This window comes from Rhinoderma darwinii, chromosome 3, assembly GCF_050947455.1.
Source record: "Rhinoderma darwinii isolate aRhiDar2 chromosome 3, aRhiDar2.hap1, whole genome shotgun sequence".
Classification (NCBI taxonomy): Eukaryota; Metazoa; Chordata; class Amphibia; order Anura; family Rhinodermatidae; genus Rhinoderma; species Rhinoderma darwinii.
The window spans coordinates 362,218,235-363,283,195 of NC_134689.1; the positions used below are offsets into that span (position 1 = coordinate 362,218,235).

At 42.1% G+C, this 1,064,961-nt stretch overlaps 1 protein-coding gene and 725 non-coding genes across 730 annotated transcripts; all 726 read left to right on the top strand.

Annotated features, from left to right (window-relative positions):
• The first annotated feature begins 41,709 nt into the window (after window positions 1-41,709).
• Window positions 41,710-41,782, top strand: TRNAR-CCU (transfer RNA arginine (anticodon CCU)). The gene has a single exon. It is a non-coding gene; the product is annotated as a tRNA-Arg (tRNA).
• A 279-nt stretch (window positions 41,783-42,061) lies between these two features.
• Window positions 42,062-42,154, top strand: TRNAI-UAU (transfer RNA isoleucine (anticodon UAU)). Its single transcript is given in 2 exon segments — window positions 42,062-42,099; window positions 42,119-42,154. It is a non-coding gene; the product is annotated as a tRNA-Ile (tRNA).
• A 1,103-nt stretch (window positions 42,155-43,257) lies between these two features.
• Window positions 43,258-43,330, top strand: TRNAW-CCA (transfer RNA tryptophan (anticodon CCA)). The gene has a single exon. It is a non-coding gene; the product is annotated as a tRNA-Trp (tRNA).
• Window positions 43,331-48,790: 5,460 nt separating this feature from the next.
• On the top strand, window positions 48,791-48,864 carry TRNAR-CCU (transfer RNA arginine (anticodon CCU)). The gene has a single exon. It is a non-coding gene; the product is annotated as a tRNA-Arg (tRNA).
• A 279-nt stretch (window positions 48,865-49,143) lies between these two features.
• On the top strand, window positions 49,144-49,236 carry TRNAI-UAU (transfer RNA isoleucine (anticodon UAU)). The gene is given in 2 exon segments: window positions 49,144-49,181; window positions 49,201-49,236. It is a non-coding gene; the product is annotated as a tRNA-Ile (tRNA).
• A 1,102-nt stretch (window positions 49,237-50,338) lies between these two features.
• TRNAR-CCU (transfer RNA arginine (anticodon CCU)) lies at window positions 50,339-50,412 on the top strand. Its single transcript has one exon. It is a non-coding gene; the product is annotated as a tRNA-Arg (tRNA).
• A 4,664-nt stretch (window positions 50,413-55,076) lies between these two features.
• TRNAI-UAU (transfer RNA isoleucine (anticodon UAU)) lies at window positions 55,077-55,169 on the top strand. The gene is given in 2 exon segments: window positions 55,077-55,114; window positions 55,134-55,169. It is a non-coding gene; the product is annotated as a tRNA-Ile (tRNA).
• A 1,104-nt stretch (window positions 55,170-56,273) lies between these two features.
• On the top strand, window positions 56,274-56,346 carry TRNAR-CCU (transfer RNA arginine (anticodon CCU)). Its single transcript has one exon. It is a non-coding gene; the product is annotated as a tRNA-Arg (tRNA).
• Window positions 56,347-56,625: 279 nt separating this feature from the next.
• On the top strand, window positions 56,626-56,718 carry TRNAI-UAU (transfer RNA isoleucine (anticodon UAU)). The gene is given in 2 exon segments: window positions 56,626-56,663; window positions 56,683-56,718. It is a non-coding gene; the product is annotated as a tRNA-Ile (tRNA).
• Window positions 56,719-61,253: 4,535 nt separating this feature from the next.
• TRNAI-UAU (transfer RNA isoleucine (anticodon UAU)) lies at window positions 61,254-61,346 on the top strand. The gene is given in 2 exon segments: window positions 61,254-61,291; window positions 61,311-61,346. It is a non-coding gene; the product is annotated as a tRNA-Ile (tRNA).
• Window positions 61,347-62,800: 1,454 nt separating this feature from the next.
• TRNAI-UAU (transfer RNA isoleucine (anticodon UAU)) lies at window positions 62,801-62,893 on the top strand. Its single transcript is given in 2 exon segments — window positions 62,801-62,838; window positions 62,858-62,893. It is a non-coding gene; the product is annotated as a tRNA-Ile (tRNA).
• A 1,447-nt stretch (window positions 62,894-64,340) lies between these two features.
• TRNAI-UAU (transfer RNA isoleucine (anticodon UAU)) lies at window positions 64,341-64,433 on the top strand. The gene is given in 2 exon segments: window positions 64,341-64,378; window positions 64,398-64,433. It is a non-coding gene; the product is annotated as a tRNA-Ile (tRNA).
• A 1,448-nt stretch (window positions 64,434-65,881) lies between these two features.
• Window positions 65,882-65,974, top strand: TRNAI-UAU (transfer RNA isoleucine (anticodon UAU)). The gene is given in 2 exon segments: window positions 65,882-65,919; window positions 65,939-65,974. It is a non-coding gene; the product is annotated as a tRNA-Ile (tRNA).
• Window positions 65,975-72,827: 6,853 nt separating this feature from the next.
• Window positions 72,828-72,920, top strand: TRNAI-UAU (transfer RNA isoleucine (anticodon UAU)). The gene is given in 2 exon segments: window positions 72,828-72,865; window positions 72,885-72,920. It is a non-coding gene; the product is annotated as a tRNA-Ile (tRNA).
• A 1,091-nt stretch (window positions 72,921-74,011) lies between these two features.
• TRNAR-CCU (transfer RNA arginine (anticodon CCU)) lies at window positions 74,012-74,084 on the top strand. Its single transcript has one exon. It is a non-coding gene; the product is annotated as a tRNA-Arg (tRNA).
• A 5,145-nt stretch (window positions 74,085-79,229) lies between these two features.
• TRNAR-CCU (transfer RNA arginine (anticodon CCU)) lies at window positions 79,230-79,302 on the top strand. Its single transcript has one exon. It is a non-coding gene; the product is annotated as a tRNA-Arg (tRNA).
• A 279-nt stretch (window positions 79,303-79,581) lies between these two features.
• On the top strand, window positions 79,582-79,674 carry TRNAI-UAU (transfer RNA isoleucine (anticodon UAU)). Its single transcript is given in 2 exon segments — window positions 79,582-79,619; window positions 79,639-79,674. It is a non-coding gene; the product is annotated as a tRNA-Ile (tRNA).
• A 1,095-nt stretch (window positions 79,675-80,769) lies between these two features.
• TRNAR-CCU (transfer RNA arginine (anticodon CCU)) lies at window positions 80,770-80,842 on the top strand. The gene has a single exon. It is a non-coding gene; the product is annotated as a tRNA-Arg (tRNA).
• Window positions 80,843-81,121: 279 nt separating this feature from the next.
• Window positions 81,122-81,214, top strand: TRNAI-UAU (transfer RNA isoleucine (anticodon UAU)). The gene is given in 2 exon segments: window positions 81,122-81,159; window positions 81,179-81,214. It is a non-coding gene; the product is annotated as a tRNA-Ile (tRNA).
• Window positions 81,215-82,317: 1,103 nt separating this feature from the next.
• On the top strand, window positions 82,318-82,390 carry TRNAR-CCU (transfer RNA arginine (anticodon CCU)). Its single transcript has one exon. It is a non-coding gene; the product is annotated as a tRNA-Arg (tRNA).
• A 279-nt stretch (window positions 82,391-82,669) lies between these two features.
• On the top strand, window positions 82,670-82,762 carry TRNAI-UAU (transfer RNA isoleucine (anticodon UAU)). Its single transcript is given in 2 exon segments — window positions 82,670-82,707; window positions 82,727-82,762. It is a non-coding gene; the product is annotated as a tRNA-Ile (tRNA).
• Window positions 82,763-83,865: 1,103 nt separating this feature from the next.
• On the top strand, window positions 83,866-83,938 carry TRNAR-CCU (transfer RNA arginine (anticodon CCU)). The gene has a single exon. It is a non-coding gene; the product is annotated as a tRNA-Arg (tRNA).
• A 279-nt stretch (window positions 83,939-84,217) lies between these two features.
• TRNAI-UAU (transfer RNA isoleucine (anticodon UAU)) lies at window positions 84,218-84,310 on the top strand. The gene is given in 2 exon segments: window positions 84,218-84,255; window positions 84,275-84,310. It is a non-coding gene; the product is annotated as a tRNA-Ile (tRNA).
• Window positions 84,311-85,413: 1,103 nt separating this feature from the next.
• On the top strand, window positions 85,414-85,486 carry TRNAR-CCU (transfer RNA arginine (anticodon CCU)). The gene has a single exon. It is a non-coding gene; the product is annotated as a tRNA-Arg (tRNA).
• Window positions 85,487-85,765: 279 nt separating this feature from the next.
• Window positions 85,766-85,858, top strand: TRNAI-UAU (transfer RNA isoleucine (anticodon UAU)). Its single transcript is given in 2 exon segments — window positions 85,766-85,803; window positions 85,823-85,858. It is a non-coding gene; the product is annotated as a tRNA-Ile (tRNA).
• A 1,455-nt stretch (window positions 85,859-87,313) lies between these two features.
• Window positions 87,314-87,406, top strand: TRNAI-UAU (transfer RNA isoleucine (anticodon UAU)). Its single transcript is given in 2 exon segments — window positions 87,314-87,351; window positions 87,371-87,406. It is a non-coding gene; the product is annotated as a tRNA-Ile (tRNA).
• A 1,455-nt stretch (window positions 87,407-88,861) lies between these two features.
• Window positions 88,862-88,954, top strand: TRNAI-UAU (transfer RNA isoleucine (anticodon UAU)). Its single transcript is given in 2 exon segments — window positions 88,862-88,899; window positions 88,919-88,954. It is a non-coding gene; the product is annotated as a tRNA-Ile (tRNA).
• A 1,103-nt stretch (window positions 88,955-90,057) lies between these two features.
• Window positions 90,058-90,130, top strand: TRNAR-CCU (transfer RNA arginine (anticodon CCU)). Its single transcript has one exon. It is a non-coding gene; the product is annotated as a tRNA-Arg (tRNA).
• Window positions 90,131-90,409: 279 nt separating this feature from the next.
• Window positions 90,410-90,502, top strand: TRNAI-UAU (transfer RNA isoleucine (anticodon UAU)). The gene is given in 2 exon segments: window positions 90,410-90,447; window positions 90,467-90,502. It is a non-coding gene; the product is annotated as a tRNA-Ile (tRNA).
• A 1,103-nt stretch (window positions 90,503-91,605) lies between these two features.
• On the top strand, window positions 91,606-91,678 carry TRNAR-CCU (transfer RNA arginine (anticodon CCU)). Its single transcript has one exon. It is a non-coding gene; the product is annotated as a tRNA-Arg (tRNA).
• Window positions 91,679-91,957: 279 nt separating this feature from the next.
• On the top strand, window positions 91,958-92,050 carry TRNAI-UAU (transfer RNA isoleucine (anticodon UAU)). Its single transcript is given in 2 exon segments — window positions 91,958-91,995; window positions 92,015-92,050. It is a non-coding gene; the product is annotated as a tRNA-Ile (tRNA).
• A 1,103-nt stretch (window positions 92,051-93,153) lies between these two features.
• On the top strand, window positions 93,154-93,226 carry TRNAR-CCU (transfer RNA arginine (anticodon CCU)). The gene has a single exon. It is a non-coding gene; the product is annotated as a tRNA-Arg (tRNA).
• Window positions 93,227-93,505: 279 nt separating this feature from the next.
• On the top strand, window positions 93,506-93,598 carry TRNAI-UAU (transfer RNA isoleucine (anticodon UAU)). The gene is given in 2 exon segments: window positions 93,506-93,543; window positions 93,563-93,598. It is a non-coding gene; the product is annotated as a tRNA-Ile (tRNA).
• Window positions 93,599-94,701: 1,103 nt separating this feature from the next.
• Window positions 94,702-94,774, top strand: TRNAR-CCU (transfer RNA arginine (anticodon CCU)). The gene has a single exon. It is a non-coding gene; the product is annotated as a tRNA-Arg (tRNA).
• A 279-nt stretch (window positions 94,775-95,053) lies between these two features.
• On the top strand, window positions 95,054-95,146 carry TRNAI-UAU (transfer RNA isoleucine (anticodon UAU)). Its single transcript is given in 2 exon segments — window positions 95,054-95,091; window positions 95,111-95,146. It is a non-coding gene; the product is annotated as a tRNA-Ile (tRNA).
• A 1,103-nt stretch (window positions 95,147-96,249) lies between these two features.
• Window positions 96,250-96,322, top strand: TRNAR-CCU (transfer RNA arginine (anticodon CCU)). The gene has a single exon. It is a non-coding gene; the product is annotated as a tRNA-Arg (tRNA).
• A 279-nt stretch (window positions 96,323-96,601) lies between these two features.
• On the top strand, window positions 96,602-96,694 carry TRNAI-UAU (transfer RNA isoleucine (anticodon UAU)). Its single transcript is given in 2 exon segments — window positions 96,602-96,639; window positions 96,659-96,694. It is a non-coding gene; the product is annotated as a tRNA-Ile (tRNA).
• Window positions 96,695-97,797: 1,103 nt separating this feature from the next.
• On the top strand, window positions 97,798-97,870 carry TRNAR-CCU (transfer RNA arginine (anticodon CCU)). Its single transcript has one exon. It is a non-coding gene; the product is annotated as a tRNA-Arg (tRNA).
• A 279-nt stretch (window positions 97,871-98,149) lies between these two features.
• On the top strand, window positions 98,150-98,242 carry TRNAI-UAU (transfer RNA isoleucine (anticodon UAU)). Its single transcript is given in 2 exon segments — window positions 98,150-98,187; window positions 98,207-98,242. It is a non-coding gene; the product is annotated as a tRNA-Ile (tRNA).
• Window positions 98,243-99,345: 1,103 nt separating this feature from the next.
• TRNAR-CCU (transfer RNA arginine (anticodon CCU)) lies at window positions 99,346-99,418 on the top strand. The gene has a single exon. It is a non-coding gene; the product is annotated as a tRNA-Arg (tRNA).
• A 279-nt stretch (window positions 99,419-99,697) lies between these two features.
• On the top strand, window positions 99,698-99,790 carry TRNAI-UAU (transfer RNA isoleucine (anticodon UAU)). Its single transcript is given in 2 exon segments — window positions 99,698-99,735; window positions 99,755-99,790. It is a non-coding gene; the product is annotated as a tRNA-Ile (tRNA).
• Window positions 99,791-100,893: 1,103 nt separating this feature from the next.
• Window positions 100,894-100,966, top strand: TRNAR-CCU (transfer RNA arginine (anticodon CCU)). Its single transcript has one exon. It is a non-coding gene; the product is annotated as a tRNA-Arg (tRNA).
• Window positions 100,967-101,238: 272 nt separating this feature from the next.
• Window positions 101,239-101,331, top strand: TRNAI-UAU (transfer RNA isoleucine (anticodon UAU)). The gene is given in 2 exon segments: window positions 101,239-101,276; window positions 101,296-101,331. It is a non-coding gene; the product is annotated as a tRNA-Ile (tRNA).
• A 1,103-nt stretch (window positions 101,332-102,434) lies between these two features.
• On the top strand, window positions 102,435-102,507 carry TRNAR-CCU (transfer RNA arginine (anticodon CCU)). Its single transcript has one exon. It is a non-coding gene; the product is annotated as a tRNA-Arg (tRNA).
• Window positions 102,508-102,786: 279 nt separating this feature from the next.
• On the top strand, window positions 102,787-102,879 carry TRNAI-UAU (transfer RNA isoleucine (anticodon UAU)). The gene is given in 2 exon segments: window positions 102,787-102,824; window positions 102,844-102,879. It is a non-coding gene; the product is annotated as a tRNA-Ile (tRNA).
• Window positions 102,880-103,982: 1,103 nt separating this feature from the next.
• TRNAR-CCU (transfer RNA arginine (anticodon CCU)) lies at window positions 103,983-104,055 on the top strand. The gene has a single exon. It is a non-coding gene; the product is annotated as a tRNA-Arg (tRNA).
• A 279-nt stretch (window positions 104,056-104,334) lies between these two features.
• Window positions 104,335-104,427, top strand: TRNAI-UAU (transfer RNA isoleucine (anticodon UAU)). Its single transcript is given in 2 exon segments — window positions 104,335-104,372; window positions 104,392-104,427. It is a non-coding gene; the product is annotated as a tRNA-Ile (tRNA).
• Window positions 104,428-105,530: 1,103 nt separating this feature from the next.
• Window positions 105,531-105,603, top strand: TRNAR-CCU (transfer RNA arginine (anticodon CCU)). Its single transcript has one exon. It is a non-coding gene; the product is annotated as a tRNA-Arg (tRNA).
• A 279-nt stretch (window positions 105,604-105,882) lies between these two features.
• On the top strand, window positions 105,883-105,975 carry TRNAI-UAU (transfer RNA isoleucine (anticodon UAU)). The gene is given in 2 exon segments: window positions 105,883-105,920; window positions 105,940-105,975. It is a non-coding gene; the product is annotated as a tRNA-Ile (tRNA).
• A 1,103-nt stretch (window positions 105,976-107,078) lies between these two features.
• Window positions 107,079-107,151, top strand: TRNAR-CCU (transfer RNA arginine (anticodon CCU)). The gene has a single exon. It is a non-coding gene; the product is annotated as a tRNA-Arg (tRNA).
• Window positions 107,152-107,430: 279 nt separating this feature from the next.
• On the top strand, window positions 107,431-107,523 carry TRNAI-UAU (transfer RNA isoleucine (anticodon UAU)). The gene is given in 2 exon segments: window positions 107,431-107,468; window positions 107,488-107,523. It is a non-coding gene; the product is annotated as a tRNA-Ile (tRNA).
• A 1,455-nt stretch (window positions 107,524-108,978) lies between these two features.
• Window positions 108,979-109,071, top strand: TRNAI-UAU (transfer RNA isoleucine (anticodon UAU)). Its single transcript is given in 2 exon segments — window positions 108,979-109,016; window positions 109,036-109,071. It is a non-coding gene; the product is annotated as a tRNA-Ile (tRNA).
• A 1,103-nt stretch (window positions 109,072-110,174) lies between these two features.
• Window positions 110,175-110,247, top strand: TRNAR-CCU (transfer RNA arginine (anticodon CCU)). Its single transcript has one exon. It is a non-coding gene; the product is annotated as a tRNA-Arg (tRNA).
• A 279-nt stretch (window positions 110,248-110,526) lies between these two features.
• Window positions 110,527-110,619, top strand: TRNAI-UAU (transfer RNA isoleucine (anticodon UAU)). Its single transcript is given in 2 exon segments — window positions 110,527-110,564; window positions 110,584-110,619. It is a non-coding gene; the product is annotated as a tRNA-Ile (tRNA).
• A 6,801-nt stretch (window positions 110,620-117,420) lies between these two features.
• On the top strand, window positions 117,421-117,493 carry TRNAR-CCU (transfer RNA arginine (anticodon CCU)). The gene has a single exon. It is a non-coding gene; the product is annotated as a tRNA-Arg (tRNA).
• A 279-nt stretch (window positions 117,494-117,772) lies between these two features.
• Window positions 117,773-117,865, top strand: TRNAI-UAU (transfer RNA isoleucine (anticodon UAU)). Its single transcript is given in 2 exon segments — window positions 117,773-117,810; window positions 117,830-117,865. It is a non-coding gene; the product is annotated as a tRNA-Ile (tRNA).
• Window positions 117,866-118,968: 1,103 nt separating this feature from the next.
• On the top strand, window positions 118,969-119,041 carry TRNAR-CCU (transfer RNA arginine (anticodon CCU)). Its single transcript has one exon. It is a non-coding gene; the product is annotated as a tRNA-Arg (tRNA).
• Window positions 119,042-119,384: 343 nt separating this feature from the next.
• TRNAI-UAU (transfer RNA isoleucine (anticodon UAU)) lies at window positions 119,385-119,477 on the top strand. Its single transcript is given in 2 exon segments — window positions 119,385-119,422; window positions 119,442-119,477. It is a non-coding gene; the product is annotated as a tRNA-Ile (tRNA).
• A 465-nt stretch (window positions 119,478-119,942) lies between these two features.
• TRNAR-CCU (transfer RNA arginine (anticodon CCU)) lies at window positions 119,943-120,015 on the top strand. The gene has a single exon. It is a non-coding gene; the product is annotated as a tRNA-Arg (tRNA).
• A 279-nt stretch (window positions 120,016-120,294) lies between these two features.
• Window positions 120,295-120,387, top strand: TRNAI-UAU (transfer RNA isoleucine (anticodon UAU)). The gene is given in 2 exon segments: window positions 120,295-120,332; window positions 120,352-120,387. It is a non-coding gene; the product is annotated as a tRNA-Ile (tRNA).
• Window positions 120,388-121,490: 1,103 nt separating this feature from the next.
• TRNAR-CCU (transfer RNA arginine (anticodon CCU)) lies at window positions 121,491-121,563 on the top strand. Its single transcript has one exon. It is a non-coding gene; the product is annotated as a tRNA-Arg (tRNA).
• A 279-nt stretch (window positions 121,564-121,842) lies between these two features.
• On the top strand, window positions 121,843-121,935 carry TRNAI-UAU (transfer RNA isoleucine (anticodon UAU)). The gene is given in 2 exon segments: window positions 121,843-121,880; window positions 121,900-121,935. It is a non-coding gene; the product is annotated as a tRNA-Ile (tRNA).
• A 1,103-nt stretch (window positions 121,936-123,038) lies between these two features.
• Window positions 123,039-123,111, top strand: TRNAR-CCU (transfer RNA arginine (anticodon CCU)). The gene has a single exon. It is a non-coding gene; the product is annotated as a tRNA-Arg (tRNA).
• A 279-nt stretch (window positions 123,112-123,390) lies between these two features.
• On the top strand, window positions 123,391-123,483 carry TRNAI-UAU (transfer RNA isoleucine (anticodon UAU)). The gene is given in 2 exon segments: window positions 123,391-123,428; window positions 123,448-123,483. It is a non-coding gene; the product is annotated as a tRNA-Ile (tRNA).
• A 1,093-nt stretch (window positions 123,484-124,576) lies between these two features.
• Window positions 124,577-124,649, top strand: TRNAR-CCU (transfer RNA arginine (anticodon CCU)). Its single transcript has one exon. It is a non-coding gene; the product is annotated as a tRNA-Arg (tRNA).
• Window positions 124,650-124,928: 279 nt separating this feature from the next.
• Window positions 124,929-125,021, top strand: TRNAI-UAU (transfer RNA isoleucine (anticodon UAU)). Its single transcript is given in 2 exon segments — window positions 124,929-124,966; window positions 124,986-125,021. It is a non-coding gene; the product is annotated as a tRNA-Ile (tRNA).
• Window positions 125,022-126,125: 1,104 nt separating this feature from the next.
• On the top strand, window positions 126,126-126,198 carry TRNAR-CCU (transfer RNA arginine (anticodon CCU)). The gene has a single exon. It is a non-coding gene; the product is annotated as a tRNA-Arg (tRNA).
• Window positions 126,199-126,477: 279 nt separating this feature from the next.
• On the top strand, window positions 126,478-126,570 carry TRNAI-UAU (transfer RNA isoleucine (anticodon UAU)). The gene is given in 2 exon segments: window positions 126,478-126,515; window positions 126,535-126,570. It is a non-coding gene; the product is annotated as a tRNA-Ile (tRNA).
• Window positions 126,571-127,068: 498 nt separating this feature from the next.
• On the top strand, window positions 127,069-127,141 carry TRNAR-CCU (transfer RNA arginine (anticodon CCU)). Its single transcript has one exon. It is a non-coding gene; the product is annotated as a tRNA-Arg (tRNA).
• Window positions 127,142-127,420: 279 nt separating this feature from the next.
• On the top strand, window positions 127,421-127,513 carry TRNAI-UAU (transfer RNA isoleucine (anticodon UAU)). The gene is given in 2 exon segments: window positions 127,421-127,458; window positions 127,478-127,513. It is a non-coding gene; the product is annotated as a tRNA-Ile (tRNA).
• Window positions 127,514-128,608: 1,095 nt separating this feature from the next.
• Window positions 128,609-128,681, top strand: TRNAR-CCU (transfer RNA arginine (anticodon CCU)). Its single transcript has one exon. It is a non-coding gene; the product is annotated as a tRNA-Arg (tRNA).
• A 279-nt stretch (window positions 128,682-128,960) lies between these two features.
• On the top strand, window positions 128,961-129,053 carry TRNAI-UAU (transfer RNA isoleucine (anticodon UAU)). The gene is given in 2 exon segments: window positions 128,961-128,998; window positions 129,018-129,053. It is a non-coding gene; the product is annotated as a tRNA-Ile (tRNA).
• Window positions 129,054-130,157: 1,104 nt separating this feature from the next.
• TRNAR-CCU (transfer RNA arginine (anticodon CCU)) lies at window positions 130,158-130,230 on the top strand. Its single transcript has one exon. It is a non-coding gene; the product is annotated as a tRNA-Arg (tRNA).
• A 279-nt stretch (window positions 130,231-130,509) lies between these two features.
• TRNAI-UAU (transfer RNA isoleucine (anticodon UAU)) lies at window positions 130,510-130,602 on the top strand. Its single transcript is given in 2 exon segments — window positions 130,510-130,547; window positions 130,567-130,602. It is a non-coding gene; the product is annotated as a tRNA-Ile (tRNA).
• Window positions 130,603-131,705: 1,103 nt separating this feature from the next.
• Window positions 131,706-131,778, top strand: TRNAR-CCU (transfer RNA arginine (anticodon CCU)). Its single transcript has one exon. It is a non-coding gene; the product is annotated as a tRNA-Arg (tRNA).
• Window positions 131,779-132,057: 279 nt separating this feature from the next.
• TRNAI-UAU (transfer RNA isoleucine (anticodon UAU)) lies at window positions 132,058-132,150 on the top strand. Its single transcript is given in 2 exon segments — window positions 132,058-132,095; window positions 132,115-132,150. It is a non-coding gene; the product is annotated as a tRNA-Ile (tRNA).
• Window positions 132,151-133,254: 1,104 nt separating this feature from the next.
• Window positions 133,255-133,327, top strand: TRNAR-CCU (transfer RNA arginine (anticodon CCU)). The gene has a single exon. It is a non-coding gene; the product is annotated as a tRNA-Arg (tRNA).
• A 279-nt stretch (window positions 133,328-133,606) lies between these two features.
• TRNAI-UAU (transfer RNA isoleucine (anticodon UAU)) lies at window positions 133,607-133,699 on the top strand. The gene is given in 2 exon segments: window positions 133,607-133,644; window positions 133,664-133,699. It is a non-coding gene; the product is annotated as a tRNA-Ile (tRNA).
• Window positions 133,700-134,802: 1,103 nt separating this feature from the next.
• TRNAR-CCU (transfer RNA arginine (anticodon CCU)) lies at window positions 134,803-134,875 on the top strand. Its single transcript has one exon. It is a non-coding gene; the product is annotated as a tRNA-Arg (tRNA).
• A 277-nt stretch (window positions 134,876-135,152) lies between these two features.
• Window positions 135,153-135,245, top strand: TRNAI-UAU (transfer RNA isoleucine (anticodon UAU)). Its single transcript is given in 2 exon segments — window positions 135,153-135,190; window positions 135,210-135,245. It is a non-coding gene; the product is annotated as a tRNA-Ile (tRNA).
• A 1,454-nt stretch (window positions 135,246-136,699) lies between these two features.
• On the top strand, window positions 136,700-136,792 carry TRNAI-UAU (transfer RNA isoleucine (anticodon UAU)). The gene is given in 2 exon segments: window positions 136,700-136,737; window positions 136,757-136,792. It is a non-coding gene; the product is annotated as a tRNA-Ile (tRNA).
• A 1,455-nt stretch (window positions 136,793-138,247) lies between these two features.
• TRNAI-UAU (transfer RNA isoleucine (anticodon UAU)) lies at window positions 138,248-138,340 on the top strand. The gene is given in 2 exon segments: window positions 138,248-138,285; window positions 138,305-138,340. It is a non-coding gene; the product is annotated as a tRNA-Ile (tRNA).
• A 1,103-nt stretch (window positions 138,341-139,443) lies between these two features.
• Window positions 139,444-139,516, top strand: TRNAR-CCU (transfer RNA arginine (anticodon CCU)). The gene has a single exon. It is a non-coding gene; the product is annotated as a tRNA-Arg (tRNA).
• A 1,480-nt stretch (window positions 139,517-140,996) lies between these two features.
• On the top strand, window positions 140,997-141,069 carry TRNAR-CCU (transfer RNA arginine (anticodon CCU)). The gene has a single exon. It is a non-coding gene; the product is annotated as a tRNA-Arg (tRNA).
• A 1,480-nt stretch (window positions 141,070-142,549) lies between these two features.
• TRNAR-CCU (transfer RNA arginine (anticodon CCU)) lies at window positions 142,550-142,622 on the top strand. Its single transcript has one exon. It is a non-coding gene; the product is annotated as a tRNA-Arg (tRNA).
• A 1,480-nt stretch (window positions 142,623-144,102) lies between these two features.
• Window positions 144,103-144,175, top strand: TRNAR-CCU (transfer RNA arginine (anticodon CCU)). Its single transcript has one exon. It is a non-coding gene; the product is annotated as a tRNA-Arg (tRNA).
• Window positions 144,176-145,655: 1,480 nt separating this feature from the next.
• TRNAR-CCU (transfer RNA arginine (anticodon CCU)) lies at window positions 145,656-145,728 on the top strand. The gene has a single exon. It is a non-coding gene; the product is annotated as a tRNA-Arg (tRNA).
• Window positions 145,729-147,208: 1,480 nt separating this feature from the next.
• Window positions 147,209-147,281, top strand: TRNAR-CCU (transfer RNA arginine (anticodon CCU)). The gene has a single exon. It is a non-coding gene; the product is annotated as a tRNA-Arg (tRNA).
• Window positions 147,282-148,761: 1,480 nt separating this feature from the next.
• On the top strand, window positions 148,762-148,834 carry TRNAR-CCU (transfer RNA arginine (anticodon CCU)). The gene has a single exon. It is a non-coding gene; the product is annotated as a tRNA-Arg (tRNA).
• Window positions 148,835-150,314: 1,480 nt separating this feature from the next.
• TRNAR-CCU (transfer RNA arginine (anticodon CCU)) lies at window positions 150,315-150,387 on the top strand. The gene has a single exon. It is a non-coding gene; the product is annotated as a tRNA-Arg (tRNA).
• Window positions 150,388-151,867: 1,480 nt separating this feature from the next.
• TRNAR-CCU (transfer RNA arginine (anticodon CCU)) lies at window positions 151,868-151,940 on the top strand. The gene has a single exon. It is a non-coding gene; the product is annotated as a tRNA-Arg (tRNA).
• A 279-nt stretch (window positions 151,941-152,219) lies between these two features.
• On the top strand, window positions 152,220-152,310 carry TRNAI-UAU (transfer RNA isoleucine (anticodon UAU)). Its single transcript is given in 2 exon segments — window positions 152,220-152,257; window positions 152,277-152,310. It is a non-coding gene; the product is annotated as a tRNA-Ile (tRNA).
• Window positions 152,311-153,757: 1,447 nt separating this feature from the next.
• On the top strand, window positions 153,758-153,850 carry TRNAI-UAU (transfer RNA isoleucine (anticodon UAU)). Its single transcript is given in 2 exon segments — window positions 153,758-153,795; window positions 153,815-153,850. It is a non-coding gene; the product is annotated as a tRNA-Ile (tRNA).
• A 1,103-nt stretch (window positions 153,851-154,953) lies between these two features.
• TRNAR-CCU (transfer RNA arginine (anticodon CCU)) lies at window positions 154,954-155,026 on the top strand. Its single transcript has one exon. It is a non-coding gene; the product is annotated as a tRNA-Arg (tRNA).
• Window positions 155,027-155,305: 279 nt separating this feature from the next.
• Window positions 155,306-155,398, top strand: TRNAI-UAU (transfer RNA isoleucine (anticodon UAU)). The gene is given in 2 exon segments: window positions 155,306-155,343; window positions 155,363-155,398. It is a non-coding gene; the product is annotated as a tRNA-Ile (tRNA).
• A 1,103-nt stretch (window positions 155,399-156,501) lies between these two features.
• On the top strand, window positions 156,502-156,574 carry TRNAR-CCU (transfer RNA arginine (anticodon CCU)). The gene has a single exon. It is a non-coding gene; the product is annotated as a tRNA-Arg (tRNA).
• Window positions 156,575-156,853: 279 nt separating this feature from the next.
• TRNAI-UAU (transfer RNA isoleucine (anticodon UAU)) lies at window positions 156,854-156,946 on the top strand. The gene is given in 2 exon segments: window positions 156,854-156,891; window positions 156,911-156,946. It is a non-coding gene; the product is annotated as a tRNA-Ile (tRNA).
• Window positions 156,947-158,401: 1,455 nt separating this feature from the next.
• Window positions 158,402-158,494, top strand: TRNAI-UAU (transfer RNA isoleucine (anticodon UAU)). The gene is given in 2 exon segments: window positions 158,402-158,439; window positions 158,459-158,494. It is a non-coding gene; the product is annotated as a tRNA-Ile (tRNA).
• A 1,103-nt stretch (window positions 158,495-159,597) lies between these two features.
• TRNAR-CCU (transfer RNA arginine (anticodon CCU)) lies at window positions 159,598-159,670 on the top strand. Its single transcript has one exon. It is a non-coding gene; the product is annotated as a tRNA-Arg (tRNA).
• A 279-nt stretch (window positions 159,671-159,949) lies between these two features.
• On the top strand, window positions 159,950-160,042 carry TRNAI-UAU (transfer RNA isoleucine (anticodon UAU)). Its single transcript is given in 2 exon segments — window positions 159,950-159,987; window positions 160,007-160,042. It is a non-coding gene; the product is annotated as a tRNA-Ile (tRNA).
• Window positions 160,043-161,145: 1,103 nt separating this feature from the next.
• On the top strand, window positions 161,146-161,218 carry TRNAR-CCU (transfer RNA arginine (anticodon CCU)). Its single transcript has one exon. It is a non-coding gene; the product is annotated as a tRNA-Arg (tRNA).
• A 279-nt stretch (window positions 161,219-161,497) lies between these two features.
• TRNAI-UAU (transfer RNA isoleucine (anticodon UAU)) lies at window positions 161,498-161,590 on the top strand. Its single transcript is given in 2 exon segments — window positions 161,498-161,535; window positions 161,555-161,590. It is a non-coding gene; the product is annotated as a tRNA-Ile (tRNA).
• Window positions 161,591-162,693: 1,103 nt separating this feature from the next.
• On the top strand, window positions 162,694-162,766 carry TRNAR-CCU (transfer RNA arginine (anticodon CCU)). Its single transcript has one exon. It is a non-coding gene; the product is annotated as a tRNA-Arg (tRNA).
• A 279-nt stretch (window positions 162,767-163,045) lies between these two features.
• Window positions 163,046-163,138, top strand: TRNAI-UAU (transfer RNA isoleucine (anticodon UAU)). Its single transcript is given in 2 exon segments — window positions 163,046-163,083; window positions 163,103-163,138. It is a non-coding gene; the product is annotated as a tRNA-Ile (tRNA).
• Window positions 163,139-164,240: 1,102 nt separating this feature from the next.
• On the top strand, window positions 164,241-164,313 carry TRNAR-CCU (transfer RNA arginine (anticodon CCU)). The gene has a single exon. It is a non-coding gene; the product is annotated as a tRNA-Arg (tRNA).
• A 279-nt stretch (window positions 164,314-164,592) lies between these two features.
• Window positions 164,593-164,685, top strand: TRNAI-UAU (transfer RNA isoleucine (anticodon UAU)). Its single transcript is given in 2 exon segments — window positions 164,593-164,630; window positions 164,650-164,685. It is a non-coding gene; the product is annotated as a tRNA-Ile (tRNA).
• Window positions 164,686-165,788: 1,103 nt separating this feature from the next.
• Window positions 165,789-165,861, top strand: TRNAR-CCU (transfer RNA arginine (anticodon CCU)). The gene has a single exon. It is a non-coding gene; the product is annotated as a tRNA-Arg (tRNA).
• Window positions 165,862-166,140: 279 nt separating this feature from the next.
• Window positions 166,141-166,233, top strand: TRNAI-UAU (transfer RNA isoleucine (anticodon UAU)). The gene is given in 2 exon segments: window positions 166,141-166,178; window positions 166,198-166,233. It is a non-coding gene; the product is annotated as a tRNA-Ile (tRNA).
• A 1,103-nt stretch (window positions 166,234-167,336) lies between these two features.
• On the top strand, window positions 167,337-167,409 carry TRNAR-CCU (transfer RNA arginine (anticodon CCU)). Its single transcript has one exon. It is a non-coding gene; the product is annotated as a tRNA-Arg (tRNA).
• Window positions 167,410-167,688: 279 nt separating this feature from the next.
• On the top strand, window positions 167,689-167,781 carry TRNAI-UAU (transfer RNA isoleucine (anticodon UAU)). The gene is given in 2 exon segments: window positions 167,689-167,726; window positions 167,746-167,781. It is a non-coding gene; the product is annotated as a tRNA-Ile (tRNA).
• Window positions 167,782-168,884: 1,103 nt separating this feature from the next.
• Window positions 168,885-168,957, top strand: TRNAR-CCU (transfer RNA arginine (anticodon CCU)). Its single transcript has one exon. It is a non-coding gene; the product is annotated as a tRNA-Arg (tRNA).
• Window positions 168,958-169,236: 279 nt separating this feature from the next.
• TRNAI-UAU (transfer RNA isoleucine (anticodon UAU)) lies at window positions 169,237-169,329 on the top strand. The gene is given in 2 exon segments: window positions 169,237-169,274; window positions 169,294-169,329. It is a non-coding gene; the product is annotated as a tRNA-Ile (tRNA).
• Window positions 169,330-170,432: 1,103 nt separating this feature from the next.
• On the top strand, window positions 170,433-170,505 carry TRNAR-CCU (transfer RNA arginine (anticodon CCU)). Its single transcript has one exon. It is a non-coding gene; the product is annotated as a tRNA-Arg (tRNA).
• Window positions 170,506-172,332: 1,827 nt separating this feature from the next.
• TRNAI-UAU (transfer RNA isoleucine (anticodon UAU)) lies at window positions 172,333-172,425 on the top strand. The gene is given in 2 exon segments: window positions 172,333-172,370; window positions 172,390-172,425. It is a non-coding gene; the product is annotated as a tRNA-Ile (tRNA).
• Window positions 172,426-173,528: 1,103 nt separating this feature from the next.
• TRNAR-CCU (transfer RNA arginine (anticodon CCU)) lies at window positions 173,529-173,601 on the top strand. Its single transcript has one exon. It is a non-coding gene; the product is annotated as a tRNA-Arg (tRNA).
• A 279-nt stretch (window positions 173,602-173,880) lies between these two features.
• TRNAI-UAU (transfer RNA isoleucine (anticodon UAU)) lies at window positions 173,881-173,973 on the top strand. Its single transcript is given in 2 exon segments — window positions 173,881-173,918; window positions 173,938-173,973. It is a non-coding gene; the product is annotated as a tRNA-Ile (tRNA).
• Window positions 173,974-175,076: 1,103 nt separating this feature from the next.
• Window positions 175,077-175,149, top strand: TRNAR-CCU (transfer RNA arginine (anticodon CCU)). The gene has a single exon. It is a non-coding gene; the product is annotated as a tRNA-Arg (tRNA).
• A 279-nt stretch (window positions 175,150-175,428) lies between these two features.
• On the top strand, window positions 175,429-175,521 carry TRNAI-UAU (transfer RNA isoleucine (anticodon UAU)). The gene is given in 2 exon segments: window positions 175,429-175,466; window positions 175,486-175,521. It is a non-coding gene; the product is annotated as a tRNA-Ile (tRNA).
• A 1,103-nt stretch (window positions 175,522-176,624) lies between these two features.
• Window positions 176,625-176,697, top strand: TRNAR-CCU (transfer RNA arginine (anticodon CCU)). The gene has a single exon. It is a non-coding gene; the product is annotated as a tRNA-Arg (tRNA).
• A 279-nt stretch (window positions 176,698-176,976) lies between these two features.
• Window positions 176,977-177,069, top strand: TRNAI-UAU (transfer RNA isoleucine (anticodon UAU)). Its single transcript is given in 2 exon segments — window positions 176,977-177,014; window positions 177,034-177,069. It is a non-coding gene; the product is annotated as a tRNA-Ile (tRNA).
• Window positions 177,070-178,172: 1,103 nt separating this feature from the next.
• Window positions 178,173-178,245, top strand: TRNAR-CCU (transfer RNA arginine (anticodon CCU)). The gene has a single exon. It is a non-coding gene; the product is annotated as a tRNA-Arg (tRNA).
• Window positions 178,246-183,673: 5,428 nt separating this feature from the next.
• Window positions 183,674-183,766, top strand: TRNAI-UAU (transfer RNA isoleucine (anticodon UAU)). Its single transcript is given in 2 exon segments — window positions 183,674-183,711; window positions 183,731-183,766. It is a non-coding gene; the product is annotated as a tRNA-Ile (tRNA).
• A 1,102-nt stretch (window positions 183,767-184,868) lies between these two features.
• TRNAR-CCU (transfer RNA arginine (anticodon CCU)) lies at window positions 184,869-184,941 on the top strand. Its single transcript has one exon. It is a non-coding gene; the product is annotated as a tRNA-Arg (tRNA).
• Window positions 184,942-185,220: 279 nt separating this feature from the next.
• On the top strand, window positions 185,221-185,313 carry TRNAI-UAU (transfer RNA isoleucine (anticodon UAU)). The gene is given in 2 exon segments: window positions 185,221-185,258; window positions 185,278-185,313. It is a non-coding gene; the product is annotated as a tRNA-Ile (tRNA).
• A 1,454-nt stretch (window positions 185,314-186,767) lies between these two features.
• On the top strand, window positions 186,768-186,860 carry TRNAI-UAU (transfer RNA isoleucine (anticodon UAU)). Its single transcript is given in 2 exon segments — window positions 186,768-186,805; window positions 186,825-186,860. It is a non-coding gene; the product is annotated as a tRNA-Ile (tRNA).
• A 1,103-nt stretch (window positions 186,861-187,963) lies between these two features.
• On the top strand, window positions 187,964-188,036 carry TRNAR-CCU (transfer RNA arginine (anticodon CCU)). The gene has a single exon. It is a non-coding gene; the product is annotated as a tRNA-Arg (tRNA).
• A 279-nt stretch (window positions 188,037-188,315) lies between these two features.
• TRNAI-UAU (transfer RNA isoleucine (anticodon UAU)) lies at window positions 188,316-188,408 on the top strand. Its single transcript is given in 2 exon segments — window positions 188,316-188,353; window positions 188,373-188,408. It is a non-coding gene; the product is annotated as a tRNA-Ile (tRNA).
• A 1,454-nt stretch (window positions 188,409-189,862) lies between these two features.
• TRNAI-UAU (transfer RNA isoleucine (anticodon UAU)) lies at window positions 189,863-189,955 on the top strand. The gene is given in 2 exon segments: window positions 189,863-189,900; window positions 189,920-189,955. It is a non-coding gene; the product is annotated as a tRNA-Ile (tRNA).
• Window positions 189,956-191,058: 1,103 nt separating this feature from the next.
• TRNAR-CCU (transfer RNA arginine (anticodon CCU)) lies at window positions 191,059-191,131 on the top strand. The gene has a single exon. It is a non-coding gene; the product is annotated as a tRNA-Arg (tRNA).
• A 279-nt stretch (window positions 191,132-191,410) lies between these two features.
• TRNAI-UAU (transfer RNA isoleucine (anticodon UAU)) lies at window positions 191,411-191,503 on the top strand. The gene is given in 2 exon segments: window positions 191,411-191,448; window positions 191,468-191,503. It is a non-coding gene; the product is annotated as a tRNA-Ile (tRNA).
• Window positions 191,504-192,606: 1,103 nt separating this feature from the next.
• Window positions 192,607-192,679, top strand: TRNAR-CCU (transfer RNA arginine (anticodon CCU)). The gene has a single exon. It is a non-coding gene; the product is annotated as a tRNA-Arg (tRNA).
• Window positions 192,680-192,958: 279 nt separating this feature from the next.
• On the top strand, window positions 192,959-193,051 carry TRNAI-UAU (transfer RNA isoleucine (anticodon UAU)). The gene is given in 2 exon segments: window positions 192,959-192,996; window positions 193,016-193,051. It is a non-coding gene; the product is annotated as a tRNA-Ile (tRNA).
• Window positions 193,052-194,154: 1,103 nt separating this feature from the next.
• TRNAR-CCU (transfer RNA arginine (anticodon CCU)) lies at window positions 194,155-194,227 on the top strand. Its single transcript has one exon. It is a non-coding gene; the product is annotated as a tRNA-Arg (tRNA).
• Window positions 194,228-194,506: 279 nt separating this feature from the next.
• On the top strand, window positions 194,507-194,599 carry TRNAI-UAU (transfer RNA isoleucine (anticodon UAU)). Its single transcript is given in 2 exon segments — window positions 194,507-194,544; window positions 194,564-194,599. It is a non-coding gene; the product is annotated as a tRNA-Ile (tRNA).
• A 1,103-nt stretch (window positions 194,600-195,702) lies between these two features.
• Window positions 195,703-195,775, top strand: TRNAR-CCU (transfer RNA arginine (anticodon CCU)). Its single transcript has one exon. It is a non-coding gene; the product is annotated as a tRNA-Arg (tRNA).
• Window positions 195,776-196,054: 279 nt separating this feature from the next.
• On the top strand, window positions 196,055-196,147 carry TRNAI-UAU (transfer RNA isoleucine (anticodon UAU)). Its single transcript is given in 2 exon segments — window positions 196,055-196,092; window positions 196,112-196,147. It is a non-coding gene; the product is annotated as a tRNA-Ile (tRNA).
• Window positions 196,148-197,250: 1,103 nt separating this feature from the next.
• TRNAR-CCU (transfer RNA arginine (anticodon CCU)) lies at window positions 197,251-197,323 on the top strand. The gene has a single exon. It is a non-coding gene; the product is annotated as a tRNA-Arg (tRNA).
• A 279-nt stretch (window positions 197,324-197,602) lies between these two features.
• On the top strand, window positions 197,603-197,695 carry TRNAI-UAU (transfer RNA isoleucine (anticodon UAU)). The gene is given in 2 exon segments: window positions 197,603-197,640; window positions 197,660-197,695. It is a non-coding gene; the product is annotated as a tRNA-Ile (tRNA).
• Window positions 197,696-198,798: 1,103 nt separating this feature from the next.
• TRNAR-CCU (transfer RNA arginine (anticodon CCU)) lies at window positions 198,799-198,871 on the top strand. Its single transcript has one exon. It is a non-coding gene; the product is annotated as a tRNA-Arg (tRNA).
• A 279-nt stretch (window positions 198,872-199,150) lies between these two features.
• On the top strand, window positions 199,151-199,243 carry TRNAI-UAU (transfer RNA isoleucine (anticodon UAU)). Its single transcript is given in 2 exon segments — window positions 199,151-199,188; window positions 199,208-199,243. It is a non-coding gene; the product is annotated as a tRNA-Ile (tRNA).
• A 1,103-nt stretch (window positions 199,244-200,346) lies between these two features.
• TRNAR-CCU (transfer RNA arginine (anticodon CCU)) lies at window positions 200,347-200,419 on the top strand. Its single transcript has one exon. It is a non-coding gene; the product is annotated as a tRNA-Arg (tRNA).
• Window positions 200,420-200,698: 279 nt separating this feature from the next.
• On the top strand, window positions 200,699-200,791 carry TRNAI-UAU (transfer RNA isoleucine (anticodon UAU)). Its single transcript is given in 2 exon segments — window positions 200,699-200,736; window positions 200,756-200,791. It is a non-coding gene; the product is annotated as a tRNA-Ile (tRNA).
• Window positions 200,792-201,894: 1,103 nt separating this feature from the next.
• Window positions 201,895-201,967, top strand: TRNAR-CCU (transfer RNA arginine (anticodon CCU)). The gene has a single exon. It is a non-coding gene; the product is annotated as a tRNA-Arg (tRNA).
• A 279-nt stretch (window positions 201,968-202,246) lies between these two features.
• Window positions 202,247-202,339, top strand: TRNAI-UAU (transfer RNA isoleucine (anticodon UAU)). Its single transcript is given in 2 exon segments — window positions 202,247-202,284; window positions 202,304-202,339. It is a non-coding gene; the product is annotated as a tRNA-Ile (tRNA).
• Window positions 202,340-203,794: 1,455 nt separating this feature from the next.
• On the top strand, window positions 203,795-203,887 carry TRNAI-UAU (transfer RNA isoleucine (anticodon UAU)). Its single transcript is given in 2 exon segments — window positions 203,795-203,832; window positions 203,852-203,887. It is a non-coding gene; the product is annotated as a tRNA-Ile (tRNA).
• A 1,103-nt stretch (window positions 203,888-204,990) lies between these two features.
• Window positions 204,991-205,063, top strand: TRNAR-CCU (transfer RNA arginine (anticodon CCU)). The gene has a single exon. It is a non-coding gene; the product is annotated as a tRNA-Arg (tRNA).
• Window positions 205,064-205,342: 279 nt separating this feature from the next.
• TRNAI-UAU (transfer RNA isoleucine (anticodon UAU)) lies at window positions 205,343-205,435 on the top strand. Its single transcript is given in 2 exon segments — window positions 205,343-205,380; window positions 205,400-205,435. It is a non-coding gene; the product is annotated as a tRNA-Ile (tRNA).
• A 1,103-nt stretch (window positions 205,436-206,538) lies between these two features.
• On the top strand, window positions 206,539-206,611 carry TRNAR-CCU (transfer RNA arginine (anticodon CCU)). The gene has a single exon. It is a non-coding gene; the product is annotated as a tRNA-Arg (tRNA).
• A 279-nt stretch (window positions 206,612-206,890) lies between these two features.
• On the top strand, window positions 206,891-206,983 carry TRNAI-UAU (transfer RNA isoleucine (anticodon UAU)). The gene is given in 2 exon segments: window positions 206,891-206,928; window positions 206,948-206,983. It is a non-coding gene; the product is annotated as a tRNA-Ile (tRNA).
• A 1,103-nt stretch (window positions 206,984-208,086) lies between these two features.
• Window positions 208,087-208,159, top strand: TRNAR-CCU (transfer RNA arginine (anticodon CCU)). The gene has a single exon. It is a non-coding gene; the product is annotated as a tRNA-Arg (tRNA).
• Window positions 208,160-208,438: 279 nt separating this feature from the next.
• Window positions 208,439-208,531, top strand: TRNAI-UAU (transfer RNA isoleucine (anticodon UAU)). The gene is given in 2 exon segments: window positions 208,439-208,476; window positions 208,496-208,531. It is a non-coding gene; the product is annotated as a tRNA-Ile (tRNA).
• Window positions 208,532-209,635: 1,104 nt separating this feature from the next.
• On the top strand, window positions 209,636-209,708 carry TRNAR-CCU (transfer RNA arginine (anticodon CCU)). The gene has a single exon. It is a non-coding gene; the product is annotated as a tRNA-Arg (tRNA).
• A 258-nt stretch (window positions 209,709-209,966) lies between these two features.
• TRNAI-UAU (transfer RNA isoleucine (anticodon UAU)) lies at window positions 209,967-210,059 on the top strand. The gene is given in 2 exon segments: window positions 209,967-210,004; window positions 210,024-210,059. It is a non-coding gene; the product is annotated as a tRNA-Ile (tRNA).
• Window positions 210,060-211,161: 1,102 nt separating this feature from the next.
• Window positions 211,162-211,234, top strand: TRNAR-CCU (transfer RNA arginine (anticodon CCU)). The gene has a single exon. It is a non-coding gene; the product is annotated as a tRNA-Arg (tRNA).
• Window positions 211,235-211,513: 279 nt separating this feature from the next.
• Window positions 211,514-211,606, top strand: TRNAI-UAU (transfer RNA isoleucine (anticodon UAU)). The gene is given in 2 exon segments: window positions 211,514-211,551; window positions 211,571-211,606. It is a non-coding gene; the product is annotated as a tRNA-Ile (tRNA).
• Window positions 211,607-212,709: 1,103 nt separating this feature from the next.
• TRNAR-CCU (transfer RNA arginine (anticodon CCU)) lies at window positions 212,710-212,782 on the top strand. Its single transcript has one exon. It is a non-coding gene; the product is annotated as a tRNA-Arg (tRNA).
• Window positions 212,783-213,061: 279 nt separating this feature from the next.
• Window positions 213,062-213,154, top strand: TRNAI-UAU (transfer RNA isoleucine (anticodon UAU)). The gene is given in 2 exon segments: window positions 213,062-213,099; window positions 213,119-213,154. It is a non-coding gene; the product is annotated as a tRNA-Ile (tRNA).
• A 1,103-nt stretch (window positions 213,155-214,257) lies between these two features.
• TRNAR-UCU (transfer RNA arginine (anticodon UCU)) lies at window positions 214,258-214,330 on the top strand. Its single transcript has one exon. It is a non-coding gene; the product is annotated as a tRNA-Arg (tRNA).
• A 279-nt stretch (window positions 214,331-214,609) lies between these two features.
• Window positions 214,610-214,702, top strand: TRNAI-UAU (transfer RNA isoleucine (anticodon UAU)). The gene is given in 2 exon segments: window positions 214,610-214,647; window positions 214,667-214,702. It is a non-coding gene; the product is annotated as a tRNA-Ile (tRNA).
• Window positions 214,703-216,157: 1,455 nt separating this feature from the next.
• Window positions 216,158-216,250, top strand: TRNAI-UAU (transfer RNA isoleucine (anticodon UAU)). The gene is given in 2 exon segments: window positions 216,158-216,195; window positions 216,215-216,250. It is a non-coding gene; the product is annotated as a tRNA-Ile (tRNA).
• A 1,103-nt stretch (window positions 216,251-217,353) lies between these two features.
• Window positions 217,354-217,426, top strand: TRNAR-CCU (transfer RNA arginine (anticodon CCU)). Its single transcript has one exon. It is a non-coding gene; the product is annotated as a tRNA-Arg (tRNA).
• A 279-nt stretch (window positions 217,427-217,705) lies between these two features.
• On the top strand, window positions 217,706-217,798 carry TRNAI-UAU (transfer RNA isoleucine (anticodon UAU)). Its single transcript is given in 2 exon segments — window positions 217,706-217,743; window positions 217,763-217,798. It is a non-coding gene; the product is annotated as a tRNA-Ile (tRNA).
• Window positions 217,799-218,901: 1,103 nt separating this feature from the next.
• Window positions 218,902-218,974, top strand: TRNAR-CCU (transfer RNA arginine (anticodon CCU)). Its single transcript has one exon. It is a non-coding gene; the product is annotated as a tRNA-Arg (tRNA).
• Window positions 218,975-219,253: 279 nt separating this feature from the next.
• TRNAI-UAU (transfer RNA isoleucine (anticodon UAU)) lies at window positions 219,254-219,346 on the top strand. The gene is given in 2 exon segments: window positions 219,254-219,291; window positions 219,311-219,346. It is a non-coding gene; the product is annotated as a tRNA-Ile (tRNA).
• A 1,454-nt stretch (window positions 219,347-220,800) lies between these two features.
• Window positions 220,801-220,893, top strand: TRNAI-UAU (transfer RNA isoleucine (anticodon UAU)). Its single transcript is given in 2 exon segments — window positions 220,801-220,838; window positions 220,858-220,893. It is a non-coding gene; the product is annotated as a tRNA-Ile (tRNA).
• A 1,103-nt stretch (window positions 220,894-221,996) lies between these two features.
• Window positions 221,997-222,069, top strand: TRNAR-CCU (transfer RNA arginine (anticodon CCU)). Its single transcript has one exon. It is a non-coding gene; the product is annotated as a tRNA-Arg (tRNA).
• A 279-nt stretch (window positions 222,070-222,348) lies between these two features.
• Window positions 222,349-222,441, top strand: TRNAI-UAU (transfer RNA isoleucine (anticodon UAU)). Its single transcript is given in 2 exon segments — window positions 222,349-222,386; window positions 222,406-222,441. It is a non-coding gene; the product is annotated as a tRNA-Ile (tRNA).
• Window positions 222,442-223,895: 1,454 nt separating this feature from the next.
• TRNAI-UAU (transfer RNA isoleucine (anticodon UAU)) lies at window positions 223,896-223,988 on the top strand. The gene is given in 2 exon segments: window positions 223,896-223,933; window positions 223,953-223,988. It is a non-coding gene; the product is annotated as a tRNA-Ile (tRNA).
• Window positions 223,989-225,091: 1,103 nt separating this feature from the next.
• TRNAR-CCU (transfer RNA arginine (anticodon CCU)) lies at window positions 225,092-225,164 on the top strand. The gene has a single exon. It is a non-coding gene; the product is annotated as a tRNA-Arg (tRNA).
• Window positions 225,165-225,443: 279 nt separating this feature from the next.
• TRNAI-UAU (transfer RNA isoleucine (anticodon UAU)) lies at window positions 225,444-225,536 on the top strand. Its single transcript is given in 2 exon segments — window positions 225,444-225,481; window positions 225,501-225,536. It is a non-coding gene; the product is annotated as a tRNA-Ile (tRNA).
• A 1,454-nt stretch (window positions 225,537-226,990) lies between these two features.
• TRNAI-UAU (transfer RNA isoleucine (anticodon UAU)) lies at window positions 226,991-227,083 on the top strand. The gene is given in 2 exon segments: window positions 226,991-227,028; window positions 227,048-227,083. It is a non-coding gene; the product is annotated as a tRNA-Ile (tRNA).
• A 1,103-nt stretch (window positions 227,084-228,186) lies between these two features.
• On the top strand, window positions 228,187-228,259 carry TRNAR-CCU (transfer RNA arginine (anticodon CCU)). Its single transcript has one exon. It is a non-coding gene; the product is annotated as a tRNA-Arg (tRNA).
• Window positions 228,260-228,538: 279 nt separating this feature from the next.
• TRNAI-UAU (transfer RNA isoleucine (anticodon UAU)) lies at window positions 228,539-228,631 on the top strand. Its single transcript is given in 2 exon segments — window positions 228,539-228,576; window positions 228,596-228,631. It is a non-coding gene; the product is annotated as a tRNA-Ile (tRNA).
• A 1,103-nt stretch (window positions 228,632-229,734) lies between these two features.
• TRNAR-CCU (transfer RNA arginine (anticodon CCU)) lies at window positions 229,735-229,807 on the top strand. Its single transcript has one exon. It is a non-coding gene; the product is annotated as a tRNA-Arg (tRNA).
• A 279-nt stretch (window positions 229,808-230,086) lies between these two features.
• On the top strand, window positions 230,087-230,179 carry TRNAI-UAU (transfer RNA isoleucine (anticodon UAU)). Its single transcript is given in 2 exon segments — window positions 230,087-230,124; window positions 230,144-230,179. It is a non-coding gene; the product is annotated as a tRNA-Ile (tRNA).
• Window positions 230,180-231,282: 1,103 nt separating this feature from the next.
• TRNAR-CCU (transfer RNA arginine (anticodon CCU)) lies at window positions 231,283-231,355 on the top strand. The gene has a single exon. It is a non-coding gene; the product is annotated as a tRNA-Arg (tRNA).
• Window positions 231,356-231,634: 279 nt separating this feature from the next.
• TRNAI-UAU (transfer RNA isoleucine (anticodon UAU)) lies at window positions 231,635-231,727 on the top strand. Its single transcript is given in 2 exon segments — window positions 231,635-231,672; window positions 231,692-231,727. It is a non-coding gene; the product is annotated as a tRNA-Ile (tRNA).
• A 1,455-nt stretch (window positions 231,728-233,182) lies between these two features.
• TRNAI-UAU (transfer RNA isoleucine (anticodon UAU)) lies at window positions 233,183-233,275 on the top strand. Its single transcript is given in 2 exon segments — window positions 233,183-233,220; window positions 233,240-233,275. It is a non-coding gene; the product is annotated as a tRNA-Ile (tRNA).
• A 1,103-nt stretch (window positions 233,276-234,378) lies between these two features.
• TRNAR-CCU (transfer RNA arginine (anticodon CCU)) lies at window positions 234,379-234,451 on the top strand. The gene has a single exon. It is a non-coding gene; the product is annotated as a tRNA-Arg (tRNA).
• A 279-nt stretch (window positions 234,452-234,730) lies between these two features.
• Window positions 234,731-234,823, top strand: TRNAI-UAU (transfer RNA isoleucine (anticodon UAU)). The gene is given in 2 exon segments: window positions 234,731-234,768; window positions 234,788-234,823. It is a non-coding gene; the product is annotated as a tRNA-Ile (tRNA).
• Window positions 234,824-235,926: 1,103 nt separating this feature from the next.
• Window positions 235,927-235,999, top strand: TRNAR-CCU (transfer RNA arginine (anticodon CCU)). Its single transcript has one exon. It is a non-coding gene; the product is annotated as a tRNA-Arg (tRNA).
• Window positions 236,000-236,278: 279 nt separating this feature from the next.
• Window positions 236,279-236,371, top strand: TRNAI-UAU (transfer RNA isoleucine (anticodon UAU)). Its single transcript is given in 2 exon segments — window positions 236,279-236,316; window positions 236,336-236,371. It is a non-coding gene; the product is annotated as a tRNA-Ile (tRNA).
• A 1,103-nt stretch (window positions 236,372-237,474) lies between these two features.
• Window positions 237,475-237,547, top strand: TRNAR-CCU (transfer RNA arginine (anticodon CCU)). The gene has a single exon. It is a non-coding gene; the product is annotated as a tRNA-Arg (tRNA).
• Window positions 237,548-239,022: 1,475 nt separating this feature from the next.
• Window positions 239,023-239,095, top strand: TRNAR-CCU (transfer RNA arginine (anticodon CCU)). The gene has a single exon. It is a non-coding gene; the product is annotated as a tRNA-Arg (tRNA).
• Window positions 239,096-239,374: 279 nt separating this feature from the next.
• TRNAI-UAU (transfer RNA isoleucine (anticodon UAU)) lies at window positions 239,375-239,467 on the top strand. Its single transcript is given in 2 exon segments — window positions 239,375-239,412; window positions 239,432-239,467. It is a non-coding gene; the product is annotated as a tRNA-Ile (tRNA).
• A 1,103-nt stretch (window positions 239,468-240,570) lies between these two features.
• On the top strand, window positions 240,571-240,643 carry TRNAR-CCU (transfer RNA arginine (anticodon CCU)). Its single transcript has one exon. It is a non-coding gene; the product is annotated as a tRNA-Arg (tRNA).
• A 279-nt stretch (window positions 240,644-240,922) lies between these two features.
• TRNAI-UAU (transfer RNA isoleucine (anticodon UAU)) lies at window positions 240,923-241,015 on the top strand. The gene is given in 2 exon segments: window positions 240,923-240,960; window positions 240,980-241,015. It is a non-coding gene; the product is annotated as a tRNA-Ile (tRNA).
• A 1,103-nt stretch (window positions 241,016-242,118) lies between these two features.
• Window positions 242,119-242,191, top strand: TRNAR-CCU (transfer RNA arginine (anticodon CCU)). The gene has a single exon. It is a non-coding gene; the product is annotated as a tRNA-Arg (tRNA).
• A 279-nt stretch (window positions 242,192-242,470) lies between these two features.
• On the top strand, window positions 242,471-242,563 carry TRNAI-UAU (transfer RNA isoleucine (anticodon UAU)). Its single transcript is given in 2 exon segments — window positions 242,471-242,508; window positions 242,528-242,563. It is a non-coding gene; the product is annotated as a tRNA-Ile (tRNA).
• Window positions 242,564-243,666: 1,103 nt separating this feature from the next.
• On the top strand, window positions 243,667-243,739 carry TRNAR-CCU (transfer RNA arginine (anticodon CCU)). Its single transcript has one exon. It is a non-coding gene; the product is annotated as a tRNA-Arg (tRNA).
• Window positions 243,740-244,018: 279 nt separating this feature from the next.
• Window positions 244,019-244,111, top strand: TRNAI-UAU (transfer RNA isoleucine (anticodon UAU)). Its single transcript is given in 2 exon segments — window positions 244,019-244,056; window positions 244,076-244,111. It is a non-coding gene; the product is annotated as a tRNA-Ile (tRNA).
• A 1,103-nt stretch (window positions 244,112-245,214) lies between these two features.
• Window positions 245,215-245,287, top strand: TRNAR-CCU (transfer RNA arginine (anticodon CCU)). Its single transcript has one exon. It is a non-coding gene; the product is annotated as a tRNA-Arg (tRNA).
• Window positions 245,288-245,566: 279 nt separating this feature from the next.
• TRNAI-UAU (transfer RNA isoleucine (anticodon UAU)) lies at window positions 245,567-245,659 on the top strand. Its single transcript is given in 2 exon segments — window positions 245,567-245,604; window positions 245,624-245,659. It is a non-coding gene; the product is annotated as a tRNA-Ile (tRNA).
• Window positions 245,660-246,762: 1,103 nt separating this feature from the next.
• On the top strand, window positions 246,763-246,835 carry TRNAR-CCU (transfer RNA arginine (anticodon CCU)). The gene has a single exon. It is a non-coding gene; the product is annotated as a tRNA-Arg (tRNA).
• Window positions 246,836-247,114: 279 nt separating this feature from the next.
• TRNAI-UAU (transfer RNA isoleucine (anticodon UAU)) lies at window positions 247,115-247,207 on the top strand. The gene is given in 2 exon segments: window positions 247,115-247,152; window positions 247,172-247,207. It is a non-coding gene; the product is annotated as a tRNA-Ile (tRNA).
• A 1,103-nt stretch (window positions 247,208-248,310) lies between these two features.
• Window positions 248,311-248,383, top strand: TRNAR-CCU (transfer RNA arginine (anticodon CCU)). Its single transcript has one exon. It is a non-coding gene; the product is annotated as a tRNA-Arg (tRNA).
• A 279-nt stretch (window positions 248,384-248,662) lies between these two features.
• TRNAI-UAU (transfer RNA isoleucine (anticodon UAU)) lies at window positions 248,663-248,755 on the top strand. Its single transcript is given in 2 exon segments — window positions 248,663-248,700; window positions 248,720-248,755. It is a non-coding gene; the product is annotated as a tRNA-Ile (tRNA).
• Window positions 248,756-250,210: 1,455 nt separating this feature from the next.
• TRNAI-UAU (transfer RNA isoleucine (anticodon UAU)) lies at window positions 250,211-250,303 on the top strand. The gene is given in 2 exon segments: window positions 250,211-250,248; window positions 250,268-250,303. It is a non-coding gene; the product is annotated as a tRNA-Ile (tRNA).
• A 1,103-nt stretch (window positions 250,304-251,406) lies between these two features.
• TRNAR-CCU (transfer RNA arginine (anticodon CCU)) lies at window positions 251,407-251,479 on the top strand. The gene has a single exon. It is a non-coding gene; the product is annotated as a tRNA-Arg (tRNA).
• A 279-nt stretch (window positions 251,480-251,758) lies between these two features.
• Window positions 251,759-251,851, top strand: TRNAI-UAU (transfer RNA isoleucine (anticodon UAU)). Its single transcript is given in 2 exon segments — window positions 251,759-251,796; window positions 251,816-251,851. It is a non-coding gene; the product is annotated as a tRNA-Ile (tRNA).
• Window positions 251,852-252,955: 1,104 nt separating this feature from the next.
• On the top strand, window positions 252,956-253,028 carry TRNAR-CCU (transfer RNA arginine (anticodon CCU)). The gene has a single exon. It is a non-coding gene; the product is annotated as a tRNA-Arg (tRNA).
• A 279-nt stretch (window positions 253,029-253,307) lies between these two features.
• On the top strand, window positions 253,308-253,400 carry TRNAI-UAU (transfer RNA isoleucine (anticodon UAU)). Its single transcript is given in 2 exon segments — window positions 253,308-253,345; window positions 253,365-253,400. It is a non-coding gene; the product is annotated as a tRNA-Ile (tRNA).
• A 1,103-nt stretch (window positions 253,401-254,503) lies between these two features.
• On the top strand, window positions 254,504-254,576 carry TRNAR-CCU (transfer RNA arginine (anticodon CCU)). Its single transcript has one exon. It is a non-coding gene; the product is annotated as a tRNA-Arg (tRNA).
• A 279-nt stretch (window positions 254,577-254,855) lies between these two features.
• On the top strand, window positions 254,856-254,948 carry TRNAI-UAU (transfer RNA isoleucine (anticodon UAU)). The gene is given in 2 exon segments: window positions 254,856-254,893; window positions 254,913-254,948. It is a non-coding gene; the product is annotated as a tRNA-Ile (tRNA).
• A 1,104-nt stretch (window positions 254,949-256,052) lies between these two features.
• Window positions 256,053-256,125, top strand: TRNAR-CCU (transfer RNA arginine (anticodon CCU)). The gene has a single exon. It is a non-coding gene; the product is annotated as a tRNA-Arg (tRNA).
• Window positions 256,126-256,383: 258 nt separating this feature from the next.
• On the top strand, window positions 256,384-256,476 carry TRNAI-UAU (transfer RNA isoleucine (anticodon UAU)). The gene is given in 2 exon segments: window positions 256,384-256,421; window positions 256,441-256,476. It is a non-coding gene; the product is annotated as a tRNA-Ile (tRNA).
• Window positions 256,477-257,579: 1,103 nt separating this feature from the next.
• On the top strand, window positions 257,580-257,652 carry TRNAR-CCU (transfer RNA arginine (anticodon CCU)). The gene has a single exon. It is a non-coding gene; the product is annotated as a tRNA-Arg (tRNA).
• A 279-nt stretch (window positions 257,653-257,931) lies between these two features.
• TRNAI-UAU (transfer RNA isoleucine (anticodon UAU)) lies at window positions 257,932-258,024 on the top strand. Its single transcript is given in 2 exon segments — window positions 257,932-257,969; window positions 257,989-258,024. It is a non-coding gene; the product is annotated as a tRNA-Ile (tRNA).
• Window positions 258,025-259,127: 1,103 nt separating this feature from the next.
• On the top strand, window positions 259,128-259,200 carry TRNAR-UCU (transfer RNA arginine (anticodon UCU)). The gene has a single exon. It is a non-coding gene; the product is annotated as a tRNA-Arg (tRNA).
• A 279-nt stretch (window positions 259,201-259,479) lies between these two features.
• Window positions 259,480-259,572, top strand: TRNAI-UAU (transfer RNA isoleucine (anticodon UAU)). Its single transcript is given in 2 exon segments — window positions 259,480-259,517; window positions 259,537-259,572. It is a non-coding gene; the product is annotated as a tRNA-Ile (tRNA).
• A 1,103-nt stretch (window positions 259,573-260,675) lies between these two features.
• Window positions 260,676-260,748, top strand: TRNAR-CCU (transfer RNA arginine (anticodon CCU)). Its single transcript has one exon. It is a non-coding gene; the product is annotated as a tRNA-Arg (tRNA).
• A 279-nt stretch (window positions 260,749-261,027) lies between these two features.
• On the top strand, window positions 261,028-261,120 carry TRNAI-UAU (transfer RNA isoleucine (anticodon UAU)). Its single transcript is given in 2 exon segments — window positions 261,028-261,065; window positions 261,085-261,120. It is a non-coding gene; the product is annotated as a tRNA-Ile (tRNA).
• A 1,103-nt stretch (window positions 261,121-262,223) lies between these two features.
• TRNAR-UCU (transfer RNA arginine (anticodon UCU)) lies at window positions 262,224-262,296 on the top strand. The gene has a single exon. It is a non-coding gene; the product is annotated as a tRNA-Arg (tRNA).
• Window positions 262,297-262,575: 279 nt separating this feature from the next.
• Window positions 262,576-262,668, top strand: TRNAI-UAU (transfer RNA isoleucine (anticodon UAU)). Its single transcript is given in 2 exon segments — window positions 262,576-262,613; window positions 262,633-262,668. It is a non-coding gene; the product is annotated as a tRNA-Ile (tRNA).
• Window positions 262,669-263,771: 1,103 nt separating this feature from the next.
• Window positions 263,772-263,844, top strand: TRNAR-CCU (transfer RNA arginine (anticodon CCU)). The gene has a single exon. It is a non-coding gene; the product is annotated as a tRNA-Arg (tRNA).
• A 279-nt stretch (window positions 263,845-264,123) lies between these two features.
• Window positions 264,124-264,216, top strand: TRNAI-UAU (transfer RNA isoleucine (anticodon UAU)). The gene is given in 2 exon segments: window positions 264,124-264,161; window positions 264,181-264,216. It is a non-coding gene; the product is annotated as a tRNA-Ile (tRNA).
• Window positions 264,217-265,319: 1,103 nt separating this feature from the next.
• TRNAR-CCU (transfer RNA arginine (anticodon CCU)) lies at window positions 265,320-265,392 on the top strand. Its single transcript has one exon. It is a non-coding gene; the product is annotated as a tRNA-Arg (tRNA).
• Window positions 265,393-265,671: 279 nt separating this feature from the next.
• TRNAI-UAU (transfer RNA isoleucine (anticodon UAU)) lies at window positions 265,672-265,764 on the top strand. The gene is given in 2 exon segments: window positions 265,672-265,709; window positions 265,729-265,764. It is a non-coding gene; the product is annotated as a tRNA-Ile (tRNA).
• A 1,103-nt stretch (window positions 265,765-266,867) lies between these two features.
• On the top strand, window positions 266,868-266,940 carry TRNAR-UCU (transfer RNA arginine (anticodon UCU)). The gene has a single exon. It is a non-coding gene; the product is annotated as a tRNA-Arg (tRNA).
• Window positions 266,941-267,219: 279 nt separating this feature from the next.
• Window positions 267,220-267,312, top strand: TRNAI-UAU (transfer RNA isoleucine (anticodon UAU)). The gene is given in 2 exon segments: window positions 267,220-267,257; window positions 267,277-267,312. It is a non-coding gene; the product is annotated as a tRNA-Ile (tRNA).
• Window positions 267,313-268,415: 1,103 nt separating this feature from the next.
• TRNAR-CCU (transfer RNA arginine (anticodon CCU)) lies at window positions 268,416-268,488 on the top strand. Its single transcript has one exon. It is a non-coding gene; the product is annotated as a tRNA-Arg (tRNA).
• A 279-nt stretch (window positions 268,489-268,767) lies between these two features.
• TRNAI-UAU (transfer RNA isoleucine (anticodon UAU)) lies at window positions 268,768-268,860 on the top strand. Its single transcript is given in 2 exon segments — window positions 268,768-268,805; window positions 268,825-268,860. It is a non-coding gene; the product is annotated as a tRNA-Ile (tRNA).
• Window positions 268,861-269,963: 1,103 nt separating this feature from the next.
• Window positions 269,964-270,036, top strand: TRNAR-CCU (transfer RNA arginine (anticodon CCU)). The gene has a single exon. It is a non-coding gene; the product is annotated as a tRNA-Arg (tRNA).
• A 279-nt stretch (window positions 270,037-270,315) lies between these two features.
• On the top strand, window positions 270,316-270,408 carry TRNAI-UAU (transfer RNA isoleucine (anticodon UAU)). The gene is given in 2 exon segments: window positions 270,316-270,353; window positions 270,373-270,408. It is a non-coding gene; the product is annotated as a tRNA-Ile (tRNA).
• Window positions 270,409-271,511: 1,103 nt separating this feature from the next.
• TRNAR-UCU (transfer RNA arginine (anticodon UCU)) lies at window positions 271,512-271,584 on the top strand. Its single transcript has one exon. It is a non-coding gene; the product is annotated as a tRNA-Arg (tRNA).
• A 279-nt stretch (window positions 271,585-271,863) lies between these two features.
• Window positions 271,864-271,956, top strand: TRNAI-UAU (transfer RNA isoleucine (anticodon UAU)). The gene is given in 2 exon segments: window positions 271,864-271,901; window positions 271,921-271,956. It is a non-coding gene; the product is annotated as a tRNA-Ile (tRNA).
• A 1,103-nt stretch (window positions 271,957-273,059) lies between these two features.
• On the top strand, window positions 273,060-273,132 carry TRNAR-CCU (transfer RNA arginine (anticodon CCU)). Its single transcript has one exon. It is a non-coding gene; the product is annotated as a tRNA-Arg (tRNA).
• Window positions 273,133-273,411: 279 nt separating this feature from the next.
• On the top strand, window positions 273,412-273,504 carry TRNAI-UAU (transfer RNA isoleucine (anticodon UAU)). The gene is given in 2 exon segments: window positions 273,412-273,449; window positions 273,469-273,504. It is a non-coding gene; the product is annotated as a tRNA-Ile (tRNA).
• Window positions 273,505-274,607: 1,103 nt separating this feature from the next.
• Window positions 274,608-274,680, top strand: TRNAR-CCU (transfer RNA arginine (anticodon CCU)). The gene has a single exon. It is a non-coding gene; the product is annotated as a tRNA-Arg (tRNA).
• Window positions 274,681-274,959: 279 nt separating this feature from the next.
• On the top strand, window positions 274,960-275,052 carry TRNAI-UAU (transfer RNA isoleucine (anticodon UAU)). Its single transcript is given in 2 exon segments — window positions 274,960-274,997; window positions 275,017-275,052. It is a non-coding gene; the product is annotated as a tRNA-Ile (tRNA).
• A 1,103-nt stretch (window positions 275,053-276,155) lies between these two features.
• Window positions 276,156-276,228, top strand: TRNAR-CCU (transfer RNA arginine (anticodon CCU)). Its single transcript has one exon. It is a non-coding gene; the product is annotated as a tRNA-Arg (tRNA).
• A 279-nt stretch (window positions 276,229-276,507) lies between these two features.
• On the top strand, window positions 276,508-276,600 carry TRNAI-UAU (transfer RNA isoleucine (anticodon UAU)). Its single transcript is given in 2 exon segments — window positions 276,508-276,545; window positions 276,565-276,600. It is a non-coding gene; the product is annotated as a tRNA-Ile (tRNA).
• A 1,103-nt stretch (window positions 276,601-277,703) lies between these two features.
• Window positions 277,704-277,776, top strand: TRNAR-CCU (transfer RNA arginine (anticodon CCU)). The gene has a single exon. It is a non-coding gene; the product is annotated as a tRNA-Arg (tRNA).
• Window positions 277,777-278,055: 279 nt separating this feature from the next.
• On the top strand, window positions 278,056-278,148 carry TRNAI-UAU (transfer RNA isoleucine (anticodon UAU)). Its single transcript is given in 2 exon segments — window positions 278,056-278,093; window positions 278,113-278,148. It is a non-coding gene; the product is annotated as a tRNA-Ile (tRNA).
• Window positions 278,149-279,251: 1,103 nt separating this feature from the next.
• Window positions 279,252-279,324, top strand: TRNAR-CCU (transfer RNA arginine (anticodon CCU)). Its single transcript has one exon. It is a non-coding gene; the product is annotated as a tRNA-Arg (tRNA).
• A 279-nt stretch (window positions 279,325-279,603) lies between these two features.
• On the top strand, window positions 279,604-279,696 carry TRNAI-UAU (transfer RNA isoleucine (anticodon UAU)). Its single transcript is given in 2 exon segments — window positions 279,604-279,641; window positions 279,661-279,696. It is a non-coding gene; the product is annotated as a tRNA-Ile (tRNA).
• Window positions 279,697-280,799: 1,103 nt separating this feature from the next.
• Window positions 280,800-280,872, top strand: TRNAR-CCU (transfer RNA arginine (anticodon CCU)). Its single transcript has one exon. It is a non-coding gene; the product is annotated as a tRNA-Arg (tRNA).
• Window positions 280,873-281,151: 279 nt separating this feature from the next.
• Window positions 281,152-281,244, top strand: TRNAI-UAU (transfer RNA isoleucine (anticodon UAU)). Its single transcript is given in 2 exon segments — window positions 281,152-281,189; window positions 281,209-281,244. It is a non-coding gene; the product is annotated as a tRNA-Ile (tRNA).
• A 1,103-nt stretch (window positions 281,245-282,347) lies between these two features.
• On the top strand, window positions 282,348-282,420 carry TRNAR-CCU (transfer RNA arginine (anticodon CCU)). The gene has a single exon. It is a non-coding gene; the product is annotated as a tRNA-Arg (tRNA).
• Window positions 282,421-282,699: 279 nt separating this feature from the next.
• Window positions 282,700-282,792, top strand: TRNAI-UAU (transfer RNA isoleucine (anticodon UAU)). The gene is given in 2 exon segments: window positions 282,700-282,737; window positions 282,757-282,792. It is a non-coding gene; the product is annotated as a tRNA-Ile (tRNA).
• Window positions 282,793-283,895: 1,103 nt separating this feature from the next.
• On the top strand, window positions 283,896-283,968 carry TRNAR-CCU (transfer RNA arginine (anticodon CCU)). Its single transcript has one exon. It is a non-coding gene; the product is annotated as a tRNA-Arg (tRNA).
• A 279-nt stretch (window positions 283,969-284,247) lies between these two features.
• TRNAI-UAU (transfer RNA isoleucine (anticodon UAU)) lies at window positions 284,248-284,340 on the top strand. Its single transcript is given in 2 exon segments — window positions 284,248-284,285; window positions 284,305-284,340. It is a non-coding gene; the product is annotated as a tRNA-Ile (tRNA).
• Window positions 284,341-285,443: 1,103 nt separating this feature from the next.
• On the top strand, window positions 285,444-285,516 carry TRNAR-CCU (transfer RNA arginine (anticodon CCU)). Its single transcript has one exon. It is a non-coding gene; the product is annotated as a tRNA-Arg (tRNA).
• A 279-nt stretch (window positions 285,517-285,795) lies between these two features.
• TRNAI-UAU (transfer RNA isoleucine (anticodon UAU)) lies at window positions 285,796-285,888 on the top strand. Its single transcript is given in 2 exon segments — window positions 285,796-285,833; window positions 285,853-285,888. It is a non-coding gene; the product is annotated as a tRNA-Ile (tRNA).
• A 1,103-nt stretch (window positions 285,889-286,991) lies between these two features.
• Window positions 286,992-287,064, top strand: TRNAR-CCU (transfer RNA arginine (anticodon CCU)). Its single transcript has one exon. It is a non-coding gene; the product is annotated as a tRNA-Arg (tRNA).
• Window positions 287,065-287,343: 279 nt separating this feature from the next.
• TRNAI-UAU (transfer RNA isoleucine (anticodon UAU)) lies at window positions 287,344-287,436 on the top strand. The gene is given in 2 exon segments: window positions 287,344-287,381; window positions 287,401-287,436. It is a non-coding gene; the product is annotated as a tRNA-Ile (tRNA).
• Window positions 287,437-288,539: 1,103 nt separating this feature from the next.
• Window positions 288,540-288,612, top strand: TRNAR-CCU (transfer RNA arginine (anticodon CCU)). Its single transcript has one exon. It is a non-coding gene; the product is annotated as a tRNA-Arg (tRNA).
• A 279-nt stretch (window positions 288,613-288,891) lies between these two features.
• TRNAI-UAU (transfer RNA isoleucine (anticodon UAU)) lies at window positions 288,892-288,984 on the top strand. The gene is given in 2 exon segments: window positions 288,892-288,929; window positions 288,949-288,984. It is a non-coding gene; the product is annotated as a tRNA-Ile (tRNA).
• A 1,103-nt stretch (window positions 288,985-290,087) lies between these two features.
• On the top strand, window positions 290,088-290,160 carry TRNAR-CCU (transfer RNA arginine (anticodon CCU)). Its single transcript has one exon. It is a non-coding gene; the product is annotated as a tRNA-Arg (tRNA).
• Window positions 290,161-290,439: 279 nt separating this feature from the next.
• TRNAI-UAU (transfer RNA isoleucine (anticodon UAU)) lies at window positions 290,440-290,532 on the top strand. Its single transcript is given in 2 exon segments — window positions 290,440-290,477; window positions 290,497-290,532. It is a non-coding gene; the product is annotated as a tRNA-Ile (tRNA).
• A 1,103-nt stretch (window positions 290,533-291,635) lies between these two features.
• On the top strand, window positions 291,636-291,708 carry TRNAR-CCU (transfer RNA arginine (anticodon CCU)). Its single transcript has one exon. It is a non-coding gene; the product is annotated as a tRNA-Arg (tRNA).
• Window positions 291,709-291,987: 279 nt separating this feature from the next.
• On the top strand, window positions 291,988-292,080 carry TRNAI-UAU (transfer RNA isoleucine (anticodon UAU)). The gene is given in 2 exon segments: window positions 291,988-292,025; window positions 292,045-292,080. It is a non-coding gene; the product is annotated as a tRNA-Ile (tRNA).
• Window positions 292,081-293,183: 1,103 nt separating this feature from the next.
• On the top strand, window positions 293,184-293,256 carry TRNAR-CCU (transfer RNA arginine (anticodon CCU)). Its single transcript has one exon. It is a non-coding gene; the product is annotated as a tRNA-Arg (tRNA).
• Window positions 293,257-293,535: 279 nt separating this feature from the next.
• TRNAI-UAU (transfer RNA isoleucine (anticodon UAU)) lies at window positions 293,536-293,628 on the top strand. Its single transcript is given in 2 exon segments — window positions 293,536-293,573; window positions 293,593-293,628. It is a non-coding gene; the product is annotated as a tRNA-Ile (tRNA).
• Window positions 293,629-294,731: 1,103 nt separating this feature from the next.
• On the top strand, window positions 294,732-294,804 carry TRNAR-CCU (transfer RNA arginine (anticodon CCU)). Its single transcript has one exon. It is a non-coding gene; the product is annotated as a tRNA-Arg (tRNA).
• Window positions 294,805-295,083: 279 nt separating this feature from the next.
• Window positions 295,084-295,176, top strand: TRNAI-UAU (transfer RNA isoleucine (anticodon UAU)). The gene is given in 2 exon segments: window positions 295,084-295,121; window positions 295,141-295,176. It is a non-coding gene; the product is annotated as a tRNA-Ile (tRNA).
• Window positions 295,177-296,923: 1,747 nt separating this feature from the next.
• Window positions 296,924-297,016, top strand: TRNAI-UAU (transfer RNA isoleucine (anticodon UAU)). Its single transcript is given in 2 exon segments — window positions 296,924-296,961; window positions 296,981-297,016. It is a non-coding gene; the product is annotated as a tRNA-Ile (tRNA).
• A 1,103-nt stretch (window positions 297,017-298,119) lies between these two features.
• TRNAR-CCU (transfer RNA arginine (anticodon CCU)) lies at window positions 298,120-298,192 on the top strand. Its single transcript has one exon. It is a non-coding gene; the product is annotated as a tRNA-Arg (tRNA).
• Window positions 298,193-299,667: 1,475 nt separating this feature from the next.
• On the top strand, window positions 299,668-299,740 carry TRNAR-CCU (transfer RNA arginine (anticodon CCU)). The gene has a single exon. It is a non-coding gene; the product is annotated as a tRNA-Arg (tRNA).
• Window positions 299,741-300,019: 279 nt separating this feature from the next.
• On the top strand, window positions 300,020-300,112 carry TRNAI-UAU (transfer RNA isoleucine (anticodon UAU)). The gene is given in 2 exon segments: window positions 300,020-300,057; window positions 300,077-300,112. It is a non-coding gene; the product is annotated as a tRNA-Ile (tRNA).
• A 1,103-nt stretch (window positions 300,113-301,215) lies between these two features.
• TRNAR-CCU (transfer RNA arginine (anticodon CCU)) lies at window positions 301,216-301,288 on the top strand. Its single transcript has one exon. It is a non-coding gene; the product is annotated as a tRNA-Arg (tRNA).
• A 3,525-nt stretch (window positions 301,289-304,813) lies between these two features.
• On the top strand, window positions 304,814-304,906 carry TRNAI-UAU (transfer RNA isoleucine (anticodon UAU)). The gene is given in 2 exon segments: window positions 304,814-304,851; window positions 304,871-304,906. It is a non-coding gene; the product is annotated as a tRNA-Ile (tRNA).
• A 1,103-nt stretch (window positions 304,907-306,009) lies between these two features.
• Window positions 306,010-306,082, top strand: TRNAR-CCU (transfer RNA arginine (anticodon CCU)). The gene has a single exon. It is a non-coding gene; the product is annotated as a tRNA-Arg (tRNA).
• Window positions 306,083-307,557: 1,475 nt separating this feature from the next.
• TRNAR-CCU (transfer RNA arginine (anticodon CCU)) lies at window positions 307,558-307,630 on the top strand. Its single transcript has one exon. It is a non-coding gene; the product is annotated as a tRNA-Arg (tRNA).
• Window positions 307,631-307,909: 279 nt separating this feature from the next.
• TRNAI-UAU (transfer RNA isoleucine (anticodon UAU)) lies at window positions 307,910-308,002 on the top strand. The gene is given in 2 exon segments: window positions 307,910-307,947; window positions 307,967-308,002. It is a non-coding gene; the product is annotated as a tRNA-Ile (tRNA).
• A 1,103-nt stretch (window positions 308,003-309,105) lies between these two features.
• On the top strand, window positions 309,106-309,178 carry TRNAR-CCU (transfer RNA arginine (anticodon CCU)). The gene has a single exon. It is a non-coding gene; the product is annotated as a tRNA-Arg (tRNA).
• A 3,525-nt stretch (window positions 309,179-312,703) lies between these two features.
• TRNAI-UAU (transfer RNA isoleucine (anticodon UAU)) lies at window positions 312,704-312,796 on the top strand. The gene is given in 2 exon segments: window positions 312,704-312,741; window positions 312,761-312,796. It is a non-coding gene; the product is annotated as a tRNA-Ile (tRNA).
• Window positions 312,797-313,899: 1,103 nt separating this feature from the next.
• Window positions 313,900-313,972, top strand: TRNAR-CCU (transfer RNA arginine (anticodon CCU)). Its single transcript has one exon. It is a non-coding gene; the product is annotated as a tRNA-Arg (tRNA).
• A 3,525-nt stretch (window positions 313,973-317,497) lies between these two features.
• On the top strand, window positions 317,498-317,590 carry TRNAI-UAU (transfer RNA isoleucine (anticodon UAU)). Its single transcript is given in 2 exon segments — window positions 317,498-317,535; window positions 317,555-317,590. It is a non-coding gene; the product is annotated as a tRNA-Ile (tRNA).
• Window positions 317,591-318,693: 1,103 nt separating this feature from the next.
• On the top strand, window positions 318,694-318,766 carry TRNAR-CCU (transfer RNA arginine (anticodon CCU)). Its single transcript has one exon. It is a non-coding gene; the product is annotated as a tRNA-Arg (tRNA).
• A 279-nt stretch (window positions 318,767-319,045) lies between these two features.
• On the top strand, window positions 319,046-319,136 carry TRNAI-UAU (transfer RNA isoleucine (anticodon UAU)). The gene is given in 2 exon segments: window positions 319,046-319,083; window positions 319,103-319,136. It is a non-coding gene; the product is annotated as a tRNA-Ile (tRNA).
• Window positions 319,137-320,239: 1,103 nt separating this feature from the next.
• Window positions 320,240-320,312, top strand: TRNAR-CCU (transfer RNA arginine (anticodon CCU)). Its single transcript has one exon. It is a non-coding gene; the product is annotated as a tRNA-Arg (tRNA).
• A 1,482-nt stretch (window positions 320,313-321,794) lies between these two features.
• Window positions 321,795-321,867, top strand: TRNAR-CCU (transfer RNA arginine (anticodon CCU)). Its single transcript has one exon. It is a non-coding gene; the product is annotated as a tRNA-Arg (tRNA).
• Window positions 321,868-322,146: 279 nt separating this feature from the next.
• On the top strand, window positions 322,147-322,237 carry TRNAI-UAU (transfer RNA isoleucine (anticodon UAU)). The gene is given in 2 exon segments: window positions 322,147-322,184; window positions 322,204-322,237. It is a non-coding gene; the product is annotated as a tRNA-Ile (tRNA).
• A 1,095-nt stretch (window positions 322,238-323,332) lies between these two features.
• On the top strand, window positions 323,333-323,405 carry TRNAR-CCU (transfer RNA arginine (anticodon CCU)). The gene has a single exon. It is a non-coding gene; the product is annotated as a tRNA-Arg (tRNA).
• A 1,480-nt stretch (window positions 323,406-324,885) lies between these two features.
• Window positions 324,886-324,958, top strand: TRNAR-CCU (transfer RNA arginine (anticodon CCU)). The gene has a single exon. It is a non-coding gene; the product is annotated as a tRNA-Arg (tRNA).
• A 293-nt stretch (window positions 324,959-325,251) lies between these two features.
• TRNAI-UAU (transfer RNA isoleucine (anticodon UAU)) lies at window positions 325,252-325,344 on the top strand. The gene is given in 2 exon segments: window positions 325,252-325,289; window positions 325,309-325,344. It is a non-coding gene; the product is annotated as a tRNA-Ile (tRNA).
• A 1,103-nt stretch (window positions 325,345-326,447) lies between these two features.
• TRNAR-CCU (transfer RNA arginine (anticodon CCU)) lies at window positions 326,448-326,520 on the top strand. The gene has a single exon. It is a non-coding gene; the product is annotated as a tRNA-Arg (tRNA).
• Window positions 326,521-326,792: 272 nt separating this feature from the next.
• TRNAI-UAU (transfer RNA isoleucine (anticodon UAU)) lies at window positions 326,793-326,885 on the top strand. Its single transcript is given in 2 exon segments — window positions 326,793-326,830; window positions 326,850-326,885. It is a non-coding gene; the product is annotated as a tRNA-Ile (tRNA).
• Window positions 326,886-327,985: 1,100 nt separating this feature from the next.
• TRNAR-CCU (transfer RNA arginine (anticodon CCU)) lies at window positions 327,986-328,058 on the top strand. The gene has a single exon. It is a non-coding gene; the product is annotated as a tRNA-Arg (tRNA).
• A 279-nt stretch (window positions 328,059-328,337) lies between these two features.
• On the top strand, window positions 328,338-328,430 carry TRNAI-UAU (transfer RNA isoleucine (anticodon UAU)). Its single transcript is given in 2 exon segments — window positions 328,338-328,375; window positions 328,395-328,430. It is a non-coding gene; the product is annotated as a tRNA-Ile (tRNA).
• A 1,103-nt stretch (window positions 328,431-329,533) lies between these two features.
• Window positions 329,534-329,606, top strand: TRNAR-CCU (transfer RNA arginine (anticodon CCU)). The gene has a single exon. It is a non-coding gene; the product is annotated as a tRNA-Arg (tRNA).
• A 279-nt stretch (window positions 329,607-329,885) lies between these two features.
• On the top strand, window positions 329,886-329,978 carry TRNAI-UAU (transfer RNA isoleucine (anticodon UAU)). The gene is given in 2 exon segments: window positions 329,886-329,923; window positions 329,943-329,978. It is a non-coding gene; the product is annotated as a tRNA-Ile (tRNA).
• A 1,455-nt stretch (window positions 329,979-331,433) lies between these two features.
• TRNAI-UAU (transfer RNA isoleucine (anticodon UAU)) lies at window positions 331,434-331,526 on the top strand. The gene is given in 2 exon segments: window positions 331,434-331,471; window positions 331,491-331,526. It is a non-coding gene; the product is annotated as a tRNA-Ile (tRNA).
• Window positions 331,527-332,981: 1,455 nt separating this feature from the next.
• TRNAI-UAU (transfer RNA isoleucine (anticodon UAU)) lies at window positions 332,982-333,074 on the top strand. Its single transcript is given in 2 exon segments — window positions 332,982-333,019; window positions 333,039-333,074. It is a non-coding gene; the product is annotated as a tRNA-Ile (tRNA).
• Window positions 333,075-334,177: 1,103 nt separating this feature from the next.
• On the top strand, window positions 334,178-334,250 carry TRNAR-CCU (transfer RNA arginine (anticodon CCU)). Its single transcript has one exon. It is a non-coding gene; the product is annotated as a tRNA-Arg (tRNA).
• Window positions 334,251-334,529: 279 nt separating this feature from the next.
• On the top strand, window positions 334,530-334,622 carry TRNAI-UAU (transfer RNA isoleucine (anticodon UAU)). Its single transcript is given in 2 exon segments — window positions 334,530-334,567; window positions 334,587-334,622. It is a non-coding gene; the product is annotated as a tRNA-Ile (tRNA).
• Window positions 334,623-335,725: 1,103 nt separating this feature from the next.
• Window positions 335,726-335,798, top strand: TRNAR-CCU (transfer RNA arginine (anticodon CCU)). Its single transcript has one exon. It is a non-coding gene; the product is annotated as a tRNA-Arg (tRNA).
• Window positions 335,799-336,077: 279 nt separating this feature from the next.
• TRNAI-UAU (transfer RNA isoleucine (anticodon UAU)) lies at window positions 336,078-336,170 on the top strand. The gene is given in 2 exon segments: window positions 336,078-336,115; window positions 336,135-336,170. It is a non-coding gene; the product is annotated as a tRNA-Ile (tRNA).
• A 1,103-nt stretch (window positions 336,171-337,273) lies between these two features.
• On the top strand, window positions 337,274-337,346 carry TRNAR-CCU (transfer RNA arginine (anticodon CCU)). Its single transcript has one exon. It is a non-coding gene; the product is annotated as a tRNA-Arg (tRNA).
• A 279-nt stretch (window positions 337,347-337,625) lies between these two features.
• Window positions 337,626-337,718, top strand: TRNAI-UAU (transfer RNA isoleucine (anticodon UAU)). The gene is given in 2 exon segments: window positions 337,626-337,663; window positions 337,683-337,718. It is a non-coding gene; the product is annotated as a tRNA-Ile (tRNA).
• A 1,103-nt stretch (window positions 337,719-338,821) lies between these two features.
• Window positions 338,822-338,894, top strand: TRNAR-CCU (transfer RNA arginine (anticodon CCU)). The gene has a single exon. It is a non-coding gene; the product is annotated as a tRNA-Arg (tRNA).
• Window positions 338,895-339,173: 279 nt separating this feature from the next.
• Window positions 339,174-339,266, top strand: TRNAI-UAU (transfer RNA isoleucine (anticodon UAU)). Its single transcript is given in 2 exon segments — window positions 339,174-339,211; window positions 339,231-339,266. It is a non-coding gene; the product is annotated as a tRNA-Ile (tRNA).
• A 1,103-nt stretch (window positions 339,267-340,369) lies between these two features.
• TRNAR-CCU (transfer RNA arginine (anticodon CCU)) lies at window positions 340,370-340,442 on the top strand. Its single transcript has one exon. It is a non-coding gene; the product is annotated as a tRNA-Arg (tRNA).
• Window positions 340,443-340,721: 279 nt separating this feature from the next.
• TRNAI-UAU (transfer RNA isoleucine (anticodon UAU)) lies at window positions 340,722-340,814 on the top strand. Its single transcript is given in 2 exon segments — window positions 340,722-340,759; window positions 340,779-340,814. It is a non-coding gene; the product is annotated as a tRNA-Ile (tRNA).
• Window positions 340,815-341,917: 1,103 nt separating this feature from the next.
• TRNAR-CCU (transfer RNA arginine (anticodon CCU)) lies at window positions 341,918-341,990 on the top strand. Its single transcript has one exon. It is a non-coding gene; the product is annotated as a tRNA-Arg (tRNA).
• A 279-nt stretch (window positions 341,991-342,269) lies between these two features.
• TRNAI-UAU (transfer RNA isoleucine (anticodon UAU)) lies at window positions 342,270-342,362 on the top strand. Its single transcript is given in 2 exon segments — window positions 342,270-342,307; window positions 342,327-342,362. It is a non-coding gene; the product is annotated as a tRNA-Ile (tRNA).
• Window positions 342,363-343,817: 1,455 nt separating this feature from the next.
• On the top strand, window positions 343,818-343,910 carry TRNAI-UAU (transfer RNA isoleucine (anticodon UAU)). The gene is given in 2 exon segments: window positions 343,818-343,855; window positions 343,875-343,910. It is a non-coding gene; the product is annotated as a tRNA-Ile (tRNA).
• Window positions 343,911-345,013: 1,103 nt separating this feature from the next.
• Window positions 345,014-345,086, top strand: TRNAR-CCU (transfer RNA arginine (anticodon CCU)). Its single transcript has one exon. It is a non-coding gene; the product is annotated as a tRNA-Arg (tRNA).
• Window positions 345,087-345,365: 279 nt separating this feature from the next.
• On the top strand, window positions 345,366-345,458 carry TRNAI-UAU (transfer RNA isoleucine (anticodon UAU)). Its single transcript is given in 2 exon segments — window positions 345,366-345,403; window positions 345,423-345,458. It is a non-coding gene; the product is annotated as a tRNA-Ile (tRNA).
• A 1,103-nt stretch (window positions 345,459-346,561) lies between these two features.
• Window positions 346,562-346,634, top strand: TRNAR-CCU (transfer RNA arginine (anticodon CCU)). Its single transcript has one exon. It is a non-coding gene; the product is annotated as a tRNA-Arg (tRNA).
• A 279-nt stretch (window positions 346,635-346,913) lies between these two features.
• On the top strand, window positions 346,914-347,006 carry TRNAI-UAU (transfer RNA isoleucine (anticodon UAU)). Its single transcript is given in 2 exon segments — window positions 346,914-346,951; window positions 346,971-347,006. It is a non-coding gene; the product is annotated as a tRNA-Ile (tRNA).
• Window positions 347,007-348,109: 1,103 nt separating this feature from the next.
• On the top strand, window positions 348,110-348,182 carry TRNAR-CCU (transfer RNA arginine (anticodon CCU)). Its single transcript has one exon. It is a non-coding gene; the product is annotated as a tRNA-Arg (tRNA).
• Window positions 348,183-348,461: 279 nt separating this feature from the next.
• Window positions 348,462-348,554, top strand: TRNAI-UAU (transfer RNA isoleucine (anticodon UAU)). Its single transcript is given in 2 exon segments — window positions 348,462-348,499; window positions 348,519-348,554. It is a non-coding gene; the product is annotated as a tRNA-Ile (tRNA).
• A 1,103-nt stretch (window positions 348,555-349,657) lies between these two features.
• Window positions 349,658-349,730, top strand: TRNAR-CCU (transfer RNA arginine (anticodon CCU)). The gene has a single exon. It is a non-coding gene; the product is annotated as a tRNA-Arg (tRNA).
• Window positions 349,731-350,009: 279 nt separating this feature from the next.
• TRNAI-UAU (transfer RNA isoleucine (anticodon UAU)) lies at window positions 350,010-350,102 on the top strand. Its single transcript is given in 2 exon segments — window positions 350,010-350,047; window positions 350,067-350,102. It is a non-coding gene; the product is annotated as a tRNA-Ile (tRNA).
• A 1,103-nt stretch (window positions 350,103-351,205) lies between these two features.
• TRNAR-CCU (transfer RNA arginine (anticodon CCU)) lies at window positions 351,206-351,278 on the top strand. The gene has a single exon. It is a non-coding gene; the product is annotated as a tRNA-Arg (tRNA).
• A 5,061-nt stretch (window positions 351,279-356,339) lies between these two features.
• Window positions 356,340-356,432, top strand: TRNAI-UAU (transfer RNA isoleucine (anticodon UAU)). Its single transcript is given in 2 exon segments — window positions 356,340-356,377; window positions 356,397-356,432. It is a non-coding gene; the product is annotated as a tRNA-Ile (tRNA).
• A 1,103-nt stretch (window positions 356,433-357,535) lies between these two features.
• On the top strand, window positions 357,536-357,608 carry TRNAR-CCU (transfer RNA arginine (anticodon CCU)). The gene has a single exon. It is a non-coding gene; the product is annotated as a tRNA-Arg (tRNA).
• Window positions 357,609-357,880: 272 nt separating this feature from the next.
• On the top strand, window positions 357,881-357,973 carry TRNAI-UAU (transfer RNA isoleucine (anticodon UAU)). Its single transcript is given in 2 exon segments — window positions 357,881-357,918; window positions 357,938-357,973. It is a non-coding gene; the product is annotated as a tRNA-Ile (tRNA).
• A 1,103-nt stretch (window positions 357,974-359,076) lies between these two features.
• TRNAR-CCU (transfer RNA arginine (anticodon CCU)) lies at window positions 359,077-359,149 on the top strand. Its single transcript has one exon. It is a non-coding gene; the product is annotated as a tRNA-Arg (tRNA).
• Window positions 359,150-359,428: 279 nt separating this feature from the next.
• TRNAI-UAU (transfer RNA isoleucine (anticodon UAU)) lies at window positions 359,429-359,521 on the top strand. The gene is given in 2 exon segments: window positions 359,429-359,466; window positions 359,486-359,521. It is a non-coding gene; the product is annotated as a tRNA-Ile (tRNA).
• A 1,103-nt stretch (window positions 359,522-360,624) lies between these two features.
• Window positions 360,625-360,697, top strand: TRNAR-CCU (transfer RNA arginine (anticodon CCU)). Its single transcript has one exon. It is a non-coding gene; the product is annotated as a tRNA-Arg (tRNA).
• Window positions 360,698-360,976: 279 nt separating this feature from the next.
• Window positions 360,977-361,069, top strand: TRNAI-UAU (transfer RNA isoleucine (anticodon UAU)). The gene is given in 2 exon segments: window positions 360,977-361,014; window positions 361,034-361,069. It is a non-coding gene; the product is annotated as a tRNA-Ile (tRNA).
• Window positions 361,070-362,172: 1,103 nt separating this feature from the next.
• Window positions 362,173-362,245, top strand: TRNAR-CCU (transfer RNA arginine (anticodon CCU)). Its single transcript has one exon. It is a non-coding gene; the product is annotated as a tRNA-Arg (tRNA).
• A 279-nt stretch (window positions 362,246-362,524) lies between these two features.
• Window positions 362,525-362,617, top strand: TRNAI-UAU (transfer RNA isoleucine (anticodon UAU)). Its single transcript is given in 2 exon segments — window positions 362,525-362,562; window positions 362,582-362,617. It is a non-coding gene; the product is annotated as a tRNA-Ile (tRNA).
• A 1,103-nt stretch (window positions 362,618-363,720) lies between these two features.
• TRNAR-CCU (transfer RNA arginine (anticodon CCU)) lies at window positions 363,721-363,793 on the top strand. The gene has a single exon. It is a non-coding gene; the product is annotated as a tRNA-Arg (tRNA).
• A 279-nt stretch (window positions 363,794-364,072) lies between these two features.
• TRNAI-UAU (transfer RNA isoleucine (anticodon UAU)) lies at window positions 364,073-364,165 on the top strand. Its single transcript is given in 2 exon segments — window positions 364,073-364,110; window positions 364,130-364,165. It is a non-coding gene; the product is annotated as a tRNA-Ile (tRNA).
• Window positions 364,166-365,268: 1,103 nt separating this feature from the next.
• TRNAR-CCU (transfer RNA arginine (anticodon CCU)) lies at window positions 365,269-365,341 on the top strand. The gene has a single exon. It is a non-coding gene; the product is annotated as a tRNA-Arg (tRNA).
• A 279-nt stretch (window positions 365,342-365,620) lies between these two features.
• On the top strand, window positions 365,621-365,713 carry TRNAI-UAU (transfer RNA isoleucine (anticodon UAU)). The gene is given in 2 exon segments: window positions 365,621-365,658; window positions 365,678-365,713. It is a non-coding gene; the product is annotated as a tRNA-Ile (tRNA).
• A 1,103-nt stretch (window positions 365,714-366,816) lies between these two features.
• Window positions 366,817-366,889, top strand: TRNAR-CCU (transfer RNA arginine (anticodon CCU)). Its single transcript has one exon. It is a non-coding gene; the product is annotated as a tRNA-Arg (tRNA).
• A 279-nt stretch (window positions 366,890-367,168) lies between these two features.
• On the top strand, window positions 367,169-367,261 carry TRNAI-UAU (transfer RNA isoleucine (anticodon UAU)). The gene is given in 2 exon segments: window positions 367,169-367,206; window positions 367,226-367,261. It is a non-coding gene; the product is annotated as a tRNA-Ile (tRNA).
• Window positions 367,262-368,716: 1,455 nt separating this feature from the next.
• On the top strand, window positions 368,717-368,809 carry TRNAI-UAU (transfer RNA isoleucine (anticodon UAU)). The gene is given in 2 exon segments: window positions 368,717-368,754; window positions 368,774-368,809. It is a non-coding gene; the product is annotated as a tRNA-Ile (tRNA).
• A 1,455-nt stretch (window positions 368,810-370,264) lies between these two features.
• TRNAI-UAU (transfer RNA isoleucine (anticodon UAU)) lies at window positions 370,265-370,357 on the top strand. The gene is given in 2 exon segments: window positions 370,265-370,302; window positions 370,322-370,357. It is a non-coding gene; the product is annotated as a tRNA-Ile (tRNA).
• A 1,455-nt stretch (window positions 370,358-371,812) lies between these two features.
• Window positions 371,813-371,905, top strand: TRNAI-UAU (transfer RNA isoleucine (anticodon UAU)). The gene is given in 2 exon segments: window positions 371,813-371,850; window positions 371,870-371,905. It is a non-coding gene; the product is annotated as a tRNA-Ile (tRNA).
• A 20,133-nt stretch (window positions 371,906-392,038) lies between these two features.
• Window positions 392,039-392,111, top strand: TRNAR-CCU (transfer RNA arginine (anticodon CCU)). Its single transcript has one exon. It is a non-coding gene; the product is annotated as a tRNA-Arg (tRNA).
• Window positions 392,112-392,390: 279 nt separating this feature from the next.
• On the top strand, window positions 392,391-392,483 carry TRNAI-UAU (transfer RNA isoleucine (anticodon UAU)). Its single transcript is given in 2 exon segments — window positions 392,391-392,428; window positions 392,448-392,483. It is a non-coding gene; the product is annotated as a tRNA-Ile (tRNA).
• A 1,103-nt stretch (window positions 392,484-393,586) lies between these two features.
• Window positions 393,587-393,659, top strand: TRNAR-CCU (transfer RNA arginine (anticodon CCU)). The gene has a single exon. It is a non-coding gene; the product is annotated as a tRNA-Arg (tRNA).
• Window positions 393,660-395,134: 1,475 nt separating this feature from the next.
• TRNAR-CCU (transfer RNA arginine (anticodon CCU)) lies at window positions 395,135-395,207 on the top strand. Its single transcript has one exon. It is a non-coding gene; the product is annotated as a tRNA-Arg (tRNA).
• Window positions 395,208-395,486: 279 nt separating this feature from the next.
• Window positions 395,487-395,579, top strand: TRNAI-UAU (transfer RNA isoleucine (anticodon UAU)). Its single transcript is given in 2 exon segments — window positions 395,487-395,524; window positions 395,544-395,579. It is a non-coding gene; the product is annotated as a tRNA-Ile (tRNA).
• Window positions 395,580-396,682: 1,103 nt separating this feature from the next.
• TRNAR-CCU (transfer RNA arginine (anticodon CCU)) lies at window positions 396,683-396,755 on the top strand. The gene has a single exon. It is a non-coding gene; the product is annotated as a tRNA-Arg (tRNA).
• A 279-nt stretch (window positions 396,756-397,034) lies between these two features.
• TRNAI-UAU (transfer RNA isoleucine (anticodon UAU)) lies at window positions 397,035-397,127 on the top strand. Its single transcript is given in 2 exon segments — window positions 397,035-397,072; window positions 397,092-397,127. It is a non-coding gene; the product is annotated as a tRNA-Ile (tRNA).
• Window positions 397,128-398,230: 1,103 nt separating this feature from the next.
• On the top strand, window positions 398,231-398,303 carry TRNAR-CCU (transfer RNA arginine (anticodon CCU)). Its single transcript has one exon. It is a non-coding gene; the product is annotated as a tRNA-Arg (tRNA).
• A 279-nt stretch (window positions 398,304-398,582) lies between these two features.
• On the top strand, window positions 398,583-398,675 carry TRNAI-UAU (transfer RNA isoleucine (anticodon UAU)). The gene is given in 2 exon segments: window positions 398,583-398,620; window positions 398,640-398,675. It is a non-coding gene; the product is annotated as a tRNA-Ile (tRNA).
• Window positions 398,676-399,778: 1,103 nt separating this feature from the next.
• Window positions 399,779-399,851, top strand: TRNAR-CCU (transfer RNA arginine (anticodon CCU)). The gene has a single exon. It is a non-coding gene; the product is annotated as a tRNA-Arg (tRNA).
• Window positions 399,852-400,130: 279 nt separating this feature from the next.
• On the top strand, window positions 400,131-400,223 carry TRNAI-UAU (transfer RNA isoleucine (anticodon UAU)). The gene is given in 2 exon segments: window positions 400,131-400,168; window positions 400,188-400,223. It is a non-coding gene; the product is annotated as a tRNA-Ile (tRNA).
• A 1,104-nt stretch (window positions 400,224-401,327) lies between these two features.
• On the top strand, window positions 401,328-401,400 carry TRNAR-CCU (transfer RNA arginine (anticodon CCU)). Its single transcript has one exon. It is a non-coding gene; the product is annotated as a tRNA-Arg (tRNA).
• Window positions 401,401-401,679: 279 nt separating this feature from the next.
• On the top strand, window positions 401,680-401,772 carry TRNAI-UAU (transfer RNA isoleucine (anticodon UAU)). The gene is given in 2 exon segments: window positions 401,680-401,717; window positions 401,737-401,772. It is a non-coding gene; the product is annotated as a tRNA-Ile (tRNA).
• Window positions 401,773-402,875: 1,103 nt separating this feature from the next.
• On the top strand, window positions 402,876-402,948 carry TRNAR-CCU (transfer RNA arginine (anticodon CCU)). Its single transcript has one exon. It is a non-coding gene; the product is annotated as a tRNA-Arg (tRNA).
• Window positions 402,949-403,227: 279 nt separating this feature from the next.
• TRNAI-UAU (transfer RNA isoleucine (anticodon UAU)) lies at window positions 403,228-403,320 on the top strand. Its single transcript is given in 2 exon segments — window positions 403,228-403,265; window positions 403,285-403,320. It is a non-coding gene; the product is annotated as a tRNA-Ile (tRNA).
• Window positions 403,321-404,423: 1,103 nt separating this feature from the next.
• On the top strand, window positions 404,424-404,496 carry TRNAR-CCU (transfer RNA arginine (anticodon CCU)). Its single transcript has one exon. It is a non-coding gene; the product is annotated as a tRNA-Arg (tRNA).
• Window positions 404,497-404,775: 279 nt separating this feature from the next.
• On the top strand, window positions 404,776-404,868 carry TRNAI-UAU (transfer RNA isoleucine (anticodon UAU)). The gene is given in 2 exon segments: window positions 404,776-404,813; window positions 404,833-404,868. It is a non-coding gene; the product is annotated as a tRNA-Ile (tRNA).
• A 1,455-nt stretch (window positions 404,869-406,323) lies between these two features.
• On the top strand, window positions 406,324-406,416 carry TRNAI-UAU (transfer RNA isoleucine (anticodon UAU)). Its single transcript is given in 2 exon segments — window positions 406,324-406,361; window positions 406,381-406,416. It is a non-coding gene; the product is annotated as a tRNA-Ile (tRNA).
• A 1,102-nt stretch (window positions 406,417-407,518) lies between these two features.
• On the top strand, window positions 407,519-407,591 carry TRNAR-CCU (transfer RNA arginine (anticodon CCU)). The gene has a single exon. It is a non-coding gene; the product is annotated as a tRNA-Arg (tRNA).
• Window positions 407,592-407,870: 279 nt separating this feature from the next.
• Window positions 407,871-407,963, top strand: TRNAI-UAU (transfer RNA isoleucine (anticodon UAU)). Its single transcript is given in 2 exon segments — window positions 407,871-407,908; window positions 407,928-407,963. It is a non-coding gene; the product is annotated as a tRNA-Ile (tRNA).
• Window positions 407,964-409,058: 1,095 nt separating this feature from the next.
• Window positions 409,059-409,131, top strand: TRNAR-CCU (transfer RNA arginine (anticodon CCU)). The gene has a single exon. It is a non-coding gene; the product is annotated as a tRNA-Arg (tRNA).
• A 279-nt stretch (window positions 409,132-409,410) lies between these two features.
• Window positions 409,411-409,503, top strand: TRNAI-UAU (transfer RNA isoleucine (anticodon UAU)). The gene is given in 2 exon segments: window positions 409,411-409,448; window positions 409,468-409,503. It is a non-coding gene; the product is annotated as a tRNA-Ile (tRNA).
• A 1,454-nt stretch (window positions 409,504-410,957) lies between these two features.
• On the top strand, window positions 410,958-411,050 carry TRNAI-UAU (transfer RNA isoleucine (anticodon UAU)). The gene is given in 2 exon segments: window positions 410,958-410,995; window positions 411,015-411,050. It is a non-coding gene; the product is annotated as a tRNA-Ile (tRNA).
• Window positions 411,051-412,504: 1,454 nt separating this feature from the next.
• On the top strand, window positions 412,505-412,597 carry TRNAI-UAU (transfer RNA isoleucine (anticodon UAU)). Its single transcript is given in 2 exon segments — window positions 412,505-412,542; window positions 412,562-412,597. It is a non-coding gene; the product is annotated as a tRNA-Ile (tRNA).
• Window positions 412,598-413,700: 1,103 nt separating this feature from the next.
• On the top strand, window positions 413,701-413,773 carry TRNAR-CCU (transfer RNA arginine (anticodon CCU)). The gene has a single exon. It is a non-coding gene; the product is annotated as a tRNA-Arg (tRNA).
• Window positions 413,774-414,052: 279 nt separating this feature from the next.
• TRNAI-UAU (transfer RNA isoleucine (anticodon UAU)) lies at window positions 414,053-414,145 on the top strand. Its single transcript is given in 2 exon segments — window positions 414,053-414,090; window positions 414,110-414,145. It is a non-coding gene; the product is annotated as a tRNA-Ile (tRNA).
• A 1,454-nt stretch (window positions 414,146-415,599) lies between these two features.
• Window positions 415,600-415,692, top strand: TRNAI-UAU (transfer RNA isoleucine (anticodon UAU)). Its single transcript is given in 2 exon segments — window positions 415,600-415,637; window positions 415,657-415,692. It is a non-coding gene; the product is annotated as a tRNA-Ile (tRNA).
• Window positions 415,693-416,795: 1,103 nt separating this feature from the next.
• On the top strand, window positions 416,796-416,868 carry TRNAR-CCU (transfer RNA arginine (anticodon CCU)). Its single transcript has one exon. It is a non-coding gene; the product is annotated as a tRNA-Arg (tRNA).
• Window positions 416,869-417,147: 279 nt separating this feature from the next.
• Window positions 417,148-417,240, top strand: TRNAI-UAU (transfer RNA isoleucine (anticodon UAU)). Its single transcript is given in 2 exon segments — window positions 417,148-417,185; window positions 417,205-417,240. It is a non-coding gene; the product is annotated as a tRNA-Ile (tRNA).
• A 1,103-nt stretch (window positions 417,241-418,343) lies between these two features.
• On the top strand, window positions 418,344-418,416 carry TRNAR-CCU (transfer RNA arginine (anticodon CCU)). The gene has a single exon. It is a non-coding gene; the product is annotated as a tRNA-Arg (tRNA).
• Window positions 418,417-418,695: 279 nt separating this feature from the next.
• TRNAI-UAU (transfer RNA isoleucine (anticodon UAU)) lies at window positions 418,696-418,788 on the top strand. The gene is given in 2 exon segments: window positions 418,696-418,733; window positions 418,753-418,788. It is a non-coding gene; the product is annotated as a tRNA-Ile (tRNA).
• Window positions 418,789-419,891: 1,103 nt separating this feature from the next.
• TRNAR-CCU (transfer RNA arginine (anticodon CCU)) lies at window positions 419,892-419,964 on the top strand. Its single transcript has one exon. It is a non-coding gene; the product is annotated as a tRNA-Arg (tRNA).
• Window positions 419,965-420,243: 279 nt separating this feature from the next.
• TRNAI-UAU (transfer RNA isoleucine (anticodon UAU)) lies at window positions 420,244-420,336 on the top strand. Its single transcript is given in 2 exon segments — window positions 420,244-420,281; window positions 420,301-420,336. It is a non-coding gene; the product is annotated as a tRNA-Ile (tRNA).
• A 1,455-nt stretch (window positions 420,337-421,791) lies between these two features.
• On the top strand, window positions 421,792-421,884 carry TRNAI-UAU (transfer RNA isoleucine (anticodon UAU)). Its single transcript is given in 2 exon segments — window positions 421,792-421,829; window positions 421,849-421,884. It is a non-coding gene; the product is annotated as a tRNA-Ile (tRNA).
• Window positions 421,885-423,339: 1,455 nt separating this feature from the next.
• TRNAI-UAU (transfer RNA isoleucine (anticodon UAU)) lies at window positions 423,340-423,432 on the top strand. Its single transcript is given in 2 exon segments — window positions 423,340-423,377; window positions 423,397-423,432. It is a non-coding gene; the product is annotated as a tRNA-Ile (tRNA).
• A 1,103-nt stretch (window positions 423,433-424,535) lies between these two features.
• Window positions 424,536-424,608, top strand: TRNAR-CCU (transfer RNA arginine (anticodon CCU)). The gene has a single exon. It is a non-coding gene; the product is annotated as a tRNA-Arg (tRNA).
• Window positions 424,609-424,887: 279 nt separating this feature from the next.
• TRNAI-UAU (transfer RNA isoleucine (anticodon UAU)) lies at window positions 424,888-424,980 on the top strand. Its single transcript is given in 2 exon segments — window positions 424,888-424,925; window positions 424,945-424,980. It is a non-coding gene; the product is annotated as a tRNA-Ile (tRNA).
• A 1,103-nt stretch (window positions 424,981-426,083) lies between these two features.
• TRNAR-CCU (transfer RNA arginine (anticodon CCU)) lies at window positions 426,084-426,156 on the top strand. Its single transcript has one exon. It is a non-coding gene; the product is annotated as a tRNA-Arg (tRNA).
• Window positions 426,157-427,631: 1,475 nt separating this feature from the next.
• Window positions 427,632-427,704, top strand: TRNAR-CCU (transfer RNA arginine (anticodon CCU)). Its single transcript has one exon. It is a non-coding gene; the product is annotated as a tRNA-Arg (tRNA).
• Window positions 427,705-429,179: 1,475 nt separating this feature from the next.
• Window positions 429,180-429,252, top strand: TRNAR-CCU (transfer RNA arginine (anticodon CCU)). The gene has a single exon. It is a non-coding gene; the product is annotated as a tRNA-Arg (tRNA).
• Window positions 429,253-429,531: 279 nt separating this feature from the next.
• TRNAI-UAU (transfer RNA isoleucine (anticodon UAU)) lies at window positions 429,532-429,624 on the top strand. The gene is given in 2 exon segments: window positions 429,532-429,569; window positions 429,589-429,624. It is a non-coding gene; the product is annotated as a tRNA-Ile (tRNA).
• Window positions 429,625-430,727: 1,103 nt separating this feature from the next.
• Window positions 430,728-430,800, top strand: TRNAR-CCU (transfer RNA arginine (anticodon CCU)). The gene has a single exon. It is a non-coding gene; the product is annotated as a tRNA-Arg (tRNA).
• A 279-nt stretch (window positions 430,801-431,079) lies between these two features.
• On the top strand, window positions 431,080-431,172 carry TRNAI-UAU (transfer RNA isoleucine (anticodon UAU)). Its single transcript is given in 2 exon segments — window positions 431,080-431,117; window positions 431,137-431,172. It is a non-coding gene; the product is annotated as a tRNA-Ile (tRNA).
• A 1,103-nt stretch (window positions 431,173-432,275) lies between these two features.
• On the top strand, window positions 432,276-432,348 carry TRNAR-CCU (transfer RNA arginine (anticodon CCU)). The gene has a single exon. It is a non-coding gene; the product is annotated as a tRNA-Arg (tRNA).
• Window positions 432,349-432,627: 279 nt separating this feature from the next.
• TRNAI-UAU (transfer RNA isoleucine (anticodon UAU)) lies at window positions 432,628-432,720 on the top strand. The gene is given in 2 exon segments: window positions 432,628-432,665; window positions 432,685-432,720. It is a non-coding gene; the product is annotated as a tRNA-Ile (tRNA).
• A 1,103-nt stretch (window positions 432,721-433,823) lies between these two features.
• TRNAR-CCU (transfer RNA arginine (anticodon CCU)) lies at window positions 433,824-433,896 on the top strand. Its single transcript has one exon. It is a non-coding gene; the product is annotated as a tRNA-Arg (tRNA).
• A 279-nt stretch (window positions 433,897-434,175) lies between these two features.
• Window positions 434,176-434,268, top strand: TRNAI-UAU (transfer RNA isoleucine (anticodon UAU)). The gene is given in 2 exon segments: window positions 434,176-434,213; window positions 434,233-434,268. It is a non-coding gene; the product is annotated as a tRNA-Ile (tRNA).
• A 1,103-nt stretch (window positions 434,269-435,371) lies between these two features.
• Window positions 435,372-435,444, top strand: TRNAR-CCU (transfer RNA arginine (anticodon CCU)). The gene has a single exon. It is a non-coding gene; the product is annotated as a tRNA-Arg (tRNA).
• Window positions 435,445-435,723: 279 nt separating this feature from the next.
• Window positions 435,724-435,816, top strand: TRNAI-UAU (transfer RNA isoleucine (anticodon UAU)). The gene is given in 2 exon segments: window positions 435,724-435,761; window positions 435,781-435,816. It is a non-coding gene; the product is annotated as a tRNA-Ile (tRNA).
• Window positions 435,817-436,918: 1,102 nt separating this feature from the next.
• Window positions 436,919-436,991, top strand: TRNAR-CCU (transfer RNA arginine (anticodon CCU)). Its single transcript has one exon. It is a non-coding gene; the product is annotated as a tRNA-Arg (tRNA).
• Window positions 436,992-437,270: 279 nt separating this feature from the next.
• On the top strand, window positions 437,271-437,363 carry TRNAI-UAU (transfer RNA isoleucine (anticodon UAU)). The gene is given in 2 exon segments: window positions 437,271-437,308; window positions 437,328-437,363. It is a non-coding gene; the product is annotated as a tRNA-Ile (tRNA).
• A 1,103-nt stretch (window positions 437,364-438,466) lies between these two features.
• Window positions 438,467-438,539, top strand: TRNAR-CCU (transfer RNA arginine (anticodon CCU)). The gene has a single exon. It is a non-coding gene; the product is annotated as a tRNA-Arg (tRNA).
• Window positions 438,540-438,818: 279 nt separating this feature from the next.
• On the top strand, window positions 438,819-438,911 carry TRNAI-UAU (transfer RNA isoleucine (anticodon UAU)). Its single transcript is given in 2 exon segments — window positions 438,819-438,856; window positions 438,876-438,911. It is a non-coding gene; the product is annotated as a tRNA-Ile (tRNA).
• Window positions 438,912-440,366: 1,455 nt separating this feature from the next.
• On the top strand, window positions 440,367-440,459 carry TRNAI-UAU (transfer RNA isoleucine (anticodon UAU)). The gene is given in 2 exon segments: window positions 440,367-440,404; window positions 440,424-440,459. It is a non-coding gene; the product is annotated as a tRNA-Ile (tRNA).
• A 1,455-nt stretch (window positions 440,460-441,914) lies between these two features.
• On the top strand, window positions 441,915-442,007 carry TRNAI-UAU (transfer RNA isoleucine (anticodon UAU)). Its single transcript is given in 2 exon segments — window positions 441,915-441,952; window positions 441,972-442,007. It is a non-coding gene; the product is annotated as a tRNA-Ile (tRNA).
• Window positions 442,008-443,110: 1,103 nt separating this feature from the next.
• On the top strand, window positions 443,111-443,183 carry TRNAR-CCU (transfer RNA arginine (anticodon CCU)). Its single transcript has one exon. It is a non-coding gene; the product is annotated as a tRNA-Arg (tRNA).
• Window positions 443,184-443,462: 279 nt separating this feature from the next.
• TRNAI-UAU (transfer RNA isoleucine (anticodon UAU)) lies at window positions 443,463-443,555 on the top strand. The gene is given in 2 exon segments: window positions 443,463-443,500; window positions 443,520-443,555. It is a non-coding gene; the product is annotated as a tRNA-Ile (tRNA).
• A 1,103-nt stretch (window positions 443,556-444,658) lies between these two features.
• TRNAR-CCU (transfer RNA arginine (anticodon CCU)) lies at window positions 444,659-444,731 on the top strand. Its single transcript has one exon. It is a non-coding gene; the product is annotated as a tRNA-Arg (tRNA).
• Window positions 444,732-445,010: 279 nt separating this feature from the next.
• On the top strand, window positions 445,011-445,103 carry TRNAI-UAU (transfer RNA isoleucine (anticodon UAU)). The gene is given in 2 exon segments: window positions 445,011-445,048; window positions 445,068-445,103. It is a non-coding gene; the product is annotated as a tRNA-Ile (tRNA).
• Window positions 445,104-446,206: 1,103 nt separating this feature from the next.
• Window positions 446,207-446,279, top strand: TRNAR-CCU (transfer RNA arginine (anticodon CCU)). Its single transcript has one exon. It is a non-coding gene; the product is annotated as a tRNA-Arg (tRNA).
• Window positions 446,280-446,558: 279 nt separating this feature from the next.
• Window positions 446,559-446,651, top strand: TRNAI-UAU (transfer RNA isoleucine (anticodon UAU)). The gene is given in 2 exon segments: window positions 446,559-446,596; window positions 446,616-446,651. It is a non-coding gene; the product is annotated as a tRNA-Ile (tRNA).
• A 1,103-nt stretch (window positions 446,652-447,754) lies between these two features.
• TRNAR-CCU (transfer RNA arginine (anticodon CCU)) lies at window positions 447,755-447,827 on the top strand. Its single transcript has one exon. It is a non-coding gene; the product is annotated as a tRNA-Arg (tRNA).
• Window positions 447,828-448,106: 279 nt separating this feature from the next.
• Window positions 448,107-448,199, top strand: TRNAI-UAU (transfer RNA isoleucine (anticodon UAU)). The gene is given in 2 exon segments: window positions 448,107-448,144; window positions 448,164-448,199. It is a non-coding gene; the product is annotated as a tRNA-Ile (tRNA).
• A 1,455-nt stretch (window positions 448,200-449,654) lies between these two features.
• Window positions 449,655-449,747, top strand: TRNAI-UAU (transfer RNA isoleucine (anticodon UAU)). The gene is given in 2 exon segments: window positions 449,655-449,692; window positions 449,712-449,747. It is a non-coding gene; the product is annotated as a tRNA-Ile (tRNA).
• Window positions 449,748-450,850: 1,103 nt separating this feature from the next.
• Window positions 450,851-450,923, top strand: TRNAR-CCU (transfer RNA arginine (anticodon CCU)). The gene has a single exon. It is a non-coding gene; the product is annotated as a tRNA-Arg (tRNA).
• A 279-nt stretch (window positions 450,924-451,202) lies between these two features.
• On the top strand, window positions 451,203-451,295 carry TRNAI-UAU (transfer RNA isoleucine (anticodon UAU)). Its single transcript is given in 2 exon segments — window positions 451,203-451,240; window positions 451,260-451,295. It is a non-coding gene; the product is annotated as a tRNA-Ile (tRNA).
• Window positions 451,296-452,750: 1,455 nt separating this feature from the next.
• TRNAI-UAU (transfer RNA isoleucine (anticodon UAU)) lies at window positions 452,751-452,843 on the top strand. Its single transcript is given in 2 exon segments — window positions 452,751-452,788; window positions 452,808-452,843. It is a non-coding gene; the product is annotated as a tRNA-Ile (tRNA).
• A 1,103-nt stretch (window positions 452,844-453,946) lies between these two features.
• On the top strand, window positions 453,947-454,019 carry TRNAR-CCU (transfer RNA arginine (anticodon CCU)). Its single transcript has one exon. It is a non-coding gene; the product is annotated as a tRNA-Arg (tRNA).
• Window positions 454,020-454,298: 279 nt separating this feature from the next.
• Window positions 454,299-454,391, top strand: TRNAI-UAU (transfer RNA isoleucine (anticodon UAU)). Its single transcript is given in 2 exon segments — window positions 454,299-454,336; window positions 454,356-454,391. It is a non-coding gene; the product is annotated as a tRNA-Ile (tRNA).
• Window positions 454,392-455,494: 1,103 nt separating this feature from the next.
• On the top strand, window positions 455,495-455,567 carry TRNAR-CCU (transfer RNA arginine (anticodon CCU)). Its single transcript has one exon. It is a non-coding gene; the product is annotated as a tRNA-Arg (tRNA).
• Window positions 455,568-455,846: 279 nt separating this feature from the next.
• TRNAI-UAU (transfer RNA isoleucine (anticodon UAU)) lies at window positions 455,847-455,939 on the top strand. The gene is given in 2 exon segments: window positions 455,847-455,884; window positions 455,904-455,939. It is a non-coding gene; the product is annotated as a tRNA-Ile (tRNA).
• Window positions 455,940-457,042: 1,103 nt separating this feature from the next.
• On the top strand, window positions 457,043-457,115 carry TRNAR-UCU (transfer RNA arginine (anticodon UCU)). Its single transcript has one exon. It is a non-coding gene; the product is annotated as a tRNA-Arg (tRNA).
• A 279-nt stretch (window positions 457,116-457,394) lies between these two features.
• TRNAI-UAU (transfer RNA isoleucine (anticodon UAU)) lies at window positions 457,395-457,487 on the top strand. Its single transcript is given in 2 exon segments — window positions 457,395-457,432; window positions 457,452-457,487. It is a non-coding gene; the product is annotated as a tRNA-Ile (tRNA).
• Window positions 457,488-458,590: 1,103 nt separating this feature from the next.
• Window positions 458,591-458,663, top strand: TRNAR-CCU (transfer RNA arginine (anticodon CCU)). Its single transcript has one exon. It is a non-coding gene; the product is annotated as a tRNA-Arg (tRNA).
• A 279-nt stretch (window positions 458,664-458,942) lies between these two features.
• TRNAI-UAU (transfer RNA isoleucine (anticodon UAU)) lies at window positions 458,943-459,035 on the top strand. The gene is given in 2 exon segments: window positions 458,943-458,980; window positions 459,000-459,035. It is a non-coding gene; the product is annotated as a tRNA-Ile (tRNA).
• A 1,103-nt stretch (window positions 459,036-460,138) lies between these two features.
• TRNAR-CCU (transfer RNA arginine (anticodon CCU)) lies at window positions 460,139-460,211 on the top strand. Its single transcript has one exon. It is a non-coding gene; the product is annotated as a tRNA-Arg (tRNA).
• Window positions 460,212-460,490: 279 nt separating this feature from the next.
• Window positions 460,491-460,583, top strand: TRNAI-UAU (transfer RNA isoleucine (anticodon UAU)). Its single transcript is given in 2 exon segments — window positions 460,491-460,528; window positions 460,548-460,583. It is a non-coding gene; the product is annotated as a tRNA-Ile (tRNA).
• Window positions 460,584-461,686: 1,103 nt separating this feature from the next.
• TRNAR-CCU (transfer RNA arginine (anticodon CCU)) lies at window positions 461,687-461,759 on the top strand. The gene has a single exon. It is a non-coding gene; the product is annotated as a tRNA-Arg (tRNA).
• A 1,475-nt stretch (window positions 461,760-463,234) lies between these two features.
• TRNAR-CCU (transfer RNA arginine (anticodon CCU)) lies at window positions 463,235-463,307 on the top strand. The gene has a single exon. It is a non-coding gene; the product is annotated as a tRNA-Arg (tRNA).
• A 279-nt stretch (window positions 463,308-463,586) lies between these two features.
• Window positions 463,587-463,679, top strand: TRNAI-UAU (transfer RNA isoleucine (anticodon UAU)). Its single transcript is given in 2 exon segments — window positions 463,587-463,624; window positions 463,644-463,679. It is a non-coding gene; the product is annotated as a tRNA-Ile (tRNA).
• A 1,103-nt stretch (window positions 463,680-464,782) lies between these two features.
• On the top strand, window positions 464,783-464,855 carry TRNAR-CCU (transfer RNA arginine (anticodon CCU)). The gene has a single exon. It is a non-coding gene; the product is annotated as a tRNA-Arg (tRNA).
• Window positions 464,856-465,134: 279 nt separating this feature from the next.
• Window positions 465,135-465,227, top strand: TRNAI-UAU (transfer RNA isoleucine (anticodon UAU)). Its single transcript is given in 2 exon segments — window positions 465,135-465,172; window positions 465,192-465,227. It is a non-coding gene; the product is annotated as a tRNA-Ile (tRNA).
• A 1,103-nt stretch (window positions 465,228-466,330) lies between these two features.
• TRNAR-CCU (transfer RNA arginine (anticodon CCU)) lies at window positions 466,331-466,403 on the top strand. The gene has a single exon. It is a non-coding gene; the product is annotated as a tRNA-Arg (tRNA).
• A 279-nt stretch (window positions 466,404-466,682) lies between these two features.
• TRNAI-UAU (transfer RNA isoleucine (anticodon UAU)) lies at window positions 466,683-466,775 on the top strand. Its single transcript is given in 2 exon segments — window positions 466,683-466,720; window positions 466,740-466,775. It is a non-coding gene; the product is annotated as a tRNA-Ile (tRNA).
• Window positions 466,776-467,878: 1,103 nt separating this feature from the next.
• Window positions 467,879-467,951, top strand: TRNAR-CCU (transfer RNA arginine (anticodon CCU)). The gene has a single exon. It is a non-coding gene; the product is annotated as a tRNA-Arg (tRNA).
• A 279-nt stretch (window positions 467,952-468,230) lies between these two features.
• TRNAI-UAU (transfer RNA isoleucine (anticodon UAU)) lies at window positions 468,231-468,323 on the top strand. Its single transcript is given in 2 exon segments — window positions 468,231-468,268; window positions 468,288-468,323. It is a non-coding gene; the product is annotated as a tRNA-Ile (tRNA).
• A 1,103-nt stretch (window positions 468,324-469,426) lies between these two features.
• Window positions 469,427-469,499, top strand: TRNAR-CCU (transfer RNA arginine (anticodon CCU)). Its single transcript has one exon. It is a non-coding gene; the product is annotated as a tRNA-Arg (tRNA).
• A 279-nt stretch (window positions 469,500-469,778) lies between these two features.
• On the top strand, window positions 469,779-469,871 carry TRNAI-UAU (transfer RNA isoleucine (anticodon UAU)). Its single transcript is given in 2 exon segments — window positions 469,779-469,816; window positions 469,836-469,871. It is a non-coding gene; the product is annotated as a tRNA-Ile (tRNA).
• A 1,103-nt stretch (window positions 469,872-470,974) lies between these two features.
• On the top strand, window positions 470,975-471,047 carry TRNAR-CCU (transfer RNA arginine (anticodon CCU)). Its single transcript has one exon. It is a non-coding gene; the product is annotated as a tRNA-Arg (tRNA).
• Window positions 471,048-471,326: 279 nt separating this feature from the next.
• TRNAI-UAU (transfer RNA isoleucine (anticodon UAU)) lies at window positions 471,327-471,419 on the top strand. The gene is given in 2 exon segments: window positions 471,327-471,364; window positions 471,384-471,419. It is a non-coding gene; the product is annotated as a tRNA-Ile (tRNA).
• A 2,651-nt stretch (window positions 471,420-474,070) lies between these two features.
• Window positions 474,071-474,143, top strand: TRNAR-CCU (transfer RNA arginine (anticodon CCU)). Its single transcript has one exon. It is a non-coding gene; the product is annotated as a tRNA-Arg (tRNA).
• Window positions 474,144-474,422: 279 nt separating this feature from the next.
• Window positions 474,423-474,515, top strand: TRNAI-UAU (transfer RNA isoleucine (anticodon UAU)). The gene is given in 2 exon segments: window positions 474,423-474,460; window positions 474,480-474,515. It is a non-coding gene; the product is annotated as a tRNA-Ile (tRNA).
• Window positions 474,516-475,969: 1,454 nt separating this feature from the next.
• On the top strand, window positions 475,970-476,062 carry TRNAI-UAU (transfer RNA isoleucine (anticodon UAU)). The gene is given in 2 exon segments: window positions 475,970-476,007; window positions 476,027-476,062. It is a non-coding gene; the product is annotated as a tRNA-Ile (tRNA).
• Window positions 476,063-477,165: 1,103 nt separating this feature from the next.
• Window positions 477,166-477,238, top strand: TRNAR-CCU (transfer RNA arginine (anticodon CCU)). Its single transcript has one exon. It is a non-coding gene; the product is annotated as a tRNA-Arg (tRNA).
• Window positions 477,239-477,517: 279 nt separating this feature from the next.
• TRNAI-UAU (transfer RNA isoleucine (anticodon UAU)) lies at window positions 477,518-477,610 on the top strand. The gene is given in 2 exon segments: window positions 477,518-477,555; window positions 477,575-477,610. It is a non-coding gene; the product is annotated as a tRNA-Ile (tRNA).
• A 1,103-nt stretch (window positions 477,611-478,713) lies between these two features.
• TRNAR-CCU (transfer RNA arginine (anticodon CCU)) lies at window positions 478,714-478,786 on the top strand. The gene has a single exon. It is a non-coding gene; the product is annotated as a tRNA-Arg (tRNA).
• A 279-nt stretch (window positions 478,787-479,065) lies between these two features.
• TRNAI-UAU (transfer RNA isoleucine (anticodon UAU)) lies at window positions 479,066-479,158 on the top strand. The gene is given in 2 exon segments: window positions 479,066-479,103; window positions 479,123-479,158. It is a non-coding gene; the product is annotated as a tRNA-Ile (tRNA).
• Window positions 479,159-480,261: 1,103 nt separating this feature from the next.
• TRNAR-CCU (transfer RNA arginine (anticodon CCU)) lies at window positions 480,262-480,334 on the top strand. The gene has a single exon. It is a non-coding gene; the product is annotated as a tRNA-Arg (tRNA).
• A 279-nt stretch (window positions 480,335-480,613) lies between these two features.
• On the top strand, window positions 480,614-480,706 carry TRNAI-UAU (transfer RNA isoleucine (anticodon UAU)). The gene is given in 2 exon segments: window positions 480,614-480,651; window positions 480,671-480,706. It is a non-coding gene; the product is annotated as a tRNA-Ile (tRNA).
• Window positions 480,707-482,161: 1,455 nt separating this feature from the next.
• Window positions 482,162-482,254, top strand: TRNAI-UAU (transfer RNA isoleucine (anticodon UAU)). The gene is given in 2 exon segments: window positions 482,162-482,199; window positions 482,219-482,254. It is a non-coding gene; the product is annotated as a tRNA-Ile (tRNA).
• A 1,455-nt stretch (window positions 482,255-483,709) lies between these two features.
• On the top strand, window positions 483,710-483,802 carry TRNAI-UAU (transfer RNA isoleucine (anticodon UAU)). The gene is given in 2 exon segments: window positions 483,710-483,747; window positions 483,767-483,802. It is a non-coding gene; the product is annotated as a tRNA-Ile (tRNA).
• A 1,103-nt stretch (window positions 483,803-484,905) lies between these two features.
• On the top strand, window positions 484,906-484,978 carry TRNAR-CCU (transfer RNA arginine (anticodon CCU)). The gene has a single exon. It is a non-coding gene; the product is annotated as a tRNA-Arg (tRNA).
• A 279-nt stretch (window positions 484,979-485,257) lies between these two features.
• On the top strand, window positions 485,258-485,350 carry TRNAI-UAU (transfer RNA isoleucine (anticodon UAU)). Its single transcript is given in 2 exon segments — window positions 485,258-485,295; window positions 485,315-485,350. It is a non-coding gene; the product is annotated as a tRNA-Ile (tRNA).
• A 1,103-nt stretch (window positions 485,351-486,453) lies between these two features.
• Window positions 486,454-486,526, top strand: TRNAR-CCU (transfer RNA arginine (anticodon CCU)). Its single transcript has one exon. It is a non-coding gene; the product is annotated as a tRNA-Arg (tRNA).
• Window positions 486,527-488,001: 1,475 nt separating this feature from the next.
• Window positions 488,002-488,074, top strand: TRNAR-CCU (transfer RNA arginine (anticodon CCU)). The gene has a single exon. It is a non-coding gene; the product is annotated as a tRNA-Arg (tRNA).
• Window positions 488,075-489,549: 1,475 nt separating this feature from the next.
• On the top strand, window positions 489,550-489,622 carry TRNAR-CCU (transfer RNA arginine (anticodon CCU)). The gene has a single exon. It is a non-coding gene; the product is annotated as a tRNA-Arg (tRNA).
• A 279-nt stretch (window positions 489,623-489,901) lies between these two features.
• Window positions 489,902-489,994, top strand: TRNAI-UAU (transfer RNA isoleucine (anticodon UAU)). The gene is given in 2 exon segments: window positions 489,902-489,939; window positions 489,959-489,994. It is a non-coding gene; the product is annotated as a tRNA-Ile (tRNA).
• A 1,103-nt stretch (window positions 489,995-491,097) lies between these two features.
• On the top strand, window positions 491,098-491,170 carry TRNAR-CCU (transfer RNA arginine (anticodon CCU)). Its single transcript has one exon. It is a non-coding gene; the product is annotated as a tRNA-Arg (tRNA).
• A 279-nt stretch (window positions 491,171-491,449) lies between these two features.
• TRNAI-UAU (transfer RNA isoleucine (anticodon UAU)) lies at window positions 491,450-491,542 on the top strand. Its single transcript is given in 2 exon segments — window positions 491,450-491,487; window positions 491,507-491,542. It is a non-coding gene; the product is annotated as a tRNA-Ile (tRNA).
• A 1,103-nt stretch (window positions 491,543-492,645) lies between these two features.
• On the top strand, window positions 492,646-492,718 carry TRNAR-CCU (transfer RNA arginine (anticodon CCU)). Its single transcript has one exon. It is a non-coding gene; the product is annotated as a tRNA-Arg (tRNA).
• A 279-nt stretch (window positions 492,719-492,997) lies between these two features.
• TRNAI-UAU (transfer RNA isoleucine (anticodon UAU)) lies at window positions 492,998-493,090 on the top strand. The gene is given in 2 exon segments: window positions 492,998-493,035; window positions 493,055-493,090. It is a non-coding gene; the product is annotated as a tRNA-Ile (tRNA).
• A 1,103-nt stretch (window positions 493,091-494,193) lies between these two features.
• TRNAR-CCU (transfer RNA arginine (anticodon CCU)) lies at window positions 494,194-494,266 on the top strand. The gene has a single exon. It is a non-coding gene; the product is annotated as a tRNA-Arg (tRNA).
• Window positions 494,267-494,545: 279 nt separating this feature from the next.
• TRNAI-UAU (transfer RNA isoleucine (anticodon UAU)) lies at window positions 494,546-494,638 on the top strand. Its single transcript is given in 2 exon segments — window positions 494,546-494,583; window positions 494,603-494,638. It is a non-coding gene; the product is annotated as a tRNA-Ile (tRNA).
• A 1,103-nt stretch (window positions 494,639-495,741) lies between these two features.
• On the top strand, window positions 495,742-495,814 carry TRNAR-CCU (transfer RNA arginine (anticodon CCU)). Its single transcript has one exon. It is a non-coding gene; the product is annotated as a tRNA-Arg (tRNA).
• A 279-nt stretch (window positions 495,815-496,093) lies between these two features.
• TRNAI-UAU (transfer RNA isoleucine (anticodon UAU)) lies at window positions 496,094-496,186 on the top strand. Its single transcript is given in 2 exon segments — window positions 496,094-496,131; window positions 496,151-496,186. It is a non-coding gene; the product is annotated as a tRNA-Ile (tRNA).
• A 1,453-nt stretch (window positions 496,187-497,639) lies between these two features.
• TRNAI-UAU (transfer RNA isoleucine (anticodon UAU)) lies at window positions 497,640-497,732 on the top strand. Its single transcript is given in 2 exon segments — window positions 497,640-497,677; window positions 497,697-497,732. It is a non-coding gene; the product is annotated as a tRNA-Ile (tRNA).
• Window positions 497,733-498,835: 1,103 nt separating this feature from the next.
• TRNAR-CCU (transfer RNA arginine (anticodon CCU)) lies at window positions 498,836-498,908 on the top strand. The gene has a single exon. It is a non-coding gene; the product is annotated as a tRNA-Arg (tRNA).
• A 279-nt stretch (window positions 498,909-499,187) lies between these two features.
• On the top strand, window positions 499,188-499,280 carry TRNAI-UAU (transfer RNA isoleucine (anticodon UAU)). The gene is given in 2 exon segments: window positions 499,188-499,225; window positions 499,245-499,280. It is a non-coding gene; the product is annotated as a tRNA-Ile (tRNA).
• A 1,455-nt stretch (window positions 499,281-500,735) lies between these two features.
• TRNAI-UAU (transfer RNA isoleucine (anticodon UAU)) lies at window positions 500,736-500,828 on the top strand. The gene is given in 2 exon segments: window positions 500,736-500,773; window positions 500,793-500,828. It is a non-coding gene; the product is annotated as a tRNA-Ile (tRNA).
• Window positions 500,829-502,283: 1,455 nt separating this feature from the next.
• TRNAI-UAU (transfer RNA isoleucine (anticodon UAU)) lies at window positions 502,284-502,376 on the top strand. The gene is given in 2 exon segments: window positions 502,284-502,321; window positions 502,341-502,376. It is a non-coding gene; the product is annotated as a tRNA-Ile (tRNA).
• Window positions 502,377-503,479: 1,103 nt separating this feature from the next.
• TRNAR-CCU (transfer RNA arginine (anticodon CCU)) lies at window positions 503,480-503,552 on the top strand. Its single transcript has one exon. It is a non-coding gene; the product is annotated as a tRNA-Arg (tRNA).
• A 279-nt stretch (window positions 503,553-503,831) lies between these two features.
• On the top strand, window positions 503,832-503,924 carry TRNAI-UAU (transfer RNA isoleucine (anticodon UAU)). The gene is given in 2 exon segments: window positions 503,832-503,869; window positions 503,889-503,924. It is a non-coding gene; the product is annotated as a tRNA-Ile (tRNA).
• A 1,103-nt stretch (window positions 503,925-505,027) lies between these two features.
• Window positions 505,028-505,100, top strand: TRNAR-CCU (transfer RNA arginine (anticodon CCU)). The gene has a single exon. It is a non-coding gene; the product is annotated as a tRNA-Arg (tRNA).
• Window positions 505,101-505,379: 279 nt separating this feature from the next.
• On the top strand, window positions 505,380-505,472 carry TRNAI-UAU (transfer RNA isoleucine (anticodon UAU)). Its single transcript is given in 2 exon segments — window positions 505,380-505,417; window positions 505,437-505,472. It is a non-coding gene; the product is annotated as a tRNA-Ile (tRNA).
• A 1,103-nt stretch (window positions 505,473-506,575) lies between these two features.
• TRNAR-CCU (transfer RNA arginine (anticodon CCU)) lies at window positions 506,576-506,648 on the top strand. Its single transcript has one exon. It is a non-coding gene; the product is annotated as a tRNA-Arg (tRNA).
• Window positions 506,649-506,927: 279 nt separating this feature from the next.
• Window positions 506,928-507,020, top strand: TRNAI-UAU (transfer RNA isoleucine (anticodon UAU)). Its single transcript is given in 2 exon segments — window positions 506,928-506,965; window positions 506,985-507,020. It is a non-coding gene; the product is annotated as a tRNA-Ile (tRNA).
• A 1,103-nt stretch (window positions 507,021-508,123) lies between these two features.
• TRNAR-CCU (transfer RNA arginine (anticodon CCU)) lies at window positions 508,124-508,196 on the top strand. The gene has a single exon. It is a non-coding gene; the product is annotated as a tRNA-Arg (tRNA).
• Window positions 508,197-508,475: 279 nt separating this feature from the next.
• TRNAI-UAU (transfer RNA isoleucine (anticodon UAU)) lies at window positions 508,476-508,568 on the top strand. Its single transcript is given in 2 exon segments — window positions 508,476-508,513; window positions 508,533-508,568. It is a non-coding gene; the product is annotated as a tRNA-Ile (tRNA).
• A 1,455-nt stretch (window positions 508,569-510,023) lies between these two features.
• On the top strand, window positions 510,024-510,116 carry TRNAI-UAU (transfer RNA isoleucine (anticodon UAU)). The gene is given in 2 exon segments: window positions 510,024-510,061; window positions 510,081-510,116. It is a non-coding gene; the product is annotated as a tRNA-Ile (tRNA).
• Window positions 510,117-511,219: 1,103 nt separating this feature from the next.
• Window positions 511,220-511,292, top strand: TRNAR-CCU (transfer RNA arginine (anticodon CCU)). Its single transcript has one exon. It is a non-coding gene; the product is annotated as a tRNA-Arg (tRNA).
• Window positions 511,293-511,571: 279 nt separating this feature from the next.
• TRNAI-UAU (transfer RNA isoleucine (anticodon UAU)) lies at window positions 511,572-511,664 on the top strand. The gene is given in 2 exon segments: window positions 511,572-511,609; window positions 511,629-511,664. It is a non-coding gene; the product is annotated as a tRNA-Ile (tRNA).
• A 1,103-nt stretch (window positions 511,665-512,767) lies between these two features.
• On the top strand, window positions 512,768-512,840 carry TRNAR-CCU (transfer RNA arginine (anticodon CCU)). The gene has a single exon. It is a non-coding gene; the product is annotated as a tRNA-Arg (tRNA).
• A 279-nt stretch (window positions 512,841-513,119) lies between these two features.
• On the top strand, window positions 513,120-513,212 carry TRNAI-UAU (transfer RNA isoleucine (anticodon UAU)). Its single transcript is given in 2 exon segments — window positions 513,120-513,157; window positions 513,177-513,212. It is a non-coding gene; the product is annotated as a tRNA-Ile (tRNA).
• Window positions 513,213-514,315: 1,103 nt separating this feature from the next.
• TRNAR-CCU (transfer RNA arginine (anticodon CCU)) lies at window positions 514,316-514,388 on the top strand. The gene has a single exon. It is a non-coding gene; the product is annotated as a tRNA-Arg (tRNA).
• Window positions 514,389-514,667: 279 nt separating this feature from the next.
• On the top strand, window positions 514,668-514,760 carry TRNAI-UAU (transfer RNA isoleucine (anticodon UAU)). The gene is given in 2 exon segments: window positions 514,668-514,705; window positions 514,725-514,760. It is a non-coding gene; the product is annotated as a tRNA-Ile (tRNA).
• Window positions 514,761-515,863: 1,103 nt separating this feature from the next.
• TRNAR-CCU (transfer RNA arginine (anticodon CCU)) lies at window positions 515,864-515,936 on the top strand. Its single transcript has one exon. It is a non-coding gene; the product is annotated as a tRNA-Arg (tRNA).
• Window positions 515,937-516,215: 279 nt separating this feature from the next.
• Window positions 516,216-516,308, top strand: TRNAI-UAU (transfer RNA isoleucine (anticodon UAU)). Its single transcript is given in 2 exon segments — window positions 516,216-516,253; window positions 516,273-516,308. It is a non-coding gene; the product is annotated as a tRNA-Ile (tRNA).
• A 1,103-nt stretch (window positions 516,309-517,411) lies between these two features.
• TRNAR-CCU (transfer RNA arginine (anticodon CCU)) lies at window positions 517,412-517,484 on the top strand. The gene has a single exon. It is a non-coding gene; the product is annotated as a tRNA-Arg (tRNA).
• A 279-nt stretch (window positions 517,485-517,763) lies between these two features.
• On the top strand, window positions 517,764-517,856 carry TRNAI-UAU (transfer RNA isoleucine (anticodon UAU)). The gene is given in 2 exon segments: window positions 517,764-517,801; window positions 517,821-517,856. It is a non-coding gene; the product is annotated as a tRNA-Ile (tRNA).
• Window positions 517,857-518,958: 1,102 nt separating this feature from the next.
• On the top strand, window positions 518,959-519,031 carry TRNAR-CCU (transfer RNA arginine (anticodon CCU)). The gene has a single exon. It is a non-coding gene; the product is annotated as a tRNA-Arg (tRNA).
• Window positions 519,032-519,310: 279 nt separating this feature from the next.
• On the top strand, window positions 519,311-519,403 carry TRNAI-UAU (transfer RNA isoleucine (anticodon UAU)). Its single transcript is given in 2 exon segments — window positions 519,311-519,348; window positions 519,368-519,403. It is a non-coding gene; the product is annotated as a tRNA-Ile (tRNA).
• A 1,103-nt stretch (window positions 519,404-520,506) lies between these two features.
• On the top strand, window positions 520,507-520,579 carry TRNAR-CCU (transfer RNA arginine (anticodon CCU)). The gene has a single exon. It is a non-coding gene; the product is annotated as a tRNA-Arg (tRNA).
• A 279-nt stretch (window positions 520,580-520,858) lies between these two features.
• On the top strand, window positions 520,859-520,951 carry TRNAI-UAU (transfer RNA isoleucine (anticodon UAU)). Its single transcript is given in 2 exon segments — window positions 520,859-520,896; window positions 520,916-520,951. It is a non-coding gene; the product is annotated as a tRNA-Ile (tRNA).
• A 1,103-nt stretch (window positions 520,952-522,054) lies between these two features.
• On the top strand, window positions 522,055-522,127 carry TRNAR-CCU (transfer RNA arginine (anticodon CCU)). The gene has a single exon. It is a non-coding gene; the product is annotated as a tRNA-Arg (tRNA).
• Window positions 522,128-522,406: 279 nt separating this feature from the next.
• Window positions 522,407-522,499, top strand: TRNAI-UAU (transfer RNA isoleucine (anticodon UAU)). The gene is given in 2 exon segments: window positions 522,407-522,444; window positions 522,464-522,499. It is a non-coding gene; the product is annotated as a tRNA-Ile (tRNA).
• Window positions 522,500-523,601: 1,102 nt separating this feature from the next.
• On the top strand, window positions 523,602-523,674 carry TRNAR-CCU (transfer RNA arginine (anticodon CCU)). The gene has a single exon. It is a non-coding gene; the product is annotated as a tRNA-Arg (tRNA).
• Window positions 523,675-523,953: 279 nt separating this feature from the next.
• Window positions 523,954-524,046, top strand: TRNAI-UAU (transfer RNA isoleucine (anticodon UAU)). Its single transcript is given in 2 exon segments — window positions 523,954-523,991; window positions 524,011-524,046. It is a non-coding gene; the product is annotated as a tRNA-Ile (tRNA).
• A 1,103-nt stretch (window positions 524,047-525,149) lies between these two features.
• Window positions 525,150-525,222, top strand: TRNAR-CCU (transfer RNA arginine (anticodon CCU)). The gene has a single exon. It is a non-coding gene; the product is annotated as a tRNA-Arg (tRNA).
• A 279-nt stretch (window positions 525,223-525,501) lies between these two features.
• On the top strand, window positions 525,502-525,594 carry TRNAI-UAU (transfer RNA isoleucine (anticodon UAU)). The gene is given in 2 exon segments: window positions 525,502-525,539; window positions 525,559-525,594. It is a non-coding gene; the product is annotated as a tRNA-Ile (tRNA).
• A 1,103-nt stretch (window positions 525,595-526,697) lies between these two features.
• On the top strand, window positions 526,698-526,770 carry TRNAR-CCU (transfer RNA arginine (anticodon CCU)). Its single transcript has one exon. It is a non-coding gene; the product is annotated as a tRNA-Arg (tRNA).
• Window positions 526,771-527,049: 279 nt separating this feature from the next.
• TRNAI-UAU (transfer RNA isoleucine (anticodon UAU)) lies at window positions 527,050-527,142 on the top strand. The gene is given in 2 exon segments: window positions 527,050-527,087; window positions 527,107-527,142. It is a non-coding gene; the product is annotated as a tRNA-Ile (tRNA).
• A 1,103-nt stretch (window positions 527,143-528,245) lies between these two features.
• On the top strand, window positions 528,246-528,318 carry TRNAR-UCU (transfer RNA arginine (anticodon UCU)). Its single transcript has one exon. It is a non-coding gene; the product is annotated as a tRNA-Arg (tRNA).
• A 279-nt stretch (window positions 528,319-528,597) lies between these two features.
• On the top strand, window positions 528,598-528,690 carry TRNAI-UAU (transfer RNA isoleucine (anticodon UAU)). Its single transcript is given in 2 exon segments — window positions 528,598-528,635; window positions 528,655-528,690. It is a non-coding gene; the product is annotated as a tRNA-Ile (tRNA).
• A 1,101-nt stretch (window positions 528,691-529,791) lies between these two features.
• TRNAR-CCU (transfer RNA arginine (anticodon CCU)) lies at window positions 529,792-529,864 on the top strand. The gene has a single exon. It is a non-coding gene; the product is annotated as a tRNA-Arg (tRNA).
• A 279-nt stretch (window positions 529,865-530,143) lies between these two features.
• Window positions 530,144-530,236, top strand: TRNAI-UAU (transfer RNA isoleucine (anticodon UAU)). Its single transcript is given in 2 exon segments — window positions 530,144-530,181; window positions 530,201-530,236. It is a non-coding gene; the product is annotated as a tRNA-Ile (tRNA).
• Window positions 530,237-531,339: 1,103 nt separating this feature from the next.
• Window positions 531,340-531,412, top strand: TRNAR-CCU (transfer RNA arginine (anticodon CCU)). The gene has a single exon. It is a non-coding gene; the product is annotated as a tRNA-Arg (tRNA).
• Window positions 531,413-531,691: 279 nt separating this feature from the next.
• Window positions 531,692-531,784, top strand: TRNAI-UAU (transfer RNA isoleucine (anticodon UAU)). The gene is given in 2 exon segments: window positions 531,692-531,729; window positions 531,749-531,784. It is a non-coding gene; the product is annotated as a tRNA-Ile (tRNA).
• Window positions 531,785-532,887: 1,103 nt separating this feature from the next.
• Window positions 532,888-532,960, top strand: TRNAR-CCU (transfer RNA arginine (anticodon CCU)). The gene has a single exon. It is a non-coding gene; the product is annotated as a tRNA-Arg (tRNA).
• A 269-nt stretch (window positions 532,961-533,229) lies between these two features.
• Window positions 533,230-533,322, top strand: TRNAI-UAU (transfer RNA isoleucine (anticodon UAU)). The gene is given in 2 exon segments: window positions 533,230-533,267; window positions 533,287-533,322. It is a non-coding gene; the product is annotated as a tRNA-Ile (tRNA).
• Window positions 533,323-534,425: 1,103 nt separating this feature from the next.
• On the top strand, window positions 534,426-534,498 carry TRNAR-CCU (transfer RNA arginine (anticodon CCU)). The gene has a single exon. It is a non-coding gene; the product is annotated as a tRNA-Arg (tRNA).
• A 279-nt stretch (window positions 534,499-534,777) lies between these two features.
• TRNAI-UAU (transfer RNA isoleucine (anticodon UAU)) lies at window positions 534,778-534,870 on the top strand. The gene is given in 2 exon segments: window positions 534,778-534,815; window positions 534,835-534,870. It is a non-coding gene; the product is annotated as a tRNA-Ile (tRNA).
• A 1,103-nt stretch (window positions 534,871-535,973) lies between these two features.
• Window positions 535,974-536,046, top strand: TRNAR-UCU (transfer RNA arginine (anticodon UCU)). Its single transcript has one exon. It is a non-coding gene; the product is annotated as a tRNA-Arg (tRNA).
• Window positions 536,047-536,325: 279 nt separating this feature from the next.
• On the top strand, window positions 536,326-536,418 carry TRNAI-UAU (transfer RNA isoleucine (anticodon UAU)). The gene is given in 2 exon segments: window positions 536,326-536,363; window positions 536,383-536,418. It is a non-coding gene; the product is annotated as a tRNA-Ile (tRNA).
• A 1,102-nt stretch (window positions 536,419-537,520) lies between these two features.
• On the top strand, window positions 537,521-537,593 carry TRNAR-CCU (transfer RNA arginine (anticodon CCU)). The gene has a single exon. It is a non-coding gene; the product is annotated as a tRNA-Arg (tRNA).
• Window positions 537,594-537,872: 279 nt separating this feature from the next.
• On the top strand, window positions 537,873-537,965 carry TRNAI-UAU (transfer RNA isoleucine (anticodon UAU)). Its single transcript is given in 2 exon segments — window positions 537,873-537,910; window positions 537,930-537,965. It is a non-coding gene; the product is annotated as a tRNA-Ile (tRNA).
• A 1,455-nt stretch (window positions 537,966-539,420) lies between these two features.
• TRNAI-UAU (transfer RNA isoleucine (anticodon UAU)) lies at window positions 539,421-539,513 on the top strand. Its single transcript is given in 2 exon segments — window positions 539,421-539,458; window positions 539,478-539,513. It is a non-coding gene; the product is annotated as a tRNA-Ile (tRNA).
• A 1,455-nt stretch (window positions 539,514-540,968) lies between these two features.
• TRNAI-UAU (transfer RNA isoleucine (anticodon UAU)) lies at window positions 540,969-541,061 on the top strand. The gene is given in 2 exon segments: window positions 540,969-541,006; window positions 541,026-541,061. It is a non-coding gene; the product is annotated as a tRNA-Ile (tRNA).
• Window positions 541,062-542,164: 1,103 nt separating this feature from the next.
• Window positions 542,165-542,237, top strand: TRNAR-CCU (transfer RNA arginine (anticodon CCU)). The gene has a single exon. It is a non-coding gene; the product is annotated as a tRNA-Arg (tRNA).
• A 279-nt stretch (window positions 542,238-542,516) lies between these two features.
• Window positions 542,517-542,609, top strand: TRNAI-UAU (transfer RNA isoleucine (anticodon UAU)). Its single transcript is given in 2 exon segments — window positions 542,517-542,554; window positions 542,574-542,609. It is a non-coding gene; the product is annotated as a tRNA-Ile (tRNA).
• Window positions 542,610-544,063: 1,454 nt separating this feature from the next.
• Window positions 544,064-544,156, top strand: TRNAI-UAU (transfer RNA isoleucine (anticodon UAU)). The gene is given in 2 exon segments: window positions 544,064-544,101; window positions 544,121-544,156. It is a non-coding gene; the product is annotated as a tRNA-Ile (tRNA).
• A 1,103-nt stretch (window positions 544,157-545,259) lies between these two features.
• On the top strand, window positions 545,260-545,332 carry TRNAR-CCU (transfer RNA arginine (anticodon CCU)). The gene has a single exon. It is a non-coding gene; the product is annotated as a tRNA-Arg (tRNA).
• A 279-nt stretch (window positions 545,333-545,611) lies between these two features.
• TRNAI-UAU (transfer RNA isoleucine (anticodon UAU)) lies at window positions 545,612-545,704 on the top strand. The gene is given in 2 exon segments: window positions 545,612-545,649; window positions 545,669-545,704. It is a non-coding gene; the product is annotated as a tRNA-Ile (tRNA).
• Window positions 545,705-546,807: 1,103 nt separating this feature from the next.
• On the top strand, window positions 546,808-546,880 carry TRNAR-CCU (transfer RNA arginine (anticodon CCU)). Its single transcript has one exon. It is a non-coding gene; the product is annotated as a tRNA-Arg (tRNA).
• A 279-nt stretch (window positions 546,881-547,159) lies between these two features.
• On the top strand, window positions 547,160-547,252 carry TRNAI-UAU (transfer RNA isoleucine (anticodon UAU)). The gene is given in 2 exon segments: window positions 547,160-547,197; window positions 547,217-547,252. It is a non-coding gene; the product is annotated as a tRNA-Ile (tRNA).
• Window positions 547,253-548,355: 1,103 nt separating this feature from the next.
• Window positions 548,356-548,428, top strand: TRNAR-CCU (transfer RNA arginine (anticodon CCU)). Its single transcript has one exon. It is a non-coding gene; the product is annotated as a tRNA-Arg (tRNA).
• A 279-nt stretch (window positions 548,429-548,707) lies between these two features.
• TRNAI-UAU (transfer RNA isoleucine (anticodon UAU)) lies at window positions 548,708-548,800 on the top strand. The gene is given in 2 exon segments: window positions 548,708-548,745; window positions 548,765-548,800. It is a non-coding gene; the product is annotated as a tRNA-Ile (tRNA).
• A 1,103-nt stretch (window positions 548,801-549,903) lies between these two features.
• On the top strand, window positions 549,904-549,976 carry TRNAR-CCU (transfer RNA arginine (anticodon CCU)). The gene has a single exon. It is a non-coding gene; the product is annotated as a tRNA-Arg (tRNA).
• Window positions 549,977-550,255: 279 nt separating this feature from the next.
• TRNAI-UAU (transfer RNA isoleucine (anticodon UAU)) lies at window positions 550,256-550,348 on the top strand. The gene is given in 2 exon segments: window positions 550,256-550,293; window positions 550,313-550,348. It is a non-coding gene; the product is annotated as a tRNA-Ile (tRNA).
• Window positions 550,349-551,803: 1,455 nt separating this feature from the next.
• TRNAI-UAU (transfer RNA isoleucine (anticodon UAU)) lies at window positions 551,804-551,896 on the top strand. Its single transcript is given in 2 exon segments — window positions 551,804-551,841; window positions 551,861-551,896. It is a non-coding gene; the product is annotated as a tRNA-Ile (tRNA).
• Window positions 551,897-552,999: 1,103 nt separating this feature from the next.
• On the top strand, window positions 553,000-553,072 carry TRNAR-CCU (transfer RNA arginine (anticodon CCU)). Its single transcript has one exon. It is a non-coding gene; the product is annotated as a tRNA-Arg (tRNA).
• Window positions 553,073-553,351: 279 nt separating this feature from the next.
• Window positions 553,352-553,444, top strand: TRNAI-UAU (transfer RNA isoleucine (anticodon UAU)). The gene is given in 2 exon segments: window positions 553,352-553,389; window positions 553,409-553,444. It is a non-coding gene; the product is annotated as a tRNA-Ile (tRNA).
• A 1,455-nt stretch (window positions 553,445-554,899) lies between these two features.
• Window positions 554,900-554,992, top strand: TRNAI-UAU (transfer RNA isoleucine (anticodon UAU)). The gene is given in 2 exon segments: window positions 554,900-554,937; window positions 554,957-554,992. It is a non-coding gene; the product is annotated as a tRNA-Ile (tRNA).
• A 1,455-nt stretch (window positions 554,993-556,447) lies between these two features.
• TRNAI-UAU (transfer RNA isoleucine (anticodon UAU)) lies at window positions 556,448-556,540 on the top strand. Its single transcript is given in 2 exon segments — window positions 556,448-556,485; window positions 556,505-556,540. It is a non-coding gene; the product is annotated as a tRNA-Ile (tRNA).
• Window positions 556,541-557,643: 1,103 nt separating this feature from the next.
• TRNAR-CCU (transfer RNA arginine (anticodon CCU)) lies at window positions 557,644-557,716 on the top strand. Its single transcript has one exon. It is a non-coding gene; the product is annotated as a tRNA-Arg (tRNA).
• Window positions 557,717-557,995: 279 nt separating this feature from the next.
• On the top strand, window positions 557,996-558,088 carry TRNAI-UAU (transfer RNA isoleucine (anticodon UAU)). The gene is given in 2 exon segments: window positions 557,996-558,033; window positions 558,053-558,088. It is a non-coding gene; the product is annotated as a tRNA-Ile (tRNA).
• A 1,455-nt stretch (window positions 558,089-559,543) lies between these two features.
• On the top strand, window positions 559,544-559,636 carry TRNAI-UAU (transfer RNA isoleucine (anticodon UAU)). The gene is given in 2 exon segments: window positions 559,544-559,581; window positions 559,601-559,636. It is a non-coding gene; the product is annotated as a tRNA-Ile (tRNA).
• A 1,103-nt stretch (window positions 559,637-560,739) lies between these two features.
• On the top strand, window positions 560,740-560,812 carry TRNAR-CCU (transfer RNA arginine (anticodon CCU)). The gene has a single exon. It is a non-coding gene; the product is annotated as a tRNA-Arg (tRNA).
• A 279-nt stretch (window positions 560,813-561,091) lies between these two features.
• Window positions 561,092-561,184, top strand: TRNAI-UAU (transfer RNA isoleucine (anticodon UAU)). The gene is given in 2 exon segments: window positions 561,092-561,129; window positions 561,149-561,184. It is a non-coding gene; the product is annotated as a tRNA-Ile (tRNA).
• Window positions 561,185-562,287: 1,103 nt separating this feature from the next.
• On the top strand, window positions 562,288-562,360 carry TRNAR-CCU (transfer RNA arginine (anticodon CCU)). The gene has a single exon. It is a non-coding gene; the product is annotated as a tRNA-Arg (tRNA).
• Window positions 562,361-562,639: 279 nt separating this feature from the next.
• On the top strand, window positions 562,640-562,732 carry TRNAI-UAU (transfer RNA isoleucine (anticodon UAU)). The gene is given in 2 exon segments: window positions 562,640-562,677; window positions 562,697-562,732. It is a non-coding gene; the product is annotated as a tRNA-Ile (tRNA).
• A 1,103-nt stretch (window positions 562,733-563,835) lies between these two features.
• TRNAR-CCU (transfer RNA arginine (anticodon CCU)) lies at window positions 563,836-563,908 on the top strand. Its single transcript has one exon. It is a non-coding gene; the product is annotated as a tRNA-Arg (tRNA).
• A 279-nt stretch (window positions 563,909-564,187) lies between these two features.
• TRNAI-UAU (transfer RNA isoleucine (anticodon UAU)) lies at window positions 564,188-564,280 on the top strand. Its single transcript is given in 2 exon segments — window positions 564,188-564,225; window positions 564,245-564,280. It is a non-coding gene; the product is annotated as a tRNA-Ile (tRNA).
• Window positions 564,281-565,383: 1,103 nt separating this feature from the next.
• TRNAR-CCU (transfer RNA arginine (anticodon CCU)) lies at window positions 565,384-565,456 on the top strand. Its single transcript has one exon. It is a non-coding gene; the product is annotated as a tRNA-Arg (tRNA).
• Window positions 565,457-565,735: 279 nt separating this feature from the next.
• Window positions 565,736-565,828, top strand: TRNAI-UAU (transfer RNA isoleucine (anticodon UAU)). The gene is given in 2 exon segments: window positions 565,736-565,773; window positions 565,793-565,828. It is a non-coding gene; the product is annotated as a tRNA-Ile (tRNA).
• Window positions 565,829-566,931: 1,103 nt separating this feature from the next.
• On the top strand, window positions 566,932-567,004 carry TRNAR-CCU (transfer RNA arginine (anticodon CCU)). Its single transcript has one exon. It is a non-coding gene; the product is annotated as a tRNA-Arg (tRNA).
• A 279-nt stretch (window positions 567,005-567,283) lies between these two features.
• On the top strand, window positions 567,284-567,376 carry TRNAI-UAU (transfer RNA isoleucine (anticodon UAU)). Its single transcript is given in 2 exon segments — window positions 567,284-567,321; window positions 567,341-567,376. It is a non-coding gene; the product is annotated as a tRNA-Ile (tRNA).
• A 1,103-nt stretch (window positions 567,377-568,479) lies between these two features.
• Window positions 568,480-568,552, top strand: TRNAR-CCU (transfer RNA arginine (anticodon CCU)). The gene has a single exon. It is a non-coding gene; the product is annotated as a tRNA-Arg (tRNA).
• A 279-nt stretch (window positions 568,553-568,831) lies between these two features.
• TRNAI-UAU (transfer RNA isoleucine (anticodon UAU)) lies at window positions 568,832-568,924 on the top strand. The gene is given in 2 exon segments: window positions 568,832-568,869; window positions 568,889-568,924. It is a non-coding gene; the product is annotated as a tRNA-Ile (tRNA).
• A 1,103-nt stretch (window positions 568,925-570,027) lies between these two features.
• TRNAR-CCU (transfer RNA arginine (anticodon CCU)) lies at window positions 570,028-570,100 on the top strand. The gene has a single exon. It is a non-coding gene; the product is annotated as a tRNA-Arg (tRNA).
• A 279-nt stretch (window positions 570,101-570,379) lies between these two features.
• On the top strand, window positions 570,380-570,472 carry TRNAI-UAU (transfer RNA isoleucine (anticodon UAU)). Its single transcript is given in 2 exon segments — window positions 570,380-570,417; window positions 570,437-570,472. It is a non-coding gene; the product is annotated as a tRNA-Ile (tRNA).
• Window positions 570,473-571,575: 1,103 nt separating this feature from the next.
• TRNAR-UCU (transfer RNA arginine (anticodon UCU)) lies at window positions 571,576-571,648 on the top strand. Its single transcript has one exon. It is a non-coding gene; the product is annotated as a tRNA-Arg (tRNA).
• Window positions 571,649-571,927: 279 nt separating this feature from the next.
• TRNAI-UAU (transfer RNA isoleucine (anticodon UAU)) lies at window positions 571,928-572,020 on the top strand. Its single transcript is given in 2 exon segments — window positions 571,928-571,965; window positions 571,985-572,020. It is a non-coding gene; the product is annotated as a tRNA-Ile (tRNA).
• Window positions 572,021-573,123: 1,103 nt separating this feature from the next.
• TRNAR-CCU (transfer RNA arginine (anticodon CCU)) lies at window positions 573,124-573,196 on the top strand. The gene has a single exon. It is a non-coding gene; the product is annotated as a tRNA-Arg (tRNA).
• A 279-nt stretch (window positions 573,197-573,475) lies between these two features.
• Window positions 573,476-573,568, top strand: TRNAI-UAU (transfer RNA isoleucine (anticodon UAU)). The gene is given in 2 exon segments: window positions 573,476-573,513; window positions 573,533-573,568. It is a non-coding gene; the product is annotated as a tRNA-Ile (tRNA).
• Window positions 573,569-574,671: 1,103 nt separating this feature from the next.
• Window positions 574,672-574,744, top strand: TRNAR-CCU (transfer RNA arginine (anticodon CCU)). The gene has a single exon. It is a non-coding gene; the product is annotated as a tRNA-Arg (tRNA).
• A 279-nt stretch (window positions 574,745-575,023) lies between these two features.
• On the top strand, window positions 575,024-575,116 carry TRNAI-UAU (transfer RNA isoleucine (anticodon UAU)). Its single transcript is given in 2 exon segments — window positions 575,024-575,061; window positions 575,081-575,116. It is a non-coding gene; the product is annotated as a tRNA-Ile (tRNA).
• Window positions 575,117-576,219: 1,103 nt separating this feature from the next.
• On the top strand, window positions 576,220-576,292 carry TRNAR-CCU (transfer RNA arginine (anticodon CCU)). Its single transcript has one exon. It is a non-coding gene; the product is annotated as a tRNA-Arg (tRNA).
• Window positions 576,293-576,571: 279 nt separating this feature from the next.
• On the top strand, window positions 576,572-576,664 carry TRNAI-UAU (transfer RNA isoleucine (anticodon UAU)). Its single transcript is given in 2 exon segments — window positions 576,572-576,609; window positions 576,629-576,664. It is a non-coding gene; the product is annotated as a tRNA-Ile (tRNA).
• A 1,103-nt stretch (window positions 576,665-577,767) lies between these two features.
• On the top strand, window positions 577,768-577,840 carry TRNAR-CCU (transfer RNA arginine (anticodon CCU)). The gene has a single exon. It is a non-coding gene; the product is annotated as a tRNA-Arg (tRNA).
• Window positions 577,841-578,119: 279 nt separating this feature from the next.
• Window positions 578,120-578,212, top strand: TRNAI-UAU (transfer RNA isoleucine (anticodon UAU)). Its single transcript is given in 2 exon segments — window positions 578,120-578,157; window positions 578,177-578,212. It is a non-coding gene; the product is annotated as a tRNA-Ile (tRNA).
• Window positions 578,213-579,315: 1,103 nt separating this feature from the next.
• TRNAR-CCU (transfer RNA arginine (anticodon CCU)) lies at window positions 579,316-579,388 on the top strand. Its single transcript has one exon. It is a non-coding gene; the product is annotated as a tRNA-Arg (tRNA).
• A 279-nt stretch (window positions 579,389-579,667) lies between these two features.
• TRNAI-UAU (transfer RNA isoleucine (anticodon UAU)) lies at window positions 579,668-579,760 on the top strand. The gene is given in 2 exon segments: window positions 579,668-579,705; window positions 579,725-579,760. It is a non-coding gene; the product is annotated as a tRNA-Ile (tRNA).
• Window positions 579,761-580,863: 1,103 nt separating this feature from the next.
• TRNAR-CCU (transfer RNA arginine (anticodon CCU)) lies at window positions 580,864-580,936 on the top strand. Its single transcript has one exon. It is a non-coding gene; the product is annotated as a tRNA-Arg (tRNA).
• Window positions 580,937-581,215: 279 nt separating this feature from the next.
• Window positions 581,216-581,308, top strand: TRNAI-UAU (transfer RNA isoleucine (anticodon UAU)). Its single transcript is given in 2 exon segments — window positions 581,216-581,253; window positions 581,273-581,308. It is a non-coding gene; the product is annotated as a tRNA-Ile (tRNA).
• Window positions 581,309-582,411: 1,103 nt separating this feature from the next.
• On the top strand, window positions 582,412-582,484 carry TRNAR-CCU (transfer RNA arginine (anticodon CCU)). The gene has a single exon. It is a non-coding gene; the product is annotated as a tRNA-Arg (tRNA).
• A 279-nt stretch (window positions 582,485-582,763) lies between these two features.
• TRNAI-UAU (transfer RNA isoleucine (anticodon UAU)) lies at window positions 582,764-582,856 on the top strand. Its single transcript is given in 2 exon segments — window positions 582,764-582,801; window positions 582,821-582,856. It is a non-coding gene; the product is annotated as a tRNA-Ile (tRNA).
• Window positions 582,857-583,959: 1,103 nt separating this feature from the next.
• Window positions 583,960-584,032, top strand: TRNAR-CCU (transfer RNA arginine (anticodon CCU)). The gene has a single exon. It is a non-coding gene; the product is annotated as a tRNA-Arg (tRNA).
• A 279-nt stretch (window positions 584,033-584,311) lies between these two features.
• On the top strand, window positions 584,312-584,404 carry TRNAI-UAU (transfer RNA isoleucine (anticodon UAU)). The gene is given in 2 exon segments: window positions 584,312-584,349; window positions 584,369-584,404. It is a non-coding gene; the product is annotated as a tRNA-Ile (tRNA).
• Window positions 584,405-585,507: 1,103 nt separating this feature from the next.
• TRNAR-CCU (transfer RNA arginine (anticodon CCU)) lies at window positions 585,508-585,580 on the top strand. The gene has a single exon. It is a non-coding gene; the product is annotated as a tRNA-Arg (tRNA).
• Window positions 585,581-585,859: 279 nt separating this feature from the next.
• Window positions 585,860-585,952, top strand: TRNAI-UAU (transfer RNA isoleucine (anticodon UAU)). Its single transcript is given in 2 exon segments — window positions 585,860-585,897; window positions 585,917-585,952. It is a non-coding gene; the product is annotated as a tRNA-Ile (tRNA).
• Window positions 585,953-587,055: 1,103 nt separating this feature from the next.
• On the top strand, window positions 587,056-587,128 carry TRNAR-CCU (transfer RNA arginine (anticodon CCU)). Its single transcript has one exon. It is a non-coding gene; the product is annotated as a tRNA-Arg (tRNA).
• A 279-nt stretch (window positions 587,129-587,407) lies between these two features.
• On the top strand, window positions 587,408-587,500 carry TRNAI-UAU (transfer RNA isoleucine (anticodon UAU)). The gene is given in 2 exon segments: window positions 587,408-587,445; window positions 587,465-587,500. It is a non-coding gene; the product is annotated as a tRNA-Ile (tRNA).
• Window positions 587,501-588,955: 1,455 nt separating this feature from the next.
• TRNAI-UAU (transfer RNA isoleucine (anticodon UAU)) lies at window positions 588,956-589,048 on the top strand. Its single transcript is given in 2 exon segments — window positions 588,956-588,993; window positions 589,013-589,048. It is a non-coding gene; the product is annotated as a tRNA-Ile (tRNA).
• Window positions 589,049-590,151: 1,103 nt separating this feature from the next.
• TRNAR-CCU (transfer RNA arginine (anticodon CCU)) lies at window positions 590,152-590,224 on the top strand. The gene has a single exon. It is a non-coding gene; the product is annotated as a tRNA-Arg (tRNA).
• Window positions 590,225-590,503: 279 nt separating this feature from the next.
• TRNAI-UAU (transfer RNA isoleucine (anticodon UAU)) lies at window positions 590,504-590,596 on the top strand. Its single transcript is given in 2 exon segments — window positions 590,504-590,541; window positions 590,561-590,596. It is a non-coding gene; the product is annotated as a tRNA-Ile (tRNA).
• Window positions 590,597-591,699: 1,103 nt separating this feature from the next.
• On the top strand, window positions 591,700-591,772 carry TRNAR-CCU (transfer RNA arginine (anticodon CCU)). The gene has a single exon. It is a non-coding gene; the product is annotated as a tRNA-Arg (tRNA).
• Window positions 591,773-592,051: 279 nt separating this feature from the next.
• On the top strand, window positions 592,052-592,144 carry TRNAI-UAU (transfer RNA isoleucine (anticodon UAU)). The gene is given in 2 exon segments: window positions 592,052-592,089; window positions 592,109-592,144. It is a non-coding gene; the product is annotated as a tRNA-Ile (tRNA).
• A 1,103-nt stretch (window positions 592,145-593,247) lies between these two features.
• On the top strand, window positions 593,248-593,320 carry TRNAR-CCU (transfer RNA arginine (anticodon CCU)). The gene has a single exon. It is a non-coding gene; the product is annotated as a tRNA-Arg (tRNA).
• Window positions 593,321-593,599: 279 nt separating this feature from the next.
• Window positions 593,600-593,692, top strand: TRNAI-UAU (transfer RNA isoleucine (anticodon UAU)). The gene is given in 2 exon segments: window positions 593,600-593,637; window positions 593,657-593,692. It is a non-coding gene; the product is annotated as a tRNA-Ile (tRNA).
• Window positions 593,693-594,795: 1,103 nt separating this feature from the next.
• Window positions 594,796-594,868, top strand: TRNAR-UCU (transfer RNA arginine (anticodon UCU)). Its single transcript has one exon. It is a non-coding gene; the product is annotated as a tRNA-Arg (tRNA).
• A 279-nt stretch (window positions 594,869-595,147) lies between these two features.
• Window positions 595,148-595,240, top strand: TRNAI-UAU (transfer RNA isoleucine (anticodon UAU)). Its single transcript is given in 2 exon segments — window positions 595,148-595,185; window positions 595,205-595,240. It is a non-coding gene; the product is annotated as a tRNA-Ile (tRNA).
• A 1,103-nt stretch (window positions 595,241-596,343) lies between these two features.
• Window positions 596,344-596,416, top strand: TRNAR-UCU (transfer RNA arginine (anticodon UCU)). Its single transcript has one exon. It is a non-coding gene; the product is annotated as a tRNA-Arg (tRNA).
• Window positions 596,417-596,695: 279 nt separating this feature from the next.
• Window positions 596,696-596,788, top strand: TRNAI-UAU (transfer RNA isoleucine (anticodon UAU)). The gene is given in 2 exon segments: window positions 596,696-596,733; window positions 596,753-596,788. It is a non-coding gene; the product is annotated as a tRNA-Ile (tRNA).
• Window positions 596,789-597,891: 1,103 nt separating this feature from the next.
• On the top strand, window positions 597,892-597,964 carry TRNAR-CCU (transfer RNA arginine (anticodon CCU)). Its single transcript has one exon. It is a non-coding gene; the product is annotated as a tRNA-Arg (tRNA).
• Window positions 597,965-598,243: 279 nt separating this feature from the next.
• TRNAI-UAU (transfer RNA isoleucine (anticodon UAU)) lies at window positions 598,244-598,336 on the top strand. The gene is given in 2 exon segments: window positions 598,244-598,281; window positions 598,301-598,336. It is a non-coding gene; the product is annotated as a tRNA-Ile (tRNA).
• A 1,103-nt stretch (window positions 598,337-599,439) lies between these two features.
• Window positions 599,440-599,512, top strand: TRNAR-UCU (transfer RNA arginine (anticodon UCU)). The gene has a single exon. It is a non-coding gene; the product is annotated as a tRNA-Arg (tRNA).
• Window positions 599,513-599,791: 279 nt separating this feature from the next.
• On the top strand, window positions 599,792-599,884 carry TRNAI-UAU (transfer RNA isoleucine (anticodon UAU)). The gene is given in 2 exon segments: window positions 599,792-599,829; window positions 599,849-599,884. It is a non-coding gene; the product is annotated as a tRNA-Ile (tRNA).
• A 1,103-nt stretch (window positions 599,885-600,987) lies between these two features.
• Window positions 600,988-601,060, top strand: TRNAR-UCU (transfer RNA arginine (anticodon UCU)). Its single transcript has one exon. It is a non-coding gene; the product is annotated as a tRNA-Arg (tRNA).
• Window positions 601,061-601,339: 279 nt separating this feature from the next.
• Window positions 601,340-601,432, top strand: TRNAI-UAU (transfer RNA isoleucine (anticodon UAU)). The gene is given in 2 exon segments: window positions 601,340-601,377; window positions 601,397-601,432. It is a non-coding gene; the product is annotated as a tRNA-Ile (tRNA).
• Window positions 601,433-602,535: 1,103 nt separating this feature from the next.
• On the top strand, window positions 602,536-602,608 carry TRNAR-CCU (transfer RNA arginine (anticodon CCU)). Its single transcript has one exon. It is a non-coding gene; the product is annotated as a tRNA-Arg (tRNA).
• A 279-nt stretch (window positions 602,609-602,887) lies between these two features.
• On the top strand, window positions 602,888-602,980 carry TRNAI-UAU (transfer RNA isoleucine (anticodon UAU)). Its single transcript is given in 2 exon segments — window positions 602,888-602,925; window positions 602,945-602,980. It is a non-coding gene; the product is annotated as a tRNA-Ile (tRNA).
• Window positions 602,981-604,083: 1,103 nt separating this feature from the next.
• TRNAR-CCU (transfer RNA arginine (anticodon CCU)) lies at window positions 604,084-604,156 on the top strand. The gene has a single exon. It is a non-coding gene; the product is annotated as a tRNA-Arg (tRNA).
• Window positions 604,157-604,435: 279 nt separating this feature from the next.
• On the top strand, window positions 604,436-604,528 carry TRNAI-UAU (transfer RNA isoleucine (anticodon UAU)). Its single transcript is given in 2 exon segments — window positions 604,436-604,473; window positions 604,493-604,528. It is a non-coding gene; the product is annotated as a tRNA-Ile (tRNA).
• Window positions 604,529-605,631: 1,103 nt separating this feature from the next.
• TRNAR-CCU (transfer RNA arginine (anticodon CCU)) lies at window positions 605,632-605,704 on the top strand. The gene has a single exon. It is a non-coding gene; the product is annotated as a tRNA-Arg (tRNA).
• A 1,475-nt stretch (window positions 605,705-607,179) lies between these two features.
• TRNAR-CCU (transfer RNA arginine (anticodon CCU)) lies at window positions 607,180-607,252 on the top strand. The gene has a single exon. It is a non-coding gene; the product is annotated as a tRNA-Arg (tRNA).
• Window positions 607,253-607,531: 279 nt separating this feature from the next.
• TRNAI-UAU (transfer RNA isoleucine (anticodon UAU)) lies at window positions 607,532-607,624 on the top strand. Its single transcript is given in 2 exon segments — window positions 607,532-607,569; window positions 607,589-607,624. It is a non-coding gene; the product is annotated as a tRNA-Ile (tRNA).
• A 1,103-nt stretch (window positions 607,625-608,727) lies between these two features.
• TRNAR-CCU (transfer RNA arginine (anticodon CCU)) lies at window positions 608,728-608,800 on the top strand. Its single transcript has one exon. It is a non-coding gene; the product is annotated as a tRNA-Arg (tRNA).
• A 279-nt stretch (window positions 608,801-609,079) lies between these two features.
• TRNAI-UAU (transfer RNA isoleucine (anticodon UAU)) lies at window positions 609,080-609,172 on the top strand. The gene is given in 2 exon segments: window positions 609,080-609,117; window positions 609,137-609,172. It is a non-coding gene; the product is annotated as a tRNA-Ile (tRNA).
• A 1,103-nt stretch (window positions 609,173-610,275) lies between these two features.
• TRNAR-CCU (transfer RNA arginine (anticodon CCU)) lies at window positions 610,276-610,348 on the top strand. Its single transcript has one exon. It is a non-coding gene; the product is annotated as a tRNA-Arg (tRNA).
• Window positions 610,349-610,627: 279 nt separating this feature from the next.
• On the top strand, window positions 610,628-610,720 carry TRNAI-UAU (transfer RNA isoleucine (anticodon UAU)). Its single transcript is given in 2 exon segments — window positions 610,628-610,665; window positions 610,685-610,720. It is a non-coding gene; the product is annotated as a tRNA-Ile (tRNA).
• A 1,103-nt stretch (window positions 610,721-611,823) lies between these two features.
• Window positions 611,824-611,896, top strand: TRNAR-CCU (transfer RNA arginine (anticodon CCU)). Its single transcript has one exon. It is a non-coding gene; the product is annotated as a tRNA-Arg (tRNA).
• A 279-nt stretch (window positions 611,897-612,175) lies between these two features.
• TRNAI-UAU (transfer RNA isoleucine (anticodon UAU)) lies at window positions 612,176-612,268 on the top strand. Its single transcript is given in 2 exon segments — window positions 612,176-612,213; window positions 612,233-612,268. It is a non-coding gene; the product is annotated as a tRNA-Ile (tRNA).
• A 1,103-nt stretch (window positions 612,269-613,371) lies between these two features.
• Window positions 613,372-613,444, top strand: TRNAR-CCU (transfer RNA arginine (anticodon CCU)). Its single transcript has one exon. It is a non-coding gene; the product is annotated as a tRNA-Arg (tRNA).
• Window positions 613,445-613,723: 279 nt separating this feature from the next.
• Window positions 613,724-613,816, top strand: TRNAI-UAU (transfer RNA isoleucine (anticodon UAU)). Its single transcript is given in 2 exon segments — window positions 613,724-613,761; window positions 613,781-613,816. It is a non-coding gene; the product is annotated as a tRNA-Ile (tRNA).
• Window positions 613,817-614,919: 1,103 nt separating this feature from the next.
• TRNAR-CCU (transfer RNA arginine (anticodon CCU)) lies at window positions 614,920-614,992 on the top strand. The gene has a single exon. It is a non-coding gene; the product is annotated as a tRNA-Arg (tRNA).
• A 279-nt stretch (window positions 614,993-615,271) lies between these two features.
• TRNAI-UAU (transfer RNA isoleucine (anticodon UAU)) lies at window positions 615,272-615,364 on the top strand. The gene is given in 2 exon segments: window positions 615,272-615,309; window positions 615,329-615,364. It is a non-coding gene; the product is annotated as a tRNA-Ile (tRNA).
• Window positions 615,365-616,467: 1,103 nt separating this feature from the next.
• On the top strand, window positions 616,468-616,540 carry TRNAR-CCU (transfer RNA arginine (anticodon CCU)). Its single transcript has one exon. It is a non-coding gene; the product is annotated as a tRNA-Arg (tRNA).
• Window positions 616,541-616,819: 279 nt separating this feature from the next.
• TRNAI-UAU (transfer RNA isoleucine (anticodon UAU)) lies at window positions 616,820-616,912 on the top strand. Its single transcript is given in 2 exon segments — window positions 616,820-616,857; window positions 616,877-616,912. It is a non-coding gene; the product is annotated as a tRNA-Ile (tRNA).
• Window positions 616,913-618,015: 1,103 nt separating this feature from the next.
• Window positions 618,016-618,088, top strand: TRNAR-CCU (transfer RNA arginine (anticodon CCU)). Its single transcript has one exon. It is a non-coding gene; the product is annotated as a tRNA-Arg (tRNA).
• A 279-nt stretch (window positions 618,089-618,367) lies between these two features.
• On the top strand, window positions 618,368-618,460 carry TRNAI-UAU (transfer RNA isoleucine (anticodon UAU)). Its single transcript is given in 2 exon segments — window positions 618,368-618,405; window positions 618,425-618,460. It is a non-coding gene; the product is annotated as a tRNA-Ile (tRNA).
• A 1,103-nt stretch (window positions 618,461-619,563) lies between these two features.
• Window positions 619,564-619,636, top strand: TRNAR-CCU (transfer RNA arginine (anticodon CCU)). Its single transcript has one exon. It is a non-coding gene; the product is annotated as a tRNA-Arg (tRNA).
• Window positions 619,637-619,915: 279 nt separating this feature from the next.
• On the top strand, window positions 619,916-620,008 carry TRNAI-UAU (transfer RNA isoleucine (anticodon UAU)). The gene is given in 2 exon segments: window positions 619,916-619,953; window positions 619,973-620,008. It is a non-coding gene; the product is annotated as a tRNA-Ile (tRNA).
• A 1,103-nt stretch (window positions 620,009-621,111) lies between these two features.
• Window positions 621,112-621,184, top strand: TRNAR-CCU (transfer RNA arginine (anticodon CCU)). Its single transcript has one exon. It is a non-coding gene; the product is annotated as a tRNA-Arg (tRNA).
• A 279-nt stretch (window positions 621,185-621,463) lies between these two features.
• Window positions 621,464-621,556, top strand: TRNAI-UAU (transfer RNA isoleucine (anticodon UAU)). Its single transcript is given in 2 exon segments — window positions 621,464-621,501; window positions 621,521-621,556. It is a non-coding gene; the product is annotated as a tRNA-Ile (tRNA).
• A 1,103-nt stretch (window positions 621,557-622,659) lies between these two features.
• On the top strand, window positions 622,660-622,732 carry TRNAR-CCU (transfer RNA arginine (anticodon CCU)). The gene has a single exon. It is a non-coding gene; the product is annotated as a tRNA-Arg (tRNA).
• Window positions 622,733-623,011: 279 nt separating this feature from the next.
• On the top strand, window positions 623,012-623,104 carry TRNAI-UAU (transfer RNA isoleucine (anticodon UAU)). Its single transcript is given in 2 exon segments — window positions 623,012-623,049; window positions 623,069-623,104. It is a non-coding gene; the product is annotated as a tRNA-Ile (tRNA).
• Window positions 623,105-624,207: 1,103 nt separating this feature from the next.
• On the top strand, window positions 624,208-624,280 carry TRNAR-CCU (transfer RNA arginine (anticodon CCU)). Its single transcript has one exon. It is a non-coding gene; the product is annotated as a tRNA-Arg (tRNA).
• Window positions 624,281-624,559: 279 nt separating this feature from the next.
• TRNAI-UAU (transfer RNA isoleucine (anticodon UAU)) lies at window positions 624,560-624,652 on the top strand. The gene is given in 2 exon segments: window positions 624,560-624,597; window positions 624,617-624,652. It is a non-coding gene; the product is annotated as a tRNA-Ile (tRNA).
• A 1,103-nt stretch (window positions 624,653-625,755) lies between these two features.
• Window positions 625,756-625,828, top strand: TRNAR-CCU (transfer RNA arginine (anticodon CCU)). Its single transcript has one exon. It is a non-coding gene; the product is annotated as a tRNA-Arg (tRNA).
• A 279-nt stretch (window positions 625,829-626,107) lies between these two features.
• TRNAI-UAU (transfer RNA isoleucine (anticodon UAU)) lies at window positions 626,108-626,200 on the top strand. Its single transcript is given in 2 exon segments — window positions 626,108-626,145; window positions 626,165-626,200. It is a non-coding gene; the product is annotated as a tRNA-Ile (tRNA).
• Window positions 626,201-627,303: 1,103 nt separating this feature from the next.
• On the top strand, window positions 627,304-627,376 carry TRNAR-CCU (transfer RNA arginine (anticodon CCU)). Its single transcript has one exon. It is a non-coding gene; the product is annotated as a tRNA-Arg (tRNA).
• Window positions 627,377-627,655: 279 nt separating this feature from the next.
• On the top strand, window positions 627,656-627,748 carry TRNAI-UAU (transfer RNA isoleucine (anticodon UAU)). Its single transcript is given in 2 exon segments — window positions 627,656-627,693; window positions 627,713-627,748. It is a non-coding gene; the product is annotated as a tRNA-Ile (tRNA).
• A 1,455-nt stretch (window positions 627,749-629,203) lies between these two features.
• On the top strand, window positions 629,204-629,296 carry TRNAI-UAU (transfer RNA isoleucine (anticodon UAU)). Its single transcript is given in 2 exon segments — window positions 629,204-629,241; window positions 629,261-629,296. It is a non-coding gene; the product is annotated as a tRNA-Ile (tRNA).
• Window positions 629,297-630,399: 1,103 nt separating this feature from the next.
• On the top strand, window positions 630,400-630,472 carry TRNAR-CCU (transfer RNA arginine (anticodon CCU)). The gene has a single exon. It is a non-coding gene; the product is annotated as a tRNA-Arg (tRNA).
• Window positions 630,473-630,751: 279 nt separating this feature from the next.
• Window positions 630,752-630,844, top strand: TRNAI-UAU (transfer RNA isoleucine (anticodon UAU)). Its single transcript is given in 2 exon segments — window positions 630,752-630,789; window positions 630,809-630,844. It is a non-coding gene; the product is annotated as a tRNA-Ile (tRNA).
• A 1,455-nt stretch (window positions 630,845-632,299) lies between these two features.
• On the top strand, window positions 632,300-632,392 carry TRNAI-UAU (transfer RNA isoleucine (anticodon UAU)). The gene is given in 2 exon segments: window positions 632,300-632,337; window positions 632,357-632,392. It is a non-coding gene; the product is annotated as a tRNA-Ile (tRNA).
• A 1,103-nt stretch (window positions 632,393-633,495) lies between these two features.
• TRNAR-CCU (transfer RNA arginine (anticodon CCU)) lies at window positions 633,496-633,568 on the top strand. Its single transcript has one exon. It is a non-coding gene; the product is annotated as a tRNA-Arg (tRNA).
• Window positions 633,569-633,847: 279 nt separating this feature from the next.
• Window positions 633,848-633,940, top strand: TRNAI-UAU (transfer RNA isoleucine (anticodon UAU)). Its single transcript is given in 2 exon segments — window positions 633,848-633,885; window positions 633,905-633,940. It is a non-coding gene; the product is annotated as a tRNA-Ile (tRNA).
• Window positions 633,941-635,043: 1,103 nt separating this feature from the next.
• TRNAR-CCU (transfer RNA arginine (anticodon CCU)) lies at window positions 635,044-635,116 on the top strand. The gene has a single exon. It is a non-coding gene; the product is annotated as a tRNA-Arg (tRNA).
• A 279-nt stretch (window positions 635,117-635,395) lies between these two features.
• TRNAI-UAU (transfer RNA isoleucine (anticodon UAU)) lies at window positions 635,396-635,488 on the top strand. Its single transcript is given in 2 exon segments — window positions 635,396-635,433; window positions 635,453-635,488. It is a non-coding gene; the product is annotated as a tRNA-Ile (tRNA).
• A 1,103-nt stretch (window positions 635,489-636,591) lies between these two features.
• On the top strand, window positions 636,592-636,664 carry TRNAR-CCU (transfer RNA arginine (anticodon CCU)). The gene has a single exon. It is a non-coding gene; the product is annotated as a tRNA-Arg (tRNA).
• Window positions 636,665-636,944: 280 nt separating this feature from the next.
• Window positions 636,945-637,037, top strand: TRNAI-UAU (transfer RNA isoleucine (anticodon UAU)). Its single transcript is given in 2 exon segments — window positions 636,945-636,982; window positions 637,002-637,037. It is a non-coding gene; the product is annotated as a tRNA-Ile (tRNA).
• Window positions 637,038-638,140: 1,103 nt separating this feature from the next.
• On the top strand, window positions 638,141-638,213 carry TRNAR-CCU (transfer RNA arginine (anticodon CCU)). The gene has a single exon. It is a non-coding gene; the product is annotated as a tRNA-Arg (tRNA).
• Window positions 638,214-638,492: 279 nt separating this feature from the next.
• TRNAI-UAU (transfer RNA isoleucine (anticodon UAU)) lies at window positions 638,493-638,585 on the top strand. Its single transcript is given in 2 exon segments — window positions 638,493-638,530; window positions 638,550-638,585. It is a non-coding gene; the product is annotated as a tRNA-Ile (tRNA).
• A 1,103-nt stretch (window positions 638,586-639,688) lies between these two features.
• On the top strand, window positions 639,689-639,761 carry TRNAR-CCU (transfer RNA arginine (anticodon CCU)). The gene has a single exon. It is a non-coding gene; the product is annotated as a tRNA-Arg (tRNA).
• Window positions 639,762-640,041: 280 nt separating this feature from the next.
• Window positions 640,042-640,134, top strand: TRNAI-UAU (transfer RNA isoleucine (anticodon UAU)). Its single transcript is given in 2 exon segments — window positions 640,042-640,079; window positions 640,099-640,134. It is a non-coding gene; the product is annotated as a tRNA-Ile (tRNA).
• A 1,103-nt stretch (window positions 640,135-641,237) lies between these two features.
• Window positions 641,238-641,310, top strand: TRNAR-CCU (transfer RNA arginine (anticodon CCU)). Its single transcript has one exon. It is a non-coding gene; the product is annotated as a tRNA-Arg (tRNA).
• A 279-nt stretch (window positions 641,311-641,589) lies between these two features.
• On the top strand, window positions 641,590-641,682 carry TRNAI-UAU (transfer RNA isoleucine (anticodon UAU)). Its single transcript is given in 2 exon segments — window positions 641,590-641,627; window positions 641,647-641,682. It is a non-coding gene; the product is annotated as a tRNA-Ile (tRNA).
• A 1,103-nt stretch (window positions 641,683-642,785) lies between these two features.
• On the top strand, window positions 642,786-642,858 carry TRNAR-CCU (transfer RNA arginine (anticodon CCU)). The gene has a single exon. It is a non-coding gene; the product is annotated as a tRNA-Arg (tRNA).
• A 279-nt stretch (window positions 642,859-643,137) lies between these two features.
• Window positions 643,138-643,230, top strand: TRNAI-UAU (transfer RNA isoleucine (anticodon UAU)). The gene is given in 2 exon segments: window positions 643,138-643,175; window positions 643,195-643,230. It is a non-coding gene; the product is annotated as a tRNA-Ile (tRNA).
• A 1,455-nt stretch (window positions 643,231-644,685) lies between these two features.
• On the top strand, window positions 644,686-644,778 carry TRNAI-UAU (transfer RNA isoleucine (anticodon UAU)). Its single transcript is given in 2 exon segments — window positions 644,686-644,723; window positions 644,743-644,778. It is a non-coding gene; the product is annotated as a tRNA-Ile (tRNA).
• A 1,103-nt stretch (window positions 644,779-645,881) lies between these two features.
• On the top strand, window positions 645,882-645,954 carry TRNAR-CCU (transfer RNA arginine (anticodon CCU)). The gene has a single exon. It is a non-coding gene; the product is annotated as a tRNA-Arg (tRNA).
• A 279-nt stretch (window positions 645,955-646,233) lies between these two features.
• TRNAI-UAU (transfer RNA isoleucine (anticodon UAU)) lies at window positions 646,234-646,326 on the top strand. Its single transcript is given in 2 exon segments — window positions 646,234-646,271; window positions 646,291-646,326. It is a non-coding gene; the product is annotated as a tRNA-Ile (tRNA).
• A 1,103-nt stretch (window positions 646,327-647,429) lies between these two features.
• On the top strand, window positions 647,430-647,502 carry TRNAR-CCU (transfer RNA arginine (anticodon CCU)). Its single transcript has one exon. It is a non-coding gene; the product is annotated as a tRNA-Arg (tRNA).
• Window positions 647,503-647,781: 279 nt separating this feature from the next.
• Window positions 647,782-647,874, top strand: TRNAI-UAU (transfer RNA isoleucine (anticodon UAU)). Its single transcript is given in 2 exon segments — window positions 647,782-647,819; window positions 647,839-647,874. It is a non-coding gene; the product is annotated as a tRNA-Ile (tRNA).
• Window positions 647,875-648,977: 1,103 nt separating this feature from the next.
• TRNAR-CCU (transfer RNA arginine (anticodon CCU)) lies at window positions 648,978-649,050 on the top strand. The gene has a single exon. It is a non-coding gene; the product is annotated as a tRNA-Arg (tRNA).
• Window positions 649,051-649,330: 280 nt separating this feature from the next.
• On the top strand, window positions 649,331-649,423 carry TRNAI-UAU (transfer RNA isoleucine (anticodon UAU)). The gene is given in 2 exon segments: window positions 649,331-649,368; window positions 649,388-649,423. It is a non-coding gene; the product is annotated as a tRNA-Ile (tRNA).
• A 1,103-nt stretch (window positions 649,424-650,526) lies between these two features.
• On the top strand, window positions 650,527-650,599 carry TRNAR-CCU (transfer RNA arginine (anticodon CCU)). Its single transcript has one exon. It is a non-coding gene; the product is annotated as a tRNA-Arg (tRNA).
• Window positions 650,600-650,878: 279 nt separating this feature from the next.
• Window positions 650,879-650,971, top strand: TRNAI-UAU (transfer RNA isoleucine (anticodon UAU)). Its single transcript is given in 2 exon segments — window positions 650,879-650,916; window positions 650,936-650,971. It is a non-coding gene; the product is annotated as a tRNA-Ile (tRNA).
• Window positions 650,972-652,074: 1,103 nt separating this feature from the next.
• Window positions 652,075-652,147, top strand: TRNAR-CCU (transfer RNA arginine (anticodon CCU)). The gene has a single exon. It is a non-coding gene; the product is annotated as a tRNA-Arg (tRNA).
• A 279-nt stretch (window positions 652,148-652,426) lies between these two features.
• On the top strand, window positions 652,427-652,519 carry TRNAI-UAU (transfer RNA isoleucine (anticodon UAU)). Its single transcript is given in 2 exon segments — window positions 652,427-652,464; window positions 652,484-652,519. It is a non-coding gene; the product is annotated as a tRNA-Ile (tRNA).
• A 1,455-nt stretch (window positions 652,520-653,974) lies between these two features.
• On the top strand, window positions 653,975-654,067 carry TRNAI-UAU (transfer RNA isoleucine (anticodon UAU)). The gene is given in 2 exon segments: window positions 653,975-654,012; window positions 654,032-654,067. It is a non-coding gene; the product is annotated as a tRNA-Ile (tRNA).
• Window positions 654,068-655,170: 1,103 nt separating this feature from the next.
• TRNAR-CCU (transfer RNA arginine (anticodon CCU)) lies at window positions 655,171-655,243 on the top strand. Its single transcript has one exon. It is a non-coding gene; the product is annotated as a tRNA-Arg (tRNA).
• A 279-nt stretch (window positions 655,244-655,522) lies between these two features.
• Window positions 655,523-655,615, top strand: TRNAI-UAU (transfer RNA isoleucine (anticodon UAU)). Its single transcript is given in 2 exon segments — window positions 655,523-655,560; window positions 655,580-655,615. It is a non-coding gene; the product is annotated as a tRNA-Ile (tRNA).
• A 1,455-nt stretch (window positions 655,616-657,070) lies between these two features.
• Window positions 657,071-657,163, top strand: TRNAI-UAU (transfer RNA isoleucine (anticodon UAU)). The gene is given in 2 exon segments: window positions 657,071-657,108; window positions 657,128-657,163. It is a non-coding gene; the product is annotated as a tRNA-Ile (tRNA).
• A 1,103-nt stretch (window positions 657,164-658,266) lies between these two features.
• On the top strand, window positions 658,267-658,339 carry TRNAR-CCU (transfer RNA arginine (anticodon CCU)). The gene has a single exon. It is a non-coding gene; the product is annotated as a tRNA-Arg (tRNA).
• Window positions 658,340-658,618: 279 nt separating this feature from the next.
• TRNAI-UAU (transfer RNA isoleucine (anticodon UAU)) lies at window positions 658,619-658,711 on the top strand. The gene is given in 2 exon segments: window positions 658,619-658,656; window positions 658,676-658,711. It is a non-coding gene; the product is annotated as a tRNA-Ile (tRNA).
• A 1,103-nt stretch (window positions 658,712-659,814) lies between these two features.
• Window positions 659,815-659,887, top strand: TRNAR-CCU (transfer RNA arginine (anticodon CCU)). Its single transcript has one exon. It is a non-coding gene; the product is annotated as a tRNA-Arg (tRNA).
• Window positions 659,888-660,166: 279 nt separating this feature from the next.
• Window positions 660,167-660,259, top strand: TRNAI-UAU (transfer RNA isoleucine (anticodon UAU)). The gene is given in 2 exon segments: window positions 660,167-660,204; window positions 660,224-660,259. It is a non-coding gene; the product is annotated as a tRNA-Ile (tRNA).
• Window positions 660,260-661,714: 1,455 nt separating this feature from the next.
• TRNAI-UAU (transfer RNA isoleucine (anticodon UAU)) lies at window positions 661,715-661,807 on the top strand. Its single transcript is given in 2 exon segments — window positions 661,715-661,752; window positions 661,772-661,807. It is a non-coding gene; the product is annotated as a tRNA-Ile (tRNA).
• Window positions 661,808-662,910: 1,103 nt separating this feature from the next.
• TRNAR-CCU (transfer RNA arginine (anticodon CCU)) lies at window positions 662,911-662,983 on the top strand. The gene has a single exon. It is a non-coding gene; the product is annotated as a tRNA-Arg (tRNA).
• Window positions 662,984-663,262: 279 nt separating this feature from the next.
• TRNAI-UAU (transfer RNA isoleucine (anticodon UAU)) lies at window positions 663,263-663,355 on the top strand. Its single transcript is given in 2 exon segments — window positions 663,263-663,300; window positions 663,320-663,355. It is a non-coding gene; the product is annotated as a tRNA-Ile (tRNA).
• Window positions 663,356-664,458: 1,103 nt separating this feature from the next.
• On the top strand, window positions 664,459-664,531 carry TRNAR-CCU (transfer RNA arginine (anticodon CCU)). Its single transcript has one exon. It is a non-coding gene; the product is annotated as a tRNA-Arg (tRNA).
• Window positions 664,532-664,810: 279 nt separating this feature from the next.
• Window positions 664,811-664,903, top strand: TRNAI-UAU (transfer RNA isoleucine (anticodon UAU)). The gene is given in 2 exon segments: window positions 664,811-664,848; window positions 664,868-664,903. It is a non-coding gene; the product is annotated as a tRNA-Ile (tRNA).
• Window positions 664,904-666,006: 1,103 nt separating this feature from the next.
• Window positions 666,007-666,079, top strand: TRNAR-CCU (transfer RNA arginine (anticodon CCU)). Its single transcript has one exon. It is a non-coding gene; the product is annotated as a tRNA-Arg (tRNA).
• A 277-nt stretch (window positions 666,080-666,356) lies between these two features.
• Window positions 666,357-666,449, top strand: TRNAI-UAU (transfer RNA isoleucine (anticodon UAU)). Its single transcript is given in 2 exon segments — window positions 666,357-666,394; window positions 666,414-666,449. It is a non-coding gene; the product is annotated as a tRNA-Ile (tRNA).
• A 1,103-nt stretch (window positions 666,450-667,552) lies between these two features.
• TRNAR-CCU (transfer RNA arginine (anticodon CCU)) lies at window positions 667,553-667,625 on the top strand. The gene has a single exon. It is a non-coding gene; the product is annotated as a tRNA-Arg (tRNA).
• Window positions 667,626-667,904: 279 nt separating this feature from the next.
• On the top strand, window positions 667,905-667,997 carry TRNAI-UAU (transfer RNA isoleucine (anticodon UAU)). Its single transcript is given in 2 exon segments — window positions 667,905-667,942; window positions 667,962-667,997. It is a non-coding gene; the product is annotated as a tRNA-Ile (tRNA).
• Window positions 667,998-671,000: 3,003 nt separating this feature from the next.
• On the top strand, window positions 671,001-671,093 carry TRNAI-UAU (transfer RNA isoleucine (anticodon UAU)). Its single transcript is given in 2 exon segments — window positions 671,001-671,038; window positions 671,058-671,093. It is a non-coding gene; the product is annotated as a tRNA-Ile (tRNA).
• A 1,455-nt stretch (window positions 671,094-672,548) lies between these two features.
• Window positions 672,549-672,641, top strand: TRNAI-UAU (transfer RNA isoleucine (anticodon UAU)). Its single transcript is given in 2 exon segments — window positions 672,549-672,586; window positions 672,606-672,641. It is a non-coding gene; the product is annotated as a tRNA-Ile (tRNA).
• A 3,003-nt stretch (window positions 672,642-675,644) lies between these two features.
• On the top strand, window positions 675,645-675,737 carry TRNAI-UAU (transfer RNA isoleucine (anticodon UAU)). Its single transcript is given in 2 exon segments — window positions 675,645-675,682; window positions 675,702-675,737. It is a non-coding gene; the product is annotated as a tRNA-Ile (tRNA).
• A 1,103-nt stretch (window positions 675,738-676,840) lies between these two features.
• Window positions 676,841-676,913, top strand: TRNAR-CCU (transfer RNA arginine (anticodon CCU)). Its single transcript has one exon. It is a non-coding gene; the product is annotated as a tRNA-Arg (tRNA).
• Window positions 676,914-677,192: 279 nt separating this feature from the next.
• Window positions 677,193-677,285, top strand: TRNAI-UAU (transfer RNA isoleucine (anticodon UAU)). Its single transcript is given in 2 exon segments — window positions 677,193-677,230; window positions 677,250-677,285. It is a non-coding gene; the product is annotated as a tRNA-Ile (tRNA).
• Window positions 677,286-678,388: 1,103 nt separating this feature from the next.
• On the top strand, window positions 678,389-678,461 carry TRNAR-CCU (transfer RNA arginine (anticodon CCU)). The gene has a single exon. It is a non-coding gene; the product is annotated as a tRNA-Arg (tRNA).
• Window positions 678,462-678,740: 279 nt separating this feature from the next.
• Window positions 678,741-678,833, top strand: TRNAI-UAU (transfer RNA isoleucine (anticodon UAU)). The gene is given in 2 exon segments: window positions 678,741-678,778; window positions 678,798-678,833. It is a non-coding gene; the product is annotated as a tRNA-Ile (tRNA).
• Window positions 678,834-679,936: 1,103 nt separating this feature from the next.
• Window positions 679,937-680,009, top strand: TRNAR-CCU (transfer RNA arginine (anticodon CCU)). The gene has a single exon. It is a non-coding gene; the product is annotated as a tRNA-Arg (tRNA).
• Window positions 680,010-680,288: 279 nt separating this feature from the next.
• Window positions 680,289-680,381, top strand: TRNAI-UAU (transfer RNA isoleucine (anticodon UAU)). Its single transcript is given in 2 exon segments — window positions 680,289-680,326; window positions 680,346-680,381. It is a non-coding gene; the product is annotated as a tRNA-Ile (tRNA).
• Window positions 680,382-681,484: 1,103 nt separating this feature from the next.
• TRNAR-CCU (transfer RNA arginine (anticodon CCU)) lies at window positions 681,485-681,557 on the top strand. The gene has a single exon. It is a non-coding gene; the product is annotated as a tRNA-Arg (tRNA).
• A 3,108-nt stretch (window positions 681,558-684,665) lies between these two features.
• Window positions 684,666-684,758, top strand: TRNAI-UAU (transfer RNA isoleucine (anticodon UAU)). Its single transcript is given in 2 exon segments — window positions 684,666-684,703; window positions 684,723-684,758. It is a non-coding gene; the product is annotated as a tRNA-Ile (tRNA).
• A 1,103-nt stretch (window positions 684,759-685,861) lies between these two features.
• Window positions 685,862-685,934, top strand: TRNAR-CCU (transfer RNA arginine (anticodon CCU)). The gene has a single exon. It is a non-coding gene; the product is annotated as a tRNA-Arg (tRNA).
• A 279-nt stretch (window positions 685,935-686,213) lies between these two features.
• On the top strand, window positions 686,214-686,306 carry TRNAI-UAU (transfer RNA isoleucine (anticodon UAU)). The gene is given in 2 exon segments: window positions 686,214-686,251; window positions 686,271-686,306. It is a non-coding gene; the product is annotated as a tRNA-Ile (tRNA).
• A 6,233-nt stretch (window positions 686,307-692,539) lies between these two features.
• On the top strand, window positions 692,540-692,612 carry TRNAR-CCU (transfer RNA arginine (anticodon CCU)). Its single transcript has one exon. It is a non-coding gene; the product is annotated as a tRNA-Arg (tRNA).
• Window positions 692,613-692,891: 279 nt separating this feature from the next.
• TRNAI-UAU (transfer RNA isoleucine (anticodon UAU)) lies at window positions 692,892-692,984 on the top strand. Its single transcript is given in 2 exon segments — window positions 692,892-692,929; window positions 692,949-692,984. It is a non-coding gene; the product is annotated as a tRNA-Ile (tRNA).
• Window positions 692,985-694,439: 1,455 nt separating this feature from the next.
• On the top strand, window positions 694,440-694,532 carry TRNAI-UAU (transfer RNA isoleucine (anticodon UAU)). The gene is given in 2 exon segments: window positions 694,440-694,477; window positions 694,497-694,532. It is a non-coding gene; the product is annotated as a tRNA-Ile (tRNA).
• A 1,103-nt stretch (window positions 694,533-695,635) lies between these two features.
• Window positions 695,636-695,708, top strand: TRNAR-CCU (transfer RNA arginine (anticodon CCU)). The gene has a single exon. It is a non-coding gene; the product is annotated as a tRNA-Arg (tRNA).
• Window positions 695,709-695,987: 279 nt separating this feature from the next.
• On the top strand, window positions 695,988-696,080 carry TRNAI-UAU (transfer RNA isoleucine (anticodon UAU)). The gene is given in 2 exon segments: window positions 695,988-696,025; window positions 696,045-696,080. It is a non-coding gene; the product is annotated as a tRNA-Ile (tRNA).
• Window positions 696,081-697,183: 1,103 nt separating this feature from the next.
• TRNAR-CCU (transfer RNA arginine (anticodon CCU)) lies at window positions 697,184-697,256 on the top strand. Its single transcript has one exon. It is a non-coding gene; the product is annotated as a tRNA-Arg (tRNA).
• Window positions 697,257-697,535: 279 nt separating this feature from the next.
• TRNAI-UAU (transfer RNA isoleucine (anticodon UAU)) lies at window positions 697,536-697,628 on the top strand. Its single transcript is given in 2 exon segments — window positions 697,536-697,573; window positions 697,593-697,628. It is a non-coding gene; the product is annotated as a tRNA-Ile (tRNA).
• A 1,455-nt stretch (window positions 697,629-699,083) lies between these two features.
• On the top strand, window positions 699,084-699,176 carry TRNAI-UAU (transfer RNA isoleucine (anticodon UAU)). The gene is given in 2 exon segments: window positions 699,084-699,121; window positions 699,141-699,176. It is a non-coding gene; the product is annotated as a tRNA-Ile (tRNA).
• A 1,103-nt stretch (window positions 699,177-700,279) lies between these two features.
• TRNAR-CCU (transfer RNA arginine (anticodon CCU)) lies at window positions 700,280-700,352 on the top strand. The gene has a single exon. It is a non-coding gene; the product is annotated as a tRNA-Arg (tRNA).
• Window positions 700,353-700,631: 279 nt separating this feature from the next.
• On the top strand, window positions 700,632-700,724 carry TRNAI-UAU (transfer RNA isoleucine (anticodon UAU)). Its single transcript is given in 2 exon segments — window positions 700,632-700,669; window positions 700,689-700,724. It is a non-coding gene; the product is annotated as a tRNA-Ile (tRNA).
• A 2,651-nt stretch (window positions 700,725-703,375) lies between these two features.
• On the top strand, window positions 703,376-703,448 carry TRNAW-CCA (transfer RNA tryptophan (anticodon CCA)). The gene has a single exon. It is a non-coding gene; the product is annotated as a tRNA-Trp (tRNA).
• A 279-nt stretch (window positions 703,449-703,727) lies between these two features.
• Window positions 703,728-703,820, top strand: TRNAI-UAU (transfer RNA isoleucine (anticodon UAU)). The gene is given in 2 exon segments: window positions 703,728-703,765; window positions 703,785-703,820. It is a non-coding gene; the product is annotated as a tRNA-Ile (tRNA).
• Window positions 703,821-706,823: 3,003 nt separating this feature from the next.
• On the top strand, window positions 706,824-706,916 carry TRNAI-UAU (transfer RNA isoleucine (anticodon UAU)). The gene is given in 2 exon segments: window positions 706,824-706,861; window positions 706,881-706,916. It is a non-coding gene; the product is annotated as a tRNA-Ile (tRNA).
• Window positions 706,917-708,019: 1,103 nt separating this feature from the next.
• On the top strand, window positions 708,020-708,092 carry TRNAR-CCU (transfer RNA arginine (anticodon CCU)). The gene has a single exon. It is a non-coding gene; the product is annotated as a tRNA-Arg (tRNA).
• Window positions 708,093-708,371: 279 nt separating this feature from the next.
• Window positions 708,372-708,464, top strand: TRNAI-UAU (transfer RNA isoleucine (anticodon UAU)). The gene is given in 2 exon segments: window positions 708,372-708,409; window positions 708,429-708,464. It is a non-coding gene; the product is annotated as a tRNA-Ile (tRNA).
• Window positions 708,465-709,567: 1,103 nt separating this feature from the next.
• On the top strand, window positions 709,568-709,640 carry TRNAR-CCU (transfer RNA arginine (anticodon CCU)). The gene has a single exon. It is a non-coding gene; the product is annotated as a tRNA-Arg (tRNA).
• A 279-nt stretch (window positions 709,641-709,919) lies between these two features.
• TRNAI-UAU (transfer RNA isoleucine (anticodon UAU)) lies at window positions 709,920-710,012 on the top strand. Its single transcript is given in 2 exon segments — window positions 709,920-709,957; window positions 709,977-710,012. It is a non-coding gene; the product is annotated as a tRNA-Ile (tRNA).
• A 1,103-nt stretch (window positions 710,013-711,115) lies between these two features.
• TRNAR-CCU (transfer RNA arginine (anticodon CCU)) lies at window positions 711,116-711,188 on the top strand. Its single transcript has one exon. It is a non-coding gene; the product is annotated as a tRNA-Arg (tRNA).
• A 679-nt stretch (window positions 711,189-711,867) lies between these two features.
• On the top strand, window positions 711,868-711,960 carry TRNAI-UAU (transfer RNA isoleucine (anticodon UAU)). Its single transcript is given in 2 exon segments — window positions 711,868-711,905; window positions 711,925-711,960. It is a non-coding gene; the product is annotated as a tRNA-Ile (tRNA).
• A 1,103-nt stretch (window positions 711,961-713,063) lies between these two features.
• Window positions 713,064-713,136, top strand: TRNAR-CCU (transfer RNA arginine (anticodon CCU)). The gene has a single exon. It is a non-coding gene; the product is annotated as a tRNA-Arg (tRNA).
• A 279-nt stretch (window positions 713,137-713,415) lies between these two features.
• On the top strand, window positions 713,416-713,508 carry TRNAI-UAU (transfer RNA isoleucine (anticodon UAU)). The gene is given in 2 exon segments: window positions 713,416-713,453; window positions 713,473-713,508. It is a non-coding gene; the product is annotated as a tRNA-Ile (tRNA).
• Window positions 713,509-714,611: 1,103 nt separating this feature from the next.
• TRNAR-CCU (transfer RNA arginine (anticodon CCU)) lies at window positions 714,612-714,684 on the top strand. Its single transcript has one exon. It is a non-coding gene; the product is annotated as a tRNA-Arg (tRNA).
• A 679-nt stretch (window positions 714,685-715,363) lies between these two features.
• TRNAI-UAU (transfer RNA isoleucine (anticodon UAU)) lies at window positions 715,364-715,456 on the top strand. The gene is given in 2 exon segments: window positions 715,364-715,401; window positions 715,421-715,456. It is a non-coding gene; the product is annotated as a tRNA-Ile (tRNA).
• Window positions 715,457-716,559: 1,103 nt separating this feature from the next.
• On the top strand, window positions 716,560-716,632 carry TRNAR-CCU (transfer RNA arginine (anticodon CCU)). Its single transcript has one exon. It is a non-coding gene; the product is annotated as a tRNA-Arg (tRNA).
• A 3,108-nt stretch (window positions 716,633-719,740) lies between these two features.
• Window positions 719,741-719,833, top strand: TRNAI-UAU (transfer RNA isoleucine (anticodon UAU)). The gene is given in 2 exon segments: window positions 719,741-719,778; window positions 719,798-719,833. It is a non-coding gene; the product is annotated as a tRNA-Ile (tRNA).
• A 1,103-nt stretch (window positions 719,834-720,936) lies between these two features.
• TRNAR-CCU (transfer RNA arginine (anticodon CCU)) lies at window positions 720,937-721,009 on the top strand. Its single transcript has one exon. It is a non-coding gene; the product is annotated as a tRNA-Arg (tRNA).
• Window positions 721,010-721,288: 279 nt separating this feature from the next.
• On the top strand, window positions 721,289-721,381 carry TRNAI-UAU (transfer RNA isoleucine (anticodon UAU)). The gene is given in 2 exon segments: window positions 721,289-721,326; window positions 721,346-721,381. It is a non-coding gene; the product is annotated as a tRNA-Ile (tRNA).
• Window positions 721,382-722,484: 1,103 nt separating this feature from the next.
• Window positions 722,485-722,557, top strand: TRNAR-CCU (transfer RNA arginine (anticodon CCU)). The gene has a single exon. It is a non-coding gene; the product is annotated as a tRNA-Arg (tRNA).
• A 279-nt stretch (window positions 722,558-722,836) lies between these two features.
• TRNAI-UAU (transfer RNA isoleucine (anticodon UAU)) lies at window positions 722,837-722,929 on the top strand. The gene is given in 2 exon segments: window positions 722,837-722,874; window positions 722,894-722,929. It is a non-coding gene; the product is annotated as a tRNA-Ile (tRNA).
• A 1,103-nt stretch (window positions 722,930-724,032) lies between these two features.
• On the top strand, window positions 724,033-724,105 carry TRNAR-CCU (transfer RNA arginine (anticodon CCU)). Its single transcript has one exon. It is a non-coding gene; the product is annotated as a tRNA-Arg (tRNA).
• Window positions 724,106-724,384: 279 nt separating this feature from the next.
• On the top strand, window positions 724,385-724,477 carry TRNAI-UAU (transfer RNA isoleucine (anticodon UAU)). The gene is given in 2 exon segments: window positions 724,385-724,422; window positions 724,442-724,477. It is a non-coding gene; the product is annotated as a tRNA-Ile (tRNA).
• Window positions 724,478-725,580: 1,103 nt separating this feature from the next.
• Window positions 725,581-725,653, top strand: TRNAR-CCU (transfer RNA arginine (anticodon CCU)). Its single transcript has one exon. It is a non-coding gene; the product is annotated as a tRNA-Arg (tRNA).
• Window positions 725,654-725,932: 279 nt separating this feature from the next.
• TRNAI-UAU (transfer RNA isoleucine (anticodon UAU)) lies at window positions 725,933-726,025 on the top strand. The gene is given in 2 exon segments: window positions 725,933-725,970; window positions 725,990-726,025. It is a non-coding gene; the product is annotated as a tRNA-Ile (tRNA).
• A 1,103-nt stretch (window positions 726,026-727,128) lies between these two features.
• Window positions 727,129-727,201, top strand: TRNAR-CCU (transfer RNA arginine (anticodon CCU)). Its single transcript has one exon. It is a non-coding gene; the product is annotated as a tRNA-Arg (tRNA).
• A 279-nt stretch (window positions 727,202-727,480) lies between these two features.
• TRNAI-UAU (transfer RNA isoleucine (anticodon UAU)) lies at window positions 727,481-727,573 on the top strand. The gene is given in 2 exon segments: window positions 727,481-727,518; window positions 727,538-727,573. It is a non-coding gene; the product is annotated as a tRNA-Ile (tRNA).
• Window positions 727,574-728,676: 1,103 nt separating this feature from the next.
• On the top strand, window positions 728,677-728,749 carry TRNAR-CCU (transfer RNA arginine (anticodon CCU)). The gene has a single exon. It is a non-coding gene; the product is annotated as a tRNA-Arg (tRNA).
• Window positions 728,750-731,857: 3,108 nt separating this feature from the next.
• TRNAI-UAU (transfer RNA isoleucine (anticodon UAU)) lies at window positions 731,858-731,950 on the top strand. Its single transcript is given in 2 exon segments — window positions 731,858-731,895; window positions 731,915-731,950. It is a non-coding gene; the product is annotated as a tRNA-Ile (tRNA).
• Window positions 731,951-733,053: 1,103 nt separating this feature from the next.
• On the top strand, window positions 733,054-733,126 carry TRNAR-CCU (transfer RNA arginine (anticodon CCU)). The gene has a single exon. It is a non-coding gene; the product is annotated as a tRNA-Arg (tRNA).
• A 279-nt stretch (window positions 733,127-733,405) lies between these two features.
• On the top strand, window positions 733,406-733,498 carry TRNAI-UAU (transfer RNA isoleucine (anticodon UAU)). Its single transcript is given in 2 exon segments — window positions 733,406-733,443; window positions 733,463-733,498. It is a non-coding gene; the product is annotated as a tRNA-Ile (tRNA).
• Window positions 733,499-734,601: 1,103 nt separating this feature from the next.
• Window positions 734,602-734,674, top strand: TRNAR-CCU (transfer RNA arginine (anticodon CCU)). The gene has a single exon. It is a non-coding gene; the product is annotated as a tRNA-Arg (tRNA).
• Window positions 734,675-734,953: 279 nt separating this feature from the next.
• Window positions 734,954-735,046, top strand: TRNAI-UAU (transfer RNA isoleucine (anticodon UAU)). The gene is given in 2 exon segments: window positions 734,954-734,991; window positions 735,011-735,046. It is a non-coding gene; the product is annotated as a tRNA-Ile (tRNA).
• Window positions 735,047-736,149: 1,103 nt separating this feature from the next.
• TRNAR-CCU (transfer RNA arginine (anticodon CCU)) lies at window positions 736,150-736,222 on the top strand. Its single transcript has one exon. It is a non-coding gene; the product is annotated as a tRNA-Arg (tRNA).
• A 279-nt stretch (window positions 736,223-736,501) lies between these two features.
• TRNAI-UAU (transfer RNA isoleucine (anticodon UAU)) lies at window positions 736,502-736,594 on the top strand. The gene is given in 2 exon segments: window positions 736,502-736,539; window positions 736,559-736,594. It is a non-coding gene; the product is annotated as a tRNA-Ile (tRNA).
• A 1,103-nt stretch (window positions 736,595-737,697) lies between these two features.
• Window positions 737,698-737,770, top strand: TRNAR-CCU (transfer RNA arginine (anticodon CCU)). Its single transcript has one exon. It is a non-coding gene; the product is annotated as a tRNA-Arg (tRNA).
• Window positions 737,771-738,049: 279 nt separating this feature from the next.
• On the top strand, window positions 738,050-738,142 carry TRNAI-UAU (transfer RNA isoleucine (anticodon UAU)). The gene is given in 2 exon segments: window positions 738,050-738,087; window positions 738,107-738,142. It is a non-coding gene; the product is annotated as a tRNA-Ile (tRNA).
• A 1,103-nt stretch (window positions 738,143-739,245) lies between these two features.
• On the top strand, window positions 739,246-739,318 carry TRNAR-CCU (transfer RNA arginine (anticodon CCU)). The gene has a single exon. It is a non-coding gene; the product is annotated as a tRNA-Arg (tRNA).
• A 279-nt stretch (window positions 739,319-739,597) lies between these two features.
• On the top strand, window positions 739,598-739,690 carry TRNAI-UAU (transfer RNA isoleucine (anticodon UAU)). Its single transcript is given in 2 exon segments — window positions 739,598-739,635; window positions 739,655-739,690. It is a non-coding gene; the product is annotated as a tRNA-Ile (tRNA).
• Window positions 739,691-740,793: 1,103 nt separating this feature from the next.
• On the top strand, window positions 740,794-740,866 carry TRNAR-CCU (transfer RNA arginine (anticodon CCU)). Its single transcript has one exon. It is a non-coding gene; the product is annotated as a tRNA-Arg (tRNA).
• A 279-nt stretch (window positions 740,867-741,145) lies between these two features.
• On the top strand, window positions 741,146-741,238 carry TRNAI-UAU (transfer RNA isoleucine (anticodon UAU)). Its single transcript is given in 2 exon segments — window positions 741,146-741,183; window positions 741,203-741,238. It is a non-coding gene; the product is annotated as a tRNA-Ile (tRNA).
• A 1,103-nt stretch (window positions 741,239-742,341) lies between these two features.
• On the top strand, window positions 742,342-742,414 carry TRNAR-CCU (transfer RNA arginine (anticodon CCU)). Its single transcript has one exon. It is a non-coding gene; the product is annotated as a tRNA-Arg (tRNA).
• Window positions 742,415-742,693: 279 nt separating this feature from the next.
• On the top strand, window positions 742,694-742,786 carry TRNAI-UAU (transfer RNA isoleucine (anticodon UAU)). The gene is given in 2 exon segments: window positions 742,694-742,731; window positions 742,751-742,786. It is a non-coding gene; the product is annotated as a tRNA-Ile (tRNA).
• Window positions 742,787-743,889: 1,103 nt separating this feature from the next.
• Window positions 743,890-743,962, top strand: TRNAW-CCA (transfer RNA tryptophan (anticodon CCA)). The gene has a single exon. It is a non-coding gene; the product is annotated as a tRNA-Trp (tRNA).
• Window positions 743,963-744,241: 279 nt separating this feature from the next.
• Window positions 744,242-744,334, top strand: TRNAI-UAU (transfer RNA isoleucine (anticodon UAU)). The gene is given in 2 exon segments: window positions 744,242-744,279; window positions 744,299-744,334. It is a non-coding gene; the product is annotated as a tRNA-Ile (tRNA).
• A 1,103-nt stretch (window positions 744,335-745,437) lies between these two features.
• Window positions 745,438-745,510, top strand: TRNAR-CCU (transfer RNA arginine (anticodon CCU)). The gene has a single exon. It is a non-coding gene; the product is annotated as a tRNA-Arg (tRNA).
• Window positions 745,511-745,789: 279 nt separating this feature from the next.
• Window positions 745,790-745,882, top strand: TRNAI-UAU (transfer RNA isoleucine (anticodon UAU)). Its single transcript is given in 2 exon segments — window positions 745,790-745,827; window positions 745,847-745,882. It is a non-coding gene; the product is annotated as a tRNA-Ile (tRNA).
• Window positions 745,883-746,985: 1,103 nt separating this feature from the next.
• TRNAR-CCU (transfer RNA arginine (anticodon CCU)) lies at window positions 746,986-747,058 on the top strand. The gene has a single exon. It is a non-coding gene; the product is annotated as a tRNA-Arg (tRNA).
• A 286-nt stretch (window positions 747,059-747,344) lies between these two features.
• TRNAI-UAU (transfer RNA isoleucine (anticodon UAU)) lies at window positions 747,345-747,437 on the top strand. The gene is given in 2 exon segments: window positions 747,345-747,382; window positions 747,402-747,437. It is a non-coding gene; the product is annotated as a tRNA-Ile (tRNA).
• Window positions 747,438-748,540: 1,103 nt separating this feature from the next.
• Window positions 748,541-748,613, top strand: TRNAR-CCU (transfer RNA arginine (anticodon CCU)). The gene has a single exon. It is a non-coding gene; the product is annotated as a tRNA-Arg (tRNA).
• Window positions 748,614-748,892: 279 nt separating this feature from the next.
• On the top strand, window positions 748,893-748,985 carry TRNAI-UAU (transfer RNA isoleucine (anticodon UAU)). Its single transcript is given in 2 exon segments — window positions 748,893-748,930; window positions 748,950-748,985. It is a non-coding gene; the product is annotated as a tRNA-Ile (tRNA).
• A 1,103-nt stretch (window positions 748,986-750,088) lies between these two features.
• TRNAR-CCU (transfer RNA arginine (anticodon CCU)) lies at window positions 750,089-750,161 on the top strand. The gene has a single exon. It is a non-coding gene; the product is annotated as a tRNA-Arg (tRNA).
• A 279-nt stretch (window positions 750,162-750,440) lies between these two features.
• TRNAI-UAU (transfer RNA isoleucine (anticodon UAU)) lies at window positions 750,441-750,533 on the top strand. Its single transcript is given in 2 exon segments — window positions 750,441-750,478; window positions 750,498-750,533. It is a non-coding gene; the product is annotated as a tRNA-Ile (tRNA).
• Window positions 750,534-751,636: 1,103 nt separating this feature from the next.
• TRNAR-CCU (transfer RNA arginine (anticodon CCU)) lies at window positions 751,637-751,709 on the top strand. The gene has a single exon. It is a non-coding gene; the product is annotated as a tRNA-Arg (tRNA).
• Window positions 751,710-751,988: 279 nt separating this feature from the next.
• TRNAI-UAU (transfer RNA isoleucine (anticodon UAU)) lies at window positions 751,989-752,081 on the top strand. The gene is given in 2 exon segments: window positions 751,989-752,026; window positions 752,046-752,081. It is a non-coding gene; the product is annotated as a tRNA-Ile (tRNA).
• Window positions 752,082-753,184: 1,103 nt separating this feature from the next.
• TRNAR-CCU (transfer RNA arginine (anticodon CCU)) lies at window positions 753,185-753,257 on the top strand. The gene has a single exon. It is a non-coding gene; the product is annotated as a tRNA-Arg (tRNA).
• Window positions 753,258-753,543: 286 nt separating this feature from the next.
• On the top strand, window positions 753,544-753,636 carry TRNAI-UAU (transfer RNA isoleucine (anticodon UAU)). Its single transcript is given in 2 exon segments — window positions 753,544-753,581; window positions 753,601-753,636. It is a non-coding gene; the product is annotated as a tRNA-Ile (tRNA).
• A 1,103-nt stretch (window positions 753,637-754,739) lies between these two features.
• TRNAR-CCU (transfer RNA arginine (anticodon CCU)) lies at window positions 754,740-754,812 on the top strand. The gene has a single exon. It is a non-coding gene; the product is annotated as a tRNA-Arg (tRNA).
• Window positions 754,813-755,091: 279 nt separating this feature from the next.
• Window positions 755,092-755,184, top strand: TRNAI-UAU (transfer RNA isoleucine (anticodon UAU)). The gene is given in 2 exon segments: window positions 755,092-755,129; window positions 755,149-755,184. It is a non-coding gene; the product is annotated as a tRNA-Ile (tRNA).
• A 1,103-nt stretch (window positions 755,185-756,287) lies between these two features.
• On the top strand, window positions 756,288-756,360 carry TRNAR-CCU (transfer RNA arginine (anticodon CCU)). The gene has a single exon. It is a non-coding gene; the product is annotated as a tRNA-Arg (tRNA).
• A 279-nt stretch (window positions 756,361-756,639) lies between these two features.
• Window positions 756,640-756,732, top strand: TRNAI-UAU (transfer RNA isoleucine (anticodon UAU)). The gene is given in 2 exon segments: window positions 756,640-756,677; window positions 756,697-756,732. It is a non-coding gene; the product is annotated as a tRNA-Ile (tRNA).
• A 54,335-nt stretch (window positions 756,733-811,067) lies between these two features.
• On the top strand, window positions 811,068-903,973 carry KANSL3 (KAT8 regulatory NSL complex subunit 3). 5 transcript variants are annotated; one of them, XM_075858593.1, is made up of 24 exons: window positions 811,068-811,206; window positions 831,852-832,112; window positions 834,578-834,748; window positions 838,130-838,220; window positions 838,333-838,518; window positions 838,680-838,811; window positions 838,908-839,024; window positions 840,414-840,515; window positions 840,830-840,901; window positions 841,077-841,151; window positions 841,999-842,156; window positions 843,086-843,149; window positions 845,770-845,970; window positions 857,227-857,377; window positions 867,428-867,505; window positions 868,304-868,477; window positions 872,853-872,934; window positions 884,492-884,640; window positions 885,238-885,359; window positions 894,481-894,703; window positions 894,784-894,905; window positions 899,936-900,080; window positions 901,512-901,547; window positions 903,409-903,973. In XM_075858593.1, exons 2-24 carry the CDS (start codon window positions 831,901-831,903, stop codon window positions 903,876-903,878), a joined length of 3,333 nt encoding a protein of 1,110 aa, XP_075714708.1. In that variant the 5' UTR covers window positions 811,068-811,206; window positions 831,852-831,900; the 3' UTR covers window positions 903,879-903,973. The 5 variants fall into 5 exon arrangements, 3 of the variants coding, with proteins under 3 accessions (XP_075714708.1, XP_075714709.1, XP_075714710.1); XR_012882517.1 differs by lacking the exon at window positions 901,512-901,547 and having other exon boundaries at window positions 899,997-900,080; window positions 903,409-903,496; XR_012882518.1 differs by lacking the exon at window positions 903,409-903,973 and having other exon boundaries at window positions 899,997-900,080.
• The last annotated feature ends 160,988 nt before the right edge of the window (window positions 903,974-1,064,961 follow it).

Here is a 1,064,961-nt window from a genome sequence, read left to right on the forward strand (position 1 = left end):
TTGTTTATAAAAATTTTACAGGCACAAATTTGTGATTGGAGAATGATGTAAATATTAGATCTAATTGTAGTAATACTAGTGATACTTTTTATGTCTGTGCAGTTGACTGTACGGCCACTTGCTCCAAGATGCAGTGAAAAAACGTAAGTGAATGTATTTCTACCACTATGGTTTTGGGACAGTTTTTGACTGCGCTTTTTTTTTTTTTTTTTACAGATTAACATGTCTCAACTGTAAAAGTCATGCAGCCAAAAAACACAGTGCAACAATTTCCATTCATGGAGATGTTAAAGGCAAATAATGTATAAAGGAACAACTTTTGCTTCCTTTTTATATATAGAATCCCAGTACTTACTGAAAAAACTGCTTCAATACTACACTGTGTGAACTAGATCTAAGGGTCCTGAAATCAAATCCGACCTTGGCCAATCTGCATGTAGTTTGCAGGTTCTCACCAGGTTCATGATAAGCCAAGTGGTAGTAAGTAATAGTATTGTGACTGAGATTGTGTAAATAGATTATGAGACAGGCGTCTCTGTACAGCACTGTAGAATATGTTGGTGCTTTATAAATATAAGTTAATAATAAGGCTTCATTCACATTTGCGTTGGGGTCCCATTCTGATGCTCCGTCGGAGCTGTCCGTCAGAACGGGACCCTGAGCAGACACAAACGGAAACCAGAGTTTTCCGTTTCCATCACCATTGATTTCAATGGTGACGGATCTGGTGCCCATGGTTTCCGTTTGTCTCTGTTGTGCACCGGATCCGTCGTTTTGCTAAAAGCAATAGCGTAGTCGACTATGCTATTGCTTCCAGACATTGTCCTTGTCAGTGGTTTACATAGAAATTAAGGGGTCCCATAGCAAAGACAAAAATAGTCCCCTATTTGCCACCCAGGACAGAAGGGGCTTGTATTTGCTTGCTCTTCCACACCCTTTCCATGACCCTTACACCCTTTCAGCACAGGTTTTCATAATTTAGTAGCAAATGGGATTGAAGGGGACCAACCATGGCTGGCCCCCCTCTCTCCAGGAGCCCCAGAGCAGCCACATGGTCCGTGTCTACGGCATACCTCCCAACTTTCAAGTATCACAAAGAGGGACAATTTTTTTCTTTTAAGCCACGCCTCTAATCCCACCCAATCCCTGCCCATACACACCCGATTCAGCTCACATAATATCATGCTACCATAGTGCCTCCCACACAGTATCATGCTCCCATAGTGCCTCCCACACCGTATCATGCTCCCATAGTGCCGCCTACACAGTATCATGCTCCCATAGTGCCTCCCACACAGTATAATACTAAATAGCTGCCCCTACACAGTATAATGCCTTCTAGGTGCCACCATATGGTATAATGCCCCATAGATGCACCCATACAGTATAAAGCCAACACAGGTACCCCCATACAGTATAAAGCCAACACAGATGGCCCCATACAGTATAAAGCCAACACAGATGGCCCCATACAGTATAAAGCCAACACAGATGCACCCATACAGTATAAAGCCCACACATATTCTCCCATGCAGTATAATGCCCATACAGATGCCCCCATGCAGTATAATGCTCAAACAAATTTCCCCATACAGCATAACGCCCCCATAGCTTCCCCCATACAGCATAACGCCCCCATAGCTTCCCCCATACAGCATAATGCCCCCATATCTGCCCCATACAGTATAATGCCCACTTAGCTGCCCCTAGTTCCAATGCCCTTGTAGATAGTGACACAGTGCCCATGTAGGTAGTGCCACAGTATATTGCCCTCTTGCTGCCACCACACAGTATAGTGCCCCCATACAGCATAATGCCCACATAGATTCTCCCATGCTGTATAATGCCCAAACAAATTCCCCCATACAACATAATGCCCCATAGCTGCCCATGCAGCATAATGCTCCCATAGCTGCCCCATACAGTAAAATGCCCATACAGATGCCCCCATACAGTATAATGCCCCCATAGCTGCCCCATTCAGTATAATGCCCCATAACTGCCCCATACAGTATAAAGCCCCATAGCTGCCCCCATACATCTTAAAGCCCCCCTACAGCATAATGCCTCAATAGCCTCCCCATACACTATAATGACCCCATAGCTGCTCCATACAGTATAATACCCCCCTAGCTGCCCTTATACAGTATAATACCCCCAAAGCTGCCCCTAGTGCCAGTGTCCATATATAAAGTGCCAGTGCTCTCTCAATAGTGCCACAGTGCCCATGTAGATAGTGCCCCTATATAGTGCAACAGTTCCCATGTCGATAGTGCCACCCCCTGTAGATAGCGCCATTGAGACTCCCTCTAGAAGCGGAATCCCCAGCCAGAGCATAGGCCGGGGATTCCGCTCCCAGAGGTAAGCCCTGATGTTACTGTCCGTATATGGACAGTGACGTCAGTGGATACTCCTTGAGCGAATCCCCGTTGCCGACTCTAGCCGGGGATTCCGCTCCAGGAGGAGCCACTGACGTCAATGTCCAGATCATCGGCAACGGGGATTCCGCTCAAGGAGTAGCCACTAATTCTGAAGCAGGAAACTATCAGCTCCCTGCTTCAGAATTAGTTCAGAGCGGAGGGAGCTCCTCCGCTCGCCGAATACTCCCCGGCATCGTTGCCAACCTCCACTTCAGAAATTTCTGGACAACTGAGCTAAAAATCACGGACAGAACAAACGTTTTATGGACACATTACAAAATCAAGTGTAAGGCCCCATGCACACGACCATAGATTTTGTCCGTAATTACGGACCCATTCATTTCTATGGCCATAGAAACCTTCCGTAAAAAATATGTCCTATTTTTTTATTTTATGGGCCATGGTCCCATACTTTATAATGGGAGCACGGTCCGCAAATGCGGATGACTGTCCGTGGCCGGCTGTGCCCGTAATGACAGATTGTTATTACGGGCACAAAAGTGCAGTCTGCAGAACTTTTATTTCCGTTCAAAAGAACGGAAACCTAGCTAACGGAGACAAACGGAAAGCAACTCATACAAAAGAATCACCATTACATTCAATGGTAATTTTAATGAAACAGTTGCTTTTTGTGTAACGTATCGATCCTCTCTTCCTCTGACGGAATAGAGATAAACGTATATTAATGCTAGTGTGAACTTAGCCTAATACAACTAAGATATTAATAATATTTAATAAAATAAAAAATACCCTGCTGGGCTTTTAACCAGCGACCTTCTATGTATAAGGCAGAAAAGCTGACCACTAGCACTATTCAATTCCTGCGAAACAGTAGTAGTTGAGGGTCTAGTCAATAACGACAGGCACTATCTCAGTCTATCCTGCCGGCAACGTCTGTCTGTCTGCTGCGTGTGGGTGGTGACTGGTCAGAGACTCACAGTCAGACTGGCTGCCGCTGCTGCCGCATGCAGTGTGCACTGGGAGTGACTGTGAGACTTACCAGTCACAGCCCCTCTTGTAGCTTTCCCACGATAATTAAGCACAGGAAAGCAACAACCGCGGCTGTGACTAGTGAGTCGGACACTCAATCCACCCCCCCCTGCCTGGTCTCTGGACATGAGGTCAGGACCAGGTGACTCACGTTACTGGTCCCAGCACCGACCGACCCAATGGCGGTCTGTGTGTCTGTGACTGAGGTCACCCCAATCAGAGACAGTTGGCAACCCTGCTCCCCGGACACAACGCTACTTTAAGCGCTGTGCTCGGGGAAGCCATTGACAGCGCTGTCCATATATGAGCGGAATCCCCGTTGCCAACTCTGGCCAGGGATTCCGCTCATAAATGGACAGTACTGTCAAGGGCTTCCCCGAGCACAGCGCTTAAAGTAGCACTGTGCCCGGGGAGCCCTCGGCGAGCGGAGGAGCTCCCTCTGCTCCAAACTAATTCTGAAGCAGGCAGCTGATGGTTCCCTGCTTCAGAATTAGTTTGACAGCGGGACATACCCCGGGCCACCCAGGACAGTAGGAAACTGCCCGGAATCCGGGACTGTCCCGCTTAATCCGGGACGGTTGGGAGGTATGTCTATGGTATGTATGCTCTGATTCCTTGCATTCACTACCCCCCAGGGTTCTGACGATTGAGTCTTGGGCATCTACTCCAACCTTCTATTACCCTAATCCAATCCTGTTATAGCACTAAGATTGTAGGAAGAGGCAGGGACACTGCTAGACTTGGGCGCAGTGTGGCCTTCGCCCTCATTGTCCGTTAAACCGAATTGCAGTTACATAGGGTCCAAATGTCTACCATAACTTAGGGCTTATTCAGACGAACGTGATATACGTCCGTGCAACGCGCATGATTTTCACGAGCGTCGCACGTACCTATATTAGTCTATGGGGCCGTGCAGACTGTTCCGTGAATGAAAACAGCAGTGAAAAGTATGAATAAAAACAGAAAAGCACCACGTGCTTTTCTGTTTACAAACAGAGTGTCATAATGATGGCGGCTGCGCGAAAAGCACGCAGCCGCGCATCATATGGTGATGACACACGGAGCTGTCAAGTGCCTTTTGCACGCGCAAAGCGCCGCGTTTTTTGCGCGCGCAAAACGCACACGCTTGTGTGAATCTGGCCTTACTGATTCAAATGGAGCTTTAATGCAATGCTGAAGATCTAGCCCAAGGAGATAGGACGTAGCAACTTTTATTTACAGTCTGATCACTTTGATTGTATTGTTGGTGAATGAAGTCAATCTCACTGCAGATCTGGAGACTGGAAATAAAGGCCCTATTACACAAGCCGATAATCGGCCGATTCGTTGATCGGCGCATGTTTGCTCCTGTCACACGGAACTATGGATGGGGACGAGCGGTCGTTACTCCGATCGCTCATCCCCATACGTTATTATCATATCTGCACCGCATCTCCCTGCTTACACAGGGAGCTGTCCTGGCGACAACAATATTATTTGACTTTAAATTTTTTTTAAAACGATACGACCATCAGATGATCGAGCGTTTTCTCATTTATCTGCTGATCACTGCCCTGTTTATCTGCCTGATTATCGCCCAGTGTAAAACCCTCTTAAGTAAGAAGTAACTAGATCACCAGGATCACGATGCATAACCATTGGGGTCACCAGAGATTGAACATACAATTGTAGCAAACCCTCAGCTGTAAGAAGTGTGCTGGGTATAAGGTTTTCAGCTTCTGGATGTAAACAAAAATGTTTCTATTTATTGACAGTAAGCAGAAGTCTTAAAAATGGTCATGAATTTTAACGCAAAGTATATTGTAAAGTTGGGAAACTCTTTATTATACAATTAATAAGCTTTTCTGTATATATGGCTGAAGAGTTAAGGAGTATTCTACTACTATGTAATATACGCTTGTCCCTGTAGTTAGCTGTTTGACAGTTTTCTGCTCTGAAAATGTATATATTATGTATAATACAGTAAAAGATCACCTATTTGAGAAGACCATCCTATTATCTAGACCAGATTTATTGTGACAAATTTCAGCTCCATTATATACTATGTATATCTCTCCCCTTTTCCCATTCCTTGGTTGAACTTGATGGACTTATGTATTTTATCGACCGTACTAACTATGTAACTATGGTAGTCTCAAAGAGTATATTCACTGTATATTACATTTTATAACACTTTATCAGTGTCGGACTCGGGCACCTTGGGCCCACCCATTAGCTATATAGAAATAAGACCACTCTTAATTGCGCAGTAAAACAGCATAAAACCTTTTACCATTCACTGTGCTAGAATAAACCAGTAAATAAATAATCAAATGGCCAGCATGGGGACAGCTTGTTTTAGGGAAAACCATCACCGGGTTGCCAGGCAAGGCATTAGTTGAGGATATGTGGCGGAGACCATATGTTGTCCGTTTAATTTATTAGTTTCGTGAACTCATGATAGGCTTGGACATAGCTCCCAACCGTCCCGGATCCTGCATGAGAGTCCCGGTTTATTTTTTTTTAAAACGTAGATCATCGAAGTAGTCCAACGAATCTACAGTGTAGTCCAAACGGTCCAGCGGAACCTGCAAAACAAAAAAAAACATAATGTTAGTAATATGAAGAATAAAAAACTTCTCCTCACCTCCAGTGACTTCTGTCTTCCCTGCATTGCAATAGAAACTAGATGTCAATGAAAAATAATTCCCCTTATGTAACTCTGCTACCTGTCAGCTGAAAAGGCATCCACCACAGGGAAAAATGTTTCCCCATCATGTCTGATTCCCAGGTGTTTCTTTGTGGTACTCCGCCATGGGGAAAGATTTTTCCCTCTGGAGGATGATTTTTTCCATTGACCGGTAGCAGAGTTACACAACTGGAAAAAAAATTCCCCATCATGTAACTCTGCTACCTGTCAATTGAAAAGTCATCCACCACAGGGTCTCCCTCTTGACTTTTATTGTTCTCAGCCTTTTGGTTTGTCCTGCAGCTGGTGCTGCCGTGATGAGCAAATGTTATACCCAAGTTAGGAAAAGTAACAGAAAGACGATATAACCTGAAATATAACATCTGTGATATCCAGACAGTCCAGAGATCCGCAGTGAGGATGTGGGCGCGTTATTTGAAGAAGGATCTGGCCGTCATTTGATGTGTTTATGCGGGTTATTGGGCGTGGTTAGGGGCGTGGCTTAAAAATTTCCCTCTTTTCCGAATTCAAAAGTTGGGAGGTATATGGGCTTAGATCCAGGGCTCCAGCAGACACTATCACACGTCATAAGCTTAAATACAGTGCCCCAGCAGTCAGTATCCATATACTTAACCTCCAAGCTCGTGGAGCCTCTCTCTTGACTCCTCTGCATCGCGTATACAACGTTCTGACGCTCAACGGCGTCAGAACCCAGCACTGCACCCGGAGCATGGAGGGTTTGTGCATGGATGTAGAGGCGCAGGTAAGCGGCCCAGAGCATGGATCCCGCTTGCTCCGCCTAAAGGGCGGCCCTGTGGAAGTGAGATGTGGGTGCACTCCGCCAAAACAAGTTTTACTCACTTTTTTAACCCCTTCCCGACATTTGTCGTATGGATACGTCATGCAAAGCTAGTGCTTCCCGCATTTTGCCGTATCCATATGACAAATGGATGGCACCGGCTCAGAAGCTGAGTCGGTGCCATCATCGCCAGATGTCAGCGGTGTATTACAGCTGACATCCGGCTGTAATAGTGGGGACCGAAATTAGCTTCGATCCCCACCATTAACCCCTTAGGCTGGGTTCACACGTGGCGGAATTTCACTTAAATTCCGCTGCAGACACTCCGCAGCGTTAATCCGCAGCGGAGCCGTTTCTCCATTGCCTTCCACTTCTATTTAGAAGTGTTCGTTTAGACGAGGCGTAAAATTCCGCTGCGGAGCATAGGCTGCGGAGCGGAATTTGGTGTCCGCAGCATGCTCTGTCTGTTGCGGAGCAGTGGCGGACTCATGGCGGAATTTCTCCATTGACTTCAATGGAGATTCTAAATTCCGCAATGAAGTCCGCAGCTGTCATGCACATGTTATGTGTGCTGCGGATGCGTCTTGCTTTTTTGCCATGACATTTCTTCATTCTGGCTGGACCCATGTATTTCTAGGTCTACAGCCAGACTGAGGAAGTCAATGGGGCTCCCGTAATTACGGGAGCGTTGCTAGGAGACGTCAGTAAATAGTCACTGTCCAGGTTGCTGAAAGAGTTACGCGATCGGCAGTAACTGTTTCTGCACCCTGGACAGTGACTACGATCTCAATATACAGCAACCTGTAAAAAAAATTGAAGTTCATACTTACCGAGAACTCCCTGCTTCTGTCTCCAGTCCGGCCTCCCAGGATGACGTTTCAGTCTAAGTGACGGCTGCAGCCAATCACAGGCCAATAACAGGCTGCAGCGGTCACATGGACTGCCGCGTCATCCAGGGAGGTCGGGCTGGATGCCGAAGGAGGGACGCGTCACCAAGACAACGGCCGGTAAGTATGAATTTCTTTGACTTTCACAAGGGAAAGTGCTGTCCCTTCTCTCTATCCTGCACTGATAGGGAGAAGGGAAGTACTTTTCCCGCAGTCCGCAGCACCTAGTCCGCATCAATTTACTGCACATTTTGTGCAGATCCGCAGCAGAATCTGCAACGCAGATTCTGTGCGGCATTGATGCGGACAGTTGCGGAGGAAATCCGCCACGTGTGGCCATGCCCTTAAATGCAGCAGTCAAAAGCGATCACTACATTTAAGGAGTTTGCAGCTTATTGGCACCCCAGCAATGAAATTGCCGGGTTTCTGGTGGCTACAATGACAACCGGAGGCCTAGTACTGGCCTCCCGGTCTGCCTAGCAGACAAACAGTTGGACCTTCAAGTCTCTGGGTATTAAAGTGGGACTTAAAAAAGTGTAAAAAAAAGTATAAGAAAAGTTAAAAAAAAGTTTTAAAACATATAATAAAAGTTTAAAGTAATAAAATAAAACACAATCGCCCTTTTTCCCCTTATCAAGTCCTTCATTATTCATACATATTTGGTATCACCGCGACCATAACGGCCTGAACTATAAAAATATTATGTTATTTATTTCAGGGCGTACAAATATTGGAATAAAAAGTGATCAAAAAGTTGCATGTATCCAAAAAGGCTACCTTTAAAAACTATAGCTCATCTCGCAAAAAACAAGCCCTTATACATATCCGTCTACGAAAAAATTAAAACGTTATGGTTCTCATAACTTCTGGCGACAGAAAAAATACAATCATTTTTACAAAAGTAATTTTATTGTGCAAAAAGTTGTAAAACATAAAAAGTGCTATAAATTAGGTATCGCCGGAATCGGACTGTCCCGCAGAATAAAGTTAACATGTAGTTTATAACGCATGGTGAACGCTGTATAAAAAAAACCTAAAAAACGATGCCAGATTTGCAGTTTTTGGTAACCTTGCCTCCCAAAAAATAGGATAAAAAGTGATCAAAAAGTCGCATGTACCCCAAAATGGTACCAATAAAAACTACAGCTTGTCCTGCAAAAAAAATAGCCCTCATACCACTACGTCTATCAAAAAATAAAATTAGTTAAGGCTCCCATAAGCCAGGAAACAATAAATATGCAGTTGTGCAGGACCGAGGGGAACATTTCTTCAGTGTCAGGAGGCGAATTATCAAGGCCCTAAAATTAGGGAACCAGGAAGGGGAGAGCCCAAACATATCTGCTGGAAGCGAGTGTGCCCACATTATACCAGGACAACTCTTTTCCAGCAAAATTCCCTAAACTGCAAAGGTGCGGAGTGTGGACCAAAAGGGAGATAAGTAAGGACATTTATCAGAGCGACACTGGCCTGTGCATAAAGGATTCTTCACAGCGTAACACACATCTATGGATTAAATGTACTTTGTTTTTTTTACCCCATTATTATACCACCTGACTATGCTCCTGATGTACTCTGCCCGACTTACATATGCCCCCACATTATAAATTGAGATACCAGTAATACTCTAAACAGGACTACTACCAAGCAAAATCAACGCTCCAAAAGCCAAATGGCGATCCCTCTCCTCTGAACCCTACAGCGTGCCCAAACAGCAGTTTACTTCCGCATATATGGCATCGCCATACTCGGGAGAACCCTTATAACAATTTTTGGGGTGTGTGTCTCCAGTGGCACAAGCTGGGCAGGACATATTTGCCACTGAAATGTCATATCTAGGGAAAAATTGAAATTTTTTTTTTTTGCTCCATCCGCAGCACAATCATTTATGGAAAAGACCTGTGGGATGAAAATGCTCACTACAACCCTTAATAAATGCCTTGAGGGGTGCATTTTACAAAATGGGGTCACTTCTCAGGGGTTTCTTTTATTATTTTACATCAGAGCCTCTGCAATTGTGAACCAATACATTCTAAGTCACCAAATTAGGCCTCAATTTTACTTGGTACTCTTTCACTCCTGAGCCCTGTCAAATGTCCAGGCAATAGATTAGTGTCCCATGTAGGGTTATTCTAAAACCTGGAAACACAGCATAATAATTAGAGAGCTGTCTTGTTATGGTTGCACAAGCTGGGCACCACATATTGGCATATCTATGGAAAAAAAAAATCCCATTTTCACTCTGCAACATCGAGTGAACACTAATTTCTGCAAAACACCTGCAGGGTTAACATGCTCACTACAACCCTAGGTGAATACCTTGAGGGGTGTAGTTTCCAAAATGGGGTCACTTCTCGGGGGTTTCCACTGTCTTGGTCCTACAGGAGCTTTGCAAATGTGACATAGTGCCCAGAAACCAATCCAGCAGCACCTGCACTCCAAAAGCCAAATGTCGCTCCTTCCCTTCTGAGCCCTACTGTGTACCCAAAAAGCAGTTTATGACCACAAATGGGGTATTTCCATACTCGGGAGAAATGTTGGGTTTCTTTTTTTCCATTATTTTTTGAGAAAATGAAACATTTTCAGCTAAAGCTACATCTTATTGAAGAAAAAGGATTGTTTTTATTTTCACTGCCCAATTCTAATAAATTCTATGAAACACCTGTGGGGTCAAAATGCTCACTACTTCCCTAGATGAATTCCTCAAGGGGTGTAGTTTCCTAAATGGAGTCACTTTTTGGGCGTTTTCACTGTTTTGGTCCCTCAGAGGCTTTGCAAATGTGACATGGCCTCCGCAAACCATTCTTGCTAAATTTGAGCTCCAAAAGCCAAATGGCGCTCTTTTCCCTTCTAAGGCTTGCCGTGTGTCCAAACAGCCATTTATGACGTCGTGTTATTTGGGAGAAATTGCTTTACAAATTTTGCGGTGCTTTTTCTCCTTTAGCACTTGTGGAAATGAGAAAGAATTAGCTAAACCTACATCTTCTTTGAAAAAATATAGATTTTCATTTTCACGGCCTACTTCCAATAATTTCTGAAAAAAATCTGTGCGGTCAAAATGCTCAATATACATCTAGATAATTTCCCCAATGGGTGCAGTATCCAAAATGTGGTCACTTGAGCGGGATTTTCACTGATTTGTCCCCTCAGGAGCTTGCAAATGCGACATGGCCTCCGCAAACCATTCCTGCTAAATTTAAATACCAAAAGCCAAATGGCGCTCTTTCCCTTCCAAGCCATGTCATGTGTCCAAACAGCCGTTTATGACCAAATATTGGGTATGGTTTTATTTGGGAGAAATTGCTTTACAAATGTTGTGGTGCTTTTTCCCCTTTAGGCCTTGTGGAAATGAGAAAAAATTAACTAAACCTACATTTTCTTTGAAAAAAATGTAGATTTTCTTTTTCACGGCCTAATTCCAATAATTTCTGCAAAAAACCTGTGGGGTCAAAATGCTCACTATTCCACCAGATAATTTCCTTGTGGGGTGTAGTTACCCAAATGGGGACACTTTTGGGGGATTTCCACTGTTTTTGCACCGCATGAGCCATTCAAACCTGACATGGTGCCTAAAATATTTTCTATAAAAAAAAAGGAGGCCCCAAAATCCTCTAGGTGCTCCTTTTGCTTCTGAGGCCGGTGCTTCAGTCCATTAGCACGCTAGGGCCACATGTGGGATATTTCCTAAAACTGCAGAACTTGGGCAATAAATATTGAGTTGCATTGATTAAAAATGAATTACTGCAACAAAAAAAATGAAATTTGTAAATTTCACCTCTATATTGCTTTAATTCCTGTGAAACATCTAAAGGGTTAAGGAACTTTCAAAATGCTGTTTTGAATACTTTGAGGGGTGACATTTTGAAAATGGGGTGACTTATTGGGGGTTTCTAAAATATAAGGCCCTCAAAGCAACTTCACAACTGAACGGTCTGTCAGGAAGGTCAAAAGAGGCCAAAGCGGGAAGAGGTTAAGGTTTTTTTCTCTGCACTGAAGTCTGCCCTGGCGCGATCTTCACCCCCTTCAGGCTCTGCTCACTAGCTATCCATTTGATGTGACCTGCTGTTCCAAGTGGCCAATTTAGGCATAAAATCTAAGGGTTGGATAAAACACAAACAAAGACGAGGCTGGACAGCAGCGCGGAGCGCTTAAGGGGAAGCTTCCATGACTGCCATAGGAGGGAGAGGGAGCCAATAGGAAAGAAGATAGTTGGTGAGGGAAAGGAGGAGACTTATAGGGGAGGGGACAGGGGGGAGGTATCTGTTCCTCCCGCTGTTTTCGGCATTGAGCCGGAAGCAGCGGGAGGAACAACAGGTAGAAACTTAGCTGAGAGAGAACTTGCTGAGAGAGCTTGCCGTTCACTTACCTCCCACTGCCAGTAGTAGTATGTCTTCCCCGGCCGCATTGCTCGGGCAGCTGCAGGCTGCAGCGGTGTTCCATGATCCGGGCTGGTTGGAGGAAACAGTTGCAGCACTAGCCCAGATCCCTCAGGCAGGCCCGTCGCGCTCTGTGTCGGCAGCCGGCACAGAGGGGCCCCCTTCCCCCGCCCTCCTCACAGGCGTTAGCAATATAGCAGCAGGGGGACAGATGATCCTTGCGGCCCCTGCTCCAATAAAGCAGAGGGAGTCGTCGGGAGCGGTGGCTCAGGCCCGGTCACCCAGTCGCTCCCGTCCACCAGAGCGTCTGAGCCCAGATATGGCCCCGTGGGCCCGGCGTCGCAGGGGGAGCCCTTCTAAGGACGCTGCAGGCCAGGTTGCTGGGACGGTCCCCTCCTCCCAGGGCCTGCGTCCTGGCAGGAATCCCCAGCCGCGACAGGGCTCGGCGGTTAACAGGGAGTCGCAGGCCGGACTCCCTATCACACCCCCGCCTTCAGCCGCTGTATGCCGGGTGCAGTCCACGGCCGCCCCGAATGGTGATTTGCCGACCAGGGGGCAGGCTTCCTCGAGATCATCGGGGAGGACGACAAAAGCAACAACGACGTCGAGGCAACAGGTCCGGTTGGAGGTTTGGATCCCTACGGTCGGGCGGCAGGTGGCTGGCCCCTCGGTCAGCATATCGGGTTCCCCATGTCGGAGATGTCGGTGTGAGTACCAGTCGGCAGCGAGAGAGGAGCTAGAAGATGGAGAGCTGGATGAGGCGCAGCGCGGTCAGGATTTTCCGGCTGGCGGGAATACAGTGCCTGGGCAGCCCGGTGAGTGTGTAACTCCTACGTTACCGTATCCAGCAATTTTCATGTCCGGTTTTGAGGTTGGAGCAGCGAGAGCGGAAGCTGCGGCTGTCGATAGTGGCGTTGTCGGGCGCGACGCCTTGTCGTATTTGGTTGTTTGCGCGAGTTAGTCGGGTGTTTAGATAGGGCAGCGGCTCCGGTAGTTCCGGCGGTGTCCCCGGCGGTGGTATGGGAAAGTCCTCGTGATGTACTGCCGCGGTCCGTGGGTGGTATTGTTGCAGGGGTGTCAAAAGAAGCGGTAGCAGTGTCGGCTCAAACGGAGGTGCAGAAGGATGGGGATAGAATTAGGCTGGATGATCGTGCTCGGGGCGAGGTTTACGTCTGTTTTGAGGGTCCGTTAGGGGCTCACCTGAAACAGGAGGTTAGGGATCGGATTTGGAAAGACGAGTACGTGGAAATTTTTTCTCTTCTGCCGCTTGCGAAGTTCAACTTGGATAAAGGCAAGCGGCACGAGAGTAAAAAAGAGGAAAAAGAACGCCGGCGGTATAGGATTATCCCGCAGACGTTCGTTAATTGGTCGCAAGCTTTTGCTATTTTGGCGAGCGTGATCGGGGAAAAGGCGCCGGAAAATTGCTCGGCGTTGTTCTGTTATTTCGATGCCATCGGGGAGGCCTATAGGGCATACGGGGGGCAGGCGTGGTTGCGGTACGATGAGCAATTTCGCCAGCGAAAAGCGGTGAGGCCGGCGATTCGGTGGGATCAAAAAGATATTGCGCTGTGGTTGCGGGTTACGGCCCCGGTTAAGCAGTCCTTTCCCGGGAACGTTGGCCAAGGAGGTCAGTCAGGACAGGGTTCCGGTTCAAAACTTGGGTTCTGCTGGCAGTTCAATGATGGCCAGTGTAAGTTCGGGGCCTCATGCAAATTTAAACATGTCTGTTCGGAGTGTAACGGCTCCTCTCATGGGGCTGCAAAATGTATGCGGAAAGGGAAGCGGTCAGGTCCTCAGTCCTCCTCCGTTGGTCAAGGGGCGGTCGCTGGTGAGGGTGGAAAGAATGGAGCCGTATCTAATTGAATATCCGGATAGGGTTGCAGCCAAGTTAATTTTTGAGGGGTTTTCGTTTGGTTTTGTTATTCCCCCTCCTCCGTATGAGGTTCCTGTTACACGGAGTAACCTTAAGTCGGCTTATTTGCACTCGGAGGTTGTTTCGGAAAAACTTTTGAAAGAAGTTTTGTTGGGGCGCATGGCCGGTCCTTTTGTCGAGCCGCCTATTGTAGATTTAGTTGTATCCCCCTTGGGAATTATGCCGAAGCGGGAGCCCCATAAATTAAGTTTGATTCACCATTTGTCCTTTCCCAGGGGAGCGTCGGTAAATGATGGGATAGATCACAATTTATGCTCGGTGGTTTACACGTCATTTGATAAAGCAGTGGCGTTGGTGCGAGGGGCGGGACCCGGGGCGTTGTTGGCGAAGACAGACATTGAGGTGGCTTTTCGTTTGCTGCCGATACATCCGGAGAGCCAACAGCTGTTGGGTTGCTTCTGGAACGGGGGGTTTTATGTCGATAGGTGTCTTCCAATGGGGTGTTCTCTTTTGTGCGCATACTTTGAGGCTTTTAGTAGCTTCATGGAATGGGTGACGAAGGGTGTAGCTGGGGTGGACTCATTGATACATTATCTGGATGACTTTTTGTGTGTCGGCCCTAGCGGTTCCCCTGTTTGTGGTAACCTATTGTATTGCTTGCAGAAGGTTGTGTCGGATTTTGGAATTCCGTTGGCGCCAGGGAAAAACGGAGGGCCCAGTCTCCACCATCTGTTTTTTAGGGATCGCAATTGATTCGGTCGCTATGGAGTGCAGGCTGCTTGAGGATAAATTACTACCCTTGCGGCATGAAGTGAGGCGGGCCTGCCGACTGAAGAAGATCACTTTGCGTGAACTCCAGTCGCTGCTGGGGAAGTTGAATTTTGCCTGTAGGATTCTGCCAATGGGTAGAATTTTTAGTACGCGATTGGCGGCAGCGACGGCGGGTATCAGGGCTTCCCATCATTTTGTGAGGCTTGGGTTGGAACACAAGGCAGATCTGCAGGTATGGGATGAGTTCCTCGGGCAGTATAATGGTAAATCGTTGTGGATGTCCCCGGTGCAAGAAATTAGCGATGTGGAGTTGTTTACTGACGCGGCGGGGTCCGGTGGTTTTGGCGCATATGCGGGGGGTCAATGGTGTGCGGGGAACTGACCGGACAGCTGGGTGGTCAGTGGGCTTACGCAAAATCTGGTGTTAGCAATTAACAACTTATCAGCATCGTCTCCACCTGTGGTTCAGTTGTTGCGTCACCTAGTGTTATTGTGCTTGTCGCTAAACGCATGGGTAGTGGCGGTACATGTGCCAGGGGTGTCCAACTGTATTGCTGATGCTCTTTCTCGCTCGCAGTGGGATTGTTTTCGTCAATTGGCACCGGGACCGGATGCGTCCGGCTTGGCTTGCCCGGAGCATCTCTGGGAGCTGGTTTCGGTCCCGTGGAAGGGTTGATTGAACGGTCGCTGGCTAGGGCGACTTGGAACGCTTATTCAGCTTGTTGGCAGCAATGGGAGGATTGGGTAAGAGTATTGGGCAACGTCTGCATGGAACAAGACAGGTTGGTAGCATTGTTGTACTGGTTGGGTGATGCGTGGGAGGCAGGGTTTTCTCTGGCTAAGGTGAATTGTTTCGTTGCTGGTTTGGCGTTCGGTTTCAAATTACGGGGTTTCCAGGATGTATCCAAGCATTTTCTAGTAAGGCAAGCTTTGGAAAGTTTGCGTAGAGGCAGGGCCGAAGCAGATCAGATGCGACCCGTGTCTTTTGCCCTCCTTGGTTCACTGGGCGCATCGCTGTGGGCTGTTTGTAATTCACCTTATGAGGTAGATTTGTTTCGGTTGGATTTTTCCCTCGTGTTTTTTGGAGCACTCCGAATGGGGGGTTGATCTCCCCTAGTAAGGCTAAGGCTGGGGGGTTGCGACAGGCGGATGTGGGTCTTTACGGGGATAGACTCGAGTTGTTGGTGCGGCGGTCCAAGACTGATCAGTTGGGCCGTGGTAAGCGGATAGTGTTGTTTGCTCTCCCGGGGTCGACGATGTGTCCGGTCGCTTGCATAGTTGCGTTCAAGCCACTTGGCGAGGTGCCGGAGGCACCATTGCTCCGCCATGAGAATGGCGCGTTTTTGTCTAAGTATCAATTTGATGCAATATTCAGAAAATGCTTGGCGGTGGTTGGTGTGGGGGACGGGTGTTACTCGTCTCACTCGTTCAGAATTGGCGCGGCTACAGAAGCTGGGAGTTGGATGACGAGGGTGTGCGTCGCATTGGCCGCTGGGAGTCCAATAGGTTTAGGACTTACGTTCGCCCTCATTTGTTATGAGTTGTACGTTGTTTCTTATGGCTTTTCTTTGAGTTTGTTGTCCTTTTATTTCAGATCATCGCCCATGTTTAGTCTGGCTGTTAGGACATTCTTTTGTACACTGTGGGGCACTGCGGGCGGACGTGTTCGCATTCCGCGGCGTGATGCGGTTTTACATTGGTTGGTATTTCGAGGTATGTTTTGAAGCCGGGTACTGGCCGAGTTTCAAACATATGCTCGTCTGGATAGAGTCCCGGAGGTTTTGGTGTTGCATGTTGGGGGGAACGATCTTCGGGTACGCCCCTTTCGTGAGCTAGTGCGGGATATAAAGCACGATTTGTTGTGTCTGTGGGCGTCTCATCCGTCCTTAGTGATTATTTGGTCGGACATAGTTCCGAGGAAGTTTTTGCGCTTGGCAAGGTCGGTGGAGAGGGTCAATAAGGTGAATCAGGCGGTGTCACGATTCGTTGCCAAGAACGGGGGCATTTGTGTTCGACACAAGGATCTGGAGTCCGGGGTTGGAAATTATTGGCGCAGTGATGGGGTGCATTTGACCGAGGTTGGAATTGATCTGTGGAGCTTGGCCTTAGCAGAAGGAATTGAGAGGGCGGTTGTGGTAGGGAGGAACTCACAGGCTTAAGGTAGTCAAGGCCTGTTTCGCTGTGGCGGGGGGAGTCCTTGAGGTTGGTCAGTACAAAATGGTGGGGGGGTCGCATCGGAGCTATGCGTCCCCCAAAAAGTTATATCATTTGAAGACTTCATAGGGTGTTATCCCTTTGAAGTGGCCTTCTGGTGGTTGGAGCCATCTGCAGAGGTGAGCGGTGCATCCGAGCTGGTTTACGGCTGGAGGTAAAGAGTTGGTGGTGGTTTGCAGATGGCTAACTTAAAGGAAATCCGGTTTTAAAATGGCTTCAAGGACTTCCCCTGCTCTGTTAAAGTATTAAAAATGTTGATTGTTAATTCTGATTCTGACCCATGTTGGGTCATGTGAATTAGAGGAGGAATTCTCCGGTCGAATTCCAAAAGGAGTTATCCGAATGTTTCGGATTAAATTGCATTTAAAATAATGTAAATAAATAAACGGCTGCTGTGGTGATTTCATATCCGACCTCAGTTGTCACGTGTCGTTATTGGGTGGTGGGCCAGAAAAGGGGTGAATAAGAGTAAAAGGTTTTAAATAACACATGACTCTACTTAGGCCAGTCATGGTACCACACACACTATCAGCTACATATGTAGGAAATGTAGAATGACATCAAACACCAGACCTCAAAATGAATTACAATCTGGTGGTGTCCCTTTCATTATACACAAGTAGAAAGGAGCCTGCAGCACTCCAGTTTAAAATTGTAATCTACATTGCAGCGCCTATCTGCTGCAATAGCAGATAGGGTTTGCAAAATCTGGTGACAGAGCCTCTTTAAGATATGAGAGTCAGGGTATGTGCACACGAGGGCATTACGTCCGTAATTGACGGACGTATTTTGGCCGCAAGTGCCGGACCGAACACACTGCATGGAGCCGGGCTCCTAGCATCATAGTTAAGTACGATGCTAGGAGTCCCTGCCTCGCTGCAGGACAACTGTCCCATACTGTAATCATGTTTTCAGTACAGGACAGTAGTTCCACGGAGAGGCAGGGACTCCTAGCATCGTACATAACTATGATGCTAGGAGCCCGGCTCCCTGCACTGAGTTCGGTCCGGGACTTCCGGCCGAAATACGTCCGTCCATTACGGACGTTAATGTGGTCGTGTGAACCCAGCCTAAGTCTCATGGAGCCAAAATGAAGCATTACAGGATAATTAACCCCTTCCCTCTTCTTTTTGGATTTTTATTTCAGTTTTTTCCTTCCCACCTTCCAAAAGCCATAACTTTTTTATTTTTCTGTCAATACAGACGTTTGAGGGCTTGTTTTTTGCAGGACGAGTTGTCGATTTTTAAGGCACCATATTATTATTATTGTTCCATATAATGTACTGGGAAACTGGAAAAAAATTATTTGTGGGGTGGAATGGCAGAAAACAATAGCGATTCCTCCATTTTTGGGAGGTTTCGTTTTTACGACGTTCAACTTTACAACTTTATTCTACAGGTCAATACGATTACGGTGATACCAAATTTATATAGTATTTTTATGTTTACTACTTTTACAAGGAAAAAAATAATTGTTAGGCTACATTTACACGACAGTGAAAAAAAATGGTCATTAAAGACAGATCAACTGTCATGGCATTTTGCATCAGTGTGTCTCCAAAATTGCATCCATTTCCAGTGCGTCTGTCCATTTTAATGGCTGTTTGACATCTGTTTTGCATCCGTTTTTCATGGCCGTTAAAAAAACTGATGAATTTTATTTGTCAGGCTTTTTTTGTCCCCAACCCCCTGAAAACACCCAAAGAAAGGTCACATGTTCACTTAGACACTATTTACAGCCTTCCTGTAGATGCCACACAGCCTCCCTGTAGATAATGCCACACAGCCTCCCTGTAGATGATGCCACGCAGCCCCCTGTAGATAATGCCACACAGCCTCCCTGTAGATGATGCCACACAGTTCACCGTAGATCATGCCACACAGCCTCCCTGTAGATGATGCCACGCAGTCCTGATGTAAATTATGCCAAACAGCACCGATGTAGATAATGCCACACAGCCCTACACACTCACCCAGGGGCGTAGCTAAAGGCTCATGGGCCCCGATGCAAAAGTTCTTATTGGGCCCCCCCCCCCGCAAACGCCTCATGGCCGACGGTCCGCAGCTTTCAGCTGCATCGCTGGGTCTCCTAAGTGACCCAACAATGCAGCACTAGCAGCCGGGGGCGTCACTAAGGCTGGGTTCACACACCCTATTTATGGACGTAATTCGGGCGTTTTAGCATTGAATTACGTCCGAAAATGCGTCTCAAAAGCGTTGGCAAACATCTGCCCATTCATTTGAATGGGTCTTACGATGTTCTGTGCCGACGGTCATTTTTTTTACGCGCCGCTGTCAAAAGGCGGCGCGTAAAGAAGACGCCCGCGTCAAAGAAGTGCCTGTCACTTCTTCAGACGTAAATGGAGCTGTTTTCCATTGACTCCATGGAAAAACAGCTCCAATTACGTCCGTAATGGACGCAGCGAAAGACTCCTGCACATGCCTTTACGGCTGAAATTACGGTGCTGTTTTCTCCTGAAAACAGCACCGTAATTTCATCCGTAACGGACGCTGCCGTGTGAACATATCCTCAGGGCTTAAAATGTTAGGGGAAATAGCCCCAATACATATGTGTGGATAGGAGACAGCATAGCATATCTATAGCACTACGACCCCATAAACTATGGATAGGATTAGATACATTGGCTCAGCAGACAGTATCACACATGATAGGATTAGATACAGTGGCTGAGCAGACAGTATCACACATGATAGGATTAGATACAGTGGCTGAGCAGACAGTATCACACATCATAGGATTAGATGCAGTGGCCCAGCAGACAGTATCACACATGATAGGATTAGATACAATGACACAGCAGACAGTATCACACATGATAGGATTAGATACAGTGGCTTAGAAGGCAGTATCACACATGATAGGGTTAGATACAGTGGCTGAGCAGACAGTATCACACATGATCGGATTAGATATAGGGCCCAGCAGACAGTATCACACATGATAGGATTAGATACAGTGGCTCAGCAGACAGTATCACACATGATAGGATTTGATACAGTGGCTCAGAAGGCAGTATCACACATGATAGGATTAGATACAGTGGCTCAGCAGACAGTATCACACATGATTGGATTAGATATAGGGCCCAGCTCGCTGACATTGCGACCCACCGCCACCAGGGATGCCGGGAAGAGCCGGGTACGAACCAGTACCCGTCCATCTGTAGTGACGGGCAGGCACCGGGGTGGCCGCAGGCTGGTAGTATTAGGCTGGGGAAGGCCAAAAACAGTGGCCCTTCCCACCCTGGTAATGCTGCCTGCTGCTGCTGTGTTGTATCTGGCTGGTTATGAAAATTGGGGGGGGACCCCACATCGTTCTTTCCAATTATTTTTTTTAAATAACGTGGGGTCCCCCCAATTTTTCCTAACCAGCCAGATACAATAAAGCAGCAGCCTAGCATTACCAGGGTGGGAAGGGCCACTGTATCTGGCCTTTCCCCTCCTGATAATACCAGCCTGCGGCCACCCCAGTGCCCGACCATCCCTACAGATGGTCAGGTACTGGATCGTACCCGGCTCTTCCCAGCACCCCTGGTGGCGGTGGGTACTGGTGTAATAAAGGGGGTTAATAACGCTCGATGTATGCGATTTGTGGGCATAGTTCACATTAAGCCATCAGCGTTAGGAGGAGACAGACACAAATCTCTATTGCAAAGAGAGGCAGAAATAATTTCTCAGACAGGTGCGCTAGGACCGCTCGGTCTCAATGACCGGAACGATCTTAGTTCCTTCTTAACATGAACCTTGCTGTTTTTAGATAAAATAACAAAATTTAATATTAAAGTATTGTCATTCTAAGATGAATATGTATCAGATACATGTATCACAAAAGTATACTGTGCATTTTCCTGTCTTTTTTAACCTTTATTTGTTATGTAACAATGTGCACTAATTTGTAAATAAAAGGGCAGGTGAAGGAAGTGACGCCAGGGCCTTGAGAAAGCGTGTACGCACGTGAAACGGCCGTAGACAAATCCACATCCTGACCGAGATCTTTTTGTAATAAAGAAACTGTTTTGCCAGCTTCGGTGAGTGCCTCGATTATTCTTCTACAATATATTTAGCTGGTTGTGCTACACTTTCGATGAGCAACTCCGTGGCAATTTACCTGCATTTATCCAAATAGAAAGAGAGCCATTCTTCTACACTCCCATTCCGATTGTGCGGTTTTGGCAGTGCCAGCCTTTTTCCTTCTTCCCATTTCAATAAAGGGGGTTAGTGTTAGCCTCTGCACCGGCTAACACTAAGCCCCACCTTAGTAATGGATGCTGTCAATCAGCCGGTGGCCATTACTAAGGCGGTACTAATATAGTTTAAAAAAAAACCACAAAGACATAGAAAAAATATTTTATTGAAATAAAAAAAACCCACACAGCCCTCATTAACCATTTTATTGATAATAAAAAAAAAAGCCGTCATCGAAGTAGTCCTGGAATCCGCCGTAGTCCAACGACCGAATCTGTAAGAAAACACAAGAAAAACAATTAGTAACACATGTGTTAGGCTTAGATACAGGGCCCATGTGTGATACTGTCTGTGGGACCCTGTATCTAAGCCTACCACAACCTAGGCTTAGATACAGGGTCCAGCAGACAGTAACCTTATACAGTATAAGATTACTGTGTGCTGGGGCCCTGTGTCTAAACCTACCGTGTGGTAGGCTTATATACAGGGCCCAGCAGACAGGATCACGCATGGACCATGTATCTAAGCCTACCATGTGATTGACTTAGATACAGGGCCCAGCAGACAGGATCACACAATCTGTGATCCTGTCTCATGGGCTCCCTAAGCCTGCAACATCGTAGGCTTAGGGGTTGTGCAGTCCCTAAACATTGATGGCCTATCCACAGGATAGGCCATCAATAGCTGATGTGTCTCCCGGGACCCGCCAATCAGCTGTTTTGAAGGACTCGTACGAGAGCTGCTTCCCCTTCATTTCACTACTCGCTCACACTGTGAATCGCCGACACCGATTCACAGTGTGACCGGAATGAAGGGGAGCAGCTCTCGTACAAGTACTGCGGCCCCTTCAAAACAGCTGATTGGTGGGTACCGGGAGTCGGACCCCGCCAGTCAGGGCTAATCTTACCTTCCTCTTCAGCCGCGGTGGTAGTTCTGTCGTCTCGATGCGCCGCGACGTCATGCGCTGCGCACAGCGCTTGACGTCAGGACCTCCGCTGCGATCCGGAACCAGGAGGGTAAGTACAGTCTGTTACTATAGTAACAGGGGCCCGCGGCCCGAGATACTATAGTAACTCTTTATTGATGTGGTGCGGGGGGCCGTGGGCCCCCTGGCTTCGGGGCCCGGTCGCAATTGCGACCGCTGCGACCCCTATAGCTACGCCAGTGCACTCACCACTGCATAAGCCGTCTTCTTCAGGTGTGGTCTCTAGTCTTCGCGGGTTCTGCAAAGGTGATGCGCTGACACACTCACCGATGCAGCGCCGTATTTTTCAGGTGTGGTCTCTAGTCTTCACGGGTTCTGCGAATGTGTCGCAATGATATCATCGTGTCGCCTTCGCCGAACCCCTGAAGACTAGAGTCCAAACCTGAAGAAGAAGGCGCTGCATCGGTGAGTGTGTAGGGCATTCAGCGTCATCGCGCCGCCAATAGCCAGCAAGGGAACAAATAGTGCCCTTGCCTCTTGAATCCCCACATCACTGATCAGTTTTTAACGGTTGATACATGTATTGACAGCCATTAAAAACAGATCCATTGACTTCTATGGGGGCCTGTCTGGCTGTGAAAATGGACAAAAATAGGACATGTCATTAAAAAAACGGCCGTGTGAATACACCCAAAGAACATCATTGTTCAAAAAATGGACATAACGCGTCCGTTTTTGACGGTCGTGTGAATGTAGCCTTAGGCCCGCTGTACACATCTAAAGTGCCAGTGCCCACATAGTGCCCACAGTGCCCACTATTGATAGTGTCACAGTGCCCACATAGTAGCACAGTGCCCACATATAAAGGGACACAGTGCCCACATATAAAGTGTTGGTGCCTACATAGGGCCACAGTGCTGATTGTAGCTAGTGCCAGAGCCCACATAGTGCCACAGTGCCCATGTAGATAGCTCCACTGTGTCCCCTGTAGATAGTGCCACAGTGCCCATGTAGATAGCGCCACAGTGTCCCCTGTAGATAGTGCCACACCCCCCATATAGCACCCCCCATTGTAGATAGCACCCCCCCTTGTAGATACCACCCCCTCACTTGCAGATAGCGCCACTGTAGCTCACAGTAGGAGCGGAATCCCTCTGGCCGGGGATTCCACCCACATAGGAGCCACTGATATCTCTGTCCACATATAGACAGTGACGTTAGGAGAGTGGCATCCCCTGCCAAAGAGGGCCGGGGATTGCGCTCATAGACAGAGCCCCTGACGTCTCTATCGATATATGGATGGTAACGTCAGAAGAGCGGAATGACCTGCCAGAGCGCGCCGGTGATTCCGCTCAATGAGTAACCCCTTGACATCACTGTTCATATATGGATAGTGACGCCGGGGGCTTCTCCAGTAGCGGAATCCTTTGCCAGAGCAGGGTCTGGCCGCTCCTACAGGAGCTATCTACGGTATCTTTGGGGGATGGGGGGGTTGCTATCTTCAGGCAGTGTCAGTGTAGTACTAGGGTGTGAATGTGTGGTAAAAAAGAAATGTGTATGTATGGAAGTGTCCGAACTGTGTGATAATGTAATAAAAAGTAAATGTGTGATGACTAGGGGTCAGTGCTGTGAATAGTACATGGGGTGTCAGTACTATGTGTAATACGTGGAGGGATAATGTGCTGGTCGTCAGGCAAAGCATATCTTGCCGGATCACAGCCTATTTGTAACGCCGCTAATGTTAGCTAAGGCGGGCTGCTCTGCATGCCAAACCAAACGCCAGCACATCATGCCCTCCCAGCATATAAGACCTGGCTGCGTCCTGAAAAAAAAGTATATATAGTAAAAATATCCATGAAACATGGGGTATTAGTTGTTATTTTGGCCAAAATATGCAAAGCTCGCAACCCAACGTCAAGGGTCCCCAGTGCCTTGCGAGTCCCTAACTAGAACTTTTCGTTCCTAATTTAAAAACACCAGCAGAAAGAATCACACAGTTCGGACACTTCCATACATACACATTTCTTTTTTACCACACATTCACACCCTAGTACTACACTGACACACATTTATTGCACACTTGTGAGCACTTAGTTCGCCACTCCCCTCACTGCTAGTGGGAGTGGCTATCACTATTTAATGCACCCTCCTTCTGCAGCATTTTTTGACCTGTCTGCGTCCTGCTGGGAATGTTTTTTTTTTAGTAAGTATGGCCTTTTCTGTGGTTTTGAAGTTATCTATGTCCCATTCTTTCTGCTGGTGTTTAGAGAAAATATGCTGTAGAAGATGAATCGCCTACTGAAGAAATTGGAGACTGCACTGACCTGAGCAGTTGAGCCGGGGGGGGGGGGGGCGGAGCAAAAACAAGCATAGCACTGATTGGCTGAAGATCAGCCAACCAGTGCTATGCTTAAAAGCAGTGTTTACAGCCGCACATAGCGGTACACAGCAGGGAAGAAACACAGATGCTAGCATCTCCCGACCCGGCCTACTCCCGGTGCCGCGGAGATGCTGATTTGTCCACCACTAGTAGGGGGCAAGCATTTCATTGGTCGGAGCCCTGGCCCACCGGAGGATCCTCCGGTGGGCCAGTCCGACCCTGCACTGTATTATATTTTACCAGAAGAACTACCTGGCGCTGCCCGGGTATAACGTGTCGATCTGTCTGTGTGTTCATTGGATTTGTTCCAAGGGTGCCCAGGAGGCTAATCCATGCCCTCATATTTTCTTGGTTTACTGGGAAATCGCTAGTAGCCCCATATACCCCGGCAGTTGCACACTGTATATTTTAATTTTAACTTCCTAAATACCTAACAGCTAATCAGGTAGGAAATGGAGTCATAAGACTGTGACAGAGCCTGTTGATTAACAACATTGGCAGTTTTATTACTAGTTGGCCATAGACTGTGGTTGGATCATAATTGAAAACAGCATCATTCATGAAAGCCTCATTAGCACACTGAACATGATGCGCTCTATCAGCTTGCTGACTGGCCTGGGTTCGTGCAGGAGTCTCTGCGCTTCTGGGAGCCACCTGTCTGATCTGTTGCTGAGAAAGTCCGAGTTTGCTGAGGAGTTTCAGCAGCTCGAGCAGCAATATGATGCATTTAATCACTTGCAGTTGGGCAAGAAGCGTCTCTGTAGCTAGTTATTGTCACGGCGCGGGGTGTGGTCCCACTGGGCCGTACCGCGTAGCGGGATAGCAGCTGGCCAAACAAGTACAATGCAATGTCTATAGTTCAGAAAGGGTACCGGAGGCAATGTAGACAGTAGCGATGGATTCAGGCTAAGATGAGGCTCCGATAGTTGACAGACACCCGGCGGGGTGTGACACACTAGTTGCAGCGGAGGATACAACACGACTCCAACTCTTGATGGAACAGAGGCATGGTAGCACGGGATACAGGGTACAGGCAGCAGGAACGGGTAACACTGGGAACTGGAAAACACTAGGAGACCATTTGCAAAGACAAACTTTAGGTAACACAACAAGGCTCAGGCAATGATCAAGAGGGCAGAGCCCCTTTTATAGTCCAGCAGCATTCTGGGCTAATTGCAGATACTCTGCAACTGCGCGCACTGGCCCTTTAAGGCCATGCACGTGCAGGCACGCACGCCCTGTGGGAGACAGTCTCTGAACCAGGAAGTGAGTGCAGGCGTCTCTCATGGGGGGAGATGCCGCCGAGAACTCACACGTCCATGGCCGCGGCCGTCAGAAGGTAAGTCAGAACGACGGTCCTCGGCCATAGACGTCACAGTAATGCGGCTTTCCTCCGGGCCATCAGTAATCTGATTGGTTGCTATGGGTAACCACTCCCCTGTACCTTCCCATCTAGGATTATCTTGTAAAGCTCACTGCTTGCTACTGCCAGATAAAAACATCTTTACTATAAGAGCGAATGTCTGTATTTGCTTTTATAGTATTGGATCGTGATCATGTGATAATGGCTGATAACAGAGAACAACAGCAAGGTCAGGACCTTTACGAAAACCTTCCCGAACACCCGATGTACCTATGTGCCAAATTTGGGGTCAAATAGTTCATGTGTTGGGATGCCTATAGAGGACAACAAACAGACATTCGCTATAATGGCTGATAACAGGGAACAACAGCAAGGTTGGGATATTTACAAAAACCTTCCCGGACACGCGATGTAACTATGTGCCAAATTTGGGGTCAAATGGTTCTGGCGTTTGGATGCCTATAGAGGACAAACATACATTCCCTTTTATAATATAGAATAGCAGAGTTCCCCAGATTCACACTGGTCTACTTGTTTGTGGTTTATGTGTTTGTGTGTTTCAGCAGCTCAAGCAGCAGCCATGCGCTTTGCCACAGGAGTCTTTAGTCTAAACCTTCGAAAGTGCGTTATTTACTTATGCGCCAGATTTGGTGCAGATTGGTCCAGTTGTTTGGCCATGCATAAAGAACAGACAAGAGACAACAGAAATTCATATATATATATATATATATATATACACTACCGTTCAAAAGTTTGGGGTCACCCAGACAATTTTGTGTTTTCCATGAAAACTTACACTTATATTTATCAAATGAGTTGCAAAATGACTAGAAAATATAGTCAAGGCATTGACAAAGTTAGAAATAATGATTTTTATTTGAAATAATAATTTTCTCCTTCAAACTTTGCTTTCGTCAAAGAAATCTCCATTTGCAGCAATTACAGCATTGCAGACCTTTGGCATTCTAGCTTTTAATTTGCTCAGGTAATCGGGAGAAATTTCACCCCATGCTTCCAGACGGCCCTCCCACAAGTTGGATTGGCTTGATGGGCACTTCTTGCGTACCATACTGTCAAGCTGATCCCACAACAGCTCTATGAGGTTTTAGATCTGGTGACTGCGCTGGCCACTCCATTACAGATAGAATACCAGCTGTCTGCTTCTTCCCTAAATAGTTCTTGCATAATTTGGAGTTGTGCTTTGGGTCATTGTCCTGTTGTAGGATGAAATTGGCTCCAATCAAGCGCTGTCCACAGGGTATGGCATGGCGTTGCTAAATGGAGTGATAGCCTTCCTTATTCAAATTCTCTTTTACCTTGTACAAATCTCCCACTTTACCAGCACCAAAGCAACTCCAGACCATCACATTACCTCCACCATTCTTGACAGATGGCGTCAGGCACTCTTCCAGCATCTTTTCAGTTGTTCTGCGTCTCACAAATGTTCTTCTGTGTGATTCAAACACCTCAAACTTTGATTCGTCTGTCCATAACACTTTTTCCAATCTTTCTCTGTCCAATGTCTGTGTGCTTTTGCCCATATTAATCTTTTCCTTTTATTAGCCAGTCTCAGATATGGCTTTTTCTTTGCCACTCTGCCCTGAAGGCCAGCATCCCGGAGTCGCCTCTTCACTGTAGACGTTGACACTGGCGTTTTGCGGGTACTATTTAATGAAGCTGCCAGTTGAGGACCTGTGAGGCGTCTATTTCTCAAACTAGAGACTCTAATGTACTTGTCTTGTTGCTCAGTTGTGCAGCGGGGCCTCCCACTTCTCTTTCTACACTGGTTAGAGCCTGTTTGTGCTGTCCTCTGAAGGGAGTAGTACACACCGTTGTAGGAAATCTTCAGTTTCTTGTCAATTTCTCGCATGGAATAGCCTTCATTTCTAAGAACAAGAATAGACTGTCAAGTTTCACATGAAAGCTCTCTTTTTCTAGCCATTTTGAGAGTTTAATCGAACCCACAAATGTAATGCTCCAGATTCTCAACTAGCTCAAAGGAAGGTCAGTTTTATAGCTCCTCTAAACAGCAAAACTGTTTACAGCGGTGCTAACATAATTGCACAAGAGTTTTCAAGTGTTTTCTAATCATCCATTAGCCTTCTAACACAGTTAGCAAACACAATGTACCATTAGAACACTGGAGTGATGGTTGCTGGAAATGGGCTTCTATACACCTATGTAGATATTGCAATAAAAACCAGACGTTTGCAGCTAGAATAGTCATTTAGCACATTAACAATGTATAGAGTGTATTTCTGATTAATTTAATGTTATCTTCATTGAAAAAAACTGTGCTTTTCTTTCAAAAATAAGGAAATTTTAACCCTTGTACAACATCACATTTAGGGCATACATGAGATTTGCAGCAGATAAAAGGAAATGCATATTATTACACACTTGGAACTCACGATACCCAGCAAATACACAGGGATTACATAGAGAGAACTCCAAAGCCACCCGACAACTTACATACAGCAGCTGGGAGACGGTACCGGGACACTGAAGATGTATATATTATTTTGGTTTGTAGATGGTTGTATAGCTTTAAAATCGGAACAAAAATTATTTGAAAAAAAAAACAACTTTAAAAATACGCCTCAAAATACGTTTAAAAAAACGCTTGTGCATCATGCACTCCTCTCCATTCATTTACACAGCACATAGTGTTCTTACTAGAACGATGTGCAGCCACATACACAAGTGTCCTGATAATGAATACACATGACCTCCAGCCTGGACGTCATGTGTATTTAGAATTCTGACACTTCTGAATCTTTTCTGTGAGATTCCAGCAAGCCGCGCGTAATCTCGCGAGATTACGAGGTAAACGAGATTTCGTTTCCTTTGCTGGAAATCTCACAGAAAGGATTCAGAAGTGTCAGAATTCTGAATACACATGACGTCCAGGCTGGAGGTCATGTGTATTCATTATCAGGACACTTGTGTATGTGGCTGCACATCGTTCGAGTAAGAACACTATGTGCTGTGTAAATGAATGTGTCAGGGATCATTACCATGTATATTGTTTGCAAAAATATTATCCTCACACATATGTATATACATTTCAGTTCTTTGTGTAATATACTGATATATAACAAGTTCTTTGTTCATGTCGGACACGCCTATGGAAGACACCGCCCCCTGGAATGCAAGAGGAGTGTACAGAAGAACTTGCAGCTGAGAAGCCGGTGGGGCTTGGGCACTCCCACATCTCTAGGGAGGGGGCATGTGTCTTTTCCTGTGTTTCTTTGTTCTGAATAAAGTTCAGTTGGCTTCCTGTCTGATCTGGGGAAAGCTGTGTACCAACATCTCTGTGGCTGGTTTACTTCTTTCCAGGCATGCCTTCAGCTCTCAATTTACAGAGGTGGTTATTCGGTGTGAACTAACAGGGAGAAGGAAGCTACCCTGAAATACGGACCTGACAAATGGAGAGGAGAGCATGATGCTGATTGGTCACTGATTCGTCAACATCATACACTTCTCTCCACAACGCCCAGTTAGTAAAACAAGTAAACACGCCCAGTTAAAAACACAATACATGCCCAGTTGGACATACGAATAAAAACACGCCCAGTTGTCCATTTCAAAGCTCATTTGCATATATATAAAATTGCTCATAACTTGGCCAAAAATGAAAGTTTTAAAAAAAAAAACAACGTTACTGTTATCTACATTGCAGTGCCGATCACATGCAATAGGAGATAGGGATTTGAGAATCTGGTGACAGAGCCTCTTTAATTAAATGATAGATATGAACTCCTGTGGCTTTAATGGAGGGGTAGGCTATTGGGAGGGGCTTCATTGTATTGTCTTCGTTTTGGCTGTGTTTTTCTTTATTTATTTCAGATGTCACAGCTTTGGTGGTATTCCGTTAACTTGGAAGAATTTAAATCCAGTCCACAAGCCCGCTGTGGTGCAGTGGTATGGCATTTCGACCTCATTTGATTTCTATGATCAGCTCAGAAACAAACTTTTACGTTTTGGGGCATGGAAAGTGTTGCAAAGTTTGTTTTTGGAAATTTTAAATAAAGCTCTGGCCCCCACTTGACCCACATATAAGTCTAACGTGTGTTAAGTTAATTTAAAGGCTATGTACACCTTTGCAGTTTTTTTTTAAATTGCATAATAAATTGCAAAATAAAACACATTTCTAATTGGTCTTAATTAAAAATGGTCTACCGTTTCTGTACCTGCAGTGTATTTCAGTACATGGCTGCTGCTGTATTCAGTTCTCTCTCTGATCCGTCAGTCTGCTCCCTGACGGCAAACTCCGCAGCTCCTCCTCTGTAGGCTCATGTACGAGCATTTACTGTGACATCTGCGCATGTGCAAGGTCGTACTACTCACTGGTGTGTGCTGTGCAGATGAGAACAGTTTCCCTTTAGTTATTCAGCAACCACTTTCTCCTCTTCACTGAGGACTGCAAGTGCATGCCCAGTATCCTCTCCTAACCACAGATAGCTGGGCATGCACAGTGCAACATATCCCCTCTGAGGGGGAGGGGGGAGGATGGGAAACACAGACACTCTGTGTAAAGCGGGGTTCACACGACCCGGTCGCGCCCGAGCCCGAGTGCCGGCCGGTAAAATCGGCCATTCTGCCCGGCCGGTTTGCATAAAGTTTTGCATCCATGCCGGGCTGGGCAGATCTGGACAGTGACATCAGCGGCAACTCCTGAAGGGGAATCCCCATGTGTTCGGGGATTCCGCTTCAGGAGTTTCCCATGATGTCACTGCCCAGATATGGACAGAGAAATCAAGCGCTCTGTCCAGGAGCGGAATCCCCGAACACACGGGGATTCCACTCCTTCAAGGAGCTAAAGTGCGGCAAGCACATAGCAGAGCGGGGATATACCTCCCTGCTCTGCTATAGTGGTGTCGCTGCAGTAGGAGCAGCCGCAGCAGCAACAGCTGCTAGCGGCGCCATCAAAGGTGTCGCCGGGCCAGGGCGCTTTTAAAACAAGCAGGGGAAGGGAGCCAGCGCAGCGCTCCCTTCCACCTGCTGTACACCCCGGCCCTGCCACACCGTGTACAGCGATGCCATTCGTCAGAATGGCATCAACTCCTCCTCCTCACATGCACTCTGCGCTGTGAGGAGGAGGAGATAGAGCGCAAGCGCCGGAAAACCCGGCCATCACTCGGGACACATCCCGGTGATGGCCGTGTATTACCAGGCCCCATAGACTTCTATGGGAGCCGGGCGGCCGGGTACCCGGCTGAAGGTAGAGCATGTCCTATTTTTTGACGGCCGGTTTTCCCGGCCGTCAAAAAATCGGTCGTGTGAATAGACCCATTAGGGGTCTATTATTCCTAATGCAGCCGGGTGCCGGCCGATTTATCAACGGCCGGCACCCGGCCGGGAAACCCTGTCGTGGGAATGAGGCCTAACTGTGTGGTCGTGGTTATGCAAAACAGCCTCGGAAGCAGCTGAAGGGTAGGGGGAGAGCTGAGGAGAGAGCAGAGAGAAGGCTGTCCTGGTGCATGAGAAATCCACACAGCCAGAGAAGAGAACATGTGACCAGTGCTGGAGAACGCCCCTAGAGAAGAGAAAATGTGACCAGTATTGGGGAACGTCCCTAGAGAAGAGACCATGTCACCAGTGCTGGGGAACGCCCCTAGAGAAGAGAACATGTGACCAGTGCTGGGGAATGCCCCTAGAGAAGAGAACATGTGACCAGTGCTAGGGAACGCCCCTAGAGTACAGAACATGTGACCAGTGCTGGAGAACGACCCTAGAGAAGAGAACATGTGACCAGTGCTGGAGAACGCCCCTATAGAAGAGAACATGTGACCAGTGCTGGGGAATGCCCCTAGAGTAGAGAACATGTGACCAGTGCTGGAGAATGCCCCTAGAGAAGAGACCATGTGACCAGTGCTGGGTAATGCCCCTAGGGTAGAGAACATGTGACCAGTGCTGGAGAACGCCTCTAGAGAAGAGAACATGTGACCAGTGCTTGGGAACGCCCATATAGAAGAGAACATGTGACAAGTGCTGGGGTATGCACCTAGAGAAGAGAACAGGTGAAGTTTTGTTAAATAAAAAAAAAAATGAAAAAAAAAATACACAGAAATACACATTTTTTTTACAATAAATAAACTATTCAAAATATAGGTCCCAAAACATGAAATTATATACACATATTTGGTATCGCCATGTCCGTAACCACCCGTACAATAAATCTATAACATTATTGATGATGATTGGTGTATGGTGTAAAAAAAAAAAAAGAAAACGCCAGCGGAACTGCTTTTTTTTCTACATTTTTGCCATAATAAAAATGTATAGAAATTAAACGATAATGTAAATGTACCAAAAAAAGATACCTACATAAAGTACAACTCATCCCATGCAGTCTCATGCAACTACGTCGGACAAAAAATGAAACAGTTATGAGCGCCGTGATGCAAAGAGGGAAATATAAAAAAATTGTTCGGTCCTCAAGACCAAAATTGGCCGTGTCCTTAAGGGGTTAAACGGGTAGTCCAGTTTTAGCTAATAAAGCTTATTCATTAAAGGGGTTTTCCCACGAAGGACATTTATGATATATCCACAGGATATGTCATAAATGTCAGATAGATGCGGGTCCCACCTCTAGAACGGGGCCTCTAAACCCTGTTCCACCTCTGTGTGTGTCGGCTGATTTCCGACCATGAAGGTGAAAACAGCGTAGCTCGCTGAGCTACGCTGTTTTTATAAGCCCCATAGAACTGAATGGTAGTTATAGAAACAGCATAGCTCGCATGCTACGCTGCTTCCGTAACTGCTATTCACTACTATGGGAGTTACGAAAACAGCGTAGTTCAAAAAGTGAAACTCATATTGTATAGATTCATTACACACAGTGATCTATTTTTCTTTTAATGTTGAAGATTATGGCTAATAGTTAATGAAAACAGAAAATTTTGTGTCTCAGGAAATTAGAATATTGGGTAAAAGTTGAAGATTGTACTCATGGTGTCACACTCTAATCAGCGAATCAACACAAAACATCTTAGGTTTACTAAGACCTTATTGACACGACAGGGTTTCCCGGTCGTGTGACGGCTGTTCATAAAACGTCCATCGCACGGCTGCAGTAGGAACAATAGACCCCTAATAGGGCTATGCACACGACCGTTTTTTTGACGGCCCGGGAAACCCTGCGCTCAAAAAATGGGACATGCCCTGTATATAAGCCTACCACACTGTAGGTTTAGATACAGGGCCCCAGCACACAGTAATCTTATACTGTATAAGATTACTGTCTGCTGGACCCTGTATCTAAGCCTACGTTGTGGTAGGCTTAGATACAGGGTCCCACAGACAGTATCACACATGGGGCCTGTATCTAAGCCTAACACACGTGTTACTAATCATTTTTTGTGTGTTTTCTCACAGGTTCGGTCGTTGGACTACGTCGGATTCCAGGACTACTTCGATGACAGCTTTTTTTTTATTATCAATAAAATGGTTAATGAGGGTTGTGGGTTTTTTTTTATTTCAATAAAATATTTTTTCTATGTCTTTGTGTTTTTTTTTAAACTATATAACTACCGCCTTAGTAATGGCCGCCGGCTGATTGACAGCATCCATTGCTAAGGCGGGGCTTAGTGTTAGCCGATGCAGAGGCTAACACTAACCCCCATTATTACCCCGGTATCACCGCCACCAGGGGTGCTGGGAAGAGCCGGGTACGATCCAGTACCTGACCATCTGTAGTGATGGTCGGCCACTGGGGTGGCCGCAGGCTGGTATTATCAGGAGGGGAAAGGCCAAAAACAGTGGCCCTTCCCACCCTGGTAATGCTAGGCTGCTGCTGCTTTATTGTATCTGGCTGGTTATGAAAAATGGGGGGGACCCCACGTCATTTAAATTTTTTTTTAAAATAATTGGAAAGAACGATGTGGGGTCCCCCCCAATTTTCATAACCAGCCAGATACAACAGAGCAGCAGCAGGCAGTATTACCAGGGTGGGAAGGGCTACTGTTTTTGGCCTTCCCCAGCCTAATACTACCAGCCTGCGGCCACCCCGGTGCCTGCCCGTCACTACAGATGGTCGGGTACTGGTTCATACCCGGCTCTTCCCAGTACTCCTGGTGGCGGTGGGTATCGGGGTAATAATGGGGGTTAGTGTAGCCTCTGCACCGGCTAACATTAAGCCTCGCCTTAGTAATGGAGGTTGTCAATCAGCCAGCGGCCATTACTAAGGCGGTGATAATAAAGTTTAAAAAGATACAAGCACATAGAAAAAATATTTTATTGAAATAAAGAAACACAACCCTCATTAACCATTTTATTGAGAATAAAAAAAACGCCGTCATTGAAGTCCTCGAATCCGAAGTCCAACAACCGAACCTGTAAAAAAAACACAAACACACAAAAATAATCAGTAACACATAAAGAAGCAAAATTATTATTCTTACCTATCCTGGGTCCAGCGCAGGAGCCGCAATGTCAGCGAGCTGGGCCCTGTATCTAATCCAATCATGTGTGATACTGTCTGCTGAGTTGTGTATCTAATCCAATCATGTGTGATACTGTCTGCTGGGCCCTGTATCTAATCGTATCTTGTGTGATACTGTCTGCTGAGCTACTGTATTTAATCCTATCATGTGTAAGGCTGAGTTCACACGACCATGTTACGTCCGTAATGTACGGAACGTATTTCAGCCGGAAGACCCGGACCAAACACAGTGCAGGGAGCCGGGCTCCTAGCATCATAGTGATGTACGACGCTAGGAGTCCCTGCCTCTGCGTGGAACTACTGTCCCGTACTGTAATCATGATTACAGTACGGGACAGTTGTCCTGCAGCGAGGCAGGGACTCCTAGCGTCGTACATCACTATGATGCTAGGAGCCCGGTTCCCTGCACTGTGTTCGGTCCGGGTCTTCCGGCCGAAATACGTTCCGTACATTACGGACGTAACATGGTCGTGTGAACCCAGCCTAATACTGTCTGCTGAGCCAATGTATCTAATCCTATCATGTGTGATACTGTCTGCTGGGCCCTGTATCTAATCGTATCTTTTGTGATACTGTCTGCTGGGCCCTATATCTAATCCTATCATGTGTGATACTGTCTGCTGAGCCACTGTATCTAATCCTATCCATAGTTTATAGGGTCGTAGTGCTATAGATATGCTATGCTGTCTCCTATACACACACTTTTTTTTGTGCGGACACATATGTATTGGGGCTATTTCCCTGACATTTTAAGCCCTGAGGGTATGTTCACACGGCAGCGTCTGTTACGGCTGAAATTACGGTGCTGTTTTCAGGAGAAAACAGCTCCGTAATTTCAGCCATAATGGCATGTGCAGGAGTCTTTCGCTGCGTCCATTACGGACGTAATTGGAGCTGTTTTTCTATGGAGTCCATGGAAAACGGCTCCATTTACATCTGAAGAAGTGACAGGCACTTCTAGGACGCGGGCGTCTTTTTTACGCGCCGCCTTTTGACAGCGGCGCGTAAAAAAAAATGACCGTTGGCACAGAACATCGTAAGACCCATTCAAATGAATGGGCAGATGTTTGCCAACGCTTTTGAGCCGCATTTTCGGACGTAATTCAATGCTAAAACGCCCGAATTAAGTCTGTAAATAGGGTGTGTGAACCCAGCCTTAGTGACGCCCCGGCTGCTAGTGCTGCATTGTTGGGTCACTTAGGAGACCCAGCGATGCAGCTGAAAGCTGCGGACCGTCGGCCATGAGAAGTTTGCGGTGGGGGGGGAGCCCAGTGAGAATTTTTGCATCGGGGCCCATGAGCCTTTAGCTACGCCCCTGATGGACACAGTGACGTCAGGCACTTCAGAAGTGGAATCCACGACCCTGTGGCCGGTGTCTCCGCTCCAGGAGAAGTCCCTGACTTCACAGTGTCCATATATGGACATTGAATTCAGGGACTACTCCTGCAACAATGGCACTATCTACAGACAGGTAGGGGGGGGTGTGCCATCTATGGGGGGGTTGCTGTGTAGAACTACCTACAGGGGGCTGTGTGGTATTACCAATAGGGGGCTGTGTGGCATTACCTATGGGGGGCTGTGTGGCATTACCTATGGGGGGTTGTGTGACATTACCTACGGGGGGCTGTGTGGCATTACCTACAGGGGGCTGTGTGGTATTACCTACAGGGGGCTGTGTGCCACTACCTACAGGGGGCTGTGTGCCACTACCTACAGGGGGCTGTGTGGCATTACAGGGGGCTGTGGCATTACCTACAGGGGGCTGTGTGATACCACCTACAGGGGGCTGTGTGGCATTACAGGGAGCTGTGTGGCATTACAAGAGGCAGTGTGGCATTACCTACAGGGGGCTGTGTGGTACTACCTACAGGGTGCTGTGTGGCAGTACCTACAGGGTGCTGTGGCAGTATCTACAGAGGGCAGTGTGTGGCATTATCTACAGAGGGCAGTGTGTGGCAAAAAATTGACAAAATGAAATTCATCCGATTTTAAAACAGACAGGGAAAAACGGATGCAAAATGGGTCAAAATCGGCTGTTAAAAACAGCAACACGGCCCAAAACGGATGCAAAACGGCCCGGGAAAAACGGTCCAAAAGGGCCGTTTTTATCGGCCAACACTCGGACCCTGTCGTGTGAATAGAGCCTAAGCTTTTAAAAGGACGGGTCTGTTGCTCAGTGGTCCAAAGTCCTGTTTTCAGATAAAACTAAATTTTGCATTTCATTTGGAAATCCAGGTCCCAGAGTCTGGAGGAAGAGTGGAGAGGCATCAATCCAAGTTGCTTGTGGTCCAGTGTGAAGTTTCCACAGTCAGAGATGGTTTGGGGAGCCTGGTGTTGGTCCACTGTCTTATATCTGTGTTATAAGTCCACAGTCTAGCAGGACATTTTCAAGCACTTCATCCTTCTCTCTGCTGACAAGCTTTATGCTTTATGGAGATGCTGATTTCATTTTCCATCAGGACTTGGCAGCTGCCCACGCTGCCAAAAGTACCAATACCTGGTTTAATAACCACAATATCACTGAGCTTGATTGGCCAGCAAACTCACCTGACCTGAACTCCATAGAGAATCTATGGGGTATTGTCAAGAGGAGGATGAGACACCAGACCCAACAATGCAGACGAGCTGAGGGCCGCTATCAAAGCAACCTGGGTTGCCATAACACCTCAGCAGTGCCACAGGCTGATCGCTTCCATGCCACGCCGCATTGATGAAGTAATTAATGTAAAAGGAGGCCCGACCAAGTATTGCGTGCATATACTGTATATACCTTTCAGTAGGCCAACATTTCGGAGTTAAAAATCATTTTTGAAATTGGGCTTATATAATATTCTGAGACACTAAATTTGGGGTTTTCATTAACTGTTACCATAATCATCAATATTAAAAGAAAAAAATGCTGGAAATAGATCACTCTGTGTGTAATGAATCTATATAATATATGAGATTCACTTTTTGAATTGAATTGCTGAAATAAATTAACTTTTTGATGATATTCTAATTCATTGAAAAGAACTAGTATGTAGACATTTTTATATTTCACTATATAATTTCAACTTACATCTGGCCCCAGCGTTTTTGACCCCAAAAAAGAGAAAATCGCCACTGAGAACGTGTTAAAGCACTGTGTCTACAGCTGGCCTAAGTGAATGTTTGTCGATACAGGGACAGACATAACATGACATGGGCCTTTTAGACAAAAGGGCCCGCCAACACACTATAGATAATAGAAGTGCTTCTTGTAGGCACTAAAGTGAATAAGGAAAGTGCCAGGGACTGCAAGGGAATGGAGTAGAAAGGGTTAAAAAATTATATTATAAAATGCCATGGACCTGGATAGGTTCAGGGAGTTTAGAGGGGAGTGGTTTAATAAAAGGAAGGGTTCATGGACAGGTCACCCTCTTACTTTCTTCTGCAGCGAGAGGAACACTCTCCCTCCCCTGTGGTTGTGTACAATTGGTTTGGTTAGCGGTTATTCTGTTGATACGGCAGATTTTTCTAGATTTCCTCCTTAGGTCTGTGTTAATGGCACATATTTACTCATGGATTGTGCGCCACCAGCAAAATTGGCACACCAGGGAAGGATTTGCTAGGCAAGAGTGAGGAATTGTATGACAAGTTACCTGTTGGGCAGCAAAGGATTCACAAACTTTCCCTGAACAAGGTCCTTCTGGTCCATACCTCCCAACCGTCCTGGATCCGGCGGGACAGTCCCGATTTCTCACCGCTTTCCCGCAGTCCCGGGCGGTCTGTAAATATCTCGCTGGGCGCTGCATCAGAAACGCTGATCGCTGCTGACTGCAGCAGCGATCAGAAGAAGGCAGAAGTCTTGCGGCGGTGTTCTCACTGGGATCGATGCCGGCCTATGAGTGGACCAGTCCAGTCACCTGACCTCTCAACTGACCTGTCATCTGACTTCACCGGTCAGGTGACAGGACTGGTTCACTCCCGGGCCAGCATCGACACCAGTTAGAACGCCGCTGCAAGATTCCAGCCTTCTTCTGACGGTCAGTGATGGGGCTATTCACACGACCGATTTTTTGACGGCCCGGGAAACCTGGCCGTCAAAAAATGGGACATGCCCTATTTTCGGCTGTTTACCCGGCCGCCTGGCTCCCATAGAAGTCTATGGGGCTGGGTAATACACGGACATCAGCGGATGTGTCCCGAGTGACGGCCGTGTCTTCCGTTGCTCGCGCTCTCTCTCCTCCTCCTCCTCCTCCTCACAGTGCAGAGTTCACGTGAGGAGGAGGAGGGTCTTTTTTGCTCCCTGTAGGAGTCGGAATCCCCAATCCCCGGCCAGGGATTGCGATTCCGCTACAGGAGAAGTGAGTAACTACACTGCCTTATATGGACACAGCAAAGTCACTCACTTCTGAAGCGGAATCCCCGACCCTGTGGCTGGGGATTCCGCTACAGAAGAAGTGAGTGACCACACTATCCATATATGGACACAGTGACGTCACTCGCTTCTGGAGCGGAATACCCGACCCTGTGGTGGGGGGGTGATGGGTGAAACCTACAAGGGGCTGTGTGGTATTACATACAGGGGGCTGGGTGGCATTACCTACAGGGGGCTGTGTGGCATCACCTACCAGGGGGGCTATGGCATTATCTACAGAGGACTGTGTGTGGCAACAAATTTAAATGAAATTCACCCGATTTTAAAACGAACAGGGAAAAAAACGGATGTAAAACGGGTCAAAATAGGCTGTTAAAAATGGCAACACGGCCCGGAACAGAATCGGAACGGATGCAAAACGGCCTGGAAAAACGGCCAAAAAAGGCAGTTTTATTGGCCGACACTCGGACCCTGTCGTGTGAATAAAGCCAACCTCTACCGCTCTCCGCTCTGGCGGCAATGTGGCACCTACAGGGGGACTGTGTGTGGAGCTATCTACAGGGGTGCTGCGTGTGGCGCTATCTACAGGGGTGCTGTGTGTGGCGCTATCTACAGGGGTGCTGTGTGTGGCGCTATCTACAGGGGGCTGTGTGTGGAGCTATCTACAGGGGGCTGTGTGTGACACTATCTACAGGGGGCTGTATCTGACGCTATGTACAGAGGGGCTGTGTCTGGCACTATCTACAGGGGCCTGTGTCTGGCGCTATTTACAGGGGGCTGTATCTGATGCTATGTACAGGGGGGGCTGTGTGTGGAGCTATGTACAGGGTGGCTGTGTGTGGCGCTATCTACAGGGGGCTGTGTCTGACGCTATCTACAGGGGGCTGTGTATGGCGCTATGTACAGGGGGGCTGTGTGTGGAGCAATCTACAGGGGGCTGTGTCTGACGCTATCTACAGGGGGGGCTGTATCTGAAACTATCTACAGGGGGGCTGTATCTGACGCTGTCTACAGGGGGCTGTGTGTGGAGCTATCTACAGTGGGGCTGTGTCTGGCGCTATCTACAGGGGGGCTATGTCTGGCGCTATCTACAGGGGAGCTGTGTGTGTAGCTATCTAAAGGGGGGCTGTTTGTGGAGCTATCTACAGGGGGCTGTGTCTGGCGCAATGTACAGGGGGGCTGTGTGTGGAGCTATCTACAGGGGGGCTGTGTGTGGAGCAATCTACAGGGGGGCTCTGGTGGATGATTTTTCCATTGACCGGTAGCAGAGTTACACAACTGGAAAGAAAAAATCCCCATCATGTAACTCTGCTACCTGTCAATTTAAAAGTCATCCACCACAGGGTCTCCCCCTTGACTTTCATTGTTCTTAGCCGTTGGGTTTTTCCTGCAGCAGCTGCTGCCGTGATGAGCAAATGTTATACCCAAGATAGAAAAAGTAACACAAAGACGACATAACCTGAAATATAATATCTGTGATATCCAGACAGTCTAGAGATCCGCAGTGAGAATGTGCGCGCGTTATTTGCAGAAGGTTCCTAAGCCAGGGATTGTGGGTTCAAGTTCCATCTGGGGTGTTTACCTTTCATCTTTCTTAAAGTTCAGCTGTTGCTGTTTTAGTTCCTGATTAAAAGTGCTCAACTGGCTTCATCCACTGGACTGATGCTTATTTATATATTAATAAGAGAGAAGTAAATGACTTATTACTCACAGTATCTTGACTGACCGCTATCTTAAACGCTGTCGTGTTTTTGAAAATTGATGGAAAACAGACACGTTTGAGGAATCACTTCATCCCGCGGTGCAATCGGTCAGCACACGGTGGAAAACGGACACGCGTGCAGACATCAGTAAGAGCTCTAGTGGCACAATCGGTCAGCGTACGGTACTCATAAAGCAGTAACTGTTGAGCAATGCCAAGGTTGTGAGTTAGAGCCTCACCTGGAGCACTCCTTTCTTGCCTTCTTCTGCTTTATTTAGACCTCCAGTGGAATAGCAAACTTACTCATGGCCCATGATCTATAAACATAATTGAAGGGGATACATGGAAGAGGTATACCGTTTTTAAGGGTGAGTCCCATCTGTGGTGTTTGCCTTTTCTCTTTCTTAAATAATAGCCATTGGCATGTTTTAGTTCCAGATTAAAAGTGCTCAACTTGCTTCTTTACTGGATACTTGTCCCAATATATATTAAGAGGTATTTTTAAAGGTTTTGGCCCTCCAATAAGCTTTCCTTCATCTTTATTAGCAGAGTCCTGTAAGTGTGTGATCATAATGAAAAGACAAGGGAACCTCTTTCCCTTGTCTACAAAAAGCAAGCATGTGGTTACGATTTTGTCAGATCTAGAAAGCAAACGGTAGAACACAAACCATTCTCGATCACTCAGTCCCAAGTGAATGTTTGATTGCTTTGGAAAAACAACCACTTATAGAAAAAGTCAAGTCCCAGTTGCCTAATGGATAAGGCACTGGCCTCCTAAGCCAGGGATTGTGGCTTTAACACCCATCTGTGTTGTTTGCCTTTCCTCTGTCTCAAAGTAAAGCCATTGGCATGTTATGGTTCCAGATTATAAGTGCTCTTCTGGCTTCTTCACTGGGTACTTGTCCCAGCTTCTGAGCCGGCTCCATCACTGTTACGTACTGTTATGTGACGATGCGCTAATCCCTTGGCAGCAGCAACATAACTGTATGTGAGATGTCGCCAAGGGTTTAAAGTAAAGCCATTAGCATGTTTTAGTTCAAGATTAAAAGTGCTTGACTAGGTTCTTCACTGGATACTTGTCCCAATACATATTAAGAGGTATTCAGTTTTTAAAGGGTTTTGTCACTCCATTAAGATTACCTTCATCTGCATTAGAAATGTCCTGTTAGTGTGCAATTAGAACGACAATACAAGGGAACCTAGTCTTTTCTTAAAAAAACAAGGATGCGGTTAAGATTTTATCCGATTTGGAAAGCAAACGGTACAACACAAACCTTTCTCGCTCACTCGTCACATGTGAATGTTTGCTTGCTTTGGAAAGAAAAAACCACGGCGCAGAGCAAATTTACAGCCCCAGTGGCCTAATGGATAAGGCACTGGCCTCCTAAGCCAGGGATTGTGGGTTCAAGTCCCATCTGTGGTGTTTGCCTTTCATCTTTCTTAAAGTTAAGCTGTTGCTGTTTTAGTTAGTGATTAAAAGCGCTCAACTGACTTCATCCACTGGACTGATGCTTCTTTATATATTAATAAGAGAGAAGTAAATGACTTATTACAGACAGTATCTTGACTGACCGCTATCTTAAACGCTGTCGTGTTTTTGAAAATTGATGGAAAACAGACACGATTGAGGAATCACTTCATCCCGCGGTGCAATCGGTCAGCACACGGTGGAAAACGGACACGCGTGCAGACATCAGTAAGAGATCCAGTGGCGCAATCGGTCAGCGCACGGTACTTATAAAGCAGTAACTGTTGAGCAATGCCGAGGTTGTGAGTTCGAGCCTCACCTGGAGCACTCCTTGCTTGCCTTCTTGTGCTTTATTTAGACCTCCAGTGGAATAGCAAACTTACTCATGGCCCATGATCTATAAACATAATTGAAGGGGATACATGGAAGAGGTATACCGTTTTTAGGGGTGAGTCCCATCTGTGGTGTTTGCCTTTTCTCTTTCTTAAATAAAAGCCATTGGCATGTTTTAGTTCCAGATTAAAAGTGCTCAACTTGCTTCTTTACTGGATACTTGTCCCAATATATATTAAGAGGTATTTTTAAAGGTTTTGGCCCTCCAATAAGCTTTCCTTCATCTTTATTAGCAGAGTCCTGTAAGTGTGTGATCATAATGAAAAGACAAGGGAACCTCTTTCCCTTGTCTACAAAAAACAAGCACGTGGTTAAGATTTTGTCAGATCTAGAAAGCAAACGGTAGAACACAAACCATTCTAGATCACTCAGTCACAAGTGAATGTTTGATTGCTTTGGAAAAACAACCACGTATAGAAAAAGTCAAGTCTCAGTTGCCTAATGGATAAGGCACTGGCCTCCTAAGCCAGGGATTGTGGCTTTAACGCCCATCTGTGTTGTTTGTCTTTCCTCTGTCTCAAAGTAAAGCCATTGGCATGTTATGGTTCCAGATTATAAGTGCTCTTCTGGCTTCTTCACTGGGTACTTGTCCCAGCTTCTGAGCCGGCTCCATCACTGTTACGTACTGTTATGTGACGATGCGCTAATCCCTTGGCAGCAGCAACATAACTGTATGTGAGATGTCGCCAAGGGTTTAAAGTAAAGCCATTAGCATGTTTTAGTTCAAGATTAAAAGTGCTTGACTAGGTTCTTCACTGGATACTTGTCCCAATACATATTAAGAGTTATTCAGTTTTTAAAGGGTTTTGTCACTCCATTAAGATTACCTTCATCTGCATTAGAAATGTCCTGTTAGTGTGCAATTAGAACGACAATACAAGGGAACCTAGTCTTTTCTTAAAAAAACAAGCATGCGGTTAAGATTTTATCCGATTTGGAAAGCAAACGGTACAACACAAACCTTTCTCGCTCACTCGTCACGTGTGAATGTTTGCTTGCTTTGGAAAGAAAAAACCACGGCGCAGATCAAATTTACAGCCCCAGTGGCCTAATGGATAAGGCACTGGCCTCCAAAGCCAGGGATTGTGGGTTCAAGTCCCATCTGGGGTGTTTACCTTTCATCTTTCTTAAAGTTAAGCTGTTGCTGTTTTAGTTCCTGATTAAAAGTGCTCAACTGGCTTCATCCACTGGACTGATGCTTCTTTATATATTAATAAGAGAGAAGTAAATGACTTATTACTCACAGTATCTTGACTGACCGCTATCTTAAACGCTGTCGTGTTTTTGAAAATTGATGGAAAACAGACACGCTTGAGGAATCACTTCATCCCGCGGTGCAATCGGTCAGCACACGGTGGAAAACGGACACGCGTGCTGACATCAGTAAGAGCTCCAGTGGCGCAATCAGTCAGCACACGGTACTTATAAAGCAGTGACTGTTGAGCAATGCCGAGGTTGTGAGTTCGAGCCTCATTTGGAGCGCTCCTTTCTTGCCTTCTTCTGCTTTATTTAGACCTCCAGTGGAATAGCAAACTTACTCATGGCCCATGAACTATAAACATAATTGAAGGGGATACATGGAAGAGGTATACGTTTTTAAGGGTGAGTCCCATCTGTGGTGTTTGCCTTTTCCCTTTCTTAAATAAAAGCCATTGGCATGTTTTAGTTCCAGATTAAAAGTGCTCAACTTGCTTCTTTACTGGATACTTGTCCCAATATATATTAAGAGGTATTTTTAAAGGTTTTGGCCCTCCAATAAGCTTTCCTTCATCTTTATTAGCAGAGTCCTTTAAGTGTGTGATCATAATGAAAAGACAAGGGAACCTCTTTCCCTTGTCTACAAAAAGCAAGCACGTGGTTAAGATTTTGTCAGATCTAGAAAGCAAACGGTAGAACACAAACCATTCTCGATCACTCAGTCACAAGTGAATGTTTGATTGCTTTGGAAAAACAACCACGTATAGAAAAAGTCAAGTCCCAGTTGCCTAATGGATAAGGCACTGGCCTCCTAAGCCAGGGATTGTGGCTTTAACACCCATCTGTGTTGTTTGCCTTTCCTCTGTCTCAAAGTAAAGCCATTGGCATGTTATGGTTCCAGATTATAAGTGCTCTTCTGGCTTCTTCACTGGGTACTTGTCCCAGCTTCTGAGCCGGCTCCATCACTGTTACGTACTGTTATGTGACAATGCGCTAATCCCTTGGCAGCAGCAACATAACTGTATGTGAGATGTCGCCAAGGGTTTAAAGTAAAGCCATTAGCATGTTTTAGATCAAGATTAAAAGTGCTCGACTAGGTTCTTCACTGGATACTTGTCCCAATACATATTAAGAGGTATTCCGTTTTTAAAGGGTTTTGTCACTCCATTAAGATTACCTTCATCTGCATTAGAAATGTCCTGTTGGTGTGCAATTAGAACGACAATACAAGGGAACCTAGTCTTTTCTTAAAAAAACAAGCATGCGGTTAAGATTTTATCCGATTTGGAAAGCAAACGGTACACACAAACCTTTCTCGCTCACTCGTCACATGTGAATGTTTGCTTGCTTTGGAAAGAAAAAACCACGGCGCAGAGCAAATTTACAGCCCCAGTTGCCTAATGGATAAGGCACTGGCCTCCTAAGCCAGGGATTGTGGGTTCAAGTCCCATCTGTGGTGTTTACCTTTCATCTTTCTTAAAGTTAAGCTGTTGCTGTTTTAGTTCCTGATTAAAAGTGCTCAACTGGCTTCATCCACTGGACTGATGCTTCTTTATATATTAATAAGAGAGAAGTAAATGACTTATTACTCACATTATCTTGACTGACCGCTATCTTAAACGCTGTCGTGTTTTTGAAAATTGATGGAAAACAGACACGCTTGAGGAATCACTTCATCCCGCGGTGCAATCGGTCAGCACACGGTGGAAAACGGACACGCGTGCTGACATCAGTAAGAGCTCCAGTGGCGCAATCGGTCAGTGCACGGTACTTATAAAGCAGTAACTGTTGAGCAATGCCGAGGTTGTGAGATCGAGCCTCACCTGGAGTGCTCCTTTCTTGCCTTCTTCTGCTTTATTTAGACCTCCAGTGGAATAGCAAACTTACTCATGGCCCATGATCTATAAACATAATTGAAGGGGATACATGGAAGAGGTATACCGTTTTTAAGGGTGAGTCCCATCTGTGGTGTTTAATTCACAATATTCAATTGTGCTCCCACAACATAACAATTTTAATGGATTCACTGGTGTGATATATGAGTAAAATATAACATTTATTTATAACTCTCTAAAAACAGGGGTACAATCACCACTGTGAAAAATCCCCACCGTGTGTATAAAAAAGTATTAAATAATAAACACTGAGTTCTAATTCAATTGTGAACCTCCTATTGCTCAGTGTTCAACAAGAATATCAATATGGAATCAGCATTTGAAAAATGGGCATAACAATAGTCTTGACCCTAATTCACCCTAGAGTCCGTGACAACCGCACCGGAAGCTCCTAGTGTTAAGGTATACAAACAATGCTAGTGTTCCCAATGCTAAAAAATTCCTATTCACAACCGACCCTACGCGTTTCAATACTCATCATCAGGGGTCTGTAGCTTGGTCACTCTGGCCGGGATGCCAGCGATATTTAGTTCAGCAGCAGGTATTCTGCTGTACTCCACGGGAGCATGCTCGCATAGATGTCAGCGGCATGCTTCATTCTGGGACTCTGAGTTATTTAAAGCATCTGACTCCTCCCCCTGTCCTCGGCACCGCCAATCGAAACAGCCAATCACACTCACCAATCGAATTCGTGACACCTGTCCATGTGACTCCCGGCCATCAGCTGACAGCCAGGAACCAACATCGACCGCATCAAATGCCGAACGCGCAGGCGCAGTAGAGGCCACAATCGAGTCGCCCATGCTGCCAGGAACTCACCACTGTAAGGAAGGAGTATATCGATATTTAAAGTTTAGGTAAGTGTTGCGGATCAGCTCAAAACCCGCAGCTGGACTGCCATTGATAAACAACTACACTGATAATACATATTGTGTAGATAAATGAATGTCTACCCCACTATAAAGTGTCATTTGAACACCTACTGAAAAAGGAACCAAAGCCAGACTGCCCACATGATGATCATTGATAATTAAGAGACCACCTGTCATGACGACCATGTGGGTCTCTTGCTATCCTGAAGGGATAACTGGCCATGGAAATGCATGTTTAAATGAATGTTTAAATAAAACATGCATAGTTTGTCTGCTCATTTAAACCCCCTGGTTGTGTGCACGCCAATCTATAGATCCACTGGGCTTCCTTACGTAATATGAGGTTATCCCAGTCACCTCCCCGTTTGGGAGGCCTAATGAGTTCAATTGCTTGAAATTTAAGACATTCTGCACGACCCTGATGTATAGCGTGTACATGTTTGGATATAGGAGTGTCTCTAGAATTCGCAATGTCGCCAACATGTTCTCTGATCCGGTGCCGAAACTGCCGCACCGTTTTTCCCACATAATTCAGTGGACATGGACATGTTATCAGATATACCACCCCTGCTGTTTTACAATTGACAAAATCACAAATGTCATATTCCAATTGCGTAACGACACTCCTAAACGTGTCACCTTTTTGAATAAAATCACAAGCCTTGCACCTACCACATCTATGTGTGCCTGGTATTTGTCTGTCCAGCCATGTTCCTTTAGGTGCAATGGGATCAAAACAACTATGCATATCTCTGTTCCTTATGTTTTTCCCTCTCCGGAATGTGACTGAAGGCCATTGCGTAATCTGATCTATCAAATCTGCATCAGTACTAAGAATACGCCAATACCTCTTCAGGATCTGCATAATTTCGCATTGTTTAGAATCATAAGTGCCTATAAGTCTCGTAACTCTCTCTTCCCTTCGTTGTCTAGGAACAAGAAGACTCTGCCTGTCCGCATCTCTCGCTCGCACATAGGCCTTTCTGATTACTCCCTTAGGGAAAGCTCTATCCTTCAATCTGGTTGTAAGTTCCTGTGCCTGTCTCTCGAAATCGTCCATGGAGCTGCAATTCCGGCGTACTCTCATGAACTGACCCTTTGGAATACCGCGTTTAAGGGGATAAGGATGACAACGGTTCCATTGCAGGAAACTGTTGGTTGCTGTTTCTTTACGATGTACTTGAGTACGGATTGTGCCCTCTGATGTTTTTATAATTTTAAGGCCTAAGAAAGACAGTTCCTGATTGCTGATTTCACATGTGAACCTTAGCCCTAGATCGTTCTGGTTAAGGGCAGCCACAAAACTATTGAATTCTTCCACTGTTGAATTCCAGAACAGCAGCACGTCATCAATATATCTGATCCAGATCCCTATTGACGAAGTCCACTTGGAGAAACTCTCCCCAAAAACAATTGTCTCCTCCCACCAGCCAAGAAATAAATTTGCATAGGTGGGAGCAGTTGGACTCCCCATTGCAGTACCACATTGCTGGTGAAAAATCCTGTCTTCAAAGATAAATACATTTTTCTCCAGCACAAAATGTAATAACTGCAGAACTAGCTGGTTATGAGCCACAAATTGAGTACCTCTAGATCTCAAGAAGTACTCTACCGCCTCACAACCAAGTTTGTGTGGAATGGAGGAATACAATGCCTCTACATCCAGACTAGCCATTGGCATGTTTTAGTTCCAGATTAAAAGTGCTCAACTTGCTTCTTTACTGGATACTTGTCCCAATATATATTAAGAGGTATTTTTAAAGGTTTTGGCCCTCCAATAAGCTTTCCTTCATCTTTATTAGCAGAGTCCTGTAAGTGTGTGATCATAATGAAAAGACAAGGGAACCTCTTTCCCTTGTCTACAAAAAGCAAGCACGTGGTTAAGATTTTGTCAGATCTAGAAAGCAAACGGTAGAACACAAACCATTCTCGATCACTCAGTCACAAGTGAATGTTTGATTGCTTTGGAAAAACAACCACGTATAGAAAAAGTCAAGTCCCAGTTGCCTAATGGATAAGGCACTGGCCTCCTAAGACAGGGATTGTGGCTTTAACACCCATCTGTGTTGTTTGCCTTTCCTCTGTCTCAAAGTAAAGCCATTGGCATGTTATGGTTCCAGATTATAAGCGCTCTTCTGGCTTCTTCACTGGGTACTTGTCCCAGCTTCTGAGCCGGCTCCATCACTGTTACGTACTGTTATGTGACAATGCGCTAATCCCTTGGCAGCAGCAACATAACTGTATGTGAGATGTCGCCAAGGGTTTAAAGTAAAGCCATTAGCATGTTTTAGTTCAAGATTAAAAGTGCTCGACTAGGTTCTTCACTGGATAATTGTCCCAATACATATTAAGAGTTATTCAGTTTTTAAAGGGTTTTGTCACTCCATTAAGATTACCTTCATCTGCATTAGAAATGTCCTGTTAGTGTGCAATTAGAACGACAATACAAGGGAACCTAGTCTTTTCTTAAAAAAACAAGCATGCGGTTAAGATTTTATCCGATTTGGAAAGCAAACGGTACAACACAAACCTTTCTCGCTCACTTGTCACATGTGAATGTTTGCTTGCTTTGGAAAGAAAAAACCACGGCGCATAGCAAATTTACAGCCTCTGTGGCCTAATGGGTAAGGCCACTGGCCTCCTAAGCCAGGGATTGTGGGTTCAAGTCCCATCTGGGGTGTTTACCTTTCATCTTTCTTAAAGTTAAGCTGTTGCTGTTTTAGTTCCTGATTAAAAGTGCTCAACTGGCTTCATCCACTGGGCTGATGCTTCATTATATATTAATAAGAGAGAAGTAAATGACTTATTACTCACAGTATCTTGACTGACCGCTATCCTAAACGCTGTCGTGTTTTTGAAAATTGATGGAAAACAGACACGCTTGAGGAATCACTTCATCCCGCGGTGCAATCGGTCAGCACACGGTGGAAAACGGACACGCGTGCAGACATCAGTAAGAGCTCCAGTGGCGCAATCTGTCAGCGCACGGTACTTATAAAGCAGTAACTGTTGAGCAATGCCGAGGTTGTGAGTTCAAGCCTCACCTGGAGCACTCCTTTCTTGCCTTCTTCTGCTTTATTTAGACCTCCAGTGGAATAGCAAACTTACTCATTACCCATGATCTATAAACATAATTGAAGGGGATACATGGAAGAGGTATACCGTTTTTAAGGGTGAGTCCCATCTGTGGTGTTTGCCTTTTCTCTTTCTTAAATAAAAGCCATTGGCATGTTTTAGTTCCAGATTAAAAGTGCTCAACTTGCTTCTTTACTGGATACTTGTCCCAATATATATTAAGGGGTATTTTTAAAGGTTTTGGCCCTCCAATAAGCTTTCCTTCATCTTTATTAGCAGAGTCCTGTAAGTGTGTGATCATAATGAAAAGACAAGGGAACCTCTTTCCCTTGTCTACAAAAAGCAAGCACGTGGTTAAGATTTTGTCAGATCTAGAAAGCAAACGGTAGAACACAAACCATTCTCGATCACTCAGTCACAAGTGAATGTTTGATTGCTTTGGAAAAACAACCACGTATAGAAAAAGTCAAGTCCCAGTTGCCTAATGGATAAGGCACTGGCCTCCTAAGCTAGGGATTGTGGCTTTAACACCCATCTGTGTTGTTTGCCTTTCCTCTGTCTCAAAGTAAAGCCATTGACATGTTATAGTTCCAGATTATAAGTGCCCTTCTGGCTTCTTCACTGGGTACTTGTCCCAGCTTCTGAGCCGGCTCCATCACTGTTACGTACTGTTATGTGACGATGCGCTAATCCCTTGGCAGCAGCAACATAACTGTATGTGAGATGTCGCCAAGGGTTTAAAGTAAAGCCATTAGCATGTTTTAGTTCAAGATTAAAAGTGCTCGACTAGGTTCTTCACTGGATAATTGTCCCAATACATATTAAGAGGTATTCAGTTTTTAAAGGGTTTTGTCACTCCATTAAGATTTCCTTCATCTGCATTAGAAATGTCCTGTTAGTGTGCAATTAGAACGACAATACAAGGGAACCTAGTCTATTCTTAAAAAAACAAGCATGCGGTTAAGATTTTATCCGATTTGGAAAGCAAACGGTACAACACAAACCTTTCTCGCTCACTCGTCACATGTGAATGTTTGCTTGCTTTGGAAAGAAACAACCACGGCGCAGAGAAAAGTTACAGCCCCAGTGGCCTAATGGATAAGGCACTGGCCTCCTAAGCCAGGGATTGTGGGTTCAAGTCCCATCTGGGTTGTTTACCTTTCATCTTTCTTAACCCCTTAAGGACGCAGCCTAGTTTGGGCCTTAAGGCTCAGAGCCCATTTTTCAAATCTGACATATTTCACTTTATGTGGTAATAACGTCGGAATGCTTAAACCTATCCAAGCGATTCTGAGATTGTTTTCTCGTGACAATTTGGGCTACATGTTCGTGGTAAAATTTGGTCGATATATTCAGTCTTTATTTGTGAAAAATTGCAAAATTTAGAGAAAATTTACAAAAAATAGCATTTTTCAGAATTTAAATGCATCTGCTTGAAAAACAGACGGTTATACCACCCAAAATAGTTACTAGTTCACATTTCCCATATGTCTACTTTAGATTGGCATCGTTTTTTGAACATTATTTTCTTTTTCTTGGACGTTACAAGGCTTAGAACATAAACAGCAATTTCTCATATTCTTAAGAAAATTTCAAAAGCCTTTTTTTGAAGGTGCCAGTTCAGTTCTGAAGTGGATTTGAGGGGCCTATGTATTAGAAACCCCCATAAAACACCCCATTTTAAAAACTAGACCCCTCAAAGTATTCAAAACAGCATATAGAAAGTTTTTTAACCCTTCAGGCATTTCACAGGAATTAAAGCAAAGTGGAAATGAAATTTGCAAATTTCATTTTTTCTGCTGAATTTCAATTTTATTCAATTTTTTTTTAGTAACAGAGAAGGTTTTACCAGAGAAACACTACTAAATATGTATTGTCCAGATTCTGCAGTTTTTAGAAATGTCCCACATGTGTCTCTACTGTGCTCGTGGACTAAAACACAAGCCCTAGAAGCAAAGAAGCACCTAGTGCATTTTGAGGCCTCTTTTTTATTAGAATATATTTTAGGCAGCATGCCAGGTTTGAAGAGGCGTTGAGGTATCAAAACAATGGAAACCCACCAGAAGTGACCCCATTTTGGAAATTACACCCCTCAAGGAATTCATTTATGGTTTTTGTTATCATTTTGACCGCACAGTTTTTTCACAGCACCTATTTGAATTGGGCTGTGAAATGAAAAAAATGATATTTTTTCCAATAAAATGTCATTTTTGATCAAATTTTCTTATTTTCACAGGGAACAACATACCCCATTTTGTTGCCCAATTTGTCCTTAGTGCGGCAATACCACATTTGTGGTGATAAACTGCCGTTTGGGCCCATGGGAGGGCTCAGACGGAAAGGAGCGCTATGTGTTTGTTGGAGTCCAGATTTTGCTGGATTGGTTTTCGGGTGCCATGTTGCATTTGCAGAGCCCCAGAGGTATCAAAGCAATGGAAACCCACCAGAAGTGACCCCATTTTGGAAACTACACCCCTCAAGGAATTCATTTATGGTTTTTGTTATCATTTTGACCGCACAGTTTTTTCACAGCACCTATTTGAATTGGGCTGTGAAATGAAAAAAATTATATTTTTTCCAATAAGATGTCATTTTTGATCAAAATTTCTTATTTTCACAAGGAACAACATACCCCATTTTGTTGCCCAATTTGTCCTTAGTGCGGCAATACCCCACTTGTGGTGGTAAACTGCCCTTTGGGCCCATGGGAGGGCTCAGAAGGAGAGGACCACCATTTGGCCTACTGGAGCTTTTCTGGTGCTAAGTCATGTGTGCAGAAGCCCCTGAGGTACCAGTACAGTTGAAACCCCCGAGAAGTGACCCCATTTTAAAAACTACACCCCTTAAGACATTCATCTAGAGGTGTAGTGAGCATTTTGACCCCACAGGTACTGTGTAAAAGATAATGCGCAGCAGATGGTGCAGTGTGAGATTTGCAATTTTATATATGTATATGCCATTTCAGTGTCCAATATAGTGTGCCCAGCATGCGCCACCGGAGATATACACCCCTTAAATTGTAATGTGGGTTCTCCTGGGTACGACAATACCCTACATGTGGCTGTTATCAGCTGCCTGGGCATACAGCAGGGCTCAGAAGGGAAAGATGAGGGGGGTAAGCTGTGCGGAGTGCATCAGGGTAAATTAAAAATCAAGGGATGTATGATACATTTTAAAACAATCTTTTATACAGAGCCCTGGTTTTTCGGGACACGTGTCACATTGGTATATTGTGTTCTTCCTTATCCCCCTCTTATAGCAGACTCTGCACCTCTTTTGACTCTTTCCCTTTCCACCGGTTTGGGGACCTTCTCCTGGAAAGTGTTGCCCTGGTACGATGCGTGTGGCCTCGCTTCCAGAAGTACTGGGTGCCCCCCCTTCCTGGTCCCTAAAGATTAGATCTTGAAATTCCAGGAAAGTTCCCCTCTGGCCTGCACATCGACGTAGCACATACGCATTGTACAAAGCCATCTGTATGATGTGCCCGGCCAGCTTCTTATACCACACCGCATGGCGCTGTAGGGCTTCAGGACTTGATTTGACAAGTCCATCCCTCCCATGTACCTATTGTAGTCCAGGATGCAGTCTGGTTTGGGGGTGGCCTTTCCTTCATATATCCTAAACCTGTAGGTATACCCTGATGCACTCTCGCACAGCTTATACATCTTCACGCCATACCTTGCCCTCTTACCTGGCAGGTACTGGCGGAATTGAACCCTCCCTTTAAAATGTACCAGGGACTCATCAATAGAAAAACACTTCTCGGGGGTGTATGCTTGGGAAAACCGGGCACTGGAACGGTCTAATAGGGGTCTCCGTTTATACAAACGGTCAAAACTGGGGTCATCTCGGAGTGGGCACGGCTCATTATCAGTATAATGTAAGAAGCGAAGTATTGCCTCATTTATTTATTTTTTTAGGTTCCAGTTCATTTCTGATGTTGCTTTGAGGGGCCCATATATTAGAAACCCCTATCAAACACCCCATTTTAGAAACTAGACCCCTCAAAGTATTCACAACAGCATTTAGAAAGTTTATGAACCCTTTAGGTGTTTCACAGAAATTTAGAGCAAAGTAGAGGTGAAATTTACTCTTTTTATACCATTTTTTTTATAACACAAAAGGATTTATCAGAGAAACACAAATTAATACTTATTGCCCAGATTCTGCAGTTTAGAGAAATATCCCACATGTGGCCCTAGTGCGGTAATGGACTGAAGCACCGGCCTCCGAAGCAAAGGAGCACCTAGCGGATTTTGAGCCCTCTTTTTTATTAGACACCATGTCCGGTTTGAAGAGGTCTTGTGGTGCCAAAACATTGGAAACCCCCCAAAAGTGACCCCAATTTGGAAACTAGACCCCTTGAGGAATCCATTGTAGTTTTCTTGGGGTGCATGCGGCTTTTTGATCAGTTTTTATTCCATTTTAAGGTGGCGTGGTGACTAATAAACAGCAATTCTACTATTGTTTTTGTATACTTTTTTTTTTACAGCGTTCACCGTGCGCTATAAATGATATATTAACTTTATTCTGCGGGGCGATACGATTACGGCGATACCAGATGTTTATAGTTTTTTTTTCTGTCTTATGGCGTTTGCACAATAAAATACGTTTTGTAAACAATCATTCACTTTTTGTGTTACCTTATTCTAAGCGCCAGAACGTTTTTATTTTTCAATCAATAAAGCCGTGCGAGGACTTATTTTTTGCGTAACGAACTGTAGTTTCGATCAGTACCATTTTTAGGTACATGCGACTTTTTGATCTCTTTTTATTCCATTTTTTGGGAGGTGAAGTGACCAAACAATTGTGATTGTGGTACGGTTTATTAATATTTTTTTTTACGGCGTTCACCGTGCGGGATAAATAACAAAATAATTTTGTAGTTCAGGCCGTTACGGACGCGGCGATACCAATTATGTATAGTTTATTTGTTTGTTTATATATTTTTATTAATAATAAAGGAATGATAAGGGAAAAAGGGGGACTTTTACTTTTATTACTTTTAAAACTTTTATTTTCTTATTTTTACACATCTTTTTTTAACTTTTTTTTTACTTTATTACTTTGTCCCACTAGGGGACTTGAGGGCAGGAGGCCCTGATCGCTATTCTAATACACTGCACTACATGCGTAGTGCAGTGTATTAGAACTGTCAGCTACTCACTGACAGCAAGCATAGTGGGTCCTGACGTTGTCAGGACCCACTAGGCTTCCGTCTATGGCATAGCCGGACGCCATTGTTTGGGGTCCGGTTGCCATAGTCACCATCGCCGGCCGCTATCGCGTAGCAGGCCGGCGATGGCAGCTTAACCCCTAAAAAGCCGCGATCTCTATAGAACGCGGCTTTTAAGGGGTTAATCAGCGGGGACACAGCAATCGGTCCCCGCTGTAGGAGCTGTGACAGCTGCTGAACAAGACAGCAGCGTCACAGCTCCTGTATGTGTCGGGAGGACGGCCGAAACGGCCGTTACTCCCGTGACGTACTATTACGGCATGGAGCGCGAACGATACAGCTGCCATGACGTAATAGTACGTCAAGGAGCGGGAAGGGGTTAAAGTTAAGCTGTTGCTGTTTTAGTTCCTGATTAAAAGTGCTCAACTGGCTTCATCCACTGGACTGATGCTTCTTTATATATTAATAAGAGAGAAGTAAATGACTTATTACTCACAGTATCTTGACTGACCGCTATCTTAAACGCTGTCGTGTTTTTGAAAATTGATGGAAAACAGACACGCTTGAGGAATCACTTCATCCCGCGGTGCAATCGGTCAGCACACGGTGGAAAACGGACACGCGTGCAGACATCAGAAAGCGCTCCAGTGGCGCAATCGGTCAGCACACGGTACTTATAAAGCAGTAACTGTTGAGCAATGCCGAGGTTGTGAGTTCGAGCCTCACCTGGAGCACTCCTTTCTTGCCTTCTTGTGCTTTATTTAGACCTCCAGTGGAATAGCAAACTTACTCATGGCCCATGATCTATAAACATAATTGAAGGGGATACATGGAAGAGGTATACCGTTTTTAAGGGTGAGTCCCATCTGTGGTGTTTGCCTTTTCTCTTTCTTAAATAAAAGCCATTGGCATGTTTTAGTTCCAGATTAAAAGTGCTCAACTTGCTTCTTTACTGGATACTTGTCCCAATATATATTAAGAGGTATTTTTAAAGGTTTTGGCCCTCCAATAAGCTTTCCTTCATCTTTATTAGCATAGTCCTGTAAGTGTGTGATCATAATGAAAAGACAAGGGAACCTCTTTCCCTTGTCTACAAAAAGCAAGCACGTGGTTAAGATTTTGTCAGATCTAGAAAGCAAACGGTAGAACACAAACCATTCTCGATCACTCAGTCACAAGTGAATGTTTGATTGCTTTGGAAAAACAACTACTTATAGAAAAAGTCAAGTCCCAGTTTCCTAATGGATAAGGCACTGGCCTCCTAAGCCAGGGATTGTGGCTTTAACGCCCATCTGTGTTGTTTGCCTTTCCTCTGTCTCAAAGTAAAGCCATTGGCATGTTATGGTTCCAGATTATAAGTGCTCTTCTGGCTTCTTCACTGGGTACTTGTCCCAGCTTCTGGGCCGGCTCCATCACTGTTACGTGTTTTTATGTGACGATGCGCTAATCCCTTGGCAGCAGCAACATAACTGTATGTGAGATGTCGCCAAGGGTTTAAAGTAAAGCCATTAGCATGTTTTAGTTCAAGATTAAAAGTGCTCGACTAGGTTCTTCACTGGATACTTGTCCCAATACATATTAAGAGGTATTCAGTTTTTAAAGGGTTTTGTCACTCCATTAAGATTTCCTTCATCTGCATTAGAAATGTCCTGTTAGTGTGCAATTAGAACGACAATACAAGGGAACCTAGTCTTTTCTTAAAAAAACAAGCATGCGGTTAAGATTTTATCCGATTTGGAAAGCAAACGGTACAACACAAACCTTTCTCGCTCACTCGTCACATGTGAATGTTTGCTTGCTTTGGAAAGAAAAAAACCACAGCGCAGAGCAAATTTCAAGCCCCAGTGGCCTAATGGATAAGGCACTGGCCTCCTAAGCCAGGGATTGTGGGTTCAAGTCCCATCTGGGGTGTTTATCTTTCATCTTTCTTAAAGTTAAGCTGTTGCTGTTTTAGTTCCTGATTAAAAGTGCTCAACTGGCTTCATCCACTGGACTGATGCTTCTTTATATATTAATAAGAGAGAAGTAAATGACTTATTACTCACAGTATCTTGACTGACCGCTATCTTAAACGCTGTCGTGTTTTTGAAAATTGATGGAAAACAGACACGCTTGAGGAATCACTTCATCCCGCGGTGCAATCGGTCAGCACACGGTGGAAAACGGACATGCGTGCAGACATCAGTAAGAGCTCCAGTGGCGCAATCGGTCAGTGCACGGTACTTATAAAGCAGTAACTGTTGAGCAATGCCGAGGTTGTGAGTTCGAGCCTCACCTGGAGCACTCCTTTCTTGCCTTCTTGTGCTTTATTTAGACCTCCAGTGGAATAGCAAACTTACTCATGGCCCATGATCTATAAACATAATTGAAGGGGATACATGGAAGAGGTATACCGTTTTTAAGGGTGAGTCCCATCTGTGGTGTTTGCCTTTTCTCTTTCTTAAATAAAAGCCATTGGCATGTTTTAGTTCCAGATTAAAAGTGCTCATCTTGCTTCTTTACTGGATACTTGTCCCAATATATATTAAGAGGTATTTTTAAAGGTTTTGGCCCTCCAATAAGCTTTCCTTCATCTTTATTAGCAGAGTCCTGTAATTGTGTGATCATAATGAAAAGACAAGGGACCCTCTTTCCCTTGTCTACAAAAAGCAAGCACGTGGTTAAGATTTTGTCAGATCTAGAAAGCAAACGGTAGAACACAAACCATTCTCGATCACTCAGTCACAAGTGAATGTTTGATTGCTTTGGAAAAACAACCACTTATAGAATAAGTCAAGTCCCAGTTGCCTAATGGATAAGGCACTGGCCTCCTAAGCCAGGGATTGTGGCTTTAACGCCCATCTGTGTTGTTTGCCTTTCCTCTGTCTCAAAGTAAAGCCATTGGCATGTTATGGTTCCAGATTATAAGTGCTCTTCTGGCTTCTTCACTGGGTACTTGTCCCAGCTTCTGGGCCGGCTCCATCACTGTTACGTACTGTTATGTGACGATGCGCTAATCCCTTGGCAGCAGCAACATAACTGTATATGAGATGTCGCCAAGGGTTTAAAGTAAAGCCATTAGCATGTTTTAATTCAAGATTAAAAGTGCTCGACTAGGTTCTTCACTGGATACTTGTCCCAATACATATTAAGAGGTATTCAGTTTTTAAAGGTTTCTGTCACTCCATTAAGATTTCCTTCATCTGCATTAGAAATGCCCTGTTAGTGTGCAATTAGAACGACAATACAAGGGAACCTAGTCTTTTCTTAAAAAAACAAGCATGCGGTTAAGATCTTATCCGATTTGGAAAGCAAACGGTACAACACAAACCTTTCTCGCTCACTCATCACATGTGAATGTTTGCTTGCTTTGGAAAGAAAAAACCATGGCGCGGAGCAAATTTACAGTCCCAGTGGCCTAATGGATAAGGCACTGGCTTCCTAAGCCAGGGATTGTGGGTTCCAGTCCCATCTGGGGTGTTTATCTTTCATCTTTCTTAAAGTTAAGCTGTTGCTGTTTTAGTTCCTGATTAAAAGTGCTCAACTGGCTTCATCCACTGGACTGATGCTTCTTTATATATTAATAAGAGAGAAGTAAATGACTTATTACTCACAGTATCTTGACTGACCGCTATCTTAAACGCTGTCGTGTTTTTGAAAATTGATGGAAAACAGACACGCTTGAGGAATCACTTCATCCCGCGGTGCAATCGGTCAGCACACGGTGGAAAACGGACACGCGTGCAGACATCAGTAAGAGCTCCAGTGGCGCAATCGGTCAGCACACGGTACTTATAAAGCAGTAACTGTTGAGCAATGCCGAGGTTGTGAGCTCGACCCTCACCTGGAGCACTGCCTTCTTGTGCTTTATTTAGACCTCCAGTGGAATAGCAAACTTACTCATGGCCCATGATCTATAAACATAATTGAAGGGGATACATGGAAGAGGTATACCGTTTTTAAGGGTGAGTCCCATCTGTGGTGTTTGCCTTTTCTCTTTCTTAAATAAAAGCCATTGGCATGTTTTAGTTCCATATTAAAAGTGCTCAACTTGCTTCTTTACTGGATACTTGTCCCAATATATATTAAGAGGTATTTTTAAAGGTTTTGGCCCTCCAATAAGCTTTCCTTCATCTTTATTAGCAGAGTCCTGTAAGTGTGTGATCATAATGAAAAGACAAGGGACCCTCTTTCCCTTGTCTACAAAAAGCAAGCACGTGGTTAAGATTTTGTCAGATCTAGAAAGCAAACGGTAGAACACAAACCATTCTCGATCACTCAGTCACAAGTGAATGTTTGATTGCTTTGGAAAAACAACCACTTATAGAAAAAGTCAAGTCCCAGTTGCCTAATGGATAAGGCACTGGCCTCCTAAGCCAGGGATTGTGGCTTTAACACCCATCTGTGTTGTTTGCCTTTCCTCTGTCTCAAAGTAAAGCCATTGGCATGTTATGGTTCCAGATTATAAGTGCTCTTCTGGCTTCTTCACTGGGTACTTGTCCCAGCTTCTGAGCCGGCTCCATCACTGTTACGTACTGTTATGTGACGATGCGCTAATCCCTTGGCAGCAGCAACATAACTGTATATGAGATGTCGCCAAGGGTTTAAAGTAAAGCCATTAGCATGTTTTAATTCAAGATTAAAAGTGCTCGACTAGGTTCTTCACTGGATACTTGTCCCAATACATATTAAGAGGTATTCAGTTTTTAAAGGTTTCTGTCACTCCATTAAGATTTCCTTCATCTGCATTAGAAATGCCCTGTTAGTGTGCAATTAGAACGACAATACAAGGGAACCTAGTCTTTTCTTAAAAAAACAAGCATGCGGTTAAGATCTTATCCGATTTGGAAAGCAAACGGTACAACACAAACCTTTCTCGCTCACTCATCACATGTGAATGTTTGCTTGCTTTGGAAAGAAAAAACCACGGCGCAGAGCAAATTTACAATCCCAGTGGCCTAATGGATAAGGCACTGGCCTCCTAAGACAGGGAATGTGGGTTCAAGTCTCATCTGGGGTGTTTACCTTTCATCTTTCTTAAAGTTAAGCTGTTGCTGTTTTAGTTCCTGATTAAAAGTGCTCAACTGGCTTCATCAACTGGACTGATGCTTCTTTATATATTAATAAGAGAGAAGTAAATGACTTATTACTCACAGTATCTTGACTGACCGCTATCTTAAACGCTGTCGTGTTTTTGAAAATTGATGGAAAACAGACACGCTTGAGGAATCACTTCATCCCGCGGTGCAATCGGTCAGCACACGGTGGAAAACGGACACGCGTGCAGACATCAGTAAGAGCTCCAGTGGCGCAATCGGTCAGCACACGGTACTTATAAAGCAGTAACTGTTGAGCAATGCCGAGGTTGTGAGCTCGACCCTCACCTGGAGCACTGCCTTCTTGTGCTTTATTTAGACCTCCAGTGGAATAGCAAACTTACTCATGGCCCATGATCTATAAACATAATTGAAGGGGATACATGGAAGAGGTATACCGTTTTTAAGGGTGAGTCCCATCTGTGGTGTTTGCCTTTTCTCTTTCTTAAATAAAAGCCATTGGCATGTTTTAGTTCCATATTAAAAGTGCTCAACTTGCTTCTTTACTGGATACTTGTCCCAATATATATTAAGAGGTATTTTTAAAGGTTTTGGCCCTCCAATAAGCTTTCCTTCATCTTTATTAGCAGAGTCCTGTAAGTGTGTGATCATAATGAAAAGACAAGGGACCCTCTTTCCCTTGTCTACAAAAAGCAAGCACGTGGTTAAGATTTTGTCAGATCTAGAAAGCAAACGGTAGAACACAAACCATTCTCGATCACTCAGTCACAAGTGAATGTTTGATTGCTTTGGAAAAACAACCACTTATAGAAAAAGTCAAGTCCCAGTTGCCTAATGGATAAGGCACTGGCCTCCTAAGCCAGGGATTGTGGCTTTAACACCCATCTGTGTTGTTTGCCTTTCCTCTGTCTCAAAGTAAAGCCATTGGCATGTTATGGTTCCAGATTATAAGTGCTCTTCTGGCTTCTTCACTGGGTACTTGTCCCAGCTTCTGAGCCGGCTCCATCACTGTTACGTACTGTTATGTGACGATGCGCTAATCCCTTGGCAGCAGCAACATAACTGTATATGAGATGTCGCCAAGGGTTTAAAGTAAAGCCATTAGCATGTTTTAATTCAAGATTAAAAGTGCTCGACTAGGTTCTTCACTGGATACTTGTCCTTATACATATTAAGAGGTATTCAGTATTTAAAGGTTTCTGTCACTCCATTAAGATTTCCTTCATCTGCATTAGAAATGTCCTGTTAGTGTGCAATTAGAACGACAATACAAGGGAACCTAGTCTTTTCTTAAAAAAACAAGCATGCGGTTAAGATCTTATCCGATTTGGAAAGCAAACGGTACAACACAAACCTTTCTCGCTCACTCATCACATGTGAATGTTTGCTTGCTTTGGAAAGAAAAAACCACGGCGCAGAGCAAATTTACAATCCCAGTGGCCTAATGGATAAGGCACTGGCCTCCTAAGACAGGGATTGTGGGTTCAAGTCTCATCTGGGGTGTTTACCTTTCATCTTTCTTAAAGTTAAGCTGTTGCTGTTTTAGTTCCTGATTAAAAGTGCTCAACTGGCTTCATCAACTGGACTGATGCTTCTTTATATATTAATAAGAGAGAAGTAAATGACTTATTACTCACAGTATCTTGACTGACCGCTATCTTAAACGCTGTCGTGTTTTTGAAAATTGATGGAAAACAGACACGCTTGAGGAATCACTTCATCCCGCGGTGCAATCGGTCAGCACACGGTGGAAAACGGACACGCTTGCAGACATCAGTAAGAGCTCCACTGGCGCAATCGGTCAGTGCACGGTACTTATAAAGCAGTAACTGTTGAGCAATGCCGAGGTTGTGAGTTCGAGCCTCACCTGGAGCACTCCTTTCTTGCCTTCTTGTGCTTTATTTAGACCTCCAGTGGAATAGCAAACTTACTCATGGCCCATGATCTATAAACATAATTGAAAGGGATACATGGAAGAGGTATACCGTTTTTAAGGGTGAGTCCCATCTGTGGTGTTTGCCTTTTCTCTTTCTTAAATAAAAGCCATTGGCATGTTTTAGTTCCAGATTAAAAGTGCTCAACTTGCTTCTTTACTGGATACTTGTCCCAATATATATTAAGAGGTATTTTTAAAGGTTTTGGCCATCCAATAAGCTTTCCTTCATCTTTATTAGCAGAGTCCTGTAAGTGTGTGATCATAATGAAAAGACAAGGGACCCTCTTTCCCTTGTCTACAAAAAGCAAGCACGTGGTTAAGATTTTGTCAGATCTAGAAAGCAAACGGTAGAACACAAACCATTCTCGATCACTCAGTCACAAGTGAATGTTTGATTGCTTTGGAAAAACAACTACTTATAGAAAAAGTCAAGTCCCAGTTGCCTAATGGATAAGGCACTGGCCTCCTAAGCCAGGGATTGTGGCTTTAACGGCCATCTGTGTTGTTTGCCTTTCCTCTGTCTCAAAGTAAAGCCATTGACATGTTATGGTTCCTGATTATAACTGCTCTTCTGGCTTCTTCACTGGGTACTTGTCCCAGCTTCTGAGCCGCTCCATCACTGTTACGTACTGTTATGTGACGATGCGCTAATCCCTTGGCAGCAGCAACATAACTGTATATGAGATGTCGCCAAGGGTTTAAAGTAAAGCCATTAGCATGTTTTAATTCAAGATTAAAAGTGCTCGACTAGGTTCTTCACTGGATACTTGTCCCAAAACATATTAAGAGGTATTCAGTTTTTAAAGGGTTTTGTCACTCCATTAAGATTTCCTTCATCTGCATTAGAAATGTCCTGTTAGTGTGCAATTAGAACGACAATACAAGGGAACCTAGTCTTTTCTTAAAAAAACAAGCATGCGGTTAAGATTTTATCCGATTTGGAAAGCAAACGGTACAACACAAACCTTTCTCGCTCACTCATCACATGTGAATGTTTGCTTGCTTTGGAAAGAAAAAACCACGGCGCGGAGCAAATTTACAGTCCCAGTGGCCTAATGGATAAGGCACTGGCCTCCTAAGCCAGGGATTGTGGGTTCCAGTCCCATCTGGGGTGTTTATCTTTCATCTTTCTTAAAGTTAAGCTGTTGCTGTTTTAGTTCCTGATTAAAAGTGCTCAACTGGCTTCATCCACTGGACTGATGCTTCTTTATATATTAATAAGAGAGAAGTAAATGACTTATTACTCACAGTATCTTGACTGACCGCTATCTTAAACGCTGTCGTGTTTTTGAAAATTGATGGAAAACAGACACGCTTGAGGAATCACTTCATCCCGCGGTGCAATCGGTCAGCACACGGTGGAAAACGGACACACGTGCAGACATCAGTAAGAGCTCCACTGGCGCAATCGGTCAGCGCACGGTACTTATAAAGCAGTAACTGTTGAGCAATGCTGAGGTTGTGAGTTCGAGCCTCACCTGGAGCACTGCCTTCTTGTGCTTTATTTAGACCTCCAGTGGAATAGCAAACTTACTCATGGCCCATGATCTATAAACATAATTGAAGGGGATACATGGAAGAGGTATACCATTTTTAAGGGTGAGTCCCATCTGTGGTGTTTGCCTTTTCTCTTTCTTAAATAAAAGCCATTGGCATGTTTTAGTTCCAGATTAAAAGTGCTCAACTTGCTTCTTTACTGGATACTTGTCCCAATATATATTAAGAGGTATTTTTAAAGGTTTTGGCCCTCCAATAAGCTTTCCTTCATCTTTATTAGGAGAGCCCTGTAAGTGTGTGATCATAATGAAAAGACAAGGGACCCTCTTTCCCTTGTCTACAAAAAGCAAGAACGTGGTTAAGATTTTGTCAGATCTAGAAAGCAAACGGTAGAACACAAACCATTCTCGATCACTCAGTCACAAGTGAATGTTTGATTGCTTTGGAAAAACAACCACTTATAGAAAAAGTCAAGTCCCAGTTGCCTAATGGATAAGGCACTGGCCTCCTAAGCCAGGGATTGTGGCTTTAATGCCCATCTGTGTTGTTTGCCTTTCCTCTGTCTCAAAGTAAAGCCATTGGCATGTTATGGTTCCAGATTATAAGTGCTCTTCTGGCTTCTTCACTGGGTACTTGTCCCAGCTTCTGAGCCTGCTCCATCACTGTTACGTACTGTTATGTGACGATGCGCTAATCCCTTGGCAGCAGCAACATAACTGTATGTGAGATGTCACCAAGGGTTTAAAGTAAAGCCATTAGCACGTTTTAGTTCAATATTAAAAGTGCTCGACTAGGTTCTTCACTGGATACTTGTCCCAATACATATTAAGAGGTATTCAGTTTTTAAAGGGTTTTGTCACTCCATTAAGATTTCCTTCATCTGCATTAGAAATGTCCTGTTAGTGTGCAATTAGAACGACAATACAAGGGAACCTAGTCTTTTCTTAAAAAAACAAGCATGCGGTTAAGACTTTATCCGATTTGGAAAGCAAGCGGTACAACACAAACCTTTCTCGCTCACTCGTCACATGTGAATGTTTGCTTGCTTTGGAAAGAAACAACCACGGCGCAGAGCAATTTTACAGCCACAGTGGCCTAATGGATAAGGCACTGGCCTCCTAAGCCTGGGATTGTGGGTTCAAGTCCCATCTGGGGTGTTTATCTTTCATCTTTCTTAAAGTTAAGCTGTTGCTGTTTTAGTTCCTGATTAAAAGTGCTCAACTGGCTTCATCCACTGGACTGATGCTTCTTTATATATTAATAAGAGAGAAGTAAATGACTTATTACTCACAGTATCTTGACTGACCGCTATCTTAAACGCTGTCGTGTTTTTGAAAATTGATGGAAAACAGACACGCTTGAGGAATCACTTCATCCCGCGGTGCAATCGGTCAGCACACGGTGGAAAACGGACACGCGTGCAGACACCAGTAAGAGCTCCAGTGGCGCAATCGGTCAGCGCACGGTACTTATAAAGCAGTAACTGTTGAGCAATTCCGAGGATGTGAGTTTGAGCCTCACCTGGAGCACTCCTTTCTTGCCTTCTTGTGCTTTATTTAGACCTCCAGTGGAATAGCAAACTTACTCATGGCCCATGATCTATAAACATAATTGAAGGGGATACATGGAAGAGGTATACCATTTTTAAGGGTGAGTCCCATCTGTGGTGTTTGCCTTTTCTCTTTCTTAAATAAAAGCCATTGGCATGTTTTAGTTCCAGATTAAAAGTGCTCAACTTGCTTCTTTACTGGATACTTGTCCCAATATATATTAAGAGGTATTTTTAAAGGTTTTGGCCCTCCAATAAGCTTTCCTTCATCTTTATTAGCAGAGTCCTGTAAGTGTGTGATCATAATGAAAAGACAAGGGACCCTCTTTCCCTTGTCTACAAAAAGCAAGCACGTGGTTAAGATTTTGTCAGATCTAGAAAGCAAACGGTAGAACACAAACCATTCTCGATCACTCAGTCACAAGTGAATGTTTGATTGCTTTGGAAAAACAACCACTTATAGAAAAAGTCAAGTCCCAGTTGCCTAATGGATAAGGCACTGGCTTCCTAAGCCAGGGATTGTGGCTTTAACACCCATCTGTGTTGTTTGCCTTTCCTCTGTCTCAAAGTAAAGCCATTGGCATGTTATGGTTCCAGATAATAAGTGCTCTTCTGGCTTCTTCACTGGGTACTTGTCCCAGCTTCTGAGCCGGCTCCATCACTGTTACGTACTGTTAGGTGACGATGCGCTAATCCCTTGGCAGCAGCAACATAACTGTATATGAGATGTCGCCAAGGGTTTAAAGTAAAGCCATTAGCATGTTTTAATTCAAGATTAAAAGTGCTCGACTAGGTTCTTCACTGGATACTTGTCCCAATACATATTAAGAGGTATTCAGTTTTTAAAGGGTTTTGTCACTCCATTAAGATTTCCTTCATCTGCATTAGAAATGTCCTGTTAGTGTGCAATTAGAACGACAATACAAGGGAACCTAGTCTTTTCTTAAAAAAACAAGCATGCGGTTAAGATTTTATCCGATTTGGAAAGCAAACGGTACAACACAAACCTTTCTCGCTCACTCGTCACATGTGAATGTTTGCTTGTTTTGGAAAGAAACAACCACGGCGCAGAGCAATTTTACAGCCACAGTGGCCTAATGGATAAGGCACTGGCCTCCTAAGCCAGGGGTTTTGGGTTCAAGTCCCATCTGGGGTGTTTACCTTTCATCTTTCTTAAGCTGTTGCTGTTTTTTTCCTGATTAAAAGTGCTCAACTGGCTTCATCCACTGGACTGATGCTTCTTTATATATTAATAAGAGAGAAGTAAATGACTTATTACTCACAGTATCTTGACTGACCGCTATCTTAAACGCTGTCGTGTTTTTGAAAATTGATGGAAAACAGACACGCTTGAGGAATCACTTCATCCCGCGGTGCAATCGGTCAGCACACGGTGGAAAACGGACACGCGTGCAGACACCAGTAAGAGCTCCAGTGGCGCAATCGGTCAGCGCACGGTAATTATAAAGCAGTAACTGTTGAGCAATGCCGAGGTTGTGAGTTTGAGCCTCACCTGGAGCACTCCTTTCTTGCCTTCTTCTGCTTTATTTAGACCTCCAGTGGAATAGCAAACTTACTCATGGCCCATGATCTATAAACATAATTGAAGGGGATACATGGAAGAGGTATACCGTTTTTAAGGGTGAGTCCCATCTGTGGTGTTTGCCTTTTCTCTTTCTTAAATAAAAGCCATTGGCATGTTTTAGTTCCAGATTAAAAGTGCTCAACTTGCTTCTTTACTGGATACTTGTCCCAATATATATTAAGAGGTATTTTTAAAGGTTTTGGCCCTCCAATAAGCTTTCCTTCATCTTTATTAGCAGAGTCCTGTAAGTGTGTGATCATAATGAAAAGACAAGGGACCCTCTTTCCCTTGTCTACAAAAAGCAAGCACGTGGTTAAGATTTTGTCAGATCTAGAAAGCAAACGGTAGAACACAAACCATTCTCGATCACTCAGTCACAAGTGAATGTTTGATTGCTTTGGAAAAACAACCACTTATAGAAAAAGTCAAGTCCCAGTTGCCTAATGGATAAGGCACTGGCCTCCTAAGCCAGGGATTGTGGCTTTAACGGCCATCTGTGTTGTTTGCCTTTCCTCTGTCTCAAAGTAAAGCCATTGACATGTTATGGTTCCAGATTATAAGTGCTCTTCTGGCTTCTTCACTGGGTACTTGTCCCAGCTTCTGAGCCGCTCCATCACTGTTACGTACTGTTATGTGACGATGCGCTAATCCCTTGGCAGCAGCAACATAACTGTATGTGAGATGTCACCAAGGGTTTAAAGTAAAGCTATTAGCATGTTTTAGTTCAAGATTAAAAGTGCTCGACTAGGTTCTTCACTGGATACTTTTCCCAATACATATTAAGAGATATTCAGTTTTTAAAGGGTTTTGTCACTCCATTAAGATTTCCTTCATCTGCATTAGAAATGTCCTGTTAGTGTGCAATTAGAACGACAATACAAGGGAACCTAGTCTTTTCTTAAAAAAACAAGCATGCGGTTAAGATTTTATCCGATTTGGAAAGCAAACGGTACAACACAAACCTTTCTCGCTCACTCAGTCACAAGTGAATGTTTGATTGCTTTGGAAAAACAACCACTTATAGAAAAAGTCAAGTCCCAGTTGCCTAATGGATAAGGCACTGGCCTCCTAAGCCAGGGATTGTGGCTTTAACGCCCATCTGTGTTGTTTGCCTTTCCTCTGTCTCAAAGTAAAGCCATTGGCATGTTATGGTTCCAGATTATAAGTGCTCTTCTGGCTTCTTCACTGGGTACTTGTCCCAGCTTCTGAGCCGGCTCCATCACTGTTACGTACTGTTATGTGACGATGCACTAATCCCTTGGCAGCAGCAACATAACTGTATGTGAGATGTCACCAAGGGTTTAAAGTAAAGCCATTAGCATGTTTTAGTTCAATATTAAAAGTGCTCGACTAGGTTCTTCACTGGATACTTGTCCCAATACATATTAAGAGGTATTCAGTTTTTAAAGGGTTTTGTCACTCCATTAAGATTTCCTTCATCTGCATTAGAAATGTCCTGTTAGTGTGCAATTAGAACGACAATACAAGGGAACCTAGTCTTTTCTTAACCCCTTGAGTACCCAGCTCATTTTGGCCTTGAGGACCAGACCCATTTTTTCAAATCTGACATGTATCACTTTATGTGGTAATAACTCCGGAATGCTTTTACCTATCCAATTGATTCTGAGATTGTTTTCTCGTGACATATTGTACTTTAGTTTAGTGCAAAAATTTGGTCGATAAATTCATTGCTTATTTGTGAAAAACACCAACATTTAGCGAAAATGTGAAGAAATTATGATTTTTCCAATTTTAAATGCATCTGCTTGTAAAACAGATGGTAATACCACACAAAATAGTTACCAATTAACATCTCCCATATGTCTACTTTATGTTTGCATCGTTTTTTGAACATCCTTTTATTTTTCTATGACCTCACAAGGCTTAGAACTTTAGCAGCAATTTCTCATATTTTTAAGAAAATTTCAAAAAGCGATTTTTTCAGGGACCAGTTCAGTTCTGAAGTGGTTTTGAGTGCCCTATATATTAGAAACCCCCATAAAACACCCCATTTTGAAAACTGCACCCCTCAAAGTATCCAAAACAGCATTCAGAAAGTGTTTCAACCCTTTAGGCGTTTTACAGGAATTGAAGGAAAGTAGAGCTGAAATTTTCAAATTTCATTTTTTTTTACAAAATTCATATATAATACATTTTTTTCTGTACCACAGAAGGTTTTACCTGAGAAACGCAACTCAATATTTATTGCCCAGATTCTGGAGTTTTTAGAAATATCTCACATGTGGTCCTAGTCCGCTAATGGACTGAAACACAGGCCTCAGAAGCAAAGGAGCACCTCTTGGATTTTGGGGCCTCCTTTTTTCAGAATATATTTTAGGCACCATGTCAGGTTTGAAGAGGTCTTGTGGTGCCAAAACAGTGGAAACCCCCAAAAGTGACCCCCATTTTTTAAACTACACCCCTCAGGGAATTTATCTAGGGGTATAGTTAGCATTTTGACCCCACAGGTATTTTGCTATATTTTCTGGAGTTAGTCTGTGAAAATGAAAATCTACTTTTTTTCTAGAAAAACGTAAAAATTTCTAATTTTTGCAAGAAATAAAGGAGAGAAAGCACCCCAACATTTGTAAAGCAATTTCTCGCGATTACGGAAATACCCCATATGTGGTAATAAACTGCTGTTTGGACCCACAGCAGGGCTCAGAAGGGAATAACCCCCATTTGGATTTTGGAGCTCTGATTTTACTGGAATGGTTTTCAGTGCCGTGTCACGTTTGCAACGCCCTGGAGGGACCTAAACAGTGGAATCCCCCCAAAAGTGACCCCATTTTTGAAACTATACCCCTCAAGGAATTTTTCTAGTGGTATAGTTATCATTTTGACCCCACAGGTTTTTTGCTGAATTTATTGGAATTAGTCTGTGAAGATGAAAAGAGACTTTTTTTTTGGAAAAAACACAGAATTTTCTAATTTTTATAAGGAATAAAGGAGAAAAAGCACCTCAACATTTGTAAAGCAATTTCTCCTGATTACGGAAATACCCCATTATGTGTAATAAACTGCTGTTTGGACCCACGGCAGGGCTCAGAAGGGACGGAGCACCATTTGGATTTTGCTGCTCAGATTTTGCTGAATTGGTTTCTGGGGGCCATGTCGCATTTGCAGAGTCCCTGAAGTACCAGTATAGTAGAAATTCCCCAGATGTGATCCCAATTTGGAGACTATACCCCTGAAAGAATTAAATTAGAGGTGTAGTGAGCATTTTGAGCCCTCAGGTGTTTTATAAATTTTATTAGAATTGGTCCATGAAAATGAAAACATTTTTTTTCCAATAACCTGTAGCTTTAGCTCAGAATTTTTCATTTCCACAAGGAATACAGGAGAAAAGACACCCCAAAATGTGTTACACAATTTCTCCTGATTACGGAAATACCCCATATGTGGTTGTAAACGGCTATTTGGACATACGGCAAGGGTCTAAACGGAAAAAGTGCAATTTCGTTTTTGGAGTGGAGATTTTACAAAATTGGTTTTTGGTGCCATGTTGCATTGAGCTGAGGTACGAGTACAGTGAAAACTCCCGAGAAGTGACCCCATTTAGGAAACTACACCCCTCAAGGAATTCATCTAGAAGTGTAGTGAGCATTTTGACCCCCAAAGGTTTTGCAGAAATTAGTGCCCAGTGGATGTTGCAGATTAAAAATTGACATTTTCCACATATATGCTATTTCAGTGCCCAATGCGTTGGGCCCAGCTTGTACCACTGGAGACATACGCCCCATAAATTGTTAAGCGGTTCTCCAGAGTACAGTAATACCCCATATGTGGTCATAAACCGCTGTTTGGGCACACTGCCAGGCCCAGAAGGAGCGCCATTTGGCTTTTGGAGCGCAGATTTTGCTTGGTAGTAGTTTTGTTTAGTGTTTTACTGGTGTTTCAGTTTATAATGTGGGCGCATATGTAATCTGTGCGGAGTATATACATTTTTTGCGTGACACACTGTCGTTTTTATTGGTACCATGTTTGGCTACGCGCGACTTTTTGATCACTTTTTATTCAATTTTTTTGGAAACAACGTGACCAAAAAAGGAAATTCTGCCATTGTTTTTTATGGTATTTTTTTTACGGTGTTCACCGTGCGGGATAAATAATATGATATTTTTTTAGGTCAGGCCGATACGAACGCGGCGATACCTATTATGTCTAGTTTTTGTCTTTTTTTTCATTTTTTTTCTAATTATAAAGGGCTTGATCAGGGAAACAAGGCGATTATTGTTTTTATTATGTAAAACTTGTATTTATTTATTTATCTAAACCTTTTTTCTTACTTTTTTTTCACTTTTTATTTTACACATACTAGGGGACTGGAAGATCTGATCTTCTGATCCCCTGTACAATACACTGCACTACTTCTGTATGTACTGATGTAGTGCAGTGTATTGTAACTGTCACTTTACAACTGACAGTTGAGCCTATTACATCCTGCCTTGGGCAGGACCTAATAGGCTCCCGTACCTGGCAACCAGGAAGCCGTTGCTAGGCTTCCTGGTTGCCATCGCAACCATCAGAACCCCGAGATTTTTCGCGGGGGGGGGCAATGGGGTGCAGAGGGAGCCCCCTCCCTCTGTATCAATCACTTAAATGCCGCTGTCGCTATTGACAGCGTCATTTAAGGGGTTAAACTACAGCGATCGGAGAGGACAGTGATCGCTGTAGTTGCAGTGGGATGTCAGCTGTACATTACAGCCGACATCCGATGAAGATGGAGCGAGCACAGCTCCTGTGCCCGCTTCATCCTCAGGGCGTTACTATACGCCCATTTTCGGGAAGGGGTTAATAAAAATAGTGTTTTGTTTTTTTACACCGCTTTCTCTGATCTCCTCACGTATCTCACAGAAGTGAGGAGATCAGAGAAAGTGACAGGAGCTTTCTCCTGCAGACGACGTCACAGACGGCTGTCATTGGTCAGTCTTCAGAGACTGACCAATCACAGCAATCGCCGGCATTGGGGACTGCTAATTGGTCCCCAGGCCGGTAGCAGAGACGGTTAGCTGTCAATGACAGCTGCCGCCGCTGTTCTGTCACTATGTGATTTCACATAGTGACACTTTATTCCTGCGCCGTAATAGTACGTCGAAGGTACGCTGGAATAAGCGGCCAGCGACGTACTATTATGTCGAAGGTACGCAAGGGGTTAAAAAAACAAGCATGCGGTTAAGATTTTATCCGATTTGGAAAGCAAACGGTACAACACAAACCTTTCTCCCTCACTCGTCACATGTGAATGTTTGCTTGCTTTCGGTCAGCGCACGGTACTTATAAAGCAGTAACTGTTGAGCAATGCCGAGGTTGTGAGTTCGAGCCTCACCTGGAGCACTCCTTTCTTGCCTTCTGCTTTATTTAGACCTCCAGTGGAATAGCAAACTTACTCATGGCCCATGATCTATAAACATAATTGAAGGGGATACATGGAAGAGGTATACCGTTTTTAAGGGTGAGTCCCATCTGTGGTGTTTGTCTTTTCTCTTTCTTAAATAAAAGCCATTGGCATGTTTTAGTTCCAGATTAAAAGTGCTCAACTTGCTTCTTTACTGGATACTTGTCCCAATATATATTAAGAGGTATTTTTAGAAGTTTTGGCCCTCCAATAAGCTTTCCTTCATCTTTATTAGCAGAGTCCTGTAAGTGTGTGATCATAATGAAAAGACAAGGGACCCTCTTTCCCTTGTCTACAAAAAGCAAGCACGTGGTTAAGATTTTGTCAGATCTAGAAAGCAAACGGTAGAACACAAACCATTCTCGATCACTCAGTCACAAGTGAATGTTTGATTGCTTTGGAAAAACAACCACTTATAGAAAAAGTCAAGTCCCAGTTGCCTAATGGATAAGGCACTGGCCTCCTAAGCCAGGGATTGTGGCTTTAACGCCCATCTGTGTTGTTTGCCTTTCCTCTGTCTCAAAGTAAAGCCATTGGCATGTTATGGTTGCAGATTATAAGTGCTCTTCTGGCTTCTTCACTGGGTACTTGTCCCAGCTTCTGGTCCGGCTCCATCACTGTTACGTACTGTTATCTGACGATGCGCTAATCCCTTGGCAGCAGCAACATAACTGTATGTGAGATGTCACCAAGGGTTTAAAGTAAAGCTATTAGCATGTTTTAGTTCAAGATTAAAAGTGCTCGACTAGGTTCTTCACTGGATACTTGTCCCAATACATATTAAGAGGTATTCAGTTTTTAAAGGGTTTTGTCACTCCATTAAGATTTCCTTCATCTGCATTAGAAATGTCCTGTTAGTGTGCAATTAGAACGACAATACAAGGGAACCTAGTCTTTTCTTAAAAAAACAAGCATGCGGTTAAGATTTTATCCGATTTGGAAAGCAAACGGTACAACACAAACCTTTCTCGCTCACTCGTCACATGTGAATGTTTGCTTGCTTTGGAAAGAAACAACCACGGTGCAGAGCAAATTGACAGCACCAGTGGCCTAATTGAAAAGGCACTGGCCTCCTAAGCCAGGGATTGTGGGTTCAAGTCCCATCTGGGGTGTTTATCTTTCATCTTTCTTAAAGTTAAGCTGTTGCTGTTTTAGTTCCTGATTAAAAGTGCTCAACTGGCTTCATCCACTGGACTGATGCTTCTTTATATATTAATAAGAGAGAAGTAAATGACTTATTACTCACAGTATCTTGACTGACCGCTATCTTAAAAGCTGTCGTGTTTTTGAAAATTGATGGAAAACAGACACGCTTGAGGAATCACTTCATCCCGCGGTGCAATCGGTCAGCACACGGTGGAAAACGGACACGAGTGCAGACATCAGTAAGAGCTCCAGTGGCGCAATCGGTCAGCGCACGGTACTTATAAAGCAGTATCTGTTGAGCAATGCCAAGGTTGTGAGTTCGAGCCTCACCTGGAGCACTCCTTTCTTGCCTTCTTGTGCTTTATTTAGACCTCCAGTGGAATAGCAAACTTACTCATGGCCCATGATCTATAAACATAATTGAAGGGGATACATGGAAGAGGTATACCGTTTTTAAGGGTGAGTCCCATCTGTGGTGTTTGCCTTTTCTCTTTCTTAAATAAAAGCCGTTGGCATGTTTTAGTTCCAGATTAAAAGTGCTCAACTTGCTTCTTTACTGGATACTTGTCCCAATATATATTAAGAGGTATTTTTAAAGGTTTTGGCCCTCCAATAAGCTTTCCTTTATCTTTATTAGCAGAGTCCTGTAAGTGTGTGATCATAATAAAAAGACAAGGGACCCTCTTTCCCTTGTCTACAAAAAGCAAGCACGTGGTTAAGATTTTGTCAGATCTAGAAAGCAAACGGTAGAACACAAACCATTCTCGATCACTCAGTCACAAGTGAATGTTTGATTGCTTTGGAAAAACAACCACTTATAGAAAAAGTCAAGTCCCAGTTGCCTAATGGATAAGGCACTGGCCTCCTAAGCCAGGGATTGTGGCTTTAACGCCCATCTGTGTTGTTTGCCTTTCCTCTGTCTCAAAGTAAAGCCATTGGCATGTTATGGTTCCAGATTATAAGTGCTTTTCTGGCTTCTTCACTGGGTACTTGGGCCGGCTCCATCACTGTTACGTACTTTTCTGTGACGATGCGCTAATCCCTTGGCAGCAGAAACATAACTGTATGTGAGATGTCGCCAAGGGTTTAAAGTAAAGCCATTAGCATGTTTTAGTTCAAGATTAAAAGTGCTCGACTAGGTTCTTCACTGGATACTTGTCCCAATACATATTAAGAGGTATTCAGTTTTTAAAGGGTTTTGTCACTCCATTAAGATTTCCTTCATCTGCATTAGAAATGTCCTCTTAGTGTGCAATTAGAACGACAATACAAGGGAACCTAGTCTTTTCTTAAAAAAACAAGCATGCGGTTAAGATTTTATCCGATTTGGAAAGCAAACGGTACAACACAAACCTTTCTCGCTCACTCGTCACATGTGAATGTTTGCTTGCTTTGGAAAGAAAAAACCACAGCGCGGAGCAAAGTTCAAGCCCCAGTGGCCTAATGGATAAGGCACTGGCCTCCTAAGCCAGTGATTGTGGGTTCAAGTCCCATCTGGGGTGTTTATCTTTCATCTTTCTTAACCCCTTCCCTCTTTGGCCACTTTTGACCTTCCTGACAGAGCCTCATTTTTCAAATCTGACATGTTTCACTTTATGTGGTAGTAACTCCGGAATGCTTTTACCTACCCAAGCGATTCTGAGATTGTTTTCTCGTGACACATTGGACTTTATGTTACTGGCAAAATTTGCCCGATACATTCAGTATTTAATTGTGAAAAACACCAAAATTTAGCGAAAAATTGCAAAAATTAGCATTTTTCTCAATTTAAATGTATCTGCTTGTAAGACAGGCAGTTATAACACACAAAAATGTTGCTAACTAACATCCCCCATATGTCTACTTTAGATTGGCATCGTTTTTTGAACATCATTTTATTTTTCTAGGACGTTACAAGGCTTAGAACTTTAGCAGCAATTTCTCACATTTTCAAGAAAATTTAAAAATGCTATTTTTACAGGGGCCAGTTCAGTTGTGAAGTGGCTTTGAGGTCCTTAGATATTAGAAACCCCCAATAAGTCACCCCATTTTAAAAACTGCACCCCTCAAAGTATTCAAAACAGCATTTAGAAAGTTTCTTAACCCTTTAGACATTGCGCAGGAATTAAGGCAAAGTAGAGGTGAAATTTACAAAGTTCATTATTTTTTTCCAGAAATTCATTTTGAATCTATTTTTGTTGTACCACAGAAGGTTTTACCCAAGAAATGCCACTCAATATTTATTGCCCAGGTTCTGCAGTTTTAGGAAACATCCCACATATGGCCGTAGCGTGCTATTGGACTGAAGCACCGGCCTCAGAAGCAAAGGAGCACCTGGTGGATTTTGGGCCTCCTTTTTATTAGAATATATTTTAGGCACCATATCAGCTTTGAACAGGTCTTGTGGAACTAAAACAGTGGAAACCCCCCAAAAGTGATCCCATTTGGGAAACTACACCCCTCAAGGAATTTATTTAGGGGTGTAGCAAGAGTTTTGACTGGCCAGTTTTTTTGCAAAAATTTTTGGAACTAGGCCATGAAAATGAAAATCTACATTTTTTCAAATTACATGTAGGTTTAGCTAATTTTTTTTCATTTCCAAAAGAACTAAAGTAGAAAAAGCACCACAACATTTGTAGAGCAATTTCTCCCGAGTAAAACAATACCCCACATGTGGTCATAAACGGTTGTTTGGACACACGGCAGGGCTTAGAATGGAAAGAGCGCCATTTGGCTCTTGGAGCTCAAATTTAGCAGGAATGGTTTGCGGAGGCCATGTCACATTTACGAAGCCCCTGAGGGGACAAAACAGTGGAAACCCCCAACAAGTGACCCCATTATGTAAACTATACCCCTTGAGGAAATTATCTAGGGGTATAGTGAGCATTTTGACCCCACAGATTTCTTGCAGAAATTTTTGGAAGTAGGCTGTGAAAATGAAAATCTACATTTTTTCAAATAAAATTTAGGTTTAGCTAATTTTTTTTTCATTTCCACAAGGACTAAAGGAGAAAAAGCACCGTAAAATTTGTAAAGAAATTTCTCCCGAGTAAAACAGTACCCCACATGTGGTAATAAACGGTTGTTTGGACACACGGCGAGGCTGAGAAGGGAAAGAGCGCCATTTGGCTTTTGGAACTCAAATTTAGCAGGAATGGTTTGCGGAGGCCATGTCGCATTTGCAAAGCCCCTGAGGGGACAAAACAGTGGAAACCCCCAACAAGTGACCCCATTTTGGAAACTACACCCCATGAGGAAATTATCTAGGGGTACAGTGAGCAGTTTGACCCCACAGGTGTTTTACAGAACTTATTGGAAATAGGGCGTAAAAATGAAAATGTAAATTTTTTCAAAGAAAATGTAGGTTTAGGTATTTTTTTTTCATTTCCACAAGGACTAAAGGAGAAAAAGCACCATAAAATTTGTAAAGCAACTTCTCCCGAGTAAAACAATACCCCACATGTGGTCACAAACATCTGTTTGGACACACGGTAGGGCTCAGAATGGAACTAGCACCATTTGGATTTTGGAATGGTTTCTGGGCGCCATGTCACATTTGCTGAGCCCCTGTAGTACTAGTACAGTGGAAACACCCCAAACGTGACTCCATTTGGGAAACTGCACCCCCTGAGGAATCATCTAGGGGTATAGTGAAAATTTTGATCCCAAAGGTTTTTTGCTGAATTAATTAGAATTAAGCCATGAAAATGAAAAATAATTTTTTTTTCCAACAAGATGTAGTTTTAGATCAACATTTTTCATTTTTACAAGGAATAGAGAAGAAAAGGCACCCCAACATTTGTAAAGTAATTTCTCCCGAGTCCGGTAACACCCCATATGTGGTTATAATCAGCTGTTTACATATATGGGAGCATTCAGAAGAAAAGGAGCGGTATTTATCTTTTGGAGCGTAGATTTTGCTGGAATGGTTTGCGGACACCATGTTGCATTTGCAAAACCGCTGATGTACCAAACAAAAGTGACCCCATTTTAGAAACTACACCCCTAAAGGCATTTATCAAGGGGTCTAGTGAGAATTTAGAATCCACAGGTGTTTTTCAGAAATGAATACGCAGTGGATTGTGCAAAGTGAAAATAGCAATTTCTCCACTGATCTGCCCATTCACCGCACAAGATGTTGTGCCCCTAGAGAATCTTACCCCATAAATTGTTAAGCGGGTTCTCCCGGGTATGGTAATGCCTTACTTGTGGCCATAAATTGCTGTTTGGGCACACTGTAGGGCTAAGAAGGGAAAGACCGCCATTTTGAGCATGGATTTTGCTTGGTAATAGTTCTGTTTGGGGTTTTGCTGGTATTTCCGTTTATAATGTGGTGGCATATGTAATCTGTGCGGAGTATATCAGGGGTATATGTAATATGTGCGGAGTACATCAGGGCATAATAAGAGGGTATAATAATGGGGTAAATAATACAATTATCCATAGATGTGTGTTACGCTGTGAAGCGATCCGTTATGCACAGGCCGGTGTCACACTGATAAACGGTTTTCTTTCTTATCCCCCTTTTGTAACGCTCTGCACCTTTTGGGGACTTTTTCTCCTTCGTAGTTTGGGAAATATTACTGGTAAAGTTTTGCGCTGGTATAATACGGGCGCCCTCGCTTCCAGCAGATGTGCTATGTCCCTTCCCTTTCCTAGTTCCTAAATATTAGGGCCCTGAAACGGAAGGAATGTTCCCCTCCGGCCTGCGCATTGAGATGTTTTTCATCACCGCATTACTAGTGCCGTAACTTTTTTGTTTTTCAGTTGATTGAGCGGTGTGCGTGCTTGTTTTTTGCGAGACGGGCTGTAGATTTTATTGGTGCCATTTTAGAACACATACGACTTTTTGATCACTTTTTATTTCATTTTTTGGTAAAGGAAATTACCAAAAACAAGCAATTCAGGAATAGTTTTTTATTGGTTTTTTTATCGGCATCCACAGTGCGCCCTAAATTACTTGTTAGCTTTATTCTGCGGGTCGATAGGATTACGGCGATACCAAATTTATATAGTTTTTTTTATGTATTGCAGCTTTTGCACAATAAAATCACTTTTTTTATAAAATCATTTGTTTTCTGTGTCGCCATATTCTAAGACCCATAACTTTTTTATTTTTGCGTGCACGAAACGGTGTCAGGGATTATTTTTTGCGGGACGGATTGTCATTTTTATTAGTACTATTTTGCAGTAAATGTGACTTTTTGATCACTTTTTATAGAATTTTTTGGAAGGAGATGTGACCTAAAAACAAAGATTCTGTCGTTGTTTTTCATGTTTTTTTTTTACCGCGTTCACCGTGCGGGATAAATTACATAATAGTTTTGTAGTTTGGGTCGTTACGGACGTGGCGATACCAATTATGTATAGTTTTTTTGATTTTTACGGTTTTTCCAATAATAAAAAACTTACTATGGGAAAAAAGTCAGTTTAGCTTTATTTTTATTTGAAATGTGTGTGTTTTTATTGTTTTACCACATTTTTATTAACTTTTTTTTACTTTTTTTACTTGTCCCACTAGGGGACATGAGGGCCTGATGCCCCGATCGCTACTCTAATACACTGCACTACATACGTAGTGCAGTGTATTAGCGCTGTCAGTTATTCACTGACAGCAGGCCTATGAGGACACGCCGCAGGCGGGTCCTCATCGGCTCCCGTACAAGGCAGACTCGGACGCCATTTTCTGGCGTCCGATTGCCACAGCAACCCAGCGATTGCATCACTGGGTTGCCGATCGGGTGAAAACCTATCAGATGCTGCGCTCTATTGAGTGCAGCATCTGAGGGGTTAATCTGCCGGATCGGAGAATAGCTCCGGTCCTGGCAGTTACAGGAGGGTGCCAGCTGTATAATACAGCTGTCACCCCGCGGTGATAGTGCCGGCTCTGCTTCTGAGCCCGCACCATCACTGCGCCGTATATATACGGCGCTTTGCGGGAAGCACCTCCCGACAGCGCCGTATATATAAACGGTTGAACACAAACCATTCTCGATCACTCAGTCACAAGTGAATGTTTGATTGCTTTGAAAAAACAACCACTTATAGAAAAAGTCAAGTCCCAGTTGCCTAATGGATAAGGCACTGGCCTCCTAAGCCAGGGATTGTGGCTTTAACGCCCATCTGTATTGTTTGCCTTTCCTCTGTCTCAAAGTAAAGCCATTGGCATGTTATGGTTCCAGATTATAAGTGCTCTTCTGGCTTCTTCACTGGGTACTTGTCCCAGCTTCTGAGCCGGCTCCATCACTGTTACGTACTGTTATGTGACGATGCGCTAATCCCTTGGCAGCAGCAACATAATTGTATGTGAGATGTCACCAAGGGTTTAAAGTAAAGCCATTAGCATGTTTTAGTTCAAGATTAAAAGTGCTCGACTAGGTTCTTCACTGGATACTTGTCCCAATACATATTAAGAGGTATTCAGTTTTTAAAGGGTTTTGTCACTCCATTAAGATTTCCTTCATCTGCATTAGAAATGTCCTGTTAGTGTGCAATTAGAACGACAATACAAGGGAACCTAGTCTTTTCTTAAAAAAACAAGCATGCGGTTAAGATTTTATCCGATTTGGAAAGCAAACGGTACAACACAAACCTTTCTCGCTCACTCATCACATGTGAATGTTTGCTTCCTTTGGAAAGAAAAAACCACGGCGCAGAGCAAATTTACAGCCCCAGTGGCCTAATGGATAAGGCACTGGCCTCCTAAGCCAGGGATTGTGGGTTCAAGTCCCATCTGGGGTGTTTACCTTTCATCTTTCTTAAAGTTAAGCTGTTGCTGTTTTAGTTCCTGATTAAAAGTGCTCAACTGGCTTCATCCACTGGACTGATGCTTCTTTATATATTAATCAGAGAGAAGTAAATGACTTATTACTCACAGTATCTTGACTGACCGCTATCTTAAACGCTGTCGTGTTTTTGAAAATTGATGGAAAACAGACACGCTTGAGGAATCACTTCATCCCGCGGTGCAATCGGTCAGCACACGGTGGAAAACGGACACGCGTGCAAACATCAGTAAGAGCTCCAGTGGCGCAATCGGTCAGCGCACGGTACTTATAAAGCAGTAACTGTTGAGCAATGCCGAGGTTGTGAGTTCGAGCCTCACCTGGAGCACTCCCTTCTTGTGCTTTATTTAGACCTCCAGTGGAATAGCAAACTTACTCATGGCCCATGATCTATAAACATAATTGAAGGGGATACATGGAAGAGGTATACCGTTTTTAAGGGTGAGTCCCATCTGTGGTGTTTGCCTTTTCTCTTTCTTAAATAAAAGCCATTGGCATGTTTTAGTTCCAGATTAAAAGTGCTCAACTTGCTTCTTTACTGGATACTTGTCCCAATATATATTAAGAGGTATTTTTAAAGGTTTTGGCCCTCCAATAAGCTTTCCTTCATCTTTATTAGCAGAGTCCTGTAAGTGTGTGATCATAATGAAAAGACAAGGGACCCTCTTTCCCTTGTCTACAAAAAGCAAGCACGTGGTTAAGATTTTGTCAGATCTAGAAAGCAAACGGTAGAACACAAACCATTCTCGATCACTCAGTCACAAGTGAATGTTTGATTGCTTTGGAAAAACAACCACTTATAGAAAAAGTCAAGTCCCAGTTGCCTAATGGATAAGGCACTGGCCTCCTAAGCCAGGGATTGTGGCTTTAACGCCCATCTGTATTGTTTGCCTTTCCTCTGTCTCAAAGTAAAGCCATTGGCATGTTATGGTTCCAGATTATAAGTGCTCTTCTGGCTTCTTCACTGGGTACTTGTCCCAGCTTCTGAGCCGGCTCCATCACTGTTACGTACTGTTATGTGACGATGCGCTAATCCCTTGGCAGCAGCAACATAATTGTATGTGAGATGTCACCAAGGGTTTAAAGTAAAGCCATTAGCATGTTTTAGTTCAAGATTAAAAGTGCTCGACTAGGTTCTTCACTGGATACTTGTCCCAATACATATTAAGAGGTATTCAGTTTTTAAAGGGTTTTGTCACTCCATTAAGATTTCCTTCATCTGCATTAGAAATGTCCTGTTAGTGTGCAATTAGAACGACAATACAAGGGAACCTAGTCTTTTCTTAAAAAAACAAGCATGCGGTTAAGATTTTATCCGATTTGGAAAGCAAACGGTACAACACAAACCTTTCTCGCTCACTCATCACATGTGAATGTTTGCTTGCTTTGGAAAGAAAAATCCACGGCGCAGAGCAAATTTACAACCCCAGTGGCCTAATGGATAAGGCACTGGCCTCCTAAGCCAGGGATTGTGGGTTCAAGTCCCATCTGGGGTGTTTACCTTTCATCTTTCTTAAAGTTAAGCTGTTGCTGTTTTAGTTCCTGATTAAAAGTGCTCAACTGGCTTCATCCACTGGACTGATGCTTCTTTATATATTAATAAGAGAGAAGTAAATGACTTATTACTCACAGTATCTTGACTGACCGCTATCTTAAACGCTGTCGTGTTTTTGAAAATTGATGGAAAACAGACACGCTTGAGGAATCACTTCATCCCGCGGTGCAATCGGTCAGCACACGGTGGAAAACGGACACGCGTGCAGACATCAGTAAGAGCTCCAGTGGCGCAATCGGTCAGCGCACGGTACTTATAAAGCAGTAACTGTTGAGCAATGCCGAGGTTGTGAGTTCAAGCCTCACCTGGAGCACTCCTTTCTTGCCTTCTTGTGCTTTATTTAGACCTCCAGTGGAATAGCAAACTTACTCATGGCCCATGATCTATAAACATAATTGAAGGGGATACATGGAAGAGGTATACCGTTTTTAAGGGTGAGTCCCATCTGTGGTGTTTGCCTTTTCTCTTTCTTAAATAAAAGCCATTGGCATGTTTTAGTTCCAGATTAAAAGTGCTCAACTTGCTTCTTTACTGGATACTTGTCCCAATATATATTAAGAGGTATTTTTAAAGGTTTTGGCCCTCCAATAAGCTTTCCTTCATCTTTATTAGCAGAGTCCTGTAAGTGTGTGATCATAATGAAAAGACAAGGGACCCTCTTTCCCTTGTCTACAAAAAGCAAGCACGTGGTTAAGATTTTGTCAGATCTAGAAAGCAAACGGTAGAACACAAACCATTCTCGATCACTCAGTCACAAGTGAATGTTTGATTGCTTTGGAAAAACAACCACTTATAGAAAAAGTCAAGTCCCAGTTGCCTAATGGATAAGGCACTGGCCTCCTAAGCCAGGGATTGTGGCTTTAACGCCCATCTGTATTGTTTGCCTTTCCTCTGTCTCAAAGTAAAGCCATTGGCATGTTATGGTTCCAGATTATAAGTGCTCTTCTGGCTTCTTCACTGGGTACTTGTCCCAGCTTCTGAGCCGGCTCCATCACTGTTACGTACTGTTATGTGACGATGCGCTAATCCCTTGGCAGCAGCAACATAATTGTATGTGAGATGTCACCAAGGGTTTAAAGTAAAGCCATTAGCATGTTTTAGTTCAAGATTAAAACTGCTCTACTAGGTTCTTCACTGGATACTTGTCCCAATACATATTAAGAGGTATTCAGTTTTTAAAGGGTTTTGTCACTCCATTAAGATTTCCTTCATCTGCATTAGAAATGTCCTGTTAGTGTGCAATTAGAACGACAATACAAGGGAACCTAGTCTTTTCTTAAAAAAACAAGCATGCGGTTAAGATTTTATCCGATTTGGAAAGCAAACGGTACAACACAAACCTTTCTCGCTCACTCATCACATGTGAATGTTTGCTTGCTTTGGAAAGAAAAAACCACAGCGCAGAGTAAATTTACAGCCCCAGTGGCCTAATGGATAAGGCACTGGCCTCCTAAGCCAGGGATTGTGGGTTCAAGTCCCATCTGGGGTGTTTACCTTTCATCTTTCTTAAAGTTAAGCTGTTGCTGTTTTAGTTCCTGATTAAAAGTGCTCAACTGGCTTCATCCACTGGACTGATGCTTCTTTATATATTAATAAGAGAGAAGTAAATGACTTATTACTCACAGTATCTTGACTGACCGCTATCTTAAACGCTGTCGTGTTTTTGAAAATTGATGGAAAACAGACACGCTTGAGGAATCACTTCATCCCGCGGGGCAATCGGTCAGCACACGGTGGAAAACGGACACGCGTGCAGACATCAGTAAGAGCTCCAGTGGCGCAATCGGTCAGCGCACGGTACTTATAAAGCAGTAACTGTTGAGCAATGCCGAGGTTGTGAGTTCGAGCCTCACCTGGAGCACTCCTTTCTTGCCTTCTTGTGCTTTATTTAGACCTCCAGTGGAATAGCAAACTTACTCATGGCCCATGATCTATAAACATAATTGAAGGGGATACATGGAAGAGGTATACCGTTTTTAAGGGTGAGTCCCATCTGTGGTGTTTGCCTTTTCTCTTTCTTAAATAAAAGCCATTGGCATGTTTTAGTTCCAGATTAAAAGTGCTCAACTTGCTTCTTTACTGGATACTTGTCCCAATATATATTAAGAGGTATTTTTAAAGGTTTTGGCCCTCCAATAAGCTTTCCTTCATCTTTATTAGCAGAGTCCTGTAAGTGTGTGATCATAATGAAAAGACAAGGGACCCTCTTTCCCTTGTCTACAAAAAGCAAGCACGTGGTTAAGATTTTGTCAGATCTAGAAAGCAAACGGTAGAACACAAACCATTCTCGATCACTCAGTCACAAGTGAATGTTTGATTGCTTTGGAAAAACAACCACTTATAGAAAAAGTCAAGTCCCAGTTGCCTAATGGATAAGGCACTGGCCTCCTAAGCCAGGGATTGTGGCTTTAACGCCCATCTGTATTGTTTGCCTTTCCTCTGTCTCAAAGTAAAGCCATTGGCATGTTATGGTTCCAGATTATAAGTGCTCTTCTGGCTTCCTCACTGGGTACTTGTCCCAGCTTCTGAGCCGGCTCCATCACTGTTACGTACTGTTATGTGACGATGCGCTAATCCCTTGGCAGCAGCAACATAATTGTATGTGAGATGTCACCAAGGGTTTAAAGTAAAGCCATTAGCATGTTTTAGTTCAAGATTAAAACTGCTCTACTAGGTTCTTCACTGGATACTTGTCCCAATACATATTAAGAGGTATTCAGTTTTTAAAGGGTTTTGTCACTCCATTAAGATTTCCTTCATCTGCATTAGAAATGTCCTGTTAGTGTGCAATTAGAACGACAATACAAGGGAACCTAGTCTTTTCTTAAAAAAACAAGCATGCGGTTAAGATTTTATCCGATTTGGAAAGCAAACGGTACAACACAAACCTTTCTCGCTCACTCATCACATGTGAATGTTTGCTTGCTTTGGAAAGAAAAAACCACGGCGCAGAGTAAATTTACAGCCCCAGTGGCCTAATGGATAAGGCACTGGCCTCCTAAGCCAGGGATTGTGGGTTCAAGTCCCATCTGGGGTGTTTACCTTTCATCTTTCTTAAAGTTAAGCTGTTGCTGTTTTAGTTCCTGATTAAAAGTGCTCAACTGGCTTCATCCACTGGACTGATGCTTCTTTATATATTAATAAGAGAGAAGTAAATGACTTATTACTCACAGTATCTTGACTGACCGCTATCTTAAACGCTGTCGTGTTTTTGAAAATTGATGGAAAACAGACACGCTTGAGGAATCACTTCATCCCGCGGGGCAATCGGTCAGCACACGGTGGAAAACGGACACGCGTGCAGACATCAGTAAGAGCTCCAGTGGCGCAATCGGTCAGCGCACGGTACTTATAAAGCAGTAACTGTTGAGCAATGCCGAGGTTGTGAGTTCGAGCCTCACCTGGAGCACTCCTTTCTTGCCTTCTTGTGCTTTATTTAGACCTCCAGTGGAATAGCAAACTTACTCATGGCCCATGATCTATAAACATAATTGAAGGGGATACATGGAAGAGGTATACCGTTTTTAAGGGTGAGTCCCATCTGTGGTGTTTGCCTTTTCTCTTTCTTAAATAAAAGCCATTGGCATGTTTTAGTTCCAGATTAAAAGTGCTCAACTTGCTTCTTTACTGGATACTTGTCCCAATATATATTAAGAGGTATTTTTAAAGGTTTTGGCCCTCCAATAAGCTTTCCTTCATCTTTATTAGCAGAGTCCTGTAAGTGTGTGATCATAATGAAAAGACAAGGGACCCTCTTTCCCTTGTCTACAAAAAGCAAGCACGTGGTTAAGATTTTGTCAGATCTAGAAAGCAAACGGTAGAACACAAACCATTCTCGATCACTCAGTCACAAGTGAATGTTTGATTGCTTTGAAAAAACAACCATTTATAGAAAAAGTCAAGTCCCAGTTGCCTAATGGATAAGGCACTGGCCTCCTAAGCCAGGGATTGTGGCTTTAACGCCCATCTGTATTGTTTGCCTTTCCTCTGTCTCAAAGTAAAGCCATTGGCATGTTATGGTTCCAGATTATAAGTGCTCTTCTGGCTTCTTCACTGGGTACTTGTCCCAGCTTCTGAGCCGGCTCCATCACTGTTACGTACTGTTATGTGACGATGCGCTAATCCCTTGGCAGCAGCAACATAATTGTATGTGAGATGTCACCAAGGGTTTAAAGTAAAGCCATTAGCATGTTTTAGTTCAAGATTAAAAGTGCTCGACTAGGTTCTTCACTGGATACTTGTCCCAATACATATTAAGAGGTATTCAGTTTTTAAAGGGTTTTGTCACTCCATTAAGATTTCCTTCATCTGCATTAGAAATGTCCTGTTAGTGTGCAATTAGAACGACAATACAAGGGAACCTAGTCTTTTCTTAAAAAAACAAGCATGCGGTTAAGATTTTATCCGATTTGGAAAGCAAACGGTACAACACAAACCTTTCTCGCTCACTCATCACATGTGAATGTTTGCTTGCTTTGGAAAGAAAAAACCACGGCACAGAGCAACTTTACAGCCCCAGTGGCCTAATGGATAAGGCACTGGCCTCCTAAGCCAGGGATTGTGGGTTCAAGTCCCATCTGGGGTGTTTACCTTTCATCTTTCTTAAAGTTAAGCTGTTGCTGTTTTAGTTCCTGATTAAAAGTGCTCAACTGGCTTCATCCACTGGACTGATGCTTCTTTATATATTAATAAGAGAGAAGTAAATGACTTATTACTCACAGTATCTTGACTGACCGCTATCTTAAACGCTGTCGTGTTTTTGAAAATTGATGGAAAACAGACACGCTTGAGGAATCACTTCATCCCGCGGTGCAATCGGTCAGCACACGGTGGAAAACGGACACGCGTGCAGACATCAGTAAGAGCTCCAGTGGCGCAATCGGTCAGCGCACGGTACTTATAAAGCAGTAACTGTTGAGCAATGCCGAGGTTGTGAGTTCGAGCCTCACCTGGAGCACTCCTTTCTTGCCTTCTTGTGCTTTATTTAGACCTCCAGTGGAATAGCAAACTTACTCATGGCCCATGATCTATAAACATAATTGAAGGGGATACATGGAAGAGGTATACCGTTTTTAAGGGTGAGTCCCATCTGTGGTGTTTGCCTTTTCTCTTTCTTAAATAAAAGCCATTGGCATGTTTTAGTTCCAGATTAAAAGTGCTCAACTTGCTTCTTTACTGGATACTTGTCCCAATATATATTAAGAGGTATTTTTAAAGGTTTTGGCCCTCCAATAAGCTTTCCTTCATCTTTATTAGCAGAGTCCTGTAAGTGTGTGATCATAATGAAAAGACAAGGGACCCTCTTTCCCTTGTCTACAAAAAGCAAGCACGTGGTTAAGATTTTGTCAGATCTAGAAAGCAAACGGTAGAACACAAACCATTCTCGATCACTCAGTCACAAGTGAATGTTTGATTGCTTTGGAAAAACAACCACTTATAGAAAAAGTCAAGTCCCAGTTGCCTAATGGATAAGGCACTGGCCTCCTAAGCCAGGGATTGTGGCTTTAACGCCCATCTGTATTGTTTGCCTTTCCTCTGTCTCAAAGTAAAGCCATTGGCATGTTATGGTTCCAGATTATAAGTGCTCTTCTGGCTTCTTCACTGGGTACTTGTCCCAGCTTCTGGGCCGGCTCCATCACTGTTACGTACTGTTATGTGACGATGCGCTAATCCCTTGGCAGCAGCAACATAATTGTATGTGAGATGTCACCAAGGGTTTAAAGTAAAGCCATTAGCATGTTTTAGTTCAAGATTAAAAGTGCTCGACTAGGTTCTTCACTGGATACTTGTCCCAATACATATTAAGAGGTATTCAGTTTTTAAAGGGTTTTGTCACTCCATTAAGATTTCCTTCATCTGCATTAGAAATGTCCTGTTAGTGTGCAATTAGAACGACAATACAAGGGAACCTAGTCTTTTCTTAAAAAAACAAGCATGCGGTTAAGATTTTATCCGATTTGGAAAGCAAATGGTACAACACAAACCTTTCTCGCTCACTCATCACATGTGAATGTTTGCTTTCTTTGGAAAGAAAAAACCACGGCGCAGAGCAAGTTTACAGCCCCAGTGGCCTAATGGATAAGGCACTGGCCTCCTAAGCCAGGTATTGTGGGTTCAAGACCCATCTGGGGATTTTACCTTTCATCTTTCTTAAAGTTAAGCTGTTGCTGTTTTAGTTCCTGATTAAAAGTGCTCAACTGGCTTCATCCACTGGACTGATGCTTCTTTATATATTAATAAGAGAGAAGTAAATGACTTATTACTCACAGTATCTTGACTGACCGCTATCTTAAACGCTGTCGTGTTTTTGAAAATTGATGGAAAACAGACACGCTTGAGGAATCACTTCATCCCGCGGTGCAATCGGTCAGCACACGGTGGAAAACGGACACGCGTGCAGACATCAGTAAGAGCTCCAGTGGCGCAATCGGTCAGCGCACGGTACTTATAAAGCAGTAACTGTTGAGCAATGCCGAGGTTGTGAGTTCAAGCCTCACCTGGAGCACTCCTTTCTTGCCTTCTTGTGCTTTATTTAGACCTCCAGTGGAATAGCAAACTTACTCATGGCCCATGATCTATAAACATAATTGAAGGGGATACATGGAAGAGGTATACCGTTTTTAAGGGTGAGTCCCATCTGTGGTGTTTGCCTTTTCTCTTTCTTAAATAAAAGCCATTGGCATGTTTTAGTTCCAGATTAAAAGTGCTCAACTTGCTTCTTTACTGGATACTTGTCCCAATATATATTAAGAGGTATTTTTAAAGGTTTTGGCCCTCCAATAAGCTTTCCTTCATCTTTATTAGCAGAGTCCTGTAAGTGTGTGATCATAATGAAAAGACAAGGGACCCTCTTTCCCTTGTCTACAAAAAGCAAGCACGTGGTTAAGATTTTGTCAGATCTAGAAAGCAAACGGTAGAACACAAACCATTCTCGATCACTCAGTCACAAGTGAATGTTTGATTGCTTTGGAAAAACAACCACTTATAGAAAAAGTCAAGTCCCAGTTGCCTAATGGATAAGGCACTGGCCTCCTAAGCCAGGGATTGTGGCTTTAACGCCCATCTGTATTGTTTGCCTTTCCTCTGTCTCAAAGTAAAGCCATTGGCATGTTATGGTTCCAGATTATAAGTGCTCTTCTGGCTTCTTCACTGGGTACTTGTCCCAGCTTCTGAGCCGGCTCCATTACTGTTACGTACTGTTATGTGACGATGCGCTAATCCCTTGGCAGCAGCAACATAATTGTATGTGAGATGTCACCAAGGGTTTAAAGTAAAGCCATTAGCATGTTTTAGTTCAAGATTAAAAGTGCTCGACTAGGTTCTTCACTGGATACTTGTCCCAATACATATTAAGAGGTATTCAGTTTTTAAAGGGTTTTGTCACTCCATTAAGATTTCCTTCATCTGCATTAGAAATGTCCTGTTAGTGTGCAATTAGAACGACAATACAAGGGAACCTAGTCTTTTCTTAAAAAAACAAGCATGCGGTTAAGATTTTATCCGAAGTGGAAAGCAAACGGTACAACACAAACCTTTCTCGCTCACTCATCACATGTGAATGTTTGCTTGCTTTGGAAAGAAAAAACCACGGCACAGAGCAAATTTACAGCCCCAGCGGCCTAATGGATAAGGCACTGGCCTCCTAAGCCAGGGATTGTGGGTTCAAGTCACATCTGGGGTGTTTACCTTTCATCTTTCTTAAAGTTAAGCTGTTGCTGTTTTAGTTCCTGATTAAAAGTGCTCAACTGGCTTCATCCACTGGACTGATGCTTCTTTATATATTAATAAGAGAGAAGTAAATGACTTATTACTCACAGTATCTTGACTGACCGCTATCTTAAACGCTGTCGTGTTTTTGAAAATTGATGGAAAACAGACACGCTTGAGGAATCACTTCATCCCACGGTGCAATCGGTCAGCACACGGTGGAAAACGGACACGCGTGCAGACATCAGTAAGAGCTCCAGTGGCGCAATCGGTCAGCGCACGGTACTTATAAAGCAGTAACTGTTGAGCAATGCCGAGGTTGTGAGTTCGAGCCTCACCTGGAGCACTCCTTTCTTGCCTTCTTGTGCTTTATTTAGACCTCCAGTGGAATAGCAAACTTACTCATGGCCCATGATCTATAAACATAATTGAAGGGGATACATGGAAGAGGTATACCGTTTTTAAGGGTGAGTCCCATCTGTGGTGTTTGCCTTTTCTCTTTCTTAAATAAAAGCCATTGGCATGTTTTAGTTCCAGATTAAAAGTGCTCAACTTGCTTCTTTACTGGATACTTGTCCCAATATATATTAAGAGGTATTTTTAAAGGTTTTGGCCCTCCAATAAGCTTTCCTTCATCTTTATTAGCAGAGTCCTGTAAGTGTGTGATCATAATGAAAAGACAAGGGACCCTCTTTCCCTTGTCTACAAAAAGCAAGCACGTGGTTAAGATTTTGTCAGATCTAGAAAGCAAACGGTAGAACACAAACCATTCTCGATCACTCAGTCACAAGTGAATGTTTGATTGCTTTGGAAAAACAATCACTTATAGAAAAAGTCAAGTCCCAGTTGCCTAATGGATAAGGCACTGGCCTCCTAAGCCAGGGATTGTGGCTTTAACGCCCATCTGTATTGTTTGCCTTTCCTCTGTCTCAAAGTAAAGCCATTGGCATGTTATGGTTCCAGATTATAAGTGCTCTTCTGGCTTCTTCACTGGGTACTTGTCCCAGCTTCTGGGCCGGCTCCATCACTGTTACGTACTGTTATGTGACGATGCGCTAATCCCTTGGCAGCAGCAACATAATTGTATGTGAGATGTCACCAAGGGTTTAAAGTAAAGCCATTAGCATGTTTTAGTTCAAGATTAAAAGTGCTCGACTAGGTTCTTCACTGGATACTTGTCCCAATACATATTAAGAGGTATTCAGTTTTTAAAGGGTTTTGTCACTCCATTAAGATTTCCTTCATCTGCATTAGAAATGTCCTGTTAGTGTGCAATTAGAACGACAATACAAGGGAACCTAGTCTTTTCTTAAAAAAACAAGCATGCGGTTAAGATTTTATCCGATTTGGAAAGCAAACGGTACAACACAAACCTTTCTCGCTCACTCATCACATGTGAATGTTTGCTTGCTTTGGAAAGAAAAAACCACGGCACAGAGCAAATTTACAGCCCCAGTGGCCTAATGGATAAGGCACTGGCCTCCTAAGCCAGGGATTGTGGGTTCAAGTCACATCTGGGGTGTTTACCTTTCATCTTTCTTAAAGTTAAGCTGTTGCTGTTTTAGTTCCTGATTAAAAGTGCTCAACTGGCTTCATCCACTGGACTGATGCTTCTTTATATATTAATAAGAGAGAAGTAAATGACTTATTACTCACAGTATCTTGACTGACCGCTATCTTAAACGCTGTCGTGTTTTTGAAAATTGATGGAAAACAGACACGCTTGAGGAATCACTTCATCCCACGGTGCAATCGGTCAGCACACGGTGGAAAACGGACACGCGTGCAGACATCAGTAAGAGCTCCAGTGGCGCAATCGGTCAGCGCACGGTACTTATAAAGCAGTAACTGTTGAGCAATGCCGAGGTTGTGAGTTCGAGCCTCACCTGGAGCACTCCTTTCTTGCCTTCTTGTGCTTTATTTAGACCTCCAGTGGAATAGCAAACTTACTCATGGCCCATGATCTATAAACATAATTGAAGGGGATACATGGAAGAGGTATACCGTTTTTAAGGGTGAGTCCCATCTGTGGTGTTTGCCTTTTCTCTTTCTTAAATAAAAGCCATTGGCATGTTTTAGTTCCAGATTAAAAGTGCTCAACTTGCTTCTTTACAGGATACTTGTCCCAATATATATTAAGAGGTATTTTTAAAGGTTTTGGCCCTCCAATAAGCTTTCCTTCATCTTTATTAGCAGAGTCCTGTAAGTGTGTGATCATAATGAAAAGACAAGGGACCCTCTTTCCCTTGTCTACAAAAAGCAAGCACGTGGTTAAGATTTTGTCAGATCTAGAAAGCAAACGGTAGAACACAAACCATTCTCGATCACTCAGTCACAAGTGAATGTTTGATTGCTTTGGAAAAACAACCACTTATAGAAAAAGTCAAGTCCCAGTTGCCTAATGGATAAGGCACTGGCCTCCTAAGCCAGGGATTGTGGCTTTAACGCCCATCTGTATTGTTTGCCTTTCCTCTGTCTCAAAGTAAAGCCATTGGCATGTTATGGTTCCAGATTATAAGTGCTCTTCTGGCTTCTTCACTGGGTACTTGTCCCAGCTTCTGAGCCGGCTCCATCACTGTTACGTACTGTTATGTGACGATGCGCTAATCCCTTGGCAGCAGCAACATAATTGTATGTGAGATGTCACCAAGGGTTTAAAGTAAAGCCATTAGCATGTTTTAGTTCAAGATTTAAAGTGCTCGACTAGGTTCTTCACTGGATACTTGTCCCAATACATATTAAGAGGTATTCAGTTTTTAAAGGGTTTTGTCACTCCATTAAGATTTCCTTCATCTGCATTAGAAATGTCCTGTTAGTGTGCAATTAGAACGACAATACAAGGGAACCTAGTCTTTTCTTAAAAAAACAAGCATGCGGTTAAGATTTTATCCGATTTGGAAAGCAAACGGTACAACACAAACCTTTCTCGCTCACTCATCACATGTGAATGTTTGCTTGCTTTGGAAAGAAAAAAACACAGCACAGAGGAAATTTACAGCCCCAGTGGCCTAATGGATAAGGCACTGGCCTCCTAAGCCAGGGATTGTGGGTTCAAGTCCCATCTGGGGTGTTTACCTTTCATCTTTCTTAAAGTTAAGCTGTTGCTGTTTTAGTTCCTGATTAAAAGTGCTCAACTGGCTTCATCCACTGGACTGATGCTTCTTTATATATTAATAAGAGAGAAGTAAATGACTTATTACTCACAGTATCTTGACTGACCGCTATCTTAAACGCTGTCGTGTTTTTGAAAATTGATGGAAAACAGACAGGCTTGAGGAATCACTTCATCCCGCGGTGCAATCGGTCAGCACACGGTGGAAAACGGACACGCGTGCAGACATCAGTAAGAGCTCCAGTGGCGCAATCGGTCAGCACACGGTACTTATAAAGCAGTAACTGTTGAGCAATGCCGAGGTTGTGAGTTCGAGCCTCACCTGGAGCACTCCTTTCTTGCCTTCTTGTGCTTTATTTAGACCTCCAGTGGAATAGCAAACTTACTCATGGCCCATGATCTATAAACATAATTGAAGGGGATACATGGAAGAGGTATACCGTTTTTAAGGGTGAGTCCCATCTGTGGTGTTTGCCTTTTCTCTTTCTTAAATAAAAGCCATTGGCATGTTTTAGTTCCAGATTAAAAGTGCTCAACTTGCTTCTTTACTGGATACTTGTCCCAATATATATTAAGAGGTATTTTTAAAGGTTTTGGCCCTCCAATAAGCTTTCCTTCATCTTTATTAGCAGAGTCCTGTAAGTGTGTGATCATAATGAAAAGACAAGGGACCCTCTTTCCCTTGTCTACAAAAAGCAAGCACGTGGTTAAGATTTTGTCAGATCTAGAAAGCAAACGGTAGAACACAAACCATTCTCGATCACTCAGTCACAAGTGAATGTTTGATTGCTTTGGAAAAACAACCACTTATAGAAAAAGTCAAGTCCCAGTTGCCTAATGGATAAGGCACTGGCCTCCTAAGCCAGGGATTGTGGCTTTAACGCCCATCTGTATTGTTTGCCTTTCCTTTGTCTCAAAGTAAAGCCATTGGCATGTTATGGTTCCAGATTATAAGTGCTCTTCTGGCTTCTTCACTGGGTACTTGTCCCAGCTTCTGGGCCGGCTCCATCACTGTTACGTACTGTTATGTGACGATGCGCTAATCCCTTGGCAGCAGCAACATAATTGTATGTGAGATGTCACCAAGGGTTTAAAGTAAAGCCATTAGCATGTTTTAGTTCAAGATTAAAAGTGCTCGACTAGGTTCTTCACTGGATACTTGTCCCAATACATATTAAGAGGTATTCAGTTTTTAAAGGGTTTTGTCACTCCATTAAGATTTCCTTCATCTGCATTAGAAATGTCCTGTTAGTGTGCAATTAGAACGACAATACAAGGGAACCTAGTCTTTTCTTAAAAAAACAAGCATGCGGTTAAGATTTTATCCGATTTGGAAAGCAAACGGTACAACACAAACCTTTCTCGCTCACTCATCACATGTGAATGTTTGCTTGCTTTGGAAAGAAAAAACCACGGCGCAGAGCAAGTTTACAGCCCCAGTGGCCTAATGGATAAGGCACTGGCCTCCTAAGCCAGGGATTGTGGGTTCAAGTCCCATCTGGGGTGTTTACCTTTCATCTTTCTTAAAGTTAAGCTGTTGCTGTTTTAGTTCCTGATTAAAAGTGCTCAACTGGCTTCATCCACTGGACTGATGCTTCTTTATATATTAATAAGAGAGAAGTAAATGACGTATTACTCACAGTATCTTGACTGACCGCTATCTTAAACGCTGTCGTGTTTTTGAAAATTGATGGAAAACAGACACGCTTGAGGAATCTCTTCATCCCGCGGTGCAATCGGTCAGCACACGGTGGAAAACGGACACGCGTGCAGACATCAGTAAGAGCTCCAGTGGCGCAATCGGTCAGCACACGGTACTTATAAAGCAGTAACTGTTGAGCAATGCCGAGGTTGTGAGTTCGAGCCTCACCTGGAGCACTCCTTTCTTGCCTTCTTGTGCTTTATTTAGACCTCCAGTGGAATAGCAAACTTACTCATGGCCCATGATCTATAAACATAATTGAAGGGGATACATGGAAGAGGTATACCGTTTTTAAGGGTGAGTCCCATCTGTGGTGTTTGCCTTTTCTCTTTCTTAAATAAAAGCCATTGGCATGTTTTAGTTCCAGATTAAAAGTGCTCAACTTGCTTCTTTACTGGATACTTGTCCCAATATATATTAAGAGGTATTTTTAAAGGTTTTGGCCCTCCAATAAGCTTTCCTTCATCTTTATTAGCAGAGTCCTGTAAGTGTGTGATCATAATGAAAAGACAAGGGACCCTCTTTCCCTTGTCTACAAAAAGCAAGCACGTGGTTAAGATTTTGTCAGATCTAGAAAGCAAACGGTAGAACACAAACCATTCTCGATCACTCAGTCACAAGTGAATGTTTGATTGCTTTGGAAAAACAACCACTTATAGAAAAAGTTAAGTCCCAGTTGCCTAATGGATAAGGCACTGGCCTCCTAAGCCAGGGATTGTGGCTTTAACGCCCATCTGTATTGTTTGCCTTTCCTCTGTCTCAAAGTAAAGCCATTGGCATGTTATGGTTCCAGATTATAAGTGCTCTTCTGGCTTCTTCACTGGGTACTTGTCCCAGCTTCTGAGCCGGCTCCATCACTGCTACGTACTGTTATGTGACGATGCGCTAATCCCTTGGCAGCAGCAACATAATTGTATGTGAGATGTCACCAAGGGTTTAAAGTAAAGCCATTAGCATGTTTTAGTTCAAGATTAAAAGTGCTCGACTAGGTTCTTCACTGGATACTTGTCCCAATACATATTAAGAGGTATTCAGTTTTTAAAGGGTTTTGTCACTCCATTAAGATTTCCTTCATCTGCATTAGAAATGTCCTGTTAGTGTGCAATTAGAACGACAATACAAGGGAACCTAGTCTTTTCTTAAAAAATCAAGCATGCGGTTAAGATTTTATCCGATTTGGAAAGCAAACGGTACAACACAAACCTTTCTCGCTCACTCATCACATGTGAATGTTTGCTTGCTTTGGAAAGAAAAAACCACGGCACAGAGCAACTTTACAGCCCCAGTGGCCTAATGGATAAGGCACTGGCCTCCTAAGCCAGGGATTGTGGGTTCAAGTCCCATCTGGGGTGTTTACCTTTCATCTTTCTTAAAGTTAAGCTGTTGCTGTTTTAGTTCCTGATTAAAAGTGCTCAACTGGCTTCATCCACTGGACTGATGCTTCTTTATATATTAATAAGAGAGAAGTAAATGACTTATTACTCACAGTATCTTGACTGACCGCTATCTTAAACGCTGTCGTGTTTTTGAAAATTGATGGAAAACAGACACGCTTGAGGAATCACTTCATCCCGCGGTGCAATCGGTCAGCACACGGTGGAAAACGGACACGCGTGCAGACATCAGTAAGAGCTCCAGTGGCGCAATCGGTCAGCATACGGTACTTATAAAGCAGTAACTGTTGAGCAATGCCGAGGTTGTGAGTTCGAGCCTCACCTGGAGCACTCCTTTCTTGCCTTCTTGTGCTTTATTTAGACCTCCAGTGGAATAGCAAACTTACTCATGGCCCATGATCTATAAACATAATTGAAGGGGATACATGGAAGAGGTATACCGTTTTTAAGGGTGAGTCCCATCTGTGGTGTTTGCCTTTTCTCTTTCTTAAATAAAAGCCATTGGCATGTTTTAGTTCCAGATTAAAAGTGCTCAACTTGCTTCTTTACTGGATACTTGTCCCAATATATATTAAGAGGTATTTTTAAAGGTTTTGGCCCTCCAATAAGCTTTCCTTCATCTTTATTAGCAGAGTCCTGTAAGTGTGTGATCATAATGAAAAGACAAGGGACCCTCTTTCCCTTGTCTACAAAAAGCAAGCACGTGGTTAAGATTTTGTCAGATCTAGAAAGCAAACGGTAGAACACAAACCATTCTCGATCACTCAGTCACAAGTGAATGTTTGATTGCTTTGGAAAAACAACCACTTATAGAAAAAGTTAAGTCCCAGTTGCCTAATGGATAAGGCACTGGCCTCCTAAGCCAGGGATTGTGGCTTTAACGCCCATCTGTATTGTTTGCCTTTCCTCTGTCTCAAAGTAAAGCCATTGGCATGTTATGGTTCCAGATTATAAGTGCTCTTCTGGCTTCTTCACTGGGTACTTGTCCCAGCTTCTGAGCCGGCTCCATCACTGTTACGTACTGTTATGTGACGATGCGCTAATCCCTTGGCAGCAGCAACATAATTGTATGTGAGATGTCACCAAGGGTTTAAAGTAAAGCCATTAGCATGTTTTAGTTCAAGATTTAAAGTGCTCGACTAGGTTCTTCACTGGATACTTGTCCCAATACATATTAAGAGGTATTCAGTTTTTAAAGGGTTTTGTCACTCCATTAAGATTTCCTTCATCTGCATTAGAAATGTCCTGTTAGTGTGCAATTAGAACGACAATACAAGGGAACCTAGTCTTTTCTTAAAAAATCAAGCATGCGGTTAAGATTTTATCCGATTTGGAAAGCAAACGGTACAACACAAACCTTTCTCGCTCACTCATCACATGTGAATGTTTGCTTGCTTTGGAAAGAAAAAACCACGGCGCAGAGCAAGTTTACAGCCCCAGTGGCCTAATGGATAAGGCACTGGCCTCCTAGGCCAGGGATTGTGGGTTCAAGTCCCATCTGGGGTGTTTACATTTCATCTTTCTTAAAGTTAAGCTGTTGCTGTTTTAGTTCCTGATTAAAAGTGCTCAACTGGCTTCATCCACTGGAGTGATGCTTCTTTATATATTAATAAGAGAGAAGTAAATGACTTATTACTCACAGTATCTTGACTGACCGCTATCTTAAACGCTGTCGTGTTTTTGAAAATTGATGGAAAACAGACACGCTTGAGGAATCACTTCATCCCGCGGTGCAATCGGTCAGCACACGGTGGAAAACGGACACGCGTGCAGACATCAGTAAGAGCTCCAGTGGCGCAATCGGTCAGCGCACGGTACTTATAAAGCAGTAACTGTTGAGCAATGCCAAGGTTGTGAGTTCGAGCCTCACCTGGAGCACTCCTTTCTTGCCTTCTTGTGCTTTATTTAGACCTCCAGTGGAATAGCAAACTTACTCATGGCCCATGATCTATAAACATAATTGAAGGGGATACATGGAAGAGGTATACCGTTTTTAAGGGTGAGTCCCATCTGTGGTGTTTGCCTTTTCTCTTTCTTAAATAAAAGCCATTGGCATGTTTTAGTTCCAGATTAAAAGTGCTCAACTTGCTTCTTTACTGGATACTTGTCCCAATATATATTAAGAGGTATTTTTAAAGGTTTAGGCCCTCCAATAAGCTTTCCTTCATCTTTATTAGCAGAGTCCTGTAAGTGTGTGATCATAATGAAAAGACAAGGGACCCTCTTTCCCTTGTCTACAAAAAGCAAGCACGTGGTTAAGATTTTGTCAGATCTAGAAAGCAAACGGTAGAACACAAACCATTCTCGATCACTCAGTCACAAGTGAATGTTTGATTGCTTTGGAAAAACAACCACTTATAGAAAAAGTCAAGTCCCAGTTGCCTAATGGATAAGGCACTGGCCTCCTAAGCCAGGGATTGTGGCTTTAACGCCCATCTGTATTGTTTGCCTTTCCTCTGTCTCAAAGTAAAGCCATTGGCATGTTATGGTTCCAGATTATAAGTGCTCTTCTGGCTTCTTCACTGGGTACTTGTCCCAGCTTCTGAGCCGGCTCCATTACTGTTACGTACTGTTATGTGACGATGCGCTAATCCCTTGGCAGCAGCAACATAATTGTATGTGAGATGTCACCAAGGGTTTAAAGTAAAGCCATTAGCATGTTTTAGTTCAAGATTAAAAGTGCTCGACTAGGTTCTTCACTGGATACTTGTCCCAATACATATTAAGAGGTATTCAGTTTTTAAAGGGTTTTGTCACTCCATTAAGATTTCCTTCATCTGCATTAGAAATGTCCTGTTAGTGTGCAATTAGAACGACAATACAAGGGAACCTAGTCTTTTCTTAAAAAAACAAGCATGCGGTTAAGATTTTATCCGATTTGGAAAGCAAATGGTACAACACAAACCTTTCTCGCTCACTCATCACATGTGAATGTTTGCTTGCTTTGGAAAGAAAAAACCACGGGACAGAGCAAGTTTACAGCCCCAGTGGCCTAATGGATAAGGCACTGGCCTCCTAAGCCAGGGATTGTGGGTTCAAGTCCCATCTGGGGTGTTTACCTTTCTTCTTTCTTAAAGTTAAGCTGTTGCTGTTTTAGTTCCTGATTAAAAGTGCTCAACTGGCTTCATCCACTGGACTGATGCTTCTTTACATATTAATAAGAGAGAAGTAAATGACTTATTACTCACAGTATCTTGACTGACCGCTATCTTAAACGCTGTCGTGTTTTTGAAAATTGATGGAAAACAGACACGCTTGAGGAATCACTTCATCCCGCGGTGCAATCGGTCAGCACACGGTGGAAAACGGACACGCGTGCAGACGTCAGTAAGAGCTCCAGTGGCGCAATCGGTCAGTTCACGGTACTTATAAAGCAGTAACTGTTGAGCAATGCCGAGGTTGTGAGTTCGAGCCTCACCTGGAGCACTCCTTTCTTGCCTTCTTGTGCTTTATTTAGACCTCCAGTGGAATAGCAAACGTACTCATGGCCCATGATCTATAAACATAATTGAAGGGGATACATGGAAGGGGTATACCGTTTTTAAGGGTGAGTCCCATCTGTGGTGTTTGCCTTTTCTCTTTCTTAAATAAAAGCCATTGGCATGTTTTAGTTCCAGATTAAAAGTGCTCAACTTGTTTCTTTACTGGATACTTGTCCCAATATATATTAAGAGGTATTTTTAAAGGTTTTGGCCCTCCAATAAGCTTTCCTTCATCTTTATTAGCAGAGTCCTGTAAGTGTGTGATCATAATGAAAAGACAAGGGACCCTCTTTCCCTTGTCTACAAAAAGCAAGCACGTGGTTAAGATTTTGTCAGATCTAGAAAACAAACGGTAGAACACAAACCATTCTCGATCACTCAGTCACAAGTGAATGTTTGATTGCTTTGAAAAAACAACCACTTATAGAAAAAGTCAAGTCCCAGTTGCTTAATGGATAAGGCACTGGCCTCCTAAGACAGGGATTGTGGCTTTAACGCCCATCTGTATTGTTTGCCTTTCCTCTGTCTCAAAGTAAAGCCATTGGCATGTTATGGTTCCAGATTATAAGTGCTCTTCTGGCTTCTTCACTGGGTACTTGTCCCAGCTTCTGGGCCGGCTCCATCACTGTTACGTACTGTTATGTGACGATGCGCTAATCCCTTGGCAGCAGCAACATAACTGTATATGAGATGTCGCCAAGGGTTTAAAGTAAAGCCATTAGCATGTTTTAATTCAAGATTAAAAGTGCTCGACTAGGTTCTTCACTGGATACTTGTCCCAATACATATTAAGAGGTATTCAGTTTTTAAAGGGTTTTGTCACTCCATTAAGATTTCCTTCATCTGCATTAGAAATGTCCTGTTAGTGTGCAATTAGAACGACAATACAAGGGAACCTAGTCTTTTCTTAAAAAAACAAGCATGCGGTTAAGATTTTATCCGATTTGGAAAGCAAACGGTACAACACAAACCTTTCTCGCTCACTCATCACATGTGAATGTTTGCTTGCTTTGGAAAGAAAAAACCACGGCGCAGAGCAAATTTACAGCCCCAGTGGCCTAATGGATAAGGCACTGGCCTCCTAAGCCAGGGATTGTGGGTTAAAGTCCCATCTGGGGTGTTTACCTTTCATCTTTCTTAAAGTTAAGCTGTTGCTGTTTTAGTTCCTGATTAAAAGTGCTCAACTGGCTTCATCCACTGGACTGATGCTTCTTTATATATTAATAAGAGAGAAGTAAATGACTTATTACTCACAGTATCTTGACTGACCGCTATCTTAAACGCTGTCGTGTTTTTGAAAATTGATGGAAAACAGACACGCTTGAGGAATCACTTCATCCCGCGGTGCAATCGGTCAGCACACGGTGGAAAACGGACACGCGTGCAGACATCAGTAAGAGCTCCAGTGGCGCAATCGGTCAGCGCACGGTACTTATAAAGCAGTAACTGTTGAGCAATGCCGAGGTTGTGAGTTCGAGCCTCACCTGGAGCACTCCTTTCTTGCCTTCTTGTGCTTTATTTAGACCTCCAATGGAATAGCAAACGTACTCATGGCCCATGATCTATAAACATAATTGAAGGGGATACATGGAAGAGGTATACCGTTTTTAAGGGTGAGTCCCATCTGTGGTGTTTGCCTTTTCTATTTCTTAAATAAAAGCCATTGGCATGTTTTAGTTCCAGATTAAAAGTGCTCAACTTGCTTCTTTACTGGATACTTGTCCCAATATATATTAAGAGGTATTTTTAAAGGTTTTGGCCCTCCAATAAGCTTTCCTTCATCTTTATTAGCAGAGTCCTGTAAGAGTGTGATCATAATGAAAAGACAAGGGACCCTCTTTCCCTTGTCTACAAAAAGCAAGCACGTGGTTAAGATTTTGTCAGATCTAGAAAGCAAACGGTAGAACACAAACCATTCTCGATCACTCAGTCACAAGTGAATGTTTGATTGCTTTGGAAAAACAACCTCTTATAGAAAAAGTCAAGTCCCAGTTGCCTAATGGATAAGGCACTGGCCTCCTAAGCCAGGGATTGTGGCTTTAACGCCCATCTGTATTGTTTGCCTTTCCTCTGTCTCAAAGTAAAGCCATTGGCATGTTATGGTTCCAGATTATAAGTGCTCTTCCGGCTTCTTCACTGGGTACTTGTCCCAGCTTCTGAGCCGGCTCCATCACTGTTACGTACTGTTATGTGACGATGCGCTAATCCCTTGGCAGCAGCAACATAATTGTATGTGAGATGTCACCAAGGGTTTAAAGTAAAGCCATTAGCATGTTTTAGTTCAAGATTAAAAGTGCTCGACTAGGTTCTTCACTGGATACTTGTCCCAATACATATTAAGAGGTATTCAGTTTTTAAAGGGTTTTGTCACTCCATTAAGATTTCCTTCATCTGCATTAGAAATGTCCTGTTAGTGTGCAATTAGAACGACAATACAAGGGAACCTAGTCTTTTCTTAAAAAAACAAGCATGCGGTTAAGATTTTATCCGATTTGGAAAGCAAACGGTACAACACAAACCTTTCTCGCTCACTCATCACATGTGAATGTTTGCTTGCTTTGGAAAGAAAAAACCACGGCACATAGCAAGTTTACAGCCCCAGTGGCCTAATGGATAAGGCACTGGCCTCCTAAGCCAGGGATTGTGGGTTCAAGTCCCATCTGGGGTGTTTACCTTTCTTAAAGTTAAGCTGTTGCTGTTTTAGTTCCTGATTAAAAGTGCTCAACTGGCTTCATCCACTGGACTGATGCTTCTTTATATATTAATAAGAGAGAAGTAAATGACTTATTACTCACAGTATCTTGACTGACCGCTATCTTAAACGCTGTCGTGTTTTTGAAAATTGATGGAAAACAGACACGCTTGAGGAATCACTTCATCCCGCGGTGCAATCGGTCAGCACACGGTGGAAAACGGACACGCGTGCAGACATCAGTAAGAGCTCCAGTGGCGCAATCGGTCAGCGCACGGTACTTATAAAACAGTAACTGTTGAGCAATGCCGAGGTTGTGAGTTCGAGCCTCACCTGGAGCACTCCTTTCTTGCCTTCTTGTGCTTTATTTAGACCTCCAGTGGAATAGCAAACTTACTCATGGCCCATGATCTATAAACATAATTGAAGGGGATACATGGAAGAGGTATACTGTTTTTAAGGGTGAGTCCCATCTGTGGTGTTTGCCTTTTCTCTTTCTTAAATAAAAGCCATTGGCATGTTTTAGTTCCAGATTAAAAGTGCTCAACTTGCTTCTTTACTGGATACTTGTCCCAATATATATTAAGAGGTATTTTTAAAGGTTTTGGCCCTCCAATAAGCTTTCCTTCATCTTTATTAGCAGAGTCCTGTAAGAGTGTGATCATAATGAAAAGACAAGGGACCCTCTTTCCCTTGTCTACAAAAAGCAAGCACGTGGTTAAGATTTTGTCAGATCTAGAAAGCAAACGGTAGAACACAAACCATTCTCGATCACTCAGTCACAAGTGAATGTTTGATTGCTTTGGAAAAACAACCACTTATAGAAAAAGTCAAGTCCCAGTTGCCTAATGGATAAGGCACTGGCCTCCTAAGCCAGGGATTGTGGCTTTAACACCCATCTGTATTGTTTGCCTTTCCTCTGTCTCAAAGTAAAGCCATTGGCATGTTATGGTTCCAGATTATAAGTGCTCTTCTGGCTTCTTCACTGGGTACTTGTCCCAGCTTCTGAGCCGGCTCCATCACTGTTACGTACTGTTATGTGACGATGCGCTAATCCCTTGGCAGCAGCAACATAATTGTATGTGAGATGTCACCAAGGGTTTAAAGTAAAGCCATTAGCATGTTTTAGTTCAAGATTAAAAGTGCTCGACTAGGTTCTTCACTGGATACTTGTCCCAATACATATTAAGAGGTATTCAGTTTTTAAAGGGTTTTGTCACTCCATTAAGATTTCCTTCATCTGCATTAGAAATGTCCTGTTAGTGTGCAATTAGAACGACAATACAAGGGAACCTAGTCTTTTCTTAAAAAAACAAGCATGCGGTTAAGATTTTATCCGATTTGGAAAGCAAACGGTACAACACAAACCTTTCTCGCTCACTCATCACATGTGAATGTTTGCTTGCTTTGGAAAGAAAAAACCACGGCGCAGAGCAAATTTACAGCCCCAGTGGCCTAATGGATAAGGCACTGGCCTCCTAAGCCAGGGATTGTGGGTTAAAGTCCCATCTGGGGTGTTTACCTTTCATCTTTCTTAAAGTTAAGCTGTTGCTGTTTTAGTTCCTGATTAAAAGTGCTCAACTGGCTTCATCCACTGGACTGATGCTTCTTTATATATTAATAAGAGAGAAGTAAATGACTTATTACTCACAGTATCTTGACTGACCGCTATCTTAAACGCTGTCGTGTTTTTGAAAATTGATGGAAAACAGACACGCTTGAGGAATCACTTCATCCCGCGGTGCAATCGGTCAGCACACGGTGGAAAACGGACACGCGTGCAGACATCAGTAAGAGCTCCAGTGGCGCAATCGGTCAGCGCACGGTACTTATAAAACAGTAACTGTTGAGCAATGCCGAGGTTGTGAGTTCGAGCCTCACCTGGAGCACTCCTTTCTTGCCTTCTTGTGCTTTATTTAGACCTCCAGTGGAATAGCAAACTTACTCATGGCCCATGATCTATAAACATAATTGAAGGGGATACATGGAAGAGGTATACTGTTTTTAAGGGTGAGTCCCATCTGTGGTGTTTGCCTTTTCTCTTTCTTAAATAAAAGCCATTGGCATGTTTTAGTTCCAGATTAAAAGTGCTCAACTTGCTTCTTTACTGGATACTTGTCCCAATATATATTAAGAGGTATTTTTAAAGGTTTTGGCCCTCCAATAAGCTTTCCTTCATCTTTATTAGCAGAGTCCTGTAAGAGTGTGATCATAATGAAAAGACAAGGGACCCTCTTTCCCTTGTCTACAAAAAGCAAGCACGTGGTTAAGATTTTGTCAGATCTAGAAAGCAAACGGTAGAACACAAACCATTCTCGATCACTCAGTCACAAGTGAATGTTTGATTGCTTTGGAAAAACAACCACTTATAGAAAAAGTCAAGTCCCAGTTGCCTAATGGATAAGGCACTGGCCTCCTAAGCCAGGGATTGTGGCTTTAACACCCATCTGTATTGTTTGCCTTTCCTCTGTCTCAAAGTAAAGCCATTGGCATGTTATGGTTCCAGATTATAAGTGCTCTTCTGGCTTCTTCACTGGGTACTTGTCCCAGCTTCTGAGCCGGCTCCATCACTGTTACGTACTGTTATGTGACGATGCGCTAATCCCTTGGCAGCAGCAACATAATTGTATGTGAGATGTCACCAAGGGTTTAAAGTAAAGCCATTAGCATGTTTTAGTTCAAGATTAAAAGTGCTCGACTAGGTTCTTCACTGGATACTTGTCCCAATACATATTAAGAGGTATTCAGTTTTTAAAGGGTTTTGTCACTCCATTAAGATTTCCTTCATCTGCATTAGAAATGTCCTGTTAGTGTGCAATTAGAACGACAATACAAGGGAACCTAGTCTTTTCTTAAAAAAACAAGCATGCGGTTAAGATTTTATCCGATTTGGAAAGCAAACGGTACAACACAAACCTTTCTCGCTCACTCATCACATGTGAATGTTTGCTTGCTTTGGAAAGAAAAAACCACGGCGCAGAGCAAATTTACAGCCCCAGTGGCCTAATGGATAAGGCACTGGCCTCCTAAGCCAGGGATTGTGGGTTCAAGTCCCATCTGGGGTGTTTACCTTTCATCTTTCTTAAAGTTAAGCTGTTGCTGTTTTAGTTTCTGATTAAAAGTGCTCAACTGGCTTCATCCACTGGACTGATGCTTCTTTATATATTAATAAGAGAGAAGTAAATGACTTATTACTCACAGTATCTTGACTGACCGCTATCTTAAACGCTGTCGTGTTTTTGAAAATTGATGGAAAACAGACACGCTTGAGGAATCACTTCATCCCGCGGTGCAATCGGTCAGCACACGGTGGAAAACGGACACGCGTGCAGACGTCAAAAAGAGCTCCAGTGGCGCAATCGGTCAGTTCACGGTACTTATAAAGCAGTAACTGTTGAGCAATGCCGAGGTTGTGAGTTCGAGCCTCACCTGGAGCACTCCTTTCTTGCCTTCTTGTGCTTTATTTAGACCTGCAGTGGAATAGCAAACTTACTCATGGCCCATGATCTATAAACATAATTGAAGGGGATACATGGAAGAGGTATACCGTTTTTAAGGGTGAGTCCCATCTGTGGTGTTTGCCTTTTCTCTTTCTTAAATAAAAGCCATTGGCATGTTTTAGTTCCAGATTAAAAGTGCTCAACTTGCTTCTTTACTGGATACTTGTCCCAATATATATTAAGAGGTATTTTTAAAGGTTTTGGCCCTCCAATAAGCTTTCCTTCATCTTTATTAGCAGAGTCCTGTAAGTGTGTGATCATAATGAAAAGACAAGGGACCCTCTTTCCCTTGTCTACAAAAAGCAAGCACGTGGTTAAGATTTTGTCAGATCTAGAAAGCAAACGGTAGAACACAAACCATTCTCGATCACTCAGTCACAAGTGAATGTTTGATTGCTTTGGAAAAACAACCACTTATAGAAAAAGTCAAGTCCCAGTTGCCTAATGGATAAGGCACTGGCCTCCTAAGCCAGGGATTGTGGCTTTAACGCCCATCTGTATTGTTTGCCTTTCCTCTGTCTCAAAGTAAAGCCATTGGCATGTTATGGTTCCAGATTATAAGTGCTCTTCTGGCATCTTCACTGGGTACTTGTCCCAGCTTCTGGGCCGGCTCCATCACTGTTACGTACTGTTATGTGACGATGCGCTAATCCCTTGGCAGCAGCAACATAACTGTATATGAGATGTCGCCAAGGGTTTAAAGTAAAGCCATTAGCATGTTTTAATTCAAGATTAAAAGTGCTCGACTAGGTTCTTCACTGGATACTTGTCCCAATACATATTAAGAGGTATTCAGTTTTTAAAGGGTTTTGTCACTCCATTAAGATTTCCTTCATCTGCATTAGAAATGTCCTGTTAGTGTGCAATTAGAACGACAATACAAGGGAACCTAGTCTTTTCTTAAAAAATTAAGCATGCGGTTAAGATTTTATCCGATTTGGAAAGCAAACGGTACAACACAAACCTTTCTCGCTCACTCATCACATGTGAATGTTTGCTTGCTTTGGAAAGAAAAAACCACGGCGCAGAGCAAGTTTACAGCCCCAGTGGCCTAATGGATAAGGCACTGGCCTCCTAGGCCAGGGATTGTGGGTTCAAGTCCCATCTGGGGTGTTTACCTTTCATCTTTCTTAAAGTTAAGCTGTTGCTGTTTTAGTTCCTGATTAAAAGTGCTCAACTGGCTTCATCCACTGGACTGATGCTTCTTTATATATTAATAAGAGAGAAGTAAATGACTTATTACTCACAGTATCTTGACTGACCGCTATCTTAAACGCTGTCGTGTTTTTGAAAATTGATGGAAAACAGACACGCTTGAGGAATCACTTCATCCCGCGGTGCAATCGGTCAGCACACGGTGGAAAACTGACACGCGTGCAGACATCAGTAAGAGCTCCAGTGGCGCAATCGGTCAGCGCACGGTACTTATAAAGCAGTAACTCTTGAGTAATGACGAGGTTGTGAGTTCGAGCCTCACCTGGAGCAGTCCTTTCTTGCCTTCTTGTGCTTTATTTAGACCTCCAGTGGAATAGCAAACGTACTCATGGCCCATGATCTATAAACATAATTGAAGGGGATACATGGAAGAGGTATACCGTTTTTAAGGGTGAGTCCCATCTGTGGTGTTTGCCTTTTCTATTTCTTAAATAAAAGCCATTGGCATGTTTTAGTTCCAGATTAAAAGTGCTCAACTTGCTTCTTTACTGGATACTTGTCCCAATATATATTAAGAGGTATTTTTAAAGGTTTTGGCCCTCCAATAAGCTTTCCTTCATCTTTATTAGCAGAGTCCTGTAAGAGTGTGATCATAATGAAAAGACAAGGGACCCTCTTTCCCTTGTCTACAAAAAGCAAGCACGTGGTTAAGATTTTGTCAGATCTAGAAAGCAAACGGTAGAACACAAACCATTCTCGATCACTCAGTCACAAGTGAATGTTTGATTGCTTTGGAAAAACAACCACTTATAGAAAAAGTCAAGTCCCAGTTGCCTAATGGATAAGGCACTGGCCTCCTAAGCCAGGGATTGTGGCTTTAACACCCATCTGTATTGTTTGCCTTTCCTCTGTCTCAAAGTAAAGCCATTGGCATGTTATGGTTCCAGATTATAAGTGCTCTTCTGGCTTCTTCACTGGGTACTTGTCCCAGCTTCTGAGCCGGCTCCATCACTGTTACGTACTGTTATGTGACGATGCGCTAATCCCTTGGCAGCAGCAACATAATTGTATGTGAGATGTCACCAAGGGTTTAAAGTAAAGCCATTAGCATGTTTTAGTTCAAGATTAAAAGTGCTCGACTAGGTTCTTCACTGGATACTTGTCCCAATACATATTAAGAGGTATTCAGTTTTTAAAGGGTTTTGTCACTCCATTAAGATTTCCTTCATCTGCATTAGAAATGTCCTGTTAGTGTGCAATTAGAACGACAATACAAGGGAACCTAGTCTTTTCTTAAAAAAACAAGCATGCGGTTAAGATTTTATCCGATTTGGAAAGCAAACGGTACAACACAAACCTTTCTCGCTCACTCATCACATGTGAATGTTTGCTTGCTTTGGAAAGAAAAAACCACGGCACAGAGCAAGTTTACAGCCCCAGTGGCCTAATGGATAAGGCACTGGCCTCCTAAGCCAGGGATTGTGGGTTCAAGTCCCATCTGGGGTGTTTAACTTTCTTCTTTCTTAAAGTTAAGCTGTTGCTGTTTTAGTTCCTGATTAAAAGTGCTCAACTGGCTTCATCCACTGGACTGATGCTTCTTTATATATTAATAAGAGAGAAGTAAATGACTTATTACTCACAGTATCTTGACTGACCGCTATCTTAAACGCTGTCGTGTTTTTGAAAATTGATGGAAAACAGACACGCTTGAGGAATCACTTCATCCCGCGGTGCAATCGGTCAGCACACGGTGGAAAACGGACACGCGTGCAGACATCAGTAAGAGCTCCAGTGGCGCAATCGGTCAGCGCACGGTACTTATAAAACAGTAACTGTTGAGCAATGCCGAGGTTGTGAGTTCGAGCCTCACCTGGAGCACTCCTTTCTTGCCTTCTTGTGCTTTATTTAGACCTCCAGTGGAATAGCAAACTTACTCATGGCCCATGATCTATAAACATAATTGAAGGGGATACATGGAAGAGGTATACCGTTTTTAAGGGTGAGTCCCATCTGTGGTGTTTGCCTTTTCTCTTTCTTAAATAAAAGCCATTGGCATGTTTTAGTTCCAGATTAAAAGTGCTCAACTTGCTTCTTTACTGGATACTTGTCCCAATATATATTAAGAGGTATTTTTAAAGGTTTTGGCCCTCCAATAAGCTTTCCTTCATCTTTATTAGCAGAGTCCTGTAAGAGTGTGATCATAATGAAAAGACAAGGGACCCTCTTTCCCTTGTCTACAAAAAGCAAGCACGTGGTTAAGATTTTGTCAGATCTAGAAAGCAAACGGTAGAACACAAACCATTCTCGATCACTCAGTCACAAGTGAATGTTTGATTGCTTTGGAAAAACAACCACTTATAGAAAAAGTCAAGTCCCAGTTGCCTAATGGATAAGGCACTGGCCTCCTAAGCCAGGGATTGTGGCTTTAACGCCCATCTGTATTGTTTGCCTTTCCTCTGTCTCAAAGTAAAGCCATTGGCATGTTATGGTTCCAGATTATAAGTGCTCTTCTGGCTTCTTCACTGTGTACTTGTCCCAGCTTCTGAGCCGGCTCCATCACTGTTACGTACTGTTATGTGACGATGCGCTAATCCCTTGGCAGCAGCAACATAATTGTATGTGAGATGTCACCAAGGGTTTAAAGTAAAGCCATTAGCATGTTTTAGTTCAAGATTAAAAGTGCTCGACTAGGTTCTTCACTGGATACTTGTCCCAATACATATTAAGAGGTATTCAGTTTTTAAAGGGTTTTGTCACTCCATTAAGATTTCCTTCATCTGCATTAGAAATGTCCTGTTAGTGTGCAATTAGAACGACAATACAAGGGAACCTAGTCTTTTCTTAAAAAAACAAGCATGCGGTTAAGATTTTATCCGATTTGGAAAGCAAACGGTACAACACAAACCTTTCTCGCTCACTCATCACATGTGAATGTTTGCTTGCTTTGGAAAGAACAAAACACGGGACAGAGCAAGTTTACAGCCCCAGTGCCCTAATGGATAAGGCACTGGCCTCCTAAGCCAGGGATTGTGCGTTCAAGTCCCATCTGGGGTGTTTACCTTTCTTCTTTCTTAAAGTTAAGCTGTTGCTGTTTTAGTTCCTGATTAAAAGTGCTCAACTGGCTTCATCCACTGGACTGATGCTTCTTTATATATTAATAAGAGAGAAGTAAATGACTTATTACTCACAGTATCTTGACTGACCGCTATCTTAAACGCTGTCGTGTTTTTGAAAATTGATGGAAAACAGACACGCTTGAGGAATCACTTCATCCCGCGGTGCAATCGGTCAGCACACGGTGGAAAACTGACACGCGTGCAGACATCAGTAAGAGCTCCAGTGGCGCAATCGGTCAGTTCACGGTACTTATAAAGCAGTAACTGTTGAGCAATGCCGAGGTTGTGAGTTCGAGCCTCACCTGGAGCACTGCCTTCTTGTGCTTTATTTAGACCTCCAGTGGAATAGCAAACTTACTCATGGCCCATGATCTATAAACATAATTGAAGGGGATACATGGAAGAGGTATACCGTTTTTAAGGGTGAGTCCCATCTGTGGTGTTTGCCTTTTCTCTTTCTTAAATAAAAGCCATTGGCATGTTTTAGTTCCAGATTAAAAGTGCTCAACTTGCTTCTTTACTGGATACTTGTCCCAATATCCCAATATATATTAAGAGGTATTTTTAAAGGTTTTGGCCCTCCAATAAGCTTTCCTTCATCTTTATTAGCAGAGTCCTGTAAGTGTGTGATCATAATGAAAAGACAAGGGACCCTCTTTCCCTTGTCTACAAAAAGCAAGCACGTGGTTAAGATTTTGTCAGATCTAGAAAGCAAACGGTAGAACACAAACCATTCTCGATCACTCAGTCACAAGTGAATGTTTGATTGCTTTGGAAAAACAACCACTTATAGAAAAAGTAAAGTCCCAGTTGCCTAATGGATAAGGCACTGGCCTCCTAAGCCAGGGATTGTGGCTTTAACGCCCATCTGTATTGTTTGCCTTTCCTCTGTCTCAAAGTAAAGCCATTGGCATGTTATGGTTCCAGAATATAAGTGCTCTTCTGGCTTCTTCACTGGGTACTTGTCCGAGCTTCTGGGCCGGCTCCATCACTGTTACGTACTGTTATGTGACGATGCGCTAATCCCTTGGCAGCAGCAACATAATTGTATGTGAGATGTCACCAATGGTTTAAAGTAAAGCCATTAGCATGTTTTAGTTCAAGATTAAAAGTGCTCGACTAGCTTCTTCACTGGATACTTGTCCCAATACATATTAAGAGGTATTCAGTTTTTAAAGGGTTTTGTCACTCCATTAGGATTTCCTTCATCTGCATTAGAAATGTCCTGTTAGTGTGCAATTAGAACGACAATACAAGGGAACCTAGTCTTTTCTTAAAAAAACAAGCATGCGGTTAAGATTTTATCCGATTTGGAAAGCAAACGGTACAACACAAACCTTTCTCGCTCACTCATCACATGTGAATGTTTGCTTGCTTTGGAAAGAAAAAACCACGGCGCAGAGCAAGTTTACAGCCCCAGTGGCCTAATGGATAAGGCACTGGCCTCCTAGGCCAGGGATTGTGGGTTCAAGTCCCATCTGGGGTGTTTACCTTTCATCTTTCTTAAAGTTAAGCTGTTGCTGTTTTAGTTCCTGATTAAAAGTGCTCAACTGGCTTCATCCACTGGACTGATGCTTCTTTATATATTAATCAGAGAGAAGTAAATGACTTATTACTCACAGTATCTTGACTGACCGCTATCTTAAACGCTGTCGTGTTTTTGAAAATTGATGGAAAACAGACACGCTTGAGGAATCACTTCATCCCGCGGTGCAATCGGTCAGCACACGGTGGAAAACGGACACGCGTGCAGACATCAGTAAGAGCTCCAGTGGCACAATCGGTCAGCGCACGGTACTTATAAAGCAGTAACTGTTGAGCAATGCCGAGGTTGTGAGTTCGAGCCTCACCTGGAGCACTCCTTTCTTTCCTTCTTGTGCTTTATTTAGACCTCCAGTGGAATAGCAAACTTACTCATGGCTAGAGATGAGCGAACCGGGACAACCGAACCCGGTTTCGGTCCGAACTTCCGGTAAAGTTCGGTTCGCAGCGAATCCGAACTTCACCGGGTTCGGCCGAACCCGTTTTGACCGAACCCGGTCAAAAACATTATACAAATCGGCAGCCACTTATCTCTATCAATCACTGATAGAGAAAAGAGGCTGCTGATTAAAAATAAAATAAAAAGCATTTCATACGTACCCGGTCGTTGTCTTGTTAACGAGTCCCTCTTCTTCCTCCAGTCCGACCTTTTTTGACGCGGCAGCCTGTGATTGGCTGCAGAGGCCTCTGCAGCCTGTGATTGGCTGCAGAGGCCGCGGCAGCCTGTGATTGGCTGCAGCGCTCACAAGGCTGCATCGTCATCAAGGAATGTCGGGCCGGATGTCGAGAGGGACGCGTCACCAAGGCAACGGCCAGGAGACCGGACTGGAGGAAGCAGAAAGTTCTCGGTAAGTATGAACGTCTTTTTTTTTACAGGTACTGTGATCGGTAGTCACTGTCCAGGGTACTGAAACAGTTACTGCCGATCAGTTAACTCTTTCAGCACCCTGAACAGTGACTATTTAGTGTATGTGCACACACACTAATTACGTCCGTAAATGACGGACGTATTTCGGCCGCAAGTACCGGACCGAACACAGTGCAGGGAGCCGGGCTCCTAGCATCATACTTATGTACGATGCTAGGAGTCCCTGCCTCTCTGCAGGACAACTGTCCCGTACTGTAATCATGTTTTCAGTACGGGACAGTAGTTCCACGGAGAGGCAGGGACTCCTAGCATCGTACATAAATATGATGCTAGGAGCCCGGCTCCCTGCAGGGTGTTCGGTCCGGTACTTGCGGCCGAAATACGTCCGTCAATTACGGACGTAATTAGTGTGTGTGCACATACCCTTACTGACGTCACCTAGCAACGCTGCCGTAATGATGGGTGCACACATGTAGCCACCCGTCATTACGGGGCCTCATGCACACGACCATAAAAACACCCGTTATCACAGGTCGTAATTACGACCCGAAATAGCGGGCCCATAGACTTCTGTTAGCCACGGGTACCTTCCCGTTTTCTCACGGGAAGGTGCCCGTGCCGTTAAAAAGATAGAACATGTTCTATTTTTTTATTTTACGGGCCGTGCTCGTAATTACGACTCGTAACTACGAGCACGGCCGGCCGGCCACGGGCAGCCGGCCGCTTTTGCGAACCGTGCTGTCATTATAATTATAGCAGCACGGCCCGTAAAATAGAAAAATAGAACATGTTCTATTTTTTTAACGGCACGGGCACCTTCCCGTGAGAATACGGAAAGGTACCCGTGGGTAACAGAAGTCTATGAGCCCGTTATTGCGGGTCGTAATTACGACCCGCAATAACGGGTGTTTTTACGGTCGTGTGCATGATGGGAGCACGGCTCGGAAAAACGAACGGCTGCCCGTGCTCATCTCCTGAAATACTCTGTGCTGCCTTAAACTCTGTGGACAGGTCAGGATCCTGTTTCTTTTAAATGCTGCTAGGGAACCCGCTCGATCCACTATATAAGGCTACGCTACAGTGCAGCATTTAAAAGAAACAGGATCCTGACCTGTCCACAGAGTTTAAGGCAGCACAGAGTATTTCAGGAGATGAGCGTGCAGATTCAGTGCTGTTGTGAACTCTGCTCTTACCATTACGTAGCTCTCAGTCTGTTATCTCTCCTCCACTCCTGTCCTCAAGAACACCTTCACATGATTGCCAAGTCACCACGTAATGGTAAGAGCAGAGTTCACAGCAGCACAGAGTATTTCAGGAGATGAGCGTGCGGATCTTGTGCGTGGTGGTGACTTGCCAATCATGTGAACGTGTTATAGAGGACAGGAGTGGAGGAGATGTAACAGACTGAGCTACGTAATGGTAAGAACAGAGTTCACAGCAGCACAGAGTATTTCAGGAGAGGAGCGTGCAGATTCAGTGCTGCTGTGAACTCTGCTCTTACCATTACGTAGCTCAGTCTGTTACCTCTCCTCCACTCCTGTCCTCAATAACACCTTCACATGATTGGCAAGTCACCACCCCGCACAAGATCCGCACGCTCATCTCCTGAAATACTCTGTGCTGCTGTGAACTCTGCTCTTACCATTACGTGGTGACTTGCCAATCATGTGAAGGTGTTCTGGAGGACAGGAGTGGAGGAGAGGTAACAGACTGAGAGCTACGTAATGGTAAGAGCAGAGTTCGCAGCAGCACTGAATCTGCACGCTCATCTCCTGAAATACTCTGTGCTGCCTTAAACTCTATGGACAGGTCAGGATCCTGTTTCTTTTAAATGCTGCACTGTAGCGCAGCCTTATATAGTGGATCGAGCGGGTTCCCCAGCAGCATTTAAAAGAAACCGTGTTTGTGTATGTGTGTTTGTGTATATATGTGTGTTTGGGTATGTGACTTTGTCTGTTTTTGTTTTTATATGTGTGTGTGTATATATGGGTGTGTTTGTGTATATGTGTTTTGTGTATATGTTTGTGTATATATGGGTGTATTTGTGTATATGTTTGTGTGTAGATGTTTGTGTGTGTTTTTGTATATGTGTATATGTGTGTATATGGGTGTGTGTTTGTGTGTATATATGGGTGTGTTTGTGTATATGTGTTTGTGTATATGTGTGTTTGGGTATGTGTGTTTTTGTTTGTATATGTGTTTGTGTATATGTGTTCGTGTATGTGTGTATAACTGTGTGTGTGTGTGTGTGTGTGTGTGTTTGGATATGTGTGAGTTCGTGTATATGTGTTTGTCTGTTTATGTGTGTGTGTATATCTTGTTGTGTTTGTGTATATATGTGTGTCTGTGTATGGTTGTTTGTTTGTGTGTGCGTGTATATATGTGTGTAGGAGAGTAGAAGTATTGGTATTGTTCACATTGATAACTGTTTTTTTATGTTGTTGCAGATTTTGATGTACCGATTGGACTACATCTACGATTCGTTGGACTACTGCGTAGATCTGCGTTTTTTCAAATTTTAATAAAATGGTTAACGAGGGTTTTGTTGGGGATTTCTTATTTCAATAAAAAAGAATTGTCTTTGTGTTTTTTTTTCAAACTTTATTAGTGCCTAGATAATGGCAGTTGGCTGATTGACAGCGTCCATTATTAAGGCGGTACTTAGTGTTAGCCGGTGCAGAGGCTAGCACTAACCACCCATTATTACCCCGGTACCCACCACCACCAGGGGTGCCGGGAAGAGCTTGGTACGATCCAGTACCCGACCATCTGTTGTGATGGTCGGGTACTGGGGCGGCCGTAGGCTGGTATTATGAGGCTGGGAAGGGCCAAAATCAGTGGACCTTCCCACCCTTGTAATGCTAGGCTGCTGCTGCTGTGTTGTATCGGGCTGGTTATAAAAATGGGGGGGACCCCCACGTCGTTTTTTTTTTGGAATTTAACAAATTTAGCAATAGACGGGTCCCCCACATTTTTAATAACCAGCCATATACAAGGCCGCAGCAGTCTGGCATTACATGGGTGGGAAGGGCCACTGGTTTTGTCCATTCCCAGGCTAATAACACTGTGTTGTATGTGGCTGGTTATGATAAATTGGGTGGAACCCCATGTCTTTTTAAAAAAAATAAATGTAAATAAATAAATAATTTAAAAAAATGACGTGGGGTCCCCCCCACTTTTATAACCAGCCAGATACAACACAGCAGCAGCAGCCTAGCATTACAAGGGTGGGAAGGTCCACTGTTTTTGGCCCTTCCCAGCCTCATAATACCAGCCTGTGGCCGCCCCAGTAGCCCGACCATCACAACAGATGGTCGGGTACTGGATCGTACCTGGCTCTTCCCGGCACCCCTGGTGGTTTTGGGTACCGGGGTAATAATGGTGGTTAGTGTTAGCCTCTGCACCGGCTAACACTAAGCCTCGCATTAGTAATGGATGTTGTCACTCAGACAGCGGCCATTACTAAAGTGGTAATAATAAAATTTGAAAAGAAAAAGACAAAGATATAGATAAAATATTTTATTGAAATAAAGCACCCCCAACACAACCCTCATTAACCATTTTATTGTAGAAAAAAAACCGTCATCGAAGTAGTCCTCGAAACCGACGTAGTCCAAACACCAAACCTGTAAAAAAATAAAATAATGAAATAAAACATGTCGTAGGCTTAGATTCAGTTTAATGTGTGATACTGACTGTTATACCATGTATAGAAGCCTGCCGTGAAGTTGACTTAGATACAGGGCGCCAGCAGACAGTATCATACATGGCCATACATACATACATATATACAAATATACATACATATATACAAACATACATACATACATATATACAAGCATGCACATATATACATGCAAATATACATACATGCAAACATACACACATATATACATGCAAACTATCATACATACATGCATACACACACACACATGAAAACATACATACAAACAAACATGCAAAGATACATAATACATATATACAAGCATGCACAAATATACATGCAAACATAAATACATGCAAACATAATTACATACATGCACATATATATATATAAACATACATGCAAACATACATGCAAAAATAAAAACATGCAAACATACATACATGCACATATATACATACATACATGACAACATACATACAAACATACATGACAACATACATACATGCAAACATACATACATGCAAACATACATACACACATGCAAACATATATACATGCAAATATACATACAAACATGCACATGTATACATACATGCCAACATACATGCAAACATACATGCACATATATACATACATACATGACAACATACATACATGCAAATATACATACATACATACACACATGCACATACATGCCAACATACATGCACATATATACATACATACATACATGACAACATACATACATACATATATATATATACACACATGCAAATATACATACAAACATGCATACATACATGCAAACATACATTCATGCAAACATACATGCAAACATACATACATACAAATATACATACACACATGCACATATATACATACATGACAACATACATACATACATACATGACAACATACATGCAAAAATACATACATGCAAACATACATACATACATACACGCAAATATACATACAAACATGCACATATATACATACATGCCAACATACATGCAAACATACATGCACAGATATACATACATACATACATGCCAACATACATACATGCCAAAAAATAATAATAATACGTTCATACTTACTTTCCTCCTGTCCGGCCTCCAGCGATGACGTTTCATTCATGTCGCCGCTGCAGCCTGTGATTGGCTGCAGAGGCGGTCACGTGGGATGAAGCGTCATCCTGACGTACGTGACCGCCACTACAGCCTGTGATTGGCTGCAGCGGCGAAAGGGATGAAACGTCATCGCTGGAGGCCGGACAGGAGGAAAGTAAGTACGAACGTATAATTTTTATTTTTTTATTACATTTAAATGGTATTTTCCGCGCGCCGAGCATGTACTGTGAAGGTTGCTGAAAGAGTTAGTGCAGCCCATTAACTCTATCAGCACCCTGGACAGTAGCATGCTCGGCGCACGTAAGTGACAGGTTCGGTCAGAACTAGTTCGGTCCGAACCGAACTTTTTTGTGAAATTCGGCGAACTAGCCGAACCGAACTTTTGATAAGTTCGCTCATCTCTACTCATGGCCCATGATCTATAAACATAATTGAAGGGGATACATGGAAGAGGTATACCGTTTATAAGGGTGAGTCCCATCTGTGGTGTTTGCCTTTTCTCTTTCTTAAATAAAAGCCATTGGCATGTTTTAGTTCCAGATTAAAAGTGCTCAACTTGCTTCTTTACTGGATACTTGTCCCAATATATATTAAGAGGTATTTTTAAAGGTTTTGGCCCTCCAATAAGCTTTCCTTCATCTTTATTAGCAGAGTCCTGTAAGTGTGTGATCATAATGAAAAGACAAGGGACCCTCTTTCCCTTGTCTACAAAAAGCAAGCACGTGGTTAAGATTTTGTCAGATCTAGAAAGCAAACGGTAGAACACAAACCATTCTCGATCACTCAGTCACAAGTGAATGTTTGATTGCTTTGGAAAAACAACCACTTATAGAAAAAGTCAAGTCCCAGTTGCCTAATGGATAAGGCACTGGCCTCCTAAGCCAGGGATTGTGGCTTTAACGCCCATCTGTATTGTTTGCCTTTCCTCTGTCTCAAAGTAAAGCCATTGGCATGTTATGGTTCCAGATTATAAGTGCTCTTCTGGCTTCTTCACTGGGTACTTGTCCCAGCTTCTGAGCCGGCTCCATCACTGTTACGTACTGTTATGTGACGATGCGCTAATCCCTTGGCAGCAGCAACATAATTGTATGTGAGATGTCACCAAGGGTTTAAAGTAAAGCCATTAGCATGTTTTAGTTCAAGATTAGAAGTGCTCGACTAGGTTCTTCACTGGATACTTGTCCCAATACATATTAAGAGGTATTCAGTTTTTAAAGGGTTTTGTCACTCCATTAAGATTTCCTTCATCTGCATTAGAAATGTCCTGTTAGTGTGCAATTAGAACGACAATACAAGGGAACCTAGTCTTTTCTTAAAAAATCAAGCATGCGGTTAAGATTTTATCCGATTTGGAAAGCAAACGGTACAACACAAACCTTTCTCGCTCACTCATCACATGTGAATGTTTGCTTGCTTTGGAAAGAAAAAACCATGGCGCAGAGCAAGTTTACAGCCCCAGTGGCCTAATGGATAAGGCACTGGCCTCCTAGGCCAGGGATTGTGGGTTCAAGTCCCATCTGGGGTGTTTACCTTTCATCTTTCTTAAAGTTAAGCTGTTGCTGTTTTAGTTCCTGATTAAAAGTGCTCAACTGGCTTCATCCACTGGACTGATGCTTCTTTATATATTAATCAGAGAGAAGTAAATGACTTATTACTCACAGTATCTTGACTGACCGCTATCTTAAACGCTGTCGTGTTTTTGAAAATTGATGGAAAACAGACACGCTTGAGGAATCACTTCATCCCGCGGTGCAATCGGTCAGCACACGGTGGAAAACGGACACGCGTGCAGACATCTGTAAGAGCTCCAGTGGCGCAATCGGTCAGCGCACGGTACTTATAAAGCAGTAACTGTTGAGCAATGCCGAGGTTGTGAGTTCGAGCCTCACCTGGAGCACTCCTTTCTTGCCTTCTTGTGCTTTATTTAGACCTCCAGTGGAATAGCAAACTTACTCATGGCCCATGATCTATAAACATAATTGAAGGGGATACATGGAAGAGGTATACCGTTTATAAGGGTGAGTCCCATCTGTGGTGTTTGCCTTTTCTCTTTCTTAAATAAAAGCCATTGGCATGTTTTAGTTCCAGATTAAAAGTGCTCAACTTGCTTCTTTACTGGATACTTGTCCCAATATATATTAAGAGGTATTTTTAAAGGTTTTGGCCCTCCAATAAGCTTTCCTTCATCTTTATTAGCAGAGTCCTGTAAGTGTGTGATCATAATGAAAAGACAAGGGACCCTCTTTCCCTTGTCTACAAAAAGCAAGCACGTGGTTAAGATTTTGTCAGATCTAGAAAGCAAACGGTAGAACACAAACCATTCTCGATCACTCAGTCACAAGTGAATGTTTGATTGCTTTGGAAAAACAACCACTTATAGAAAAAGTCAAGTCCCAGTTGCCTAATGGATAAGGCACTGGCCTCCTAAGCCAGGGATTGTGGCTTTAACGCCCATCTGTATTGTTTGCCTTTCCTCTGTCTCAAAGTAAAGCCATTGGCATGTTATGGTTCCAGATTATAAGTGCTCTTCTGGCTTCTTCACTGGGTACTTGTCCCAGCTTCTGAGCCGGCTCCATCACTGTTACGTACTGTTATGTGACGATGCGCTAATCCCTTGGCAGCAGCAACATAATTGTATGTGAGATGTCACCAAGGGTTTAAAGTAAAGCCATTAGCATGTTTTAGTTCAAGATTAAAAGTGCTCGACTAGGTTCTTCACTGGATACTTGTCCCAATACATATTAAGAGGTATTCAGTTTTTAAAGGGTTTTGTCACTCCATTAAGATTTCCTTCATCTGCATTAGAAATGTCCTGTTAGTGTGCAATTAGAACGACAATACAAGGGAACCTAGTCTTTTCTTAAAAAAACAAGCATGCGGTTAAGATTTTATCCGATTTGGAAAGCAAACGGTACAACACAAACCTTTCTCGCTCACTCATCACATGTGAATGTTTGCTTGCTTTGGAAAGAAAAAACCACGGCGCAGAGCAAGTTTACAGCCCCAGTGGCCTAATGGATAAGGCACTGGCCTCCTAAGCCAGGGATTGTGGGTTCAAGTCCCATCTGGGGTGTTTACCTCTCTTCTTTCTTAAAGTTAAGCTGTTGCTGTTTTAGTTCCTGATTAAAAGTGCTCAACTGGCTTCATCCACTGGACTGATGCTTCTTTATATATTAATCAGAGAGAAGTAAATGACTTATTACTCACAGTATCTTGACTGACCGCTATCTTAAACGCTGTCGTGTTTTTGAAAATTGATGGAAAACAGACACGCTTGAGGAATCACTTCATCCCGCGGTGCAATCGGTCAGCACACGGTGGAAAACGGACACGCGTGCAGACATCAGTAAGAGCTCCAGTGGCGCAATCGGTCAGCACACGGTGGAAAACGGACACGCGTGCAGACATCAGTAAGAGCTCCAGTGGCGCAATCGGTCAGCACACGGTACTTATAAAGCAGTAACTGTTGAGCAATGCCGAGGTTGTGAGTTCGAGCCTCACCTGGAGCACTCCTTTCTTGCCTTCTTGTGCTTTATTTAGACCTCCAGTGGAATAGCAAACTTACTCATGGCCCATGATCTATAAACATAATTGAAGGGGATACATGGAAGAGGTATACCGTTTTTAAGGGTGAGTCCCATCTGTGGTGTTTGCCTTTTCTCTTTCTTAAATAAAAGCCATTGGCATGTTTTAGTTCCAGATTAAAAGTGCTCAACTTGCTTCTTTACTGGATACTTGTCCCAATATATATTAAGAGGTATTTTTAAAGGTTTTGGCCCTCCAATAAGCTTTCCTTCATCTTTATTAGCAGAGTCCTGTAAGTGTGTGATCATAATGAAAAGACAAGCATGCGGTTAAGATTTTATCCGATTTGGAAAGCAAACGGTACAACACAAACCTTTCTCGCTCACTCATCACATGTGAATGTTTGCTTGCTTTGGAAAGAAAAAACCACGGCGCAGAGCAAGTTTACAGCCCCAGTGGCCTAATGGATAAGGCACTGGCCTCCTAAGCCAGGGATTGTGGGTTCAAGTCCCATCTGGGGTGTTTACCTTTCTTCTTTCTTAAAGTTAAGCTGTTGCTGTTTTAGTTCCTGATTAAAAGAGCTCAACTGGCTTCATCCACTGGACTGATGCTTCTTTATATATTAATAAGAGAGAAGTAAATGACTTATTACTCACAGTATCTTGACTGACCGCTATCTTAAACGCTGTCGTGTTTTTGAAAATTGATGGAAAACAGACACGCTTGAGGAATCACTTCATCCCGCGGTGCAATCGGTCAGCACACGGTGGAAAACGGACACGCGTGCAGACATCAGTAAGAGCTCCAGTGGCGCAATCGGTCAGCGCACGGTACTTATAAAGCAGTAACTGTTGAGCAATGCAGAGGTTGTGAGTTCGATCCTCACCTGGAGCACTCCTTTCTTGCCTTCTTGTGCTTTATTTAGACCTCCAGTGGAATAGCAAACTTACTCATGGCCCATGATCTATAAACATAATTGAAGGGGATACATGGAAGAGGTATACCGTTTTTAAGGGTGAGTCCCATCTGTGGTGTTTGCCTTTTCTCTTTCTTAAATAAAAGCCATTGGCATGTTTTAGTTCCAGATTAAAAGTGCTCAACTTGCTTCTTTACTGGATACTTGTCCCAATATATATTAAGAGGTATTTTTAAAGGTTTTGGCCCTCTAATAAGCTTTCCTTCATCTTTATTAGCAGAGTCCTGTAAGTGTGTGATCATAATGAAAAGACAAGGGACCCTCTTTCCCTTGTCTACAAAAAGCAAGCACGTGGTTACGATTTTGTCAGATCTAGAAAGCAAACGGTAGAACACAAACCATTCTCGATCACTCAGTCACAAGTGAATGTTTGATTGCTTTGGAAAAACAACCACTTATAGAAAAAGTCAAGTCCCAGTTGCCTAATGGATAAGGCACTGGCCTCCTAAGCCAGGGATTGTGGCTTTAACGCCCATCTGTATTGTTTGCCTTTCCTCTGTCTCAAAGTAAAGCCATTGGCATGTTATGGTTCCAGATTATAAGTGCTCTTCTGGCTTCTTCACTGGGTACTTGTCCCAGCTTCTGAGCCGGCTCCATCACTGTTACGTACTGTTATGTGACGATGCGCTAATCCCTTGGCAGCAGCAACATAATTGTATGTGAGATGTCACCAAGGGTTTAAAGTAAAGCCATTAGCATGTTTTAGTTCAAGATTAAAAGTGCTCGACTAGGTTCTTCACTGGATACTTGTCCCAATACATATTAAGAGGTATTCAGTTTTTAAAGGGTTTTGTCACTCCATTAAGATTTCCTTCATCTGCATTAGAAATGTCCTGTTAGTGTGCAATTAGAACGACAATACAAGGGAACCTAGTCTTTTCTTAAAAAATCAAGCATGCGGTTAAGATTTTATCCTATTTGGAAAGCAAACGGTACAACACAAACCTTTCTCGCTCACTCATCACATGTGAATGTTTGCTTGCTTTGGAAAGAAAAAACCACGGCGCAGAGCAAGTTTACAGCCCCAGTGGCCTAATGGATAAGGCACTGGCCTCCTAGGCCAGGGATTGTGGGTTCAAGTCCCATCTGGGGTGTTTACCTTTCATCTTTCTTAAAGTTAAGCTGTTGCTGTTTTAGTTCCTGATTAAAAGTGCTCAACTGGCTTCATCCACTGGACTGATGCTTCTTTATATATTAATCAGAGAGAAGTAAATGACTTATTACTCACAGTATCTTGACTGACCGCTATCTTAAACGCTGTCTTGTTTTTGAAAATTGATGGAAAACAGACACGCTTGAGGAATCACTTCATCCCGCGGTGCAATCGGTCAGCACACGGTGGAAAACGGACACGCGTGTAGACATCAGTAAGAGCTCCAGTGGCGCAATCGGTCAGCGCACGGTACTTATAAAGCAGTAACTGTTGAGCAATGCCGAGGTTGTGAGTTCGAGCCTCACCTGGAGCACCCCTTTCTTGCCTTCTTGTGCTTTATTTAGACCTCCAGTGGAATAGCAAACTTACTCATGGCCCATGATCTATAAACATAATTGAAGGGGATACATGGAAGAGGTATACCGTTTTTAAGGGTGAGTCCCATCTGTGGTGTTTGCCTTTTCTCTTTCTTAAATAAAAGCCATTGGCATGTTTTAGTTCCAGATTAAAAGTGCTCAACTTGCTTCTTTACTGGATACTTGTCCCAATATATATTAAGAGGTATTTTTAAAGGTTTTGGCCCTCCAATAAGCTTTCCTTCATCTTTATTAGCAGAGTCCTGTAAGTGTGTGATCATAATGAAAAGACAAGGGACCCTCTTTCCCTTGTCTACAAAAAGCAAGCACGTGGTTAAGATTTTGTCAGATCTAGAAAGCAAACGGTAGAACACAAACCATTCTCGATCACTCAGTCACAAGTGAATGTTTGATTGCTTTGGAAAAACAACCACTTATAGAAAAAGTAAAGTCCCAGTTGCCTAATGGATAAGGCACTGGCCTCCTAAGCCAAGGATTGTGGCTTTAACGCCCATCTGTATTGTTTGCCTTTCCTCTGTCTCAAAGTAAAGCCATTGGCATGTTATGGTTCCAGATTATAAGTGCTCTTCTGGCTTCTTCACTGGGTACTTGTCCCAGCTTCTGGGCCGGCTCCATCACTGTTACGTACTGTTATGTGACGATGCGCTAATCCCTTGGCAGCAGCAACATAATTGTATGTGAGATGTCACCAAGGGTTTAAAGTAAAGCCATTAGCATGTTTTAGTTCAAGATTAAAAGTGCTCGACTAGGTTCTTCACTGGATACTTGTCCCAATACATATTAAGAGGTATTCAGTTTTTAAAGGGTTTTGTCACTCCATTAAGATTTCCTTCATCTGCATTAGAAATGTCCTGTTAGTGTGCAATTAGAACGACAATACAAGGGAACCTAGTCTTTTCTTAAAAAAACAAGCATGCGGTTAAGATTTTATCCGATTTGGAAAGCAAACGGTACAACACAAACCTTTCTCGCTCACTCATCACATGTGAATGTTTGCTTGCTTTGGAAAGAAAAAACCACGGCGCAGAGCAAATTTACAGCCCCAGTGGCCTAATGGATAAGGCACTGGCCTCCTAAGCCAGGGATTGTGGGTTCAAGTCCCATCTGGGGTGTTTACCTTTCATCTTTCTTAAAGTTAAGCTGTTGCTGTTTTAGTTCCTGATTAAAAGTGCTCAACTGGCTTCATCCACTGGACTGATGCTTCTTTATATATTAATAAGAGAGAAGTAAATGACTTATTACTCACAGTATCTTGACTGACCGCTATCTTAAACGCTGTCGTGTTTTTGAAAATTGATGGAAAACAGACACGCTTGAGGAATCACTTCATCCCGCGGTGCAATCGGTCAGCACACGGTGGAAAACGGACACGCGTGCAGACATCAGTAAGAGCTCCAGTGGCGCAATCGGTCAGCGCACGGTACTTATAAAGCAGTAACTGTTGAGCAATGCCGAGGTTGTGAGTTCGAGCCTCACCTGGAGCACTCCTTTCTTGCCTTCTTGTGCTTTATTTAGACCTCCAGTGGAATAGCAAACTTACTCATGGCCCATGATCTATAAACATAATTGAAGGGGATACATGGAAGAGGTATACCGTTTTTAAGGGTGAGTCCCATCTGTGGTGTTTGCCTTTTCTCTTTCTTAAATAAAAGCCATTGGCATGTTTTAGTTCCAGATTAAAAGTGCTCAACTTGCTTCTTTACTGGATACTTGTCCCAATATATATTAAGAGGTATTTTTAAAGGTTTTGGCCCTCCAATAAGCTTTCCTTCATCTTTATTAGCAGAGTCCTGTAAGTGTGTGATCATAATGAAAAGACAAGGGACCCTCTTTCCCTTGTCTACAAAAAGCAAGCACGTGGTTAAGATTTTGTCAGATCTAGAAAGCAAACGGTAGAACACAAACCATTCTCGATCACTCAGTCACAAGTGAATGTTTGATTGCTTTGGAAAAACAACCACTTATAGAAAAAGTAAAGTTCCAGTTGCCTAATGGATAAGGCACTGGCCTCCTAAGCCAGGGATTGTGGCTTTAACGCCCATCTGTATTGTTTGCCTTTCCTCTGTCTCAAAGTAAAGCCATTGGCATGTTATGGTTCCAGATTATAAGTGCTCTTCTGGTTTCTTCACTGGGTACTTGTCCCAGCTTCTGGGCCGGCTCCATCACTGTTATGTGACGATGCGCTAATCCCTTGGCAGCAGCAACATAATTGTATGTGAGATGTCACCAAGGGTTTAAAGTAAAGCCATTAGCATGTTTTAGTTCAAGATTAAAAGTGCTCGACTAGGTTCTTCACTGGATACTTGTCCCAATACATATTAAGAGGTATTCAGTTTTTAAAGGGTTTTGTCACTCCATTAGGATTTCCTTCATCTGCATTAGAAATGTCCTGTTAGTGTGCAATTAGAACGACAATACAAGGGAACCTAGTCTTTTCTTAAAAAAACAAGCATGCGGTTAAGATTTTATCCGATTTGGAAAGCAAACGGTACAACACAAACCTTTCTCGCTCACTCATCACATGTGAATGTTTGCTTGCTTTGGAAAGAAAAAACCACGACGCAGAGCAAGTTTACAGCCCCAGTGGCCTAATGGATAAGGCACTGGCCTCCTAAGCCAGGGATTGTGGGTTCAAGTCCCATCTGGGGTGTTTACCTTTCTTCTTTCTTAAAGTTAAGCTGTTGCTGTTTTAGTTCCTGATTAAAAGTGCTCAACTGGCTTCATCCACTGGACTGATGCTTCTTTATATATTAATCAGAGAGAAGTAAATGACTTATTACTCACAGTATCTTGACTGACCGCTATCTTAAACGCTGTCGTGTTTTTGAAAATTGATGGAAAACAGACACGCTTGAGGAATCACTTCATCCCGCAGTGCAATCGGTCAGCACACGGTGGAAAACGGACACGCGTGCAGACATCAGTAAGAGCTCCAGTGGCGCAATCGGTCAGCGCACGGTACTTATAAAGCAGTAACTGTTGAGCAATGACGAGGTTGTGAGTTCGAGCCTCACCTGGAGCACTCCTTTCTTGCCTTCTTGTGCTTTATTTAGACCTCCAGTGGAATAGCAAACTTACTCATGGCCCATGATCTATAAACATAATTGAAGGGGATACATGGAAGAGGTATACCGTTTTTAAGGGTGAGTCCCATCTGTGGTGTTTGCCTTTTCTCTTTCTTAAATAAAAGCCATTGGCATGTTTTAGTTCCAGATTAAAAGTGCTCAACTTGCTTCTTTACTGGATACTTGTCCCAATATATATTAAGAGGTATTTTTAAAGGTTTTGGCCCTCCAATAAGCTTTCCTTCATCTTTATTAGCAGAGTCCTGTAAGTGTGTGATCATAATGAAAAGACAAGGGACCCCCTTTCCCTTGTCTACAAAAAGCAAGCACGTGGTTAAGATTTTGTCAGATCTAGAAAGCAAACGGTAGAACACAAACCATTCTCGATCACTCAGTCACAAGTGAATGTTTGATTGCTTTGGAAAAACAACCACTTATAGAAAAAGTAAAGTCCCAGTTGCCTAATGGATAAGGCACTGGCCTCCTAAGCCAGGGATTGTGGCTTTAACGCCCATCTGTATTGTTTGCCTTTCCTCTGTCTCAAAGTAAAGCCATTGGCATGTTATGGTTCCAGATTATAAGTGCTCTTCTGGCTTCTTCACTGGGTACTTGTCCCAGCTTCTGGGCCGGCTCCATCACTGTTACGTACTGTTATGTGACGATGCGCTAATCCCTTGGCAGCAGCAACATAATTGTATGTGAGATGTCACCAAGGGTTTAAAGTAAAGCCATTAGCATGTTTTAGTTCAAGATTAAAAGTGCTCGACTAGGTTCTTCACTGGATACTTGTCCCAATACATATTAAGAGGTATTCAGTTTTTAAAGGGTTTTGTCACTCCATTAAGATTTCCTTCATCTGCATTAGAAATGTCCTGTTAGTGTGCAATTAGAACGACAATACAAGGGAACCTAGTCTTTTCTTAAAAAAAACAAGCATGCGGTTAAGATTTTATCCGATTTGGAAAGCCAACGGTACAACACAAACCTTTCTCGCTCACTCATCACATGTGAATGTTTGCTTGCTTTGGAAAGAAAAAACCACGGCGCAGAGCAAATTTACAGCCCCAGTGGCCTAATGGATAAGGCACTGGCCTCCTAAGCCAGGGATTGTGGGTTCAAGTCCCATCTGGGGTGTTTTCCTTTCATCTTTCTTAAAGGTAAGCTGTTGCTGTTTTAGTTCCTGATTAAAAGTGCTCAACTGGCTTCATCCACTGGACTGATGCTTCTTTATATATTAATAAGAGAGAAGTAAATGACTTATTACTCACAGTATCTTGACTGACCGCTATCTTAAACGCTGTCGTGTTTTTGAAAATTGATGGAAAACAGACACGCTTGAGGAATCACTTCATCCCGCGGTGCAATCGGTCAGCACACGGTGGAAAACGGACACGCGTGCAGACATCAGTAAGAGCTCCAGTGGCGCAATCGGTCAGCGCACGGTACTTATAAAGCAGTAACTGTTGAGCAATGCCGAGGTTGTGAGTTCGAGCCTCACCTGGAGCAGTCCTTTCTTGCCTTCTTGTGCTTTATTTAGACCTCCAGTGGAATAGCAAACGTACTCATGGCCCATGATCTATAAACATAATTGAAGGGGATACATGGAAGAGGTATACCGTTTTTAAGGGTGAGTCCCATCTGTGGTGTTTGCCTTTTCTATTTCTTAAATAAAAGCCATTGGCATGTTTTAGTTCCAGATTAAAAGTGCTCAACTTGCTTCTTTACTGGATACTTGTCCCAATATATATTAAGAGGTATTTTTAAAGGTTTTGGCCCTCCAATAAGCTTTCCTTCATCTTTATTAGCAGAGTCCTGTAAGTGTGTGATCATAATGAAAAGACAAGGGACCCTCTTTCCCTTGTCTACAAAAAGCAAGCACGTGGTTAAGATTTTGTCAGATCTAGAAAGCAAACGGTAGAACACAAACCATTCTCGATCACTCAGTCACAAGTGAATGTTTGATTGCTTTGGAAAGAAAAAACCACGGCACAGAGCAAGTTTACAGCCCCAGTGGCCTAATGGATAAGGCACTGGCCTCCTAAGCCAGGGATTGTGGGTTCAAGTCCCATCTGGGGTGTTTACCTTTCTTCTTTCTTAAAGTTAAGCTGTTGCTGTTTTAGTTCCTGATTAAAAGTGCTCAACTGGCTTCATCCACTGGACTGATGCTTCTTTATATATTAATAAGAGAGAAGTAAATGACGTATTACTCACAGTATCTTGACTGACCGCTATCTTAAACGCTGTCGAGTTTTTGAAAATTGATGGAAAACAGACACGCTTGAGGAATCACTTCATCCCGCGGTGCAATCGGTCAGCACACGGTGGAAAACGGACACGCGTGCAGACATCAGTAAGAGCTCCAGTGGCGCAATCGGTCAGCGCACGGTACTTATAAAGCAGTAACTGTTGAGCAATGACGAGGTTGTGAGTTCGAGCCTCACCTGGAGCACTCCTTTCTTGTGCTTTATTTAGACCTCCAGTGGAATAGCAAACTTACTCATGGCCCATGATCTATAAACATAATTGAAGGGGATACATGGAAGAGGTATACCGTTTTTAAGGGTGAGTCCCATCTGTGGTGTTTGCCTTTTCTCTTTCTTAAATAAAAGCCATTGGCATGTTTTAGTTCCAGATTAAAAGTGCTCAACTTGCTTCTTTACTGGATACTTGTCCCAATATATATTAAGAGGTATTTTTAAAGGTTTTGGCCCTCCAATAAGCTTTCCTTCATCTTTATTAGCAGAGTCCTGTAAGTGTGTGATCATAATGAAAAGACAAGGGACCCTCTTTCCCTTGTCTACAAAAAGCAAGCACGTGGTTAAGATTTTGTCAGATCTAGAAAGCAAACGGTAGAACACAAACCATTCTCGATCACTCAGTCACAAGTGAATGTTTGATTGCTTTGGAAAAACAACCACTTATAGAAAAAGTCAAGTCCCAGTTGCCTAATGGATAAGGCACTGGCCTCCTAAGCCAGGGATTGTGGCTTTAACGCCCATCTGTATTGTTTGCCTTTCCTCTGTCTCAAAGTAAAGCCATTGGCATGTTATGGTTCCAGATTATAAGTGCTCTTCTGGCTTCTTCACTGGGTACTTGTCCCAGCTTCTGGGCCGGCTCCATCACTGTTACGTACTGTTATGTGACGATGCGCTAATCCCTTGGCAGCAGCAACATAATTGTATGTGAGATGTCACCAAGGGTTTAAAGTAAAGCCATTAGCATGTTTTAGTTCAAGATTAAAAGTGCTCGACTAGGTTCTTCACTGGATACTTGTCCCAATACATATTAAGAGGTATTCAGTTTTTAAAGGGTTTTGTCACTCCATTAAGATTTCCTTCATCTGCATTAGAAATGTCCTGTTAGTGTGCAATTAGAACGACAATACAAGGGAACCTAGTCTTTTCTTAAAAAAACAAGCATGCGGTTAAGATTTTATCCGATTTGGAAAGCAAACGGTACAACACAAACCTTTCTCGCTCACTCATCACATGTGAATGTTTGCTTGCTTTGGAAAGAAAAAACCACGGCGCAGAGAAAGTTTACAGCCCCAGTGGCCTAATGGATAAGGCACTGGCCTCCTAGGCCAGGGATTGTGGGTTCAAGTCCCATCTGGGGTGTTCACCTTTCATCTTTCTTAAAGTTAAGCTGTTGCTGTTTTAGTTCCTGATTAAAAGTGCTCAACTGGCTTCATCCACTGGACTGATGCTTCTTTATATATTAATCAGAGAGAAGTAAATGACTTATTACTCACAGTATCTTGACTGACCGCTATCTTAAACGCTGTCGTGTTTTTGAAAATTGATGGAAAACAGACACGCTTGAGGAATCACTTCATCCCGCGGTGCAATCGGTCAGCACACGGTGGAAAACGGACACGCGTGCAGACATCAGTAAGAGCTCCAGTGGCGCAATCGGTCAGCGCACGGTACTTATAAAGCAGTAACTGTTGAGCAATGCCGAGGTTGTGAGTTCGAGCCTCACCTGGAGCACTCCTTTCTTGCCTTCTTGTGCTTTATTTAGACCTCCAGTGGAATAGCAAACTTACTCATGGCCCATGATCTATAAACATAATTGAAGGGGATACATGGAAGAGGTATACCGTTTTTAAGGGTGAGTCCCATCTGTGGTGTTTGCCTTTTCTCTTTCTTAAATAAAAGCCATTGGCATGTTTTAGTTCCAGATTAAAAGTGCTCAACTTGCTTCTTTACTGGATACTTGTCCCAATATATATTAAGAGGTATTTTTAAAGGTTTTGGCCCTCCAATAAGCTTTCCTTCATCTTTATTAGCAGAGTCCTGTAAGAGTGTGATCATAATGAAAAGACAAGGGACCCTCTTTCCCTTGTCTACAAAAAGCAAGCACGTGGTTAAGATTTTGTCAGATCTAGAAAGCAAACGGTAGAACACAAACCATTCTCGATCACTCAGTCACAAGTGAATGTTTGATTGCTTTGGAAAAACAACCACTTATAGAAAAAGTAAAGTCCCAGTTGCCTAATGGATAAGGCACTGGCCTCCTAAGCCAGGGATTGTGGCTTTAACGCCCATCTGTATTGTTTGCCTTTCCTCTGTCTCAAAGTAAAGCCATTGGCATGTTATGGTTCCAGATTATAAGTGCTCTTCCGGCTTCTTCACTGGGTACTTGTCCCAGCTTCTGAGCCGGCTCCATCACTGTTACGTACTGTTATGTGACGATGCGCTAATCCCTTGGCAGCAGCAACATAATTGTATGTGAGATGTCACCAAGGGTTTAAAGTAAAGCCATTAGCATGTTTTAGTTCAAGATTAAAAGTGCTCGACTAGGTTCTTCACTGGATACTTGTCCCAATACATATTAAGAGGTATTCAGTTTTTAAAGGGTTTTGTCACTCCATTAAGATTTCCTTCATCTGCATTAGAAATGTCCTGTTAGTGTGCAATTAGAACGACAATACAAGGGAACCTAGTCTTTTCTTAAAAAAAACAAGCATGCGGTTAAGATTTTATCCGATTTGGAAAGCCAACGGTACAACACAAACCTTTCTCGCTCACTCATCACATGTGAATGTTTGCTTGCTTTGGAAAGAAAAAACCACGGCGCAGAGCAAATTTACAGCCCCAGTGGCCTAATGGATAAGGCACTGGCCTCCTAAGCCAGGGATTGTGGGTTCAAGTCCCATCTGGGGTGTTTACCTTTCATCTTTCTTAAAGGTAAGCTGTTGCTGTTTTAGTTCCTGATTAAAAGTGCTCAACTGGCTTCATCCACTGGACTGATGCTTCTTTATATATTAATAAGAGAGAAGTAAATGACTTATTACTCACAGTATCTTGACTGACCGCTATCTTAAACGCTGTCGTGTTTTTGAAAATTGATGGAAAACAGACACGCTTGAGGAATCACTTCATCCCGCGGTGCAATCGGTCAGCACACGGTGGAAAACGGACACTCGTGCAGACATCAGTAAGAGCTCCAGTGGCGCAATCGGTCAGCGCACGGTACTTATAAAGCAGTAACTGTTGAGCAATGCCGAGGTTGTGAGTTCGAGCCTCACCTGGAGCACTCCTTTCTTGCCTTCTTGTGCTTTATTTAGACCTCCAGTGGAATAGCAAACTTACTCATGGCCCATGATCTATAAACATAATTGAAGGGGATACATGGAAGAGGTATACCGTTTTTAAGGGTGAGTCCCATCTGTGGTGTTTGCCTTTTCTCTTTCTTAAATAAAAGCCATTGGCATGTTTTAGTTCCAGATTAAAAGTGCTCAACTTGCTTCTTTACTGGATACTTGTCCCAATATATATTAAGAGGTATTTTTAAAGGTTTTGGCCCTCCAATAAGCTTTCCTTCATCTTTATTAGCAGAGTCCTGTAAGTGTGTGATCATAATGAAAAGACGAGGGACCCTCTTTCCCTTGTCTACAAAAAGCAAGCACGTGGTTACGATTTTGTCAGATCTAGAAAGCAAACGGTAGAACACAAACCATTCTCGATCACTCAGTCACAAGTGAATGTTTGATTGCTTTGGAAAAACAACCACTTATAGAAAAAGTCAAGCCCCAGTTGCCTAATGGATAAGGCACTGGCCTCCTAAGCCAGGGATTGTGGCTTTAACGCCCATCTGTATTGTTTGCCTTTCCTCTGTCTCAAAGTAAAGCCATTGGCATGTTATGGTTCCAGATTATAAGTGCTCTTCTGGCTTCTTCACTGGGTACTTGTCCCAGCTTCTGAGCCGGCTCCATCACTGTTACGTACTGTTATGTGACGATGCGCTAATCCCTTGGCAGCAGCAACATAATTGTATGTGAGATGTCACCAAGGGTTTAAAGTAAAGCCATTAGCATGTTTTAGTTCAAGATTAAAAGTGCTCGACTAGGTTCTTCACTGGATACTTGTCCCAATACATATTAAGAGGTATTCAGTTTTTAAAGGGTTTTGTCACTCCATTAAGATTTCCTTCATCTGCATTAGAAATGTCCTGTTAGTGTGCAATTAGAACGACAATACAAGGGAACCTAGTCTTTTCTTAAAAAATCAAGCATGCGGTTAAGATTTTATCCGATTTGGAAAGCAAACGGTACAACACAAACCCTTCTCGCTCACTCATCACATGTGAATGTTTGCTTGCTTTGGAAAGAAAAAACCACGGCACAGAGCAAGTTTACAGCCCCAGTGGCCTAATGGATAAGGCACTGGCCTCCTAGGCCAGGGATTGTGGGTTCAAGTCCCATCTGGGGTGTTTACCTTTCATCTTTCTTAAAGTTAAGCTGTTGCTGTTTTAGTTCCTGATTAAAAGTGCTCAACTGGCTTCATCCACTGGACTGATGCTTCTTTATATATTAATAAGAGAGAAGTAAATGACTTATTACTCACAGTATCTTGACTGACCGCTATCTTAAACGCTGTCGTGTTTTTGAAAATTGATGGAAAACAGACACGCTTGAGGAATCACTTCATCCCGCGGTGCAATCGGTCAGCACACGGTGGAAAACGGACACGCGTGCAGACATCAGTAAGAGCTCCAGTGGCGCAATCGGTCAGCGCACGGTACTTATAAAGCAGTAACTGTTGAGCAATGCCGAGGTTGTGAGTTCGAGCCTCACCTGGAGCACTCCTTTCTTTCCTTCTTGTGCTTTATTTAGACCTCCAGTGGAATAGCAAACTTACTCATGGCCCATGATCTATAAACATAATTGAAGGGGATACATGGAAGAGGTATACCGTTTTTAAGGGTGAGTCCCATCTGTGGTGTTTGCCTTTTCTCTTTCTTAAATAAAAGCCATTGGCATGTTTTAGTTCCAGATTAAAAGTGCTCAACTTGCTTCTTTACTGGATACTTGTCCCAATATATATTAAGAGGTATTTTTAAAGGTTTTGGCCCTCCAATAAGCTTTCCTTCATCTTTATTAGCAGAGTCCTGTAAGAGTGTGATCATAATGAAAAGACAAGGGACCCTCTTTCCCTTGTCTACAAAAAGCAAGCACGTGGTTAAGATTTTGTCAGATCTAGAAAGCAAACGGTAGAACACAAACCATTCTCGATCACTCAGTCACAAGTGAATGTTTGATTGCTTTGGAAAAACAACCACTTATAGAAAAAGTAAAGTCCCAGTTGCCTAATGGATAAGGCACTGGCCTCCTAAGCCAGGGATTGTGGCTTTAACGCCCATCTGTATTGTTTGCCTTTCCTCTGTCTCAAAGTAAAGCCATTGGCATGTTATGGTTCCAGATTATAAGTGCTCTTCCGGCTTCTTCACTGGGTACTTGTCCCAGCTTCTGAGCCGGCTCCATCACTGTTACGTACTGTTATGTGACGATGCGCTAATCCCTTGGCAGCAGCAACATAATTGTATGTGAGATGTCACCAAGGGTTTAAAGTAAAGCCATTAGCATGTTTTAGTTCAAGATTAAAAGTGCTCGACTAGGTTCTTCACTGGATACTTGTCCCAATACATATTAAGAGGTATTCAGTTTTTAAAGGGTTTTGTCACTCCATTAAGATTTCCTTCATCTGCATTAGAAATGTCCTGTTAGTGTGCAATTAGAACGACAATACAAGGGAACCTAGTCTTTTCTTAAAAAAAACAAGCATGCGGTTAAGATTTTATCCGATTTGGAAAGCAAACGGTACAACACAAACCTTTCTCGCTCACTCATCACATGTGAATGTTTGCTTGCTTTGGAAAGAGAAAACCACGGCACAGAGCAAGTTTACAGCCCCAGTGGCCTAATGGATAAGGCACTGGCCTCCTAAGCCAGGGATTGTGGGTTCAAGTCCCATCTGGGGTGTTTACCTTTCTTCTTTCTTAAAGTTAAGCTGTTGCTGTTTTAGTACCTGATTAAAAGTGCTCAACTGGCTTCATCCACTGGACTGATGCTTCTTTATATATTAATAAGAGAGAAGTAAATGACTTATTACTCACAGTATCTTGACTGACCGCTATCTTAAACGCTGTCGTGTTTTTGAAAATTGATGGAAAACAGACACGCTTGAGGAATCACTTCATCCCGCGGTGCAATCGGTCAGCACACGGTGGAAAACGGACACGCGTGCAGACATCAGTAAGAGCTCCAGTGGCGCAATCGGTCAGCGCACGGTACTTATAAAGCAGTAACTGTTGAGCAATGCCGAGGTTGTGAGTTCGAGCCTCACCTGGAGCAGTCCTTTCTTGCCTTCTTGTGCTTTATTTAGACCTCCAGTGGAATAGCAAACGTACTCATGGCCCATGATCTATAAACATAATTGAAGGGGATACATGGAAGAGGTATACCGTTTTTAAGGGTGAGTCCCATCTGTGGTGTTTGCCTTTTCTATTTCTTAAATAAAAGCCATTGGCATGTTTTAGTTCCAGATTAAAAGTGCTCAACTTGCTTCTTTACTGGATACTTGTCCCAATATATATTAAGAGGTATTTTTAAAGGTTTTGGCCCTCCAATAAGCTTTCCTTCATCTTTATTAGCAGAGTCCTGTAAGTGTGTGATCATAATGAAAAGACAAGGGACCCTCTTTCCCTTGTCTACAAAAAGCAAGCACGTGGTTAAGATTTTGTCAGATCTAGAAAGCAAACGGTAGAACACAAACCATTCTCGATCACTCAGTCACAAGTGAATGTTTGATTGCTTTGGAAAAACAACCACTTATAGAAAAAGTCAAGTCCCAGTTGCCTAATGGATAAGGCACTGGCCTCCTAAGCCAGGGATTGTGGCTTTAACACCCATCTGTGGTATTTGCCTTTCCTCTGTCTCAAAGTAAAGCCATTGGCATGTTATGGTTCCAGATTATAAGTGCTCTTCTGGCTTCTTCACTGGGTACTTGTCCCAGCTTCTGAGCCGGCTCCATCACTGTTATGTACTGTTATGTGACGATGCGCTAATCCCTTGGCAGCAGCAACATACTTGTATGTGAGATGTCACCAAGGGTTTAAAGTAAAGCCATTAGCATGTTTTAGTTCAAGATTAAAAGTACTCGACTAGGTTCTTCACTGGATACTTGTCCCAATACATATTAAGAGGTATTCAGTTTTTAAAGGGTTTTGTCACTCCATTAAGATTTCCTTCATCTGCATTAGAAATGTCCTGTTAGTGTGCAATTAGAACGACAATACAAGGGAACCTAGTCTTTTCTTAAAAAAACAAGCATGCGGTTAAGATTTTATCCGATTTGGAAAGCCAACGGTACAACACAAACCTTTCTCGCTCACTCATCACATGTGAATGTTTGCTTGCTTTGGAAAGAAAAAACCACGGCGCAGAGCAAATTTACAGCCCCAGTGGCCTAATGGATAAGGCACTAGCCTCCTAAGCCAGGGATTGTGGGTTCAAGTCCCATCTGGGGTGTTTACCTTTCATCTTTCTTAAAGTTAAGCTGTTTCTGTTTTAGTTCCTGATTAAAAGTGCTCAACTGGCTTCATCCACTGGACTGATGCTTCTTTATATATTAATAAGAGAGAAGTAAATGACTTATTACTCACAGTATCTTGACTGACCGCTATCTTAAACGCTGTCGTTTTTGAAAATTGATGGAAAACAGACACGCTTGAGGAATCACTTCATCCTGCGGTGTAATCGGTCAGCACACGGTGGAAAACGGACACGCGTGCAGACATCAGTAAGAGCTCCAGTGGCGCAATCGGTCAGCGCACGGTACTTATAAAGCAGTAACTGTTGAGCAATGCCGAGGTTGTGAGTTCGAGCCTCACCTGGAGCACTCCTTTCTTGCCTTCTTGTGCTTTATTTAGACCTCCAGTGGAATAGCAAAACTTACTCATGGCCCATGATCTATAAACATAATTGAAGGGGATACATGGAAGAGGTATACCGTTTTTAAGGGTGAGTCCCATCTGTGGTGTTTGCCTTTTCTATTTCTTAAATAAAAGCCATTGGCATGTTTTAGTTCCAGATTAAAAGTGCTCAACTTGCTTCTTTACTGGATACTTGTCCCAATATATATTAAGAGGTATTTTTAAAGGTTTTGGCCCTCCAATAAGCTTTCCTTCATCTTTATTAGCAGAGTCCTGTAAGAGTGTGATCATAATGAAAAGACAAGGGACCCTCTTTCCCTTGTCTACAAAAAGCAAGCACGTGGTTAAGATTTTGTCAGATCTAGAAAGCAAACGGTAGAACACAAACCATTCTCGATCACTCAGTCACAAGTGAATGTTTGATTGCTTTGGAAAAACAACCACTTATAGAAAAAGTCAAGTCCCAGTTGCCTAATGGATAAGGCACTGGCCTCCTAAGCCAGGGATTGTGGCTTTAACACCCATCTGTGGTATTTGCCTGTCCTCTGTCTCAAAGTAAAGCCATTGGCATGTTATGGTTCCAGATTATAAGTGCTCTTCTGGCTTCTTCACTGGGTACTTGTCCCAGCTTCTGAGCCGGCTCCATCACTGTTATGTACTGTTATGTGACGATGCGCTAATCCCTTGGCAGCAGCAACATACTTGTATGTGAGATGTCACCAAGGGTTTAAAGTAAAGCCATTAGCATGTTTTAGTTCAATATTAAAAGTGCTCGACTAGGTTCTTCACTGGATACTTGTCCCAATACATATTAAGAGGTATTCAGTTTTTAAAGGGTTTTGTCACTCCATTAAGATTTCCTTCATCTGCATTAGAAATGTCCTGTTAGTGTGCAATTAGAACGACAATACAAGGGAACCTAGTCTTTTCTTAAAAAAACAAGCATGCGGTTAAGATTTTATCCGATTTGGAAAGCAAACGGTACAACACAAACCTTTCTCGCTCACTCGTCACATGTGAATGTTTGCTTGCTTTGGAAAGAAACAACCACGGCGCAGGGCAAATTTACAACCCCAGTGCCCTAATGGATAAGGCACTGGCCTCCCAAGCCAGGGATTGTGGGTTCGAGTCCCATCTGGGATGTTTATCTTTCATCTTTCTTAAAGTTAAGCTGTTGCTGTTTTAGTTCCTGATTAAAAGTGCTCAACCGGCTTCATCCACTGGACTGATGCTTCTTTATATATTAATAAGAGAGAAGTAAATGACTTATTACTCACAGTATCTTGACTGACCGCTATCTTAAACGCTGTCGTTTTTGAAAATTGATGGAAAACAGACACGCCTGAGGAATCACTTCATCCCGCGGTGTAATCGGTCAGCACACGGTGGAAAACGGACACGCGTGCAGACATCAGTAAGAGCTCCAGTGGCGCAATCGGTCAGCGCACGGTACTTATAAAACAGTAACTGTTGAGTAATGACGAGGTTGTGAGTTCGAGCCTCACCTGGAGCACTCCTTTCTTGCCTTCTTGTGCTTTATTTAGACCTCCAGTGGAATAGCAAACTTACTCATGGCCCATGATCTATAAACATAATTGAAGGGGATACATGGAAGAGGTATACCGTTTTTAAGGGTGAGTCCCATCTGTGGTGTTTGCCTTTTCTCTTTCTTAAATAAAAGCCATTGGCATGTTTTAGTTCCAGATTAAAAGTGCTCAACTTGCTTCTTTACTGGATACTTGTCCCAATATATATTAAGAGGTATTTTTAAAGGTTTTGGCCCTCCAATAAGCTTTCCTTCATCTTTATTAGCAGAGTCCTGTAAGTGTGTGATCATAATGAAAAGACAAGGGACCCTCTTTCCCTTGTCTACAAAAAGCAAGCACGTGGTTAAGATTTTGTCAGATCTAGAAAGCAAACGGTAGAACACAAACCATTCTCGATCACTCAGTCACAAGTGAATGTTTGATTGCTTTGGAAAAACAACCACTTATAGAAAAAGTCAAGTCCCAGTTGCCTAATGGATAAGGCAGTGGCCTCCTAAGCCAGGGATTGTGGCTTTAACGCCCATCTGTATTGTTTGCCTTTCCTCTGTCTCAAAGTAAAGCCATTGGCATGTTATGGTTCCAGATTATAAGTGCTCTTCTGGCTTCTTCACTGGGTACTTGTCCCAGCTTCTGAGCCAGCTCCATCACTGTTACGTACTGTTATGTGACGATGCGCTAATCCCTTGGCAGCAGCAACATAATTGTATGTGAGATGTCACCAAGGGTTTAAAGTAAAGCCATTAGCATGTTTTAGTTCAAGATTAAAAGTGCTCGACTAGGTTCTTCACTGGATACTTGTCCCAATACATATTAAGAGGTATTCAGTTTTTAAAGGGTTTTGTCACTCCATTAAGATTTCCTTCATCTGCATTAGAAATGTCCTGTTAGTGTGCAATTAGAACGACAATACAAGGGAACCTAGTCTTTTCTTAAAAAAACAAGCATGCGGTTAAGATTTTATCCGATTTGGAAAGCAAACGGTACAACACAAACCTTTCTCGCTCACTCATCACATGTGAATGTTTGCTTGCTTTGGAAAGAAAAAACCACGGCGCAGAGCAAGTTTACAGCCCCAGTGGCCTAATGGATAAGGCACTGGCCTCCTAGGCCAGGTATTGTGGGTTCAAGTCCCATCTGGGGTGTTTACCTTTCATCTTTCTTAAAGTTAAGCTGTTGCTGTTTTAGTTCCTGATTAAAAGTGCTCAACTGGCTTCATCCACTGGACTGATGCTTCTTTATATATTAATAAGAGAGAAGTAAATGACTTATTACTCACAGTATCTTGACTGACCGCTATCTTAAACGCTGTCGTGTTTTTGAAAATTGATGGAAAACAGACACGCTTGAGGAATCACTTCATCCCGCGGTGCAATCGGTCAGCACACGGTGGAAAACGGACACGCGTGCAGACTTCAGTAAGAGCTCCAGTGGCGCAATCGGTCAGCGCACGGTACTTATAAAGCAGTAACTGTTGAGCAATGCCGAGGTTGTGAGTTCGAGCCTCACCTGGAGCACTCCTTTCTTGCCTTCTTGTGCTTTATTTAGACCTCCAGTGGAATAGCAAACTTACTCATGGCCCATGATCTATAAACATAATTGAAGGGGATACATGGAAGAGGTATACCGTTTTTAAGGGTGAGTCCCATCTGTGGTGTTTGCCTTTTCTCTTTCTTAAATAAAAGCCATTGGCATGTTTTAGTTCCAGATTAAAAGTGCTCAACTTGCTTCTTTACTGGATACTTGTCCCAATATATATTAAGAGGTATTTTTAAAGGTTTTGGCCCTCCAATAAGCTTTCCTTCATCTTTATTAGCAGAGTCCTGTAAGTGTGTGATCATAATGAAAAGACAAGGGAACCTCTTTCCCTTGTCTACAAAAAGCAAGCACGTGGTTAAGATTTTGTCAGATCTAGAAAGCAAACGGTAGAACACAAACCATTCTCGATCACTCAGTCACAAGTGAATGTTTGATTGCTTTGGAAAAACAACTACTTATAGAAAAAGTCAAGTCCCAGTTGCCTAATGGATAAGGCACTGGCTTCCTAAGCCAGGGATTGTGGCTTTAACGCCCATCTGTGTTGTTTGCCTTTCCTCTGTCTCAAAGTAAAGCCATTGGCATGTTATGGTTCCAGATTATAAGTGCTCTTCTGGCTTCTTCACTGGGTACTTGTCCCAGCTTCTGGGCCGGCTCCATCACTGTTACGTACTGTTATGTGACGATGCGCTAATCCCTTGGCAGCAGCAACATAACTGTATATGAGATGTCGCCAAGGGTTTAAAGTAAAGCCATTAGCATGTTTTAATTCAAGATTAAAAGTGCTCGACTAGGTTCTTCACTGGATACTTGTCCCAATACATATTAAGAGGTATTCAGTTTTTAAAGGGTTTTGTCACTCCATTAAGATTTCCTTCATCTGCATTAGAAATGTCCTGTTAGTGTGCAATTAGAACGACAATACAAGGGAACCTAGTCTTTTCTTAAAAAAACAAGCATGCGGTTAAGATTTTATCCGATTTGGAAAGCAAACGGTACAACACAAACCTTTCTCGCTCACTCATCACATGTGAATGTTTGCTTGCTTTGGAAAGAAAAAACCACGGCGCAGAACAAGTTTATAGCCCCAGTGGCCTAATGGATAAGGCACTGGCCTCCTAAGCCAGGGATTGTGGGTTCAAGTCCCATCTGGGGTGTTTACCTTTCATCTTTCTTAAAGTTAAGCTGTTGCTGTTTTAGTTCCTGATTAAAAGTGCTCAACTGGCTTCATCCACTGGACTGATGCTTCTTTATATATTAATAAGAGAGAAGTAAATGACTTATTACTCACAGAATCTTGACTGACCGCTATCTTAAACGCTGTCGTGTTTTTGAAAATTGATGGAAAACAGACACGCTTGAGGAATCACTTCATCCCGCGGTGCAATCGGTCAGCACACGGTGGAAAACGGACACACGTGCAGACCTCAGTAAGAGCTCCAGTGGCGCAATCGGTCAGCGCACGGTAGATTTAAAGCAGTAACTGTTGAGCAATGCAATGCCGAGGTTGTGAGTTCGAGCCTCACCTGGAGCATTCCTTTCTTGCCTTCTTGTGCTTTATTTAGACCTCCAGTGGAATAGCAAACTTACTCATGGCCCATGATCTATAAACATAATTGAAGGGGATACATGGAAGAGGTATACCGTTTTTAAGGGTGAGTCCCATCTGTGGTGTTTGCCTTTTCTCTTTCTTAAATAAAAGCCATTGGCATGTTTTAGTTCCAGATTAAAAGTGCTCAACTTGCTTCTTTACTGGATACTTGTCCCAATATATATTAAGAGGTATTTTTAAAGGTTTTGGCCCTCCAATAAGCTTTCCTTCATCTTTATTAGCATAGTCCTGTAAGTGTGTGATCATAATGAAAAGACAAGGGAACCTCTTTCCCTTGTCTACAAAAAGCAAGCACGTGGTTAAGATTTTGTCAGATCTAGAAAGCAAACGGTAGAACACAAACCATTCTCGATCACTCAGTCACAAGTGAATGTTTGATTGCTTTGGAAAAACAACTACTTATAGAAAAAGTCAAGTCCCAGTTGCCTAATGGATAAGGCACTGGCCTCCTAAGCCAGGGATTGTGGCTTTAACGCCCATCTGTGTTGTTTGCCTTTCCTCTGTCTCAAAGTAAAGCCATTGGCATGTTATGGTTCCAGATTATAAGTGCTCTTCTGGCTTCTTCACTGGGTACTTGTCCCAGCTTCTGGGCCGGCTCCATCACTGTTACGTACTGTTATGTGACGATGCGCTAATCCCTTGGCAGCAGCAACATAACTGTATATGAGATGTCGCCAAGGGTTTAAAGTAAAGCCATTAGCATGTTTTAATTCAAGATTAAAAGTGCTCGACTAGGTTCTTCACTGGATACTTGTCCCAATACATATTAAGAGGTATTCAGTTTTTAAAGGGTTTTGTCACTCCATTAAGATTTCCTTCATCTGCATTAGAAATGTCCTGTTAGTGTGCAATTAGAACGACAATACAAGGGAACCTAGTCTTTTCTTAAAAAAACAAGCATGCGGTTAAGATTTTATCCGATTTGGAAAGCAAACGGTACAACACAAACCTTTCTCGCTCACTCATCACATGTGAATGTTTGCTTGCTTTGGAAAGAAAAAACCACGGCGCAGAACAAGTTTATAGCCCCAGTGGCCTAATGGATAAGGCACTGGCCTCCTAAGCCAGGGATTGTGGGTTCAAGTCCCATCTGGGGTGTTTACCTTTCATCTTTCTTAAAGTTAAGCTGTTGCTGTTTTAGTTCCTGATTAAAAGTGCTCAACTGGCTTCATCCACTGGACTGATGCTTCTTTATATATTAATAAGAGAGAAGTAAATGACTTATTACTCACAGAATCTTGACTGACCGCTATCTTAAACGCTGTCGTGTTTTTGAAAATTGATGGAAAACAGACACGCTTGAGGAATCACTTCATCCCGCGGTGCAATCGGTCAGCACACGGTGGAAAACGGACACACGTGCAGACCTCAGTAAGAGCTCCAGTGGCGCAATCGGTCAGCGCACGGTAGATTTAAAGCAGTAACTGTTGAGCAATGCAATGCCGAGGTTGTAAGTTCGAGCCTCACCTGGAGCATTCCTTTCTTGCCTTCTTGTGCTTTATTTAGACCTCCAGTGGAATAGCAAACTTACTCATGGCCCATGATCTATAAACATAATTGAAGGGGATACATGGAAGAGGTATACCGTTTTTAAGGGTGAGTCCCATCTGTGGTGTTTGCCTTTTCTCTTTCTTAAATAAAAGCCATTGGCATGTTTTAGTTCCAGATTAAAAGTGCTCAACTTGCTTCTTTACTGGATACTTGTCCCAATATATATTAAGAGGTATTTTTAAAGGTTTTGGCCCTCCAATAAGCTTTCCTTCATCTTTATTAGCAGAGTCCTGTAAGTGTGTGATCATAATGAAAAGACAAGGGACCCTCTTTCCCTTGTCTACAAAAAGCAAGCACGTGGTTAAGATTTTGTCAGATCTAGAAAGCAAACGGTAGAACACAAACCATTCTCGATCACTCAGTCACAAGTGAATGTTTGATTGCTTTGGAAAAACAACCACTTATAGAAAAAGTCAAGTCCCAGTTGCCTAATGGATAAGGCACTGGCCTCCTAAGCCAGGGATTGTGGCTTTAACGCCCATCTGTATTGTTTGCCTTTCCTCTGTCTCAAAGTAAAGCCATTGGCATGTTATGGTTCCAGATTATAAGTGCTCTTCTGGCTTCTTCACTGGGTACTTGTCCCAGCTTCTGAGCCGGCTCCATCACTGTTACGTACTGTTATGTGACGATGCGCTAATCCCTTGGCAGCAGCAACATAATTGTATGTGAGATGTCACCAAGGGTTTAAAGTAAAGCCATTAGCATGTTTTAGTTCAAGATTAAAAGTGCTCGACTAGGTTCTTCACTGGATACTTGTCCCAATACATATTAAGAGGTATTCAGTTTTTAAAGGGTTTTGTCACTCCATTAAGATTTCCTTCATCTGCATTAGAAATGTCCTGTTAGTGTGCAATTAGAACGACAATACAAGGGAACCTAGTCTTTTCTTAAAAAAACAAGCATGCGGTTAAGATTTTATCCGATTTGGAAAGCAAACGGTACAACACAAACCTTTCTCGCTCACTCGTCACATGTGAATGTTTGCTTGCTTTGGAAAGAAACAACCACGGCGCAGAGCAAATTTACAGCCCCAGTGGCCTAATGGATAAGGCACTGGCCTCCTAAGCCAGGGATTGTGGGTTCAAGTCCCATCTGGGGTGTTTACCTTTCATCTTTCTTAAAGTTAAGCTGTTGCTGTTTTAGTTCCTGATTAAAAGTGCTCAACTGGCTTCATCCACTGGACTGATGCTTCTTTATATATTAATAAGAGAGAAGTAAATGACTTATTACTCACAGAATCTTGACTGACCGCTATCTTAAACGCTGTCGTGTTTTTGAAAATTGATGGAAAACAGACACGCTTGAGGAATCACTTCATCCCGCGGTGCAATCGGTCAGCACACGGTGGAAAACGGACACACGTGCAGACCTCAGTAAGAGCTCCAGTGGCGCAATCGGTCAGCGCACGGTAGATTTAAAGCAGTAACTGTTGAGCAATGCAATGCCGAGGTTGTGAGTTCGAGCCTCACCTGGAGCATTCCTTTCTTGCCTTCTTGTGCTTTATTTAGACCTCCAGTGGAATAGCAAACTTACTCATGGCCCATGATCTATAAACATAATTGAAGGGGATACATGGAAGAGGTATACCGTTTTTAAGGGTGAGTCCCATCTGTGGTGTTTGCCTTTTCTCTTTCTTAAATAAAAGCCATTGGCATGTTTTAGTTCCAGATTAAAAGTGCTCAACTTGCTTCTTTACTGGATACTTGTCCCAATATATATTAAGAGGTATTTTTAAAGGTTTTGGCCCTCCAATAAGCTTTCCTTCATCTTTATTAGCATAGTCCTGTAAGTGTGTGATCATAATGAAAAGACAAGGGAACCTCTTTCCCTTGTCTACAAAAAGCAAGCACGTGGTTAAGATTTTGTCAGATCTAGAAAGCAAACGGTAGAACACAAACCATTCTCGATCACTCAGTCACAAGTGAATGTTTGATTGCTTTGGAAAAACAACTACTTATAGAAAAAGTCAAGTCCCAGTTGCCTAATGGATAAGGCACTGGCTTCCTAAGCCAGGGATTGTGGCTTTAACGCCCATCTGTGTTGTTTGCCTTTCCTCTGTCTCAAAGTAAAGCCATTGGCATGTTATGGTTCCAGATTATAAGTGCTCTTCTGGCTTCTTCACTGGGTACTTGTCCCAGCTTCTGGGCCGGCTCCATCACTGTTACGTACTGTTATGTGACGATGCGCTAATCCCTTGGCAGCAGCAACATAACTGTATATGAGATGTCGCCAAGGGTTTAAAGTAAAGCCATTAGCATGTTTTAATTCAAGATTAAAAGTGCTCGACTAGGTTCTTCACTGGATACTTGTCCCAATACATATTAAGAGGTATTCAGTTTTTAAAGGGTTTTGTCACTCCATTAAGATTTCCTTCATCTGCATTAGAAATGTCCTGTTAGTGTGCAATTAGAACGACAATACAAGGGAACCTAGTCTTTTCTTAAAAAAACAAGCATGCGGTTAAGATTTTATCCGATTTGGAAAGCAAACGGTACAACACAAACCTTTCTCGCTCACTCATCACATGTGAATGTTTGCTTGCTTTGGAAAGAAAAAACCACGGCGCAGAACAAGTTTATAGCCCCAGTGGCCTAATGGATAAGGCACTGGCCTCCTAAGCCAGGGATTGTGGGTTCAAGTCCCATCTGGGGTGTTTACCTTTCATCTTTCTTAAAGTTAAGCTGTTGCTGTTTTAGTTCCTGATTAAAAGTGCTCAACTGGCTTCATCCACTGGACTGATGCTTCTTTATATATTAATAAGAGAGAAGTAAATGACTTATTACTCACAGAATCTTGACTGACCGCTATCTTAAACGCTGTCGTGTTTTTGAAAATTGATGGAAAACAGACACGCTTGAGGAATCACTTCATCCCGCGGTGCAATCGGTCAGCACACGGTGGAAAACGGACACACGTGCAGACCTCAGTAAGAGCTCCAGTGGCGCAATCGGTCAGCGCACGGTAGATTTAAAGCAGTAACTGTTGAGCAATGCAATGCCGAGGTTGTGAGTTCGAGCCTCACCTGGAGCATTCCTTTCTTGCCTTCTTGTGCTTTATTTAGACCTCCAGTGGAATAGCAAACTTACTCATGGCCCATGATCTATAAACATAATTGAAGGGGATACATGGAAGAGGTATACCGTTTTTAAGGGTGAGTCCCATCTGTGGTGTTTGCCTTTTCTCTTTCTTAAATAAAAGCCATTGGCATGTTTTAGTTCCAGATTAAAAGTGCTCAACTTGCTTCTTTACTGGATACTTGTCCCAATATATATTAAGAGGTATTTTTAAAGGTTTTGGCCCTCCAATAAGCTTTCCTTCATCTTTATTAGCATAGTCCTGTAAGTGTGTGATCATAATGAAAAGACAAGGGAACCTCTTTCCCTTGTCTACAAAAAGCAAGCACGTGGTTAAGATTTTGTCAGATCTAGAAAGCAAACGGTAGAACACAAACCATTCTCGATCACTCAGTCACAAGTGAATGTTTGATTGCTTTGGAAAAACAACTACTTATAGAAAAAGTCAAGTCCCAGTTGCCTAATGGATAAGGCACTGGCCTCCTAAGCCAGGGATTGTGGCTTTAACGCCCATCTGTGTTGTTTGCCTTTCCTCTGTCTCAAAGTAAAGCCATTGGCATGTTATGGTTCCAGATTATAAGTGCTCTTCTGGCTTCTTCACTGGGTACTTGTCCCAGCTTCTGGGCCGGCTCCATCACTGTTACGTACTGTTATGTGACGATGCGCTAATCCCTTGGCAGCAGCAACATAACTGTATATGAGATGTCGCCAAGGGTTTAAAGTAAAGCCATTAGCATGTTTTAATTCAAGATTAAAAGTGCTCGACTAGGTTCTTCACTGGATACTTGTCCCAATACATATTAAGAGGTATTCAGTTTTTAAAGGGTTTTGTCACTCCATTAAGATTTCCTTCATCTGCATTAGAAATGTCCTGTTAGTGTGCAATTAGAACGACAATACAAGGGAACCTAGTCTTTTCTTAAAAAAACAAGCATGCGGTTAAGATTTTATCCGATTTGGAAAGCAAACGGTACAACACAAACCTTTCTCGCTCACTCATCACATGTGAATGTTTGCTTGCTTTGGAAAGAAAAAACCACGGCGCAGAACAAGTTTATAGCCCCAGTGGCCTAATGGATAAGGCACTGGCCTCCTAAGCCAGGGATTGTGGGTTCAAGTCCCATCTGGGGTGTTTACCTTTCATCTTTCTTAAAGTTAAGCTGTTGCTGTTTTAGTTCCTGATTAAAAGTGCTCAACTGGCTTCATCCACTGGACTGATGCTTCTTTATATATTAATAAGAGAGAAGTAAATGACTTATTACTCACAGAATCTTGACTGACCGCTATCTTAAACGCTGTCGTGTTTTTGAAAATTGATGGAAAACAGACACGCTTGAGGAATCACTTCATCCCGCGGTGCAATCGGTCAGCACACGGTGGAAAACGGACACACGTGCAGACCTCAGTAAGAGCTCCAGTGGCGCAATCGGTCAGCGCACGGTAGATTTAAAGCAGTAACTGTTGAGCAATGCAATGCCGAGGTTGTAAGTTCGAGCCTCACCTGGAGCATTCCTTTCTTGCCTTCTTGTGCTTTATTTAGACCTCCAGTGGAATAGCAAACTTACTCATGGCCCATGATCTATAAACATAATTGAAGGGGATACATGGAAGAGGTATACCGTTTTTAAGGGTGAGTCCCATCTGTGGTGTTTGCCTTTTCTCTTTCTTAAATAAAAGCCATTGGCATGTTTTAGTTCCAGATTAAAAGTGCTCAACTTGCTTCTTTACTGGATACTTGTCCCAATATATATTAAGAGGTATTTTTAAAGGTTTTGGCCCTCCAATAAGCTTTCCTTCATCTTTATTAGCAGAGTCCTGTAAGTGTGTGATCATAATGAAAAGACAAGGGACCCTCTTTCCCTTGTCTACAAAAAGCAAGCACGTGGTTAAGATTTTGTCAGATCTAGAAAGCAAACGGTAGAACACAAACCATTCTCGATCACTCAGTCACAAGTGAATGTTTGATTGCTTTGGAAAAACAACCACTTATAGAAAAAGTCAAGTCCCAGTTGCCTAATGGATAAGGCACTGGCCTCCTAAGCCAGGGATTGTGGCTTTAACGCCCATCTGTATTGTTTGCCTTTCCTCTGTCTCAAAGTAAAGCCATTGGCATGTTATGGTTCCAGATTATAAGTGCTCTTCTGGCTTCTTCACTGGGTACTTGTCCCAGCTTCTGAGCCGGCTCCATCACTGTTACGTACTGTTATGTGACGATGCGCTAATCCCTTGGCAGCAGCAACATAATTGTATGTGAGATGTCACCAAGGGTTTAAAGTAAAGCCATTAGCATGTTTTAGTTCAAGATTAAAAGTGCTCGACTAGGTTCTTCACTGGATACTTGTCCCAATACATATTAAGAGGTATTCAGTTTTTAAAGGGTTTTGTCACTCCATTAAGATTTCCTTCATCTGCATTAGAAATGTCCTGTTAGTGTGCAATTAGAACGACAATACAAGGGAACCTAGTCTTTTCTTAAAAAAACAAGCATGCGGTTAAGATTTTATCCGATTTGGAAAGCAAACGGTACAACACAAACCTTTCTCGCTCACTCGTCACATGTGAATGTTTGCTTGCTTTGGAAAGAAACAACCACGGCGCAGAGCAAATTTACAGCCCCAGTGGCCTAATGGATAAGGCACTGGCCTCCTAAGCCAGGGATTGTGGGTTCAAGTCCCATCTGGGGTGTTTACCTTTCATCTTTCTTAAAGTTAAGCTGTTGCTGTTTTAGTTCCTGATTAAAAGTGCTCAACTGGCTTCATCCACTGGACTGATGCTTCTTTATATATTAATAAGAGAGAAGTAAATGACTTATTACTCACAGAATCTTGACTGACCGCTATCTTAAACGCTGTCGTGTTTTTGAAAATTGATGGAAAACAGACACGCTTGAGGAATCACTTCATCCCGCGGTGCAATCGGTCAGCACACGGTGGAAAACGGACACACGTGCAGACCTCAGTAAGAGCTCCAGTGGCGCAATCGGTCAGCGCACGGTAGATTTAAAGCAGTAACTGTTGAGCAATGCAATGCCGAGGTTGTGAGTTCGAGCCTCACCTGGAGCATTCCTTTCTTGCCTTCTTGTGCTTTATTTAGACCTCCAGTGGAATAGCAAACTTACTCATGGCCCATGATCTATAAACATAATTGAAGGGGATACATGGAAGAGGTATACCGTTTTTAAGGGTGAGTCCCATCTGTGGTGTTTGCCTTTTCTCTTTCTTAAATAAAAGCCATTGGCATGTTTTAGTTCCAGATTAAAAGTGCTCAACTTGCTTCTTTACTGGATACTTGTCCCAATATATATTAAGAGGTATTTTTAAAGGTTTTGGCCCTCCAATAAGCTTTCCTTCATCTTTATTAGCATAGTCCTGTAAGTGTGTGATCATAATGAAAAGACAAGGGAACCTCTTTCCCTTGTCTACAAAAAGCAAGCACGTGGTTAAGATTTTGTCAGATCTAGAAAGCAAACGGTAGAACACAAACCATTCTCGATCACTCAGTCACAAGTGAATGTTTGATTGCTTTGGAAAAACAACTACTTATAGAAAAAGTCAAGTCCCAGTTGCCTAATGGATAAGGCACTGGCTTCCTAAGCCAGGGATTGTGGCTTTAACGCCCATCTGTGTTGTTTGCCTTTCCTCTGTCTCAAAGTAAAGCCATTGGCATGTTATGGTTCCAGATTATAAGTGCTCTTCTGGCTTCTTCACTGGGTACTTGTCCCAGCTTCTGGGCCGGCTCCATCACTGTTACGTACTGTTATGTGACGATGCGCTAATCCCTTGGCAGCAGCAACATAACTGTATATGAGATGTCGCCAAGGGTTTAAAGTAAAGCCATTAGCATGTTTTAATTCAAGATTAAAAGTGCTCGACTAGGTTCTTCACTGGATACTTGTCCCAATACATATTAAGAGGTATTCAGTTTTTAAAGGGTTTTGTCACTCCATTAAGATTTCCTTCATCTGCATTAGAAATGTCCTGTTAGTGTGCAATTAGAACGACAATACAAGGGAACCTAGTCTTTTCTTAAAAAAACAAGCATGCGGTTAAGATTTTATCCGATTTGGAAAGCAAACGGTACAACACAAACCTTTCTCGCTCACTCATCACATGTGAATGTTTGCTTGCTTTGGAAAGAAAAAACCACGGCGCAGAACAAGTTTATAGCCCCAGTGGCCTAATGGATAAGGCACTGGCCTCCTAAGCCAGGGATTGTGGGTTCAAGTCCCATCTGGGGTGTTTACCTTTCATCTTTCTTAAAGTTAAGCTGTTGCTGTTTTAGTTCCTGATTAAAAGTGCTCAACTGGCTTCATCCACTGGACTGATGCTTCTTTATATATTAATAAGAGAGAAGTAAATGACTTATTACTCACAGAATCTTGACTGACCGCTATCTTAAACGCTGTCGTGTTTTTGAAAATTGATGGAAAACAGACACGCTTGAGGAATCACTTCATCCCGCGGTGCAATCGGTCAGCACACGGTGGAAAACGGACACACGTGCAGACCTCAGTAAGAGCTCCAGTGGCGCAATCGGTCAGCGCACGGTAGATTTAAAGCAGTAACTGTTGAGCAATGCAATGCCGAGGTTGTGAGTTCGAGCCTCACCTGGAGCATTCCTTTCTTGCCTTCTTGTGCTTTATTTAGACCTCCAGTGGAATAGCAAACTTACTCATGGCCCATGATCTATAAACATAATTGAAGGGGATACATGGAAGAGGTATACCGTTTTTAAGGGTGAGTCCCATCTGTGGTGTTTGCCTTTTCTCTTTCTTAAATAAAAGCCATTGGCATGTTTTAGTTCCAGATTAAAAGTGCTCAACTTGCTTCTTTACTGGATACTTGTCCCAATATATATTAAGAGGTATTTTTAAAGGTTTTGGCCCTCCAATAAGCTTTCCTTCATCTTTATTAGCATAGTCCTGTAAGTGTGTGATCATAATGAAAAGACAAGGGAACCTCTTTCCCTTGTCTACAAAAAGCAAGCACGTGGTTAAGATTTTGTCAGATCTAGAAAGCAAACGGTAGAACACAAACCATTCTCGATCACTCAGTCACAAGTGAATGTTTGATTGCTTTGGAAAAACAACTACTTATAGAAAAAGTCAAGTCCCAGTTGCCTAATGGATAAGGCACTGGCCTCCTAAGCCAGGGATTGTGGCTTTAACGCCCATCTGTGTTGTTTGCCTTTCCTCTGTCTCAAAGTAAAGCCATTGGCATGTTATGGTTCCAGATTATAAGTGCTCTTCTGGCTTCTTCACTGGGTACTTGTCCCAGCTTCTGGGCCGGCTCCATCACTGTTACGTACTGTTATGTGACGATGCGCTAATCCCTTGGCAGCAGCAACATAACTGTATATGAGATGTCGCCAAGGGTTTAAAGTAAAGCCATTAGCATGTTTTAATTCAAGATTAAAAGTGCTCGACTAGGTTCTTCACTGGATACTTGTCCCAATACATATTAAGAGGTATTCAGTTTTTAAAGGGTTTTGTCACTCCATTAAGATTTCCTTCATCTGCATTAGAAATGTCCTGTTAGTGTGCAATTAGAACGACAATACAAGGGAACCTAGTCTTTTCTTAAAAAAACAAGCATGCGGTTAAGATTTTATCCGATTTGGAAAGCAAACGGTACAACACAAACCTTTCTCGCTCACTCATCACATGTGAATGTTTGCTTGCTTTGGAAAGAAAAAACCACGGCGCAGAACAAGTTTATAGCCCCAGTGGCCTAATGGATAAGGCACTGGCCTCCTAAGCCAGGGATTGTGGGTTCAAGTCCCATCTGGGGTGTTTACCTTTCATCTTTCTTAAAGTTAAGCTGTTGCTGTTTTAGTTCCTGATTAAAAGTGCTCAACTGGCTTCATCCACTGGACTGATGCTTCTTTATATATTAATAAGAGAGAAGTAAATGACTTATTACTCACAGAATCTTGACTGACCGCTATCTTAAACGCTGTCGTGTTTTTGAAAATTGATGGAAAACAGACACGCTTGAGGAATCACTTCATCCCGCGGTGCAATCGGTCAGCACACGGTGGAAAACGGACACACGTGCAGACCTCAGTAAGAGCTCCAGTGGCGCAATCGGTCAGCGCACGGTAGATTTAAAGCAGTAACTGTTGAGCAATGCAATGCCGAGGTTGTAAGTTCGAGCCTCACCTGGAGCATTCCTTTCTTGCCTTCTTGTGCTTTATTTAGACCTCCAGTGGAATAGCAAACTTACTCATGGCCCATGATCTATAAACATAATTGAAGGGGATACATGGAAGAGGTATACCGTTTTTAAGGGTGAGTCCCATCTGTGGTGTTTGCCTTTTCTCTTTCTTAAATAAAAGCCATTGGCATGTTTTAGTTCCAGATTAAAAGTGCTCAACTTGCTTCTTTACTGGATACTTGTCCCAATATATATTAAGAGGTATTTTTAAAGGTTTTGGCCCTCCAATAAGCTTTCCTTCATCTTTATTAGCAGAGTCCTGTAAGTGTGTGATCATAATGAAAAGACAAGGGACCCTCTTTCCCTTGTCTACAAAAAGCAAGCACGTGGTTAAGATTTTGTCAGATCTAGAAAGCAAACGGTAGAACACAAACCATTCTCGATCACTCAGTCACAAGTGAATGTTTGATTGCTTTGGAAAAACAACCACTTATAGAAAAAGTCAAGTCCCAGTTGCCTAATGGATAAGGCACTGGCCTCCTAAGCCAGGGATTGTGGCTTTAACGCCCATCTGTATTGTTTGCCTTTCCTCTGTCTCAAAGTAAAGCCATTGGCATGTTATGGTTCCAGATTATAAGTGCTCTTCTGGCTTCTTCACTGGGTACTTGTCCCAGCTTCTGAGCCGGCTCCATCACTGTTACGTACTGTTATGTGACGATGCGCTAATCCCTTGGCAGCAGCAACATAATTGTATGTGAGATGTCACCAAGGGTTTAAAGTAAAGCCATTAGCATGTTTTAGTTCAAGATTAAAAGTGCTCGACTAGGTTCTTCACTGGATACTTGTCCCAATACATATTAAGAGGTATTCAGTTTTTAAAGGGTTTTGTCACTCCATTAAGATTTCCTTCATCTGCATTAGAAATGTCCTGTTAGTGTGCAATTAGAACGACAATACAAGGGAACCTAGTCTTTTCTTAAAAAAACAAGCATGCGGTTAAGATTTTATCCGATTTGGAAAGCAAACGGTACAACACAAACCTTTCTCGCTCACTCATCACATGTGAATGTTTGCTTGCTTTGGAAAGAAAAAACCACGGCGCAGAGCAAGTTTACAGCCCCAGTGGCCTAATGGATAAGGCACTGGCCTCCTAAGCCAGGGATTGTGGGTTCAAGTCCCATCTGGGGTGTTTACCTTTCATCTTTCTTAAAGTTAAGCTGTTGCTGTTTTAGTTCCTGATTAAAAGTGCTCAACTGGCTTCATCCACTGGACTGATGCTTCTTTATATATTAATAAGAGAGAAGTAAATGACTTATTACTCACAGTATCTTGACTGACCGCTATCTTAAACGCTGTCGTGTTTTTGAAAATTGATGGAAAACAGACACGCTTGAGGAATCACTTCATCCCGCGGTGCAATCGGTCAGCACACGGTGGAAAACGGACACGCGTGCAGACATCAGTAAGAGCTCCAGTGGCGCAATCGGTCAGCGCACGGTACTTATAAAGCAGTAACTGTTGAGCAATGCCGAGTTTGAGTTCGAGCCTCACCTGGAGCACTCCCTTCTTGTGCTTTATTTAGACCTCCAGTGGAATAGCAAACTTACTCATGGCCCATGATCTATAAACATAATTGAAGGGGATACATGGAAGAGGTATACCGTTTTTAAGGGTGAGTCCCATCTGTGGTGTTTGCCTTTTCTCTTTCTTAAATAAAAGCCATTGGCATGTTTTAGTTCCAGATTAAAAGTGCTCAACTTGCTTCTTTACTGGATACTTGTCCCAATATATATTAAGAGGTATTTTTAAAGGTTTTGGCCCTCCAATAAGCTTTCCTTCATCTTTATTAGCAGAGTCCTGTAAGTGTGTGATCATAATGAAAAGACAAGGGACCCTCTTTCCCTTGTCTACAAAAAGCAAGCACGTGGTTAAGATTTTGTCAGATCTAGAAAGCAAACGGTAGAACACAAACCATTCTCGATCACTCAGTCACAAGTGAATGTTTGATTGCTTTGGAAAAACAACCACTTATAGAAAAAGTCAAGTCCCAGTTGCCTAATGGATAAGGCACTGGCCTCCTAAGCCAGGGATTGTGGCTTTAACGCCCATCTGTATTGTTTGCCTTTCCTCTGTCTCAAAGTAAAGCCATTGGCATGTTATGGTTCCAGATTATAAGTGCTCTTCTGGCTTCTTCACTGGGTACTTGTCCCAGCTTCTGAGCCGGCTCCATCACTGTTACGTACTGTTATGTGACGATGCGCTAATCCCTTGGCAGCAGCAACATAATTGTATGTGAGATGTCACCAAGGGTTTAAAGTAAAGCCATTAGCATGTTTTAGTTCAAGATTAAAAGTGCTCGACTAGGTTCTTCACTGGATACTTGTCCCAATACATATTAAGAGGTATTCAGTTTTTAAAGGGTTTTGTCACTCCATTAAGATTTCCTTCATCTGCATTAGAAATGTCCTGTTAGTGTGCAATTAGAACGATAATACAAGGGAACCTAGTCTTTTCTTAAAAAAACAAGCATGCGGTTAAGATTTTATCCGATTTGGAAAGCAAACGGTACAACACAAACCTTTCTCGCTCACTCATCACATGTGAATGTTTGCTTGCTTTGGAAAGAAAAAACCACGGCACAGAGCAAATTTACAGCCCCAGTGGCCTAATGGATAAGGCACTGGCCTTTTAAGCCAGGTATTGTGGGTTCAAGTCCCATCTGGGGTGTTTACCTTTCATCTTTCTTAAAGTTAAGCTGTTGCTGTTTTAGTTCCTGATTAAAAGTGCTCAACTGGTTTCATCCACTGGACTGATGCTTCTTTATATATTAATAAGAGAGAAGTAAATGACTTATTACTCACAGTATCTTGACTGACCGCTATCTTAAACGCTGTCGTGTTTTTGAAAATTGATGGAAAACAGACACGCTTGAGGAATCACTTCATCCCGCGGTGCAATCGGTCAGCACACGGTGGAAAACGGACACGCGTGCAGACATCAGTAAGAGCTCCAGTGGCGCAATCGGTCAGCGCACGGTACTTATAAAGCAGTAACTGTTGAGCAATGCCGAGGTTGTGAGTTCAAGCCTCACCTGGAGCACTCCTTTCTTGCCTTCTTGTGCTTTATTTAGACCTCCAGTGGAATAGCAAACTTACTCATGGCCCATGATCTATAAACATAATTGAAGGGGATACATGGAAGAGGTATACCGTTTTTAAGGGTGAGTCCCATCTGTGGTGTTTGCCTTTTCTCTTTCTTAAATAAAAGCCATTGGCATGTTTTAGTTCCAGATTAAAAGTGCTCAACTTGCTTCTTTACTGGATACTTGTCCCAATATATATTAAGAGGTATTTTTAAAGGTTTAGGCCCTCCAATAAGCTTTCCTTCATCTTTATTAGCAGAGTCCTGTAAGTGTGTGATCATAATGAAAAGACAAGGGACCCTCTTTCCCTTGTCTACAAAAAGCAAGCACGTGGTTAAGATTTTGTCAGATCTAGAAAGCAAACGGTAGAACACAAACCATTCTCGATCACTCAGTCACAAGTGAATGTTTGATTGCTTTGGAAAAACAACCACTTATAGAAAAAGTCAAGTCCCAGTTGCCAAATGGATAAGGCACTGGCCTCCTAAGCCAGGGATTGTGGCTTTAACGCCCATCTGTATTGTTTGCCTTTCCTCTGTCTCAAAGTAAAGCCATTGGCATGTTATGGTTCCAGATTATAAGTGCTCTTCTGGCTTCTTCACTGGGTACTTGTCCCAGCTTCTGGGCCGGCTCCATCACTGTTACGTACTGTTATGTGACGATGCGCTAATCCCTTGGCAGCAGCAACATAATTGTATGTGAGATGTCACCAAGGGTTTAAAGTAAAGCCATTAGCATGTTTTAGTTCAAGATTAAAAGTGCTCGACTAGGTTCTTCACTGGATACTTGTCCCAATACATATTAAGAGGTATTCAGTTTTTAAAGGGTTTTGTCACTCCATTAAGATTTCCTTCATCTGCATTAGAAATGTCCTGTTAGTGTGCAATTAGAACGACAATACAAGGGAACCTAGTCTTTTCTTAAAAAAACAAGCATGCGGTTAAGATTTTATCCGATTTGTAAAGCAAACGGTACAACACAAACCTTTCTCGCTCACTCATCACATGTGAATGTTTGCTTGCTTTGGAAAGAAAAAACCACGGCGCAGAGCAAGTTTACAGCCCCAGTGGCCTAATGGATAAGGCACTGGCCTCCTAAGCCAGGGATTGTGGGTTCAAGTCCCATCTGGGGTGTTTACCTTTCATCTTTCTTAAAGTTAAGCTGTTGCTGTTTTAGTTCCTGATTAAAAGTGCTCAACTGGCTTCATCCACTGGACTGATGCTTCTTTATATATTAATAAGAGAGAAGTAAATGACTTATTACTCACAGTATCTTGACTGACCGCTATCTTAAACGCTGTCGTGTTTTTGAAAATTGATGGAAAACAGACACGCTTGAGGAATCACTTCATCCCGCGGTGCAATCGGTCAGCACACGGTGGAAAACGGACACGCGTGCAGACATCAGTAAGAGCTCCAGTGGCGCAATTGGTCAGCGCACGGTACTTATAAAGCAGTAACTGTTGAGCAATGCCGAGGTTGTGAGTTCGAGCCTCACCTGGAGCACTCCTTTCTTGCCTTCTTGTGCTTTATTTAGACCTCCAGTGGAATAGCAAACTTACTCATGGCCCATGATCTATAAACATAATTGAAGGGGATACATGGAAGAGGTATACCGTTTTTAAGGGTGAGTCCCATCTGTGGTGTTTGCCTTTTCTCTTTCTTAAATAAAAGCCATTGGCATGTTTTAGTTCCAGATTAAAAGTGCTCAACTTGCTTCTTTACTGGATACTTGTCCCAATATATATTAAGAGGTATTTTTAAAGGTTTTGGCCCTCCAATAAGCTTTCCTTCATCTTTATTAGCAGAGTCCTGTAAGTGTGTGATCATAATGAAAAGACAAGGGACCCTCTTTCCCTTGTCTACAAAAAGCAAGCACGTGGTTAAGATTTTGTCAGATCTAGAAAGCAAACGGTAGAACACAAACCATTCTCGATCACTCAGTCACAAGTGAATGTTTGATTGCTTTGGAAAAACAACCACTTATAGAAAAAGTCAAGTCCCAGTTGCCTAATGGATAAGGCACTGGCCTCCTAAGCCAGGGATTGTGGCTTTAACGCCCATCTGTATTGTTTGCCTTTCCTCTGTCTCAAAGTAAAGCCATTGGCATGTTATGGTTCCAGATTATAAGTGCTCTTCTGGCTTCTTCACTGGGTACTTGTCCCAGCTTCTGAGCCGGCTCCATCACTGTTACGTACTGTTATGTGACGATGCGCTAATCCCTTGGCAGCAGCAACATAATTGTATGTGAGATGTCACCAAGGGTTTAAAGTAAAGCCATTAGCATGTTTTAGTTCAAGATTTAAAGTGCTCGACTAGGTTCTTCACTGGATACTTGTCCCAATACATATTAAGAGGTATTCAGTTTTTAAAGGGTTTTGTCACTCCATTAAGATTTCCTTCATCTGCATTAGAAATGTCCTGTTAGTGTGCAATTAGAACGACAATACAAGGGAACCTAGTCTTTTCTTAAAAAAACAAGCATGCGGTTAAGATTTTATCCGATTTGTAAAGCAAACGGTACAACACAAACCTTTCTCGCTCACTCATCACATGTGAATGTTTGCTTGCTTTGGAAAGAAAAAACCACGGCGCAGAGCAAGTTTACAGCCCCAGTGGCCTAATGGATAAGGCACTGGCCTCCTAAGCCAGGGATTGTGGGTTCAAGTCCCATCTGGGGTGTTTACCTTTCATCTTTCTTAAAGTTAAGCTGTTGCTGTTTTAGTTCCTGATTAAAAGTGCTCAACTGGCTTCATCCACTGGACTGATGCTTCTTTATATATTAATAAGAGAGAAGTAAATGACTTATTACTCACAGTATCTTGACTGACCGCTATCTTAAACGCTGTCGTGTTTTTGAAAATTGATGGAAAACAGACACGCTTGAGGAATCACTTCATCCCGCGGTGCAATCGGTCAGCACACGGTGGAAAACGGACACGCGTGCAGACATCAGTAAGAGCTCCAGTGGCGCAATCGGTCAGCGCACGGTACTTATAAAGCAGTAACTGTTGAGCAATGCCGAGGTTGTGAGTTCGAGCCTCACCTGGAGCACTCCTTTCTTGCCTTCTTGTGCTTTATTTAGACCTCCAGTGGAATAGCAAACTTACTCATGGCCCATGATCTATAAACATAATTGAAGGGGATACATGGAAGAGGTATACCGTTTTTAAGGGTGAGTCCCATCTGTGGTGTTTGCCTTTTCTCTTTCTTAAATAAAAGCCATTGGCATGTTTTAGTTCCAGATTAAAAGTGCTCAACTTGCTTCTTTACTGGATACTTGTCCCAATATATATTAAGAGGTATTTTTAAAGGTTTTGGCCCTCCAATAAGCTTTCCTTCATCTTTATTAGCAGAGTCCTGTAAGTGTGTGATCATAATGAAAAGACAAGGGACCCTCTTTCCCTTGTCTACAAAAAGCAAGCACGTGGTTAAGATTTTGTCAGATCTAGAAAGCAAACGGTAGAACACAAACCATTCTCGATCACTCAGTCACAAGTGAATGTTTGATTGCTTTGGAAAAACAACCACTTATAGAAAAAGTCAAGTCCCAGTTGCCTAATGGATAAGGCACTGGCCTCCTAAGCCAGGGATTGTGGCTTTAACGCCCATCTGTATTGTTTGCCTTTCCTCTGTCTCAAAGTAAAGCCATTGGCATGTTATGGTTCCAGATTATAAGTGCTCTTCTGGCTTCTTCACTGGGTACTTGTCCCAGCTTCTGAGCCGGCTCCATCACTGTTACGTACTGTTATGTGACGATGCGCTAATCCCTTGGCAGCAGCAACATAATTGTATGTGAGATGTCACCAAGGGTTTAAAGTAAAGCCATTAGCATGTTTTAGTTCAAGATTTAAAGTGCTCGACTAGGTTCTTCACTGGATACTTGTCCCAATACATATTAAGAGGTATTCAGTTTTTAAAGGGTTTTGTCACTCCATTAAGATTTCCTTCATCTGCATTAGAAATGTCCTGTTAGTGTGCAATTAGAACGACAATACAAGGGAACCTAGTCTTTTCTTAAAAAATCAAGCATGCGGTTAAGATTTTATCCGATTTGGAAAGCAAACGGTACAACACAAACCTTTCTCGCTCACTCATCACATGTGAATGTTTGCTTGCTTTGGAAAGAAAAAACCACGGCACAGAGCAAATTTACAGCCCCAGTGGCCTAATGGATAAGGCACTGGCCTTTTAAGCCAGGTATTGTGGGTTCAAGTCCCATCTGGGGTGTTTACCTTTCATCTTTCTTAAAGTTAAGCTGTTGCTGTTTTAGTTCCTGATTAAAAGTGCTCAACTGGTTTCATCCACTGGACTGATGCTTCTTTATATATTAATAAGAGAGAAGTAAATGACTTATTACTCACAGTATCTTGACTGACCGCTATCTTAAACGCTGTCGTGTTTTTGAAAATTGATGGAAAACAGACACGCTTGAGGAATCACTTCATCCCGCGGTGCAATCGGTCAGCACACGGTGGAAAACGGACACGCGTGCAGACATCAGTAAGAGCTCCAGTGGCGCAATCGGTCAGCGCACGGTACTTATAAAGCAGTAACTGTTAAGCAATGCCGAGGTTGTGAGTTCAAGCCTCACCTGGAGCACTCCTTTCTTGCCTTCTTGTGCTTTATTTAGACCTCCAGTGGAATAGCAAACTTACTCATGGCCCATGATCTATAAACATAATTGAAGGGGATACATGGAAGAGGTATACCGTTTTTAAGGGTGAGTCCCATCTGTGGTGTTTGCCTTTTCTCTTTCTTAAATAAAAGCCATTGGCATGTTTTAGTTCCAGATTAAAAGTGCTCAACTTGCTTCTTTACTGGATACTTGTCCCAATATATATTAAGAGGTATTTTTAAAGGTTTTGGCCCTCCAATAAGCTTTCCTTCATCTTTATTAGCAGAGTCCTGTAAGTGTGTGATCATAATGAAAAGACAAGGGACCCTCTTTCCCTTGTCTACAAAAAGCAAGCACGTGGTTAAGATTTTGTCAGATCTAGAAAGCAAACGGTAGAACACAAACCATTCTCGATCACTCAGTCACAAGTGAATGTTTGATTGCTTTGGAAAAACAACCACTTATAGAAAAAGTCAAGTCCCAGTTGCCTAATGGATAAGGCACTGGCCTCCTAAGCCAGGGATTGTGGCTTTAACGCCCATCTGTATTGTTTGCCTTTCCTCTGTCTCAAAGTAAAGCCATTGGCATGTTATGGTTCCAGATTATAAGTGCTCTTCTGGCTTCTTCACTGGGTACTTGTCCCAGCTTCTGGGCCGGCTCCATCACTGTTACGTACTGTTATGTGACGATGCGCTAATCCCTTGGCAGCAGCAACATAATTGTATGTGAGATGTCACCAAGGGTTTAAAGTAAAGCCATTAGCATGTTTTAGTTCAAGATTAAAAGTGCTCGACTAGGTTCTTCACTGGATACTTGTCCCAATACATATTAAGAGGTATTCAGTTTTTAAAGGGTTTTGTCACTCCATTAAGATTTCCTTCATCTGCATTAGAAATGTCCTGTTAGTGTGCAATTAGAACGACAATACAAGGGAACCTAGTCTTTTCTTAAAAAAACAAGCATGCGGTTAAGATTTTATCCGATTTGGAAAGCAAACGGTACAACACAAACCTTTCTCGCTCACTCATCACATGTGAATGTTTGCTTGCTTTGGAAAGAAAAAACCACGGCGCAGAGCAAGTTTACAGCCCCAGTGGCCTAATGGATAAGGCACTGGCCTCCTAAGCCAGGGATTGTGGGTTCAAGTCCCATCTGGGGTGTTTACCTTTCATCTTTCTTAAAGTTAAGCTGTTGCTGTTTTAGTTCCTGATTAAAAGTGCTCAACTGGCTTCATCCACTGGACTGATGCTTCTTTATATATTAATAAGAGAGAAGTAAATGACTTATTACTCACAGTATCTTGACTGACCGCTATCTTAAACGCTGTCGTGTTTTTGAAAATTGATGGAAAACAGACACGCTTGAGGAATCACTTCATCCCGCGGTGCAATCGGTCAGCACACGGTGGAAAACGGACACGCGTGCAGACATCAGTAAGAGCTCCAGTGGCGCAATCGGTCAGCGCACGGTACTTATAAAGCAGTAACTGTTAAGCAATGCCGAGGTTGTGAGTTCAAGCCTCACCTGGAGCACTCCTTTCTTGCCTTCTTGTGCTTTATTTAGACCTCCAGTGGAATAGCAAACTTACTCATGGCCCATGATCTATAAACATAATTGAAGGGGATACATGGAAGAGGTATACCGTTTTTAAGGGTGAGTCCCATCTGTGGTGTTTGCCTTTTCTCTTTCTTAAATAAAAGCCATTGGCATGTTTTAGTTCCAGATTAAAAGTGCTCAACTTGCTTCTTTACTGGATACTTGTCCCAATATATATTAAGAGGTATTTTTAAAGGTTTTGGCCCTCCAATAAGCTTTCCTTCATCTTTATTAGCAGAGTCCTGTAAGTGTGTGATCATAATGAAAAGACAAGGGACCCTCTTTCCCTTGTCTACAAAAAGCAAGCACGTGGTTAAGATTTTGTCAGATCTAGAAAGCAAACGGTAGAACACAAACCATTCTCGATCACTCAGTCACAAGTGAATGTTTGATTGCTTTGGAAAAACAACCACTTATAGAAAAAGTCAAGTCCCAGTTGCCTAATGGATAAGGCACTGGCCTCCTAAGCCAGGGATTGTGGCTTTAACGCCCATCTGTATTGTTTGCCTTTCCTCTGTCTCAAAGTAAAGCCATTGGCATGTTATGGTTCCAGATTATAAGTGCTCTTCTGGCTTCTTCACTGGGTACTTGTCCCAGCTTCTGGGCCGGCTCCATCACTGTTACGTACTGTTATGTGACGATGCGCTAATCCCTTGGCAGCAGCAACATAATTGTATGTGAGATGTCACCAAGGGTTTAAAGTAAAGCCATTAGCATGTTTTAGTTCAAGATTAAAAGTGCTCGACTAGGTTCTTCACTGGATACTTGTCCCAATACATATTAAGAGGTATTCAGTTTTTAAAGGGTTTTGTCACTCCATTAAGATTTCCTTCATCTGCATTAGAAATGTCCTGTTAGTGTGCAATTAGAACGACAATACAAGGGAACCTAGTCTTTTCTTAAAAAAACAAGCATGCGGTTAAGATTTTATCCGATTTGGAAAGCAAACGGTACAACACAAACCTTTCTCGCTCACTCATCACATGTGAATGTTTGCTTGCTTTGGAAAGAAAAAACCACGGCGCAGAGCAAGTTTACAGCCCCAGTGGCCTAATGGATAAGGCACTGGCCTCCTAAGCCAGGGATTGTGGGTTCAAGTCCCATCTGGGGTGTTTACCTTTCATCTTTCTTAAAGTTAAGCTGTTGCTGTTTTAGTTCCTGATTAAAAGTGCTCAACTGGCTTCATCCACTGGACTGATGCTTCTTTATATATTAATAAGAGAGAAGTAAATGACTTATTACTCACAGTATCTTGACTGACCGCTATCTTAAACGCTGTCGTGTTTTTGAAAATTGATGGAAAACAGACACGCTTGAGGAATCACTTCATCCCGCGGTGCAATCGGTCAGCACACGGTGGAAAACGGACACGCGTGCAGACATCAGTAAGAGCTCCAGTGGCGCAATCGGTCAGCGCACGGTACTTATAAAGCAGTAACTGTTGAGCAATGCCGAGGTTGTGAGTTCGAGCCTCACCTGGAGCACTCCTTTCTTGCCTTCTTGTGCTTTATTTAGACCTCCAGTGGAATAGCAAACTTACTCATGGCCCATGATCTATAAACATAATTGAAGGGGATACATGGAAGAGGTATACCGTTTTTAAGGGTGAGTCCCATCTGTGGTGTTTGCCTTTTCTCTTTCTTAAATAAAAGCCATTGGCATGTTTTAGTTCCAGATTAAAAGTGCTCAACTTGCTTCTTTACTGGATACTTGTCCCAATATATATTAAGAGGTATTTTTAAAGGTTTTGGCCCTCCAATAAGCTTTCCTTCATCTTTATTAGCAGAGTCCTGTAAGTGTGTGATCATAATGAAAAGACAAGGGACCCTCTTTCCCTTGTCTACAAAAAGCAAGCACGTGGTTAAGATTTTGTCAGATCTAGAAAGCAAACGGTAGAACACAAACCATTCTCGATCACTCAGTCACAAGTGAATGTTTGATTGCTTTGGAAAAACAACCACTTATAGAAAAAGTCAAGTCCCAGTTGCCTAATGGATAAGGCACTGGCCTCCTAAGCCAGGGATTGTGGCTTTAACGCCCATCTGTATTGTTTGCCTTTCCTCTGTCTCAAAGTAAAGCCATTGGCATGTTATGGTTCCAGATTATAAGTGCTCTTCTGGCTTCTTCACTGGGTACTTGTCCCAGCTTCTGAGCCGGCTCCATCACTGTTACGTACTGTTATGTGACGATGCGCTAATCCCTTGGCAGCAGCAACATAATTGTATGTGAGATGTCACCAAGGGTTTAAAGTAAAGCCATTAGCATGTTTTAGTTCAAGATTTAAAGTGCTCGACTAGGTTCTTCACTGGATACTTGTCCCAATACATATTAAGAGGTATTCAGTTTTTAAAGGGTTTTGTCACTCCATTAAGATTTCCTTCATCTGCATTAGAAATGTCCTGTTAGTGTGCAATTAGAACGACAATACAAGGGAACCTAGTCTTTTCTTAAAAAATCAAGCATGCGGTTAAGATTTTATCCGATTTGGAAAGCAAACGGTACAACACAAACCTTTCTCGCTCACTCATCACATGTGAATGTTTGCTTGCTTTGGAAAGAAAAAACCACGGCGCAGAGCAAGTTTACAGCCCCAGTGGCCTAATGGATAAGGCACTGGCCTCCTAAGCCAGGGATTGTGGGTTCAAGTCCCATCTGGGGTGTTTACCTTTCATCTTTCTTAAAGTTAAGCTGTTGCTGTTTTAGTTCCTGATTAAAAGTGCTCAACTGGCTTCATCCACTGGACTGATGCTTCTTTATATATTAATAAGAGAGAAGTAAATGACTTATTACTCACAGTATCTTGACTGACCGCTATCTTAAACGCTGTCGTGTTTTTGAAAATTGATGGAAAACAGACACGCTTGAGGAATCACTTCATCCCGCGGTGCAATCGGTCAGCACACGGTGGAAAACGGACACGCGTGCAGACATCAGTAAGAGCTCCAGTGGCGCAATCGGTCAGCGCACGGTACTTATAAAGCAGTAACTGTTGAGCAATGCCGAGGTTGTGAGTTCGAGCCTCACCTGGAGCACTCCTTTCTTGCCTTCTTGTGCTTTATTTAGACCTCCAGTGGAATAGCAAACTTACTCATGGCCCATGATCTATAAACATAATTGAAGGGGATACATGGAAGAGGTATACCGTTTTTAAGGGTGAGTCCCATCTGTGGTGTTTGCCTTTTCTCTTTCTTAAATAAAAGCCATTGGCATGTTTTAGTTCCAGATTAAAAGTGCTCAACTTGCTTCTTTACTGGATACTTGTCCCAATATATATTAAGAGGTATTTTTAAAGGTTTTGGCCCTCCAATAAGCTTTCCTTCATCTTTATTAGCAGAGTCCTGTAAGTGTGTGATCATAATGAAAAGACAAGGGACCCTCTTTCCCTTGTCTACAAAAAGCAAGCACGTGGTTAAGATTTTGTCAGATCTAGAAAGCAAACGGTAGAACACAAACCATTCTCGATCACTCAGTCACAAGTGAATGTTTGATTGCTTTGGAAAAACAACCACTTATAGAAAAAGTCAAGTCCCAGTTGCCTAATGGATAAGGCACTGGCCTCCTAAGCCAGGGATTGTGGCTTTAACGCCCATCTGTATTGTTTGCCTTTCCTCTGTCTCAAAGTAAAGCCATTGGCATGTTATGGTTCCAGATTATAAGTGCTCTTCTGGCTTCTTCACTGGGTACTTGTCCCAGCTTCTGAGCCGGCTCCATCACTGTTACGTACTGTTATGTGACGATGCGCTAATCCCTTGGCAGCAGCAACATAATTGTATGTGAGATGTCACCAAGGGTTTAAAGTAAAGCCATTAGCATGTTTTAGTTCAAGATTTAAAGTGCTCGACTAGGTTCTTCACTGGATACTTGTCCCAATACATATTAAGAGGTATTCAGTTTTTAAAGGGTTTTGTCACTCCATTAAGATTTCCTTCATCTGCATTAGAAATGTCCTGTTAGTGTGCAATTAGAACGACAATACAAGGGAACCTAGTCTTTTCTTAAAAAATCAAGCATGCGGTTAAGATTTTATCCGATTTGGAAAGCAAACGGTACAACACAAACCTTTCTCGCTCACTCATCACATGTGAATGTTTGCTTGCTTTGGAAAGAAAAAACCACGGCGCAGACAAGTTTACAGCCCCAGTGGCCTAATGGATAAGGCACTGGCCTCCTAGGCCAGGGATTGTGGGTTCAAGTCCCATCTGGGGTGTTTACCTTTCATCTTTCTTAAAGTTAAGCTGTTGCTGTTTTAGTTCCTGATTAAAAGTGCTCAACTGGCTTCATCCACTGGACTGATGCTTCTTTATATATTAATAAGAGAGAAGTAAATGACTTATTACTCACAGTATCTTGACTGACCGCTATCTTAAACGCTGTCGTGTTTTTGAAAATTGATGGAAAACAGACACGCTTGAGGAATCACTTCATCCCGCGGTGCAATCGGTCAGCACACGGTGGAAAACGGACACGCGTGCAGACATCAGTAAGAGCTCCAGTGGCGCAATCGGTCAGCGCACGGTACTTATAAAGCAGTAACTGTTGAGCAATGCCGAGGTTGTGAGTTTGAGCCTCACCTGGAGCACTCCTTTCTTGCCTTCTTGTGCTTTATTTAGACCTCCAGTGGAATAGCAAACTTACTCATGGCCCATGATCTATAAACATAATTGAAGGGGATACATGGAAGAGGTATACCGTTTTTAAGGGTGAGTCCCATCTGTGGTGTTTGCCTTTTCTCTTTCTTAAATAAAAGCCATTGGCATGTTTTAGTTCCAGATTAAAAGTGCTCAACTTGCTTCTTTACTGGATACTTGTCCCAATATATATTAAGAGGTATTTTTAAAGGTTTTGGCCCTCCAATAAGCTTTCCTTCATCTTTATTAGCAGAGTCCTGTAAGTGTGTGATCATAATGAAAAGACAAGGGACCCTCTTTCCCTTGTCTACAAAAAGCAAGCACGTGGTTAAGATTTTGTCAGATCTAGAAAGCAAACGGTAGAACACAAACCATTCTCGATCACTCAGTCACAAGTGAATGTTTGATTGCTTTGGAAAAACAACCACTTATAGAAAAAGTCAAGTCCCAGTTGCCTAATGGATAAGGCACTGGCCTCCTAAGCCAGGGATTGTGGCTTTAACGCCCATCTGTATTGTTTGCCTTTCCTCTGTCTCAAAGTAAAGCCATTGGCATGTTATGGTTCCAGATTATAAGTGCTCTTCTGGCTTCTTCACTGGGTACTTGTCCCAGCTTCTGAGCCGGCTCCATTACTGTTACGTACTGTTATGTGACGATGCGCTAATCCCTTGGCAGCAGCAACATAATTGTATGTGAGATGTCACCAAGGGTTTAAAGTAAAGCCATTAGCATGTTTTAGTTCAAGATTAAAAGTGCTCGACTAGGTTCTTCACTGGATACTTGTCCCAATACATATTAAGAGGTATTCAGTTTTTAAAGGGTTTTGTCACTCCATTAAGATTTCCTTCATCTGCATTAGAAATGTCCTGTTAGTGTGCAATTAGAACGACAATACAAGGGAACCTAGTCTTTTCTTAAAAAAACAAGCATGCGGTTAAGATTTTATCCGATTTGGAAAGCAAACGGTACAACACAAACCTTTCTCGCTCACTCATCACATGTGAATGTTTGCTTGCTTTGGAAAGAAAAAACCACGGCACAGAGCAAATTTACAGCCCCAGTGGCCTAATGGATAAGGCACTGGCCTCCTAAGCCAGGGATTGTGGGTTCAAGTCCCAACTGGGGTGTTTACCTTTCATCTTTCTTAAAGTTAAGCTGTTGCTGTTTTAGTTCCTGATTAAAAGTGCTCAACTGGCTTCATCCACTGGACTGATGCTTCTTTATATATTAATAAGAGAGAAGTAAATGACTTATTACTCACAGTATCTTGACTGACCGCTATCTTAAACGCTGTCGTGTTTTTGAAAATTGATGGAAAACAGACACGCTTGAGGAATCACTTCATCCCGCGGTGCAATCGGTCAGCACACGGTGGAAAACGGACACGCGTGCAGACATCAGTAAGAGCTCCAGTGGCGCAATCGGTCAGCGCACGGTACTTATAAAGCAGTAACTGTTGAGCAATGCTGAGGTTGTGAGTTCGAGCCTCACCTGGAGCACTCCTTTCTTGCCTTCTTGTGCTTTATTTAGACCTCCAGTGGAATAGCAAACTTACTCATGGCCCATGATCTATAAACATAATTGAAGGGGATACATGGAAGAGGTATACCGTTTTTAAGGGTGAGTCCCATCTGTGGTGTTTGCCTTTTCTCTTTCTTAAATAAAAGCCATTGGCATGTTTTAGTTCCAGATTAAAAGTGCTCAACTTGCTTCTTTACTGGATACTTGTCCCAATATATATTAAGAGGTATTTTTAAAGGTTTTGGCCCTCCAATAAGCTTTCCTTCATCTTTATTAGCAGAGTCCTGTAAGTGTGTGATCATAATGAAAAGACAAGGGACCCTCTTTCCCTTGTCTACAAAAAGCAAGCACGTGGTTAAGATTTTGTCAGATCTAGAAAGCAAACGGTAGAACACAAACCATTCTCGATCACTCAGTCACAAGTGAATGTTTGATTGCTTTGGAAAAACAACCACTTATAGAAAAAGTCAAGTCCCAGTTGCCTAATGGATAAGGCACTGGCCTCCTAAGCCAGGGATTGTGGCTTTAACGCCCATCTGTATTGTTTGCCTTTCCTCTGTCTCAAAGTAAAGCCATTGGCATGTTATGGTTCCAGATTATAAGTGCTCTTCTGGCTTCTTCACTGGGTACTTGTCCCAGCTTCTGAGCCGGCTCCATTACTGTTACGTACTGTTATGTGACGATGCGCTAATCCCTTGGCAGCAGCAACATAATTGTATGTGAGATGTCACCAAGGGTTTAAAGTAAAGCCATTAGCATGTTTTAGTTCAAGATTAAAAGTGCTCGACTAGGTTCTTCACTGGATACTTGTCCCAATACATATTAAGAGGTATTCAGTTTTTAAAGGGTTTTGTCACTCCATTAAGATTTCCTTCATCTGCATTAGAAATGTCCTGTTAGTGTGCAATTAGAACGACAATACAAGGGAACCTAGTCTTTTCTTAAAAAAACAAGCATGCGGTTAAGATTTTATCCGATTTGGAAAGCAAACGGTACAACACAAACCTTTCTCGCTCACTCATCACATGTGAATGTTTGCTTGCTTTGGAAAGAAAAAACCACGGCACAGAGCAAATTTACAGCCCCAGTGGCCTAATGGATAAGGCACTGGCCTCCTAAGCCAGGGATTGTGGGTTCAAGTCCCAACTGGGGTGTTTACCTTTCATCTTTCTTAAAGTTAAGCTGTTGCTGTTTTAGTTCCTGATTAAAAGTGCTCAACTGGCTTCATCCACTGGACTGATGCTTCTTTATATATTAATAAGAGAGAAGTAAATGACTTATTACTCACAGTATCTTGACTGACCTCTATCTTAAACGCTGTCGTGTTTTTGAAAATTGATGGAAAACAGACACGCTTGAGGAATCACTTCATCCCGCGGTGCAATCGGTCAGCACACGGTGGAAAACGGACACGCGGGCAGACATCTGTAAGAGCTCCAGTGGCGCAATCGGTCAGCGCACGGTACTTATAAAGCAGTAACTGTTGAGCAATGCCGAGGTTGTGAGTTCGAGCCTCACCTGGAGCACTCCTTTCTTGCCTTCTTGTGCTTTATTTAGACCTCCAGTGGAATAGCAAACTTACTCATGGCCCATGATCTATAAACATAATTGAAGGGGATACATGGAAGAGGTATACCGTTTTTAAGGGTGAGTCCCATCTGTGGTGTTTGCCTTTTCTCTTTCTTAAATAAAAGCCATTGGCATGTTTTAGTTCCAGATTAAAAGTGCTCAACTTGCTTCTTTACTGGATACTTGTCCCAATATATATTAAGAGGTATTTTTAAAGGTTTTGGCCCTCCAATAAGCTTTCCTTCATCTTTATTAGCAGAGTCCTGTAAGTGTGTGATCATAATGAAAAGACAAGGGACCCTCTTTCCCTTGTCTACAAAAAGCAAGCACGTGGTTAAGATTTTGTCAGATCTAGAAAGCAAACGGTAGAACACAAACCATTCTCGATCACTCAGTCACAAGTGAATGTTTGATTGCTTTGGAAAAACAACCACTTATAGAAAAAGTCAAGTCCCAGTTGCCTAATGGATAAGGCACTGGCCTCCTAAGCCAGGGATTGTGGCTTTAACGCCCATCTGTATTGTTTGCCTTTCCTCTGTCTCAAAGTAAAGCCATTGGCATGTTATGGTTCCAGATTATAAGTGCTCTTCTGGCTTCTTCACTGGGTACTTGTCCCAGCTTCTGAGCCGGCTCCATCACTGTTACGTACTGTTATGTGACGATGCGCTAATCCCTTGGCAGCAGCAACATAATTGTATGTGAGATGTCACCAAGGGTTTAAAGTAAAGCCATTAGCATGTTTTAGTTCAAGATTTAAAGTGCTCGACTAGGTTCTTCACTGGATACTTGTCCCAATACATATTAAGAGGTATTCAGTTTTTAAAGGGTTTTGTCACTCCATTAAGATTTCCTTCATCTGCATTAGAAATGTCCTGTTAGTGTGCAATTAGAACGACAATACAAGGGAACCTAGTCTTTTCTTAAAAAATCAAGCATGCGGTTAAGATTTTATCCGATTTGGAAAGCAAACGGTACAACACAAACCTTTCTCGCTCACTCATTACATGTGAATGTTTGCTTGCTTTGGAAAGAAAAAACCACGGCGCAGAGCAAGTTTACAGCCCCAGTGGCCTAATGGATAAGGCACTGGCCTCCTAGGCCAGGGATTGTGGGTTCAAGTCCCATCTGGGGTGTTTACCTTTCATCTTTCTTAAAGTTAAGCTGTTGCTGTTTTAGTTCCTGATTAAAAGTGCTCAACTGGCTTCATCCACTGGACTGATGCTTCTTTATATATTAATAAGAGAGAAGTAAATGACTTATTACTCACAGTATCTTGACTGACCGCTATCTTAAACGCTGTCGTGTTTTTGAAAATTGATGGAAAACAGACACGCTTGAGGAATCACTTCATCCCGCGGTGCAATCGGTCAGCACACGGTGGAAAACGGACACGCGTGCAGACATCAGTAAGAACTCCAGTGGCGCAATCGGTCAGCGCACGGTACTTATAAAGCAGTAACTGTTGAGCAATGCCGAGGTTGTGAGTTCGAGCCTCACCTGGAGCACTCCTTTCTTGCCTTCTTGTGCTTTATTTAGACCTCCAGTGGAATAGCAAACTTACTCATGGCCCATGATCTATAAACATAATTGAAGGGGATACATGGAAGAGGTATACCGTTTTTAAGGGTGAGTCCCATCTGTGGTGTTTGCCTTTTCTCTTTCTTAAATAAAAGCCATTGGCATGTTTTAGTTCCAGATTAAAAGTACTCAACTTGCTTCTTTACTGGATACTTGTCCCAATATATATTAAGAGGTATTTTTAAAGGTTTAGGCCCTCCAATAAGCTTTCCTTCATCTTTATTAGCAGAGTCCTGTAAGTGTGTGATCATAATGAAAAGACAAGGGACCCTCTTTCCCTTGTCTACAAAAAGCAAGCACGTGGTTAAGATTTTGTCAGATCTAGAAAGCAAACGGTAGAACACAAACCATTCTCGATCACTCAGTCACAAGTGAATGTTTGATTGCTTTGGAAAAACAACCACTTATAGAAAAAGTCAAGTCACAGTTGCCTAATGGATAAGGCACTGGCCTCCTAAGCCAGGGATTGTGGCTTTAACACCCATCTGTATTGTTTGCCTTTCCTCTGTCTCAAAGTAAAGCCATTGGCATGTTATGGTTCCAGATTATAAGTGCTCTTCTGGCTTCTTCACTGGGTACTTGTCCCAGCTTCTGAGCCGGCTCCATCACTGTTACGTACTGTTATGTGACGATGCGCTAATCCCTTGGCAGCAGCAACATAACTGTATATGAGATGTTGCCAAGGGTTTAAAGTAAAGCCATTAGCATGTTTTAATTCAAGATTAAAAGTGCTCGACTAGGTTCTTCACTGGATACTTGTCCCAATACATATTAAGAGGTATTCAGTTTTTAAAGGGTTTTGTCACTCCATTAAGATTTCCTTCATCTGCATTAGAAATGTCCTGTTAGTGTGCAATTAGAACGACAATACAAGGGAACCTAGTCTTTTCTTAAAAAAACAAGCATGCGGTTAAGATTTTATCCGATTTGGAAAGCAAACGGTACAACACAAACCTTTCTCGCTCACTCATCACATGTGAATGTTTGCTTGCTTTGGAAAGAAAAAACCACGGCGCAGAGGAAATTTACAGCCCCAGTGGCCTAATGGATAAGGCACTGGCCTCCTAAGCCAGGGATTGTGGGTTCAAGTCCCATCTGGGGTGTTTACCTTTCATCTTTCTTAAAGTTAAGCTGTTGCTGTTTTAGTTCCTTATTAAAAGTGCTCAACTGGCTTCATCCACTGGACTGATGCTTCTTTATATATTAATAAGAGAGAAGTAAATGACTTATTACTCACAGTATCTTGACTGACCGCTATCTTAAACGCTGTCGTGTTTTTGAAAATTGATGGAAAACAGACACGCTTGAGGAATCACTTCATCCCGCGGTGCAATCGGTCAGCACACGGTGGAAAACTGACACGCGTGCAGACATCAGTAAGAGCTCCTGTTGCGCAATCGGTCAGTTCACGGTACTTATAAAGCAGTAACTGTTGAGCAATGCCGAGGTTGTGAGTTCAAGCCTCACCTGGAGCACTCCTTTCTTGCCTTCTTGTGCTTTATTTAGACCTCCAGTGGAATAGCAAACTTACTCATGGCCCATGATCTATAAACATAATTGAAGGGGATACATGGAAGAGGTATACCGTTTTTAAGGGTGAGTCCCATCTGTGGTGTTTGCCTTTTCTCTTTCTTAAATAAAAGCCATTGGCATGTTTTAGTTCCAGATTAAAAGTGCTCAACTTGCTTCTTTACTGGATACTTGTCCCAATATATATTAAGAGGTATTTTTAAAGGTTTTGGCCCTCCAATAAGCTTTCCTTCATCTTTATTAGCAGAGTCCTGTAAGTGTGTGATCATAATGAAAAGACAAGGGACCCTCTTTCCCTTGTCTACAAAAAGCAAGCACGTGGTTAAGATTTTGTCAGATCTAGAAAGCAAACGGTAGAACACAAACCATTCTCGATCACTCAGTCACAAGTGAATGTTTGATTGCTTTGGAAAAACAACCACTTATAGAAAAAGTAAAGTCCCAGTTGCCTAATGGATAAGGCACTGGCCTCCTAAGCCAGGGATTGTGGCTTTAACGCCCATCTGTATTGTTTGCCTTTCCTCTGTCTCAAAGTAAAGCCATTGGCATGTTATGGTTCCAGATTATAAGTGCTCTTCTGGCTTCTTCACTGGGTACTTGTCCCAGCTTCTGAGCCGGCTCCATCACTGTTACGTACTGTTATGTGACGATGCGCTAATCCCTTGGCAGCAGCAACATAATTGTATGTGAGATGTCACCAAGGGTTTAAAGTAAAGCCATTAGCATGTTTTAGTTCAAGATTAAAAGTGCTCGACTAGGTTCTTCACTGGATACTTGTCCCAATACATATTAAGAGGTATTCAGTTTTTAAAGGGTTTTGTCACTCCATTAAGATTTCCTTCATCTGCATTAGAAATGTCCTGTTAGTGTGCAATTAGAACGACAATACAAGGGAACCTAGTCTTTTCTTAAAAAATCAAGCATGCGGTTAAGATTTTATCCGATTTGGAAAGCAAACGTTACAACACAAACCTTTCTCGCTCACTCATCACATGTGAATGTTTGCTTGCTTTGGAAAGAAAAAACCACGGCGCAGAGCAAGTTTACAGCCCCAGTGGCCTAATGGATAAGGCACTGGCCCCCTAGGCCAGGGATTGTGGGTTCAAGTCCCATCTGGGGTGTTTACCTTTCATCTTTCTTAAAGTTAAGCTGTTGCTGTTTTAGTTCCTGATTAAAAGTGCTCAACTGGCTTCATCCACTGGACTGATGCTTCTTTATATATTAATAAGAGAGAAGTAAATGACTTATTACTCACAGTATCTTGACTGACCGCTATCTTAAACGCTGTCGTGTTTTTGAAAATTGATGGAAAACAGACACGCTTGAGGAATCACTTCATCCCGCGGTGCAATCGGTCAGCACACGGTGGAAAACGGACACGCGTGCAGACATCAGTAAGAGCTCCAGTGGCGCAATCGGTCAGCGCACGGTACTTATAAAGCAGTAACTGTTGAGCAATGCTGAGGTTGTGAGTTCGAGCCTCACCTGGAGCACTCCTTTCTTGCCTTCTTGTGCTTTATTTAGACCTCCAGTGGAATAGCAAACTTACTCATGGCCCATGATCTATAAACATAATTGAAGGGGATACATGGAAGAGGTATACCGTTTTTAAGGGTGAGTCCCATCTGTGGTGTTTGCCTTTTCTCTTTCTTAAATAAAAGCCATTGGCATGTTTTAGTTCCAGATTAAAAGTGCTCAACTTGCTTCTTTACTGGATACTTGTCCCAATATATATTAAGAGGTATTTTTAAAGGTTTTGGCCCTCCAATAAGCTTTCCTTCATCTTTATTAGCAGAGTCCTGTAAGTGTGTGATCATAATGAAAAGACAAGGGACCCTCTTTCCCTTGTCTACAAAAAGCAAGCACGTGGTTAAGATTTTGTCAGATCTAGAAAGCAAACGGTAGAACACAAACCATTCTCGATCACTCAGTCACAAGTGAATGTTTGATTGCTTTGGAAAAACAACCACTTATAGAAAAAGTCAAGTCCCAGTTGCCTAATGGATAAGGCACTGGCCTCCTAAGCCAGGGATTGTGGCTTTAACGCCCATCTGTATTGTTTGCCTTTCCTCTGTCTCAAAGTAAAGCCATTGGCATGTTATGGTTCCAGATTATAAGTGCTCTTCTGGCTTCTTCACTGGGTACTTGTCCCAGCTTCTGAGCCGGCTCCATTACTGTTACGTACTGTTATGTGACGATGCGCTAATCCCTTGGCAGCAGCAACATAATTGTATGTGAGATGTCACCAAGGGTTTAAAGTAAAGCCATTAGCATGTTTTAGTTCAAGATTAAAAGTGCTCGACTAGGTTCTTCACTGGATACTTGTCCCAATACATATTAAGAGGTATTCAGTTTTTAAAGGGTTTTGTCACTCCATTAAGATTTCCTTCATCTGCATTAGAAATGTCCTGTTAGTGTGCAATTAGAACGACAATACAAGGGAACCTAGTCTTTTCTTAAAAAAACAAGCATGCGGTTAAGATTTTATCCGATTTGGAAAGCAAACGGTACAACACAAACCTTTCTCGCTCACTCATCACATGTGAATGTTTGCTTGCTTTGGAAAGAAAAAACCACGGCACAGAGCAAATTTACAGCCCCAGTGGCCTAATGGATAAGGCACTGGCCTCCTAAGCCAGGGATTGTGGGTTCAAGTCCCAACTGGGGTGTTTACCTTTCATCTTTCTTAAAGTTAAGCTGTTGCTGTTTTAGTTCCTGATTAAAAGTGCTCAACTGGCTTCATCCACTGGACTGATGCTTCTTTATATATTAATAAGAGAGAAGTAAATGACTTATTACTCACAGTATCTTGACTGACCGCTATCTTAAACGCTGTCGTGTTTTTGAAAATTGATGGAAAACAGACACGCTTGAGGAATCACTTCATCCCGCGGTGCAATCGGTCAGCACACGGTGGAAAACGGACACGCGTGCAGACATCAGTAAGAGCTCCAGTGGCGCAATCGGTCAGCGCACGGTACTTATAAAGCAGTAACTGTTGAGCAATGCCGAGGTTGTGAGTTCGAGCCTCACCTGGAGCACTCCTTTCTTGCCTTCTTGTGCTTTATTTAGACCTCCAGTGGAATAGCAAACTTACTCATGGCCCATGATCTATAAACATAATTGAAGGGGATACATGGAAGAGGTATACCGTTTTTAAGGGTGAGTCCCATCTGTGGTGTTTGCCTTTTCTCTTTCTTAAATAAAAGCCATTGGCATGTTTTAGTTCCAGATTAAAAGTGCTCAACTTGCTTCTTTACTGGATACTTGTCCCAATATATATTAAGAGGTATTTTTAAAGGTTTTGGCCCTCCAATAAGCTTTCCTTCATCTTTATTAGCAGAGTCCTGTAAGTGTGTGATCATAATGAAAAGACAAGGGACCCTCTTTCCCTTGTCTACAAAAAGCAAGCACGTGGTTAAGATTTTGTCAGATCTAGAAAGCAAACGGTAGAACACAAACCATTCTCGATCACTCAGTCACAAGTGAATGTTTGATTGCTTTGGAAAAACAACCACTTATAGAAAAAGTCAAGTCCCAGTTGCCTAATGGATAAGGCACTGGCCTCCTAAGCCAGGGATTGTGGCTTTAACGCCCATCTGTATTGTTTGCCTTTCCTCTGTCTCAAAGTAAAGCCATTGGCATGTTATGGTTCCAGATTATAAGTGCTCTTCTGGCTTCTTCACTGGGTACTTGTCCCAGCTTCTGAGCCGGCTCCATCACTGTTACGTACTGTTATGTGACGATGCGCTAATCCCTTGGCAGCAGCAACATAATTGTATGTGAGATGTCACCAAGGGTTTAAAGTAAAGCCATTAGCATGTTTTAGTTCAAGATTTAAAGTGCTCGACTAGGTTCTTCACTGGATACTTGTCCCAATACATATTAAGAGGTATTCAGTTTTTAAAGGGTTTTGTCACTCCATTAAGATTTCCTTCATCTGCATTAGAAATGTCCTGTTAGTGTGCAATTAGAACGACAATACAAGGGAACCTAGTCTTTTCTTAAAAAATCAAGCATGCGGTTAAGATTTTATCCGATTTGGAAAGCAAACGGTACAACACAAACCTTTCTCGCTCACTCATCACATGTGAATGTTTGCTTGCTTTGGAAAGAAAAAACCACGGCGCAGAGCAAGTTTACAGCCCCAGTGGCCTAATGGATAAGGCACTGGCCTCCTAGGCCAGGGATTGTGGGTTCAAGTCCCATCTGGGGTGTTTACCTTTCATCTTTCTTAAAGTTAAGCTGTTGCTGTTTTAGTTCCTGATTAAAAGTGCTCAACTGGCTTCATCCACTGGACTGATGCTTCTTTATATATTAATAAGAGAGAAGTAAATGACTTATTACTCACAGTATCTTGACTGACCGCTATCTTAAACGCTGTCGTGTTTTTGAAAATTGATGGAAAACAGACACGCTTGAGGAATCACTTCATCCCGCGGTGCAATCGGTCAGCACACGGTGGAAAACGGACACGCGTGCAGACATCAGTAAGAGCTCCAGTGGCGCAATCGGTCAGCGCACGGTACTTATAAAGCAGTAACTGTTGAGCAATGCCGAGGTTGTGAGTTCGAGCCTCACCTGGAGCACTCCTTTCTTGCCTTCTTGTGCTTTATTTAGACCTCCAGTGGAATAGCAAACTTACTCATGGCCCATGATCTATAAACATAATTGAAGGGGATACATGGAAGAGGTATACCGTTTTTAAGGGTGAGTCCCATCTGTGGTGTTTGCCTTTTCTCTTTCTTAAATAAAAGCCATTGGCATGTTTTAGTTCCAGATTAAAAGTGCTCAACTTGCTTCTTTACTGGATACTTGTCCCAATATATATTAAGAGGTATTTTTAAAGGTTTTGGCCCTCCAATAAGCTTTCCTTCATCTTTATTAGCAGAGTCCTGTAAGTGTGTGATCATATTGAAAAGACAAGGGACCCTCTTTCCCTTGTCTACAAAAAGCAAGCACGTGGTTAAGATTTTGTCAGATCTAGAAAGCAAACGGTAGAACACAAACCATTCTCGATCACTCAGTCACAAGTGAATGTTTGATTGCTTTGGAAAAACAACCACTTATAGAAAAAGTCAAGTCCCAGTTGCCTAATGGATAAGGCACTGGCCTCTTAAGCCAGGGATTGTGGCTTTAACGCCCATCTGTATTGTTTGCCTTTCCTCTGTCTCAAAGTAAAGCCATTGGCATGTTATGGTTCCAGATTATAAGTGCTCTTCTGGCTTCTTCACTGGGTACTTGTCCCAGCTTCTGGGCCGGCTCCATCACTGTTACGTACTGTTATGTGACGATGCGCTAATCCCTTGGCAGCAGCAACATAATTGTATGTGAGATGTCACCAAGGGTTTAAAGTAAAGCCATTAGCATGTTTTAGTTCAAGATTAAAAGTGCTCGACTAGGTTCTTCACTGGATACTTGTCCCAATACATATTAAGAGGTATTCAGTTTTTAAAGGGTTTTGTCACTCCATTAGGATTTCCTTCATCTGCATTAGAAATGTCCTGTTAGTGTGCAATTAGAACGACAATACAAGGGAACCTAGTCTTTTCTTAAAAAAACAAACATGCGGTTAAGATTTTATCCGATTTGGAAAGCAAACGGTACAACACAAACCTTTCTCGCTCACTCATCACATGTGAATGTTTGCTTGCTTTGGAAAGAAAAAACCACGGCGCAGAGCAAGTTTACAGCCCCAGTGGCCTAATGGATAAGGCACTGGCCTCCTAAGCCAGGGATTGTGGGTTCAAGTCCCATCTGGGGTGTTTACCTTTCTTCTTTCTTAAAGTTAAGCTGTTGCTGTTTTAGTTCCTGATTAAAAGTGCTCAACTGGCTTCATCCACTGGACTGATGCTTCTTTATATATTAATAAGAGAGAAGTAAATGACTTATTACTCACAGTATCTTGACTGACCGCTATCTTAAACGCTGTCGTGTTTTTGAAAATTGATGGAAAACAGACACGCTTGAGTCATCACTTCATCCCGCGGTGCAATCGGTCAGCACACGGTGGAAAACGGACACGCGTGCAGACATCAGTAAGAGCTCCAGTGGCGCAATCGGTCAGCGCACGGTACTTATAAAGCAGTAACTATTGAGCAATGCCGAGGTTGTGAGTTCGAGCCTCACCTGGAGCACTCCTTTCTTGCCTTCTTGTGCTTTATTTAGACCTCCAGTGGAATAGCAAACTTACTCATGGCCCATGATCTATAAACATAATTGAAGGGGATACATGGAAGAGGTATACCGTTTTTAAGGGTGAGTCCCATCTGTGGTGTTTGCCTTTTCTCTTTCTTAAATAAAAGCCATTGGCATGTTTTAGTTCCAGATTAAAAGTGCTCAACTTGCTTCTTTACTGGATACTTGTCCCAATATATATTAAGAGGTATTTTTAAAGGTTTTGGCCCTCCAATAAGCTTTCCTTCATCTTTATTAGCAGAGTCCTGTAAGTGTGTGATCATAATGAAAAGACAAGGGACCCTCTTTCCCTTGTCTACAAAAAGCAAGCACGTGGTTAAGATTTTGTCAGATCTAGAAAGCAAACGGTAGAACACAAACCATTCTCGATCACTCAGTCACAAGTGAATGTTTGATTGCTTTGGAAAAACAACCACTTATAGAAAAAGTCAAGTCCCAGTTGCCTAATGGATAAGGCACTGGCCTCCTAAGCCAGGGATTGTGGCTTTAACGCCCATCTGTATTGTTTGCCTTTCCTCTGTCTCAAAGTAAAGCCATTGGCATGTTATGGTTCCAGATTATAAGTGCTCTTCTGGCTTCTTCACTGGGTACTTGTCTCAGCTTCTGAGCCGGCTCCATCACTGTTACGTACTGTTATGTGACGATGCGCTAATCCCTTGGCAGCAGCAACATAATTGTATGTGAGATGTCACCAAGGGTTTAAAGTAAAGCCATTAGCATGTTTTAGTTCAAGATTAAAAGTGCTCGACTAGGTTCTTCACTGGATACTTGTCCCAATACATATTAAGAGGTATTCAGTTTTTAAAGGGTTTTGTCACTCCATTAAGATTTCCTTCATCTGCATTAGAAATGTCCTGTTAGTGTGCAATTAGAACGACAATACAAGGGAACCTAGTCTTTTCTTAAAAAATCAAGCATGCGGTTAAGATTTTATCCGATTTGGAAAGCAAACGGTACAACACAAACCTTTCTCGCTCACTCATCACATGTGAATGTTTGCTTGCTTTGGAAAGAAAAAACCACGGCGCAGAGCAAGTTTACAGCCCCAGTGGCCTAATGGATAAGGCACTGGCCTCCTAGGCCAGGGATTGTGGGTTCAAGTCCCATCTGGGGTGATTACCTTTCATCTTTCTTAACCCCTTAACGCTCCATGACCTACTATTAGGTCATGCTAACTGTAGCGTTCGCGCTCAGTGACCTAATAGTAGGTCATGGAGTAAACACGGCGCCGTTCGCGCGGTGCGCGTTCATGAGCTGTGATAGCTGCTGTTTCCGACAGCAGACTATCACTGCTCAATGTGCCGGGACCGATCGCGGAGCTCCCCCGCCGATTAACCCCTCAGAAGCCGCGTTCAATAGCGATCGCGGCTTCTTAGGGGTTAATCCGCCATCGCCGGCCTGCTACACGATAGCGGCCGGCGATGGTGACTATGGCAACCGGACACCAAACAATGGCGTCCGGCTATGCCATAGACGGAAGCCTAGTGGGTCCTGACAACGTCCGGACCCACTATGCTTGCTGTCAGTGAGTAGCTGACAGTTCTAATACACTGCACTACGCATGTAGTGCAGTGTATTAGAATAGCGATCAGGGCCTCCTGTCCTCAAGTCCCCTAGTGGGACAAAGTAATAAAGTAAAAAAAAAGTTAAAAAAAGATGTGTAAAAATAAGAAAATAAAAGTTTTAAAAGTAATAAAAGTAAAAGTCCCACTTTTTCCCTTATCAGTCATTTATAATTAATTTAAATATATAAACAAACAAATAAACTATACATAATTGGTATCGCCGCGACCGTAACGGCCTGAACTACAAAATTATTTTGTTATTTATCCCGCACGGTGAACGCCGTAAAAAAATATATTAATAAACCGTACCACAATCACAATTGTTTGGTCACTTCACCTCCCAAAAAATGGAATAAAAAGAGATCAAAAAGTCGCATGTCCCGAAAAATGGTAATGATTGAAACTTCAGTTCGTTACGCAAAAAATAAGTCCTCGCACGGCTTTATTGATTGAAAAATAAAAACGTTCTGGCTCTTAGAATAAGGTAACACAAAAAGTGAATGATTGTTTACAAAACGTATTTTATTGTGCAAACGCCATAAGACATAAAAAAAAACTATAAACATCTGGTATCGCCGTAATCGTATCGCCCCGCAGAATAAAGTGAATATGTCATTTATAGCGCACGGTGAACGCTGTAAAAAAAAAAGTATACAAAAACAATAGTAGAATTGCTGTTTATTAGTCACCACGCCACCTAAAAATAGAATAAAAACTGATCAAAAAGCCGCATGCACCCCAAGAAAACTACAATGGATTCCTCAAGGGGTCTAGTTTCAAAATTGGGGTAACTTTTGGGGGGTTTCCAATGTTTTGGCACCACAAGACCTCTTCAAACCGGACATGGTGCCTAATAAAAAAGAGGGCTCAAAATCCGCTAGGTGCTCCTTTGCTTCGGAGGCCGGCGCTTCAGTCCATTACCGCACTAGGGCCACATGTGGGATATTTCTCTAAACTGCAGAATCTGGGCAATACGTATTAAGTTGCGTTTCTCTGATAAATCATTTTGTGTTATTAAAAAAATGGTATAAAAAGAGTAAATTTCACCTCTACTTTGCTCTAAATTTCTGTGAAACACCTAAAGGGTTCATAAACTTTCTAAATGCTGTTGTGAATACTTTGAGGGGTCTAGTTTCTAAAATGGGGTGTTTGATAGGGGTTTCTAATATATGGGCCCCTCAAAGCAACTTCTGAAATGAACTGGAACCTAAAAAAATAAATAAATGAGGCAATACTTCGCTTCTTACATTATACTGATAATGAGCCGTGCCCACCCCGAGATTACCCCAGTTTTGACCGTTTGTATAAACGGAGACCCCTATTAGACCGTTCCAGTGCCCGGTTTTCCCAAGCATACACCCCCGAGAAGTGTTTTTCTATTGATGAGTCCCTGGTACATTTTAAAGGGAGGGTTCAATTCCGCCAGTACCTGCCAGGTAAGAGGGCAAGGTATGGCGTGAAGATGTATAAGCTGTGCGAGAGTGCATCAGGGTATACCTACAGGTTTAGGATATATGAAGGAAAGGCCACCCGCAAACCAGACTGCATCCTGGACTACAATAGGTACATGGGAGGGATGGATTTGTCAAATCAAGTCCTGAAGCCCTACAGCGCCATGCGGTGTGGTATAAGAAGCTGGCCGGGCACATCATACAGATGGCTTTGTACAATGCGTACGTGCTACGTCGATGTGCAGGCCAGAGGGGAACTTTCCTGGAATTTCAAGATCTAATCTTTAGGGACCAGGAAGGGGGGGCACCCAGTACTTCTGGAAGCGAGGCCACACGCATCGTACCAGGGCAACACTTTCCAGGAGAAGTTCCCCAAACCGGTGGAAAGGGAAAGAGTCAAAAGAGGTGCAGAGTCTGCTATAAGAGCGGGATAAGGAAGAACACAATATACCAATGTGACACGTGTCCCGAAAAACCAGGGCTCTGTATAAAAGATTGTTTTAAAATGTATCATACATCCCTTGATTTTTAATTTACCCTGATGCACTCCGCACAGCTTACCCCCCTCATCTTTCCCTTCTGAGCCCTGCCGTATGCCCAGGCAGCTGATAACAGCCACATGTAGGGTATTGCCGTACCCAGGAGAACCCACATTACAATTTAAGGGGTGTATATCTCCGGTGGCGCATGCTGGGCACACTATATTGGACACTGAAATGGCATATATATATATAAAATTGCAAATCTCACACTGCACCATCTGCTGCGCATTATCTTTTACACAGTACCTGTGGGGTCAAAATGCTTACTACACCTCTAGATGAATGTCTTAAGGGGTGTAGTTTTTAAAATGGGGTCACTTCTCGGGGGTTTCAACTGTACTGATACCTCAGGGGCTTCTGCATACATGACTTAGCACCAGAAAAGCTCCAGTAGGCCAAATGGTGGTCCTTCCCTTCTAAGCCCTGCCGTGTGCCCAGGCAGCTGATAACAGCCACATGTAGGGTATTGCCGTACCCAGGAGAACCCACATTACAATTTAAGGGGTGTATATCTCCGGTGGCGCATGCTGGGCACAATATATCGGACACTTACATGCCATATATATATATAAAATTGCAAATCTCACTCTGCACCATCTGCTGCGCATTATCTTTTACACAGTACCTGTGGGGTCAAAATGCTTACTACACCTCTAGATGAATGTCTTAAGGGGTGTAGTTTTTAAAATGGGGTCACTTCTCGAGGGTTTCAACTGTACTGGTACCTCAGGGGCTTCTGCATACATGACTTAGCACCAGAAAAGCTCCAGTAGGCCAAATGGTGGTCCTTTTCTTCTGAGCCCTCCCATGGGCCCAAACGGCAGTTTATCACCACAAATGGGGTATTGCCGCACTAAGGACAAATTGGGCAACAAAATGGGGTATGTTGTTCCTTGTGAAAATAAGAAATTTTGATCAAAAATGACATCTTATTGGAAAAAATATCATTTTTTTCATTTCACAGCCCAATTCAAATAGGTGCTGTGAAAAAACTGTGCAGTCAAAATGATAACAAAAACCATAAATGAATTCCTTGAGGGGTGTAGTTTCCAAAATGGGGTCACTTCTGGTGGGTTTCCATTGCTTTGATACCTCTGGGGCTCTGCAAATGCGACATGGCACCCGAAAACCAATCCAGCAAAATCTGGACTCCAACAAACACATAGCGTTCCTTTCCTTCTGAGCCCTCCCATGGGCCCAAACGGCAGTTTATCACCACAAATGGGGTATTGCCGCACTAAGGACAAATTGGGCAACAAAATGGGGTATGTTGTTCCCTGTGAAAATAAGAAATTTTGATCAAAAATGACATCTTATTGGAAAAAATATCATTTTTTTCATTTCACAGCCCAATTCAAATAGGTGCTGTGAAAAAACTGTGCGGTCAAAATGATAACAAAAACCATAAATGAATTCCTTGAGGGGTGTAGTTTCCAAAATGGGGTCACTTCTGGTGGGTTTCCATTGCTTTGATACCTCTGGGGCTCTGCAAATGCGACATGGCACCCGAAAACCAATCCAGCAAAATCTGGACTCCAACAAACACATAGCGTTCCTTTCCTTCTGAGCCCTCCCATGGGCCCAAACGGCAGTTTATCACCACAAATGGGGTATTGCCGCACTAAGGACAAATTGGGCAACAAAATGGGGTATGTTGTTCCTTGTGAAAATAAGAAATTTTGATCAAAAATGACATCTTATTGGAAAAAATATCATTTTTTTCATTTCACAGCCCAATTCAAATACGTGCTGTGAAAAAACTGTGCAGTCAAAATGATAACAAAAACCATAAATGAATTCCTTGAGGGGTGTAATTTCCAAAATGGGGTCACTTATGGTGGGTTTCCATTGTTTTGATACCTCAACACCTCTTCAAACCTGGCATGCTGCCTAAAATATATTCTAATAAAAAAGAGGCCTCAAAATGCACTAGGTGCTTCTTTGCTTCTAGGGCTTGTGTTTTATTCCACGAGCGCAGTAGGGCCACATGTGAGACATTTCTAAAAACTGCAGAATCTGGACAATACATATTTAGTAGTATTTCTCTGGTAAAACCTTCTCTGTTACTAAAAAAAAATTGAATAAAATTGAAATTCAGCAGAAAAAATGAAATTTGCAAATTTCATTTCCACTTTGCTTTAATTCCTGTGAAATGCCTGAAGGGTTAAAAAACTTTCTATATGCTGTTTTAAATACTTTGAGGGGTCTAGTTTTTAAAATGGGGTGTTTTATGGGGGTTTCTAATACATAGGCCCCTCAAATCCACTTCAGAACTGAACTGGCACCTTCAAAAAAAGGCTTTTGAAATTTTCTTAAGAATTTGAGAAATTGCTGTTTATGTTCTAAGCCTTGTAATGTCCAAGAAAAATAAAATAATGTTCAAAAAACGATGCCAATCTAAAGTAGACATATGGGAAATGTGAACTAGTAACTATTTTGGGTGGTATAACCGTCTGTTTTTCAAGCAGATACATTTAAATTCTGAAAAATGCTATTTTTTGTAAATTTTGTCTAAATTTTGCAATTTTTCACAAATAAAGACTGAATATATCGACCAAATTTTACCACAAACATGAAGCCCAATGTGTCACGAGAAAACAATCTCAGAATCGCTTGGATAGGTTTAAGCATTCCGACGTTATTACCACATAAAGTGAAATATGTCAGATTTGAGAAATGGGCTCTGAGCCTTAAGGCCCAAACTAGGCTGCGTCCTTAAGGGGTTAAAGTTAAGCTGTTGCTGTTTTAGTTCCTGATTAAAAGTGCTCAACTGGCTTCATCCACTGGACTGATGCTTCTTTATATATTAATCAGAGAGAAGTAAATGACTTATTACTCACAGTATCTTGACTGACCGCTATCTTAAACGCTGTCGTGTTTTTGAAAATTGATGGAAAACAGACACGCTTGAGGAATCACTTCATCCCGCGGTGCAATCGGTCAGCACACGGTGGAAAACGGACACGCGTGCAGACATCAGTAAGAGCTCCAGTGGCGCAATCGGTCAGCGCACGGTACTTATAAAGCAGTAACTGTTGAGCAATGCCGAGGTTGTGAGTTCGAGCCTCACCTGGAGCACTCCTTTCTTGCCTTCTTGTGCTTTATTTAGACCTCCAGTGGAATAGCAAACTTACTCATGGCCCATGATCTATAAACATAATTGAAGGGGATACATGGAAGAGGTATACCGTTTTTAAGGGTGAGTCCCATCTGTGGTGTTTGCCTTTTCTCTTTCTTAAATAAAAGCCATTGGCATGTTTTAGTTCCAGATTAAAAGTGCTCAACTTGCTTCTTTACTGGATACTTGTCCCAATACATATTAAGAGGTATTTTAAAGGTTTTGGCCCTCCAATAAGCTTTCCTTCATCTTTATTAGCAGAGTCCTGTAAGTGTGTGATCATATTGAAAAGACAAGGGACCCTCTTTCCCTTGTCTACAAAAAGCAAGCACGTGGTTAAGATTTTGTCAGATCTAGAAAGCAAACGGTAGAACACAAACCATTCTCGATCACTCAGTCACAAGTGAATGTTTGATTGCTTTGGAAAAACAACCACTTATAGAAAAAGTCAAGTCCCAGTTGCCTAATGGATAAGGCACTGGCCTCCTAAGCCAGGGATTGTGGCTTTAACGCCCATCTGTATTGTTTGCCTTTCCTCTGTCTCAAAGTAAAGCCATTGGCATGTTATGGTTCCAGATTATAAGTGCTCTTCTGGCTTCTTCACTGGGTACTTGTCTCTGCTTCTGAGCCGGCTCCATCACTGTTACGTACTGTTATGTGACAATGCGCTAATCCCTTGGCAGCAGCAACATAATTGTATGTGAGATTTCACCAAGGGTTTAAAGTAAAGCCATTAGCATGTTTTAGTTCAAGATTAAAAGTGCTCGACTAGGTTCTTCACTGGATACTTGTCCCAATACATATTAAGAGGTATTCAGTTTTTAAAGGGTTTTGTCACTCCATTAAGATTTCCTTCATCTGCATTAGAAATGTCCTGTTAGTGTGCAATTAGAACGACAATACAAGGGAACCTAGTCTTTTCTTAAAAAATCAAGCATGCGGTTAAGATTTTATCCGATTTGGAAAGCAAACGGTACAACACAAACCTTTCTCGCTCACTCATCACATGTGAATGTTTGCTTGCTTTGGAAAGAAAAAACCACGGCGCAGAGCAAGTTTACAGCCCCAGTGGCCTAATGGATAAGGCACTGGCCTCCTAGGCCAGGGATTGTGGGTTCAAGTCCCATCTGGGGTGATTACCTTTCATCTTTCTTAAAGTTAAGCTGTTGCTGTTTTAGTTCCTGATTAAAAGTGCTCAACTGGCTTCATCCACTGGACTGATGCTTCTTTATATATTAATCAGAGAGAAGTAAATGACTTATTACTCACAGTATCTTGACTGACCGCTATCTTAAACGCTGTCGTGTTTTTGAAAATTGATGGAAAACAGACACGCTTGAGGAATCACTTCATCCCGCGGTGCAATCGGTCAGCACACGGTGGAAAACGGACACGCGTGCAGACATCAGTAAGAGCTCCAGTGGCGCAATCGGTCAGCGCACGGTACTTATAAAGCAGTAACTGTTGAGCAATGCCGAGGTTGTGAGTTCGAGCCTCACCTGGAGCACTCCTTTCTTGCCTTCTTGTGCTTTATTTAGACCTCCAGTGGAATAGCAAACTTACTCATGGCCCATGATCTATAAACATAATTGAAGGGGATACATGGAAGAGGTATACCGTTTTTAAGGGTGAGTCCCATCTGTGGTGTTTGCCTTTTCTCTTTCTTAAATAAAAGCCATTGGCATGTTTTAGTTCCAGATTAAAAGTGCTCAACTTGCTTCTTTACTGGATACTTGTCCCAATACATATTAAGAGGTATTTTAAAGGTTTTGGCCCTCCAATAAGCTTTCCTTCATCTTTATTAGCAGAGTCCTGTAAGTGTGTGATCATATTGAAAAGACAAGGGACCCTCTTTCCCTTGTCTACAAAAAGCAAGCACGTGGTTAAGATTTTGTCAGATCTAGAAAGCAAACGGTAGAACACAAACCATTCTCGATCACTCAGTCACAAGTGAATGTTTGATTGCTTTGGAAAAACAACCACTTATAGAAAAAGTCAAGTCCCAGTTGCCTAATGGATAAGGCACTGGCCTCCTAAGCCAGGGATTGTGGCTTTAACGCCCATCTGTATTGTTTGCCTTTCCTCTGTCTCAAAGTAAAGCCATTGGCATGTTATGGTTCCAGATTATAAGTGCTCTTCTGGCTTCTTCACTGGGTACTTGTCTCTGCTTCTGAGCCGGCTCCATCACTGTTACGTACTGTTATGTGACAATGCGCTAATCCCTTGGCAGCAGCAACATAATTGTATGTGAGATGTCACCAAGGGTTTAAAGTAAAGCCATTAGCATGTTTTAGTTCAAGATTAAAAGTGCTCGACTAGGTTCTTCACTGGATACTTGTCCCAATACATATTAAGAGGTATTCAGTTTTTAAAGGGTTTTGTCACTCCATTAAGATTTCCATCATCTGCATTAGAAATGTCCTGTTAGTGTGCAATTAGAACGACAATACAAGGGAACCTAGTCTTTTCTTAAAAAAACAAGCATGCGGTTAAGATTTTATCCGATTTGGAAAGCAAACGGTACAACACAAACCTTTCTCGCTCACTCATCACATGTGAATGTTTGCTTGCTTTGGAAAGAAAAAACCACGGCACAGAGCAAGTTTACAGCCCCAGTGGCCTAATGGATAAGGCACTGGCCTCCTAAGCCAGGGATTGTGGGCCCAAGTCCCATCTGGGGTGTTTACCTTTCTTCTTTCTTAAAGTTAAGCTGTTGCTGTTTTAGTTCCTGATTAAAAGTGCTCAACTGGCTTCATCCACTGGACTGATGCTTCTTTATATATTAATAAGAGAGAAGTAAATGACTTATTACTCACAGTATCTTGACTGACCGCTATCTTAAACGCTGTCGTGTTTTTGAAAATTGATGGAAAACAGACACGCTTGAGGAATCACTTCATCCCGCGGTGCAATCGGTCAGCACACGGTGGAAAACGGACACGCGTGCAGACATCAGTAAGAGCTCCAGTGGCGCAATCGGTCAGCGCACGGTACTTATAAAGCAGTAACTGTTGAGCAATGCCGAGGTTGTGAGTTCGAGCCTCACCTGGAGCACTCCTTTCATGCCTTCTTGTGCTTTATTTAGACCTCCAGTGGAATAGCAAACTTACTCATGGCCCATGATCTATAAACATAATTGAAGGGGATACATGGAAGAGGTATACCGTTTTTAAGGGTGAGTCCCATCTGTGGTGTTTGCCTTTTCTCTTTCTTAAATAAAAGCCATTGGCATGTTTTAGTTCCAGATTAAAAGTGCTCAACTTGCTTCTTTACTGGATACTTGTCCCAATATATATTAAGAGGTATTTTTAAAGGTTTTGGCCCTCCAATAAGCTTTCCTTCATCTTTATTAGCAGAGTCCTGTAAGTGTGTGATCATAATGAAAAGACAAGGGACCCTCTTTCCCTTGTCTACAAAAAGCATGCACGTGGTTAAGATTTTGTCAGATCTAGAAAGCAAACGGTAGAACACAAACCATTCTCGATCACTCAGTCACAAGTGAATGTTTGATTGCTTTGGAAAAACAACCACTTATAGAAAAAGTCAAGTCCCAGTTGCCTAATGGATAAGGCACTGGCCTCCTAAGCCAGGGATTGTGGCTTTAACGCCCATCTGTATTGTTTGCCTTTCCTCTGTCTCAAAGTAAAGCCATTGGCATGTTATGGTTCCAGATTATAAGTGCTCTTCTGGCTTCTTCACTGGGTACTTGTCCCAGCTTCTGAGCCGGCTCCATCACTGTTACGTACTGTTATGTGACGATGCGCTAATCCCTTGGCAGCAGCAACATAATTGTATGTGAGATGTCACCAAGGGTTTAAAGTAAAGCCATTAGCATGTTTTAGTTCAAGATTAAAAGTGCTCGACTAGGTTCTTCACTGGATACTTGTCCCAATACATATTAAGAGGTATTCAGTTTTTAAAGGGTTTTGTCACTCCATTAAGATTTCCTTCATCTGCATTAGAAATGTCCTGTTAGTGTGCAATTAGAACGACAATACAAGGGAACCTAGTCTTTTCTTAAAAAATCAAGCATGCGGTTAAGATTTTATCCGATTTGGAAAGCAAACGGTACAACACAAACCTTTCTCGCTCACTCATCACATGTGAATGTTTGCTTGCTTTGGAAAGAAAAAACCACAGCGCAGAGCAAGTTTACAGCCCCAGTGGCCTAATGGATAAGGCACTGGCCTCCTAGGCCAGGGATTGTGGGTTCAAGTCCCATCTGGGGTGTTTACCTTTCATCTTTCTTAAAGTTAAGCTGTTGCTGTTTTAGTTCCTGATTAAAAGTGCTCAACTGGCTTCATCCACTGGACTGATGCTTCTTTATATATTAATCAGAGAGAAGTAAATGACTTATTACTCACAGTATCTTGACTGACCGCTATCTTAAACGCTGTCGTGTTTTTGAAAATTGATGGAAAACAGACACGCTTGAGGAATCACTTCATCCCGCGGTGCAATCGGTCAGCACACGGTGGAAAACGGACACGCGTGCAGACATCAGTAAGAGCTCCAGTGGCGCAATCGGTCAGCGCACGGTACTTATAAAGCAGTAACTGTTGAGCAATGCCGAGGTTGTGAGTTCGAGCCTCACCTGGAGCACTCCTTTCTTGCCTTCTTGTGCTTTATTTAGACCTCCAGTGGAATAGCAAACTTACTCATGGCCCATGATCTATAAACATAATTGAAGGGGATACATGGAAGAGGTATACCGTTTTTAAGGGTGAGTCCCATCTGTGGTGTTTGCCTTTTCTCTTTCTTAAATAAAAGCCATTGGCATGTTTTAGTTCCAGATTAAAAGTGCTCAACTTGCTTCTTTACTGGATACTTGTCCCAATACATATTAAGAGGTATTTTAAAGGTTTTGGCCCTCCAATAAGCTTTCCTTCATCTTTATTAGCAGAGTCCTGTAAGTGTGTGATCATATTGAAAAGACAAGGGACCCTCTTTCCCTTGTCTACAAAAAGCAAGCACGTGGTTAAGATTTTGTCAGATCTAGAAAGCAAACGGTAGAACACAAACCATTCTCGATCACTCAGTCACAAGTGAATGTTTGATTGCTTTGGAAAAACAACCACTTATAGAAAAAGTCAAGTCCCAGTTGCCTAATGGATAAGGCACTGGCCTCCTAAGCCAGGGATTGTGGCTTTAACGCCCATCTGTATTGTTTGCCTTTCCTCTGTCTCAAAGTAAAGCCATTGGCATGTTATGGTTCCAGATTATAAGTGCTCTTCTGGCTTCTTCACTGGGTACTTGTCTCAGCTTCTGAGCCGGCTCCATCACTGTTACGTACTGTTATGTGACAATGCGCTAATCCCTTGGCAGCAGCAACATAATTGTATGTGAGATGTCACCAAGGGTTTAAAGTAAAGCCATTAGCATGTTTTAGTTCAAGATTAAAAGTGCTCGACTAGGTTCTTCACTGGATACTTGTCCCAATACATATTAAGAGGTATTCAGTTTTTAAAGGGTTTTGTCACTCCATTAAGATTTCCATCATCTGCATTAGAAATGTCCTGTTAGTGTGCAATTAGAACGACAATACAAGGGAACCTAGTCTTTTCTTAAAAAAACAAGCATGCGGTTAAGATTTTATCCGATTTGGAAAGCAAACGGTACAACACAAACCTTTCTCGCTCACTCATCACATGTGAATGTTTGCTTGCTTTGGAAAGAAAAAACCACGGCACAGAGCAAGTTTACAGCCCCAGTGGCCTAATGGATAAGGCACTGGCCTCCTAAGCCAGGGATTGTGGGCCCAAGTCCCATCTGGGGTGTTTACCTTTCTTCTTTCTTAAAGTTAAGCTGTTGCTGTTTTAGTTCCTGATTAAAAGTGCTCAACTGGCTTCATCCACTGGACTGATGCTTCTTTATATATTAATAAGAGAGAAGTAAATGACTTATTACTCACAGTATCTTGACTGACCGCTATCTTAAACGCTGTCGTGTTTTTGAAAATTGATGGAAAACAGACACGCTTGAGGAATCACTTCATCCCGCGGTGCAATCGGTCAGCACACGGTGGAAAACGGACACACGTGCAGACATCAGTAAGAGCTCCAGTGGCGCAATCGGTCAGCGCACGGTACTTATAAAGCAGTTACTGTTGAGCAATGCCGAGGTTGTGAGTTCGAGCCTCACCTGGAGCACTCCTTTCTTGCCTTCTTGTGCTTTATTTAGACCTCCAGTGGAATAGCAAACTTACTCATGGCCCATGATCTATAAACATAATTGAAGGGGATACATGGAAGAGGTATACCGTTTTTAAGGGTGAGTCCCATCTGTGGTGTTTGCCTTTTCTCTTTCTTAAATAAAAGCCATTGGCATGTTTTAGTTCCAGATTAAAAGTGCTCAACTTGCTTCTTTACTGGATACTTGTCCCAATATATATTAAGAGGTATTTTTAAAGGTTTTGGCCCTCCAATAAGCTTTCCTTCATCTTTATTAGCAGAGTCCTGTAAGTGTGTGATCATAATGAAAAGACAAGGGACCCTCTTTCCCTTGTCTACAAAAAGCATGCACGTGGTTAAGATTTTGTCAGATCTAGAAAGCAAACGGTAGAACACAAACCATTCTCGATCACTCAGTCACAAGTGAATGTTTGATTGCTTTGGAAAAACAACCACTTATAGAAAAAGTCAAGTCCCAGTTGCCTAATGGATAAGGCACTGGCCTCCTAAGCCAGGGATTGTGGCTTTAACGCCCATCTGTATTGTTTGCCTTTCCTCTGTCTCAAAGTAAAGCCATTGGCATGTTATGGTTCCAGATTATAAGTGCTCTTCTGGCTTCTTCACTGGGTACTTGTCCCAGCTTCTGAGCCGGCTCCATCACTGTTACGTACTGTTATGTGACGATGCGCTAATCCCTTGGCAGCAGCAACATAATTGTATGTGAGATGTCACCAAGGGTTTAAAGTAAAGCCATTAGCATGTTTTAGTTCAAGATTAAAAGTGCTCGACTAGGTTCTTCACTGGATACTTGTCCCAATACATATTAAGAGGTATTCAGTTTTTAAAGGGTTTTGTCACTCCATTAAGATTTCCTTCATCTGCATTAGAAATGTCCTGTTAGTGTGCAATTAGAACGACAATACAAGGGAACCTAGTCTTTTCTTAAAAAATCAAGCATGCGGTTAAGATTTTATCCGATTTGGAAAGCAAACGGTACAACACAAACCTTTCTCGCTCACTCATCACATGTGAATGTTTGCTTGCTTTGGAAAGAAAAAACCACGGCGCAGAGAAAGTTTACAGCCCCAGTGGCCTAATGGATAAGGCACTGGCCTCCTAGGCCAGGGATTGTGGGTTCAAGTCCCATCTGGGGTGTTTACCTTTCATCTTTCTTAAAGTTAAGCTGTTGCTGTTTTAGTTCCTGATTAAAAGTGCTCAACTGGCTTCATCCACTGGACTGATGCTTCTTTATATATTAATCAGAGAGAAGTAAATGACTTATTACTCACAGTATCTTGACTGACCGCTATCTTAAACGCTGTCGTGTTTTTGAAAATTGATGGAAAACAGACACGCTTGAGGAATCACTTCATCCCGCGGTGCAATCGGTCAGCACACGGTGGAAAACGGACACGCGTGCAGACATCAGTAAGAGCTCCAGTGGCGCAATTGGTCAGCGCACGGTACTTATAAAGCAGTAACTGTTGAGCAATGCCGAGGTTGTGAGTTCGAGCCTCACCTGGAGCACTCCTTTCTTGCCTTCTTGTGCTTTATTTAGACCTCCAGTGGAATAGCAAACTTACTCATGGCCCATGATCTATAAACATAATTGAAGGGGATACATGGAAGAGGTATACCGTTTTTAAGGGTGAGTCCCATCTGTGGTGTTTGCCTTTTCTCTTTCTTAAATAAAAGCCATTGGCATGTTTTAGTTCCAGATTAAAAGTGCTCAACTTGCTTCTTTACTGGATACTTGTCCCAATATATATTAAGAGGTATTTTTAAAGGTTTTGGCCCTCCAATAAGCTTTCCTTCATCTTTATTAGCAGAGTCCTGTAAGTGTGTGATCATAATGAAAAGACAAGGGACCCTCTTTCCCTTGTCTACAAAAAGCAAGCACGTGGTTAAGATTTTGTCAGATCTAGAAAGCAAACGGTAGAACACAAACCATTCTCGATCACTCAGTCACAAGTGAATGTTTGAGTGCTTTGGAAAAACAACCACTTATAGAAAAAGTCAAGTCCCAGTTGCCTAATGGATAAGGCACTGGCCTCCTAAGCCAGGGATTGTGGCTTTAACGCCCATCTGTATTGTTTGCCTTTCCTCTGTCTCAAAGTAAAGCCATTGGCATGTTATGGTTCCAGATTATAAGTGCTCTTCTGGCTTCTTCACTGGGTACTTGTCCCAGCTTCTGAGCCGGCTCCATCACTGTTACGTACTGTTATGTGACGATGCGCTAATCCCTTGGCAGCAGCAACATAATTGTATGTGAGATGTCACCAAGGGTTTAAAGTAAAGCCATTAGCATGTTTTAGTTCAAGATTAAAAGTGCTCGACTAGGTTCTTCACTGGATACTTGTCCCAATACATATTAAGAGGTATTCAGTTTTTAAAGGGTTTTGTCACTCCATTAAGATTTCCTTCATCTGCATTAGAAATGTCCTGTTAGTGTGCAATTAGAACGACAATACAAGGGAACCTAGTCTTTTCTTAAAAAAACAAACATGCGGTTAAGATTTTATCCGATTTGGAAAGCAAACGGTACAACACAAACCTTTCTCGCTCACTCATCACATGTGAATGTTTGCTTGCTTTGGAAAGAAAAAACCACGGCGCAGAGCAAGTTTACAGCCCCAGTGGCCTAATGGATAAGGCACTGGCCTCCTAGGCCAGGGATTGTGGGTTCAAGTCCCATCTGGGGTGTTTACCTTTCATCTTTCTTAAAGTTAAGCTGTTGCTGTTTTAGTTCCTGATTAAAAGTGCTCAACTGGCTTCATCCACTGGACTGATGCTTCTTTATATATTAATAAGAGAGAAGTAAATGACTTATTACTCACAGTATCTTGACTGACCGCTATCTTAAACGCTGTCGTGTTTTTGAAAATTGATGGAAAACAGACACGCTTGAGGAATCACTTCATCCCGCGGTGCAATCGGTCAGCACACGGTGGAAAACGGACACGCGTGCAGACATCAGTAAGAGCTCCAGTGGCGCAATCGGTCAGCGCACGGTACTTATAAAGCAGTAACTGTTGAGCAATGCCGAGGTTGTGAGTTCGAGCCTCACCTGGAGCACTCCTTTCTTGCCTTCTTGTGCTTTATTTAGACCTCCAGTGGAATAGCAAACTTACTCATGGCCCATGATCTATAAACATAATTGAAGGGGATACATGGAAGAGGTATACCGTTTTTAAGGGTGAGTCCCATCTGTGGTGTTTGCCTTTTCTATTTCTTAAATAAAAGCCATTGGCATGTTTTAGTTCCAGATTAAAAGTGCTCAACTTGCTTCTTTACTGGATACTTGTCCCAATATATATTAAGAGGTATTTTTAAAGGTTTTGGCCCTCCAATAAGCTTTCCTTCATCTTTATTAGCAGAGTCCTGTAAGTGTGTGATCATAATGAAAAGACAAGGGACACTCTTTCCCTTGTCTACAAAAAGCAAGCACGTGGTTAAGATTTTGTCAGATCTAGAAAGCAAACGGTAGAACACAAACCATTCTCGATCACTCAGTCACAAGTGAATGTTTGATTGCTTTGGAAAAACAACCACTTATAGAAAAAGTCAAGTCCCAGTTGCCTAATGGATAAGGCACTGGCCTCCTAAGCCAGGGATTGTGGCTTTAACGCCCATCTGTATTGTTTGCCTTTCCTCTGTCTCAAAGTAAAGCCATTGGCATGTTATGGTTCCAGATTATAAGTGCTCTTCTGGCATCTTCACTGGGTACTTGTCCCAGCTTCTGGGCCGGCTCCATCACTGTTACGTACTGTTATGTGACGATGTGCTAATCCCTTGGCAGCAGCAACATAACTGTATATGAGATTTCGCCAAGGGTTTAAAGTAAAGCCATTAGCATGTTTTAATTCAAGATTAAAAGTGCTCGACTAGGTTCTTCACTGGATACTTGTCCCAATACATATTAAGAGGTATTCAGTTTTTAAAGGGTTTTGTCACTCCATTAAGATTTCCTTCATCTGCATTAGAAATGTCCTGTTAGTGTGCAATTAGAACGACAATACAAGGGAACCTAGTCTTTTCTTAAAAAAACAAGCATGCGGTTAAGATTTTATCCGATTTGGAAAGCAAATGGTACAACACAAACCTTTCTCGCTCACTCATCACATGTGAATGTTTGCTTGCTTTGGAAAGAAAAAACCACGGCGCAGCGCAAATTTACAGCCCCAGTGGCCTAATGGATAAGGCACTGGCCTCCTAAGCCAGGGATTGTGGGTTCAAGTCCCATCTGGGGTGTTTACCTTTCATCTTTCTTAAAGGTAAGCTGTTGCTGTTTTAGTTCCTGATTAAAAGTGCTCAACTGGCATCATCCACTGGACTGATGCTTCTTTATATATTAATAAGAGAGAAGTAAATGACTTATTACTCACAGTATCTTGACTGACCGCTATCTTAAACGCTGTCGTGTTTTTGAAAATTGATGGAAAACAGACACGCTTGAGGAATCACTTCATCCCGCGGTGCAATCGGTCAGCACACGGTGGAAAACGGACACGCGTGCAGACGTCAAAAAGAGCTCCAGTGGCGCAATCGGTCAGTTCACGGTACTTATAAAGCAGTAACTGTTGAGCAATGCCGAGGTTGTGAGTTCGAGCCTCACCTGGAGCACTCCTTTCTTGCCTTCTTGTGCTTTATTTAGACCTGCAGTGGAATAGCAAACTTACTCATGGCCCATGATCTATAAACATAATTGAAGGGGATACATGGAAGAGGTATACCGTTTTTAAGGGTGAGTCCCATCTGTGGTGTTTGCCTTTTCTCTTTCTTAAATAAAAGCCATTGGCATGTTTTAGTTCCAGATTAAAAGTGCTCAACTTGCTTCTTTACTGGATACTTGTCCCAATATATATTAAGAGGTATTTTTAAAGGTTTTGGCCCTCCAATAAGCTTTCCTTCATCTTTATTAGCAGAGTCCTGTAAGTGTGTGATCATAATGAAAAGACAAGGGACCCTCTTTCCCTTGTCTACAAAAAGCAAGCACGTGGTTAAGATTTTGTCAGATCTAGAAAGCAAACGGTAGAACACAAACCATTCTCGATCACTCAGTCACAAGTGAATGTTTGATTGCTTTGGAAAAACAACCACTTATAGAAAAAGTCAAGTCCCAGTTGCCTAATGGATAAGGCACTGGCCTCCTAAGCCAGGGATTGTGGCTTTAACGCCCATCTGTATTGTTTGCCTTTCCTCTGTCTCAAAGTAAAGCCATTGGCATGTTATGGTTCCAGATTATAAGTGCTCTTCTGGCTTCTTCACTGGGTACTTGTCCCAGCTTCTGAGCCGGCTCCATCACTGTTACGTACTGTTATGTGACGATGCGCTAATCCCTTGGCAGCAGCAACATAATTGTATGTGAGATGTCACCAAGGGTTTAAAGTAAAGCCATTAGCATGTTTTAGTTCAAGATTAAAAGTGCTCGACTAGGTTCTTCACTGGATACTTGTCCCAATACATATTAAGAGGTATTCAGTTTTTAAAGGGTTTTGTCACTCCATTAAGATTTCCTTCATCTGCATTAGAAATGTCCTGTTAGTGTGCAATTAGAACGACAATACAAGGGAACCTAGTCTTTTCTTAAAAAAACAAGCATGCGGTTAAGATTTTATCCGATTTGGAAAGCAAACGGTACAACACAAACCTTTCTCGCTCACTCATCACATGTGAATGTTTGCTTGCTTTGGAAAGAAAAAACCACGGCGCAGAGCAAATTTACAGCCCCAGTGGCCTAATGGATAAGGCACTGGCCTCCTAAGCCAGGGATTGTGGGTTCAAGTCCCATCTGGGGTGTTTACCTTTCATCTTTCTTAAAGTTAACCTGTTGCTGTTTTAGTTCCTGATTAAAAGTGCTCAACTGGCTTCATCCACTGGACTGATGCTTCTTTATATATTAATAAGAGAGAAGTAAATGACTTATTACTCACAGTATCTTGACTGACCGCTATCTTAAACGCTGTCGTGTTTTTGAAAATTGATGGAAAACAGACACGCTTGAGGAATCACTTCATCCCGCGGTGCAATCGGTCAGCACACGGTGGAAAACGGACACGCGTGCAGACATCTAAAAGAGCTCCAGTGGCGCAATCGGTCAGTTCACGGTACTTATAAAGCAGTAACTGTTGAGCAATGCCGAGGTTGTGAGTTCGAGCCTCACCTGGAGCACTCCTTTCTTGCCTTCTTGTGCTTTATTTAGACCTGCAGTGGAATAGCAAACTTACTCATGGCCCATGATCTATAAACATAATTGAAGGGGATACATGGAAGAGGTATACCGTTTTTAAGGGTGAGTCCCATCTGTGGTGTTTGCCTTTTCTCTTTCTTAAATAAAAGCCATTGGCATGTTTTAGTTCCAGATTAAAAGTGCTCAACTTGCTTCTTTACTGGATACTTGTCCCAATATATATTAAGAGGTATTTTTAAAGGTTTTGGCCCTCCAATAAGCTTTCCTTCATCTTTATTAGCAGAGTCCTGTAAGTGTGTGATCATAATGAAAAGACAAGGGACCCTCTTTCCCTTGTCTACAAAAAGCAAGCACGTGGTTAAGATTTTGTCAGATCTAGAAAGCAAACGGTAGAACACAAACCATTCTCGATCACTCAGTCACAAGTGAATGTTTGATTGCTTTGAAAAAACAACCACTTATAGAAAAGGTCAAGCCCCAGTTGCCTAATGGATAAGGCACTGGCCTCCTAAGCCAGGGATTGTGGCTTTAACGCCCATCTGTATTGTTTGCCTTTCCTCTGTCTCAAAGTAAAGCCATTGGCATGTTATGGTTCCAGATTATAAGTGCTCTTCTGGCATCTTCACTGGGTACTTGTCCCAGCTTCTGGGCCGGCTCCATCACTGTTACGTACTGTTATGTGACGATGCGCTAATCCCTTGGCAGCAGCAACATAACTGTATATGAGATGTCGCCAAGGGTTTAAAGTAAAGCCATTAGCATGTTTTAATTCAAGATTAAAAGTGCTCGACTAGGTTCTTCACTGGATACTTGTCCCAATACATATTAAGAGGTATTCAGTTTTTAAAGGGTTTTGTCACTCCGTTAAGATTTCCTTCATCTGCATTAGAAATGTCCTGTTAGTGTGCAATTAGAACGACAATACAAGGGAACCTAGTCTTTTCTTAAAAAAACAAGCATGCGGTTAAGATTTTATCCGATTTGGAAAGCAAACGGTACAACACAAACCTTTCTCGCTCACTCATCACATGTGAATGTTTGCTTGCTTTGGAAAGAAAAAACCACGGCGCAGAGCAAATTTACAGCCCCAGTGGCCTAATGGATAAGGCACTGGCCTCCTAAGCCAGGGATTGTGGGTTCAAGTCCCATCTGGGGTGTTTACCTTTCATCTTTCTTAAAGTTAAGCTGTTGCTGTTTTAGTTCCTGATTAAAAGTGCTCAACTGGCTTCATCCACTGGACTGATGCTTCTTTATATATTAATAAGAGAGAAGTAAATGACTTATTACTCACAGTATCTTGACTGACCGCTATCTTAAACGCTGTCGTGTTTTTGAAAATTGATGGAAAACAGACACGCTTGAGGAATCACTTCATCCCGCGGTGCAATCGGTCAGCACACGGTGGAAAACGGACACGCGTGCAGACATTAGTAAGAGCTCCAGTGGCGCAATCGGTCAGCGCACGGTACTTATAAAGCAGTAACTGTTGAGCAATGCCGAGGTTGTGAGTTCGAGCCTCACCTGGAGCACTCCTTTCTTGCCTTCTTGTGCTTTATTTAGACCTCCAGTGGAATAGCAAACTTACTCATGGCCCATGATCTATAAACATAATTGAAGGGGATACATGGAAGAGGTATACCGTTTTAAAGGGTGAGTCCCATCTGTGGTGTTTGCCTTTTCTATTTCTTAAATAAAAGCCATTGGCATGTTTTAGTTCCAGATTAAAAGTGCTCAACTTGCTTCTTTACTGGATACTTGTCCCAATATATATTAAGAGGTATTTTTAAAGGTTTTGGCCCTCCAATAAGCTTTCCTTCATCTTTATTAGCAGAGTCCTGTAAGTGTGTGATCATAATGAAAAGACAAGGGACCCTCTTTCCCTTGTCTACAAAAAGCAAGCACGTGGTTAAGATTTTGTCAGATCTAGAAAGCAAACGGTAGAACACAAACCATTCTCGATCACTCAGTCACAAGTGAATGTTTGATTGCTTTGAAAAAACAACCACTTATAGAAAAAGTCAAGCCCCAGTTGCCTAATGGATAAGGCACTGGCCTCCTAAGCCAGGGATTGTGGCTTTAACGCCCATCTGTATTGTTTGCCTTTCCTCTGTCTCAAAGTAAAGCCATTGGCATGTTATGGTTCCAGATTATAAGTGCTCTTCTGGCTTCTTCACTGGGTACTTGTCCCAGCTTCTGAGCCGGCTCCATCACTGTTACGTACTGTTATGTGACAATGCGCTAATCCCTTGGCAGCAGCAACATAATTGTATGTGAGATGTCACCAAGGGTTTAAAGTAAAGCCATTAGCATGTTTTAGTTCAAGATTAAAAGTGCTCGACTAGGTTCTTCACTGGATACTTGTCCCAATACATATTAAGAGGTATTCAGTTTTTAAAGGGTTTTGTCACTCCATTAAGATTTCCTTCATCTGCATTAGAAATGTCCTGTTAGTGTGCAATTAGAACCACAATACAAGGGAACCTAGTCTTTTCTTAAAAAATCAAGCATGCGGTTAAGATTTTATCCGATTTGGAAAGCAAACGGTACAACACAAACCTTTCTCGCTCACTCATCACATGTGAATGTTTGCTTGCTTTGGAAAGAAAAAACCACGGCGCAGAGCAAGTTTACAGCCCCAGTGGCCTAATGGATAAGGCACTGGCCTCCTAGGCCAGGGATTGTGGGTTCAAGTCCCATCTGGGGTGTTTACCTTTCATCTTTCTTGAAGTTAAGCTGTTGCTGTTTTAGTTCCTGATTAAAAGTGCTCAACTGGCTTCATCCACTGGACTGATGCTTCTTTATATATTAATAAGAGAGAAGTAAATGACTTATTACTCACAGTATCTTGACTGACCGCTATCTTAAACGCTGTCGTGTTTTTGAAAATTGATGGAAAACAGACACGCTTGAGGAATCACTTCATCCCGCGGTGCAATCGGTCAGCACACGGTGGAAAACGGACACGCGTGCAGACATCAGTAAGAGCTCCAGTGGCGCAATCGGTCAGCGCACGGTACTTATAAAGCAGTAACTGTTGAGCAATGCCGAGGTTGTGAGTTCGAGCCTCACCTGGAGCACTCCTTTCTTGCCTTCTTGTGCTTTATTTAGACCTCCAGTGGAATAGCAAACTTACTCATGGCCCATGATCTATAAACATAATTGAAGGGGATACATGGAAGAGGTATACCGTTTTTAAGGGTGAGTCCCATCTGTGGTGTTTGCCTTTTCTATTTCTTAAATAAAAGCCATTGGCATGTTTTAGTTCCAGATTAAAAGTGCTCAACTTGCTTCTTTACTGGATACTTGTCCCAATATATATTAAGAGGTATTTTTAAAGGTTTTGGCCCTCCAATAAGCTTTCCTTCATCTTTATTAGCAGAGTCCTGTAAGTGTGTGATCATAATGAAAAGACAAGGGACCCTCTTTCCCTTGTCTACAAAAAGCAAGCACGTGGTTAAGATTTTGTCAGATCTAGAAAGCAAACGGTAGAACACAAACCATTCTCGATCACTCAGTCACAAGTGAATGTTTGATTGCTTTGGAAAAACAACCACTTATAGAAAAAGTCAAGCCCCAGTTGCCTAATGGATAAGGCACTGGCCTCCTAAGCCAGGGATTGTGGCTTTAACGCCCATCTGTATTGTTTGCCTTTCCTCTGTCTCAAAGTAAAGCCATTGGCATGTTATGGTTCCAGATTATAAGTGCTCTTCTGGCTTCTTCACTGGGTACTTGTCCCAGCTTCTGAGCCGGCTCCATCACTGTTACGTACTGTTATGTGACGATGCGCTAATCCCTTGGCAGCAGCAACATAATTGTATGTGAGATGTCACCAAGGGTTTAAAGTAAAGCCATTAGCATGTTTTAGTTCAAGATTAAAAGTGCTCGACTAGGTTCTTCACTGGATACTTGTCCCAATACATATTAAGAGGTATTCAGTTTTTAAAGGGTTTTGTCACTCCATTAAGATTTCCTTCATCTGCATTAGAAATGTCCTGTTAGTGTGCAATTAGAACGACAATACAAGGGAACCTAGTCTTTTCTTAAAAAAACAAGCATGCGGTTAAGATTTTATCCGATTTGGAAAGCAAACGGTACAACACAAACCTTTCTCGCTCACTCATCACATGTGAATGTTTGCTTGCTTTGGAAAGAAAAAACCACGGCGCAGAGCAAATTTACAGCCCCAGTGGCCTAATGGATAAGGCACTGGCCTCCTAAGCCAGGGATTGTGGGTTCAAGTCCCATCTGGGGTGTTTACCTTTCATCTTTCTTAAAGTTAAGCTGTTGCTGTTTTAGTTCCTGATTAAAAGTGCTCAACTGGCTTCATCCACTGGACTGATGCTTCTTTATATATTAATAAGAGAGAAGTAAATGACTTATTACTCACAGTATTTTGACTGACCGCTATCTTAAACGCTGTCGTGTTTTTGAAAATTGATGGAAAACAGACACGCTTGAGGAATCACTTCATCCCGCGGTGCAATCGGTCAGCACACGGTGGAAAACTGACACGCGTGCAGACTTCAGTAAGAGCTCCAGTGGCGCAATCGGTCAGTTCACGGTACTTATAAAGCAGTAACTGTTGAGCAATGCCGAGGTTGTGAGTTCGAGCCTCACCTGGAGCACTCCTTTCTTGCCTTCTTGTGCTTTATTTAGACCTCCAGTGGAATAGCAAACTTACTCATGGCCCATGATCTATAAACATAATTGAAGGGGATACATGGAAGAGGTATACCGTTTTTAAGGGTGAGTCCCATCTGTGGTGTTTGCCTTTTCTCTTTCTTAAATAAAAGCCATTGGCATGTTTTAGTTCCAGATTAAAAGTGCTCAACTTGCTTCTTTACTGGATACTTGTCCCAATATATATTAAGAGGTATTTTTAAAGGTTTTGGCCCTCCAATAAGCTTTCCTTCATCTTTATTAGCAGAGTCCTGTAAGTGTGTGATCATAATGAAAAGACAAGGGACCCTCTTTCCCTTGTCTACAAAAAGCAAGCACGTGGTTAAGATTTTGTCAGATCTAGAAAGCAAACGGTAGAACACAAACCATTCTCGATCACTCAGTCACAAGTGAATGTTTGATTGCTTTGGAAAAACAACCACTTATAGAAAAAGTCAAGTCCCAGTTGCCTAATGGATAAGGCACTGGCCTCCTAAGCCAGGGATTGTGGCTTTAACGCCCATCTGTATTGTTTGCCTTTCCTCTGTCTCAAAGTAAAGCCATTGGCATGTTATGGTTCCAGATTATAAGTGCTCTTCTGGCTTCTTCACTGGGTACTTGTCCCAGCTTCTGGGCCGGCTCCATCACTGTTACGTACTGTTATGTGACGATGCGCTAATCCCTTGGCAGCAGCAACATAATTGTATGTGAGATGTCACCAAGGGTTTAAAGTAAAGCCATTAGCATGTTTTAGTTCAAGATTAAAAGTGCTCGACTAGGTTCTTCACTGGATACTTATCTCAATACATATTAAGAGGTATTCAGTTTTTAAAGGGTTTTGTCACTCGATTAAGATTTCCTTCATCTGCATTAAAAATGTCCTGTTAGTGTGCAATTAGAACGACAATACAAGGGAACCTAGTCTTTTCTTAAAAAAACAAGCATGCGGTTAAGATTTTATCCGATTTGGAAAGCAAACGGTACAACACAAACCTTTCTCGCTCACTCATCACATGTGAATGTTTGCTTGCTTTGGAAAGAAAAAACCACGGCGCAGAGCAAATTTACAGCCCCAGTGGCCTAATGGATAAGGCACTGGCCTCCTAAGCCAGGGATTGTGGGTTCAAGTCCCATCTGGGGTGTTTACCTTTCATCTTTCTTAAAGTTAAGCTGTTGCTGTTTTAGTTCCTGATTAAAAGTGCTCAACTGGCTTCATCCACTGGACTGATGCTTCTTTATATATTAATAAGAGAGAAGTAAATGACTTATTACTCACAGTATCTTGAATGACCGCTATCTTAAACGCTGTCGTGTTTTTGAAAATTGATGGAAAACAGACACGCTTGAGGAATCACTTCATCCCGCGGTGCAATCGTTAAGCACACGGTGGAAAACTGACACGCGTGCAGACATCAGTAAGAGCTCCAGTGGCGCAATCGGTCAGTTCACGGTACTTATAAAGCAGTAACTGTTGAGCAATGCCGAGGTTGTGAGTTCGAGCCTCACCTGGAGCACTCCTTTCTTGCCTTCTTGTGCTTTATTTAGACCTCCAGTGGAATAGCAAACTTACTCATGGCCCATGATCTATAAACATAATTGAAGGGGATACATGGAAGAGGTATACCGTTTTTAAGGGTGAGTCCCATCTGTGGTGTTTGCCTTTTCTCTTTCTTAAATAAAAGCCATTGGCATGTTTTAGTTCCAGATTAAAAGTGCTCAACTTGCTTCTTTACTGGATACTTGTCCCAATATATATTAAGAGGTATTTTTAAAGGTTTTGGCCCTCCAATAAGCTTTCCTTCATCTTTATTAGCAGAGTCCTGTAAGTGTGTGATCATAATGAAAAGACAAGGGAGCCTCTTTCCTTTGTCTACAAAAAGCAAGCACGTGGTTAAGATTTTGTCAGATCTAGAAAGCAAACGGTAGAACACAAACCATTCTTGATCACTCAGTCACAAGTGAATGTTTGATTGCTTTGGAAAAACAACCACTTATAGAACAAGTCAAGTCCCAGTTGCCTAATGGATAAGGCACTGGCCTCCTAAGCCAGGGATTGTGGCTTTAACGCCCATCTGTATTGTTTGCCTTTCCTCTGTCTCAAAGTAAAGCCATTGGCATGTTATGGTTCCAGATTATAAGTGCTCTTCTGGCTTCTTCACTGGGTACTTGTCCCAGCTTCTGAGCCGGCTCCATCACTGTTACGTACTGTTATGTGACGATGCGCTAATCCCTTGGCAGCAGCAACATAATTGTATGTGAGATGTCACCAAGGGTTTAAAGTAAAGCCATTAGCATGTTTTAGTTCAAGATTAAAAGTGCTCGACTAGGTTCTTCACTGGATACTTGTCCCAATACATATTAAGAGGTATTCAGTTTTTAAAGGGTTTTGTCACTCCATTAAGATTTCCTTCATCTGCATTAGAAATGTCCTGTTAGTGTGCAATTAGAACGACAATACAAGGGAACCTAGTCTTTTCTTAAAAAATCAAGCATGCGGTTAAGATTTTATCCGATTTGGAAAGCAAACGGTACAACACAAACCTTTCTCGCTCACTCATCACATGTGAATGTTTGCTTGCTTTGGAAAGAAAAAACCACGGCGCAGAGCAAGTTTACAGCCCCAGTGGCCTAATGGATAAGGCACTGGCCTCCTAGGCCAGGGATTGTGGGTTCAAGTCCTATCTGGGGTGTTTACCTTTCATCTTTCTTAAAGTTAAGCTGTTGCTGTTTTAGTTCCTGATTAAAAGTGCTCAACTGGCTTCATCCACTGGACTGATGCTTCTTTATATATTAATAAGAGAGAAGTAAATGACTTATTACTCACAGTATCTTGACTGACCGCTATCTTAAACGCTGTCGTGTTTTTGAAAATTGATGGAAAACAGACACGCTTGAGGAATCACTTCATCCCGCGGTGCAATCGGTCAGCACACGGTGGAAAACGGACACGCGTGCAGACATTAGTAAGAGCTCCAGTGGCGCAATCGGTCAGCGCACGGTACTTATAAAGCAGTAACTGTTGAGCAATGCCGAGGTTGTGAGTTCGAGCCTCACCTGGAGCACTCCTTTCTTGCCTTCTTGTGCTTTATTTAGACCTCCAGTGGAATAGCAAACTTACTCATGGCCCATGATCTATAAACATAATTGAAGGGGATACATGGAAGAGGTATACCGTTTTAAAGGGTGAGTCCCATCTGTGGTGTTTGCCTTTTCTATTTCTTAAATAAAAGCCATTGGCATGTTTTAGTTCCAGATTAAAAGTGCTCAACTTGCTTCTTTACTGGATACTTGTCCCAATATATATTAAGAGGTATTTTTAAAGGTTTTGGCCCTCCAATAAGCTTTCCTTCATCTTTATTAGCAGAGTCCTGTAAGTGTGTGATCATAATGAAAAGACAAGGGACCCTCTTTCCCTTGTCTACAAAAAGCAAGCACGTGGTTAAGATTTTGTCAGATCTAGAAAGCAAACGGTAGAACACAAACCATTCTCGATCACTCAGTCACAAGTGAATGTTTGATTGCTTTGAAAAAACAACCACTTATAGAAAAAGTCAAGCCCCAGTTGCCTAATGGATAAGGCACTGGCCTCCTAAGCCAGGGATTGTGGCTTTAACGCCCATCTGTATTGTTTGCCTTTCCTCTGTCTCAAAGTAAAGCCATTGGCATGTTATGGTTCCAGATTATAAGTGCTCTTCTGGCTTCTTCACTGGGTACTTGTCCCAGCTTCTGAGCCGGCTCCATCACTGTTACGTACTGTTATGTGACAATGCGCTAATCCCTTGGCAGCAGCAACATAATTGTATGTGAGATGTCACCAAGGGTTTAAAGTAAAGCCATTAGCATGTTTTAGTTCAAGATTAAAAGTGCTCGACTAGGTTCTTCACTGGATACTTGTCCCAATACATATTAAGAGGTATTCAGTTTTTAAAGGGTTTTGTCACTCCATTAAGATTTCCTTCATCTGCATTAGAAATGTCCTGTTAGTGTGCAATTAGAACCACAATACAAGGGAACCTAGTCTTTTCTTAAAAAATCAAGCATGCGGTTAAGATTTTATCCGATTTGGAAAGCAAACGGTACAACACAAACCTTTCTCGCTCACTCATCACATGTGAATGTTTGCTTGCTTTGGAAAGAAAAAACCACGGCGCAGAGCAAGTTTACAGCCCCAGTGGCCTAATGGATAAGGCACTGGCCTCCTAGGCCAGGGATTGTGGGTTCAAGTCCCATCTGGGGTGTTTACCTTTCATCTTTCTTGAAGTTAAGCTGTTGCTGTTTTAGTTCCTGATTAAAAGTGCTCAACTGGCTTCATCCACTGGACTGATGCTTCTTTATATATTAATAAGAGAGAAGTAAATGACTTATTACTCACAGTATCTTGACTGACCGCTATCTTAAACGCTGTCGTGTTTTTGAAAATTGATGGAAAACAGACACGCTTGAGGAATCACTTCATCCCGCGGTGCAATCGGTCAGCACACGGTGGAAAACGGACACGCGTGCAGACATCAGTAAGAGCTCCAGTGGCGCAATCGGTCAGCGCACGGTACTTATAAAGCAGTAACTGTTGAGCAATGCCGAGGTTGTGAGTTCGAGCCTCACCTGGAGCACTCCTTTCTTGCCTTCTTGTGCTTTATTTAGACCTCCAGTGGAATAGCAAACTTACTCATGGCCCATGATCTATAAACATAATTGAAGGGGATACATGGAAGAGGTATACCGTTTTTAAGGGTGAGTCCCATCTGTGGTGTTTGCCTTTTCTATTTCTTAAATAAAAGCCATTGGCATGTTTTAGTTCCAGATTAAAAGTGCTCAACTTGCTTCTTTACTGGATACTTGTCCCAATATATATTAAGAGGTATTTTTAAAGGTTTTGGCCCTCCAATAAGCTTTCCTTCATCTTTATTAGCAGAGTCCTGTAAGTGTGTGATCATAATGAAAAGACAAGGGACCCTCTTTCCCTTGTCTACAAAAAGCAAGCACGTGGTTAAGATTTTGTCAGATCTAGAAAGCAAACGGTAGAACACAAACCATTCTCGATCACTCAGTCACAAGTGAATGTTTGATTGCTTTGGAAAAACAACCACTTATAGAAAAAGTCAAGCCCCAGTTGCCTAATGGATAAGGCACTGGCCTCCTAAGCCAGGGATTGTGGCTTTAACGCCCATCTGTATTGTTTGCCTTTCCTCTGTCTCAAAGTAAAGCCATTGGCATGTTATGGTTCCAGATTATAAGTGCTCTTCTGGCTTCTTCACTGGGTACTTGTCCCAGCTTCTGAGCCGGCTCCATCACTGTTACGTACTGTTATGTGACGATGCGCTAATCCCTTGGCAGCAGCAACATAATTGTATGTGAGATGTCACCAAGGGTTTAAAGTAAAGCCATTAGCATGTTTTAGTTCAAGATTAAAAGTGCTCGACTAGGTTCTTCACTGGATACTTGTCCCAATACATATTAAGAGGTATTCAGTTTTTAAAGGGTTTTGTCACTCCATTAAGATTTCCTTCATCTGCATTAGAAATGTCCTGTTAGTGTGCAATTAGAACGACAATACAAGGGAACCTAGTCTTTTCTTAAAAAAACAAGCATGCGGTTAAGATTTTATCCGATTTGGAAAGCAAACGGTACAACACAAACCTTTCTCGCTCACTCATCACATGTGAATGTTTGCTTGCTTTGGAAAGAAAAAACCACGGCGCAGAGCAAATTTACAGCCCCAGTGGCCTAATGGATAAGGCACTGGCCTCCTAAGCCAGGGATTGTGGGTTCAAGTCCCATCTGGGGTGTTTACCTTTCATCTTTCTTAAAGTTAAGCTGTTGCTGTTTTAGTTCCTGATTAAAAGTGCTCAACTGGCTTCATCCACTGGACTGATGCTTCTTTATATATTAATAAGAGAGAAGTAAATGACTTATTACTCACAGTATCTTGACTGACCGCTATCTTAAACGCTGTCGTGTTTTTGAAAATTGATGGAAAACAGACACGCTTGAGGAATCACTTCATCCCGCGGTGCAATCGGTCAGCACACGGTGGAAAACTGACACGCGTGCAGACTTCAGTAAGAGCTCCAGTGGCGCAATCGGTCAGTTCACGGTACTTATAAAGCAGTAACTGTTGAGCAATGCCGAGGTTGTGAGTTCGAGCCTCACCTGGAGCACTCCTTTCTTGCCTTCTTGTGCTTTATTTAGACCTCCAGTGGAATAGCAAACTTACTCATGGCCCATGATCTATAAACATAATTGAAGGGGATACATGGAAGAGGTATACCGTTTTTAAGGGTGAGTCCCATCTGTGGTGTTTGCCTTTTCTCTTTCTTAAATAAAAGCCATTGGCATGTTTTAGTTCCAGATTAAAAGTGCTCAACTTGCTTCTTTACTGGATACTTGTCCCAATATATATTAAGAGGTATTTTTAAAGGTTTTGGCCCTCCAATAAGCTTTCCTTCATCTTTATTAGCAGAGTCCTGTAAGTGTGTGATCATAATGAAAAGACAAGGGACCCTCTTTCCTTTGTCTACAAAAAGCAAGCACGTGGTTAAGATTTTGTCAGATCTAGAAAGCAAACGGTAGAACACAAACCATTCTTGATCACTCAGTCACAAGTGAATGTTTGATTGCTTTGGAAAAACAACCACTTATAGAACAAGTCAAGTCCCAGTTGCCTAATGGATAAGGCACTGGCCTCCTAAGCCAGGGATTGTGGCTTTAACGCCCATCTGTATTGTTTGCCTTTCCTCTGTCTCAAAGTAAAGCCATTGGCATGTCATGGTTCCAGATTATAAGTGCTCTTCTGGCTTCTTCACTGGGTACTTGTCCCAGCTTCTGAGCCGGCTCCATCACTGTTACGTACTGTTATGTGACGATGCGCTAATCCCTTGGCAGCAGCAACATAATTGTATGTGAGATGTCACCAAGGGTTTAAAGTAAAGCCATTAGCATGTTTTAGTTCAAGATTAAAAGTGCTCGACTAGGTTCTTCACTGGATACTTGTCCCAATACATATTAAGAGGTATTCAGTTTTTAAAGGGTTTTGTCACTCCATTAAGATTTCCTTCATCTGCATTAGAAATGTCCTGTTAGTGTGCAATTAGAACGACAATACAAGGGAACCTAGTCTTTTCTTAAAAAATCAAGCATGCGGTTAAGATTTTATCCGATTTGGAAAGCAAACGGTACAACACAAACCTTTCTCGCTCACTCATCACATGTGAATGTTTGCTTGCTTTGGAAAGAAAAAACCACGGCGCAGAGCAAGTTTACAGCCCCAGTGGCCTAATGGATAAGGCACTGGCCTCCTAGGCCAGGGATTGTGGGTTCAAGTCCCATCTGGGGTGTTTATCTTTCATCTTTCTTAAAGTTAAGCTGTTGCTGTTTTAGTTCCTGATTAAAAGTGCTCAACTGGCTTCATCCACTGGACTGATGCTTCTTTATATATTAATCAGAGAGAAGTAAATGACTTATTACTCACAGTATCTTGACTGACCGCTATCTTAAACGCTGTCGTGTTTTTGAAAATTGATGGAAAACAGACACGCTTGAGGAATCACTTCATCCCGCGGTGCAATCTGTCAGCACACGGTGGAAAACGGACACGCGTGCAGACATCAGTAAGAGCTCCAGTGGCGCAATCGGTCAGCGCACGGTACTTATAAAGCAGTAACTGTTGAGCAATGCCGAGGTTGTGAGTTCGAGCCTCACCTGGAGCACTCCTTTCTTGCCTTCTTGTGCTTTATTTAGACCTCCAGTGGAATAGCAAACTTACTCATGGCCCATGAACTATAAACATAATTGAAGGGGATACATGGAAGAGGTATACCGTTTTTAAGGGTGAGTCCCATCTGTGGTGTTTGCCTTTTCTCTTTCTTAAATAAAAGCCATTGGCATGTTTTAGTTCCAGATTAAAAGTGCTCAACTTGCTTCTTTACTGGATACTTGTCCCAATATAAATTAAGAGGTATTTTTAAAGGTTTTGGCCCTCCAATAAGCTTTCCTTCATCTTTATTAGCAGAGTCCTGTAAGTGTGTGATCATAATGAAAAGACAAGGGACCCTCTTTCCCTTGTCTACAAAAAGCAAGCACGTGGTTAAGATTTTGTCAGATCTAGAAAGAAAACGGTAGAACACAAACCATTCTCGATCACTCAGTCACAAGTGAATGTTTGATTGCTTTGGAAAAACAACCACTTATAGAAAAAGTCAAGTCCCAGTTGCCTAATGGATAAGGCACTGGCCTCCTAAGCCAGGGATTGTGGCTTTAACGCCCATCTGTATTGTTTGCCTTTCCTCTGTCTCAAAGTAAAGCCATTGGCATGTTATGGTTCCAGATTATAAGTGCTCTTCTGGCTTCTTCACTGGGTACTTGTCCCAGCTTCTGAGCCAGCTCCATCACTGTTACGTACTGTTATGTGACGATGCGCTAATCCCTTGGCAGCAGCAACATAATTGTATGTGAGATGTCACCAAGGGTTTAAAGTAAAGCCATTAGCATGTTTTAGTTCAAGATTAAAAGTGCTCGACTAGGTTCTTCACTGGATACTTGTCCCAATACATATTAAGAGGTATTCAGTTTTTAAAGGGTTTTGTCACTCCATTAAGATTTCCTTCATCTGCATTAGAAATGTCCTGTTAGTGTGCAATTAGAACGACAATACAAGGGAACCTAGTCTTTTCTTAAAAAAATCAAGCATGCGGTTAAGATTTTATCCGATTTGGAAAGTAAACGGTACAACACAAACCTTTCTCGCTCACTCATCACATGTGAATGTTTGCTTGCTTTGGAAAGAAAAAACCACGGCGCAGAGCAAGTTTACAGCCCCAGTGGCCTAATGGATAAGGCACTGGCCTCCTAGGCCAGGGATTGTGGGTTCAAGTCCCATCTGGGGTGTTTACCTTTCATCTTTCTTAAAGTTAAGCTGTTGCTGTTTTAGTTCCTGATTAAAAGTGCTCAACTGGCTTCATCCACTGGACTGATGCTTCTTTATATATTAATCAGAGAGAAGTAAATGACTTATTACTCACAGTATCTTGACTGACCGCTATCTTAAACGCTGTCGTGTTTTTGAAAATTGATGGAAAACAGACACGCTTGAGGAATCACTTCATCCCGCGGTGCAATCGGACATGCGTGCAGACATCAGTAAGAGCTCCAGTGGCGCAATCGGTCAGCGCACGGTACTTATAAAGCAGTAACTGTTGAGCAATGCCGAGGTTGTGAGTTCGAGCCTCACCTGGAGCACTCCTTTCTTGCCTTCTTGTGCTTTATTTAGACCTCCAGTGGAATAGCAAACTTACTCATGGCCCATGATCTATAAACATAATTGAAGGGGATACATGGAAGAGGTATACCGTTTTTAAGGGTGAGTCCCATCTGTGGTGTTTGCCTTTTCTCTTTCTTAAATAAAAGCCATTGGCATGTTTTAGTTCCAGATTAAAAGTGCTCAACTTGCTTCTTTACTGGATACTTGTCCCAATATATATTAAGAGGTATTTTTAAAGGTTTTGGCCCTCCAATAAGCTTTCCTTCATCTTTATTAGCAGAGTCCTGTAAGTGTGTGATCATAATGAAAAGACAAGGGACCCTCTTTCCCTTGTCTACAAAAAGCAAGCACGTGGTTAAGATTTTGTCAGATCTAGAAAGCAAACGGTAGAACACAAACCATTCTCGATCACTCAGTCACAAGTGAATGTTTGATTGCTTTGGAAAAACAACCACTTATAGAAAAAGTAAAGTCCCAGTTGCCTAATGGATAAGGCACTGGCCTCCTAAGCCAGGGATTGTGGCTTTAACGCCCATCTGTATTGTTTGCCTTTCCTCTGTCTCAAAGTAAAGCCATTGGCATGTTATGGTTCCAGATTATAAGTGCTCTTCTGGCTTCTTCACTGGGTACTTGTCCCAGCTTCTGGGCCGGCTCCATCACTGTTACGTACTGTTATGTGACGATGCGCTAATCCCTTGGCAGCAGCAACATAATTGTATGTGAGATGTCACCAAGGGTTTAAAGTAAAGCCATTAGCATGTTTTAGTTCAAGATTAAAAGTGCTCGACTAGGTTCTTCACTGGATACTTGTCCCAATACATATTAAGAGGTATTCAGTTTTTAAAGGGTTTTGTCACTCCATTAAGATTTCCTTCATCTGCATTAGAAATGTCCTGTTAGTGTGCAATTAGAACGACAATACAAGGGAACCTAGTCTTTTCTTAAAAAAACAAGCATGCGGTTAAGATTTTATCCGATTTGGAAAGCAAACGGTACAACTGAAACCTTTCTCGCTCACTCATCACATGTGAATGTTTGCTTGCTTTGGAAAGAAAAACCACGGCGCAGAGCAAGTTTACAGCCCCAGTGGCCTAATGGATAAGGCACTGGCCTCCTAAGCCAGGGATTGTGGGTTCAAGTCCCATCTGGGGTGTTTACCTTTCTTCTTTCTTAAAGTTAAGCTGTTGCTGTTTTAGTTCCTGATTAAAAGTGCTCAACTGGCTTCATCCACTGGACTGATGCTTCTTTATATATTAATAAGAGAGAAGTAAATGACTTATTACTCACAGTATCTTGACTGACCGCTATCTTAAACGCTGTCGTGTTTTTGAAAATTGATGGAAAACAGACACGCTTGAGGAATCACTTCATCCCGCGGTGCAATCGGTCAGCACACGGTGGAAAACGGACACGCGTGCAGACATCAGTAAGAGCTCCAGTGGCGCAATCGGTCAGCGCACGGTACTTATAAAGCAGTAACTGTTGAGCAATGCCGAGGTTGTGAGTTCGAGCCTCACCTGGAGCACTCCTTTCTTGCCTTCTTGTGCTTTATTTAGACCTCCAGTGGAATAGCAAACTTACTCATGGCCCATGATCTATAAACATAATTGAAGGGGATACATGGAAGAGGTATACCGTTTTTAAGGGTGAGTCCCATCTGTGGTGTTTGCCTTTTCTCTTTCTTAAATAAAAGCCATTGGCATGTTTTAGTTCCAGATTAAAAGTGCTCAACTTGCTTCTTTACTGGATACTTGTCCCAATATATATTAAGAGGTATTTTTAAAGGTTTTGGCCCTCTAATAAGCTTTCCTTCATCTTTATTAGCAGAGTCCTGTAAGTGTGTGATCATAATGAAAAGACAAGGGAACCTCTTTCCCTTGTCTACAAAAAGCAAGCACGTGGTTACGATTTTGTCAGATCTAGAAAGCAAACGGTAGAACACAAACCATTCTCGATCACTCAGTCACAAGTGAATGTTTGATTGCTTTGGAAAAACAACCACTTATAGAAAAAGTCAAGTCCCAGTTGCCTAATGGATAAGGCACTGGCCTCCTAAGCCAGGGATTGTGGCTTTAACGCCCATCTGTATTGTTTGCCTTTCCTCTGTCTCAAAGTAAAGCCATTGGCATGTTATGGTTCCAGATTATAAGTGCTCTTCTGGCTTCTTCACTGGGTACTTGTCCCAGCTTCTGAGCCGGCTCCATCACTGTTACGTACTGTTATGTGACGATGCGCTAATCCCTTGGCAGCAGCAACATAATTGTATGTGAGATGTCACCAAGGGTTTAAAGTAAAGCCATTAGCATGTTTTAGTTCAAGATTAAAAGTGCTCGACTAGGTTCTTCACTGGATACTTGTCCCAATACATATTAAGAGGTATTCAGTTTTTAAAGGGTTTTGTCACTCCATTAAGATTTCCTTCATCTGCATTAGAAATGTCCTGTTAGTGTGCAATTAGAACGACAATACAAGGGAACCTAGTCTTTTCTTAAAAAATCAAGCATGCGGTTAAGATTTTATCCGATTTGGAAAGCAAACGGTACAACACAAACCTTTCTCGCTCACTCATCACATGTGAATGTTTGCTTGCTTTGGAAAGAAAAAACCACGGCGCAGAGCAAGTTTACAGCCCCAGTGGCCTAATGGATAAGGCACTGGCCTCCTAGGCCAGGGATTGTGGGTTCAAGTCCCATCTGGGGTGTTTACCTTTCATCTTTCTTAAAGTTAAGCTGTTGCTGTTTTAGTTCCTGATTAAAAGTGCTCAACTGGCTTCATCCACTGGACTGATGCTTCTTTATATATTAATAAGAGAGAAGTAAATGACTTATTACTCACAGTATCTTGACTGACCGCTATCTTAAACGCTGTCGTGTTTTTGAAAATTGATGGAAAACAGACACGCTTGAGGAATCACTTCATCCCGCGGTGCAATCGGTCAGCACACGGTGGAAAACGGACACGCGTGCAGACATCAGTAAGAGCTCCAGTGGCGCAATCGGTCAGCGCACGGTACTTATAAAGCAGTAACTGTTGAGCAATGCCGAGGTTGTGAGTTCGAGCCTCACCTGGAGCACTCTTTTCTTGCCTTCTTGTGCTTTATTTAGACCTCCAGTGGAATAGCAAACTTACTCATGGCCCATGATCTATAAACATAATTGAAGGGGATACATGGAAGAGGTATACCGTTTTTAAGGGTGAGTCCCATCTGTGGTGTTTGCCTTTTCTCTTTCTTAAATAAAAGCCATTGGCATGTTTTAGTTCCAGATTAAAAGTGCTCAACTTGCTTCTTTACTGGATACTTGTCCCAATATATATTAAGAGGTATTTTTAAAGGTTTTGGCCCTCCAATAAGCTTTCCTTCATCTTTATTAGCAGAGTCCTGTAAGTGTGTGATCATAATGAAAAGACAAGGGACCCTCTTTCCTTTGTCTACAAAAAGCAAGCACGTGGTTAAGATTTTGTCAGATCTAGAAAGCAAACGGTAGAACACAAACCATTCTCGATCACTCAGTCACAAGTGAATGTTTGATTGCTTTGGAAAAACAACCACTTATAGAAAAAGTCAAGTCCCAGTTGCCTAATGGATAAGGCACTGGCCTCCTAAGCCAGGGATTGTGACTTTAACGCCCATCTGTATTGTTTGCCTTTCCTCTGTCTCAAAGTAAAGCCATTGGCATGTTATGGTTCCAGATTATAAGTGCTCTTCTGGCTTCTTCACTGGGTACTTGTCCCAGCTTCTGAGCCGGCTCCATCACTGTTACGTACTGTTATGTGACGATGCGCTAATCCCTTGGCAGCAGCAACATAATTGTATGTGAGATGTCACCAAGGGTTTAAAGTAAAGCCATTAGCATGTTTTAGTTCAAGATTAAAAGTGCTCGACTAGGTTCTTCACTGGATACTTGTCCCAATACATATTAAGAGGTATTCAGTTTTTAAAGGGTTTTGTCACTCCATTAAGATTTCCTTCATCTGCATTAGAAATGTCCTGTTAGTGTGCAATTAGAACGACAATACAAGGGAACCTAGTCTTTTCTTAAAAAATCAAGCATGCGGTTAAGATTTTATCCGATTTGGAAAGCAAACGGTACAACACAAACCTTTCTCGCTCACTCATCACATGTGAATGTTTGCTTGCTTTGGAAAGAAAAAACCACGGCGCAGAGCAAGTTTACAGCCCCAGTGGCCTAATGGATAAGGCACTGGCCTTCTAGGCCAGGGATTGTGGGTTCAAGTCCCATCTGGGGTGTTTACCTTTCATCTTTCTTAAAGTTAAGCTGTTGCTGTTTTAGTTCCTGATTAAAAGTGCTCAACTGGCTTCATCCACTGGACTGATGCTTCTTTATATATTAATCAGAGAGAAGTAAATGACTTATTACTCACAGTATCTTGACTGACCGCTATCTTAAACGCTGTCGTGTTTTTGAAAATTGATGGAAAACAGACACGCTTGAGGAATCACTTCATCCCGCGGTGCAATCGGTCAGCACACGGTGGAAAACGGACACGCGTGCAGACATCAGTAAGAGCTCCAGTGGCGCAATCGGTCAGCGCACGGTACTTATAAAGCAGTAACTGTTGAGCAATGCCGAGGTTGTGAGTTCGAGCCTCACCTGGAGCACTCCTTTCTTGCCTTCTTGTGCTTTATTTAGACCTCCAGTGGAATAGCAAACTTACTCATGGCCCATGATCTATAAACATAATTGAAGGGGATACATGGAAGAGGTATACCGTTTTTAAGGGTGAGTCCCATCTGTGGTGTTTGCCTTTTCTCTTTCTTAAATAAAAGCCATTGGCATGTTTTAGTTCCAGATTAAAAGTGCTCAACTTGCTTCTTTACTGGATACTTGTCCCAATATATATTAAGAGGTATTATTAAAGGTTTTGGCCCTCCAATAAGCTTTCCTTCATCTTTATTAGCAGAGTCCTGTAAGTGTGTGATCATAATGAAAAGACAAGGGACCCTCTTTCCCTTGTCTACAAAAAGCAAGCACGTGGTTAAGATTTTGTCAGATCTAGAAAGCAAACGGTAGAACACAAACCATTCTCGATCACTCAGTCACAAGTGAATGTTTGATTGCTTTGGAAAAACAACCACTTATAGAAAAAGTAAAGTCCCAGTTGCCTAATGGATAAGGCACTGGCCTCCTAAGCCAGGGATTGTGGCTTTAACGCCCATCTGTATTGTTTGCCTTTCCTCTGTCTCAAAGTAAAGCCATTGGCATGTTATGGTTCCAGATTATAAGTGCTCTTCTGGCTTCTTCACTGGGTACTTGTCTCTGCTTCTGAGCCGGCTCCATCACTGTTACGTACTGTTATGTGACAATGCGCTAATCCCTTGGCAGCAGCAACATAATTGTATGTGAGATGTCACCAAGGGTTTAAAGTAAAGCCATTAGCATGTTTTAGTTCAAGATTAAAAGTGCTCGACTAGGTTCTTCACTGGATACTTGTCCCAATACATATTAAGAGGTATTCAGTTTTTAAAGGGTTTTGTCACTCCATTAAGATTTCCATCATCTGCATTAGAAATGTCCTGTTAGTGTGCAATTAGAACGACAATACAAGGGAACCTAGTCTTTTCTTAAAAAAACAAGCATGCGGTTAAGATTTTATCCGATTTGGAAAGCAAACGGTACAACACAAACCTTTCTCGCTCACTCATCACATGTGAATGTTTGCTTGCTTTGGAAAGAAAAAACCACGGCACAGAGCAAGTTTACAGCCCCAGTGGCCTAATGGATAAGGCACTGGCCTCCTAAGCCAGGGATTGTGGGCCCAAGTCCCATCTGGGGTGTTTACCTTTCTTCTTTCTTAAAGTTAAGCTGTTGCTGTTTTAGTTCCTGATTAAAAGTGCTCAACTGGCTTCATCCACTGGACTGATGCTTCTTTATATATTAATAAGAGAGAAGTAAATGACTTATTACTCACAGTATCTTGACTGACCGCTATCTTAAACGCTGTCGTGTTTTTGAAAATTGATGGAAAACAGACACGCTTGAGGAATCACTTCATCCCGCGGTGCAATCGGTCAGCACACGGTGGAAAACGGACACGCGTGCAGACATCAGTAAGAGCTCCAGTGGCGCAATCGGTCAGCGCACGGTACTTATAAAGCAGTAACTGTTGAGCAATGCCGAGGTTGTGAGTTCGAGCCTCACCTGGAGCACTCCTTTCTTGCCTTCTTGTGCTTTATTTAGACCTCCAGTGGAATAGCAAACTTACTCATGGCCCATGATCTATAAACATAATTGAAGGGGATACATGGAAGAGGTATACCGTTTTTAAGGGTGAGTCCCATCTGTGGTGTTTGCCTTTTCTCTTTCTTAAATAAAAGCCATTGGCATGTTTTAGTTCCAGATTAAAAGTGCTCAACTTGCTTCTTTACTGGATACTTGTCCCAATATATATTAAGAGGTATTTTTAAAGGTTTTGGCCCTCCAATAAGCTTTCCTTCATCTTTATTAGCAGAGTCCTGTAAGTGTGTGATCATAATGAAAAGACAAGGGACCCTCTTTCCCTTGTCTACAAAAAGCATGCACGTGGTTAAGATTTTGTCAGATCTAGAAAGCAAACGGTAGAACACAAACCATTCTCGATCACTCAGTCACAAGTGAATGTTTGATTGCTTTGGAAAAACAACCACTTATAGAAAAAGTCAAGTCCCAGTTGCCTAATGGATAAGGCACTGGCCTCCTAAGCCAGGGATTGTGGCTTTAACGCCCATCTGTATTGTTTGCCTTTCCTCTGTCTCAAAGTAAAGCCATTGGCATGTTATGGTTCCAGATTATAAGTGCTCTTCTGGCTTCTTCACTGGGTACTTGTCCCAGCTTCTGAGCCGGCTCCATCACTGTTACGTACTGTTATGTGACGATGCGCTAATCCCTTGGCAGCAGCAACATAATTGTATGTGAGATGTCACCAAGGGTTTAAAGTAAAGCCATTAGCATGTTTTAGTTCAAGATTAAAAGTGCTCGACTAGGTTCTTCACTGGATACTTGTCCCAATACATATTAAGAGGTATTCAGTTTTTAAAGGGTTTTGTCACTCCATTAAGATTTCCTTCATCTGCATTAGAAATGTCCTGTTAGTGTGCAATTAGAACGACAATACAAGGGAACCTAGTCTTTTCTTAAAAAATCAAGCATGCGGTTAAGATTTTATCCGATTTGGAAAGCAAACGGTACAACACAAACCTTTCTCGCTCACTCATCACATGTGAATGTTTGCTTGCTTTGGAAAGAAAAAACCACGGCGCAGAGCAAGTTTACAGCCCCAGTGGCCTAATGGATAAGGCACTGGCCTCCTAGGCCAGGGATTGTGGGTTCAAGTCCCATCTGGGGTGTTTACCTTTCATCTTTCTTAAAGTTAAGCTGTTGCTGTTTTAGTTCCTGATTAAAAGTGCTCAACTGGCTTCATCCACTGGACTGATGCTTCTTTATATATTAATCAGAGAGAAGTAAATGACTTATTACTCACAGTATCTTGACTGACCGCTATCTTAAACGCTGTCGTGTTTTTGAAAATTGATGGAAAACAGACACGCTTGAGGAATCACTTCATCCCGCGGTGCAATCGGTCAGCACACGGTGGAAAACGGACACGCGTGCAGACATCAGTAAGAGCTCCAGTGGCGCAATCGGTCAGCGCACGGTACTTATAAAGCAGTAACTGTTGAGCAATGCCGAGGTTGTGAGTTCGAGCCTCACCTGGAGCACTCCTTTCTTGCCTTCTTGTGCTTTATTTAGACCTCCAGTGGAATAGCAAACTTACTCATGGCCCATGATCTATAAACATAATTGAAGGGGATACATGGAAGAGGTATACCGTTTTTAAGGGTGAGTCCCATCTGTGGTGTTTGCCTTTTCTCTTTCTTAAATAAAAGCCATTGGCATGTTTTAGTTCCAGATTAAAAGTGCTCAACTTGCTTCTTTACTGGATACTTGTCCCAATATATATTAAGAGGTATTATTAAAGGTTTTGGCCCTCCAATAAGCTTTCCTTCATCTTTATTAGCAGAGTCCTGTAAGTGTGTGATCATAATGAAAAGACAAGGGACCCTCTTTCCCTTGTCTACAAAAAGCAAGCACGTGGTTAAGATTTTGTCAGATCTAGAAAGCAAACGGTAGAACACAAACCATTCTCGATCACTCAGTCACAAGTGAATGTTTGATTGCTTTGGAAAAACAACCACTTATAGAAAAAGTAAAGTCCCAGTTGCCTAATGGATAAGGCACTGGCCTCCTAAGCCAGGGATTGTGGCTTTAACGCCCATCTGTATTGTTTGCCTTTCCTCTGTCTCAAAGTAAAGCCATTGGCATGTTATGGTTCCAGATTATAAGTGCTCTTCTGGCTTCTTCACTGGGTACTTGTCCCAGCTTCTGGGCCGGCTCCATCACTGTTACGTACTGTTATGTGACGATGCGCTAATCCCTTGGCAGCAGCAACATAATTGTATGTGAGATGTCACCAAGGGTTTAAAGTAAAGCCATTAGCATGTTTTAGTTCAAGATTAAAAGTGCTCGACTAGGTTCTTCACTGGATACTTGTCCCAATACATATTAAGAGGTATTCAGTTTTTAAAGGGTTTTGTCACTCCATTAAGATTTCCTTCATCTGCATTAGAAATGTCCTGTTAGTGTGCAATTAGAACGACAATACAAGGGAACCTAGTCTTTTCTTAAAAAAACAAGCATGCGGTTAAGATTTTATCCGATTTGGAAAGCAAACGGTACAACACAAACCTTTCTCGCTCACTCATCACATGTGAATGTTTGCTTGCTTTGGAAAGAAAAAACCACGGCGCAGAGCAAGTTTACAGCCCCAGTGGCCTAATGGATAAGGCACTGGCCTCCTAAGCCAGGGATTGTGGGTTCAAGTCCCATCTGGGGTGTTTACCTTTCTTCTTTCTTAAAGTTAAGCTGTTGCTGTTTTAGTTCCTGATTAAAAGTGCTCAACTGGCTTCATCCACTGGACTGATGCTTCTTTATATATTAATAAGAGAGAAGTAAATGACTTATTACTCACAGTATCTTGACTGACCGCTATCTTAAACGCTGTCGTGTTTTTGAAAATTGATGGAAAACAGACACGCTTGAGGAATCACTTCATCCCGCGGTGCAATCAGTCAGCACACGGTGGAAAACGGACACGCGTGCAGACATCAGTAAGAGCTCCAGTGGCGCAATCGGTCAGCGCACGGTACTTATAAAGCAGTAACTGTTGAGCAATGCCGAGGTTGTGAGTTCGAGCCTCACCTGGAGCACTCCTTTCTTGCCTTCTTGTGCTTTATTTAGACCTCCAGTGGAATAGCAAACTTACTCATGGCCCATGATCTATAAACATAATTGAAGGGGATACATGGAAGAGGTATACCGTTTTTAAGGGTGAGTCCCATCTGTGGTGTTTGCCTTTTCTCTTTCTTAAATAAAAGCCATTGGCATGTTTTAGTTCCAGATTAAAAGTGCTCAACTTGCTTCTTTACTGGATACTTGTCCCAATACATATTAAGAGGTATTTTAAAGGTTTTGGCCCTCCAATAAGCTTTCCTTCATCTTTATTAGCAGAGTCCTGTAAGTGTGTGATCATATTGAAAAGACAAGGGACCCTCTTTCCCTTGTCTACAAAAAGCAAGCACGTGGTTAAGATTTTGTCAGATCTAGAAAGCAAACGGTAGAACACAAACCATTCTCGATCACTCAGTCACAAGTGAATGTTTGATTGCTTTGGAAAAACAACCACTTATAGAAAAAGTCAAGTCCCAGTTGCCTAATGGATAAGGCACTGGCCTCCTAAGCCAGGGATTGTGGCTTTAACGCCCATCTGTATTGTTTGCCTTTCCTCTGTCTCAAAGTAAAGCCATTGGCATGTTATGGTTCCAGATTATAAGTGCTCTTCTGGCTTCTTCACTGGGTACTTGTCTCTGCTTCTGAGCCGGCTCCATCACTGTTACGTACTGTTATGTGACAATGCGCTAATCCCTTGGCAGCAGCAACATAATTGTATGTGAGATGTCACCAAGGGTTTAAAGTAAAGCCATTAGCATGTTTTAGTTCAAGATTAAAAGTGCTCGACTAGGTTCTTCACTGGATACTTGTCCCAATACATATTAAGAGGTATTCAGTTTTTAAAGGGTTTTGTCACTCCATTAAGATTTCCATCATCTGCATTAGAAATGTCCTGTTAGTGTGCAATTAGAACGACAATACAAGGGAACCTAGTCTTTTCTTAAAAAAACAAGCATGCGGTTAAGATTTTATCCGATTTGGAAAGCAAACGGTACAACACAAACCTTTCTCGCTCACTCATCACATGTGAATGTTTGCTTGCTTTGGAAAGAAAAAACCACGGCACAGAGCAAGTTTACAGCCCCAGTGGCCTAATGGATAAGGCACTGGCCTCCTAAGCCAGGGATTGTGGGCCCAAGTCCCATCTGGGGTGTTTACCTTTCTTCTTTCTTAAAGTTAAGCTGTTGCTGTTTTAGTTCCTGATTAAAAGTGCTCAACTGGCTTCATCCACTGGACTGATGCTTCTTTATATATTAATAAGAGAGAAGTAAATGACTTATTACTCACAGTATCTTGACTGACCGCTATCTTAAACGCTGTCGTGTTTTTGAAAATTGATGGAAAACAGACACGCTTGAGGAATCACTTCATCCCGCGGTGCAATCGGTCAGCACACGGTGGAAAACGGACACGCGTGCAGACATCAGTAAGAGCTCCAGTGGCGCAATCGGTCAGCGCACGGTACTTATAAAGCAGTAACTGTTGAGCAATGCCGAGGTTGTGAGTTCGAGCCTCACCTGGAGCACTCCTTTCTTGCCTTCTTGTGCTTTATTTAGACCTCCAATGGAATAGCAAACTTACTCATGGCCCATGATCTATAAACATAATTGAAGGGGATACATGGAAGAGGTATACCGTTTTTAAGGGTGAGTCCCATCTGTGGTGTTTGCCTTTTCTCTTTCTTAAATAAAAGCCATTGGCATGTTTTAGTTCCAGATTAAAAGTGCTCAACTTGCTTCTTTACTGGATACTTGTCCCAATATATATTAAGAGGTATTTTTAAAGGTTTTGGCCCTCCAATAAGCTTTCCTTCATCTTTATTAGCAGAGTCCTGTAAGTGTGTGATCATAATGAAAAGACAAGGGACCCTCTTTCCCTTGTCTACAAAAAGCAAGCACGTGGTTAAGATTTTGTCAGATCTAGAAAGCAAACGGTAGAACACAAACCATTCTCGATCACTCAGTCACAAGTGAATGTTTGATTGCTTTGGAAAAACAACCACTTATAGAAAAAGTAAAGTCCCAGTTGCCTAATGGATAAGGCACTGGCCTCCTAAGCCAGGGATTGTGGCTTTAACGCCCATCTGTATTGTTTGCCTTTCCTCTGTCTCAAAGTAAAGCCATTGGCATGTTATGGTTCCAGATTATAAGTGCTCTTCTGGCTTCTTCACTGGGTACTTGTCCCAGCTTCTGGGCCGGCTCCATCACTGTTACGTACTGTTATGTGACGATGCGCTAATCCCTTGGCAGCAGCAACATAATTGTATGTGAGATGTCACCAAGGGTTTAAAGTAAAGCCATTAGCATGTTTTAGTTCAAGATTAAAAGTGCTCGACTAGGTTCTTCACTGGATACTTGTCCCAATACATATTAAGAAGTATTCAGTTTTTAAAGGGTTTTGTCACTCCATTAAGATTTCCTTCATCTGCATTAGAAATGTCCTGTTAGTGTGCAATTAGAACGACAATACAAGGGAACCTAGTCTTTTCTTAAAAAAACAAGCATGCGGTTAAGATTTTATCCGATTTGGAAAGCAAACGGTACAACACAAACCTTTCTCGCTCACTCATCACATGTGAATGTTTGCTTGCTTTGGAAAGAAAAAACCACGGCGCAGAGCAAGTTTACAGCCCCAGTGGCCTAATGGATAAGGCACTGGCCTCCTAAGCCAGGGATTGTGGGTTCAAGTCCCATCTGGGGTGTTTACCTTTCTTCTTTCTTAAAGTTAAGCTGTTGCTGTTTTAGTTCCTGATTAAAAGTGCTCAACTGGCTTCATCCACTGGACTGATGCTTCTTTATATATTAATAAGAGAGAAGTAAATGACTTATTACTCACAGTATCTTGACTGACCGCTATCTTAAACGCTGTCGTGTTTTTGAAAATTGATGGAAAACAGACACGCTTGAGGAATCACTTCATCCCGCGGTGCAATCAGTCAGCACACGGTGGAAAACGGACACGCGTGCAGACATCAGTAAGAGCTCCAGTGGCGCAATCGGTCAGCGCACGGTACTTATAAAGCAGTAACTGTTGAGCAATGCCGAGGTTGTGAGTTCGAGCCTCACCTGGAGCACTCCTTTCTTGCCTTCTTGTGCTTTATTTAGACCTCCAGTGGAATAGCAAACTTACTCATGGCCCATGATCTATAAACATAATTGAAGGGGATACATGGAAGAGGTATACCGTTTTTAAGGGTGAGTCCCATCTGTGGTGTTTGCCTTTTCTCTTTCTTAAATAAAAGCCATTGGCATGTTTTAGTTCCAGATTAAAAGTGCTCAACTTGCTTCTTTACTGGATACTTGTCCCAATACATATTAAGAGGTATTTTAAAGGTTTTGGCCCTCCAATAAGCTTTCCTTCATCTTTATTAGCAGAGTCCTGTAAGTGTGTGATCATATTGAAAAGACAAGGGACCCTCTTTCCCTTGTCTACAAAAAGCAAGCACGTGGTTAAGATTTTGTCAGATCTAGAAAGCAAACGGTAGAACACAAACCATTCTCGATCACTCAGTCACAAGTGAATGTTTGATTGCTTTGGAAAAACAACCACTTATAGAAAAAGTCAAGTCCCAGTTGCCTAATGGATAAGGCACTGGCCTCCTAAGCCAGGGATTGTGGCTTTAACGCCCATCTGTATTGTTTGCCTTTCCTCTGTCTCAAAGTAAAGCCATTGGCATGTTATGGTTCCAGATTATAAGTGCTCTTCTGGCTTCTTCACTGGGTACTTGTCTCTGCTTCTGAGCCGGCTCCATCACTGTTACGTACTGTTATGTGACAATGCGCTAATCCCTTGGCAGCAGCAACATAATTGTATGTGAGATGTCACCAAGGGTTTAAAGTAAAGCCATTAGCATGTTTTAGTTCAAGATTAAAAGTGCTCGACTAGGTTCTTCACTGGATACTTGTCCCAATACATATTAAGAGGTATTCAGTTTTTAAAGGGTTTTGTCACTCCATTAAGATTTCCATCATCTGCATTAGAAATGTCCTGTTAGTGTGCAATTAGAACGACAATACAAGGGAACCTAGTCTTTTCTTAAAAAAACAAGCATGCGGTTAAGATTTTATCCGATTTGGAAAGCAAACGGTACAACACAAACCTTTCTCGCTCACTCATCACATGTGAATGTTTGCTTGCTTTGGAAAGAAAAAACCACGGCACAGAGCAAGTTTACAGCCCCAGTGGCCTAATGGATAAGGCACTGGCCTCCTAAGCCAGGGATTGTGGGCCCAAGTCCCATCTGGGGTGTTTACCTTTCTTCTTTCTTAAAGTTAAGCTGTTGCTGTTTTAGTTCCTGATTAAAAGTGCTCAACTGGCTTCATCCACTGGACTGATGCTTCTTTATATATTAATAAGAGAGAAGTAAATGACTTATTACTCACAGTATCTTGACTGACCGCTATCTTAAACGCTGTCGTGTTTTTGAAAATTGATGGAAAACAGACACGCTTGAGGAATCACTTCATCCCGCGGTGCAATCGGTCAGCACACGGTGGAAAACGGACACGCGTGCAGACATCAGTAAGAGCTCCAGTGGCGCAATCGGTCAGCGCACGGTACTTATAAAGCAGTAACTGTTGAGCAATGCCGAGGTTGTGAGTTCGAGCCTCACCTGGAGCACTCCTTTCTTGCCTTCTTGTGCTTTATTTAGACCTCCAATGGAATAGCAAACTTACTCATGGCCCATGATCTATAAACATAATTGAAGGGGATACATGGAAGAGGTATACCGTTTTTAAGGGTGAGTCCCATCTGTGGTGTTTGCCTTTTCTCTTTCTTAAATAAAAGCCATTGGCATGTTTTAGTTCCAGATTAAAAGTGCTCAACTTGCTTCTTTACTGGATACTTGTCCCAATATATATTAAGAGGTATTTTTAAAGGTTTTGGCCCTCCAATAAGCTTTCCTTCATCTTTATTAGCAGAGTCCTGTAAGTGTGTGATCATAATGAAAAGACAAGGGACCCTCTTTCCCTTGTCTACAAAAAGCATGCACGTGGTTAAGATTTTGTCAGATCTAGAAAGCAAACGGTAGAACACAAACCATTCTCGATCACTCAGTCACAAGTGAATGTTTGATTGCTTTGGAAAAACAACCACTTATAGAAAAAGTCAAGTCCCAGTTGCCTAATGGATAAGGCACTGGCCTTCTAAGCCAGGGATTGTGGCTTTAACGCCCATCTGTATTGTTTGCCTTTCCTCTGTCTCAAAGTAAAGCCATTGGCATGTTATGGTTCCAGATTATAAGTGCTCTTCTGGCTTCTTCACTGGGTACTTGTCCCAGCTTCTGAGCCGGCTCCATCACTGTTACGTACTGTTATGTGACGATGCGCTAATCCCTTGGCAGCAGCAACATAATTGTATGTGAGATGTCACCAAGGGTTTAAAGTAAAGCCATTAGCATGTTTTAGTTCAAGATTAAAAGTGCTCGACTAGGTTCTTCACTGGATACTTGTCCCAATACATATTAAGAGGTATTCAGTTTTTAAAGGGTTTTGTCACTCCATTAAGATTTCCTTCATCTGCATTAGAAATGTCCTGTTAGTGTGCAATTAGAACGACAATACAAGGGAACCTAGTCTTTTCTTAAAAAATCAAGCATGCGGTTAAGATTTTATCCGATTTGGAAAGCAAACGGTACAACACAAACCTTTCTCGCTCACTCATCACATGTGAATGTTTGCTTGCTTTGGAAAGAAAAAACCACGGCGCAGAGCAAGTTTACAGCCCCAGTGGCCTAATGGATAAGGCACTGGCCTCCTAGGCCAGGGATTGTGGGTTCAAGTCCCATCTGGGGTGTTTACCTTTCATCTTTCTTAAAGTTAAGCTGTTGCTGTTTTAGTTCCTGATTAAAAGTGCTCAACTGGCTTCATCCACTGGACTGATGCTTCTTTATATATTAATCAGAGAGAAGTAAATGACTTATTACTCACAGTATCTTGACTGACCGCTATCTTAAACGCTGTCGTGTTTTTGAAAATTGATGGAAAACAGACACGCTTGAGGAATCACTTCATCCCGCGGTGCAATCGGTCAGCACACGGTGGAAAACGGACACGCGTGCAGACATCAGTAAGAGCTCCAGTGGCGCAATTGGTCAGCGCACGGTACTTATAAAGCAGTAACTGTTGAGCAATGCCGAGGTTGTGAGTTCGAGCCTCACCTGGAGCACTCCTTTCTTGCCTTCTTGTGCTTTATTTAGACCTCCAGTGGAATAGCAAACTTACTCATGGCCCATGATCTATAAACATAATTGAAGGGGATACATGGAAGAGGTATACCGTTTTTAAGGGTGAGTCCCATCTGTGGTGTTTGCCTTTTCTCTTTCTTAAATAAAAGCCATTGGCATGTTTTAGTTCCAGATTAAAAGTGCTCAACTTGCTTCTTTACTGGATACTTGTCCCAATACATATTAAGAGGTATTTTAAAGGTTTTGGCCCTCCAATAAGCTTTCCTTCATCTTTATTAGCAGAGTCCTGTAAGTGTGTGATCATATTGAAAAGACAAGGGACCCTCTTTCCCTTGTCTACAAAAAGCAAGCACGTGGTTAAGATTTTGTCAGATCTAGAAAGCAAACGGTAGAACACAAACCATTCTCGATCACTCAGTCACAAGTGAATGTTTGATTGCTTTGGAAAAACAACCACTTATAGAAAAAGTCAAGTCCCAGTTGCCTAATGGATAAGGCACTGGCCTCCTAAGCCAGGGATTGTGGCTTTAACGCCCATCTGTATTGTTTGCCTTTCCTCTGTCTCAAAGTAAAGCCATTGGCATGTTATGGTTCCAGATTATAAGTGCTCTTCTGGCTTCTTCACTGGGTACTTGTCTCAGCTTCTGAGCCGGCTCCATCACTGTTACGTACTGTTATGTGACAATGCGCTAATCCCTTGGCAGCAGCAACATAATTGTATGTGAGATGTCACCAAGGGTTTAAAGTAAAGCCATTAGCATGTTTTAGTTCAAGATTAAAAGTGCTCGACTAGGTTCTTCACTGGAGACTTGTCCCAATACATATTAAGAGGTATTCAGTTTTTAAAGGGTTTTGTCACTCCATTAAGATTTCCATCATCTGCATTAGAAATGTCCTGTTAGTGTGCAATTAGAACGACAATACAAGGGAACCTAGTCTTTTCTTAAAAAAACAAGCATGCGGTTAAGATTTTATCCGATTTGGAAAGCAAACGGTACAACACAAACCTTTCTCGCTCACTCATCACATGTGAATGTTTGCTTGCTTTGGAAAGAAAAAACCACGGCACAGAGCAAGTTTACAGCCCCAGTGGCCTAATGGATAAGGCACTGGCCTCCTAAGCCAGGGATTGTGGGCCCAAGTCCCATCTGGGGTGTTTACCTTTCTTCTTTCTTAAAGTTAAGCTGTTGCTGTTTTAGTTCCTGATTAAAAGTGCTCAACTGGCTTCATCCACTGGACTGATGCTTCTTTATATATTAATAAGAGAGAAGTAAATGACTTATTACTCACAGTATCTTGACTGACCGCTATCTTAAACGCTGTCGTGTTTTTGAAAATTGATGGAAAACAGACACGCTTGAGGAATCACTTCATCCCGCGGTGCAATCGGTCAGCACACGGTGGAAAACGGACACGCGTGCAGACATCAGTAAGAGCTCCAGTGGCGCAATCGGTCAGCGCACGGTACTTATAAAGCAGTTACTGTTGAGCAATGCCGAGGTTGTGAGTTCGAGCCTCACCTGGAGCACTCCTTTCTTGCCTTCTTGTGCTTTATTTAGACCTCCAGTGGAATAGCAAACTTACTCATGGCCCATGATCTATAAACATAATTGAAGGGGATACATGGAAGAGGTATACCGTTTTTAAGGGTGAGTCCCATCTGTGGTGTTTGCCTTTTCTCTTTCTTAAATAAAAGCCATTGGCATGTTTTAGTTCCAGATTAAAAGTGCTCAACTTGCTTCTTTACTGGATACTTGTCCCAATATATATTAAGAGGTATTTTTAAAGGTTTTGGCCCTCCAATAAGCTTTCCTTCATCTTTATTAGCAGAGTCCTGTAAGTGTGTGATCATAATGAAAAGACAAGGGACCCTCTTTCCCTTGTCTACAAAAAGCATGCACGTGGTTAAGATTTTGTCAGATCTAGAAAGCAAACGGTAGAACACAAACCATTCTCGATCACTCAGTCACAAGTGAATGTTTGATTGCTTTGGAAAAACAACCACTTATAGAAAAAGTCAAGTCCCAGTTGCCTAATGGATAAGGCACTGGCCTCCTAAGCCAGGGATTGTGGCTTTAACGCCCATCTGTATTGTTTGCCTTTCCTCTGTCTCAAAGTAAAGCCATTGGCATGTTATGGTTCCAGATTATAAGTGCTCTTCTGGCTTCTTCACTGGGTACTTGTCCCAGCTTCTGGGCCGGCTCCATCACTGTTACGTACTGTTATGTGACGATGCGCTAATCCCTTGGCAGCAGCAACATAATTGTATGTGAGATGTCACCAAGGGTTTAAAGTAAAGCCATTAGCATGTTTTAGTTCAAGATTAAAAGTGCTCGACTAGGTTCTTCACTGGATACTTGTCCCAATACATATTAAGAGGTATTCAGTTTTTAAAGGGTTTTGTCACTCCATTAGGATTTCCTTCATCTGCATTAGAAATGTCCTGTTAGTGTGCAATTAGAACGACAATACAAGGGAACCTAGTCTTTTCTTAAAAAATCAAGCATGCGGTTAAGATTTTATCCGATTTGGAAAGCAAACGGTACAACACAAACCTTTCTCGCTCACTCATCACATGTGAATGTTTGCTTGCTTTGGAAAGAAAAAACCACGGCGCAGAGCAAGTTTATAGCCCCAGTGGCCTAATGGATAAGGCACTGGCCTCCTAAGCCAGGGATTGTGGGTTCAAGTCCCATCTGGGGTGTTTACCTTTCTTATTTCTTAAAGTTAAGCTGTTGCTGTTTTAGTTCCTGATTAAAAGTGCTCAACTGGCTTCATCCACTGGACTGATGCTTCTTTATATATTAATAAGAGAGAAGTAAATGACTTATTACTCACAGTATCTTGACTGACCGCTATCTTAAACGCTGTCGTGTTTTTGAAAATTGATGGAAAACAGACACGCTTGAGGAATCACTTCATCCCGCGGTGCAATCGGTCAGCACACGGTGGAAAACGGACACGCGTGCAGACATCAGTAAGAGCTCCAGTGGCGCAATTGGTCAGCGCACGGTACTTATAAAGCAGTAACTGTTGAGCAATGCCGAGGTTGTGAGTTCGAGCCTCACCTGGAGCACTCCTTTCTTGCCTTCTTGTGCTTTATTTAGACCTCCAGTGGAATAGCAAACTTACTCATGGCCCATGATCTATAAACATAATTGAAGGGGATACATGGAAGAGGTATACCGTTTTTAAGGGTGAGTCCCATCTGTGGTGTTTGCCTTTTCTCTTTCTTAAATAAAAGCCATTGGCATGTTTTAGTTCCAGATTAAAAGTGCTCAACTTGCTTCTTTACTGGATACTTGTCCCAATATATATTAAGAGGTATTTTTAAAGGTTTTGGCCCTCCAATAAGCTTTCCTTCATCTTTATTAGCAGAGTCCTGTAAGTGTGTGATCATAATGAAAAGACAAGGGACCCTCTTTCCCTTGTCTACAAAAAGCAAGCACGTGGTTAAGATTTTGTCAGATCTAGAAAGCAAACGGTAGAACACAAACCATTCTCGATCACTCAGTCACAAGTGAATGTTTGAGTGCTTTGGAAAAACAACCACTTATAGAAAAAGTCAAGTCCCAGTTGCCTAATGGATAAGGCACTGGCCTCCTAAGCCAGGGATTGTGGCTTTAACGCCCATCTGTATTGTTTGCCTTTCCTCTGTCTCAAAGTAAAGCCATTGGCATGTTATGGTTCCAGATTATAAGTGCTCTTCTGGCTTCTTCACTGGGTACTTGTCCCAGCTTCTGAGCCGGCTCCATCACTGTTACGTACTGTTATGTGACGATGCGCTAATCCCTTGGCAGCAGCAACATAATTGTATGTGAGATGTCACCAAGGGTTTAAAGTAAAGCCATTAGCATGTTTTAGTTCAAGATTAAAAGTGCTCGACTAGGTTCTTCACTGGATACTTGTCCCAATACATATTAAGAGGTATTCAGTTTTTAAAGGGTTTTGTCACTCCATTAAGATTTCCTTCATCTGCATTAGAAATGTCCTGTTAGTGTGCAATTAGAACGACAATACAAGGGAACCTAGTCTTTTCTTAAAAAATCAAGCATGCGGTTAAGATTTTATCCGATTTGGAAAGCAAACGGTACAACACAAACCTTTCTCGCTCACTCATCACATGTGAATGTTTGCTTGCTTTGGAAAGAAAAAACCACGGCGCAGAGCAAGTTTATAGCCCCAGTGGCCTAATGGATAAGGCACTGGCCTCCTAGGCCAGGGATTGTGGGTTCAAGTCCCATCTGGGGTGTTTACCTTTCATCTTTCTTAAAGTTAAGCTGTTGCTGTTTTAGTTCCTGATTAAAAGTGCTCAACTGGCTTCATCCACTGGACTGATGCTTCTTTATATATTAATCAGAGAGAAGTAAATGACTTATTACTCACAGTATCTTGACTGACCGCTATCTTAAACGCTGTCGTGTTTTTGAAAATTGATGGAAAACAGACATGCTTGAGGAATCACTTCATCCCGCGGTGCAATCGGTCAGCACACGGTGGAAAACGGACACGCGTGCAGACATCAGTAAGAGCTCCAGTGGCGCAATCGGTCAGCGCACGGTACTTATAAAGCAGTAACTGTTGAGCAATGCCGAGGTTGTGAGTTCGAGCCTCACCTGGAGCACTCCTTTCTTGCCTTCTTGTGCTTTATTTAGACCTCCAGTGGAATAGCAAACTTACTCATGGCCCATGATCTATAAACATAATTGAAGGGGATACATGGAAGAGGTATACCGTTTTTAAGGGTGAGTCCCATCTGTGGTGTTTGCCTTTTCTCTTTCTTAAATAAAAGCCATTGGCATGTTTTAGTTCCAGATTAAAAGTGCTCAACTTGCTTCTTTACTGGATACTTGTCCCAATATATATTAAGAGGTATTTTTAAAGGTTTTGGCCCTCCAATAAGCTTTCCTTCATCTTTATTAGCAGAGTCCTGTAAGTGTGTGATCATAATGAAAAGACAAGGGACCCTCTTTCCCTTGTCTACAAAAAGCAAGCACGTGGTTAAGATTTTGTCAGATCTAGAAAGCAAACGGTAGAACACAAACCATTCTCGATCACTCAGTCACAAGTGAATGTTTGATTGCTTTGGAAAAACAACCACTTATAGAAAAAGTCAAGTCCCAGTTGCCTAATGGATAAGGCACTGGCCTCCTAAGCCAGGGATTGTGGCTTTAACACCCATCTGTATTGTTTGCCTTTCCTCTGTCTCAAAGTAAAGCCATTGGCATGTTATGGTTCCAGATTATAAGTGCTCTTCTGGCTTCTTCACTGGGTACTTGTCCCAGCTTCTGGGCCGGCTCCATCACTGTTACGTACTGTTATGTGACGATGCGCTAATCCCTTGGCAGCAGCAACATAATTGTATGTGAGATGTCACCAAGGGTTTAAAGTAAAGCCATTAGCATGTTTTAGTTCAAGATTAAAAGTGCTCGACTAGGTTCTTCACTGGATACTTGTCCCAATACATATTAAGAGGTATTCAGTTTTTAAAGGGTTTTGTCACTCCATTAGGATTTCCTTCATCTGCATTAGAAATGTCCTGTTAGTGTGCAATTAGAACGACAATACAAGGGAACCTAGTCTTTTCTTAAAAAAACAAACATGCGGTTAAGATTTTATCCGATTTGGAAAGCAAACGGTACAACACAAACCTTTCTCGCTCACTCATCACATGTGAATGTTTGCTTGCTTTGGAAAGAAAAAACCACGGCGCAGAGCAAGTTTACAGCCCCAGTGGCCTAATGGATAAGGCACTGGCCTCCTAGGCCAGGGATTGTGGGTTCAAGTCCCATCTGGGGTGTTTACCTTTCATCTTTCTTAAAGTTAAGCTGTTGCTGTTTTAGTTCCTGATTAAAAGTGCTCAACTGGCTTCATCCACTGGACTGATGCTTCTTTATATATTAATCAGAGAGAAGTAAATGACTTATTACTCACAGTATCTTGACTGACCGCTATCTTAAACGCTGTTGTGTTTTTGAAAATTGATGGAAAACAGACACGCTTGAGGAATCACTTCATCCCGCGGTGCAATCGGTCAGCACACGGTGGAAAACGGACACGCGTGCAGACATCAGTAAGAGCTCCAGTGGCGCAATCGGTCAGCGCACGGTACTTATAAAACAGTAACTGTTGAGCAATGCCGAGGTTGTGAGTTCGAGCCTCACCTGGAGCACTCCTTTCTTGCCTTCTTGTGCTTTATTTAGACCTCCAGTGGAATAGCAAACTTACTCATGGCCCATGATCTATAAACATAATTGAAGGGGATACATGGAAGAGGTATACCGTTTTTAAGGGTGAGTCCCATCTGTGGTGTTTGCCTTTTCTCTTTCTTAAATAAAAGCCATTGGCATGTTTTAGTTCCAGATTAAAAGTGCTCAACTTGCTTCTTTACTGGATACTTGTCCCAATATATATTAAGAGGTATTTTTAAAGGTTTTGGCCCTCCAATAAGCTTTCCTTCATCTTTATTAGCAGAGTCCTGTAAGTGTGTGATCATATTGAAAAGACAAGGGACCCTCTTTCCCTTGTCTACAAAAAGCAAGCACGTGGTTAAGATTTTGTCAGATCTAGAAAGCAAACGGTAGAACACAAACCATTCTCGATCACTCAGTCACAAGTGAATGTTTGATTGCTTTGGAAAAACAACCACTTATAGAAAAAGTCAAGTCCCAGTTGCCTAATGGATAAGGCACTGACCTCCTAAGCCAGGGATTGTGGCTTTAACGCCCATCTGTATTGTTTGCCTTTCCTCTGTCTCAAAGTAAAGCCATTGGCATGTTATGGTTCCAGATTATAAGTGCTCTTCTGGCTTCTTCACTGGGTACTTGCCTCAGCTTCTGAGCCGGCTCCATCACTGTTACGTACTGTTATGTGACGATGCGCTAATCCCTTGGCAGCAGCAACATAATTGTATGTGAGATGTCACCAAGGGTTTAAAGTAAAGCCATTAGCATGTTTTAGTTCAAGATTAAAAGTGCTCGACTAGGTTCTTCACTGGATACTTGTCCCAATACATATTAAGAGGTATTCAGTTTTTAAAGGGTTTTGTCACTCCATTAAGATTTCCATCATCTGCATTAGAAATGTCCTGTTAGTGCGCAATTAGAACGACAATACAAGGGAACCTAGTCTTTTCTTAAAAAATCAAGCATGCGGTTAAGATTTTATCCGATTTGGAAAGCAAACGGTACAACACAAACCTTTCTCGCTCACTCATCACATGTGAATGTTTGCTTGCTTTGGAAAGAAAAAACCATGGCACAGAGCAAGTTTACAGCCCCAGTGGCCTAATGGAAAAGGCACTGGCCTCCTAAGCCAGGGATTGTGGGCCCAAGTCCCTTCTGGGGTGTTTACCTTTCTTCTTTCTTAAAGTTAAGCTGTTGCTGTTTTAGTTCCTGATTAAAAGTGCTCAACTGGCTTCATCCACTGGACTGATGCTTCTTTATATATTAATAAGAGAGAAGTAAATGACTTATTACTCACAGTATCTTGACTGACCGCTATCTTAAACGCTGTCGTGTTTTTGAAAATTGATGGAAAACAGACACGCTTGAGGAATCACTTCATCCCGCGGTGCAATCGGTCAGCACACGGTGGAAAACGGACACGCGTGCAGACATCAGTAAGAGCTCCAGTGGCGCAATCGGTCAGCGCACGGTACTTATAAAGCAGTAACTGTTGAGTAATGACGAGGTTGTGAGTTCAAGCCTCACCTGGAGCACTCCTTTCTTGCCTTCTTGTGCTTTATTTAGACCTCCAGTGGAATAGCAAACTTACTCATGGCCCATGATCTATAAACATAATTGAAGGGGATACATGGAAGAGGTATACCGTTTTTAAGGGTGAGTCCCATCTGTGGTGTTTGCCTTTTCTATTTCTTAAATAAAAGCCATTGGCATGTTTTAGTTCCAGATTAAAAGTGCTCAACTTGCTTCTTTACTGGATACTTGTCCCAATATATATTAAGAGGTATTTTTAAAGGTTTTGGCCCTCCAATAAGCTTTCCTTCATCTTTATTAGCAGAGTCCTGTAAGTGTGTGATCATAATGAAAAGACAAGGGACCCTCTTTCCCTTGTCTACAAAAAGCAAGCACGTGGTTAAGATTTTGTCAGATCTAGAAAGCAAACGGTAGAACACAAACCATTCTCGATCACTCAGTCACAAGTGAATGTTTGATTGCTTTGGAAAAACAACCACTTATAGAAAAAGTCAAGTCCCAGTTGCCTAATGGATAAGGCACTGGCCTCCTAAGCCAGGGATTGTGGCTTTAACGCCCATCTGTATTGTTTGCCTTTCCTCTGTCTCAAAGTAAAGCCATTGGCATGTTATGGTTCCAGATTATAAGTGCTCTTCTGGCATCTTCACTGGGTACTTGTCCCAGCTTCTGGGCCGGCTCCATCACTGTTACGTACTGTTATGTGACGATGCGCTAATCCCTTGGCAGCAGCAACATAACTGTATATGAGATGTCGCCAAGGGTTTAAAGTAAAGCCATTAGCATGTTTTAATTCAAGATTAAAAGTGCTCGACTAGGTTCTTCACTGGATACTTGTCCCAATACATATTAAGAGGTATTCAGTTTTTAAAGGGTTTTGTCACTCCATTAAGATTTCCTTCATCTGCATTAGAAATGTCCTGTTAGTGTGCAATTAGAACGACAATACAAGGGAACCTAGTCTTTTCTTAAAAAAACAAGCATGCGGTTAAGATTTTATCCGATTTGGAAAGCAAATGGTACAACACAAACCTTTCTCGCTCACTCATCACATGTGAATGTTTGCTTGCTTTGGAAAGAAAAAACCACGGCGCAGCGCAAATTTACAGCCCCAGTGGCCTAATGGATAAGGCACTGGCCTCCTAAGCCAGGGATTGTGGGTTCAAGTCCCATCTGGGGTGTTTACCTTTCATCTTTCTTAAAGTTAAGCTGTTGCTGTTTTAGTTCCTGATTAAAAGTGCTCAACTGGCATCATCCACTGGACTGATGCTTCTTTATATATTAATAAGAGAGAAGTAAATGACTTATTACTCACAGTATCTTGACTGACCGCTATCTTAAACGCTGTCGTGTTTTTGAAAATTGATGGAAAACAGACACGCTTGAGGAATCACTTCATCCCGCGGTGCAATCGGTCAGCACACGGTGGAAAACGGACACGCGTGCAGACGTCAAAAAGAGCTCCAGTGGCGCAATCGGTCAGTTCACGGTACTTATAAAGCAGTAACTGTTGAGCAATGCCGAGGTTGTGAGTTCGAGCCTCACCTGGAGCACTCCTTTCTTGCCTTCTTGTGCTTTATTTAGACCTGCAGTGGAATAGCAAACTTACTCATGGCCCATGATCTATAAACATAATTGAAGGGGATACATGGAAGAGGTATACCGTTTTTAAGGGTGAGTCCCATCTGTGGTGTTTGCCTTTTCTCTTTCTTAAATAAAAGCCATTGGCATGTTTTAGTTCCAGATTAAAAGTGCTCAACTTGCTTCTTTACTGGATACTTGTCCCAATATATATTAAGAGGTATTTTTAAAGGTTTTGGCCCTCCAATAAGCTTTCCTTCATCTTTATTAGCAGAGTCCTGTAAGTGTGTGATCATAATGAAAAGACAAGGGACCCTCTTTCCCTTGTCTACAAAAAGCAAGCACGTGGTTAAGATTTTGTCAGATCTAGAAAGCAAACGGTAGAACACAAACCATTCTCGATCACTCAGTCACAAGTGAATGTTTGATTGCTTTGGAAAAACAACCACTTATAGAAAAAGTCAAGTCCCAGTTGCCTAATGGATAAGGCACTGGCCTCCTAAGCCAGGGATTGTGGCTTTAACGTCCATCTGTATTGTTTGCCTTTCCTCTGTCTCAAAGTAAAGCCATTGGCATGTTATGGTTCCAGATTATAAGTGCTCTTCTGGCTTCTTCACTGGGTACTTGTCCCAGCTTCTGAGCCGGCTCCATCACTGTTACGTACTGTTATGTGACGATGCGCTAATCCCTTGGCAGCAGCAACATAATTGTATGTGAGATGTCACCAAGGGTTTAAAGTAAAGCCATTAGCATGTTTTAGTTCAAGATTAAAAGTGCTCGACTAGGTTCTTCACTGGATACTTGTCCCAATACATATTAAGAGGTATTCAGTTTTTAAAGGGTTTTGTCACTCCATTAAGATTTCCTTCATCTGCATTAGAAATGTCCTGTTAGTGTGCAATTAGAACGACAATACAAGGGAACCTAGTCTTTTCTTAAAAAAACAAGCATGCGGTTAAGATTTTATCCGATTTGGAAAGCAAACGGTACAACACAAACCTTTCTCGCTCACTCATCACATGTGAATGTTTGCTTGCTTTGGAAAGAAAAAACCACGGCGCAGAGCAAATTTACAGCCCCAGTGGCCTAATGGATAAGGCACTGGCCTCCTAAGCCAGGGATTGTGGGTTCAAGTCCCATCTGGGGTGTTTACCTTTCATCTTTCTTAAAGTTAACCTGTTGCTGTTTTAGTTCCTGATTAAAAGTGCTCAACTGGCTTCATCCACTGGACTGATGCTTCTTTATATATTAATAAGAGAGAAGTAAATGACTTATTACTCACAGTATCTTGACTGACCGCTATCTTAAACGCTGTCGTGTTTTTGAAAATTGATGGAAAACAGACACGCTTGAGGAATCACTTCATCCCGCGGTGCAATCGGTCAGCACACGGTGGAAAACGGACACGCGTGCAGACATCTAAAAGAGCTCCAGTGGCGCAATCGGTCAGTTCACGGTACTTATAAAGCAGTAACTGTTGAGCAATGCCGAGGTTGTGAGTTCGAGCCTCACCTGGAGCACTCCTTTCTTGCCTTCTTGTGCTTTATTTAGACCTGCAGTGGAATAGCAAACTTACTCATGGCCCATGATCTATAAACATAATTGAAGGGGATACATGGAAGAGGTATACCGTTTTTAAGGGTGAGTCCCATCTGTGGTGTTTGCCTTTTCTCTTTCTTAAATAAAAGCCATTGGCATGTTTTAGTTCCAGATTAAAAGTGCTCAACTTGCTTCTTTACTGGATACTTGTCCCAATATATATTAAGAGGTATTTTTAAAGGTTTTGGCCCTCCAATAAGCTTTCCTTCATCTTTATTAGCAGAGTCCTGTAAGTGTGTGATCATAATGAAAAGACAAGGGACCCTCTTTCCCTTGTCTACAAAAAGCAAGCACGTGGTTAAGATTTTGTCAGATCTAGAAAGCAAACGGTAGAACACAAACCATTCTCGATCACTCAGTCACAAGTGAATGTTTGATTGCTTTGGAAAAACAACCACTTATAGAAAAAGTCAAGTCCCAGTTGCCTAATGGATAAGGCACTGGCCTCCTAAGCCAGGGATTGTGGCTTTAACGCCCATCTGTATTGTTTGCCTTTCCTCTGTCTCAAAGTAAAGCCATTGGCATGTTATGGTTCCAGATTATAAGTGCTCTTCTGGCATCTTCACTGGGTACTTGTCCCAGCTTCTGGGCCGGCTCCATCACTGTTACGTACTGTTATGTGACGATGCGCTAATCCCTTGGCAGCAGCAACATAACTGTATATGAGATGTCGCCAAGGGTTTAAAGTAAAGCCATTAGCATGTTTTAATTCAAGATTAAAAGTGCTCGACTAGGTTCTTCACTGGATACTTGTCCCAATACATATTAAGAGGTATTCAGTTTTTAAAGGGTTTTGTCACTCCATTAAGATTTCCTTCATCTGCATTAGAAATGTCCTGTTAGTGTGCAATTAGAACGACAATACAAGGGAACCTAGTCTTTTCTTAAAAAAACAAGCATGCGGTTAAGATTTTATCCGATTTGGAAAGCAAACGGTACAACACAAACCTTTCTCGCTCACTCATCACATGTGAATGTTTGCTTGCTTTGGAAAGAAAAAACCACGGCGCAGAGCAAATTTACAGCCCCAGTGGCCTAATGGATAAGGCACTGGCCTCCTAAGCCAGGGATTGTGGGTTCAAGTCCCATCTGGGGTGTTTACCTTTCATCTTTCTTAAAGTTAAGCTGTTGCTGTTTTAGTTCCTGATTAAAAGTGCTCAACTGGCTTCATCCACTGGACTGATGCTTCTTTATATATTAATAAGAGAGAAGTAAATGACTTATTACTCACAGTATCTTGACTGACCGCTATCTTAAACGCTGTCGTGTTTTTGAAAATTGATGGAAAACAGACACGCTTGAGGAATCACTTCATCCCGCGGTGCAATCGGTCAGCACACGGTGGAAAACGGACACGCGTGCAGACGTCAAAAAGAGCTCCAGTGGCGCAATCGGTCAGTTCACAGTACTTATAAAGCAGTAACTGTTGAGCAATGCCGAGGTTGTGAGTTCGAGCCTCACCTGGAGCACTCCTTTCTTGCCTTCTTGTGCTTTATTTAGACCTCCAGTGGAATAGCAAACTTACTCATGGCCCATGATCTATAAACATAATTGAAGGGGATACATGGAAGAGGTATACCGTTTTTAAGGGTGAGTCCCATCTGTGGTGTTTGCCTTTTCTCTTTCTTAAATAAAAGCCATTGGCATGTTTTAGTTCCAGATTAAAAGTGCTCAACTTGCTTCTTTACTGGATACTTGTCCCAATATATATTAAGAGGTATTTTTAAAGGTTTTGGCCCTCCAATAAGCTTTCCTTCATCTTTATTAGCAGAGTCCTGTAAGTGTGTGATCATAATGAAAAGACAAGGGACCCTCTTTCCCTTGTCTACAAAAAGCAAGCACGTGGTTAAGATTTTGTCAGATCTAGAAAGCAAACGGTAGAACACAAACCATTCTCGATCACTCAGTCACAAGTGAATGTTTGATTGCTTTGGAAAAACAACCACTTATAGAAAAAGTCAAGTCCCAGTTGCCTAATGGATAAGGCACTGGCCTCCTAAGCCAGGGATTGTGGCTTTAACGCCCATCTGTATTGTTTGCCTTTCCTCTGTCTCAAAGTAAAGCCATTGGCATGTTATGGTTCCAGATTATAAGTGCTCTTCTGGCTTCTTCACTGGGTACTTGTCCCAGCTTCTGGGCCGGCTCCATTACTGTTACGTACTGTTATGTGACGATGCGCTAATCCCTTGGCAGCAGCAACATAACTGTATATGAGATGTCGCCAAGGGTTTAAAGTAAAGCCATTAGCATGTTTTAATTCAAGATTAAAAGTGCTCGACTAGGTTCTTCACTGGATACTTGTCCCAATACATATTAAGAGGTATTCCGTTTTTAAAGGGTTTTGTCACTCCATTAAGATTTCCTTCATCTGCATTAGAAATGTCCTGTTAGTGTGCAATTAGAACGACAATACAAGGGAACCTAGTCTTTTCTTAAAAAAACAAGCATGCGGTTAAGATTTTATCCGATTTGGAAAGCAAACGGTACAACACAAACCTTTCTCGCTCACTCATCACATGTGAATGTTTGCTTGCTTTGGAAAGAAAAAACCACGGCACAGACCAAGTTTACAGCCCTAGTGGCCTAATGGATAAGGCACTGGCCTCCTAAGCCAGGGATTGTGGGTTCAAGTCCCATCTGGGGTGTTTACCTTTCTTCTTTCTTAAAGTTAAGCTGTTGCTGTTTTAGTTCCTGATTAAAAGTGCTCAACTGGCTTCATCCACTGGACTGATGCTTCTTTATATATTAATAAGAGAGAAGTAAATGACTTATTACTCACAGTATCTTGACTGACCGCTATCTTAAACGCTGTCGTGTTTTTGAAAATTGATGGAAAACAGACACGCTTGAGGAATCACTTCATCCCGCGGTGCAATCGATCAGCATACGGTGGAAAACGGACACGCGTGCAGACATCAGTAAGAGCTCCAATGGCGCAATCGGTCAGCGCACGGTACTTATAAAGCAGTAACTGTTGAGTAATGACGAGGTTGTGAGTTCGAGCCTCACCTGGAGCACTCCTTTCTTGCCTTCTTGTGCTTTATTTAGACCTCCAGTGGAATAGCAAACTTACTCATGGCCCATGATCTATAAACATAATTGAAGGGGATACATGGAAGAGGTATACCGTTTTTAAGGGTGAGTCCCATCTGTGGTGTTTGCCTTTTCTATTTCTTAAATAAAAGCCATTGGCATGTTTTAGTTCCAGATTAAAAGTGCTCAACTTGCTTCTTTACTGGATACTTGTCCCAATATATATTAAGAGGTATTTTTAAAGGTTTTGGCCCTCCAATAAGCTTTCCTTCATCTTTATTAGCAGAGTCCTGTAAGTGTGTGATCATAATGAAAAGACAAGGGACCCTCTTTCCCTTGTCTACAAAAAGCAAGCACGTGGTTAAGATTTTGTCAGATCTAGAAAGCAAACGGTAGAACACAAACCATTCTCGATCACTCAGTCACAAGTGAATGTTTGATTGCTTTGAAAAAACAACCACTTATAGAAAAAGTCAAGCCCCAGTTGCCTAATGGATAAGGCACTGGCCTCCTAAGCCAGGGATTGTGGCTTTAACGCCCATCTGTATTGTTTGCCTTTCCTCTGTCTCAAAGTAAAGCCATTGGCATGTTATGGTTCCAGATTATAAGTGCTCTTCTGGCATCTTCACTGGGTACTTGTCCCAGCTTCTGGGCCGGCTCCATCACTGTTACGTACTGTTATGTGACGATGCGCTAATCCCTTGGCAGCAGCAACATAACTGTATATGAGATGTCGCCAAGGGTTTAAAGTAAAGCCATTAGCATGTTTTAATTCAAGATTAAAAGTGCTCGACTAGGTTCTTCACTGGATACTTGTCCCAATACATATTAAGAGGTATTCAGTTTTTAAAGGGTTTTGTCACTCCATTAAGATTTCCTTCATCTGCATTAGAAATGTCCTGTTAGTGTGCAATTAGAACGACAATACAAGGGAACCTAGTCTTTTCTTAAAAAAACAAGCATGCGGTTAAGATTTTATCCGATTTGGAAAGCAAACGGTACAACACAAACCTTTCTCGCTCACTCATCACATGTGAATGTTTGCTTGCTTTGGAAAGAAAAAACCACGGCGCAGAGCAAATTTACAGCCCCAGTGGCCTAATGGATAAGGCACTGGCCTCCTAAGCCAGGGATTGTGGGTTCAAGTCCCATCTGGGGTGTTTACCTTTCATCTTTCTTAAAGTTAAGCTGTTGCTGTTTTAGTTCCTGATTAAAAGTGCTCAACTGGCTTCATCCACTGGACTGATGCTTCTTTATATATTAATAAGAGAGAAGTAAATGACTTATTACTCACAGTATCTTGACTGACCGCTATCTTAAACGCTGTCGTGTTTTTGAAAATTGATGGAAAACAGACACGCTTGAGGAATCACTTCATCCCGCGGTGCAATCGGTCAGCACACGGTGGAAAACGGACACGCGTGCAGACATTAGTAAGAGCTCCAGTGGCGCAATCGGTCAGCGCACGGTACTTATAAAGCAGTAACTGTTGAGCAATGCCGAGGTTGTGAGTTCGAGCCTCACCTGGAGCACTCCTTTCTTGCCTTCTTGTGCTTTATTTAGACCTCCAGTGGAATAGCAAACTTACTCATGGCCCATGATCTATAAACATAATTGAAGGGGATACATGGAAGAGGTATACCGTTTTAAAGGGTGAGTCCCATCTGTGGTGTTTGCCTTTTCTATTTCTTAAATAAAAGCCATTGGCATGTTTTAGTTCCAGATTAAAAGTGCTCAACTTGCTTCTTTACTGGATACTTGTCCCAATATATATTAAGAGGTATTTTTAAAGGTTTTGGCCCTCCAATAAGCTTTCCTTCATCTTTATTAGCAGAGTCCTGTAAGTGTGTGATCATAATGAAAAGACAAGGGACCCTCTTTCCCTTGTCTACAAAAAGCAAGCACGTGGTTAAGATTTTGTCAGATCTAGAAAGCAAACGGTAGAACACAAACCATTCTCGATCACTCAGTCACAAGTGAATGTTTGATTGCTTTGAAAAAACAACCACTTATAGAAAAAGTCAAGCCCCAGTTGCCTAATGGATAAGGCACTGGCCTCCTAAGCCAGGGATTGTGGCTTTAACGCCCATCTGTATTGTTTGCCTTTCCTCTGTCTCAAAGTAAAGCCATTGGCATGTTATGGTTACAGATTATAAGTGCTCTTCTGGCTTCTTCACTGGGTACTTGTCCCAGCTTCTGAGCCGGCTCCATCACTGTTACGTACTGTTATGTGACAATGCGCTAATCCCTTGGCAGCAGCAACATAATTGTATGTGAGATGTCACCAAGGGTTTAAAGTAAAGCCATTAGCATGTTTTAGTTCAAGATTAAAAGTGCTCGACTAGGTTCTTCACTGGATACTTGTCCCAATACATATTAAGAGGTATTCAGTTTTTAAAGGGTTTTGTCACTCCATTAAGATTTCCTTCATCTGCATTAGAAATGTCCTGTTAGTGTGCAATTAGAACCACAATACAAGGGAACCTAGTCTTTTCTTAAAAAATCAAGCATGCGGTTAAGATTTTATCCGATTTGGAAAGCAAACGGTACAACACAAACCTTTCTCGCTCACTCATCACATGTGAATGTTTGCTTGCTTTGGAAAGAAAAAACCACGGCGCAGAGCAAGTTTACAGCCCCAGTGGCCTAATGGATAAGGCACTGGCCTCCTAGGCCAGGGATTGTGGGTTCAAGTCCCATCTGGGGTGTTTACCTTTCATCTTTCTTGAAGTTAAGCTGTTGCTGTTTTAGTTCCTGATTAAAAGTGCTCAACTGGCTTCATCCACTGGACTGATGCTTCTTTATATATTAATAAGAGAGAAGTAAATGACTTATTACTCACAGTATCTTGACTGACCGCTATCTTAAACGCTGTCGTGTTTTTGAAAATTGATGGAAAACAGACACGCTTGAGGAATCACTTCATCCCGCGGTGCAATCGGTCAGCACACGGTGGAAAACGGACACGCGTGCAGACATCAGTAAGAGCTCCAGTGGCGCAATCGGTCAGCGCACGGTACTTATAAAGCAGTAACTGTTGAGCAATGCCGAGGTTGTGAGTTCGAGCCTCACCTGGAGCACTCCTTTCTTGCCTTCTTGTGCTTTATTTAGACCTCCAGTGGAATAGCAAACTTACTCATGGCCCATGATCTATAAACATAATTGAAGGGGATACATGGAAGAGGTATACCGTTTTAAAGGGTGAGTCCCATCTGTGGTGTTTGCCTTTTCTATTTCTTAAATAAAAGCCATTGGCATGTTTTAGTTCCAGATTAAAAGTGCTCAACTTGCTTCTTTACTGGATACTTGTCCCAATATATATTAAGAGGTATTTTTAAAGGTTTTGGCCCTCCAATAAGCTTTCCTTCATCTTTATTAGCAGAGTCCTGTAAGTGTGTGATCATAATGAAAAGACAAGGGACCCTCTTTCCCTTGTCTACAAAAAGCAAGCACGTGGTTAAGATTTTGTCAGATCTAGAAAGCAAACGGTAGAACACAAACCATTCTCGATCACTCAGTCACAAGTGAATGTTTGATTGCTTTGAAAAAACAACCACTTATAGAAAAAGTCAAGCCCCAGTTGCCTAATGGATAAGGCACTGGCCTCCTAAGCCAGGGATTGTGGCTTTAACGCCCATCTGTATTGTTTGCCTTTCCTCTGTCTCAAAGTAAAGCCATTGGCATGTTATGGTTACAGATTATAAGTGCTCTTCTGGCTTCTTCACTGGGTACTTGTCCCAGCTTCTGAGCCGGCTCCATCACTGTTACGTACTGTTATGTGACAATGCGCTAATCCCTTGGCAGCAGCAACATAATTGTATGTGAGATGTCACCAAGGGTTTAAAGTAAAGCCATTAGCATGTTTTAGTTCAAGATTAAAAGTGCTCGACTAGGTTCTTCACTGGATACTTGTCCCAATACATATTAAGAGGTATTCAGTTTTTAAAGGGTTTTGTCACTCCATTAAGATTTCCTTCATCTGCATTAGAAATGTCCTGTTAGTGTGCAATTAGAACCACAATACAAGGGAACCTAGTCTTTTCTTAAAAAATCAAGCATGCGGTTAAGATTTTATCCGATTTGGAAAGCAAACGGTACAACACAAACCTTTCTCGCTCACTCATCACATGTGAATGTTTGCTTGCTTTGGAAAGAAAAAACCACGGCGCAGAGCAAGTTTACAGCCCCAGTGGCCTAATGGATAAGGCACTGGCCTCCTAGGCCAGGGATTGTGGGTTCAAGTCCCATCTGGGGTGTTTACCTTTCATCTTTCTTGAAGTTAAGCTGTTGCTGTTTTAGTTCCTGATTAAAAGTGCTCAACTGGCTTCATCCACTGGACTGATGCTTCTTTATATATTAATAAGAGAGAAGTAAATGACTTATTACTCACAGTATCTTGACTGACCGCTATCTTAAACGCTGTCGTGTTTTTGAAAATTGATGGAAAACAGACACGCTTGAGGAATCACTTCATCCCGCGGTGCAATCGGTCAGCACACGGTGGAAAACGGACACGCGTGCAGACATCAGTAAGAGCTCCAGTGGCGCAATCGGTCAGCGCACGGTACTTATAAAGCAGTAACAGTTGAGCAATGCCGAGGTTGTGAGTTCGAGCCTCACCTGGAGCACTCCTTTCTTGCCTTCTTGTGCTTTATTTAGACCTCCAGTGGAATAGCAAACTTACTCATGGCCCATGATCTATAAACATAATTGAAGGGGATACATGGAAGAGGTATACCGTTTTTAAGGGTGAGTCCCATCTGTGGTGTTTGCCTTTTCTATTTCTTAAATAAAAGCCATTGGCATGTTTTAGTTCCAGATTAAAAGTGCTCAACTTGCTTCTTTACTGGATACTTGTCCCAATATATATTAAGAGGTATTTTTAAAGGTTTTGGCCCTCCAATAAGCTTTCCTTCATCTTTATTAGCAGAGTCCTGTAAGTGTGTGATCATAATGAAAAGACAAGGGACCCTCTTTCCCTTGTCTACAAAAAGCAAGCACGTGGTTAAGATTTTGTCAGATCTAGAAAGCAAACGGTAGAACACAAACCATTCTCGATCACTCAGTCACAAGTGAATGTTTGATTGCTTTGGAAAAACAACCACTTATAGAAAAAGTCAAGCCCCAGTTGCCTAATGGATAAGGCACTGGCCTCCTAAGCCAGGGATTGTGGCTTTAACGCCCATCTGTATTGTTTGCCTTTCCTCTGTCTCAAAGTAAAGCCATTGGCATGTTATGGTTCCAGATTATAAGTGCTCTTCTGGCTTCTTCACTGGGTACTTGTCCCAGCTTCTGAGCCGGCTCCATCACTGTTACGTACTGTTATGTGACGATGCGCTAATCCCTTGGCAGCAGCAACATAATTGTATGTGAGATGTCACCAAGGGTTTAAAGTAAAGCCATTAGCATGTTTTAGTTCAAGATTAAAAGTGCTCGACTAGGTTCTTCAATGGATACTTGTCCCAATACATATTAAGAGGTATTCAGTTTTTAAAGGGTTTTGTCACTCCATTAAGATTTCCTTCATCTGCATTAGAAATGTCCTGTTAGTGTGCAATTAGAACGACAATACAAGGGAACCTAGTCTTTTCTTAAAAAAACAAGCATGCGGTTAAGATTTTATCCGATTTGGAAAGCAAACGGTACAACACAAACCTTTCTCGCTCACTCATCACATGTGAATGTTTGCTTGCTTTGGAAAGAAAAAACCACGGCGCAGAGCAAATTTACAGCCCCAGTGGCCTAATGGATAAGGCACTGGCCTCCTAAGCCAGGGATTGTGGGTTCAAGTCCCATCTGGGGTGTTTACTTTTCATCTTTCTTAAAGTTAAGCTGTTGCTGTTTTAGTTCCTGATTAAAAGTGCTCAACTGGCTTCATCCACTGGACTGATGCTTCTTTATATATTAATAAGAGAGAAGTAAATGACTTATTACTCACAGTATCTTGACTGACCGCTATCTTAAACGCTGTCGTGTTTTTGAAAATTGATGGAAAACAGACACGCTTGAGGAATCACTTCATCCCGCGGTGCAATCGGTCAGCACACGGTGGAAAACTGACACGCGTGCAGACATCAGTAAGAGCTCCAGTGGCGCAATCGGTCAGTTCACGGTACTTATAAAGCAGTAACTGTTGAGCAATGCCGAGGTTGTGAGTTCGAGCCTCACCTGGAGCACTCCTTTCTTGCCTTCTTGTGCTTTATTTAGACCTCCAGTGGAATAGCAAACTTACTCATGGCCCATGATCTATAAACATAATTGAAGGGGATACATGGAAGAGGTATACCGTTTTTAAGGGTGAGTCCCATCTGTGGTGTTTGCCTTTTCTCTTTCTTAAATAAAAGCCATTGGCATGTTTTAGTTCCAGATTAAAAGTGCTCAACTTGCTTCTTTACTGGATACTTGTCCCAATATATATTAAGAGGTATTTTTAAAGGTTTTGGCCCTCCAATAAGCTTTCCTTCATCTTTATTAGCAGAGTCCTGTAAGTGTGTGATCATAATGAAAAGACAAGGGACCCTCTTTCCCTTGTCTACAAAAAGCAATCACGTGGTTAAGATTTTGTCAGATCTAGAAAGCAAACGGTAGAACACAAACCATTCTCGATCACTCAGTCACAAGTGAATGTTTGATTGCTTTGGAAAAACAACCACTTATAGAAAAAGTAAAGTCCCAGTTGCCTAATGGATAAGGCACTGGCCTCCTAAGCCAGGGATTGTGGCTTTAACGCCCATCTGTATTGTTTGCCTTTCCTCTGTCTCAAAGTAAAGCCATTGGCATGTTATGGTTCCAGATTATAAGTGCTCTTCTGGCTTCTTCACTGGGTACTTGTCCCAGCTTCTGGGCCGGCTCCATCACTGTTACGTACTGTTATGTGACGATGCGCTAATCCCTTGGCAGCAGCAACATAATTGTATGTGAGATGTCACCAAGGGTTTAAAGTAAAGCCATTAGCATGTTTTAGTTCAAGATTAAAAGTGCTCGACTAGGTTCTTCACTGGATACTTATCTCAATACATATTAAGAGGTATTCAGTTTTTAAAGGGTTTTGTCACTCCATTAAGATTTCCTTCATCTGCATTAGAAATGTCCTGTTAGTGTGCAATTAGAACGACAATACAAGGGAACCTAGTCTTTTCTTAAAAAAACAAGCATGCGGTTAAGATTTTATCCGATTTGGAAAGCAAACGGTACAACACAAACCTTTCTCGCTCACTCATCACATGTGAATGTTTGCTTGCTTTGGAAAGAAAAAACCACGGCGCAGAGCAAATTTACAGCCCCAGTGGCCTAATGGATAAGGCACTGGCCTCCTAAGCCAGGGATTGTGGGTTCAAGTCCCATCTGGGGTGTTTACCTTTCATCTTTCTTAAAGTTAAGCTGTTGCTGTTTTAGTTCCTGATTAAAAGTGCTCAACTGGCTTCATCCACTGGACTGATGCTTCTTTATATATTAATAAGAGAGAAGTAAATGACTTATTACTCACAGTATCTTGACTGACCGCTATCTTAAACGCTGTCGTGTTTTTGAAAATTGATGGAAAACAGACACGCTTGAGGAATCACTTCATCCCGCGGTGCAATCGGTCAGCACACGGTGGAAAACTGACACGCGTGCAGACATCAGTAAGAGCTCCAGTGGCGCAATCGGTCAGTTCACGGTACTTATAAAGCAGTAACTGTTGAGCAATGCCGAGGTTGTGAGTTCGAGCCTCACCTGGAGCACTCCTTTCTTGCCTTCTTGTGCTTTATTTAGACCTCCAGTGGAATAGCAAACTTACTCATGGCCCATGATCTATAAACATAATTGAAGGGGATACATGGAAGAGGTATACCGTTTTTAAGGGTGAGTCCCATCTGTGGTGTTTGCCTTTTCTCTTTCTTAAATAAAAGCCATTGGCATGTTTTAGTTCCAGATTAAAAGTGCTCAACTTGCTTCTTTACTGGATACTTGTCCCAATATATATTAAGAGGTATTTTTAAAGGTTTTGGCCCTCCAATAAGCTTTCCTTCATCTTTATTAGCAGAGTCCTGTAAGTGTGTGATCATAATGAAAAGACAAGGGACCCTCTTTCCCTTGTCTACAAAAAGCAATCACGTGGTTAAGATTTTGTCAGATCTAGAAAGCAAACGGTAGAACACAAACCATTCTCGATCACTCAGTCACAAGTGAATGTTTGATTGCTTTGGAAAAACAACCACTTATAGAAAAAGTAAAGTCCCAGTTGCCTAATGGATAAGGCACTGGCCTCCTAAGCCAGGGATTGTGGCTTTAACGCCCATCTGTATTGTTTGCCTTTCCTCTGTCTCAAAGTAAAGCCATTGGCATGTTATGGTTCCAGATTATAAGTGCTCTTCTGGCTTCTTCACTGGGTACTTGTCCCAGCTTCTGGGCCGGCTCCATCACTGTTACGTACTGTTATGTGACGATGCGCTAATCCCTTGGCAGCAGCAACATAATTGTATGTGAGATGTCACCAAGGGTTTAAAGTAAAGCCATTAGCATGTTTTAGTTCAAGATTAAAAGTGCTCGACTAGGTTCTTCACTGGATACTTATCTCAATACATATTAAGAGGTATTCAGTTTTTAAAGGGTTTTGTCACTCCATTAAGATTTCCTTCATCTGCATTAGAAATGTCCTGTTAGTGTGCAATTAGAACGACAATACAAGGGAACCTAGTCTTTTCTTAAAAAAACATGCATGCGGTTAAGATTTTATCCGATTTGGAAAGCAAACGGTACAACACAAACCTTTCTCGCTCACTCATCACATGTGAATGTTTGCTTGCTTTGGAAAGAAAAAACCACGGCGCAGAGCAAATTTACAGCCCCAGTGGCCTAATGGATAAGGCACTGGCCTCCTAAGCCAGGGATTGTGGGTTCAAGTCCCATCTGGGGTGTTTACCTTTCATCTTTCTTAAAGTTAAGCTGTTGCTGTTTTAGTTCCTGATTAAAAGTGCTCAACTGGCTTCATCCACTGGACTGATGCTTCTTTATATATTAATAAGAGAGAAGTAAATGACTTATTACTCACAGTATCTTGACTGACCGCTATCTTAAACGCTGTCGTGTTTTTGAAAATTGATGGAAAACAGACACGCTTGAGGAATCACTTCATCCCGCGGTGCAATCGGTCAGCACACGGTGGAAAACTGACACGCGTGCAGACATCAGTAAGAGCTCCAGTGGCGCAATCGGTCAGTTCACGGTACTTATAAAGCAGTAACTGTTGAGCAATGCCGAGGTTGTGAGTTCGAGCCTCACCTGGAGCACTCCTTTCTTGCCTTCTTGTGCTTTATTTAGACCTCCAGTGGAATAGCAAACTTACTCATGGCCCATGATCTATAAACATAATTGAAGGGGATACATGGAAGAGGTATACCGTTTTTAAGGGTGAGTCCCATCTGTGGTGTTTGCCTTTTCTCTTTCTTAAATAAAAGCCATTGGCATGTTTTAGTTCCAGATTAAAAGTGCTCAACTTGCTTCTTTACTGGATACTTGTCCCAATATATATTAAGAGGTATTTTTAAAGGTTTTGGCCCTCCAATAAGCTTTCCTTCATCTTTATTAGCAGAGTCCTGTAAGTGTGTGATCATAATGAAAAGACAAGGGACCCTCTTTCCTTTGTCTACAAAAAGCAAGCACGTGGTTAAGATTTTGTCAGATCTAGAAAGCAAACGGTAGAACACAAACCATTCTTGATCACTCAGTCACAAGTGAATGTTTGATTGCTTTGGAAAAACAACCACTTATAGAACAAGTCAAGTCCCAGTTGCCTAATGGATAAGGCACTGGCCTCCTAAGCCAGGGATTGTGGCTTTAACGCCCATCTGTATTGTTTGCCTTTCCTCTGTCTCAAAGTAAAGCCATTGGCATGTTATGGTTCCAGATTATAAGTGCTCTTCTGGCTTCTTCACTGGGTACTTGTCCCAGCTTCTGAGCCGGCTCCATCACTGTTACGTACTGTTATGTGACGATGCGCTAATCCCTTGGCAGCAGCAACATAATTGTATGTGAGATGTCACCAAGGGTTTAAAGTAAAGCCATTAGCATGTTTTAGTTCAAGATTAAAAGTGCTCGACTAGGTTCTTCACTGGATACTTGTCCCAATACATATTAAGAGGTATTCAGTTTTTAAAGGGTTTTGTCACTCCATTAAGATTTACTTCATCTGCATTAGAAATGTCCTGTTAGTGTGCAATTAGAACGACAATACAAGGGAACCTAGTCTTTTCTTAAAAAATCAAGCATGCGGTTAAGATTTTATCCGATTTGGAAAGCAAACGGTACAACACAAACCTTTCTCGCTCACTCATCACATGTGAATGTTTGCTTGCTTTGGAAAGAAAAAACCACGGCGCAGAGCAAGTTTACAGCCCCAGTGGCCTAATGGATAAGGCACTGGCCTCCTAGGCCAGGGATTGTGGGTTCAAGTCCTATCTGGGGTGTTTACCTTTCATCTTTCTTAAAGTTAAGCTGTTGCTGTTTTAGTTCCTGATTAAAAGTGCTCAACTGGCTTCATCCACTGGACTGATGCTTCTTTATATATTAATCAGAGAGAAGTAAATGACTTATTACTCACAGTATCTTGACTGACCGCTATCTTAAACGCTGTCGTGTTTTTGAAAATTGATGGAAAACAGACACGCTTGAGGAATCACTTCATCCCGCGGTGCAATCGGTCAGCACACGGTGGAAAACGGACACGCGTGCAGACATCAGTAAGAGCTCCAGTGGTGCAATCGGTCAGCGCACGGTACTTATAAAGCAGTAACTGTTGAGCAATGCCGAGGTTGTGAGTTCGAGCCTCACCTGGAGCACTCCTTTCTTGCCTTCTTGTGCTTTATTTAGACCTCCAGTGGAATAGCAAACTTACTCATGGCCCATGATCTATAAACATAATTGAAGGGGATACATGGAAGAGGTATACCGTTTTTAAGGGTGAGTCCCATCTGTGGTGTTTGCCTTTTCTCTTTCTTAAATAAAAGCCATTGGCATGTTTTAGTTCCAGATTAAAAGTGCTCAACTTGCTTCTTTACTGGATACTTGTCCCAATATATATTAAGAGGTATTTTTAAAGGTTTTGGCCCTCCAATAAGCTTTCCTTCATCTTTATTAGCAGAGTCCTGTAAGTGTGTGATCATAATGAAAAGACAAGGGACCCTCTTTCCCTTGTCTACAAAAAGCAAGCACGTGGTTAAGATTTTGTCAGATCTAGAAAGCAAACGGTAGAACACAAACCATTCTCGATCACTCAGTCACAAGTGAATGTTTGATTGCTTTGGAAAAACAACCACTTATAGAAAAAGTCAAGTCCCAGTTGCCTAATGGATAAGGCACTGGCCTCCTAAGCCAGGGATTGTGGCTTTAACGCCCATCTGTATTGTTTGCCTTTCCTCTGTCTCAAAGTAAAGCCATTGGCATGTTATGGTTCCAGATTATAAGTGCTCTTCTGGCTTCTTCACTGGGTACTTGTCCCAGCTTCTGAGCCGGCTCCATCACTGTTACGTACTGTTATGTGACGATGCGCTAATCCCTTGGCAGCAGCAACATAATTGTATGTGAGATGTCACCAAGGGTTTAAAGTAAAGCCATTAGCATGTTTTAGTTCAAGATTAAAAGTGCTCGACTAGGTTCTTCACTGGATACTTGTCCCAATACATATTAAGAGGTATTCAGTTTTTAAAGGGTTTTGTCACTCCATTAAGATTTCCTTCATCTGCATTAGAAATATCCTGTTAGTGTGCAATTAGAACGACAATACAAGGGAACCTAGTCTTTTCTTAAAAAATCAAGCATGCGGTTAAGATTTTATCCGATTTGGAAAGCAAACGGTACAACACAAACCTTTCTCGCTCACTCATCACATGTGAATGTTTGCTTGCTTTGGAAAGAAAAAACCACGGCGCAGAGCAAGTTTACAGCCCCAGTGGCCTAATGGATAAGGCACTGGCCTCCTAGGCCAGGGATTGTGGGTTCAAGTCCCATCTGGGGTGTTTATCTTTCATCTTTCTTAAAGTTAAGCTGTTGCTGTTTTAGTTCCTGATTAAAAGTGCTCAACTGGCTTCATCCACTGGACTGATGCTTCTTTATATATTAATCAGAGAGAAGTAAATGACTTATTACTCACAGTATCTTGACTGACCGCTATCTTAAACGCTGTCGTGTTTTTGAAAATTGATGGAAAACAGACACGCTTGAGGAATCACTTCATCCCGCGGTGCAATCGGTCAGCACACGGTGGAAAACGGACACGCGTGCAGACATCAGTAAGAGCTCCAGTGGCGCAATCGGTCAGCGCACGGTACTTATAAAGCAGTAACTGTTGAGCAATGCCGAGGTTGTGAGTTCGAGCCTCACCTGGAGCACTCCTTTCTTGCCTTCTTGTGCTTTATTTAGACCTCCAGTGGAATAGCAAACTTACTCATGGCCCATGAACTATAAACATAATTGAAGGGGATACATGGAAGAGGTATACCGTTTTTAAGGGTGAGTCCCATCTGTGGTGTTTGCCTTTTCTCTTTCTTAAATAAAAGCCATTGGCATGTTTTAGTTCCAGATTAAAAGTGCTCAACTTGCTTCTTTACTGGATACTTGTCCCAATATAAATTAAGAGGTATTTTTAAAGGTTTTGGCCCTCCAATAAGCTTTCCTTCATCTTTATTAGCAGAGTCCTGTAAGTGTGTGATCATAATGAAAAGACAAGGGACCCTCTTTCCCTTGTCTACAAAAAGCAAGCACGTGGTTAAGATTTTGTCAGATCTAGAAAGCAAACGGTAGAACACAAACCATTCTCGATCACTCAGTCACAAGTGAATGTTTGATTGCTTTGGAAAAACAACCACTTATAGAAAAAGTCAAGTCCCAGTTGCCTAATGGATAAGGCACTGGCCTCCTAAGCCAGGGATTGTGGCTTTAACGCCCATCTGTATTGTTTGCCTTTCCTCTGTCTCAAAGTAAAGCCATTGGCATGTTATGGTTCCAGATTATAAGTGCTCTTCTGGCTTCTTCACTGGGTACTTGTCCCAGCTTCTGAGCCGGCTCCATCACTGTTACGTACTGTTATGTGACGATGCGCTAATCCCTTGGCAGCAGCAACATAATTGTATGTGAGATGTCACCAAGGGTTTAAAGTAAAGCCATTAGCATGTTTTAGTTCAAGATTAAAAGTGCTCGACTAGGTTCTTCACTGGATACTTGTCCCAATACATATTAAGAGGTATTCAGTTTTTAAAGGGTTTTGTCACTCCATTAAGATTTCCTTCATCTGCATTAGAAATGTCCTGTTAGTGTGCAATTAGAACGACAATACAAGGGAACCTAGTCTTTTCTTAAAAAAATCAAGCATGCGGTTAAGATTTTATCCGATTTGGAAAGCAAACGGTACAACACAAACCTTTCTCGCTCACTCATCACATGTGAATGTTTGCTTGCTTTGGAAAGAAAAAACCACGGCGCAGAGCAAGTTTACAGCCCCAGTGGCCTAATGGATAAGGCACTGGCCTCCTAGGCCAGGGATTGTGGGTTCAAGTCCCATCTGGGGTGTTTACCTTTCATCTTTCTTAAAGTTAAGCTGTTGCTGTTTTAGTTCCTGATTAAAAGTGCTCAACTGGCTTCATCCACTGGACTGATGCTTCTTTATATATTAATCAGAGAGAAGTAAATGACTTATTACTCACAGTATCTTGACTGACCGCTATCTTAAACGCTGTCGTGTTTTTGAAAATTGATGGAAAACAGACACGCTTGAGGAATCACTTCATCCCGCGGTGCAATCGGTCAGCACACGGTGGAAAACGGACACGCGTGCAGACATCAGTAAGAGCTCCAGTGGCGCAATCGGTCAGCGCACGGTACTTATAAAGCAGTAACTGTTGAGCAATGCCGAGGTTGTGAGTTCGAGCCTCACCTGGAGCACTCCTTTCTTGCCTTCTTGTGCTTTATTTAGACCTCCAGTGGAATAGCAAACTTACTCATGGCCCATGATCTATAAACATAATTGAAGGGGATACATGGAAGAGGTATACCGTTTTTAAGGGTGAGTCCCATCTGTGGTGTTTGCCTTTTCTCTTTCTTAAATAAAAGCCATTGGCATGTTTTAGTTCCAGATTAAAAGTGCTCAACTTGCTTCTTTACTGGATACTTGTCCCAATATAAATTAAGAGGTATTTTTAAAGGTTTTGGCCCTCCAATAAGCTTTCCTTCATCTTTATTAGCAGAGTCCTGTAAGTGTGTGATCATAATGAAAAGACAAGGGACCCTCTTTCCCTTGTCTACAAAAAGCAAGCACGTGGTTAAGATTTTGTCAGATCTAGAAAGCAAACGGTAGAACACAAACCATTCTCGATCACTCAGTCACAAGTGAATGTTTGATTGCTTTGGAAAAACAACCACTTATAGAAAAAGTCAAGTCCCAGTTGCCTAATGGATAAGGCACTGGCCTCCTAAGCCAGGGATTGTGGCTTTAACGCCCATCTGTATTGTTTGCCTTTCCTCTGTCTCAAAGTAAAGCCATTGGCATGTTATGGTTCCAGATTATAAGTGCTCTTCTGGCTTCTTCACTGGGTACTTGTCCCAGCTTCTGAGCCGGCTCCATCACTGTTACGTACTGTTATGTGACGATGCGCTAATCCCTTGGCAGCAGCAACATAATTGTATGTGAGATGTCACCAAGGGTTTAAAGTAAAGCCATTAGCATGTTTTAGTTCAAGATTAAAAGTGCTCGACTAGGTTCTTCACTGGATACTTGTCCCAATACATATTAAGAGGTATTCAGTTTTTAAAGGGTTTTGTCACTCCATTAAGATTTCCTTCATCTGCATTAGAAATGTCCTGTTAGTGTGCAATTAGAACGACAATACAAGGGAACCTAGTCTTTTCTTAAAAAATCAAGCATGCGGTTAAGATTTTATCAAATTTGGAAAGCAAACGGTACAACACAAACCTTTCTCGCTCACTCATCACATGTGAATGTTTGCTTGCTTTGGAAAGAAAAAACCACGGCGCAGAGCAAGTTTACAGCCCCAGTGGCCTAATGGATAAGGCACTGGCCTCCTAGGCCAGGGATTGTGGGTTCAAGTCCCATCTGGGGTGTTTACCTTTCAACTTTCTTAAAGTTAAGCTGTTGCTGTTTTAGTTCCTGATTAAAAGTGCTCAACTGGCTTCATCCACTGGACTGATGCTTCTTTATATATTAATCAGAGAGAAGTAAATGACTTATTACTCACAGTATCTTGACTGACCGCTATCTTAAACGCTGTCGTGTTTTTGAAAATTGATGGAAAACAGACACGCTTGAGGAATCACTTCATCCCGCGGTGCAATCGGTCAGCACACGGTGGAAAACGGACACGCGTGCAGACATCAGTAAGAGCTCCAGTGGCGCAATCGGTCAGCGCACGGTACTTATAAAGCAGTAACTGTTGAGCAATGCCGAGGTTGTGAGTTCGAGCCTCACCTGGAGCACTCCTTTCTTGCCTTCTTGTGCTTTATTTAGACCTCCAGTGGAATAGCAAACTTACTCATGGCCCATGATCTATAAACATAATTGAAGGGGATACATGGAAGAGGTATACCGTTTTTAAGGGTGAGTCCCATCTGTTGTGTTTGCCTTTTCTCTTTCTTAAATAAAAGCCATTGGCATGTTTTAGTTCCAGATTAAAAGTGCTCAACTTGCTTCTTTACTGGATACTTGTCCCAATATATATTAAGAGGTATTTTTAAAGGTTTTGGCCCTCCAATAAGCTTTCCTTCATCTTTATTAGCAGAGTCCTGTAAGTGTGTGATCATAATGAAAAGACAAGGGACCCTCTTTCCCTTGTCTACAAAAAGCAAGCACGTGGTTAAGATTTTGTCAGATCTAGAAAGCAAACGGTAGAACACAAACCATTCTTGATCACTCAGTCACAAGTGAATGTTTGATTGCTTTGGAAAAACAACCACTTATAGAAAAAGTCAAGTCCCAGTTGCCTAATGGATAAGGCACTGGCCTCCTAAGCCAGGGATTGTGGCTTTAACGCCCATCTGTATTGTTTGCCTTTCCTCTGTCTCAAAGTAAAGCCATTGGCATGTTATGGTTCCAGATTATAAGTGCTCTTCTGGCTTCTTCACTGGGTACTTGTCCCAGCTTCTGAGCCGGCTCCATCACTGTTACGTACTGTTATGTGACGATGCGCTAATCCCTTGGCAGCAGCAACATAATTGTATGTGAGATGTCACCAAGGGTTTAAAGTAAAGCCATTAGCATGTTTTAGTTCAAGATTAAAAGTGCTCGACTAGGTTCTTCACTGGATACTTGTCCCAATACATATTAAGAGGTATTCAGTTTTTAAAGGGTTTTGTCACTCCATTAAGATTTCCTTCATCTGCATTAGAAATGTCCTGTTAGTGTGCAATTAGAACGACAATACAAGGGAACCTAGTCTTTTCTTAAAAAAATCAAGCATGCGGTTAAGATTTTATCCGATTTGGAAAGCAAACGGTACAACACAAACCTTTCTCGCTCACTCATCACATGTGAATGTTTGCTTGCTTTGGAAAGAAAAAACCACGGCGCAGAGCAAGTTTACAGCCCCAGTGGCCTAATGGATAAGGCACTGGCCTCCTAGGCCAGGGATTGTGGGTTCAAGTCCCATCTGGGGTGTTTACCTTTCATCTATCTTAAAGTTAAGCTGTTGCTGTTTTAGTTCCTGATTAAAAGTGCTCAACTGGCTTCATCCACTGGACTGATGCTTCTTTATATATTAATCAGAGAGAAGTAAATGACTTATTACTCACAGTATCTTGACTGACCGCTATCTTAAACGCTGTCGTGTTTTTGAAAATTGATGGAAAACAGACACGCTTGAGGAATCACTTCATCCCGCGGTGCAATCGGACATGCGTGCAGACATCAGTAAGAGCTCCAGTGGCGCAATCGGTCAGCGCACGGTACTTATAAAGCAGTAACTGTTGAGCAATGCCGAGGTTGTGAGTTCGAGCCTCACCTGGAGCACTCCTTTCTTGCCTTCTTGTGCTTTATTTAGACCTCCAGTGGAATAGCAAACTTACTCATGGCCCATGATCTATAAACATAATTGAAGGGGATACATGGAAGAGGTATACCGTTTTTAAGGGTGAGTCCCATCTGTGGTGTTTGCCTTTTCTCTTTCTTAAATAAAAGCCATTGGCATGTTTTAGTTCCAGATTAAAAGTGCTCAACTTGCTTCTTTACTGGATACTTGTCCCAATATATATTAAGAGGTATTTTTAAAGGTTTTGGCCCTCTAATAAGCTTTCCTTCATCTTTATTAGCAGAGTCCTGTAAGTGTGTGATCATAATGAAAAGACAAGGGACCCTCTTTCCCTTGTCTACAAAAAGCAAGCACGTGGTTACGATTTTGTCAGATCTAGAAAGCAAACGGTAGAACACAAACCATTCTCGATCACTCAGTCACAAGTGAATGTTTGATTGCTTTGGAAAAACAACCACTTATAGAAAAAGTCAAGTCCCAGTTGCCTAATGGATAAGGCACTGGCCTCCTAAGCCAGGGATTGTGGCTTTAACGCCCATCTGTATTGTTTGCCTTTCCTCTGTCTCAAAGTAAAGCCATTGGCATGTTATGGTTCCAGATTATAAGTGCTCTTCTGGCTTCTTCACTGGGTACTTGTCCCAGCTTCTGAGCCGGCTCCATCACTGTTACGTACTGTTATGTGACGATGCGCTAATCCCTTGGCAGCAGCAACATAATTGTATGTGAGATGTCACCAAGGGTTTAAAGTAAAGCCATTAGCATGTTTTAGTTCAAGATTAAAAGTGCTCGACTAGGTTCTTCACTGGATACTTGTCCCAATACATATTAAGAGGTATTCAGTTTTTAAAGGGTTTTGTCACTCCATTAAGATTTCCTTCATCTGCATTAGAAATGTCCTGTTAGTGTGCAATTAGAACGACAATACAAGGGAACCTAGTCTTTTCTTAAAAAATCAAGCATGCGGTTAAGATTTTATCCGATTTGGAAAGCAAACGGTACAACACAAACCTTTCTCGCTCACTCATCACATGTGAATGTTTGCTTGCTTTGGAAAGAAAAAACCACGGCGCAGAGCAAGTTTACAGCCCCAGTGGCCTAATGGATAAGGCACTGGCCTCCTAGGCCAGGGATTGTGGGTTCAAGTCCCATCTGGGGTGTTTACCTTTCATCTTTCTTAAAGTTAAGCTGTTGCTGTTTTAGTTCCTGATTAAAAGTGCTCAACTGGCTTCATCCACTGGACTGATGCTTCTTTATATATTAATAAGAGAGAAGTAAATGACTTATTACTCACAGTATCTTGACTGACCGCTATCTTAAACGCTGTCGTGTTTTTGAAAATTGATGGAAAACAGACACGCTTGAGGAATCACTTCATCCCGCGGTGCAATCGGTCAGCACACGGTGGAAAACGGACACGCGTGCAGACATCAGTAAGAGCTCCAGTGGCGCAATCGGTCAGCGCACGGTACTTATAAAGCAGTAACTGTTGAGCAATGCCGAGGTTGTGAGTTCGAGCCTCACCTGGAGCACTCCTTTCTTGCCTTCTTGTGCTTTATTTAGACCTCCAGTGGAATAGCAAACTTACTCATGGCCCATGATCTATAAACATAATTGAAGGGGATACATGGAAGAGGTATACCGTTTTTAAGGGTGAGTCCCATCTGTGGTGTTTGCCTTTTCTCTTTCTTAAATAAAAGCCATTGGCATGTTTTAGTTCCAGATTAAAAGTGCTCAACTTGCTTCTTTACTGGATACTTGTCCCAATATATATTAAGAGGTATTTTTAAAGGTTTTGGCCCTCCAATAAGCTTTCCTTCATCTTTATTAGCAGAGTCCTGTAAGTGTGTGATCATAATGAAAAGACAAGGGACCCTCTTTCCTTTGTCTACAAAAAGCAAGCACGTGGTTAAGATTTTGTCAGATCTAGAAAGCAAACGGTAGAACACAAACCATTCTCGATCACTCAGTCACAAGTGAATGTTTGATTGCTTTGGAAAAACAACCACTTATAGAAAAAGTCAAGTCCCAGTTGCCTAATGGATAAGGCACTGGCCTCCTAAGCCAGGGATTGTGACTTTAACGCCCATCTGTATTGTTTGCCTTTCCTCTGTCTCAAAGTAAAGCCATTGGCATGTTATGGTTCCAGATTATAAGTGCTCTTCTGGCTTCTTCACTGGGTACTTGTCCCAGCTTCTGAGCCGGCTCCATCACTGTTACGTACTGTTATGTGACGATGCGCTAATCCCTTGGCAGCAGCAACATAATTGTATGTGAGATGTCACCAAGGGTTTAAAGTAAAGCCATTAGCATGTTTTAGTTCAAGATTAAAAGTGCTCGACTAGGTTCTTCACTGGATACTTGTCCCAATACATATTAAGAGGTATTCAGTTTTTAAAGGGTTTTGTCACTCCATTAAGATTTCCTTCATCTGCATTAGAAATGTCCTGTTAGTGTGCAATTAGAACGACAATACAAGGGAACCTAGTCTTTTCTTAAAAAATCAAGCATGCGGTTAAGATTTTATCCGATTTGGAAAGCAAACGGTACAACACAAACCTTTCTCGCTCACTCATCACATGTGAATGTTTGCTTGCTTTGGAAAGAAAAAACCACGGCGCAGAGCAAGTTTACAGCCCCAGTGGCCTAATGGATAAGGCACTGGCCTTCTAGGCCAGGGATTGTGGGTTCAAGTCCCATCTGGGGTGTTTACCTTTCATCTTTCTTAAAGTTAAGCTGTTGCTGTTTTAGTTCCTGATTAAAAGTGCTCAACTGGCTTCATCCACTGGACTGATGCTTCTTTATATATTAATCAGAGAGAAGTAAATGACTTATTACTCACAGTATCTTGACTGACCGCTATCTTAAACGCTGTCGTGTTTTTGAAAATTGATGGAAAACAGACACGCTTGAGGAATCACTTCATCCCGCGGTGCAATCGGTCAGCACACGGTGGAAAACGGACACGCGTGCAGACATCAGTAAGAGCTCCAGTGGCGAAATCGGTCAGCGCACGGTACTTATAAAGCAGTAACTGTTGAGCAATGCCGAGGTTGTGAGTTCGAGCCTCACCTGGAGCACTCCTTTCTTGCCTTCTTGTGCTTTATTTAGACCTCCAGTGGAATAGCAAACTTACTCATGGCCCATGATCTATAAACATAATTGAAGGGGATACATGGAAGAGGTATACCGTTTTTAAGGGTGAGTCCCATCTGTGGTGTTTGCCTTTTCTCTTTCTTAAATAAAAGCCATTGGCATGTTTTAGTTCCAGATTAAAAGTGCTCAACTTGCTTCTTTACTGGATACTTGTCCCAATATATATTAAGAGGTATTTTTAAAGGTTTTGGCCCTCCAATAAGCTTTCCTTCATCTTTATTAGCAGAGTCCTGTAAGTGTGTGATCATAATGAAAAGACAAGGGACCCTCTTTCCCTTGTCTACAAAAAGCAAGCACGTGGTTAAGATTTTGTCAGATCTAGAAAGCAAACGGTAGAACACAAACCATTCTCGATCACTCAGTCACAAGTGAATGTTTGATTGCTTTGGAAAAACAACCACTTATAGAAAAAGTAAAGTCCCAGTTGCCTAATGGATAAGGCACTGGCCTCCTAAGCCAGGGATTGTGGCTTTAACGCCCATCTGTATTGTTTGCCTTTCCTCTGTCTCAAAGTAAAGCCATTGGCATGTTATGGTTCCAGATTATAAGTGCTCTTCTGGCTTCTTCACTGGGTACTTGTCCCAGCTTCTGGGCCGGCTCCATCACTGTTACGTACTGTTATGTGACGATGCGCTAATCCCTTGGCAGCAGCAACATAATTGTATGTGAGATGTCACCAAGGGTTTAAAGTAAAGCCATTAGCATGTTTTAGTTCAAGATTAAAAGTGCTCGACTAGGTTCTTCACTGGATACTTGTCCCAATACATATTAAGAGGTATTCAGTTTTTAAAGGGTTTTGTCACTCCATTAAGATTTCCTTCATCTGCATTAGAAATGTCCTGTTAGTGTGCAATTAGAACGACAATACAAGGGAACCTAGTCTTTTCTTAAAAAAACAAGCATGCGGTTAAGATTTTATCCGATTTGGAAAGCAAACGGTACAACACAAACCTTTCTCGCTCACTCATCACATGTGAATGTTTGCTTGCTTTGGAAAGAAAAAACCACGGCGCAGAGCAAGTTTACAGCCCCAGGGGCCTAATGGATAAGGCACTGGCCTCCTAAGCCAGGGATTGTGGGTTCAAGTCCCATCTGGGGTGTTTACCTTTCTTCTTTCTTAAAGTTAAGCTGTTGCTGTTTTAGTTCCTGATTAAAAGTGCTCAACTGGCTTCATCCACTGGACTGATGCTTCTTTATATATTAATAAGAGAGAAGTAAATGACTTATTACTCACAGTATCTTGACTGACCGCTATCTTAAACGCTGTCGTGTTTTTGAAAATTGATGGAAAACAGACACGCTTGAGGAATCACTTCATCCCGCGGTGCAATCGGTCAGCACACGGTGGAAAACGGACACGCGTGCAGACATCAGTAAGAGCTCCAGTGGCGCAATCGGTCAGCGCACGGTACTTATAAAGCAGTAACTGTTGAGCAATGCCGAGGTTGTGAGTTCGAGCCTCACCTGGAGCACTCCTTTCTTGCCTTCTTGTGCTTTATTTAGACCTCCAGTGGAATAGCAAACTTACTCATGGCCCATGATCTATAAACATAATTGAAGGGGATACATGGAAGAGGTATACCGTTTTTAAGGGTGAGTCCCATCTGTGGTGTTTGCCTTTTCTCTTTCTTAAATAAAAGCCATTGGCATGTTTTAGTTCCAGATTAAAAGTGCTCAACTTGCTTCTTTACTGGATACTTGTCCCAATATATATTAAGAGGTATTTTTAAAGGTTTTGGCCCTCTAATAAGCTTTCCTTCATCTTTATTAGCAGAGTCCTGTAAGTGTGTGATCATAATGAAAAGACAAGGGAACCTCTTTCCCTTGTCTACAAAAAGCAAGCACGTGGTTACGATTTTGTCAGATCTAGAAAGCAAACGGTAGAACACAAACCATTCTCGATCACTCAGTCACAAGTGAATGTTTGATTGCTTTGGAAAAACAACCACTTATAGAAAAAGTCAAGTCCCAGTTGCCTAATGGGTAAGGCACTGGCCTCCTAAGCCAGGGATTGTGGCTTTAACGCCCATCTGTATTGTTTGCCTTTCCTCTGTCTCAAAGTAAAGCCATTGGCATGTTATGGTTCCAGATTATAAGTGCCATTCTGGCTTCTTCACTGGGTACTTGTCCCAGCTTCTGAGCCGGCTCCATCACTGTTACGTACTGTTATGTGACGATGCGCTAATCCCTTGGCAGCAGCAACATAATTGTATGTGAGATGTCACCAAGGGTTTAAAGTAAAGCCATTAGCATGTTTTAGTTCAAGATTAAAAGTGCTCGACTAGGTTCTTCACTGGATACTTGTCCCAATACATATTAAGAGGTATTCAGTTTTTAAAGGGTTTTGTCACTCCATTAAGATTTCCTTCATCTGCATTAGAAATGTCCTGTTAGTGTGCAATTAGAACGACAATACAAGGGAACCTAGTCTTTTCTTAAAAAATCAAGCATGCGGTTAAGATTTTATCCGATTTGGAAAGCAAACGGTACAACACAAACCTTTCTCGCTCACTCATCACATGTGAATGTTTGCTTGCTTTGGAAAGAAAAAACCACGGCGCAGAGCAAGTTTACAGCCCCAGTGGCCTAATGGATAAGGCACTGGCCTTCTAGGCCAGGGATTGTGGGTTCAAGTCCCATCTGGGGTGTTTACCTTTCATCTTTCTTAAAGTTAAGCTGTTGCTGTTTTAGTTCCTGATTAAAAGTGCTCAACTGGCTTCATCCACTGGACTGATGCTTCTTTATATATTAATCAGAGAGAAGTAAATGACTTATTACTCACAGTATCTTGACTGACCGCTATCTTAAACGCTGTCGTGTTTTTGAAAATTGATGGAAAACAGACACGCTTGAGGAATCACTTCATCCCGCGGTGCAATCGGTCAGCACACGGTGGAAAACGGACACGCGTGCAGACATCAGTAAGAGCTCCAGTGGCGCAATCGGTCAGCGCACGGTACTTATAAAGCAGTAACTGTTGAGCAATGCCGAGGTTGTGAGTTCGAGCCTCACCTGGAGCACTCCTTTCTTGCCTTCTTGTGCTTTATTTAGACCTCCAGTGGAATAGCAAACTTACTCATGGCCCATGATCTATAAACATAATTGAAGGGGATACATGGAAGAGGTATACCGTTTTTAAGGGTGAGTCCCATCTGTGGTGTTTGCCTTTTCTCTTTCTTAAATAAAAGCCATTGGCATGTTTTAGTTCCAGATTAAAAGTGCTCAACTTGCTTCTTTACTGGATACTTGTCCCAATATATATTAAGAGGTATTTTTAAAGGTTTTGGCCCTCCAATAAGCTTTCCTTCATCTTTATTAGCAGAGTCCTGTAAGTGTGTGATCATAATGAAAAGACAAGGGACCCTCTTTCCCTTGTCTACAAAAAGCAAGCACGTGGTTAAGATTTTGTCAGATCTAGAAAGCAAACGGTAGAACACAAACCATTCTCGATCACTCAGTCACAAGTGAATGTTTGATTGCTTTGGAAAAACAACCACTTATAGAAAAAGTCAAGTCCCAGTTGCCTAATGGATAAGGCACTGGCCTCCTAAGCCAGGGATTGTGGCTTTAACGCCCATCTGTATTGTTTGCCTTTCCTCTGTCTCAAAGTAAAGCCATTGGCATGTTATGGTTCCAGATTATAAGTGCTCTTCTGGCTTCTTCACTGGGTACTTGTCCCAGCTTCTGGGCCGGCTCCATCACTGTTACGTACTGTTATGTGACGATGCGCTAATCCCTTGGCAGCAGCAACATAATTGTATGTGAGATGTCACCAAGGGTTTAAAGTAAAGCCATTAGCATGTTTTAGTTCAAGATTAAAAGTGCTCGACTAGGTTCTTCACTGGATACTTGTCCCAATACATATTAAGAGGTATTCAGTTTTTAAAGGGTTTTGTCACTCCATTAAGATTTCCTTCATCTGCATTAGAAATGTCCTGTTAGTGTGCAATTAGAACGACAATACAAGGGAACCTAGTCTTTTCTTAAAAAAACAAGCATGCGGTTAAGATTTTATCCGATTTGGAAAGCAAACGGTACAACACAAACCTTTCTCGCTCACTCATCACATGTGAATGTTTGCTTGCTTTGGAAAGAAAAAACCACGGCGCAGAGCAAGTTTACAGCCCCAGTGGCCTAATGGATAAGGCACTGGCCTCCTAAGCCAGGGATTGTGGGTTCAAGTCCCATCTGGGGTGTTTACCTTTCTTCTTTCTTAAAGTTAAGCTGTTGCTGTTTTAGTTCCTGATTAAAAGTGCTCAACTGGCTTCATCCACTGGACTGATGCTTCTTTATATATTAATAAGAGAGAAGTAAATGACTTATTACTCACAGTATCTTGACTGACCGCTATCTTAAACGCTGTCGTGTTTTTGAAAATTGATGGAAAACAGACACGCTTGAGGAATCACTTCATCCCGCGGTGCAATCGGTCAGCACACGGTGGAAAACGGACACGCGTGCAGACATCAGTAAGAGCTCCAGTGGCGCAATCGGTCAGCGCACGGTACTTATAAAGCAGTAACTGTTGAGCAATGCCGAGGTTGTGAGTTCGAGCCTCACCTGGAGCACTCCTTTCTTGCCTTCTTGTGCTTTATTTAGACCTCCAGTGGAATAGCAAACTTACTCATGGCCCATGATCTATAAACATAATTGAAGGGGATACATGGAAGAGGTATACCGTTTTTAAGGGTGAGTCCCATCTGTGGTGTTTGCCTTTTCTCTTTCTTAAATAAAAGCCATTGGCATGTTTTAGTTCCAGATTAAAAGTGCTCAACTTGCTTCTTTACTGGATACTTGTCCCAATATATATTAAGAGGTATTTTTAAAGGTTTTGGCCCTCTAATAAGCTTTCCTTCATCTTTATTAGCAGAGTCCTGTAAGTGTGTGATCATAATGAAAAGACAAGGGAACCTCTTTCCCTTGTCTACAAAAAGCAAGCACGTGGTTACGATTTTGTCAGATCTAGAAAGCAAACGGTAGAACACAAACCATTCTCGATCACTCAGTCACAAGTGAATGTTTGATTGCTTTGGAAAAACAACCACTTATAGAAAAAGTCAAGTCCCAGTTGCCTAATGGATAAGGCACTGGCCTCCTAAGCCAGGGATTGTGGCTTTAACGCCCATCTGTATTGTTTGCCTTTCCTCTGTCTCAAAGTAAAGCCATTGGCATGTTATGGTTCCAGATTATAAGTGCTCTTCTGGCTTCTTCACTGGGTACTTGTCCCAGCTTCTGAGCCGGCTCCATCACTGTTATGTACTGTTATGTGACGATGCGCTAATCCCTTGGCAGCAGCAACATAATTGTATGTGAGATGTCACCAAGGGTTTAAAGTAAAGCCATTAGCATGTTTTAGTTCAAGATTAAAAGTGCTCGACTAGGTTCTTCACTGGATACTTGTCCCAATACATATTAAGAGGTATTCAGTTTTTAAAGGGTTTTGTCACTCCATTAAGATTTCCTTCATCTGCATTAGAAATGTCGTGTTAGTGTGCAATTAGAACGACAATACAAGGGAACCTAGTCTTTTCTTAAAAAATCAAGCATGCGGTTAAGATTTTATCCGATTTGGAAAGCAAACGGTACAACACAAACCTTTCTCGCTCACTCATCACATGTGAATGTTTGCTTGCTTTGGAAAGAAAAAACCACGGCGCAGAGCAAGTTTACAGCCCCAGTGGCCTAATGGATAAGGCACTGGCCTCCTAGGCCAGGGATTGTGGGTTCAAGTCCCATCTGGGGTGTTTACCTTTCATCTTTCTTAAAGTTAAGCTGTTGCTGTTTTAGTTCCTGATTAAAAGTGCTCAACTGGCTTCATCCACTGGACTGATGCTTCTTTATATATTAATAAGAGAGAAGTAAATGACTTATTACTCACAGTATCTTGACTGACCGCTATCTTAAACGCTGTCGTGTTTTTGAAAATTGATGGAAAACAGACACGCTTGAGGAATCACTTCATCCCGCGGTGCAATCGGTCAGCACACGGTGGAAAACGGACACGCGTGCAGACATCAGTAAGAGCTCCAGTGGCGCAATCGGTCAGCGCACGGTACTTATAAAGCAGTAACTGTTGAGCAATGCCGAGGTTGTGAGTTTGAGCCTCACCTGGAGCACTCTTTTCTTGCCTTCTTGTGCTTTATTTAGACCTCCAGTGGAATAGCAAACTTACTCATGGCCCATGATCTATAAACATAATTGAAGGGGATACATGGAAGAGGTATACCGTTTTTAAGGGTGAGTCCCATCTGTGGTGTTTGCCTTTTCTCTTTCTTAAATAAAAGCCATTGGCATGTTTTAGTTCCAGATTAAAAGTGCTCAACTTGCTTCTTTACTGGATACTTGTCCCAATATATATTAAGAGGTATTTTTAAAGGTTTTGGCCCTCCAATAAGCTTTCCTTCATCTTTATTAGCAGAGTCCTGTAAGTGTGTGATCATAATGAAAAGACAAGGGACCCTCTTTCCTTTGTCTACAAAAAGCAAGCACGTGGTTAAGATTTTGTCAGATCTAGAAAGCAAACGGTAGAACACAAACCATTCTCGATCACTCAGTCACAAGTGAATGTTTGATTGCTTTGGAAAAACAACCACTTATAGAAAAAGTCAAGTCCCAGTTGCCTAATGGATAAGGCACTGGCCTCCTAAGCCAGGGATTGTGACTTTAACGCCCATCTGTATTGTTTGCCTTTCCTCTGTCTCAAAGTAAAGCCATTGGCATGTTATGGTTCCAGATTATAAGTGCTCTTCTGGCTTCTTCACTGGGTACTTGTCCCAGCTTCTGAGCCGGCTCCATCACTGTTACGTACTGTTATGTGACGATGCGCTAATCCCTTGGCAGCAGCAACATAATTGTATGTGAGATGTCACCAAGGGTTTAAAGTAAAGCCATTAGCATGTTTTAGTTCAAGATTAAAAGTGCTCGACTAGGTTCTTCACTGGATACTTGTCCCAATACATATTAAGAGGTATTCAGTTTTTAAAGGGTTTTGTCACTCCATTAAGATTTCCTTCATCTGCATTAGAAATGTCCTGTTAGTGTGCAATTAGAACGACAATACAAGGGAACCTAGTCTTTTCTTAAAAAATCAAGCATGCGGTTAAGATTTTATCCGATTTGGAAAGCAAACGGTACAACACAAACCTTTCTCGCTCACTCATCACATGTGAATGTTTGCTTGCTTTGGAAAGAAAAAACCACGGCGCAGAGCAAGTTTACAGCCCCAGTGGCCTAATGGATAAGGCACTGGCCTTCTAGGCCAGGGATTGTGGGTTCAAGTCCCATCTGGGGTGTTTACCTTTCATCTTTCTTAAAGTTAAGCTGTTGCTGTTTTAGTTCCTGATTAAAAGTGCTCAACTGGCTTCATCCACTGGACTGATGCTTCTTTATATATTAATCAGAGAGAAGTAAATGACTTATTACTCACAGTATCTTGACTGACCGCTATCTTAAACGCTGTCGTGTTTTTGAAAATTGATGGAAAACAGACACGCTTGAGGAATCACTTCATCCCGCGGTGCAATCGGTCAGCACACGGTGGAAAACGGACACGCGTGCAGACATCAGTAAGAGCTCCAGTGGCGCAATCGGTCAGCGCACGGTACTTATAAAGCAGTAACTGTTGAGCAATGCCGAGGTTGTGAGTTCGAGCCTCACCTGGAGCACTCCTTTCTTGCCTTCTTGTGCTTTATTTAGACCTCCAGTGGAATAGCAAACTTACTCATGGCCCATGATCTATAAACATAATTGAAGGGGATACATGGAAGAGGTATACCGTTTTTAAGGGTGAGTCCCATCTGTGGTGTTTGCCTTTTCTCTTTCTTAAATAAAAGCCATTGGCATGTTTTAGTTCCAGATTAAAAGTGCTCAACTTGCTTCTTTACTGGATACTTGTCCCAATATATATTAAGAGGTATTTTTAAAGGTTTTGGCCCTCCAATAAGCTTTCCTTCATCTTTATTAGCAGAGTCCTGTAAGTGTGTGATCATAATGAAAAGACAAGGGACCCTCTTTCCCTTGTCTACAAAAAGCAAGCACGTGGTTAAGATTTTGTCAGATCTAGAAAGCAAACGGTAGAACACAAACCATTCTCGATCACTCAGTCACAAGTGAATGTTTGATTGCTTTGGAAAAACAACCACTTATAGAAAAAGTCAAGTCCCAGTTGCCTAATGGATAAGGCACTGGCCTCCTAAGCCAGGGATTGTGGCTTTAACGCCCATCTGTATTGTTTGCCTTTCCTCTGTCTCAAAGTAAAGCCATTGGCATGTTATGGTTCCAGATTATAAGTGCTCTTCTGGCTTCTTCACTGGGTACTTGTCCCAGCTTCTGGGCCGGCTCCATCACTGTTACGTACTGTTATGTGACGATGCGCTAATCCCTTGGCAGCAGCAACATAATTGTATGTGAGATGTCACCAAGGGTTTAAAGTAAAGCCATTAGCATGTTTTAGTTCAAGATTAAAAGTGCTCGACTAGGTTCTTCACTGGATACTTGTCCCAATACATATTAAGAGGTATTCAGTTTTTAAAGGGTTTTGTCACTCCATTAAGATTTCCTTCATCTGCATTAGAAATGTCCTGTTAGTGTGCAATTAGAACGACAATACAAGGGAACCTAGTCTTTTCTTAAAAAAACAAGCATGCGGTTAAGATTTTATCCGATTTGGAAAGCAAACGGTACAACACAAACCTTTCTCGCTCACTCATCACATGTGAATGTTTGCTTGCTTTGGAAAGAAAAAACCACGGCGCAGAGCAAGTTTACAGCCCCAGTGGCCTAATGGATAAGGCACTGGCCTCCTAAGCCAGGGATTGTGGGTTCAAGTCCCATCTGGGGTGTTTACCTTTCTTCTTTCTTAAAGTTAAGCTGTTGCTGTTTTAGTTCCTGATTAAAAGTGCTCAACTGGCTTCATCCACTGGACTGATGCTTCTTTATATATTAATAAGAGAGAAGTAAATGACTTATTACTCACAGTATCTTGACTGACCGCTATCTTAAACGCTGTCGTGTTTTTGAAAATTGATGGAAAACAGACACGCTTGAGGAATCACTTCATCCCGCGGTGCAATCGGTCAGCACACGGTGGAAAACGGACACGCGTGCAGACATCAGTAAGAGCTCCAGTGGCGCAATCGGTCAGCGCACGGTACTTATAAAGCAGTAACTGTTGAGCAATGCCGAGGTTGTGAGTTCGAGCCTCACCTGGAGCACTCCTTTCTTGCCTTCTTGTGCTTTATTTAGACCTCCAGTGGAATAGCAAACTTACTCATGGCCCATGATCTATAAACATAATTGAAGGGGATACATGGAAGAGGTATACCGTTTTTAAGGGTGAGTCCCATCTGTGGTGTTTGCCTTTTCTCTTTCTTAAATAAAAGCCATTGGCATGTTTTAGTTCCAGATTAAAAGTGCTCAACTTGCTTCTTTACTGGATACTTGTCCCAATATATATTAAGAGGTATTTTTAAAGGTTTTGGCCCTCTAATAAGCTTTCCTTCATCTTTATTAGCAGAGTCCTGTAAGTGTGTGATCATAATGAAAAGACAAGGGAACCTCTTTCCCTTGTCTACAAAAAGCAAGCACGTGGTTACGATTTTGTCAGATCTAGAAAGCAAACGGTAGAACACAAACCATTCTCGATCACTCAGTCACAAGTGAATGTTTGATTGCTTTGGAAAAACAACCACTTATAGAAAAAGTCAAGTCCCAGTTGCCTAATGGATAAGGCACTGGCCTCCTAAGCCAGGGATTGTGGCTTTAACGCCCATCTGTATTGTTTGCCTTTCCTCTGTCTCAAAGTAAAGCCATTGGCATGTTATGGTTCCAGATTATAAGTGCTCTTCTGGCTTCTTCACTGGGTACTTGTCCCAGCTTCTGAGCCGGCTCCATCACTGTTATGTACTGTTATGTGACGATGCGCTAATCCCTTGGCAGCAGCAACATAATTGTATGTGAGATGTCACCAAGGGTTTAAAGTAAAGCCATTAGCATGTTTTAGTTCAAGATTAAAAGTGCTCGACTAGGTTCTTCACTGGATACTTGTCCCAATACATATTAAGAGGTATTCAGTTTTTAAAGGGTTTTGTCACTCCATTAAGATTTCCTTCATCTGCATTAGAAATGTCGTGTTAGTGTGCAATTAGAACGACAATACAAGGGAACCTAGTCTTTTCTTAAAAAATCAAGCATGCGGTTAAGATTTTATCCGATTTGGAAAGCAAACGGTACAACACAAACCTTTCTCGCTCACTCATCACATGTGAATGTTTGCTTGCTTTGGAAAGAAAAAACCACGGCGTAGAGCAAGTTTACAGCCCCAGTGGCCTAATGGATAAGGCACTGGCCTCCTAGGCCAGGGATTGTGGGTTCAAGTCCCATCTGGGGTGTTTACCTTTCATCTTTCTTAAAGTTAAGCTGTTGCTGTTTTAGTTCCTGATTAAAAGTGCTCAACTGGCTTCATCCACTGGACTGATGCTTCTTTATATATTAATAAGAGAGAAGTAAATGACTTATTACTCACAGTATCTTGACTGACCGCTATCTTAAACGCTGTCGTGTTTTTGAAAATTGATGGAAAACAGACACGCTTGAGGAATCACTTCATCCCGCGGTGCAATCGGTCAGCACACGGTGGAAAACGGACACGCGTGCAGACATCAGTAAGAGCTCCAGTGGCGCAATCGGTCAGCGCACGGTACTTATAAAGCAGTAACTGTTGAGCAATGCCGAGGTTGTGAGTTTGAGCCTCACCTGGAGCACTCTTTTCTTGCCTTCTTGTGCTTTATTTAGACCTCCAGTGGAATAGCAAACTTACTCATGGCCCATGATCTATAAACATAATTGAAGGGGATACATGGAAGAGGTATACCGTTTTTAAGGGTGAGTCCCATCTGTGGTGTTTGCCTTTTCTCTTTCTTAAATAAAAGCCATTGGCATGTTTTAGTTCCAGATTAAAAGTGCTCAACTTGCTTCTTTACTGGATACTTGTCCCAATATATATTAAGAGGTATTTTTAAAGGTTTTGGCCCTCCAATAAGCTTTCCTTCATCTTTATTAGCAGAGTCCTGTAAGTGTGTGATCATAATGAAAAGACAAGGGACCCTCTTTCCTTTGTCTACAAAAAGCAAGCACGTGGTTAAGATTTTGTCAGATCTAGAAAGCAAACGGTAGAACACAAACCATTCTCGATCACTCAGTCACAAGTGAATGTTTGATTGCTTTGGAAAAACAACCACTTATAGAAAAAGTCAAGTCCCAGTTGCCTAATGGATAAGGCACTGGCCTCCTAAGCCAGGGATTGTGACTTTAACGCCCATCTGTATTGTTTGCCTTTCCTCTGTCTCAAAGTAAAGCCATTGGCATGTTATGGTTCCAGATTATAAGTGCTCTTCTGGCTTCTTCACTGGGTACTTGTCCCAGCTTCTGAGCCGGCTCCATCACTGTTACGTACTGTTATGTGACGATGCGCTAATCCCTTGGCAGCAGCAACATAATTGTATGTGAGATGTCACCAAGGGTTTAAAGTAAAGCCATTAGCATGTTTTAGTTCAAGATTAAAAGTGCTCGACTAGGTTCTTCACTGGATACTTGTCCCAATACATATTAAGAGGTATTCAGTTTTTAAAGGGTTTTGTCACTCCATTAAGATTTCCTTCATCTGCATTAGAAATGTCCTGTTAGTGTGCAATTAGAACGACAATACAAGGGAACCTAGTCTTTTCTTAAAAAATCAAGCATGCGGTTAAGATTTTATCCGATTTGGAAAGCAAACGGTACAACACAAACCTTTCTCGCTCACTCATCACATGTGAATGTTTGCTTGCTTTGGAAAGAAAAAACCACGGCGCAGAGCAAGTTTACAGCCCCAGTGGCCTAATGGATAAGGCACTGGCCTTCTAGGCCAGGGATTGTGGGTTCAAGTCCCATCTGGGGTGTTTACCTTTAATCTTTCTTAAAGTTAAGCTGTTGCTGTTTTAGTTCCTGATTAAAAGTGCTCAACTGGCTTCATCCACTGGACTGATGCTTCTTTATATATTAATCAGAGAGAAGTAAATGACTTATTACTCACAGTATCTTGACTGACCGCTATCTTAAACGCTGTCGTGTTTTTGAAAATTGATGGAAAACAGACACGCTTGAGGAATCACTTCATCCCGCGGTGCAATCGGTCAGCACACGGTGGAAAACGGACACGCGTGCAGACATCAGTAAGAGCTCCAGTGGCGCAATCGGTCAGCGCACGGTACTTATAAAGCAGTAACTGTTGAGCAATGCCGAGGTTGTGAGTTCGAGCCTCACCTGGAGCACTACTTTCTTGCCTTCTTGTGCTTTATTTAGACCTCCAGTGGAATAGCAAACTTACTCATGGCCCATGATCTATAAACATAATTGAAGGGGATACATGGAAGAGGTATACCGTTTTTAAGGGTGAGTCCCATCTGTGGTGTTTGCCTTTTCTCTTTCTTAAATAAAAGCCATTGGCATGTTTTAGTTCCAGATTAAAAGTGCTCAACTTGCTTCTTTACTGGATACTTGTCCCAATATATATTAAGAGGTATTTTTAAAGGTTTTGGCCCTCCAATAAGCTTTCCTTCATCTTTATTAGCAGAGTCCTGTAAGTGTGTGATCATAATGAAAAGACAAGGGACCCTCTTTCCCTTGTCTACAAAAAGCAAGCACGTGGTTAAGATTTTGTCAGATCTAGAAAGCAAACGGTAGAACACAAACCATTCTCGATCACTCAGTCACAAGTGAATGTTTGATTGCTTTGGAAAAACAACCACTTATAGAAAAAGTCAAGTCCCAGTTGCCTAATGGATAAGGCACTGGCCTCCTAAGCCAGGGATTGTGGCTTTAACGCCCATCTGTATTGTTTGCCTTTCCTCTGTCTCAAAGTAAAGCCATTGGCATGTTATGGTTCCAGATTATAAGTGCTCTTCTGGCTTCTTCACTGGGTACTTGTCCCAGCTTCTGAGCCGGCTCCATCACTGTTACGTACTGTTATGTGACGATGCGCTAATCCCTTGGCAGCAGCAACATAATTGTATGTGAGATGTCACCAAGGGTTTAAAGTAAAGCCATTAGCATGTTTTAGTTCAAGATTAAAAGTGCTCGACTAGGTTCTTCACTGGATACTTGTCCCAATACATATTAAGAGGTATTCAGTTTTTAAAGGGTTTTGTCACTCCATTAAGATTTCCTTCATCTGCATTAGAAATGTCCTGTTAGTGTGCAATTAGAACGACAATACAAGGGAACCTAGTCTTTTCTTAAAAAATCAAGCATGCGGTTAAGATTTTATCCGATTTGGAAAGCAAACGGTACAACACAAACCTTTCTCGCTCACTCATCACATGTGAATGTTTGCTTGCTTTGGAAAGAAAAAACCACGGCGCAGAGCAAGTTTACAGCCCCAGTGGCCTAATGGATAAGGCACTGGCCTCCTAGGCCAGGGATTGTGGGTTCAAGTCCCATCTGGGGTGTTTACCTTTCATCTTTCTTAAAGTTAAGCTGTTGCTGTTTTAGTTCCTGATTAAAAGTGCTCAACTGGCTTCATCCACTGGACTGATGCTTCTTTATATATTAATCAGAGAGAAGTAAATGACTTATTACTCACAGTATCTTGACTGACCGCTATCTTAAACGCTGTCGTGTTTTTGAAAATTGATGGAAAACAGACACGCTTGAGGAATCACTTCATCCCGCGGTGCAATCGGTCAGCACACGGTGGAAAACGGACACGCGTGCAGACATCAGTAAGAGCTCCAGTGGCGCAATCGGTCAGCGCACGGTACTTATAAAGCAGTAACTGTTGAGCAATGCCGAGGTTGTGAGTTTGAGCCTCACCTGGAGCACTCCTTTCTTGCCTTCTTGTGCTTTATTTAGACCTCCAGTGGAATAGCAAACTTACTCATGGCCCATGATCTATAAACATAATTGAAGGGGATACATGGAAGAGGTATACCGTTTTTAAGGGTGAGTCCCATCTGTGGTGTTTGCCTTTTCTCTTTCTTAAATAAAAGCCATTGGCATGTTTTAGTTCCAGATTAAAAGTGCTCAACTTGCTTCTTTACTGGATACTTGTCCCAATATATATTAAGAGGTATTATTAAAGGTTTTGGCCCTCCAATAAGCTTTCCTTCATCTTTATTAGCAGAGTCCTGTAAGTGTGTGATCATAATGAAAAGACAAGGGACCCTCTTTCCCTTGTCTACAAAAAGCAAGCACGTGGTTAAGATTTTGTCAGATCTAGAAAGCAAACGGTAGAACACAAACCATTCTCGATCACTCAGTCACAAGTGAATGTTTGATTGCTTTGGAAAAACAACCACTTATAGAAAAAGTAAAGTCCCAGTTGCCTAATGGATAAGGCACTGGCCTCCTAAGCCAGGGATTGTGGCTTTAACGCCCATCTGTATTGTTTGCCTTTCCTCTGTCTCAAAGTAAAGCCATTGGCATGTTATGGTTCCAGATTATAAGTGCTCTTCTGGCTTCTTCACTGGGTACTTGTCCCAGCTTCTGGGCCGGCTCCATCACTGTTACGTACTGTTATGTGACGATGCGCTAATCCCTTGGCAGCAGCAACATAATTGTATGTGAGATGTCACCAAGGGTTTAAAGTAAAGCCATTAGCATGTTTTAGTTCAAGATTAAAAGTGCTCGACTAGGTTCTTCACTGGATACTTGTCCCAATACATATTAAGAGGTATTCAGTTTTTAAAGGGTTTTGTCACTCCATTAAGATTTCCTTCATCTGCATTAGAAATGTCCTGTTAGTGTGCAATTAGAACGACAATACAAGGGAACCTAGTCTTTTCTTAAAAAAACAAGCATGCGGTTAAGATTTTATCCGATTTGGAAAGCAAACGGTACAACACAAACCTTTCTCGCTCACTCATCACATGTGAATGTTTGCTTGCTTTGGAAAGAAAAAACCACGGCGCAGAGCAAGTTTACAGCCCCAGTGGCCTAATGGATAAGGCACTGGCCTCCTAAGCCAGGGATTGTGGGTTCAAGTCCCATCTGGGGTGTTTACCTTTCTTCTTTCTTAAAGTTAAGCTGTTGCTGTTTTAGTTCCTGATTAAAAGTGCTCAACTGGCTTCATCCACTGGACTGATGCTTCTTTATATATTAATAAGAGAGAAGTAAATGACTTATTACTCACAGTATCTTGACTGACCGCTATCTTAAACGCTGTCGTGTTTTTGAAAATTGATGGAAAACAGACACGCTTGAGGAATCACTTCATCCCGCGGTGCAATCGGTCAGCACACGGTGGAAAACGGACACGCGTGCAGACATCAGTAAGAGCTCCAGTGGCGCAATCGGTCAGCGCACGGTACTTATAAAGCAGTAACTGTTGAGCAATGCCGAGGTTGTGAGTTCGAGCCTCACCTGGAGCACTCCTTTCTTGCCTTCTTGTGCTTTATTTAGACCTCCAGTGGAATAGCAAACTTACTCATGGCCCATGATCTATAAACATAATTGAAGGGGATACATGGAAGAGGTATACCGTTTTTAAGGGTGAGTCCCATCTGTGGTGTTTGCCTTTTCTCTTTCTTAAATAAAAGCCATTGGCATGTTTTAGTTCCAGATTAAAAGTGCTCAACTTGCTTCTTTACTGGATACTTGTCCCAATATATATTAAGAGGTATTTTTAAAGGTTTTGGCCCTCTAATAAGCTTTCCTTCATCTTTATTAGCAGAGTCCTGTAAGTGTGTGATCATAATGAAAAGACAAGGGAACCTCTTTCCCTTGTCTACAAAAAGCAAGCACGTGGTTACGATTTTGTCAGATCTAGAAAGCAAACGGTAGAACACAAACCATTCTCGATCACTCAGTCACAAGTGAATGTTTGATTGCTTTGGAAAAACAACCACTTATAGAAAAAGTCAAGTCCCAGTTGCCTAATGGATAAGGCACTGGCCTCCTAAGCCAGGGATTGTGGCTTTAACGCCCATCTGTATTGTTTGCCTTTCCTCTGTCTCAAAGTAAAGCCATTGGCATGTTATGGTTCCAGATTATAAGTGCTCTTCTGGCTTCTTCACTGGGTACTTGTCCCAGCTTCTGAGCCGGCTCCATCACTGTTACGTACTGTTATGTGACGATGCGCTAATCCCTTGGCAGCAGCAACATAATTGTATGTGAGATGTCACCAAGGGTTTAAAGTAAAGCCATTAGCATGTTTTAGTTCAAGATTAAAAGTGCTCGACTAGGTTCTTCACTGGATACTTGTCCCAATACATATTAAGAGGTATTCAGTTTTTAAAGGGTTTTGTCACTCCATTAAGATTTCCTTCATCTGCATTAGAAATGTCCTGTTAGTGTGCAATTAGAACGACAATACAAGGGAACCTAGTCTTTTCTTAAAAAATCAAGCATGCGGTTAAGATTTTATCCGATTTGGAAAGCAAACGGTACAACACAAACCTTTCTCGCTCACTCATCACATGTGAATGTTTGCTTGCTTTGGAAAGAAAAAACCACGGCGCAGAGCAAGATTACAGCCCCAGTGGCCTAATGGATAAGGCACTGGCCTCCTAGGCCAGGGATTGTGGGTTCAAGTCCCATCTGGGGTGTTTACCTTTCATCTTTCTTAAAGTTAAGCTGTTGCTGTTTTAGTTCCTGATTAAAAGTGCTCAACTGGCTTCATCCACTGGACTGATGCTTCTTTATATATTAATCAGAGAGAAGTAAATGACTTATTACTCACAGTATCTTGACTGACCGCTATCTTAAACGCTGTCGTGTTTTTGAAAATTGATGGAAAACAGACACGCTTGAGGAATCACTTCATCCCGCGGTGCAATCGGTCAGCACACGGTGGAAAACGGACACGCGTGCAGACATCAGTAAGAGCTCCAGTGGCGCAATCGGTCAGCGCACGGTACTTATAAAGCAGTAACTGTTGAGCAATGCCGAGGTTGTGAGTTCGAGCCTCACCTGGAGCACTCCTTTCTTGCCTTCTTGTGCTTTATTTAGACCTCCAGTGGAATAGCAAACTTACTCATGGCCCATGATCTATAAACATAATTGAAGGGGATACATGGAAGAGGTATACCGTTTTTAAGGGTGAGTCCCATCTGTGGTGTTTGCCTTTTCTCTTTCTTAAATAAAAGCCATTGGCATGTTTTAGTTCCAGATTAAAAGTGCTCAACTTGCTTCTTTACTGGATACTTGTCCCAATATATATTAAGAGGTATTATTAAAGGTTTTGGCCCTCCAATAAGCTTTCCTTCATCTTTATTAGCAGAGTCCTGTAAGTGTGTGATCATAATGAAAAGACAAGGGACCCTCTTTCCCTTGTCTACAAAAAGCAAGCACGTGGTTAAGATTTTGTCAGATCTAGAAAGCAAACGGTAGAACACAAACCATTCTCGATCACTCAGTCACAAGTGAATGTTTGATTGCTTTGGAAAAACAACCACTTATAGAAAAAGTCAAGTCCCAGTTGCCTAATGGATAAGGCACTGGCCTCCTAAGCCAGGGATTGTGACTTTAACGCCCATCTGTATTGTTTGCCTTTCCTCTGTCTCAAAGTAAAGCCATTGGCATGTTATGGTTCCAGATTATAAGTGCTCTTTTGGCTTCTTCACTGGGTACTTGTCCCAGCTTCTGAGCCGGCTCCATCACTGTTACGTACTGTTATGTGACGATGCGCTAATCCCTTGGCAGCAGCAACATAATTGTATGTGAGATGTCACCAAGGGTTTAAAGTAAAGCCATTAGCATGTTTTAGTTCAAGATTAAAAGTGCTCGACTAGGTTCTTCACTGGATACTTGTCCCAATACATATTAAGAGGTATTCAGTTTTTAAAGGGTTCTGTCACTCCATTAAGATTTCCTTCATCTGCATTAGAAATGTCCTGTTAGTGTGCAATTAGAACGACAATACAAGGGAACCTAGTCTTTTCTTAAAAAATCAAGCATGCGGTTAAGATTTTATCCGATTTGGAAAGCAAACGGTACAACACAAACCTTTCTCGCTCACTCATCACATGTGAATGTTTGCTTGCTTTGGAAAGAAAAAACCACGGCGCAGAGCAAGATTACAGCCCCAGTGGCCTAATGGATAAGGCACTGGCCTCCTAGGCCAGGGATTGTGGGTTCAAGTCCCATCTGGGGTGTTTACCTTTCATCTTTCTTAAAGTTAAGCTGTTGCTGTTTTAGTTCCTGATTAAAAGTGCTCAACTGGCTTCATCCACTGGACTGATGCTTCTTTATATATTAATCAGAGAGAAGTAAATGACTTATTACTCACAGTATCTTGACTGACCGCTATCTTAAACGCTGTCGTGTTTTTGAAAATTGATGGAAAACAGACACGCTTGAGGAATCACTTCATCCCGCGGTGCAATCGGTCAGCACACGGTGGAAAACGGACACGCGTGCAGACATCAGTAAGAGCTCCAGTGGCGCAATCGGTCAGCGCACGGTACTTATAAAGCAGTAACTGTTGAGCAATGCCGAGGTTGTGAGTTCGAGCCTCACCTGGAGCACTCCTTTCTTGCCTTCTTGTGCTTTATTTAGACCTCCAGTGGAATAGCAAACTTACTCATGGCCCATGATCTATAAACATAATTGAAGGGGATACATGGAAGAGGTATACCGTTTTTAAGGGTGAGTCCCATCTGTGGTGTTTGCCTTTTCTCTTTCTTAAATAAAAGCCATTGGCATGTTTTAGTTCCAGATTAAAAGTGCTCAACTTGCTTCTTTACTGGATACTTGTCCCAATATATATTAAGAGGTATTATTAAAGGTTTTGGCCCTCCAATAAGCTTTCCTTCATCTTTATTAGCAGAGTCCTGTAAGTGTGTGATCATAATGAAAAGACAAGGGACCCTCTTTCCCTTGTCTACAAAAAGCAAGCACGTGGTTAAGATTTTGTCAGATCTAGAAAGCAAACGGTAGAACACAAACCATTCTCGATCACTCAGTCACAAGTGAATGTTTGATTGCTTTGGAAAAACAACCACTTATAGAAAAAGTCAAGTCCCAGTTGCCTAATGGATAAGGCACTGGCCTCCTAAGCCAGGGATTGTGACTTTAACGCCCATCTGTATTGTTTGCCTTTCCTCTGTCTCAAAGTAAAGCCATTGGCATGTTATGGTTCCAGATTATAAGTGCTCTTTTGGCTTCTCCACTGGGTACTTGTCCCAGCTTCTGAGCCGGCTCCATCACTGTTACGTACTGTTATGTGACGATGCGCTAATCCCTTGGCAGCAGCAACATAATTGTATGTGAGATGTCACCAAGGGTTTAAAGTAAAGCCATTAGCATGTTTTAGTTCAAGATTAAAAGTGCTCGACTAGGTTCTTCACTGGATACTTGTCCCAATACATATTAAGAGGTATTCAGTTTTTAAAGGGTTTTGTCACTCCATTAAGATTTCCTTCATCTGCATTAGAAATGTCCTGTTAGTGTGCAATTAGAACGACAATTCAAGGGAACCTAGTCTTTTCTTAAAAAATCAAGCATGCGGTTAAGATTTTATCCGATTTGGAAAGCAAACGGTACAACACAAACCTTTCTCGCTCACTCATCACATGTGAATGTTTGCTTGCTTTGGAAAGAAAAAACCACGGCGCAGAGCAAGATTACAGCCCCAGTGGCCTAATGGATAAGGCACTGGCCTCCTAGGCCAGGGATTGTGGGTTCAAGTCCCATCTGGGGTGTTTACCTTTCATCTTTCTTAAAGTTAAGCTGTTGCTGTTTTAGTTCCTAATTAAAAGTGCTCAACTGGCTTCATCCACTGGACTGATGCTTCTTTATATATTAATCAGAGAGAAGTAAATGACTTATTACTCACAGTATCTTGACTGACCGCTATCTTAAACGCTGTCGTGTTTTTGAAAATTGATGGAAAACAGACACGCTTGAGGAATCACTTCATCCCGCGGTGCAATCGGTCAGCACACGGTGGAAAACGGACACGCGTGCAGACATCAGTAAGAGCTCCAGTGGCGCAATCGGTCAGCGCACGGTACTTATAAAGCAGTAACTGTTGAGCAATGCCGAGGTTGTGAGTTCGAGCCTCACCTGGAGCACTCCTTTCTTGCCTTCTTGTGCTTTATTTAGACCTCCAGTGGAATAGCAAACTTACTCATGGCCCATGATCTATAAACATAATTGAAGGGGATACATGGAAGAGGTATACCGTTTTTAAGGGTGAGTCCCATCTGTGGTGTTTGCCTTTTCTCTTTCTTAAATAAAAGCCATTGGCATGTTTTAGTTCCAGATTAAAAGTGCTCAACTTGCTTCTTTACTGGATACTTGTCCCAATATATATTAAGAGGTATTATTAAAGGTTTTGGCCCTCCAATAAGCTTTCCTTCATCTTTATTAGCAGAGTCCTGTAAGTGTGTGATCATAATGAAAAGACAAGGGACCCTCTTTCCCTTGTCTACAAAAAGCAAGCACGTGGTTAAGATTTTGTCAGATCTAGAAAGCAAACGGTAGAACACAAACCATTCTCGATCACTCAGTCACAAGTGAATGTTTGATTGCTTTGGAAAAACAACCACTTATAGAAAAAGTCAAGTCCCAGTTGCCTAATGGATAAGGCACTGGCCTCCTAAGCCAGGGATTGTGACTTTAACGCCCATCTGTATTGTTTGCCTTTCCTCTGTCTCAAAGTAAAGCCATTGGCATGTTATGGTTCCAGATTATAAGTGCTCTTTTGGCTTCTCCACTGGGTACTTGTCCCAGCTTCTGAGCCGGCTCCATCACTGTTACGTACTGTTATGTGACGATGCGCTAATCCCTTGGCAGCAGCAACATAATTGTATGTGAGATGTCACCAAGGGTTTAAAGTAAAGCCATTAGCATGTTTTAGTTCAAGATTAAAAGTGCTCGACTAGGTTCTTCACTGGATACTTGTCCCAATACATATTAAGAGGTATTCAGTTTTTAAAGGGTTTTGTCACTCCATTAAGATTTCCTTCATCTGCATTAGAAATGTCCTGTTAGTGTGCAATTAGAACGACAATTCAAGGGAACCTAGTCTTTTCTTAAAAAATCAAGCATGCGGTTAAGATTTTATCCGATTTGGAAAGCAAACGGTACAACACAAACCTTTCTCGCTCACTCATCACATGTGAATGTTTGCTTGCTTTGGAAAGAAAAAACCACGGCGCAGAGCAAGATTACAGCCCCAGTGGCCTAATGGATAAGGCACTGGCCTCCTAGGCCAGGGATTGTGGGTTCAAGTCCCATCTGGGGTGTTTACCTTTCATCTTTCTTAAAGTTAAGCTGTTGCTGTTTTAGTTCCTGATTAAAAGTGCTCAACTGGCTTCATCCACTGGACTGATGCTTCTTTATATATTAATCAGAGAGAAGTAAATGACTTATTACTCACAGTATCTTGACTGACCGCTATCTTAAACGCTGTCGTGTTTTTGAAAATTGATGGAAAACAGACACGCTTGAGGAATCACTTCATCCCGCGGTGCAATCGGTCAGCACACGGTGGAAAACGGACACGCGTGCAGACATCAGTAAGAGCTCCAGTGGCGCAATCGGTCAGCGCACGGTACTTATAAAGCAGTAACTGTTGAGCAATGCCGAGGTTGTGAGTTCGAGCCTCACCTGGAGCACTCCTTTCTTGCCTTCTTGTGCTTTATTTAGACCTCCAGTGGAATAGCAAACTTACTCATGGCCCATGATCTATAAACATAATTGAAGGGGATACATGGAAGAGGTATACCGTTTTTAAGGGTGAGTCCCATCTGTGGTGTTTGCCTTTTCTCTTTCTTAAATAAAAGCCATTGGCATGTTTTAGTTCCAGATTAAAAGTGCTCAACTTGCTTCTTTACTGGATACTTGTCCCAATATATATTAAGAGGTATTATTAAAGGTTTTGGCCCTCCAATAAGCTTTCCTTCATCTTTATTAGCAGAGTCCTGTAAGTGTGTGATCATAATGAAAAGACAAGGGACCCTCTTTCCCTTGTCTACAAAAAGCAAGCACGTGGTTAAGATTTTGTCAGATCTAGAAAGCAAACGGTAGAACACAAACCATTCTCGATCACTCAGTCACAAGTGAATGTTTGATTGCTTTGGAAAAACAACCACTTATAGAAAAAGTAAAGTCCCAGTTGCCTAATGGATAAGGCACTGGCCTCCTAAGCCAGGGATTGTGGCTTTAACGCCCATCTGTATTGTTTGCCTTTCCTCTGTCTCAAAGTAAAGCCATTGGCATGTTATGGTTCCAGATTATAAGTGCTCTTCTGGCTTCTTCACTGGGTACTTGTCCCAGCTTCTGGGCCGGCTCCATCACTGTTACGTACTGTTATGTGACGATGCGCTAATCCCTTGGCAGCAGCAACATAATTGTATGTGAGATGTCACCAAGGGTTTAAAGTAAAGCCATTAGCATGTTTTAGTTCAAGATTAAAAGTGCTCGACTAGGTTCTTCACTGGATACTTGTCCCAATACATATTAAGAGGTATTCAGTTTTTAAAGGGTTTTGTCACTCCATTAAGATTTCCTTCATCTGCATTAGAAATGTCCTGTTAGTGTGCAATTAGAACGACAATACAAGGGAACCTAGTCTTTTCTTAAAAAAACAAGCATGCGGTTAAGATTTTATCCGATTTGGAAAGCAAACGGTACAACACAAACCTTTCTCGCTCACTCATCACATGTGAATGTTTGCTTGCTTTGGAAAGAAAAAACCACGGCGCAGAGCAAGTTTACAGCCCCAGTGGCCTAATGGATAAGGCACTGGCCTCCTAAGCCAGGGATTGTGGGTTCAAGTCCCATCTGGGGTGTTTACCTTTCTTCTTTCTTAAAGTTAAGCTGTTGCTGTTTTAGTTCCTGATTAAAAGTGCTCAACTGGCTTCATCCACTGGACTGATGCTTCTTTATATATTAATAAGAGAGAAGTAAATGACTTATTACTCACAGTATCTTGACTGACCGCTATCTTAAACGCTGTCGTGTTTTTGAAAATTGATGGAAAACAGACACGCTTGAGGAATCACTTCATCCCGCGGTGCAATCGGTCAGCACACGGTGGAAAACGGACACGCGTGCAGACATCAGTAAGAGCTCCAGTGGCGCAATCGGTCAGCGCACGGTACTTATAAAGCAGTAACTGTTGAGCAATGCCGAGGTTGTGAGTTCGAGCCTCACCTGGAGCACTCCTTTCTTGCCTTCTTGTGCTTTATTTAGACCTCCAGTGGAATAGCAAACTTACTCATGGCCCATGATCTATAAACATAATTGAAGGGGATACATGGAAGAGGTATACCGTTTTTAAGGGTGAGTCCCATCTGTGGTGTTTGCCTTTTCTCTTTCTTAAATAAAAGCCATTGGCATGTTTTAGTTCCAGATTAAAAGTGCTCAACTTGCTTCTTTACTGGATACTTGTCCCAATATATATTAAGAGGTATTTTTAAAGGTTTTGGCCCTCTAATAAGCTTTCCTTCATCTTTATTAGCAGAGTCCTGTAAGTGTGTGATCATAATGAAAAGACAAGGGAACCTCTTTCCCTTGTCTACAAAAAGCAAGCACGTGGTTACGATTTTGTCAGATCTAGAAAGCAAACGGTAGAACACAAACCATTCTCGATCACTCAGTCACAAGTGAATGTTTGATTGCTTTGGAAAAACAACCACTTATAGAAAAAGTCAAGTCCCAGTTGCCTAATGGATAAGGCACTGGCCTCCTAAGCCAGGGATTGTGGCTTTAACGCCCATCTGTATTGTTTGCCTTTCCTCTGTCTCAAAGTAAAGCCATTGGCATGTTATGGTTCCAGATTATAAGTGCTCTTCTGGCTTCTTCACTGGGTACTTGTCCCAGCTTCTGAGCCGGCTCCATCACTGTTACGTACTGTTATGTGACGATGCGCTAATCCCTTGGCAGCAGCAACATAATTGTATGTGAGATGTCACCAAGGGTTTAAAGTAAAGCCATTAGCATGTTTTAGTTCAAGATTAAAAGTGCTCGACTAGGTTCTTCACTGGATACTTGTCCCAATACATATTAAGAGGTATTCAGTTTTTAAAGGGTTTTGTCACTCCATTAAGATTTCCTTCATCTGCATTAGAAATGTCCTGTTAGTGTGCAATTAGAACGACAATACAAGGGAACCTAGTCTTTTCTTAAAAAATCAAGCATGCGGTTAAGATTTTATCCGATTTGGAAAGCAAACGGTACAACACAAACCTTTCTCGCTCACTCATCACATGTGAATGTTTGCTTGCTTTGGAAAGAAAAAACCACGGCGCAGAGCAAGATTACAGCCCCAGTGGCCTAATGGATAAGGCACTGGCCTCCTAGGCCAGGGATTGTGGGTTCAAGTCCCATCTGGGGTGTTTACCTTTCATCTTTCTTAAAGTTAAGCTGTTGCTGTTTTAGTTCCTGATTAAAAGTGCTCAACTGGCTTCATCCACTGGACTGATGCTTCTTTATATATTAATCAGAGAGAAGTAAATGACTTATTACTCACAGTATCTTGACTGACCGCTATCTTAAACGCTGTCGTGTTTTTGAAAATTGATGGAAAACAGACACGCTTGAGGAATCACTTCATCCCGCGGTGCAATCGGTCAGCACACGGTGGAAAACGGACACGCGTGCAAACATCAGTAAGAGCTCCAGTGGCGCAATCGGTCAGCGCACGGTACTTATAAAGCAGTAACTGTTGAGCAATGCCGAGGTTGTGAGTTCGAGCCTCACCTGGAGCACTCCTTTCTTGCCTTCTTGTGCTTTATTTAGACCTCCAGTGGAATAGCAAACTTACTCATGGCCCATGATCTATAAACATAATTGAAGGGGATACATGGAAGAGGTATACCGTTTTTAAGGGTGAGTCCCATCTGTGGTGTTTGCCTTTTCTCTTTCTTAAATAAAAGCCATTGGCATGTTTTAGTTCCAGATTAAAAGTGCTCAACTTGCTTCTTTACTGGATACTTGTCCCAATATATATTAAGAGGTATTATTAAAGGTTTTGGCCCTCCAATAAGCTTTCCTTCATCTTTATTAGCAGAGTCCTGTAAGTGTGTGATCATAATGAAAAGACAAGGGACCCTCTTTCCCTTGTCTACAAAAAGCAAGCACGTGGTTAAGATTTTGTCAGATCTAGAAAGCAAACGGTAGAACACAAACCATTCTCGATCACTCAGTCACAAGTGAATGTTTGATTGCTTTGGAAAAACAACCACTTATAGAAAAAGTCAAGTCCCAGTTGCCTAATGGATAAGGCACTGGCCTCCTAAGCCAGGGATTGTGACTTTAACGCCCATCTGTATTGTTTGCCTTTCCTCTGTCTCAAAGTAAAGCCATTGGCATGTTATGGTTCCAGATTATAAGTGCTCTTTTGGCTTCTCCACTGGGTACTTGTCCCAGCTTCTGAGCCGGCTCCATCACTGTTACGTACTGTTATGTGACGATGCGCTAATCCCTTGGCAGCAGCAACATAATTGTATGTGAGATGTCACCAAGGGTTTAAAGTAAAGCCATTAGCATGTTTTAGTTCAAGATTAAAAGTGCTCGACTAGGTTCTTCACTGGATACTTGTCCCAATACATATTAAGAGGTATTCAGTTTTTAAAGGGTTTTGTCACTCCATTAAGATTTCCTTCATCTGCATTAGAAATGTCCTGTTAGTGTGCAATTAGAACGACAATTCAAGGGAACCTAGTCTTTTCTTAAAAAATCAAGCATGCGGTTAAGATTTTATCCGATTTGGAAAGCAAACGGTACAACACAAACCTTTCTCGCTCACTCATCACATGTGAATGTTTGCTTGCTTTGGAAAGAAAAAACCACGGCGCAGAGCAAGATTACAGCCCCAGTGGCCTAATGGATAAGGCACTGGCCTCCTAGGCCAGGGATTGTGGGTTCAAGTCCCATCTGGGGTGTTTACCTTTCATCTTTCTTAAAGTTAAGCTGTTGCTGTTTTAGTTCCTGATTAAAAGTGCTCAACTGGCTTCATCCACTGGACTGATGCTTCTTTATATATTAATCAGAGAGAAGTAAATGACTTATTACTCACAGTATCTTGACTGACCGCTATCTTAAACGCTGTCGTGTTTTTGAAAATTGATGGAAAACAGACACGCTTGAGGAATCACTTCATCCCGCGGTGCAATCGGTCAGCACACGGTGGAAAACGGACACGCGTGCAGACATCAGTAAGAGCTCCAGTGGCGCAATCGGTCAGCGCACGGTACTTATAAAGCAGTAACTGTTGAGCAATGCCGAGGTTGTGAGTTCGAGCCTCACCTGGAGCACTCCTTTCTTGCCTTCTTGTGCTTTATTTAGACCTCCAGTGGAATAGCAAACTTACTCATGGCCCATGATCTATAAACATAATTGAAGGGGATACATGGAAGAGGTATACCGTTTTTAAGGGTGAGTCCCATCTGTGGTGTTTGCCTTTTCTCTTTCTTAAATAAAAGCCATTGGCATGTTTTAGTTCCAGATTAAAAGTGCTCAACTTGCTTCTTTACTGGATACTTGTCCCAATATATATTAAGAGGTATTATTAAAGGTTTTGGCCCTCCAATAAGCTTTCCTTCATCTTTATTAGCAGAGTCCTGTAAGTGTGTGATCATAATGAAAAGACAAGGGACCCTCTTTCCCTTGTCTACAAAAAGCAAGCACGTGGTTAAGATTTTGTCAGATCTAGAAAGCAAACGGTAGAACACAAACCATTCTCGATCACTCAGTCACAAGTGAATGTTTGATTGCTTTGGAAAAACAACCACTTATAGAAAAAGTAAAGTCCCAGTTGCCTAATGGATAAGGCACTGGCCTCCTAAGCCAGGGATTGTGGCTTTAACGCCCATCTGTATTGTTTGCCTTTCCTCTGTCTCAAAGTAAAGCCATTGGCATGTTATGGTTCCAGATTATAAGTGCTCTTCTGGCTTCTTCACTGGGTACTTGTCCCAGCTTCTGGGCCGGCTCCATCACTGTTACGTACTGTTATGTGACGATGCGCTAATCCCTTGGCAGCAGCAACATAATTGTATGTGAGATGTCACCAAGGGTTTAAAGTAAAGCCATTAGCATGTTTTAGTTCAAGATTAAAAGTGCTCGACTAGGTTCTTCACTGGATACTTGTCCCAATACATATTAAGAGGTATTCAGTTTTTAAAGGGTTTTGTCACTCCATTAAGATTTCCTTCATCTGCATTAGAAATGTCCTGTTAGTGTGCAATTAGAACGACAATACAAGGGAACCTAGTCTTTTCTTAAAAAAACAAGCATGCGGTTAAGATTTTATCCGATTTGGAAAGCAAACGGTACAACACAAACCTTTCTCGCTCACTCATCACATGTGAATGTTTGCTTGCTTTGGAAAGAAAAAACCACGGCGCAGAGCAAGTTTACAGCCCCAGTGGCCTAATGGATAAGGCACTGGCCTCCTAAGCCAGGGATTGTGGGTTCAAGTCCCATCTGGGGTGTTTACCTTTCTTCTTTCTTAAAGTTAAGCTGTTGCTGTTTTAGTTCCTGATTAAAAGTGCTCAACTGGCTTCATCCACTGGACTGATGCTTCTTTATATATTAATAAGAGAGAAGTAAATGACTTATTACTCACAGTATCTTGACTGACCGCTATCTTAAACGCTGTCGTGTTTTTGAAAATTGATGGAAAACAGACACGCTTGAGGAATCACTTCATCCCGCGGTGCAATCGGTCAGCACACGGTGGAAAACGGACACGCGTGCAGACATCAGTAAGAGCTCCAGTGGCGCAATCGGTCAGCGCACGGTACTTATAAAGCAGTAACTGTTGAGCAATGCCGAGGTTGTGAGTTCGAGCCTCACCTGGAGCACTCCTTTCTTGCCTTCTTGTGCTTTATTTAGACCTCCAGTGGAATAGCAAACTTACTCATGGCCCATGATCTATAAACATAATTGAAGGGGATACATGGAAGAGGTATACCGTTTTTAAGGGTGAGTCCCATCTGTGGTGTTTGCCTTTTCTCTTTCTTAAATAAAAGCCATTGGCATGTTTTAGTTCCAGATTAAAAGTGCTCAACTTGCTTCTTTACTGGATACTTGTCCCAATATATATTAAGAGGTATTTTTAAAGGTTTTGGCCCTCTAATAAGCTTTCCTTCATCTTTATTAGCAGAGTCCTGTAAGTGTGTGATCATAATGAAAAGACAAGGGAACCTCTTTCCCTTGTCTACAAAAAGCAAGCACGTGGTTACGATTTTGTCAGATCTAGAAAGCAAACGGTAGAACACAAACCATTCTCGATCACTCAGTCACAAGTGAATGTTTGATTGCTTTGGAAAAACAACCACTTATAGAAAAAGTCAAGTCCCAGTTGCCTAATGGATAAGGCACTGGCCTCCTAAGCCAGGGATTGTGGCTTTAACGCCCATCTGTATTGTTTGCCTTTCCTCTGTCTCAAAGTAAAGCCATTGGCATGTTATGGTTCCAGATTATAAGTGCTCTTCTGGCTTCTTCACTGGGTACTTGTCCCAGCTTCTGAGCCGGCTCCATCACTGTTACGTACTGTTATGTGACGATGCGCTAATCCCTTGGCAGCAGCAACATAATTGTATGTGAGATGTCACCAAGGGTTTAAAGTAAAGCCATTAGCATGTTTTAGTTCAAGATTAAAAGTGCTCGACTAGGTTCTTCACTGGATACTTGTCCCAATACATATTAAGAGGTATTCAGTTTTTAAAGGGTTTTGTCACTCCATTAAGATTTCCTTCATCTGCATTAGAAATGTCCTGTTAGTGTGCAATTAGAACGACAATACAAGGGAACCTAGTCTTTTCTTAAAAAATCAAGCATGCGGTTAAGATTTTATCCGATTTGGAAAGCAAACGGTACAACACAAACCTTTCTCGCTCACTCATCACATGTGAATGTTTGCTTGCTTTGGAAAGAAAAAAACACGGCGCAGAGCAAGTTTACAGCCCCAGTGGCCTAATGGATAAGGCACTGGCCTCCTAGGCCAGGGATTGTGGGTTCAAGTCCCATCTGGGGTGTTTACCTTTCATCTTTCTTAAAGTTAAGCTGTTGCTGTTTTAGTTCCTGATTAAAAGTGCTCAACTGGCTTCATCCACTGGACTGATGCTTCTTTATATATTAATAAGAGAGAAGTAAATGACTTATTACTCACAGTATCTTGACTGACCGCTATCTTAAACGCTGTCGTGTTTTTGAAAATTGATGGAAAACAGACACGCTTGAGGAATCACTTCATCCCGCGGTGCAATCGGTCAGCACACGGTGGAAAACTGACACGCGTGCAGACATCAGTAAGAGCTCCAGTGGCGCAATCGGTCAGTTCACGGTACTTATAAAGCAGTAACTGTTGAGCAATGCCGAGGTTGTGAGTTCGAGCCTCACCTGGAGCACTCCTTTCTTGCCTTCTTGTGCTTTATTTAGACCTCCAGTGGAATAGCAAACTTACTCATGGCCCATGATCTATAAACATAATTGAAGGGGATACATGGAAGAGGTATACCGTTTTTAAGGGTGAGTCCCATCTGTGGTGTTTGCCTTTTCTCTTTCTTAAATAAAAGCCATTGGCATGTTTTAGTTCCAGATTAAAAGTGCTCAACTTGCTTCTTTACTGGATACTTGTCCCAATATATATTAAGAGGTATTTTTAAAGGTTTTGGCCCTCCAATAAGCTTTCCTTCATCTTTATTAGCAGAGTCCTGTAAGTGTGTGATCATAATGAAAAGACAAGGGACCCTCTTTCCCTTGTCTACAAAAAGCAAGCACGTGGTTAAGATTTTGTCAGATCTAGAAAGCAAACGGTAGAACACAAACCATTCTCGATCACTCAGTCACAAGTGAATGTTTGATTGCTTTGGAAAAACAACCACTTATAGAAAAAGTAAAGTTCCAGTTGCCTAATGGATAAGGCACTGGCCTCCTAAGCCAGGGATTGTGGCTTTAACGCCCATCTGTATTGTTTGCCTTTCCTCTGTCTCAAAGTAAAGCCATTGGCATGTTATGGTTCCAGATTATAAGTGCTCTTCTGGTTTCTTCACTGGGTACTTGTCCCAGCTTCTGGGCCGGCTCCATCACTGTTACGTACTGTTATGTGACGATGCGCTAATCCCTTGGCAGCAGCAACATAATTGTATGTGAGATGTCACCAAGGGTTTAAAGTAAAGCCATTAGCATGTTTTAGTTCAAGATTAAAAGTGCTCGACTAGGTTCTTCACTGGATACTTGTCCCAATACATATTAAGAGGTATTCAGTTTTTAAAGGGTTTTGTCACTCCATTAGGATTTCCTTCATCTGCATTAGAAATGTCCTGTTAGTGTGCAATTAGAACGACAATACAAGGGAACCTAGTCTTTTCTTAAAAAAACAAGCATGCGGTTAAGATTTTATCCGATTTGGAAAGCAAACGGTACAACACAAACCTTTCTCGCTCACTCATCACATGTGAATGTTTGCTTGCTTTGGAAAGAAAAAACCACGGCGCAGAGCAAGTTTACAGCCCCAGTGGCCTAATGGATAAGGCACTGGCCTCCTAGGCCAGGGATTGTGGGTTCAAGTCCCATCTGGGGTGTTTACCTTTCATCTTTCTTAAAGTTAAGCTGTTGCTGTTTTAGTTCCTGATTAAAAGTGCTCAACTGGCTTCATCCACTGGACTGATGCTTCTTTATATATTAATAAGAGAGAAGTAAATGACTTATTACTCACAGTATCTTGACTGACCGCTATCTTAAACGCTGTCGTGTTTTTGAAAATTGATGGAAAACAGACACGCTTGAGGAATCACTTCATCCCGCGGTGCAATCGGTCAGCACACGGTGGAAAACTGACACGCGTGCAGACATCAGTAAGAGCTCCAGTGGCGCAATCGGTCAGTTCACGGTACTTATAAAGCAGTAACTGTTGAGCAATGCCGAGGTTGTGAGTTCGAGCCTCACCTGGAGCACTCCTTTCTTGCCTTCTTGTGCTTTATTTAGACCTCCAGTGGAATAGCAAACTTACTCATGGCCCATGATCTATAAACATAATTGAAGGGGATACATGGAAGAGGTATACCGTTTTTAAGGGTGAGTCCCATCTGTGGTGTTTGCCTTTTCTCTTTCTTAAATAAAAGCCATTGGCATGTTTTAGTTCCAGATTAAAAGTGCTCAACTTGCTTCTTTACTGGATACTTGTCCCAATATATATTAAGAGGTATTTTTAAAGGTTTTGGCCCTCCAATAAGCTTTCCTTCATCTTTATTAGCAGAGTCCTGTAAGTGTGTGATCATAATGAAAAGACAAGGGACCCTCTTTCCCTTGTCTACAAAAAGCAAGCACGTGGTTAAGATTTTGTCAGATCTAGAAAGCAAACGGTAGAACACAAACCATTCTCGATCACTCAGTCACAAGTGAATGTTTGATTGCTTTGGAAAAACAACCACTTATAGAAAAAGTAAAGTTCCAGTTGCCTAATGGATAAGGCACTGGCCTCCTAAGCCAGGGATTGTGGCTTTAACGCCCATCTGTATTGTTTGCCTTTCCTCTGTCTCAAAGTAAAGCCATTGGCATGTTATGGTTCCAGATTATAAGTGCTCTTCTGGTTTCTTCACTGGGTACTTGTCCCAGCTTCTGGGCCGGCTCCATCACTGTTACGTACTGTTATGTGACGATGCGCTAATCCCTTGGCAGCAGCAACATAATTGTATGTGAGATGTCACCAAGGGTTTAAAGTAAAGCCATTAGCATGTTTTAGTTCAAGATTAAAAGTGCTCGACTAGGTTCTTCACTGGATACTTGTCCCAATACATATTAAGAGGTATTCAGTTTTTAAAGGGTTTTGTCACTCCATTAGGATTTCCTTCATCTGCATTAGAAATGTCCTGTTAGTGTGCAATTAGAACGACAATACAAGGGAACCTAGTCTTTTCTTAAAAAAACAAGCATGCGGTTAAGATTTTATCCGATTTGGAAAGCAAACGGTACAACACAAACCTTTCTCGCTCACTCATCACATGTGAATGTTTGCTTGCTTTGGAAAGAAAAAACCACGGCGCAGAGCAAGTTTACAGCCCCAGTGGCCTAATGGATAAGGCACTGGCCTCCTAAGCCAGGGATTGTGGGTTCAAGTCCCATCTGGGGTGTTTACCTTTCTTCTTTCTTAAAGTTAAGCTGTTGCTGTTTTAGTTCCTGATTAAAAGTGCTCAACTGGCTTCATCCACTGGACTGATGCTTCTTTATATATTAATAAGAGAGAAGTAAATGACTTATTACTCACAGTTTCTTGACTGACCGCTATCTTAAACGCTGTCGTGTTTTTGAAAATTGATGGAAAACAGACACGCTTGAGGAATCACTTCATCCCGCGGTGCAATCGGTCAGCACACGGTGGAAAACTGACACGCGTGCAGACATCAGTAAGAGCTCCAGTGGCGCAATCGGTCAGTTCACGGTACTTATAAAGCAGTAACTGTTGAGCAATGCCGAGGTTGTGAGTTCGAGCCTCACCTGGAGCACTCCTTTCTTGCCTTCTTGTGCTTTATTTAGACCTCCAGTGGAATAGCAAACTTACTCATGGCCCATGATCTATAAACATAATTGAAGGGGATACATGGAAGAGGTATACCGTTTTTAAGGGTGAGTCCCATCTGTGGTGTTTGCCTTTTCTCTTTCTTAAATAAAAGCCATTGGCATGTTTTAGTTCCAGATTAAAAGTGCTCAACTTGCTTCTTTACTGGATACTTGTCCCAATATATATTAAGAGGTATTTTTAAGGGTTTTGGCCCTCCAATAAGCTTTCCTTCATCTTTATTAGCAGAGTCCTGTAAGTGTGTGATCATAATGAAAAGACAAGGGACCCTCTTTCCCTTGTCTACAAAAAGCAAGCACGTGGTTAAGATTTTGTCAGATCTAGAAAGCAAACGGTAGAACACAAACCATTCTCGATCACTCAGTCACAAGTGAATGTTTGATTGCTTTGGAAAAACAACCACTTATAGAAAAAGTAAAGTTCCAGTTGCCTAATGGATAAGGCACTGGCCTCCTAAGCCAGGGATTGTGGCTTTAACGCCCATCTGTATTGTTTGCCTTTCCTCTGTCTCAAAGTAAAGCCATTGGCATGTTATGGTTCCAGATTATAAGTGCTCTTCTGGTTTCTTCACTGGGTACTTGTCCCAGCTTCTGGGCCGGCTCCATCACTGTTACGTACTGTTATGTGACGATGCGCTAATCCCTTGGCAGCAGCAACATAATTGTATGTGAGATGTCACCAAGGGTTTAAAGTAAAGCCATTAGCATGTTTTAGTTCAAGATTAAAAGTGCTCGACTAGGTTCTTCACTGGATACTTGTCCCAATACATATTAAGAGGTATTCAGTTTTTAAAGGGTTTTGTCACTCCATTAGGATTTCCTTCATCTGCATTAGAAATGTCCTGTTAGTGTGCAATTAGAACGACAATACAAGGGAACCTAGTCTTTTCTTAAAAAAACAAGCATGCGGTTAAGATTTTATCCGATTTGGAAAGCAAACGGTACAACACAAACCTTTCTCGCTCACTCATCACATGTGAATGTTTGCTTGCTTTGGAAAGAAAAAACCACGGCGCAGAGCAAGTTTACAGCCCCAGTGGCCTAATGGATAAGGCACTGGCCTCCTAAGCCAGGTATTGTGGGTTCAAGTCCCATCTGGGGTGTTTACCTTTCTTCTTTCTTAAAGTTAAGCTGTTGCTGTTTTAGTTCCTGATTAAAAGTGCTCAACTGGCTTCATCCACTGGACTGATGCTTCTTTATATATTAATAAGAGAGAAGTAAATGACTTATTACTCACAGTTTCTTGACTGACCGCTATCTTAAACGCTGTCGTGTTTTTGAAAATTGATGGAAAACAGACACGCTTGAGGAATCACTTCATCCCGCGGTGCAATCGGTCAGCACACGGTGGAAAACGGACACGCGTGCAGACATCAGTAAGAGCTCCAGTGGCGCAATCGGTCAGCGCACGGTACTTATAAAGCAGTAACTGTTGAGCAATGCCGAGGTTGTGAGTTCGAGCCTCACCTGGAGCACTCCTTTCTTGCCTTCTTGTGCTTTATTTAGACCTCCAGTGGAATAGCAAACTTACTCATGGCCCATGATCTATAAACATACTTGAAGGGGATACATGGAAGAGGTATACCGTTTTTAAGGGTGAGTCCCATCTGTGGTGTTTGCCTTTTCTCTTTCTTAAATAAAAGCCATTGGCATGTTTTAGTTCCAGATTAAAAGTGCTCAACTTGCTTCTTTACTGGATACTTGTCCCAATATATATTAAGAGGTATTTTTAAAGGTTTTGGCCCTCCAATAAGCTTTCCTTCATCTTTATTAGCAGAGTCCTGTAAGTGTGTGATCATAATGAAAAGACAAGGGACCCTCTTTCCCTTGTCTACAAAAAGCAAGCACGTGGTTAAGATTTTGTCAGATCTAGAAAGCAAACGGTAGAACACAAACCATTCTCGATCACTCAGTCACAAGTGAATGTTTGATTGCTTTGGAAAAACAACCACTTATAGAAAAAGTCAAGTCCCAGTTGCCTAATGGATAAGGCGCTGGCCTCCTAAGCCAGGGATTGTGGCTTTAACGCCCATCTGTATTGTTTGCCTTTCCTCTGTCTCAAAGTAAAGCCATTGGCATGTTATGGTTCCAGATTATAAGTGCTCTTCTGGCTTCTTCACTGGGTACTTGTCCCAGCTTCTGGGCCGGCTCCATCACTGTTACGTACTGTTATGTGACGATGCGCTAATCCCTTGGCAGCAGCAACATAATTGTATGTGAGATGTCACCAAGGGTTTAAAGTAAAGCCATTAGCATGTTTTAGTTCAAGATTAAAAGTGCTCGACTAGGTTCTTCACTGGATACTTGTCCCAATACATATTAAGAGGTATTCAGTTTTTAAAGGGTTTTGTCACTCCATTAAGATTTCCTTCATCTGCATTAGAAATGTCCTGTTAGTGTGCAATTAGAACGACAATACAAGGGAACCTAGTCTTTTCTTAAAAAAACAAGCATGCGGTTAAGATTTTATCCGATTTGGAAAGCAAACGGTACAACACAAACCTTTCTCGCTCACTCACCACATGTGAATGTTTGCTTGCTTTGGAAAGAAAAAACCACGGCGCAGAGCAAGTTTACAGCCCCAGTGGCCTAATGGATAAAGCACTGGCCTCCTAAGCCAGGGATTGTGGGTTCAAGTCCCATCTGGGGTGTTTACCTTTCTTCTTTCTTAAAGTTAAGCTGTTGCTGTTTTAGTTCCTGATTAAAAGTGCTCAACTGGCTTCATCCACTGGACTGATGCTTCTTTATATATTAATAAGAGAGAAGTCAATGACTTATTACTCACAGTATCTTGACTGACCGCTATCTTAAACGCTGTCGTGTTTTTGAAAATTGATGGAAAACAGACACGCTTGAGGAATCACTTCATCCCGCGGTGCAATCGGTCAGCACACGGTGGAAAACGGACACGCGTGCAGACATCAGTAAGAGCTCCAGTGGTGCAATCGGTCAGCGCACGGTACTTATAAAGCAGTAACTGTTGAGCAATGCCGAGGTTGTGAGTTCGAGCCTCACCTGGAGCACTCCCTTCTTGTGCTTTATTTAGACCTCCAGTGGAATAGCAAACTTACTCATGGCCCATGATCTATAAACATAATTGAAGGGGATACATGGAAGAGGTATACCGTTTTTAAGGGTGAGTCCCATCTGTGGTGTTTGCCTTTTCTCTTTCTTAAATAAAAGCCATTGGCATGTTTTAGTTCCAGATTAAAAGTGCTCAACTTGCTTCTTTACTGGATACTTGTCCCAATATATATTAAGAGGTATTTTTAAAGGTTTTGGCCCTCCAATAAGCTTTCCTTCATCTTTATTAGCAGAGTCCTGTAAGTGTGTGATCATAATGAAAAGACAAGGGACCCTCTTTCCCTTGTCTACAAAAAGCAAGCACGTGGTTAAGATTTTGTCAGATCTAGAAAGCAAACGGTAGAACACAAACCATTCTCGATCACTCAGTCACAAGTGAATGTTTGATTGCTTTGGAAAAACAACCACTTATAGAAAAAGTCAAGTCCCAGTTGCCTAATGGATAAGGCAGTGGCCTCCTAAGCCAGGGATTGTGGCTTTAACGCCCATCTGTATTGTTTGCCTTTCCTCTGTCTCAAAGTAAAGCCATTGGCATGTTATGGTTCCAGATTATAAGTGCTCTTCTGGCTTCTTCACTGGGTACTTGTCCCAGCTTCTGAGCCAGCTCCATCACTGTTACGTACTGTTATGTGACGATGCGCTAATCCCTTGGCAGCAGCAACATAATTGTATGTGAGATGTCACCAAGGGTTTAAAGTAAAGCCATTAGCATGTTTTAGTTCAAGATTAAAAGTGCTCGACTAGGTTCTTCACTGGATACTTGTCCCAATACATATTAAGAGGTATTCAGTTTTTAAAGGGTTTTGTCACTCCATTAAGATTTCCTTCATCTGCATTAGAAATGTCCTGTTAGTGTGCAATTAGAACGACAATACAAGGGAACCTAGTCTTTTCTTAAAAAAACAAGCATGCGGTTAAGATTTTATCCGATTTGGAAAGCAAACGGTACAACACAAACCTTTCTCGCTCACTCATCACATGTGAATGTTTGCTTGCTTTGGAAAGAAAAAACCACGGCGCAGAGCAAGTTTACAGCCCCAGTGGCCTAATGGATAAGGCACTGGCCTCCTACATATTAAGAGGTATTCAGTTTTTAAAGGGTTTTGTCACTCCATTAAGATTTCCTTCATCTGCATTAGAAATGTCCTGTTAGTGTGCAATTAGAACGACAATACAAGGGAACCTAGTCTTTTCTTAAAAAAACAAGCATGCGGTTAAGATTTTATCCGATTTGGAAAGCAAACGGTACAACACAAACCTTTCTCGCTCACTCATCACATGTGAATGTTTGCTTGCTTTGGAAAGAAAAAACCACGGCGCAGAGCAAGTTTACAGCCCCAGTGGCCTAATGGATAAGGCACTGGCCTCCTAGGCCAGGGATTGTGGGTTCAAGTCCCATCTAGGGTGTTTACCTTTCATCTTTCTTAAAGTTAAGCTGTTGCTGTTTTAGTTCCTGATTAAAAGTGCTCAACTGGCTTCATCCACTGGACTGATGCTTCTTTATATATTAATAAGAGAGAAGTAAATGACTTATTACTCACAGTATCTTGACTGACCGCTATCTTAAACGCTGTCGTGTTTTTGAAAATTGATGGAAAACAGACACGCTTGAGGAATCACTTCATCCCGCGGTGCAATCGGTCAGCACACGGTGGAAAACGGACACGCGTGCAGACATCAGTAAGAGCTCCAGTGGTGCAATCGGTCAGCGCACGGTACTTATAAAGCAGTAACTGTTGAGCAATGCCGAGGTTGTGAGTTCGAGCCTCACCTGGAGCACTCCTTTCTTGCCTTCTTGTGCTTTATTTAGACCTCCAGTGGAATAGCAAACTTACTCATGGCCCATGATCTATAAACATACTTGAAGGGGATACATGGAAGAGGTATACCGTTTTTAAGGGTGAGTCCCATCTGTGGTGTTTGCCTTTTCTCTTTCTTAAATAAAAGCCATTGGCATGTTTTAGTTCCAGATTAAAAGTGCTCAACTTGCTTCTTTACTGGATACTTGTCCCAATATATATTAAGAGGTATTTTTAAAGGTTTTGGCCCTCCAATAAGCTTTCCTTCATCTTTATTAGCAGAGTCCTGTAAGTGTGTGATCATAATGAAAAGACAAGGGACCCTCTTTCCTTTGTCTACAAAAAGCAAGCACGTGGTTAAGATTTTGTCAGATCTAGAAAGCAAACGGTAGAACACAAACCATTCTCGATCACTCAGTCACAAGTGAATGTTTGATTGCTTTGGAAAAACAACCACTTATAGAAAAAGTCAAGTCCCAGTTGCCTAATGGATAAGGCACTGGCCTCCTAAGCCAGGGATTGTGGCTTTAACGCCCATCTGTATTGTTTGCCTTTCCTCTGTCTCAAAGTAAAGCCATTGGCATGTTATGGTTCCAGATTATAAGTGCTCTTCTGGCTTCTTCACTGGGTACTTGTCCGAGCTTCTGAGTCGGCTCCATCACTGTTACGTACTGTTATGTGACGATGCGCTAATCCCTTGGCAGCAGCAACATAATTGTATGTGAGATGTCACCAAGGGTTTAAAGTAAAGCCATTAGCATGTTTTAGTTCAAGATTAAAAGTGCTCGACTAGGTTCTTCACTGGATACTTGTCCCAATACATATTAAGAGTTATTCAGTTTTTAAAGGGTTTTGTCACTCCATTAAGATTTCCTTCATCTGCATTAGAAATGTCCTGTTAGTGTGCAATTAGAACGACAATACAAGGGAACCTAGTCTTTTCTTAAAAAAACAAGCATGCGGTTAAGATTTTATCCGATTTGGAAAGCAAACGGTACAACACAAACCTTTCTCGCTCACTCATCACATGTGAATGTTTGCTTGCTTTGGAAAGAAAAAACCACGGCGCAGAGCAAATTTACAGCTCCAGTGGCCTAATGGATAAGGCACTGGCCTCCTAAGCCAGGGATTGTGGGTTCAAGTCCCATCTGGGGTGTTTATCTTTCATCGTTCTTAAAGTTAAGCTGTTGCTGTTTTAGTTCCTGATTAAAAGTGCTCAACGGGCTTCATCCACTGGACTGATGCTTCTTTATATATTAATAAGAGAGAAGTAAATGACTTATTACTCACAGTATCTTGACTGACCGCTATCTTAAACGCTGTCGTGTTTTTGAAAATTGATGGAAAACAGACACGCTTGAGGAATCACTTCATCCCGCGGTGCAATCGGTCAGCACACGGTGGAAAACGGACACGCGTGCAGACATCAGTAAGAGCTCCAGTGGCGCAATCTGTCAGTGCACGGTTCTTATAAAGCAGTAACTGTTGAGAAATGCCGAGGTTGTGAGTTCGAGCCTCACCTGGAGCACTCCTTTCTTGCCTTCTTGTGCTTTATTTAGACCTCCAGTGGAATAGCAAACTTACTCATGGCCCATGATCTATAAACATAATTGAAGGGGATACATGGAAGAGGTATACCGTTTTTAAGGGTGAGTCCCATCTGTGGTGTTTGCCTTTTCTCTTTCTTAAATAAAAGCCATTGGCATGTTTTAGTTCCAGATTAAAAGTGCTCAACTTGCTTCTTTACTGGATACTTGTCCCAATATATATTAAGAGGTATTTTTAAAGGTTTTGGCCCTCCAATAAGCTTTCCTTCATCTTTATTAGCATAGTCCTGTAAGTGTGTGATCATAATGAAAAGACAAGGGAACCTCTTTCCCTTGTCTACAAAAAGCAAGCACGTGGTTAAGATTTTGTCAGATCTAGAAAGCAAACGGTAGAACACAAACCATTCTCGATCACTCAGTCACAAGTGAATGTTTGATTGCTTTGGAAAAACAACTACTTATAGAAAAAGTCAAGTCCCAGTTGCCTAATGGATAAGGCACTGGCCTCCTAAGCCAGGGATTGTGGCTTTAACGCCCATCTGTGTTGTTTGCCTTTCCTCTGTCTCAAAGTAAAGCCATTGGCATGTTATGGTTCCAGATTATAAGTGCTCTTCTGGCTTCTTCACTGGGTACTTGTCCCAGCTTCTGGGCCGGCTCCATCACTGTTACGTACTGTTATGTGACGATGCGCTAATCCCTTGGCAGCAGCAACATAACTGTATATGAGATGTCGCCAAGGGTTTAAAGTAAAGCCATTAGCATGTTTTAATTCAAGATTAAAAGTGCTCGACTAGGTTCTTCACTGGATACTTGTCCCAATACATATTAAGAGGTATTCCGTTTTTAAAGGGTTTTGTCACTCCATTAAGATTTCCTTCATCTGCATTAGAAATGTCCTGTTAGTGTGCAATTAGAACGACAATACAAGGGAACCTAGTCTTTTCTTAAAAAAACAAGCATGCGGTTAAGATTTTATCCGATTTGGAAAGCAAACGGTACAACACAAACCTTTCTCGCTCACTCGTCACATGTGAATGTTTGCTTGCTTTGGAAAGAAACAACCACGGCGCAGAGCAAATTTACAGCCCCAGTGCCCTAATGGATAAGGCACTGGCCTCCTAAGCCAGGGATTGTGGGTTCGAGTCCCATCTGGGGTGTTTATCTTTCATCTTTCTTAAAGTTAAGCTGTTGTTGTTTTAGTTCCTGATTAAAAGTGCTCAACTGGCTTCATCCACTGGACTGATGCTTCTTTATATATTAATAAGAGAGAAGTAAATGACTTATTACTCACAGTATCTTGACTGACCGCTATCTTAAACGCTGTCGTGTTTTTGAAAATTGATGGAAAACAGACACGCTTGAGGAATCACTTCATCCCGCGGTGCAATCGGTCAGCACACGGTGGAAAACGGACACGCGTGCAGACATTAGTAAGAGCTCCAGTGGCGCAATCGGTCAGCGCACGGTACTTATAAAGCAGTAACTGTTGAGCAATGCTGAGGTTGTGAGTTCGAGCCTCACCTGGAGCACTCCTTTCTTGCCTTCTTGTGCTTTATTTAGACCTCCAGTGGAATAGCAAACTTACTCATGGCCCATGATCTATAAACATAATTGAAGGGGATACATGGAAGAGGTATACCGTTTTTAAGGGTGAGTCCCATCTGTGGTGTTTGCCTTTTCTATTTCTTAAATAAAAGCCATTGGCATGTTTTAGTTCCAGATTAAAAGTGCTCAACTTGCTTCTTTACTGGATACTTGTCCCAATATATATTAAGAGGTATTTTTAAAGGTTTTGGCCCTCCAATAAGCTTTCCTTCATCTTTATTAGCAGAGTCCTGTAAGTGTGTGATCATAATGAAAAGACAAGGGACCCTCTTTCCCTTGTCTACAAAAAGCAAGCACGTGGTTAAGATTTTGTCAGATCTAGAAAGCAAGCGGTAGAACACAAACCATTCTCGATTACTCAGTCACAAGTGAATGTTTGATTGCTTTGGAAAAACAACCACTTATAGAAAAAGTCAAGTCCCAGTTGCCTAATGGATAAGGCACTGGCCTCCTAAGCCAGGGATTGTGGCTTTAACGCCCATCTGTGTTGTTTGCCTTTCCTCTGTCTCAAAGTAAAGCCATTGGCATGTTATGGTTCCAGATTATAAGTGCTCTTCTGGCTTCTTCACTGGGTACTTGTCCCAGCTTCTGAGCCGGCTCCATCACTGTTACGTACTGTTATGTGACGATGCGCTAATACCTTGGCAGCAGCAACATAACTGTATATGAGATGTCGCCAAGGGTTTAAAGTAAAGCCATTAACATGTTTTAATTCAAGATTAAAAGTGCTCGACTAGGTTCTTCACTGGATACTTGTCCCAATACATATTAAGAGGTATTCAGTTTTTAAAGGGTTTTGTCACTCCATTAAGATTTCCTTCATCTGCATTAGAAATGTCCTGTTAGTGTGCAATTAGAACGACAATACAAGGGAACCTAGTCTTTTCTTAAAAAAACAAGCATGCGGTTAAGATTTTATCCGATTTGGAAAGCAAACGGTACAACACAAACCTTTCTCGCTCACTCGTCACATGTGAATGTTTGCTTGCTTTGGAAAGAAACAACCACGGCGCAGAGCAAATTTACAGCCCCGGTGGCCTAATGGATAAGGCACTGGCCTCCTAAGCCAGGGATTGTGGGTTCAAGTCCCATCTGGGGTGTTTATCTTTCATCTTTCTTAAAGCTAAGCTGGTACTGTTTTAGTTCCTGATTAAAAGTGCTCAACGGGCTTCATCCACTGGACTGATGCTTCTTTATATATTAATAAGAGAGAAGTAAATGACTTATTACTCACAGTATCTTGACTGACCGCTATCTTAACCCCTTAACGACCAAGGACGAAAATGTACGTCATGGTCGGCTGCTAGTTCCCGCACCATGACGTACATTTTCGTCCGCATTTCAAACTGTCACTCTGTGTAAGCACAGAGTGACAGACCCGCGCTGACAGTTGTCCCCGACAGCTGAGACATCAGTCTTGCCGGACAGCGGACCATCGCCGCTGATTTCGGCAGTTAACCCCTTAAGTGCGGCGACGGATTGCCGTCGCCGCATTTAAGTGGTTTGAAGCACATCAGCAGCCCCCACGAAGTGATCGTGGGGGCTACCGATGCTTGTCACGGCAATCGGAGGTCAGATAATGACCTCCGGGTTGCCATGCACGGAAGCCTCGGAGGAACAGCCTCTGGCCGTTCCTCCTCTGCTTCCTGTCAGTGTGACAGTCACGTCACAATGACAGTTAGAGTACATTACACTACGTGTGTAGTGTAATGTACTCTAGCAGCGATCAAAGCTGCAAGACTAAGTGTCCCCTAGTGGGACAAGTTAAAAAAGTAAAAAAAAGTAATAAAAATGTTTTAAAAAAAGTGTAAAAATAAAAGTTATAAGTTCTATAAACACTAAATGCTTTTTTTCCTATAATAAGACTTTTATTATAGAAAAAAAATGAACACGTTAAAAAAGTACACATATTTGGTATCACCGCGTTCGTAACGAACCCAACTATAAAACTATAATGTTATTTTTCCCGCACGATGAACACCCCAAAAAAAATCAATAAAAAACTACGACAGAATCGCAATTTTTTTGGTCACCACCGCTCCCTAAATAAAGAATAAAAAGTGATCAAAAAGTCGCATGTACCCGAAAATAGTACCAATAAAAACTTCTATCCGTCCCGCAAAAAACAAGCCCTTACACAGCTTTTTTGACTAAAAAATTACAAAATTATGGCTCTCAGAATATGGTGACACAGAATTTTTTTTTTTTATAAATAAGTCATTTTATTGCGCAAACGCAAAAAAAAAGGACCAAACCTATATACATATGGTATCGCCGTAATCGTACCAACCCGCAGAATAAATTAAAAATGTCATTTATTGCGTACGGTGAGCGCCGCAAAAAAAAAACCTAAAAAAACGGTGTCAGAATTCCTGTTTTTTGCTCAGGATTGCAAAAAAATTGAATAAAAAGTGATCAAAAAAAATCGCATGTACCCCAAAATGGTACCAATGAAAACTACAGATTGTCCCGCAACAAATAAGCCTTCACACCACTCTATTGATGGAAAAATAAAAAAGTTATGGCTCTTGGAAAGCGGGGAGTGAAAATCTAAAATATGAAAGCAAAAAATGGATCAGTCCTGAAAGGGTTAATTCATTTCTAATGAAAAAACGTATGACCACATGTGGGGTATTTCCGTACTCGGGAGAAATTGCTTTATAAAAAAATGGTTGTTTTTTTCCTCCTTTATCCCTTGTGAAAATGAGAAAATGCAACATTTTAGTGGAAAAAATTTTGATATTAATTTTCGCGCCCTAATTCTAATAAACTCTGCAAAAGACCCGTGGGGTGTAAATGCTCACTATACCCCTAGAAAAATTCCTTGAAGGTTTTTCCAAAATGGGGTCACTTTTGGTGGGTTTCCACTGTTTTGGTCCCTCCAGTGCATTGCAAATGCGACATGGCACCGAAAACCATTCCAGCAAAATCATAAATCCAAATGGCGCTCCTTCCCTTCTGAGCCCTGCTGTGGGTCCAAACAGCAGTTTATTACCACATATTGGGTATTTTCGTAATCGGGAGACATTGCTTTACAAATGTTGGGGTGCATTTTCTTCGTTATTCCTTGTAAATAATAAAAAATTCTATGTTGTTTCAGAAAAAAAGTACATTTTAATTCTTACAGACTAATTTCAATATATTTAGCGAAAAACCTGTGAGGTCAAAATGCTAACTATACCCCTAGATAAATACCTTAAGGGGTCTAGTTTTCGAAATGGAGTCGTTTATGGGGAGTTTCTATCATTCTGGCAGCTCAAAGCCTCTCCAAATGTACATTGGGGCCTAAAACATTTTCAAGCAAAATATGAGTCCTGAAAGCCTCCGGGTGTTCCCTTCCTTTGGGGCCCTGCCGTGTGTCCAAACAACGCATTAGGGCCACAATGTGGGTATTTTTGAAAACAGGAGAAAGAGGGTGATAGATTTTGGGGTGTGTTTCTTCATTTTCATGGTCGCTTTACAAAGAAATCGGTCTTCAAACAAATACTTTTATGAAAAAAGTGAAATTATTATTTTTTTCACCTGATATGCATTAAATTTAGCAAAGAACTGTGGGGTCAAAATAATTACTATACCCCTAAATAAATACCTTATGGGGTCTAGTTTTCTAAATGGGGTCGTTTATGGGGAGTTTCTATCGTTCTGGCAGCTCAAAGCCTCTCCAAATGTACAGTGGGGCCTAAAACATTTTCAAGCAAAATATGAGTCCTGAAAGCCTCCGGGTGCTCCCTTCATTTTGGGTCCTGCCGTGTGTCCAGGCAGCGCATTAGGGTCACAATGGGGGCATTTTTGAAAACAGGAGAGAGAGGGTGATAGATTTTGTGGTGTGTTTCTTCATTCTCATGGTCGCTTTACAAAGAAATTGGTCTTCAAACTGATACTTTTATGAAAAAAAGTGAAATTATTTTTTTTTTCACCTGCTATGTATTAAATTTAGCAAAAAACTGTGGGGTCAAAATACTTACTATACCCTTAGGTAAATACCTTAAGGGGTCTAGTTTTCTAAATGGGGTCATTTGTGGGGGTTTCCATCACTCTGAGACCTATGAGCCTCTGAAAACCTGGCTTGGTGCCGGAAAACAAAATGTACTTCAAAATTTATAAAATTATTATTCAATTTGTAAGTCCTCTAAATTGCTGAAAATTTATTTTATTTTTTCAAAAGTGCTGCCAAAATGGAGTAAAGAGATAGAAATATATATTTAATTAAAAAAATTGTACAGTATGTGTGTACATATGTGACATATTGCAGTTAAAAATAGGGGAAAATGGTAATTTTTACAAAATTTCTTCCATTTTTCTATTTTTTAATTAATTTCCGCAAATCGTATCAGTCTACTTTTACCACTAAAATAAAGTACAACATGCGACGAAAAAACAATGTCAGAATTACTTGGATATTCAAAACTTTCACAGAGTTATTCTCTGATAAAGTCAGACATACCAGATTTGACAAATCTGGCTTGGTCATTAAGGTACAAACATGCCCGGTCATTAAGGGGTTAAACGCTGTCGTGTTTTTGAAAATTGATGGAAAACAGACACGCTTGAGGAATCACTTCATCCCACGGTGCAATCGGTCAGCACACGGTGGAAAACGGACACGCGTGCAGACATCAGTAAGAGCTCCAGTGGCGCAATCAGTCAGTGCACGGTACTTATAAAGCAGTAACTGTTGAGCAATGCCGAGGTTGTGAGTTCGAGCCTCACCTGGAGCACTCCTTTCTTGCCTTCTTGTGCTTTATTTAGACCTCCAGTGGAATAGCAAACTTACTCATGGCCCATGATCTATAAACATAATTGAAGGGGATACATGGAAGAGGTATACCGTTTTTAAGGGTGAGTCCCATCTGTGGTGTTTGCCTTTTCTCTTTCTTAAATAAAAGCCATTGGCATGTTTTAGTTCCAGATTAAAAGTGCTCAACTTGCTTCTTTACTGGATACTTGTCCCAATATATATTAAGAGGTATTTTTAAAGGTTTTGGCCCTCCAATAAGCTTTCCTTCATCTTTATTAGCAGAGTCCTGTAAGTGTGTGATCATAATGAAAAGACAAGGGACCCTCTTTCCCTTGTCTACAAAAAGCAAGCACGTGGTTAAGATTTTGTCAGATCTAGAAAGCAAACGGTAGAACACAAACCATTCTCGATCACTCAGTCACAAGTGAATGTTTGATTGCTTTGGAAAAACAACCACTTATAGAAAAAGTCAAGTCCCAGTTGCCTAATGGATAAGGCACTGGCCTCCTAAGCCAGGGATTGTGGCTTTAACGCCCATCTGTATTGTTTGCCTTTCCTCTGTCTCAAAGTAAAGCCATTGGCATGTTATGGTTCCAGATTATAAGTGCTCTTCTGGCTTCTTCACTGGGTACTTGTCCCAGCTTCTGAGCCGGCTCCATCACTGTTACGTACTGTTATGTGACGATGCGCTAATCCCTTGGCAGCAGCAACATAACTGTATATGAGATGTCGCCAAGGGTTTAAAGTAAAGCCATTAGCATGTTTTAATTCAAGATTAAAAGTGCTCGACTAGGTTCTTCACTGGATACTTGTCCCAATACATATTAAGAGGTATTCCGTTTTTAAAGGGTTTTGTCACTCCATTAAGATTTCCTTCATCTGCATTAGAAATGTCCTGTTAGTGTGCAATTAGAACGACAATACAAGGGAACCTAGTCTTTTCTTAAAAAAACAAGCATGCGGTTAAGATTTTATCCGATTTGGAAAGCAAACGGTACAACACAAACCTTTCTCGCTCACTCATCACATGTGAATGTTTGCTTGCTTTGGAAAGAAAAAACCACGGCGCAGAGCAAATTTACAGCTCCAGTGGCCTAATGGATAAGGCACTGGCCTCCTAAGCCAGGGATTGTGGGTTCAAGTCCCATCTGGGGTGTTTATCTTTCATCTTTCTTAAAGTTAAGCTGTTGCTGTTTTAGTTCCTGATTAAAAGTGCTCAACGGGCTTCATCCACTGGACTGATGCTTCTTTATATATTAATAAGAGAGAAGTAAATGACTTATTACTCACAGTATCTTGACTGACCGCTATCTTAAACGCTGTCGTGTTTTTGAAAATTGATGGAAAACAGACACGCTTGAGGAATCACTTCATCCCGCGGTGCAATCGGTCAGCACACGGTGGAAAACGGACACGCGTGCAGACATCAGTAAGAGCTCCAGTGGCGCAATCTGTCAGTGCACGGTTCTTATAAAGCAGTAACTGTTGAGAAATGCCGAGGTTGTGAGTTCGAGCCTCACCTGGAGCACTCCTTTCTTGCCTTCTTGTGCTTTATTTAGACCTCCAGTGGAATAGCAAACTTACTCATGGCCCATGATCTATAAACATAATTGAAGGGGATACATGGAAGAGGTATACCGTTTTTAAGGGTGAGTCCCATCTGTGGTGTTTGCCTTTTCTCTTTCTTAAATAAAAGCCATTGGCATGTTTTAGTTCCAGATTAAAAGTGCTCAACTTGCTTCTTTACTGGATACTTGTCCCAATATATATTAAGAGGTATTTTTAAAGGTTTTGGCCCTCCAATAAGCTTTCCTTCATCTTTATTAGCATAGTCCTGTAAGTGTGTGATCATAATGAAAAGACAAGGGAACCTCTTTCCCTTGTCTACAAAAAGCAAGCACGTGGTTAAGATTTTGTCAGATCTAGAAAGCAAACGGTAGAACACAAACCATTCTCGATCACTCAGTCACAAGTGAATGTTTGATTGCTTTGGAAAAACAACTACTTATAGAAAAAGTCAAGTCCCAGTTGCCTAATGGATAAGGCACTGGCCTCCTAAGCCAGGGATTGTGGCTTTAACGCCCATCTGTGTTGTTTGCCTTTCCTCTGTCTCAAAGTAAAGCCATTGGCATGTTATGGTTCCAGATTATAAGTGCTCTTCTGGCTTCTTCACTGGGTACTTGTCCCAGCTTCTGGGCCGGCTCCATCACTGTTACGTACTGTTATGTGACGATGCGCTAATCCCTTGGCAGCAGCAACATAACTGTATATGAGATGTCGCCAAGGGTTTAAAGTAAAGCCATTAGCATGTTTTAATTCAAGATTAAAAGTGCTCGACTAGGTTCTTCACTGGATACTTGTCCCAATACATATTAAGAGGTATTCCGTTTTTAAAGGGTTTTGTCACTCCATTAAGATTTCCTTCATCTGCATTAGAAATGTCCTGTTAGTGTGCAATTAGAACGACAATACAAGGGAACCTAGTCTTTTCTTAAAAAAACAAGCATGCGGTTAAGATTTTATCCGATTTGGAAAGCAAACGGTACAACACAAACCTTTCTCGCTCACTCGTCACATGTGAATGTTTGCTTGCTTTGGAAAGAAACAACCACGGCGCAGAGCAAATTTACAGCCCCAGTGCCCTAATGGATAAGGCACTGGCCTCCTAAGCCAGGGATTGTGGGTTCGAGTCCCATCTGGGGTGTTTATCTTTCATCTTTCTTAAAGTTAAGCTGTTGTTGTTTTAGTTCCTGATTAAAAGTGCTCAACTGGCTTCATCCACTGGACTGATGCTTCTTTATATATTAATAAGAGAGAAGTAAATGACTTATTACTCACAGTATCTTGACTGACCGCTATCTTAAACGCTGTCGTGTTTTTGAAAATTGATGGAAAACAGACACGCTTGAGGAATCACTTCATCCCGCGGTGCAATCGGTCAGCACACGGTGGAAAACGGACACGCGTGCAGACATTAGTAAGAGCTCCAGTGGCGCAATCGGTCAGCGCACGGTACTTATAAAGCAGTAACTGTTGAGCAATGCTGAGGTTGTGAGTTCGAGCCTCACCTGGAGCACTCCTTTCTTGCCTTCTTGTGCTTTATTTAGACCTCCAGTGGAATAGCAAACTTACTCATCGCCCATGATCTATAAACATAATTGAAGGGGATACATGGAAGAGGTATACCGTTTTTAAGGGTGAGTCCCATCTGTGGTGTTTGCCTTTTCTATTTCTTAAATAAAAGCCATTGGCATGTTTTAGTTCCAGATTAAAAGTGCTCAACTTGCTTCTTTACTGGATACTTGTCCCAATATATATTAAGAGGTATTTTTAAAGGTTTTGGCCCTCCAATAAGCTTTCCTTCATCTTTATTAGCAGAGTCCTGTAAGTGTGTGATCATAATGAAAAGACAAGGGACCCTCTTTCCCTTGTCTACAAAAAGCAAGCACGTGGTTAAGATTTTGTCAGATCTAGAAAGCAAGCGGTAGAACACAAACCATTCTCGATCACTCAGTCACAAGTGAATGTTTGATTGCTTTGGAAAAACAACCACTTATAGAAAAAGTCAAGTCCCAGTTGCCTAATGGATAAGGCACTGGCCTCCTAAGCCAGGGATTGTGGCTTTAACGCCCATCTGTGTTGTTTGCCTTTCCTCTGTCTCAAAGTAAAGCCATTGGCATGTTATGGTTCCAGATTATAAGTGCTCTTCTGGCTTCTTCACTGGGTACTTGTCCCAGCTTCTGAGCCGGCTCCATCACTGTTACGTACTGTTATGTGACGATGCGCTAATACCTTGGCAGCAGCAACATAACTGTATATGAGATGTCGCCAAGGGTTTAAAGTAAAGCCATTAGCATGTTTTAATTCAAGATTAAAAGTGCTCGACTAGGTTCTTCACTGGATACTTGTCCCAATACATATTAAGAGGTATTCAGTTTTTAAAGGGTTTTGTCACTCCATTAAGATTTCCTTCATCTGCATTAGAAATGTCCTGTTAGTGTGCAATTAGAACGACAATACAAGGGAACCTAGTCTTTTCTTAAAAAAACAAGCATGCGGTTAAGATTTTATCCGATTTGGAAAGCAAACGGTACAACACAAACCTTTCTCGCTCACTCGTCACATGTGAATGTTTGCTTGCTTTGGAAAGAAACAACCACGGCGCAGAGCAAATTTACAGCCCCAGTGGCCTAATGGATAAGGCACTGGCCTCCTAAGCCAGGGATTGTGGGTTCAAGTCCCATCTGGGGTGTTTATCTTTCATCTTTCTTAAAGCTAAGCTGTTGCTGTTTTAGTTCCTGATTAAAAGTGCTCAACGGGCTTCATCCACTGGACTGATGCTTCTTTATATATTAATAAGAGAGAAGTAAATGACTTATTACTCACAGTATCTTGACTGACCGCTATCTTAACCCCTTAACGACCAAGGACGAAAATGTACGTCATGGTCGGCTGCTAGTTCCCGCACCATGACGTACATTTTCGTCCGCATTTCAAACTGTCACTCTGTGTAAGCACAGAGTGACAGACCCGCGCTGACAGTTGTCCCCGACAGCTGAGACATCAGTCTTGCCGGACAGCGGACCATCGCCGCTGATTTCGGCAGTTAACCCCTTAAGTGCGGCGACGGATTGCCGTCGCCGCATTTAAGTGGTTTGAAGCACATCAGCAGCCCCCACGAAGTGATCGTGGGGGCTACCGATGCTTGTCACGGCAATCGGAGGTCAGATAATGACCTCCGGGTTGCCATGCACGGAAGCCTCGGAGGAACAGCCTCCGGCCGTTCCTCCTCTGCTTCCTGTCAGTGTGACAGTCACGTCACAATGACAGTTAGAGTACATTACACTACGTGTGTAGTGTAATGTACTCTAGCAGCGATCAAAGCTGCAAGACTAAGTGTCCCCTAGTGGGACAAGTTAAAAAAGTAAAAAAAAGTAATAAAAATGTTTTAAAAAAAGTGTAAAAATAAAAGTTATAAGTTCTATAAACACTAAATGCTTTTTTTCCTATAATAAGACTTTTATTATAGAAAAAAAATGAACACGTTAAAAAAGTACACATATTTGGTATCACCGCGTTCGTAACGAACCCAACTATAAAACTATAATGTTATTTTTCCCGCACGATGAACACCCCAAAAAAAATCAATAAAAAACTACGACAGAATCGCAATTTTTTTGGTCACCACCGCTCCCTAAATAAAGAATAAAAAGTGATCAAAAAGTCGCATGTACCCGAAAATAGTACCAATAAAAACTTCTATCCGTCCCGCAAAAAACAAGCCCTTACACAGCTTTTTTGACTAAAAAATTACAAAATTATGGCTCTCAGAATATGGTGACACAGAATTTTTTTTTTTTATAAATAAGTCATTTTATTGCGCAAACGCAAAAAAAAAGGACCAAACCTATATACATATGGTATCGCCGTAATCGTACCAACCCGCAGAATAAATTAAAAATGTCATTTATTGCGTACGGTGAGCGCCGCAAAAAAAAAACCTAAAAAAACGGTGTCAGAATTCCTGTTTTTTGCTCAGGATTGCAAAAAAATTGAATAAAAAGTGATCAAAAAAAATCGCATGTACCCCAAAATGGTACCAATGAAAACTACAGATTGTCCCGCAACAAATAAGCCTTCACACCACTCTATTGATGGAAAAATAAAAAAGTTATGGCTCTTGGAAAGCGGGGAGTGAAAATCTAAAATATGAAAGCAAAAAATGGATCAGTCCTGAAAGGGTTAATTCATTTCTAATGAAAAAACGTATGACCACATGTGGGGTATTTCCGTACTCGGGAGAAATTGCTTTATAAAAAAATGGTTGTTTTTTTCCTCCTTTATCCCTTGTGAAAATGAGAAAATGCAACATTTTAGTGGAAAAAATTTTGATATTAATTTTCGCGCCCTAATTCTAATAAACTCTGCAAAAGACCCGTGGGGTGTAAATGCTCACTATACCCCTAGAAAAATTCCTTGAAGGTTTTTCCAAAATGGGGTCACTTTTGGTGGGTTTCCACTGTTTTGGTCCCTCCAGTGCATTGCAAATGCGACATGGCACCGAAAACCATTCCAGCAAAATCATAAATCCAAATGGCGCTCCTTCCCTTCTGAGCCCTGCTGTGGGTCCAAACAGCAGTTTATTACCACATATTGGGTATTTTCGTAATCGGGAGACATTGCTTTACAAATGTTGGGGTGCATTTTCTTCGTTATTCCTTGTAAATAATAAAAAATTCTATGTTGTTTCAGAAAAAAAGTACATTTTAATTCTTACAGACTAATTTCAATATATTTAGCGAAAAACCTGTGAGGTCAAAATGCTAACTATACCCCTAGATAAATACCTTAAGGGGTCTAGTTTTCGAAATGGAGTCGTTTATGGGGAGTTTCTATCATTCTGGCAGCTCAAAGCCTCTCCAAATGTACATTGGGGCCTAAAACATTTTCAAGCAAAATATGAGTCCTGAAAGCCTCCGGGTGTTCCCTTCCTTTGGGGCCCTGCCGTGTGTCCAAACAACGCATTAGGGCCACAATGTGGGTATTTTTGAAAACAGGAGAAAGAGGGTGATAGATTTTGGGGTGTGTTTCTTCATTTTCATGGTCGCTTTACAAAGAAATCGGTCTTCAAACAAATACTTTTATGAAAAAAGTGAAATTATTATTTTTTTCACCTGATATGCATTAAATTTAGCAAAGAACTGTGGGGTCAAAATAATTACTATACCCCTAAATAAATACCTTATGGGGTCTAGTTTTCTAAATGGGGTCGTTTATGGGGAGTTTCTATCGTTCTGGCAGCTCAAAGCCTCTCCAAATGTACAGTGGGGCCTAAAACATTTTCAAGCAAAATATGAGTCCTGAAAGCCTCCGGGTGCTCCCTTCATTTTGGGTCCTGCCGTGTGTCCAGGCAGCGCATTAGGGTCACAATGGGGGCATTTTTGAAAACAGGAGAGAGAGGGTGATAGATTTTGTGGTGTGTTTCTTCATTCTCATGGTCGCTTTACAAAGAAATTGGTCTTCAAACTGATACTTTTATGAAAAAAAGTGAAATTATTTTTTTTTTCACCTGCTATGTATTAAATTTAGCAAAAAACTGTGGGGTCAAAATACTTACTATACCCTTAGGTAAATACCTTAAGGGGTCTAGTTTTCTAAATGGGGTCATTTGTGGGGGTTTCCATCACTCTGAGACCTATGAGCCTCTGAAAACCTGGCTTGGTGCCGGAAAACAAAATGTACTTCAAAATTTATAAAATTATTATTCAATTTGTAAGTCCTCTAAATTGCTGAAAATTTATTTTATTTTTTCAAAAGTGCTGCCAAAATGGAGTAAAGAGATAGAAATATATATTTAATTAAAAAAATTGTACAGTATGTGTGTACATATGTGACATATTGCAGTTAAAAATAGGGGAAAATGGTAATTTTTACAAAATTTCTTCCATTTTTCTATTTTTTAATTAATTTCCGCAAATCGTATCAGTCTACTTTTACCACTAAAATAAAGTACAACATGCGACGAAAAAACAATGTCAGAATTACTTGGATATTCAAAACTTTCACAGAGTTATTCTCTGATAAAGTCAGACATACCAGATTTGACAAATCTGGCTTGGTCATTAAGGTACAAACATGCCCGGTCATTAAGGGGTTAAACGCTGTCGTGTTTTTGAAAATTGATGGAAAACAGACACGCTTGAGGAATCACTTCATCCCGCGGTGCAATCGGTCAGCACACGGTGGAAAACGGACACGCGTGCAGACATTAGTAAGAGCTCCAGTGGCGCAATCTGTCAGTGCACGGTACTTATAAAGCAGTAACTGTTGAGAAATGCCGAGGTTGTGAGTTCGAGCCTCACCTGGAGCACTCCTTTCTTGCCTTCTTGTGCTTTATTTAGACCTCCAGTGGAATAGCAAACTTACTCATGGCCCATGATCTATAAACATAATTGAAGGGGATACATGGAAGAGGTATACCGTTTTTAAGGGTGAGTCCCATCTGTGGTGTTTGCCTTTTCTCTTTCTTAAATAAAAGCCATTGGCATGTTTTAGTTCCAGATTAAAAGTGCTCAACTTGCTTCTTTACTGGATACTTGTCCCAATATATATTAAGAGGTATTTTTAAAGGTTTTGGCCCTCCAATAAGCTTTCCTTCATCTTTATTAGCATAGTCCTGTAAGTGTGTGATCATAATGAAAAGACAAGGGAACCTCTTTCCCTTGTCTACAAAAAGCAAGCACGTGGTTAAGATTTTGTCAGATCTAGAAAGCAAACGGTAGAACACAAACCATTCTCGATCACTCAGTCACAAGTGAATGTTTGATTGCTTTGGAAAAACAACTACTTATAAAAAAAGTCAAGTCCCAGTTGCCTAATGGATAAGGCACTGGCCTCCTAAGCCAGGGATTGTGGCTTTAACGCCCATCTGTGTTGTTTGCCTTTCCTCTGTCTCAAAGTAAAGCCATTGGCATGTTATGGTTCCAGATTATAAGTGCTCTTCTGGCTTCTTCACTGGGTACTTGTCCCAGCTTCTGGGCCGGCTCCATCACTGTTACGTACTGTTATGTGACGATGCGCTAATCCCTTGGCAGCAGCAACATAACTGTATATGAGATGTCGCCAAGGGTTTAAAGTAAAGCCATTAGCATGTTTTAATTCAAGATTAAAAGTGCTCGACTAGGTTCTTCACTGGATACTTGTCCCAATACATATTAAGAGGTATTCAGTTTTTAAAGGGTTTTGTCACTCCATTAAGATTTCCTTCATCTGCATTAGAAATGTCCTGTTAGTGTGCAATTAGAACGACAATACAAGGGAACCTAGTCTTTTCTTAAAAAAACAAGCATGCGGTTAAGATTTTATCCGATTTGGAAAGCAAACGGTACAACACAAACCTTTCTCGCTCACTCGTCACATGTGAATGTTTGCTTGCTTTGGAAAGAAACAACCACGGCGCAGAGCAAATTTACAGCCCCAGTGGCCTAATGGATAAGGCACTGGCCTCCTAAGCCAGGGATTGTGGGTTCAAGTCCCATCTGGGGTGTTTATCTTTCATCTTTCTTAAAGCTAAGCTGGTACTGTTTTAGTTCCTGATTAAAAGTGCTCAACGGGCTTCATCCACTGGACTGATGCTTCTTTATATATTAATAAGAGAGAAGTAAATGACTTATTACTCACAGTATCTTGACTGACCGCTATCTTAACCCCTTAACGACCAAGGACGAAAATGTACGTCATGGTCGGCTGCTAGTTCCCGCACCATGACGTACATTTTCGTCCGCATTTCAAACTGTCACTCTGTGTAAGCACAGAGTGACAGACCCGCGCTGACAGTTGTCCCCGACAGCTGAGACATCAGTCTTGCCGGACAGCGGACCATCGCCGCTGATTTCGGCAGTTAACCCCTTAAGTGCGGCGACGGATTGCCGTCGCCGCATTTAAGTGGTTTGAAGCACATCAGCAGCCCCCACGAAGTGATCGTGGGGGCTACCGATGCTTGTCACGGCAATCGGAGGTCAGATAATGACCTCCGGGTTGCCATGCACGGAAGCCTCGGAGGAACAGCCTCCGGCCGTTCCTCCTCTGCTTCCTGTCAGTGTGACAGTCACGTCACAATGACAGTTAGAGTACATTACACTACGTGTGTAGTGTAATGTACTCTAGCAGCGATCAAAGCTGCAAGACTAAGTGTCCCCTAGTGGGACAAGTTAAAAAAGTAAAAAAAAGTAATAAAAATGTTTTAAAAAAAGTGTAAAAATAAAAGTTATAAGTTCTATAAACACTAAATGCTTTTTTTCCTATAATAAGACTTTTATTATAGAAAAAAAATGAACACGTTAAAAAAGTACACATATTTGGTATCACCGCGTTCGTAACGAACCCAACTATAAAACTATAATGTTATTTTTCCCGCACGATGAACACCCCAAAAAAAATCAATAAAAAACTACGACAGAATCGCAATTTTTTTGGTCACCACCGCTCCCTAAATAAAGAATAAAAAGTGATCAAAAAGTCGCATGTACCCGAAAATAGTACCAATAAAAACTTCTATCCGTCCCGCAAAAAACAAGCCCTTACACAGCTTTTTTGACTAAAAAATTACAAAATTATGGCTCTCAGAATATGGTGACACAGAATTTTTTTTTTTTATAAATAAGTCATTTTATTGCGCAAACGCAAAAAAAAAGGACCAAACCTATATACATATGGTATCGCCGTAATCGTACCAACCCGCAGAATAAATTAAAAATGTCATTTATTGCGTACGGTGAGCGCCGCAAAAAAAAAACCTAAAAAAACGGTGTCAGAATTCCTGTTTTTTGCTCAGGATTGCAAAAAAATTGAATAAAAAGTGATCAAAAAAAATCGCATGTACCCCAAAATGGTACCAATGAAAACTACAGATTGTCCCGCAACAAATAAGCCTTCACACCACTCTATTGATGGAAAAATAAAAAAGTTATGGCTCTTGGAAAGCGGGGAGTGAAAATCTAAAATATGAAAGCAAAAAATGGATCAGTCCTGAAAGGGTTAATTCATTTCTAATGAAAAAACGTATGACCACATGTGGGGTATTTCCGTACTCGGGAGAAATTGCTTTATAAAAAAATGGTTGTTTTTTTCCTCCTTTATCCCTTGTGAAAATGAGAAAATGCAACATTTTAGTGGAAAAAATTTTGATATTAATTTTCGCGCCCTAATTCTAATAAACTCTGCAAAAGACCCGTGGGGTGTAAATGCTCACTATACCCCTAGAAAAATTCCTTGAAGGTTTTTCCAAAATGGGGTCACTTTTGGTGGGTTTCCACTGTTTTGGTCCCTCCAGTGCATTGCAAATGCGACATGGCACCGAAAACCATTCCAGCAAAATCATAAATCCAAATGGCGCTCCTTCCCTTCTGAGCCCTGCTGTGGGTCCAAACAGCAGTTTATTACCACATATTGGGTATTTTCGTAATCGGGAGACATTGCTTTACAAATGTTGGGGTGCATTTTCTTCGTTATTCCTTGTAAATAATAAAAAATTCTATGTTGTTTCAGAAAAAAAGTACATTTTAATTCTTACAGACTAATTTCAATATATTTAGCGAAAAACCTGTGAGGTCAAAATGCTAACTATACCCCTAGATAAATACCTTAAGGGGTCTAGTTTTCGAAATGGAGTCGTTTATGGGGAGTTTCTATCATTCTGGCAGCTCAAAGCCTCTCCAAATGTACATTGGGGCCTAAAACATTTTCAAGCAAAATATGAGTCCTGAAAGCCTCCGGGTGTTCCCTTCCTTTGGGGCCCTGCCGTGTGTCCAAACAACGCATTAGGGCCACAATGTGGGTATTTTTGAAAACAGGAGAAAGAGGGTGATAGATTTTGGCGTGTGTTTCTTCATTTTCATGGTCGCTTTACAAAGAAATCGGTCTTCAAACAAATACTTTTATGAAAAAAGTGAAATTATTATTTTTTTCACCTGATATGCATTAAATTTAGCAAAGAACTGTGGGGTCAAAATAATTACTATACCCCTAAATAAATACCTTATGGGGTCTAGTTTTCTAAATGGGGTCGTTTATGGGGAGTTTCTATCGTTCTGGCAGCTCAAAGCCTCTCCAAATGTACAGTGGGGCCTAAAACATTTTCAAGCAAAATATGAGTCCTGAAAGCCTCCGGGTGCTCTCTTCATTTTGGGTCCTGCCGTGTGTCCAGGCAGCGCATTAGGGTCACAATGGGGGCATTTTTGAAAACAGGAGAGAGAGGGTGATAGATTTTGTGGTGTGTTTCTTCATTCTCATGGTCGCTTTACAAAGAAATTGGTCTTCAAACTGATACTTTTATGAAAAAAAGTGAAATTATTTTTTTTTTCACCTGCTATGTATTAAATTTAGCAAAAAACTGTGGGGTCAAAATACTTACTATACCCTTAGGTAAATACCTTAAGGGGTCTAGTTTTCTAAATGGGGTCATTTGTGGGAGTTTCCATCACTCTGAGACCTATGAGCCTCTGAAAACCTGGCTTGGTGCCGGAAAACAAAATGTACTTCAAAATTTATAAAATTATTATTCAATTTGTAAGTCCTCTAAATTGCTGAAAATTTATTTTATTTTTTCAAAAGTGCTGCCAAAATGGAGTAAAGAGATAGAAATATATATTTAATTAAAAAAATTGTACAGTATGTGTGTACATATGTGACATATTGCAGTTAAAAATAGGGGAAAATGGTAATTTTTACAAAATTTCTTCCATTTTTCTATTTTTTAATTAATTTCCGCAAATCGTATCAGTCTACTTTTACCACTAAAATAAAGTACAACATGCGACGAAAAAACAATGTCAGAATTACTTGGATATTCAAAACTTTCACAGAGTTATTCTCTGATAAAGTCAGACATACCAGATTTGACAAATCTGGCTTGGTCATTAAGGTACAAACATGCCCGGTCATTAAGGGGTTAAACGCTGTCGTGTTTTTGAAAATTGATGGAAAACAGACACGCTTGAGGAATCACTTCATCCCGCGGTGCAATCGGTCAGCACACGGTGGAAAACGGACACGCGTGCAGACATCAGTAAGAACTCCAGTGGCACAATCGGTCAGTGCACGGTACTTATAAAGCAGTAACTGTTGAGCAATGCCGAGGTTGTGAGTTCGAGCCTCACCTGGAGCACTCCTTTCTTGCCTTCTTGTGCTTTATTTAGACCTCCAGTGGAATAGCAAACTTACTCATGGCCCATGATCTATAAACATAATTGAAGGGGATACATGGAAGAGGTATACCGTTTTTAAGGGTGAGTCCCATCTGTGGTGTTTGCCTTTTCTCTTTCTTAAATAAAAGCCATTGGCATGTTTTAGTTCCAGATTAAAAGTGCTCAACTTGCTTCTTTACTGGATACTTGTCCCAATATATATTAAGAGGTATTTTTAAAGGTTTTGGCCCTCCAATAAGCTTTCCTTCATCTTTATTAGCAGAGTCCTGTAAGTGTGTGATCATAATGAAAAGACAAGGGACCCTCTTTCCCTTGTCTACAAAAAGCAAGCACGTGGTTAAGATTTTGTCAGATCTAGAAAGCAAACGGTAGAACACAAACCATTCTCGATCACTCAGTCACAAGTGAATGTTTGATTGCTTTGGAAAAACAACCACTTATAGAAAAAGTCAAGTCCCAGTTGCCTAATGGATAAGGCACTGGCCTCCTAAGCCAGGGATTGTGGCTTTAACGCCCATCTGTATTGTTTGCCTTTCCTCTGTCTCAAAGTAAAGCCATTGGCATGTTATGGTTCCAGATTATAAGTGCTCTTCTGGCTTCTTCACTGGGTACTTGTCCCAGCTTCTGAGCCGGCTCCATCACTGTTACGTACTGTTATGTGACGATGCGCTAATCCCTTGGCAGCAGCAACATAACTGTATATGAGATGTCGCCAAGGGTTTAAAGTAAAGCCATTAGCATGTTTTAATTCAAGATTAAAAGTGCTCGACTAGGTTCTTCACTGGATACTTGTCCCAATACATATTAAGAGTTATTCAGTTTTTAAAGGGTTTTGTCACTCCATTAAGATTTCCTTCATCTGCATTAGAAATGTCCTGTTAGTGTGCAATTAGAACGACAATACAAGGGAACCTAGTCTTTTCTTAAAAAAACAAGCATGCGGTTAAGATTTTATCCGATTTGGAAAGCAAACGGTACAACACAAACCTTTCTCGCTCACTCATCACATGTGAATGTTTGCTTGCTTTGGAAAGAAAAAACCACGGCGCAGAACAAGTTTACAGCCCCAGTGGCCTAATGGATAAGGCACTGGCCTCCTAAGCCAGGGATTGTGGGTTCAAGTCCCATCTGGGGTGTTTACCTTTCATCTTTCTTAAAGTTAAGCTGTTACTATTTTAGTTCCTGATTAAAAGTGCTCAACTGGCTTCATCCACTGGACTGATGCTTCTTTATATATTAATAAGAGAGAAGTAAATGACTTATTACTCACAGTATCTTGACTGACCGCTATCTTAAACGCTGTCGTGTTTTTGAAAATTGATGGAAAACAGACACGCTTGAGGAATCACTTCATCCCGCGGTGCAATCGGTCAGCACACGGTGGAAAACGGACACGCGTGCAGACATCAGTAAGAGCTCCAGTGGCGCAATCGGTCAGCGCACGGTACTTATAAAGCAGTAACTGTTGAGCAATGCCGAGGTTGAGTTCGAGCCTCACCTGGAGCACTCCTTTCTTGCCTTCTTGTGCTTTATTTAGACCTCCAGTGGAATAGCAAACTTACTCATGGCCCATGATCTATAAACATAATTGAAGGGGATACATGGAAGAGGTATACCGTTTTTAAGGGTGAGTCCCATCTGTGGTGTTTGCCTTTTCTCTTTCTTAAATAAAAGCCATTGGCATGTTTTAGTTCCAGATTAAAAGTGCTCAACTTGCTTCTTTACTGGATACTTGTCCCAATATATATTAAGAGGTATTTTTAAAGGTTTTGGCCCTCCAATAAGCTTTCCTTCATCCTTATTAGCAGAGTCCTGTAAGTGTGTGATCATAATGAAAAGACAAGGGACCCTCTTTCCCTTGTCTACAAAAAGCAAGCACGTGGTTAAGATTTTGTCAGATCTAGAAAGCAAACGGTAGAACACAAACCATTCTCGATCACTCAGTCACAAGTGAATGTTTGATTGCTTTGGAAAAACAACCACTTATAGAAAAAGTCAAGTCCCAGTTGCCTAATGGATAAGGCACTGGCCTCCTAAGCCAGGGATTGTGGCTTTAACGCCCATCTGTGTTGTTTGCCTTTCCTCTGTCTCAAAGTAAAGCCATTGGGATGTTATGGTTCCAGATTATAAGTGCTCTTCTGGCTTCTTCACTGGGTACTTGTCCCAGCTTCTGAGCCGGCTCCATCACTGTTACGTACTGTTATGTGACGAGGCGCTAATACCTTGGCAGCAGCAACATAACTGTATATGAGATGTCGCCAAGGGTTTAAAGTAAAGCCATTAGCATGTTTTAATTCAAGATTAAAAGTGCTCGACTAGGTTCTTCACTGGATACTTGTCCCAATACATATTAAGAGGTATTCAGTTTTTAAAGGGTTTTGTCACTCCATTAAGATTTCCTTCATCTGCATTAGAAATGTCCTGTTAGTGTGCAATTAGAACGACAATACAAGGGAACCTAGTCTTTTCTTAAAAAAACAAGCATGCGGTTAAGATTTTATCCGATTTGGAAAGCAAACGGTACAACACAAACCTTTCTCGCTCACTCGTCACATGTGAATGTTTGCTTGCTTTGGAAAGAAACAACCACGGCGCAGAGCAAATTTACAGCCCCAGTGGCCTAATGGATAAGGCACTGGCCTCCTAAGCCAGGGATTGTGGGTTCAAGTCCCATCTGGGGTGTTTATCTTTCATCTTTCATCTTTCTTAAAGTTAAGCTGTTGCTGTTTTAGTTCCTGATTAAAAGTGCTCAACGGGCTTCATCCACTGGACTGATGCTTCTTTATATATTAATAAGAGAGAAGTAAATGACTTATTACTCACAGTATCTTGACTGACCGCTATCTTAAACGCTGTCGTGTTTTTGAAAATTGATGGAAAACAGACACGCTTGAGGAATCACTTCATCCCGCGGTGCAATCGGTCAGCACACGGTGGAAAACGGACACGCGTGCAGACATCAGTAAGAGCTCCAGTGGCGCAATCGGTCAGTGCACGGTACTTATAAAGCAGTAACTGTTGAGCAATGCCGAGGTTGTGAGTCTCAGCCTCACCTGGAGCACTCCTTTCTTGCCTTCTTGTGCTTTATTTAGACCTCCAGTGGAATAGCAAACTTACTCATGGCCCATGATCTATAAACATAATTGAAGGGGATACATGGAAGAGGTATACCGTTTTTAAGGGTGAGTCCCATCTGTGGTGTTTGCCTTTTCTCTTTCTTAAATAAAAGCCATTGGCATGTTTTAGTTCCAGATTAAAAGTGCTCAACTTGCTTCTTTACAGGATACTTGTCCCAATATATATTAAGAGGTATTTTTAAAGGTTTTGGCCCTCCAATAAGCTTTCCTTCATCTTTATTAGCAGAGTCCTGTAAGTGTGTGATCATAATGAAAAGACAAGGGACCCTCTTTCCCTTGTCTACAAAAAGCAAGCACGTGGTTAAGATTTTGTCAGATCTAGAAAGCAAACGGTAGAACACAAACCATTCTCGATCACTCAGTCACAAGTGAATGTTTGATTGCTTTGGAAAAACAACCACTTATAGAAAAAGTCAAGTCCCAGTTGCCTAATGGATAAGGCACTGGCCTCCTAAGCCAGGGATTGTGGCTTTAACGCCCATCTGTATTGTTTGCCTTTCCTCTGTCTCAAAGTAAAGCCATTGGCATGTTATGGTTCCAGATTATAAGTGCTCTTCTGGCTTCTTCACTGGGTACTTGTCCCAGCTTCTGGGCCGGCTCCATCACTGTTACGTACTGTTATGTGACGATGCGCTAATCCCTTGGCAGCAGCAACATAATTGTATGTGAGATGTCACCAAGGGTTTAAAGTAAAGCCATTAGCATGTTTTAGTTCAAGATTAAAAGTGCTCGACTAGGTTCTTCACTGGATACTTGTCCCAATACATATTAAGAGGTATTCAGTTTTTAAAGGGTTTTGTCACTCCATTAAGATTTCCTTCATCTGCATTAGAAATGTCCTGTTAGTGTGCAATTAGAACGACAATACAAGGGAACCTAGTCTTTTCTTAAAAAAACAAGCATGCGGTTAAGATTTTATCCGATTTGGAAAGCAAACGGTACAACACAAACCTTTCTCGCTCACTCATCACATGTGAATGTTTGCTTGCTTTGGAAAGAAAAAACCACGGCGCAGAGCAAGTTTACAGCCCCAGTGGCCTAATGGATAAGGCACTGGCCTCCTAAGCCAGGGATTGTGGGTTCAAGTCCCATCTGGGGTGTTTACCTTTCATCTTTCTTAAAGTTAAGCTGTTGCTGTTTTAGTTCCTGATTAAAAGTGCTCAACTGGCTTCATCCACTGGACTGATGCTTCTTTATATATTAATAAGAGAGAAGTAAATGACTTATTACTCACAGTATCTTGACTGACCGCTATCTTAAACGCTGTCGTGTTTTTGAAAATTGATGGAAAACAGACACGCTTGAGGAATCACTTCATCCCGCGGTGCAATCGGTCAGCACACGGTGGAAAACGGACACGCGTGCAGACATCAGTAAGAGCTCCAGTGGCGCAATCGGTCAGCGCACGGTACTTATAAAGCAGTAACTGTTGAGCAATGCCGAGTTTGAGTTCGAGCCTCACCTGGAGCACTCCCTTCTTGTGCTTTATTTAGACCTCCAGTGGAATAGCAAACTTACTCATGGCCCATGATCTATAAACATAATTGAAGGGGATACATGGAAGAGGTATACCGTTTTTAAGGGTGAGTCCCATCTGTGGTGTTTGCCTTTTCTCTTTCTTAAATAAAAGCCATTGGCATGTTTTAGTTCCAGATTAAAAGTGCTCAACTTGCTTCTTTACTGGATACTTGTCCCAATATATATTAAGAGGTATTTTTAAAGGTTTTGGCCCTCCAATAAGCTTTCCTTCATCTTTATTAGCATAGTCCTGTAAGTGTGTGATCATAATGAAAAGACAAGGGAACCTCTTTCCCTTGTCTACAAAAAGCAAGCACGTGGTTAAGATTTTGTCAGATCTAGAAAGCAAACGGTAGAACACAAACCATTCTCGATCACTCAGTCACAAGTGAATGTTTGATTGCTTTGGAAAAACAACTACTTATAGAAAAAGTCAAGTCCCAGTTGCCTAATGGATAAGGCACTGGCCTCCTAAGCCAGGGATTGTGGCTTTAACGCCCATCTGTGTTGTTTGCCTTTCCTCTGTCTCAAAGTAAAGCCATTGGCATGTTATGGTTCCAGATTATAAGTGCTCTTCTGGCTTCTTCACTGGGTACTTGTCCCAGCTTCTGGGCCGGCTCCATCACTGTTACGTACTGTTATGTGACGATGCGCTAATCCCTTGGCAGCAGCAACATAACTGTATATGAGATGTCGCCAAGGGTTTAAAGTAAAGCCATTAGCATGTTTTAATTCAAGATTAAAAGTGCTCGACTAGGTTCTTCACTGGATACTTGTCCCAATACATATTAAGAGGTATTCAGTTTTTAAAGGGTTTTGTCACTCCATTAAGATTTCCTTCATCTGCATTAGAAATGTCCTGTTAGTGTGCAATTAGAACGACAATACAAGGGAACCTAGTCTTTTCTTAAAAAAACAAGCATGCGGTTAAGATTTTATCCGATTTGGAAAGCAAACGGTACAACACAAACCTTTCTCGCTCACTCATCACATGTGAATGTTTGCTTGCTTTGGAAAGAAAAAACCACGGTGCAGAACAAGTTTATAGCCCCAGTGGCCTAATGGATAAGGCACTGGCCTCCTAAGCCAGGGATTGTGGGTTCAAGTCCCATCTGGGGTGTTTACCTTTCATCTTTCTTAAAGTTAAGCTGTTGCTGTTTTAGTTCCTGATTAAAAGTGCTCAACTGGCTTCATCCACTGGACTGATGCTTCTTTATATATTAATAAGAGAGAAGTAAATGACTTATTACTCACAGAATCTTGACTGACCGCTATCTTAAACGCTGTCGTGTTTTTGAAAATTGATGGAAAACAGACACGCTTGAGGAATCACTTCATCCCGCGGTGCAATCGGTCAGCACACGGTGGAAAACGGACACACGTGCAGACCTCAGTAAGAGCTCCAGTGGTGCAATCGGTCAGCGCACGGTAGATTTAAAGCAGTAACTGTTGAGCAATGCAATGCCGAGGTTGTGAGTTCGAGCCTCACCTGGAGCATTCCTTTCTTGCCTTCTTGTGCTTTATTTAGACCTCCAGTGGAATAGCAAACTTACTCATGGCCCATGATCTATAAACATAATTGAAGGGGATACATGGAAGAGGTATACCGTTTTTAAGGGTGAGTCCCATCTGTGGTGTTTGCCTTTTCTCTTTCTTAAATAAAAGCCATTGGCATGTTTTAGTTCCAGATTAAAAGTGCTCAACTTGCTTCTTTACTGGATACTTGTCCCAATATATATTAAGAGGTATTTTTAAAGGTTTTGGCCCTCCAATAAGCTTTCCTTCATCTTTATTAGCAGAGTCCTGTAAGTGTGTGATCATAATGAAAAGACAAGGGACCCTCTTTCCCTTGTCTACAAAAAGCAAGCACGTGGTTAAGATTTTGTCAGATCTAGAAAGCAAACGGTAGAACACAAACCATTCTCGATCACTCAGTCACAAGTGAATGTTTGATTGCTTTGGAAAAACAACCACTTATAGAAAAAGTCAAGTCCCAGTTGCCTAATGGATAAGGCACTGGCCTCCTAAGCCAGGGATTGTGGCTTTAACGCCCATCTGTATTGTTTGCCTTTCCTCTGTCTCAAAGTAAAGCCATTGGCATGTTATGGTTCCAGATTATAAGTGCTCTTCTGGCTTCTTCACTGGGTACTTGTCCCAGCTTCTGAGCCGGCTCCATCACTGTTACGTACTGTTATGTGACGATGCGCTAATCCCTTGGCAGCAGAAACATAATTGTATGTGAGATGTCACCAAGGGTTTAAAGTAAAGCCATTAGCATGTTTTAGTTCAAGATTAAAAGTGCTCGACTAGGTTCTTCACTGGATACTTGTCCCAATACATATTAAGAGGTATTCAGTTTTTAAAGGGTTTTGTCACTCCATTAAGATTTCCTTCATCTGCATTAGAAATGTCCTGTTAGTGTGCAATTAGAACGACAATACAAGGGAACCTAGTCTTTTCTTAAAAAAACAAGCATGCGGTTAAGATTTTATCCGATTTGGAAAGCAAACGGTACAACACAAACCTTTCTCGCTCACTCATCACATGTGAATGTTTGCTTGCTTTGGAAAGAAAAAACCACGGCGCAGAGCAAGTTTACAGCCCCAGTGGCCTAATGGATAAGGCACTGGCCTCCTAAGCCAGGGATTGTGGGTTCAAGTCCCATCTGGGGTGTTTACCTTTCACCTTTCACCTTTCATCTTTCTTAAAGTTAAGCTGTTGCTGTTTTAGTTCCTGATTAAAAGTGCTCAACTGGCTTCATCCACTGGACTGATGCTTCTTTATATATTAATAAGAGAGAAGTAAATGACTTATTACTCACAGTATCTTGACTGACCGCTATCTTAAACGCTGTCGTGTTTTTGAAAATTGATGGAAAACAGACACGCTTGAGGAATCACTTCATCCCGCGGTGCAATCGGTCAGCACACGGTGGAAAACGGACACACGTGCAGACATCAGTAAGAGCTCCAGTGGCGCAATCGGTCAGCGCATGGTACTTATAAAGCAGTAACTGTTGAGCAATGCCGAGGTTGTGAGTTCGAGCCTCACCTGGAGCACTCCTTTCTTGCCTTCTTGTGCTTTATTTAGACCTCCAGTGGAATAGCAAACTTACTCATGGCCCATGATCTATAAACATAATTGAAGGGGATACATGGAAGAGGTATACCGTTTTTAAAGGTGAGTCCCATCTGTGGTGTTTGCCTTTTCTCTTTCTTAAATAAAAGCCATTGGCATGTTTTAGTTCCAGATTAAATGTGCTCAACTTGCTTCTTTACTGGATACTTGTCCCAATATATATTAAGAGGTATTTTTAAAGGTTTTGGCCCTCCAATAAGCTTTCCTTCATCTTTATTAGCAGAGTCCTGTAAGTGTGTGATCATAATGAAAAGACAAGGGACCCTCTTTCCCTTGTCTACAAAAAGCAAGCACGTGGTTAAGATTTTGTCAGATCTAGAAAGCAAACGGTAGAACACAAACCATTCTCGATCACTCAGTCACAAGTGAATGTTTGATTGCTTTGGAAAAACAACCACTTATAGAAAAAGTCAAGTCCCAGTTGCCTAATGGATAAGGCACTGGCCTCCTAAGCCAGGGATTGTGGCTTTAACACCCATCTGTATTGTTTGCCTTTCCTCTGTCTCAAAGTAAAGCCATTGGCATGTTATGGTTCCAGATTATAAGTGCTCTTGTGGCTTCTTCACTGGGTACTTGTCCCAGCTTCTGAGCCGGCTCCATCACTGTTACGTACTGTTATGTGACGATGCGCTAATCCCTTGGCAGCAGCAACATAATTGTATGTGAGATGTCACCAAGGGTTTAAAGTAAAGCCATTAGCATGTTTTAGTTCAAGATTAAAAGTGCTCGACTAGGTTCTTCACTGGATACTTGTCCCAATACATATTAAGAGGTATTCAGTTTTTAAAGGGTTTTGTCACTCCATTAAGATTTCCTTCATCTGCATTAGAAATGTCCTGTTAGTGTGCAATTAGAACGACAATACAAGGGAACCTAGTCTTTTCTTAAAAAAACAAGCATGCGGTTAAGATTTTATCCGATTTGGAAAGCAAACGGTACAACACAAACCTTTCTCGCTCACTCGTCACATGTGAATGTTTGCTTGCTTTGGAAAGAAACAACCACGGCGCAGAAGAAATTTACAGCCCCAGTGGCCTAATGGATAAGGCACTGGCCTCCTAAGCCAGGGATTGTGGGTTCAAGTCCCATCTGGGGTGTTTACCTTTCTTAAAGTTAAGTTGTTGCTGTTTTAGTTCCTGATTAAAAGTGCTCAACTGGCTTCATCCACTGGACTGATGCTTCTTTATATATTAATAAGAGAGAAGTAAATGACTTATTACTCACAGTATCTTGACTGACCGCTATCTTAAACGCTGTCGTGTTTTTGAAAATTGATGGAAAACAGACACGCTTGAGGAATCACTTCATCCCGCGGTGCAATCGGTCAGCACACGGTGGAAAACGGACACGCGTGCAGACGTCAGTAAGAGCTCCAGTGGCGCAATCGGTCAGCGCACGGTACTTATAAAGCAGTAACTGTTGAGAAATGCTGAGGTTGTGAGTTCGAGCCTCACCTGGAGCACTCCTTTCTTGCCTTCTTGTGTTTTATTTAGACCTCCAGTGGAATAGCAAACTTACTCATGGCCCATGATCTATAAACATAATTGAAGGGGATACATGGAAGAGGTATACCGTTTTTAAGGGTGAGTCCCATCTGTGGTGTTTGCCTTTTCTCTTTCTTAAATAAAAGCCATTGGCATGTTTTAGTTCCAGATTAAAAGTGCTCAACTTGCTTCTTTACTGGATACTTGTCCCAATATATATTAAGAGGTATTTTTAAAGGTTTTGGCCCTCCAATAAGCTTTCCTTCATCTTTATTAGCAGAGTCCTGTAAGTGTGTGATCATAATGAAAAGACAAGGGACCCTCTTTCCCTTGTCTACAAAAAGCAAGCACGTGGTTAAGATTTTGTCAGATCTAGAAAGCAAACGGTAGAACACAAACCATTCTCGATCACTCAGTCACAAGTGAATGTTTGATTGCTTTGGAAAAACCACTTATAGAAAAAGTCAAGTCCCAGGTGCCTAATGGATAAGGCACTGGCCTCCTAAGCCAGGGATTGTGGCTTTAACGCCCATCTGTATTGTTTGCCTTTCCTCTGTCTCAAAGTAAAGCCATTGGCATGTTATGGTTCCAGATTATAAGTGCTCTTCTGGCTTCTTCACTGGGTACTTGTCCCAGCTTCTGAGCCGGCTCCATCACTGTTACGTACTGTTATGTGACGATGCGCTAATCCCTTGGCAGCAGCAACATAATTGTATGTGAGATGTCACCAAGGGTTTAAAGTAAAGCCATTAGCATGTTTTAGTTCAAGATTAAAAGTGCTCGACTAGGTTCTTCACTGGATACTTGTCCCAATACATATTAAGAGGTATTCAGTTTTTAAAGGGTTTTGTCACTCCATTAAGATTTCCTTCATCTGCATTAGAAATGTCCTGTTAGTGTGCAATTAGAACGACAATACAAGGGAACCTAGTCTTTTCTTAAAAAAACAAGCATGCGGTTAAGATTTTATCCGATTTGGAAAGCAAACGGTACAACACAAACCTTTCTCGCTCACTCATCACATGTGAATGTTTGCTTGCTTTGGAAAGAAAAAACCACGGCACAGAGCAAATTTACAGCCCCAGTGGCCTAATGGATAAGGCACTGGCCTCCTAAGCCAGGGATTGTGGGTTCAAGTCCCATCTGGGGTGTTTACCTTTCATCTTTCTTAAAGTTAAGCTGTTGCTGTTTTAGTTCCTGATTAAAAGTGCTCAACTGGCTTTATCCACTGGACTGATGCTTCTTTATATATTAATAAGAGAGAAGTAAATGACTTATTACTCATAGTATCTTGACTGACCGCTATCTTAAACGCTGTCGTGTTTTTGAAAATTGATGGAAAACAGACACGCTTGAGGAATCACTTCATCCCACGGTGCAATCGGTCAGCACACGGTGGAAAACGGACACGCGTGCAGACATCAGTAAGAGCTCCAGTGGCGCAATCGGTCAGCACACGGTACTTATAAAGCAGTAACTGTTGAGCAATGCCGAGGTTGTGAGTTCGAGCCTCACCTGGAGCACTCCTTTCTTGCCTTCTTGTGCTTTATTTAGACCTCCAGTGGAATAGCAAACTTACTCATGGCCCATGATCTATAAACATAATTGAAGGGGATACATGGAAGAGGTATACCGTTTTTAAGGGTGAGTCCCATCTGTGGTGTTTGCCTTTTCTCTTTCTTAAATAAAAGCCATTGGCATGTTTTAGTTCCAGATTAAAAGTGCTCAACTTGCTTCTTTACTGGATACTTGTCCCAATATATATTAAGAGGTATTTTTAAAGGTTTTGGCCCTCCAATAAGCTTTCCTTCATCTTTATTAGCAGAGTCCTGTAAGTGTGTGATCATAATGAAAAGACAAGGGACCCTCTTTCCCTTGTCTACAAAAAGCAAGCACGTGATTAAGATTTTGTCAGATCTAGAAAGCAAACGGTAGAACACAAACCATTCTCGATCACTCAGTCACAAGTGAATGTTTGATTGCTTTGGAAAAACAACCACTTATAGAAAAAGTCAAGTCCCAGTTGCCTAATGGATAAGGCACTGGCCTCCTAAGCCAGGGATTGTGGCTTTAACGCCCATCTGTATTGTTTGCCTTTCCTCTGTCTCAAAGTAAAGCCATTGGCATGTTATGGTTCCAGATTATAAGTGCTCTTCTGGCTTCTTCACTGGGTACTTGTCCCAGCTTCTGAGCCGGCTCCATCACTGTTACGTACTGTTATGTGACGATGCGCTAATCCCTTGGCAGCAGCAACATAATTGTATGTGAGATGTCACCAAGGGTTTAAAGTAAAGCCATTAGCATGTTTTAGTTCAAGATTAAAAGTGCTCGACTAGGTTCTTCACTGGATACTTGTCCCAATACATATTAAGAGGTATTCAGTTTTTAAAGGGTTTTGTCACTCCATTAAGATTTCCTTCATCTGCATTAGAAATGTCCTATTAGTGTGCAATTAGAACGACAATACAAGGGAACCTAGTCTTTTCTTAAAAAAACAAGCATGCGGTTAAGATTTTATCCGATTTGGAAAGCAAACGGTACAACACAAACCTTTCTCGCTCACTCATCACATGTAAATGTTTGCTTGCTTTGGAAAGAAAAAACCACGGCGCAGAGCAAGTTTACAGCCCCAGTGGCCTAATGGATAAGGCACTGGCCTCCTAAGCCAGGTATTGTGGGTTCAAGTCCCATCTGGGGTGTTTACCTTTCATCTTTCTTAAAGTTAAGCTGTTGCTGTTTTAGTTCCTGATTAAAAGTGCTCAACTGGCTTCATCCACTGGACTGATGCTTCTTTATATATTAATAAGAGAGAAGTAAATGACTTATTACTCACAGTATCTTGACTGACCGCTATCTTAAACGCTGTCGTGTTTTTGAAAATTGATGGAAAACAGACACGCTTGAGGAATCACTTCATCCCGCGGTGCAATCGGTCAGCACACGGTGGAAAACGGACACGCGTGCAGACATCAGTAAGAGCTCCAGTGGCGCAATCGGTCAGCGCACGGTACTTATAAAGCAGTAACTATTGAGCAATGCTGAGGTTGTGAGTTCGAGCCTCACCTGGAGCACTCCTTTCTTGCCTTCTTGTGCTTTATTTAGACCTCCAGTGGAATAGCAAACTTACTCATGGCCCATGATCTATAAACATAATTGAAGGGGATACATGGAAGAGGTATACCGTTTTTAAGGGTGAGTCCCATCTGTGGTGTTTGCCTTTTCTCTTTCTTAAATAAAAGCCATTGGCATGTTTTAGTTCCAGATTAAAAGTGCTCAACTTGCTTCTTTACTGGATACTTGTCCCAATATATATTAAGAGGTATTTTTAAAGGTTTTGGCCCTCCAATAAGCTTTCCTTCATCTTTATTAGCAGAGTCCTGTAAGTGTGTGATCATAATGAAAAGACAAGGGACCCTCTTTCCCTTGTCTACAAAAAGCAAGCACGTGGTTAAGATTTTGTCAGATCTAGAAAGCAAACGGTAGAACACAAACCATTCTCGATCACTCAGTCACAAGTGAATGTTTGATTGCTTTGGAAAAACAACCACTTATAGAAAAAGTCAAGTCCCAGTTGCCTAATGGATAAGGCACTGGCCTCCTAAGCCAGGGATTGTGGCTTTAACGCCCATCTGTATTGTTTGCCTTTCCTCTGTCTCAAAGTAAAGCCATTGGCATGTTATGGTTCCAGATTATAAGTGCTCTTCTGGCTTCTTCACTGGGTACTTGTCCCAGCTTCTGAGCCGGCTCCATCACTGTTACGTACTGTTATGTGACGATGCGCTAATCCCTTGGCAGCAGCAACATAATTGTATGTGAGATGTCACCAAGGGTTTAAAGTAAAGCCATTAGCATGTTTTAGTTCAAGATTAAAAGTGCTCGACTAGGTTCTTCACTGGATACTTGTCCCAATACATATTAAGAGGTATTCAGTTTTTAAAGGGTTTTGTCACTCCATTAAGATTTCCTTCATCTGCATTAGAAATGTCCTGTTAGTGTGCAATTAGAACGACAATACAAGGGAACCTAGTCTTTTCTTAAAAAAACAAGCATGCGGTTAAGATTTTATCCGATTTGGAAAGCAAACGGTACAACACAAACCTTTCTCGCTCACTCATCACATGTGAATGTTTGCTTGCTTTGGAAAGAAAAAACCACGGCACAGAGCAAATTTACAGCCCCAGTGGCCTAATGGATAAGGCACTGGCCTTTTAAGCCAGGTATTGTGGGTTCAAGTCCCATCTGGGGTGTTTACCTTTCATCTTTCTTAAAGTTAAGCTGTTGCTGTTTTAGTTCCTGATTAAAAGTGCTCAACTGGCTTCATCCACTGGACTGATGCTTCTTTATATATTAATAAGAGAGAAGTAAATGACTTATTACTCACAGTATCTTGACTGACCGCTATCTTAAACGCTGTCGTGTTTTTGAAAATTGATGGAAAACAGACACGCTTGAGGAATCACTTCATCCCGCGGTGCAATCGGTCAGCACACGGTGGAAAACGGACACGCGTGCAGACATCAGTAAGAGCTCCAGTGGCGCAATCGGTCAGCGCACGGTACTTATAAAGCAGTAACTGTTGAGAAATGCTGAGGTTGTGAGTTCGAGCCTCACCTGGAGCACTCCTTTCTTGCCTTCTTGTGCTTTATTTAGACCTCCAGTGGAATAGCAAACTTACTCATGGCCCATGATCTATAAACATAATTGAAGGGGATACATGGAAGAGGTATACCGTTTTTAAGGGTGAGTCCCATCTGTGGTGTTTGCCTTTTCTCTTTCTTAAATAAAAGCCATTGGCATGTTTTAGTTCCAGATTAAAAGTGCTCAACTTGCTTCTTTACTGGATACTTGTCCCAATATATATTAAGAGGTATTTTTAAAGGTTTTGGCCCTCCAATAAGCTTTCCTTCATCTTTATTAGCAGAGTCCTGTAAGTGTGTGATCATAATGAAAAGACAAGGGACCCTCTTTCCCTTGTCTACAAAAAGCAAGCACGTGGTTAAGATTTTGTCAGATCTAGAAAGCAAACGGTAGAACACAAACCATTCTCGATCACTCAGTCACAAGTGAATGTTTGATTGCTTTGGAAAAACAACCACTTATAGAAAAAGTCAAGTCCCAGTTGCCTAATGGATAAGGCACTGGCCTCCTAAGCCAGGGATTGTGGCTTTAACGCCCATCTGTATTGTTTGCCTTTCCTCTGTCTCAAAGTAAAGCCATTGGCATGTTATGGTTCCAGATTATAAGTGCTCTTCTGGCTTCTTCACTGGGTACTTGTCCCAGCTTCTGAGCCGGCTCCATCACTGTTACGTACTGTTATGTGACGATGCGCTAATCCCTTGGCAGCAGCAACATAATTGTATGTGAGATGTCACCAAGGGTTTAAAGTAAAGCCATTAGCATGTTTTAGTTCAAGATTAAAAGTGCTCGACTAGGTTCTTCACTGGATACTTGTCCCAATACATATTAAGAGGTATTCAGTTTTTAAAGGGTTTTGTCACTCCATTAAGATTTCCTTCATCTGCATTAGAAATGTCCTGTTAGTGTGCAATTAGAACGACAATACAAGGGAACCTAGTCTTTTCTTAAAAAAACAAGCATGCGGTTAAGATTTTATCCGATTTGGAAAGCAAACGGTACAACACAAACCTTTCTCGCTCACTCATCACATGTGAATGTTTGCTTGCTTTGGAAAGAAAAAACCACGGCACAGAGCAAATTTACAGCCCCAGTGGCCTAATGGATAAGGCACTGGCCTTTTAAGCCAGGTATTGTGGGTTCAAGTCCCATCTGGGGTGTTTACCTTTCATCTTTCTTAAAGTTAAGCTGTTGCTGTTTTAGTTCCTGATTAAAAGTGCTCAACTGGCTTCATCCACTGGACTGATGCTTCTTTATATATTAATAAGAGAGAAGTAAATGACTTATTACTCACAGTATCTTGACTGACCGCTATCTTAAACGCTGTCGTGTTTTTGAAAATTGATGGAAAACAGACACGCTTGAGGAATCACTTCATCCCGCGGTGCAATCGGTCAGCACACGGTGGAAAACGGACACGCGTGCAGACATCAGTAAGAGCTCCAGTGGCGCAATCGGTCAGCGCACGGTACTTATAAAGCAGTAACTGTTGAGAAATGCTGAGGTTGTGAGTTCGAGCCTCACCTGGAGCACTCCTTTCTTGCCTTCTTGTGCTTTATTTAGACCTCCAGTGGAATAGCAAACTTACTCATGGCCCATGATCTATAAACATAATTGAAGGGGATACATGGAAGAGGTATACCGTTTTTAAGGGTGAGTCCCATCTGTGGTGTTTGCCTTTTCTCTTTCTTAAATAAAAGCCATTGGCATGTTTTAGTTCCAGATTAAAAGTGCTCAACTTGCTTCTTTACTGGATACTTGTCCCAATATATATTAAGAGGTATTTTTAAAGGTTTTGGCCCTCCAATAAGCTTTCCTTCATCTTTATTAGCAGAGTCCTGTAAGTGTGTGATCATAATGAAAAGACAAGGGACCCTCTTTCCCTTGTCTACAAAAAGCAAGCACGTGGTTAAGATTTTGTCAGATCTAGAAAGCAAACGGTAGAACACAAACCATTCTCGATCACTCAGTCACAAGTGAATGTTTGATTGCTTTGGAAAAACAACCACTTATAGAAAAAGTCAAGTCCCAGTTGCCTAATGGATAAGGCACTGGCCTCCTAAGCCAGGGATTGTGGCTTTAACGCCCATCTGTATTGTTTGCCTTTCCTCTGTCTCAAAGTAAAGCCATTGGCATGTTATGGTTCCAGATTATAAGTGCTCTTCTGGCTTCTTCACTGGGTACTTGTCCCAGCTTCTGAGCCGGCTCCATCACTGTTACGTACTGTTATGTGACGATGCGCTAATCCCTTGGCAGCAGCAACATAATTGTATGTGAGATGTCACCAAGGGTTTAAAGTAAAGCCATTAGCATGTTTTAGTTCAAGATTAAAAGTGCTCGACTAGGTTCTTCACTGGATACTTGTCCCAATACATATTAAGAGGTATTCAGTTTTTAAAGGGTTTTGTCACTCCATTAAGATTTCCTTCATCTGCATTAGAAATGTCCTGTTAGTGTGCAATTAGAACGACAATACAAGGGAACCTAGTCTTTTCTTAAAAAAACAAGCATGCGGTTAAGATTTTATCCGATTTGGAAAGCAAACGGTACAACACAAACCTTTCTCGCTCACTCATCACATGTGAATGTTTGCTTGCTTTGGAAAGAAAAAACCACGGCACAGAGCAAATTTACAGCCCCAGTGGCCTAATGGATAAGGCACTGGCCTCCTAAGCCAGGGATAGTGGGTTCAAGTCCCATCTGGGGTGTTTACCTTTCATCTTTCTTAAAGTTAAGCTGTTGCTGTTTTAGTTCCTGATTAAAAGTGCTCAACTGGCTTTATCCACTGGACTGATGCTTCTTTATATATTAATAAGAGAGAAGTAAATGACTTATTACTCACAGTATCTTGACTGACCGCTATCTTAAACGCTGTCGTGTTTTTGAAAATTGATGGAAAACAGACACGCTTGAGGAATCACTTCATCCCACGGTGCAATCGGTCAGCACACGGTGGAAAACGGACACGCGTGCAGACATCAGTAAGAGCTCCAGTGGCGCAATCGGTCAGCACACGGTACTTATAAAGCAGTAACTGTTGAGCAATGCCGAGGTTGTGAGTTCGAGCCTCACCTAGAGCACTCCTTTCTTGCCTTCTTGTGCTTTATTTAGACCTCCAGTGGAATAGCAAACTTACTCATGGCCCATGATCTATAAACATAATTGAAGGGGATACATGGAAGAGGTATACCGTTTTTAAGGGTGAGTCCCATCTGTGGTGTTTGCCTTTTCTCTTTCTTAAATAAAAGCCATTGGCATGTTTTAGTTCCAGATTAAAAGTGCTCAACTTGCTTCTTTACTGGATACTTGTCCCAATATATATTAAGAGGTATTTTTAAAGGTTTTGGCCCTCCAATAAGCTTTCCTTCATCTTTATTAGCAGAGTCCTGTAAGTGTGTGATCATAATGAAAAGACAAGGGACCCTCTTTCCCTTGTCTACAAAAAGCAAGCACGTGGTTAAGATTTTGTCAGATCTAGAAAGCAAACGGTAGAACACAAACCATTCTCGATCACTCAGTCACAAGTGAATGTTTGATTGCTTTGGAAAAACAACCACTTATAGAAAAAGTCAAGTCCCAGTTGCCTAATGGATAAGGCACTGGCCTCCTAAGCCAGGGATTGTGGCTTTAACGCCCATCTGTATTGTTTGCCTTTCCTCTGTCTCAAAGTAAAGCCATTGGCATGTTATGGTTCCAGATTATAAGTGCTCTTCTGGCTTCTTCACTGGGTACTTGTCCCAGCTTCTGAGCCGGCTCCATCACTGTTACGTACTGTTATGTGACGATGCGCTAATCCCTTGGCAGCAGCAACATAATTGTATGTGAGATGTCACCAAGGGTTTAAAGTAAAGCCATTAGCATGTTTTAGTTCAAGATTAAAAGTGCTCGACTAGGTTCTTCACTGGATACTTGTCCCAATACATATTAAGAGGTATTCAGTTTTTAAAGGGTTTTGTCACTCCATTAAGATTTCCTTCATCTGCATTAGAAATGTCCTATTAGTGTGCAATTAGAACGACAATACAAGGGAACCTAGTCTTTTCTTAAAAAAACAAGCATGCGGTTAAGATTTTATCCGATTTGGAAAGCAAACGGTACAACACAAACCTTTCTCGCTCACTCATCACATGTAAATGTTTGCTTGCTTTGGGAAGAAAAAACCACGGCGCAGAGCAAGTTTACAGCCCCAGTGGCCTAATGGATAAGGCACTGGCCTCCTAAGCCAGGTATTGTGGGTTCAAGTCCCATCTGGGGTGTTTACCTTTCATCTTTCTTAAAGTTAAGCTGTTGCTGTTTTAGTTCCTGATTAAAAGTGCTCAACTGGCTTCATCCACTGGACTGATGCTTCTTTATATATTAATAAGAGAGAAGTAAATGACTTATTACTCACAGTATCTTGACTGACCGCTATCTTAAACGCTGTCGTGTTTTTGAAAATTGATGGAAAACAGACACGCTTGAGGAATCACTTCATCCCGCGGTGCAATCGGTCAGCACACGGTGGAAAACGGACACGCGTGCAGACATCAGTAAGAGCTCCAGTGGCGCAATCGGTCAGCGCACGGTACTTATAAAGCAGTAACTGTTGAGCAATGCTGAGGTTGTGAGTTCGAGCCTCACCTGGAGCACTCCTTTCTTGCCTTCTTGTGCTTTATTTAGACCTCCAGTGGAATAGCAAACTTACTCATGGCCCATGATCTATAAACATAATTGAAGGGGATACATGGAAGAGGTATACCGTTTTTAAGGGTGAGTCCCATCTGTGGTGTTTGCCTTTTCTCTTTCTTAAATAAAAGCCATTGGCATGTTTTAGTTCCAGATTAAAAGTGCTCAACTTGCTTCTTTACTGGATACTTGTCCCAATATATATTAAGAGGTATTTTTAAAGGTTTTGGCCCTCCAATAAGCTTTCCTTCATCTTTATTAGCAGAGTCCTGTAAGTGTGTGATCATAATGAAAAGACAAGGGACCCTCTTTCCCTTGTCTACAAAAAGCAAGCACGTGGTTAAGATTTTGTCAGATCTAGAAAGCAAACGGTAGAACACAAACCATTCTCGATCACTCAGTCACAAGTGAATGTTTGATTGCTTTGGAAAAACAACCACTTATAGAAAAAGTCAAGTCCCAGTTGCCTAATGGATAAGGCACTGGCCTCCTAAGCCAGGGATTGTGGCTTTAACGCCCATCTGTATTGTTTGCCTTTCCTCTGTCTCAAAGTAAAGCCATTGGCATGTTATGGTTCCAGATTATAAGTGCTCTTCTGGCTTCTTCACTGGGTACTTGTCCCAGCTTCAGAGCCGGCTCCATCACTGTTACGTACTGTTATGTGACGATGCGCTAATCCCTTGGCAGCAGCAACATAATTGTATGTGAGATGTCACCAAGGGTTTAAAGTAAAGCCATTAGCATGTTTTAGTTCAAGATTAAAAGTGCTCGACTAGGTTCTTCACTGGATACTTGTCCCAATACATATTAAGAGGTATTCAGTTTTTAAAGGGTTTTGTCACTCCATTAAGATTTCCTTCATCTGCATTAGAAATGTCCTATTAGTGTGCAATTAGAACGACAATACAAGGGAACCTAGTCTTTTCTTAAAAAAACAAGCATGCGGTTAAGATTTTATCCGATTTGGAAAGCAAACGGTACAACACAAACCTTTCTCGCTCACTCATCACATGTAAATGTTTGCTTGCTTTGGAAAGAAAAAACCACGGCGCAGAGCAAGTTTACAGCCCCAGTGGCCTAATGGATAAGGCACTGGCCTCCTAAGCCAGGTATTGTGGGTTCAAGTCCCATCTGGGGTGTTTACCTTTCATCTTTCTTAAAGTTAAGCTGTTGCTGTTTTAGTTCCTGATTAAAAGTGCTCAACTGGCTTCATCCACTGGACTGATGCTTCTTTATATATTAATAAGAGAGAAGTAAATGACTTATTACTCACAGTATCTTGACTGACCGCTATCTTAAACGCTGTCGTGTTTTTGAAAATTGATGGAAAACAGACACGCTTGAGGAATCACTTCATCCCGCGGTGCAATCGGTCAGCACACGGTGGAAAACGGACACGCGTGCAGACATCAGTAAGAGCTCCAGTGGCGCAATCGGTCAGCGCACGGTACTTATAAAGCAGTAACTGTTGAGCAATGCTGAGGTTGTGAGTTCGAGCCTCACCTGGAGCACTCCTTTCTTGCCTTCTTGTGCTTTATTTAGACCTCCAGTGGAATAGCAAACTTACTCATGGCCCATGATCTATAAACATAATTGAAGGGGATACATGGAAGAGGTATACCGTTTTTAAGGGTGAGTCCCATCTGTGGTGTTTGCCTTTTCTCTTTCTTAAATAAAAGCCATTGGCATGTTTTAGTTCCAGATTAAAAGTGCTCAACTTGCTTCTTTACTGGATACTTGTCCCAATATATATTAAGAGGTATTTTTAAAGGTTTTGGCCCTCCAATAAGCTTTCCTTCATCTTTATTAGCAGAGTCCTGTAAGTGTGTGATCATAATGAAAAGACAAGGGACCCTCTTTCCCTTGTCTACAAAAAGCAAGCACGTGGTTAAGATTTTGTCAGATCTAGAAAGCAAACGGTAGAACACAAACCATTCTCGATCACTCAGTCACAAGTGAATGTTTGATTGCTTTGGAAAAACAACCACTTATAGAAAAAGTCAAGTCCCAGTTGCCTAATGGATAAGGCACTGGCCTCCTAAGCCAGGGATTGTGGCTTTAACGCCCATCTGTATTGTTTGCCTTTCCTCTGTCTCAAAGTAAAGCCATTGGCATGTTATGGTTCCAGATTATAAGTGCTCTTCTGGCTTCTTCACTGGGTACTTGTCCCAGCTTCTGAGCCGGCTCCATTACTGTTACGTACTGTTATGTGACGATGCGCTAATCCCTTGGCAGCAGCAACATAATTGTATGTGAGATGTCACCAAGGGTTTAAAGTAAAGCCATTAGCATGTTTTAGTTCAAGATTAAAAGTGCTCGACTAGGTTCTTCACTGGATACTTGTCCCAATACATATTAAGAGGTATTCAGTTTTTAAAGGGTTTTGTCACTCCATTAAGATTTCCTTCATCTGCATTAGAAATGTCCTGTTAGTGTGCAATTAGAACGACAATACAAGGGAACCTAGTCTTTTCTCAAAAAAACAAACATGCGGTTAAGATTTTATCCGATTTGGAAAGCAAACGGTACAACACAAACCTTTCTCGCTCACTCATCACATGTGAATGTTTGCTTGCTTTGGAAAGAAAAAACCACGGCACAGAGCAAATTTACAGCCCCAGTGGCCTAATGGATAAGGCACTGGCCTCCTAAGCCAGGGATTGTGGGTTCAAGTCCCATCTGGGGTGTTTACCTTTCATCTTTCTTAAAGTTAAGCTGTTGCTGTTTTAGTTCCTGATTAAAAGTGCTCAACTGGTTTCATCCACTGGACTGATGCTTCTTTATATATTAATAAGAGAGAAGTAAATGACTTATTACTCACAGTATCTTGACTGACCGCTATCTTAAACGCTGTCGTGTTTTTGAAAATTGATGGAAAACAGACACGCTTGAGGAATCACTTCATCCCGCGGTGCAATCGGTCAGCACACGGTGGAAAACGGACACGCGTGCAGACATCAGTAAGAGCTCCAGTGGCGCAATCGGTCAGCGCACGGTACTTATAAAGCAGTAACTGTTGAGCAATGCCGAGGTTGTGAGTTCGAGCCTCACCTGGAGCACTCCTTTCTTGCCTTCTTGTGCTTTATTTAGACCTCCAGTGGAATAGCAAACTTACTCATGGCCCATGATCTATAAACATAATTGAAGGGGATACATGGAAGAGGTATACCGTTTTTAAGGGTGAGTCCCATCTGTGGTGTTTGCCTTTTCTCTTTCTTAAATAAAAGCCATTGCCATGTTTTAGTTCCAGATTAAAAGTGCTCAACTTGCTTCTTTACTGGATACTTGTCCCAATATATATTAAGAGGTATTTTTAAAGGTTTTGGCCCTCCAATAAGCTTTCCTTCATCTTTATTAGCAGAGTCCTGTAAGTGTGTGATCATAATGAAAAGACAAGGGACCCTCTTTCCCTTGTCTACAAAAAGCAAGCACGTGGTTAAGATTTTGTCAGATCTAGAAAGCAAACGGTAGAACACAAACCATTCTCGATCACTCAGTCACAAGTGAATGTTTGATTGCTTTGGAAAAACAACCACTTATAGAAAAAGTCAAGTCCCAGTTGCCTAATGGATAAGGCACTGGCCTCCTAAGCCAGGGATTGTGGCTTTAACGCCCATCTGTATTGTTTGCCTTTCCTCTGTCTCAAAGTAAAGCCATTGGCATGTTATGGTTCCAGATTATAAGTGCTCTTCTGGCTTCTTCACTGGGTACTTGTCCCAGCTTCTGGGCCGGCTCCATCACTGTTACGTACTGTTATGTGACGATGCGCTAATCCCTTGGCAGCAGCAACATAATTGTATGTGAGATGTCACCAAGGGTTTAAAGTAAAGCCATTAGCATGTTTTAGTTCAAGATTAAAAGTGCTCGACTAGGTTCTTCACTGGATACTTGTCCCAATACATATTAAGAGGTATTCAGTTTTTAAAGGGTTTTGTCACTCCATTAAGATTTCCTTCATCTGCATTAGAAATGTCCTGTTAGTGTGCAATTAGAACGACAATACAAGGGAACCTAGTCTTTTCTTAAAAAAACAAGCATGCGGTTAAGATTTTATCCGATTTGGAAAGCAAACGGTACAACACAAACCTTTCTCGCTCACTCATCACATGTGAATGTTTGCTTGCTTTGGAAAGAAAAAACCACGGCGCAGAGCAAGTTTACAGCCCCAGTGGCCTAATGGATAAGGCACTGGCCTCCTAAGCCAGGTATTGTGGGTTCAAGTCCCATCTGGGGTGTTTACCTTTCATCTTTCTTAAAGTTAAGCTGTTGCTGTTTTAGTTCCTGATTAAAAGTGCTCAACTGGCTTCATCCACTGGACTGATGCTTCTTTATATATTAATAAGAGAGAAGTAAATGACTTATTACTCACAGTATCTTGACTGACCGCTATCTTAAACGCTGTCGTGTTTTTGAAAATTGATGGAAAACAGACACGCTTGAGGAATCACTTCATCCCGCGGTGCAATCGGTCAGCACACGGTGGAAAACGGACACGCGTGCAGACATCAGTAAGAGCTCCAGTGGCGCAATCGGTCAGCGCACGGTACTTATAAAGCAGTAACTGTTGAGCAATGCTGAGGTTGTGAGTTCGAGCCTCACCTGGAGCACTCCTTTCTTGCCTTCTTGTGCTTTATTTAGACCTCCAGTGGAATAGCAAACTTACTCATGGCCCATGATCTATAAACATAATTGAAGGGGATACATGGAAGAGGTATACCGTTTTTAAGGGTGAGTCCCATCTGTGGTGTTTGCCTTTTCTCTTTCTTAAATAAAAGCCATTGGCATGTTTTAGTTCCAGATTAAAAGTGCTCAACTTGCTTCTTTACTGGATACTTGTCCCAATATATATTAAGAGGTATTTTTAAAGGTTTTGGCCCTCCAATAAGCTTTCCTTCATCTTTATTAGCAGAGTCCTGTAAGTGTGTGATCATAATGAAAAGACAAGGGACCCTCTTTCCCTTGTCTACAAAAAGCAAGCACGTGGTTAAGATTTTGTCAGATCTAGAAAGCAAACGGTAGAACACAAACCATTCTCGATCACTCAGTCACAAGTGAATGTTTGATTGCTTTGGAAAAACAACCACTTATAGAAAAAGTCAAGTCCCAGTTGCCTAATGGATAAGGCACTGGCCTCCTAAGCCAGGGATTGTGGCTTTAACGCCCATCTGTATTGTTTGCCTTTCCTCTGTCTCAAAGTAAAGCCATTGGCATGTTATGGTTCCAGATTATAAGTGCTCTTCTGGCTTCTTCACTGGGTACTTGTCCCAGCTTCTGAGCCGGCTCCATTACTGTTACGTACTGTTATGTGACGATGCGCTAATCCCTTGGCAGCAGCAACATAATTGTATGTGAGATGTCACCAAGGGTTTAAAGTAAAGCCATTAGCATGTTTTAGTTCAAGATTAAAAGTGCTCGACTAGGTTCTTCACTGGATACTTGTCCCAATACATATTAAGAGGTATTCAGTTTTTAAAGGGTTTTGTCACTCCATTAAGATTTCCTTCATCTGCATTAGAAATGTCCTGTTAGTGTGCAATTAGAACGACAATACAAGGGAACCTAGTCTTTTCTTAAAAAAACAAGCATGCGGTTAAGATTTTATCCGATTTGGAAAGCAAACGGTACAACACAAACCTTTCTCGCTCACTCATCACATGTGAATGTTTGCTTGCTTTGGAAAGAAAAAACCACGGCACAGAGCAAATTTACAGCCCCAGTGGCCTAATGGATAAGGCACTGGCCTCCTAAGCCAGGGATTGTGGGTTCAAGTCCCAACTGGGGTGTTTACCTTTCATCTTTCTTAAAGTTAAGCTGTTGCTGTTTTAGTTCCTGATTAAAAGTGCTCAACTGGCTTCATCCACTGGACTGATGCTTCTTTATATATTAATAAGAGAGAAGTAAATGACTTATTACTCACAGTATCTTGACTGACCGCTATCTTAAACGCTGTCGTGTTTTTGAAAATTGATGGAAAACAGACACGCTTGAGGAATCACTTCATCCCGCGGTGCAATCGGTCAGCACACGGTGGAAAACGGACACGCGTGCAGACATCAGTAAGAGCTCCAGTGGCGCAATCGGTCAGCGCACGGTACTTATAAAGCAGTAACTGTTGAGCAATGCCGAGGTTGTGAGTTCGAGCCTCACCTGGAGCACTCCTTTCTTGCCTTCTTGTGCTTTATTTAGACCTCCAGTGGAATAGCAAACTTACTCATGGCCCATGATCTATAAACATAATTGAAGGGGATACATGGAAGAGGTATACCGTTTTTAAGGGTGAGTCCCATCTGTGGTGTTTGCCTTTTCTCTTTCTTAAATAAAAGCCATTGGCATGTTTTAGTTCCAGATTAAAAGTGCTCAACTTGCTTCTTTACTGGATACTTGTCCCAATATATATTAAGAGGTATTTTTAAAGGTTTTGGCCCTCCAATAAGCTTTCCTTCATCTTTATTAGCAGAGTCCTGTAAGTGTGTGATCATAATGAAAAGACAAGGGACCCTCTTTCCCTTGTCTACAAAAAGCAAGCACGTGGTTAAGATTTTGTCAGATCTAGAAAGCAAACGGTAGAACACAAACCATTCTCGATCACTCAGTCACAAGTGAATGTTTGATTGCTTTGGAAAAACAACCACTTATAGAAAAAGTCAAGTCCCAGTTGCCTAATGGATAAGGCACTGGCCTCCTAAGCCAGGGATTGTGGCTTTAACGCCCATCTGTATTGTTTGCCTTTCCTCTGTCTCAAAGTAAAGCCATTGGCATGTTATGGTTCCAGATTATAAGTGCTCTTCTGGCTTCTTCACTGGGTACTTGTCCCAGCTTCTGAGCCGGCTCCATCACTGTTACGTACTGTTATGTGACGATGCGCTAATCCCTTGGCAGCAGCAACATAATTGTATGTGAGATGTCACCAAGGGTTTAAAGTAAAGCCATTAGCATGTTTTAGTTCAAGATTTAAAGTGCTCGACTAGGTTCTTCACTGGATACTTGTCCCAATACATATTAAGAGGTATTCAGTTTTTAAAGGGTTTTGTCACTCCATTAAGATTTCCTTCATCTGCATTAGAAATGTCCTGTTAGTGTGCAATTAGAACGACAATACAAGGGAACCTAGTCTTTTCTTAAAAAATCAAGCATGCGGTTAAGATTTTATCCGATTTGGAAAGCAAACGGTACAACACAAACCTTTCTCGCTCACTCATCACATGTGAATGTTTGCTTGCTTTGGAAAGAAAAAACCACGGCACAGAGCAAATTTACAGCCCCAGTGGCCTAATGGATAAGGCACTGGCCTTTTAAGCCAGGTATTGTGGGTTCAAGTCCCATCTGGGGTGTTTACCTTTCATCTTTCTTAAAGTTAAGCTGTTGCTGTTTTAGTTCCTGATTAAAAGTGCTCAACTGGCTTCATCCACTGGACTGATGCTTCTTTATATATTAATAAGAGAGAAGTAAATGACTTATTACTCACAGTATCTTGACTGACCGCTATCTTAAACGCTGTCGTGTTTTTGAAAATTGATGGAAAACAGACACGCTTGAGGAATCACTTCATCCCGCGGTGCAATCGGTCAGCACACGGTGGAAAACGGACACGCGTGCAGACATCAGTAAGAGCTCCAGTGGCGCAATCGGTCAGCGCACGGTACTTATAAAGCAGGAACTGTTGAGCAATGCTGAGGTTGTGAGTTCGAGCCTCACCTGGAGCACTCCTTTCTTGCCTTCTTGTGCTTTATTTAGACCTCCAGTGGAATAGCAAACTTACTCATGGCCCATGATCTATAAACATAATTGAAGGGGATACATGGAAGAGGTATACCGTTTTTAAGGGTGAGTCCCATCTGTGGTGTTTGCCTTTTCTCTTTCTTAAATAAAAGCCATTGGCATGTTTTAGTTCCAGATTAAAAGTGCTCAACTTGCTTCTTTACTGGATACTTGTCCCAATATATATTAAGAGGTATTTTTAAAGGTTTTGGCCCTCCAATAAGCTTTCCTTCATCTTTATTAGCAGAGTCCTGTAAGTGTGTGATCATAATGAAAAGACAAGGGACCCTCTTTCCCTTGTCTACAAAAAGCAAGCACGTGGTTAAGATTTTGTCAGATCTAGAAAGCAAACGGTAGAACACAAACCATTCTCGATCACTCAGGCACAAGTGAATGTTTGATTGCTTTGGAAAAACAACCACTTATAGAAAAAGTCAAGTCCCAGTTGCCTAATGGATAAGGCACTGGCCTCCTAAGCCAGGGATTGTGGCTTTAACGCCCATCTGTATTGTTTGCCTTTCCTCTGTCTCAAAGTAAAGCCATTGGCATGTTATGGTTCCAGATTATAAGTGCTCTTCTGGCTTCTTCACTGGGTACTTGTCCCAGCTTCTGAGCCGGCTCCATTACTGTTACGTACTGTTATGTGACGATGCGCTAATCCCTTGGCAGCAGCAACATAATTGTATGTGAGATGTCACCAAGGGTTTAAAGTAAAGCCATTAGCATGTTTTAGTTCAAGATTAAAAGTGCTCGACTAGGTTCTTCACTGGATACTTGTCCCAATACATATTAAGAGGTATTCAGTTTTTAAAGGGTTTTGTCACTCCATTAAGATTTCCTTCATCTGCATTAGAAATGTCCTGTTAGTGTGCAATTAGAACGACAATACAAGGGAACCTAGTCTTTTCTCAAAAAAACAAACATGCGGTTAAGATTTTATCCGATTTGGAAAGCAAACGGTACAACACAAACCTTTCTCGCTCACTCATCACATGTGAATGTTTGCTTGCTTTGGAAAGAAAAAACCACGGCACAGAGCAAATTTACAGCCCCAGTGGCCTAATGGATAAGGCATTGGCCTCCTAAGCCAGGGATTGTGGGTTCAATTCCCAACTGGGGTGTTTACCTTTCATCTTTCTTAAAGTTAAGCTGTTGCTGTTTTAGTTCCTGATTAAAAGTGCTCAACTGGTTTCATCCACTGGACTGATGCTTCTTTATATATTAATAAGAGAGAAGTAAATGACTTATTACTCACAGTATCTTGACTGACCGCTATCTTAAACGCTGTCGTGTTTTTGAAAATTGATGGAAAACAGACACGCTTGAGGAATCACTTCATCCCGCGGTGCAATCGGTCAGCACACGGTGGAAAACGTACACGCGTGCAGACATCAGTAAGAGCTCCAGTGGCGCAATCGGTCAGCGCACGGTACTTATAAAGCAGTAACTGTTGAGCAATGCCGAGGTTGTGAGTTCGAGCCTCACCTGGAACACTCCTTTCTTGCCTTCTTGTGCTTTATTTAGACCTCCAGTTGAATAGCATACTTACTCATGGCCCATGATCTATAAACATAATTGAAGGGGATACATGGAAGAGGTATACCGTTTTTAAGGGTGAGTCCCATCTGTGGTGTTTGCCTTTTCTCTTTCTTAAATAAAAGCCATTGCCATGTTTTAGTTCCAGATTAAAAGTGCTCAACTTGCTTCTTTACTGGATACTTGTCCCAATATATATTAAGAGGTATTTTTAAAGGTTTTGGCCCTCCAATAAGCTTTCCTTCATCTTTATTAGCAGAGTCCTGTAAGTGTGTGATCATAATGAAAAGACAAGGGACCCTCTTTCCCTTGTCTACAAAAAGCAAGCACGTGGTTAAGATTTTGTCAGATCTAGAAAGCAAACGGTAGAACACAAACCATTCTCGATCACTCAGTCACAAGTGAATGTTTGATTGCTTTGGAAAAACAACCACTTATAGAAAAAGTCAAGTCCCAGTTGCCTAATGGATAAGGCACTGGCCTCCTAAGCCAGGGATTGTGGCTTTAACGCCCATCTGTATTGTTTGCCTTTCCTCTGTCTCAAAGTAAAGCCATTGGCATGTTATGGTTCCAGATTATAAGTGCTCTTCTGGCTTCTTCACTGGGTACTTGTCCCAGCTTCTGGGCCGGCTCCATCACTGTTACGTACTGTTATGTGACGATGCGCTAATCCCTTGGCAGCAGCAACATAATTGTATGTGAGATGTCACCAAGGGTTTAAAGTAAAGCCATTAGCATGTTTTAGTTCAAGATTAAAAGTGCTCGACTAGGTTCTTCACTGGATACTTGTCCCAATACATATTAAGAGGTATTCAGTTTTTAAAGGGTTTTGTCACTCCATTAAGATTTCCTTCATCTGCATTAGAAATGTCCTGTTAGTGTGCAATTAGAACGACAATACAAGGGAACCTAGTCTTTTCTTAAAAAAACAAGCATGCGGTTAAGATTTTATCCGATTTGGAAAGCAAACGGTACAACACAAACCTTTCTCGCTCACTCATCACATGTGAATGTTTACTTGCTTTGGAAAGAAAAAACCACGGCGCAGAGCAAGTTTACAGCCCCAGTGGCCTAATGGATAAGGCACTGGCCTCCTAAGCCAGGTATTGTGGGTTCAAGTCCCATCTGGGGTGTTTACCTTTCATCTTTCTTAAAGTTAAGCTGTTGCTGTTTTAGTTCCTGATTAAAAGTGCTCAACTGGCTTCATCCACTGGACTGATGCTTCTTTATATATTAATAAGAGAGAAGTAAATGACTTATTACTCACAGTATCTTGACTGACCGCTATCTTAAACGCTGTCGTGTTTTTGAAAATTGATGGAAAACAGACACGCTTGAGGAATCACTTCATCCCGCGGTGCAATCGGTCAGCACACGGTGGAAAACGGACACGCGTGCAGACATCAGTAAGAGCTCCAGTGGCGCAATCGGTCAGCGCACGGTACTTATAAAGCAGGAACTGTTGAGCAATGCTGAGGTTGTGAGTTCGAGCCTCACCTGGAGCACTCCTTTCTTGCCTTCTTGTGCTTTATTTAGACCTCCAGTGGAATAGCAAACTTACTCATGGCCCATGATCTATAAACATAATTGAAGGGGATACATGGAAGAGGTATACCGTTTTTAAGGGTGAGTCCCATCTGTGGTGTTTGCCTTTTCTCTTTCTTAAATAAAAGCCATTGGCATGTTTTAGTTCCAGATTAAAAGTGCTCAACTTGCTTCTTTACTGGATACTTGTCCCAATATATATTAAGAGGTATTTTTAAAGGTTTTGGCCCTCCAATAAGCTTTCCTTCATCTTTATTAGCAGAGTCCTGTAAGTGTGTGATCATAATGAAAAGACAAGGGACCCTCTTTCCCTTGTCTACAAAAAGCAAGCACGTGGTTAAGATTTTGTCAGATCTAGAAAGCAAACGGTAGAACACAAACCATTCTCGATCACTCAGTCACAAGTGAATGTTTGATTGCTTTGGAAAAACAACCACTTATAGAAAAAGTCAAGTCCCAGTTGCCTAATGGATAAGGCACTGGCCTCCTAAGCCAGGGATTGTGGCTTTAACGCCCATCTGTATTGTTTGCCTTTCCTCTGTCTCAAAGTAAAGCCATTGGCATGTTATGGTTCCAGATTATAAGTGCTCTTCTGGCTTCTTCACTGGGTACTTGTCCCAGCTTCTGAGCCGGCTCCATTACTGTTACGTACTGTTATGTGACGATGCGCTAATCCCTTGGCAGCAGCAACATAATTGTATGTGAGATGTCACCAAGGGTTTAAAGTAAAGCCATTAGCATGTTTTAGTTCAAGATTAAAAGTGCTCGACTAGGTTCTTCACTGGATACTTGTCCCAATACATATTAAGAGGTATTCAGTTTTTAAAGGGTTTTGTCACTCCATTAAGATTTCCTTCATCTGCATTAGAAATGTCCTGTTAGTGTGCAATTAGAACGACAATACAAGGGAACCTAGTCTTTTCTCAAAAAAACAAACATGCGGTTAAGATTTTATCCGATTTGGAAAGCAAACGGTACAACACAAACCTTTCTCGCTCACTCATCACATGTGAATGTTTGCTTGCTTTGGAAAGAAAAAACCACGGCACAGAGCAAATTTACAGCCCCAGTGGCCTAATGGATAAGGCATTGGCCTCCTAAGCCAGGGATTGTGGGTTCAATTCCCATCTGGGGTGTTTACCTTTCATCTTTCTTAAAGTTAAGCTGTTGCTGTTTTAGTTCCTGATTAAAAGTGCTCAACTGGTTTCATCCACTGGACTGATGCTTCTTTATATATTAATAAGAGAGAAGTAAATGACTTATTACTCACAGTATCTTGACTGACCGCTATCTTAAACGCTGTCGTGTTTTTGAAAATTGATGGAAAACAGACACGCTTGAGGAATCACTTCATCCCGCGGTGCAATCGGTCAGCACACGGTGGAAAACGGACACGCGTGCAGACATCAGTAAGAGCTCCAGTGGCGCAATCGGTCAGCGCACGGTACTTATAAAGCAGTAACTGTTGAGCAATGCCGAGGTTGTGAGTTCGAGCCTCACCTGGAACACTCCTTTCTTGCCTTCTTGTGCTTTATTTAGACCTCCAGTGGAATAGCAAACTTACTCATGGCCCATGATCTATAAACATAATTGAAGGGGATACATGGAAGAGGTATACCGTTTTTAAGGGTGAGTCCCATCTGTGGTGTTTGCCTTTTCTCTTTCTTAAATAAAAGCCATTGCCATGTTTTAGTTCCAGATTAAAAGTGCTCAACTTGCTTCTTTACTGGATACTTGTCCCAATATATATTAAGAGGTATTTTTAAAGGTTTTGGCCCTCCAATAAGCTTTCCTTCATCTTTATTAGCAGAGTCCTGTAAGTGTGTGATCATAATGAAAAGACAAGGGACCCTCTTTCCCTTGTCTACAAAAAGCAAGCACGTGGTTAAGATTTTGTCAGATCTAGAAAGCAAACGGTAGAACACAAACCATTCTCGATCACTCAGTCACAAGTGAATGTTTGATTGCTTTGGAAAAACAACCACTTATAGAAAAAGTCAAGTCCCAGTTGCCTAATGGATAAGGCACTGGCCTCCTAAGCCAGGGATTGTGGCTTTAACGCCCATCTGTATTGTTTGCCTTTCCTCTGTCTCAAAGTAAAGCCATTGGCATGTTATGGTTCCAGATTATAAGTGCTCTTCTGGCTTCTTCACTGGGTACTTGTCCCAGCTTCTGGGCCGGCTCCATCACTGTTACGTACTGTTATGTGACGATGCGCTAATCCCTTGGCAGCAGCAACATAATTGTATGTGAGATGTCACCAAGGGTTTAAAGTAAAGCCATTAGCATGTTTTAGTTCAAGATTAAAAGTGCTCGACTAGGTTCTTCACTGGATACTTGTCCCAATACATATTAAGAGGTATTCAGTTTTTAAAGGGTTTTGTCACTCCATTAAGATTTCCTTCATCTGCATTAGAAATGTCCTGTTAGTGTGCAATTAGAACGACAATACAAGGGAACCTAGTCTTTTCTTAAAAAAACAAGCATGCGGTTAAGATTTTATCCGATTTGGAAAGCAAACGGTACAACACAAACCTTTCTCGCTCACTCATCACATGTGAATGTTTACTTGCTTTGGAAAGAAAAAACCACGGCGCAGAGCAAGTTTACAGCCCCAGTGGCCTAATGGATAAGGCACTGGCCTCCTAAGCCAGGTATTGTGGGTTCAAGTCCCATCTGGGGTGTTTACCTTTCATCTTTCTTAAAGTTAAGCTGTTGCTGTTTTAGTTCCTGATTAAAAGTGCTCAACTGGCTTCATCCACTGGACTGATGCTTCTTTATATATTAATAAGAGAGAAGTAAATGACTTATTACTCACAGTATCTTGACTGACCGCTATCTTAAACGCTGTCGTGTTTTTGAAAATTGATGGAAAACAGACACGCTTGAGGAATCACTTCATCCCGCGGTGCAATCGGTCAGCACACGGTGGAAAACGGACACGCGTGCAGACATCAGTAAGAGCTCCAGTGGCGCAATCGGTCAGCGCACGGTACTTATAAAGCAGTAACTGTTGAGCAATGCTGAGGTTGTGAGTTCGAGCCTCACCTGGAGCACTCCTTTCTTGCCTTCTTGTGCTTTATTTAGACCTCCAGTGGAATAGCAAACTTACTCATGGCCCATGATCTATAAACATAATTGAAGGGGATACATGGAAGAGGTATACCGTTTTTAAGGGTGAGTCCCATCTGTGGTGTTTGCCTTTTCTCTTTCTTAAATAAAAGCCATTGGCATGTTTTAGTTCCAGATTAAAAGTGCTCAACTTGCTTCTTTACTGGATACTTGTCCCAATATATATTAAGAGGTATTTTTAAAGGTTTTGGCCCTCCAATAAGCTTTCCTTCATCTTTATTAGCAGAGTCCTGTAAGTGTGTGATCATAATGAAAAGACAAGGGACCCTCTTTCCCTTGTCTACAAAAAGCAAGCACGTGGTTAAGATTTTGTCAGATCTAGAAAGCAAACGGTAGAACACAAACCATTCTCGATCACTCAGTCACAAGTGAATGTTTGATTGCTTTGGAAAAACAACCACTTATAGAAAAAGTCAAGTCCCAGTTGCCTAATGGATAAGGCACTGGCCTCCTAAGCCAGGGATTGTGGCTTTAACGCCCATCTGTATTGTTTGCCTTTCCTCTGTCTCAAAGTAAAGCCATTGGCATGTTATGGTTCCAGATTATAAGTGCTCTTCTGGCTTCTTCACTGGGTACTTGTCCCAGCTTCTGAGCCGGCTCCATTACTGTTACGTACTGTTATGTGACGATGCGCTAATCCCTTGGCAGCAGCAACATAATTGTATGTGAGATGTCACCAAGGGTTTAAAGTAAAGCCATTAGCATGTTTTAGTTCAAGATTAAAAGTGCTCGACTAGGTTCTTCACTGGATACTTGTCCCAATACATATTAAGAGGTATTCAGTTTTTAAAGGGTTTTGTCACTCCATTAAGATTTCCTTCATCTGCATTAGAAATGTCCTGTTAGTGTGCAATTAGAACGACAATACAAGGGAACCTAGTCTTTTCTTAAAAAAACAAGCATGCGGTTAAGATTTTATCCGATTTGGAAAGCAAACGGTACAACACAAACCTTTCTCGCTCACTCATCACATGTGAATGTTTGCTTGCTTTGGAAAGAAAAAACCACGGCACAGAGCAAATTTACAGCCCCAGTGGCCTAATGGATAAGGCACTGGCCTCCTAAGCCAGGGATTGTGGGTTCAAGTCCCAACTGGGGTGTTTACCTTTCATCTTTCTTAAAGTTAAGCTGTTGCTGTTTTAGTTCCTGATTAACCCCTTCCCGACATTTGCCGTACATGTACGTCATGGAAAGTACTGACTTCCTGCATCTTGCCGTACATGTACGTCAAACGTTTGGCACCGGCTCAGAAGCTGAGCCGGTCCCATCATCACCGGATCTCAGCTGTATCTTACAGCTGACATCCGACTGTAACGGCGGGGACCGAAATTAGCTTCGATCCCCGCCATTAACCCCTTAAGTGCAGCGCTCAAACGCGATCGCTGCACTTAAGGTGTTTGCAGCTCATCGGAACCCCAGTAATGAAATTGCCGGGGTTCCGGTGGCTGCAATGGCAACCGGAGGCCTAATACTGGCCTCCCGGTCTGCCTAGCACCGAAGCCGGTCAAGATCCGCCCGGCGGCGGAGCCTGATCGGCTTCCGTAGCTGCCGGCAAGATGGCGCCGGGTCAGGAGCTGATCCGGCGTCATCAGCGGTGGAAGTCAGCTGTACTGTACAGCTGACATCCACCTGTAACGGCAGGAACCGGAGCTAGCTCCGATCCCTGCCATTAACCCCTTCGATGCAGCAATCGAAAGCGATTGCTGCATCGTAGCGGTTACAAGCAGATCGCCAGCCCTGACAGGCAATCGGGACTGGCGACTGCTGTTATGGCAACAGGAGACACAATGGTCTCCTGCTCTGCCATTACGGAAGCCGATTTAGGCCCCGCCGGGAGGCGAAGCCTAAACGGCTTGCTGTCAGTGAATGACTGACAGATCTAATACATTGCACTACATAGGTAGTGCAATGTATTAGAAAAAAAAAAATCTGACCGTTGGACCTTCAAGTCCCCTAGTGGGACTTGAGAAAAAGTGTAAAAAAAGTATAAAAAAGTGTAAAAAAAAGTGCAAAAAATAAAAGTTTGAAAACAATAAAAGTTTCAAGTAATCAAATAACACACAATCCCCCTTTTACTCTTATCAAGTCCTTTATTATTGAAAAATAATAATAAACCATATGTATTTGGTATCGCCACGACCGTAACGACCGGAGGTATCAAAATATTATATTATTTATTGCACGCGGTGAACAGCGTAAAAAAAACCCGTAAAAAACGTTACCAGAGTTTCTGTTTTTTAGTCACTTTGCCCTACAAATATTACAATAAAAAGTGATCAAAAAGTCGCACGTATCCAAAAATGGTACCTATAAAAACTATAGCTCGTCCCGCAACAAACCAGCCCTCATACCGCTACGTCTATGAAAAATAAAATTAGTTATGGCTCCAATAAGTCAGGAAATAAAAAAATATGCAGTTGTGCCCGAGGAGAACATTTCTTCTGTTTCAAGAGGCGATTTATCAAGGACCTAAAATTAGGGAACCAGGAAGGGAGGGCCCAATCATATCCGATGGAAGCGACGGTGCCCGTATTATACCAGGATAATACTTTCCCAGCAAAATTCCCCAAACTACAAAGGCGCGGAGTGTGGACCAAAAGGGGGATAAGAAATGACACCATTTATCAGTGCGACACCGGCCTGTGCAGAAAGGATTGCTTCACAGCGTAACACACATCTATGGATTATTTTTATTTTTTTATACCACCTGACTATGCCCCTTATATACTCCGCCCCGCTTACATGTACCCCCACATTATAAAACACCAGCAATACTCAAACAAATATAGTACCAAGCAAAATCCGCTCTCCAAAAGCCAAATGGTGCTCCCTCGGCCCTGAACCCTACAGCGTGCCCAAACAGCAGTTTCCTTCAACATATATGGCACCGTCATACCCGTGAGAACCCTTTTAACAATTTTTGTGGTGTGTGTCTCCAGCGTCATAAGCTGGGCATGACATATTTGCCACTGAATGGCATATCTAGGGAAAAATATAAATTTTTAATTTGCACCATCCGCAGCGCATTCATTTATGGAAAAGACCTGTGGGGTGAAAATGCTCACTACACCCCTTAATAAATGCCTTGAGGGGTGCAGTTCCATAATGGGGTCACTTATCAGGGGTTTCTTTTTATTATTTCACATCTGAGCCTCTGCAGTTGTGAACCAATACTTTGTAAATCGCCAAATTAGGCCTCCACTCCGCATGGTACTCTTCACTTCTGAGCCCTGTCATATGTCCAGACAAAAGATTAGGGCCACATGTAGGGTGTTTCTAAAACCGGGAAACACCGCATAATAATTAGAGAGCTGTCTTGTTATGGTGGCACAAGCCGGGCACCACATATTGGCATATCTATGGAAAAAAATCCCATTTTCACTCTGCAACATTGAGCGCACACTAATTTCTACAAAACACCTGCAGGGTTAAAATGCTTACTACACCCCTTGGTAAATGCATTGAGGGGTGTAGTTTACAAAATGGGGTCACTTCTGGGGGGTTTCCACTGTTTTGGGCCCACAGGTGCCCAGAAACCAATCCAGCAACATCTGCACTCCAAATGGCGGTCCTTCCCTTCTGAGCCCTGCCGTTTGCCCAAACAGCAGTTTATGACCACATATGGGGTATTGCCGTACTCGGGAGAAATAGCTTTACAAATGTTGGGTTCTTTTTTTCCTTTATTTGTTGAGAAAATGAAAAAATTTGCGCTAAAGCTACGTCTTATTGAAGAAAAAGGACTGTTTTTATTTTCACTGCCTAATTCTAATAAATTCTATGAAACATCTGTGGGGTCAAAATGCTCACTACACCCCTAGATGCATTCTTCAAGAGGTGTAGTTTCCTAAATGGAGTCCCTTTTTGGGCGTTTTCATTGTTTTGTCCCCTCAGGGGCTTTGCAAATGTGACCTGGCCTCCGCAAATCATTCCTGCTAAATGTGATCTCAAAAAGTCAAATAGTGCTCTTTCCCTTCTAAGCCCTGCCGTGTGTCCAAACAGCCGTTTATTACCACATGTGGGGTATTGTTTTACTCGGGAGAAATTGCTTTACAAATTTTGTGGTGCTTTTTCTCCTTTAGTCCTTCTGGAAATGAGAAAAAATTAGCTAAACCTACATTTTCTTTGAAAAAATGTAGATTATTATTTTCAGGGCCTACTTCCAATAATTTCTGCAAAAAAACTGTGGTGTCAAATCGCTCACTATACCCCTAGATAATTTCCTCAATGGGTGTTGTTTCCAAAATGGGGTCACTTGTGGGGGGTTTCCACTGTTTTGTCCCCTCAGGGGCTTTGTAAATGTAACATGGCCTCCGCAAACCATTCCTGCTAAATTTGAGTTCCAAAAGCCAAATGGCGCTCTTTCCCTTCTCAGCCTCGCCGTGTGTCCAAACAGCCGTTTATTACCACATGTGGGGTACTGTTTTACTCGGGAGAAATTTCTTTACAAATTTTATGGTGATTTTTCTCCTTTAGTCCTTGTGGAAATGAAAAAAAATTAGCTAAACCTACATTTTATTTGAAAAAATGTAGATTTTCATTTTCACAGCCTACTTGCAAAAATTTCTGCAAAAAACCTGTGGGGTCAAAATGCTCACTATACCCCTAGATAATTTCCTCAAGGGGTATAGTTTCCAAAATGGGGTCACTTGTTTGGGGTTTTCACTGTTTTGTCCCCTCAGGGGCTTTGTAAATGTGACATGGCCTCCGCAAACCATTCCTGCTAAATGTGAACTCCAAAAGCCAAATGGCGCTCTTTCCCTTCTCAGCCACGCCGTGTCTCCAAACAACCGTTTATTACCACATGTGAGGTATTGTTTTACTCGGGAGAAATTGCTTTACAAATTTTGCGGTGCTTTTTCTCCTTTAGTCCTTGTGGAAATGAGAAAAAAAATCGCTAAACCTACATTTTCTTTGAAGAAATGTTGATTTTAATTTTCACGGCCTACTTCCAATAATTTCTGTAAAAAACCTGTGCGGTGAAAATGCTCACTACACCCCTAGATAATTTCCTTGAGGTGTCTAGTTTCCCAGATGGGGTCACTTTTGGGGGATTTTGACTGTTTTGGCACCGCAAGAGCCCTTCAAACCTGACATGGTGCCTAAAATATATTCTAACAAAAATAAGGCCCCAAAATCCACTAGGTGCTCCTTTGCTTCTGAGGCCGGTGTTTCAGTCCAGTAGCACGCTACGGCCACATGTGGGATATTTCCTAAAACTGCAAAAACTGGGCAACAAATATTGAGTTGCATTTCTCTGGTAAAACCTTCTGTGTTATAAAAAAAATTGTATTAAAAATGTATTTCTGCAGAAAAATATGAAATTTGTAAATTTCACCTCTACTTTGCTTTAATTCCTGTGAAATGTTTAAAGGGTTAAGACATTTTCTAAATGCTGTTTTGAATACTTTGAGGGGTGAAGTTTTTAAAATGGGGTGACTTTTTTGGGGTTTCTAATATATAAGGCCCTCAAAACCACTTCACAACTGAACTGGCCCCTGTAATAATAGCCTTTTGAAATTTTCTTGAAAATGTGAGAAATTGCTGCTAATGTTCTAAGCCTTGTGAGGTCATAGAAAAATAAAAGGATGTTCAAAAAACGATGCCAATCTAAAGTAGACATATGGGGGATGTTAATTAGCAACAATTTTGTGTATTATAACTGCCTGTCTTACAAGCAGATACATTTAAATTGAGAAAAATGCTAATTTTTGCAATTTTTCGCTAAATTTTGGTGTTTTTCACAATTAAATACTGAACATATCGAGCAAATTTTGCCAGTAACATAAAGTCCAATGTGTCACGAGAAAACAATCTCAGAATCGCTTGGATAGGTGAAAGCATTCCGGAGTTATTACCACATAAAGTGACACATGTCAGATTTGAAAAATGAGGCTCTGTCAGGAAGGTCAAAAGTGGCTAAAGAGGGAAGGGGTTAAAAGTGCTCAACTGGCTTCATCCACTGGACTGATGCTTCTTTATATATTAATAAGAGAGAAGTAAATGACTTATTACTCACAGTATCTTGACTGACCGCTATCTTAAACGCTGTCGTGTTTTTGAAAATTGATGGAAAACAGACACGCTTGAGGAATCACTTCATCCCGCGGTGCAATCGGTCAGCACACGGTGGAAAACGGACACGCGTGCAGACATCAGTAAGAGCTCCAGTGGCGCAATCGGTCAGCGCACGGTACTTATAAAGCAGTAACTGTTGAGCAATGCCGAGGTTGTGAGTTCGAGCCTCACCTGGAGCACTCCTTTCTTGCCTTCTTGTGCTTTATTTAGACCTCCAGTGGAATAGCAAACTTACTCATGGCCCATGATCTATAAACATAATTGAAGGGGATACATGGAAGAGGTATACCGTTTTTAAGGGTGAGTCCCATCTGTGGTGTTTGCCTTTTCTCTTTCTTAAATAAAAGCCATTGGCATGTTTTAGTTCCAGATTAAAAGTGCTCAACTTGCTTCTTTACTGGATACTTGTCCCAATATATATTAAGAGGTATTTTTAAAGGTTTTGGCCCTCCAATAAGCTTTCCTTCATCTTTATTAGCAGAGTCCTGTAAGTGTGTGATCATAATGAAAAGACAAGGGACCCTCTTTCCCTTGTCTACAAAAAGCAAGCACGTGGTTAAGATTTTGTCAGATCTAGAAAGCAAACGGTAGAACACAAACCATTCTCGATCACTCAGTCACAAGTGAATGTTTGATTGCTTTGGAAAAACAACCACTTATAGAAAAAGTCAAGTCCCAGTTGCCTAATGGATAAGGCACTGGCCTCCTAAGCCAGGGATTGTGGCTTTAACGCCCATCTATATTGTTTGCCTTTCCTCTGTCTCAAAGTAAAGCCATTGGCATGTTATGGTTCCAGATTATAAGTGCTCTTCTGGCTTCTTCACTGGGTACTTGTCCCAGCTTCTGAGCCGGCTCCATCACTGTTACGTACTGTTATGTGACGATGCGCTAATCCCTTGGCAGCAGCAACATAACTGTATATGAGATGTCGCCAAGGGTTTAAAGTAAAGCCATTAGCATGTTTTAATTCAAGATTAAAAGTGCTCGACTAGGTTCTTCACTGGATACTTGTCCCAATACATATTAAGAGGTATTCAGTTTTTAAAGGGTTTTGTCACTCCATTAAGATTTCCTTCATCTGCATTAGAAATGTCCTGTTAGTGTGCAATTAGAACGACAATACAAGGGAACCTAGTCTTTTCTTAAAAAAACAAGCATGCGGTTAAGATTTTATCCGATTTGGAAAGCAAACGGTACAACACAAACCTTTCTCGCTCACTCATCACATGTGAATGTTTGCTTGCTTTGGAAAGAAAAAACCACGGCGCAGAGGAAATTTACAGCCCCAGTGGCCTAATGGATAAGGCACTGGCCTCCTAAGCCAGGGATTGTGGGTTCAAGTCCCATCTGGGGTGTTTATCTTTCTTAAAGTTAAGCTGTTGCTGTTTTAGTTCCTGATTAAAAGTGCTCAACTGGCTTCATCCACTGGACTGATGCTTCTTTATATATTAATAAGAGAGAAGTAAATGACTTATTACTCACAGTATCTTGACTGACCGCTATCTTAAACGCTGTCGTGTTTTTGAAAATTGATGGAAAACAGACACGCTTGAGGAATCACTTCATCCCGCGGTGCAATCGGTCAGCACACGGTGGAAAACTGACACGCGTGCAGACATCAGTAAGAGCTCCAGTGGCGCAATCGGTCAGTTCACGGTACTTATAAAGCAGTAACTGTTGAGCAATGCCGAGGTTGTGAGTTCAAGCCTCACCTGGAGCACTCCTTTCTTGCCTTCTTGTGCTTTATTTAGACCTCCAGTGGAATAGCAAACTTACTCATGGCCCATGATCTATAAACATAATTGAAGGGGATACATGGAAGAGGTATACCGTTTTTAAGGGTGAGTCCCATCTGTGGTGTTTGCCTTTTCTCTTTCTTAAATAAAAGCCATTGGCATGTTTTAGTTCCAGATTAAAAGTGCTCAACTTGCTTCTTTACTGGATACTTGTCCCAATATATATTAAGAGGTATTTTTAAAGGTTTTGGCCCTCCAATAAGCTTTCTTTCATCTTTATTAGCAGAGTCCTGTAAGTGTGTGATCATAATGAAAAGACAAGGGACCCTCTTTCCCTTGTCTACAAAAAGCAAGCACGTGGTTAAGATTTTGTCAGATCTAGAAAGCAAACAGTAGAACACAAACCATTCTCGATCACTCAGTCACAAGTGAATGTTTGATTGCTTTGGAAAAACAACCACTTATAGAAAAAGTAAAGTCCCAGTTGCCTAATGGATAAGGCACTGGCCTCCTAAGCCAGGGATTGTGGCTTTAACGCCCATCTGTATTGTTTGCCTTTCCTCTGTCTCAAAGTAAAGCCATTGGCATGTTATGGTTCCAGATTATAAGTGCTCTTCTGGCTTCTTCACTGGGTACTTGTCCCAGCTTCTGGGCCGGCTCCATCACTGTTACGTACTGTTATGTGACGATGCGCTAATCCCTTGGCAGCAGCAACATAATTGTATGTGAGATGTCACCAAGGGTTTAAAGTAAAGCCATTAGCATGTTTTAGTTCAAGATTAAAAGTGCTCGACTAGGTTCTTCACTGGATACTTGTCCCAATACATATTAAGAGGTATTCAGTTTTTAAAGGGTTTTGTCACTCCATTAAGATTTCCTTCATCTGCATTAGAAATGTCCTGTTAGTGTGCAATTAGAACGACAATACAAGGGAACCTAGTCTTTTCTTAAAAAAACAAGCATGCGGTTAAGATTTTATCCGATTTGGAAAGCAAACGGTACAACACAAACCTTTCTCGCTCACTCATCACATGTGAATGTTTGCTTGCTTTGGAAAGAAAAAACCACGGCGCAAAGCAAGTTTACAGCCCCAGTGGCCTAATGGATAAGGCACTGGCCTCCTAAGCCAGGGATTGTGGGTTCAAGTCCCATCTGGGGTGTTTACCTTTCTTCTTTCTTAAAGTTAAGCTGTTGCTGTTTTAGTTCCTGATTAAAAGTGCTCAACTGGCTTCATCCACTGGACTGATGCTTCTTTATATATTAATAAGAGAGAAGTAAATGACTTATTACTCACAGTATCTTGACTGACCGCTATCTTAAACGCTGTCGTGTTTTTGAAAATTGATGGAAAACAGACACGCTTGAGGCATCACTTCATCCCGCGGTGCAATCGGTCAGCACACGGTGGAAAACGGACACGCGTGCAGACATCAGTAAGAGCTCCAGTGGCGCAATCGGTCAGCGCACGGTACTTATAAAGCAGTAACTATTGAGCAATGCCGAGCTTGTGAGTTCGAGCCTCATCTGGAGCACTCCTTTCTTGCCTTCTTGTGCTTTATTTAGACCTCCAGTGGAATAGCAAACTTACTCATGGCCCATGATCTATAAACATAATTGAAGGGGATACATGGAAGAGGTATACCGTTTTTAAGGGTGAGTCCCATCTGTGGTGTTTGCCTTTTCTCTTTCTTAAATAAAAGCCATTGGCATGTTTTAGTTCCAGATTAAAAGTGCTCAACTTGCTTCTTTACTGGATACTTGTCCCAATATATATTAAGAGGTATTTTTAAAGGTTTTGGCCCTCCAATAAGCTTTCCTTCATCTTTATTAGCAGAGTCCTGTAAGTGTGTGATCATAATGAAAAGACAAGGGACCCTCTTTCCCTTGTCTACAAAAAGCAAGCACGTGGTTAAGATTTTGTCAGATCTAGAAAGCAAACAGTAGAACACAAACCATTCTCGATCACTCAGTCACAAGTGAATGTTTGATTGCTTTGGAAAAACAACCACTTATAGAAAAAGTAAAGTCCCAGTTGCCTAATGGATAAGGCACTGGCCTCCTAAGCCAGGGATTGTGGCTTTAACGCCCATCTGTATTGTTTGCCTTTCCTCTGTCTCAAAGTAAAGCCATTGGCATGTTATGGTTCCAGATTATAAGTGCTCTTCTGGCTTCTTCACTGGGTACTTGTCCCAGCTTCTGGGCCGGCTCCATCACTGTTACGTACTGTTATGTGACGATGCGCTAATCCCTTGGCAGCAGCAACATAATTGTATGTGAGATGTCACCAAGGGTTTAAAGTAAAGCCATTAGCATGTTTTAGTTCAAGATTAAAAGTGCTCGACTAGGTTCTTCACTGGATACTTGTCCCAATACATATTAAGAGGTATTCAGTTTTTAAAGGGTTTTATCACTCCATTAAGATTTCCTTCATCTGCATTAGAAATGTCCTGTTAGTGTGCAATTAGAACGACAATACAAGGGAACCTAGTCTTTTCTTAAAAAAACAAGCATGCGGTTAAGATTTTATCCGATTTGGAAAGCAAACGGTACAACACAAACCTTTCTCGCTCACTAATCACATGTGAATGTTTGCTTGCTTTGGAAAGAAAAAACCACGGCGCAAAGCAAGTTTACAGCCCCAGTGTCCTAATGGATAAGGCACTGGCCTCCTAAGCCAGGGATTGTGGGTTCAAGTCCCATCTGGGGTGTTTACCTTTCTTCTTTCTTAAAGTTAAGCTGTTGCTGTTTTAGTTCCTGATTAAAAGTGCTCAACTGGCTTCATCCACTGGACTGATGCTTCTTTATATATTAATAAGAGAGAAGTAAATGACTTATTACTCACAGTATCTTGACTGACCGCTATCTTAAACGCTGTCGTGTTTTTGAAAATTGATGGAAAACAGACACGCTTGAGGCATCACTTCATCCCGCGGTGCAATCGGTCAGCACACGGTGGAAAACGGACACGCGTGCAGACATCAGTAAGAGCTCCAGTGGCGCAATCGGTCAGCGCACGGTACTTATAAAGCAGTAACTATTGAGCAATGCCGAGGTTGTGAGTTCGAGCCTCATCTGGAGCACTCCTTTCTTGCCTTCTTGTGCTTTATTTAGACCTCCAGTGGAATAGCAAACTTACTCATGGCCCATGATCTATAAACATAATTGAAGGGGATACATGGAAGAGGTATACCGTTTTTAAGGGTGAGTCCCATCTGTGGTGTTTGCCTTTTCTCTTTCTTAAATAAAAGCCATTGGCATGTTTTAGTTCCAGATTAAAAGTGCTCAACTTGCTTCTTTACTGGATACTTGTCCCAATATATATTAAGAGGTATTTTTAAAGGTTTTGGCCCTCCAATAAGCTTTCCTTCATCTTTATTAGCAGAGTCCTGTAAGTGTGTGATCATATTGAAAAGACAAGGGACCCTCTTTCCCTTGTCTACAAAAAGCAAGCACGTGGTTAAGATTTTGTCAGATCTAGAAAGCAAACGGTAGAACACAAACCATTCTCGATCACTCAGTCACAAGTGAATGTTTGATTGCTTTGGAAAAACAACCACTTATAGAAAAAGTCAAGTCCCAGTTGCCTAATGGATAAGGCACTGGCCTCCTAAGCCAGGGATTGTGGCTTTAACGCCCATCTGTATTGTTTGCCTTTCCTCTGTCTCAAAGTAAAGCCATTGGCATGTTATGGTTCCAGATTATAAGTGCTCTTCTGGCTTCTTCACTGGGTACTTGTCCCAGCTTCTGGGCCGGCTCCATCACTGTTACGTACTGTTATGTGACGATGCGCTAATCCCTTGGCAGCAGCAACATAATTGTATGTGAGATGTCACCAAGGGTTTAAAGTAAAGCCATTAGCATGTTTTAGTTCAAGATTAAAAGTGCTCGACTAGGTTCTTCACTGGATACTTGTCCCAATACATATTAAGAGGTATTCAGTTTTTAAAGGGTTTTGTCACTCCATTAGGATTTCCTTCATCTGCATTAGAAATGTCCTGTTAGTGTGCAATTAGAACGACAATACAAGGGAACCTAGTCTTTTCTTAAAAAAACAAACATGCGGTTAAGATTTTATCCGATTTGGAAAGCAAACGGTACAACACAAACCTTTCTCGCTCACTCATCACATGTGAATGTTTGCTTGCTTTGGAAAGAAAAAACCACGGCGCAGAGCAAGTTTACAGCCCCAGTGGCCTAATGGATAAGGCACTGGCCTCCTAAGCCAGGGATTGTGGGTTCAAGTCCCATCTGGGGTGTTTACCTTTCTTCTTTCTTAAAGTTAAGCTGTTGCTGTTTTAGTTCCTGATTAAAAGTGCTCAACTGGCTTCATCCACTGGACTGATGCTTCTTTATATATTAATAAGAGAGAAGTAAATGACTTATTACTCACAGTATCTTGACTGACCGCTATCTTAAACGCTGTCGTGTTTTTGAAAATTGATGGAAAACAGACACGCTTGAGGCATCACTTCATCCCGCGGTGCAATCGGTCAGCACACGGTGGAAAACAGACACGCGTGCAGACATCAGTAAGAGCTCCAGTGGCGCAATCGGTCAGCGCACGGTACTTATAAAGCAGTAACTATTGAGCAATGCCGAGGTTGTGAGTTCGAGCCTCACCTGGAGCACTCCTTTCTTGCCTTCTTGTGCTTTATTTAGACCTCCAGTGGAATAGCAAACTTACTCATGGCCCATGATCTATAAACATAATTGAAGGGGATACATGGAAGAGGTATACCGTTTTTAAGGGTGAGTCCCATCTGTGGTGTTTGCCTTTTCTCTTTCTTAAATAAAAGCCATTGGCATGTTTTAGTTCCAGATTAAAAGTGCTCAACTTGCTTCTTTACTGGATACTTGTCCCAATATATATTAAGAGGTATTTTTAAAGGTTTTGGCCCTCCAATAAGCTTTCCTTCATCTTTATTAGCAGAGTCCTGTAAGTGTGTGATCATAATGAAAGGACAAGGGACCCTCTTTCCCTTGTCTACAAAAAGCAAGCACGTGGTTAAGATTTTGTCAGATCTAGAAAGCAAACGGTAGAACACAAACCATTCTCGATCACTCAGTCACAAGTGAATGTTTGATTGCTTTGGAAAAACAACCACTTATAGAAAAAGTCAAGTCCCAGTTGCCTAATGGATAAGGCACTGGCCTCCTAAGCCAGGGATTGTGGCTTTAACGCCCATCTGTATTGTTTGCCTTTCCTCTGTCTCAAAGTAAAGCCATTGGCATGTTATGGTTCCAGATTATAAGTGCTCTTCTGGCTTCTTCACTGGGTACTTGTCCCAGCTTCTGAGCCGGCTCCATCACTGTTACGTACTGTTATGTGACGATGCGCTAATCCCTTGGCAGCAGCAACATAATTGTATGTGAGATGTCACCAAGGGTTTAAAGTAAAGCCATTAGCATGTTTTAGTTCAAGATTAAAAGTGCTCGACTAGGTTCTTCACTGGATACTTGTCCCAATACATATTAAGAGGTATTCAGTTTTTAAAGGGTTTTGTCACTCCATTAAGATTTCCTTCATCTGCATTAGAAATGTCCTGTTAGTGTGCAATTAGAACGACAATACAAGGGAACCTAGTCTTTTCTTAAAAAATCAAGCATGCGGTTAAGATTTTATCCGATTTGGAAAGCAAACGGTACAACACAAACCTTTCTCGCTCACTCATCACATGTGAATGTTTGCTTGCTTTGGAAAGAAAAAACCACGGCGCAGAGCAAGTTTACAGCCCCAGTGGCCTAATGGATAAGGCACTGGCCTCCTAGGCCAGGGATTGTGGGTTCAAGTCCCATCTGGGGTGTTTACCTTTCATCTTTCTTAAAGTTAAGCTGTTGCTGTTTTAGTTCCTGATTAAAAGTGCTCAACTGGCTTCATCCACTGGACTGATGCTTCTTTATATATTAATCAGAGAGAAGTAAATGACTTATTACTCACAGTATCTTGACTGACCGCTATCTTAAACGCTGTCGTGTTTTTGAAAATTGATGGAAAACAGACACGCTTGAGGAATCACTTCATCCCGCGGTGCAATCGGTCAGCACACGGTGGAAAACGGACACGCGTGCAGACATCAGTAAGAGCTCCAGTGGCGCAATCGGTCAGCGCACGGTACTTATAAAGCAGTAACTGTTGAGCAATGCCGAGGTTGTGAGTTCGAGCCTCACCTGGAGCACTCCTTTCTTGCCTTCTTGTGCTTTATTTAGACCTCCAGTGGAATAGCAAACGTACTCATGGCCCATGATCTATAAACATAATTGAAGGGGATACATGGAAGAGGTATACCGTTTTTAAGGGTGAGTCCCATCTGTGGTGTTTGCCTTTTCTCTTTCTTAAATAAAAGCCATTGGCATGTTTTAGTTCCAGATTAAAAGTGCTCAACTTGCTTCTTTACTGGATACTTGTCCCAATACATATTAAGAGGTATTTTTAAAGGTTTTGGCCCTCCAATAAGCTTTCCTTCATCTTTATTAGCAGAGTCCTGTAAGTGTGTGATCATATTGAAAAGACAAGGGACCCTCTTTCCCTTGTCTACAAAAAGCAAGCACGTGGTTAAGATTTTGTCAGATCTAGAAAGCAAACGGTAGAACACAAACCATTCTCGATCACTCAGTCACAAGTGAATGTTTGATTGCTTTGGAAAAACAACCACTTATAGAAAAAGTCAAGTCCCAGTTGCCTAATGGATAAGGCACTGGCCTCCTAAGCCAGGGATTGTGGCTTTAACGCCCATCTGTATTGTTTGCCTTTCCTCTGTCTCAAAGTAAAGCCATTGGCATGTTATGGTTCCAGATTATAAGTGCTCTTCTGGCTTCTTCACTGGGTACTTGTCCCAGCTTCTGAGCTGGCTCCATCACTGTTACGTACTGTTATGTGACGATGCGCTAATCCCTTGGCAGCAGCAACATAATTGTATGTGAGATGTCACCAAGGGTTTAAAGTAAAGCCATTAGCATGTTTTAGTTCAAGATTAAAAGTGCTCGACTAGGTTCTTCACTGGATACTTGTCCCAATACATATTAAGAGGTATTCAGTTTTTAAAGGGTTTTGTCACTCCATTAAGATTTCCTTCATCTGCATTAGAAATGTCCTGTTAGTGTGCAATTAGAACGACAATACAAGGGAACCTAGTCTTTTCTTAAAAAATCAAGCATGCGGTTAAGATTTTATCCGATTTGGAAAGCAAACGGTACAACACAAACCTTTCTCGCTCACTCATCACATGTGAATGTTTGCTTGCTTTGGAAAGAAAAAACCACGGCGCAGAGCAAGTTTACAGCCCCAGTGGCCTAATGGATAAGGCACTGGCCTCCTAGGCCAGGGATTGTGGGTTCAAGTCCCATCTGGGGTGTTTACTTTTCATCTTTCTTAAAGTTAAGCTGTTGCTGTTTTAGTTCCTGATTAAAAGTGCTCAACTGGCTTCATCCACTGGACTGATGCTTCTTTATATATTAATCAGAGAGAAGTAAATGACTTATTACTCACAGTATCTTGACTGACCGCTATCTTAAACGCTGTCGTGTTTTTGAAAATTGATGGAAAACAGACACGCTTGAGGAATCACTTCATCCCGCGGTGCAATCGGTCAGCACACGGTGGAAAACGGACACGCGTGCAGACATCAGTAAGAGCTCCAGTGGCGCAATCGGTCAGCGCACGGTACTTATAAAACAGTAACTGTTGAGCAATGCCGAGGTTGTGAGTTCGAGCCTCACCTGGAGCACTCCTTTCTTGCCTTCTTGTGCTTTATTTAGACCTCCAGTGGAATAGCAAACTTACTCATGGCCCATGATCTATAAACATAATTGAAGGGGATACATGGAAGAGGTATACCGTTTTTAAGGGTGAGTCCCATCTGTGGTGTTTGCCTTTTCTCTTTCTTAAATAAAAGCCATTGGCATGTTTTAGTTCCAGATTAAAAGTGCTCAACTTGCTTCTTTACTGGATACTTGTCCCAATATATATTAAGAGGTATTTTTAAAGGTTTTGGCCCTCCAATAAGCTTTCCTTCATCTTTATTAGCATAGTCCTGTAAGAGTGTGATCATAATGAAAAGACAAGGGACCCTCTTTCCCTTGTCTACAAAAAGCAAGCACGTGGTTAAGATTTTGTCAGATCTAGAAAGCAAACGGTAGAACACAAACCATTCTCGATCACTCAGTCACAAGTGAATGTTTGATTGCTTTGGAAAAACAACCACTTATAGAAAAAGTCAAGTCCCAGTTGCCTAATGGATAAGACACTGGCCTCCTAAGCCAGGGATTGTGGCTTTAACGCCCATCTGTATTGTTTGCCTTTCCTCTGTCTCAAAGTAAAGCCATTGGCATGTTATGGTTCCAGATTATAAGTGCTCTTCTGGCTTCTTCACTGGGTACTTGTCCCAGCTTCTGAGCCGGCTCCATCACTGTTACGTACTGTTATGTGACGATGCGCTAATCCCTTGGCAGCAGCAACATAATTGTATGTGAGATGTCACCAAGGGTTTAAAGTAAAGCCATTAGCATGTTTTAGTTCAAGATTAAAAGTGCTCGACTAGGTTCTTCACTGGATACTTGTCCCAATACATATTAAGAGGTATTCAGTTTTTAAAGGGTTTTGTCACTCCATTAAGATTTCCTTCATCTGCATTAGAAATGTCCTGTTAGTGTGCAATTAGAACGACAATACAAGGGAACCTAGTCTTTTCTTAAAAAATCAAGCATGCGGTTAAGATTTTATCCGATTTGGAAAGCAAACGGTACAACACAAACCTTTCTCGCTCACTCATCACATGTGAATGTTTGCTTGCTTTGGAAAGAAAAAACCACGGCGCATAGCAAGTTTACAGCCCCAGTGGCCTAATGGATAAGGCACTGGCCTCCTAGGCCAGGGATTGTGGGTTCAAGTCCCATCTGGGGTGTTTACCTTTCATCTTTCTTAAAGTTAAGCTGTTGCTGTTTTAGTTCCTGATTAAAAGTGCTCAACTGGCTTCATCCACTGGACTGATGCTTCTTTATATATTAATCAGAGAGAAGTAAATGACTTATTACTCACAGTATCTTGACTGACCGCTATCTTAAACGCTGTCGTGTTTTTGAAAATTGATGGAAAACAGACACGCTTGAGGAATCACTTCATCCCGCGGTGCAATCGGTCAGCACACGGTGGAAAACGGACACGCGTGCAGACATCAGTAAGAGCTCCAGTGGTGCAATCGGTCAGCGCACGGTACTTATAAAGCAGTAACTGTTGAGCAATGCCGAGGTTGTGAGTTCGAGCCTCACCTGGAGCACTCCTTTCTTGCCTTCTTGTGCTTTATTTAGACCTCCAGTGGAATAGCAAACTTACTCATGGCCCATGATCTATAAACATAATTGAAGGGGATACATGGAAGAGGTATACCGTTTTTAAGGGTGAGTCCCATCTGTGGTGTTTGCCTTTTCTCTTTCTTAAATAAAAGCCATTGGCATGTTTTAGTTCCAGATTAAAAGTGCTCAACTTGCTTCTTTACTGGATACTTGTCCCAATATATATTAAGAGGTATTTTTAAAGGTTTTGGCCCTCCAATAAGCTTTCCTTCATCTTTATTAGCAGAGTCCTGTAAGTGTGTGATCATATTGAAAAGACAAGGGACCCTCTTTCCCTTGTCTACAAAAAGCAAGCACGTGGTTAAGATTTTGTCAGATCTAGAAAGCAAACGGTAGAACACAAACCATTCTCGATCACTCAGTCACAAGTGAATGTTTGATTGCTTTGGAAAAACAACCACTTATAGAAAAAGTCAAGTCCCAGTTGCCTAATGGATAAGGCACTTGCCTCCTAAGCCAGGGATTGTGGCTTTAACGCCCATCTGTATTGTTTGCCTTTCCTCTGTCTCAAAGTAAAGCCATTGGCATGTTATGGTTCCAGATTATAAGTGCTCTTCTGGCTTCTTCACTGGGTACTTGCCTCAGCTTCTGAGCCGGCTCCATCACTGTTACGTACTGTTATGTGACGATGCGCTAATCCCTTGGCAGCAGCAACATAATTGTATGTGAGATGTCACCAAGGGTTTAAAGTAAAGCCATTAGCATGTTTTAGTTCAAGATTAAAAGTGCTCGACTAGGTTCTTCACTGGATACTTGTCCCAATACATATTAAGAGGTATTCAGTTTTTAAAGGGTTTTGTCACTCCATTAAGATTTCCATCATCTGCATTAGAAATGTCCTGTTAGTGTGCAATTAGAACGACAATACAAGGGAACCTAGTCTTTTCTTAAAAAATCAAGCATGCGGTTAAGATTTTATCCGATTTGGAAAGCAAACGGTACAACACAAACCTTTCTCGCTCACTCATCACATGTGAATGTTTGCTTGCTTTGGAAAGAAAAAACCACGGCACAGAGCAAGTTTACAGCCCCAGTGGCCTAATGGAAAAGGCACTGGCCTCCTAAGCCAGGGATTGTGGGCCCAAGTCCCATCTGGGGTGTTTACCTTTCTTCTTTCTTAAAGTTAAGCTGTTGCTGTTTTAGTTCCTGATTAAAAGTGCTCAACTGGCTTCATCCACTGGACTGATGCTTCTTTATATATTAATCAGAGAGAAGTAAATGACTTATTACTCACAGTATCTTGACTGACCGCTATCTTAAACGCTGTCGTGTTTTTGAAAATTGATGGAAAACAGACACGCTTGAGGAATCACTTCATCCCGCGGTGCAATCGGTCAGCACACGGTGGAAAACGGACACGCGTGCAGACATTAGTAAGAGCTCCAGTGGTGCAATCGGTCAGCGCACGGTACTTATAAAGCAGTAACTGTTGAGCAATGCCGAGGTTGTGAGTTCGAGCCTCACCTGGAGCACTCCTTTCTTGCCTTCTTGTGCTTTATTTAGACCTCCAGTGGAATAGCAAACTTACTCATGGCCCATGATCTATAAACATAATTGAAGGGGATACATGGAAGAGGTATACCGTTTTTAAGGGTGAGTCCCATCTGTGGTGTTTGCCTTTTCTCTTTCTTAAATAAAAGCCATTGGCATGTTTTAGTTCCAGATTAAAAGTGCTCAACTTGCTTCTTTACTGGATACTTGTCCCAATATATATTAAGAGGTATTTTTAAAGGTTTTGGCCCTCCAATAAGCTTTCCTTCATCTTTATTAGCAGAGTCCTGTAAGTGTGTGATCATATTGAAAAGACAAGGGACCCTCTTTCCCTTGTCTACAAAAAGCAAGCACGTGGTTAAGATTTTGTCAGATCTAGAAAGCAAACGGTAGAACACAAACCATTCTCGATCACTCAGTCACAAGTGAATGTTTGATTGCTTTGGAAAAACAACCACTTATAGAAAAAGTCAAGTCCCAGTTGCCTAATGGATAAGGCACTTGCCTCCTAAGCCAGGGATTGTGGCTTTAACGCCCATCTGTATTGTTTGCCTTTCCTCTGTCTCAAAGTAAAGCCATTGGCATGTTATGGTTCCAGATTATAAGTGCTCTTCTGGCTTCTTCACTGGGTACTTGCCTCAGCTTCTGAGCCGGCTCCATCACTGTTACGTACTGTTATGTGACGATGCGCTAATCCCTTGGCAGCAGCAACATAATTGTATGTGAGATGTCACCAAGGGTTTAAAGTAAAGCCATTAGCATGTTTTAGTTCAAGATTAAAAGTGCTCGACTAGGTTCTTCACTGGATACTTGTCCCAATACATATTAAGAGGTATTCAGTTTTTAAAGGGTTTTGTCACTCCATTAAGATTTCCATCATCTGCATTAGAAATGTCCTGTTAGTGTGCAATTAGAACGACAATACAAGGGAACCTAGTCTTTTCTTAAAAAATCAAGCATGCGGTTAAGATTTTATCCGATTTGGAAAGCAAACGGTACAACACAAACCTTTCTCGCTCACTCATCACATGTGAATGTTTGCTTGCTTTGGAAAGAAAAAACCACGGCACAGAGCAAGTTTACAGCCCCAGTGGCCTAATGGAAAAGGCACTGGCCTCCTAAGCCAGGGATTGTGGGCCCAAGTCCCATCTGGGGTGTTTACCTTTCTTCTTTCTTAAAGTTAAGCTGTTGCTGTTTTAGTTCCTGATTAAAAGTGCTCAACTGGCTTCATCCACTGGACTGATGCTTCTTTATATATTAATAAGAGAGAAGTAAATGACTTATTACTCACAGTATCTTGACTGACCGCTATCTTAAACGCTGTCGTGTTTGTGAAAATTGATGGAAAACAGACACGCTTGAGGAATCACTTCATCCCGCGGTGCAATCGGTCAGCACACGGTGGAAAACGGACACGCGTGCAGACATCAGTAAGAGCTCCAGTGGCGCAATCGGTCAGCGCACGGTACTTATAAAGCAGTAACTGTTGAGCAATGCCGAGGTTGTGAGTTCGAGCCTCACCTGGAGCACTCCTTTCTTGCCTTCTTGTGCTTTATTTAGACCTCCAGTGGAATAGCAAACGTACTCATGGCCCATGATCTATAAACATAATTGAAGGGGATACATGGAAGAGGTATACCGTTTTTAAGGGTGAGTCCCATCTGTGGTGTTTGCCTTTTCTATTTCTTAAATAAAAGCCATTGGCATGTTTTAGTTCCAGATTAAAAGTGCTCAACTTGCTTCTTTACTGGATACTTGTCCCAATATATATTAAGAGGTATTTTTAAAGGTTTTGGCCCTCCAATAAGCTTTCCTTCATCTTTATTAGCAGAGTCCTGTAAGTGTGTGATCATAATGAAAAGACAAGGGACCCTCTTTCCCTTGTCTACAAAAAGCAAGCACGTGGTTAAGATTTTGTCAGATCTAGAAAGCAAACGGTAGAACACAAACCATTCTCGATCACTCAGTCACAAGTGAATGTTTGAGTGCTTTGGAAAAACAACCACTTATAGAAAAAGTCAAGTCCCAGTTGCCTAATGGATAAGGCACTGGCCTCCTAAGCCAGGGATTGTGGCTTTAACGCCCATCTGTATTGTTTGCCTTTCCTCTGTCTCAAAGTAAAGCCATTGGCATGTTATGGTTCCAGATTATAAGTGCTCTTCTGGCTTCTTCACTGGGTACTTGTCCCAGCTTCTGAGCTGGCTCCATCACTGTTACGTACTGTTATGTGACGATGCGCTAATCCCTTGGCAGCAGCAACATAATTGTATGTGAGATGTCACCAAGGGTTTAAAGTAAAGCCATTAGCATGTTTTAGTTCAAGATTAAAAGTGCTCGACTAGGTTCTTCACTGGATACTTGTCCCAATACATATTAAGAGGTATTCAGTTTTTAAAGGGTTTTGTCACTCCATTAAGATTTCCTTCATCTGCATTAGAAATGTCCTGTTAGTGTGCAATTAGAACGACAATACAAGGGAACCTAGTCTTTTCTTAAAAAATCAAGCATGCGGTTAAGATTTTATCCGATTTGGAAAGCAAACGGTACAACACAAACCTTTCTCGCTCACTCATCACATGTGAATGTTTGCTTGCTTTGGAAAGAAAAAACCACGGCGCAGAGCAAGTTTACAGCCCCAGTGGTCTAATGGATAAGGCACTGGCCTCCTAGGCCAGGGATTGTGGGTTCAAGTCCCATCTGGGGTGTTTACTTTCCATCTTTCTTAAAGTTAAGCTGTTGCTGTTTTAGTTCCTGATTAAAAGTGCTCAACTGGCTTCATCCACTGGACTGATGCTTCTTTATATATTAATCAGAGAGAAGTAAATGACTTATTACTCACAGTATCTTGACTGACCGCTATCTTAAACGCTGTCGTGTTTTTGAAAATTGATGGAAAACAGACACGCTTGAGGAATCACTTCATCCCGCGGTGCAATCGGTCAGCACACGGTGGAAAACGGACACGCGTGCAGACATCAGTAAGAGCTCCAGTGGCGCAATCGGTCAGCGCACGGTACTTATAAAGCAGTAACTGTTGAGCAATGCCGAGGTTGTGAGTTCGAGCCTCACCTGGAGCACTCCTTTCTTGCCTTCTTGTGCTTTATTTAGACCTCCAGTGGAATAGCAAACTTACTCATGGCCCATGATCTATAAACATAATTGAAGGGGATACATGGAAGAGGTATACCGTTTTTAAGGGTGAGTCCCATCTGTGGTGTTTGCCTTTTCTCTTTCTTAAATAAAAGCCATTGGCATGTTTTAGTTCCAGATTAAAAGTGCTCAACTTGCTTCTTTACTGGATACTTGTCCCAATATATATTAAGAGGTATTTTTAAAGGTTTTGGCCCTCCAATAAGCTTTCCTTCATCTTTATTAGCAGAGTCCTGTAAGTGTGTGATCATAATGAAAAGACAAGGGACCCTCTTTCCCTTGTCTACAAAAAGCAAGCACGTGGTTAAGATTTTGTCAGATCTAGAAAGCAAACGGTAGAACACAAACCATTCTCGATCACTCAGTCACAAGTGAATGTTTGATTGCTTTGGAAAAACAACCACTTATAGAAAAAGTCAAGTCCCAGTTGCCTAATGGATAAGGCACTGGCCTCCTAAGCCAGGGATTGTGGCTTTAACGCCCATCTGTATTGTTTGCCTTTCCTCTGTCTCAAAGTAAAGCCATTGGCATGTTATGGTTCCAGATTATAAGTGCTCTTCTGGCTTCTTCACTGGGTACTTGTCCCAGCTTCTGGGCCGGCTCCATCACTGTTACGTACTGTTATGTGACGATGCGCTAATCCCTTGGCAGCAGCAACATAATTGTATGTGAGATGTCACCAAGGGTTTAAAGTAAAGCCATTAGCATGTTTTAGTTCAAGATTAAAAGTGCTCGACTAGGTTCTTCACTGGATACTTGTCCCAATACATATTAAGAGGTATAAAGAAAAACAGATGTGGTTTTTACAAACCATACCTAAAGAACCCAAAATTGCAATATAATATAGCACGGTGCCATTCCTGATATGAATTAAATAGAAAAGAAAAAAGAAAAAAGAGATTCAGAAATGTAAATAGGCACTCTTGGGCTCAATAAAATTGAATAATTATTTTATTTCTTGACTCCAGATAATACCGGAAAGAGTAAATTTATACATATACAAAAAACAATTTAAAAAGAGAAATCTCCTGGCCAGGGAAAGAACATACGAGTATTATTCAAAACACAAGTAGTATAACCTAATAATTGTGTGACATAATGTATGTGTTTCAAACCATTTTACAAAAGAGTTTCCAATAGGAAAACCGCCATGATATGTTCACACCTGCGGTTTCCAAACATATATTCAATGTGTATCAGAAATACCAAGAAACCTGTTTAGAACAATGGTTAATCATATAACATGTAATAAGCCTTCAGAATATAGGTAATATTACAAGAAAAATATAAAGTATGATATATATATGTACCACACATTAACAAGACGATTTCTTGAAACACCGCTAGACTGTATTCACATTTGCGGTTTCCAACCATATATGTATTAGGTATAATAATGTTACCAAAGGACCTTTTGACAGTAACTATTGATGTTATAATATACAATAGACCCTTCGAGACAAGATTGATATTACCAAATGGATATATAACATGATGTATATGTTATACAATTATACAATTGAATTTCAAAATGGAAAACCGCTGGACTGTATTCACACCTGCGGTTTCCAACCATATATGTATTATGTATCCAAATATTGCCCAAGGGCCTGTTCGAGGTTACTGTTAGTGATATTAATAAGGAAGATATTTTCTACCTACATATGTAATATGATTTGGCTCTCAACAATAAAAATGGCCTCATTAATTGAATAAATGTGGTTATAAGCACGTTTTTTTCACTCTCATCGAGTAGATGGATAATTCCAATTCAAAGCTGATCACAATAGGAAGTCTCTTTCCCAGACCCACGAGTCTGTATGTAGCTCTCAGGCAGTTGAATGTTCGAAGAAAAAAACTTTTTGATATTATAAGCTTTTCAATGGATTTTTACCTTCACCTCCGACATCCAATAAGTGCCAGGAAGACCATGCAAGGAGATAATTTACTCCGATGTAGAAAGTATAGTAGATCTCCTCAGGAGGAAAATTCACCTGTATGGTCACACAATTGATTTAAAAACAGCCACGACTCCACAATTACTTCTCTTGGCGCCTTCCTCTATAGATCCATGCTGGTAACAACCATTGTACTCACTGGGATAGAAGCCCAGAAATGCAGGATCATGCACTGAAATTTCAGACGAAAAGAAGGCACTCCAAGAGGAACAGACCAAGCCGGGCAGAATCGCACGCCGGCAGCCGAATAGGTAATGGTTCCAACGTATGTTCCTTTCCACAGAAGGTCTTCAAAACTGGACAGGTATTCTCTGGGCAGGGTTAGGACGTCACTACCCGCCCCATTGATTAACACAGCTGACGCGTTTCATCCCTGAACGGGATTTCTTCAGAGCAGTTTGACAATTACTACCAATCACACTATATTTATATAGTGTCCCAACTTCATTCATTGGTTCCATAATCAAAAACATAATGTTTCACATAAAGATCTTGTGGATATTATATATTTAACTCTTGCATGAAATGCCGCCATGATGTATATCTCTCAATTTAAATAACAGACAAAAGAATTTATATATTCAAACCAGCAATTAGAATATCCAAAAGATCAAAATACATAGAAAATATTTAATATTTATCCGGAGGAGGGTAATCAGTGATGTGTCTCTACTTGGTCAAAAATGAGATCAATCGTTAAATTTAAATACCATTACTGCCTAGATTTTATTAATAAAATTAAATCTTCCGCTAATACGGTTAGCCATTACTGTACAGACTTTACGATGGATTTATGGAGGAAAATATTTTTTCTACATCAAAAGGAGATCCCCCATTGTAACGGAAGATGAAACCTGTTCAGTTCTTTCAGCACATGTATGTATATGAACTATATTCAACAATACAAGAAAGTATATGAGATACAGATGATACCTTAGGGGAGGCAGGGACGGAGAACTATTACCAGTTAAGGCATCAGTACCCGGGTCCCCACCGCCCCCAAAGCAGAATCAATCCCAATACAATAAATCTAAGTGTGTAAATTTAACTATTGAATTACATCACATTGAATATATGCATAAAAAGAGCTATGATGACTAACAGGAGCCATCCCACCCATTTGAGATTTTTTATCCAATAGATTGATCATTTTATATTGGGAATAATGTTACCCACAATCATACTAATAAAGGAAGATTATAATTGGATAAAAGATATATAAGTTATCCAGATGAAGAGGCAATTTAGGGTTAAACTTTCAGATTTCAATAACAGGACCAGAGATTTTTATATTAAATTCAAAAAGATTTTTTTCCCAAGAATTTCACAAACAATTATCCTAGATCATCCTCCAAAGGTAACATAGAGAGGATTCCTTTCTTTTAATCCAACATTTTTTTATATCAAAGATAATATATATATAGAACCAACTGATTCCAAAGTACTAAAAATTGGGGAAGATATGGAGCAATCTTTCAGACCCCAACCGTTTAAAGGAACATGTTAAATTTAATTTCATTATTCAATCCCCAAGGATTCAAAGTTTTTAATGTATAAATCCACATAGTTTCCTTCTGAAGGAGTATTCGATTGAGATCACCTCCCCTTCTATCTTGAGATAATTGATAAATCCCCATAAATTTTAAGCCAGTTGGAGATTGAGCATGGTACGTTTTAAAATGTGCAGCTAGAGGATTAGCCATTTCACCCTTGTTGATATCTCTAATATGTTCACTGATGCGAACCTGTAGTTCACGTTTCGTTTTCCCAATATATTGTTTCCCACATGGGCAAGTAATAGAGTAAACGACCATGGTTGAGCGACAATTAATAAAGTTATAAACTTTAAATTCCCTTTTATGTTCACTATCCAGAAATTTGTCTGATTTTAAGACATACTTACAGCATTTACAAGAGCCACACATGAACATTCCTTTGGGACGTTTCTGTAACCATTTCTCATTATTTGGGGTCCTTCTCTTAAACTCAGAACTCACCAGCAAATTCCTCAAAGTAGGGGCCTTTCTTGGAACCATACTCGGTATGTTCCCTACTATTGAATTAATTCTTTTATCCAAAGTTAAGTGTGGCCAGTTTTTAATCATCAGATTCCGAAGTATGTTCCAATGGGACCCATACCTTGAAATGAATCTAACTCTATCATCACTATTATCCTTTTTGACTCTTTTAAGAATTTCCTCTCTATTATGCATAGATGCTCTATTGTATCCTTTCTTGATCATTTTCTTGGAATAACCCCTATCTTCAAAGCGAGATGATAAATCTTGCGCTTCGCTTTTAAAGTCCCTGAAATCCGTACAATTACGACGAATTCGAAGGAATTCACTAATCGGAATCCCCTTAATTTGAGATGGAAAATGATGGCTGGTTGCTGCCAAGAGGGTATTACCAGATGTCGGTTTCCGATATGTGGTCGTTTTTAATTTATTTCCTTCTCTATGGATATTAAGATCTAAAAAGCTAATATGATCTTTGTTATGAGAGAAAGTCAGAAGAATATTAAGTTCATTGGAGTTTAAATCACCAATAAAACTTTCAAGTGAGTCCAAGGGTCCCTTCCAGCACAAGAGAACATCGTCCATGTATCTCAGCCAAACGGATGCACATTTTCTGAAAAGAGGATGAGGATATACTATGAACTCCTCCCACCAGCCCAAGTGCAAGCAGGCATATGATGGTGCACAGGAGGATCCCATAGCCGTTCCACGAACTTGACGATAAAATTTACCATCAAAAGAGAAACAGTTATAATTCAAAACGAATTCCAACATTTCAATAATAAATTCATTTTGATGGGCCCAGTCTCCTCCCCTCCTCTCCAGAAAATGCGCAGCCGCCTTAAGGCCAACATTATGTGGGATGGAAGTATACAAAGACTCCACATCCAATCCTACCAGGATAAAGTCTTCCTCAAAATTCAAATTATTGATTTTATTAAGAAGATCCCCCGTATCCAATACAAAAGATGGAAGTGTACGCACAAAAGGTTTCAATTTTTCATCAATATATTTGCCAAGATGATCTGTTGGGCCATCACACCCTGAAATAATAGGTCTACCTGGGGGTGTATTCCTATTTTTGTGTACCTTAGGGAGTACATATATTGTAGGCATACGGGGTTCTCTTACCTCTAAAAATTGGAACTCATTTTTGTTTATTAGGCCCTCATCCAATGCAAAAGTCAATTTTCTATTCAAAGTTCCCATTATGTTATCCAGTGGATTATCATTCAAAAGGGAATATGTATCCGTCTCCAATTGTCTTCTAATTTCACCGACATAGTCATCCTCTCTGAGGAGGACAACATTCCCACCCTTGTCACTGGGCTTTATTACAATGTTCTCAATATTTTGTAGTTCTTTTAGGGCTTTTCGTTCCCTTTCAGTTAGGTTGTCCTCACACAGAAAGGAGGACCAGTCGATGACACTTATATCTCTAAGCATGGCCTCCAAAAATGCATGTGTATATCTGTTAGAGTGTATACTAGGCATAGTACTACTTTTTTTACGCAAACCCGTGAACTCTGGGATAATCTCCGCACGGTCCTCTCTAGGAATATCTATATTCTCCAATAGGTTACCTTCCTCCCATAATTCATTTAAATCCGCTAGGGTGTCTAAATCAGACATTTCCAAATCTATTTCTCTCTGTGATTCTAACATAACATTCTCATTTTGAATATTCCTCTCATTTTTTTCCCCATGCCAAAGTCTCAAAAGAATCTTTCTAAGAAAAAGGTGAAGATCTTTACATATTTCAAATTCCTTACCAGGGGTAACTGGTGAAAAACCCAAACCACGATTTAATAAAGATATATGGTGTGTTGATAGAGGGAAGTCTGTTAGATTAATTATATTATTCAGATTATTATCTATCTTCCCCTGCGTTGTCTTGTATTGGGTCCTCCTTTTTTCTCTACTATTCTTTCCTCTCCGAATTTTCCTCTGTTTCTGTCCCCTAAAAAAGAAACCTTGGATTGTGATTCCTCAACTCTAACGTGTTTACCCATCTCATTGTCACTAGATAGGTCACTTGTAGTTTCCCCATCTGTTGACATAAAGGTATTTCTTCTCACCCTTACTCTATTCCTATTCTGTCTTTCTCTATTTTTTGTAAAGGAGAAGATTTGTTTCTGTTCAAAATCAGAAGTATCCCTTTGGAACTTTCTCCTTTTTCGTACTGATATTTCACGAAGTTCCACTTCTACCTCCTTCTTAAGACTATTATTTAATTTTTCAAATTCCTGATCCTTACAAAAAATATCCAATTTTTTGACACTCTCCTCAATTTCCATATTGAGCAAACTAAGCATATTTTTCTCCTCTTCTATTAGTAACTCCATCAAATTCATTGAATGCCTCAGACACTCATCATCCCATTTTTCTAAAAATGCTTCGCTCTTAAAATGTGATGCAGGTGTTGTACGTCTGCGTAGGCCTCTTGGGACAATTTTGGACAGCCTATATGCCTCTAAACTCTGAATATCCCACTTCCGTCTCAAATGGCTCAAGATAAGTCTCCGATGATTTTTAAATAAACCATATATATCTCCTCCAATATCCTCTGCACCTCTATTCATTTCACAATTCAGAAGTGCCGCAATCTGTGCATCAACCTCCAAATCCAGACAGTAGGCCATGATCAGGACACACCACTGATACCCTCACAAATCAAGAAAGAAAATATTTTCTATTTTTCTTAAAAAAAGGTATATAGACAAAAACAGGAAGGAAAACACCCTCCAAAAATATGATATAAAGAAAAACAGATGTGGTTTTTACAAACCATACCTAAAGAACCCAAAATTGCAATATAATATAGCACGGTGCCATTCCTGATATGAATTAAATAGAAAAGAAAAAAGAAAAAAGAGATTCAGAAATGTAAATAGGCACTCTTGGGCTCAATAAAATTGAATAATTATTTTATTTCTTGACTCCAGATAATACCGGAAAGAGTAAATTTATACATATACAAAAAACAATTTAAAAAGAGAAATCTCCTGGCCAGGGAAAGAACATACGAGTATTATTCAAAACACAAGTAGTATAACCTAATAATTGTGTGACATAATGTATGTGTTTCAAACCATTTTACAAAAGAGTTTCCAATAGGAAAACCGCCATGATATGTTCACACCTGCGGTTTCCAAACATATATTCAATGTGTATCAGAAATACCAAGAAACCTGTTTAGAACAATGGTTAATCATATAACATGTAATAAGCCTTCAGAATATAGGTAATATTACAAGAAAAATATAAAGTATGATATATATATGTACCACACATTAACAAGACGATTTCTTGAAACACCGCTAGACTGTATTCACATTTGCGGTTTCCAACCATATATGTATTAGGTATAATAATGTTACCAAAGGACCTTTTGACAGTAACTATTGATGTTATAATATACAATAGACCCTTCGAGACAAGATTGATATTACCAAATGGATATATAACATGATGTATATGTTATACAATTATACAATTGAATTTCAAAATGGAAAACCGCTGGACTGTATTCACACCTGCGGTTTCCAACCATATATGTATTATGTATCCAAATATTGCCCAAGGGCCTGTTCGAGGTTACTGTTAGTGATATTAATAAGGAAGATATTTTCTACCTACATATGTAATATGATTTGGCTCTCAACAATAAAAATGGCCTCATTAATTGAATAAATGTGGTTATAAGCACGTTTTTTTCACTCTCATCGAGTAGATGGATAATTCCAATTCAAAGCTGATCACAATAGGAAGTCTCTTTCCCAGACCCACGAGTCTGTATGTAGCTCTCAGGCAGTTGAATGTTCGAAGAAAAAAACTTTTTGATATTATAAGCTTTTCAATGGATTTTTACCTTCACCTCCGACATCCAATAAGTGCCAGGAAGACCATGCAAGGAGATAATTTACTCCGATGTAGAAAGTATAGTAGATCTCCTCAGGAGGAAAATTCACCTGTATGGTCACACAATTGATTTAAAAACAGCCACGACTCCACAATTACTTCTCTTGGCGCCTTCCTCTATAGATCCATGCTGGTAACAACCATTGTACTCACTGGGATAGAAGCCCAGAAATGCAGGATCATGCACTGAAATTTCAGACGAAAAGAAGGCACTCCAAGAGGAACAGACCAAGCCGGGCAGAATCGCACGCCGGCAGCCGAATAGGTAATGGTTCCAACGTATGTTCCTTTCCACAGAAGGTCTTCAAAACTGGACAGGTATTCTCTGGGCAGGGTTAGGACGTCACTACCCGCCCCATTGATTAACACAGCTGACGCGTTTCATCCCTGAACGGGATTTCTTCAGAGCAGTTTGACAATTACTACCAATCACACTATATTTATATAGTGTCCCAACTTCATTCATTGGTTCCATAATCAAAAACATAATGTTTCACATAAAGATCTTGTGGATATTATATATTTAACTCTTGCATGAAATGCCGCCATGATGTATATCTCTCAATTTAAATAACAGACAAAAGAATTTATATATTCAAACCAGCAATTAGAATATCCAAAAGATCAAAATACATAGAAAATATTTAATATTTATCCGGAGGAGGGTAATCAGTGATGTGTCTCTACTTGGTCAAAAATGAGATCAATCGTTAAATTTAAATACCATTACTGCCTAGATTTTATTAATAAAATTAAATCTTCCGCTAATACGGTTAGCCATTACTGTACAGACTTTACGATGGATTTATGGAGGAAAATATTTTTTCTACATCAAAAGGAGATCCCCCATTGTAACGGAAGATGAAACCTGTTCAGTTCTTTCAGCACATGTATGTATATGAACTATATTCAACAATACAAGAAAGTATATGAGATACAGATGATACCTTAGGGGAGGCAGGGACGGAGAACTATTACCAGTTAAGGCATCAGTACCCGGGTCCCCACCGCCCCCAAAGCAGAATCAATCCCAATACAATAAATCTAAGTGTGTAAATTTAACTATTGAATTACATCACATTGAATATATGCATAAAAAGAGCTATGATGACTAACAGGAGCCATCCCACCCATTTGAGATTTTTTATCCAATAGATTGATCATTTTATATTGGGAATAATGTTACCCACAATCATACTAATAAAGGAAGATTATAATTGGATAAAAGATATATAAGTTATCCAGATGAAGGGGCAATTTAGGGTTAAACTTTCAGATTTCAATAACAGGACCAGAGATTTTTATATTAAATTCAAAAAGATTTTTTTCCCAAGAATTTCACAAACAATTATCCTAGATCATCCTCCAAAGGTAACATAGAGAGGATTCCTTTCTTTTAATCCAACATTTTTTTATATCAAAGATAATATATATATAGAACCAACTGATTCCAAAGTACTAAAAATTGGGGAAGATATGGAGCAATCTTTCAGACCCCAACCGTTTAAAGGAACATGTTAAATTTAATTTCATTATTCAATCCCCAAGGATTCAAAGTTTTAAATGTATAAATCCACATAGTTTCCTTCTGAAGGAGTATTCGATTGAGATCACCTCCCCTTCTATCTTGAGATAATTGATAAATCCCCATAAATTTTAAGCCAGTTGGAGATTGAGCATGGTACGTTTTAAAATGTGCAGCTAGAGGATTAGCCATTTCACCCTTGTTGATATCTCTAATATGTTCACTGATGCGAACCTGTAGTTCACGTTTCGTTTTCCCAATATATTGTTTCCCACATGGGCAAGTAATAGAGTAAACGACCATGGTTGAGCGACAATTAATAAAGTTATAAACTTTAAATTCCCTTTTATGTTCACTATCCAGAAATTTGTCTGATTTTAAGACATACTTACAGCATTTACAAGAGCCACACATGAACATTCCTTTGGGACGTTTCTGTAACCATTTCTCATTATTTGGGGTCCTTCTCTTAAACTCAGAACTCACCAGCAAATTCCTCAAAGTAGGGGCCTTTCTTGGAACCATACTCGGTATGTTCCCTACTATTGAATTAATTCTTTTATCCAAAGTTAAGTGTGGCCAGTTTTGGAATTCGTTTTGAATTATAACTGTTTCTCTTTTGATGGTAAATTTTATCGTCAAGTTCGTGGAACGGCTATGGGATCCTCCTGTGCACCATCATATGCCTGCTTGCACTTGGGCTGGTGGGAGGAGTTCATAGTATATCCTCATCCTCTTTTCAGAAAATGTGCATCCGTTTGGCTGAGATACATGGACGATGTTCTCTTGTGCTGGAAGGGACCCTTGGACTCACTTGAAAGTTTTATTGGTGATTTAAACTCCAATGAACTTAATATTCTTCTGACTTTCTCTCATAACAAAGATCATATTAGCTTTTTAGATCTTAATATCCATAGAGAAGGAAATAAATTAAAAACGACCACATATCGGAAACCGACATCTGGTAATACCCTCTTGGCAGCAACCAGCCATCATTTTCCATCTCAAATTAAGGGGATTCCGATTAGTGAATTCCTTCGAATTCGTCGTAATTGTACGGATTTCAGGGACTTTAAAAGCGAAGCGCAAGATTTATCATCTCGCTTTGAAGATAGGGGTTATTCCAAGAAAATGATCAAGAAAGGATACAATAGAGCATCTATGCATAATAGAGAGGAAATTCTTAAAAGAGTCAAAAAGGATAATAGTGATGATAGAGTTAGATTCATTTCAAGGTATGGGTCCCATTGGAACATACTTCGGAATCTGATGATTAAAAACTGGCCACACTTAACTTTGGATAAAAGAATTAATTCAATAGTAGGGAACATACCGAGTATGGTTCCAAGAAAGGCCCCTACTTTGAGGAATTTGCTGGTGAGTTCTGAGTTTAAGAGAAGGACCCCAAATAATGAGAAATGGTTACAGAAACGTCCCAAAGGAATGTTCATGTGTGGCTCTTGTAAATGCTGTAAGTATGTCTTAAAATCAGACAAATTTCTGGATAGTGAACATAAAAGGGAATTTAAAGTTTATAACTTTATTAATTGTCGCTCAACCATGGTCGTTTACTCTATTACTTGCCCATGTGGGAAACAATATATTGGGAAAACGAAACGTGAACTACAGGTTCGCATCAGTGAACATATTAGAGATATCAACAAGGGTGAAATGGCTAATCCTCTAGCTGCACATTTTAAAACGTACCATGCTCAATCTCCAACTGGCTTAAAATTTATGGGGATTTATCAATTATCTCAAGATAGAAGGGGAGGTGATCTCAATCGAATACTCCTTCAGAAGGAAACTATGTGGATTTATACATTAAAAACTTTGAATCCTTGGGGATTGAATAATGAAATTAAATTTAACATGTTCCTTTAAACGGTTGGGGTCTGAAAGATTGCTCCATATCTTCCCCAATTTTTAGTACTTTGGAATCAGTTGGTTCTATATATATATTATCTTTGATATAAAAAAATGTTGGATTAAAAGAAAGGAATCCTCTCTATGTTACCTTTGGAGGATGATCTAGGATAATTGTTTGTGAAATTCTTGGGAAAAAAATCTTTTTGAATTTAATATAAAAATCTCTGGTCCTGTTATTGAAATCTGAAAGTTTAACCCTAAATTGCCTCTTCATCTGGATAACTTATATATCTTTTATCCAATTATAATCTTCCTTTATTAGTATGATTGTGGGTAACATTATTCCCAATATAAAATGATCAATCTATTGGATAAAAAATCTCAAATGGGTGGGATGGCTCCTGTTAGTCATCATAGCTCTTTTTATGCATATATTCAATGTGATGTAATTCAATAGTTAAATTTACACACTTAGATTTATTGTATTGGGATTGATTCTGCTTTGGGGGCGGTGGGGACCCGGGTACTGATGCCTTAACTGGTAATAGTTCTCCGTCCCTGCCTCCCCTAAGGTATCATCTGTATCTCATATACTTTCTTGTATTGTTGAATATAGTTCATATACATACATGTGCTGAAAGAACTGAACAGGTTTCATCTTCCGTTACAATGGGGGATCTCCTTTTGATGTAGAAAAAATATTTTCCTCCATAAATCCATCGTAAAGTCTGTACAGTAATGGCTAACCGTATTAGCGGAAGATTTAATTTTATTAATAAAATCTAGGCAGTAATGGTATTTAAATTTAACGATTGATCTCATTTTTGACCAAGTAGAGACACATCACTGATTACCCTCCTCCGGATAAATATTAAATATTTTCTATGTATTTTGATCTTTTGGATATTCTAATTGCTGGTTTGAATATATAAATTCTTTTGTCTGTTATTTAAATTGAGAGATATACATCATGGCGGCATTTCATGCAAGAGTTAAATATATAATATCCACAAGATCTTTATGTGAAACATTATGTTTTTGATTATGGAACCAATGAATGAAGTTGGGACACTATATAAATATAGTGTGATTGGTAGTAATTGTCAAACTGCTCTGAAGAAATCCCGTTCAGGGATGAAACGCGTCAGCTGTGTTAATCAATGGGGCGGGTAGTGACGTCCTAACCCTGCCCAGAGAATACCTGTCCAGTTTTGAAGACCTTCTGTGGAAAGGAACATACGTTGGAACCATTACCTATTCGGCTGCCGGCGTGCGATTCTGCCCGGCTTGGTCTGTTCCTCTTGGAGTGCCTTCTTTTCGTCTGAAATTTCAGTGCATGATCCTGCATTTCTGGGCTTCTATCCCAGTGAGTACAATGGTTGTTACCAGCATGGATCTATAGAGGAAGGCGCCAAGAGAAGTAATTGTGGAGTCGTGGCTGTTTTTAAATCAATTGTGTGACCATACAGGTGAATTTTCCTCCTGAGGAGATCTACTATACTTTCTACATCGGAGTAAATTATCTCCTTGCATGGTCTTCCTGGCACTTATTGGATGTCGGAGGTGAAGGTAAAAATCCATTGAAAAGCTTATAATATCAAAAAGTTTTTTTCTTCGAACATTCAACTGCCTGAGAGCTACATACAGACTCGTGGGTCTGGGAAAGAGACTTCCTATTGTGATCAGCTTTGAATTGGAATTATCCATCTACTCGATGAGAGTGAAAAAAACGTGCTTATAACCACATTTATTCAATTAATGAGGCCATTTTTATTGTTGAGAGCCAAATCATATTACATATGTAGGTAGAAAATATCTTCCTTATTAATATCACTAACAGTAACCTCGAACAGGCCCTTGGGCAATATTTGGATACATAATACATATATGGTTGGAAACCGCAGGTGTGAATACAGTCCAGCGGTTTTCCATTTTGAAATTCAATTGTATAATTGTATAACATATACATCATGTTATATATCCATTTGGTAATATCAATCTTGTCTCGAAGGGTCTATTGTATATTATAACATCAATAGTTACTGTCAAAAGGTCCTTTGGTAACATTATTATACCTAATACATATATGGTTGGAAACCGCAAATGTGAATACAGTCTAGCGGTGTTTCAAGAAATCGTCTTGTTAATGTGTGGTACATATATATATCATACTTTATATTTTTCTTGTAATATTACCTATATTCTGAAGGCTTATTACATGTTATATGATTAACCATTGTTCTAAACAGGTTTCTTGGTATTTCTGATACACATTGAATATATGTTTGGAAACCGCAGGTGTGAACATATCATGGCGGTTTTCCTATTGGAAACTCTTTTGTAAAATGGTTTGAAACACATACATTATGTCACACAATTATTAGGTTATACTACTTGTGTTTTGAATAATACTCGTATGTTCTTTCCCTGGCCAGGAGATTTCTCTTTTTAAATTGTTTTTTGTATATGTATAAATTTACTCTTTCCGGTATTATCTGGAGTCAAGAAATAAAATAATTATTCAATTTTATTGAGCCCAAGAGTGCCTATTTACATTTCTGAATCTCTTTTTTCTTTTTTCTTTTCTATTTAATTCATATCAGGAATGGCACCGTGCTATATTATATTGCAATTTTGGGTTCTTTAGGTATGGTTTGTAAAAACCACATCTGTTTTTCTTTATATCATATTTTTGGAGGGTGTTTTCCTTCCTGTTTTTGTCTATATACCTTTTTTTAAGAAAAATAGAAAATATTTTCTTTCTTGATTTGTGAGGGTATCAGTGGTGTGTCCTGATCATGGCCTACTGTCTGGATTTGGAGGTTGATGCACAGATTGCGGCACTTCTGAATTGTGAAATGAATAGAGGTGCAGAGGATATTGGAGGAGATATATATGGTTTATTTAAAAATCATCGGAGACTTATCTTGAGCCATTTGAGACGGAAGTGGGATATTCAGAGTTTAGAGGCATATAGGCTGTCCAAAATTGTCCCAAGAGGCCTACGCAGACGTACAACACCTGCATCACATTTTAAGAGCGAAGCATTTTTAGAAAAATGGGATGATGAGTGTCTGAGGCATTCAATGAATTTGATGGAGTTACTAATAGAAGAGGAGAAAAATATGCTTAGTTTGCTCAATATGGAAATTGAGGAGAGTGTCAAAAAATTGGATATTTTTTGTAAGGATCAGGAATTTGAAAAATTAAATAATAGTCTTAAGAAGGAGGTAGAAGTGGAACTTCGTGAAATATCAGTACGAAAAAGGAGAAAGTTCCAAAGGGATACTTCTGATTTTGAACAGAAACAAATCTTCTCCTTTACAAAAAATAGAGAAAGACAGAATAGGAATAGAGTAAGGGTGAGAAGAAATACCTTTATGTCAACAGATGGGGAAACTACAAGTGACCTATCTAGTGACAATGAGATGGGTAAACACGTTAGAGTTGAGGAATCACAATCCAAGGTTTCTTTTTTAGGGGACAGAAACAGAGGAAAATTCGGAGAGGAAAGAATAGTAGAGAAAAAAGGAGGACCCAATACAAGACAACGCAGGGGAAGATAGATAATAATCTGAATAATATAATTAATCTAACAGACTTCCCTCTATCAACACACCATATATCTTTATTAAATCGTGGTTTGGGTTTTTCACCAGTTACCCCTGGTAAGGAATTTGAAATATGTAAAGATCTTCACCTTTTTCTTAGAAAGATTCTTTTGAGACTTTGGCATGGGGAAAAAAATGAGAGGAATATTCAAAATGAGAATGTTATGTTAGAATCACAGAGAGAAATAGATTTGGAAATGTCTGATTTAGACACCCTAGCGGATTTAAATGAATTATGGGAGGAAGGTAACCTATTGGAGAATATAGATATTCCTAGAGAGGACCGTGCGGAGATTATCCCAGAGTTCACGGGTTTGCGTAAAAAAAGTAGTACTATGCCTAGTATACACTCTAACAGATATACACATGCATTTTTGGAGGCCATGCTTAGAGATATAAGTGTCATCGACTGGTCCTCCTTTCTGTGTGAGGACAACCTAACTGAAAGGGAACGAAAAGCCCTAAAAGAACTACAAAATATTGAGAACATTGTAATAAAGCCCAGTGACAAGGGTGGGAATGTTGTCCTCCTCAGAGAGGATGACTATGTCGGTGAAATTAGAAGACAATTGGAGACGGATACATATTCCCTTTTGAATGATAATCCACTGGATAACATAATGGGAACTTTGAATAGAAAATTGACTTTTGCATTGGATGAGGGCCTAATAAACAAAAATGAGTTCCAATTTTTAGAGGTAAGAGAACCCCGTATGCCTACAATATATGTACTCCCTAAGGTACACAAAAATAGGAATACACCCCCAGGTAGACCTATTATTTCAGGGTGTGATGGCCCAACAGATCATCTTGGCAAATATATTGATGAAAAATTGAAACCTTTTGTGCGTACACTTCCATCTTTTGTATTGGATACGGGGGATCTTCTTAATAAAATCAATAATTTGAATTTTGAGGAAGACTTTATCCTGGTAGGATTGGATGTGGAGTCTTTGTATACTTCCATCCCACATAATGTTGGCCTTAAGGCGGCTGCGCATTTTCTGGAGAGGAGGGGAGGAGACTGGGCCCATCAAAATGAATTTATTATTGAAATGTTGGAATTCGTTTTGAATTATAACTGTTTCTCTTTTGATGGTAAATTTTATCGTCAAGTTCGTGGAACGGCTATGGGATCCTCCTGTGCACCATCATATGCCTGCTTGCACTTGGGCTGGTGGGAGGAGTTCATAGTATATCCTCATCCTCTTTTCAGAAAATGTGCATCCGTTTGGCTGAGATACATGGACGATGTTCTCTTGTGCTGGAAGGGACCCTTGGACTCACTTGAAAGTTTTATTGGTGATTTAAACTCCAATGAACTTAATATTCTTCTGACTTTCTCTCATAACAAAGATCATATTAGCTTTTTAGATCTTAATATCCATAGAGAAGGAAATAAATTAAAAACGACCACATATCGGAAACCGACATCTGGTAATACCCTCTTGGCAGCAACCAGCCATCATTTTCCATCTCAAATTAAGGGGATTCCGATTAGTGAATTCCTTCGAATTCGTCGTAATTGTACGGATTTCAGGGACTTTAAAAGCGAAGCGCAAGATTTATCATCTCGCTTTGAAGATAGGGGTTATTCCAAGAAAATGATCAAGAAAGGATACAATAGAGCATCTATGCATAATAGAGAGGAAATTCTTAAAAGAGTCAAAAAGGATAATAGTGATGATAGAGTTAGATTCATTTCAAGGTATGGGTCCCATTGGAACATACTTCGGAATCTGATGATTAAAAACTGGCCACACTTAACTTTGGATAAAAGAATTAATTCAATAGTAGGGAACATACCGAGTATGGTTCCAAGAAAGGCCCCTACTTTGAGGAATTTGCTGGTGAGTTCTGAGTTTAAGAGAAGGACCCCAAATAATGAGAAATGGTTACAGAAACGTCCCAAAGGAATGTTCATGTGTGGCTCTTGTAAATGCTGTAAGTATGTCTTAAAATCAGACAAATTTCTGGATAGTGAACATAAAAGGGAATTTAAAGTTTATAACTTTATTAATTGTCGCTCAACCATGGTCGTTTACTCTATTACTTGCCCATGTGGGAAACAATATATTGGGAAAACGAAACGTGAACTACAGGTTCGCATCAGTGAACATATTAGAGATATCAACAAGGGTGAAATGGCTAATCCTCTAGCTGCACATTTTAAAACGTACCATGCTCAATCTCCAACTGGCTTAAAATTTATGGGGATTTATCAATTATCTCAAGATAGAAGGGGAGGTGATCTCAATCGAATACTCCTTCAGAAGGAAACTATGTGGATTTATACATTAAAAACTTTGAATCCTTGGGGATTGAATAATGAAATTAAATTTAACATGTTCCTTTAAACGGTTGGGGTCTGAAAGATTGCTCCATATCTTCCCCAATTTTTAGTACTTTGGAATCAGTTGGTTCTATATATATATTATCTTTGATATAAAAAAATGTTGGATTAAAAGAAAGGAATCCTCTCTATGTTACCTTTGGAGGATGATCTAGGATAATTGTTTGTGAAATTCTTGGGAAAAAAATCTTTTTGAATTTAATATAAAAATCTCTGGTCCTGTTATTGAAATCTGAAAGTTTAACCCTAAATTGCCTCTTCATCTGGATAACTTATATATCTTTTATCCAATTATAATCTTCCTTTATTAGTATGATTGTGGGTAACATTATTCCCAATATAAAATGATCAATCTATTGGATAAAAAATCTCAAATGGGTGGGATGGCTCCTGTTAGTCATCATAGCTCTTTTTATGCATATATTCAATGTGATGTAATTCAATAGTTAAATTTACACACTTAGATTTATTGTATTGGGATTGATTCTGCTTTGGGGGCGGTGGGGACCCGGGTACTGATGCCTTAACTGGTAATAGTTCTCCGTCCCTGCCTCCCCTAAGGTATCATCTGTATCTCATATACTTTCTTGTATTGTTGAATATAGTTCATATACATACATGTGCTGAAAGAACTGAACAGGTTTCATCTTCCGTTACAATGGGGGATCTCCTTTTGATGTAGAAAAAATATTTTCCTCCATAAATCCATCGTAAAGTCTGTACAGTAATGGCTAACCGTATTAGCGGAAGATTTAATTTTATTAATAAAATCTAGGCAGTAATGGTATTTAAATTTAACGATTGATCTCATTTTTGACCAAGTAGAGACACATCACTGATTACCCTCCTCCGGATAAATATTAAATATTTTCTATGTATTTTGATCTTTTGGATATTCTAATTGCTGGTTTGAATATATAAATTCTTTTGTCTGTTATTTAAATTGAGAGATATACATCATGGCGGCATTTCATGCAAGAGTTAAATATATAATATCCACAAGATCTTTATGTGAAACATTATGTTTTTGATTATGGAACCAATGAATGAAGTTGGGACACTATATAAATATAGTGTGATTGGTAGTAATTGTCAAACTGCTCTGAAGAAATCCCGTTCAGGGATGAAACGCGTCAGCTGTGTTAATCAATGGGGCGGGTAGTGACGTCCTAACCCTGCCCAGAGAATACCTGTCCAGTTTTGAAGACCTTCTGTGGAAAGGAACATACGTTGGAACCATTACCTATTCGGCTGCCGGCGTGCGATTCTGCCCGGCTTGGTCTGTTCCTCTTGGAGTGCCTTCTTTTCGTCTGAAATTTCAGTGCATGATCCTGCATTTCTGGGCTTCTATCCCAGTGAGTACAATGGTTGTTACCAGCATGGATCTATAGAGGAAGGCGCCAAGAGAAGTAATTGTGGAGTCGTGGCTGTTTTTAAATCAATTGTGTGACCATACAGGTGAATTTTCCTCCTGAGGAGATCTACTATACTTTCTACATCGGAGTAAATTATCTCCTTGCATGGTCTTCCTGGCACTTATTGGATGTCGGAGGTGAAGGTAAAAATCCATTGAAAAGCTTATAATATCAAAAAGTTTTTTTCTTCGAACATTCAACTGCCTGAGAGCTACATACAGACTCGTGGGTCTGGGAAAGAGACTTCCTATTGTGATCAGCTTTGAATTGGAATTATCCATCTACTCGATGAGAGTGAAAAAAACGTGCTTATAACCACATTTATTCAATTAATGAGGCCATTTTTATTGTTGAGAGCCAAATCATATTACATATGTAGGTAGAAAATATCTTCCTTATTAATATCACTAACAGTAACCTCGAACAGGCCCTTGGGCAATATTTGGATACATAATACATATATGGTTGGAAACCGCAGGTGTGAATACAGTCCAGCGGTTTTCCATTTTGAAATTCAATTGTATAATTGTATAACATATACATCATGTTATATATCCATTTGGTAATATCAATCTTGTCTCGAAGGGTCTATTGTATATTATAACATCAATAGTTACTGTCAAAAGGTCCTTTGGTAACATTATTATACCTAATACATATATGGTTGGAAACCGCAAATGTGAATACAGTCTAGCGGTGTTTCAAGAAATCGTCTTGTTAATGTGTGGTACATATATATATCATACTTTATATTTTTCTTGTAATATTACCTATATTCTGAAGGCTTATTACATGTTATATGATTAACCATTGTTCTAAACAGGTTTCTTGGTATTTCTGATACACATTGAATATATGTTTGGAAACCGCAGGTGTGAACATATCATGGCGGTTTTCCTATTGGAAACTCTTTTGTAAAATGGTTTGAAACACATACATTATGTCACACAATTATTAGGTTATACTACTTGTGTTTTGAATAATACTCGTATGTTCTTTCCCTGGCCAGGAGATTTCTCTTTTTAAATTGTTTTTTGTATATGTATAAATTTACTCTTTCCGGTATTATCTGGAGTCAAGAAATAAAATAATTATTCAATTTTATTGAGCCCAAGAGTGCCTATTTACATATTAAGAGGTATTCAGTTTTTAAAGGGTTTTGTCACTCCATTAGGATTTCCTTCATCTGCATTAGAAATGTCCTGTTAGTGTGCAATTAGAACGACAATACAAGGGAACCTAGTCTTTTCTTAAAAAAACAAACATGCGGTTAAGATTTTATCCGATTTGGAAAGCAAACGGTACAACACAAACCTTTCTCGCTCACTCATCACATGTGAATGTTTGCTTGCTTTGGAAAGAAAAAACCACGGCGCAGAGCAAGTTTACAGCCCCAGTGGCCTAATGGATAAGGCACTGGCCTCCTAGGCCAGGGATTGTGGGTTCAAGTCCCATCTGGGGTGTTTACCTTTCATCTTTCTTAAAGTTAAGCTGTTGCTGTTTTAGTTCCTGATTAAAAGTGCTCAACTGGCTTCATCCACTGGACTGATGCTTCTTTATATATTAATCAGAGAGAAGTAAATGACTTATTACTCACAGTATCTTGACTGACCGCTATCTTAAACGCTGTCGTGTTTTTGAAAATTCATGGAAAACAGACACGCTTGAGGAATCACTTCATCCCGCGGTGCAATCGGTCAGCACACGGTGGAAAACGGACACGCGTGCAGACATCAGTAAGAGCTCCAGTGGCGCAATCGGTCAGCGCACGGTACTTATAAAACAGTAACTGTTGAGCAATGCCGAGGTTGTGAGTTCGAGCCTCACCTGGAGCACTCCTTTCTTGCCTTCTTGTGCTTTATTTAGACCTCCAGTGGAATAGCAAACTTACTCATGGCCCATGATCTATAAACATAATTGAAGGGGATACATGGAAGAGGTATACCGTTTTTAAGGGTGAGTCCCATCTGTGGTGTTTGCCTTTTCTCTTTCTTAAATAAAAGCCATTGGCATGTTTTAGTTCCAGATTAAAAGTGCTCAACTTGCTTCTTTACTGGATACTTGTCCCAATATATATTAAGAGGTATTTTTAAAGGTTTTGGCCCTCCAATAAGCTTTCCTTCATCTTTATTAGCAGAGTCCTGTAAGTGTGTGATCATATTGAAAAGACAAGGGACCCTCTTTCCCTTGTCTACAAAAAGCAAGCACGTGGTTAAGATTTTGTCAGATCTAGAAAGCAAACGGTAGAACACAAACCATTCTCGATCACTCAGTCACAAGTGAATGTTTGATTGCTTTGAAAAAACAACCACTTATAGAAAAAGTCAAGTCCCAGTTGCCTAATGGATAAGGCACTGGCCTCCTAAGCCAGGGATTGTGGCTTTAACGCCCATCTGTATTGTTTGCCTTTCCTCTGTCTCAAAGTAAAGCCATTGGCATGTTATGGTTCCAGATTATAAGTGCTCTTCTGGCATCTTCACTGGGTACTTGTCCCAGCTTCTGGGCCGGCTCCATCACTGTTACGTACTGTTATGTGACGATGCGCTAATCCCTTGGCAGCAGCAACATAACTGTATATGAGATGTCGCCAAGGGTTTAAAGTAAAGCCATTAGCATGTTTTAATTCAAGATTAAAAGTGCTCGACTAGGTTCTTCACTGGATACTTGTCCCAATACATATTAAGAGGTATTCAGTTTTTAAAGGGTTTTGTCACTCCATTAAGATTTCCTTCATCTGCATTAGAAATGTCCTGTTAGTGTGCAATTAGAACGACAATACAAGGGAACCTAGTCTTTTCTTAAAAAAACAAGCATGCGGTTAAGATTTTATCCGATTTGGAAAGCAAATGGTACAACACAAACCTTTCTCGCTCACTCATCACATGTGAATGTTTGCTTGCTTTGGAAAGAAAAAACCACGGCGCAGCGCAAGTTTACAACCCCAGTGGCCTAATGGATAAGGCACTGGCCTCCTAAGCCAGGGATTGTGGGTTCAAGTCCCATCTGGGGTGTTTACCTTTCATCTTTCTTAAAGTTAAGCTGTTGCTGTTTTAGTTCCTGATTAAAAGTGCTCAACTGGCTTCATCCACTGGACTGATGCTTCTTTATATATTAATAAGAGAGAAGTAAATGACTTATTACTCACAGTATCTTGACTGACCGCGATCTTAAACGCTGTCGTGTTTTTGAAAATTGATGGAAAACAGACACGCTTGAGGAATCACTTCATCCCGCGGGGCAATCGGTCAGCACACGGTGGAAAACGGACACGCGTGCAGACGTCTAAAAGAGCTCCAGTGGCGCAATCGGTCAGTTCACGGTACTTATAAAGCAGTAACTGTTGAGCAATGCCGAGGTTGTGAGTTCGAGCCTCACATGGAGCACTCCTTTCTTGCCTTCTTGTGCTTTATTTAGACCTGCAGTGGAATAGCAAACTTACTCATGGCCCATGATCTATAAACATAATTGAAGGGGATACATGGAAGAGGTATACCGTTTTTAAGGGTGAGTCCCATCTGTGGTGTTTGCCTTTTCTCTTTCTTAAATAAAAGCCATTGGCATGTTTTAGTTCCAGATTAAAAGTGCTCAACTTGCTTCTTTACTGGATACTTGTCCCAATATATATTAAGAGGTATTTTTAAAGGTTTTGGCCCTCCAATAAGCTTTCCTTCATCTTTATTAGCAGAGTCCTGTAAGTGTGTGATCATAATGAAAAGACAAGGGACCCTCTTTCCCTTGTCTACAAAAAGCAAGCACGTGGTTAAGATTTTGTCAGATCTAGAAAGCAAACGGTAGAACACAAACCATTCTCGATCACTCAGTCACAAGTGAATGTTTGATTGCTTTGGAAAAACAACCACTTATAGAAAAAGTCAAGTCCCAGTTGCCTAATGGATAAGGCACTGGCCTCCTAAGCCAGGGATTGTGGCTTTAACGCCCATCTGTATTGTTTGCCTTTCCTCTGTCTCAAAGTAAAGCCATTGGCATGTTATGGTTCCAGATTATAAGTGCTCTTCTGGCTTCTTCACTGGGTACTTGTCCCAGCTTCTGAGCCGGCTCCATCACTGTTACGTACTGTTATGTGACGATGCGCTAATCCCTTGGCAGCAGCAACATAATTGTATGTGAGATGTCACCAAGGGTTTAAAGTAAAGCCATTAGCATGTTTTAGTTCAAGATTAAAAGTGCTCGACTAGGTTCTTCACTGGATACTTGTCCCAATACATATTAAGAGGTATTCAGTTTTTAAAGGGTTTTGTCACTCCATTAAGATTTCCTTCATCTGCATTAGAAATGTCCTGTTAGTGTGCAATTAGAACGACAATACAAGGGAACCTAGTCTTTTCTTAAAAAAACAAGCATGCGGTTAAGATTTTATCCGATTTGGAAAGCAAACGGTACAACACAAACCTTTCTCGCTCACTCATCACATGTGAATGTTTGCTTGCTTTGGAAAGAAAAAACCACGGCACAGAGCAAGCTTACAGCCCCAGTGACCTAATGGATAAGGCACTGGCCTCCTAAGCCAGGGATTGTGGGTTCAAGTCCCATCTGGGGTGTTTACCTTTCTTCTTTCTTAAAGTTAAGCTGTTGCTGTTTTAGTTCCTGATTAAAAGTGCTCAACTGGCTTCATCCACTGGACTGATGCTTCTTTATATATTAATAAGAGAGAAGAAAATGACTTATTACTCACAGTATCTTGACTGACCGCTATCTTAAACGCTGTCGTGTTTTTGAAAATTGATGGAAAACAGACACGCTTGAGGAATCACTTCATCCCGCGGTGCAATCGGTCAGCACACGGTGGAAAACGGACACGCGTGCAGACATCAGTAAGAGCTCCAGTGGCGCAATCGGTCAGCGCACGGTACTTATAAAGCAGTAACTGTTGAGCAATGCCGAGGTTGTGAGTTCGAGCCTCACCTGGAGCAGTCCTTTCTTGCCTTCTTGTGCTTTATTTAGACCTCCAGTGGAATAGCAAACGTACTCATGGCCCATGATCTATAAACATAATTGAAGGGGATACATGGAAGAGGTATACCGTTTTTAAGGGTGAGTCCCATCTGTGGTGTTTGCCTTTTCTATTTCTTAAATAAAAGCCATTGGCATGTTTTAGTTCCAGATTAAAAGTGCTCAACTTGCTTCTTTACTGGATATTTGTCCCAATATATATTAAGAGGTATTTTTAAAGGTTTTGGCCCTCCAATAAGCTTTCCTTCATCTTTATTAGCAGAGTCCTGTAAGTGTGTGATCATAATGAAAAGACAAGGGACCCTCTTTCCCTTGTCTACAAAAAGCAAGCACGTGGTTAAGATTTTGTCAGATCTAGAAAGCAAACGGTAGAACACAAACCATTCTCGATCACTCAGTCACAAGTGAATGTTTGATTGCTTTGGAAAAACAACCACTTATAGAAAAAGTCAAGTCCCAGTTGCCTAATGGATAAGGCACTGGCCTCCTAAGCCAGGGATTGTGGCTTTAACACCCATCTGTGGTATTTGCCTTTCCTCTGTCTCAAAGTAAAGCCATTGGCATGTTATGGTTCCAGATTATAAGTGCTCTTCTGGCTTCTTCACTGGGTACTTGTCCCAGCTTCTGAGCCGGCTCCATCACTGTTATGTACTGTTATGTGACGATGCGCTAATCCCTTGGCAGCAGCAACATACTTGTATGTGAGATGTCACCAAGGGTTTAAAGTAAAGCCATTAGCATGTTTTAGTTCAATATTAAAAGTACTCGACTAGGTTCTTCACTGGATACTTGTCCCAATACATATTAAGAGGTATTCAGTTTTTAAAGGGTTTTGTCACTCCATTAAGATTTCCTTCATCTGCATTAGAAATGTCCTGTTAGTGTGCAATTAGAACGACAATACAAGGGAACCTAGTCTTTTCTTAAAAAAACAAGCATGCGGTTAAGATTTTATCCGATTTGGAAAGCAAACGGTACAACACAAACCTTTCTCGCTCACTCATCACATGTGAATGTTTGCTTGCTTTGGAAAGAAAAAACCACGGCGCAGAGCAAATTTACAGCCCCAGTGGCCTAATGGATAAGGCACTGGCCTCCTAAGCCAGGTATTGTGGGTTCAAGTCCCATCTGGGGTGTTTACCTTTCATCTTTCTTAAATTTAAGCTGTTGCTGTTTTAGTTCCTGATTAAAAGTGCTCAACTGGCTTCATCCACTGGACTGATGCTTCTTTATATATTAATAAGAGAGAAGTAAATGACTTATTACTCACAGTATCTTGACTGACCGCTATCTTAAACGCTGTCGTGTTTTTGAAAATTGATGGAAAACAGACACGCTTGAGGAATCACTTCATCCCGCGGTGCAATCGGTCAGCACACGGTGGAAAACGGACACGCGTGCAGCCATCAGTAAGAGCTCCAGTGGCGCAATCGGTCAGCGCACGGTACTTATAAAGCATTAACTGTTGAGCAATGCCGAGGTTGTGAGTTCGAGCCTCACCTGGAGCACTCCTTTCTTGCCTTCTTGTGCTTTATTTAGACCTCCAGTGGAATAGCAAACTTACTCATGGCCCATGATCTATAAACATAATTGAAGGGGATACATGGAAGAGGTATACCGTTTTTAAGGGTGAGTCCCATCTGTGGTGTTTGCCTTTTCTCTTTCTTAAATAAAAGCCATTGGCATATTTTAGTTCCAGATTAAAAGTGCTCAACTTGCTTCTTTACTGGATACTTGTCCCAATATATATTAAGAGGTATTTTTAAAGGTTTTGGCCCTCCAATAAGCTTTCCTTCATCTTTATTAGCAGAGTCCTGTAAGAGTGTGATCATAATGAAAAGACAAGGGACCCTCTTTCCCTTGTCTACAAAAAGCAAGCACGTGGTTAAGATTTTGTCAGATCTAGAAAGCAAACGGTAGAACACAAACCATTCTCGATCACTCAGTCACAAGTGAATGTTTGATTGCTTTGGAAAAACAACCACTTATAGAAAAAGTCAAGTCCCAGTTGCCTAATGGATAAGGCACTGGCCTCCTAAGCCAGGGATTGTGGCTTTAACGCCCATCTGTATTGTTTGCCTTTCCTCTGTCTCAAAGTAAAGCCATTGGCATGTTATGGTTCCAGATTATAAGTGCTCTTCTGGCTTCTTCACTGGGTACTTGTCCCAGCTTCTGAGCCGGCTCCATCACTGTTACGTACTGTTATGTGACGATGCGCTAATCCCTTGGCAGCAGCAACATAATTGTATGTGAGATGTCACCAAGGGTTTAAAGTAAAGCCATTAGCATGTTTTAGTTCAAGATTAAAAGTGCTCGACTAGGTTCTTCACTGGATACTTGTCCCAATACATATTAAGAGGTATTCAGTTTTTAAAGGGTTTTGTCACTCCATTAAGATTTCCTTCATCTGCATTAGAAATGTCCTGTTAGTGTGCAATTAGAACGACAATACAAGGGAACCTAGTCTTTTCTTAAAAAAACAAGCATGCGGTTAAGATTTTATCCGATTTGGAAAGCAAACGGTACAACACAAACCTTTCTCGCTCACTCATCACATGTGAATGTTTGCTTGCTTTGGAAAGAAAAAACCACGGCACAGAGCAAGCTTACAGCCCCAGTGACCTAATGGATAAGGCACTGGCCTCCTAAGCCAGGGATTGTGGGTTCAAGTCCCATCTGGGGTGTTTACCTTTCTTCTTTCTTAAAGTTAAGCTGTTGCTGTTTTAGTTCCTGATTAAAAGTGCTCAACTGGCTTCATCCACTGGACTGATGCTTCTTTATATATTAATAAGAGAGAAGAAAATGACTTATTACTCACAGTATCTTGACTGACCGCTATCTTAAACGCTGTCGTGTTTTTGAAAATTGATGGAAAACAGACACGCTTGAGGAATCACTTCATCCCGCGGTGCAATCGGTCAGCACACGGTGGAAAACGGACACGCGTGCAGACATCAGTAAGAGCTCCAGTGGCGCAATCGGTCAGCGCACGGTACTTATAAAGCAGTAACTGTTGAGCAATGCCGAGGTTGTGAGTTCGAGCCTCACCTGGAGCAGTCCTTTCTTGCCTTCTTGTGCTTTATTTAGACCTCCAGTGGAATAGCAAACGTACTCATGGCCCATGATCTATAAACATAATTGAAGGGGATACATGGAAGAGGTATACCGTTTTTAAGGGTGAGTCCCATCTGTGGTGTTTGCCTTTTCTATTTCTTAAATAAAAGCCATTGGCATGTTTTAGTTCCAGATTAAAAGTGCTCAACTTGCTTCTTTACTGGATATTTGTCCCAATATATATTAAGAGGTATTTTTAAAGGTTTTGGCCCTCCAATAAGCTTTCCTTCATCTTTATTAGCAGAGTCCTGTAAGTGTGTGATCATAATGAAAAGACAAGGGACCCTCTTTCCCTTGTCTACAAAAAGCAAGCACGTGGTTAAGATTTTGTCAGATCTAGAAAGCAAACGGTAGAACACAAACCATTCTCGATCACTCAGTCACAAGTGAATGTTTGATTGCTTTGGAAAAACAACCACTTATAGAAAAAGTCAAGTCCCAGTTGCCTAATGGATAAGGCACTGGCCTCCTAAGCCAGGGATTGTGGCTTTAACACCCATCTGTGGTATTTGCCTTTCCTCTGTCTCAAAGTAAAGCCATTGGCATGTTATGGTTCCAGATTATAAGTGCTCTTCTGGCTTCTTCACTGGGTACTTGTCCCAGCTTCTGAGCCGGCTCCATCACTGTTATGTACTGTTATGTGACGATGCGCTAATCCCTTGGCAGCAGCAACATACTTGTATGTGAGATGTCACCAAGGGTTTAAAGTAAAGCCATTAGCATGTTTTAGTTCAATATTAAAAGTACTCGACTAGGTTCTTCACTGGATACTTGTCCCAATACATATTAAGAGGTATTCAGTTTTTAAAGGGTTTTGTCACTCCATTAAGATTTCCTTCATCTGCATTAGAAATGTCCTGTTAGTGTGCAATTAGAACGACAATACAAGGGAACCTAGTCTTTTCTTAAAAAAACAAGCATGCGGTTAAGATTTTATCCGATTTGGAAAGCAAACGGTACAACACAAACCTTTCTCGCTCACTCATCACATGTGAATGTTTGCTTGCTTTGGAAAGAAAAAACCACGGCGCAGAGCAAATTTACAGCCCCAGTGGCCTAATGGATAAGGCACTGGCCTCCTAAGCCAGGCATTGTGGGTTCAAGTCCCATCTGGGGTGTTTACCTTTCATCTTTCTTAAAGTTAAGCTGTTGCTGTTTTAGTTCCTGATTAAAAGTGCTCAACTGGCTTCATCCACTGGACTGATGCTTCTTTATATATTAATAAGAGAGAAGTAAATGACTTATTACTCACAGTATCTTGACTGACCGCTATCTTAAACGCTGTCGTGTTTTTGAAAATTGATGGAAAACAGACACGCTTGAGGAATCACTTCATCCCGCGGTGCAATCGGTCAGCACACGGTGGAAAACGGACACGCGTGCAGACATCAGTAAGAGCTCCAGTGGCGCAATCGGTCAGCGCACGGTACTTATAAAGCAGTAACTGTTGAGCAATGCCGAGGTTGTGAGTTCGAGCCTCACCTGGAGCACTCCTTTCTTGCCTTCTTGTGCTTTATTTAGACCTCCAGTGGAATAGCAAACTTACTCATGGCCCATGATCTATAAACATAATTGAAGGGGATACATGGAAGAGGTATACCGTTTTTAAGGGTGAGTCCCATCTGTGGTGTTTGCCTTTTCTCTTTCTTAAATAAAAGCCATTGGCATGTTTTAGTTCCAGATTAAAAGTGCTCAACTTGCTTCTTTACTGAAATACTTGTCCCAATATATATTAAGAGGTATTTTTAAAGGTTTTGGCCCTCCAATAAGCTTTCCTTCATCTTTATTAGCAGAGTCCTGTAAGTGTGTGATCATAATGAAAAGACAAGGGACCCTCTTTCCTTTGTCTACAAAAAGCAAGCACGTGGTTAAGATTTTGTCAGATCTAGAAAGCAAACGGTAGAACACAAACCATTCTCGATCACTCAGTCACAAGTGAATGTTTGATTGCTTTGGAAAAACAACCACTTATAGAAAAAGTCAAGTCCCAGTTGCCTAATGGATAAGGCACTGGCCTCCTAAGCCAGGGATTGTGGCTTTAACGCCCATCTGTATTGTTTGCCTTTCCTCTGTCTCAAAGTAAAGCCATTGGCATGTTATGGTTCCAGATTATAAGTGCTCTTCTGGCTTCTTCACTGGGTACTTGTCCCAGCTTCTGGGCCGGCTCCATCACTGTTACGTACTGTTATGTGACGATGCGCTAATCCCTTGGCAGCAGCAACATAATTGTATGTGAGATGTCACCAAGGGTTTAAAGTAAAGCCATTAGCATGTTTTAGTTCAAGATTAAAAGTGCTCGACTAGGTTCTTCACTGGATACTTGTCCCAATACATATTAAGAGGTATTCAGTTTTTAAAGGGTTTTGTCACTCCATTAAGATTTCCTTCATCTGCATTAGAAATGTCCTGTTAGTGTGCAATTAGAACGACAATACAAGGGAACCTAGTCTTTTCTTAAAAAAACAAGCATGCGGTTAAGATTTTATCCGATTTGGAAAGCAAACGGTACAACACAAACCTTTCTCGCTCACTCATCACATGTGAATGTTTGCTTGCTTTGGAAAGAAAAAACCACGGCGCAGAGCAAATTTACAGCCCCAGTGGCCTAATGGATAAGGCACTGGCCTCCTAAGCCAGGGATTGTGGGTTCAAGTCCCATCTGGGGTGTTTACCTTTCATCTTTCTTAAAGTTAAGCTGTTGCTGTTTTAGTTCCTGATTAAAAGTGCTCAACTGGCTTCATCCACTGGACTGATGCTTCTTTATATATTAATAAGAGAGAAGTAAATGACTTATTACTCACAGTATCTTGACTGACCGCTATCTTAAACGCTGTCGTGTTTTTGAAAATTGATGGAAAACAGACACGCTTGAGGAATCACTTCATCCCGCGGTGCAATCGGTCAGCACACGGTGGAAAACGGACACGCGTGCAGACATCAGTAAGAGCTCCAGTGGCGCAATCGGTCAGCGCACGGTACTTATAAAGCAGTAACTGTTGAGCAATGCCGAGGTTGTGAGTTCGAGCCTCACCTGGAGCACTCCTTTCTTGCCTTCTTGTGCTTTATTTAGACCTCCAGTGGAATAGCAAACTTACTCATGGCCCATGATCTATAAACATAATTGAAGGGGATACATGGAAGATGTATACCGTTTTTAAGGGTGAGTCCCATCTGTGGTGTTTGCCTTTTCTCTTTCTTAAATAAAAGCCATTGGCATGTTTTAGTTCCAGATTAAAAGTGCTCAACTTGCTTCTTTACTGGATACTTGTCCCAATATATATTAAGAGGTATTTTTAAAGGTTTTGGCCCTCCAATAAGCTTTCCTTCATCTTTATTAGCAGAGTCCTGTAAGTGTGTGATCATAATGAAAAGACAAGGGACCCTCTTTCCCTTGTCTACAAAAAGCAAGCACGTGGTTAAGATTTTGTCAGATCTAGAAAGCAAACGGTAGAACACAAACCATTCTCGATCACTCAGTCACAAGTGAATGTTTGATTGCTTTGGAAAAACAACCACTTATAGAAAAAGTCAAGTCCCAGTTGCCTAATGGATAAGGCACTGGCCTCCTAAGCCAGGGATTGTGGCTTTAACGCCCATCTGTATTGTTTGCCTTTCCTCTGTCTCAAAGTAAAGCCATTGGCATGTTATGGTTCCAGATTATAAGTGCTCTTCTGGCTTCTTCACTGGGTACTTGTCCCAGCTTCTGGGCCGGCTCCATCACTGTTACGTACTGTTATGTGACGATGCGCTAATCCCTTGGCAGCAGCAACATAATTGTATGTGAGATGTCACCAAGGGTTTAAAGTAAAGCCATTAGCATGTTTTAGTTCAAGATTAAAAGTGCTCGACTAGGTTCTTCACTGGATACTTGTCCCAATACATATTAAGAGGTATTCAGTTTTTAAAGGGTTTTGTCACTCCATTAGGATTTCCTTCATCTGCATTAGAAATGTCCTGTTAGTGTGCAATTAGAACGACAATACAAGGGAACCTAGTCTTTTCTTAAAAAAACAAGCATGCGGTTAAGATTTTATCCGATTTGGAAAGCAAACGGTACAACACAAACCTTTCTCGCTCACTCATCACATGTGAATGTTTGCTTGCTTTGGAAAGAAAAAACCACGGCGCAAAGCAAGTTTACAGCCCCAGTGGCCTAATGGATAAGGCACTGGCCTCCTAAGCCAGGGATTGTGGGTTCAAGTCCCATCTGGGGTGTTTACCTTTCTTCTTTCTTAAAGTTAAGCTGTTGCTGTTTTAGTTCCTGATTAAAAGTGCTCAACTGGCTTCATCCACTGGACTGATGCTTCTTTATATATTAATCAGAGAGAATTAAATGACTTATTACTCACAGTATCTTGACTGACCGCTATCTTAAACGCTGTCGTGTTTTTGAAAATTGATGGAAAACAGACACGCTTGAGGAATCACTTCATCCCGCGGTGCAATCGGTCAGCACACGGTGGAAAACGGACACGCGTGCAGACATCAGTAAGAGCTCCAGTGGCGCAATCGGTCAGCGCACGGTACTTATAAAGCAGTAACTGTTGAGCAATGCCGAGGTTGTGAGTTCGAGCCTCACCTGGAGCACTCCTTTCTTGCCTTCTTGTGCTTTATTTAGACCTCCAGTGGAATAGCAAACTTACTCATGGCCCATGATCTATAAACATAATTGAAGGGGATACATGGAAGAGGTATACCGTTTTTAAGGGTGAGTCCCATCTGTGGTGTTTGCCTTTTCTCTTTCTTAAATAAAAGCCATTGGCATGTTTTAGTTCCAGATTAAAAGTGCTCAACTTGCTTCTTTACTGGATACTTGTCCCAATATATATTAAGAGGTATTTTTAAAGGTTTTGGCCCTCCAATAAGCTTTCCTTCATCTTTATTAGCAGAGTCCTGTAAGTGTGTGATCATAATGAAAAGACAAGGGACCCTCTTTCCCTTGTCTACAAAAAGCAAGCACGTGGTTAAGATTTTGTCAGATCTAGAAAGCAAACGGTAGAACACAAACCATTCTCGATCACTCAGTCACAAGTGAATGTTTGATTGCTTTGGAAAAACAACCACTTATAGAAAAAGTAAAGTCCCAGTTGCCTAATGGATAAGGCACTGGCCTCCTAAGCCAGGGATTGTGGCTTTAACGCCCATCTGTATTGTTTGCCTTTCCTCTGTCTCAAAGTAAAGCCATTGGCATGTTATGGTTCCAGATTATAAGTGCTCTTCTGGCTTCTTCACTGGGTACTTGTCCCAGCTTCTGTGCCGGCTCCATCACTGTTACGTACTGTTATGTGACGATGCGCTAATCCCTTGGCAGCAGCAACATAATTGTATGTGAGATGTCACCAAGGGTTTAAAGTAAAGCCATTAGCATGTTTTAGTTCAAGATTAAAAGTGCTCGACTAGGTTCTTCACTGGATACTTGTCCCAATACATATTAAGAGGTATTCAGTTTTTAAAGAGTTTTGTCACTCCATTAGGATTTCCTTCATCTGCATTAGAAATGTCCTGTTAGTGTGCAATTAGAACGACAATACAAGGGAACCTAGTCTTTTCTTAAAAAAACAAGCATGCGGTTAAGATTTTATCCGATTTGGAAAGCAAACGGTACAACACAAACCTTTCTCGCTCACTCATCACATGTGAATGTTTGCTTGCTTTGGAAAGAAAAAACCACGGCGCAGAGCAAGTTTACAGCCCCAGTGGCCTAATGGATAAGGCACTGGCCTCCTAAGCCAGGGATTGTGGGTTCAAGTCCCATCTGGGGTGTTTACCTTTCTTCTTTCTTAAAGTTAAGCTGTTGCTGTTTTAGTTCCTGATTAAAAGTGCTCAACTGGCTTCATCCACTGGACTGATGCTTCTTTATATATTAATAAGAGAGAAGTAAATGACTTATTACTCACAGTATCTTGACTGACCGCTATCTTAAACGCTGTCGTGTTTTTGAAAATTGATGGAAAACAGACACGCTTGAGGAATCACTTCATCCCGCGGTGCAATCGGTCAGCACACGGTGGAAAACGGACACGCGTGCAGACATCAGTAAGAGCTCCAGTGGCGCAATCGGTCAGCGCACGGTACTTATAAAGCAGTAACTGTTGAGCAATGCCGAGGTTGTGAGTTCGAGCCTCACCTGGAGCACTCCTTTCTTGCCTTCTTGTGCTTTATTTAGACCTCCAGTGGAATAGCAAACTTACTCATGGCCCATGATCTATAAACATAATTGAAGGGGATACATGGAAGAGGTATACCGTTTTTAAGGGTGAGTCCCATCTGTGGTGTTTGCCTTTTCTCTTTCTTAAATAAAAGCCATTGGCATGTTTTAGTTCCAGATTAAAAGTGCTCAACTTGCTTCTTTACTGGATACTTGTCCCAATATATATTAAGAGGTATTTTTAAAGGTTTTGGCCCTCCAATAAGCTTTCCTTCATCTTTATTAGCAGAGTCCTGTAAGTGTGTGATCATAATGAAAAGACAAGGGACCCTCTTTCCTTTGTCTACAAAAAGCAACCACGTGGTTAAGATTTTGTCAGATCTAAAAAGCAAACGGTAGAACACAAACCATTCTTGATCACTCAGTCACAAGTGAATGTTTGATTGCTTTGGAAAAACAACCACTTATAGAACAAGTCAAGTCCCAGTTGCCTAATGGATAAGGCACTGGCCTCCTAAGCCAGGGATTGTGGCTTTAACGCCCATCTGTATTGTTTGCCTTTTCTCTGTCTCAAAGTAAAGCCATTGGCATGTTATGGTTCCAGATTATAAGTGCTCTTCTGGCTTCTTCACTGGGTACTTGTCCCAGCTTCTGAGCCGGCTCCATCACTGTTACGTACTGTTATGTGACGATGCGCTAATCCCTTGGCAGCAGCAACATAATTGTATGTGAGATGTCACCAAGGGTTTAAAGTAAAGCCATTAGCATGTTTTAGTTCAAGATTAAAAGTGCTCGACTAGGTTCTTCACTGGATACTTGTCCCAATACATATTAAGAGGTATTCAGTTTTTAAAGGGTTTTGTCACTCCATTAAGATTTCCTTCATCTGCATTAGAAATGTCCTGTTAGTGTGCAATTAGAACGACAATACAAGGGAACCTAGTCTTTTCTTAAAAAATCAAGCATGCGGTTAAGATTTTATCCGATTTGGAAAGCAAACGGTACAACACAAACCTTTCTCGCTCACTCATCACATGTGAATGTTTGCTTGCTTTGGAAAGAAAAAACCACGGCGCAGAGCAAGTTTACAGCCCCAGTGGCCTAATGGATAAGGCACTGGCCTCCTTGGCCAGGGATTGTGGGTTCAAGTCCCATCTGGGGTGATTACCTTTCATCTTTCTTAAAGTTAAGCTGTTGCTGTTTTAGTTCCTGATTAAAAGTGCTCAACTGGCTTCATCCACTGGACTGATGCTTCTTTATATATTAATCAGAGAGAAGTAAATGACTTATTACTCACAGTATCTTGACTGACCGCTATCTTAAACGCTGTCGTGTTTTTGAAAATTGATGGAAAACAGACACGCTTGAGGAATCACTTCATCCCGCGGTGCAATCGGTCAGCACACGGTGGAAAACGGACACGCGTGCAGACATCAGTAAGAGCTCCAGTGGCGCAATCGGTCAGCGCACGGTACTTATAAAGCAGTAACTGTTGAGCAATGCCGAGGTTGTGAGTTCGAGCCTCACCTGGAGCACTCCTTTCTTGCCTTCTTGTGCTTTATTTAGACCTCCAGTGGAATAGCAAACTTACTCATGGCCCATGATCTATAAACATAATTGAAGGGGATACATGGAAGAGGTATACCGTTTTTAAGGGTGAGTCCCATCTGTGGTGTTTGCCTTTTCTCTTTCTTAAATAAAAGCCATTGGCATGTTTTAGTTCCAGATTAAAAGTGCTCAACTTGCTTCTTTACTGGATACTTGTCCCAATACATATTAAGAGGTATTTTAAAGGTTTTGGCCCTCCAATAAGCTTTCCTTCATCTTTATTAGCAGAGTCCTGTAAGTGTGTGATCATATTGAAAAGACAAGGGACCCTCTTTCCCTTGTCTACAAAAAGCAAGCACGTGGTTAAGATTTTGTCAGATCTAGAAAGCAAACGGTAGAACACAAACCATTCTCGATCACTCAGTCACAAGTGAATGTTTGATTGCTTTGGAAAAACAACCACTTATAGAAAAAGTCAAGTCCCAGTTGCCTAATGGATAAGGCACTGGCCTCCTAAGCCAGGGATTGTGGCTTTAACCCCCATCTGTATTGTTTGCCTTTCCTCTGTCTCAAAGTAAAGCCATTGGCATGTTATGGTTCCAGATTATAAGTGCTCTTCTGGCTTCTTCACTGGGTACTTGTCTCTGCTTCTGAGCCGGCTCCATCACTGTTACGTACTGTTATGTGACAATGCGCTAATCCCTTGGCAGCAGCAACATAATTGTATGTGAGATGTCACCAAGGGTTTAAAGTAAAGCCATTAGCATGTTTTAGTTCAAGATTAAAAGTGCTCGACTAGGTTCTTCACTGGATACTTGTCCCAATACATATTAAGAGGTATTCAGTTTTTAAAGGGTTTTGTCACTCCATTAAGATTTCCTTCATCTGCATTAGAAATGTCCTGTTAGTGTGCAATTAGAACGACAATACAAGGGAACCTAGTCTTTTCTTAAAAAATCAAGCATGCGGTTAAGATTTTATCCGATTTGGAAAGCAAACGGTACAACACAAACCTTTCTCGCTCACTCATCACATGTGAATGTTTGCTTGCTTTGGAAAGAAAAAACCACGGCGCAGAGCAAGTTTACAGCCCCAGTGGCCTAATGGATAAGGCACTGGCCTCCTAGGCCAGGGATTGTGGGTTCAAGTCCCATCTGGGGTGATTACCTTTCATCTTTCTTAAAGTTAAGCTGTTGCTGTTTTAGTTCCTGATTAAAAGTGCTCAACTGGCTTCATCCACTGGACTGATGCTTCTTTATATATTAATAAGAGAGAAGTAAATGACTTATTACTCACAGTATCTTGACTGACCGCTATCTTAAACGCTGTCGTGTTTTTGAAAATTGATGGAAAACAGACACGCTTGAGTCATCACTTCATCCCGCGGTGCAATCGGTCAGCACACGGTGGAAAACGGACACGCGTGCAGACATCAGTAAGAGCTCCAGTGGCGCAATCGGTCAGCGCACGGTACTTATAAAGCAGTAACTATTGAGCAATGCCGAGGTTGTGAGTTCGAGCCTCACCTGGAGCACTCCCTTCTTGTGCTTTATTTAGACCTCCAGTGGAATAGCAAACTTACTCATGGCCCATGATCTATAAACATAATTGAAGGGGATACATGGAAGAGGTATACCGTTTTTAAGGGTGAGTCCCATCTGTGGTGTTTGCCTTTTCTCTTTCTTAAATAAAAGCCATTGGCATGTTTTAGTTCCAGATTAAAAGTGCTCAACTTGCTTCTTTACTGGATACTTGTCCCAATATATATTAAGAGGTATTTTTAAAGGTTTTGGCCCTCCAATAAGCTTTCCTTCATCTTTATTAGCAGAGTCCTGTAAGTGTGTGATCATAATGAAAAGACAAGGGACCCTCTTTCCCTTGTCTACAAAAAGCAAGCACGTGGTTAAGATTTTGTCAGATCTAGAAAGCAAACGGTAGAACACAAACCATTCTCGATCACTCAGTCACAAGTGAATGTTTGATTGCTTTGGAAAAACAACCACTTATAGAAAAAGTCAAGTCCCAGTTGCCTAATGGATAAGGCACTGGCCTCCTAAGCCAGGGATTGTGGCTTTAACGCCCATCTGTATTGTTTGCCTTTCCTCTGTCTCAAAGTAAAGCCATTGGCATGTTATGGTTCCAGATTATAAGTGCTCTTCTGGCTTCTTCACTGGGTACTTGTCCCAGCTTCTGAGCCGGCTCCATCACTGTTACGTACTGTTATGTGACGATGCGCTAATCCCTTGGCAGCAGCAACATAATTGTATGTGAGATGTCACCAAGGGTTTAAAGTAAAGCCATTAGCATGTTTTAGTTCAAGATTAAAAGTGCTCGACTAGGTTCTTCACTGGATACTTGTCCCAATACATATTAAGAGGTATTCAGTTTTTAAAGGGTTTTGTCACTCCATTAAGATTTCCTTCATCTGCATTAGAAATGTCCTGTTAGTGTGCAATTAGAACGACAATACAAGGGAACCTAGTCTTTTCTTAAAAAATCAAGCATGCGGTTAAGATTTTATCCGATTTGGAAAGCAAACGGTACAACACAAACCTTTCTCGCTCACTCATCACATGTGAATGTTTGCTTGCTTTGGAAAGAAAAAACCACGGCGCAGAGCAAGTTTACAGCCCCAGTGGCCTAATGGATAAGGCACTGGCCTCCTAGGCCAGGGATTGTGGGTTCAAGTCCCATCTGGGGTGATTACCTTTCATCTTTCTTAAAGTTAAGCTGTTGCTGTTTTAGTTCCTGATTAAAAGTGCTCAACTGGCTTCATCCACTGGACTGATGCTTCTTTATATATTAATCAGAGAGAAGTAAATGACTTATTACTCACAGTATCTTGACTGACCGCTATCTTAAACGCTGTCGTGTTTTTGAAAATTGATGGAAAACAGACACGCTTGAGGAATCACTTCATCCCGCGGTGCAATCGGTCAGCACACGGTGGAAAACGGACACGCGTGCAGACATCAGTAAGAGCTCCAGTGGCGCAATCGGTCAGCGCACGGTACTTATAAAGCAGTAACTGTTGAGCAATGCCGAGGTTGTGAGTTCGAGCCTCACCTGGAGCACTCCTTTCTTGCCTTCTTGTGCTTTATTTAGACCTCCAGTGGAATAGCAAACTTACTCATGGCCCATGATCTATAAACATAATTGAAGGGGATACATGGAAGAGGTATACCGTTTTTAAGGGTGAGTCCCATCTGTGGTGTTTGCCTTTTCTCTTTCTTAAATAAAAGCCATTGGCATGTTTTAGTTCCAGATTAAAAGTGCTCAACTTGCTTCTTTACTGGATACTTGTCCCAATACATATTAAGAGGTATTTTAAAGGTTTTGGCCCTCCAATAAGCTTTCCTTCATCTTTATTAGCAGAGTCCTGTAAGTGTGTGATCATATTGAAAAGACAAGGGACCCTCTTTCCCTTGTCTACAAAAAGCAAGCACGTGGTTAAGATTTTGTCAGATCTAGAAAGCAAACGGTAGAACACAAACCATTCTCGATCACTCAGTCACAAGTGAATGTTTGATTGCTTTGGAAAAACAACCACTTATAGAAAAAGTCAAGTCCCAGTTGCCTAATGGATAAGGCACTGGCCTCCTAAGCCAGGGATTGTGGCTTTAACGCCCATCTGTATTGTTTGCCTTTCCTCTGTCTCAAAGTAAAGCCATTGGCATGTTATGGTTCCAGATTATAAGTGCTCTTCTGGCTTCTTCACTGGGTACTTGTCTCTGCTTCTGAGCCGGCTCCATCACTGTTACGTACTGTTATGTGACAATGCGCTAATCCCTTGGCAGCAGCAACATAATTGTATGTGAGATGTCACCAAGGGTTTAAAGTAAAGCCATTAGCATGTTTTAGTTCAAGATTAAAAGTGCTCGACTAGGTTCTTCACTGGATACTTGTCCCAATACATATTAAGAGGTATTCAGTTTTTAAAGGGTTTTGTCACTCCATTAAGATTTCCATCATCTGCATTAGAAATGTCCTGTTAGTGTGCAATTAGAACGACAATACAAGGGAACCTAGTCTTTTCTTAAAAAAACAAGCATGCGGTTAAGATTTTATCCGATTTGGAAAGCAAACGGTACAACACAAACCTTTCTCGCTCACTCATCACATGTGAATGTTTGCTTGCTTTGGAAAGAAAAAACCACGGCACAGAGCAAGTTTACAGCCCCAGTGGCCTAATGGATAAGGCACTGGCCTCCTAAGCCAGGGATTGTGGGCCCAAGTCCCATCTGGGGTGTTTACCTTTCTTCTTTCTTAAAGTTAAGCTGTTGCTGTTTTAGTTCCTGATTAAAAGTGCTCAACTGGCTTCATCCACTGGACTGATGCTTCTTTATATATTAATCAGAGAGAAGTAAATGACTTATTACTCACAGTATCTTGACTGACCGCTATCTTAAACGCTGTCGTGTTTTTGAAAATTGATGGAAAACAGACACGCTTGAGGAATCACTTCATCCCGCGGTGCAATCGGTCAGCACACGGTGGAAAACGGACACGCGTGCAGACATCAGTAAGAGCTCCAGTGGCGCAATCGGTCAGCGCACGGTACTTATAAAGCAGTAACTGTTGAGCAATGCCGAGGTTGTGAGTTCGAGCCTCACCTGGAGCACTCCTTTCTTGCCTTCTTGTGCTTTATTTAGACCTCCAGTGGAATAGCAAACTTACTCATGGCCCATGATCTATAAACATAATTGAAGGGGATACATGGAAGAGGTATACCGTTTTTAAGGGTGAGTCCCATCTGTGGTGTTTGCCTTTTCTCTTTCTTAAATAAAAGCCATTGGCATGTTTTAGTTCCAGATTAAAAGTGCTCAACTTGCTTCTTTACTGGATACTTGTCCCAATACATATTAAGAGGTATTTTAAAGGTTTTGGCCCTCCAATAAGCTTTCCTTCATCTTTATTAGCAGAGTCCTGTAAGTGTGTGATCATATTGAAAAGACAAGGGACCCTCTTTCCCTTGTCTACAAAAAGCAAGCACGTGGTTAAGATTTTGTCAGATCTAGAAAGCAAACGGTAGAACACAAACCATTCTCGATCACTCAGTCACAAGTGAATGTTTGATTGCTTTGGAAAAACAACCACTTATAGAAAAAGTCAAGTCCCAGTTGCCTAATGGATAAGGCACTGGCCTCCTAAGCCAGGGATTGTGGCTTTAACGCCCATCTGTATTGTTTGCCTTTCCTCTGTCTCAAAGTAAAGCCATTGGCATGTTATGGTTCCAGATTATAAGTGCTCTTCTGGCTTCTTCACTGGGTACTTGTCTCAGCTTCTGAGCCGGCTCCATCACTGTTACGTACTGTTATGTGACAATGCGCTAATCCCTTGGCAGCAGCAACATAATTGTATGTGAGATGTCACCAAGGGTTTAAAGTAAAGCCATTAGCATGTTTTAGTTCAAGATTAAAAGTGCTCGACTAGGTTCTTCACTGGATACTTGTCCCAATACATATTAAGAGGTATTCAGTTTTTAAAGGGTTTTGTCACTCCATTAAGATTTCCATCATCTGCATTAGAAATGTCCTGTTAGTGTGCAATTAGAACGACAATACAAGGGAACCTAGTCTTTTCTTAAAAAAACAAGCATGCGGTTAAGATTTTATCCGATTTGGAAAGCAAACGGTACAACACAAACCTTTCTCGCTCACTCATCACATGTGAATGTTTGCTTGCTTTGGAAAGAAAAAACCACGGCACAGAGCAAGTTTACAGCCCCAGTGGCCTAATGGATAAGGCACTGGCCTCCTAAGCCAGGGATTGTGGGCCCAAGTCCCATCTGGGGTGTTTACCTTTCTTCTTTCTTAAAGTTAAGCTGTTGCTGTTTTAGTTCCTGATTAAAAGTGCTCAACTGGCTTCATCCACTGGACTGATGCTTCTTTATATATTAATAAGAGAGAAGTAAATGACTTATTACTCACAGTATCTTGACTGACCGCTATCTTAAACGCTGTCGTGTTTTTGAAAATTGATGGAAAACAGACACGCTTGAGGAATCACTTCATCCCGCGGTGCAATCGGTCAGCACACGGTGGAAAACGGACACGCGTGCAGACATCAGTAAGAGCTCCAGTGGCGCAATCGGTCAGCGCACGGTACTTATAAAGCAGTTACTGTTGAGCAATGCCGAGGTTGTGAGTTCGAGCCTCACCTGGAGCACTCCTTTCTTGCCTTCTTGTGCTTTATTTAGACCTCCAGTGGAATAGCAAACTTACTCATGGCCCATGATCTATAAACATAATTGAAGGGGATACATGGAAGAGGTATACCGTTTTTAAGGGTGAGTCCCATCTGTGGTGTTTGCCTTTTCTCTTTCTTAAATAAAAGCCATTGGCATGTTTTAGTTCCAGATTAAAAGTGCTCAACTTGCTTCTTTACTGGATACTTGTCCCAATATATATTAAGAGGTATTTTTAAAGGTTTTGGCCCTCCAATAAGCTTTCCTTCATCTTTATTAGCAGAGTCCTGTAAGTGTGTGATCATAATGAAAAGACAAGGGACCCTCTTTCCCTTGTCTACAAAAAGCATGCACGTGGTTAAGATTTTGTCAGATCTAGAAAGCAAACGGTAGAACACAAACCATTCTCGATCACTCAGTCACAAGTGAATGTTTGATTGCTTTGGAAAAACAACCACTTATAGAAAAAGTCAAGTCCCAGTTGCCTAATGGATAAGGCACTGGCCTCCTAAGCCAGGGATTGTGGCTTTAACGCCCATCTGTATTGTTTGCCTTTCCTCTGTCTCAAAGTAAAGCCATTGGCATGTTATGGTTCCAGATTATAAGTGCTCTTCTGGCTTCTTCACTGGGTACTTGTCCCAGCTTCTGAGCCGGCTCCATCACTGTTACGTACTGTTATGTGACGATGCGCTAATCCCTTGGCAGCAGCAACATAATTGTATGTGAGATGTCACCAAGGGTTTAAAGTAAAGCCATTAGCATGTTTTAGTTCAAGATTAAAAGTGCTCGACTAGGTTCTTCACTGGATACTTGTCCCAATACATATTAAGAGGTATTCAGTTTTTAAAGGGTTTTGTCACTCCATTAAGATTTCCTTCATCTGCATTAGAAATGTCCTGTTAGTGTGCAATTAGAACGACAATACAAGGGAACCTAGTCTTTTCTTAAAAAATCAAGCATGCGGTTAAGATTTTATCCGATTTGGAAAGCAAACGGTACAACACAAACCTTTCTCGCTCACTCATCACATGTGAATGTTTGCTTGCTTTGGAAAGAAAAAACCACGGCGCAGAGAAAGTTTACAGCCCCAGTGGCCTAATGGATAAGGCACTGGCCTCCTAGGCCAGGGATTGTGGGTTCAAGTCCCATCTGGGGTGTTTACCTTTCATCTTTCTTAAAGTTAAGCTGTTGCTGTTTTAGTTCCTGATTAAAAGTGCTCAACTGGCTTCATCCACTGGACTGATGCTTCTTTATATATTAATCAGAGAGAAGTAAATGACTTATTACTCACAGTATCTTGACTGACCGCTATCTTAAACGCTGTCGTGTTTTTGAAAATTGATGGAAAACAGACACGCTTGAGGAATCACTTCATCCCGCGGTGCAATCGGTCAGCACACGGTGGAAAACGGACACGCGTGCAGACATCAGTAAGAGCTCCAGTGGCGCAATCGGTCAGCGCACGGTATTTATAAAGCAGTAACTGTTGAGCAATGCCGAGGTTGTGAGTTCGAGCCTCACCTGGAGCACTCCTTTCTTGCCTTCTTGTGCTTTATTTAGACCTCCAGTGGAATAGCAAACTTACTCATGGCCCATGATCTATAAACATAATTGAAGGGGATACATGGAAGAGGTATACCGTTTTTAAGGGTGAGTCCCATCTGTGGTGTTTGCCTTTTCTCTTTCTTAAATAAAAGCCATTGGCATGTTTTAGTTCCAGATTAAAAGTGCTCAACTTGCTTCTTTACTGGATACTTGTCCCAATACATATTAAGAGGTATTTTAAAGGTTTTGGCCCTCCAATAAGCTTTCCTTCATCTTTATTAGCAGAGTCCTGTAAGTGTGTGATCATATTGAAAAGACAAGGGACCCTCTTTCCCTTGTCTACAAAAAGCAAGCACGTGGTTAAGATTTTGTCAGATCTAGAAAGCAAACGGTAGAACACAAACCATTCTCGATCACTCAGTCACAAGTGAATGTTTGATTGCTTTGGAAAAACAACCACTTATAGAAAAAGTCAAGTCCCAGTTGCCTAATGGATAAGGCACTGGCCTCCTAAGCCAGGGATTGTGGCTTTAACGCCCATCTGTATTGTTTGCCTTTCCTCTGTCTCAAAGTAAAGCCATTGGCATGTTATGGTTCCAGATTATAAGTGCTCTTCTGGCTTCTTCACTGGGTACTTGTCTCAGCTTCTGAGCCGGCTCCATCACTGTTACGTACTGTTATGTGACAATGCGCTAATCCCTTGGCAGCAGCAACATAATTGTATGTGAGATGTCACCAAGGGTTTAAAGTAAAGCCATTAGCATGTTTTAGTTCAAGATTAAAAGTGCTCGACTAGGTTCTTCACTGGATACTTGTCCCAATACATATTAAGAGGTATTCAGTTTTTAAAGGGTTTTGTCACTCCATTAAGATTTCCATCATCTGCATTAGAAATGTCCTGTTAGTGTGCAATTAGAACGACAATACAAGGGAACCTAGTCTTTTCTTAAAAAAACAAGCATGCGGTTAAGATTTTATCCGATTTGGAAAGCAAACGGTACAACACAAACCTTTCTCGCTCACTCATCACATGTGAATGTTTGCTTGCTTTGGAAAGAAAAAACCACGGCACAGAGCAAGTTTACAGCCCCAGTGGCCTAATGGATAAGGCACTGGCCTCCTAAGCCAGGGATTGTGGGCCCAAGTCCCATCTGGGGTGTTTACCTTTCTTCTTTCTTAAAGTTAAGCTGTTGCTGTTTTAGTTCCTGATTAAAAGTGCTCAACTGGCTTCATCCACTGGACTGATGCTTCTTTATATATTAATAAGAGAGAAGTAAATGACTTATTACTCACAGTATCTTGACTGACCGCTATCTTAAACGCTGTCGTGTTTTTGAAAATTGATGGAAAACAGACACGCTTGAGGAATCACTTCATCCCGCGGTGCAATCGGTCAGCACACGGTGGAAAACGGACACGCGTGCAGACATCAGTAAGAGCTCCAGTGGCGCAATCGGTCAGCGCACGGTACTTATAAAGCAGTTACTGTTGAGCAATGCCGAGGTTGTGAGTTCGAGCCTCACCTGGAGCACTCCTTTCTTGCCTTCTTGTGCTTTATTTAGACCTCCAGTGGAATAGCAAACTTACTCATGGCCCATGATCTATAAACATAATTGAAGGGGATACATGGAAGAGGTATACCGTTTTTAAGGGTGAGTCCCATCTGTGGTGTTTGCCTTTTCTCTTTCTTAAATAAAAGCCATTGGCATGTTTTAGTTCCAGATTAAAAGTGCTCAACTTGCTTCTTTACTGGATACTTGTCCCAATATATATTAAGAGGTATTTTTAAAGGTTTTGGCCCTCCAATAAGCTTTCCTTCATCTTTATTAGCAGAGTCCTGTAAGTGTGTGATCATAATGAAAAGACAAGGGACCCTCTTTCCCTTGTCTACAAAAAGCATGCACGTGGTTAAGATTTTGTCAGATCTAGAAAGCAAACGGTAGAACACAAACCATTCTCGATCACTCAGTCACAAGTGAATGTTTGATTGCTTTGGAAAAACAACCACTTATAGAAAAAGTCAAGTCCCAGTTGCCTAATGGATAAGGCACTGGCCTCCTAAGCCAGGGATTGTGGCTTTAACGCCCATCTGTATTGTTTGCCTTTCCTCTGTCTCAAAGTAAAGCCATTGGCATGTTATGGTTCCAGATTATAAGTGCTCTTCTGGCTTCTTCACTGGGTACTTGTCCCAGCTTCTGGGCCGGCTCCATCACTGTTACGTACTGTTATGTGACGATGCGCTAATCCCTTGGCAGCAGCAACATAATTGTATGTGAGATGTCACCAAGGGTTTAAAGTAAAGCCATTAGCATGTTTTAGTTCAAGATTAAAAGTGCTCGACTAGGTTCTTCACTGGATACTTGTCCCAATACATATTAAGAGGTATTCAGTTTTTAAAGGGTTTTGTCACTCCATTAGGATTTCCTTCATCTGCATTAGAAATGTCCTGTTAGTGTGCAATTAGAACGACAATACAAGGGAACCTAGTCTTTTCTTAAAAAAACAAACATGCGGTTAAGATTTTATCCGATTTGGAAAGCAAACGGTACAACACAAACCTTTCTCGCTCACTCATCACATGTGAATGTTTGCGTGCTTTGGAAAGAAAAAACCACGGCGCAGAGCAAGTTTACAGCCCCAGTGGCCTAATGGATAAGGCACTGGCCTCCTAAGCCAGGGATTGTGGGTTCAAGTCCCATCTGGGGTGTTTACCTTTCTTATTTCTTAAAGTTAAGCTGTTGCTGTTTTAGTTCCTGATTAAAAGTGCTCAACTGGCTTCATCCACTGGACTGATGCTTCTTTATATATTAATAAGAGAGAAGTAAATGACTTATTACTCACAGTATCTTGACTGACCGCTATCTTAAACGCTGTCGTGTTTTTGAAAATTGATGGAAAACAGACACGCTTGAGGAATCACTTCATCCCGCGGTGCAATCGGTCAGCACACGGTGGAAAACGGACACGCGTGCAGACATCAGTAAGAGCTCCAGTGGCGCAATTGGTCAGCGCACGGTACTTATAAAGCAGTAACTGTTGAGCAATGCCGAGGTTGTGAGTTCGAGCCTCACCTGGAGCACTCCTTTCTTGCCTTCTTGTGCTTTATTTAGACCTCCAGTGGAATAGCAAACTTACTCATGGCCCATGATCTATAAACATAATTGAAGGGGATACATGGAAGAGGTATACCGTTTTTAAGGGTGAGTCCCATCTGTGGTGTTTGCCTTTTCTCTTTCTTAAATAAAAGCCATTGGCATGTTTTAGTTCCAGATTAAAAGTGCTCAACTTGCTTCTTTACTGGATACTTGTCCCAATATATATTAAGAGGTATTTTTAAAGGTTTTGGCCCTCCAATAAGCTTTCCTTCATCTTTATTAGCAGAGTCCTGTAAGTGTGTGATCATAATGAAAAGACAAGGGACCCTCTTTCCCTTGTCTACAAAAAGCAAGCACGTGGTTAAGATTTTGTCAGATCTAGAAAGCAAACGGTAGAACACAAACCATTCTCGATCACTCAGTCACAAGTGAATGTTTGAGTGCTTTGGAAAAACAACCACTTATAGAAAAAGTCAAGTCCCAGTTGCCTAATGGATAAGGCACTGGCCTCCTAAGCCAGGGATTGTGGCTTTAACGCCCATCTGTATTGTTTGCCTTTCCTCTGTCTCAAAGTAAAGCCATTGGCATGTTATGGTTCCAGATTATAAGTGCTCTTCTGGCTTCTTCACTGGGTACTTGTCCCAGCTTCTGAGCCGGCTCCATCACTGTTACGTACTGTTATGTGACGATGCGCTAATCCCTTGGCAGCAGCAACATAATTGTATGTGAGATGTCACCAAGGGTTTAAAGTAAAGCCATTAGCATGTTTTAGTTCAAGATTAAAAGTGCTCGACTAGGTTCTTCACTGGATACTTGTCCCAATACATATTAAGAGGTATTCAGTTTTTAAAGGGTTTTGTCACTCCATTAAGATTTCCTTCATCTGCATTAGAAATGTCCTGTTAGTGTGCAATTAGAACGACAATACAAGGGAACCTAGTCTTTTCTTAAAAAATCAAGCATGCGGTTAAGATTTTATCCGATTTGGAAAGCAAACGGTACAACACAAACCTTTCTCGCTCACTCATCACATGTGAATGTTTGCTTGCTTTGGAAAGAAAAAACCACGGCGCAGAGCAAGTTTATAGCCCCAGTGGCCTAATGGATAAGGCACTGGCCTCCTAGGCCAGGGATTGTGGGTTCAAGTCCCATCTGGGGTGTTTACCTTTCATCTTTCTTAAAGTTAAGCTGTTGCTGTTTTAGTTCCTGATTAAAAGTGCTCAACTGGCTTCATCCACTGGACTGATGCTTCTTTATATATTAATCAGAGAGAAGTAAATGACTTATTACTCACAGTATCTTGACTGACCGCTATCTTAAACGCTGTCGTGTTTTTGAAAATTGATGGAAAACAGACACGCTTGAGGAATCACTTCATCCCGCGGTGCAATCGGTCAGCACACGGTGGAAAACGGACACGCGTGCAGACATCAGTAAGAGCTCCAGTGGCGCAATCGGTCAGCGCACGGTACTTATAAAGCAGTAACTGTTGAGCAATGCCGAGGTTGTGAGTTCGAGCCTCACCTGGAGCACTCCTTTCTTGCCTTCTTGTGCTTTATTTAGACCTCCAGTGGAATAGCAAACTTACTCATGGCCCATGATCTATAAACATAATTGAAGGGGATACATGGAAGAGGTATACCGTTTTTAAGGGTGAGTCCCATCTGTGGTGTTTGCCTTTTCTCTTCCTTAAATAAAAGCCATTGGCATGTTTTAGTTCCAGATTAAAAGTGCTCAACTTGCTTCTTTACTGGATACTTGTCCCAATATATATTAAGAGGTATTTTTAAAGGTTTTGGCCCTCCAATAAGCTTTCCTTCATCTTTATTAGCAGAGTCCTGTAAGTGTGTGATCATAATGAAAAGACAAGGGACCCTCTTTCCCTTGTCTACAAAAAGCAAGCACGTGGTTAAGATTTTGTCAGATCTAGAAAGCAAACGGTAGAACACAAACCATTCTCGATCACTCAGTCACAAGTGAATGTTTGATTGCTTTGGAAAAACAACCACTTATAGAAAAAGTCAAGTCCCAGTTGCCTAATGGATAAGGCACTGGCCTCCTAAGCCAGGGATTGTGGCTTTAACGCCCATCTGTATTGTTTGCCTTTCCTCTGTCTCAAAGTAAAGCCATTGGCATGTTATGGTTCCAGATTATAAGTGCTCTTCTGGCTTCTTCACTGGGTACTTGTCCCAGCTTCTGGGCCGGCTCCATCACTGTTACGTACTGTTATGTGACGATGCGCTAATCCCTTGGCAGCAGCAACATAATTGTATGTGAGATGTCACCAAGGGTTTAAAGTAAAGCCATTAGCATGTTTTAGTTCAAGATTAAAAGTGCTCGACTAGGTTCTTCACTGGATACTTGTCCCAATACATATTAAGAGGTATTCAGTTTTTAAAGGGTTTTGTCACTCCATTAGGATTTCCTTCATCTGCATTAGAAATGTCCTGTTAGTGTGCAATTAGAACGACAATACAAGGGAACCTAGTCTTTTCTTAAAAAAACAAACATGCGGTTAAGATTTTATCCGATTTGGAAAGCAAACGGTACAACACAAACCTTTCTCGCTCACTCATCACATGTGAATGTTTGCTTGCTTTGGAAAGAAAAAACCACGGCGCAGAGCAAGTTTACAGCCCCAGTGGCCTAATGGATAAGGCACTGGCCTCCTAGGCCAGGGATTGTGGGTTCAAGTCCCATCTGGGGTGTTTACCTTTCATCTTTCTTAAAGTTAAGCTGTTGCTGTTTTAGTTCCTGATTAAAAGTGCTCAACTGGCTTCATCCACTGGACTGATGCTTCTTTATATATTAATCAGAGAGAAGTAAATGACTTATTACTCACAGTATCTTGACTGACCGCTATCTTAAACGCTGTCGTGTTTTTGAAAATTGATGGAAAACAGACACGCTTGAGGAATCACTTCATCCCGCGGTGCAATCGGTCAGCACACGGTGGAAAACGGACACGCGTGCAGACATCAGTAAGAGCTCCAGTGGCGCAATCGGTCAGCGCACGGTACTTATAAAACAGTAACTGTTGAGCAATGCCGAGGTTGTGAGTTCGAGCCTCACCTGGAGCACTCCTTTCTTGCCTTCTTGTGCTTTATTTAGACCTCCAGTGGAATAGCAAACTTACTCATGGCCCATGATCTATAAACATAATTGAAGGGGATACATGGAAGAGGTATACCGTTTTTAAGGGTGAGTCCCATCTGTGGTGTTTGCCTTTTCTCTTTCTTAAATAAAAGCCATTGGCATGTTTTAGTTCCAGATTAAAAGTGCTCAACTTGCTTCTTTACTGGATACTTGTCCCAATATATATTAAGAGGTATTTTTAAAGGTTTTGGCCCTCCAATAAGCTTTCCTTCATCTTTATTAGCAGAGTCCTGTAAGTGTGTGATCATATTGAAAAGACAAGGGACCCTCTTTCCCTTGTCTACAAAAAGCAAGCACGTGGTTAAGATTTTGTCAGATCTAGAAAGCAAACGGTAGAACACAAACCATTCTCGATCACTCAGTCACAAGTGAATGTTTGATTGCTTTGGAAAAACAACCACTTATAGAAAAAGTCAAGTCCCAGTTGCCTAATGGATAAGGCACTGGCCTCCTAAGCCAGGGATTGTGGCTTTAACGCCCATCTGTATTGTTTGCCTTTCCTCTGTCTCAAAGTAAAGCCATTGGCATGTTATGGTTCCAGATTATAAGTGCTCTTCTGGCTTCTTCACTGGGTACTTGCCTCAGCTTCTGAGCCGGCTCCATCACTGTTACGTACTGTTATGTGACGATGCGCTAATCCCTTGGCAGCAGCAACATAATTGTATGTGAGATGTCACCAAGGGTTTAAAGTAAAGCCATTAGCATGTTTTAGTTCAAGATTAAAAGTGCTCGACTAGGTTCTTCACTGGATACTTGTCCCAATACATATTAAGAGGTATTCAGTTTTTAAAGGGTTTTGTCACTCCATTAAGATTTCCATCATCTGCATTAGAAATGTCCTGTTAGTGCGCAATTAGAACGACAATACAAGGGAACCTAGTCTTTTCTTAAAAAATCAAGCATGCGGTTAAGATTTTATCCGATTTGGAAAGCAAACGGTACAACACAAACCTTTCTCGCTCACTCATCACATGTGAATGTTTGCTTGCTTTGGAAAGAAAAAACCATGGCACAGAGCAAGTTTACAGCCCCAGTGGCCTAATGGAAAAGGCACTGGCCTCCTAAGCCAGGGATTGTGGGCCCAAGTCCCTTCTGGGGTGTTTACCTTTCTTCTTTCTTAAAGTTAAGCTGTTGCTGTTTTAGTTCCTGATTAAAAGTGCTCAACTGGCTTCATCCACTGGACTGATGCTTCTTTATATATTAATAAGAGAGAAGTAAATGACTTATTACTCACAGTATCTTGACTGACCGCTATCTTAAACGCTGTCGTGTTTTTGAAAATTGATGGAAAACAGACACGCTTGAGGAATCACTTCATCCCGCGGTGCAATCGGTCAGCACACGGTGGAAAACGGACACGCGTGCAGACATCAGTAAGAGCTCCAGTGGCGCAATCGGTCAGCGCACGGTACTTATAAAGCAGTAACTGTTGAGCAATGCCGAGGTTGTGAGTTCGAGCCTCACCTGGAGCACTCCTTTCTTGCCTTCTTGTGCTTTATTTAGACCTCCAGTGGAATAGCAAACTTACTCATGGCCCATGATCTATAAACATAATTGAAGGGGATACATGGAAGAGGTATACCGTTTTTAAGGGTGAGTCCCATCTGTGGTGTTTGCCTTTTCTATTTCTTAAATAAAAGCCATTGGCATGTTTTAGTTCCAGATTAAAAGTGCTCAACTTGCTTCTTTACTGGATACTTGTCCCAATATATATTAAGAGGTATTTTTAAAGGTTTTGGCCCTCCAATAAGCTTTCCTTCATCTTTATTAGCAGAGTCCTGTAAGTGTGTGATCATAATGAAAAGACAAGGGACCCTCTTTCCCTTGTCTACAAAAAGCAAGCACGTGGTTAAGATTTTGTCAGATCTAGAAAGCAAACGGTAGAACACAAACCATTCTCGATCACTCAGTCACAAGTGAATGTTTGATTGCTTTGGAAAAACAACCACTTATAGAAAAAGTCAAGTCCCAGTTGCCTAATGGATAAGGCACTGGCCTCCTAAGCCAGGGATTGTGGCTTTAACGCCCATCTGTATTGTTTGCCTTTCCTCTGTCTCAAAGTAAAGCCATTGGCATGTTATGGTTCCAGATTATAAGTGCTCTTCTGGCTTCTTCACTGGGTACTTGTCCCAGCTTCTGAGCCGGCTCCATCACTGTTACGTACTGTTATGTGACGATGCGCTAATCCCTTGGCAGCAGCAACATAATTGTATGTGAGATGTCACCAAGGGTTTAAAGTAAAGCCATTAGCATGTTTTAGTTCAAGATTAAAAGTGCTCGACTAGGTTCTTCACTGGATACTTGTCCCAATACATATTAAGAGGTATTCAGTTTTTAAAGGGTTTTGTCACTCCATTAAGATTTCCTTCATCTGCATTAGAAATGTCCTGTTAGTGTGCAATTAGAACGACAATACAAGGGAACCTAGTCTTTTCTTAAAAAAACAAGCATGCGGTTAAGATTTTATCCGATTTGGAAAGCAAACGGTACAACACAAACCTTTCTCGCTCACTCGTCACATGTGAATGTTTGCTTGCTTTGGAAAGAAACAACCACGGCGCAGGGCAAATTTACAGCCCCAGTGCCCTAATGGATAAGACACTGGCCTCCTAAGCCAGGGATTGTGGGTTCGAGTCCTATCTGGGGTGTTTATCTTTCATCTTTCTTAAAGTTAAGCTGTTGCTGTTTTAGTTCCTGATTAAAAGTGCTCAACTGGCTTCATCCACTGGACTGATGCTTCTTTATATATTAATAAGAGAGAAGTAAATGACTTATTACTCACAGTATCTTGACTGACCGCTATCTTAAACGCTGTCGTGTTTTTGAAAATTGATGGAAAACAGACACGCTTGAGGAATCACTTCATCCCGCGGTGCAATCGGTCAGCACACGGTGGAAAACGGACACGCGTGCAGACATCAGTAAGAGCTCCAGTGGCGCAATCGGTCAGCGCACGGTACTTATAAAGCAGTAACTGTTGAGTAATGACGAGGTTGTGAGTTCGAGCCTCACCTGGAGCACTCCTTTCTTGCCTTCTTGTGCTTTATTTAGACCTCCAGTGGAATAGCAAACTTACTCATGGCCCATGATCTATAAACATAATTGAAGGGGATACATGGAAGAGGTATACCGTTTTTAAGGGTGAGTCCCATCTGTGGTGTTTGCCTTTTCTATTTCTTAAATAAAAGCCATTGGCATGTTTTAGTTCCAGATTAAAAGTGCTCAACTTGCTTCTTTACTGGATACTTGTCCCAATATATATTAAGAGGTATTTTTAAAGGTTTTGGCCCTCCAATAAGCTTTCCTTCATCTTTATTAGCAGAGTCCTGTAAGTGTGTGATCATAATGAAAAGACAAGGGACACTCTTTCCCTTGTCTACAAAAAGCAAGCACGTGGTTAAGATTTTGTCAGATCTAGAAAGCAAACGGTAGAACACAAACCATTCTCGATCACTCAGTCACAAGTGAATGTTTGATTGCTTTGGAAAAACAACCACTTATAGAAAAAGTCAAGTCCCAGTTGCCTAATGGATAAGGCACTGGCCTCCTAAGCCAGGGATTGTGGCTTTAACGCCCATCTGTATTGTTTGCCTTTCCTCTGTCTCAAAGTAAAGCCATTGGCATGTTATGGTTCCAGATTATAAGTGCTCTTCTGGCATCTTCACTGGGTACTTGTCCCAGCTTCTGGGCCGGCTCCATCACTGTTACGTACTGTTATGTGACGATGCGCTAATCCCTTGGCAGCAGCAACATAACTGTATATGAGATTTCGCCAAGGGTTTAAAGTAAAGCCATTAGCATGTTTTAATTCAAGATTAAAAGTGCTCGACTAGGTTCTTCACTGGATACTTGTCCCAATACATATTAAGAGGTATTCAGTTTTTAAAGGGTTTTGTCACTCCATTAAGATTTCCTTCATCTGCATTAGAAATGTCCTGTTAGTGTGCAATTAGAACGACAATACAAGGGAACCTAGTCTTTTCTTAAAAAAACAAGCATGCGGTTAAGATTTTATCCGATTTGGAAAGCAAATGGTACAACACAAACCTTTCTCGCTCACTCATCACATGTGAATGTTTGCTTGCTTTGGAAAGAAAAAACCACGGCGCAGCGCAAATTTACAGCCCCAGTGGCCTAATGGATAAGGCACTGGCCTCCTAAGCCAGGGATTGTGGGTTCAAGTCCCATCTGGGGTGTTTACCTTTCATCTTTCTTAAAGTTAAGCTGTTGCTGTTTTAGTTCCTGATTAAAAGTGCTCAACTGGCATCATCCACTGGACTGATGCTTCTTTATATATTAATAAGAGAGAAGTAAATGACTTATTACTCACAGTATCTTGACTGACCGCTATCTTAAACGCTGTCGTGTTTTTGAAAATTGATGGAAAACAGACACGCTTGAGGAATCACTTCATCCCGCGGTGCAATCGGTCAGCACACGGTGGAAAACGGACACGCGTGCAGACGTCAAAAAGAGCTCCAGTGGCGCAATCGGTCAGTTCACGGTACTTATAAAGCAGTAACTGTTGAGCAATGCCGAGGTTGTGAGTTCGAGCCTCACCTGGAGCACTCCTTTCTTGCCTTCTTGTGCTTTATTTAGACCTGCAGTGGAATAGCAAACTTACTCATGGCCCATGATCTATAAACATAATTGAAGGGGATACATGGAAGAGGTATACCGTTTTTAAGGGTGAGTCCCATCTGTGGTGTTTGCCTTTTCTCTTTCTTAAATAAAAGCCATTGGCATGTTTTAGTTCCAGATTAAAAGTGCTCAACTTGCTTCTTTACTGGATACTTGTCCCAATATATATTAAGAGGTATTTTTAAAGGTTTTGGCCCTCCAATAAGCTTTCCTTCATCTTTATTAGCAGAGTCCTGTAAGTGTGTGATCATAATGAAAAGACAAGGGACCCTCTTTCCCTTGTCTACAAAAAGCAAGCACGTGGTTAAGATTTTGTCAGATCTAGAAAGCAAACGGTAGAACACAAACCATTCTCGATCACTCAGTCACAAGTGAATGTTTGATTGCTTTGGAAAAACAACCACTTATAGAAAAAGTCAAGTCCCAGTTGCCTAATGGATAAGGCACTGGCCTCCTAAGCCAGGGATTGTGGCTTTAACGCCCATCTGTATTGTTTGCCTTTCCTCTGTCTCAAAGTAAAGCCATTGGCATGTTATGGTTCCAGATTATAAGTGCTCTTCTGGCTTCTTCACTGGGTACTTGTCCCAGCTTCTGAGCCGGCTCCATCACTGTTACGTACTGTTATGTGACGATGCGCTAATCCCTTGGCAGCAGCAACATAATTGTATGTGAGATGTCACCAAGGGTTTAAAGTAAAGCCATTAGCATGTTTTAGTTCAAGATTAAAAGTGCTCGACTAGGTTCTTCACTGGATACTTGTCCCAATACATATTAAGAGGTATTCAGTTTTTAAAGGGTTTTGTCACTCCATTAAGATTTCCTTCATCTGCATTAGAAATGTCCTGTTAGTGTGCAATTAGAACGACAATACAAGGGAACCTAGTCTTTTCTTAAAAAAACAAGCATGCGGTTAAGATTTTATCCGATTTGGAAAGCAAACGGTACAACACAAACCTTTCTCGCTCACTCATCACATGTGAATGTTTGCTTGCTTTGGAAAGAAAAAACCACGGCGCAGAGCAAATTTACAGCCCCAGTGGCCTAATGGATAAGGCACTGGCCTCCTAAGCCAGGGATTGTGGGTTCAAGTCCCATCTGGGGTGTTTACCTTTCATCTTTCTTAAAGTTAACCTGTTGCTGTTTTAGTTCCTGATTAAAAGTGCTCAACTGGCTTCATCCACTGGACTGATGCTTCTTTATATATTAATAAGAGAGAAGTAAATGACTTATTACTCACAGTATCTTGACTGACCGCTATCTTAAACGCTGTCGTGTTTTTGAAAATTGATGGAAAACAGACACGCTTGAGGAATCACTTCATCCCGCGGTGCAATCGGTCAGCACACGGTGGAAAACGGACACGCGTGCAGACGTCAAAAAGCGCTCCAGTGGCGCAATCGGTCAGTTCACAGTACTTATAAAGCAGTAACTGTTGAGCAATGCCGAGGTTGTGAGTTCGAGCCTCACCTGGAGCACTCCTTTCTTGCCTTCTTGTGCTTTATTTAGACCTCCAGTGGAATAGCAAACTTACTCATGGCCCATGATCTATAAACATAATTGAAGGGGATACATGGAAGAGGTATACCGTTTTTAAGGGTGAGTCCCATCTGTGGTGTTTGCCTTTTCTCTTTCTTAAATAAAAGCCATTGGCATGTTTTAGTTCCAGATTAAAAGTGCTCAACTTGCTTCTTTACTGGATACTTGTCCCAATATATATTAAGAGGTATTTTTAAAGGTTTTGGCCCTCCAATAAGCTTTCCTTCATCTTTATTAGCAGAGTCCTGTAAGTGTGTGATCATAATGAAAAGACAAGGGACCCTCTTTCCCTTGTCTACAAAAAGCAAGCACGTGGTTAAGATTTTGTCAGATCTAGAAAGCAAACGGTAGAACACAAACCATTCTCGATCACTCAGTCACAAGTGAATGTTTGATTGCTTTGGAAAAACAACCACTTATAGAAAAAGTCAAGTCCCAGTTGCCTAATGGATAAGGCACTGGCCTCCTAAGCCAGGGATTGTGGCTTTAACGCCCATCTGTATTGTTTGCCTTTCCTCTGTCTCAAAGTAAAGCCATTGGCATGTTATGGTTCCAGATTATAAGTGCTCTTCTGGCATCTTCACTGGGTACTTGTCCCAGCTTCTGGGCCGGCTCCATCACTGTTACGTACTGTTATGTGACGATGCGCTAATCCCTTGGCAGCAGCAACATAACTGTATATGAGATGTCGCCAAGGGTTTAAAGTAAAGCCATTAGCATGTTTTAATTCAAGATTAAAAGTGCTCGACTAGGTTCTTCACTGGATACTTGTCCCAATACATATTAAGAGGTATTCAGTTTTTAAAGGGTTTTGTCACTCCATTAAGATTTCCTTCATCTGCATTAGAAATGTCCTGTTAGTGTGCAATTAGAACGACAATACAAGGGAACCTAGTCTTTTCTTAAAAAAACAAGCATGCGGTTAAGATTTTATCCGATTTGGAAAGCAAACGGTACAACACAAACCTTTCTCGCTCACTCATCACATGTGAATGTTTGCTTGCTTTGGAAAGAAAAAACCATGGCGCAGAGCAAATTTACAGCCCCAGTGGCCTAATGGATAAGGCACTGGCCTCCTAAGCCAGGGATTGTGGGTTCAAGTCCCATCTGGGGTGTTTACCTTTCATCTTTCTTAAAGTTAAGCTGTTGCTGTTTTAGTTCCTGATTAAAAGTGCTCAACTGGCTTCATCCACTGGACTGATGCTTCTTTATATATTAATAAGAGAGAAGTAAATGACTTATTACTCACAGTATCTTGACTGACCGCTATCTTAAACGCTGTCGTGTTTTTGAAAATTGATGGAAAACAGACACGCTTGAGGAATCACTTCATCCCGCGGTGCAATCGGTCAGCACACGGTGGAAAACGGACACGCGTGCAGACGTCAAAAAGCGCTCCAGTGGCGCAATCGGTCAGTTCACAGTACTTATAAAGCAGTAACTGTTGAGCAATGCCGAGGTTGTGAGTTCGAGCCTCACCTGGAGCACTCCTTTCTTGCCTTCTTGTGCTTTATTTAGACCTCCAGTGGAATAGCAAACTTACTCATGGCCCATGATCTATAAACATAATTGAAGGGGATACATGGAAGAGGTATACCGTTTTTAAGGGTGAGTCCCATCTGTGGTGTTTGCCTTTTCTCTTTCTTAAATAAAAGCCATTGGCATGTTTTAGTTCCAGATTAAAAGTGCTCAACTTGCTTCTTTACTGGATACTTGTCCCAATATATATTAAGAGGTATTTTTAAAGGTTTTGGCCCTCCAATAAGCTTTCCTTCATCTTTATTAGCAGAGTCCTGTAAGTGTGTGATCATAATGAAAAGACAAGGGACCCTCTTTCCCTTGTCTACAAAAAGCAAGCACGTGGTTAAGATTTTGTCAGATCTAGAAAGCAAACGGTAGAACACAAACCATTCTCGATCACTCAGTCACAAGTGAATGTTTGATTGCTTTGGAAAAACAACCACTTATAGAAAAAGTCAAGTCCCAGTTGCCTAATGGATAAGGCACTGGCCTCCTAAGCCAGGGATTGTGGCTTTAACGCCCATCTGTATTGTTTGCCTTTCCTCTGTCTCAAAGTAAAGCCATTGGCATGTTATGGTTCCAGATTATAAGTGCTCTTCTGGCTTCTTCACTGGGTACTTGTCCCAGCTTCTGGGCCGGCTCCATTACTGTTACGTACTGTTATGTGACGATGCGCTAATCCCTTGGCAGCAGCAACATAACTGTATATGAGATGTCGCCAAGGGTTTAAAGTAAAGCCATTAGCATGTTTTAATTCAAGATTAAAAGTGCTCGACTAGGTTCTTCACTGGATACTTGTCCCAATACATATTAAGAGGTATTCCGTTTTTAAAGGGTTTTGTCACTCCATTAAGATTTCCTTCATCTGCATTAGAAATGTCCTGTTAGTGTGCAATTAGAACGACAATACAAGGGAACCTAGTCTTTTCTTAAAAAAACAAGCATGCGGTTAAGATTTTATCCGATTTGGAAAGCAAACGGTACAACACAAACCTTTCTCGCTCACTCATCACATGTGAATGTTTGCTTGCTTTGGAAAGAAAAAACCACGGCACAGACCAAGTTTACAGCCCTAGTGGCCTAATGGATAAGGCACTGGCCTCCTAAGCCAGGGATTGTGGGTTCAAGTCCCATCTGGGGTGTTTACCTTTCTTCTTTCTTAAAGTTAAGCTGTTGCTGTTTTAGTTCCTGATTAAAAGTGCTCAACTGGCTTCATCCACTGGACTGATGCTTCTTTATATATTAATAAGAGAGAAGTAAATGACTTATTACTCACAGTATCTTGACTGACCGCTATCTTAAACGCTGTCGTGTTTTTGAAAATTGATGGAAAACAGACACGCTTGAGGAATCACTTCATCCCGCGGTGCAATCGATCAGCATACGGTGGAAAACGGACACGCGTGCAGACATCAGTAAGAGCTCCAATGGCGCAATCGGTCAGCGCACGGTACTTATAAAGCAGTAACTGTTGAGTAATGACGAGGTTGTGAGTTCGAGCCTCACCTGGAGCACTCCTTTCTTGCCTTCTTGTGCTTTATTTAGACCTCCAGTGGAATAGCAAACTTACTCATGGCCCATGATCTATAAACATAATTGAAGGGGATACATGGAAGAGGTATACCGTTTTTAAGGGTGAGTCCCATCTGTGGTGTTTGCCTTTTCTATTTCTTAAATAAAAGCCATTGGCATGTTTTAGTTCCAGATTAAAAGTGCTCAACTTGCTTCTTTACTGGATACTTGTCCCAATATATATTAAGAGGTATTTTTAAAGGTTTTGGCCCTCCAATAAGCTTTCCTTCATCTTTATTAGCAGAGTCCTGTAAGTGTGTGATCATAATGAAAAGACAAGGGACCCTCTTTCCCTTGTCTACAAAAAGCAAGCACGTGGTTAAGATTTTGTCAGATCTAGAAAGCAAACGGTAGAACACAAACCATTCTCGATCACTCAGTCACAAGTGAATGTTTGATTGCTTTGAAAAAACAACCACTTATAGAAAAGGTCAAGCCCCAGTTGCCTAATGGATAAGGCACTGGCCTCCTAAGCCAGGGATTGTGGCTTTAACGCCCATCTGTATTGTTTGCCTTTCCTCTGTCTCAAAGTAAAGCCATTGGCATGTTATGGTTCCAGATTATAAGTGCTCTTCTGGCATCTTCACTGGGTACTTGTCCCAGCTTCTGGGCCGGCTCCATCACTGTTACGTACTGTTATGTGACGATGCGCTAATCCCTTGGCAGCAGCAACATAACTGTATATGAGATGTCGCCAAGGGTTTAAAGTAAAGCCATTAGCATGTTTTAATTCAAGATTAAAAGTGCTCGACTAGGTTCTTCACTGGATACTTGTCCCAATACATATTAAGAGGTATTCAGTTTTTAAAGGGTTTTGTCACTCCGTTAAGATTTCCTTCATCTGCATTAGAAATGTCCTGTTAGTGTGCAATTAGAACGACAATACAAGGGAACCTAGTCTTTTCTTAAAAAAACAAGCATGCGGTTAAGATTTTATCCGATTTGGAAAGCAAACGGTACAACACAAACCTTTCTCGCTCACTCATCACATGTGAATGTTTGCTTGCTTTGGAAAGAAAAAACCACGACGCAGAGCAAATTTACAGCCCCAGTGGCCTAATGGATAAGGCACTGGCCTCCTAAGCCAGGGATTGTGGGTTCAAGTCCCATCTGGGGTGTTTACCTTTCATCTTTCTTAAAGTTAAGCTGTTGCTGTTTTAGTTCCTGATTAAAAGTGCTCAACTGGCTTCATCCACTGGACTGATGCTTCTTTATATATTAATAAGAGAGAAGTAAATGACTTATTACTCACAGTATCTTGACTGACCGCTATCTTAAACGCTGTCGTGTTTTTGAAAATTGATGGAAAACAGACACGCTTGAGGAATCACTTCATCCCGCGGTGCAATCGGTCAGCACACGGTGGAAAACGGACACGCGTGCAGACATTAGTAAGAGCTCCAGTGGCGCAATCGGTCAGCGCACGGTACTTATAAAGCAGTAACTGTTGAGCAATGCCGAGGTTGTGAGTTCGAGCCTCACCTGGAGCACTCCTTTCTTGCCTTCTTGTGCTTTATTTAGACCTCCAGTGGAATAGCAAACTTACTCATGGCCCATGATCTATAAACATAATTGAAGGGGATACATGGAAGAGGTATACCGTTTTTAAGGGTGAGTCCCATCTGTGGTGTTTGCCTTTTCTATTTCTTAAATAAAAGCCATTGGCATGTTTTAGTTCCAGATTAAAAGTGCTCAACTTGCTTCTTTACTGGATACTTGTCCCAATATATATTAAGAGGTATTTTTAAAGGTTTTGGCCCTCCAATAAGCTTTCCTTCATCTTTATTAGCAGAGTCCTGTAAGTGTGTGATCATAATGAAAAGACAAGGGACCCTCTTTCCCTTGTCTACAAAAAGCAAGCACGTGGTTAAGATTTTGTCAGATCTAGAAAGCAAACGGTAGAACACAAACCATTCTCGATCACTCAGTCACAAGTGAATGTTTGATTGCTTTGAAAAAACAACCACTTATAGAAAAGGTCAAGCCCCAGTTGCCTAATGGATAAGGCACTGGCCTCCTAAGCCAGGGATTGTGGCTTTAACGCCCATCTGTATTGTTTGCCTTTCCTCTGTCTCAAAGTAAAGCCATTGGCATGTTATGGTTCCAGATTATAAGTGCTCTTCTGGCATCTTCACTGGGTACTTGTCCCAGCTTCTGGGCCGGCTCCATCACTGTTACGTACTGTTATGTGACGATGCGCTAATCCCTTGGCAGCAGCAACATAACTGTATATGAGATGTCGCCAAGGGTTTAAAGTAAAGCCATTAGCATGTTTTAATTCAAGATTAAAAGTGCTCGACTAGGTTCTTCACTGGATACTTGTCCCAATACATATTAAGAGGTATTCAGTTTTTAAAGGGTTTTGTCACTCCGTTAAGATTTCCTTCATCTGCATTAGAAATGTCCTGTTAGTGTGCAATTAGAACGACAATACAAGGGAACCTAGTCTTTTCTTAAAAAAACAAGCATGCGGTTAAGATTTTATCCGATTTGGAAAGCAAACGGTACAACACAAACCTTTCTCGCTCACTCATCACATGTGAATGTTTGCTTGCTTTGGAAAGAAAAAACCACGGCGCAGAGCAAATTTACAGCCCCAGTGGCCTAATGGATAAGGCACTGGCCTCCTAAGCCAGGGATTGTGGGTTCAAGTCCCATCTGGGGTGTTTACCTTTCATCTTTCTTAAAGTTAAGCTGTTGCTGTTTTAGTTCCTGATTAAAAGTGCTCAACTGGCTTCATCCACTGGACTGATGCTTCTTTATATATTAATAAGAGAGAAGTAAATGACTTATTACTCACAGTATCTTGACTGACCGCTATCTTAAACGCTGTCGTGTTTTTGAAAATTGATGGAAAACAGACACGCTTGAGGAATCACTTCATCCCGCGGTGCAATCGGTCAGCACACGGTGGAAAACGGACACGCGTGCAGACATTAGTAAGAGCTCCAGTGGCGCAATCGGTCAGCGCACGGTACTTATAAAGCAGTAACTGTTGAGCAATGCCGAGGTTGTGAGTTCGAGCCTCACCTGGAGCACTCCTTTCTTGCCTTCTTGTGCTTTATTTAGACCTCCAGTGGAATAGCAAACTTACTCATGGCCCATGATCTATAAACATAATTGAAGGGGATACATGGAAGAGGTATACCGTTTTAAAGGGTGAGTCCCATCTGTGGTGTTTGCCTTTTCTATTTCTTAAATAAAAGCCATTGGCATGTTTTAGTTCCAGATTAAAAGTGCTCAACTTGCTTCTTTACTGGATATTTGTCCCAATATATATTAAGAGGTATTTTTAAAGGTTTTGGCCCTCCAATAAGCTTTCCTTCATCTTTATTAGCAGAGTCCTGTAAGTGTGTGATCATAATGAAAAGACAAGGGACCCTCTTTCCCTTGTCTACAAAAAGCAAGCACGTGGTTAAGATTTTGTCAGATCTAGAAAGCAAACGGTAGAACACAAACCATTCTCGATCACTCAGTCACAAGTGAATGTTTGATTGCTTTGAAAAAACGACCACTTATAGAAAAAGTCAAGCCCCAGTTGCCTAATGGATAAGGCACTGGCCTCCTAAGCCAGGGATTGTGGCTTTAACGCCCATCTGTATTGTTTGCCTTTCCTCTGTCTCAAAGTAAAGCCATTGGCATGTTATGGTTCCAGATTATAAGTGCTCTTCTGGCTTCTTCACTGGGTACTTGTCCCAGCTTCTGAGCCGGCTCCATCACTGTTACGTACTGTTATGTGACAATGCGCTAATCCCTTGGCAGCAGCAACATAATTGTATGTGAGATGTCACCAAGGGTTTAAAGTAAAGCCATTAGCATGTTTTAGTTCAAGATTAAAAGTGCTCGACTAGGTTCTTCACTGGATACTTGTCCCAATACATATTAAGAGGTATTCAGTTTTTAAAGGGTTTTGTCACTCCATTAAGATTTCCTTCATCTGCATTAGAAATGTCCTGTTAGTGTGCAATTAGAACCACAATACAAGGGAACCTAGTCTTTTCTTAAAAAATCAAGCATGCGGTTAAGATTTTATCCGATTTGGAAAGCAAACGGTACAACACAAACCTTTCTCGCTCACTCATCACATGTGAATGTTTGCTTGCTTTGGAAAGAAAAAACCACGGCGCAGAGCAAGTTTACAGCCCCAGTGGCCTAATGGATAAGGCACTGGCCTCCTAGGCCAGGGATTGTGGGTTCAAGTCCCATCTGGGGTGTTTACCTTTCATCTTTCTTGAAGTTAAGCTGTTGCTGTTTTAGTTCCTGATTAAAAGTGCTCAACTGGCTTCATCCACTGGACTGATGCTTCTTTATATATTAATAAGAGAGAAGTAAATGACTTATTACTCACAGTATCTTGACTGACCGCTATCTTAAACGCTGTCGTGTTTTTGAAAATTGATGGAAAACAGACACGCTTGAGGAATCACTTCATCCCGCGGTGCAATCGGTCAGCACACGGTGGAAAACGGACACGCGTGCAGACATCAGTAAGAGCTCCAGTGGCGCAATCGGTCAGCGCACGGTACTTATAAAGCAGTAACTGTTGAGCAATGCCGAGGTTGTGAGTTCGAGCCTCACCTGGAGCACTCCTTTCTTGCCTTCTTGTGCTTTATTTAGACCTCCAGTGGAATAGCAAACTTACTCATGGCCCATGATCTATAAACATAATTGAAGGGGATACATGGAAGAGGTATACCGTTTTTAAGGGTGAGTCCCATCTGTGGTGTTTGCCTTTTCTATTTCTTAAATAAAAGCCATTGGCATGTTTTAGTTCCAGATTAAAAGTGCTCAACTTGCTTCTTTACTGGATACTTGTCCCAATATATATTAAGAGGTATTTTTAAAGGTTTTGGCCCTCCAATAAGCTTTCCTTCATCTTTATTAGCAGAGTCCTGTAAGTGTGTGATCATAATGAAAAGACAAGGGACCCTCTTTCCCTTGTCTACAAAAAGCAAGCACGTGGTTAAGATTTTGTCAGATCTAGAAAGCAAACGGTAGAACACAAACCATTCTCGATCACTCAGTCACAAGTGAATGTTTGATTGCTTTGGAAAAACAACCACTTATAGAAAAAGTCAAGCCCCAGTTGCCTAATGGATAAGGCACTGGCCTCCTAAGCCAGGGATTGTGGCTTTAACGCCCATCTGTATTGTTTGCCTTTCCTCTGTCTCAAAGTAAAGCCATTGGCATGTTATGGTTCCAGATTATAAGTGCTCTTCTGGCTTCTTCACTGGGTACTTGTCCCAGCTTCTGAGCCGGCTCCATCACTGTTACGTACTGTTATGTGACGATGCGCTAATCCCTTGGCAGCAGCAACATAATTGTATGTGAGATGTCACCAAGGGTTTAAAGTAAAGCCATTAGCATGTTTTAGTTCAAGATTAAAAGTGCTCGACTAGGTTCTTCACTGGATACTTGTCCCAATACATATTAAGAGGTATTCAGTTTTTAAAGGGTTTTGTCACTCCATTAAGATTTCCTTCATCTGCATTAGAAATGTCCTGTTAGTGTGCAATTAGAACGACAATACAAGGGAACCTAGTCTTTTCTTAAAAAAACAAGCATGCGGTTAAGATTTTATCCGATTTGGAAAGCAAACGGTACAACACAAACCTTTCTCGCTCACTCATCACATGTGAATGTTTGCTTGCTTTGGAAAGAAAAAACCACGGTGCAGAGCAAATTTACAGCCCCAGTGGCCTAATGGATAAGGCACTGGCCTCCTAAGCCAGGGATTGTGGGTTCAAGTCCCATCTGGGGTGTTTACCTTTCATCTTTCTTAAAGTTAAGCTGTTGCTGTTTTAGTTCCTGATTAAAAGTGCTCAACTGGCTTCATCCACTGGACTGATGCTTCTTTATATATTAATAAGAGAGAAGTAAATGACTTATTACTCACAGTATCTTGACTGACCGCTATCTTAAACGCTGTCGTGTTTTTGAAAATTGATGGAAAACAGACACGCTTGAGGAATCACTTCATCCCGCGGTGCAATCGGTCAGCACACGGTGGAAAACTGACACGCGTGCAGACTTCAGTAAGAGCTCCAGTGGCGCAATCGGTCAGTTCACGGTACTTATAAAGCAGTAACTGTTGAGCAATGCCGAGGTTGTGAGTTCGAGCCTCACCTGGAGCACTCCTTTCTTGCCTTCTTGTGCTTTATTTAGACCTCCAGTGGAATAGCAAACTTACTCATGGCCCATGATCTATAAACATAATTGAAGGGGATACATGGAAGAGGTATACCGTTTTTAAGGGTGAGTCCCATCTGTGGTGTTTGCCTTTTCTCTTTCTTAAATAAAAGCCATTGGCATGTTTTAGTTCCAGATTAAAAGTGCTCAACTTGCTTCTTTACTGGATACTTGTCCCAATATATATTAAGAGGTATTTTTAAAGGTTTTGGCCCTCCAATAAGCTTTCCTTCATCTTTATTAGCAGAGTCCTGTAAGTGTGTGATCATAATGAAAAGACAAGGGACCCTCTTTCCCTTGTCTACAAAAAGCAATCACGTGGTTAAGATTTTGTCAGATCTAGAAAGCAAACGGTAGAACACAAACCATTCTCGATCACTCAGTCACAAGTGAATGTTTGATTGCTTTGGAAAAACAACCACTTATAGAAAAAGTAAAGTCCCAGTTGCCTAATGGATAAGGCACTGGCCTCCTAAGCCAGGGATTGTGGCTTTAACGCCCATCTGTATCTGTGCCTTTCCTCTGTCTCAAAGTAAAGCCATTGGCATGTTATGGTTCCAGATTATAAGTGCTCTTCTGGCTTCTTCACTGGGTACTTGTCCCAGCTTCTGGGCCGGCTCCATCACTGTTACGTACTGTTATGTGACGATGCGCTAATCCCTTGGCAGCAGCAACATAATTGTATGTGAGATGTCACCAAGGGTTTAAAGTAAAGCCATTAGCATGTTTTAGTTCAAGATTAAAAGTGCTCGACTAGGTTCTTCACTGGATACTTATCTCAATACATATTAAGAGGTATTCAGTTTTTAAAGGGTTTTGTCACTCCATTAAGATTTCCTTCATCTGCATTAGAAATGTCCTGTTAGTGTGCAATTAGAACGACAATACAAGGGAACCTAGTCTTTTCTTAAAAAAACAAGCATGCGGTTAAGATTTTATCCGATTTGGAAAGCAAACGGTACAACACAAACCTTTCTCGCTCACTCATCACATGTGAATGTTTGCTTGCTTTGGAAAGAAAAAACCACGGCGCAGAGCAAATTTACAGCCCCAGTGGCCTAATGGATAAGGCACTGGCCTCCTAAGCCAGGGATTGTGGGTTCAAGTCCCATCTGGGGTGTTTACCTTTCATCTTTCTTAAAGTTAAGCTGTTGCTGTTTTAGTTCCTGATTAAAAGTGCTCAACTGGCTTCATCCACTGGACTGATGCTTCTTTATATATTAATAAGAGAGAAGTAAATGACTTATTACTCACAGTATCTTGACTGACCGCTATCTTAAACGCTGTCGTGTTTTTGAAAATTGATGGAAAACAGACACGCTTGAGGAATCACTTCATCCCGCGGTGCAATCGGTCAGCACACGGTGGAAAACTGACACGCGTGCAGACATCAGTAAGAGCTCCAGTGGCGCAATCGGTCAGTTCACGGTACTTATAAAGCAGTAACTGTTGAGCAATGCCGAGGTTGTGAGTTCGAGCCTCACCTGGAGCACTCCTTTCTTGCCTTCTTGTGCTTTATTTAGACCTCCAGTGGAATAGCAAACTTACTCATGGCCCATGATCTATAAACATAATTGAAGGGGATACATGGAAGAGGTATACCGTTTTTAAGGGTGAGTCCCATCTGTGGTGTTTGCCTTTTCTCTTTCTTAAATAAAAGCCATTGGCATGTTTTAGTTCCAGATTAAAAGTGCTCAACTTGCTTCTTTACTGGATACTTGTCCCAATATATATTAAGAGGTATTTTTAAAGGTTTTGGCCCTCCAATAAGCTTTCCTTCATCTTTATTAGCAGAGTCCTGTAAGTGTGTGATCATAATGAAAAGACAAGGGACCCTCTTTCCTTTGTCTACAAAAAGCAAGCACGTGGTTAAGATTTTGTCAGATCTAGAAAGCAAACGGTAGAACACAAACCATTCTTGATCACTCAGTCACAAGTGAATGTTTGATTGCTTTGGAAAAACAACCACTTATAGAACAATTCAAGTCCCAGTTGCCTAATGGATAAGGCACTGGCCTCCTAAGCCAGGGATTGTGGCTTTAACGCCCATCTGTATTGTTTGCCTTTCCTCTGTCTCAAAGTAAAGCCATTGGCATGTTATGGTTCCAGATTATAAGTGCTCTTCTGGCTTCTTCACTGGGTACTTGTCCCAGCTTCTGAGCCGGCTCCATCACTGTTACGTACTGTTATGTGACGATGCGCTAATCCCTTGGCAGCAGCAACATAATTGTATGTGAGATGTCACCAAGGGTTTAAAGTAAAGCCATTAGCATGTTTTAGTTCAAGATTAAAAGTGCTCGACTAGGTTCTTCACTGGATACTTGTCCCAATACATATTAAGAGGTATTCAGTTTTTAAAGGGTTTTGTCACTCCATTAAGATTTCCTTCATCTGCATTAGAAATGTCCTGTTAGTGTGCAATTAGAACGACAATACAAGGGAACCTAGTCTTTTCTTAAAAAATCAAGCATGCGGTTAAGATTTTATCCGATTTGGAAAGCAAACGGTACAACACAAACCTTTCTCGCTCACTCATCACATGTGAATGTTTGCTTGCTTTGGAAAGAAAAAACCACGGCGCAGAGCAAATTTACAGCCCCAGTGGCCTAATGGATAAGGCACTGGCCTCCTAAGCCAGGGATTGTGGGTTCAAGTCCCATCTGGGGTGTTTACCTTTCATCTTTCTTAAAGTTAAGCTGTTGCTGTTTTAGTTCCTGATTAAAAGTGCTCAACTGGCTTCATCCACTGGACTGATGCTTCTTTATATATTAATAAGAGAGAAGTAAATGACTTATTACTCACAGTATCTTGACTGACCGCTATCTTAAACGCTGTCGTGTTTTTGAAAATTGATGGAAAACAGACACGCTTGAGGAATCACTTCATCCCGCGGTGCAATCGGTCAGCACACGGTGGAAAACTGACACGCGTGCAGACATCAGTAAGAGCTCCAGTGGCGCAATCGGTCAGTTCACGGTACTTATAAAGCAGTAACTGTTGAGCAATGCCGAGGTTGTGAGTTCGAGCCTCACCTGGAGCACTCCTTTCTTGCCTTCTTGTGCTTTATTTAGACCTCCAGTGGAATAGCAAACTTACTCATGGCCCATGATCTATAAACATAATTGAAGGGGATACATGGAAGAGGTATACCGTTTTTAAGGGTGAGTCCCATCTGTGGTGTTTGCCTTTTCTCTTTCTTAAATAAAAGCCATTGGCATGTTTTAGTTCCAGATTAAAAGTGCTCAACTTGCTTCTTTACTGGATACTTGTCCCAATATATATTAAGAGGTATTTTTAAAGGTTTTGGCCCTCCAATAAGCTTTCCTTCATCTTTATTAGCAGAGTCCTGTAAGTGTGTGATCATAATGAAAAGACAAGGGACCCTCTTTCCTTTGTCTACAAAAAGCAAGCACGTGGTTAAGATTTTGTCAGATCTAGAAAGCAAACGGTAGAACACAAACCATTCTTGATCACTCAGTCACAAGTGAATGTTTGATTGCTTTGGAAAAACAACCACTTATAGAACAAGTCAAGTCCCAGTTGCCTAATGGATAAGGCACTGGCCTCCTAAGCCAGGGATTGTGGCTTTAACGCCCATCTGTATTGTTTGCCTTTCCTCTGTCTCAAAGTAAAGCCATTGGCATGTTATGGTTCCAGATTATAAGTGCTCTTCTGGCTTCTTCACTGGGTACTTGTCCCAGCTTCTGAGCCGGCTCCATCACTGTTACGTACTGTTATGTGACGATGCGCTAATCCCTTGGCAGCAGCAACATAATTGTATGTGAGATGTCACCAAGGGTTTAAAGTAAAGCCATTAGCATGTTTTAGTTCAAGATTAAAAGTGCTCGACTAGGTTCTTCACTGGATACTTGTCCCAATACATATTAAGAGGTATTCAGTTTTTAAAGGGTTTTGTCACTCCATTAAGATTTCCTTCATCTGCATTAGAAATGTCCTGTTAGTGTGCAATTAGAACGACAATACAAGGGAACCTAGTCTTTTCTTAAAAAATCAAGCATGCGGTTAAGATTTTATCCGATTTGGAAAGCAAACGGTACAACACAAACCTTTCTCGCTCACTCATCACATGTGAATGTTTGCTTGCTTTGGAAAGAAAAAACCACGGCGCAGAGCAAGTTTACAGCCCCAGTGGCCTAATGGATAAGGCACTGGCCTCCTAGGCCAGGGATTGTGGGTTCAAGTCCTATCTGGGGTGTTTACCTTTCATCTTTCTTAAAGTTAAGCTGTTGCTGTTTTAGTTCCTGATTAAAAGTGCTCAACTGGCTTCATCCACTGGACTGATGCTTCTTTATATATTAATCAGAGAGAAGTAAATGACTTATTACTCACAGTATCTTGACTGACCGCTATCTTAAACGCTGTCGTGTTTTTGAAAATTGATGGAAAACAGACACGCTTGAGGAATCACTTCATCCCGCGGTGCAATCGGTCAGCACACGGTGGAAAACGGACACGCGTGCAGACATCAGTAAGAGCTCCAGTGGCGCAATCGGTCAGCGCACGGTACTTATAAAGCAGTAACTGTTGAGCAATGCCGAGGTTGTGAGTTCGAGCCTCACCTGGAGCACTCCTTTCTTGCCTTCTTGTGCTTTATTTAGACCTCCAGTGGAATAGCAAACTTACTCATGGCCCATGATCTATAAACATAATTGAAGGGGATACATGGAAGAGGTATACCGTTTTTAAGGGTGAGTCCCATCTGTGGTGTTTGCCTTTTCTCTTTCTTAAATAAAAGCCATTGGCATGTTTTAGTTCCAGATTAAAAGTGCTCAACTTGCTTCTTTACTGGATACTTGTCCCAATATATATTAAGAGGTATTTTTAAAGGTTTTGGCCCTCCAATAAGCTTTCCTTCATCTTTATTAGCAGAGTCCTGTAAGTGTGTGATCATAATGAAAAGACAAGGGACCCTCTTTCCCTTGTCTACAAAAAGCAAGCACGTGGTTAAGATTTTGTCAGATCTAGAAAGCAAACGGTAGAACACAAACCATTCTCGATCACTCAGTCACAAGTGAATGTTTGATTGCTTTGGAAAAACAACCACTTATAGAAAAAGTCAAGTCCCAGTTGCCTAATGGATAAGGCACTGGCCTCCTAAGCCAGGGATTGTGGCTTTAACGCCCATCTGTATTGTTTGCCTTTCCTCTGTCTCAAAGTAAAGCCATTGGCATGTTATGGTTCCAGATTATAAGTGCTCTTCTGGCTTCTTCACTGGGTACTTGTCCCAGCTTCTGAGCCGGCTCCATCACTGTTACGTACTGTTATGTGACGATGCGCTAATCCCTTGGCAGCAGCAACATAATTGTATGTGAGATGTCACCAAGGGTTTAAAGTAAAGCCATTAGCATGTTTTAGTTCAAGATTAAAAGTGCTCGACTAGGTTCTTCACTGGATACTTGTCCCAATACATATTAAGAGGTATTCAGTTTTTAAAGGGTTTTGTCACTCCATTAAGATTTCCTTCATCTGCATTAGAAATGTCCTGTTAGTGTGCAATTAGAACGACAATACAAGGGAACCTAGTCTTTTCTTAAAAAATCAAGCATGCGGTTAAGATTTTATCCGATTTGGAAAGCAAACGGTACAACACAAACCTTTCTCGCTCACTCATCACATGTGAATGTTTGCTTGCTTTGGAAAGAAAAAACCACGGCGCAGAGCAAGTTTACAGCCCCAGTGGCCTAATGGATAAGGCACTGGCCTCCTAGGCCAGGGATTGTGGGTTCAAGTCCTATCTGGGGTGTTTACCTTTCATCTTTCTTAAAGTTAAGCTGTTGCTGTTTTAGTTCCTGATTAAAAGTGCTCAACTGGCTTCATCCACTGGACTGATGCTTCTTTATATATTAATAAGAGAGAAGTAAATGACTTATTACTCACAGTATCTTGACTGACCGCTATCTTAAACGCTGTCGTGTTTTTGAAAATTGATGGAAAACAGACACGCTTGAGGAATCACTTCATCCCGCGGTGCAATCGGTCAGCACACGGTGGAAAACGGACACGCGTGCAGACATTAGTAAGAGCTCCAGTGGCGCAATCGGTCAGCGCACGGTACTTATAAAGCAGTAACTGTTGAGCAATGCCGAGGTTGTGAGTTCGAGCCTCACCTGGAGCACTCCTTTCTTGCCTTCTTGTGCTTTATTTAGACCTCCAGTGGAATAGCAAACTTACTCATGGCCCATGATCTATAAACATAATTGAAGGGGATACATGGAAGAGGTATACCGTTTTAAAGGGTGAGTCCCATCTGTGGTGTTTGCCTTTTCTATTTCTTAAATAAAAGCCATTGGCATGTTTTAGTTCCAGATTAAAAGTGCTCAACTTGCTTCTTTACTGGATACTTGTCCCAATATATATTAAGAGGTATTTTTAAAGGTTTTGGCCCTCCAATAAGCTTTCCTTCATCTTTATTAGCAGAGTCCTGTAAGTGTGTGATCATAATGAAAAGACAAGGGACCCTCTTTCCCTTGTCTACAAAAAGCAAGCACGTGGTTAAGATTTTGTCAGATCTAGAAAGCAAACGGTAGAACACAAACCATTCTCGATCACTCAGTCACAAGTGAATGTTTGATTGCTTTGAAAAAACAACCACTTATAGAAAAAGTCAAGCCCCAGTTGCCTAATGGATAAGGCACTGGCCTCCTAAGCCAGGGATTGTGGCTTTAACGCCCATCTGTATTGTTTGCCTTTCCTCTGTCTCAAAGTAAAGCCATTGGCATGTTATGGTTCCAGATTATAAGTGCTCTTCTGGCTTCTTCACTGGGTACTTGTCCCAGCTTCTGAGCCGGCTCCATCACTGTTACGTACTGTTATGTGACAATGCGCTAATCCCTTGGCAGCAGCAACATAATTGTATGTGAGATGTCACCAAGGGTTTAAAGTAAAGCCATTAGCATGTTTTAGTTCAAGATTAAAAGTGCTCGACTAGGTTCTTCACTGGATACTTGTCCCAATACATATTAAGAGGTATTCAGTTTTTAAAGGGTTTTGTCACTCCATTAAGATTTCCTTCATCTGCATTAGAAATGTCCTGTTAGTGTGCAATTAGAACCACAATACAAGGGAACCTAGTCTTTTCTTAAAAAATCAAGCATGCGGTTAAGATTTTATCCGATTTGGAAAGCAAACGGTACAACACAAACCTTTCTCGCTCACTCATCACATGTGAATGTTTGCTTGCTTTGGAAAGAAAAAACCACGGCGCAGAGCAAGTTTACAGCCCCAGTGGCCTAATGGATAAGGCACTGGCCTCCTAGGCCAGGGATTGTGGGTTCAAGTCCCATCTGGGGTGTTTACCTTTCATCTTTCTTAAAGTTAAGCTGTTGCTGTTTTAGTTCCTGATTAAAAGTGCTCAACTGGCTTCATCCACTGGACTGATGCTTCATTATATATTAATCAGAGAGAAGTAAATGACTTATTACTCACAGTATCTTGACTGACCGCTATCTTAAACGCTGTCGTGTTTTTGAAAATTGATGGAAAACAGACACGCTTGAGGAATCACTTCATCCCGCGGTGCAATCGGTCAGCACACGGTGGAAAACTGACACGCGTGCAGACTTCAGTAAGAGCTCCAGTGGCGCAATCGGTCAGTTCACGGTACTTATAAAGCAGTAACTGTTGAGCAATGCCGAGGTTGTGAGTTCGAGCCTCACCTGGAGCACTCCTTTCTTGCCTTCTTGTGCTTTATTTAGACCTCCAGTGGAATAGCAAACTTACTCATGGCCCATGATCTATAAACATAATTGAAGGGGATACATGGAAGAGGTATACCGTTTTTAAGGGTGAGTCCCATCTGTGGTGTTTGCCTTTTCTCTTTCTTAAATAAAAGCCATTGGCATGTTTTAGTTCCAGATTAAAAGTGCTCAACTTGCTTCTTTACTGGATACTTGTCCCAATATATATTAAGAGGTATTTTTAAAGGTTTTGGCCCTCCAATAAGCTTTCCTTCATCTTTATTAGCAGAGTCCTGTAAGTGTGTGATCATAATGAAAAGACAAGGGACCCTCTTTCCCTTGTCTACAAAAAGCAATCACGTGGTTAAGATTTTGTCAGATCTAGAAAGCAAACGGTAGAACACAAACCATTCTCGATCACTCAGTCACAAGTGAATGTTTGATTGCTTTGGAAAAACAACCACTTATAGAAAAAGTAAAGTCCCAGTTGCCTAATGGATAAGGCACTGGCCTCCTAAGCCAGGGATTGTGGCTTTAACGCCCATCTGTATTGTTTGCCTTTCCTCTGTCTCAAAGTAAAGCCATTGGCATGTTATGGTTCCAGATTATAAGTGCTCTTCTGGCTTCTTCACTGGGTACTTGTCCCAGCTTCTGGGCCGGCTCCATCACTGTTACGTACTGTTATGTGACGATGCGCTAATCCCTTGGCAGCAGCAACATAATTGTATGTGAGATGTCACCAAGGGTTTAAAGTAAAGCCATTAGCATGTTTTAGTTCAAGATTAAAAGTGCTCGACTAGGTTCTTCACTGGATACTTATCTCAATACATATTAAGAGGTATTCAGTTTTTAAAGGGTTTTGTCACTCCATTAAGATTTCCTTCATCTGCATTAGAAATGTCCTGTTAGTGTGCAATTAGAACGACAATACAAGGGAACCTAGTCTTTTCTTAAAAAAACAAGCATGCGGTTAAGATTTTATCCGATTTGGAAAGCAAACGGTACAACACAAACCTTTCTCGCTCACTCATCACATGTGAATGTTTGCTTGCTTTGGAAAGAAAAAACCACGGCGCAGAGCAAATTTACAGCCCCAGTGGCCTAATGGATAAGGCACTGGCCTCCTAAGCCAGGGATTGTGGGTTCAAGTCCCATCTGGGGTGTTTACCTTTCATCTTTCTTAAAGTTAAGCTGTTGCTGTTTTAGTTCCTGATTAAAAGTGCTCAACTGGCTTCATCCACTGGACTGATGCTTCTTTATATATTAATAAGAGAGAAGTAAATGACTTATTACTCACAGTATCTTGACTGACCGCTATCTTAAACGCTGTCGTGTTTTTGAAAATTGATGGAAAACAGACACGCTTGAGGAATCACTTCATCCCGCGGTGCAATCGGTCAGCACACGGTGGAAAACTGACACGCGTGCAGACATCAGTAAGAGCTCCAGTGGCGCAATCGGTCAGTTCACGGTACTTATAAAGCAGTAACTGTTGAGCAATGCCGAGGTTGTGAGTTCGAGCCTCACCTGGAGCACTCCTTTCTTGCCTTCTTGTGCTTTATTTAGACCTCCAGTGGAATAGCAAACTTACTCATGGCCCATGATCTATAAACATAATTGAAGGGGATACATGGAAGAGGTATACCGTTTTTAAGGGTGAGTCCCATCTGTGGTGTTTGCCTTTTCTCTTTCTTAAATAAAAGCCATTGGCATGTTTTAGTTCCAGATTAAAAGTGCTCAACTTGCTTCTTTACTGGATACTTGTCCCAATATATATTAAGAGGTATTTTTAAAGGTTTTGGCCCTCCAATAAGCTTTCCTTCATCTTTATTAGCAGAGTCCTGTAAGTGTGTGATCATAATGAAAAGACAAGGGACCCTCTTTCCTTTGTCTACAAAAAGCAAGCACGTGGTTAAGATTTTGTCAGATCTAGAAAGCAAACGGTAGAACACAAACCATTCTTGATCACTCAGTCACAAGTGAATGTTTGATTGCTTTGGAAAAACAACCACTTATAGAACAAGTCAAGTCCCAGTTGCCTAATGGATAAGGCACTGGCCTCCTAAGCCAGGGATTGTGGCTTTAACGCCCATCTGTATTGTTTGCCTTTCCTCTGTCTCAAAGTAAAGCCATTGGCATGTTATGGTTCCAGATTATAAGTGCTCTTCTGGCTTCTTCACTGGGTACTTGTCCCAGCTTCTGAGCCGGCTCCATCACTGTTACGTACTGTTATGTGACGATGCGCTAATCCCTTGGCAGCAGCAACATAATTGTATGTGAGATGTCACCAAGGGTTTAAAGTAAAGCCATTAGCATGTTTTAGTTCAAGATTAAAAGTGCTCGACTAGGTTCTTCACTGGATACTTGTCCCAATACATATTAAGAGGTATTCAGTTTTTAAAGGGTTTTGTCACTCCATTAAGATTTCCTTCATCTGCATTAGAAATGTCCTGTTAGTGTGCAATTAGAACGACAATACAAGGGAACCTAGTCTTTTCTTAAAAAATCAAGCATGCGGTTAAGATTTTATCCGATTTGGAAAGCAAACGGTACAACACAAACCTTTCTCGCTCACTCATCACATGTGAATGTTTGCTTGCTTTGGAAAGAAAAAACCACGGCGCAGAGCAAATTTACAGCCCCAGTGGCCTAATGGATAAGGCACTGGCCTCCTAAGCCAGGGATTGTGGGTTCAAGTCCCATCTGGGGTGTTTACCTTTCATCTTTCTTAAAGTTAAGCTGTTGCTGTTTTAGTTCCTGATTAAAAGTGCTCAACTGGCTTCATCCACTGGACTGATGCTTCTTTATATATTAATAAGAGAGAAGTAAATGACTTATTACTCACAGTATCTTGACTGACCGCTATCTTAAACGCTGTCGTGTTTTTGAAAATTGATGGAAAACAGACACGCTTGAGGAATCACTTCATCCCGCGGTGCAATCGGTCAGCACACGGTGGAAAACTGACACGCGTGCAGACTTCAGTAAGAGCTCCAGTGGCGCAATCGGTCAGTTCACGGTACTTATAAAGCAGTAACTGTTGAGCAATGCCGAGGTTGTGAGTTCGAGCCTCACCTGGAGCACTCCTTTCTTGCCTTCTTGTGCTTTATTTAGACCTCCAGTGGAATAGCAAACTTACTCATGGCCCATGATCTATAAACATAATTGAAGGGGATACATGGAAGAGGTATACCGTTTTTAAGGGTGAGTCCCATCTGTGGTGTTTGCCTTTTCTCTTTCTTAAATAAAAGCCATTGGCATGTTTTAGTTCCAGATTAAAAGTGCTCAACTTGCTTCTTTACTGGATACTTGTCCCAATATATATTAAGAGGTATTTTTAAAGGTTTTGGCCCTCCAATAAGCTTTCCTTCATCTTTATTAGCAGAGTCCTGTAAGTGTGTGATCATAATGAAAAGACAAGGGACCCTCTTTCCCTTGTCTACAAAAAGCAATCACGTGGTTAAGATTTTGTCAGATCTAGAAAGCAAACGGTAGAACACAAACCATTCTCGATCACTCAGTCACAAGTGAATGTTTGATTGCTTTGGAAAAACAACCACTTATAGAAAAAGTAAAGTCCCAGTTGCCTAATGGATAAGGCACTGGCCTCCTAAGCCAGGGATTGTGGCTTTAACGCCCATCTGTATTGTTTGCCTTTCCTCTGTCTCAAAGTAAAGCCATTGGCATGTTATGGTTCCAGATTATAAGTGCTCTTCTGGCTTCTTCACTGGGTACTTGTCCCAGCTTCTGGGCCGGCTCCATCACTGTTACGTACTGTTATGTGACGATGCGCTAATCCCTTGGCAGCAGCAACATAATTGTATGTGAGATGTCACCAAGGGTTTAAAGTAAAGCCATTAGCATGTTTTAGTTCAAGATTAAAAGTGCTCGACTAGGTTCTTCACTGGATACTTATCTCAATACATATTAAGAGGTATTCAGTTTTTAAAGGGTTTTGTCACTCCATTAAGATTTCCTTCATCTGCATTAGAAATGTCCTGTTAGTGTGCAATTAGAACGACAATACAAGGGAACCTAGTCTTTTCTTAAAAAAACAAGCATGCGGTTAAGATTTTATCCGATTTGGAAAGCAAACGGTACAACACAAACCTTTCTCGCTCACTCATCACATGTGAATGTTTGCTTGCTTTGGAAAGAAAAAACCACGGCGCAGAGCAAATTTACAGCCCCAGTGGCCTAATGGATAAGGCACTGGCCTCCTAAGCCAGGGATTGTGGGTTCAAGTCCCATCTGGGGTGTTTACCTTTCATCTTTCTTAAAGTTAAGCTGTTGCTGTTTTAGTTCCTGATTAAAAGTGCTCAACTGGCTTCATCCACTGGACTGATGCTTCTTTATATATTAATAAGAGAGAAGTAAATGACTTATTACTCACAGTATCTTGACTGACCGCTATCTTAAACGCTGTCGTGTTTTTGAAAATTGATGGAAAACAGACACGCTTGAGGAATCACTTCATCCCGCGGTGCAATCGGTCAGCACACGGTGGAAAACTGACACGCGTGCAGACATCAGTAAGAGCTCCAGTGGCGCAATCGGTCAGTTCACGGTACTTATAAAGCAGTAACTGTTGAGCAATGCCGAGGTTGTGAGTTCGAGCCTCACCTGGAGCACTCCTTTCTTGCCTTCTTGTGCTTTATTTAGACCTCCAGTGGAATAGCAAACTTACTCATGGCCCATGATCTATAAACATAATTGAAGGGGATACATGGAAGAGGTATACCGTTTTTAAGGGTGAGTCCCATCTGTGGTGTTTGCCTTTTCTCTTTCTTAAATAAAAGCCATTGGCATGTTTTAGTTCCAGATTAAAAGTGCTCAACTTGCTTCTTTACTGGATACTTGTCCCAATATATATTAAGAGGTATTTTTAAAGGTTTTGGCCCTCCAATAAGCTTTCCTTCATCTTTATTAGCAGAGTCCTGTAAGTGTGTGATCATAATGAAAAGACAAGGGACCCTCTTTCCTTTGTCTACAAAAAGCAAGCACGTGGTTAAGATTTTGTCAGATCTAGAAAGCAAACGGTAGAACACAAACCATTCTTGATCACTCAGTCACAAGTGAATGTTTGATTGCTTTGGAAAAACAACCACTTATAGAACAAGTCAAGTCCCAGTTGCCTAATGGATAAGGCACTGGCCTCCTAAGCCAGGGATTGTGGCTTTAACGCCCATCTGTATTGTTTGCCTTTCCTCTGTCTCAAAGTAAAGCCATTGGCATGTTATGGTTCCAGATTATAAGTGCTCTTCTGGCTTCTTCACTGGGTACTTGTCCCAGCTTCTGAGCCGGCTCCATCACTGTTACGTACTGTTATGTGACGATGCGCTAATCCCTTGGCAGCAGCAACATAATTGTATGTGAGATGTCACCAAGGGTTTAAAGTAAAGCCATTAGCATGTTTTAGTTCAAGATTAAAAGTGCTCGACTAGGTTCTTCACTGGATACTTGTCCCAATACATATTAAGAGGTATTCAGTTTTTAAAGGGTTTTGTCACTCCATTAAGATTTCCTTCATCTGCATTAGAAATGTCCTGTTAGTGTGCAATTAGAACGACAATACAAGGGAACCTAGTCTTTTCTTAAAAAATCAAGCATGCGGTTAAGATTTTATCCGATTTGGAAAGCAAACGGTACAACACAAACCTTTCTCGCTCACTCATCACATGTGAATGTTTGCTTGCTTTGGAAAGAAAAAACCACGGCGCAGAGCAAGTTTACAGCCCCAGTGGCCTAATGGATAAGGCACTGGCCTCCTAGGCCAGGGATTGTGGGTTCAAGTCCTATCTGGGGTGTTTACCTTTCATCTTTCTTAAAGTTAAGCTGTTGCTGTTTTAGTTCCTGATTAAAAGTGCTCAACTGGCTTCATCCACTGGACTGATGCTTCTTTATATATTAATCAGAGAGAAGTAAATGACTTATTACTCACAGTATCTTGACTGACCGCTATCTTAAACGCTGTCGTGTTTTTGAAAATTGATGGAAAACAGACACGCTTGAGGAATCACTTCATCCCGCGGTGCAATCGGTCAGCACACGGTGGAAAACGGACACGCGTGCAGACATCAGTAAGAGCTCCAGTGGCGCAATCGGTCAGTTCACGGTACTTATAAAGCAGTAACTGTTGAGCAATGCCGAGGTTGTGAGTTCGAGCCTCACCTGGAGCACTCCTTTCTTGCCTTCTTGTGCTTTATTTAGACCTCCAGTGGAATAGCAAACTTACTCATGGCCCATGATCTATAAACATAATTGAAGGGGATACACGGAAGAGGTATACCGTTTTTAAGGGTGAGTCCCATCTGTGGTGTTTGCCTTTTCTCTTTCTTAAATAAAAGCCATTGGCATGTTTTAGTTCCAGATTAAAAGTGCTCAACTTGCTTCTTTACTGGATACTTGTCCCAATATATATTAAGAGGTATTTTTAAAGGTTTTGGCCCTCCAATAAGCTTTCCTTCATCTTTATTAGCAGAGTCCTGTAAGTGTGTGATCATAATGAAAAGACAAGGGACCCTCTTTCCCTTGTCTACAAAAAGCAAGCACGTGGTTAAGATTTTGTCAGATCTAGAAAGCAAACGGTAGAACACAAACCATTCTCGATCACTCAGTCACAAGTGAATGTTTGATTGCTTTGGAAAAACAACCACTTATAGAAAAAGTAAAGTCCCAGTTGCCTAATGGATAAGGCACTGGCCTCCTAAGCCAGGGATTGTGGCTTTAACGCCCATCTGTATTGTTTGCCTTTCCTCTGTCTCAAAGTAAAGCCATTGGCATGTTATGGTTCCAGATTATAGGTGCTCTTCTGGCTTCTTCACTGGGTACTTGTCCCAGCTTCTGGGCCGGCTCCATCACTGTTACGTACTGTTATGTGACGATGCGCTAATCCCTTGGCAGCAGCAACATAATTGTATGTGAGATGTCACCAAGGGTTTAAAGTAAAGCCATTAGCATGTTTTAGTTCAAGATTAAAAGTGCTCGACTAGGTTCTTCACTGGATACTTGTCCCAATACATATTAAGAGGTATTCAGTTTTTAAAGGGTTTTGTCACTCCATTAAGATTTCCTTCATCTGCATTAGAAATGTCCTGTTAGTGTGCAATTAGAACGACAATACAAGGGAACCTAGTCTTTTCTTAAAAAAACAAGCATGCGGTTAAGATTTTATCCGATTTGGAAAGCAAACGGTACAACACAAACCTTTCTCGCTCACTCATCACATGTGAATGTTTGCTTGCTTTGGAAAGAAAAAACCACGGTGCAGAGCAAGTTTACAGCCCCAGTGGCCTAATGGATAAGGCACTGGCCTCCTAAGCCAGGGATTGTGGGTTCAAGTCCCATCTGGGGTGTTTACCTTTCTTCTTTCTTAAAGTTAAGCTGTTGCTGTTTTAGTTCCTGATTAAAAGTGCTCAACTGGCTTCATCCACTGGACTGATGCTTCTTTATATATTAATAAGAGAGAAGTAAATGACTTATTACTCACAGTATCTTGACTGACCGCTATCTTAAACGCTGTCGTGTTTTTGAAAATTGATGGAAAACAGACACGCTTGAGGAATCACTTCATCCCGCGGTGCAATCGGTCAGCACACGGTGGAAAACGGACACGCGTGCAGACATCAGTAAGAGCTCCAGTGGCGCAATCGGTCAGCGCACGGTACTTATAAAGCAGTAACTGTTGAGCAATGCCGAGGTTGTGAGTTCGAGCCTCACCTGGAGCACTCCTTTCTTGCCTTCTTGTGCTTTATTTAGACCTCCAGTGGAATAGCAAACTTACTCATGGCCCATGATCTATAAACATAATTGAAGGGGATACATGGAAGAGGTATACCGTTTTTAAGGGTGAGTCCCATCTGTGGTGTTTGCCTTTTCTCTTTCTTAAATAAAAGCCATTGGCATGTTTTAGTTCCAGATTAAAAGTGCTCAACTTGCTTCTTTACTGGATACTTGTCCCAATATATATTAAGAGGTATTTTTAAAGGTTTTGGCCCTCTAATAAGCTTTCCTTCATCTTTATTAGCAGAGTCCTGTAAGTGTGTGATCATAATGAAAAGACAAGGGAACCTCTTTCCCTTGTCTACAAAAAGCAAGCACGTGGTTACGATTTTGTCAGATCTAGAAAGCAAACGGTAGAACACAAACCATTCTCGATCACTCAGTCACAAGTGAATGTTTGATTGCTTTGGAAAAACAACCACTTATAGAAAAAGTCAAGTCCCAGTTGCCTAATGGATAAGGCACTGGCCTCCTAAGCCAGGGATTGTGGCTTTAACGCCCATCTGTATTGTTTGCCTTTCCTCTGTCTCAAAGTAAAGCCATTGGCATGTTATGGTTCCAGATTATAAGTGCTCTTCTGGCTTCTTCACTGGGTACTTGTCCCAGCTTCTGAGCCGGCTCCATCACTGTTACGTACTGTTATGTGACGATGCGCTAATCCCTTGGCAGCAGCAACATAATTGTATGTGAGATGTCACCAAGGGTTTAAAGTAAAGCCATTAGCATGTTTTAGTTCAAGATTAAAAGTGCTCGACTAGGTTCTTCACTGGATACTTGTCCCAATACATATTAAGAGGTATTCAGTTTTTAAAGGGTTTTGTCACTCCATTAAGATTTCCTTCATCTGCATTAGAAATGTCCTGTTAGTGTGCAATTAGAACGACAATACAAGGGAACCTAGTCTTTTCTTAAAAAATCAAGCATGCGGTTAAGATTTTATCCGATTTGGAAAGCAAACGGTACAACACAAACCTTTCTCGCTCACTCATCACATGTGAATGTTTGCTTGCTTTGGAAAGAAAAAACCACGGCGCAGAGCAAGTTTACAGCCCCAGTGGCCTAATGGATAAGGCACTGGCCTCCTAGGCCAGGGATTGTGGGTTCAAATCCCAACTGGGGTGTTTACCTTTCATCTTTCTTAAAGTTAAGCTGTTGCTGTTTTAGTTCCTGATTAAAAGTGCTCAACTGGCTTCATCCACTGGACTGATGCTTCTTTATATATTAATAAGAGAGAAGTAAATGACTTATTACTCACAGTATCTTGACTGACCGCTATCTTAAACGCTGTTGTGTTTTTGAAAATTGATGGAAAACAGACACGCTTGAGGAATCACTTCATCCCGCGGTGCAATCGGTCAGCACACGGTGGAAAACTGACACGCGTGCAGACATCAGTAAGAGCTCCAGTGGCGCAATCGGTCAGTTCACGGTACTTATAAAGCAGTAACTGTTGAGCAATGCCGAGGTTGTGAGTTCGAGCCTCACCTGGAGCACTCCTTTCTTGCCTTCTTGTGCTTTATTTAGACCTCCAGTGGAATAGCAAACTTACTCATGGCCCATGATCTATAAACATAATTGAAGGGGATACATGGAAGAGGTATACCGTTTTTAAGGGTGAGTCCCATCTGTGGTGTTTGCCTTTTCTCTTTCTTAAATAAAAGCCATTGGCATGTTTTAGTTCCAGATTAAAAGTGCTCAACTTGCTTCTTTACTGGATACTTGTCCCAATATATATTAAGAGGTATTTTTAAAGGTTTTGGCCCTCTAATAAGCTTTCCTTCATCTTTATTAGCAGAGTCCTGTAAGTGTGTGATCATAATGAAAAGACAAGGGAACCTCTTTCCCTTGTCTACAAAAAGCAAGCACGTGGTTAAGATTTTGTCAGATCTAGAAAGCAAACGGTAGAACACAAACCATTCTCGATCACTCAGTCACAAGTGAATGTTTGATTGCTTTGGAAAAACAACCACTTATAGAAAAAGTCAAGTCCCAGTTGCCTAATGGATAAGGCACTGGCCTCCTAAGCCAGGGATTGTGGCTTTAACGCCCATCTGTATTGTTTGCCTTTCCTCTGTCTCAAAGTAAAGCCATTGGCATGTTATGGTTCCAGATTATAAGTGCTCTTCTGGCTTCTTCACTGGGTACTTGTCCCAGCTTCTGAGCCGGCTCCATCACTGTTACGTACTGTTATGTGACGATGCGCTAATCCCTTGGCAGCAGCAACATAATTGTATGTGAGATGTCACCAAGGGTTTAAAGTAAAGCCATTAGCATGTTTTAGTTCAAGATTAAAAGTGCTCGACTAGGTTCTTCACTGGATACTTGTCCCAATACATATTAAGAGGTATTCCGTTTTTAAAGGGTTTTGTCACTCCATTAAGATTTCCTTCATCTGCATTAGAAATGTCCTGTTAGTGTGCAATTAGAACGACAATACAAGGGAACCTAGTCTTTTCTTAAAAAATCAAGCATGCGGTTAAGATTTTATCCGATTTGGAAAGCAAACGGTACAACACAAACCTTTCTCGCTCACTCATCACATGTGAATGTTTGCTTGCTTTGGAAAGAAAAAACCACGGCGCAGAGCAAGTTTACAGCCCCAGTGGCCTAATGGATAAGGCACTGGCCTCCTAGGCCAGGGATTGTGGGTTCAAGTCCCATCTGGGGTGTTTACCTTTCATCTTTCTTAAAGTTAAGCTGTTGCTGTTTTAGTTCCTGATTAAAAGTGCTCAACTGGCTTCATCCACTGGACTGATGCTTCTTTATATATTAATAAGAGAGAAGTAAATGACTTATTACTCACAGTATCTTGACTGACCGCTATCTTAAACGCTGTCGTGTTTTTGAAAATTGATGGAAAACAGACACGCTTGAGGAATCACTTCATCCCGCGGTGCAATCGGTCAGCACACGGTGGAAAACTGACACGCGTGCAGACATCAGTAAGAGCTCCAGTGGCGCAATCGGTCAGTTCACGGTACTTATAAAGCAGTAACTGTTGAGCAATGCCGAGGTTGTGAGTTCGAGCCTCACCTGGAGCACTCCTTTCTTGCCTTCTTGTGCTTTATTTAGACCTCCAGTGGAATAGCAAACTTACTCATGGCCCATGATCTATAAACATAATTGAAGGGGATACATGGAAGAGGTATACCGTTTTTAAGGGTGAGTCCCATCTGTGGTGTTTGCCTTTTCTCTTTCTTAAATAAAAGCCATTGGCATGTTTTAGTTCCAGATTAAAAGTGCTCAACTTGCTTCTTTACTGGATACTTGTCCCAATATATATTAAGAGGTATTTTTAAAGGTTTTGGCCCTCCAATAAGCTTTCCTTCATCTTTATTAGCAGAGTCCTGTAAGTGTGTGATCATAATGAAAAGACAAGGGACCCTCTTTCCCTTGTCTACAAAAAGCAAGCACGTGGTTAAGATTTTGTCAGATCTAGAAAGCAAACGGTAGAACACAAACCATTCTCGATCACTCAGTCACAAGTGAATGTTTGATTGCTTTGGAAAAACAACCACTTATAGAAAAAGTAAAGTTCCAGTTGCCTAATGGATAAGGCACTGGCCTCCTAAGCCAGGGATTGTGGCTTTAACGCCCATCTGTATTGTTTGCCTTTCCTCTGTCTCAAAGTAAAGCCATTGGCATGTTATGGTTCCAGATTATAAGTGCTCTTCTGGTTTCTTCACTGGGTACTTGTCCCAGCTTCAGGGCCGGCTCCATCACTGTTACGTACTGTTATGTGACGATGCGCTAATCCCTTGGCAGCAGCAACATAATTGTATGTGAGATGTCACCAAGGGTTTAAAGTAAAGCCATTAGCATGTTTTAGTTCAAGATTAAAAGTGCTCGACTAGGTTCTTCACTGGATACTTGTCCCAATACATATTAAGAGGTATTCAGTTTTTAAAGGGTTTTGTCACTCCATTAGGATTTCCTTCATCTGCATTAGAAATGTCCTGTTAGTGTGCAATTAGAACGACAATACAAGGGAACCTAGTCTTTTCTTAAAAAAACAAGCATGCGGTTAAGATTTTATCCGATTTGGAAAGCAAACGGTACAACACAAACCTTTCTCGCTCACTCATCACATGTGAATGTTTGCTTGCTTTGGAAAGAAAAAACCACGGCGCAGAGCAAGTTTACAGCCCCAGTGGCCTAATGGATAAGGCACTGGCCTCCTAAGCCAGGGATTGTGGGTTCAAGTCCCATCTGGGGTGTTTACCTTTCTTCTTTCTTAAAGTTAAGCTGTTGCTGTTTTAGTTCCTGATTAAAAGTGCTCAACTGGCTTCATCCACTGGACTGATGCTTCTTTATATATTAATAAGAGAGAAGTAAATGACTTATTACTCACAGTATCTTGACTGACCGCTATCTTAAACGCTGTCGTGTTTTTGAAAATTGATGGAAAACAGACACGCTTGAGGAATCACTTCATCCCGCGGTGCAATCGGTCAGCACACGGTGGAAAACGGACACGCGTGCAGACATCAGTAAGAGCTCCAGTGGCGCAATCGGTCAGCGCACGGTACTTATAAAGCAGTAACTGTTGAGCAATGCCGAGGTTGTGAGTTCGAGCCTCACCTGGAGCACTCCTTTCTTGCCTTCTTGTGCTTTATTTAGACCTCCAGTGGAATAGCAAACTTACTCATGGCCCATGATCTATAAACATAATTGAAGGGGATACATGGAAGAGGTATACCGTTTTTAAGGGTGAGTCCCATCTGTGGTGTTTGCCTTTTCTCTTTCTTAAATAAAAGCCATTGGCATGTTTTAGTTCCAGATTAAAAGTGCTCAACTTGCTTCTTTACTGGATACTTGTCCCAATATATATTAAGAGGTATTTTTAAAGGTTTTGGCCCTCCAATAAGCTTTCCTTCATCTTTATTAGCAGAGTCCTGTAAGTGTGTGATCATAATGAAAAGACAAGGGACCCTCTTTCCCTTGTCTACAAAAAGCAAGCACGTGGTTAAGATTTTGTCAGATCTAGAAAGCAAACGGTAGAACACAAACCATTCTCGATCACTCAGTCACAAGTGAATGTTTGATTGCTTTGGAAAAACAACCACTTATAGAAAAAGTCAAGTCCCAGTTGCCTAATGGATAAGGCACTGGCCTCCTAAGCCAGGGATTGTGGCTTTAACGCCCATCTGTATTGTTTGCCTTTCCTCTGTCTCAAAGTAAAGCCATTGGCATGTTATGGTTCCAGATTATAAGTGCTCTTCTGGCTTCTTCACTGGGTACTTGTCCCAGCTTCTGAGCCGGCTCCATCACTGTTACGTACTGTTATGTGACGATGCGCTAATCCCTTGGCAGCAGCAACATAATTGTATGTGAGATGTCACCAAGGGTTTAAAGTAAAGCCATTAGCATGTTTTAGTTCAAGATTAAAAGTGCTCGACTAGGTTCTTCACTGGATACTTGTCCCAATACATATTAAGAGGTATTCAGTTTTTAAAGGGTTTTGTCACTCCATTAAGATTTCCTTCATCTGCATTAGAAATGTCCTGTTAGTGTGCAATTAGAACGACAATACAAGGGAACCTAGTCTTTTCTTAAAAAATCAAGCATGCGGTTAAGATTTTATCCGATTTGGAAAGCAAACGGTACAACACAAACCTTTCTCGCTCACTCATCACATGTGAATGTTTGCTTGCTTTGGAAAGAAAAAACCACGGCGCAGAGCAAGTTTACAGCCCCAGTGGCCTAATGGATAAGGCACTGGCCTTCTAGGCCAGGGATTGTGGGTTCAAGTCCCATCTGGGGTGTTTACCTTTCATCTTTCTTAAAGTTAAGCTGTTGCTGTTTTAGTTCCTGATTAAAAGTGCTCAACTGGCTTCATCCACTGGACTGATGCTTCTTTATATATTAATAAGAGAGAAGTAAATTACTTATTACTCACAGTATCTTGACTGACCGCTATCTTAAACGCTGTCGTGTTTTTGAAAATTGATGGAAAACAGACACGCTTGAGGAATCACTTCATCCCGCGGTGCAATCGGTCAGCACACGGTGGAAAACTGACACGCGTGCAGACATCAGTAAGAGCTCCAGTGGCGCAATCGGTCAGTTCACGGTACTTATAAAGCAGTAACTGTTGAGCAATGCCGAGGTTGTGAGTTCGAGCCTCACCTGGAGCACTCCTTTCTTGCCTTCTTGTGCTTTATTTAGACCTCCAGTGGAATAGCAAACTTACTCATGGCCCATGATCTATAAACATAATTGAAGGGGATACATGGAAGAGGTATACCGTTTTTAAGGGTGAGTCCCATCTGTGGTGTTTGCCTTTTCTCTTTCTTAAATAAAAGCCATTGGCATGTTTTAGTTCCAGATTAAAAGTGCTCAACTTGCTTCTTTACTGGATACTTGTCCCAATATATATTAAGAGGTATTTTTAAAGGTTTTGGCCCTCCAATAAGCTTTCCTTCATCTTTATTAGCAGAGTCCTGTAAGTGTGTGATCATAATGAAAAGACAAGGGACCCTCTTTCCCTTGTCTACAAAAAGCAAGCACGTGGTTAAGATTTTGTCAGATCTAGAAAGCAAACGGTAGAACACAAACCATTCTCGATCACTCAGTCACAAGTGAATGTTTGATTGCTTTGGAAAAACAACCACTTATAGAAAAAGTAAAGTCCCAGTTGCCTAATGGATAAGGCACTGGCCTCCTAAGCCAGGGATTGTGGCTTTAACGCCCATCTGTATTGTTTGCCTTTCCTCTGTCTCAAAGTAAAGCCATTGGCATGTTATGGTTCCAGATTATAGGTGCTCTTCTGGCTTCTTCACTGGGTACTTGTCCCAGCTTCTGGGCCGGCTCCATCACTGTTACGTACTGTTATGTGACGATGCGCTAATCCCTTGGCAGCAGCAACATAATTGTATGTGAGATGTCACCAAGGGTTTAAAGTAAAGCCATTAGCATGTTTTAGTTCAAGATTAAAAGTGCTCGACTAGGTTCTTCACTGGATACTTGTCCCAATACATATTAAGAGGTATTCAGTTTTTAAAGGGTTTTGTCACTCCATTAAGATTTCCTTCATCTGCATTAGAAATGTCCTGTTAGTGTGCAATTAGAACGACAATACAAGGGAACCTAGTCTTTTCTTAAAAAAACAAGCATGCGGTTAAGATTTTATCCGATTTGGAAAGCAAACGGTACAACACAAACCTTTCTCGCTCACTCATCACATGTGAATGTTTGCTTGCTTTGGAAAGAAAAAACCATGGCGCAGAGCAAGTTTACAGCCCCAGTGGCCTAATGGATAAGGCACTGGCCTCCTAAGCCAGGGATTGTGGGTTCAAGTCCCATCTGGGGTGTTTTCCTTTCTTCTTTCTTAAAGTTAAGCTGTTGCTGTTTTAGTTCCTGATTAAAAGTGCTCAACTGGCTTCATCCACTGGACTGATGCTTCTTTATATATTAATAAGAGAGAAGTAAATGACTTATTACTCACAGTATCTTGACTGACCGCTATCTTAAACGCTGTCGTGTTTTTGAAAATTGATGGAAAACAGACACGCTTGAGGAATCACTTCATCCCGCGGTGCAATCGGTCAGCACACGGTGGAAAACGGACATGCGTGCAGACATCAGTAAGAGCTCCAGTGGCGCAATCGGTCAGCGCACGGTACTTATAAAGCAGTAACTGTTGAGCAATGCCGAGGTTTTGAGTTCGAGCCTCACCTGGAGCACTCCTTTCTTGCCTTCTTGTGCTTTATTTAGACCTCCAGTGGAATAGCAAACTTACTCATGGCCCATGATCTATAAACATAATTGAAGGGGATACATGGAAGAGGTATACCGTTTTTAAGGGTGAGTCCCATCTGTGGTGTTTGCCTTTTCTCTTTCTTAAATGAAAGCCATTGGCATGTTTTAGTTCCAGATTAAAAGTGCTCAACTTGCTTCTTTACTGGATACTTGTCCCAATATATATTAAGAGGTATTTTTAAAGGTTTTGGCCCTCTAATAAGCTTTCCTTCATCTTTATTAGCAGAGTCCTGTAAGTGTGTGATCATAATGAAAAGACAAGGGAACCTCTTTCCCTTGTCTACAAAAAGCAAGCACGTGGTTACGATTTTGTCAGATCTAGAAAGCAAACGGTAGAACACAAACCATTCTCGATCACTCAGTCACAAGTGAATGTTTGATTGCTTTGGAAAAACAACCACTTATAGAAAAAGTCAAGTCCCAGTTGCCTAATGGATAAGGCACTGGCCTCCTAAGCCAGGGATTGTGGCTTTAACGCCCATCTGTATTGTTTGCCTTTCCTCTGTCTCAAAGTAAAGCCATTGGCATGTTATGGTTCCAGATTATAAGTGCTCTTCTGGCTTCTTCACTGGGTACTTGTCCCAGCTTCTGGGCCGGCTCCATCACTGTTACGTACTGTTATGTGACGATGCGCTAATCCCTTGGCAGCAGCAACATAATTGTATGTGAGATGTCACCAAGGGTTTAAAGTAAAGCCATTAGCATGTTTTAGTTCAAGATTAAAAGTGCTCGACTAGGTTCTTCACTGGATACTTGTCCCAATACATATTAAGAGGTATTCAGTTTTTAAAGGGTTTTGTCACTCCATTAAGATTTCCTTCATCTGCATTAGAAATGTCCTGTTAGTGTGCAATTAGAACGACAATACAAGGGAACCTAGTCTTTTCTTAAAAAAACAAGCATGCGGTTAAGATTTTATCCGATTTGGAAAGCAAACGGTACAACACAAACCTTTCTCGCTCACTCATCACATGTGAATGTTTGCTTGCTTTGGAAAGAAAAAACCACGGCGCAGAGCAAGTTTACAGCCCCAGTGGCCTAATGGATAAGGCACTGGCCTCCTAAGCCAGGGATTGTGGGTTCAAGTCCCATCTGGGGTGTTTACCTTTCTTCTTTCTTAAAGTTAAGCTGTTGCTGTTTTAGTTCCTGATTAAAAGTGCTCAACTGGCTTCATCCACTGGACTGATGCTTCTTTATATATTAATAAGAGAGAAGTAAATGACTTATTACTCACAGTATCTTGACTGACCGCTATCTTAAACGCTGTCGTGTTTTTGAAAATTGATGGAAAACAGACACGCTTGAGGAATCACTTCATCCCGCGGTGCAATCGGTCAGCACACGGTGGAAAACGGACACGCGTGCAGACATCAGTAAGAGCTCCAGTGGCGCAATCGGTCAGCGCACGGTACTTATAAAGCAGTAACTGTTGAGCAATGCCGAGGTTGTGAGTTCGAGCCTCACCTGGAGCACTCCTTTCTTGCCTTCTTGTGCTTTATTTAGACCTCCAGTGGAATAGCAAACTTACTCATGGCCCATGATCTATAAACATAATTGAAGGGGATACATGGAAGAGGTATACCGTTTTTAAGGGTGAGTCCCATCTGTGGTGTTTGCCTTTTCTCTTTCTTAAATAAAAGCCATTGGCATGTTTTAGTTCCAGATTAAAAGTGCTCAACTTGCTTCTTTACTGGATACTTGTCCCAATATATATTAAGAGGTATTTTTAAAGGTTTTGGCCCTCTAATAAGCTTTCCTTCATCTTTATTAGCAGAGTCCTGTAAGTGTGTGATCATAATGAAAAGACAAGGGAACCTCTTTCCCTTGTCTACAAAAAGCAAGCACGTGGTTACGATTTTGTCAGATCTAGAAAGCAAACGGTAGAACACAAACCATTCTCGATCACTCAGTCACAAGTGAATGTTTGATTGCTTTGGAAAAACAACCACTTATAGAAAAAGTCAAGTCCCAGTTGCCTAATGGATAAGGCACTGGCCTCCTAAGCCAGGGATTGTGGCTTTAACGCCCATCTGTATTGTTTGCCTTTCCTCTGTCTCAAAGTAAAGCCATTGGCATGTTATGGTTCCAGATTATAAGTGCTCTTCTGGCTTCTTCACTGGGTACTTGTCCCAGCTTCTGAGCCGGCTCCATCACTGTTACGTACTGTTATGTGACGATGCGCTAATCCCTTGGCAGCAGCAACATAATTGTATGTGAGATGTCACCAAGGGTTTAAAGTAAAGCCATTAGCATGTTTTAGTTCAAGATTAAAAGTGCTCGACTAGGTTCTTCACTGGATACTTGTCCCAATACATATTAAGAGGTATTCAGTTTTTAAAGGGTTTTGTCACTCCATTAAGATTTCCTTCATCTGCATTAGAAATGTCCTGTTAGTGTGCAATTAGAACGACAATACAAGGGAACCTAGTCTTTTCTTAAAAAATCAAGCATGCGGTTAAGATTTTATCCGATTTGGAAAGCAAACGGTACAACACAAACCTTTCTCGCTCACTCATCACATGTGAATGTTTGCTTTCTTTGGAAAGAAAAAACCACGGCGCAGAGCAAGTTTACAGCCCCAGTGGCCTAATGGATAAGGCACTGGCCTCCTAGGCCAGGGATTGTGGGTTCAAGTCCCATCTGGGGTGTTTACCTTTCATCTTTCTTAAAGTTAAGCTGTTGCTGTTTTAGTTCCTGATTAAAAGTGCTCAACTGGCTTCATCCACTGGACTGATGCTTCTTTATATATTAATAAGAGAGAAGTAAATGACTTATTACTCACAGTATCTTGACTGACCGCTATCTTAAACGCTGTCGTGTTTTTGAAAATTGATGGAAAACAGACACGCTTGAGGAATCACTTCATCCCGCGGTGCAATCGGTCAGCACACGGTGGAAAACTGACACGCGTGCAGACATCAGTAAGAGCTCCAGTGGCGCAATCGGTCAGTTCACGGTACTCATAAAGCAGTAACTGTTGAGCAATGCCGAGGTTGTGAGTTCGAGCCTCACCTGGAGCACTCCTTTCTTGCCTTCTTGTGCTTTATTTAGACCTCCAGTGGAATAGCAAACTTACTCATGGCCCATGATCTATAAACATAATTGAAGGGGATACATGGAAGAGGTATACCGTTTTTAAGGGTGAGTCCCATCTGTGGTGTTTGCCTTTTCTCTTTCTTAAATAAAAGCCATTGGCATGTTTTAGTTCCAGATTAAAAGTGCTCAACTTGCTTCTTTACTGGATACTTGTCCCAATATATATTAAGAGGTATTTTTAAAGGTTTTGGCCCTCCAATAAGCTTTCCTTCATCTTTATTAGCAGAGTCCTGTAAGTGTGTGATCATAATGAAAAGACAAGGGACCCTCTTTCCCTTGTCTACAAAAAGCAAGCACGTGGTTAAGATTTTGTCAGATCTAGAAAGCAAACGGTAGAACACAAACCATTCTCGATCACTCAGTCACAAGTGAATGTTTGATTGCTTTGGAAAAACAACCACTTATAGAAAAAGTAAAGTCCCAGTTGCCTAATGGATAAGGCACTGGCCTCCTAAGCCAGGGATTGTGGCTTTAACGCCCATCTGTATTGTTTGCCTTTCCTCTGTCTCAAAGTAAAGCCATTGGCATGTTATGGTTCCAGATTATAGGTGCTCTTCTGGCTTCTTCACTGGGTACTTGTCCCAGCTTCTGGGCCGGCTCCATCACTGTTACGTACTGTTATGTGACGATGCGCTAATCCCTTGGCAGCAGCAACATAATTGTATGTGAGATGTCACCAAGGGTTTAAAGTAAAGCCATTAGCATGTTTTAGTTCAAGATTAAAAGTGCTCGACTAGGTTCTTCACTGAATACTTGTCCCAATACATATTAAGAGGTATTCAGTTTTTAAAGGGTTTTGTCACTCCATTAAGATTTCCTTCATCTGCATTAGAAATGTCCTGTTAGTGTGCAATTAGAACGACAATACAAGGGAACCTAGTCTTTTCTTAAAAAAACAAGCATGCGGTTAAGATTTTATCCGATTTGGAAAGCAAACGGTACAACACAAACCTTTCTCGCTCACTCATCACATGTGAATGTTTGCTTGCTTTGGAAAGAAAAAACCACGGCGCAGAGGAAGTTTACAGCCCCAGTGGCCTAATGGATAAGGCACTGGCCTCCTAGGCCAGGGATTGTGGGTTCAAGTCCCATCTGGGGTGTTTACCTTTCATCTTTCTTAAAGTTAAGCTGTTGCTGTTTTAGTTCCTGATTAAAAGTGCTCAACTGGCTTCATCCACTGGACTGATGCTTCTTTATATATTAATCAGAGAGAAGTAAATGACTTATTACTCACAGTATCTTGACTGACCGCTATCTTAAACGCTGTCGTGTTTTTGAAAATTGATGGAAAACAGACACGCTTGAGGAATCACTTCATCCCGCGGTGCAATCGGTCAGCACACGGTGGAAAACGGACACGCGTGCAGACATCAGTAAGAGCTGCAGTGGCGCAATCGGTCAGCGCACGGTACTTATAAAGCAGTAACTGTTGAGCAATGCCGAGGTTGTGCGTTCGAGCCTCACCTGGAGCACTCCTTTCTTGCCTTCTTGTGCTTTATTTAGACCTCCAGTGGAATAGCAAACTTACTCATGGCCCATGATCTATAAACATAATTGAAGGGGATACATGGAAGAGGTATACCGTTTTTAAGGGTGAGTCCCATCTGTGGTGTTTGCCTTTTCTCTTTCTTAAATAAAAGCCATTGGCATGTTTTAGTTCCAGATTAAAAGTGCTCAACTTGCTTCTTTACTGGATACTTGTCCCAATATATATTAAGAGGTATTTTTAAAGGTTTTGGCCCTCCAATAAGCTTTCCTTCATCTTTATTAGCAGAGTCCTGTAAGTGTGTGATCATAATGAAAAGACAAGGGACCCTCTTTCCCTTGTCTACAAAAAGCAAGCACGTGGTTAAGATTTTGTCAGATCTAGAAAGCAAACGGTAGAACACAAACCATTCTCGATCACTCAGTCACAAGTGAATGTTTGATTGCTTTGGAAAAACAACCACTTATAGAAAAAGTCAAGTCCCAGTTGCCTAATGGATAAGGCACTGGCCTCCTAAGCCAGGGATTGTGGCTTTAACGCCCATCTGTATTGTTTGCCTTTCCTCTGTCTCAAAGTAAAGCCATTGGCATGTTATGGTTCCAGATTATAAGTGCTCTTCTGGCTTCTTCACTGGGTACTTGTCCCAGCTTCTGGGCCGGCTCCATCACTGTTACGTACTGTTATGTGACGATGCGCTAATCCCTTGGCAGCAGCAACATAATTGTATGTGAGATGTCACCAAGGGTTTAAAGTAAAGCCATTAGCATGTTTTAGTTCAAGATTAAAAGTGCTCGACTAGGTTCTTCACTGGATACTTGTCCCAATACATATTAAGAGGTATTCAGTTTTTAAAGGGTTTTGTCACTCCATTAAGATTTCCTTCATCTGCATTAGAAATGTCCTCTTAGTGTGCAATTAGAACGACAATACAAGGGAACCTAGTCTTTTCTTAAAAAAACAAGCATGCGGTTAAGATTTTATCCGATTTGGAAAGCAAACGGTACAACACAAACCTTTCTCGCTCACTCATCACATGTGAATGTTTGCTTGCTTTGGAAAGAAAAAACCACGGCGCAGAGCAAGTTTACAGCCCCAGTGGCCTAATGGATAAGGCACTGGCCTCCTAAGCCAGGGATTGTGGGTTCAAGTCCCATCTGGGGTGTTTACCTTTCTTCTTTCTTAAAGTTAAGCTGTTGCTGTTTTAGTTCCTGATTAAAAGTGCTCAACTGGCTTCATCCACTGGACTGATGCTTCTTTATATATTAATAAGAGAGAAGTAAATGACTTATTACTCACAGTATCTTGACTGACCGCTATCTTAAACGCTGTCGTGTTTTTGAAAATTGATGGAAAACAGACACGCTTGAGGAATCACTTCATCCCGCGGTGCAATCGGTCAGCACACGGTGGAAAACGGACACGCGTGCAGACATCAGTAAGAGCTCCAGTGGCGCAATCGGTCAGCGCACGGTACTTATAAAGCAGTAACTGTTGAGCAATGCCGAGGTTGTGAGTTCGAGCCTCACCTGGAGCACTCCTTTCTTGCCTTCTTGTGCTTTATTTAGACCTCCAGTGGAATAGCAAACTTACTCATGGCCCATGATCTATAAACATAATTGAAGGGGATACATGGAAGAGGTATACCGTTTTTAAGGGTGAGTCCCATCTGTGGTGTTTGCCTTTTCTCTTTCTTAAATAAAAGCCATTGGCATGTTTTAGTTCCAGATTAAAAGTGCTCAACTTGCTTCTTTACTGGATACTTGTCCCAATATATATTAAGAGGTATTTTTAAAGGTTTTGGCCCTCTAATAAGCTTTCCTTCATCTTTATTAGCAGAGTCCTGTAAGTGTGTGATCATAATGAAAAGACAAGGGAACCTCTTTCCCTTGTCTACAAAAAGCAAGCACGTGGTTACGATTTTGTCAGATCTAGAAAGCAAACGGTAGAACACAAACCATTCTCGATCACTCAGTCACAAGTGAATGTTTGATTGCTTTGGAAAAACAACCACTTATAGAAAAAGTCAAGTCCCAGTTGCCTAATGGATAAGGCACTGGCCTCCTAAGCCAGGGATTGTGGCTTTAACGCCCATCTGTATTGTTTGCCTTTCCTCTGTCTCAAAGTAAAGCCATTGGCATGTTATGGTTCCAGATTATAAGTGCTCTTCTGGCTTCTTCACTGGGTACTTGTCCCAGCTTCTGAGCCGGCTCCATCACTGTTACGTACTGTTATGTGACGATGCGCTAATCCCTTGGCAGCAGCAACATAATTGTATGTGAGATGTCACCAAGGGTTTAAAGTAAAGCCATTAGCATGTTTTAGTTCAAGATTAAAAGTGCTCGACTAGGTTCTTCACTGGATACTTGTCCCAATACATATTAAGAGGTATTCAGTTTTTAAAGGGTTTTGTCACTCCATTAAGATTTCCTTCATCTGCATTAGAAATGTCCTGTTAGTGTGCAATTAGAACGACAATACAAGGGAACCTAGTCTTTTCTTAAAAAATCAAGCATGCGGTTAAGATTTTATCCGATTTGGAAAGCAAACGGTACAACACAAACCTTTCTCGCTCACTCATCACATGTGAATGTTTGCTTGCTTTGGAAAGAAAAAACCACGGCGCAGAGCAAGTTTACAGCCCCAGTGGCCTAATGGATAAGGCACTGGCCTCCTAGGCCAGGGATTGTGGGTTCAAGTCCCATCTGGGGTGTTTACCTTTCATCTTTCTTAAAGTTAAGCTGTTGCTGTTTTAGTTCCTGATTAAAAGTGCTCAACTGGCTTCATCCACTGGACTGATGCTTCTTTATATATTAATAAGAGAGAAGTAAATGACTTATTACTCACAGTATCTTGACTGACCGCTATCTTAAACGCTGTCGTGTTTTTGAAAATTGATGGAAAACAGACACGCTTGAGGAATCACTTCATCCCGCGGTGCAATCGGTCAGCACACGGTGGAAAACTGACACGCGTGCAGACATCAGTAAGAGCTCCAGTGGCGCAATCGGTCAGTTCACGGTACTTATAAAGCAGTAACTGTTGAGCAATGCCGAGGTTGTGAGTTCGAGCCTCACCTGGAGCACTCCTTTCTTGCCTTCTTGTGCTTTATTTAGACCTCCAGTGGAATAGCAAACTTACTCATGGCCCATGATCTATAAACATAATTGAAGGGGATACATGGAAGAGGTATACCGTTTTTAAGGGTGAGTCCCATCTGTGGTGTTTGCCTTTTCTCTTTCTTAAATAAAAGCCATTGGCATGTTTTAGTTCCAGATTAAAAGTGCTCAACTTGCTTCTTTACTGGATACTTGTCCCAATATATATTAAGAGGTATTTTTAAAGGTTTTGGCCCTCCAATAAGCTTTCCTTCATCTTTATTAGCAGAGTCCTGTAAGTGTGTGATCATAATGAAAAGACAAGGGACCCTCTTTCCCTTGTCTACAAAAAGCAAGCACGTGGTTAAGATTTTGTCAGATCTAGAAAGCAAACGGTAGAACACAAACCATTCTCGATCACTCAGTCACAAGTGAATGTTTGATTGCTTTGGAAAAACAACCACTTATAGAAAAAGTAAAGTCCCAGTTGCCTAATGGATAAGGCACTGGCCTCCTAAGCCAGGGATTGTGGCTTTAACGCCCATCTGTATTGTTTGCCTTTCCTCTGTCTCAAAGTAAAGCCATTGGCATGTTATGGTTCCAGATTATAGGTGCTCTTCTGGCTTCTTCACTGGGTACTTGTCCCAGCTTCTGGGCCGGCTCCATCACTGTTACGTACTGTTATGTGACGATGCGCTAATCCCTTGGCAGCAGCAACATAATTGTATGTGAGATGTCACCAAGGGTTTAAAGTAAAGCCATTAGCATGTTTTAGTTCAAGATTAAAAGTGCTCGACTAGGTTCTTCCCTGGATACTTGTCCCAATACATATTAAGAGGTATTCAGTTTTTAAAGGGTTTTGTCACTCCATTAAGATTTCCTTCATCTGCATTAGAAATGTCCTGTTAGTGTGCAATTAGAACGACAATACAAGGGAACCTAGTCTTTTCTTAAAAAAACAAGCATGCGGTTAAGATTTTATCCGATTTGGAAAGCAAACGGTACAACACAAACCTTTCTCGCTCACTCATCACATGTGAATGTTTGCTTGCTTTGGAAAGAAAAAACCACGGCGCAGAGGAAGTTTACAGCCCCAGTGGCCTAATGGATAAGGCACTGGCCTCCTAGGCCAGGGATTGTGGGTTCAAGTCCCATCTGGGGTGTTTACCTTTCATCTTTCTTAAAGTTAAGCTGTTGCTGTTTTAGTTCCTGATTAAAAGTGCTCAACTGGCTTCATCCACTGTACTGATGCTTCTTTATATATTAATCAGAGAGAAGTAAATGACTTATTACTCACAGTATCTTGACTGACCGCTATCTTAAACGCTGTCGTGTTTTTGAAAATTGATGGAAAACAGACACGCTTGAGGAATCACTTCATCCCGCGGTGCAATCGGTCAGCACACGGTGGAAAACGGACACGCGTGCAGACATCAGTAAGAGCTGCAGTGGCGCAATCGGTCAGCGCACGGTACTTATAAAGCAGTAACTGTTGAGCAATGCCGAGGTTGTGCGTTCGAGCCTCACCTGGAGCACTCCTTTCTTGCCTTCTTGTGCTTTATTTAGACCTCCAGTGGAATAGCAAACTTACTCATGGCCCATGATCTATAAACATAATTGAAGGGGATACATGGAAGAGGTATACCGTTTTTAAGGGTGAGTCCCATCTGTGGTGTTTGCCTTTTCTCTTTCTTAAATAAAAGCCATTGGCATGTTTTAGTTCCAGATTAAAAGTGCTCAACTTGCTTCTTTACTGGATACTTGTCCCAATATATATTAAGAGGTATTTTTAAAGGTTTTGGCCCTCCAATAAGCTTTCCTTCATCTTTATTAGCAGAGTCCTGTAAGTGTGTGATCATAATGAAAAGACAAGGGACCCTCTTTCCCTTGTCTACAAAAAGCAAGCACGTGGTTAAGATTTTGTCAGATCTAGAAAGCAAACGGTAGAACACAAACCATTCTCGATCACTCAGTCACAAGTGAATGTTTGATTGCTTTGGAAAAACAACCACTTATAGAAAAAGTCAAGTCCCAGTTGCCTAATGGATAAGGCACTGGCCTCCTAAGCCAGGGATTGTGGCTTTAACGCCCATCTGTATTGTTTGCCTTTCCTCTGTCTCAAAGTAAAGCCATTGGCATGTTATGGTTCCAGATTATAAGTGCTCTTCTGGCTTCTTCACTGGGTACTTGTCCCAGCTTCTGGGCCGGCTCCATCACTGTTACGTACTGTTATGTGACGATGCGCTAATCCCTTGGCAGCAGCAACATAATTGTATGTGAGATGTCACCAAGGGTTTAAAGTAAAGCCATTAGCATGTTTTAGTTCAAGATTAAAAGTGCTCGACTAGGTTCTTCACTGGATACTTGTCCCAATACATATTAAGAGGTATTCAGTTTTTAAAGGGTTTTGTCACTCCATTAAGATTTCCTTCATCTGCATTAGAAATGTCCTGTTAGTGTGCAATTAGAACGACAATACAAGGGAACCTAGTCTTTTCTTAAAAAAACAAGCATGCGGTTAAGATTTTATCCGATTTGGAAAGCAAACGGTACAACACAAACCTTTCTCGCTCACTCATCACATGTGAATGTTTGCTTGCTTTGGAAAGAAAAAACCACGGCGCAGAGCAAGTTTACAGCCCCAGTGGCCTAATGGATAAGGCACTGGCCTCCTAAGCCAGGGATTGTGGGTTCAAGTCCCATCTGGGGTGTTTACCTTTCTTCTTTCTTAAAGTTAAGCTGTTGCTGTTTTAGTTCCTGATTAAAAGTGCTCAACTGGCTTCATCCACTGGACTGATGCTTCTTTATATATTAATAAGAGAGAAGTAAATGACTTATTACTCACAGTATCTTGACTGACCGCTATCTTAAACGCTGTCGTGTTTTTGAAAATTGATGGAAAACAGACACGCTTGAGGAATCACTTCATCCCGCGGTGCAATCGGTCAGCACACGGTGGAAAACGGACACGCGTGCAGACATCAGTAAGAGCTCCAGTGGCGCAATCGGTCAGCGCACGGTACTTATAAAGCAGTAACTGTTGAGCAATGCCGAGGTTGTGAGTTCGAGCCTCACCTGGAGCACTCCTTTCTTGCCTTCTTGTGCTTTATTTAGACCTCCAGTGGAATAGCAAACTTACTCATGGCCCATGATCTATAAACATAATTGAAGGGGATACATGGAAGAGGTATACCGTTTTTAAGGGTGAGTCCCATCTGTGGTGTTTGCCTTTTCTCTTTCTTAAATAAAAGCCATTGGCATGTTTTAGTTCCAGATTAAAAGTGCTCAACTTGCTTCTTTACTGGATACTTGTCCCAATATATATTAAGAGGTATTTTTAAAGGTTTTGGCCCTCTAATAAGCTTTCCTTCATCTTTATTAGCAGAGTCCTGTAAGTGTGTGATCATAATGAAAAGACAAGGGAACCTCTTTCCCTTGTCTACAAAAAGCAAGCACGTGGTTACGATTTTGTCAGATCTAGAAAGCAAACGGTAGAACACAAACCATTCTCGATCACTCAGTCACAAGTGAATGTTTGATTGCTTTGGAAAAACAACCACTTATAGAAAAAGTCAAGTCCCAGTTGCCTAATGGATAAGGCACTGGCCTCCTAAGCCAGGGATTGTGGCTTTAACGCCCATCTGTATTGTTTGCCTTTCCTCTGTCTCAAAGTAAAGCCATTGGCATGTTATGGTTCCAGATTATAAGTGCTCTTCTGGCTTCTTCACTGGGTACTTGTCCCAGCTTCTGAGCCGGCTCCATCACTGTTACGTACTGTTATGTGACGATGCGCTAATCCCTTGGCAGCAGCAACATAATTGTATGTGAGATGTCACCAAGGGTTTAAAGTAAAGCCATTAGCATGTTTTAGTTCAAGATTAAAAGTGCTCGACTAGGTTCTTCACTGGATACTTGTCCCAATACATATTAAGAGGTATTCAGTTTTTAAAGGGTTTTGTCACTCCATTAAGATTTCCTTCATCTGCATTAGAAATGTCCTGTTAGTGTGCAATTAGAACGACAATACAAGGGAACCTAGTCTTTTCTTAAAAAATCAAGCATGCGGTTAAGATTTTATCCGATTTGGAAAGCAAACGGTACAACACAAACCTTTCTCGCTCACTCATCACATGTGAATGTTTGCTTGCTTTGGAAAGAAAAAACCACGGCGCAGAGCAAGTTTACAGCCCCAGTGGCCTAATGGATAAGGCACTGGCCTCCTAGGCCAGGGATTGTGGGTTCAAGTCCCATCTGGGGTGTTTACCTTTCATCTTTCTTAAAGTTAAGCTGTTGCTGTTTTAGTTCCTGATTAAAAGTGCTCAACTGGCTTCATCCACTGGACTGATGCTTCTTTATATATTAATAAGAGAGAAGTAAATGACTTATTACTCACAGTATCTTGACTGACCGCTATCTTAAACGCTGTCGTGTTTTTGAAAATTGATGGAAAACAGACACGCTTGAGGAATCACTTCATCCCGCGGTGCAATCGGTCAGCACACGGTGGAAAACTGACACGCGTGCAGACATCAGTAAGAGCTCCAGTGGCGCAATCGGTCAGTTCACGGTACTTATAAAGCAGTAACTGTTGAGCAATGCCGAGGTTGTGAGTTCGAGCCTCACCTGGAGCACTCCTTTCTTGCCTTCTTGTGCTTTATTTAGACCTCCAGTGGAATAGCAAACTTACTCATGGCCCATGATCTATAAACATAATTGAAGGGGATACATGGAAGAGGTATACCGTTTTTAAGGGTGAGTCCCATCTGTGGTGTTTGCCTTTTCTCTTTCTTAAATAAAAGCCATTGGCATGTTTTAGTTCCAGATTAAAAGTGCTCAACTTGCTTCTTTACTGGATACTTGTCCCAATATATATTAAGAGGTATTTTTAAAGGTTTTGGCCCTCCAATAAGCTTTCCTTCATCTTTATTAGCAGAGTCCTGTAAGTGTGTGATCATAATGAAAAGACAAGGGACCCTCTTTCCCTTGTCTACAAAAAGCAAGCACGTGGTTAAGATTTTGTCAGATCTAGAAAGCAAACGGTAGAACACAAACCATTCTCGATCACTCAGTCACAAGTGAATGTTTGATTGCTTTGGAAAAACAACCACTTATAGAAAAAGTAAAGTCCCAGTTGCCTAATGGATAAGGCACTGGCCTCCTAAGCCAGGGATTGTGGCTTTAACGCCCATCTGTATTGTTTGCCTTTCCTCTGTCTCAAAGTAAAGCCATTGGCATGTTATGGTTCCAGATTATAGGTGCTCTTCTGGCTTCTTCACTGGGTACTTGTCCCAGCTTCTGGGCCGGCTCCATCACTGTTACGTACTGTTATGTGACGATGCGCTAATCCCTTGGCAGCAGCAACATAATTGTATGTGAGATGTCACCAAGGGTTTAAAGTAAAGCCATTAGCATGTTTTAGTTCAAGATTAAAAGTGCTCGACTAGGTTCTTCACTGGATACTTGTCCCAATACATATTAAGAGGTATTCAGTTTTTAAAGGGTTTTGTCACTCCATTAAGATTTCCTTCATCTGCATTAGAAATGTCCTGTTAGTGTGCAATTAGAACGACAATACAAGGGAACTTAGTCTTTTCTTAAAAAAACAAGCATGCGGTTAAGATTTTATCCGATTTGGAAAGCAAACGGTACAACACAAACCTTTCTCGCTCACTCATCACATGTGAATGTTTGCTTGCTTTGGAAAGAAAAAACCACGGCGCAGAGGAAGTTTACAGCTCCAGTGGCCTAATGGATAAGGCACTGGCCTCCTAGGCCAGGGATTGTGGGTTCAAGTCCCATCTGGGGTGTTTACCTTTCATCTTTCTTAAAGTTAAGCTGTTGCTGTTTTAGTTCCTGATTAAAAGTGCTCAACTGGCTTCATCCACTGGACTGATGCTTCTTTATATATTAATCAGAGAGAAGTAAATGACTTATTACTCACAGTATCTTGACTGACCGCTATCTTAAACGCTGTCGTGTTTTTGAAAATTGATGGAAAACAGACACGCTTGAGGAATCACTTCATCCCGCGGTGCAATCGGTCAGCACACGGTGGAAAACGGACACGCGTGCAGACATCAGTAAGAGCTGCAGTGGCGCAATCGGTCAGCGCACGGTACTTATAAAGCAGTAACTGTTGAGCAATGCCGAGGTTGTGCGTTCGAGCCTCACCTGGAGTACTCCTTTCTTGCCTTCTTGTGCTTTATTTAGACCTCCAGTGGAATAGCAAACTTACTCATGGCCCATGATCTATAAACATAATTGAAGGGGATACATGGAAGAGGTATACCGTTTTTAAGGGTGAGTCCCATCTGTGGTGTTTGCCTTTTCTCTTTCTTAAATAAAAGCCATTGGCATGTTTTAGTTCCAGATTAAAAGTGCTCAACTTGCTTCTTTACTGGATACTTGTCCCAATATATATTAAGAGGTATTTTTAAAGGTTTTGGCCCTCCAATAAGCTTTCCTTCATCTTTATTAGCAGAGTCCTGTAAGTGTGTGATCATAATGAAAAGACAAGGGACCCTCTTTCCCTTGTCTACAAAAAGCATGCACGTGGTTAAGATTTTGTCAGATCTAGAAAGCAAACGGTAGAACACAAACCATTCTCGATCACTCAGTCACAAGTGAATGTTTGATTGCTTTGGAAAAACAACCACTTATAGAAAAAGTCAAGTCCCAGTTGCCTAATGGATAAGGCACTGGCCTCCTAAGCCAGGGATTGTGGCTTTAACGCCCATCTGTATTGTTTGCCTTTCCTCTGTCTCAAAGTAAAGCCATTGGCATGTTATGGTTCCAGATTATAAGTGCTCTTCTGGCTTCTTCACTGGGTACTTGTCCCAGCTTCTGAGCCGGCTCCATCACTGTTACGTACTGTTATGTGACGATGCGCTAATCCCTTGGCAGCAGCAACATAATTGTATGTGAGATGTCACCAAGGGTTTAAAGTAAAGCCATTAGCATGTTTTAGTTCAAGATTAAAAGTGCTCGACTAGGTTCTTCACTGGATACTTGTCCCAATACATATTAAGAGGTATTCAGTTTTTAAAGGGTTTTGTCACTCCATTAAGATTTCCTTCATCTGCATTAGAAATGTCCTGTTAGTGTGCAATTAGAACGACAATACAAGGGAACCTAGTCTTTTCTTAAAAAATCAAGCATGCGGTTAAGATTTTATCCGATTTGGAAAGCAAACGGTACAACACAAACCTTTCTCGCTCACTCATCACATGTGAATGTTTGCTTGCTTTGGAAAGAAAAAACCACGGCGCAGAGAAAGTTTACAGCCCCAGTGGCCTAATGGATAAGGCACTGGCCTCCTAGGCCAGGGATTGTGGGTTCAAGTCCCATCTGGGGTGTTTACCTTTCATCTTTCTTAAAGTTAAGCTGTTGCTGTTTTAGTTCCTGATTAAAAGTGCTCAACTGGCTTCATCCACTGGACTGATGCTTCTTTATATATTAATCAGAGAGAAGTAAATGACTTATTACTCACAGTATCTTGACTGACCGCTATCTTAAACGCTGTCGTGTTTTTGAAAATTGATGGAAAACAGACACGCTTGAGGAATCACTTCATCCCGCGGTGCAATCGGTCAGCACACGGTGGAAAACGGACACGCGTGCAGACATCAGTAAGAGCTCCAGTGGCGCAATCGGTCAGCGCACGGTATTTATAAAGCAGTAACTGTTGAGCAATGCCGAGGTTGTGAGTTCGAGCCTCACCTGGAGCACTCCTTTCTTGCCTTCTTGTGCTTTATTTAGACCTCCAGTGGAATAGCAAACTTACTCATGGCCCATGATCTATAAACATAATTGAAGGGGATACATGGAAGAGGTATACCGTTTTTAAGGGTGAGTCCCATCTGTGGTGTTTGCCTTTTCTCTTTCTTAAATAAAAGCCATTGGCATGTTTTAGTTCCAGATTAAAAGTGCTCAACTTGCTTCTTTACTGGATACTTGTCCCAATACATATTAAGAGGTATTTTAAAGGTTTTGGCCCTCCAATAAGCTTTCCTTCATCTTTATTAGCAGAGTCCTGTAAGTGTGTGATCATATTGAAAAGACAAGGGACCCTCTTTCCCTTGTCTACAAAAAGCAAGCACGTGGTTAAGATTTTGTCAGATCTAGAAAGCAAACGGTAGAACACAAACCATTCTCGATCACTCAGTCACAAGTGAATGTTTGATTGCTTTGGAAAAACAACCACTTATAGAAAAAGTCAAGTCCCAGTTGCCTAATGGATAAGGCACTGGCCTCCTAAGCCAGGGATTGTGGCTTTAACGCCCATCTGTATTGTTTGCCTTTCCTCTGTCTCAAAGTAAAGCCATTGGCATGTTATGGTTCCAGATTATAAGTGCTCTTCTGGCTTCTTCACTGGGTACTTGTCTCAGCTTCTGAGCCGGCTCCATCACTGTTACGTACTGTTATGTGACAATGCGCTAATCCCTTGGCAGCAGCAACATAATTGTATGTGAGATGTCACCAAGGGTTTAAAGTAAAGCCATTAGCATGTTTTAGTTCAAGATTAAAAGTGCTCGACTAGGTTCTTCACTGGATACTTGTCCCAATACATATTAAGAGGTATTCAGTTTTTAAAGGGTTTTGTCACTCCATTAAGATTTCCATCATCTGCATTAGAAATGTCCTGTTAGTGTGCAATTAGAACGACAATACAAGGGAACCTAGTCTTTTCTTAAAAAAACAAGCATGCGGTTAAGATTTTATCCGATTTGGAAAGCAAACGGTACAACACAAACCTTTCTCGCTCACTCATCACATGTGAATGTTTGCTTGCTTTGGAAAGAAAAAACCACGGCACAGAGCAAGTTTACAGCCCCAGTGGCCTAATGGATAAGGCACTGGCCTCCTAAGCCAGGGATTGTGGGCCCAAGTCCCATCTGGGGTGTTTACCTTTCTTCTTTCTTAAAGTTAAGCTGTTGCTGTTTTAGTTCCTGATTAAAAGTGCTCAACTGGCTTCATCCACTGGACTGATGCTTCTTTATATATTAATAAGAGAGAAGTAAATGACTTATTACTCACAGTATCTTGACTGACCGCTATCTTAAACGCTGTCGTGTTTTTGAAAATTGATGGAAAACAGACACGCTTGAGGAATCACTTCATCCCGCGGTGCAATCGGTCAGCACACGGTGGAAAACGGACACGCGTGCAGACATCAGTAAGAGCTCCAGTGGCGCAATCGGTCAGCGCACGGTACTTATAAAGCAGTTACTGTTGAGCAATGCCGAGGTTGTGAGTTCGAGCCTCACCTGGAGCACTCCTTTCTTGCCTTCTTGTGCTTTATTTAGACCTCCAGTGGAATAGCAAACTTACTCATGGCCCATGATCTATAAACATAATTGAAGGGGATACATGGAAGAGGTATACCGTTTTTAAGGGTGAGTCCCATCTGTGGTGTTTGCCTTTTCTCTTTCTTAAATAAAAGCCATTGGCATGTTTTAGTTCCAGATTAAAAGTGCTCAACTTGCTTCTTTACTGGATACTTGTCCCAATATATATTAAGAGGTATTTTTAAAGGTTTTGGCCCTCCAATAAGCTTTCCTTCATCTTTATTAGCAGAGTCCTGTAAGTGTGTGATCATAATGAAAAGACAAGGGACCCTCTTTCCCTTGTCTACAAAAAGCATGCACGTGGTTAAGATTTTGTCAGATCTAGAAAGCAAACGGTAGAACACAAACCATTCTCGATCACTCAGTCACAAGTGAATGTTTGATTGCTTTGGAAAAACAACCACTTATAGAAAAAGTCAAGTCCCAGTTGCCTAATGGATAAGGCACTGGCCTCCTAAGCCAGGGATTGTGGCTTTAACGCCCATCTGTATTGTTTGCCTTTCCTCTGTCTCAAAGTAAAGCCATTGGCATGTTATGGTTCCAGATTATAAGTGCTCTTCTGGCTTCTTCACTGGGTACTTGTCCCAGCTTCTGGGCCGGCTCCATCACTGTTACGTACTGTTATGTGACGATGCGCTAATCCCTTGGCAGCAGCAACATAATTGTATGTGAGATGTCACCAAGGGTTTAAAGTAAAGCCATTAGCATGTTTTAGTTCAAGATTAAAAGTGCTCGACTAGGTTCTTCACTGGATACTTGTCCCAATACATATTAAGAGGTATTCAGTTTTTAAAGGGTTTTGTCACTCCATTAGGATTTCCTTCATCTGCATTAGAAATGTCCTGTTAGTGTGCAATTAGAACGACAATACAAGGGAACCTAGTCTTTTCTTAAAAAAACAAACATGCGGTTAAGATTTTATCCGATTTGGAAAGCAAACGGTACAACACAAACCTTTCTCGCTCACTCATCACATGTGAATGTTTGCGTGCTTTGGAAAGAAAAAACCACGGCGCAGAGCAAGTTTACAGCCCCAGTGGCCTAATGGATAAGGCACTGGCCTCCTAAGCCAGGGATTGTGGGTTCAAGTCCCATCTGGGGTGTTTACCTTTCTTATTTCTTAAAGTTAAGCTGTTGCTGTTTTAGTTCCTGATTAAAAGTGCTCAACTGGCTTCATCCACTGGACTGATGCTTCTTTATATATTAATAAGAGAGAAGTAAATGACTTATTACTCACAGTATCTTGACTGACCGCTATCTTAAACGCTGTCGTGTTTTTGAAAATTGATGGAAAACAGACACGCTTGAGGAATCACTTCATCCCGCGGTGCAATCGGTCAGCACACGGTGGAAAACGGACACGCGTGCAGACATCAGTAAGAGCTCCAGTGGCGCAATTGGTCAGCGCACGGTACTTATAAAGCAGTAACTGTTGAGCAATGCCGAGGTTGTGAGTTCGAGCCTCACCTGGAGCACTCCTTTCTTGCCTTCTTGTGCTTTATTTAGACCTCCAGTGGAATAGCAAACTTACTCATGGCCCATGATCTATAAACATAATTGAAGGGGATACATGGAAGAGGTATACCGTTTTTAAGGGTGAGTCCCATCTGTGGTGTTTGCCTTTTCTCTTTCTTAAATAAAAGCCATTGGCATGTTTTAGTTCCAGATTAAAAGTGCTCAACTTGCTTCTTTACTGGATACTTGTCCCAATATATATTAAGAGGTATTTTTAAAGGTTTTGGCCCTCCAATAAGCTTTCCTTCATCTTTATTAGCAGAGTCCTGTAAGTGTGTGATCATAATGAAAAGACAAGGGACCCTCTTTCCCTTGTCTACAAAAAGCAAGCACGTGGTTAAGATTTTGTCAGATCTAGAAAGCAAACGGTAGAACACAAACCATTCTCGATCACTCAGTCACAAGTGAATGTTTGAGTGCTTTGGAAAAACAACCACTTATAGAAAAAGTCAAGTCCCAGTTGCCTAATGGATAAGGCACTGGCCTCCTAAGCCAGGGATTGTGGCTTTAACGCCCATCTGTATTGTTTGCCTTTCCTCTGTCTCAAAGTAAAGCCATTGGCATGTTATGGTTCCAGATTATAAGTGCTCTTCTGGCTTCTTCACTGGGTACTTGTCCCAGCTTCTGAGCCGGCTCCATCACTGTTACGTACTGTTATGTGACGATGCGCTAATCCCTTGGCAGCAGCAACATAATTGTATGTGAGATGTCACCAAGGGTTTAAAGTAAAGCCATTAGCATGTTTTAGTTCAAGATTAAAAGTGCTCGACTAGGTTCTTCACTGGATACTTGTCCCAATACATATTAAGAGGTATTCAGTTTTTAAAGGGTTTTGTCACTCCATTAAGATTTCCTTCATCTGCATTAGAAATGTCCTGTTAGTGTGCAATTAGAACGACAATACAAGGGAACCTAGTCTTTTCTTAAAAAATCAAGCATGCGGTTAAGATTTTATCCGATTTGGAAAGCAAACGGTACAACACAAACCTTTCTCGCTCACTCATCACATGTGAATGTTTGCTTGCTTTGGAAAGAAAAAACCACGGCGCAGAGCAAGTTTATAGCCCCAGTGGCCTAATGGATAAGGCACTGGCCTCCTAGGCCAGGGATTGTGGGTTCAAGTCCCATCTGGGGTGTTTACCTTTCATCTTTCTTAAAGTTAAGCTGTTGCTGTTTTAGTTCCTGATTAAAAGTGCTCAACTGGCTTCATCCACTGGACTGATGCTTCTTTATATATTAATCAGAGAGAAGTAAATGACTTATTACTCACAGTATCTTGACTGACCGCTATCTTAAACGCTGTCGTGTTTTTGAAAATTGATGGAAAACAGACACGCTTGAGGAATCACTTCATCCCGCGGTGCAATCGGTCAGCACACGGTGGAAAACGGACACGCGTGCAGACATCAGTAAGAGCTCCAGTGGCGCAATCGGTCAGCGCACGGTACTTATAAAGCAGTAACTGTTGAGCAATGCCGAGGTTGTGAGTTCGAGCCTCACCTGGAGCACTCCTTTCTTGCCTTCTTGTGCTTTATTTAGACCTCCAGTGGAATAGCAAACTTACTCATGGCCCATGATCTATAAACATAATTGAAGGGGATACATGGAAGAGGTATACCGTTTTTAAGGGTGAGTCCCATCTGTGGTGTTTGCCTTTTCTCTTCCTTAAATAAAAGCCATTGGCATGTTTTAGTTCCAGATTAAAAGTGCTCAACTTGCTTCTTTACTGGATACTTGTCCCAATATATATTAAGAGGTATTTTTAAAGGTTTTGGCCCTCCAATAAGCTTTCCTTCATCTTTATTAGCAGAGTCCTGTAAGTGTGTGATCATAATGAAAAGACAAGGGACCCTCTTTCCCTTGTCTACAAAAAGCAAGCACGTGGTTAAGATTTTGTCAGATCTAGAAAGCAAACGGTAGAACACAAACCATTCTCGATCACTCAGTCACAAGTGAATGTTTGATTGCTTTGGAAAAACAACCACTTATAGAAAAAGTCAAGTCCCAGTTGCCTAATGGATAAGGCACTGGCCTCCTAAGCCAGGGATTGTGGCTTTAACGCCCATCTGTATTGTTTGCCTTTCCTCTGTCTCAAAGTAAAGCCATTGGCATGTTATGGTTCCAGATTATAAGTGCTCTTCTGGCTTCTTCACTGGGTACTTGTCCCAGCTTCTGGGCCGGCTCCATCACTGTTACGTACTGTTATGTGACGATGCGCTAATCCCTTGGCAGCAGCAACATAATTGTATGTGAGATGTCACCAAGGGTTTAAAGTAAAGCCATTAGCATGTTTTAGTTCAAGATTAAAAGTGCTCGACTAGGTTCTTCACTGGATACTTGTCCCAATACATATTAAGAGGTATTCAGTTTTTAAAGGGTTTTGTCACTCCATTAGGATTTCCTTCATCTGCATTAGAAATGTCCTGTTAGTGTGCAATTAGAACGACAATACAAGGGAACCTAGTCTTTTCTTAAAAAAACAAACATGCGGTTAAGATTTTATCCGATTTGGAAAGCAAACGGTACAACACAAACCTTTCTCGCTCACTCATCACATGTGAATGTTTGCTTGCTTTGGAAAGAAAAAACCACGGCGCAGAGCAAGTTTACAGCCCCAGTGGCCTAATGGATAAGGCACTGGCCTCCTAGGCCAGGGATTGTGGGTTCAAGTCCCATCTGGGGTGTTTACCTTTCATCTTTCTTAAAGTTAAGCTGTTGCTGTTTTAGTTCCTGATTAAAAGTGCTCAACTGGCTTCATCCACTGGACTGATGCTTCTTTATATATTAATCAGAGAGAAGTAAATGACTTATTACTCACAGTATCTTGACTGACCGCTATCTTAAACGCTGTCGTGTTTTTGAAAATTGATGGAAAACAGACACGCTTGAGGAATCACTTCATCCCGCGGTGCAATCGGTCAGCACACGGTGGAAAACGGACACGCGTGCAGACATCAGTAAGAGCTCCAGTGGCGCAATCGGTCAGCGCACGGTACTTATAAAACAGTAACTGTTGAGCAATGCCGAGGTTGTGAGTTCGAGCCTCACCTGGAGCACTCCTTTCTTGCCTTCTTGTGCTTTATTTAGACCTCCAGTGGAATAGCAAACTTACTCATGGCCCATGATCTATAAACATAATTGAAGGGGATACATGGAAGAGGTATACCGTTTTTAAGGGTGAGTCCCATCTGTGGTGTTTGCCTTTTCTCTTTCTTAAATAAAAGCCATTGGCATGTTTTAGTTCCAGATTAAAAGTGCTCAACTTGCTTCTTTACTGGATACTTGTCCCAATATATATTAAGAGGTATTTTTAAAGGTTTTGGCCCTCCAATAAGCTTTCCTTCATCTTTATTAGCAGAGTCCTGTAAGTGTGTGATCATATTGAAAAGACAAGGGACCCTCTTTCCCTTGTCTACAAAAAGCAAGCACGTGGTTAAGATTTTGTCAGATCTAGAAAGCAAACGGTAGAACACAAACCATTCTCGATCACTCAGTCACAAGTGAATGTTTGATTGCTTTGGAAAAACAACCACTTATAGAAAAAGTCAAGTCCCAGTTGCCTAATGGATAAGGCACTGGCCTCCTAAGCCAGGGATTGTGGCTTTAACGCCCATCTGTATTGTTTGCCTTTCCTCTGTCTCAAAGTAAAGCCATTGGCATGTTATGGTTCCAGATTATAAGTGCTCTTCTGGCTTCTTCACTGGGTACTTGCCTCAGCTTCTGAGCCGGCTCCATCACTGTTACGTACTGTTATGTGACGATGCGCTAATCCCTTGGCAGCAGCAACATAATTGTATGTGAGATGTCACCAAGGGTTTAAAGTAAAGCCATTAGCATGTTTTAGTTCAAGATTAAAAGTGCTCGACTAGGTTCTTCACTGGATACTTGTCCCAATACATATTAAGAGGTATTCAGTTTTTAAAGGGTTTTGTCACTCCATTAAGATTTCCATCATCTGCATTAGAAATGTCCTGTTAGTGCGCAATTAGAACGACAATACAAGGGAACCTAGTCTTTTCTTAAAAAATCAAGCATGCGGTTAAGATTTTATCCGATTTGGAAAGCAAACGGTACAACACAAACCTTTCTCGCTCACTCATCACATGTGAATGTTTGCTTGCTTTGGAAAGAAAAAACCATGGCACAGAGCAAGTTTACAGCCCCAGTGGCCTAATGGAAAAGGCACTGGCCTCCTAAGCCAGGGATTGTGGGCCCAAGTCCCTTCTGGGGTGTTTACCTTTCTTCTTTCTTAAAGTTAAGCTGTTGCTGTTTTAGTTCCTGATTAAAAGTGCTCAACTGGCTTCATCCACTGGACTGATGCTTCTTTATATATTAATAAGAGAGAAGTAAATGACTTATTACTCACAGTATCTTGACTGACCGCTATCTTAAACGCTGTCGTGTTTTTGAAAATTGATGGAAAACAGACACGCTTGAGGAATCACTTCATCCCGCGGTGCAATCGGTCAGCACACGGTGGAAAACGGACACGCGTGCAGACATCAGTAAGAGCTCCAGTGGCGCAATCGGTCAGCGCACGGTACTTATAAAGCAGTAACTGTTGAGCAATGCCGAGGTTGTGAGTTCGAGCCTCACCTGGAGCACTCCTTTCTTGCCTTCTTGTGCTTTATTTAGACCTCCAGTGGAATAGCAAACTTACTCATGGCCCATGATCTATAAACATAATTGAAGGGGATACATGGAAGAGGTATACCGTTTTTAAGGGTGAGTCCCATCTGTGGTGTTTGCCTTTTCTATTTCTTAAATAAAAGCCATTGGCATGTTTTAGTTCCAGATTAAAAGTGCTCAACTTGCTTCTTTACTGGATACTTGTCCCAATATATATTAAGAGGTATTTTTAAAGGTTTTGGCCCTCCAATAAGCTTTCCTTCATCTTTATTAGCAGAGTCCTGTAAGTGTGTGATCATAATGAAAAGACAAGGGACCCTCTTTCCCTTGTCTACAAAAAGCAAGCACGTGGTTAAGATTTTGTCAGATCTAGAAAGCAAACGGTAGAACACAAACCATTCTCGATCACTCAGTCACAAGTGAATGTTTGATTGCTTTGGAAAAACAACCACTTATAGAAAAAGTCAAGTCCCAGTTGCCTAATGGATAAGGCACTGGCCTCCTAAGCCAGGGATTGTGGCTTTAACGCCCATCTGTATTGTTTGCCTTTCCTCTGTCTCAAAGTAAAGCCATTGGCATGTTATGGTTCCAGATTATAAGTGCTCTTCTGGCTTCTTCACTGGGTACTTGTCCCAGCTTCTGAGCCGGCTCCATCACTGTTACGTACTGTTATGTGACGATGCGCTAATCCCTTGGCAGCAGCAACATAATTGTATGTGAGATGTCACCAAGGGTTTAAAGTAAAGCCATTAGCATGTTTTAGTTCAAGATTAAAAGTGCTCGACTAGGTTCTTCACTGGATACTTGTCCCAATACATATTAAGAGGTATTCAGTTTTTAAAGGGTTTTGTCACTCCATTAAGATTTCCTTCATCTGCATTAGAAATGTCCTGTTAGTGTGCAATTAGAACGACAATACAAGGGAACCTAGTCTTTTCTTAAAAAAACAAGCATGCGGTTAAGATTTTATCCGATTTGGAAAGCAAACGGTACAACACAAACCTTTCTCGCTCACTCGTCACATGTGAATGTTTGCTTGCTTTGGAAAGAAACAACCACGGCGCAGGGCAAATTTACAGCCCCAGTGCCCTAATGGATAAGACACTGGCCTCCTAAGCCAGGGATTGTGGGTTCGAGTCCTATCTGGGGTGTTTATCTTTCATCTTTCTTAAAGTTAAGCTGTTGCTGTTTTAGTTCCTGATTAAAAGTGCTCAACTGGCTTCATCCACTGGACTGATGCTTCTTTATATATTAATAAGAGAGAAGTAAATGACTTATTACTCACAGTATCTTGACTGACCGCTATCTTAAACGCTGTCGTGTTTTTGAAAATTGATGGAAAACAGACACGCTTGAGGAATCACTTCATCCCGCGGTGCAATCGGTCAGCACACGGTGGAAAACGGACACGCGTGCAGACATCAGTAAGAGCTCCAGTGGCGCAATCGGTCAGCGCACGGTACTTATAAAGCAGTAACTGTTGAGTAATGACGAGGTTGTGAGTTCGAGCCTCACCTGGAGCACTCCTTTCTTGCCTTCTTGTGCTTTATTTAGACCTCCAGTGGAATAGCAAACTTACTCATGGCCCATGATCTATAAACATAATTGAAGGGGATACATGGAAGAGGTATACCGTTTTTAAGGGTGAGTCCCATCTGTGGTGTTTGCCTTTTCTATTTCTTAAATAAAAGCCATTGGCATGTTTTAGTTCCAGATTAAAAGTGCTCAACTTGCTTCTTTACTGGATACTTGTCCCAATATATATTAAGAGGTATTTTTAAAGGTTTTGGCCCTCCAATAAGCTTTCCTTCATCTTTATTAGCAGAGTCCTGTAAGTGTGTGATCATAATGAAAAGACAAGGGACACTCTTTCCCTTGTCTACAAAAAGCAAGCACGTGGTTAAGATTTTGTCAGATCTAGAAAGCAAACGGTAGAACACAAACCATTCTCGATCACTCAGTCACAAGTGAATGTTTGATTGCTTTGGAAAAACAACCACTTATAGAAAAAGTCAAGTCCCAGTTGCCTAATGGATAAGGCACTGGCCTCCTAAGCCAGGGATTGTGGCTTTAACGCCCATCTGTATTGTTTGCCTTTCCTCTGTCTCAAAGTAAAGCCATTGGCATGTTATGGTTCCAGATTATAAGTGCTCTTCTGGCATCTTCACTGGGTACTTGTCCCAGCTTCTGGGCCGGCTCCATCACTGTTACGTACTGTTATGTGACGATGCGCTAATCCCTTGGCAGCAGCAACATAACTGTATATGAGATTTCGCCAAGGGTTTAAAGTAAAGCCATTAGCATGTTTTAATTCAAGATTAAAAGTGCTCGACTAGGTTCTTCACTGGATACTTGTCCCAATACATATTAAGAGGTATTCAGTTTTTAAAGGGTTTTGTCACTCCATTAAGATTTCCTTCATCTGCATTAGAAATGTCCTGTTAGTGTGCAATTAGAACGACAATACAAGGGAACCTAGTCTTTTCTTAAAAAAACAAGCATGCGGTTAAGATTTTATCCGATTTGGAAAGCAAATGGTACAACACAAACCTTTCTCGCTCACTCATCACATGTGAATGTTTGCTTGCTTTGGAAAGAAAAAACCACGGCGCAGCGCAAATTTACAGCCCCAGTGGCCTAATGGATAAGGCACTGGCCTCCTAAGCCAGGGATTGTGGGTTCAAGTCCCATCTGGGGTGTTTACCTTTCATCTTTCTTAAAGTTAAGCTGTTGCTGTTTTAGTTCCTGATTAAAAGTGCTCAACTGGCATCATCCACTGGACTGATGCTTCTTTATATATTAATAAGAGAGAAGTAAATGACGTATTACTCACAGTATCTTGACTGACCGCTATCTTAAACGCTGTCGTGTTTTTGAAAATTGATGGAAAACAGACACGCTTGAGGAATCACTTCATCCCGCGGTGCAATCGGTCAGCACACGGTGGAAAACGGACACGCGTGCAGACGTCAAAAAGAGCTCCAGTGGCGCAATCGGTCAGTTCACGGTACTTATAAAGCAGTAACTGTTGAGCAATGCCGAGGTTGTGAGTTCGAGCCTCACCTGGAGCACTCCTTTCTTGCCTTCTTGTGCTTTATTTAGACCTGCAGTGGAATAGCAAACTTACTCATGGCCCATGATCTATAAACATAATTGAAGGGGATACATGGAAGAGGTATACCGTTTTTAAGGGTGAGTCCCATCTGTGGTGTTTGCCTTTTCTCTTTCTTAAATAAAAGCCATTGGCATGTTTTAGTTCCAGATTAAAAGTGCTCAACTTGCTTCTTTACTGGATACTTGTCCCAATATATATTAAGAGGTATTTTTAAAGGTTTTGGCCCTCCAATAAGCTTTCCTTCATCTTTATTAGCAGAGTCCTGTAAGTGTGTGATCATAATGAAAAGACAAGGGACCCTCTTTCCCTTGTCTACAAAAAGCAAGCACGTGGTTAAGATTTTGTCAGATCTAGAAAGCAAACGGTAGAACACAAACCATTCTCGATCACTCAGTCACAAGTGAATGTTTGATTGCTTTGGAAAAACAACCACTTATAGAAAAAGTCAAGTCCCAGTTGCCTAATGGATAAGGCACTGGCCTCCTAAGCCAGGGATTGTGGCTTTAACGCCCATCTGTATTGTTTGCCTTTCCTCTGTCTCAAAGTAAAGCCATTGGCATGTTATGGTTCCAGATTATAAGTGCTCTTCTGGCTTCTTCACTGGGTACTTGTCCCAGCTTCTGAGCCGGCTCCATCACTGTTACGTACTGTTATGTGACGATGCGCTAATCCCTTGGCAGCAGCAACATAATTGTATGTGAGATGTCACCAAGGGTTTAAAGTAAAGCCATTAGCATGTTTTAGTTCAAGATTAAAAGTGCTCGACTAGGTTCTTCACTGGATACTTGTCCCAATACATATTAAGAGGTATTCAGTTTTTAAAGGGTTTTGTCACTCCATTAAGATTTCCTTCATCTGCATTAGAAATGTCCTGTTAGTGTGCAATTAGAACGACAATACAAGGGAACCTAGTCTTTTCTTAAAAAAACAAGCATGCGGTTAAGATTTTATCCGATTTGGAAAGCAAACGGTACAACACAAACCTTTCTCGCTCACTCATCACATGTGAATGTTTGCTTGCTTTGGAAAGAAAAAACCACGGCGCAGAGCAAATTTACAGCCCCAGTGGCCTAATGGATAAGGCACTGGCCTCCTAAGCCAGGGATTGTGGGTTCAAGTCCCATCTGGGGTGTTTACCTTTCATCTTTCTTAAAGTTAACCTGTTGCTGTTTTAGTTCCTGATTAAAAGTGCTCAACTGGCTTCATCCACTGGACTGATGCTTCTTTATATATTAATAAGAGAGAAGTAAATGACTTATTACTCACAGTATCTTGACTGACCGCTATCTTAAACGCTGTCGTGTTTTTGAAAATTGATGGAAAACAGACACGCTTGAGGAATCACTTCATCCCGCGGTGCAATCGGTCAGCACACGGTGGAAAACGGACACGCGTGCAGACGTCAAAAAGCGCTCCAGTGGCGCAATCGGTCAGTTCACAGTACTTATAAAGCAGTAACTGTTGAGCAATGCCGAGGTTGTGAGTTCGAGCCTCACCTGGAGCACTCCTTTTTTGCCTTCTTGTGCTTTATTTAGACCTCCAGTGGAATAGCAAACTTACTCATGGCCCATGATCTATAAACATAATTGAAGGGGATACATGGAAGAGGTATACCGTTTTTAAGGGTGAGTCCCATCTGTGGTGTTTGCCTTTTCTCTTTCTTAAATAAAAGCCATTGGCATGTTTTAGTTCCAGATTAAAAGTGCTCAACTTGCTTCTTTACTGGATACTTGTCCCAATATATATTAAGAGGTATTTTTAAAGGTTTTGGCCCTCCAATAAGCTTTCCTTCATCTTTATTAGCAGAGTCCTGTAAGTGTGTGATCATAATGAAAAGACAAGGGACCCTCTTTCCCTTGTCTACAAAAAGCAAGCACGTGGTTAAGATTTTGTCAGATCTAGAAAGCAAACGGTAGAACACAAACCATTCTCGATCACTCAGTCACAAGTGAATGTTTGATTGCTTTGGAAAAACAACCACTTATAGAAAAAGTCAAGTCCCAGTTGCCTAATGGATAAGGCACTGGCCTCCTAAGCCAGGGATTGTGGCTTTAACGCCCATCTGTATTGTTTGCCTTTCCTCTGTCTCAAAGTAAAGCCATTGGCATGTTATGGTTCCAGATTATAAGTGCTCTTCTGGCATCTTCACTGGGTACTTGTCCCAGCTTCTGGGCCGGCTCCATCACTGTTACGTACTGTTATGTGACGATGCGCTAATCCCTTGGCAGCAGCAACATAACTGTATATGAGATGTCGCCAAGGGTTTAAAGTAAAGCCATTAGCATGTTTTAATTCAAGATTAAAAGTGCTCGACTAGGTTCTTCACTGGATACTTGTCCCAATACATATTAAGAGGTATTCAGTTTTTAAAGGGTTTTGTCACTCCATTAAGATTTCCTTCATCTGCATTAGAAATGTCCTGTTAGTGTGCAATTAGAACGACAATACAAGGGAACCTAGTCTTTTCTTAAAAAAACAAGCATGCGGTTAAGATTTTATCCGATTTGGAAAGCAAACGGTACAACACAAACCTTTCTCGCTCACTCATCACATGTGAATGTTTGCTTGCTTTGGAAAGAAAAAACCATGGCGCAGAGCAAATTTACAGCCCCAGTGGCCTAATGGATAAGGCACTGGCCTCCTAAGCCAGGGATTGTGGGTTCAAGTCCCATCTGGGGTGTTTACCTTTCATCTTTCTTAAAGTTAAGCTGTTGCTGTTTTAGTTCCTGATTAAAAGTGCTCAACTGGCTTCATCCACTGGACTGATGCTTCTTTATATATTAATAAGAGAGAAGTAAATGACTTATTACTCACAGTATCTTGACTGACCGCTATCTTAAACGCTGTCGTGTTTTTGAAAATTGATGGAAAACAGACACGCTTGAGGAATCACTTCATCCCGCGGTGCAATCGGTCAGCACACGGTGGAAAACGGACACGCGTGCAGACGTCAAAAAGCGCTCCAGTGGCGCAATCGGTCAGTTCACAGTACTTATAAAGCAGTAACTGTTGAGCAATGCCGAGGTTGTGAGTTCGAGCCTCACCTGGAGCACTCCTTTCTTGCCTTCTTGTGCTTTATTTAGACCTCCAGTGGAATAGCAAACTTACTCATGGCCCATGATCTATAAACATAATTGAAGGGGATACATGGAAGAGGTATACCGTTTTTAAGGGTGAGTCCCATCTGTGGTGTTTGCCTTTTCTCTTTCTTAAATAAAAGCCATTGGCATGTTTTAGTTCCAGATTAAAAGTGCTCAACTTGCTTCTTTACTGGATACTTGTCCCAATATATATTAAGAGGTATTTTTAAAGGTTTTGGCCCTCCAATAAGCTTTCCTTCATCTTTATTAGCAGAGTCCTGTAAGTGTGTGATCATAATGAAAAGACAAGGGACCCTCTTTCCCTTGTCTACAAAAAGCAAGCACGTGGTTAAGATTTTGTCAGATCTAGAAAGCAAACGGTAGAACACAAACCATTCTCGATCACTCAGTCACAAGTGAATGTTTGATTGCTTTGGAAAAACAACCACTTATAGAAAAAGTCAAGTCCCAGTTGCCTAATGGATAAGGCACTGGCCTCCTAAGCCAGGGATTGTGGCTTTAACGCCCATCTGTATTGTTTGCCTTTCCTCTGTCTCAAAGTAAAGCCATTGGCATGTTATGGTTCCAGATTATAAGTGCTCTTCTGGCTTCTTCACTGGGTACTTGTCCCAGCTTCTGGGCCGGCTCCATTACTGTTACGTACTGTTATGTGACGATGCGCTAATCCCTTGGCAGCAGCAACATAACTGTATATGAGATGTCGCCAAGGGTTTAAAGTAAAGCCATTAGCATGTTTTAATTCAAGATTAAAAGTGCTCGACTAGGTTCTTCACTGGATACTTGTCCCAATACATATTAAGAGGTATTCCGTTTTTAAAGGGTTTTGTCACTCCATTAAGATTTCCTTCATCTGCATTAGAAATGTCCTGTTAGTGTGCAATTAGAACGACAATACAAGGGAACCTAGTCTTTTCTTAAAAAAACAAGCATGCGGTTAAGATTTTATCCGATTTGGAAAGCAAACGGTACAACACAAACCTTTCTCGCTCACTCATCACATGTGAATGTTTGCTTGCTTTGGAAAGAAAAAACCACGGCACAGACCAAGTTTACAGCCCTAGTGGCCTAATGGATAAGGCACTGGCCTCCTAAGCCAGGGATTGTGGGTTCAAGTCCCATCTGGGGTGTTTACCTTTCTTCTTTCTTAAAGTTAAGCTGTTGCTGTTTTAGTTCCTGATTAAAAGTGCTCAACTGGCTTCATCCACTGGACTGATGCTTCTTTATATATTAATAAGAGAGAAGTAAATGACTTATTACTCACAGTATCTTGACTGACCGCTATCTTAAACGCTGTCGTGTTTTTGAAAATTGATGGAAAACAGACACGCTTGAGGAATCACTTCATCCCGCGGTGCAATCGATCAGCATACGGTGGAAAACGGACACGCGTGCAGACATCAGTAAGAGCTCCAATGGCGCAATCGGTCAGCGCACGGTACTTATAAAGCAGTAACTGTTGAGTAATGACGAGGTTGTGAGTTCGAGCCTCACCTGGAGCACTCCTTTCTTGCCTTCTTGTGCTTTATTTAGACCTCCAGTGGAATAGCAAACTTACTCATGGCCCATGATCTATAAACATAATTGAAGGGGATACATGGAAGAGGTATACCGTTTTTAAGGGTGAGTCCCATCTGTGGTGTTTGCCTTTTCTATTTCTTAAATAAAAGCCATTGGCATGTTTTAGTTCCAGATTAAAAGTGCTCAACTTGCTTCTTTACTGGATACTTGTCCCAATATATATTAAGAGGTATTTTTAAAGGTTTTGGCCCTCCAATAAGCTTTCCTTCATCTTTATTAGCAGAGTCCTGTAAGTGTGTGATCATAATGAAAAGACAAGGGACCCTCTTTCCCTTGTCTACAAAAAGCAAGCACGTGGTTAAGATTTTGTCAGATCTAGAAAGCAAACGGTAGAACACAAACCATTCTCGATCACTCAGTCACAAGTGAATGTTTGATTGCTTTGAAAAAACAACCACTTATAGAAAAGGTCAAGCCCCAGTTGCCTAATGGATAAGGCACTGGCCTCCTAAGCCAGGGATTGTGGCTTTAACGCCCATCTGTATTGTTTGCCTTTCCTCTGTCTCAAAGTAAAGCCATTGGCATGTTATGGTTCCAGATTATAAGTGCTCTTCTGGCATCTTCACTGGGTACTTGTCCCAGCTTCTGGGCCGGCTCCATCACTGTTACGTACTGTTATGTGACGATGCGCTAATCCCTTGGCAGCAGCAACATAACTGTATATGAGATGTCGCCAAGGGTTTAAAGTAAAGCCATTAGCATGTTTTAATTCAAGATTAAAAGTGCTCGACTAGGTTCTTCACTGGATACTTGTCCCAATACATATTAAGAGGTATTCAGTTTTTAAAGGGTTTTGTCACTCCGTTAAGATTTCCTTCATCTGCATTAGAAATGTCCTGTTAGTGTGCAATTAGAACGACAATACAAGGGAACCTAGTCTTTTCTTAAAAAAACAAGCATGCGGTTAAGATTTTATCCGATTTGGAAAGCAAACGGTACAACACAAACCTTTCTCGCTCACTCATCACATGTGAATGTTTGCTTGCTTTGGAAAGAAAAAACCACGACGCAGAGCAAATTTACAGCCCCAGTGGCCTAATGGATAAGGCACTGGCCTCCTAAGCCAGGGATTGTGGGTTCAAGTCCCATCTGGGGTGTTTACCTTTCATCTTTCTTAAAGTTAAGCTGTTGCTGTTTTAGTTCCTGATTAAAAGTGCTCAACTGGCTTCATCCACTGGACTGATGCTTCTTTATATATTAATAAGAGAGAAGTAAATGACTTATTACTCACAGTATCTTGACTGACCGCTATCTTAAACGCTGTCGTGTTTTTGAAAATTGATGGAAAACAGACACGCTTGAGGAATCACTTCATCCCGCGGTGCAATCGGTCAGCACACGGTGGAAAACGGACACGCGTGCAGACATTAGTAAGAGCTCCAGTGGCGCAATCGGTCAGCGCACGGTACTTATAAAGCAGTAACTGTTGAGCAATGCCGAGGTTGTGAGTTCGAGCCTCACCTGGAGCACTCCTTTCTTGCCTTCTTGTGCTTTATTTAGACCTCCAGTGGAATAGCAAACTTACTCATGGCCCATGATCTATAAACATAATTGAAGGGGATACATGGAAGAGGTATACCGTTTTTAAGGGTGAGTCCCATCTGTGGTGTTTGCCTTTTCTATTTCTTAAATAAAAGCCATTGGCATGTTTTAGTTCCAGATTAAAAGTGCTCAACTTGCTTCTTTACTGGATACTTGTCCCAATATATATTAAGAGGTATTTTTAAAGGTTTTGGCCCTCCAATAAGCTTTCCTTCATCTTTATTAGCAGAGTCCTGTAAGTGTGTGATCATAATGAAAAGACAAGGGACCCTCTTTCCCTTGTCTACAAAAAGCAAGCACGTGGTTAAGATTTTGTCAGATCTAGAAAGCAAACGGTAGAACACAAACCATTCTCGATCACTCAGTCACAAGTGAATGTTTGATTGCTTTGAAAAAACAACCACTTATAGAAAAGGTCAAGCCCCAGTTGCCTAATGGATAAGGCACTGGCCTCCTAAGCCAGGGATTGTGGCTTTAACGCCCATCTGTATTGTTTGCCTTTCCTCTGTCTCAAAGTAAAGCCATTGGCATGTTATGGTTCCAGATTATAAGTGCTCTTCTGGCATCTTCACTGGGTACTTGTCCCAGCTTCTGGGCCGGCTCCATCACTGTTACGTACTGTTATGTGACGATGCGCTAATCCCTTGGCAGCAGCAACATAACTGTATATGAGATGTCGCCAAGGGTTTAAAGTAAAGCCATTAGCATGTTTTAATTCAAGATTAAAAGTGCTCGACTAGGTTCTTCACTGGATACTTGTCCCAATACATATTAAGAGGTATTCAGTTTTTAAAGGGTTTTGTCACTCCGTTAAGATTTCCTTCATCTGCATTAGAAATGTCCTGTTAGTGTGCAATTAGAACGACAATACAAGGGAACCTAGTCTTTTCTTAAAAAAACAAGCATGCGGTTAAGATTTTATCCGATTTGGAAAGCAAACGGTACAACACAAACCTTTCTCGCTCACTCATCACATGTGAATGTTTGCTTGCTTTGGAAAGAAAAAACCACGGCGCAGAGCAAATTTACATCCCCAGTGGCCTAATGGATAAGGCACTGGCCTCCTAAGCCAGGGATTGTGGGTTCAAGTCCCATCTGGGGTGTTTACCTTTCATCTTTCTTAAAGTTAAGCTGTTGCTGTTTTAGTTCCTGATTAAAAGTGCTCAACTGGCTTCATCCACTGGACTGATGCTTCTTTATATATTAATAAGAGAGAAGTAAATGACTTATTACTCACAGTATCTTGACTGACCGCTATCTTAAACGCTGTCGTGTTTTTGAAAATTGATGGAAAACAGACACGCTTGAGGAATCACTTCATCCCGCGGTGCAATCGGTCAGCACACGGTGGAAAACGGACACGCGTGCAGACATTTGTAAGAGCTCCAGTGGCGCAATCGGTCAGCGCACGGTACTTATAAAGCAGTAACTGTTGAGCAATGCCGAGGTTGTGAGTTCGAGCCTCACCTGGAGCACTCCTTTCTTGCCTTCTTGTGCTTTATTTAGACCTCCAGTGGAATAGCAAACTTACTCATGGCCCATGATCTATAAACATAATTGAAGGGGATACATGGAAGAGGTATACCGTTTTAAAGGGTGAGTCCCATCTGTGGTGTTTGCCTTTTCTATTTCTTAAATAAAAGCCATTGGCATGTTTTAGTTCCAGATTAAAAGTGCTCAACTTGCTTCTTTACTGGATATTTGTCCCAATATATATTAAGAGGTATTTTTAAAGGTTTTGGCCCTCCAATAAGCTTTCCTTCATCTTTATTAGCAGAGTCCTGTAAGTGTGTGATCATAATGAAAAGACAAGGGACCCTCTTTCCCTTGTCTACAAAAAGCAAGCACGTGGTTAAGATTTTGTCAGATCTAGAAAGCAAACGGTAGAACACAAACCATTCTCGATCACTCAGTCACAAGTGAATGTTTGATTGCTTTGAAAAAACGACCACTTATAGAAAAAGTCAAGCCCCAGTTGCCTAATGGATAAGGCACTGGCCTCCTAAGCCAGGGATTGTGGCTTTAACGCCCATCTGTATTGTTTGCCTTTCCTCTGTCTCAAAGTAAAGCCATTGGCATGTTATGGTTCCAGATTATAAGTGCTCTTCTGGCTTCTTCACTGGGTACTTGTCCCAGCTTCTGAGCCGGCTCCATCACTGTTACGTACTGTTATGTGACAATGCGCTAATCCCTTGGCAGCAGCAACATAATTGTATGTGAGATGTCACCAAGGGTTTAAAGTAAAGCCATTAGCATGTTTTAGTTCAAGATTAAAAGTGCTCGACTAGGTTCTTCACTGGATACTTGTCCCAATACATATTAAGAGGTATTCAGTTTTTAAAGGGTTTTGTCACTCCATTAAGATTTCCTTCATCTGCATTAGAAATGTCCTGTTAGTGTGCAATTAGAACCACAATACAAGGGAACCTAGTCTTTTCTTAAAAAATCAAGCATGCGGTTAAGATTTTATCCGATTTGGAAAGCAAACGGTACAACACAAACCTTTCTCGCTCACTCATCACATGTGAATGTTTGCTTGCTTTGGAAAGAAAAAACCACGGCGCAGAGCAAGTTTACAGCCCCAGTGGCCTAATGGATAAGGCACTGGCCTCCTAGGCCAGGGATTGTGGGTTCAAGTCCCATCTGGGGTGTTTACCTTTCATCTTTCTTGAAGTTAAGCTGTTGCTGTTTTAGTTCCTGATTAAAAGTGCTCAACTGGCTTCATCCACTGGACTGATGCTTCTTTATATATTAATAAGAGAGAAGTAAATGACTTATTACTCACAGTATCTTGACTGACCGCTATCTTAAACGCTGTCGTGTTTTTGAAAATTGATGGAAAACAGACACGCTTGAGGAATCACTTCATCCCGCGGTGCAATCGGTCAGCACACGGTGGAAAACGGACACGCGTGCAGACATCAGTAAGAGCTCCAGTGGCGCAATCGGTCAGCGCACGGTACTTATAAAGCAGTAACTGTTGAGCAATGCCGAGGTTGTGAGTTCGAGCCTCACCTGGAGCACTCCTTTCTTGCCTTCTTGTGCTTTATTTAGACCTCCAGTGGAATAGCAAACTTACTCATGGCCCATGATCTATAAACATAATTGAAGGGGATACATGGAAGAGGTATACCGTTTTTAAGGGTGAGTCCCATCTGTGGTGTTTGCCTTTTCTATTTCTTAAATAAAAGCCATTGGCATGTTTTAGTTCCAGATTAAAAGTGCTCAACTTGCTTCTTTACTGGATACTTGTCCCAATATATATTAAGAGGTATTTTTAAAGGTTTTGGCCCTCCAATAAGCTTTCCTTCATCTTTATTAGCAGAGTCCTGTAAGTGTGTGATCATAATGAAAAGACAAGGGACCCTCTTTCCCTTGTCTACAAAAAGCAAGCACGTGGTTAAGATTTTGTCAGATCTAGAAAGCAAACGGTAGAACACAAACCATTCTCGATCACTCAGTCACAAGTGAATGTTTGATTGCTTTGGAAAAACAACCACTTATAGAAAAAGTCAAGCCCCAGTTGCCTAATGGATAAGGCACTGGCCTCCTAAGCCAGGGATTGTGGCTTTAACGCCCATCTGTATTGTTTGCCTTTCCTCTGTCTCAAAGTAAAGCCATTGGCATGTTATGGTTCCAGATTATAAGTGCTCTTCTGGCTTCTTCACTGGGTACTTGTCCCAGCTTCTGAGCCGGCTCCATCACTGTTACGTACTGTTATGTGACGATGCGCTAATCCCTTGGCAGCAGCAACATAATTGTATGTGAGATGTCACCAAGGGTTTAAAGTAAAGCCATTAGCATGTTTTAGTTCAAGATTAAAAGTGCTCGACTAGGTTCTTCACTGGATACTTGTCCCAATACATATTAAGAGGTATTCAGTTTTTAAAGGGTTTTGTCACTCCATTAAGATTTCCTTCATCTGCATTAGAAATGTCCTGTTAGTGTGCAATTAGAACGACAATACAAGGGAACCTAGTCTTTTCTTAAAAAAACAAGCATGCGGTTAAGATTTTATCCGATTTGGAAAGCAAACGGTACAACACAAACCTTTCTCGCTCACTCATCACATGTGAATGTTTGCTTGCTTTGGAAAGAAAAAACCACGGTGCAGAGCAAATTTACAGCCCCAGTGGCCTAATGGATAAGGCACTGGCCTCCTAAGCCAGGGATTGTGGGTTCAAGTCCCATCTGGGGTGTTTACCTTTCATCTTTCTTAAAGTTAAGCTGTTGCTGTTTTAGTTCCTGATTAAAAGTGCTCAACTGGCTTCATCCACTGGACTGATGCTTCTTTATATATTAATAAGAGAGAAGTAAATGACTTATTACTCACAGTATCTTGACTGACCGCTATCTTAAACGCTGTCGTGTTTTTGAAAATTGATGGAAAACAGACACGCTTGAGGAATCACTTCATCCCGCGGTGCAATCGGTCAGCACACGGTGGAAAACTGACACGCGTGCAGACTTCAGTAAGAGCTCCAGTGGCGCAATCGGTCAGTTCACGGTACTTATAAAGCAGTAACTGTTGAGCAATGCCGAGGTTGTGAGTTCGAGCCTCACCTGGAGCACTCCTTTCTTGCCTTCTTGTGCTTTATTTAGACCTCCAGTGGAATAGCAAACTTACTCATGGCCCATGATCTATAAACATAATTGAAGGGGATACATGGAAGAGGTATACCGTTTTTAAGGGTGAGTCCCATCTGTGGTGTTTGCCTTTTCTCTTTCTTAAATAAAAGCCATTGGCATGTTTTAGTTCCAGATTAAAAGTGCTCAACTTGCTTCTTTACTGGATACTTGTCCCAATATATATTAAGAGGTATTTTTAAAGGTTTTGGCCCTCCAATAAGCTTTCCTTCATCTTTATTAGCAGAGTCCTGTAAGTGTGTGATCATAATGAAAAGACAAGGGACCCTCTTTCCCTTGTCTACAAAAAGCAATCACGTGGTTAAGATTTTGTCAGATCTAGAAAGCAAACGGTAGAACACAAACCATTCTCGATCACTCAGTCACAAGTGAATGTTTGATTGCTTTGGAAAAACAACCACTTATAGAAAAAGTAAAGTCCCAGTTGCCTAATGGATAAGGCACTGGCCTCCTAAGCCAGGGATTGTGGCTTTAACGCCCATCTGTATTGTTTGCCTTTCCTCTGTCTCAAAGTAAAGCCATTGGCATGTTATGGTTCCAGATTATAAGTGCTCTTCTGGCTTCTTCACTGGGTACTTGTCCCAGCTTCTGGGCCGGCTCCATCACTGTTACGTACTGTTATGTGACGATGCGCTAATCCCTTGGCAGCAGCAACATAATTGTATGTGAGATGTCACCAAGGGTTTAAAGTAAAGCCATTAGCATGTTTTAGTTCAAGATTAAAAGTGCTCGACTAGGTTCTTCACTGGATACTTATCTCAATACATATTAAGAGGTATTCAGTTTTTAAAGGGTTTTGTCACTCCATTAAGATTTCCTTCATCTGCATTAGAAATGTCCTGTTAGTGTGCAATTAGAACGACAATACAAGGGAACCTAGTCTTTTCTTAAAAAAACAAGCATGCGGTTAAGATTTTATCCGATTTGGAAAGCAAACGGTACAACACAAACCTTTCTCGCTCACTCATCACATGTGAATGTTTGCTTGCTTTGGAAAGAAAAAACCACGGCGCAGAGCAAATTTACAGCCCTTGGCCTAATGGATAAGGCACTGGCCTCCTAAGCCAGGGATTGTGGGTTCAAGTCCCATCTGGGGTGTTTACCTTTCATCTTTCTTAAAGTTAAGCTGTTGCTGTTTTAGTTCCTGATTAAAAGTGCTCAACTGGCTTCATCCACTGGACTGATGCTTCTTTATATATTAATAAGAGAGAAGTAAATGACTTATTACTCACAGTATCTTGACTGACCGCTATCTTAAACGCTGTCGTGTTTTTGAAAATTGATGGAAAACAGACACGCTTGAGGAATCACTTCATCCCGCGGTGCAATCGGTCAGCACACGGTGGAAAACTGACACGCGTGCAGACATCAGTAAGAGCTCCAGTGGCGCAATCGGTCAGTTCACGGTACTTATAAAGCAGTAACTGTTGAGCAATGCCGAGGTTGTGAGTTCGAGCCTCACCTGGAGCACTCCTTTCTTGCCTTCTTGTGCTTTATTTAGACCTCCAGTGGAATAGCAAACTTACTCATGGCCCATGATCTATAAACATAATTGAAGGGGATACATGGAAGAGGTATACCGTTTTTAAGGGTGAGTCCCATCTGTGGTGTTTGCCTTTTCTCTTTCTTAAATAAAAGCCATTGGCATGTTTTAGTTCCAGATTAAAAGTGCTCAACTTGCTTCTTTACTGGATACTTGTCCCAATATATATTAAGAGGTATTTTTAAAGGTTTTGGCCCTCCAATAAGCTTTCCTTCATCTTTATTAGCAGAGTCCTGTAAGTGTGTGATCATAATGAAAAGACAAGGGACCCTCTTTCCTTTGTCTACAAAAAGCAAGCACGTGGTTAAGATTTTGTCAGATCTAGAAAGCAAACGGTAGAACACAAACCATTCTTGATCACTCAGTCACAAGTGAATGTTTGATTGCTTTGGAAAAACAACCACTTATAGAACAATTCAAGTCCCAGTTGCCTAATGGATAAGGCACTGGCCTCCTAAGCCAGGGATTGTGGCTTTAACGCCCATCTGTATTGTTTGCCTTTCCTCTGTCTCAAAGTAAAGCCATTGGCATGTTATGGTTCCAGATTATAAGTGCTCTTCTGGCTTCTTCACTGGGTACTTGTCCCAGCTTCTGAGCCGGCTCCATCACTGTTACGTACTGTTATGTGACGATGCGCTAATCCCTTGGCAGCAGCAACATAATTGTATGTGAGATGTCACCAAGGGTTTAAAGTAAAGCCATTAGCATGTTTTAGTTCAAGATTAAAAGTGCTCGACTAGGTTCTTCACTGGATACTTGTCCCAATACATATTAAGAGGTATTCAGTTTTTAAAGGGTTTTGTCACTCCATTAAGATTTCCTTCATCTGCATTAGAAATGTCCTGTTAGTGTGCAATTAGAACGACAATACAAGGGAACCTAGTCTTTTCTTAAAAAATCAAGCATGCGGTTAAGATTTTATCCGATTTGGAAAGCAAACGGTACAACACAAACCTTTCTCGCTCACTCATCACATGTGAATGTTTGCTTGCTTTGGAAAGAAAAAACCACGGCGCAGAGCAAATTTACAGCCCCAGTGGCCTAATGGATAAGGCACTGGCCTCCTAAGCCAGGGATTGTGGGTTCAAGTCCCATCTGGGGTGTTTACCTTTCATCTTTCTTAAAGTTAAGCTGTTGCTGTTTTAGTTCCTGATTAAAAGTGCTCAACTGGCTTCATCCACTGGACTGATGCTTCTTTATATATTAATAAGAGAGAAGTAAATGACTTATTACTCACAGTATCTTGACTGACCGCTATCTTAAACGCTGTCGTGTTTTTGAAAATTGATGGAAAACAGACACGCTTGAGGAATCACTTCATCCCGCGGTGCAATCGGTCAGCACACGGTGGAAAACTGACACGCGTGCAGACATCAGTAAGAGCTCCAGTGGCGCAATCGGTCAGTTCACGGTACTTATAAAGCAGTAACTGTTGAGCAATGCCGAGGTTGTGAGTTCGAGCCTCACCTGGAGCACTCCTTTCTTGCCTTCTTGTGCTTTATTTAGACCTCCAGTGGAATAGCAAACTTACTCATGGCCCATGATCTATAAACATAATTGAAGGGGATACATGGAAGAGGTATACCGTTTTTAAGGGTGAGTCCCATCTGTGGTGTTTGCCTTTTCTCTTTCTTAAATAAAAGCCATTGGCATGTTTTAGTTCCAGATTAAAAGTGCTCAACTTGCTTCTTTACTGGATACTTGTCCCAATATATATTAAGAGGTATTTTTAAAGGTTTTGGCCCTCCAATAAGCTTTCCTTCATCTTTATTAGCAGAGTCCTGTAAGTGTGTGATCATAATGAAAAGACAAGGGACCCTCTTTCCTTTGTCTACAAAAAGCAAGCACGTGGTTAAGATTTTGTCAGATCTAGAAAGCAAACGGTAGAACACAAACCATTCTTGATCACTCAGTCACAAGTGAATGTTTGATTGCTTTGGAAAAACAACCACTTATAGAACAAGTCAAGTCCCAGTTGCCTAATGGATAAGGCACTGGCCTCCTAAGCCAGGGATTGTGGCTTTAACGCCCATCTGTATTGTTTGCCTTTCCTCTGTCTCAAAGTAAAGCCATTGGCATGTTATGGTTCCAGATTATAAGTGCTCTTCTGGCTTCTTCACTGGGTACTTGTCCCAGCTTCTGAGCCGGCTCCATCACTGTTACGTACTGTTATGTGACGATGCGCTAATCCCTTGGCAGCAGCAACATAATTGTATGTGAGATGTCACCAAGGGTTTAAAGTAAAGCCATTAGCATGTTTTAGTTCAAGATTAAAAGTGCTCGACTAGGTTCTTCACTGGATACTTGTCCCAATACATATTAAGAGGTATTCAGTTTTTAAAGGGTTTTGTCACTCCATTAAGATTTCCTTCATCTGCATTAGAAATGTCCTGTTAGTGTGCAATTAGAACGACAATACAAGGGAACCTAGTCTTTTCTTAAAAAATCAAGCATGCGGTTAAGATTTTATCCGATTTGGAAAGCAAACGGTACAACACAAACCTTTCTCGCTCACTCATCACATGTGAATGTTTGCTTGCTTTGGAAAGAAAAAACCACGGCGCAGAGCAAGTTTACAGCCCCAGTGGCCTAATGGATAAGGCACTGGCCTCCTAGGCCAGGGATTGTGGGTTCAAGTCCTATCTGGGGTGTTTACCTTTCATCTTTCTTAAAGTTAAGCTGTTGCTGTTTTAGTTCCTGATTAAAAGTGCTCAACTGGCTTCATCCACTGGACTGATGCTTCTTTATATATTAATCAGAGAGAAGTAAATGACTTATTACTCACAGTATCTTGACTGACCGCTATCTTAAACGCTGTCGTGTTTTTGAAAATTGATGGAAAACAGACACGCTTGAGGAATCACTTCATCCCGCGGTGCAATCGGTCAGCACACGGTGGAAAACGGACACGCGTGCAGACATCAGTAAGAGCTCCAGTGGCGCAATCGGTCAGCGCACGGTACTTATAAAGCAGTAACTGTTGAGCAATGCCGAGGTTGTGAGTTCGAGCCTCACCTGGAGCACTCCTTTCTTGCCTTCTTGTGCTTTATTTAGACCTCCAGTGGAATAGCAAACTTACTCATGGCCCATGATCTATAAACATAATTGAAGGGGATACATGGAAGAGGTATACCGTTTTTAAGGGTGAGTCCCATCTGTGGTGTTTGCCTTTTCTCTTTCTTAAATAAAAGCCATTGGCATGTTTTAGTTCCAGATTAAAAGTGCTCAACTTGCTTCTTTACTGGATACTTGTCCCAATATATATTAAGAGGTATTTTTAAAGGTTTTGGCCCTCCAATAAGCTTTCCTTCATCTTTATTAGCAGAGTCCTGTAAGTGTGTGATCATAATGAAAAGACAAGGGACCCTCTTTCCCTTGTCTACAAAAAGCAAGCACGTGGTTAAGATTTTGTCAGATCTAGAAAGCAAACGGTAGAACACAAACCATTCTCGATCACTCAGTCACAAGTGAATGTTTGATTGCTTTGGAAAAACAACCACTTATAGAAAAAGTCAAGTCCCAGTTGCCTAATGGATAAGGCACTGGCCTCCTAAGCCAGGGATTGTGGCTTTAACGCCCATCTGTATTGTTTGCCTTTCCTCTGTCTCAAAGTAAAGCCATTGGCATGTTATGGTTCCAGATTATAAGTGCTCTTCTGGCTTCTTCACTGGGTACTTGTCCCAGCTTCTGAGCCGGCTCCATCACTGTTACGTACTGTTATGTGACGATGCGCTAATCCCTTGGCAGCAGCAACATAATTGTATGTGAGATGTCACCAAGGGTTTAAAGTAAAGCCATTAGCATGTTTTAGTTCAAGATTAAAAGTGCTCGACTAGGTTCTTCACTGGATACTTGTCCCAATACATATTAAGAGGTATTCAGTTTTTAAAGGGTTTTGTCACTCCATTAAGATTTCCTTCATCTGCATTAGAAATGTCCTGTTAGTGTGCAATTAGAACGACAATACAAGGGAACCTAGTCTTTTCTTAAAAAATCAAGCATGCGGTTAAGATTTTATCCGATTTGGAAAGCAAACGGTACAACACAAACCTTTCTCGCTCACTCATCACATGTGAATGTTTGCTTGCTTTGGAAAGAAAAAACCACGGCGCAGAGCAAGTTTACAGCCCCAGTGGCCTAATGGATAAGGCACTGGCCTCCTAGGCCAGGGATTGTGGGTTCAAGTCCTATCTGGGGTGTTTACCTTTCATCTTTCTTAAAGTTAAGCTGTTGCTGTTTTAGTTCCTGATTAAAAGTGCTCAACTGGCTTCATCCACTGGACTGATGCTTCTTTATATATTAATAAGAGAGAAGTAAATGACTTATTACTCACAGTATCTTGACTGACCGCTATCTTAAACGCTGTCGTGTTTTTGAAAATTGATGGAAAACAGACACGCTTGAGGAATCACTTCATCCCGCGGTGCAATCGGTCAGCACACGGTGGAAAACGGACACGCGTGCAGACATTAGTAAGAGCTCCAGTGGCGCAATCGGTCAGCGCACGGTACTTATAAAGCAGTAACTGTTGAGCAATGCCGAGGTTGTGAGTTCGAGCCTCACCTGGAGCACTCCTTTCTTGCCTTCTTGTGCTTTATTTAGACCTCCAGTGGAATAGCAAACTTACTCATGGCCCATGATCTATAAACATAATTGAAGGGGATACATGGAAGAGGTATACCGTTTTAAAGGGTGAGTCCCATCTGTGGTGTTTGCCTTTTCTATTTCTTAAATAAAAGCCATTGGCATGTTTTAGTTCCAGATTAAAAGTGCTCAACTTGCTTCTTTACTGGATACTTGTCCCAATATATATTAAGAGGTATTTTTAAAGGTTTTGGCCCTCCAATAAGCTTTCCTTCATCTTTATTAGCAGAGTCCTGTAAGTGTGTGATCATAATGAAAAGACAAGGGACCCTCTTTCCCTTGTCTACAAAAAGCAAGCACGTGGTTAAGATTTTGTCAGATCTAGAAAGCAAACGGTAGAACACAAACCATTCTCGATCACTCAGTCACAAGTGAATGTTTGATTGCTTTGAAAAAACAACCACTTATAGAAAAAGTCAAGCCCCAGTTGCCTAATGGATAAGGCACTGGCCTCCTAAGCCAGGGATTGTGGCTTTAACGCCCATCTGTATTGTTTGCCTTTCCTCTGTCTCAAAGTAAAGCCATTGGCATGTTATGGTTCCAGATTATAAGTGCTCTTCTGGCTTCTTCACTGGGTACTTGTCCCAGCTTCTGAGCCGGCTCCATCACTGTTACGTACTGTTATGTGACAATGCGCTAATCCCTTGGCAGCAGCAACATAATTGTATGTGAGATGTCACCAAGGGTTTAAAGTAAAGCCATTAGCATGTTTTAGTTCAAGATTAAAAGTGCTCGACTAGGTTCTTCACTGGATACTTGTCCCAATACATATTAAGAGGTATTCAGTTTTTAAAGGGTTTTGTCACTCCATTAAGATTTCCTTCATCTGCATTAGAAATGTCCTGTTAGTGTGCAATTAGAACCACAATACAAGGGAACCTAGTCTTTTCTTAAAAAATCAAGCATGCGGTTAAGATTTTATCCGATTTGGAAAGCAAACGGTACAACACAAACCTTTCTCGCTCACTCATCACATGTGAATGTTTGCTTGCTTTGGAAAGAAAAAACCACGGCGCAGAGCAAGTTTACAGCCCCAGTGGCCTAATGGATAAGGCACTGGCCTCCTAGGCCAGGGATTGTGGGTTCAAGTCCCATCTGGGGTGTTTACCTTTCATCTTTCTTAAAGTTAAGCTGTTGCTGTTTTAGTTCCTGATTAAAAGTGCTCAACTGGCTTCATCCACTGGACTGATGCTTCATTATATATTAATCAGAGAGAAGTAAATGACTTATTACTCACAGTATCTTGACTGACCGCTATCTTAAACGCTGTCGTGTTTTTGAAAATTGATGGAAAACAGACACGCTTGAGGAATCACTTCATCCCGCGGTGCAATCGGTCAGCACACGGTGGAAAACTGACACGCGTGCAGACTTCAGTAAGAGCTCCAGTGGCGCAATCGGTCAGTTCACGGTACTTATAAAGCAGTAACTGTTGAGCAATGCCGAGGTTGTGAGTTCGAGCCTCACCTGGAGCACTCCTTTCTTGCCTTCTTGTGCTTTATTTAGACCTCCAGTGGAATAGCAAACTTACTCATGGCCCATGATCTATAAACATAATTGAAGGGGATACATGGAAGAGGTATACCGTTTTTAAGGGTGAGTCCCATCTGTGGTGTTTGCCTTTTCTCTTTCTTAAATAAAAGCCATTGGCATGTTTTAGTTCCAGATTAAAAGTGCTCAACTTGCTTCTTTACTGGATACTTGTCCCAATATATATTAAGAGGTATTTTTAAAGGTTTTGGCCCTCCAATAAGCTTTCCTTCATCTTTATTAGCAGAGTCCTGTAAGTGTGTGATCATAATGAAAAGACAAGGGACCCTCTTTCCCTTGTCTACAAAAAGCAATCACGTGGTTAAGATTTTGTCAGATCTAGAAAGCAAACGGTAGAACACAAACCATTCTCGATCACTCAGTCACAAGTGAATGTTTGATTGCTTTGGAAAAACAACCACTTATAGAAAAAGTAAAGTCCCAGTTGCCTAATGGATAAGGCACTGGCCTCCTAAGCCAGGGATTGTGGCTTTAACGCCCATCTGTATTGTTTGCCTTTCCTCTGTCTCAAAGTAAAGCCATTGGCATGTTATGGTTCCAGATTATAAGTGCTCTTCTGGCTTCTTCACTGGGTACTTGTCCCAGCTTCTGGGCCGGCTCCATCACTGTTACGTACTGTTATGTGACGATGCGCTAATCCCTTGGCAGCAGCAACATAATTGTATGTGAGATGTCACCAAGGGTTTAAAGTAAAGCCATTAGCATGTTTTAGTTCAAGATTAAAAGTGCTCGACTAGGTTCTTCACTGGATACTTATCTCAATACATATTAAGAGGTATTCAGTTTTTAAAGGGTTTTGTCACTCCATTAAGATTTCCTTCATCTGCATTAGAAATGTCCTGTTAGTGTGCAATTAGAACGACAATACAAGGGAACCTAGTCTTTTCTTAAAAAAACAAGCATGCGGTTAAGATTTTATCCGATTTGGAAAGCAAACGGTACAACACAAACCTTTCTCGCTCACTCATCACATGTGAATGTTTGCTTGCTTTGGAAAGAAAAAACCACGGCGCAGAGCAAATTTACAGCCCCAGTGGCCTAATGGATAAGGCACTGGCCTCCTAAGCCAGGGATTGTGGGTTCAAGTCCCATCTGGGGTGTTTACCTTTCATCTTTCTTAAAGTTAAGCTGTTGCTGTTTTAGTTCCTGATTAAAAGTGCTCAACTGGCTTCATCCACTGGACTGATGCTTCTTTATATATTAATAAGAGAGAAGTAAATGACTTATTACTCACAGTATCTTGACTGACCGCTATCTTAAACGCTGTCGTGTTTTTGAAAATTGATGGAAAACAGACACGCTTGAGGAATCACTTCATCCCGCGGTGCAATCGGTCAGCACACGGTGGAAAACTGACACGCGTGCAGACATCAGTAAGAGCTCCAGTGGCGCAATCGGTCAGTTCACGGTACTTATAAAGCAGTAACTGTTGAGCAATGCCGAGGTTGTGAGTTCGAGCCTCACCTGGAGCACTCCTTTCTTGCCTTCTTGTGCTTTATTTAGACCTCCAGTGGAATAGCAAACTTACTCATGGCCCATGATCTATAAACATAATTGAAGGGGATACATGGAAGAGGTATACCGTTTTTAAGGGTGAGTCCCATCTGTGGTGTTTGCCTTTTCTCTTTCTTAAATAAAAGCCATTGGCATGTTTTAGTTCCAGATTAAAAGTGCTCAACTTGCTTCTTTACTGGATACTTGTCCCAATATATATTAAGAGGTATTTTTAAAGGTTTTGGCCCTCCAATAAGCTTTCCTTCATCTTTATTAGCAGAGTCCTGTAAGTGTGTGATCATAATGAAAAGACAAGGGACCCTCTTTCCTTTGTCTACAAAAAGCAAGCACGTGGTTAAGATTTTGTCAGATCTAGAAAGCAAACGGTAGAACACAAACCATTCTTGATCACTCAGTCACAAGTGAATGTTTGATTGCTTTGGAAAAACAACCACTTATAGAACAAGTCAAGTCCCAGTTGCCTAATGGATAAGGCACTGGCCTCCTAAGCCAGGGATTGTGGCTTTAACGCCCATCTGTATTGTTTGCCTTTCCTCTGTCTCAAAGTAAAGCCATTGGCATGTTATGGTTCCAGATTATAAGTGCTCTTCTGGCTTCTTCACTGGGTACTTGTCCCAGCTTCTGAGCCGGCTCCATCACTGTTACGTACTGTTATGTGACGATGCGCTAATCCCTTGGCAGCAGCAACATAATTGTATGTGAGATGTCACCAAGGGTTTAAAGTAAAGCCATTAGCATGTTTTAGTTCAAGATTAAAAGTGCTCGACTAGGTTCTTCACTGGATACTTGTCCCAATACATATTAAGAGGTATTCAGTTTTTAAAGGGTTTTGTCACTCCATTAAGATTTCCTTCATCTGCATTAGAAATGTCCTGTTAGTGTGCAATTAGAACGACAATACAAGGGAACCTAGTCTTTTCTTAAAAAATCAAGCATGCGGTTAAGATTTTATCCGATTTGGAAAGCAAACGGTACAACACAAACCTTTCTCGCTCACTCATCACATGTGAATGTTTGCTTGCTTTGGAAAGAAAAAACCACGGCGCAGAGCAAATTTACAGCCCCAGTGGCCTAATGGATAAGGCACTGGCCTCCTAAGCCAGGGATTGTGGGTTCAAGTCCCATCTGGGGTGTTTACCTTTCATCTTTCTTAAAGTTAAGCTGTTGCTGTTTTAGTTCCTGATTAAAAGTGCTCAACTGGCTTCATCCACTGGACTGATGCTTCTTTATATATTAATAAGAGAGAAGTAAATGACTTATTACTCACAGTATCTTGACTGACCGCTATCTTAAACGCTGTCGTGTTTTTGAAAATTGATGGAAAACAGACACGCTTGAGGAATCACTTCATCCCGCGGTGCAATCGGTCAGCACACGGTGGAAAACTGACACGCGTGCAGACTTCAGTAAGAGCTCCAGTGGCGCAATCGGTCAGTTCACGGTACTTATAAAGCAGTAACTGTTGAGCAATGCCGAGGTTGTGAGTTCGAGCCTCACCTGGAGCACTCCTTTCTTGCCTTCTTGTGCTTTATTTAGACCTCCAGTGGAATAGCAAACTTACTCATGGCCCATGATCTATAAACATAATTGAAGGGGATACATGGAAGAGGTATACCGTTTTTAAGGGTGAGTCCCATCTGTGGTGTTTGCCTTTTCTCTTTCTTAAATAAAAGCCATTGGCATGTTTTAGTTCCAGATTAAAAGTGCTCAACTTGCTTCTTTACTGGATACTTGTCCCAATATATATTAAGAGGTATTTTTAAAGGTTTTGGCCCTCCAATAAGCTTTCCTTCATCTTTATTAGCAGAGTCCTGTAAGTGTGTGATCATAATGAAAAGACAAGGGACCCTCTTTCCCTTGTCTACAAAAAGCAATCACGTGGTTAAGATTTTGTCAGATCTAGAAAGCAAACGGTAGAACACAAACCATTCTCGATCACTCAGTCACAAGTGAATGTTTGATTGCTTTGGAAAAACAACCACTTATAGAAAAAGTAAAGTCCCAGTTGCCTAATGGATAAGGCACTGGCCTCCTAAGCCAGGGATTGTGGCTTTAACGCCCATCTGTATTGTTTGCCTTTCCTCTGTCTCAAAGTAAAGCCATTGGCATGTTATGGTTCCAGATTATAAGTGCTCTTCTGGCTTCTTCACTGGGTACTTGTCCCAGCTTCTGGGCCGGCTCCATCACTGTTACGTACTGTTATGTGACGATGCGCTAATCCCTTGGCAGCAGCAACATAATTGTATGTGAGATGTCACCAAGGGTTTAAAGTAAAGCCATTAGCATGTTTTAGTTCAAGATTAAAAGTGCTCGACTAGGTTCTTCACTGGATACTTATCTCAATACATATTAAGAGGTATTCAGTTTTTAAAGGGTTTTGTCACTCCATTAAGATTTCCTTCATCTGCATTAGAAATGTCCTGTTAGTGTGCAATTAGAACGACAATACAAGGGAACCTAGTCTTTTCTTAAAAAAACAAGCATGCGGTTAAGATTTTATCCGATTTGGAAAGCAAACGGTACAACACAAACCTTTCTCGCTCACTCATCACATGTGAATGTTTGCTTGCTTTGGAAAGAAAAAACCACGGCGCAGAGCAAATTTACAGCCCCAGTGGCCTAATGGATAAGGCACTGGCCTCCTAAGCCAGGGATTGTGGGTTCAAGTCCCATCTGGGGTGTTTACCTTTCATCTTTCTTAAAGTTAAGCTGTTGCTGTTTTAGTTCCTGATTAAAAGTGCTCAACTGGCTTCATCCACTGGACTGATGCTTCTTTATATATTAATAAGAGAGAAGTAAATGACTTATTACTCACAGTATCTTGACTGACCGCTATCTTAAACGCTGTCGTGTTTTTGAAAATTGATGGAAAACAGACACGCTTGAGGAATCACTTCATCCCGCGGTGCAATCGGTCAGCACACGGTGGAAAACTGACACGCGTGCAGACATCAGTAAGAGCTCCAGTGGCGCAATCGGTCAGTTCACGGTACTTATAAAGCAGTAACTGTTGAGCAATGCCGAGGTTGTGAGTTCGAGCCTCACCTGGAGCACTCCTTTCTTGCCTTCTTGTGCTTTATTTAGACCTCCAGTGGAATAGCAAACTTACTCATGGCCCATGATCTATAAACATAATTGAAGGGGATACATGGAAGAGGTATACCGTTTTTAAGGGTGAGTCCCATCTGTGGTGTTTGCCTTTTCTCTTTCTTAAATAAAAGCCATTGGCATGTTTTAGTTCCAGATTAAAAGTGCTCAACTTGCTTCTTTACTGGATACTTGTCCCAATATATATTAAGAGGTATTTTTAAAGGTTTTGGCCCTCCAATAAGCTTTCCTTCATCTTTATTAGCAGAGTCCTGTAAGTGTGTGATCATAATGAAAAGACAAGGGACCCTCTTTCCTTTGTCTACAAAAAGCAAGCACGTGGTTAAGATTTTGTCAGATCTAGAAAGCAAACGGTAGAACACAAACCATTCTTGATCACTCAGTCACAAGTGAATGTTTGATTGCTTTGGAAAAACAACCACTTATAGAACAAGTCAAGTCCCAGTTGCCTAATGGATAAGGCACTGGCCTCCTAAGCCAGGGATTGTGGCTTTAACGCCCATCTGTATTGTTTGCCTTTCCTCTGTCTCAAAGTAAAGCCATTGGCATGTTATGGTTCCAGATTATAAGTGCTCTTCTGGCTTCTTCACTGGGTACTTGTCCCAGCTTCTGAGCCGGCTCCATCACTGTTACGTACTGTTATGTGACGATGCGCTAATCCCTTGGCAGCAGCAACATAATTGTATGTGAGATGTCACCAAGGGTTTAAAGTAAAGCCATTAGCATGTTTTAGTTCAAGATTAAAAGTGCTCGACTAGGTTCTTCACTGGATACTTGTCCCAATACATATTAAGAGGTATTCAGTTTTTAAAGGGTTTTGTCACTCCATTAAGATTTCCTTCATCTGCATTAGAAATGTCCTGTTAGTGTGCAATTAGAACGACAATACAAGGGAACCTAGTCTTTTCTTAAAAAATCAAGCATGCGGTTAAGATTTTATCCGATTTGGAAAGCAAACGGTACAACACAAACCTTTCTCGCTCACTCATCACATGTGAATGTTTGCTTGCTTTGGAAAGAAAAAACCACGGCGCAGAGCAAGTTTACAGCCCCAGTGGCCTAATGGATAAGGCACTGGCCTCCTAGGCCAGGGATTGTGGGTTCAAGTCCTATCTGGGGTGTTTACCTTTCATCTTTCTTAAAGTTAAGCTGTTGCTGTTTTAGTTCCTGATTAAAAGTGCTCAACTGGCTTCATCCACTGGACTGATGCTTCTTTATATATTAATCAGAGAGAAGTAAATGACTTATTACTCACAGTATCTTGACTGACCGCTATCTTAAACGCTGTCGTGTTTTTGAAAATTGATGGAAAACAGACACGCTTGAGGAATCACTTCATCCCGCGGTGCAATCGGTCAGCACACGGTGGAAAACGGACACGCGTGCAGACATCAGTAAGAGCTCCAGTGGCGCAATCGGTCAGCGCACGGTACTTATAAAGCAGTAACTGTTGAGCAATGCCGAGGTTGTGAGTTCGAGCCTCACCTGGAGCACTCCTTTCTTGCCTTCTTGTGCTTTATTTAGACCTCCAGTGGAATAGCAAACTTACTCATGGCCCATGATCTATAAACATAATTGAAGGGGATACATGGAAGAGGTATACCGTTTTTAAGGGTGAGTCCCATCTGTGGTGTTTGCCTTTTCTCTTTCTTAAATAAAAGCCATTGGCATGTTTTAGTTCCAGATTAAAAGTGCTCAACTTGCTTCTTTACTGGATACTTGTCCCAATATATATTAAGAGGTATTTTTAAAGGTTTTGGCCCTCCAATAAGCTTTCCTTCATCTTTATTAGCAGAGTCCTGTAAGTGTGTGATCATAATGAAAAGACAAGGGACCCTCTTTCCCTTGTCTACAAAAAGCAAGCACGTGGTTAAGATTTTGTCAGATCTAGAAAGCAAACGGTAGAACACAAACCATTCTCGATCACTCAGTCACAAGTGAATGTTTGATTGCTTTGGAAAAACAACCACTTATAGAAAAAGTCAAGTCCCAGTTGCCTAATGGATAAGGCACTGGCCTCCTAAGCCAGGGATTGTGGCTTTAACGCCCATCTGTATTGTTTGCCTTTCCTCTGTCTCAAAGTAAAGCCATTGGCATGTTATGGTTCCAGATTATAAGTGCTCTTCTGGCTTCTTCACTGGGTACTTGTCCCAGCTTCTGAGCCGGCTCCATCACTGTTACGTACTGTTATGTGACGATGCGCTAATCCCTTGGCAGCAGCAACATAATTGTATGTGAGATGTCACCAAGGGTTTAAAGTAAAGCCATTAGCATGTTTTAGTTCAAGATTAAAAGTGCTCGACTAGGTTCTTCACTGGATACTTGTCCCAATACATATTAAGAGGTATTCAGTTTTTAAAGGGTTTTGTCACTCCATTAAGATTTCCTTCATCTGCATTAGAAATGTCCTGTTAGTGTGCAATTAGAACCACAATACAAGGGAACCTAGTCTTTTCTTAAAAAATCAAGCATGCGGTTAAGATTTTATCCGATTTGGAAAGCAAACGGTACAACACAAACCTTTCTCGCTCACTCATCACATGTGAATGTTTGCTTGCTTTGGAAAGAAAAAACCACGGCGCAGAGCAAGTTTACAGCCCCAGTGGCCTAATGGATAAGGCACTGGCCTCCTAGGCCAGGGATTGTGGGTTCAAGTCCCATCTGGGGTGTTTACCTTTCATCTTTCTTAAAGTTAAGCTGTTGCTGTTTTAGTTCCTGATTAAAAGTGCTCAACTGGCTTCATCCACTGGACTGATGCTTCTTTATATATTAATCAGAGAGAAGTAAATGACTTATTACTCACAGTATCTTGACTGACCGCTATCTTAAACGCTGTCGTGTTTTTGAAAATTGATGGAAAACAGACACGCTTGAGGAATCACTTCATCCCGCGGTGCAATCGGTCAGCACACGGTGGAAAACGGACACGCGTGCAGACATCAGTAAGAGCTCCAGTGGCGCAATCGGTCAGCGCACGGTACTTATAAAGCAGTAACTGTTGAGCAATGCCGAGGTTGTGAGTTCGAGCCTCACCTGGAGCACTCCTTTCTTGCCTTCTTGTGCTTTATTTAGACCTCCAGTGGAATAGCAAACTTACTCATGGCCCATGATCTATAAACATAATTGAAGGGGATACATGGAAGAGGTATACCGTTTTTAAGGGTGAGTCCCATCTGTGGTGTTTGCCTTTTCTATTTCTTAAATAAAAGCCATTGGCATGTTTTAGTTCCAGATTAAAAGTGCTCAACTTGCTTCTTTACTGGATACTTGTCCCAATATATATTAAGAGGTATTTTTAAAGGTTTTGGCCCTCCAATAAGCTTTCCTTCATCTTTATTAGCAGAGTCCTGTAAGTGTGTGATCATAATGAAAAGACAAGGGACCCTCTTTCCCTTGTCTACAAAAAGCAAGCACGTGGTTAAGATTTTGTCAGATCTAGAAAGCAAACGGTAGAACACAAACCATTCTCGATCACTCAGTCACAAGTGAATGTTTGATTGCTTTGGAAAAACAACCACTTATAGAAAAAGTCAAGCCCCAGTTGCCTAATGGATAAGGCACTGGCCTCCTAAGCCAGGGATTGTGGCTTTAACGCCCATCTGTATTGTTTGCCTTTCCTCTGTCTCAAAGTAAAGCCATTGGCATGTTATGGTTCCAGATTATAAGTGCTCTTCTGGCTTCTTCACTGGGTACTTGTCCCAGCTTCTGAGCCGGCTCCATCACTGTTACGTACTGTTATGTGACGATGCGCTAATCCCTTGGCAGCAGCAACATAATTGTATGTGAGATGTCACCAAGGGTTTAAAGTAAAGCCATTAGCATGTTTTAGTTCAAGATTAAAAGTGCTCGACTAGGTTCTTCACTGGATACTTGTCCCAATACATATTAAGAGGTATTCAGTTTTTAAAGGGTTTTGTCACTCCATTAAGATTTCCTTCATCTGCATTAGAAATGTCCTGTTAGTGTGCAATTAGAACGACAATACAAGGGAACCTAGTCTTTTCTTAAAAAAACAAGCATGCGGTTAAGATTTTATCCGATTTGGAAAGCAAACGGTACAACACAAACCTTTCTCGCTCACTCATCACATGTGAATGTTTGCTTGCTTTGGAAAGAAAAAACCACGGCGCAGAGCAAATTTACAGCCCCAGTGGCCTAATGGATAAGGCACTGGCCTCCTAAGCCAGGGATTGTGGGTTCAAGTCCCATCTGGGGTGTTTACCTTTCATCTTTCTTAAAGTTAAGCTGTTGCTGTTTTAGTTCCTGATTAAAAGTGCTCAACTGGCTTCATCCACTGGACTGATGCTTCTTTATATATTAATAAGAGAGAAGTAAATGACTTATTACTCACAGTATCTTGACTGACCGCTATCTTAAACGCTGTCGTGTTTTTGAAAATTGATGGAAAACAGACACGCTTGAGGAATCACTTCATCCCGCGGTGCAATCGGTCAGCACACGGTGGAAAACTGACACGCGTGCAGACTTCAGTAAGAGCTCCAGTGGCGCAATCGGTCAGTTCACGGTACTTATAAAGCAGTAACTGTTGAGCAATGCCGAGGTTGTGAGTTCGAGCCTCACCTGGAGCACTCCTTTCTTGCCTTCTTGTGCTTTATTTAGACCTCCAGTGGAATAGCAAACTTACTCATGGCCCATGATCTATAAACATAATTGAAGGGGATACATGGAAGAGGTATACCGTTTTTAAGGGTGAGTCCCATCTGTGGTGTTTGCCTTTTCTCTTTCTTAAATAAAAGCCATTGGCATGTTTTAGTTCCAGATTAAAAGTGCTCAACTTGCTTCTTTACTGGATACTTGTCCCAATATATATTAAGAGGTATTTTTAAAGGTTTTGGCCCTCCAATAAGCTTTCCTTCATCTTTATTAGCAGAGTCCTGTAAGTGTGTGATCATAATGAAAAGACAAGGGACCCTCTTTCCCTTGTCTACAAAAAGCAATCACGTGGTTAAGATTTTGTCAGATCTAGAAAGCAAACGGTAGAACACAAACCATTCTCGATCACTCAGTCACAAGTGAATGTTTGATTGCTTTGGAAAAACAACCACTTATAGAAAAAGTAAAGTCCCAGTTGCCTAATGGATAAGGCACTGGCCTCCTAAGCCAGGGATTGTGGCTTTAACGCCCATCTGTATTGTTTGCCTTTCCTCTGTCTCAAAGTAAAGCCATTGGCATGTTATGGTTCCAGATTATAAGTGCTCTTCTGGCTTCTTCACTGGGTACTTGTCCCAGCTTCTGGGCCGGCTCCATCACTGTTACGTACTGTTATGTGACGATGCGCTAATCCCTTGGCAGCAGCAACATAATTGTATGTGAGATGTCACCAAGGGTTTAAAGTAAAGCCATTAGCATGTTTTAGTTCAAGATTAAAAGTGCTCGACTAGGTTCTTCACTGGATACTTATCTCAATACATATTAAGAGGTATTCAGTTTTTAAAGGGTTTTGTCACTCCATTAAGATTTCCTTCATCTGCATTAGAAATGTCCTGTTAGTGTGCAATTAGAACGACAATACAAGGGAACCTAGTCTTTTCTTAAAAAAACAAGCATGCGGTTAAGATTTTATCCGATTTGGAAAGCAAACGGTACAACACAAACCTTTCTCGCTCACTCATCACATGTGAATGTTTGCTTGCTTTGGAAAGAAAAAACCACGGCGCAGAGCAAATTTACAGCCCCAGTGGCCTAATGGATAAGGCACTGGCCTCCTAAGCCAGGGATTGTGGGTTCAAGTCCCATCTGGGGTGTTTACCTTTCATCTTTCTTAAAGTTAAGCTGTTGCTGTTTTAGTTCCTGATTAAAAGTGCTCAACTGGCTTCATCCACTGGACTGATGCTTCTTTATATATTAATAAGAGAGAAGTAAATGACTTATTACTCACAGTATCTTGACTGACCGCTATCTTAAACGCTGTCGTGTTTTTGAAAATTGATGGAAAACAGACACGCTTGAGGAATCACTTCATCCCGCGGTGCAATCGGTCAGCACACGGTGGAAAACTGACACGCGTGCAGACATCAGTAAGAGCTCCAGTGGCGCAATCGGTCAGTTCACGGTACTTATAAAGCAGTAACTGTTGAGCAATGCCGAGGTTGTGAGTTCGAGCCTCACCTGGAGCACTCCTTTCTTGCCTTCTTGTGCTTTATTTAGACCTCCAGTGGAATAGCAAACTTACTCATGGCCCATGATCTATAAACATAATTGAAGGGGATACATGGAAGAGGTATACCGTTTTTAAGGGTGAGTCCCATCTGTGGTGTTTGCCTTTTCTCTTTCTTAAATAAAAGCCATTGGCATGTTTTAGTTCCAGATTAAAAGTGCTCAACTTGCTTCTTTACTGGATACTTGTCCCAATATATATTAAGAGGTATTTTTAAAGGTTTTGGCCCTCCAATAAGCTTTCCTTCATCTTTATTAGCAGAGTCCTGTAAGTGTGTGATCATAATGAAAAGACAAGGGACCCTCTTTCCCTTGTCTACAAAAAGCAAGCACGTGGTTAAGATTTTGTCAGATCTAGAAAGCAAACGGTAGAACACAAACCATTCTCGATCACTCAGTCACAAGTGAATGTTTGATTGCTTTGGAAAAACAACCACTTATAGAAAAAGTAAAGTCCCAGTTGCCTAATGGATAAGGCACTGGCCTCCTAAGCCAGGGATTGTGGCTTTAACGCCCATCTGTATTGTTTGCCTTTCCTCTGTCTCAAAGTAAAGCCATTGGCATGTTATGGTTCCAGATTATAAGTGCTCTTCTGGCTTCTTCACTGGGTACTTGTCCCAGCTTCTGGGCCGGCTCCATCACTGTTACGTACTGTTATGTGACGATGCGCTAATCCCTTGGCAGCAGCAACATAATTGTATGTGAGATGTCACCAAGGGTTTAAAGTAAAGCCATTAGCATGTTTTAGTTCAAGATTAAAAGTGCTCGACTAGGTTCTTCACTGAATACTTGTCCCAATACATATTAAGAGGTATTCAGTTTTTAAAGGGTTTTGTCACTCCATTAAGATTTCCTTCATCTGCATTAGAAATGTCCTGTTAGTGTGCAATTAGAACGACAATACAAGGGAACCTAGTCTTTTCTTAAAAAAACAAGCATGCGGTTAAGATTTTATCCGATTTGGAAAGCAAACGGTACAACACAAACCTTTCTCGCTCACTCATCACATGTGAATGTTTGCTTGCTTTGGAAAGAAAAAAACACGGCGCAGAGCAAGTTTACAGCCCCAGTGGCCTAATGGATAAGGCACTGGCCTCCTAAGCCAGGGATTGTGGGTTCAAGTCCCATCTGGGGTGTTTACCTTTCTTCTTTCTTAAAGTTAAGCTGTTGCTGTTTTAGTTCCTGATTAAAAGTGCTCAACTGGCTTCATCCACTGGACTGATGCTTCTGTATATATTAATAAGAGAGAAGTAAATGACTTATTACTCACAGTATCTTGACTGACCGCTATCTTAAACGCTGTCGTGTTTTTGAAAATTGATGGAAAACAGACACGCTTGAGGAATCACTTCATCCTGCGGTGCAATCGGTCAGCACACGGTGGAAAACGGACACGCGTGCAGACATCAGTAAGAGCTCCAGTGGCGCAATCGGTCAGCGCACGGTACTTATAAAGCAGTAACTGTTGAGCAATGCCGAGGTTGTGAGTTCGAGCCTCACCTGGAGCACTCCTTTCTTGCCTTCTTGTGCTTTATTTAGACCTCCAGTGGAATAGCAAACTTACTCATGGCCCATGATCTATAAACATAATTGAAGGGGATACATGGAAGAGGTATACCGTTTTTAAGGGTGAGTCCCATCTGTGGTGTTTGCCTTTTCTCTTTCTTAAATAAAAGCCATTGGCATGTTTTAGTTCCAGATTAAAAGTGCTCAACTTGCTTCTTTACTGGATACTTGTCCCAATATATATTAAGAGGTATTTTTAAAGGTTTTGGCCCTCTAATAAGCTTTCCTTCATCTTTATTAGCAGAGTCCTGTAAGTGTGTGATCATAATGAAAAGACAAGGGACCCTCTTTCCCTTGTCTACAAAAAGCAAGCACGTGGTTACGATTTTGTCAGATCTAGAAAGCAAACGGTAGAACACAAACCATTCTCGATCACTCAGTCACAAGTGAATGTTTGATTGCTTTGGAAAAACAACCACTTATAGAAAAAGTCAAGTCCCAGTTGCCTAATGGATAAGGCACTGGCCTCCTAAGCCAGGGATTGTGGCTTTAACGCCCATCTGTATTGTTTGCCTTTCCTCTGTCTCAAAGTAAAGCCATTGGCATGTTATGGTTCCAGATTATAAGTGCTCTTCTGGCTTCTTCACTGGGTACTTGTCCCAGCTTCTGAGCCGGCTCCATCACTGTTACGTACTGTTATGTGACGATGCGCTAATCCCTTGGCAGCAGCAACATAATTGTATGTGAGATGTCACCAAGGGTTTAAAGTAAAGCCATTAGCATGTTTTAGTTCAAGATTAAAAGTGCTCGACTAGGTTCTTCACTGGATACTTGTCCCAATACATATTAAGAGGTATTCAGTTTTTAAAGGGTTTTGTCACTCCATTAAGATTTCCTTCATCTGCATTAGAAATGTCCTGTTAGTGTGCAATTAGAACGACAATACAAGGGAACCTAGTCTTTTCTTAAAAAATCAAGCATGCGGTTAAGATTTTATCCGATTTGGAAAGCAAACGGTACAACACAAACCTTTCTCGCTCACTCATCACATGTGAATGTTTGCTTGCTTTGGAAAGAAAAAACCACGGCGCAGAGCAAGTTTACAGCCCCAGTGGCCTAATGGATAAGGCACTGGCCTCCTAGGCCAGGGATTGTGGGTTCAAGTCCCATCTGGGGTGTTTACCTTTCATCTTTCTTAAAGTTAAGCTGTTGCTGTTTTAGTTCCTGATTAAAAGCGCTCAACTGGCTTCATCCACTGGACTGATGCTTCTTTATATATTAATCAGAGAGAAGTAAATGACTTATTACTCACAGTATCTTGACTGACCGCTATCTTAAACGCTGTCGTGTTTTTGAAAATTGATGGAAAACAGACACGCTTGAGGAATCACTTCATCCCGCGGTGCAATCGGTCAGCACACGGTGGAAAACGGACACGCGTGCAGACATCAGTAAGAGCTGCAGTGGCGCAATCGGTCAGCGCACGGTACTTATAAAGCAGTAACTGTTGAGCAATGCCGAGGTTGTGAGTTCGAGCCTCACCTGGAGCACTCCTTTCTTGCCTTCTTGTGCTTTATTTAGACCTCCAGTGGAATAGCAAACTTACTCATGGCCCATGATCTATAAACATAATTGAAGGGGATACATGGAAGAGGTATACCGTTTTTAAGGGTGAGTCCCATCTGTGGTGTTTGCCTTTTCTCTTTCTTAAATAAAAGCCATTGGCATGTTTTAGTTCCAGATTAAAAGTGCTCAACTTGCTTCTTTACTGGATACTTGTCCCAATATATATTAAGAGGTATTTTTAAAGGTTTTGGCCCTCCAATAAGCTTTCCTTCATCTTTATTAGCAGAGTCCTGTAAGTGTGTGATCATAATGAAAAGACAAGGGACCCTCTTTCCCTTGTCTACAAAAAGCAAGCACGTGGTTAAGATTTTGTCAGATCTAGAAAGCAAACGGTAGAACACAAACCATTCTCGATCACTCAGTCACAAGTGAATGTTTGATTGCTTTGGAAAAACAACCACTTATAGAAAAAGTAAAGTCCCAGTTGCCTAATGGATAAGGCACTGGCCTCCTAAGCCAGGGATTGTGGCTTTAACGCCCATCTGTATTGTTTGCCTTTCCTCTGTCTCAAAGTAAAGCCATTGGCATGTTATGGTTCCAGATTATAAGTGCTCTTCTGGCTTCTTCACTGGGTACTTGTCCCAGCTTCTGGGCCGGCTCCATCACTGTTACGTACTGTTATGTGACGATGCGCTAATCCCTTGGCAGCAGCAACATAATTGTATGTGAGATGTCACCAAGGGTTTAAAGTAAAGCCATTAGCATGTTTTAGTTCAAGATTAAAAGTGCTCGACTAGGTTCTTCACTGGATACTTGTCCCAATACATATTAAGAGGTATTCAGTTTTTAAAGGGTTTTGTCACTCCATTAAGATTTCCTTCATCTGCATTAGAAATGTCCTGTTAGTGTGCAATTAGAACGACAATACAAGGGAACCTAGTCTTTTCTTAAAAAAACAAGCATGCGGTTAAGATTTTATCCGATTTGGAAAGCAAACGGTACAACACAAACCTTTCTCGCTCACTCATCACATGTGAATGTTTGCTTGCTTTGGAAAGAAAAACCACGGCGCAGAGCAAGTTTACAGCCCCAGTGGCCTAATGGATAAGGCACTGGCCTCCTAAGCCAGGGATTGTGGGTTCAAGTCCCATCTGGGGTGTTTACCTTTCTTCTTTCTTAAAGTTAAGCTGTTGCTGTTTTAGTTCCTGATTAAAAGTGCTCAACTGGCTTCATCCACTGGACTGATGCTTCTTTATATATTAATAAGAGAGAAGTAAATGACTTATTACTCACAGTATCTTGACTGACCGCTATCTTAAACGCTGTCGTGTTTTTGAAAATTGATGGAAAACAGACACGCTTGAGGAATCACTTCATCCCGCGGTGCAATCGGTCAGCACACGGTGGAAAACGGACACGCGTGCAGACATCAGTAAGAGCTCCAGTGGCGCAATTGGTCAGCGCACGGTACTTATAAAGCAGTAACTGTTGAGCAATGCCGAGGTTGTGAGTTCGAGCCTCACCTGGAGCACTCCTTTCTTGCCTTCTTGTGCTTTATTTAGACCTCCAGTGGAATAGCAAACTTACTCATGGCCCATGATCTATAAACATAATTGAAGGGGATACATGGAAGAGGTATACCGTTTTTAAGGGTGAGTCCCATCTGTGGTGTTTGCCTTTTCTCTTTCTTAAATAAAAGCCATTGGCATGTTTTAGTTCCAGATTAAAAGTGCTCAACTTGCTTCTTTACTGGATACTTGTCCCAATATATATTAAGAGGTATTTTTAAAGGTTTTGGCCCTCCAATAAGCTTTCCTTCATCTTTATTAGCAGAGTCCTGTAAGTGTGTGATCATAATGAAAAGACAAGGGACCCTCTTTCCCTTGTCTACAAAAAGCAAGCACGTGGTTAAGATTTTGTCAGATCTAGAAAGCAAACGGTAGAACACAAACCATTCTCGATCACTCAGTCACAAGTGAATGTTTGATTGCTTTGGAAAAACAACCACTTATAGAAAAAGTAAAGTCCCAGTTGCCTAATGGATAAGGCACTGGCCTCCTAAGCCAGGGATTGTGGCTTTAACGCCCATCTGTATTGTTTGCCTTTCCTCTGTCTCAAAGTAAAGCCATTGGCATGTTATGGTTCCAGATTATAAGTGCTCTTCTGGCTTCTTCACTGGGTACTTGTCCCAGCTTCTGGGCCGGCTCCATCACTGTTACGTACTGTTATGTGACGATGCGCTAATCCCTTGGCAGCAGCAACATAATTGTATGTGAGATGTCACCAAGGGTTTAAAGTAAAGCCATTAGCATGTTTTAGTTCAAGATTAAAAGTGCTCGACTAGGTTCTTCACTGGATACTTGTCCCAATACATATTAAGAGGTATTCAGTTTTTAAAGGGTTTTGTCACTCCATTAAGATTTCCTTCATCTGCATTAGAAATGTCCTGTTAGTGTGCAATTAGAACGACAATACAAGGGAACCTAGTCTTTTCTTAAAAAAACAAGCATGCGGTTAAGATTTTATCCGATTTGGAAAGCAAACGGTACAACACAAACCTTTCTCGCTCACTCATCACATGTGAATGTTTGCTTGCTTTGGAAAGAAAAAACCACGGCGCAGAGCAAGTTTACAGCCCCAGTGGCCTAATGGATAAGGCACTGGCCTCCTAAGCCAGGGATTGTGGGTTCAAGTCCCATCTGGGGTGTTTACCTTTCTTCTTTCTTAAAGTTAAGCTGTTGCTGTTTTAGTTCCTGATTAAAAGTGCTCAACTGGCTTCATCCACTGGACTGATGCTTCTTTATATATTAATAAGAGAGAAGTAAATGACTTATTACTCACAGTATCTTGACTGACCGCTATCTTAAACGCTGTCGTGTTTTTGAAAATTGATGGAAAACAGACACGCTTGAGGAATCACTTCATCCCGCGGTGCAATCGGTCAGCACACGGTGGAAAACGGACACGCGTGCAGACATCAGTAAGAGCTCCAGTGGCGCAATCGGTCAGCGCACGGTACTTATAAAGCAGTAACTGTTGAGCAATGCCGAGGTTGTGAGTTCGAGCCTCACCTGGAGCACTCCTTTCTTGCCTTCTTGTGCTTTATTTAGACCTCCAGTGGAATAGCAAACTTACTCATGGCCCATGATCTATAAACATAATTGAAGGGGATACATGGAAGAGGTATACCGTTTTTAAGGGTGAGTCCCATCTGTGGTGTTTGCCTTTTCTCTTTCTTAAATAAAAGCCATTGGCATGTTTTAGTTCCAGATTAAAAGTGCTCAACTTGCTTCTTTACTGGATACTTGTCCCAATATATATTAAGAGGTATTTTTAAAGGTTTTGGCCCTCCAATAAGCTTTCCTTCATCTTTATTAGCAGAGTCCTGTAAGTGTGTGATCATAATGAAAAGACAAGGGACCCTCTTTCCCTTGTCTACAAAAAGCAAGCACGTGGTTAAGATTTTGTCAGATCTAGAAAGCAAACGGTAGAACACAAACCATTCTCGATCACTCAGTCACAAGTGAATGTTTGATTGCTTTGGAAAAACAACCACTTATAGAAAAAGTCAAGTCCCAGTTGCCTAATGGATAAGGCACTGGCCTCCTAAGCCAGGGATTGTGGCTTTAACGCCCATCTGTATTGTTTGCCTTTCCTCTGTCTCAAAGTAAAGCCATTGGCATGTTATGGTTCCAGATTATAAGTGCTCTTCTGGCTTCTTCACTGGGTACTTGTCCCAGCTTCTGGGCCGGCTCCATCACTGTTACGTACTGTTATGTGACGATGCGCTAATCCCTTGGCAGCAGCAACATAATTGTATGTGAGATGTCACCAAGGGTTTAAAGTAAAGCCATTAGCATGTTTTAGTTCAAGATTAAAAGTGCTCGACTAGGTTCTTCACTGGATACTTGTCCCAATACATATTAAGAGGTATTCAGTTTTTAAAGGGTTTTGTCACTCCATTAAGATTTCCTTCATCTGCATTAGAAATGTCCTGTTAGTGTGCAATTAGAACGACAATACAAGGGAACCTAGTCTTTTCTTAAAAAAACAAGCATGCGGTTAAGATTTTATCCGATTTGGAAAGCAAACGGTACAACACAAACCTTTCTCGCTCACTCATCACATGTGAATGTTTGCTTGCTTTGGAAAGAAAAAACCACGACGCAGAGCAAGTTTACAGCCCCAGTGGCCTAATGGATAAGGCACTGGCCTCCTAAGCCAGGGATTGTGGGTTCAAGTCCCATCTGGGGTGTTTACCTTTCTTCTTTCTTAAAGTTAAGCTGTTGCTGTTTTAGTTCCTGATTAAAAGTGCTCAACTGGCTTCATCCACTGGACTGATGCTTCTTTATATATTAATAAGAGAGAAGTAAATGACTTATTACTCACAGTATCTTGACTGACCGCTATCTTAAACGCTGTCGTGTTTTTGAAAATTGATGGAAAACAGACACGCTTGAGGAATCACTTCATCCCGCGGTGCAATCGGTCAGCACACGGTGGAAAACGGACACGCGTGCAGACATCAGTAAGAGCTCCAGTGGCGCAATCGGTCAGCGCACGGTACTTATAAAGCAGTAACTGTTGAGCAATGCCGAGGTTGTGAGTTCGAGCCTCACCTGGAACACTCCTTTCTTGCCTTCTTGTGCTTTATTTAGACCTCCAGTGGAATAGCAAACTTACTCATGGCCCATGATCTATAAACATAATTGAAGGGGATACATGGAAGAGGTATACCGTTTTTAAGGGTGAGTCCCATCTGTGGTGTTTGCCTTTTCTCTTTCTTAAATAAAAGCCATTGGCATGTTTTAGTTCCAGATTAAAAGTGCTCAACTTGCTTCTTTACTGGATACTTGTCCCAATATATATTAAGAGGTATTTTTAAAGGTTTTGGCCCTCTAATAAGCTTTCCTTCATCTTTATTAGCAGAGTCCTGTAAGTGTGTGATCATAATGAAAAGACAAGGGAACCTCTTTCCCTTGTCTACAAAAAGCAAGCACGTGGTTACGATTTTGTCAGATCTAGAAAGCAAACGGTAGAACACAAACCATTCTCGATCACTCAGTCACAAGTGAATGTTTGATTGCTTTGGAAAAACAACCACTTATAGAAAAAGTCAAGTCCCAGTTGCCTAATGGATAAGGCACTGGCCTCCTAAGCCAGGGATTGTGGCTTTAACGCCCATCTGTATTGTTTGCCTTTCCTCTGTCTCAAAGTAAAGCCATTGGCATGTTATGGTTCCAGATTATAAGTGCTCTTCTGGCTTCTTCACTGGGTACTTGTCCCAGCTTCTGGGCCGGCTCCATCACTGTTACGTACTGTTATGTGACGATGCGCTAATCCCTTGGCAGCAGCAACATAATTGTATGTGAGATGTCACCAAGGGTTTAAAGTAAAGCCATTAGCATGTTTTAGTTCAAGATTAAAAGTGCTCGACTAGGTTCTTCACTGGATACTTGTCCCAATACATATTAAGAGGTATTCAGTTTTTAAAGGGTTTTGTCACTCCATTAAGATTTCCTTCATCTGCATTAGAAATGTCCTGTTAGTGTGCAATTAGAACGACAATACAAGGGAACCTAGTCTTTTCTTAAAAAAACAAGCATGCGGTTAAGATTTTATCCGATTTGGAAAGCAAACGGTACAACACAAACCTTTCTCGCTCACTCATCACATGTGAATGTTTGCTTGCTTTGGAAAGAAAAACCACGGCGCAGAGCAAGTTTACAGCCCCAGTGGCCTAATGGATAAGGCACTGGCCTCCTAAGCCAGGGATTGTGGGTTCAAGTCCCATCTGGGGTGTTTACCTTTCTTCTTTCTTAAAGTTAAGCTGTTGCTGTTTTAGTTCCTGATTAAAAGTGCTCAACTGGCTTCATCCACTGGACTGATGCTTCTTTATATATTAATAAGAGAGAAGTAAATGACTTATTACTCACAGTATCTTGACTGACCGCTATCTTAAACGCTGTCGTGTTTTTGAAAATTGATGGAAAACAGACACGCTTGAGGAATCACTTCATCCCGCGGTGCAATCGGTCAGCACACGGTGGAAAACGGACACGCGTGCAGACATCAGTAAGAGCTCCAGTGGCGCAATTGGTCAGCGCACGGTACTTATAAAGCAGTAACTGTTGAGCAATGCCGAGGTTGTGAGTTCGAGCCTCACCTGGAGCACTCCTTTCTTGCCTTCTTGTGCTTTATTTAGACCTCCAGTGGAATAGCAAACTTACTCATGGCCCATGATCTATAAACATAATTGAAGGGGATACATGGAAGAGGTATACCGTTTTTAAGGGTGAGTCCCATCTGTGGTGTTTGCCTTTTCTCTTTCTTAAATAAAAGCCATTGGCATGTTTTAGTTCCAGATTAAAAGTGCTCAACTTGCTTCTTTACTGGATACTTGTCCCAATATATATTAAGAGGTATTTTTAAAGGTTTTGGCCCTCCAATAAGCTTTCCTTCATCTTTATTAGCAGAGTCCTGTAAGTGTGTGATCATAATGAAAAGACAAGGGACCCTCTTTCCCTTGTCTACAAAAAGCAAGCACGTGGTTAAGATTTTGTCAGATCTAGAAAGCAAACGGTAGAACACAAACCATTCTCGATCACTCAGTCACAAGTGAATGTTTGATTGCTTTGGAAAAACAACCACTTATAGAAAAAGTAAAGTCCCAGTTGCCTAATGGATAAGGCACTGGCCTCCTAAGCCAGGGATTGTGGCTTTAACGCCCATCTGTATTGTTTGCCTTTCCTCTGTCTCAAAGTAAAGCCATTGGCATGTTATGGTTCCAGATTATAAGTGCTCTTCTGGCTTCTTCACTGGGTACTTGTCCCAGCTTCTGGGCCGGCTCCATCACTGTTACGTACTGTTATGTGACGATGCGCTAATCCCTTGGCAGCAGCAACATAATTGTATGTGAGATGTCACCAAGGGTTTAAAGTAAAGCCATTAGCATGTTTTAGTTCAAGATTAAAAGTGCTCGACTAGGTTCTTCACTGGATACTTGTCCCAATACATATTAAGAGGTATTCAGTTTTTAAAGGGTTTTGTCACTCCATTAAGATTTCCTTCATCTGCATTAGAAATGTCCTGTTAGTGTGCAATTAGAACGACAATACAAGGGAACCTAGTCTTTTCTTAAAAAAACAAGCATGCGGTTAAGATTTTATCCGATTTGGAAAGCAAACGGTACAACACAAACCTTTCTCGCTCACTCATCACATGTGAATGTTTGCTTGCTTTGGAAAGAAAAAACCACGACGCAGAGCAAGTTTACAGCCCCAGTGGCCTAATGGATAAGGCACTGGCCTCCTAAGCCAGGGATTGTGGGTTCAAGTCCCATCTGGGGTGTTTACCTTTCTTCTTTCTTAAAGTTAAGCTGTTGCTGTTTTAGTTCCTGATTAAAAGTGCTCAACTGGCTTCATCCACTGGACTGATGCTTCTTTATATATTAATAAGAGAGAAGTAAATGACTTATTACTCACAGTATCTTGACTGACCGCTATCTTAAACGCTGTCGTGTTTTTGAAAATTGATGGAAAACAGACACGCTTGAGGAATCACTTCATCCCGCGGTGCAATCGGTCAGCACACGGTGGAAAACGGACACGCGTGCAGACATCAGTAAGAGCTCCAGTGGCGCAATCGGTCAGCGCACGGTACTTATAAAGCAGTAACTGTTGAGCAATGCCGAGGTTGTGAGTTCGAGCCTCACCTGGAACACTCCTTTCTTGCCTTCTTGTGCTTTATTTAGACCTCCAGTGGAATAGCAAACTTACTCATGGCCCATGATCTATAAACATAATTGAAGGGGATACATGGAAGAGGTATACCGTTTTTAAGGGTGAGTCCCATCTGTGGTGTTTGCCTTTTCTCTTTCTTAAATAAAAGCCATTGGCATGTTTTAGTTCCAGATTAAAAGTGCTCAACTTGCTTCTTTACTGGATACTTGTCCCAATATATATTAAGAGGTATTTTTAAAGGTTTTGGCCCTCTAATAAGCTTTCCTTCATCTTTATTAGCAGAGTCCTGTAAGTGTGTGATCATAATGAAAAGACAAGGGAACCTCTTTCCCTTGTCTACAAAAAGCAAGCACGTGGTTACGATTTTGTCAGATCTAGAAAGCAAACGGTAGAACACAAACCATTCTCGATCACTCAGTCACAAGTGAATGTTTGATTGCTTTGGAAAAACAACCACTTATAGAAAAAGTCAAGTCCCAGTTGCCTAATGGATAAGGCACTGGCCTCCTAAGCCAGGGATTGTGGCTTTAACGCCCATCTGTATTGTTTGCCTTTCCTCTGTCTCAAAGTAAAGCCATTGGCATGTTATGGTTCCAGATTATAAGTGCTCTTCTGGCTTCTTCACTGGGTACTTGTCCCAGCTTCTGAGCCGGCTCCATCACTGTTACGTACTGTTATGTGACGATGCGCTAATCCCTTGGCAGCAGCAACATAATTGTATGTGAGATGTCACCAAGGGTTTAAAGTAAAGCCATTAGCATGTTTTAGTTCAAGATTAAAAGTGCTCGACTAGGTTCTTCACTGGATACTTGTCCCAATACATATTAAGAGGTATTCAGTTTTTAAAGGGTTTTGTCACTCCATTAAGATTTCCTTCATCTGCATTAGAAATGTCCTGTTAGTGTGCAATTAGAACGACAATACAAGGGAACCTAGTCTTTTCTTAAAAAATCAAGCATGCGGTTAAGATTTTATCCGATTTGGAAAGCAAACGGTACAACACAAACCTTTCTCGCTCACTCATCACATGTGAATGTTTGCTTGCTTTGGAAAGAAAAAACCACGGCGCAGAGCAAGTTTACAGCCCCAGTGGCCTAATGGATAAGGCACTGGCCTCCTAGGCCAGGGATTGTGGGTTCAAGTCCCATCTGGGGTGTTTACCTTTCATCTTTCTTAAAGTTAAGCTGTTGCTGTTTTAGTTCCTGATTAAAAGTGCTCAACTGGCTTCATCCACTGGACTGATGCTTCTTTATATATTAATAAGAGAGAAGTAAATGACTTATTACTCACAGTATCTTGACTGACCGCTATCTTAAACGCTGTCGTGTTTTTGAAAATTGATGGAAAACAGACACGCTTGAGGAATCACTTCATCCCGCGGTGCAATCGGTCAGCACACGGTGGAAAACGGACACGCGTGCAGACATCAGTAAGAGCTCCAGTGGCGCAATCGGTCAGCGCACGGTACTTATAAAGCAGTAACTGTTGAGCAATGCCGAGGTTGTGAGTTCGAGCCTCACCTGGAGCACTCTTTTCTTGCCTTCTTGTGCTTTATTTAGACCTCCAGTGGAATAGCAAACTTACTCATGGCCCATGATCTATAAACATAATTGAAGGGGATACATGGAAGAGGTATACCGTTTTTAAGGGTGAGTCCCATCTGTGGTGTTTGCCTTTTCTCTTTCTTAAATAAAAGCCATTGGCATGTTTTAGTTCCAGATTAAAAGTGCTCAACTTGCTTCTTTACTGGATACTTGTCCCAATATATATTAAGAGGTATTTTTAAAGGTTTTGGCCCTCCAATAAGCTTTCCTTCATCTTTATTAGCAGAGTCCTGTAAGTGTGTGATCATAATGAAAAGACAAGGGACCCTCTTTCCTTTGTCTACAAAAAGCAAGCACGTGGTTAAGATTTTGTCAGATCTAGAAAGCAAACGGTAGAACACAAACCATTCTCGATCACTCAGTCACAAGTGAATGTTTGATTGCTTTGGAAAAACAACCACTTATAGAAAAAGTCAAGTCCCAGTTGCCTAATGGATAAGGCACTGGCCTCCTAAGCCAGGGATTGTGACTTTAACGCCCATCTGTATTGTTTGCCTTTCCTCTGTCTCAAAGTAAAGCCATTGGCATGTTATGGTTCCAGATTATAAGTGCTCTTCTGGCTTCTTCACTGGGTACTTGTCCCAGCTTCTGAGCCGGCTCCATCACTGTTACGTACTGTTATGTGACGATGCGCTAATCCCTTGGCAGCAGCAACATAATTGTATGTGAGATGTCACCAAGGGTTTAAAGTAAAGCCATTAGCATGTTTTAGTTCAAGATTAAAAGTGCTCGACTAGGTTCTTCACTGGATACTTGTCCCAATACATATTAAGAGGTATTCAGTTTTTAAAGGGTTTTGTCACTCCATTAAGATTTCCTTCATCTGCATTAGAAATGTCCTGTTAGTGTGCAATTAGAACGACAATACAAGGGAACCTAGTCTTTTCTTAAAAAATCAAGCATGCGGTTAAGATTTTATCCGATTTGGAAAGCAAACGGTACAACACAAACCTTTCTCGCTCACTCATCACATGTGAATGTTTGCTTGCTTTGGAAAGAAAAAACCACGGCGCAGAGCAAGTTTACAGCCCCAGTGGCCTAATGGATAAGGCACTGGCCTTCTAGGCCAGGGATTGTGGGTTCAAGTCCCATCTGGGGTGTTTACCTTTCTTCTTTCTTAAAGTTAAGCTGTTGCTGTTTTAGTTCCTGATTAAAAGTGCTCAACTGGCTTCATCCACTGGACTGATGCTTCTTTATATATTAATAAGAGAGAAGTAAATGACTTATTACTCACAGTATCTTGACTGACCGCTATCTTAAACGCTGTCGTGTTTTTGAAAATTGATGGAAAACAGACACGCTTGAGGAATCACTTCATCCCGCGGTGCAATCGGTCAGCACACGGTGGAAAACGGACACGCGTGCAGACATCAGTAAGAGCTCCAGTGGCGCAATCGGTCAGCGCACGGTACTTATAAAGCAGTAACTGTTGAGCAATGCCGAGGTTGTGAGTTCGAGCCTCACCTGGAGCACTCCTTTCTTGCCTTCTTGTGCTTTATTTAGACCTCCAGTGGAATAGCAAACTTACTCATGGCCCATGATCTATAAACATAATTGAAGGGGATACATGGAAGAGGTATACCGTTTTTAAGGGTGAGTCCCATCTGTGGTGTTTGCCTTTTCTCTTTCTTAAATAAAAGCCATTGGCATGTTTTAGTTCCAGATTAAAAGTGCTCAACTTGCTTCTTTACTGGATACTTGTCCCAATACATATTAAGAGGTATTTTAAAGGTTTTGGCCCTCCAATAAGCTTTCCTTCATCTTTATTAGCAGAGTCCTGTAAGTGTGTGATCATATTGAAAAGACAAGGGACCCTCTTTCCCTTGTCTACAAAAAGCAAGCACGTGGTTAAGATTTTGTCAGATCTAGAAAGCAAACGGTAGAACACAAACCATTCTCGATCACTCAGTCACAAGTGAATGTTTGATTGCTTTGGAAAAACAACCACTTATAGAAAAAGTCAAGTCCCAGTTGCCTAATGGATAAGGCACTGGCCTCCTAAGCCAGGGATTGTGGCTTTAACGCCCATCTGTATTGTTTGCCTTTCCTCTGTCTCAAAGTAAAGCCATTGGCATGTTATGGTTCCAGATTATAAGTGCTCTTCTGGCTTCTTCACTGGGTACTTGTCCCAGCTTCTGGGCCGGCTCCATCACTGTTACGTACTGTTATGTGACGATGCGCTAATCCCTTGGCAGCAGCAACATAATTGTATGTGAGATGTCACCAAGGGTTTAAAGTAAAGCCATTAGCATGTTTTAGTTCAAGATTAAAAGTGCTCGACTAGGTTCTTCACTGGATACTTGTCCCAATACATATTAAGAGGTATTCAGTTTTTAAAGGGTTTTGTCACTCCATTAAGATTTCCTTCATCTGCATTAGAAATGTCCTGTTAGTGTGCAATTAGAACGACAATACAAGGGAACCTAGTCTTTTCTTAAAAAATCAAGCATGCGGTTAAGATTTTGTCCGATTTGGAAAGCAAACGGTACAACACAAACCTTTCTCGCTCACTCATCACATGTGAATGTTTGCTTGCTTTGGAAAGAAAAACCACGGCGCAGAGCAAGTTTACAGCCCCAGTGGCCTAATGGATAAGGCACTGGCCTCCTAAGCCAGGGATTGTGGGTTCAAGTCCCATCTGGGGTGTTTACCTTTCTTCTTTCTTAAAGTTAAGCTGTTGCTGTTTTAGTTCCTGATTAAAAGTGCTCAACTGGCTTCATCCACTGGACTGATGCTTCTTTATATATTAATAAGAGAGAAGTAAATGACTTATTACTCACAGTATCTTGACTGACCGCTATCTTAAACGCTGTCGTGTTTTTGAAAATTGATGGAAAACAGACACGCTTGAGGAATCACTTCATCCCGCGGTGCAATCGGTCAGCACACGGTGGAAAACGGACACGCGTGCAGACATCAGTAAGAGCTCCAGTGGCGCAATTGGTCAGCGCACGGTACTTATAAAGCAGTAACTGTTGAGCAATGCCGAGGTTGTGAGTTCGAGCCTCACCTGGAGCACTCCTTTCTTGCCTTCTTGTGCTTTATTTAGACCTCCAGTGGAATAGCAAACTTACTCATGGCCCATGATCTATAAACATAATTGAAGGGGATACATGGAAGAGGTATACCGTTTTTAAGGGTGAGTCCCATCTGTGGTGTTTGCCTTTTCTCTTTCTTAAATAAAAGCCATTGGCATGTTTTAGTTCCAGATTAAAAGTGCTCAACTTGCTTCTTTACTGGATACTTGTCCCAATATATATTAAGAGGTATTTTTAAAGGTTTTGGCCCTCCAATAAGCTTTCCTTCATCTTTATTAGCAGAGTCCTGTAAGTGTGTGATCATAATGAAAAGACAAGGGACCCTCTTTCCCTTGTCTACAAAAAGCAAGCACGTGGTTAAGATTTTGTCAGATCTAGAAAGCAAACGGTAGAACACAAACCATTCTCGATCACTCAGTCACAAGTGAATGTTTGATTGCTTTGGAAAAACAACCACTTATAGAAAAAGTAAAGTCCCAGTTGCCTAATGGATAAGGCACTGGCCTCCTAAGCCAGGGATTGTGGCTTTAACGCCCATCTGTATTGTTTGCCTTTCCTCTGTCTCAAAGTAAAGCCATTGGCATGTTATGGTTCCAGATTATAAGTGCTCTTCTGGCTTCTTCACTGGGTACTTGTCCCAGCTTCTGGGCCGGCTCCATCACTGTTACGTACTGTTATGTGACGATGCGCTAATCCCTTGGCAGCAGCAACATAATTGTATGTGAGATGTCACCAAGGGTTTAAAGTAAAGCCATTAGCATGTTTTAGTTCAAGATTAAAAGTGCTCGACTAGGTTCTTCACTGGATACTTGTCCCAATACATATTAAGAGGTATTCAGTTTTTAAAGGGTTTTGTCACTCCATTAAGATTTCCTTCATCTGCATTAGAAATGTCCTGTTAGTGTGCAATTAGAACGACAATACAAGGGAACCTAGTCTTTTCTTAAAAAAACAAGCATGCGGTTAAGATTTTATCCGATTTGGAAAGCAAACGGTACAACACAAACCTTTCTCGCTCACTCATCACATGTGAATGTTTGCTTGCTTTGGAAAGAAAAAACCACGGCGCAGAGCAAGTTTACAGCCCCAGTGGCCTAATGGATAAGGCACTGGCCTCCTAAGCCAGGGATTGTGGGTTCAAGTCCCATCTGGGGTGTTTACCTTTCTTCTTTCTTAAAGTTAAGCTGTTGCTGTTTTAGTTCCTGATTAAAAGTGCTCAACTGGCTTCATCCACTGGACTGATGCTTCTTTATATATTAATAAGAGAGAAGTAAATGACTTATTACTCACAGTATCTTGACTGACCGCTATCTTAAACGCTGTCGTGTTTTTGAAAATTGATGGAAAACAGACACGCTTGAGGAATCACTTCATCCCGCGGTGCAATCGGTCAGCACACGGTGGAAAACGGACACGCGTGCAGACATCAGTAAGAGCTCCAGTGGCGCAATCGGTCAGCGCACGGTACTTATAAAGCAGTAACTGTTGAGCAATGCCGAGGTTGTGAGTTCGAGCCTCACCTGGAGCACTCCTTTCTTGCCTTCTTGTGCTTTATTTAGACCTCCAGTGGAATAGCAAACTTACTCATGGCCCATGATCTATAAACATAATTGAAGGGGATACATGGAAGAGGTATACCGTTTTTAAGGGTGAGTCCCATCTGTGGTGTTTGCCTTTTCTCTTTCTTAAATAAAAGCCATTGGCATGTTTTAGTTCCAGATTAAAAGTGCTCAACTTGCTTCTTTACTGGATACTTGTCCCAATATATATTAAGAGGTATTTTTAAAGGTTTTGGCCCTCCAATAAGCTTTCCTTCATCTTTATTAGCAGAGTCCTGTAAGTGTGTGATCATAATGAAAAGACAAGGGACCCTCTTTCCCTTGTCTACAAAAAGCAAGCACGTGGTTAAGATTTTGTCAGATCTAGAAAGCAAACGGTAGAACACAAACCATTCTCGATCACTCAGTCACAAGTGAATGTTTGATTGCTTTGGAAAAACAACCACTTATAGAAAAAGTCAAGTCCCAGTTGCCTAATGGATAAGGCACTGGCCTCCTAAGCCAGGGATTGTGGCTTTAACGCCCATCTGTATTGTTTGCCTTTCCTCTGTCTCAAAGTAAAGCCATTGGCATGTTATGGTTCCAGATTATAAGTGCTCTTCTGGCTTCTTCACTGGGTACTTGTCCCAGCTTCTGGGCCGGCTCCATCACTGTTACGTACTGTTATGTGACGATGCGCTAATCCCTTGGCAGCAGCAACATAATTGTATGTGAGATGTCACCAAGGGTTTAAAGTAAAGCCATTAGCATGTTTTAGTTCAAGATTAAAAGTGCTCGACTAGGTTCTTCACTGGATACTTGTCCCAATACATATTAAGAGGTATTCAGTTTTTAAAGGGTTTTGTCACTCCATTAAGATTTCCTTCATCTGCATTAGAAATGTCCTGTTAGTGTGCAATTAGAACGACAATACAAGGGAACCTAGTCTTTTCTTAAAAAAACAAGCATGCGGTTAAGATTTTATCCGATTTGGAAAGCAAACGGTACAACACAAACCTTTCTCGCTCACTCATCACATGTGAATGTTTGCTTGCTTTGGAAAGAAAAAACCACGACGCAGAGCAAGTTTACAGCCCCAGTGGCCTAATGGATAAGGCACTGGCCTCCTAAGCCAGGGATTGTGGGTTCAAGTCCCATCTGGGGTGTTTACCTTTCTTCTTTCTTAAAGTTAAGCTGTTGCTGTTTTAGTTCCTGATTAAAAGTGCTCAACTGGCTTCATCCACTGGACTGATGCTTCTTTATATATTAATAAGAGAGAAGTAAATGACTTATTACTCACAGTATCTTGACTGACCGCTATCTTAAACGCTGTCGTGTTTTTGAAAATTGATGGAAAACAGACACGCTTGAGGAATCACTTCATCCCGCGGTGCAATCGGTCAGCACACGGACACGCGTGCAGACATCAGTAAGAGCTCCAGTGGCGCAATCGGTCAGCGCACGGTACTTATAAAGCAGTAACTGTTGAGCAATGCCGAGGTTGTGAGTTCGAGCCTCACCTGGAACACTCCTTTCTTGCCTTCTTGTGCTTTATTTAGACCTCCAGTGGAATAGCAAACTTACTCATGGCCCATGATCTATAAACATAATTGAAGGGGATACATGGAAGAGGTATACCGTTTTTAAGGGTGAGTCCCATCTGTGGTGTTTGCCTTTTCTCTTTCTTAAATAAAAGCCATTGGCATGTTTTAGTTCCAGATTAAAAGTGCTCAACTTGCTTCTTTACTGGATACTTGTCCCAATATATATTAAGAGGTATTTTTAAAGGTTTTGGCCCTCTAATAAGCTTTCCTTCATCTTTATTAGCAGAGTCCTGTAAGTGTGTGATCATAATGAAAAGACAAGGGAACCTCTTTCCCTTGTCTACAAAAAGCAAGCACGTGGTTACGATTTTGTCAGATCTAGAAAGCAAACGGTAGAACACAAACCATTCTCGATCACTCAGTCACAAGTGAATGTTTGATTGCTTTGGAAAAACAACCACTTATAGAAAAAGTCAAGTCCCAGTTGCCTAATGGATAAGGCACTGGCCTCCTAAGCCAGGGATTGTGGCTTTAACGCCCATCTGTATTGTTTGCCTTTCCTCTGTCTCAAAGTAAAGCCATTGGCATGTTATGGTTCCAGATTATAAGTGCTCTTCTGGCTTCTTCACTGGGTACTTGTCCCAGCTTCTGAGCCGGCTCCATCACTGTTACGTACTGTTATGTGACGATGCGCTAATCCCTTGGCAGCAGCAACATAATTGTATGTGAGATGTCACCAAGGGTTTAAAGTAAAGCCATTAGCATGTTTTAGTTCAAGATTAAAAGTGCTCGACTAGGTTCTTCACTGGATACTTGTCCCAATACATATTAAGAGGTATTCAGTTTTTAAAGGGTTTTGTCACTCCATTAAGATTTCCTTCATCTGCATTAGAAATGTCCTGTTAGTGTGCAATTAGAACGACAATACAAGGGAACCTAGTCTTTTCTTAAAAAATCAAGCATGCGGTTAAGATTTTATCCGATTTGGAAAGCAAACGGTACAACACAAACCTTTCTCGCTCACTCATCACATGTGAATGTTTGCTTGCTTTGGAAAGAAAAAACCACGGCGCAGAGCAAGTTTACAACCCCAGTGGCCTAATGGATAAGGCACTGGCCTCCTAGGCCAGGGATTGTGGGTTCAAGTCCCATCTGGGGTGTTTACCTTTCATCTTTCTTAAAGTTAAGCTGTTGCTGTTTTAGTTCCTGATTAAAAGTGCTCAACTGGCTTCATCCACTGGACTGATGCTTCTTTATATATTAATAAGAGAGAAGTAAATGACTTATTACTCACAGTATCTTGACTGACCGCTATCTTAAACGCTGTCGTGTTTTTGAAAATTGATGGAAAACAGACACGCTTGAGGAATCACTTCATCCCGCGGTGCAATTGGTCAGCACACGGTGGAAAACGGACACGCGTGCAGACATCAGTAAGAGCTCCAGTGGCGCAATCGGTCAGCGCACGGTACTTATAAAGCAGTAACTGTTGAGCAATGCCGAGGTTGTGAGTTCGAGCCTCACCTGGAGCACTCTTTTCTTGCCTTCTTGTGCTTTATTTAGACCTCCAGTGGAATAGCAAACTTACTCATGGCCCATGATCTATAAACATAATTGAAGGGGATACATGGAAGAGGTATACCGTTTTTAAGGGTGAGTCCCATCTGTGGTGTTTGCCTTTTCTCTTTCTTAAATAAAAGCCATTGGCATGTTTTAGTTCCAGATTAAAAGTGCTCAACTTGCTTCTTTACTGGATACTTGTCCCAATATATATTAAGAGGTATTTTTAAAGGTTTTGGCCCTCCAATAAGCTTTCCTTCATCTTTATTAGCAGAGTCCTGTAAGTGTGTGATCATAATGAAAAGACAAGGGACCCTCTTTCCTTTGTCTACAAAAAGCAAGCACGTGGTTAAGATTTTGTCAGATCTAGAAAGCAAACGGTAGAACACAAACCATTCTCGATCACTCAGTCACAAGTGAATGTTTGATTGCTTTGGAAAAACAACCACTTATAGAAAAAGTCAAGTCCCAGTTGCCTAATGGATAAGGCACTGGCCTCCTAAGCCAGGGATTGTGACTTTAACGCCCATCTGTATTGTTTGCCTTTCCTCTGTCTCAAAGTAAAGCCATTGGCATGTTATGGTTCCAGATTATAAGTGCTCTTCTGGCTTCTTCACTGGGTACTTGTCCCAGCTTCTGAGCCGGCTCCATCACTGTTACGTACTGTTATGTGACGATGCGCTAATCCCTTGGCAGCAGCAACATAATTGTATGTGAGATGTCACCAAGGGTTTAAAGTAAAGCCATTAGCATGTTTTAGTTCAAGATTAAAAGTGCTCGACTAGGTTCTTCACTGGATACTTGTCCCAATACATATTAAGAGGTATTCAGTTTTTAAAGGGTTTTGTCACTCCATTAAGATTTCCTTCATCTGCATTAGAAATGTCCTGTTAGTGTGCAATTAGAACGACAATACAAGGGAACCTAGTCTTTTCTTAAAAAATCAAGCATGCGGTTAAGATTTTATCCGATTTGGAAAGCAAACGGTACAACACAAACCTTTCTCGCTCACTCATCACATGTGAATGTTTGCTTGCTTTGGAAAGAAAAAACCACGGCGCAGAGCAAGTTTACAGCCCCAGTGGCCTAATGGATAAGGCACTGGCCTTCTAGGCCAGGGATTGTGGGTTCAAGTCCCATCTGGGGTGTTTACCTTTCTTCTTTCTTAAAGTTAAGCTGTTGCTGTTTTAGTTCCTGATTAAAAGTGCTCAACTGGCTTCATCCACTGGACTGATGCTTCTTTATATATTAATAAGAGAGAAGTAAATGACTTATTACTCACAGTATCTTGACTGACCGCTATCTTAAACGCTGTCGTGTTTTTGAAAATTGATGGAAAACAGACACGCTTGAGGAATCACTTCATCCCGCGGTGCAATCGGTCAGCACACGGTGGAAAACGGACACGCGTGCAGACATCAGTAAGAGCTCCAGTGGCGCAATCGGTCAGCGCACGGTACTTATAAAGCAGTAACTGTTGAGCAATGCCGAGGTTGTGAGTTCGAGCCTCACCTGGAGCACTCCTTTCTTGCCTTCTTGTGCTTTATTTAGACCTCCAGTGGAATAGCAAACTTACTCATGGCCCATGATCTATAAACATAATTGAAGGGGATACATGGAAGAGGTATACCGTTTTTAAGGGTGAGTCCCATCTGTGGTGTTTGCCTTTTCTCTTTCTTAAATAAAAGCCATTGGCATGTTTTAGTTCCAGATTAAAAGTGCTCAACTTGCTTCTTTACTGGATACTTGTCCCAATACATATTAAGAGGTATTTTAAAGGTTTTGGCCCTCCAATAAGCTTTCCTTCATCTTTATTAGCAGAGTCCTGTAAGTGTGTGATCATATTGAAAAGACAAGGGACCCTCTTTCCCTTGTCTACAAAAAGCAAGCACGTGGTTAAGATTTTGTCAGATCTAGAAAGCAAACGGTAGAACACAAACCATTCTCGATCACTCAGTCACAAGTGAATGTTTGATTGCTTTGGAAAAACAACCACTTATAGAAAAAGTCAAGTCCCAGTTGCCTAATGGATAAGGCACTGGCCTCCTAAGCCAGGGATTGTGGCTTTAACGCCCATCTGTATTGTTTGCCTTTCCTCTGTCTCAAAGTAAAGCCATTGGCATGTTATGGTTCCAGATTATAAGTGCTCTTCTGGCTTCTTCACTGGGTACTTGTCCCAGCTTCTGGGCCGGCTCCATCACTGTTACGTACTGTTATGTGACGATGCGCTAATCCCTTGGCAGCAGCAACATAATTGTATGTGAGATGTCACCAAGGGTTTAAAGTAAAGCCATTAGCATGTTTTAGTTCAAGATTAAAAGTGCTCGACTAGGTTCTTCACTGGATACTTGTCCCAATACATATTAAGAGGTATTCAGTTTTTAAAGGGTTTTGTCACTCCATTAAGATTTCCTTCATCTGCATTAGAAATGTCCTGTTAGTGTGCAATTAGAACGACAATACAAGGGAACCTAGTCTTTTCTTAAAAAATCAAGCATGCGGTTAAGATTTTGTCCGATTTGGAAAGCAAACGGTACAACACAAACCTTTCTCGCTCACTCATCACATGTGAATGTTTGCTTGCTTTGGAAAGAAAAAACCACGGCGCAGAGCAAGTTTACAGCCCCAGTGGCCTAATGGATAAGGCACTGGCCTCCTAGGCCAGGGATTGTGGGTTCAAGTCCCATCTGGGGTGTTTACCTTTCATCTTTCTTAAAGTTAAGCTGTTGCTGTTTTAGTTCCTGATTAAAAGTGCTCAACTGGCTTCATCCACTGGACTGATGCTTCTTTATATATTAATCAGAGAGAAGTAAATGACTTATTACTCACAGTATCTTGACTGACCGCTATCTTAAACGCTGTCGTGTTTTTGAAAATTGATGGAAAACAGACACGCTTGAGGAATCACTTCATCCCGCGGTGCAATCGGTCAGCACACGGTGGAAAACGGACACGCGTGCAGACATCAGTAAGAGCTCCAGTGGCGCAATCGGTCAGCGCACGGTACTTATAAAGCAGTAACTGTTGAGCAATGCCGAGGTTGTGAGTTCGAGCCTCACCTGGAGCACTCCTTTCTTGCCTTCTTGTGCTTTATTTAGACCTCCAGTGGAATAGCAAACTTACTCATGGCCCATGATCTATAAACATAATTGAAGGGGATACATGGAAGAGGTATACCGTTTTTAAGGGTGAGTCCCATCTGTGGTGTTTGCCTTTTCTCTTTCTTAAATAAAAGCCATTGGCATGTTTTAGTTCCAGATTAAAAGTGCTCAACTTGCTTCTTTACTGGATACTTGTCCCAATATATATTAAGAGGTATTATTAAAGGTTTTGGCCCTCCAATAAGCTTTCCTTCATCTTTATTAGCAGAGTCCTGTAAGTGTGTGATCATAATGAAAAGACAAGGGACCCTCTTTCCCTTGTCTACAAAAAGCAAGCACGTGGTTAAGATTTTGTCAGATCTAGAAAGCAAACGGTAGAACACAAACCATTCTCGATCACTCAGTCACAAGTGAATGTTTGATTGCTTTGGAAAAACAACCACTTATAGAAAAAGTAAAGTCCCAGTTGCCTAATGGATAAGGCACTGGCCTCCTAAGCCAGGGATTGTGGCTTTAACGCCCATCTGTATTGTTTGCCTTTCCTCTGTCTCAAAGTAAAGCCATTGGCATGTTATGGTTCCAGATTATAAGTGCTCTTCTGGCTTCTTCACTGGGTACTTGTCTCTGCTTCTGAGCCGGCTCCATCACTGTTACGTACTGTTATGTGACAATGCGCTAATCCCTTGGCAGCAGCAACATAATTGTATGTGAGATGTCACCAAGGGTTTAAAGTAAAGCCATTAGCATGTTTTAGTTCAAGATTAAAAGTGCTCGACTAGGTTCTTCACTGGATACTTGTCCCAATACATATTAAGAGGTATTCAGTTTTTAAAGGGTTTTGTCACTCCATTAAGATTTCCATCATCTGCATTAGAAATGTCCTGTTAGTGTGCAATTAGAACGACAATACAAGGGAACCTAGTCTTTTCTTAAAAAAACAAGCATGCGGTTAAGATTTTATCCGATTTGGAAAGCAAACGGTACAACACAAACCTTTCTCGCTCACTCATCACATGTGAATGTTTGCTTGCTTTGGAAAGAAAAAACCACGGCACAGAGCAAGTTTACAGCCCCAGTGGCCTAATGGATAAGGCACTGGCCTCCTAAGCCAGGGATTGTGGGCCCAAGTCCCATCTGGGGTGTTTACCTTTCTTCTTTCTTAAAGTTAAGCTGTTGCTGTTTTAGTTCCTGATTAAAAGTGCTCAACTGGCTTCATCCACTGGACTGATGCTTCTTTATATATTAATAAGAGAGAAGTAAATGACTTATTACTCACAGTATCTTGACTGACCGCTATCTTAAACGCTGTCGTGTTTTTGAAAATTGATGGAAAACAGACACGCTTGAGGAATCACTTCATCCCGCGGTGCAATCGGTCAGCACACGGTGGAAAACGGACACGCGTGCAGACATCAGTAAGAGCTCCAGTGGCGCAATCGGTCAGCGCACGGTACTTATAAAGCAGTAACTGTTGAGCAATGCCGAGGTTGTGAGTTCGAGCCTCACCTGGAGCACTCCTTTCTTGCCTTCTTGTGCTTTATTTAGACCTCCAGTGGAATAGCAAACTTACTCATGGCCCATGATCTATAAACATAATTGAAGGGGATACATGGAAGAGGTATACCGTTTTTAAGGGTGAGTCCCATCTGTGGTGTTTGCCTTTTCTCTTTCTTAAATAAAAGCCATTGGCATGTTTTAGTTCCAGATTAAAAGTGCTCAACTTGCTTCTTTACTGGATACTTGTCCCAATATATATTAAGAGGTATTTTTAAAGGTTTTGGCCCTCCAATAAGCTTTCCTTCATCTTTATTAGCAGAGTCCTGTAAGTGTGTGATCATAATGAAAAGACAAGGGACCCTCTTTCCCTTGTCTACAAAAAGCATGCACGTGGTTAAGATTTTGTCAGATCTAGAAAGCAAACGGTAGAACACAAACCATTCTCGATCACTCAGTCACAAGTGAATGTTTGATTGCTTTGGAAAAACAACCACTTATAGAAAAAGTCAAGTCCCAGTTGCCTAATGGATAAGGCACTGGCCTCCTAAGCCAGGGATTGTGGCTTTAACGCCCATCTGTATTGTTTGCCTTTCCTCTGTCTCAAAGTAAAGCCATTGGCATGTTATGGTTCCAGATTATAAGTGCTCTTCTGGCTTCTTCACTGGGTACTTGTCTCTGCTTCTGAGCCGGCTCCATCACTGTTACGTACTGTTATGTGACAATGCGCTAATCCCTTGGCAGCAGCAACATAATTGTATGTGAGATGTCACCAAGGGTTTAAAGTAAAGCCATTAGCATGTTTTAGTTCAAGATTAAAAGTGCTCGACTAGGTTCTTCACTGGATACTTGTCCCAATACATATTAAGAGGTATTCAGTTTTTAAAGGGTTTTGTCACTCCATTAAGATTTCCATCATCTGCATTAGAAATGTCCTGTTAGTGTGCAATTAGAACGACAATACAAGGGAACCTAGTCTTTTCTTAAAAAAACAAGCATGCGGTTAAGATTTTATCCGATTTGGAAAGCAAACGGTACAACACAAACCTTTCTCGCTCACTCATCACATGTGAATGTTTGCTTGCTTTGGAAAGAAAAAACCACGGCACAGAGCAAGTTTACAGCCCCAGTGGCCTAATGGATAAGGCACTGGCCTCCTAAGCCAGGGATTGTGGGCCCAAGTCCCATCTGGGGTGTTTACCTTTCTTCTTTCTTAAAGTTAAGCTGTTGCTGTTTTAGTTCCTGATTAAAAGTGCTCAACTGGCTTCATCCACTGGACTGATGCTTCTTTATATATTAATAAGAGAGAAGTAAATGACTTATTACTCACAGTATCTTGACTGACCGCTATCTTAAACGCTGTCGTGTTTTTGAAAATTGATGGAAAACAGACACGCTTGAGGAATCACTTCATCCCGCGGTGCAATCGGTCAGCACACGGTGGAAAACGGACACGCGTGCAGACATCAGTAAGAGCTCCAGTGGCGCAATCGGTCAGCGCACGGTACTTATAAAGCAGTAACTGTTGAGCAATGCCGAGGTTGTGAGTTCGAGCCTCACCTGGAGCACTCCTTTCTTGCCTTCTTGTGCTTTATTTAGACCTCCAGTGGAATAGCAAACTTACTCATGGCCCATGATCTATAAACATAATTGAAGGGGATACATGGAAGAGGTATACCGTTTTTAAGGGTGAGTCCCATCTGTGGTGTTTGCCTTTTCTCTTTCTTAAATAAAAGCCATTGGCATGTTTTAGTTCCAGATTAAAAGTGCTCAACTTGCTTCTTTACTGGATACTTGTCCCAATATATATTAAGAGGTATTTTTAAAGGTTTTGGCCCTCCAATAAGCTTTCCTTCATCTTTATTAGCAGAGTCCTGTAAGTGTGTGATCATAATGAAAAGACAAGGGACCCTCTTTCCCTTGTCTACAAAAAGCATGCACGTGGTTAAGATTTTGTCAGATCTAGAAAGCAAACGGTAGAACACAAACCATTCTCGATCACTCAGTCACAAGTGAATGTTTGATTGCTTTGGAAAAACAACCACTTATAGAAAAAGTCAAGTCCCAGTTGCCTAATGGATAAGGCACTGGCCTCCTAAGCCAGGGATTGTGGCTTTAACGCCCATCTGTATTGTTTGCCTTTCCTCTGTCTCAAAGTAAAGCCATTGGCATGTTATGGTTCCAGATTATAAGTGCTCTTCTGGCTTCTTCACTGGGTACTTGTCCCAGCTTCTGAGCCGGCTCCATCACTGTTACGTACTGTTATGTGACGATGCGCTAATCCCTTGGCAGCAGCAACATAATTGTATGTGAGATGTCACCAAGGGTTTAAAGTAAAGCCATTAGCATGTTTTAGTTCAAGATTAAAAGTGCTCGACTAGGTTCTTCACTGGATACTTGTCCCAATACATATTAAGAGGTATTCAGTTTTTAAAGGGTTTTGTCACTCCATTAAGATTTCCTTCATCTGCATTAGAAATGTCCTGTTAGTGTGCAATTAGAACGACAATACAAGGGAACCTAGTCTTTTCTTAAAAAATCAAGCATGCGGTTAAGATTTTATCCGATTTGGAAAGCAAACGGTACAACACAAACCTTTCTCGCTCACTCATCACATGTGAATGTTTGCTTGCTTTGGAAAGAAAAAACCACGGCGCAGAGCAAGTTTACAGCCCCAGTGGCCTAATGGATAAGGCACTGGCCTCCTAGGCCAGGGATTGTGGGTTCAAGTCCCATCTGGGGTGTTTACCTTTCATCTTTCTTAAAGTTAAGCTGTTGCTGTTTTAGTTCCTGATTAAAAGTGCTCAACTGGCTTCATCCACTGGACTGATGCTTCTTTATATATTAATCAGAGAGAAGTAAATGACTTATTACTCACAGTATCTTGACTGACCGCTATCTTAAACGCTGTCGTGTTTTTGAAAATTGATGGAAAACAGACACGCTTGAGGAATCACTTCATCCCGCGGTGCAATCGGTCAGCACACGGTGGAAAACGGACACGCGTGCAGACATCAGTAAGAGCTCCAGTGGCGCAATTGGTCAGCGCACGGTACTTATAAAGCAGTAACTGTTGAGCAATGCCGAGGTTGTGAGTTCGAGCCTCACCTGGAGCACTCCTTTCTTGCCTTCTTGTGCTTTATTTAGACCTCCAGTGGAATAGCAAACTTACTCATGGCCCATGATCTATAAACATAATTGAAGGGGATACATGGAAGAGGTATACCGTTTTTAAGGGTGAGTCCCATCTGTGGTGTTTGCCTTTTCTCTTTCTTAAATAAAAGCCATTGGCATGTTTTAGTTCCAGATTAAAAGTGCTCAACTTGCTTCTTTACTGGATACTTGTCCCAATACATATTAAGAGGTATTTTAAAGGTTTTGGCCCTCCAATAAGCTTTCCTTCATCTTTATTAGCAGAGTCCTGTAAGTGTGTGATCATATTGAAAAGACAAGGGACCCTCTTTCCCTTGTCTACAAAAAGCAAGCACGTGGTTAAGATTTTGTCAGATCTAGAAAGCAAACGGTAGAACACAAACCATTCTCGATCACTCAGTCACAAGTGAATGTTTGATTGCTTTGGAAAAACAACCACTTATAGAAAAAGTCAAGTCCCAGTTGCCTAATGGATAAGGCACTGGCCTCCTAAGCCAGGGATTGTGGCTTTAACGCCCATCTGTATTGTTTGCCTTTCCTCTGTCTCAAAGTAAAGCCATTGGCATGTTATGGTTCCAGATTATAAGTGCTCTTCTGGCTTCTTCACTGGGTACTTGTCTCAGCTTCTGAGCCGGCTCCATCACTGTTACGTACTGTTATGTGACAATGCGCTAATCCCTTGGCAGCAGCAACATAATTGTATGTGAGATGTCACCAAGGGTTTAAAGTAAAGCCATTAGCATGTTTTAGTTCAAGATTAAAAGTGCTCGACTAGGTTCTTCACTGGATACTTGTCCCAATACATATTAAGAGGTATTCAGTTTTTAAAGGGTTTTGTCACTCCATTAAGATTTCCATCATCTGCATTAGAAATGTCCTGTTAGTGTGCAATTAGAACGACAATACAAGGGAACCTAGTCTTTTCTTAAAAAAACAAGCATGCGGTTAAGATTTTATCCGATTTGGAAAGCAAACGGTACAACACAAACCTTTCTCGCTCACTCATCACATGTGAATGTTTGCTTGCTTTGGAAAGAAAAAACCACGGCACAGAGCAAGTTTACAGCCCCAGTGGCCTAATGGATAAGGCACTGGCCTCCTAAGCCAGGGATTGTGGGCCCAAGTCCCATCTGGGGTGTTTACCTTTCTTCTTTCTTAAAGTTAAGCTGTTGCTGTTTTAGTTCCTGATTAAAAGTGCTCAACTGGCTTCATCCACTGGACTGATGCTTCTTTATATATTAATAAGAGAGAAGTAAATGACTTATTACTCACAGTATCTTGACTGACCGCTATCTTAAACGCTGTCGTGTTTTTGAAAATTGATGGAAAACAGACACGCTTGAGGAATCACTTCATCCCGCGGTGCAATCGGTCAGCACACGGTGGAAAACGGACACGCGTGCAGACATCAGTAAGAGCTCCAGTGGCGCAATCGGTCAGCGCACGGTACTTATAAAGCAGTTACTGTTGAGCAATGCCGAGGTTGTGAGTTCGAGCCTCACCTGGAGCACTCCTTTCTTGCCTTCTTGTGCTTTATTTAGACCTCCAGTGGAATAGCAAACTTACTCATGGCCCATGATCTATAAACATAATTGAAGGGGATACATGGAAGAGGTATACCGTTTTTAAGGGTGAGTCCCATCTGTGGTGTTTGCCTTTTCTCTTTCTTAAATAAAAGCCATTGGCATGTTTTAGTTCCAGATTAAAAGTGCTCAACTTGCTTCTTTACTGGATACTTGTCCCAATATATATTAAGAGGTATTTTTAAAGGTTTTGGCCCTCCAATAAGCTTTCCTTCATCTTTATTAGCAGAGTCCTGTAAGTGTGTGATCATAATGAAAAGACAAGGGACCCTCTTTCCCTTGTCTACAAAAAGCATGCACGTGGTTAAGATTTTGTCAGATCTAGAAAGCAAACGGTAGAACACAAACCATTCTCGATCACTCAGTCACAAGTGAATGTTTGATTGCTTTGGAAAAACAACCACTTATAGAAAAAGTCAAGTCCCAGTTGCCTAATGGATAAGGCACTGGCCTCCTAAGCCAGGGATTGTGGCTTTAACGCCCATCTGTATTGTTTGCCTTTCCTCTGTCTCAAAGTAAAGCCATTGGCATGTTATGGTTCCAGATTATAAGTGCTCTTCTGGCTTCTTCACTGGGTACTTGTCCCAGCTTCTGGGCCGGCTCCATCACTGTTACGTACTGTTATGTGACGATGCGCTAATCCCTTGGCAGCAGCAACATAATTGTATGTGAGATGTCACCAAGGGTTTAAAGTAAAGCCATTAGCATGTTTTAGTTCAAGATTAAAAGTGCTCGACTAGGTTCTTCACTGGATACTTGTCCCAATACATATTAAGAGGTATTCAGTTTTTAAAGGGTTTTGTCACTCCATTAGGATTTCCTTCATCTGCATTAGAAATGTCCTGTTAGTGTGCAATTAGAACGACAATACAAGGGAACCTAGTCTTTTCTTAAAAAATCAAGCATGCGGTTAAGATTTTATCCGATTTGGAAAGCAAACGGTACAACACAAACCTTTCTCGCTCACTCATCACATGTGAATGTTTGCTTGCTTTGGAAAGAAAAAACCACGGCGCAGAGCAAGTTTATAGCCCCAGTGGCCTAATGGATAAGGCACTGGCCTCCTAGGCCAGGGATTGTGGGTTCAAGTCCCATCTGGGGTGTTTACCTTTCATCTTTCTTAAAGTTAAGCTGTTGCTGTTTTAGTTCCTGATTAAAAGTGCTCAACTGGCTTCATCCACTGGACTGATGCTTCTTTATATATTAATCAGAGAGAAGTAAATGACTTATTACTCACAGTATCTTGACTGACCGCTATCTTAAACGCTGTCGTGTTTTTGAAAATTGATGGAAAACAGACACGCTTGAGGAATCACTTCATCCCGCGGTGCAATCGGTCAGCACACGGTGGAAAACGGACACGCGTGCAGACATCAGTAAGAGCTCCAGTGGCGCAATCGGTCAGCGCACGGTACTTATAAAGCAGTTACTGTTGAGCAATGCCGAGGTTGTGAGTTCGAGCCTCACCTGGAGCACTCCTTTCTTGCCTTCTTGTGCTTTATTTAGACCTCCAGTGGAATAGCAAACTTACTCATGGCCCATGATCTATAAACATAATTGAAGGGGATACATGGAAGAGGTATACCGTTTTTAAGGGTGAGTCCCATCTGTGGTGTTTGCCTTTTCTCTTTCTTAAATAAAAGCCATTGGCATGTTTTAGTTCCAGATTAAAAGTGCTCAACTTGCTTCTTTACTGGATACTTGTCCCAATATATATTAAGAGGTATTTTTAAAGGTTTTGGCCCTCCAATAAGCTTTCCTTCATCTTTATTAGCAGAGTCCTGTAAGTGTGTGATCATAATGAAAAGACAAGGGACCCTCTTTCCCTTGTCTACAAAAAGCATGCACGTGGTTAAGATTTTGTCAGATCTAGAAAGCAAACGGTAGAACACAAACCATTCTCGATCACTCAGTCACAAGTGAATGTTTGATTGCTTTGGAAAAACAACCACTTATAGAAAAAGTCAAGTCCCAGTTGCCTAATGGATAAGGCACTGGCCTCCTAAGCCAGGGATTGTGGCTTTAACGCCCATCTGTATTGTTTGCCTTTCCTCTGTCTCAAAGTAAAGCCATTGGCATGTTATGGTTCCAGATTATAAGTGCTCTTCTGGCTTCTTCACTGGGTACTTGTCCCAGCTTCTGGGCCGGCTCCATCACTGTTACGTACTGTTATGTGACGATGCGCTAATCCCTTGGCAGCAGCAACATAATTGTATGTGAGATGTCACCAAGGGTTTAAAGTAAAGCCATTAGCATGTTTTAGTTCAAGATTAAAAGTGCTCGACTAGGTTCTTCACTGGATACTTGTCCCAATACATATTAAGAGGTATTCAGTTTTTAAAGGGTTTTGTCACTCCATTAGGATTTCCTTCATCTGCATTAGAAATGTCCTGTTAGTGTGCAATTAGAACGACAATACAAGGGAACCTAGTCTTTTCTTAAAAAAACAAACATGCGGTTAAGATTTTATCCGATTTGGAAAGCAAACGGTACAACACAAACCTTTCTCGCTCACTCATCACATGTGAATGTTTGCTTGCTTTGGAAAGAAAAAACCACGGCGCAGAGCAAGTTTACAGCCCCAGTGGCCTAATGGATAAGGCACTGGCCTCCTAAGCCAGGGATTGTGGGTTCAAGTCCCATCTGGGGTGTTTACCTTTCTTATTTCTTAAAGTTAAGCTGTTGCTGTTTTAGTTCCTGATTAAAAGTGCTCAACTGGCTTCATCCACTGGACTGATGCTTCTTTATATATTAATAAGAGAGAAGTAAATGACTTATTACTCACAGTATCTTGACTGACCGCTATCTTAAACGCTGTCGTGTTTTTGAAAATTGATGGAAAACAGACACGCTTGAGGAATCACTTCATCCCGCGGTGCAATCGGTCAGCACACGGTGGAAAACGGACACGCGTGCAGACATCAGTAAGAGCTCCAGTGGCGCAATTGGTCAGCGCACGGTACTTATAAAGCAGTAACTGTTGAGCAATGCCGAGGTTGTGAGTTCGAGCCTCACCTGGAGCACTCCTTTCTTGCCTTCTTGTGCTTTATTTAGACCTCCAGTGGAATAGCAAACTTACTCATGGCCCATGATCTATAAACATAATTGAAGGGGATACATGGAAGAGGTATACCGTTTTTAAGGGTGAGTCCCATCTGTGGTGTTTGCCTTTTCTCTTTCTTAAATAAAAGCCATTGGCATGTTTTAGTTCCAGATTAAAAGTGCTCAACTTGCTTCTTTACTGGATACTTGTCCCAATATATATTAAGAGGTATTTTTAAAGGTTTTGGCCCTCCAATAAGCTTTCCTTCATCTTTATTAGCAGAGTCCTGTAAGTGTGTGATCATAATGAAAAGACAAGGGACCCTCTTTCCCTTGTCTACAAAAAGCAAGCACGTGGTTAAGATTTTGTCAGATCTAGAAAGCAAACGGTAGAACACAAACCATTCTCGATCACTCAGTCACAAGTGAATGTTTGAGTGCTTTGGAAAAACAACCACTTATAGAAAAAGTCAAGTCCCAGTTGCCTAATGGATAAGGCACTGGCCTCCTAAGCCAGGGATTGTGGCTTTAACGCCCATCTGTATTGTTTGCCTTTCCTCTGTCTCAAAGTAAAGCCATTGGCATGTTATGGTTCCAGATTATAAGTGCTCTTCTGGCTTCTTCACTGGGTACTTGTCCCAGCTTCTGAGCCGGCTCCATCACTGTTACGTACTGTTATGTGACGATGCGCTAATCCCTTGGCAGCAGCAACATAATTGTATGTGAGATGTCACCAAGGGTTTAAAGTAAAGCCATTAGCATGTTTTAGTTCAAGATTAAAAGTGCTCGACTAGGTTCTTCACTGGATACTTGTCCCAATACATATTAAGAGGTATTCAGTTTTTAAAGGGTTTTGTCACTCCATTAAGATTTCCTTCATCTGCATTAGAAATGTCCTGTTAGTGTGCAATTAGAACGACAATACAAGGGAACCTAGTCTTTTCTTAAAAAATCAAGCATGCGGTTAAGATTTTATCCGATTTGGAAAGCAAACGGTACAACACAAACCTTTCTCGCTCACTCATCACATGTGAATGTTTGCTTGCTTTGGAAAGAAAAAACCACGGCGCAGAGCAAGTTTATAGCCCCAGTGGCCTAATGGATAAGGCACTGGCCTCCTAGGCCAGGGATTGTGGGTTCAAGTCCCATCTGGGGTGTTTACCTTTCATCTTTCTTAAAGTTAAGCTGTTGCTGTTTTAGTTCCTGATTAAAAGTGCTCAACTGGCTTCATCCACTGGACTGATGCTTCTTTATATATTAATCAGAGAGAAGTAAATGACTTATTACTCACAGTATCTTGACTGACCGCTATCTTAAACGCTGTCGTGTTTTTGAAAATTGATGGAAAACAGACACGCTTGAGGAATCACTTCATCCCGCGGTGCAATCGGTCAGCACACGGTGGAAAACGGACACGCGTGCAGACATCAGTAAGAGCTCCAGTGGCGCAATCGGTCAGCGCACGGTACTTATAAAGCAGTAACTGTTGAGCAATGCCGAGGTTGTGAGTTCGAGCCTCACCTGGAGCACTCCTTTCTTGCCTTCTTGTGCTTTATTTAGACCTCCAGTGGAATAGCAAACTTACTCATGGCCCATGATCTATAAACATAATTGAAGGGGATACATGGAAGAGGTATACCGTTTTTAAGGGTGAGTCCCATCTGTGGTGTTTGCCTTTTCTCTTTCTTAAATAAAAGCCATTGGCATGTTTTAGTTCCAGATTAAAAGTGCTCAACTTGCTTCTTTACTGGATACTTGTCCCAATATATATTAAGAGGTATTTTTAAAGGTTTTGGCCCTCCAATAAGCTTTCCTTCATCTTTATTAGCAGAGTCCTGTAAGTGTGTGATCATAATGAAAAGACAAGGGACCCTCTTTCCCTTGTCTACAAAAAGCAAGCACGTGGTTAAGATTTTGTCAGATCTAGAAAGCAAACGGTAGAACACAAACCATTCTCGATCACTCAGTCACAAGTGAATGTTTGATTGCTTTGGAAAAACAACCACTTATAGAAAAAGTCAAGTCCCAGTTGCCTAATGGATAAGGCACTGGCCTCCTAAGCCAGGGATTGTGGCTTTAACGCCCATCTGTATTGTTTGCCTTTCCTCTGTCTCAAAGTAAAGCCATTGGCATGTTATGGTTCCAGATTATAAGTGCTCTTCTGGCTTCTTCACTGGGTACTTGTCCCAGCTTCTGGGCCGGCTCCATCACTGTTACGTACTGTTATGTGACGATGCGCTAATCCCTTGGCAGCAGCAACATAATTGTATGTGAGATGTCACCAAGGGTTTAAAGTAAAGCCATTAGCATGTTTTAGTTCAAGATTAAAAGTGCTCGACTAGGTTCTTCACTGGATACTTGTCCCAATACATATTAAGAGGTATTCAGTTTTTAAAGGGTTTTGTCACTCCATTAGGATTTCCTTCATCTGCATTAGAAATGTCCTGTTAGTGTGCAATTAGAACGACAATACAAGGGAACCTAGTCTTTTCTTAAAAAAACAAACATGCGGTTAAGATTTTATCCGATTTGGAAAGCAAACGGTACAACACAAACCTTTCTCGCTCACTCATCACATGTGAATGTTTGCTTGCTTTGGAAAGAAAAAACCACGGCGCAGAGCAAGTTTACAGCCCCAGTGGCCTAATGGATAAGGCACTGGCCTCCTAGGCCAGGGATTGTGGGTTCAAGTCCCATCTGGGGTGTTTACCTTTCATCTTTCTTAAAGTTAAGCTGTTGCTGTTTTAGTTCCTGATTAAAAGTGCTCAACTGGCTTCATCCACTGGACTGATGCTTCTTTATATATTAATCAGAGAGAAGTAAATGACTTATTACTCACAGTATCTTGACTGACCGCTATCTTAAACGCTGTCGTGTTTTTGAAAATTGATGGAAAACAGACACGCTTGAGGAATCACTTCATCCCGCGGTGCAATCGGTCAGCACACGGTGGAAAACGGACACGCGTGCAGACATCAGTAAGAGCTCCAGTGGCGCAATCGGTCAGCGCACGGTACTTATAAAACAGTAACTGTTGAGCAATGCCGAGGTTGTGAGTTCGAGCCTCACCTGGAGCACTCCTTTCTTGCCTTCTTGTGCTTTATTTAGACCTCCAGTGGAATAGCAAACTTACTCATGGCCCATGATCTATAAACATAATTGAAGGGGATACATGGAAGAGGTATACCGTTTTTAAGGGTGAGTCCCATCTGTGGTGTTTGCCTTTTCTCTTTCTTAAATAAAAGCCATTGGCATGTTTTAGTTCCAGATTAAAAGTGCTCAACTTGCTTCTTTACTGGATACTTGTCCCAATATATATTAAGAGGTATTTTTAAAGGTTTTGGCCCTCCAATAAGCTTTCCTTCATCTTTATTAGCAGAGTCCTGTAAGTGTGTGATCATATTGAAAAGACAAGGGACCCTCTTTCCCTTGTCTACAAAAAGCAAGCACGTGGTTAAGATTTTGTCAGATCTAGAAAGCAAACGGTAGAACACAAACCATTCTCGATCACTCAGTCACAAGTGAATGTTTGATTGCTTTGGAAAAACAACCACTTATAGAAAAAGTCAAGTCCCAGTTGCCTAATGGATAAGGCACTGGCCTCCTAAGCCAGGGATTGTGGCTTTAACGCCCATCTGTATTGTTTGCCTTTCCTCTGTCTCAAAGTAAAGCCATTGGCATGTTATGGTTCCAGATTATAAGTGCTCTTCTGGCTTCTTCACTGGGTACTTGCCTCAGCTTCTGAGCCGGCTCCATCACTGTTACGTACTGTTATGTGACGATGCGCTAATCCCTTGGCAGCAGCAACATAATTGTATGTGAGATGTCACCAAGGGTTTAAAGTAAAGCCATTAGCATGTTTTAGTTCAAGATTAAAAGTGCTCGACTAGGTTCTTCACTGGATACTTGTCCCAATACATATTAAGAGGTATTCAGTTTTTAAAGGGTTTTGTCACTCCATTAAGATTTCCATCATCTGCATTAGAAATGTCCTGTTAGTGCGCAATTAGAACGACAATACAAGGGAACCTAGTCTTTTCTTAAAAAATCAAGCATGCGGTTAAGATTTTATCCGATTTGGAAAGCAAACGGTACAACACAAACCTTTCTCGCTCACTCATCACATGTGAATGTTTGCTTGCTTTGGAAAGAAAAAACCATGGCACAGAGCAAGTTTACAGCCCCAGTGGCCTAATGGAAAAGGCACTGGCCTCCTAAGCCAGGGATTGTGGGCCCAAGTCCCTTCTGGGGTGTTTACCTTTCTTCTTTCTTAAAGTTAAGCTGTTGCTGTTTTAGTTCCTGATTAAAAGTGCTCAACTGGCTTCATCCACTGGACTGATGCTTCTTTATATATTAATAAGAGAGAAGTAAATGACTTATTACTCACAGTATCTTGACTGACCGCTATCTTAAACGCTGTCGTGTTTTTGAAAATTGATGGAAAACAGACACGCTTGAGGAATCACTTCATCCCGCGGTGCAATCGGTCAGCACACGGTGGAAAACGGACACGCGTGCAGACATCAGTAAGAGCTCCAGTGGCGCAATCGGTCAGCGCACGGTACTTATAAAGCAGTAACTGTTGAGCAATGCCGAGGTTGTGAGTTCGAGCCTCACCTGGAGCACTCCTTTCTTGCCTTCTTGTGCTTTATTTAGACCTCCAGTGGAATAACAAACGTACTCATGGCCCATGATCTATAAACATAATTGAAGGGGATACATGGAAGAGGTATACCGTTTTTAAGGGTGAGTCCCATCTGTGGTGTTTGCCTTTTCTATTTCTTAAATAAAAGCCATTGGCATGTTTTAGTTCCAGATTAAAAGTGCTCAACTTGCTTCTTTACTGGATACTTGTCCCAATATATATTAAGAGGTATTTTTAAAGGTTTTGGCCCTCCAATAAGCTTTCCTTCATCTTTATTAGCAGAGTCCTGTAAGTGTGTGATCATAATGAAAAGACAAGGGACCCTCTTTCCCTTGTCTACAAAAAGCAAGCACGTGGTTAAGATTTTGTCAGATCTAGAAAGCAAACGGTAGAACACAAACCATTCTCGATCACTCAGTCACAAGTGAATGTTTGATTGCTTTGGAAAAACAACCACTTATAGAAAAAGTCAAGTCCCAGTTGCCTAATGGATAAGGCACTGGCCTCCTAAGCCAGGGATTGTGGCTTTAACGCCCATCTGTATTGTTTGCCTTTCCTCTGTCTCAAAGTAAAGCCATTGGCATGTTATGGTTCCAGATTATAAGTGCTCTTCTGGCTTCTTCACTGGGTACTTGTCCCAGCTTCTGGGCCGGCTCCATCACTGTTACGTACTGTTATGTGACGATGCGCTAATCCCTTGGCAGCAGCAACATAATTGTATGTGAGATGTCACCAAGGGTTTAAAGTAAAGCCATTAGCATGTTTTAGTTCAAGATTAAAAGTGCTCGACTAGGTTCTTCACTGGATACTTGTCCCAATACATATTAAGAGGTATTCAGTTTTTAAAGGGTTTTGTCACTCCATTAGGATTTCCTTCATCTGCATTAGAAATGTCCTGTTAGTGTGCAATTAGAACGACAATACAAGGGAACCTAGTCTTTTCTTAAAAAAACAAACATGCGGTTAAGATTTTATCCGATTTGGAAAGCAAACGGTACAACACAAACCTTTCTCGCTCACTCATCACATGTGAATGTTTGCTTGCTTTGGAAAGAAAAAACCACGGCGCAGAGCAAGTTTACAGCCCCAGTGGCCTAATGGATAAGGCACTGGCCTCCTAGGCCAGGGATTGTGGGTTCAAGTCCCATCTGGGGTGTTTACCTTTCATCTTTCTTAAAGTTAAGCTGTTGCTGTTTTAGTTCCTGATTAAAAGTGCTCAACTGGCTTCATCCACTGGACTGATGCTTCTTTATATATTAATCAGAGAGAAGTAAATGACTTATTACTCACAGTATCTTGACTGACCGCTATCTTAAACGCTGTCGTGTTTTTGAAAATTGATGGAAAACAGACACGCTTGAGGAATCACTTCATCCCGCGGTGCAATCGGTCAGCACACGGTGGAAAACGGACACGCGTGCAGACATCAGTAAGAGCTCCAGTGGCGCAATCGGTCAGCGCACGGTACTTATAAAACAGTAACTGTTGAGCAATGCCGAGGTTGTGAGTTCGAGCCTCACCTGGAGCACTCCTTTCTTGCCTTCTTGTGCTTTATTTAGACCTCCAGTGGAATAGCAAACTTACTCATGGCCCATGATCTATAAACATAATTGAAGGGGATACATGGAAGAGGTATACCGTTTTTAAGGGTGAGTCCCATCTGTGGTGTTTGCCTTTTCTCTTTCTTAAATAAAAGCCATTGGCATGTTTTAGTTCCAGATTAAAAGTGCTCAACTTGCTTCTTTACTGGATACTTGTCCCAATATATATTAAGAGGTATTTTTAAAGGTTTTGGCCCTCCAATAAGCTTTCCTTCATCTTTATTAGCAGAGTCCTGTAAGTGTGTGATCATATTGAAAAGACAAGGGACCCTCTTTCCCTTGTCTACAAAAAGCAAGCACGTGGTTAAGATTTTGTCAGATCTAGAAAGCAAACGGTAGAACACAAACCATTCTCGATCACTCAGTCACAAGTGAATGTTTGATTGCTTTGGAAAAACAACCACTTATAGAAAAAGTCAAGTCCCAGTTGCCTAATGGATAAGGCACTGGCCTCCTAAGCCAGGGATTGTGGCTTTAACGCCCATCTGTATTGTTTGCCTTTCCTCTGTCTCAAAGTAAAGCCATTGGCATGTTATGGTTCCAGATTATAAGTGCTCTTCTGGCTTCTTCACTGGGTACTTGCCTCAGCTTCTGAGCCGGCTCCATCACTGTTACGTACTGTTATGTGACGATGCGCTAATCCCTTGGCAGCAGCAACATAATTGTATGTGAGATGTCACCAAGGGTTTAAAGTAAAGCCATTAGCATGTTTTAGTTCAAGATTAAAAGTGCTCGACTAGGTTCTTCACTGGATACTTGTCCCAATACATATTAAGAGGTATTCAGTTTTTAAAGGGTTTTGTCACTCCATTAAGATTTCCATCATCTGCATTAGAAATGTCCTGTTAGTGCGCAATTAGAACGACAATACAAGGGAACCTAGTCTTTTCTTAAAAAATCAAGCATGCGGTTAAGATTTTATCCGATTTGGAAAGCAAACGGTACAACACAAACCTTTCTCGCTCACTCATCACATGTGAATGTTTGCTTGCTTTGGAAAGAAAAAACCATGGCACAGAGCAAGTTTACAGCCCCAGTGGCCTAATGGAAAAGGCACTGGCCTCCTAAGCCAGGGATTGTGGGCCCAAGTCCCTTCTGGGGTGTTTACCTTTCTTCTTTCTTAAAGTTAAGCTGTTGCTGTTTTAGTTCCTGATTAAAAGTGCTCAACTGGCTTCATCCACTGGACTGATGCTTCTTTATATATTAATAAGAGAGAAGTAAATGACTTATTACTCACAGTATCTTGACTGACCGCTATCTTAAACGCTGTCGTGTTTTTGAAAATTGATGGAAAACAGACACGCTTGAGGAATCACTTCATCCCGCGGTGCAATCGGTCAGCACACGGTGGAAAACGGACACGCGTGCAGACATCAGTAAGAGCTCCAGTGGCGCAATCGGTCAGCGCACGGTACTTATAAAGCAGTAACTGTTGAGCAATGCCGAGGTTGTGAGTTCGAGCCTCACCTGGAGCACTCCTTTCTTGCCTTCTTGTGCTTTATTTAGACCTCCAGTGGAATAACAAACGTACTCATGGCCCATGATCTATAAACATAATTGAAGGGGATACATGGAAGAGGTATACCGTTTTTAAGGGTGAGTCCCATCTGTGGTGTTTGCCTTTTCTATTTCTTAAATAAAAGCCATTGGCATGTTTTAGTTCCAGATTAAAAGTGCTCAACTTGCTTCTTTACTGGATACTTGTCCCAATATATATTAAGAGGTATTTTTAAAGGTTTTGGCCCTCCAATAAGCTTTCCTTCATCTTTATTAGCAGAGTCCTGTAAGTGTGTGATCATAATGAAAAGACAAGGGACCCTCTTTCCCTTGTCTACAAAAAGCATGCACGTGGTTAAGATTTTGTCAGATCTAGAAAGCAAACGGTAGAACACAAACCATTCTCGATCACTCAGTCACAAGTGAATGTTTGATTGCTTTGGAAAAACAACCACTTATAGAAAAAGTCAAGTCCCAGTTGCCTAATGGATAAGGCACTGGCCTCCTAAGCCAGGGATTGTGGCTTTAACGCCCATCTGTATTGTTTGCCTTTCCTCTGTCTCAAAGTAAAGCCATTGGCATGTTATGGTTCCAGATTATAAGTGCTCTTCTGGCTTCTTCACTGGGTACTTGTCCCAGCTTCTGAGCCGGCTCCATCACTGTTACGTACTGTTATGTGACGATGCGCTAATCCCTTGGCAGCAGCAACATAATTGTATGTGAGATGTCACCAAGGGTTTAAAGTAAAGCCATTAGCATGTTTTAGTTCAAGATTAAAAGTGCTCGACTAGGTTCTTCACTGGATACTTGTCCCAATACATATTAAGAGGTATTCAGTTTTTAAAGGGTTTTGTCACTCCATTAAGATTTCCTTCATCTGCATTAGAAATGTCCTGTTAGTGTGCAATTAGAACGACAATACAAGGGAACCTAGTCTTTTCTTAAAAAAACAAGCATGCGGTTAAGATTTTATCCGATTTGGAAAGCAAACGGTACAACACAAACCTTTCTCGCTCACTCGTCACATGTGAATGTTTGCTTGCTTTGGAAAGAAACAACCACGGCGCAGGGCAAATTTACAGCCCCAGTGCCCTAATGGGTAAGGCACTGGCCTCCTAAGCCAGGGATTGTGGGTTCGAGTCCTATCTGGGGTGTTTATCTTTCATCTTTCTTAAAGTTAAGCTGTTGCTGTTTTAGTTCCTGATTAAAAGTGCTCAACTGGCTTCATCCACTGGACTGATGCTTCTTTATATATTAATAAGAGAGAAGTAAATGACTTATTACTCACAGTATCTTGACTGACCGCTATCTTAAACGCTGTCGTGTTTTTGAAAATTGATGGAAAACAGACACGCTTGAGGAATCACTTCATCCCGCGGTGCAATCGGTCAGCACACGGTGGAAAACGGACACGCGTGCAGACATCAGTAAGAGCTCCAGTGGCGCAATCGGTCAGCGCACGGTACTTATAAAGCAGTAACTGTTGAGTAATGACGAGGTTGTGAGTTCGAGCCTCACCTGGAGCACTCCTTTCTTGCCTTCTTGTGCTTTATTTAGACCTCCAGTGGAATAGCAAACTTACTCATGGCCCATGATCTATAAACATAATTGAAGGGGATACATGGAAGAGGTATACCGTTTTTAAGGGTGAGTCCCATCTGTGGTGTTTGCCTTTTCTATTTCTTAAATAAAAGCCATTGGCATGTTTTAGTTCCAGATTAAAAGTGCTCAACTTGCTTCTTTACTGGATACTTGTCCCAATATATATTAAGAGGTATTTTTAAAGGTTTTGGCCCTCCAATAAGCTTTCCTTCATCTTTATTAGCAGAGTCCTGTAAGTGTGTGATCATAATGAAAAGACAAGGGACCCTCTTTCCCTTGTCTACAAAAAGCAAGCACGTGGTTAAGATTTTGTCAGATCTAGAAAGCAAACGGTAGAACACAAACCATTCTCGATCACTCAGTCACAAGTGAATGTTTGATTGCTTTGGAAAAACAACCACTTATAGAAAAAGTCAAGTCCCAGTTGCCTAATGGATAAGGCACTGGCCTCCTAAGCCAGGGATTGTGGCTTTAACGCCCATCTGTATTGTTTGCCTTTCCTCTGTCTCAAAGTAAAGCCATTGGCATGTTATGGTTCCAGATTATAAGTGCTCTTCTGGCATCTTCACTGGGTACTTGTCCCAGCTTCTGGGCCGGCTCCATCACTGTTACGTACTGTTATGTGACGATGCGCTAATCCCTTGGCAGCAGCAACATAACTGTATATGAGATGTCGCCAAGGGTTTAAAGTAAAGCCATTAGCATGTTTTAATTCAAGATTAAAAGTGCTCGACTAGGTTCTTCACTGGATACTTGTCCCAATACATATTAAGAGGTATTCAGTTTTTAAAGGGTTTTGTCACTCCATTAAGATTTCCTTCATCTGCATTAGAAATGTCCTGTTAGTGTGCAATTAGAACGACAATACAAGGGAACCTAGTCTTTTCTTAAAAAAACAAGCATGCGGTTAAGATTTTATCCGATTTGGAAAGCAAATGGTACAACACAAACCTTTCTCGCTCACTCATCACATGTGAATGTTTGCTTGCTTTGGAAAGAAAAAACCACGGCGCAGCACAAATTTACAGCCCCAGTGGCCTAATGGATAAGGCACTGGCCTCCTAAGCCAGGGATTGTGGGTTCAAGTCCCATCTGGGGTGTTTACCTTTCATTTTTCTTAAAGTTAAGCTGTTGCTGTTTTAGTTCCTGATTAAAAGTGCTCAACTGGCATCATCCACTGGACTGATGCTTCTTTATATATTAATAAGAGAGAAGTAAATGACTTATTACTCACAGTATCTTGACTGACCGCTATCTTAAACGCTGTCGTGTTTTTGAAAATTGATGGAAAACAGACACGCTTGAGGAATCACTTCATCCCGCGGTGCAATCGGTCAGCACACGGTGGAAAACGGACACGCGTGCAGACGTCAAAAAGAGCTCCAGTGGCGCAATCGGTCAGTTCACGGTACTTATAAAGCAGTAACTGTTGAGCAATGCCGAGGTTGTGAGTTCGAGCCTCACCTGGAGCACTCCTTTCTTGCCTTCTTGTGCTTTATTTAGACCTGCAGTGGAATAGCAAACTTACTCATGGCCCATGATCGATAAACATAATTGAAGGGGATACATGGAAGAGGTATACCGTTTTTAAGGGTGAGTCCCATCTGTGGTGTTTGCCTTTTCTCTTTCTTAAATAAAAGCCATTGGCATGTTTTAGTTCCAGATTAAAAGTGCTCAACTTGCTTCTTTACTGGATACTTGTCCCAATATATATTAAGAGGTATTTTTAAAGGTTTTGGCCCTCCAATAAGCTTTCCTTCATCTTTATTAGCAGAGTCCTGTAAGTGTGTGATCATAATGAAAAGACAAGGGACCCTCTTTCCCTTGTCTACAAAAAGCAAGCACGTGGTTAAGATTTTGTCAGATCTAGAAAGCAAACGGTAGAACACAAACCATTCTCGATCACTCAGTCACAAGTGAATGTTTGATTGCTTTGGAAAAACAACCACTTATAGAAAAAGTCAAGTCCCAGTTGCCTAATGGATAAGGCACTGGCCTCCTAAGCCAGGGATTGTGGCTTTAACGCCCATCTGTATTGTTTGCCTTTCCTCTGTCTCAAAGTAAAGCCATTGGCATGTTATGGTTCCAGATTATAAGTGCTCTTCTGGCTTCTTCACTGGGTACTTGTCCCAGCTTCTGAGCCGGCTCCATCACTGTTACGTACTGTTATGTGACGATGCGCTAATCCCTTGGCAGCAGCAACATAATTGTATGTGAGATGTCACCAAGGGTTTAAAGTAAAGCCATTAGCATGTTTTAGTTCAAGATTAAAAGTGCTCGACTAGGTTCTTCACTGGATACTTGTCCCAATACATATTAAGAGGTATTCAGTTTTTAAAGGGTTTTGTCACTCCATTAAGATTTCCTTCATCTGCATTAGAAATGTCCTGTTAGTGTGCAATTAGAACGACAATACAAGGGAACCTAGTCTTTTCTTAAAAAAACAAGCATGCGGTTAAGATTTTATCCGATTTGGAAAGCAAACGGTACAACACAAACCTTTCTCGCTCACTCGTCACATGTGAATGTTTGCTTGCTTTGGAAAGAAACAACCACGGCGCAGGGCAAATTTACAGCCCCAGTGCCCTAATGGATAAGGCACTGGCCTCCTAAGCCAGGGATTGTGGGTTCGAGTCCTATCTGGGGTGTTTATCTTTCATCTTTCTTAAAGTTAAGCTGTTGCTGTTTTAGTTCCTGATTAAAAGTGCTCAACTGGCTTCATCCACTGGACTGATGCTTCTTTATATATTAATAAGAGAGAAGTAAATGACTTATTACTCACAGTATCTTGACTGACCGCTATCTTAAACGCTGTCGTGTTTTTGAAAATTGATGGAAAACAGACACGCTTGAGGAATCACTTCATCCCGCGGTGCAATCGGTCAGCACACGGTGGAAAACGGACACGCGTGCAGACATCAGTAAGAGCTCCAGTGGCGCAATCGGTCAGCGCACGGTACTTATAAAGCAGTAACTGTTGAGTAATGACGAGGTTGTGAGTTCGAGCCTCACCTGGAGCACTCCTTTCTTGCCTTCTTGTGCTTTATTTAGACCTCCAGTGGAATAGCAAACTTACTCATGGCCCATGATCTATAAACATAATTGAAGGGGATACATGGAAGAGGTATACCGTTTTTAAGGGTGAGTCCCATCTGTGGTGTTTGCCTTTTCTATTTCTTAAATAAAAGCCATTGGCATGTTTTAGTTCCAGATTAAAAGTGCTCAACTTGCTTCTTTACTGGATACTTGTCCCAATATATATTAAGAGGTATTTTTAAAGGTTTTGGCCCTCCAATAAGCTTTCCTTCATCTTTATTAGCAGAGTCCTGTAAGTGTGTGATCATAATGAAAAGACAAGGGACCCTCTTTCCCTTGTCTACAAAAAGCAAGCACGTGGTTAAGATTTTGTCAGATCTAGAAAGCAAACGGTAGAACACAAACCATTCTCGATCACTCAGTCACAAGTGAATGTTTGATTGCTTTGGAAAAACAACCACTTATAGAAAAAGTCAAGTCCCAGTTGCCTAATGGATAAGGCACTGGCCTCCTAAGCCAGGGATTGTGGCTTTAACGCCCATCTGTATTGTTTGCCTTTCCTCTGTCTCAAAGTAAAGCCATTGGCATGTTATGGTTCCAGATTATAAGTGCTCTTCTGGCATCTTCACTGGGTACTTGTCCCAGCTTCTGGGCCGGCTCCATCACTGTTACGTACTGTTATGTGACGATGCGCTAATCCCTTGGCAGCAGCAACATAACTGTATATGAGATGTCGCCAAGGGTTTAAAGTAAAGCCATTAGCATGTTTTAATTCAAGATTAAAAGTGCTCGACTAGGTTCTTCACTGGATACTTGTCCCAATACATATTAAGAGGTATTCAGTTTTTAAAGGGTTTTGTCACTCCATTAAGATTTCCTTCATCTGCATTAGAAATGTCCTGTTAGTGTGCAATTAGAACGACAATACAAGGGAACCTAGTCTTTTCTTAAAAAAACAAGCATGCGGTTAAGATTTTATCCGATTTGGAAAGCAAATGGTACAACACAAACCTTTCTCGCTCACTCATCACATGTGAATGTTTGCTTGCTTTGGAAAGAAAAAACCACGGCGCAGCGCAAATTTACAGCCCCAGTGGCCTAATGGATAAGGCACTGGCCTCCTAAGCCAGGGATTGTGGGTTCAAGTCCCATCTGGGGTGTTTACCTTTCATCTTTCTTAAAGTTAAGCTGTTGCTGTTTTAGTTCCTGATTAAAAGTGCTCAACTGGCTTCATCCACTGGACTGATGCTTCTTTATATATTAATAAGAGAGAAGTAAATGACTTATTACTCACAGTATCTTGACTGACCGCTATCTTAAACGCTGTCGTGTTTTTGAAAATTGATGGAAAACAGACACGCTTGAGGAATCACTTCATCCCGCGGTGCAATCGGTCAGCACACGGTGGAAAACTGACACGCGTGCAGACATCAGTAAGAGCTCCAGTGGCGCAATCGGTCAGTTCACGGTACTTATAAAGCAGTAACTGTTGAGCAATGCCGAGGTTGTGAGTTCGAGCCTCACCTGGAGCACTCCTTTCTTGCCTTCTTGTGCTTTATTTAGACCTCCAGTGGAATAGCAAACTTACTCATGGCCCATGATCTATAAACATAATTGAAGGGGATACATGGAAGAGGTATACCGTTTTTAAGGGTGAGTCCCATCTGTGGTGTTTGCCTTTTCTATTTCTTAAATAAAAGCCATTGGCATGTTTTAGTTCCAGATTAAAAGTGCTCAACTTGCTTCTTTACTGGATACTTGTCCCAATATATATTAAGAGGTATTTTTAAAGGTTTTGGCCCTCCAATAAGCTTTCCTTCATCTTTATTAGCAGAGTCCTGTAAGTGTGTGATCATAATGAAAAGACAAGGGACCCTCTTTCCCTTGTCTACAAAAAGCAAGCACGTGGTTAAGATTTTGTCAGATCTAGAAAGCAAACGGTAGAACACAAACCATTCTCGATCACTCAGTCACAAGTGAATGTTTGATTGCTTTGGAAAAACAACCACTTATAGAAAAAGTCAAGTCCCAGTTGCCTAATGGATAAGGCACTGGCCTCCTAAGCCAGGGATTGTGGCTTTAACGCCCATCTGTATTGTTTGCCTTTCCTCTGTCTCAAAGTAAAGCCATTGGCATGTTATGGTTCCAGATTATAAGTGCTCTTCTGGCATCTTCACTGGGTACTTGTCCCAGCTTCTGGGCCGGCTCCATCACTGTTACGTACTGTTATGTGACGATGCGCTAATCCCTTGGCAGCAGCAACATAACTGTATATGAGATGTCGCCAAGGGTTTAAAGTAAAGCCATTAGCATGTTTTAATTCAAGATTAAAAGTGCTCGACTAGGTTCTTCACTGGATACTTGTCCCAATACATATTAAGAGGTATTCAGTTTTTAAAGGGTTTTGTCACTCCATTAAGATTTCCTTCATCTGCATTAGAAATGTCCTGTTAGTGTGCAATTAGAACGACAATACAAGGGAACCTAGTCTTTTCTTAAAAAAACAAGCATGCGGTTAAGATTTTATCCGATTTGGAAAGCAAATGGTACAACACAAACCTTTCTCGCTCACTCATCACATGTGAATGTTTGCTTGCTTTGGAAAGAAAAAACCACGGCGCAGCGCAAATTTACAGCCCCAGTGGCCTAATGGATAAGGCACTGGCCTCCTAAGCCAGGGATTGTGGGTTCAAGTCCCATCTGGGGTGTTTACCTTTCATCTTTCTTAAAGTTAAGCTGTTGCTGTTTTAGTTCCTGATTAAAAGTGCTCAACTGGCATCATCCACTGGACTGATGCTTCTTTATATATTAATAAGAGAGAAGTAAATGACTTATTACTCACAGTATCTTGACTGACCGCTATTTTAAACGCTGTCGTGTTTTTGAAAATTGATGGAAAACAGACACGCTTGAGGAATCACTTCATCCCGCGGTGCAATCGGTCAGCACACGGTGGAAAACGGACACGCGTGCAGACGTCAAAAAGAGCTCCAGTGGCGCAATCGGTCAGTTCACGGTACTTATAAAGCAGTAACTGTTGAGCAATGCCGAGGTTGTGAGTTCGAGCCTCACCTGGAGCACTCCTTTCTTGCCTTCTTGTGCTTTATTTAGACCTGCAGTGGAATAGCAAACTTACTCATGGCCCATGATCTATAAACATAATTGAAGGGGATACATGGAAGAGGTATACCGTTTTTAAGGGTGAGTCCCATCTGTGGTGTTTGCCTTTTCTCTTTCTTAAATAAAAGCCATTGGCATGTTTTAGTTCCAGATTAAAAGTGCTCAACTTGCTTCTTTACTGGATACTTGTCCCAATATATATTAAGAGGTATTTTTAAAGGTTTTGGCCCTCCAATAAGCTTTCCTTCATCTTTATTAGCAGAGTCCTGTAAGTGTGTGATCATAATGAAAAGACAAGGGACCCTCTTTCCCTTGTCTACAAAAAGCAAGCACGTGGTTAAGATTTTGTCAGATCTAGAAAGCAAACGGTAGAACACAAACCATTCTCGATCACTCAGTCACAAGTGAATGTTTGATTGCTTTGAAAAAACAACCACTTATAGAAAAAGTCAAGCCCCAGTTGCCTAATGGATAAGGCACTGGCCTCCTAAGCCAGGGATTGTGGCTTTAACGCCCATCTGTATTGTTTGCCTTTCCTCTGTCTCAAAGTAAAGCCATTGGCATGTTATGGTTCCAGATTATAAGTGCTCTTCTGGCATCTTCACTGGGTACTTGTCCCAGCTTCTGGGCCGGCTCCATTACTGTTACGTACTGTTATGTGACGATGCGCTAATCCCTTGGCAGCAGCAACATAACTGTATATGAGATGTCGCCAAGGGTTTAAAGTAAAGCCATTAGCATGTTTTAATTCAAGATTAAAAGTGCTCGACTAGGTTCTTCACTGGATACTTGTCCCAATACATATTAAGAGGTATTCAGTTTTTAAAGGGTTTTGTCACTCCATTAAGATTTCCTTCATCTGCATTAGAAATGTCCTGTTAGTGTGCAATTAGAACGACAATACAAGGGAACCTAGTCTTTTCTTAAAAAAACAAGCATGCGGTTAAGATTTTATCCGATTTGGAAAGCAAATGGTACAACACAAACCTTTCTCGCTCACTCATCACATGTGAATGTTTGCTTGCTTTGGAAAGAAAAAACCACGGCGCAGCGCAAATTTACAGCCCCAGTGGCCTAATGGATAAGGCACTGGCCTCCTAAGCCAGGGATTGTGGGTTCAAGTCCCATCTGGGGTGTTTACCTTTCATCTTTCTTAAAGTTAAGCTGTTGCTGTTTTAGTTCCTGATTAAAAGTGCTCAACTGGCATCATCCACTGGACTGATGCTTCTTTATATATTAATAAGAGAGAAGTAAATGACTTATTACTCACAGTATCTTGACTGACCGCTATCTTAAACGCTGTCGTGTTTTTGAAAATTGATGGAAAACAGACACGCTTGAGGAATCACTTCATCCCGCGGTGCAATCGGTCAGCACACGGTGGAAAACGGACACGCGTGCAGACGTCAAAAAGAGCTCCAGTGGCGCAATCGGTCAGTTCACGGTACTTATAAAGCAGTAACTGTTGAGCAATGCCGAGGTTGTGAGTTCGAGCCTCACCTGGAGCACTCCTTTCTTGCCTTCTTGTGCTTTATTTAGACCTGCAGTGGAATAGCAAACTTACTCATGGCCCATGATCTATAAACATAATTGAAGGGGATACATGGAAGAGGTATACCGTTTTTAAGGGTGAGTCCCATCTGTGGTGTTTGCCTTTTCTCTTTCTTAAATAAAAGCCATTGGCATGTTTTAGTTCCAGATTAAAAGTGCTCAACTTGCTTCTTTACTGGATACTTGTCCCAATATATATTAAGAGGTATTTTTAAAGGTTTTGGCCCTCCAATAAGCTTTCCTTCATCTTTATTAGCAGAGTCCTGTAAGTGTGTGATCATAATGAAAAGACAAGGGACCCTCTTTCCCTTGTCTACAAAAAGCAAGCACGTGGTTAAGATTTTGTCAGATCTAGAAAGCAAACGGTAGAACACAAACCATTCTCGATCACTCAGTCACAAGTGAATGTTTGATTGCTTTGAAAAAACAACCACTTATAGAAAAAGTCAAGCCCCAGTTGCCTAATGGATAAGGCACTGGCCTCCTAAGCCAGGGATTGTGGCTTTAACGCCCATCTGTATTGTTTGCCTTTCCTCTGTCTCAAAGTAAAGCCATTGGCATGTTATGGTTCCAGATTATAAGTGCTCTTCTGGCATCTTCACTGGGTACTTGTCCCAGCTTCTGGGCCGGCTCCATTACTGTTACGTACTGTTATGTGACGATGCGCTAATCCCTTGGCAGCAGCAACATAACTGTATATGAGATGTCGCCAAGGGTTTAAAGTAAAGCCATTAGCATGTTTTAATTCAAGATTAAAAGTGCTCGACTAGGTTCTTCACTGGATACTTGTCCCAATACATATTAAGAGGTATTCCGTTTTTAAAGGGTTTTGTCACTCCATTAAGATTTCCTTCATCTGCATTAGAAATGTCCTGTTAGTGTGCAATTAGAACGACAATACAAGGGAACCTAGTCTTTTCTTAAAAAAACAAGCATGCGGTTAAGATTTTATCCGATTTGGAAAGCAAACGGTACAACACAAACCTTTCTCGCTCACTCATCACATGTGAATGTTTGCTTGCTTTGGAAAGAAAAAACCACGGCACAGACCAAGTTTACAGCCCTAGTGGCCTAATGGATAAGGCACTGGCCTCCTAAGCCAGGGATTGTGGGTTCAAGTCCCATCTGGGGTGTTTACCTTTCTTCTTTCTTAAAGTTAAGCTGTTGCTGTTTTAGTTCCTGATTAAAAGTGCTCAACTGGCTTCATCCACTGGACTGATGCTTCTTTATATATTAATAAGAGAGAAGTAAATGACTTATTACTCACAGTATCTTGACTGACCGCTATCTTAAACGCTGTCGTGTTTTTGAAAATTGATGGAAAACAGACACGCTTGAGGAATCACTTCATCCCGCGGTGCAATCGATCAGCATACGGTGGAAAACGGACACGCGTGCAGACATCAGTAAGAGCTCCAATGGCGCAATCGGTCAGCGCACGGTACTTATAAAGCAGTAACTGTTGAGTAATGACGAGGTTGTGAGTTCGAGCCTCACCTGGAGCACTCCTTTCTTGCCTTCTTGTGCTTTATTTAGACCTCCAGTGGAATAGCAAACTTACTCATGGCCCATGATCTATAAACATAATTGAAGGGAATACATGGAAGAGGTATACCGTTTTTAAGGGTGAGTCCCATCTGTGGTGTTTGCCTTTTCTATTTCTTAAATAAAAGCCATTGGCATGTTTTAGTTCCAGATTAAAAGTGCTCAACTTGCTTCTTTACTGGATACTTGTCCCAATATATATTAAGAGGTATTTTTAAAGGTTTTGGCCCTCCAATAAGCTTTCCTTCATCTTTATTAGCAGAGTCCTGTAAGTGTGTGATCATAATGAAAAGACAAGGGACCCTCTTTCCCTTGTCTACAAAAAGCAAGCACGTGGTTAAGATTTTGTCAGATCTAGAAAGCAAACGGTAGAACACAAACCATTCTCGATCACTCAGTCACAAGTGAATGTTTGATTGCTTTGAAAAAACAACCACTTATAGAAAAAGTCAAGCCCCAGTTGCCTAATGGATAAGGCACTGGCCTCCTAAGCCAGGGATTGTGGCTTTAACGCCCATCTGTATTGTTTGCCTTTCCTCTGTCTCAAAGTAAAGCCATTGGCATGTTATGGTTCCAGATTATAAGTGCTCTTCTGGCATCTTCACTGGGTACTTGTCCCAGCTTCTGAGCCGGCTCCATCACTGTTACGTACTGTTATGTGACGATGCGCTAATCCCTTGGCAGCAGCAACATAATTGTATGTGAGATGTCACCAAGGGTTTAAAGTAAAGCCATTAGCATGTTTTAGTTCAAGATTAAAAGTGCTCGACTAGGTTCTTCACTGAATACTTGTCCCAATACATATTAAGAGGTATTCAGTTTTTAAAGGGTTTTGTCACTCCATTAAGATTTCCTTCATCTGCATTAGAAATGTCCTGTTAGTGTGCAATTAGAACGACAATACAAGGGAACCTAGTCTTTTCTTAAAAAAACAAGCATGCGGTTAAGATTTTATCCGATTTGGAAAGCAAACGGTACAACACAAACCTTTCTCGCTCACTCATCACATGTGAATGTTTGCTTGCTTTGGAAAGAAAAAAACACGGCGCAGAGCAAGTTTACAGCCCCAGTGGCCTAATGGATAAGGCACTGGCCTCCTAAGCCAGGGATTGTGGGTTCAAGTCCCATCTGGGGTGTTTACCTTTCTTCTTTCTTAAAGTTAAGCTGTTGCTGTTTTAGTTCCTGATTAAAAGTGCTCAACTGGCTTCATCCACTGGACTGATGCTTCTTTATATATTAATAAGAGAGAAGTAAATGACTTATTACTCACAGTATCTTGACTGACCGCTATCTTAAACGCTGTCGTGTTTTTGAAAATTGATGGAAAACAGACACGCTTGAGGAATCACTTCATCCTGCGGTGCAATCGGTCAGCACACGGTGGAAAACGGACACGCGTGCAGACATCAGTAAGAGCTCCAGTGGCGCAATCGGTCAGCGCACGGTACTTATAAAGCAGTAACTGTTGAGCAATGCCGAGGTTGTGAGTTCGAGCCTCACCTGGAGCACTCCTTTCTTGCCTTCTTGTGCTTTATTTAGACCTCCAGTGGAATAGCAAACTTACTCATGGCCCATGATCTATAAACATAATTGAAGGGGATACATGGAAGAGGTATACCGTTTTTAAGGGTGAGTCCCATCTGTGGTGTTTGCCTTTTCTCTTTCTTAAATAAAAGCCATTGGCATGTTTTAGTTCCAGATTAAAAGTGCTCAACTTGCTTCTTTACTGGATACTTGTCCCAATATATATTAAGAGGTATTTTTAAAGGTTTTGGCCCTCCAATAAGCTTTCCTTCATCTTTATTAGCAGAGTCCTGTAAGTGTGTGATCATAATGAAAAGACAAGGGACCCTCTTTCCCTTGTCTACAAAAAGCAAGCACGTGGTTACGATTTTGTCAGATCTAGAAAGCAAACGGTAGAACACAAACCATTCTCGATCACTCAGTCACAAGTGAATGTTTGATTGCTTTGGAAAAACAACCACTTATAGAAAAAGTCAAGTCCCAGTTGCCTAATGGATAAGGCACTGGCCTCCTAAGCCAGGGATTGTGGCTTTAACGCCCATCTGTATTGTTTGCCTTTCCTCTGTCTCAAAGTAAAGCCATTGGCATGTTATGGTTCCAGATTATAAGTGCTCTTCTGGCTTCTTCACTGGGTACTTGTCCCAGCTTCTGAGCCGGCTCCATCACTGTTACGTACTGTTATGTGACGATGCGCTAATCCCTTGGCAGCAGCAACATAATTGTATGTGAGATGTCACCAAGGGTTTAAAGTAAAGCCATTAGCATGTTTTAGTTCAAGATTAAAAGTGCTCGACTAGGTTCTTCACTGGATACTTGTCCCAATACATATTAAGAGGTATTCAGTTTTTAAAGGGTTTTGTCACTCCATTAAGATTTCCTTCATCTGCATTAGAAATGTCCTGTTAGTGTGCAATTAGAACGACAATACAAGGGAACCTAGTCTTTTCTTAAAAAATCAAGCATGCGGTTAAGATTTTATCCGATTTGGAAAGCAAACGGTACAACACAAACCTTTCTCGCTCACTCATCACATGTGAATGTTTGCTTGCTTTGGAAAGAAAAAACCACGGCGCAGAGCAAGTTTACAGCCCCAGTGGCCTAATGGATAAGGCACTGGCCTCCTAGGCCAGGGATTGTGGGTTCAAGTCCCATCTGGGGTGTTTACCTTTCATCTTTCTTAAAGTTAAGCTGTTGCTGTTTTAGTTCCTGATTAAAAGTGCTCAACTGGCTTCATCCACTGGACTGATGCTTCTTTATATATTAATCAGAGAGAAGTAAATGACTTATTACTCACAGTATCTTGACTGACCGCTATCTTAAACGCTGTCGTGTTTTTGAAAATTGATGGAAAACAGACACGCTTGAGGAATCACTTCATCCCGCGGTGCAATCGGTCAGCACACGGTGGAAAACGGACACGCGTGCAGACATCAGTAAGAGCTCCAGTGGCGCAATCGGTCAGCGCACGGTACTTATAAAGCAGTAACTGTTGAGCAATGCCGAGGTTGTGAGTTTGAGCCTCACCTGGAGCACTCCTTTCTTGCCTTCTTGTGCTTTATTTAGACCTCCAGTGGAATAGCAAACTTACTCATGGCCCATGATCTATAAACATAATTGAAGGGGATACATGGAAGAGGTATACCGTTTTTAAGGGTGAGTCCCATCTGTGGTGTTTGCCTTTTCTCTTTCTTAAATAAAAGCCATTGGCATGTTTTAGTTCCAGATTAAAAGTGCTCAACTTGCTTCTTTACTGGATACTTGTCCCAATATATATTAAGAGGTATTATTAAAGGTTTTGGCCCTCCAATAAGCTTTCCTTCATCTTTATTAGCAGAGTCCTGTAAGTGTGTGATCATAATGAAAAGACAAGGGACCCTCTTTCCCTTGTCTACAAAAAGCAAGCACGTGGTTAAGATTTTGTCAGATCTAGAAAGCAAACGGTAGAACACAAACCATTCTCGATCACTCAGTCACAAGTGAATGTTTGATTGCTTTGGAAAAACAACCACTTATAGAAAAAGTAAAGTCCCAGTTGCCTAATGGATAAGGCACTGGCCTCCTAAGCCAGGGATTGTGGCTTTAACGCCCATCTGTATTGTTTGCCTTTCCTCTGTCTCAAAGTAAAGCCATTGGCATGTTATGGTTCCAGATTATAAGTGCTCTTCTGGCTTCTTCACTGGGTACTTGTCCCAGCTTCTGGGCCGGCTCCATCACTGTTACGTACTGTTATGTGACGATGCGCTAATCCCTTGGCAGCAGCAACATAATTGTATGTGAGATGTCACCAAGGGTTTAAAGTAAAGCCATTAGCATGTTTTAGTTCAAGATTAAAAGTGCTCGACTAGGTTCTTCACTGGATACTTGTCCCAATACATATTAAGAGGTATTCAGTTTTTAAAGGGTTTTGTCACTCCATTAAGATTTCCTTCATCTGCATTAGAAATGTCCTGTTAGTGTGCAATTAGAACGACAATACAAGGGAACCTAGTCTTTTCTTAAAAAAACAAGCATGCGGTTAAGATTTTATCCGATTTGGAAAGCAAACGGTACAACACAAACCTTTCTCGCTCACTCATCACATGTGAATGTTTGCTTGCTTTGGAAAGAAAAAACCACGGCGCAGAGCAAGTTTACAGCCCCAGTGGCCTAATGGATAAGGCACTGGCCTCCTAAGCCAGGGATTGTGGGTTCAAGTCCCATCTGGGGTGTTTACCTTTCTTCTTTCTTAAAGTTAAGCTGTTGCTGTTTTAGTTCCTGATTAAAAGTGCTCAACTGGCTTCATCCACTGGACTGATGCTTCTTTATATATTAATAAGAGAGAAGTAAATGACTTATTACTCACAGTATCTTGACTGACCGCTATCTTAAACGCTGTCGTGTTTTTGAAAATTGATGGAAAACAGACACGCTTGAGGAATCACTTCATCCCGCGGTGCAATCGGTCAGCACACGGTGGAAAACGGACACGCGTGCAGACATCAGTAAGAGCTCCAGTGGCGCAATCGGTCAGCGCACGGTACTTATAAAGCAGTAACTGTTGAGCAATGCCGAGGTTGTGAGTTCGAGCCTCACCTGGAGCACTCCTTTCTTGCCTTCTTGTGCTTTATTTAGACCTCCAGTGGAATAGCAAACTTACTCATGGCCCATGATCTATAAACATAATTGAAGGGGATACATGGAAGAGGTATACCGTTTTTAAGGGTGAGTCCCATCTGTGGTGTTTGCCTTTTCTCTTTCTTAAATAAAAGCCATTGGCATGTTTTAGTTCCAGATTAAAAGTGCTCAACTTGCTTCTTTACTGGATACTTGTCCCAATATATATTAAGAGGTATTTTTAAAGGTTTTGGCCCTCTAATAAGCTTTCCTTCATCTTTATTAGCAGAGTCCTGTAAGTGTGTGATCATAATGAAAAGACAAGGGAACCTCTTTCCCTTGTCTACAAAAAGCAAGCACGTGGTTACGATTTTGTCAGATCTAGAAAGCAAACGGTAGAACACAAACCATTCTCGATCACTCAGTCACAAGTGAATGTTTGATTGCTTTGGAAAAACAACCACTTATAGAAAAAGTCAAGTCCCAGTTGCCTAATGGATAAGGCACTGGCCTCCTAAGCCAGGGATTGTGGCTTTAACGCCCATCTGTATTGTTTGCCTTTCCTCTGTCTCAAAGTAAAGCCATTGGCATGTTATGGTTCCAGATTATAAGTGCTCTTCTGGCTTCTTCACTGGGTACTTGTCCCAGCTTCTGAGCCGGCTCCATCACTGTTACGTACTGTTATGTGACGATGCGCTAATCCCTTGGCAGCAGCAACATAATTGTATGTGAGATGTCACCAAGGGTTTAAAGTAAAGCCATTAGCATGTTTTAGTTCAAGATTAAAAGTGCTCGACTAGGTTCTTCACTGGATACTTGTCCCAATACATATTAAGAGGTATTCAGTTTTTAAAGGGTTTTGTCACTCCATTAAGATTTCCTTCATCTGCATTAGAAATTTCCTGTTAGTGTGCAATTAGAACGACAATACAAGGGAACCTAGTCTTTTCTTAAAAAATCAAGCATGCGGTTAAGATTTTATCCGATTTGGAAAGCAAACGGTACAACACAAACCTTTCTCGCTCACTCATCACATGTGAATGTTTGCTTGCTTTGGAAAGAAAAAACCACGGCGCAGAGCAAGTTTACAGCCCCAGTGGCCTAATGGATAAGGCACTGGCCTTCTAGGCCAGGGGTTGTGGGTTCAAGTCCCATCTGGGGTGTTTACCTTTCATCTTTCTTAAAGTTAAGCTGTTGCTGTTTTAGTTCCTGATTAAAAGTGCTCAACTGGCTTCATCCACTGGACTGATGCTTCTTTATATATTAATCAGAGAGAAGTAAATGACTTATTACTCACAGTATCTTGACTGACCGCTATCTTAAACGCTGTCGTGTTTTTGAAAATTGATGGAAAACAGACACGCTTGAGGAATCACTTCATCCCGCGGTGCAATCGGTCAGCACACGGTGGAAAACGGACACGCGTGCAGACATCAGTAAGAGCTCCAGTGGCGCAATCGGTCAGCGCACGGTACTTATAAAGCAGTAACTGTTGAGCAATGCCGAGGTTGTGAGTTCGAGCCTCACCTGGAGCACTCCTTTCTTGCCTTCTTGTGCTTTATTTAGACCTCCAGTGGAATAGCAAACTTACTCATGGCCCATGATCTATAAACATAATTGAAGGGGATACATGGAAGAGGTATACCGTTTTTAAGGGTGAGTCCCATCTGTGGTGTTTGCCTTTTCTCTTTCTTAAATAAAAGCCATTGGCATGTTTTAGTTCCAGATTAAAAGTGCTCAACTTGCTTCTTTACTGGATACTTGTCCCAATATATATTAAGAGGTATTATTAAAGGTTTTGGCCCTCCAATAAGCTTTCCTTCATCTTTATTAGCAGAGTCCTGTAAGTGTGTGATCATAATGAAAAGACAAGGGACCCTCTTTCCCTTGTCTACAAAAAGCAAGCACGTGGTTAAGATTTTGTCAGATCTAGAAAGCAAACGGTAGAACACAAACCATTCTCGATCACTCAGTCACAAGTGAATGTTTGATTGCTTTGGAAAAACAACCACTTATAGAAAAAGTCAAGTCCCAGTTGCCTAATGGATAAGGCACTGGCCTCCTAAGCCAGGGATTGTGGCTTTAACGCCCATCTGTATTGTTTGCCTTTCCTCTGTCTCAAAGTAAAGCCATTGGCATGTTATGGTTCCAGATTATAAGTGCTCTTCTGGCATCTTCACTGGGTACTTGTCCCAGCTTCTGAGCCGGCTCCATCACTGTTACGTACTGTTATGTGACGATGCGCTAATCCCTTGGCAGCAGCAACATAATTGTATGTGAGATGTCACCAAGGGTTTAAAGTAAAGCCATTAGCATGTTTTAGTTCAAGATTAAAAGTGCTCGACTAGGTTCTTCACTGGATACTTGTCCCAATACATATTAAGAGGTATTCAGTTTTTAAAGGGTTTTGTCACTCCATTAAGATTTCCTTCATCTGCATTAGAAATGTCCTGTTAGTGTGCAATTAGAACGACAATACAAGGGAACCTAGTCTTTTCTTAAAAAATCAAGCATGCGGTTAAGATTTTATCCGATTTGGAAAGCAAACGGTACAACACAAACCTTTCTCGCTCACTCATCACATGTGAATGTTTGCTTGCTTTGGAAAGAAAAAACCACGGCGCAGAGCAAGTTTACAGCCCCAGTGGCCTAATGGATAAGGCACTGGCCTCCTAGGCCAGGGATTGTGGGTTCAAGTCCCATCTGGGGTGTTTATCTTTCATCTTTCTTAAAGTTAAGCTGTTGCTGTTTTAGTTCCTGATTAAAAGTGCTCAACTGGCTTCATCCACTGGACTGATGCTTCTTTATATATTAATCAGAGAGAAGTAAATGACTTATTACTCACAGTATCTTGACTGACCGCTATCTTAAACGCTGTCGTGTTTTTGAAAATTGATGGAAAACAGACACGCTTGAGGAATCACTTCATCCCGCGGTGCAATCGGTCAGCACACGGTGGAAAACTGACACGCGTGCAGACATCAGTAAGAGCTCCAGTGGCGCAATCGGTCAGCGCACGGTACTTATAAAGCAGTAACTGTTGAGCAATGCCGAGGTTATGAGTTCGAGCCTCACCTGGAGCACTCCTTTCTTGCCTTCTTGTGCTTTATTTAGACCTCCAGTGGAATAGCAAACTTACTCATGGCCCATGATCTATAAACATAATTGAAGGGGATACATGGAAGAGGTATACCGTTTTTAAGGGTGAGTCCCATCTGTGGTGTTTGCCTTTTCTCTTTCTTAAATAAAAGCCATTGGCATGTTTTAGTTCCAGATTAAAAGTGCTCAACTTGCTTCTTTACTGGATACTTGTCCCAATATATATTAAGAGGTATTTTTAAAGGTTTTGGCCCTCCAATAAGCGTTCCTTCATCTTTATTAGCAGAGTCCTGTAAGTGTGTGATCATAATGAAAAGACAAGGGACCCTCTTTCCCTTGTCTACAAAAAGCAAGCACGTGGTTAAGATTTTGTCAGATCTAGAAAGCAAACGGTAGAACACAAACCATTCTTGATCACTCAGTCACAAGTGAATGTTTGATTGCTTTGGAAAAACAACCACTTATAGAAAAAGTCAAGTCCCAGTTGCCTAATGGATAAGGCACTGGCCTCCTAAGCCAGGGATTGTGGCTTTAACGCCCATCTGTATTGTTTGCCTTTCCTCTGTCTCAAAGTAAAGCCATTGGCATGTTATGGTTCCAGATTATAAGTGCTCTTCTGGCTTCTTCACTGGGTACTTGTCCCAGCTTCTGAGCCGGCTCCATCACTGTTACGTACTGTTATGTGACGATGCGCTAATCCCTTGGCAGCAGCAACATAATTGTATGTGAGATGTCACCAAGGGTTTAAAGTAAAGCCATTAGCATGTTTTAGTTCAAGATTAAAAGTGCTCGACTAGGTTCTTCACTGGATACTTGTCCCAATACATATTAAGAGGTATTCAGTTTTTAAAGGGTTTTGTCACTCCATTAAGATTTCCTTCATCTGCATTAGAAATGTCCTGTTAGTGTGCAATTAGAACGACAATACAAGGGAACCTAGTCTTTTCTTAAAAAATCAAGCATGCGGTTAAGATTTTATCCGATTTGGAAAGCAAACGGTACAACACAAACCTTTCTCGCTCACTCATCACATGTGAATGTTTGCTTGCTTTGGAAAGAAAAAACCACGGCGCAGAGCAAGTTTACAGCCCCAGTGGCCTAATGGATAAGGCACTGGCCTCCTAGGCCAGGGATTGTGGGTTCAAGTCCCATCTGGGGTGTTTATCTTTCATCTTTCTTAAAGTTAAGCTGTTGCTGTTTTAGTTCCTGATTAAAAGTGCTCAACTGGCTTCATCCACTGGACTGATGCTTCTTTATATATTAATCAGAGAGAAGTAAATGACTTATTACTCACAGTATCTTGACTGACCGCTATCTTAAACGCTGTCGTGTTTTTGAAAATTGATGGAAAACAGACACGCTTGAGGAATCACTTCATCCCGCGGTGCAATCGGTCAGCACACGGTGGAAAACGGACACGCGTGCAGACATCAGTAAGAGCTCCAGTGGCGCAATCGGTCAGCGCACGGTACTTATAAAGCAGTAACTGTTGAGCAATGCCGAGGTTGTGAGTTCGAGCCTCACCTGGAGCACTCCTTTCTTGCCTTCTTGTGCTTTATTTAGACCTCCAGTGGAATAGCAAACTTACTCATGGCCCATGATCTATAAACATAATTGAAGGGGATACATGGAAGAGGTATACCGTTTTTAAGGGTGAGTCCCATCTGTGGTGTTTGCCTTTTCTCTTTCTTAAATAAAAGCCATTGGCATGTTTTAGTTCCAGATTAAAAGTGCTCAACTTGCTTCTTTACTGGATACTTGTCCCAATATATATTAAGAGGTATTTTTAAAGGTTTTGGCCCTCCAATAAGCTTTCCTTCATCTTTATTAGCAGAGTCCTGTAAGTGTGTGATCATAATGAAAAGACAAGGGACCCTCTTTCCTTTGTCTACAAAAAGCAAGCACGTGGTTAAGATTTTGTCAGATCTAGAAAGCAAACGGTAGAACACAAACCATTCTCGATCACTCAGTCACAAGTGAATGTTTGATTGCTTTGGAAAAACAACCACTTATAGAAAAAGTCAAGTCCCAGTTGCCTAATGGATAAGGCACTGGCCTCCTAAGCCAGGGATTGTGGCTTTAACGCCCATCTGTATTGTTTGCCTTTCCTCTGTCTCAAAGTAAAGCCATTGGCATGTTATGGTTCCAGATTATAAGTGCTCTTCTGGCTTCTTCACTGGGTACTTGTCCCAGCTTCTGAGCCGGCTCCATCACTGTTACGTACTGTTATGTGACGATGCGCTAATCCCTTGGCAGCAGCAACATAATTGTATGTGAGATGTCACCAAGGGTTTAAAGTAAAGCCATTAGCATGTTTTAGTTCAAGATTAAAAGTGCTCGACTAGGTTCTTCACTGGATACTTGTCCCAATACATATTAAGAGGTATTCAGTTTTTAAAGGGTTTTGTCACTCCATTAAGATTTCCTTCATCTGCATTAGAAATGTCCTGTTAGTGTGCAATTAGAACGACAATACAAGGGAACCTAGTCTTTTCTTAAAAAATCAAGCATGCGGTTAAGATTTTATCCGATTTGGAAAGCAAACGGTACAACACAAACCTTTCTCGCTCACTCATCACATGTGAATGTTTGCTTGCTTTGGAAAGAAAAAACCACGGCGCAGAGGAAGTTTACAGCCCCAGTGGCCTAATGGATAAGGCACTGGCCTCCTAGGCCAGGGATTGTGGGTTCAAGTCCCATCTGGGGTGTTTACCTTTCATCTTTCTTAAAGTTAAGCTGTTGCTGTTTTAGTTCCTGATTAAAAGTGCTCAACTGGCTTCATCCACTGGACTGATGCTTCTTTATATATTAATCAGAGAGAAGTAAATGACTTATTACTCACAGTATCTTGACTGACCGCTATCTTAAACGCTGTCGTGTTTTTGAAAATTGATGGAAAACAGACACGCTTGAGGAATCACTTCATCCCGCGGTGCAATCGGTCAGCACACGGTGGAAAACGGACACGCGTGCAGACATCAGTAAGAGCTCCAGTGGCGCAATCGGTCAGCGCAAGGTACTTATAAAGCAGTAACTGTTGAGCAATGCCGAGGTTGTGAGTTCGAGCCTCACCTGGAGCACTACTTTCTTGCCTTCTTGTGCTTTATTTAGACCTCCAGTGGAATAGCAAACTTACTCATGGCCCATGATCTATAAACATAATTGAAGGGGATACATGGAAGAGGTATACCGTTTTTAAGGGTGAGTCCCATCTGTGGTGTTTGCCTTTTCTCTTTCTTAAATAAAAGCCATTGGCATGTTTTAGTTCCAGATTAAAAGTGCTCAACTTGCTTCTTTACTGGATACTTGTCCCAATATATATTAAGAGGTATTTTTAAAGGTTTTGGCCCTCCAATAAGCTTTCCTTCATCTTTATTAGCAGAGTCCTGTAAGTGTGTGATCATAATGAAAAGACAAGGGACCCTCTTTCCTTTGTCTACAAAAAGCAAGCACGTAGTTAAGATTTTGTCAGATCTAGAAAGCAAACGGTAGAACACAAACCATTCTCGATCACTCAGTCACAAGTGAATGTTTGATTGCTTTGGAAAAACAACCACTTATAGAAAAAGTCAAGTCCCAGTTGCCTAATGGATAAGGCACTGGCCTCCTAAGCCAGGGATTGTGGCTTTAACGCCCATCTGTATTGTTTGCCTTTCCTCTGTCTCAAAGTAAAGCCATTGGCATGTTATGGTTCCAGATTATAAGTGCTCTTCTGGCTTCTTCACTGGGTACTTGTCCCAGCTTCTGAGCCGGCTCCATCACTGTTACGTACTGTTATGTGACGATGCGCTAATCCCTTGGCAGCAGCAACATAATTGTATGTGAGATGTCACCAAGGGTTTAAAGTAAAGCCATTAGCATGTTTTAGTTCAAGATTAAAAGTGCTCGACTAGGTTCTTCACTGGATACTTGTCCCAATACATATTAAGAGGTATTCAGTTTTTAAAGGGTTTTGTCACTCCATTAAGATTTCCTTCATCTGCATTAGAAATGTCCTGTTAGTGTGCAATTAGAACGACAATACAAGGGAACCTAGTCTTTTCTTAAAAAATCAAGCATGCGGTTAAGATTTTATCCGATTTGGAAAGCAAACGGTACAACACAAACCTTTCTCGCTCACTCATCACATGTGAATGTTTGCTTGCTTTGGAAAGAAAAAACCACGGCGCAGAGGAAGTTTACAGCCCCAGTGGCCTAATGGATAAGGCACTGGCCTCCTAGGCCAGGGATTGTGGGTTCAAGTCCCATCTGGGGTGTTTACCTTTCATCTTTCTTAAAGTTAAGCTGTTGCTGTTTTAGTTCCTGATTAAAAGTGCTCAACTGGCTTCATCCACTGGACTGATGCTTCTTTATATATTAATCAGAGAGAAGTAAATGACTTATTACTCACAGTATCTTGACTGACCGCTATCTTAAACGCTGTCGTGTTTTTGAAAATTGATGGAAAACAGACACGCTTGAGGAATCACTTCATCCCGCGGTGCAATCGGTCAGCACACGGTGGAAAACGGACACGCGTGCAGACATCAGTAAGAGCTGCAGTGGCGCAATCGGTCAGCGCACGGTACTTATAAAGCAGTAACTGTTGAGCAATGCCGAGGTTGTGCGTTCGAGCCTCACCTGGAGCACTCCTTTCTTGCCTTCTTGTGCTTTATTTAGACCTCCAGTGGAATAGCAAACTTACTCATGGCCCATGATCTATAAACATAATTGAAGGGGATACATGGAAGAGGTATACCGTTTTTAAGGGTGAGTCCCATCTGTGGTGTTTGCCTTTTCTCTTTCTTAAATAAAAGCCATTGGCATGTTTTAGTTCCAGATTAAAAGTGCTCAACTTGCTTCTTTACTGGATACTTGTCCCAATATATATTAAGAGGTATTTTTAAAGGTTTTGGCCCTCCAATAAGCTTTCCTTCATCTTTATTAGCAGAGTCCTGTAAGTGTGTGATCATAATGAAAAGACAAGGGACCCTCTTTCCCTTGTCTACAAAAAGCAAGCACGTGGTTAAGATTTTGTCAGATCTAGAAAGCAAACGGTAGAACACAAACCATTCTCGATCACTCAGTCACAAGTGAATGTTTGATTGCTTTGGAAAAACAACCACTTATAGAAAAAGTCAAGTCCCAGTTGCCTAATGGATAAGGCACTGGCCTCCTAAGCCAGGGATTGTGGCTTTAACGCCCATCTGTATTGTTTGCCTTTCCTCTGTCTCAAAGTAAAGCCATTGGCATGTTATGGTTCCAGATTATAAGTGCTCTTCTGGCTTCTTCACTGGGTACTTGTCCCAGCTTCTGGGCCGGCTCCATCACTGTTACGTACTGTTATGTGACGATGCGCTAATCCCTTGGCAGCAGCAACATAATTGTATGTGAGATGTCACCAAGGGTTTAAAGTAAAGCCATTAGCATGTTTTAGTTCAAGATTAAAAGTGCTCGACTAGGTTCTTCACTGGATACTTGTCCCAATACATATTAAGAGGTATTCAGTTTTTAAAGGGTTTTGTCACTCCATTAAGATTTCCTTCATCTGCATTAGAAATGTCCTGTTAGTGTGCAATTAGAACGACAATACAAGGGAACCTAGTCTTTTCTTAAAAAAACAAGCATGCGGTTAAGATTTTATCCGATTTGGAAAGCAAACGGTACAACACAAACCTTTCTCGCTCACTCATCACATGTGAATGTTTGCTTGCTTTGGAAAGAAAAAACCACGGCGCAGAGCAAGTTTACAGCCCCAGTGGCCTAATGGATAAGGCACTGGCCTCCTAAGCCAGGGATTGTGGGTTCAAGTCCCATCTGGGGTGTTTACCTTTCTTCTTTCTTAAAGTTAAGCTGTTGCTGTTTTAGTTCCTGATTAAAAGTGCTCAACTGGCTTCATCCACTGGACTGATGCTTCTTTATATATTAATAAGAGAGAAGTAAATGACTTATTACTCACAGTATCTTGACTGACCGCTATCTTAAACGCTGTCGTGTTTTTGAAAATTGATGGAAAACAGACACGCTTGAGGAATCACTTCATCCCGCGGTGCAATCGGTCAGCACACGGTGGAAAACGGACACGCGTGCAGACATCAGTAAGAGCTCCAGTGGCGCAATCGGTCAGCGCACGGTACTTATAAAGCAGTAACTGTTGAGCAATGCCGAGGTTGTGAGTTCGAGCCTCACCTGGAGCACTCCTTTCTTGCCTTCTTGTGCTTTATTTAGACCTCCAGTGGAATAGCAAACTTACTCATGGCCCATGATCTATAAACATAATTGAAGGGGATACATGGAAGAGGTATACCGTTTTTAAGGGTGAGTCCCATCTGTGGTGTTTGCCTTTTCTCTTTCTTAAATAAAAGCCATTGGCATGTTTTAGTTCCAGATTAAAAGTGCTCAACTTGCTTCTTTACTGGATACTTGTCCCAATATATATTAAGAGGTATTTTTAAAGGTTTTGGCCCTCTAATAAGCTTTCCTTCATCTTTATTAGCAGAGTCCTGTAAGTGTGTGATCATAATGAAAAGACAAGGGAACCTCTTTCCCTTGTCTACAAAAAGCAAGCACGTGGTTACGATTTTGTCAGATCTAGAAAGCAAACGGTAGAACACAAACCATTCTCGATCACTCAGTCACAAGTGAATGTTTGATTGCTTTGGAAAAACAACCACTTATAGAAAAAGTCAAGTCCCAGTTGCCTAATGGATAAGGCACTGGCCTCCTAAGCCAGGGATTGTGGCTTTAACGCCCATCTGTATTGTTTGCCTTTCCTCTGTCTCAAAGTAAAGCCATTGGCATGTTATGGTTCCAGATTATAAGTGCTCTTCTGGCTTCTTCACTGGGTACTTGTCCCAGCTTCTGAGCCGGCTCCATCACTGTTACGTACTGTTATGTGACGATGCGCTAATCCCTTGGCAGCAGCAACATAATTGTATGTGAGATGTCACCAAGGGTTTAAAGTAAAGCCATTAGCATGTTTTAGTTCAAGATTAAAAGTGCTCGACTAGGTTCTTCACTGGATACTTGTCCCAATACATATTAAGAGGTATTCAGTTTTTAAAGGGTTTTGTCACTCCATTAAGATTTCCTTCATCTGCATTAGAAATGTCCTGTTAGTGTGCAATTAGAACGACAATACAAGGGAACCTAGTCTTTTCTTAAAAAATCAAGCATGCGGTTAAGATTTTATCCGATTTGGAAAGCAAACGGTACAACACAAACCTTTCTCGCTCACTCATCACATGTGAATGTTTGCTTGCTTTGGAAAGAAAAAACCACGGCGCAGAGCAAGTTTACAGCCCCAGTGGCCTAATGGATAAGGCACTGGCCTCCTAGGCCAGGGATTGTGGGTTCAAGTCCCATCTGGGGTGTTTACCTTTCATCTTTCTTAAAGTTAAGCTGTTGCTGTTTTAGTTCCTGATTAAAAGTGCTCAACTGGCTTCATCCACTGGACTGATGCTTCTTTATATATTAATAAGAGAGAAGTAAATGACTTATTACTCACAGTATCTTGACTGACCGCTATCTTAAACGCTGTCGTGTTTTTGAAAATTGATGGAAAACAGACACGCTTGAGGAATCACTTCATCCCGCGGTGCAATCGGTCAGCACACGGTGGAAAACTGACACGCGTGCAGACATCAGTAAGAGCTCCAGTGGCGCAATCGGTCAGTTCACGGTACTTATAAAGCAGTAACTGTTGAGCAATGCCGAGGTTGTGAGTTCGAGCCTCACCTGGAGCACTCCTTTCTTGCCTTCTTGTGCTTTATTTAGACCTCCAGTGGAATAGCAAACTTACTCATGGCCCATGATCTATAAACATAATTGAAGGGGATACATGGAAGAGGTATACCGTTTTTAAGGGTGAGTCCCATCTGTGGTGTTTGCCTTTTCTCTTTCTTAAATAAAAGCCATTGGCATGTTTTAGTTCCAGATTAAAAGTGCTCAACTTGCTTCTTTACTGGATACTTGTCCCAATATATATTAAGAGGTATTTTTAAAGGTTTTGGCCCTCCAATAAGCTTTCCTTCATCTTTATTAGCAGAGTCCTGTAAGTGTGTGATCATAATGAAAAGACAAGGGACCCTCTTTCCCTTGTCTACAAAAAGCAAGCACGTGGTTAAGATTTTGTCAGATCTAGAAAGCAAACGGTAGAACACAAACCATTCTCGATCACTCAGTCACAAGTGAATGTTTGATTGCTTTGGAAAAACAACCACTTATAGAAAAAGTAAAGTCCCAGTTGCCTAATGGATAAGGCACTGGCCTCCTAAGCCAGGGATTGTGGCTTTAACGCCCATCTGTATTGTTTGCCTTTCCTCTGTCTCAAAGTAAAGCCATTGGCATGTTATGGTTCCAGATTATAGGTGCTCTTCTGGCTTCTTCACTGGGTACTTGTCCCAGCTTCTGGGCCGGCTCCATCACTGTTACGTACTGTTATGTGACGATGCGCTAATCCCTTGGCAGCAGCAACATAATTGTATGTGAGATGTCACCAAGGGTTTAAAGTAAAGCCATTAGCATGTTTTAGTTCAAGATTAAAAGTGCTCGACTAGGTTCTTCACTGGATACTTGTCCCAATACATATTAAGAGGTATTCAGTTTTTAAAGGGTTTTGTCACTCCATTAAGATTTCCTTCATCTGCATTAGAAATGTCCTGTTAGTGTGCAATTAGAACGACAATACAAGGGAACCTAGTCTTTTCTTAAAAAAACAAGCATGCGGTTAAGATTTTATCCGATTTGGAAAGCAAACGGTACAACACAAACCTTTCTCGCTCACTCATCACATGTGAATGTTTGCTTGCTTTGGAAAGAAAAAACCACGGCGCAGAGCAAGTTTACAGCCCCAGTGGCCTAATGGATAAGGCACTGGCCTCCTAAGCCAGGGATTGTGGGTTCAAGTCCCATCTGGGGTGTTTACCTTTCTTCTTTCTTAAAGTTAAGCTGTTGCTGTTTTAGTTCCTGATTAAAAGTGCTCAACTGGCTTCATCCACTGGACTGATGCTTCTTTATATATTAATAAGAGAGAAGTAAATGACTTATTACTCACAGTATCTTGACTGACCGCTATCTTAAACGCTGTCGTGTTTTTGAAAATTGATGGAAAACAGACACGCTTGAGGAATCACTTCATCCCGCGGTGCAATCGGTCAGCACACGGTGGAAAACGGACACGCGTGCAGACATCAGTAAGAGCTCCAGTGGCGCAATCGGTCAGCGCACGGTACTTATAAAGCAGTAACTGTTGAGCAATGCCGAGGTTGTGAGTTCGAGCCTCACCTGGAGCACTCCTTTCTTGCCTTCTTGTGCTTTATTTAGACCTCCAGTGGAATAGCAAACTTACTCATGGCCCATGATCTATAAACATAATTGAAGGGGATACATGGAAGAGGTATACCGTTTTTAAGGGTGAGTCCCATCTGTGGTGTTTGCCTTTTCTCTTTCTTAAATAAAAGCCATTGGCATGTTTTAGTTCCAGATTAAAAGTGCTCAACTTGCTTCTTTACTGGATACTTGTCCCAATATATATTAAGAGGTATTTTTAAAGGTTTTGGCCCTCTAATAAGCTTTCCTTCATCTTTATTAGCAGAGTCCTGTAAGTGTGTGATCATAATGAAAAGACAAGGGACCCTCTTTCCCTTGTCTACAAAAAGCAAGCACGTGGTTAAGATTTTGTCAGATCTAGAAAGCAAACGGTAGAACACAAACCATTCTCGATCACTCAGTCACAAGTGAATGTTTGATTGCTTTGGAAAAACAACCACTTATAGAAAAAGTAAAGTCCCAGTTGCCTAATGGATAAGGCACTGGCCTCCTAAGCCAGGGATTGTGGCTTTAACGCCCATCTGTATTGTTTGCCTTTCCTCTGTCTCAAAGTAAAGCCATTGGCATGTTATGGTTCCAGATTATAGGTGCTCTTCTGGCTTCTTCACTGGGTACTTGTCCCAGCTTCTGGGCCGGCTCCATCACTGTTACGTACTGTTATGTGACGATGCGCTAATCCCTTGGCAGCAGCAACATAATTGTATGTGAGATGTCACCAAGGGTTTAAAGTAAAGCCATTAGCATGTTTTAGTTCAAGATTAAAAGTGCTCGACTAGGTTCTTCACTGGATACTTGTCCCAATACATATTAAGAGGTATTCAGTTTTTAAAGGGTTTTGTCACTCCATTAAGATTTCCTTCATCTGCATTAGAAATGTCCTGTTAGTGTGCAATTAGAACGACAATACAAGGGAACCTAGTCTTTTCTTAAAAAAACAAGCATGCGGTTAAGATTTTATCCGATTTGGAAAGCAAACGGTACAACACAAACCTTTCTCGCTCACTCATCACATGTGAATGTTTGCTTGCTTTGGAAAGAAAAAACCACGACGCAGAGCAAGTTTACAGCCCCAGTGGCCTAATGGATAAGGCACTGGCCTCCTAAGCCAGGGATTGTGGGTTCAAGTCCCATCTGGGGTGTTTACCTTTCTTCTTTCTTAAAGTTAAGCTGTTGCTGTTTTAGTTCCTGATTAAAAGTGCTCAACTGGCTTCATCCACTGGACTGATGCTTCTTTATATATTAATAAGAGAGAAGTAAATGACTTATTACTCACAGTATCTTGACTGACCGCTATCTTAAACGCTGTCGTGTTTTTGAAAATTGATGGAAAACAGACACGCTTGAGGAATCACTTCATCCCGCGGTGCAATCGGTCAGCACACGGTGGAAAACGGACACGCGTGCAGACATCAGTAAGAGCTCCAGTGGCGCAATCGGTCAGCGCACGGTACTTATAAAGCAGTAACTGTTGAGCAATGCCGAGGTTGTGAGTTCGAGCCTCACCTGGAGCACTCCTTTCTTGCCTTCTTGTGCTTTATTTAGACCTCCAGTGGAATAGCAAACTTACTCATGGCCCATGATCTATAAACATAATTGAAGGGGATACATGGAAGAGGTATACCGTTTTTAAGGGTGAGTCCCATCTGTGGTGTTTGCCTTTTCTCTTTCTTAAATAAAAGCCATTGGCATGTTTTAGTTCCAGATTAAAAGTGCTCAACTTGCTTCTTTACTGGATACTTGTCCCAATATATATTAAGAGGTATTTTTAAAGGTTTTGGCCCTCTAATAAGCTTTCCTTCATCTTTATTAGCAGAGTCCTGTAAGTGTGTGATCATAATGAAAAGACAAGGGAACCTCTTTCCCTTGTCTACAAAAAGCAAGCACGTGGTTACGATTTTGTCAGATCTAGAAAGCAAACGGTAGAACACAAACCATTCTCGATCACTCAGTCACAAGTGAATGTTTGATTGCTTTGGAAAAACAACCACTTATAGAAAAAGTCAAGTCCCAGTTGCCTAATGGATAAGGCACTGGCCTCCTAAGCCAGGGATTGTGGCTTTAACGCCCATCTGTATTGTTTGCCTTTCCTCTGTCTCAAAGTAAAGCCATTGGCATGTTATGGTTCCAGATTATAAGTGCTCTTCTGGCTTCTTCACTGGGTACTTGTCCCAGCTTCTGAGCCGGCTCCATCACTGTTACGTACTGTTATGTGACGATGCGCTAATCCCTTGGCAGCAGCAACATAATTGTATGTGAGATGTCACCAAGGGTTTAAAGTAAAGCCATTAGCATGTTTTAGTTCAAGATTAAAAGTGCTCGACTAGGTTCTTCACTGGATACTTGTCCCAATACATATTAAGAGGTATTCAGTTTTTAAAGGGTTTTGTCACTCCATTAAGATTTCCTTCATCTGCATTAGAAATGTCCTGTTAGTGTGCAATTAGAACGACAATACAAGGGAACCTAGTCTTTTCTTAAAAAATCAAGCATGCGGTTAAGATTTTATCCGATTTGGAAAGCAAACGGTACAACACAAACCTTTCTCGCTCACTCATCACATGTGAATGTTTGCTTGCTTTGGAAAGAAAAAACCACGGCGCAGAGCAAGTTTACAGCCCCAGTGGCCTAATGGATAAGGCACTGGCCTCCTAGGCCAGGGATTGTGGGTTCAAGTCCCATCTGGGGTGTTTACCTTTCATCTTTCTTAAAGTTAAGCTGTTGCTGTTTTAGTTCCTGATTAAAAGTGCTCAACTGGCTTCATCCACTGGACTGATGCTTCTTTATATATTAATAAGAGAGAAGTAAATGACTTATTACTCACAGTATCTTGACTGACCGCTATCTTAAACGCTGTCGTGTTTTTGAAAATTGATGGAAAACAGACACGCTTGAGGAATCACTTCATCCCGCGGTGCAATCGGTCAGCACACGGTGGAAAACTGACACGCGTGCAGACATCAGTAAGAGCTCCAGTGGCGCAATCGGTCAGTTCACGGTACTTATAAAGCAGTAACTGTTGAGCAATGCCGAGGTTGTGAGTTCGAGCCTCACCTGGAGCACTCCTTTCTTGCCTTCTTGTGCTTTATTTAGACCTCCAGTGGAATAGCAAACTTACTCATGGCCCATGATCTATAAACATAATTGAAGGGGATACACGGAAGAGGTATACCGTTTTTAAGGGTGAGTCCCATCTGTGGTGTTTGCCTTTTCTCTTTCTTAAATAAAAGCCATTGGCATGTTTTAGTTCCAGATTAAAAGTGCTCAACTTGCTTCTTTACTGGATACTTGTCCCAATATATATTAAGAGGTATTTTTAAAGGTTTTGGCCCTCCAATAAGCTTTCCTTCATCTTTATTAGCAGAGTCCTGTAAGTGTGTGATCATAATGAAAAGACAAGGGACCCTCTTTCCCTTGTCTACAAAAAGCAAGCACGTGGTTAAGATTTTGTCAGATCTAGAAAGCAAACGGTAGAACACAAACCATTCTCGATCACTCAGTCACAAGTGAATGTTTGATTGCTTTGGAAAAACAACCACTTATAGAAAAAGTAAAGTCCCAGTTGCCTAATGGATAAGGCACTGGCCTCCTAAGCCAGGGATTGTGGCTTTAACGCCCATCTGTATTGTTTGCCTTTCCTCTGTCTCAAAGTAAAGCCATTGGCATGTTATGGTTCCAGATTATAGGTGCTCTTCTGGCTTCTTCACTGGGTACTTGTCCCAGCTTCTGGGCCGGCTCCATCACTGTTACGTACTGTTATGTGACGATGCGCTAATCCCTTGGCAGCAGCAACATAATTGTATGTGAGATGTCACCAAGGGTTTAAAGTAAAGCCATTAGCATGTTTTAGTTCAAGATTAAAAGTGCTCGACTAGGTTCTTCACTGGATACTTGTCCCAATACATATTAAGAGGTATTCAGTTTTTAAAGGGTTTTGTCACTCCATTAAGATTTCCTTCATCTGCATTAGAAATGTCCTGTTAGTGTGCAATTAGAACGACAATACAAGGGAACCTAGTCTTTTCTTAAAAAAACAAGCATGCGGTTAAGATTTTATCCGATTTGGAAAGCAAACGGTACAACACAAACCTTTCTCGCTCACTCATCACATGTGAATGTTTGCTTGCTTTGGAAAGAAAAAACCACGGTGCAGAGCAAGTTTACAGCCCCAGTGGCCTAATGGATAAGGCACTGGCCTCCTAAGCCAGGGATTGTGGGTTCAAGTCCCATCTGGGGTGTTTACCTTTCTTCTTTCTTAAAGTTAAGCTGTTGCTGTTTTAGTTCCTGATTAAAAGTGCTCAACTGGCTTCATCCACTGGACTGATGCTTCTTTATATATTAATAAGAGAGAAGTAAATGACTTATTACTCACAGTATCTTGACTGACCGCTATCTTAAACGCTGTCGTGTTTTTGAAAATTGATGGAAAACAGACACGCTTGAGGAATCACTTCATCCCGCGGTGCAATCGGTCAGCACACGGTGGAAAACGGACACGCGTGCAGACATCAGTAAGAGCTCCAGTGGCGCAATCGGTCAGCGCACGGTACTTATAAAGCAGTAACTGTTGAGCAATGCCGAGGTTGTGAGTTCGAGCCTCACCTGGAGCACTCCTTTCTTGCCTTCTTGTGCTTTATTTAGACCTCCAGTGGAATAGCAAACTTACTCATGGCCCATGATCTATAAACATAATTGAAGGGGATACATGGAAGAGGTATACCGTTTTTAAGGGTGAGTCCCATCTGTGGTGTTTGCCTTTTCTCTTTCTTAAATAAAAGCCATTGGCATGTTTTAGTTCCAGATTAAAAGTGCTCAACTTGCTTCTTTACTGGATACTTGTCCCAATATATATTAAGAGGTATTTTTAAAGGTTTTGGCCCTCTAATAAGCTTTCCTTCATCTTTATTAGCAGAGTCCTGTAAGTGTGTGATCATAATGAAAAGACAAGGGAACCTCTTTCCCTTGTCTACAAAAAGCAAGCACGTGGTTACGATTTTGTCAGATCTAGAAAGCAAACGGTAGAACACAAACCATTCTCGATCACTCAGTCACAAGTGAATGTTTGATTGCTTTGGAAAAACAACCACTTATAGAAAAAGTCAAGTCCCAGTTGCCTAATGGATAAGGCACTGGCCTCCTAAGCCAGGGATTGTGGCTTTAACGCCCATCTGTATTGTTTGCCTTTCCTCTGTCTCAAAGTAAAGCCATTGGCATGTTATGGTTCCAGATTATAAGTGCTCTTCTGGCTTCTTCACTGGGTACTTGTCCCAGCTTCTGAGCCGGCTCCATCACTGTTACGTACTGTTATGTGACGATGCGCTAATCCCTTGGCAGCAGCAACATAATTGTATGTGAGATGTCACCAAGGGTTTAAAGTAAAGCCATTAGCATGTTTTAGTTCAAGATTAAAAGTGCTCGACTAGGTTCTTCACTGGATACTTGTCCCAATACATATTAAGAGGTATTCAGTTTTTAAAGGGTTTTGTCACTCCATTAAGATTTCCTTCATCTGCATTAGAAATGTCCTGTTAGTGTGCAATTAGAACGACAATACAAGGGAACCTAGTCTTTTCTTAAAAAATCAAGCATGCGGTTAAGATTTTATCCGATTTGGAAAGCAAACGGTACAACACAAACCTTTCTCGCTCACTCATCACATGTGAATGTTTGCTTGCTTTGGAAAGAAAAAACCACGGCGCAGAGCAAGTTTACAGCCCCAGTGGCCTAATGGATAAGGCACTGGCCTCCTAGGCCAGGGATTGTGGGTTCAAATCCCAACTGGGGTGTTTACCTTTCATCTTTCTTAAAGTTAAGCTGTTGCTGTTTTAGTTCCTGATTAAAAGTGCTCAACTGGCTTCATCCACTGGACTGATGCTTCTTTATATATTAATAAGAGAGAAGTAAATGACTTATTACTCACAGTATCTTGACTGACCGCTATCTTAAACGCTGTTGTGTTTTTGAAAATTGATGGAAAACAGACACGCTTGAGGAATCACTTCATCCCGCGGTGCAATCGGTCAGCACACGGTGGAAAACTGACACGCGTGCAGACATCAGTAAGAGCTCCAGTGGCGCAATCGGTCAGTTCACGGTACTTATAAAGCAGTAACTGTTGAGCAATGCCGAGGTTGTGAGTTCGAGCCTCACCTGGAGCACTCCTTTCTTGCCTTCTTGTGCTTTATTTAGACCTCCAGTGGAATAGCAAACTTACTCATGGCCCATGATCTATAAACATAATTGAAGGGGATACATGGAAGAGGTATACCGTTTTTAAGGGTGAGTCCCATCTGTGGTGTTTGCCTTTTCTCTTTCTTAAATAAAAGCCATTGGCATGTTTTAGTTCCAGATTAAAAGTGCTCAACTTGCTTCTTTACTGGATACTTGTCCCAATATATATTAAGAGGTATTTTTAAAGGTTTTGGCCCTCCAATAAGCTTTCCTTCATCTTTATTAGCAGAGTCCTGTAAGTGTGTGATCATAATGAAAAGACAAGGGACCCTCTTTCCCTTGTCTACAAAAAGCAAGCACGTGGTTAAGATTTTGTCAGATCTAGAAAGCAAACGGTAGAACACAAACCATTCTCGATCACTCAGTCACAAGTGAATGTTTGATTGCTTTGGAAAAACAACCACTTATAGAAAAAGTAAAGTCCCAGTTGCCTAATGGATAAGGCACTGGCCTCCTAAGCCAGGGATTGTGGCTTTAACGCCCATCTGTATTGTTTGCCTTTCCTCTGTCTCAAAGTAAAGCCATTGGCATGTTATGGTTCCAGATTATAGGTGCTCTTCTGGCTTCTTCACTGGGTACTTGTCCCAGCTTCTGGGCCGGCTCCATCACTGTTACGTACTGTTATGTGACGATGCGCTAATCCCTTGGCAGCAGCAACATAATTGTATGTGAGATGTCACCAAGGGTTTAAAGTAAAGCCATTAGCATGTTTTAGTTCAAGATTAAAAGTGCTCGACTAGGTTCTTCACTGGATACTTGTCCCAATACATATTAAGAGGTATTCAGTTTTTAAAGGGTTTTGTCACTCCATTAAGATTTCCTTCATCTGCATTAGAAATGTCCTGTTAGTGTGCAATTAGAACGACAATACAAGGGAACCTAGTCTTTTCTTAAAAAAACAAGCATGCGGTTAAGATTTTATCCGATTTGGAAAGCAAACGGTACAACACAAACCTTTCTCGCTCACTCATCACATGTGAATGTTTGCTTGCTTTGGAAAGAAAAAACCACGGTGCAGAGCAAGTTTACAGCCCCAGTGGCCTAATGGATAAGGCACTGGCCTCCTAAGCCAGGGATTGTGGGTTCAAGTCCCATCTGGGGTGTTTACCTTTCTTCTTTCTTAAAGTTAAGCTGTTGCTGTTTTAGTTCCTGATTAAAAGTGCTCAACTGGCTTCATCCACTGGACTGATGCTTCTTTATATATTAATAAGAGAGAAGTAAATGACTTATTACTCACAGTATCTTGACTGACCGCTATCTTAAACGCTGTCGTGTTTTTGAAAATTGATGGAAAACAGACACGCTTGAGGAATCACTTCATCCCGCGGTGCAATCGGTCAGCACACGGTGGAAAACGGACACGCGTGCAGACATCAGTAAGAGCTCCAGTGGCGCAATCAGTCAGCGCACGGTACTTATAAAGCAGTAACTGTTGAGCAATGCCGAGGTTGTGAGTTCGAGCCTCACCTGGAGCACTCCTTTCTTGCCTTCTTGTGCTTTATTTAGACCTCCAGTGGAATAGCAAACTTACTCATGGCCCATGATCTATAAACATAATTGAAGGGGATACATGGAAGAGGTATACCGTTTTTAAGGGTGAGTCCCATCTGTGGTGTTTGCCTTTTCTCTTTCTTAAATAAAAGCCATTGGCATGTTTTAGTTCCAGATTAAAAGTGCTCAACTTGCTTCTTTACTGGATACTTGTCCCAATATATATTAAGAGGTATTTTTAAAGGTTTTGGCCCTCTAATAAGCTTTCCTTCATCTTTATTAGCAGAGTCCTGTAAGTGTGTGATCATAATGAAAAGACAAGGGAACCTCTTTCCCTTGTCTACAAAAAGCAAGCACGTGGTTAAGATTTTGTCAGATCTAGAAAGCAAACGGTAGAACACAAACCATTCTCGATCACTCAGTCACAAGTGAATGTTTGATTGCTTTGGAAAAACAACCACTTATAGAAAAAGTCAAGTCCCAGTTGCCTAATGGATAAGGCACTGGCCTCCTAAGCCAGGGATTGTGGCTTTAACGCCCATCTGTATTGTTTGCCTTTCCTCTGTCTCAAAGTAAAGCCATTGGCATGTTATGGTTCCAGATTATAAGTGCTCTTCTGGCTTCTTCACTGGGTACTTGTCCCAGCTTCTGAGCCGGCTCCATCACTGTTACGTACTGTTATGTGACGATGCGCTAATCCCTTGGCAGCAGCAACATAATTGTATGTGAGATGTCACCAAGGGTTTAAAGTAAAGCCATTAGCATGTTTTAGTTCAAGATTAAAAGTGCTCGACTAGGTTCTTCACTGGATACTTGTCCCAATACATATTAAGAGGTATTCCGTTTTTAAAGGGTTTTGTCACTCCATTAAGATTTCCTTCATCTGCATTAGAAATGTCCTGTTAGTGTGCAATTAGAACGACAATACAAGGGAACCTAGTCTTTTCTTAAAAAATCAAGCATGCGGTTAAGATTTTATCCGATTTGGAAAGCAAACGGTACAACACAAACCTTTCTCGCTCACTCATCACATGTGAATGTTTGCTTGCTTTGGAAAGAAAAAACCACGGCGCAGAGCAAGTTTACAGCCCCAGTGGCCTAATGGATAAGGCACTGGCCTCCTAGGCCAGGGATTGTGGGTTCAAGTCCCATCTGGGGTGTTTACCTTTCATCTTTCTTAAAGTTAAGCTGTTGCTGTTTTAGTTCCTGATTAAAAGTGCTCAACTGGCTTCATCCACTGGACTGATGCTTCTTTATATATTAATAAGAGAGAAGTAAATGACTTATTACTCACAGTATCTTGACTGACCGCTATCTTAAACGCTGTCGTGTTTTTGAAAATTGATGGAAAACAGACACGCTTGAGGAATCACTTCATCCCGCGGTGCAATCGGTCAGCACACGGTGGAAAACTGACACGCGTGCAGACATCAGTAAGAGCTCCAGTGGCGCAATCGGTCAGTTCACGGTACTTATAAAGCAGTAACTGTTGAGCAATGCCGAGGTTGTGAGTTCGAGCCTCACCTGGAGCACTCCTTTCTTGCCTTCTTGTGCTTTATTTAGACCTCCAGTGGAATAGCAAACTTACTCATGGCCCATGATCTATAAACATAATTGAAGGGGATACATGGAAGAGGTATACCGTTTTTAAGGGTGAGTCCCATCTGTGGTGTTTGCCTTTTCTCTTTCTTAAATAAAAGCCATTGGCATGTTTTAGTTCCAGATTAAAAGTGCTCAACTTGCTTCTTTACTGGATACTTGTCCCAATATATATTAAGAGGTATTTTTAAAGGTTTTGGCCCTCCAATAAGCTTTCCTTCATCTTTATTAGCAGAGTCCTGTAAGTGTGTGATCATAATGAAAAGACAAGGGACCCTCTTTCCCTTGTCTACAAAAAGCAAGCACGTGGTTAAGATTTTGTCAGATCTAGAAAGCAAACGGTAGAACACAAACCATTCTCGATCACTCAGTCACAAGTGAATGTTTGATTGCTTTGGAAAAACAACCACTTATAGAAAAAGTAAAGTTCCAGTTGCCTAATGGATAAGGCACTGGCCTCCTAAGCCAGGGATTGTGGCTTTAACGCCCATCTGTATTGTTTGCCTTTCCTCTGTCTCAAAGTAAAGCCATTGGCATGTTATGGTTCCAGATTATAAGTGCTCTTCTGGTTTCTTCACTGGGTACTTGTCCCAGCTTCAGGGCCGGCTCCATCACTGTTACGTACTGTTATGTGACGATGCGCTAATCCCTTGGCAGCAGCAACATAATTGTATGTGAGATGTCACCAAGGGTTTAAAGTAAAGCCATTAGCATGTTTTAGTTCAAGATTAAAAGTGCTCGACTAGGTTCTTCACTGGATACTTGTCCCAATACATATTAAGAGGTATTCAGTTTTTAAAGGGTTTTGTCACTCCATTAGGATTTCCTTCATCTGCATTAGAAATGTCCTGTTAGTGTGCAATTAGAACGACAATACAAGGGAACCTAGTCTTTTCTTAAAAAAACAAGCATGCGGTTAAGATTTTATCCGATTTGGAAAGCAAACGGTACAACACAAACCTTTCTCGCTCACTCATCACATGTGAATGTTTGCTTGCTTTGGAAAGAAAAAACCACGGCGCAGAGCAAGTTTACAGCCCCAGTGGCCTAATGGATAAGGCACTGGCCTCCTAAGCCAGGGATTGTGGGTTCAAGTCCCATCTGGGGTGTTTACCTTTCTTCTTTCTTAAAGTTAAGCTGTTGCTGTTTTAGTTCCTGATTAAAAGTGCTCAACTGGCTTCATCCACTGGACTGATGCTTCTTTATATATTAATAAGAGAGAAGTAAATGACTTATTACTCACAGTATCTTGACTGACCGCTATCTTAAACGCTGTCGTGTTTTTGAAAATTGATGGAAAACAGACACGCTTGAGGAATCACTTCATCCCGCGGTGCAATCGGTCAGCACACGGTGGAAAACGGACACGCGTGCAGACATCAGTAAGAGCTCCAGTGGCGCAATCGGTCAGCGCACGGTACTTATAAAGCAGTAACTGTTGAGCAATGCCGAGGTTGTGAGTTCGAGCCTCACCTGGAGCACTCCTTTCTTGCCTTCTTGTGCTTTATTTAGACCTCCAGTGGAATAGCAAACTTACTCATGGCCCATGATCTATAAACATAATTGAAGGGGATACATGGAAGAGGTATACCGTTTTTAAGGGTGAGTCCCATCTGTGGTGTTTGCCTTTTCTCTTTCTTAAATAAAAGCCATTGGCATGTTTTAGTTCCAGATTAAAAGTGCTCAACTTGCTTCTTTACTGGATACTTGTCCCAATATATATTAAGAGGTATTTTTAAAGGTTTTGGCCCTCCAATAAGCTTTCCTTCATCTTTATTAGCAGAGTCCTGTAAGTGTGTGATCATAATGAAAAGACAAGGGACCCTCTTTCCTTTGTCTACAAAAAGCAAGCACGTGGTTAAGATTTTGTCAGATCTAGAAAGCAAACGGTAGAACACAAACCATTCTCGATCACTCAGTCACAAGTGAATGTTTGATTGCTTTGGAAAAACAACCACTTATAGAAAAAGTCAAGTCCCAGTTGCCTAATGGATAAGGCACTGGCCTCCTAAGCCAGGGATTGTGACTTTAACGCCCATCTGTATTGTTTGCCTTTCCTCTGTCTCAAAGTAAAGCCATTGGCATGTTATGGTTCCAGATTATAAGTGCTCTTCTGGCTTCTTCACTGGGTACTTGTCCCAGCTTCTGAGCCGGCTCCATCACTGTTACGTACTGTTATGTGACGATGCGCTAATCCCTTGGCAGCAGCAACATAATTGTATGTGAGATGTCACCAAGGGTTTAAAGTAAAGCCATTAGCATGTTTTAGTTCAAGATTAAAAGTGCTCGACTAGGTTCTTCACTGGATACTTGTCCCAATACATATTAAGAGGTATTCAGTTTTTAAAGGGTTTTGTCACTCCATTAAGATTTCCTTCATCTGCATTAGAAATGTCCTGTTAGTGTGCAATTAGAACGACAATACAAGGGAACCTAGTCTTTTCTTAAAAAATCAAGCATGCGGTTAAGATTTTATCCGATTTGGAAAGCAAACGGTACAACACAAACCTTTCTCGCTCACTCATCACATGTGAATGTTTGCTTGCTTTGGAAAGAAAAAACCACGGCGCAGAGCAAGTTTACAGCCCCAGTGGCCTAATGGATAAGGCACTGGCCTTCTAGGCCAGGGATTGTGGGTTCAAGTCCCATCTGGGGTGTTTACCTTTCATCTTTCTTAAAGTTAAGCTGTTGCTGTTTTAGTTCCTGATTAAAAGTGCTCAACTGGCTTCATCCACTGGACTGATGCTTCTTTATATATTAATCAGAGAGAAGTAAATGACTTATTACTCACAGTATCTTGACTGACCGCTATCTTAAACGCTGTCGTGTTTTTGAAAATTGATGGAAAACAGACACGCTTGAGGAATCACTTCATCCCGCGGTGCAATCGGTCAGCACACGGTGGAAAACGGACACGCGTGCAGACATCAGTAAGAGCTCCAGTGGCGCAATCGGTCAGCGCACGGTACTTATAAAGCAGTAACTGTTGAGCAATGCCGAGGTTGTGAGTTCGAGCCTCACCTGGAGCACTCCTTTCTTGCCTTCTTGTGCTTTATTTAGACCTCCAGTGGAATAGCAAACTTACTCATGGCCCATGATCTATAAACATAATTGAAGGGGATACATGGAAGAGGTATACCGTTTTTAAGGGTGAGTCCCATCTGTGGTGTTTGCCTTTTCTCTTTCTTAAATAAAAGCCATTGGCATGTTTTAGTTCCAGATTAAAAGTGCTCAACTTGCTTCTTTACTGGATACTTGTCCCAATATATATTAAGAGGTATTTTTAAAGGTTTTGGCCCTCCAATAAGCTTTCCTTCATCTTTATTAGCAGAGTCCTGTAAGTGTGTGATCATAATGAAAAGACAAGGGACCCTCTTTCCCTTGTCTACAAAAAGCAAGCACGTGGTTAAGATTTTGTCAGATCTAGAAAGCAAACGGTAGAACACAAACCATTCTCGATCACTCAGTCACAAGTGAATGTTTGATTGCTTTGGAAAAACAACCACTTATAGAAAAAGTCAAGTCCCAGTTGCCTAATGGATAAGGCACTGGCCTCCTAAGCCAGGGATTGTGGCTTTAACGCCCATCTGTATTGTTTGCCTTTCCTCTGTCTCAAAGTAAAGCCATTGGCATGTTATGGTTCCAGATTATAAGTGCTCTTCTGGCTTCTTCACTGGGTACTTGTCCCAGCTTCTGAGCCGGCTCCATCACTGTTACGTACTGTTATGTGACGATGCGCTAATCCCTTGGCAGCAGCAACATAATTGTATGTGAGATGTCACCAAGGGTTTAAAGTAAAGCCATTAGCATGTTTTAGTTCAAGATTAAAAGTGCTCGACTAGGTTCTTCACTGGATACTTGTCCCAATACATATTAAGAGGTATTCAGTTTTTAAAGGGTTTTGTCACTCCATTAAGATTTCCTTCATCTGCATTAGAAATGTCCTGTTAGTGTGCAATTAGAACGACAATACAAGGGAACCTAGTCTTTTCTTAAAAAATCAAGCATGCGGTTAAGATTTTATCCGATTTGGAAAGCAAACGGTACAACACAAACCTTTCTCGCTCACTCATCACATGTGAATGTTTGCTTGCTTTGGAAAGAAAAAACCACGGCGCAGAGCAAGTTTACAGCCCCAGTGGCCTAATGGATAAGGCACTGGCCTTCTAGGCCAGGGATTGTGGGTTCAAGTCCCATCTGGGGTGTTTACCTTTCATCTTTCTTAAAGTTAAGCTGTTGCTGTTTTAGTTCCTGATTAAAAGTGCTCAACTGGCTTCATCCACTGGACTGATGCTTCTTTATATATTAATAAGAGAGAAGTAAATTACTTATTACTCACAGTATCTTGACTGACCGCTATCTTAAACGCTGTCGTGTTTTTGAAAATTGATGGAAAACAGACACGCTTGAGGAATCACTTCATCCCGCGGTGCAATCGGTCAGCACACGGTGGAAAACTGACACGCGTGCAGACATCAGTAAGAGCTCCAGTGGCGCAATCGGTCAGTTCACGGTACTTATAAAGCAGTAACTGTTGAGCAATGCCGAGGTTGTGAGTTCGAGCCTCACCTGGAGCACTCCTTTCTTGCCTTCTTGTGCTTTATTTAGACCTCCAGTGGAATAGCAAACTTACTCATGGCCCATGATCTATAAACATAATTGAAGGGGATACATGGAAGAGGTATACCGTTTTTAAGGGTGAGTCCCATCTGTGGTGTTTGCCTTTTCTCTTTCTTAAATAAAAGCCATTGGCATGTTTTAGTTCCAGATTAAAAGTGCTCAACTTGCTTCTTTACTGGATACTTGTCCCAATATATATTAAGAGGTATTTTTAAAGGTTTTGGCCCTCCAATAAGCTTTCCTTCATCTTTATTAGCAGAGTCCTGTAAGTGTGTGATCATAATGAAAAGACAAGGGACCCTCTTTCCCTTGTCTACAAAAAGCAAGCACGTGGTTAAGATTTTGTCAGATCTAGAAAGCAAACGGTAGAACACAAACCATTCTCGATCACTCAGTCACAAGTGAATGTTTGATTGCTTTGGAAAAACAACCACTTATAGAAAAAGTAAAGTCCCAGTTGCCTAATGGATAAGGCACTGGCCTCCTAAGCCAGGGATTGTGGCTTTAACGCCCATCTGTATTGTTTGCCTTTCCTCTGTCTCAAAGTAAAGCCATTGGCATGTTATGGTTCCAGATTATAGGTGCTCTTCTGGCTTCTTCACTGGGTACTTGTCCCAGCTTCTGGGCCGGCTCCATCACTGTTACGTACTGTTATGTGACGATGCGCTAATCCCTTGGCAGCAGCAACATAATTGTATGTGAGATGTCACCAAGGGTTTAAAGTAAAGCCATTAGCATGTTTTAGTTCAAGATTAAAAGTGCTCGACTAGGTTCTTCACTGGATACTTGTCCCAATACATATTAAGAGGTATTCAGTTTTTAAAGGGTTTTGTCACTCCATTAAGATTTCCTTCATCTGCATTAGAAATGTCCTGTTAGTGTGCAATTAGAACGACAATACAAGGGAACCTAGTCTTTTCTTAAAAAAACAAGCATGCGGTTAAGATTTTATCCGATTTGGAAAGCAAACGGTACAACACAAACCTTTCTCGCTCACTCATCACATGTGAATGTTTGCTTGCTTTGGAAAGAAAAAACCATGGCGCAGAGCAAGTTTACAGCCCCAGTGGCCTAATGGATAAGGCACTGGCCTCCTAAGCCAGGGATTGTGGGTTCAAGTCCCATCTGGGGTGTTTTCCTTTCTTCTTTCTTAAAGTTAAGCTGTTGCTGTTTTAGTTCCTGATTAAAAGTGCTCAACTGGCTTCATCCACTGGACTGATGCTTCTTTATATATTAATAAGAGAGAAGTAAATGACTTATTACTCACAGTATCTTGACTGACCGCTATCTTAAACGCTGTCGTGTTTTTGAAAATTGATGGAAAACAGACACGCTTGAGGAATCACTTCATCCCGCGGTGCAATCGGTCAGCACACGGTGGAAAACGGACACGCGTGCAGACATCAGTAAGAGCTCCAGTGGCGCAATCGGTCAGCGCACGGTACTTATAAAGCAGTAACTGTTGAGCAATGCCGAGGTTGTGAGTTCGAGCCTCACCTGGAGCACTCCTTTCTTGCCTTCTTGTGCTTTATTTAGACCTCCAGTGGAATAGCAAACTTACTCATGGCCCATGATCTATAAACATAATTGAAGGGGATACATGGAAGAGGTATACCGTTTTTAAGGGTGAGTCCCATCTGTGGTGTTTGCCTTTTCTCTTTCTTAAATAAAAGCCATTGGCATGTTTTAGTTCCAGATTAAAAGTGCTCAACTTGCTTCTTTACTGGATACTTGTCCCAATATATATTAAGAGGTATTTTTAAAGGTTTTGGCCCTCCAATAAGCTTTCCTTCATCTTTATTAGCAGAGTCCTGTAAGTGTGTGATCATAATGAAAAGACAAGGGACCCTCTTTCCTTTGTCTACAAAAAGCAAGCACGTGGTTAAGATTTTGTCAGATCTAGAAAGCAAACGGTAGAACACAAACCATTCTCGATCACTCAGTCACAAGTGAATGTTTGATTGCTTTGGAAAAACAACCACTTATAGAAAAAGTCAAGTCCCAGTTGCCTAATGGATAAGGCACTGGCCTCCTAAGCCAGGGATTGTGACTTTAACGCCCATCTGTATTGTTTGCCTTTCCTCTGTCTCAAAGTAAAGCCATTGGCATGTTATGGTTCCAGATTATAAGTGCTCTTCTGGCTTCTTCACTGGGTACTTGTCCCAGCTTCTGAGCCGGCTCCATCACTGTTACGTACTGTTATGTGACGATGCGCTAATCCCTTGGCAGCAGCAACATAATTGTATGTGAGATGTCACCAAGGGTTTAAAGTAAAGCCATTAGCATGTTTTAGTTCAAGATTAAAAGTGCTCGACTAGGTTCTTCACTGGATACTTGTCCCAATACATATTAAGAGGTATTCAGTTTTTAAAGGGTTTTGTCACTCCATTAAGATTTCCTTCATCTGCATTAGAAATGTCCTGTTAGTGTGCAATTAGAACGACAATACAAGGGAACCTAGTCTTTTCTTAAAAAATCAAGCATGCGGTTAAGATTTTATCCGATTTGGAAAGCAAACGGTACAACACAAACCTTTCTCGCTCACTCATCACATGTGAATGTTTGCTTGCTTTGGAAAGAAAAAACCACGGCGCAGAGCAAGTTTACAGCCCCAGTGGCCTAATGGATAAGGCACTGGCCTTCTAGGCCAGGGATTGTGGGTTCAAGTCCCATCTGGGGTGTTTACCTTTCATCTTTCTTAAAGTTAAGCTGTTGCTGTTTTAGTTCCTGATTAAAAGTGCTCAACTGGCTTCATCCACTGGACTGATGCTTCTTTATATATTAATCAGAGAGAAGTAAATGACTTATTACTCACAGTATCTTGACTGACCGCTATCTTAAACGCTGTCGTGTTTTTGAAAATTGATGGAAAACAGACACGCTTGAGGAATCACTTCATCCCGCGGTGCAATCGGTCAGCACACGGTGGAAAACGGACACGCGTGCAGACATCAGTAAGAGCTCCAGTGGCGCAATCGGTCAGCGCACGGTACTTATAAAGCAGTAACTGTTGAGCAATGCCGAGGTTGTGAGTTCGAGCCTCACCTGGAGCACTCCTTTCTTGCCTTCTTGTGCTTTATTTAGACCTCCAGTGGAATAGCAAACTTACTCATGGCCCATGATCTATAAACATAATTGAAGGGGATACATGGAAGAGGTATACCGTTTTTAAGGGTGAGTCCCATCTGTGGTGTTTGCCTTTTCTCTTTCTTAAATAAAAGCCATTGGCATGTTTTAGTTCCAGATTAAAAGTGCTCAACTTGCTTCTTTACTGGATACTTGTCCCAATATATATTAAGAGGTATTTTTAAAGGTTTTGGCCCTCCAATAAGCTTTCCTTCATCTTTATTAGCAGAGTCCTGTAAGTGTGTGATCATAATGAAAAGACAAGGGACCCTCTTTCCCTTGTCTACAAAAAGCAAGCACGTGGTTAAGATTTTGTCAGATCTAGAAAGCAAACGGTAGAACACAAACCATTCTCGATCACTCAGTCACAAGTGAATGTTTGATTGCTTTGGAAAAACAACCACTTATAGAAAAAGTCAAGTCCCAGTTGCCTAATGGATAAGGCACTGGCCTCCTAAGCCAGGGATTGTGGCTTTAACGCCCATCTGTATTGTTTGCCTTTCCTCTGTCTCAAAGTAAAGCCATTGGCATGTTATGGTTCCAGATTATAAGTGCTCTTCTGGCTTCTTCACTGGGTACTTGTCCCAGCTTCTGAGCCGGCTCCATCACTGTTACGTACTGTTATGTGACGATGCGCTAATCCCTTGGCAGCAGCAACATAATTGTATGTGAGATGTCACCAAGGGTTTAAAGTAAAGCCATTAGCATGTTTTAGTTCAAGATTAAAAGTGCTCGACTAGGTTCTTCACTGGATACTTGTCCCAATACATATTAAGAGGTATTCAGTTTTTAAAGGGTTTTGTCACTCCATTAAGATTTCCTTCATCTGCATTAGAAATGTCCTGTTAGTGTGCAATTAGAACGACAATACAAGGGAACCTAGTCTTTTCTTAAAAAATCAAGCATGCGGTTAAGATTTTATCCGATTTGGAAAGCAAACGGTACAACACAAACCTTTCTCGCTCACTCATCACATGTGAATGTTTGCTTGCTTTGGAAAGAAAAAACCACGGCGCAGAGCAAGTTTACAGCCCCAGTGGCCTAATGGATAAGGCACTGGCCTTCTAGGCCAGGGATTGTGGGTTCAAGTCCCATCTGGGGTGTTTACCTTTCATCTTTCTTAAAGTTAAGCTGTTGCTGTTTTAGTTCCTGATTAAAAGTGCTCAACTGGCTTCATCCACTGGACTGATGCTTCTTTATATATTAATAAGAGAGAAGTAAATTACTTATTACTCACAGTATCTTGACTGACCGCTATCTTAAACGCTGTCGTGTTTTTGAAAATTGATGGAAAACAGACACGCTTGAGGAATCACTTCATCCCGCGGTGCAATCGGTCAGCACACGGTGGAAAACTGACACGCGTGCAGACATCAGTAAGAGCTCCAGTGGCGCAATCGGTCAGTTCACGGTACTTATAAAGCAGTAACTGTTGAGCAATGCCGAGGTTGTGAGTTCGAGCCTCACCTGGAGCACTCCTTTCTTGCCTTCTTGTGCTTTATTTAGACCTCCAGTGGAATAGCAAACTTACTCATGGCCCATGATCTATAAACATAATTGAAGGGGATACATGGAAGAGGTATACCGTTTTTAAGGGTGAGTCCCATCTGTGGTGTTTGCCTTTTCTCTTTCTTAAATAAAAGCCATTGGCATGTTTTAGTTCCAGATTAAAAGTGCTCAACTTGCTTCTTTACTGGATACTTGTCCCAATATATATTAAGAGGTATTTTTAAAGGTTTTGGCCCTCCAATAAGCTTTCCTTCATCTTTATTAGCAGAGTCCTGTAAGTGTGTGATCATAATGAAAAGACAAGGGACCCTCTTTCCCTTGTCTACAAAAAGCAAGCACGTGGTTAAGATTTTGTCAGATCTAGAAAGCAAACGGTAGAACACAAACCATTCTCGATCACTCAGTCACAAGTGAATGTTTGATTGCTTTGGAAAAACAACCACTTATAGAAAAAGTAAAGTCCCAGTTGCCTAATGGATAAGGCACTGGCCTCCTAAGCCAGGGATTGTGGCTTTAACGCCCATCTGTATTGTTTGCCTTTCCTCTGTCTCAAAGTAAAGCCATTGGCATGTTATGGTTCCAGATTATAGGTGCTCTTCTGGCTTCTTCACTGGGTACTTGTCCCAGCTTCTGGGCCGGCTCCATCACTGTTACGTACTGTTATGTGACGATGCGCTAATCCCTTGGCAGCAGCAACATAATTGTATGTGAGATGTCACCAAGGGTTTAAAGTAAAGCCATTAGCATGTTTTAGTTCAAGATTAAAAGTGCTCGACTAGGTTCTTCACTGGATACTTGTCCCAATACATATTAAGAGGTATTCAGTTTTTAAAGGGTTTTGTCACTCCATTAAGATTTCCTTCATCTGCATTAGAAATGTCCTGTTAGTGTGCAATTAGAACGACAATACAAGGGAACCTAGTCTTTTCTTAAAAAAACAAGCATGCGGTTAAGATTTTATCCGATTTGGAAAGCAAACGGTACAACACAAACCTTTCTCGCTCACTCATCACATGTGAATGTTTGCTTGCTTTGGAAAGAAAAAACCATGGCGCAGAGCAAGTTTACAGCCCCAGTGGCCTAATGGATAAGGCACTGGCCTCCTAAGCCAGGGATTGTGGGTTCAAGTCCCATCTGGGGTGTTTTCCTTTCTTCTTTCTTAAAGTTAAGCTGTTGCTGTTTTAGTTCCTGATTAAAAGTGCTCAACTGGCTTCATCCACTGGACTGATGCTTCTTTATATATTAATAAGAGAGAAGTAAATGACTTATTACTCACAGTATCTTGACTGACCGCTATCTTAAACGCTGTCGTGTTTTTGAAAATTGATGGAAAACAGACACGCTTGAGGAATCACTTCATCCCGCGGTGCAATCGGTCAGCACACGGTGGAAAACGGACATGCGTGCAGACATCAGTAAGAGCTCCAGTGGCGCAATCGGTCAGCGCACGGTACTTATAAAGCAGTAACTGTTGAGCAATGCCGAGGTTTTGAGTTCGAGCCTCACCTGGAGCACTCCTTTCTTGCCTTCTTGTGCTTTATTTAGACCTCCAGTGGAATAGCAAACTTACTCATGGCCCATGATCTATAAACATAATTGAAGGGGATACATGGAAGAGGTATACCGTTTTTAAGGGTGAGTCCCATCTGTGGTGTTTGCCTTTTCTCTTTCTTAAATGAAAGCCATTGGCATGTTTTAGTTCCAGATTAAAAGTGCTCAACTTGCTTCTTTACTGGATACTTGTCCCAATATATATTAAGAGGTATTTTTAAAGGTTTTGGCCCTCTAATAAGCTTTCCTTCATCTTTATTAGCAGAGTCCTGTAAGTGTGTGATCATAATGAAAAGACAAGGGAACCTCTTTCCCTTGTCTACAAAAAGCAAGCACGTGGTTACGATTTTGTCAGATCTAGAAAGCAAACGGTAGAACACAAACCATTCTCGATCACTCAGTCACAAGTGAATGTTTGATTGCTTTGGAAAAACAACCACTTATAGAAAAAGTCAAGTCCCAGTTGCCTAATGGATAAGGCACTGGCCTCCTAAGCCAGGGATTGTGGCTTTAACGCCCATCTGTATTGTTTGCCTTTCCTCTGTCTCAAAGTAAAGCCATTGGCATGTTATGGTTCCAGATTATAAGTGCTCTTCTGGCTTCTTCACTGGGTACTTGTCCCAGCTTCTGGGCCGGCTCCATCACTGTTACGTACTGTTATGTGACGATGCGCTAATCCCTTGGCAGCAGCAACATAATTGTATGTGAGATGTCACCAAGGGTTTAAAGTAAAGCCATTAGCATGTTTTAGTTCAAGATTAAAAGTGCTCGACTAGGTTCTTCACTGGATACTTGTCCCAATACATATTAAGAGGTATTCAGTTTTTAAAGGGTTTTGTCACTCCATTAAGATTTCCTTCATCTGCATTAGAAATGTCCTGTTAGTGTGCAATTAGAACGACAATACAAGGGAACCTAGTCTTTTCTTAAAAAAACAAGCATGCGGTTAAGATTTTATCCGATTTGGAAAGCAAACGGTACAACACAAACCTTTCTCGCTCACTCATCACATGTGAATGTTTGCTTGCTTTGGAAAGAAAAAACCACGGCGCAGAGCAAGTTTACAGCCCCAGTGGCCTAATGGATAAGGCACTGGCCTCCTAAGCCAGGGATTGTGGGTTCAAGTCCCATCTGGGGTGTTTACCTTTCTTCTTTCTTAAAGTTAAGCTGTTGCTGTTTTAGTTCCTGATTAAAAGTGCTCAACTGGCTTCATCCACTGGACTGATGCTTCTTTATATATTAATAAGAGAGAAGTAAATGACTTATTACTCACAGTATCTTGACTGACCGCTATCTTAAACGCTGTCGTGTTTTTGAAAATTGATGGAAAACAGACACGCTTGAGGAATCACTTCATCCCGCGGTGCAATCGGTCAGCACACGGTGGAAAACGGACACGCGTGCAGACATCAGTAAGAGCTCCAGTGGCGCAATCGGTCAGCGCACGGTACTTATAAAGCAGTAACTGTTGAGCAATGCCGAGGTTGTGAGTTCGAGCCTCACCTGGAGCACTCCTTTCTTGCCTTCTTGTGCTTTATTTAGACCTCCAGTGGAATAGCAAACTTACTCATGGCCCATGATCTATAAACATAATTGAAGGGGATACATGGAAGAGGTATACCGTTTTTAAGGGTGAGTCCCATCTGTGGTGTTTGCCTTTTCTCTTTCTTAAATAAAAGCCATTGGCATGTTTTAGTTCCAGATTAAAAGTGCTCAACTTGCTTCTTTACTGGATACTTGTCCCAATATATATTAAGAGGTATTTTTAAAGGTTTTGGCCCTCTAATAAGCTTTCCTTCATCTTTATTAGCAGAGTCCTGTAAGTGTGTGATCATAATGAAAAGACAAGGGAACCTCTTTCCCTTGTCTACAAAAAGCAAGCACGTGGTTACGATTTTGTCAGATCTAGAAAGCAAACGGTAGAACACAAACCATTCTCGATCACTCAGTCACAAGTGAATGTTTGATTGCTTTGGAAAAACAACCACTTATAGAAAAAGTCAAGTCCCAGTTGCCTAATGGATAAGGCACTGGCCTCCTAAGCCAGGGATTGTGGCTTTAACGCCCATCTGTATTGTTTGCCTTTCCTCTGTCTCAAAGTAAAGCCATTGGCATGTTATGGTTCCAGATTATAAGTGCTCTTCTGGCTTCTTCACTGGGTACTTGTCCCAGCTTCTGAGCCGGCTCCATCACTGTTACGTACTGTTATGTGACGATGCGCTAATCCCTTGGCAGCAGCAACATAATTGTATGTGAGATGTCACCAAGGGTTTAAAGTAAAGCCATTAGCATGTTTTAGTTCAAGATTAAAAGTGCTCGACTAGGTTCTTCACTGGATACTTGTCCCAATACATATTAAGAGGTATTCAGTTTTTAAAGGGTTTTGTCACTCCATTAAGATTTCCTTCATCTGCATTAGAAATGTCCTGTTAGTGTGCAATTAGAACGACAATACAAGGGAACCTAGTCTTTTCTTAAAAAATCAAGCATGCGGTTAAGATTTTATCCGATTTGGAAAGCAAACGGTACAACACAAACCTTTCTCGCTCACTCATCACATGTGAATGTTTGCTTTCTTTGGAAAGAAAAAACCACGGCGCAGAGCAAGTTTACAGCCCCAGTGGCCTAATGGATAAGGCACTGGCCTCCTAGGCCAGGGATTGTGGGTTCAAGTCCCATCTGGGGTGTTTACCTTTCATCTTTCTTAAAGTTAAGCTGTTGCTGTTTTAGTTCCTGATTAAAAGTGCTCAACTGGCTTCATCCACTGGACTGATGCTTCTTTATATATTAATAAGAGAGAAGTAAATGACTTATTACTCACAGTATCTTGACTGACCGCTATCTTAAACGCTGTCGTGTTTTTGAAAATTGATGGAAAACAGACACGCTTGAGGAATCACTTCATCCCGCGGTGCAATCGGTCAGCACACGGTGGAAAACTGACACGCGTGCAGACATCAGTAAGAGCTCCAGTGGCGCAATCGGTCAGTTCACGGTACTCATAAAGCAGTAACTGTTGAGCAATGCCGAGGTTGTGAGTTCGAGCCTCACCTGGAGCACTCCTTTCTTGCCTTCTTGTGCTTTATTTAGACCTCCAGTGGAATAGCAAACTTACTCATGGCCCATGATCTATAAACATAATTGAAGGGGATACATGGAAGAGGTATACCGTTTTTAAGGGTGAGTCCCATCTGTGGTGTTTGCCTTTTCTCTTTCTTAAATAAAAGCCATTGGCATGTTTTAGTTCCAGATTAAAAGTGCTCAACTTGCTTCTTTACTGGATACTTGTCCCAATATATATTAAGAGGTATTTTTAAAGGTTTTGGCCCTCCAATAAGCTTTCCTTCATCTTTATTAGCAGAGTCCTGTAAGTGTGTGATCATAATGAAAAGACAAGGGAACCTCTTTCCCTTGTCTACAAAAAGCAAGCACGTGGTTACGATTTTGTCAGATCTAGAAAGCAAACGGTAGAACACAAACCATTCTCGATCACTCAGTCACAAGTGAATGTTTGATTGCTTTGGAAAAACAACCACTTATAGAAAAAGTCAAGTCCCAGTTGCCTAATGGATAAGGCACTGGCCTCCTAAGCCAGGGATTGTGGCTTTAACGCCCATCTGTATTGTTTGCCTTTCCTCTGTCTCAAAGTAAAGCCATTGGCATGTTATGGTTCCAGATTATAGGTGCTCTTCTGGCTTCTTCACTGGGTACTTGTCCCAGCTTCTGGGCCGGCTCCATCACTGTTACGTACTGTTATGTGACGATGCGCTAATCCCTTGGCAGCAGCAACATAATTGTATGTGAGATGTCACCAAGGGTTTAAAGTAAAGCCATTAGCATGTTTTAGTTCAAGATTAAAAGTGCTCGACTAGGTTCTTCACTGAATACTTGTCCCAATACATATTAAGAGGTATTCAGTTTTTAAAGGGTTTTGTCACTCCATTAAGATTTCCTTCATCTGCATTAGAAATGTCCTGTTAGTGTGCAATTAGAACGACAATACAAGGGAACCTAGTCTTTTCTTAAAAAAACAAGCATGCGGTTAAGATTTTATCCGATTTGGAAAGCAAACGGTACAACACAAACCTTTCTCGCTCACTCATCACATGTGAATGTTTGCTTGCTTTGGAAAGAAAAAACCACGGCGCAGAGGAAGTTTACAGCCCCAGTGGCCTAATGGATAAGGCACTGGCCTCCTAGGCCAGGGATTGTGGGTTCAAGTCCCATCTGGGGTGTTTACCTTTCATCTTTCTTAAAGTTAAGCTGTTGCTGTTTTAGTTCCTGATTAAAAGTGCTCAACTGGCTTCATCCACTGGACTGATGCTTCTTTATATATTAATCAGAGAGAAGTAAATGACTTATTACTCACAGTATCTTGACTGACCGCTATCTTAAACGCTGTCGTGTTTTTGAAAATTGATGGAAAACAGACACGCTTGAGGAATCACTTCATCCCGCGGTGCAATCGGTCAGCACACGGTGGAAAACGGACACGCGTGCAGACATCAGTAAGAGCTGCAGTGGCGCAATCGGTCAGCGCACGGTACTTATAAAGCAGTAACTGTTGAGCAATGCCGAGGTTGTGCGTTCGAGCCTCACCTGGAGCACTCCTTTCTTGCCTTCTTGTGCTTTATTTAGACCTCCAGTGGAATAGCAAACTTACTCATGGCCCATGATCTATAAACATAATTGAAGGGGATACATGGAAGAGGTATACCGTTTTTAAGGGTGAGTCCCATCTGTGGTGTTTGCCTTTTCTCTTTCTTAAATAAAAGCCATTGGCATGTTTTAGTTCCAGATTAAAAGTGCTCAACTTGCTTCTTTACTGGATACTTGTCCCAATATATATTAAGAGGTATTTTTAAAGGTTTTGGCCCTCCAATAAGCTTTCCTTCATCTTTATTAGCAGAGTCCTGTAAGTGTGTGATCATAATGAAAAGACAAGGGACCCTCTTTCCCTTGTCTACAAAAAGCAAGCACGTGGTTAAGATTTTGTCAGATCTAGAAAGCAAACGGTAGAACACAAACCATTCTCGATCACTCAGTCACAAGTGAATGTTTGATTGCTTTGGAAAAACAACCACTTATAGAAAAAGTCAAGTCCCAGTTGCCTAATGGATAAGGCACTGGCCTCCTAAGCCAGGGATTGTGGCTTTAACGCCCATCTGTATTGTTTGCCTTTCCTCTGTCTCAAAGTAAAGCCATTGGCATGTTATGGTTCCAGATTATAAGTGCTCTTCTGGCTTCTTCACTGGGTACTTGTCCCAGCTTCTGGGCCGGCTCCATCACTGTTACGTACTGTTATGTGACGATGCGCTAATCCCTTGGCAGCAGCAACATAATTGTATGTGAGATGTCACCAAGGGTTTAAAGTAAAGCCATTAGCATGTTTTAGTTCAAGATTAAAAGTGCTCGACTAGGTTCTTCACTGGATACTTGTCCCAATACATATTAAGAGGTATTCAGTTTTTAAAGGGTTTTGTCACTCCATTAAGATTTCCTTCATCTGCATTAGAAATGTCCTGTTAGTGTGCAATTAGAACGACAATACAAGGGAACCTAGTCTTTTCTTAAAAAAACAAGCATGCGGTTAAGATTTTATCCGATTTGGAAAGCAAACGGTACAACACAAACCTTTCTCGCTCACTCATCACATGTGAATGTTTGCTTGCTTTGGAAAGAAAAAACCACGGCGCAGAGCAAGTTTACAGCCCCAGTGGCCTAATGGATAAGGCACTGGCCTCCTAAGCCAGGGATTGTGGGTTCAAGTCCCATCTGGGGTGTTTACCTTTCTTCTTTCTTAAAGTTAAGCTGTTGCTGTTTTAGTTCCTGATTAAAAGTGCTCAACTGGCTTCATCCACTGGACTGATGCTTCTTTATATATTAATAAGAGAGAAGTAAATGACTTATTACTCACAGTATCTTGACTGACCGCTATCTTAAACGCTGTCGTGTTTTTGAAAATTGATGGAAAACAGACACGCTTGAGGAATCACTTCATCCCGCGGTGCAATCGGTCAGCACACGGTGGAAAACGGACACGCGTGCAGACATCAGTAAGAGCTCCAGTGGCGCAATCGGTCAGCGCACGGTACTTATAAAGCAGTAACTGTTGAGCAATGCCGAGGTTGTGAGTTCGAGCCTCACCTGGAGCACTCCTTTCTTGCCTTCTTGTGCTTTATTTAGACCTCCAGTGGAATAGCAAACTTACTCATGGCCCATGATCTATAAACATAATTGAAGGGGATACATGGAAGAGGTATACCGTTTTTAAGGGTGAGTCCCATCTGTGGTGTTTGCCTTTTCTCTTTCTTAAATAAAAGCCATTGGCATGTTTTAGTTCCAGATTAAAAGTGCTCAACTTGCTTCTTTACTGGATACTTGTCCCAATATATATTAAGAGGTATTTTTAAAGGTTTTGGCCCTCTAATAAGCTTTCCTTCATCTTTATTAGCAGAGTCCTGTAAGTGTGTGATCATAATGAAAAGACAAGGGAACCTCTTTCCCTTGTCTACAAAAAGCAAGCACGTGGTTACGATTTTGTCAGATCTAGAAAGCAAACGGTAGAACACAAACCATTCTCGATCACTCAGTCACAAGTGAATGTTTGATTGCTTTGGAAAAACAACCACTTATAGAAAAAGTCAAGTCCCAGTTGCCTAATGGATAAGGCACTGGCCTCCTAAGCCAGGGATTGTGGCTTTAACGCCCATCTGTATTGTTTGCCTTTCCTCTGTCTCAAAGTAAAGCCATTGGCATGTTATGGTTCCAGATTATAAGTGCTCTTCTGGCTTCTTCACTGGGTACTTGTCCCAGCTTCTGAGCCGGCTCCATCACTGTTACGTACTGTTATGTGACGATGCGCTAATCCCTTGGCAGCAGCAACATAATTGTATGTGAGATGTCACCAAGGGTTTAAAGTAAAGCCATTAGCATGTTTTAGTTCAAGATTAAAAGTGCTCGACTAGGTTCTTCACTGGATACTTGTCCCAATACATATTAAGAGGTATTCAGTTTTTAAAGGGTTTTGTCACTCCATTAAGATTTCCTTCATCTGCATTAGAAATGTCCTGTTAGTGTGCAATTAGAACGACAATACAAGGGAACCTAGTCTTTTCTTAAAAAATCAAGCATGCGGTTAAGATTTTATCCGATTTGGAAAGCAAACGGTACAACACAAACCTTTCTCGCTCACTCATCACATGTGAATGTTTGCTTGCTTTGGAAAGAAAAAACCACGGCGCAGAGCAAGTTTACAGCCCCAGTGGCCTAATGGATAAGGCACTGGCCTCCTAGGCCAGGGATTGTGGGTTCAAGTCCCATCTGGGGTGTTTACCTTTCATCTTTCTTAAAGTTAAGCTGTTGCTGTTTTAGTTCCTGATTAAAAGTGCTCAACTGGCTTCATCCACTGGACTGATGCTTCTTTATATATTAATAAGAGAGAAGTAAATGACTTATTACTCACAGTATCTTGACTGACCGCTATCTTAAACGCTGTCGTGTTTTTGAAAATTGATGGAAAACAGACACGCTTGAGGAATCACTTCATCCCGCGGTGCAATCGGTCAGCACACGGTGGAAAACTGACACGCGTGCAGACATCAGTAAGAGCTCCAGTGGCGCAATCGGTCAGTTCACGGTACTTATAAAGCAGTAACTGTTGAGCAATGCCGAGGTTGTGAGTTCGAGCCTCACCTGGAGCACTCCTTTCTTGCCTTCTTGTGCTTTATTTAGACCTCCAGTGGAATAGCAAACTTACTCATGGCCCATGATCTATAAACATAATTGAAGGGGATACATGGAAGAGGTATACCGTTTTTAAGGGTGAGTCCCATCTGTGGTGTTTGCCTTTTCTCTTTCTTAAATAAAAGCCATTGGCATGTTTTAGTTCCAGATTAAAAGTGCTCAACTTGCTTCTTTACTGGATACTTGTCCCAATATATATTAAGAGGTATTTTTAAAGGTTTTGGCCCTCCAATAAGCTTTCCTTCATCTTTATTAGCAGAGTCCTGTAAGTGTGTGATCATAATGAAAAGACAAGGGACCCTCTTTCCCTTGTCTACAAAAAGCAAGCACGTGGTTAAGATTTTGTCAGATCTAGAAAGCAAACGGTAGAACACAAACCATTCTCGATCACTCAGTCACAAGTGAATGTTTGATTGCTTTGGAAAAACAACCACTTATAGAAAAAGTAAAGTCCCAGTTGCCTAATGGATAAGGCACTGGCCTCCTAAGCCAGGGATTGTGGCTTTAACGCCCATCTGTATTGTTTGCCTTTCCTCTGTCTCAAAGTAAAGCCATTGGCATGTTATGGTTCCAGATTATAGGTGCTCTTCTGGCTTCTTCACTGGGTACTTGTCCCAGCTTCTGGGCCGGCTCCATCACTGTTACGTACTGTTATGTGACGATGCGCTAATCCCTTGGCAGCAGCAACATAATTGTATGTGAGATGTCACCAAGGGTTTAAAGTAAAGCCATTAGCATGTTTTAGTTCAAGATTAAAAGTGCTCGACTAGGTTCTTCACTGGATACTTGTCCCAATACATATTAAGAGGTATTCAGTTTTTAAAGGGTTTTGTCACTCCATTAAGATTTCCTTCATCTGCATTAGAAATGTCCTGTTAGTGTGCAATTAGAACGACAATACAAGGGAACCTAGTCTTTTCTTAAAAAAACAAGCATGCGGTTAAGATTTTATCCGATTTGGAAAGCAAACGGTACAACACAAACCTTTCTCGCTCACTCATCACATGTGAATGTTTGCTTGCTTTGGAAAGAAAAAACCACGGCGCAGAGGAAGTTTACAGCCCCAGTGGCCTAATGGATAAGGCACTGGCCTCCTAGGCCAGGGATTGTGGGTTCAAGTCCCATCTGGGGTGTTTACCTTTCATCTTTCTTAAAGTTAAGCTGTTGCTGTTTTAGTTCCTGATTAAAAGTGCTCAACTGGCTTCATCCACTGGACTGATGCTTCTTTATATATTAATCAGAGAGAAGTAAATGACTTATTACTCACAGTATCTTGACTGACCGCTATCTTAAACGCTGTCGTGTTTTTGAAAATTGATGGAAAACAGACACGCTTGAGGAATCACTTCATCCCGCGGTGCAATCGGTCAGCACACGGTGGAAAACGGACACGCGTGCAGACATCAGTAAGAGCTGCAGTGGCGCAATCGGTCAGCGCACGGTACTTATAAAGCAGTAACTGTTGAGCAATGCCGAGGTTGTGCGTTCGAGCCTCACCTGGAGCACTCCTTTCTTGCCTTCTTGTGCTTTATTTAGACCTCCAGTGGAATAGCAAACTTACTCATGGCCCATGATCTATAAACATAATTGAAGGGGATACATGGAAGAGGTATACCGTTTTTAAGGGTGAGTCCCATCTGTGGTGTTTGCCTTTTCTCTTTCTTAAATAAAAGCCATTGGCATGTTTTAGTTCCAGATTAAAAGTGCTCAACTTGCTTCTTTACTGGATACTTGTCCCAATATATATTAAGAGGTATTTTTAAAGGTTTTGGCCCTCCAATAAGCTTTCCTTCATCTTTATTAGCAGAGTCCTGTAAGTGTGTGATCATAATGAAAAGACAAGGGACCCTCTTTCCCTTGTCTACAAAAAGCAAGCACGTGGTTAAGATTTTGTCAGATCTAGAAAGCAAACGGTAGAACACAAACCATTCTCGATCACTCAGTCACAAGTGAATGTTTGATTGCTTTGGAAAAACAACCACTTATAGAAAAAGTCAAGTCCCAGTTGCCTAATGGATAAGGCACTGGCCTCCTAAGCCAGGGATTGTGGCTTTAACGCCCATCTGTATTGTTTGCCTTTCCTCTGTCTCAAAGTAAAGCCATTGGCATGTTATGGTTCCAGATTATAAGTGCTCTTCTGGCTTCTTCACTGGGTACTTGTCCCAGCTTCTGGGCCGGCTCCATCACTGTTACGTACTGTTATGTGACGATGCGCTAATCCCTTGGCAGCAGCAACATAATTGTATGTGAGATGTCACCAAGGGTTTAAAGTAAAGCCATTAGCATGTTTTAGTTCAAGATTAAAAGTGCTCGACTAGGTTCTTCACTGGATACTTGTCCCAATACATATTAAGAGGTATTCAGTTTTTAAAGGGTTTTGTCACTCCATTAAGATTTCCTTCATCTGCATTAGAAATGTCCTGTTAGTGTGCAATTAGAACGACAATACAAGGGAACCTAGTCTTTTCTTAAAAAAACAAGCATGCGGTTAAGATTTTATCCGATTTGGAAAGCAAACGGTACAACACAAACCTTTCTCGCTCACTCATCACATGTGAATGTTTGCTTGCTTTGGAAAGAAAAAACCACGGCGCAGAGCAAGTTTACAGCCCCAGTGGCCTAATGGATAAGGCACTGGCCTCCTAAGCCAGGGATTGTGGGTTCAAGTCCCATCTGGGGTGTTTACCTTTCTTCTTTCTTAAAGTTAAGCTGTTGCTGTTTTAGTTCCTGATTAAAAGTGCTCAACTGGCTTCATCCACTGGACTGATGCTTCTTTATATATTAATAAGAGAGAAGTAAATGACTTATTACTCACAGTATCTTGACTGACCGCTATCTTAAACGCTGTCGTGTTTTTGAAAATTGATGGAAAACAGACACGCTTGAGGAATCACTTCATCCCGCGGTGCAATCGGTCAGCACACGGTGGAAAACGGACACGCGTGCAGACATCAGTAAGAGCTCCAGTGGCGCAATCGGTCAGCGCACGGTACTTATAAAGCAGTAACTGTTGAGCAATGCCGAGGTTGTGAGTTCGAGCCTCACCTGGAGCACTCCTTTCTTGCCTTCTTGTGCTTTATTTAGACCTCCAGTGGAATAGCAAACTTACTCATGGCCCATGATCTATAAACATAATTGAAGGGGATACATGGAAGAGGTATACCGTTTTTAAGGGTGAGTCCCATCTGTGGTGTTTGCCTTTTCTCTTTCTTAAATAAAAGCCATTGGCATGTTTTAGTTCCAGATTAAAAGTGCTCAACTTGCTTCTTTACTGGATACTTGTCCCAATATATATTAAGAGGTATTTTTAAAGGTTTTGGCCCTCTAATAAGCTTTCCTTCATCTTTATTAGCAGAGTCCTGTAAGTGTGTGATCATAATGAAAAGACAAGGGAACCTCTTTCCCTTGTCTACAAAAAGCAAGCACGTGGTTACGATTTTGTCAGATCTAGAAAGCAAACGGTAGAACACAAACCATTCTCGATCACTCAGTCACAAGTGAATGTTTGATTGCTTTGGAAAAACAACCACTTATAGAAAAAGTCAAGTCCCAGTTGCCTAATGGATAAGGCACTGGCCTCCTAAGCCAGGGATTGTGGCTTTAACGCCCATCTGTATTGTTTGCCTTTCCTCTGTCTCAAAGTAAAGCCATTGGCATGTTATGGTTCCAGATTATAAGTGCTCTTCTGGCTTCTTCACTGGGTACTTGTCCCAGCTTCTGAGCCGGCTCCATCACTGTTACGTACTGTTATGTGACGATGCGCTAATCCCTTGGCAGCAGCAACATAATTGTATGTGAGATGTCACCAAGGGTTTAAAGTAAAGCCATTAGCATGTTTTAGTTCAAGATTAAAAGTGCTCGACTAGGTTCTTCACTGGATACTTGTCCCAATACATATTAAGAGGTATTCAGTTTTTAAAGGGTTTTGTCACTCCATTAAGATTTCCTTCATCTGCATTAGAAATGTCCTGTTAGTGTGCAATTAGAACGACAATACAAGGGAACCTAGTCTTTTCTTAAAAAATCAAGCATGCGGTTAAGATTTTATCCGATTTGGAAAGCAAACGGTACAACACAAACCTTTCTCGCTCACTCATCACATGTGAATGTTTGCTTGCTTTGGAAAGAAAAAACCACGGCGCAGAGCAAGTTTACAGCCCCAGTGGCCTAATGGATAAGGCACTGGCCTCCTAGGCCAGGGATTGTGGGTTCAAGTCCCATCTGGGGTGTTTACCTTTCATCTTTCTTAAAGTTAAGCTGTTGCTGTTTTAGTTCCTGATTAAAAGTGCTCAACTGGCTTCATCCACTGGACTGATGCTTCTTTATATATTAATAAGAGAGAAGTAAATGACTTATTACTCACAGTATCTTGACTGACCGCTATCTTAAACGCTGTCGTGTTTTTGAAAATTGATGGAAAACAGACACGCTTGAGGAATCACTTCATCCCGCGGTGCAATCGGTCAGCACACGGTGGAAAACTGACACGCGTGCAGACATCAGTAAGAGCTCCAGTGGCGCAATCGGTCAGTTCACGGTACTTATAAAGCAGTAACTGTTGAGCAATGCCGAGGTTGTGAGTTCGAGCCTCACCTGGAGCACTCCTTTCTTGCCTTCTTGTGCTTTATTTAGACCTCCAGTGGAATAGCAAACTTACTCATGGCCCATGATCTATAAACATAATTGAAGGGGATACATGGAAGAGGTATACCGTTTTTAAGGGTGAGTCCCATCTGTGGTGTTTGCCTTTTCTCTTTCTTAAATAAAAGCCATTGGCATGTTTTAGTTCCAGATTAAAAGTGCTCAACTTGCTTCTTTACTGGATACTTGTCCCAATATATATTAAGAGGTATTTTTAAAGGTTTTGGCCCTCCAATAAGCTTTCCTTCATCTTTATTAGCAGAGTCCTGTAAGTGTGTGATCATAATGAAAAGACAAGGGACCCTCTTTCCCTTGTCTACAAAAAGCAAGCACGTGGTTAAGATTTTGTCAGATCTAGAAAGCAAACGGTAGAACACAAACCATTCTCGATCACTCAGTCACAAGTGAATGTTTGATTGCTTTGGAAAAACAACCACTTATAGAAAAAGTAAAGTCCCAGTTGCCTAATGGATAAGGCACTGGCCTCCTAAGCCAGGGATTGTGGCTTTAACGCCCATCTGTATTGTTTGCCTTTCCTCTGTCTCAAAGTAAAGCCATTGGCATGTTATGGTTCCAGATTATAGGTGCTCTTCTGGCTTCTTCACTGGGTACTTGTCCCAGCTTCTGGGCCGGCTCCATCACTGTTACGTACTGTTATGTGACGATGCGCTAATCCCTTGGCAGCAGCAACATAATTGTATGTGAGATGTCACCAAGGGTTTAAAGTAAAGCCATTAGCATGTTTTAGTTCAAGATTAAAAGTGCTCGACTAGGTTCTTCACTGGATACTTGTCCCAATACATATTAAGAGGTATTCAGTTTTTAAAGGGTTTTGTCACTCCATTAAGATTTCCTTCATCTGCATTAGAAATGTCCTGTTAGTGTGCAATTAGAACGACAATACAAGGGAACCTAGTCTTTTCTTAAAAAAACAAGCATGCGGTTAAGATTTTATCCGATTTGGAAAGCAAACGGTACAACACAAACCTTTCTCGCTCACTCATCACATGTGAATGTTTGCTTGCTTTGGAAAGAAAAAACCACGGCGCAGAGGAAGTTTACAGCCCCAGTGGCCTAATGGATAAGGCACTGGCCTCCTAGGCCAGGGATTGTGGGTTCAAGTCCCATCTGGGGTGTTTACCTTTCATCTTTCTTAAAGTTAAGCTGTTGCTGTTTTAGTTCCTGATTAAAAGTGCTCAACTGGCTTCATCCACTGGACTGATGCTTCTTTATATATTAATCAGAGAGAAGTAAATGACTTATTACTCACAGTATCTTGACTGACCGCTATCTTAAACGCTGTCGTGTTTTTGAAAATTGATGGAAAACAGACACGCTTGAGGAATCACTTCATCCCGCGGTGCAATCGGTCAGCACACGGTGGAAAACGGACACGCGTGCAGACATCAGTAAGAGCTGCAGTGGCGCAATCGGTCAGCGCACGGTACTTATAAAGCAGTAACTGTTGAGCAATGCCGAGGTTGTGCGTTCGAGCCTCACCTGGAGCACTCCTTTCTTGCCTTCTTGTGCTTTATTTAGACCTCCAGTGGAATAGCAAACTTACTCATGGCCCATGATCTATAAACATAATTGAAGGGGATACATGGAAGAGGTATACCGTTTTTAAGGGTGAGTCCCATCTGTGGTGTTTGCCTTTTCTCTTTCTTAAATAAAAGCCATTGGCATGTTTTAGTTCCAGATTAAAAGTGCTCAACTTGCTTCTTTACTGGATACTTGTCCCAATATATATTAAGAGGTATTTTTAAAGGTTTTGGCCCTCCAATAAGCTTTCCTTCATCTTTATTAGCAGAGTCCTGTAAGTGTGTGATCATAATGAAAAGACAAGGGACCCTCTTTCCCTTGTCTACAAAAAGCAAGCACGTGGTTAAGATTTTGTCAGATCTAGAAAGCAAACGGTAGAACACAAACCATTCTCGATCACTCAGTCACAAGTGAATGTTTGATTGCTTTGGAAAAACAACCACTTATAGAAAAAGTCAAGTCCCAGTTGCCTAATGGATAAGGCACTGGCCTCCTAAGCCAGGGATTGTGGCTTTAACGCCCATCTGTATTGTTTGCCTTTCCTCTGTCTCAAAGTAAAGCCATTGGCATGTTATGGTTCCAGATTATAAGTGCTCTTCTGGCTTCTTCACTGGGTACTTGTCCCAGCTTCTGGGCCGGCTCCATCACTGTTACGTACTGTTATGTGACGATGCGCTAATCCCTTGGCAGCAGCAACATAATTGTATGTGAGATGTCACCAAGGGTTTAAAGTAAAGCCATTAGCATGTTTTAGTTCAAGATTAAAAGTGCTCGACTAGGTTCTTCACTGGATACTTGTCCCAATACATATTAAGAGGTATTCAGTTTTTAAAGGGTTTTGTCACTCCATTAAGATTTCCTTCATCTGCATTAGAAATGTCCTGTTAGTGTGCAATTAGAACGACAATACAAGGGAACCTAGTCTTTTCTTAAAAAAACAAGCATGCGGTTAAGATTTTATCCGATTTGGAAAGCAAACGGTACAACACAAACTTTTCTCGCTCACTCATCACATGTGAATGTTTGCTTGCTTTGGAAAGAAAAAACCACGGCGCAGAGCAAGTTTACAGCCCCAGTGGCCTAATGGATAAGGCACTGGCCTCCTAGGCCAGGGATTGTGGGTTCAAGTCCCATCTGGGGTGTTTACCTTTCTTCTTTCTTAAAGTTAAGCTGTTGCTGTTTTAGTTCCTGATTAAAAGTGCTCAACTGGCTTCATCCACTGGACTGATGCTTCTTTATATATTAATAAGAGAGAAGTAAATGACTTATTACTCACAGTATCTTGACTGACCGCTATCTTAAACGCTGTCGTGTTTTTGAAAATTGATGGAAAACAGACACGCTTGAGGAATCACTTCATCCCGCGGTGCAATCGGTCAGCACACGGTGGAAAACGGACACGCGTGCAGACATCAGTAAGAGCTCCAGTGGCGCAATCGGTCAGCGCACGGTACTTATAAAGCAGTAACTGTTGAGCAATGCCGAGGTTGTGAGTTCGAGCCTCACCTGGAGCACTCCTTTCTTGCCTTCTTGTGCTTTATTTAGACCTCCAGTGGAATAGCAAACTTAGTCATGGCCCATGATCTATAAACATAATTGAAGGGGATACATGGAAGAGGTATACCGTTTTTAAGGGTGAGTCCCATCTGTGGTGTTTGCCTTTTCTCTTTCTTAAATAAAAGCCATTGGCATGTTTTAGTTCCAGATTAAAAGTGCTCAACTTGCTTCTTTACTGGATACTTGTCCCAATATATATTAAGAGGTATTTTTAAAGGTTTTGGCCCTCTAATAAGCTTTCCTTCATCTTTATTAGCAGAGTCCTGTAAGTGTGTGATCATAATGAAAAGACAAGGGAACCTCTTTCCCTTGTCTACAAAAAGCAAGCACGTGGTTACGATTTTGTCAGATCTAGAAAGCAAACGGTAGAACACAAACCATTCTCGATCACTCAGTCACAAGTGAATGTTTGATTGCTTTGGAAAAACAACCACTTATAGAAAAAGTAAAGTCCCAGTTGCCTAATGGATAAGGCACTGGCCTCCTAAGCCAGGGATTGTGGCTTTAACGCCCATCTGTATTGTTTGCCTTTCCTCTGTCTCAAAGTAAAGCCATTGGCATGTTATGGTTCCAGATTATAGGTGCTCTTCTGGCTTCTTCACTGGGTACTTGTCCCAGCTTCTGGGCCGGCTCCATCACTGTTACGTACTGTTATGTGACGATGCGCTAATCCCTTGGCAGCAGCAACATAATTGTATGTGAGATGTCACCAAGGGTTTAAAGTAAAGCCATTAGCATGTTTTAGTTCAAGATTAAAAGTGCTCGACTAGGTTCTTCACTGGATACTTGTCCCAATACATATTAAGAGGTATTCAGTTTTTAAAGGGTTTTGTCACTCCATTAAGATTTCCTTCATCTGCATTAGAAATGTCCTGTTAGTGTGCAATTAGAACGACAATACAAGGGAACCTAGTCTTTTCTTAAAAAAACAAGCATGCGGTTAAGATTTTATCCGATTTGGAAAGCAAACGGTACAACACAAACCTTTCTCGCTCACTCATCACATGTGAATGTTTGCTTGCTTTGGAAAGAAAAAACCACGGCGCAGAGCAAGTTTACAGCCCCAGTGGCCTAATGGATAAGGCACTGGCCTCCTAAGCCAGGGATTGTGGGTTCAAGTCCCATCTGGGGTGTTTACCTTTCTTCTTTCTTAAAGTTAAGCTGTTGCTGTTTTAGTTCCTGATTAAAAGTGCTCAACTGGCTTCATCCACTGGACTGATGCTTCTTTATATATTAATAAGAGAGAAGTAAATGACTTATTACTCACAGTATCTTGACTGACCGCTATCTTAAACGCTGTCGTGTTTTTGAAAATTGATGGAAAACAGACACGCTTGAGGAATCACTTCATCCCGCGGTGCAATCGGTCAGCACACGGTGGAAAACGGACACGCGTGCAGACATCAGTAAGAGCTCCAGTGGCGCAATCGGTCAGCGCACGGTACTTATAAAGCAGTAACTGTTGAGCAATGCCGAGGTTGTGAGTTCGAGCCTCACCTGGAGCACTCCTTTCTTGCCTTCTTGTGCTTTATTTAGACCTCCAGTGGAATAGCAAACTTACTCATGGCCCATGATCTATAAACATAATTGAAGGGGATACATGGAAGAGGTATACCGTTTTTAAGGGTGAGTCCCATCTGTGGTGTTTGCCTTTTCTCTTTCTTAAATAAAAGCCATTGGCATGTTTTAGTTCCAGATTAAAAGTGCTCAACTTGCTTCTTTACTGGATACTTGTCCCAATATATATTAAGAGGTATTTTTAAAGGTTTTGGCCCTCTAATAAGCTTTCCTTCATCTTTATTAGCAGAGTCCTGTAAGTGTGTGATCATAATGAAAAGACAAGGGAACCTCTTTCCCTTGTCTACAAAAAGCAAGCACGTGGTTACGATTTTGTCAGATCTAGAAAGCAAACGGTAGAACACAAACCATTCTCGATCACTCAGTCACAAGTGAATGTTTGATTGCTTTGGAAAAACAACCACTTATAGAAAAAGTCAAGTCCCAGTTGCCTAATGGATAAGGCACTGGCCTCCTAAGCCAGGGATTGTGGCTTTAACGCCCATCTGTATTGTTTGCCTTTCCTCTGTCTCAAAGTAAAGCCATTGGCATGTTATGGTTCCAGATTATAAGTGCTCTTCTGGCTTCTTCACTGGGTACTTGTCCCAGCTTCTGAGCCGGCTCCATCACTGTTACGTACTGTTATGTGACGATGCGCTAATCCCTTGGCAGCAGCAACATAATTGTATGTGAGATGTCACCAAGGGTTTAAAGTAAAGCCATTAGCATGTTTTAGTTCAAGATTAAAAGTGCTCGACTAGGTTCTTCACTGGATACTTGTCCCAATACATATTAAGAGGTATTCAGTTTTTAAAGGGTTTTGTCACTCCATTAAGATTTCCTTCATCTGCATTAGAAATGTCCTGTTAGTGTGCAATTAGAACGACAATACAAGGGAACCTAGTCTTTTCTTAAAAAATCAAGCATGCGGTTAAGATTTTATCCGATTTGGAAAGCAAACGGTACAACACAAACCTTTCTCGCTCACTCATCACATGTGAATGTTTGCTTGCTTTGGAAAGAAAAAACCACGGCGCAGAGCAAGTTTACAGCCCCAGTGGCCTAATGGATAAGGCACTGGCCTCCTAGGCCAGGGATTGTGGGTTCAAGTCCCATCTGGGGTGTTTACCTTTCATCTTTCTTAAAGTTAAGCTGTTGCTGTTTTAGTTCCTGATTAAAAGTGCTCAACTGGCTTCATCCACTGGACTGATGCTTCTTTATATATTAATAAGAGAGAAGTAAATGACTTATTACTCACAGTATCTTGACTGACCGCTATCTTAAACGCTGTCGTGTTTTTGAAAATTGATGGAAAACAGACACGCTTGAGGAATCACTTCATCCCGCGGTGCAATCGGTCAGCACACGGTGGAAAACTGACACGCGTGCAGACATCAGTAAGAGCTCCAGTGGCGCAATCGGTCAGTTCACGGTACTTATAAAGCAGTAACTGTTGAGCAATGCCGAGGTTGTGAGTTCGAGCCTCACCTGGAGCACTCCTTTCTTGCCTTCTTGTGCTTTATTTAGACCTCCAGTGGAATAGCAAACTTACTCATGGCCCATGATCTATAAACATAATTGAAGGGGATACATGGAAGAGGTATACCGTTTTTAAGGGTGAGTCCCATCTGTGGTGTTTGCCTTTTCTCTTTCTTAAATAAAAGCCATTGGCATGTTTTAGTTCCAGATTAAAAGTGCTCAACTTGCTTCTTTACTGGATACTTGTCCCAATATATATTAAGAGGTATTTTTAAAGGTTTTGGCCCTCCAATAAGCTTTCCTTCATCTTTATTAGCAGAGTCCTGTAAGTGTGTGATCATAATGAAAAGACAAGGGACCCTCTTTCCCTTGTCTACAAAAAGCAAGCACGTGGTTAAGATTTTGTCAGATCTAGAAAGCAAACGGTAGAACACAAACCATTCTCGATCACTCAGTCACAAGTGAATGTTTGATTGCTTTGGAAAAACAACCACTTATAGAAAAAGTAAAGTTCCAGTTGCCTAATGGATAAGGCACTGGCCTCCTAAGCCAGGGATTGTGGCTTTAACGCCCATCTGTATTGTTTGCCTTTCCTCTGTCTCAAAGTAAAGCCATTGGCATGTTATGGTTCCAGATTATAAGTGTTCTTCTGGTTTCTTCACTGGGTACTTGTCCCAGCTTCTGGGCCGGCTCCATCACTGTTACGTACTGTTATGTGACGATGCGCTAATCCCTTGGCAGCAGCAACATAATTGTATGTGAGATGTCACCAAGGGTTTAAAGTAAAGCCATTAGCATGTTTTAGTTCAAGATTAAAAGTGCTCGACTAGGTTCTTCACTGGATACTTGTCCCAATACATATTAAGAGGTATTCAGTTTTTAAAGGGTTTTGTCACTCCATTAGGATTTCCTTCATCTGCATTAGAAATGTCCTGTTAGTGTGCAATTAGAACGACAATACAAGGGAACCTAGTCTTTTCTTAAAAAAACAAGCATGCGGTTAAGATTTTATCCGATTTGGAAAGCAAACGGTACAACACAAACCTTTCTCGCTCACTCATCACATGTGAATGTTTGCTTGCTTTGGAAAGAAAAAACCACGGCGCAGAGCAAGTTTACAGCCCCAGTGGCCTAATGGATAAGGCACTGGCCTCCTAAGCCAGGGATTGTGGGTTCAAGTCCCATCTGGGGTGTTTACCTTTCTTCTTTCTTAAAGTTAAGCTGTTGCTGTTTTAGTTCCTGATTAAAAGTGCTCAACTGGCTTCATCCACTGGACTGATGCTTCTTTATATATTAATAAGAGAGAAGTAAATGACTTATTACTCACAGTATCTTGACTGACCGCTATCTTAAACGCTGTCGTGTTTTTGAAAATTGATGGAAAACAGACACGCTTGAGGAATCACTTCATCCCGCGGTGCAATCGGTCAGCACACGGTGGAAAACGGACACGCGTGCAGACATCAGTAAGAGCTCCAGTGGCGCAATCGGTCAGCGCACGGTACTTATAAAGCAGTAACTGTTGAGCAATGCCGAGGTTGTGAGTTCGAGCCTCACCTGGAGCACTCCTTTCTTGCCTTCTTGTGCTTTATTTAGACCTCCAGTGGAATAGCAAACTTACTCATGGCCCATGATCTATAAACATAATTGAAGGGGATACATGGAAGAGGTATACCGTTTTTAAGGGTGAGTCCCATCTGTGGTGTTTGCCTTTTCTCTTTCTTAAATAAAAGCCATTGGCATGTTTTAGTTCCAGATTAAAAGTGCTCAACTTGCTTCTTTACTGGATACTTGTCCCAATATATATTAAGAGGTATTTTTAAAGGTTTTGGCCCTCCAATAAGCTTTCCTTCATCTTTATTAGCAGAGTCCTGTAAGTGTGTGATCATAATGAAAAGACAAGGGACCCTCTTTCCCTTGTCTACAAAAAGCAAGCACGTGGTTAAGATTTTGTCAGATCTAGAAAGCAAACGGTAGAACACAAACCATTCTCGATCACTCAGTCACAAGTGAATGTTTGATTGCTTTGGAAAAACAACCACTTATAGAAAAAGTCAAGTCCCAGTTGCCTAATGGATAAGGCACTGGCCTCCTAAGCCAGGGATTGTGGCTTTAACGCCCATCTGTATTGTTTGCCTTTCCTCTGTCTCAAAGTAAAGCCATTGGCATGTTATGGTTCCAGATTATAAGTGCTCTTCTGGCTTCTTCACTGGGTACTTGTCCCAGCTTCTGAGCCGGCTCCATCACTGTTACGTACTGTTATGTGACGATGCGCTAATCCCTTGGCAGCAGCAACATAATTGTATGTGAGATGTCACCAAGGGTTTAAAGTAAAGCCATTAGCATGTTTTAGTTCAAGATTAAAAGTGCTCGACTAGGTTCTTCACTGGATACTTGTCCCAATACATATTAAGAGGTATTCAGTTTTTAAAGGGTTTTGTCACTCCATTAAGATTTCCTTCATCTGCATTAGAAATGTCCTGTTAGTGTGCAATTAGAACGACAATACAAGGGAACCTAGTCTTTTCTTAAAAAATCAAGCATGCGGTTAAGATTTTATCCGATTTGGAAAGCAAACGGTACAACACAAACCTTTCTCGCTCACTCATCACATGTGAATGTTTGCTTGCTTTGGAAAGAAAAAACCACGGCGCAGAGCAAGTTTACAGCCCCAGTGGCCTAATGGATAAGGCACTGGCCTCCTAGGCCAGGGATTGTGGGTTCAAGTCCCATCTGGGGTGTTTACCTTTCATCTTTCTTAAAGTTAAGCTGTTGCTGTTTTAGTTCCTGATTAAAAGTGCTCAACTGGCTTCATCCACTGGACTGATGCTTCTTTATATATTAATAAGAGAGAAGTAAATGACTTATTACTCACAGTATCTTGACTGACCGCTATCTTAAACGCTGTCGTGTTTTTGAAAATTGATGGAAAACAGACACGCTTGAGGAATCACTTCATCCCGCGGTGCAATCGGTCAGCACACGGTGGAAAACTGACACGCGTGCAGACATCAGTAAGAGCTCCAGTGGCGCAATCGGTCAGTTCACGGTACTTATAAAGCAGTAACTGTTGAGCAATGCCGAGGTTGTGAGTTCGAGCCTCACCTGGAGCACTCCTTTCTTGCCTTCTTGTGCTTTATTTAGACCTCCAGTGGAATAGCAAACTTACTCATGGCCCATGATCTATAAACATAATTGAAGGGGATACATGGAAGAGGTATACCGTTTTTAAGGGTGAGTCCCATCTGTGGTGTTTGCCTTTTCTCTTTCTTAAATAAAAGCCATTGGCATGTTTTAGTTCCAGATTAAAAGTGCTCAACTTGCTTCTTTACTGGATACTTGTCCCAATATATATTAAGAGGTATTTTTAAAGGTTTTGGCCCTCCAATAAGCTTTCCTTCATCTTTATTAGCAGAGTCCTGTAAGTGTGTGATCATAATGAAAAGACAAGGGACCCTCTTTCCCTTGTCTACAAAAAGCAAGCACGTGGTTAAGATTTTGTCAGATCTAGAAAGCAAACGGTAGAACACAAACCATTCTCGATCACTCAGTCACAAGTGAATGTTTGATTGCTTTGGAAAAACAACCACTTATAGAAAAAGTAAAGTCCCAGTTGCCTAATGGATAAGGCACTGGCCTCCTAAGCCAGGGATTGTGGCTTTAACGCCCATCTGTATTGTTTGCCTTTCCTCTGTCTCAAAGTAAAGCCATTGGCATGTTATGGTTCCAGATTATAGGTGCTCTTCTGGCTTCTTCACTGGGTACTTGTCCCAGCTTCTGGGCCGGCTCCATCACTGTTACGTACTGTTATGTGACGATGCGCTAATCCCTTGGCAGCAGCAACATAATTGTATGTGAGATGTCACCAAGGGTTTAAAGTAAAGCCATTAGCATGTTTTAGTTCAAGATTAAAAGTGCTCGACTAGGTTCTTCACTGGATACTTGTCCCAATACATATTAAGAGGTATTCAGTTTTTAAAGGGTTTTGTCACTCCATTAAGATTTCCTTCATCTGCATTAGAAATGTCCTGTTAGTGTGCAATTAGAACGACAATACAAGGGAACCTAGTCTTTTCTTAAAAAAACAAGCATGCGGTTAAGATTTTATCCGATTTGGAAAGCAAACGGTACAACACAAACCTTTCTCGCTCACTCATCACATGTGAATGTTTGCTTGCTTTGGAAAGAAAAAACCACGGCGCAGAGCAAGTTTACAGCCCCAGTGGCCTAATGGATAAGGCACTGGCCTCCTAGGCCAGGGATTGTGGGTTCAAGTCCCATCTGGGGTGTTTACCTTTCATCTTTCTTAAAGTTAAGCTGTTGCTGTTTTAGTTCCTGATTAAAAGTGCTCAACTGGCTTCATCCACTGGACTGATGCTTCTTTATATATTAATAAGAGAGAAGTAAATGACTTATTACTCACAGTATCTTGACTGACCGCTATCTTAAACGCTGTCGTGTTTTTGAAAATTGATGGAAAACAGACACGCTTGAGGAATCACTTCATCCCGCGGTGCAATCGGTCAGCACACGGTGGAAAACTGACATGCGTGCAGACATCAGTAAGAGCTCCAGTGGCGCAATCGGTCAGTTCACGGTACTTATAAAGCAGTAACTGTTGAGCAATGCCGAGGTTGTGAGTTCGAGCCTCACCTGGAGCACTCCTTTCTTGCCTTCTTGTGCTTTATTTAGACCTCCAGTGGAATAGCAAACTTACTCATGGCCCATGATCTATAAACATAATTGAAGGGGATACATGGAAGAGGTATACCGTTTTTAAGGGTGAGTCCCATCTGTGGTGTTTGCCTTTTCTCTTTCTTAAATAAAAGCCATTGGCATGTTTTAGTTCCAGATTAAAAGTGCTCAACTTGCTTCTTTACTGGATACTTGTCCCAATATATATTAAGAGGTATTTTTAAAGGTTTTGGCCCTCCAATAAGCTTTCCTTCATCTTTATTAGCAGAGTCCTGTAAGTGTGTGATCATAATGAAAAGACAAGGGACCCTCTTTCCCTTGTCTACAAAAAGCAAGCACGTGGTTAAGATTTTGTCAGATCTAGAAAGCAAACGGTAGAACACAAACCATTCTCGATCACTCAGTCACAAGTGAATGTTTGATTGCTTTGGAAAAACAACCACTTATAGAAAAAGTAAAGTCCCAGTTGCCTAATGGATAAGGCACTGGCCTCCTAAGCCAGGGATTGTGGCTTTAACGCCCATCTGTATTGTTTGCCTTTCCTCTGTCTCAAAGTAAAGCCATTGGCATGTTATGGTTCCAGATTATAGGTGCTCTTCTGGCTTCTTCACTGGGTACTTGTCCCAGCTTCTGGGCCGGCTCCATCACTGTTACGTACTGTTATGTGACGATGCGCTAATCCCTTGGCAGCAGCAACATAATTGTATGTGAGATGTCACCAAGGGTTTAAAGTAAAGCCATTAGCATGTTTTAGTTCAAGATTAAAAGTGCTCGACTAGGTTCTTCACTGGATACTTGTCCCAATACATATTAAGAGGTATTCAGTTTTTAAAGGGTTTTGTCACTCCATTAAGATTTCCTTCATCTGCATTAGAAATGTCCTGTTAGTGTGCAATTAGAACGACAATACAAGGGAACCTAGTCTTTTCTTAAAAAAACAAGCATGCGGTTAAGATTTTATCCGATTTGGAAAGCAAACGGTACAACACAAACCTTTCTCGCTCACTCATCACATGTGAATGTTTGCTTGCTTTGGAAAGAAAAAACCACGGCGCAGAGCAAGTTTACAGCCCCAGTGGCCTAATGGATAAGGCACTGGCCTCCTAAGCCAGGGATTGTGGGTTCAAGTCCCATCTGGGGTGTTTTCCTTTCTTCTTTCTTAAAGTTAAGCTGTTGCTGTTTTAGTTCCTGATTAAAAGTGCTCAACTGGCTTCATCCACTGGACTGATGCTTCTTTATATATTAATAAGAGAGAAGTAAATGACTTATTACTCACAGTATCTTGACTGACCGCTATCTTAAACGCTGTCGTGTTTTTGAAAATTGATGGAAAACAGACACGCTTGAGGAATCACTTCATCCCGCGGTGCAATCGGTCAGCACACGGTGGAAAACGGACATGCGTGCAGACATCAGTAAGAGCTCCAGTGGCGCAATCGGTCAGCGCACGGTACTTATAAAGCAGTAACTGTTGAGCAATGCCGAGGTTTTGAGTTCGAGCCTCACCTGGAGCACTCCTTTCTTGCCTTCTTGTGCTTTATTTAGACCTCCAGTGGAATAGCAAACTTACTCATGGCCCATGATCTATAAACATAATTGAAGGGGATACATGGAAGAGGTATACCGTTTTTAAGGGTGAGTCCCATCTGTGGTGTTTGCCTTTTCTCTTTCTTAAATGAAAGCCATTGGCATGTTTTAGTTCCAGATTAAAAGTGCTCAACTTGCTTCTTTACTGGATACTTGTCCCAATATATATTAAGAGGTATTTTTAAAGGTTTTGGCCCTCTAATAAGCTTTCCTTCATCTTTATTAGCAGAGTCCTGTAAGTGTGTGATCATAATGAAAAGACAAGGGAACCTCTTTCCCTTGTCTACAAAAAGCAAGCACGTGGTTACGATTTTGTCAGATCTAGAAAGCAAACGGTAGAACACAAACCATTCTCGATCACTCAGTCACAAGTGAATGTTTGATTGCTTTGGAAAAACAACCACTTATAGAAAAAGTCAAGTCCCAGTTGCCTAATGGATAAGGCACTGGCCTCCTAAGCCAGGGATTGTGGCTTTAACGCCCATCTGTATTGTTTGCCTTTCCTCTGTCTCAAAGTAAAGCCATTGGCATGTTATGGTTCCAGATTATAAGTGCTCTTCTGGCTTCTTCACTGGGTACTTGTCCCAGCTTCTGAGCCGGCTCCATCACTGTTACGTACTGTTATGTGACGATGCGCTAATCCCTTGGCAGCAGCAACATAATTGTATGTGAGATGTCACCAAGGGTTTAAAGTAAAGCCATTAGCATGTTTTAGTTCAAGATTAAAAGTGCTCGACTAGGTTCTTCACTGGATACTTGTCCCAATACATATTAAGAGGTATTCAGTTTTTAAAGGGTTTTGTCACTCCATTAAGATTTCCTTCATCTGCATTAGAAATGTCCTGTTAGTGTGCAATTAGAACGACAATACAAGGGAACCTAGTCTTTTCTTAAAAAATCAAGCATGCGGTTAAGATTTTATCCGATTTGGAAAGCAAACGGTACAACACAAACCTTTCTCGCTCACTCATCACATGTGAATGTTTGCTTGCTTTGGAAAGAAAAAACCACGGCGCAGAGCAAGTTTACAGCCCAAGTGGCCTAATGGATAAGGCACTGGCCTCCTAGGCCAGGGATTGTGGGTTCAAGTCCCATCTGGGGTGTTTACCTTTCATCTTTCTTAAAGTTAAGCTGTTGCTGTTTTAGTTCCTGATTAAAAGTGCTCAACTGGCTTCATCCACTGGACTGATGCTTCTTTATATATTAATAAGAGAGAAGTAAATGACTTATTACTCACAGTATCTTGACTGACCGCTATCTTAAACGCTGTCGTGTTTTTGAAAATTGATGGAAAACAGACACGCTTGAGGAATCACTTCATCCCGCGGTGCAATCGGTCAGCACACGGTGGAAAACTGACACGCGTGCAGACATCAGTAAGAGCTCCAGTGGCGCAATCGGTCAGTTCACGGTACTTATAAAGCAGTAACTGTTGAGCAATGCCGAGGTTGTGAGTTCGAGCCTCACCTGGAGCACTCCTTTCTTGCCTTCTTGTGCTTTATTTAGACCTCCAGTGGAATAGCAAACTTACTCATGGCCCATGATCTATAAACATAATTGAAGGGGATACATGGAAGAGGTATACCGTTTTTAAGGGTGAGTCCCATCTGTGGTGTTTGCCTTTTCTCTTTCTTAAATAAAAGCCATTGGCATGTTTTAGTTCCAGATTAAAAGTGCTCAACTTGCTTCTTTACTGGATACTTGTCCCAATATATATTAAGAGGTATTTTTAAAGGTTTTGGCCCTCCAATAAGCTTTCCTTCATCTTTATTAGCAGAGTCCTGTAAGTGTGTGATCATAATGAAAAGACAAGGGACCCTCTTTCCCTTGTCTACAAAAAGCAAGCACGTGGTTAAGATTTTGTCAGATCTAGAAAGCAAACGGTAGAACACAAACCATTCTCGATCACTCAGTCACAAGTGAATGTTTGATTGCTTTGGAAAAACAACCACTTATAGAAAAAGTAAAGTTCCAGTTGCCTAATGGATAAGGCACTGGCCTCCTAAGCCAGGGATTGTGGCTTTAACGCCCATCTGTATTGTTTGCCTTTCCTCTGTCTCAAAGTAAAGCCATTGGCATGTTATGGTTCCAGATTATAAGTGCTCTTCTGGTTTCTTCACTGGGTACTTGTCCCAGCTTCTGGGCCGGCTCCATCACTGTTACGTACTGTTATGTGACGATGCGCTAATCCCTTGGCAGCAGCAACATAATTGTATGTGAGATGTCACCAAGGGTTTAAAGTAAAGCCATTAGCATGTTTTAGTTCAAGATTAAAAGTGCTCGACTAGGTTCTTCACTGGATACTTGTCCCAATACATATTAAGAGGTATTCAGTTTTTAAAGGGTTTTGTCACTCCATTAGGATTTCCTTCATCTGCATTAGAAATGTCCTGTTAGTGTGCAATTAGAACGACAATACAAGGGAACCTAGTCTTTTCTTAAAAAAACAAGCATGCGGTTAAGATTTTATCCGATTTGGAAAGCAAACGGTACAACACAAACCTTTCTCGCTCACTCATCACATGTGAATGTTTGCTTGCTTTGGAAATAAAAAACCACGGCGCAGAGCAAGTTTACAGCCCCAGTGGCCTAATGGATAAGGCACTGGCCTCCTAAGCCAGGGATTGTGGGTTCAAGTCCCATCTGGGGTGTTTACCTTTCTTCTTTCTTAAAGTTAAGCTGTTGCTGTTTTAGTTCCTGATTAAAAGTGCTCAACTGGCTTCATCCACTGGACTGATGCTTCTTTATATATTAATAAGAGAGAAGTAAATGACTTATTACTCACAGTATCTTGACTGACCGCTATCTTAAACGCTGTCGTGTTTTTGAAAATTGATGGAAAACAGACACGCTTGAGGAATCACTTCATCCCGCGGTGCAATCGGTCAGCACACGGTGGAAAACGGACACGCGTGCAGACATCAGTAAGAGCTCCAGTGGCGCAATCGGTCAGCGCACGGTACTTATAAAGCAGTAACTGTTGAGCAATGCCGAGGTTGTGAGTTCGAGCCTCACCTGGAGCACTCCTTTCTTGCCTTCTTGTGCTTTATTTAGACCTCCAGTGGAATAGCAAACTTACTCATGGCCCATGATCTATAAACATAATTGAAGGGGATACATGGAAGAGGTATACCGTTTTTAAGGGTGAGTCCCATCTGTGGTGTTTGCCTTTTCTCTTTCTTAAATAAAAGCCATTGGCATGTTTTAGTTCCAGATTAAAAGTGCTCAACTTGCTTCTTTACTGGATACTTGTCCCAATATATATTAAGAGGTATTTTTAAAGGTTTTGGCCCTCCAATAAGCTTTCCTTCATCTTTATTAGCAGAGTCCTGTAAGTGTGTGATCATAATGAAAAGACAAGGGACCCTCTTTCCTTTGTCTACAAAAAGCAAGCACGTGGTTAAGATTTTGTCAGATCTAGAAAGCAAACGGTAGAACACAAACCATTCTCGATCACTCAGTCACAAGTGAATGTTTGATTGCTTTGGAAAAACAACCACTTATAGAAAAAGTCAAGTCCCAGTTGCCTAATGCATAAGGCACTGGCCTCCTAAGCCAGGGATTGTGACTTTAACGCCCATCTGTATTGTTTGCCTTTCCTCTGTCTCAAAGTAAAGCCATTGGCATGTTATGGTTCCAGATTATAAGTGCTCTTCTGGCTTCTTCACTGGGTACTTGTCCCAGCTTCTGAGCCGGCTCCATCACTGTTACGTACTGTTATGTGACGATGCGCTAATCCCTTGGCAGCAGCAACATAATTGTATGTGAGATGTCACCAAGGGTTTAAAGTAAAGCCATTAGCATGTTTTAGTTCAAGATTAAAAGTGCTCGACTAGGTTCTTCACTGGATACTTGTCCCAATACATATTAAGAGGTATTCAGTTTTTAAAGGGTTTTGTCACTCCATTAAGATTTCCTTCATCTGCATTAGAAATGTCCTGTTAGTGTGCAATTAGAACGACAATACAAGGGAACCTAGTCTTTTCTTAAAAAATCAAGCATGCGGTTAAGATTTTATCCGATTTGGAAAGCAAACGGTACAACACAAACCTTTCTCGCTCACTCATCACATGTGAATGTTTGCTTGCTTTGGAAAGAAAAAACCACGGCGCAGAGCAAGTTTACAGCCCCAGTGGCATAATGGATAAGGCACTGGCCTTCTAGGCCAGGGATTGTGGGTTCAAGTCCCATCTGGGGTGTTTACCTTTCATCTTTCTTAAAGTTAAGCTGTTGCTGTTTTAGTTCCTGATTAAAAGTGCTCAACTGGCTTCATCCACTGGACTGATGCTTCTTTATATATTAATCAGAGAGAAGTAAATGACTTATTACTCACAGTATCTTGACTGACCGCTATCTTAAACGCTGTCGTGTTTTTGAAAATTGATGGAAAACAGACACGCTTGAGGAATCACTTCATCCCGCGGTGCAATCGGTCAGCACACGGTGGAAAACTGACACGCGTGCAGACATCAGTAAGAGCTCCAGTGGCGCAATCGGTCAGTTCACGGTACTTATAAAGCAGTAACTGTTGAGCAATGCCGAGGTTGTGAGTTCGAGCCTCACCTGGAGCACTCCTTTCTTGCCTTCTTGTGCTTTATTTAGACCTCCAGTGGAATAGCAAACTTACTCATGGCCCATGATCTATAAACATAATTGAAGGGGATACATGGAAGAGGTATACCGTTTTTAAGGGTGAGTCCCATCTGTGGTGTTTGCCTTTTCTCTTTCTTAAATAAAAGCCATTGGCATGTTTTAGTTCCAGATTAAAAGTGCTCAACTTGCTTCTTTACTGGATACTTGTCCCAATATATATTAAGAGGTATTTTTAAAGGTTTTGGCCCTCCAATAAGCTTTCCTTCATCTTTATTAGCAGAGTCCTGTAAGTGTGTGATCATAATGAAAAGACAAGGGACCCTCTTTCCCTTGTCTACAAAAAGCAAGCACGTGGTTAAGATTTTGTCAGATCTAGAAAGCAAACGGTAGAACACAAACCATTCTCGATCACTCAGTCACAAGTGAATGTTTGATTGCTTTGGAAAAACAACCACTTATAGAAAAAGTAAAGTTCCAGTTGCCTAATGGATAAGGCACTGGCCTCCTAAGCCAGGGATTGTGGCTTTAACGCCCATCTGTATTGTTTGCCTTTCCTCTGTCTCAAAGTAAAGCCATTGGCATGTTATGGTTCCAGATTATAAGTGCTCTTCTGGTTTCTTCACTGGGTACTTGTCCCAGCTTCTGGGCCGGCTCCATCACTGTTACGTACTGTTATGTGACGATGCGCTAATCCCTTGGCAGCAGCAACATAATTGTATGTGAGATGTCACCAAGGGTTTAAAGTAAAGCCATTAGCATGTTTTAGTTCAAGATTAAAAGTGCTCGACTAGGTTCTTCACTGGATACTTGTCCCAATACATATTAAGAGGTATTCAGTTTTTAAAGGGTTTTGTCACTCTATTAGGATTTCCTTCATCTGCATTAGAAATGTCCTGTTAGTGTGCAATTAGAACGACAATACAAGGGAACCTAGTCTTTTCTTAAAAAAACAAGCATGCGGTTAAGATTTTATCCGATTTGGAAAGCAAACGGTACAACACAAACCTTTCTCGCTCACTCATCACATGTGAATGTTTGCTTGCTTTGGAAAGAAAAAACCACGGCGCAGAGCAAGTTTACAGCCCCAGTGGCCTAATGGATAAGGCACTGGCCTCCTAAGCCAGGGATTGTGGGTTCAAGTCCCATCTGGGGTGTTTACCTTTCTTCTTTCTTAAAGTTAAGCTGTTGCTGTTTTAGTTCCTGATTAAAAGTGCTCAACTGGCTTCATCCACTGGACTGATGCTTCTTTATATATTAATAAGAGAGAAGTAAATGACTTATTACTCACAGTATCTTGACTGACCGCTATCTTAAACGCTGTCGTGTTTTTGAAAATTGATGGAAAACAGACACGCTTGAGGAATCACTTCATCCCGCGGTGCAATCGGTCAGCACACGGTGGAAAACGGACACGCGTGCAGACATCAGTAAGAGCTCCAGTGGCGCAATCGGTCAGCGCACAGTACTTATAAAGCAGTAACTGTTGAGCAATGCCGAGGTTGTGAGTTCGAGCCTCACCTGGAGCACTCCTTTCTTGCCTTCTTGTGCTTTATTTAGACCTCCAGTGGAATAGCAAACTTACTCATGGCCCATGATCTATAAACATAATTGAAGGGGATACATGGAAGAGGTATACCGTTTTTAAGGGTGAGTCCCATCTGTGGTGTTTGCCTTTTCTCTTTCTTAAATAAAAGCCATTGGCATGTTTTAGTTCCAGATTAAAAGTGCTCAACTTGCTTCTTTACTGGATACTTGTCCCAATATATATTAAGAGGTATTTTTAAAGGTTTTGGCCCTCCAATAAGCTTTCCTTCATCTTTATTAGCAGAGTCCTGTAAGTGTGTGATCATAATGAAAAGACAAGGGACCCTCTTTCCCTTGTCTACAAAAAGCAAGCACGTGGTTACGATTTTGTCAGATCTAGAAAGCAAACGGTAGAACACAAACCATTCTCGATCACTCAGTCACAAGTGAATGTTTGATTGCTTTGGAAAAACAACCACTTATAGAAAAAGTCAAGTCCCAGTTGCCTAATGGATAAGGCACTGGCCTCCTAAGCCAGGGATTGTGGCTTTAACGCCCATCTGTATTGTTTGCCTTTCCTCTGTCTCAAAGTAAAGCCATTGGCATGTTATGGTTCCAGATTATAAGTGCTCTTCTGGCTTCTTCACTGGGTACTTGTCCCAGCTTCTGAGCCGGCTCCATCACTGTTACATACTGTTATGTGACGATGCGCTAATCCCTTGGCAGCAGCAACATAATTGTATGTGAGATGTCACCAAGGGTTTAAAGTAAAGCCATTAGCATGTTTTAGTTCAAGATTAAAAGTGCTCGACTAGGTTCTTCACTGGATACTTGTCCCAATACATATTAAGAGGTATTCAGTTTTTAAAGGGTTTTGTCACTCCATTAAGATTTCCTTCATCTGCATTAGAAATGTCCTGTTAGTGTGCAATTAGAACGACAATACAAGGGAACCTAGTCTTTTCTTAAAAAAACAAGCATGCGGTTAAGATTTTATCCGATTTGGAAAGCAAACGGTACAACACAAACCTTTCTCGCTCACTCATCACATGTGAATGTTTGCTTGCTTTGGAAAGAAAAAACCACGGCGCAGAGCAAGTTTACAGCCCCAGTGGCCTAATGGATAAGGCACTGGCCTCCTAAGCCAGGGATTGTGGGTTCAAGTCCCATCTGGGGTGTTTACCTTTCTTCTTTCTTAAAGTTAAGCTGTTGCTGTTTTAGTTCCTGATTAAAAGTGCTCAACTGGCTTCATCCACTGGACTGATGCTTCTTTATATATTAATAAGAGAGAAGTAAATGACTTATTACTCACAGTATCTTGACTGACCGCTATCTTAAACGCTGTCGTGTTTTTGAAAATTGATGGAAAACAGACACGCTTGAGGAATCACTTCATCCCGCGGTGCAATCGGTCAGCACACGGTGGAAAACGGACACGCGTGCAGACATCAGTAAGAGCTCCAGTGGCGCAATCGGTCAGCGCACGGTACTTATAAAGCAGTAACTGTTGAGCAATGCCGAGGTTGTGAGTTCGAGCCTCACCTGGAGCACTCCTTTCTTGCCTTCTTGTGCTTTATTTAGACCTCCAGTGGAATAGCAAACTTACTCATGGCCCATGATCTATAAACATAATTGAAGGGGATACATGGAAGAGGTATACCGTTTTTAAGGGTGAGTCCCATCTGTGGTGTTTGCCTTTTCTCTTTCTTAAATAAAAGCCATTGGCATGTTTTAGTTCCAGATTAAAAGTGCTCAACTTGCTTCTTTACTGGATACTTGTCCCAATATATATTAAGAGGTATTTTTAAAGGTTTTGGCCCTCTAATAAGCTTTCCTTCATCTTTATTAGCAGAGTCCTGTAAGTGTGTGATCATAATGAAAAGACAAGGGACCCTCTTTCCCTTGTCTACAAAAAGCAAGCACGTGGTTACGATTTTGTCAGATCTAGAAAGCAAACGGTAGAACACAAACCATTCTCGATCACTCAGTCACAAGTGAATGTTTGATTGCTTTGGAAAAACAACCACTTATAGAAAAAGTCAAGTCCCAGTTGCCTAATGGATAAGGCACTGGCCTCCTAAGCCAGGGATTGTGGCTTTAACGCCCATCTGTATTGTTTGCCTTTCCTCTGTCTCAAAGTAAAGCCATTGGCATGTTATGGTTCCAGATTATAAGTGCTCTTCTGGCTTCTTCACTGGGTACTTGTCCCAGCTTCTGAGCCGGCTCCATCACTGTTACGTGCTGTTATGTGACGATGCGCTAATCCCTTGGCAGCAGCAACATAATTGTATGTGAGATGTCACCAAGGGTTTAAAGTAAAGCCATTAGCATGTTTTAGTTCAAGATTAAAAGTGCTCGACTAGGTTCTTCACTGGATACTTGTCCCAATACATATTAAGAGGTATTCAGTTTTTAAAGGGTTTTGTCACTCCATTAAGATTTCCTTCATCTGCATTAGAAATGTCCTGTTAGTGTGCAATTAGAACGACAATACAAGGGAACCTAGTCTTTTCTTAAAAAATCAAGCATGCGGTTAAGATTTTATCCGATTTGGAAAGCAAACGGTACAACACAAACCTTTCTCGCTCACTCATCACATGTGAATGTTTGCTTGCTTTGGAAAGAAAAAACCACGGCGCAGAGAAAGTTTACAGCCCCAGTGGCCTAATGGATAAGGCACTGGCCTCCTAGGCCAGGGATTGTGGGTTCAAGTCCCATCTGGGGTGTTTACCTTTCATCTTTAATTAAAGTTAAGCTGTTGCTGTTTTAGTTCCTGATTAAAAGTGCTCAACTGGCTTCATCCACTGGACTGATGCTTCTTTATATATTAATCAGAGAGAAGTAAATGACTTATTACTCACAGTATCTTGACTGACCGCTATCTTAAACGCTGTCGTGTTTTTGAAAATTGATGGAAAACAGACACGCTTGAGGAATCACTTCATCCCGCGGTGCAATCGGTCAGCACACGGTGGAAAACGGACACGCGTGCAGACATCAGTAAGAGCTCCAGTGGCGCAATCGGTCAGCGTACGGTACTTATAAAGCAGTAACTGTTGAGCAATGCCGAGGTTGTGAGTTCGAGCCTCACCTGGAGCACTCCTTTCTTGCCTTCTTGTGCTTTATTTAGACCTCCAGTGGAATAGCAAACTTACTCATGGCCCATGATCTATAAACATAATTGAAGGGGATACATGGAAGAGGTATACCGTTTTTAAGGGTGAGTCCCATCTGTGGTGTTTGCCTTTTCTATTTCTTAAATAAAAGCCATTGGCATGTTTTAGTTCCAGATTAAAAGTGCTCAACTTGCTTCTTTACTGGATACTTGTCCCAATATATATTAAGAGGTATTTTTAAAGGTTTTGGCCCTCCAATAAGCTTTCCTTCATCTTTATTAGCAGAGTCCTGTAAGTGTGTGATCATAATGAAAAGACAAGGGACCCTCTTTCCCTTGTCTACAAAAAGCAAGCACGTGGTTAAGATTTTGTCAGATCTAGAAAGCAAACGGTAGAACACAAACCATTCTCGATCACTCAGTCACAAGTGAATGTTTGATTGCTTTGGAAAAACAACCACTTATAGAAAAAGTCAAGTCCCAGTTGCCTAATGGATAAGGCACTGGCCTCCTAAGCCAGGGATTGTGGCTTTAACGCCCATCTGTATTGTTTGCCTTTCCTCTGTCTCAAAGTAAAGCCATTGGCATGTTATGGTTCCAGATTATAAGTGCTCTTCTGGCTTCTTCACTGGGTACTTGTCTCAGCTTCTGAGCCGGCTCCATCACTGTTACGTACTGTTATGTGACGATGCGCTAATCCCTTGGCAGCAGCAACATAATTGTATGTGAGATGTCACCAAGGGTTTAAAGTAAAGCCATTAGCATGTTTTAGTTCAAGATTAAAAGTGCTCGACTAGGTTCTTCACTGGATACTTGTCCCAATACATATTAAGAGGTATTCAGTTTTTAAAGGGTTTTGTCACTCCATTAAGATTTCCTTCATCTGCATTAGAAATGTCCTGTTAGTGTGCAATTAGAACGACAATACAAGGGAACCTAGTCTTTTCTTAAAAAAACAAGCATGCGGTTAAGATTTTATCCGATTTGGAAAGCAAACGGTACAACACAAACCTTTCTCGCTCACTCATCACATGTGAATGTTTGCTTGCTTTGGAAAGAAAAAACCACGGCGCAGAGCAAGTTTACAGCCCCAGTGGCCTAATGGATAAGGCACTGGCCTCCTAAGCCAGGGATTGTGGGTTCAAGTCCCATCTGGGGTGTTTACCTTTCTTCTTTCTTAAAGTTAAGCTGTTGCTGTTTTAGTTCCTGATTAAAAGTGCTCAACTGGCTTCATCCACTGGACTGATGCTTCTTTATATATTAATAAGAGAGAAGTAAATGACTTATTACTCACAGTATCTTGACTGACCGCTATCTTAAACGCTGTCGTGTTTTTGAAAATTGATGGAAAACAGACACGCTTGAGGAATCACTTCATCCCGCGGTGCAATCGGTCAGCACACGGTGGAAAACGGACACGCGTGCAGACATCAGTAAGAGCTCCAGTGGCGCAATCGGTCAGCGCACGGTACTTATAAAGCAGTAACTGTTGAGCAATGCCGAGGTTGTGAGTTCGAGCCTCACCTGGAGCACTCCTTTCTTGCCTTCTTGTGCTTTATTTAGACCTCCAGTGGAATAGCAAACTTACTCATGGCCCATGATCTATAAACATAATTGAAGGGGATACATGGAAGAGGTATACCGTTTTTAAGGGTGAGTCCCATCTGTGGTGTTTGCCTTTTCTCTTTCTTAAATAAAAGCCATTGGCATGTTTTAGTTCCAGATTAAAAGTGCTCAACTTGCTTCTTTACTGGATACTTGTCCCAATATATATTAAGAGGTATTTTTAAAGGTTTTGGCCCTCTAATAAGCTTTCCTTCATCTTTATTAGCAGAGTCCTGTAAGTGTGTGATCATAATGAAAAGACAAGGGACCCTCTTTCCCTTGTCTACAAAAAGCAAGCACGTGGTTACGATTTTGTCAGATCTAGAAAGCAAACGGTAGAACACAAACCATTCTCGATCACTCAGTCACAAGTGAATGTTTGATTGCTTTGGAAAAACAACCACTTATAGAAAAAGTCAAGTCCCAGTTGCCTAATGGATAAGGCACTGGCCTCCTAAGCCAGGGATTGTGGCTTTAACGCCCATCTGTATTGTTTGCCTTTCCTCTGTCTCAAAGTAAAGCCATTGGCATGTTATGGTTCCAGATTATAAGTGCTCTTCTGGCTTCTTCACTGGGTACTTGTCCCAGCTTCTGAGCCGGCTCCATCACTGTTACGTGCTGTTATGTGACGATGCGCTAATCCCTTGGCAGCAGCAACATAATTGTATGTGAGATGTCACCAAGGGTTTAAAGTAAAGCCATTAGCATGTTTTAGTTCAAGATTAAAAGTGCTCGACTAGGTTCTTCACTGGATACTTGTCCCAATACATATTAAGAGGTATTCAGTTTTTAAAGGGTTTTGTCACTCCATTAAGATTTCCTTCATCTGCATTAGAAATGTCCTGTTAGTGTGCAATTAGAACGACAATACAAGGGAACCTAGTCTTTTCTTAAAAAATCAAGCATGCGGTTAAGATTTTATCCGATTTGGAAAGCAAACGGTACAACACAAACCTTTCTCGCTCACTCATCACATGTGAATGTTTGCTTGCTTTGGAAAGAAAAAACCACGGCGCAGAGAAAGTTTACAGCCCCAGTGGCCTAATGGATAAGGCACTGGCCTCCTAGGCCAGGGATTGTGGGTTCAAGTCCCATCTGGGGTGTTTACCTTTCATCTTTAATTAAAGTTAAGCTGTTGCTGTTTTAGTTCCTGATTAAAAGTGCTCAACTGGCTTCATCCACTGGACTGATGCTTCTTTATATATTAATCAGAGAGAAGTAAATGACTTATTACTCACAGTATCTTGACTGACCGCTATCTTAAACGCTGTCGTGTTTTTGAAAATTGATGGAAAACAGACACGCTTGAGGAATCACTTCATCCCGCGGTGCAATCGGTCAGCACACGGTGGAAAACGGACACGCGTGCAGACATCAGTAAGAGCTCCAGTGGCGCAATCGGTCAGCGTACGGTACTTATAAAGCAGTAACTGTTGAGCAATGCCGAGGTTGTGAGTTCGAGCCTCACCTGGAGCACTCCTTTCTTGCCTTCTTGTGCTTTATTTAGACCTCCAGTGGAATAGCAAACTTACTCATGGCCCATGATCTATAAACATAATTGAAGGGGATACATGGAAGAGGTATACCGTTTTTAAGGGTGAGTCCCATCTGTGGTGTTTGCCTTTTCTATTTCTTAAATAAAAGCCATTGGCATGTTTTAGTTCCAGATTAAAAGTGCTCAACTTGCTTCTTTACTGGATACTTGTCCCAATATATATTAAGAGGTATTTTTAAAGGTTTTGGCCCTCCAATAAGCTTTCCTTCATCTTTATTAGCAGAGTCCTGTAAGTGTGTGATCATAATGAAAAGACAAGGGACCCTCTTTCCCTTGTCTACAAAAAGCAAGCACGTGGTTAAGATTTTGTCAGATCTAGAAAGCAAACGGTAGAACACAAACCATTCTCGATCACTCAGTCACAAGTGAATGTTTGATTGCTTTGGAAAAACAACCACTTATAGAAAAAGTCAAGTCCCAGTTGCCTAATGGATAAGGCACTGGCCTCCTAAGCCAGGGATTGTGGCTTTAACGCCCATCTGTATTGTTTGCCTTTCCTCTGTCTCAAAGTAAAGCCATTGGCATGTTATGGTTCCAGATTATAAGTGCTCTTCTGGCTTCTTCACTGGGTACTTGTCTCAGCTTCTGAGCCGGCTCCATCACTGTTACGTACTGTTATGTGACGATGCGCTAATCCCTTGGCAGCAGCAACATAATTGTATGTGAGATGTCACCAAGGGTTTAAAGTAAAGCCATTAGCATGTTTTAGTTCAAGATTAAAAGTGCTCGACTAGGTTCTTCACTGGATACTTGTCCCAATACATATTAAGAGGTATTCAGTTTTTAAAGGGTTTTGTCACTCCATTAAGATTTCCATCATCTGCATTAGAAATGTCCTGTTAGTGTGCAATTAGAACGACAATACAAGGGAACCTAGTCTTTTCTTAAAAAAACAAGCATGCGGTTAAGATTTTATCCGATTTGGAAAGCAAACGGTACAACACAAACCTTTCTCGCTCACTCATCACATGTGAATGTTTGCTTGCTTTGGAAAGAAAAAACCACGGCGCAGAGCAAGTTTACAGCCCCAGTGGCCTAATGGATAAGGCACTGGCCTCCTAAGCCAGGGATTGTGGGTTCAAGTCCCATCTGGGGTGTTTACCTTTCTTCTTTCTTAAAGTTAAGCTGTTGCTGTTTTAGTTCCTGATTAAAAGTGCTCAACTGGCTTCATCCACTGGACTGATGCTTCTTTATATATTAATAAGAGAGAAGTAAATGACTTATTACTCACAGTATCTTGACTGACCGCTATCTTAAACGCTGTCGTGTTTTTGAAAATTGATGGAAAACAGACACGCTTGAGGAATCACTTCATCCCGCGGTGCAATCGGTCAGCACACGGTGGAAAACGGACACGCGTGCAGACATCAGTAAGAGCTCCAGTGGCGCAATCGGTCAGCGCACGGTACTTATAAAGCAGTAACTGTTGAGCAATGCCGAGGTTGTGAGTTCGAGCCTCACCTGGAGCACTCCTTTCTTGCCTTCTTGTGCTTTATTTAGACCTCCAGTGGAATAGCAAACTTACTCATGGCCCATGATCTATAAACATAATTGAAGGGGATACATGGAAGAGGTATACCGTTTTTAAGGGTGAGTCCCATCTGTGGTGTTTGCCTTTTCTCTTTCTTAAATAAAAGCCATTGGCATGTTTTAGTTCCAGATTAAAAGTGCTCAACTTGCTTCTTTACTGGATACTTGTCCCAATATATATTAAGAGGTATTTTTAAAGGTTTTGGCCCTCCAATAAGCTTTCCTTCATCTTTATTAGCAGAGTCCTGTAAGTGTGTGATCATAATGAAAAGACAAGGGACCCTCTTTCCCTTGTCTACAAAAAGCAAGCACGTGGTTAAGATTTTGTCAGATCTAGAAAGCAAACGGTAGAACACAAACCATTCTCGATCACTCAGTCACAAGTGAATGTTTGATTGCTTTGGAAAAACAACCACTTATAGAAAAAGTCAAGTCCCAGTTGCCTAATGGATAAGGCACTGGCCTCCTAAGCCAGGGATTGTGGCTTTAACGCCCATCTGTATTGTTTGCCTTTCCTCTGTCTCAAAGTAAAGCCATTGGCATGTTATGGTTCCAGATTATAAGTGCTCTTCTGGCTTCTTCACTGGGTACTTGTCTCAGCTTCTGAGCCGGCTCCATCACTGTTACGTACTGTTATGTGACGATGCGCTAATCCCTTGGCAGCAGCAACATAATTGTATGTGAGATGTCACCAAGGGTTTAAAGTAAAGCCATTAGCATGTTTTAGTTCAAGATTAAAAGTGCTCGACTAGGTTCTTCACTGGATACTTGTCCCAATACATATTAAGAGGTATTCAGTTTTTAAAGGGTTTTGTCACTCCATTAAGATTTCCATCATCTGCATTAGAAATGTCCTGTTAGTGTGCAATTAGAACGACAATACAAGGGAACCTAGTCTTTTCTTAAAAAAACAAGCATGCGGTTAAGATTTTATCCGATTTGGAAAGCAAACGGTACAACACAAACCTTTCTCGCTCACTCATCACATGTGAATGTTTGCTTGCTTTGGAAAGAAAAAACCACGGCGCAGAGCAAGTTTACAGCCCCAGTGGCCTAATGGATAAGGCACTGGCCTCCTAAGCCAGGGATTGTGGGTTCAAGTCCCATCTGGGGTGTTTACCTTTCTTCTTTCTTAAAGTTAAGCTGTTGCTGTTTTAGTTCCTGATTAAAAGTGCTCAACTGGCTTCATCCACTGGACTGATGCTTCTTTATATATTAATAAGAGAGAAGTAAATGACTTATTACTCACAGTATCTTGACTGACCGCTATCTTAAACGCTGTCGTGTTTTTGAAAATTGATGGAAAACAGACACGCTTGAGGAATCACTTCATCCCGCGGTGCAATCGGTCAGCACACGGTGGAAAACGGACACGCGTGCAGACATCAGTAAGAGCTTCAGTGGCGCAATCGGTCAGCGCACGGTAGTTATAAAGCAGTAACTGTTGAGCAATGCCGAGGTTGTGAGTTCGAGCCTCACCTGGAGCACTCCTTTCTTGCCTTCTTGTGCTTTATTTAGACCTCCAGTGGAATAGCAAACGTACTCATGGCCCATGATCTATAAACATAATTGAAGGGGATACATGGAAGAGGTATACCGTTTTTAAGGGTGAGTCCCATCTGTGGTGTTTGCCTTTTCTATTTCTTAAATAAAAGCCATTGGCATGTTTTAGTTCCAGATTAAAAGTGCTCAACTTGCTTCTTTACTGGATACTTGTCCCAATATATATTAAGAGGTATTTTTAAAGGTTTTGGCCCTCCAATAAGCTTTCCTTCATCTTTATTAGCAGAGTCCTGTAAGTGTGTGATCATAATGAAAAGACAAGGGACCCTCTTTCCCTTGTCTACAAAAAGCAAGCACGTGGTTAAGATTTTGTCAGATCTAGAAAGCAAACGGTAGAACACAAACCATTCTCGATCACTCAGTCACAAGTGAATGTTTGATTGCTTTGGAAAAACAACCACTTATAGAAAAAGTAAAGTCCCAGTTGCCTAATGGATAAGGCACTGGCCTCCTAAGCCAGGGATTGTGGCTTTAACGCCCATCTGTATTGTTTGCCTTTCCTCTGTCTCAAAGTAAAGCCATTGGCATGTTATGGTTCCAGATTATAAGTGCTCTTCTGGCTTCTTCACTGGGTACTTGTCCCAGCTTCTGGGCCGGCTCCATCACTGTTACGTACTGTTATGTGACGATGCGCTAATCCCTTGGCAGCAGCAACATAATTGTATGTGAGATGTCACCAAGGGTTTAAAGTAAAGCCATTAGCATGTTTTAGTTCAAGATTAAAAGTGCTCGACTAGGTTCTTCACTGGATACTTGTCCCAATACATATTAAGAGGTATTCAGTTTTTAAAGGGTTTTGTCACTCCATTAAGATTTCCTTCATCTGCATTAGAAATGTCCTGTTAGTGTGCAATTAGAACGACAATACAAGGGAACCTAGTCTTTTCTTAAAAAATCAAGCATGCGGTTAAGATTTTATCCGATTTGGAAAGCAAACGGTACAACACAAACCTTTCTCGCTCACTCATCACATGTGAATGTTTGCTTGCTTTGGAAAGAAAAAACCACGGCGCAGAGCAAGTTTACAGCCCCAGTGGCATAATGGATAAGGCACTGGCCTTCTAGGCCAGGGATTGTGGGTTCAAGTCCCATCTGGGGTGTTTACCTTTCATCTTTCTTAAAGTTAAGCTGTTGCTGTTTTAGTTCCTGATTAAAAGTGCTCAACTGGCTTCATCCACTGGACTGATGCTTCTTTATATATTAATCAGAGAGAAGTAAATGACTTATTACTCACAGTATCTTGACTGACCGCTATCTTAAACGCTGTCGTGTTTTTGAAAATTGATGGAAAACAGACACGCTTGAGGAATCACTTCATCCCGCGGTGCAATCGGTCAGCACACGGTGGAAAACTGACACGCGTGCAGACATCAGTAAGAGCTCCAGTGGCGCAATCGGTCAGTTCACGGTACTTATAAAGCAGTAACTGTTGAGCAATGCCGAGGTTGTGAGTTCGAGCCTCACCTGGAGCACTCCTTTCTTGCCTTCTTGTGCTTTATTTAGACCTCCAGTGGAATAGCAAACTTACTCATGGCCCATGATCTATAAACATAATTGAAGGGGATACATGGAAGAGGTATACCGTTTTTAAGGGTGAGTCCCATCTGTGGTGTTTGCCTTTTCTCTTTCTTAAATAAAAGCCATTGGCATGTTTTAGTTCCAGATTAAAAGTGCTCAACTTGCTTCTTTACTGGATACTTGTCCCAATATATATTAAGAGGTATTTTTAAAGGTTTTGGCCCTCCAATAAGCTTTCCTTCATCTTTATTAGCAGAGTCCTGTAAGTGTGTGATCATAATGAAAAGACAAGGGACCCTCTTTCCCTTGTCTACAAAAAGCAAGCACGTGGTTAAGATTTTGTCAGATCTAGAAAGCAAACGGTAGAACACAAACCATTCTCGATCACTCAGTCACAAGTGAATGTTTGATTGCTTTGGAAAAACAACCACTTATAGAAAAAGTAAAGTTCCAGTTGCCTAATGGATAAGGCACTGGCCTCCTAAGCCAGGGATTGTGGCTTTAACGCCCATCTGTATTGTTTGCCTTTCCTCTGTCTCAAAGTAAAGCCATTGGCATGTTATGGTTCCAGATTATAAGTGCTCTTCTGGTTTCTTCACTGGGTACTTGTCCCAGCTTCTGGGCCGGCTCCATCACTGTTACGTACTGTTATGTGACGATGCGCTAATCCCTTGGCAGCAGCAACATAATTGTATGTGAGATGTCACCAAGGGTTTAAAGTAAAGCCATTAGCATGTTTTAGTTCAAGATTAAAAGTGCTCGACTAGGTTCTTCACTGGATACTTGTCCCAATACATATTAAGAGGTATTCAGTTTTTAAAGGGTTTTGTCACTCTATTAGGATTTCCTTCATCTGCATTAGAAATGTCCTGTTAGTGTGCAATTAGAACGACAATACAAGGGAACCTAGTCTTTTCTTAAAAAAACAAGCATGCGGTTAAGATTTTATCCGATTTGGAAAGCAAACGGTACAACACAAACCTTTCTCGCTCACTCATCACATGTGAATGTTTGCTTGCTTTGGAAAGAAAAAACCACGGCGCAGAGCAAGTTTACAGCCCCAGTGGCCTAATGGATAAGGCACTGGCCTCCTAAGCCAGGGATTGTGGGTTCAAGTCCCATCTGGGGTGTTTACCTTTCTTCTTTCTTAAAGTTAAGCTGTTGCTGTTTTAGTTCCTGATTAAAAGTGCTCAACTGGCTTCATCCACTGGACTGATGCTTCTTTATATATTAATAAGAGAGAAGTAAATGACTTATTACTCACAGTATCTTGACTGACCGCTATCTTAAACGCTGTCGTGTTTTTGAAAATTGATGGAAAACAGACACGCTTGAGGAATCACTTCATCCCGCGGTGCAATCGGTCAGCACACGGTGGAAAACGGACACGCGTGCAGACATCAGTAAGAGCTCCAGTGGCGCAATCGGTCAGCGCACAGTACTTATAAAGCAGTAACTGTTGAGCAATGCCGAGGTTGTGAGTTCGAGCCTCACCTGGAGCACTCCTTTCTTGCCTTCTTGTGCTTTATTTAGACCTCCAGTGGAATAGCAAACTTACTCATGGCCCATGATCTATAAACATAATTGAAGGGGATACATGGAAGAGGTATACCGTTTTTAAGGGTGAGTCCCATCTGTGGTGTTTGCCTTTTCTCTTTCTTAAATAAAAGCCATTGGCATGTTTTAGTTCCAGATTAAAAGTGCTCAACTTGCTTCTTTACTGGATACTTGTCCCAATATATATTAAGAGGTATTTTTAAAGGTTTTGGCCCTCCAATAAGCTTTCCTTCATCTTTATTAGCAGAGTCCTGTAAGTGTGTGATCATAATGAAAAGACAAGGGACCCTCTTTCCCTTGTCTACAAAAAGCAAGCACGTGGTTACGATTTTGTCAGATCTAGAAAGCAAACGGTAGAACACAAACCATTCTCGATCACTCAGTCACAAGTGAATGTTTGATTGCTTTGGAAAAACAACCACTTATAGAAAAAGTCAAGTCCCAGTTGCCTAATGGATAAGGCACTGGCCTCCTAAGCCAGGGATTGTGGCTTTAACGCCCATCTGTATTGTTTGCCTTTCCTCTGTCTCAAAGTAAAGCCATTGGCATGTTATGGTTCCAGATTATAAGTGCTCTTCTGGCTTCTTCACTGGGTACTTGTCCCAGCTTCTGAGCCGGCTCCATCACTGTTACATACTGTTATGTGACGATGCGCTAATCCCTTGGCAGCAGCAACATAATTGTATGTGAGATGTCACCAAGGGTTTAAAGTAAAGCCATTAGCATGTTTTAGTTCAAGATTAAAAGTGCTCGACTAGGTTCTTCACTGGATACTTGTCCCAATACATATTAAGAGGTATTCAGTTTTTAAAGGGTTTTGTCACTCCATTAAGATTTCCTTCATCTGCATTAGAAATGTCCTGTTAGTGTGCAATTAGAACGACAATACAAGGGAACCTAGTCTTTTCTTAAAAAAACAAGCATGCGGTTAAGATTTTATCCGATTTGGAAAGCAAACGGTACAACACAAACCTTTCTCGCTCACTCATCACATGTGAATGTTTGCTTGCTTTGGAAAGAAAAAACCACGGCGCAGAGCAAGTTTACAGCCCCAGTGGCCTAATGGATAAGGCACTGGCCTCCTAAGCCAGGGATTGTGGGTTCAAGTCCCATCTGGGGTGTTTACCTTTCTTCTTTCTTAAAGTTAAGCTGTTGCTGTTTTAGTTCCTGATTAAAAGTGCTCAACTGGCTTCATCCACTGGACTGATGCTTCTTTATATATTAATAAGAGAGAAGTAAATGACTTATTACTCACAGTATCTTGACTGACCGCTATCTTAAACGCTGTCGTGTTTTTGAAAATTGATGGAAAACAGACACGCTTGAGGAATCACTTCATCCCGCGGTGCAATCGGTCAGCACACGGTGGAAAACGGACACGCGTGCAGACATCAGTAAGAGCTCCAGTGGCGCAATCGGTCAGCGCACGGTACTTATAAAGCAGTAACTGTTGAGCAATGCCGAGGTTGTGAGTTCGAGCCTCACCTGGAGCACTCCTTTCTTGCCTTCTTGTGCTTTATTTAGACCTCCAGTGGAATAGCAAACTTACTCATGGCCCATGATCTATAAACATAATTGAAGGGGATACATGGAAGAGGTATACCGTTTTTAAGGGTGAGTCCCATCTGTGGTGTTTGCCTTTTCTCTTTCTTAAATAAAAGCCATTGGCATGTTTTAGTTCCAGATTAAAAGTGCTCAACTTGCTTCTTTACTGGATACTTGTCCCAATATATATTAAGAGGTATTTTTAAAGGTTTTGGCCCTCTAATAAGCTTTCCTTCATCTTTATTAGCAGAGTCCTGTAAGTGTGTGATCATAATGAAAAGACAAGGGACCCTCTTTCCCTTGTCTACAAAAAGCAAGCACGTGGTTACGATTTTGTCAGATCTAGAAAGCAAACGGTAGAACACAAACCATTCTCGATCACTCAGTCACAAGTGAATGTTTGATTGCTTTGGAAAAACAACCACTTATAGAAAAAGTCAAGTCCCAGTTGCCTAATGGATAAGGCACTGGCCTCCTAAGCCAGGGATTGTGGCTTTAACGCCCATCTGTATTGTTTGCCTTTCCTCTGTCTCAAAGTAAAGCCATTGGCATGTTATGGTTCCAGATTATAAGTGCTCTTCTGGCTTCTTCACTGGGTACTTGTCCCAGCTTCTGAGCCGGCTCCATCACTGTTACGTGCTGTTATGTGACGATGCGCTAATCCCTTGGCAGCAGCAACATAATTGTATGTGAGATGTCACCAAGGGTTTAAAGTAAAGCCATTAGCATGTTTTAGTTCAAGATTAAAAGTGCTCGACTAGGTTCTTCACTGGATACTTGTCCCAATACATATTAAGAGGTATTCAGTTTTTAAAGGGTTTTGTCACTCCATTAAGATTTCCTTCATCTGCATTAGAAATGTCCTGTTAGTGTGCAATTAGAACGACAATACAAGGGAACCTAGTCTTTTCTTAAAAAATCAAGAATGCGGTTAAGATTTTATCCGATTTGGAAAGCAAACGGTACAACACAAACCTTTCTCGCTCACTCATCACATGTGAATGTTTGCTTGCTTTGGAAAGAAAAAACCACGGCGCAGAGAAAGTTTACAGCCCCAGTGGCCTAATGGATAAGGCACTGGCCTCCTAGGCCAGGGATTGTGGGTTCAAGTCCCATCTGGGGTGTTTACCTTTCATCTTTAATTAAAGTTAAGCTGTTGCTGTTTTAGTTCCTGATTAAAAGTGCTCAACTGGCTTCATCCACTGGACTGATGCTTCTTTATATATTAATCAGAGAGAAGTAAATGACTTATTACTCACAGTATCTTGACTGACCGCTATCTTAAACGCTGTCGTGTTTTTGAAAATTGATGGAAAACAGACACGCTTGAGGAATCACTTCATCCCGCGGTGCAATCGGTCAGCACACGGTGGAAAACGGACACGCGTGCAGACATCAGTAAGAGCTCCAGTGGCGCAATCGGTCAGCGTACGGTACTTATAAAGCAGTAACTGTTGAGCAATGCCGAGGTTGTGAGTTCGAGCCTCACCTGGAGCACTCCTTTCTTGCCTTCTTGTGCTTTATTTAGACCTCCAGTGGAATAGCAAACTTACTCATGGCCCATGATCTATAAACATAATTGAAGGGGATACATGGAAGAGGTATACCGTTTTTAAGGGTGAGTCCCATCTGTGGTGTTTGCCTTTTCTATTTCTTAAATAAAAGCCATTGGCATGTTTTAGTTCCAGATTAAAAGTGCTCAACTTGCTTCTTTACTGGATACTTGTCCCAATATATATTAAGAGGTATTTTTAAAGGTTTTGGCCCTCCAATAAGCTTTCCTTCATCTTTATTAGCAGAGTCCTGTAAGTGTGTGATCATAATGAAAAGACAAGGGACCCTCTTTCCCTTGTCTACAAAAAGCAAGCACGTGGTTAAGATTTTGTCAGATCTAGAAAGCAAACGGTAGAACACAAACCATTCTCGATCACTCAGTCACAAGTGAATGTTTGATTGCTTTGGAAAAACAACCACTTATAGAAAAAGTCAAGTCCCAGTTGCCTAATGGATAAGGCACTGGCCTCCTAAGCCAGGGATTGTGGCTTTAACGCCCATCTGTATTGTTTGCCTTTCCTCTGTCTCAAAGTAAAGCCATTGGCATGTTATGGTTCCAGATTATAAGTGCTCTTCTGGCTTCTTCACTGGGTACTTGTCTCAGCTTCTGAGCCGGCTCCATCACTGTTACGTACTGTTATGTGACGATGCGCTAATCCCTTGGCAGCAGCAACATAATTGTATGTGAGATGTCACCAAGGGTTTAAAGTAAAGCCATTAGCATGTTTTAGTTCAAGATTAAAAGTGCTCGACTAGGTTCTTCACTGGATACTTGTCCCAATACATATTAAGAGGTATTCAGTTTTTAAAGGGTTTTGTCACTCCATTAAGATTTCCATCATCTGCATTAGAAATGTCCTGTTAGTGTGCAATTAGAACGACAATACAAGGGAACCTAGTCTTTTCTTAAAAAAACAAGCATGCGGTTAAGATTTTATCCGATTTGGAAAGCAAACGGTACAACACAAACCTTTCTCGCTCACTCATCACATGTGAATGTTTGCTTGCTTTGGAAAGAAAAAACCACGGCGCAGAGCAAGTTTACAGCCCCAGTGGCCTAATGGATAAGGCACTGGCCTCCTAAGCCAGGGATTGTGGGTTCAAGTCCCATCTGGGGTGTTTACCTTTCTTCTTTCTTAAAGTTAAGCTGTTGCTGTTTTAGTTCCTGATTAAAAGTGCTCAACTGGCTTCATCCACTGGACTGATGCTTCTTTATATATTAATAAGAGAGAAGTAAATGACTTATTACTCACAGTATCTTGACTGACCGCTATCTTAAACGCTGTCGTGTTTTTGAAAATTGATGGAAAACAGACACGCTTGAGGAATCACTTCATCCCGCGGTGCAATCGGTCAGCACACGGTGGAAAACGGACACGCGTGCAGACATCAGTAAGAGCTCCAGTGGCGCAATCGGTCAGCGCACGGTACTTATAAAGCAGTAACTGTTGAGCAATGCCGAGGTTGTGAGTTCGAGCCTCACCTGGAGCACTCCTTTCTTGCCTTCTTGTGCTTTATTTAGACCTCCAGTGGAATAGCAAACTTACTCATGGCCCATGATCTATAAACATAATTGAAGGGGATACATGGAAGAGGTATACCGTTTTTAAGGGTGAGTCCCATCTGTGGTGTTTGCCTTTTCTCTTTCTTAAATAAAAGCCATTGGCATGTTTTAGTTCCAGATTAAAAGTGCTCAACTTGCTTCTTTACTGGATACTTGTCCCAATATATATTAAGAGGTATTTTTAAAGGTTTTGGCCCTCCAATAAGCTTTCCTTCATCTTTATTAGCAGAGTCCTGTAAGTGTGTGATCATAATGAAAAGACAAGGGACCCTCTTTCCCTTGTCTACAAAAAGCAAGCACGTGGTTAAGATTTTGTCAGATCTAGAAAGCAAACGGTAGAACACAAACCATTCTCGATCACTCAGTCACAAGTGAATGTTTGATTGCTTTGGAAAAACAACCACTTATAGAAAAAGTCAAGTCCCAGTTGCCTAATGGATAAGGCACTGGCCTCCTAAGCCAGGGATTGTGGCTTTAACGCCCATCTGTATTGTTTGCCTTTCCTCTGTCTCAAAGTAAAGCCATTGGCATGTTATGGTTCCAGATTATAAGTGCTCTTCTGGCTTCTTCACTGGGTACTTGTCTCAGCTTCTGAGCCGGCTCCATCACTGTTACGTACTGTTATGTGACGATGCGCTAATCCCTTGGCAGCAGCAACATAATTGTATGTGAGATGTCACCAAGGGTTTAAAGTAAAGCCATTAGCATGTTTTAGTTCAAGATTAAAAGTGCTCGACTAGGTTCTTCACTGGATACTTGTCCCAATACATATTAAGAGGTATTCAGTTTTTAAAGGGTTTTGTCACTCCATTAAGATTTCCATCATCTGCATTAGAAATGTCCTGTTAGTGTGCAATTAGAACGACAATACAAGGGAACCTAGTCTTTTCTTAAAAAAACAAGCATGCGGTTAAGATTTTATCCGATTTGGAAAGCAAACGGTACAACACAAACCTTTCTCGCTCACTCATCACATGTGAATGTTTGCTTGCTTTGGAAAGAAAAAACCACGGCGCAGAGCAAGTTTACAGCCCCAGTGGCCTAATGGATAAGGCACTGGCCTCCTAAGCCAGGGATTGTGGGTTCAAGTCCCATCTGGGGTGTTTACCTTTCTTCTTTCTTAAAGTTAAGCTGTTGCTGTTTTAGTTCCTGATTAAAAGTGCTCAACTGGCTTCATCCACTGGACTGATGCTTCTTTATATATTAATAAGAGAGAAGTAAATGACTTATTACTCACAGTATCTTGACTGACCGCTATCTTAAACGCTGTCGTGTTTTTGAAAATTGATGGAAAACAGACACGCTTGAGGAATCACTTCATCCCGCGGTGCAATCGGTCAGCACACGGTGGAAAACGGACACGCGTGCAGACATCAGTAAGAGCTTCAGTGGCGCAATCGGTCAGCGCACGGTAGTTATAAAGCAGTAACTGTTGAGCAATGCCGAGGTTGTGAGTTCGAGCCTCACCTGGAGCACTCCTTTCTTGCCTTCTTGTGCTTTATTTAGACCTCCAGTGGAATAGCAAACGTACTCATGGCCCATGATCTATAAACATAATTGAAGGGGATACATGGAAGAGGTATACCGTTTTTAAGGGTGAGTCCCATCTGTGGTGTTTGCCTTTTCTATTTCTTAAATAAAAGCCATTGGCATGTTTTAGTTCCAGATTAAAAGTGCTCAACTTGCTTCTTTACTGGATACTTGTCCCAATATATATTAAGAGGTATTTTTAAAGGTTTTGGCCCTCCAATAAGCTTTCCTTCATCTTTATTAGCAGAGTCCTGTAAGTGTGTGATCATAATGAAAAGACAAGGGACCCTCTTTCCCTTGTCTACAAAAAGCAAGCACGTGGTTAAGATTTTGTCAGATCTAGAAAGCAAACGGTAGAACACAAACCATTCTCGATCACTCAGTCACAAGTGAATGTTTGATTGCTTTGGAAAAACAACCACTTATAGAAAAAGTCAAGTCCCAGTTGCCTAATGGATAAGGCACTGGCCTCCTAAGCCAGGGATTGTGGCTTTAACGCCCATCTGTATTGTTTGCCTTTCCTCTGTCTCAAAGTAAAGCCATTGGCATGTTATGGTTCCAGATTATAAGTGCTCTTCTGGCTTCTTCACTGGGTACTTGTCTCAGCTTCTGAGCCGGCTCCATCACTGTTACGTACTGTTATGTGACGATGCGCTAATCCCTTGGCAGCAGCAACATAATTGTATGTGAGATGTCACCAAGGGTTTAAAGTAAAGCCATTAGCATGTTTTAGTTCAAGATTAAAAGTGCTCGACTAGGTTCTTCACTGGATACTTGTCCCAATACATATTAAGAGGTATTCAGTTTTTAAAGGGTTTTGTCACTCCATTAAGATTTCCATCATCTGCATTAGAAATGTCCTGTTAGTGTGCAATTAGAACGACAATACAAGGGAACCTAGTCTTTTCTTAAAAAAACAAGCATGCGGTTAAGATTTTATCCGATTTGGAAAGCAAACGGTACAACACAAACCTTTCTCGCTCACTCATCACATGTGAATGTTTGCTTGCTTTGGAAAGAAAAAACCACGGCACAGAGCAAGTTTACAGCCCCAGTGGCCTAATGGATAAGGCACTGGCCTCCTAAGCCAGGGATTGTGGGCCCAAGTCCCATCTGGGGAGTTTACCTTTCTTCTTTCTTAAAGTTAAGCTGTTGCTGTTTTAGTTCCTGATTAAAAGTGCTCAACTGGCTTCATCCACTGGACTGATGCTTCTTTATATATTAATAAGAGAGAAGTAAATGACTTATTACTCACAGTATCTTGACTGACCGCTATCTTAAACGCTGTCGTGTTTTTGAAAATTGATGGAAAACAGACACGCTTGAGGAATCACTTCATCCCGCGGTGCAATCGGTCAGCACACGGTGGAAAACGGACACGCGTGCAGATATCAGTAAGAGCTCCAGTGGCGCAATCGGTCAGCGCATGGTACTTATAAAGCAGTAACTGTTGAGCAATGCTGAGGTTGTGAGTTCGAGCCTCACCTGGAGCACTCCTTTCTTGCCTTCTTGTGCTTTATTTAGACCTCCAGTGGAATAGCAAACGTACTCATGGCCCATGATCTATAAACATAATTGAAGGGGATACATGGAAGAGGTATACCGTTTTTAAGGGTGAGTCCCATCTGTGGTGTTTGCCTTTTCTATTTCTTAAATAAAAGCCATTGGCATGTTTTAGTTCCAGATTAAAAGTGCTCAACTTGCTTCTTTACTGGATACTTGTCCCAATATATATTAAGAGGTATTTTTAAAGGTTTTGGCCCTCCAATAAGCTTTCCTTCATCTTTATTAGCAGAGTCCTGTAAGTGTGTGATCATAATGAAAAGACAAGGGACCCTCTTTCCCTTGTCTACAAAAAGCAAGCACGTGGTTAAGATTTTGTCAGATCTAGAAAGCAAACGGTAGAACACAAACCATTCTCGATCACTCAGTCACAAGTGAATGTTTGATTGCTTTGGAAAAACAACCACTTATAGAAAAAGTCAAGTCCCAGTTGCCTAATGGATAAGGCACTGGCCTCCTAAGCCAGGGATTGTGGCTTTAACACCCATCTGTGGTATTTGCCTTTCCTCTGTCTCAAAGTAAAGCCATTGGCATGTTATGGTTCCAGATTATAAGTGCTCTTCTGGCTTCTTCACTGGGTACTTGTCCCAGCTTCTGAGCCGGCTCCATCACTGTTACGTACTGTTATGTGACGATGCGCTAATCCCTTGGCAGCAGCAACATAATTGTATGTGAGATGTCACCAAGGGTTTAAAGTAAAGCCATTAGCATGTTTTAGTTCAAGATTAAAAGTGCTCGACTAGGTTCTTCACTGGATACTTGTCCCAATACATATTAAGAGGTATTCAGTTTTTAAAGGGTTTTGTCACTCCATTAAGATTTCCATCATCTGCATTAGAAATGTCCTGTTAGTGTGCAATTAGAACGACAATACAAGGGAACCTAGTCTTTTCTTAAAAAAACAAGCATGCGGTTAAGATTTTATCCGATTTGGAAAGCAAACGGTACAACACAAACCTTTCTCGCTCACTCATCACATGTGAATGTTTGCTTGCTTTGGAAAGAAAAAACCACGGCGCAGAGCAAGTTTACAGCCCCAGTGGCCTAATGGATAAGGCACTGGCCTCCTAAGCCAGGGATTGTGGGTTCAAGTCCCATCTGGGGTGTTTACCTTTCTTCTTTCTTAAAGTTAAGCTGTTGCTGTTTTAGTTCCTGATTAAAAGTGCTCAACTGGCTTCATCCACTGGACTGATGCTTCTTTATATATTAATAAGAGAGAAGTAAATGACTTATTACTCACAGTATCTTGACTGACCGCTATCTTAAACGCTGTCGTGTTTTTGAAAATTGATGGAAAACAGACACGCTTGAGGAATCACTTCATCCCGCGGTGCAATCGGTCAGCACACGGTGGAAAACGGACACGCGTGCAGACATCAGTAAGAGCTCCAGTGGCACAATCGGTCAGCGCACGGTACTTATAAAGCAGTAACTGTTGAGCAATGCCGAGGTTGTGAGTTCGAGCCTCACCTGGAGCACTCCTTTCTTGCCTTCTTGTGCTTTATTTAGACCTCCAGTGGAATAGCAAACTTACTCATGGCCCATGATCTATAAACATAATTGAAGGGGATACATGGAAGAGGTATACCGTTTTTAAGGGTGAGTCCCATCTGTGGTGTTTGCCTTTTCTCTTTCTTAAATAAAAGCCATTGGCATGTTTTAGTTCCAGATTAAAAGTGCTCAACTTGCTTCTTTACTGGATACTTGTCCCAATATATATTAAGAGGTATTTTTAAAGGTTTTGGCCCTCCAATAAGCTTTCCTTCATCTTTATTAGCAGAGTCCTGTAAGTGTGTGATCATAATGAAAAGACAAGGGACCCTCTTTCCCTTGTCTACAAAAAGCAAGCACGTGGTTAAGATTTTGTCAGATCTAGAAAGTAAACGGTAGAACACAAACCATTCTCGATCACTCAGTCACAAGTGAATGTTTGATTGCTTTGGAAAAACAACCACTTATAGAAAAAGTCAAGTCCCAGTTGCCTAATGGATAAGGCACTGGCCTCCTAAGCCAGGGATTGTGGCTTTAACGCCCATCTGTATTGTTTGCCTTTCCTCTGTCTCAAAGTAAAGCCATTGGCATGTTATGGTTCCAGATTATAAGTGCTCTTCTGGCTTCTTCACTGGGTACTTGTCTCAGCTTCTGAGCCGGCTCCATCACTGTTACGTACTGTTATGTGACGATGCGCTAATCCCTTGGCAGCAGCAACATAATTGTATGTGAGATGTCACCAAGGGTTTAAAGTAAAGCCATTAGCATGTTTTAGTTCAAGATTAAAAGTGCTCGACTAGGTTCTTCACTGGATACTTGTCCCAATACATATTAAGAGGTATTCAGTTTTTAAAGGGTTTTGTCACTCCATTAAGATTTCCATCATCTGCATTAGAAATGTCCTGTTAGTGTGCAATTAGAACGACAATACAAGGGAACCTAGTCTTTTCTTAAAAAAACAAGCATGCGGTTAAGATTTTATCCGATTTGGAAAGCAAACGGTACAACACAAACCTTTCTCGCTCACTCATCACATGTGAATGTTTGCTTGCTTTGGAAAGAAAAAACCACGGCACAGAGCAAGTTTACAGCCCCAGTGGCCTAATGGATAAGGCACTGGCCTCCTAAGCCAGGGATTGTGGGCCCAAGTCCCATCTGGGGAGTTTACCTTTCTTCTTTCTTAAAGTTAAGCTGTTGCTGTTTTAGTTCCTGATTAAAAGTGCTCAACTGGCTTCATCCACTGGACTGATGCTTCTTTATATATTAATAAGAGAGAAGTAAATGACTTATTACTCACAGTATCTTGACTGACCGCTATCTTAAACGCTGTCGTGTTTTTGAAAATTGATGGAAAACAGACACGCTTGAGGAATCACTTCATCCCGCGGTGCAATCGGTCAGCACACGGTGGAAAACGGACACGCGTGCAGATATCAGTAAGAGCTCCAGTGGCGCAATCGGTCAGCGCATGGTACTTATAAAGCAGTAACTGTTGAGCAATGCTGAGGTTGTGAGTTCGAGCCTCACCTGGAGCACTCCTTTCTTGCCTTCTTGTGCTTTATTTAGACCTCCAGTGGAATAGCAAACGTACTCATGGCCCATGATCTATAAACATAATTGAAGGGGATACATGGAAGAGGTATACCGTTTTTAAGGGTGAGTCCCATCTGTGGTGTTTGCCTTTTCTATTTCTTAAATAAAAGCCATTGGCATGTTTTAGTTCCAGATTAAAAGTGCTCAACTTGCTTCTTTACTGGATACTTGTCCCAATATATATTAAGAGGTATTTTTAAAGGTTTTGGCCCTCCAATAAGCTTTCCTTCATCTTTATTAGCAGAGTCCTGTAAGTGTGTGATCATAATGAAAAGACAAGGGACCCTCTTTCCCTTGTCTACAAAAAGCAAGCACGTGGTTAAGATTTTGTCAGATCTAGAAAGCAAACGGTAGAACACAAACCATTCTCGATCACTCAGTCACAAGTGAATGTTTGATTGCTTTGGAAAAACAACCACTTATAGAAAAAGTCAAGTCCCAGTTGCCTAATGGATAAGGCACTGGCCTCCTAAGCCAGGGATTGTGGCTTTAACACCCATCTGTGGTATTTGCCTTTCCTCTGTCTCAAAGTAAAGCCATTGGCATGTTATGGTTCCAGATTATAAGTGCTCTTCTGGCTTCTTCACTGGGTACTTGTCCCAGCTTCTGAGCCGGCTCCATCACTGTTACGTACTGTTATGTGACGATGCGCTAATCCCTTGGCAGCAGCAACATAATTGTATGTGAGATGTCACCAAGGGTTTAAAGTAAAGCCATTAGCATGTTTTAGTTCAAGATTAAAAGTGCTCGACTAGGTTCTTCACTGGATACTTGTCCCAATACATATTAAGAGGTATTCAGTTTTTAAAGGGTTTTGTCACTCCATTAAGATTTCCATCATCTGCATTAGAAATGTCCTGTTAGTGTGCAATTAGAACGACAATACAAGGGAACCTAGTCTTTTCTTAAAAAAACAAGCATGCGGTTAAGATTTTATCCGATTTGGAAAGCAAACGGTACAACACAAACCTTTCTCGCTCACTCATCACATGTGAATGTTTGCTTGCTTTGGAAAGAAAAAACCACGGCGCAGAGCAAGTTTACAGCCCCAGTGGCCTAATGGATAAGGCACTGGCCTCCTAAGCCAGGGATTGTGGGTTCAAGTCCCATCTGGGGTGTTTACCTTTCTTCTTTCTTAAAGTTAAGCTGTTGCTGTTTTAGTTCCTGATTAAAAGTGCTCAACTGGCTTCATCCACTGGACTGATGCTTCTTTATATATTAATAAGAGAGAAGTAAATGACTTATTACTCACAGTATCTTGACTGACCGCTATCTTAAACGCTGTCGTGTTTTTGAAAATTGATGGAAAACAGACACGCTTGAGGAATCACTTCATCCCGCGGTGCAATCGGTCAGCACACGGTGGAAAACGGACACGCGTGCAGACATCAGTAAGAGCTCCAGTGGCACAATCGGTCAGCGCACGGTACTTATAAAGCAGTAACTGTTGAGCAATGCTGAGGTTGTGAGTTCGAGCCTCACCTGGAGCACTCCTTTCTTGCCTTCTTGTGCTTTATTTAGACCTCCAGTGGAATAGCAAACTTACTCATGGCCCATGATCTATAAACATAATTGAAGGGGATACATGGAAGAGGTATACCGTTTTTAAGGGTGAGTCCCATCTGTGGTGTTTGCCTTTTCTCTTTCTTAAATAAAAGCCATTGGCATGTTTTAGTTCCAGATTAAAAGTGCTCAACTTGCTTCTTTACTGGATACTTGTCCCAATATATATTAAGAGGTATTTTTAAAGGTTTTGGCCCTCCAATAAGCTTTCCTTCATCTTTATTAGCAGAGTCCTGTAAGTGTGTGATCATAATGAAAAGACAAGGGACCCTCTTTCCCTTGTCTACAAAAAGCAAGCACGTGGTTAAGATTTTGTCAGATCTAGAAAGCAAACGGTAGAACACAAACCATTCTCGATCACTCAGTCACAAGTGAATGTTTGATTGCTTTGGAAAAACAACCACTTATAGAAAAAGTCAAGTCCCAGTTGCCTAATGGATAAGGCACTGGCCTCCTAAGCCAGGGATTGTGGCTTTAACGCCCATCTGTATTGTTTGCCTTTCCTCTGTCTCAAAGTAAAGCCATTGGCATGTTATGGTTCCAGATTATAAGTGCTCTTCTGGCTTCTTCACTGGGTACTTGTCTCAGCTTCTGAGCCGGCTCCATCACTGTTACGTACTGTTATGTGACGATGCGCTAATCCCTTGGCAGCAGCAACATAATTGTATGTGAGATGTCACCAAGGGTTTAAAGTAAAGCCATTAGCATGTTTTAGTTCAAGATTAAAAGTGCTCGACTAGGTTCTTCACTGGATACTTGTCCCAATACATATTAAGAGGTATTCAGTTTTTAAAGGGTTTTGTCACTCCATTAAGATTTCCATCATCTGCATTAGAAATGTCCTGTTAGTGTGCAATTAGAACGACAATACAAGGGAACCTAGTCTTTTCTTAAAAAAACAAGCATGCGGTTAAGATTTTATCCGATTTGGAAAGCAAACGGTACAACACAAACCTTTCTCGCTCACTCATCACATGTGAATGTTTGCTTGCTTTGGAAAGAAAAAACCACGGCGCAGAGCAAGTTTACAGCCCCAGTGGCCTAATGGATAAGGCACTGGCCTCCTAAGCCAGGGATTGTGGGTTCAAGTCCCATCTGGGGTGTTTACCTTTCTTCTTTCTTAAAGTTAAGCTGTTGCTGTTTTAGTTCCTGATTAAAAGTGCTCAACTGGCTTCATCCACTGGACTGATGCTTCTTTATATATTAATAAGAGAGAAGTAAATGACTTATTACTCACAGTATCTTGACTGACCGCTATCTTAAACGCTGTCGTGTTTTTGAAAATTGATGGAAAACAGACACGCTTGAGGAATCACTTCATCCCGCGGTGCAATCGGTCAGCACACGGTGGAAAACGGACACGCGTGCAGACATCAGTAAGAGCTTCAGTGGCGCAATCGGTCAGCGCACGGTAGTTATAAAGCAGTAACTGTTGAGCAATGCCGAGGTTGTGAGTTCGAGCCTCACCTGGAGCACTCCTTTCTTGCCTTCTTGTGCTTTATTTAGACCTCCAGTGGAATAGCAAACGTACTCATGGCCCATGATCTATAAACATAATTGAAGGGGATACATGGAAGAGGTATACCGTTTTTAAGGGTGAGTCCCATCTGTGGTGTTTGCCTTTTCTATTTCTTAAATAAAAGCCATTGGCATGTTTTAGTTCCAGATTAAAAGTGCTCAACTTGCTTCTTTACTGGATACTTGTCCCAATATATATTAAGAGGTATTTTTAAAGGTTTTGGCCCTCCAATAAGCTTTCCTTCATCTTTATTAGCAGAGTCCTGTAAGTGTGTGATCATAATGAAAAGACAAGGGACCCTCTTTCCCTTGTCTACAAAAAGCAAGCACGTGGTTAAGATTTTGTCAGATCTAGAAAGCAAACGGTAGAACACAAACCATTCTCGATCACTCAGTCACAAGTGAATGTTTGATTGCTTTGGAAAAACAACCACTTATAGAAAAAGTCAAGTCCCAGTTGCCTAATGGATAAGGCACTGGCCTCCTAAGCCAGGGATTGTGGCTTTAACGCCCATCTGTATTGTTTGCCTTTCCTCTGTCTCAAAGTAAAGCCATTGGCATGTTATGGTTCCAGATTATAAGTGCTCTTCTGGCTTCTTCACTGGGTACTTGTCTCAGCTTCTGAGCCGGCTCCATCACTGTTACGTACTGTTATGTGACGATGCGCTAATCCCTTGGCAGCAGCAACATAATTGTATGTGAGATGTCACCAAGGGTTTAAAGTAAAGCCATTAGCATGTTTTAGTTCAAGATTAAAAGTGCTCGACTAGGTTCTTCACTGGATACTTGTCCCAATACATATTAAGAGGTATTCAGTTTTTAAAGGGTTTTGTCACTCCATTAAGATTTCCATCATCTGCATTAGAAATGTCCTGTTAGTGTGCAATTAGAACGACAATACAAGGGAACCTAGTCTTTTCTTAAAAAAACAAGCATGCGGTTAAGATTTTATCCGATTTGGAAAGCAAACGGTACAACACAAACCTTTCTCGCTCACTCATCACATGTGAATGTTTGCTTGCTTTGGAAAGAAAAAACCACGGCACAGAGCAAGTTTACAGCCCCAGTGGCCTAATGGATAAGGCACTGGCCTCCTAAGCCAGGGATTGTGGGCCCAAGTCCCATCTGGGGAGTTTACCTTTCTTCTTTCTTAAAGTTAAGCTGTTGCTGTTTTAGTTCCTGATTAAAAGTGCTCAACTGGCTTCATCCACTGGACTGATGCTTCTTTATATATTAATAAGAGAGAAGTAAATGACTTATTACTCACAGTATCTTGACTGACCGCTATCTTAAACGCTGTCGTGTTTTTGAAAATTGATGGAAAACAGACACGCTTGAGGAATCACTTCATCCCGCGGTGCAATCGGTCAGCACAAGGTGGAAAACGGACACGCGTGCAGACGTCAAAAAGAGCTCCAGTGGCGCAATCGGTCAGTTCACGGTACTTATAAAGCAGTAACTGTTGAGCAATGCCGAGGTTGTGAGTTCGAGCCTCACCTGGAGCACTCCTTTCTTGCCTTCTTGTGCTTTATTTAGACCTCCAGTGGAATAGCAAACTTACTCATGGCCCATGATCTATAAACATAATTGAAGGGGATACATGGAAGAGGTATACCGTTTTTAAGGGTGAGTCCCATCTGTGGTGTTTGCCTTTTCTCTTTCTTAAATAAAAGCCATTGGCATGTTTTAGTTCCAGATTAAAAGTGCTCAACTTGCTTCTTTACTGGATACTTGTCCCAATATATATTAAGAGGTATTTTTAAAGGTTTTGGCCCTCCAATAAGCTTTCCTTCATCTTTATTAGCAGAGTCCTGTAAGTGTGTGATCATAATGAAAAGACAAGGGACCCTCTTTCCCTTGTCTACAAAAAGCAAGCACGTGGTTAAGATTTTGTCAGATCTAGAAAACAAACGGTAGAACACAAACCATTCTCGATCACTCAGTCACAAGTGAATGTTTGATTGCTTTGAAAAAACAACCACTTATAGAAAAAGTCAAGTCCCAGTTGCCTAATGGATAAGGCACTGGCCTCCTAAGCCAGGGATTGTGGCTTTAACGCCCATCTGTATTGTTTGCCTTTCCTCTGTCTCAAAGTAAAGCCATTGGCATGTTATGGTTCCAGATTATAAGTGCTCTTCTGGCTTCTTCACTGGGTACTTGTCCCAGCTTCTGGGCCGGCTCCATCACTGTTACGTACTGTTATGTGACGATGCGCTAATCCCTTGGCAGCAGCAACATAACTGTATATGAGATGTCGCCAAGGGTTTAAAGTAAAGCCATTAGCATGTTTTAATTCAAGATTAAAAGTGCTCGACTAGGTTCTTCACTGGATACTTGTCCCAATACATATTAAGAGGTATTCAGTTTTTAAAGGGTTTTGTCACTCCATTAAGATTTCCTTCATCTGCATTAGAAATGTCCTGTTAGTGTGCAATTAGAACGACAATACAAGGGAACCTAGTCTTTTCTTAAAAAAACAAGCATGCGGTTAAGATTTTAACCGATTTGGAAAGCAAACGGTACAACACAAACCTTTCTCGCTCACTCATCACATGTGAATGTTTGCTTGCTTTGGAAAGAAAAAACCACGGCGCAGGGCAAAATTACAGCCCCAGTGGCCTAATGGATAAGGCACTGGCCTCCTAAGCCAGGGATTGTGGGTTCAAGTCCCATCTGGGGTGTTTACCTTTCATCTTTCTTAAAGTTAAGCTGTTGCTGTTTTAGTTCCTGATTAAAAGTGCTCAACTGGCTTCATCCACTGGACTGATGCTTCTTTATATATTAATCAGAGAGAAGTAAATGACTTATTACTCACAGTATCTTGACTGACCGCTATCTTAAACGCTGTCGTGTTTTTGAAAATTGATGGAAAACAGACACGCTTGAGGAATCACTTCATCCCGCGGTGCAATCGGTCAGCACACGGTGGAAAACGGACACGCGTGCAGACATCAGTAAGAGCTCCAGTGGCGCAATCGGTCAGCGCACGGTACTTATAAAGCAGTAACTGTTGAGCAATGCCGAGGTTGTGAGTTCGAGCCTCACCTGGAGCACTCCTTTCTTGCCTTCTTGTGCTTTATTTAGACCTCCAGTGGAATAGCAAACTTACTCATGGCCCATGATCTATAAACATAATTGAAGGGGATACATGGAAGAGGTATGCCGTTTTTAAGGGTGAGTCCCATCTGTGGTGTTTGCCTTTTCTCTTTCTTAAATAAAAGCCATTGGCATGTTTTAGTTCCAGATTAAAAGTGCTCAACTTGCTTCTTTACTGGATACTTGTCCCAATATATATTAAGAGGTATTTTTAAAGGTTTTGGCCCTCCAATAAGCTTTCCTTCATCTTTATTAGCAGAGTCCTGTAAGTGTGTGATCATAATGAAAAGACAAGGGACCCTCTTTCCCTTGTCTACAAAAAGCAAGCACGTGGTTAAGATTTTGTCAGATCTAGAAAGCAAACGGTAGAACACAAACCATTCTCGATCACTCAGTCACAAGTGAATGTTTGATTGCTTTGGAAAAACAACCACTTATAGAAAAAGTCAAGCCCCAGTTGCCTAATGGATAAGGCACTGGCCTCCTAAGCCAGGGATTGTGGCTTTAACGCCCATCTGTATTGTTTGCCTTTCCTCTGTCTCAAAGTAAAGCCATTGGCATGTTATGGTTCCAGATTATAAGTGCTCTTCTGGCTTCTTCACTGGGTACTTGTCCCAGCTTCTGAGCCGGCTCCATCACTGTTACGTACTGTTATGTGACGATGCGCTAATCCCTTGGCAGCAGCAACATAATTGTATGTGAGATGTCACCAAGGGTTTAAAGTAAAGCCATTAGCATGTTTTAGTTCAAGATTAAAAGTGCTCGACTAGGTTCTTCACTGGATACTTGTCCCAATACATATTAAGAGGTATTCAGTTTTTAAAGGGTTTTGTCACTCCATTAAGATTTCCTTCATCTGCATTAGAAATGTCCTGTTAGTGTGCAATTAGAACGACAATACAAGGGAACCTAGTCTTTTCTTAAAAAATCAAGCATGCGGTTAAGATTTTATCCGATTTGGAAAGCAAACGGTACAACACAAACCTTTCTCGCTCACTCATCACATGTGAATGTTTGCTTGCTTTGGAAAGAAAAAACCACGGCGCAGAGCAAGTTTACAGCCCCAGTGGCCTAATGGATAAGGCACTGGCCTCCTAGGCCAGGGATTGTGGGTTCAAGTCCCATCTGGGGTGTTTACCTTTCATCTTTCTTAAAGTTAAGCTGTTGCTGTTTTAGTTCCTGATTAAAAGTGCTCAACTGGCTTCATCCACTGGACTGATGCTTCTTTATATATTAATAAGAGAGAAGTAAATGACTTATTACTCACAGTATCTTGACTGACCGCTATCTTAAACGCTGTCGTGTTTTTGAAAATTGATGGAAAACAGACACGCTTGAGGAATCACTTCATCCCGCGGTGCAATCGGTCAGCACACGGTGGAAAACGGACACGCGTGCAGGCATCAGTAAGAGCTCCAGTGGCGCAATCGGTCAGCGCACGGTACTTATAAAGCAGTAACTGTTGAGCAATGCCGAGGTTGTGAGTTCGAGCCTCACCTCGAGCACTCCTTTCTTGCCTTCTTGTGCTTTATTTAGACCTCCAGTGGAATAGCAAACTTACTCATGGCCCATGATCTATAAACATAATTGAAGGGGATACATGGAAGAGGTATACCGTTTTTAAGGGTGAGTCCCATCTGTGGTGTTTGCCTTTTCTATTTCTTAAATAAAAGCCATTGGCATGTTTTAGTTCCAGATTAAAAGTGCTCAACTTGCTTCTTTACTGGATACTTGTCCCAATATATATTAAGAGGTATTTTTAAAGGTTTTGGCCCTCCAATAAGCTTTCCTTCATCTTTATTAGCAGAGTCCTGTAAGTGTGTGATCATAATGAAAAGACAAGGGACCCTCTTTCCCTTGTCTACAAAAAGCAAGCACGTGGTTAAGATTTTGTCAGATCTAGAAAGCAAACGGTAGAACACAAACCATTCTCGATCACTCAGTCACAAGTGAATGTTTGATTGCTTTGGAAAAACAACCACTTATAGAAAAAGTCAAGCACCAGTTGCCTAATGGATAAGGCACTGGCCTCCTAAGCCAGGGATTGTGGCTTTAACACCCATCTGTATTGTTTGCCTTTCCTCTGTCTCAAAGTAAAGCCATTGGCATGTTATGGTTCCAGATTATAAGTGCTCTTCTGGCTTCTTCACTGGGTACTTGTCCCAGCTTCTGAGCCGGCTCCATCACTGTTACGTACTGTTATGTGACGATGCGCTAATCCCTTGGCAGCAGCAACATAATTGTATGTGAGATGTCACCAAGGGTTTAAAGTAAAGCCATTAGCATGTTTTAGTTCAAGATTAAAAGTGCTCGACTAGGTTCTTCACTGGATACTTGTCCCAATACATATTAAGAGGTATTCAGTTTTTAAAGGGTTTTGTCACTCCATTAAGATTTCCTTCATCTGCATTAGAAATGTCCTGTTAGTGTGCAATTAGAACGACAATACAAGGGAACCTAGTCTTTTCTTAAAAAATCAAGCATGCGGTTAAGATTTTATCCGATTTGGAAAGCAAACGGTACAACACAAACCTTTCTCGCTCACTCATCACATGTGAATGTTTGCTTGCTTTGGAAAGAAAAAACCACGGCGCAGAGCAAGTTTACAGCCCCAGTGGCCTAATGGATAAGGCACTGGCCTCCTAAGACAGGGATTGTGGGTTCAAGTCCCATCTGGGGTGTTTACCTTTCTTCTTTCTTAAAGTTAAGCTGTTGCTGTTTTAGTTCCTGATTAAAAGTGCTCAACTGGCTTCATCCACTGGACTGATGCTTCTTTATATATTAATAAGAGAGAAGTAAATGACTTATTACTCACAGTATCTTGACTGACCGCTATCTTAAACGCTGTCGTTTTTGAAAATTGATGGAAAACAGACACGCTTGAGGAATCACTTCATCCCGCGGTGTAATCGGTCAGCACACGGTGGAAAACGGACACGCGTGCAGACATCAGTAAGAGCTCCAGTGGCGCAATCGGTCAGCGCACGGTACTTATAAAGCAGTAACTGTTGAGTAATGACGAGGTTGTGAGTTCGAGCCTCACCTGGAGCCCTCCTTTCTTGCCTTCTTGTGCTTTATTTAGACCTCCAGTGGAATAGCAAACTTACTCATGGCCCATGATCTATAAACATAATTGAAGGGGATACATGGAAGAGGTATACCGTTTTTAAGGGTGAGTCCCATCTGTGGTGTTTGCCTTTTCTATTTCTTAAATAAAAGCCATTGGCATGTTTTAGTTCCAGATTAAAAGTGCTCAACTTGCTTCTTTACTGGATACTTGTCCCAATATATATTAAGAGGTATTTTTAAAGGTTTTGGCCCTCCAATAAGCTTTCCTTCATCTTTATTAGCAGAGTCCTGTAAGTGTGTGATCATAATGAAAAGACAAGGGACCCTCTTTCCCTTGTCTACAAAAAGCAAGCACGTGGTTAAGATTTTGTCAGATCTAGAAAGCAAACGGTAGAACACAAACCATTCTCGATCACTCAGTCACAAGTGAATGTTTGATTGCTTTGGAAAAACAACCACTTATAGAAAAAGTCAAGTCCCAGTTGCCTAATGGATAAGGCACTGGCCTCCTAAGCCAGGGATTGTGGCTTTAACGCCCATCTGTATTGTTTGCCTTTCCTCTGTCTCAAAGTAAAGCCATTGGCATGTTATGGTTCCAGATTATAAGTGCTCTTCTGGCTTCTTCACTGGGTACTTGTCCCAGCTTCTGAGCCGGCTCCATCACTGTTACGTACTGTTATGTGACGATGCGCTAATCCCTTGGCAGCAGCAACATAATTGTATGTGAGATGTCACCAAGGGTTTAAAGTAAAGCCATTAGCATGTTTTAGTTCAAGATTAAAAGTGCTCGACTAGGTTCTTCACTGGATACTTGTCCCAATACATATTAAGAGGTATTCCGTTTTTAAAGGGTTTTGTCACTCCATTAAGATTTCCTTCATCTGCATTAGAAATGTCCTGTTAGTGTGCAATTAGAACGACAATACAAGGGAACCTAGTCTTTTCTTAAAAAATCAAGCATGCGGTTAAGATTTTATCCGATTTGGAAAGCAAACGGTACAACACAAACCTTTCTCGCTCACTCATCACATGTGAATGTTTGCTTGCTTTGGAAAGAAAAAACCACGGCGCAGAGCAAGTTTACAGCCCCGGTGGCCTAATGGATAAGGCACTGGCCTCCTAAGACAGGGATTGTGGGTTCAAGTCCCATCTGGGGTGTTTACCTTTCATCTTTCTTAAAGTTAAGCTGTTGCTGTTTTAGTTCCTGATTAAAAGTGCTCAACTGGCTTCATCCACTGGACTGATGCTTCTTTATATATTAATAAGAGAGAAGTAAATGACTTATTACTCACAGTATCTTGACTGACCGCTATCTTAAACGCTGTCGTGTTTTTGAAAATTGATGGAAAACAGACACGCTTGAGGAATCACTTCATCCCGCGGTGCAATCGGTCAGCACACGGTGGAAAACGGACACGCGTGCAGACATCAGTAAGAGCTCCAGTGGCGCAATCGGTCAGCGCACGGTACTTATAAAGCAGTAACTGTTGAGCAATGCCGAGGTTGTGAGTTCGAGCCTCACCTCGAGCACTCCTTTCTTGCCTTCTTGTGCTTTATTTAGACCTCCAGTGGAATAGCAAACTTACTCATGGCCCATGATCTATAAACATAATTGAAGGGGATACATGGAAGAGGTATACCGTTTTTAAGGGTGAGTCCCATCTGTGGTGTTTGCCTTTTCTATTTCTTAAATAAAAGCCATTGGCATGTTTTAGTTCCAGATTAAAAGTGCTCAACTTGCTTCTTTACTGGATACTTGTCCCAATATATATTAAGAGGTATTTTTAAAGGTTTTGGCCCTCCAATAAGCTTTCCTTCATCTTTATTAGCAGAGTCCTGTAAGAGTGTGATCATAATGAAAAGACAAGGGACCCTCTTTCCCTTGTCTACAAAAAGCAAGCACGTGGTTAAGATTTTGTCAGATCTAGAAAGCAAACGGTAGAACACAAACCATTCTCGATCACTCAGTCACAAGTGAATGTTTGATTGCTTTGGAAAAACAACCACTTATAGAAAAAGTCAAGTCCCAGTTGCCTAATGGATAAGGCACTGGCCTCCTAAGCCAGGGATTGTGGCTTTAACGCCCATCTGTATTGTTTGCCTTTCCTCTGTCTCAAAGTAAAGCCATTGGCATGTTATGGTTCCAGATTATAAGTGCTCTTCTGGCTTCTTCACTGGGTACTTGTCCCAGCTTCTGAGCCGGCTCCATCACTGTTATGTACTGTTATGTGACGATGCGCTAATCCCTTGGCAGCAGCAACATACTTGTATGTGAGATGTCACCAAGGGTTTAAAGTAAAGCCATTAGCATGTTTTAGTTCAATATTAAAAGTGCTCGACTAGGTTCTTCACTGGATACTTGTCCCAATACATATTAAGAGGTATTCAGTTTTTAAAGGGTTTTGTCACTCCATTAAGATTTCCTTCATCTGCATTAGAAATGTCCTGTTAGTGTGCAATTAGAACGACAATACAAGGGAACCTAGTCTTTTCTTAAAAAAACAAGCATGCGGTTAAGATTTTATCCGATTTGGAAAGCAAACGGTACAACACAAACCTTTCTCGCTCACTCGTCACATGTGAATGTTTGCTTGCTTTGGAAAGAAACAACCACGGCGCAGGGCAAATTTACAACCCCAGTGCCCTAATGGATAAGGCACTGGCCTCCCAAGCCAGGGATTGTGGGTTTGAGTCCCATCTGGGATGTTTATCTTTCATCTTTCTTAAAGTTAAGCTGTTGCTGTTTTAGTTCCTGATTAAAAGTGCTCAACCGGCTTCATCCACTGGACTGATGCTTCTTTATATATTAATAAGAGAGAAGTAAATGACTTATTACTCACAGTATCTTGACTGACCGCTATCTTAAACGCTGTCGTGTTTTTGAAAATTGATGGAAAACAGACACGCTTGAGGAATCACTTCATCCCACGGTGCAATCGGTCAGCACACGGTGGAAAACGGACACGCGTGCAGACATCAGTAAGAGCTCCAGTGGCGCAATCGGTCAGCGCACGGTATTTATCAAGCAGTAACTGTTGAGCAATGCCAAGGTTGTGAGTTTGAGCCTCACCTGGAGCACTCCTTTCTTGAATTCTTGTGCTTTATTTAGACCTCCAGTGGAATAGCAAACTTACTCATGGCCCATGATCGATAAACATAATTGAAGGGGATACATGGAAGAGGTATACCGTTTTTAAGGGTGAGTCCCATCTGTGGTGTTTGCCTTTTCTCTTTCTTAAATAAAAGCCATTGGCATGTTTTAGTTCCAGATTAAAAGTGCTCAACTTGCTTCTTTACTGGATACTTGTCCCAATATATATTAAGAGGTATTTTTAAAGGTTTTGGCCCTCCAATAAGCTTTCCTTCATCTTTATTAGCAGAGTCCTGTAAGTGTGTGATCATAATGAAAAGACAAGGGACCCTCTTTCCCTTGTCTACAAAAAGCAAGCACGTGGTTAAGATTTTGTCAGATCTAGAAAGCAAACGGTAGAACACAAACCATTCTCGATCACTCAGTCACAAGTGAATGTTTGATTGCTTTGGAAAAACAACCACTTATAGAAAAAGTCAAGTCCCAGTTGCCTAATGGATAAGGCACTGGCCTCCTAAGCCAGGGATTGTGGCTTTAACGCCCATCTGTATTGTTTGCCTTTCCTCTGTCTCAAAGTAAAGCCATTGGCATGTTATGGTTCCAGATTATAAGTGCTCTTCTGGCTTCTTCACTGGGTACTTGTCCCAGCTTCTGAGCCGGCTCCATCACTGTTACGTACTGTTATGTGACGATGCGCTAATCCCTTGGCAGCAGCAACATAACTGTATATGAGATGTCGCCAAGGGTTTAAAGTAAAGCCATTAGCATGTTTTAATTCAAGATTAAAAGTGCTCGACTAGGTTCTTCACTGGATACTTGTCCCAATACATATTAAGAGGTATTCCGTTTTTAAAGGGTTTTGTCACTCCATTAAGATTTCCTTCATCTGCATTAGAAATGTCCTGTTAGTGTGCAATTAGAACGACAATACAAGGGAACCTAGTCTTTTCTTAAAAAAACAAGCATGCGGTTAAGATTTTATCCGATTTGGAAAGCAAACGGTACAACACAAACCTTTCTCGCTCACTCGTCACATGTGAATGTTTGCTTGCTTTGGAAAGAAACAACCACGGCGCAGAGCAAATTTACAGCCCCAGTGCCCTAATGGATAAGGCACTGGCCTCCTAAGCCAGGGATTGTGGGTTTGAGTCCCATCTGGGGTGTTTATCTTTCATCTTTCTTAAAGTTAAGCTGTTGCTGTTTTAGTTCCTGATTAAAAGTGCTCAACTGGCTTCATCCACTGTACTGATGCTTCTTTATATATTAATAAGAGAGAAGTAAATGACTTATTACTCACAGTATCTTGACTGACCGCTATCTTAAACGCTGTCGTGTTTTTGAAAATTGATGGAAAACAGACACGCTTGAGGAATCACTTCATCCCGCGGTGCAATCGGTCAGCACACGGTGGAAAACGGACACGCGTGCAGACATCAGTAAGAGCTCCAGTGGCGCAATCGGTCAGCGCACGGTACTTATCAAGCAGTAACTGTTGAGCAATGCCGAGGTTGTGAGTTCGAGCCTCACCTGGAGCACTCCTTTCTTGCCTTCTTGTGCTTTATTTAGACCTCCAGTGGAATAGCAAACTTACTCATGGCCCATGATCTATAAACATAATTGAAGGGGATACATGGAAGAGGTATACCGTTTTTAAGGGTGAGTCCCATCTGTGGTGTTTGCCTTTTCTCTTTCTTAAATAAAAGCCATTGGCATGTTTTAGTTCCAGATTAAAAGTGCTCAACTTGCTTCTTTACTGGATACTTGTCCCAATATATATTAAGAGGTATTTTTAAAGGTTTTGGCCCTCCAATAAGCTTTCCTTCATCTTTATTAGCAGAGACCTGTAAGTGTGTGATCATAATGAAAATACAAGGGACCCTCTTTCCCTTGTCTACAAAAAGCAAGCACGTGGTTAAGATTTTGTCAGATCTAGAAAGCAAACGGTAGAACACAAACCATTCTCGATCACTCAGTCACAAGTGAATGTTTGATTGCTTTGGAAAAACAACCACTTATAGAAAAAGTCAAGTCCCAGTTGCCTAATGGATAAGGCACTGGCCTCCTAAGCCAGGGATTGTGGCTTTAACGCCCATCTGTATTGTTTGCCTTTCCTCTGTCTCAAAGTAAAGCCATTGGCATGTTATGGTTCCAGATTATAAGTGCTCTTCTGGCTTCTTCACTGGGTACTTGTCCCAGCTTCTGAGCCGGCTCCATCACTGTTACGTACTGTTATGTGACGATGCGCTAATCCCTTGGCAGCAGCAACATAATTGTATGTGAGATGTCACCAAGGGTTTAAAGTAAAGCCATTAGCATGTTTTAGTTCAAGATTAAAAGTGCTCGACTAGGTTCTTCACTGGATACTTGTCCCAATACATATTAAGAGGTATTCAGTTTTTAAAGGGTTTTGTCACTCCATTAAGATTTCCTTCATCTGCATTAGAAATGTCCTGTTAGTGTGCAATTAGAACGACAATACAAGGGAACCTAGTCTTTTCTTAAAAAAACAAGCATGCGGTTAAGATTTTATCCGATTTGGAAAGCAAACGGTACAACACAAACCTTTCTCGCTCACTCATCACATGTGAATGTTTGCTTGCTTTGGAAAGAAAAAACCACGGCGCAGAGCAAGTTTACAGCCCCTGTGGCCTAATGGATAAGGCACTGGCCTCCTAAGACAGGGATTGTGGGTTCAAGTCCCATCTGGGGTGTTTACCTTTCATCTTTCTTAAAGTTAAGCTGTTGCTGTTTTAGTTCCTGATTAAAAGTGCTCAACTGGCTTCATCCACTGGACTGATGCTTCTTTATATATTAATAAGAGAGAAGTAAATTACTTATTACTCACAGTATCTTGACTGACCGCTATCTTAAACGCTGTCGTGTTTTTGAAAATTGATGGAAAACAGACACGCTTGAGGAATCACTTCATCCCGCGGTGCAATCGGTCAGCACACGGTGGAAAACGGACACGCGTGCAGACATCAGTAAGAGCTCCAGTGGCGCAATCGGTCAGCGCACGGTACTTATAAAGCAGTAACTGTTGAGCAATGCCGAGGTTGTGAGTTCGAGCCTCACCTCGAGCACTCCTTTCTTGCCTTCTTGTGCTTTATTTAGACCTCCAGTGGAATAGCAAACTTACTCATGGCCCATGATCTATAAACATAATTGAAGGGGATACATGGAAGAGGTATACCGTTTTTAAGGGTGAGTCCCATCTGTGGTGTTTGCCTTTTCTATTTCTTAAATAAAAGCCATTGGCATGTTTTAGTTCCAGATTAAAAGTGCTCAACTTGCTTCTTTACTGGATACTTGTCCCAATATATATTAAGAGGTATTTTTAAAGGTTTTGGCCCTCCAATAAGCTTTCCTTCATCTTTATTAGCAGAGTCCTGTAAGAGTGTGATCATAATGAAAAGACAAGGGACCCTCTTTCCCTTGTCTACAAAAAGCAAGCACGTGGTTAAGATTTTGTCAGATCTAGAAAGCAAACGGTAGAACACAAACCATTCTCGATCACTCAGTCACAAGTGAATGTTTGATTGCTTTGGAAAAACAACCACTTATAGAAAAAGTCAAGTCCCAGTTGCCTAATGGATAAGGCACTGGCCTCCTAAGCCAGGGATTGTGGCTTTAACGCCCATCTGTATTGTTTGCCTTTCCTCTGTCTCAAAGTAAAGCCATTGGCATGTTATGGTTCCAGATTATAAGTGCTCTTCTGGCTTCTTCACTGGGTACTTGTCCCAGCTTCTGAGCCGGCTCCATCACTGTTATGTACTGTTATGTGACGATGCGCTAATCCCTTGGCAGCAGCAACATACTTGTATGTGAGATGTCACCAAGGGTTTAAAGTAAAGCCATTAGCATGTTTTAGTTCAATATTAAAAGTGCTCGACTAGGTTCTTCACTGGATACTTGTCCCAATACATATTAAGAGGTATTCAGTTTTTAAAGGGTTTTGTCACTCCATTAAGATTTCCTTCATCTGCATTAGAAATGTCCTGTTAGTGTGCAATTAGAACGACAATACAAGGGAACCTAGTCTTTTCTTAAAAAAACAAGCATGCGGTTAAGATTTTATCCGATTTGGAAAGCAAACGGTACAACACAAACCTTTCTCGCTCACTCGTCACATGTGAATGTTTGCTTGCTTTGGAAAGAAACAACCACGGCGCAGGGCAAATTTACAACCCCAGTGCCCTAATGGATAAGGCACTGGCCTCCCAAGCCAGGGATTGTGGGTTTGAGTCCCATCTGGGATGTTTATCTTTCATCTTTCTTAAAGTTAAGCTGTTGCTGTTTTAGTTCCTGATTAAAAGTGCTCAACCGGCTTCATCCACTGGACTGATGCTTCTTTATATATTAATAAGAGAGAAGTAAATGACTTATTACTCACAGTATCTTGACTGACCGCTATCTTAAACGCTGTCGTGTTTTTGAAAATTGATGGAAAACAGACACGCTTGAGGAATCACTTCATCCCACGGTGCAATCGGTCAGCACACGGTGGAAAACGGACACGCGTGCAGACATCAGTAAGAGCTCCAGTGGCGCAATCGGTCAGCGCACGGTATTTATCAAGCAGTAACTGTTGAGCAATGCCAAGGTTGTGAGTTTGAGCCTCACCTGGAGCACTCCTTTCTTGAATTCTTGTGCTTTATTTAGACCTCCAGTGGAATAGCAAACTTACTCATGGCCCATGATCGATAAACATAATTGAAGGGGATACATGGAAGAGGTATACCGTTTTTAAGGGTGAGTCCCATCTGTGGTGTTTGCCTTTTCTCTTTCTTAAATAAAAGCCATTGGCATGTTTTAGTTCCAGATTAAAAGTGCTCAACTTGCTTCTTTACTGGATACTTGTCCCAATATATATTAAGAGGTATTTTTAAAGGTTTTGGCCCTCCAATAAGCTTTCCTTCATCTTTATTAGCAGAGTCCTGTAAGTGTGTGATCATAATGAAAAGACAAGGGACCCTCTTTCCCTTGTCTACAAAAAGCAAGCACGTGGTTAAGATTTTGTCAGATCTAGAAAGCAAACGGTAGAACACAAACCATTCTCGATCACTCAGTCACAAGTGAATGTTTGATTGCTTTGGAAAAACAACCACTTATAGAAAAAGTCAAGTCCCAGTTGCCTAATGGATAAGGCACTGGCCTCCTAAGCCAGGGATTGTGGCTTTAACGCCCATCTGTATTGTTTGCCTTTCCTCTGTCTCAAAGTAAAGCCATTGGCATGTTATGGTTCCAGATTATAAGTGCTCTTCTGGCTTCTTCACTGGGTACTTGTCCCAGCTTCTGAGCCGGCTCCATCACTGTTACGTACTGTTATGTGACGATGCGCTAATCCCTTGGCAGCAGCAACATAACTGTATATGAGATGTCGCCAAGGGTTTAAAGTAAAGCCATTAGCATGTTTTAATTCAAGATTAAAAGTGCTCGACTAGGTTCTTCACTGGATACTTGTCCCAATACATATTAAGAGGTATTCCGTTTTTAAAGGGTTTTGTCACTCCATTAAGATTTCCTTCATCTGCATTAGAAATGTCCTGTTAGTGTGCAATTAGAACGACAATACAAGGGAACCTAGTCTTTTCTTAAAAAAACAAGCATGCGGTTAAGATTTTATCCGATTTGGAAAGCAAACGGTACAACACAAACCTTTCTCGCTCACTCGTCACATGTGAATGTTTGCTTGCTTTGGAAAGAAACAACCACGGCGCAGAGCAAATTTACAGCCCCAGTGCCCTAATGGATAAGGCACTGGCCTCCAAAGCCAGGGATTGTGGGTTTGGGTCCCATCTGGGGTGTTTATCTTTCATCTTTCTTAAAGTTAAGCTGTTGCTGTTTTAGTTCCTGATTAAAAGTGCTCAACTGGCTTCATCCACTGTACTGATGCTTCTTTATATATTAATAAGAGAGAAGTAAATGACTTATTACTCACAGTATCTTGACTGACCGCTATCTTAAACGCTGTCGTGTTTTTGAAAATTGATGGAAAACAGACACGCTTGAGGAATCACTTCATCCCGCGGTGCAATCGGTCAGCACACGGTGGAAAACGGACACGCGTGCAGACATCAGTAAGAGCTCCAGTGGCGCAATCGGTCAGCGCACGGTACTTATCAAGCAGTAACTGTTGAGCAATGCCGAGGTTGTGAGTTCGAGCCTCACCTGGAGCACTCCTTTCTTGCCTTCTTGTGCTTTATTTAGACCTCCAGTGGAATAGCAAACTTACTCATGGCCCATGATCTATAAACATAATTGAAGGGGATACATGGAAGAGGTATACCGTTTTTAAGGGTGAGTCCCATCTGTGGTGTTTGCCTTTTCTCTTTCTTAAATAAAAGCCATTGGCATGTTTTAGTTCCAGATTAAAAGTGCTCAACTTGCTTCTTTACTGGATACTTGTCCCAATATATATTAAGAGGTATTTTTAAAGGTTTTGGCCCTCCAATAAGCTTTCCTTCATCTTTATTAGCAGAGACCTGTAAGTGTGTGATCATAATGAAAATACAAGGGACCCTCTTTCCCTTGTCTACAAAAAGCAAGCACGTGGTTAAGATTTTGTCAGATCTAGAAAGCAAACGGTAGAACACAAACCATTCTCGATCACTCAGTCACAAGTGAATGTTTGATTGCTTTGGAAAAACAACCACTTATAGAAAAAGTCAAGTCCCAGTTGCCTAATGGATAAGGCACTGGCCTCCTAAGCCAGGGATTGTGGCTTTAACGCCCATCTGTATTGTTTGCCTTTCCTCTGTCTCAAAGTAAAGCCATTGGCATGTTATGGTTCCAGATTATAAGTGCTCTTCTGGCTTCTTCACTGGGTACTTGTCCCAGCTTCTGAGCCGGCTCCATCACTGTTACGTACTGTTATGTGACGATGCGCTAATCCCTTGGCAGCAGCAACATAATTGTATGTGAGATGTCACCAAGGGTTTAAAGTAAAGCCATTAGCATGTTTTAGTTCAAGATTAAAAGTGCTCGACTAGGTTCTTCACTGGATACTTGTCCCAATACATATTAAGAGGTATTCAGTTTTTAAAGGGTTTTGTCACTCCATTAAGATTTCCTTCATCTGCATTAGAAATGTCCTGTTAGTGTGCAATTAGAACGACAATACAAGGGAACCTAGTCTTTTCTTAAAAAAACAAGCATGCGGTTAAGATTTTATCCGATTTGGAAAGCAAACGGTACAACACAAACCTTTCTCGCTCACTCATCACATGTGAATGTTTGCTTGCTTTGGAAAGAAAAAACCACGGCGCAGAGCAAGTTTGCAGCCCCAGTGGCCTAATGGATAAGGCACTGGCCTCCTAAGCCAGGGATTGTGGGTTCAAGTCCCATCTGGGGTGTTTACTTTTCATCTTTCTTAAAGTTAAGCTGTTGCTGTTTTAGTTCCTGATTAAAAGTGCTCAACTGGCTTCATCCACTGGACTGATGCTTCTTTATATATTAATAAGAGAGAAGTAAATGACTTATTACTCACAGTATCTTGACTGACCGCTATCTTAAACGCTGTCGTGTTTTTGAAAATTGATGGAAAACAGACACGCTTGAGGAATCACTTCATCCCGCGGTGCAATCGGTCAGCACACGGTGGAAAACGGACACGCGTGCAGACATCAGTAAGAGCTCCAGTGGTGCAATCGGTCAGCGCACGGTACTTATCAAGCAGTAACTGTTGAGCAATGCCGAGGTTGTGAGTTCGAGCCTCACCTGGAGCACTCCTTTCTTGCCTTCTTGTGCTTTATTTAGACCTCCAGTGGAATAGCAAACTTACTCATGGCCCATGATCTATAAACATAATTGAAGGGGATACATGGAAGAGGTATACCGTTTTTAAGGGTGAGTCCCATCTGTGGTGTTTGCCTTTTCTCTTTCTTAAATAAAAGCCATTGGCATGTTTTAGTTCCAGATTAAAAGTGCTCAACTTGCTTCTTTACTGGATACTTGTCCCAATATATATTAAGAGGTATTTTTAAAGGTTTTGGCCCTCCAATAAGCTTTCCTTCATCTTTATTAGCAGAGACCTGTAAGTGTGTGATCATAATGAAAAGACAAGGGACCCTCTTTCCCTTGTCTACAAAAAGCAAGCACGTGGTTAAGATTTTGTCAGATCTAGAAAGCAAACGGTAGAACACAAACCATTCTCGAACACTCAGTCACAAGTGAATGTTTGATTGCTTTGGAAAAACAACCACTTATAGAAAAAGTCAAGTCCCAGTTGCCTAATGGATAAGGCACTGGCCTCCTAAGCCAGGGATTGTGGCTTTAACGCCCATCTGTATTGTTTGCCTTTCCTCTGTCTCAAAGTAAAGCCATTGGCATGTTATGGTTCCAGATTATAAGTGCTCTTCTGGCTTCTTCACTGGGTACTTGTCCCAGCTTCTGAGCCGGCTCCATCACTGTTACGTACTGTTATGTGACGATGCGCTAATCCCTTGGCAGCAGCAACATAATTGTATGTGAGATGTCACCAAGGGTTTAAAGTAAAGCCATTAGCATGTTTTAGTTCAAGATTAAAAGTGCTCGACTAGGTTCTTCACTGGATACTTGTCCCAATACATATTAAGAGGTATTCAGTTTTTAAAGGGTTTTGTCACTCCATTAAGATTTCCTTCATCTGCATTAGAAATGTCCTGTTAGTGTGCAATTAGAACGACAATACAAGGGAACCTAGTCTTTTCTTAAAAAAACAAGCATGCGGTTAAGATTTTATCCGATTTGGAAAGCAAACGGTACAACACAAACCTTTCTCGCTCACTCATCACATGTGAATGTTTGCTTGCTTTGGAAAGAAAAAACCACGGCGCAGAGCAAGTTTACAGCCCCAGTGGCCTAATGGATAAGGCACTGGCCTCCTAAGCCAGGGATTGTGGGTTCAAGTCCCATCTGGGGTGTTTACCTTTCATCTTTCTTAAAGTTAAGCTGTTGCTGTTTTAGTTCCTGATTAAAAGTGCTCAACTGGCTTCATCCACTGGACTGATGCTTCTTTATATATTAATAAGAGAGAAGTAAATGACTTATTACTCACAGTATCTTGACTGACCGCTATCTTAAACGCTGTCGTGTTTTTGAAAATTGATGGAAAACAGACACGCTTGAGGAATCACTTCATCCCGCGGTGCAATCGGTCAGCACACGGTGGAAAACTGACACGCGTGCAGACATCAGTAAGAGCTCCAGTGGCGCAATCGGTCAGCGCACGGTACTTATAAAGCAGTAACTGTTGAGCAATGCCGAGGTTGTGCGTTCGAGCCTCACCTGGAGCACTCCTTTCTTGCCTTCTTGTGCTTTATTTAGACCTCCAGTGGAATAGCAAACTTACTCATGGCCCATGATCTATAAACATAATTGAAGGGGATACATGGAAGAGGTATACCGTTTTTAAGGGTGAGTCCCATCTGTGGTGTTTGCCTTTTCTATTTCTTAAATAAAAGCCATTGGCATGTTTTAGTTCCAGATTAAAAGTGCTCAACTTGCTTCTTTACTGGATACTTGTCCCAATATATATTAAGAGGTATTTTTAAAGGTTTTGGCCCTCCAATAAGCTTTCCTTCATCTTTATTAGCAGAGTCCTGTAAGTGTGTGATCATAATGAAAAGACAAGGGACCCTCTTTCCCTTGTCTACAAAAAGCAAGCACGTGGTTAAGATTTTGTCAGATCTAGAAAGCAAACGGTAGAACACAAACCATTCTCGATCACTCAGTCACAAGTGAATGTTTGATTGCTTTGGAAAAACAACCACTTATAGAAAAAGTCAAGTCCCAGTTGCCTAATGGATAAGGCTCTGGCCTCCTAAGCCAGGGATTGTGGCTTTAACGCCCATCTGTATTGTTTGCCTTTCCTCTGTCTCAAAGTAAAGCCATTGGCATGTTATGGTTCCAGATTATAAGTGCTCTTCTGGCTTCTTCACTGGGTACTTGTCCCAGCTTCTGAGCCGGCTCCATCACTGTTACGTACTGTTATGTGACGATGCGCTAATCCCTTGGCAGCAGCAACATAATTGTATGTGAGATGTCACCAAGGGTTTAAAGTAAAGCCATTAGCATGTTTTAGTTCAAGATTAAAAGTGCTCGACTAGGTTCTTCACTGGATACTTGTCCCAATACATATTAAGAGGTATTCAGTTTTTAAAGGGTTTTGTCACTCCATTAAGATTTCCTTCATCTGCATTAGAAATGTCCTGTTAGTGTGCAATTAGAACGACAATACAAGGGAACCTAGTCTTTTCTTAAAAAAACAAGCATGCGGTTAAGATTTTATCCGATTTGGAAAGCAAACGGTACAACACAAACCTTTCTCGCTCACTCATCACATGTGAATGTTTGCTTGCTTTGGAAAGAAAAAACCACGGCGCAGAGCAAGTTTACAGCCCCTGTGGCCTAATGGATAAGGCACTGGCCTCCTAAGCCAGGGATTGTGGGTTCAAGTCCCATCTGGGGTGTTTACCTTTCATCTTTCTTAAAGTTAAGCTGTTGCTGTTTTAGTTCCTGATTAAAAGTGCTCAACTGGCTTCATCCACTGGACTGATGCTTCTTTATATATTAATAAGAGAGAAGTAAATGACTTATTACTCACAGTATCTTGACTGACCGCTATCTTAAACGCTGTCGTGTTTTTGAAAATTGATGGAAAACAGACACGCTTGAGGAATCACTTCATCCCGCGGTGCAATCGGTCAGCACACGGTGGAAAACTGACACGCGTGCAGACATCAGTAAGAGCTCCAGTGGCGCAATCGGTCAGCGCACGGTACTTATAAAGCAGTAACTGTTGAGCAATGCTGAGGTTGTGAGTTCGAGCCTCACCTGGAGCACTCCTTTCTTGCCTTCTTGTGCTTTATTTAGACCTCCAGTGGAATAGCAAACTTACTCATGGCCCATGATCTATAAACATAATTGAAGGGGATACATGGAAGAGGTATACCGTTTTTAAGGGTGAGTCCCATCTGTGGTGTTTGCCTTTTCTCTTTCTTAAATAAAAGCCATTGGCATGTTTTAGTTCCAGATTAAAAGTGCTCAACTTGCTTCTTTACTGGATACTTGTCCCAATATATATTAAGAGGTATTTTTAAAGGTTTTGGCCCTCCAATAAGCTTTCCTTCATCTTTATTAGCAGAGACCTGTAAGTGTGTGATCATAATGAAAAGACAAGGGACCCTCTTTCCCTTGTCTACAAAAAGCAAGCACGTGGTTAAGATTTTGTCAGATCTAGAAAGCAAACGGTAGAACACAAACCATTCTCGATCACTCAGTCACAAGTGAATGTTTGATTGCTTTGGAAAAACAACCACTTATAGAAAAAGTCAAGTCCCAGTTGCCTAATGGATAAGGCACTGGCCTCCTAAGCCAGGGATTGTGGCTTTAACGCCCATCTGTATTGTTTGCCTTTCCTCTGTCTCAAAGTAAAGCCATTGGCATGTTATGGTTCCAGATTATAAGTGCTCTTCTGGCTTCTTCACTGGGTACTTGTCCCAGCTTCTGAGCCGGCTCCATCACTGTTACGTACTGTTATGTGACGATGCGCTAATCCCTTGGCAGCAGCAACATAATTGTATGTGAGATGTCACCAAGGGTTTAAAGTAAAGCCATTAGCATGTTTTAGTTCAAGATTAAAAGTGCTCGACTAGGTTCTTCACTGGATACTTGTCCCAATACATATTAAGAGGTATTCAGTTTTTAAAGGGTTTTGTCACTCCATTAAGATTTCCTTCATCTGCATTAGAAATGTCCTGTTAGTGTGCAATTAGAACGACAATACAAGGGAACCTAGTCTTTTCTTAAAAAAACAAGCATGCGGTTAAGATTTTATCCGATTTGGAAAGCAAACGGTACAACACAAACCTTTCTCGCTCACTCATCACATGTGAATGTTTGCTTGCTTTGGAAAGAAAAAACCACGGCGCACAGCAAGTTTACAGCCCCAGTGGCCTAATGGATAAGGCACTGGCCTCCTAAGCCAGGGATTGTGGGTTCAAGTCCTATCTGGGGTGTTTACCTTTCATCTTTCTTAACCCCTTTAGGACACAGCCTGTTTTGGCCTTGTGGACACAGCCTATTTTTTCAAATCTGACATGTGTCACTTTATGTGGTAATAACTCCGGAATGCTTTTACCTATCCAAGCGATTCTGAGATTGTTTTCTCGTGACATATTGTACTTTATGTTAGTGAAAAAATTTGGTCGATAAATTCAATATTTATTTGTGAAAAACTTCAAATTTTAGCAAAAATTTGCAAAAATTAGCATTTTTCTAAATTTAAATGTATTTGCTTGTGAAACAGATAGTAATACCACACAAAATAGTTACTAGTTAACATCCCCTATATGTCTACTTTATGTTTGCATAATTTTTTTTCACGTACTTTTATTTTTCTAGGACGTTACGAGGCTTAGAACTTTAGCAGCAATTTCTCATATTTTCAATAAAATTTCAATAGGCCATTTTTTCAGGGACCAGTTCAGTTCTGAAGTGGCTTTGAGGGCCTTATATATTAGAAAGTCCCCATAAATCCCCCCATTTTGAAAACTGTACCCCTCAAGGTATTCAAAACCACATTCAGAAAATATTTTAACCCTTTAGGCGTTTCACAGGAATTAAGGCAAAGTAGAGGTGAAATTTACAAATTTCATTTTTTTTGCCGAAATTCATTTGTAATAAAAAAAAATCTGTAACACAGAAGGTTTTACCAGGGAAACGCAACTCAATATTTATTGCCCAGATTCTGCAGATTTTAGAAATATCCAACATGTGGCCCTAGTGTCCTAATGGACTGAAACACAGGCCGCAGAAGCAAAGGAGCAGCTAGTGGATTTTGGGGCCTCCTTTTTTTAGGAATGTATTTTAGGCATCATGTCAGGTTTGAGGAGGTCTTGTGGTACCTAAACAGCCGAAACCCCCCCAAAGTGACCCCATTTTGGAAACTACACCCCTCAAGGCATTTTTCTAGGGGTATAGTTAGAATTTTGACCCCACAGTTTTTTTGCAGAATTTAGTGGAATTAGTCTGTGAAGATGAAAATCACCTATTTTTCTGTGGAAACATAGAATTTTTTCATTTTTACAAGGAATAAAGGAGAAAAAGCACCCCAAAATTTGTAAAGCAATTTCTCCCGATTACGGCAATACTCCATATGTGGTCGTAAACTGATGTTTGGACCCACAGCAGGGCTCAGAAGGGAGGGAGCGCCTTTTGGATTTTGGAGCGCAGATTTTGCTGGATTGGTTTTCAGTGCCATGTCGGGTTTGCAATGCCCCGGAGGGACCAAAACAGTGGAAACCCCCCAAAAGTGACCCCATTTTGGAATCTACACCCCTCAAGGAATTTTTCTAGTGGTATAGTGATCATTTTGGCCCCTCTTTTTTAGAGCTAGGGTGACCAAAAAACAGCGATTTTGGCGCTTTAAATTCTTTATTTATTACAGCGTTCACCGTGCGCAATAAATTACGTTTTAATTTATTCTGCCGGTCGGTACGATTACGCCGATACCATATGTGTATAGTTTTTTTTACGTTTTGCAGCGTTTGCACAATAAAATTAAGTTTCTATAAAATAATTTCTTTTCTGGGACACGCTATTCTGAGCCGTAACTTTTTTATTTTTTCGTCAAAAAAGCTGTGGGAGGTCTTGTTTTTTGCAGGACGGGTTGTAGTTTTTATTGGTACCATTTTGGGGTAAATGCGACTTTTTGATCACTTTTTATTCTATATCTTGGGAGGGGTGGTGACCAAAAAATAGCGATGCTGACAGTTTTCCGTTTATTTTGTTTGCGGCGTTCACCGTGCGGAAAAATTAACATTATAGTTTCATAGATTGGGTCGTTACGAACGCGGCAATACCAAATATGTGTACTTTTTTTTAACGTTTTCATTTTTTCCCTATAATAAATGACTTATTATAGGAAAACAAAACCTTTTATTTTTACACTTTTATAAAACATTTTTATTAACTTTTTTTTACTTTTTACACTTTATATTTTTGTTTATTAACTTTTCTATTACTTTTTACACTTTCTTTTTTTGACCTGCAGCTCTGATCGCTGCTGGAATACATTACACTACCTAGGTAGTGTAATGTATTCCAACTGTCAGTGTGACGTCACAGTCACTCTGACAGTTGGTCTACGAGGATCAGCAGAGGCTGATCCTCATAGGCTGACATAGATGGCAGACCTGGGGGCCGTTGTCTGGCCCCCGGGTGCCATCACAAGCATCAGAAGCCCCCACGATTGCATGGGGGCTGCTGATGCGCTACAAACCCGCTACATGCGGAGATCGCAATCGAGCCCCGCATGTAACGGGTTAATTGCCGAAATCAGCGGCGATGAGCCGCTGATCGGCAACACTGGTGAGTGTCAGCTGTCGTCGACAGCTGATCTCCAAGTTCCCGATGCACACTGTCGCCGACAGTGTGCATCGGGAACGGCACAGTGACTTTCTGTCACTCTGACAGGAAGCCTATCAGGACCAGCCGAAGGTTGGTCCTGATGGGCTTCTGTCCATGGCAGACCCGGAAGCCATTGTTTGGCTTCCGTTTGCCATACTAACTATCGGCAGACCCCGCGATTTCGGACGGGGGTCTGCCGATATGTTAGAAACCCCTAAAATTCGGCGATTGCACCCGATCGCCGAATTTAAGGGGTTAATGCGCCGAAATCAGCGGCAAAGGACCGCTGGCCGGCAAGAGGGGAGTGTCAGCTGTCGGCGACAGCTGACCTCCTGGTTCCCGGTGCACACTGTCGCCGACAGTGTGCACCGGGATTAACTCAGTAACTGTACGTCCTCGTGCGGGAAGTAACTTCCCGCAACGACGGACAGTTACGTCCTGGTGCGGGTAGGGGTTAAAGTTAAGCTGTTGCTGTTTTAGTTCCTGATTAAAAGTGCTCAACTGGCTTCATCCACTGGACTGATGCTTCTTTATATATTAATAAGAGAGAAGTAAATGACTTATTACTCACAGTATCTTGACTGACGGCTATCTTAAACGCTGTCGTGTTTTTGAAAATTGATGGAAAACAGACACGCTTGAGGAATCACTTCATCCCGCGGTGCAATCGGTCAGCACACGGTGGAAAACGGACACGCGTGCAGATATCAGTAAGAGCTCCAGTGGCGCAATCGGTCAGCGCACGGTACTTATAAAGCAGTAACTGTTGAGCAATGCCGAGGTTGTGAGTTAGAGCCTCACCTGGAGCACTCCTTTCTTGCCTTCTTGTGCTTTATTTAGACCTCCAGTGGAATAGCAAACGTACTCATGGCCCATGATCTATAAACATAATTGAAGGGGATACATGGAAGAGGTATACCGTTTTTAAGGGTGAGTCCCATCTGTGGTGTTTGCCTTTTCTCTTTCTTAAATAAAAGCCATTGGCATGTTTTAGTTCCAGATTAAAAGTGCTCAACTTGCTTCTTTACTGGATACTTGTCCCAATATATATTAAGAGGTATTTTTAAAGGTTTTGGCCCTCCAATAAGCTTTCCTTCATCTTTATTAGCAGAGTCCTGTAAGTGTGTGATCATAATGAAAAGACAAGGGACCCTCTTTCCCTTGTCTACAAAAAGCAAGCACGTGGTTAAGATTTTGTCAGATCTAGAAAGCAAACGGTAGAACACAAACCATTCTCGATCACTCAGTCACAAGTGAATGTTTGATTGCTTTGGAAAAACAACCACTTATAGAAAAAGTCAAGTCCCAGTTGCCTAATGCATAAGGCAGTGGCCTCCTAAGCCAGGGATTGTGGCTTTAACGCCCATCTGTATTGTTTGCCTTTCCTCTGTCTCAAAGTAAAGCCATTGGCATGTTATGGTTCCAGATTATAAGTGCTCTTCTGGCTTCTTCACTGGGTACTTGTCCCAGCTTCTGAGCCAGCTCCATCACTGTTACGTACTGTTATGTGACGATGCGCTAATCCCTTGGCAGCAGCAACATAATTGTATGTGAGATGTCACCAAGGGTTTAAAGTAAAGCCATTAGCATGTTTTAGTTCAAGATTAAAAGTGCTCGACTAGGTTCTTCACTGGATACTTGTCCCAATACATATTAAGAGGTATTCAGTTTTTAAAGGGTTTTGTCACTCCATTAAGATTTCCTTCATCTGCATTAGAAATGTCCTGTTAGTGTGCAATTAGAACGACAATACAAGGGAACCTAGTCTTTTCTTAAAAAAACAAGCATGCGGTTAAGATTTTATCCGATTTGGAAAGCAAACGGTACAACACAAACCTTTCTCGCTCACTCATCACATGTGAATGTTTGCTTGCTTTGGAAAGAAAAAACCACGGCGCAGAGCAAGTTTACAGCCCCAGTGGCCTAATGGATAAGGCACTGGCCTCCTAGGCCAGGGATTGTGGGTTCAAGTCCCATCTGGGGTGTTTACCTTTCATCTTTCTTAAAGTTAAGCTGTTGCTGTTTTAGTTCCTGATTAAAAGTGCTCAACTGGCTTCATCCACTGGACTGATGCTTCTTTATATATTAATAAGAGAGAAGTAAATGACTTATTACTCATAGTATCTTGACTGACCGCTATCTTAAACGCTGTCGTGTTTTTGAAAATTGATGGAAAACAGACACGCTTGAGGAATCACTTCATCCCGCGGTGCAATCGGTCAGCACACGGTGGAAAACGGACACGCGTGCAGACATCAGTAAGAGCTCCAGTGGCGCAATCGGTCAGCGCACGGTACTTATAAAGCAGTAACTGTTGAGCAATGCCGAGGTTGTGAGTTCGAGCCTCACCTGGAGCACTCCTTTCTTGCCTTCTTGTGCTTTATTTAGACCTCCAGTGGAATAGCAAACTTACTCATGGCCCATGATCTATAAACATAATTGAAGGGGATACATGGAAGAGGTATACCGTTTTTAAGGGTGAGTCCCATCTGTGGTGTTTGCCTTTTCTATTTCTTAAATAAAAGCCATTGGCATGTTTTAGTTCCAGATTAAAAGTGCTCAACTTGCTTCTTTACTGGATACTTGTCCCAATATATATTAAGAGGTATTTTTAAAGGTTTTGGCCCTCCAATAAGCTTTCCTTCATCTTTATTAGCAGAGTCCTGTAAGTGTGTGATCATAATGAAAAGACAAGGGACCCTCTTTCCCTTGTCTACAAAAAGCAAGCACGTGGTTAAGATTTTGTCAGATCTAGAAAGCAAACGGTAGAACACAAACCATTCTCGATCACTCAGTCACAAGTGAATGTTTGATTGCTTTGGAAAAACAACCACTTATAGAAAAAGTCAAGTCCCAGTTGCTTAATGGATAAGGCACTGGCCTCCTAAGCCAGGGATTGTGGCTTTAACACCCATCTGTGTTGTTTGCCTTTCCTCTGTCTCAAAGTAAAGCCATTGGCATGTTATGGTTCCAGATTATAAGTGCTCTTCTGGCTTCTTCACTGGGTACTTGTCCCAGCTTCTGAGCCGGCTCCATCACTGTTACGTACTGTTATGTGACGATGCGCTAATCCCTTGGCAGCAGCAACATAACTGTATATGAGATGTCGCCAAGGGTTTAACCCCTTCCCTCTTTAGCCACTTTTGACCTTCCTGACAGAGCCTCATTTTTCAAATCTGACATGTGTCACTTTATGTGGTAATAACTCCGGAATGCTTTCACCTATCCAAGCGATTCTGAGATTGTTTTCTCGTGACACATTGGACTTTATGTTACTGGCAAAATTTGCTCGATATGTTCAGTATTTAATTGTGAAAAACACCAAAATTTAGCGAAAAATTGCAAAAATTAGCATTTTTCTCAATTTAAATGTATCTGCTTGTAAGACAGGCAGTTATAATACACAAAATTGTTGCTAATTAACATCCCCCATATGTCTACTTTAGATTGGCATCGTTTTTTGAACATCCTTTTATTTTTCTATGACCTCACAAGGCTTAGAACTTTAGCAGCAATTTCTCACATTTTCAAGAAAATTTCAAAAGGCTATTTTTACAGGGGCCAGTTCAGTTGTGAAGTGGTTTTGAGGGCCTTATATATTAGAAACCCCAAAAAAGTCACCCCATTTTAAAAACTTCACCCCTCAAAGTATTCAAAACAGCATTTAGAAAATGTCTTAACCCTTTAAACATTTCACAGGAATTAAAGCAAAGTAGAGGTGAAATTTACAAATTTCATATTTTTCTGCAGAAATACATTTTTAATACAATTTTTTTTATAACACAGAAGGTTTTACCAGAGAAATGCAACTCAATATTTGTTGCCCAGTTTTTGCAGTTTTAGGAAATATCCCACATGTGGCCGTAGCGTGCTACTGGACTGAAACACCGGCCTCAGAAGCAAAGGAGCACCTAGTGGATTTTGGGGCCTTATTTTTGTTAGAATATATTTTAGGCACCATGTCAGGTTTGAAGGGCTCTTGCGGTGCCAAAACAGTCAAAATCCCCCAAAAGTGACCCCATCTGGGAAACTAGACACCTCAAGGAAATTATCTAGGGGTGTAGTGAGCATTTTCACCGCACAGGTTTTTTACAGAAATTATTGGAAGTAGGCCGTGAAAATTAAAATCAACATTTCTTTAAAGAAAATGTAGGTTTAGCGATTTTTTTTCTCATTTCCACAAGGACTAAAGGAGAAAAAGCACCGCAAAATTTGTAAAGCAATTTCTCCCGAGTAAAACAATACCTCACATGTGGTAATAAACGGTTGTTTGGAGACACGGCGTGGCTGAGAAGGGAAAGAGCGCCATTTGGCTTTTGGAGTTCACATTTAGCAGGAATGGTTTGCGGAGGCCATGTCACATTTACAAAGCCCCTGAGGGGACAAAACAGTGAAAACCCCAAACAAGTGACCCCATTTTGGAAACTATACCCCTTGAGGAAATTATCTAGGGGTATAGTGAGCATTTTGACCCCACAGGTTTTTTGCAGAAATTTTTGCAAGTAGGCTGTGAAAATGAAAATCTACATTTTTTCAAATAAAATGTAGGTTTAGCTAATTTTTTTTCATTTCCACAAGGACTAAAGGAGAAAAATCACCATAAAATTTGTAAAGAAATTTCTCCCGAGTAAAACAGTACCCCACATGTGGTAATAAACGGCTGTTTGGACACACGGCGAGGCTGAGAAGGGAAAGAGCGCCATTTGGCTTTTGGAACTCAAATTTAGCAGGAATGGTTTGCGGAGGCCATGTTACATTTACAAAGCCCCTGAGGGGACAAAACAGTGGAAACCCCCCACAAGTGACCCCATTTTGGAAACAACACCCATTGAGGAAATTATCTAGGGGTATAGTGAGCGATTTGACACCACAGTTTTTTTGCAGAAATTATTGGAAGTAGGCCCTGAAAATAATAATCTACATTTTTTCAAAGAAAATGTAGGTTTAGCTAATTTTTTCTCATTTCCAGAAGGACTAAAGGAGAAAAAGCACCACAAAATTTGTAAAGCAATTTCTCCCGAGTAAAACAATACCCCACATGTGGTAATAAACGGCTGTTTGGACACACGGCAGGGCTTAGAAGGGAAAGAGCACTATTTGACTTTTTGAGATCACATTTAGCAGGAATGATTTGCGGAGGCCAGGTCACATTTGCAAAGCCCCTGAGGGGACAAAACAATGAAAACGCCCAAAAAGGGACTCCATTTAGGAAACTACACCTCTTGAAGAATGCATCTAGGGGTGTAGTGAGCATTTTGACCCCACAGATGTTTCATAGAATTTATTAGAATTAGGCAGTGAAAATAAAAACAGTCCTTTTTCTTCAATAAGACGTAGCTTTAGCGCAAATTTTTTCATTTTCTCAACAAATAAAGGAAAAAAAGAACCCAACATTTGTAAAGCTATTTCTCCCGAGTACGGCAATACCCCATATGTGGTCATAAACTGCTGTTTGGGCAAACGGCAGGGCTCAGAAGGGAAGGACCGCCATTTGGAGTGCAGATGTTGCTGGATTGGTTTCTGGGCACCTGTGGGCCCAAAACAGTGGAAACCCCCCAGAAGTGACCCCATTTTGTAAACTACACCCCTCAATGCATTTACCAAGGGGTGTAGTAAGCATTTTAACCCTGCAGGTGTTTTGTAGAAATTAGTGTGCGCTCAATGTTGCAGAGTGAAAATGGGATTTTTTTCCATAGATATGCCAATATGTGGTGCCCGGCTTGTGCCACCATAACAAGACAGCTCTCTAATTATTATGCGGTGTTTCCCGGTTTTAGAAACACCCTACATGTGGCCCTAATCTTTTGTCTGGACATATGACAGGGCTCAGAAGTGAAGAGTACCATGCGGAGTGGAGGCCTAATTTGGCGATTTACAAAGTATTGGTTCACAACTGCAGAGGCTCAGATGTGAAATAATAAAAAGAAACCCCTGATAAGTGACCCCATTATGGAACTGCACCCCTCAAGGCATTTATTAAGGGGTGTAGTGAGCATTTTCACCCCACAGGTCTTTTCCATAAATGAATGCGCTGCGGATGGTGCAAATTAAAAATTTATATTTTTCCCTAGATATGCCATTCAGTGGCAAATATGTCATGCCCAGCTTATGACGCTGGAGACACACACCACAAAAATTGTTAAAAGGGTTCTCACGGGTATGACGGTGCCATATATGTTGAAGGAAACTGCTGTTTGGGCACGCTGTAGGGTTCAGGGCCGAGGGAGCACCATTTGGCTTTTGGAGAGCGGATTTTGCTTGGTACTATATTTGTTTGAGTATTGCTGGTGTTTTATAATGTGGGGGTACATGTAAGCGGGGCGGAGTATATAAGGGGCATAGTCAGGTGGTATAAAAAAATAAAAATAATCCATAGATGTGTGTTACGCTGTGAAGCAATCCTTTCTGCACAGGCCGGTGTCGCACTGATAAATGGTGTCATTTCTTATCCCCCTTTTGGTCCACACTCCGCGCCTTTGTAGTTTGGGGAATTTTGCTGGGAAAGTATTATCCTGGTATAATACGGGCACCGTCGCTTCCATCGGATATGATTGGGCCCTCCCTTCCTGGTTCCCTAATTTTAGGTCCTTGATAAATCGCCTCTTGAAACAGAAGAAATGTTCTCCTCGGGCACAACTGCATATTTTTTTATTTCCTGACTTATTGGAGCCATAACTAATTTTATTTTTCATAGACGTAGCGGTATGAGGGCTGGTTTGTTGCGGGACGAGCTGTAGTTATTATTGGTACCATTTTGGGGTACATGTGACTTTTTGATCACCTTTTATCCTATTTTTTGGGATGCCAGGTAAACCAAAAAACGCAATTCTGGCACAGCTTTTTTTGGTTTTTTTTTATACAGAGTTCACCACGCATTATAAACTACATGTTACCTTTATTCTGCGGGTCAGTACGATTCCGGCGATACCTCATTTATAGAACTTTTTTATGTTTTACAACTTTTTGCACAATAAAATTACTTTTGTAAAAAGAATGTATTTTTTCTGTCGCCAAGTTGTGAGAACCATAACGTTTTAATTTTTTTGTCGACGGAGTTGTATGAGGGCTTGTTTTTTGCGGGACGAGCTATAGTTTTTATAGGTACCATTTTTGGATACGTGCGACTTTTTGATCACTTTTTATTGTAATATTTGTAGGGCAAAGTGACTAAAAAACAGAAACTCTGGTAACGTTTTTTACGGGTTTTTTTTACGCTGTTCACCGCGTGCAATAAATAATATAATATTTTGATACCTCCGGTCGTTACGGTCGTGGCGATACCAAATACATATGGTTTATTATTATTTTTCAATAATAAAGGACTTGATAAGAGTAAAAGGGGGATTGTGTGTTATTTGATTACTTGAAACTTTTATTGTTTTCAAACTTTTATTTTTTGCACTTTTTTTTACACTTTTTTATACTTTTTTTACACTTTTTCTCAAGTCCCACTAGGGGACTTGAAGGTCCAACGGTCAGATTTTTTTTTTTCTAATACATTGCACTACCTATGTAGTGCAATGTATTAGATCTGTCAGTCATTCACTGACAGCAAGCCGTTTAGGCTTCGCCTCCCGGCGGGGCCTAAATCGGCTTCCGTAATGGCAGAGCAGGAGACCATTGTGTCTCCTGTTGCCATAACAGCAGTCGCCAGTCCCGATTGCCTGTCAGGGCTGGCGATCTGCTTGTAACCGCTACGATGCAGCAATCGCTTTCGATTGCTGCATCGAAGGGGTTAATGGCAGGGATCGGAGCTAGCTCCGGTTCCTGCCGTTACAGGTGGATGTACAGTACAGCTGACTTCCACCGCTGATGACGCCGGATCAGCTCCTGACCCGGCGCCATCTTGCCGGCAGCTACGGAAGCCGATCAGGCTCCGCCGCCGGGCGGATCTTGACCGGCTTCGGTGCTAGGCAGACCGGGAGGCCAGTATTAGGCCTCCGGTTGCCATTGCAGCCACCGGAACCCCGGCAATTTCATTACTGGGGTTCCGATGAGCTGCAAACACCTTAAGTGCAGCGATCGCGTTTGAGCGCTGCACTTAAGGGGTTAATGGCGGGGATCGAAGCTAATTTCGGTCCCCGCCGTTACAGTCGGATGTCAGCTGTAAGATACAGCTGAGATCCGGTGATGATGGGACCGGCTCAGCTTCTGAGCCGGTGCCAAACGTTTGACGTACATGTACGGCAAGATGCGGGAAGTCAGTACTTTCCATGACGTACATGTACGTCAAATGTCGGGAAGGGGTTAAAGTAAAGCCATTAGCATGTTTTAATTCAAGATTAAAAGTGCTCGACTAGGTTCTTCACTGGATACTTGTCCCAATACATATTAAGAGGTATTCTGTTTTTAAAGGGTTTTGTCACTCCATTAAGATTTCCTTCATCTGCATTAGAAATGTCCTGTTAGTGTGCAATTAGAACGACAATACAAGGGAACCTAGTCTTTTCTTAAAAAAACAAGCATGCGGTTAAGATTTTATCCGATTTGGAAAGCAAACGGTACAACACAAACCTTTCTCGCTCACTCGTCACATGTGAATGTTTGCTTGCTTTGGAAAGAAACAACCACGGCGCAGAGCAAATTTACAGCCCCAGCGGCCTAATGGATAAGGCACTGGCCTCCTAAGCCAGGGATTGTGGGTTCAAATCCCATCTGGGGTGTTTACCTTTCATCTTTCTTAAAGTTAAGCTGTTGCTGTTTTAGTTCCTGATTAAAAGTGCTCAACTGGCTTCATCCACTGGACTGATGCTTCTTTATATATTAATAAGAGAGAAGTAAATGACTTATTACTCACAGTATCTTGACTGACCGCTATCTTAAACGCTGTCGTGTTTTTGAAAATTGATGGAAAACAGACACGCTTGAGGAATCACTTCATCCCGCGGTGCAATCGGTCAGCACACGGTGGAAAACGGACACGCGTGCAGACATCAGTAAGAGCTTCAGTGGCGCAATCGGTCAGCGCACGGTAGTTATAAAGCAGTAACTGTTGAGCAATGCCGAGGTTGTGAGTTCGAGCCTCACCTGGAGCACTCCTTTCTTGCCTTCTTGTGCTTTATTTAGACCTCCAGTGGAATAGCAAACGTACTCATGGCCCATGATCTATAAACATAATTGAAGGGGATACATGGAAGAGGTATACCGTTTTTAAGGGTGAGTCCCATCTGTGGTGTTTGCCTTTTCTATTTCTTAAATAAAAGCCATTGGCATGTTTTAGTTCCAGATTAAAAGTGCTCAACTTGCTTCTTTACTGGATACTTGTCCCAATATATATTAAGAGGTATTTTTAAAGGTTTTGGCCCTCCAATAAGCTTTCCTTCATCTTTATTAGCAGAGTCCTGTAAGTGTGTGATCATAATGAAAAGACAAGGGACCCTCTTTCCCTTGTCTACAAAAAGCAAGCACGTGGTTAAGATTTTGTCAGATCTAGAAAGCAAACGGTAGAACACAAACCATTCTCGATCACTCAGTCACAAGTGAATGTTTGATTGCTTTGGAAAAACAACCACTTATAGAAAAAGTCAAGTCCCAGTTGCCTAATGGATAAGGCACTGGCCTCCTAAGCCAGGGATTGTGGCTTTAACGCCCATCTGTATTGTTTGCCTTTCCTCTGTCTCAAAGTAAAGCCATTGGCATGTTATGGTTCCAGATTATAAGTGCTCTTCTGGCTTCTTCACTGGGTACTTGTCTCAGCTTCTGAGCCGGCTCCATCACTGTTACGTACTGTTATGTGACGATGCGCTAATCCCTTGGCAGCAGCAACATAATTGTATGTGAGATGTCACCAAGGGTTTAAAGTAAAGCCATTAGCATGTTTTAGTTCAAGATTAAAAGTGCTCGACTAGGTTCTTCACTGGATACTTGTCCCAATACATATTAAGAGGTATTCAGTTTTTAAAGGGTTTTGTCACTCCATTAAGATTTCCATCATCTGCATTAGAAATGTCCTGTTAGTGTGCAATTAGAACGACAATACAAGGGAACCTAGTCTTTTCTTAAAAAAACAAGCATGCGGTTAAGATTTTATCCGATTTGGAAAGCAAACGGTACAACACAAACCTTTCTCGCTCACTCATCACATGTGAATGTTTGCTTGCTTTGGAAAGAAAAAACCACGGCACAGAGCAAGTTTACAGCCCCAGTGGCCTAATGGATAAGGCACTGGCCTCCTAAGCCAGGGATTGTGGGCCCAAGTCCCATCTGGGGAGTTTACCTTTCTTCTTTCTTAAAGTTAAGCTGTTGCTGTTTTAGTTCCTGATTAAAAGTGCTCAACTGGCTTCATCCACTGGACTGATGCTTCTTTATATATTAATAAGAGAGAAGTAAATGACTTATTACTCACAGTATCTTGACTGACCGCTATCTTAAACGCTGTCGTGTTTTTGAAAATTGATGGAAAACAGACACGCTTGAGGAATCACTTCATCCCGCGGTGCAATCGGTCAGCACACGGTGGAAAACGGACACGCGTGCAGATATCAGTAAGAGCTCCAGTGGCGCAATCGGTCAGCGCACGGTACTTATAAAGCAGTAACTGTTGAGCAATGCTGAGGTTGTGAGTTCGAGCCTCACCTGGAGCACTCCTTTCTTGCCTTCTTGTGCTTTATTTAGACCTCCAGTGGAATAGCAAACGTACTCATGGCCCATGATCTATAAACATAATTGAAGGGGATACATGGAAGAGGTATACCGTTTTTAAGGGTGAGTCCCATCTGTGGTGTTTGCCTTTTCTATTTCTTAAATAAAAGCCATTGGCATGTTTTAGTTCCAGATTAAAAGTGCTCAACTTGCTTCTTTACTGGATACTTGTCCCAATATATATTAAGAGGTATTTTTAAAGGTTTTGGCCCTCCAATAAGCTTTCCTTCATCTTTATTAGCAGAGTCCTGTAAGTGTGTGATCATAATGAAAAGACAAGGGACCCTCTTTCCCTTGTCTACAAAAAGCAAGCACGTGGTTAAGATTTTGTCAGATCTAGAAAGCAAACGGTAGAACACAAACCATTCTCGATCACTCAGTCACAAGTGAATGTTTGATTGCTTTGGAAAAACAACCACTTATAGAAAAAGTCAAGTCCCAGTTGCCTAATGGATAAGGCACTGGCCTCCTAAGCCAGGGATTGTGGCTTTAACACCCATCTGTGGTATTTGCCTTTCCTCTGTCTCAAAGTAAAGCCATTGGCATGTTATGGTTCCAGATTATAAGTGCTCTTCTGGCTTCTTCACTGGGTACTTGTCCCAGCTTCTGAGCCGGCTCCATCACTGTTACGTACTGTTATGTGACGATGCGCTAATCCCTTGGCAGCAGCAACATAATTGTATGTGAGATGTCACCAAGGGTTTAAAGTAAAGCCATTAGCATGTTTTAGTTCAAGATTAAAAGTGCTCGACTAGGTTCTTCACTGGATACTTGTCCCAATACATATTAAGAGGTATTCAGTTTTTAAAGGGTTTTGTCACTCCATTAAGATTTCCTTCATCTGCATTAGAAATGTCCTGTTAGTGTGCAATTAGAACGACAATACAAGGGAACCTAGTCTTTTCTTAAAAAAACAAGCATGCGGTTAAGATTTTATCCGATTTGGAAAGCAAACGGTACAACACAAACCTTTCTCGCTCACTCATCACATGTGAATGTTTGCTTGCTTTGGAAAGAAAAAACCACGGCGCAGAGCAAATTTACAGCCCCAGGGGCCTAATGGATAAGGCACTGGCCTCCTAAGCCAGGGATTGTGGGTTCAAGTCCCATCTGGGGTGTTTACCTTTCATCTTTCTTAAAGTTAAGCTGTTGCTGTTTTAGTTCCTGATTAAAAGTGCTCAACTGGCTTCATCCACTGGACTGATGCTTCTTTATATATTAATAAGAGAGAAGTAAATGACTTATTACTCACAGTATCTTGACTGACCGCTATCTTAAACGCTGTCGTGTTTTTGAAAATTGATGGAAAACAGACACGCTTGAGGAATCACTTCATCCCGCGGTGCAATCGGTCAGCACAAGGTGGAAAACGGACACGCGTGCAGACGTCAAAAAGAGCTCCAGTGGCGCAATCGGTCAGTTCACGGTACTTATAAAGCAGTAACTGTTGAGCAATGCCGAGGTTGTGAGTTCGAGCCTCACCTGGAGCACTCCTTTCTTGCCTTCTTGTGCTTTATTTAGACCTCCAGTGGAATAGCAAACTTACTCATGGCCCATGATCTATAAACATAATTGAAGGGGATACATGGAAGAGGTATACCGTTTTTAAGGGTGAGTCCCATCTGTGGTGTTTGCCTTTTCTCTTTCTTAAATAAAAGCCATTGGCATGTTTTAGTTCCAGATTAAAAGTGCTCAACTTGCTTCTTTACTGGATACTTGTCCCAATATATATTAAGAGGTATTTTTAAAGGTTTTGGCCCTCCAATAAGCTTTCCTTCATCTTTATTAGCAGAGTCCTGTAAGTGTGTGATCATAATGAAAAGACAAGGGACCCTCTTTCCCTTGTCTACAAAAAGCAAGCACGTGGTTAAGATTTTGTCAGATCTAGAAAACAAACGGTAGAACACAAACCATTCTCGATCACTCAGTCACAAGTGAATGTTTGATTGCTTTGAAAAAACAACCACTTATAGAAAAAGTCAAGTCCCAGTTGCCTAATGGATAAGGCACTGGCCTCCTAAGCCAGGGATTGTGGCTTTAACGCCCATCTGTATTGTTTGCCTTTCCTCTGTCTCAAAGTAAAGCCATTGGCATGTTATGGTTCCAGATTATAAGTGCTCTTCTGGCTTCTTCACTGGGTACTTGTCCCAGCTTCTGGGCCGGCTCCATCACTGTTACGTACTGTTATGTGACGATGCGCTAATCCCTTGGCAGCAGCAACATAACTGTATATGAGATGTCGCCAAGGGTTTAAAGTAAAGCCATTAGCATGTTTTAATTCAAGATTAAAAGTGCTCGACTAGGTTCTTCACTGGATACTTGTCCCAATACATATTAAGAGGTATTCAGTTTTTAAAGGGTTTTGTCACTCCATTAAGATTTCCTTCATCTGCATTAGAAATGTCCTGTTAGTGTGCAATTAGAACGACAATACAAGGGAACCTAGTCTTTTCTTAAAAAAACAAGCATGCGGTTAAGATTTTAACCGATTTGGAAAGCAAACGGTACAACACAAACCTTTCTCGCTCACTCATCACATGTGAATGTTTGCTTGCTTTGGAAAGAAAAAACCACGGCGCAGGGCAAATTTACAGCCCCAGTGGCCTAATGGATAAGGCACTGGCCTCCTAAGCCAGGGATTGTGGGTTCAAGTCCCATCTGGGGTGTTTACCTTTCATCTTTCTTAAAGTTAAGCTGTTGCTGTTTTAGTTCCTGATTAAAAGTGCTCAACTGGCTTCATCCACTGGACTGATGCTTCTTTATATATTAATCAGAGAGAAGTAAATGACTTATTACTCACAGTATCTTGACTGACCGCTATCTTAAACGCTGTCGTGTTTTTGAAAATTGATGGAAAACAGACACGCTTGAGGAATCACTTCATCCCGCGGTGCAATCGGTCAGCACACGGTGGAAAACGGACACGCGTGCAGACATCAGTAAGAGCTCCAGTGGCGCAATCGGTCAGCGCACGGTACTTATAAAGCAGTAACTGTTGAGCAATGCCGAGGTTGTGAGTTCGAGCCTCACCTGGAGCACTCCTTTCTTGCCTTCTTGTGCTTTATTTAGACCTCCAGTGGAATAGCAAACTTACTCATGGCCCATGATCTATAAACATAATTGAAGGGGATACATGGAAGAGGTATGCCGTTTTTAAGGGTGAGTCCCATCTGTGGTGTTTGCCTTTTCTCTTTCTTAAATAAAAGCCATTGGCATGTTTTAGTTCCAGATTAAAAGTGCTCAACTTGCTTCTTTACTGGATACTTGTCCCAATATATATTAAGAGGTATTTTTAAAGGTTTTGGCCCTCCAATAAGCTTTCCTTCATCTTTATTAGCAGAGTCCTGTAAGTGTGTGATCATAATGAAAAGACAAGGGACCCTCTTTCCCTTGTCTACAAAAAGCAAGCACGTGGTTAAGATTTTGTCAGATCTAGAAAGCAAACGGTAGAACACAAACCATTCTCGATCACTCAGTCACAAGTGAATGTTTGATTGCTTTGGAAAAACAACCACTTATAGAAAAAGTCAAGCCCCAGTTGCCTAATGGATAAGGCACTGGCCTCCTAAGCCAGGGATTGTGGCTTTAACGCCCATCTGTATTGTTTGCCTTTCCTCTGTCTCAAAGTAAAGCCATTGGCATGTTATGGTTCCAGATTATAAGTGCTCTTCTGGCTTCTTCACTGGGTACTTGTCCCAGCTTCTGAGCCGGCTCCATCACTGTTACGTACTGTTATGTGACGATGCGCTAATCCCTTGGCAGCAGCAACATAATTGTATGTGAGATGTCACCAAGGGTTTAAAGTAAAGCCATTAGCATGTTTTAGTTCAAGATTAAAAGTGCTCGACTAGGTTCTTCACTGGATACTTGTCCCAATACATATTAAGAGGTATTCAGTTTTTAAAGGGTTTTGTCACTCCATTAAGATTTCCTTCATCTGCATTAGAAATGTCCTGTTAGTGTGCAATTAGAACGACAATACAAGGGAACCTAGTCTTTTCTTAAAAAATCAAGCATGCGGTTAAGATTTTATCCGATTTGGAAAGCAAACGGTACAACACAAACCTTTCTCGCTCACTCATCACATGTGAATGTTTGCTTGCTTTGGAAAGAAAAAACCACGGCGCAGAGCAAGTTTACAGCCCCAGTGGCCTAATGAATAAGGCACTGGCCTCCTAGGCCAGGGATTGTGGGTTCAAGTCCCATCTGGGGTGTTTACCTTTCATCTTTCTTAAAGTTAAGCTGTTGCTGTTTAAGTTCCTGATTAAAAGTGCTCAACTGGCTTCATCCACTGGACTGATGCTTCTTTATATATTAATAAGAGAGAAGTAAATGACTTATTACTCACAGTATCTTGACTGACCGCTATCTTAAACGCTGTCGTGTTTTTGAAAATTGATGGAAAACAGACACGCTTGAGGAATCACTTCATCCCGCGGTGCAATCGGTCAGCACACGGTGGAAAACGGACACGCGTGCAGACATCAGTAAGAGCTCCAGTGGCGCAATCGGTCAGCGCACGGTACTTATAAAGCAGTAACTGTTGAGCAATGCCGAGGTTGTGAGTTCGAGCCTCACCTCGAGCACTCCTTTCTTGCCTTCTTGTGCTTTATTTAGACCTCCAGTGGAATAGCAAACTTACTCATGGCCCATGATCTATAAACATAATTGAAGGGGATACATGGAAGAGGTATACCGTTTTTAAGGGTGAGTCCCATCTGTGGTGTTTGCCTTTTCTATTTCTTAAATAAAAGCCATTGGCATGTTTTAGTTCCAGATTAAAAGTGCTCAACTTGCTTCTTTACTGGATACTTGTCCCAATATATATTAAGAGGTATTTTTAAAGGTTTTGGCCCTCCAATAAGCTTTCCTTCATCTTTATTAGCAGAGTCCTGTAAGTGTGTGATCATAATGAAAAGACAAGGGACCCTCTTTCCCTTGTCTACAAAAAGCAAGCACGTGGTTAAGATTTTGTCAGATCTAGAAAGCAAACGGTAGAACACAAACCATTCTCGATCACTCAGTCACAAGTGAATGTTTGATTGCTTTGGAAAAACAACCACTTATAGAAAAAGTCAAGTCCCAGTTGCCTAATGGATAAGGCACTGGCCTCCTAAGCCAGGGATTGTGGCTTTAACGCCCATCTGTATTGTTTGCCTTTCCTCTGTCTCAAAGTAAAGCCATTGGCATGTTATGGTTCCAGATTATAAGTGCTCTTCTGGCTTCTTCACTGGGTACTTGTCCCAGCTTCTGAGCCGGCTCCATCACTGTTACGTACTGTTATGTGACGATGCGCTAATCCCTTGGCAGCAGCAACATAATTGTATGTGAGATGTCACCAAGGGTTTAAAGTAAAGCCATTAGCATGTTTTAGTTCAAGATTAAAAGTGCTCGACTAGGTTCTTCACTGGATACTTGTCCCAATACATATTAAGAGGTATTCCGTTTTTAAAGGGTTTTGTCACTCCATTAAGATTTCCTTCATCTGCATTAGAAATGTCCTGTTAGTGTGCAATTAGAACGACAATACAAGGGAACCTAGTCTTTTCTTAAAAAATCAAGCATGCGGTTAAGATTTTATCCGATTTGGAAAGCAAACGGTACAACACAAACCTTTCTCGCTCACTCATCACATGTGAATGTTTGCTTGCTTTGGAAAGAAAAAACCACGGCGCAGAGCAAGTTTACAGCCCCGGTGGCCTAATGGATAAGGCACTGGCCTCCTAAGACAGGGATTGTGGGTTCAAGTCCCATCTGGGGTGTTTACCTTTCATCTTTCTTAAAGTTAAGCTGTTGCTGTTTTAGTTCCTGATTAAAAGTGCTCAACTGGCTTCATCCACTGGACTGATGCTTCTTTATATATTAATAAGAGAGAAGTAAATGACTTATTACTCACAGTATCTTGACTGACCGCTATCTTAAACGCTGTCGTGTTTTTGAAAATTGATGGAAAACAGACACGCTTGAGGAATCACTTCATCCCGCGGTGCAATCGGTCAGCACACGGTGGAAAACGGACACGCGTGCAGACATCAGTAAGAGCTCCAGTGGCGCAATCGGTCAGCGCACGGTACTTATAAAGCAGTAACTGTTGAGCAATGCCGAGGTTGTGAGTTCGAGCCTCACCTCGAGCACTCCTTTCTTGCCTTCTTGTGCTTTATTTAGACCTCCAGTGGAATAGCAAACTTACTCATGGCCCATGATCTATAAACATAATTGAAGGGGATACATGGAAGAGGTATACCGTTTTTAAGGGTGAGTCCCATCTGTGGTGTTTGCCTTTTCTATTTCTTAAATAAAAGCCATTGGCATGTTTTAGTTCCAGATTAAAAGTGCTCAACTTGCTTCTTTACTGGATACTTGTCCCAATATATATTAAGAGGTATTTTTAAAGGTTTTGGCCCTCCAATAAGCTTTCCTTCATCTTTATTAGCAGAGTCCTGTAAGAGTGTGATCATAATGAAAAGACAAGGGACCCTCTTTCCCTTGTCTACAAAAAGCAAGCACGTGGTTAAGATTTTGTCAGATCTAGAAAGCAAACGGTAGAACACAAACCATTCTCGATCACTCAGTCACAAGTGAATGTTTGATTGCTTTGGAAAAACAACCACTTATAGAAAAAGTCAAGTCCCAGTTGCCTAATGGATAAGGCACTGGCCTCCTAAGCCAGGGATTGTGGCTTTAACGCCCATCTGTATTGTTTGCCTTTCCTCTGTCTCAAAGTAAAGCCATTGGCATGTTATGGTTCCAGATTATAAGTGCTCTTCTGGCTTCTTCACTGGGTACTTGTCCCAGCTTCTGAGCCGGCTCCATCACTGTTATGTACTGTTATGTGACGATGCGCTAATCCCTTGGCAGCAGCAACATACTTGTATGTGAGATGTCACCAAGGGTTTAAAGTAAAGCCATTAGCATGTTTTAGTTCAATATTAAAAGTGCTCGACTAGGTTCTTCACTGGATACTTGTCCCAATACATATTAAGAGGTATTCAGTTTTTAAAGGGTTTTGTCACTCCATTAAGATTTCCTTCATCTGCATTAGAAATGTCCTGTTAGTGTGCAATTAGAACGACAATACAAGGGAACCTAGTCTTTTCTTAAAAAAACAAGCATGCGGTTAAGATTTTATCCGATTTGGAAAGCAAACGGTACAACACAAACCTTTCTCGCTCACTCGTCACATGTGAATGTTTGCTTGCTTTGGAAAGAAACAACCACGGCGCAGGGCAAATTTACAACCCCAGTGCCCTAATGGATAAGGCACTGGCCTCCCAAGCCAGGGATTGTGGGTTTGAGTCCCATCTGGGATGTTTATCTTTCATCTTTCTTAAAGTTAAGCTGTTGCTGTTTTAGTTCCTGATTAAAAGTGCTCAACCGGCTTCATCCACTGGACTGATGCTTCTTTATATATTAATAAGAGAGAAGTAAATGACTTATTACTCACAGTATCTTGACTGACCGCTATCTTAAACGCTGTCGTGTTTTTGAAAATTGATGGAAAACAGACACGCTTGAGGAATCACTTCATCCCACGGTGCAATCGGTCAGCACACGGTGGAAAACGGACACGCGTGCAGACATCAGTAAGAGCTCCAGTGGCGCAATCGGTCAGCGCACGGTATTTATCAAGCAGTAACTGTTGAGCAATGCCAAGGTTGTGAGTTTGAGCCTCACCTGGAGCACTCCTTTCTTGAATTCTTGTGCTTTATTTAGACCTCCAGTGGAATAGCAAACTTACTCATGGCCCATGATCGATAAACATAATTGAAGGGGATACATGGAAGAGGTATACCGTTTTTAAGGGTGAGTCCCATCTGTGGTGTTTGCCTTTTCTCTTTCTTAAATAAAAGCCATTGGCATGTTTTAGTTCCAGATTAAAAGTGCTCAACTTGCTTCTTTACTGGATACTTGTCCCAATATATATTAAGAGGTATTTTTAAAGGTTTTGGCCCTCCAATAAGCTTTCCTTCATCTTTATTAGCAGAGTCCTGTAAGTGTGTGATCATAATGAAAAGACAAGGGACCCTCTTTCCCTTGTCTACAAAAAGCAAGCACGTGGTTAAGATTTTGTCAGATCTAGAAAGCAAACGGTAGAACACAAACCATTCTCGATCACTCAGTCACAAGTGAATGTTTGATTGCTTTGGAAAAACAACCACTTATAGAAAAAGTCAAGTCCCAGTTGCCTAATGGATAAGGCACTGGCCTCCTAAGCCAGGGATTGTGGCTTTAACGCCCATCTGTATTGTTTGCCTTTCCTCTGTCTCAAAGTAAAGCCATTGGCATGTTATGGTTCCAGATTATAAGTGCTCTTCTGGCTTCTTCACTGGGTACTTGTCCCAGCTTCTGAGCCGGCTCCATCACTGTTACGTACTGTTATGTGACGATGCGCTAATCCCTTGGCAGCAGCAACATAACTGTATATGAGATGTCGCCAAGGGTTTAAAGTAAAGCCATTAGCATGTTTTAATTCAAGATTAAAAGTGCTCGACTAGGTTCTTCACTGGATACTTGTCCCAATACATATTAAGAGGTATTCCGTTTTTAAAGGGTTTTGTCACTCCATTAAGATTTCCTTCATCTGCATTAGAAATGTCCTGTTAGTGTGCAATTAGAACGACAATACAAGGGAACCTAGTCTTTTCTTAAAAAAACAAGCATGCGGTTAAGATTTTATCCGATTTGGAAAGCAAACGGTACAACACAAACCTTTCTCGCTCACTCGTCACATGTGAATGTTTGCTTGCTTTGGAAAGAAACAACCACGGCGCAGAGCAAATTTACAGCCCCAGTGCCCTAATGGATAAGGCACTGGCCTCCAAAGCCAGGGATTGTGGGTTCAAGTCCCATCTGGGGTGTTTACCTTTCATCTTTCTTAAAGTTAAGCTGTTGCTGTTTTAGTTCCTGATTAAAAGTGCTCAACTGGCTTCATCCACTGGACTGATGCTTCTTTATATATTAATAAGAGAGAAGTAAATTACTTATTACTCACAGTATCTTGACTGACCGCTATCTTAAACGCTGTCGTGTTTTTGAAAATTGATGGAAAACAGACACGCTTGAGGAATCACTTCATCCCGCGGTGCAATCGGTCAGCACACGGTGGAAAACGGACACGCGTGCAGACATCAGTAAGAGCTCCAGTGGCGCAATCGGTCAGCGCACGGTACTTATAAAGCAGTAACTGTTGAGCAATGCCGAGGTTGTGAGTTCGAGCCTCACCTCGAGCACTCCTTTCTTGCCTTCTTGTGCTTTATTTAGACCTCCAGTGGAATAGCAAACTTACTCATGGCCCATGATCTATAAACATAATTGAAGGGGATACATGGAAGAGGTATACCGTTTTTAAGGGTGAGTCCCATCTGTGGTGTTTGCCTTTTCTATTTCTTAAATAAAAGCCATTGGCATGTTTTAGTTCCAGATTAAAAGTGCTCAACTTGCTTCTTTACTGGATACTTGTCCCAATATATATTAAGAGGTATTTTTAAAGGTTTTGGCCCTCCAATAAGCTTTCCTTCATCTTTATTAGCAGAGTCCTGTAAGAGTGTGATCATAATGAAAAGACAAGGGACCCTCTTTCCCTTGTCTACAAAAAGCAAGCACGTGGTTAAGATTTTGTCAGATCTAGAAAGCAAACGGTAGAACACAAACCATTCTCGATCACTCAGTCACAAGTGAATGTTTGATTGCTTTGGAAAAACAACCACTTATAGAAAAAGTCAAGTCCCAGTTGCCTAATGGATAAGGCACTGGCCTCCTAAGCCAGGGATTGTGGCTTTAACGCCCATCTGTATTGTTTGCCTTTCCTCTGTCTCAAAGTAAAGCCATTGGCATGTTATGGTTCCAGATTATAAGTGCTCTTCTGGCTTCTTCACTGGGTACTTGTCCCAGCTTCTGAGCCGGCTCCATCACTGTTATGTACTGTTATGTGACGATGCGCTAATCCCTTGGCAGCAGCAACATACTTGTATGTGAGATGTCACCAAGGGTTTAAAGTAAAGCCATTAGCATGTTTTAGTTCAATATTAAAAGTGCTCGACTAGGTTCTTCACTGGATACTTGTCCCAATACATATTAAGAGGTATTCAGTTTTTAAAGGGTTTTGTCACTCCATTAAGATTTCCTTCATCTGCATTAGAAATGTCCTGTTAGTGTGCAATTAGAACGACAATACAAGGGAACCTAGTCTTTTCTTAAAAAAACAAGCATGCGGTTAAGATTTTATCCGATTTGGAAAGCAAACGGTACAACACAAACCTTTCTCGCTCACTCGTCACATGTGAATGTTTGCTTGCTTTGGAAAGAAACAACCACGGCGCAGGGCAAATTTACAACCCCAGTGCCCTAATGGATAAGGCACTGGCCTCCCAAGCCAGGGATTGTGGGTTTGAGTCCCATCTGGGATGTTTATCTTTCATCTTTCTTAAAGTTAAGCTGTTGCTGTTTTAGTTCCTGATTAAAAGTGCTCAACCGGCTTCATCCACTGGACTGATGCTTCTTTATATATTAATAAGAGAGAAGTAAATGACTTATTACTCACAGTATCTTGACTGACCGCTATCTTAAACGCTGTCGTGTTTTTGAAAATTGATGGAAAACAGACACGCTTGAGGAATCACTTCATCCCACGGTGCAATCGGTCAGCACACGGTGGAAAACGGACACGCGTGCAGACATCAGTAAGAGCTCCAGTGGCGCAATCGGTCAGCGCACGGTATTTATCAAGCAGTAACTGTTGAGCAATGCCAAGGTTGTGAGTTTGAGCCTCACCTGGAGCACTCCTTTCTTGAATTCTTGTGCTTTATTTAGACCTCCAGTGGAATAGCAAACTTACTCATGGCCCATGATCGATAAACATAATTGAAGGGGATACATGGAAGAGGTATACCGTTTTTAAGGGTGAGTCCCATCTGTGGTGTTTGCCTTTTCTCTTTCTTAAATAAAAGCCATTGGCATGTTTTAGTTCCAGATTAAAAGTGCTCAACTTGCTTCTTTACTGGATACTTGTCCCAATATATATTAAGAGGTATTTTTAAAGGTTTTGGCCCTCCAATAAGCTTTCCTTCATCTTTATTAGCAGAGTCCTGTAAGTGTGTGATCATAATGAAAAGACAAGGGACCCTCTTTCCCTTGTCTACAAAAAGCAAGCACGTGGTTAAGATTTTGTCAGATCTAGAAAGCAAACGGTAGAACACAAACCATTCTCGATCACTCAGTCACAAGTGAATGTTTGATTGCTTTGGAAAAACAACCACTTATAGAAAAAGTCAAGTCCCAGTTGCCTAATGGATAAGGCACTGGCCTCCTAAGCCAGGGATTGTGGCTTTAACGCCCATCTGTATTGTTTGCCTTTCCTCTGTCTCAAAGTAAAGCCATTGGCATGTTATGGTTCCAGATTATAAGTGCTCTTCTGGCTTCTTCACTGGGTACTTGTCCCAGCTTCTGAGCCGGCTCCATCACTGTTACGTACTGTTATGTGACGATGCGCTAATCCCTTGGCAGCAGCAACATAACTGTATATGAGATGTCGCCAAGGGTTTAAAGTAAAGCCATTAGCATGTTTTAATTCAAGATTAAAAGTGCTCGACTAGGTTCTTCACTGGATACTTGTCCCAATACATATTAAGAGGTATTCCGTTTTTAAAGGGTTTTGTCACTCCATTAAGATTTCCTTCATCTGCATTAGAAATGTCCTGTTAGTGTGCAATTAGAACGACAATACAAGGGAACCTAGTCTTTTCTTAAAAAAACAAGCATGCGGTTAAGATTTTATCCGATTTGGAAAGCAAACGGTACAACACAAACCTTTCTCGCTCACTCGTCACATGTGAATGTTTGCTTGCTTTGGAAAGAAACAACCACGGCGCAGAGCAAATTTACAGCCCCAGTGCCCTAATGGATAAGGCACTGGCCTCCAAAGCCAGGGATTGTGGGTTTGAGTCCCATCTGGGGTGTTTATCTTTCATCTTTCTTAAAGTTAAGCTGTTGCTGTTTTAGTTCCTGATTAAAAGTGCTCAACTGGCTTCATCCACTGTACTGATGCTTCTTTATATATTAATAAGAGAGAAGTAAATGACTTATTACTCACAGTATCTTGACTGACCGCTATCTTAAACGCTGTCGTGTTTTTGAAAATTGATGGAAAACAGACACGCTTGAGGAATCACTTCATCCCGCGGTGCAATCGGTCAGCACACGGTGGAAAACGGACACGCGTGCAGACATCAGTAAGAGCTCCAGTGGCGCAATCGGTCAGCGCACGGTACTTATCAAGCAGTAACTGTTGAGCAATGCCGAGGTTGTGAGTTCGAGCCTCACCTGGAGCACTCCTTTCTTGCCTTCTTGTGCTTTATTTAGACCTCCAGTGGAATAGCAAACTTACTCATGGCCCATGATCTATAAACATAATTGAAGGGGATACATGGAAGAGGTATACCGTTTTTAAGGGTGAGTCCCATCTGTGGTGTTTGCCTTTTCTCTTTCTTAAATAAAAGCCATTGGCATGTTTTAGTTCCAGATTAAAAGTGCTCAACTTGCTTCTTTACTGGATACTTGTCCCAATATATATTAAGAGGTATTTTTAAAGGTTTTGGCCCTCCAATAAGCTTTCCTTCATCTTTATTAGCAGAGACCTGTAAGTGTGTGATCATAATGAAAATACAAGGGACCCTCTTTCCCTTGTCTACAAAAAGCAAGCACGTGGTTAAGATTTTGTCAGATCTAGAAAGCAAACGGTAGAACACAAACCATTCTCGATCACTCAGTCACAAGTGAATGTTTGATTGCTTTGGAAAAACAACCACTTATAGAAAAAGTCAAGTCCCAGTTGCCTAATGGATAAGGCACTGGCCTCCTAAGCCAGGGATTGTGGCTTTAACGCCCATCTGTATTGTTTGCCTTTCCTCTGTCTCAAAGTAAAGCCATTGGCATGTTATGGTTCCAGATTATAAGTGCTCTTCTGGCTTCTTCACTGGGTACTTGTCCCAGCTTCTGAGCCGGCTCCATCACTGTTACGTACTGTTATGTGACGATGCGCTAATCCCTTGGCAGCAGCAACATAATTGTATGTGAGATGTCACCAAGGGTTTAAAGTAAAGCCATTAGCATGTTTTAGTTCAAGATTAAAAGTGCTCGACTAGGTTCTTCACTGGATACTTGTCCCAATACATATTAAGAGGTATTCAGTTTTTAAAGGGTTTTGTCACTCCATTAAGATTTCCTTCATCTGCATTAGAAATGTCCTGTTAGTGTGCAATTAGAACGACAATACAAGGGAACCTAGTCTTTTCTTAAAAAAACAAGCATGCGGTTAAGATTTTATCCGATTTGGAAAGCAAACGGTACAACACAAACCTTTCTCGCTCACTCATCACATGTGAATGTTTGCTTGCTTTGGAAAGAAAAAACCACGGCGCAGAGCAAGTTTGCAGCCCCAGTGGCCTAATGGATAAGGCACTGGCCTCCTAAGCCAGGGATTGTGGGTTCAAGTCCCATCTGGGGTGTTTACTTTTCATCTTTCTTAAAGTTAAGCTGTTGCTGTTTTAGTTCCTGATTAAAAGTGCTCAACTGGCTTCATCCACTGGACTGATGCTTCTTTATATATTAATAAGAGAGAAGTAAATGACTTATTACTCACAGTATCTTGACTGACCGCTATCTTAAACGCTGTCGTGTTTTTGAAAATTGATGGAAAACAGACACGCTTGAGGAATCACTTCATCCCGCGGTGCAATCGGTCAGCACACGGTGGAAAACGGACACGCGTGCAGACATCAGAAAGAGCTCCAGTGGCGCAATCGGTCAGCGCACGGTACTTATCAAGCAGTAACTGTTGAGCAATGCCGAGGTTGTGAGTTCGAGCCTCACCTGGAGCACTCCTTTCTTGCCTTCTTGTGCTTTATTTAGACCTCCAGTGGAATAGCAAACTTACTCATGGCCCATGATCTATAAACATAATTGAAGGGGATACATGGAAGAGGTATACCGTTTTTAAGGGTGAGTCCCATCTGTGGTGTTTGCCTTTTCTCTTTCTTAAATAAAAGCCATTGGCATGTTTTAGTTCCAGATTAAAAGTGCTCAACTTGCTTCTTTACTGGATACTTGTCCCAATATATATTAAGAGGTATTTTTAAAGGTTTTGGCCCTCCAATAAGCTTTCCTTCATCTTTATTAGCAGAGACCTGTAAGTGTGTGATCATAATGAAAAGACAAGGGACCCTCTTTCCCTTGTCTACAAAAAGCAAGCACGTGGTTAAGATTTTGTCAGATCTAGAAAGCAAACGGTAGAACACAAACCATTCTCGAACACTCAGTCACAAGTGAATGTTTGATTGCTTTGGAAAAACAACCACTTATAGAAAAAGTCAAGTCCCAGTTGCCTAATGGATAAGGCACTGGCCTCCTAAGCCAGGGATTGTGGCTTTAACGCCCATCTGTATTGTTTGCCTTTCCTCTGTCTCAAAGTAAAGCCATTGGCATGTTATGGTTCCAGATTATAAGTGCTCTTCTGGCTTCTTCACTGGGTACTTGTCCCAGCTTCTGAGCCGGCTCCATCACTGTTACGTACTGTTATGTGACGATGCGCTAATCCCTTGGCAGCAGCAACATAATTGTATGTGAGATGTCACCAAGGGTTTAAAGTAAAGCCATTAGCATGTTTTAGTTCAAGATTAAAAGTGCTCGACTAGGTTCTTCACTGGATACTTGTCCCAATACATATTAAGAGGTATTCAGTTTTTAAAGGGTTTTGTCACTCCATTAAGATTTCCTTCATCTGCATTAGAAATGTCCTGTTAGTGTGCAATTAGAACGACAATACAAGGGAACCTAGTCTTTTCTTAAAAAAACAAGCATGCGGTTAAGATTTTATCCGATTTGGAAAGCAAACGGTACAACACAAACCTTTCTCGCTCACTCATCACATGTGAATGTTTGCTTGCTTTGGAAAGAAAAAACCACGGCGCAGAGCAAGTTTACAGCCCCAGTGGCCTAATGGATAAGGCACTGGCCTCCTAAGCCAGGGATTGTGGGTTCAAGTCCCATCTGGCGTGTTTACCTTTCATCTTTCTTAAAGTTAAGCTGTTGCTGTTTTAGTTCCTGATTAAAAGTGCTCAACTGGCTTCATCCACTGGACTGATGCTTCTTTATATATTAATAAGAGAGAAGTAAATGACTTATTACTCACAGTATCTTGACTGACCGCTATCTTAAACGCTGTCGTGTTTTTGAAAATTGATGGAAAACAGACACGCTTGAGGAATCACTTCATCCCGCGGTGCAATCGGTCAGCACACGGTGGAAAACTGACACGCGTGCAGACATCAGTAAGAGCTCCAGTGGCGCAATCGGTCAGCGCACGGTACTTATAAAGCAGTAACTGTTGAGCAATGCCGAGGTTGTGCGTTCGAGCCTCACCTGGAGCACTCCTTTCTTGCCTTCTTGTGCTTTATTTAGACCTCCAGTGGAATAGCAAACTTACTCATGGCCCATGATCTATAAACATAATTGAAGGGGATACATGGAAGAGGTATACCGTTTTTAAGGGTGAGTCCCATCTGTGGTGTTTGCCTTTTCTATTTCTTAAATAAAAGCCATTGGCATGTTTTAGTTCCAGATTAAAAGTGCTCAACTTGCTTCTTTACTGGATACTTGTCCCAATATATATTAAGAGGTATTTTTAAAGGTTTTGGCCCTCCAATAAGCTTTCCTTCATCTTTATTAGCAGAGTCCTGTAAGTGTGTGATCATAATGAAAAGACAAGGGACCCTCTTTCCCTTGTCTACAAAAAGCAAGCACGTGGTTAAGATTTTGTCAGATCTAGAAAGCAAACGGTAGAACACAAACCATTCTCGATCACTCAGTCACAAGTGAATGTTTGATTGCTTTGGAAAAACAACCACTTATAGAAAAAGTCAAGTCCCAGTTGCCTAATGGATAAGGCTCTGGCCTCCTAAGCCAGGGATTGTGGCTTTAACGCCCATCTGTATTGTTTGCCTTTCCTCTGTCTCAAAGTAAAGCCATTGGCATGTTATGGTTCCAGATTATAAGTGCTCTTCTGGCTTCTTCACTGGGTACTTGTCCCAGCTTCTGAGCCGGCTCCATCACTGTTACGTACTGTTATGTGACGATGCGCTAATCCCTTGGCAGCAGCAACATAATTGTATGTGAGATGTCACCAAGGGTTTAAAGTAAAGCCATTAGCATGTTTTAGTTCAAGATTAAAAGTGCTCGACTAGGTTCTTCACTGGATACTTGTCCCAATACATATTAAGAGGTATTCAGTTTTTAAAGGGTTTTGTCACTCCATTAAGATTTCCTTCATCTGCATTAGAAATGTCCTGTTAGTGTGCAATTAGAACGACAATACAAGGGAACCTAGTCTTTTCTTAAAAAAACAAGCATGCGGTTAAGATTTTATCCGATTTGGAAAGCAAACGGTACAACACAAACCTTTCTCGCTCACTCATCACATGTGAATGTTTGCTTGCTTTGGAAAGAAAAAACCACGGCGCAGAGCAAGTTTACAGCCCCTGTGGCCTAATGGATAAGGCACTGGCCTCCTAAGCCAGGGATTGTGGGTTCAAGTCCCATCTGGGGTGTTTACCTTTCATCTTTCTTAAAGTTAAGCTGTTGCTGTTTTAGTTCCTGATTAAAAGTGCTCAACTGGCTTCATCCACTGGACTGATGCTTCTTTATATATTAATAAGGGTATGTTCACACGGCCTATTTACGGACGTAATTCGGGCGTTTTGGCCCCGAATTACGTCTGAAAATAGCGCCTCAATAGCGCTGACAAACATCTGCCCATTGAAAGCAATGGGCAGACGTTTGTCTGTTCACACGAGGCGTATATTTACGCGCCGCTGTCAAATGACGGCGCGTAAATAGACGCCCGCGTAGAAGAAGTGACCTGTCACTTCTTTGGCCGTAATTGGAGCCGCTATTCATTGACTCCAATGAATAGCAGCGCTAATTACGGCCGTAATTGACGCGGCGTTCAAGCGCCTGCACATGCCGGTACGGCTGAAATTACGGGGATGTTTTCAGGCTGAAACATCCCCGTAATTTCAGCCGTTACGGACCCCCGCCGTGTGAACATACCCTAAGAGAGAAGTAAATGACTTATTACTCACAGTATCTTGACTGACCGCTATCTTAAACGCTGTCGTGTTTTTGAAAATTGATGGAAAACAGACACGCTTGAGGAATCACTTCATCCCGCGGTGCAATCGGTCAGCACACGGTGGAAAACTGACACGCGTGCAGACATCAGTAAGAGCTCCAGTGGCGCAATCGGTCAGCGCACGGTACTTATAAAGCAGTAACTGTTGAGCAATGCTGAGGTTGTGAGTTCGAGCCTCACCTGGAGCACTCCTTTCTTGCCTTCTTGTGCTTTATTTAGACCTCCAGTGGAATAGCAAACTTACTCATGGCCCATGATCTATAAACATAATTGAAGGGGATACATGGAAGAGGTATACCGTTTTTAAGGGTGAGTCCCATCTGTGGTGTTTGCCTTTTCTCTTTCTTAAATAAAAGCCATTGGCATGTTTTAGTTCCAGATTAAAAGTGCTCAACTTGCTTCTTTACTGGATACTTGTCCCAATATATATTAAGAGGTATTTTTAAAGGTTTTGGCCCTCCAATAAGCTTTCCTTCATCTTTATTAGCAGAGACCTGTAAGTGTGTGATCATAATGAAAAGACAAGGGACCCTCTTTCCCTTGTCTACAAAAAGCAAGCACGTGGTTAAGATTTTGTCAGATCTAGAAAGCAAACGGTAGAACACAAACCATTCTCGATCACTCAGTCACAAGTGAATGTTTGATTGCTTTGGAAAAACAACCACTTATAGAAAAAGTCAAGTCCCAGTTGCCTAATGGATAAGGCACTGGCCTCCTAAGCCAGGGATTGTGGCTTTAACGCCCATCTGTATTGTTTGCCTTTCCTCTGTCTCAAAGTAAAGCCATTGGCATGTTATGGTTCCAGATTATAAGTGCTCTTCTGGCTTCTTCACTGGGTACTTGTCCCAGCTTCTGAGCCGGCTCCATCACTGTTACGTACTGTTATGTGACGATGCGCTAATCCCTTGGCAGCAGCAACATAATTGTATGTGAGATGTCACCAAGGGTTTAAAGTAAAGCCATTAGCATGTTTTAGTTCAAGATTAAAAGTGCTCGACTAGGTTCTTCACTGGATACTTGTCCCAATACATATTAAGAGGTATTCAGTTTTTAAAGGGTTTTGTCACTCCATTAAGATTTCCTTCATCTGCATTAGAAATGTCCTGTTAGTGTGCAATTAGAACGACAATACAAGGGAACCTAGTCTTTTCTTAAAAAAACAAGCATGCGGTTAAGATTTTATCCGATTTGGAAAGCAAACGGTACAACACAAACCTTTCTCGCTCACTCATCACATGTGAATGTTTGCTTGCTTTGGAAAGAAAAAACCACGGCGCACAGCAAGTTTACAGCCCCAGTGGCCTAATGGATAAGGCACTGGCCTCCTAAGCCAGGGATTGTGGGTTCAAGTCCCATCTGGCGTGTTTACCTTTCATCTTTCTTAAAGTTAAGCTGTTGCTGTTTTAGTTCCTGATTAAAAGTGCTCAACTGGCTTCATCCACTGGACTGATGCTTCTTTATATATTAATAAGAGAGAAGTAAATGACTTATTACTCACAGTATCTTGACTGACCGCTATCTTAAACGCTGTCGTGTTTTTGAAAATTGATGGAAAACAGACACGCTTGAGGAATCACTTCATCCCGCGGTGCAATCGGTCAGCACACGGTGGAAAACTGACACGCGTGCAGACATCAGTAAGAGCTCCAGTGGCGCAATCGGTCAGCGCACGGTACTTATAAAGCAGTAACTGTTGAGCAATGCCGAGGTTGTGCGTTCGAGCCTCACCTGGAGCACTCCTTTCTTGCCTTCTTGTGCTTTATTTAGACCTCCAGTGGAATAGCAAACTTACTCATGGCCCATGATCTATAAACATAATTGAAGGGGATACATGGAAGAGGTATACCGTTTTTAAGGGTGAGTCCCATCTGTGGTGTTTGCCTTTTCTATTTCTTAAATAAAAGCCATTGGCATGTTTTAGTTCCAGATTAAAAGTGCTCAACTTGCTTCTTTACTGGATACTTGTCCCAATATATATTAAGAGGTATTTTTAAAGGTTTTGGCCCTCCAATAAGCTTTCCTTCATCTTTATTAGCAGAGTCCTGTAAGTGTGTGATCATAATGAAAAGACAAGGGACCCTCTTTCCCTTGTCTACAAAAAGCAAGCACGTGGTTAAGATTTTGTCAGATCTAGAAAGCAAACGGTAGAACACAAACCATTCTCGATCACTCAGTCACAAGTGAATGTTTGATTGCTTTGGAAAAACAACCACTTATAGAAAAAGTCAAGTCCCAGTTGCCTAATGGATAAGGCTCTGGCCTCCTAAGCCAGGGATTGTGGCTTTAACGCCCATCTGTATTGTTTGCCTTTCCTCTGTCTCAAAGTAAAGCCATTGGCATGTTATGGTTCCAGATTATAAGTGCTCTTCTGGCTTCTTCACTGGGTACTTGTCCCAGCTTCTGAGCCGGCTCCATCACTGTTACGTACTGTTATGTGACGATGCGCTAATCCCTTGGCAGCAGCAACATAATTGTATGTGAGATGTCACCAAGGGTTTAAAGTAAAGCCATTAGCATGTTTTAGTTCAAGATTAAAAGTGCTCGACTAGGTTCTTCACTGGATACTTGTCCCAATACATATTAAGAGGTATTCAGTTTTTAAAGGGTTTTGTCACTCCATTAAGATTTCCTTCATCTGCATTAGAAATGTCCTGTTAGTGTGCAATTAGAACGACAATACAAGGGAACCTAGTCTTTTCTTAAAAAAACAAGCATGCGGTTAAGATTTTATCCGATTTGGAAAGCAAACGGTACAACACAAACCTTTCTCGCTCACTCATCACATGTGAATGTTTGCTTGCTTTGGAAAGAAAAAACCACGGCGCAGAGCAAGTTTACAGCCCCTGTGGCCTAATGGATAAGGCACTGGCCTCCTAAGCCAGGGATTGTGGGTTCAAGTCCCATCTGGGGTGTTTACCTTTCATCTTTCTTAAAGTTAAGCTGTTGCTGTTTTAGTTCCTGATTAAAAGTGCTCAACTGGCTTCATCCACTGGACTGATGCTTCTTTATATATTAATAAGGGTATGTTCACACGGCCTATTTACGGACGTAATTCGGGCGTTTTGGCCCCGAATTACGTCTGAAAATAGCGCCTCAATAGCGCTGACAAACATCTGCCCATTGAAAGCAATGGGCAGACGTTTGTCTGTTCACACGAGGCGTATATTTACGCGCCGCTGTCAAATGACGGCGCGTAAATAGACGCCCGCGTAGAAGAAGTGACCTGTCACTTCTTTGGCCGTAATTGGAGCCGCTATTCATTGACTCCAATGAATAGCAGCGCTAATTACGGCCGTAATTGACGCGGCGTTCAAGCGCCTGCACATGCCGGTACGGCTGAAATTACGGGGATGTTTTCAGGCTGAAACATCCCCGTAATTTCAGCCGTTACGGACCCCCGCCGTGTGAACATACCCTAAGAGAGAAGTAAATGACTTATTACTCACAGTATCTTGACTGACCGCTATCTTAAACGCTGTCGTGTTTTTGAAAATTGATGGAAAACAGACACGCTTGAGGAATCACTTCATCCCGCGGTGCAATCGGTCAGCACACGGTGGAAAACTGACACGCGTGCAGACATCAGTAAGAGCTCCAGTGGCGCAATCGGTCAGCGCACGGTACTTATAAAGCAGTAACTGTTGAGCAATGCTGAGGTTGTGAGTTCGAGCCTCACCTGGAGCACTCCTTTCTTGCCTTCTTGTGCTTTATTTAGACCTCCAGTGGAATAGCAAACTTACTCATGGCCCATGATCTATAAACATAATTGAAGGGGATACATGGAAGAGGTATACCGTTTTTAAGGGTGAGTCCCATCTGTGGTGTTTGCCTTTTCTCTTTCTTAAATAAAAGCCATTGGCATGTTTTAGTTCCAGATTAAAAGTGCTCAACTTGCTTCTTTACTGGATACTTGTCCCAATATATATTAAGAGGTATTTTTAAAGGTTTTGGCCCTCCAATAAGCTTTCCTTCATCTTTATTAGCAGAGACCTGTAAGTGTGTGATCATAATGAAAAGACAAGGGACCCTCTTTCCCTTGTCTACAAAAAGCAAGCACGTGGTTAAGATTTTGTCAGATCTAGAAAGCAAACGGTAGAACACAAACCATTCTCGATCACTCAGTCACAAGTGAATGTTTGATTGCTTTGGAAAAACAACCACTTATAGAAAAAGTCAAGTCCCAGTTGCCTAATGGATAAGGCACTGGCCTCCTAAGCCAGGGATTGTGGCTTTAACGCCCATCTGTATTGTTTGCCTTTCCTCTGTCTCAAAGTAAAGCCATTGGCATGTTATGGTTCCAGATTATAAGTGCTCTTCTGGCTTCTTCACTGGGTACTTGTCCCAGCTTCTGAGCCGGCTCCATCACTGTTACGTACTGTTATGTGACGATGCGCTAATCCCTTGGCAGCAGCAACATAATTGTATGTGAGATGTCACCAAGGGTTTAAAGTAAAGCCATTAGCATGTTTTAGTTCAAGATTAAAAGTGCTCGACTAGGTTCTTCACTGGATACTTGTCCCAATACATATTAAGAGGTATTCAGTTTTTAAAGGGTTTTGTCACTCCATTAAGATTTCCTTCATCTGCATTAGAAATGTCCTGTTAGTGTGCAATTAGAACGACAATACAAGGGAACCTAGTCTTTTCTTAAAAAAACAAGCATGCGGTTAAGATTTTATCCGATTTGGAAAGCAAACGGTACAACACAAACCTTTCTCGCTCACTCATCACATGTGAATGTTTGCTTGCTTTGGAAAGAAAAAACCACGGCGCACAGCAAGTTTACAGCCCCAGTGGCCTAATGGATAAGGCACTGGCCTCCTAAGCCAGGGATTGTGGGTTCAAGTCCTATCTGGGGTGTTTACCTTTCATCTTTCTTAACCCCTTTAGGACACAGCCTGTTTTGGCCTTGTGGACACAGCCTATTTTTTCAAATCTGACATGTGTCACTTTATGTGGTAATAACTCCGGAATGCTTTTACCTATCCAAGCGATTCTGAGATTGTTTTCTCGTGACATATTGTACTTTATGTTAGTGAAAAAATTTGGTCGATAAATTCAATATTTATTTGTGAAAAACTTCAAATTTTAGCAAAAATTTGCAAAAATTAGCATTTTTCTAAATTTAAATGTATTTGCTTGTGAAACAGATAGTAATACCACACAAAATAGTTACTAGTTAACATCCCCTATATGTCTACTTTATGTTTGCATAATTTTTTTTCACGTACTTTTATTTTTCTAGGACGTTACGAGGCTTAGAACTTTAGCAGCAATTTCTCATATTTTCAATAAAATTTCAATAGGCCATTTTTTCAGGGACCAGTTCAGTTCTGAAGTGGCTTTGAGGGCCTTATATATTAGAAAGTCCCCATAAATCCCCCCATTTTGAAAACTGTACCCCTCAAGGTATTCAAAACCACATTCAGAAAATATTTTAACCCTTTAGGCGTTTCACAGGAATTAAGGCAAAGTAGAGGTGAAATTTACAAATTTCATTTTTTTTGCCGAAATTCATTTGTAATAAAAAAAAATCTGTAACACAGAAGGTTTTACCAGGGAAACGCAACTCAATATTTATTGCCCAGATTCTGCAGATTTTAGAAATATCCAACATGTGGCCCTAGTGTCCTAATGGACTGAAACACAGGCCGCAGAAGCAAAGGAGCAGCTAGTGGATTTTGGGGCCTCCTTTTTTTAGGAATGTATTTTAGGCATCATGTCAGGTTTGAGGAGGTCTTGTGGTACCTAAACAGCCGAAACCCCCCCAAAGTGACCCCATTTTGGAAACTACACCCCTCAAGGCATTTTTCTAGGGGTATAGTTAGAATTTTGACCCCACAGTTTTTTTGCAGAATTTAGTGGAATTAGTCTGTGAAGATGAAAATCACCTATTTTTCTGTGGAAACATAGAATTTTTTCATTTTTACAAGGAATAAAGGAGAAAAAGCACCCCAAAATTTGTAAAGCAATTTCTCCCGATTACGGCAATACTCCATATGTGGTCGTAAACTGATGTTTGGACCCACAGCAGGGCTCAGAAGGGAGGGAGCGCCTTTTGGATTTTGGAGCGCAGATTTTGCTGGATTGGTTTTCAGTGCCATGTCGGGTTTGCAATGCCCCGGAGGGACCAAAACAGTGGAAACCCCCCAAAAGTGACCCCATTTTGGAATCTACACCCCTCAAGGAATTTTTCTAGTGGTATAGTGATCATTTTGGCCCCTCTTTTTTAGAGCTAGGGTGACCAAAAAACAGCGATTTTGGCGCTTTAAATTCTTTATTTATTACAGCGTTCACCGTGCGCAATAAATTACGTTTTAATTTATTCTGCCGGTCGGTACGATTACGCCGATACCATATGTGTATAGTTTTTTTTACGTTTTGCAGCGTTTGCACAATAAAATTAAGTTTCTATAAAATAATTTCTTTTCTGGGACACGCTATTCTGAGCCGTAACTTTTTTATTTTTTCGTCAAAAAAGCTGTGGGAGGTCTTGTTTTTTGCAGGACGGGTTGTAGTTTTTATTGGTACCATTTTGGGGTAAATGCGACTTTTTGATCACTTTTTATTCTATATCTTGGGAGGGGTGGTGACCAAAAAATAGCGATGCTGACAGTTTTCCGTTTATTTTGTTTGCGGCGTTCACCGTGCGGAAAAATTAACATTATAGTTTCATAGATTGGGTCGTTACGAACGCGGCAATACCAAATATGTGTACTTTTTTTTAACGTTTTCATTTTTTCCCTATAATAAATGACTTATTATAGGAAAACAAAACCTTTTATTTTTACACTTTTATAAAACATTTTTATTAACTTTTTTTTACTTTTTACACTTTATATTTTTGTTTATTAACTTTTCTATTACTTTTTACACTTTCTTTTTTTGACCTGCAGCTCTGATCGCTGCTGGAATACATTACACTACCTAGGTAGTGTAATGTATTCCAACTGTCAGTGTGACGTCACAGTCACTCTGACAGTTGGTCTACGAGGATCAGCAGAGGCTGATCCTCATAGGCTGACATAGATGGCAGACCTGGGGGCCGTTGTCTGGCCCCCGGGTGCCATCACAAGCATCAGAAGCCCCCACGATTGCATGGGGGCTGCTGATGCGCTACAAACCCGCTACATGCGGAGATCGCAATCGAGCCCCGCATGTAACGGGTTAATTGCCGAAATCAGCGGCGATGAGCCGCTGATCGGCAACACTGGTGAGTGTCAGCTGTCGTCGACAGCTGATCTCCAAGTTCCCGATGCACACTGTCGCCGACAGTGTGCATCGGGAACGGCACAGTGACTTTCTGTCACTCTGACAGGAAGCCTATCAGGACCAGCCGAAGGTTGGTCCTGATGGGCTTCTGTCCATGGCAGACCCGGAAGCCATTGTTTGGCTTCCGTTTGCCATACTAACTATCGGCAGACCCCGCGATTTCGGACGGGGGTCTGCCGATATGTTAGAAACCCCTAAAATTCGGCGATTGCACCCGATCGCCGAATTTAAGGGGTTAATGCGCCGAAATCAGCGGCAAAGGACCGCTGGCCGGCAAGAGGGGAGTGTCAGCTGTCGGCGACAGCTGACCTCCTGGTTCCCGGTGCACACTGTCGCCGACAGTGTGCACCGGGATTAACTCAGTAACTGTACGTCCTCGTGCGGGAAGTAACTTCCCGCAACGACGGACAGTTACGTCCTGGTGCGGGTAGGGGTTAAAGTTAAGCTGTTGCTGTTTTAGTTCCTGATTAAAAGTGCTCAACTGGCTTCATCCACTGGACTGATGCTTCTTTATATATTAATAAGAGAGAAGTAAATGACTTATTACTCACAGTATCTTGACTGACGGCTATCTTAAACGCTGTCGTGTTTTTGAAAATTGATGGAAAACAGACACGCTTGAGGAATCACTTCATCCCGCGGTGCAATCGGTCAGCACACGGTGGAAAACGGACACGCGTGCAGATATCAGTAAGAGCTCCAGTGGCGCAATCGGTCAGCGCACGGTACTTATAAAGCAGTAACTGTTGAGCAATGCCGAGGTTGTGAGTTAGAGCCTCACCTGGAGCACTCCTTTCTTGCCTTCTTGTGCTTTATTTAGACCTCCAGTGGAATAGCAAACGTACTCATGGCCCATGATCTATAAACATAATTGAAGGGGATACATGGAAGAGGTATACCGTTTTTAAGGGTGAGTCCCATCTGTGGTGTTTGCCTTTTCTATTTCTTAAATAAAAGCCATTGGCATGTTTTAGTTCCAGATTAAAAGTGCTCAACTTGCTTCTTTACTGGATACTTGTCCCAATATATATTAAGAGGTATTTTTAAAGGTTTTGGCCCTCCAATAAGCTTTCCTTCATCTTTATTAGCAGAGTCCTGTAAGTGTGTGATCATAATGAAAAGACAAGGGACCCTCTTTCCCTTGTCTACAAAAAGCAAGCACGTGGTTAAGATTTTGTCAGATCTAGAAAGCAAACGGTAGAACACAAACCATTCTCGATCACTCAGTCACAAGTGAATGTTTGATTGCTTTGGAAAAACAACCACTTATAGAAAAAGTCAAGTCCCAGTTGCCTAATGGATAAGGCACTGGCCTCCTAAGCCAGGGATTGTGGCTTTAACGCCCATCTGTATTGTTTGCCTTTCCTCTGTCTCAAAGTAAAGCCATTGGCATGTTATGGTTCCAGATTATAAGTGCTCTTCTGGCTTCTTCACTGGGTACTTGTCCCAGCTTCTGAGCCGGCTCCATCACTGTTACGTACTGTTATGTGACGATGCGCTAATCCCTTGGCAGCAGCAACATAATTGTATGTGAGATGTCACCAAGGGTTTAAAGTAAAGCCATTAGCATGTTTTAGTTCAAGATTAAAAGTGCTCGACTAGGTTCTTCACTGGATACTTGTCCCAATACATATTAAGAGGTATTCAGTTTTTAAAGGGTTTTGTCACTCCATTAAGATTTCCTTCATCTGCATTAGAAATGTCCTGTTAGTGTGCAATTAGAACGACAATACAAGGGAACCTAGTCTTTTCTTAAAAAAACAAGCATGCGGTTAAGATTTTATCCGATTTGGAAAGCAAACGGTACAACACAAACCTTTCTCGCTCACTCGTCACATGTGAATGTTTGCTTGCTTTGGAAAGAAACAACCACGGCGCAGAGCAAATTTACAGCCCCAGTGGCCTAATGGATAAGGCACTGGCCTCCTAAGCCAGGGATTGTGGGTTCAAGTCCCATCTGGGGTGTTTATCTTTCATCTTTCTTAAAGTTAAGCTGTTACTGTTTTAGTTCCTGATTAAAAGTGCTCAACTGGCTTCATCCACTGGACTGATGCTTCTTTATATATTAATAAGAGAGAAGTAAATGACTTATTACTCACAGTATCTTGACTGACCGCTATCTTAAACGCTGTCGTGTTTTTGAAAATTGATGGAAAACAGACACGTTTGAGGAATCACTTCATCCCGCGGTGCAATCGGTCAGCACACGGTGGAAAACGGACACGCGTGCAGACATCAGTAAGAGCTCCAGTGGCGCAATCGGTCAGCGCACGGTACTTATAAAGCAGTAACTGTTGAGCAATGCCGAGGTTGTGAGTTCGAGCCTCACCTGGAGCACTCCTTTCTTGCCTTCTTGTGCTTTATTTAGACCTCCAGTGGAATAGCAAACTTACTCATGGCCCATGATCTATAAACATAATTGAAGGGGATACATGGAAGAGGTATACCGTTTTTAAGGGTGAGTCCCATCTGTGGTGTTTGCCTTTTCTCTTTCTTAAATAAAAGCCATTGGCATGTTTTAGTTCCAGATTAAAAGTGCTCAACTTGCTTCTTTACTGGATACTTGTCCCAATATATATTAAGAGGTATTTTTAAAGGTTTTGGCCCTCCAATAAGCTTTCCTTCATCTTTATTAGCAGAGTCCTGTAAGTGTGTGATCATAATGAAAAGACAAGGGACCCTCTTTCCCTTGTCTACAAAAAGCAAGCACGTGGTTAAGATTTTGTCAGATCTAGAAAGCAAACGGTAGAACACAAACCATTCTCGATCACTCAGTCACAAGTGAATGTTTGATTGCTTTGGAAAAACAACCACTTATAGAAAAAGTCAAGTCCCAGTTGCCTAATGGATAAGGCACTGGCCTCCTAAGCCAGGGATTGTGGCTTTAACGCCCATCTGTGTTGTTTGCCTTTCCTCTGTCTCAAAGTAAAGCCATTGGCATGTTATGGTTCCAGATTATAAGTGCTCTTCTGGCTTCTTCACTGGGTACTTGTCCCAGCTTCTGAGACGGCTCCATCACTGTTACGTACTGTTATGTGACGATGCGCTAATACCTTGGCAGCAGCAACATAACTGTATATGAGATGTCGCCAAGGGTTTAAAGTAAAGCCATTAGCATGTTTTAATTCAAGATTAAAAGTGCTCGACTAGGTTCTTCACTGGATACTTGTCCCAATACATATTAAGAGGTATTCAGTTTTTAAAGGGTTTTGTCACTCCATTAAGATTTCCTTCATCTGCATTAGAAATGTCCTGTTAGTGTGCAATTAGAACGACAATACAAGGGAACCTAGTCTTTTCTTAAAAAAACAAGCATGCGGTTAAGATTTTATCCGATTTGGAAAGCAAACTGTACAACACAAACCTTTCTCGCTCACTCGTCACATGTGAATGTTTGCTTGCTTTGGAAAGAAACAACCACGGCGCAGAGCAAATTTACAGCCCCAGTGGCCTAATGGATAAGGCACTGGCCTCCTAAGCCAGGGATTGTGGGTTCAAGTCCCATCTGGGGTGTTTATCTTTCATCTTTCTTAAAGTTGAGCTGTTGCTGTTTTAGTTCCTGATTAAAAGTGCTCAACTGGCTTCATCCACTGGACTGATGCTTCTTTATATATTAATAAGAGAGAAGTACATGACTTATTACTCACAGTATCTTGACTGACCGCTATCTTAAACGCTGTCGTGTTTTTGAAAATTAATGGAAAACAGACACGCTTGAGGAATCACTTCATCCCGCGGTGCAATCGGTCAGCACACGGTGGAAAACGGACACGCGTGCAGACATCAGTAAGAGCTCCAGTGGCGCAATCGGTCAGCGCACGGTACTTATAAAGCAGTAACTGTTGAGCAATGCCGAGGTTGTGAGTTCGAGCCTCACCTGGAGCACTCCTTTCTTGCCTTCTTGTGCTTTATTTAGACCTCCAGTGGAATAGCAAACGTACTCATGGCCCATGATCTATAAACATAATTGAAGGGGATACATGGAAGAGGTATACCGTTTTTAAGGGTGAGACCGATCTGTGGTGTCTGCCTTTTCTCTTTCTTAAATAAAAGCCATTGGCATGTTTTAGTTCCAGATTAAAAGTGCTCAACTTGCTTCTTTACTGGATACTTGTCCCAATATATATTAAGAGGTATTTTTAAAGGTTTTGGCCCTCCAATAAGCTTTCCTTCATCTTTATTAGCAGAGTCCTGTAAGTGTGTGATCATAATGAAAAGACAAGGGACCCTCTTTCCCTTGTCTACAAAAAGCAAGCACGTGGTTAAGATTTTGTCAGATCTAGAAAGCAAACGGTAGAACACAAACCATTCTCGATCACTCAGTCACAAGTGAATGTTTGATTGCTTTGGAAAAACAACCACTTATAGAAAAAGTCAAGTCCCAGTTGCCTAATGGATAAGGCACTGGCCTCCTAAGCCAGGGATTGTGGCTTTAACGCCCATCTGTGTTGTTTGCCTTTCCTCTGTCTCAAAGTAAAGCCATTGGCATGTTATGGTTCCAGATTATAAGTGCTCTTCTGGCTTCTTCACTGGGTACTTGTCCCAGCTTCTTAGACGGCTCCATCACTGTTACGTACTGTTATGTGACGATGCGCTAATACCTTGGCAGCAGCAACATAACTGTATATGAGATGTCGCCAAGGGTTTAAAGTAAAGCCATTAGCATGTTTTAATTCAAGATTAAAAGTGCTCGACTAGGTTCTTCACTGGATACTTGTCCCAATACATATTAAGAGGTATTCAGTTTTTAAAGGGTTTTGTCACTCCATTAAGATTTCCTTCATCTGCATTAGAAATGTCCTGTTAGTGTGCAATTAGAACGACAATACAAGGGAACCTAGTCTTTTCTTAAAAAAACAAGCATGCGGTTAAGATTTTATCCGATTTGGAAAGCAAACGGTACAACACAAACCTTTCTCGCTCACTCGTCACATGTGAATGTTTGCTTGCTTTGGAAAGAAACAACCACGGCGCAGAGCAAATTTACAGCCCCAGTGGCCTAATGGATAAGGCACTGGCCTCCTAAGCCAGGGATTGTGGGTTCAAGTCCCATCTGGGGTGTTTATCTTTCATCTTTCTTAAAGTTGAGCTGTTGCTGTTTTAGTTCCTGATTAAAAGTGCTCAACTGGCTTCATCCACTGGACTGATGCTTCTTTATATATTAATAAGAGAGAAGTAAATGACTTATTACTCACAGTATCTTGACTGACCGCTATCTTAAACGCTGTCGTGTTTTTGAAAATTAATGGAAAACAGACACGCTTGAGGAATCACTTCATCCCGCGGTGCAATCGGTCAGCACACGGTGGAAAACGGACACGCGTGCAGACATCAGTAAGAGCTCCAGTGGCGCAATCGGTCAGCGCACGGTACTTATAAAGCAGTAACTGTTGAGCAATGCCGAGGTTGTGAGTTCGAGCCTCACCTGGAGCACTCCTTTCTTGCCTTCTTGTGCTTTATTTAGACCTCCAGTGGAATAGCAAACTTACTCATGGCCCATGATCTATAAACATAATTGAAGGGGATACATGGAAGAGGTATACCGTTTTTAAGGGTGAGTCCCATCTGTGGTGTTTGCCTTTTCTCTTTCTTAAATAAAAGCCATTGGCATGTTTTAGTTCCAGATTAAAAGTGCTCAACTTGCTTCTTTACTGGATACTTGTCCCAATATATATTAAGAGGTATTTTTAAAGGTTTTGGCCCTCCAATAAGCTTTCCTTCATCTTTATTAGCAGAGTCCTGTAAGTGTGTGATCATAATGAAAAGACAAGGGACCATCTTTCCCTTGTCTACAAAAAGCAAGCACGTGGTTAAGATTTTGTCAGATCTAGAAAGCAAACGGTAGAACACAAACCATTCTCGATCACTCAGTCACAAGTGAATGTTTGATTGCTTTGGAAAAACAACCACTTATAGAAAAAGTCAAGTCCCAGTTGCCTAATGGATAAGGCACTGGCCTCCTAAGCCAGGGATTGTGGCTTTAAAGCCCATCTGTGTTGTTTGCCTTTCCTCTGTCTCAAAGTAAAGCCATTGGCATGTTATGGTTCCAGATTATAAGTGCTCTTCTGGCTTCTTCACTGGGTACTTGTCCCAGCTTCTGAGCCGGCTCCATCACTGTTACGTACTGTTATGTGACGATGCGCTAATCCCTTGGCAGCAGCAACATAACTGTATATGAGATGTCGCCAAGGGTTTAAAGTAAAGCCATTAGCATGTTTTAATTCAAGATTAAAAGTACTCGACTAGGTTCTTCACTGGATACTTGTCCCAATACATATTAAGAGGTATTCAGTTTTTAAAGGGTTTTGTCACTCCATTAAGATTTCCTTCATCTGCATTAGAAATGTCCTGTTAGTGTGCAATTAGAACGACAATACAAGGGAACCTAGTCTTTTCTTAAAAAAACAAGCATGCGGTTAAGATTTTATCCGATTTGGAAAGCAAACGGTACAACACAAACCTTTCTCGCTCACTCGTCACATGTGAATGTTTGCTTGCTTTGGAAAGAAACAACCACGGCGCAGAGCAAATTTACAGCCCCAGTGGCCTAATGGATAAGGCACTGGCCTCCTAAGCCAGGGATTGTGGGTTCAAGTCCCATCTGGGGTGTTTATCTTTCATCTTTCTTAAAGTTGAGCTGTTGCTGTTTTAGTTCCTGATTAAAAGTGCTCAACTGGCTTCATCCACTGGACTGATGCTTCTTTATATATTAATAAGAGAGAAGTACATGACTTATTACTCACAGTATCTTGACTGACCGCTATCTTAAACGCTGTCGTGTTTTTGAAAATTAATGGAAAACAGACACGCTTGAGGAATCACTTCATCCCGCGGTGCAATCGGTCAGCACACGGTGGAAAACGGACAAGCGTGCAGACATCAGTAAGAGCTCCAGTGGCGCAATCGGTCAGCGCACGGTACTTATAAAGCAGTAACTGTTGAGCAATGCCGAGGTTGTGAGTTCGAGCCTCACCTGGAGCACTCCTTTCTTGCCTTCTTGTGCTTTATTTAGACCTCCAGTGGAATAGCAAACGTACTCATGGCCCATGATCTATAAACATAATTGAAGGGGATACATGGAAGAGGTATACCGTTTTTAAGGGTGAGACCGATCTGTGGTGTCTGCCTTTTCTCTTTCTTAAATAAAAGCCATTGGCATGTTTTAGTTCCAGATTAAAAGTGCTCAACTTGCTTCTTTACTGGATACTTGTCCCAATATATATTAAGAGGTATTTTTAAAGGTTTTGGCCCTCCAATAAGCTTTCCTTCATCTTTATTAGCAGAGTCCTGTAAGTGTGTGATCATAATGAAAAGACAAGGGACCCTCTTTCCCTTGTCTACAAAAAGCAAGCACGTGGTTAAGATTTTGTCAGATCTAGAAAGCAAACGGTAGAACACAAACCATTCTCGATCACTCAGTCACAAGTGAATGTTTGATTGCTTTGGAAAAACAACCACTTATAGAAAAAGTCAAGTCCCAGTTGCCTAATGGATAAGGCACTGGCCTCCTAAGCCAGGGATTGTGGCTTTAACGCCCATCTGTGTTGTTTGCCTTTCCTCTGTCTCAAAGTAAAGCCATTGGCATGTTATGGTTCCAGATTATAAGTGCTCTTCTGGCTTCTTCACTGGGTACTTGTCCCAGCTTCTTAGACGGCTCCATCACTGTTACGTACTGTTATGTGACGATGCGCTAATACCTTGGCAGCAGCAACATAACTGTATATGAGATGTCGCCAAGGGTTTAAAGTAAAGCCATTAGCATGTTTTAATTCAAGATTAAAAGTGCTCGACTAGGTTCTTCACTGGATACTTGTCCCAATACGTATTAAGAGGTATTCAGTTTTTAAAGGGTTTTGTCACTCCATTAAGATTTCCTTCATCTGCATTAGAAATGTCCTGTTAGTGTGCAATTAGAACGACAATACAAGGGAACCTAGTCTTTTCTTAAAAAAACAAGCATGCGGTTAAGATTTTATCCGATTTGGAAAGCAAACGGTACAACACAAACCTTTCTCGCTCACTCGTCACATGTGAATGTTTGCTTGCTTTGGAAAGAAACAACCACGGCGCAGAGCAAATTTACAGCCCCAGTGGCCTAATGGATAAGGCACTGGCCTCCTAAGCCAGGGATTGTGGGTTCAAGTCCCATCTGGGGTGTTTATCTTTCATCTTTCTTAAAGTTGAGCTGTTGCTGTTTTAGTTCCTGATTAAAAGTGCTCAACTGGCTTCATCCACTGGACTGATGCTTCTTTATATATTAATAAGAGAGAAGTAAATGACTTATTACTCACAGTATCTTGACTGACCGCTATCTTAAACGCTGTCGTGTTTTTGAAAATTAATGGAAAACAGACACGCTTGAGGAATCACTTCATCCCGCGGTGCAATCGGTCAGCACACGGTGGAAAACGGACACGCGTGCAGACATCAGTAAGAGCTCCAGTGGCGCAATCGGTCAGCGCACGGTACTTATAAAGCAGTAACTGTTGAGCAATGCCGAGGTTGTGAGTTCGAGCCTCACCTGGAGCACTCCTTTCTTGCCTTCTTGTGCTTTATTTAGACCTCCAGTGGAATAGCAAACTTACTCATGGCCCATGATCTATAAACATAATTGAAGGGGATACATGGAAGAGGTATACCGTTTTTAAGGGTGAGTCCCATCTGTGGTGTTTGCCTTTTCTCTTTCTTAAATAAAAGCCATTGGCATGTTTTAGTTCCAGATTAAAAGTGCTCAACTTGCTTCTTTACTGGATACTTGTCCCAATATATATTAAGAGGTATTTTTAAAGGTTTTGGCCCTCCAATAAGCTTTCCTTCATCTTTATTAGCAGAGTCCTGTAAGTGTGTGATCATAATGAAAAGACAAGGGACCCTCTTTCCCTTGTCTACAAAAAGCAAGCACGTGGTTAAGATTTTGTCAGATCTAGAAAGCAAACGGTAGAACACAAACCATTCTCGATCACTCAGTCACAAGTGAATGTTTGATTGCTTTGGAAAAACAACCACTTATAGAAAAAGTCAAGTCCCAGTTGCCTAATGGATAAGGCACTGGCCTCCTAAGCCAGGGATTGTGGCTTTAACGCCCATCTGTATTGTTTGCCTTTCCTCTGTCTCAAAGTAAAGCCATTGGCATGTTATGGTTCCAGATTATAAGTGCTCTTCTGGCTTCTTCACTGGGTACTTGTCCCAGCTTCTGAGCCGGCTCCATCACTGTTACGTACTGTTATGTGACGATGCGCTAATCCCTTGGCAGCAGCAACATAATTGTATGTGAGATGTCACCAAGGGTTTAAAGTAAAGCCATTAGCATGTTTTAGTTCAAGATTAAAAGTGCTCGACTAGGTTCTTCACTGGATACTTGTCCCAATACATATTAAGAGGTATTCAGTTTTTAAAGGGTTTTGTCACTCCATTAAGATTTCCTTCATCTGCATTAGAAATGTCCTGTTAGTGTGCAATTAGAACGACAATACAAGGGAACCTAGTCTTTTCTTAAAAAAACAAGCATGCGGTTAAGATTTTATCCGATTTGGAAAGCAAACGGTACAACACAAACCTTTCTCGCTCACTCATCACATGTGAATGTTTGCTTGCTTTGGAAAGAAAAAACCACGGCGCACAGCAAGTTTACAGCCCCAGTGGCCTAATGGATAAGGCACTGGCCTCCTAAGCCAGGGATTGTGGGTTCAAGTCCTATCTGGGGTGTTTACCTTTCATCTTTCTTAACCCCTTTAGGACACAGCCTGTTTTGGCCTTGTGGACACAGCCTATTTTTTCAAATCTGACATGTGTCACTTTATGTGGTAATAACTCCGGAATGCTTTTACCTATCCAAGCGATTCTGAGATTGTTTTCTCGTGACATATTGTACTTTATGTTAGTGAAAAAATTTGGTCGATAAATTCAATATTTATTTGTGAAAAACTTCAAATTTTAGCAAAAATTTGCAAAAATTAGCATTTTTCTAAATTTAAATGTATTTGCTTGTGAAACAGATAGTAATACCACACAAAATAGTTACTAGTTAACATCCCCTATATGTCTACTTTATGTTTGCATAATTTTTTTTCACGTACTTTTATTTTTCTAGGACGTTACGAGGCTTAGAACTTTAGCAGCAATTTCTCATATTTTCAATAAAATTTCAATAGGCCATTTTTTCAGGGACCAGTTCAGTTCTGAAGTGGCTTTGAGGGCCTTATATATTAGAAAGTCCCCATAAATCCCCCCATTTTGAAAACTGTACCCCTCAAGGTATTCAAAACCACATTCAGAAAATATTTTAACCCTTTAGGCGTTTCACAGGAATTAAGGCAAAGTAGAGGTGAAATTTACAAATTTCATTTTTTTTGCCGAAATTCATTTGTAATAAAAAAAAATCTGTAACACAGAAGGTTTTACCAGGGAAACGCAACTCAATATTTATTGCCCAGATTCTGCAGATTTTAGAAATATCCAACATGTGGCCCTAGTGTCCTAATGGACTGAAACACAGGCCGCAGAAGCAAAGGAGCAGCTAGTGGATTTTGGGGCCTCCTTTTTTTAGGAATGTATTTTAGGCATCATGTCAGGTTTGAGGAGGTCTTGTGGTACCTAAACAGCCGAAACCCCCCCAAAGTGACCCCATTTTGGAAACTACACCCCTCAAGGCATTTTTCTAGGGGTATAGTTAGAATTTTGACCCCACAGTTTTTTTGCAGAATTTAGTGGAATTAGTCTGTGAAGATGAAAATCACCTATTTTTCTGTGGAAACATAGAATTTTTTCATTTTTACAAGGAATAAAGGAGAAAAAGCACCCCAAAATTTGTAAAGCAATTTCTCCCGATTACGGCAATACTCCATATGTGGTCGTAAACTGATGTTTGGACCCACAGCAGGGCTCAGAAGGGAGGGAGCGCCTTTTGGATTTTGGAGCGCAGATTTTGCTGGATTGGTTTTCAGTGCCATGTCGGGTTTGCAATGCCCCGGAGGGACCAAAACAGTGGAAACCCCCCAAAAGTGACCCCATTTTGGAATCTACACCCCTCAAGGAATTTTTCTAGTGGTATAGTGATCATTTTGGCCCCTCTTTTTTAGAGCTAGGGTGACCAAAAAACAGCGATTATGGCGCTTTAAATTCTTTATTTATTACAGCGTTCACCGTGCGCAATAAATTACGTTTTAATTTATTCTGCCGGTCGGTACGATTACGCCGATACCATATGTGTATAGTTTTTTTTACGTTTTGCAGCGTTTGCACAATAAAATTAAGTTTCTATAAAATAATTTCTTTTCTGGGACACGCTATTCTGAGCCGTAACTTTTTTATTTTTTCGTCAAAAAAGCTGTGGGAGGTCTTGTTTTTTGCAGGACGGGTTGTAGTTTTTATTGGTACCATTTTGGGGTAAATGCGACTTTTTGATCACTTTTTATTCTATATCTTGGGAGGGGTGGTGACCAAAAAATAGCGATGCTGACAGTTTTCCGTTTATTTTGTTTGCGGCGTTCACCGTGCGGAAAAATTAACATTATAGTTTCATAGATTGGGTCGTTACGAACGCGGCAATACCAAATATGTGTACTTTTTTTTAACGTTTTCATTTTTTCCCTATAATAAATGACTTATTATAGGAAAACAAAACCTTTTATTTTTACACTTTTATAAAACATTTTTATTAACTTTTTTTTACTTTTTACACTTTATATTTTTGTTTATTAACTTTTCTATTACTTTTTACACTTTCTTTTTTTGACCTGCAGCTCTGATCGCTGCTGGAATACATTACACTACCTAGGTAGTGTAATGTATTCCAACTGTCAGTGTGACGTCACAGTCACTCTGACAGTTGGTCTACGAGGATCAGCAGAGGCTGATCCTCATAGGCTGACATAGATGGCAGACCTGGGGGCCGTTGTCTGGCCCCCGGGTGCCATCACAAGCATCAGAAGCCCCCACGATTGCATGGGGGCTGCTGATGCGCTACAAACCCGCTACATGCGGAGATCGCAATCGAGCCCCGCATGTAACGGGTTAATTGCCGAAATCAGCGGCGATGAGCCGCTGATCGGCAACACTGGTGAGTGTCAGCTGTCGTCGACAGCTGATCTCCAAGTTCCCGATGCACACTGTCGCCGACAGTGTGCATCGGGAACGGCACAGTGACTTTCTGTCACTCTGACAGGAAGCCTATCAGGACCAGCCGAAGGTTGGTCCTGATGGGCTTCTGTCCATGGCAGACCCGGAAGCCATTGTTTGGCTTCCGTTTGCCATACTAACTATCGGCAGACCCCGCGATTTCGGACGGGGGTCTGCCGATATGTTAGAAACCCCTAAAATTCGGCGATTGCACCCGATCGCCGAATTTAAGGGGTTAATGCGCCGAAATCAGCGGCAAAGGACCGCTGGCCGGCAAGAGGGGAGTGTCAGCTGTCGGCGACAGCTGACCTCCTGGTTCCCGGTGCACACTGTCGCCGACAGTGTGCACCGGGATTAACTCAGTAACTGTACGTCCTCGTGCGGGAAGTAACTTCCCGCAACGACGGACAGTTACGTCCTGGTGCGGGTAGGGGTTAAAGTTAAGCTGTTGCTGTTTTAGTTCCTGATTAAAAGTGCTCAACTGGCTTCATCCACTGGACTGATGCTTCTTTATATATTAATAAGAGAGAAGTAAATGACTTATTACTCACAGTATCTTGACTGACGGCTATCTTAAACGCTGTCGTGTTTTTGAAAATTGATGGAAAACAGACACGCTTGAGGAATCACTTCATCCCGCGGTGCAATCGGTCAGCACACGGTGGAAAACGGACACGCGTGCAGATATCAGTAAGAGCTCCAGTGGCGCAATCGGTCAGCGCACGGTACTTATAAAGCAGTAACTGTTGAGCAATGCCGAGGTTGTGAGTTAGAGCCTCACCTGGAGCACTCCTTTCTTGCCTTCTTGTGCTTTATTTAGACCTCCAGTGGAATAGCAAACGTACTCATGGCCCATGATCTATAAACATAATTGAAGGGGATACATGGAAGAGGTATACCGTTTTTAAGGGTGAGTCCCATCTGTGGTGTTTGCCTTTTCTATTTCTTAAATAAAAGCCATTGGCATGTTTTAGTTCCAGATTAAAAGTGCTCAACTTGCTTCTTTACTGGATACTTGTCCCAATATATATTAAGAGGTATTTTTAAAGGTTTTGGCCCTCCAATAAGCTTTCCTTCATCTTTATTAGCAGAGTCCTGTAAGTGTGTGATCATAATGAAAAGACAAGGGACCCTCTTTCCCTTGTCTACAAAAAGCAAGCACGTGGTTAAGATTTTGGCAGATCTAGAAAGCAAACGGTAGAACACAAACCATTCTCGATCACTCAGTCACAAGTGAATGTTTGATTGCTTTGGAAAAACAACCACTTATAGAAAAAGTCAAGTCCCAGTTGCCTAATGGATAAGGCACTGGCCTCCTAAGCCAGGGATTGTGGCTTTAACGCCCATCTGTATTGTTTGCCTTTCCTCTGTCTCAAAGTAAAGCCATTGGCATGTTATGGTTCCAGATTATAAGTGCTCTTCTGGCTTCTTCACTGGGTACTTGTCCCAGCTTCTGAGCCGGCTCCATCACTGTTACGTACTGTTATGTGACGATGCGCTAATCCCTTGGCAGCAGCAACATAATTGTATGTGAGATGTCACCAAGGGTTTAAAGTAAAGCCATTAGCATGTTTTAGTTCAAGATTAAAAGTGCTCGACTAGGTTCTTCACTGGATACTTGTCCCAATACATATTAAGAGGTATTCAGTTTTTAAAGGGTTTTGTCACTCCATTAAGATTTCCTTCATCTGCATTAGAAATGTCCTGTTAGTGTGCAATTAGAACGACAATACAAGGGAACCTAGTCTTTTCTTAAAAAAACAAGCATGCGGTTAAGATTTTATCCGATTTGGAAAGCAAACGGTACAACACAAACCTTTCTCGCTCACTCGTCACATGTGAATGTTTGCTTGCTTTGGAAAGAAACAACCACGGCGCAGAGCAAATTTACAGCCCCAGTGGCCTAATGGATAAGGCACTGGCCTCCTAAGCCAGGGATTGTGGGTTCAAGTCCCATCTGGGGTGTTTATCTTTCATCTTTCTTAAAGTTAAGCTGTTACTGTTTTAGTTCCTGATTAAAAGTGCTCAACTGGCTTCATCCACTGGACTGATGCTTCTTTATATATTAATAAGAGAGAAGTAAATGACTTATTACTCACAGTATCTTGACTGACCGCTATCTTAAACGCTGTCGTGTTTTTGAAAATTGATGGAAAACAGACACGTTTGAGGAATCACTTCATCCCGCGGTGCAATCGGTCAGCACACGGTGGAAAACGGACACGCGTGCAGACATCAGTAAGAGCTCCAGTGGCGCAATCGGTCAGCGCACGGTACTTATAAAGCAGTAACTGTTGAGCAATGCCGAGGTTGTGAGTTCGAGCCTCACCTGGAGCACTCCTTTCTTGCCTTCTTGTGCTTTATTTAGACCTCCAGTGGAATAGCAAACTTACTCATGGCCCATGATCTATAAACATAATTGAAGGGGATACATGGAAGAGGTATACCGTTTTTAAGGGTGAGTCCCATCTGTGGTGTTTGCCTTTTCTCTTTCTTAAATAAAAGCCATTGGCATGTTTTAGTTCCAGATTAAAAGTGCTCAACTTGCTTCTTTACTGGATACTTGTCCCAATATATATTAAGAGGTATTTTTAAAGGTTTTGGCCCTCCAATAAGCTTTCCTTCATCTTTATTAGCAGAGTCCTGTAAGTGTGTGATCATAATGAAAAGACAAGGGACCCTCTTTCCCTTGTCTACAAAAAGCAAGCACGTGGTTAAGATTTTGTCAGATCTAGAAAGCAAACGGTAGAACACAAACCATTCTCGATCACTCAGTCACAAGTGAATGTTTGATTGCTTTGGAAAAACAACCACTTATAGAAAAAGTCAAGTCCCAGTTGCCTAATGGATAAGGCACTGGCCTCCTAAGCCAGGGATTGTGGCTTTAACGCCCATCTGTGTTGTTTGCCTTTCCTCTGTCTCAAAGTAAAGCCATTGGCATGTTATGGTTCCAGATTATAAGTGCTCTTCTGGCTTCTTCACTGGGTACTTGTCCCAGCTTCTGAGACGGCTCCATCACTGTTACGTACTGTTATGTGACGATGCGCTAATACCTTGGCAGCAGCAACATAACTGTATATGAGATGTCGCCAAGGGTTTAAAGTAAAGCCATTAGCATGTTTTAATTCAAGATTAAAAGTGCTCGACTAGGTTCTTCACTGGATACTTGTCCCAATACATATTAAGAGGTATTCAGTTTTTAAAGGGTTTTGTCACTCCATTAAGATTTCCTTCATCTGCATTAGAAATGTCCTGTTAGTGTGCAATTAGAACGACAATACAAGGGAACCTAGTCTTTTCTTAAAAAAACAAGCATGCGGTTAAGATTTTATCCGATTTGGAAAGCAAACTGTACAACACAAACCTTTCTCGCTCACTCGTCACATGTGAATGTTTGCTTGCTTTGGAAAGAAACAACCACGGCGCAGAGCAAATTTACAGCCCCAGTGGCCTAATGGATAAGGCACTGGCCTCCTAAGCCAGGGATTGTGGGTTCAAGTCCCATCTGGGGTGTTTATCTTTCATCTTTCTTAAAGTTGAGCTGTTGCTGTTTTAGTTCCTGATTAAAAGTGCTCAACTGGCTTCATCCACTGGACTGATGCTTCTTTATATATTAATAAGAGAGAAGTACATGACTTATTACTCACAGTATCTTGACTGACCGCTATCTTAAACGCTGTCGTGTTTTTGAAAATTAATGGAAAACAGACACGCTTGAGGAATCACTTCATCCCGCGGTGCAATCGGTCAGCACACGGTGGAAAACGGACACGCGTGCAGACATCAGTAAGAGCTCCAGTGGCGCAATCGGTCAGCGCACGGTACTTATAAAGCAGTAACTGTTGAGCAATGCCGAGGTTGTGAGTTCGAGCCTCACCTGGAGCACTCCTTTCTTGCCTTCTTGTGCTTTATTTAGACCTCCAGTGGAATAGCAAACGTACTCATGGCCCATGATCTATAAACATAATTGAAGGGGATACATGGAAGAGGTATACCGTTTTTAAGGGTGAGACCGATCTGTGGTGTCTGCCTTTTCTCTTTCTTAAATAAAAGCCATTGGCATGTTTTAGTTCCAGATTAAAAGTGCTCAACTTGCTTCTTTACTGGATACTTGTCCCAATATATATTAAGAGGTATTTTTAAAGGTTTTGGCCCTCCAATAAGCTTTCCTTCATCTTTATTAGCAGAGTCCTGTAAGTGTGTGATCATAATGAAAAGACAAGGGACCCTCTTTCCCTTGTCTACAAAAAGCAAGCACGTGGTTAAGATTTTGTCAGATCTAGAAAGCAAACGGTAGAACACAAACCATTCTCGATCACTCAGTCACAAGTGAATGTTTGATTGCTTTGGAAAAACAACCACTTATAGAAAAAGTCAAGTCCCAGTTGCCTAATGGATAAGGCACTGGCCTCCTAAGCCAGGGATTGTGGCTTTAACGCCCATCTGTGTTGTTTGCCTTTCCTCTGTCTCAAAGTAAAGCCATTGGCATGTTATGGTTCCAGATTATAAGTGCTCTTCTGGCTTCTTCACTGGGTACTTGTCCCAGCTTCTTAGACGGCTCCATCACTGTTACGTACTGTTATGTGACGATGCGCTAATACCTTGGCAGCAGCAACATAACTGTATATGAGATGTCGCCAAGGGTTTAAAGTAAAGCCATTAGCATGTTTTAATTCAAGATTAAAAGTGCTCGACTAGGTTCTTCACTGGATACTTGTCCCAATACATATTAAGAGGTATTCAGTTTTTAAAGGGTTTTGTCACTCCATTAAGATTTCCTTCATCTGCATTAGAAATGTCCTGTTAGTGTGCAATTAGAACGACAATACAAGGGAACCTAGTCTTTTCTTAAAAAAACAAGCATGCGGTTAAGATTTTATCCGATTTGGAAAGCAAACGGTACAACACAAACCTTTCTCGCTCACTCGTCACATGTGAATGTTTGCTTGCTTTGGAAAGAAACAACCACGGCGCAGAGCAAATTTACAGCCCCAGTGGCCTAATGGATAAGGCACTGGCCTCCTAAGCCAGGGATTGTGGGTTCAAGTCCCATCTGGGGTGTTTATCTTTCATCTTTCTTAAAGTTGAGCTGTTGCTGTTTTAGTTCCTGATTAAAAGTGCTCAACTGGCTTCATCCACTGGACTGATGCTTCTTTATATATTAATAAGAGAGAAGTACATGACTTATTACTCACAGTATCTTGACTGACCGCTATCTTAAACGCTGTCGTGTTTTTGAAAATTAATGGAAAACAGACACGCTTGAGGAATCACTTCATCCCGCGGTGCAATCGGTCAGCACACGGTGGAAAACGGACACGCGTGCAGACATCAGTAAGAGCTCCAGTGGCGCAATCGGTCAGCGCACGGTACTTATAAAGCAGTAACTGTTGAGCAATGCCGAGGTTGTGAGTTCGAGCCTCACCTGGAGCACTCCTTTCTTGCCTTCTTGTGCTTTATTTAGACCTCCAGTGGAATAGCAAACGTACTCATGGCCCATGATCTATAAACATAATTGAAGGGGATACATGGAAGAGGTATACCGTTTTTAAGGGTGAGACCGATCTGTGGTGTCTGCCTTTTCTCTTTCTTAAATAAAAGCCATTGGCATGTTTTAGTTCCAGATTAAAAGTGCTCAACTTGCTTCTTTACTGGATACTTGTCCCAATATATATTAAGAGGTATTTTTAAAGGTTTTGGCCCTCCAATAAGCTTTCCTTCATCTTTATTAGCAGAGTCCTGTAAGTGTGTGATCATAATGAAAAGACAAGGGACCCTCTTTCCCTTGTCTACAAAAAGCAAGCACGTGGTTAAGATTTTGTCAGATCTAGAAAGCAAACGGTAGAACACAAACCATTCTCGATCACTCAGTCACAAGTGAATGTTTGATTGCTTTGGAAAAACAACCACTTATAGAAAAAGTCAAGTCCCAGTTGCCTAATGGATAAGGCACTGGCCTCCTAAGCCAGGGATTGTGGCTTTAACGCCCATCTGTGTTGTTTGCCTTTCCTCTGTCTCAAAGTAAAGCCATTGGCATGTTATGGTTCCAGATTATAAGTGCTCTTCTGGCTTCTTCACTGGGTACTTGTCCCAGCTTCTTAGACGGCTCCATCACTGTTACGTACTGTTATGTGACGATGCGCTAATACCTTGGCAGCAGCAACATAACTGTATATGAGATGTCGCCAAGGGTTTAAAGTAAAGCCATTAGCATGTTTTAATTCAAGATTAAAAGTGCTCGACTAGGTTCTTCACTGGATACTTGTCCCAATACATATTAAGAGGTATTCAGTTTTTAAAGGGTTTTGTCACTCCATTAAGATTTCCTTCATCTGCATTAGAAATGTCCTGTTAGTGTGCAATTAGAACGACAATACAAGGGAACCTAGTCTTTTCTTAAAAAAACAAGCATGCGGTTAAGATTTTATCCGATTTGGAAAGCAAACGGTACAACACAAACCTTTCTCGCTCACTCGTCACATGTGAATGTTTGCTTGCTTTGGAAAGAAACAACCACGGCGCAGAGCAAATTTACAGCCCCAGTGGCCTAATGGATAAGGCACTGGCCTCCTAAGCCAGGGATTGTGGGTTCAAGTCCCATCTGGGGTGTTTATCTTTCATCTTTCTTAAAGTTGAGCTGTTGCTGTTTTAGTTCCTGATTAAAAGTGCTCAACTGGCTTCATCCACTGGACTGATGCTTCTTTATATATTAATAAGAGAGAAGTAAATGACTTATTACTCACAGTATCTTGACTGACCGCTATCTTAAACGCTGTCGTGTTTTTGAAAATTAATGGAAAACAGACACGCTTGAGGAATCACTTCATCCCGCGGTGCAATCGGTCAGCACACGGTGGAAAACGGACACGCGTGCAGACATCAGTAAGAGCTCCAGTGGCGCAATCGGTCAGCGCACGGTACTTATAAAGCAGTAACTGTTGAGCAATGCCGAGGTTGTGAGTTCGAGCCTCACCTGGAGCACTCCTTTCTTGCCTTCTTGTGCTTTATTTAGACCTCCAGTGGAATAGCAAACTTACTCATGGCCCATGATCTATAAACATAATTGAAGGGGATACATGGAAGAGGTATACCGTTTTTAAGGGTGAGTCCCATCTGTGGTGTTTGCCTTTTCTCTTTCTTAAATAAAAGCCATTGGCATGTTTTAGTTCCAGATTAAAAGTGCTCAACTTGCTTCTTTACTGGATACTTGTCCCAATATATATTAAGAGGTATTTTTAAAGGTTTTGGCCCTCCAATAAGCTTTCCTTCATCTTTATTAGCAGAGTCCTGTAAGTGTGTGATCATAATGAAAAGACAAGGGACCATCTTTCCCTTGTCTACAAAAAGCAAGCACGTGGTTAAGATTTTGTCAGATCTAGAAAGCAAACGGTAGAACACAAACCATTCTCGATCACTCAGTCACAAGTGAATGTTTGATTGCTTTGGAAAAACAACCACTTATAGAAAAAGTCAAGTCCCAGTTGCCTAATGGATAAGGCACTGGCCTCCTAAGCCAGGGATTGTGGCTTTAAAGCCCATCTGTGTTGTTTGCCTTTCCTCTGTCTCAAAGTAAAGCCATTGGCATGTTATGGTTCCAGATTATAAGTGCTCTTCTGGCTTCTTCACTGGGTACTTGTCCCAGCTTCTGAGCCGGCTCCATCACTGTTACGTACTGTTATGTGACGATGCGCTAATCCCTTGGCAGCAGCAACATAACTGTATATGAGATGTCGCCAAGGGTTTAAAGTAAAGCCATTAGCATGTTTTAATTCAAGATTAAAAGTACTCGACTAGGTTCTTCACTGGATACTTGTCCCAATACATATTAAGAGGTATTCAGATTTTAAAGGGTTTTGTCACTCCATTAAGATTTCCTTCATCTGCATTAGAAATGTCCTGTTAGTGTGCAATTAGAACGACAATACAAGGGAACCTAGTCTTTTCTTAAAAAAACAAGCATGCGGTTAAGATTTTATCCGATTTGGAAAGCAAACGGTACAACACAAACCTTTCTCGCTCACTCGTCACATGTGAATGTTTGCTTGCTTTGGAAAGAAACAACCACGGCGCAGAGCAAATTTACAGCCCCAGTGGCCTAATGGATAAGGCACTGGCCTCCTAAGCCAGGGATTGTGGGTTCAAGTCCCATCTGGGGTGTTTATCTTTCATCTTTCTTAAAGTTGAGCTGTTGCTGTTTTAGTTCCTGATTAAAAGTGCTCAACTGGCTTCATCCACTGGACTGATGCTTCTTTATATATTAATAAGAGAGAAGTACATGACTTATTACTCACAGTATCTTGACTGACCGCTATCTTAAACGCTGTCGTGTTTTTGAAAATTAATGGAAAACAGACACGCTTGAGGAATCACTTCATCCCGCGGTGCAATCGGTCAGCACACGGTGGAAAACGGACAAGCGTGCAGACATCAGTAAGAGCTCCAGTGGCGCAATCGGTCAGCGCACGGTACTTATAAAGCAGTAACTGTTGAGCAATGCCGAGGTTGTGAGTTCGAGCCTCACCTGGAGCACTCCTTTCTTGCCTTCTTGTGCTTTATTTAGACCTCCAGTGGAATAGCAAACGTACTCATGGCCCATGATCTATAAACATAATTGAAGGGGATACATGGAAGAGGTATACCGTTTTTAAGGGTGAGACCGATCTGTGGTGTCTGCCTTTTCTCTTTCTTAAATAAAAGCCATTGGCATGTTTTAGTTCCAGATTAAAAGTGCTCAACTTGCTTCTTTACTGGATACTTGTCCCAATATATATTAAGAGGTATTTTTAAAGGTTTTGGCCCTCCAATAAGCTTTCCTTCATCTTTATTAGCAGAGTCCTGTAAGTGTGTGATCATAATGAAAAGACAAGGGACCCTCTTTCCCTTGTCTACAAAAAGCAAGCACGTGGTTAAGATTTTGTCAGATCTAGAAAGCAAACGGTAGAACACAAACCATTCTCGATCACTCAGTCACAAGTGAATGTTTGATTGCTTTGGAAAAACAACCACTTATAGAAAAAGTCAAGTCCCAGTTGCCTAATGGATAAGGCACTGGCCTCCTAAGCCAGGGATTGTGGCTTTAACGCCCATCTGTGTTGTTTGCCTTTCCTCTGTCTCAAAGTAAAGCCATTGGCATGTTATGGTTCCAGATTATAAGTGCTCTTCTGGCTTCTTCACTGGGTACTTGTCCCAGCTTCTTAGACGGCTCCATCACTGTTACGTACTGTTATGTGACGATGCGCTAATACCTTGGCAGCAGCAACATAACTGTATATGAGATGTCGCCAAGGGTTTAAAGTAAAGCCATTAGCATGTTTTAATTCAAGATTAAAAGTACTCGACTAGGTTCTTCACTGGATACTTGTCCCAATACATATTAAGAGGTATTCAGTTTTTAAAGGGTTTTGTCACTCCATTAAGATTTCCTTCATCTGCATTAGAAATGTCCTGTTAGTGTGCAATTAGAACGACAATACAAGGGAACCTAGTCTTTTCTTAAAAAAACAAGCATGCGGTTAAGATTTTATCCGATTTGGAAAGCAAACGGTACAACACAAACCTTTCTCGCTCACTCGTCACATGTGAATGTTTGCTTGCTTTGGAAAGAAACAACCACGGCGCAGAGCAAATTTACAGCCCCAGTGGCCTAATGGATAAGGCACTGGCCTCCTAAGCCAGGGATTGTGGGTTCAAGTCCCATCTGGGGTGTTTATCTTTCATCTTTCTTAAAGTTAAGCTGTTACTGTTTTAGTTCCTGATTAAAAGTGCTCAACTGGCTTCATCCACTGGACTGATGCTTCTTTATATATTAATAAGAGAGAAGTAAATGACTTATTACTCACAGTATCTTGACTGACCGCTATCTTAAACGCTGTCGTGTTTTTGAAAATTAATGGAAAACAGACACGCTTGAGGAATCACTTCATCCCGCGGTGCAATCGGTCAGCACACGGTGGAAAACGGACACGCGTGCAGACATCAGTAAGAGCTCCAGTGGCGCAATCGGTCAGCGCACGGTACTTATAAAGCAGTAACTGTTGAGCAATGCCGAGGTTGTGAGTTCGAGCCTCACCTGGAGCACTCCTTTCTTGCCTTCTTGTGCTTTATTTAGACCTCCAGTGGAATAGCAAACTTACTCATGGCCCATGATCTATAAACATAATTGAAGGGGATACATGGAAGAGGTATACCGTTTTTAAGGGTGAGTCCCATCTGTGGTGTTTGCCTTTTCTCTTTCTTAAATAAAAGCCATTGGCATGTTTTAGTTCCAGATTAAAAGTGCTCAACTTGCTTCTTTACTGGATACTTGTCCCAATATATATTAAGAGGTATTTTTAAAGGTTTTGGCCCTCCAATAAGCTTTCCTTCATCTTTATTAGCAGAGTCCTGTAAGTGTGTGATCATAATGAAAAGACAAGGGACCATCTTTCCCTTGTCTACAAAAAGCAAGCACGTGGTTAAGATTTTGTCAGATCTAGAAAGCAAACGGTAGAACACAAACCATTCTCGATCACTCAGTCACAAGTGAATGTTTGATTGCTTTGGAAAAACAACCACTTATAGAAAAAGTCAAGTCCCAGTTGCCTAATGGATAAGGCACTGGCCTCCTAAGCCAGGGATTGTGGCTTTAAAGCCCATCTGTGTTGTTTGCCTTTCCTCTGTCTCAAAGTAAAGCCATTGGCATGTTATGGTTCCAGATTATAAGTGCTCTTCTGGCTTCTTCACTGGGTACTTGTCCCAGCTTCTGAGCCGGCTCCATCACTGTTACGTACTGTTATGTGACGATGCGCTAATCCCTTGGCAGCAGCAACATAACTGTATATGAGATGTCGCCAAGGGTTTAAAGTAAAGCCATTAGCATGTTTTAATTCAAGATTAAAAGTACTCGACTAGGTTCTTCACTGGATACTTGTCCCAATACATATTAAGAGGTATTCAGTTTTTAAAGGGTTTTGTCACTCCATTAAGATTTCCTTCATCTGCATTAGAAATGTCCTGTTAGTGTGCAATTAGAACGACAATACAAGGGAACCTAGTCTTTTCTTAAAAAAACAAGCATGCGGTTAAGATTTTATCCGATTTGGAAAGCAAACGGTACAACACAAACCTTTCTCGCTCACTCGTCACATGTGAATGTTTGCTTGCTTTGGAAAGAAACAACCACGGCGCAGAGCAAATTTACAGCCCCAGTGGCCTAATGGATAAGGCACTGGCCTCCTAAGCCAGGGATTGTGGGTTCAAGTCCCATCTGGGGTGTTTATCTTTCATCTTTCTTAAAGTTAAGCTGTTACTGTTTTAGTTCCTGATTAAAAGTGCTCAACTGGCTTCATCCACTGGACTGATGCTTCTTTATATATTAATAAGAGAGAAGTAAATGACTTATTACTCACAGTATCTTGACTGACCGCTATCTTAAACGCTGTCGTGTTTTTGAAAATTGATGGAAAACAGACACGCTTGAGGAATCACTTCATCCCGCGGTGCAATCGGTCAGCACACGGTGGAAAACGGACACGCGTGCAGACATCAGTAAGAGCTCCAGTGGCGCAATCGGTCAGCGCACGGTACTTATAAAGCAGTAACTGTTGAGCAATGCCGAGGTTGTGAGTTTGAGCCTCACCTGGAGCACTCCTTTCTTGCCTTCTTGTGCTTTATTTAGACCTCCAGTGGAATAGCAAACGTACTCATGGCCCATGATCTATAAACATAATTGAAGGGGATACATGGAAGAGGTATACCGTTTTTAAGGGTGAGACCCATCTGTGGTGTCTGCCTTTTCTCTTTCTTAAATAAAAGCCATTGGCATGTTTTAGTTCCAGATTAAAAGTGCTCAACTTGCTTCTTTACTGGATACTTGTCCCAATATATATTAAGAGGTATTTTTAAAGGTTTTGGCCCTCCAATAAGCTTTCCTTCATCTTTATTAGCAGAGTCCTGTAAGTGTGTGATCATAATGAAAAGACAAGGGACCCTCTTTCCCTTGTCTACAAAAAGCAAGCACGTGGTTAAGATTTTGTCAGATCTAGAAAGCAAACGGTAGAACACAAACCATTCTCGATCACTCAGTCACAAGTGAATGTTTGATTGCTTTGGAAAAACAACCACTTATAGAAAAAGTCAAGTCCCAGTTGCCTAATGGATAAGGCACTGGCCTCCTAAGCCAGGGATTGTGGCTTTAACGCCCATCTGTGTTGTTTGCCTTTCCTCTGTCTCAAAGTAAAGCCATTGGCATGTTATGGTTCCAGATTATAAGTGCTCTTCTGGCTTCTTCACTGGGTACTTGTCCCAGCTTCTGAGACGGCTCCATCACTGTTACGTACTGTTATGTGACGATGCGCTAATACCTTGGCAGCAGCAACATAACTGTATATGAGATGTCGCCAAGGGTTTAAAGTAAAGCCATTAGCATGTTTTAATTCAAGATTAAAAGTGCTCGACTAGGTTCTTCACTGGATACTTGTCCCAATACATATTAAGAGGTATTCAGTTTTTAAAGGGTTTTGTCACTCCATTAAGATTTCCTTCATCTGCATTAGAAATGTCCTGTTAGTGTGCAATTAGAACGACAATACAAGGGAACCTAGTCTTTTCTTAAAAAAACAAGCATGCGGTTAAGATTTTATCCGATTTGGAAAGCAAACGGTACAACACAAACCTTTCTCGCTCACTCGTCACATGTGAATGTTTGCTTGCTTTGGAAAGAAACAACCACGGCGCAGAGCAAATTTACAGCCCCAGTGGCCTAATGGATAAGGCACTGGCCTCCAAAGCCAGGGATTGTGGGTTCAAGTCCCATCTGGGGTGTTTATCTTTCATCTTTCTTAAAGTTAAGCTGTTACTGTTTTAGTTCCTGATTAAAAGTGCTCAACTGGCTTCATCCACTGGACTGATGCTTCTTTATATATTAATAAGAGAGAAGTAAATGACTTATTACTCACAGTATCTTGACTGACCGCTATCTTAAACGCTGTCGTGTTTTTGAAAATTAATGGAAAACAGACACGCTTGAGGAATCACTTCATCCCGCGGTGCAATCGGTCAGCACACGGTGGAAAACGGACACGCGTGCAGACATCAGTAAGAGCTCCAGTGGCGCAATCGGTCAGCGCACGGTACTTATAAAGCAGTAACTGTTGAGCAATGCCGAGGTTGTGAGTTCGAGCCTCACCTGGAGCACTCCTTTCTTGCCTTCTTGTGCTTTATTTAGACCTCCAGTGGAATAGCAAACTTACTCATGGCCCATGATCTATAAACATAATTGAAGGGGATACATGGAAGAGGTATACCGTTTTTAAGGGTGAGTCCCATCTGTGGTGTTTGCCTTTTCTCTTTCTTAAATAAAAGCCATTGGCATGTTTTAGTTCCAGATTAAAAGTGCTCAACTTGCTTCTTTACTGGATACTTGTCCCAATATATATTAAGAGGTATTTTTAAAGGTTTTGGCCCTCCAATAAGCTTTCCTTCATCTTTATTAGCAGAGTCCTGTAAGTGTGTGATCATAATGAAAAGACAAGGGACCCTCTTTCCCTTGTCTACAAAAAGCAAGCACGTGGTTAAGATTTTGTCAGATCTAGAAAGCAAACGGTAGAACACAAACCATTCTCGATCACTCAGTCACAAGTGAATGTTTGATTGCTTTGGAAAAACAACCACTTATAGAAAAAGTCAAGTCCCAGTTGCCTAATGGATAAGGCACTGGCCTCCTAAGCCAGGGATTGTGGCTTTAACGCCCATCTGTGTTGTTTGCCTTTCCTCTGTCTCAAAGTAAAGCCATTGGCATGTTATGGTTCCAGATTATAAGTGCTCTTCTGGCTTCTTCACTGGGTACTTGTCCCAGCTTCTGAGACGGCTCCATCACTGTTACGTACTGTTATGTGACGATGCGCTAATACCTTGGCAGCAGCAACATAACTGTATATGAGATGTCGCCAAGGGTTTAAAGTAAAGCCATTAGCATGTTTTAATTCAAGATTAAAAGTGCTCGACTAGGTTCTTCACTGGATACTTGTCCCAATACATATTAAGAGGTATTCAGTTTTTAAAGGGTTTTGTCACTCCATTAAGATTTCCTTCATCTGCATTAGAAATGTCCTGTTAGTGTGCAATTAGAACGACAATACAAGGGAACCTAGTCTTTTCTTAAAAAAACAAGCATGCGGTTAAGATTTTATCCGATTTGGAAAGCAAACGGTACAACACAAACCTTTCTCGCTCACTCGTCACATGTGAATGTTTGCTTGCTTTGGAAAGAAACAACCATGGCGCAGAGCAAATTCACAGCCCCAGTGGCCTAATGGATAAGGCACTGGCCTCCTAAGCCAGGGATTGTGGGTTCAAGTCCCATCTGGGGTGTTTATCTTTCATCTTTCTTAAAGTTGAGCTGTTGCTGTTTTAGTTCCTGATTAAAAGTGCTCAACTGGCTTCATCCACTGGACTGATGCTTCTTTATATATTAATAAGAGAGAAGTAAATGACTTATTACTCACAGTATCTTGACTGACCGCTATCTTAAACGCTGTCGTGTTTTTGAAAATTGATGGAAAACAGACACGCTTGAGGAATCACTTCATCCCGCGGTGCAATCGGTCAGCACACGGTGGAAAACGGACACGCGTGCAGACTTCAGTAAGAGCTCCAGTGGCGCAATCGGTCAGCGCATGGTACTTATAAAGCAGTAACTGTTGAGCAATGCCGAGGTTGTGAGTTCGAGCCTCACCTGGAGCACTCCTTTCTTGCCTTCTTGTGCTTTATTTAGACCTCCAGTGGAATAGCAAACTTACTCATGGCCCATGATCTATAAACATAATTGAAGGGGATACATGGAAGAGGTATACCGTTTTTAAGGGTGAGTCCCATCTGTGGTGTTTGCCTTTTCTCTTTCTTAAATAAAAGCCATTGGCATGTTTTAGTTCCAGATTAAAAGTGCTCAACTTGCTTCTTTACTGGATACTTGTCCCAATATATATTAAGAGGTATTTTTAAAGGTTTTGGCCCTCCAATAAGCTTTCCTTCATCTTTATTAGCAGAGTCCTGTAAGTGTGTGATCATAATGAAAAGACAAGGGACCCTCTTTCCCTTGTCTACAAAAAGCAAGCACGTGGTTAAGATTTTGTCAGATCTAGAAAGCAAACGGTAGAACACAAACCATTCTCGATCACTCAGTCACAAGTGAATGTTTGATTGCTTTGGAAAAACAACCACTTATAGAAAAAGTCAAGTCCCAGTTGCCTAATGGATAAGGCACTGGCCTCCTAAGCCAGGGATTGTGGCTTTAACGCCCATCTGTGTTGTTTGCCTTTCCTCTGTCTCAAAGTAAAGCCATTGGCATGTTATGGTTCCAGATTATAAGTGCTCTTCTGGCTTCTTCACTGGGTACTTGTCCCAGCTTCTTAGACGGCTCCATCACTGTTACGTACTGTTATGTGACGATGCGCTAATACCTTGGCAGCAGCAACATAACTGTATATGAGATGTCGCCAAGGGTTTAAAGTAAAGCCATTAGCATGTTTTAATTCAAGATTAAAAGTGCTCGACTAGGTTCTTCACTGGATACTTGTCCCAATACATATTAAGAGGTATTCAGTTTTTAAAGGGTTTTGTCACTCCATTAAGATTTCCTTCATCTGCATTAGAAATGTCCTGTTAGTGTGCAATTAGAACGACAATACAAGGGAACCTAGTCTTTTCTTAAAAAAACAAGCATGCGGTTAAGATTTTATCCGATTTGGAAAGCAAACGGTACAACACAAACCTTTCTCGCTCACTCGTCACATGTGAATGTTTGCTTGCTTTGGAAAGAAACAACCACGGCGCAGAGCAAATTTACAGCCCCAGTGGCCTAATGGATAAGGCACTGGCCTCCTAAGCCAGGGATTGTGGGTTCAAGTCCCATCTGGGGTGTTTATCTTTCATCTTTCATCTTTCTTAAAGTTGAGCTGTTGCTGTTTTAGTTCCTGATTAAAAGTGCTCAACTGGCTTCATCCACTGGACTGATGCTTCTTTATATATTAATAAGAGAGAAGTAAATGACTTATTACTCACAGTATCTTGACTGACCGCTATCTTAAACGCTGTCGTGTTTTTGAAAATTAATGGAAAACAGACACGCTTGAGGAATCACTTCATCCCGCGGTGCAATCGGTCAGCACACGGTGGAAAACGGACACGCGTGCAGACATCAGTAAGAGCTCCAGTGGCGCAATCGGTCAGCGCACGGTACTTATAAAGCAGTAACTGTTGAGCAATGCCGAGGTTGTGAGTTCGAGCCTCACCTGGAGCACTCCTTTCTTGCCTTCTTGTGCTTTATTTAGACCTCCAGTGGAATAGCAAACTTACTCATGGCCCATGATCTATAAACATAATTGAAGGGGATACATGGAAGAGGTATACCGTTTTTAAGGGTGAGTCCCATCTGTGGTGTTTGCCTTTTCTCTTTCTTAAATAAAAGCCATTGGCATGTTTTAGTTCCAGATTAAAAGTGCTCAACTTGCTTCTTTACTGGATACTTGTCCCAATATATATTAAGAGGTATTTTTAAAGGTTTTGGCCCTCCAATAAGCTTTCCTTCATCTTTATTAGCAGAGTCCTGTAAGTGTGTGATCATAATGAAAAGACAAGGGACCATCTTTCCCTTGTCTACAAAAAGCAAGCACGTGGTTAAGATTTTGTCAGATCTAGAAAGCAAACGGTAGAACACAAACCATTCTCGATCACTCAGTCACAAGTGAATGTTTGATTGCTTTGGAAAAACAACCACTTATAGAAAAAGTCAAGTCCCAGTTGCCTAATGGATAAGGCATTGGCCTCCTAAGCCAGGGATTGTGGCTTTAAAGCCCATCTGTGTTGTTTGCCTTTCCTCTGTCTCAAAGTAAAGCCATTGGCATGTTATGGTTCCAGATTATAAGTGCTCTTCTGGCTTCTTCACTGGGTACTTGTCCCAGCTTCTGAGCCGGCTCCATCACTGTTACGTACTGTTATGTGACGATGCGCTAATCCCTTGGCAGCAGCAACATAACTGTATATGAGATGTCGCCAAGGGTTTAAAGTAAAGCCATTAGCATGTTTTAATTCAAGATTAAAAGTACTCGACTAGGTTCTTCACTGGATACTTGTCCCAATACATATTAAGAGGTATTCAGTTTTTAAAGGGTTTTGTCACTCCATTAAGATTTCCTTCATCTGCATTAGAAATGTCCTGTTAGTGTGCAATTAGAACGACAATACAAGGGAACCTAGTCTTTTCTTAAAAAAACAAGCATGCGGTTAAGATTTTATCCGATTTGGAAAGCAAACGGTACAACACAAACCTTTCTCGCTCACTCGTCACATGTGAATGTTTGCTTGCTTTGGAAAGAAACAACCACGGCGCAGAGCAAATTTACAGCCCCAGTGGCCTAATGGATAAGGCACTGGCCTCCTAAGCCAGGGATTGTGGGTTCAAGTCCCATCTGGGGTGTTTATCTTTCATCTTTCTTAAAGTTAAGCTGTTACTGTTTTAGTTCCTGATTAAAAGTGCTCAACTGGCTTCATCCACTGGACTGATGCTTCTTTATATATTAATAAGAGAGAAGTAAATGACTTATTACTCACAGTATCTTGACTGACCGCTATCTTAAACGCTGTCGTGTTTTTGAAAATTAATGGAAAACAGACACGCTTGAGGAATCACTTCATCCCGCGGTGCAATCGGTCAGCACACGGTGGAAAACGGACACGCGTGCAGACATCAGTAAGAGCTCCAGTGGCGCAATCGGTCAGCGCACGGTACTTATAAAGCAGTAACTGTTGAGCAATGCCGAGGTTGTGAGTTCGAGCCTCCCCTGGAGCACTCCTTTCTTGCCTTCTTGTGCTTTATTTAGACCTCCAGTGGAATAGCAAACTTACTCATGGCCCATGATCTATAAACATAATTGAAGGGGATACATGGAAGAGGTATACCGTTTTTAAGGGTGAGTCCCATCTGTGGTGTTTGCCTTTTCTCTTTCTTAAATAAAAGCCATTGGCATGTTTTAGTTCCAGATTAAAAGTGCTCAACTTGCTTCTTTACTGGATACTTGTCCCAATATATATTAAGAGGTATTTTTAAAGGTTTTGGCCCTCCAATAAGCTTTCCTTCATCTTTATTAGCAGAGTCCTGTAAGTGTGTGATCATAATGAAAAGACAAGGGACCATCTTTCCCTTGTCTACAAAAAGCAAGCACGTGGTTAAGATTTTGTCAGATCTAGAAAGCAAACGGTAGAACACAAACCATTCTCGATCACTCAGTCACAAGTGAATGTTTGATTGCTTTGGAAAAACAACCACTTATAGAAAAAGTCAAGTCCCAGTTGCCTAATGGATAAGGCACTGGCCTCCTAAGCCAGGGATTGTGGCTTTAAAGCCCATCTGTGTTGTTTGCCTTTCCTCTGTCTCAAAGTAAAGCCATTGGCATGTTATGGTTCCAGATTATAAGTGCTCTTCTGGCTTCTTCACTGGGTACTTGTCCCAGCTTCTGAGCCGGCTCCATCACTGTTACGTACTGTTATGTGACGATGCGCTAATCCCTTGGCAGCAGCAACATAACTGTATATGAGATGTCGCCAAGGGTTTAAAGTAAAGCCATTAGCATGTTTTAATTCAAGATTAAAAGTACTCGACTAGGTTCTTCACTGGATACTTGTCCCAATACATATTAAGAGGTATTCAGTTTTTAAAGGGTTTTGTCACTCCATTAAGATTTCCTTCATCTGCATTAGAAATGTCCTGTTAGTGTGCAATTAGAACGACAATACAAGGGAACCTAGTCTTTTCTTAAAAAAACAAGCATGCGGTTAAGATTTTATCCGATTTGGAAAGCAAACGGTACAACACAAACCTTTCTCGCTCACTCGTCACATGTGAATGTTTGCTTGCTTTGGAAAGAAACAACCACGGCGCAGAGCAAATTTACAGCCCCAGTGGCCTAATGGATAAGGCACTGGCCTCCTAAGCCAGGGATTGTGGGTTCAAGTCCCATCTGGGGTGTTTATCTTTCATCTTTCTTAAAGTTAAGCTGTTACTGTTTTAGTTCCTGATTAAAAGTGCTCAACTGGCTTCATCCACTGGACTGATGCTTCTTTATATATTAATAAGAGAGAAGTAAATGACTTATTACTCACAGTATCTTGACTGACCGCTATCTTAAACGCTGTCGTGTTTTTGAAAATTGATGGAAAACAGACACGCTTGAGGAATCACTTCATCCCGCGGTGCAATCGGTCAGCACACGGTGGAAAACGGACACGCGTGCAGACATCAGTAAGAGCTCCAGTGGCGCAATCGGTCAGCGCACGGTACTTATAAAGCAGTAACTGTTGAGCAATGCCGAGGTTGTGAGTTTGAGCCTCACCTGGAGCACTCCTTTCTTGCCTTCTTGTGCTTTATTTAGACCTCCAGTGGAATAGCAAACGTACTCATGGCCCATGATCTATAAACATAATTGAAGGGGATACATGGAAGAGGTATACCGTTTTTAAGGGTGAGACCCATCTGTGGTGTCTGCCTTTTCTCTTTCTTAAATAAAAGCCATTGGCATGTTTTAGTTCCAGATTAAAAGTGCTCAACTTGCTTCTTTACTGGATACTTGTCCCAATATATATTAAGAGGTATTTTTAAAGGTTTTGGCCCTCCAATAAGCTTTCCTTCATCTTTATTAGCAGAGTCCTGTAAGTGTGTGATCATAATGAAAAGACAAGGGACCCTCTTTCCCTTGTCTACAAAAAGCAAGCACGTGGTTAAGATTTTGTCAGATCTAGAAAGCAAACGGTAGAACACAAACCATTCTCGATCACTCAGTCACAAGTGAATGTTTGATTGCTTTGGAAAAACAACCACTTATAGAAAAAGTCAAGTCCCAGTTGCCTAATGGATAAGGCACTGGCCTCCTAAGCCAGGGATTGTGGCTTTAACGCCCATCTGTGTTGTTTGCCTTTCCTCTGTCTCAAAGTAAAGCCATTGGCATGTTATGGTTCCAGATTATAAGTGCTCTTCTGGCTTCTTCACTGGGTACTTGTCCCAGCTTCTGAGACGGCTCCATCACTGTTACGTACTGTTATGTGACGATGCGCTAATACCTTGGCAGCAGCAACATAACTGTATATGAGATGTCGCCAAGGGTTTAAAGTAAAGCCATTAGCATGTTTTAATTCAAGATTAAAAGTGCTCGACTAGGTTCTTCACTGGATACTTGTCCCAATACATATTAAGAGGTATTCAGTTTTTAAAGGGTTTTGTCACTCCATTAAGATTTCCTTCATCTGCATTAGAAATGTCCTGTTAGTGTGCAATTAGAACGACAATACAAGGGAACCTAGTCTTTTCTTAAAAAAACAAGCATGCGGTTAAGATTTTATCCGATTTGGAAAGCAAACGGTACAACACAAACCTTTCTCGCTCACTCGTCACATGTGAATGTTTGCTTGCTTTGGAAAGAAACAACCATGGCGCAGAGCAAATTCACAGCCCCAGTGGCCTAATGGATAAGGCACTGGCCTCCTAAGCCAGGGATTGTGGGTTCAAGTCCCATCTGGGGTGTTTATCTTTCATCTTTCTTAAAGTTGAGCTGTTGCTGTTTTAGTTCCTGATTAAAAGTGCTCAACTGGCTTCATCCACTGGACTGATGCTTCTTTATATATTAATAAGAGAGAAGTAAATGACTTATTACTCACAGTATCTTGACTGACCGCTATCTTAAACGCTGTCGTGTTTTTGAAAATTGATGGAAAACAGACACGCTTGAGGAATCACTTCATCCCGCGGTGCAATCGGTCAGCACACGGTGGAAAACGGACACGCGTGCAGACTTCAGTAAGAGCTCCAGTGGCGCAATCGGTCAGCGCATGGTACTTATAAAGCAGTAACTGTTGAGCAATGCCGAGGTTGTGAGTTCGAGCCTCACCTGGAGCACTCCTTTCTTGCCTTCTTGTGCTTTATTTAGACCTCCAGTGGAATAGCAAACTTACTCATGGCCCATGATCTATAAACATAATTGAAGGGGATACATGGAAGAGGTATACCGTTTTTAAGGGTGAGTCCCATCTGTGGTGTTTGCCTTTTCTCTTTCTTAAATAAAAGCCATTGGCATGTTTTAGTTCCAGATTAAAAGTGCTCAACTTGCTTCTTTACTGGATACTTGTCCCAATATATATTAAGAGGTATTTTTAAAGGTTTTGGCCCTCCAATAAGCTTTCCTTCATCTTTATTAGCAGAGTCCTGTAAGTGTGTGATCATAATGAAAAGACAAGGGACCCTCTTTCCCTTGTCTACAAAAAGCAAGCACGTGGTTAAGATTTTGTCAGATCTAGAAAGCAAACGGTAGAACACAAACCATTCTCGATCACTCAGTCACAAGTGAATGTTTGATTGCTTTGGAAAAACAACCACTTATAGAAAAAGTCAAGTCCCAGTTGCCTAATGGATAAGGCACTGGCCTCCTAAGCCAGGGATTGTGGCTTTAACGCCCATCTGTGTTGTTTGCCTTTCCTCTGTCTCAAAGTAAAGCCATTGGCATGTTATGGTTCCAGATTATAAGTGCTCTTCTGGCTTCTTCACTGGGTACTTGTCCCAGCTTCTTAGACGGCTCCATCACTGTTACGTACTGTTATGTGACGATGCGCTAATACCTTGGCAGCAGCAACATAACTGTATATGAGATGTCGCCAAGGGTTTAAAGTAAAGCCATTAGCATGTTTTAATTCAAGATTAAAAGTGCTCGACTAGGTTCTTCACTGGATACTTGTCCCAATACATATTAAGAGGTATTCAGTTTTTAAAGGGTTTTGTCACTCCATTAAGATTTCCTTCATCTGCATTAGAAATGTCCTGTTAGTGTGCAATTAGAACGACAATACAAGGGAACCTAGTCTTTTCTTAAAAAAACAAGCATGCGGTTAAGATTTTATCCGATTTGGAAAGCAAACGGTACAACACAAACCTTTCTCGCTCACTCGTCACATGTGAATGTTTGCTTGCTTTGGAAAGAAACAACCACGGCGCAGAGCAAATTTACAGCCCCAGTGGCCTAATGGATAAGGCACTGGCCTCCTAAGCCAGGGATTGTGGGTTCAAGTCCCATCTGGGGTGTTTATCTTTCATCTTTCATCTTTCTTAAAGTTGAGCTGTTGCTGTTTTAGTTCCTGATTAAAAGTGCTCAACTGGCTTCATCCACTGGACTGATGCTTCTTTATATATTAATAAGAGAGAAGTAAATGACTTATTACTCACAGTATCTTGACTGACCGCTATCTTAAACGCTGTCGTGTTTTTGAAAATTAATGGAAAACAGACACGCTTGAGGAATCACTTCATCCCGCGGTGCAATCGGTCAGCACACGGTGGAAAACGGACACGCGTGCAGACATCAGTAAGAGCTCCAGTGGCGCAATCGGTCAGCGCACGGTACTTATAAAGCAGTAACTGTTGAGCAATGCCGAGGTTGTGAGTTCGAGCCTCACCTGGAGCACTCCTTTCTTGCCTTCTTGTGCTTTATTTAGACCTCCAGTGGAATAGCAAACTTACTCATGGCCCATGATCTATAAACATAATTGAAGGGGATACATGGAAGAGGTATACCGTTTTTAAGGGTGAGTCCCATCTGTGGTGTTTGCCTTTTCTCTTTCTTAAATAAAAGCCATTGGCATGTTTTAGTTCCAGATTAAAAGTGCTCAACTTGCTTCTTTACTGGATACTTGTCCCAATATATATTAAGAGGTATTTTTAAAGGTTTTGGCCCTCCAATAAGCTTTCCTTCATCTTTATTAGCAGAGTCCTGTAAGTGTGTGATCATAATGAAAAGACAAGGGACCATCTTTCCCTTGTCTACAAAAAGCAAGCACGTGGTTAAGATTTTGTCAGATCTAGAAAGCAAACGGTAGAACACAAACCATTCTCGATCACTCAGTCACAAGTGAATGTTTGATTGCTTTGGAAAAACAACCACTTATAGAAAAAGTCAAGTCCCAGTTGCCTAATGGATAAGGCATTGGCCTCCTAAGCCAGGGATTGTGGCTTTAAAGCCCATCTGTGTTGTTTGCCTTTCCTCTGTCTCAAAGTAAAGCCATTGGCATGTTATGGTTCCAGATTATAAGTGCTCTTCTGGCTTCTTCACTGGGTACTTGTCCCAGCTTCTGAGCCGGCTCCATCACTGTTACGTACTGTTATGTGACGATGCGCTAATCCCTTGGCAGCAGCAACATAACTGTATATGAGATGTCGCCAAGGGTTTAAAGTAAAGCCATTAGCATGTTTTAATTCAAGATTAAAAGTACTCGACTAGGTTCTTCACTGGATACTTGTCCCAATACATATTAAGAGGTATTCAGTTTTTAAAGGGTTTTGTCACTCCATTAAGATTTCCTTCATCTGCATTAGAAATGTCCTGTTAGTGTGCAATTAGAACGACAATACAAGGGAACCTAGTCTTTTCTTAAAAAAACAAGCATGCGGTTAAGATTTTATCCGATTTGGAAAGCAAACGGTACAACACAAACCTTTCTCGCTCACTCGTCACATGTGAATGTTTGCTTGCTTTGGAAAGAAACAACCACGGCGCAGAGCAAATTTACAGCCCCAGTGGCCTAATGGATAAGGCACTGGCCTCCTAAGCCAGGGATTGTGGGTTCAAGTCCCATCTGGGGTGTTTATCTTTCATCTTTCTTAAAGTTAAGCTGTTACTGTTTTAGTTCCTGATTAAAAGTGCTCAACTGGCTTCATCCACTGGACTGATGCTTCTTTATATATTAATAAGAGAGAAGTAAATGACTTATTACTCACAGTATCTTGACTGACCGCTATCTTAAACGCTGTCGTGTTTTTGAAAATTAATGGAAAACAGACACGCTTGAGGAATCACTTCATCCCGCGGTGCAATCGGTCAGCACACGGTGGAAAACGGACACGCGTGCAGACATCAGTAAGAGCTCCAGTGGCGCAATCGGTCAGCGCACGGTACTTATAAAGCAGTAACTGTTGAGCAATGCCGAGGTTGTGAGTTCGAGCCTCCCCTGGAGCACTCCTTTCTTGCCTTCTTGTGCTTTATTTAGACCTCCAGTGGAATAGCAAACTTACTCATGGCCCATGATCTATAAACATAATTGAAGGGGATACATGGAAGAGGTATACCGTTTTTAAGGGTGAGTCCCATCTGTGGTGTTTGCCTTTTCTCTTTCTTAAATAAAAGCCATTGGCATGTTTTAGTTCCAGATTAAAAGTGCTCAACTTGCTTCTTTACTGGATACTTGTCCCAATATATATTAAGAGGTATTTTTAAAGGTTTTGGCCCTCCAATAAGCTTTCCTTCATCTTTATTAGCAGAGTCCTGTAAGTGTGTGATCATAATGAAAAGACAAGGGACCATCTTTCCCTTGTCTACAAAAAGCAAGCACGTGGTTAAGATTTTGTCAGATCTAGAAAGCAAACGGTAGAACACAAACCATTCTCGATCACTCAGTCACAAGTGAATGTTTGATTGCTTTGGAAAAACAACCACTTATAGAAAAAGTCAAGTCCCAGTTGCCTAATGGATAAGGCACTGGCCTCCTAAGCCAGGGATTGTGGCTTTAAAGCCCATCTGTGTTGTTTGCCTTTCCTCTGTCTCAAAGTAAAGCCATTGGCATGTTATGGTTCCAGATTATAAGTGCTCTTCTGGCTTCTTCACTGGGTACTTGTCCCAGCTTCTGAGCCGGCTCCATCACTGTTACGTACTGTTATGTGACGATGCGCTAATCCCTTGGCAGCAGCAACATAACTGTATATGAGATGTCGCCAAGGGTTTAAAGTAAAGCCATTAGCATGTTTTAATTCAAGATTAAAAGTACTCGACTAGGTTCTTCACTGGATACTTGTCCCAATACATATTAAGAGGTATTCAGTTTTTAAAGGGTTTTGTCACTCCATTAAGATTTCCTTCATCTGCATTAGAAATGTCCTGTTAGTGTGCAATTAGAACGACAATACAAGGGAACCTAGTCTTTTCTTAAAAAAACAAGCATGCGGTTAAGATTTTATCCGATTTGGAAAGCAAACGGTACAACACAAACCTTTCTCGCTCACTCGTCACATGTGAATGTTTGCTTGCTTTGGAAAGAAACAACCACGGCGCAGAGCAAATTTACAGCCCCAGTGGCCTAATGGATAAGGCACTGGCCTCCTAAGCCAGGGATTGTGGGTTCAAGTCCCATCTGGGGTGTTTATCTTTCATCTTTCTTAAAGTTAAGCTGTTACTGTTTTAGTTCCTGATTAAAAGTGCTCAACTGGCTTCATCCACTGGACTGATGCTTCTTTATATATTAATAAGAGAGAAGTAAATGACTTATTACTCACAGTATCTTGACTGACCGCTATCTTAAACGCTGTCGTGTTTTTGAAAATTGATGGAAAACAGACACGCTTGAGGAATCACTTCATCCCGCGGTGCAATCGGTCAGCACACGGTGGAAAACGGACACGCGTGCAGACATCAGTAAGAGCTCCAGTGGCGCAATCGGTCAGCGCACGGTACTTATAAAGCAGTAACTGTTGAGCAATGCCGAGGTTGTGAGTTCGAGCCTCACCTGGAGCACTCCTTTCTTGCCTTCTTGTGCTTTATTTAGACCTCCAGTGGAATAGCAAACTTACTCATGGCCCATGATCTATAAACATAATTGAAGGGGATACATGGAAGAGGTATACCGTTTTTAAGGGTGAGTCCCATCTGTGGTGTTTGCTTTTTCTCTTTCTTAAATAAAAGCCAAGTGAGCAAAGTGGGCAAAGTGAGAACCGAGATTGAAGAAATAAAAAAGAGGAAATGGCACCGCGATCAATCAGATTATCAAACTGGTCGCGTGTATACTTGGGATAACACCTTCGATTATAAAAAATATATCATCTAGACGTGATAAACAACCACGGGATCAAGTGTTCAATAGAGACACACGTACACAGGGACCGGTCCGGTAAAACGCACAAAGAAGTGAACAGGAAGATTTTTTAGAGTCTAATATACTGGACACTACAAAAGGAAAATTACCAGACGAGCAGGACGCAGGAGAAATAGAGGGAGGAAGAACCCGCCTCCAGAAACAATCGCAACACAGAGGACAAAGACCACCGAACAACAGCAACAGGAAAATACTATCAAAACTGTGGTAAATATCTCTACTCATAATTTGTCTGATATACAGTTACAGACCCTGTCAAAAGGTCTTTCTTTTTGCCCCAATCAACATACTGATTGGTTTTAATTGGAGTTAGATTTATATCGGTTTATTAGAGCTATTAAATTGAAAGTCTGGTTCAATATACAATCTAGTGAAGTGGTGGAGCATGACACTCCTCCAAAATTATCTCTGGGGAAAGTAGGACTCTATAATAAAAGTTCGTTCCAACCCCCGATTATGTCACATGCTATCGAAACATTTAGAGAGTTGGTTCAAAAAGATCTAAATACATTAAGAACTCAGACGAATAATGAATTCTTTAAACATCCTAACATGACCTCTTCTGAGATCATGGCTCTTGATGAACTAATCCATAACCACGATCTCACGATCAAACCCGCTGACAAAGTGGGTGCGATCGTGGTTATGGATACAAGTATGTACATTCATGAATGTAACAGACAGTTACTTGACACTAATACTTATAGGTTGCTAAAGGGAGACCCTAGATATGATATTGAAAAGAAAATTGGATTATTAATTACTCATGCAGTGGAAGAGGGTACTATAGATCAACATCTAAAAAAAATTTTTGTAATAGAACATCCAACCACCCCTTGTTTATATTTGTTACCCAAGATACATAAAAATTTGTCAAATCCACCTGGCCGCCCCATAGTGTCTGGCAGAGGGTCATTGCTGAATAATATCTCTATTTTTGTTGATAAAGTTCTGAGAGATTTTGTGATCAATGCTAAATCTTATGTGAGGGACACCTCAGATTTTTTACAAAAACGGAGGATGATCACCCTACCGGAAGGTTCACTATTGGTTTCCTTCGATGTAACATCATTGTACACTTCAATTAATCTTAACAGAGGGTTAGATGCTGTGAGATGTAAGTTATCTGGCTCAGACTATGATGTCACATCTTGTGAGTTTATCATGGCACTTGTTGAACTTATTTTGACATCTAATTATTTTTTGTTTAACAACAAGTATTACATTCAACTCAAAGGAACAGCCATGGGGTCCAACATGGCACCGACCTATGCCAACATTTTTATGGACATGATGGAGGAGATGTCTATCTATGTGTCCCACCACTTCCAATGGGTCTTGAGGTGGTGGCGATACATAGATGACATCTTCCTCATCTGGACTGATACAGAAACCTCACTAAAAGAGTTTCATCAATTTCTCAACTCCTTAGATATTGACATTCAATTTACCATGGTATATTCCACAGAGTCCATTCAATTCTTGGATGTTACAGTGATGGCCATTGACAATATTCTGAAAACAAAATTGCATGTGAAAGACACCGATCGAAATACACTCTTGAGATATGAAAGCCGTCACCCTAAAAATATGATCAAATCATTACCTTACAGCCAGATGATCAGGGTAAAAAGGATTACAGATGATCATGATGATCTGACTAAATCGTTGGATGTCATGGTCTCCAATTTTTTGGAGAGAGGATATCCCAGATCATTAATCTCAATGCATAGAGATAAAATTTGTGATATACCGAGAGAGAAATTATTCAAAACTTCAAAACAACATAGACCTAAAAGAATCCCTTTTATCTCCACATATAATGAATTAAGTGGGGACATCTCTAGGATAATGAACAAACATTGGCCTATTTTGATAGTTATGAACACATCGATGAATTAAACAATGGACCATTGATGTCATATAGACGAACACAAAACTTTAGAGATAGACTGGTCAAGACAAAAGTTAAAGAATGTAAAAATGCTTCACAGTCTTTATTACAACCACTGAAATTGGGTAATTTTCCCCGTTACAATTGTGTAAACTGTACATATATGTGCAGAGGTAATGTTTTATACACCCTCAAACTTGGAGAAACTACAATATCAGACACACACACTCACCTGTGACTCTGATTGGGTTGTCTATGCGCTATGGTGCCCTTGTCAATTAGTATACGTAGGTGAAACTACATGCACGTTTAAAACTCGCCTAAATAATCACAGATTTTCAATTAGAAAGAAAAAACTAGATTTACCTGTTGCAAAACATTTTGCTGAGAAAGGACACACTGAGAGAGATCTAAAATGTATGATCCCTGATCATATTCCACCATTATACAATGGTGGTGATAGACATATGGCTTTACATAAGAGGGAATTGAAATGGATATTCTCACTGAATACATTGAGACCTAACAGACTCAATGTAGAATTTAATGTGGATAGGATTACTGTGTAACGTTTTGTCTTCCCCTCTCCCCCATGTATTCTCGTTTATGGTCCTCATTGGTCATCTTTTTTGGTGACATGTTTTTATTATATTATACTTTGTTAGTATATTTCCTTGTTATTAATACATTTGTTTTGTATCATTCTAGATCCCAACAGAACTTCGGGACCATTCTCTTATCATCATTGGTCCATATGTATTCGCAAAAATTGATTACTGGTGTTAGACTTAGTCCCAACCTATACAATAAAGATAATTTTAATATACATTGCTTATTTCTTGTCTCTTATGGTGATAGTCAGTAGAAAATATTGGGTTGATTACCCAGGTATAAACATTTTATTGATATAAATATGGCTTTTGCGGATTTGGTATTGCATCGATGAATATAGGTCCGTTACACGTTTGTGATCTCTTGGATTCCCCATATACATGATAATGTGTTTGGATGGATCCTAGAGTTCCTGGGGACTAGAACCCTTTTAACCATGGAAGTGTGGCCAGGGATCTGGTATACCCGCGTGTGGACCTTTAGGTGTACTTTATCCGTCAACATATGCGAATCACTAGAGATATTGTTACAACAGCACTGACTATCCCCACGAGCTTATTTTAGATCAAGTTTTGATCTTTTTCCTGGTTGGGACTATAAACTATACCAGCAGCGATTGTGCTACAACATTTACCTTTTTAATCAGAGCCGTGTGATTGATGGTTGCCTGACAACGGTGGACGCTTTGCAAGGGAGGTGCTCGGGGCGGAGAATGCGTTGTCATCATTAAGCTCCTGAAGCATCCAGTTGCATAGCGACGTAAAACTTCCGGTCTTCTAACCGGATGTCGGCAACATATATACACACCCATATATCTTGCGATACCATGCTTTGTGTACTGATTGCTGTTATATACATAACCTGTAAGCGATTTGGATGATGAAGGTCCTGAAGCTCTGATTGGTGAGGGGAACTAACGTGATGAGTTCTGACACAACTGCTGTATATATGATTATGTTGTAATCACGTATTGTTGCATATTTATTATGCGATACTGTTGTTTATTATATATGTATCTGCACTTGCACTTTATGTATCAATGTCTTGATTGTATTTGATACCATACATACACACGTTTTGTATTTTTTGCACTTTGCACTTTATTTGCATTTTAATGAGATTAATTATGTAAATGCTCTTTTGCTCTTTATAAACCGCTAGCACTCAGTATATCACCATGCTTGATAAAGGTCCTATTGTAGGACAGAAACGGCGCTGTTTATTGGCTGAATAAACCACTTATTTTTTCACATTTTGGAGTGCTGCAAGATCTCTACTTTTATATATATATATATTTGTTCACATCTGTGTCAGGGTTCCATTTTGACGATCCGTTGCAGCTTCCCGTCAGAACGGAACCCTGACTGAGACAAACGGAAGCCATAGGTTTCCGTTTGCATCACCATTGATTTAAATGGTGACGGATCCGATGCAAATTGTTTCAGTTTGCCTCAGTTGTGCAAGAGTTACGTCGTTTTGACGGAATGAATACCGTAGTCGACTACGGTATTGATTCCGTCAAAACGATGGAACCCTTACTCAACTGAGACAAATGAAAACCGTTTGCACGGGATCCATTACCATTAACCCCTTAACGCACCATAACGCAACTGTACGTCATGGTTTGCCCTGCATTAACCCCTTAAGGACGCAGCCTAGTTTGGGCCTTAAGGCTCAGAGCCCATTTTTAAAATCTGACATATTTCCCTTTATGTGGTAATAACGTCGGAATGCTTAAACCTATCCAAGCGATTCTGAGATTGTTTTCTCGTGACACATTGGGCTTCATGTTCGTCGTAAAATTTGGTCGATATATTCAGTGCTTATTGGTGAAAAATTGCAAAATGTAGAGAAAATTTTTCAGAATTTAAATGCATCTGCTTGTAAAACAGACGGTTATACCACCCAAAATAGTTACTAGTTCACATTTCCAATATGTCTACTTTAGATTGGCATCGTTTTTTGAACATTCTTTTTTTTTTCTTGGACGTTGCAAGGCTTAGAACATAAACAGCAATTTCTCATATTTTTAAGAAAATTTCAAAAGCCTTTTTTTTAAGGTACTTCTTCAGTTCTGAAGTGGATTTGAGGGGCCTATGTATTAGAAACCCTGATAAAACACCCCATTTTAAAAACTAGACCCCTCAAAGTATTCAAAACAGCATTTAGGAAGTTTTTTAACCCTTCAGGCATTTCACAAGAATTAAAGCAAAGTGGAGGTGAAATTTGCAAATTTCATTTTTCTTGCTGAATTTAAATTTTATTCAATTTTTTTTCTGTAACACAGAAGGTTTTACCAGAGAAATACTACTAAATATGTATTGTCCAGATTCTGCAGTTTTTAGAAATGTCCCACATGTGTCTCTAGTGCGCTCATGGACTAAAACACAAGCCCTAGAAGCAAAGAAGCACCTAGTGCATTTTGAGGCCTCTTTTTTATTAGAATATATTTTTGGCAGCATGCCGGGTTTGAAGAGGTGTTGAGGTGCCAAAACAGGAGGAATCCCCGAATAGTGACCCCATTTTGGAAACTACACCCCTCAATGAATTCATTTATGGTTGTTGTTACCATTTTGACCGCACAGTTTTTTCAAAGCACCTATTTGCATTGGGCTGTGAAATGAAAAAAATGAAATTTTTTCCAATTTGATGTCATTTGTGATCAAAATTTCTTATTTTCACAGGGAACAAAATACCCCATTTTGTTGCCCAATTTGTCCTTAGTGCGGCAATACCCCATTTGTGGTGATAAACTGCCGTTTGGGCCCATGGGAGGGCTCAGAATGAAAGGAGCGCTATGTGTTTGTTGGAGTCCAGATTTTGCTGAATTGGTTTTCGGGTGCCATGTCGCATTCGCAGAGCCCCAGAGGTATCAAAGCAATGGAAACCCACCAGAAGTGACCCCATTTTGGAAACTACACCCCTCAAGGAATTCATTTATGGGTGTTGTGACCATTTTGAACCCATAGTTTTTTCACAGAACTTATTTGAATTGGGCTGGGAATTAAAACAAAATTTATTTTTTCAAAATAATATGTAGTTTTGGCTGAAAATTTCTTATTTTCACAAGAAATAAAATACCCCATTCTGTTGCGCAATTTGTCCTGAGTGCAGCAATACCCCATTTGTGGTGATAAACTGCCGTTTGGGCCCATGGGAGGGCTCAGAACGAAAGGACCACCATTTGGCCTACTGGGGATTTTCTGGTGCGAAGTCATGTATGCAGAAGCCCCTGAGGTACCAGTACAGTTGAAACCCGCAAGAAGTGCCCCCATTTTAAAAACTACACCCTTAAGGCATTCATCTAGAAGTGTATTGAGCATTTTGACCGGAGACATACACCCCATAAACTGTAATGTGGGTTCTCCCGGGTATGGCAATACCCTCAATGTGGCTGATATCAGCTGCCTGGGCACACAGCAGGGCTCAGAAGGGAAAGATAAGGGGGGATAAGCTGTGCGGAGTGCATCAGGGTAAGTAAAATTGGGGTAAATTATAAATCAAGGGATGTATGATAAATTTTAAAACACTCTTTCATACAGAGCTCTGGTTTTTCGGGACACGTGTCACATTGATATATTGTGTCCTCCCTTATCCCTCTCTTATAGCAGACTTTGCACCTCTTTTGACTTTTTCCCTTCTTGCCAGTTTGGGGAACTTCTCCTGGAAAGTTTTGCCCTTGTACGATGCGTGTGGCCTCGCTTCCAGAAGTACTGGGTCCCACACCCTTCCTGGTCCCTAAAGATTAGGTTCTTGATAACCACCTCTTGAAATTCCAGGAAAGTTCCCCTCTGGCCTGTACATCGACGTAGCACGTACACATTGTATAATGCCATCTGTATGATGTGCACGGCCAGCTTCTTATACCACACCGCATGGCGCTGTAGAGCTTCAGGACTTGATCTGACAAGTCCACAACTCCCATGTACCTATTGTAGTCCAGGATGCAGTCTGGTTTGGGGGTCTCTGTACTGGTACCTCGTACAGGTACATGGGTACTGGTGTGACATCTCTCTTGTCTTGTACTTGACACACAATATGTTGCTGCTATAATGTGCCCTGCGCTCACCCTTTCTTGTTTGCCCAAGCAGAGTCTTAGGGAGGCCTCTCAGATTTCTTCTAGCAGTGCCGCATGCCTGGAAGCGAGGCAGTTGAAGAGTGGGACGCCGGTATAAACATTATCCAGGTAGAGGTGGTAACCCTGGTCCAGCAGTGGGTGCATCAAATCCCACACAATTTTTGCATTAACTCCCAGTAAGGGGGGGGGGGGGCATTATGGGGGTTGAATACTGGTGTCCTTCCCTTTATATATCCTAAATTTGTAGGTATACCCTGATGCCCTCTCGCACAGCTTATACATCTTCACGCCATACCTTGCCCTCTTACCCGGCAGGTACTCGCTGAATTGAACCCTCCCTTTAAAATCTACCAAGGACTCATCAATAGAAATACACGTCTCGGGGGTGTATGCTTGGGAAAACCGGGCACTGAAACGGTCTAATAGGGGTCTCCGTTTATACAAACGGTCAAAACTGGGGTCATCTTCGTGTGGGCACGGCTCATTATCAATATAATGTAAGAAGCAAAGTATTGCCTAATTTATTTATTTTTTTAGGTTCTAGTTCAGTTCTGAAGTGGCTTTGAGGGGCCTATATATTAGAAACCCCTATGAAACACCCCATTTTAGAAACTAGACCCCTCAAAGTATTCACAACAGCATTTAGAAAGTTTATGAACCCTTTAGGTGTTTCACAGGAATTTAGAGCAAAGTAGAGGTGACATTTTCATTTTTTTTTTTGTCAGAAAATCCTCTTTATACCATTTTCTTATAACACAAAAGGTTTTACCAGAGAAACGCAACACAACATTTATTGCCCAGATTCTGCAGTTTTGAGAAATATCCCACATGTGGCCCTAGTGTGGAAATGGACTGAAGCACCGGCCTCCGAAGCAAAGGATCACCTAGTGGATTTTGAGGCCTCTTTTTTATTAGGCACCATGTCCGGTTTGAAGAGGTCTTGTGGTGCCAAAACATTGGGAACCCCCCAAAAGTGACCCCAATTTGGAAACTAGACCCCTTGAGGAATCCATTGTAGTTTTCTTGGGGTGCATGCGGCTTTTTGATCAGTTTTTATTCTATTTTTAAGTGGCGTGGTGACTAAAAACAGCAATTCTACTATTGCTTTTTTATTCTATTTTTTTTACAGCGTTCACCGTGCGCTATAAATGACACATTCACTTTATTCTGCGGGGCGATACGATTACGGCGATACCAGATGTTTATAGTTTTTTTATGTCCTATGGCGTTTGCACAATAAAATACTTTTTGTAAAAAATCATTTACTTTTTGTGTTACCATCATCTTATTTTTTGCGTAACGAACTGCAGTTTTGATCAGTACCATTTTTAGGTACATGCGACTTTTTGATCTCTTTTTATTCAATTTTTTGGGAGGTGAAGTGACCAAACAATTGTGATTCTGGTACGGTTTATTATTATTTTCTTTTACGGCATTCACCGCGCAGGATAAATAACACAATCATTTTGTAGTTCAGGCCGTTACGGACGCGGCGATACCAATTATGTATAGTTTATTTGTTTGTTTATATATTTTTATGAATAATAAAGGACTGATAAGGGAAAAGGGGGATTTTTACTTTTATTACTTTTAAAACTTTTATTTTCTTATTTTTACACATCTTTTTGTAACTTTTTTTTTTACTTTATTACTTTGTCCCACTAGGGGACATGAGGGCAGGAGGCCCTGATCGCTATTCTAATACACTGCACTACACGCGTAGTGCAGTGTATTAGAGCTGTCAGCTACTCACTGACAGCAAGTATAGTGGGTCCTGACTTCGTCAGGAACCACTAGGCTTCCGTCGATGGCAGAGCCAGACCCCATTGTTTGGTGTCCGGTTGCCATAGTCACCATCGCCAGCCGCTATCGCGTAGCAGGCTGGCGATTGTAGCTTAACCCATAAAAAGCCGTGATCACTATTGAACACGGCTTTTCAGGGGTTAATCAGCGGGGACACAGCGATCGGTCCCCGCTGTAGGAGCTGCGGCAGCAGCTGTACGAGACAGCAGCTGTCACAGCTCCTGCATTTGTCGGGAGGACGGCCGAAATGGCCGTTACTCCCGCAACGTACTATTCCGTCGCTGAGCGCGAACGTATTGGTTAGCGCGACGGAATAGTACGTCGCTGAGCGCGAAGGGGTTAAGGCACCATGAAGTACAGTTACGTCATGGTGCTTTTCCGTCACCATGTCAAAACACATGTTGACAGAACAGTGACATCGGCTGTCATAGACAGCCGACAGTCACTGTTACTCGTCGGGGGAACAATCACGGCACCGCCAGCGATCGCTGTCATTGGTCAGTCAGTAGAGACTGACCAATCACAGTATTGAAGCATGGTTACCCGGCTTAAAGAGCCGGGTAGCCACACTAGCCAATCGCCTGTTGGCAACAGGAGGCCTAACAATGGCGCCCCCGTCTGCCAAGTACGGCGGCCTGTTAAGCCCCGCCCGGAGGCGGGGCTTAAAAGGTTACCGGCCGCAGATGAAGGCAGGCTCAGAAGCTGAGCCTGCGCCATCAGCCGATGGATGTCAGCTGTTTGTTACAGCTGACATCCTGCTGTAACAGCAGGGAACGGAGCTAGCTCCGATCCCTGCCATTAACACATTAGATGCCGCAGTCGCGGCATCTTAGGTGTTTCCAGGTGACCAGCATCGCTGCGATGTAGTCGCACGGATGCCGATCGTTACTATGGGAACCGGAGGCCAACAATTGCTTCCTGGTCTCCCACATACAGAAGCCTATTAGGCCCCGCCCGGAGGCAGAGCCTAATAGGCTTGCTGTCAGTGAATAGCTGACAGCTCTAATGCATTGCACTACGTGGGTAGTGCAATGTATTAGAATAAAGATGACAGGTGCAGGTCTTCAAGTCCACTAGTGGGACAAAAAAAAGTTATAAAAAAGTTCAAAGTTAAAAAATTAAAAACTTTTAAAACCTTTTTTCCTATAATTAGTGTTTTATTATAGTAAAAAAATTAAACATATTTGGTATCAGCGCGTCCGTAGCGACCCAAACTATAAAACTATAATGTTATTTTTCCCGCACGGTGAACACCACAAAAAAAATTAATAAACAATAATCACAATAATCACAATTTTTTTGGTTATCATCCCTTCTAAAGTATAGAATAAAAAAGTCGCACGTACCGCAAAATAGTACCAATAAAAACGACATCCCGTCCTGCAAAAAACAAGTCCTTACACAGCCTTGTCAACGCAGAAATAAAAAAGTTACAGCTCTCAGAATATGGTGACACAAAAAAAATATTTTTTTGTGCAAACGCTGCAAAACATAAAAAAACCTATATACATTTGGTATCGCTGTAATCATATCGACCCGCATAATAAAGTAAAATATAATTTATAGCCGAGGGTGAACACCGTAAAAATCCCCCAAAAAAACATTGTCAGTATTGATGGTTTTTGGTCCCCTTGATTGCCCAAAAAATGGAATAAAAAGTGATCAAAAAAAAAAAAATCGCACGTACCCCCAATGAAAACTACAGATTGTCCCGCAACACATAAGCCCTCAAACGGCTCCGGTGGTGAAAAAATAAAAAAGTTCTGGTTCTCAGAATATGGCGATGAAAAATGTGCAGAGTGATCCAAAAGCGGATAAGATCGGGCACCATTTATCAATGCGACACTGGCCACACATCTGCGGATTATTATTTATTTGCCGCATTATTATACCCTCTTATTATTGCCCTGATGTTCTCCGCACAGATTACATATGCCCCCACATTATAAACTGAAATACCAGCAAAACCCCTAACAGAACAAATACCAATCAAAATCTACGCTCCAAAAGCCAAATGGCACTCCCTCCATTCTGAGCCCTGCAGCGTGGCCAAACAGCAGTTTACGTCCACAGATCTGGCATTGCCATACCCGGGAGAACACACTTAACGTTTTATGATGTATTTGTCTTCAGTGCCACAAACGGGTACAACATATTGTGCACTAAAATGGCATATCAGTGGAAAATTGCAATTTTCACTTTGCATCATCCACTGGGCACTAAATTCTAATGTAAAATCACCTGTGGGGTCAAAATGCTCACTACACCCCTTAAAATGCCCTAAGGAGTTGTAGTTTCCAATATGGGGGTCACTACTTGGGGTGTTTGTTTTACTATTTGACTTCCGAGCCCTTCAATTGTGGGCCGATGCTGTGAAAAATCACCAAAATAGACCTTAAATGCGCATGGTGCTCTTCACTTCTGAGCCCTGTTTTGTGCAGGCAAATGATAAATGCCTTGAGGGGTGCAGTTTCCAAAATGGGGTCACTTCTTGGGGCTTCCACTGTACTCTGGTACCTCAGGGGTTTTGCATATGCGACATGGCGCCCAAAAACCAATACAGCAAAATCTGCATGACAAATCGTGCTCCTGCCTTTCTGAGCCCTGCCGTGTGTCCAAACAGCAGTTTATGACCATATGTGGGGTATTGCCGTAATCGGGAGAAATTGCTTTTCAAATATTGGGGTTCTTTTTCTCCAGTATCCCATGTGAAAATGAAGACATTCTACAATTTAGTGGAACAAAATGTAGATTTTCATTTTCACAGCCTAATTTCAATAAATTCTGCAAAAGACCTGTGGGGTCTAAATGCTCACTATACCCATAGATAGATTCCTTGAGGGGTGTAGTTTTCCAAATGGGGTCACTTTTGTGGGGTTTCCACTGTTTTGGCCTCTCAAGGTCTTTGCAAATGAAACATGGCACCTGAAAAACAATCAAGCAAAATGTGAGCTCCAAAAGCTAAATGGTGCTCCTTCCCTTCTGAGTGTTGGGGTTCTTTTTCTCCTTTATCTTTTGTGAAAATTGAAAAATCTGAGCTAAAACGACATTTTATTAGAAAAAAATTTAGATTTTAAATTTCACTGCATAATTCCCATAAATTCAGCAAAAACTGTGTAGGGTCAAAATGCTAACTATACCCCTAGAAAATTCCTTGAGGGGTGTAGTTTCCAAAATGGTCCCTCCAGGGCTTTGCAAACACGACATGGCACCGAAAACCATTACAGCAAAATCTGCGCTCCAAAATCCAAATGACCCTCGTTCCCTTCTGAGCCCTGCCGTGTGTCTAAACAGCAGTATATTACCACATATGGGGTATTGCTGTAATCAGCAGACATTGCTTTACAAATGTTGGGGTGCTTTTTCTCCTTTATTCCTTGTAAAAACTAAAACATCGTATGTTTTTTCAGAAAAAAAGTCGATTTTCATTTTCACAGACCAGTTCCAATAAATTTAGCAAAAAACCTGTGGGCTAAAAATGCTCACTATACCTCTTGAAAAATTCCTTGAGGGGTGTAGTTTCCAAAATGGGGTCACTTTTGGGGGGTTTCCACTGTTTGGGCACCACAAGACCTCTTCAAACCGGACATGGTGCCTAAAATATATTCTAATAAAATAAGGCCCCAAATCCACTAGGTGCTCCTTTGCTTCTGAGGCCGGTGTTTCAGTCCATAAGCGCACTAAGGCCGCATGTGGGATATTTATAAAAACTGCAGAATCTGGACAATAAGTATTGAGTTGCGTTTCTTGGGTAAAACCATCTGTGGTACAGAAAAAACTGTATTACAAATGAATTTCGTAAAAAAAAAATGGAAATTTGTAAATTTCACCTCTACTTTGCTTTATTTCCTGTGAAATGCCTAAAGGGTTCAAATAATTTCTGAATGCTGTTTTGAATACTTTGAGGTGTGCAGTTTTTAAAATGGGGTGATTTATGGGGACTTTCTAATATATAAGGCCCTCAAAGCCACTTTAGAACTGAACTGGTGCCTGAAAAAATAGCCTTTTGACATTTTCTTGAAAATGCGAGAAATTGCAGCTAAAGTTCTAAGCCTTGTAACGTACTAGAAAAATAAAAAGACGTTAAAAAAATTATGCAAACATAAAGTAGACATATAGGAAATGTTAACTAGTAAATATTTTGTGTGGTATTACGATCTGTTTTACAAGCAGATACATTGCAAATTAGAAAAATGAAGATTTTTGCAAATTTTCTCTAAATTTTGGTGTTTTTTACAAATAAATATTGAATTTAACGACCAAATTTTTTCAGTATCATAAAGTACAATATGTCACGAGAAAACAATCTCAGAATCGCTTGGATATGCAAAAGCATTCTGGAGTTATTACCACATAAAGTAACACATGTCAGATTTGCAAAAATCTGCTGTGTCCACAAGGCCAAAACAGGCTTAGACACTAAGGGGTTAAAATCAAACCAGGTAATGACCCAGACAATAACAATTATAACATTTTAAATACAAAGACTCGACCGGTCAGATGACGGGCTAGGTGCCTATGGGGTATTAAGAGCACCTCCACTATGTATAATAGGCAAGCTTCACAGATACTTATGCAAACTTATTTAGAACAAGAAAAGCCAAAATGCCACAGAATTAATGAAAAAGTACAAAATAGTTTATTGGGACATACAACACAAAAATTACAATTGTTAAAATATAAGGAGATCTAAAAAAGAAGAACAGTGTGGGATATAATCCCGGTAAATTGGGGTGTCCCACAATAATAATCTACCATGGCATGGTGTACATGACGAATAAACATATTTGTGTCACCAGATTCTTATGACGTAAAGGGCATATATACAACAATCAATCAGAATACGATGAATATAATTAGATCCAGGTACATTTGTTACATCATATATAAATAGGCTGTATGGCTCAGAGAAGTGCCCAGGGTCATAGGGTTAAAAACCTTATACTGCCCAGGTGAAAAAATGAGTATGAGAAAGACGTCATAAAAGATACAACCAGCCAGAGGGGAAGATAAGAGGGAAGTTGAGAATAAACGTAGATCCGCAGAAGATCCACTGATTTTATAACTAGTTTATATAGTAGGCTTACCCATTAGAATAGGAGTATGTGTTCCCACACTGCAACCTGCAATGATAGCGCCCCGACGCGCGTTTCGCCAAATTGGCTTCCTCAGGGGATAATGCGTGACTATGTCGCTTTGTGTAAGTGTATATATAGCATACAAATAAGTGGTGGATCAGTGGGTTCCGGTGTATGTTGCTGCTAATTGCCGGTCCACGGCGCATGCGCGAGAGTCCGACTTGAGCCGCGAGATCCCGACCGTCAATCGTCACGCCCGTACTGCGCGTGCGCGCCCCCAGGGACGCGTATCCCTGGAGACGATGCAGGCGCAGCACGAGCGTGGAGACGACAGAAAGCCGGGCGAGGCTCCCAGACCCATCCATGCATGCGCAACCCCGGAAAAGGACATTGTGTGTGTAAGTGCGATGCTCCTAGCAGTAAACCCATTCAAAAAGAGAGAATTAGATATTGATTGTTGTACTGTGTCCCCAGTGTCCTGATTGCAGAGGAGAAGAGAGAGAGAAGAAACAGAATAGAGAAAGGGAAGAAAAAGAGAGAGGAAGAGAAGACATGGTGACAGAGACAAAAAATGGTAAGTAAACCACAGTACATATCAAAACTTGATATCACAGACAGTGTTATTATGAAAAATAAAGAAAAAATAAAAAAATAATAAAAATTAAAAATAAAGGGTAAAGAATGAAAATACAAAATAAATGAAAAAATAAAAATCGTAAAAAACCATAATAATGCAAACCAAACCATCTTATCTTCCCCTCTGGCTGGTTGTATCTTTTATGACGTCTTTCTCATACTCATTTTTTCACCTGGGCAGTATAAGGTTTTTAACCCTATGACCCTGGGCACTTCTCTGAGCCATACAGCCTATTTATATCTGATGTAACAAATGTACCTGGATCTAATTATATTCATCGTATTCTGATTGATTGTTGTATATATGCCCTTTACGTCATAAGAATCTGGTGACACAAATATGTTTATTCGTCATGTACACCATGCCATGGTAGATTATTATTGTGGGACACCCCAACTTACCGGGATTATATCCCACACTATTCTTCTTTTTTAGATCTCCTTATATTCTAACAATTGTAATTTTTGTGTTGTATGTTTTGTACTTTTTCATTAATTCTGTGGCATTTTGGCTTTTCTTGTTCTAAATAAGTTTGCAACAATTATAACATGTCTGGGACTTATACTTGATGAAAAATAATCAGCAGGTATCCCAGTATACAAATATAAAGAGTAATTGTCACGGCTATGGGGAATATGGACCTACTGGGCCACTCCGCCGTAACGGAGGAGCAGCTGGCCAAACAAATGTCAATGACAGTCACTAGGACGAGAGTACCTGGATAGCTGGCTTGTGCTGGATAATCAGAAGCTGGCTTGTGCCGGACTACTGGAAGCTGGCTTGTGCCAGATTATCGGGTGCTGGCTTGTGCTGGACAACCAGACTTGTCTCGGATACAGGACAAGGAAACTGTAGTCGTCACAGACACTGGATACTGAAGTTGACACGGACACCGGACATGGATACTGGATACAGAAGAACGCTATGGAACCTTTGCAGACTTAACACAGAGTTAGACACAACATTGCTCAGGCAATGAGGAAGTGGGCAGAGTTCTTTTTAAAGTCCCAGAAGTGATTGGTTTGGGGTTATATTCCTGGTGCGCACGCTGGCCCTTTAAGACCAGGGTCGAGCGTGCGCAACATACGGGCACCAACCAGATGAGAGAGCAGTGTGCGCCGGCATCTCTGGGGAAGGAGACGCCGGCAAGTACTGTGGTTGTGACTGCCAGTAAATGGGGGATGCTGGCAGTCAGGGACCACACGCTTTACAGTACACCCCTTACATATCTTGCGTAATAGGATGAGAGCTGGGGCATCAACAGTTTCTTTAGGCTCCCAAGACCTGTCCTCAGTACCAAAAACCTTGCAATCTACCAGGTAAAAGGTCTTCCCTCCTACGTTCTTGTAGTCCGGGGATCTCCTTGACCTCGAAGACATCAGAAGAACCGCTGGGAGCAGTTGCAGAGAAAGGAGGTTTACTGTAAAGGTTGAGGACCACATGGAAGGAATTGGGAATCTTGAAGTAGGGGTAGACGTAGATTGTATGACACAGGGTTGATCCGTTGCAGGACTTCGAAGGGACCAAAAAACCTAGGTACCAAAATATCTTCTTCATGCGATTCACTGCCTGCAGGATCGCAGACTTGATTTGCTGTCAGACCTGAAGAAAACTTCCAAAAGAAAAATTAGCTGCAGGTACTTGAGATGTAGCCGGTACAGGAAGAGGGACAAGTAGATGTTGGCTGTAAACAATAAAAAATGGAGATGTAGCAGTAAACTCACTCATGTGATTATTGAGAATTCTGCCCATGGAAGAAGATTCACCCAGTTGTCATGTTGAACAGATACAAAATGACGAAGATAATTTTAAAGCACTTGGTTAGTCCTTTCAACTTGGTCAATTGATTGCAGGTGGTATGCAGAAGAAAAGTCCAATTTCACATCCAAAAGCTTACACAGGGATCTCCAGAACTTAGACGTGAATTGCACACCCTGATCAGACACACCCTGATCACACACGATATAGAGGGGCAATCCGTGCAAACGAAAAATATGTCGAACAAATAAATTTGCAAGGGAAGGCCAGACAGAGGAACAAAGTATGCCATCTTGGAGAAATGATCCACCACGACCCAGACAGTGGTACATATAGCAGAAGGAGGAAGATCTGTAATAAAATCCATGGCAATATGTTGACAGGGACCATCAGGATCAGGCAGAGGTTGGAGTAGACCCGCAGGCTTGGAATGGGTAGCTTTGTTTTGTGTACCACGAGACAAAGTCCATAACATCTTTGGGCAGCGTGGGACACCAGTAGTGACGATAAATAAAGTCCTGAGTCTTACAACTATCATAATGCCCTGCCAACTTGGAATTATGACCCTAGATGAGAATTTTCTTCCGGTCAGTTGGACGAACAAAAAGTTTCCCAGGACGAATGTCTTTAATCTGCAGAGTGTTAACAGGAATAATCCTGGAAGGGTCAATGATATGCTGAGGATCATCTTCAGAGTGATCTGTCTCAAATGAACGAGACAGTGCATCAGCGTTATATTTTTATCAGCAGGACAAAAATGGAGTAGGAATTGGAATCTGGCAAAGAATGCGAGACCATTTGGCTTGACGAGGGTTCAGGCGTTGTGCAGACTGTAAATAAGTGAGGTTCTTGTGATCAATGTAGATAATAGAATGAGCAGCCTCCTCTAGCAAATGCCTCCACTCTTCTAAAGCTAATTTGATGGCAAGTAACTCACGGTCCCCAAGGGAGTAGTTTCATTATGCAGCAGAGAAGAGTTTTGAGAAGAAGCCGCAGGAAACCGCCTTACGCTTGGAGTTTCTTTGAAAGAGAAGTGCTCCAGCACCAATGGAAGAAGTGTTAACCTCCAAAGAGAATTGCAGAGAAATATCAGGATGTGAAGATCGGAGGCGGAAGTGAAGGCTCTCTTGAGGTTGGTGAATGCAGACTCTGCTTCGGGGTCCCGGACTTTAGCGTTCACACCCTTCTTGGTGAGAGCAGAGATAGGAGCGGTAAGTGAAATGAAGTTTGGGATGAACTGGCGATAGAAATTTGCGAAGCCAAGAAATCTTTGTATGGCACAGAGACCTTGAGGACATGGCCACTCAGACAGACTTTACTCTCTCCAGATCCATCTGGAGTCCATGATCGGAAACTATATACCCCAGAAAGGGAAAGGATTTCCTTTCGAATACGCACTTTTCTAGCTTAACCGCGACAAGAATTGGCAAACATCCTGGAACACAGCTGGAGCGTTACACAATCCAAAGGGCATCACGAGATATTCGTAGTGACCATCTCTGGTGTTTAATGTGGTTTTCCATTCGTTACCTTTGTGGATACGGATCAAATTATAAGCCCCGTGTATACCCAGCTTTGTGAAAATCTTGGCCAAACGTATTCTGTCAAAGAGCTCTGAGATCAGCGGTAAGGAGTAGGGATGCACGAAACTTCGATACTGTGCATCCCCAAACGGTTCGATACCGTTATTTCATGTATTTCGATACTGAGCTGTGCAGCCGCACAGCTCAGTACAGTACACATGAATGTATGAGAGCAGGGCTGCGGCTGTGTAATACAGCCATTGTCCCGCTCCGGAGTCCTGACAAGTGTGCGCGCGGTCAGGATGATGCTGCGGCACTGAAGACAGAACATGGCAGGCGCTCTGCAAAACACCCCCATGCTCTGCCTTCAGTGCCTGCGCCGCCGCTCATTAGTGCAGCGCCGGCCGCATCACCTCATGCTGACCGTGCGCACTTCCTGTCAGGAGCGGGGCAAAGGCTGTATTACAGCCGCAGCCCCACTGACATAGATCAGAGAAACCTCTCATCTCCGCCGCTATTCTCCTGAATGCTGCGATCAAAGCTGACTGCAGCATTCAGGGGAAAATGAGAAGGGGGATGCACGCTGGATTGTGTCACAGGTAATTCCATGAGGACATACCATATATGGGCAGACAACCCAGGGTCCATTGAAGGACCCCAGGGCTGTCTTACCATATTTCCTGTTGTTAGAGCATACTGAGGTATGTCCTAACAACTGCCTGTGTACTATCTGTACACAGGCTAATGCACTGGCATATAGATGTATGCCACGACATTACAGTTTAAAAATAAAAGTAAAAACAAAGTAATATTAACCCCTTCCCCTCGTAAATAACTTTCAGATTTTCATTTTCGTTTTTCCTCCCCACCTTCCAGAAGCCATAACGTCTTTATTTTTCCGTCGATATAGTACTATGATGGCTTGACTTTTGCGGGACGAGTTGTTGTTTTTTGTAGCACCATTTATTTTGCCGTATAATGTACTAGGAAACGGGAAAAAAATTATATGTGGGGTAGAAAATGAAAAAAAACAGCGATTCCTCCATGATTTTTTGCGCGCCGTTTTTACGGAATTCACTGTGCAATTAAAACAACATGTTACATTTATTCTATGGGTCAATACGATTACGGCGATACCAAATATGTATAGCTTTTTCTATATTTTACTACTTTTACAAGTAATAACCTAAGTGTAAAAAAGAAAATTTATTTTGTGTCGCCAAATTTCGAGAGCCATAACTTTTTTATTTTTCTGTCGATTAAGTGGTATGAGGGCTTATTTTTTGCGGGATAAGCTGACGTTTTTAATAATACCATTTTGGTGTACATGCGACGGTTTGATCACTTTTTATTTAATTTCTTGTGGGAGATTAGGTGACCAAAAAATAGACATTCTGGCGTTTACAATTTTTTTTTTACGGCGCTCACCGTGCGGGTTAAATAATGATATATTGTAATAGTTCAGACTTTTACGGACGCGGCGATACCAATTATGTTTATTTATTTAATTTTTTATTATGCTCTAGGGGGAAAATGTTTTTTTTTTTTTAACTTTTAATATTTTTACACAAAAAAAACAAAAACTTTACTTAACTCATTTTTACTTTTTTTTTATTAGTCCCCCTAGGGGACTTCAACCAGCGATTGTTAGATCGCTTGCACGATATACTGCAATACTAATGTATTGCAGTATATCGTGATTCTGACAGGCATCCATTAAGCCCTGCCGGAGGCAGGAATTAATAGGTGTACAAAGATGGCAGACCTGGGGGTCTTTATTAGGCCCCCAGGCAGCCATAGCAACCATCGCCCCCCGCGCGATTGCGTTGCGGGGGGCGCGATGAGCTGTTAGAGGGGGTCGCCCCCTCTTTCTAACGATTTAAATGCTGCGGTCGCTATTGACCGCGGCATTTAACGAGTTAAACGAGCGGGATCGCGCTCGAGCGTGATGCTGCTCATTACTCTGAAGTGTCGGCTGTAACATACAGCCGACACCAGCATCATATGGAGCGAGTTCACTCCGTGAGCCCGCTCGCTCCATACTTCCCCTACCCGGCTAAGACGTAACTGTATGTCATAGGTCGGGAAGGGGTTAAACATTGGCAAAAGATGTACGTCCTGGTTCTTCAAATACTCTGTGGAAAGTCCCATAAAAACCGTTGAAGGTTGGAAGACTCTGGCCCCTCATATTCCCAGATAGGGTTTGTCCATGCCAGAGCTTTGCCAGACAGTAGGCAGACAATAAAGGCAACTTTGGACAGATCAGAAGGGAAAAGATGTGCATGCAGCTGGAAGTGGATCTTGCACTGGTAAAGAAAGCCTCGACAGGTTCTTACATCTCCATCGTAATGCGGTGGAAGTGGCAACGAAATCCCGGCCCCGGAACGGACTGGTGTTTTGACGGATGGAGGAGTAGATGGAATAGCAACTTAAGAGGTAATCAGGGGAGCAACTGAAGTGAGATCCAGACGTGTGGCAATAGAATTAACTGCTTGCAAATGCTAATACTGGCGTGATCTGAGATCTCGCATGTCCTCTTGCATAGCCTGGACAGCCGACTTGGGTTGCCCAGCGGGATCCATGGCTTATGCTGGATAATAAGAAGTTGGCTTGTGCCCAACTACCGGCAGCTGGCTTGTGCCCTACTATCGGATGTTGGCTTGTGACCGACTATCGGAAGCTGGCTTGTGACCGACTATCGGAAGCTGGCTTGTGACCGACTATCGGAAGCTGGCTTGTGACCGACTATCGGAAGCTGGCTTGTGACCGACTATCGGAAGCTGGCTTGTGACCGACTATCGGAAGCTGGCTTGTGACCGACTATCGGAAGCTGGCTTGTGACCGACTATCGGAAGCTGGCTTGTGACCGACTATCGGAAGCTGGCTTGTGACCGACTATCGGAAGCTGGCTTGTGACCGACTATCGGAAGCTGGCTTGTGACCGACTATCGGAAGCTGGCTTGTGACCGACTATGGGAAGCTGGCTTGTGACCGACTATGGGAAGCTGGCTTGTGACCGACTATGGGAAGCTGGCTTGTGACCGACTATGGGAAGCTGGCTTGTGACCGACTATGGGAAGCTGGCTTGTGACCGACTATGGGAAGCTGGCTTGTGACCGACTATGGGAAGCTGGCTTGTGACCGACTATGGGAAGCTGGCTTGTGACCGACTATGGGAAGCTGGCTTGTGACCGACTATGGGAAGCTGGCTTGTGACCGACTATGGGAAGCTGGCTTGTGACCGACTATGGGAAGCTGGCTTGTGACCGACTATGGGAAGCTGGCTTGTGACCGACTATCGGAAGCTGGCTTGTGACCGACTATCGGAAGCTGGCTTGTGACCGACTATCGGAAGCTGGCTTGTGACCGACTATCGGAAGCTGGCTTGTGACCGACTATCGGAAGCTGGCTTGTGACCGACTATCGGATGCTGGTTTGTGACCGACTATCGGAAGCTGGCTTGTGACCGACTATCGGAAGCTGGCTTGTGACCGACTATCAGACTTGTCTCGGATAAAGGACATGGAAACTGTAGTCGTCACGGATACTGGATTTGACACGGACACTGCACAATGCATCGAAACTTCGATACTGTTATTTCATGTATTTCGATACTTAGCTGTGCGGCCGCACAGCTTATTATAGTAATACAGGAATGTAAAAGAGCGGGGCTGCGGCTGTGTAATACAGCTATTGCCCCGCTTCCAAGCCCTAACAAGTGCATGCTGTCAGGATGATGCGATGCGGCCAGCCCTGCACTAATGGTTGCCGGCACTGAAGACAGAACATGGCGGGCGCACTGCAAAACACCCACCAGGTTCCGTCTTCAGTGCCTGCACCGCCGCTCATTAGTGCAGCGCCGGCCGCATCTCCTCATGCTGACCGCGCGCGCAACTACTGTCAGGAGCGGGGAAATGGCTGTATTACACAGCCCCGCTCTATAACGGCGGAGATCAGAGAAACCTCTCATCTCCGCCGCTATTCCCCTGAATGCTGCGATCAAAGCTGACCGAGCATTCAGGGGAAAATGAGAAGGGGGGATGCCCGTGGATCGAATCACAGGGAATTCCTCTGACACGATCGAGGGCTATACCATACATGGGCAGACAGCCCAGGGTCTATTGAAAGACCCCAGGGCTGTCTTACCATATTTCCTGCTGTTAGGGCATACTTAGGCACAGGCATTCAAATTTAAAAATAAAGTAAAACATAAAAGTAATAGTTACATAGTTAGTACGGCTGAAAAAAGACACATGTCCATCAAGTTCAACCAAGGGACGGGAAAAGGGAAGTAAATAATTTCTACACATAGGAGCTAATACTTTTTGTTCTAGGAAATTATCTAACCCTTTTTTAAAGCTATCTACTGTCCCTGCTGTGACCAGCTCCTGCGGTAGGCTATTCCATAGATTCACAGTTCTTACAGTAAAGAAGGCTTGTCGCCTCTGCAGGTTGAATCTTTTTTTCTCCAGACGGAGGGAGTGCCCCCTTGTTTTTTGAGGGGGTTTTACATGGAACAGGATTTCACCATATTTTTTGTATGTGCCATTAATATATTTATATAAGTTAATCATGTCCCCCCTTAGTCGTCTTTTTTCAAGGCTAAATAGGTTTAATTGTTTTAATCTTTCCTCATAACTTAGATTCTCCATGCCCCTAATTAGCTTCGTTGCTCTTTTTTGTATTTCTTCCAACTCCAGGGCAACTGGAGCCCAGAACTGAACTGCATATTCTAGATGAGGCCTCACTAATGCTTTGTAAAGTGGCAATATTACATCCCTGTCCCGCGAGTCCATGCCTCTTTTAATACACGACAATATCCTGCTGGCCTTTGAAGCAGCTGATTGACATTGCATGCTGTTATTTAGTTTATGATTTACAAGTACACCCAGATCCTTCTCAACAAGTGAATCCGCCAGTGTAGCTCCCCCTAGGACATATGATGCAAGCAGGTTGTTGGTACCCAGGTGCATAACTTTACATTTATCTACATTAAACTTCATTTGCCAACTAGATGCCCAAACACTTAGTTTGTTTAAATCTGCTTGCAATTCACGAACATCTTCCATAGACTGAACTATATTACACAGCTTGGTGTCATCTGCAAAAATAGAAATAGTGCTATTAATCCCGTCCTCTATATCATTAATAAATAAGTTGAATAATAGGGGTCCCAGCACTGAACCCTGGGGTACACCACTTCTAACCGGGGACCATTCAGAGTAGGAATCATTGACCACAACTCTCTGGATACGGTCCTTGAGCCAATTCTTAATCCAATTACAAACTATACTTTCTAAACCTATAGTCCTTAATTTACCCATTAGGCGTCTATGGGGGACAGTGACAAATGCCTTTCCAAAGTCCAAAAACACTATATCCACAGCGGCTTTTGTACAATAAACATTAAAATAAGTCTCAATACATAAAATATACACATATTCGGTATTGGCGCGTCCGTAATAACCTGCATAACAATTTTATTGCGTCATTTATGATGTGTACACTGTAAAAAAATAAAATAAAAACTGCTTTCACTTATTAACCCCTTAACGACCGGCGTATAGTGTTTTTACGTCAACTGTCCAGGGTAGTTCTTCTGAAGCGCCGCCTTTTCACGTCGGCACTTCAGAAGAACTTTCCCTGCATCGTGCGGGGATCTCCTGAAGCCTGTGTTGTTGCTAACAGCCTCGGGCTTCAGGGCAACGATCAGAGACCCCTAGCAGCGTTCTCCGATCATATTTAACCCCTCAGATGCGCCGCTCAATAGCAAGCACCGCATCTGAGTGATTTTAAAGGGAGGGGGCTCCCTCTCTCATCCCACTGGCATCCCTGCGTGCATCGCCGGGTGCCGATGGGTTCTATGGCAGCCTGGAGGCCTAACAAAGGCTCCCAGGTCTGCCTTTAACGATTGCTTGTTCGGCTATGCCAGAGGCATGACCTAACAAGTGCCTGTCAGTTTTACACTGACCGGCAATAATACACTGCAATACCGAAGTATTGCAGTGTATTATAATAGCGATCAAAAGTTTGCACAGTAAAGTCCCCCAGTGGGACTAAACATAAAGTTAAAAAAAAGTTAAATAAAGTTTGAAATAAATAAATGTCCCAAGTAAAAAAAAATAAAACCCCCCACTTTTTCCCCTTACAAAATACTTTATGAAAAAAAAGTAAAAAGTTACTCATATCTGGTATCGCCGCGTCTGTAACAAACCCAACTATAAAACGATTACATTATTTAACCCGCACGGTGAACGCTGTAAAAAAATATGATAAAAAACAACGCCAGAATTGCTGTTTTCTGTTCATCCTGCCTTCAAAAGTATTTGATAAAAAGTGATTAAACGGTCGCATCTACTCCAAAATGGTACCAATACAAACTACAAGTCGTCCCGCAAAAAAAAAGCCCTCACACAGCTGCATCGGTCAAAAAATAAAAAAGTTATGGCTCTTAAAATATGGTGACACAAAAGCAAATAATTTTGAAAAATATTTATTTTTACTGTGTAAAAGTAGGAAAACATAAAAAAATCCATATAAATTTGGTATCACCACAATCGTAACGACCCGCTGAATAAAGTTGTTATGTTATTTATACCACACGGTAAACGACGTAAAATTAGGACGCAAAAAAAATGGCTACATTTGTTTTTTTCCAGTACCCCACTAAAAAAAGTTATTAAAAAGCCAATCAATAAATTATATGTACCCCAAAATGGTGATATTATAAAATACAACTTGTCTTGATAGAAAAACTTACAAAATTGCTCGGTCATTAAGGTTTAAAATACCTTCGGTATTCAGGGGTTAATGTAAGGCACGAGGTGTGATGAATTTAACCTCCATGTACCTCACATTACTAGTAATTAACCCCATCATGTACCTTACACATTAACCCATTATGACTAAGAAACATAATGGGGTTAATTACTATTAATGTGAGGCCCAATTCTTCATCACACCTCGCGCCTCACATCACAAAATGGAAAAACTTTTTTTTTATGTTGGCAAAGTATCGTTTTGGTATCGAAATCGCAATACTACACACAGTATCGGTATCGAAGTCCAAATTCTGGTATCATGACATCCCTACACTGAACACTGAAGTCGTCATGGACACTGAAATCGTCATGGACACTAGACTTGGTACAGACACTGGACACGGGTACTGAAGTCATCAAGGACACTGGACTTGGCATGGACATCAATACTGAAGTCGTCATGGACACTGAACTTGACATGAACACCGATACAGGATAACGCTATGGATTCTTTGCAAACTAACACAGGGTTAAACACAACATTGCTCAGGCAACGAAGTGGGCAGAGTTCTTTTTAAAGTCCAAGGTGTGCTGGGATTGGTTTGGGGTGATATTCCTGGTGCGCACTCTGGCCCTTTAAGATCGGGGACGAGTGTGCGCACGCTACGAGCACCAGCCGGATGGGGGAGCAGTGTGCGCGGGCATTTCTGAGGAAGGAGACGCCGGCTAAGTTTTAGAGTCCTGCAGTCGCGGCTGCCGGTTATTGGAGGACGCCGGTGGTCTGCGACCGCAGACTTTACAGTAATGATGCCCAAAGAGGCCACTTATACCATTGTCAACTGTAATACCCGACACCCAGATAAGGAACTTCAAATAGATAACATGCTACACAATATAAGATTAGACCCCTATAATAGAAAGATATAAAGGCAAAACATCGGCAGTATATAACCCCTAAAAAAGATACATCACATCATCATACGTGATCAAAAGGGAAGAATATAGGTGTAATAGCGATTCAGGAAAACCTATACGATATATGGGGAACAGTGAAAAGGGTCTTGAAAACAATAACCAGGAGATGAAATCAGAACAAGGAATTACCGTTAGACGTGATGAGAGGCTCTGTCACAGAATACCTCGATGCGCATTTAGGTGGCCTGCAGCTTCGTCAGTAGGAAATGAAATAAAAAATGGGGGGCATATTTATAGGTAGATAATCTAAATGTAGCGCTGGTGGCCGCCAATCTCCGCTATCCGGCTTCCCCTAGAATCTATTACCTTCTTGCCGGCATCCTGTTCCTCCTCCCTGGGGATGCCGACATGTACTGCTCCCATCTGTGCCTCGCTCCTGTAGCGCTCTCTGGTGACCTCTTAAAGGGCCAGCGCGCACACCACTATAGTCTTTCCTAGCCTATTCCTGTTCTACCTGTCCTACTTAAAGAGGCTCTGTCACCAGATTATAAATGCTCTATCTCCTACATAATCTGATCGGCGCTGTAATGTAGATAACAGCAGTGGTTTTTATTTTGAAAAACGATCATTTTTTAGCAAGTTATGAGCTAGTTTAGATTTATGCTAATGAGTTTCTCAATAGACAACTTGGCGTGTTTTTACTTTTTACCAACTGGGTGTTGTACAGAGGAGTGTATGAGGCTGACCAATCAGTGATCAATTAGCCTCATACACTTCTCATTGTTCCAGCCCAGCATGATCCACAGCACAGTGTGATTGTGCAGTGAAAGAAGTAAACATGCCCAGTTGCTAAAAACACAATACACGCTCAGTTGGAAAGAAGAGAAAACACGCCCAGTTGTCCATTAGAAAGGCTCATTTGCATAAATATAAAATTGCTCAAAAAACAAAACACGTTACTGTTATCTACATTGCAGCGCCGATCACATGCAATAGGAGATAGGGATTTGATAATCTGGTGACAGAGCCTCTTTAACCCCTTAACGCACCAGGACGCACCGGTACGTCCTGCATTGAAGTGCTTTAACCCGTTAGTGACCGACCCATCGTGTTTCTACGTCGGTCACTAACGGGCCTTATTCCGATGCCATAGACTTTTTACGTCGCGGCATCGGAATAAGTTTACAGAACAGGGAACTGTCAGATCTCCCTGCTCTCAGCTGCTAGAGGCAGCTGAGGGCTGGGAGCGTCCCTGCTCTGCCGTGTGAGATCGATATTAGTGTCGATCTCACACGTTTAACCCCTCAGATGCGGTGCTCAATAGCGAGCAACGCATCTGAGTGGTTTTGGAGAGAGGGAGGGAGCTCCCTCTCTCTCCCACCGACACCCGGCGATACGATCGCCGAGTGTCTGTAATGGCAGCCGGGGGTCTAATAAAGGCCCCCAGGCTGCCTGGAGTGAATGCCTGCTAGATCATGCCGCAGGCATGACCTAGCAGATGCCTGTCCGTGTTAAACGGACAGGCAGTAATACACTGCAATACAAAAGTATTGCAATGTATTATAATAGCGATCGGAGAATCGCATATTATCCCCTTGCGTACCTTCGCCGTAATAGTACGTCGCTGGCCGCTTATGCCAGCGTACCTTCGACGTACTATTACGGCGCAGGAATAAACTGTCACTATGTGAAATCACATAGTGACAGAACAGTGGCGGCAGCTGTCATTGACAGCTAACCGTCTCTGCTACCGGCCTGGGGACCAATTAGCAGTCCCCAATGCCGGCGATTGCTGTGATTGGTCAGTCTCTAAAGACTGACCAATCACAGCCGTCTGTGACGTCGTCTGCAGGAGAAAGCTCCTGTCACTTTCTCTGATCTCCTCACTTCTGTGAGATACGTGAGGAGATCAGAGAAAGCGGTGTAAAAAAAAACAACACTATTTTTATTAACCCCTTCCCGAAAATGGGCGTATAGTAACGCTCTGAGGATGAAGCGGGCACAGGAGCTGTGCTCGCTCCATCTTCATCGGATGTCGGCTGTAATATACAGCCGACATCCCACTGCAACTACAGCGATCACTGTCCTCTCCGATCGCTGTAGTTTAACCCCTTAAATGCCGCTGTCAATAGCGACAGCGGCATTTAAGTGATTGATACAGAGGGAGGGGGCTCCCTCTGCACCCCATCGCCTCCCCCCTCGAAAAATTGCGGGGTTCTGATGGTTGCAATGGCAACCAGGAAGCCTAGCAACGGCTTCCTGGTTGCCAGGTACGGGAGCCTATTAGGTCCTGCCCAAGGCAGGACGTAATAGGCTCAACTGTCAGTTGTAAAGTGACAGTTACAATACACTGCACTACATCAGTACATACAGAAGTAGTGCAGTGTATTGTACAGGGGATCAGAAGATCAGATCTTCCAGTCCCCTAGTATGTGTAAAATAAAAAGTGAAAAAAAAGTAAAAAAAAAGTTTTAGATAAATAAATAAATACACGTTTTACGTAATAAAAACAATAATCGCCGTTTCCCTGATCAAGCCCTTTATAATTAGAAAAAAAATGAAAAAAAAAAAGACAAAAACTAGACATAATAGGTATCGCCGCGTTCGTATTGGCCTGACCTAAAAAAATATCATATTATTTATCCCGCACGGTGAACACCGTAAAAAAAATACCATAAAAAACAATGGCAGAATTTCCTTTTTTGGTCACGTTGTTTCCAAAAAAATGGAATAAAAAGTGATCAAAAAGTCGCGCGTAGCCAAACATGGTACCAATAAAAACTACAGTGTGTCACGCAAAAAACAAGCCCTCACAAAGCTCCGTCGACAAAAAAATAAAAAAGTTATGGCTCTCAGGACATGGTGACACTAAAACATTTTATTTAGAACAAAGTGTTTTTCCTTTGTAAAAGTAGTAAAACATATAAAAACTATATAAATTTGGTATTGCCATAATCGTATCAAACCGCAGAATAAAGTAAACATGTTGTTTATACTGCACAGAGAACGCCGGTAAAAAATTATAAAAAAAATAGTGAAAGAATTTCTGGTATTTGGTCTCCTCACCTCACAAAAAATGGAATAAAAACTGATCAAATTATCGCATGTACCCCAAAATGATACTAATAAAAACGACAGCTCGTCCCATGAAAATCAAGCGCTCACATAGCTCGTCAACGGAAAAATAAAAAGTTCTGACTCTTGGAACGCAATAATGCAAAACGACGGCCCAGACTAATTTATGTGTGCAGCAGTTCTTCACCTAAAACCCCACGTCATCATTTGCAGCCCCCATTGGTAGACCCTGTAAATGCAGCGAAAACGATGACGTTTTGGGGTCTGTGCTACATATGGGGCTAGTGAAGAAGTCAAAGATTAGGCAATACTGGAGTGCGGATATTTTGTACAACACCACAGACACCCTTTAGAAGTGCGACTCCAGCACCCAATAATCCGGCCTGTGCATGAAGGATTGGTTCAAAGCGTATGTCACTATCCATGGATAATTAATTTTATTATTCATTCTCCCCATTATTACATCATCCTATTATGTATGACCTGTTGCACTCCGCCCAGCTTACATATACCCTGATGTACCCCGCCCAGCTTACATATACCCTGATGTACTCCGCACAGTTTACATATACCCTGATGAACTCCGCCCAGCAAACATATACCCTGATGAACTCCGCCCAGCTTACATATACCCTGATGTACTTCGCCCAGCTTACATATACCCTGATGTACTCCGCCCAGCTTACATATGCCCTGATGTACTCCGCCCAGCTTACATATACCCTGATGTACTCTGCACAGCTTACATATACCCTGATGTACTCCTCACATAATATATATATCCTGATGTACTCTGCCCAACGTACATATACCCTGATGTACTCCGCACAGATTACATATGCCCCCACATTATAAACTGAAACACCAGTAAAACACTAAACAAAACTACTACCAAGCAAAATCTGCGCTCCAAAAGCCAAATGGCGCTCCTTCTGTGCCTGGCAGTGTGCCCAAACAGCGGTTTATGACCACATATGTGGTATTACCGTACTCTGGAGAACCGCTTAACAATTTATGGGGCGTATGTCTCCAGTGGTACAAGCTGGGCCCAACGCATTGGGCACTGAAATATCATATATGTGGAAAATGTCAATTTTCAATCTGCAACATCTATTGTGCACTAATTTCTGCAAAACCTTTGGGGGTCAAAATGCTCACTACACTTCTAGATGAATTCCTTGAGGGGTGTAGTTTCCTAAATGGGGTCACTTCTCGGGAGTTTTCACTGTACTGGTACCTCAGCGCAATGCAACATGGCGTCAAAAACAAATTTTGTAAAATCTCCACTCCAAAAACGAAATTGCACTTTTTCCGTTTAGACCCTTGCCGTATGTCCAAATAGCCGTTTACAACCACATATGGGGTATTTCCGTAATCAGGAGAAATTGTGTAACACATTTTGGGGTGTCTTTTCTCCTGTATTCCTTGTGGAAATGAAAAATTCTGAGCTAAAGCTACAGGTTATTGGGAAAAAATTTTTTTCATTTTCACGGACCAATTCTAATAAAATCTATAAAACACCTGAGGGCTCAAAATGCTCACTACACCTCTAATTTAATTCTTTCAGGGGTATAGTCTCCAAATTGGGATCACATCTGGGGAATTTCTACTGTACTGGTACTTCAGGGACTCTGCAAATGCGACATGGCCCCCAGAAACCAATTCAGCAAAATCTGAGCTGCAAAATCCAAATGGTGCTCCGTCCCTTCTGAGCCCTGCCGTACGTCCAAACAGCAGTTTATTATCACATAATGGGGTATTTCCGTAATCAGGAGAAATTGCTTTACAAATGTTGAGGTGCTTTTTTTCCTTTATTCCTTATAAAAATTAGAAAATTCTGTGTTTTTTCCAAAAAAAAGTCTCTTTTCATCTTCACAGACTAATTCCAATAAATTCAGCAAAAAACCTGTGGGGTCAAAATGCTAACTATACCACTAGAAAAATTCCTTGAGGGGTATAGTTTCCAAAATGGGGTCACTTTTGGGGGGATTCCACTGTTTAGGTCCCTCCAGGGCGTTGCAAACGTGACACGGCACTGAAAACCATTCCAGTAAAATCAGAGCTCCAAAATCCAAATGGGGGTCCTTCCCTTCTGAGCCCTGCTGTGGGTCCAAACAGCAGTTTATTACCACATATGGGGTATTTCCGTAATCGCGAGAAATTGCTTTACAAATGTTGGGGTGCTTTCTCTCTATTTCTTGCAAAAATTAGAAATTTTTACGTTTTTCCAGAAAAAAAGTAGATTTTCATTTTCACAGAATAACTCCAGAAAATATAGCAAAATACCTGTGGGGTCAAAATGCTAACTATACCCCTAGATAAATTCTCTGAGGGGTGTAGTTTAAAAAATGGGGGTCACTTTTGGGGGTTTCCACTGTTTTGGCACCACAAGACCTCTTCAAACCTGACATGGTGCCTAAAATATATTCTGAAAAAAGGAGGCCCCAAAATCCAAGAGGTGCTCCTTTGCTTCTGAGGCCGGTGTTTCAGTCCATTAGCGCACTAGGGCCACATGTGGGATATTTCTATAAACTGCAGAATCTGGGCAATAAATATTGAGTTGCGTTTCTCAGGTAAAACCTTCTGTGGTACAGAAGAAAATGTATTACATATGAATTTTGTAAAAAAAAATGAAATTTGAAAATTTCAGCTCTACTTTCCTTCAATTCCTGTAAAACGCCTAAAGGGTTGAAACACTTTCTGAATGCTGTTTTGGATACTTTGAGGGGTGCAGTTTTCAAAATGGGGTGTTTTATGGGGGTTTCTAATATATAGGGCACTCAAAACCACTTCAGAACTGAACTTGTCCCTGAAAAAAATCGCTTTTTGAAATTTTCTTAAAAATATGAGAAATTGCTGCTAAAGTTCTAAGCCTTGTGAGGTCATAGAAAAATAAAAGGATGTTCAAAAAACGATGCAAACATAAAGTAGACATATGGGAGATGTTAATTGGTAACTATTTTGTGTGGTATTACCATCTGTTTTACAAGCAAATACATTTAAAATTGGAAAAAATCATAATTTCTTCATATTTTCGCTAAATGTTGGTGTTTTTCACAAATAAGCAATGAATTTATCGACCAAATTTTTGCACTAACCTAAAGTACAATATGTCACGAGAAAACAATCTCAGAATCAATTGGATAGGTAAAAGCATTCCGGAGTTATTACCACATAAAGTGATACATGTCAGATTTGAAAAAATGGGTCTGGTCCTCAAGGCCAAAATGAGCTGGGTACTCAAGGGGTTATAGTCCCCTAGTGTAAAAAAGTTTAATAAAGTTAATTTTAAAAAAAATGTCAAAAAAAATGAAAAACCCAGCTTTTCACCTTACAAAATGCTTTACTATTAAAAAAAACAAAATAAAGTTAAAAAGTTACACATATTTGGTATCGCCGCGTCCGTAACGACCCCGACTATAAAGCTATTACATTATTTAACCCCTTCCCGCTCCTTGACGTACTATTACGTCATGGCAGCTGTATCGTTCGCGCTCCATGCCGTAATAGTACGTCTCGGGAGTAACGGCCGTTTCGGCCGTCCTCCCGACACATACAGGAGCTGTGACGCTGCTGTCTTGTTCAGCAGCTGTCACAGCTCCTACAGCGGGGACCGATCGCTGTGTCCCCGCTGATTAACCCCTTAAAAGCTGCGTTCTATAGAGATCGCGGCTTTTTAGGGGTTAAGCTGCCATCGCCGGCCTGCTACGCGATAGCGGCCGGCGATGGTGACTATGGCAACCGGACACCAAACAATGGCGTCCGGCTATGCCATAGACGGAAGCCTAGTGGGTCCTGACAACGTCAGGACCCACTATGCTTGCTGTCAGTGAGTAGCTGACAGTTCTAATACACTGCACTACGCATGTAGTGCAGTGTATTAGAATAGCGATCAGGGCCTCCTGCCCTCATGTCCCCTAGTGGGACAAAGTAATAAAGTTAAAAAAAAGTTAAAAAAAGATGTGTAAAAATAAGAAAATAAAAGATTTAAAAGTAATAAAAGTAAAAATCCCCCTTTTTCCCTAATCAGTCCTTTATTATTAATAAAATTATATAAACAAACAAATAAACTATACATAATTGGTATCGCCGCGTCCGTAACGGCCTGATCTACAAAATTATTTCATTATTTATCCCGCACGGTGAACGCCGTAAAATAAAATAATAATAAACCGAACCACAATCACAATTCTTTGGTCACTTCACCTCCCAAAAAATGGAATAAAAAGAGATCAAAAAGTCGCATGTACCTAAAAATGGTACTGATCGAAACTACAGTTCGTTACGCAAAAAATAAGTCCTCGCACGGCTTTATTGATTGAAAAATAAAAACGTTCTGGCTCTTAGGCTATGTTCACACGCAGTATTTTGGGGGAGGAATATCTGGCTCAAAATTCCGTTTGGAACTTTGAGGCAGATATTCCTCTCCCTGCACGCCGATTTTCGCGGCGATTATCGCGCCGTTTTTCGCCCGCGGCCATTGAGCGCCGCGGGCATAAAACAGCGAGAAATACGCTTTCTCCTGCCTCCCATTGAAGTCAATGGGAGGTCAGAGGCGGAAGCGCCCGAAGATAGGGCATGTCGCTTCTTTTTCCCGCGAGGCAGTTTTACTGCTCGCGGGAAAAAGACGCCGACGCCTCCCATTGAAATCAATGGGAGGCGTTCTCGGGCCGTTTTTGCCGAGTTTTGCGACGCGGTTTCCGCGTCAAAAAACTCGGCAAAATACCCCGTGTGAACATAGCCTAAGAATAAGGTAACACAAAAAGTGAATGATTGTTTACAAAACGTATTTTATTGTGCAAACGCCATAAGACATAAAAAAAAACTATAAACATCTGGTATCGCCGTAATCGTATCGCCCCGCAGAACAAAGTGAATATGTCATTGATGGCGCATGGTGAACGCTGTAAAAAAAAACGAAAAAAAAAAACAATCGTACAATTGCTGTTTTTTAGTCACCACGCCACCTAAAAATAGAATAAAAACTGATCAAAAAGCCGCATGCACCCCAAGAAAACTACAATGGATTCCTCAAGGGGTCTAGTTTCCAAATTGGGGTCACTTTTTGGGGGTTCCCAATGCTTTGGCACCACAAGACCTCTTCAAACCGGACATGGTGCCTAATAAAAAGGAGGGCTCAAAATCCACTAGGTGCTCCTTTGCTTCTGAGGCCGGTGCTTCAGTCCATTACCGCACTAGGACCACGTGTGGGATATTTCTCAAAACTGCAGAATCTGGGCAATACGTATTGAGTTGCGTTTCACTGATAAATCCTTTTGTGTTATAAAAAAAATGGTATAAAGAGGATTTTCTGACAAAAAAAAAATGTAAATTTCACCTCTACTTTGCTCTAAATTTTTGTGACACACCTAAAGGGTTCATAAACTTTCTAAATGCTGTTGTGAATACTTTGAGGGGTTTAGTTTCTAAAATGGGGTATTTGATAGGGGTTTCTAATATATGGGCCCCTCAAAGCAACTTCAGAACTGAACTGGAACCTAAAAAAATAAATAAATGAGGCAATACTTTGCTTCTTACATTATACTGATAATAAGCCGTGCCCACCCCGAGATGACCCCAGTTTTGACCGTTTGTATAAACGGAGACCCCTATTAGACCGTTCCAGTGCCCGATTTTCCCAAGCATACACCCCAGAGAAGTGTATTTCTATTGATGAGTCCCTGGTACATTTTAAAGGGAGGGTTCAATTCCGCGAGTACCTGCCGGGTAAGAGGGCAAGGTATGGCGTGAAGATGTATAAGCTATGTGAGAGTGCATCAGGGTATACCTACAGGTTTAGGATATATGAAGGAAAGGCCACCCCCAAACCAGACTGCATCCTGGACTACAATAGGTACATGGGAGGTGTGGACTTGTAAGATCAAGCCCTGAAGCCCTACAGCGCCATGCGGTGTGGTATAAGAAGCTGGCCGGGCACATCATACAGATGGCATTGTACAATGCGTACATGCTACGTCGATGTGCAGGCCAGACGGGAACTTTCCTGGAATTTCAAGAGGTGATCAAGAACCTAATCTTTAGGGACCAAGAAGGGGGGGGCACCCAGTACTTCTGGAAGCGAGCCCACACGAATCGTACCAGGGCAACACTTTCCTGGAGAAGTTCCCCAAACTGGCAAGAAGGGAAAAAGTCAAAAGAGGTGCAAAGTCTGCTATAAGAGGACGATAATGGATGACACAATATATCAATGTGACACGTGTCCCGAATAACCAGAGCTCTGTATGAAAGTGTTTTAAAATTTATCATACATCCCTTGGTTTATAATTTACCCCAATTTTACTTACCCTGATGCACTCCGCACAGCTTATCCCCCCTCGTCTTTCCCCTCTGAGCCCTGCTGTGTGCCCAGGCAGCTGATAACAGCCACATGTAGGGTATTACCATTCTCCGGGAGAACCCACATTACAGTTTATGGGGTGTAGGTCTCCGGTCAAAATGCTCACTACACCTCTAGATGAATGCCTTAAGGGTGTAGTTTTTAAAACGGGGTCACTTCTTGCGGGTTTCAACTGTACTGGTACCTCAGGGGCTTCTGCATACATGACTTCGCACTAGAAAATCCCCAGTAGGCCAAATGGTGGTCCTTTCCTTCTGAGCCCTCCCATGGGCCCAAACGGCAGTTTATCACAACAAATGGGGTATTGCGGCCTTCAGAACAAACAGAATGGGGTATTTTGTTTCTTGTGAAAATAAGAAATGTTCAGCCAAAACTACATATTATTTGAAAAAAAATAATTTTGTTTTCATTCCCAGCCCAATTCAAATAAGTTCTGTGAAAAAACTATGCGGTCAAAATGGTCACAACACCCATAAATGAATTCCTTGAGGGGTGTAGTTTCCAAAATGGTGTCATTTGTGGTGGGTTTCCATTGCTTTGATACCTCTGGGGCTCTGCAAATGCGACATGGCACCCGAAAACCAATCCAGCAAAATCTGTACTCCAAAGAACACACAGCGCTCCTTTCCTTCTGAGCCCTCCCATGGGCCCAAACGGCAGTTTATCACCACAAATGGGGTATTGCTGCACTCGGGACAAATTGGGCAACAAAATGGAGTATTTTATTTCTTGTGAAAATAAGAATTTTTGAGCTAAAATGACATATTATTGGAAAAAATATATATTTTTTTAATTCCCAGCCCAATTCAAATAAGTTCTGTGAAGAAACTATGGAGTCTAAATGGTCACATTACCCATAAATGAATTCCTTGAGGGGTGTAGTTTCCAAAATGGGGTCACTTCTGGTGGGCTTCCATTGCTTTGATACCTCTGGGGCTCTGCAAATGCGACATGGCACCCGAAAACCAAACCAGCAAAATCTGTACTCCAAAGAACACACAGCGCTCCTTCCCTTCTGAGGCCTCCCATGGGCCCAAACGGCAGTTTATTGCCACAAATGGGGTATTGATGCACTCAGGAGAAATTGAGCAACAAAATTGAGTATTTTGTTCCCTGTGAAAATAAGCAATTTTGGTAAAAAATTACATCTTATTGGAAAAAATGTCATTTTTTTAATGTCACAGCCCAATTGAAATAGGTGCTGTGAAAAAACGGTGTGGTCAAAATGATAACAACAACCATAAATGAATTCCTTGAGGGGTGTAGTTTCCAAAATGGGGTCACTTCTGGCGGGTTTCCATTGCTTTGATACCTCTGAGGCTCTGCAAATGCGACATGGCACCCGAAAACCAATCCAACAAAATCTAGACTCCAACAAACATATAGCGCTCCTTTCCTTCTGAGCCCTCCCATGGGCCCAAACGGCAGTTTATCACCTCAAATGGGGTATTGCCACACTAAGGACAAATTGGGCAACAAAATGGGGTATTTTGTTCCCTGTGAAAATAAGAAATTTTGATCACAAATGACATTTTATTGGAAAAAATTAAATTTTTTTCATTTCAGAGCCCAATTCAAATACGTGCTGTGAAAAAACTGTGCGGTCAAAATGGTAACAACAACCCTAAATGAATTCCTTGAGGGGTGTAGTTTCCAAAATGGGGTCACTATTGGGGGATTCCTACTGTTTTGACACCTCAACACCTCTTCAAACCTGGCATGCTGCCTAAAATATATTCTAATAAAAAAAGAGGACTCAAAATGCACTAGGTGCTTCTTTGCTTCTAGGGCTTGTGTTTTAGTCCACGAGCGCAGTAGGGCCACATGTGGGACATTTCTAAAAACTGCAGAATCTGGACAATACATATTTAGTTGTGTTTCTCTGGTAAAACCTTCTGTGTTACAGAAAAAAAAATGAATAAAATTGAAATTCAGCAAGAAAAATGAAATTTGCAAATTTCACCTCCACTTTGCTTTAATTCCTGTGAAATGCCTGAAGGGTTAAAAAACTTTCTAACTGCTGTTTTGAATACTTTGAGGGGTCTAGTTTTTAAAATGGGGTGTTTTATCAGGGTTTCTAATACATAGGCCCCACAAAGCCACTTCAGAACTCAAGAGGTACCTTAAAAAAAAGGCTTTTGAAATTTTCTTAAAAATATGAGAAATTGCTGTTTATGTTCTAAGCCTTGTAACGTCCAAGAAAAATAAAAGAATGTTCAAAAAACGATGCCAATCTAAAGTAGACATATGGGAAATGTGAACTAGTAACTATTTTGGGTGGTATAACCGTCTGTTTTACAAGCAGATGCATTTAAATTCTGAAAAATGCAATTTTTTCAAAATTTTCTCTACATTTTGCAATTTTTCACCAATAAACACTGAATATATCGACCAAATTTTACCACGAACATGAAGCCCAATGTGTCACGAGAAAACAATCTCAGAATCGCTTGGGTAGGTTTAAGCATTCCGACGTTATTACTAGGGATGCACGGTGCATCGAAACTTCGATACTGTTTCGATACTTTGCATCCCTAAACGGTGCGATACCGCTATTTCCTGTATTTCGATACTTCGCTGCGCAGCCGCACAGCTCAGTATAGTAATACATGAATGTATGGGAGCGCGGCTGTGTAATTCAGCCACAGCCCCGCTCCTGAGTCCTGATAACATGTGCGCACGGTCAGGATGATGCGATGTGGCCGGCGCTGTACTTATGAGCGGCGGCACTGGAGACAGAACATGGCGGGCGCTCTGCAAAACACCCCCGTGTTCTGTGTTCAGTGCCTGAACCGCCGCTCATTAGTGCAGCGCCGGCCGCTTCTTCTCATGCTGACCGCGCGCGCACTTCCTGTCAGGAGCGGGGCAATGGCTGTATTACACAGTCCCGCTCTATAACGGCGGAGATCAGAGAAACCTCTCATCTCCGCCGTTATTCCCCTGAATGCTGCGATCACAGCTGACTGCAGCATTCAGGGGAAAGTGAGAAGGGGGGATGCCCCTGGATCGCGTCACAGGGAATTCCTGTGACGCGATCGAGGGCCATACCATATATGGGCAGACAGCCCAGGGTCTATTGACGGATACCAGGGCTGTCTTACCATATTTCTTGTTGTTAGGGCATACTGAGGTATGTCCTAACAACAGCCTGTGTGCTATCCGTCCACAGGCTGATGTACTGGCACATATCTGATATATGCCTGTGTGCTATCCGTCCACAGGCTAATGTACTGGCACATATCTGATATATGCCTGTGTGCTATCCTTCCACAGGCTAATGTACTGGGATATATCTGATTTATGTCAGTACATTACAGTTTAAAAATAAAGTAAAAACAAAGTATTGTTAAATGTAAAAAAAATACACCTTCACCTTTTTTACAATAAACATTAAAATAAGTCTCAATACATAAAATATTCACACATTCAGTATTGGCGCGCACAACAATTTTTTTGCATCATTTATGATGTGTACGCTGTAAAAAAATGAAATAAACACGGCTTTCATTCACTTATTAATGTGAGGTGCGATGAATTTAACCTCCATGTTCCTCACATTAATAGTAATTAACCCCATCATGTACCTCGCACATTAACCCATTATGACTGAGAAACATGATGGGATTAATTACTATTAATGTGAGGCGCGTTCAAAATTCATCATCACACCTCGCGCCTCACATCAGAAAACGGAAGAATTTTTTTTTTTTATTACTGTTGGCAAAAGTATCGAAATGGTATCGAAATCGCAATACTAAACGAAGTATCGGTATCGAAGTCCAAATTCTGGTATCGTGACATCCCTAGTTATTACCACATAAAGTGAAATATGTCAGATTTGAAAAATGGGCTCTGAGCCTTAAGGCCAAAACTAGGCTGCGTCCTTAAGGGGTTAACCCGCACGGTGAACGCCGTAAAAAAATAATAAAAAACTATGGAAAAATTGCTTTTTTCTGTTAATACTGACTTTAAATAAATGTGATAAAAAGTGATCAAAAAGTCGCATCTACTCCAAAATGGTACCAATAAAAACTACAAGTCGTCCCGCAAAAAAAAAGCCCTCATACGAACGCATCGGCGAAAAAATAAAAACGTTACGGCTCTTCAAATATGGAGACCCAAAAACAAATAATTTTGAAAAAAAAGCGTTTTTAGGCTATGTTCACACGGGGTCTTTTGCCGAGTTTTTTGACGCGGAAACCGCGTCGCAAAACTCGGCAGAAACGGCCCCAGAACGCCTCCCATTGATTTCAATGGGAGGCGTCGGCGTCTTTTTCCCGCGAGCAGTAAAACTGCCTCGCGGGAAAAAGAAGCGACATGCCCTATCTTCGGGCGCTTCCGCGCTCAATGGCCGCGGGCGAAAAACGGCGCGATAATTGCTATTCACACGGAGTATTTTGGGGGAGGAATATCTGCCTCAAAATTCCGTTTGGAGCTTTGAGGCAGATATTCCTCCCCCAAAATACTCCGTGTGAACATAGCCTTACTGTGTAAAAGTAGTAAAACATACAAAAACTATACAAATTTGATATTGTTGCAATCGTAACAACCCGCTGAATAAAGTTATTGTGTTATTTATACCACACGGTAAATGGCGTAGATTTAGGATGCAAAAAAGAGTGGCGAAATTTTAGATTTTTTTCTATTCTCCCCCCAAAAAAAAGTTAATCAATAAATAATATGTACCTAAAAATGGTGCTATTAAAAAGTGCAACTTGTCCCGCAAAAAACAAGACCTTATACAGCTATGTCGACGCAAAAATAAGAAGGTTATAGCTCTTGGAATGCGACGATTCAAAAACGTAAAAAACAGCTTGGTCATTAAGGTCCAAAATAGGCCGGTCATTAAGGGGTTAAGGCACCGGGACGTACCGGTGCGTCCTGGCTAAAAACTGTCACCCTGTCAAAGGACAAGGTGACAGAACTGTGCCGTCAACTCTTTATGACAGTTGACCGGCACAGTAAGACGGCAGGAGACCATTCACAGCGGTCCCCTGCCGTTGATCGCTGTGATTGGTCAGTCAAAGCAGACTGACCAATCACAGTTCAATGACGTAGTGTATGTGATGGGATATCACCGCCGGGTATCGGCTGTGCAACAACCCGCTGTAACGGCCAGCTGACATCGTGCCCTAACGGCCAGGACCGGAGCTAGGCTCCGATCCGGCTGATTAACCCCTTAGAAGCAGCTTTGGCTGCATCTAAGTGATTAGATCGTACCCTATGGTTGCTAATGACAACCATCGGCACCCGCGGGTGTTCCAATGGTTGCTATGGCAACCGTAGCCTAACAATCGCTTCCTAGTGCGGAAGCCTATTAGGCCCCGCCGGGAGGAGAAGCCTAATAGGCTTGCTGTCAGTGACTAGCTGACAGCTCTAATACACTGCACTATGTAGGTAGTGCAGTGTATTAGAATATCGATGCGTCCTCCCCCCACTTTAAGTTCCCTAGTGGGAACAAAAAAAAGTTAAAACAAGTTAATAAAAATGTTCTAAAAAAGTTAAAAAAAATACATTTAATGTTAAAAAGAACTAGAACAGCCTTTTTTCCTATAATAAGTATTTTATTATAGAAAAAAACCTAAAAAAAAAGTACACATATGTGGTATCCCCGCGTCCGTAACGACCCAAACTATAAAAAAAATCACGCTATTTTATCCGTACGGTGATTATGCAACCATAATTAAATAAAAAACTATTCCAGAATCGCTGTTTGTTAGTCGCTACCCCTCGCAAAACAGAATAAAAAAAAAGGATCTAAAAGTTGCATGTACCCCAAAATTATACCATTAAAAACTGCAGCCCGTCCCGCAAAAAACAAGCCCTCCCACCGCTTTTTTGACGGAAAAATAAAAACGTTATCGCTCAGAATATGGTGACACAAAAAATACATTATTTGAAACAAAAGTGATTTTATCGTGCAGACGCTGCAAAACATAAGAAAAACTATATACATCTGGTATCGCCGTAATCGTACCGACTCGCAAAATAAAGTAAAATTGTCATTAATAGCGCATGGCGAACGCCGTAAAAAAATAAATAATGAAAAACATCAGAATTGCAGATTTTTGGTCACCTTGCTTGCCAAAAAAATGAAATACAAAGTGATCAAAAAAATTGCATGTACCCCAAAATGGTACCAATGAAATCTACAGATTGTCCCGCAACAAATAAGCCCTCACACAGCTCCGGTGGAGAAAAAAATAAAGAAGTTCTGGCTCTCAGAATATGGTGATGCAAAATGTGCAGAGTGTCCAAAAGCGGATAAGATCTGGCGCCATTTATCAGTGCGACACCGGCCACATATCTGTGGATAATTATTTATTTACCCAATTATTATACCCTCTTATTATACCCTGATGTTCTCCGCACTGATTACATATGCCCCCACATAATAAACTGAAATACCAGTAATACCCCAAACAGAACAACTAGCGAGCAAAATCCACGCTCCAAAAGCCAAATGGCGCCTTCTGAGCCCTGCAGCGTGCCCAAGCAGCAGTGTACGTCCACATATATGGCATCGCCATACCCGGGAGAACAGTTTGAGGTATTTGTCTTCAGTGGCATGAACTGGGCACAAAATATTGTGCACTAAAATGGCACATACCTGTGGAAATTTGTAATTTTCACTTTGCACCATCCACTGAGCATTCATTTCTAATAGAAAAAAAAACCTGTGTGGTCAAAATGACTTGAGGGGTGCAGTTTCCAAAATGGGGGTCACTACTTGGGGGTTTGTTTTACTATTTGACCCCAGAGCCCTGCCATTGTGGGCTAATGCTGCGAAAATAGGCCTCACATGCGTCTTTCACTCCTAAGCCCTGTTATATGTCCAGGCAAATGATAAATGCCTTGAGGGGTGTAGTTTACAAAATGGAGTCACTTCTCAGGGTTTTACACTCTACTCTGGTACCTAAGGGAGCTCTGCGAATGCGACATGGCACCCGTACACCAGTCCAGCAAAATCTGTGCTCTAAAAGCCACATGGCACTCCTTCCATTTTGAGCTCTGCCATGTGCCCAAACAGCAGTTTTGGGCCACACATGGGAGAAATTGGGTGACAAATTATGTGTTGTTTTTTCTCCTATTACCCCTTGTGGGGAAAAAAAATGGGTGCAAAACTACATATTTTTGGGGAAAAAAATAATTTTTCATTTTCACTGCTTCATTCTAATACAATCTATGAAACACCTGTAGGATCAAAATGCTCAGTACAGCCCTAGATTATTACCCTGAGGGGTAAAGTTTCCAAAATGGAGTCACTTCTCAGGGGTTCCTACTGTACGGGTACTTCAGGGGCTCTGCAAATGCGACATGGCGCCCAAAAAACAATCAACCAAAATCTACATGCCAAGTAGCAGTCCTGCCATTCTGAGCGCTGCGGTGTATCCAAGCAGCAGTTTATGACCACATATGGGGTATTGCCGGACTCGGGAGAAATTGCTTTACAATTGTTGGGGCGCTTTTTCCTCCTTTATTCCTTTTGAAAATGAAAACAATTCAACATTTTAGTGGAAAGAATGTAGATTTTCATTTTCACTGCATAATCCCAATAATTCAGCAAAAAAACTGTGGGGTCAAAATGCTCACTATACCGCTAGATAAATTCCACGAGGGGTATAGTTTCCCAAATGGGGCCACTTTTGCCGGGTTTGCACTATTTTGGCCCCTCAGTGGCTTTGCAAATGTGACATGGGGCCGCAAACCATTCCAGCAAAACTTGAGCTCCAAAAGTCAAATGGCGCTCCGTCCTTTCTAACTTCCGCCATGTGTCCAAACAGCAGTTTATTACCACATATGGGGTATTGCTGTGCTCAGAAGAGTTTGCTTTATAAATATTGGGGTGTTTTTTTCTCCTTTATCTGTTGTAAAAATGAAAAAATCTGAGCTAAAACTACATTTTATTAGAAAAAAATTTAGATTTTCAATTTCACGGCATAATTCCCATAAATTCAGCAAAAACCATGTAGGGTCAAAATGCTAACTATACCCCTAGAAAAATTCCTTGAGGGGTGTAGTTTCCAAAATGGGGTCACGTTTGGGGGGTTTCCACTGTTTTGGTCCCTCCAGGGCTTTGCAAACACGACATGGCACGAAAACCATTCCAGCAAAATCTGCGCTCCAAAATCCAAATGGCCCTCGTTCCCTTCTGAGCCCTGCCGTGGTTCCAAACAGCAGTTTATTACCACATATGGGGTATTGCCGTGATCGGGAGACATTGCTTTACAAATGTTGGGGTGCTTTTTCTCCTTTATTCCTTGTAAAAACTAAAACATCGTATGGTTTTTCAGAAAAAAAGTAGATATTAGATAATAAATTTAGCAAAAAACCTGTGGGCTAAAAATGCTCACTATACCTCTTGAAAAATTCCTTGAGGGGTGTAGTTTCCAAAATGGGGTCACTTTTGGGGTGTTTCCACTGTTTTGGCACCACAAGACCTCCTCAAACCTGACATGGTGCCTAAAATATATTCCTAAAAAAAGGAAGCCCCAAAATCCACCAGGTGCTCCTTTGCTTCTGAGGCCGGTGCTTCAGTCCATTACCGCACTAGGGCCACATGTGGGATATTTCTAAAAACTGCAGAATCTGGGCAATAAATATTGAGTTGCGTTTCTCTGGTAAAACATTCTGTGTTACAGAAAAAAATGTATTACAAATGAATTTCGTAAAAAAAAAAATTGAAATTTGTAAATGTCACCTCTACTTTGCTTTATTTCCTGTGAAATGCCCAAAGGGTTAAAATAATTTCTGAATGCTGTTTTGAATACTTTGAGGTGTGCAGTTTTTAAAATGGGGTGTTTAATAGGGGGTTTCTAATATATAAGGCCCTCAAAGCCACTTCAGAACTGAACTGGTCTCTGATAAAATGGCCTTTTGAAACTTTCTTGAAAATGCGAGAATTGCAGCTAAAGTTCTAAGCCTTGTAACGTCCTAGAAAAATAAAAGCACGTTCAAAAAACGATGCAAACATAAAGTAGACATATAGGAAATGTTAACTAGTAAATATTTTGTGTGGTATTACGATCTGCTTTACAAGCAGATACATTACAATTTAAAAAAATGCAGATTTTTGCAAATTTTCTCTAAATTTTGGTGCTTTTGACAAATAAATATTGAATTTAACGACAACATTTTTTCAGTATCATAAAGTACAACATGTCACGAGAAAACAATCTCAGAATCGCTTGGATAGGCAAAAGCATTCTGGAGTTATTACCACATAAAGTGACACAAGTCAGATTTACAAAAACCGGCTGTGTCCACAAGGCCAAAACAGGCTGTGTCCTTAAGGGGTTAAAGAGGCTCTGTGACCACATTATAAGTGTCCTATCTTCTACATAATGTGATCGGCGCTATAATGTAGATCACAGCAGTGTTTTTTTATTTAGAAAAACGATACATTTTGACCAAGTTATGACCTATTTTAGATTTATGCTAATGACTTTCTTAATGCGCAACTGGGCGTTTTTTAGCTTTTGACCAAGTGGGCGTTGTAAAGAGAAGTGTATGACGCTGACCAATCAGCGTCATACAATTCTCTCCATTCATTTACTCAGCACATCGTGATCTTGCTAGATCACGATGTGCTGTCACTTACTCACACATTAACTTTACTGAAGTGTCTTGAGAGTGAATAGACATCGCCTCCAGCCAGGACGCGATGTCTATTCACAATCCCAACATTTCGTTAACGTTTGTGTGTCACTTAGTCACACAGCACATCGAGATCACGCTGTGTTGTCATTTAGAGCGTAATCTCACGAGATCACGCTTGCTGTCATTAAGTCCCACACAAACGTTACCGAAGTGTCGAGATTGTGAATAGACATCGCGTCCTGGCTGGAAGCGATGTCTATTCACTCTCAAGACACTTCAGTAAAGTTAATGTGTGAGTAAGTGTAAGTGACAGCACATCACGATCTCGCAAGATCACTATGTGCGGAGTACATGAATGGAGAGAAGTGTATGACGCTGATTGGTCAGCGTCATTCACTTCTCTTTACAACGCCCACTTGGTCAAAAGCTAAAAAACACCCAGTTGGCCATTAACCCGTTAGTGACCGGCCCGTCGTGTTTCTACGTCGGTCACTAACGGGCCTTATTCCGATGCCATAGACTTTTTACGTCGCGGCATCGGAATAAGTAAACAGAGCAGGGAGCTGTCAAATCTCCCTGCTCTCAGCTGCTAGAGGCAGCTGAGGGCTGGGAGCGTCCCTGCTCTGCCGTGTGAGATCGCTATTAGTATCGATCTCACACGTTTAACCCCTCAGATGGTGTGCTCAATAGCGAGCACCGCATCTGAGTGGTTTTGGAGAGAGGGAGGGAGCTCCCTCTCTCCCCCACCCGGCGATACGATCGCCGAGTGTCTGTGTCTCTAATGGCAGCCGGGGGTCTAATAAAGGCCCCCAGGTCTGCCTGGAGTGAATGCCTGCTAGATCATGCCGCAGGCATGACCTAGCAGATGCCTGTCCGTGTTAAACGGACAGGCAGTAATACACTGCAATACAAAAGTATTGCAGTGTATTATAAATGCGATCGCAGAATCGCATATTATAGTCCCCTAATGGGACTAGTAAAAAAGTTTTAAAAAAAAGTTAATTAAAAAAAAAATGTGAAAAAAAATTAAAAACCCAGCTTTTCCCCTTACAAAATGCTTTACTATTAAAAAAACAATATTTGGTATCTCCGCGTCCGTAACGACCCCGACTATAAATCTATTACATTATTTAACCCGCACGGTGAACGCCGTAAAAAAATTAATAAAAAACTATGGAAAAATTGCTGTTTTCTGTGAATACGGACTTTAAAAAAATGTGATAAAAAGTGATCAAAAAGTCGCATCTACTCCAAAATGGTACCAATAAAAACTACAAGTCGTCCCGCAAAAAAAAAGCCCTCATACAACCGCATCGGCGAAAAAATAAAAACGTTACGGCTCTTCAAATATGGAGACACAAAAATAAATAATTTTGAAAAAAAAAGCGTTTTTACTGTGTAAAAGTAGTAAAACATACAAAATCTATACAAATTTGGTATCGTTGCAATCGTAACAACCCGCTGAATAAAGTTATTGTGTTATTTATACCACACGGTAAACGACGTAGATTTAGGACGCAAAAAAAGAGTGGCGAAATTTCAGATTTTTTTCTATCCCCCCCCCAAAAAAAAGTTAATAAAAGTTAATCAATAAATAATAATATGTACCTAAAAATGGTGCTATTAAAAAATACAACTTGTCCCGCAAAAAACAAGACCTTATACAGCTATGTCGACGCAAAAATAAAAAGGTTATAGCTCTTGGAATGCGACGATTGAAAAACGTAAAAAATAGCTTGCTCATTAAGGTCCAAAATAGGCTGGTCATTAAGGGGTTAAGAAAGTCATTAGCATAAATCTAAAATATTTTATAACTTGGTCAAAATTGATGGTTTTTTAAATAAAAACCACTGCTCTAATCTACATTACAGCGCCGATCAGATTATGTAGAAGATAGGGCACTTATGTGGTGACAGAGCCTCTTTAACCCCTTCCCGCTCCTGGACGTACTATTAGGTCATGGTAACTATAGCGTTCGCGCTCCATGACCTAATAGTACGTCTCGGGAGTAACTGCCGTTTCGGCCGTCCTCCCGACACATACAGGAGCTGTGACAGCTGCTGTCTTGTTCAGCAGCTGTCACAGCTCTTACAGCGGGGACCGATCGCTGTGTCCCCGCTGATTAACCCCTTAAAAGCCGCGTTCTATAGAGATCGCGGCTTTTTAGGGGTTAAGCTGCCATCGCCGGCCTGCTACGCGATAGCGGCCGGCGATGGTGACTATGGCAACCGGACACCAAACAATGGCGTCCGGCTATGCCATAGACGGAAGCCTAGTGGGTCCTGACAACGTCAGGACCCACTATGCTTGCTGTCAGTGAGTAGCTGACAGTTCTAATACACTGCACTACGCATGTAGTGCAGTGTATTAGAATTGCGATCAGGGCCTCCTGCCCTTAAGTCCCCTAGTGGGACAAAGTAATACAGTAAAAAAAAAAGTTTAAAAAAAGATTTGTAAATATAAGAAAATAAAAGTTTTAAAAGTATTAAAAGTAAAAATCCCCCTTTTTCCCTTATCAGTCATTTATTATTATTAAAAATATATAAACAAACAAATAAACTATACAGAATTGGTATCGCCGCGTCCGTAACGGCCTGAACTATTATTTCGTTATTTATCCCGCACGGTGAACGCCGTAAAAGAAAATAATAATAAACCGAACCACAATCACAATTGTTTGGTCACTTCACCTCCCAAAAAATGGAATAAAAAGAGATCAAAAAGTCGCATGTACCGAAAAATGGTACCGATTGAAACTACAGTTCGTTACGCAAAAAATAAGTCCTCGCACGGCTTTATTGATTGAAAAATAAAAAACTTTATGGCTCTTAGAATAAGGTAACACAAAAAGTGAATGATTGTTTACAAAACGCATTTTATTGTGCAAACGCTATAAGACATAAAAAAAAACTATAAACATCTGGTATCGCCGTAATCGTATCGCCCCGCAGAATAAAGTGAATATGTCATTTATAGTGCACGGTGAACGCTGTAAAAAAAAAAAGAATAAAAAAACAATAGTAGAATTGCTGTTTATTAGTCACCACGCCACCTAAAAATAGAATAAAAACTGATCAAAAAGCCGCATGCACCCCAAGAAAACTACAATGGATTCCTCAAGGGGTCTAGTTTCCAAATTGGGGTCACTTTTGGGGGGTTCCCAATGTTTTGGCACCACAAGACCTCTTCAAACCGGACATGGTGCCTAATAAAAAAGAGGCCTCAAAATCCACTAGGTGCTCCTTTGCTTCGGAGGCCAATGCTTCAGTCCATTACCGCACTAGGGCCACATGTGGGATATTTCTCAAAACTGCAGAATCTGGGCAATACGTATTGAGTTGCGTTTCTCTGATAAATCCTTTTGTGTTATAAAAAAAATGGTATAAAGAGGATTTTCTGACAAAAAAAAAAGTTAATTTCACCTCTACTTTGCTCTAAATTTCTGTGAAACACCTAAAGGGTTCATAAACTTTCTAAATGCTGTGAATACTTTGACGGGTCTAGTTTCTAAAATGGGGTATTTGATAGGGGCTTATAATATATGGGCCCCTCAAAGCAACTTCAGAACTGAACTGGAACCTAAAAAAATAAATAAATGAGGCAATACTTCGCTTCTTACATTATACTGATAATGAGCCGTGCCCACCCCGAGATGACCCCAGTTTTGACCGTTTGTATAAACGGAGACCCCTATTAGACCGTTCCAGTGCCCGGTTTTCCCAAGCATTCACCCCCGAGAAGTGTATTTCTATTGATGAGTCCCTGGTACATTTTAAAGGGAGGGTTCAATTCCGCAAGTACCTGCCGGGTAAGAGGGCAAGGTATGGCGTGAAGATGTATAAGCTGCGAGAGTGCATCCGGGTATACCTACAGGTTTAGGCTATATGAAGGGAAGGCCACCCCCAAACCAGACTGCATCCTGGACTACAATAGGTACATGGGAGGGATGGACTTGTAAGATCAAATCCTGAAGCCCTACAGCGCCATGCGGTGTGGTATAAGAAGCTGGCCGGGCACATCATACAGATGGCATTGTACAATGCGTACGTGCTACGTCGATGTGCAGGCCAGATGGGAACTTTCCTGGAATTTCAAGAGGTGATTATCAAGAACCTAATCTTTAGGGACCAAGAAGGGGGGGGGCACCCAGTACTTCTGGAAGCGGGGCCACGCGCATCATACAAAGGCGGCAACACTTTCCAGAAGTTCCCCAAACTGGCAAGAAGGGAAAAAGTCAAACGAGGCGCAAAGTCTGCTATAAGAGGGCGATAAGGGATGACACAATATATCAATGTGACACGTGTCCCGAATAACCAGAGCTCTGTATGAGTCAGTTTTAAAATTTATCATACATCCCTTGGTTTATAATTTACCCCAATTTTACTTACCCTGATGCACTCCGCACAGCTTATCCCCCTTCGTCTTTCCCCTCTGAGCCCTGCGGTGTGTCCAGGCAGCTGATAACAGCCACATATAGGGTATTGCCATACCCGGGAGAACCCACATTACAGTTTATGGGGTGTAGGTCTCTGGTCAAAATGCTCACTACACCTCTAGATGAATGCCTTAAGGGTGCAGTTATTAAAACGGGGTCACTTCTTGCGGGTTTCAACTGTACTGATACCTCAGGTGCTTCTGCATACATGACTTCGCACTAGAAAGTCCCCAGTAGGCCAAATGGTGGTCCTTTCCTTCTGAGCCCTCCCATGGGCCCAAACTGCAGTTTATCACCACAAATGGGGTATTGCGGCACTCAGAACAAATTGCGCAACAGAATGGGGTATTTTGTTTCTTGTGAAAATAAGAAATTTTCAGCCAAAACTACATATTATTTGAAAAAAATAATTTTGTTTTCATTCCCAGCCCAATTCAAATAAGTTCTGTGAAAAAACTATGGGGTCAAAATGGTCGCAACACCCATAAATGAATTCCTTGAGGGGTGTAGTTTCCAAAATGGGGTCATTTGTGGTTGGTTTCTATTGCTTTGATACCTCTGGGGCACTGCAAATGCGACATGGCACCCGAAAACCAATCCAGCAAAATCTGGACTCTAAAGAACACACAGCGCTCCTTCCCTTCTGAGGCCTCCCATGGGCCCAAACGGCAGTTTATCACCACAAATGGGGTATTGCCGCACGCAGGACAAATTGGGCAACAAAATGGAGTATTTTATTTCTTGTGAAAATAAGAATTTTTGAGCTAAAATGACATATTATTGGAAAAAATATATTTTTTTTAAATTCCCAGCCCAATTCAAATAAGTTCTGTGAAGAAACTATGGGGTCTAAATGGTCACATTACCCATAAATGAATTCCTTGAGGGGTGTAGTTTCCAAAATGGGGTCACTTCTGGTGGGTTTCCATTGCTTTGATACCTCTGGGGCTCTGCAAATGCGACATGGCACCCGAAAACCAATCCAGCAAAATCTGCACTCTAAAGAACACACAGCGCTCCTTCCCTTCTGAGGCCTCCCATGGGCCCAAACGGCAGTTTATTGCCAAAAATGGGGTATTGCTGCACTCAGGAGAAATTGGGCAACAAAATTTAGTATTTTGTTCCCTGTGAAAATAAGAAATTTTGATAAAAAATTACATCTTATTGGAAAAAATGTCATTTTTTTAATGTCACAGCCCAATTGAAATAGGTGCTGTGAAAAAACTGTGTGGTCAAAATGCTAACAACAACCATAAATGAATTCCTTGAGGGGTGTAGTTTCCAAAATGGGGTCACTTTTGGTGGGTTTCCATTGCTTTGATACCTCTGAGGCTCTGCAAATGCGACATGGCACCCGAAAACCAATCCAGCAAAATCTGGACTCCAACAAACATATAGCGTTCCTTTCCTTCTGAGCCCTCCCATGGGCCCAAACGGCAGTTTATCACCACAAATGGGGTATTGCCACACTAAGGACAAATTGGGCAACACAATGTGGTATTTTGTTCCCTGTGAAAATAAGAAATTTTGATCACAAATGACATTTTATTGGAAAAAATGACATTTTTTTCATTTCACAGCCCAATTCAAATACGTGCTGTGAAAAAACTGTGCGGTCAAAATGGTAACAACAACCATAAATGAATTCCTTGAGGGGTGTAGTTTCCAAAATGGGGTCACTATTGGGGGATTCCTACTGTTTTGGTGCCTCAACACCTCTTCAAACCTGGCATGCTGCCTAAAATATATTCTAATAAAAAAGAGGACTCAAAATGCACTAGGTGCTTCTTTGCTTCTAGGGCTTGTGTTTTAGTCCACGAGCGCAGTAGGGCCACATTTGGGACATTTCTAAAAACTGCAGAATCTGGACAATACATATTTAATAGTGTTTCTCTGGTAAAACCTTCTGTGTTACAGAAAAAAAAATGAATAAAATTGAAATTCAGAAGAAAAATGAAATTTGCAAATTTCACCTCCACTTTGCTTTAATTCCTGTGAAATGCCTGAAGGGTTAAAAAACTTTCTAAATGCTGTTTTGAATACTTTGAGGGGTCTAGTTTTTCAAATGGGGTGTTTTATCAGGGTTTCTAATACATAGGCCCCACAAAGCCACTTCAGAACTCAAGAGGTACCTTAAAAAAAAGGCTTTTGAAATTTTCTTAAAAATATGAGAAATTGCTGTTTATGTTCTAAGCCTTGTAACGTCCAAGAAAAATAAAAGAATGTTCAAAAAACGATGCCAATCTAAAGTAGACATATGGGAAATGTGAACTAGTAACTATTTTGGGTGGTATAACCGTCAGTTTTACAAGCAGATGCATTTAAATTCTGAAAAATGCAATTTTTTCAAAATTTTCTCTACATTTTGCAATTTTTCACCAATAAACACTGAATATATCGACCAAATTTTACCACGAACATGAAGCCCAATGTGTCACGAGAAAACAATCTCAGAATCGCTTGGGTAGGTTTAAGCATTCCGACGTTATTACCACATAAAGTGAAATATGTCAGATTTGAAAAATGGGCTCGGAGCCTTAAGGCCAAAACTAGGCTGCGTCCTTAAGGGGTTAACACACCTCAGCAGCTACTGCAGAGAATTAACACATAGTCATTTTAACTCTGAAAATCCCTTTAAAGGGAAGGTGTCCCGAAAAAAATTTTTTTTATATAATATTGCTTTCAGTATGTCATTAAAATACATTTTATTTATTTGTGTTTTTGTGTTGTACTTTTTACGTTCTTTTACTTCTCTATGGGGGCTGCCATTTTTTTTTTCATCTCTGTATGTGTCGATTAACGACACATACAGAGATGGAATACGGCACATACATCCCCATATAGAATGCGAACGGGAGCCGTTCCATTCACTATAGCGCACGCCGTCTGTGTGGGAACGGCGCATGCGCTGCTCCCACACAGACCAAGAGGAAGGTCTTTGGTAGGGCGACATCCGGCGCCATTTTCATGTGGACCGGAAACCGCGGCAAGGCAGTAAGAGGACTACTTCCGGTCATATTTTCGAGGCAGCGAAAACGCAAGGACTAGGAGCGGAGGGGGCAGCGGCGGCAGGAGCAGGTAAGTTATGTTTCTGTATGTGATGTGTGTATTATGTTCGTGTATGTTTGTTATATACTGTCTAATTACCACTGTATCTAATCCTCCTACTCTGTGCATTCGCTCAGAAAATGGCGGCACACAGTGTAGGAGGTTTGAAGATTCAACCCCTCCTTTCTCCCGGCACTAGCCAGGATAAAGGAGAGGGGATTGTGTGAAGACACTAGAGCGAGTGTGTCTACTCCAAATTTGCAGCATAAAGCAATGAGGTTGCTTTACCACATTGCCAATGCTGCAATTTTGAGAATTGCTCCCTCTAGTGACCAGCAGATGGAAATGTTATAAATTAGAATCTAATTTATAATATTTCCTGACTTGTGAAAAAATTTAAAAATAAATAAAACAATGTGTACCAACTGTTTAACTGAAAAAAATAAAATAATTTATAGCGACACATTCCCTTTAAGCACTCCAAGGAGAGAATCTGTGCATCAGTCTCAACCCTAGTGCAGAATGCACTATATTCAGTGCAATGCTCACGTTCTGTCCACTCCTGTTGAAACAGTGCAGCTACTTACCTGCAAACGCTGATGCTGCTGCAGAATCAACTGTAGCCTCTGGTGCCGATGTGTCCTCGCTCGTCTGACACGATGCAGGACCTGTGAGTGACGTCACAGCGTGATCTGGCAGAAGCTGGGCGTTGTGAAGAGAAGTGGATGATACTTCTCATCAGAACGCCCAGCTAGTAAAAGTAGTAAACACGCCCAGATGTAACACACATAAAACACGCCCACTTGGACTTTTACTTTTAAACACACCCACTTGGACTTTTGCAAGCCTCATTTGCATAACTACAAAAATGGTCATAACTTGGCCAAAAATGCTCGTTTTTTAAAAATAAAAACGTTACTGTAATCTACATTGCAGCGCCTATCTGCTGCAATAGCAGATAGGGGTTGCAAAATCTGGTGACAGAGCCTCTTTAAAGGCTATACACATTTGAGGGCATTTTATTTTAAAATAAATAGATAAGTCAGTGTGTTTCGTGTAACTTTGTAAATAGTTTTTATTAAAAATTAGTTTAACTTTTGGAGATACAGCTGTTCTGTATTCTCTCTACATAGCAGCTGTATCGTTCGCTTTAAACTGAATTTTTCAGTCCCATTCTATACTTAGGCCCCATGCACACGAACGTGCTTTTGCGGCCGCAATTCCCCCGAAAATCCACTGGAGAATTGCGGCCCCATTCATTCCTATGTGGCCATGCACACGACTGTGGTTTTCACGGTCCATGCATGGCCCCGGAGTCCAGACCGCAGAAAGAACGGGCAAGCCTTATTACGGCCGTGTTCTGCGGTCCGGGCTCATTGAAAATAATGGCCACGGCCATGTGCACGGCCCGCGATTTGTGGGCGGCTCGCGGCTGTCACTCCGTGGCCGGCTGACCCGGAAATCACAGCCGTTCACATGGCTACGGTGGTGTGCATGAGGCCTAAGGCCCCATGCACACGACCGTAAATAATCTCTGTAATTGCTGACCGTAGTACGGTCCACAATTACGGACCCGCCCGGTTCTATTGGCCGTGGACACCTTTCCGTACAGCTACAGATAGGTGTACGCGCCATAGAACCGTGTGGGAATTATGGCGCACGTCCTACTTTTCGTCTTTTACTGGCCGTTCTCCCATACTTTGTATGGGAGCACGGTACGAAATCGGCCCGCAGCCGTAACCGCAGGCACGGCCATGAGGCCTAACACAAGCCTGCACGCTGCCTGTGTCGCTCCCAAGATGCATCTGTTCTCCCTAGAATCTGGATACGGGTTCTTCCCAACAACGAACGTGCATCGCTCAAGTAACAGCAGGCAAACCAGATGGAGATAGGAGTGAAGATAGGAAGGAAGACCAGAGGAAAACCATAGGATATCAGTAATAACTTTACATTATGCATATGCTTATATTTTCAGTTAGAAAACAGCAATGAATAGTTTAAAAACTTTACAGGTATACTTTAATAATAAAAAAAAAAATAATATTTATTTAAAAAACGCACTCAAAAGTTACATAGCTTTTAAATGCTTTATCTACAGCAAAAATAGTGTAAATACATCGATGTCCGACCCAGTGACTACATTCTGCCTGGAGTGTTTCTTTAATGCAATTTTATTTTTTATAAATCCCTTTTACTAATTACCAGTGTATGTCATCGCATGTACTACACACGATCAACTTCTAACCTGGACGGGCACACGACGGTAAACAGGAACAGCAGATTTCCGGCACTTTGTATCCCGCTACTCTGCACAGCGTCTACATGGACACGCAGTTAGGACAAGCTCCTCCCTTAGCATTTCCCGCTTTTTCTCCGCCTCTACTAGCGTGACGTCACGCGCATGGCTCCGCCCACTAGACGTTCGCACGCTCAGGCGACGCACCGGGCCTGAGCCACCGGAATACCGACAAACGCCTCTGGGAGGAGTAGGCGGAGCTAACGGGAACTATAATGAGGTGGAGAAATTAGTAATTCCGAAAGGTGAGTGCGTAGTGATACAGGGAATACCGTCAGAGCCGCACTTGTGTGTTCAGTGATGATGCTCTACTGTATATGTGTATATAGATGATACGCTTCCTGTGGCAGGGATAGCTCAGTCCCCTGTTTCTTGGCGATATAGTCTTACACATAGTATGGCCACTGTACTGTTAGGCTGTTAATATAGCGATACTCACCTAGTGTGGGTTGCTGTAGTGCACATTGTGCGATTTTGCAGCCCATTGAAATGCATAAAGATCGTGGAGTGAAACTGTCTTAGGCAAGCCAACAGTAGTGTGAGGGGCCTCCCCATTTTTAGGTGGGTTCTCCCTCTTGTATGCAGCATGCGACTGGTCACGGCTAGTATAGCAAGTCACTGTCTAGCTGTAGCTATAGGCAATACCAGGGGTCTTTAACTCGGCCGGGTAGGTGGGCCACATAGAAAAAATGTGAAGTGGTTGGGTCGCATTACTTTCAAATTTGATACAATACAAAATTATTGTTAATCAATTAGTTATTTGATCTACTATAATACTGCATTACTATAATATTACGTTACTATAATAATACAGCTGGGTTTAAAATTTGAGATATTTCTCCACGTGCTTATTTCAACAATCCAGTTTAAGTTTCCCTAAATGCAGTCCGGCGGCTCAGTTGGCAACGTTTGGCAGACAGTGCCACAGTGCCCTCTGTAGATGCTGCCACAGTGCCCTCTGTAGATGCTGCCACAGTGCCCTCTGTAGATGCTGCCACAGTGCCCTCTGTAGATGCTGCCACAGTGCCCTCTGTAGATGCTGCCACAGTGCCCTCTGTAGATGCTGCCACAGTGCCCTCTGTAGATGCTGCCACAGTGCCCTCTGTAGATGCTGCCACAGTGCCCTCTAGATGCTGCCACAGTGCCCTCTAGATGCTGCCACAGTGCCCTCCGTAGATGCTGCCACAGTGCCCTCCGCAGATGCTGCCACAGTGCCCTCTGTAGATGCTGCCACAGTAGATAGCTCCATTGTGGCTCCCTCTAGGAGAGGTATCCCCAGCCAGAGCATTGCCGCCGTTTCTAGCACTCTGCCTGGGATTCCAGCTCTGCTCCTGACATCACTATCCATATATGGACATGGATGTCAGGGGCAACCCCAGAGCTGGAGTCCCGGGCAGAGCTGTGCTCCTTACATCACTGGGACTCCTGCTCTGGGGAAGCCCCTGACATCACTGTCGATGTATGGACAGCGATGTCAGAGGCTTCCCCAGAGTCGCAGAGCCTATACTACCGCTCTGCCCGAGACTCCAGCTCTGGAGAAGCCCCAGACATTGCTGTCCACATGTGGACAGCGATGTCACAACATTCCACAGAGTCCCGGAGCAGAGCCTATACTAGCGCTCTGCTCGGGACTCCGGCTCTAGAGAAGCCCCAGACATCGTGTGTCCATACATGGACATCGATATCAGGGAATTCCACAGAGTCCCGGAGCAGAGCCGATACTAGCGCTCTGTCCGGGACTCCGCTCTGGGGAAGACCCTGATACACTGTTCATATATGGACAGCGATGTCAGGGAATTCCAGCGTCCCGTAGCAGAGCCGATACTAGCGCTCTGCCCGGGACTCCCCTCTGGGGAAGACCCTGACGCACTATCCATATGTGGACAGTGATGTCAGGGAATTCCAGAGTCCCGGAGCAAAGTCTGTACTAGCGGCTCTGTGTCCCGCGGGCCGCAGATAACAGCCCCAGGGGCCGCATGCCGGGCGCGTGCTTGAGACCCCTGGGCTATACAGTGACTTTTGTTGCACGACTGAAGCATCCATAATAATACATTGAATCACACGTTTTGTACAACCTGTATTCATATCTGTGTCTGTTAAAAGTCTCAGAAGAAGATTTTGGTATTTTTGCTGGAGATAATAGTGCAGCATGCAGCTCTCTTTTTGTCCAGCAAAATGACAAAACCTATTAAACGCAATTGCTTATATTGGTCGCTGTTTTTTCCGGATCCAGCGCTTCTGTCTGTCTGGTTACTCCGTTCTTATGACTGAACAGAGTAACGGAAAACCTATCGCAGATGTGTACGGAGCCTTATGCCTGTGCTAACCGATCACACCAAAGCTGCAGGACAACCACTGTCTATTAGGCTCTGTTCACATCTGGGTCTTGGCTTCTGTTTATCATTTAAAGAGGATCTGTCTCTGGTATAATAATGCCCAATCGCCTAACCCATGTTATAGGTGCTGTTACGCTGATAATTCCAGTGAAAATTGTGTCCTAAAACGTTTATTATTTTAAAAGTTATGAGCTTATTTCTAAATATTCAAATGAGGCTATACTAGCCAAAGGGGCGGTAACACTGCCCTTTCTCTGTGGGTGGTGTTTGTGTTGTCTGTATGGCGCAGTCCAATCGGCATCATACAGCTTCTCACGCTGTGTTTACAACTTCTGGCCGCAGCTCCTTAACTCCTTAATGACCAGCCTATTTTAAACCTTAATGGCCAATCAATTTTTTACGTTTTTCCGTTGTCGCATTCCAAGAGCTATAATTTTTTTATTTTTGCGTCGACATAGCTGTATTTTGGGGTACATATAATTTATTGATTAACATTTAATAACTTTTTTTTGGGGGGGATAGAAAATAAACTGAAATTTCGCCACTCTTTTTTGCATCCTAAATCTACGCCCTTTACCGTGTGGTATAAATAACACTAACTTTATTTGGGTTGTTACGATTGCAACGATACCAAATTTGTATAGATTTTGTATGTTTTTCTACTTTTACACAATAAAAACCCTTTTTTTTTCAAAATTATTTGTTTTTGTGTCTCCATGTTTGAAGAGCCATAACTTTTTTTATTTTTCCGCCGATACAGCTGTATGAGGGCTTTTTGTTTTTTTTGCGAGACGACTTGTAGTTTTTATTGGTGCTATTTTAGAGTAGATGCGACTTTTTATCACATTTTTGTTAAAGGAACAGTGTCATCACCCAAAATTTTTTTCATATGTTCAAGATGTTAGTGCTTTATTAAAAACGTTTATATTTATTTGTGTGTTTGTGTTTTACTTTTTCTTATTTTTACACTTTTTCTTCCCTATGGGGGCTGCCATTTTTTGTTCCATTTCTGTGTGTGTCGATTAACGACACATACAGACATGGAATACGGCAGCCACAGTCCCATAGGGACTGCGAACGGCTCCCGTCCCATTGACTGCAGTGTACGGCGTCTGTGTGGGAACTGCGCATGCGCCGCTCCCACACAGTCCTATTCGAAATTGGCGCCGTCCGGCGCCATTTTCCTGTGGACCGGAAGTCGCGGCCGGACAGTAATATTACTACTTCCGGTCGCGGCTTCCGGATTTGTGCACTTGCACCAGCGGCAGCAAACGGAGCGGACGGGCCGGAGGGAGCCGCGGCGGCAGGAGCAGGTAAGAGATTTCAATGTATGTTCGTGTTTGTGTGTGTTTACTACTGTATGTAAACCTACTACACTGTGGGTTAGCTCAAAAAATGGCGACACACAGTGTAGGAGGTTACATCGTTCAAACCCCTCGTTTATCCCGGCACTAGCCAGGATAAAGGAGGGGGGAATGCTGAGAGCTCACTAGAGCGAGGGCTTTTAACCCAACGTTGCAATGCTGCAATTTTGGGAACAGCTCCATCTAGTGACCAAAAATGGGTAATATTATAAATTAGAAATAATTTATAATATTTCCTGGACTCGTGCAAAAAAATAAAAAAAATTTGAACAATGTTTAATCACCCACACACTAAATGTTTAATTTTTTTAAAAAAAAACATGTTTTTCTGGCAACACATTCCCTTTAAGGCAGGATTCACAGAATACAGCAATTTTTCCATTTATTTTTTTTTATATTATTTTTTACGGTGTTCACCGTGCGGGTTAAATAATGTAATAGCTTTATTGGTGTGGTCGTTACCGACGCGGCGATACCAAATATGTGTAACTTTTTTACTTTTATTTTGTTTTTTTTAATAGGGGAAAAAGTGGGTTTTTCGTTTTATTTTTTTCCCTTTTTTTTTTTCTTCACTTTATTAAACTTTGTTTTTCACTTTTTTTTACTAGACCCACTAGGGGACTTTAACCCCTTCAGGACCCAGCCTGTTTTGGCCTAAAGGACCAAGCCGATTTTTTCAAATCGGACATGTGTTACTTTATGTGGTAATAATTAGGGATGTCACGATACCAGAATTTGGACATCGATACCGATACTTCGTTTAGTATTGCAATTTCGATACTTTTGCCAACAGTAATAAAAAAAAAAAATTCTTCCGTTTTCTGATGTGAGGCGCGACGTGTGATGAATTTTGAACGCGCCTCACATTAATAGTAATTAATCCCATCATGTTTCTCAGTCATAATGGGTTAATGTGCGAGGTACATGATGGGGTTAATTACTATTAATGTGAGGAACATGGAGGTTAAATTCATCACACCTAGCATTAATAAGTGATAGAAAGCCGTGTTTATTTCATTTTTTTACAGCGTACACATCATAAATTATGCAAAAAAATAGTTGAGCGCGCCATTACTGAATGTGTGTATATTTTATGTATTGAGACTTATTTTAATGTTTATTGTAAAAAAGGCGTATGTGTATTTTTTTTAAATTTTAACAATACTTTGTTTTTACTTTATTTTTAAACTTTAATGTACTGACATATATCAGATATGTTCCAGTACATTAGCCTGTGGACGGATAGTACACAGGCAGTTGTTAGGACATACTTGGGTATGTCCTAACAACATGAAATATGGTAAGACAGCCCTGGGGTCCGTCAATAGACCCTGGGCTGTCTGCCCATATATGGTATGGCCCTCGATCGCGTCACAGGAATTCCCTGTGACGCGATCCAGGGGCATCCCCCCTTCTCATTTTCTCCTGAATGCTGCAGTCCGCTGTGATCGCAGCATTCAGGGGAATAACGGCGGAGATGAGAGGTTTCTCTGATCTCCACCGTTATAGAGCGGGGCTGCGGCTGTGTAATACAGCCATTGCCCCGCTCCTGACAGGAAGTGCGTGCGCGGTCAGCATAAGGAGGTGCGGCCGGCGCTGCACTAATGAGCGACAGTTCAGGCACTGAAGACAGAACATGGGGGTGTTTTGTAGAGCGCCCGCCATGTTCTGTCTTCAGTGCCGCAGATCATTATTGCAGCGCCGGCCGCATCGCATCATCCTGACCCCGCGCACTTATCATGACTCAGGAGCGGGGCTGTGGCTGAATTACACAGCCGCAGCCGCGCTCCCATACATTCATGTATTACTATACTGAGCTGTGCGGCTGCGCAGCTCAGTATCGAAATACAGGAAATAGCGGTATCGAACCGTTTAGGGATGCAGAGTATCGAAACAGTATCGAAGTTTCAATGCACCCTGCATCCCTAGTAATAACGTTGGAATGCTTTTAGCTATCCAAGCGATTCTGAGATTTTTTTCTTGTGACATGTTGTACTTTATGTTAGTGAAAACATTTTGTCGATAATTTTGGTATTTCTGAAAAACACCACAATTTAGAAATAATTTGCAAAAATTAGCATTTTTCTAAATTTAAACGTATCTGCTGGTAAAACAGATAGTAATACCACACAAAATAGTCACTAATTACCATTTCCCATATGTGTACTTTATGTTTGTGTCGTTTTTAGAACCTTCTTTTATTTTTCTAGGACGTTACAACGTTTAGAACTTTAGCAGCAATTTCTCATATTTTAAAGAAAATTTCAAAAGGCTCTTTTTTCAGGGACCAGTTCAGTTCTGAAGTGGCTTTGAGGGCCTTATATACTAGAAAATCCCCAGAAGTCACCCCATTTTGAAAACTGCACCCCTCAAAGTATTCAAATCAGCATTCACAAAGTGTTTTAACCCTTTAGGCGTTTCACAGGAATTAAAGCAAAGTAGAGGTGAAATGTACAAATTAAATTTTTTTTGCCGAAATTCATTTCTAATAAAAAAAAATTTGTAACACAGAAGGTTTTACCAGAGAAATGCAACTCAATATTTATTGCCCAGATTCTGCAGTTTTGAGAAATATCCCACATGTGGCCCTAGTGGGATAATGGACTGAAGCACCGGCCTCAGAAGCAAAGGAGCACCCAGTGGATTTTGGGCCTCCTTTTTTTTTAGAATATATTATAGGCACCGTGTCAGGTTTGAAGAGGTCTTGTGGTGCCAAAACAGTCAAAACACCCCAAAAGTTACCCCATTTTGGAAACTAGAGCCCTCAAGGAATTTATCTAGGGGTATAGTTAGCATTTTGACCACCCAGGTTTTTCGCTAAATTTATTAAAATTAGTCTGTAAAAATGAAAATCTACAGTTTTTCTGAAAAAACATAGAAATTTTTAATATTTACAAGAAATAATAAAGAAAATGCACCCCAACATATGTAAAGCAATGTCTCCCGATTACGGCAATATCCCATATGTGGTAATAAACTGCTGATTGGACCCACAGCAAGGCTCAGAAGGGAAGGGATTTTGCTGGATTGGTTTTCGGTGCCATGTCGCGTTTGCAACCCCCTGGAGGGACCAAAACAGGGGAAACTCTCCAAAAGTGACCCCATTTTGGAAACTACACTTCTCAAGGAATTTATCTAGGGGTATAGTTAGCATTTTGACCACACAGGTTTCTTGCAGAATTTAGTGGAATTAGGCAGTGAAAATTAAAATCAACTTTTTTTCTAAAAAAGCATAGAAATTTAAAATTTTTACAAGGAATAAAGGAAAAGAAGAGCCACAACATTTGTAAAGCATTTTCTCCTGATTACGGCAATACCCCATATGTGGTAATAAACTGCTGTTTGGACTCATTGCAGCGCTCAGAAGGGAAGTAGCGCCATTTGGATTTTGGAGCACAGATTTTGCTGGATTGTTTTTCGGTGCTGCCTTTGCAACGCCCTGGAGGGACCAAAACAGTGGAAGCCCCCCAAGTTACCCCATTTTGGAAACACCCCTCAAGGAATTTTTCTAGGGGTATAGTGAGCATTTAGACTCCATGGGTCTTTTGCAGAATTTATTAGAATTAGGCGGAGAAAATTAATGTCACAATTTTTTGCCACTAAAACGTTGAATTTTCACAAGGGATAAAGGAGAAAAAAACAACCAATTTTTGTAAAGCAATTTCTCCCGAGTACGGAAATACCCCACATGTGGTCAAAAGTTTTTTCATTAGAAATGAATTAACCCTTTCAGGACTGATCCATTTTTTTGCTTTCTTATTTTCGTTTTTCACTACCCGCCTTCCAAAAGCCATAACTTTTTTCTTTTTCGGTCAGTAGAGTGTTGTGAGGGCTTATTTCTTGCGGGAGGAATTGTAGTTTCTATTGATACCATTTAAAGTGCCATAAAAAGTACTGGGAAGCTGAAAAAAAATAGGAAAATATCGGAATATAGGAAAAAAATCTGATTCCATTTTTTGGGGTTTTCGTTTTTACAGCTTTCGCTGTGCGGTAAAAACGAAAACTACAGCGATTTTGTCGGTTCAAATTATTTACGTTTTTTACGGTGTTCACCATGCGAGTTAAATATTGGTATATTGTAATAGTTCGGCCTTTTCCGGACGTAGCGATATCAATTCTGTTTCTTTATTTACATTACTTTAGAAGAAAAATGGGAAAAGTTTTTTTGTTTTTTTTTACTTTAAACTTTTTTCTTTGTCACTACTAATAACTTTAATTCTTCTACACATTGTATTAGTCCCCTTAGGGGACTTGTACCAGTGATCATTGGATCGCGGGTACAATATGCTGTGATACTAATGTATTGCAGGATATTGTTATTTTTACAGGCTTCTGTAACTGCACGATCGCTGTTCACAGCCGACACCCACAGCGTATGGAGCGGGCTCAGCACGTGAGCCCGCTCCATACAACAACCCCCGCACCATGACGTGCTATTAAGTCATAGTGCGCAAAGGGGTTAATGCACAGCGGATGGTGTGAATATTGTAATTTTCCACTGATATGCCATTTTAGTGCATAATATGTCGTGCCCAGTTTGTGCCACTGAAGACAAATACCTCATAAAGCGTTAAGCGGGTTTTGCCGGGTATGGCGATGCCATATATGTGGACGCAAACTGCTGTTTGGGCATGCTGCAGGGCTCAGAAGGGAGGGAGCGCCATTGTGCTTTTGGAGCGCAGATTTTGCTTGGCAGTTGTTCTGTTTGGGGTTTTGCTGGTATTTCAGTTTATAATGTGGGGGCATATGTAATCTGTGCGGAGAACATCACATCAGGGTATAGTAAGAGGGTGCAATTGTAGAGAAGAATTGATCCAGCGCTGATAATGAGTTAAAAGGGAAAACGAAGTCCCATGTTTATTGGAGAAAGAATAAAACAGAAGGGAGACGCAGTCCCAAGGTGTGAGTAGTCAGGGCTTGAACCTGAGCTCAGGTCAATTCTTCTCTACAATTGCTGTCTTACACCGCGGGCCGTCGCGGGGATCCGATTGACGCTGTTAGGAGACGCACACCGGTGAGCTGGAGGTTCTCTCCCTTTTCTATATAGTAAGAGGGTATAATAATGAGGTAAATAAATAATAATTCATAGATATGTGGCCAGTGTCGCACTGATAAATGGTGTCGGATGTTACCCGCTTTTAGAAAACACTGCACATTTTGCATTGCCATATTCTGAGAGCCAGAACTTTATTTTTTCTCCACCGGAGCTGCGTGAGGGCTTATTTCTGGCGGGACAATCTGTACTTTTCATTGGTACCAGTTTGGGGTACATGCGATTTTTTTGATCACTTTTTATTACATTTTTTTGCAAGCCGGGTGACCATAAACAAGCAATTCTGACAATGTTTTTTAGTTTATTTTTTGCGGAGTTCACCGTGCACTATAAATGACAATTTTACTTTATTCTGCGGGTCGGTACGATTACGGCGATACCAGATGTATATAGGTTTTTTTATGTTTTGCAGCGTTTGCGCAATAAAATCACTTTTTTATTAAAAAATTTATTTTCTGTGTCACCATATTCTGAGAGCCGTAACTTTTTTATTTTTCAGTCAAAAAAGCTGTGTAAGGGCTTGTTTTTTGCGGGACGGGTTGTAGTTTTTATCGGTACTATTTTCGGGTACATGCGACTTTTTGATCACTTTTTATTCTCTATTTTGGGAGGGGTGGTGACCAAAAAATAGCGATTCTGGTCTTGTTTTTTATTGATTTTTTTTGGGGTGTTCATCGTGCTGGAAAAATAACATAGTTTTATAGTTGGGTTCGTTACGAACGCGGTGATACCAGATATGTGTACTTTTTTTAACGTGTTCATTTTTTTCCTATAACGAAAGACGTATTATAGGGAAAAAAAACAGTGTTTGTTTATGTAACTTATAACTTTTATTTTTACACTTTTTAAAACATTTTTATTACTTTTTTTTACTTTTTTTACTTTTCCCACTAGGGGACACTTAGACTTGCAGCTTTGATCGCTTCTAGAGTACATTACACTACACACGTCGTGTAATGTACTCTAACTGTCATTGTGACGTGACAGTCACACTGACAGGAAGCCTCGGAGGAGCGGCCGGGGGCTGCTCCTCCGAGGCTTCCGTACATGGCAACCCTGAGGTCATTGTCTGACCTCCGATTGCCACGACAAGCATCGGTAGCCCCCACGATCAGTTCGTGGGGGCTGCTTCAAACCACTTAAATGCGACGACCGCAATCTGTCGCCGCATTTATGGGGTTAATTGCCAAAATCAGCGGCGATGGTCCGCTGACCGGCAAGGCTGGAGTGTCAGCTGTCGGGGACAGCTGACCTCCCGGTTCCCGGACACTGTCCCTTAGGACAGTGTGCGCCGGGAACTACTCTGCATCTGTACGTCCTGATGGGGGAACTAACCCCTCTGCAGGACGTACTATTGCGGAGCAGCGTGGGAAGAGGTTAATATGCTATCCTCCGATCGCTTTTATAATACACTGCAATACTTTTGTATTGCAGTGTATTACTGCCTGTCCGTTTAAAACTCTGGCATGACATAGCAGGCATTCACTACAGGCAGACCTGGGGGCCTTTATTAGGCCCCTGGCTGCCATCGGAGACACAGGCACTCGGCGATCTTATCGCCGGGTGTCGATGGGAGAGAGAGGGAGCTACCTCTCTCTCGCCAAAACAACTCCGAAGCGGGGCTCACAAGTGAGCGCCGCATCTGAGGGATTAAACGGGTGAGAACGATACTGATATCGATTTCACCCGTTTGAGCAGGGATGCCCCCAGTCCTTAGCTACCTCTGGTAGCTGAGAGCAGGGATATTTAATGGCTCCCTGCTCTTTTTATTTATTCTGATGCAGTTCTGTGAAAAGGCGTATGCATCAGAATAAAGCCCATTAGTGGCCGCCGTGAAAAGGCGTATTGGCTGTCACTAACGGGTTAAACACATCACCTCAGCGCTCATCCAGAAAGACGGTCCTGCGTGGGTTTTTCTCCATTTTGTTCAATGGAAGTTACGGAAACAGTTGAACAAGCACTGCTCAGCTGATTCCGTAACTATCCTACAACAGAATGGAGAGAAACGCACACATGCGCAGCCCTCTCTCCAGTTGTCCCTGTCTGGATTCAGCGACTGCTGCACCAGGCAAAACGTATGTTGGGTGATCTCCCTTCTCGATATAGGTGAGGGTCCCAGAGCTGGGTCCAGCATCTATCAGACATTTGTGGCATATTCTGTGAATATACCATGAATGTCTAAGTTGGGAAAACCACCTTTAGGCCGGATTCACACGAGCGTTGCACATCTCTGACTTGATAAACGTACGTTTTTCACGTCCGAGGTGCATCCGTGCTCTGCGCTGCAGGACGCGTTATCACGCATGCGTGAAGTGTGAAAAAATAAGACATGTCCTATTTTTTCATGGACCCGTCACACGGTCCGTTGAAACAATGACCGTGTGAACGGCCCCATTGAACAACATAGGTCTGTGTGACGGCCGTTGTTTTAACGGACGTCACACAGACGTATAACACGTTCGTGTGAATAAGGCCTTAAGCTACGAAACTATGCTGGATATTTCGCACAATGGATTCCAAAGAGGTTCTGTCGAAGCTTCCATCATTTTGACGGCAAGTTATGGAATTGAACAAGTGCAGTGTATAGCGGGAGCTCAATTGGTTTTCCCATAATTAATATTTATCACTTATCCACAGGATAAGAGATAAATATCTGATCGGTGGGGGTCTGACCGCTGGGACCCCCACCGGTCACGAGAACGGGCTTACTTTGGCGTACCGGAACCTATGGGGCTGCCGAACACTATCTTCTGCAGCCCCATAAAAATGAATGGAGCGTTGGCTGAGCATGTGCCATACCGCACCATTCCTATATCTACTATGTGTTTCCTTGGAAGCGGGTCTGTCACACAGTTTGTTTAATAAAACTTCTTTCTTTTAATACATTATTTAAGTCCCAATTCAAAAACTACATAGAAAAGTGAGAAATTTGTAGAGCACATGAAATGAAACATATTTATACTATATGTCATGCATCATTTAGGCTAGGGCTACACGGCGACACATGTCATGCATCCAAAGATCGCTGTGTCATGCTGCACACATCGCAGTAATGTAAGTTGCCGTGGCAGGAAGTGTAGCGAGTTTAGATTTCTTGCGTCCAAGGAGTCGCGGCAGCTTGCAGGTTGCAAAGCGACTAGAGGAGAAAAGGGACAGTAACTGGCAAAAAACAGTGTCATGAACTGTGACAAATGTCCGCATTTAGGCTAGAGCTACGATGCGACTTTGGACGTGACACAGGTCATTAACCTCTTACAGTCCAAGCAATTTTTATTTTTTTGTTTTACACTCCCTGCCTTCTATGAGCCATAACTTTTTTATTTTTCTGTCACTGGAGTGGCGTGAAGACTTATTTTTTGCGGGAGGAGCTGTAGTTTATATTGGCACCATTTAAAGTACCATATAATGTAATGGGAAACTGAAAAAAAATTATTTGTGTGGTGGGTTTCGGTTTTTACGTCTTTCACCGTGCGGTAGAAACAACAAATTTACTTTTTTTGTGCTGGTCAATACGATTACAGCGATACCAGATTTATATATATATATATATATATATATATATATATATATATATATATACACTACCGTTCAAAAGTTTAGGGTCACTTAGAAATTTCCTTATTTTTGCAACAAAAGCACAGTTTTTTTCAATGAATATAGCATTACATTAATCAGAAATACACTCTATACATTGTTAATGTGCTAAATGACTATTCTAGCTGCAAACGTCTGGTTTTAATGCAATATCTACATAGGTGTATAGAGGCCCATTTCCAGCAACCATCACTCCAGTGTTCTAATGGTACATTGTGTTTGCTAACTGTGTTAGAAGGCTAATGGATGATTAGAAAACACTTGAAAACCTTTGTGCAATTATGTTAGCACCGCTGTAAACAGTTTTGCTGTTTAGAGGAGCTATAAAACTGACCTTCCTTTGAGCTAGTTGAGAATCTGGAGCATTACATTTGTGGGTTCGATTAAACTTAAATTAAAATGGCTAGAAAAAGAGAGCTTTCATGTGAAACTCGACAGTCTATTCTTGTTCTTAGAAATGAAGGCTATTCCATGCGAGAAATTGCCAAGAAACTGAAGATTTCCTACAACGGTGTGTACTACACCCTTCAGAGGACAGCACAAACAGGCTCTAACCAGAGTAGAACGAGAAGTGGGAGGCCCCGCTGCACAATTGAGCAACAAGACAAGTACATTAGAGTCTCTAGTTTGAGAAATAGACGCCTCACAGGTCCTCAACTGGCAGCTTCATTAAATAGTACCCGCAAAACGCCAGTGTCAACGTCTACAGTGAAGAGGCGACTCCGGGATGCTGTCCTTCAGGGCAGAGTGGCAAAGAAAAAGCCATATCTGAGACTGGCTAATAAAAGGAAAATATTAATATGGGCAAAAGCACACAGACATTGGACAGAGGAAGATTGGAAAAAAGTGTTATGGACAGACGAATCGAAGTTTGAGGTGTTCGGATCACACAGAAGAACATTTGTGAGACGCAGAACAACTGAAAAGATGCTGGAAGAGTGCCTGACGCCATCTGTCAAGCATGGTGGAGGTAATGTGATGGTCTGGGGTTGCTTTGGTGCTGGTAAAGTGGGAGATTTGTACAAGGTAAAAGGGATTTTGAATAAGGAAGGCTATAATTCCATTTTGCAACGCCATGCCATACCCTGTGGACAGCGCTTGATTGGAGCCAATTTCATCCTACAACAGGACAATGACCCAAAGCACACCTCCAAATTATGCAAGAACTATTTAGGGAAGAAGCAGGCAGCTGGTATTCTATCTGTAATGGAGTGGCCAGCGCAGTCACCAGATCTCAACCCCATAGAGCTGTTGTGGGAGCAGCTTGACCGTACGGTAGGCAAGAAGTGCCCATCAAGCCAATCCAACTTGTGGGAGGGGCTTCTGGAAGCATGGGGTGAAATTTCTCTCGATTACCTCAGCAAATTAACAGCTAGAATGCCAAAGGTCTGCAATGCTGTAATTGCGGCAAATGGAGCATTCTTTGACGAAAGCAAAGTTTGAAAGAGAAAATTATTATTTGAAATAAAAATCATTGTTTCTAACCATGTCAATGTCTTAACTATATTTTCTAGTCATTTTGCAACTCATTTGATAAATATAAGTGTGAGTTTTCATGGAAAACACAAAATTGTCTGTGTGACCCCAAACTTTTGAACGGTAGTGTGTAAGTATGTATATACATATATATATATATATATATATATATATATATATATATATATATATATACATATATATATATATATATATATTTATTTTTTTATGTTTTACTCCTTTTACAAAGAAAAAACTATTTGTTAAAAAAAAATCATTTTGTTTCCATATTCTGAAAGCCATAACTTTTTTTTTTTTTTATCGATTGAGCGATGTAAGGGCTTATTTTTTGCGCGACAAGCTGTGGTTTTTATTGGTACTATTTATCAACTTACCCTCCATGACAGCACCACAGGAGGTTGGGGCTGCGCCTCTAATAGGGATAGGAAACAGCAAGAGGTTAAATTGCCCCCCCCCTCCCAATCCTCAGTGTTTTTTCCTGTCCCTATTAGGGCATGCAAGAGGATTGCTACCACCTGGTAGCACCTTCCATTGAGGTCTAGCAGGGATTCTTACCAGGGTGTTCTCTGCTACCTCTCGGATGGCCGATCCAGCCTCTGGTCTCTCCTGCGCCCTCTGGTAAAGTGAGAACTGAGGTGCCAGCTCCGGTTCCTCTGGGTTCCCCAGCTGTGCTTTCCACCCCCCTCTACCTGCCATCAGTGCAGGCAGGACCGTGTTCCTGCCTGGGGAGGATGCCCTCCTTCCGTCAGCCACTCCGGCGTGCGTTTCATGTGGAGCTCTCATTCTCTTCAGGTAGGACAAGCTTTGTACTATCATGTCTGAACAAGAGAAATTGGCTGTAAAGCCTGGTATTATGGAGCCTGAAAGAAGTGTGACCCCCGGCCCAGTAAGTGTTTGGCTGGACTCACACGAGTATCTTCGGTCCGTAAAGGACGGAACGTATTTCGGCCGCAAGTCCCGGACCGAACACACTGCAGGGAGCCGGGCTCCTAGCATCATAGTTATGTACGACGCTAGGAGTCCCTGCCTCGCTGCGGGGCAACTGTCCCGTACTGTAATCATGTTCTCAATACGGGACAGTAGTTCCACGGAGAGGCAGGGACTCCTAGCGTCATACATAACTGATGCTAGGAGCCCGACTCCCTGCAGTGTGTTTGGTCTGGGACTTGCGGCCGAAATACGGGCCGATGGAGCTACCCCAAAGGGGGTAGGGGCCGGAATATTCTTTCTCAATCAGAAGCAAACTCAAAATCGACAATGACGTCATAAGAGTGGAGGGCAGGATCTCAAGGTTCACAGACCAATGGCGAAACATAACAAACAACCAGTGGATCCTGACCTCAATTTCACAGGGGTTCAAAATAGAGTTTGCCACCTCCCCCACCTCCTCAAAGATGGTCATTATTCGGCTTCCCTCAGTCACTCATCAAGTGACACTGAAGAAAGGCATCCAGGAATTACTACTCCAAGAACTAATCTCTCCTGTTCCACTCAAAGAGAGGGGGCAGGGACACTATTCTTGTCTATTTCTGGTCCAGAAACCAGGTAGAGCTTACAGGATAATAATAAATCCCAAACCTCTGAACAAATATGTAGCCTATCTCAAATTCAAGATGGAATCAATCAAATTCATCATACCCCTAATCGGGAAAGACTATACGAGATCTTTCATTACCAGTTCAGGGCACTCCCTTTTGGATTTCATCTGCTCCACGAATCCTCACGAAGATAATGGTAGAAATAGTAGCTTTTTCTCAGGAACTAAGGGATCTATATAATCCCATTTTTGGACGACCTACTCCTGGTAGTACCAACAGCTCAATCTCTCGCATCACATCCAACAGGTTTTCCAGACTCTGGAAGACCTAGGCTCGATTATAAACAAAAATAAATCTGATATTTTACCTGCAACAAGGAAAGTCTTTCTGGGGGTACTACTAGACTCACACATGCAGATGTCCTTCCTACCTCAACAAAAAAAAGATTGCTCTAAGAGACAGAATATCTGTCTTCATTCAAAAAAAGCAGGTCCCCATAAGAGTAGCAATGTCAATTCTGGGGTCTCTAACATCCTGCATTGTCAATGGCTTGGTCTCAAAGCCATTCCAGAGATCTACAGGCGGCAATACTTTTTCAGTGGGACAAGTCCATTCTATCCTTGGACAATAAATTTGCCCTGTTGCCCTTCGGTGGCTGAAACTTCAGAATCTGGAGAGGGGAGTCACATGGTACCCCTTTGCAGTAATCACAATTACAACAGATGCAAGCAGGAGAAGATGGGAAGCGATTGTAGCCCAGAATTCATTCCAGGGAATTTGGCCACTTAGAATAAGCCAACACTCAAGTTTCAGGGAGCATAGGGCAGTACTGGAGAGTTGCAAGTCACCTCCTCGGGTTCTCATGTCCGAGTCTACTCCGACAACACATCTACGGTAGCTTACTTAAGACATCAAGGAGGCACAAGGCAAAGAAACCTTCAGAATCTGACAACTCAAATCTTTTCATGGGCAGAAATTCATCTTTTCTGTCAGACATCCACCTGAAGGGCTCAGAGAATACCCAAGCGGACTTCAACAGAGTGGTGTATAAACCAAAAATATTTTCTCCAAAGATTGGGGTTCCCCAGAAGTGGATTTGTTTGCAACTCTAGAAAATGCAAAAGCCCCTCAATTCTTCTCCCTAGATTCAATGGAAAATGGCATGGGCATAGATGCTCTAGCTCACAGCTGGAACTTCAACCTGGGGTATGCATTTCCCCTTATTCCTCTGCTTCCCAGGATGCTCCAAAAGATCAGAGAGGAAAGGGCAAAGATAATTCTAATCGCTCCATATTGGCCAAAAAGAGCTTGGTTCAGCCTGCTAAACCGCTTAAAGATGACAGAAACTCGGGTTCTTCCAATATCTCAAAACCTCCTCTTCCAAGGACCAATTTTCTATCCAGACCCGCAGAAATTAAACCTAGCAGCTTGGCGTCTGAAGCCTCCGTCCTGAAAGCCAAAGTCTTATCTGAAGCTGTTATCATTACGTTACAAAAAAGTAGGAAAGAGATAACAAATTCCATCTATTATAAAGTGTGGAAAAAGTTTCTTTCCTGGTGTGGGGATAATAGCCCAGACATAGATCACCCTAATGTGGCTCAGATTCTTGATTTTTTTGCAGGCAGGTCTTGAAATGGGTCTTAAACATTACCATAAAAGTACAAATTTTGATAAGGACTTAGCTTCTCACAGGTGGATAAAAAGTTTTTTTTTTAGTAGCAGCTTATAGGTTATCTCTAAAAAAGAGATAGCTCTACCCCACCTGGGGTTTGGAAGTAGTTCTTAAGGAGTTAACTTTAAGTCCTTTTGAGCCAATTACAGATTGCAGTATCAGGAATCTCTTCTGGAAGGCCGCTCTTCTGGTAGCAGTCACCACAGCTCGTAGAGTAGGCGAAATTCAGGCCCTATCCATCCATGAACCCTACTTAAAAATATTAGAGGATAGAATAATATTTCGTCCTGATCCCACTTTTCTACCTAAAGTAGTATCAGATTGTCACATGTCCCAAGAGATCACACTTCCTTCCTTCTGCCAAAACCCAGCCAACAGGAAGGAGGAGTTTAATTCTCTAGATGTGCGTAGAACTATCCTCCAGTATCTAGAAGTCACAAAGGACTTTAGGAAATATTTAATTCTTTTTGTTCAATTTTGGGGTCCAAATAAGGGCAACAAGGCCTCAAAGAGCACGGTTGCAAATTGGTTTAAAAAAATCTATCCATGAAGCCTATAGTATTCAGAATTTAACCCCTCCAGTAAAAATCAAAGCCCACTCTACTCGTGCGGTGTCAGTTTCCAGGGCAGAAAGAGCAGAAGCCTCTCTAGCCCAGATCTGCAGAACCTGGTCCTCGTTACATACATTTACCAAACAGTACAGACTTAATTTACTGTCTGGCAGTGATCTTTTCTATGGAAGCAAAGTTCTTCATGCCCCTAGTCCCTCCCAGATAAAAATATTCTTATTTAATAAGTCTCCTTTGGTGCTGTCATGGGGGGTAAGTTGAGAAAATAGAATTAGACTTACCGGTAATTCAGTTTCTATGAAACCCTCCATGACAGCACCCTTATTTCCCCCCCCTCCCCCTATGTTTTTTTTTTGTGGGTAACAAGTCTATGAATTAACTGATATGTTCCCGCTTTACTTTCCTAATTGGTTAGTTGAAATACACTGAGGATTGGGAGTGGTGGGGGGCTATTTAACCTCTTGCTGTTTCCTGTCCCTATTGGTGCTGTCACGGAGGGTTTCATAGAAACCGAATTACCGGTAAGTCTAATTCTATTTTCTTAGTACATACGACTTTTTATTACATTTTCTTTCACTTTTATATTTTTTTTCTTTTTACGACAGTCAAATGCTTTGAATAATGCTATATTGTAATAGTTCTGAATTTTGCGGAGGCAGCAATACCAATTTAGTTTATTTTAATTTTGTACATTACTTCAGAGGAAAAATGGGAAAAGGTCGTTTTTTTTTAACTTTAAATAAAAAAATGTCACTACTAATAACTTTATTAAACTTTTTATTACACATTCTTTTAGTCCCCCTAGGTTGACTTGAACCAGTGATCATTACCAGTGTCATGGCCAGAGTCGCCGTGTAGCCCTAGCCTTAATGTGGATATGTGTGACAGCTCATCACAGTGTTTTTGGCCTGTTATGTAATGAGTGATGGCATATTGCTAGGATAGACCATCACTTACTGATCAGTTGGGGTACAACTGCCAGGACCTCCCCAATCCACAGAATGAAGGGGCCTCAGCACTAGTCAAATGCTCTGCATACTTCATTGATTTTGCCTGCACAGCGGCAATGGGTAAGAGAAATTCAGAGGGGGCTACTGTCTCTTCGTTCTCTGCATCGGCAGGGGTCAGAATGTTATACTACACCGCGTTCCAAATTATTATTCACATTGGATTTAAGTGTCATAAATATTTAATTATTAGTTTTTCAATTAAACTCATGGATGATATTGTGTCTTAGGGCTCTTTGGATCATTGTAATCAATCTCAGACACCTGTGATAATTAGTATGCCAGGTGTGCCCAATCAAAGGAGAACTACTTAAGAAGGACGTTCCACATTATTAAGCAGGCCACAGGTTTCAAGCAATATGGGAAAGAAAAAGGATCTCTCTGCTGCCGAAAAGCGTGAAATAGTGCAATACCTTGGACAAGGTATGAAAACATTGGATATTTCAAGAAAACTTAAGCGTGATCATCGTACTGTGAAAAGATTTGTGGCTGATTCAGAGCACAGACGGGTTCGTTCAGATGAGGAATGTTTCTGCCAGACAAATTAATAGGATTAGGAGAGCAGCGGCTAAAATGCCATTGCAGACAGGTATTTGAAGCCGCTGGTGCCTCTGGAGTCCCGCGAACTTCAACGTGTAGGATCCTCCAGAGGTTTGCAAGTGTGCATAAAGCTATTATTCGGCCACCCCAAAACAATGCTCACAAGCAGAAACGGTTGCAGTGGGCTCAGAAATACATGGATGGAGTAGTGGATGGTTGGTGAATGGCCACCATGTCCCAACAAGGCTGCGACGTCAGCAAGGAGGTGGCGGAGTCATGTTTTGGGCTGGAATCATGGGGAGAGAGCTGTAGGCCCCTTTAGGGTCCCTGACGGTGTGAAAATGACCTCTGAAAAGTACGTAGAGTTTGACTGACCACTTTCTTCCATGGTATAAAAATAAGAACCGTGCCTTCCGTAGCAAGATTATCTTCATGCATGACAATGCACCATCTCATGCTGCAAAGAATACCTCTGTGTCATTGGCTGCTATGGGCATAAAAGGATAGAAACTCATGGTGTGGCCCCCATGTTCCCCTGACCTCAACCATATTGAGAACCTTTGGAGCATCCTCAAGCAAAATATCTATGAGGGTGGGAGGCAGTTCACATCAAAACAGAAGCTCTGGGAGGCTATTCTGACATCCTGCAAAGATATTCAAGCAGAAACTGTCCAAATACTCACAAATTCAATGGATGCAAGAATTGTGAAGGTGATATCAGAGAAGGGGTCCTATGTTAACATGTAACTTGGCCTGTTAAGTTTTTTTGGATTGAAAGAGCTTTTGATTTCTGTAAATATGACCTCCTGATGCTGCAAATTCAACAAATTTTCATTTTAGTTCTCTTTACAACCTTTAAAATGTTTTGATCTCTGTTGTGCATAATAATGTGAAACCGTGCATTTTGAGTTTTTTACTTCTAAAAAAAAATCTGTTATCATTAGGAGATTTGTTCAATAAAATTTGCATTATATTCGAACGGTTGATGGCTTGAAGATTATACTGACTGTCATTTGCATCGACTATTTAGGAAAATCAGCGAAAAATAACATTTGCATAATAATTTGGAACGCGGTGTATGTGTTATCTATATGCCGTAACATTGTAACCTGACGTGGTGAACAGAATTTTTTTTCGTTTGTGTGCTCTAGCATATGTTTGGCTTATGGCCAAATTAGTTTAAATACTTTTATGTTGCTTGACCCAAAACATACCAAGACCTGTAATTGGGCCTTCTGCATATTCATCTTCTCATGATGAATATGCAGAAGGCCCAATTACAGGTCAGTGTTCGCTTTCCATTTATGGGTTCCGTCTGAGCTTTCCGTCGCAGGAACCCATCAAGGGAAAGGCAAACGGAAAACAGCTTCCGTTTGCATAACCATTGATTTCTATGTAAATGCTTCCGTTGCCAATCGTTTCCTTTTGTCTCCGTTTCGTAAGGTTACCGTTTTTTGGCAGAATCAATAGCGCAGTCGACTGTTCTATTGATTCCGTAAAAAGAAACAAAAACCTTACGGAAGGGAGAAAAACAGAAACCATTAGCAACGGGAACATTACCATTGAAATCAATGGTAATTCAAATGGAAGCTATGGTTTCCGTTTGCCTTTCCGTTGATGGGTTTTTCAGACGGAACCCATCAACGCAAAGCAAACGCTGATGTGGACACACACTAACTGTTATGTTAGACTTATATTTTTACTCTTTGTTTTGAAACAGGATTAAATATTTTGCTTTCTCCAGACCCTGGGTCTGTGGGGCAGTAAAGATGACACATAGAGCAAGTGAACAAAACTTACAATCCTCTGCAAGGAGAATGGGCACGTCGCTCCTTTTTCAGTTATCTGTACATGAGCGAGAGTTGGATTTGGTATTTCTTGACCACAGCTATGCAAAACCTTGGAGTGCCCACCCAGATGCAAGTAATGCCCGTCCTACTCGCACTCTTTTCATTACTCCACGAAGACAAGAAAGTGCAGTGTAAGTTTTAACTTTCTGTATTCGCTCTGTGGTTTTTGATTGTTTGTGAAAGTTATTGTATATGGCACTAATAAAGTGTGGATGCTGGGCAAATCATCATTGACTAATATGAAACCCATTAAAGATCGCCACACATGTTTAGTGCAAATAAATGTTCTCTTTTGTTATTGAAACAGCACTGTAAAGTAGCGCAATTAGTTATACACGTTTTCAACTATTACAGACTAGGGATGTCACGATACCGGAATTTGGACTTCGATACTGATACTTTGTGTAGTATTGCAATTTTCGATACCAAAAGGATACTTTGCCAACAGTAATAAAAAAAAAAAATAAGTTCCTCCATTTTCTGATGTGAGGCACGAGGTGTGATGAATTTTGAATGTGCCTCACATTAATAGTTATTAACCCCATCACGTTTCTCAGTCATAATTGACAACAATTAGTTGTGCAGGTTGTTACGGCCGTGCCAATACCGAATATTTGTATATTTTATTTATTGAGACTTATTTTAATGTTTATTGTAAAAAATGTGTATGTGTATTTTTTTATTTAACCCTTTAATGACCAGCCTATTTTAAAGAGGCTCTGTCACCACATTATAAGTTCCATATTCTCTACATAATGTGATTGGCGCTGTAATGTAGATAACAGCAGTGTGTTTTATTTAGAAAAACAATACATTTTGACCAAGTTATGACCTATTTTTGATTTATGCTAATGACTTTATTAATAGACAACAGGGCGTGTTTTTACCTTTTGACCAAGTGGGAGTTGTGGAGAGAAGTCTACGACGCTGACCAATCAGTGACCAATCAGCGACCAATCAGCGTCATACACTTCTCTCCATCCATGTCCTCAGCACAGCGTGATCTTGCGAGATCATGATGTGCTATCACATACACCCTAAAGTGTCTTGAGAGTGAATAGACATCGCTTCCAGCCAGGACGTGATGTCTAGCCACAATCCCGATGCTTCGGTAACGTTTGTGTGGGACTTAATAACAGCAAGCGTGATCTCGCGAAATCACACTGTGGATGACATCGCCTGCGACGCAATCCAATCCCCTCCTCTTCTCATTTTCCCTTTGAATCCTGCGGTCAGCTTTGATCGCAGCATTCAGGGGAATAGCGGTGAAGATCAGAGGTTTCATCCCCACAGTTAGGCCTCATTTACACGAGCGTGCGACGCGCGTGCTTTTCACGCGTGTCGTACGCACCTATATTACTCTATGGGGCAGTGCAGACGATGCGTGAATTTTGCGCAGCGTGAGTGCGTTGCGTAAAACTCACGACATGTTCTATAATCGTGCGTTTTTCGCGCATCACGCACCCATTGAAGTCAATGGGTGCGTGAAAACCACGAAGGTCGCACGGAAGCACTTCCGTGCGAACTGCGTGATTCGCGCAAAGAGCTGTCAAACTGAATGTAAACAGAAAAGCACCACGTGCTTTTCTGTTTACAAACATTCGAATGGAGTGTCTTAGACATGAGCGAACCGAACTTTACCGGGTTCGGCCGAACTCGTTTTGACCGAACCCGGCAGGAGACAGTCACTGTGCAGGGTGCTGAAAGAGTTAAACTGGTTCAGCACCCTGGACAGTGACTTCCGATTCCAATATACGTGAACGTGTAAAAAAAAAAACAGTTCTGGCTTACCGATAACTCCTGGCTTCTTCCTCCAGTCTGACCTCCCGGGATGACAATTCAGTCCAAGTGACAGCTGCAGCCAATCACAAGCCAAGCACAGGCTGCAGCGGTCACATGGACTGCCGCGTCATCCAGGGAGGTGGGGCCAGATGTCAAGAGAGGCGCGTCACCAAGGACGCGTCACCAAGGCAACGGCCGGGAAGTTCTCGGTAAGTACGAACCTCTTTTTTTTTAAACAGGTTACTCGATATGGTGATCGGAATGCACTGTCGAGGGTGCTGAAAGAGTTACTGCCGATCAGTTAACTCTTTCAGCACCATGGACAGTGACTGACGTCGACTAGCCTCATCTCTATGATGGCGGCTGCGCGAAAATCATGCAGCCCCGCATCATACACGGATGACACACGGAGCTGTCAAGTGCCTTTTGCGCACGCAAAACGCTGCGTTTTTTGCGCGCGCAAAACGCACACGCTCGTGTAAATGAGGCCTTAGAGCGGAACTTCAGTGCCGCTGCTCATTAGTGCAGCGCCGGCCGCATCACATCATGCTGACCGCGTGCGCACTTGTTGTCAGGACTCAGGAGCGGGGCATTGGCTGTATTACACAGCCGCAGCCCGCTCTCATACATTCATGTGTTACAATACTGAGCTGTGCGGCCACACAGCTTAGTATTGAAATACATGAAATAACAGTATCAAACCATTTGAGGGTGCACGGTATCGAAACCGTATCGAAGTTTCGATGCATCGTGCATCCCTATTATAGACAGCACATTTCAAAGTGTTTTACATTAATGTTGAGTTCATTTCCAGTGAAGCAGATGTCCCCATTGATGTTGAGACCGTCTCACCAACACTTATGCCGTTATATGACAATCAAAAGGCAAGAAGTGTTATGAATGAGTGTGAACGTCATGTGATTTTTGTGCGCACGGACACTGAAGCACCTCCACCCCCCGATGACTGGGAAGATCATGTAAACAGGTGAGAATGCCAATGTGTCACAAATATCATCTGTAACTATGAACTTCAAAACGTTTAAAATGGTTGTGCTGTCCCATTGGGGATATAAACATCATAGAGGGCAGTCCCCCACTCTGGACCCCCATCTATGAGCTAGAGCAGACAGACTCAATGAACCATGTATTACATGGTTGCACATTGATTACAATGGGCTCCCTGTACAAAGGAGTTAGTGAAGCCAGTTGAAAAAAGGCTATTTAAAGGGCTATTCCGGTAATAGCAAATTATTACCAGTTAGGTCATAACTACTAGATCAGTGGGGGTCCGACCACTGCCACTGATCACCAGAATAAGGGTCCTGTGTCCCCCTTTCCCCACCGCTGTAAGACAGCTGCCAGAAGGAGATGAATGGAGTGGCACAGATTCCGTCAGTGCCGTAGACTATGAATAAATTGCCAGGGCGCATGCTCGACTGCCATTCCATTCATTTCGCCCTGGCAGCGGTCTATCAGTGGAGGTTCCAGTGGTCCACTGAGCTAGTATTTATCACCTATCCAATAGATAATACATGTAAAGAAAAAAACATTGCAACAGCACAGGGCGGACGCTAAGGCTACCTAATGCACTATATATAAAAAAAAATATGCATTGCTGCTACGTTTACTTACAATAGTGAGGTTCTTAGCTCATATTTTGAACCAATTGTGTGAGCCAACCTGCCACGGCAAGACGTCCTCTGCCACGTGTCGTGGCAGGTGGGCTCACACAAATAGTTAAAAAAGTGCGCTAAGACCGGAGAAGCAGAACGCCTCCAAACATCTGCCCATTGATTTCAATGGGAAAAACGGCGTTCTGTTCCGATGGGACGTTTTTTTTACGCGGCCGTTTTTAAAAATGGCCGCGTAAAAAACCACCCGCGAAAAAGTGCATGTCACTCTATAGAAAAATAGCTAAAAAAACGTCCGTAAAAAACGCAGTTTAAAATACTAGTTAATTAAAAAAACATGTAGAAATCAGGAGCTGTTTTCCCTTGAAAACAGCTCTGTATTTTCAGACTTTTTTGCTAAGCGTGTGAACATGCCCTTAGCGTTTGCAGAGTCCTGTTGCAATGTATTTTTCTTTACATGTATTGTCTGCAGTCACCGTGTACTTGCACCTGCACATTTTTCATTTTGTTAGGTTGTGCTGACCAATCGTTTTGTGTTGTATCCAGTAGATGGGTGATCATTTTTTATTACTGGGACTCCCCTTTAACCCCTTAAGGACACGGCCAATTTTAGCCTTGAGGACAGAGCAATTTTTTTTAAATTTCCCTCTTTGCATCCCGACGCTCATAACGCTTTTATTTTTTGTACGACGTAGTTGTATGAGACTTTGTTTTTTGCGGGACGAGTTGTAATTTATGTACGTACCATTTTTTGGTACAAATACATTATCGTTTAATTTCTAGACATTTTTAATTAGATTAAAATGCAGAAAAAAAGCAGTTGTGCAGCAGTTTTAATATTATTTTTTTTACACAATACACCGATCATCATAAATAATGTTATACATTTGTTGTACAGGGTGTTACGGTCATGGCGATACCAAATATGTCTATATTATTTTATGTTTTGGGACTTATATTTTAAAAAGTTGATTTATTATAAAAAATGTGTGTTTCTGTGTATTTTATTTACTTTTTATTTATTTATTTACCATTATTATTTTTTTACATTCATTTAACTTTTTTTTTTAATCCCATAAAGGGATTTATCATTTTGATTTTTATTTTGTAACTGCAATGTACTGGCATAGATCTATATGCCAGTACATTAGTCTGTTACTGATCGTACACAGGCAGTTGTTAGGGCATACCTCAGTATGCCCTAATAACAGGAAATATGTTCAGACAGCCCTGGGGTCCTTCACTGGACCCTGGGCTGTCTGGCCATACGAGTTGTGGGCTTTGATCGCGTCACAGTTATTTTCTGTGACGCGATCAATGTGCAGTCCCCTCTCCTTGAACGCCGCGATCAGCTGTCATCGCGGCGTTCAAAGGGTTAACAGCGGAGAGAAGATGTTTCTCTCCTCTCCGCTGTCAGAGCGGGGCCGTGGCTGTGTATTACAGCCGTTGCCCCGCTCTCGATCGCACACGCAGAGACGGCACAGACGGCTGTCACACAGGACGAGTATGCTCGTCCTAATGCGCGAAGTGCTCGCTGCTCAGGACGAGCATACTCGTCCTGTGTCGGCAACCAGTTAACCCCTTAAGGACATGGACTAGATGGCACGTTCAGGACACAGCCCCATTTTTCAAATCTGACGTGTCACTTTATGTGGTAATAACTTTGGAATGCTTTTACCTATCCAAGCGATTCTGTGATTGTTTTCCCGTGACACATTGGACTTTGTTAGTGGTAAAATTTGGTCGATACATTCAGTATTTTATTGTGAAAAGCATTTTTCTAAATTTAAATGTATCTGCTTGTGAGACAGATAGTTATACCACACAAAATATATGCTGATTAACATTTCCCATATGACTACTTTTAGATTGGCATCGTTTTTTGAACATCCTTTTATTTTTCTAGGGCTCTCTCCGGTCCTGGCCTTGAAGCAGTGATAGCGTTAAGCTATCACTGCTTTAAAACTGTGTCTGCAGACAAAGTACCCTGTCAATGCTATGGCGTAATAGTCGGTCAGTTTGCGTTAACAGGACAACGCCTGGGACAGACTATTTACTTTACATAGCGTTAAGGGCTTGCGGCATGTTTCATACGCCTCTCTTGGCTGCTTTTTTGCATTTGGGGGTCTAAATCACTGCGGTTTGTTGGAAGTCTATATTAAAATGTCTACATACACAATAGCGTTTTAGTGCTGTTTTTTATGAAAGCACAGCACACTGAAGATGTGGTGTTTTCTCAGCCATTTTTCTTCCAAGGCTTCAAAAACCGCCTGCAAAAACACCTATACAAAAAGACACAATTTAAAAAATGCCACTAAAAATGTTCAAGGGCTTCAATCCTCCAGATTCAGCTATTTACTTTGCTCAAAGCCTCAAGCTGCTGTATCCCGAGCAGCTAATAAATTCCATTTACTGCAGATGTTGTGGAATTAAAAGGATTGTCCGAGATTAGAGAAAAAGGGCTGCATTTTTTTCCCCCTAGTAACAGCGCCTTTCTTGTTTATGGTGAATGGGGGTGAGTTTCAATACTAAACACTGCTTATTGATAATAGTGGTGCTGTAAAGGGGCAACAAAAAGCAGAATTTTTTTCTCTTCTCCCTAACAACCCCTTTGAATCTCAAAATGAAAATTCTGGCTTATCCTTGAATTTATTAAATTCTTATTCACCTCACATGAATAATGTATACAAAAAAATAATTTTCTCTCATACATTTGTCCTATGCTTTCTTTTTAGAACTGGCTGGACTACTTCTCAGAATAAGCTTTTTAATAAGATTTTGAAAGCTTTACAGTCTGATCGCCTTGCTCGACTTGCTAATGATGGTGTAAGTATAATTTTGCATTTGTTTTCCAGTCCTCATGTAATAATACTGTATTGTAAACGGTGAGGAAAGTTGTATGAGAACAGAATAATCATCATTTGTGATCACTTTCCAGGCCGTCAATGAGCCGGTACTAAGAAGGATTTCAGTGGACAAGTGTACTCGTCGTGTACGACAATCTTTGGCCTCAGTAGGTTGGGATACCAAGTTGGTTCAATGGCTGCATACTACCCTTGTGGACACACTCAGCTTGCCCTTGCTTGCTGCTTATCTGGATGCATTGCAGACACTTAAGGGAAAGGTAATTGGTTTGTTTGGTGTATAGATTTGTGTGTAAATATAAATGTTCTTGTGGTAGTATTTGCAGATATAGTTGAACATTTTGCAAAATATTTTGGTCATGTTTGGAGGTGTGGGCAGTTCAAGTTATATCATTCGTTTATTTATCTGTATCCCCTGCAGATCCCTGCTCTTATTGACCGCATGCTCCTCGCCTCCACTGTCAGGGCAGGAGGAGCTAGCGCAGAAGCATTATCTTTGCTTTTGAAGAGACCATGGGACCCAGCAGTTGGAGTGTTGTCTCATAACAAACCTGTAAGTTATCTTTCTGTGTAAGTGCTCTTTTCTCATTGTTACACTTTTTATGCCACAAGTATGTCATATTATGTTATTATTTTTTTTCCTTCATAGAGCAAGCTTCCAGGCTCCCCTTTAATCCTCATTGCTCCTTCAGGACCCACAAACTCTATATTCCCCACCTCACGTCGATACAGATTCTGGCAATCCCAGCTCTCTTGCCTGGCAAAGGTTAGATCTTATTATGTTTCAATCTACAGACTGCCTTGTTTTAGATGGAGATATATATATATATATATATATATATATATATATATATATATATATATATATATATATATATATACACACACACACACACACACACTCCTCAACATTGAAATTGCAACACCAAGAAGGAGAAGTTTGGGAATTGTGGAAATCACAGGATCGATTGACATGTTAATGATATGCAAATAATAAATAAGATAGAAACAAAATATTCCAAACATCTTGATTTATTTAGTATCGTGTATGAGCGCCACGCACAGAAATCCACGCACTTACACCCATTGGCATGCTATAAATGAGGTTATTAATGGTTGAGGAATGTTATGCCACACTGAATGCACTTGGGCATGCAAATCATCAAGATTGGCTGCTGGAAGCTCCTTTTGCAATTACCGACCAATGACGTCCCAGATGTGCTCGATGGGAGACAAGTCCGGTGATGCTACAGGCCATAGTAGCAAGTTTTGGCCATGCAGACTGCTCACAGTAGCACGAGCAACATTCTGCCTGGCGTTTTCCTGTTGAAAAGTGGCTTCTGGGACACTTTAGAGAAATGGCTGTACCACTGGTTCCATGACCAAATCAATGTAACGCCGAGCTGTAAGTGTACCTGAAATAAAGACTAGAGGGATACGGCTACCGTACATTATGCTACCCCACACCATACCTGCTTGGTTGTGGTTTTCTCTGCTTTCCCTCTCCCTTCACTCAGTTATAGAGATAGCAGCAGGGAGGGGGAAGAATTTGTACACAGCAGATCAAAGTGTGGAGAGGGAGGAAAGCATTCAAGTCTTCAGGGAGGGAAGATCACATAGGCTGAACTTTATCAGAGTGTAGATAGGGAGGAAATCACACAGCAATCTGCAGGGGAGGGGTTCACACAAGCTGTGTAGCGCCTAGACTCTACTGGGGGAGGGATGGGGAAGGAACACAAACTCCTCAGCATCAGTTTCTGTCAGCAAAAGGGAGAGCCCTCATGGGCTGTAGAAGGGGGAGCAGTACAGGGATGAAGCTGTGCTGATATGAGAGCAAGTTTATAGATCCTAGACTCATAGAACTCGCATCCATTATGTATTACTGTGAGGAACATGTCTATATGAGAAAAGTCTGAAACTAGGAGCAGGTTGCAGGGGGTCTGAAAATGAATGGAGATTGCAGCCTGATACTTAGTACAACTTTTTTAACTCTAGGTATCCACTGACACAAAGAAAAATGATGTCAAAGGATTCCATAGTTGAAGTATCCGTAATTTTTTTTTTTTAAGAATGGGATTCTAAAAATGTGTCAATATTATATATGTGAGAACGAATGTTCATTGTTACATATGTGGTTTTTTTCTATACCTTGTAGGTCATTCCTGTTGGCTCCCAACTACTAAACAGTGGTACTGGGCTAACCTCTTTACAGTGCCTAGAAAACATGATTGCTGGATTGCGGGGAAAAGTTATTGAGGTACATCATATTTTATGACAAATGAGTGATGAGGCGTCTGTTCATCAAATTAGTTTAAATTCCCTCCTGGGCAGTTAGTCATGCGACTAATCTGGTTTGTAAAATGGGTATTCCGTCCTTGGCTTCAATTGTGGGAGGCAGATGATCGAACAAAGAATTTCTCTTTTAAATTTGCATTTTGCTTCTTTGTTTTCAAGGGAAGAAAGGAATGGAACATCTAACGTTCTGTCGCTATGATGTAAAACTGTTTTTAGATTTACTATTACAGCCATACCAGAAATGTTATATTCAGCACTTTTCTTATATGCATACAGGTTCACAATCATTTCCCTCATAAACCTGTCATTTTGATTGGGTGGAATACCGGAGCATTAGTTGCCTGCCATGTGAGTATTATTTACACATTTAATTCACTATTTTACAGACTGTCTAGTTACCGTCCATTTATAAATAGCTGTTCTAAAGATAATGAAATTTTATAAAATGCATCACTTATTACCATGTCTGAAAAAAACATTGCTTTCTGTATGTACATCCTTATTGCAAATCTACTTTGTTCAGGTTTCTCTCATGGAATATGTGACAGCCGTGGTATGTTTGGGATTCCCTCTGCTCACTATTGATGGACCCAGGGGGGTAAGTGTTGGTAAATGTCTTGCTGAGTAAAAGAAACTACTCATGTTTATATTCTCATAATCTCACTGCCTCACTATTATTCATGTGGGCTGGTGAACAATTTATCTTAATATCTTCCAAGCTGAGATTTGATTTCCTAATGTTACAGGACCAAAGCCTGAGGCTGCAAGTGATCCTGATGACAAAATATTATTGTCATGGAGATCTTGTGTAGAATCAATGACTACGTCCTACCTGGCTTAATGCGGTTCTCCAGTTTTAAAAAAAAAACTTTTTTTTTTTTTTTTTTATACCCTGTTACGGAATTCTGAGTTAATAGAGGGGGTCCTCTGTTCAGAATCCTCACTTTTTGGCCAATGGCGTAGCTAAAGGAGTCACAACACGTCTGTAAGCAGAAACTGTAGTAACTGAGACCTGTAGTTTCCAATTGATGAAACTAGACAAGCCCCCGTAACTCCTATATTCTTACCGTCCTCCCTCCTGAATTGGGTCCTCTTCAGCTCTAGGCTGGTTCCGGATAGTGTTCAGTGACAGGACGTTGTATGTGTGGCGCACAAAACGTCCTGGCACTGTACTGCGCCAGGACCATAGTGCTGTGCCCAGAGTTTTAGAGGCCCAACTCAGGAGCAAGGAAGTATATGAATACCGATACATTTTAATTGCAAGAATATTTATTTTCACACAATTTGTCCATTGATTAGTAATTTTTTTTTATGGGATAGCTACTTTTAAGTTTAAATCCCTCATTTTGAGTGTTAAATGTGTTAGGAACTAATAAGTTACTGAAATATTGACCTAGATTTTTGAATGTGTGCCTGAACATTGTTTGATTTTTTTTTTTTTGTAGGATGTTGATGACCCTCTGCTTGACATAAAGACACCAGTACTTTTTGTGATTGGCCAGAACTCTCTTCAGTGTCACCCAGAAGCAATGGAGGACTTTCGAGAGAAGCTCAGAGCGGATAACAGTTTGGTCATTGTTGGAGGGGCTGATGATAATCTTCGGTAAGGGTTAATAGATTATAATAGAAATAAGGTTGGATTATAATAGAAATAAGGTTGCTAAACTGTCAAAAGTAAGTATGAGCATCACACTAAGGATTATTTACAATAACTAAGTGACTTCACAACATTCCTTGCTGGGTTTTGCTTTGGAAACTCCAGAGCAGAGAATGCTTAGAAAATAGAGTTGTTACTTAGCCAGTATTGCTTTTTTTCATAGGAGAGCTTTAACAAAAATCAGGTTTCAGTCTGAATTTCTCTTTTTCACACGGGTCTCATGGCTTCTGATTTTTCGGGATCCATGTCTGATTCATTATTATTTATTTGTTTTTATGGATTAACTGATCTCATTGATCAGACTGCCAGGTTTCCATTTTTTTTAAACAGATTAATATAGCCTGAAATGGGTTGTCTGGTCACGGACCGGTTTTTCATACTGATGACCTATCCATAGGATAGGTCATCAGTATATGATGGTGGGGGTCCGACACCCGGACCACGCACGATCAGCTGTTCCGGCTACCTCCAGGCACAGGATGTTATGCAGTGTTCAGTACCTGGAGTGCCTGAAGCAGATGGCTCTGTACACTGTATAGCGCACCATGCTGCAGAACTGCAAATTGGATAGGAGCAGAGCTGCAGCTCGACCACTATACTGTGACCGGAGCCATCTGATTCCGGCACCGATATTCTGTGTCCAGAGGCAGCGAGAGCAGCTGATCCGTGCTGGGTCTGGGTGTCGGACCCCCACCAATCATATACTGATGACCTATCCTATGGAAAAGTCATCCGTATTAAAAACCGGTTTGTGCCCGGACAACCCCTTTTAATAGCAAGTTAAATATCTTCCCAAGCGGTAACTTAAAAATACACCTGCCTGTTGTTGTTATTATTGTCCTTGTAATATTCCTATTTTTATTTTATACTGACAGGATAAGCAAAATTAAAAAGAAAACTGAAAGCCTCACACAAAGTATGGTGGATCGATGCATTCAGGTAAATAAATTCTAATTTAAATGTTTTGCACACACCGGAATTATCTAATTCTCACTCTTATTTTTTTGTTTTGCATATACCACTGGTAAGTTGTGTAAGCTATGACCCCAAACAAAACCTAACTGCTTTGTGGAGAATGGATCTGATAGCCACTCAGGTTGCCACTTAATGGCACATAGTGGTTTTGCTACAATGACACGTGCAAGAAGTAAGCACTTTCTCTGTAATGTCATTGGGGAACACAGCACCATGGGTGCCACTAGGCGGCTGACTAGGCAGGAAAAAAATGTTGGCTCAGCCTAGGCAGGCCATACTCTTCCCTCAGACACTAGGCTAGTCAGTCAGTCAGTTTTAGCCTGTATCCATGGGAGGCAGACATGACCTGCTTAACAGGTCTACTGCATTTTTTTATTCTAGTTCTTATTTCTTTTTCAGATTCAGGGTTCTTGTCAGCCTGGACTGCCAGGCTAGTCAATCTCCCTGAGGGTGCTAGGAAACAATACAGTCCTCTGCTCTGCGCTTTCTCCCCCGCAGGTCACCTAATCCCCCGGTGTGAGATGTTAACGAGAAGGTGACCCTTTGTGCACCCGAAGACATTGGAAAGGTGAGTATTGACTCCATGTTCAGCCCCCCTATTCCACCTCTCGGACAACTAAGTCTCTCTAAGGGAATGTCTACTCTGTGGAAGGCAGCTGGAGCCAGGCGGCAATAAGGGATTTTTCCCAGATTCTGCACTGAATGGGAAGGGTAGTTTATTCTATATCTCTTTTTTTCTCCTCTTCCGCTCCTGTCCCGGGTTCTTAAGCAGGTAAAGGCAGAGGGCATTCCTGCAGTTCTAGTGGTTACACATTGGCTGTGCAGGGCCTAGTATGTCCCTCTTGTAAATTTTCTCGCGGACACGTTCGTGGCCTCTGCCGCTTCGACTTTACCTCCTATCCTAAGGTCGGCTATTCCATCCCACTTTAACCTCAGCTGCGTTTAACGGCGTGACTGTTGAAGCCGAGGTTTTGAGGTGTCTTGCGGTCTTCCCAGTCTGTCATCCAAAAATTCTCAAGGCCTGTAAACCCCAATCGGCGAAAGTTTATCATCGCATGTGGAGGGCCTATTTCTATTGGTACGAGCAGTGCAGTTTCTTTACTTTGGTATGTTCTACCCCCAGGATCCTATCTTTCTCAAAAAAAAGTTGGATTTTTGTACTCACCATGAAATCCTTTTCTTGTTGAATTTATTGGAGGACACAGATCCCGCCATTAATTGGTTTTCGTTGGCCCAGGACATTTGTTTTTGTGTAGTTTTCTCCTGGGTGCCGAATATGTTTGTTTTTCTTCTGTTTGTCTTTCTTCTCCTACTGCTTTCTGCACAAATGTGGCTAGCCTAGCATCTAAAGGAAGGGTATGGCCTGCCTGGGCAGAGCCAACACTTTTTTTCCTACCCAATGTCAGCCTCCTAGTGGCAGGGGCCTATATCCATGGTGCTGTGTCCCATATTGAATTCAACGAGAAAAAGATTTTATGGTGAGTGCAAAAATCCAATTTTTTTAGACTAAGAATATGACGCAAATCCCACATGTAATGGCTCTTCTGCATTACCTTCCAAGCTTCAATGTCCACTAACTTTCAGAACAACTTCATATCATAGTGTATTTGGTCCTGAACAAATTTGCAAATCACCTTAATTAAAAAAAATTACGTTTTCCACTTAAAAAACCTGTTTGAAATCCCTGCCACTAGGGGGTCTCTTCTTTGTAATTTGCTGTCCACTCACTGTTGCTAAGGCAAACCCATCTTTAGCAGCAAGGATGACAAGACGGATTGCCGGCTTACTGTAAGAGGCTGAGGCTGGAGTGAAGGGGACTCACTTCAAATAGCCATAACACAGGCTGTGGACCACCTATGACAGTGGTGGCATATGAAAGATTAGATTCTTATCTTTCATATGCCACCTGGATCGCAGTTTTAGCTGGAGATATCACCAGTTAAACACAGTCGGAATGGGAGCTGTATATGCATTTAGTTAGAAGCTTCCATTCCCGGCTGTGTGTTCAACTGATCTCTCCGCTTATGCTAGAACTGCTATCCTGGTGGCATATGAAAGATAAGGATCTCAGCTGTCATATGACACCATCGCAGTTCTAGGTGGTACACAGCCTGTGTTATGGCTATTTAAAGTGACCCCCCAACCCATCCACGATTAGTGATTCATCAGTCTGTAGCAATGTGTTACTGTCAGATTTTTAAGTGTGGTCCATGCCCCCAGCCTCAAGGAGGAACACAAGTTGGAGTGCAGACAGAACAGGGCAAATTGTGCCGGAATGAACAATGATACAGCGCTCATAAAGGATTACACAGGTACAAAATGACCGTGTACAAAATAACCTCCCAATGAGGTCTGCATGATTTTACTGAACTCGTCAACACTCCGGTAACCTTTCAGTTATTATTTTTTTAACCTTTAAAAAGCATGTAACTATTAACCTACAAAACCTATTTATTTATGCAGCTTATGTAAGGGGTTATAGGAAGAGGAGCTAAAACCGTTATTACCAAGTTTTATAAGCATGCAACCACCCCAAGACATGCTCAAATCAAACAATACAATTTTATATCTTTTTTTAATCTAGGATGAGATTGCTGACTTTCTTGCGCTGGTCTTAACACGAGCAGATGGTCATTCTGGCTCTGATCCACGTGACCTTGATGCAGAGAAGAAAAAAAAACCTAGAGATTTCCTGAGGAGAGACCTGTCACTTGATTTGTCAGAAAGAAACAGTAGGCCAGCCTCCCCTGCATCTCGTTTCCCTGCTTCACCTTCTGGCTCTGAGGTGAGAATTATGTAAATGTCAAGATGGTCATACAGTCATGTGAAAAACTAAGGACATCCTTGTAAAGTTCTAATCATTTGTACTTGATTTGGTGCACCAGATTCTAATTTTAGGTCTTTAACCCCTTAGTGATGAGCGACAGATATATCCATCTCCGGCAAGTGTTACTTCGCGCAGAACGACGTATATATCTGTCATTCACTTTAACTGTCACTGTGTGTAAACACACAGTGATAAATCCCTGGCAACAGCTGTCGTAGACAGCTGATCGTGACAAGGAGCTGTCAGGGGACCAATCACAGTGGTCCCCGTACGGCGATCGCTGTGATAGGTCAGTCAATTCTGACTGACCAATCACAGCATGTAAAGGCAGGGCAAACAGCTCCGTTCTCCTCATTCCCGTCAGATTTTTGAGGAGATCGGAGCTGTGTGCTTTACCTCTATAAAAGTGAAAGAAAAAAAGCCTTTTTTTCACCCCTAGTACACCATTTACTACCCTCCCCCTCCTTTGTGCTAATAAAAAATAAAAATAAAAAAATAATAATATATAATATATATATATATATATATATATATATATATATATATATATATATATATATATATATATATATATATATATAGCAATAGAAAGCAGCAGCACTCACTAGAGACAAGTGTGTAGGTGCCAGGCAAGTCGTCCAGCTCCAAGGACAAAGCAGTATATAAAGATAGAAATCTTGCAGCACTCCAAGATGTGAAAAATAAGTGGTTTTATTCGGCCAACAAACAGCGACGTTTCTGTCCTACAATAGGACCTTTATCAAGCATGGTGATATACTGAGTGCTAGCGGTTTATAAAGAGCAAAAGAGCATTTACATAATTAATCTCATTAAAATACAAATAAAGTGCAAAGTGCAAAAAATACAAAACGTGTGTATGTATGGTATCAAATACAATCAAGACATTGATACATAAAGTGCAAGTGCAGATACATATATAATAAACAACAGTATCGCATAATAAATATGCAACAATACGTGATTACAACATAATCATATATACAGCAGTTGTGTCAGAACTCATCACGTTAGTTCCCCTCACCAATCAGAGCTTCAGGACCTTCATCATCCAAATCGCGTACAGGTTATGTATATAACAGCAATCAGTACACAAAGCGTGGTATTACAAACTATGTGGGTGTGTGTATATGTTGCCGACATCCGGTTGGAAGACCAGAAGTTTTACGTCGCTATGCAACTGGATGCTTCAGGAGCGTAATGATGACAACGCATTCTCCGCCCCGAGCACCTCCCTCGCAAAGCGTCCACCGTTGTCAGGCAACCATCAATCACAAGACTCTGTGTGATTAGAGAGGTAAATGTTGTAACACAATCGCTGCTGGTATAGTGTATAGTCCCAACCAGGAAAAAGATCAAAACTTGATCTAAAATAAGCTCGTGGGGATAGTCAGTGCTGTTGTAACAATATCTCTAGTGATTCACATATGTTGACGGATAAAGTACACCTAAAGGTCCACACGTGGGTATACCAGATCCCTGGCCACACTTCCGTGGTTGAAATGGCTCTAGTCCCCAGGAACTCTAGGATCCATCCAAACACAATATCATGTATATGGGGAATCCAAAAAGATCACAAACGTGTAACGGACCTATATTCATCGATGCAATACCAAATCCGCAAAAGCGATACTTATGTCAATAAAAAGTTTATATCTGGGTAATCAACCCAATATTTACAACTGACTATCTCCATAAGAGACAAGAAATAAGCGATGTATATTTAAAATTATCTTTATTGTATAGGTTGGGACTAAGTCTAACACCAGTAATCAATTTTTGCGAATACATATGGACCAATGATGATAAGAGAATGGTCCCGAAGTTCTGTTGGGATCTAGAATGATACAAAACAAATATATTAATAACAAGAAAATATACCAATAAAGCATAATATAATAAAAACATGTCACCAAAAAAGATGACCAATGAGGACCATAAACGAGAATACATGGGGGAGAGGGGAAGACAAAACGTTACACAGTAATCCTATCCACATTAAATTCTACATTGAGTCCGTTAGGTCTCAATGTATTCAGTGAGAATATCCATTTCAATTCCCTCTTATGTAAAGCCATATGTCTATCACCACCATTGTATAATGGTGGAATATGATCAAGGATCATACATTTTAGATCTCTCTCAGTGTGTCCTTTCTCAGCAAAATGTTTTGCAACAGGTAAATCTAGTTTTTTCTTTCTAATTGAAAATCTGTGATTATTTAGGCGAGTTTTAAACGTGCAGGTAGTTTCACCTACGTATACTAATTGACAAGGGCACCATAGCGCATAGACAACCCAATCAGAGTCACAGGGGAGTGTGTGTGTCTGATATTGTAGTTTCTCCAAGTTTGAGGGTGTATAAAAACATTACCTCTGCACATATATGAACCATTGATGTCATATAGACGAACACAAAACTTTAGAGATAGACTGGTTAAGACGAAAGTTAAAGAATGTAAAAATGCTTCACAGTCTTTATTACAACCACTGAAATTGGGTAATTTTCCCTGCTATAATTGTGTAAACTGTACATATATGTGCAGAGGTAATGTTTTATACACCCTCAAACTGAGAGAAACTACAATATCAGACACACACACTCCCCTGTGACTCTGATTGGGTTGTCTATGCGCTATGGTGCCCTTGTCAATTAGTATACGTAGGTGAAACTACCTGCACGTTTAAAACTCGCCTAAATAATCACAGATTTTCTATTAGGAAGAAAAAACTAGATTTACCTGTTGCAAAACATTTTGCTGAGAAAGGACACACTGAGAGAGATCTAAAATGTATGATCCCTGATCATATTCCACCATTATACAATGGTGGTGATAGACATATGGCTTTACATAAGAGGGAATTGAAATGGATATTCTCACTGAATACATTGAGACCTAACGGACTCAATGTAGAATTTAATGTGGATAGGATTACTGTGTAACGTTTTGTCTTCCCCTCTCCCCCATGTATTCTCGTTTATGGTCCTCATTGGTCATCTTTTTTGGTGACATGTTTTTATTATATTATGCTTTATTGGTATATTTTCTTGTTATGAATATATTTGTTTTGTATCATTCTAGATCCCAACAGAACTTCGGGACCATTCTCTTATCATCATTGGTCCATATGTATTCGCAAAAATTGATTACTGGTGTTAGACTTAGTCCCAACCTATACAATAAAGATAATTTTAAATATACATCGCTTATTTCTTGTCTCTTATGGTGATAGTCAGTTGTAAATATTGGGTTGATTACCCAGATATAAACTTTTTATTGACATAAGTATCGCTTTTGCGGATTTGGTATTGCATCAATGAATATAGGTCCGTTACACGTTTGTGATCTTTTTGGATTCCCCATATACATGATATTGTGTTTGGATGGATCCTAGAGTTCCTGGGGACTAGAGCCATTTCAACCACGGAAGTGTGGCCAGGGATCTGGTATACCCACGTGTGGACCTTTAGGTGTACTTTATCCGTCAACATATGTGAATCACTAGAGATATTGTTACAACAGCACTGACTATCCCCACGAGCTTATTTTAGATCAAGTTTTGATCTTTTTCCTGGTTGGGACTATACACTATACCAGCAGCGATTGTGTTACAACATTTACCTCTCTAATCACACAGAGTCTTGTGATTGATGGTTGCCTGACAACGGTGGACGCTTTGCGAGGGAGGTGCTCGGGGCGGAGAATGCGTTGTCATCATTACGCTCCTGAAGCATCCAGTTGCATAGCGACGTAAAACTTCTGGTCTTCAAACCGGATGTCGGCAACATATATACACACCCATATATCTTGCGATACCACGCTTTGTGTACTGATTGCTGTTATATACATAACCTGTACGCGATTTGGATGATGAAGGTCCTGAAGCTCTGATTGGTGAGGGGAACTAACGTGATGAGTTCTGACACAACTGCTGTATATATGATTATGTTGTAATCACGTATTGTTGCATATTTATTATGCGATACTGTTGTTTATTATATATGTATCTGCACTTGCACTTTATGTATCAATGTCTTGATTGTATTTGATACCATACATACACACAATGCTTTGTAATTTTGGCGCTTTGCACTTTATTTGTATTTTAATGAGATTAATTATGTAAATGCTCTTTTGCTCTTTATAAACCGCTAGCACTCAGTATATCACCATGCTTGATAAAGGTCCTATTGTAGGACAGAAACGTCGCTGTTTGTTGGCCGAATAAAACCACTTATTTTTCACATCTTGGAGTGCTGCAAGATCTCTACTTTTATATATATATATATATATATATATATATATATATATATATATATATATATATATATATATATGTAGCGTCAGGCGTAGGGCATTGGGTAGCGTTAAAGAGGCTCTGTCACCAGATTATAAGTGGACTGTCTCCTACATAATGTGATCGGCGCTGTAATGTAGATAACAGTGGTTTTTATTTTGAAAAAGGATCATTTTTGACCAAGTTATAAACAATTTTAGATTTATGCTAATGAGTTTCTTAATAGACAGCTGGGCGTGTTTTTAGTTTTTCCAACAGGGCGTTGTACAGAGGAGTGTATGATGCTGACCAATCAGCGTCATACACTTCTCATTGTTCCAGGCCAGGGTGATCCACAGCAGAATCACGCTGTTCTCAATCACACTGTGCAGTGATTGATTCCGTCGAGAAAACGGAAACCTGCCGGAACGGTGACAAACGGAAACCATTAGCAATGTTTCCGTCACCATTGATATCAATAGTGATACAAACGGAAGGACAACATTTCCCATCCAAAGTGCTCCCCTACTGCCAAAAAAAGCAGACCCCAAAAGAGATGTCGCGTATGTTCTAAAAACGGCATACGGAGGGAAACCAGTTACCAATGCGACACCTGCCCAGAGAAACAAGGGCTCTGCATTAGGGAATGTTTCTGGGTGTACCATACAACACTAAATTTATAATTTGATTTTAAATATTTCTTATAGCCCTTATGCACTTTCTGTCATTTTTCAAAGTTAAGATTTATTTTTTTTAACTTCACCTTTTATTTACACTATAGCCCACATATAAATTGGAATTCAAGAAAAAATGCAAAATAAAAAATAATAATTTTTACTGTACCCCTAGATGAATACCATTAGGGAAAGATCCCCCACCAAAAAAATAATAATTCTCACTACTGCCCTAGGTGAATACCTTGTCCTGTAAATGACGTATTTGTGGAAAAAAAACACATATTTTTTTTTACACTACATTTGCATTCATTCCTGCAACAAAACGTGGCCTTTAACTACTCACTACACCCCTAGATGAATACCTTAGGGGTGTAGTTTTCAAAATGGGGTTACTTTTTGGTGTGTTACATTGTTCTGCCAGCTGAAATCCTTTGTAAAGAAGGAGTGGGGCCTATAAGTCATTCAAGCTAAAATGATGTCCTGAAAACCATAGAGGGGTTCCTGTAATTTTGGGCCCCACCATGCGGCCAGGCAATGGATTACGTCCTAAGTGGGGGTATTTTTGAAAACAATAGAAGCAGCGCAATAAATGTAGGGGTGCATTTTCTCAGTTTCATGTATTGTGTCCGAAAAATATGTCCTATAAATGACACATTTGTGGAAAAAAAATATCAAAATTGTATTTTTTACACTGTCTGCATTAAATTCAGCAAAGAACTGTGTGGTCAAAATACTCACTGTAGATAACAACAGTTGTTTTTATTTAGAAAAACGATAATGTTTGAGCAAGTTATGAGCAATTTTAGATTTATTCTAATTAGTTTCTTAATGACCAACTGGGCGTGTTTTTACTTTTTACCAATCAGTGACCAATCAGAATCATACGCTTCTCATTGTTCCAGCCCAGCTTCTTTCACTGCACAATCACACTGTAAGGGTATGTGCACACACACTTAATTACGTCCATAATTGACGGACGTATTTCGGCCGCAAGTACCGGACCGAACTACAGTACGGGACAGTTGTCCTGCAGCGAGGCAGGGACTCCTAGTATCGTACATAAGTATGATGCTAGGAGCCCGGCTCCCTGCACTGTGTACGGTCCGGCACTTGCGGCCGAAATACGTCCGTCAATTACGGACGTAATTAGTGTGTGTGCACATACCCTTAAACTCTGGACCTGGAACTCTGTAAAGTTGGTAAAAAGTAAAAACACGCGCAGTTGTCTATTAAGAAACTAATTAGCATAAATCTAAAATTGCTCATAACTTGCTCAAAAAGTATTGTTTTTCAAAATAAAAACCACTGTTGTCATCTACATTACAGCGCCGATCAGATTATGTAGATAGGGTACTTTTAATCTGGTGACAGAGCCTCTTTAACCCCTTCCCTACATTTCCCTTCCCATACGTTTGGATACGTCATGGAAAGCTAGTGCTTCCCGCATTTTGCCGTATCCATACGCCAAATGCTTGGCACCGTCTCAGAAGCTGAGCTGGTGCCATCATCGCCGGATGTCAGCGGATCTTACAGCTGACATCCGGCTGTAATGGCGGGGACCGAAATTAGCTTAGATCCCCGCCATTAACCCCTTAAATGCAGCGCTCAAACGTGATTGCTGCATTTAAGGTGTTTGCAGCTCATCGGAACCCCAGCAATGAAATTGTCGGTGTTACGGTGGCTGCATATGGAAACCGGACGCCTAATACTGGCCGCCCGGTCTGCCTAGCACGGAAGCCGGTCAGGACCCGCCCAGCGGCAGAGCCTGATCGGCTTCCGTAGCCGCCGGCAAGATGGCGCCGACTCAGGACCTGATCCGGCGTCATCAGCGGTGGAAGTCAGCTGTATGTTACAGCTGACATCCACCTGTAACGGCAGGAACCGGAGCTAGCTCCGATCCCTGCCATTAACCCCTTCGATGCAGCGAACGAAAGTGATTGCTGCATCTTAGCGGTTGCTAGCAGATCGCCAGCCCTGACAGGCAATCAGGAGAAACAATGGCCTCCTGCTCTGCCATTACGGAAGCCGATTAGGCCCCGCCGGGAGGCGAAGCCTAAACAGCTTGCTGTCAGTGAATAACTGACAGATCTAATACATTGTACTACGTAGGTAGCGCAATGTATTAGAAAAAAAAAATCTGACAGTTGGACCTTCAAGTCCCCTAGTGGGACATGAAAAAAAAAGTGAAAAAAATAAGTTTGAAAACATAGTAAAAGTTTCAAGTAATAAAATAAAACGCAATCGCCCTGTTCCCTAATCAAGTCCTTAAAGAGGCTCTGTCACCAGATTTTCAAACCCCTATCTCCTATTGCAGCAGATCGGCGCTGCAATGTAGATAACAGTAACGTTTGGTTATGACCATTTTTATATTTATGCAAATGAGGCTTTCTTAAGTACAACTGGGCGTGTTTAAAGTAAAAGTACAACTGGGCGTGTAGTGTGTGTGTGTGTGTGTGTGTGTGTGTGTGTGTGTGTGTGTGTGTGTGCGTGCGTGCGTGCGTGCGTGCGTGTAACATCTGGGCGTTTTTACTTGTTTTACTAGCTGGGCGTTGTGAATAGAAGTGTATGATGCTAACGAATCAGCATCCTCCACTTCTCTTCGTTACCACCCAGCTTCTGGCAGTGCACAGATGCACAGCGTGTTCTCGAGAGATCACGCTGTGACGTCACTTCCTGCCCCAGGTCCTTCATCGTGTCGGACGAGCGAGGACACATCGGCACCAGGCGACAGAGGCTACATCGACTTACCTGCAAACGCCAATGCTGCTGCAGAATCAACTGTAGCCTCTGTCGCCTGGTGCCGATGTGTCCTCGTTCGTCCGACACGATGCAGGACCTGGGGCAGGAAGTGACGTCGCAGCGTGCTCTCTCGAGAACACGCTGTGTGTCTGTGAACTGCCAGAAGCTGGGTGGTAACGAAGAGAAGTGGAGGATGCTGATTCGTCAGCATCATACACTTCCATTCACAACGCCCAGATGTACATACACAATACACGCCCACTTGGACATAACTTTAAACACGCCCAGTTGTACTTAAGAAAGGCTCATTTGCATAAATATAAAAATGGTCATAACTTGGCCAAAAATGCTCGTTTTTGAAAAAAACAAAACGTTACTGTTATCTACATTGCAGCGCCGATCTGCTGCAATACGAGATAGGGGTTTGAAAATCTGGTGACAGAGCCTCTTTAATTATTGAAAAAATAATAATAAACCATACGTATTTGGTATCGCCACGACCGTAACGGTCTGAGCTATAAAAATATTATATTATTTATTGCACATGGTGAACAGCGTAAAAAAAAAATCTTTACCAGAGTTTCTGTTTTTTGGTCACTTTGCCCTACAAATATTGGAATAAAAAGTGATCAAAAAGCCGCACGTATCCAAAAATGGTACATATAAAAACTATAACTCGTCTCGCATAAAACAAGCCCTCATACAGCTCCGTCAACAAAAAAGTTATGGTTCTCACAACTTGCCGACAGAAAAAATACATTCTTTTTACAAAAGTAATTTTAGTGTGCAAAACGTTGTAAAACATAAAAAAGTGCTATAAAATATTTATCGCCGGAATCGGACTGACCCGCAGAATAAAGTTAACATGTAATTTATAACGTGTGGTGAACGCTGTATAAAAAAAACCATGCCAGAATTGCGTTTTTTTTGGTTACCTGGCCTCCCAAAATATAGGATAAAAGGTGATCAAAAAGTCGCATGTACCCCAAAATGGTACCAATAATAACTACAGCTCGTCCCGCAAAAAAAAAAGCCCTCGTACCACTACGTCTATGAAAAAATAAAATTAGTTATGGCTCCAATAAGTCAGGAAATAAAAAATATACGGTTGTGCAGGCCCGAGGGGAACATTTCTTCTGTTTCAAGAGGCGATTTATCAAGGGCCTAAAATTAGGCAACCAGGAAGGGGAGGGCCCAAACATATCTGCTGGAAGCGACGGTGCCCGTATTATACCAGGACAACACTTTCCCAGTAAAACTCCCCAAACTGCAAAGTTGCAGAGTGTGGACCAAAAGGGGCATAAGAAAGGACGCCATATATCAGTGCGACACCGACCTGTGCAGAACAGATTGTGTCACAGCGTAACACACATCTATGGATCATTTTATTGTTTTTTTTCCCCATTCTTATACCACCTGACTATGCCCCTGATATACTCTGCCCAGCTTACATGTACCCCCACATTATAAACGGAAACACCAGCAATACTCAAACAAAACTACTACCAAGCAAAATCTACGCTTCAAAAGCCAAATGGCGCTCCCTCCCCTCTGAACCCTACAGCGTGCCCAAACAGCAGTTTCCTTCCACATATATGGCATCACCATACCCAGGAGAACCCTTTTAACAATTTTTGGGGTGTGTCTCCCCAGTGGCATAAGCTGGGCACGACATATTTGCCACTGAAATGGCATATCTAGGGAAAAATATTAATTTTTAATTTGCACCATCCGCAGCGCATTCATTTATGTAAAAGACCTGTGGGATGAAGATGCTCACTACACCCTTAATAAATGCCTTGAGGGGTGCAGTTTCCAAAATGGGGTCACTTCTCGGGTTTATTTTTATTATTTCACATCAGAGCCTCTGCAATTGTGAACCAATATTTTGCAAATCGCCAAATTAGGCCTCAATTTTACATGGTACTCTTTCACTCCTGAGCCTGGTCGAATGTCCAGGCAAAAGATTAGGGTCACATGTAGGGTGTTTCTAAAACTGGGAAACACCGCATAATAATTAGAGTGCTGTCTTGTTATGGTGGCACAAGCTGGGCACCACATTTTGGCATATCTATGGAGAAAAAAAATCCCATTTTCACTCTGCAACATCGAGTGCACACGAATTTCTACAAAACACCTGCGGGGTTAAAATGCTCACTACACCACTAGGTAAATGCATTGAGGGGTGTAGTTTCCAAAATGGGGTCACTTCTGGGGGGTTTCCACTGTTTTGGTCCCACAGGCGCCCAGAAACCAATCCAGCAAAATCTGCACTCCAAACAGCGCTCCTTCCCTTCTGAGCCCTGCCGTGTGCCCGAACAGCAGTTTATGACCACATGTGGAGTATTGTTTTACTCGGGAGAAATTTTTTTCCTTTAGTCCTTGTGGAAGTGAGAAAAAACTAGCTAAACCTACATTTTCTTTGAAAAAATTTAGATCTTAATTTTCACGGCCTACTTCCAATAATTTCTGTAAAAAACCTGTGCGTTCAAAATGCTCACTATACCCCTAGATAATTTCCTTGAGGTGTGTAGTTTCCCAAATGGGGTCACTTTTGGGGGATTTCCACTGTTTGGCATCAGAAGACCAATTCAAACCTGACATGGTGCCTAAAATATATTCTAATAAAAATAAGGCCCCAAAATCCACTAGCTGCTCCTTTGCTTCTGAGGCCTGTGCTTCAGTCCATTAGCACACTAGGGCCACATGTGGGATATTTCTAAAAACTGCAGAATCTGGACAATAAATATTGAGTTGCATTTTTCTGGTAAAACTTTCTGTGTTACAAAAAATATGGATTAAAAATTAATTTCTGCAAAAAAAAACGAAATTTGTAAATCTCATCTCTACTTTGGTTTAATTCCTGTGAAACGTCTAAAGGGTTAAGAAACTTTCTAAATGCTGTTTTGAATACTTTGAGGGGTGCAGTTTTTAAAATGGGGTGACTTATTGGGTGTTTCTAATATATAAGGCCCTCAAAGCCACTTCACAACTGAACTGGCCCCTGTATAAATAGCCTTTTGAAATTTTCTTGAAAATGTGAGAAATTGCGGCTAAAGTTCTAAGCCTTGTAACGTCCTAGAAAAATAAAAGGATGTTCAAAAAATGATGACAAACTAAAGTAGACATATGGGGGATGTTAATTAGCAACAATTTTGCGTAGTATAACTGCCTGTATTACAAGCAGATACATTTAAATTGAGAAAAATACAAATTTTTGCAATTTTTCGCTAAAATATGGTGTTTTTCACAATTAAATATTGAACGTATCGAGCAAATTTTGCCAGTAACATAAAGTCCAATGTGTCACGAGAAAATAATCTCAGAATCGCTTAGATAGGTGAAAGCATTCCGACGTTATTACCACATAAAGTGAAACATGTCAGATTTGAAAAATGAGGCTCTGTCAGGAAGGTCAAAAGTGGCTAAAGAGGGAAGCGGGGTTAAGTGGTAAATATAAATAATTTTTTGTATGTAAACATTTCCTCCCTTCATTTGTTAAGGATCTGTCCAGCATGTCTAGCAGTCCGGCTTCCAGCCCAAAAACCAAGTTAACTGCAATCCCCTCGTCTCATAAACCAGGACAGACCACTGTGCCTTTAAAGACTCAATTACTAAGACCAGGAGCCACTGCAAACTCTAAACAAGCTCAAGGTGAGTGTTTGACTGGATGCTATAGGCAATAGAATAGATGTTCTCCGAATGCAGCTATGAGTAGACTTGTCCACAGTGGTAATTATATATCTTGTTTTAATAAAATTATTTTCTCCTTTATATTGTTGGGGAACACAGCACCATGGGTATACACTACCGTTCAAAAGTTTAGGGTCACTTAGAAATTTCTTTATTTTTGAAAGAAAAGCACAGTTTTTATCAATGAAAATAACATTAAATTAATCAGAAATACACTCTATACATTGTTAATGTGCTAAATGACTCTTCTAGCTGCAAACGTTTGGTTTTTAACCCCTTCCCGCTCCTTGACGTACTATTACGTCATGGCAGCTGTATCGTTCGCGCTCCATGCCGTAATAGTACGTCTCGGGAGTAACGGCCGTTTCGGCCGTCCTCCCGACACATACAGGAGCTGTGACGCTGCTGTCTTGTTCAGCAGCTGTCACAGCTCCTACAGCGGGGACTGATCGCTGTGTCCCCGCTGATTAACCCCTTAAAAGCCGCGTTCTATAGAGATCGCGGCTTTTTAGGGGTTAAGCTGCCATCGCCGGCCTGCTACGCGATAGCGGCCGGCGATGGTGACTATGGCAACCGGACACCAAACAATGGCGTCCGGCTATGCCATAGACGGAAGCCTAGTGGGTCCTGATAACGTCAGGACCCACTATGATTGCTGTCAGTGAGTAGCTGACAGTTCTAATACACTGCACTACGCATGTAGTGCAGTGTATTAGAATAGCGATCAGAGCCTCCTGCCCTCATGTCCCCTAGTGGGACAAAGTAATAAAGTTAAAAAAAAGTTAAAAAAAGATGTGTAAAAATAAGAAAATAAAAGATTTAAAAGTAATAAAAGTAAAAATCCCCCCTTTTCCCTTATCAGTCCTTTATTATTAATAAAAATATATAAACAAACAAATAAACTATACATAATTAGTATCGCCGCGTCCGTAACGGCCTGAACTACAAAATTATTACATTTATCCCGCACGGTGAACGCCGTAAAATAAAATAATAATAAACCGAACCACAATCACAATTCTTTGGTCACTTCACCTCCCAAAAAATGGAATAAAAAGAGATCAAAAAGTCGCATGTACCTAAAAATGGTACTGATCGAAACTACAGTTCGTTACGCAAAAAATAAGTCCTCGCACGGCTTTATTGATTGAAAAATAAAAACGTTATGGCTCTTAGAATAAGGTAACACAAAAAGTGAATGATTGTTTACAAAACGTATTTTATTGTGCAAACGCCATAAGACATAAAATAAAACTATAAACATCTGGTATCGCCGTAATCGTATCGCCCCGCAAAATAAAGTGAATATGTCATTTATAGCGCACGGTGAACGCTGTAAAAAAAAACGAAAAAAAAACCAATTGTACAATTGCTGTTTTTTAGTCACCACGCCACCTAAAAATAGAATAAAAACTGATCAAAAAGCCGCATGCACCCCAAGAAAACTACAATGGATTCCTCAAGGGGTCTAGTTTCCAAATTGGGGTCACTTTTGGGGGGTTCCCAATGTTTTGGCACCACAAGACCTCTTCAAACCGGACATGGTGCCTAATAAAAAAGAGGCCTCAAAATCCACCAGGTTCTCCTTTGCTTCGGAGGCCGGTGCTTCAGTCCATTACCGCACTAGGGCCACATGTGGGCTATTTCTCAAAACTGCAGAATCTGGGCAATACGTATTAAGTTGCGTTTCTCTGATAAATCCTTTTGTGTTATAAAAAAAATGGTATAAAGAGGATTTTCTGAAAAAAAAAAAAATGTAAATTTCACCTCTACTTTGCTCTAAATTTTTGTCACAACACCCATAAATGAATTCCTTGAGGGGTGTAGTTTCCAAAATGGGGTCATTTGTGGTGGGTTTCTATTACTTTGATACCTCTGGGGCTCTGCAAATGCGACATGGCACCCGAAAACCAATTCAGCAAAATCTGTACTCCAAAGAACACACAGCGCTCCTTTCCTTCTGAGCCCTCCCATGGGCCCAAACAGCAGTTTATCACCACAAATGGGGTATTTCCGCACTCAGGACAAATTGGGCAACAAAATGGAGTATTTTATTTCTTGTGAAAATAAGAATTTTTTAGCTAAAACGACATATTATTGGAAAAAATATATTTTTTTTTAATTCCCAGCCCAATTCAAATAAGTTCTGTGAAGAAACTATGAGGTCTAAATGGTCACATTACCCATAAATGAATTTCTTGAGGGGTGTAGTTTCCAAAATGGGGTCACTTCTGGTGGGTTTCCATTGCTTTGATACCTCTGGGGGCTCTGCAAATGCGACATGGCACACGAAAACCAAACCAGCAAAATCTGTACTCCAAAGAACACACAGCGCTCCTTCCCTTCTGAGGCCTCCCATGGGCCCAAACGGCAGTTTATTGCCACAAATGGGGTATTGATGCACTCAGGAGAAATTGGGCAACAAAATTGAGTATTTTGTTCCCTGTGAAAATAAGAAATTTTGGTAAAAAATTACATCTTATTGGAAAAAATGTCATTTTTTTAATGTCACAGCCCAATTGAAATAGGTGCTGTGAAAAAACTGTGTTGTCAAAATGGTCACATTACCCATAAATGAATTCCTTGAGGGGTGTAGTTTCCAAAATGGGGTCACTTTTGGTGGGTTTCCATTGCTTTGATACCTCTGAGGCTCTGCAAATGCGACATGGCACCCGAAAACCAATCCAACAAAATCTGGACTCCAACAAACATATAGCGCTCCTTTCCTTCTGAGCCCTCCCATGGGCCCAAACGGCAGTTTATCACCACAAATGGGGTATTGCCACACTAAGGACAAATTGGGCAACAAAATGGGGTATTTTGTTCCCTGTGAAAATAAGAAATTTTGATCACAAATGACATTTTATTGGAAAAAATGAAATTTTTTTCATTTCAGAGCCCAATTCAAATACGTACTGTGAAAAAACTGTGCGGTCAAAATGGTAACAACAACCCTAAATGAATTCCTTGAGGGGTGTAGTTTCCAAAATGGGGTCACTATTGGGGGATTCCTACTGTTTTGACACCTCAACACCTCTTCAAACCTGGCATGCTGCCTAAAATATATTCTAATAAAAAAGAGGACTCAAAATGCACTAGGTGCTTCTTTGCTTCTAGGGCTTGTGTTTTAGTCCACGAGCGCAGTAGGGCCACATGTGGGACATTTCTAAAAACTGCATAATCTGGACAATACATATTTAGTAGTGTTTCTCTGGTAAAACCTTCTGTGTTACAGAAAAAAAAATGAATAAAATTGAAATTCAGCAAGAAAAATGAAATTTGCAAATTTCACCTCCACTTTGCTTTAATTCCTGTGAAATGCCTGAAGGGTTAAAAAACTTTCTAACTGCTGTTTTGAATACTTTGAGGGGTCTAGTTTTTAAAATGGGGTGTTTTATCAGGGTTTCTAATACATAGGCCCCACAAAGCCACTTCAGAACTCAAGAGGTACCTTAAAAAAAAGGCTTTTGAAATTTTCTTAAAAATATGAGAAATTGCTGTTTATGTTCTAAGCCTTGTAACGTCCAAGAAAAATAAAAGAATGTTCAAAAAACGATGCCAATCTAAAGTAGACATATGGGAAATGTGAACTAGTAACTATTTTGGGTGGTATAACCGTCTGTTTTACAAGCAGATGCATTTAAATTCTGAAAAATGCAATTTTTTCAAAATTTTCTCTACATTTTGCAATTTTTCACCAATAAACACTGAATATATCGACCAAATTTTACCACGAACATGAAGCCCAATGTGTCACGAGAAAACAATCTCAGAATCGCTTGGGTAGGTTTAAGCATTCTGACGTTATTACCACATAAAGTGAAATATGTCAGATTTGAAAAATGGGCTCTGAGCCTTAAGGCCAAAACTAGGCTGCGTCCTTAAGGGGTTAATGCAATATCTACATAGGTGTATAGAGGCCCATTTCCAGCAACCATCACTCCAGTGTTCTAATGGTACATTGTGTTTGCTAACTGTGCTAGAAGGCTAATGGATGATTAGAAAACACTTGAAAACCCTTGTGCAATTATGTTAACACCGCTGTAAACAGTTTTGCTGTTTAGAGGAGCTATAAAACTGACCTTCCTTTGAGCTAGTTGAGAATCTGGAGCATTACATTTGTCGGTTCGATTAAACTCTCAAAATGGCTATAAAAAGAGAGCTTTCATGTGAAACTCGACAGTCTATTCTTGTTCTTAGAAATGAAGGCTATTCCATGCGAGAAATTGCCAAGAAACTGAAGATTTCCTACAACGGTGTGTACTACTCCCTTCAGAGGACAGCACAAACAGGCTCTAACCAGAGTAGAAAGAGAAGTGGGAGGCCCCGCTGCACAACTGAGCAACAAGACAAGTACATTAGAGTCTCTAGTTTGAGAAATAGACGCCTCACAGGTCCTCAACTGGCAGCTTCATTAAATAGTACCAGCAAAACGCCAGTGTCAACGTCTACAGTGAAGAGCCGACTCCGGGATGCTGTCCTTCAGGGCAGAGTGGCAAAGAAAAAGCCATATCTGAGACTGGCTAATAAAAGGAGAAGATTAATATGGGCAAAAGCACACAGACATTGGACAGAGAAAGATTGGAAAAAAGTGTTATGGACAGACGAATCGAAGTTTGAGGTGTTTGAATCACACAGAAGAACATTTGTGAGACACAGAACAACTGAAAAGATGCTGGAAGAGTGCCTGACGTCATCTGTCAAGCATGGTGGAGGTAATTTGATGATCTGGGGTTGCTTTGGTGCTGGTAAAGTGGGAGATTTGTACAAGGTAAAAGGGATTTTGAATAAGGAAGGCTATAACTCAATTTTGCAACGCCATGCCATACCCTGTGGACAGCGCTTGATTGGAGCCAATTTCATCCTACAACAGGACAATGACCCAAAGCACACCTCCAAATTATGCAAGAACTATTTAGGGAAGAAGCAGGCAGCTGGTATTGTATCTGTAATGGAGTGGCCAGCGCAGTCACCAGATCTCAACCCCATAGAGCTGTTGTGGGAGCAGCTTGACCGTATGGTAGGCAAGAAGTGCCCATCAAGCCAATCCAACTTGTGGGAGGGGCTTCTGGAAGCATGGGGTGAAATTTCTCCCGATTACCTCAGCAAATTAACAGCTAGAATTCCAAAGGTCTGCAATGCTGTAATTGCTGCAAATGGTGCATTCTTTGACGAAAGCAAAGTTTGAAGGAGAAAATTATTATTTGAAATAAAAATCATTCTTTCTAACCTTGTCAATGTCTTGACTATATTTTCTAGTCACTTTGCAACTCATTTGATAAATATAAGTGTGCGTTTTCATGGAAAACACAAAATTGTCTGGGTGACCCAAAACTTTTGAACGGTAGTATAGGTCCTCGCTATTAGAAGGCTGACACTAGGTAGGAGAAGTCTAGGCTCCACAGTCAGGCCATAACCTTCGCACAGATCATAGCTAAATCAGTTTTAGCCTAGCCTCCGTAGGAGGCAGACATGACCTAATAATCAGTTCTGCCGCTATTTTTTAATCTTAGTTTTATGTCTTTATTTATTTTTCTTAGCTGCAGGTGGGTTATCAGCCTTTTCAAGAACCTAGTCAAACCCCTGCAGGTATCAGGAAGCCACGCATTACTCTGCACTGACTTTCCTTCACCGCCGGTCACCTAACTTGCATTTCTGCAGATGGAGTGCTAGTTGCCCTACTATATGTGCAAGGTTCCTTAAGAGGGGACTTTGCGCTCATCTGAAGACTACATAGGGTTAGTATGAATCTCAGGAGGGCACACTTAATTCCATTCCCTAGCTTGGTAATATTATATATGGGCATCCTACAGGCCTCAGTATCTTCGCTAACTAAATTTAGCAATGGCCGTTTTTTATTTGGACTGAACCACCTAACTGGGACTACTGCACCTACCATACCTTTTTCTTGTGTTAGGGGTATGAACTTCTTACATTTTCAGCCAATACTTTGCCTTATAGCAGTGATGGAACAAGTGACGCCGGCCATGCTCAAAAGTTTACTGTCCGGCTTTTTGGAAGCCTAGGCTGCTACCTCTGACCTATCCTGTCGTTTCTCCCAAAGGTGGTCTCTAGCTTCCATATCAATGAAGGGATTGTCCTCCCTTCCTTTCGCATGTTGGTTCCAGCCTGTCCTCAGAAGTCTATCGGTCCAATGGTAAAGTTCCTCCTTTTCGGATCACTGCCCATTCTACAAGGACTGTTGCTGCCTTCTGAGCGTATAGTCATTAAGCTTCAGTTGCTCAGGTCTGCAAGGCTGGTACCTGGGCTTTGGTGCGCACCTTCATCAAATTTTACCAGGTTAAGTCTTTGGCCTCTGATGGCAGTCTGGGTCACAAGCTGCTGCAGGCAGCAGTGCGTTAGGCAGGTCGCATGCCTGTACTTTTTCCGTTAATTTTCTTCCCACCCTCTAAACTTCTTTAGGATGTCCTATGGTGCTGTGTCCCCAATGATAAAACCCTCACTTTAAAATCCTTTTCTCGATGAATTCATTACGGACACAGATCCCGCACTCTTTTTTTACTTTGTTCCAGGCCCGGGACCTGTTGTTTTGGTTGTTTGCTTTTTGTCTTCTGCACAATCAGATTTAGCTAGTTTTAGGGAAGAGTATGGCCTGCTTGGGCGGAGCCAAGAATTTTCCTATCCTTGTCATCCTCATAGGGACGAGGGCCTATACCCATGATGCCCAATGAATTCAAAGATAAATTGATTTTACGGGGAGTACAAAAATCCTATTATAAAGTGGCATATTTCCCTGATGTTATTTTTGGTGGCTGAAGGACATCTGTTTCATTGGAGGACACAGACCATGGGTATATCCTGTTGCCTCTAGGAGGTGTGACATGAGAAATAAAATAAAAAAGTGTTGGCCCCTCTTACAGTATATACCTTTAAGCGACACTGAGTTTTTTCAGTCTTAGCTCATTGTCCGTAGGAGGCAGACACCTTCTGGTACAGCAGGCTGTCTTTGCTTCTGGCGGCTCCTCCCCAGCTATCTCTGATGGCTCTCCTCCCCGGCGATCCCTCTTCTCTGGTTACTCTCTATCCGGGTCATCCCTCGGGGCCACTTCTTTCTTCATCTCCACTGGCAGCACCTCTCTATGGACGTCAGCCTTCGGGGGTTGGGGAGGTGCCTTCCGGAATCTCACCGCCCAGGGCCTCTGGTCCCACCAGGAAGCCATTTTCCCCATCAACATTCTGGAACAGATTTTCCTCTGTCTCAGTCACTGGATGACTCTTCTGACCGGCGGTCTGAGTCTAGACAGACCATGTCAGAGCAGTTGCCTACCTCAATAACCAAGACGGGACACAGTGTTTGGCAGTGATAGCGCAAGCGTTCAAGATTCTGAAATGGGCGAAGCTTTACATTCCTGCTCTCTTGGCAGTGCAAATTCTCAGGGTTCAGCAATAGGGTCGCGGATTATCTTAGTCGCATACAGGTCGACCCAGGGGAACGGGGTCTTCATCACGAGGTGTTAGAACAAATCTGTTCCAGGTAAAGCACACCGGACATGGACTTGCTGGAGTCTCGACTCGCTTGCCAGGTCCTCCTTTTTGTCTTCAGGTCTCGGGATCCAGAGCCGTACTCTCTGATGGCTCCATGGGATCGCTTCAGCCTGATTTACATGCTTCCCTTGTTTCCTCTTCTTCCCAAGCTCCTCAGGAGGATCAAGACCAAGGGGATGTCGCTCGGTACTGGCCGCGCTGTTGCTGGTACACCGACTTGGTGACTCTACTAGCCGACGTTCCCTGCACTTACCTCTTTGGTATGATCTGCTCTCTCAGGGGCCACTCTTCCATCCGAGTTTACAAAACGCTTTCTCTGCCTCCCATTGATTTCAATGGGAGGTTAGAGACGGAACCGCGGGAAGAAAGAGCATGTCGCGGAAGAAAACGCTCGCTGGAAAGAAACCGCCTCCCATTGAAATCAATGGGAGGCGATTTTGGACATTGCTTGGTGTGGTTTCCTCATCAAAAACAGCGCCAAAAAACTCAGTGTGAACTGGGTCTTAAGGGGCAACAGTCCTCTGGCATATAAATCCGATGTCCAGATTTCTTTGCAGGGGTTTGCACACGCAGTGCCCCTCTATTGGCCCCGACTCAGTCTTGGGATCTGACTTTTGTTCTCTCTGTAATGCAGTTGTCTCCTTCTGAATCTCTTCGCAGGATTTCGTTGCACCTGCTCATCTGGAAGGTGGTCTTCCTTGTGGCAGTAAACTCCATCAGAGGGTCTCCGAGCTGATGGCCCTATCTTATCGTCCTCCTTATTTGACCCAAGCCAGATGAGGCGGTTCCTTCTTTTTTTCTTACAGTGGTCTCCTCTTTCTACCTTAACAAGGATATTGTTTTGCCGTCCTGCTAGTCGCCGACGCATCCTAAGAAACGCTCTCTTCATAATTTGGATGATGTCCGTGCCTTGCGGTCTACCTATCGGTCTCGTCCTCCTTTCGCCACTCCGACTCTTTGTTCGTGGTCCTGGAGGGTCCAAAGAAGGGTGGCATCCTCTAAGGCTTCAATTGCTCGATGGCTGCGGTTGGCTATTCGCGAGGTCTACCGGATGAAAGGGAAAGAAACCCTGTAACTCCACTAGGGCTGTTAAAGGGGTTTTCCACATTCTGACAACTGATGACCTATCCACCGGATAGGTCATCAGTATATGATCGGTGCGTGTCTGACACATGGACCCCGCACCGATCCGCCACTCTGGCTGCCTCCCGGCACCGGACGATATTCCCGGCAGTTGGCTCCAGTCAAAGAATAGCGGCCGAGTTGCAGTACTGCAGCTCGGCTCCGATTCAAGTGAATAGGAGCAGAGCTGCAGTTCTGCCGAACGGCCGCTATGCAGTGGTCGGAGCCATCTGCTTCCGACTCCAACTACTGCATACGTTTCAAACATCCGGTGCACGGAGGTAGCCGGAGTGGCGGATCGGTGCGGTGTCCAGGTGTCGGATGCAACGATTATACACTGATGACCTATCCGGAGGACCAGTTGTCAGAAAGTGGAAAACCCCTTTAATGCTTTCTGGCCTGTGCACCATCAGGCTTCACCTCTTCAGCTCTGCAAGGCTGCTACCTGGTAGTATTTGCACACGTTCACCAAATTTTACATGGTGCATACCTTTGCATTCACAGATGCTTCCCTTCGTAGGTATATGCCTACGTCGTTTCTTTTAAGTTCACACCCATTTGGACAGTTTTGGTGACGTCCCATGGTTGGTGTCCCCCAATGAGATGAATGAGAAAATAGGATTTTTTTTATTACACCGTAACACTCGTAAAATCCTTTTCTCGTCCATTCCATTGGGGGACATAGCTCGCACACCTTTTTAGTTATGAAGTTCATAAGTTTGTACGTCAGAAATGGTTTTCTTCTATAGTTCTGATAATATTCTATTACCTTGTCCTACTGCTTCTGTACAGACTGACTAACTCAGTGCCTGTAGAAGGGGCTTATACTGTAGGAAAGGCCAACACTTTTAAAAAAAAAATCTTAGACTACATGCACATGTTGCGTATTTTGCTGTGCAGAAATTTGCAGGTAAACAACACACCTAATCGCGCATTTTTCAATGCAGTTTATAAGTTTGTTTTTTTTGGCGCCGTTTCATGCGGGCTTTGGTGCAAGTTGTATCTGCCTAGTGCTGTGGAAAATTGCAAGTGGAAACACAAGATAAATTGTCATACTGCGGATTTTAAAATCTGCACCGCAGGTCAATTTACATGCGGAAAAATACTGCAGCGTGTACGCGCACATATGCACGGCAAAACCGCATGTAATACGCATCGTGTGCATTGACCCTAAGTGTCACGCCTTCTAGTGACAACAGCATATACCCATGGTCTGTGTTTTCCAATTAACTAAACGAGAAAAGGGGCACTCAAAAAAAATCCTATTTTTCTAGATTTTGACTTTCTGTAATAGTGGGCTTAAGATGACATTAAAAAAAGAATGGCAATACATTGAATAATGCTTTTTAAATAATATTTTGTTATTTAATTGTTTTATTTCAGTGCAGTTTGCTGCTTTTTTGAAACAAAATATGCTGGTGAGAAAGTCTCTCCCAACAGGCTCTTCCTCGTGTGTGTTTGGTGAGTGGAACAGAATAGATTATTTTAATTTGAAGTATATGTTTTACACACTGCTTTTTCAATTAATTCATAGAAATATTTGTACATATATGACCAATAGCATGTAACTGCATTTGATTTCAGAAGTGGTGGAGACATGTACTGTCGTTTGATTAAAACGGTGGTCCCATTATGGGTTGTCTGGAATAATATTTTTTTTATTTAGCCCTCTTAATCATTAAATGTGCTATTACAACTAGCACATCTTAGGCACACAGTTTACCGCTAATAGCGGCCTTTATACGGCAAGTACAGGTGAAGCACATAAAAACCATGTTCTCCACCGTCCCCTGCCGTAAAGACACGACAATTAGTGGCAAACACTATGCGGTCACCACAGGTCGGCTGCATAGCATAAAAGCACCCTAAGAGTTTATTATCATTAAGGCTTTTGAATTACGTGTATAAAACCCCCTTCCCCCGTCCTCAGAACTGAGCACTTCTGCATGCAAACATTGCAGTATCACTCAAGCCTGTACATGGTCTCCCACTATTAGCTGGAACTGTTGTGCTCTTGCGAACTCCCTGAAGGTGTCAAGGGATTATGATCATTTACTAATGCCTCTCCCCTCTATACCCTTAGAATACTTGTTCTTGTAGTCCATTTTGCACACGGTTTGACTAACTGATTTTGAGAGCTTGAATGTTGCCTTGATATTTTTAACCTTTATGGTACGTCGTATAAAGTACAGGTTTTAAAAACTAGTTCAGAATGTATTATAATTTCCATTAATGTTATATTTTTTTCCCCAATTTCAGTCCCTGTTTCTTCTGAATCTTCAGAAGAGAAAGAAGATGTTAGAGGACTTCTGAAGAGGCCTCCTAGCCCTGGAAGTAACACTGGAGTGAAGCCCTCCAAGCGTGCCAAAATCAAAGTGACCATTGTCTCACATGGAGATGCATCAGGAGGAGGGAACACTAGTTTACAGGAAGGTCTGTTATGGAAAATGCAATGTCTAGTGTGAACGTGCTTCATACTTAACTCTTGTTTGGCTGCAGCCACCTGTTTCCTAGCAGGGTGATTTAAAGGAAATGAGGTTTCTTATCTGAATTACTGAACTGCTTTTCCTTTCCAAACACTGACCACATGGAGGAGCAGGCACTGTACAAGGAGGTCCACATTACACTTCTATGATGAGAGAGCTTGTGCTAGGATAAATTATATCACTATTGAGGACCACTGCAGTTATTTAGAACAGGATTGTGTGTTTATTAAGGTTTGCTGGAAATCCAACCTGTGGTCTGAGCTTGGGTATGTTTTATAGTATACAGAATTAGGCCTTATTCAGACAGCCTATTGTACCCATGTTTAACCCCCTCCCGACATTTGACGTATCCTTACGCCAAAGTTGGGTAGGGGAAGTATGGAACGGGCTCACGGAGTGAACCCACTCCATACGATGCCGGTGTAGGCTGTTTGTTACAGCCGACACTTCAGAGTAACGAGCGGCATCGCGCTTGAGTGCAATCCCGCTCGTTTAACTCGTTAAATGCTGCGGTCAATAGCGACAGCAGCAATTAAATCGTTAGAAAAAGGGGGGCGACCCCCTGTAACAGCTCATTGCGCCCCCCGCAATGCAATCGTGGGGGGGGGGGGCTATTGTTGCTATAGCTGCCTGGGGGCCTAATGAAGGCCCCCATGGCCGCCATCTTTGTGCACCTATTATGGCAATAAACTGCAATACATTAGTATTGCATAGTAAAAAAATAAAATAAATGAACATAATTGGTATCGCCGCATCGGTAAAAGTCTGAACTATTACAATATATCATTATTTAACGCGCACGGTGAACGCCGTAAAAAAAATTTTATCTCTATTTTTTGGTCACCTACTCTCCCACAAAAAATGAAATAAAAAGTGATCAAACCGTCGCATGTACACCAAAATGGTATTATTAAAAACTACAGCTTATCCCGCAAAAAATAAGCCCTCATACCACTTAATCGACGGAAAAATAAAAACGTTATGGCTCTCGGAATTTGGCGACACAAAATACATTTTCTTTTTTACACTTCGGTTTCTACTTGTAAAAGTAGTAAAATATAGAAAAAAACTATATATATTTGGTATCGCAGTAATCGTATTGACCCACAGAATGAAGTTAACATGTTGTTTTAATTGCACAGTGAATTCCGTTAAAACAGCGCGCAAAAAACCATGGAGGAATCGCTGGTTTTTTTTTTCATTTTCTACCCCACAAATAATTTTTACCCGTTTCCTAGTACATTATATGGCAAAACACATGGTGCTACGAAAAATTACATCTCGTCCCGCAAAAATCATGTCCTCTTAGGACTATATCGACGGAAAAATAAAGACGTTATGGCTTTTGGAAGGTGGGGAGGAAAAAATGAAAATCTTAAAAAGGGGTTAAAGGGGTGCACTGGATCAGAAAAAACATAGCTGCTTTCTTCCACAAACAGCGCCACACCTGTCAGTAGGTTGTAGGTGGTATTGCAGCTCAGCCCCATCATTCAAAGGGGTTGACCAATTTATGTCTAATGTTAAAAAATGTGTGGTAAAGATAAAAATATATACAACTTACTAATATCTACATTTTAGAAGTTCTTTGAAATTTCTCTATTTGTGAAGCCACACCTCCTTGTTAGCCAAGTCTTCTGTCCCAACCGCACTCCAGTCCAGAAAATCGCCGTAGATGGAGGGGCATGTGTCGAGACATCTCTTTCAGCCTCCTCTATTAAAACACATTGCTCTTGCCCTTTCCTGGACGTCCAGGCCCTGAGCAAATGCAGATGAAAGCTGTTGATGTTTAATTAAACAATTTTAATGTTGCATTAGGAAACAAAAATACTTGTTGGAAGCACACACATCTCCAAAGTGTCCTTGTAGAATGAAGAATTACCTTAATTGAAATTAAGGGTCCCAGCCAACACAATGCAATACAGCTCCAGACAGTCAAACGTCACAGTTGCCTCTATGCCGTCAGACAGGTATCCTACCCTAGTATCTGCGACTCCTAGCTATGTCCATACAGCATAGCACAGATGAAAGCTTCGTATAATACTTTTATCTGCGCTTGCACAGGTCCTGCATGTCCAGGATACTGGCGCAGGCGCAGTGTGTTTCAATGAAGGAAGCTGATGGATGTGCCTCGTCACATGCCCCTATATCTGCGTGGCATGTGGTTGGGACAGAAGGCTTCGCTAACGAGAGGACGTGGCTTCATATTTAGAGAAAGCGACGCAGAACTTCTAAAAAGTAGATATTAGTAAGCGACATATATTCATCTTTCCAACACCTTTGTTAACATTAGACATAAAGTGGCCAACCCCTATAAATTGATTTGAGCTACAATACCACACACAACCTGTGGACAGATGTGGTGCGGTTTGAAGGCAGCATTGTTTTTCTAATCCTGGACAACCGTTTTAAGGAATCACTCCCAGCAAAAATCCCCCCTTTTCCCCCTGTTTGTAACGGAGATGGCATGGATGATGCTGACAACATCTGCATGGAGTTTGTATGTTTTCCCTGTGTTTGCGTGGGTTTCCTCCGGGTACACCGGTTTCCTCCCACAACCCGAAAACATACCAATAGAGAATTTAGATTGTGAGCCCCAATAGGGACAGTAAAAGAGGACCTTTGTACAGCGCTGCAGAATATGTTGGCGCTATATAAGTAACTGAAATAAATAAATAATAATAAAACACACCTATGTCTTTATTTTGTAGTTTCAGCCTCAGTTCTGGGCTGCCGTTTTTCACATGACCCTCGCGCTCACTAACTGAATCTTACAGTATCTGCTGTGTGAACAGCAATTCATTCCTAGCAGACTCACTTCAAGGCTGTAATGGGAATAAATAGAGCGATACTGTAAGATTCAGTTAGTTAGCGCAGTGGTCATGTGGCCCATAACGGAGGCTGAAACTATAAGATAAAGCCATAAGTGAGTTTTTTAACCATAGTATCGTTTCTGTCACCTCAATTACAAACGGGGAGGCCCAAAACATTTTTGCTGGGAGTCCTTCTTTAATCACCACATAGAACAGTGCAGAAAATATATTTAACCAGCACATGAATAGATGATAAAATCCGTACTATTGTTAAACACGTCATATTTAAAGTGTAACTAAACGTTCAACAAACTTCTGACATGTCAGAAGTTTTGATTGGCGGGGGTTTTCAATAGAAAATCTGAGTCCGTACACCGCTACATCGGCTTTCCGGATAAGGCCGAATAGAAACAAAGCAGCACAGCGCTCACACAAGCACTTCTGCTGCTTCGTTTTAGCGATTGGTGGCGTCTCGGTGCTCGGACCCCCACCAATCAAAACTTCTGACATGTCACTATGACATGTCAGAAGTTTGAACGTTTAAACATACTCCTTAATGACTTCTTCGCAAATAAGCAATATTACTGCACAATTATAGTTTCGCTATATCATTTCGGTTTGTCTGGTTAATATCTGAATCCAATGCAATTCCACACAGTCCGCTTCCCTGCATGAATTCTACATTATGGAAGAATGTAAAAAGAAAAATCATCCATAATTATTAGTTACGTGGTCCACGATAGGCCCATGATCCCGGCCCACAATTCAGTTTTTCTGTCCATCCAATCAAAGCGTATCTTGCCTGTATTAGTCTTCTACCCCCCTATGAATTCTCCATTCCACTGTAGAAGTAACAACCTATATGAAAACCAAAAAAATGGCACCCAGAGAAACTGGCACTTTAGCGCTACATAGATGAATATTACAACACTACATAGCAAAATTCCTTTAATTTAGCACCAAGTAATCTGTAAATCCCAGCAATCCATTTTCTAACAAAGTTAGTCCTGTGCTGGATTATCATGACAACTTCCTGATAGTCCAGCGCTGTTTGGGGTCTGCGGTTTTGGAGCAGTCGATATGTTCTTTGTAACTAATTCATCTTCACTTCTTCCTGTGAGCTTTATTGTCTATTGTGCCATTATGGAGAATATAAAGTCGACTTTTCAGTATACATAAGCATGTATTCTCCATAACAATGCCTGCATTACCAAAATAGGCCGCCTATGGGAGCATTCACAGGAATATTCCCACATGTCCGCACTGACATCCCAACACAGATCTCCACATGGGCCCTTAGAAGTTAAGTGTATTGAATAGTGGATTTATATTCTTCTTGATGGTAAATTGGGCCCTGAGGTTCACAGGGAATAGTGTAGATTATTTAGTTACAAACTGGAAATTACAATGTAAATTGTGTGGATTTTAGGGCTCAGACATATATACGAGCTTATTTTTAACTTTGCATGATTGTACACATATCTAACTTCTGATTATATTTCTTTGATGCAGCTTCAAAGTCTTCATCTGCAGCCATGATTGGCCAAACTCCAGTAAACTCCAAAGAGATGACCAGCCTTCTTACATCACCTAAGTACGTTCTAAGTGTTAGAAATTCAATCTAGTGGGGCTTGTGTATGTTTCCAGTTATATTTTTTTTTACAATTTTGCACAATAGACTTGTATTTCATATTTAAAATATTTGTAAAGAAGTTTGCAAATGTTTTGGTCATTAAACGACCGCTGGCAGTTTTTTTACGGCCAGCAGTCAGGGTCTCTGAAGTCTGCCGTATAGACATATTACGGCGGCACTTCAGAGAGTGCGCACATGCGATCCCGTTTCTAACAGCCCTGGGCAGTGTCAGGGGCTAATCTTTTGGTCCCTGAACATGTGATCGCTGTGACAACCAATCACAGCGATCACATGCATTTCTATGTAAATATAGTGTGCGCGCAATCGCGTGCACACAGCCCTGTGCCCACGCTGTTACTAACAGCTCTGAGCACTGGGCAGAGTATCAGGGACCAATCTGATGGTCCCTGAACATGTCATCGCTGTGAAAACCTATCACAGCGATCACATTTGTTTTTATTTTGACATTTCTGGCAGCAAATCTCCTGCCTCTATTCTTCTCCTCACACATTGTTTCAGTGTGAGGAGAAGAAGAGACTCGAGAAAATTGCTGCCAGAATAATACTGTGAAATAAAAGTGTTAGGCCTGATTCTGACGAACGTGAGCTTTTTGCGCACGCAAAAACCGCAGCGTTTTGCGTGCGCAAAAGGCACTTGACAGCTCCGTGTGCCCTGTTCATATGGATGCGCGGCTGCGTGCTTTTCGCGCAGCTGCCATCTTTATGACACTCCGTTTGGATGTTTGTCAACAGAAAAGCACGTGGTGCTTTTCTGTTTACATTCATTCTTTTACTGTTATTGCGCGAATAACGCTTGTCCCACGGAAGTGCTTCCATGGGGCATGCATGATTTTCACGCACCCATTGACTTCAATGGGTGCGTGATGCGCGAAAAACGCAGACACATAGAACATGTCGCGAGTTTTAGGCAGTGGACCAACGCTGCACAAAACTCACGGACTGTCTGCACTGCCCCATAGACTTCTCTAGGTCCGCACGAGCCACGTGAAAACCACGCAGCCGGAACGGATGCAAAACACGTTCGTCTGAATCCGCCCTTACACTAAAACATTCACTGTATAGGTAGATTTCTATCTATACAATCTATCCATCTATCTTTTTTTCTATTTACGTTTCTATCTTTTATTATTTTAGAATAGGCAGGTAGGGAATATATAGCAATAGCGATTTTTTTGTTTGTTAGCGGTAGTGTAGATAGATAGATAGATAGATAGATAGATAGATAGATAGATAGATAGATAGATAGATAGATAGATAGATAGATAGATAGATAGATAGATATGAGATAGATAGATAGATAGATAGATAGATAGATAGATAGATAGATAGATAGATAGATAGATAGATATGAGATAGATAGATAGATATGAGATAGATAGATAGATATGAGATAGATAGATAGATATGAGATAGATAGATAGATATGAGATAGATAGATAGATAGATAGATAGATAGATAGATAGATAGATAGATAGATAGATAGATAGATAGATAGATAGATAGATAGATAGATAGATAGATATACCAGTTAGTTTGTGTTTGTTTCTATATAAAAAAAAATTATTTTGGTTTAGTTGGTGACATTATTGCGAGGAAGTTTTTTTAGTGCTGAGGAGGCATACGCCATGCTGTGGTCTGAGTCGGAGACCGCATCAGAGATGGCGTCCGAGATGGAACCTGTTTTAGGTAGTAACGATGACAGCGTCACTTCAGGTTCATCTTCAGGGGACGTTGTCCCTGATGCAGTTGAAACTGCAGAACATGAAAGCGCAGGGCCTAGTAGCGCTGTAGCACGGGACAGCCTGGTCCCTCCAGTTCAGGCTCTTGTATGGGCACCTGCCCCATCTTTTGGGCCTAGAATCCACGGATTTACTGCCACTCCTGGCATAACTGTGGACAATACAAATGTTATCCAAATGGATTACTTCCATTTATTTATTACTGATGACATCCTAAATATGATTGTCCACGAAACAAATTCATATGGCGCTCAGTATATAAGGCATAAACCTTCATCCACCCATGCCAGAGATTGGACGCCCACCAATTTGCAGGAATTAAAAAAAAAATTTGGGCTCACCCTAAATATGGGTATTGTCAAAAAGCCCTCCATTAGGTCTTACTGGTCAACAAGACCCGCCCAAGCCACCCCAGTATATTCTGCAGTAATGCCCAGGTCTCGTTATGAGACAATAATGAGGTTCCTCCAATTCAACGACAACGCACAGGCCCCCCCAAGTACCGATGCAAACCGGGATCGGTTGTTCAAAATAAGACCGCTAATAAATTCCCTGAATAATTTATTTCTGCAACTCTACACCCCTGAGCAGAATGTAAGTGTGGACGAATCCCTGCTCAACTTTCATGGCAGACTTCGCTTTCGCCAATATCTACCTTCCAAAAGGGCAAGATATGGCTTTAAGCTCTACAAATTGTGTGAAAGCGGGTCAGGATATACCACTGCCTTCAGGATTTATGAAGGGCGGGACCGCACAATAAATGTTCCTGGATGCCCCCCTGATCTTTCCACCAGCAGTAAGATCGTGTGGGAGATAATGCAGCCTCGGCTTCACAAGGGGTACCACCTGTACTGCGACAATTTAAAATTCAAGTGTGCCCCTGTTTAGGCATTTGCATGCTGCAAGGACTGGGGCATGTGGTACCATGCGCAAAAACCGAATTGGTTTTCCGCAGCAATTAGTGGGGAAGCGCATGGTAAAGGGGGACTCCTGTGCTTATGCATCTGAGGAATTGCTGGCGGTCAAGTTCAGGGATCGCAAAGACGTGTATGTGCTAAGCACGATTCATACCGCAGGAACAGTGGCAGTGAGGGAAAGGGGGGCAACATCGGACAAGCACAAACCAGTGAGCGTGTCCGAATATAACAAGTACATGGCGGGGGGGGATTTAAGCGACCAGGTTTTACAGCCCTATTTAGTGAAGCGAAAAACAAAATCCTGGTTACAAAAAAGTGGCCATTTATTTGTTACAGGTGGCCATCCACAACTCATTCGTGCTCTACAAAAAAAACAGAGGCAGAGACACATACCTGGATTTCCAGGGAAAAATTATTGAAGGCCTCATTTTTGATGTTCAGGACACCCGAGAATGCCCCCAGTCTGAGGATGTCACGCGACTGACTGAAAGACACTTCATCAGTCGGATTCCCCCAACACCAACCAGAAGCAACCCCCAGAAAAAGTGCCGCGTCTGCAGAAAAGACGGGCACCGCAAAGATTCCCGATATTTCTGTCCCTCATGTCCCTCACAACCAGGCCTGTGCATTGAGCCATGTTTTAAAAAATACCACACTGATTTTAGTTAATAAGTTGAAAATATATTTGCCCTACATTACATTTTTATTTTTCCCCTGATTTTACTCCAAGGGTGAGGGAGGGAATGGGTGGGTGGGGGGTGGATGTCATGTTTGATGTTTTCTAAAGTTCATCTGCTGGAGAGCTCCATTTGCATAAACCTGCAATTTCTTATTTTAAGAAACCAAAAAAAATAAATTCCCATTATACCTCTAGATGAATATTTTGGGATCTCTGCTTCAAGAGCAGATATTTTGGAAGTGTTATAGAAACTCTGTTGAGTTTTGTAAAACCAGCTTTGAAAAAAAGCGATTTGTGAAATAAGCTTCTTCTATCGTCCGCCCTCCTACATCTCTATGTGATAATAAGGCACACATATTTGGTATCCCCATGCACAGGAGAAGTGGCAGAATGTGAGAGGAGATTAATTTTGGCCGTAGTCTATACTGTGTGTGAAAAATGCTGGTATAAACTGACGCAATTACTAAATTCTTGCTGTTTTTCCAATTTTGCCCACTTTAGAGGAAAAAATAAAACTAATGTATACTGACAAATGCCACTAAAACAAAGCCCTACCTGTCCTTTAAAAAGAGTGTCAAATTCAAAGATGAACTTTATTCACCTGCAGAGTTATAGTCATCTAAAAAAGTTCATAGCAAAATTGTGACATTTTCTCTGGTCATTTAGCTGTAAAACAGTAACTGGTTAAAGGGGTTTTCCCACTATGAACATTTATTACCTATCCACAGGACAGGTGATAAATGTATGATCACAGGGGCCCCGCCACTGGGACCCCCCCCCCCATTGGTCCCAAGCCCCCATTCTTACTTACTGCCGAATTCATCGAGGAGGATGTTGAATGGAGTGGCAGTTGCGCATGTACCCTACGATGTCTATGGGGCTGACAGAGGCAGCCAAGTGCATCACTTTCCATTTGTTTGTTCAACGGAAAACCTGATTGCAGAAGTGAATGAATCCTAAACTGTGACTATTTCTTGACTGCGTTACTATGAAGTGTAGATTAACGTTTGACAAACTTCTGACATGTCAGAAGTTTGGATTGGTGGGGGTCCGAACACTGAGACCCCCACCAATCGCTAGAACGAAGCAGCTGAAGCGCTCCTTGTCTGTTCGGCTTTTTCCGGAAATAAATGTATCTGTGTACGGACTCAATAGAAAGTCTATGAACCCGTACTCCGATACATCGGCTTTCCGGAAAAAGCCGAACAGACACGAAGCGGCTGAGCGCTCTCACTATGACATGCCAGAAGTTTGTCAAACGTTTAGCTTCACTTTAAAGGTGACCTACCAAAAGAAAGTGCCAAGATATGATTGTTTGGAGTTACCAGACTAGAGCTTTAATGGTGCTTATACACAGCCAGGTTTCCTGTCCGGTAAGCGTGAGCCAAACGACAATACATCACGTCGGCGCTCGTGAGTTTCTTTTACATGGGGCAATGATCGCAATGTATGGGGATGAACAATCGTTAATACCATCGTCCATCCCCGTACATTTGTATCTTGTCGGCAGCATATCCGCTGTTTACACAGGGAAATGTGCTGCCGACTAGAAACCATTTTTTGGCCACATAAAAGATGCAATCAGCTATAGAACGTGCATTTGCTTGTTGGTTAGCTGATCGCTGCCTTATTTACACAGGACAATGATCGGGAACAAGCACTCGTATGGTGACATTATTTGGTGACATTTACTGTTCTATTTTCTGTAAGGTGCAGTGTTGTCATGAAGGCATTGTAGAGTTATGTCACCAAATGCATCAATGTCCCTATATATATATATATATATATATATATATATATATATACACAGTGAAGGAAATAAGTATTTGATCCCTTGCTGATTTTGTAAGTTTGCCCACTGTCAAAGTCATGAACAGTCTAGAATTTTTAGGCTAGGTTAATTTTACCAGTGAGAGATAGATTATATAAAAAAAAAAAAAAGAAAATCACATAGTCAAAATTATATATATTTATTTGCATTGTGCACAGAGAAATAAGTATTTGATCCCCTACCAGCCATTAACCCCTTCCCTCTTTAGCCACTTTTGACCTTCCTGACCGAGCCTCATTTTTCAAATCTGACATGTGTCACTTTATGTGGTAATAACTCCGGAATTCTTTCACCTATCCAAGCGATTCTGAGATTGTTTTCTCGTGACACATTGGACTTTAAGTTACTGGCAAAATTTGCTCGATATGTTCAGTATTTAATTGTGGAAAAACACCAAAATTTAGCGAAAAATTGCAAAAATTAGCATTTTTCTCAATTTAAATGTATCTGCTTGTAAGACAGGCAGTTATAACACGCAAAATTGTTGCTAATTAACATCCCCCATATGTCTACTTTTAGATTGGCATTGTTTTTTGAACATCCTTTTATTTTTCTATAACATCACAAGGCTTAGAACTTTAGCAGAAATTTCTCACATTTTAAAGAAAATTTCAAAAGGCCATTTTTACAGGGGCCAGTTCAGTTGTGAAGTGGCTTTGAGGGCCTTATATATTAGAAACCCCCAAAAAGTCACCCCATTTTAAAAACTTCACCCCTCAAAGTATTCAAAACAGCATTTAGAAAATGTCTTAACCCTTTACACATGTCACAGGAATTAAAGCAAAGTAGAGGTGAAATGTACAAATTTCATATTTTTTTGCAGAAATAAATTTTTAGTACAATTTTTTTTTTATAACACAGAAGGTTTTACCAGAGAAATGCAACTCAATATTTGTTGCCCAGTTTCTGCAGTTTTAGGCAATATCCCACATGTGGCCGTAGCGTGCTACTGGACTGAAGCATCAGCCCCAGAAGCAAAGGAACACCTAGTGGATTTTGGGGCCTTATTTTTGTTAGAATAAATTTTAGGCACCATGTCAGGTTTGAAGGGCTCTTGCGGTGCCAAAACAGTCAAAATCCCCCAAAAGTGACCCCATCTGGGAAACTACACACCTCAAGGAAATTATCTAGGGGTACAGTGAGCATTTTGACCGCACAGGTTTTTTACAGAAATTATTGTAAGTAGGACGTGAAAATTAAAATCGACATTTTTTTCAAAGAAAATGTAGGTTTAGCGATTTTTTTTCTCATTTCCACAAGGACTAAAGGAGAAAAAGCACCGTAAAATTTGTAAAGCAATTTCTCCCGAGTAAAACACTACCCCACATGTGGTAATAAACGGTTGTTTGGAGACACGGCAGGGCTGAAAAGGGAAAGAGCGCTATTTGGCTTTTGGAGCTCAAGTTTAGCAGGAATGGTTTGCGGAGGCCATGTCACATTTACAAAGTCCCTGAGGGGACAAAACAGTGGAAACCCCCCACAAGTGACCCCATTTTGGAAACTACACCCATTGAGGAAATTATCTAGGGGTATAGTGAGCGTTTTGACCCAACAGGTTTTTTGCATAAATTATTGGAAGTAGGCCCTGAAAATGACAATCTAAATTTTTTCAAAGAAAATGTAGGTTTAGCTAACTTTTTCTCATTTCCACAAGGACTGAAGGAGAAAAAGCACCGTAAAAATTTGTAAACCAATCTCTCCCGAGTAAAACAATATCCCACATGTGGTAATAAACGGCTGTTTGGACACACGGCAGGGCTTCGAAGGGATGGAGTGCCATTTGGCTTTTGGAGTTCACATTTAGCAGGAATGGTTTGCGGAGGCCATGTCACATTTACGAAGTCCCTGAGGAGACAAAACAGTGGAAACCCCCCACAAGTGACCCCATTTTGGAGACTACACCCATTGAGGAAATTATCTAGGGGTATAGTGAGCGATTTGACCCCACAGTTTTTTTGCAGAAATTATTGGAAGTAGGCCCTGAAAATAAAAATCAACATTTTTTCAAAGAAAATGTAGGTTTAGCTTATTTTTACTCATTTCCACAAGGACTGAAGGAGAAAAAGCACCACAAAATTTGTAAAGCAATTTCTCCCGAGTAAAACAATGCCCCACATGTGGTAATAAACGGCTGTTTGGAGACACGTCTTGGCTTAGAAGGGAAAGAGCGCTATTTGGCTTTTGGAGATCACATTGAGCAGGAATGGTTTGCGGCGGCCATGTCACATTTGCAAAGCCCCTGAGGGGAAAAAACAATGAAAACGCCCAAAAAGTGACACCATTTAGGAAACTACACCTCTTGAGGAATTCATCTAGGGGCGTAGTGAGCATTTTGACCCCACAGATGTTTCATAGAATTTATTAGAATTGGGCAGTGAAAATAAAAACAATCCTTTTTCTTCAATAAGACGTAGCTTTAGCGCAAAGAACCCAACATTTGTAAAGCAATTTCTCCCGAGTACGGCAATACCCCATATGTGGTCATAAACTGCTGTTTGGGCACACGGCAGGGCTCAGAAGGGAAGGACCGCCATTTGGAGTGCAGATGTTGCTGGATTGGTTTCTGGGCGCCTGTGGGCCCAAAACAGTGGAAACCCCCCAGAAGTGACCCAATTTTGGAAACTACACCCCTCAATGCATTTACCTAGGGGTGTGGTGAGCATGTTAACCCTGCAGGTGTTTTGTAGAAATTAGTGTGAACTCGATGTTGCAGAGTGAAAATGGGATTTTTTCCACAGATATGTGGACAATATGTGGTGCCCGGCTTGTGCCACCATAATAAGACAGCTCTCTAATTATTATGCTGGGTTTCCTGGTTTTAGAAACACCCTACACGTGGCCCTAATCTCTTGCCTGGACAGTCGACCAGGCTCAGGAGTGAAGGCGTACCATGTAAAATTGAGGCCTAATTTGGCGATTTACAAAGTATTGGTTCACAACTGCAGAGGCTCAGATGTGAAATAATAAAAATAAACCCCTGGGAAGTGACCCCATTATGGAAACTGCACCCCTCAAGGCATTTATTAAGGGGTGTAGTGAGCATTTTCACCCCACAGGTCTTTTCCATAAATGAATGCGCTGTGGATGGTGCAAATTAAAAATTTATGTTTTTCCCTAGATATGCCATTCAGTGGCAAATATGTCGTGCCCAGCTTATGCCACTGGAGACACACACCCCAAAAATTGCTAAAAGGGTATGACGGTGCCATATATGTGGAAGGAAACTGCTGTTTGGGGACGCTGTAAGGTTCAGATGGGAGGAAACGCCATTTGGCTTTTGGAGCGTGGATTTTGCTTGGTAGTAGTTTTGTTTGGAGTCTTACTGGTGTTTCCGTTTATAATGTAGGGCATATGTAAGCCGGGCGGAGTATATAAGGGGCATAGTCAGGTGGTATAATAATGGGGTAAAAAAAAACAATAAAATGATCCATAGATGTGTGTTACGCTGTGACACAATCATTTCTGCACAGGCCGGTGTCGCACTGATATATGGCGTCCTTTATTATCCCCCTTTTGATCCACACTCCGCGCCTTTGTAGTTTGGGGAATTTTGCTAGGAAGTGTTGTCCTGGTATAATACGGGCACCGTCGCTTCCAGCGGATATGTTTGGGCCCTCCCTTTCCTGGTTCCCTAATTTTAGGTCCTTGATAAATCGCCTCTTCAAACAGAAGAAATGTTCCCCTCGGGCACAACTGCATATTTTTTTATTTCCTGACTTATTGGAGCCATAACTAATTTTATTTTTCATAGACGTAGCGGTATGAGGGCTGGTTTGTTGCGGGACGAGCTGTAGTTATTATTGGTACCATTTTGGGGTACATGCAACTTTTTGATCACCTTTTATCCTATTTTTTGGGATGCCAGGTAAACAAAAAAACGCAATTCTGGCACAGCTTTTTTCTTTTTTTTTATACAGCGTTCAACATGCGTTATAAATTACATGTTAACTTTATTCTGCGGGTCAGTACGATTCCGGCGATACCTATTTTATAGGACTTTTTTATGTTTTACAACTTTTTGCACAATAAAATTACTTTTGTAAAAAGAATGTATTTTTTCTGTCGCCAAGTTGTGAGAACCATAACTTTTTAATTTTTTTGTCGACGGAGGTGTATGAGGGCTTGTTTTTTGCGGGACAAGCTATAGTTTTTATAGGTACCATTTTTGGATACGTGCGACTTTTTGATCACTTTTTATTCTAACCTTTGTAGGGCAAAGTGACTAAAAAACAAACTCTGGTAAAGTTTTTTACGTATTTTTTTTAGCTCGTTCACCGCGTGCAATAAATAAAATACAGCTGAGATCCGGTGATGATGGCACCGGCTCAGCTTCTGAGCCGGTCCCAAACATTCGGCGTATATGTACGGCAAGATGCGGGAAGTCAATGCTTTCCATGACGTACATTTACGGCAAATGTCGGGAAGGGGTTAAGAGTTCAGCCTCCTCCAGACCAGTTACACGCTACAAATCAACTTGGTGCCTGCATTAAAGACAGCTGTCTTAAATGGTCACCTGTATAAAAGACTCCTGTCCACAGACTCAATTAATCAGTCTGACTCTAACCTCTAAAACATGGGCAAGACCAAAGAGCTTTCTAAGGATGTCAGGGACAAGATCATAGACGTGCACAAGGCTGGAATGGGCTACAAAACCATAAGTAAGACGCTGGGTGAGAAGGAGACAACTGTTGGTGCAATAGTAAGAAAATGGAAGACATACAAAATGACTGTCAATCGACATCGATCTGGGGCTCCATGCAAAATCTCACCTCGTGGGGTATCCTTGATCCTGAGGAAGGTGAGAGCTCAGCCGAAAACTACACGGGGGGAACTTGTTAATGATCTCAAGGCAGCTTGGACCACAGTCACCAAGAAAACCATTGGTAACACATTACGCCGTAATGGATTAAAATCCTGCAGTGCCCACAAGGTCCCCCTGCTCAAGAAGGCACATGTACAGGCCCGTCTGAAGTTTGCAAATAAACATCTGGATGATTCTGAGAGTGATTGGGAGAAGGTGCTGTGGTCAAATGAGACTAAAATTGAGCTCTTTGGCATTAACTCAACTCGCCGTGTTTGGAGGAAGAGAAATGCTGCCTATGACCCAAGGAACACTGTCCCCACTGTCAAGCATGGAGGTGGAAACATTATGTTTTGGGGGTGTTTCTCTGCTAAGGGCACAGGACTACTTCACCGCATCAATGGGAGAATGGATGGAGCCATGTACCGTCAAATCCTGAGTGACAACCTCCTTCCCTCCACCAGGACATTAAAAATGGCTCGTGGTTGGGTCTTCCAGCATGACAATGACCCGAAACATACAGCCAAGGCAACAAAGGAGTGGCTCAAAAAGAAGCACATTAAGCACATTAAGCACTGGCCTAGCCAGTCTCCAGACCTTAATCCCATCGAAAACTTATGGAGGGAGCTGAAGATCCGAGTTGCCAAGCGACAGCCTCGAAATCTTAATGATTTACAGATGATCTGCAAAGAGGAGTGGGCCAAAATTCCATCTAACATGTGTGCAAACCTCATCATCAACTACAAAAAACGTCTGACTGCTGTGCTTGCCAACAAGGGTTTTGCCACCAAGTTTTAAGTCTTGCTTGCCAAAAGGATCAAATACTTATTTCTCTGTGCACAATGCAAATAAATATATATAATTTTGACTATGTGATTTTCTGTTTTTTTTTAAAAATATAATCTATCTCTCACTGGTAAAATTAACCTAGCCTAAAAATTCTAGACTGTTCATGTCTTTGACAGTGGGCAAACTTACAAAATCAGCAAGGGATCAAATACTTATTTCCTTCACTGTATATATATATATATATATATATATATATATATATATATATATATATATATATATATATAAGCACCTCAAGTCACCACTATTCCAGCAAGGTAGAATGTACAAATTGTTGTATTTGTTGATTTGAATCCACACAAGATCTTTATGACAATGCAGCTAACAGAATTCAGAAGGAGGTGTGCCGTCAACAGAATCTTAGTAGTGCAGCATTAGACCTGTAAATTCAAGCAATCCTATATCCGCATAAGAGTAAAATATGAAGCATTTTTAATATTCAATAAAGGGCCTTTTTAATATCCTCTGGCTGGTCTGTTTTTTTGTGTTCATATGTAAATGCAAAAAAATAGTTGAAAAGTTAGGACATTGTAGGTATTTAATTTTTCCTCTTGGCCTTTGAAGCGTTACTTGTTTATTATAAGCTGTCAGGGTTGATAAACTACTATATCTTCATAATTACATATATATCTTGTGTTTTTATTCATCTTACTACTTTGTTTTTTCTCTATGTTCCTGAAGACTGCTATCTGAAAGTGTCCCATCAAGCACGGTCTCTTCATCTCTGATTCCCAATACATCTGCCCCTAGTGCTTTTCACTCCATCCAGAGCCGGCTAGCATCCAGTATTTCTCCGACTGTGCAGCACCAACAGTCAGGAGCATTGACAGGTAATACAAAATGTCTATGGGGGGGCATAAAAATGTTAAATATTTACATCCTTCACCATACGGAGCCATAATTTTAACACCACTGACAGATAAACTGAATAACATTGATTGTCTGGTTACAGAGACATAGATACTGCAGCAACATCCTCGTGTTATATCTCACCCCAGAGGTTCCACCCACTAGCTCAGAGACAACTGAGAATTAGAAAGAGAGTCTGCAGAGGGAAAAAGTGCTAATAAATGCAGAATACATGTCATATGATGGCCTGAAGTACTGTTATCCTCTTGTACACACATATGACCGCTTGTTCTGAAAAGTCACTTGAAAAGTTAGGTACACTTTTAAGGATCTGCTGCTAAAGCATCTTGGTCCCAGATACCACAGAACACCTTCAAAGGTCTTGTGGAGACCACTCTTCGGCAATCTGTTTTGGCAGCACAAGTGGGACCTACGCAATATTAGGCAGGTGGTTTTAATGTTATATCTGAACATAAGCATGATTTATTATCAGCAGTATCACATTTCAGAAGTTCATTCTAAACTGGTCAATTATACCTAACTAGATTCTATACTGAAAAGTGGTCTCTGTGTTTCAGGCACAAGTTCTGGAGCCTCTGCTAGCAGCCTCCTGCAGGGATTGAGTTTCAGTCTACAAGATATAGGCAGTAAATCGGCTGTCGTCCCCAGCACCGCAGCCAACTCTGGATCCACCACGCAGGTAATTATACCCTCATGCTTAAAATAAAATAAAGGGGCTTGATGCGTTGTTTAAATATTCATAGACCGTAAAAATTAGTCGTCATAATGCACTTGAGTGGTTTTTGTGAAATTCATATGTCTACATAGTTTAGAACGGTTGAAAAAAGACACCTGTCCATCAAGTTCAACCAAGGGATGGGAAAAGGGAAGGTAAAAATTTCTATACATAGGAGCTGATACCTTTTTGTTCTAGGAAATGATCTAACCCTTTTTTATAGCCATCTACTGTCCCTGCTGTGACGGCTCCTGCGGTGACTATTCCATAGATTCACAGTTCTCACAATAAAGAAGGCTTGTCGCCTCTGGAGATGAAACCTTTTTTTCTCCAGACGGAGGGAGTGCCCCCTTGTTTTTTGAGGGGGTTTTACATGTAACAGGATTTCACCATATTTTTTGTATGTGCCATTAATATATTTATATAAATTAATCATGTCCCCCCTTAGTCGTCTTTTTTTCAAGGCTAAATAGGTTTAATTCTTTTAATCTTTCCTCATAACTTAGATTCTCCATGCCCCTTATTAGCTTCATTGCTCTTCTTTGTATTTTTCCAACTCCAGGGCATCCTTTCTATGAACTGGAGCCCAGAACTGAACTGCATATTCTAGATGAGGCCTCACTAATGCTTTGTAAAGTGATAATATTACATCCCTGTCCCGCGAGTCCATGCCTCTTTTAATACACGACAATATCCTGCTGGCCTTTGAAGCAGCTGATTGACACTGCATGCTGTTATTTAGTTTATGATTTACAAGTATACCCAGATCCTTCTCAACAAGTGACTCCCCCAGTATTGCTTCCCCTAGGACATATGATGCATGCAGGTTGTTCGTACCCAGATGCATAACTTTACATTTATCTACATTAAACTTCATTTGCCAAGTGGACGCCCAAACACTCAGTTTGTTTAAATCCGCTTGCAATTCACGAACATCTTCTATAGACTGAACTATATTACACAGCTTGGTGTCATCTGCAAAAATAGAAATAGTGCTATTAATCCCGTCCTCTATATCATTAATAAATAAGTTGAATAATAGTGGTCCCAGCACTGAACCCTGGGGTACACCACTTCTAACCGGGGACCATTCAGAGTAGGAATCATTGACCACAACTCTCTGGATACGGTCCTTGAGCCAATTCTCAATCCAATTACAAGCCATATTTTCTAAACCTATAGTCCTTAATTTACCCATTAGACGTCTATGAGGGACAGTGTCAAATGACTTTGCAAAGTCCAAAAATACTATATCCACAGCGGCCCCTCTGTCTAGGCTTCTGCTCACCTCTTCATAAAAACAGATCAGGTTAGTTTGACAACTTCTGTCCTTAGTAAAACCGTGCTGGCTGTCACTTATAATACTATTTATTGTCACATAATCCTGTATATAGTCCCTCAATAGCCCCTCAAACATTTTCCCCACGATGGATGTTAAGTTTACTGGTCTATAATTACACGGGGAAGACCTAGAGCCCTTTTTGAAAATAGGCACCACATTTGCCCTGCGCCAGTCCCTTCACACTATACCAGTCACTAGAGAATCTCTGAATATTATGAAGAGGGGGACTGAAATAACTGAACTAAGCTTCTTAAGAACTCTAGGGTGTAACCCATCTGGTCCCGAGGCCTTGTGGACATTTATTTTATTTAGCTTGGACCATATCTACATTCATCCAATTCAGTACATCAACTGATATATTAACAGCACTGGCACCGGCTATATCAGCTGCTCTTTCTTCTGTTGTATATACAGAGCAGAAGAACCCATTTAGTAACTCTGCCTTCTCTTGATCCCCTGTGACCAACTCCCCATTACCACTATCTAGGGGTCCTACATGTTCAGACCTTGGCTTTTTTGCATTTATATGCTTGAAGAATTTTTTGGGATTTGTTTTACTATCCTTGGCCACCTGCCTTTCATTTTGTATTTTTGCTAATTTTATTACATTTTACAGATTTTATTAAGCTCTTTATAGTTTAAAAAGGCTACAGCTGTACCCTCAGATTTGCATGTTTTAAATGCCCTTTTTTTTGTCCTGTATTGACCTTTTTTCAGAAGGTGTAAGCCATGTGGGGTTTAATTTGAGTCGTTTATACTTGTTACCTATAGGAATAAATTTTGCACTATAATTACTCAAAGTAGATTTGAAAATCTCCCATTTATCATTTGTCCCATTATTTGACATTAGTTCTTCCCAGTCTATATCCTGAATTGCCGCCCTCATCCTGGGGAAATTGGCCTTCTTAAAATTAAGAGTTTTTGCCTTCCCAGCCTGTGTTTGTTTTTTACAGTATAGGTAAAATGTAACTATATTATGATCACTGTTACCGAGGTTTTCACGAAAATTGACATTCCCAACAAGCTCTGCATTATTAGAAATTTCAGATCCAACAGAGCTTCACCTCTAGTCGGGTCTTCCACAAACTGGGCCATAAAATTTTCCTGCAACAGGTTGAGGAAATGTCTCCCCTTTGCAGTTGAAGCGGAACCATGACGCCAATTAATATCCCAGTAATTAATATCTCCCATTATCACTACAGTACCCGCCTGTGCAGCCTGCTCCATCTGTTTATATAGATGACCTTCCATCTCCTCAGTTATATTGGGGGGAGGTCTATAGATTACACCAAAAGTAATTTTTTCAGTGTTTACCTCCCTTTCTAGTTCCACGCACAAGGTTTCAACCTCCTCACAATCTTCACCCACTATTGTCTCTTTCACACTCACCTTCATATCACTTCTCACATTCAGACATACACCACCGCCTTTCCTATGTCCTGTCTTTCCGAAAAAGTGTAAAACCCTGTAGATTTACATTTTCTCCCAGTAGCAAGGCCTCCAGCACCCCTATTTTTTTTGCTAGACTTCTGCCATTTGTGAACATACACTTTAACTTGCCTTTCAGTTTTTCACTTTCATTATCAGAAATGTGATTATTTGACATTATTTGGGCATTTTTATTTTCATTGATGTTTTGTAACAAAAGAAACTCCCTATCCTCTTGTCTAGTCCTCTCCCCACAGTCTGTTTCTCCCCCCACCAATATAGTCTGACCCCTCTCTAACCTGACTACCCCTTTTTTTTCTTCATTGACCTCCCTCCTCAGCCCTAGTTTAAATACTCCACCACCCCAGCTAGAATTCTCTCCCCCAGCACAGCGGACCCCCTTCCATTTAGGTGCAAATCATCTGCAGAATACAGTTTGTACCCCAATGAAAAGTCAGCCCAGTGCTCTAGGAACCCAAAGCCTTCTCCTCTACACCAAGACTTAAGCCATACATTTAACTCCCTGATCTCCCGCTGTCTTTCCTGTGATGCGCATGGCACAGGCAGTATTCCTGAGAATACTACCTTGGAGGTCCTTCCCTTCAGCTTGTAACCTAGTTCTTTAAAATTATTCTTAAGGCTCCTCCACCTACCATTTATTCGGTCGTTGGTACCCACATGGACCACAACAGCTGGATCATCACCAGCCCCTCCCAGCAATTTAGCCACCTGTTCCAGCACATGCCGAACCCTGGCACCAGGGAGACAGCAAACCATTCGGTTGAGGCGGTCTTGGCGACAAATTATTCTATCTGTCTACCATGTTCTTTTTTCCTTACTATGAGGCATTTTACTGTATTTAAGGGGTTGTCCCATTACAGCAATTCCTGGCCATAATCTCTATTAAAGCATATGAATATTGTAACGGGGCTCCCCTGCTGCAAATATCTGCTCCCTCCCAGGAGGACACAGCGTGACAATGCATTACGTTTATTTGAATGGGCAACATCTCCAGCTTTAACCTCTTCACGCGCTGCTCCGCAATAGTACGTTCTGCAGAGGGGTTAGTTCCCGCATCCAGACGTACTATTGCGGAGTAGTTCCCGGCGCACACTGTCCTAACGGACAGTGTCCGGGAACCGGGAGGTCAGCTGTCCCAGACAGCTGACACTCCAGCCTTGCCGGTCAGCGGACCATCGCCGCTGATTTCGGCAATTAACCCCATAAATGCGGCGACTGATTGCCGTCGCCGAATTATGTGGTTTGAAGCACATCGGCAGCCCCCACGAAGTCATCGTGGGGGCTACCGATGCTTGTCACGGCAATCGGAGGTCAGACAATGACCTCCGGGTTGCCATGTACGGAAGCCTCGGAGGAGCAGCCTCCGGTCGGTCCTCCGGGGCTTCCTGTCAGTGTGACTGTCACGTCACAATGACAGTTAGAGTACATTACACTACGTGTGTAGTGTAATGTACTCTAGCAGCGATCAGAGCTGCAAGTCTCGTAGTCCCCTAGTGGGACAAGTGAAAAAAGTAAAAAAAAGATAATAAAAATGTTTTAAAAAAAGTGTAAAAATAAAAGTTATAAGTTATATAAACAAACACTGCATTTTTTCCCTATAATAAGTCTTTCTATAGGAAAAAAATTAACGCGTTAAAAAAAGTACACATATCTGGTATCACCGCGTTCGTAACGACCCCAACTATAAAACTATAATGTTATTTTTCCCGCACGATGAACACCCCAATAAAAAAACGACACCAGAATCGCTATTTTTTGGTCACCACCCCTCCCAAAATAGAGAATAAAAAGTGATCAAAAAGTCGCATGTACCCGAAAATAATACCGATAAAAACTACAACCCGTACCGCAATAAACAAGCTCTTACACAGCTTTTTTTACTGAAAAATAAAAAAGTTACAGCTCTCAGAATATGGTGACACAGAAAATAAATTATTTTATAAAAAAGAGATTTTATTGCGCAAACGCTGCAAAACATAAAAAAACCTATATACATCTGGTATCGCCGTAATCGTACCGACCCGCAGAATAAAATATAATGGTCATTTATAGTGCACGGTGAACGCCGCAAAAAATAAACTAAAAAACATTGTCAGAATTGCTTATTTTTGGTCACCCGGCTTGCAAAAAAATGTAATAAAAAGTGATCAAGAAAAAAAACATCAGAATTGCAGGTTTTTGGTCACCTTGCTTGCCAAAAAAATGAAATACAAAGTGATAAAAAAAATTGCATGTACCCCAAAATGGTACCAATGAAAAGTACAGATTGTCTCGCCAGAAATAAGCCCTCACGCAGGTCCGGTGGTGAAAAAATAAAGTCGTTCTGGCTCTCAGATTATGGCGATGCAAAATGTGCAGTGTTTTCTAAAAGCGGATAAGATCTGACACCATTTATCAGTGCGACACTGGCCACATATCTATGAATTATTATTTATTTACCGCATTTTTATACCCTCTTATTATTCCCTGATGTTCTCCGCGCAGATTACATATGCCCCCACATTATAAACTGAAATACCAGCAAAACCCCAAACAGAACAACTGCCAAGCAAAATCTGCGCTCCAAAAGCCAAATGGCGCTCCCTCCCTTCTGAGCCCTGCAGCGTGCCCAAACAGCCGTTTGTGCCCACATATATGGCATCGCCATACCCGGGAGAACCCGCTTAACGCTTTATGAGGTATTTGTCTTCAGGGGCACAAACTGGGCATGACATATTATGCACTAAAATGGCATCAGTGGAAAATTGCAATATTCACACCATCCGCTGTGCATTAACCCCTTTGAGCACTATGACTTAATAGCACGTCATGGTGCGGGGTTGATGTATGGAGCGATCTCACATGCTGAGCCCGCTCCATACGCTGCGGGTGTCGGCTGTGTATTACAGCTGACACCCGGGACTAACGGACAGGAACAGCGATCGTGCAGTTACAGAAGCCTGTAAAAATAACAATATACTGCAATACATTAGTATTGCAGCATATTGTACCCGCGGATCCAATGATCGCTGGTACAAGTCCCCTAAGGGGACTAATAAAATGTGTAGAAGAATTATAGTTATTAGTAGTGACAAAGAAAAAAGTTGAAAGTTAAAAAAAACAACCTTTTCCCATTTTTCTTCTAAAGTAATGTAAAAAAATAAACCGAATTGATATCGCTACGTCCGTAAAAGGCCGAACTATTACAATATACCATTATTTAACTCGCATGGTGAACTCCGTAAAAAACGTAAATAATTTAAACCGCCAAAATCGCTGTAGTTTTCGTTTTTACCGCACGGCGAAAGCTGTAAAAACGAAAACCCCAAAAAATGGAATCAGATTTTTTTCCTATATTCCTATATTTTCCTATTTTTTTTTCAGTTTCCCAGTACTTTTTATGGCACTTTAAATGGTATCAATAAAAACTACAATTCCTCCCGCAATAAATAAGCCGTCACATCACTCTACTGACGGAAAAAGAAAAAAGATATGGCTCTTGGAAGGCGGGGAGTGAAAAACGAAAATAAGAAAGCAAAAAAATGGATCAGTCCTGAAAGGGTTAATTCATTTCTAATGAAAAAAATGTATGACCCCATATGGGATATTCCCGTACCCGGGAGAAATTGCTTTACAAAAATTGGTTGTTTATTTCTCCTTTATCCCTTGTGAAAATGAGAAAATTCAACATTTTAGTGGAAAAAAATTGTGATATTAATTTTCTCCGCCTAATTCTAATAAATTCTGCAAAAGACCCGTGGAGTCTAAATGCTCACTATACCCCTAGAAAAATTCCTTGAGGGGGGTTTCCAAAATGGGGTAACTTGGGGGGCTTCCATTGTTTTGGTCCCTCCAGGCGTTGCAAAGGCGGCACCGAAAAACAATCCAGCAAAATCCGTGCTCCAAAATCCAAATGGCGCTACTTCCCTTCTGAACGCTGCCATGGGTCCAATCAGCAGTTTATTACCACATATGGGGTATTGCCGTAATCAGGAGAAAATGCTTTACAAATGTTGTGGTTCTTTTTTCCTTTATTCCTTGTAAAAATTTAACATTTCTATGCTTTTTCAGAAAAAAAGTTGATTTTCATTTTCACTGCCTAATTCCACTAAATTCTACAAAAAACCTGTGTGGTCAAAATGCTAACTATACCCCTAGATAAATTCCTTGAAAGGTGTAGTTTCCAAAATGGGGTCACTTTTGGGGGGTTTCCCCTGTTTTGGTCTCTTCAGGGCGTTGCAAACGCGACATGGCACCGAAAACCAATCCAGCAAAATCCGTGCTCCAAAATCCAAATGGCGCTCCTTCCCTACTGAGCCCTGCTGTGGGTCCAATCAGCAGTTTATTACCACATATGGGATATTGCTGTAATCAGGAGACATTGCTTTACAAATGTTGGGGGTGCATTTTCTTCATTATTCCTCGTAAATATTACAAATTTCTATGTTTTTTCAGAAAAAAAGTAGATTTTCATTTTTACAGACTACTTCCAATATATTTAGCGAAAAACCTGTGTGGTCAAAATGCTAACTATACCACTAGATAAATTCCTTGAGGGGTGTAGTTTCCAAAATGGGGTAACTTTTGGGATGTTTCCACTGTTTTGGCACCACAAGACCTATTCAAACCTGACACGGTGCCTAAAATATATTCCTAAAAAAAGGAGGCCCAAAATCCGCTAGGTGCTCCTTTGCTTCTGAGGCCGGTGCTTCAGTCCATTACCACACTAGGACCACATGTGGGATATTTCTATAAACTGCAGAATCTGGGCAATAAATATTGAGTTGCATTTCTCTGGTAAAACCTTCTGTGTTACAATTTTTTTTTTATTAGAAATGAATTTCGGCAAAAAAAATAAAATTTGTCAATTTCATCTCTACTTTGCTTTAATTCCTGTGAAACGCCTAAAGGGTTAAAACACTTTGTGAATGCTGATTCGAATACCTTGAGGGGTGCAGTTTTCAAAATGGGGTGACTTCTGGGGATTTTCTAATATATAAGGCCCTCAAAGCCACCTCAGAACTGAACTCGTCCCTGAAAAAATAGCCTTTTGAAATTTTCTTTAAAATATGAGAAATTGCTGCTAAAGTTCTAAGCCTTGTAACGTCCTAGAAAAATAAAAGGACGTTCAAAAAACGATGCAAACATAAAGTAGACATGTCTTTAGATTCTAGTTGTAATAATTAATTCATTAATTTATTGGTCTAGTTTGACTGTTTTGGTTAGATTACCTACTCCTTACGGCTACTCCATTTATTTGCCCTCACCACATTTATCAGGTTACACAATTTGCCCTCTGCTACATCCAAGTTTTTTAAATTATCTGTTGTTGCTCCTTTTCTGATACCGATAGGGTTGTATCAACGATATCCTCGTCAGTCTCTGCATCTTTTTCTTCCCTCATGAGCCACCGTAAGTTCGGCTGACAGCCGATTGGTGTTGCTATGGCGCCAGGGAAGCTCAATTGAGCGTCTGTCTGTGTATCTCCGTAGCTGCCTGCGAACTGTTGCACGTTACTAGCGGTTAGTATTAAACATTAATTTCATTCCCCTTTCTCGTTTAGTGTATATTATTAGAGTCCACTTATTTTCCATTCTCATGCCATTTTTACGCTGCCTGTTCTAATTACCGTTCCGCACTCTTTTAAACCAAATTTTAATATGTTTCCCTTTGTATTTTCTATATATAGATATGTATATATATATATATATATATATATTTATTTTTTTTTAATGTATATTTTTATATATATTTTTTTTTTAACGGAATGTTTATTATTGCTTTGCCATGTGCTTTTATATACATCCGACATGTGATGATGTCATGGAGGCTGTCTGACCCCATTTTGATGGTTTTTCTAGGCCAAACCACTGCTGTCAATCACTATTTAACCCATGTCTGTTTTCTTATTATTTCGGACCTGATGAAGACGCCGCTGCGGCGTTGAAACGCGTAGTCTGTATTAATACATGGACCTCTAATACAATTCTTTATTTTGTCCTACGGATGTTAGCAGCGCTAGTTTGTGGTTCCCCTTCTGGTTTTTTTCCGTTTTCTTATCTATTGGTCCTTGTGGACCAGAAGTATACAGGAGAAAAGTCTGGTGTTGTAGTAAATCCCCTGGATCCCACTGTTCTAACAGCAAAAACATAATAACTCTCCTCTCTATTTCATGAGTATGATTATAATGTTGAGCAGCACGTGCTTTACAGTTTTGTTGGTTATCACTGCTTTTTGATTGCCTTTACTGTTTTTTTTTTATTTCCTTTTTTTGGCTGTAAAGAAATATAGTAATAAAACTTTGTTTTGTGACAGGCAATGACTGTTAAAGCTCCTGCCCCACTCCAGGGATTGGCCACAATCACTACAGGCACCGGCACAATCCTGCGCACTATACCTGTAGTCACTGCTTCTTCATCCCTTGTGGCATCAGCTGGTGGGAAACCAACTGCAATCCGTCAACTGCTTACAAATAGTTCACTAGCAAAACTTGCTAGTAGTATCCCTGGCCTGGCACAGTTATCCAGCCCATCTACAGGTAATAGCACTCACAGTTTATGTCTTTTATAACTCAGATTCCGAAAATAGAAACAATAATTGTCTTTAATTTTTCTCCAGGTTTAAAAGCACCAACTACTATCACAGTCACCCTCCGTGGTCAGCCAAGTCGTGTCAGCACCCTCAGCCAGGCCAATATAGGCGCAGGTTCCCAAGGCAAACCAGATGATGTCTCCCAACAGGTGAGCAACTACATATTAGAACCTTTAATAAAGGTGTAATCCTAGTGCGCTGCTCGGCTAATACTGCATGTCAAAAGCATGCATTATTGGCAGTAAAACGCGTACAGTTTTCTACTTCGGTTATTGTCCGAGTGTAGAACAAAAAGCACATGGACCAAATATTGATCCATTATAGTTAATGGACTAATTTAGATGTCAGGTTTTTTTTTCACAGAACATCCGTCCTTGATAATAAAATTGCAGCAGGCTCTATCTTTGTCCGTTTTTCACACAGGAATGGCCCACAGCAGTCAATGGGTCTGCGTGAAAAACGGACGCTACGTGGATGCCATCCATTCCGTTTCATTTTGCATGGATGGTTGCCTGGAGGCCCTTGAATAATGAAACATGGAAGTAGAGCCAGAGCAGTGTGATCCTGAATTAAAACATGTTAAGTCTAAGTCAAAAATACGAAAGAGGAATATCTCACATTGCTCTCTATCATATAAGCAATAGAAAATGGTGTTTATGCGGTCATGTGACCATCCTGGAGGTGTTTTCGGTTGGTTGGGCCGATTTTTATTTTTTATTTTTTTTCGAATGTTTAAAACGGATGACAAATTTTAGCCATTTGTACAGGAAAAAAATGACAAACTAAAGGCAATCGCAGGAAAAAAAAACAGATAAATAATCATGCGTTTTTTTGCTGACTGAACTCGTACAAGTTTAATAAGGCCCTTTTCTGAGTAAGCCGTTAATGTGCCGAGATCTTTGTGGCATTGCATGGTAAATACATGTAAAGTAGAAAAGGGCCACACCAGCTTTACAGAAGGTAGCACAACTACTTTTACATTAGATCCTCCCCCAACAATTGCTTTTGAACTCTCTATACTTTAGTCCCTGTTCACTCAGTTTTTTTGCATGCAGAAAAATCTGCCTCAACATTCCTTCAGGAATTGTGAGGCAGATTTTGACTTGCCTGCTATTTCTTGCCGCAATTTTCTCACTGTTTTTTGGCCGCAGGCAAACGAAACGCAGCGAAAACCGCTCTCTCTACCTCCCATTGATTTTAATGGTAGGTCAGAGGTGGAACCGCAGCAAGAAAGAGCATGGCGCATTTTATTACCACTAGCAGCTAAAAGCTGCCGCGGAAAAAAAAAATGCCTCCGCCACCCATTGAAATCAATGGTAGCCGGTTTCTAACGTTTTTTGATGCGGATTCCGACGCGGTTTCCGTGTGAACAGGGCCTTATACTTCTGACTCTTTTTTAAATACATACAGCTAGAGCTCATAAAGAGACAGTGGCTCCGTATAGCCTATGAGTTTTACAGAGCCATAATCTGGCGCACATAGACTTCTGGACCCTACTATACTATTTATGATTCCGTAAGGTTAAATCCAACAGAATAAAAGCCTAGCATGATCCATTGAATACTATGTTACAGAGCTATTCTTTTTTAGAAGTATTTAGAGAATAACTCCCTAATGCTGTGCCAGGCATAGTGCCTACAGCTCTATAGTATAGAGCAGGTGTCTCAAGCACGCAGCCCGCGGCTCTGCTCCGAGACTCTGGAATTCTCTGACATCGCTGTCCACATATGAACAGCGATGTCTGGGGCTTCCCCAGAGCCGGAGTCCCGAGCAGAGCGCTGGTGTCGGCTCTGCTCCAGGACTCTGTGGAATTCCCTGACATCGCTGCCCATATATGGACAGTGTGTCAGGGTCTTGCCCAGAGCGGAGCAGAGCGCTGGTGTCGGCTCTGCTCCTGGACTCTGTGGAATTCCCTGGCATCCCTGTCCACATATGAACAGCGATGTCTGGGGCTTCCCCAGAGCCGGAGTCCCGAGCAGAGCGCTGGTGTCGGCTCTGCTCCGGGACTCTGTGGAATTCCCTGACATCGCTGCCCATATATGGACAGTGTGTCAGGGTCTTGCCCAGAGCGGAGCAGAGCGCTGGTGTCGGCTCTGCTCCGGGACTCTGTGGAATTCCCTGACATCGCTGCCCATATATGGACAGTGTGTCAGGGTCTTGCCCAGAGCGGAGCAGAGCGCTGGTGTCGGCTCTGCTACTGGACTCTGTGGAATTCCATGACATCGCTGTCCACATATGAACAGCGATGTCTGGGGCTTCCCCAGAGCCGGAGTCCCGAGCAGAGCGATGGTGTCGGCTCCGCTCCGGCACTCTGTGGAATTCCCTGACATCGCTGCCCATATATGGACAGTGTGTCAGGGTCTTGCCCAGAGCGGAGCAGAGTGCTGGTGTCGGCTCTGCTCCTGGACTCTGTGGAATTCCCTGACATCGCTGTCCACATATGAACAGCGATGTCTGGGGCTTCCCCAGAGCCGGAGTCCCGAGCAGAGCGCTGGTGTCGGCTCTGCTCCGGGACTCTGTGGAATTCCCTGACATCGCTGCCCATATATGGACAGTGTGTCAGGGTCTTGCCCAGAGCGGAGCAGAGCGCTGGTGTCGGCTCTGCTCCGGGACTCTGTGGAATTTCCTGACATCGCTGCCCATATATGGACAGTGTGTCAGGGTCTTGCCCAGAGCGGAGCAGAGCGCTGGTGTCGGCTCTGCTACCGGACTCTGTGGAATTCCCTGACATCGCTGTCCACATATGAACAGCGATGTCTGGGGCTTCCCCAGAGCCGGAGTCCCGAGCAGAGCGCTGGTGTCGGCTCTGCTCCGGGGACTCTGTGGAATTCCCTGACATCGCTGCCCATATATGGACAGTGTGTCAGGGTCTTCCCCAGAGCGGAGTCCCGGGCAGAGCGCTATTATCGGCTCTGCTCCGGGACTCTGGGGAAGCCTCTGACATCGCTGTCCATACATCGACAATGATGTCAGGGGCTTCCCCAGAGCAGGAGTCCCAGTGATGTCAGTAGCACAGCTGGAGTCCCAGGAAGAGCCTACTAGCGCTCTGCCTGGGACTCCAGCTCTGGGCAAGCCCCTGACATCACTGGGGCAGCCTCTACAGAGGGCACTGGGGCAGCCTCTACAGAGGGGACTGGGGCAGCCTCTACAGAGGGCACTGGGGCAGCCTCTAGAGAGGGCACTGTGGCAGCCTCTAGAGAGGGCACTGTGGCAGCCTCTAGAGAGGGCACTGTGGCAGCCTCTACAGAGGGCACTGTGGCAGCCTCTACAGAGGGCACTGTGGCAGCCTCTACAGAGGGCACTGTGGCAGCCTCTACAGAGGGCACTGTGGCAGCCTCTACAGAGGGCACTGTGGCAGCCTCTACAGAGGGCACTGTGGCAGCCTCTACAGAGGGCACTGTGGCGTTATCTACAAGTGGGTGTGTGACAGTATCTGAAGAGGACACTGGCATTATCTAGGGGTGTGTTGCATTATCTACAGAGGGCACTGTGGCCGTATCTACAGAGGGCACTGTGGCCTTATCTACAGCGGGCACTGTGGCCTTATCTACAGCGGGCACTGTGGCCTTATCTACATAGGGCACTGTGGCCTTATCTACAGAGGGCACTGTGGCCTTATCTAGGGGTGTGTTGCATTATCCACAGAGGGCACTGCGGAAGCATCCACAGAGGGCACTGCGGCAGCATCCACAGAGGGCACTGCGGCAGCATCCACAGAGGGCACTGCGGCACTATCTAAAAAGGGGCTGCCCAATCTTGACATGTGTGCCAACTGAGCCGCCGGACTGCATTTAGCGACACTTAAACTGGAAAGCTGGATTGTTGAAATAAGCACGTGGAGAAATATCTCAAATTTTAAACCTAGCTCTATTATTATAGTAATGTAGTATTATTATTATAGTAATATAGTGTTATAGTAGTTCAAATAACTAATTGATTAACAATAATTTTGTATTGTATCAAATTTGAAAGTAATGCGGCCCGTCAACTTCCCATTTTTTCTATATGCGGCCCACTTACCCGGCCGAGTTTGAGACCCCTGGTATAGAGCTACAGGGTCACTATACAGCCTCCTCATATAAGTTCAGGTGCACCCGTTTTGCGACCTGTTACTTCAAAGACGTAGACATATTGTTTAAAAACGTAAAATTTGAGCGATTTATAATATTTTGCTGACTGGGTATTAAAAAATATTTCTCTCTCTCTTTTAATCTTTTTTCATTTTACAACGTTTCACAGGAGTACGGCTACCTTCACATCTGCGTCGGGATTCCGTTCATGGGTTCCATCAGACCTTACGCTTCCGTTGCGAATGGTTTCCGTTTGTCTCCATTCCATAAGGTTTCTGGTTTTTTTGGCGGAATCAATAGCGTAGTCGACTTCGCTATTGATTCCGCAAAAAACCGGAAACCTTACGGAACGGAGACAAACGGAAACCATTAGCAACGGAAGCGTTACCATTGAAATCAATGGTAATGCAAACGTAAAGCTATGGTTTACATTCATGGGTTCCCCTGACGGAAAGGTCTGACGGAGTCCATGAACGTAAGCCCGACGCAGATGTGAACGAATCCTACCTTTTGTCACTCCTGAAATGTGTTTTTACTCAGAAAGATTCTTGTTTTCATACACTGCTTGCCTGTCTTTTACTATAATTTAAACACTATGGAAGTTTGCAAATGTTTATTCACACACGGCAGATCTATTGCAGACATTTCTGAAATTGGTTCCATATATCTGAATAGGGTTCTTTCTGCAGCAAGCAGATGGATTTCTGCAAACCCTATTTAGATGAATGGGACAGTTGCAGAAATTTCTGCAGCAAACCTTCCGTGTGTGAACATACCGTACCTTTTGTTTATCCAGTTGCTCAATTGGCATGTTAGTATAAATAGGTGAACCCTCTTTTTAAGGTTGGGGCATAAATTGTTGTAAATTTGTATTCAATCTGTAACAGTCTCTGGGCTGGTTGATCTTTCTTGTTCTTTACTCTTCTTAGTATGTATGTACTAGGGTTTTTGTTGAGTATAGAGGCAAATGTCTTTTACGAATAAATCTGTAAGTACAGATGCAGTAAACCTATCTCCTACTAGCTAGGATGAAAAGTCCCTTTTTTTCAGGAAGAACTATACTTTGCATGAACTAGTCTCTGAAACAATGTCTCTGCTGTGATCTCCAGGCAATAGAGTCTTCCTCCACCACGGTTTCTGCTAGTAAACTTCTCCCCCCTCTTGTGACAGAGCAGTGCAAGGTAGCAACATGCACCGGCAGGACACCTGGGGAAAAAACATTGTCAATAGTGCGTGCGGTGACCCCTCCAGCAGGTGAGATTCTCAGTTTTTGCCCTGGCAGCACTATAATAAATTGGTTAAAAGTTTTATGATAAACACATAAAAAAAAAAATCAGAGTATGCAAGTACAAACACAGTTTTAGGCCCCATGCACACGACCGTATTTTTTCCCTGCCGTAAATACGGGTGCTTTGTCACACGTTTTTAACCCGTATTTACGGAACCGTAAAAAAGGGGGGGCTGTAAATGTCACAATCATGTCCAAACCCCTTTAAGGGTCACATGATCGCTCAGACGCCATTTTCTCTGCTTCTCTTTATTCAAATATTGAAATAACGTGATGTTGCCTAGCAACCCTCCTGTAATTATGGGTGCACACGTTGCCACACGTAATTACGAGAGCCCCATAGACTTCTATGGGCCTGCCCGTGCCGTAATTACGGCCTGAAATAGGACGTGTTCTATATTTTTCAACGGCCCGGGCACCTTCCCTTACGCAAACGGGAAAGTACCCGTGGCCAATAGAAGTCTATGGGCCCGTAATTACGGGCGTTTTTACGGTCGTGTGAATGGGGCCTTACTCTGTTTTTCAGTTAGCCTTTCATATAATTAGGGTTCACAACATAGAAAGTTAAATCAACTTTACCATGCCAACTTTATCATTTTTTTGTATATAATCTTGTGCTGTTGATGGCTTTTCGTCATACAATTATATTATTTGGGTTTTTTTTCTGTTATTATAGGAGGCATTATAAAAATAGTAGTTGCTAATTGCCTCTTTGGTAGATTTGAGAAATTGTTGCTGCTTCTTGACCCATAAAATACAATGCAAATGCATCTCCGGCCCTTAGAGGGGTTTTCCACTTTCTAAAAACTGATGACCTATTTTACGGATAAGCCATCAGTATATGATCGGTACGTGTCTGACACTCGGACCCCGCATTGATCCGGCACTCCGGGTGCCGGACGATGTTGTCGGAAACAGATGGCTTCGGTCAAAAAATAGCGGCCAAGCTGCAGTATTGCATCTCTGCTGCTATTCAAGTGAATCGGAGCAGAACTGCAGTTTCGCCAGGCGGCCGCTATGCAATGGTTGGAGCAATCTGCTTCCCGCTCCAACTACTGCATCCCGTTCCAAACATCCGCTGCACAAAGGCAGCCGGAGTTGCAGATCGGTGCGGGGTCCGGATGTCGGAGACGCACCGATCATGTACTGATGACCTTTACGATGGATATGTCATCAGTTTTCAGAAAGTGGACAACCCCTTTAACACCTGGCCAAGGTACTAGGTATAAATTTGCAACATTAAAATATAAATTGACTTTGTGTTAAAACTCCAATTGGCATTCAGACCCTTTTTTTCTAATCTCATATAAGACATTTAAAGGGAATGTATAATTATAAAAATGACATTATTTAAATCACGCCTTTGTGGATAAACAAAATTTTCTTTTTTTCTCCAGCTCACTTGTCAGCTTTGCTGTGTAGACTGGGACAGAGTGAGTAGAGGTTGGGAGATAGAATGACTGCTCTATTGTACTGCTGGAGGCCTAAATAAGGCGGAATAGGAACACTATACACACAGATAGAGACTGTTTACTCTATTGATATTTCTCTGACCATTAACTGCAATTCATTGCAGCTGCCATAAAGCACACACCCTGCTGTACTGTCTATACAGACAACAAAGAAATTAAGTGTGTGCCTTCAATATGGCCAGCCCCAAAGACGTTTTTGAAAATAAATAACTAAACATATTGGGGGAATTTAACAATCATTCCATACAAGTTTTCTGGTCGTAGAAAAGGCGCAAATGCCTCTAAAGCTTTAATTTGTGCAGAACATTGCACCATTTGTGTTGCTCATGGCAGTTTACAAAAAAGTGGGTGGGGCTTAGTGAAATTGACGTAAATTATAGCAAAAAATCTACATCAGCTCATAGCTGTCATAGATTTGACTTTTTGTCTCATGAACGACCACAGTTGCGCATAATTGAGTTGTGTGCCTCTTAATAAATTAGGCACATCTTACACCAACGCTCTTTAGATTAAGACTGGTGTATGAACATCAGTCTTAATAAATCCCCCCCTCTATTTCTCTTCTACGTACTTACATTTAAGGAAAATGAAATACATGACACATTTCAAACCCTCAAAGACTGATCCTGTTTTGAGCCTTCAGGACGCTGTTCTTCCAAGAGGCACAACATTTTTTTAATCCCATTGACGTAGCCGTATGTGGGCTTGTTTTTAGCAGGACAAGTTGTAGTTTTCAATTGCACAATTTAGTTGGGCTTGCAAAGGGATCCTTCTCCCGCTTTCAAAAAAACAATTCACAAAAAAGGGACGTAGATATACTCAAAAACACACACACAAAAGAGTCCATACTTACTTAATGGGTAGGTAAACACCTGTTCCCTGCTGGATGCAGACAAGCCACAAATGCTACATAGAGGGAGAGGGCTCCGGTGCATTAAATAGTAATATCCACTCCCACTACTCCAGAGGGGAGTGGCTGCTCAGTGTTGTCACTGCACACAACCAAAGCTTCAAAAACTGTGCCACTCGCAATGCGAAGTGTATCTTGCTGGATAACAGCCTATTAGTCACGTCCATACTATTAGATTAGGCAGGCTTTGGTTGTGTGCAGTGACATCACTGAGCCCTCTCCCTCTATGTAGCATTTGTAGCTTGTTTGCCTCCTGCATGGAACAGATGTTTACCTGCCCATTTAGTAAGTATGTTACTTTTTGTGTGTGTTTTTTTTCTCCCACTTTCAAACGCAGAGGGTACCGGGGTCACTATTGACCGCGGCATCTAAGGGATTAAACTTTAGAATCTGAGTTATCTCCGGCCCCTGCCGTTAGAGGGGGATGTCATCTTTATAATACAGCTGGCACCCGCAAGTGATGGTGCGGGCACAGCTCCTGTGTCCACACCATCACTGCGGCTTAGTAGTACACAGGGAAGGACGTGGTTGAAGTTCTCTGATGGTTAGCTGATAGTTTTTTTTTATAAGTTTTGCTTCATTCTTGTTCCATATCAGATGCTCATCAACTCCAATAGAAACCCTTACCACTTAAGGCAATCTTGCAGTTCAAATTAAAAAAATTGAACTATACATTGCAAATGTATAGTCAACCTACCTGCTGCCCCGCACCTGTTTAAATAGTTGGGCACTATACGTAATTACTTTATGATCAAATATGACAGGCACTGAATTATTCTCTTTGTTTAGTTACCAAGTTGAACGTTACAGAACACTGTTATGCAGTATAAGCTAAACCTGTCAGTTACACAAATAACCTGGATTTTCTACATCTGTTATTAATATTGATTATTTTTCCCTCCTTTTCTATAGTAACTACAAGTCCACCAAAGACACTGTATGTCATGTCAGATGCCAAACTTTCTGCACTCACCAAGTCTGTGGGCAGCGACTTGACTTCTCTACCCCTCAAAGCAATGACTTTGCAAACTTCATCAGGTGTCACCCCTGGAGCAGTGACTTTTACTACCCCATCTCTTGCTAGCACATCAAATCCAGCCTGCACAATGGTGCTGTCCAAGATTGGCCCAGTTTTACAGGCGGCCCCTAAAACCGTTATCTTGGCAAAGACCGAAGCAAGCGAAAAAACAACAGCAAACCACCTAAGTGCTGTGGAGAGCCTAGGCAGGGTACCATCTGTCATAGATGAGGGCAGCACCATAATTCACAGCCGAGAATCACTGGTCAACAGACAGCTTCTGCAACCTGCTCTAATAGCATTGTCTGGCTCTAGTAATCTAGTCCAAAGTCCTGGGACATCAGCCAATCAAAACACACATTGACTACCTATTTGGAAAAGAAAAATCTAAACAAGCAGACAATGTTCACCCAGCAGGCAGAGGAAATATTAAATAAACATGATCCAATTTGTGTTTGATGCTGGAGTTTGGAATGATAAAGTTTACATATCTGGTGTAAACAAGGAAAACCTCATTCCCGCTGCTCAGAAATCCAAAGACTTTTTTTTTTTTTTCTTTAAGCAAATGTCAAGGCACATGCCGCAGGCAAGTAATTAACTATTCTGAAATGAAGACATTATTGAGGTTAACCAGGAGTTAGCGCAACATTTTTCACTCTTGTAATAAGTTTACGTGATCTTTGGTGATTCCACTCAGGAAAGAGCATGTCGCAAAACAAGATAAGCTGCTTGGAAGTTACCATGGGAAAATTATATCTGCGAACAAGTGTCATTTCCTCATAGTTTTGACTAAGAGACACATGTTATTGTTATCTTTGTGTATATCGGCACAGTAGACTTTGGGCTTTATGTACAGGCACTTTTAAACAGAAAAGTGGAGGCATTAACAAAAGCATCCAATCAAAGTCCAGATCTTTTTTTTTCTTCTTCTAGAACATGTTAAACATTAAAACTGTGATCTGATTGGTTGTGAAGGACAACAAGTCCTGTTTCCTACAATAGGTGTCAAGTAGGAGCACAGATATGTCTACCATTTCGGTTCTGTAGATTATTTTCGTCTTTAGAGCCACCTTAGAATTATTTTTCGGACAAGTTCTGGTATGTAGCTTACTGAAAACCTGTAACATGGTAGAGAGTATACTGCATAGTTAGTGGGGGTGTATCAATTGTATATGTTTGTATAATATGTTTAGCATATGGATTTTTTAATCTATATTAATTCTAAGTATATTCAGCAGGTTCACAGTTTAAATCTACATAAGTTGATGTACTACTTTTATACAGATTTCGAGTTGTTTCATTTTGTCTTCTACATTTTTATTCATAGTTATGTCGAAAATGATTCTCTTGGCTGACCTTGCTAACTGCAGTTTTTAGGTCCAGCCTTCTGAAAGACATATGACATAGCAGCTCAGCTCCGAGTGTGTAGCGATGGTAACAGTTAACCATTAGAATTCTGAATTTAGATATGAATGAAAAAGAAAGCATTATGTAAACTTAATCTATAATAAAGTAACGCAAGTTATAGCCCTATCAGGCTTTATGCAAATGGAAATATTGCGGATCCATATTGTACTGCTCTGTGTCTATACTGTACCTCTGTGTCTCTGATTTTATACACAGGCACACAGTGGGGTTTTTTCTCAAAAGAAAAGGAAATTCTTTTCTTTTCCGATTTATGAAATATCATACAGCTATTCCCTAGAGGCATTGCTTAATGGAGAGAATACAGTGGCTAACCGTCACCATGTGAGAGATATTGGCATGCCTACAAGTCTGGAATATGGACTTGTCGGGAGTCCTTGCACCACCATACAGGGTACAGCACACAGATATACTTCGCGCATGAGCCAATACATTATCAGTCAACGTTTAAGGTAGAATTACACTGTAATATTGTAAATTGTTGTTTAAAGTGTAACTAAACTTTTAAAAAGCTTTTAACATGTCATAGTGACATGTCAGATGTTTTGATCTGCACGGGTCCAAGCACTGAGGCCCCCACCGATCTCTAAAACGAAGCGGCAGAAGCGCTCAGGTCAGCACTGCGCTCAGGTCAGTACTGTCATTCGTTTCTGATCGGCTTCCCTCGGAAAGCCAAGAGAGCGGTGTACAGACTCATTAACTTTTTATTGAGCCTGTACACTGCAGCGAGGAACGCCGATCAGCAACTAAGCGGCACAGCCCTCATCTGAGCGCTTCTGTCGCTTCATTTTGATGATCGGTGGGGATTTCAGTGCTTGACCCCCACCGATCAAAACTTCTGACATGTCAAACGTTTTTTAAAAGTTCAGTTACACTTCAAATGTGGAGTTTTCTTTTCAGAGTAATCTTTAGATTCCTACAAACCAGTTTAGTGTTGTAGAATGTAGCTGTTAACATTCAGGTCTCTCAATTTACATTAAATAAATAAACCAGCATGAATAAGGGAGTAACAAGAAAGTAAAATGTTTGTGGTATTAACCACAACGTGTAAAAATTGTATATGATGTGTGTTTTTGTTTCTTTTCGGTCGACAATATTTTTGGCAGAAATGTAATGATATATTTGTTGGAAGTTTGCTTTTCAATTAATTAACAAGTCTGAATATAAAATGCTCTATGTGTTGCTACTTATTTTGAAACTGTTTCTACATGCTGCCTTGGTAAACAAAGAGATTATATATATATATATATATATATATATATATATATATAGTAAATCCTTTCAAAATACGAGACAGCACACCTTGATAGTGAAAAAAGTGGATTTATTCACCACATGCGATGTTTCAGCCCTACTCCATGGGGCCTTTCTCAAGCATATATATATATTTATATATATATATTTACTGGAGCACCTGAGATCTGAGTATGAATTCCATATTCAAATGGTAATCACTACATGTAAACATTATCAGATCTAATCCTAACCTGACCAGTAGCATGATCAGATGGGAACTCCCTTTTATGAGGACTTAATTCTTCCTGTACTCAACTATGCAAAATATGTCTGTAAATGCAGGTTTCAGACCTATTTCTGGATAGTCATCGGGACATCTGGGAGTCTGATTGGAGATAATCACGTTGTGTAATCCCAGCCTTGTACATATAAAGGATGATAGACTTCTTTTAGTCGGAACATTTGTAAGATGATCAAACTAAAACATGCTGTTACTGTAAAATCGGCATACATCACATTTTCTGCCACTATTGAACCTAGCCTCATAAAGGGTAGTTTTCTTGACAGATTATGTATATGTAATTCTGACAAATATATATATATATATATATATATATATATATCTTTTGTACCTGTTATTTATATTTTCTTAAAAGTAATATCAGAATATTGTTGTAGTCTTTTTTAGTATACAGATGTAAGAAAAAGAAAGTAAACCCTTTAGCATTACAATTATAGACAAACACAATGTAACTAAACTAAAAACATACAAAAAAATTGTACTGTGCATGTCTTTTATTGAGCACAATGAGTAAAAATCCACAGTGCAGAGAGAAAAAGTAAGTGAACCCTTGAATTTAATAACCTGTACATCCCCCTTTAACAGCAATCTATATAACTATGTAACAGCAATCACCTTCTCCAAATATTTCCTGTAGCTGCAAATTAAGATTTGCAACTTGAAGAAAATATTTTGGACCATTCCTCCCTGGAAATGTGGAAGTTCATCAATATTTCTGGGATGCCTTTCGTGCACAGCCCTCTTCAGGTCATGCCACAGCATCTTGATAGGGTTAAGGTTAGTACTCAGCCATTCCAAAACACAAATCTTTTTTTTAACCATTCTTTAGTTGATTTTCTTGTGTTCTTTGAATCATTGTCTTGTTGCATTACCCAACTTCTCTTCAGCTTGAGGTCATGGACTGCTGCCCATACATTCTCCTGTAAAATGTTTTGAAACACCTTTTAAAATCATTGTTCCCTCAATGATCGCATCCAAACCATGATGCTCCCTCCACCAAAGGTTTCATAGTTGTGATGCGGTATTGGTGTGCAGTGTTCTTTTTCCTCCAAGCATAGCATTGTGTATTTGTGCTAAACCGTTACGTTTCTGTCTTATCTGTCCATAGAACGTATACCCGGAAGCATTTTTGAACATCCAGGTGGAATATCTTGGGCAAACTTGAGATGGGCCGCAATGTATTTTTTTGGACAGTAGTGGCTTCCTTTGTGGTGTTCCTCCATGAACATCATTCCTGTTCAGTGTTTTTCTAATAGTGGACACAGGTTTTTGCAGTTTATACAGTCTTCAGTAGGTCTGTTGCTGTTACAATGGGTACTTTCTCACTTCTTTCAGGATTGCCTATTGTGCTCTTAGAGTCATTTCAACAGGATGCCCACTCCTAGGGAGAGTAGCTTTTTTTGTATGGTATTTTTGTAACAGTTTTGTATTTTCTTAATTTCTAGACAATTTGTCTAATGGTGGATTGATGTACACCCAGTTCTTTGGCGATGTTTTTGTAGCCTTTTCCAGCTAAATGCGTCTATATAACGCATCTCCTCAGGTCTTGTTTGCCTTGAGGCATGGTTCACACTAACCAACATTTATTGAGAAGAACAGATTTTTCAGTAACCAGGCTTTGTCTGCCTGTATATCATAAAAATATCATTGGGGGACACAGAATCATAGGTATAGGAGGCTGACACTATGCAGGAAAAGGGTTATGGCTTCACCCAAAGATACCATACCTGTCCCACAAACTGAACTAATCCGTTTTAGCCTAGTGCCAGTAAGAGACAGACACGACCTCCTTCTCAGTTCTTTTGCACTTTTTTATTTCAGTTTTCCTTTTAGTTTTTTTAAGGGTGGTTGTCAGCCTGGACTGCCAGTCTAGTCAAGCCCCTGAGGGTGCCAGGAAACCAGGCAGTCCTCTGCGCTGCAATACCTCCACCGCCAGTCACCTAACCATTTCAGCTTCTGCAGATGTCATGTTGTGGCCATTTTTTCCCTAAAGGTGAAGTTCCCTTCTACTGACACTTGTCTAGTCCCTCTCTCCAAACATATCTTCCTCCCAGGAGGACTAGAACCAACAACCAGTCCCTGTGGTGGTGGTAAAGCACTATTCTTGGAGTCACTGCCATAAAAAATGTCCCCGTGGCTAGCTTACCTATAGTTCCTGTGGCCAGCCTCCCTGTTCCTGCAACCCAGAACCACACGGATAACGCACCCTCGCAGGATGTAGCCCCCCTAAGTGGGCAAAATCCTCCCAAGCCATATGGGACCTTTCCAGACTCCCAGTCCCTAGAACACCTCTCATCCCAAATAGTGGCCCAGATCAATGCACCCCTAGAGTTCCCCCTAAGGGCATCACACTCTCTCTTCTCCGTGGCATAAGAGGCCAAGAAGCACCACAAACATATCCCGCTCTTCATTAGGTTCTTCGCAAGCATCTCCTGCTGTGGCGGATTAAGTAGACCATAGGTCCTGGGTTGTTCCCCAAACTTGGCCCGCTCTTCTCCCCTGTTGCCCTGCCACACTGTCATTTCACTTGTCAAAGGGCTGTGTCCCTACATATTGACAGTCTCCAATTATCGCTGCCAGTATCACACTGTGTAGGGACACATCCTCCTGACAAGGGGAATGATAACACCCAGTTGTCCATTAGTCCTTGGCTACATAAATACTTTTTGTGGAATGCAAGGATTTACTACAGCAGATCTTTCAAAAGAGAGGTGAACACGCCACTATAAATGCAGTAACTCACGGGTGACATTTTCTCCGATTGTAGACATTCTTTTTACTTTTCTACTCCATCCTCTGTTGGACAACCATGGCGACTTCTCACGACTGCAGAGTTTCCTGCTAAGATATCTCTGGCCCCTCGATTCTGCAGCCTCTGTAGCAACCTCTGTGGTAACACAATTAGGCTGGGTTCACACTACCTATTTTCAGGCGTAAACGAGGCGTATTATGCCTCGATTTACGCCTGAAAATACGGCTCCAATACGTCGGCAAACATCTTCCCAATACCCCATTTGTGGCGATAAACTGCCGTTTGAGCCCATGGGAGGCCTCAGAAGGGAAGGAGCGCTGTGTGTTCTTTGGAGTGCAGATTCTGCTGGATTGGTTTACGGGTGCCATGTCGCATTTGCAGAGCCCCAGAGGTATCAAAGAATAGAAACCCACCAGAAGTGACCCCATTTTGGAGACTACACCCCTCAAGGAATTCATTTATGGTTGTTGTTACCATTTTGACCGCACAGTTTTTTCACAGCACCTATTTGAATTGGGCTGTGAAATGTAAAAAATGAAATTTTTTGCAATAAGATGTCATTTTTTATCAAAATTTCTTATTTTCACAGGGAACAAAATACACCATTTTGTTGCCCAATTTCTCCTGAGTGCAACAATACCCCATTTGTGGCGATAAACTGCCGTTTGAGCCCATGGGAGGCCTCAGAAGGGAAGGAGCGCTGTGTGTTCTTTGGAGTGCAGATTTTGCTGGATTGGTTTTCGGGTGCCATGTCGCATTTGCAGAGCCCCAGAGGTATCAAAGCAATGGAAACCCACCCGAAGTGACCCCATTTTGGAAACTACACCCCTTAAGGAATTAATTGATAGGTAATATGACCATTTAGACCCCATAGCTTCTTCACAGAACTTATTTGAATTGGGCTGGGAATTTAAAAAAATTTTTTTTTTTCCAATAATATGTAGTTTTAGCTAAAAATTTCTTATTTTCACAAGAAATAAAATACCCCATTTTGTTGCCCAATTTGTCCTGAGTGCGGCAATACCCAATTTTTGGTGATAAACGGACGTTTGGGCCCATGGGAGGGCTCAGAAGGAAAGGACCACCATTTGGCCTACTTGGGATTTTCTGGTGCGAAGTCATGTATGCAGAAGCCCCTGAGGTACCAGTACAGTTGAAACCTCTGAGAAGTGACCCCGTTTTAAAAACTACACCCCTTAAGGCATTCATCTAGAGGTGTAGTGAGCATTTTTACCGGAGACATACACCCCATAAACTGTAATGTGGGTTCTCACGGGTATGGCAATACCCTCAATGTGGCTGTTATCAACTGCCTGGGCACACGTCAGGGCTCAGAAGGGAAAGATGAGGGGGATAAGCTGTGTGGAGTGCATCAGGGTAAGTAAAACTGGGGTAGATTAAAAATCAAGTGATGTGTGATACATTTTGAAGCACTCTTTCATACGGAGCCTTAGTTTTTCGGGACACGTGTCACATTGATATATTGTATCCGCCCTTATCCCCCTCTTATAGCAGACTTTGTACCTCTTTTGACTTTTTCCTTTCTTGCCAGTTTGGGGAACTTCTCCTGGAAAGTGTTGCCCTGGTACAATGCGTGTGGCCCCGCTTCCAGAAGTACTGGGTGCCCCCCCTTCTTGGTCCCTAAAAATTAGTTTCTTGATAACCACCTCTTGAAATTCCAGGAAAGTTCCCGTCTGGCCTGCACATCGACGTTGCACATACACATTTTACAATGCCATCTGTATGATGTGCACGGCCAGCTTCTTATACCACACCGCATGGCGCTGTAGGGCTTCAGGGCTTGATCTGACAAGTCCACCCCTCCCATGTACCTATTGTAGTCCGGGATGCAGTCTGATTTGGGGTCTCTGTACTGGTACCTTGTACAGGTACATGGGTACTGGTGTGGCATCTCTCTTGTACTTGACACACAATATGTTGCTGCTAGATTGTGCCCTGCTCTCACCCCTTCTGAGTGTTTGCCCAAGCAGAGTCTTAGGGAGGCTTCTCCGATTTCTTCTAGCAGTGCCGCATGCCGCAGGACTTCTGGAAGCGAGGCAGTTGAAGAGTGGGACGCTGGTATAAAAATTATCCAAGTAGAGTTGGTAACCCTGGTCCAGCAGTGGGTGCACCAAATCCCACACAATTTTTGCATTAACTACCAGTAAGGGGGGGCATTCTGGGGGCTGAGCACTGGTGTCCTTCCCTTCATATATCTTAAATTTATAGGTATACCCTGATGCACTCTCGCACAGCTTATACAACTTCACGCCATACCTTGCCCTCTTACTCGTCAGGTACTGGGGAATTGAAGCCTCCCTTAAAAACTCATCAATAGAAATACAATTCTCGGGGTGTATGCTTGGGAAAACCGGGCACTGAAACGGTCTAATAGGGGTCTCCGTTTATACAAACAGTCAAAACTGGGGTCATCTTGGAGTAGGCAATGCTCATTAGGAGAAGCGAAGTATTGCCTCATTTTTATTTTTTTTAGGTTCCAGTTCAGTTCTGAAGTTGCTTTGAGGGGCCTATATATTAGACACCCCTATGAAACACCCCATTTTAGAAACTAGACCCCTCAAAGTATTCACAACAGCATTTAGAAAGTTTATAAACCCTTTAGGTGTTTCACAGGAATTTAGAGCAATGTAGAGGTGAAATTTACATATTTATTTTTGTCAGAAAATCCTTTTTATACCATTTTTTTCTATAACACAAAAGGTTTTACCAGAGAAACGCAACTTAATACTTATTGCCCAAATTCGGAAGTTTTGAGAAATATCCCACATGTGGCCCTAGTGCGGTAATGGACCGAAGCTCCGGCCTCCGAAGCAAAGGCCACCTAAGTGGATTTTGAGGCCTCCTTTTTATTAGGCACCATGTCCGGTTTGAAGAGGTCTTGTGGTGCCAAAACAGTGGAAACCCCCCAAAAGTGACCTCATTTTGGAAACTAGAGCCCTTGAGGAATTCATTGTAGTTTTGTTGGGGTGCATGCGGCTTTTTGATCAGTTTTTATTCTATTTTTAGGTGGCGTGGTGACTAAAAAACAGCAATTCTACTATTGTTTTTTATTCAAATTTTTTTTTTTACAGCGTTCACCGTGCGCTATAAATGACATATTCACTTTATTCTGCGGGGCGATACGATTACGGCGATACCAGATGTTTATAGTTTTTTTTTACGTCTTTTATGGCGTTTGCACAATAAAATACGTTTTGTAAAAAATCATTCACTTTTTGTGTTACCTTATTCTAAGAGCCTGAACTTTTTTATTTTTCCATCAATAAAGCCGTGCGAGGACCTATTTTTTGCGTAACGAACTGTAGTTTCGATCAGTACCATTTTTCGTTACATGCGACTTTTTGATCTCTTTTTCCATTTTTTGGGAGGTGAAGTGACCAAACAATTGTGATTGTGGTAAGATTTATTATTATTTTCTCTTACTGTGTTCACCGTGCGGGATAAATAACGAAATAATTTTGTAGTTCAGGCCGTTACGGACGCAGCGATATCAATTATGTATAGTTTATTTGTTTATCTATTTTTATTAATAATAAAGGACTGATAAGGGAAAAAGGGGGATTTTTCCTTTTAAAACTTTTATTTTCTTATTTTTACACATCTTTTTTTTTTACTTTATTACTTTCTCCCACTAGGGGACTTGAGGGCAGGGGGCCCTGATCGCTATTCTAATACACTGCATTACATGCGTAGTGCAGTGTATTAGAGCTGTCAGCTACTCACTGACAGCAAGCATAGTTGGTCCTGACTTTGTCAGGACCCACTAGGCTTCCGTCGATGGCATAGCCGGACGCCATTGTTTGGTGTCCAGTTGCCATAGTCACCATCGCCGGCCGCTATCGTGTAGCAGGCCGGCGATGGTAGCTTAAACCCTAAAAAGCCGCGATCTCTATTGAACGCAGCTTTTAAGGGGTTAATCAGCGGGGACACCGTGATCGGTCCCCGCTGTAGGAGCTGCGGCAGCTGCTGAACAAGACAGCAGCTGTCACAGCTCCTGTATGTGTCGGGAGGACGGCCGAAATGGCCGTTACTCCCAAGACGTACTATTAGGTCATGGAGCGCGAACGCTATGGTTACCATGACCTAATAGTACGTCCCGGAGTGGGAAGGGGTTAAAGTGATGTGGCATTTTAGAGAAAACCGTTTTAATAAGTGCCAGGCTTGGGAAGAAGTGTCCAGTGGGCGGCTCCCCTCTGGTTTCTTCCTGCCTGGATCAGCTTTATTGACAGGTCTCTCCTGTATAGAGGCCAGAGGGGAATAGCCTCGTGGACGCATCTCCCAGAACCCAACATTTATTATAGCAATGTTTTTTCTAAAGTGCTACAGAGTAAAACATAGTTTAGTGTTATCAGACAGCTGTTGCTATATCCTGCTGCCTGGGGTTAGGGCAGCGTGAACCTACTGACAGGTACCCTTTAACAAGAGGACTACTCAAGGTGTTAATGTAAAAAAAAACACCTGGAAATCTAAGTGTTTGTGCAAGACAAAGACTAATTTAAAGGGTAACTAAGCTTTTAAATAAAAAAAAGTGTAACTAAACGTTTGACAAACTTCTGACATGTCATAGTGACATGTCAGAAGTGTTGATTGGTGGGGGTCCAAGCACTTCGTCCCCCACCAATCGCTCAAAGAGCTTAGCCGCTTTTCTGTTCGGCTTTTTCCGGAACGCCGATGTATCTGAGTATTGGCTGATAAACTTTCTATTGAGCCCGTACTCCGATACATTGATTTCCGGAAAAAGCCGAAACTAAGCGCTCACAAGAACACTTCTGGAGCAATTGCTGGGGGTCTCCATGCACGGACCCTCACCAATCAAAACTTCTGGCATGTCAGAAGTTTGTCAAACGTTTAGTTACCCTTTAGGGTATGTGCACACGTAGTGTTTTAAGGCGTATTTCGGGGAGTTTACACCTCGAAAAGCGCCTGAAAAAACAAAAGCAGTGCGCCTACAAACTTCTGCCTATTGATTTCAATGGAAAATACGGCGTTCTGTTCCGACGGAGCGTTTTTGTTTTTTTTACTTCTCATTTTCAAAAAATGACACTTAAAATGACGCCCACGAAAAATAAGTGCATGTTAACTTCTTGAGCCGTTTTTCATTGACTATAGAAAAACAGCTCCAAAAACGCGAGTGGCTTAACCCCTTAATGACTGGGCATGTTTGTACCTTAATGACCAAGCCAGATTTGTCAAATCTGGTATGTCTGACTTTATCAGAGAATAACTCTGTGAAAGTTTTGAATATCCAAGTAATTCTGACATTGTTTTTTTGTCACATGTTGTACTTTATTTTAGTGGTAAAAGTAGACTGATACAATTTGCGGAAATTAATTAAAAAATAGAAAAATGGAAGAAATTTTGTAAAAATTACAATTTTCCCCTATTTTTAACTGCAATATGTCACATATGTACACACATACTGTACAATTTTTTTAATTAAATATATATTTCTATCTCTTTACTCTATTTTGGCATCACTTTTGAAAAAATAAAATAAATTTTCAGCAATTTAGAGGACTTACAAATTGAATAATAATTTTATAAATTTTGAAGTACATTTTGTTTTCCTGCACCAAGACAGGTTTTCAGAAGCTCATAGGTCTCAGAGTGATGGAAACCCCCACAAATGACTCCATTTAGAAAACTAGACCCCTTAAGGTATTTACTTTAGAAGAAAAATGCGAAAAGGTGTTTTGTTTTTTTAACTTTAAAAAAAAAATTCTCACTAATAACTATCATTCTTCTACACATTTTATTAATCAATCCCCTTAGGGGACTTGATCCAGCGATCATTGGATCACTGGTACAATATACTGCAATACTAATGTATTGCAGTATATTGTTATTCTTACAAGCTTCTGTAACAGAGCGATCGCTGTACCTGTCCGTTAGTACCGAGGGGGCCTGCTGTAATACACAGCCGACACCCGCAGCGTATGGAGCGGGCTCAGCACGTGAGCCGGCTCCATACATCAACCGCCGCACCGTGACAGGCAATTAAGTCATAGTGCGCAAAGGGGTTAATGCGCAGCGGATGGTTCAAAGTGAAAATTGCAATTTTCCACTGATACGCCATTTTAGTGCATAATATGTTGTGCCCAGTTTGTGCCACAGAAGACAAATACCTCATAAAACGTTAAGCGGGTTCTCTCGGGTACGGCGACGCCATATGTGTGGGCGCAAACTGCTGCTTGGGCACGTTACAGGGCTCAGAAGGGAGGGAGCGCCATTTTGCTTTTGGAGCGCAGATTTTGCTTAGTAGTTTTTCTGTTTTGGGTTTCGCTGGTATTTCAGTTTATAATGTGGGGGGCATGTGTAATCTGTGCGGAGAACATCAGGGCATAATAAGAAGGTATAATAATGGTGTAAATAAATAATAATTCGCAGATATGTGGCCGGTGTCGTACTGATAAATGGCGCCCGATCTTATCTTCTTTTGGAACGCTCTGCACATTTTGCATCGGCATATTCTGAGAGCCAGAACTTTTTTATTTTTTCACCACCGGAGCAGCGTGAGGGCTTATTTGTTGCGGGACAATCTGTCGTTTTCATTGGTACCATTTTGGGGTACATGCGATTTATTTATTTTTATCACTTTTTGTTACATTTTTTTGCAATCCTGAGCAAAAAACAGGAATTCTGACACCGTTTTTTAGGTTTTCTTTTTGCGGCGCTCACCGTACGCTATAAATGACATTTTTACTTTATTCTGCGTGTTTGTACGATTACGGCGATACCAGATGTATATAGGTTTGGTCCTTTTTTTTAGCGTTTGCACAATAAAATGACTTATTTATAAAAATAAAAAAATTCTGTGTCACCATATTCTGAGAGCCATAATTTTTTTATTTTTTAGTCAAAAAAGCTGTGTAAGGGCTTGTTTTTTGCGGGACGGATAGAAGTTTTTATTGGTACTATTTTCGGGTACTTGCGACTTTTTGATCACTTTTTATTCTTTATGTAGGGAGCGGTACTGACCAAAAAAATTGTGATTCTGTCGTAGTTTTTTATTGATTTTTTTTGGGGTGTGCATCGTGCGGGAAAAATAACATTACAGTTTTATAGTTGGGGTCGTTACGAACGCGGTGATACAAAATATGTGTACTTTTTTAACGTGTTCATTTTTTTTCTATAATAAAAGTCTTATTATAGAGAAAAAAAGCATTTAGTGTTTATATAACTTTTATTTTTACACTTTTTTGAAAACATTTTTATTACTTTTTTTTACTTTTTTCACTTGTCTCACTAGGGGACACTTAGACTTGCAGCTTTGATCGCTGCTAGAGTACATTACACTACACACGTAGTGTAATGTACTCCAACTGTCATTGTGACGTGACAGTCACACCGACGGGAAGCCTCGGAGGACCGGCCGGAGGCTGCTCCTCCGAGGCATCCGTACATGGCAACCCAGAGGTCATTATCTGACCTCCGATTGTTGTGACAAGCATCGGTAGCCCCCACGATGACTTAGTGGGGGCTGCCGATGTGCTTCAAACCACTTAAATGCGGCGACGGCAATCCGTCGCCGCACTTAAGGGGTTAATTGCCGAAAGCAGCGGCGATGGTCCGCTGTCCGGCGAGACTGATGTCTCAGCTGTCTAGGACAGCTGTCAGCGCGCGCCTGTCACTCTGTTTACACAGTGACAGTTTGAAATGCTGACGAAAATGAACGTCCTTGTGCGGGAACTAGCAGCCGACCATGACGTTCATTTTCGTCCTTGCTCGTGAAAGGGTTAAAAAACTTCTGAAAATCAGAAGCTGTTTTCCCTTGAAAACCGCTCCATATTTTCAAATGTTTTTTTATTTTGTGTGTGCACATACCTTTAACCCGTTAGTGACCGGCCCATCGTGTTTCTACGTCGGTCACTAACGGGCCTTATTCCGATGCCATAGACTTTTTACGTTGCGGCATCGGAATAAGTTTACAGAGCAGGGAGCTGTCAAATCTCCCAGCTCTCAGCTGCTAGAGGCAGCTGAGAGCAGGGAGCGTCCCTGCTCTGCCGTATGAGATCGATATTAGTATCGATCTCACACGTTTAACCCCTCAGATGCGGTGCTCAATAGCGAGCACCGCATCTGAGTGGTTTTGGAGAGAGGGAGGGAGCTCCCTCTCTTCCCCACCGACACCCGGCGATACGATCGCCGAGTGTCTGTGTCTCTAATGGCAGCCGGGGGTCTAATAAAGGCCCCCAGGTCTGCCTGGAGTGAATGCCTGCTAGATCATGCCGCAGGCATGACCTAGCAGATGCCTGTCCATGTTAAATGGCCAGGCAGTAATACACTGCAATACAGAAGTATTGCAGTGTATTATAATAGCGATCGGAGAATCGCATATTATAGTCCCCTAATGGGACTAGTAAAAAAGTGAAAAAAAAGTTTAATAAAGTTAATTAAAAAAAAAAATTGAAATTTTTTTTAAAACCCAGCTTTTCCCCTTACAAACTGCTTTACTATTAAAAAAAAATAAATAAAGTTAAAAAGTTACACATATTTGGTATCGCCGCGTCCGTAACGACCCCGACTATAAATCTATTACATTATTTAACCCGCACGGTGAACGCCGTAAAAAAATTAATAGAAAACTATGGAAAAATTGCTGTTTTCTGTGAATACTTACTTAAAAAAAATGTGATAAAAAGTGATCAAAAAGTCACATCTACTCCAAAATGGTACCAATAAAAACTACAAGTCGTCCCGCAAAAAAAAAGCCCTCACACAACCGCATCGGCGAAAAAATAAAAACGTTACGGCTCTTCAAATATGGAGACACAAAAACAAATCAGTTAGAAAAAAAAGGGTTTTTACTGTGTAAAAGTAGTAAAACATACAAAAACTATACAAATTTGGTATCGTTGCAATCGTAACAACCCGCTGAATAAAGTTATTGTGTTATTTATACCACACGGTAAACGGCGTAGATTTAGGATGCAAAAAAGAGTGGCGAAATTTCAGATTTTTTTCTATTCCCCCCCCCCAAAAAAAGTTAATAAAAGTTAATCAATAAATAATATGTCCCCCAGAATGGTGCTATTAAAAAATACAACTCGTCCCGCAAAAAACAAGACCTTATACAGCTATGTCGACGCAAAAATAAAAACGTTATAGCTCTTTGAATGCGACGATTGAAAAACGTAAAAAATAGCCTGGTCATTAAGGTCCAAAATAGGCTGGTCATTAAGGGGTTAAACTTTTGACACGCTTCCTTCCAGAAATGGTGCAACTGGTTGTGTTCGGTACTGCAGCCTTTTTCAACCCCTTTCACTTCAGTTTGTGACAGTAAAGATTGTCAGACTGTTATTTATTTAGTTTTTGTCTATCAGTATTGGATTTCTGTAAGTCATAAAATGTTATGTTTTTAAGGTTCATTTAAATTCTTGTACAGCATATCTCATTGATTTCCAGTTATTTGTTCTTCAGCTTACGACTTTATTGTCAGGTTAGTTGTCAGATTTCACTTTCACTATGAATGGATTTTACATCATCAGCATAAGGGTAAAATAAAACTTTGTTTGTGAATTGTAAAAAGATATACACCGCTTTTTACTTATGTAATTATATATAAACAATGTCAAAACCTCCATGAATAAACTTTCAAAGTCGTGTGCAGGAGTCTTTAGGGCAGAGGATATTCTGTATTGCTCCATGTAATGTGAGGCTTACAGAGCCTTTTCAGAGGTGTTCCAAGCTTATGAAAACACTGAAAAGTACCTATATGTGTCTGAATGGTCACCAGATGATGCACTATAGCTCAGAAGTAGTTATTTTTCATTATAGTGCCTAGATCTCTGCAGCACTGTTGTTTTCATTTTGCTTGGACTTGGGGTGGGATTACCATATCTAGGACTATAGGGCCCATGATTCCTCTCCCCCCGACATGTTTCACTGCAGATGCAGCATCTTCAGGGGTATCGGGGCTAATGATCATTAGCCCCGATACCCCTGAAGACGCTGCATCTGCAGTGAAACATGTCGGGGGGGCTCTTTTGAAATTTTAACTTGTTACTGCTGATCTCTGAAACCGCTGATCTCTGATACTGACTTTGACCTTGGTCAGAGTGCAGTGTGCTGCAGCCGCTGACACTTTGAATCTTGCTACTGGCACACAATGCACTATGCTGGTTACGATCAGCAGTGAACATAACTTTTAATTTCTATGTAGTGTGTCTTTGCTATAATAGCCTAATAAAAATTTGTTATTTTATCTTGCTTGTAGTTGTTAAAAAGGGCCTTTTGCCGGCAGGCAAATATTCATATGATGTGTGATGTCCCATACTTCAGAGAGGGCAGATTACCATGTGTTCAGTGTATGTAATGTCACACAAGGAGGAGATAAACAGCAGGAGCGTGGTCATGTGGCTGCATGTGAGAATGGCTTACAAAGGGATATAAGCAAACAGACACTACATTAATAAGTGATAAAGCTAACTGCAGTTAAACTATCTGCACATCCTGTTTAAAGACTGGAAAACCGCATTAAAGAAAAATGCCTCGGCTGCTACGACCTCTATCAGTTTACCATTTTTATTGCTTCAATACATCTAAAATGAAAAGTGAAGCTACACTGCAAAGAGTCCTAATCAAATATATTCAAGCATTTTAGGCCTACAGCTCTTATGCAGACCTATGTGTCTCCATAGTAACAGACTGCACTCAAAGCCTGGGTGAGGTCTGATCCTGCAGTTACATTTGCTACCATCTATTCCCCACTTTTTGCTAGCATACATTTGGTACAGTAGCAAGAAGTAGGGGATAGATGGAAGGGAGTATGACTGCAGAATCCGACTACACAGGGTTTCTTTGTAGTCTATTGCCATGAAAACGCCTACACTATATGGACAAAAGTTTTGGGATACATCTCTTAATCATTGAAGTCAGGTGTTTCATTGAGTTCTATTACCAAGGATCCATAAAAACAAGCACTAGCCATGCAGTCGCCTTTACAAACATTTGTGAAAGAATGGGTCGTTCTGAATTCCAGCATTGTACTGTAATAGGATGCCTTTTCCATGGCCAAGCAGCTGCATGCAAGCCTTCACCAAGCATCGGATGGAGCAGGGTAAAGCACGCCGCCACTGGACTCTGGAGCAGTGGAAATGTGTTCTGTGGAGGGATGAATCACGCTTCTCTATCTGGCAGTCAGATGGATGAGTCTGCGTTTGATGAATGCCAGGAGAACGTTACCTGCCTGACTGCATTGTGCCAACTGTAAAGTTTGGTGAAAGAGGAATAATGCTAAGCGGATGTTTTTCAGGGCTTGGCCTAGGTTCCTCAGTTAGGCCCCATGCTCACGACTGTGAAAATTGTCCACAATTGCAGACCGTAATATGGTCTGCAATTATGGACACATTCAGTTCTATTGGCCGCGGACACCTTTCCGTATTGCTACGGATGGGTTTCCGTGCCGTAGAACTGTGCCTGGAAATATGGACCATGTCCGTTTTTTTGTGTTTTACAGGCCGTGCTCCCATACTTTGTATGGGAGCACGGCCTAAAAATGCGGCGGGCCGTGATTACAAGCATGGCCGTGTGCATGGGGCCAAATGAGTAGAAATCTTAATGCTTCAGCATAGCAAGTCATTTTGGATAATTGTATGGTTCCAGTTTGGGGAAGGCCCTTTTTTTCTTACAGAATTACTGCACCAGTGTACAAAGCAAGGTCCATAAAGACATGGGTGGATGAGTTTTCTCTGGAAGAACTTGACTGCACAGATCCCTGACTTCAACCCCATCCAACACATTTGGGTTGAACTAGAACAGAGTTTGTGAGCCAGGTCCTCTTGTCCAAAGTCAGTCTCTTACCTAACAAATGCTCTTCTGAGTGAATGGGCAAAAATTCCCACAGACACTCCGAAGTCTTGTAGAAAACCTTCCCAGAAGAGTAAAAACCTTATGCCAAGGGCGGGACCAACTCCATATTAATGCCTATGGATTTAGAATGAGATGTCATAAAGGCTCTTGTAGGTGTCCATATAGTATGGATCTGCATAGGTGCGGTAGACACAAAGCAGAATACTTGAAGTACAGATCCGTTAAAAAAAGTAAACACATTTAGTTGAAAGATTCATTATTCATTTTGTTTTTAAACGTGGAAGTGAACATTTCTGTGACCTCTTTTTTCAGACGGATTCAAACGTATACATTGAATTCCATAATTGTTTTTTAAAACTTGTACCTTATGTTTTTTTTAGTGTACATAATAGCATAAAGCCTTACGCTGTAGCCTACACTAAAATAAGATATGCCTGATATTTTACACAACAACGTATGCTTAAATTACGCACTTTGGCATACATTAGCCCCATCGAGAACAATGGGATACTATATGTATATATTTAAAATATTTTTTAACCCGTTCAGGACAGAGCCATTTTTTTATTTTTAATTTTCGTTTTTCACTTCCACGAGCCATAACTTTTTTATTTTTCCGTCAATAGAGTGGTGTGGGCTTATTTTTTGTAAGACGAGTTTCTATTTGTAGCATTTAAAGTACCATATAATGTACTGGGAAACTGAAGAAAAATTCTTTGCGGGGTGAAATTGGAAAAAACTGATTCCACCATTGTTTTTTGGGTTTCGTTCTTATGGCTTTCACCGTGCGGTAAAAACGACAACGTGTTTTTATTTTTTTACATTACTTTAGAGGAAAAGAGGGGTTTTCTGAACTTTGAATATTTTTTTATTTTTTTTTTACTACTAAAAACTTTATTTCCCATTTTTAACATATTCTATTAGTCCCCCTAGTGGACTTGAATCAGCGATTGTTAGATCGCTGGTACAATACACTGCAATACTAATATATTGCAGTGTATAGTCATTTTTACAGGCTTAACAGAGGCAGAGTGAAGGCGGTCCTTGGAGCCTTCATTAGGCCCTGGGCTGCCATGACCACTATCGGCTTCTCACGATTGCGTTGTGGGTGCACCGATGACCTGTCCTAGTGGGACGCCCCCCTCTTTTCAACGTCTCAGATGCTGTGGTCACAATTGACTGCAGCATGAGGGTTTAAGAGGCCAGGAACAGCAAGATTTCGGTTTCTGGCCATTACGGGACAGGTGTCAGCTGTGGTGTATGGAGTGCGCACCATACATCACCCCCTACACCAGGACATAATGGCACGTTGAGGTGTGCAAAGGGGTTACGGCAAAATATACAACAGTATTTTGAAAAAAAAAGGTGGTGTTCAAGGAGCTAAACATTGACTGTATGGTAAGAAGTGCTATGAGGAAGTATGTCACACCAAATGACTTTCTCCATTAGTCACTTCACTTCCCACAGACTTCCAACACAATCTGTTTCTGAATGTCATGAATACAAGTGTTGTCAAGCACAAAACATACAGGTACTAGTTCCTTATGCTTCAGTTATATCCACATTTAGACCGTTATAATTATTCGGAAGAAATGGGATCAAACTTAAAAGTCACCTAAGTGAAGGCAAAATGTCAAACAAACACAAATCTGAACCACAAGTAGTGAGAGTACATTAATAACAAAATGTTCAAATAGTAGTTGCTCAAACTTGCCTTAACAGCAATTATTTAAAATGTATTACGTGGATAGTTTGTAGCAAAAACTGCATCAAATGTGAATGGGAACCAAGAAGTAGCCATTTGTGAAAGTATTCCATGCAGAAGTCAATAAAGGAAAAGACAGAATCAAACTTACAGTATATGATATATTATATGATGAGTACATAGCCGCTCATCTGATGCTCTAACTCTATCCTTTCAGATTTCCTGCTTCTCGTACATGCTGCCCCAGTGTCTTGGATCGCAAGTTTACTTAGGTGATCTTCAAGTTTTATCCCATTTCTTCCAGAGAATAGTTATAGCGTAGGTGTTCATATATGTTTATTGCACTTTATGGTCATTTACAGCTAGTGATTTTCCCTAGGCTGCTATATATAGTAGAGCAATAACATATTGTTTTTTAAAAAAAATTAATAAGTATGTTACAAATGCTATATGACATGTATCTATTTTACCCTCATGACTGCAACAGATTACGAGACCGATTAGGCTTCTTCCCCATGTGGAGACAGAAAGTGGAGACACCAAGAAGGGCCATCCTTCAACACAACTTTAGGGTCCTTATATCCCTTTTTGGGTCGGCTCCACGGTGATATTATTAATAGGAATTATGACATTGTCACCAATGGTGGTGGATAATTTGCGATATTGCACATTATCGCAACTACTATTAACCTATGGGGGCATATGAAATTGCATGTGTAAATCCCCCAAAAAAATAAAATGATTTTCTTGGGACTGAAATCGGAGGCCCGTGAAAGAGCATGTACAAATACAATTATTATAAACCTCCATATGTTGATGCCAGTTGCGATAATGTACGATATCGCACTGCAATCAGACAGTGCAATAATTACGGTTTTATACGTTACACAATTTTAGGTTTTCATTGTTTGAATTCTCGTACAGTATTATCTCATTGCGTTCCAGTTACTTGTCCTTGACCTTTTGACTTTATTGCCAAGTTAATTGTCAGTTTTCACTTTCACTATAAGTAGGTTTTATATAATCAGTAAAGTGAAAGTTTGTTAGTGAATTGTTAAAATATCTACACTAAGTAGTGAGGAAAAGAGCAAAAAATTTCCCATTTTGTGGACCTACATCTCCAACCCTTTGTACTCACTTTACCATCCTATCTAAAAGATTCCACGCAACTAATTAAAGACCTAATTCATTTAAAAATCGACTCCCCGATATCCTCAATATGTTTTCTGACAGCTGATGTGACTGCATTATACAGTAACATTCCACATATTAAAGGTCTAGAGGTAGCTAACTCGTTTCTGTCATCTAATACCTTTATTCCTGATCTGCAGGTCCGTTTTCTAATTAACCCCTTAACCCCTTCCCGACATCCGCCGTATATATACGGCGCTGTCGGGAGGTGCTTCCCGCAAAGCGCCGTATATATACGGCACAGTGATGGTGCGGGCTCAGGAGCAGAGTCGGCACCATCACCGCGGGGTGACAGCTGTATTATACAGCTGGCACCCTCCTGTAACTGCCAGGACCGGAGCTATTCTCCGATCCGGCAGATTAACCCCTCAGATGCTGCGCTCAATAGTTTTCACCCGATCGGCAACCCAGTGATGCAATCGCTGGGTTGCTGTGGCAATCGGACGCCAGAAAATGGCGTCCGAGTCTGCCTTGTACGGGAGCCGATGAGGACCCGCCTGCGGCGTGTCCTCATAGGCTTGCTGTCAGTGAATAACTGACAGCGCTAATACACTGCACTACGTATGTAGTGCAGTGTATTAGAGTAGCGATCGTGGCATCAGGCCCTCATGTCCCCTAGTGGGACAAGTAAAAAAAGTAAATAAAAATGTGGTAAAACAATAAAAACACACACATTTCAAATAAAAATAAAGCTAAACTGACTTTTTTCCCATAGTAAGTCTTTTATTACGGGAAAAACCGTAAAAATAAAAAAAACTATACATAATTGGTATCGCCGCGTCCGTAACGACCCAAACTACAAAACTATTATGTAATTTATCCCGCACGGTGAACGCGGTAAAAAAAAACATGAAAAACAGCGCCAGAATCTTTGTTTTTAGGTCACATCTCCTTCCAAAAAATGCTAGAAAAAGTGATCAAAAAGTCACATTTACTCCAAAATAGTACTAATAAAAAACGACAATCCGTCCCGCAAAAAATAATCCCTGACACCGCTTTGTGCACGCAAAAATAATAAAGTTATGGGTCTTAGAATATGGCGACACAGAAAACAAATGATTTTATAAAAAAAGTGATTTTATTGTGCAAAAGCTGCACTACATAAAAAAAACTATATAAATTTGGTATCGCCGTAATCGTATCGACCCGCAGAATAAAGCTAACATGTAATTTAGGGCACACTGTGGATGCAGAGAAAAAAAACAATAAAAAACTATTCCAGAATTGCTTGTTTTTGGTAATTTCCTTTACCAAAAAATGAAATAAAAAGTGATCAAAAAGTCGTATGTGTTCCAAAATGGTACCAATAAAATTTACAGCCCGTCTCGCAAAAAACAAGCCCGCACACCGCTCAATCAACTGAAAAATAAAAAAGTTACGGCACTAGTAATGCGGTGATGAAAAAACATCTCAATGCGCAGGCCGGAGGGGAACATTCCTTCAGTTTCAGGGCCCTAGTATTTAGGAACTAGGAAAGGGAAGGGACATAGCACATCCGCTGGAAGCGAGGGCACCCGTATTATACCAGCGCAAAACGTTCCCAGTAATATTTCCCAAACTACGAAGGAGAAAAAGTCCCCAAAAGGTGCAGAGCGTTACAAAAGGGGGATAAGAAAGAAAACCGTTTATCAGTGTGACACCGGCCTGTGCATAATGGATCGCTTCACAGCGTAACCCACATCTATGGATAATTGTTTTACCCCATTATTATACCCTCTTATTATGCCCTGATGTACTCCGCACAGATTACATATACCCCTGATGTACTCCGCACAGATTACATATGCCACCACATTATAAACTGAAATACCAGCAAAACCCCAAACAGAACTACTACCAAGCAAAATCCATGCTCAAAATGGCGGTCTTTCCCTTGTTAGCCCTACAGTGTGCCCAAACAGCAATTTATGGCCACAAGTAAGGCATGACCATGCCCGGGAGAACCCGCTTAACAATTTATGGGGTAAGATTCTCTAGGGGCACAACATCTTGTGCGGTGAATGGGCAGATCAGTGGAGAAATTGCAATTTTCACTTTGCACCATCCACTGCGTATTCATTTCTGAAAAACACCTGTGGAGTCTAAATTTTCACTACACCCCTTGATAAATGCCTTTAGGGGTGTAGTTTCTAAAACGGGGTCACTTTTGTTTGGTACATCAGGGGTTTTGCAAATGCAACATGGCGTCTGCAAACCATTCCAGCAAAATCTACGCTCCAAAAGATAAATACCGCTCCTTTTCTTCTGAATGCTCCCATATATGTAAACAGCTGATTATAACCACATATGGGGTGTTACCGTACTCGGGAGAAATTACTTTACAAATGTTGGGGTGCTTTTTCTTCTCTATTCCTTGTAAAAATGAAAAATGTGTATCTAAAAGTACATCTTGTTGGAAAAAAAAATTATTTTTCATTTTCATGGCTTAATTCTAATTAATTCAGCAAAAAACCTTTGGGATCAAAATTTTCACTATACCCCTAGATGATTCCTCAGGGGGTGCAGTTTCCCAAATGGAGTCACTTTTGGGGTGTTTCCACTGTACTAGTACTACAGGGGCTCAGCAAATATGACATGACACCCAGAAACCATTCCAAAATCCAAATGGTGCTCCTTCCATTCTGAGCCCTACCGTGTGTCCAAACAGATGTTTGTGACCACATGTGGGGTATTATTTTACTCGGGAGAAGTTGCTTTACAAATGTTGCAGTGCTTTTTCTCCTTCAGTCCTTGTGGAAATGAAAAAAAAAGACCTAAACCTACATTTTCTTTGAAAAAATGTAGATTTTCATTTTTACGGCCTAGTTACAATAAGTTCTGTAAAAAACCTGTGGTGTCAAACTGGTCACTCTACCCCTAGATAATTCCCTCATGGGGTGTAGTTTCCAAAATGGGGTCACTTGTTGGGGGTTTCCACTGTTTTGTCCCCTCAGGAGCTTTGCAAATGTGACATGGCCTCCGCAAACCATTCCTGCTAAATTTGAGTTCCAAAAGCCAAATGGCGCACTTTCCCTTCTCAGCCTCGCTGTGTGTCCAAACAGCCGTTTATTACCACATGTGGGGTATTGTTTTACTCGGGAGAAATTTCTTTACAAATTTTATGGTGCTTTTTCTCCTTTAGTCCTTGTGGAAATGAAAAAAAATTAGCTAAACCTACATTTTATTTGAAAAAATTTAGATTTTCATTTTCACAGCCTACTTGCAAAAATTTCTGCTAAAAACCTGTGGGGTCAAAATGCTCACTATACCCTAGATAATTTCCTCAAAGGGTATAGTTTCCAAAATGGGGTCACTTGTTGGGGGTTTCCACTGTTTTGTCACCTCTGGGGCTTTGCAAATGTGACATGGCCTCCGCAAACCATTCCTGCTAAATTTGAGCTCCAAGAGCCAAATGGCGCTCTTTCCCTTCTAAGCCCTGCCGTGTGTCCAAACAACTGTTTATTACCACATGTGGGGTATTGTTTTACTCGAGAGAAATTGCTCTACAAATGTTGTGGTGCTTTTTCTACTTTAGTTCTCTTGGAAATGAAAAAAAATTAGCTAAATTTACATTTTATTTGAAAAAATGTAGATTATCATTTTCATGACCTAGTTCCAAAAATTTTTGCAAAAAAACTGGCCGGTCAAAATGCTTGCTACACCCCTAGATAAATTCCTCGAGGGGTATAGTTTCCAAAATGGGGTCACTTGTTGGGGGTTTCCACTGTTTTGCCACCTCAGGGGCTTTGCAAATGTGACATGGCCTCCGCAAACCATTCCTGCTAAATTTGAGCTCCAAGAGCCAAATGGCGCACTTTCCATTCTAAGCCCTGCCGTGTGTCCAAACAACCGTTTATTACCACATGTGGGGTATTGTTTTACTCGGGAGAAATTGCTCTACAAATGCTGTGGTGCTTTTTCTACTTTAGTTCTTTTGGAAATGAAAAAAAATTAGCTAAACCTACATTTTATTTGAAAAAATGTAGATTTTCATTTTCATGGCCTAGTTCCAAAAATTTTTGCAAAAAAACTGGCCGGTCAAAATGCTTGCTACACCCCTAGATAAATTCTTCGAGGGGTGTAGTTTCCCAAATGGGGTCACTTTTGGGGGGTTTCCACTGTTTTAGTTCCACTAGACCTGTTCAAAGCTGACATGGTGCCTAAAATATATTCTAATAAAAAGGAGCCCCAAAATCCACTAGGTGCTCCTTTGCTTCTGAGGCCGGTGCTTCAGTCCAGTAGCACGCTACGGCCACATGTGGGATATTTCCTAAAACTGCAGAACCTGGGCAATAAATATTGAGTTGCATTTCTTGGGTAAAACCATCTGTGGTACAAAAAAAATGGATTCAAAATGAATTTCTGGAAAAAAATAATGAACTTTGTAAATGTCACCTCTACTTTGCCTTAATTCCTGCGCAATGTCTAAAGGGTTAAGAAACTTTCTAAATGCTGTTTTGAATACTTTGAGGGGTGCAGTTTTTAAAATGGGGTGACTTATTGGGGGTTTCTAATATCTAAGGACCTCAAAGCCACTTCACAACTGAACTGGCCCCTGTAAAAATAGCATTTTGAAATTTTCTTGAAAATGTGAGAAATTGCTGCTAAAGTTCTAAGCCTTGTAACGTCCTAGAAAAATAAAATGATGATCAAAAAACGATGCCAATCTAAAGTAGACATATGGGGGATGTTAGTTAGCAACATTTTTGTGTGGTATAACTGCCTGTCTTACAAGCAGATGCATTTAAATTGAGAAAAATGCTAAATTTTTGCAATTTTTCGCTAAATTTTGGTGTTTTTCACAATAAATACTGAATGTATCGGGCAAATTTTGCCAGTAACATAAAGTCCAATGTGTCACGAGAAAACAATCTCAGAATCGCTTGGATAGGTAAAAGCATTCCGGAGTTATTACCACATAAAGTGAAACATGTCAGATTTGAAAAATGAGGCTCTGTCAGGAAGGTCAAAAGTGGCCAAAGAGGGAAGGGGTTAAGGACACGGCCAATTTTAGCCTTGAGGACAGAGCAATTTTTTGTAAATTTCCCTCTTTGCATCCCGACGCTTATAACGCTTTTATTTTTTGTACGACGTAGTTGTATGAGACTTTGTTTTTTGCGGGACGAGTTGTACTTTATGTACGTACCATTTTTTGGTACAAATACATTATCGTTTAATTTCTATAAATTTTTAATTAGATTAAAATGCAGAAAAAAAGCAGTTGTGCAGCAGTTTTAATATTTTTTTTTTTACACCATACACCGATCATCATAAATAATGTTATACATTTGTTGTACAGGTTGTTACGGTCGTGGCGATACCAAATATGTCTATATTATTTTGTGTTTTGGGACTTATATTTTAAAAAGTTGATTTATTATAAAAAATGTGTGTTTCTGTGTATTTTAATTACTTTTTATTTATTTATTTACCATTATTTTTTTTTTACATTCATTTAACTTTTTTTTTAATCCCATAAAGGGATTTATCATTTTGATTTTGATTTTGTAACTGTAATGTACTGGCATAGATCTATATGCCAGTACATTAGCCTGTTACTGATCGTACACAGGCAGTTGTTAGGGCATACCTCAGTATGCCCTAACAACAGGAAATATGTTCAGACAGCCCTGGGGTCCTTCACTGGACCCTGGGCTGTCTGGCCATACGAGTTGTTGGCTTTGATCGCGTCACAGTTATATTCTGTGACGCGATCAATGTGCAGTCCCCTCTCCTTGAACGCCGCGATCAGCTGTCATCGCGGCGTTCAAAGGGTTAACAGCGGAGAGAAGATGTTTCTCTCCTCTCCGCTGTCAGAGCGGGGCCGTGGCTGTGTATTACAGCCGTTGCCCCGCTCTCGATCGCACACACAGAGACGGCAGAGACTGCTGTCACACAGGACGAGTATGCTCGTCCTAATGCGCGAAGTGCTCGCTGCTCAGGACGAGCATACTCGTCCTGTGTCGGCAACCAGTTAACTGTATCAAATTCATTCTTCAACACAACACATTCAGTTTTAATAACAACTTTTACAACCAGATCAAAGGGTGTGCAATGGGCACCCAATTTGCACCCGCATATGCGAATCTTTACATGGGAGCATTCGAGAAAAAATATATTTATGGGGAACATCCCTTCAAAAACAACATCTTGTTATATAAATGTTACATTGACGACCTATTCTTGGTATGGAAAGGTAAGGAGGATGAAGCTTCTCGTTTCATTGAGATTTTAAATACAAATGACTATGATTTATCATTTACGCATACCTTTTCTGCCAATTCCATAGACTTTTTAGATCTTACAATTAGCTATGACACCAGCATTAACAAATTTATTACCAAAACTCACTTCAAGCTAGTAGATGTCAACAGCTACATTGATTTTAGGAGTGTACACTATCGCCCCTGTCTCAAAAACGTACCCTTTGGGCAGATTAGGAGGGTTAGAAAGAATTGCATTACAGACGAAAACTTCAAAAAAGAGTGTAATGTCTTGGAAAAAAGATTCAAGGAAAAGCATTTTCCTTTAAATCTCATCAAAGGTGCACATCGCAAAGCAACAGAATTATCACAAGATTCCTGTTTAAATCCTACCTATAGGGAGTCTGAACCTAGTAATAAATATAATACCAATTTTATCACTACATACAACAAAGGAAGCAAAGCAATTAGAGCCATCTTATGCAAACATTGGCACATCATAAAGAATGATCCATATCTGAAGGACAAAATACCAGCTCAACCGAGCATTACATTCAGACGGTCTTTAACTCTAAAAAAACATCCTGGCCCCTAGCAGAGTAAGGAAACATAAAACACCACACATGAATTTCCTTTCCAATCTTATTGGCTCCTATAAGTGTGGACACTCACGCTGTCTTTGCTGCAACAATATCAATCATAAAAAATACACCTATACATCTACAGTCACCAAGGAATAATTTCCAATCAAAACATTCCTCAACTGTGGTAGCTCGTATGTGATCTATCTAATAGAGTGTCCCTGTCAATTACAATACATAGGCAGGACCACACAATGCCTGCGGACCAGAGTAAATAAACATCGATTCAATGTTAACACTGGTTTTTTAAAACACAGTGTCTCCCGTCATTTTGCACAGGCACATGATTGTCAATTTAATAAAATCACCATTACACCTATTGAGAATATCCATCCAGATGTCCCAAATAGGTTTAGTAAACTTAAACAGAGAGAAAACTTCTGGATATTTAGAATGCAAACACTACATCCAGGGGGCCTGAATGACATTTCTGAGTCTTCATTGGATTAACTTACACTGACTTTTAATAAATCAAATGATCTCTCTTTCTATTAACAATTTTGTATGTAATTTTAAACATACCGATTCCCTATACGTCATATACATCCTTTTCATGCCTACGTTAAGAATCAAATACCTCCTGTTATATGCAGGTTTCATCACTGAAAAAAATTCAACTAAATGGTTTATTATTATATTTAAACGTTTCCCTCGACTACACTACAACTATTAAGTATTTGTAATGACGGGGGTGGGGAGACAGACAAGTGAGCCCTAATCTACCCGCCACTCAGTCCCTGCCTACTTGCAACGACCCGCCCTAGGCGACGAGGTACAACTGGGCGACGGTCCCTACGCTCAATAAGTGCACAACAGACAAGGGTACACAGAGCTAGGGGGAGAAAGGGGCAGTTGCCCACGGCAACACCGTGAGCAGCAAGAGAAGTGAACAAGCCGAGTCAAACCAGGAGAGTACGAGGTGCCAAACGCAGAGCAGGAGAGTAGTCAGCAAGCCGGGGTCAATATGAAGCAAGGACAATAGTACAAGAAGCTGCAGCAGGGCCAGGAAACCAAACGAGAAGAATCACAAGCAAAGGAGGAACAGGAAAGGCAGGTATAAATAGACAGAGGGCGGGAGCTAGCTCCGTCTGGCCAGGCTGTGATAGGTTCTACCACTCCTAAGCCTGCCACCCTGAGTGGTGGAAGATGGAGTCAGTCTCACAGACATAGAAGCAGGTGCAGACTGATTATCTATGGGTGTTAACCCCGAAGCTGTGCCTGGCAGATCCTTTACAGTACCCCCCCTTTTATGAGGGTCCACCGGACCCTTTCTAAGTGGACCTGGTTTACTGGAGAAACGAAGGTGAAACCTCCTGACCAATATCCCAGCGTGAACATCCCGAGCGGGTACCCAAGTCCTCTCCTCAGGCCCGTATCCTCTCCAATGGACCAGGTACTGGAGGGAGCCTTGGACCATCCTGCTGTCCACAATCTTGGCCACCTCGAATTCTGCCTCTCAGGGGTGAGAACAGGGACCGGAGGTTTCCTCGAGGGAGCCAAGGACGGGGAGCAGCGTTTAAGGAGGGAGGCATGGAACACGTCGTGTACTCGAAAAGATGGGGGAAACTCCAGTCGGAAGAAGACAGGATTGAGGACTTCAATGACCTTGTACGGCCCTATAAACCGGGGCGCATACGTCTTGGACGGGACCTTAAGGCGCAAATTTTTTGACGATAGCCACACCAGATCCCCGACCATAAACAAGGGGTTAGCAGAACGTTTTCTATCTGCCTGAGTTTTTTGTATGCTCTGGGACGCCTCTAGGTTCTTCTGAACCTGAGCCCAGACTGTGCACAGTTCTCGATGAACGACCTCTACCTCGGGATTGTTGGAACTACCAGGTGAAATGGAAGAGAACCGTGGATTAAACCCAAAATTACAGAAAAAGGGGGAGACCCCTGACGAGTTACTGAACCGGTTATTAAGGGAAAATTCGGCGAGGGGAATGAATGAGACCCAATCATATTGACAGTCAGAGATAAAACACCTTAAATATTGTTCTAGAGACTGATTAGTCCTCTCAGTTTGGCCATTAGTTTCAGGATGGAAAGCAGAGGAGAAGGACAGATCAATCTCCAAATTTTTACAGAAGGCTCTCCAAAACAATGAAACAAATTGTACCCCTCTATCAGAAACAATATTGACAGGGACCCCATGGAGACACAGGATGTGTTTGACAAACAAGGTAGCTAACGTCTTAGCATTGGGTAGTTTCTTGAGGGGCACAAAATGGCACATCTTACTGAAGCGGTCTACTACAACCCACACCACCGACTTGCCTTGAGATGGAGGCAAATCGGTGATAAAATCCATGAAGATATGGGTCCAAGGTCTCTGAGGAATGGGCAAAGAACATAGTAAGCCTGCTGGTCGGGACCTGGGAGTCTTGGACCTAGCACAAACTTCACAAGCGGCGACGTAGGCCTTAACGTCTTTAGGCAACCCAGGCCACCAATAGTTTCTGGCAATGAGGTGCTTGGTACCCAGGATGCCTGGATGGCCAGATAGTGCAGAGTCATGATTTTCCCTAAGTACCCTTAGCCGGAATTGCAGGGGAACAAACAGCTTGTTCTCAGGAAGGCTCCTGGGAGCTGAACCTTGATCAGCCGCAATTTCAGAGACTAAATCAGAATCAATAGCGGAAATGATTATACCTGGAGGCAAAATACAAGCAGCATCTTCCTCCAAAGGAGGGCTGGCCATGAAGCTACGTGACAGTGCATCAGCCTTAACATTTTTAGACCCAGCCCTATAGGTAACCACAAAGTTGAATCTGGTAAAAAATAACGCCCAACGAGCTTGTCTCGGGTTTAGCCTCCGGGCAGATTCTAGGAAAACCAGACTCTTGTGGTCAGTAAGGACCGTTACCTGATGCCTAGCCCCCTCCAGGAAGTGGTGCCACTCTTCAAATGCCCATTTAATGGCTAAGAGTTAGCGGTTGCCAATATCATAGTTACTCTCAGTGGGTGAAAACTTCCTGGAGAAGTAGGCACAGGGACGGAGATGGGTGAGGGACCTGGTACCCTGGGACAAGACAGCCCCCACTCCCACCTCGGATGCGTCAACCTCCACGATAAATGGCTCCATTTGGTTGGGCTGAACCAGCACCGGGGCCGAGATAAAGCACTTCTTAAGGACCTCAAAAGCCTGGACAGCCTCAGGAGGCCAGTGGAGGAGATCAGCACCTTTGCGAGTGAGATCCGTAAGAGGCTTAGCGATGACCGAGAAGTTAGCAATAAACCTCCTGTAATAATTAGCGAACCCAAGGAAGCACTGTAACGCCTTCAGGGAGGCAGGTTGGACCCATTCCGCCACAGCCTGGACCTTGGCAGGGTCCATGCGGAATTCATGAGGAGTGAGGATTTGGCCCAAAAATTGTATCTCCTGCACCCCAAACACACATTTTTCGGTCTTCGCAAACAGTTTGTTTTCTCGAAGGACCTGGCGCACCTTCCTCACATGCTCAATGTGGGAGGACCAGTCCTTGGAAAACACAAGTATGCCATCAAGGTACACTACAAGAAAGACCCCCAGGTAGTCTCTTAAAATCTCATTTATGAAATTCTGGAAGACCGCGGGAGCATTACACAACCCAAAGGGCATGACGAGGTATTCTAAATGACCTTCGGGCGTGTTAAACGCAGTCTTCCACTCATCCCCCTCTTTGATGCGGATAAGGTTATACGCCCCCTGTAGATCAAACTTAGAGAACCATTGGGCCCCCTGAACCTGATTAAAGAGATCAGGAATCAGAGGAAGGGGATACTGGTTCCTTACAGTGACCTTATTCAAGCTTCGGTAGTCAATGCATGGCTTAAGACCACCATCCTTCTTCCCTACGAAGAAGAAGCCAGCACCTACCGGAGAAGTAGAGGGGTGAATGTAACCCTTGGCCAGGCATTCCTGGATATACTCTCTCATGGCTTCACGTTCGGGACAAGAGAGATTAAATATCCTACCCTTAGGGAGCTTAGCTCCTGGTACCAAATTGATTGCGCAATCATATTCTCTATGAGGAGGTAACACTTCGGAGGCCTCCTTAGAGAAAACATCGGCGAAGTCCTGAACAAACTCAGGTAGCGTGTTCACCTCCTCAGGGGGAGAAATAGAATTAACAGAAAAACATGACGTCAAGCATTCATTACCCCACTTGGTAAGGTCCCCAGAATTCCAGTCAAACGTGGGATTATGCAACTGCAACCAGGGAAGGCCTAAAACAAAATCGGACGATAATCCCTTCATTAACAGTACAGAGCACTGCTCCAAATGCATGGAGCCAACAAGGAGTTCAAAAACAGGGGTATGCTGTGTAAAATAACCATTAGCAAGAGGAGTGGAGTCGATACCCACTACCGGGACAGGTTTAGGCAAATCAATCAAAGGCATAGCTAGAGACATAGCAAATTCCACAGACCTGATATTAGCAGAAGACCCTGAATCCACGAAGGCACTGCCGGTAGCAGACCTACCACCAAAAGGGACCTGAAAGGGAAGCAAGATTTTATTACGTTTCATATTTACGGGAAATACCTGTGCGCCCAACTGACCTTCCCGATGATCACTTAGGCGCGGAAGTTCTCCGGCTGCATTCTTACACTTAGGACAGTTGTTCACATGATGCTTGTCATCCCCACAGTAGAAGCAGAGACCATTCTTCCTGCGGAAATCTCTACGTTGTTGGGGGGACACGGAGGCCCCGAGTTGCATAGGTACCTCCGAGTCTTCCGGGGAGGAACGAAGCAACGGAACCTCGGGAGACATCATGGGGGAGTCAGAGGAGAAAACATCAAGACGTTCAAGTCGTCGTTCCCTGAGACGTCGGTCAAGTCGTACCGCTAAAGCCATAACCTGGTCTAGGGAGTCAGAAGAGGGATAACTAACTAGCAAATCTTTCAGGGTGTTCGACAGACCCAACCTAAGCTGGCACCTTAAGGCAGGGTCATTCCTCCGAGAAGCTACGCACCACTTCCTAAAGTCAGAGCAATACTCCTCAACAGGTATCTTGACGTAAGGTCACCAGCTGACTCTCGGCAAAAGCAGTCTTGTCAGTCTCGTCATAGATGAGTCCGAGAGCAGAAAAGAAAAGATCAACGGAGGAAAGTTCAGGGGCGTCAGGAGCCAAGGAGAAGGCCCATTCTTGGGGCCCTTCCTGGAGCCGGGACATAATTATACCCACCCGCTGGCTCTCAGAACCTGAGGAGTGGGGCTTTAAACGAAAATAGAGCCTACAACTCTCCCGAAAGGAGAGAAAAGTCTTCCAGTCCCCTGAGAACCGGTCAGGCAACTTGAGGTGGGGTTCAAGAGGTGAGGTGAGGGGGACTACCATGGTAGCATCAGGCTGGTTGACCCTCTGAGCCAGGGCCTGGACCTGTAGGGAGAGACCCTGCATTTGCTGAGCCAGGGTCTCAAGGGGGTCCATAGTGGTGTCAGGGACCAGGGTAGACTAGGTATGGGCTTGTGATTATGTAATGACAGGGGTGGGGAGACAGACAAGTGAGCCCTAATCTACCCGCCACTCAGTCCCTGCCTACTTACAACGACCCGCCCTAGGCGACGGGGTACAACTGGGCGACGGTCCCTACGCTCAATAAGTGCACGACAGACAAACAGACAAGGGTACACAGAGATAGGGGGAGAAAGGGGCATTTGCCCACGGCAACACCGTGAGCAACAAGAGAAGTGAACAAGCCGAGTCAAACCAGGAGAGTACGAGGTGCCAAACGCAGAGCAGGAGAGTAGTCAGCAAGCCGGAGTCAATATGAAGCAAGGACAATAGTACAAGAAGCTGCAGCAGGGCCAGGAAACCAAACGAGAAGAATCACAGGCAAAGGAGGAACAGGAAAGGCAGGTATAAATAGACAGAGGGCGGGAGCTAGCTCCGTCTGGCCAGGCTGTGATAGGTTCTCCCACTCCTAAGCCTGCCACCCTGAGTGGTAGAAGATGGAGTCAGTCTCACAGACATAGAAGCAGGTGCAGACTGATTATCTATGGGCGTTAACCCCGAAGCTGTGCCTGGCAGATCCTTTACAGTATTTATGACATTCGGGTGAATTGTCCCTATTTACAGCAATCATATATACATACACAGTTATCCTGTTGGCAACTTACCCATCTGTAAGCCATTGTGGCATGCTGCGTCCCCCTCACCCTTCGGTCTGACCACCCTCGGCTCTCGTAGCCCTACAGGATCGTCTGGGTCACAGAGATGTGTCTGTGTAACCTAGCAACGTCCAATAGTCATGAGTAACTTTTAGCAAATATAATGCTTTTTTATTACTAATAGTTTTATTAACTCAACACACCTCGTTTTTCATTTCCTCCAAATGGAATACATCATCCCCATGTATCCAAACCTATTGGCTACACGTATACTTTGCCATTTCCTTTTAACCTCCATTTTATGGCTCAATCTTGTTTTTTATCAAATATTTTTAAATATATTATTAATCTACCTAACTTACCGAAATTTCCAGTACCAACCCACTGTATACATTACCACTAGTACTTTTTGTGTATTGTCAGTAGTTGCTTATTATTGTTGTCAACCTTCATCTTTTCGCCTCATCAAATGTTTCCACGATATAAAATCTCCCTTCCATTTACTCAGATATTATTCCCGATAATGTACATCAACTTATCATTACATAACATTTATTCCCTGCATCTATTCAAATTATTGTAACTTTTCACTTACCGACCATTGCCTTTTCACTGCTTTCTGTTGACTTTCCGTTCCTTTGTATTCTCTGTTCAACGCCGCGCCATCCTACGCGTTTGCGTGTCACCATGCGTTCCATTGTCATTTGGACCTCACCGGCCACCGTACTGTTTACAATCGCCTTGACTAAGGCCATCGCTTATGTTATATGGATTATCCTCACAGATCCAAACCGATTATCTACACATATGTCACATACCCATTGTCCTTTTTAACTTCCATTGAATGGTACATCCGTGGTTTTAATAAATTTTCAGTCTGTCATAATTTCCTGTACAGATTCTTCGTATTAACTATGCAACTTTTTCATCCTCCTATGTCGTAACCATGCAATTCTCATATCACTTTGCATTGACTCGATCATTGTAACACACATGCTGTTACTATGTAAATTCCTTTTCTTTGTATGTTCTGAACTTTGACCTGCCTGTTTTTGGCGGTTTTATCTGGTCAATTGCCCTGTCTGAATTGGCCCAATTAAGACTATCACATCTGTATATATACATGTCTATTTTTTGTCTGTTTAACATGCCTGATGAAGACGCCAGTCCGGCATTGAAACGCGTAGCCACCCTGTTCAAATAAAACTCATTTATATCGGACCGTATCTTGGTGATTTTCCTTTGACTATACCACGCAGCAGCGCCTCCAAAAGATCCTTATCTTCCTTTTTACTTACTCATCCTACACTAAGTAGGTCATACATATAGAATGGTATCAATTATGTCTGAACTTTCAAGAATAAACTTCAAAAATTGTGTGCAGGAGGCTGTAGTGTGGCACACATAGAGGCATACAGAGCCACACACATTTATGAAATCCAAAGTTTATAGAGGTACAGTAAGGCCCCATACACTTCTTTTATGGCTCGGAGGCCTTAAAGTTAATTTCTTGGCTGCTACTTCCTGTATCAGTCCACCGTTTTCCACAATTTTTTTTGGTTCCAATTCATCTAAAATGAAAAGTGAAGCAACATTTCTAATAGTCCTGAATAAACATATTGAATGATTTTAGGCCTATGGCTCCTATACTGTCCTGTGTCTCTATGGTAACAGACTACACACAAACCCTGTGTGTAGTCTGATGCTGCAGTTACACTTGCTACCATCTGTTCCCTACTTTTTGCTAGAATACATTCGCTATAGTAGCAAGAAGTAGGAAATAGGTTGAAGAGAGTATGACTGCAGAATCGGACTACACAGGGTCTCTTTGTAGTCTATTATCATGGTCTGTATAGAAATAGTAGACACAAAACAGAATACTTGACAGACAGATCTGTCAAAAAAGGTATCCCATTTTTATTATTTTGCTTATTTTTTTTAAATCAATAAATTTTTATTGAACTTTTGTAACATTTTTCATATGAATCCAAACATAAAGAATCTCATGTATTAGTTACATTGATGCATTGTAATACAGGTAAATTCCAGAAAACATTACGCATCAGTAAACAAGACTATACTCTGTCACAAGATATAACCTCCGTGCACTGATGCTATATGATAGTACAGATTGATACAGTTACAATCTTATCTTCTTGTGTAGCCCCTGTAGTCAACAAAGAAAATAAAATGAAACAAAATAAAAACTTGAACATAAGTACCACATATCCAAGAGGCAACCTAAAACTTGACAGAAAAGGTACAAAACATATCTCGGACGAGCAGTCAGGTGCAATTTGAGGATAATACATTTGTAATATAATGATATTCTATCATTAGGCTTAACAGTTATGAGCACTGCGAAGCCAAGGACCCCATGATTTCTCATATATCTAAAAAAGTGATCTTTGTACGCTAGCATTCTATCATGAGAGCATGTGCTGTTAACATGAGTAATAATTTCTTGAAGAGGGGGAATCTTTGGACTTTTCCAGTATCTAGTTATTGTATCGTTGCAAGAAGTATATGAGCTGCCATAACTCTATAGCTTGTTGGAATAAGGTCAAGATTTAAAAAGAGCAATGCCAAGGACGGGACGAAGTAAGTTGCATTCCCACTATTTGCAAGATTAATCCGAAGGAGGATGTCCATAGGCTCGCAAGCAGTGGACATTCCAACAGAGTGTGGAGAAGAGTGCCCCTACCTCCACAGGCCCTCCAGCATAAATTAGATGTTCAAGGGAAAATGTGGTGAAGTTTATCTGGTGTATAGTACCATCTTAGTATAGTTTTCATTGCCGACTCATAATGAAGTGTACATTTCAAATGTTTTGATATAGACTTAAGAGAATGCATCCATTGGGATGTAGAATAGGTTTGGTTGAGCTCCCTCTCCCATGCCAAAAACAGGGATGATTTGATAAATAGATTTTTTTAGCCTAAAAGATCATAAAGGGGCTGTAGACCTCTCACCCTACTGTCTGGGTGGGACCATAGTTGGAAAATGTCCGCATATGCCGTGACTTCAAAAGGACAATCAGTTTGCAGAAAATGTCTAATGCGGAGATATTTGTAAAAATCTCTATATGAAATATGAAAATTGTCATGCAAGAGGAGAATCTCTGAAACCTTGCTCCTACTTGTAAGATTGGCTCGGCGTCATAAACTGTTTGGGTTTTGACTGGGGTTTTTCTTCCGAAAGGAGGAAGGGTTTTCCCGCTTCGTTTTAAATGTGCGCTGATGGTCTGGAAACCTTCTATTGAACTTTGGGGACCTTCTTCTCTGATCCCGAAAGTAACGCCTGGTATCCTTCCTTTTAGGTTCAGGAAACCTAGCCCCTTTGCCTTCCCCTAAGGAATTCAAGATATCCGTTAGCTGGGGACCAAACAGAGATTCTGTCCGGAAAGGGAGGCCACAAAAATTATTTTTGGAGCGATTATCCCCAGGCCATAATTTAAGCCAATGAGCTCTTCTGGCCGCATTCGACAGGGACAGAGCCCTAGATGCACATTGGATGTTATCCAGCTGGGAGTCACAAAGGAACTCCGAAGCTGACCTCATTACTGGGAGGAACTGGAGAATTTCTGCCCTTGGGACTCCATCTTCTAGATCCCTTGATAGGTGGCTTAGCCAGACCCGGAGTGCCCTAGCCACCAGTACTGAAGACATGGAGGCTTTGCACGAGCCCACTGCTGAGGTATACACCTTCTTTAGGAGTAAATCCGCTTTGTGGTCCATAGGGTCTTTCAGCAAGGCTAATTCATCAGATGGAAAAACTGATTTCTTTGCCAATTTAACCACTGGCAAATCCAGTTTTGGTACATTTTCCTAATCTTTGGAGCCAGCTGTATCCAGCCTGTAGAGGTTTTCAACCAAGAGCCCAGTTCAGACTTCCTCTCAGGCTTATCCCAATCCCGTTTCATCCACCCCATGAGGACAGGATGGCTGGGAAAATTTTTCCCCTTGGTAATGGGAAAGTAGAACAGTATGTCCTTTTTAGGTTTATGCTCAGCCTCTTTCCCCGTCTCCAATGTATCCTTCACTGCTCTGAGGAGATCATGGAGCTTATCCTTACTCAGGATGTAACATTCCTTGGGGTCGTCAGAGTCTGGGGAGTCAGAGACCACCTCTGAATCTGAACCTCTTGCTGAGGAGGAATCCTCCTGGTATTGAGGAGGTGGAGAAGAAGAGCGTCTGGCCCTTTTAGCATGGTGTGATGATTTGACATCTTCGTTAAGTCTCCAATTGTATTGCCTAGGTTTAAGAGTGTGTATGTTGACGAACATGGACATAGGGGCATGATCTGACAGGAGAATGTTACCTATAGAGGGTGAATCCACTAACGGGAGCTGACTGTCCGAGATAAACAGGTAATCTAGTCGTTGGTAGGAGTGGTGAGGGTGGGAGTAGAAAGTATAGTCTCTAGCCGTGGGGTGAAAGGATCTCCACACATCCAGCAATCTTAAAGAAGTGAGGAGTCTGCGGATTTTCCGCAAAGCTGGGTAGCTATGGACTGAGGTTCCCGTGGAGGAATCCAACAAGGGTTCAAGTGCAATGTTGAAGTCCCCTCCCAGAAGCGTCAGACCCTCAGAGAACTGAGAAAACTTGTCTAGAGTCTCCGACAGCCACGCTATCTGGCCCAAGTTCGGAGCGTATATGTTACCAATAGTCATCATAGTGTTCGCCGCTTTGCCTTTTATAAAGAGAAAGCGGCCCGTGTCATCTGCAATCTGGGAGACAAATTCAAAGGGGATGTCAGACCTCAGTGCTATACTAACCCCATTACGTTTGCCACTATCATTACATGAATGAAACCAAGTAGTGTAGGGGGATTTTGGGAGATTCGGGACTTTACCTTTCAAAAAGTGGGTTTCCTGGAGCAGCAGAACAGACGAGTCCATTTTCTTAAGGGAGTGTAGGACCTGAGAGCGCTTAGAGGGGGAGTTGAATCCCTTGACGTTCCATGTCGTAATCTGAATACGCGACATGGAGGTACCAGTACGGAGAGAAAGAAAGAGATGTTAAGGGAAAAAAAAAACGAAAAAGAAAGAAGAAAAAAAAAAATACAGAAAAGAGAACACTAAGAAATGAACTGTTTTCAACTTTTGCAGTTAAGGTGTTTGCACTGATCAACAGTGCGGTAGTAGTCAGCAAAACACTGACTGGTAGAGAGGCGTGGCGGCGATGAGAGGAGTGAACGAGTGAGTAAAAGAGTACACCCGTGAACCCCTGTCACCCCGGCCCCAAATAATTAACGATTAGGCAAGCATAAACTAGGCAAATTTAAAGCACGGCTATTAATCCACCTAAGGAGATAAAGACATCTAACCCGTACTCAAGTTTATCATTAGACAGATGTAAAAAATATGAAAATATTCCTAAGCAGGGCCGCCAAGTTATTACGGAGGGTTATTTGCTGGTCTCTTCTTAGACGGACGAGGTCTGGGATTCTGCCAGACCTCCGGCCTAGGCAAAGATGGGAGAGAGGCAACATCTGTATAAGGCTGCCAGAAGGGGATGGTGGTATGGTCCAGGTCCAATGGAGAGCAGGCATTTTCTAGATCCTCCACCGAACGGACAATAAACAACCGGTCTTGGTAGTGATAAGATAGTCCAAACGGGAAGAGCCACTTATATGGTATTTTTAGGGATCGAAGACGGTCCGTGACCACCCCCAGAGACCTACGTTTGGATAGGGTAGCTGGAGAAATATCTTGATAGAAAGACAATTTATGTCCCTCAAACTGAAGGTCAGGCATGTCGCGTGTCTTGCGTAGTACCGCTTTTTTAATAGGAAAGGACAATAGCTTGCCCACAATATCCCTCGGTGGTTCCCCTTCCTTGGGTTTCGGGCGTAGAGCCCTATGAGCTCTCTCAATTTGTATGTCAGGAGGGGAATCTGGGCTGAGTACAAATTCCAGAATTTTTTTGGTCATAGACATGGTCTCATGTGGGGGGAAGTTTTCCGGCATTCCCCTAATCCGAAGGTTATTGCGTCGTCCCCTATTATCCTGATCTTCCAGGTAAGTGTGGAGAGAGTTCAGGTGGTTTTGACATGCCTGCAGTGCTGTGGAGGTCGCATCTCCATGAGTGAGTAAGGCATTTTGGGTTTCTTCAAGTCGCTCAACTCTACCTCCAATGTGGTGGACCTCCTGTTTAATATCGGAAAGTTCACGCATTATCGGCTGTAAGGCCTTTTCTATAATCTTTTGCAGGCCTTTAGTAGAGATGGAGACCATGGATGTCGGGTCGGGTGACACTTCATCTCCTTGGAGACTGTCCGCGTCTGAAACATCTCGGTGGTCATTAGACGATAGCGACCGTTTAGCAGAAGATGTAGGCCTCTGGGGGGAGCGTCTTTTCAGGAATTTATCCATTTCCGGTTGGGCTTTTTTTTGCTTGGGAGTAGTAGGAGGATCTCCTTGTTTAGCTGGACCAATTTTCACCATCTTGCGTATCTAAATATCCGAGAGGGCCGGGTATGAGGAGGCAGCAGGTCGCTCACATCAGAGAGCACAGATTCAGTAGATATGTAGCAGTAAGATCCTTTCGGTCAAAGCACCGCAGTCAACGGTGTAGACAATAGGAGGGATCCCCAGTAGCTAGGAGATAGTGCAGTCCAATAGCGTATGTGGGACCGTGAGAGGGTGCAAGCTGGCACGCTGACGGGCGGAGGTAAGAAATGGACGGAATTCGCCCCTGGTGTACTAGAGGGGGTAGTTGCTTGAGACCCCTGGTGCTTCGGGCCGGGACTGTAAGGCTGAGTAGGCCAAAGTGGTGTCTCAGCAGCCTGGGCCTCAGAGACCGGAGGGGCCTCTCGCCCAATACAGGGGACCAGAGCAGCAGGCCAGTGTAGTGGGGCCGCTGAAATCTAGTCCGGGGATCCGGTGTTCTAACTAGGCCGCCGGTCTTGTGCAGCACAAATGGGCTCAGGGGGACAGCGGCTGATGTGGAAGCTGGGTTCCGTGAAGGGGCCTTCCCTCCTACCTGGGTTCTGGCAGAGGTTGGGCACGTCTCCACGTGTGCCGCCAGGGCCCGCCGCTCCAAAATCTAGGCCGAGGATGGAGGCCTTCGTCCAGAGCGCACTGCTCCGACCTTCCCACGGGTTCCCGGATGCTTGTAGACGCCGGGGGAGAGGTGATGGGGAGTGGGGCCCGGGTCTGCCACTCACCGGGTGCTCCTGCGCTGCAGCTGTGGACGGCGGCTCGCCGTTCCAAACTCAAGGGCGGGGATGACGTCTCCGGCTAGGCCGTCGTGCTCCCGCTGTCCAGAGTCATTCACTTGAGGTGTCGGTCTGTTCCTCTCGATGCAGGGAGTTCGATTGGGTGAGAACTATCGCCGTCAGGTGTGTTGGGAGAGCGGACGGCGGCTGATGGTATCAAGCTTTCCGGAGCTCCTGCACGGCACGTCCGCTCTCTCCAACATCGAAACCACGCCCCCGTGTCTATCATGATTTGACATCTTCAAAAACTACAGATAACTGTTGTTTGAACCATTACATAAATCCCCTAGAATGCTCCCGGGGCTGGGAGGTGAATGGGGTGGAGCATGATACACACAGATCTGATACAGTGTCATCAGGAAGAGGCTGGAGGCATTCCCTGCAAAGCCTGTGCCTGGATTTGTGGGTCCTTTTCCTACCTTCTCTTCTGGCAGACATGTAGAGAAGCGGCAGAAACAAACGCATGGTAGGATATGTGCATAGCCATCAGCATCGAGACACATCAGGACCCATTAATGTAAACAGCCATACTGACCTTAGCAAGCAGAGGGCTGTCCAGAGGCAGAGCGCGCAATCTTTTAAAAATCATTATGTGCCTGCTGCGTCAGCGCATCACATCCGGGGGCGGGGCCGAGCTGACATCAATTCCGCCCTCACCCATGCCTTTGTAACGCCGAGCAGCACTTCCGGGTACCGGGAGAGCACAGGCGGTCCGGACCTAGATGAACAGGGGATGCTCCAACAGGGGGTCCTCCCCTGCTACCGTTACCAGGATAAGGTAAGGCGCCCCGTCGCCGTGTTCCAAGAAGATGTCCGCCATCTTGGTACAACTTTGTGACTGAGGGACAGAGACACAGCCCTGTATACAGCCCGGAACAAATCTTTTCCTGAGTAGGATAGGGAACGGTCTCCAAACTGATCCTAGAGAGAAAGAAAAAATACGCTTGGGCCCGGTTACCGGTACATACTTATAGAGGAAGTCCTTAATTGCTTAATTCTTATTGCTAATTAACCTGTCTCTGCTTAATTGTGCCTAGGGGACTAAAACCCATATGTGTTGAGGACGACCAGGAAATAAATAAATATATATATATATATTATATATATATATATATAGTTTACCTCTTTTATTCCATAAAGTTTATACATTTTTACACTTTATCTTACACCTACACTTATATTTAAATGTTTGCACAAGTTTTTCTTAACTTATTTGGTCCCCCCCCTTTTTTTTTTTTACACGTTTTGCAGAGGTATTTCTTTTTAAACAATTTTGTATTATTCACTTTATTATCATTCATTTCCATTTTTAGTAAAAAAAAAAATCTTTTTTTTTGTAGTTTACATATATATATATATATATATATATATATATATATATATATTATTTTTTTCCAAAAAAAGAAAATCAGGTTCCGGAGACAAGAACGATGCAGCCAATGACAAGAACCCGCAACCTTATGACATTTCCTCATTGCGCATATATAGTTATATATACATATATAAATATATATATATATATATATATATATATATATATATATATATATATATATATATATATATATATATATATATATCTCAATAACTTTTGTAAAATAATTTTTCATTAATTTCTTTCCTAATGTATTTATTACCATATAACCTCAATTCCTTTGCGCTGCCCCTATTTCCAGCCACTCTTATGATTATCTTTTTCTACTCCAGGTGTGCCACTAAAGACTTTGGGCATATACCTATACATATATAATACACATATAAAGATATTGATATAGGATCCTTATGAAACAATCCTATTCTCATATATATATATATATATATATATATATATATATATATATATATATATATATATATATATATATATATATATATACAGTGGAGGAAATAAGTATTTGATCCCTTGCTGATTTTGTAAGTTTGCCCACTGTCAAAGACATGAACAGTCTAGAATTTTTAGGCTAGGTTAATTTTACCAGTGAGAGATAGATTATATAAAAAAAAAGAAAAAAAATCACATTGTCAAAATTATATATATTTATTTGCATTGTGCACAGAGAAATAAGTATTTGATCCCTTTGGCAAACAAGACTTAATACTTGGTGGCAAAACCCTTGTTGGCAAGCACAGCAGTCAGACATTTTTAGTAGTTGATGATGAGGTTTGCACACATGTTAGATGGAATTTTGGCCCACTCCTCTTTGCAGATCATCTGTAAATCATTAAGATTTCGAGGCTGTCGCTTGGCAACTCGGATCTTCAGCTCCCTCCATAAGTTTTCGATGGGATTAAGGTCTGGAGACTGGCTAGGCCACTCCATGACCTTAATGTGCTTCTTTTTGAGCCACTCCTTTGTTGCCTTGGCTGTATGTTTCAGGTCATTGTCGTGCTGGAAGACCCAGCCACGAGCCATTTTTAATGTCCTGGTGGAGGGAAGGAGGTTGTCACTCAGAATTTGACAGTACATGGCTCCATCCATTCTCCCATTGATGCGGTGAAGTAGTCCTGTGCCCTTAGCAGAGAAACACCCCCAAAACATAATGTTTCCACCTCCATGCTTGACAGTGGGGACGGTGTTCTTTGGGTCATAGGCAGCATTTCTCTTCCTCCAAACACGGCGACTTGAGTTAATGCCAAAGAGCTTAATTTTAGTCTCATCTGAACACAGCACCTTCTCCAAATCACTCTCAGAATCATCCAGATGTTCATTTGCAAACTTCAGATGGTCCTGTACATGTGCCTTCTTGAGCAGGGGGACTTGCAGGCACTGCAGGATTTTAATCCATTACGGCGTAATGTGTTACCAATGGTTTTCTTGGTGACTGTGGTCCCAGCTGCCTTGAGATCATTAACAAGTTCCCCCCGTGTAGTTTTTGGCTGAGCTCTCACCTTCCTCAGGATCAAGGATACCCCACGAGGTGAGATTTTGCATGGAGCCACAGATCTAAGTCGATTGACAGTCATTTTGCATGTCTTCCATTTTCTTACTATTGCACCAACAGTTGTCTCCTTCTCACCCAGCGTCTTACTTATGGTTTTGTAGCCCATTCCAGCCTTGTGCAGGTCTATGATCTTGTCCCTGACATCCTTAGAAAGCTCTTTGGTCTTGCCCATGTTGACATTGACTGTATGTAAGAAAGGCTGTGAGGAAGTACATGTCACACCAAATGACTTTCTCCATTTTTCAGAGGTCCGGGCTATGTACTTGTTAGTCACCTCACTCCCCCATTGGCTTTCAACACAATCAATTTCTGAATGTCATGAACCCAAGTGTTGTCAAGCACACAACATGCAGGTACTAGTTTCTGATGCTTCTGTTACATCCACATTTAGACCCTGTCAAATATATTTTTTCGTGCTGATACAATTATAGGGCAAAAATGGGTTAAAAATGTAAAATCACCTCAGTTCAATTTATCTCACTAAAGGCAGAATGTCATACACAAATCTCAACCACAGTAGTGAGCATGCATTAAGAATTAACCCCTTTCCATCACAGCCAAATTTTGGATTTTCATTTTTTCCTTCCCACCTCCCAAAATTTTTCCGTCGATAAAGCCATATGAGGGCTTGTTTTTTGTGGGACGAGTTGTAGTTTTTAACGGCACCATGTATTGTTCCATTTAATCTATTGGGAAACTGTAAAACAAATATTTGTTGAGTGGAATAGGAAATAAACAGCGATTCCTCAATCTTTTGAGGGGTTTTGTTTTTACAGCTTTCACCATATGGTAAAAATGGCATGTAAACTTTATTCTACCGGTCAATACCAAATTTATATTGTTTTTTTTCTTATGTTTTACTACTTTTACAAGGAAGAATCTAATTGTTAAAAATACAATTTGTGTTTTGTCACCACATTCTGAGAGCCATAACTTTAGATTTTTCAGTCGATAGAGCAGTGTGCGGGCTTATTTTTTGCGAGACGAGCTGTAGTTTTTATTGGTATCATTTTGGGCTACATGAGACTTTTTGATCACTTTTTATTTCATTTTTTTGTGGGATATGAAGTGACCAAAAAAACTCAGATTCTGGCGTTTTATGTTTTTCCTTTTTATGGCATTCAACGTGTGCATTACATAATGCTATATTGCAATAGTTCAGACTTTTACGGATGCAGCGATAGCAATTTTGTATATTTTTTGAATTTTTTATATTACTTCAAGGGAAAAATGGGAAAGGTGTATTTGTGAACTTTTAAGATCATTTTTTTTTTTACACTACTAAAAACGTTATAAGTTTTTTTTTTTTTTACACATTTTATTAGTCCCCTTAGGGGACTTGAACCAGCGATCGTTAGATCGCTGGTACATCACGCCGCAATACTAATGTATTGCAGTATATTGTAATTTTTACCGGCTCCTGTTAGAAGAAGGCGGTCCTGGGGGCCTTTATTAGCCCCCCTCTCTCTAACGCCTTTGATGCCTCGATCGTGATTGATCGCAGCATATAAGGGGTTAAACGGCCATGAACAATGCGATCGTGTAATACACAGCTGACATCCACGGAATATGAAGTGGGCTTAGCGGGTGAGCCCGCTCCAAACATCACCCCCCACCACGAATACGTTGTGGTGCGGGTAAGGGTTAAATGCCCAAATAGTACTTGCTGAAACTTGCCTTAACAGCAATTCTTAAAAATGTATCTTGTGTTTGTAGCGAAACTGCATCAGATTTAAATGGTCACCAAAAAATAGTCAGTTGGGAAAGTTTTCCATGCAAAGGTAAATATAAGATTAGGCAGAATCCAATTTATATGATATATTATATGATGAGTATTTAGAAGCTCGTCTGATGCTCCTCCAACTCTAGCCTCTCCGCTTTCTGCTTCCCTGCATCTGGTCCATGCTGCCCCAATTTCTTGGATCGACAGTGAATTTAGGTGATCTTTAAGTTTTATCCCATTACTTCCCTAGAATTGTCAGAGTGTAGGTCAGTGGCGTAGCTATAGGGGTCGCAGCGGTCGCATTTGCGACCGGGCCCTTAAGCCTGGGGGGCCCACGGGCCCCCGTTGCCATACAGCATTTTTTCTAACTAAATCTTCTGTGCCGTGAAGCCGGCACTTCCGGGTTACGGTCACATGGTACACTTAGTGTACCATTTGACCGTGTTGTCACGTGACACGGCTTCCAGACAGAGCAGAAGAGTCGGTGCGGAGGACTCCAGGTAAGCTGCAGTGTAACGTAATGTATTGTGTTGTAACGTTATGTATTGTAATGTAATGTATGTGATGCCTTGTAATGTATTGTGTTGTATGCGGTGGAGAGGGGGGGGGCGTTAAATCACAGCCCCCCCCCTCCTCCACCGCAAACTGCACAATACAGTATAGTACACATGATATAGAAGATCCAAACATAGGAGCAGCACTGTGTCAATAGCCAGAAACGGTTGGTGCTAGCTTCAAAATATCAAGGAGTGACGAGCTCCTCATGCATATATCCAAGAAAAAGAGACTGGAAGCAGCACTCAGCAAAAAAATGTGAATTTATTCACCCAACACAGCAACGTTTCACTTCCTCCATGGAAGCATTTTCAAGCAATGAATGAAAACCACACATTGACATATATAGACAGAGCCACAGCCCAATTAACAGGTGTAATGAATCGTAGTAGTTATACAATGTATCAAAAAATACGATATATTATAAAAGTGTAGCAAAAAGTATAGTGCAGAAACATATGAGTCAATCACTGACATTTAGATGTAGATAATCACAACTGTATTAAGTGACATGTATGTGCATATAATAGTGAAAACATATTAATTACAGATTAATCAACAATCACAGTATGATACACAGAAGCTGGCACTCACCAATCTAGGTAAACAAGGACCATCTGTCCACGAGAAGTCAGTGAAAAAAGAAAAAAGAAAAAGAATTCCGGCGCCATAATCGCCATATTGCGCATGCCCCAACTCACACCGTCTATTGGCTACTGCCAACACGTGCAAAACAAAGCACTATGACCCTGTACATCGCAGTCTGATTACAACATCATAGAGGGGCCGCAGTCCCGCGCAGGCGCAATGCGATAAAACGCTTTAGCCACGCCATAGTGAAAACTGGAAAACTTGCCAGTAATGCGATACCATTCTCGGGATGTATGCGCAGCAATGGCTGAAAAAGAACCTGCACGGAGAGATATATATCACATCAGTATTCACAAAATATGTGGTAAGAATGTAGGTAGATAAAGATAGTAAATAACATCACAATGAAGTTTTATTAAAACCCAAAAGACAAGGTATCCCCCAAATGAATCAATCAAGGGAATACCGTCATATGAAGAATCTAGACATGCAAATATGTCAGATCCTCATCCCGGATACATTTTAGGTTACTTCGTGTTTCAAGTTATGAGAAAAAAAGAGCTTATTCCCCTATCAACTACCCCCCTATTAATTCTGGTACACAATATATATCATCCGTGCAGGTCAGCGCTGTAGCATCTTCTACACAGTAGAGACCTTTCTTGAAACTCTTGAACATTCTCGTAGGCAGAATAAAGTACAAAACATATAAAAGTAGCCTTCCTAATACCAGTTGGTAAGTGTCCTTCAGTGTTAATCTCAACATCTCAAAGTCTTCAATCTACAAGACAAAAGAGAATCAAATTAGTAAACACATTAAAATCAATTTATAATATAATTACTCCTATTCCATACATCAAAAATATAAAAATTTTCAGAGTAACAACTAAATAATGAATGGTACCATCAGGCAAGAGAACCCCAGGGTCCACAAAAGTACATCAAACAAATGCCCTAAAAAGAGAAGGACAGACATCCAAAAATTTAACCACATCCAAAAATTCTAACTGTACACATACAATCAGCGTTTGAATACATTCAAAGGATAATCCATGTTAAGACCATTGGGATGAAGGGAGTTAAGTTTATGAATCCATTGAACCTCCCGTTGTTTGAGGACCAGTTCCCTATTGCCCCCACGTTTAAGGGGGGGAACCCTATCAATAATACAGAATCTAAGCTGTTGCACGCTATGTCCCAACTCTACGAAGTGTCTAGGTACAGGAAGTTCAACTTTCTTCGTCCGAATGCTAGATTTATGGTTATTCAGTCGCAACCTGCATTCAGTTGTAGTTTCACCCACATAAATCAGATTACACGGGCATTGTAAAATGTAAATGACAAAATCACTTCGACATGTGTAATGTGAAGTGATTCTGTACGCTCTACCAGTGGTGGGATGTATGAAAGAACTACCCTTTAACATGATAGCGCAACTGTCACACGACAGACAAGGGAAACACCCATGGCGTGTCACATCATGTAGTCCACCTCTAGCCCGACTGTTAACTGCACAGACATCTGTCTTCACAAGTTTATCCCTCAAGTTCCGAGGTCTTCTATATGAGAAGAGGGGGGGTGACTGAAATTCTACCACTCCATCATAGTAATTGGACAAAATCCTCCAATGTCTCCTAATGATGCCTGCAACATTAGAACTATAGATACTGAATGTAGAGGTCATAGGGAATCTGACAGCAGTCTGTCGATCCCTCCTACTATCCTGTCTCAATTGGATCCTATCAGTTTGTTGTACTCTCTGGATATGTTTTTTTAAAAGTCTATCCGGGTAACCTCTGTCCAGAAATTTACCCACCATCATGTCCAGTTTGTGGTCCAGGCATGTAGGGTCATCAACTATCCGTTTAACCCTCAATAGTTGGCTATATGGTAGAGACCTGATCATCCCCCTCGGGTGGTGACTGTTAAAACTCAATAGGTTATTACAATCTGTTTCCTTGACATACAGATCCGTCATAAGTTTGGAGTCCTGAATATAAACCCTAGTGTCTAAAAATTGGATACTAGTGTCAGACATTACCATGGTAAATTTAATATCAGAATCAATATCATTGAGATATTCAAAAAACCCATTGAGACCAAGCAGGTCACCCGTCCAAATAAGGAAGACGTCATCTATGTAACGCCACCACCCAAGTACCGAGGTAAAGTGGTGGGATACATAGATCGACGTCTCCTCTAGGTCAGCCATCACAATGTTGGCGTACGTAGGGGCCACATTTGACCCCATAGCCGTACCACGGAGTTGCATAAAAAACTCGTTGTTGAAGAGAAAATAGTTACAGGTTAGAACTATATCAAGGAGACCCATCAGGAATTCCCTGCATTCACCGGAGAACTCAGTGTTTCTCAGTGCTTTGTCCACACTGTTCATACCCCTCACATGAGTGATAGAGGTGTATAAACTAGTCACATCAAATGAGACCAACCGGGCCCCATTAGGAACATTGATGTCACTGATTTTATTCAGGAAGTCCGACGTGTCCCTAATGTAAGATCTAGCAGACACGGCGAACTTCCTCAAAATCTTGTCAAGAAAGACTGCAAGAGGGCAGAGCAACGAATCCCTGCCCGAAACAATGGGTCTCCCAGGGGGATTAGTAATACTCTTGTGTATTTTAGGTAGACAGTATAGTATGGGTGTTATTGGATAAAGTGGTGTTAAGTAAGTATACAGATCTCTGTCAATCATATCATTAGCAAAAGCATTGTCAACCAGTACTCTAATACGTTTCTGAATGTCCCTCACAGGGTCAATCGAGATTCTCCTATAGACCTCTATATCATTGAGTTGTCTATAGACTTCATTTAGGTACAGGGTTCGGTCCATAATGACAACCGCACCCCCTTTATCCGCGGGTTTAATAATGAGGTCATCATTACGGACCAATTTATCCAAAGCTACTTTCTCTTTAATGGACAAATTGTGTCGGGTATGCATAGATATACCAGAGCAACATTCCTGTTTAAATTCTGAAACATCTTTAAGCACTGATGCAATAAACGTTTCAACCACCTGCAAACATGCAGGGGGCTGGAAGTTGCTCCTATTGGACAAACCCCAATGTTTGAGGCATAGTTCTATATCTGGCCCTGGATTACTATTCATCACCGGAATAGGCTGTTGGGAAAACCAAGTCTTCATCCTGACTGACCTGAAAAAATTATTCAGGTCAATATCAAGTTGCAGCCAATCCATGTTTTGAATAGGGCAGAACGATAACCCCTTATGCAAAACCGACAATTCATCAACAGATAAAGTATAATCAGAAACATTTACCACTAATTGGTGGTCACAGGAGACCTCTTTTTCACTTGTGCCGTCGATCTTAGCTGTTTGATATTCTTGCTTCTTACATCCCCGCCTGTATTTTCTGCCACCTCTCCTTGTACAAGCTGACTTTGCTCTGGTACGCTGGTTGCTTCCCCTAAAAAATCAACCGTAGGGGAGTCCCTATTTCTTTGAAATCTTCCTTTTGTGTCCTTCCAAATGGGCCTCTTCTGTTGTATTGGTTGTTCCTTCTTCCAGTTGTAGATCTTGCCTGAAGCATAGTCGTCTCTGTCACGAAACCACTTATGTCGTTTTATCTCCTCCTGTTCACGTTGAAACTTTAGTAGAATACCTTGGAATTTCTCCTGATAACCAGAAAGTTCATCACCTTCCATGACCGTCCGTAATTTTTCCTCTAATTCAGCCTTCTTGAATCCACACTTCTCAATCTCCTTCTGAAGAAATTCAATGTTGAGTAGAATTACATCCAAGGCATATTTGTTGGATAAGCCCTCCAGGCTCATGCAGAAATCCACGTTATTTGGGAACAGGTTGGGCTTCAAATGAGATCTTAATCCACGTGGGATGATTTGGTGCCTGTAGTATTCGCCCAAAATAGACAGATGTAGCCGCAGGTTAATATATCTCCTTGACTCAAATTCAAAGCATCGTTTGATGTCAACCTTAGCTGGAATCCCCAGGAAGGTCCCATCTCCCAATGAACCATTCAAAATCCTGTTCACATCCTCTGTGGTGTAGGAAAAAAGGTTGGGTGAAGTATTCAGAGCCCCAGTCGGCTCCATGTTGTAGTATACACGTGCTAAAGCCTCCTCGTCACACAATATATAGAAGATCCAAACATAGGAGCAGCACTGTGTCAATAGCCAGAAACGGTTGGTGCTAGCTTCAAAATATCAAGGAGTGACGAGCTCCTCATGCATATATCCAAGAAAAAGAGACTGGAAGCAGCACTCAGCAAAAAAATGTGAATTTATTCACCCAACACAGCAACGTTTCACTTCCTCCATGGAAGCATTTTCAAGCAATGAATGAAAACCACACATTGACATATATAGACAGAGCCACAGCCCAATTAACAGGTGTAATGAATCGTAGTAGTTATACAATGTATCAAAAAATACGATATATTATAAAAGTGTAGCAAAAAGTATAGTGCAGAAACATATGAGTCAATCACTGACATTTAGATGTAGATAATCACAACTGTATTAAGTGACATGTATGTGCATATAATAGTGAAAACATATTAATTACAGATTAATCAACAATCACAGTATGATACACAGAAGCTGGCACTCACCAATCTAGGTAAACAAGGACCATCTGTCCACGAGAAGTCAGTGAAAAAAGAAAAAAGAAAAAGAATTCCGGCGCCATAATCGCCATATTGCGCATGCCCCAACTCACACCGTCTATTGGCTACTGCCAACACGTGCAAAACAAAGCACTATGACCCTGTACATCGCAGTCTGATTACAACATCATAGAGGGGCCGCAGTCCCGCGCAGGCGCAATGCGATAAAACGCTTTAGCCACGCCATAGTGAAAACTGGAAAACTTGCCAGTAATGCGATACCATTCTCGGGATGTATGCGCAGCAATGGCTGAAAAAGAACCTGCACGGAGAGATATATATCACATCAGTATTCACAAAATATGTGGTAAGAATGTAGGTAGATAAAGATAGTAAATAACATCACAATGAAGTTTTATTAAAACCCAAAAGACAAGGTATCCCCCAAATGAATCAATCAAGGGAATACCGTCATATGAAGAATCTCGACATGCAAATATGTCAGATCCTCATCCCGGATACATTTTAGGTTACTTCGTGTTTCAAGTTATGAGAAAAAAAGAGCTTATTCCCCTATCAACTACCCCCCTATTAATTCTGGTACACAATATATATCATCCGTGCAGGTCAGCGCTGTAGCATCTTCTACACAGTAGAGACCTTTCTTGAAACTCTTGAACATTCTCGTAGGCAGAATAAAGTACAAAACATATAAAAGTAGCCTTCCTAATACCAGTTGGTAAGTGTCCTTCAGTGTTAATCTCAACATCTCAAAGTCTTCAATCTACAAGACAAAAGAGCGTGGCTAAAGCGTTTTATCGCATTGCGCCTGCGCGGGACTGCGGCCCCTCTATGATGTTGTAATCAGACTGCGATGTACAGGGTCATAGTGCTTTGTTTTGCACGTGTTGGCAGTAGCCAATAGACGGTGTGAGTTGGGGCATGCGCAATATGGCGATTATGGCGCCGGAATTCTTTTTCTTTTTTCTTTTTTCACTGACTTCTCGTGGACAGATGGTCCTTGTTTACCTAGATTGGTGAGTGCCAGCTTCTGTGTATCATACTGTGATTGTTGATTAATCTGTAATTAATATGTTTTCACTATTATATGCACATACATGTCACTTAATACAGTTGTGATTATCTACATCTAAATGTCAGTGATTGACTCATATGTTTCTGCACTATACTTTTTGCTACACTTTTATAATATATCGTATTTTTTGATACATTGTATAACTACTACGATTCATTACACCTGTTAATTGGGCTGTGGCTCTGTCTATATATGTCAATGTGTGGTTTTCATTCATTGCTTGAAAATGCTTCCATGGAGGAAGTGAAACGTTGCTGTGTTGGGTGAATAAATTCACATTTTTTTGCTGAGTGCTGCTTCCAGTCTCTTTTTCTTGGATATATGCATGAGGAGCTCGTCACTCCTTGATATTTTGAAGCTAGCACCAACCGTTTCTGGCTATTGACACAGTGCTGCTCCTATGTTTGGATCTTCTATATATTGTGTGACGAGGAGGCTTTAGCACGTGTATACTACAACATGGAGCCGACTGGGGCTCTGAATACTTCACCCAACCTTTTTTCCTACACCACAGAGGATGTGAACAGGATTTTGAATGGTTCATTGGGAGATGGGACCTTCCTGGGGATTCCAGCTAAGGTTGACATCAAACGATGCTTTGAATTTGAGTCAAGGAGATATATTAACCTGCGGCTACATCTGTCTATTTTGGGCGAATACTACAGGCACCAAATCATCCCACGTGGATTAAGATCTCATTTGAAGCCCAACCTGTTCCCAAATAACGTGGATTTCTGCATGAGCCTGGAGGGCTTATCCAACAAATATGCCTTGGATGTAATTCTACTCAACATTGAATTTCTTCAGAAGGAGATTGAGAAGTGTGGATTCAAGAAGGCTGAATTAGAGGAAAAATTACGGACGGTCATGGAAGGTGATGAACTTTCTGGTTATCAGGAGAAATTCCAAGGTATTCTACTAAAGTTTCAACGTGAACAGGAGGAGATAAAACGACATAAGTGGTTTCGTGACAGAGACGACTATGCTTCAGGCAAGATCTACAACTGGAAGAAGGAACAACCAATACAACAGAAGAGGCCCATTTGGAAGGACACAAAAGGAAGATTTCAAAGAAATAGGGACTCCCCTACGGTTGATTTTTTAGGGGAAGCAACCAGCGTACCAGAGCAAAGTCAGCTTGTACAAGGAGAGGTGGCAGAAAATACAGGCGGGGATGTAAGAAGCAAGAATATCAAACAGCTAAGATCGACGGCACAAGTGAAAAAGAGGTCTCCTGTGACCACCAATTAGTGGTAAATGTTTCTGATTATACTTTATCTGTTGATGAATTGTCGGTTTTGCATAAGGGGTTATCGTTCTGCCCTATTCAAAACATGGATTGGCTGCAACTTGATATTGACCTGAATAATTTTTTCAGGTCAGTCAGGATGAAGACTTGGTTTTCCCAACAGCCTATTCCGGTGATGAATAGTAATCCAGGGCCAGATATAGAACTATGCCTCAAACATTGGGGTTTGTCCAATAGGAGCAACTTCCAGCCCCCTGCATGTTTGCAGGTGGTTGAAACGTTTATTGCATCAGTGCTTAAAGATGTTTCAGAATTTAAACAGGAATGTTGCTCTGGTATATCTATGCATACCCGACACAATTTGTCCATTAAAGAGAAAGTAGCTTTGGATAAATTGGTCCGTAATGATGACCTCATTATTAAACCCGCGGATAAAGGGGGTGCGGTTGTCATTATGGACCGAACCCTGTACCTAAATGAAGTCTATAGACAACTCAATGATATAGAGGTCTATAGGAGAATCTCGATTGACCCTGTGAGGGACATTCAGAAACGTATTAGAGTACTGGTTGACAATGCTTTTGCTAATGATATGATTGACAGAGATCTGTATACTTACTTAACACCACTTTATCCAATAACACCCATACTATACTGTCTACCTAAAATACACAAGAGTATTACTAATCCCCCTGGGAGACCCATTGTTTCGGGCAGGGATTCGTTGCTCTGCCCTCTTGCAGTCTTTCTTGACAAGATTTTGAGGAAGTTCGCCGTGTCTGCTAGATCTTACATTAGGGACACGTCGGACTTCCTGAATAAAATCAGTGACATCAATGTTCCTAATGGGGCCCGGTTGGTCTCATTTGATGTGACTAGTTTATACACCTCTATCACTCATGTGAGGGGTATGAACAGTGTGGACAAAGCACTGAGAAACACTGAGTTCTCCGGTGAATGCAGGGAATTCCTGATGGGTCTCCTTGATATAGTTCTAACCTGTAACTATTTTCTCTTCAACAACGAGTTTTTTATGCAACTCCGTGGTACGGCTATGGGGTCAAATGTGGCCCCTACGTACGCCAACATTGTGATGGCTGACCTAGAGGAGACGTCGATCTATGTATCCCACCACTTTACCTCGGTACTTGGGTGGTGGCGTTACATAGATGACGTCTTCCTTATTTGGACGGGTGACCTGCTTGGTCTCAATGGGTTTTTTGAATATCTCAATGATATTGATTCTGATATTAAATTTACCATGGTAATGTCTGACACTAGTATCCAATTTTTAGACACTAGGGTTTATATTCAGGACTCCAAACTTATGACGGATCTGTATGTCAAGGAAACAGATTGTAATAACCTATTGAGTTTTAACAGTCACCACCCGAGGGGGATGATCAGGTCTCTACCATATAGCCAACTATTGAGGGTTAAACGGATAGTTGATGACCCTACATGCCTGGACCACAAACTGGACATGATGGTGGGTAAATTTCTGGACAGAGGTTACCCGGATAGACTTTTAAAAAAACATATCCAGAGAGTACAACAAACTGATAGGATCCAATTGAGACAGGATAGTAGGAGGGATCGACAGACTGCTGTCAGATTCCCTATGACCTCTACATTCAGTATCTATAGTTCTAATGTTGCAGGCATCATTAGGAGACATTGGAGGATTTTGTCCAATTACTATGATGGAGTGGTAGAATTTCAGTCACCCCCCCTCTTCTCATATAGAAGACCTCGGAACTTGAGGGATAAACTTGTGAAGACAGATGTCTGTGCAGTTAACAGTCGGGCTAGAGGTGGACTACATGATGTGACACGCCATGGGTGTTTCCCTTGTCTGTCGTGTGACAGTTGCGCTATCATGTTAAAGGGTAGTTCTTTCATACATCCCACCACTGGTAGAGCGTACAGAATCACTTCACATTACACATGTCGAAGTGATTTTGTCATTTACATTTTACAATGCCCGTGTAATCTGATTTATGTGGGTGAAACTACAACTGAATGCAGGTTGCGACTGAATAACCATAAATCTAGCATTCGGACGAAGAAAGTTGAACTTCCTGTACCTAGACACTTCGTAGAGTTGGGACATAGCGTGCAACAGCTTAGATTCTGTATTATTGATAGGGTTCCCCCCCTTAAACGTGGGGGCAATAGGGAACTGGTCCTCAAACAACGGGAGGTTCAATGGATTCATAAACTTAACTCCCTTCATCCCAATGGTCTTAACATGGATTATCCTTTGAATGTATTCAAACGCTGATTGTATGTGTACAGTTAGAATTTTTGGATGTGGTTAAATTTTTGGATGTCTGTCCTTCTCTTTTTAGGGCATTTGTTTGATGTACTTTTGTGGACCCTGGGGTTCTCTTGCCTGATGGTACCATTCATTATTTAGTTGTTACTCTGAAAATTTTTATATTTTTGATGTATGGAATAGGAGTAATTATATTATAAATTGATTTTAATGTGTTTACTAATTTGATTCTCTTTTGTCTTGTAGATTGAAGACTTTGAGATGTTGAGATTAACACTGAAGGACACTTACCAACTGGTATTAGGAAGGCTACTTTTATATGTTTTGTACTTTATTCTGCCTACGAGAATGTTCAAGAGTTTCAAGAAAGGTCTCTACTGTGTAGAAGATGCTACAGCGCTGACCTGCACGGATGATATATATTGTGTACCAGAATTAATAGGGGGGTAGTTGATAGGGGAATAAGCTCTTTTTTTCTCATAACTTGAAACACGAAGTAACCTAAAATGTATCCGGGATGAGGATCTGACATATTTGCATGTCGAGATTCTTCATATGACGGTATTCCCTTGATTGATTCATTTGGGGGATACCTTGTCTTTTGGGTTTTAATAAAACTTCATTGTGATGTTATTTACTATCTTTATCTACCTACATTCTTACCACATATTTTGTGAATACTGATGTGATATATATCTCTCCGTGCAGGTTCTTTTTCAGCCATTGCTGCGCATACATCCCGAGAATGGTATCGCATTACTGGCAAGTTTTCCAGTTTTCACTATGGCGTGGCTAAAGCGTTTTATCGCATTGCGCCTGCGCGGGACTGCGGCCCCTCTATGATGTTGTAATCAGACTGCGATGTACAGGGTCATAGTGCTTTGTTTTGCACGTGTTGGCAGTAGCCAATAGACGGTGTGAGTTGGGGCATGCGCAATATGGCGATTATGGCGCCGGAATTCTTTTTCTTTTTTCTTTTTTCACTGACTTCTCGTGGACAGATGGTCCTTGTTTACCTAGATTGGTGAGTGCCAGCTTCTGTGTATCATACTGTGATTGTTGATTAATCTGTAATTAATATGTTTTCACTATTATATGCACATACATGTCACTTAATACAGTTGTGATTATCTACATCTAAATGTCAGTGATTGACTCATGTTTCTGCACTATACTTTTTGCTACACTTTTATAATATATCGTATTTTTTGATACATTGTATAACTACTACGATTCATTACACCTGTTAATTGGGCTGTGGCTCTGTCTATATATGTCAATGTGTGGTTTTCATTCATTGCTTGAAAATGCTTCCATGGAGGAAGTGAAACGTTGCTGTGTTGGGTGAATAAATTCACATTTTTTTGCTGAGTGCTGCTTCCAGTCTCTTTTTCTTGGGTATAGTACACATGAGTGTATGAGAGCGGGGCTGCGGCTGTGTAATACAGTCACTGCCCCGCTCCTGAGTCCTAACACGGCCGTCAGGATGATGTGATGCGGCCGGCGCTGCACTAATGAGCGTCGGCACTGAAGACAGAACATGGTGGGCGCGCTACAAAACACCCCCATGTTCTGTCCTCAATGCCTGAACCGCCGCTCATTAGTGCAGCGCCGGCCGCATCTCCACATGCTGACCGCGCGCGCACTTATATCAGGAGCGGGGCAATGGCTGTATTACACAGCTGCAGCCCCGCTCTATAACGGCGGAGATCAGAGAAACCGCTCATCTCCGCCGCTATTCTCCTGAATGCTACGATCAAAGCTGACTGCAGCATTCAGGGGAAAATGAGAAGGGGGGATGCCCCTGGATCGCGTCACAGGGAATTCCTGTGATGCGATTAAGGGACATACCATATATGGGCAGACAACCCAGGGTCTGTTGAAGGACCCCAGGGCTGTCCTACCATATTTCCTGTTGTTAGGGCATACTGAGGTATGTCCTAACAACTGCCTGTGTACTATCAGTACACAGGCTAATGTACTGGCCTATAGCTAGAAGTTTAAAAATAAAATAGAAACAAAGTAATGTTAAATAAAAAAAATACACATACACTTTTTTTATAATAAACATTAAAATAAGTCTCAATACATAAAACATACACATAATCGGTATTGGCGCGCCCGTAATAACCTGCACAACAATTTTTTTGCATCATTTATGATGTGTACTCTGTAAAAAAATAAAATAAAAATTGCTTTCTATCACTTAGGTCCCATTCACACGACCGTACCCGCAATCAGGGCCCGCGATTGCGGGCACGGCCAGCCGCCGACTGCCACCCGCATTTTCGGGCCGTGCTCCCATACAAAGTATGGGAGAACGGCCCGCAAAATGCAAAAGGACGGACATGTTCCATAATTTTCGGAACATTTCTACGGCACGGACACCCATCCGTAGCGCTACGGAAATGTGTCCGCGCTCAATGAAAGTGAATGGAGGTTATTTACGGTCGTGTGCATGGGGCCTAATTGTGAGGCACAAGGTGCGATGATGAATTTAACCTCCATGTGCCTCACATTAATAGTAATTAACCCCATCATGTACCTTACATATTAGCCCATTATGGCTGAGAAACATGATGGGGTTAATTACTATTAATGTGAGGCACATTCAAAATTCATCATCACACCTCGTGCCTCACATCAGAAAATGGAAGAACTTTTTTTTATTTTTTATTACTGTTGGCAAAGTAAACGAAGTATCGGTATCGAAGTCCAAATTTTGGTATCGTGACATCCCTACACTGTGGGTCGCGTCCCCCTGGGGGTTCGTGAGTCACTCACCGAGGTCCCGGTTCCAATCAATGCTGGAGCAAGGAGCTGACATCTCCTTGATCCAGCATTCCCTGTGCCGTGAGCGGCTCGACGCAGGCAGGCGGGATGTAGCGACATCATCGCGCCTTCCTGCGCTGAGTCACTCATAGTACACACCGGAGGAGGCGAAGGATCCTCCACTCGACGTGGGAACGGGGATAGGTAAGTAATTATGCACATATGGGGGCATTATACTGTATGGGGGGGCTGATATTGGGGGCAGCTATGGGAGCATTAACTGTGTGGGGGCAGCTATGGGAGCATTAACTGTGTGGGGGCATTATACTATGGGGGCTGTTGGGCAAGGCGTCTGGGCATAGGAGCGCGCAGGGGTCTGATGATGATGGTGGTGCTGGGGAGGGGTAGGGGGGCCCAAGCTGAATTCTTGCACCCGGGCCCATGAGCCTTTAGCTACGCCCCTGGTGTAGGTGTATATATATGTTTACGGCACTTCATTGTCATTTATAGCTAGTGATTTTCCCTAGGCTGTTATATATAGTGGAACAATAAAATAGATATTGTTTTTAATAGAAGTACATTATAAATTTTATACAACATGTATCTATTTTACCCCCATGACATCATCAGATTACGAGAGAAATTATCCTCTTTCTACCATGAGTAGACAGAAAGCAGAGACACCAAAAAGGGCCGTCCTCCAACACAACCCCAGTGTCTTCTCGTCTCTTTATGGGCAGACTCCATAGTGATAAAATGCACAGTGATTATGACACCATCTAATAGCGGTAGATTATCATAATGTGTGATATTGCACGTTATTGCAGATGCAGTTAACCTCTGGGGGCATATGAAATCACTGACTGCCTAACTAACTATTTTTGCTCTGTATTTCCTATTGAAGAACCATATGGGTTAGACTGTGTTCACATCTGCCTTCCGGGTTCAATTGTTCTAATCCATCATAGGAGCAGAACAATGAGAATGCTAGAATTACTGGATGCCACTGGATTGGAAACCAATGGCAGGCAACGGAACCTATCGACTTTAATGGGTTCCATCGGGTTCCTGTCCTGGTTTCCATAATTTTTCCCGACAAAATGTCGCTCCGATGCAGATCTGAACAGGGCTTTACCTACATTGGAGGGGAAAGCTAGCATAAGAGAACTTAGACTGGAATTACACAGGAAGTTTTCAATGCAGTTTTTGGTGCAGTTTCATCAGTTAAAGCCAGGAGTTGATCCAACAGGAAAAAAAAGTATAATTCCAATCTCTACATTATCCATTCCTTTTAAATTCACTCCTGGCTTTAATTTAGAAAGCTGTATCAAAGACTGCACGTTCGAATCTAACCTTAGGCCCAAATCTCTCATGCAGTTTTCAAATCAGGTTTTAGCACAGTTTTTGTCGCTCCTAATGAAGGCTCCAATACAGATGTGAACGGAGCCTAAATGGTCACAATTCAAAGGAAGGACTTGTAACCAGTGGAGTAACTCAATAATCAGTTCTGGGTCCTGTATTGTTTAATGTATTTTTCAGTGATATTGCTTATGGCCTGTAATGGAAGGTACACCTTTTTGCACATTATACAAAGATTTGTGACAGCGTTGACACTCCAGAAATTATGAGACAAATGCATATTGAATTAGGGAAAATAGAAGAATGGACTAAAGCAGAGGCGTAATTAGGAAAGACTGAGCCCCATAGCAAATTTTTGACTGCCCCCTCCCCCACAACCAATGCTCCCCCATCCCCACAACCCCATTGAACATTTATCAGTTCTTTGTGCATTGTAAAAATATAGCAAGGCCGCCAAGTGTACTCTTCTTAAAGGGGTTTTCCGGAAGTAAAAAATTACTTTTAATTAAACTAAACAATAAAAAACATTTAACTTTGTAATGTACTTACGTTTGATTAGCTGGCTGTATCGTCGTATCCCCTCTTCCGTCACGTGACCGCTTGTCCATGTAAAATTTGCACTTCCTGTGCATACCCGTCCATTCGCGCCTAACTTCCGGTTTGCGGTTTTCACAGTGTACGGTTACGTCATAAATGACGTAACTGTACCACGTGTTTTCCCCATCTGCTTAGAGCATGCGTGGTTGACACTACCACGCATGCTCTGTTAAATGATATGGCTGCGTCCTCAGCAGCAGTGTTTCATTGCGCATGCGCAAGTTTTAATATGTGGTGTCGGTGTGCACTGTGACGGCCGTGTCTGCCGTAGCTCGCTCTCTCCTTCTCCCCCTCACAGTCCGAAGCGCATGTGAGGAGGAGGAGGAGGGTGTTTATTTGCTCACTGTAGGAGCGGAATCCCCAAACCTGGGATTGGGGATTCCGCTCCAGGAGAAGTCACAGACTTCACTGTGTCCATATATGGACACAGTGACTTCTGAAGCGGAATCACTGGCGAATTGGCCGGGGATTCCGCTCCAGGAAAAGTCACTGACTTCACTCTGTCCATATATGGACAGTGACGTCAGGGACTTCTGAAGCGGAATCCCCGCCAATGTGGCCGGGGATTCCGTTCCAGGAGAAGTACCTCACTTCACTGTTCATATATGGACAGTGAAGTGAGGGATTTCTCCAGAGCCGTCCCCTACAGGAAAGTACGGAGGGTGGCATTGCCTACAGGGGGGCTATGTAGCATTACCTACAGGGGGGGGCTATGTGGCATTACCTACAGGGGGGCTATGTGGCATTACCTACAGGGGGGGCTATGTGGCATTACCTACAGGGGGGGCTATGTGGCATTACCTACAGGGGGGGCTATGTGGCATTACCTACAGGGGGGGCTATGTGGCATTACCTACGGGGGGGGGCTATGTGGCATTACCTACAGGGGGGGGCTATGTGGCATTACCTACAGGGGGGGCTATGTGGCATTACCTACAGGGGGGGCTATGAGGCATTACTTACAGGGGGCTGTGTGGCATTACTTACAGGGGGCTGTGTGGCACTGCCTACAAGGGGGATGTGTGGCATTGCCTACAAGGGGGCTGTGTGGCATTACCTACAGGGGGGCTGTGTGGCATTACCTACAGGGGGGCTGTGTGGCATTACCTACAGGGGGGCTGTGTGGCATTACCTACAGCGGGGCTGTGTGGCATTACCTACAGCGGGGCTGTGTGGCATTACCTACAGGGGGCTGTGTGTCATTACCTACAGGGGGCTGTGTGGCATTACCTACAGGGGGCTGTGTGGCATTACCTACAGGGGGGCTGTGTGGCATTACGTACAGGGGGGCTGTGTGGCATTACGTACAGGGGGGCTATGTGGTATTACCTACAGGGGGGCTGTGTGGCATTACCTACAGGGGGCTGTGTGCGATTACCTACAGGGGGGCTGTGGCAGTATCTATAGAAGGTAGTGAATGGGGCCGCAATTCTCTCGTGGATTTTCGGGGGAATTGCGCCCACAAAAGCACGTTAGTGTGTATGGGGCCTTACATACATTTATAGTAAATTATGTAAAAAAAAAAGAAACGTTTTACCATTGTTTGGAGTAGTGTTTGGCGTTTGCTTGCACTGTAAGGCCCTGTTCACACAGTTATTTGCAGGCAGAAAATTCTGCCTCAAAATTTTGCTTGAATTTTCAGCCAGATTTTGATCTGCCTCCACGCCGTTTGCCACGATTTTCGACCCGCGGGCATTGAGCGCAACGGGCAAAAACGCTGCGAAAAAATCTTTCTCTGCCTCCCATAGATGTCAGAGGGAGGTCAGAGGGAGGTCAGAGGAGTAAACGCCCGAAGATAGGGCATGTCGCTTCTTTTTCCCTCAATGGCCGCGGGCAAAGAACGTGGCAAACGGCGTGCAGGCAGGTCAAAATCTGCCTCCAAATTCAAGACAGAATCTTGATGCAGAATTTTCTGCCAGCAAAAAAACTCAGTGTGAACAGGGCCTAATACAGGATCTATTGGAATAGATCCAGCAGCAGGTGAGGTAAATGTGCTGACTGGATTGTGTGTACCAAGATGTCGGACTTAGGTGGAGTGGGCAGACTTAGGACATGTTCACACGGCCTATTTTCGTCCGTTTTTCGGGCCGTAAACTCCCGAAAAACGACCGAAAAATTCGAAGCAGACATCTGCCCATTGATTTCAATGGGAAAACGGCGTTCTGTTCCGAAGGAGCGTTTTTTGATGTGTTTTTTTACACATAAAAAAACGACCGCGAAAAAGAAGTGCAGGAAGCCTCTTGAGATGTTTTTGGAGCCGTTTTCCATAGACTGTAGTGAAAAAAGTTCCAAAAACGGGCGTAAAAAACGCAGCGAAAATCGCGATTTGCACAAAAAACTTCTGAAAATCAGGAGCTGTTTTCTCTTGAAAACGGCTCCGTATTTTGAGACGTCTTTGCCTGTGAACATACCCTGACATTTATCAGGCTGTGGAAGGGGCGGGGGAGGGAAATGGGTGCCTGTACTTGGATCAGGGATAGATGGAGACACAAAGGATAATGATGATTATTACTGTGTAAGGGCTTATTCAGACGAACGTGTAATACGTCCGTGCAACGCGCGTGATTTTCACGCGCCTCACACGGACCTATATTAGTCTATGGGGCCGTGCAGACTGTCTGTGAGTTTCATGCAGCGTGTGTCCGCTGCGTAAAACTCACGACATGTCCGATATTTGTGTGTTGTTCGCGCATCACGCACCCATTGAAGTCAATGGGTGCGTGAAAATCAATCGCAGCACACGGAAGCACTTCCGTGGTACGGGCGTGATTCGCGCAACAGCAGTAAAAAGTATGAATGAAAACAGAAAAGCACCACTTGCTTTTCTGTTTACAAACATACAAACGGAGTGTCATAATGATGGCGGCTGCGCGAAAATCACACAGCCACGCATCATACGGGGCTGACACGCGGAGCTGTTATGTACCTTTTGCGCGCACAAAACGACGTGTTTTTTGCGCAAGCAAAAGGCACACGCTCGTGTAATCCGGCCTCAGACAGTGTGCAGGGAGGGAGCCGTCTGCCTGTAATCTGTAATTAGAGCAGGGAAGGACCATGTGACCATAGAGGGGCGTGGCAGTATGCAAATAGCTGAGGTGCTTTGGAGGAAAGGGGAGGCTGCAACTGTCTCCTCAGATGCAGCCGGGGATCATGGGTATAGTGGGTTACAAGACAGGAAACAGCCGGTAAGGGATGTAAACAAACAGCAAGGGATGTAAACAAACAGAAAAAGCAGCAGTGACGATGGAAATCAAACAGAAACTGGTTAGAAGTTTAATAGGGGGTATTAAAGAAGGCAAATCAAGGCTGGGGGACATTTTTTAGAAAATTTTGTTTTCCTGGACAACCCCTTTAACCTTCAGTTACAGGGTCAGTACACATGTTCTGTAAATGCTGCGGATTTTCCGCAATGGAATTAATTGCGGAAGATCTGCAGCAAATACAGTAGCATCAAAGTGGATGAGATAAAACAAATCTCATCAACATGCTGCGTAAATACTGAGTGTAAAAAAGGCTCAGAAATTGACCTAAATTTTATTCCGCAGCATGCCAATTGTATTTTCCTAAACGCTGCTTACTTGTTGCGGGTTTTCCTCATTGAATTCAATGGTGAGGTAAAACCCACAACAAATAGGAGTTGTGGTGTCTCCGCCGCAAAAAACGCAACTCAGAACAAAAATAAATCTTAGGGCAGATTCACACGAGCGTTGCGTTTTTGCGCGCGCAAACAACGCGGCGTTTTGCGCGCGCAAAAACCGTTTGACAGCTGCGTGTGTCATCCGTGTCTGATGCGCGGCTGCGTGATTTTCGCGCAGCCGCCATCATAGAGATGAGGCTAGTCGACGGCCGTCACTGTCCAAGGTGCTGAAAGAGCTAACTCTTTCAGCACCCTCGACAGTGAATGCCGAACACAATATCGCAAAACCTGTAGAAAAATAAGAAAAAGTTCGTACTTACCGAGAACTTCCCGGCCGTTGCCTTGGTGACGCGTCCTTGGTGACGCGCCTCTCTTGACATCGGGCCCCACCTCCCTGGATGACGCGCCAGTCCATGTGACCGCTGCAGCCTGTGCTTGGCCTGTGATTGGCTGGAGCTGTCACTTGGACTTAATTGTCATCCCGGGAGGTCAGACTGGAGGAAGAAGCCGGGAGTTAGCGGTAAGTCAGAACTTCGTTTTTTTTTCTACAGGTTCATGTATTTTGGGATCGGAAGTCACGGTCCATGGTGCTGAAACAGTTTAACTCTTTCAGCACCATGGACAGTGACTATCTCCTGACGTCGCGTACCGATAATTTTTTTGCCGGGATCGGCCAAAACGAGTTTGGCCGAACCCGGTGAAGTTCGGTACGCTTGTCCGGCTTCGCTCATCGCAAAGACACTCCGTTTGGATGTTCGGAAACAGAAAAGCACGTGGTGCTTTTCTGTTTTCATTCATCCTTTTCACGGCTGTTGCGCGAACCACGCTCGTCCCACGGAAGTGCTTCCGTGTGGTGCGCATGATTTTCACACACCCATTGACTTCAATGGGTGCGTGATGCGCGAAATACGCAGAGTTATTGAACCTGTCGCGCTTTTTGCGCAGCAGACAAACGCTGCGCAAAAAGCACGGACTGTCTGTACTGCCCCATAGACTTGTATTGGTCCATGCGTGCCGCGTGAAAACCACGCGGCCCGCACGGACCGAATACACGCTCGTGTGAATCCCCCCTTATGCTTACCCAGAAGTCTGTTTGTTCCTCCAGGCCGGCCTGGGATGAAGTTTCATCTCATGTGAGCGCTGCAGCCATTCACAGGCTGTAGTGGCGGTCACATGGGATGAAACATCATCCCAAGAGGCCGGCCTGGATGACATCAGAGGGCCGGCCTCCTGGGACCATGCTTCATCCCATGTGACCACCACTGCAGCCAATCACAGGCTGCAGCGATCTCCTGGGATGAAACATCATCCTAGGAGGCCGGCCTGCTAGCAGGCTGACAAAGTGCTGCACTTTTCCACAGCGGACATTTGTGGATAGTGCCACACAGCCCCCCCTTGTAGACAGTGCCACACTTACACCCCTTGTAGATAGTGCTACTCACCCTCCCTTGGGAATAGTGACACACCCTCCCTTGTAGATTGTGCCACATTCCCCCTTGATAATAGTGCCACACACCTGACCTATAGTGCCACACACACCCATCTTGTAGATAGTGCCACAAACCCCCTTGTAGATAATGCCACACACCCTGCTTGTAGACAGTGAACCACATCACCCTCTTGTAGTGATTAATTGGGGTCCCAGCAGTTATTTTAAGACATAATGTATTTTGTTTTGGGAACAGCTTTTATAATCAGATAAAGGGGTGTGCAATGGTATCCCGTTTTGCACTCGCTTATGTGAACCTATATATGGGAACTTTTGAGGACAAATATATTATGGGGGACCTTCCTTTTAAAGATAACATTTTAATGTTTAGACGATATATAGATGACTTGTTTTTCGTATGGAATGGTGAGGAAACTGAAGCTTCTTCATTTATAGAGTCGCTCATATCCAACACATTTGGGTTGTCATTTACACATACCTTTTCCACTAAGTTTTTTTATTTCATGGACCTTACGATCAGCACTGATGACAGTAACAATTTTTCAACTAAAACACACTTAAAATCCGTGGATGTAAATAGTTACATCGATTTTACAAATGCACACTACCCTCCATGGTTAAAAAAGATACAGGGGGGGGCGTGTCCGGATGCCGAGGAGAGCGGTCACATAAGTCTGAGCTCCTCTCCTAGCCTCAGATAAAGCGGCTCATAACCACCCTTAAAGGTCGGATACCGACACAAAAATATACCCGGAGACTCCTGAAGTAGCCACAAAGCAGCAGGGATGGTGAGAGGAAGATCTAAACCGGCTGCCCCGGTTAAACTCACGTCCTTCTATCCCCCGGCGGGAAACTCACAAAATGGCGCCGGCCACACTCTGCAGGAAAACGCTCCGGTCCTAGGAGCTCCTATCCTCTCCCAGGCAGCACATTGCACAGCAGGCAGTCCAAGTGTGGAAGGATCTTCAAGCACACCAGACAAGCTGTATGCACTGGATTTCAGGTCAGTCTCTCTCCCTCCTAGTGTGCCCAATCTGGGGAAATCTAGGGAAAGCAGCCCGTCTGATGAATCAGCCATCACCTTATCTAATATGAGGAGTCTATTGTCAGAATTAAGGACATCCATGCAAAACGATTTCCAAACTGCCTTTACCACACTGTCTAAAGACATTAGAGATATTGGTGATCGCACAGCTCATCTTGAAACAAAAATGGATGAATTTTCCTCTGCTTTTAATACTTTGGTGGACGCTCAAAATGAGACAGATGAAGACATGCTAGCAGTAAAATTAAAATTGGCTGACTTGGAAGACCGCTCCAGAAGGAACAACATTCGTTTCCGCGGTATACCGGAATCCATCACGCCAGCGCAACTCAGAGAGTTCCTGATTGATTATTTTACTGCTTTAATCCCAGAGGCGGATCAAAGAGATTTGATGATTGATAGAGTACACAGATTGCCAAAACCCAAACATCTACCGCAAACAACGCCAAGAGATGTTCTGGCAAGAATTCATTTTTATCAAACAAAAGAGGCCATCTTGAAGTCGGCGTTTAAAAATAACGACATCCCTGAGCGGTTTGTGGGCATCTCGTTGTACGCAGATTTATCACCAACCACGATGAATCGCAGAAGAGAATTTGCGCCTTTCACAAAGCATCTACGTGACCAAGAAATTCCCTATAAATGGGGTTACCCGGTCAAGCTCCTCATCACGAAAAATGGAGCCACCCATGTCCTTCACACACCCAAAGAAGCAGCGTCTCTTCTAGCAAAATGGTTTCCCGACTTTCAGCCTCGAGATCATCAAATGATGGCGAAAAAGAAACCACCGGTATTATCCCAGGAATGGACACAGGTTGGATCTCCTAAGAATCCCTGAATTCAATCTGATTGAATATAGAGGAGATTGGCCCAGCAAGAATTTTGGACTCCCTGTTGAATCCAGAATAAGGAACTCACGGTGTTGTCTGATATCCTTTTTTATTTCTTTTTGATAATCTTATTGCTGCAGGTTGTACTGTGCCTTTAAATAACCATGTGGGCTAGGAAGGCACTTATGTTACACGTGTTGTGTCTCTTCCCCCCCCATGAGGCCAACTATCTTTACAAGGAGTTGGCTAGATATATTTGAACATATTTTCATATGTGTTCTCAGGTTTTTATGTTACAAGGTATCACTACTGATTGATAAGAAAAATACGTTATGTACATATAGTCTTTCTTGTCGGGGAATAACGGAGATGAGTGGTCCTCACTCACATAATATTACTCACGTAGGGGAGATATTTAGAGATCAGGTATGCTACAAGAGTACACAGTATCGATCTTTCTTAGGGTATAATGGTCTTTAAAATATCATCTTTGAATGTGAAGGGCCTTAATAGTCCATTCAAACGCTCTCTCATGTGGAAAGAATGTAAAATGCTGAAATGTGATGTGTTATGTGCACAAGAGACACACCTCTTGGGGAAAGACATCCACAGGCTTAAAAATGCACAGTTCCCCCATATTTTTTGTACCCCAAACTTAGGCAAGAAAAAGGGGACGTTGATTGCTATCAAAAATTCTTTGGCCTTTCAACTTATACAAGTAACTTATGATAAATGTGATAGGTTTGTAATCATACAGTGCCTCATTAACAATGAGAAATACACCTTGGTCTCACTATACGCTCCTAATAAGCATCAAGGCAGATTTCTCAAACGTCTACTTAAACGAATTGAGAATAATAAATTTGGTTCCCTAATACTATGTGGGGACTTCAATAAAGTACTGACTCCTCAATTAGATAAGAGTAGGAGCAAGCCAAAAGAAAAAAACACAGATATCTATAATATTTTATTCAGGGGAAATCTCTATGACACGTGGAGAACTTGTAATGCCTCAGAAAGAGATTATACTTTTTTCTCTCACCCCCACAAATGCTATTCTAGAATTGACTTTATTATTGCTGACCAATGGTTACTCCAGCGTGTGATCAACCCTAGCATCGGGACAATCACTTGGTCGGACCACGCCCCAGTCTCTATCTCTATTAATGAGCAATATAATCGAGTTCCCACCTCCCCCTGGCGCATAAACAACTCCTTACTAAACAAAGAGGAATACAATGCACAGATAAACAAAGCGTTGACTGACTTTTTCGAAACTAACAAACCGGATGACACGTCCACCTTTAACAACTGGTGTGCACACAAAGCAGTAATCAGAGGTCACCTTATCAAAATTGCGGCAACAGCAAAGAAAATAAGATTAGCTAAAACAGAAAAATTGTTGCTTAAAATTAAGAAATTAGAAGATCTTAATAAAAAGAGAACCACGAGAGGTCTAACAATCGAATTAAAACAATTAAGAACACAACTTCACCAATTGTTATACCACAAGTGTGAATACGCCCTGAGAAGGAGCAGAATGATCTATTACTGGCAGGGTAATAAGGCTGGGAAGATGTTAGCTAATAAATTTAAAAACAAAACTTTGAAGGCTAAAATACCCTATATTTTTAAACCATCTGGGGATAAAATCTTAAACCCACAGGGGATAGCTGAAGCCTTTGCTGAATATTATGGTCATTTATACAATTTAAACAAAGATCCTCTCACCAAACAACCTACGCAGCAACTTATAGATCGCTTTCTAGATTCGGTCAATTTACCGTCGATCCCGAGTGATCAAATGACACTCCTTAATGCACAATTCACATTATCAGAGGTACAAAATGTCATTAAACAACTCAAGATTAATAAATCTCCCGGACCAGACGGTCTAACAAATGAATATTATAAACAGTTCTCTCAGATTATAGCCCCTCACCTAGTATCAATGTTCAATCAGGCCACTATTTCAGGTCGTTTTCCTAAAGAAATGCTACAAGCACTAATAATTACCCTCCCGAAACCAGGCAAATCTCCTGATAGGCCCGAAAATTTTAGACCAATTTCTTTGCTAAATTGCGATTTGAAAATATATTCAAAAGTGTTGGCCAACAGGCTGGTCGATATCCTTCCTTCTCTAATCAATATTGATCAAGTAGGATTTATTAAAAATAGACAAACGGTAGATGGAACTAGAAGACTAATCAACATCCTTCACTATGCAGAAACGCATAACACCCCTTCTCTGCTCCTATCATTAGATGCAGAGAAGGCCTTTGATAGGATCCATTGGGGTTATCTAGAGTCGGTTCTGGATAAAATAGGAATAGTGGGCCCGTTTGGGAAAGCCATTTTAGCTCTATACTCCGGTCCTTCCGCCTCCGTATACTCAGCCGGATTTTTATCCTCACGCTTTGACATTACAAATGGAACTAGACAGGGATGTCCCATGTCCCCTTTAATTTTTGCGCTTTTAATGGAACCTCTGGCTGAGAAAATAAGGTCTTCTAGTTCAATTTCCGGAATCACAATAGGGAAAAAGGAACACCGTATAGGTCTGTTCGCGGATGATGTAATAATAATATGCTCTTCCCCAACCACATCCCTTCCAGAAATAAGTAAAGTTTTATCAGAATTTAGTAATGCGTCTTACTACAAAATAAACACTTCTAAGTCACAAATTCTGAATATGGGGCTTTCCCAGAAAATGGTAGCACAACTTAAAGCATCATTCCCCTTCAAATGGGTGGAAGACGCCCTGCCTTATCTAGGGGTTAATCTAACATTTCCAGTCTCAAAATTGTTTGACCAAAATTATATTCCTCTCCACAAGAAAATCATTGAGGACCTACATAACTATAAACACCACGGTGTTTCTTGGTTAGGTAGAATAGCTGCCATCAAAATGTTAACTCTTCCTAAGATTCTCTACACTTTTAGGAATGTTCCCATATTTGTGACAAACGCTTTCATAAATAAACTGCAATCCATCTTAATGAGATTCGTATGGGGGAAAACCAAATCAAGAGTTAAAGCAGATATTCTTTACAGACCCATGCGTGAGGGGGGATTGGGATGCCCCACTCTATTACAATACTATAGAGCCGCTATACTCGACCAATTAAAATCGTTATGGTCACAGGATGCTTCTAAACACTGGGTTTCCATTGAATCATCTGTATTGGGAAGGCACTCATTAGCAATATCCCTATCTGCTTCCTCTTTATTTGGGAACCATATGAGGTCCACACATCCTACAATAAGGACAATCACGGAGTTATGGCACCACCTAGTTATTAAACATAGCCTGTATTCTACGGATTATGAGAATTCTAGTACTGCACTACTGATGGCTCTCATTCCAGATCTTGACATCTCTACTTGGATGGCTAATGGATTACTCCACATGTCCGATTTATGGGAAAATGACATCCTGATACCCTTCCAAACTCTGGCCCAAATGTACAATATTCAGAAACATGACTTTTATAAATATCTACAAATTAGGCATGCACTGACATCCATACCCAAACCTCTCCCAACATCAGAATCCAAATTAAGCAAATGGTTAGCAAACAACTCATCCTCCAGAGGTAATATCTCCCAATGTTATAAATTTTTACTAAACTCCTTCCCAAATGACTTGCATATATACAAACAAAAGTGGGAACATGATCTTGAGGTCACTATATCTGAAGATCAATGGAACTCGGCCTTCTATGCTGTCTCATCGATCTCCAGATGTACTAATCATATCGAAACAGCCAGAAAACTCTTGTATAGATGGTACCTCACCCCGGAGAAACTTCATAAATTTTATGAAGAATCAAAAGAGTGTTGGAGATGTAGCAATACAGGCACTATGTTGCACATCTGGTGGAAGTGTCCGCATATCCTGGAAGTGTGGAGAAAAATGGGTCGTTTTCTGTCAAATATATGTGGTTATCCAATTATCCTAGATGCCCCATTATGCTTGTTGGCAATTGGTGCCGATAAGTATGATCGCACTCACAGAGCAGTTATCCTACACACTATTATAGTGACTAGATTCAAAATAGCAAAATACTGGAAAACCAATAAAATACCATCCTTGTCAGAAATTATTCAGGGAATAAACAACAACTGCTGGTTTGAATCTATGATCGCCTCTTCCTTAAATAAAAAAAGCTCATTTGACAACATGTGGGATGTTTGGACCTCCAGCCAGTATTGTAATGCGATACACTAGATTTATGGATATTCACACATACAAACCATATATTATTGTGCAAAAATACCATTGAGATTCCATGATGTATTCCCTTACATATTGTTTTATTGTTCATAATGATTTATTGTACACAAAGCTATGATATTGTACTGATACCTTTGTTATGTTAAGTTATGTAAATTTATTTCTATTTTTACTATGTTAAGTTTTGTAAGTAAGCTTAATTCCTTCTTACTTGTATGTTCGATTTGAAAAACTCAATAAAAACAAATGTGATAAAAAAAAAAAAAAAAAAAAAGATACAGTTTGGCCAGTTTAGAAGGTTGAGGAAAAATTGCTTATACAAAAACTTTCAGACTGAATGTAATATTATGGAAAAAGATTCAAAGAAAAAAACTTCCCGACTAGCCTGATCAAAGGGGCTAAAAGCAACAAAGTTGACACAAGATTTCTTCATCAAGAAAACTGTATCCACAAATGATGAGTCCAGATGTAGAAATCATTTTGTTACGTCTTTCAACACCGGTAATAAATCAGTTAAATCCATTTTATAGAAACATTGGCAGATTCTTAAAAATGACCCGTTTCTAAAGGACCTAATACCGGATAAGCCTAACATCACCTTCAGACGGTCACAAACCCTGAGGAATATCCTCGCCCAAAGTAGAGTACGTAATCATAAAATATAAATTCCCAAAATGTTCCCTCCATTGCATGGTTCATTTAAATGTGGCCATGCACGTTGTTCGTGTTGTGGAAGCATTACACATAGGAGGGACACATACACCTTCTCTGTGACCTCTGGAATCCATTGCTAACATCCATCCTACTATTTATCCTGTTGGTATTGAACCCCATTAACACCTCTTAGCTTTCTAAGCTTTCATTATCGACCACATTTTTTCGCTAACATAAAATACAATGTCACGAGAAAACAATCTTAGAATCCCTTGGATAGGTAAAAGCATGCCGAAGTTATTATCACATAAAGTAACACACGTCAGATTTAAAACATGAGATTGCGTCCAGAAGGCCAAAACAGGCTGTGTTAAGCATTTTTAAGTGAAAAAATACAACAGTATATTAAGGAAAGGTGATTGTCAGGAGCCAAACATTGACTGTATGTAAGAAAGGCTGTGAGGAAGTACATGTCACACCAAATGACTTTCTCCATTTTTCAGAGGTCCAGGCTTTGTACTTGTTAGTCACCTCACTCTCCCACTGGCTTTCAACACAATCAATTTCTGAATGTCATGAACCCAAGTGTTGTCAAGCACACAACATACAGGTACTAGTTTCTGATGCTTCTGTTACATCCACATTTAGACCCTGTCAAATATATTTTTTGTTGCTGACACAATTATAGGGCAAAAATGGGTTAAAAATTAAAAATCGCCTAAGTTCAATTGATCTCACTAAAGGCAGAATGTCATACACAAATCTGAACCACAGTAGTGAGCATGCATTAAGAATTAACCCCTTCCCATCACAGCCAAATTTTGGATTTTCATTTTCCTTTTTTCCTTCCCACCTTCCAAAATTCAAAGCTTTTAAATTTTTCCATTGATAAAGCCATGTATTGTTCCATTTAATCTATTGGGAAACTGTAAAAAAAATATTTGTTGAGTGGAATAGGAAATAAACAGCGATTCCTCAATATTTTGAAGGGTTTTGTTTTTACGGCTTTCACGGCTTTCACCATATGGTAAAAATGGCATGTAAACTTTATTCTACCGGTCAATACGATTACGGCGATACCAAATTTATATTGTTTTTTTCTTATGCTTTACTACTTTTACAAGGAAGAAACTAATTGTTAAGAATACAATTTGTGTTTTGTCACCACATTCTGAGAGCCATAACTTTAGATTTTTCCATCGATTGAGCGGTATGAGGGCTTATTTTTTGCGAGACGAGCTGTAGTTTTTATTGGTATCATTTTGGGATACATGAGACTTTTTGATCACTTTTTATTAAATTTTTTGTGGGATATGAAGTGACCAAAAAACTGCGATTCTGGCGTTTTATGTTTTTCTTTTTTATGGCATTCACCGTGTGCGTTACATAATGCCATATTGTAATAGTTCAGACTTTTACGGATGCAGCGATATTTTTTATATTACATCAGAGGTAAAATGGGAAAGGTGTTTTTGTGAACTTTTAAGATAACTTTTTTTTTTTTTATAATTTTTTTTTTTTACACATTTTATTAGTCCCCCTAGGGGACTTGAACCAGCGATTCTTAGATCCTGTTACCGGCTCCTGTTAGAAGAAGGCGGTCCTGGGGGCCTTTATTAACCCCCCTCTTTCTAACACCTTTGATGCCTCTATCGTGATTGATTGCAGCATCTAAGGGGTTAAACAGCCATGAACAACGCGATCGTGTAATACACAGCTGACATCCGCTGCATATGAAGTGGGCTTAGCAGGTGAGCCCGCTCCAAACATCACCCCCCACCACGATTATGTTTTGGTGCGGGTAAGGGTTAAATGCCCTAATAGTACTTGCTGAAACTTGCCTTAACAGCAATTCTTCAAAATGTTTCTTGTGTTTGTAGTGAAACTGCATCAGATTTAAATGGTCACCAAAAAATAGTCAGTTGGGAAAGTTTTCCATGCAAAGGTCAATATAAGATTAGGCCGAATCCTATTTATATGATATATTATATGATGAGTATTTAGAAGCTCGTCTGATGCTCCTCCAACTCTATCCTCTCCGCTTTCTACTTCCCTGCATCTGGTCCATGCTGCCCCAATTTCTTGGATCACGAGTGAATTTAGGTGATCTTTAAGTTTTATCCCATTACTTCCCTAGAATTGTCAGAGTGTAGGTGTATATATATGTTTACGGCACTTCATTGTCATTTATAGCTAGTGATTTTCCCTAGGCTGTTATATATAGTGGAACAATAAAATAGATATTGTTTTTAATAGAAGTACATTATAAATTTTATACAACATGTATCTATTTTACCCCCATGACATCATCAGATTACGAGAGAAATTATCCTCTTTCTACCATGAGTAGACAGAAACAGAGACACCAAAAAGGGCCGTCCTCCAACACAACCCTAGTGTCTTCTCGTCTCTTTATGGGCAGACTCCATAGTGATAAAATGCAGAGTGATTATCACACCGTCTAATAGTGGTAGATCATCATAATATGTGATATTGCACATTATTGCAGATGCTGTTAACCTCTGTGGGCAAATGAAATCACTGACTGCCTAACTAACTATTTTTGCTATGTATTTCCTATTGAAGAACCATATGGGTTAGACTGTGTTCACATCTGCCTTCCGGGTTCAATTGTTCTGATCCATCATAGGAGCAGAACAATGAGAATGCTAGAATCACTGGATGCCACTGGATTGGAAACCAATGGCAGCCAACGGAACCGACTTTAATGGGTTCCATCGGGTTCCTGTCCTGGTTTCCATAATTCTTCCCGACAAAATGGCACTCCGACACAGATCTGAACAGGGCTTTACCCACACTGGAGGGCAGGGGCGTAACCCTCCCCCTTGTAGATTCCACTACACAGCACCCCCTAAAGATAGCACCATACACAGCCCCCTGTAGATAGCGCCATACACAGCCCCCTGTAGATAACGTCTTACAGCCCCAAATCCCCCTGTAGATAACGCCATACAGCCCCCCTGTAGATAATGCCATACAGCCCCCTGCAGATAACGCCATACAGCCCCCCTGTAGATAATGGAATACAGCCCCCTGTAGATAACGCCATGCAGCCCCAAATCCCCCCTGTAGATAACGCCATAGAGCCCCCCTTTAGATAACGCCATACAGCCCCCTGTAGATAACGCTATACAGACCCCCCTGTGGGTAACGCTATACAGACACCCCCTGTATATATCGCCATTGAGACCCCCCCGGTAGATAATTCATTGCCATTTGCCAAGCCAGTGTCAGTGTGTGAATACGCTTTTAGAAGGGGCACATCCCCGGCCGTTAACATAACAAACAAATAAATAACAATACATCTTGCAATACAGGCAGCCTTTGTAGTAGTAGTAGTACTACAAGGCCCAGCATTACCTGAGTGCACTGCGGCGTGGCTGATAGAAATTCTCATTCATTGCCATTTGCCAAGCCAGTGTCAGTGTGTAAATACGCTTTTAGAAGGGGCTCATCCCCGGCCGTTAACATAACAAACAAATAACAATACAACTTGCAATAAAGGCAGCCTTTGTAGTAGTACTACAAGGCCCAGCATTCCCTGAGTGCACTGCGGCGTGGCTGATAGAAATTCTCATTCATTGCCATTTGCCAAGCCAGTGTCAGTGTGTGAATACGCTTTTAGAAGGGGCTCATCCCCGGCCGTTAACATAACAAACAAATAACAATACAACTTGCAATACAGGCAGCCTTTGTAGTAGTAGTAGTAGTAGTACTACAAGGCCCAGCATTCCCTGAGTGCACCGCGGCGTGGCTGATAGAAATTCTCATTCATTGCCATTTGCCAAGCCAGTGTCAGAGTGTGGATATGCTTTTAGAAGGGGCTCATCCCCCAGGTTTTGATTCAACTTGCTGCACTCCAGCAGTGAAATGTCTGGTAAAAAAAAGGTTGTGAAAAGACGGGGTAGAGGAAAAAACACCCATGCCGTCTCCTCTTCCAGTCCAAATGTTGGATCTGTTGGTGCCAGACCCAGTACCAGCATTTGTGGCACAAGACATGTGCCCAGTTCCACTAGTAGCAGCAGCCATGTGCCTGCTGGTAGTAGTAGCAGTATCAGCAAGCCAGACTTGTCCATCTCCTCCGGTGGGCGGGTTACTTTAGACAATACGGCCATTGTGGACTGGTTGGCTGGCTCGCGGTCATCTCAGCAGGAAGACTCTGACGATCTGGCTTCAAGCCAGGTTTCGTTGGATTCCAGATCCTCTACAGTTTCTTGGCACAGTGACAGTAGTAATATAGGTATTTCTAGCGTTTCCATTCCATCATCTATGTCTTCGCTCCCCCTTCCTAGCGGGAAGCCATCTTTCCTGAGAGTCCTAAGAGACATCTCCTCGGGTGCGAAGGAAGATACTGAACAACATAGTGATGATGATTTGTTTTCCGCGAGTCAACCAACGGAGTGTGTTGCGGCGGTGGTGGAGGTGGAAGCGGTGTCCGAGACGCATAGCTGCGGTAGTGGGGGTGTTGGTGGTGGTAGTCGTGGTGGCAGACGCAGTAATGAGGGGGGGCATGGAGCCCGCCATGATGTCACATCACATTCACAACACAGTGACAGAAGTGGCGGGGATGATGAGGAAGGCTATGATGATGATGTTGTTTTAGACAGGACGTGGGAACCAGGTGACGAGGTGATGACGGCGTCAGAGGAGGAGGGTAGTAGTGGTGGCACTGGCCGTGATAAACAGCCAAGCCGAGGTAGGGGCAGAAGTCAATCTGCAAAACGTTGCAGCGGTAGGGTCAGCTCAGGAGCCGGTGACGGCGACACTGATGCTGGTGTAGGCTCCCGAAAAAAGCCTGCCAGACAAGGGGCAAGCTCGGGTGGTAGTGGTGGTGGTGGACGTAGTACTACCTCTTTACGGTACTCTGCCGTGTGGCAATTTTTCTGTACCTTCCCGGAGGACGAAAACATGGCACAGTGCCGTATCTGCAAGCAGAAAGTAAGGCGTGGGCAGGGCAGCAATGTAGGAACTACCGCTCTACGTAAACACATGGAGCGGCATCACAAGGCCATGTGGGACAATCGACATGCCCCACCATCATCATGTACATCTAATGTAGACCCCTCTGCAGCTGTTGCTGCTGCTCCGAGTCCCTGTCATCTAAGTAGTAGCCAGGCCTTATCCACCATGTCGTTGTCATCATCATCATCACTGTCATCTAGTGCTCCTCCTACGTCCCGTCAGTTATCCATTACGGAATCGTTGTCCAATAAGCAACAATATATACCCAGTCATCCACTTGTCGTGCGGCTTAATTCACACCTGGCTAAGTTGTTGGTGGTGCAGTCGCTGCCGTACCACCTGGTCGACTCCGCCGGCTTCAAGCAATTGATGGCGTGCGCTCAGCCTTGGTGGCGAATACCTAGCCGACATTACTTCTCCAAAACAGCTGTCCCTGCCTTGCACAAGCATGTGGAGGAAAAGGTGTGCCAGTCCTTGCAATTCTCCGTGTGCAGCAGGGAACATACCACCGTTGACACGTGGAGCAGCAACTATGGGCAGGGACAGTACATGTCTTTCACGGCCCACTGGGTCAATATTTTGCAGTCCGATGCACCACCGCAGCAATGCCAGGCATTACCACCTCCACGCTTGTATCTTTCTGGTTCAACTACGGACACCAGGCGCCTACCATCCTCCTCCTCCTCCTCCTTGCCTTCCTCCTTGGAGGTCTTCCCGTCCCCGACAGGACACAGTGTATCTTCCACTCCTCCTCCCTCCTCTTTTCATAGGTGCAAGGTGAAGCGCCACAACGCTGTCTTACACCTGCTGAGCCTGGGCGAGAAAAGCCACACAGGGCAGGAGCTGCTGCTGTGCATCAAGGAGGAAATCGCACGCTGATTGTCTCCTCTGAAACTCACACTGGCCAATGTTGTCTCTGATAACGGCAAGAACGTTGTGGCTGCACTGCGTCTAGGTCACCTGACACACGCTCCTTGCATGGCACATGTGATCAATCTGGTCATAACACGCTTCTTAAAGTCATATGTTGGTTTGAAGGGTGTGCTGGCCATGTCCAGGAGGGTTTGCGTTCGCTTTAGACGTTCGTATGCATTTAAGCACGCCCTCCTGGACTTGCAGCGTCAAAACAATCTCCCAGAACACAGCCTGATTTGCGACGTTCCAACACGCTGGAATTCCACCCTGCACATGCTGGACCGTCTGTACGAACAGCGGAAAGCCGTGAATGATTTCCTGATGCAGCAGACGGGCAGCGTTTGGAGCCAGTGTAATTTCGAGCTCAGGCACTGGCAGCTGGTTAGAGACGCATGTCGCGTTTTGAGGCAATTTGAAGAGGCCACATGATTTGTGAGCCGTGACGCTAGCGGAATGAACGATGTTATGCCGCTGATATTCATTATGGAGCAAACGCTCACAGCGATGATTCAGCAAAGGATGGAGGAAGGATCACATCTGGCTATGGATGTTGAGGAGGAGGAGGAGGAGGATGAGGATGAGGAAACAGGACCTGAAGAGGAGCTGGATTTGGAGATGGAATCACAGGAAGGGATAGGGGACGAGGCAACCGCACAACATGACAGTGATGGTGGTAATGACGAGTCTGACGACGACCTTGATGATGGACAACCATGGCAGTATGGGGCGGAGATAGAACCAACCGGGCCCTCTGAATCGCTGGCCAGGATGGCGAGCTGTATGCTTCGTTACTTGCGCGCTGACTGTCGTATTGTTAGTATGAAGCAAAGGGATGAGTACTGGATAGCCACACTTTTAGACCCTCGGTATAAAGCCAGAATGGGGGAGTTTTTTGCGCCTTCCGAGAGGGAGGCAAAATTGGCTTATTATCGAGAGAAGCTATGCAGCCAGCTTGTCACGGCTTTCAAACGGCAAACACCTGCTGCAAGCATGTCTGACCGGGGGGCCACTCTCCGCTCCCCACTGTCTCATCGTTCCACCCCCTCTGGCAGAGCTACCTCTGCATAAGGCGGCAGCAGCGGCAGCAGCAGCAGCCAATTCAGTTTGGAAAATATGATGACAACATTTTTACATCCAATACCCCGACCTGACACACATCGTAGTCACCAAAGGGATGTTCACCATCACCAGGTGCAGCACCTAAACAACCAGGTTCACTCGTACCTGGACTGTGCCCTTTCTCCGTCAGAAATGCTGATCCCAGACCCCATGGACTTCTGGGTGAGCAGATTGGATCATTGGCAAGAACTGGCCCAGTTTGCCATGGGTGTACTGTCTTGTCCACCCTCCAGTGTAGCGTCAGAGAGGGTATTCAGCGTGGCAGGGGGCTTCGTCACCCCTAAGCGAACAAGATTGTCCGCCAACAGCTTGGAAAATCTCACGTTTCTGAAAATGAATCAAGCGTGGATCGGTGAGGATTTTAAACCCCCTGTGCCTGATGCCACTGATTAGATCTGACATTGCTGCTGCTGCTGCCGCTGCCGCCTGCTACTGCCGCCTGCTACTACGGGATTCTGTCCTGTCCACTCTTTTTTTAATGTGCCGCTGTTGGTGCTGCTACTACTTCTACCACCAATCCACCCCCACTGCCGTCTGCTACAAGCAGGCCTGCCCCACCACAGGGCTTTGTCCTGTGACTGTCCAGTCTCTTTTTTTAATGTGCTGCTACTACCAGTCTACCACCCTTGCTGTCTGTGTTGGCTACCTCTACTACCACCAATACACCTCCACTGCCGCCCGTCTGCTACAAGCAGGCCTGAGGTCTGCCCCACCACAGGGCTTTGTCCTGTGACTGTCGTCCAGTCTCTTTTTTTAATGTGCTGCTACTACCAGTCTACCACCCTTGCTGTCTGTGTTGGCTACCTCTACTACCACCAATACACCTCCACTGCCGCCCGTCTGCTACAAGCAGGCCTGAGGCCTGCCCCACCACAGGGCTTTGTCCTGTGACTGTCGTCCAGTCTCTTTTTTTAATGTGCTGCTGCTACTACTACTACCACCGTTGCTGTCTGTGTTGGCTACCTCTACTACCACCAATACACCTCCACTGCCGTCTGCTACAAGCAGGCCTGCCCCACCACAGGGCTTTGTCCTGTGACTGTCCAGTCTCTTTTTTTAATGTGCTGCTACTACTACTACCACCCTTGCTGTCTGTGTTGGCTACCTCTACTACCACCAATACACCTCCACTGCCGCCCGTCTGCTACAAGCAGGCCTGAGGCCTGCCACACCACAGGGCTTTGTCCTGTGACTGTCGTCCAGTCTCTTTTTTTAATGTGCTGCTACTACCAGTCTACCACCCTTGCTGTCTGTGTTCACTACCTCTACTACCACCAATACACCTCCACTGCCGCCCGTCTGCTACAAGCAGGCCTGAGGCCTGCCCCACCACAGGGCTTTGTCCTGTGACTGTCCAGTCTCTTTTTCTAATGTGCTGCTACTACTACTACCACCCTTGCTGTCTGTGTTGGCTACCTCTACTACCACCAATACACCTCCACTGCCGTCTGCTACAAGCAGGCCTGGAGGGCTTATGAAAAGCCATTGCTTGTTGTTTTTACATCCATGTATGGAGGAACCCCGGCAGGCATCTGCCAATAAAAAGGGTCAATTTTTGGAGGGCTTGTGAAAAGCCATTGCTTGTTGCTTTTACATCCATGTATGGAAGAACCCCGGCAGGCATCTGCCAATAAAAAGGGTCAATTTTTTGAGGGCTTGTCAAAAGCCATTGCTTGTTGCTTTTACATCCATGTATGGAAGAACCCCGGCAGGCATCTGCCAATAAAAAGGGTCAATTTTTGGAGGGCTTGTGAAAAGCCATTGCTTGTTGCTTTTACATCCATGTAAGGAAGAACCCCGGCAGGCATCTGCCAATAAAAAGGGTCAATTTTTGGAGGGCTTGTCAAAAGCCATTGCTTGTTGCTTTTACATCCATGTATGGATGAACCCCGGCATGCATCTGCCAATAAAAAGGGTCAATTTTTGGAGGGCTTGTGAAAAGTCATTGCTTGTTGCTTTTACATCCATGTATGGAAGAACCCCGGCAGGCATCTGCCAATAAAAAGGGTCAATTTTTGGAGGGCTTGTCAAAAGCCATTGCTTGTTGCTTTTACATCCATGTATGGAAGAACCCCGGCAGGCATCTGCCACCATAAAGGGTACATTTTTTTAGGGCTTGTCAAAAGCCATTGCTTCTTCTTTTACCATCTTATATGTATGAACCCTGGCAGGCATCAGCCGCCTAAAATGGTTAATTTTTGTACCTTTTTTAACAATGCATTAAGCATACAACATGCACAAGTGCAGTGGTTTCTGTTAGTTATCACCGTGTCCCATCCGTTTTCCTATAGCCATACATGTTGGCGTAACTTTGACACTAACTTTGCCTTAAAGACAGCTCAAAAGTACTTGAATACACTCATGAGTGAGCTAAGAGTGTTATACAGGGCTTCTAGGGCTTTTAAACAGTGTTATACACGATTTTTAGGGGCTTTCTTGTATTACAGGTTCGGTCAGAACTAGTTCGGTCCGAATCAAACTTTTTCACGAAATTCGGCGAACCTGCCGAACCGAACTTTTCATAAGTTCGCTCATCTCTAATAGTGGGCACAGTTGAGGTGGGCCCTAGTTGGTCGGCTAACCCTTGTAAAGCATCTCGGGTATAATTTACAAACCGCTGCTGGTTGCAATATATATAATTATTCCAGTCTACATTTTTTTACGGTAATAATTGTCGCACTATCACTTACTGTCCTAATGGGACTTTTACCCCTGCAGATATAACAGGTCATGGGAAGCATCTTCCCCAAAACTAAAGACACCCAGGTAACATAACCTCCGGGCTCCCATTGCTGCCATGTGCTTCTTACATATGAGTGACAACAACTAGTGACCATCACCTCATAACTCCACATAAACCTCCTCAGATTGTAATTTGCAGTACTGTGGCATATTTACACACATTATAATTATATACCTGAGACAATATAAACAATAGGGCCTCAATTAATAATATAATGCTATCACCAATCTCATGCTATCACCCTCAGGTTTTGGGTCCCATCAGTTCATTACAAGTCCTGTACATCATCGTCCTCTTCTCCTTCTGTCTTCTGCTCTTCAATGACTATCGCCCTAAGGGTAACCCACACAATTGTGGAGTCAGACTGTACAGTAGTGTCCAGTGGGGGATTTATTATTATACTCCACCTGGTCACTTACTTATTAAAACACTTGATACTGCTGACGGATTCACTCAGGTGTTTGGTCTTTACTTCACTTTGCTGATGTCATCAGGACTTGGTTTGGTCCTTCTCATCTGTCAGACACCGTCTATTTTAGTATACGTCACCGGGCTGTACATAGCACCTCATGCTGTGAGCCTGGGGTGAGTTCCCATGTAGACGGAGTGGTGGAGTTTTATTGTGACTACCACAAACCCTCCGCATCTGTCCTCTTCCTCTGGCAAGTTACTTGTCCGCACGGCTGCTTAGAATTGTGACACTGCTGTCAGTTCATGGTAAACGCGTTGTATTGGCTCAGGCTGCGCCTGCCGCATCTCAGTGATGGAGTTCATCATATTAAGAGTCTTTTAGTTCATATTTACTGGCACTTGCTGGGGACCCAACCCTTGTCAATTGTTAAAATAAATGCTAATCTGGTGATAACATCATCCGCATACACTATAAACGTTGATCTAGGTACATACAATAATAATGACAAGCCCTTAAACTACATGAAACAAATACCTTTATATAAGAAAAACGAATCTGTTCCACTGGACAGAGCACCTAGACAATGTGTATTTAGTGGCTACATTGTATTTGAACTTGGTGTTACACATTCCAGCAGGATTTATATCTTATTCTCAGCTGATTACCTGGAACAGCTCCTATTCACAGAAATATACACAGATTCCACATGTTTATCTGACAAGTGTCTCAAACCAATTTTTCTCCCCCTACTCTGGTTTGTTTTACCTGGGAAGGCCTCTCAAGGTCTGTTCTCTTCGTGGGAGGCGGGTATGATAAGGTTGGAACCGGTCTGCCAGGACTGTTCTGTAGACAAATCAAACAGCTCTAACAGAATTTAGCAGCATCAGCTGTAAAGCCTGGGACATACCATTTAGATCTTACCACATCGATCCTTGCAGTCTAGGGGCATATGTGAGGTCATACACCATCAATGCAAGTGCCATCAAGAGTGCCTTGGGTGCTACCGGTTTACCTTCCTTTATCCGTCCACATTCTGTCAGAATCTGGTTCTCACGCCTTCCCCTCCCAGTTGGATACTTCCTGTGGAGAACAATCTTTTCATTGCATAATCAGTAATTGATCTTAATCAGATAATTAATTTGAAGAAAAAAATTAACAATGACAGATTTACATTAAACGTTCACACTGGGCAGTAACTAAACCTGATATTTACAAACTGATTCTTCTTCTCTTTATATATATCTACACATACACATATACACTGCACAGAATTCTCTGCTCTAAAATTTTCCTTTCACAACAAAAATATTTTCAAATGGGAATCTACTTGCACTGAGAAGTTATCATCTACACAAACATAATACTGAGGCACGCCTCCAATAGTCCAATGCTAAGGCTGATCCAGAACTTTACATGAAACTTAACCTCAGTATTTAATATTCCCACAACACTTTTTGAATGTCGTTATTAAACAAACTAACTTTGGAATAACATCTGGAGAACTGCTGACATCTTATCATTGTACAAACACCAGGTCAATACTTGGGATAAGCACTGTTCACCTTTCACTACACACAACGTCTGCAGTGGGGAAGATACCGGCCGGGCTTCAGGCCCCCCTGAGAACAGGTCTACACACACAAGCACATAGTCATACACTTCTACCTCGGATAGTTGTATGTTCTGCAGTCGCTGGGACGGGTAATCTGGCCGGGCTGCACTTTTCACAGGTACCTTTGCTGTTTTACCTATGTCATGCCGTGCGCATATCATGCAGGCTGCTACAAACCTAGTGGTGGCATTATTGTATCCAGGGACAAGCCAATTTACTGACACCTGGCTGCACATACTCTATTTGCCGGATCTTTCTTCTCTTGCTCTCTTAATTAGCTTACCCGATGATCCAATAAAGTTCCTACTACCAATGGGCCCATAATTGTGGGCGATGCCAAAGGCGTACCTGGAGTCAGTGTAAATGTCGGCCGTCTTACCTTCTGCCAGGTTACAGCCTCAGAGAGCACCTCCAGCTCTGCTCCTTGATATGAACAAGAAGGTGAGAGTGGTTTCTGGATAATTTACCTTGTGCCTCGTATCCTGTCTTGTACATACTGTATATGATGAAGTATTTCTACATTACAAATTTACATTAAAAACCCATGTCACATATAGATAGAACATTTCAAAGGGGTGGCGTCTTCATTCTTTAGAATAAAAACAAATGTTATACACTTCTCCACACTCATCTGATAATCCAGAACACTTTGAGAATCTCACTTTTATCAGGTTCTGTAAATACTTGATTAATACAAAAACAAATAAAAATTACTAAAATCTTTACATAAAATTAACAATGTTCAGATAATTTTCACCTCCTTCCCTACTAAATCAGTAAAGACTCATCTGTGAGTGACCTCTGCCTCTTGTGTAAATTTGCTGGAGGGGGATGGTCTCTTACACAATACCTCATATTGGGTGGAGACTACAGCACAGCATACCCAGTGCCATATTTAGTATTCTGGAAGGATCTACACAGAAAAACCTCAACATTTGGGTTACTGTCATACACATTTTGTAGATCTCCTGGAACTAAATTAATTAATTCAAAACAAACCAAAATTGTACCTGATCAGTCCCTTCACCATTCCCCCTTTTTGGACTCTGGGAAAGTAATGTAGCAGGGTTCAAAACTACATGTCAACATAATAAGGTTGGGCACTCTATCTGGGGGGCACTAGTTTAACCCCTTCAGGACTGAGCCTGTTTTGGCCTTCAGGACGAAGCCGATTTTTAAAATCTGACATGTGTCACTTTATGTGGTAATAACTCCGGAATGCTTTTACCTATCCAAGCGATTCTGAGATTGTTTTCTCGTGACACATTGGATTTTATGTTACTGGCAAAATTTGCCCGATAGATTCAGTATTTAATTGTGAAAAACACCAAAAATTAGCGAAAAATTGCAAAAATTAGCATTTTTCTAAATTTAAATGTATCTGCTTGTAAAACCGATAGTAATACCACACAAAATAGTTACTAGTTACCATCCCCCACATGTCTACTTTAGTTTGGCATCGTTTTTTGAACATTATTTTATTTTTCTTGGACGTTACAAGGCTTAGAACTTTAGCAGCGATTTCTCATATTTTCAAGAAAATTTCAAAAGGCGATTTTTACAAGGACAAGTTCAGTTCTGAAGTGGCTTTGAGAGTCTTATATATTAGAAAGTCCCCATAAATCACCCCATTTTGAAAACTGCACCCCTCAAAGTATTCAAAACAGCATTCAGAAAGTGTATTAACCCTTTAGGCGTTTCACAGGAATTAAAGCAAAGTAGAGGTGAAAGTTACAAATGTAATTTTTTTTATACAAAATTCATTTGTAATAAAAAAAATTCTATACCACAGAAGGTTTTTCCAAAAAAATGTAACTTATTATTTATTGCCCAGATTCTGCAGTTTTTAGAAATACCCCACATGTGGCCCTAATTCGGTCATGGACTGAAACACAGGCCTCAGAAGCAAAGGAGCACCTAGTGGATTTTGGGGCCTTCTTTTTTTAGCATATATTTTAGGTACCATGTCAGGTTTGAAGAGGTCTTGTGGCGCCAAAACAATAAAGACCCCCAAAACTGACCTCATTTTGGAAACTACACCCCTCAGTGAATTTATTTAGGGGTATAGTTAGCATTTTGAACCCACAGTTTTTTTGCTAAATTTATTTGAATTAGTTTGTGAAGATGAAAATCTACTTTTTTCTGAAAAAACGTAGACATTTTTAATTTTTTCAAGGTATAAAAGAGAAAATACACCCCAACATATGTAAAGCAATTTCTCCTGATTATAGCAATACCCCATATGTGGTAATAAACTGCTGTTTGGACCCACAGCAGGACTCAGAAGGAAAGGAGCACCATTTGGATTTTGAAATTCTGATTTTGCTGGAATGGTTTTCACTGCCATGTCGCGTTTGAAATGCACTGGAGGGAACAAAATAGTGGAAACCCCCGGAAAGTGACCCCATTTTGGAAACTACACCCCTCAAGGAATTTTTCTAGGGGTAAAGTTAGCATTTTGACCCCACGGTTGTTTTGCTGAATTCATTGGAATTATTCTGTAAAGGTAAAAATCGACTTTTTTTCTGAAAAAAGGTAGCCATTTTTAATTTTTACAAGGAATAAAGGAGAAAAAGCACCCCAAGATTTGTAAAACAATTTCTCCCGATTACGGAAATATGCCATATGTAGTAATAAACTGCTGTTTGGACCCACAGCAAGGCTTAGAAGGGAAGGAGCGCTATTTGGCTTTTGGAGCTCAAATTTAGCTGAAATGGTTTTTGGGTGCCATGTCGCATTTGCAAAGCCCCTGAGAGGCCAAAACAGGGGAAACCCCCCAAAAGTGGAAATTACACCACTTAAAGAATCTATCTAGGGATATAGTGGGCATTTAGACTCCACAAGTCTTTTGCAGGATTTATTAGAATTAGGCAGTGAAAATGAATATCGACATTTCTTCCACTAAAATGTTGCATTTTTTTCAATTTCACAAAGGATAAAGGGGGTAAAAGCACCCCAACATTTGTAAAGCAATTTCTCCCGAGTACGGCAATACCCCACGTGTGGTCATAAATGGTTTTTCATTAGAAAGTAATTAACCCTTTCTGGAGTGATCCATTTTTTTCTTTTCCTTCTTAGTTTTTTCCTCCCCGCATTCCAAGAGCCACAACTTTTTTATTTTTCAGTCAATAGAGCGGTATGAGGGCTTATTTATTGAGGGACAAGCGGTCGTTTTTATTGGTGCAACTTTTTGGTACATACAACTTTTTGAGCACTTTTTATTACATTTTTAGGTAGAGCCAAGGTGACCAAAAAAACTGCGATTTTGCCGTTCTAAATTCTTTATTTTTTACGTGAGACGCTCCATACATCACCCCCCACACTACGACATGCTATGTCATGGTGCACGCAGGGGTTACTGCGCAGCGCATGGTGTGGAGTGAAAATTACAATTTTCCACTCATATGCCATTTTAGTGCACTATATGTTATGCCCAGTTTGTGCCACTGAAGACAAATAACTCAAAATATTAACCGGGTTCTCCCGGGTATGGCGATGCCATATCTGTGGACGTAAATTGGTGTTTAGGCACGCTGCAGGGCTCAGAAGGGAGGGACGCCATTTGGCTTTTGGGGCACAGAGTTTGCTTGGTAGTTGTTCTGTTTGGGGTTTTACTGGTGTTTCAGTTTATAATGTGGGGGCATATGTAATCTGTGCGGGCTACATCAGGGTACATGTTATCTGTGCGGAGTACAGCAGGGTACATGTTATCTGTGCGGGGTACATCAGGGTATAATAAGAGGGTATAATAATGCAGTAAATAAATAATAATACGCAGATATGTGGCCGGTGTCGCACTTATAAATTGTGCCTGATCTTATCCGCTTTTGGAACACTCTGCACATTTTGCATCGCCATATTCTGAGAGCCAGAACTGTTATATTTTTTCTCCACCGGAGCTGTGTGAGGGTTTATTCTTTGCGGGACAATCTGTAGTTTTCATTGGTACCATTTTGGGGTACCAGAAATTTTTTGGATCACGTTTTATTCCATTTTTTGACAAGCAAGGTGACCAAAAACCATCAATTCTGACAATGTTTTTTATTTGTTTTTTTTATGGCCTTCACCCTGGGCTATAAATTACCATTATACTTTATTCTGCGGGTCAATACGATTACGGCGATACCAGATGTATATAATTTTTTTATGTTTTGCAGCGTTTGTGCAATAAAATCACTTATTTATAAAATAAATTAATTTGTGTCACCATATTCTGAGAGCCATAATGTTTTTATTTTTCAGTCAAAAAAGCGGTGTAAGGGCTTGTTTTTTGCGGGACGGGATGTAGTTTGTATTGGTACCATTTTGGCGTACATGCGACTTTTTGATCACTTTTTATTGTATATTTTGGGAGGGGTGGTAACCAAAAAATTGTGATTCGGGCACTGTTTTTCGTTTATTTTTTTCGCGGTGTTCACCGTGCGGGAAAAATAATATTACAGTTTTATAGTTGGGGTCGTTACGAACGCGGCGATACCAAATATGTGTACTTTTTTTAACGTGTTAATTTTTTTCCTATAATAAAAGACTTATTATAGGAAAAAAAGCATTCTTTGTTTATGTCACTTCTAACTTTGATTTTTACACTTTTTCAAAACATTTTTATTATCTTTTTTTAACTTTTTTTACTTGTCCCACTAGGGGACACTTAGACTGGCAGCTCTGATCGCTGCTGGAACACATTACACTACACACGTAGTGTAATGTGTTCTAACTGTCATTGTGACGTAACTGTCACACTGACAGGAAGCAGAGGAGGAACGGCCGGAGGCTGATCCTCCGAGGCTTCCGTACATGGCAACCCGGAGGTCATTGTCTGGCCTCTGGTTGCCATGATAAGGATCGCCAGCCCCCGCAAATACATGTGGGGGGCTGCCGATCCGCTGTAAACCTCTTCGATGTGGTGATCGCAATCGACCACCGCATCGAAGGGGTTAATTGACGATTTCAGCGGGGAGAGCAGGGCTGACATCCTGCACAGTTAACCGCCGCTGCGGACGTAACTGTACGCCTAGGTGCGCGAAGTTACTGCTTATCTGGACGTACAGTTACGCCAAGGTGCGGGAAGGGGTTAACCCCCTGTAATACACAACAGCCTGGAACAAAAATGACTTTCTCATGACAAAAATACATTTTATCTTTAAAATGACTTGCAATTATTTAGCTGTAAAACATCTCACATTTCCCAAAATAACATTTAGGCCGCACTATAGCACGTGCCTCATGTGTAAAAACAAAAACAAAACAATTGTAATTAGTTATCCAATAAAACAGAAAATAATACCCTTCCCTTGGTTGAACTCCCTTCCCTTGGTTGAACTCCCTTCCCTTGGTTGAACTTGATGGACATGTGTCTTTTTTCAGCCGTACTAACTATGTAACTATGTAACTATGTAATATATATCTGCTAATATTAATTACTGCAAACCAATAAACGGTATATAAAAATAGGGAACAGTGGGGGTACATACATTTTTAAGACCCCGTGTCTCACAATATCTGTATTTTAATTCATTTGAATTAACATCAAAACACATTAAATCTTATCACATCATAACACATAAATATGCAGCGTAACTTTTATCATTTTGCAGACAAATCCAGCAGTCTGTAATATTTTTCTCGCTTGGTGAAGTTACGGACAACAGCGCATGCGCAATGATAAGAAACTTTCCTTTACACAGGAAAAAAGAAACTGATTTTAACCCCATACACAAAACACCAAGATTTTTTTTTAGACATTACTGCTGTTAAAAATAAGAGCATACAATATAGATCTAAAATCAGTGCAATATTGTAATCACTTGTCTCACCAGTCCGCGCTCTATATACCAGTCTGCTTTTCAGACTTCACACATCACACAGCCCCCCTCCCCCACACAATCGATATCAGTCATTGCATTCTACAGGAGGGGGTCACGCACTCACTCCTCACAGCTTCTGTTCTCACAATCTTAACAATTTCAATGCCGGCAAAAATTCTCCCATACAATGAACCTCCAAGAGTCACACATCTGTACAACAACTCAAGATAACGTACGTATCTGCAATCATTCATCACACTATTGTTTGGAATTATCTACATTCAAAACATCAAACACAGAATCTGTAACAGTGTCCAATTTGTTGGGCACTATCTTTATATTATGATGACGTGTCTTTTCACCAGTGCACAGCGTCCTGCACCCCTGGGACGGAATCTAGAATAGAAGAAAACACTGCAGCATGTGTTACTGTCAGCTCTTTACTGAGGGAAATTACAAAATTAACAAGGCTATCATTTCATACTGATTTGATTGGGCCGGGCGTGACCTCATCAGGGGGTGGGGGGCAGCCTCTCCCACAGGAAGCACATTGCTCAGCTGTGAGGGGGGTATTGCTGCCCACAATGAGGACACACCCAACATGAGGGACTGCCGCCATTATAGGGCGGTGGCTGGTCCTGTGATTTATAATACATATAACATACAATGCCTTTCTTATTTCCAACTTCCCTTTGTTCTCTCGAATACCTTTTGCCCAGTCTCCGGCTTGTACCCGCCCTCCCCTATGCATCGCGCACACTTCCATCAATTTCTTCATTTTACTCACATACGGTTTCCCTTCCCTTCGCTTCACCAAATCATACAAATAGGATCGTCCGGGTACGGGTGATCCTGATGATTTGAATATGGACCGTAAACCATCCATTCTAACCGTCTATATTCTTCACGTAATTTATATAACACCTTTTGGTCTGCAACCCTCTAGTGACCGGTTCACCATGGTCTGGCCAAAATATTACAATTTCTCAGTCTGCAACTCACTAGGTCTCGCTGGAAAATTACATTTTCTCAGTCTGAAACTCATTACGTCTGGCTGGAATATTACAATTTCTCAGTCTGTAACTCACTATGTCTCGCTGGAAAATTACTCACGACTTATTACACGTCTTATCGTGCCCCTGTATAAACAGGTTATATTTTCTATCTAGTCCCTAATTACCCAGAGGATGGTTAGTCGGGCTCGACTAATTTCTTACGTGTTCGTGACCACACAGCGGGGATGTCGCTCCTGTCGCCTGAGCTAATCCAGGCAATCGACAAGGGTTATACAGATTCCCACAAGACCGTCAACTAACACAGATAAGTCAAAGATTTATAAAATCAACTATATTTACTGTGTTATTGTGGAGGTGATCAGGCTCCTTGAGCGGGCAGTCCTGGGTCGTCTGTTTCACCCTGTTATTGTCGGTTGTCCGGATTCCGAGATCCCCTCGAGTGCAGCCCCACGCTTCGGGCGCCAATTGTCAGGGTAAACTTCCTTTTCCCTGTTATTTCCCACCGAATAAACACCTCCGTAAGTTGGAAACTGAGTGCATGCATGGAAGAAATATACCAGGCAGACAAGTTGGTACACATTCTCCCTCAGTGAAGCAGGAAGGACAACTGACTTTTTATTGAACAAAGAGTTACAAAAAATCTTCTCTGTAGGAAGGTGGGACGTGCTTAAGCCCCATTGGCTCTATTCAGCTGTAAGTTTATCCGTACATTCCTCTTGCATTCCAGGGGCGGTGTCTCCATAGGCGTGTTCCTGATACAGACACCATTTTGTTACATTCGAGTTCTTTGTGGAATATACTGATATATATATATATATATATATATATATATATATATATATATATATATATATATATATGTATGTAAGGATAATATTCTTGCAAACAATATACATGGTAATGATCCCTGACATTGCTTATGGCCTGTAATGGAAGGTACGCCTTTTTGCAGATTATACAAAGATTTGTGACAACGTTGACATTCCAGAAGGTATGAGACAAATGCATAGTGAATTAGGGAAAATAGAAGAATGGAGTAAAGCAGAGGCGTAATTAGGAAAGACTGAGCCGTATAGCAAACTTTTGAGTGACCCCTCCCCCATAACCAATGCTCCCCCATCGCCACAACCCCATTGAACATTAATCAGTTCTGTGTGCATTGTAAAAATATAGCAAGGCCACCAAGTGTACTCTTATTAACCTTCAGTTACAGGGTCAGTTCACATGTTCCGTAAATTCTGCGGATTTTCCGCAACGGAATTAATTGCGGAAGATCTGCAGAAAATACAGTAGCAGCAAAGTGGATGAGATAAAACAAATCTCATCAACATGCTGCGTAAATACTGAGCGTAAAAAACGCTCAGAAATTGACCTAAATTTTATTCTGCAGCATGCCAATTGTATTTTCCTAAACGTTGCTTATTTGTTGCGGGTTTTCCCCATTGAATTCAATGGTAAGGTAAAACCCACAACAAATAAGAATTGTGGCGTCTCCGCCGCAAAAAACGCAACTCAGAACAAAAATAAATCTTATGCTTACCCAGAAGTCTGTTTGTTCCTCCAGGCTGGCCTGGGATGAAGTTTCATCTCATGTGACTGCTGCAGCCATTCACAGGCTGTAGTAGCGGTCACATGGGATGAAACGTCATCCCAAGCGGCTGGTGTGGATGACATCAGAGGGACGGCCTCCCGGGATCACGCTTTATCCCATGTGATCGCCACTGCAGCCAATCACAGGCTGCAGCAATCTCCTGGGCTGAAACATCATCCCAGGAGGCCGGCCTGCTAGCAGGCTGACAAAGTGCTGCACTTTTCCACAGCGGACATTCCGGGCTGTGTGGATAGTGCCACACAGCCCCCCTTGTAGATAGTGCCACACATACACCCCTTGTAGATAGTGACACTCACCCTCCCTTGTAGATAGTGCCACATTCCCCCTTGATAATAGTGCCACACACCTGACCTACAGTGCCACACACACCCCTCTTGTAGATAGTGCCACACACACCTATCTTGTAGATAGTGCCACAGACCCCCTTGTAGATAATGCCACACACTCTGCTTGTAGACAGTGAACCACATCAGCCTCTTGTAGTGATTAGTTGGGGTCCCAGCAGTTATTTTAAGACATAATGTATTTAGTTTTGGGAACAGCTTTTATAATCAGATAAATGGTTGTGCAATGGGGTCCCGTTTTGCACCCGCTTATGTGAACCTATATATGGGAACTTTTGAGGAGAAATATATTATGGGGGACCTTTATTTAAAGATAAAATTTTAATGTTTAGACGATATATAGATGACTTGTTTTTCGTATGGAATGGTGAGGAAACTGAAGCTTCTTCATTCATAGAGTCGCTCAACTCCAACACCTTTGGGCTGTCATTTACACATACCTTTTCCACTAAGTTTATTGATTTCTTGGACCTCACGAGCAGCACTGATGACAGTAACAATTTTTCAAATAAAACACACTTTAAATCCGTGGATGTAAATAGTTACATCGATTTTACAAGTGCACACTACCCTCCATGGTTAAAAAATATACCGTTTGGCCAGTTTAGAAGGTGAGGAAAAAGTTCTTGTCATATAAAAACTTTCAGACTGAATGTAATATTCTGGAAAAAAGATTCAAAGAAAAAAAACTTCCCGACTAGCCTGATCAAAGGGGCTAAAAGCAACAAAGTTGACACAAGATTTCTTCATCAAGAAAACTGTATCCACAAATGATGAGTCCAGATGTAGAAATAATTTTGTTACGTCTTTCAACACCGGTAATAAATCGGTTAAATCCATTTTATAGAAACATTGGCAGATTCTTTAAAAAGACCAGTTTCTAAAAGACCTAATACCGGATAAGCCTAACATCACCTTCAGACGGTCACAAACCCTGAGGAATATCCTCGCCCAAAGTAGAGTACGTAATCATAAAATATAAATTCCCAAAATGTTCCCTCCATTGCATGGTTCATTTAAATGTGGCCATGCACGTTGTTTGTGTTGTGGAAGCATTACACATAGGAGGGACACATACACCTCCTCTGTGACCTCTGGAATCCATTGCTAACATACATCCTACTATTTATCCTGTTGGTATTGATCCCCATTAACACCTCTTAGCTTTCTAAATAATACATGCATACTCATTGTTACTCTTTGCCTCTTATAGATATGTTAATGTTGAATGCTACTTTGATCATTCTTGCACATACTTACCAGTCCTGCAGCTTGTCTGTCCCGTCTTGTCTACCGTAGCTGCTTTGGTTGCATTGACTCCAGGGACGCTTTACAGTCGTTGCCTGTTTACTCGTGTAGCCGGCGGCGGATTGTCGTTCTGTCCGCAGATTTCTTTATTCCTGTTTTTTTTTGAGTAATTTGTAACTTTTCAAAACACCCTCTAGCATAACTAATCTAACTTTTCTGTACCTTTCATTACATTATATCATATCTCTCACGGTGCTCTTGAAGCACTATGCGGCTTGTTACACACTTTTTACTTCTTTAAAACCAATGCACATTTTTATCTGCTTTATCTTTTAGATGTTTCATTCAAGCTGTTACATTTGGTTGCTGCTTTTTTATGTGAACCGCTACCACTGTAATGGTTGAACACCTCTTTGCATTGTTTTGACCCTGTTATGACATCATAGCTGCTCTCTGACCTTTGTCCTTTGGGGGCTCTTTTACAAAAACCATATTGTATTTAAGGTGCATTACTGTTTGCCCTATGTATGGCCTGAGGAAGACGTTAGTCCAGCGTTGAAACGCGTAGCCTTTATTTATTAAGTATACCTTTGAATACTCTAGTTTCCTTTTGGGCTATATGTGTAGCAGCGCCGTTTAAGATCCAAATTTTTGGGGGATAATATACTCTATATGTTCTGGTGACACCCATTGTTTATCGCCTCAGACCTAGGCAGCATCACACTTCCTATATTTACATATCCACACTTACATCAGAGTTGTGTCTGAACAAGCACAACCAGCATAGGTGAGCATAACCGTGTCTCGACCTATATGTTCACTCCTCCCTGGTTTACCTGCACTATGTGGCGCTGTGCAATTTTTCTTTTTCTCAATATTTAGATCCAGACATGGTATATGACAGCAGGCGTGGCAGATTACAGCAGACATGGCGAATGACAACAGGTGTGGCAGATGACGGCAGTCATGGAAGATGATACACACGACTCCAACTAAAGGCTTACAAACAGGAAGACAACACAGCAAAAGGATATAGGAAGCAGGATACGGGAACACTAGGAGCAGGATACAACTAGGGGACTGTTTTCAATACGAACGTGGGTAGACAACAACAATGCTTAGGCCTAGAGTGGAAGGCCAGAGCCCCTTTTATGGTCCAGGGTGATCTGGGGATGGGTTAGGAAACTTTTAGTAAGCACGCACTGGCCATTTAAGACCGGGGACGAGCGCACGCACCCTAACAAAAAGTCCGGGACAGGATAGCTCAGAGGAGGGAGATGCTGGCAGAAGGCCAGGAGTCTGCGGCCATCCGCCAATGGAGGGCAGCAGCAGTCTGTGGCCGCAGCCATTACAGTGCCCCCCCCCTTACGCCCCCTCTTTAAGATTCTCTTCTGGCTCCCAGGACCTCTCTTCAGGACCAAATCCTTTCCAGTCCACTAAATAGAAAGTCCTTCCTCCTACTCTCTTGTAGTCCAGAATCTCCTTCACCTCGAACACATCAGAAGAACTGCTGGGAGCTACTGCAGAACTAAGAACTTTACTGTAGCGGTACAGAACCACAGGCTTAAGGAGGGGCATGTGGAATGAGTTGGGAATCTTGAGAGTAGGAGGCAACCGAAGTTTATAGGATACAGGATTTATCTGTTGCAGAACTTTAAAAGGACCGAGGAACCTGATAGCGAATATGTGAGCGGGCATCTTGAGACTAATGTTTCTTCAGGATAGCCAGACCTTGACTCCAGGCGAGAATTGAGGAGGAACTTTTATTTTTTTTCGGCATGCTTTTTCATGTGGTCCACTGCCTGGAGGTTAGCAGACTTAGTTTGCTGCCAGATGGGGATAAAACTCCCAAATGAAGAGTTAGCTGCAAGTACTTGATACATGACTGGCACAGGAAGAGGAACTCTAGATGTTGGCTGTACACAATGTAGAAAGGAGAAGAGGCAGTAGACTGACATGCATGATTGTTGTAGGAGAATTCCACCCAAGGCAGAAGTTGTACCCAATTGTCATGTTGGGCGCAAACGAAATGACAAAGGTAATTCTCTAAAATTTGATTGGACCATTGGACTCTGGGTGATAGGAGGAAGAGAAGTCCAGTTTTACATTTAGAAAGTTGTAAAGAGCTCTCCAGAACCTGGACATAATCTGTACACCCCGATCCGTGACGATATGCAGAGGAAGTCCGTGCAGACTGAAGATGTGCAGAATAAATAGATTTGCCACACGAGGAGCAGACGGAAGACCAGTCAGCGGAATAAAATGTGCCATTTTTGAGAAACGATCCAGTACTACCCAGACCGTAGTACATCAAGCAGAGGGGGAGGTCTGTAATAATGTCCATAGCGATATGTTGCCAAGGGTCATCAGGGACAGGCAGGGGTGGGAGCAGATCAGCAGGTTTGGAGTGGGTAGACTTGTTCGAGGCACAGTTCGTACATGAGGATACATAGTCCTCAACATCTCTAGGCAGCGTGGGCTACCAGTAATGATGAGCTATCAAGTCCAGAGTCTTTCGGACACCAGAGTGCCCCACCAGTTTGGAGATGTGCCCCAGCGGAGAATTCTCTTCCTGTCTGCAAGACGAACAAAAGTATTTCTGGGAGGAATGTCTCTAATTTGTAGAGGGTTAGCGGCGATAATCCTAAAAGGATCTATAATATATTGTTGAATTTCTTCAGAGTCATTAGTCTCTAATGATTGAGACAGGGCATTAGCCTTCACATTTTTGTATGCAGTACGAAAGTGAAGCAAGAATTAAAATCGAGCAAAGAACAGTGACCATCTGGCTTGGCGTGGATTTAGTCGTTGTGCTGACTGTAGGTACTTGAGGTTCTTGTGATCTGTATAAATTATAATAGGGTGAACAGCACCATCCAGCAAGTGTATCCACTCCTCTAAGGCCAACTTGACGGCCAGAAACTCCTGATCACCGATGGAATAGTTGCGCTCTGCAGGAGAGAATAATTTTGAAAACCATTTTGCCTTTAGAGTTTTTCTTGACATAGTAGTGCTCCAGCACCAACGTAAGACGCGTCCACCTCCAGAAAGAACTGAGAGGCATCAGGGTGATGGAGTACTGAGGCGGATGTGAAAGCACTCTTGAAGTTAGTAAATGCTGACTCTGCCTCCATAGGCCAAACCTTGGCGTTAACCCCCTTCTTGGTGAGGGCAGAGATTGGAGCAGTCAGAGACGAGAAGTTCGGGATAAATTGGCGATAGAAGTTTGCGAATCCCTGAAATCGTTGTATAGAACGAAGGCCCTGTGGACCTTTCCAATCTAAGATGGACCTTACCTTCTCTGGATCCATCTTGAGTCCACGGTCAGATATGATGTAGCCCAGGAAGGATAGAGATTCCTCTCAAATGCGCACATTTCGAGTTTGGCATATTGGTGATTCCCCCTTAACCACGACAGAACTTGACAAACATGCTTCCGATGCGTCATCAAATTAGTTGAGTAGATCAGGATGTCATCCAGATAGACCACCACATAGACATACAGCAGATCCCGGAAGATGTCATTTAGGAACTCCTGGAACACAGCTAGAGCATTACACAGTCCAAAGGGCATCACAAGATATTCGTAGTGACCGTCTCGGGTGTTGAATGCGGTTGCCCACTAGTCACCTCCTTTGCGGATACGGATCAAGTTATAAGCCCCGCGTAGATCCAGCTTTGTGAACACTTTGGCCCCACAAATTCTGTCGAAGAGTTCTGAGATGATCGACAAGGGGGACTTGTTTTTGACCGTGATTTGGTTCAAACCTCGGTAGTCGATACATGGTTGAAGAGATCCATCATTCTTCTACACGAAGAAGAATACGCCTCCGGCCGGGGAGGAAGACTTACGGATGAACCCTCTCTCAAGGATCTCCTTAACGTAAGCTGACATGGCTAGGGCCTCTGGCAGGGAGAGAGGATAGACTCACCCACGGGTGGTGAGACATCAGGAAGCGATTCAACAGGGCAATCGTAGATGCGATCGGGAGGAAGAGTCACTGCCTCTTTCTTGCTGAAGACATCCGCAAAACTGGCATAATGTGAGGGCAGATCGGAGAGTAAATATATATTAATTGTTACTAAGGGAAAGAAGATCAAACATATCCTGTCTTCCATATGTCCCAAGGCACAAGATTGAGTTAGGCCTCGTTCAGACAGTTGTAATGCATTTTAACAAACCGTATGACAGCTCCAAGTCCAGGCCTGACTGTGGATCTAATGACCTGAACTAACAGCATCACAAATCCCTATCATGCTGTTACTGAGGGTTTAATAGACCTTCAGTAGGGACGGGACTGGGGGCCATAATACGGACACTAAAATGAAGCCGCATTATAACTATCTGAATGAGGTCTAACGTCAAAATGTTGACTCTCCTTTTTAATAGTGGTATGGCATGTAATCATATATTCCGTTGACTTGTCTTCATCAGGATTCCCTGAAAGAAAGACGTTCAGGTTCGCCCTACTAGTAACTGCTGAAAGATGCTTAGGTTTGCCCCACTAGTAACAGGTGAAAGAAGGATACTTAGGTTTGCCCTGCTAGTAACTTGTGGAAAAAAGACACTCAGGTTTTCCCTACTAGTAGCTGGGGGAAGAAGGACACTCAGATTTGCCCTACTAGTAACTGGGGGAAGAAAGTCACTTAGGGTCGCCTTACTTGTAGCTGGTGGAAGAAAGACACTCAGGTTCACCCTACTAGTAACTGGTGGAAAAAAAGACACTTAGTTTGGCCCTACTAGTACCTGGGGGAAGAAAGACACTCAGGTTTGCCCTACTACACCGTGTTCCAAATTATTATGCACATTGGATTTAAGTGTCATAAACATTTAATTATTAGTTTTTCAATGACACTCATGGATGGTATTGTGTCTTAGGGCTCTTTGGATCATTGTAATCAATCTGTGATAATTAGTTTACCAGGTGTGCCCAATCAAAGGAGAACTACTTAAGAAGGATGTTCCACATTATTAAGCAGGCCACAGGTTTCAAGCAATATGGGAAAGAAAAGGGATCTCTCTGCTGCCGAAAAGCGTGAAATAGTGCAATACCTTGGACAAGGTATGAAAACATTGGATATTTCAAGAAAACTTAAGCGTGATCATCGTACTGTGAAAAGATTTTTGGCTGATTCAGAGCACAGACGGGTTCGTTCAGATAAAGGCATAATGAGAAAGGTTTCTGCCAGACAAATTAATAGGATTAGGAGAGCAGCTGCTAAAATGCCATTGCAGAGTAGCAAACAGGTATTTCAAGCCGATGGTGCCTCTGGAGTCCCGCAAACCTCAAGGTGTAGGATCCTCCAGAGGTTTGCAAATGTGCATAAAGCTATTATTCGGCCACCCCTAAACAATGCCCACAAGCAGAAACGGTTGCAGTGGGCTCAGAAATACATGAAGACTAATTTTCAAACCGTGTTGTTTACTGATGAGTGCCGTGCAACCCTGGATGGTCCAGATGGATGGAGTAGTGGATGGTTTGTGAATGGCCACCATGTCCCAACAAGGCTGCGACGTCAGCAAGGAGTTTGCGGAGTCATGTTTTGGGCTGGAATCATGGGGAGAGAGCTGGTAGGCCCCTTTACGGTCCCTGACGGTGTGAAAATGACCTCTGCAAAGTACGTAGAGTTTATGACTGACCACTTTCTTCCGTGGTACAAAAAGAAGAACCGTGCCTTCCGTAGCAAAATTATCTTCATGCATGACAATGCACCATCTCATGCTGCAAATAATGCCTCTGTGTCATTGGCTGCTATGGGCATAAAAGGAGAGAAACTCATGGTGTGGCCCCCATGTTCCCCTGACCTCAACCCTATTGAGAACCTCAAGAACCTCAAGCAAAATATCTATGAGGGTGGGAGGCAGTTCACATCAAAACAGAAGCTCTGGGAGGCTATTCTGACATCCTGCAAAGATATTCAAGCAGAAACTGTCCAAATACTCACAAATTCAATGGATGCAAGAATTGTGAAGGTGATATCAAAGAAGGGGTCCTATGTTAACATGTAACTTGGCATGTTAAGTTTCTTTTTATTGAAAGAGCTTTTGATTTCTGTAAATATGACCTCCTGATGCTGCAAATTCAACAAATTACCATTTTAGTTCTCTTTACAACCTTTAAAATGTTTTGATCTCTGTTGTGCATAATAATTTGAAACAGTGCATTTTTAGTTTTTTACTTGTAAAAAAAAATCTGTTATCATTAGGAGATTTGTTCAATAAAATTTGCATCATACTCCAACGGTTGATGGCTTGTAGATTATACTGACTGTCATTTGCATCAACTATTTAGGAAAATCAGCGAAAAATAACATTTGCATAATCATTTGGAATGCAGTGTAGTTACTGATGGAAGTAGAACACTCCGGTTCGCGCTTCTAGTAACTGGTGAAATAAGGACATAGGTTAGCCATTCTAGTAACTGGTGTAAGAAAGACACACAGGTTCGCCCTACTAGTTACTGATGGAAGAAGAACACTCAGGTTCGCCCTACTAGTAACTGGTGGGCTGAAACACTCCAAAATCGATACTTAGATACTGTCACGAAGCGGGTTAGTGGACCCACTAGGCCGTACCGCCGTAGCGGGGAGGCAGCTGGCCAAACAACAGGAAACCCCAGCAATACAAAGTCCCACACAAGGGTACCTGGATAGTCCGGACAGTGGCCGCAGCTCTGGCACTGATGGAGATGGGTGCAGCAGGTAACGCCAAACGTGGCGGATGACACAGGTGCCGTAGGTTGCGCCAGACGTGGTGGATTCCTCCGGACGTGGCGGATTCCTCCGGACGTGGTAAATGACACAGGACGTGGCGGATTCCTCTGGACGTGGCAGACTTAATACTAAAGGCACAACACGGGAAACAGAAACAGGAACAAGGCACGGGTAACAACTGGAACAGGAAACACTAAGGGACCATTTGCAAGACAGACTGGGAAAACTAACAATGCTCAGGCAAGGATCAGAAGGCCTGGAGCCTTCTTATAGACCAGGAAATCGTGGCAGTTGATGATGATGACGATTTACTTTGTGCGCGTGCTGGCCCTTTAAGGCCAGGCACATGCGTGCGCGTGCACCCTACGGGACACAGCAGACCGGAGCTGAAGTGAGCGCTGGCGTATCCTAGGAAGGAGATGGGGGCCAGCGCTCACGGGTCCATGGCTGCGGGCGTCGGGAGGTGAGTAAACCCGACGGCCCGCGGCCATGGACGCTACAGATACCAGGAGCAAATGACAAAAGATACAACTTTCCAGAGAATGCAAAGTTACAAGATTCAATACCAAAGTAGGAGAATGAAGTGTCATCATGTTCATCTCTGATAAGAAGTCCTTTAATATTAGCTTCTTAATCAGCAATCTCTCAAGAAAGAATAGGTCATTCTAGGTATTATGAATGAATAATGATGTCACTGTCACAGGCAGGCCAGCGAACAGATAGTGGACACACTGCATTACTATCTGAATTTGCCTGCGGCAAAACTGGGGAGTGGAGTCTAAGGGATTGTCAGTTCTTCATCTTAATGAACTTCCCTGGAGGGGATACCCAGGTAACGTAATATGAATAGTCTACAATAGCAGCAGCTGACTGCAAGAAGCAATAGACCAACATGCTTGACTACTGCTCCATTCATTTCTATGGGGCTGCCAAGCGATATCTCAGCGGTCGGACCACCACCGATCAGATATTTATCACCTATCCTGTGGATAGGTGCTAAATATTGATTATGGGAAAACCCCTTTAAAACAAAGCCATTTTTTTGATTTTTCATTTAAGTTTTTCACTCCCCACCTTTCAAGAGCCATAACTCTTTTCTGTCAATAGAGAGGTGTGAGGGCTTATTGTTTGCGGGATGAGTTGTAGTTTCTATTGGTACCATTTAAAGTACCATATAATGTACTGGGAAACTGAAAAAAAAATTCTTTGCGGCCTGAAATTCGAAAAAAACTGTGATTCCTCCTTTGTTTTTTGTGTTTCGTTTATATGGCTTTCACCGTGCGGAAAAAACGGCAACTTAACTTTATTCTGTGGCTCAATACTGATTACGGTGATACCAAATTGATATTGTTTTTTTTATATTTTAGTACTTTAAAAAAAACAAAAACTTTTTGTTAAAAAAAATAAAAACATTTTGTGTCACCGGGAATTCTTTGTTTTTGCGGGAGGAGCTGATGTTTTTATCGGTACCATTTTTTAGTACATACAATTTTTTTATCGCTTTTGTAATAAAACATTTTTTTTACCAAAAAACTGCGATTTTGCCGTTTTAAATGGTTTCATTTTTACGGCGTTCACAGTGTGCGTTATATATAACACTATATTGTAATATTTCAGACTTTTACAGACGCAGATATACCAATTTTGTTATTTTTTTTTTGTTTTAACCCCTTCCCGCCGCAACCATTTTTCAGATTTTCAATAAAAAATTTTCCTCCCCACCTCCAAAAGCCATAACTTTTCAATTTTTCCGTCTATATAGTCCTATGAGGGCTTGATTTTTGCAGGACGAGTTGTAGTTTTTCATAACACCATTTACAAATTTATATAGTTTTTTTCTATATTTTACCACTTTTACAAGGAAAAAACTAACTGTGAAAAATAAAATTGATTTTGTGTCGCCAAATTCTGAGAGCCATAACTTTTTTATTTTTCCGTCGATTATGCGGTGTGAGGGTTTATTTTTTTCAGGATAAGCTGTCGTTTTTAATGCTACCATTGGGGAACATGTGAGGTTTTGATCAGTTTTTATTCCATTTTTTATGTGGGAGATAAGGTGCCACACAGTCCCCTGGTTGGTAGTGCCACACAGCCCACAGCCCCCTGGTTGCTAGTGCCATACAGCCCACAGCCCCCTGGTTGGTAGTGCCACACCGCCCACAGCCCCCTGGTGGGTAGTACCACACAGCCCACTGCCCCCTGGTTGGTAGTGCCACAAAGCCCACAGCCCCCTGGTTGGTAGTGCAAGGACTACGAAATGACCCTGATAGCTGGCGGCCAATAGACATTCAAAAAAGGACAACTGTGCAGGAGCACACAAAATACCCAGCTTTCCCGGCTATCAAATAAATGTGTGGAAATAAACTAAGATATAACTTTTATTTAGTCTAGCTAAAAGGATTAATCCTTTTAGCTAGATTAAATAAAAGTCATATCTTAGTTTATCCTGTGGATATGTCATAAATGTCCTTCATAGAAATTTCCCTAGTTAACTAGTTAAAGGGGTGTGCCATAAAACACATGTAGCCCCTATCCACAGGATAGGGGCTACATATGAGATCGCTGGGACACCCAGCGATAAGGAGAACAGGGGATCAAAAGTCACCCAAAGCGCTACATGAGATCTGTTCCGCAGCTCCATAGAGATCAATGGAGAGCCGCTCGCGCATGCGCAGAAGAATCCCATTGATCTCTATGAAGCTGCCGGACACCGAACGCGGAAATCAAAGCTTCTCATGCAGCGCACTTGGTGACTTTCGGTCCCCGTTCCCCTTATCGATCACACATGTATCCCCTATCCTGTGGATAGGGGATACATGTGTTTTATGGCACAACTCCATTAAACTGCCAGGAACAGCGAAATTGCTGTACCTGGCCGTTAGAGCAGCATGTCCGCTGTAAAAGGCAGCTGACACATTGTATGGAGCGGTCTCAGCGTGTGAGCCCGCTCCATACATCACCCCTGCTCCATGATGTGCCGGCACGTCATGGGTCGGGAAGGGGTTAAAGTAATGAAGCGTTCATGGAGCCCGGCAACCCCGGGTCCCTTGACTGCAGACTATAAGACGCAGGGACTTTTTAGCAAGATTTACTCTTGCTAAAAACTGCATCTTATAGTCCGAAAAATACGGTAAATACATTTTTCAGGTTATTACAGTCATGTAGATACATATGTGGTTTTTTTTAATGTAATGTATGTGCAATGAAATCTATTTTATAGTAAAAAATTGTATTATTATTTTTGGTTATATTTTTTTAATCCTATGAAGGGATGACTTTATTTACTATAGAAAAAGAAAAAATGTGTCTAGGACATATCCAGCACTCATCAGAGCTAATAGAAAATATATAAATGTTTAATTGGTATAACTATATGGAGTAAGGTAAAACTAATTACCAAACAAAGTACAAATATAATTTAAAATACAACCTGGCCAGATGTATATGCAAAACACCAGAAACTAATTTAGGCAATGAACATACAAATTGCATACAAGAAAATACCCCCAATATACACACACATGATTATTGTAAAACAGTGTGTACGAGATATGCAGGATGTACAAATATACAAGAAAACTTGACAAAGTGGAAGAAATATAGTAGTATAGAAACCCTACAAAGAACAGCATGAATTTATTTCTGATGTAGTCTATCCACATATCAAAGCGGAGATAAGATAGTCGGGGGCCAACAAATTCCATTTAGTTAAATTTTGTTACATTAATCAGAGATTCCTATATGGATATTCTTAGTATATAACTTTATTTACAACTTTATTTTTTACTTATATAATGTATTAGCATGTAGTCCCCTAGGTAAAATTAAGCAGAGACTGGTTAATTAGCAATAAGCATTAAGCAATTAAGCAATTTAGGACTTCCCCTATAAGTATGTACCGGTAACCGGGCCCCAGTGTATTTTTTCTTTCTGTCTAGGATCAGTTCGGAGACAGTTCCCTATCCTACCACTGAGGAAAGGATTTATTCCGGGCTATATACAGGGCTGCGTCTGTACTTTAGCCACGAAGGTGTACCAAGATGGTGGATGTTTCCTTGGTACACGGCGACGGGGCACCTTACCTCATCCAGGTAACAGTAGCAGGGGAGGAGGATTCCCTGTTGGAGCATCCCCCGTTCGTCTTGGTCCGAGGTGGATTGCCGGACCGGTCACCTGCGCTCTCCCGGTACCCAGAAGTGCTGCTCGGCGTTACAGAGGCATAGATGGGGGCGGAAGTGATGTCAGCTTGGCCCCGTCCGCCGGATGTGACGCGCCGATGCAACGGGCTCATAATGTCTGCATCTCGTATGAAAGATTGCGCGCTCTGCCTCTGGACAGCCCTCTGCTTGCTAAGGTTAGTACGGCTGTTTATCTTGATGGGTCCTGATGTGTCTCTATGCTAATAGCTATGCACATTTCATACCATACATTTGTTTCTACTCTTCTCTAGATGTCTGCTAGAAGAGAAGGTAGGAAAAGGACCCACAAATCCAGGCACAGGCTTTGCAAGGAATGCCTCCAGCCTCGGCTTGATGACGCTGTGTCAGATTTATGTGTATCGTGCTCCACCCCAGTCACCTCCCCTCCCAGGGAGGATTTTAGGGGATTTATGCAATGGTTCAAACAACAGTCAAAACATCACACCATGCTAAAAGGGCCAGGCGCTCTTCCTCTCAACCTCCTCAATACCAGGAGGATTCCTCCTCAGCAGGAGGTTCAGATTCAGAGGTGGTCTCTGACACCCCAGATTCTGACGACCCTGAAGAATGTTATATCCCGAGTAAGGATAAGCTCCATGATCTCCTCAAAGCGGTGAAGGATACATTGGAGACGAGGAAAGAGGTTGAGCACAAACCTAAAAAGGACAGACTGTTGTATTTTCCTATTTCCAAGGGAAAAATTTTCCCAGCCGTCCTGTCCTAATGGAATGGATGAAACGGGATTGGGATAAGCCTGAAAGGAAGTCAGAACTGGGCTCTCGGTTCTAAAACCTTTACAGGCTGAATAAATCTGGCTCCAAAGAATGGGAAAATGTACCAATGGTGGATTTGCCTATGGTTAAATTGCTAAAGAAAGCCGTTTTTCCATCCGATGAATCAGCCCTGCTGAGAGACCATATGGACAGCAAAGCAGATTCCCTTCTCAAGAAGGTGTATACTTCAGCAGTGGGCTCGTGCAAAGCCTCCTTGTCCTCAGGACCGGTGGCTAGAGCACTCCGGGTCTGGCTAAGCCACCTATCGAGGGATCTAGAGGAAGGAGTCCCAAGGGCAGAAATTCTCAAGTCCCTCCCAGTAATGAAGGCAGCCTCGGAGTTCCTTTTTGACTCCCAGCTGGATAACATCATATGTGCATCTAGGGTCTTTTCCCTGTCGAATTCAGCCAGAAGGGCTCATTGTCTTAAATTATGGTGAGGGGATAATCTCTCCAAAAATAATTTGTGTTGCCTCCCTTTCCAGCCAGAATCCCTGTTTGGTCCCCAATTTACGGATATCTTGAATTCCTTGGGGGAAGGCAAAGGGGCCAGGTTTCCTGAACCTAAAAGGAGGGATACCAGGCGTTACTTTTTCGGGATCAGAAAAGAAGGTCCTCCAGACCGTCAGCACACGTTTAAAAGGAAGCAGGTAAACCCAATCAAAATCCAAACAATTTATGACGCCAAGCCGATCCTACAAGTAGGAGCAAGGCTTCAGAGATACTCCTCTCGGTGGTCGGTGACATCATCTGACGAGTGGGTGACGACAACCATCAAGAGAGGGTACTTGTTGGAGTTCAGAAAGCTCCCCCCAGACCACTTTGTCCTCAACATGCATCACAATCAGATATCCCATCAGCTTTTACAGGTTTTTCTCCAGAAAGCAGCAATGGAAAATGTTCCATTCTCAGAAAGGAGGCAAGTTTACTCCAGAGTGTTCCCGGTGCCCATATCAGATGGCAGTTGGAGACTGGTTATAGACCTGACCTTCTTCAATCTGATGAGGAGAACTTTCAAGATGGAGGATATCCAGTCGGTGATGAACCTTCTGGAGAGGAACGATGTTCTTGCAATGATCGACATAACGGACGTATACTTGCATGTCCCTATTCTGGCCAACCACAAAAAATTCCTACAACTGGCGGTTCAGACGCAGGGTGGAATACAGCACTTCCATTTCACCTGCCTACCCTTCGGGATTTCGTCAGCACCCCTTGTGTTCACGAAAATTGTGGTGGTCCTGAGGCTGAAGGGGATATGTGTGGTGCATTACTTGGACAACTGGCTAATAAAAGCGCCATCAAAGTCCCTGCTCCAAGAACATTTACAAACCACATTGAAATTTCTTCACTTTCACAGGTTCCTGGTGAACTTCAGAAAGTCACAGCTCTCACCATCACAGAATCTGAATTTCTCAGGATTCATGGTGAATTCCCAGTTGATGACAGTCAAGTTGTCTCCAGAGAAAATTATTGCAATTCAGGGTTCAATAGAACGCCTTATTTGCCATCCGAATATATCGGTTCAAGGAGCTATGAAAGTCCTATGTCTAATGACCTCATCTATAGATGCGGTCCCCTGGGCCAAAGCCCACATGAGATCATTACAGCTCGACACCCTCAGATCCTGGGACAAAAAATTCGGAAATCTGGATGCTTTCTTCAAAGTCTCCAACTTCACCCTTCAAGACCTCAACTGGTGGTTAATCCCGGACACTCTCCGGTCCGGCAAGTCCCTTGTTCCCCCACCACAAAAGTCCTCACAACGGATGCCTCCTCCTGGGGCTGGGATGCCCATGTAGATCACCTATGGGTTCAGAAGAAATGGGGTCAGAAGGAAGTGTCACTATCCTCCAACATGAAAGAACTCAGCGCAGTGAGAATGTCGCTAATGTCCTTTCAATCTCATCTGGAAAATGCCCAGATCCTGGTCCAGTCGGACAACCTAGAAACTGTTTTTTTTTTTTTTTTTTTTTTTTTAAATCTTACATTTTTATTGAAAGATTTTTATACATTACAACCAAACAAAAATACACATAAGTAACAGACACACAATACTGTTCGTATTAGAATGACACTCCATATAAGTAAAACACATCTCAAATTAGCCATTTAAGATCATAATTAAATATAGTATTTTGAATGAGTCCAAGAATTCCATCTCTTTACATTCCGACCATGAAGAACTAAATCAGAAACTAAATAAGTTTCATGATAACATTGGCTATTAACTCTTCTAATGACCTCCTGGATAGAGGGGGAAATCGGAGATTTCCAAGATTGTGCGATGGCCATTCTAGTGGCTATAAGAATATGATGAATAATTAATCTATCTAGCGGATCTATTTCCTCCAGATTAATATCCAAAATTGCTATGGCAGGGGATAACGGCACAGGAACCTGTACGAATTCCGAAATAAGTGTAAATACCCGAACCCAAAGGCCAGACACTGATGGACACGACCACCACATATGTAAAGGGGATCCTATTTGTCCACAACCTCTCCAACAAAGTTTAGAAGAACCCGTGATGATATGCGCTAGTCTAGAAGGTGTTAAATACCACCGCAGGTGAATTTTCCGCATTAATTCAGTATGGTTTACACATTTAGAGTGTTTTGCGGCCCAATTTGAAGCTTTAATCCAGGTATCTTCAGGAAAGACTGAACCCAGTTCCCCCTCCCATTTTAACATGTAACTTGTTTTACCCTTATTATCCAGAGCAAGGATCAAATCATAAAACTGTGGTAAACCCTTTGAATATCCCTGCCCTTTATTTAAGAATTTGTGGAATGAAGTGAGATTAATAGGTGATTGGGGAAGTTTCATGGATTGGATACAATGTCTGATTTGCAGATATTGGTAAAAAAGGTTATGGGAGAGTTGATAAACCTTCTGTAAGTCTTCAAACGTCTGAAAAGTGTCAGAGTCATAAAAATCAGAAATAACCTTCATACCTGCGGCAACCCAAGGAGACATGGAAATATGAGGAATAAAGAACTCAAGAACAGAAAGTGGAATACAATCTTTCGACACATGAACCCACTTATTTTTGCAAACATATCGTACCCACACCTGTAAAGAGTCGGTCATAGAAGTCAAAGTAAATTTTGGTATCTTAGCTCCTAATAGAGTCGCTATAAGAGTAGATTTAAATGAAACATTAGGGTGACTATTCTCTTCTAAGACAGCCCACAGAAAGGGGGTCGTATCATTCCAAAAGGGATATAGTTGGTCTGCAATAGCCGCTACGTTATAGGCTACAACATTTGGTACACCCATCCCTCCATTTTTTATTTTGCGATAAAGGAGATTCTTAGCTACTCTAGCTCTCTTCTTATTCCAAATAAAATTAAGAAATAAGGATTGGAGTGGTGCTGTAATAGAACCTGGAAGGATATATGGAATAGTTCTGCATAGATATAAAAATTTGGGGAGCAAAAACATCTTAACTAATTGAATTCTAGCGAACCATGAAAGATGAAGATTTTCAAATTGTATACAATCCTGTTTAAGAGCCTCAATAAGAGATGAAAAATTAGTAGGGATTACCTGAGAAGGGTTGGGAGTGAGCGTAATCCCCAGATATTTCAGACCCGATTCCGCCCAAGTAAATTTAAATTTAGAGATAGACGCTCTCATTTGTGGGGAAATATGAATAGGCATCATGGAGGATTTAGCAACATTCAATTTATAAAAGGAGACTGCTGAATAAGATTCTATAACTTTAAGAATTGCGGGAATCGTTGTTAGAGGCGATTTACAAAATAACAGGACGTCATCCGCATACAACCCGATTTTGTGCTCAATAGGGCCGACCTGAAGGCCCTGGATATCAGGGGAACTACGTATAAGTTCAGCAAATGGTTCCATGCATAGGGTAAAAATTAAGGGGGACAACGGACACCCTTGACGAGTGCCATTACTGATTTGAATATGTTTTGAAAAGAAACCAGACGTAAAGATCTGGGCCGATGGGGAGGTATATAAAGAAAGGATTGCATCCTTAATAAAGGCTTGAAAACCAAATTTGTCCAGGACCGCTTCTAGAAAATGCCAATTAACCCTGTCAAAGGCTTTTTCCGCATCCAATGAAATCAGCACCGCAGGGACCCTCAGGGAATGCGCAATTTGAATTAGATCAAGACTCCTCCTAGTTCCGTCTCTGGCCTGACGGCCTAGAAACTGTTTTCTACATTAACAAGCAAGCAGGAACGAGGAGTACCTCAATGTCAGCCGAATGCAAGACGACTTATGAGTTGGGCAGAACAACATTTGTTAGGAATTTCAGCAGTTCACATCAGGGGCTCGTTGAACCACACTGCAGATTTCCTCAGCCACAATATCCTCCATCCGGGGGAGTGGGGCCTGAACCCTCAGCTTTTCAGCAGCTTAGCTGCCACATGGGGAATGCCAGACATGGATGTGATGGCATCGGAAGAGAACAACAAAGTCCTAAGCTTCTGTTCTCTGTACCACACATGCCATGCAGTAGCATTAGATGGCCTGTCTGTCAGCTGGAGGGAAAAATTAATCTATATTTTTCCTCCCCTCCCCTTAATACCCAGGGTATTGAGAAAAGTTCGGGACGAAAGAGCGGAAGCCATTGCAATCCTGACATTTTGGACCCGCAGGGCCTGGTTCTCCCTAGCATTGTCTCTGTCAAAAGGCAGGTTCCTGAAACTACCGGTGTCACCGGACCTCCTGTCCCAGAAAGGGGTGTATCACCCGAGCCCTCGCAGTCTACATCTTACATCCTGGAGACTGACTGGGAGAATCTGACGGAAATGGCGCTCTCGTCTGAAGTCATTAACACCTTCCTGTCAGCCAGACGCCCCTTAACGGTCAAAGTATATACCAGAATTTGGACCCTGTTCACCTCCTGGTGCTCTAAGAATTCAGTAAACACAGTTTCTCTGAATACTATGCTGCAATTTCTTTAGGAGGGCTTCAATAAAGGGTTGAAGATAAATACCCTGAGGCCTCATTTACACGAGCGTGTGCGTTTTGCGCACGCAAAAACCGTGGCGTTTTGCATGTGCAAAAGGCACTTAACAGCTCCGTGTGTCATCAGTGTATGATGCGCGGCTGCGTGATTTTCGCGCAGCCGCCATCATTATGACACTCCGTTTGGATGTTTGTAAACAGAAAAGCATGTGGTGCTTTTCTGTTTACATTCACAGTTTGACAGCTGTTGCGCGAATCACGCGCGTCCCACGAAAGTGCTTCCATGGGGCATGCGTGATTTCCACGCACCCATTGACTTTAATGGGTACGTGATGCGCGAACAGCGCACAAAGATAGGAGATGTCATGAGTTTTTTTCAGCGGACTCACGCTGAGCAAAACTCACTAATATAGGTGTGTACGACACGCATGAAAAGCACGTGCGTCGCACGCACGTATATCACGCTCGTGTAAACGAGGCCTTAAGGTGCAGTTCACGGCAATCAATGCCCAACTGCAAAATCGTTTCTCTAACCAACAGTTGGTGAAGACTTCCTGCAAGGCTTTAAGAAACCTTACCCAGTATCTCAGGTACTCGCTCCTTCCTGGAGAACCCATGCAAGAGTCGTCAATCAGATTTCTCTCCTTCAAGGCCTTCTTCCTGGTGGCAATCATGTTGGCCAGGCACATAAGCGAGCTTCAGGCCCTCTCCTTCAAAGAACCCTATTTGAGGAACCTGAGAGATTGTCTTCCACTACGTACCATGCCTGGGTTCTTGCCTAAAGTTCCCTCTTTTAGGAATATAAATCAAGAAATATTATTGCCAGTTCTTTTCCCTCATCCCCAAGGTGAAGATCAGGAAAATTGGCATACACTGGACATGAGAAGAGCAGTTCTCACCTATATTCAAAGGAAAAAGGCATTTAGGAAAGCATAAAATCTGTTCCTTCAACATGCCGGTCCTAATAAGTAAAGCCACCCTAGTCAGGTGGATTAGGTCAACTAATGAAAAATTCTATCATCTAAGTGACCTTGTTAAGGATCTGCCAGACACAGCTTCTGTGTCGACGCCCGTGGTTAATCAGTCTGCATCTGCTTCTAGGTCTGATAGAGTGACTCGATCTGCTACCACTCAGGCTGGTAGGCTGAGGAGTGGGAGAACCTATCACAGCCTGGCCAGACAGAGCTAGCTCCCGCCCTCGGTCTATTTATACCTTCATTTCCTGCTCTTCCTTTGCCTGTGATTCTGTCTGGTTTCCAGGCTCTTCTGTTCCTGCTAGTACTATTGACCTCTGCTTCAAATTGACCCTGGCTTTACTGACTACGCTCCTGCTCTGCGTTTGGTACCTCGTACACTCCTGGTTTGACTCGGCTCGTTCACTACTCTTGTTGCTTATGGTGTTGCCGTGGGCAATTGCCCCATTTCCCTTAGCATCTGTGTACCCTTGTCTGTTTGTCTGTCGTGCACTTATTGAGCGTAGTTGTAGGACGGGCCGTGCAAATAGGCAGGGACTGAGTGGCGGGTAGATTAGGGCTCACCTATCAGTCTCCCTACCCCGACATTACATAATCACAGGCCCATATACCTTTTCTACCCTGGTTCCTACACAACTATGGAGCCCCTTGAGACCCTTGCTCAGCAAATGCAGGGTCTCTCCCTACAGGTTCAAGCCCTGGCTCAGAGGTGCAACCAGCGTGATGCTAACCAGGTAGTGCCCTCCAGCTCACCTCTTGAACCCCACCTCAAGTTGCCTGACCGGTTCTCAGGGGACCGGAAGACTTTTTTCTCCTTTTGGGAGAGTTGTAGGCTCTATTTCCGATTAAGACTCCATTCCTCAGGTTCTGAGAGCCAGCGAGTGGGTATAACTATGTCCCGACTCCAGGACAGCCCCCAAGAATGGGCCTTCTCCTTGGCTCCTGACGCCCCTGAACCTTCCTCTGTTGACCTTTTTTTTATGCTCTCTGGCTCATATATGACGAGACTGACAAGGCTGCCGAGAGTCAGCTGGTGACCTTACGTCAGGGTAAGAGACCCGTTGAGGAGTACTGTTCTGACTGTTCGGTGGAATGACCCTGCCTTGAGGTGCCAGTTTAGATTGGGTCTGTCAAACGCCCTGAAAGACCTATTAGTTAGCTATCCCTCTTCTGACTCTCTAGATCAGGTTATGGCTTTAGCGGTACGCCTTGACCGACGTCTCAGGGAACGACGACTTGAACGTTTTTGTGCCTTCTCCTCTGGCTCCCCCATGATGGCTCCCGAGGTTCCGTTGCTAATCTCGGATGAACCAATTCAACTCGGGGCCTCCGTGTCTCCCCAACAACGTAGAGAGCTCCGCAGGAAGAATGGTCTCTGCTTCTACTGTGGGGATGACGAGCATCAAGTGAACAACTGTCCAAGGTGTAAGAATAAGAAGCCGGAAAACTTCAGCGCCTAAGTGACAATCGGGGAGGTCGCTTGGGCGCACAGGTATTTCCCGTAAATATGAAACCTAATAAGATCTTGCTTCCCTTTCAGGTCTCTTTTGACGGTAGGTCTGCCACCGGCTGTGACTTCGTGGATTCAGGGTCTTCTGCTAATATTATGTCTGTGGAATTTGCTATGTCTCAAGTTATGCCATTGATTGATTTGCCTAAACCTGTCCCGGTAGTGGGTATCGACTCCACTCCACTTGCTAATGGTTATTTTACGCAGCATACCCCTGTTTTTGAACTCATTGTTGGCTCCATTCATTTGGAGCAATGCTCTGTACTGGTGATGCAAGGATTATCGTCTGATTTGGTTTTAGGCCTTCCCTGGTTGCAGATGCATAATCCAATGTTTAACTGGAATACTGGGGATCTTACCAAATGGGGTAATGAATGCATGACGTCCGTTTTTTCTGTTAATTTTATTTCTCTCCCTGAGGAGGTGAACACTCTACCTGAGTTTATTCAGGACTTCGCTGATGTTTTACTTCCTCATAGAGAATACGATTGCACAATCGATTTGGTACCAGGAGCTAAGCTCCCTAAGGGTAGGATTTTTAATCTCTCTTGTCCCGAAATTGAGGCCATGAGAGAATATATCCAGGAAGGCCTGGCCAAGGGTTACATTCGCCCCTCTACTTCTCCGGTAGGTGCTGGCTTCTTCTTCGTAGGATAGAAGGATGGTGGTCTTAGGCCGTGCATCGATTACCGAAACTTGAATAAGGTAACTGTAAGGAACCAGTATCCCTTTCCTTTGATTCCTGATCTCTTCAATCAGGTTCAGGGGGCCCAATGGTTCTCTAAGTTTGATCTTCGGGGGGCTTATAACCTTATCCGAATTAGAGAGGGGGATGAGTGGAAGACTGCGTTTAACATGCCCGAAGGTCATTTCGAATACCTCGTCATGCCCTTTGGGTTGTGTAATGCTCCCGCGGTCTTCCAGAATTTCATAAATGAGATTTTAAGAGACTACCTGGGGGTATTTCTTGTAGTGTACCTTGATGACATACTTGTGTTTTCCAAGGACTGGTCCTCCCACATTGAGCATGTCAGGAAGGTGCTCCAGGCCCTTCGGGAAAACAAACTCTTTGCTAAATCCAAAAAAATGTGTGTTTGGGGTGCAGGAGATACCATTTTTGGGTCAAATCCTCACTACTAATGAATTCCGCATGAACCCTGCCAAGGTTCAGGCTGTGGCTGAATAGGTCCTACCTGCCTCCCTGAAGGCGTTACAGTGCTTCCTGGAGTTTGCTAATTATTACAGGAGATTTATTGCTAACTTCTCGGCCATCGCTAAGCCTCTTACGGATCTTACTCGCAAAGGTGCTGATCTCCTCCACTGGCCTCCGGAGGCGGTCCAGGCTTTTGAGATCCTTAAGTAGTGCTTTATCTCTGCCCGAGTGCTGATTCAGCCTAACCAAATGGAGCCATTCATCATGGAGGTGGGAGTGGGTGCTGTCTTGTCCCAAGGTAACAGGTCCCTCACCCATCTCCGTCCCTGTGCCTACTTCTCCAGGAAGTTCTCGCCCACTGAGAGTAACTATGATGTGGGCAACCGCGAACTCTTAGCCATTAAATGGGCATTTGAAGAGTGGCGCCACTTCCTGGAGGGGGCTAGGCACCAGGTAACGGTCCTTACCGACCACAAGAATCTGGTTTTCCTAGAATCTGCCCGGAGGCTAAACACGAGACAAGCTCGATGAGCGTTGTGTTTTACTAGATTCAACTTTGTGGTCACCTATAGGGCTGGGTCTAAAAATATTAAAGCTGATGCACTGTCGCGTAGCTTCATGGCCAGCCCTCCTTCGGAGGAAGATCCTGCTTGTGTTTTGCCCCCAGGTATAATCATATCCTCTGTTGATTCTGACTTAGTCTCTGAAATTGCGGCTGATCAAGGTTCAGCTCCCGGTAACCTTCCTGAGAACAAGCTGTTTGTTCCCCTGCAATTCTGGCTAAGGGTACTCAGGGAAAATCATGACTCTGCACTATCTGGCCACCCGGGCATCCTGGGTACCAAGCACCTCATTGCTAGAAACTATTGGTGGCCTGGGTTGCCTAAAGACGTTAAGGCCTACGTTGCCGCTTGAGAAATTTGTGCTAGGTCCAAGACTCCCAGGTCCCGACCAGCGGGCATACTATGTTCTTTGCCCATTCCCCAGAGACCTTGGACCCATATCTCCATGGATTTTATCACCGATCTGCCTCCATCTCAAGGCAAGTCGGTGGTGTGGGTTGTAGTAGACCGCTTCAGTAAGATGTGCCACTTTGTGCCCCTCAAGAAACTACCCAATGCCAAGACATTAGCTACCTTGTTTGTCAAACACATCCTACGTCTCCATGGGGTTCCTGTCAATATTGTTTCTGACGGAGGGGTACAATTTGTTTTGGAGAGCTTTCTGTAAAAAGTTGGAGATTGATCTGTCCTTCTCCTCGGCCTTCCATCCTGAAACTAATGGCCAAACTGAGAGGACTAATCAGTCTCTAGAACAATATTTAAGGTGTTTTATCTCCGACTGTCAATATGATTGGGTCTCCTTCATTCCCCTCGCCGAACTTTCCCTTAATAACCGGATCAGTAACTTGTTAGGGGTCTCCCCCTTTTTCTGTAATTTTGGGTTTAATCCACGGTTCTCCTCCGTTTCACCTGGTGGTTCCAACAATCCCGAGGTAGATGTAGTTCATCGGGAACTGTGCACAGTCTGGGCCCAGGTTCAGAAGAACCTAGAGGCGTCCCAGAGCATACAAAAGACTCAGGCAGATAGAAAACGTTCTGCTAACCCCTTGTTTGTGGTCGGGGATCTGGTGTGGCTGTCTTCAAAAAATCTGCGTCTTAAAGTTCCGTCCCAAAAATTTGCTCCCCAGTATATAGGGCCGTACAAGGTCATTGAGGTCCTTAACCCTGTCTCCTTCCGGCTGGAGTTACCCCCGTATTTTCAAATACACGACGTGTTTCATGCCTCCCTCCTGAAACGCTGCTCCCCATCCTTGGCTACCTCAAGGAAACCTCCAGTCCCTATTCTCACCCCTGAAGGGGTAGAATTCGAGGTGGCCAAGATTGTGGACAGCAGGAGGGTCCAAGGCTCCCTCCAGTACCTGGTCCATTGGAGAGGATACGGGCCTGAGGAGAGGACTTGGGTACCCGCCCGGGAGGTTCACGCTGGCGTATTGCTCAGGAGGTTCCATCTTCGGTTCCCCAATAAGCCAGGTCCACCTAGGAAGGGTCCAGTGGCCCCTCATAAAAGGGGGGGTACTGTAAAGGATCTTCCAGACACAGCTTCTGTGTCGACGCCCGTGGTTAATCAGTCTGCATCTGCTTCTAGGTCTGATAGAGTGACTCGATCTGCTACCACTCAGGCTGGTAGGCTGAGGAGTGGGAGAACCTATCAGAGCCTGGCTAGACGGAGCTAGCTCCCGCCCTCGGTCTATTTATACCTTCATTTCCTGCTCTTCCTTTGCCTGTGATTCTGTCTGGTTTCCAGGCTCTGCTGTTCCTGCTAGTACTATTGACCTCTGCTTCAAATTGACCCTGGCTTTACTGACTACGCTCCTGCTCTGCGTTTGGTACCTCGTACACTCCTGGTTTGACTCGGCTCGTTCACTACTCTTGTTGCTCACGGTGTTGCCGTGGGCAACTGCCCCATTTCCCTTAGCATCTGTGTACCCTTGTCTGTTTGTCTGTCGTGCACTTATTGAGTGTAGGGACCGTCGCCCAGTTGTACGCCGTCGCCTAAGACGGGCCGTGCAAATAGGCAGGGACTGAGTGGCGGGTAGATTAGGGCTCACCTGTCTGTTTCCCTACCCCGACATTACAGACCTTCAATCTCCTCTGCAGCTCAGGGCACATTCCACACGCTCTACAGCTACCTCATCGGCAGAAGTCGAGCATATTCCCCTGGATCAGATCTGCAGGGCTGCTACGTGGGCATCCACATCAACCTTTGTCAAGCACTACAGGCTCGAAATGGCGTCTGCTATCCCGCCCATATAGCTATTGCTTGGCACGTCCCATATGTGTTGTGCTGCCAAGGACAATAAGAAAAACGAACATTTACTCACCAAAATTTGTATTTCCTGGAGTCCGTAGGCAGCACATGCTTCCCTCCCTGGCAGAACTTATGGCTATTGATTAGTAAAAATACGCAACATTTTGATTTCCCTACAATTTGATACATTAAACAATTGGGTCTAGCTGGGATTTGTTCTATCAACAGTGATTCAGAAGTGCTGCTCTGATTCCCACATTGGTGTGGTCATACCTAATAGGATTTATCCCAGGAAGTCCAAATCATTTGCTGCACGACTCCAACAGGAGGAAACAAAACTAAATACCCCATCTAAAGTAGTATTCATCTACCAGCATTTATCACCTATCCTTGGGATTAATGAACAAGTTAAATTGGTAGAGGTCCAACCGCTAGAATACCCACTGGTTGGTAGAATGGAGTATGCCAGTGCCAGACCCTGCCCCTCCCCATGCCCGAACACGACCAGTTGAGATACCAGTGTTGACAGCTGGAATACCCCCTTTAGTCTAAAAAGGTTAACACTATAAAACAAAATAAACTGAAAAGTGCTATTATTTTATGTGAGGTTTTAATGAGACAGTTGTTTCTGTTTCATATTCTGAATTCTTAAGAAATAAATTGATAATAATCCATGTCAGCTTCACCCACACATTCTTTAAGACTCCATGAGACTCTGGAAGCCAAAACATTGAACCAGAGAAGGCAGAAAATCTGCATCAGTTTGCTCATAGATATCATTAGTTCAGTGTACGACTATGGGATTTTTTGCAGGACATTATTAACTTTCTCTCGAAAAAAAAGAAAATAGAAAAGATATGAACATTTTCTTAAAGGGAGTCTTACCAGAAATTGCCCTATAAAGGCAGCAGCACAGTAAGACAGTGTAGCCTCATCTGAATATAATGCTATTTTCCTTTTTCAGGAATATAAGTTTATTTGTAATATGCAAATGAACAGTTTGGAGCAATGGGGACGTCACCGTTGCTCCAAACAGCTCTACATTCTCTCCCCAGTCCGTCTCTCCTTTCTCTGCTTGACAGAGCCACTGAAGTTTTACGGGTCGAATCAACTCTACTGCACATGCGCCGATAATGTCATACTATGCACGGATTAGAGACTTTTAATTGGTTGATGTTATATGCTGTCAATTGTATCGGTTCACTCAACTCCAATTGGGAATATTACAACATATTTTGTGTTATTAAATTGTGTGTATGGCAGGCAACAATTATTATCATTACAATACCTCAGTGATATTACACCATGGAACCCTCAAAGGGAGAACTTTGTTTAGGTATCCCTATTAAGGAGACAGGGAGTGTAAGGAGAAAGAGTACAAATCCCCTGAACTTAGCCGTTACAGTGGGAGGCAGGCTGTCAATCACAGCCGTCCTCCCACAATGATCGCACGGGCATAGGAAAAGGAAATAAAGGGGCTGTCCACTTTGTCACAACTGATGACCTATCCACCGGATACCCGGACCCCGCACCGATAAGCCACTCCGGTGGCCTGCAGGCACCGGATGTTGTGGCACATAATGCTATGTACGGAGCCCGGAAGCAGTTGGCTCCATACATAGCATAGCGGTATTGCTGCAGAACTGCAGGTCCGCTCCTATTCCGTGGCCAGAGCTAACTGCTTCTGGCTTGTACGTCCGGTGCACAGAGGCACCGGACCAGCTGATCTGTGCGGGACCCGGGTGTCGGACCCCCACCGATCATGTACTGATGACCTATCCGGTGGATAGGTCATCAGTTGTTAGAAGCTGGAAAACCCCTTTAAGAATTTTAGTTGACAGAAAACGAAACTGTAGTAACCAGTGTCAGGCCGCTGCTGCCAAGGCAAAAAGAATGTTGAACCTACTAAACAATTAAAAAAATTGAAATAGAGCAAGTGTTTGCATCACATGCCCTAAAAAGAGACATTTAATTGGTTGATGTTATATGCTGTAAATTTTATCAGTTCATTCATCACTAATAGAGAATATTACAACATAATTTGTATTACTAAATTGTGTGTATGGCAGGAAACAATCACTATCATCACAATACCTCAGTGATAAAGGATTACACTCAGAAATACACCGCGTTCCAAATTATTATGAAAATGTTATTTTTCCCTGATTCGCTGAAAAAAATGTAACAGGCCAAGTTACATGTTAACATAGGACCCCTTCTTTGATATCACCTTCACAATTCTTGCATCCATTGAATTTGTGAGTATTTGGACAGTTTCTGCTTAAATATCTTTGCAGGATGTCAGAATAGCCTCCCAGAGCTTCTGTTTTGATGTGAACTGCCTCCCACCCTCATAGATATTTTGCTTGAGGATGCTCCAAATGTTCTCAATAGGGTTGAGGTCAGGGGAACATGGGGGCCACACCATGCGTTTCTCTTCTTTTATGCCCTTAGCAGCCAATGACACAGAGGTATTCTTTGTAGCATGAGATGGTGCATTGTCATGCATGAAGATAATTTTGCTACGGAAGGCACGGTTCTTCTTTTTGTACCATGGAAGAAAGTGGTCAGTCATAAACTCTAAGTACTTTGCAGAGGTCATTTTAACACCGTCAGGGACCCTAAAGGGGCCTACCAGCTCTCTCCCCATGATTCCAGCCCAAAACATGACTCCGCCACTTCCTTGCTGACGTTGCAGCCTTGTTTGGACATGGTGGCCATTCACCAACCATCCACTACTCCATCCATCTGGACCATCCAGGTTTGCACAGCACTCTTCAGTAAACAACACGGTTTGAAAATTAGTCTTCATGTATTTCTGAGCCCACTGCAACCGTTTCTGCATGTGAGCATTGTTTAGTGGTGGCTGAATAATAGCTTTATGCACACTTGTAAACCTCTGGAGGATCCTACACCGTGAGGTTCGCGGGACTCCAGAGGCACCAGCGGCTTCAAATACCTGTTTTCTGCTTTGCAATGGCATTTTAGCAGCTGCTCTCCTAATCCAATTAATTTGTCTAGCAGAAACCTTCCTCATTATACCTTTATCTGAACTAACCCATCTGTGCTCTGAATCAGCCACAAATCTTTTCACAGTACGACGATCACGCTTAAGTTTTCTTGAAATATCCAATGTTTTCATACCTTGTCCAAGGTGTTGCACTATTTCACGCTTTTCGGCAGCAGAGAGATCCTTTTTCTTTCCCATATCGCTTGAAACCTGTGGCCTGCTTAATAATGTGGAACGTCCTTCTTAAGTAGTTTTCCTTTGATTGGGCTCTCCTGGAAAGCTAATTATCACAGGTGTCTGAGATTGATTACAATGATCCAAAGAGCCCTTAGGCCTCATGCACACTTCAGTTTTTTACTTCAGGATGCTATAAAAAATTTTTGTCACTGATAGCACCCTGAACCCATTCAGGTATTGTAATGATAATAATTGTTGCCTGCCATACACACAATTTAATAACACAAAATATGTTGTAATATTCCCAATTGGAGTTGAGTGAACCGATACAATTGACAGCATATAACATCAACCAATTAAAAGTCCCTAATCCGTGCATAGTATGACATTATCGGCGCGTGTGCAGTAGAGTTGATTCGACCCGTAAAACTTCAGTGGCTCTGTCAAGCAGAGAAAGGAGAGACGGACTGGGGAGAGAATATAGAGCTGTTTGGAGCAACAGTTAGTTAGAAGCATAGAAGCATAGTTAGAAGCATAGAGTGTGGCATCATGAGAATTTTCTCTTCATTTACAGGTACGGAAATGTTGGAAAAGTGAGGAGCCAAAGACATCTGAGCTGCAAACTGCAGAAATGGGCCGTGCCCGGGAGAAGTCATCATAGAGGTCTGGACCGGATGGAGAAGAAAAGAGAAAAAGAACGAAAAAGATTCTGAGGCGTCACCGGTGAATCACTCAATATAAATGTTTATTCTACCTGTGACTGATCAGTACTGTAGTCACTGTATGATCTGCAGCAAGATGATATATGGTAGCATTTTTTTTGTTAAACAGCAACTCCCAGCATATCCTAACCATTGTTCAGGCTATACTGGGAGCTGTCGCTTTATGATGTACAAATTTATATGGCAGGGGTTTAACTGAATTTGCAAATGATCTCTGTACTGAACTGTTTTTGTTCTGGTGCTGTATATATGTACTGAGCTTGATTCCGGTGCTGTGTGTGTGTATATATATATATATATATATATATATATATATATATATATACTGAGCTTGGTTCTGGAGTTATATATATGTACTGAGCTTGGTTCTGGCGTTGTATATATGTACTGAGCTTTGTTCTAGTGCTGTATATGTGTACTGAGCTTGGTTCTGGTGCTGTATATATTTACCTTCTCTTAAGGTAAAAGTATATATTAAATCTACTTTTACCTTAAGAGAAGGTAAATATATACAGTAAAAACTAAATCCAAAAAACCATGGAGGAATCTCAGTTGTTTCCAATTCACCCATTATATGGTACTTTACATGGTGCCAATAAAAACTGTAACTCCTCCCGCAAAAAAATAATCCTTCACACACCACTCCTTTGACATAAAAATAAAAAAGTTATAAAGCTCCTGACCACTTCAGTGTCTCGAAGTATTCTGCTTTCTTTCTTCTATATGGCTCATTCTGCTTTTACAGCTAAATTAAAACCGTGCCAGGTCTGTGGCCGCCTAAACAGAAATCTGCAAATATATACGGTACAGCGTCTTCGGAGTTCGCCAGGGGTGGGGGGGGGGGGGGGTATGGGCCCGGACCTGAAAAAGTGCCCGGGGTCCATGGTACCCTTAATCCGCCCCTGATGCCTGCAGTTGTCTGGCAGGAGTTTTGACTGTGGCAAACACGTAGAGGAAACTCAAGCACTTCCTGGTTTGTGCTTGTTTGGACCAGTTTTATAAAGTCATTTGCATGGACATAACAGGTGATGCGTGAAAAACGCAGGTGCTTTCGTGTGGCATGCGTGATTTGACGCAAAACAGAAGCAAAACGTCCGTGTAAAACGGAAACACGGAACGGAGATGGAGTGCACATGGAAACAAAAACGGATACACGGATCCGTCAAAAACGGCCGAGAAAACGGTGATGGAAGTGTGCATGAGGCCTAAGACACAATACCATCCATGAGTTTAATTGAAAATCTAATAATTAAATGTTTATGACCCTTATCTGTTCCAGATTCTTAAGGCATCATTTCTCAGAAACACTTTTGCTTTCTCTTTATTGTGTATTTTGTTACTTTACTCTCATAATCTCCCATGAGAGTTTAGTCATTGTAGACAAAGCAACAGTAACAGCTATCTTAGTTTCCTGTAACAGTACAGTTCACTCTTTTGTTTATAACATTTGCTGCTGAAAAAAATAATAGCCTCAAATGTTATAAAGTAACAAAAACAATTATATTCACCTCTCTAATTCCCCCACTGATCAAACTCAGACGGTCCTGCGGTATTCATTTACAAGCGTCCGGTACGTGATCGCAGCAGCCAATCAGTGGCCTCAGCAGTTACATGTTGTACTACTGGCATCACCATTTAGCGATGGGAGCCATGATACCAGTTGTGCAGACGTGACCAGTGAGGCCACTGATTGGCTGCAGCGGTCAAATGCTGGCCCCTTGAAAACTTAGACCGGGGGGATCGGTGGATGATTGGAAAGGTGTGTATTTTTTTGTTGTTGTTTTATATTTCTTGCTTTTTTTTCCTGAAGCTAGATAACCCCTTTATCCTTAGTTAATCTATAAGACTATATTAAGGAATTGCAATTTCTGTCATACAGTGGCCTTAACTTACTGGTCTAGCTAGTTAGAAGGCCTCAATAACATTCATGTAAGGCCTCATTTACACGAGCGTGATATACGCGCGTGTGACGCGAGTCCTTTTCACGCATGTCGTACGCACCTATATTAGTCTATGGGGCAGTGCAGACAGTGCGTGAATTTTGCGCAGCGCGAGTGCGTTGCGTAAAACTCACGATATGTCCTATATTCGTGCGTTGTTCGCGCATCACGCACCCATTGAAGTCAATGGGTGCGTGAAAATCACGCATGCCACATGGAAGCACCTGCGTTGGATGCGCGTTTTTCACGCATCACCTGTTATGTCCATGCAAATGACTTTATAAAACTGGTCCAAACAAGCACAAACCAGGAAGTGCTTGAGTTTGAGTGGAGGAGTTACAGTTTTTATTGGCACCATGTAAAGTACCATATAATGGGTGAATTGGAAACAAGTGAGATTCCTCCATGGTTTTTTGGATTTAGTTTTTTACTGTATATATTTACCTTCTCTTAAGGTAAAAGTAGATTTAATATATACTTTTACCTTAAGAGAAGGTAAATATATACAGCACTAGAACCAAGCTCAGTACATAAATACAGCACCAGAACCAAGCTCAGTACACATATACAGCACTAGAACAAAGCTCAGTACATATATACAATGCCAGAACCAAGCTCAGTACATATATATAACTCCAGAACCAAGCTCAGTATATATATATATATATATATATATATATATATATATACACACACACACACACAGCACCAGAATCAAGCTCAGTACATATATACAGCACCAGAACAAAAACAGTTCAGTACAGAGATCATTTGCAAATTCAGTTAAACCCCTGCCATATAAATTTGTACATCATAAAACGACAGCTCCCAGTATAGCCTGAACAATGGTTAGGATATGCTGGGAGTTGCTGTTTAACAAAAAAAATGCTACCATCTGTCATCTTGCTGCAGATCATACAGTGACTACAGTACTGATCAGTCACAGGTAGAATAAACATTTATATTGAGTGATTCACCGGTGACGCCTCAGATTCTTTTTCGTTCTTTTTCTCTTTTCTTCTCCATCCGGTCCAGACCTCTATGATGACTTCTCCCGGGCACGGCCCATTCCTGCAGTTTGCAGCTCAGATGTCTTTGGCTCCTCACTTTTCCAACATTTCCGCACATGTAAACGAAGAGAAAATTCTCATGATGCCACACTCTATGCTTCTAACTATAATAGTATCATACAATGAATATAATAGTACTATACACTGTACTCCTGAATATAATATTACTATACACTACGCTCCTGAATATAATAGTACTATACACTGCGCCCCTGAATATAATAGTATTATACACTGTAATCCTGAATATAATAATACATTACACTGTGCCCCTGAATATGTGTGTGTGTGTGTGTGTGTGTGTGTGTGTGTGTGTGTGTGTGTGTGTGTAGGACACAGCATATCTATAGCACTACGACCCTACAAACTATGGATAGGATTAGATACAGTGGCTCAGCACAGTATCACACATGATAGGATTAGATACAGTAGTTCAACAGACAGTATCACACATGATAGGAATAGATATAGGGACCAGCTCGCTGACATTGCGGTTCCAGCGCTGGACCCAGAAAAGGTAAGTGTCACGGGCACAGGGTATGTGGACCCACTAGGCCGCTCCGCCGTAGCAGGGAGGCAGCTGACCAGGTCACAGTCTAAGCAGAAGTAAATGGTAGACAGTATGCTTGGGTACCTGAAATAGTCCGGGCGGTGGCTGTGGCTTCAGCACGGATGGAGGCAGGTGCGGCAAGTGGCGCCAGACGTGGCGGGCAGTATCCGATGACACTTGACGTGGCAGAGCAGATGGCACTTGACGTGGCAGATGGCACTTGACGTGGCAGAAGACACTTGACGTGACAGATGGCACTTGACGTGGCAGATGGCACTTGACGTGGCAGATGGCACTTGACGTGGCAGAAGACACGGGTAGGCACAGGAACAATACGGAATACAGGAACGGTAACAGGGCACGGGTAACAGCTGGAACGGGAGTCACTAAGGAACCATTTGCGAGACAGACTGGGAAAGACTAACAACACTTAGGCAAGGATTAGAAGGCCAGGGGCCTTCTTATAGAACAGGAAATCGTGGCAGTTGATGGTGATGACGATTTCCTAATTGCGCGCGCTGGCCCTTCAAGGCCGGGCGCGAGCGTGCGCGCGCACCCTACGGGATCCAGCCGAACGGAGCGGAAGTGAGCGCTGGCATCTCCTAGGAGGGAGACGGAGGCCAGCGCTCACAGATCCATGGCTGCGGGCGTCGGGAGGTGAGTAAACCCGACGGCCCGCGGCCATGGGCGCTACAGTAAGTATAAGAATTGTTTTGCTTTTTTATGTGTTACTAATTATTTTTGTGTGTTACAGTATCCCCCCTCTTACGCCCCCTCTTCTTGGGGCCAGAGTGAGAGAGGAACTTTTTAATAAGAGCAGGAGCACTGAGGTTCTCTTCTGGCTCCCAGGACCTCTCCTCAGGACCAACCCCTCTCCAGTCCACCAAATAGAAAGTCCTTACTCCTACTCTCTTGCGGTCCAGGATCTCCTTTACCTCAAATACATCAGAAGGACCGCTGGGAGCAACTGTGGGACTAGAGGTCTTGCTGTAACGGTTCAGGACCACTGGTTTCAGGAGGGACACATGAAAGGAGTTAGGGATTCTGAGGGTAGGAGGCAGCCGCAGCTTATAGGAGACAGGGTTAATTTGTTGCAGGACCTCGAAAGGACCAAGGAACCTGGGAGCGAACTTTTATGAGGGCACCCTCAAGCGAATGTTCCGAGAGGACAGCCAGACTTTAGTCCCCGGAAGATACTGAGGCGGCTCTCTTCTCCTATTATCTGCCTTTCGCTTCATGCGTTCGACCGCCAGCAAAATAGAGGACCGGGTCTGTTGCCAGATTTGCAGGAAGTCCCCATATGCAGAGTCAGCAGCGGGTACCTGAGATGAAGTCGACACATGAAGAGGTACTCTGGGATGTTGAATGTACACGATGTGTAACGGAGTGGAAGTGGTGGACTCACTTGTGTGGTTGTTGTATGAAAACTCCGCCCATGGAAGAAGCTGTACCCAGTTATCGTGCTGTGAAGAGATGAAGTGGGGGAGGTAATTTTCCATGATCTGGTTGATCCTCTCAACTTGCCCATTGGACTGGGGGTGATAGGCTGAGGAAAACTCCAAACTCACATCCAGGAATTTACAGAGGGCTCTCCAGAACTTGGAGGTAAACTGAACCCCCCGGTCGGACACAATGTGAAGAGGCAAGCCATGCAAGCGGAAGATGTGCCATCTTAGAGAACCGGTCCACCACCACCCAGATGGTGTTGCATCCTGCTGAGAGAGGAAGGTCCGTGACGAAGTCCATAGCAATGTGCTGCCAGGGGGCACTGGGTACAGGCAGGGGTTGAAGCAGGCCGGCAGGCTTGCTGTGAGTCACTTTGTTGGAGGCACACACCGTGCAAGCAGAGACAAAGTCCAGGACATCTTTAGGTAGCGTGGGCCACCAGAAGTGACGAGCGACCAGGTCTTCGGTTTTATGGACACCGGCGTGCCCAGCCAGTTTAGAACTGTGTCCCCAGCGGAGAATTCTTTTTCTGTCTGTCAACCGAACAAAAGTTCTCCCCGGAGGGATATTTCTAAGCTGCAGAGGATTGGCGGTGACAACGCAGGATGGGTCTATGATCGTCTGAAGTGACTCCACCGAGTCTTCCGTCTCAAATGATCTGGACATGGCATCGGCCCTCACATTCTTGTCAGCGGGACGGTAGTGGAGGAGAAATTGGAAACGGGTGAAGAACAGTGACCACCTGGCTTGACGAGGATTCAGTCGTTGTGCAGACTGAAGGTAAGTGAGATTCTTGTGGTCGGTGAAGATCAGGATGGGGTGAGAAGCGCCCTCCAGAAGATGTCTCCACTCCTCCAGGGCCAATTTGATAGCCAGTAGCTCCCGATCTCCAATGGAATAATTGCGCTCAGCAGAGGAAAACAGTCTTGAGTAGTAGCCACATACTACTGCCTTTCCTTTGGAGCTCCTCTGGAACAGAAGTGCACCTGCACCAACAGAGGAAGCGTCCACTTCCAGTGAAAACTGCCGAGATACGTCAGGGTGATGGAGGATTGAAGCTGAAGTGAAGGCTTTCTTGAGGCTAATGAATGCGGACTCTGCCTCTGGAGTCCACACCTTGGCGATCACACCCTTCTTGGTAAGGGTAGAGATGGGGGCCGTCAGAGAAGAAAAGTTCGGAATAAACTGCCGGTAGAAATTGGCGAAACCCAGGAACCGCTGTATGGCCCTTAGGCTTTGAGGACGTGGCCATTCCAGGACAGACTTTAGTTTCTCAGGGTCCATCTTAAGGCCTTGATCTGAGATGACATAGCCCAGGAAGGGCAAAGACCTCTTTTCAAAGGTGCATTTCTCTAACTTGGCATACAAGCGATTCTCTCTTCGTCCCAGAAGAACTTGACGAACCTTCCTCCGATGGGTCATCAGATCTGGGGAGAAAATTAGAATATCATCGAGATAAACTACAACGCACATTTAGAGGAGATCTAGGAGATGTCATTAACGAACTCCTGAAATACTGCGGGAGCGTTAAACAGTCCGAAGGGCATCACTAGGTATTCGTAGTGCCCATCGCGGGTGTTAAATGCCGTCTTCCATTCGTCACCCCGGCGAATCCGGATTAGATTATAGGCCCCCCGCAGATCTAGCTTGGAAAAAATGTTGGCTCCTCGTATGCGATCAAACAGCTCGGAAATGAGTGGCAACGGGTATTTGTTCTTGACCGTGATCTGATTGAGACCACGGTAATCAATGCAGGGTCGGAGAGATCCATCTCTCTTTTTAACGAAGAAGAATCCTGCCCCGGCCGGGGAGGAAGATTTTCGAATAAAACCCCTCTCCAAGTTCTCCTTGATATAGGCTGACATCGATAAAGTCTCTGGCAAGGAGAGAGGATATACTCGTTCACGGGGAAGAGAAGCATTGGGAACCAGTTCAATGGGACAGTCATAATTCCGATGTGGAGGCAACGTCTCAGCCTCTCGTTTTCAAAAGACATCCGCAAAACTGGCATACTCAGAAGGTAGATCAGAGAGTGACTGAGGCAGAGGGGGCACAACAGGACGGACTTGTGACAGTCAATGGCTATGGCATCTGGAACCCCATTGAAGAACTTCTCCAGAACTCCAGTCGAGTGTCGGGGCGTGTAGACGGAGCCATGGTAGACCCAGCAGGATAGGATTGATAGCCTTGGGTAGTACCAGGAAGGAGATCTGTTCCGAGTCAAGAGCTCCGACCCGTAATGTCAACGGCTCAGTGATGAGCATGATCGGATCAGGCAACGGTAGACCATTCACAGAAGCAACTGCCAGGGGTCTCTCCAGACGGACTGTGGGTAGTTGAAACCGATCCACTAGATCCTAGTGGATAAAATTAGCAGCCGCTCCAGAGTCAAGATAGGCGGAGGAAGGATGTGATCCCTGTCCGGTGACGATGGCCACAGGTATCGACAATTTGGAAGAGGTTTTAACGTTTGGAGACGTTCCACCTAGAGTTGCCTCTCCAACCAAACTGGAGTTTCCCGGTTTCTGTGGGCATTGGCGCACAAAATGACCCTTGAGGCCACAATACATACAAAGTCCAGAGGAGCGTCTGCGCTGCTTCTCCTGTTCAAATAACCGGACTCTGTCTACCTGCATGGGTTCCTCAGGTAGCGCACTAGGAGTGGACAATAGTGGTCTCTGGGCAGAGGGTGCTGGTCTGTGGGCCCGGCTCTCCTGACGAACCTCTAGAGAGCGCTCCCGGATTCTCATATCAACCCGGGTGGCTAACAGGATGAGGGCATCCAAGGTAGAAGGAAGGTCGCGGGCTGCCAGTTCGTCCTTGATGTGAGAGGACAGTCCCTGCCAGAAGGTCGCCACCAGTGCCTCATTGTTCCATGCCAGCTCGGCTGCTAGGGTACGGAAGGAGATAGCATACTCCCCTACTGTGGAGCCTTCTTGCTTGAGGGTCAACAGAGTGGCTGCGGCAGAGGATGTTCGACCCGGCTCCTCGAACACGGCACAAAAGGACTGCAGGAAAAAGGCTAGGTCCGCGGATACAGGTCCTTGTTGCTCCAAGATTGGGTTCGCCCATGCGAGGGCCTTGCCAGCGAGGAGGGAGATAATAAATGCCACTTTGGCCTCCTCGGAGGGGAAGAGATGAGGCCGTAGCCTAAAATGCACCGTGCATTTATTGAGAAATCCTCTACATGCTCTGGGGTCACCGTCGTAGCGAGGAGGAAGAGGCAGAGGAACTGAGGATCCGGAACAAACAGGGGGAGCAACAGGCAGTGGCACGGCAATAGCTTCAGGGGGAAGAACCGGGGGTGGAACAGCGAGTAGATCCAAGCGGACCAGGATAGAATTCACCGCCTCAAGGAGTTGATCCTGACGTGTGCGTAGGTCATGCATCTCTGTCTGAATCTTCTGTACTGGGGTCTTGGGCTGGCCAGCGGGTTCCATGGCCTGAGCGTACTGTCACGGGCACAGGGTATGTGGACCCACTAGGCCGCTCCACCGTAGCGGGGAGGCAGCTGACCAGGTCACAGTCTAAGCAGAAGTAAATGGTAGACAGTATGCTTGGGTACCTGAAATAGTCCGGGCGGTGGCTGTGGCTTCAGCACGGATGGAGGCAGGTGCGGCAAGTGGCGCCAGACGTGGCGAGCAGTATCTGATGACACTTGACGTGGCAGATGGCACTTGACGTGGCAGAAGACACTTGACGTGGCAGAAGACACTTGACGTGGAAGATGGCACTTGACGTGGCAGATGGCACTTGACGTGGCAGAAGACACTTGAACGCGGGTAGGCACAGGAACAATACGGAATACAGGAGCGGTAACAGGGCACGGGTAACAGCTGGAACGGGAGACACTAAGGAACCATTTGCGAGACAGACTGGGAAAGACTAACAACGCTCAGGCAAGGATTAGAAGGCCAGGGGCCTTCTTATAGACCAGGAAATCGTGGCAGTTGATGCTGATGACGATTTCCTAATTGCGCGCGCTGGCCCTTTTAAGGCCGGGCGCGAGCGTGCGCGCGCACCCTACGGGATCCAGCCGAACGGAGCGGAAGTGAGAGCTGGCATCTCCTAGGAGGGAGACGGAGGCCAGCGCTCACAGATCCATGGATGCGGGCGTCGGGAGGTGAGTAAACACAACGGCCCGCGGCCATGGGCGCTACAGTAAGTATAAGAATTGTTTTGCTTTTTTATGTGTTACTAATTATTTTTGTGTGTTTGTGTTATTTTAAAGGTTCGGTTGTTGGACTACGTCGGATTCGAGGACTACTTCAATGACAGCGTTTTTTTATTCTCAATAAAATGGTTAATGAGGGTTGTGTTTGTTTTTTTATTTCAATAAAATATTTTTTCTATGTCCTTGTATTTTTTTAAACATTACTTTTACCACCTTATTAATAGCTTCTGGCTGATTGACAACATCCATTACTAAGGCGAGGCTTAATGTTAGCAGGCAGAGAGGCTAACACTAACCCCCATTACCCCGGTACCCACTGCCAGCAGTGGTACTGGGAAGAGTCGGGTACGAATCAGTACCCGACCATCTGTAGTGATGGTCAGGTACCGGGTCAGCCAAAGGCTGGTAATATCAGCCTGGGAAAGGCCAAAAACAGTGACCCTTCCTCCCCTGGTAATGCTAGGCTGCTGCTGTGGTATCTGGCGGGGTCCCCCCATTTTTCATAACCAGCCAGCAGCAGCAGGTTAACATTACCAGGGGTACAGATGGTCATGTACTGGATCGTACCCGGCTCTTCCCAGCACCCCTGGTGGCGGTGGGTACTGGGGTAATAATTGGGGGTTAGTGTTAGCCTCTCTACCGGCCTCGCCTTAGTAATGGACGCTGTCAATCAGCCGGCGTCCATTACTAAGGTGGTGGTAATAAAGTTTAAAAAACAAACAAAGACATAGAAAAAATATTTTATTGAAATAAAAAACACCCAGACAACCCTCATTAACGATTTTATTGATAATAAAAACGCCGTCATCGAAGTAGTCCTGGAATCCGACGTAGTCCAACGACCGAACCTGTAAGAAAACACACAAAAAACGATTAGTAACACATGTGGTAGGCTTAGATACAGGGCCCATCAGACAAGATCACACATGGGTCATGTATCTAAGCCTACCATGTGCTTATGTAAGATGCTTAGATACAGGGCCCAACAGACAGGATCACACATGGGCCTTGTATCTAAGCCTACCATGTGATTGGCTTAGATACAGGGCCCAGCAGACATCATCACACAATCTGTGATCCTGTCTTATGGGCCCTCTAAGCCTGCATGGGCCCTCTAGGCTTAAAGGGATTGTCCAGTCCCTAAACATTGATGGCCTATCCTCAGGATAGGCCATCAATAGCTGATGGCTTGGGGTCCGCCTCCCGGGACCCCCCAATCACCTGTTTTGAAGGGGCTGCAGCACTCGTACGAGAGCTGCTTCCCCTTCATTTCACTTACTCGCTCACACTGTGAATCGCCCACACTAATTCAGTGTGAGCAAGTGACCGGAATGAAGGGGAAGCACCAGCTCTCGTACTAGCGCTGAGTCCCCTTCAAAACAGGTGATTGGCGGGGGTCCTGGGAGTCGAACCCCAAGCCATCAGCTTCAAGCAGAAGGGGTATCAAACTTACCCTGCTCTTCAGCGCACCGAAAACAGGAAGGTAAGTACTGTAGTTACTATAGTAACGGGCCGCGGCTCCCGTTACTATAGTAACGGGCCGTGGCTCCCGTTACTATAGTAACTTTTTTATTGTGTAGTGCGTAGTGTAGTGTATAGCCACTGATTGGGTGAGCGGTCCCGCTTCACTCCGGTTCTCTGAACCGGCTGTAATTTTAACAGCCGGTAAGGGAGATCCGGGGTGAACTGGGCCCCCTTCCAGCCTCGGGCCCCGGGCACTTGCCCATATTTCCCTCATTGTAATCCACCCCTGGCAGGCATGCCGCGTGGGATGGACGTGGAGAGGCTGATCTGCCTTGTGCAGGAAAGGCACGAAATATGGGACACCCGTGCGGAGTCCTACCATGACCGCTCGGCCAAGAAGGACGCATGGGACCATATTGCCGAGGCGCTGTTCTGCACTGAATGGGAGAGAAGCAGGACCCACGACCGCACTAGAATGGGTGAGTACATGTCTTTATAAACGATGCAATGTCACCCCTATTGAAGTGTGTCCCTGTCTTGGTCTTTTGCTAAATGCCCAACTTTCGTTTTGTGTCGCTGCCGCATCACCGTGTAGAATGTACTTTGCTGTGTAGGGCCCGTCATGTATTTGAGGGTCGATTTGTTTGTGCGTTACCACAATGTGTGACCATGTTTTTGGTGTTCATCCTACAGTCCAGGATATTAAAACACGCTGGCAGAGCTGCAGGGACCAATTCCGGCGTGAGATGGGCGACAGAGGCCGAAGTGGGGATGGGGCTTCCCAAAAACGGCCCTACATCTACACAAAGCAGCTCATGTTCCTGAAGGATATCATGGAGATGAGATCGTAAGTAAATGTGCTATTACCTGCGTAAATGTTTGTTTGCACATGTCATGTTCGCCATAAAGCATTTTCGGCCAATGATGACTATTGGTTGCTCATTATGTTTTTCGATTACAGAACTACTGACAATTTGAACGACACGGAGGAGGAGAGTGACCATCCCGACTCCCTGCCGCATCCTCCCAGCAGTCGACTGGTGCCCCTAACCCCAGGACCCGGCCCCAGTAGAGTCGGACCCTGCTGAACTATCTCCGGCAGAAACACCCCCTCCCCCCCGCGACCACCAGCCAGACGCCGACGCAGTCAGCAGCCAGCCACTGGGGCCCAGGTTGATTCTCGGGTCCTAGAATTTCTGCGTCCAGCGGCCGACGCAGACGGCCAGGATTTTTTTGCGAGGGGAATAGTGCCACTGCTGCGGAGGATACCAGTGGATAGGGTGGCACGCCTACACTCTGCCATTATTTCCCTCATTGATAGCGCCACACCCCCCCAAAATCATCACCACTGTTTCACTGCTATCGAGCAGAGGCGAGGATTCGCCGTGGCTTCCACCAGCTCAAATTGCCCTGCCCCATACCACCCACCCACCCCCAGCGCACGGCCACACCCATATCGACCTGGGCCTGCCCGTTTTTCCCCTGGTCCTCCGCCTACCCGCAAGCACCATATGCCGCAATACAGCAGAGGTCCAGAACCCTTCGCTCCCCCTTTCCCTGGACCCAGTTACCAGGCCCATCATCAGCACCACTATGTTGGAGAGGAACATCCTCAGCAGCTCCATGGCGAGCATAGTGGTGCTGAAATGCCCGCGTACACTTCCCCGGGCCACCAATACCACCACTTATAAAAATGGCTGTGGGCTGAGTCGACCAACGGTCATGTTTGAATGCCTGCATTGTCTGCCCATATATGTTTTGCACCATGTTGGTGTGCCGTTTACTTTTTTTGTTTGGTTCTGTTGCACCCTGTTTTTGGTGTGCATTAAACATTAAAACGAAGGTGTTTACAGTTGCAATTGCGTGGTGTTATTTTTTCAACCCCCTCACCAAAATGATTACCTAAAATGTATATTACTGTACACTCACACACTGCTGGCCTTGGCCCAAAATAATTGCACACGTTCAATGAGGTATTAGTTCATCTGTAGGGGTTTGCCATTGTTTGTAACAGATGTGAATGTTGGCGTGCTGTGATGTGCCAATAGCCACAGAAACGACAGTCACGATTGGAGGAGAATTTAATTTTGGCAAACATAATTCATTCTCATGCAAACAGTTTCAGGACTGGCAAATGGAAAGTACAAACCCCAACAGATGTAAGCTCGCAACCCACGTCAAGGGTCCTCATGTATTGCGAGTCCCTAACACTACAAGCCCCTAACCTAAAACAACAAACACTGGCCACTTCGGACCTGTGGACACAATAAACAAAGAAATATGCGACGCTTTCAATTACATCAAGCCCCCATGGTGCGGCTCCTGATGGGCTTTCAAAATATGCAGCCAAACTTTCCCGCACTCGGAGTCCGGATGTGAGCGATCTCCCTAGTGGAATTGCCGGGACAGTGTTGCTGGTGGGTGCATGTGTTAGTATATATTCTGCATCAAACGTTGCATCATGAATGCGGCAGAAGTTATGCAGAACTACACACGCTTGTATCAGGGGCGTAACTAGGAAAGACTGGGCCCCATAGCAAACTTTTGACTGGGGCCCCCCCCTCCCCTGGGTGTCACACAACCCCCCCCCCCTTGTAGATAGTGCCTTTTTTACAGCCCCCACCCTGTAGATAACACCATACAGCCCCCTCTGTAGATAGCGCCATACATCCCCCTGTAGAGAACGCCATACAGCCCCCCCTGTAGGGAACGCCATACAGCCCCCCTGTAGAGAACGCCATACAGCCCCCCCTGTAGGGAACGCCATACAGCTCCCCCCTGTAGGGAACGCCATACAGCCACCCCCCCCCTTGTAGGGAACGCCATACAGCGTTCCCCCCCCCTGTAGGGAACGCCATACAGCGTCCCCCCTCCCAAAAAAATGCGACCTACAGTGTGTCATACAAAATACATGTATCCCCTCTCCACAGGATCTCCACAGGATGGGGGATACATGAGTGATCGCTGGCAGCGATAGGGAGAACGGGGGACTGAAAGTCCCCTGAACTTCTCCATGACAAACCTCTGACTTCCGGCGTCTGCGCAGCTCAATAAAAATGAAAGGAGCGCTGGTCACGCATGCGCACAAGCACGAACGGCGCTCCATTCATTTCTACGGAGCTGCCGACACAGACCCCGGAAGTCCGATGTTTGTGATGGAGAACTTCAGGGGACTTTCAGTCCCCCGTTCTCCCTATCAATGCCAGCGATCACACATGTATCCCCTATCCTGTGGATATCCTGCGGAGAGGGGATACATGTCTTTTGCTCTATTTTGCGCCTACAGGACCAGACACCGTTTAGCCATTTTTAGCACGTGTTAGTTAAATGGCTATAACTTTTTATTTGTTGGGCTAACAACGTGATTTTTGCGACGTTTTTTCCATAGACAATGCAGGTTTCATTTTTTATCGTTTTTATACGCACCTTTTTTGCTATTTTAGAATTTTTATTCATAAAGTTTGAAAATAATAGTAAAAAAAGAAGCTTTTTTACATTTCAGCTATTTTTTTTTTGGTAATAACATAGTTTTACCCTAAAATAGACCTTTTATTTGTGATCGTCATTCTCTACCATAAATTTTAATATAGTACATGTCTATATTAGGGTAATTGGGTCAGCGCTAGCGTTACAACAATGATTGTCGGGGGGAACGTTTTTTTTTTGGGGTGGGTATTTTATGTGTATTTATTATTTACATTTTTTTTGCACTTTACTTTATTATTTTTTTATTACTATGGTCTGTCCTATGGTCTGTACTATGGTCAAAGAAGACCTTTGGGGAACTTTATATATTTTCTTTCTTTCTTTTACACCATGTTTTTCCACTGTAACTGGAGCTGCACAGCAGCCCCAGTTACAGGGGAAATCAGCCCTCTCATAGTGGCGATTGTCACTAATAGGGCTGTGCTGGGTCTAGTTAGACCCAGCAGCAGCCTGCCACTAACGGCACCCGGCGATCATGTGACCAGTCACATGATCACCAGGAGGAATAGAGACAGCGCCGCTGCTGTCTCTATTCCTATACACAGCATTCATTGAGCGCTGTGTAAAAAGACATCGGAGAAGACAGAAGCAGCGAAAGCTGCTTCTATCCTCTCCTCAGGGTCCCCGGCAGTCACTGATAGCCGGAGACCCGACATTCAGCTGCCCGATCGCGCGGGCAGCAAGTTAAAACCCGAGCCGTAAAAAGTCTATGGCTCGGGTTTTAAGGACCCTGACCGCTGGCCGTAAAAATACAGCCAGCGGTCGGGAACCAGTTAATGGCAGAGCGGGGAGATACCTCTCTGCTTTGCCGTAGTGTTCAGTGGCATCCCGCTGTAGCAGCCATAGCGGCTGCTAGCGGAGCCTCCGGCCATGGTGGGGGCCTGTGCCGGCGGGCAACACGGGCCCCCTCATGCCGCGGGCCCCGTAGCAGCCGCTACGTCTGCTACGGCGGTAGTTACGCCACTGGCTTGTATGACACGTGTCACATTCTGTGGGGACAGTTGCATTGTAGACAGAAACACCCGCCACCTGTTAGACATAATGCCAAAGGCACATTCCACACATCTTCGAGCTCGGCATAGGCGCAAATTGAACATGCGTCGACGCTCATCCAAGCCCCTTCTTGCAAAAGGCCGTATTACTTGCCTTGTCAGGGCAAACCCCTCATCTGCAACTATGACATATGGGATTGGTGGGCCGCTGGAGCCAGGGAGGATGGAAGGTTCCGGCACCGCCAGTTGATTATTCCAAAGTCGTTTACCCATTCTGGATGAACGGAATATGCGGGCATCAGCAAAGCTTCCATACGAGCCTATGTCTACAATCGTGAAACAATAATTAGTGTCCGCCAAGGCCAACAACACGATGGAAAAAAACTGTTTGTAGTTATAGTATCGCGAGCCACTGCGTGGGAGCTTCTTCACACGAATGTGCTTGCCGTCTAGGGCACCAATACAATTCGGAAATTGAGTTGCTCGAAGAAATCCGTCCGAAATGCGAAGCCACTGTTCTGTCGTGGGCTGAGGCATGACCGTGGTCATTAATCGCTGCCACAGCACAACACAGGTGGATGTCACAATGAAGGAAATGGTGGTCACTCCCAAAAGAAATTCAAAATGTAACAAATGGTAACCATTGCCTGTGGCCAGAAATCTAAAGGCAAGATAAAACCAAAACAATAAAGAACATATGTTATGGCGGACTTGTAAAACATACAGCGTCCTCGAAGAACTAATTGCAACTGCACACATACCTCAAGGTCACAAGCAGTCGTTCCTCAGGGGAAATGCAGCGTCTCATGTTGGTATTCTTGTAGGTGATTCCAGGGCGAATCTGCGCAAGCAGAAGATCAAAGGTGGACACAGACATGCGGCAGAACGCACGGAATTTTTCGGGGTGATGCCGTAAGTCCGCATAGAGAGTATGAAAGTGACCTTTGGAGGTTCGTTGGGCCACAAGTGGATGAACCCAAATCCGACTTCTTATACGCGGCTGGTGCTGCAGCATGGCTCGCCGTTCGCCAAAACTACGCGAAATCATCCACGCAAGCAGCACTCGTGCCAGCGACTAAGAAGGCATAAATGTGGCTTGCAAGTCAAAACACGTGTCAACAGTTTAAACACACACTGGGGTTTTAGCAGAGGCTGCAATAAGGCGCACAACCTGTTCACCCAGCAAGCAGGGGTTGGGCCAGCCTGCCTATTTGTAGGCTGGCCTCGCATTAACTACCCCTGCGTTTTTTACGCGCGTTTTGAACGCAGGTAGCGCGCGTTAAAAACGCAGCAACGCAGCGTATACGCATGCCAAACGCAATTGCAACGCGCGCAGTACGCTGCGTTTTTTACGCGCGCAAAACGCACACGCTCGTGAAAATGAGGCCTAAGGCTGTGTCACAGACTGACATGGAATCTGTGGGAAATTATTAAAATCTCCCTGCAGCAAAAGGGAGCGATACCAAGAACAAAATTACACTAGGTAATTGCTATTTAAGCATTTGTTTCTTATGCATTATCATAGGTTGATAGGCCATACACAGACAATAAATAGGAATACATTGTGTTGCTTGATAGTCACATGTACATTCATCAATTCATAGCTTACTTCTTTGGTGAACAGGAGTGATGTAACTACCGCTGTAGCAGCCATTGTGGCTTCTACAGGGCCCGCGTATGGGGGGGGCCCGTGCTGACCGCCGGCATGACTCCCTCATGCCCAGTGGCACCGCTAGCTGCCGATATGGGGGGCACTATCTACAGGGTCGGCTGTATGACACTATCTACAAGGGGGGCTGTATGACACTATCTACAAGGGGGGCCTGTATGGCACTATCTACAAGAGGGGCTGTATGGCACAATCTACAAGGGGGAGGTGGGAGCACTATCTACAGGGGCGGCTGTATGGCACTATCTACAAGGGGGAGGTGGGGGCACTATCAACAGTGAGGCTGTATGGCGCTATCTATGAGGGCGACTGTATGGCACTATCTACAATGAGGGCTGTATGGCACTACCTACAAGGGGAAGGTGGGGGCACTATCTACAGGGTGCCTGTATGGCACTATCTACAAGGGGGGCTGTATGGCACTATCTACAAGGGGGGCTGTATGGCACAATCTACAAGGGGGATGTGGGAGCACTATCTACAGGGGCGGCTGTATGGCACTATCTACAAGGGGGAGGTGGGGGCACTATCTACAGTGGGGATGTATGGCACTATCTATGAGGGTGACTGTATGGCACTATCTACAATGAGGGTTGTATGGCACTTCCTACAAGGGGGAGGAGGGGGCACTATCTACAGGGGGGGCTGTATGGCATTATCTACAAGGGTGGAGGTGGGGGCACTATCTACAGGAGGAACTGTCTACAGAGGGGTCTGTAGGGCACTATCTACAAGGGGGACGTGGGGGGCACTATCTACAAAACGGTTTGTATGGCACTGTCTACAAATGGGGGAAGGGGCATTATCTACGAGGGGGGTGTTACACTATCTACAGGGGGGCTATACAGCACTGTGTACAGGGGAGCTGTATGGCACACTCTATAGGGGAGGACTATATACAGGGGGGCACTATCTACAAGGGGACTGTGTGTGTCACACAGGGGAGGGGGCCAGTCGAAAGTTTGCCATGGGGCCCATTCTTTCCTAGTTACACCCCTGAACAGAATCAAAATATTTTGGGGACATCAAATGGAACTAAGATATGTAAATATAGGATTTTTGGTTCCTTTACACACAATGTAATAATTTTACTTGCTATACTGACATTATTTCCTGTTGCTTACAGTATACAGCTCGAATATACTCAGCAGCACGTTACAGAGATTGTCATAAATCAGCCCATGTCCCCAATAGGGCTCACAATCTAATTTCCTTATCTCAGACACATGCACATTCTGGCAGGTACTACGATACATAGAGACACTCTGGCAGGCAGTGTATACAGTAGAACTCTCTCACAGCAATGTGTCACATAGTAACATAGATTGTAAGGCCGGGAAAAGACATATGACCATCCATTTCAGCCTACTATTCTGCAATGTTGATTCAGAGCATCTGTCAGGCACTATATATGGGAACACACTCTGGCAGGCATTGTATATGAAAGCATACCCAGGCAGACAATGTGTATGCAAACACTAGCAGGCATTGTAAGGGTATGTTCACATGGCTTATTTTTAGCCATTTTTCAGGGTGCAAACTCCTTGAAAAACGCCTGAAAAACGGAAGCTGAACGCCTCCAAACATCTGCTCATTGCAGAAACAGCGTTTCGTTCAGATTGGGCATTTTTTTATGCGGCCGTTTGAAAAAACATTGCGTAAAAAAAAGTGCATGTCACTTCTTGAGCCGCTTTTGGAGTCGATTTTCTTTGTGTCAATAGAAAAATAGCTCCAAAAACTGCTCAAAAAAACGCATCAAAAAACGCTTGATGCTTTAAAAACAGCTTAAAATCAGAGGCAGTTTTCCCTTGAAAACAGCTCCGTATTTTAGGGGGGATTCACACGAACGTGTATTCGGTCAGTGCGGGCCGCATGGTTTTCACGCGCCACGCACAGACCAATACAAGTCTATGGGGCAGTATAGACAGTCCGTGCTTTTTGCGCAGCGTTTGTCAGCTGCGCAAAAAGCGTGACATGTTCAATATCTCCGCATATTTCGCGCATCACGCACCCATTGAAGTCAACTTCCGTGCGAACCGACTGAAACAGCGCACCAGCTGTCAAAAGGATGAATGTAACCAGAAAAGCACCACGTGCTTTTCTGTTTCCAAACATCCAAATGGAGTGTCTTTGAGATTAGCGAACCCGGACAATCGAACCGAACTTCACCGGGTTCGGCCGAACTCGTTTTGGCCGAACCCGGCAAAAAAATTTCCGGTACGCGACGTCAGGAGATAGTCACTGTCCAGGGTGCTGAAAGAGTTAAACTGTTTCAGCACCATGGACAGTGACTACCGATCCCAATAAACATGAACCTGTAAAAAAAAACGAAGTTCTGACTTACCGATAACTCCCGGCTTCTTCCTTCAGTCTGACCTCCCGGCATGACAATTCAGTCCAAGTGACAGCTCCAGCCAATCACAGGCCAAGAACAGGCTGCAGCGGTCACATGGACTGCCGCGTCATCCAGGGAGGTGGGGCCCGATGTCAAAAGAGGCGCGTCACCAAGGACGCGTCACCGAGGATGCGTCACCAAGGCAACGGCCGGGAAGTTCTTTGGTAAGTACGAACGTTTTCTTTTTTTTTAACAGGTTGCTGTATATTGTGTTCGGCATTCACTGTCGAGGGTGCTGAAAGAGTTACTGCCGATCAGTTAGCTCTTTCAGCACCTTGGACAGTGACGGGCGTCGACTAGCCTCATCTCTATGATGGCGGCTGCGCGAAAATCACGCAGCCGCGCATCATACACGGATGACACACGCAGCTGTCAAATGGTTTTTGCGCGCGCAAAACGCTGCGTTGTTTGCGCGCGCAAAAACGCAACGTTCGTCTGAATCTGCCCTTACAGCCGTTTTTACTTTAGCGTGTGAACATACCCTAAATGAGAGTATTCTCTGGTTAGAACAGTGTATACGAGCAGTTTCTGGCAAGCACTATGGGGGATCCTGGCAGGCATGGAGACATGTGGCAGGCCCTATTTAAAAGGAAGCTATAATCAGAAAATGACATATTCTTTAACCCCTTAGTGACCAGCCCATTTTAGGCCCTAATGACCAAGCTATTTTATTCGTTTTTCTATAGTCGCATTCAAAGAGCTATAACGTTTTTATTTTTTCGTCTACATAGCTGTATGAGGACTTGTTTTTTGCGGGATTTGCTTTTTAATAGCACCATTTTTGGGTACAGATAATTTTTATATTAACTTTTATTAACCTTTTTGAGGAGGATAATAAAAAAAACCTGAAATTCCGCCATTGTTCTATGCGTTTTTAAATTGACGCCGTTCACTATGCGACGTAAATAACATGTTACCTTTATTCTATGGGTCGGTACGATTAAGGCGATACCACATATGTAGCGGTTTTTTGATGTTTTACAACTTTTGCACAATAAAAACACTTTTGAACTAAAATTATTTGTTTTTGCATCGTCGCTTTCCAAGAGCCGTAATTTTTTATTTTTCCATCTATGTAGTGATTTTTTGGGCTTGTTTTCTGCGGGACAAGACGTAGTTTTGAATGGTACTGTTTTGGGGTGCATGGGACTTATTGATTCATTTTTATTATGACTTTTTTGGGGGGCAATGGAAAAAAATTTCAATTTCGCCATGGTTTTTTGCGGTTTTTTTTTACGGTGTTCACTTTGCGGTTTAAATTACATATTAACTTTATTAATGGAGTCATTACGGTCGCGGCGATACCACATATGTGTACTTTTTTTTTTTTTTTACACTTTTACTAAATAAAACCACTTTTTATGGAAAAAAATGGTTTTATTTATTTTTTTACTGTACTTTTTATTAATAATCTTTATTTCACTTTTTTTTTTCTTTATCCAGATTTTATTTTGAAAAAAAAAGCATTTTAACATCATATAAAACATTGTACAACTTTGTCAAAGAAATTTTGCACGCAGTACAAAATACACATTTTTCACAGTATGAACAGTATATGAGATGCATGAACATCAATGGGAGATAACCTCCCAGCCATCTAAGGTAATTATGAATCGAAATACAGTGGTACTAACTGTACCATGTTCACATAAAGATAGTGCAATAAACATGGGGACCAAGCCCCAGTGAAGTAAGAGTTGGTACGTATAAGTGCCACAAATATAATATAACACCAACACAAGACACCAGACAACAAAGGGAAATACAAACAGCGCATGGAATAAGATCACAGAAGTTGCTCAGAACCTTCCATCCAGCCAGAGAGGTAGATCAGTACCACCCCGGAATCTAGACCACACTGCCCAAGTTTGGACGAAGAGCACAGACTTGCCCCTGTCAGCGGACAGCAATTCCTCCATCCTCATAATCCCGTTCACCTCAGTTACCCATTCCGTCAAAGAAGGAACAGTGTGAGACTTCCAGTGACGAGGTATCACCGTTCTTGCCGCAGTCAGGAAATGCCTAAAGACACCCCTTTTGAGGTGTGGGAGTGATCCAGGAACCATGGAGAGTAATCCAATAGAAGCCGAGGTCGGAACCTCAGTGTGAAAGAGCTTGTTACCCAAGTCAAAAATCTTTCCCCAGAAGGGACGTATCCTGGGACAATCCCACCAAATATGTAACATGGTTCCAGGAGCCTCCCCACACCTCCAACAATCAGCAGACACCTCAGGAAATATCCTATGCAACAAAGCAGGAAAACGATACCATCGGGTGAGTATTTTGTAGTTTTTTTCTTGAGCAAAACAAGACATTGGCAGTTTGTGAGCTAAAAGGAAAGAAGTACCCCATTCCTCTTCCGAATGTTGAACCCCCATTTCCTCGTCCCATGCAATAGTGAAAGACAGTTGAGAGAAAGAGAATTTAGGTAATAGAATCCCATGTAAATAGGACAAGACATGAGAGGGAGCAGTAGATAAAGATAAATAATGTTCCAAAGGAGTCTTGTCCTGTAAACACACCAGACAGTCTCCCAGGGAATAAAGATAGGAACGTAACTCTAGGTATGAACACCAAGTAGATCGTCTCCCCGGGCAGGCCTCAGAGACAGCATTCATTGATAAGATGGCACCGTCAGGAGTAAGTATCCACCCTCTCCTCTCTCCCAACAGAGGAATGTATCAACACCCACCACCGGAGGGAAGGAGGGGTTGTCAAAGAGAGGAGTCAGAGGACTCGGGCGATGAACAAGGCCCGCAGCACCAAAGACTCGCTCCCAGACTGCAAGAAACTGACGTGTGAGAAAGGGCAAAGATAGCATGTGGCGCTGCTGGACAGTCAACCACGACAGAGAAGTTAATGCAAGAGGAGACATATCTCTTTCAATGCGCACCCATTGCTTACCTGTTTCCGAGCGGAACCAATCCACTACCCTCATGATCAATGCAGCTTGATGGTAACGTTTAAAGTCTGGGAGACCCGTGCCCCCCTCTACTTTTGGACGACTAAGGATAGCAAAACGAATACGAGGCTTAAAAGAGCCCCATACAAATTTAGTTATGGCCCTGTGCAGGGTCTTAAAAAAACCAGATGGTACTACAATAGGGATGGTCTGGAATAGGTATAAAAATTTGGGCAAAATATCCATTTTGACCGCGTTGATACGCCCAAACCATGACATACGATTCCCACCATACTCTGCCAATTCCTTCAGAGTACGCTGCAGAATAGGCGTGTAATTCAAGGCGAACAGATCTGCCTGTTGTGTGGGAACATGTACCCCCAGATATTTTATGGACGTAGTTTGCCATTTGAATGGGAAAACCCGAGCGAGATGGGCAGCCAGAGGAGCATCAAGAGATATATTCAAGGCCTCAGATTTAGAGTAATTAACTTTAAAATTACTTAGATGACCAAACCGCTCAAATTCCTCAGTCAAAGATGGCAAAGAAATCATGGGAGTTGTAATGTACACAAGGAGATCGTCTGCATAAAGCACCAATTTATGATGTTGTGATCCAACACGCACACCTTGAACATTAGGATTGCTCTGCAGTGCCACGGCCAGGTGTTCCATGACCAGAACATAAAGCAGAGGCGAGAGTGGGCACCCCTGTCTCGTGCCATTAGTAATAGGTAAGGAATCAGATAGAAGTCCATTAAAACGGACCCGAGCCGTAGGTCTATGGTATAATGCCATTATCCTATCTACCATAGTAGTGCCAAGGCCAACCTGCGCCAGGACACTGCGGAGGAACACCCAGTGCACCCTGTCAAAAGCCTTTTCGGCATCCACCGAGAGTAAGCACATCGGTATCTTACGGGATTTGCAGTATGAAGTTAAAAGGAGAGTTTTGTTAGTGTTTTCCCGCACTTCCCGACCGCTTACGAACCCCACCTGATCATCCAATATCAAGCCCGGCAACAACGGCGACAAACGAGAGGCAAGGAGCTTCGCAAAGAGTTTTACATCTACATTAATTAGTGAAATGGGTCTGAAGTTAGCGCAAGATGTGGGGTCCTTGCTTGGCTTTGGTAAGAGGGTAATGTGAGCCTCGAGGGACTGGGGCGCAAAGGGACACAAGGAAGACACAGAGTTAAAGACTTTCGTCAAGAAGGGAGCCAGTATAGAATTTATTGTTAAATCCATCGGGCCCTGGACTCTTGCCCAAGGGTAAGTCTCCAATGGCATGCTCCACTTCTGATTCTACAAAATCTTCCTCGAGCCCCGAGGCCTCCCCAACTTCCAAAGACGGCAACGCAGTATTGTGCACATAATGATCAATTTTATCCCGCAACGCCTCAGCCTGCATATCATGAAATTGACCTTTGATATAATATAAGGCTGAGTAATAATGTCTAAAGCAATCAGTAAAACCCGCCGGGGATGTAATATACGTGCTAAAGACCTACCACACTTGTCCGCAAATTCGTAGGAGTGCTTCCTCATCCGATTCCTGAACCGAGCGTAGGACTGATCTATGAGGGAGCGTAAGGATTCTCTCGCTGTAGTAAGATCTGCAAAAACCTGTGAAGATGGAATCCGTTTATGACATAATTCCAAGTCCCGAATCTGATTCAGGAGACGAGTAATAGTTACCCCTTTCTCTCGCTTCAAACGTGCCCCATGTTGAATTAGGACTCCTCTAATGACACATTTCAGTGCCTCCCACTGGAGTGGCAAGGGGGTAGGGTCATGCTCATGGACCTCGAAAAAACCGGAAAGCGAGTCCTTAAGGGCCGACACACACACTGTATCCCGTAATAAATTATCATTAAGTTTCCAAGACTGGAAATTCGGGACCGAATCAGGAAACATAAGAGTCAGAAACACCGGGGCATGATCTGACCAGATCATGGGACCCACATTAGTAGTAGGATGCCAGGTAAGCAAATGGTGACTAATCAAAAAAGCGTCTATCCGATTGTACATGTTATGCAATGAGGAGAAGTAAGTATACTCTCTTAACTGAGGGTGCAGAATCCTCCACACGTCAATCAATTGCATGGAATGCATCACAGTCTTTAGTGCCCCTAAATGTGATTTAGGAACATTAGACCTGCCCGAGGAGGTATCAAGCCTGGAATCAAATGTCAGATTAAGGTCTCCTCCCACAATTAAAACGCCCTCGGTGAACTCTTTTAATTTCTTCAAAAACAAACACCCCACTCTGGCCTGGTCCTGATTGGGGAGGTATAAGTTTGCCAGGGTAAAAATCTTATTGCGAATGGACAATTTGAGAAAAACATACCGACCCCCTGGGTCAACCAAAACATCAATGAGTTTATGAGAAAGTGACTTGTGGAGACATATACTAGCCCCTTTGGACTTGGATTCCGGGTTGGCACTGTGAAACCAAGTCGGAAAATATCGGTTTGTAAATTGTGGCGTATGGCCCACCTGGAAGTGAGTCTCCTGTAGGAGCAAAATATGTACTCGCTCTTTGTGCATGTCATATAGAATTTGCGAGCGTTTTTCCGGGACATTAAGCCCCCTAGCATTAAAGGTACAGACTTTCAATTGCGCCATCACTACCTCCCACCAGAGGAGCACACAAATAAAATGCGCTAAAGTAGCAGTGGATAGAACAAGACAGACAAGAAGGGGAGACACGACAACACAGACAAACGACCTGGTGAAATAATCACCCACTCCTTGAGCTACTCAAGGAGAAACAATCAAATAGACACCGGAGTCAACCAGTGAGTCCCTAAGAGGAGAAGTGTCAGGACAAGGACTAGCCAGTGCCCCGCACCCCCCACCCGGTAATATTACAATACAGCAAATAATAATATAACATAAAAGAAAAGAAAGGAAAACCAAGGCACTTAGTATGCTATCCCATAGTTGTGAGACAAAGGTATGCATCAGTAGTAATGACCTAAAGAAACCTCAATAGAGAACACTCCTGGATACATTCACCGTCATCATAAGTGCATACACAGGTTAGCAACACATGAAATATATAGAAATTATTAAACATTCACATTTGTAGAGCATTAACGGCAATCAACCTACACCAATGAACTATCAGATCTCCAGCAGCAATCACTTATAATGAGAAGCAGACCCAGACAGCAATGACTATAAGAGACACAGAATGCAATTGCTTCAAATGAGGAACACAAGAGACGTTGCATTGAACTCTGGCAACAGCCCGCAAGGAGACATAAGAAGGATATCATATCGGTACAGCGGGGCGACCCTCGTTACGCCACCTAGGAGAAGCAGGAGAACGACCTCGCCTGCGCGACCGCGGCGTTGGGACGGGAACATACGGCCAATCAGGTATGGAGACTCGAGGCAAACGAAGAGCAGCGCAGAAGTCCGGAACATCCCCTTGGTCCCGAACAATCAGAAGTGTCCCGTCCCTCCGAACCTGCAGCTGGAAGGGGTGACCCCAGGAATAAGAGATCTCGTGTTCTCTCAAGACGTCCAGCAAAGGACGAAGCACTCTGCGCTTATCCAGGGTCATCCTGGATAAATCAGACAGCAGCTGGATCTTGACCCCCTGTAATAAAACCTTGCCTTTATCTCGGGCCTTCCTCATTATCTGCTCCTTGAGAGAAAAGAAATGGACCCGGCATAGCACATCTCTGGGCCTATCAGGATCGGGGTTCCTAGGGCCCAGAGTCCTGTGGGCTCTATCCAGCTCCAGAGGGTCATCAGCAGGGCGCCCCAATAAGGTGTTGAATAGAGACTGTAATGCAGGGATGAGCTGACCCGTAGAGATATCCTCAGGAATGCCCCGAAGCCGAATATTATTGCGGCGGTTCCGATTCTCGTGATCCTCTGCAAGGTACGCATGAATCTGATGAGAGTGTTGATCCAATTTGTCGGCATGAGAAACTTGCTGTTGTGACATAACGGAAACATCGCTTTCCATACGCTGTACCTGATCGGACAATTGGGATACATTGGTGGTTAGAGACTGTATTTCCGACTTGTACCTCGTCTCAAGACGGTTAACATGATGCTCCATGTCCTGCTTAGTAGGTAATGCTGATAAGGCTATGTTCACACGGGGTCTTTTGCCGAGTTTATTGACGCGGAAACCGCGTCGTAAAACTCGGCAGAAACTCCCCGAGAACGCCTCCCATTGATTTCAATGGGAGGCGTCGGCGTCTTTTTCCCGCGAGCAGTAAAACTGCCTCGCGGGAAAAAGAAGCGACATGCCCTATCTTCGGGCGCTTCCGCCTCCGACCTCCCATTGACTTCAATGGGAGGCAGGAGAAAGCGTGTTTTCTGCCCGCGGCGCTCAATGGCCGCGGGCGAAAAACGGCGCGATCATTGCTATTCACACGGAGTATTTTGGGGGAGGAATATCTGCCTCAAAATTCCGTTTGGAGCTTTGAGGCAGATATTCCTCCCCCAAAATACTCCGTGTGAACATAGCCTAACTGTCGTCTCAGACTCAATAAATCATCCCCTAGGACAGTAGGAGAGGTAGAAGGCAGCAATGCCGGTCCCAGCACATGAGGGGAGGAAGATGGAGAGACCCGGCCGCCATGACAGGCGCCACGTGGCGAGCCGTCCCGCGCAGGCAGCGCCATCACAGCCCCAGAAAAGCTCGGTGTTTCCCCATCCATCCGGGAGGGAATCTGCCCATTTGGACCAGATCGCGAGGAGAAGGTACTAACGGTACCTGATGCAGTAGTAGCAGCGCCAGATGCAGATGATATCCCCTCTGGAAGCAAGGTCCCGATGACATCTCATCTCTCCTCCATCGGCACCATCTTAGAAGATGTTCCAGCAGCAACGTCGGTCAAAAATCGCTGGATGGAGCCGGCTGCAGACATCTGCCGGGTGCAATAAGGAGTCCCCGTGGAGGCCTTGGATTTCCTGACCATTAGGCAAGTAGATAGGTGCTTTTTAATGAGCTTATGTTCGGGTTAGAGGAGTGCAGGAGCAGAGCTCTCAAGCAGCACGTCTGGTCAGCGCCATATCCAAGCCACGCCCCCTCTTTATTTCACTTTGATGACTTATTTTATTAGTCCCACTAGGGGACTTTACTGTGCGATATTCCGATCGCTGCTATAATGCTCTGGTATACTTCGTATACCAGAGCATTATTGCCTGTCAGTGTAAATCTGACAGGCAATCTGTTAGGACGTGCCTCCGGCGCGTCCTAGCAGGAATATGTCCAGGGCAGACCTGGGGGCTTTTATCAAGCCCCCTGCTGCCATGACACCCCATCGGAGACCCGCGATTTCATTCGCGGGCCGCCGATGGGTGACAGAGGGAGCGCACTCCCTCTGTAAACAAAGTTAAATGCCGCGGTCGCTATTGACGGCGGCATTTAACGGGTTAAACGGCCGCGATCGAAGTAAACTTCGATCGCGGGCGTTGGAGCAGGAGCTCAGCTGTCAACAGACAGCAGAGCCCCGGCTCCTGCCTGAACGGGAGACCCGTGCAGGACTTAGACTAGGCTGACGTGAAAAGGCGTCAGCCTAGCCTAAAGCCCATTAGTGACCGACGTAAAAAGGCGTATTAGTGGTCACTAAGGGGTTAAATCAGGTTGTTATTGTAAACATATTGTTTTAAACATTTTTGTTGTTATTTTGTTATATTTTTTTTATGTGACTATCCAGATTTTACACTGGGCATGGGAGAGACACAATAAACTGCCGCCTTTTTTATGTAGCTGACTTGTCAGCTTTGCTGTATATTCTGTAATAGAATAATTAGTCATCTTATTATCATTAGGTGGTGTTAATGACAGTTCTATTATATTACTGGAGGTCTAGATAAGGCAGGACACACAAAAAACACACCCACACTAGAGTACATTGCCTTACCTGAAATAAACTTTAATTAATGCAACAAAATGAAATCTGTACATGTCATCTTCAGGCCTCATTTACACGAGCGTGTGCATTTTGCGCACGCAAAAAAACGCAGCGTTTTGCGTGCGCAAAAGGCACTTGACAGCTCCATGTGTCATCAGTGTATGATGCGCGGCTGCGTGATTTTCGCGCAGCCGCCATCATAGAGATGAGGCTAGTCGACGTCAGTCACTGTCCAGGGTGCTGAAAGAGTTAACTGATCGGCAGTAACTCTTTCAGCACCCTCGACAGTGAATTCCGATCACAATATACAGCAACCTGTGAATAAAAAAAAGACGTTCATACTTACCAAGAACTTCCTGCTTCCTCCAGTCCGGTCACCCGGCCGTTGCCTTGGTGACGCGTCCCTCTCTTGACATCCGGCCCCACCTCCCTGGATGACGCGGCAGTCCATGTGACTGCTGCAGCCTGTGATTGGCTGCAGCCTGTGCTTGGCCTGTGATTGGCTGCAGCTGTCACTTGGACTGAATTGTCATCCCGGGAGGTCAGACTGGAGGAAGAAGCCGGGAGTTATCGGTAAGTCAGAACTTCTTTTTTTTTTTACACGTTCATGTATATTGGGATCGGAAGTCACTGTCCAGGGTGCTGAACCAGTTTAACTCTTTCAGCACCCTGGACAGTGACTGTCTCCTGAAAATTTTTTGCCGGGTTCGGTCAAAACGAGTTCGGCCGAACCCGGTGAAGTTCGGTTCGCTCATCTCTAAATTCTGACACTCCGTTTGGATGTTTGTAAACAGAAAAGCATGTGGTGCTTTTCTGTTTACATTCTGAGTTTGACAGCTCTTGCGCGAATCACGCAGTTCGCACGGAAGTGCTTCCGTGCGACCTTTGTGGTTTTCATGCACCCATTGACTTCAATGGGTGCGTGATGCGCGAAAAACGCAGAAATTTAGAACATGTCGTGATTTTTTTTCAGCGCACTCACGCTGAGCAAAACTCACGGACTGTCTGCATGCCCCCATAGACTTGTATAGGTCCGTGTGACCCGCGTGAAAAGCACGCGCGTCGCACGGACGTATATCACGTTCGTGTAAATGAGGCCTTAGTGACCGGAGCAATCACCCTCTTCTCCCACGCACAGGGCCAGATTAAGGGTATGTGCACACACACTAATTACGTCCGTAATTGACGGACGTATTTCGGCTGCAAGTACCGGACCGAACACAGTGCAGGGAGCCGGGCTCCTAGCATCATAGTTATATACGATGCTAGGAGTCCCTGCCTCTCTGCAGGACAACTGTCCCGTACTGTAATCATGTTTTCAGTACGGGACAGTAGTTCCACGGAGAGGCAGGGACTCCTAGCATCGTACATAAGTATGATGCTAGGAGCCCGGCTCCCTGCACTGTGTTCGGTCCACTACTTGCGGCCGAAATACGTCCGTCAATTACGGACGTAATTAGTGTGTGTGCACATACCCTAAGACTGCCAGCTGTATGGAGCAGTTATTTATGATGGGGCCCCCCACCCAACTAACACAGGGTTCTCCACAACAATGCTTCTAGGCCTAGTTTCCCAACCTTTTCAGGCTCAAGGCACCCCAGGAAAAAAAAAAAATTCTCAGGGCACCCCTACCAAAAATTGTTTACAAAACGACAAAAAATGGCGAAATAACAAGCACTACACTCTTAGGCCTTATTTACATGAGCGTGTGCGTTTTGCGGTCATTTTACTGGGGGGGCTATACAGGGAGGCTGATGGCTTTACTGGAGGGGGCTTATGGTCTCTTTACTGAGGGGTCATTATACTGTGAGTGGGGGGCTGATGGTCATTACTCTGTGTGGGGGGCTGATTGGGGGGCTGATGGTCATTACTGTGAGTGGGAGGCTGATGGTAATTTTATAGGAGGTATAAGAGGAGAGAACTACAACTACCAACATGTCCAGGATGTTATTATGGGATATCAGAGGAAATTACAGGGAGGAGGTATAAGAGGAAAGAACTATAACTACCAGCATGTCCAGGATGTTATTATGGGATATCAGAGGACATTACAGGGAGGAGGTATAAGAGGAGAGGACTACAACTACCATCATGTCCAGGATGTTATTATGGGATATCAGAGGACATTACAGGGAGGAGGTATAAGAGGAGAGGACTACAACTACCAGCATGTACAGGATATTATTATGGGATATCAGAGGACATTATAGGAGGAGGTATAAGAGGAGAGGACTACAACTACCAGCATGTCCAGGACGTTATTATGGGATATCAGAGGACATTACAGGGAGGAGGTATAAACGGAGAGAACTACAACTACCAGCATGTCCAGGATGTTATTATGGGATATCAGAGGACATTACAGGGAGGAGGTATAAGTGGAGAGAACTACAACTACCAGCATGTCCAGGATGTTATTATGGGATATCAGAGGACATTACAGGGAGGAGGTATAAGTGGAGAGAACTACAACTACCAGCATGTCAAGGATGTTATTATGGGATATCAGAGGACGTTACAGGGAGGAGGTATAAGAGGAGAGGACTACAACTTCCGGCATTCTGGCTCCATTTTTCATACAATTGCTAACAAACTAAGATCGGATTCACACGAGCGTGTGCGTTTTGCGCACGCAAAAAACGCGGCGCAAAAGGCACTTAACAGCTCTGTGTGGCATCAGCATATGATGCGCGGCTGCGTACTTTTCGCGCAGCCGCCATTATTATGACACTCCGTTTGGATGTTTGTAAACAGAAAAGCACGTGGTGCTTTTCTGTTTTCATTCATCCTTTTCACAGCTGTTGCGCGAATCACGCTTGTCCCACGGAAGTGTTTCCGTGTGGTGCGCGTGATTTTCACGCACCCACTGACTTCAATGGGTGCGTGATGCGCGAAATATGCTCAAAGAACGGACATGTCGTGACTTTTTCGCTGCGGACTCACGCAGCATAAAAATCACGCTCCTGTCTGCACGGCCCCATAGACTAATATAGGTCCGTGCGACGCGCGTGAAAATCATGCACGTTGCACGGATGTATATTTCGTTCGTCTGAATAAGCCCTAAAGAAAAAAAATACTTACCCTGCACAGCGTTAATGGCTCCTCTCTCTCCGTCAGGCTTCTAGTGGGAAGCGGTGGGCAGTACTCATAACAGACGTGCATGCGTTCCCGTGATGAACCGAGCTCCAGCCTACATTAGGCCTGAAGCGTACGCCAGAGCGATGACGTCATCGCGCCTGCGCAGGGATCCAATCCCTGTGTTCTATAGGCTGCAGCGCATACTGAACAAGTTCGCTAGATCCCTGTCACTGTATTCAATTGTACCTGCATCCTAAGAACGCAGGTACAATTGAATATGGAAGTTGCCGGGGCCGGGGTCGGGCCCCCCCCCCTGAGCGAGGGGGAACGCGGGGCCAGGAGCTGGAGCTCCAAGAGCACCAATGATAATCCGGCCCTGCCCACGCAGCATATCTTCTCCCATCGTTGTCAGGCAATGGCCGGTTTCACCAATGTACAAGTGCACCTGTAGTGAAGGGAATAAGAATACAACTTCAACAACAACAACAACAATAGCACATAACTGGGGACAATATTGCTTAAATGTGCTGAATGCCATATGTAGCAAATATATGTATAAGGCCATGGTGGTCACTAAAGGCATTTTAAGACCATGCAACTTCCCCTTTTATTTTGGGGATTCAGTCCTGGGATTGTACAATGTCACAGCAGCTTACCTGACTGTAACACTCTTGTGATATCACAGTAGCTTGCCCAGGGCAGGCACCAAACAGAAGGCGCTTGTGCAAGGACTAGTGCAAAAATTATTGCTAATTTGAAGACAGCTAATAACTGGTAATTTGATGACAGCGGGGTTTTATCCATAGACCACCTCATTCGTGGCACTCCAGAAAGCCTCATTGCGGAAACAATCCCTCAGTAATTGTGAGACATGGTTAGCAAATAGGGCAGCCATTTATGTGTGATCTAAGAGACAGTAGGAACCACTTTTGTTTTTCGTGGATCCTGAGAATCACAACATGTGACATATCGCTACGTCATAAGTTGTTTGAAGTTGCTTAAATAGCAATTCTCAACTATACTCTAATAACAGACTGTACCATTTGTAAATGAAGCAGTTTCCCTAACCAGGTTATAGATTGCGGTTAAATTACTATTTGGCTAAAGGGGCATAAATGGGCAGCTCCAATTCTAGTGTCTAGAGCAGAATACTGTAGTTATGGTTGTTCAGAGTCCATGAGGCGAGAGACTTTCTGCTATTATTCTGAGTATATGCAGGTACATGCGTATTTAGTGAATGGGGGTATGTATAGTATTTGTGTATGTGTGCACATATGGAGTAAGTTTTCTAATGTTACGTGTATGTACTGAATATGTACGGGTATACTGATATGTAGTTAGTCTGCAAATATGTGTAAGAAGTAAATGTGTGTGTATATGCTTGTACACTTGGATATCGCCGGACCGCGATGTTCGTCTGTGCTCACTGTTGCACAGGCATCATTCGGTGTCCCTGATTGGTCGCTCAATCGGTGGCTTCCCAGTGGCTGGAATATCTGTCCATCACATTAGTGGAGGCTTGGTTCATTGCCGGGCTCCCATTGGTTATACTCTACGGAGCCAACACCTGCAGGCAATCTACTATGCATTTAAGATCGGGAAATCCGCGGCGCGCCGTCATTAGCCCCGATACCCCTGAGGACGCTACATCCGGGGGGGCTCTTTTGAATCTAAAATAACATGCTTCACTGCTGGTCTTTGGTATTGAGTTAACAGTCTTAGTGCAGCGTTCTGCAGCCGCTGACACTTAGAACATCTCATATAGCCAAACATTGCACTAGGCAGATCAGTTCCAGCAGTACATATGGTTCTTTTAATTCATATCTGGTTTGTTCCTTGCTTATATAGCACAATAAAGATAGTTTAATCGATTTTTCTTGTTAGTTGGAAAAGAGGGCTTATTATGCCGGCAGGCATTTAGTTGTATTGATTGTCCATGTGCCCACCAACTATTGGGGTCTCCTTCTCTGTTCTTGTGATATAATTGTAGGGTTAATTACCCATAGCTTTAGACCCTGTTCCAAACTAGGAACTTTTTTATACTTATTATTCATTGTCAATGATGGCAGGTTTCCTGTCCAAAAGGATTAATTCAGAAACTCTGTCTGCAGAAGCAGCATACGTGTTCTCAACAGATAACATCCCACTACATCAGTACGATATTCATACGGCCTTTAAAGACCTACAAAAAAACTATCAAAAATACATAAGATCCTGTTGGGAGATTGCTAATCTCGAGACCTATATACAACAGAAAATAATATATAGAAGTTTACATATTAATATCACCCCCAACTCTTATCGTAGTGACGCAGAATTTATGAACGGCTGGGAAGAGCTCTTAACAGATAGTTCCTTGCGGATGTTGTAATATATTCTGGACTTTGAGAAACGTGATTTTAATAAGACCAGTCTCCAATTGGAAGAAGAAATTGGGGATATTCAGGGATTCAACGCCCTAGGTGAATTCAATAACTGTGAAATTCAATTACAAAAAAATATTGAAAAATTACAGGCAGAAATAAAAGAGAGAAAACACAGAAAATCGCCGAGACTTTGACACAGGTCAAGCGTATACTTATAAAACACAATCACATTTGCTTCTAAACGTACGAATATCTTCACAGATTTATCTGAATCCGACATATCGGGCACTGACGAGTCTGGACAGTCCCCTAATTCTAGATTAGGCACCAAACGCAAGATCAAAAATAATAGGTTTAGCTCTTCCAAAAGAAGCTCCACACAAACTAGATCTAATACAAAATGTCAAATAAATCCTATTCCTACCATTACTTCCAATTCCTTATCCTCAGCCTGTTCTATACTGTCAACTTTTGCAACTCCAAATATACCATCTACTCCTCGAATGACTGCCATTGTTCCCAATCAAAATTCTACAAGGATCAAATGCCCCACAAATACCAACACTATAAGTGGACCTTTCAATACATTTCCTTTTTTAGGACCACCCAATCCACGGTGGAACCTGAATCAGTAACATTACAGCAGACCCCCCCGGGTGCAACTAGAGGAGATGAAATGCAGATTTACAATATATCCTCCGTTCATTTAGATGATCACCAGCAAGCATTGTTACGTAGAGGTTTATCTTTTACCCCTACTCCTCTGTTCAATGAATTCATTTGGACAAAGGATGTAAATTTATTTGCCAGAAAATTGGCCTTACACAAATATTTTTAAAATAATACACGTGGTATGGAAGACATTAATATAGTGGAAACCAATACACTTAGGGATCTTGAAACCCTATTGCATGAAAATGAAGTTGGGGCTGTTAGTGCTGTAGGCCCTTTTTCCTCATTGCGTCCAAAATCAAAATTGACTCCACCTTTTTCACAATACGCTCATATCGACATTTTCGTCAAAATGGTCTGTGCCGATTTGAAAAAACTTAAATCGGATAAAACCAGAGCACTTGGAAATCTCAGTGAAACAGAAATATCAGCGTTGGATGAATTATGTCATAATGACCATATAACTTTTAAGCCCTCTGATAAAGGGGGTAACATTGTTGTCATGGACCAGGGTGATTACGTCCGCATGGTCCACAGACTGTTAGATGATGTCACCACTTATATCATCCTTGAAAAAAATCCTACCGAGTTGTTCCTTTTGGAGTTACATATGTTACTTAATGAAGCCAAAGTACAGAATATTATCACTCAGGAAGAATTTAAACAGATGTATAATCCCAGCCCAACACTTGCGACTTTTTATGCCCTACCTAAAATTCATAAGGCATCTCGCCCAATTCCAGGTAGGCCTATTGTGTCTGGAAATGAGAGTCTTACTCAGGGCATCAGCATGTATGTCGATGAGATTCTCTCCTCCTTCATTACTTCTTTACCGTCATTTCTAAAAGATACTAAGGATACCATCACCAGGATCCAGGAGATTCACGTTACTCCATCTACCTTAATCGCCAGTATAGATGTTGAGTCTTTGTACACTAACATTCAGCATGAATTTGGCCTCACTGCAGTCGCACATTTTTTGAGCACAAAAGGCACTCAATTTCATGCACATAACAAATTTTTATTATCACTACTTCGATTTTTGTTAACGCACAATTATTTCATTTTTGACCAGAAGTTCTATAAACAAATAAAAGGCACGGCCATGGGCACAGTGTGCGCACCAACTTACGCTAATTTATTTTTGGGGTGGTGGGAAGACAGTATAGTATTCACTGAGGATTTACTTTTTTTCACTTGTCACATTCTTTTTTGGGGGAGATATATCGATGATATTCTCATTTTATGGGATGGGGACCTTACTTTATTTAACGATTTCATGGCCATACTTAACAATAATCATGTGGGCATGAAATTTACCCATGATATACACCACAAAGAGATCACTTTTTTGGACTTAAATCTTCCTGGATCCTGCTGGTGGTGTCCATACTGATATCTCACGGAAACCAACAGCAACTAACAGTTTTTTGCACTGGGAGAGCTATCACCCTCCCGCCCTAAAGAAGGGTATTCCCATTGGGCAGTACCTTCGAGCCAAAAGGAATTGTTCCGATGAACGTTCTTTCCAACTAGAATGTGACGGACTACTTTGTAAATTTCTTGCACACGTGGTTACCCTAAGAAATGCCTACATAGAGCATATGCTAGGGCAAGGGCTACAGACAGGAAAGATCTTTTATGTGATCATAGACCTCGGGTCACCCAGTATCCTCAGGTTACTACTAAATTTGCTGGGCTAAGTAATATCAGGTGTATTGGTACTTTTGATACAGGTTCTCAACGTGTTTCTAAGATTCTGCAACGACATTGGCCCATTCTTTTGGCTGATCCTGACCTACAGGATGCAGTCTAGTCCACTCCCAGCATCACTTATCGCAGAGGAAAAAACCTGCGCAATTATCTGGTACATAGCCACTAGTCTAAACTAGCTATAGTATCTAAATGCTGGCTCAAATCGTCGGTGGTGGGCTCTCATCCTTGTGGCAGATGTTCGTTCTGTTATCTCATGCCCACTGTCAAGAATTTTTGTAACCCATCTGATGGTAGATCTTACCAAATTAGACAATTCATCAACTGTCAAAGTAAAGGTGTAATTTATATAGCGAAATGCCCATGACCTAAGCTCTATGTAGGCAAAACTGTTCAAGAATTGAGGAGAAGAATCTCAAAACATCTGAGTACCATAAATCAAAAGGATGACAAACCTTTGTCTAGACACATCCGATTTACACATGGAGGGGATGTCCGTTCTTTAAAATTCTGGGGCATAGCCCAAATTAAATTGGGCCCTAGAGCCGGGAATTTAGACCGCAGACTTCTGCAAGAGGAGGCGCGCTGGATTCACCGTCTAGGTACCCTTAGTCCCGCTGGACTTAATGAAGGGTTCACCTTTGCAGCTTTTCTGTGATGTACCTTTTGAACATTCACATAATTCTTATTTCTAGTCTGTACTGTAACAGATACAGCAAATACAATGCTGATTAGCTAATATGATAACTACCTAACTATAGTAATTGTACTTTGCATTTACCTGCCTTTTATCATTCTCTACTGTCATTTACAGTTTAATATGGTTTTCTATATTTTCTATATTACAATCATATTCAAACGACATCATTTTGACGGCCGCTATTGCGGATTCCTTCTTATTATCACCTCAATTCATTGTGTCTATGGAATCATGATCATATAGATCGCTTTCATTGTGGACACTTTTTATCGGTATACAATAAAATCCAGTTCATAATCCCCTTACTGTATGCACAGAGGGACAGCTTTCTTCTTTCTAGTAAAAAAGGATGTACCACACTGATAATACCTTGACGCTTGTCTGTTCTTTGTAAACGGCGGTCACTTACCTATGTAGATATTGGTGGGTCCATATATACTTCGTGCGTTCGATTTCTAAGTCCTTGCGCATGCGCACTAGGGACATTTCCATTTGATTTGACTTGGATATCGCCGGACCGCGATGTTCGTCTGTGCTCACTGTTGCGCAGGCGTCATTCGGTGTCCCTGATTGGTCGCTCAATCGGTGGCTTCCCAGTGGCTGGAATATCTGTCCATCACATTAGTGGAGGCTTGGTTCATTGCCGGGCTCCCATTGGTTATACTCTACGGAGTCAACACCAGCAGGCAATCTACTATGCATTTAAGATTGGGAAATCCACGGCGCGCCGTCATTAGCCCCGATAGCCCTGAGGACGCTACATCCGTAGCGAAACATGTCGGGGGGGCTCTTTTGAATTTTAAATAACATGCTTCACTTCTGGTCTTTGGTATTGAGTTAACAGTCTGAGTGCAGCGTTCTGCAGCCGCTGACACTTCGAACATCTACATATAGCCAAACATTGCACTAGGCAGATCAGTTCCAGCAGTACACATGGTTCTTTTAATTTATATGTGGTTTGTTCCTTGCTTATATAGCACAATAAAGATAGTTTAATCGATTTTTCTTGTTAGTTGGAAAAGAGGGCTTATTATGCCGGCAGGCATGTAGTTGTATTTATATGCTTGTACATAGCACATGTATATACTCACTACACACAGGTGTGGGCTGTTGTCATTGGTCAGCCGTTATTTATAGTCCGGCCCTGTGCATCGCTAAAGAGTGATATGCTTCTAGAGAGGGAAGAGATGTGCTGCCAAAGACAGGAGACAAATATATCCATGAGGCAAACTCTGTAGCTGGAGAAGATATTAAAAGCAAATTACTATAGTCATAGATGTAATATGGTGATATTAATTCAAGGCATTGCCAGTGCATTATACACTTAAATAGGGGGGGGGGAGGGGGTATGGAGAGAAGGGATTAGGCCGATCTAATATCTTTAAAAGAACAAAAAACACTGTCACAAGTGTTTTCAAAATCTAGCAATGACACTGGTCTGTACCCTGGCTGTATGAAACACTATTCTGGAACATTAATCGCTGTCCTAGGGGACACAACGTCACAACGTGTACAAAAATCAGGATTTACGTCAATGTTCATATGGCCATGAATATAAGTCCATCAGGTCCACCTCTTGCCATTCAGATCCAATATATGCCATTGTGAACAGTGCCTTACAGTCAGCATGCAATTTTTAAAATACACCGATCAAACATAACACTAAAATCACCTGTAGCAAATACAGGTCTGACCCATTTGAGGCATGGACGCCGCAAGACGTCTGAAAATGTCCTGTGGTATCTGGCACCAAGACGTTAGGAGCAGCTTCTTTGTCCTGTAAGTTGCAAGGTGGGGCCTCCCTGGATCGCACTTGTTTTTTTTAGCACTTCCCACAGATACTCAATCGGATTGAGAACTTCAAATTTGGAGACCAAGTCAACACCTTGAACTCTTTCTCATATTACTCAAACCATTCCTTAAAATTTTTTGCATTGTGGCAGGGCGTTATCCTGCAGAAAGAGGCCACTGCCATTAGGGAATACCGTTGCTATGAAGAGGTGTACTGTATCTGCAACAATGTTTAGGAAGCTGCTACGTGTCTGAGTTTTATCCACATAAATGCCAGGACACAAGAATGCCAGGACCCAGCAGAACATTCCTGTAACGTCTATGGCTGCGGCCCGTCGTTCTGACTTACCCTCTGACGGCTGCAGCCATGGACATGTGAGTTCTCGGCGGCATCTCCCTCCAGGGAGATGCCAGCACTCACTTCCTGCTTCAGAGACTGTTTCCCGCAGGGCGTGCGCCTTAAAGGGCCAGTGCGAACACAATTGCAGCGAATCCGCAATCAGTCCAGAATGCTGCTGGACTATAATAAGGGCTCTGCCCTCTCAAGCTTTGCCTGAGCGTTGTTGTATACCTAAAGTTAGTCTTGCAAATGGTCTCCCAGTGTTTTCCAGTTCCCAGTGTTACCCGTTCCTGCTACCTGTACCCTGTATCCTGTGCTACCGTGCCTCTGTGCCATCTAGAGTTGAAGTCGAGCTGTGTCTTCTGCTGCATCTGCTGTGTTACACCCACCGAGTGTATGTCTGCTGCCGGAGCCTTATCTTAAGCTTAAATCACCGCTACTGTCTACATTGCCACAGGTACCCTTTCTGGACTATTGACATTGTATTGTACCTGGTTGGCCAGCTGCCTATCCGCTATGCGGTATAGCCCAGTGGGTCCACACCCCGCACCGTGACAATTGCCCTTTAGCATCACATTGCGTCCGCTGGCTTGCTTCCTTCCCAAAGTGCAACCTGATGCCATCTCTTCTTTAGGCAAGCGACGCACATGCAAACGGACATCCATATGATGTAAAAGAAAACGTGATTCATCACACCAGGGAACCTTCTTCCATTGCTCCATGGTCCAGTTCTGATGCTTATGTGCCCATTGTATGTACTTTTCTTGGTGGACAGGGGTCAGCATGGGCACTCTGACCGGTCTGCAGCCATGCAGCCCCAAACTTAGAATTTTGCAATGCACTGAGTGTTCTGACACTTTCCTATCATAGCCAACATTGTCTTTATCAACAATTTCTACTACTTCTGTGGGATCAGACCAAAGAGCCTAGCCTTCACTCACCAGGTGCATCAATGAGCCTTGGGGGCCCCTGACCATGTCGCTGGCTCACTGGTTGTCCTTCTTTCCACTTTTGGTAGGTACTGACCACAGCATCCTGGGAACACCCCACAAGTCCTACCATTATGGAGATGCTCTGATCCAGCCATCACACTTTGGCCCATGTTAAGTTTGCTGAGATCTTTACACTTGCCTATTTTTCATGTTTCCAACACCTCACCTTCAACAACTGACTGTTTTCTTGCTGCATAATATATCCCACTTCTTGACAGGCGCAATTGTAACCAGATAATCATTATTCACTTTATAGACTTCAGGGGATGGAGTTAAGAAACGATAAGGGTTGAACTTGTCTTTGTTGGGGAAAATCTCAGCAATATCATGAGTGTCGGCAATGCTGTATATGACATTCCAGTCCATTTAACACAAAAGTCTTCAAAGCAAGTCGAAATCCTCCAGGAACTGGTAGGCTGAGGCGAAGGGTCTCTTTTAAGACACAGCCAGTGTATATAAGTTGCTGTAATACATCCAGAGTCAAAGTTTTCTTTTATTTAGGATTACTGGATAAGAGACCCTTAGAGTCAAGCTCTTGATGGACTCTCTGCACAGCCTCCTTGTGAAGTCCAAGAAATGTCATGAGAGATGTGGCAGCGCTAGCTGTGGTGTCATGTGCTCTAAACTGCAGTTCAGACGCTGATTCTTCCAAAGCCTGCAGCATCTCTAGCCTTCCAACTATGGTCAATCAGTAACTGCAAGGCGTCTTTACAAGAGCTCTCTGGTTCCCTTTGCAACTTTTCTTTTATGTTTTCTTCAATTTTAGCGTTAATTATATTTCTCGCACACAGACCCATGTAAAGGCCTCTAAATGG

Coding starts and splice junctions, on each gene's coding strand:
- KANSL3 (XM_075858593.1), top strand. CDS start 831,901: ATGACACATAGAGCAAGTGAACAAAACTTACAATCCTCTGCAAGGAGA. Junction 857,378..867,427: donor AAACTCTAAACAAGCTCAAG/GTGAGTGTTTGA, acceptor GTTTTATTTCAG/TGCAGTTTGCTGCTTTTTTG. Junction 885,360..894,480: donor ACTCTGGATCCACCACGCAG/GTAATTATACCC, acceptor GTTTTGTGACAG/GCAATGACTGTTAAAGCTCC.